Source organism: Nycticebus coucang, chromosome 20, assembly GCF_027406575.1.
Source record: "Nycticebus coucang isolate mNycCou1 chromosome 20, mNycCou1.pri, whole genome shotgun sequence".
Taxonomy (NCBI): domain Eukaryota; kingdom Metazoa; phylum Chordata; class Mammalia; order Primates; family Lorisidae; genus Nycticebus; species Nycticebus coucang.
Window position 1 is genome coordinate 53,731,305 of NC_069799.1, and position 1,010,086 is coordinate 54,741,390.

The following is a 1,010,086-nucleotide window of genomic DNA, read 5'->3' on the forward strand; positions in this document are numbered from 1 at the left end:
CCCCCAATCTTTGTGTGTTTCAACCTCCCGTCCAAACTGCCAGGATGGTCATAACAGCTCAACTTCCCTTTGTCTCTAAGCTTTGACAGTCTTTTAAGCCTCCCTACAAAGTACAAGCCCAGCTCTTCCAATGATTTTTAAGCGTCCAGGAAAACACATAAACCATATATCACTGCATCAATGTCTCCTTTACAAGCAATCCTGAATAAGGAAACCTATGCCCATTAGTCTTGACAACCAGTCCATCTTACTTACCTACAAGTTGCATTGGAAACAGATGACATGTCATACAAACATATCTAAGAAAAATTTTTATGCTTAGCATCTCAAGATAAAGTCATATGCCACTTTAAAACAGTGGGTTATGTCAATCAGGAAGAATATATATTTTTTAAAAAGTTCGTTTATTATTTTATTCTATTAATCCATATTTTCCCTAAAATCTGAAGAATCTGAACTCCGTATTGGCAATGTTCAGGAAATGATGTGGTTTTTTTGGGGAGAACAACATATAAGCACAATGTTTAAGAGATTTTGAAGACAAATTCAGAACATTCTGTAAAGACCAGAAAAAAAATCTAGATTATTTACAAAACTTATAATTTCTTTACCTTAATAGCAGGAATATGAGTTCAACCATGATTTTATAAGGGTAAATACTGAAACACATCTCTTCTTGCTGAGTTTGGTCAGTGGGTGTGGCCAGTACTATCCGGAAGTATTTTTACTTGGCAAAAATCAAGAAAGAGCATGGTATGTTTTTCCATTTGTTAACATCTTCAGCTATTTCTTTTCTTAAAGTTTCATAGTTCTCTCTGTAGAGATCTTTCACGTCCTTTGTTAGGTATACTCCCAAATATTTCATCTTCTTTGGCACTACTGTGAAAGGAATAGAGTCCTTGACTGTTTTTTCAGCTTGGTTATTGTTGGTATATGTAAAGGCTATAGATTTATGGGTGTTGATTTTGTAGGCTGCTCATGGCTGGGAAGAATCAACATTGTTAAAATGTCTATACTACCCAAAGCAATATATAATCTTAATGCAATTCCTATTAAAGCTCCATTGTCATATTTTAAAGATCTTGAAAAAATAATTCTTTGTTTTATATGGAATCAGAAAAAACCTCGAATAGCCAAAACATTACTCAGCAATAAAAACACAGCAGGAGGAATCGCTCCACCAGACCTGAGACTGTACTATAAATCGATAGTGATCAAAACAGCATGGTACTGGCACAAAAACAGAGAAGTAGATGTCTGGAACAGAATAGAGAACCAAGAGATGAATCCAGCTACTTACCGTTATTTGATCTTTGACAAGCCAATTAAAAACATTCAGTGGGGAAAAGATTCCCTATTTAACAAATCATGCTGGGTGAGCTGGCTGGCAACCTGCAGAAGACTGAAACTGGACCCACACCTTTCACCATTAACTAAGACTCTCACTGGATAAAAGATTTACACTTAAGACATGAAACTATAAAAATACTTGAACAAAGTACAGGGAAAACTCTTGAAGGAATCGGCCTGGGTGAATATTTTATGAGGAGGACTCCCCAGGCAATTGAAGCAGTATCAAAAATACATTACTGGGACCTGATCAAACTAAAAGCTTCTGCACAGCCAAGAACATAGTAAGAAAAGCAAGCAGACAGCCCTCAGAATGGGAGAAAATATTTGCAGGTTATACCTCCGATAAAGGTCTAATAACCAGAATCCACAGAGAATGCAAACGTATTAGCAAGTAAAGAACAAGTGATCCCAGGGTGGGCAAGGGACTTGAAGAGAAACTTCTCTAAAGAAGACAGACGCGTGATCTACAAACACATGAAAAAAGGCTCTTCATCCTTAATCATCAGAGAAATGCAAATCAAAACTACTTTGAGATATCACCTAACCCCAGTAAGAGTAGCCCACATAACAAAATCCCCAAACCCGAGGTGTTGGCATGGATGTGGAGAAAAGGGCACACTTCTACACTGCTGGTGGGAATGCACACTGATACGTTCCTTGTGGAAGGATGTTTGGAGAATACTTAGAGATCTAAAATAGACCTGCCATTCGATCCTATAATTCCTTTACTAGGTTTATACCCAGAAGACCAAAAGTCACAATATAACAAAGACGTCTGTACCAGAATGTTTATTTGCAGCCCAATTCATAATTGCTAAGTCATGGAAGAAGCCCAAGTGCCCATCGACACGCGAATGGACTAGCAAATTGTGGTACATGTATACCATAGAATATTATGCAGCCTTAAAGAAAGATGGAGACTTTACCTCTTTCCTGTTTACATGGATAGAGCTGGAACATATTCTTCTTAGCAAAGTATCTCAGGAATGGAAGAAAAAGTATCCAATGTACTCAGCCCTACTATGAAGCTAAATTATAGCTTTCCCATGAAGGCTATAACCCAACTATAGCACAAGACTATGGGGAAAGGGCCAAGGAAGGGGAAGGGAAGGGGGAGGTTAGAGTGGAGGGAGGGTAATGGGTGGGGCCACACCTACGGTGCATCTTAGAATGGGTACAGGCAAAACTTACTAAATGCAGAATACAAATGTTTACATACAATAACTAAGAAAATGCCATGAAGTCTACGTTGAACAGTTTGATGAGAATATTTCAGATTGTATATGAACCCACATTGTACCCCTTGATTGCACTAATGTACACAGCTATGATTTAACAACAACAAAAAAAAAACAAGAAAGACACTTTCATTCTAGAAGTTCTGTGTTTACTTTAGAAATCGGGGAGATTTGGAATTAAAGTCTGCAGCCTTTTATCAGAAGAGGCCACTTGATTGTGTCGGAAAAGCATGGTGGCGAGACTGCTCTGTGAGGAGGAACTTTCTGGAACAGGAAAGGGAATATAGTCGGGAAGGATTCCCTTTGCTAACATCCCCAGCTCTGATTGTACCTGAAGATTAAGAAGAAGAGGATATCAGGAACCAAAGTTTAGGAAACAAAAAGCGGGGAGCATGAAGGCTCATAAAAGCTTCTGGTTTACCTTCTCCAAGGTTGTCAGAAATTATAGCGTAGGAATCTCCAGGGTTAGGGCTCAGAAAACTTTGAGCTGCTGTTTGCTATGTCTGTTTTCCTAGGAAAACTAGTTATGAAAATCTTGCTTTTCACAGCCAAGAGGAAGGAAGTAGGGATATGCAGAGACTGGATTCGACTCCTCAGTGGGCCACAGAGTGCGGAAGGCAAGCAGAGGGAAGGAAAGAATGCAGAAGGTGTGGCTGTCTGCAGAATGAGCGGAGAGAGAGAGGCGGAGCCCTACGCAGAGAAGAAAAGACAGCTCAGAAGAGTTCTTGGCCCTGAGCAGGTGGCAGTGTCACGTGCTGACCAATAACTTCATCCAGTCTAGTCTTGCCTGCCTCCCCCTCTGTCCACATCACCCCCAGGTTTGTGTCTCCCATTCTCGTTTATGACTCACTGGGATTTCCAGCTCTGCGTGTGTGCAACGAACCTACCTCCTCGTGATTTATTTACATTGGGCTGAGGGTGGCATCAGCATTTGCATTTCTCTCCCAACGTTTGCTAAAGCTTGTTAGTAGTTCTTCATTTATTTTTACTGGGATTATTGAAATAGACTGTACTCGCATTTTTTTTTATTGGACTCTTTTATGCAATTTTCCTACCCATAAAATTTTGAGTATCTCTCCATTGTCAACCTAGCAATTTGTACATGCTTGGGTGGTAACCCCAAATGCTTACCAGCTGTGTCTTTATCTCTGCGTGTGACTCCAGCCAAGCTGGCTCAGACCCCTTCCTTAGAGGAAAGGGGGCCTATTTCATCTTGCTCAATGCCTTTTATTGAATTGTTTCCTCTTTTATGGAAAGTCATTCCAGCTCCCTCTGTCCAAATGTAAACTCTCTCTGGGGAAGTGCCAATATTTCATTTCCTAGGGTATCTCTTTTGAACCTCTCCTTTTAACCCTGTGGAATTTAAAAAAGAAAAGAAAGCAATGAAGTTGGCTTTTTCTCCCTATCCGTGTCTCTCAATGCTAAAAGGAAGCTCAAATCTAGTCCATGGTACTATAAGGGGGGAAAAATTTGTGCCTTGATTATTGCTCTCCAACTTTCTCTACTCAATCCTTTTCTTTCTCTTCCCAGTTTCTTAACAAAAAAACACCTAAGCAAACAAAAAATGCAAACAGAAGTTTCCGGTATCATAGGCGATGTAGGCAGTGTGATCTACTAAGGTATAGGCCTCTGCTCAGCTATTCAAAACAAACTAAGTTATAGGTTACTGGGATCAGTTACTTACCTGTTTGCCCTTTAAAATGGTTAAATTACCTTAGTACGAAACACATAAAAATCTTAGGAAAGAGTTCCTGAACCAGTCCTTTGCCTGTAAGTACGGAGGCCCAGCAGTGTTTGGAAAGTATGGATTCTGCTGATGGGAATAAACTTTCCTAAATGTATTTCTCTTTGATGGTGTGACATGTGGCCTGGAATCTTATGGAGATAATTGGTAAGCCCTGCTGTGAATACCCCTCCTAGATGAAATAAACATTAATCTGCATGAAAAAAAAATGCAAAACAAACATGTTGAATGCAAGACTTTCTATGAGAAGGCTTTATTGTAGTATTTAGAAGATTTAGCCATTCATTGGTGATTTCTTGAATATTTGGGTGTCTGCGTGTTCTCCTGTGCCAGGTGTGTGGTTTTCCCCAAAGAATATTTTGTAAAAGAATCCCCATAGGAACCTTTGGTCTTTAATGTATACCATGGAAAAGTAGTAATATTCCCACAGGTAGCACAGGGAGACCTATAGCAACTCTCTTGTTACCATATTCCTATAAACTCTGGAGAAGCATTTTTTGAACATCAGTTCATATCAGAGTAACCCTGGGGATTGGTTAGAAGTGCATTCTCCTACGCCACATTCCCAGAGAGTTTAATGATCCTGATCTATGGTGGACCATTAATTAGCGTTTTTAATAACTATTCCAGGTATTCCGATGAACAAGCTATTTGGACTCCTCTTAGAGCAAACAGCTTTAAATAGTTTTTTGAAGCACTAAAATCAATTGTAATTTTTTTAAGGAAAATAATCAGTTGCTCCATAAAGTAATTGTGCATGGTATAGCAGCATAATTAAGGCAAAATCAGGTAGAAATGAGAGAAATACTATTGGGGGTCATGGGTCCCAGTTCCCTGAACTCAGTTGACCTGGGTGGGTTTGATTAGTTGGCTGAGCTGGAAAGTTCAATCAAGGCATGGGGGTGATGGAAAGTAAAAATGAATGGAAAATAAAACTGGAGCACACAGGCAGTGTAAATGGGAGGTAAAGGTAACCTGTGCAAGTTTCAGGGTAACAAAGAGAATTTTTACTTAGGAAGAACAAAGAAAGTTTAGAGCACTTTCAAGGAGAGTTGGAAGAGGGGCCCTCACAAGAAAGACCTGCAGGGGGTACAAACACTCTCTCCCTCTGAAATTGGCCAAGCCTTTCCTCGGCCTCTGAGCCTCCAGGTGGTGTTGCCCTTTCCTATTGGTCATTGACTGTCTCTTTCTATTGGTCATTGGTTACCTAGGTTACTTCACACCCACATTCTTATGAGCCCTCTGGAGTTCCTAGTTCAGCCGGCCTGGTTTCCCTCCTACCGGCCTTGAAACCCTTTTCTTCATGTCCCTTCTCAAATACTAATTATTTAGAACCTTTTGTCACCAAATACTAATCATATACATGAATCCACTCAGTGTACCTTGTAAAAAATATACAAATCAATATTGTTCTTCTGAATAAAATAGCTTTTACTATTTATTGGATTCTTCTAATTTAAGGATCCAGATTTTTCTTAAGAATGTTGATATGGAGGGAGAATTCCATATAGTGAAAACCTTTAAGCACTTAACAATGTCTTACTGTGAATTTTAAGAGATGCAACTCTCCACCACTTTTAGATACAAAATTGTGTATCTTTTTATTTTCGAAGGAGAAGAGATAAAGGATAAACACCTTTTGAGTACCTTTTATTTTTTATTTTATATTTATTTATTTTTGAGACAGAATCTCACTATGTCATCCTTGATACAGTGTGGTGGCATCACAGCTCACAGCAGCCTCCAACTCTTGGGCTTGAGCGATTCTCTTGCCTCAGCCTCCCAAGTAGCTGGGACTATAGGCGTCTGCCACAATGCCCAGCTGTTTTTTGATTGTAGTTGTCTTTATTGTTTGGCAGGCCCGGGCTGGATTCCAACTCACTAGCTCCAGTGTATGGGGCTGGCATCCTAGCCACTGAGCTACAGGTACCAAGCCATTGAGTGGCTTTTAGGGGCTAGACAGATTCACACTGCTTACTTAGCTTCCTTAGAGAAACAGAGTGAGAGGATTCTTAATTAATATTTAATTTTTGATAGCCAATGTTGTTTCATATAATATTTAAAGATATAAATAATCATAACTTCAGAGATGAGAGGAAAAGAAAGTTGAGATATGTTTAGTTACTTGTTAAATGCATAGAACATAAAGTAACAAAAATTGACTTCAAACTAACGTCTGCCTCTATGATTCATGTCCCTTCCCAGTTTTATTCAGGCTTAACACTACTTTTGTAAAGGGAAATATTTTGCACGCATATGTGTATCTGGGAGTGAAGACACATACTAGGTTTACAGCATAAACAGAAGAGATTATGGGTAAGCATCAGCCTTCACCATATTTTTCTGCTTTGCAATTTCAAAAATATTGGTATTTAGATTATGGTTTGATATTTTTCATGCTTGTTCTCAGCCTAGAGGTGATTTTTTTTCCCCTTTTTTCTGGAACATATAATTAAGAACAATGCATGAATGGAAAATAGTTTTTTCCATTTTAACCAGAAGTTTTGGCTATTTTTTACATTTGGATAATTTGAAGGACCAAGCTTAAAAGCTGAAATGTTCCGTGTGTTCATTTGTCCTTGGAAAGAGACTGTTGATACACATAGGCTGGAAAGGCTAAATAGCATGGTTGAAAAACAATAGGAAAAAAAAAGTGGCCTTTGAATATGAACAACATGAAATCCTGTGTTGCAAAACCATTGATTTGCATGTAACTACGGTTTCCCTCCATTATATCTTTGTAGAATTGCATCCTCGCAGGAAAAGTAAATATCTTTTATTTGCCTTTTCCTTGGATATGTTTATAGTTTTAACACAAAAATTATTATCAGCAGTTGATCTGTGACTCTAAATATTTAGTTAAGAAGAACGGTTTCTCTCCTTTTGTCTTTTCTTCTTAGTTTCTCTATTCTTCTTTCTTCAAGTACCCCAACTTCACACTCAGCTTTTAAAATAAGCTATAAATGCCTTTTGTGAAAAGATTTGATTAAAATATTGTCATGTTTAAAAATGAAAAACCATTGGGAAGTTGAAAAATGTCCAAAAATAGGGGCAAGGTTTAATCTTCATCTGATGAAACATGAGGGGGAATTTAAGATCTACGTTGAAATTATTTAGCATTGTAGGGGGAAAAGTCACAATTTATTATTAAATGGAGAAGGAAACAAAATCATTGCAATGACTATTTTGGGAGATACATAAAACATACAGGGGCGGCACCTGTGGCTCAAAGGGGTAGAGTGCCGGCCCCATATGCTGGAGGTGGCGGGTTGAAACCCAGCCCTGGCCAGAAACTGCAAAAAAAAAAAAAAAGTACAGAAAACAACATATAAAATACATTGAATAATTCCATCAAACGTAAATGTCACATTATTTTTTATAAGAGTTTTTAAACACACAAAAAAACAAGATTTCCAATATCGTTGAGCCATCAGTATCATCTTTCTTGAACCCATGTTTCTCATCCATCCTCTGTTAACCATTGGTAAGAATTCAGTGTTTAACATTCTCATCCGTGCTTTTATATTTATGAACATGTTTTGTAAGCATTGTGTAACAGTTTCGTGTGGCATTTAAAACTTTCTCTAAATTTGATAAAGCTGTCTATTCTACAGCCTGCTCTTTATGCCCTGCTCTGCCTTGTGTTTTTTTAGATTCACTCAGGCCGATACTTGCAGATGTGACTCATTGACCTTATGTATTATATCACGTTGCACTAAATGACTGCACCAGAATTTCTCTCTCTTCCTAAGGATGTTCTGAATGGTTCTGAATCTCTCGGGATCCCAGCTCCTTCTGGATTTGCCCCTCTAGGTGGGATTCTTGTACCCTGGAGCAAGAATCTCTACAACAGAGTAACTTACACATCCGACTTCTGCTCCTCCAAGTCTTGGCTAACACCACTATTGTCAGATTTTTAAATGTTTTTGCCCCCAAATGAATATGACATAGTAGTCCATTGTTTTAATTTGAATTTTCCTGATGCAATATTTCATAGATGTGTTGACCGTATTGGTTTCCTTTTTGTAAATGGCTTATTTGTTTTGTCCGTTTTCCTGTTGGGGTGTCTTATTCTTATTGGCCTCTACAAATTCTTGATGTATTCAGAAAGCAAATCCTTTTTGTCAGTTTTATGTTTAGGGAAGGTTCCTCAATTTGGTTTTTCTTCTATAAAATTGTAGTAACTATTCTTAGGAAATCACATTTCTGCATAACGTCTGGAAACACATTTTAAGTTTGACAAAACCCTAACATTTTGATTGTGATTTCCGGTTAGAGTGTAATTTGGGCAAAAGTGACATCTTTCTGGTATTTTCTTCAAAACATTAACAGGTTATATCTTTCCATTTACCTTGAGTTTTTTTTGTTATGCTCTTCAGAAGTATTTTATACATTCTTCAATGGACATCTTACATATTTCTTGTTAGGTTTATTTCAGGTACCTTAGTTTCTTTTGTTGCTGTGAATGCAGTTTCTAATCCTATCACTGTTGGCTAAAGTGCTATTAATTTTTAATGTAGGTTTTGTATCCAACAATGTTGCTAAACTTTCTCATTTCTAGAAGTTTGTAGTTCCTCTTGGCTGTCTGTGTCATCCTCAAAATATGGTCTCAGAGTAGCAGCATTCATATCACCTAAGAAACTGCTAGAAATACAAATTAGAGGCTCTGAATCACAAGCATTGAAACAGAAACCGCAGACGTGGTTAAATCAAGGACCTTGAGATAGGATGATTACCCTGGCTTATCCTCGTGGGACCAATCTAATCACGTACATTGTTAAAATCAGAGACATTCCAGGCATTCCATGTTACAGGGAGATATGACAAGGAAGAAATAGTCAGAAAAATATTCCTGGTGGGACTCAGACAGGGAAGCAAATCTCTCCTAAAGCCTCCAGAAAAACAAACAAACCAGGCCTGCCAATACTTTGATTTTAGTGCAGAAAGGACAACGTCAGACAAAATAGTAGGGTGAACGCCAGGAACGGAAAGTGTTCAACACCTCTTTCTGTTGGTAGACATCATCTTGCATTTATGAAGCCCAGAAATGCAAGTTTTAAATACAGTATTTTGATATTTGGATGTAGGTATGGAGATGATTATAGCTACTTTCTATCCTTCAAATCTTAGGCATGGAGGGAGCACGTGTAAGGGTGGATTCTCAGTATAATCTTTTCTTTTTTTTTTTTTTTGGCTGGGGCTGGGTTTGAACCCACCACCTCTGGTATATGGGGCCGGCGCCCTACTCCTTTGAGTCACAGGTGCTGCCCAGCTTCTCAGTACAATTTAAAAAAAAAAATAAAAGCCGGATTCTTGCTTCCAAACAATTTTAAAACTAATAAAGATGGAGAAAGGAAACTGGGGTATTACGAAAAAGTATTTTCTAACACGTCTTTGTTGGATTTCTTCTTTGCTTTTTAAAAAGTGTTTCCATCTGGTATTGTGTACACTAATTTTCTGATCCTAAATATTTCAGCGTTGCGTTCGTTCTTTCCTAAACAGTGAAAAAACTAGACTTATGCAACAGGACTGTATTTCTTCTTGGAGCCTGGAGCTCTCAGATATAATGCCCTTCTGAACAGTAAAAGTCATGCTTATTGCTGCCAGGAAGTTTATAACATTATTGTTTAAGGAGGGTTAAATGATGATGGAAACTCCCTGATTAAATATATTCACGAAGACTTTCCATTTCATGGAAATTAATATTGAACCGGATTTGTCCACTGTAAAATACATACATTGATATGTAATGTCACTTTCTACATGATACCACAACCACTTTGGCAATGTAGATAAAGAGCGGCCTTCCCGGTGGGGGTGGTTGGAGTGTTTAGAGGTGAGTTCCAAAGTCAGTGTGTTCAGTTTCTACCTTGAATTGCACATCTGTGAGCGGCTATTAAAAGGGGGAGTCCAGGTAGCCTGTAAACCTGTGACACATGTGCTTCCTATACATTCCAAGAAAAATAGATTTGCCCAGGTGTAATATTACAGATATGTACACATTCTAGATTTTCTTTTAGAAAGCACATTTTTCTCTGAGCATTTGAGAACATCCTGTTGTTTTTTTCCCTCCCCATCTGCTGTATTTGCCACACAGAAAGAAAATGTTCTGGACTAGATTGAATGTTCCTCGTTTAAAGTCACCGTACTGACTGGTACTGAATGGTATCGAGCAAAAACTGATATAAAACAGCCACTTTGCTTCTTGCAAAAAGGCCTGTTTAGACCATTTCTTGACTGTTGTGGTGCCCTAATGTTGCAAACGTGAGGCCAGGGGCAGGGTCTGAGGAGCTGGGTCGCATTCTGTCTCTCAACACGGTCCTACATGTGGGTCAGCACGGCCTCCCAGACGGAAACAACCCGACACGCACAGCCAGAGTCTGAGATCTCTGCAAGGCATTCCAGCGTTAGGAGACAGACAAAGAGAACCCACCAGTGGTATTTGTTAAATGTCAGGAATTGGAAAGAACAACAAAGACAGATTTATATGAGAATCACAAAGTTCTGGATATAGCAGTAGGAAGCAGCCGACAGAGCTCCTTACTGGAAGGGAGAACATTTCAGGTTCAAGGCCTCTCTCCTCCATTTTACTGGGTGCATAACAAAGAAAAAAAAGAGTCAAGTCTTTGATGGGAAATTGCTTAAGGGTTCGGGATTCAAGTTTAACCTCATGGCAGATAATTTACAAAAGCAACTGAGACTAGCACGGAACTTGGGGTTAACATGAGGACAGAATAATTAGATTACATTCTTGGCATTTGGTAGGTAAAGTTCACGTTATAGTTGAGCCCTTCACCCTGGGGTGTGCCGTATAAGCTTTAATATTGATAATACACTAATATCAAAGTAAAATTTTCTTTTCTCTTTTGAACAAGAATGTTGTGCAGTATTGATAAGAAACAAACAAATACCTTGTGATCTCACTCATAAAAGGGAACTAAACAGTGGGTATGTATGGTCAGATGAATGAGATACTAAGATGAAGGGAGGGGGGCGTGGAGGTGAAGGACTAAACACTACCTATCGGGCGAAATGAGTACAATTTGAGCAACAGGTACACGAAATTCCCTAATGGGACCACTACAACACTCATCTGTGTGACAAAAAACACTTGTACCGCCTAAATCTTTCAAAATAAAAAAAAGAGAAAGAGAGAGACAGTAGTTTTGTTTACGTCTTGAGTAAATGGCAAAAACAAAACCTAATGGGAGAAAACGAGAGACAGATACTGTCTTGGGCTGTCTTTATTAGGTCTTTTTTTTTTTTTATTTGAGAAACTCAGTCTCCTTTCAAAGAGTGAATATTCTTGCTATTTTAAATCTTTTGATTATCGCTTTGCCTAAATAAATATTTTCCTGTGATCTGTGATCCTATTTTGATTAAGTATTTTAAACCTTGGACATGTTTGACAAGCTTTCCAAAATTAAATTTCAAATTCGAAAACTAAGTCTTTTGACCTCAAATTACTTTTAAGATGTTACAAAGAACCTTGGAAACATCCAAAAGAGAGCTGGTAAACAGGCTTATTTGATATGTCAAATTATATGGAAAACATTGTCAAATAAGAAATAAGGTTTAACCCTCTTCCAAGTGTATTTTGTGAATACATTATTAACGTTTGTTCCAAAATTGTGAGAGATTTCTAAAATTCTGCTATATGTTATCAGTCATACTTAGAATTATTGTGCTAAATTACTGTAAATCACAATGGTAACCAAACTTCTTTGTCGATAGGCTATTTTAAGTCTTATTCTTAGTTATTTGCTAATGTTAGATGCATTTTATGACAGCTTTTTACAAGCAAGAAGAATCTTAGAGTGTTGTGCCCAACGAAAGGATGGAAAGCACCCTGACAAGCTCTCTGATAAGTTTTGGAACACTCAGATCTCAAGGAAGCCAAACACCCACCTGCAGCCGATTCTACTGTTTTCTGTACCTTGCTGCTTCTTTTTTTTTTTCTTTTCTTTGTTCTTTTTTCTTGTCCTCCCCTTCCCCTCCCCTCCCACATTTCCCTCTCCTCTCTTCTCCTCTCCTCTCTCCTCCCCTCTCCTCTCCTCTTTTCTTTTTTTTTTTTGAGACCATTTCTCACTCCATTGCTCTGGGTAGACTGTCAAGGCATCATAGCTCACGCCAACCTCAAGCTCTTGGGCTCAAGTGATCTTCATGCCTCAGCCTCCCAATAAGCTGCCTGCCACAACTCCTGGCTAGTTTTTCTATTTTTTAGTAGAGACAGGGTCTTATTCTTTCTGAGGCTGGTGTTGAACTCTTGAGCTCAAGTGATCCTCCCACCTCGGCCTCCCAGAGTGCTGGAATTATAGGCATGAGCCATGCAATTACAAAGCACGTGCCTTGCTTCTGTTTTCTCTCTGTTTTCTCTCCTTTTTCTGTCCATAAATATTATTTGACATTGTGGTAGATGCCCCCCCATCCCACCCCCCATCACTGTGAGTCTATTCTGTTTCGGGGGGCTGCGAACTACTCAAATCATCCTTTGCTCAATTAAACTGTTGTCAAATTTAATTTGTTCAATGTTATTCTTTCTACAGACTAGTTTTCTCCAAATTCACTGGTTCATTGACCTCAGGGGAGAAAAGAAGTTTACATTTATTAAACAGTTACTATGTGCAGGAAGAGTGCTAGGTTTTTCTTTTCTTGCAGTAAGTACCAAAGCAGTGCTCTAACTGGAGCATGACTGACCATGAATTTGATTACTAAAACCTCGGATAGGCTTTAGCTACGTAGCTAATGCCCATGGCTGGATCTTCCTATCCACAGGACATGATTATTTATGTTACTCTCCAGGTTGAATTGAACTAGGTGCTGAAATCATAAATAGCAATCTCAAATTAGATCACAAATCATTTCCAAAAGAGTCAAGCCCATTCTTGAGCTGAAGGTGTTTGTGTTAAAATACAGATCTTAAGATTCTCCTAAGATAATCCGTCACCCCCTCCAGGCCCTACCAAATCACCTCAGCTCTCGCTTCTGCTCAGTCTTGCCTCTACTTGGCAAGCAATGCTGACTGTTCTGGAAGCCATCTTTATCTAACTAAAGAGATACTTATTTGGGAACCCAAAGCATAACAGGGCAAAATAAAAAGACGGAAATAAATATGCTACAGTCACCCAGTTCTTCAAAAAGTTGAAGAGAAAAGGCAACTCCAGTTTAAATTTAACACAATGTTCTTGGCAGTTTTAAATTATGGAGGTGTCTGAACTACAGTGTTGGGTAGATTTAAGATAACCTAGGGCTGAACACAGAGGCAAAAAATGAAAAAATGATCAGTGCTTGTTGTCTTAGTTGTTCCCCCAAATTAAGGGAGAACAAAGCTGTCATCCTTCTGTATGCAAATAAATTGTTTTTATAACTAACTTGTGTTGTGAGCCTTTGGCTTCATTTAAATATGGTTGCCAATGACAATATACAAATAAATCTCCTAAATATTCCTAAATATGTGGGTACCTACTGTTAACTACTGTGTTTTGCTATGTATCATTTATTTATCTCTTTAAAACTAAAGATTCAGATAGGTATTTTTTAATTTTTTGAAAGTAAGGTCTATTTTTTTATTGTAGCTGTGTACATTAATGCAATCATGGGGGTACAATGTGCTGGTTTTATATACAATTTGACATATTTTCATCAAACTGGTTAGCATAGCCTTCCTGGCATTTTTCTTAGTTATTAGACATTTATATTCTACATTTAGTAAATTTCACATGTACCCTTGTAAGATGCACCGTAGGTGTGATCCCACCAATTACCCTCCCTCCTCCCATCCTCCCCCGTAAGGTGCATTTTGAATGTGGTTGGAGAACTGGAATTTTTATCAACAACAGCTGCTGCTCCCAACAGCTTTTAAGGTATTCCTAAGAGGATAGTAAGGAACAAGTGAACAAACCAACAGCAGCAACAGCAAGCCCTGAAGACTTAAACAAATAAAATAGAACAAAAAGATAAAGTGTCTTAGAGTGTTTGCTTTCTTCAAACATGTTTTCCTTTAAGAAATAATTTACAATGCTAATATGTCAAGGATAAGAAGAGGCAGTTTTCAAGAAACAACAGGAAAATGTTTATATTTCAATTATTATTTTTTATTGTTCGGGATTCATTGAGGGTACAAAGACTAGGTTGCACTGATTGGATTTGTTAGATAAAGTCCCTCTTATAATTGTGTCCCACCCCCAAGGAAAATGTTTTCTTATAAGAAAATAATTAATGAAGCTGTAATGTTTGACACCAACCACGGTGTTTACACACTTACTCTGGTAAAAACAGACACATTCCTCCTTTCGAAAATCAGCTAACTTTTTTTTTTTTTTTGGCTGTGGCTTATTAGGAGAGGGGTGGCCATCCAACCAAGTTAGCAATGCATATATAGATTTTTTTTCTTTTTATTTTCTTCTCACTGTACTGCTTCTTTGCTTCTCTCTATTTAGCAGAGCTTTTTCTCTATGTTCATTAACTCATATCATGCTTGTAACAGAGGACAAAAAAATAAACTCAACTTTGTTGTGTTTTAGCACAAAGTAAAATACTTTTCTTTCCAAATTTTGTTTTCTAGAAGCCTAAGCACTTAGGGGCATTTAGATGACTTTTCACAGTAAGATAAAAAGGATAGAATTCCTGATTGTAGATAGCCAAAAATATCCAAGAATCTTGACCAGAAACCCCAAGGAAGCTTTCAACAACCTGTAAAGAGTTTCCCTTGTCTGGGAGGTTGTGAGAGAGTTGGAGATCCAGAGCTCCCCAGAGTCAGTGGCTCTATGTCATACTCAGGAGGAAGCCAGCCGTCCTCAAGCAGGCCAGTCTGGGAATCAGACACAGACTGGCAGAACTTGAGAAGACCCAAAGATGTCAAGGGAAGAACTATTGGCTGCCCCAGGCTACATGGCAGCAGAGTCGTGATCCACAGAAAGGCCTTCTTCTCTGCTCTTAGCCTTCACTTAAACAGACATGACCCATGGCCTCTGCCCCAGGGTCACACTAAATATCCTTCCTGTCTGAGCCAGCCCAGTGAAAGTCAAGCATCTTATTCTCCATTCATTCATTTCTTGATCCAATTTAATGAATTCAACAACTATTTAATGAATATCTACTGGGCCTAGAGCCTCCCCGTATGACACTGCCTTTCTCCTGCAAAGACCACAAGTAAATAAGAAGATAATATGGAGCAGGTCAGGTAGCGATAATGCTATAACAAAACACAGGTTAGGGGATTAGAGAGAGAATACAGGCAAGTGAGGGGAGGTGGCTGTGAAGAAATGGCTTATAAATGACCTCAGGAGGGACTGGCAAGAGGAGGGGGAGGGAGAGAGTGTTTTTGACAGAGGGGATAGTAAGACCTGTGTACAGAGCCTCTCCTGAGCACTGAGCATGTTGATCTGTGGGAAGAACAGTGAGGAAGGAGGTCCATGTGCTGGGGGAAGAGGGTGCCACACATGTGGGTCACAATAAGGGTTGGGGATGACCTCCCAGGGGCTTTAGGAAGAAGCCACTGGACAGTGGAGAGTCTGGAAATGTCATTTAACAGGCCACTGTGGACAGTGCCTCTCCAGGGCAAGAATGTCACAGGCATTCTTCACATTGAACATTCACAGGTGTTCACAATGTACTTAGGTGACAGGTAAGAGGCATGAAGGAGCTCTTAAGTCCCACAGAGACTGGGTTGATTGGGCTGAGTGGGGCATGCTTCGTCAAGACACCTTTGTGTACACTCTGTGCCTGCATTTTTCAATGTGAGATATTTTTCAACAATATGTTAGAAGTTATTGGGAAGGGTATGTGGTAAAGTATCCAAAAAATTCTATTACTGATATTATTAAAGTCTCTTAGTTGGGAAATTTCTAAATTTGGGAGTAAGGATTTTGCAGTCTGTTTCTTTTTTTTTTAAGTTTTTAACCTTAAAATAAATTTTCATGTTCTGTGGAAGAGATTAAAGACCTAGCTGCTCTGTTTTTTATTTACTTCCTCTGTTTCTTGAATCACATGGTGACATCAATGATCTTATTCTTTTTCAAAGCCATGGAGCATTGGTTAATTTCTGACACAGAAAACGTGGTATTAAGGTGTTCCTGCCTGATGCTTGAGAAGTCCTGGTAGAATTCTCAGAGCACCAGGGCCTGGTTTCCTTTGCCAGTCCCCTGAGTAATTATGCAAGGGAAGTTCGTGCCAAGAATAATGGAGAATACAATATTAATTATTAGGAATTTTTGTCACATCATATAGTTGTCCTAAAGGACAACAGAAATTTTGAATAGTTAAGAAGTATGATACATAGTAGCCCCAAAGTATTTTATGTGGAAGTCAAAGTAAACAAAATAGGGCAAATATAGAAAAATGGGAAAATTAGTAAAACACGTGTTTTGGGGGTTGATGGGGATTAAAATGACATCATTGATAGTTCATGACATTCCCATGAACTCCTGTCGATCCTGGACCACCCATCTTTATTTTTATCCTGAGTTTTGGATTTGTGGTAGATTGCAAGACTAACCACCAGACGTGGTGGTGAGTAATTTCCAAGCCAGATCTAAAGATGCCTTTTGGGCTTAAATTCAGTCTCTTAGGACTCTGCCGCTGCCATGGAATAAGCCACAGCCAAGTGAGAGGTCAAGTGGAACAGCTGAGAGGCAGCCGATGTCAGGCAATCAAACAAATCTAGCTCAGGTGGGTCAGGTGAAAACCACCCCGCTGAGCCCAGACTAAATTGCTGACGTGGAGAACCAGGGGCAAATAAATGACTGCTTTCAACTATGACATTTTGAAGCGATTCATTATGCAATAATAGTCAGCGCTACAGATTATATAATATTATATAACTTCTATTAATAGTTCACATTCATCGAGTGCATTCGGTATGCCTGCACCTGTTCTAAGCACTTGATATCCGTTGCAGATTTCAACCTCAGATCAGTTTACTAGGTAATGCATTATTATCATCATCCCTCATTTTTCACATGAAGAAACAGAGGCACAAAGATAGTGCCAAAATCACAAGCTGTAGGACTTAGACCCAAGCAATCTGAGCTCCTGACCACTGAGCTGAGCTTCCTGCTGTACTGTGCTGCCTGCCGTGTACTCGTGTGACAGGTACTCACAGAAAAGGTGAGCTGAATGAGACTTTAATGATTTTTCCCAAATAAAAGTGTTAGTGTTTCCCAATTGCCAGGCATACAAAGAGTTTAATAATCTTTCTCATAATTGTTCTGTTAGCCCTATTTTTGCTAAGCTCCACTCCAGCCATGCTGAACTTCTTTCTGTATCCAGTACACTCTGAACCTGTCACTTATACTTTAAAAAAAAAATTATTATTCCGGTGTTCTGTGCTTGAAATTTTTTTTTTTTTTTTGGATGATGACATTCAGGACACAGCGAGCGCCGTTTTCTCTGTGAGGTTGTCCCTTCTTAACTCTTCTTCAAATTTTCCCCCTATTCTTGTTGCACCTTCATTTATGACCCTTATCATGGTTGTATTGCTTGTACACGGATGTGCTTGCCTTCTTCAGACAGTGAGCTTGTCTAGAACGGGTTGTATGACTTAGGTTTTAATCCAATCTTCCCAGGGGTCTCCTCCAACCACCCCATGCAACTAGCAGAGTGTCTGAACACAGTATGTCAACATCCGCTGCTTTGACAAATACATTAAATTGCTAAACACACTAATTTTCATCACATGGAGACCTCAACAAAGGAACAAACCTCTTTAAAAATCTGTTTGAATAATAGGGGGTACAGAATGAAGGAGGACAAGATTGTGTAGTAAACTAAACTCTGTTCTTCAAAATAAATTTTCCAAAAATGGTTTAACTCCTTCACCTTTTCATATCACCACAAATCAACTCTGCTCTGAAACCAGAAAGAAAACACAGTGGGCCCTTGGATAGCATGAGCTTGCACAAGGTGGGTCCCTTCATATGTGGATTTTTATCAATAAATATATTGGAAACATTTTTGGAGATTTGTGACAATTTGCAAAAACTTTCAGATCAATCGTGTAGTCTATAAATAGAGAAAAAATAAGTATGTCATGAATGCATAAAATATATGTAGATAGTAGTCTGTGTCCATGGACTGTTTATGTCATTGATGAAGCTTCCAAAATACAGTAAGCTATTGGTAATTAAGTTTTTGGAGAGTTAGAAGTTATACTTGTATTTTCAACTTGAAGGGGTCAGCATCCCTAATCCCCACATTGTTCAAGGGTCAACTGTGTCTGGCGGTGCTGGGGATTTCTAAAGCTCTCCTTATCTTTATGGGGGAGTAGTTAGAATTATGAAATTACAAGAAAATGAATTCTACATAAATAAGGAAACCAGTGTCACTTGTTTGTTTTGTTGCTACTCTTAGAATCCCCCTTTAGGAAAAAAAAAAATATATAAATCATGGTTTGCTCTCTATTTCTGTAATAGGTTTCGGAAGCTTCTTTAGGGACATAAGAATATTTGGGAAGGGGTTATCAGATTTTCAATTAAAAACAACATATATACAATTAGTAGTTTCTTGCACATCGTAGGTATCCAATTTAATGGTCATTTTTAGTTTTGTTATGACTGTGAGAAAAAAAAAATTACCTTGTTTTCCTTAAAGTATCATGCAGACTTTCACACGCTTTTAAATATGCTTTCGAATCATCATTTTTGGGGCCAGCGAATCCACTTTATATTAGATTCATCATTTATTGAATAATTTTCCTAGTTCAAAACTAGATTTTCTCGCAGTTGTTTGCTAATATGAATGACCCCACAGAAGACATAGAGTTTTCTGTGTATAGAAAACTCTGTCTACATTTTTGCTTCTTTCTCCAGGGTAGACTCCCAGAGGAGGAAATGCTGAATTTAATTATATAGACCTTGCATATAGATTCCTTTTAGATAATGTTAAATTGCTTTCCAAAAGGTCTGACCCAGTTGTTTTGCTTATTACAGTGTAATTATGCATTGCACCCCAGACAACATGAAGTCTGTGTCTCTAAATGATTTCCTCATCTGATGGTCAAAATAGTATCGTATTGTCATTTTTAATATGCGTATTTGATTACCCTGGAGTGTGAACATTTCTGTATCCTTGAAACGCTGTGCTCGCTGGGCTCCTGAGATAACCCACCGCCTTTCCTTCTACCCTGCTCCTCCTCAGTTCAACTTCCTCGTGTTGGCTGGTCAAGATGTGTCACAGGCCACATGCTTACACGCACTTCTCAGATGATCTCATTGGGGCCCGTGGCTTTAAACCCCATATTCATGTCTAACACTCCCAAATTTATGTCTCGCATCCAGACACTACTCCTGAACTTCAGACCATAAATTCATTTTCTATTCAACAACTTCATTTAAATGTATTTTAAAAAAAGACATTCAAATCCAAAGCGTTCTAAACTGAGCTTCTACTGTTGCCTTCTAAACTTGTTCATTGTGTGCTCTGGTCCATCTGAGTGGCAGCGATAGGCCCCAAACCCTGTCTGTGGACTCCTCTTCCTCTCAGATCCCATATCTAATCCATTAGCAAGCCCTAATGCCTCTTCCTTCAAGGATAGCCACCACCTGACCACATTCTCCCCATCTTCACTGCTTCCTTGTGTTACGATGTGCATCGTTTGTTTTCGTTTTACATGTTATCGTAGTCCATTTTTGAGGCCTCAGCTGAAGGCTTGTCAGTGCCCCTTTTTGGATACCACATTGAGTCCCCACATCCAGCCACTTACTTCCCTTAATGGGCTGGCACTTGAGAACACTATACACTCACCCTAATTGCCCCAGGGCCAGGCACGCGACAACTTGCAACAGCCTCTATGTTGCCCACTTGCCACTTATAAGCTGCCCCATCCAGCTTTATCTTATGATTGCTCCGTCCTGGGGTACAATCCCAGATAGCCCTGCTTGTCAGCCATCTGTTTGTGGGAGCCAAAAGTGATCTGCCTGTCACTCTAACATCTTTGTGTTGTGTCCCGCCACCACGAGAACCTCTAAGTCTTACACGACATCCAGATGATGGCATCCTCCTCCTGTCTTGGCTCCTGGATCCACGCAGAAGCCAGAGTCATTCTTTTCAGTTACAATCCAGATTTTCTTCCTTGACAGCTCTGTTTTTGCATCTCAGTTGGGATCACGTGTCCTTCTTTCCCCTCTGATTATGAGTCTCCTGCTAATTCACTCTTCACCAGCCACACTGACTTCCTGGCTGTTTGTAGAACACGCTGGAATATTTCCTCTGCATGGCCTTTGTATCTGCTCTACCCTTTGTTTGAAACACTCAGAGGTCTTTACTCAGATGTCTTTACTCTTGAGGTGGATCTATTTAAAAATAAGCAATAGGGCGGTGCCTGTGTCTCAGTGGGTAGGGCGCTGGCCCCATATACAAAGGGTGGCAGGTTCAAACCCGGCCCCGGCCAAACTGCAACTGGGTGTTGTGGCAGGCGCCTGCAGTCCCAGCTACTTGGGAGGCTGAGGCAAGAGAATCGCCTAAGCCCAGGAGTTGGAGGTCGCTGTGAGCTGTGATGCCACAGCACTCTACTAAGGGTGATAAAGTGAGACTCTGTCTCTACAAAATAAATAAATAAATAAATAATAAATTAAGCAATAAATAATAAATATAAGCAATACTCTAACTTCCTGATCTCTCTTCTCTGTTTTATTTCTCTACTTAGTATTTATTTTCTAACATCCTATACATAGATATTACTTAGATAACTGTTTCACTGTCTCTTCTCACTAGAATATAAACAGATGAGGGCAGGGATTTCTGTCATTTCTTTGACAATTTTGTTCCAAAGGCAGCCAAGGGCACACACCCTAGGTTTACATTGAATCTCTGCCTCTTAATTGCTAGATGATCGTGGACCAGTCGCTCAACCACTAAGTTCCCCCTTTCCCTTTCTGTCACATGAGGACAAGAAAATCACCTGCCACAGAAGGATAACAACAGGATTCACTACCTTCATATAGGTGTAGAACTTAGACCCGTCCCTTGCACAAGAATAACGCTATGTAAGTAAGTATTTGTGGGGAAAAAAGAAGCATCACTAAACTTGCAGCATGTGAAATGGATGGGACTTGGCTCTTGGAAGTTGATCAGCAAATAGACATTGACTGAAATCTCAAAACAAAATACATAACTAATGAAGATACAGGAGCCAAATTGTAGGTAGGAACCAAATTGCAGCTAGGAACTGTTTCCTGGTGGGACCATACATAGTAACAATTTCCTAGTGACCTGGACTGACCTAGTTGACTTAGAGGGACTGCTTTGTTTGCTACACCCTAGTGAGCCTACTCACCATGTTACAAAGAGCCATCTGCTTAGACTTCCTTTCCAAATGATAGGGGTCTCTATGTAGGTGAATTCTTATTGCTGAGAGAAGGAGCACGTATCATAGCAGGAGGAGATGATAAAGGTCCCTGACTCACAAGGGCTGGGTTACACAGTAAGAAATATATATTTGAGTTTCAGCCTGGTTCCTAATATGGAAATTTGAAATTTCTTGAAGTTTCTGGAGTGATAGATGTGATTAGAGCATCTGTTGTTCCAATGAGATGATTTCTGGTGAGCCACTAGGCCAGATGAGGGCTGGTCACTAGGAAGAGCAAGGTGTGATTAGAAGAACTTTAGCTCCACCTCAACTGCCAGGGAGGACAGAGGGGATGGACAGCTGGGTCACTCATGAATAGCCATGGATTTCATCAATCATGTCTCTGTAATAAAAGCCGTTGAATAATGGGGTTCAGAGAGCTTCAATAATGGTACCACATTGAGGTACAGAGAATGTTAGGTCTGGTGGAAGGTAAACAGGTGGCCAGGAAGTGACCAGGGAAGTTACAGTAGCCAAATTGTAGGTAGGAACCAAATTGCAGCTAGGAACTGTTTCCCTGTGGGACCATACATAGTAACAATTTCCTAGTGACCTGTATTGACCTAATTAAAACTAAGATGGAATCTACTATAGAACCCCAACCTGTCAATCATTCCAAAGGAAACAACAACCCATCTTGCCAGGAGGAAGTTGGTACAAACTAGTGAGAATACATTATGTGAAAGGTCTTTCTTCACTATCTCTGAGATACATTTTCACTTTTTGTAACTTTCTTCTTCACTTTCATTCTTTATTTTATGTGATAAAATGTGTAAAATTGGTTTGTGTCTATGATCACTCTGTCATGGGCTCAGCTCAATTCCAGTACTTATTCTTGACACTGGGACTCTGGGGACCAGGGAACATCCAGATGGCCCTCCCAGGAGGGTGGTGACCCACAGAGGTCATGGGAACTCTGTGCCCCTCCCCTATGCCCTGTCCTGTGCATTTCTTCCATTATTTGGTCCTGGGTTGTGTCTTTTATCATAAACTGGTAACCATAAATGAACTGTTTATCTGGGATCTGTGAGCTCTTCTAGCAAACCGTTGAACCTGAGGATGGTATTGTGGGAAGCCCCAGTTCATATCTCATTAGTTAGAAATATGGGTGTCCAGAAACTTGCTATTGGCATCTGAAATGGGGGGAAGTCTCATCAGGCTGAGCTTTCAACCTCTGGCCTCTGTTCTTGTCAAGAGTGAAGTGAATAGCAGGGCACCCCAGTGTTGTTTGCAGAGTTGGAGAATTACTGGGTGTCCCATGTTTGGTGTCAATACACAGGTCATCTGCCTAAGCTTAAAACATTTTACATCTTACACATTTTGTCTTCAACTACTTTGAGATGTTGGAAATACTTTTCTTATTTTGTCAACTGAGAAATTAGATCCAGAAACACAAAATTCGTTTTAGAAATAACTCTCAGAAACTTTGTTTGATTTTCCTGTAAAACTATAAATAGTTTTCTGTAAACTATAAAGCATGCATAAAGATAAACAAGGCAGGTACTCCTTTAAATTCTGTAGTCCACTATCCATTCTTCATAGAGACTTGGGTCTTGCTATTTAATGTTTACTTATTAATCGCTTCACACTTAAAAGCCTCCTTCTTTTTTGCTTTTTCAGATCTTAGAATGAGGAATGGATAATACTAACACAGACAGTGGAAAGGAATGAGCCTGGAATGGAGAATGAGTTACCAGACCGTAAAGGAAGTAGTCTTCCTCCCAGGCAAATGCTACTTTGAATTGCTTATTTTGCAATCTGTTCATCCAGTTCATTGTTTCTCTCTGCTTTTTGCCTTAAATGTATCTTCCCAGGGACTAAGACAGCATTTGTGCTCCCCAAATCAACACATCTTTCAACACTAATGATGCCAAAGATACTAAGCTAGACACATGTGAGACCATTTCTCTGTCATAGTAATCCCTAGGAAGCAGGTACTATTTTTATTCTCATTTTATAGATGAAAGAAACCTGGGTTTTGAGAGGTTAACTGTTCTATGTCCCAGAGCTTGTCCCCTTAATTATTACAAGAGTAGGTGTCTGGTGGCCTGGTGTGTTATTGGCAGAGAGAGGAAATTGGTCTCAGGAAGCTGATACGTGTGAACGTGACAGTGGGTGCTGGCTCTTTTTGATAGGAGGGTCCTGGTGTGATGTTTATGACAGGAGCAGAGAGCAATCACCACTGCACCTTTCTGTCAGTTTTAGGGGAGGCCGAATGTCTTTGTGTCTCTGAGTGGTGAGTGCCAGCGGGCCAGATAATTTTTGTGGTTTTATGTCAAGGAAATCAAACTGACTCCAGCAATCTGTCTGAAGTAAGTGAACTCCCATCCTGGCGCCTCCATAAAGCGTCTATCGGGCTGTGAAGCAAAGCAATAGAAACTGCACCTGGGTCCCTCCCAGGGCCAGGGCTTCCTGCCTTATGGACGTTTCATAGGACTGGAGGGCCTCCGGGGATAGCAACACCCTCATTCCAACGTTTCTCTCCAACCGGGCTGCTCCTTTATAATTTGCCCTGTTGCTCTTTGACCTGCTGGAATCTGATCTAGTTCAAATTACATCTACTTCCTCAAGGAGATGGCACCTAATTAAATTCCAGAGGACACCTCTTTACAACAAGGATGTTTCATTTTTCTGCAAGTCACTATTTCTCCTTTTTTGCAACGTGCTCTTGCTTGTATCTCACTTCCAGGCTTCTTGACACAAGTCTAAAACATTCTAGAAAGAAATTAGATGTAAGAGTCTTGGACATTTAGAATAATGTATGCAGCCCATTCCCCAGGCTTACAGCCAAACTCCAGCAGACGAAATCTGCTCTGCTTTTTGTCTTTTTTTTTTTTTTCAGGGAAGCCTTATGCATTTTATTTATTTTTAACATTTATATGGGGTACGGTGTGCTGATTTGATATACAATGTGCAATGCTTACATCAAACTGATTAACAGAACCATCACCTCACTTATTTGTTGTGGTCATTTATACTCTACTCTTTTTTTTTTTTTTTTTTTGTAGAGACAGAGTCTCACTTTATGGCCCTTGGTAGAGTGCCGTGGCCTCACACAGCTTACAGCAACCTCCAACTCCTGGGCTTAAGCGATTCTCTTGCCTCAGCCTCCCAAGTAGCTGGGACTACAGGTGCCCGCCACAACGCCCGGCTATTTTTTGGTTGCTGTTTGGCCGGGGCTGGGTTTGAACCCGTCACCCTCAGTATATGGGGCCGGCGCCCTACCGACTGAGCCACAGGCGCCGCCCAATGTGCAATGCTTACGTCAAACTGATTAACAGAACCATCACCTCACTTATTTGTTGTGGTCATTTATACTCTACTCTTAATAGATTTGAAATGTACCATTGCATTGTGCACAATAGGTGAGGTCCCACCAAACCCCTACCCCCTCCCGCCCTCCCTGAAACATATTCTTTTTAGTAAAGTATCTCAAGAATGGCAAAAAAAAAAAAAAAAAAAAAAAATCCAATGTAATCAATACTGTATAGATACTCAAAACCAATATACATTCATATGAATGTTAAAACATAATTGCTTCCCTTTCTATCAAGGGTCATGCCACAATGACTCCTTTTGGAAAGAAACCTAAATTGCAATTGTATAAAAAAACTCTGAGGCCGGGGTGCGGGGGAATAGCTCAACATGATTCTGCAACACCCAAATGTTAGTAAAGTTTATCATAAAAAATGTCAAGAGACTCTCTGGGGGAAATTCAAAGGCTCTAAGTAAAGTTTGTTGAAACCATCAGTGCATTGCACATTCAAAAGGGGGCAATTTACATTTATCGAGAAATGCTGGCCTTTCTAAAGTGTATTTACTTTGGGAGGCCAAGTCCATCTGGGTGTCTTCAAAGTGATAGCAACTCACGGAAAGGAAGAGGCCCATCGTGAGATCGTGGGTGGGGTTTCTTCACTGCCTGGGATTGCAGCTTCTCTGGGACGCCCCCGATCTGCCTCTCCTTGGCACATTTTTTGAAATTTGCAAAAGCCATAACCCTACATTTAGACTTGCAGAAGCAGGTGTGTTGATGACAATTTGTTTACTTACCCACTGCCTGGAGCTGAGAAGTCAGCATCAGCCGAGGCGGGGTTCTCCATAGGCACAGCTATTTTTTCTCTGTTTCCGCACTCCTCTGCCCTTCTTGTATGCGCACTACACCCTATGGTAGTGCGTGCACTATGAAATCTGGCTTCATAGTTTCTGTTCTTCTCCCAGCTCCCTACATCTCCGAGGCGTAAGTTACGATCTCTCCTAGTGCCAGCCCATTTGAACTGCAAAGGCTGAATCTCCAGACACAGAGCCAGGCATGGGAACCAGCCGGCTGCCTTTATGATTGATATCTTCCTAGTTTCCCTGATGACTAAATCGGGTGCTTATCAGCTTTCTCAGACAGCTCTGAAACACTTCAGTATACTCTCAAAGTATCCAGAGGGAGTTTGCATTCACCCTGTGAAATCCTCTTGCTGTGGACGGCCTAAATTCTTAGGAACTCTGTCTTCAGCTTCTGTGCATCTATATCCCCACTGATTTGAAGTCTAGTTCTGCCCTGCACAGACATTTGGCCCCACAGTGGATGCCTCACCCTGCCTCTGGTCTTGATCTGAAGGCGAAACCATTTGATCTTTCCAATCCCTTTTCTCAATTCAGATTTGCTGAGCTTTGTAATAACCCTAGATACTCTTTACTGTGCATTTACTAAGTCACTAATTTTGAGGGCAACCTAATGAATTAAGTGCTGATGTTGATAAAGATGAAAGGAAGGAAAGAAAGCAGGAAGGAAGGAAGAGAGAAAAAATAAATGGTTAGGTCATTTATTTCAGGGACCACACCTTAAATTCAAACCTCTCCACCCAAATCCCAAGTAATTAATTAATCATTAAGCTAACAGCCAGGAGGAAATTGATAAGATGTGTGGTTTTCCTGTTTTGTTTTCAACGCAGGAAAAGTTAACCTCTACCATAGGTGGTATGGATTGTCTGAGTTGCCCTCAGATTTAAGAAAATGGAAAAGATGGTTCTTGCACAGAGCAATGGCTAAACCTGGGCAGGCTTGTCTGATTTCACGTGAAAATCTGTCGATTTCAATAGGACAATAGGACAGATTTTCACGACCTTGGCAAAAAGGAAAAATATACTTTGCTGGAAGGGCTGGTTGCGGGGGAAGAGGGGCATTGCATCCATGCCAATGGGGTTGGAATTAATTTTTCAGTAGAGGATGGAATATGGGAAGATGATCAGAGAACCTAGAAGGGACAGTTGTCCTGATGTAGTAGCCAGGTCTGAGCCGCCATCTTCTCAACAGCCTCCTAGCTTTCTTGAGTGTTATCATCTATTACTCTGCCTAAAGGGTGATTGCTCTGAAAAAGTCTGGGTGCTCCCAGGCTTTCTTCAAAGGTAAACTGTAAAGTCATGGATATCAGTGACTCCCTGTCCTTGGTGGCTGCCAGCCCTCCTCTCCCTTCTTACCTTTTTAGTCCCTCTGCACATGGTTCTCCCATTCCCTGGGGAAGACCACAGTTCCCCAGTTGTGGTCTGGTGAAGGCCTGCTCACCAGTCAAGACCAAGTTCAAACACCACCTGCTTTCTGAGAGCTCCTGGCCTTTTCCATTCATAATTAATTCTTCCTTCCTCTGCCATTTCACTGTGTTGTGTAAATATTTCTATCCTGGAACCTATGGTTTGCCATATTTATGTAAAAATTTGTCTCCTTTTTTATACTGTAGGCTAACTGAAAGCAAAAACCTTGTCTTTCTTTCTTTTTTTTTTATTTTAGCCCTGCTGTTAAGCATACTAATTAACATAGAGGAGTTATTAAAAAGTATTTGATAAAATAAACTTGGGGGGAAAATTCCAAACCATACCTTAAAAGACTCCGACTCCAAATATAGTGCTTTGAAAGATGGAGATTGTGAGGGGAAGATCTGGCTTCCAAATTTGTAAGAGATATATCTGAAGATAACTTATAAGTTATATGATTGTCATTAGCATTTTTTCTTTATCATAGCTCATTCAGGTTCATTTCCATAACCTTATTTAAAGAAATGGCATACATGAAAAGGTTTGTAAAAGCATTGGCTCGATGTTCTATTGTTAGGAAAACTGCCTGGTTCATATTAATCATTTTTTTTTCTTGATATCATAAAGACGATTCACACCATCTAAAATCATGCTTCTGAATTTACTCCATGGTATCAAAGTTTAATCGATACAGTCCAAATGATTCATACAGAGTTAAGATTTAAAAAAAATCATAATCACACAGAGTAATTGCTCAGGGAAGGCCCCTGACTGGAACTCCTGACAGCTCCAGGTATGTTGTGTGCTTCTTGTGGTAGGTTCAGGCCTTCACATACTTGGGGTTGTCGGAAGGACCATCTAGGGTTCAGGATTAGGAAATAGGGAAAGCAGTACTTGGAATGGAGACATCTCACTTCACATGTTCCACGTAAATTCCCTAAGGCGCACGTCCAAAAGTTCCTGAGAATTAGATACAATCATTTCCAGTTTGGGGAAAAAAAGAGAATGAAATAATAGAGAAGCTTCAAGAACTCATTTGGAAAATGAAAGGAGTTGGCTCAGCGTCTGTAGCACAGTAGTTACGGTGCCAGCCACATGCAGTGAGGCTGGAGAGTTCGAACCTGGCCAGGGCCTGCTAAAGAACAATGACAACTGCAACCAAAAAATAGCTGGGCGTTGTGGTGGGCACCTGTAGTCCCAGATACTTGGGAGGCCAAGGCAAGAGACTTGCTTAAGCCCAAGAGTTTGAGGTTGCTGTGAGCTGTGACGCCACGGCACTCTACCAAGGATGACATAGTGAAACTCTTGTCTCAAAAAAAAAGAAAAAGAAAATGAGAGTTGTTTATACAGGTAGACTAATAATCAAGGCAAGAGCTTAACAGTAGCACCCTGAATTATTTCAGCACTAAGATTTGTAGTGGCAGCTAAAATCCCATCTGTCTGATCCAGGGGAATTCAACACTTGGGCACTGTGGTTGGGGGCAAGGGATGGAGTCTGTCACCAGTGACCCTCTATGACATTCTTGGTTGTCTACCGCCCACTCTGTTTGGAGTCAGTCCTCACACCAGGGCAGGATTAGAAGCTAAGCAATTTTCTATCACACCATTAGCCCTGTGATTCTGGACTCCGCACACAGAATTTCCTCCACAATAGGTAAATCGTTTTGAGGACTAATGGAAGGAAATAGATATTGAAAGACAAGGTATGTAAGAAATTAAAACAAAATGCTCATTTATTGTTTTTAATATGTAGTCAAATATGACAGCAGTATTACACAAATAGCTCCCTTCTCCCCTTTCTAAAATCCCAAATTTCAACCGAAAGTGAAAAAAAATGGTTTAATTTTGAAACTAGCAATGAACGGTAAAAACACAGGTAACATTTGGTCACCATCAGCTTCCCCCCTTTTAAAGGTGAACTGCGGCCATTGTGGCAGTCAGTACGATGGACCGCTTACCGAATTATTACTAGGAAAGAAAATATTTCCCCCCACACAGAAAGCAGAACCAGAAGAATTGCAGAAAAATTTGCTTTAAGAAGCTGTGTAAAGACAACATTAATGAATTATTGCAATCATAATGGTCCCCAGGTAAAAGACAGATGGCAAATGAATGGACTGCAAGGAAATACATTCCAACAATTAATCTTACAGTGAAAATAATCAGGAAGCTTGAAAATGTAACATCTTAATTACTGAATCCGAACAAAAGTTCCAAAGGAGGTCATGCTTCTTTTGCTCGCCGACACCATTAGTGCAAATTCAGATACAATCATGTTTACATTTGCCGGCTCAGGTACGTCCAACACAAGAATGTCACCAGGAAGTGTGTGCATGCTAGTTTAGCATGGCAGAAATGGGAATATCTCATTGACATGGCAGAGAAAATAGCAACGGTGCCCAGAGGATTGGAAGGAATTCAGAATGCTCAGTTTTCCCAGCCCTGTTTTAATGAAGTTTTGGAAAACCTCTGCAAAATTAACCTTCACCTGAAAAACACGTCCTTGGTTTGGCACACAGGGATTTTGAAAACAGCAAGAAATAGCTGGCAGTGTTCTGTGCACACCCACACAGTCTTTCCTTTTGTTTGGGGTTTGAGTGGGTTTACAGGGTCAGAATCTCCTCCTTGTTCTCTTTAAGCAGCACCGCCGTGAGCTTTGTGATTCCGACAAAGGGTACGATTCTATCCCCTGTGAAACACATTACAAATACTGCATGCTAGTTGCATGCTAGTGCAAACTGGCACAGAACGTAGACAGCCCCCACCCCGCCCCAGAATGCCCAACTTCTTTATTCACACTTCAACATTTCACAGAATTACCAGAAACAGTAGTAAATTCCTGGCATTTGAAGTTCCCATGATCCCAGCTGGCATGTAAAAAAAGCTGTCTCCTTTCATCCCTGAAAATAATGTACTTCCCAGGCACTGTCCAAATGCCTCAAATCAGGCAAATGAGAGATTTGTTTTGACCAACCAATGAAAAGCTCCCCCTTTTCTCAGCAAGGGCCCCTGAGACCGAGTTGCCCTATACACGGAATGTCTGTGTCTAAAGAGAGTTCATTGATTTCCCTAACATGATTTTAACATTTCTTTGCAAGCGACGCTCTAATTTTGCTTCGTGGTATTTTCAGAGTAGCCTGTTGAAGGACACTTAATTGAATTTTTATTTCCCTGCTATAAATATGACAATCTGAGCACGTTTCTGTTCAAATCACCTTTCACGTGGCTTTTACCATCATGTGTAGACAATAGCACTTGAGGACGGGTACCGGATGGTCCAACTTCACAGCCAGCCACCAAGTACCCTCTCTTATCCTTTCCTCAGGAAAATCATATTTATTTTATTTTATTGCCATGTGTGTTTGGTTCAGAACAGAACCAAAGAACATGACCTTGCATTTTAAGTTGGAGGGGGATAAAAGTAAAGTCTTTTTGGTCATTCCCTGACCATAAACAACCCAGTTCCACAGAGCGAGGGCCCGTGGGATGTTGGGCTTCATGCCACAGAAGAGGTACAGGTGGGTGACGGCTGCACTGAAGCCTGAATGGATGGGTAGCTCCGTGGCTTTCTGTAGGCCACATGTCTCTTAGCATCACAGAATCTGATTGAGTAATCTAAATCTGTGCTGATCCTCATTGAATATTTATTTGCACATTGCTATGAGGAAGTTGAAAACTCTGCTTAGATAGTATATTGAGATTTACATATATTTTTCCACGCATTGTTTTCATTCATATACCTCTGTTTACACGGGAAACCTTTAAATTTAGTTTCATGCTATGTATTTGGTGGATAGACAGAGAAGGGTTGCAGCTCAATGGTCAGTAAGTGATACTTTGGTCATGAATAGATGAAAATTCTGTTAAAAATCAAAACTACAGTGGGATGAGAAGTCTTTGAGATTTTTCTACTGGAATCAAAATGACATAATATCGCTATCTGCCAAGTCAACGCTTTTTACTTTATTCCATTAAGAATTTTTTTTTTATTCTCAAATGTTAATATATCTTAGACACTAGAAAAGGATGAGTTCTAGCTTATGATTTCATTTAAATTTTTTCTGAGATTTGATCTTAGAGTTAAAGTGACATAGAATCTTTCAGCAAAAACAGCGAGCTGAAAGGTAATTTCAAATAATGTTAGGAACAAGCTTTGAGCATTTTGATTCTCTAGCTATCATTTGGGTATTCATAATAAATGTAGTATGGAAAATCAATTCCCCAAATTATGTAACCTGAATTCAATAATTATTATCTTCTCTGCAACAATCATTGTAAGAGCAGTGGGCATTGGATGGCTTAAAGTTAGGTCGATCTATTACAAGTTGAGTTGAAGCTAGATCAACGGAATCAAAACCTTCCGAAGTAATATGTTCTCTGTGGAACAGAAATGTATATTTCTATTCCGACAGTGGAACAGAAAATAATATACATAATGGAGATATCCAAGGTCAAACTTTTCTCATGGTCTCCTGAGCCCTCCCTCTGACTGTGCTTGTCAATATTTTAGAGCTATAGGCTTTGTAACCAAGTTTGCTAATTGTGTACCCATATTAGCAATTTTTGCAAATAATTATGAAGGTCAAAGTCTAGGTTGGTCTTTTAGAAAAAAGGAGCTAAGAGATGCCTGATATTTCAGTCTAGGATTTCTGGAAATATTCATACGGGCTGTCTTTGTGCAACTGCACCACGTTTTCCAATTGGTACAGAATCTACCCCAGTATGAACGAGTCGAATTCAGCATTATCCATAGGTAATTACTGACCCCACAGGATAACTGACATAAGGCACATGAAATGAGTACGAACTTTGGCTTCACAGATTTAAACATTCCAGCTCTGAAACCTCTAATTTTCCTATTATTTAGGACAAAGATTTTTTTTTTTTGTCAATGAAGAGCAATGAAAAATTGGTATCATTATGACTGCTATACCCCCATGGCTGACTAAGTATTGGAAGGGACTATTCTGATGATGCAAATAGGAAAATTTTCAGACACTGAATTCAGAATTAGAATGGTCATCTAGGTATACTTAAAATTAGATGTATCAAGCTGCAACTTCAGTGCGTATTCTGAGACAAAGACTAAAGAACAAGCTGTGTAGATGTGTGTGAAATGCCTAAAAGAAAACTCCGCAAAGCAAACTCCAAGACACAGCGATACATGATTTCGCGATCAAGTCCCCATACTGAACACAAAGATCATTGCAGCAGCTAGTAGAGCAGGGAGCATAATTACCAACTAGCCTTATCTCTAGCCATGAAAAAGTCAATTTCCCACTTTCCAGAGATAATCCATCTCCCAGTCTCCTATCCATAAATCTATAAAACTGAGAGATGCAGAAATAGATAAGGGTAATATTGAGTTGTGGTTGAACTGTGTGACTTTTTCAGTTCCTTCTGATTTGACAAGTTTATAATTCCAAGACCTGTTATATGCATGTAAATAAAAACCTACCTAGGATGAAGATTAAATGACAAGAGAAAGAGAAACATATTTTTTTTCTAGATATATTTTGCTCAGTAGATAATATAGTGGTTTTAACCAGGGAGTTTTTGGCTAATCTCTCTTCTCACTCCCCACCCCAAGGTACATTGGCAATGTCTGGAAACATCCTTAGTTGTCACAAGGGAGGGACTAGAAGCCATGGAAGCTTCCAGATACCCTACCCTTTCTACACCCATTGAAACAAAGAATGTCAAAATGTCAATGACCCCTGGTTGAGAAAAGCTGAGATACTCTAACAAATGACATAAAACCCACACACACCTAAAGGGCAGATGCTCCTTCCATACACTGTTGCTTCTGAAAACCTTAAAGCAGTGATGGTGATCTTTCCAAAAGCCACAATAGAAATACTGGTCCTCGAAATTCAGATTTCAGCTATTGCATCTCATCAGCAAGAACACGAGTGAACTGGAAAGGCTGCCTGGGTCAGGGACAATTTTAAATGACTTTTCTTCTCATAAATGAGAAGTTTTTCAAATGAAGCAAACAGAAATGAGCAATGATGTATGATATTCCAGAAACATTCTTCAGGAAAAGAGTTGATAGAATAGACCATTGAAATTGGAAATTGAGAGTAATATTCATATTGGTCCTACCTACTTGCAAAGTTTGGTTTGAGGATTTCATTGCATTCTAATGATCAGATTACATGTGTAACCTCTCACGATTAGCATTTATCACAATATCCCATAAGAGCGAGCACAGTCACTTGGTTCCAGTAGGCGTTCAATAAATATTTAAGTGAATAGAGTGAATGAATGATGAAAAAATTAGGGGATGAATCGAAGTGCTCTGTAAAATGCTTCTCAGACACAAGGTAATGGAGAGTCTAATGGGTAAGACCAGAGACCTCACAATATTTATAGTTGAAGAGTAAATATAAATTGTGATGATGTGTGCGGTAAGAAAACGGAAGGGTGTTTGTTTATTGTAAGTGTTCAAGTACACTTGTTTGTTTATTGTAAGTGTTCAAGTACACTTGGGAAGAAAGGAAACAAAGGCAGAACAATTTTAAAAGACAAAGGTAGATAGTTCTGCCAGATAAGATGTCCACGAATGGTCGAAGGTTGAGAAGAGGTTTGCAAAACCAAATACAGAAATACCTACACCTTGCAGTCACCGGTCATTGTAATAACAGCAGCAACGTGACAGAAGAAGATCGCGCCCATATTCTATATGACAGCACAGAGCGGATAGTCAGTGCAGCAAATAAAGTCAGTTTTGAGATGGATGTGCTTTCTAAGCTGTCTGGTTGGTTTTCATTGCTGACATAGACAATGAGAACCGGAAAAAACATTTTAAGTGCAAGGCCCAGGACTGACAGTTGGAAAATATAACAGAATATAGACCTCAGTTTTCTCATCTGTAAAATACAGAGGTTGGACAAGATAACCTCCTGTGATGATGGGATATGGCAGTGACGCCAGAGGTGGTAAAATAAAATGACAAAATGGTAAAAGGATAAAAAAATAAAAATCTCCTAGAATCACTAAAACACCAGGAAAATGCCTGAAGAAACAAGAGGCAAAAGAACAATTTACAAGTGGAAAAAAACCAATACTCCAATACTTCATGAGATCGTTTTCAGTTTTATTTAAATATTAATTTCTCATCATGGGATGAAAGTGCTTTGAGCCAAAGCATGGATTCTAGCAAAGCTTTATCTGAGAGGGCAATCGATGCTAGAGACATCACCAAATTTACCCTCCTTCATGAGGAAATAACATAAGAATTCTTCTTGCCAAAAACTGATAATTTATACTAATTTGAGAATATGTATAATCTGGGTAATTAGAATAATTGAAAGAAATTTCATTCCTTTTATAAAGACTGCATTTGCAATGTTTCTCAATTTAAAAGTTCCGTATATTTTTATCTTTTAATGGTACATCCCCTTACACTTGTGTTCGAGGGATGAAATAAATATGAAATTATTTGCGTTTGAGGTACTGTTTTTCCAAAAAGAAGCCTACCGATTGCCTCCCTTTGCTTAAAAAGTAACATGGAAAATCAGAAGTAGCTGGAGAAGCTGAGCGACCCCATGCAATAAAGAACTGGGGACAAATGCAAGCTTGGCACAGGAGAGACATATTGGAGTAGATATCACGTGGGGCAAATATTAGAGAAAATACTACAATGGGAGAAGAGGGATAAAAGCAACTTTGTGTGCTGAATGCATTCTCTTTTAGCACTTTCTTAAGAAATGTTTTGAGTTGACTGTCTCTACATGTTCTTTTGGAGTGATGAACTGCTTTTCCTTTGAATGCAATTTGTACCAGTACTGGACTAAGAGATGTGCTTTACGTGGGTTACATTGACGCAAAGTTGTAAAAGTCTGTACTTCTGTACATTTGATCGGTCTGCATAGTAATCTTCCAAGGAAGACAAGACAAAAAATATTTTTTATTTTCCAAAATTGTAAACTGAGAGTCATGGAGGTTGAAGTGATTTCCTTAAGATACCTTAGTGGGAACTCAAAGCCATGTTGGCTGGGATTCTTTTCCTTAGTCCAAAAAGAAAATAAAAATGCTTAGCTATGCCCCAAAGCTACCAAAACTTCTCTCTATCTCTGTCCTCATTTTTCTTCAAAGACAAAGCATTCAAAGAGAACACTTCCACAGCGATATGCAGGAGAATTTTCTATGAAGATAGGTGTTCCTTGTTGTCCAGTATGGTAGCCATGAGCCAGCTGTGGCCATGGAGCACTTGAAATGTGGCCAGTGAGACTACAGAACTGAATTTTTTATTTAACTTTAATTAATTGAAATGTCAAAAGCCGCTTTTGGCTAGTGGATATAATATTGGACAGCACAGCTGTAGGAGCTACATGTAAAAGAAAAGCCAATGCGCTCACTGTCTCAAACTAACATGATTGGAAGTCAATTGTATCTTACCATCTATGCTTAGTTTACTATTTGTTGGTGTATCTTGAAGGCCAAACCCTTATAAACAAAATGCCATTGTGGTCAGTGCCTCCTGGCCACTGAAGACATTTTTCTTGAGTTTCACTATCTTTACTTAACCACTGAATGTAATTTTTTTCAAACAGTAATAACGATTAATTAACTAAACTCCTCTGTAGCACCATTTTTCTGATTTCGCCGGAAGTTTGTGTCCCTTTGCTTGTCTTCCTTTTTTCCTGTCATTCTCTCTATTATGTTCATAGTATATTAAGTCATTATATATTCACCCTCTTTAATACATAATCTATGTAAAGCCCAAAGCATCAGTGCCTATTCTAAATGTCCAGAAACTGTGTGTGTGTGTTTGCTCAAACGGGCACCAAGAACAAACCAGAAATGTGAAATACAACAAAAGGTTCATGAAAGAAAGGGATTCAGCCGACACTTCCCCTGACCATTAAAGAATTCAGATCCCACAGAAACTTTCCATCCCCTTTAATTCTTCTGTTAGGAAGTCTCCCCATACTTCACTATCAAAAAGTTTTCCCTATTACCTGGTGCTTAATTTCACTGAACAATTCAGACGGTTTTGTGATTTGTTTTTTATAGAATTATCAAATCTTTTGAATCTCAGAAGATCAACTCTGAAGGGCGTAAGAATAACATTATTAAGAAGTGTGTAAAGATACAACGCAAGACTTGTATAACTGCCAGTCAATTGCTATTGGAAGCCACACCTATTGCTCAAGCTAGAGAAAGAAGCATCATCTTATCCTAGAAGGAAGTCGTCTGTGTGTTCCTTACATACTTGCAGAATGCCAGTTGCACCAGTTACATTGGCAAGTCACTTGGTTATTGCTGTCTGACCAAACCTACTCGACAGGAATAGGTTGGAATATTTCATATAAACAGAACATAGCTACTGCAGAGAGATTGTCATCACATCCTTCAGTGCCCTTGCTTTCCATTTCTTTGTTGTTGTTGTTTTTGCAATTATTGAATTAGGAAAAAGTTACCACCCTCATCAGATACTTAAAATTGCAAAGTGGTACTCATTCATGTCAGACAATCATGATGATAAAATGTGATACTCTGTTGGTGGAATGAGGTCGTCCAGGGCAGACATTGTGTCCAGATGCTAAGCTGTTAATAAAGTGCTGCTGATAAAAGATCTCGGCTTCTTGAGACCCGAATCTGCAACTGTTGAATACTGTACCTTACGAGAACCAACAGAATGCAAACGTTTCTTGGGTCGGGATAATGATGACGTTGCACGCACAGTAACCTGAATTTAAACTTTAGGAGCTCTCTCTCTCTCTCTATATATATATCTATTCTCCCCCTCAAATGATGCCTTTCTTTTTCTTCATTCGTGGGAAATTTTCAAAATCTGGATTGTAATTATACAACTATTTTATTTATCCAGGGAGAGAAACTATTGACATGAATGAAAAAGTGGATCAAATAGGCAGGAAAATGATGGGTACTGCAATTAATTGAATCACTTTTGCTACGTGACATAAAAATATTCTAATATTAAGGATTATTTTACAACTCTATGGAACTAATGCAGTGATGCATCTTGCAAGTTTTGTCTTGATGACAAAATGCACTCTTAGAATCACAAGAGCCTGCCTTGTGTTAGTTATAAACAAAAATATATTTATATATATATTTATGTAACCACTATGTGCTTTAAAGAAAATTACTGCATGATTCAGCAGAGTTCTTCCAATCTTTTTATCGCCATGCTGACTTGAATGGCTTCTCAGACAGGAATTGACAAAGGGTCTTTAGTATTGAAATGGCATTAAAAAAAAAAAAAGTTAAAAATCCCTTAACATTTTTGTTTCAAAAATGATTAGGGAACTCTTTGTACTGATTCATTTTGTTTCCGTCAGCCAAAAACAACTGTGGCTTCATGGGACTTCACAGTTGGGAAATGGAGGCGATGCTTCTTAAAAGAAATCAGGTGTGTTATTTTGAAGCAGGAGAATGGAAGAGTCTCATTTGCCCCTCCCTCTTCCCAAATCATTAGTTAAAAGTTTGGAAATTTCAGAAATTTCCCAATGCGTATAGAAAGGTATTCATTATCAAGGAAGAGGCGGGCATAGTTTGAACCTTCTGTACAGATAAAAGATTCATCCTATCAAGTAATGAACTTGTTGATACAAATGGATCCAGACCAGAAAAACAGTGCTTTCGCCACATATCTGTTTGGAAAAGATAGAAAATCTCTTATTCTGTGTTTGTTTCTGTTCCTATGCATTTTTTTCTCAGCAATCTTGAAACATTCATCATTGCTCTTTTGAGTAAAAGAGTTCAGGCTTTGGAACACAGTTACCTTTGAGACATCAGAGAAGAACATTTGAACCAAAGGTTTAGATCCCTTGCGTGAACTAAAGCTTTATTATTATTTTTTCTTGATCCCTTTGCAACCCTGCACCTCAGCCAAAAGCATTATAATCTTTTCATAACTTCAGATAGGTCCACACCGGATGTTCTGAGTGAACTATAGGTATTAATTGTTCCACTAGGGAATTCTATGTTCAGTGTAAATGGTATCTTGTATAACTTCTAGTTTTTCTTTTACCCTTCTTGGGCAGGGCTTGTCCAGAAATCTTGTCTCCTTCAGGATACTGCAGCTTAGGGCTCCTTTGTGTATGTGTGTTTGTCTGTTTGTCTTAAAGGTATAGGCAAAATTTTAGTCTGAACACCTGTAAACCAGTACTGGTGCTGTTCTGTCCTACAGATTTTAGCACTGCTCTGATACAATAAAACCTTCTTTCTCTCCAACTGGTTCAACTTCAGCATAAGCAGGATGTCCAGAACCTCTTCGAAATTTCATTGCAGGCCATCTGCTTGGGCGTCTCTGAAACAGAGAATGCAATAAATAAATACATACATGCAATGCATTAAATTTTCTCTTACTACTGCCACAGCTGGAATTAAGTCTACCCCTCATAAGCCCTGAAAGCCTGTTCTTGCATCCTTGTCTACCTCTGTCAGGGGATAGTTCATTGCCACACATGTCCCTAGAGGACTGAGATTTCTCAAAGACAAGTTTTAATGCCTTATGAAGATTTATGTCTGAAAAGTACACAAATAGAATGGTCAAAAACAAGCTATATTAAAAAATAAGTATTTTGGGCCAGGTATGGTGGCTCACACTTCCTAGCATTCTGGGAAGCTAAAATAGGAAGATTGCTTGAGCTCAGGAGTTTGAGACCAGCCTGAGCAAGAGTGATACCCCATTTCTACTAAAAATAGAAAAATTAGGCAAGCATTGTGGTGGGTGCCTGCAATCTCAGCTACTCAGGAGACTGAGGCAGGAGGATTGCTTGAGCACAAAAGTTTGAGGTTGCTGTGAACTAGGCTGAGGCCACGGCACTCTAGCCCAGGCAACAGAGTAATATTCTGTCTCAAAACAAAAGAAACAAAATAAAACTTTAAAGGTTTAGCCACTGAAACGCTCTTTATTTATTTATATTTAGAGACAGAGTTTTACTTTATTGCCCTTGGTAGTGTGTTGTGGCATCACAGCTCACAGCAACATCCAAATCCTGGGCTTAGGCGATCCTCTTGCCTCAGCCTCCTGAGTAGCTAGCTCCGACTACAGGTGTCTGCCACAATGCCTGGCTATTTTTTGTTGCAGTTTGGCTGGGGCTGGGTTTGAACCTGGCACCCTCAGTATATGGGGCCAGTGCCCTACCCACTGAGCCACAGGTGCTGCCCTGACACTCTCTCTTTTCTAGATGTCAATATTGATGTCCCTTCATTTGTGTATTAATTCACTTGAAAACGAAGACTATGAAATTCTGTACAGTTCCTAGAAGTGTGCTTCCCATTAGATGCTAGAATTCCTTATGAATAAGCTTAAAGAACTTCACTGACTATTTTAAAGAAATTATTAAGCAAAGCTTATATGACTCTTTGTGCTTGAAAATTAACGACACCATCCTTTGAAAATAGACTCCATCCTTACGTGGTAGGCACAATCTTGAGCCTATGAAGAAAATATTGTGCACAGCAGACTCTAGTCCTTAAATACAGGCTATTTGTTATTAATAATAAAAGCACATTTTTTCCCAGGACTTCATCCATCCAACAAACCTTCTGTGATTTACAAATAGATGTGCTAAAATGAATTATTAAGTTACAGCTGCAGAAGATACTAAAATGCATTTCATAGCCACAGTGACAATAGAAACTATTGAGCCATTTATCAAAGTGTCTACAGTTTGGGGGGTAAATAAGACAATATATATTGAAGGAAGTTTGTTTTATCTAAAGAATTTTAATGCAAAAAAGGTCAACTATCAGTGTACATAAACTGGCATTGTGCATCTTTCTAGATTTGCCAATTATGTGCTAGTGTCAATGATTAATGGCTGTGAAAGAACTTTTTCACATCAGGTAGGAAGGACTATTAGCTCTACATTCTGGAAAAATACCAATCCAGGTAGTTAACTTCTGCCTCCCAGTAATATGATGTGCTGCCTCTATATCCATTATGTGGTCAGAATGTCTTAAATTTATTTGCTGATGAAGTCCCATTAAGTGAAACTGAATTATTCTTATTTTCCAAAAGAAGTTAAAACTGAGGAGGGCCACAAAGCAAATCCACATGTCTAGGTGGAACATGGGGCATTGTCAATGGAAACTCAGAAGTGCCTCTAGGGAGGGGGTACTAGAACTCATGGTCACCCTAGTTAGGAGGAGAAAGGCCACATGTCGCAGTGTCCACTGGAACCCTATTGTGGTTTCAGTGACTTCACAACTGAGATTATTCAAAGCCACAGCTGCCCTGGGCAAGCAGCACCACTAGAATTTTGCCCTGAACCTTCACCTTTCTGAGGCCTACCTGGTTTATGGGTCCAGTTGGGAAGACCCATGACCTAGGACTCATTTTTTCAAGCAATAATTTACAGCACTCACAGACGTTGTGGTATATGTGACTTTTTATTAAAAAGGAATGCAGATGACAGGCACGTTGGTGAGGCTGCTTGTGAAACTGACATTTTCTTAAACTCTTAACTGTATTTCAGGCTTTGTTCTAGGTGGTTCACATGTGTGGTCTCATTTTGTATTCACAATTCAATCATTTACATTTTTTCACAAACTTGTGAAGCCAGAAAATGGCAGAGCCAAAATATAACATAAAATCTATCTACTTCCAAAGTTAATTTTTCCTGCTATGAAAATTACTTCTTAAAAATTCAATGCTTTCTGTGTAACTCACCCAACACTGGGGACATGGTTGTAGTTTTAGTTCAGTATAACATAATTAACGCATCAAGTATTCTGTTTATTAACTTAATAATTCTGACTTAGGTGAAAAGATTGCAGGGTTATTGCTAATGTTTATCACGGACATGCAGTAATCATGGAGGGCCTGAATACAGACAAAACATGTGCTTTTGTTAAGGTAGTAAAAATTTATTTCCCAAGTTAATTATATATTTTAAGGATAATTTTTGAGTTTTTTTATTAATCATTGTAGGAAAAATCCAGAAATACCACAACAAGATTTACCATCACTAGAGATCCTACTACTCATGCGTAACTATCCATTAAACTGGTTAAACCGTCCGTGTACCTCACTCACACGTTTCATTACTAAAATTGAACAAAAAGATTATGTGTAATCCACCCACAGATTGATACAAGACTGCTAGTTTATTCAGGCACCACTGAAAATTTTTACGTTCTCCAATAGTTTTTATTAGATTGAAAGAAAAGGAATTTTCCACAATAACATCTTATTGAAAGCTAACAAATGTCATGAAACTAGGGTTTTAAATTCCTGCTCTTATTTTATATTCTTTAACAATCCCTTGATATCTCAAGCTTAGCCACAACAATGCCAAATAAAAAGTGAAAACCTCATCAAAACCCTGATTCCTTTCCAGAACACTTTCACTGTGAAATAGGCAATGCTGTCCCATATCACAAAAAAATTATGTGACTGTGAACACATCGCTTGATTCCTCTGGCCTTTGTTTCCTCATTTGTAAAATGATGGTTAATTTGACCTCTAAAATTTTAGGGTCCAGAGGGCCTTTGGTAGAAAGACCATGTTTGAAAAACAGAATCCTTCTAGAATGAGGTTCTTCTGATCAGTCTTCCTCCTTCCACTAACTTGTATAATTCCTAAATTATAAAGCGTAATATAAATTAGTCCTAACTGAAATTGCTTTTCTGTGTGGTTCTACAGTTGCTCAGAGGTTTCCTTACAAATGAAAATAATGGGGGCAATTCTATGACTTTAACAAAATGACTGAACATTTACTTCTCATGGAAAAGTCCAGAATGTTGATGCTGTAATATGAGCCCAGTGAACCGAAAGGGCTTGGATGGCCAGGTCTAGAAATCCAGGCATTACTTCTAGCCCTGACACAAATTTGCAAGCATTTTAGAGACGAGATATATTGTACTTCTTTCTCGAGGGCCACACTTTCCTAAATCTGTGTTCTCTTTAGAACGGCTAATTTAAATTGTTGCAGAAACTGATAGAGACCACAGGGTCACTTGCTAACAGAGCAGGATGTAGGCAGAGAAGTGAAGAACTGAAACCAGACTCTAATGTTAATTCATTACAGCGAAGAGTGTAATGCCTTAAAACATGACTGGGTTTAATGCGTGGGTGATCTCTAATTTCATTTCTGAGAATTATTTATGTGATTAGTCACATTCAGAAGAAAATGTTCACAGTAATACATCGGCACAGGGGCAGGCTGTACAGGCAGGATTCTCCCTAATTACTCCTTCAGTACTATTAATTGAACAGTCATCCTGATCTGTCTCAACCATCTGTGGCAAGATAATTAGCTGAAATATCCACAAACACACCGGTAGGGTCCCCTCTGCAGTGTAGTCTATTGGGTTAGACAGGCCCTTGAAAGAACATTCTAGGCATGAGCTTGAAAGAAAAAAAAAAGGGGGTCTGATTTTGAAATTCAAGGCCCAGATGGAAGATGCCTGTGGGACATGATGGCACTTGCCAAGTACTTGATTCAAGTTCTGGTATTTTATGTTTCTTTCCACAAAGAACAGAGAGGAAGTGGAGAGGGAGATCATTTCCCAGCATAGGCCCTGAGCAGGGTCACATTTTTTTTGTTACTTAGTTCTCTCATCTGGAAAATGAAATGAACTATATTACTGTTTTCCAAATTTCTTTTTTCTTTTCTCTTCCTTCCCTTCCCTCTTCTCTTTTCTTTTTTTTCTCTTAAAAAATTTTTAACCTGGAAGCCCAAACAGAAGCCCCCAGGCGGGTCTCCCTTCACTGTGATGGACTACCTCTGCTTACACGCACTCCCTGAACCCCACGAGATTCTATGCATCCTGTACTTTCTTAAAGCATGTTTTTGGAAACCGCAGAACTAAATCTGCATTTTTCAAAGTTGCCTGTGTGCACCGATCATAAGGGACCTTGTTAAACCACACATTCAAACCAGTAGGTCTCAGGCAGACCTGGGAGCCCACATTTCTAACAGGCTCCCGCTCACTGGTGGGCCACACAACAGGCTTGAAAGAGCAAGGATAATGATTTTCTAAGATGTCCTCAAACCACAACATCCTCCAAAATCAAGTGGAAGAAAAAATATTGAACTTGGATCTTGCTTGTGTCTCTAGCAGACCTTCCTGGGGACTGAAGGCTTTGCAGTGGGGTCAACCTTCCTACAGTCAGCTTTGATTAAGTTTGATTGTCCATTGGAAGGGCTGTTTTCTCTTTATCATACTTTGCAACCCGAGTTATTCTCTATTTTCCTTACTTTGTGTTGGGTATTTCTTCAGTCTTAACGAGTTAGGCTGCCAGATTTAGCAAATAGATATATGACACTGGTTAAATTTGAATTTCAGATAAACAACAAGTCATTTTTTAAAATTACATTTCATGGGACATGCTTATGCTAAAAAAAAAAAAAAAAGATTTCTATTTTCATTTGAAATTCAAATTTATCTGAATGTCCTGCATTTTACTTGGCAACTCTGTCTAGAGGGAAACACAATGGTTTTGGGCCTTTGCCAATGAAACTTGCAATTTAATTAAAATAAACTACTCTTGTTTGTGGCTGAGTCTCTTTGCTTCATGAATTGTAGATCACATTTGCCTTAAAAAGGGTAACGCAAATTGATTTGTCTGTCTTCTGACAAATGGGAAGATGGCTGAGCTGAGAATTTAAGCAGGAAAATTCCAATGCCTCATGCATGAAGCAAAGCTTGAGTGTTTTTTACACATTTTCTGCTCTTTCTATATTATTTCTTCCTCACGTGAAAGCTGCCTGATTGTCCTGCAGTTGGCCTTTCTCTTGCCATTGGTATGTAGCTTTCATGCTAGAACTGCCTGATGGACAATCCTGAAGTTATCTCTAAATGCCCAAGATAAAAGATGTCCCAGTGCATATACAGAACGGCTCTCTATTTGGATTAACAAAGAAAATCAAGGCTTGGCCCGGTAGCACAGTGGTTATGGAACTGGCTACATGCACCGAGGCTGACAGGTTCGAAGCCAGCCCAGACCAGCTAAACAACAATGACAACTGTAACAAAAAAGAAAAAAATAGCTGGGTGTTGTAGTGGGCACCTGTAGTCCCAGCTACTTGGGAGGCTGAGGCAAGAGAATCGCTTAAACCCAAGAGTTGGAGGTTGCTGTGAGCTGTGACACCACAGAACTCTACCCAGGGTGACATATACTGTCTCAAAAAAAAAAAAAAAAAATCATATTATTCAAGTGATTTTTTTTTTTTTTTCCCAACAAGTACAAAGTATAAGTAAAGAATAACTCTCCAATGGTTGGTAAATTAAGTATAAACCCTTTTAACATAGGAAGAAATGTCGTTCAATCATACATTTCAACTAATGTACATGATTTTATTTCACTGTTTGGTGGTTTTCAGAGTTGGCTGAAAAGTTAAATCTCATAGGGAATTTTAAACCAAACAAACACGCAAACAAAACTAACCTGGTGGCCCAGCTCAACCAACTGAGTTAGAATCTCCAGATTTTTAAAAAGTTGTTCAGGTGACTGAGTGAGGACGGTGAGAACTCACTCAGAGTTGGTAAGGACCAACCTCTACTCAACTCCACTCAGTTCCCAGACTGTATTCCATAATTCCCCACTTGCAGCCTGTGCCTGTGGTATTCCTTCAGCCTGGAATGCCACTTACTTCATCTAGACTTATGCAAACACTATCAATTTCATAAGTGTTTTCCAAGAAAACCTTCTAGATCCCCACCTACAGATTAGAAGTCACTTCTGATTGTCCTGTGTTGGTTCAGGCATTTCCTGGCATGTTATCACTATCTCTTGTCACTTTTTAGCACACACTGTGGTTGCGCACGTGATGCGTATGTAGTCTGTACACATACGTTATGCTCTACGTATATGACCTTGAGGTCAAATGTCCTATCCTGTTCACCTCTGCAATAAACACAGCCGTGGGGTACTAAGGGTATTTACATGGAATAGATTGGGTCCTTTTAGTAACGTCTGCCTCCTCTATAAGACAAATTTATGAAAGAAATGCAGATAGAGAAAATTTCCTCATTTTGAACTTCATAACCATGCAAGTAAAAAATATTAAGAATAGGGGCAGCGCCTGTGGCTCAAAGGAGTAGGGTGCTGGCCCCATATGCTGGAGGTAGGTAGAGGGTTCAAACCCAGCCCCAGCCAAAAACTGCAAAAAAAAAAAAAAATTAAGAATAAAACCCAAAATATTACCATACAAGATGGAAAAAGAAGAGTGCATGAATGTACTTTTTGAACAAATTGGGAAGACGAGTCCTGACGAATATCGCCAAAGGAATGAACTACGCAAAGTTCAGAGTATGATTTGCACTTGTAATAACAGAATTTAAGTACTTTACAGTCTGTTTCTTCATCTTTACAAACACAATGCTATCCTTCTTTATTTTGAAACCACTGTTTTAACATGCAGATATATGAAGTACTATGTGAATTGAAGATACCCCCTGTGCCTGAAATAAATGCAAAAAATTCTAAGACCTTAAGAACTTATTCTGTAAATGGATGCATGTAGCTGAGTTTGCTGTCAGGGGCCAAGGGTGTAACTGGGAAGTCTCCGAATTCACTTCCATGTAGGAGACGGTGTTTACGAAAGGATAAAAAATAAAACTGTGCTAAGTTGAAGCTCACATATATATCAATAAAACTGAACAGTAAAGGAACTCATGCTTTAGCATGTAGTTTGGCTAAAGTTTTTTTCAGGGAGGACTGTTTCATCACTAACACATTTTAGAATTTCTGGCACACGGTGAAATAAAAAGCCTTATTTTAGTCAGATTTATTGTAATTCTCTATAGATGCTGCACCATTTTTCTTTTTATCTGGATCTATAATAGCCAGCAAAGTATTACATACAAGGAGACTCACAGAGGTCTTACGCTATAGGTCTTACCCTAGTTAGGAGCAGACTCTTGGGTGACAAGCTATCTTCCTGACTTTTTTGTTTCTTTTTGTCTTTAGTTCATCGTTGATCACTTTGTTACCCAAACCAAGGATGAATGTGATCGTGATTATTAGTGCATTCATGTGGGAATAAATGCATTCTGGCAGCCAATAAAATTGCTATTTACACATCTCTGTGTAAAACATGGTATTAAATATAAGGCATTTATATTATGTGTAGGCAAAATAATATATTTGCATATAAAAGCTTGAATAGGAACTAAGCGAGGAGATTTGAGAGTCAGTAAAAATAATCAAGTATCCACTGGAAACACCTGACTATAAATGTTATGAGATTTGTGATTGCTCTATCTCCCTTCCAAGCAGCTGACTCAGTGTCTGGCCATCACATGACACTGACTGCCTCTAAATCCTTTGGATTCTGGGGAATTGTCTTCACCAGGCTTCACTAAATGCCCTGCCAGCCTGAACTCCACAGATGGCCTCTCCAATCTCTGTTCTCTCATCTATCTGCAATCACTTGTGAATAAGTTCCCTACATCCTTCTCACACATCCTCATCTCCTACACTTTCCTACTCCAGATTCTAAGCAGGCCCAAGTGGTGCAGAAAAAAAAGTCACGTATCTAAGTTAACCCAGCCCCAAAGAATCACACTCTAATTTCCCTTGGAAAGTCAGGGATTCATTTACCCTTCCCTGTTGAATACTTTCGATACACCCAGCCTCCAACCATGTGCTTTCCAGTCTCCAATCTCATGGTGGCCTTTCTCGAATCACGAATTTCTCTATTTTTACTAAGAAGAGGAAGCCATGAAGAAGACCCAATTCTCCTCTGCCAACAATGCTTTTATGTCTATTTGCACTTTCTTCCTATCTGAAATACTGTTCTTTGGTTGCCTAGGTAAGTGCTTTTCCTGCTGGGCTATGACATAACTTCATTCCTCCCTCCTTTCCAGGAACCCTACAACATCCCTTCTTAGTTTGTTTACCTTATGCCACACTCAACATCAGGAGAAAAGCCTTTAGGGATCAGGGAGGGTGACTGGCAAGTTGTCACCTAATGTACCCACGGTCAGGGTGTACAGCACACCCCTGGGGGAATGGCTCAGTTAGTACGTGAACTTTACCTTAGAAACTAAAACAACGTGACCTAAACATTTGTACCCTCATGTCAATCTGGAATTTAGAAAAAGGGGGGAAAAAAAAAGAAAGAAAAGAAAGCAATCCTTTATTTGACGTTCTTTGAATACTTAGTTCTATATCTGTCTTGCATGTCACACTGACGCAACTGTCTTCGTGTTACAAACCCATTTTTTACCCCTTTAAACCCAGGCCTGCTCTCTTCCTTGAAAGTGTGTCCTTTTGGATCACCAAGGATCTCACTGTCAAATTAATACCTTTTTCCTCTTCTTCTGTGACTTCTGTAGAGCACTTTGCAATGCTGACCTCTTCACTCTTGACACTCCTCACTTTATAACTTTCTAGCCAGGTATGTTTTCTTCCATCTTGCTCTGTTTTCTGTGTATTTTTTTTGTTTTGTTTTGTTTTTCTCTTAAGTGGTCCCCTTTTCTGGTTCCCAAATGCTAAACATTAACATGTCCTAAGGTTTAGTCACAAGCACTCTCATCTCTCTCTTTTCCATAGGGTTCTCTTTATTCTCTTGGGTTTCAACTTCCTCTATTACAGTGTCCATATTTTCTCCGACATGACTACCTTCATCCTTTCCTTCCTTTCAGTTGCTTTTCTGAAGAGGCCCGATTACAATATGACCATCAACTCAAACCAACATGCTCAAAATCCATCCCTTCATTTCCCTTCTGGTGTTTCTAATTCTGTCATTAGAAAATATAACTTCTCAATTTCTTTTCTCAAGATCATCCTTAACCTTTTATTTCAGTCCCTTAACTGATTGGGCAGGAGATAGTACGTATCCAAAATTGCAGAATAAATCAAGCTCCTCAGATTTAAAAAGACATACCATTTTGGATACCCATTTTCAATATAGAAGCTGAAATAGGTACGAAATTTGCTATCTGTCTTTTAAACTTTCTCGGTACTAAATTTCTCAGATTCAGTACTGTGGAGTTATCCTTGAATCTATCTTCACATACACCTCTGTGACATTAAGAACAGCTATCGGATTGCACTGCGTTAATAGAATCTTTCATTCTGACTGATTCTCCGTGGTACACGCTGAGAATACAGTAGAACCTCCCTAGTTGACCACCTCCTTAAGTCGACCTAATTTTCATAGTCTGGACATGGAACACAGGTACCTATCAGTACAGCAGGCCCAGAACCTCCAGACAGGTAATCCTGTCTTCTTTAGCATTAGCCTTAGTTCACAGTATGTTGAAAATGCTTATTTCTTGGGCCACATTTCCACAAAGGGCCACTTTCTACTAAAATTGAGTGATAATTTGCTATTGGACAGGCAGTTTACTTTAAAGAAAAGTACTTTACAGTGGGTCTGAAAACGAGCCAGTTCACTGTTGCACAGTGACTGGGTTGAAAGACAAGATAAAGCTGCTTTGCTCATAAATATCCTAATAAAAGTCCAATGTGAACTAGTGCTGACCCTGACAACAGTAAGAATGGCCATGTTCCTTAAGAAATTGTTTTCATAAAGTTACTTGTGTCTGGAGCACCCGTGTGTTTCAATTGAAGTTAAAGAAAGCTGGCAAGCCAAACTCTAATTCAGCTGTGACCTCAGGAATGGTGAACAGTGTACTATTTTCTGCCCTAAAGTAGCTGTGCACTTAAATCCATATTCCATCACACAATTAGAGAACCACCCCATAAAACAATGTATGGTTTCAAATTGAAGAATGGACACTATTTGTTTGAAGATTTAGAGTGATGTCCATCAGTCACATGAGGGCAAAATTAGATTTTTTTTTTTTTGTCTCTGAACAGTAAATCATGCTGTTTTTAATTTGTGTACATTTCAATGAAATTAAAAGCTTTAGAGAAAGTTGAAAAGGCAGATAGCAAACTTTGTAGTTATTTTTAAGCTTCTGTTTTGAAAAAGCGGTTTCCAAAATGGTGTATCTCTTTTCAAATCTGAAGAGCCTTATTTATTTTGCAATTTTGGAGAGACTGTAATAGAAGGAGAACAATCCTGAGGAAAGATAGGATTAGTGAGGTAGGAAAATAAAAGTTAAGGAATATGCAACTTAGAGGATCAGTGGCGGAGACACTACAGATGCATTTGTAATTGTATTTTTGATACCGTGTTATTAACTGACTAATAGCAGTGTTTAATCATTCCTGACTCAGGGCCTCCACTGATGGTCATTACTGTCCTTTACAAAGATTCATGTTATCTCCACAAAAGCTTCCTTGAGAGTACATTGCATTTATCCTGTGATAAAGAACTACTGATAACTGTTGTAGCAATATTGTGTGAACCAGGTTATAGTTCTGGAAATCACTCCTTTTGCGACATTTTGAGAATGAATTAAAAAAGAAATAAGAAAAGCAAAATGACTCCGATATACCAATTAGAACCTATAAAAACAAATGTTTTTTATTGTATAATCAATGGTGTAATACTCAGGGGTTGATAATATGGTTTGTGGATTATTTACATCATTTTTTTCCCTTCCTCTTATCTTCTTTATCAACACTTGCTAAACGAAAGTGGAATGGGAAATAATTAAATAGCTTCAATAAATCTTAAGAGTCATGTAGTTTCTGTCTGAAACTGACTGCTACTTAACATAGTGCTTTTAACACTGGTGAAGGTTGCTTAGAAGAAGTCATCAAATTTGGTTTCGACAATTGGCTGGGTTGCACGGAATGCTTGAGGAATTGACCCAAAGTCACCCAAAGCGTTGTAAGTTAAAGCTGGAATTTGTGCAAGATCTCTGCTTTTTGTGCTGTCCTCTTTCGACTGGATTTTAGTGGTACCTGATTCTGCCAGCTTTAAGCACTAAAGCATTAGGCAAATCACTTCTCAGAGGACTTTAAAATTTATTCAGACATTATGTAAGTGGTTAAACTAGTTAAACTAGTGGTTAAATTAGTATGCTTCTCCTACCTATTTAAATAAAGCATACCCATTTAACCATTGATTTCTCACCTTAGTAAAATTTTGGAAATTCATTCATACTAGGGGGGAGAGCAGATAACAGCACCTGACCTCTCCAGCTCCATGTTAGTGCCTTCTGTTTCAAGTAACTCCTTATAGGAAAAGATTTGTTTACAGAACTTTATGTCACTTGTTATTTTAATGATCAGTTCCTTTGGTTTTATGCAGACTTTTCACTAAAGGCAAACCTGAGCATGACATCTAAGGCATTACCCAACACTATCAAAGTTGGTGGGCTTTTCTCCCAGGTTTTACTTCATAAGGAATTCTGTTCTCTGGACAGGACAACTATGGTCTTCTTTGTTTGCGTTTTATTTTTTCTCTTTGGGTTACCCATAAAGTGTCTTCATAAACAGCAAGCATGCACAGACACAGTTCTCATTCACTTTGCATTTTTTGTGTGTCTTTCTAAGACATTTACAACACCAGGGGTGGAGGAATTCGGAATATCCTAGATTTACAGGGAGAGATGAACTTTCAATTTATTCTAGTTTAACCACTTCTATGTAATGTCTAAATAACTTCTAATGTCCTTGATCAGAGGTCTTCTTGAATGCTGACGTATCTCTGGTGCTGAGGAACTCCAAGCCTACTGCATCTCTGAGCACCCCGGATTTACTGGTCCTTATAATGAGTCCATATTTGTATCTTCACAGCATCTTCCCCCAAATTCTTGTGTCTATTCCCTGAATCCATGGGGAATAAGGCAGCTATCTCAACCTAAGTTCCAAGTCTTTAATATTCTCAGTGTCTCCACTGAACACATTTGAAGCTGACTGGGTCCAAAAATGGATGCCACTACTGTTGATGGTACCAAACTGCTTTTCACAAGACATATGATAAATGTTAAAATTGACAGCCACATACTGCAAATTGTAAATTCTGATATTATTTCTGACTAAATTTCAGGGTTCTTTAATACTGGGAAAACTTGATGTGGCATTAAGTAAATTTGTACATATTTCGTATTTAAGTCAAGTTACAAGCTATGAACAGTTAGATATTTAAAGGTCAACACCAAAGGGAAAAACTAAGAAAAAAATATGGGATAGAAATTCAACCTGAATAAAAAAAACATCTTACATACTCTTAGGAGAGGATAATAAATACAGGACATAAATTCAACCTGAATAAGAAAAACATCTTATATACTACTAGGAGAGGATTAGCCTTTATGAGAATCCTCAGATTTAAAGCTGTAAGAAGATTTTTGAATAATGATGATGAACTTATTTTCTTTATAGAAGATTTCCGCATTTTTCACAAGGCAAATATAATTTTCTCTTCAAAAACTGTGCCAAGGTGCTTTTGGCCCTATAATATTTCACAAAAATGATTTTTGATTTACGAATGAAGTTCATCTTTTCAAAATTCATTTTATCTATAGTATTTTAAGTACCATATTAGTTAGAATACAAATATGGTAATTAATTGAGAGTAGGGAAAGTAAACATGAAACTAACAGTTTTGACCTATTGTCTACTTACTATGTGATGTGAGAAAATTGCTATAATTTTCCTTCCTTTCCTTTTTTTTTTTGTTGCATTTTGGCCAGGGCTGGGTTTGAACCCACCACCCTCAGTATATGAGGCCCGTGCCCTACTCACTGAGCCATAGGTGTTGCCCCTAGAAAATTGCTATAATTTTCAATTGAAAAGTATCTGGTTTTCATTAGGAAAATTTTTATGGAGTGATCACCAGAAAATAGAGCAAAATAATCTTAATCTATTTGTAAATTACAAATACCTTTGGTTGACCACTTCTGATAGAATTACAAAAAGCATGATTACTGCTATTATTTATAAGAAATATCTTTACATTTTTGATCTTTGAAACTCAAATTTTAAGTTACAATATTCTTATAATCACAAAAAATTCTAATATTATTTATAAACCAAAGTATTCCTTAATGATTGACTTGTTAAGTTTAGTTGTTTTGTATTTCTGCCAGAAAATACTACATTAAGTGAAATTGGTGGAAAACTAATCTTATAAATGAATAAACTCATGATTATTGTGAAGTGAGAATTGTTGCTAAAATTAAGGTTTCTATCATCTGTCTCTTCAAATAGAAAGATGTATGCATTTATTTTAACTAAGAACAATTACCAGAACAGTTACTAAAGTCACAAGGAAGAAATTATTTCACAATTGGTACTGTCAAGAGAGTGATCTTCTCTTGAAGAGGAGTGAAATATGTAAAACGGATATTATGTACTTAAACTGACATAATTCAGGTTTACCAATGCCCAAGTTAATTGTGGCTCTACAAGTTTTACTTATTCCTTTGATTCTTTCATCTATGAAAAGCTTCCCTGTGAAGATTATACTTCTATCATTATCTGTCTAGGTAATCTTATGTGCCACTAAAAATATTTAGTTAGGGGAAGGTAATTAAGAGGTGGAGGATAAAATATTTCATCCAATATTTTTCATAATTCTTTCCAATAAAAGGAAGACAATGTTTCATTAAATTACAAACACTACTTTAGTTCTAGGCACTGAAATGAAAATGTTACCCAGAGAGTAAATTAAAGATGATATCTATAAAAGAAATATTGTTTTGGTGATTACATATATCACCAAATCATCATGAATTTGAACTGAACGTTCAGTAATGTACATTAATACAATTTTAGCATCTTAGAATGGAAACTGAGGAAAGGAAATCATAGGCATACAAACGAAGTGCCCTAATTAAACTACCTGTGTTTCCTTCCTTTTGCTGTGTTTCTGTAAATCTGTCACTAGCAGATACCTTCTTCAATGAGGGAGTCAATACTATGTCAGCTAGATTGTGCCTAATCTCCCCTTCCTTGTAGCAGTTCATCAAAAGTGAAACCAGCTCTTGCCTTGTTTAAGAAATAAAAATAAGAAGTATTTTATTTCAATGAATCGTTTTTTTTCCCCTTGAGTTTTAAGGCTGAAATAAGATGAAGAAATACATTAAGGGCAAAATTCAGTTATTATCAACTTGTGACTTCAAGATAAAAAAAGGACCTGTGGTAGTCTTGGCTCATGGCTTCTACACTCCCAAGAGCTATTCATCTAGCAGCTGCAAAGGAAGATGCCAAACTTCCAGCAGACCCTTTTTTTTCTCTCCACCAGCAGCCTTTGAATCCTTGCCTAACTCCTTTCTCTGGCTCCTCTCCTGGTGGCACCATTGATTGCCAGGAAAAGTTGAGGGCTACAGCTGCCTGCAGTTCTTTAATCATATTCTCCACGGGTCCTTGTTATCCACAAATATTTCTTGGGCTGGAGAATCCCCTTGAGTGGCAAACTCAAATGCCTCTTGCTACGTCGCTGCTGGAGCTGTGTGGGCGACAGGGCCAGGATGAGGAGTCCTGAGCTGAAGTCTGGGCTCTGTTACTGGGTGTCAAATGATCCAAGCAAATTGCTTCCCCATTCCGAGTCTCTATTTCTACGCTGTACTTGACTCCAACAAAGGCGTAGACAGGACGCTGCCCACTTAGGTTCCAGAAACAGATGTCTCTGCTGGTTTGAATTTATCTGGATTTAATAGTATCTACAGGGTGTCCCAAGGGTTGCCCATAAAGTCACCATCCATAGAGAAAATGGCAGTAAATTGTAGTTAAATGTTCCTTTGTTTACAAAACACTCAATATAAAATTTTAACAAAAAAGTTACAAAATATCGGTTACCCCTTTGTAAAATTTTATAAGAAATATTGTGTAAACAAAGGTACATTTCACTACAATTTCCCATTTTCCCTGTGTATGGAGACTTTATGGGTGACCTTTGGACTCCCTGTAGAACTGGATAACTGGGGTGGTACAGCTACAGAAGAGACAAAAATCATCTTCTGAAATGTTAATATTGGTTGAAGAGTGTATGGAATCATTATTTTGCAGCAAACACATGTCTGTCTTACTGAGTATAATGTAAAATTCATTCAAGTCTTTTATGCAAAACATGAACCCTCAAGGAAATATACCCGTAGATACTTGGAGAATTCATACACTTCATTTTGGAAAACTTCCAGAACCCCACAGCTCTATGCCTGTTAAGGTTTCTTTTTGCATTGACATCCTAAGATTTTGTTGATAGAAAACCCTGGGTACCACCAAATGCAGATATTTGGATCTGCCAGAAATGACAAGGATTTTAAAGCATGATATGAACAATGACTGATATTCAGACATGTATGTTCAAGTTTTACTGTCAAAACCATCTTGTAACTTCTAATTCAAGCACAACTTAAAAATGGTGAGTCTGTTTTCTCCTTCAGGACTATGAACTATTTTTACTGACTTCCTTAATTTTTTTAATGAATGTATATCCAGATCTCCACCACCCCCCCCCAAATAATAAGGATAATAGTAATACCACTTATGACCAAATTGCAAGTTTAAACATAAAGATCATAGTATATTCTTACATCCCTGGTGATTTGGCTAATCATACCTTCCTGCTCAAAAAAAAAAGGTAACATTTTATCAAACATTTTGTAAAGACTGCCTCTCTTATAACACTAAACATTCAAATGAAAGCCAAGCCCAATGTAAGATATGTTTGTCATCCGTCTCTACCCACTCCAACAAGGCCAGGATGGCACTTAGAGTTATAACCTCTATTTGAAGGCAAACTCCATCACCATCGCACAATCTCAGTCCCTTCCTGGAACACAGGGGCATTGTTCCTACAATTTTGTCTGTCTTCTTTCCCATTTTAAACTAGTCCTTTCACACAATTTCTCTCTAAGGATATTGCACATAGCTCTTGGTAGCAGCAGAATTTCATACTCTTAGTTTTTACTTTTCTATTTTCTAAAAAAAAACTTCAATTTTTTACTCGTAGAATCTTTTTTTCCAAGGTTTTTCATCATCTTTATTGCTCGGTTCTTGTCAGTTTCATTTCATTTTTATCTGTATGGAATAATCAAGCCTTCACATAAGTGTCCAAAGACTAGCCATTGTTTAAATATACTAAGAAAAATCAAGGATGGTGTTCAACATTAATTCTTTCAGTGAGATGGCTAGCCTACATCATTCTTCTTACAGTCCAAATAGAATCTTTTCATAGGAATGTTGATTGCATATGATTACTGCCTTATAATTATTTTCTTGACCTTCACTTAGATCATACTTTATTTCAAGCTCTTTGATATATGAAGAATAGTGTTCAATAGTACAAACATGTATCTCAGTGACCTACCTACATTTACGCAACAATGAAATTTATTATGAATCACAGAATTTTTGCCTAGAAATGTTCACCAACCATTAAATTTAACATAGAACCCAACACATATTGACTCTTACGCAGAGACACTAATTTTATCAAAAATCTATTAAAAATTATAGAACATACACTTTAACATCCATTCTCTACCATTTATTTCAAGATAATAAATTTTGCTTTGCAAAGGTTTTAAGAATATATAGACATTCTTATAAACTGTGATGGATTTCAGTCAAAATTAGATATCCTTTTTATTTTATTTGTAAATCTTAAGGGGGTATAAATGTTTCTGTGATGTGAATACCTTGCATAATGTTAAAGTTGGGACTTTCAGTGTGTCCATCACCAAAATGGCATTCGTTGGACTTTAAAAGTGAGTTTTTACCCCTCACTCCCTCCCTCTTCTGATTCATGGATTCCCATGGTCTTTACATCTCTTTGTACCTGCCCATCATCAGATATCCTTTTGAAATTTACTTTGAAAAGCTTGACAGATAAACTCAAAATGCAAGCTCTCTAGTAAAAAGCCAATGAAAATACTCAGTCTCAGATCTGAGGGGGATGATGGATAAATACAAGAGATAACAGTAAAAAATAGACTTTTCTGCTTGATCAAATGATGCCTGGATGTTTTAGGAGAATGGAACTCTTGTACCTGATCCTGTGTAAGCAGACATAGGATATGAACAGTTATTCACTTGTTTAATTATGCAGTTTATGGGGTGGTGACGTGTTTTTATTTTTGCATTTCCTTCTTACAAACAAGCTAAAGCCCATGTAAACATTTCACATGAGGAAGGGTGTTTGTGTCCACAAAATGTGTAATGATTGGTGTATATTTTCTGTAAGAACAAAATGCACAGATAACAGCCACTGTCATTTTCATCACGAAAAACAGACAATGACAACCGCCATGTGAACTGGTGTAATGATTTTGGTGATATTTACTAAGTTCTTTTAAACTATTTTGTTCTTTTAATTTTACTTTTCTTTGGCCGGGGCTGGGTTTGAACCCACCACCTCCCTATAAGGGGGCGGTGCCTGACTCCTTTGAGCCACAGGCGCAGCCCAGATTCCACTTTTGGAAGTCTGTTCTAAGGAGGACATGACATATGTCCTTGGTGATACATCACTCTGTGTTTCTACATATAGTTAGGAAGAAAAACCTTTTTATACGCAGAGAGGCAGCACAGCCTAAGCAGTTAAGGTTATGGCTCCCGAAGTTGGAGAGCCTGGGTTCAAGTCCTGGCCCCTCTACTGACCTACCTCAATATTGTTAATGAGTTGTATTTTGATTCCTTATACATGAGCTGGAGATAATCTGAGTGCCTCATATAGGGTTGTCAGGAGGATTACATGAGGTAGTAAGTGTAAATCACTTCCAGTAATGAAGTTAATAAATATCTGCTGTGACTATCTATATGTTCAAAAATTAAAATGAGAAAAACAAATAGGAAGAGCCCCAATGCTCCACAAGAGGAGATGGGCTGCAAGAGCTCTGGGATTCTACGCGGGGGCAGAGTCATTAAATTTTATCACAGAATACACACCGTTTAACAGAAACTTGTTCACAGTAGAGTTCAGTGTATTCTGGATTTCACTGTGAAATATACAAGATACCCATTTGGTCATATTTTAATATCACTGAAATTGGGATGTATTTTATACTTGAGGGCCGTTTTTCAACCTTTTTTATCCCCTGGCACACTTGAGCCTATAGTTAAACTTGCACGGCACACTTAAATTATGTTGATTAAAAAAAGAGTAAAAAAAAAAAAAAAGAATATACTTACTGTGCTTTGAACATCTTTCAAAAGTAATTTAAATCATGATCTTTAAAATTTTTTGCGGCACACCTAAGATATTCTCATGGCACACCAGTTGAAAACCACCATTCTAAGGCCTGGTGATGTAAAAATGTAAGAAGAATGTCCAGCAGGGTCAGTAGAGCCTGTCCAGCAAGGTAGATAAACTGCGCTTAGAGAGTAACACGGGCACAGAGAGTAAACACAGGTGCTGGATTTGAGATAGTTTAGTCCTATTCCCTCATAACACAGAGGGAGGGACGGGCTTAGTGAAGTAGGATAAAGACGGGTGTGCTCTAGGGCGGGCGTGTTACGGTTTAACTGGTATCATGTGATGCATCTTACAGTCTGCAGTCAGCAGAATAATGGCCTCTTAAAGACGTCCATGTCCTAATCTGCAAATAATTACCTCACATGGCGAAGGAACTTTATAGGTCTGATTAAACTGAAGACCTTGAGTTGGAGGGATCATCTTGGATCAGTGGTTCTCAACCTTCCTACTGCTGCAACGTATTTTCATTGTTACAAAGGGGTCACGACCCACAGGTTGAGAACGCTGTCACTTGGATAATCAAAGTGTCCTCATAGGAAGGAGGCGAGTGGGTCAAGGTTAGTAGCAGGAAATGTGAGGATAGAAATAGAATTGGAATGAAGGGAAAAGAGATCACCAGCCAAGGAATGCGTGGAGCCTCAGATGCTGAAAATGGCAAGGAAACAATTCTCCTCTGGTGCCTACAGAAGGAACGAGCCCAACCGACACCCTGCCTCTACCCAGCAAGACAGGTTTTGGACATCGTACCTACAGAGCTATATGTAAGATGTCGATGCTGTTTTAAGCAACGATCATTGTGGCAATTTGTTATAGCAGCAAATTAACACAGACAGTCTTTATTTGAGTGAAATGAAGTTCTTTTTGACTTGAAGGTATGTGTTAGTGTTTCTGATTTACCCCCTGATTCCTTGAGAAGAAATCACTAAATGCTATGGAATGAATCTTCAATGGAACAGTATAAAACATTAAAATCATTTCTGCAAACAGTTTATAATCAAATAGAAAAATGTTATTTTCTTAGAAAGACTAAGAAAGACTAATCAATTTGCATTACAGTGAAATCACAAGCGTGTTCAATGGGTAAATGCCTAATTGTGCCCATAAGAATTACAGAAGAGAATAAATTAAAATACTGATAATGATTGTTTCTACATGCTGGGACCATTAGGGACTTTCTTTTTTGTTCCTTTGTACATTTCTGTATTGTCTCAATTTTTCTATAATGAATGATAGACTTTCCTAATAAAAAAAGGCACACGAATTTCATTATTTTTTTAGAGACAGGGTCTCACTTTGTCATCCTCAGTAGAGTGATGTGGCGTCACAGCTCACAGCAACCTCCAGCTCTTGGGCTTAGGTGATTGTCTTGCCTCAGCCTCCCGAGTAGCTGGGACTACAGGCTCTTGCCACATGCCTGGCTATTTTTTGTTGCAGTTTTGGCTGGGGCCGGGTTCAAACCTGCCACCCTCTGTATATGGGACTGAGCCACAGGCACCACCCATGAATTTCATTTTAAAATTAGATAGGAGTATAATGTGGAACATCACAAAGCAAGAGAAACAATATAAATATATGCAATCAATTTATGCAACAACAGTTCTAATTTAATCAGTAATTCAAAATCTTCTAATTTAGAGGTCTGGCATGGCACAAACTGTGTGGTCATCATGGACTATGTTTTGATTTTGCAAACATTGGTCAGCTTTAATAATAAGTTAGGCTCAGTGCCTGTGGCTCAAGCAGCTAATGCGCCAGCCGCATACACCTGAGCTGACAGGTTTGAATCCACGGGCCTGGCAAACAATGACGGCTGCAACCAAAAAATCACCAGGTATTGTGGCGGGCACCTGTAGTCCCAGCTACTTGGGAGGCGGAGGCAGGAGAATCACTTGAGCCCAGGAGTTGGAGGTTGCTGTGAGCTGTGATGCCACAGTACTCTACCCAGGGAGATAGCTTGAGGCTCTGTCTCAAGAAAAAAAAAATAATAATAGTAAAGTTATGATTATTGCCTTCTAAAAATCATCTGTTGACCAGCTGCTGGGAACCGCATGACCATAGCAGGGTGTCAGACAGGGAGTGATTTAACCAGACACTGGCAGTGGCTGCAAAGGGAAGGAGAAGGGCAGAGAAGAGAAAAGCTGGGGAGGCTGCTGAATACTTCTGTTTCAAAGACTTTAGTGGGAAAAGGTGATGGAGCTATTCCTAGAACTGTGGCTCTTTGACCTTGGATAAGTTGTTCCATCCTCTGAGCCCATCTGTCCCTTTGTGTTATGAGGGTATAGGACTAACTGTCTCAAAGATTCCTTCTAGCTCTAATATTCTATAAATACGTGCAAACACATTCCGCACACCTGCGGGCATGTAGGCTCTGGTTATATAACCAAGACTGATTCAACACAACAAATGCAAAAAAAAAAAATTAAATAGTCCCACTCTTTTGCAGTCTTGCTTTGTAATTATTTAGGGATTGCTGGCAACTATCTTTAACTAGATTCTATATACTGTGCAATTTGCAGCAAATACCGTCACCATCAGATATTTCACAGTATCTTGTTTCTATGTTAGGAAATAAACAGCAAAGCATATGAAAACTCTTAAACATGTGATGGGTTGCAGCCACAGCCACAGCCTGATGTCTGCTTAGTCCCCGAGGCTTTCAGGCTTGTCACTCATCAGCTCTTTGAGGGATGCATTCATAACTTCGGGAAAGTTGTCAACTTTCTCCCAAGAAAAACCATCACATTAACAACACTTACTAACAGTTTTCTAATGGAATGAGACGCCTGGCAATTTCCCAGTGACTATGATAGTAGGATGCTATTTCTAGAAGGTATCTCGTGTGAGATTTTGCTGGAAGTACGAAATGTCCTAGGATATTTACTATGTATTTTTCTTCTAGGAAATATTGGTAGATTACCTATTTTCTGAAAGAAACTAAAGTTATTTAATCTAAGTCTTAAGGAGTTTATAAGTCTTGTAGGCTGGAATAAATGGTGCCCATATTTAATTCTAATGCAAAGAGGAGGTGAATTCCAGAGATAGCTATTAATGCAGATAGAGTTTCAGAGGAGAAAGAGAGATTATTTTCAGCTGCCCAAACAGGGGGATAGTCCAAGAAAGGTACATGGCATTGAAGAACTGAGGTGGAATGGGAAGACTTTCTTGGTGGAGGAAATAGGCTGAGCAACGTCTTTATAGCATGGAGAACTGGTGGTGTGTAACAGCGAAGAGAAAAGAGTGAAATCTGACCACAGTGCCAACTCCACACTGGGGAGCCACAGAGTGAAGACTGAAATGACAGATAAGAGCCAGTCTACCAAAGCCTCTACTTTCTTTTACAGACAGTTGTGAGCCATCTAGGACTACTAAGCAATTATTTAATTGATTTACATTTCCCCCTCCCTACTATGGGAGGCAAACACCATTTTATCTCTGTAGTGTAAAAGGCATTATAATTTCACACCCAACAAGTAAACAAAATTCAAGACAACTTTCTGTGTGTCACACAATGAGTTAGAAATAACTCTTACATTTTTGCAATTCTGCAAGGGATTTCATTTAGGACTCTAATACTTCTAGTATAATTTGGTGAGAGGACAGGAGTGGCCCCAGTAAGATGGATGTCAAGGTGCACACCCAGGGAGCTCAGGAAATCCAACCTTCCAGGGGTGAGAAGATGATCAGGTCATATTGACCAGAACCACTGGTCTCTGGGTTTCACTGTCTCTGCTTTCTAGACCCCAGGACTTCACTCTGGCTCCTTCTGCAAAGCCCTTTATCCTCCCACCTGTTTTGCTCTGGGCACTGGTACTAAATCTATACTCTAGGTGAAACCATAGCAGCCCTGATTCAGCACGGTACTGTGCATGTGTGTGTGGGCACCCACATTTATAAGCATGTTCAAATATGTGTACACACGTTACACAAAATGGCAATAGCACAATACCATTATCTTACTCTGATATCTGTCATTTTGTTGCGAAGACCAATTGTTTCCTAAGTAGTTCATGAGCATTTTGATAGCAGGCATATTGCATCGTGCACACAGACAATATTCAATGAGTGTTTACAGAGCAATTGATTTAAACTAAGTCTTTGGCCTCATGGACATGCTATACTTCCTCCCAGGATCAGGAGAACAGCTGGTTAACACACTAGGTTCAAAAGGATAAAGTATGGTTCCTATTTTCCTTTAGATCTATAAAAGGCAAGACAGCTTATTTCATTGAAAGCTCCTGAGATAAGGTAACTGAACACATCCTATGAAAGCAATCTGTCACTGTGTACGTGTGTGAAATCAACCAGCCTGTAACTGGAAGATGGAGAAATCACATGCTAAATAAGAAATGCAGGTGGTGTTGGCAGATGGACACGGTTCACCAACTGGTGTGGTTGGGTGCCTACCTCGATGAAGAAGATGCTGGCTGCCGATGTCGGGTGGTGATACATATAGACTGTCACAAGGATGGCTGCGGCTATGATGAGGACCAGGATGAGAATCCCCACGATGAGGCCAGCGTGGAGGGAACCCCCTTTCTTCTCGGCCGCACTGTCGTCTGTGGACGCTGAAAGAACAGGCCAGCTGTCAGGACCTTCATGGAAACACCCTTAAGCTTGCATTTTTTCTAGGGAGATATTTTATGATTTTTAACGAAGTACCATTGAAGCTTTTCTTTCTTTCTTTTTTTTTTGCAGTTTTTGGCCGGGGCCAGGTTTGAACCCGCCACCTCTGGTATATGGGGCCGGTGCCCTACTCCTTTGAGCCACAGGCCTCGCCCAGTACAACTTTTCTTTTTCACAATACTAATTTTTCAGAGGCTAGGTGCTCTTCGTATGGGCAATGAAAAAATCCAACATATGAATGAATAAGAAGACACTTAGAACTGTGTTTGAATTTCAACTTCAATAAACAAAATTAACAACCTTTATTCTAAAAGTACTGGCAACAACCTCTTAATTCCAATTAACTGTATAATGAATTGTACATTTGATTTTTCTCATTAAGCCAACAAAGATACCTACAGTAAAACGGATTGCTTTTTGAAAGCTTTTCTTTCTTTTTCTCATGGGGATTTGAAATTGAAGGATATCAGACATCTTTGGGGGAGCTACACAGACATTTTCTGACAGTCTGGGCATGAACTCGAAGCATAGTTTTCAAAAATCTGTTTTAAACAGAAATTTTCTTTAAAAGTGTAACAGATGGATGCTAAATGACCCTTAAATAGTTTTATCACTATCTAAAGGGAACAACACCACAGCATACGAAAATATTCCACTATACCACAGACCAGTATCATTTCCTCCAACTCTTACTGAGGTGCCTTCCTCTGTGATAACTTGTTTTCAGAGTTAGGAAAGGGAGGAATTAAATTTCTAAAGTACTAGCTATTCAAACCAAAATCAACCGACCACATACAACTAACCCCTAAAGTCTTCTCTTATTCTGAAATTGTGTAATCTTTAGTGATTCCTCAGGCATTTAGAGCTCTTCCTGGGGAGCAGGTAACTGTATCTCAGTGCATAATATAATCGGTATTTTTGAATCATTAGATAATTCTTTAAGACTCATGTAAATTCCCAAACAGTGGTTCCCATCTCTTCCCTTACCAATTCCCTTATCTTTGTTATTTTTATCCTTTTCCTCTGTGTTTTAATCACTTCTTTTAATTTAATTTTAATTTGAGGTTTAAACACTAAACCTCATTTAATAAGCACTGATTTATTTCTTTCATTAAAAAATTTTCTTAATAATAAAAAAAACCCATGGCTGCCTATGAGAACCTGTGGTCCACATGAACTAACGGATTCCAGACACAGTGGAGCAACGTGACCTTTTAACACACTTCCCATTCATCCTTTGCATTTTTGTGGGTGTTGTTTATTCTTTGCTTGAGACCCTCTGTTGATGTTCAGTAATCCTTCTCCAAATCTAATAAAGCTCAAAATTCTAACGGCTTCCTTACATAGAAATTCATTAGTGAAAGAATGGACAATTTTAAGAGTAATTCATTATCTGAAAATTCACTTAGAGTTCATCAGATGTATTTGGATTGCTTTGCAAGTATCAAATCAACAACTCTAAGAGGTAGGCATTATTATTTGGATTTTACAGATGAGGAAACAGAGAGACGTGCTAAGAAATGTGCTAAGTTTGCAAAGCTATTAAGATAGAACTAGACTCAAATGCAATCAGTCTGGCCTCAAAGTCTGAACTGCGAACCTCTGATCAATGCCTACTTAATTAACACTTAATTACACGCCCTGCTGTGTCTTTATATTTCATGCCATGAGTTCTTCTGGCAAAGGATTCTAAAATGGAGCCTGGTAATTTCAAGAAAAGAAAATTAATTTAAAAGATGGTTAAAGAATTATCATTGTGCCTCTAAGAAGTCACTTCTTTGGAACTGGGTCCCAAGTCAGTGTCTGCCATTATAGATATATCCATCCAGGTTTGGTGGAAGAGTAGGGGGAAACAAGAGAGCAAAAAAGAAGGAAAATAAGAGGCTGTTAAAAACAGGCTGCAGCTATTGGAATCACCGCATCTCCAATAAAAATCAAATGAGGCTACAATAAATGACTTCATCCATCTGGTCTTAGTGACCTTATCTCTACATTGTGGTCAATGATAGTAGTTACCCCATAGGATGGCTGTGAGAATTCAGTGTTTAATACAGAGTACTTGCCTTGCAATAAGCACTTAATTCACGCTTGCTAAGCTATTGTGTTATTATCCTATTTTTATATGAGGCAGATTGAAGCAAATTATACTGTTAGATTCACGACACCATATAAACTATGTTTTCATACTTAACGTTTGCTGCTTGTAAAAGTCGGCCTCCTTCTTAAGAATGCTGGTATTATTTCATCTTGTGAACTTAGCTTTTATTTTTACAAGAGTAGGAAACATTGCTTTCATGGGAAAATCAGATGGATTTAAAATGTGGCAAAAATACCAACTTGACTCAAAAAGGAAGCCTTGAATGTTTTTCAAGTCTCTTGTATCATTCCTTACCTTGCTCCCTCTCTTTTCCTCTTACTTTCCCTCCAGCCCTCCTGCCCTCCTGCCCTCCTCTCCTTTCCTCCATCTGACTCTCTCACTTTTCCTTTTATCCTCCCTTTCTCTACCCATCCATCCATCCATCCATCCAGCCAGCCAGCCAGCATCTGATTCTATTTCTGGGGTTTAGAGAGGATGGGAAGGGCAAGGCACTTGTGAGTTGACCCCAAGCTGCCATTTCCCAAGTGCACCAGAGGACCAGAACCTGTTAAGGAGGCACCAGGTAAGAGGTGGCCCTCCCCAGAAAGGAAGGCAAGAGAAAGGGACATGCTCTATTTCATTAGAGCCCTTGTCAGAACTAAAATTAGTTTGCTGTAATAGGTGGACGATCTTTGGAATATAAAATCATAACCAGATTTGCACTTTGAGTGTGTGGTAAATCTCATTCCTTTTATGTAGGAATAAACATTTAGTCTCACAATTATTACTCACTCATAGTTCCAATAATGATTGACTTATAGTATCTTCCCTTTAAAAATGTTCCTTTATATTTCTGTTTTTGATGTGAAGACACCATGGTCATGGCTAATGCAATTTGTATAACGTCTAGTTTGGTCCTAGACAAAGGATTATTTTATTACGTATTTGGATGACAATGATTTTAATAAAATAAATAATCTCCATAAATCTGCAATACTAACTACTAGAACAGAAAAAATAAATATTTAAGGATTTCTGAGTTTCCTGTGACTTGACGTCCTGGAAACAGAGAAAATGATTTAAGGAAAAATGTAGCAAATTCAATCCCCAAATATTACAAGGGTAGCCTCGTATCACATGCCACTGACTATTCAAAATGCTTCAGAATGATCATCTGAATGGAGTGAACAAAACAGTACAAATAGTTTTGGAGAATGCATTTTTCTACGTTCATATATTATGTAACCTTTCTTCTTTTTTTTTTTTTTTTGCTTCTGTAATGATTCTATCATTTCCCACACAACACACAATCTCTGTTCTATGGGCTTCAGGTGACCACACAGGTCACCTTCAGGTATTATGACAGCTTATCACAGCTTGCTAAACCTTCAGGTGACCACACAGGAGCAGGTATTATGACGGCTTATCATAGGTTGCTAACTCTGAAGGTGAAGTACGTACTCCAAGGATGTGCCTTGATTTTAAACTCATTTACTGTTTGGTTTTCAGTCTGATATCACTATCAGACTGAAACCTATACTATCCAATGGTATGATATCACTATCAGACTGAAACCTATACTATCCAATGGTATAGGTTTTGCATATTTATAGGGATCTTTAGATTGAAAGATCCTTTGTGTTAAAAATGATGAACACCTCAAATGCAAAACTGAAATTTTAAAAAATGCAAGCAAGTGCTCAGTAATTTCCATAACTGAAATTTAGTTCTTCCACCTCAAGGGAAGACTGCTCAAAGAAGCTAATTTCACTCCTTCGGAAAAGACAATCAACCGAAATGTCACCTGGTAGTTTGACTGCAGATAGGAGTGGGACCAAAAAGCCCTCTGAACCTGCTTCGGCACGTACCTCTTACTAAGCTCATCTGAGCCCATCAGGAGTTAGGGGAACATTCCAGAAAATGCCAGAAGGAATCCAGTCTTCAGGCCTCAAATCATTGTATTTGTAGAAATAACTTATGTCCTTTCACTTATGTCCAAAAGTGAACAAAAACCAAACGAGAATCTCTCCCACATACAGTATCACACACGGGAGAATTTTTAGCCTTACCTCGTGTATTAGAATAAGAGGAATTCATGAAAAAGGGCATTGCATTCAATGCCATAAAATGGAATGTCCAAGCCAAGGAAAGGAAGTATAGAAATACATTTTAAGAACCTCCTCCAAAATGAAGGTCTTTTTTGCACTCTGAGAAATATTTTGAAACATAAATGGAACACCTAAAATCAACAGTACCAAAGATAACACACTCTCACCTGATGCAGTGAGTGAGCTGTGTCGTATCCAGATAATCATTTAGATATGGAGAGGACCGTAAGAACTGTCAGATATATTAAAGCAGTCTGCTATTGTGGGGTAAGTTGTAGGTGTAATAGCAAACAACACATTTTCAAAAGGTAATTATGTACATATTAGAAGAAATTCAAGACCTTGTGAAAATGTGTTTAATTTGCCACACCCCGTAAGAAGTTTACGACTCCATTTGATAGAAGGAAAGGTAAAGCAAATAGGAAGAGGAGGAAGGGAAAAAGGGAAGGACATTAACGTTTCTCTTCAAAGTGTGCTACTTAATGTAAACGCTTGCTATCTCTGAGATGCAGTTTTTTCCGTAACTGTTTTCCCCATCAGGATTGTCATGCATGTGACACTGACAATCTGTATTTAGAATTATAATTCTCTAATATTGTGAAGCAATGTGCAGGGGTAGCTTAAATGATCTGTACCTGCTACTGAGTCTTGGGACAAAGCAAAACTAAAATAGAAATATTCCTTGTCTGAAATTTTGCTCACTTTAGAACTAACTCTTCTCCTGGCCTGAAAGTGAAACAGTACAGCCCATAAATTCCATAATGTATTAATGTCCTTTGGGGGACTGAGAAGCTGATGGCTTGGACAAAGTCATGCACAAATTCGCTCAAAATTCATAAATCTTACACAGACGATGCCAAAATGTTCTTTTTTCTTTTAAGCTTCAGAAGGAAGTTAAGCTATAAATGCTTACAATGTTAGCGTTTCACTTTTGGATGAAAAACACACACAGGCACGACTCTCCCTGTGGAATATTATCTAACGCATTTATAAGCTAAAGCATGTAACGGAAGAAAATCAAGTGATAAAAATGTTAACGAAATTGACTTTCCTTTGGAAGTTTCCCTTGCAAGTGATCTCATTTTGGAGCTCATGTTTTTTTCTCTCTTAGCTGTTTTACTTTGTATACGCATGATCATGACCTTGACTGCATTTAGAGTGTCTTCTGGTGCTTTGTGTCTTTTTCTTATTTTTCAGAATTCTCTTAGCGCTTAATCACAGTATTACTATTTTTATTTTTTGGATACTTGCCAGTCTGTCAATACTATTCAAGTATTCAGATATACCTACTTCAACTATATATCACTATGTCAATACTTCAGTAATTCATATTAAGGCATCACCATCGAAGAGATTTGGATAAGTACTATGAAGAGATATTAAAACAGGTGCTTAGAACACAGCTAAGTGCATTAGACATGAGCCCAAATCAGGAAATTCTGCAGCCTGTGCTACAACAGGGCAGCTGTGAAATTCCATTCAGGGAAATATATAAAATGCTCTGGGCTGAAAGTATGGCAATCCTTTTTGCTTCATGATAATCTGTTACCTTTCATCTAAGAAAATGAAGCTAAATAAAGTGTCCATAAAATTATATTAAAAGACATTGTCGATTGCATCAAAATGAGAGATTTTTGGATAGCAGTGATTCTCATTCAGTGATTGGTGCATGTGCACGTACAAATATCTAAAAGAGCGGGCTTATGTTGTCTATACCTATCATAAGATAAAAATGAATCCTTGGAATAATCCATTGTCGCCTTCCATTTCTTATGCATATGTGCTACCCTTTGTAACAATCTACCTGTCCCTTAATGTTTTCAGCAATCAAAATCTTTATAAGACTTTTAAACTTTTCCTAACAGCAACTTTGTCTATCATTATTCTTTTCCTCTACTAAAAACATTTAACAATTATTTTTGAAAAATTAAGCGTCTCTACTTCTATAGAGTAATCCACAAAAAAGAAATCTTGGTACCTGAAGTTTTTAGCTGAATATGAAACTAAAGGGTTTCCTGGAATGGTTTCTCTTTTCATTCCATTAATTCCATGCCAATCCCTTGCAAGGTTAAGACATTAGGGTTTTTAACTACAGACACAATTTAGTGGTGTTTTCCTAGCAAGTATATTCACAGTGACTATGAATGACTACATTAAACATAAGGTTGACGAACTCTTATCAAGATTTGGGAGGAGAGACAAGAGTGCCTCTTCATGCCACTTCATCTATGCATTCCAGAATAATGCCACTTGTATTAAAACATTTAATTTATATGCAGAACCTAGGATTATCACAATGAATGTTTACTACCTTATCAAATCCATCAAGTTTTCTCAACATGGAATAGAAATCCTCTTCACTCTCTTCCTATCAGTGTGGAAAGACAAATGTGTGTCCAAACCACTTAGTTTGCCTGGGGCTTCCAAAAATAGCATCAGGATCTTACATCACCAGACCTGAGGGTCAGCGTCTCTCTTCTGTGAAGTGGGCGAAATAACAATATCCGTCCATGATGGTGGTGAAGATGTGAGATGATGCTTATCAAGGCTTGTCACTGTGTGTCAGTATAGCAAGTCCTCAGTGAAATGGTTGCACTATGGTGATTAGCATTACTCATGCTAATTGTTATTCTATTGATTACTATATTGGTTCTATTAGTATTCTCAATACTGTTATTATTAATGCTAATTATTATTCTATTGATTCCTATAGAGAACTGGTTCACTAAGGATAAGTCTGTTCTTCATCATAGCTGCACTACCAGGACAGCCTTCTTAAAATTATTCATGGAAAGGGCGGGGCCTGTGTCTCAGTGGAGTAGGGCGCTGGCCCCATATACCAGAGGTGGCGGGTTCAAACCCAGCCCCAGCCAAAAACAGCAAAAAAAAAAAAAAAAAAAAAAAAAAAAATTATTCATGGAAAGAGGGAACCTGCTTCCTCATGGAAGCTTAAGGACACATTGGAGAAAGCAAGGACACCTTAGTGAATGGTTTTTCCACTGGAAAGGTCAAGCTCCGTCTCGCATGCCCTCGCACTCCCTACCCACCCCCAGGGAGGCATGCAGGCTCAAAGAATCCACAGCCACTACCTGGAAAATAAAAGCCTAGCTGTAGAAGTCCTGTGGACTAAATAAAATGAACCCTTCAGTGGTTATCTATAAGCAGATCTTTTGAAAACTGCAGAATCCTAAACTAATTTCAAGCTCCTTAGTGTTTATGTGTAAAATTAATGAAAACCTTTGGATTTCATTAATTTTTTTTTTTTCCCTACAAAACCATGGATTAATATAGTGGCCAGAGAGACTAAGTGAGCCTGTGTGTGTCTCAGCATTGGAACTATAGACACTGATGTTCTTAACAACCACACACTGCTTTTGTTAGGTGCTGTGGTTTGATGTCTCTCTCCTGCAACTCCCCAGGGAGGTAAGGAAGTAGGATTCTGTGTGCCACGTACCCCAGGGAAACAGAATTAGAGGATACAAAAAAAAAAGAAAGAAAAGAAAAAAGAACCCAACAATGAGAAAACCCAGAAAACAAAAAAATTAAATATAAAACTGGGTAGAAGCTTGAATTGTTTAATTTCACTTGAGTTTGCGTTCCCAGAGCTAACAAATAGTGCCACACGTGTCAAGGGTAGAAAGGACATAGTGAAGCTGGTAAGAAGGATGGGTTCAGGGAATTCAGGTTTCACGGCTTATCCCCACTACAGGCAAGATATGACTCAGATTTGAGAGAACCAGTTAGCCTGTTTGGGAGGAAGGATATTATAAAATTGTATCAAACTCGTTGTCCCTCAAGTCCTGGAATCTCCCGAAACATAAAGCTCCATGAGTGGAATGTGGAATAGGTATGGTTTGGGCAGGGCGGCCAGTAGGCCTGACCTAACCTGTCTCACCAAAGGGCTAAAAAGCTTTGCAAAAAGGTTGCACTATGTAGACACACGACACTTCCATGTCCAGTTACAAGGGTCGCAAAGTGATGGAGGACTGGATCTGAGAAGCAGTAAGCATCCATTGGACTTTAAAGCTCTGAGATTTGGCAAAGCTGCTGCTGCGGTAATTTTTGAGATGCTAGATGGTTTTGATAGGAGAATAGCAGACTGATGACCACAGAGTCAATGGTAGATCAGAACCAGAGCCCTTGGTGTTACCACCCAGCTACGTGCCTTATAAACCATGTGACCCTGGACCAATTACTTAGATCCCTGGGCTTCTGATACTTCATGTGTAAAATGGGATTACAATAGCGATTTCTTCACAGGGTACTGTGAGGATAAAATAAGTTAAACATGCAAAGTTCTTGTTAGAAAACTGCCTGGTATATATATATAGTTAATAGCCCAATAATTGCTAAATAATTTTATCATTATTACCAACTACATGGGAAGGTTCTATGAATAATTTAAAGCAAAACATGAATCAAATAATCAGAAATGGCAAATTTTATGCCTGCTAATTAGAGAAGCTGGTTCACTAACGATAAGTCTGTTTGTTTTAGCTCAGAATTTCAAGAAGCTTGGAAGAATTTATTCATAAGAAATTTTAAAAAACACTAGGTTATAAAACACATCAAAATACTTCTCTTTTCCTTCTTTCTGTTTTTTTTGTTTGTTTGTTTGTTTTATAGTGAGGTCCAATTTGCATCTTAGAAATGCACAGATCTTAAGTGTACAATTTAACAAATATTGCAGACTGTATATACCCAGTAACCAGCACTAGAGACAAGATGTAGACAATTCCATTCCCCTATAAGCCTAGGTGCAGAATCCTGTAGATCAGTGGTTCTCAACCTGTGGGTCTCGACCCACAGGAACTGTATTAAAGGGCCGCAGAATTAGGAAGGTTGAGAATCACTGCTAGACTAAATAAAATCACCCTGGTCTGCAGTCTAACACTCCCTTGCCCCAACCCTAACAATTCTCCCACCTGACAAACACTTGTACTGATTTCCATTATTGTATATTACAGTGTGTCTGAAAGGTCACCATTAATAGGAAAAATTAACAAATGCATATTATATTTTATATTTTAATATTTTTACATGTATTTATCAGCATGTAGAAAAACATTTGGTAAAATTTGGTAGTGGATATTTTGTAAATAAAGGTATGGTCAGCTACAATTTTCCATTTTCCCTATGTATGTATGTATGGAGACTTTTAGGCCCCCTGTAGTTGGATTTTACTTGAATTTCATATAAATTTCAAAAATTTTTCAAATTTCATATAAATTTCAAATAAATACTACCTGTACTCTGACATGTTTGCCTTCTTTTGGTTAGCAGTGCTTTTAAGGTAGATCTGTCTCATTGCATGCATTAGTAATTCTTTTTTCTGCTGAAAGAAGTCCACTGTATGGACTTCATCTGCTTCATACTTCATCTGTTTATTCTTCTATTGGTGACTATTTCTAGCTATTATCAAACATTCTTTATTTATTTATTATTAAATCATAGCTGTGTACATTAATGCAATTATGGGGTACAATGTGCTGGTTTTATATACAATTTGAAATACTTTCATCAAGCTGGTTAACATAGCCTTTACCGCATTTTCTTAGTTATTATGTTAAGACATTTATACTCCACACTTAGTCAATTTAAGATGTACCCTTGTAAAATGCACCATAGGTGTGGTCCCACCAATTACCTTCCCTCTACCCATCCTTCCACTTCCTTCCCCTCCCCTCCCTCTCTTCTTTCCCCTTTATCTCAGGCTGTAGTTGGGTTATAGCTTTCATATGGAAGTGTGGGTGCTTATATATTGGTTTCATAGTAGGGCTGAATACACTGGATACTTTTTCTTCCATTCTTGAGATAGAAGAATATGTTTCAGCTCCATCCATGTAAACATAAAAGAGGTAAAAGCTCCATCTTTTTTTAAGGCTGAATAACATTCCATGGTGTACATATACCTTATTAACATTCATGTGCCCAACCAAAATGGTCCTGAATTTATACGCGAGACCTTAACAGACACAAACAATTTGATATCTTCCAGCACCATAATAGTCAGAGATTTTAACACCCTTTGGCAGTGTTGGATAGACTCTCCAAGAAGAAACTAAGCAAAGAAATTTTGGACTTAAACTTCACCTTACAATTGAGTTTAGTAGACATCTACAGAACATTTCATCCTAACAAAATTGAATACCCATTCTTCTCATCAGCTCATGGGACATCCTCCAAAATTGATCACATCTTAGGTCACAAGTCTAACCTCAGCAAATTTCAAAGAATAGAAATTATTCCTTGTATTTTCTCAGATCATCACGCAATAAAAGTTGAACTCACCAATAACAGGACTCTATTTCCAGCTATTAACAGCTATGAATACATTTGCTAAAAATTATCTTGCACCAGTTGCTTTTTTATGAATATAATTTTTTTGATAAATAAATGGAAGTGGAATTTCTGGCCCCAAAGCCCAGAACTTTATAAAGAAACTACCAGAGAGATTTTTGAATTGGTTATATAATATTACACTCCATCCTCATCAATATTATTAATACTGTTGAGCCATCTTCACGGGGGCAAAATTGTATCCCACTTACATTTTGGTTATTTGTCTTTTATTATCAATTTTCAGGAGTTTGTTACATTTTCTTAGTGCAAGTCCTTTGTTATATATGCCTACTGTAAATCTTTCTCCTGCCTTCTCATTTTCCTAGCAGAGTTTTTGATGAACAAAGGTTTTAATTTTCATGTCTATTACTTTTTAAAATCGGTCTTCTTTGGGGATATTAAACTTATTAAGATTTTCAAAGAATGAACTTTTGACTGTGCTAATATTCGCAAATGTCTATTTTTATTTCACTTTTTCTGCTCATTTTTATTTTCTCCTTTTAAAATTACTATTTTTAATTGATAAATCATAATTGTATACATTTAATTACTTTTGGGCTTTTGTACATTACACGTGTCCCAAAGGTCACACTCCGCTCATGTTCTCTGCTCATCTTCTTAAACTTAAAATGGAGGCTTAGAGATTAATTTTGAACCTTTTTCCTTTCTAAGTCCTTGCTTAGAACTATGAATTTCCTTCCAACTAATTTTAAGCAGCATCTTACATGTTTTGGTATATTGTATCCATTATCATTGCATTGAAATATTTTGTAATTTTCCTTATTTCTTCTATAACTCATACATTATTTACAAGTTTTGTATACTTTTCACATATTTGGGGATTTTGTAGATACTATATTTTTTCTTCAGAGTTTTGTCAAATATAATCGACAAAAACCATATATATTTGCAGTGGACAACATAATTTTTTGTTATATTATATATATGTATTGCGAAATGCCTGTATGTGCGAAATGCCACAACCACTCATATCACATATTTACCTTTTTGTGTGTGATAAGAGTATTTAAATCTACTTTCCTCCAAATAGATATTGTCAATGTTATTCATGTCATTCTTTTATAGTCAGAGAATATATTCTATAACAGCTCAATCATTTAAATTTAGGATGTTTTTATGGCTCCATGAATAATCTACCTTGTTACCATTTTATGTGCAGTTGAAAAAAATTGGGAAGAGTTCTCCATAAACATGAATCAGATCAAGATGGTTGTCAGTGTTGTTAAAATCTATATCCTTCTTCGTTTTATTTTGTATTTTCCTTTTTTGGTCTGATTTTTAAAAACTGTAATGGTTTCCTGGTGAATGTTCCCTTTTCCTCTTTTTATGTTCCTCTTTTCCTATGTTGATACTTCTCATCTTGAAGACCATGTACTTTGATATTTATATAGCCAAACCAGCTTTGCTATGGTGCTGTTTGCAGTATATATATTTTTCTATTATTTTACCTTGAAATGATTTATATCTTTGCCTTCATTTTTCATGTACATTTCTTAAACACAGCATACAGTTGGATCCTGGTTTCTTAATAATCTATGCTTTTATTTGGAGTGTTTATCTTATTTACATTTAATGTAATTATTGGTAGCATTAGATTTGGTCTGCCATTCTGATACTTGTTTTCTTCATGTCCATCTGTTCTGTGGCTCATCATTCCTCTCTCTTGCTTTCTTTAGGTTAAACAAGTATTTCTTAGCATTCCACTTACATTCCTCCAGTGAATTTTTGGCTCTCCATTTTATGTATTTTTTTTTTCTTTAGTGGTTGCTGAGTATAATGTTAACATGTGTTAAAATCATTTATGGCTGAAACTTTGTCCAGCAAGTTTTTAATTTATTATTGTAACTGAAATAACAACATTTGGTCACAGTAGCTTACAACACTGTTATGAATTAGTGTCAAATAATTAATTCCTGTCCTTACTACACAGGACACATTTAAAATCCTGCACAGTATTATTTGAATGCTAAAGAATAAAACCAAAGCAAAAAGTGCTCTTAATGAAAATCCATTGAAAACCTAGCTATTGAAGAAGATCAAACTAAATTTACCATCTTATGGATTAAACTACTCTCTTTAAAGAATTATGTCATTTTAAAAATAGTACATCTTTAATATGAATCCAGTAGATGATTTAATATACACCCACATGAGAGAAAAGTTCAATTCAATTCAAGTTAGAGGGAATGGGAATGAGGGTAGGGGAGGAGGGAGGAGATTGGTGTGCTTCCAGTTGATGGGCACAATGTGAGGGTATATGACTCTGTAACTATTAATAATACCTGATTGGAGGTGTTACGTTATTTTTTTTTTACATGTGTTTATTTGGTTTCCACTTTTTGCCTTTGCAAAATTAAAGAGGCTTAAAATTTAATAACAATAACATTGTTTAAGATAAGGACTAGAAACAAAAACCACATAAAGAACGAACGAAGATAAATACAATCAGAAAAGAAATCAGATGATTAATACAATGAAATATTGAGCAATAATAATAATAATGCAAAAGTATATATATTTTTCTATAATTTTACCTTGAAACAATTTGTATCTTGTTTCACATTGTCAGATAAAAGTATGTGTATCATAGAATGCTTTTACTCTGAGGCTCAGTATGGAGTTAACATCTTTTTTTCCCCAAAGTCTCAAAAGATAGGGACTATTTATTTTCATAAATAAAAACAGAAGATAATTTCAAAAAACAGATCATACCTAGCTAAATGATGTCAGTGGCTCTCAGTGGTAAAGGTCCGGCTCCCTTCTTTGGCATAGAGGCCAGAAATGCTGAGCCTCTACTTCTCTCTCAGCCTTTCCCCCAATAGCAACCATATGTAAATCTTAGCCTCAAGCAAATAAAATGTGGCAACTGTTTAGAGTCACCCAGATCCAATAGACTTTGATGGCCCCACACCTCTGCCTCTGCTGATCCCTTTGCTGACATCCCTTTCTTCTGTCCCTTTTCTACATAAATCATACCTGTACTCCAAAACTTAGATCAAGCATCACCTCCTAAGGGTAACTTTTTTTGTAATTACAGTTTTGTTTAGCTGTCTTTTCTCTGCTCTCCCGTACATTACCCTGAGTTGACCTTTGCACACCATAATTCAATATTGACTGACTTCTCTACACCAGCCCGTGAGACCACTTGCTTCTTTAGAGAAGGCACTGGACCTTTTTTATCACTGTATCTCCATCACCCACCAATGGGCTTGGTACCCAGTAATTCAAGAAATGTGTCTTGAATACATCAAACCCAGTCAAATCAAATCACCATCAAAGTTAATCTATCACATTAGTGACATAAGTATCACTAATCATAATCACTACACATTTCACATTAAAGTATACTCACGTTAGACAAGTTTAACACACTGAGAAAGGGCATGAGAAATACCAGGTCACAAAACTGTTCCTAGACTTCTTCATACATCACAGATTTCATGGTAATCTAATGGTACATGGAGGTTTCTTTCCTCCAATAAGAGATTCCCAAGCTCAGGTTTCAGATGAGAACAGGCAGATAGAAAGTCAGATTGGAGAATAGGAGCACAGAAAGGAAAGTAGAAAAGTGATAAAACATGTTGCCGGTGGCAAATGGAAAGCGTATTTACAGCTGGTCTTGGAAGCTATGTGTGTGTGTGTCCTAAGAGAGGCCATGCTGTTTCATCCTGCGCGTGTTCTATCAGCAGCATAAATTCCAACTACAAAGCCTATCTACAGACCAACTTAAAGGGGGGAAAGTATTTTCCATTGTGATTTTTCTTGTTTTCTTTTCCTATTATGGATAACGATTTTTTTAAGCTATTAGACTGAACAGTGAAATTCCTAATTTGTAGGAATGGTTTTAAATGGCAGCAATTTCATATGGTTCAACAAAATATAGAAAATGTAACTATTTTATTGAAATATATGGCTATGCCAGCAGTTTAAATGGAGTAATTTGCACATACACTAAAATGAGTTACGAGGTAACAGATGTGATGCTTTTAGATCACTCGGCTCTGGGTAGCAAGGTGCATTCTCTACATGTAGAAAAGAAATTTCTGTTGCCACAGTGAAAATGTTGCTTCAGGGAACCACAAGGTGTACTTGAGGACCAATGGGGAAATTCAAAGTAAGATATACCATTCTTATTTGGGGAACTCTAGCAGAAAGAAATCAAGAATCCACTCAACCCTTGATGCTTAAAGCCTAATTTGTGGTCTGGTGACAACAATGTCTTTGCAGAGCTTGTTGGAAATGGCATGCAAAGGTTTGGACTTCACCCTAGAACTCCTGTATCAGAAGATGCATTCTTTTGTGTGGTGTGGTGTGTGTGTGTGTGTGTGTGTGTGTGAGAGAGAGAGAGAGAGAGATTGGGTTTTGCTCTGTTTCCTAGACTAGAGTGCAGTAGGATCATCATAGCCCAGTGCAACCTCCAACTTTGGGGCTATGAGATCCTTTTTACCTTAATCTCCTGGGTGGCCAGTCTGGCTAATTGTTAAGTTTTTTGGAGAGCAAGGTCTTGCCATGTTGCCCTGGGTTGATCTTAAACTGCTGGCCTCAAGCAACCCCCCATCAGCCTCTTAAAGTGCTAAGATTACAAGCATGATGCATCACACCTGGTTCTAAATGTGCATTTTTACAGGATACCCCATCTCTGGTGACTCCCATGCTCCTCATTATTTATGAAGTGTTGAATTGAACCATTTATTTTCAGCTTCACTTTACACTGAAATCACCTGGGACTTTAAAAAATATTGATTCCGTGGCCCCAGCCCTAGGTGTTAAAATTCAGTTGGTATGGAGAACAGTCTGAGTTCAGGAAGTTTTATAAGGCAGAATAATTAAATTAGATTGTAGGGCCCAGATAATTCCAAGGTACAGAAAATTGGAGAACCACAACCTTAGGAAATGTTTAGGAAAGGAATCCTTAATCTCAAAAAAATAAAATCAAAATAACATTTTAAAGTGTAAGAAATTCTCACTATTATGGTATATATATACTAAAAATAAGAGTTAGCACTGTTGTGTGAAGTAGCCAAACAAAGCAAAACTTAAAACTAAATGTCAAGATATTTTATAGTTTTAGAAACAGAAAGTGATAGATATTCAATAGCTCGTCAAAAGGAAATAACAGTTCCCCTTTGCTTATATGACTGTGAACTGCCCAAAAGAAGCGGAGGGGGAAAAATAGAAAGAAAAGGCAGGAAAGAATTGCGAACGATAAGATGCTTTAATGATTTATTTCTGAAAGTCAAAAAATAATTTGACTGGTAAATGAAACCCTGAACACTTGATATATCACTATAGGTAATAAAAATACAGCCTTAGAAGTATTCCAGTGCAAAAAGTCGGAATAATGTTCTAACATTTTATCTTTGGATGAAAAGACTTATGATATATTCAGAAATAGGAAACGGAACCCAACAGGAATAGAATTTAGACCAAGCGTTCCATAAGGGTTCGTTCAAAATACATCTGTTTTAGCTCTTTGAAATCAATCACTGCATATTTGTGTCTCTGAATTGACTAAACCATGTTCTGCAAAGTGCTTAATGCATCAATTTTGACATCTCCTTGAAGGAGCCACCACCCTCTGACTCAAGAATAAAGTTCTAGGTTTGTAAAGTTCCTAGCGGAAGAAGAAAAGACACAATGCCACTTGCATTATACGTCATGCTTATCTGGAGCGTTGATACTTTAAATGTTACAAACAATTAAAAACATATGTTCAAGTATGTTTTCAAAAAACTTAATTCTATCAAGGAGGAAACCTTCGAAGGAACCAAGAGAGAATGAGGTATGGGGGTACTTTGATAAGTCTCAGTCATCAAATGTTGAAAAATGCGATCAATTCAGGATTTTGAAGGTTGGAGTCCTTTTGACATCTGCAGTGGAGCAGAGTGGCACAATCCAATTTGCTAGATCAAGTTGAATCTGGTTGAAGACTTCACTTCCCAATTAGAAATCCTTGCCACTAATTCAGCTTGCAAACCTCTTCTCAGCCCTGGGTATAACTTTTTCCAGTTTGCATCTTGAAGACATTTACATTTCTAATTAGGAAGTGAGTGCCATTTGGAAGCAACCTAATCAAATGTCACAGAAAGCATTTAATAGTTTTACTTGCCAAAATACATAGCTGGGCCATTCCTTAAAAATGTACTTCTTCTAATAAGCTACTGCTAACACGTCAAAGCCCAAAGAAGATATGGTTTTAAATGCATATAATCATTTCTTACAGAAATGTATATGTTTAAAGAATGCAGTCTAGCTACCTTCTACAGGTGAATTAAACCTGAATTTGTACAGAGACCAAGGAAGCTGGAAGACCTTGACTTAGATTTTGAACAGAAACTCCATGGTGGCCCTATAATTTGGAGATAACATACTGATAATTCTGACAACACTGAATTACACAAGAGAATCAGCGCCCTGTGATCTTCCTAGAAAGGATACAGTGGAAGCTAATGCATCATTACACGCAAAAAGGAAATTCTCCTTTCAAATACTTAGTTGTTATAGAAAAGGTTAAAGAATATAGTACTTGTAATTAAAATAGCTGGCATTTCCAGCTAAGAGACCCAAGCTGGAAAGGAGAAGCAAGGACTTAAAATCTGCATCAAAGTTCAAAAGAGGCTGGGCGCGGTGGCTCGTGCCTGAAATCTCAGGACTCTGGGAGGATTGCCTGAGTTCAGGGGTTTGAGACAAGTCTGAGCAAGAGTGAGACTCCATCTTTACTCAAAATAGAAAAATTAGCCAGGTATTATGGTGGGTGCCTGTAGTCCCAGCTATTTGGGAGACTGAGGCAGGACGATTGCTTGAGCCCAGGAGTTTGAGGTTGCTGTGAGGCTGAGGCACTCTATGTTGGTGGTCATCTGACCTTTTTGTACCTGTTTCCTCATCTATAAGATTGATGCAGTAACAGGTCCAACTCTGGGGAGTTGGGTGAATTGAGTGGGTTAACGTATGCACAGCCTTTAGAATGGAGCCTGGTCACAGTGAACGTTCTTTCTTCCGTCTCTCCCTTTACCACGTTCTTTCCTCCTCTTCTATTTTTTTCACATGTAAATAAGGGACAGGTAAACTATTTGATTAGTATTATGAGTTATTCTAAACTTCATGCAGATCTTCTTATTTATCATTTTTTATTTATTTTTGTTTTAGGAACAGGGTCTTGCTATGATGCCCAGGCTGGCTTCAAACTCCTGGGCTCCAGCAATCCTCCCACTCAGCCTCCTGAGTAGCTGGGGCTACAGGTGTGTGCCACCCATGCCCAGCTCTATATCACATCACATATTTTGTATTCAATTATTTACAATGGTCACAGAAGCCTCTATCTTATTAAGAGGCTGGTACTCACTAGATATCATTTCACTTATTTTAATTTTTTTCACATTCTTTTCTCCAAATTACGTATTTAGAGACCTTAGAATTTCCACTCAATCCTAAAGGTTAATAAAACTTCTTCAAACAACTAGCCTGAAACTTCAGGAGGCTTTACCTCGACCTAATCTAAATGTATCAGGAAACTCACTGCACCATTGAAGATTCATCCAGAGTGACTTAGCAGATTGTAACTCAGTCTGTGTCCTCTGAATGGGAAACCCTGTTGTGTGACTTAGGTGTCCGGCCGCTCAGAGGTGTGTTTCACGCTTTCATACCAAAGAGGAAGGTAAAATCTCCTGGAAAGTGAATGTATAACCATGTCAGCTGTGCATTACACTAAGAAAATCGACTACTTTAACCCATGGAAATCTCCCAGAAAGACTCACAGCCGAAGTGAACCAGTACCTAATAAACAATGTGTGGAAAGGCAGAGTCATTGGTTTCCAGCTACATACTGACTATTTTGATAGATGTCATCCTTTTCCCAGAAAAATACACAACTCTAAATTAACCAAGTTCATCACTGATCAAAGTTAACTAGGTGGGATAATAGACACGTTAATTTGCTTCATGATGGTAATCGTTCTACTCTCCATGTGTATTCTCATAACTTCATGTTGTAAACTTCAAGTACACACAGTGAAATTTATTTAATAAAAAAAGAACAGGCAACTGAATCAAGAAATCAAATGTGCTCAATTTCTTTGCAACAATATAGGGACATTTACAAAAATGCATTAGATTGGATGTTTAAAAAAATTAACTTTGATAAATGTTAGGAAATATTTACATAAAACATACTCATTATTAGTTCAGTCTTGCAAAAATTTGATGGGAATGACAATTCTGAATTCTGAATTCTGTTTTCCACAGGCTTAATTAACTAACGAAGATAGATTTCAACTGGCAATCCTTCCTGCATCTTTACATTCCGTAAAATGAAAAGCAACAACAGCACACTAACTTAATAAGCGTGCTATAAAAAATAATGTGTGATGTTTCCAAAGTACTCTTTTGAAGACACATTTATTTTAATACTGGTCAGGTTGGTCTGCTCTAATTAAACTTCAGGGTTTTTAGGAAAAGTGCTTTGTAAACAACCCCAGGCATGGAAAGAGTTGGCAGGATTACTGTGATATTTCGAAATTCTGATGAATATCTCTGCATATCAGTTATCTAAATAACATCTGGAAATCCAAGAGTTGACTTTCTTGATCCTTAAAAACCTACACTTAAATCATGGTACTTACTTGATTTCTTATCAGTATAAGGTAGTTCTAAGGTAGTGCTTTAAGAAAACCCCTAATGTTTTATGATTATTTGATACTTTAACAAAACTAGGGGTTTCTTTGGGATAATTGGTAATATTCTAGAAAACTCCTTATCAAAGTCTATTCCACAAAACATTAGGCCCGTGAAATGCTACTTGTAAAAAGCATTTATAAGCAAACAGTGGAGAAATCTTGAGAACCATCTTGAAAATTCTTTATAATGCATGTTCTCCGAAAGCAGGGGAGTGCTCTAAGCCCCGTTCATTACAACAGCCCCAAGCCTGCACTAGGCTTTGCAATTAGCAAGCACTTGGCATGACTCAATAACTGAATGAATGAATGAATGAATGAACATTGAAGGCTTTGAACAGTTTTCTAGCAAGGAAATTTTTTTCTTTCACTCAAAGTATCTCATACCTATTTGAATACAGGAATTCTTTGTTTTTTCCTGTTAGCAATATCAGGCAAACAGAATAATAAAAAAAAAGATAAAAGAAAGTCTAGAGAAATAATATGACATATACACATGGAGCTACCTCTGCCCATATTAAAAATTAAATGGAACAAATAAAACAGGTGCCTCTGGGGGACTCTCAACCTTCCTTTCACTTCTTACCCCACTTCCTTCTTCAAAGTGAGGTAACCCCAGCATTAGGACTTATGTTCACATGATGCTTCCTCTGGGAAGTCTTCACTGAGGGGATTGTGGCCTATTAAGCACTAAGATTTTAGTTTATTTCTAGTTAGTACACATTTTGCACTAAGATTTTAATTTATTTCTAGCTAGTACACATTTTGCAAATAGTCATTTATAAATTTATCTACATACTTCATTGATACGATAATGAATAAGAAATGAATGAAATAAAACATTATAATACAGAAGCAAAAACACATAGTGGATAACGGACATAATAGTGATATTTGTGAAGAGCCCAGAAATGTTCTTTTCAGATGAAATGATACAAAATCTAAAGATTATATATATGTGTGTATATATATATATATATTTGTAAACTGTGACCTAAAGAAAGCATAGAAGTATTGTTTACTTCAGGTAGACTGAGTGATTTAGGATCTAGTCTCTACAATTATAGAGAAAATCATCCCTAACAATGTACATATTGGATTTTGACTTACTCAAGAAGTCATCTGTGGCTGCAAAAGCAAAATCATGCCTAGATTAATGTCACGATACGCCCTCATTCACTTAATAGATACTGCCAAGGAGAGAACACCCATTTCCTGAGCCGAATGAATAATTAGTAATGAAAATCTCAGATATTGAGATCCAGTGAACTCCAAGGAGAATCTAACATAGTTTAATTAATAGGACACTACAGTAGAACAGATGTTCAACTATAGTAGAACCTCTCTAAGTTGACCCCCTGACAAGCTGATCAACATACAGAGGGGGTCAACATAGGGCACTAGGCCTGCTGTAGTGATTACGTACGTGTGATGCATGTCTGGTATATGACAAGTAGATCAACTTAAGGAGGTGGTCAATATGGAGGTTGTACTGTAATCAATATATTTTACAGTATTGTTTTGATAAAACTTTTTCCCCTCATATTTTTAAGTACTCTTGTAGATCTTTCTAAATTGTCTTACAAAAAACATTTACAGTTACTAACAGGACATTCATTCCAATATGTTTGTTCTTTGCTTCATATAACAGGTAAACAGACCTAGCACAATCTATTTTCACACTTCCTGCTCTGTGTCTGAAGTTCATGTGTGGGTGTGTTGATGCAACAGTTAACTTAGTGAAAAACAACAACAACAACAACAACAACAACAACTGAACTCTATCCCTGTAGCTGTGTAGATAACTGTTCTCACTACTGTGAGGTCCAATGAAGACCAGTGAAGAATAGCAAGATGTGTAGATGAATTTTCTGCTTTATCATTAGTAACTGGTCATTGGCACCACATAGTTTTAAAGACAAATGCAAAGATTAGGGTCTCATCTTACTTATAAGCCAACCTATAGCATTCTTTCCATGTTATATGCCAAGAGGGATTAAAATATAACTTACTCTACACATTTATCATAGAAGTCCTTGAATCCTTTTTCATATTATTAAAATGAATGAAAGGAGCTAGTATCTGAGATTGTTTATGAAAGAAAAGTATAAATTCCTACCTCCATTATCTTTCAGGTGTAGTGCTATCTTGGTATCATCTGGAAGAGAAATTCAAAGTTAGTACAACAGAAAAAAATTTCAAAGGAGCATAAATCTTATGACCAACTGTCTACTCACTGCCTTTTCTGTTACGTGACTACATTTTGATAATTTATTGGGGTCATTTCTAGTTCGATGAGAGCAAGCCCTAGCTTTACATGATATAGTGCTAAAATTTCCCCCGGAGATTGTAAGATCGAGAGTTTATTAACGTCTTACCTGATCTTTAAGTTCTGTGAAACAGTTACAAATTAAAATGCATCTACTTTTAATATTCTAAAAGAATTTGTTGTGATCAGACCTCTTAGTTACGACCTTATTTATCCATTTTTAAAATTAAGAAAATTCCAAATGAATTGGAATAGTCAAGATATTTTCAAATTTAAGTCCAAAGGTTAAATGCTTATTGATTGCTAACAATGACGACAATATTGCACATGAAGAGATCTCATCCTGAATTTTTAAAAGGCAGGATATCTTTTTTGATTTAGCAGTTGCATTTCACTCTAAAAGGTAGAGTTTAAATTATAGAAATATTTTCACACGCTTTAATATCACAATCAAAAATGATATGGATTAAAATCTAATGTTGCTTTAGATTTTCAATAAAATGGATTTAGCAGGTGCCTTCTACCTCAATTTATTCCAGTTAATCTTACATATCCAACTAAATTTCAATCAAAAGCAAAAGTTCCATGTTTAATTTCACTTTCTATTTAAATGGAAGTAAGGCTTGTGGCAATAAAAAAGTGAGAACCTTTTTTACCCCTCAAAGCTGACTCTTAACCGGCTAGTCTTGTATTTCTCCCCACTTCTTCACTTCTTCAGACAAGAAAATTATCAGATGTTGGCTAATACTCTTTCTTCTTATTATTTGTACCCATGCATCAACTAGTATTTTTACCTTCCTTAGAAAAAGAAGTATTTTTCAAGGACACTCTCTATGACATACACAGTACCCCCTGTATAGGTTACAGAACAACATAATTTATTGACTACATTCAGAAAAAATATTAGAATTGTAGATGAGTGGAATTATCTATTGTTCAGAATCAAAACTCGATAAACATTTCATATACATTTTTCCTGTCTGTCCTGTGCCTGCCATGTTGAATTTTCATTTACTATGAAATGTATCCACATGAAAAGAAGTATTTTTTCTCTCCTAAGGAAAGGGGACAAAAAAGCAGAATCAATGGTAAAAGCCACATTTTAATAAAAGGCACAGTATATAAAAAGAAACTCAGCTTTATTTTTAGTCTATAATAATTTTGTTTTTATCTTTTTTCCCCTTTAGACATCTCTTAGAAACCCAGCTTGCCAAAGTGTTAACTTTCCCTCTACTCCTTCCATTATGTATCAACACAGAGGTTTTCCCCTCCCTCTGGAAAAAAAGCCAAAGAGCTCTTGGGTACCTTCTGTGGGGAGGCTGGTGGGCGGCTGGGATGTTGCTGATCTTCTGGTCGTGGTTAAAACCCTGAAGTGTGTGGTTGTTGCTGGAATGGTTGTGGTGGTTTGAGAAGAAGTTTCCAGTGGCTCTGTATTCTCACACATCTTCTCTTTTGACTGATAAGAAACAAAAAGGTAAATTCTTTGAGTGATCACACATGTATTTTTAGAAATTACATTCAAGAAGTTAAGCCATTAAGCACAAGGCTCTCAAATGAAGAACAGGAAAGAAATTACTTTCGTACAAGACATGTTTTATCCCCTCCTGTTTCTACTGTCAATAAACATCATCCTAATGCTTCATGTAAAATCCTGGACTCGGTTTGCTTATGGCAGTAAAAGCCAAGGAAGATAGTAAATGGCCCTACTGTTATAAAACAGATATTGTTTCCAGACAATATTGTTTAGTTTGATATTGTAAGATTAACTGGAATAAATTGAGGTGATAATAAATTTATTCTGGATAAAATGTGAATGTTCAAACATAACAGTTGGAGGGAAGTAAAGAAAATCTCCAGTCTTCTCATTGTCTACCCCCACCGCAAGAAATATAACAAAGCAAAATTTGTGTTGGATAAGACAAAAGGAGCACTATACATTAAGGAAGTAAAAAAAGCAGGGGTTTCCAAGAGAAAAAAGGTCAACAGCAATGTCACTTGAGGGAGACCATGCCCTGAACCAGGAATAGACAGCAGAGATAAAATCAACCTCTCTTCCTCATATTAAGGCAGAGCCCTTCGCTGTTCCCCCAAACCCTGAGGGTTCCATTAGCAAACCCTCGTTGTTGTAAAACAGCACCTATGAGGGTTCCAGGGATTCATAAGAAATACGATCAGATGAATATGTACTTTTCATCAAAGAACACGAAAGAAAAAAGGGCAGTCAGACAAAGTGTCAGAAAAAACAATGCATAGCACAGGCCACCAAAACTTTGATAGTCTGGGCAATCACCCAATGTGCAATATAAAAATCTTATGTAAAATATTTTTTTAAAAAATGAAATGTAAAATTTAAAAACGAACTGTTCATGTGAGACAATAAAAATGACTCAGCAGATTTAATAAGGTGTCAGATTTAAATTTTAGAAATGACAAATGTACCTGTTAAAATTACTACCCCAATAGTTAGATTACAAAGAAGATTAAGCAAGATGAGGAAAGAATATATAAGCTGGCAGATAGAGCTCAAGAAATTGCCTGGAAAACAGCACAGAGAAATAAGAACATAGATGATATAAAAGAGAGGTAAAATTAAAGAGGATGGGGAAGTGTGCTTGAGCAGCACATTGATCAAACTCGACAGCCAATCAACTAGAAAACAGTCATTTTTCTTGAGCACACAGAGAACATTTTTACCAACTGCCCATGTACTATTTCATGACAAATTTCCAACCAATTTTTAAAAATCACTATCACAGACTATCTCCTCTGACAGCATTTCAATTAGGTTACACGTCAATAATAAAAAAAGATAAAATTTTAAAAGTCTCCATAATTAGGAAATGAGATATAATTCATAATTTGATGGAATTCCAATAAAAATGCTAATAAGGTTTGCTAACAAGATGACAGGTCATGACAAGATGAGTTTAAAATTTATAGGAAGGACAAAAGGCCCAAATAGGCAAAGCACTTGTGAATAAGAAAATTGAAGGAGAGTTGTCCTGTCGATAGCACTTTTCCTAATAAAATGATAGTCATCAATACAGAGTGATGTTTATACAAGTGATGGCGAACTGAGCTTTAGAAGAGGAGAATCAAAAAATGTTACATGGACGAGGTAGTTTTCGCAAGATACTGCCAAAAGGAAGGAGTATTCAATAAATGGTCCTTAAAATTTGGCTAGTCATAAGGGGGAAAAAAATCCATAATTCTAGATTCCTTGCTTACATAAAATATAAAACCCAATTTCAAATAGAATAAAGACTTTAACATGAAAGACAAAGATTTAAAACAACCAAAAGGAAATACTGATAAATTTGACGCATCGAGAAACTTTTGCACATTTGATTCAGGAGACATGTATAATATATTTCTGTAAGAGGAAAAGTCTGGAAACAGTATCTGTAAAGAAAAGGCCAAGTGAGAAAAAAATATGATTATAAAAATAAAGCTTCAGTAAGGGAGAGTTCGGTGGGTTTTTATTTATTTGTTTTCAATTTCTTTTGTATTACTGCATTTTAGTACCTAGAAAGTGCCTGAGAACACATATATTTCTTGAGTAAATGAATGGTATATTCATACCACAGAACATATAGCTGTGGAAATGATGAATAAACTACCACCACAGACATTCATTGAATAAGGGGGGAAAAAACCCCACATTGTGAGCAATAAAGCCAAGATTCAGAATAGTTTTACTTATTTTCAACAGGAAGAGGCACAGAGCAAGCATAGGTTTTCTTTTCCTTACTGTGTTTCAGAATCACACTGATGTCACATAAATGTTAAAAAAGATCTTTCAAAAGGAAGATAAAAAGAAGGAACATTTAAAATACTTTCATAGGTTTTGTTTTCATTCAACCAACTACCTGCTGATTCCCCTCCCACAGCCATCCTCGCCTTCCCCAGCCGCGGACCTGCCCCAGGCCTGCCCCTGGTTCAGGCCAGCTCACCACCATCTCTGTCTGCTCAGCTTACTGCCACAGGCAACTCACTGGCTGCTGGCCTTACAATTTATTACTCATCCAAGTCCAGGATGTTTTTCCCAAAAAGCCATTTGGATATTATTTCCTTGATTTTCTTAGCCTTTCGGGTAAAGTTCAAACTCCTTCAACTTGTCACATTTCGGGCTATGATAAGCTCTCACCTCTCAGATACCCTTCAGATTTCACTTTATAAATATCACCTCTTCGAGCACACCTTCCTTTATCCCACTTAACACCACCACTTGTGTTTACTCTGACCGTGCTCAGGTCTTTCTCTAAGTGCGGTTTATCTACTTTGCTGGACACAGGGTTTAATGACCCTGCTGGACATTCTTTTTACATTACCAGTGGTATGCTGGGGTGTCACGAGAGGATCTTAGGTGGTGAAAACATAGTAAGTATATTCTTTTCTTTACTTTTATTTTTTTTGATCAACATAATTTAGGTGTGCCATGGAATTTTATGTTCAAGTATACCATGAGATTAAAAAGGTTTTAAATCACTGGGTTAGAACATAGCCAAACAGTTCTCTGGGTGCCTTAGGCTGACCTGGTTCCCCTCCATTTCTTGCTTGTGATTCTTGCTTGTGATTGTAGAATGTGCTGGGAATGCACCACCTTGAAATAAGGGGAGCTGGCTGGACCAGCTATGGCTCTACCCAGTTCTCCTCTAGAAACGAGTGATGTTCTTCAAAGCTTTAACCCAGTGACTGACGTTACCCTCAGAGTTGAAAACTCAGGGTGGCTGCTTTCTGGAGGTCCCAACTGCAATGCAAATGGCATTCACCCAGATGGGACTCTGTCTGCCCTGACAGATCTCCTGAGCCTTTGGGGACCAGCTCACAGTGAATCCCAGGCTTCTGTAGCCCCTTCCTGCTTACCTGTCAGCAACAAATCCTCTTTTTGTAGCCTGTTGTGTGTGGACGTTTTATTTCACCACACTCAGACAAGTGGGTAACCGGTGCACATGACTCTACTTCACAAACTTACATGGAAGATGCTTATATTAGGATTCATACTTATTAAATCAATTCATCTCACAGTCTCAAAAACAAAATTTAATTGTTTCAGGCAAGGACAACGGACTGAAGTGGGTGAACTCATTTATTTACCTTTAAAAACAGGGGAAAGGAATTGCTCGCCATAAAGCTGCCGACGCTTCTAATTTAACCACAGAATACAAAGGTAACACAGGATATGACCGAATACCCAAGCTCTGACCTCCCTGGGGGAAGGGGGACAGTTTTATCTTTGTACTTTTAGTGGTTAGCATAGTCTACAGAACACGGTGAAGTCTCCACAAATACTTAAGAGAGCTTAAAGTTTGATGGGTTTTTCTCTATCTCCTATAATTCACAGTGACCCCCACGAAAGCAGGAAAATTAAAATGTCTGAATTACTTTCTCCATCCTTATACATATATAGTATTCATTTTCAACATTTTTTATTCAGGTAACCATGATTATGTGAAAGAAACAAATTACCTGAAAATACTATGGCAATGCAGATACGTACTCAGTGTTTTAACTTTGCTGTGAGGTGAGTGAAGGGAGAGGGACGCAGTCATATATATCACTAATTCCTCAAATCATGTCAAAAAGTGGATTAAAGCTGCATTGGCAATACAGCTCAAGAATGTTCTTAAAGATGTATTTTTAACATTATTATGAGACATCCCTCCGAGAAAATGAATTTTATTTATTTATTTATTTTTATTTTTTGCAGTTTTTGGCCGGTGCTGGGTTTGAACCCACCACCTCTGGCATATGGGGCTGGCACCCTACTCCTTTGAGCCACAGGTGCTGCCCAGAGAAAATGAATTTTTTATGAAGCTTCCAGGGATCACTGATTTCCTAATGGTTTTTAAAATAGCATTTTGGCATAATTTGCTTTACTGAATGAAAAAAAAAAACTTTTATTCAAAATTTTGAATACAATTTTTATTTTTATTCAAAATTCATACCCTAAAATTTAATGAAGAGAGAAGAAATATTTTCCTTTATGAACCTTTTATCTTTATATGACCTGAAATGACAGGGTACGTGCAATTCACTGGAAAACTTCTAAACAGGTGAAGATTGCTTCTGCAATTGTATACAATCACTTCATTACATCCTGTTCACCTGGGAGTGAACGTGATACCATTTCTCTATGTCGGCTGTGTTACAACATGTCTCACTTATCACAGCACACCAAGTTGCTATAACCAGAACCCTTGGTCTTGTTACTTGAGTTACAAAGAGGAGCAATGGCTCCCTAAATCTTAGAAAAGTAGCAAGCGTGTCAGAATTGCCCTTTCTTTACACAGATTTAAATCCTGGCTCAACTCCTCCCTCGCCTCTTATCTAACGCTTGAAACACACCACCTCCCATCACCCTTCCCTCTTTTCTTGGTAATAAGAGGGTAATAACAATGCCTGCCTCATAGATTGGATATGAGAATAAATTGAGGCAATAAGTATAAACAGTTAAGCCCAATTACGGAGTTAACAAATACTGACTTTTTCTTTCTTATTAAATTAGAAACAATTTTCATTAAGTTGTAGCCACTGTGTATCTGAGAGCTTGGCCCCGGGATTTTTGTCATAATAAAGCCCGTGTGTACCTCTTCAGGACATCCACTGTCCACCCAGTCCTGCCGGTGGCGATCAAATCCACTGGAACATCTTCAAGGAGACCATGTTGCAGTGCAGAAAAGTATGAGGTGCAGGACGGGGGAAGAAACGAAAGGAAAAAAAGATTGGTCAATAGTTAATTTTCACATGTTCAGTGTAGCACAACATCAGCTTTCTTCTGTAGAACTGGTCACTGGAGAAGAGAGGGAACATTTGAAGTGTTATCAAGGAATCATTCACTTCTTAGGGTGTCACATGATTAGGATTAGGGGGACACACAGGGACAGATCACTCTGCCCAGACTACACTGTCCAGAGCACCTGTGTCCCTGCACAAAGGTGACACCAATAGATTTTCTATGAAGGTGATTTTCTTTTTCCTGATATTTTTTTTCCTTCTTCTCAAAACAAATCATACAAATTTTTTCAGGTATCATTTTTCAAGACTTTAGACTTGTTTGTTATTTTTTATTGAAAGACCCACCATCACACAAACTCTTTCTGTCTTTTGCAATAAAGTGTTAACTCAGTGGTTCTGGGTTTTGCAAATCCTGTGCTTTCCAAAGGATAAAACTGGCTCTTGAACAGCTCTTAAGAAAAAATCTCCAAGCCCCTGGAATATCTGTCTGCTAGGAGTGTGTATCTTAGGTTTGGGGCTATACAGGATAGGGTGACAATTTGACATATTGTGAATGTCTGGTTTTATTCACCTGGAACTCTGGGCCGGGCTATGTCAGTTTGAGCTGCAGAGGAGCTAAAGTCTGCAAGAAAAACATTAGTTACAAGGGAGTTCCATCCCCAAGTGACAAGCCCTCAATAAAGGCTCTGAACACCAAGGCTCATGTGAGCTTCCTTGGTTGGCAATGGTTACGAGTTGTCACACAGGAGAATTAAGTGTTGTCTGTACGATTCTGCTGGGAGAGGCAACTGGAAGCTCGAACCTGGTCTCTCCTGGACTCTAACCTGTGGGCCTTTTGTCTTTGGTGATTTTACTCCATCTTCTTTTCCTGTAATAAATCGCAACCTCGAGTATAACAGCTTTTCTGGGGTCTGTGAGTTCTTCTTGTCAATCACTGGACCAGGGTGTATTCTTGGGGGTGTCCAACAACAGGATAGGGGTAGGAATGAAAACAGTCATGTCTTAAACGTCTAATTAACAATTAGGTTTGTAAGATTTTGTTCACCTGTATTTTCTTCTTTGAGTAATTTTCTGTCTCCCTTATCTATCTTCATAAACCCCATTCATTTTCCAAGACCCATAAATTACTATCCAGAGTTCATGCTGATAAAGCTCCACCATGGTAGTCCACCCTACCCCTGTTTCAGAGGTTTCAGTTACCCAGTGAACTGTGGTATAAAAATAGTTGAGTACAGTACAATATCTTATTAAGGCAGAGGGAAGAGACTCATGTAACTTTAATTAAAGTATATTATTATAATTCTTCTATTTTGTTATTAGTTGTTGTTAACCTCTCATTGTACCTAATTTATAAATTAAACTTTATCATGGGTACACATGTGTGGGGAAAAACATAGCATATATAGAGGCATCCTTGGAACTCATTCTTCAGGGGTAAGGGAGGGACACTGTATTGCTGGGATTGCATCTTACTTTACTATTTAACTTTTCTCCTTTACATAGCATCTCACGTGCTTATGTCTCATTTACCAAACTCAACTGTGCACATTTTAAAGCGAGGGTCTTAGACTGGTCATATTCTCAGGCACATCTAACACACGGTATCTTTTTTTTATAGGAGAAATTCAAAATATTTTCACTTGTCTATTAAAATTAAGGCTATACACTATCCTGAATTTTAATATATGCAAATATGCGTCTACATACACTATATAAAATCCATATTAACATGTGTTAACCTAAAAGGATATTTAGACCTTTTTTTCACAATAAGTAGAAGCTACTCAAGTTGGGTCTGACATTTTCTTGTTGAGCTCACTACTTTGCTTTGCAACCTTTCTTCTCACTTGTTTTGCAATGAGTGCACATAGTGGCTCTCCCTGTGAATCCCTGCCAGAGCCTGTGCACCATGGCATGAACAAGCATAATTTAATTCAAGTGGAATGTGAAAACAACTGTCCTGTCAACGGGAAAGACTGTATCCATCATTCTCTCCAGACATGACCCACTGAAGCTCAGCTATTTTATGCCTACCATCTGTGTGGAACAAGTGTAAGTGTGGAATAAACATCAGCATATGATTTGGCACCCTAAGTTTGAGAATCCCCAGTTGGTCAAGGCCATCTCTGATTACCCAGTGAGAAAATGGCTAGTGGCGTCTATTCATATTTAATTCCAGATGAGTTAGATGATGGCTTGTTCTTTTTTGTTTGTTTCAAGTTTATTTAAACATTGAGGAATGTACTGACATTCTCTCTTGGAAGACAGGGATATATCAAATTTCCATTAAAAAAATATGTTTGGGGAACCACCTGACTGTACGTAAATCAATGGAAAAGATAATTTAAAATGCGGGTACTTTCACTTACTCTATTCCATACGTATCCTTGGCCAGTGAGATATAATAAATTTGGCCTCTTAAGAAGACAGCACCAAATCTTACATTTGTACATCAACTGAGATTTTTATCTCAGAATAATTAGTCCTCTAAATTGTATAATGAATGCCATGGAGAAGTGCAGAAATATTGCAGTTCGATTTATTATTTAATAATCTTCCAATGATGTTATATGAAATTAGATTCTACTGAAAATATGAATCAGGTTATTCATTCATTTATTTATTCATAATGGATTCTCTATTGAGTGAAGTTTACTAAGGGCTAAGGTGGAAAGAACCAAGAATCCCAAAACAAGATTTGGTTTGAAAAGCTCATGTTGGTTGGGCGTGGTGGCTCACACTTGTAATCATAGCGCTCTGGGTGGCTGAGACAAGAGGATTGCTTGAGCTGTGAGCTATGCTGAGGCCACAACACTCTAGCCCAGGCAACAGAGTTAGACTAGTCTCAAAATAAAAAAGAAAAGAAAAGCTCATACTTTTTGGTAGATTACTGTGCTTTAAAAAAAAAAAAAAAGAATAAAAACCAAGTCCTGCCATTTGAGCATTTTTTTTTAATAGCTCAGTAACCTAAATAGCATCCCAAAGCAGTTATAAGCAAAAGAGTGTGTGTATTGTGAAAATCATTAAGAAATGCCACCTTCTATATTATTTCTGAATTCTAAACGAACCAAAATCACCTTTGAGAACACCTTCCTTTCTCCACTGAACCGCTGTGTCTTTTTTTAAAGACACAAGTACATTAACCATATCCTGCTCAAGCACATTGACTTCCTAACATTTTAAACAGGAATTCACAAGGTGGCTTTCCTAACTTGGAATCACCTAGAATCTGAAATGCAAATTCATTGCCAGATTGCCAGATTCTCTGGCAATTGAGACACAATTTTCATTGTGAACAAACACACCCAAGGCATTCGTGCTACATTCAAATTTGAAAACCATTAACTTCCTGCAGGATATGACCAGGTCCCTTGTTCACTCCGCCAGCCTGTCTTCTATAACCCATTCTCGTGCTCTTGTTAAGAGTAGCAAATGGCTTGCCCCTCTCTGAAGGTGCTGTGCACACTTAGGAATTGACGTCTAAACCTGCTCTTCCCATATTGCTGGGATGCTCAGTTAGTAAACTTGATTCAACTCAAGTATAATCTATTCCAAGACAGGGCTCCTTCTCCCTCCACCTAGCAGAGCCAGCAACCCTTCCTCAGAGCTCCCTGGTACCAAGGACGCTTGTCTGTTATTCTATAACTGGGTGCTTTCTAGCTTATTTTATAAGACTTTGGGGAGAATGTGGTTAAAAGTCAAGTTTTAGGTGGCATATGGTGGCTCACACCTGTAATCCTAGCACTCTGCCGAGGCAGGAAGATCCTTTGAGCTCAGGAGTTTAAAACCATCCTGAGCAAGAGCGAGACCCGGTCTTTACAAAGAGAGAAAACTAGCCATCGTTGGAGAGGGCCCCTGTCATCCCAGCTACTTGGAAGGCTGAGGCAGGAAAGCTCTTGGGCGCGAGTTTGAGATACCATGAGTTATGATGCCACAGAACTCTCCCCAGGGCGATAGTGTGAGAGACTCTGTCTTAACAGCAACAACAAAAAGGTTCAGAGGCAGTCTGCTTGAGTTAGAATTTTGGCACAAGTACAAAATAGGTGTGTGATTGATAGATAAGTTATTTTTCTCTTTCTTTTAAAAAACGTCATTTTATTGCATGTCAACAAATTATAATTGGGTATCTGTGTATGGGTGATATGATATATACATGCAACATGGAATTATTAAATCAAGCTGATTAAAACATCTATCATCGTAGATACTATTTTTTCTGGTGAGATTATTTGAAATCTACTCTTTCAGCAATTTTGGAGTATATAATATGCTATTATTAACTGCAGTCACTTTGTTGTGTAAGAGTTCTCAAAAACCTTGTTCCCTTGAGTTGTTTTCCTAAAATGAGGCGGGGAAGGTTATGAAAGGATTAAAGGTAGAGTGTCAGTGTGGTACACAGAAGAGCTTCAGTATATGTTGGATGTTTTTAATAAGCAATGTCTTCGTAGTATGCATGAACCAAAGTTGACAATTGTAGAAAAATGAATAAATGAGACTGTCACTCTATAGACAGGATTTAGAAAACGTTTAGGAATTACTTCCATGTACCATATAAATGTGAAATGTGTTTTATAATATAAAGTCCTTTATCATCATATTTGAGAATGAGTACAAAATAAGGGGAAGTCTAAGCTGCTGTCACACGTGGGCTCCATCTCTTTTCAATGTTTATAAGTAGACAGACACAATAGGAGGATGTTTTTGTTTCCACATTATTCTCTTCTTACTATTATCCAAACAAACTGATGGAGAACTATATAGTATCTCAAATTAATTGTACTAATCTCCACTCAATTTCGATGGTGTGTTGATTTCAAAACCCGCAGGGACCATGTTAATGCACCCCATTAAATAAGGCAACCTAAAAACTAAATAATATTGTCTTAGCTTGCAGCTTTTATCACATCAAGAGATAAAAGTATAATCTTCTCTATCTTCACATTAGTTTTGTAGAAAGTGTTTCATAAACAGGACTGAGTTTGAGAGAGTCATGTCTTTTTTTTTTAATTTTTATTAAATCATAGCTGTGTACATTAATGTGATCATGGGGCACCATACACTAGTTTCATAGACCATTTGACACATTTTCATTACACTGGTTAACCTAGCCTTCCTGGCATTTTCTTAATTATTGTGCTAAGACATTTACATTCCACATTTACGAAGTTTCATTCCACATATACCCTTGTAAGATGCACCACAGGTGTAATCCCTCCCCTCTCCCTCTGCCCACATCCTCCCTCCCTCCCCTCCCTTTCCCCCTTCACATGAAAGCTATAACCCAGTTACAACCTGAGAGTCATGTCTTTGTATGAGGGAAATCAGATAAATATTCAGATACATACATAAGCAAAAATAAGGGTTAAAAATGAACTGCATGTCTCACTGAACAATTGAACACGTGTCATTTCACCAGTGAGAGGAAATACATTCTACAAAGGGAATTTAGGAAGGACACTTCCCAGAATCCCATTAGGAATGAGTTTCTAGAATAAGGGGTCAGCAGACTTTTCCTGTTAAGGACCAGGTAGTAAACATTTTAGGATTTGCAGACTATATCATTTCTGTGCCAACTAACCTCCGTCGTGGCTTGCAAACAGACACAGATAAATGTGTGAACAGATGGAGATGGCTGTGTGCCATCAAACTTTATTTACAAAAACAAGAAGTGGGTCATATTTTTAAATCACCAACTGTGGTTTGCTAAAATATATCCTACACTCTTAGGTAAAATAAAGATCTATAAAATTCTGAAGATTTTAGGACAAATGCCTCATCGGGGTGTCTGATGATTTATGTGGTTCTTGCAGCCTTAAAATTATTTACCATGGTATGCTATTTTAATGGAAAAATATCAATTGTACATTTAGTAAATTCTCTTTTAACTATATGTGAGAATGTGGAAAATGTTCCTTTAGCATGAAAACAATGGAAAGATGCTTTACAATGATTCCTAAGTATTTTAGATGAGATTATATGAGCAGTGGTTATACGAATAACATTTTATGATAAGGTTAATAGGTAACAGGTGGTATGAAGCTAGAAGATGGGAAAATTATTTTCTTTTGAAATACAGAAAAAATTAATTTTGAAGGTAGGTCATAAAATTTAAAATGTTGTTATAATCATCTTTATTTTTAATAAAAAACAGTAAAAAATATCTCACTTCCCTTATGAGACAGACTTGTTCTTAACTGGCCTCAGGCATGAGATGGACCACTTCACTTCTAAAAATATTTCTCCTAAAATCAACTAACTTGAGCTTAAAGTTTTTCAGCATATTTGTCCCTGAATCACTCATTACATACAGCTCTGAGAATGATGGATTATGAGTAATCCATTACAGAGACCATATTGTAGGATAAATGATAAAATCTGACAGCATAATATGCAAGAAAGCAGAGTATTTTAATAAAAGTGCTTCATGGTACATAGAGCTTAGAATCATAATCCAATGTCTATATAAATAGTTTTCTGTTGAATGCAGGAAATCTAATTTAGAGGAGTGTCAAATGGAAAGTTGAGATCAAATCATCTGATTTCCAGAACCTTCTAATCCATACGTGTGGCATCGTGCAGAGGTGCTGGCTTTACAAGTAGATACCTAGAATCTAGAGTAGCCTTCACATGTGTATACCATGCAACAACATCGGAGCCTTTCATCCCTACAATTCTGTTATCAAAGCAATTCATTATCTTACCCTTTCTCTTCCAAATGATTGGTAAAAAAGATATCTCTTGTACTTTCCCAGTTTTTATTTCTTCTATCTTTCATCGATCAAATTTTCAACCAGGAAAACAATTTTTGCAATTAGCTTTGCATGCCAGAATTTTTCCCTCCTGCAAATGTCACTTCCTGTGTCTAATCTGTGCTCAGTTTGGGAGACTAGAAAGGAGGAAAGAATTGCGGCTGGGAATAAAGCAACAACCCGTCGGTTTGTCTGGGAACAGGCTAGTCCTTTCAGAAATCATTGTGGTTAAAAGCCACTGCTGATGTTGGCAAAATTTCCTTATTTGTATATTTTTCGGGGCTTTAAGGGAATGAAGAAGATGCAAAAGTTGCCCGAAATACACTAAAATCATGATGCATAAAACCAAGTCAATTATACACCAAACAATCTGCTAAACCTAGATTAGGGCAAAGTCATTAGCAATAGCCCAGAGCTGCTAACTTTCAGCTTGTTTTAATCATGGAAATGGCAACTCTCCCTCGAATATTACATAGTTCAGTATTTATTTTATACTTACAAAAAAATTCCTTAAAATAATACTTAGAAGGAGAAAGAAAAGGAAGTATTTGCTCATTTGGAAATAGCTAAAAGCTACAGTGTGTGACTCAATAGACCCGACTGATTTGTTTGCAATGCTATTCTCACAGTAAAATCTAATTTTTTGTTGTCCCCCTTATAACTTGTAAGTTCTACTAGTATATATTGAAATAAGCTCGCTAAGGGAATTTGAGCGATGCAAGTTCAACTGCAGAGTGACTCAGGCGGCTTTTTACAGAGCAGCGTATCTTCTATGATTTCACAAATTTAAGGCCCTCACTTGGATCATGAGTTTGTTAGATTTTTCCTCTACCCAGAGAAGGTAGAAAGTTACAAATGTGTCCTCTTCAATGGCTTTAAGGGTTGTGCTGCTTTATCTGCAGCCAACATATGTGAATGCATTTGCAGAATAAAATCCTCAATTCTATCAAAAACTGGATTACTCTAAAACAGAATCTTTCAACCTCTTCATAAATAAACCAGAGCAAGAAATATTTTTAAAATAAACTGTTTAGAAGTTTATATCTGTATATTTGTGTTACATATTGACATTAAATACTTGTTTCAGTGTTCACTTTTCTGTGTTTTTTCCTAAAAATCTACATAAAGCACAGATATATTTTCTATTTCCTTCTATTTCATTAAAAAAGTGCAGGGTATGACCAGCATAAAATGTCACCATAAATTATCCTATATAGCCCAAAATCTACTGCAATATCACTGGGGAATTAACATCATCTTTTCCCTAAATGGTAATCCTCAATTTGAAAAATACTGTCCAATAGTTTAAATTTTAAATCACAGTTATACTTTAAACAGCATTGATGGGTTTCAAATTGACATAAAATAATTGTATGTGCTTTTGGGGTACTTTGTGATGTTTCCATATATGAACAGTGTCGTAATCAGAGCAATTAGCATATCCATCATTGCAAACATCTGTCATGCTTTTGTGTTGGGAACATTCACTAACCTTCTCCTTGAAACTATATAATATATTCTTTTTAACTATAGTCATCCTATAGTGGTATAACCATAGAACAGGGGTTCTCAAACTCCACATGAGGCGCTGTGATTGTACTTGTTACCATTTTGTTTTTTTACTTCAAAATAAGATGTGCAGTGTGCATAGGAATTTGTTCATACATTTTTTTAAAACTATAGTCCAGCCGTCCAATGGTCTGAGGGATAGTGAACTGGCCCCCTGTTTAAAAAGTTTGAGGACCTCTGCCATAGAATTTATTCCTCCTAATGAGCTGTTATTTTGTATCCTTTAACAAATCTCTCCCTGTCCTCATCTTCCCCCTAACCTTCCCAGCCCCTCTGGCTCTACTTTTTATTTCCATGAGGTCAATTTTCTTTGAGCTTTCACATATGAGTGGAGTTAACTTTTTCTTTCCGGCTTATTTCACTTGTGATAATGTACTGTCCACTTCACTGTGAATACCGGGATTTCACTTTCATGACTGAATAGTATTCCATTGTGTATATATACTACGTTTTCTCTGGCCATTCATCAACAGTGGTTGTTAGACACCTAGGTAAATTGCACATCTTAGCTACTGCAAACAGTACTGCAATACACTTGGGGTACAGGTAACCCAGTGATATACTGACTTCCTTTCCTTTATATAAATGCCCAGTAATGGGACTGCTGGATAACATGGGAGCTCTGTTTTGAGGAACCTCCATACTTTTCTCCATAGCGGTTATATGAGTGCTAGTTTGCATTTCCACCAGCGGTGTATAACCGTTCCCTTTTCTCCTCATCCTTGCCAGCATTTGTTATTTTTTGTCTTTTCGATAATAACCATCCTAACTGGGGTGAGATGATCCCGTATGGTGATATTGATTTGCATTTCTCTGATGATTAGTGATGTTGAACTTTTCCCCTCATATTTGCCTGCCATTTGTAGTCTGTTTGAAAGGAATGTTTGCTCTGATCATTTGCCCGTTTTTAAATTGGTTTCTTGTCTTTGTCTTGCCTTTGAGATGTTGGAGTTCCTAGTATATTCTGGACATTAATCTTCTGTCAGATAAATGGTTTGCAATGATTTTCTCCCATTTCTTAGGTTGTCTGTTTACTCTGTTGGTTGTTTCCTTTGCTGTGTAGAAGATTTTCAGTTTGATAGAATCCTATTTATTTGTTGCTTTTTTTGCTAAGAGATAAATTTTAACGACAGCATATATTCCATTATATGACTTAATGAAAAAATTTTCAACTTACATATGAGAATAATCATGGCATTTTAACTGGTACAAAATATACACCATAATCTTATTTGCATTTACTTTAAAATGATACATAATTTTTATTTTTATTATTTATATTTATTTATTTGAGATAGAGTCTCACTTTGTCACCATTGGTTGAATGTCATGGTATCATAGCACACAGCAACCTCAAACGCTTGGGCTCAAGGGATTCTCTTGTCTCAGTTTTTCATTTTTGGTAAATAGAGGGTGTCATTCTTGCTTGGGCTGGTCTCGAGATAAATCATTTTTAAATTAGCTTTTTTTTTATTACTGAGAGGTTAAACTTTTAAAAAATGTTTATTGACTATTTTCATTTCTACAGTTTTGAATTGCATATTCTTTTACTTTCCTCATTTTATTTGATTGGTTTGTTCTTTTTTCTTGTAAGATTTCTGTGAACTAAGAGATTTAAATCTGTGTTAAATACAACATCTGTTTCTAATTTGCCCTTTAATTCAAGATACAATGTTTTGACATGTAGTTTATATTTATATTTTTATATAGTGACGTTTTCTAAACTTCTCTTCTAGAATTTCTTTTATTGCCTTTTTTTGCTCAAAAAGGCCACTTTTACTTTGGCATTAAATGAATACTTACCATATTTTCTCCTAGCTTGACCATTATTTCATTCTTTATTTCTCTAAACACTTTCAAATTTATTTTGGCATATAGTGGGAACGAAGAAGAAAATTTTTTTCAAATAGCAAAGATTCCCAGTATCATTTGTTGAATAATATCTAACTGTTTAAGTTCCATATAATAGATCTTATTTAATTTTTTCCCTCTGAGTTAGTTCCATTTATTCTTTTCAGTGATTTTTATAATCACATTCTGATGTTCTAAATAATAATCCTATTGTGAAATTGACAGAACTGATATGGAAATAGCTGGCATTTTACTGCATTCTGTTAGTCTAAGTGGCTCATCAAACTTTCATCCCTTCCTTAAAGAGATGCAATATATTATTAAATTTGCGAGTGGCTATTTTCTTTCTCTATTTTTGCTATTGTTAAAGAGTCTTTATCACTATAGTTTTAAGTAGTTATTTCTGACATAGAAAGCTATTGATTTGTGTGAATGTTGTAATTGGTTCTTTTATCTTTAACTTTTGTTCTTCCTTTCCAATAATTATCTCTTAATTTATGTTTCTTTTCTGTGCATTAACTAGAATTATTGTTACATAACAATAGTGATCATATCCTTGCCTTCTGGCTTATTATAATTACAGCGTTTCTGTACCTTCAATGGTTAATATATTTTTAGGTTGCTATGTAATAATATTTATTATTGCACTTCACCAATATCTTTGTATGTTAGTCTGCTACCATTTTTACTCAGAAAAAAAGGTTGAATTTTATCAAGTATTGTCATTCTATCTAGTTATACTTTTGTACACATCGACCAACCTCTTCCTACCTCCACCCTCTGGTGACTGTCATCTATTCCCTGTCCCCATGAGACCTCCTGTCTTTAATGTTCAGCCCCACACAGGAGTGAGGACATGTGAGATTTGTCTTAACTGTGCTCAGCTTACTTCACAGAATGCAATGTCCTCCAGTTGCAGCCAAGTTGATGCAAATGGCAGGATTTCATTTTTTTTTTTACGGCTAATACTCCATTGTGTAGAGATGCCCCAATTTCTTTATCCACTCATCTGTTGATGGACATGTAGGTTGGTTTCCAAATCTTGGCTATTGTCAATAGTGCTGTAATAACATGGGACTGCAGGTATCTTTTCAAAATTCTGAAATCCCCTCTTTTGAAACTATAGCTCGCAGTGGAATTGATGGGTCATACGGTACTTGGCTTTTCAGCTTTTTGAGGAAGCATTATACTGTTTTCCATAAAGTTGCACTAATTCACATTCCCATCAACAGTGAGAAATATGAGTACTTTTTTTTTTTTTTTTAAGCCAGGAAAACACATATGAATCACTGATGTTCCACCTGTGTCCAGAGTTCAGGGTTCAGTTTTACAGAGGCCCCTAGTAGCTGCTGAACCAGGAAGGGGGACGTGGAGGGACTTAGCTGTGTAGCCCTGATCATAAACAGCGCCCAGAGGGATCTAATCTCAACTGCTTTACATTTGGAACTTCACTTTCCAAGAATATTTCTCCTGCTTAAGGAAAAAAAAATAAGTTTGAGAACCATTTTATTAAATCATTTATGAGCTTCACCCCATTGATTAATATAGGCTTATTGTCATTATATTTTACAATGTAATTACATTTTTCAGAGGAGTACTATGAGCTCATTTAAAATATGATAATAAGCACTGACAGGGCATTGTAAGAAGAGAAGAAACTTTATCTCTGTGTACGGCCCTGGAAGATTTAATAAAAGACAATATTCTGCCAGGTAGTAATATCTAAGTGAACCTCATAATAATCAGGACTTTGTCTTATAAAAGATACTTCTTTAATAATTTTTTTTGAAGAACAATAATCACTTTAATGGGTTTACATTGCAGTTCCTAAAACATACCAAGTAATGTAAAAGTCAAGTGGAGTCTAATGGCATGAAAATTAGAATTTTCTGGTTTTGGATGTCACTTTTTTTTCCCAGAAGTGGAAATCACTTGGGATCTAATCTAGGACAGACTCTTCACTTTGAAACAACTGAAACCCAGAGATGCAGAGATACACTTCCAGTCCCAAGCTCCTCATCTCACTAGAATCCAGACTCAAGTGAGGGTGGTTTTCCTGGGGACCTCCCACCGAAATGTGTGGCCTCGGAGATAATGTCTGAGCATTTTTCTCGTTAGTACTAGAATCTGATAATATATCCAGTCTTATTCAAAAAGTTGGTCATTTTTCTTCATAGTAACAAATAGAACTGTATTCTATTATACATAAAGAATAATGATTCTCTTTTGAGTAGTTTTTAATTAAGAAAATATATATATAATTCCTTAAGAATATATATTCTTTTATTAATACGTATATTCTCTTAATAATATATATAGTAATATTAATATGAATATCTAAACTATAGTGTTTCCAAAAATATGTGTGACAAGCGTTCAGGAGGATTAAGAATGTTCCAATCAATGTTAATGTCTCTGATGGTTTATGATTGGCCAAATGGGGATTCTCTCCTCGAAAACACAAGTGAATTGGCTGCTGATTATTATTTGATAGGACACATTTTACCTGCAGAAAAATCCAACATTTCACTACTGGCAGCGGTATTTGAAAGCTACTCAATACTTGCTGGTAAAGGTCCAGGCACTAGATCAGTGGTTCTCAATCTTCCTAATGCCGCAATGTTTCATTTCATTGTTAAAAAGGGGTTGCGACCCACAGGTTGAGAACCTCTGTACTAGATGCTAATCACATACAGTGCTACTGGATGGAAAATATAAAGTCATATTTACATGTTTTACATGTTTCTGGGCCTCTTTAAAATGACAGTAGGGTTATAATTATCAAGTAAGATTTGCTATTGAACTATGAGGTTTTGTATTAGCTGGTAGGACATGGGGGTTTCAGGATACATTGCTTATGCTTCTGATAATATTTTTCACACTTAATGAGATAGTCGATGGCAGGTTAGGTAAAAGAGTAAATGAGAACTCTATTTTGACTCAGAAAGGTAGAGCAAGGTTAAAAAAGAAATAAGAAAAAAAACAAAACAAAGAAACTTAACAGAAGAAATTGTCCAAGGGACTAAGATCTGGCTTCAAGAAAGATTATTATGTAGAAAACTTTTCTAGGATCCTGGTAAAACTAGAAAATATTTTTATACATATGTAAACTAGTATGTAGCCCATATCAGTTTACATTAATCATTCAAACTTGAAAAGAGTCATTGTTCCAATTCACCAAATTATTTTGATCAAAGAATGTTTTTTTTTTCCATTAATATCTAGAGTTCATGGTAAATGCCGCTTCATCTTTAAACCCTTGAGTTATTATTCCAAGTAGAAGTAAATAGATTTGGGTAAAAATACTTTGCCAAGACTTACAGAGTTTTGAAAAAATTTTACAAAGATTATTTTAAAAACTTCATGCTTGAGAATTTTGAATATATGCATTCAGAATGTATATTACTGAGGCAGTTTGTTTCTTGAAGTCTAAATTAATATCAATGTTTAAAAAATAAGTTGTTTAACTTTAGCAATGCCTTGTAGAATATAGGAAGTTTTCTTCTCTCTTTAAACTTTCATTATGAGGCCAGATAGGGTGGCTCACACTTGTAATTCCAGCACTTTGGGAAGTCAAGACTGGAAGATCTCTTGAGCCCAGGAGTTTGGACCAGGCTGGGCAACACAGAGGCGCTAAAGCTCACCGCAACCTCAAAGCTTTGGGCTTAAGTGATTCTCCTGCCTCAGCTTCCTGAGTAGCTGGGATTAGAGATGCCTGCTACAACGCCTGGCTATTTTTTAGAGTTGGGGTCTCGCTCTTGCTCAGGGTGATGTTGAACCCATGAGCTTAGGCAATCTACCTGCCGTGGCCTCCCAGAGTGGTAGGATTACAGGCATGAGGCACTATGCTTGGCCTTACAAAAATGATTTTAAAAATAGCCAGCTGTGGTAGCACTTGCCTGCGGTCTCAGCTATTTAGGAGGCTGAGGCAGGAGGATCACTTGAACCCAGAAGCTGGAGGTTGCAGTGATCTAAGTTCATGCCACTGCACTCTAGCCTGCATGACAGACCAAGATAGAATAAGGCCCCATTTCTTTAAAAAAAGACAAGATTTCCTCTTTATAAATTTCCAAGCTCACCTGGAAGGGTTAGTTTCTAAAACTGCACCAGGCTCAGGTCCTTAGGTAGATTGCCAGCAAAGCATTAGCATATTCATTCCATTCTAAGAAATGGTTCTGGCCATAAAATAGTGTTTTTCCTTATTTCCTTGCTTCTTCTACATCAGATTTATCAGGCATATAAAATATCAAATTACTAAATGCTAATTCTGTTAGAGTTTTATGCAGCGCATGTGTACCAATGTTCTATGTCTTATTAAAGACAGCAAAAAAAATGATTTTAAGAATTTGGGTGTGAAGCAATTTTCTGCTTCATAAAATACAGTTAATGTCACCTTATGTTAACAGAAACATTCTTGGATACGCAACTTTTTCTTAAGATTTGGTTTTAATAACTGACTAGATATTTCAGAATATGCTCTTTAACCTGGAAAGAAAAATATTTATAGCAAAAGCGAGGTCACCCTATGTAGAATACATATATATACCTGTACCTTCATGCTACTTTGTCTACCCACAACACTCACGAATTCAACACCTTCAAAAATGTTTCTGTTTGACCTGGTGCTTCATTTCCTGTCTGCTGTTTCCACTAGGGAACAATCATTATTTATCTGCCTCAGTATCAATTACTGTTTGCTTCATTAAACCCCTCAAAATCAGGTCATCAGTATTTTTTCCCAAGTAGTTTGTTGTGAATACCTATTTTACCATTCCTTAAATTAATGCACAAATTTGTTATATATCTTCCACTGATTTGGCAAAAATTCCGGGTAGCAAATCTTTGGGGCTTGTGGGCCATATGGTCGCTGTCCCAGAAATTCCACTTTGAAGAATAACTTCTCTAACCTAGAAATTAATTCTAGCTCAGAACATGTTAGGTTCTGGACATACCAAATGTAATTAGAACTTAAGACAGTAGCAGGGATTGGAGCGCAACCAGAATATCAGAGTGTGATTGGGTAAGCGAACCGTATAATTTACAGGGTAGATAATTACATGTGTAAGAGGGATGGATGGTGCTAACACAGGACTGTATAACTAGCCTAGTAGGACAGGCCTGTCCCAGAAAACTAGACCTATGGAGTTTGGGGCAAGGATCCGATTCTCACACTTCACAGACAACCTTGGTCTCTATAGATTCTGTGCTCAATTTCAGTAAGTCTTTGTAGGTAAATGTTCTTGTATAGGTAGTTGCTAGTAAAATGCTTATGAAGATGATAAGTGTCTGACGTACTTCTGGCCCACTCAAGATTATTCTCTCTTTTCACAAACCATGGGCATAGGTCTACGAAGGTGAGGTAGAGGTAAATTTATGTTCCTCTTTCTGATCTAGTAGAAAAGGATGTAGAACTAAGCGATTTAGTAGTAATTCTCCCACACAAAATAACAACTTCACACACCCTTTTTGCTGTATGACGTTTTAATCCATGACAACTCTTTGTGTTATTTTTATTACTTTTCCCAATCCATAGTTTGTATTTATTTTTTTATGAGGATTCTTATCTTGTCAATTATGCACTCTGCAAGAACATAACCTCAATTATGGCCAATGGCAATTTCCTATGGATCTTGTTTAATAGGCCACTGAAATATTTAAGTAGACCTTAGTATCAATAAGCTAATAAGACCTTTATAGTAGACTGGGGAGGGTTTTCTCCCTCCTTCATGATGGACACCTGCTACTAAGAATTGCTTATCCAGTCTGTCTACATTTTGGCAAGGCTACATGTGCTAAAATTTCAGCTCTAGCATTTTTTTTTTTCTATCTCTCCATCCAGCTTGCCCTTTCCTCCTTCCCCCCACCCCCCAAAAAAAATTACTTTCAATTTTGGTTCTACCAATTCCTAGTTTCATGACCTTGGATAAGCTTCTCAATCTTCCTTCTTCTCATTTACTTAATTTAACTCTTTATGAGATTGCAATTTGAATAAAATAAAAAAAAATTAACAGACTTTCATGGCAACAAAGCTTTTCCTGGAATGCTTGGTATACAGTAAATACAAAATAAAAGAGAGCTATTATAATTATTTTAAGCATTTCATGTGTAAGGCATTCCTACCCTTAAAACAACTACTTTTCCTTTCTTTCAAAGCCCTTGTCATTTTGCATCAGCAACAATAGCAGTAAGAAATTTGGGTAATGATTAAAAAAAAAAACAAAAACCCTCTATAATAGCAGAATGCAGAGGAGGGATGGATTACCTCTGTCGAGGGCCTGGGTCATTTCAGAGGTCGTCTTGGTGGTCTGAATATATTATTTTAGGAATATAAAATTTATGTATTTTTAGAACAACCTGCCTTTAGAAGTGGTTGCAGCCAAGGTCATGACTGAGAAAGTTAACTATGAATTGTCACTGAAGGAAAAATGCAAGTGGTGATGTGAAAGAAAAAGTGGCTTTCTAGGAAGGAGGGGGAAAAAAGAAGTCTCATTAATATGGAATAGTCCAATCACTTTCTAAAATATCTCAGAAAGGAAAAAGTTGAATGTTAATCTTTGTTCAACCAATAAATCTTATTTTTATACTAAATAACCTTCTTCTACAAGTTGGTCAGATTGCCCTAAAATCATATAAAAAGATCCATCTGGATTTTTTACGTTTTTCCACAAATGACAGAATTTCTGTCATAACATTTCCTTAAAAACTCTGGGAAGACCTTGTAAGTGGGTGAGATGGTATCTCTGACTCAGGACTTGACATAAATAAACCTTTCACATTTAGAAGACATCATAAAAATCGATCAAGAAACATAAAATAATCACACTTTAACTTTTCTGAGGGGTAGATTTTAACAAAGGTTAAAAATCAGAAACTATGCCAAATATATAGAATATTTATGTAAGACAATTTTATGAGTTTATAATTTTCTTGCATAAATACTGTAAAAACTGGCCTGAGCATGAATGCACTGTCTTTCCATATTCTAGTGGCACCCGTAGCTCAGTGCATAGGGTGCCGGCCACATACACCGAGGCAGGTGGGTTTGAACCTGGCCCGGGCCAGCTAGGGCAACAATGACAACTGCAACAAATAAATAGCCAGGTGTTGTGGCAGGCGCCTGTAGACCCAGGAGCTTGGGAGGCAGAGGCAAGAGAATTACTGAAGCCCAAGAGTATGAGGTTGCTGTGAGCTGTGATACCACAGCACTGTACCCAGGGCGACATGGTGAGACTGTCTCAAAAGAAAAAAAAAAAAAGTCTTTTAGTATTTTAACAATAGGTTCCAAGAAAACCAAACAATTAAACAGTAAACTACTTTTCTAATAGGTAACTGTTAATTTAAGGTTCTCTCCCTATTCAGTACTCAGGTTTTTTGACAGATGTTAGCCATGAACTTGGCTTTTGGGTTTTAAATTTTTATTTCCTTGTCCTTTAAGGATCATATTTTTTTCCCCATAATAATTTAGCACCTACTGTTTTTGAAGCGAACAAATGTAATTTTATTCTTGGGCAATTAACTTTTAATTATTTCTGGGGGAACTCATTTTAGTAGTGCAAGCAAGCTAAGGCGGAATGGAAGCTATTATTGAGCATTAACATTTTAGAATGTTGGATTTTTAGATACTCTCTCTCTGATTACATTTGTTGAAGTCTAGCTTTCTGAACTATAACCATATAACATGCAGCCACCACAGTTAACACATAAGCAGAATTTTAGAATCACTTGGATAATCTTGAAAAAGCAGCTATGAACATCCGTATGTTAAATAATTCTACAGATTTTATCCAAAGGGCGCTCAGAGGGGAAACAAACACAACATTCACTGATGCAAAATCAAAGATAACTTGAAAGAAGTCTAATATTTCAGGTGGGATTTGGTAATCAGGAGACTTGGCTCAATCATCTATTTCATTAGAGTTTGGGAACAAGAACAAGAAAACGGGTTTCTATTCTTTAACCACATGTCTCATTAGACACTGGCAGATAGCCTAGTGGCCAAAGGATGCAGAAATCAAAATGCGAAATAGATGATTAGTAGACAGGCAGATAGATGGATAAACATAGATGATTTTTTTAAAAAGACAATAATGACATGCACTTTATATTCAAAATTGAAGGAATCAAATGCTGTCTTTGTACAAGAAAGAGCTATGAGCCTACACATTCAGCACTGATAATTTTCTGCTTCTGACATGTTCACTTTGGAAGTTTTCTCATGAATACCTAAATTGTCCTAATATACTTGATTACATATACTGACTTTCCTCTTTCTCTTATAAAAAAATTGTTTCTTTGCATATTGTTTATTCTTAGCTAATATGTACATGTGGCAAAAATTCAAGTCTTGCAAAAGGGATTATGATAAAATGGTAATATCTAGTCTCTCTCTACAACTGTTTCCCCCAGGGAAACCGTGTTACTAGTAGCTTGTGAATCTTATCAAAAGTATATCTAAATGTACTTCAAAATGCTTTCATGTAATGGATAAAATAGCATCATATTTAATTGTATTCTTAAAAGATACTTTTGTCTATGCCATATTTCAGAACGAGCTATTTAATAGACATGCTAAGATTTTTTAATTAAAAGTGAAAGGTTATAAAAGATCTTATTAATTGATTTTTTTTTAGTATCTCTTACAGGCACTGCACGTTAAAGACAACTGGTTTTGATTATATGGTAGTTCTTGAAGGACCTTAATTTCTTTAGAACACGGAATTACAACTTTGGCAGCAATTTAATAAAAAAATCTGAAATAAAAAGCTGATCCAATGATTTCAGCTGGCTAAAAACATTCTAAGATGTGATTCATTTATTATGTATGCTGTGTTTGTCCAGAAGCTTCTTGCTTTCTTTTTACCATGCTGTATTTCATTAACACGTAACATAATTTTAACAACAAATATCAACAGATTTTTTTTTTTTTTTTGGTAAATTTTCTCAATTCCAAATTCAGAATAAGTATTCCCACTGCACTCTTCCCAGGCCATCTCAGGATTCCCTAGGATCCACCTGGCACCTACTGAGTATGAATCCCTAGTGAGCTGTAGCATAACCTGCAGCTCAACAAAATCTGGTGGCATGTCTTAACTGTATTAGTATCAGTATTATGTTAAGTGAAATGAGCCAGGTATAGAATGATACATATTGCGGGCACTCACCCGTATGTGGAAGCTAAAACAGTCAATTTCATCCAAGCAGAGAACAGGATGGGGGTTACTAGCAGCAGGGAAGGTGAGGAGGGGTGAGGGTAGAGTTGAAGGTACAGCCGGATAAGAGGAATCTGTTCTAGTGCTCTGTGACATTGCAGGGTGACTGTAATTAACAACAATTTATTTTATATGTCAGAATAGCCAGAAGAACAGATTTCGAATGTCCCGACACAAGGAAGTGATAAATGTTTGAGACGATGGATCTATTAATTACCTCGATTAGATCATGACACATTGTACCCACGTATCAAAATATCACACAGTACCCTGTAAATATGTCCAACCTTTATGAGTCAATTAAAAATAATCATATTTTTAAAAATCTAGAAAAAAAACTTGAGAGCTACTGAAATTGGGCCCATTCAAATAGAAGAAAAATGAGAATCAAATATATTTAGACAATATATTTCACATTTCAGGATATGAAGTCAACAAGCGTTACTGCCTTGTCTGAGATTAGTTTGCTTACAGTGCCAGGCAGGTGTCCACACAGACATTCAGACTAAGCTCTCAGAGCACAAAGCAATGGCATGACCTCCTTTCTAGGACTCACCTTGAGATTTTTAATTCCTTTGAATGACTCAGACATGCTCCTATCATTCTGGGCAATATTCCTGAACCTTGGATAGCTAGATATTTAAGAACTTCCTGACTCAGGAAGCCCAAACACACTGACCAAAAAAAAATACATTCTAGAGAAATAATCTCATTGAGTCTACAGTGAGGCTGGTATAGTTACCAGTTTCAGACCTACGGGCAATTTATCCATGTTGTTGACTATAAACAATTGAAGCTTCATGTTTCTCTGAGGCCTTCAATTAGAAATGACAGCAATTCTCTCCCTTCCTGACTATGACTACACTGACTAGTTATTTTTCTTCAATTGAATTATTTTGTTGGCTCTCACATTTCAGCAAGGACATATTTTATATCGAAGACAAAAATGGATTTTGTTAGAGTTATAAATAAATTCACATTTTAAAACCATATATTTCAATTTATATATTTTTGTACTATAAAAATACTATAATCAGTAATTCCGATAAGCAAATAGAGGTGATAATCAACTTTAAAGACAGTCACCATGTTGTAACCTGGATCAATGTAAGTTTGTGAAACTCTTTTTCTTTTTTCTTTTTTGCAGTTTTTGGCCGGGGCTGGGTTTGAACCTGCGACCTCTGGTATATGGGGCCAGTGCCCTACTCCTTTGAGCCACAGGCGCCACCCAGTTTGTGAAACTCTTAAAGTTTGGTGAGTTCTAAATGTCCATCTGAAATTAGTTGCTTTTGAAAACAGCATTTTATCCTACTCCAATCCAACTTAACATAAGCCTAAGGTTGTAATTAATTTTGGATCAGGGCTCCTGAATTTCCTAAGTGGATTTTGTTTGATTTTTAAGTATAAATTTCATACCTAACCACCAAACCTAATGAGTTTCATTATGTGAAAAAATGATGCAAATATATAATCTTTGAGTGGCTTCAAATGTGAATTTAGACTATAATGTCAAAACAGTTACAGGGGATAAAATTGTCCAGCATATAAGAGGAAGCTTTGAACAGAAATATTCATACCAACTCTAATTAGTGATTTATCATAATTGATAAACTTTACTCTTGGCCGTGTGCCAAGAATATCTGGCTTGTCATTCAACAATTGTTTCTGATTCTTTCCTTACAATCTTAAAGTCTTAAACTAATTATATGCTTTGTATCTGAGTTAGCTGAATTAGAACAACAGAAGGCTTTATATGCTCCCAGATACAGCTGCCCCTTGCCTGAAGGCTAGATTCCGAGGTGAGTAAATAGGCAAAAATCATACAGAGGCAAAATATGCTTGGAATTCCCTTAGTATGACATTCTTCGTCCATTGTCTCTTAATAACCCCAGTTTTTCTTGAAATGTCAGGATGGTTTCCAAGGACTTTGGCTGAGCCAAGCTGGAGTTGTTGGCTTCTTTTAGGCCCCTATGGTATAGACAATATCCCACTGTTCCTTTATGAACTAGAGTCACACTCAGAGCTGCAAATACCCCCCACTTTAAGGGGCACATAAAAGCAAGGTCAATTCAGGTCTCTCTGGTGCTGTTATTCAGAAGCAGAAGATTACAGGCTGGGGGTGGGTTGGATAGGGTCCCACTACTTAGATTTGTTCTCTGCATCTCTCTTCCCAAACTTAGGTAGGTTAATTTCTGTGAGCTACATGAGCTTATGATAGGAGGATATTTTATTTGCTAAAATTGGCTCTACCTCTGTAAAAAGGATTTCTTTCACCCTTAATTAGTTTTGGGTGATAATGCACTTTTACATTGGTAATGAATTTTTTTTAATTTATTTATTTTTATTGTTAAATCATAGCTGTGTACATTAGTGCACTAAGGGTTACAATGTGCTGGTTTCATATACAATCTGAAACATTCCTATCAAACTGTTCAATGCAGCCTTCATGGTATTTTCTTAAAAGTTACTGTATGTAGGCATTTGTATTCTGCATTTAGTAAGCTTCGCCTTACCCATTCTAAGATACACTGTAGATGTGGCCCCACCCATCACCCTCTCTCCACCAAAACCTCCCCCCTCCCTTCCCCTTCCTTGGCCCCTTCCCCATAGTCTTGTGCTATAGTTGGGTTATAGCCTTCATGCGAAAGCTATAATTTAGCTTCATAGTAGAGCTGAGTACATTGGATACTTTTTCTTCCACTCCTGAGATACTTTGCTAAGAAGAATATGTTCCAGCTCCATCCATGTAAACACGAAAGAGGTAAAGTCTCCATCTTTCTTTAAGGCTGCATAATATTCCATGGTATACATGTACCACAATTTGCTAGTCCATTCGTGGGTCGATGGGCACTTGGGCTTCTTCCATGACTTAGCGATTATGAATTGGGCTGCAATAAACATTCTGGTACAAATATCTTTGTTATATTGTGACTTTTGGTCTTCTGGGTATAAACCTAGTAAAGGAATTATAGGATTGAATGGCAGGGCTATTTTTAGGTCTCTAAGTATTCTCCAAACATTTTTCCAGAAGGAACGTATTAGTGTACATTCCCACTAGCAGTGCAGAAGTGTGCCCTTTTCTCCACATCCATGCCAACATCTCTGGTTTTGGGATTTTGTTATGTGGGCTACTCTTACTGGGGTTAGGTGATATCTCAAAGTAGTTTTGATCAGCATTTCTCTTATGATTAAGGATGAAGAGCTTTTTTTCATGTGTTTGTAGATTGTGCATCGGTCTTCTTTAGAGAAGTTTCTCTTCAAGTCCCTTGCCCACCCTGAGATGGGGTCACGTGTTCTTTTCTTGCTAATACGTTTGAGTTCTCTGTGGATTCTGGTTATTAGACCTTTATGGGAGGTATAACCTGCAAATATTTTCTCCCATTCTGAGGGCTCGTTACTTGTTTTTCTTACTATGTTCTTGGCTGTGCAGAAGCTTTTTAGTTTGATCAGGACCCAGTAGTGTATTTTTGATACTGCTTCAATTGCCTGGGAAGTCCTCCTCATAAAATATTCACCCAGGCCGATTCCTTCAAGAGTTTTCCCTGCACTTTCTTCAAGTATTTGTATACTTTCATGTCTTAAGTTTAAATCTTTTATCCAGTGAGAGTCTATCTTAGTCAATGGTGAAAGGTGTGGGTCCAGTTTCAGTCTTCTACAGGTTGCCAGCCAGTTCACCCAGCACCATTTGTTACATAGGGAATCTTTTCCCCACTGAATGTTTTTAATTGGCTTGTCAAAGATCAAATAACGGTAAGTAGCTGGATTCATCTCTTGGTTCTCTATTCTGTGGCAGACATCTACTTCTCTGCTTTTGTGCCAGTACCATGCTGTTTTGATCACTGTCGATTTATAGTACAGTCTGAGGTCTGGTAGCGTGATTCCTCCTGCTTTGTTTTTATTGCTGAGTACTGTTTTGGCTATTCGAGGAATGTTTTCAAGATCTTTAAAATATGACAATGGAGCTTTAAAAGGAATTGCATTAAAATTATATATTGCTTTGGGTAGTATGGACATTTTAACAATGTTGATTCTTCCCATCCATGAGCATGGTATGTTCTTCCATTTGTTAACATCTTTAGCTATTTCTTTTCTTACAGTTTCATAGTTCTCTTTGTAGAGATCTTTCACGTCCTTTGTTAGGTGTACTCCCAAATATTTCATCTTCTTTGGCACTACTGTGAAAGGAATAGAGTCCTTGACTGTTTGTTCGGCTTGGTTATTGTTGGTATATATAAAGGCTACAGATTTATGGGGGTTGATTTTGTAGCCTGAGACATTGCTGTATTCCTTGATCACCTCTAAGAGTTTTGTAGTAGAATCCCTAGTGTTTTCCAGATATACGATCATATCATGTGCGAAAAGTGAAAGTTTGATCTCTTCTGACCCTCTGTGGATACCCTTGATCGCCTTTTCTTCCCTAATTGCAGTGGCTAAAACTTCCATTACAATGTTAAAGAGCAATGGGCAACCTTGCCTGGTTCCTGATCTAAGTAGAACTCATTCCAATTTAACTCCATTCAATACGATATTGGCTGTGGGTTTGCTGTAGATGGCCTCTATTAGTTTAAGAAATGTCCCTTCTATACCAATTTTTCTTAAGTGTTCTGATCATGAAGGGATGCTGGGTATTATCAAAAGCTTTTTCTGCATCAATTGAGAGAATCATATGGTCTTTCTTTTTTAATTTGTTTATGTGCTGAATTACATTGATAGATTTATGGATATTGAACCAGCCTTGAGACCCTGGGATAAATCCCACTTGGTCATGGTGTATAATTTTTTGATGTGTTGTTGGATTCTGTTTGTTAGGATCTTACTGAGTATTTTAGCATCAATATTCATTAGTGATATTGGTCTATAATTTTCTTTTCTTGTTGGGTCTTTCCCTGGTTTGGGGATCAAGGTGACATTTGCTTTGTAGAATGTGTTGGGTAATATTCCTTCTGGTACTAGTTCTTCTTTAAAGATTTGGTAGAATTCTGACGTTTCTGACTTGATACACTTTCAAAATCTTTGAAATACATATGGCATGTGGGGTTCTTTCTCTTGTCATTACTGCAAAGAGTTTCAGTTCATTCTATGAAAAATAATGGCAGTGCCAAAGTACAGGGAAATGCAATATAAATACAGACGTTGGAAAATACATACACTTGTTAGGAAATATCTTTTTCCTTCCTTTCTTCTCAAATAAATAGGTTACACTACTATTCTGTAAGATACAGAGGACCATTAAGAAGGGTGTGCCTATTCTGTTCTTTTTAGATTTGTTAAGTTTGTACCAGTTTCAAGCTCATAGCTTTAATTGAATCTAAGAAAATACAAGGTGGAAAATTTTCATAAATGAAGCACTAAGAGACTAACACCAAGCAATTAAGCAAGGAAGTTAATTGTGAACATCGCCATTTTATGCCAAGAATCAGCTGAGCTTTATCTAGAGCAATTTTCTTTCACATGAAGGCTATAACCCAACCATAGCACAAGAATATGGGGAAAGGGCCAAGGGACGGTAATGGGTGGGGCCACAGCTACGGTGCATGTTAGAATGGGTACAGGCAAAACTCACTAAATGCAGAATACAAATGTCTACATACAATAACTAAGAAAATGCCATGAAGGCTACGTTGAACAGTTTGATGAGAATATTTCAGATTGTATATGAAACCAGCACATTGTACCCCTTGATTGCACTAATGTAAACATATGTTTATTATACGAATATACTTCTAAAATAATTTTTACTCAGTGGAAAATTACCATTATGCCTTACAGTGCCAGGCCACCAGGCTAGTTCCTGCAACCCCTTAGCCTATTTCCAATTTATACTTTCTCCCTGACTGCTTTCATTCAGTCCTGTGAATTTAAACACTCTCTGTATGATAATGACTCTCACCGCTGAACCTCTAGCCATAACTGCTTTCTGATGTGTCTGGTGTATGCCCCCCCTACACCTGAAGTCTGATAGGCATCCCAGAATTCTTTAGTTCTCTCAGCCTAGTCTCTGTTAATCAGTACCACCACCCACCAAGATTTTGCTGAAACAAAAATCTAAGACGTATCCTTGATTCTTATCTTTCTCTCACCTTACCAGCAGATAATTGGTCTCCTTCCACAATACACCCTCCATTCATTCATCATCACCCTTGTCCAAGCTGGTGTTATCTCTCCTGTAGACGACTGCAAACACTTTCTACTATTTCCTTTCAGTGCATTCCCCAGACAAACAAATACCCTATCCTTCTTGAAGCTGCCAGAGTTCGATTTAAAAAAATACAATAAAATCACATCACTCCTCTGCATAAGTTCTAAAATCTAGGGGCCATTATCTTGAGAGGAAAACTTGGCTTCCTTCCGACCTCATCTGATCTCACCTCCCTCCACGCCCAGCTCTTATCCCAAATCACTGTGCTTCTGGCAATTCTTCATCAGATCAAGCTCAGAACCCCTGTGGGGCTGTTTCAGTTACCACTGCCTTTGAAAAGCTGTTAGCTTTCACTCGGGAGTAGCTGCCCCCTGTCACTCAGATGTCAGTTGAATTCTTCCCTCCTACAGAAGCCTTGACTGGCCCTTCCAAATTTAGCAGACCACTCATCACCATGTTACATTTTTTGTTTAACAAACAAGTCATTTATTTTCTAGCTTATGAAGCAAAACTCTAAGCTGTGAGTCCCTAACGATGAGAGCTGAGGCTTCAGTATTTGGTTATTGTTTTAACTGCTTTGCCGTTTAGCTCAGTGCCTGATAGATGGAAAGTATCCAATACATTGTTAAGTAAATGGAGAGATGAATGAATATTATAAGAGCAAAAGCATTTTCATTTAAACAATAAACTTGGATTATAATGGCTGACCAAACCAAGGTCTCTTCAAAGGGTCAAAGTTGTGTAAAAGTGATACCAACAGGTAAATTCCTGTTATTTTTATCAATTTTGCTATATTTTCCCTTAAGTTGCCCTGTTTATAACTCTATTTTCTGCATTTGCTTAAAGTTATCTCTCCTTACTCAAAGAGAGCAATTTTGTCTCACAATCTTGAATAGCGATTTGAACAAAGACACTGGAAAACTTTGGTTGAATGAGTGAAAATATAAGGTATAGTTGAAAATGATTGATTCAGGTCCTCCCAATTTGCAGTGAGGAAATAAAAGCACTCTTCAGTGGTAAAAGGGGGCCAAGTATTTCATACTAAGGATTTTCGATCATGAATCTCCCTGTGTGTTCCTGTAACTCAAATTCTCTTAGACCAGAGAGAAGCCATTGCAAACATTTTGCTTTAGTGTTTGCTTTCTGCAAAATGGGAATTAAGGGAAATAAACCAATTAAAATTTCTTTTTTTCCAGCAAGCCCAACTTGAGAGTTCAGTAATTACCACCAACTGATTATCATTCAAGGATAAATGGACACAAATAAAAAAGTAAGAATGACAGAAAGGAAAACAAAACAAAACCAGAGGGGCAGTCACTGTGCCACTCAGGATAAGACTTCTCTTGTTTTGCAGAATTTGTTCATAAAAGCTCTGAAGTCTGGGGAAATGCTGCTGGGCTAGGAGAGGTAAATTTTGAAGCTTAGAGGTCTAAGGAGAAATTCATAAAATGCAGTGGAGAAATTAAGTTGAACAAAAGTGCAATGAGGCGTGGTTAAACCAATTAATTAAACAGGTTTTCATATGTATATAACCAGGTTGCTCAAGAATTAAAAGTAAATCCAAGATTTAAATGAGTATTTGGTATTCAACAAAACACCAAACAGTAATTTGCAAAAAAGTCGTACGTTTTAAAGTAGTGTTCTTTGATGAATTCCTTCCTCATTAATCTTAAAGAAACTAGACTTTCCATAATATGCAAAATGTCTTAGGCTTTGTTTGATTCTCCTGTACAGTCTTCTGCCAATTTCAAAACCATGGAACTTGCTAGCAACATGAAGGGTAACCAGGTTTGTTTTTCAGTGGCATGTCCACAATTTTCTATACAGTAATGAAGATTAAACTTGCTTCCTGCACTGGCAGCCTGGCAGATGTGAGATTATCAAATGCAAAAGCTAGAAGTCACAAAGACAGATGCTTTATCCCTTCAGAGTGACAGAAGGAAACTTAGCTCCTACAAACCTCAGTTCCCCCCACCCCGGTGACAATTCCTTGGCACAATGTCTGACGGGGACACCTTCTCAAAAACGTAAGTATGAACACTAGAAGTGGATTCCAACTTGATGGCCAAAATGGCTTGTTTGGAACTTTAAACACACATTTCCCTCAAAACTATATATATTAAAAAAATGAAATGGTTCGTGGTAGGTTTCTGGATGAGGCTCCAAAACCTTCATTTACCATAATATTTCATTTGCAAATTATCCTAATTGTATGCTGCTTAAAGTTTGCAACTGGCCCTGATTTTCCCTGGACTTTCCTGGTTATGGCACTGAAAGTCCCTCCTATTGGGGAACCCTTCAGTCCTGGACAAAACTAATTACAATTCCTTAATTAGGAAGCTAATCATTATTGATTCATTTTTCTGCAGTACCAGGTACGTTCTTAGGCTCTGGAGATGTTAAGAACAAATTGGATATGGCCCTTGCCTTTCAAGGAGATAGATGAAAGAACAAGTTTCCACAAGCCCCATGCTAAATGTAAACGTGGAGGTTTGGCCAGGATGCCGGGAACACAGGAGGTGGACGCCTCACAGGGCTCCGACAAGCTGACCACTGAACTGCATCTTAGAACAGGCATACAGCTCAAACCAGGGCCTTCTACCTAATCATTCTGAACATTTCCATTTCTGACCTCCGTACTGCTTAAAGATCCATATTAAAATGCCATCCCTTTCAATTCCCTTCAATGCTGTTATTTGAACAGATTTTGCATAACTCCTGATATGCATATAATCTTTATGGAATTGCAGCAAAACCACAAACCCTTGAGTTGATGGCAGTTCTTCCCACTCTGGGATGTATTACTAAAATCTACTTTTAAAAATGCAAACTGCCTGCTTGCTTTTTCTATTATTCAGAATCCATTTTACAAAAGAAATGGCTGGAAAAATACATTAAATTGAAAACAAAATGAAGGTCATTATAAGTAATGTCACCCTAGCCACAATACGGTGGTGGTTACCTCAAAGTTAGCGATGATAAAAATGCTTCCTAAAGCTTGTTATCAAAGGGTTGCCATTCTGTTTTTTATTCAATAACTAACTTAAAGTAGTCTTGGCAGGCCTTTGTCACTATGGCCAAGGCTATGGTGAGAAGATGTTAAGACGCAGACTGTTTATACCACCAAAAGCTTTGGTGCAACCCTCCCTCATTTCACATGGATATTTGGTTTCCCACCTGGGGGAAGAAGCAAGTATTTACAGACTCTGCAGGGGAGAAGGTGACTTATTCCTGGACAGACTGTAAGCACCATGGTGGGAAGGGACCACTTGTGTTCTTCACTGCTATGTACCCAGCCCCTGGGACACAATTGATGCAAAAAATGGCTGAGTAAATAACAAAATAAATTTGTCTTCATCCTGCATTTCCACTGAATGATTATTCAGTCTCTGAAAGATTCTAGAAACTGGGCAATTCAAAAGCGGTGGGGGGTGGCTGAGGGATCAAAAATTACCTATCTGGTATAATAATGCTATTCAGGTGGCTGGTAAACTAAAATCCCTTATTCACTACTGTTTAATTTAGGCAGGTATCATAAAATCACTTGAACCCCCTAAATCTACTGAAACTTAAACAAAAAAAATTGAAAAGAAACCCAACAATCCTCTTTGCCACCAGCAAATTAAGGTTCGGAGTCAGTTAGTTACAATACGGGACCCAAACCACATGATTTATTCCCGTCAGCCTCGGATTACCTTCCTAATCTTGGCTAATGACCTTGAAGATATTGTATGGAAATTTACAAAGAATGTGCATGTGATTATTATAAGCCATCCTTGCTCTGAAAACGATGTCTCATACCAGGCTTTTATCATGAATTTATAGAATCATCTGCTACAATTACTATGTATCCTAAGCCCCATAGATAATTATAAATATATGTCAGATAATGATCTCAATTGACTGCAAAGGTTCTTAGTAATTTTGAGCACTCAGACAAAGGAAAATACTAAAATCCTCACTTCTGTGTATTTTTGTTTTACATTTTGGTCACACTATACGCACATTTCTACACCCATAACACTTGTTAATGCATAATAATCTCCACTGTGGATATACATTTAAAATTCAATGACAATGTAGAAGCAACAAGTCTTTTTAAAATTGCTTTTTCACGTTCTGTTTTTCGTTTTTACCTTTGAAGTTTACTACACCAGCTGCAGTTGAAGCCGATCTGAGAGGATACGCAGGGACCACAGCCATTAAACTGCAGACATGCTGGAAAATAGAAGAAAGAGAACAAAAGATTGCATACCCCAAATAAAAATCACCGTCTGTCCCCAAATATACTCAAAATGCCCTTGCACGGCAAACACAATTATAATGATAATTATATAATTAAGACAATTATCATAATTGAACAGATTAGATCATCCAATTTGCAAATCATTTTTCCCATCTACATTCACATAGTAACTTACTAGGCAAGGGGGTCATCTCCACAGCCGAAATGTTGGTAATTTTGGACATTTGTAGCTCTACTCGGTGGTATTCATAAATTGTTCTTCTTCGAACATCTATAAAAACAGAAATTAAAAAAAAAAAATCAACTTTGATTTCCCCACCTATAAAAGGTCAGCCATTTAATAAGAAATGAAGGTTTATATACGTGGTCCTCATATACACAAAAATCACTACCAAGAAGGTGAAAGTATTATTTAGGGCCTCAGCTATCTCACTCACTGAGCAGGCCTCCAACCCATTGTCACCCAAAGTATACTAAAGATTTTTGGGGATACACTGACATATTTTCAAAGCATTTGATACATGAAATCAAGAAGGTAAGATGACAGCATTTCTCCCAAACTAAAGCTACAGTGTTTAGGAATAGGTAGCAATTAAAAATGTTTCACAGTCTAAATAAAGTTAACATCAGAATAACAATGTAATTGCTTAAACGTTTAGAATAAATTCCTCGAATAAAAGTAAAACATATCATATAGCATGGTGACTATACTTAATAATACTTTATTATATTTGAAATTCAATAAGAAAACAGATTTTAAGTATGGTCACACATACACACAAATGATAACCATGTGAGCTGAATAATGTGCAATTAGCTTCCTGGTAGTACACTTTTCTCAATGTCAATTAAGAGAATAATTATTTTTCTTATTTGTCAATTATACCTCCAAAAATCTGTAGGAAAAGAGGAACTCATACCGTTTAACATACTATATAATATCTAACGTAGGTTAGTAATCAGCAATTATATTGTGTGATGTAATTTCATTCACAAATCCATCAATGCCCCCAAGGAAGAGGCTAGATGGAGACTTTGATGAGAACTTTATTAAAAGTCAGAAAAATATAAACAAGCATATTTTACAAGAAAACAAAACTTTTAAATATACCTAAACCTCCGCCCTTTTAGCCTGATACTAAATATAAACAGAAAAGTAATGTTATCAGTGCTTTATTTCACTCTAGGAAACCTTATCATGATAGGAACACATTTCATGAATAATGTCATATCTATCAGATATTATTTGGGAACCTATAAGTTCTTTTTAAGACATCATAGTATTCAATTTCTGCAAGTAATATGCCCGTGGTTAATACACACTCTGGAATAGCCTGTCCTGGTTCAAATTCCAGTTTTGCTACTTAGTGACTGTGGGATCTTGGGATCCTTTGTCAGCTTTTTTTTTTCCTGTGCCTCAGTTTCCTCACTGATAAAACAGGGATAAAAATACCTCTATCATTGAGTTGTTTCAAGGAATAAAATGAAATACGTGAAAATTACTTAGAATAATTCCTTTCACATTATAAATGCACCATAGATGACAGGTATAAACTTGTCAAACTTCAATATGGAAAGCCCAGATCCTACTATTTACACATTCAATTTAATGATCTAATTTCTATAGATCCAAACACACCAAAATCATGCTAAGACCCTGAAATCGAGCATCTAGAAATTGGTCTCCAATCTTAAAGCTAAATCTGAAGTCATTAGACCCTCCAATGATTGGGTGAAGTGTGGTTGATAATGAGCTACCTTTTAGTAAAAGTGTTCAAGGAGGGCGGCGCCTGTGGCTCAGTTGGTAGGGCGCCGGCCCCATATACCAAGGGTGGTGGGTTCAAACCCGGCCCCTGCCAAACTGCAACCAAAAAATAGCCAGGTGTTGTGGCGGGTGCCTGTAGTCCCAGCTACTCGGGAGGCTGAGGCAACAGAATCGCTTAAGCCCAGGAGTTGGAGGTTGCTGTGAGCTGTGAGGCCACGGCACTCTACCGAGGGCCATAAAGTGAAACTCTGTCTCTACAAAAAAACAAAAACAAAAAAAAAAACGTTCTCGGGCGGCGCCTGTGGCTCAGTCAGTAAGGCGCCGGCCCCATATACCGAGGGTGGCGGGTTCAAACCCGGCGCTGGCTGAATTGCAACCAAAAAAATAGCCGGGCGTTGTGGCGGGCGCCTGTAGTCCCAGCTACTCGGGAGGCTGAGGCAAGAGAATCATTTAAGCCCAGGAGTTGGAGGTTGCTGTGAGCTGTGTGAGGCCACGGCACTCTACCGAGGGCCATAAAGTGAGACTCTGTCTCTACAAAAAAAAAAAAAAAAAGTGTTCAAGGAAAGGAAGATACCCCCCAAATTTAAGAGGTTGTGGAGGGATATCAAATATTCACTTAAAACCTACCCAAATCTCTGCTTCTCTTTCTCTACTGATAGCCTTTCTTCTTCCTTTGAGATGTCTCCCTGTTGTCCTGATAGAGCGCATGGGACCATAGCTCACGGAACTTCAAACTCTTGGGTTTGAGCAATCCTCTTGCCTCAGCCTCCCAAATAGCCAAGAATAGAGGTGCCCCTCCACGATGCACGGCTAGTTTTTCTATTTTTAGTTTGAGACTCTTGATCAGGCTGGTCTGCAACTCCCAAACTCAAGCAATCTACCCCCACTCAGCCTCCCAGAGTGATAGGATTCCTGCCATGAGCCTCCACACCTGGCCTCTACTTACATACTTTCAGGCATTATCAACCATGAAATTCTACTCCTGGAGCCATGAGGAGAAGGCCAAAACAAACCCTTTTTAAGGATAGGATTAATTTTAGGGCGAGTCTAAAAACAGCTTCAGGATTATCAGATTAGAAAACACTGTTTAAAAACCCTAATCCAATGAATTTCTTTTTTGGTATAATTGAAAAACACATATAAACTGTTGACAGAGTTGAACTTCATTAAAAATTACAGAAAATTCCTGTTTCATGGTACCTAGTAAGGCTACATGAGGCATATAAATCGTATCTTCTTCTTTTTTTTTTTTTTTTGAGCAGTTTTGGCCAGGGCTGGGTTTGAACCCGCCACCTCTGGCATATGGGACCGGCGCTCCACCCCTTTGAGCCACAGGCACCACCCATATCTTCTTTTATTAAAACATTTAAGGCAAATAAAAAGATTGCTAACCTTTTTTGCTTTTGTCTAAATAGGATGAATTCCTAAACATTGCCTTTCCATGTATTTTGCTGAACAATGTAGTTTTTGGAAAGGAACAAATAATATGATCTTGTCATCAGATTCCCAGGTTGGGAGTTCTTGGGTCTTCATGCTAATGTGTACACAGCACCAATCATATTCACTGGTGGTTAAAATATTAATATTCTCCTTATGATACTGCACACTTTGAAAATCTCCACTACTGATAATGACTGTGAAGTCTCTGAGAGTTAATTACTGAGCAGGTATTTGGAGTGAAGAGAAAGAATAAGTGATTATTTTTGCTGTGCTCCTCTATTACCTGCTCAGAGATTTCCAAAGACTGGGAGGAGATAAATTTAACACCACCAAAATGAACGAGAGTAGTTTTTGTTTGATGGCCCACCAATGAATGACAGTTGCCAAATGGTCATATCTGTAGCATTTCAGAAATAACCCTGTCAAAAGTCAGTCATTAGAAAGGTATTTACGGCTCCCACCAATGCTAGAAGCTTTCATTTGATTCCAGAACTGTTTTACCTCATGTGTCTTCCTCAAAAACCAGCCAAAATAATATTGAACAAAGCTTTCAGGCTTAGTGATAGTGATATGACTTCAACCATTCTTACAACTTTACAAAATCAAGATCAACTACAATACTTAGTCTAGGCAGTGGGAGGGGAGGTGGGAGGGAAAAGTGAGGGTGACTGGCGGGATCTCACCTAATGTGCACAGCGTGAGGGTGTCCAGCACACCCCAAGTGAAGGGCTCAACTACAACTTGAACTTTACCTTAGAAATGAAAACAACATCATCAAAACATCTGTACCCTCATATCAATCTAAAAAAATAAAATCATAGGGCACAAGTTTAGTGTTTAAAAAAAAGTTTTGTTTTTTAAATTAAATCTGAGAAGACTGACAGAGAAACTATAATTTAGTGATCAGAGTCTGAAGGGGATGTGATCCAAAATGCAAATATTGTGTTGTGTGTTTTAGAAAGCCTGATCAATACCACCAGCAGGAGGTTCAAAGTGATCCTGTGGCAGGACCAGGAATCCTTGACAATCAATATCCTCTCTAGCTGAAGTGAACACAGGCTGATGAGCTCTGTGTGGAGTGATTAGCTGTGATCTAGTTTGTCTGCCTGTCTTAAAAGCTAATGTGGCTCTGCAAAAGACGCAGAGCATACACTCAGAATTACGTCAGTTCTTATGTTTGTATATACATCCTAAAATTTTTGTCTGAATTGTCACATAAATGATGTGCCTTATTTAGTGCTGGTAATGCTTAACGACTGACCCAAACTGGTTATATCTTATTTCTTTTCTGGTTCATACTTGGAACATTTATTACACTATGCATTGAACCCATTCATGTAAATAGCTGTGCAACTAAAAAGTTCATTTCCAGTCTGAAAACTTAGGAAAAAGACGCTTCCGATAACAATGACAGTATTACAATGGTTACAAGCTTCTCACCCCAAATTTGCAATGAATTGGTAGAATTAGCCAGTTGGAGTTGTGAAATAACGTGTTCACAAATACAAAATGTGTTAGCCACAATCATTTTTCAAAATTCCCGCTGTTGTTAGATAATAATGCCGTTAGTCATTAGATAAAGAACGACATAAACTTTACGTGATCAGCTTTCCCTGTCTTCATTTCCCCATTGCTTGTGAAGTTTTAAGATATAGCTAAAGTGTAAATGACCAGATTTTCCTATGTTACTCAAGGATGCGTGAAGGAAATAAAAAAAAAAAAAAACAGGACAGAAAACAAGGCTCACATTTCTCTTCCTCCCACATATATTTTACTAATGGCTTTATCAAGGGACCTTTCCTGACTTCCTTCAGTAATCACTTTGCCCTGACCTTGAAATCTTCCCAACACATAGAGATGATAAATTCTCAAGGTGATAGGCATGCCTTGATTGGTACACGTTCTGTGTATGTACAAAATACTCACTTGTATCTCAATGGAAAAAAGAGAGCGAGAGAACCAGATCTAGAACCTGAACCACTCACGGTAATGTTACAGTGGGCAGGTGTGTGACCAGCATGATGGTTCCACCGGCTTCCCCAGGGACACACACCTCCCTGCCCCCGAACCTTAGGGAAAGATTGATGAATATACATTTGCTGTCCCTAAATCTCTTTTCCTTTTCCTGAGAGAAAGGAGATTGTGACTTTATTAAATGAATTGGGGCAAAATACAGAAAGATTTCTCTATTTTAGAAACAAGTGTTCAGAAAGTTAGTATTTAGTACTAAATCAGTCAGATGATACGGAGGGGGGAAAACCCTACGGTTTATATTTTTCTTTTCTTCTTTTATTATTTAGTTAATTATTTTTTATAACTGCACCCTAATATCAAGAAATAAAAACTTCCTATGGCAAAATTCAATTGGAAGTTAGCATACAGGGATGTTTATAAAAAGTTTATTAAGAAATATACTTAAAAATGTATTAATCATATCTAATATTCCAAGGCCTTTAATACCACCAACCAGTATTAGTGAAAACTGGTAGGACAGAGTAGGTCAGGATAGAAATACTCATTATGTAACAGAAGGAAAGAGAGAAATCATAAAGGGAGGGGAGAGTGAATTAGAAGGTGTAAAAAGAGAAGAGTGAAAAAGTTAATATCTGAGCTCAGAGTTCGAAACAAAAAGGCAGACAGAACTGGACAGAAAAATTCAGCTTAGATCATTTTCGAGGACTGTTCTGTTTTCCTGGTGAGGCAACTAGGAAGTGAAATGTACAAATACGAACTTTTGATTCACTGTTTTGAATAAAATAATTGTACATTAAATTGGGTTTCCCATTTTTAGCCCAATGCCCTAAAAGGTACGCGGTAAATATGCACAAATAAATTAATGATTAAATTCCTTGTGAAGTTATTTCTGTGACGTTAGGATTTTATATTAGAAATTAGAAAAATCAAGTGTCGGTAAATAAATTGAGATACAACTCTATATTGCGGGAAATTTACTTTCTCTGAGAGGGTTGTGTGGGATTAAACATTAATCAACAAATCAACAAATAAAATGATACAACAAAAGAACTTAATCACAAAGCTTGGAAGGAATACTTTCTTGTTCCTAGAAATTCTAGGAAAATTCTCAAATGTGTTAAAATCGATTCATCAGTGATTTCTAATATCCAAAAAAATGTTTAGATTTTTGCTTCCTTTAAAAAGCCAGTCAGACTCAATCAAATAGGGTATAATAACATGTAGGTATTAAAACAGTAAAATTCTTACTGCACAATGCTTTATACCTTGGCAGTGTTTAAGGAGAAGTTATTGTGTGAAAATTGTTATTTCTATTTCTTTTTCCTTTGAGAGCTAGTGCATAGTTCAGAACCTAAGCACCTAATGACATTTTACTGCAAAGAGAAACAGTTTTATCTTGTGTAAAATAAATAATTTTGAAGGGTCTTCCATGTCTAGGATAGTGAAGGTAAGAGGACACAGTTTAGCCAGGATTTACAGACCGATGTTCTTAAATGAATGCAGAGACCCTGACAACTCTGAAATAACAAGTGAAGCTTAGTTTCTCTAAAGGGGCTTGAGCTGCATTGTATGAAATATTCTGGAAGAAAACAAATCTTAAATTTTTTCTAAGATTATTTATGTTTTCCATAGTTTAGGTCACATTTTTTAATTCTAGTTGCTAAATTATAAGGAATGTTTCCCATTACCATATCAAAATTACACATTGTTTTCATGGGAAAAAGTCAGTTACAATGGTTGTACTTGAATATTTATTAAGAAATATATTTAAAAATGTATTAATAATATCTAATATTCAAAGAAGTAAACTTGGTAGTCACATTTTACTATAATGTGTAGAAATGGTATAATGTTGCCCTGTCCTACATAACAGCCACTAACCACAAGTGGCTCTTCATTTAAAATACGTTAAGTCCAATTAAGAATTTGATGCCTTGAACTCACTAGCCACATTGCAAATCCATAGTAGCCATTCGCTGGTTCAGATTCAGAACATTTCCACTAACCCAGGAAGTTCCATGCTATTATTTAGTTGAAAATTAAATATTAAGAAATTTTGCCTATATAATAGGAAAAACTGTGTTTTCGTTTGTTAAGCTTACTTTATTCACTCTCTAAGTATAATTTTAGTCAAGTTCTTTGAAAAATTGCAGCCTGGTGTATAAGCTGATAATAAGACCACAGATGGCAAAATATATACTACAAATGTTCCTCAAAGAGTTTAATAACATCTTTTGTTTTAACCTGGATTAAGTTGGAACACATTATTCTTAAAAAGCATCACAAGAATGGAGAAGCAAGAATCCAAGGTACTCAATTCTGATATAAAGCCAGTTGACTATCTAATACAAGATGGGAGAGGGGGGTGAGAGAGCAGGGAGAGGGGAGGAGGGAGGAGGAAAAAAAGAATAAAACTAACTAAGTTAATGACCCTCTAAGTATTTTTATTTTTAAATAATAATAATAATAATTATTATTGCTATCATTTTCACTTGAGACAGAAACTCTGCTGCCCAGGCTGGAGCACAGTGGCACCACCAAATCTCACTGCCCCCTTGAACTCTAGTGTTTAAATTACCCTTCCACCTCACTCTCCTGAGTAGCTGGGACTACAGTCATGCACTGCCATGCCTAGCGAATTTTTTTCATTGTTTTAAGAGGGGCTTTGCTATCTTGCCCAGGCTGGTCTCAAACTCCTGGCCTCAAACAATCCTCCTGCTTCAGCCTCCCAAGTTGCTGGTATCACAGGCCTGAGTCACAGCTCCAGGCCTATTTTAAAACTATATTTGCACCCCAAGTTAATTGTCAGTTTTACTTTTGGAAAATGCTTAATATTTCTTATTGAGCTGTAAGTAATAGTAACCAATCAAGTAAGGGCACATTAAGGTATGAACAATATCAATACATTTAAAGCAGCAGATGCTGATGAAAAGAAGCCTGATGTTAAGAGAGTGTCAGATAACGTACTGCTGGTCAGAAGGATGAAGAGGAACATTCTACAGGATTTGTAAATAGGCATTATCATAACTGATGGTAGAGCCATTTCAAGTTAAGTCAGCCGCTTTCCAAATCGGGTGGTTGTGCTAGAATCCTGCACGCGTGCATTAAAGTAACTTTTCTCGTTACCCGTATGACACAGCCTTAAGTTTTTCAAATGAAAGCAGCACAGGGCATGGGTGGATTTTCTGTGTTTCCTGCCAGAAACGTTACAGCCTTTCAGCTCAGAGGGTGGGCTGCAGGCCCGTGACACATGAGGTGTGTTGAGGAAGGCCGGTGCTTCAGAGATTTGGACTGAAATTCCAAATGTTAAATTGGAGAAAGAACAAGTGTGACTAAGAACTGTGCCTGTATCCAGAAACACCTAGCACACTAAGTAAAAGGCTTTGGAGGGACAGACGTAAGCCAAGGCTGAGAAAGAATTATTTCAAAAAGCTGTTTAACAAGAAATTATGGAAATGACAAGTGACCCGTGAGTATATGACAACGTCAAAACTCTCTGGCAATCAAAAGACAATTAGAGTAACAATAGATCACCTTGCACTGCCTATCAAATTTGCAAAGTTTAAAAACTAACAATAGTGTCTAAACAATAATAATAATAGTGGTTGAAAGAATCTGGGGAAATAGGATATCTGATCTAATATAATAGAACTAGATGTCCCCCTCCTAATGGGAGAGTAAATTGGTACATTTGTGGAAAGCAATTTAGGAAAATACATTTTAAAAACTCCATAGTATTAACACTCCATATTTAGAAATTCATTTTCTTGAGAATTGGGTACATGTAAAAATTTGAAAGCAATGATGTTCACTCCATTTCATTGATAAGTACTATGTGCAGCAGCCTATGTAATCAACCTCTGAAGAGTCAAGTCCCCTAAATTATGAAACAAATGAATTTGCTGTAGCAATTGACGATCACATTTTATACAAGTGTGTAACACGTAGGAAAAAACATACAAATGAAGGGGAAAACAGGTGGAAAAATATTTCTTTTATGTCCAGAGCAAATTTACAGTTAATTTAAAGTTTTGCCTTTGGGTTTCCTATTGTTTTATGAATTACTCAGATTAACATGTGCCGTGCCTGTAGGCGTAATATTTTGAGATGAATAACCAAAGTCAGTGAGTGTGTGTGCAGAACTAGTTTTCATTTCTGTATCGGTGGAGACTGATTCTCTCTGTGGTTCTTTCTACTTCTGAAGTTCTACAAGTATGTTTCGTGAGGACAGAAAGCGATGTAGACAAAGTGACGTACAGGCCGCAGACACAGGTCCTCGGATAGGACATGCTGCACACACCGTCACACTCAGAGAGACGCCCAGAGGTCCAGGGAGCCTTGTCAGAGTGTTTCTCAGACTTCTGTAATTTCATTCTGAGGGGCAAGGTGGGCTGTGCAGTGATCTCTGACTGCGTACCACAGTCTTTTAAAGTATTGATGACGACGGAAAAAACAATCCTACCAGCACAGGTGGAGGGCTCACTTTGTGCCGGATACTGAGCATTACACACCCATTGCCTTTTAGGTCCTAAGATGCTCATTTTATAGATAAAGAAAATTATACACATTACATAAAAGGCTTCAACTCTCATGACCGATATTCATATTATAATATCTCGTATTTCTGTACTTTTAACAAATTCCCATCTTTTATTTTGTTACTATGAGGGCTAATTTCACTACAGACTTTCTCCTTTCTTTCTCGCTCTCCTTTTCCTTTCCTTTTTTTTTTTGATGGAGCAAAAGAATTTTCCCTGTAACTTCTGACCTATTTATCAATTTACTAACAATGCTTGGATTCCCTTTGATATTTAAACTGTCAGACGACCCCATCTTTTTTGAAAGATGAAAGCTGCCTTCAGAAAGTGAAATCATTTACTATTGGAAAGTCTTTTAAAAAACAAAAACATATTTTTTGTTGTTGGTGGTGGTATTATAAGGAATGAATGGGGAGAAATCTTAGTGATAAATAAATTAAATTAAATTACAGTTTTTGAAGCTTTATCAAACCTTCACCAAATCTGGTAAGAATGGTATGGCAATGGTGGTCCCACTGGGAAAAATTATTTTCAAGGCTGTTGCTGGCATTGCTACATTCCCAGGGCTAGATTAAGGCAAGGCTGGGTTCTATTCCTCATGTAACCAAAATGATTAAAATAACAGAAAATTGATCTTATGAGAACAGGGTCGTAGGTAATACACCTTGGAATACAGAAGAAATGAAACCAGTCATTACTTAGGATAAGGATTAATCGTTCTCTAACTCCATTCCTAGGGAAGAAGCAGATAACAGATAAAGGATCTAATTCCCTAGAGAGATAACCCCTAGTGTGAAGGCTGTTAAATGTGGGCACAGGATTTTTTGAAAAGGACTAAGTTCTGATTACATGATTAAGTAACCTACAGATCTCTAGGAATCATGTTATTTCTCAGGAAAAAATGATTCTTACATAACCTATTATGCTAATCTTGGGTTATCCTAAGCTATACTTTCTTATTTTTAACTGTTTTTACTCTTATACAGAAGCTTGTGTTACACTGTTACATTTTATAAATGTGGGAATAGATATTTAAGGAGATCAAAGGTTTCTGTTCCCAAGAATATTTTTAAGTATAACACATCAATTCCAATTGTCTTGCTGATACACAGTCCCATTTAACTACAAGGATGGAGAAATTAGAAACCCAGTCCTCTCATTCCATCTTGGGCCATTTTCTCGTAATGGAGCAGTGAGGTTAACAAGCAATGTGAGAGCCCTTCTCGCGTGCAGCCTGTCCTGGGGCAGATTTTCTCTAAACTCTAAGACACGTGTTTTAAATGATGCTGAGTCCCAAACCTTAGACATAATCTGATCTCAAAATGCGCACAAATTTCACCAGTGTATTCAATGAGATTTATACTTGAAATGATATTTTCTTCCTAAAGCACAACAGTTATCCTTTTCCAGCAGAACAAGGGGTGCAAAATTGTATGTGGGGGCCCTGATGCCTAAGTTCAATTTTATCATGAGGAATATGCTGACAAAATATTTGCTTATTTAAATACATTCACAAAAAATCTTTTCTATTTTGGTAGTTTTTTTTTTTCTGTGAACAATAACAGATCATAAGAACACCATGGACTTAAAGGGTTTCTGTGTTAGCTGTGAATAAAATTTGTTCACAGATGAAAAGAACCAACAAATAAACAAAAACTAGTGTTTCCTTTTCATTGCGCAATAATTGACTCAAGTCTTGCTTGATTTAACACTTGTTTAAAAAAAAAAAACAATGTGAGAACACTCCTCCTCAAACAGAAGCCAACTTTGGCTCTCCCAGGGCTCTGCTTCTTACTTTAAAGCACTGTCAGCACGCCTTTATTATGTTACCTACACATGCTAATCTATCTTTGCTTTGTTTGCAGTACAATTTAGGTTCTGGAAAAGCTGCCTTGATTTAACAATTCTTTTCAATATTACCTCCCACAAACTCTCAGCTAACAAGGAGACACCCCACGGAGGCTCTACTTTCTTCCCCAAGCAGAACTGTCATGTATGACTATCATCCAGAAGGGCAGTTGTCAGATAACCCCCATCATGTTTCTAGCCAATCCACGGCTCAGAAAAGTCTAAATCGTTCCCCCTCCATTGACTATGTTGTAATTAAGTAGATCACCTAAAGTCAAGACCAAATAGCATCTGCATGTGATAAATTTTTTACCACTGTAAGGAAATAAAAGAAGAAAAACGCTGTGAACAAAAGGGAAAGAATGATCTCATCTGGAGATACATTTTAGGAAAACTCCCTAGCGAGGCACATTTAAGACACAAACAAACACATTCAACATTAACCCACCAAAGCACCTCTCAGGACTATACTTCAAGCAGGGGAGGTTTAAAAAACAAGCTTTCAAAGGATGGCCGTTTCTATGGGAAGAGCTGCTACAAGATACAGTTAACATTTTGATTTTCCAATGTGATGAGAAGTTGCCCGAAGGAACATATATATTTTTATTCTACAAAATGTGAACTACCCCGTTTCCCCGAAAATAAGACAATGTCTTATATTAAGGTGTGCTCCCAAAGATGCGCTAGGTCTCATTTTCAGGGGATGTCTTATCTTTCCTGTGAGGTCTTATTTTCGGAGGATGTCTTATTTTCGGGGAAACAGGGTAGATTAAATAGGGGAATGTAATTAAGACAAGGAAAATAGATGTGTTTCTTCTCAGGCAGGTATAGCACCCTCCAAATTTTTATTTACCCAAATAAATTCATCTTTCATCTTCCCTTAGACTCCCAGTTTTAGAAAAATATATTAAACATAAAACAGCACAGAACACTGTTTTTTGCCTAAGCTTATTTAAAATAAACAAACATGGAAAGTCATACACCTATCAAATAATTTGTCACTGCCTTCTTCTGATTAATAAAAGAACTGTATCTGCTGAACAAAGCCAACTTTCCCAAAGAAAGCAAAATCACACATTATTTGCCGAAATTATTAGTTCGAAAATAACGGAGATATCCTGCCCCAATAAGAGTTGTAAAACCAAGCAAAAGGATTCACAAACAGTCATCAGCTAAGCAATTGGCTAAGTTATTTTCTTCAGTTACATCTGCCTGAGATCAATCTCCTTTAAATTCACCCCCACAGAGGTCAGTTACCCTTTTGCTACCTACTAGGAATTTGCTGGATCCTGTGGACCACGACAAATGCGTCAGACAGCCCCACTTTCACAGGGTGGTTGGTCGAACTTATCTGTGTGACCAAGACAGGAATCTGGAAAAGAAACAGATCGATGTGTGTTAGACTTGGATTTCATGCAGGCATGGGAAGGAAGTAGCATCCTTTGGTTTAATGGATAAAACCAGATGAAGAAGATGAAAAACTGGAGAAGGAACAGGAAATACTAGAGACATACAATACTAAAAAAAAAAAAAAAAAAATCAGTTCAGTGCCATTTGATGAGTTAAAGAGACAAGAGTGTTCTGGTCCTACAGAGAATTACTTGACCTTGAAGGCAATAGATTCTCAGAGAATCTGATGGATACTGGTTGCCTGCAACTTACCACACACACAGGGACACCAGGAATGCAGGAATAAAGATTCTTCTCTTACAGTTTGTTCTCCAAAAATTACATATTTATTTTTATAGAGACTTAAAAAAATCCTTGTTTACACGTGGTCTCACAGATGTGACACCCAGAGAATGACAAACAAAATCACCTCTGAACATTTATGAAACAAAGTCATTCTTGATTCATATATGTTTAAATCCAGCAATCATTCATAGATTGTAGAACTTTCCCATTCTAGTGGGAATTCCTATGAAAAATTTGTAAGTTCTTCTAGGTCATCTCCAGGTCACAGTTCCTAAATTTGAAGCTCATTGGAACTAAAATCTGACTATTACAGGCATTTGTAATATTTACAGCTTAAAAAAGTAAAACAGACTGAGAATATACGAAAAGGTACTCTTAAAGCTTATTTTTCTAGATTTAGGAAAGCGTTGTGGAGGTGTGGTTACTCTCTTTATTATCAGTTCTGTAGAAATAAAAATGGAAACGAAACCATCTTCAATAAATAAAGGGACAGAAGAAAAAGAGGAGACAAAAGGTCTTTTAGTAAAATAAATAGATTTGGGGTCATCTATTTTGGGGTTTATTGACGATTACATTAGAGATGTATAAACCATAATAAGAATAAAAATAAGAAAGAATGGGAATCCGTTGGAGGAAAGATATAATGAATGCTTCTCCAGCTTATTTTTGTCGTCATGAAATTGTCAGAGGGCTATTTTGTTGTAACTGACAAGAAGAAATTTTACTGTTTTTGTGATCTGTGAGATTTTGAAACAAGTTAATGAACAATGACATTGTACCTTTATGTACTATTTGAGTCCTCTCTTAAATAATGTTTAAGTGTTTGCAAATTTTATATATGTATGACCAGTTGTTCACCAACATAAAGTAGTATTCTGATATTTAGATGCCACAAACACACAAAACGAGCCAAAGTCAAGATTTCTGTCCCTAAAAGCTCATTTACTAAATGAGAGTGATATACATTATTTAGAGACTTGATAAGCTGAATTCAGTATCAGTATGTGAAATCTCCCTTTTAAATGGGCATTATACTATTACCCAGGCTTACACTCCATGTTCAAGAGTGCTGATATAAATGTAATTTATATTTGAGACAGATTTACTGTTAAAGGAAGGACAAACAGGTGAAAAAGCATAAGAAAATTCCCAGTTCAACTTATATTTTTGTATATACTAATAAGACACGGTCATATCATTTTTAAGCAGTGTTATTAATAAATTCCTGCGTAGAAGTATGACAGCTATGCTGCTCACATTTGTCACTTTCTGTCATTCCCCAACATCTATGACTACAGTTTTCCTCAGCAAGATAAGAAATATAATACCTTACCAGATGGCGACAGGGGAATTTATTGTATTTCTTTTTTTCCTACATTCACAGTTTATATTGCCATCAACTGGAAAATCCTGTTGTGTCGTTACAAAGATTACTTGTTGATTCTAGAGCTTGTTTTCCAGGTTACTTGTCTTGATTCCTACAGCCCCTGAGAAACATTATCCTCTCTCTTCAGATCACACCTTCCAACTTTTCTATCTATCTCACTTCCTGTCTCTTCCCTTACCTAGCCATTTTTCACTTTGATTTTATTTTCTCTCCTTCCTTTCATTCCCTTCCTTTATGTTTTGTCTCTACTCCTCCAGTGCTTTGTCATTTTTAAAATACTTATTCTTATTTCAGGTTAATATAAGGGTACAAATGCTTAGATTATAGTCTGTGTTTTTTTTATTTTTGTTTACTACTATTATTATTATTATTATTGTTTGGGATTCATTGAGTATACAAAGAACTAGGCTACACTGTTTGCATTTGTTAGATAAAGACCCTCTTATTGAATTGTGTCCCACCCCCCAAGAGGTGTGCCATGCACCGTGACCCTACCTCCCCTCCTCCCCTCTAATTCATTCCCCTATTCCCCCCACCTTGTATTAGCTCATCCAGTGTCTTCATATTAGAATAGAGTACATTGGATTTTTGCTTCTCCATTCTATTTTTTTTTGTGTTTCTAAGGTAACCTTCAAATTGTAGTTGAGCCCTTCACCCAGGGAGTGTGCTGCACACCCTTACATTGTGCACCCTAGGTGAGAGGTTATCAATGACTCTCCTCCCTCCTCTTTCCCTGTTCCCTCCTCCTCTTCTTCCCAGTTGAATATAATTGTGTTTTTCTCTCATGTGGGCATGTAGTTGTTTACCTATTGGTTTCACATTAGTATTGAGTACACTGGATACTTGCTTTTCCATTCTTGCGATACTTTACTAAGAAGAATGTGCTTCAACACCACCCAGGTAATTCTCAGGCACCTTTTACCAGATGTGGATTGACTGTGCTAATGGCTTCAATCAGTAGCCATTTTGCACCCAGACTCTCTGTGATCCTCTCCCCCTCTGACTCTGGGCTTAGAAATGTGGTAAACAAGGACAGCACCAAGCTTGAAACAAAAAAGAGCTTGAGAAGGTGCTATCTTGGGCTCCTGCAGTCTACGGAAGATATGTGGGGGACGTTTCTTTTCAGCAGAGGTTATTCTGCAGGTGTGAGCCCTCCAACAAGGCACCAGCTAACAGCAGACACACGTACGAGTTCAGCTGAGACCAGCAGAATCCAGATCGGATCAGCAGACCCACCAACCTGACCCATAGGTATCTTGTGAGAAATCAGAAATGGAGATGTTCTAAACTGCTAAATTTGGGGGTGGTTTGTTACACAGCAATACTAACCATTACAAAATCTTAAAAATAAAACAGCCAAACTACTATGTTTGTTTCTCCATAAAGTGTACTAGCATTTCTCCTTTTTAGTTTTCTGTGAATTTTAGGTACAATTAAACTTGAAAGATTGGAACGTTCTTTTATTTTCTGAACCTCTCTTTCTCTTTATTCTCTAGCTTATTATTTTGTCTATGGATTCCAAAAACTAAGACCAACATATATTAAATTAGCTCCATCTAGATTCATTTAATTTAAGGAAAATTCACCCTAAAACAAAATGGTAACCTCACGGTATACTTTGCTGTCATTGAAAATTATCTGAGACTAAACAGACACCCTTTCTAGGAAGGTCATTTTAGATGACCTTTAAGAAATCTTTCAGTTCCCAAATTAAATGATTTCTTTCTCTTGAAAGATTTTGATGTTTGCAAGCTTTGAGTAGATTGTGAATAAGGCAAACAGAAATTATAAGGAGAACTCATGTTCCCTATATGTGAGGAGAACATGAGTAGGTAGAATTAATAATTTGTAGCCCCGGGTTACATTTTAGCTTGTTGTCAGTTTTAAAATTTTACATATTCGTGGGACAATAACTTCTGAGTACTGTGACTGAACAAGCCACTGTTACCATGAATATCTCCATCATCAGTCTTAATATAATTCAAGAATAGAGAGTAGAGAACAGTTTTCTGAGAATAATGTCCCCTACATATAAATTATTTTTCCCTAAAAGGCATAGACATTGTCCAGGCTATTTGATAAGATAGAAGAAAATCACTAATTCATTCATCAGATATTAATCAAATATTACCTGTATTATTGTAGGAACTAAAATCATACCAGAGAATAAAACGAAGACTCTGCTTTCATAGAGCCCACAATTTTAGAGGGTGGAGGCAGACATTAAAAGAAATGAACATCAAAAATATAGCACACTAGAAGGTGGTTAGTGCTAAAGAGAAAAACGAAAACAGGGTGAAGTGACAGAAAGGAGGGTCATACAAGTGGAGTTGCTCAAGTGACATAGGTGACTCACAGAGAGGCTTTTTGGCAGAACTTCAAAGGACGTAAGACAGCCTGCCATGGAGTATTTGGGAAATAGCTTTAGGAGGACGACCGCACCCAAGGGCTTGACTGAATTGTTTTTGGTGTGTGTTGAAAGTTATAAGGTTACCTCGGTGGTAGAACAGAGGCAGTGAATGAGAATGTCAAAGGAGCTGGGAGGTGGGAAGGGCAGATCATGGGGCGTCTGGATCCCTCACAACCCGTGGTAGTCACGTTGAATTTTATGCTAAAAGTTACAGAAAGATTTTGGAGGGTTTTGAGCAGGAGAAGGATATTCTGTTAAGTCAAATATTTGAAAAAGATCACACTGGGTGCTGTAGGATCAAGACTGTGGCAGAGCCAAGAAAGACAAGAGAAAGCGACCAGGAGGGTATCGCAGTTGACCAGGTGAGAGAAGGGTGCCATGGACGACATCGGAGAGGTAGCGGTGGCAGCGTGACAGAGGGACAGATTCTGGATGAATTATGCAGCCATTGCTATCGAGATATCCCATAGATTTCATAGGGACAGTGAGGGACGGAAGGAGAAGAAAGGGTGTGGCACAGGCTTCTGGCCCAGAGCAAGGAAGACAGAGTGGTGTTTGCATCAGGAATGCCGAGAATTTGAGGTCTCATTCACATGGCAGTCGACAAAAATGCTAGACTGCCGTCCGCTGGATGAACATGTGCAGCTTTTTAGGGTAGCCCTGCAGGAAACATCCTTCCAACACTTTCTCTCTCAGGCACTAGAGGACGGCAGTCTAGTGGAGGCACCTGAGAGAGAAAGTGCTGGAAGGATGATCACTTCACGGCAAACTCACTGGCTTCAGATCGCTTTTCTTTAAAATGTTATAGTGCTCACGAGTAAAAGCATAGCATTTCTGAAACTGCAACACTTTGTATTTATTAAATATTAAAATGAAAATGTTCAAGAAGCTTTCCATTCTCTACATTTTCCTAGAAGCCACTCAAGCCTTTTAGGAAAACATTTACACCCCAGGTGCTGAGAAGGCTACTTTTGCGAAGTGAATGAAAAACCCGATATTGTCAAAGATGCATTTGGAAATGGTGAACTCTGCGCTTGCTCCGAGACTTCCTACAAAAACATATCTATCTCTCCCCATCAGACATAGCTTTCTCTTCCTCACGGTGCCTTTCTGGATTGTAACATTTCTAAGTCAAAATATCAAAGGCAGCCAAACCATCAGGTCAGGTTTGCTCTCTGTTAAGAAGCGAGACCAGTCTGCAGGGTTCCATGTCAGTACAAAATTAGATACCATTGAGATGAATTAGGAATACTTTATTATGAAGAGCCACATTTTAAATGAACTACTTTTAGACTAATATCAAGTGTACGAGTGTGTGTCTTTGTGTGTGTGTGTGTGTACACCTGCATAAACAAATTACTTTGGAGCATAGCCAGTACTGGGCAAAATTAGCACAAGAATGGGATTCTCATATTGGCATGATCATCTAGAGGAATCTGTATTTACAAAGGTATTCACCCAACTTGGTGAATCCTTGGCCAAACATGTATCAAAGCACTGAAACTTTAAAATCTTTGATTATAGAAAACTAGTTCTTATCCCTTCTACAAATTTTTATATTCATCCTTAAAATTTCTCCTAAGTCAGTCAAGGTGGGGTTGTCAAGAAGACAAATCTGAAACAATTCTGAACTACTTAAGTTATTTCTGTAAAAAAAAATACAGCTTCTTTATTTTCAAGTGCCTATAATAGTTGCCTTGTTAAGATTAAAGCAAAGCTAAATTGTAACTGGGCCGGGGTAGGATTTCAATTGAATCATACATTTCTGGCAATAGGTTTTACAATTACCTTCATTCCACAGGACAGAGAGGTAAAGAAATCATGCCAGTTAAAATACGCTGCCATTCTGGCTTAAGAAAGCATTCATGAATTCTTTTCTTAACAATATTTTAATTTTTGTTCCATTTTATAAAATACCCCAATAAAGAAGCAGCAAAAGAGTTGCAATAACTTCTTAGAATTAACGCCAAAGGAAAAGACATCAACGGTGAACAAAGGTAAGCAGAGCAGAGCACGCCGGCCTTCAAAAAAAGATTCACAGACAAGAGCTGTCCCTTCTCTGTGCTGTCACCTGCAGCTCACAGGGCCCACACCATCTCTAAAATGTGAGCTTTTTATATTTGTCTCCAAGCAGGGAGATAACAGAAAGCTGCTTATGTCAGAGGTAATGGAATTTTATTTTCTTCTCTGTTCTGTCCTGTAAACTTTGCCAAAACATTCATTTGTTTCCATTATGGGCCCAGCTATCTGTCTAATAGGCAGCGCGGTATCTCAGCAAGAGCTTGATTGTATAGTTATGAGTTCCAGAGCGTGAATCACATGTCTGTCGGGGCTTAACTGGAACAGAATCACTCAGACTCTTCTTTAGTCAGTTGCTAATCAGCAGTATGTCTGGTGGCTTAAACTAAAGACAACAACGACTTCACCCCAGAAAAAACCCAAAGCTTTTGATTTTACCCACTCTCACCGGGGTTCAGTGCTTAACTCCCCACCTCATCTTCTTAAGCATTATGACCTGGCTTCTGTGTTATTCAGTAGGGATCTAATTTTAAAAAGTGATGCTCTCTTTTATGATTATCAAAATAACACTTGAAGTCCAAAATAGTAACGCTGAACTACTTGTAAGCTTCCTTTGACTAACGGGGCTTTTGGTTAAATAGGACAGGTAACGACCCATTTGCTTTCCTGAATATTGTTGGTGATTCACACGGTTATTTTAATCCCTCTCTAGAGTACAGTCCCTGAACCCTTTCCACCACGTGCCAGGTTTTGAGCCATACACGTGATAGCGTGAAAGCAAAGGCGAGCTGTAATTGAAAGACCCCCTCCTAACATGCCTCCTGCCCCCGTCTCCACAACCATACCCTGCGGAAAACCTGGAAGGAGACAAGTCATAGCAGGAAATTGGTAAGTCAAGTCTGTCCCTGCTTTCCAAGAAGGGTTTCAAACTTCCCTTCTACATAGGCTCCTGGGGTATGAAAAAAGACATTTGTGAACGAGAAATTAGAGAATTCTCTTCAGTAAATTTTCTAGCCAGTTTTTTGCCATGTAGAAGTAAAAGCCAAATGATTCCAGGGCTTTCTGATATCTCATGAAGAAAATACAAATCTATGTTGTATGAAATCTTCTAATATTTAAATACATTTCACAAGCATACACACACACAGAGACACAACATGAAAGCATACGCAATCAGTGTGACTTCTGAATTAAAGATTGCTCACAGTCGGCCGGGCGTGGTGGCTGACGCTTGTAATCCTAGCCCTCTGGGAGGCAGAGACAGGAGGATTGCTTGAGTTCAGGAGTTCGAGACCAGCCTGAACAAGAGTGAGACCTCATCTTTACTAAAAAAAAAAAAAAAAAAATGAAAAACTTAGCTGGGAATTGTGGGGGGTACCTGTAGTCCCAGCTATTCTGGAGACTAAGGCAAGATGATCCCTTGAGCTCAGGAGTTTGAGGTTGCTGTGAGCTATGACACCATAGCACTCTAGCCTGGGCAAGAGTGTGACTCTGTCTAAACAAATAAATAAATATTGCTCACTGTTGAAATAAAACACTGGAGTCTGAGCTTCATACAAAAGAAGACTGTTGAGCAAGTCCCCGCCTGAGGAAGCCTTTGCAACTGGGCTCAAGATAGTCAGGATTATAACTGGAACAGCAGCTAGATAAGGAGCTCAGCTGAACATAACTTGGGAATAAAACACCAGTAGAAAACAAAGGAGATTAAGGAAAGTCTACATTCTGGGTTAAGGGGAGACATGTGGAACTTATCAGACTTTAACCTCAGGGACAAAGGTACTCTTTGGTCATGAGCTATCAGGGCAGGGCAATTGGATCTGGCTCCCATGGGGGGCACCTACCATGTGAAATAAAACTGTCGATGTCACATCAGGGACAAAGGGTAGTGAGGCTTGGGAGGAGGGAAAACAAAGCACCACAAAGGTCATATAAATTGTCCTAGGACAATAAAACCACACAGTGACAGAGACAACGCCAGAAGGTTTCCTATTTCTAAAGTCACTTCCTCTAGGGCACCTACCCTTCTACCTGGCTATTTTATTCATTTATTATTACTCAGAATTTGTTATTGTCACATAAAAAATGAAGAGAATAATTCAATTTATCATTTTTTTAACAATAGGGAAAGTAGGCCAGATGCAGTGGCTTACACCTGTAATCCCAGCACTCTGGGAGGCTGAGGCGAGTGAATTGCTTGAGTTCAGGAGTTCAAGAGCCAGAGTGAGACACTGTCTCTACTAAAAATAGAAAAACTATCCAGGCATTGTGGTGGATGCCCTTAGTCCCAGCTCCTTATGAGGCAGGTGGATTGCTTGAGCCCAGGAGTTTGAGGTTGCTATGAGCTAGGCTGATGCCACTTCACTCTAACCTTTGCAACAGAATAAGGCCCTATCTCAAAAAAGAAAAAAAGTAGGGAAAGTAAACAAAAATTAATGTGTTGGGAGATTCTATTCTTGAGATAATTAGAAAATAAAATACCTCCAGAAATGCAAATAAATTACATCTTTAAATAAAGCTATGCAGATAAAATTTTCATTCTTTATGTATTTAATAGAGAAGTGCCATAAGATTATCTGTGTCTACTGTTTCCTTAGAATTATTTCTTTAGAGTTTTTAATCAGTATTTTACTCCATCTAGGTTTTTTCAACCTTGTAATATAGGTTATACAAATAAATTTTATATATACAAATTTTTTCTACTCACATTTATACATTTTCTTGGATGTATAAATATTATTCACATAAGTCAAACATTCTTACACATACAGAATCCCCACAGAAAGCAAATGACTTTCTATCTAAATAGCGATGTACTCCTAGTTGAGTTCCATTGGCCTTCTCTTACGCTCTTGAATTATCTTCTCTCCTATAAATTCTACAACTTCAACAAGTGTTCACCGCTTTACACTTTCAGCCTGCTAGACATGAGTGAAGGGACATTATAGTTTAAATAAGAGAAATAATCTTCAAAGAAATTTTTAAAATGCATTGAGGACCCTATGGAAAATTGTAACTCATCGGCAGTGGGGATGTATTCACGACACATTCTTCCAAAGAAGCAGTGAATGTTACACCAAGGAACAGTAGGTTTAAATACTTGAATAGTAGAATAGATTACCAAGTAATTTTACATAATAAACAGTAAAGTTCATCTATATTAGCCTCCTTTAAAATTTGGGGGTGAAGGAAATGGTAAGGTATTAAACCAAGAAAATGAATAGAATGGGCAGACTCCCAGGGTGGGCATGCGTTCTCTGCGATGTCTCCTGCTGTCCCATAGTTGGATGTGTGACTTTTTTTTCTTTTAATTTTTTCTAAATTTCAGATTGAAATGAGGGTACAAATGTTTAAGTTACATTGTTTTCATTTCTAAGGTAAATACGTTCAAGTTGGAGTGGAGCCCTTTACTGCATGACTTTTTTTCAATTGCATTGTTCTAACCTAATGACCATCTGTATTCCTCACATGAGCTAGAAAGGAGAAAAAAATTGCCATAAACACAAGAAGGATCCCAATATTCCATGCTCTGTATCTAGAGTAACAACGAATGCCAAGTGTATGAGAATAGAAATGAAAAAAATTAGAGGAAGCACAACTTCTGAAATGTGATGGTGCGCTAGGAGAGAAGCTTCCAGGACTGTGAAAAATCTGATTTCAAATTTCTTTTTATTTTTTATTTTTGGCCGGGGCTGGGTTTGAACCCGCCACCTCTGGCATATGGGACCGGTGCCATACCCCTTTGAGCCACAGACGCTGCCCTGATTTCAAATTTCTAATGTTTTTGAAATAAAATGTTTTTTGAGAGGAGGTTGTTTCCTTATCAATAGATCAGAAGTTTCAGGTTCTTATCTATTTTCATCAAAAAAAAAAAAACAAACAAAAAGAACTTGTGGTCTACTGGCAACTTAATATAAGAAAATCTGGGTTCTAGGTAGTTATTAACAGAATAGGAAATATGCTGGTCTTTGCAGAGACTGATGCTCAACTTTGAATGAGCTTAGCTCTGCACAGTATTAAAGTAATTTGTCCCATACTAACTGCCAAAAGAAAACATAAATAAAAAATAAAGTGGACCCTCTCAGAAAGAGAAACCATTATACAGTCTCAAAGTGCTTGTAAGCAATGTCCAGCATTTGATAAAAAAATTTCCAAGCATCCAAGGATATATAATCAAATAAATTAAAATCTAGAGGAAAAAAAAAGAAAACAGATGATGGAAACAGACCCAGAGGAAATCTAGATACTGGGATTAGTAACCACAAAATTTAAATAAATTATTATTAATATATTCAAGGAAACAGATGATAAGATGGTTAATTTTGTCAGATAATTATAACTATGTAAAAGAAACAAATGGCTGTGCTCAACCTGAAAAGTGCATTAACGTGAACAGTTGGCAACTGAGATCTTTTTTTTTTTTCAGAAAGATATCTTTACTTTTGTACTATAGTTGCATCTTAAGTAAACTATATTTTTGAAATTAGCTAAAATAAACATCTGCATAATTATTATTAGGCTCTTATTGGGGCCTATCACTTGATCAGAACATCAAATTGTTGGTTGAATAATATAGAGCTACATAACCTCAGGAAAACTAACGTCTATGTATTTAAAGGAGTATGTGTCTCTGCTGTGTCCCTTACCACTATGGCTATAGAAAACAATAAGATCTTGAAGAGACACTGACTACTCTACGTAAACCACATTCATTTTGATTTTAAGTGGCAACAGTACTTCCTTATTTCAATCCCACTACACGTAAGATTGTTATAAGGGGTATAAATGTAGTTTATTTCCTTTTTTTAAATTTCAGATTAATACGAGGGTATAAACCACCAGGTTACAAGGTTTCCATTTGTTAGGCAAGGTCCCTGTTGTAGCTGTGTCCTTCACCCAGGAGGTGTGCCATATACCCTTGGATTATACCCATTAGGTGAGAACACACCGATCCCTCACCCTCCTCCCCTTTTTCTTCCCCCCAGCTTGAATTAACTGAGTTTTTCTCTTCTGTGGGCATGTATTAGTTTGTCTACTGGCTTCCTATCAGTATTGAATACTTTGGATACTTGCTTTTCCATTCTTGTGATAATTTTACTGAAGAGGATATTCTCCAAGTCTATCTAGGTTAATACAAAAGATGTCTTTCTCATGGCTCAATAGTATTCCCTGGTGCATATATACCACAGTTTGTTAATCCATTCATGAGCAGATGGGCAATTGGGTTGATGCCACATCTTGGTGATTGTCAGTTGAGCTACAATAAACAATCTAGTGTAAATGCCCTTATGATAAAATGATTCTTTTTCTTCTGGGTAGATACCTAGTAATGGGATTGCGGGATCAAATGGAAGGTCTACTTTGAGCTCTTTGAGAATTCTCCATACTTCTTTCTAAAGAGGCTGTATTAGTTTGCGATCCCAGCCACAGTGTAAAGTGTTCCTTCCTCTCCACATCTGTACCAGCATCTGCAGCTTTGGGACTTTGTGATGTGAACTCTTCCAACTTGTAATTTCTAATTTTTCGATCATTCTTCAACTAATCTGCACTGTGACAAATTATGCTGTTAGAAAAATGTCTATAATAGGAGCATGAAAGGGTTAGGTGATCATAGTCAGTTGGTACACTGAGTTCCTAAGAGAAACATACTTAAATATTGGAAAAAATCTTATCAGGAGAATGAAAATAAAATTTGCCTTAATGCATGCATTTAATCCATTATTAATTTTAATCTACAATTGTAATTATAATTTACAATTTTAACACAAGTAGTCTTAGATTAGTGGGTTCATGTAAGTCAGAATTTTTCTTCTCGTTCACATGGAACATAACAGAAAAACACACAACTGGCATAAGGCTATTAAAAGGAACTTATTGCTGAAAGAATTACACTTACCATGTATGATCTAATTCAATAATTAAGTCACAGCATTTATAGAACACTTTCTATGTGCCAATGCCTTTACGAACTGCTTCAGATATTAAGAATATAAGAGATGGTTGAAGGACTGAGCACTATAATGCATGGGAAAGCACTTTGTAAAGGATAATACATTATGCAAACTACCATTTTATACCATGATGTGGATGCAAATGTTTTTCTATAAGTCGAAGGAGTTTCTAGGTCTTACTCCCAATGAATGGAGTCTCTTGATTTTGACTAGTTTTCCAAATAGCAATTTGCCTCAGCAAAATAAAGTGTATAACAGTTATAAGAAAGAAAAAAGATGTAGTCGAGGAAAGATGAAATTGCTTTCTAACCAGGATAAAGAGAGAACAGAAAAGGCAAATAATAAAGTAAAAAATGACTACTTTGAATTCTGAGTGCAGAGAGAAAATGTTCCACAGGACAATAGTTGAGGGTATCAAGCAATCTTTAAAATCTTCTATCTGCTTGTTATCTCCCATGACAAAGTGGGGAAACTGTAATGGAATACATTTCTTTAAGAAAAATGAAAAAAAGCAAAAAAAACAAAACAAAAAAAATTAAAAAACCTGCCAACCCAGAATAAAAGGAAAGCAGGAAGAATCAACTGTTACTTTGTAATGTGAGATACCCTTTGAGAACAGTGTAAAGAAAGATGATAATTTTGATAACAAAGTCTACGGGAAGAGAGAGAGAGACCAAGATATGAATGTAAACTTCCATTTGAACAAAGTCTACAGTTGGTGAGATTGAAGGCGCTAGACTTACTAATCCTGCATCGTTCCAGAAACTTCACCACTATTGGTTGAAACTGTTCCAAAGCCTGGCTGTGCAGTTCCAGCAATATACTAGATTACAATGAAAACTAGAAATGAATGAATCCTTTTGAGAAATATTCCCTTAGCTTCTGGGGAGTGTGATATGAGAGTATCGTGTGCTATGATATCAAAACATAGCTCTGGATAAAGAAACACAGAGCATGATTGTCTCCACGTAAGTGAAAAATTCCACAGGTGAAAACTTGTTAAAGGAATAGTGACCTCTGACATGGTTATGGGATTTTTAAAAGGTGGCCTGTTTGATGGAACTATCAACCATCTCTGACTTTATGGAATATCTGTGTTTCAGACTGCTTGACCAAAGTGAATCATTTCTTTATTATTAACATCTCTTTTATAATCAGGGATTTATCACTCAAGAAAAAAATCAATCCCCCAGTTGAAAAGAAGATCTTAAAACTGTATTATTATAAATACCCATTAACCCAGGGGTTAATAATGCCCAGTATTTTTTTTTTTTGTAGAGACAGAGTCTCACTGTACCGCCCTCGGGTAGAGTGCCGTGGCGTCACACGGCTAACAGCAACCTCTAACTCTTGGGCTTACACGATTCTCTTGCCTCAGCCTCCCGAGCAGCTGGGACTACAAGTGCCCGCCACAACGCCCGGCTATTTTTTGGTTGCAGTTTGGCCGGGGCCGGGTTTGAACCCGCCACCCTCGGTATATAGGGCCCGGCGCCCTACTCACTGAGCCACAGGCGCTGCCCCCAATAGTGCTCAGTATTAATTCACCCTGCCTGGATTTCTTTCCTAACTTGCGACTGCCTGAAACGCTACATCTATACTTCTTGGAACTTTTATCCTACAGTCATTGATTGTCTAATCGACCTTAATTGCATTGTCAAAAGAGTTTGACATCAAACACGGTATTATTCTAGTATAAACATTCTGTAAATTTCAAGGCCATAATTTAGTAAATTTTCATTCTTTCTCGATTTGTTAAAATGAAACAAACATAAGTTTAAATTCCCTTGTTCTGTCACTCAGGTCTTTAATTCATCTTTCCTATCAGCTTTCAACAAACATTAGTGAAAGCAATGTTTATTGCTCAGCTGTCATGGATCTCTTAAAGTACTGGGTCATTGAGCCACACAGGTTTCACAACTACTGATGCTTTTGAAATTAGAACCAAAAAATGTCACAGAAATCAACAAGGCAAAAACCAAATGCAAAAAAAATGTAAACCTTGAGACCGAGATGAGGAATCCATCCAAATTTTAAATACATTTTTTCCTAGAAACATTTCATAATAATACCATTAGACTATAATGACTCAATAATTTTAGGAAATTCATAAAACTAATGAAATTCACAGATCCTAAAGCCAATGATAACAGAATATGAAACAAAACAAAATCCAAAGGATTAATAATCAATGAATCCAGAAAATTAAAGCAAATTGAAATTTTTTTTAAGCAAAAGAAACTAAAAAGCAAGAAAATGATTTGAGATTCATGACTGCCAAAGAACACTTGGAGGAATGGTAGCAGCCAGGTTAAATTGGAAAGAAAATTGCCAACATATCACTTACTTCTTTGTATCCAAAGATGATGCGTCCATCCATGAGGAGGGTTGCCTGGAACGTGAAGCTTCCCAAGTTGTAATTATCCTGGAGATGTACATGGTCCCACTGGACAACAAGGGCTGTGCCTGTATATACCATCGGAAAAAGAAGAAATGCAATGATAAAAACATAGCAGTCAATTCTGGTGGGAACCGTCATAAAAGCCTAAATTTGGCCTTCGAATCCATTCATTGTACTATTTCAATTTTATGTGGTTAATTAGAATTCTGCTTTTGAAATAGCATCAGAGATTTATTAAACAGGATTGAGTATTCTCTAAATATTTGGTAAATTCTAACTTCATACTGAGGTTAATACTAAGGCAACCCAGTGGGAGGGAGTTTTGCCTTAGGAATTCCATTAAATGTTAATGGGCACTGTCTTCTTAAATTTCCATGAGCCACTCTCAAAAAGCAGCCCAAGTGGATTAAAATGAACTTCAAACACATTTGACAAATACTGAGATAGAAAGGAACACATTCAAAAAAGCTAGAACCACTTAAAAATGACTTGAAAAAATTTCATACTTAGAATTATCCTGTTTCGCACTGAAGTTCCTTTAACACTAATGGGAATTTTCTTCTTTGATTCACAATGCTTACATTTCTATCTTTGTTGTATTGCTTCTAGGAGGCTGAAAGTAGTTTAAAGGGCCCTGGGCTAAGATTTCTGAAGCCTCCTTAAAGTATATTGGGCTGAAACTCCAGGGCTATATATTATATTCTGATGACTTACTCAGCCACTGTCTATCATTAACTTTTAATATGAAATAAAAGATAAAATATAGTTTAATAGGTACCCATGAGAATCCATATTTTTGTTCTAACCGACATGCATATTTTCTTTCCTTTTTTTTTTTTTTTAAAGAAAACATAGGAACAGATAAAAAAATTTTCAGCTCTAAATATTGACTTTTCCTTTAACAAAAAATTTTGTTAACAGGAAAAGTTGTATTGGAAATGAAACCTACAGAACTAAAAGAGCCAAATTTTTAATCTCCTGGCATTAAATAGTCAATTAAAAAAAAAATCACAATTGTATACCACAATTTTCACCAACTATTTGGTGCTATATCTCTTGAGCTAGTTGTCAACTTTAAATAAAGGTGTTATTTTAAATATTTTGAAGACCAAATTGTAAATCCTTAAAGAATATTAGAGTATAGAAGTGTATTTTTTTTTTAAGGTAAAACTTTAGAAGTAAAAAAAAAAAAATCTTTTTGAACTTGACTTTGGTCCGTTTGGCCATAGGGAACACAGGACACACATCTTTGCCATGGGTGAAGGCCCACCCAGGACTCTTCCTCCCATGGCCATCTCTGCGTCTGCAATAATCATTTTTTTTTTTAATTGAAAAAGCTAAGATATCAATAGGAAACTTCCCAGAATTTTACAAGCATAGGGGTTTTCTGATCATGAAATGCCAACTTCTTTCTCCTTCTTTCTGTATCACACCCTGGTGGTGCAGGGAAAACAATGAACTAGAAGGTTCAAAACTATGAGCTATAAACTTTATAAAAACCTTCTTCATGTGACCTTGGCCATGATTAACCTGGATGCACCTGTTTCCTCTCTTACAACCTAGGAGGTATATTTATTGCCTTTAAGAGATTTCTTCATTAAGTACAAGTAAATACAGTTGGTTCAAACGCTTAATAAAAAAGACAGGTCTACATAATTACATGTCTTTAAGGAAAATTCTGATGAGTATATTCATAACATACTATTAATATATTTTAAAATAACAGTGAGTGTGGACATGTTAAGTTTTATATTTTATGTTTGGTAGTAGCATAGCTTTCTCCACATTTCTTGTTTTAAATTTTCTACCCTACTGTTGTCTTCTTGAGAGAAATTGGCTTTCCTAAAATGTTGAGTTACCAATCCTTAAGCATTCTCTCAATGATCCTAACCAATCAAAATTGAAAATATTTCAGCAAGTCCCTGAGGTATAAAAAGGAGTTTGTGAAGAATGTTACAGTATTTAAAAGTGCTAATTCGTTTTTTGTTTTTTTTTTTTTATTTTTTGGCCAGGGCTGGGTTTGAACCCACCATCTCTGGCATATGGGACCGGCGCCCTACGCCTTGAGCCACAGGCACCGCCCAAAAGTGCTAATTCGTTTAATAAAACACAAGCAATTATTCAGCTTTCATTACACTGCAAAAACTCTGTATTCTACAATATGACATTCCTCTGTGGTGGGTTATGGCCCAGAAGATATTGCCATAGGTAACACATTAATTCTTTAATTCTCAGAATTAAAAAATGAATCTGACATACTTGTGTCATTTACTTATTGAATAATTATTAGGTAATTCAACAGAGTCAATGGATTATTCAGTAACAGGTACTTATTAACTACTGTGATGGGTCTTGGAAATTAAATGACTTCTTACAAATAGCTGCAATCTTTGTTTTCAAATAACTCAGAGTAGTTGGAGTGGTATACATTAATATTTGAAAGTCATGCACATTCAAGTAAAACTCAAATATGAAAAGCAAAATAGGAACCAGGTGTATAAAAAGTGTCTATGAAGAGACTATTTAATCTGCTTTATGATTTTGATGCTAACAATATAAAAATCATTGGTCATTTCTTGGTCAACTTCCAGTAAGTCATTTTGTATTTGCATAGGGCAGATACTTAAGGCAATTCTCTATGGGAGATCATGGAACAAACTTCCAGGTAAGTTTCTGGATCAAGTATACTGTACTCACAATCTACTTGTACATACTTTGGTGTTAGACCTCCAAGTTTAAAAAAATTGGGAGGATAGGTTATAACAGCTCTTAAAACAGGAGAGAGAAATTATTATGGCTAACATTTAGATTTACTTAATGTTTGCTCATACTTGGATGTGATACGATTGTTTAAACTATTATTTCCTGAGGTGATTATATACATTTTGTTTCCATCTGTTTTTGCTTTCTCGACCTGTAAAATGACTTTATCACTCTAGTCAGAAGATTGCTTTTAGCAAAATAATCATCTTTCTCCAAGGGTATAGCCACCAAAGAGTCTATTGCACCCACCAGTAAATTTCTTCCTTGGTCATCAGAAATAAGACGAGATCAGAAATAAGTTTGTTCACCCCAAATTGTTCCATTATTTTCAGATATAAAATTATCATTTGAATCAATAAATATTATTTTCATATTATGAAGAATATATTTTTAAATTAAGTTTTCCAGTACAAACCTATAGTTTCTTTTCTCCATCAAAGTTATAGCTTTCAATAAGTTATAGAGTTGAAAATAATTCTGTGTGTCCAAGACCTTGAATTTTTACTAGGATTTAACAGTATTTAATGGTATATTCTAGGTTTTCTCTATTTATTATATTCTAACAAACAAAAAAAAAACAGGATGGACAGATCGCTGTCAGCACACTTGATAAATCTTTAACAGCTTATTTTAATGTCAGGAAAACTTTATTTTCTTCTACCTATTTTAGCTACTTATATACTTCTAAAAAAAGCATGATCATCTTAAGAATACGTATGGTTCATAAGATTTGGAAATTTAATGTCAATATATTAAGGCATTCGACTCCATTGAAAGACTAGAATTAACACAAGTATTCTTATTTAAATTTTTAAATTAAAAAGCTAGAAAACTGACTCATTAAAGACAGCATCAAATAAATACATTTGCTTTGCCTGAGGTGTTATCTCCAACAACTCATAGTATGTAACAGATATTAATAAACACCTGGTGAATGAATGAATGACATTTGACCATGTACTTTACATTTTAACAGGTAATGTGATAACATTAGTCATCTCAGAGGATTTGCATCAAGCAGTTTACAACTCCACTATACCAAGAAAAGTTCACGAAAATATTAACGTATCGTATGTTGATATTTATAAATATACGTTTAGCCAAAAACAGGCTAATCAATACATACCATTATCAAAATATCTGACTGTTGAATTTCTGGATACACTGGGATCAAAATTTGCCATTAAAGGTGCTATGTACTGTGTCGCTGTGAGCATTCGATGCACAACTTCTCCAGTGTATATGAAACCTGTAATACAAAAAATAAGAAGTTAAGAAAGGCCTAGATAAAATTAGAATTAAAATACTTCCAGTTCAACTATCATCACATTTTGGAAACAAAATGTCATGGTAGGTTAAAAAAAAAAAGAACATAATTAACGTCTTAGAATCTAACAATACTTGGTTTAAATTAAGTAACAAATTCTCATGTAATTTTGTAGTACTTAAGACTGGTAAGTCAGAAATCTATAAGATTCTAATTGTGAGAGAAATAACTATTATCTTGAAGAGATTATTAGGTTGAAAAATGCTAATATAGTACTCTAAGTAATTCAAATATTCAATTTGCCATGATTAATTCCTCGTTACTTTAACACTAGCTTAAGGTACAAGTCCTTTTTTTGAGTTCATTCATTTTCATCATATTTATTTTCATTTTCTTAAACTGCAGTCTCACATAGGATATTTTAGAAACCACACATGCTAAAATAAAGAAAATACTTTAATCTTTCTTTTTCTTGAAAGTTGAAAGGGAAGAATAATAAATACCCGTGGCAAAGTTTTCACATTCTCAGATTGCTCAAACTTCTATAACACTAGCAGGCTATCAAGAATTCAAAGCCTGTATGTTTGCAGATAAGATGGTAAACCATCGATAGTGAACAAATGCCTCCCTGTTTAGAGAGTTATCAGTGTCAGCCTATTCTAACAGTTGGATAATGAGAGGGAATTTACTGTAGAGGTCTTTGGCTTTGAATTAACTTTCAATAGCTCCTAGGTTGCAACTCTAACCCACGTTCAATTATTCACACTAGGTTTATTGACTTTGTCCATTATCCATGACAAATTGTTAATCCTATACTGGCTTCTTGCCTCCAAGGTCCTTAGCTGCTTGAAAGGAGAGTTAGCTCAGTGAATGCTAACTAATTTTAATATTAATCTAAAAAATACATAATTAAGAATAAATACACAAATGCACATGCATGATGTTACCAACTAAAATCGCCAAATAAAATGCAAAATAAATTATTTTTGACAATGCCATTGCAATGATTGGCTACTCAGGAGTTAACTAGGTATCTGAGGCTACTGCAGATCATTTTTCTATTTCCACAACAATTAATAAAACATGTGAGAACAAAGATAAAATTCTTTCTGCAAATGTCCTAGGGTTGAAGCCAAAAAACAAAAAAAAAAAAGAGAAAGAAAAATTAAAAATAAAGTAAATAAATAAATAAAATTCTGCCAGTGTTATGTAGCATTTAAACCTCAAAAATTGTTAAGATTTTGGTTTTTTTTTTGCAGTTTTTGGCCAGGGCTGGGTTCAAACCTGCCACCTCCGGCATATGGGGCCAGCGCCCTACTCTTTTGAGCCATAAGGTGCTGCTCCCAAAATGTTAACCTTTGTATCTCATCTTATAGTCTGAATAGAGATTTTATTGGTATGTTATAGTTTTTCCTGCTTCAAATTCTAAATTGTGATGTCTAGGTAAGTAATTGAGGAATTAAATCTGTAGTTATTTACTTCAAAATGAATTTCTTCCCTTTGGGTACTATCTACTTTCCTTGGACTACTTTTTAATTTTTCATCAAAGGTATAATTGAACTCTAGCTATTTATCTTACTAAATATAGAATATAAAGGTCTCAACACAATAACTAAGAAAATACCGTGAAGGCTATGTTAACCAGTTAGATGAAAATATTTCAAATTGTATATAAAACCAGCACCTTGTACCCACCCCCCAAAATGAAGAAGTAGATTTTTAACTGGTTTAATCTTCCAGATGGATGTTTTTGTTTTTTGTTATTGTCTTGAGACCTGGTCTTTTGGCACTGGTGCGAGAGTGCCGTGGTGTCATCCTAGCTCCTTACACCCGCACACCCTAGGCTTACTCCTGCTCGAGCCCCCAGAGTAACACCTGGGGCCGCAGGTGTAGGCCACCACGCCTGCAATATTGTTCGTCTTTCTTTTTTTTTTTTTTTCTTCTTTTTCATTCTTGAGCACCAAGAGGGCTCGCAATGTTGCCAAGGATAATCTTGAACTCCTGGCCTCAAGCAATCTTTTTGCCTCAGTCTCCCAAAGTGCTGGCATTACAGGCATGAGCCAGCATGCCCCCACCTTCAACACGGACTAAGGCTGTCGGAAATACGCAATACGCAATATGAAAAACAGAGACATACATGGATGGATACTTCCCAGACAGCTCTCATATGTTTACCTTCATTACCTCTCACTTGCCAAGCACTATCCTTCAAAATAAATTCTGGAGGTCTTAATTAAGTAGAACTTTGTGCATTTGCAATTTCACGTGTTTCAAGTTTACTGAAAGATATGGTGATACACTCCTTGCTTTCATTATATTTTTCTCTAGATTTTTAGAGTCATACTCTTCATGTGCAAAATGCCATTACACATCCTTAAAATTATAAATATGAAGAGTGACTATTTTGCAGAGCCTCTGATTTCTTTTTTCCTATCTTAACCAGCATTCTTTTATAATGTCATCATTCAAATGGATATGAAAATTCCATAGACGTGATCTTGTTAAGGAAAACATCTGCATTACGCTCTGAAAGCTCTAAGTAGCCATTTCTCTATTCTCCATTCCCTGTGTACTAAAAGAAAAACTATTTAACTTGGGGTACTGAGGGCAGTAATTCAAGGCAAGAAGCTCATTAGTAAAGTATCTCAAGAATGGAAGAAAAAATATCCCACGTACTCAGTACTATTATGAAACCAATTTACAGTCACTCACACTTTCATATGAAGAATAGATCACAACTATGGCCCAGGATGAAGGAGGGAGGAGGGGATGGGAGAGGAGGGGGAGGTCAGATTGAGGGAGAGTGAATGGTGGGATCACACCTGTGGTGCGTAATGTAAGGGTACTTGTCAGATCTATTAGTATAGAGTATAAATGTCTTAACAATAATTAAGTAAACGAGATGAGGTCTGTATTAACCAGTGTGATGTAAGCGTTCCTAATTCTATATGAAGTCAGCACATTGTACCCCATAAATGCATTAATGTATACATGATCTATGTGTTATGGTTTAATAAAAAAATAAATTAAATACAAAATCCATTCCTGAAAACAATTCTGTAAGAAAAGCATCAGAGATGCCTAGAAATTCATTGTTGTAAAATGCAGAAGCACTGACAATCTCAGACACCTAATTCTTACTGTTAGCATTTAAATAAATAAATAAGATATTCATTGTATGTACTTTCCCCTCGACATCTCTACATAGATTTGTTGAGAAATTAAACTTTACTCTCGATTGTCCAATTTTCAGAACTGACAACTACTGCTTCCTTTGAGCAGGAATTAAATCCACAATATCTTAATTTTCAAAGGTGAAATTTCAAATTATTTCCATAAAAGAAGTAGAATTTGCTAACATGTAAAAACTAAAGTTATAGTTGATTTTTCTATGGTTGTAACATTAAAGCGAATAATATTTACTGTTACTCCGAGTATTACAGTTGCCGTAACTACTATTAATAAGAAACAGCTAGAACAATCATAATACTTATATGTCAGGCACTACTATTACTATTACCACTATCAGCACCACCACAACCAAGGGTTAATATGAAAAATAACCCAAAGAGGCAAAAAAAAAACTTTACTGCCAAATGACTTTAATTTTGGTAATTGAGGGAATAATTGTTTTTCTCAACTGTATTGAAAATTAATTCATATCAATGTCTCAGGTTAGTTCTTAATGATCAAAAGTAAGAAGCTTTACTAAGCAATGGGATCTATTTAGTTCTTAAATTTCTTCATTTTAAAATTATCATTTTAGCAGGGGGAAATAATTAAGTGGAGAGAAACTTTACAAGCTCTCTGAGATCGGGGAAATGTAATTAGGTATTATGTAAGAACCAGCTATGCAAATCAATGTAACAAAAATTCTTCAAAGTTTCAGAGGAACTTACAGCTACCAACACCTCATTGAGACATTTATGTCTTTTCTTTGACTGTTCTGGGCATGCCTGGTTGTAGAGAAAAAAATATATCATTTTTTTGTCTACTTGTTCACATTTTGGGGATAATTTAAGCAATATATTTTAACTATTTTCTTTCAACTTAGTAGGCATTTGAAGGGATAATCATAAAATGTATCCTTTGCTTACTATGTGCTTCTAGTATAAATAGAAGTTATCTTTTCATCTGTCTTTGTAGAAAAAAGGTAATTATCTGCTCACTAACCCAGGAATGGATTAACAAGCTGTGGTATACGTACACCATGGAATACTATTCAGCCATTAAAAAGATGGAGCTGTTACATCTTTTGTATTCACCTGGTGGAAATGGAACACATTCGTCTTAGTAAAGGATCACAAGAATGAAGAAGCAAGCATCCTATGTACTCAATTTTGATATGAGGACAATTAAAGACCTAGGACGTGATGGAGGAAGGGGAGAGCAGGAAGAGGGAAGGAGGGTGGGTACCATCATGTGTGACACACCTTTTGGGGCAGGACACAATTATAAGAGGGACTTTACCTAACAAATGCATTCAATGTAACCTGGTTCTTTGTACCCTCAATGAATCCCCAACAGTTAATAAAAAAAAAAGTGGTCATTATCCAGACAATTTGGGACTCAGATACCTCTATTAAAAAGAACCAAATAAGAGAAACAAACACTTTTCTTTGAGTCTCAAATACTAGCTAACATGCCGTCCTTCCCTTTTGCCTTCACTAAAACTGGTAAATCTAGAGTTGAATTGCAAACTCAGTTGTGATCACTGATTTTTCTCTTGAACCTTGAAAACTGTCCTTGGACTACTTTCTGTAAGTGGTCTCTAGTCGCTTGAATACAGTTTTATGTAAGCCTCAAAGTCATTTGGGGATTCTGTCATTGTTGGTCCTGTCACGAAGAAATCACACTCAATCATTCTATTAACCACAATTATCATTTGCTAAACAGAAATATTATTGTGATTAGAATGAAATTAACCAATATCTAAAAGGCCTTTACTAATTCCATTATTTTTATGTATTCCCTTTACTGTATCCTCACGATAACGCTAAAAAGAATGGTGATATTGTCTTTATTTCATCTCATTATATGAAGTATTTAACAAGGCTGGGTAATGTGCCCAAAGCCACGTGGCTAGAGTAAGTCTTGTGAAAGCACGTTTTATGGGCTCTTCACAGCAGACTTCAGAATTATGTGTCCAGTCTTATGCTAGCCACTGTGGAGGATAGAAACAAAGTTAGATGGTATCTTTTTAACTCTCTTGAGCTCATTTCTAAGGCAACCACTCTGCAGGAAAGCTGACAACCCCATAAGCAAGTTCAAAATGCAAACAGACAGTAGTTCCCAGAAGTAGATGCGAGTCCTCAATCTCATCGATAGGTTCTTGGAAACACTGAGTTAAGACATACGATGAAATCAATTTTGCCATAGGCTCCTTGATAGGAACAAGAGTTAAGTTCATACTTAATTTTGGTAATAAAAACATCACCAAATTTCACGGTGAAGACCAAAACTCTTACAACAATAAACATGGAAATAAATGTGAGCTCTATGTTTAAGAGAGGTTAATAAAAACCAGTACAGATGTACAAGTACCCCATCTCAGGGCACACACACATGCACACACGCAGTTACTCATGGGGGCCACGTACACCTGTCAATGAACCTAATATGTACATCTTTGGGATGTAGGAAGAAACTGGGGTCCCAGGGAGAAAACTTACGAGACATGGGGAGAATGTGAAACTCTACCCAGATGGCGGCCCCAGCCAGCAGGGAATCCCGATTTTTCCCTCATCGACATTATAATGAAATGATGTTGAATGAAATAACTTTATTCAAGGACCCATTATATATTTTCCCTCATTGACTTTTATACTTAAATGAGAACTTTGAGGAGGAAAAGCTGTGCTTTTGGGGTGTAAAAACTCTAGTACCCATGCCTCAGAGCGGACTTGTGATCACCTTACATCTTGCTTTTCGTATTGCCAAAGCCTCTGTTCTTTTCATTGGAAGATTTTATGAATAGCTTTAAATTATATTCCCCTATGGCAATCCACAAAAGGACACAAATTGGTAGGGAAATGGCACATGACTCGAGAGAATCTGTTCCTTGGTGGAGTCAAACTAGTACTTAGTGGTGTGACTAAGTCACTTAAGCAATTCACCCCTCTGTGCCTCAGTTTCCTAGTCTAATAAGTGGGATGTAATGGAATCAATACCACTGCATTAGGGTGATGGTTAAAAGAGCTGATATTAAAGAAAAGTGTTTAATGATTTGAAGAAAACAAGTTGCTTAAATCCTCTCTAATTTTTACTCTTTGAGGTCTTTTCTGTCAAATGTATACTAGTATTGTGGACTTATATGAGGATGGTTATATGACTTTAAAATTGTGCTTCAGACTGAAACTATGTTTCTGTCTGCATTATTCTTGTGTGGGCTAAGGTCCACCATTGATCCTAACTACAAGGCAATAAATAATAAAGGCCTGAATGTTCTTCGTTTGATATATTTTCCTTTCAATTCTTATAGAATAAGTGCTTTGTAAAAATATTCACCTCCTATGGGTTGCAAATGGTTGTTGTGTTAATTGGAAGTGTCATAGTAATAAAGGAAGCAAGAAGAGGTTATAACTGCTTGTGAAACACTCTGTAAAACTTAGATGTGGAAGGGACTACATCAAATATTCCACTTCATCATCTTTGAGTCTGGACCTCAGAGGGAAGGCTGGAGGTGATGGGTTTGCCTGCAGGGCCTTGAATATCTGTAGTGTGAATATCTGACGTGTGTGCTGTTATCTTTATGCATTAGTCAAATCTGAAATTCATGACATTTTATCCATATAGATTTGGAGCCAGCTTCCTCATCCTCATCTCTCATTAACCTCATACATATGTTCTACTTGTGTTCGTGAAGAACTGAGTTATTGAACTGGGTACTGTTTGTGGTTGCTATTTTGTCAGTTGGTCAGGGTGGTTGGACAACTTGCCTGACACAAACAAACGAAGTCCAACCTTCATTCAACTTAAGTGTCACACAAATCTTATTTTATAAGTGCAGTGCATTTTCCCATGCTATAAACTACCTTTATAAAGACAAATACTTGTATATAATTCAGTCAGCCTTTTACCCAAAACCATATATGGCAGTGATTGTTAATTTGAAAATCCAAAGTTGGAGTAAATTATCTGGTAGTGTAATTGCCTGCCAGCCACAGGTCTTGTAACAGGCTTCCTCTGCACAAAATTTTCACAGTTCACTGTGAAGATATGTAGGTTAAACAGTTAATTTAAAAAAAAAAAAAAGAGAAAGTAATAGAAACACCCTGAACTACATGTGAACTTACTAACCAGTGGTTCCTAGAAAGAAACCCATAATATTGTCAATCACCCAGTGTTTTCCCTTTACGTTTCCAACCAGCTATGAAGTTAAAATATATCAAGGGTATTTTTTATACTAAAATATATACACTAGTTCTTAAAGAAAGAACGTACAATATTGTCAATCACCAAGTACTGCCTAGCAGAAGGATATTTATTATCCCTTTGGAATTCTTGCTCAGAATCCAGCCTCTAGTTCACAAAACAAATTTTATTCTACAGTTTTGAAATAACTACACTTCCCTAATGCCCTTTCTTCCAGAAAGGTTTTTGTTGTTCATGATGATTTAGACATTCCTAGGAAAGGCAGAGCTCTCATCTCTTAATTTTACCAGAATCTGCCCAAGTCAGGCCACGAAATATCCTAAATGTGCTGACAATCTCTTCTTGTCTGGGTCTTTTCAGGGCAAGAAAAATATTTACCCAGATACGAAGGAAGTTAAAAGGGGGTAGAAGAGCTATACTTTCTCAAAGACAGCCATCTGCATTGAACAACCAATCCCAAACCAAGCACCTGTTCCTTCCTGGTTTTCTTCTCAAATAACTAAAGTATCCCAAGCACCTCCTTAGATGGTCTGGCTTTCAACTGCCTTAGTATTTACCTTACAGATCCAAGCGAGTGCCGTATATACACTGTTGAATACATATGTGTGTAGGTTTATACACACACATGCACATACACACATATAAGTATGTACATATATAAACATACATGGCATAGGCATAACATTTTCTGTGTTATGTATCGGGCATATAATATCTTTTACACATCTGTCACATATTTTATTGTGTAACAAAATCTACTGCATTTTATAATTATATAGATACATACACGCATAAATACAGAGGGTGCCAAAAATGCATACACATTTTAAGAAAGAAAAAATTGTATTGAAATTGTAATACACAATGTACTCATACACCAAATAATGTTTGTTATCTTGTATGTTGTATCTTGCAACTCTTGTAATTGCAGAAGTCAAGCATGACTTGAATATTACAATTTTAATACAGTTTTTTTTGCCTTTCTTAAAATGTGTCTGTTTTTTGGCACCCGTGGTATGCAGTTCTGTCCATGGGTAGGCAGAGTGTGGTGGAAGGGGCCAGATTTGAGTCTTTGTCTCTTGCAAGCTGTATGACCTTGTGTTAGCACTAACTCATTGAGTTGCAATTTCTGCTGTAAAATTAGGCCCATGTTAACCTCTTTAAACAATATTATTGTATTTTTTTTTAAAAAAGGCAATACAAATGCAGCCACAGCCCCCCCACCCCACCCCCCACCCCCGGCACAGTATGTGGAGCACCTGCCCTGCTGGCTGACATCCTTTTGAAGGCAGTGCTCCATTGAAGCTCTTGCTGCAGTGGCTTGGTCCCTGTTTGTCCTCTCCTGATCTCTGCAATCCTATGGTCAGGCTCAGAAGCACACTGAAGTGTGCTTCAGTGATATTTCTGTCTTCCTTAAGACACATGCCCTTTCGCAGTCTCAGCGTTGTGATGGTGACTATGTTTTCTCAGCTGTTTCAGTTGCCTGGTTCCTTAAGCGATGGTGTGTGAGCTCTCTAGTCAGCCCTTATCCAAGACAACAAACAGGTTGATTTTTCCTAATCGTTCTATAACTTGAACATCATCAGGCGGTTGTGTTTGCCTGGCTAGGATCAGGCTCAGAAATCCATTGCAATCTTCCCTGAATACTTTGACTTCTAGGAGCTTGGATTATTAGTAATTTTAATTGGGAGCTCTACAACACTCTTAGACCCTCAATGGAAGGTGGCCATTCCCCTAACATTCCTAGTGCCAGTGGGTATGAGGAAATCGACGTAGGGGGTTGCCTGCCACTATGACTGGTGGCCATTACTAGGATCCAGTTTGGAAAGGCATTGTTTTTTTTTTTTTTTTTGAGGCAGAGTCTCCCTTTGCTGCCCACCGTAGATTGCCATGGTGTCACAGCTCACAGCTGTGGCTTAAGCGATTCTCAGGCCTCAGCCTCCCACGTAGCTGGGACAATAGGTGCCTACCACAATGCCCGGCTATTTTCAGAGACAAGGTCTCACTCTAGCTCAGGCTGGTCTCACACCTGTGCACTCAGGCAATCCACTCACCTCGGCCTCCCAGAGTGCCAGGATTACAGGCATGAGCTATCATGTCCTGCCTGAAAAGGCAGTTGTCAAACATTCTACTTTGCACAATAAAGAATTGTTCTATTCAGATGCCAGCTCCAAGAATTACTGACAGTTGAGAGAATGCAAGTTGTGGCTGGTTTCTGTGGTAGCCCTCCACTGTACAAGCCTCTTACAAATCAAGCATGATCACGACATCAGAAACGCATCACCCTTTCTGTTCCAGTCAGCAAGGGGTCTCTTAAACTGTCCCTCAGGATCATAGCTTTCCCCTAAGTATATTTTTCTATTGATACATACTTTTAAATCAATTCTCCCAGGAGAGTCATTTATATTCAGGCAACATTTAATTCTCAAAGAGTTTCTATTGGGAAAGATATATAGTGGAGGAATTCACTGTTGGACAAAAAATAGACATGGATGTGAGTTCTAGTCTTGCTACTTAATAATTACATTGTTAGGCATAAATTGTTTAACTGCTCCAATATTTTCTTCTAGCTTCAAAATGGAACTAATAACAGCTCTTGACAGAAGTGTCACGAGATTATATGAGACAAATAATAAAATAAACCGGGTAGAATTGTGCCCTTGGAATATGGTAGTTTCTCAATAAATGCTATACATACATGGATAATAGTTCCTCTTCCCTTCTGCCTTCCTCTCCTATCTAAAGGGGCTGGAATTTTCCTAAAATTACTCAGCACCTGAAATGAGCTTACTATGATCCAATTTTTCTAGGAGTTTCCTGAGATTGGTTTTGGATCAAAGATGGCCTACACAACGGATATAGGAAAACAAGTCACTTTTGTGCACTGCTGTTTCCCTCTACATCCCTGGAACATTCTATCGGTCCCTTGATTGTGCCCAGAGTGAGGCATTTAAAATTAGGTCTCCTCCTTGACATGACAACTTTGGGTATTTTCCTAGTTCACTGTCTACCCTCTCCTGCCATATACCCCGTTTTCTGTTCCCTAGGCCAAGAGCTGTGAGGTACAGTGGTCAGTGAAAGGGACAAAATAACTATAACAAAAGCCATTTGAGAGGGGCCAGTATGTCCTTCAACACTTGCCACCTCCACACACAGACTCTGTTAGCATTCAGCCTTTAGAAACCTTCAGTACTGCAAAGTTTTGCAAAGGATGGTAAGGGCCACTTGAGAGCCTTTTGTGATTTGTTCACATGATTTTACCTTCTATCTTTGAAGGTTTAGTAGGGGGTAGGGGGATGAGCTGACCCTCCATGTCTGCAACGAGTTGGGTGATTTTAGCTCCTGGTTGATAACAACAGTAGAAAACTATTTCTTTTTTCTTTTTTTGGCTGGGGCTGGGTTTGAACCTGCCACCTCCGGCATATGGGGCTGGCGCCTTACTCCTTTGAGCCACAGGTGCCACCCCAGAAAACTATTTCTTTAGCTTAAAGAGGGTCATCTTCTTCAACAACATGTAAGTACTCCTGAGAGGGACTAACAGAGTAAATGTATACCCTTCACATGTTGGTGGACATCAGATTATTCCTGAAAGGGGGTTGCATAGGAAGGAAAAAGCTACATAGTGTGTACTCAGGTTGGGTTTCTGAGAAGGACAATGTGAGAAAAATTTAAGTGCTGAAGCTGGGCAATGGACTCTAACCTAATACATTTACTCTACGTCTCCTCCAGCCTCCCATATCCTACATGTGTAGAAAGTTCAAAGTAACAGTACATTTATTTTAAAAATTTAAAGAGTATTATTTCAGCACCAGTATCTCAGGGCTCGCCCTGGTTCCATTAAGCTTTGGGCATGCAGACCAGGTGCTCTATCCCCGCCAGGCCGGGTTATCCAGGTCAAATTCTCCCGGCAGCCTCCTGGAAACGGCTCTGCTCACATGTTCAACAGGAAGTAGAGGTGAGTGCCCATGGAAAGAATTCCATGGCACAATGAATCTTTTCATTCTCTGCTTTAGCAGACAGAACATGAACTTCTTAAAAAGTCCCTCAGTCCTGACTGGTCTGAACCCCAGTTTCACAAAAGTGGGTTTAAGATGTGTGTTCATGCTGCTTTTGAAAAAAAGCTCCATACATTTTAGGAAACAGAGTTATCAATTGTAAAGGGGCTGGCATGCCTTCCTGTCGTCCCCTTTGAGATCTGTCTCTTTACAGCCGAAGGAGATGATAGCATTGACCCAGAGCCTTTTTGGTAAATACAAATGTAAAGATGCTGGGGGGAAAAAAAACAAACTCAGGATTCTTTTTCTTTTTCCCCTAGGAGGCACTAAAATATTGCAGCTGCACTCAGAAGGCCTTTTGGCTACGGGTTGTACCAGTTAACCGAAGAGAGGGCGTACCATTATTATTCCTCCACTTTCTCAGGTTGTCCCAAGCTGTGGTTCTGTCGCCTGCCTGCTAAACACCCATTTCTGCTTATTCTCAGTAAATGTCATTCAGGCCAAAGGCATAGACAGAGGAAAAGTCCTATGAGCTGCATTTGTTAAGAGCATTTCCCACTGCTTTATTTTGGTTAGACAATCAGATGCTAAGATTTAACTGAAGTAAAAATGTTGAAAAGGAGATGGAAAAATAACATCTCTAATGAAGTAGCAAGAATACTAAGGTCTGTATACCTAGAGACTGGTGACTTGAGAAAGGTTTACCTATGTTTGCCTCATATGTGTGTGAATTCTCTAGAAGTAAAAAGAAATAGAAAGGAAAAATAATCAGAATTATTATAAACAAAGATCTTCATTCTAAATGTTTTGCAAAAATATTTGAGGCAATCTTTTAGAGAATAATGTGTTTGTGACAGTTGTTTTACTTGGGTCTCTGATTTGTATTTTCCTTATTACCTAATCCTAATTCTGTAAATTTCAATTTGTCATTTAGATGACTGTTGTAAAAGAAGAGTTTATTGTTTCTTCATCAAAACAATATGTAACGTATAAACAAATGGAAAATGAATAAGAGATTGGAAAGAAAAACTATATTCTAATTTCAGATGATGTAATTGTCAACATTCTAAAGCCATTTACAATGGGAAAGAATTGTGAGAATTAGTTTAATAGTTGAGCAAGGCTAAGAATATAAAATCAACAGATAGGGTGGTTGTAAAGCCCAGGTGCATTAAATTGCACATGAATTTCATGGCCACCCTGTTTAAATTGAATTGTATTTCTGAATGCCATCACAAAAGCTTAGAAAATATAATTAAACATAATTTTGTTTTTTGAGCCAGAATCTCACTTTATTGTCTCAGGTTAGAGCACTGTAGCATCACAGCTCACAGCAATCTCAAACTCTTGGGCTTAAGTGATCCTCTTGCCTCAGCCTCCCAAGTAGCTGGGACCACAGGTGCCCCCCACAATGCCTGGTTGGTTTTTCTAGTTTTAGTAGAGCTGGGGTCTGGCTCTTGCTCTGGCTGGTTTTAAACTCCTGAACTCAAGCAATCCACACACCTTGGCCTCCAAGAGTGCTAGGATTACAGGCATGAGCCACTGAGCCCAGTTTTCAATAACAATAGTTTTAAAATGAATACATAAATCAGAGTAAATATAAAAGAAGATGTTTTTAGATCTGGGAAATTTAATAAAAAAATATTGAAAGATTTCTAGGACTACTTAAATAAATAGGACTACTTAAATAAACGCCATGTTTATGGACTGAGAGGTTCAAGATCAAAAGGAGCCAATCCCTCCCAAATTGGCGTACTTTCAAAGCAATTTCAGTCAAAACAATCCATGATAATTGCATTTGTGTGTCGGTGTGTTTGTGTACATTGACAAGGTTTATATGGACAAGCAAAGGACCAGTGATTGTCACGCATTCCTAAAGGAAAAGGGAGATGGTTAACGGACCCTTGAGTCACCAGATTTGAAGACATAGCGTGAAACACTGTGGCTTCTATACAGGGATAAATAAACTGACTAATGGATCAGAACTGAGATTCCAGCAAGAATCCCATACATTTACGAAAATTAGAGTTACATACTGCAAGTCAGTGAGAATGGTATGGTATTGCCAAAAGATCACATCAAGTTGATCCATATCTAATAACTGCCAAAAATAACTTCAGGTGGAAGAAAGACTTAAATGGGATAGTTAAATTTATAAATCTTTTTGAGAACCATATAGAAGGCCATATTTATAACATCTGATTAGGGAAAACACATAACTTCAGAGCAGAGAAACATTTTCCAAATGGACAGAAAGCACAAACAAACCGTTTTGCTGGACCACGTTGCAAAGGCAGAAGGTAAAATCACGTGAACAAATCACAAAAGGCTCTCAAATGGCCCTTACACATCCTTTGCAAGCTTTGCAATGCTGGAGGTTTCTAAAGGCTGAACGCTAACACAGTCCCACTGTGCATGCAGGTGGCAAGTGTGGAAGGGACAGGCTGGCCCCTCTGGTGCCAGGCAATGACTACTGCGCCTGCCCAGTGACTTTATACTAATTACAAAGCCCCAGTGTCATCAGAATCTAGCCATTCAAGAGACATCTACATTTCTTGGTAGTTTATAGAAGAAACTATAACAAAAGGGGGGGGGCAGTGATTTAAAAACTTGCATTGTAAATTTGTTTTATCTCCTCATTGGTTGGATAAACTTGCATTTGAGGACAGATGAGTCAAATTTGCTACTTTGCTTAGCACAGTGTTTGGTACATAAGTAATAAATTGGGTTTCAAATGAAAATTGCTGGATTTCCACTGCTCGAGTCCTCCCCAGTCTGGTCACAGGCTGGCTCTTCAACGTGACCTCCCACCTCCCCTCTGCATGCAGCCCGTGGTCTTGGTGGGCACCGGGGGTTTGTGCAGTTTCCTCGGCAGCTTTTCCTACCTGAAATGCTCTCCCCTTCTTCTATGCCCTGAAAAAATCCTATTCATCTTTCAAGCATCCCCTCTTGTGTGAAGCCTTCTTTCATCTTCCTCGAGCCCAGAAGACCTGATTACACCCTTTGGTGTTCTGTCCCTAAGCTCATCTGTACTTCTATTTCAGGTCTTCTCACGCGGAGTTCAAGTTGTTTATTCTCCACGTGCATCCCAGGCCTGTTTCCCTCTCTCACAACCTCTTCAGACTCCAGAGGACGAGGACCATGACTATTGCATGTTTGGGTTTCAGCAAAGTGGCTGAGAGCTACTCATGCACTTATTCAATTTTCAAGTCACTGTGGACTGCGGAGAAAGACATGCTCTGGGCTTCCCAGGGAATGGTGCGTGATGAGGCCAGAGAGAAAATATTCAGGGGTCAGATAGTGGCAGGCTATGCCAGCCACGGCAAAGATTTGGTGATTTTTTTTGGTTGTTGTTCAAAGGCTATGGGAAACATGGAATGGTTTAATCACAGAAGTGATATGGCCAGACTGGCTTTATTGGAAGAGCATTCTGACAAATGCTGCCTTCAGGACAGTGTTTATTTACAAAGAAGAGTAGAGAACCAATTGAGAATGGTACAGAGCAAGATTAGACTGTATCTGTGTTTTTAAGTTTTCCCTTTCAGGCGAGGTGATGGGTACATAGATGCTTTCTATATTATCCAAATTTTTGTACAGCTAAAATAGTTCAAAAATTTTTTTTAAATAGTAAGTTCATGTGGGAAGAATGTCGATAATTCTGAGGAAGTCACAGTTGAAGCAGGGAGAACAATTCACAGTCTAGCTCAGAACCTGGGTGAGACGGAATGGGCTTGGACTAGGGAAGGTACAGAGAAGTAGGCACATCAGAGAGTTGTGGAGGTAGAATCAATGCCCTGACGGTTTCTCAGTTATTGGGTGGGTAAGCTGAGGAACAAGGCAAAGGGAAGATGGTGGCTCCAGTTACTAAGATGAGAATAGTGGTGGAAAATAGCTAAATTTAGGTTTCAAGGCTAGTTTCAGAGTAAAAGCGTGCAAGCCAGCTAACCCAACTTCTGTAACTCACATGCAACTTTAGGCATCATAATAAAAAGGGTCAGATGGTGGTTTTCCATCACTGGAAGTCTCTCCTTTGAGTGTGCTGTCTTTGCATTAAGCCCTTGCTTACTTTTAAACTTTGGGGATATGGCAGAGGAATCAGAGTCTTCCGATGCACAACCACCACTTCAAGGCTTACAGATGGGAGGGCTTACCTGCTAAACTAGCCACGAAACTGGACTCGCATCTCTGCACCTGGTATGGTGAGGATGCATGGACACGCTCTTAAATTACTCGTCAAGGAACTAAAAAGTTACTTGAAGGGTCACTTACTCCATTTTGACTTCTTTTATCCAGTCTATGGAACGAGCCTAGACTATGCACTTATTCCCTTTCTGACAATGCCTTTATCTGCAATCCTAGTACTTCACAAGCACTAATGAAGAGGCAGAGCACACAGACTCCATGCTAAAGATCTTCTCCCCAACTTTCACGCAGTCCACTCCTTAGAACAAACCAAGGCAGCATAAATGTTGACATGATGTGAAATAAATACAAAGCAATAACATCACTACTATACTTAAAAATCTATAAAGCAGAACTCTATAAAGGTCACAAATGCACTGTAACAGAAGTCTGTTCTGAGGGTTCACAATCTAACATGGATTAAGTAATACAAGGGATTAACAGAGTGAAAAGGTCACTAAAGATCCCCATGGGACACGCCCGGGCTGCAGTGAAGCTAGGGAGGCTGGAGGGAGGATCCAGCTTGGGAGCTCGGAGGAGGGTGTGTTTTCAGGCAGAGTCATGGAGACTGTACCATGAGGAGGAGGAGACATTTGGAATCCAATGTGAGGCCAGAGGCAGAGTGGATACTAAGAGGAAGGTAGAAGTTTTCTCTTTTCCCAAGTGAATCATTTAAGTTCAGTAACTGAAAGACTTTGAGAGTAACTGTCAAATACAGTCTTCATCTGTACGTGTGGTCTTAGTCTGTTTGGGCTGTCATTACTATATTCCACAGACTGGGTGGCTTAAAGAATAGAAATATACTTTCTCATGGCTCTGGAGGGTGTAAGTCCAAGGTCAGGGTGCCAGCATGGTCAGGTTCTGGTGAGGGCTCTTTTCCTTGCTTGCAGACGGAAACCTTCTCACTGTGTTCTACAGTAGTGGTTCTCAACCTGTGGGTCATGACCCACAGGAACTGTAGTAAAGGGTTGTGGCCTTAGGAAGGTTGAGAACCACTGTTTTATGGTGTGTGCAGCTGGAGAAAGATAAGCTCTCTCCTGTCTCTTTTCAAAAGGACATTATTCCTACTACAAGCTCCCCTCCCCTGCCACACACAGTAAACTCATTCTAACTCTAATTACCTCCCCCAAAACCCATCTCCAAATACTGTCACATTAAGGGTCAGGAGCTTCAACATATGAATTTGAGAGGGACAAAAACATTCAGGATATAACAAATGTTAATCAGAATGATGCAGTGGAGTGTTAGAAAATATTTGAAGGTGTAAGTAAGGATCTGTGAATTTTCTGACCTGTGAACTTGTCCTCTCAGAGAATTAACTTTCTCATGAGATTGGCACCCTGGGATTTCACGTGAAATTTACAATAAATATTTGGTCATTCTTAATTGGTTTTAAGACGAACTAAGCATGTTTTTCCTACAATGATTACAGCATGATTCTTTTTACAATGTTTAATGGGAAAACAAACATTTCACCTTGACGTTTTTCAGTTTTGAACCAAACTAAACCAAATGTTACTTCATAATTGTGTATATTTTACTTGGAGAATACCCATGGTCCAAGGAAAATATATTTTCTGTGAACTCCAAGACAATTATTTTCAGAAATTTAAAATTGAATAAAAAAGTATATTTATCATTAAAATTATGTAAATATTATAACATTAATTGCTGGTGCGTGTAAAAACATGATTTAGTTTTCAAAGTAAATAGAATCATGAATTTATTTAAGAGTGGCATGAATTACCATTAAGGTTAAAATAAATAAGCTTAGGTGAAAATATTAGAAATGACAGGAGGCTTTTCAAGGCACTTTAGAATGTATTTGGTTGTGAATAGCTTTGGCTAACAAGTCTGTCACCCACACCAAGTGAAAGCTCTCCTGGAGTGGGGGATGCATTTGTCACTGCAACCCCATCTCCCTAGTATTCTGCAGGGCACACTGAGTTTCCCCATCCATGCTGGCTGATTTCTATTGTGTAACTAGGCTGGGGAGAAAATAAAGACAAATTTTAGTTTAGTTTGGAGGAATTTCCCTGGTGGGGGAGTGACCACAGCTGAGGGAGGGAGCCCAGTTGGGAGTCAGAGGTGACTGGAATAATCCACAATTGAGAGGACATAGAACCCGACGGCTGGCAGAGTGAAGAAAGGAAGGAATGGGTCACCATCGCTGAAAAAAAAATTAAATAAAAAGGAGCAAATCTGATCAAAAAGGGGAAAAGAACACAGGTAATTTAAAAATGCAAATCCTGGAAGCAAGGTGTAGAAGTGGAGATGGTGTTTCCCCTAGTCCTGGAATTCTCCAGGGAACAGGGTGGAGACCAGGGAGGGGCCGGTCACGGCAGTGCAGAGCCAGGCCAGGGGGCCACAGGCTGAGGCTGGCCTTGGGGAGGGGGGAGAGTGAGTGCAGGTGGGAGCCAGGAAAGATGGCCTCACAGAAGTCAGAGGGGATTTTCCAAAAAGTAGGGGTGCATGGTATAAACGCTACCACTGAGATAAGTAAGGAAGACTTTTCTGAGAAAGCCATTGCCCATTACTGCTTGTGAGAAAGACTTCGGGAGAGACAACCACTTCACAGTGAGAGGTGACGAAGGCGCAGCGCGGGCTGCACGGCCTGCCAGTTAATGCCCTCGGTGACCCAGCACTGATTAGCTTACTGTCTTCTCCCCAGGGCAGGCAAGGTCAGGGCTCTGCCCTGTCACTCATGGCCTGTTCCTTTCTGCATGTTCTCATCTCTGCATCCCCTTTCTGGGGAGCCCTCCCCTTGAATAACTGCACCTGTCAAAAATTCCCCCTTGTCTCCAGCTTGGCCTTCTTCCGGAGCAGCGCTCTCCCTGCTGGGCAGGTGGCTTGTGTCCCTTTGAAATCTCCTGGCAGTTTCCAACTTTATACTGGCATTTAGAATCCTTTGGGGGTGTGTGTGTCTGTGTATGTATATTACGTATACACACTCACATATATCTGTATCTTGTGTATGTGCATATAGAGGAGTGTGTATGGGTTTTCTTTTCTTTTTCTAGACATGCCTTCTAAGAAAAAAAGGATTAGTCTCAGCTTTTATTATATTCCAGGAATGCCTAAAAACAATAGCTGTGCTTCATATATTTCATTTATTTCTTCATTTAGCAATCGGAGGCCTGACTCTATGCCAGATGCTGTTTCTGGAGCTGAATCCAGCAGGGAAAAGATGGAATGGGTCCTGCCCCCCCGCAAAGCTACTTCCCATGTTCTGGAACTGCATGGACCAGTGAAGGGTCTTTCCAAATCTAAAGATTTATGACTATAGGGACCATTTTCTAATTATAGCAGTTTTTAAAAAACACATTTACATAATCTCCATTGAGATGGGCTTATAATTGTCTTCTGTCTGAAAGATAACATCAGAAAGGCAACTTTCAAACAGAAAAATTACTGGTGACAAGCATCATTAAGAAGAAAAACCAGACAAAGATATTCTCTTAGAGAGAATAATCAAACTGATCTAATTCTTTAGAGCTAAGCTTACAAACACTGGGGCAGAATGTCCTAGAAGAAGAAAGACTCTGGTATAATGAGTTTTTAATGTTTTCAATGTATCGCTGGAAGTATAATTTAATATATCAGCCTAGGAGAGAAGCTGCTTTTTCACTCAAAGGGTAACAACAATAATCTAATATGCTCAAGTTACCAATTTGTATGGAAACATTTAAAATCATTACATGGCAGTAATTCCCACTGGAGGCAGCCACGTGGTACTTTATAAAAACAATACATTATAAAAAATGATGACACATCGTATTTTTGAGACAATGCTTAATATTCAATAACTATTGCTAAATGCATTTAGGAAATAGGAGGATGAAAACATATCTTAAGATTAACTGGTATAAGCAAAAATTTGACAAAATGTGATATTCTAGTTAACAAAGACAAAGAAATATAAATACTGTCACCTCTCTGAGCTCTGGGTTAACATTTCGAATAATAATCAATGGGACTCCTTCTTACTTATTTTACTAGGCAATTGTCCCACGATTAGGTGAGATATAAAGTTTGTCTTTTTCTCCTTAGAGAAATGATTGTGACATTTGTTGATCTCAGTTCTTATCTGTTCTTTTCTGTCTTTATTCATATGTACCAAACACAAGAAATTCTCAATCCATATAATTTTCTCTTGATTGCATTATAAGATGTTCAAAAACCTTTAGCAAAATCCTATCTTTTAGTCCGTCCACAGTCTTACCTTTACAATTTGGATAAACTTGATATTCATAGAATATTTAAAAAAAAATCAGGATCAGGATAAGGCATACACTTAGAGGGCTTTAAAGGAAAAGAGATTAGAAGATTGGGGATGAATTTGGAAAGATATCAAATGATACAACATCCATTTTTCAAAAGGCAAGGCTACTTTTCATTTTAATATTGGAAACAGCACACTCCTATTCCTTTTCAATACTGTTGAACTGGTATGAGTTCTGTTCTGCCATTATATAATTTTACCTGAGCTACATGCGCAGATTTTCTTAATTGCCATTAAAATTGTCCTTCTGTTTTCCATGTAATACATGTTCACTATCTACTGTGCAGAGCATTGGGGAGAGGATGCAGAAGCAAATTATTGCTGTTATTATATGTCTTCGCCTTGATTTTTCTCCCCAGTCCTGAATGACTTCACCTTAGCACAAATTTTAGGATGCTTTTTAATGTAATGTAAATTTCAAAGAGGGAACATTGGTTTGTGATAATCCCTAAATTTATTTGGGCAGGGATCTGATGTTTTTGTAATTGCTGACCATCTCAGGACACAATTTGAGAGACATCATATTGGAGAGAAAAGGGCAAGCAGAGGAATTCAGAAAACAGACCTTGCTATGTTGACTTGGTGCTCGGACTGATTTTTCATTCAGCAGTTGGTGACAAGATGTCATCTGTGATTTCAAGCAAGATCAACTACAGTATCTCCTGCAACAGTCAGCTTCTCCCCCAAGAGATTTCTCCATTCCCTGAATTGTGCCCTTCCCTTGATTATACGATCCCAAGTTAAATTCTTTGAGCAAAATAGATGAAACAAACAGAAGATGATGCTTTTCTTCAGTGAATTGTGGGTTCAGACGTACGGAAGATTTATTTTAAGTCTCTCAAAGTCTGAAGATGATAGAGAATAGAAATCCCAAAGGGAGAGATGCAAAATATTTAATTTACTTCTGAAACTGTTTAGGAACCTTAGTGCAATAATTAATCAGAAATAATTATTAAAGATAATTTCCATAAAACAATCTTGTGGATTTGTTGAATTTTCCTTCTTTTGTTTATATTCCCTTGTGAAATTGTTTCATTTCAGATAAATATCCACACCCTTATTTCTAAGAAGTAAATATCTTAAAATAATTTTAATCCTGAGGATATAAACTCAAACAACAGAAGCTAAAATACTCTCAACTGAATGAACTCTACTCACAAAATACTCCAAACTGAACACACTTTTTTCTACATTGCCATCTGCACATCACAAGGACACGTAAAAGTCACCTTTGCATTATAATTCTTCCAGAGAAACTTCATAACCTGGACTCTGACAGTGAAGGAAGGCCAGGGAAAATCAACTACTCTTAGGGCGATGTCTCATAAAGATGGATTTAATCTTACCATCGACTACAATTTTTTGAAAGAACAGATGTTTAGATGTCACCTAATAGGTGCTTATTTCTGCCCTCACATTTTTATCCATATTATATCAATTCCCCAATTTTCCTTAATTCTGTATACCTTCCTTCAGAAATCTCAACATTAATTTCTTCTAGAAGATCATCATTTCTTTACCCTTTGAGAAGTATTTGTGGAGCCACCAGGTATATAATGGGAAACAACACAGATAGGGTTTCAAACCCTGTGGAGCATTTTATTGGGGATGAAATATTATATTTAACCAAATGCTCAAAACCAGACACACTGACATCTGCTAGCAGGGGTCCTCAAACTGCGGCCCGCGGGCCACATGAGGCGGTGTGATTGTATTTGTTCCCGTTTTGTTTTTTTATTTCAAAATAAGATATGTGCAGTGTGCATAGGAATTTGTTCATAGGGTTTTTTTTTTTTTTTAAACTATAGTCCAGCCCTCCAGCGGTCTGAGGGACAGTGAACTGGCCCCTGTTTAAAAAGTTTGAGGACCCTTGCAAGGGATAGTGATAAATGCTATACTTTAAAATGAAATATGCAGTATTTAATCTATAAATTGTACGGCATTCAGTCTATACTGCCAAGTATGTAGTAATCGTATATAATTTGTGAAATAGAGTATGTATCACATAGTATATTATAGTATATAGTACAGTATAGTTTGTGAAATAGTATATGCATAGTATAGGGTATTATAGTATATAGTACACTGTATACATGTTGTGACAGTAAAAAGTATTAATAATACGTGTAGTATGTGGTCTGGAGCATATAACATATAATACGCAGGACATAGTAAAGGGCAGCCAGATGAACTGCCTCTAAGGCAGCCGCGGGATGCTTGGAAGTGACTTGGGAAAAGGATAGGGAGCTAGGGAGAGTCCGGGCCAGAGCAAACAGATTACCAATGGCTCCGAGATGATAAAGAACCTGATTCCTTTGAAAAACTGAAAAACCAACATGGTTGAATCATAAAGAAATATAAATAAAGGGAAGAGTAACCCCAAATAAGTCTTATCTCTCTATATCCCTCCTACCACAGTCCACCCTTCACTTCTCAGCAGGGCACCCGGACTCAATCCAGGCCTAGCAAGGGGAAAGCCCGTGGGCAGACCCGCCATCCCTGGGGGCTCAGCAAGACCAACCAGACGAAAAGAGCCCGGAGGCGCCCCCTACAGGAGGAACAATGCCGGTGCGCTGAGGGTCAGCTGGTCAGCAGGTGGGGCGGGACTGAAGCAGCGCTGAATCCTTTGAACTCACGATCTGCAGTTGCAGCAGGGAACCAGGCTTACTCCTCTGTGGGCATAGACCTGGTTTCCCCTCCCTCTTTCTAAATATGTTATGGGCCGTTTGTTACCAGCCCCCTGCCTTTTTCCCCAACATTCTCTCTATCCAATCTTCCCGGGGATTTGGATTCTTTTAACCCTATCTTTTGGCATGCTTGCACTTTGTACATGTGCTTTGGTTAGAAATCAATAAAAGCCCCTAAAGAAGCCAAGCATTGCTGCATTGCCCCCGTCTGCCACTGTGAGATAATGGATGTCTTTCCCCAGGCATTCTCAGACTCCATCCGTGTCTTAAGCTTGTGTAGATTATCATCATTTCCCCAGTGTTGTTTCCCTGTCGGCTCTCAACCCAGGCCAGGTTCCAGTTGACAACCCTGATACCCTCCTGTGTGCAGAATGCCACCCATCCATTGCCAGTGAGAGGCCTGGTGAAGGGAGGCAGAGAACAGTCTTTGTCTAAGGATGCTCTTGGGGGCACTGTGGCCACAGCCAAGGACATCTTGTGATGCTGAGGTGTCAGCCAGAGTTCTCTTTCAAAAATCAGTCCAACAATGAGGGGCTGTACTGCTTGGGCCCCTTCCAAACCTCCCACGGCGCTTGAGATAGAGACCAAATGCTCACACAGCCCGCCCCAACCTGCACGGTCTGCCCTGACAGGAGACCTACACTCTGTCACCTGGCAAAGTCTCACTTGGACACCTGCCATTGCCACAGAAGAAAACCAATGAGCTTCAGGGTAGAATGACTCCGCCCACGTGGAGATTTTCTATTTTCTTCTCATTCAACCTCTGAGTCATATGATAGGATCTACATGGCCTGATTTCAAGCTTGTGTGAAACGAGAGTCTTCAACTGACAACCAAGTTTTGCAAAAATATAAAACTGAAGGGGGTTTCTGCTACCATGGAAGTGAAATTACTGGTCAACCATTTCCCAACAGCTTTATGGTTCTTTAAAGGGAGGATTTATGATTTACTTCCAAGTCTCCAATGCTTAGTACAGTGTCTAATACAAAATAAATACTCCATAAATGTTGGTAGAATTAATGAATACTTTAAACTGTTCAAGGCCACATTGTATTTTGAGTAATCAGATCTTTTCAAGGCCTTATCGATTGTATAATTTAATCTCCAATTTGGAAATGAGCAAATCAGTCTGTGGAGATGAAATGATGCCCCAGGATGCATCCCTACAGAGCAGGTCCGGGATGGACACTGTGTCTGACTCTGAATGCAACATCTCTGTAATGAAGTTGGTAACCTCATCACATGTTTCTTAGTGATGACAGTGAGAGCCTAGTAACCACAGGGATAGCTTAGCCAACTGGACAGATGAAAGATGGACCACTAGGTGACCAGTTGTTCACCTGTACCAGTGACTGCTGATTTCTCTGGCTTGCTCAGGGTTGCTGGAAAGAGAGAGGGTGGATGCGGGAGAAGAGACAGCAGACATGTGTTTATTCTTGATCATCCACTTTGTGAATTATCAGCAGACTGGACTTCCCTCCAACCTCCCTGTCAGTTGCTTGGAGAACACATGAACTGAATTGCACAATCCCTTCCAAAGCTAAACAAAAACAAATATGTGATGTTGAGTGCAGATTTCATTGCTTCCTGCCATTAATGTGGATAATTATGTTTATCAAAATAGTCATTTGAGGTTGACAGTGTTACGACTGCTTGTAAATCATCTCACCTGACACTCAGAATATAATGTCTTAAGGAAATGACATTATACATTCAGGCCAGTCCAAAGATATGATGTTGCTTTGCGTGGCGCAAATACTGGTGGCACGTGTAACGTTCCTGGAACAGAATGAAACAGCAGTAGCAGGGAACTGAGTAAGTATTGCTTCCCCACATGCCAATAAAAGGCTGGCAGGGAGTCACAGTGAGATATTCCTTAAAGTCAGGGAGTTGGAGGGTTGGCCGTGCCCACTAGACACCGAGTCAAGAGGATCTGAAAGCTCTGATGCTAGTGAGAAGCTCAGCAAGATTGCAGAAAGTCACAGAGATGACGGCTAAAATTGTTTTCTGTTCTATTTCTCATTTAATTACATTTCTTCTCTCCATTTTCATTGCTACCTGTGTGTCTCTGATTTATTCTCCTCCCCAAGTATCGGTTCCCTGCTATGCTTATTGGAGATAGAACAACTAACTACACGATTGGGTTGTAGTAAGGGTTAGAGATAATATACTAATGTAAATAATGCCCTTAAGATAATGACTGTCACTTACAAGATTTCTATGAATGGCAACCATCACTGCCAACACCCACCACCACTACTATGACTATTATCACTGCTACTCTCAACACCACTATTCATTTCACAATTAGCCAGCTGAGTAAGTGAGCTGACCCCAGAGGATACAGCTTTATTTTGCTTCCCTCAATGGCCTTCAAAAACTCTCTCCTGCCTTGCTCCTCCCTTATTTTTGATGACATCCCAGGAATACTCCATATTATTTCAGGTATTAATGAGTGGTATCATTTTTGTTTAGGTATTATAGCACAGACTTAAGAAATGAATGTTTCTGTATCACAATTTATACCCAATCTCCACTCTTTCAGGTTTAGATCAGACCTAAGGATCAATGGCTACAATGTGGATGTCCACTTTTTGGACACTGTGTATTTGTTGGTTTTATCAGTTTACACGAATGTCTTCCATGTGAATCTTCATTGACAGAGCCTGCTGTCTCATTTCCTCCTGACACTGAAGAATGAGTTCTATTTCTTTTGCCCACATGTTACTAGAACACATTAGAAAGTACTCTGGGGCCAGGCGCTGTGGTTCACGCCTGTAATCCTAGCAGTAGGGAGGCCGAGGAGGGTGGATTGCCTGAGCTCACAGGTCCAAGACCAGCTTGAGACAGAGTAAGACCTCTTCTCTAAAATAACTGGGCATTGCGGTAGGCGCCTGTAGTCCCAGCTACTTGGGAGGCCGAAGCAAGAGATTTATTTGAGCCGAAGAGTTTGAGGTTGCTGTGAGCTGTGACACCATAGCAATTTACGGGGGGGATAAAGTGAGACTTTATCTCAAAAAAAAAAAAAAAAAAAAAGAAAGTACTCTGGAGAAGGAAGGTGAAGAACGCGGGTGAGAAGAACATGAGAATGGTTGGAAGTTCTCTCTCACCTCCTTCTTGTTCACCCTCCTCATATTTTGGACTTTAAGAGTATAGCTCCCCCCCCCCAAAAAAAAACACCAAAAGAAAATAGAGATGCATTTGGAGTAATAATAATGAAAAGATGTATCTAACAATGGAGAGGTTGGGGATCACATAGTCTTCAAGGAGACAGCAGGCTCTGTCAACCAATATTCACATGGAAGATATTTGTGTAAACTGATAAATTAAAACCAACAAATACTTACATGGAATTGAGTTGAACTGATCTTAGAAAGACAACATATTCATACAGAAAGTAGTTAAAAATAACCCATAAAAGTACATATGTTTCAGGATATCATCATACACTGAAGTTGGTCCAGGGGAAATTTTTATGGAAAACAGGAACCATGGCAAGACATTAAAGATAGAAAAGGTGTATTTTATTTTTAATGGCTTTGTGAAGTGAAAAAAGTACTTAATATAAAAACCTTGAAAACAAAAATTATTTTAAAAGCCAGATTTGATCCTATTACCCAGAGTTAATTACTGGAGCTGATGTTTTCAATTTTCTTACCTTCTCTTTCAGCAAACCCATTACATTCCATTAATAATCCATTCTCTTGAGATAAAAGTGACTATTTTATATTTTGTTCTCTTTCCTCAAATCTACCATCTAGACTTACACCTCCTCACTCTCAGCTGATGACTTTGCTATAGTAGAACCTCTGTGAGTCGACCACCTAAGAGACTGTAACAAACTGGTCAACAGAAGGAACTAGGCCTGCTGTACTGATACGTCCATGGGGTGCATGACTGGCCTATGAAAATTAGGTCAACTATGAAGGTTCTAATGTATTTATTTCACTGTGAACACAGAAATAATCAGAAAGAACTTGCTCCTATCTAAGGCCAACTCCTCCACTTGGATACTTGAATCCCATGCCCTTCTGCCCTGAAGGTCTCTGCTCTTAAAATTATGTCTTCTAAAAGCCACGTCTTCCTACCTAGTTTTCCTCAACACTCACACACACACATACACACACAGCGACAACTTCTTTCGCTACCCAACTCTTTCCTTGCATCCCTTTGTGAGGGATGTTTTGAACTTCTTTGAGAAGTTTGTTAAAAATACTCTTTCCTGTGCCCACATGCCCCTTTGTCTGTGCCTAGGGCTCTTTCAAAGCCGTTCTGTCCATTGGTCTATCTAACGCTCAGCAGGGCCACATGGATAACCTTCTTAGCTAATGCCATTCTTTTGTGAAAACAACATTAAAAATTATGTAACTGCATTGTTACCAAGACAAATATAATTCAGGCTGGTTTAATTTTTATATATTCATTGTTACTATATGCATGACTTTTCCTTCTCATTTTAAACAAAATAAAAATCAAAATAATTCCAGGGTTCCCCAAAGGATCACACCCCCTAAGCACGGTGCCTTCAGTACCTGATGGATGAGTTGTGAGTAAAGGTGAATTTTCAGCCTTCACTTTCCTCAGACACTCAGAAGCATTTCACATAGTTGAATATCCCCTTTTTTCTAGAACCCAGTTATCAAATGTCTTCAACGACACTGCCTTCTTGGTTTTCTTCCCGCCTCACTGGTTGCTATTTCTCAGTTTCTTTGGAGGCATGTCCCATCTTTTCTTGTCCTGTAAACATCAGTATATTTCTGGGTTTGTCTAGGGCCCCTTCTCTAACAGCTTATGCTCAATCATTAGGTGTTCTTGCCCTACCCAAGGCTTTAAAATTAATAACTCCTAAATTTACACCTTCAATCACCACTATTCTTCTGAACCTTACATCATAGATCTAAATCATCTGTCTGATAGCCTCACTTGAATGCTTTGTAGGAATCTTAAACTTAACATGCCTAAAACAGGATCCCCCATTTCATTCTTCTCCATCGTTCTGTACCACAATAAAGGGCCACTGCCATCCACTCCGTCGCTCAACCCAACTTCCTTAAAACTCCCTTGGTTTTATACTTGCCCTCATAGCCCTTGCATAATGCATAGCAAATGTTATCAGCAATTTCTTTAAAACACATCCAGAGTCATTCCACTGATGGCAAAGTAAGGATGGCAGAGAGCCCATTTAATAAGTGAAAAAACTGATTAGATTTATGGGTTAAAGCTCAATAGCAATTAAAAAAAACCCCAAAAAACAAAAAACCCTGACTATATCTTGGAATAAGGATTGTGCTACCAAGAGAAAAACTGGGATGCTGGGGCAGAAGAATTTCTCAGTCTCAGACAGAGGATGATAATTATCCAAATGTACTGCATTTTGGGAAACACTGAGGTACTCAAATCAAAGTGTATTAATCAATAAACGTAAGATGATGTTTATACAACACTATAGAATGTAAAATGTAGATCTGGCAATATGGCAGATAGAAAGCTAATCAATAAATGTAAGATGATGTTCATATAACAATAGGGAATGTAGACACTCACTAAAATGAGACAGACAAGGATCTCTTAGAAAGATGGGTAAGAAACCAAGATATGGTCACTTAATAGACTCTAAGAGAAGAGCATTTTTCTGAAGAAGACGCAGTTGGTAGAGAGAGCCTCACACCACACTGAGCTTAGGAATGAAGGTCCGTCAATGGCCGTTTGATGGGTCAGGGTGTCGGTCACAACTGACTTGTTGAATTTTGTTAATCTGAGCCTGGGAAGCAGAGTAAGAACATTAAGGATTTGTCCACGAGAAGCTTCATTCAAAGACTTTTTTTTTTTTTTTTTAATAAAAGAAAAGAAACAGTACAGCACAAAAAGAAGGCAACTAAGTGAAACGAGTTTTCAGGGTTTGAAGTAAGAAGGTTTGCACAAAAATCGAAGAGAAAAACCAGGAACCACCAAGAGACAGGAAGACAGAATTGATCCTGAGAGAGGATTCCTCAGGAGTCTCAGACTGCAGAGTAAGAGGAGGGATGATGGTTGACAGGAGTTTGCCTCACTTAGGCTCATAATTCAATGTTACTTTCTTGATTCAGAATTAACACAAACTTTCTGATTCTGTCTTAGCTGAAGTGCAGCAAGAGTTATTCACGTGCTTTGAGAGAGTACGGATAAAAAGATCAACATTACCTCATTGTTTCAAAATTTTTAAACATGTTATATTAAACCAACACATCAGTTTTAGATGCAACTATGCCCTCAAACCAGACGCCATTAATACTTTATCTATATGACAATTTTCCCTCCTATTTTCATCATTCTGCAGAGAAAAAAAAAATTTTTTAAAGATGACTGGCAGCTACTGTCCAATGAACGACTTGAAATCTTAATGAAAACAAGTTCAATTTGAACTACTAACAAGTTTATCATATTGTCTATAAGGACAACATATAATATGATACAGCGATTGCCATTAAATTGCCAACACAATTCACACCTTGTTGTTTAATTTTCTTTTTCCTTTTAGCTTGGATGAATATAATAATTAGGGCCACTTATACGAAACATGCAATTTTCATCTCACTTGAATTGAGTGCTCAACAAAACCTGTGTTTTGGCACTGAACACTTTTGAGACCACCAGATTCATCAGAGAAGAACCAAAAGGTAAAATGCAAATTATTTGCAAATTATTGGCAAAATTATTTAACTAACTGAAAGACTCTCCACCCTTTCCTTTCTGTTGTCTGCGTTGCTAAGCTGCTATCAATGGCTCTGCAGGCCAAGGCAATTCCACCGTAAATTACACACCAGTGGAAGAAGAGAAAAGCATGTCCCGAGCAATGGAGTGACAGTCTACTATGAATTAAATTAAGTGTCTTCTGAATTACACAAAATGTCTGCACTTGGCTGATAACTACACGATGATTCTTGTACTCCCACTCTTTACCTTGCAAGGAAAAAAAAATCATTTGTATCACATCACTTCCATGTTATGGATTTTCTATTTCATTGCTATGGAAACCTACCATTTCCTTTCAGTATCTGGCCTGCACACACTCACAAAACAAAAATGAAATTACACTTTTGTAAACACTTCGTTACAAACTCCTCCATGCAGACTAAGCATTTGGTGACTTGGTGCAGAGAGAAAGAACAGCACTGGATGTGACTCCTGGGTTTAACCAGAACCCAGTCAGCCTTTCCCCACTGCAACTTACAGTTTTTCAGGATTGGGAATATTTCCTTGGGTTGTCAGTATTTTCTAGAATGAGACTCTTTTCCTCATTGTGTATATATTTCCAGTGATGAGAAAGAGACACTTTGTTTATTTTCTTTAATCTAGGGCCCCAGATTGTTCTTACAAATTTTTGTGACAGGGAATAAAAAGTTGTTAGACTTGCGCTTTCAGTTAATTCATTTGGTGATATGTGATTATTTTATTTATCTTTTGTATTAATATTACATATTGGCCCATGTTTTTAGGCCCATTATGTCACAACTGTGCAGTGTTATCATGTGGAAAGAAGAGATTTTGATGAAAAGAAACGTTAAACTTTAGAATAAAATCCTAAAGACAATAGGATTATAAGAGATTATAAGACACTAATAAAACATAATTAAGAGAATCTCCTAGCAGCATAATCATGTTCCCAGAGAACCCTAACTAGGTACCATCCTACCAGAACCTTCCTATTATCTCTTCAAGTATAAGCTGTACAACTATGAAAAACAACAAAATTTTCCTCTGGTTAGGAGGCACTCACTCAAACAAATTAGCACTTTTTAAAACTGTTCTGCTATTCATGGACTATTATTTTATTTTTTCTTGCTAAAGAAAGAAATGCTAAACAATACCAAAAATAAAAAATCCAACTTATTTTGAGCTGTGAGAAATGGACTGGAAATGGAAGTGGTTAAAATACTTCTTGTTTTATTTGAAAATTTATAATTTTATTTAAATAATCTTCAGTGGAAGATTAATTATGATTTATCGAAATGATAAACCACCTTGCAGATATTAGTTTTGCAATTAATATTTAATGACATGAGAAAGTAGCCGTAACATAATTAGACCAAAAATTCAATTTCTAAAATAGTATGAATTGCAAGCTCTCTTTTGTGTGGCTGGAAGAATATATTACAAAAGTTCACAGAGATAATTTCTGGGTATTGACAATAACAGTGCTTTATTTTTCTTCTTCATGCTCTTCAGTATTTTCCAAATATTTTAGAACATATTAGTTAGAAATGTTTTTTGGCTACAGTTATAGAAAGCCCAACAGTGTCTTAAATAAATATGTATTTATGTTAATTTATTATTTTTATTTATATATTTTTACATATCAAGAAGTTTTAAATGGGCAGTTGTTGGTATTTCTCTAGCTGCCTAGTAATGATTTGCTTCTTCTAATTTTCCCATTCTTAGCTTTGCCACTCTTTTCCCTTATATACTTTTTGCCTTGTGATCAGAAAAATCATTGCCTCAGTAACAAGAATCACATCCAATTTCAAGGTGAAAAATGGGGTCAGAGATAGTGTTGGTCATGCCTCTTGTATTCAGCATCTTTGCTAAAGCTAGACTTACTTTTCCTTATGTCTCCATTGTTAGACCTGGATTACAGGCTACTCTTAGCTGCACTGTACATAAAGATATACTACTGTAATAGGTTTAGAGTCAACATAAGCCACGTAAGCCTTAGCCTACATCCTGTGGGAGCAATGCCATCTTGAACAAAATCAGTTTTATTAGCAGGAAAGAAAATGGCAATGTGTATTGAATAGTGTGGGCAGGTGAAAAAGGCCCTAACTGTCCCTTCCCCAGCAAAGATAACCATGTCTTCACTTCTGCAACCTACAAATAAATATTACTTTATATGGTAAAAAGGGGTCTTTGTACATATGATTAGGTTTGGGGTTTTGAAATGGAAAATAATCCTGGATTATCTGGATGAGCCCTTCATGAAATCACATGTATCTTTAGGAGGAGGCGGCACTGGGTTGTCTTACACACACACAAACACTTAAATGAAAACGACGTGAAGGCAGAGCAGAGAGAAGTTAGAAGGCGCTGGCCTTGAGGACTGGAGTGGTGTGGTCACAGCCAAGGTATTCCAGCTAGAAAAAGCAAGGACATATTCCCTTCTAGAAGCTGGAGAGGGATTCTGGGTCAGGGATACTCATTTTGAGTTTCTGACCCCGAGAACTTGAAGAGAATATATTTTGTGTTGTTCTAGGCCACCCAGTTTGTGGGTAATAATTTGTCACAACAGCTAAAGGAAACGAACACTGATAGGAAAATAACAGTTTATATCTTACACAGAGTCTCTCTCTCTTTACATCTGTTGAATGTATGTATATATATTTAAGATATAAAATTCTGAAAGTATTATAAAATAATACTATGTAAATATAATACTGTAATACATATAGTACATAAATACTACTTTAAAGTAATCTATAACTTATGAAATGGTTATTATAAAAAAGTAAATGATTTATAGAACAAATAAATAGCTCTTCCAATATTTCTATTTTGAGAGAACAATATATTTTCAGCAGGGGCTGCTTCAAATTTGAACATATTACACGATCCATCGGTAGCTATAACCAATTCCCATTGACTTAAGTAGAACCTGCCTGAGTGTTTTCAAAAGTAGACTTGGCAGCACGGTATACATTTCTGACACTTCACTGGCATTTGATTCAGTATTTTTTTCTGTTAAATTATAACCTTAAAACTGTGGGGAAAAAACTGTAAGTATAAACAAATAGGTTCATGCTAAGTCCAAAAGATGTAGTCAGTGCAAATTTTTAAGAGATAAATAAAGGATATGAGTGGAAAAAACCCTGCTCTCAATACTTCCACAGAAATAAAGTTAAAATAGTAATAGTATCTATAATCCGGCATGGAAAATAAATGAGGGCTGACAGAATATTGGTTTTCACTTCAAAGTTGGTTATTACATTTTTTTTTTCTTTTTTCCCTGCAGACCTCAACGTGACATAGGCTATTTTCAGACTATGAGCTCTCTTTCATCAAAGTCGGCACTGGCTGTGACGACCACCTGCTCCAAGTTAATTACCTTAAAGCGCAGTCTCGGCGTCTCCTGATTCAAATGACCTATTTCTTGGTGAAATAAGACATCACTTAACTTTGGCTGTGTGAAATATGCTGTCAGCTAGAAATTACTTATTCACAGGAGACAAATGTGTCCAGATCAATTCGAGGCACTGCTCTCTCTCAGTGGGCCCATCAGAACCCTATTCCCAAGGCCTGAGAAGAAAATAACCCGCAGATTACCTGGAAGAAATGACTAGATGGAGTGAAAACCAGCCAAATGCAAAACTGCTAAATTTTCCTTCTGAAATTCTCATTCAGAAAAGCCTAGGAAGGGAATTAAATATGTCTTTTTCCATGTGACATGAATAGACAGACCCTACCTTTAGCAGAGTTATTTTGTCTAAGATTTGCAATAATTACATAATCACCAATTAATACGTTTGGCCTGACTCCTGTTCCCAACACAAGCACCTATAAATTTGCTTGGATTTTCAAGTTTCAAATACTTTTTTCAAGGTATCTCAGTCATTAGATATACAAGATAATTACTCAGCTTCATCTCTGATTTAAAAAAAATAATAATTTAATCAAAACTGTGCATGGAGGGATTTGTTACCCCCAAGTAAGATACTAATTAGTGCAAGAAACAGAGTGGAAAGACCTTACAGAGGTCACAACAGTGCTCTCTTTTTATTCCAGCTAAGATGTTTCCTAAATCAGCATTACAGAAGTATGCCAGTGAACACTGGCTCTACAAGAAGGTTTTTGAAAGCAAAGAATCCATGGCCAGATTTATTTGGGGAAAACTGCAAACCCTGTCTCACTTGTGAATTTAAATGAACATTAGCATAGTAAAAATTGAGAAAAAAAAATAAAGGGGATAAATGCATTTGCATTTAACTTAACATCATACAGACTCTGCAAGTGTTTTTACAAAGCATCTAATCTTTAGGAACATCCTTTGGCCCCACTGCAGTAGCCGTTTAACTGTTGTGTGCTTCAAGCATTCAATAGTAACAACCACTAGAATTGTGCACCGAGAACATCAATCCCAACTCCCAACTCCTGCCTAAAATAATCCAGTGGCTCTCGATTGTGTGCCTGCACTCCCCAGCAGAAGACAAACTTTCAGTAAGTCTATCCTCAGCTTGCTTCCCTCACATCTTTTGCCACTGACCCTGGTGTGCCTAATATGCTATCAACACTCAAATGTTGAAAATACCCACTCACGTCTGATCTTTTCCCATCCTATTCCAGGTACACGCTTGTGAATTTTTGATAGCTCACACGTGTACTTTAAAATAGATTTCCTTGATCACTTTCTCTTTTAACAAACCAAGTTAGTTATTCCTTACCTCAGAAATAAATACCTCTAGAAACACCTGACTCCCCCTGACTCCACCTCGCTTAGCAATTTGTAACCCTAGAGACTTGTGCTGCCCAATTCTGGTAGGATTAGCTACGATGTGACTTTCGAGCACAGAAGATACAACTAGTCTGAACTGAGGTATATTTTATGCCTACAATGTTGATTTCAAAGATTGAAGAGGAAGAATGAAACATGTATTAGTAATAATTTTAAATACTAATTATATGTTAAAATCATCATTTTGGATATAGCATTTTGGCTAAATAAAATGTTTTTAAAAATTAAATTTTGATTGTTTCTTTTTACTTTTTATGCAACTACCAGAAAATTTTAAATGACACATGTGGTCACACAGCGGACCACTACTGTTTCTTTCTTTTTTTTTTTTCAGACAGAGTCTCACGGAGTCACGCAGGCTTTGAGTGTAGTGACATCAGCCTCACCCACAGCAACCTCAAACTCCTGGGTTCAAGCAATCCTGCCTCAGCCTCCAAGTAGCTGGGACTATAGGCGTCTGATACAACATCAAGCTAATTTTTAGAAGAGACAGGCTCTTGCTCTTGCTCAGGCTGGTATTGAACTCCTCAGCTTAAGGGATCTTCCGACCTCAGCCCCCAGATTCTAAGATTACAGGCCTGAGCCACCGTGCCCAGCCCACATGACATTCTACTGACCGGTGCTATTCTGGAAGGATTATACCCTCTCATAATTATAGCACCTGGCTGTCACTTGGAATCAATACTCACTAAATCCTTCTTGAATAAGTAAATAAATCAGCAGCAACGTTTTTTACATTGTCTTGTAAAATAGAATTTTTGTAGACATGAGTTTCAGAGGAAAACAAAAATCTTCCAAATGAATAATCTCGGTATTTGGTGGCTATGAATGGAGCCTCCAGCAGCAGCAGCAACAATGCTCCTTTCCTGGATATGGAAGGAAAGGGTAGAAAAGGTCCAAGATCGTACTGACCTTTATAAATAAAACCTGTTCTAGGAATCCTGTAAGGTAGGGTGTGTATGAAACCACATCACCACCTCCACAGTTTCCTACTAAGTGAATGCTGCTGGACTTAGATCAGGACAGAAGTAAGCGCCAGTTGTAAGGTGGTCAAGTCCTTCTAGTTACACAACTTCTTGCGCGATTCACTTTGAGAGCAGAGTTTTTGACAGAAATGCAGTGAAGGATGTGCCCTGAGACTGGACATGAGTTGCTCTCTCAGCTGAAACTTCAGGTGAGTTGCTTACTGTCTGTGCCTTAGAACATGCCAGAGCTAAAAATAATAATTCTGAAAGCTTCTGTATATAAAAATTGGAACAACCTAATGCTGACGATAATCTCAGCTATTTTAAACCACAGCAAAATTGTTTTCATCAATGCACATGGTATCACATTTTCTTCAGCTAAAAATCCAAATAGTGATCTTCGTCTACAGAAGATTTAATAGATGACCAAATATTTTGTAAACCATTTGCTGTATTCCTAGACTTTCTCCATGTCATTTTAAATTTCTTTTAAAGCCATTTATACTCTTTCCAATGAACAGGGGAAACAAGGAAAGTAAGCCACTATTTACAATATGATTTTACTGAAATTTAAAAGTGGAGCTGGCGCCCTACCGAGACAGCACCTGTGATTCAGTGAGTAGGGTGCTGGCCCCATATACTGAGGGTGGCAGGTTCAAACATGGCTCCTGCCAAACTGCAACAAAAAAATAGCTGGACATTGTGATGGGTGCCTGTAGTCCCAGCTACTTGGGAGGCTGAGTCAAGAGAATTGGCAAAATCCAAGAGCTGGAGGTTGCTATGGGCTGTGATGCCATAGCACTCTACTGAGAGTGATCAAGTGAGACTCTGTCTCTAAAAAAAAGAAAAGAAATTTAAAAGTGAAGTGCTCTACTGTGTCTCTGAGATTCAGTTCTGGTAGTTACTTACTTATGAGATAACTTTTCTGAAAAAACAATTAAGACAAGTCTATGTCCTTAATAGAGTATTAAATCTTCCTGAACTTGGAAGATCGTATGTGGGTAGCCACAGACAGCTACCATCACAAAAATAAACATCATGGCTGAGGGAACTAACACAGGTGTGGAGCTTAGCAAGGGAGATGAATCCTCAATGCAAATCAAAGTTGCCAATGGCTGGCCCATTAGAAAAGACAAATAATTAAATAATATCTATCTATCTATCTACAAAATCAATACAGACTAAACATTCTATATTAGAATTAATATTTTCCTGATCTTCTTATACATTCTCCTATATTATAGTCTAATATGAATAATAGGGGGGACGGGAATAAATGATACGGTAATTTCCTTTAAACATGAAGTTAGTTGATAGAGGGCAGCTGACCAACTACTTGTTTTATTTCTAGATTTGTTTCAGTAATGAAGTTATAATCTTGGGCTCATACGTCATTAAGAAAAGCAAGGACCTTGTATGAGCGCCCTGTGGCTGCTGTAACAAACGGACACAAACTCTGTGGTTTAAAACAACATAAACTTATTCTTTCACAGTTCTAGAGGTCAGAAGTCCAAAGTCTGTATCACCAGGTTGACATAAAGGCATCAGCAGGCCCGTGTGCTTTCTGAAGGCCCTGGAGGAGAGGTTATTTGTTGCCACCCCAGCTTCTATCGGCGGCAGACATTGCTTGACTTGTGGCCACATCACTCCTGTCCCTGCCTCTGTGGTCACAGTGTCTCTTTCTCTTGTCTCTGTGGAATCCCCTCTCTTTCTCTCCTATGACGCTTGTGAAGGCTGAATTTACAGTCACAAGTGTGACTTGATAATTCTCCATCAAGATCTTTTCTGTTATCACATCTGCTAAGACCTTTTTTCCCTTATGAGGTAACATCTGCTTTAGAACCTAATAGTCTTGGGTGGCCATTATTTAGCCTGCTATGGACATTAAATATATTTCCTTCGAACTTCTGGAACTTTCACTTCCCAACCTCTTAGTCAAAAATTAGCTTCTGTGAAATTTTATCTGAAACCAATTTCTAAAATTTGAACACCTTACAAATATTTTAAACATCATTTTAAATTTCTAATGCTTAGCTAGTTATGGCCATTCAATCAGTATTTACTGAGCACCTACTACGTGTTGAACACTGCTAATAATATGTAATTTATAAACAATAGTTACTCAAGCAAATTAGAATCTAAGTTTTAAAGGTCAAAAGCAAATGTTTCCTAAAATTAACCACCTTATCAGTATTATAGATGGTGATAAACAGACTTTTGGGTAGAGCTTAAACTAGGCATATTTTAATTTTATAAATCATATTATAGTTTAAGCCTTAAATTTAAACCTGATAGCACTGTCCTTCAATTACATATGTTATATTCCATCAATACATCACAAAACTACAATCTAAAAAGACAAAGCCATATAAAAACATTTGTTAAATTGTCCATGTGTTCAATTCCCTCGGATATGACAGATATTAAGAGTAAGTTTTGCTCAGTCAATATTTGTCTAAGGTTGTGGTTAGAAGTATGAAATTCATTTATATATTTATTGAGCAAATATTTATTAATGGTCTTTACTATGACAGGCACTTGCCTACGTGCTGGGCTGACAAATGTGCCCTTAAAAGACTTGGAGATAACAGTAGCATAAGGGTCAGATGGGCATCATGAAGGGACAAGGGACACTGGACTCAGACCCTAAGGTAAGTAAGGAGGATCCAGGTTAAGAATATGAGAAGGAAAAGTAGCTCTGGCAAATATTTTATACCTAAAGACTTTGAGCATTTTACAAGGCCCATGATAGGGGGAAAAAATGTTATTGGAACCTGGAAATATTTCAATGTGGTTGAAACTCAGGGCAGAAGGATTGTTTGAATAAGAGATAAAGTTGGAGAAATAAACAGCCTCCATTTCACGAAATCCCTGCTGAAGAGCAAGAACATGTCATATCTTAAAAAGATTCTTACTCTGTCATGTGGAGAAAAGTTTGGAGGGGCAAGATTAGAAGAAGATCAGTGAATTAGAAGATGATCTGAGCTACCTAAGGGGGAGGGGAAGGTGAAGACAGAAAGTATGTTAAAAAGTCACTGCATCTGAGGAAGATTAAATAGTACAACTGTTCACGATGTGCTCCTTCTTAGATGTGATGAGAGTTGGTAAGAAGAGAGAGTTCAAGTACGACAGCAAGATTTTAGGTTTGGACAAAGGGATGGGTGGATGCTCATTTCACTGAGGCAGGGGGGTGGGGGAGGCTGGGGCTGAGAGTGTGCAGTGTGGTGGTGAATTCAGTATTGCCTGGGAGGTTATGGTAGGGCCATGACACGGACAGGTCTCTCCAAACAGTGGTGTGTATACATATATATATATACACACACACACACACACAAACACACATCTGACTTCCCAGAGAGTTCTAAGCTGAACATACCCGCAGCTTGATGTTTCAAATCATGGGAAGCTGCCAATGATCGATTTCCCAAGGGTACATTCATCCTGTGTGCCGCAGAGGTGGCAAAATCACATGTCACCTATTCCCTCAGGATCCCATGTCTTAGGTGTCATCCACTGGGAATTTGATCCAGGGAAATATCTTCACATTAGAATTGTTCAGGTGAGATGCTATACTCATGATACAATTAATATTGCTTCAAGGTATGCTTGTCCAATTAATGTTAATGTGTGGTGAATCTTTACCTTTATGATATATAGCAATTGTGGGAGAATGATTTTCTGGGGATTTCAATCAGATAGCTAAGTAATGACAGCTTACATCAAAGCCATTGTTTTCAATGTGCAACTTGTGTTTCTGGAATCTTCACGTGTTAGGCAGAAAGAAAATCTTTAAGGTCAGAATTTGAAGACCTTTCTCTAATTCTTTTTTTTGCTTTACTAATAAATCATTTTACAGAAGGCATTAGTTGTACCTTAAATATTACATGTACATGAAACAAAATAAGGGAAGGTGACCTGGCGAGAAAAATGTGTATAGAAAGCAAAACAGAGATGTCAGGGCCCAGGGGCTCAGGTCTGTAAACCAGCACTTTTGGAGGCTGAGGCAGGAGGATCACTTGAAACCAGCCTGAGCAACACAGTGAGATCTGGTCTCTACAAAGAATAGAAAAATTCACCAGGCATGGTAGCCCATGAGCCCAGGAGTTTGAGGTTGCAGTGAGCTATGAATATACCACTGCACTGTAGCCCAGGCCTACATGAGAAATTATCTCAAAACAACAACAACAATGACAAACCCAAGGAAATACATACACCTTATTAACTCTATCTCCGGGGCATAGCAGTAGAACTACACAACTCATCTCTCTTCATAACTTCCCTTCTACCTTATTCTTTGTTGACCAGGATCACCTTTTCCTAAGCTTTTATGACTTTCTAACCCTCCATTGTCATTTCAGTTATTGCTGGTGAACCAGTGAGGTCAGGTTTGCTCTTCGCTTTATTTTTTTGTGAAAAACAGTTGGTGTTACTTGACTTTCGTGGGAACTGTGCTTGAACTTTAAAAAATAGCCTAGTATCTCAAATAAGCGTGGGCATTTTTCTCTGTTTACTATTCCATTCTCCTGTCGTCTTCTAACAAATGGTATAAACTTGGGATGTGAACCACCACTGAGCCACCATGAACAGCTGTGAGCACTGTGCACCCAGCACTTAGGACGGCTGGTTTACCAAGTGGTAAAGATTCAGCTTCATTTGTGCTGAGCCAACTTCCCTGACACTCAGCTGTGCCCCTGGCAATGTGCTACTAAATAAGACTAATGGTTTACCAGGGCGTCCCACTTATTCACCCAAGCTGTAAAATGATATGGTGAAAAAGAAAAAAGTATATAGAACCCAACTCCCATTTCCATCCTAAACAAGTCAAAATGGGTTCCCTTTTAAGATAAAGGTGCAATTATCAATAAAGGCATGAGAGTGGTATTTATTCTGTGTTTCTTATATCAGTTAATTCTTATTCTGTCTTGGGGTCTCTTTCGCCCTCAGTCAACTGCCATTTCATAAAAGTTGGGTCAATGCACTATCGCCTCTCTCTCTATCCCCAGCTGTCTAGTCTTTCACCTTTGCCCAATTTAGGCTCCATCGAGAGACAGCTTTCCATCCATCTTTCACTATATAAACGAAGAAATAAAAATAATAACGATAATCCCCTCCATAAAATCTTCAATGATTCCAGTTCATTGGTCAGTAACCAAAGTTCAATCTTCTCCTAATACTAAGGACTTTTCATAGTGTCCCTAACTCATCTTCCTGGCCTTCTCTCTTAGTAAATCTCCCCATGCATCTTGGGGATGTGTCAGTAGACTACGCATCATTCTCCAAACGTACATGTAGAGTTTACATATTTCTACATCCTCCACCTACAATACTTTCCCCAGCTTCTCAGCCTACCAAAAGCCTACTCTTGCTTCAAGATATAAGTCAAATGTTGCTTCTTCCATGAATTCATTCACGACTCATGCTGTGGAAGTTGACTTTTATGTCTCCGCTTCCAAAGCCTTTGCGAATCTCTACAACATATGACCATATATACACATACACACATGCAAGATGGACATACCATATCACATGTGTGTTGTATCTGTGATACACATATGTATGTATATGTATTTTTAACATTTAACAGCACCCCTTTGAATTTTACTAATTGAACTTTTTCTATTTTGATTATGGGTGTTCTAAAGGCATGTGACATGTATTACTGATAATTCTGTGGAAGCACAGATTCAATTATCCAGTGTGGAAAGAACATTCCGGAATGTGTTTCACAACTGGTTGTGAGCCCAACTTGTGCCCCAGCATCTCAGAAGCTATTTGCTCTAAACAAGGTCAAATACAATTCTGGAGGAAAATGACATGCTGCAGTAATATTCCTAAATTGTGGTGTACAGATATTCCTTAGCAAATATAAAACATAGCTAACTTTTATTGAGTGTTTAGCATCTGCTAAGGACTACACTGAACACTTCATATATAATATTTAATCTTCACAATTTTTAAGATAACTGCCATTGATATATCCAATAAACAGATAAGAAAACTAGGGAAAAGGCTCAATAGCAGAGAGGGGATTTAATCCAAGATCATATTACTTCATAGTTTGCCTCTTTAACCAACATACTCTGCTGTCAACCAGGTGGTAAATGTGTACAGTTATTACAGGCGGTGTTTACAATCTATCCCTACCTTTCTTGGCGACACTGACCATGCCTTCTGGTTTGTTTAATCAGTAGGACCCAGCATTATTTCTTGTAAGCAGCAGACCCTTGTACTAATAGGCTTTACGACTACTAGTAAACAGCAGTTACCGCAGAGTAACAGCTGTTCACTGAAATGTTGAACCTCAATAATTCTTTTCAACACCACCAAATATTTTATTTACTCATAATTCTTTTTTCTTAAATGTAAGCGTGCAAATTCTCATTTGCTTTGGGGATCTTCACCAAAAATAATTTAATACATACTGGAAACATTTAGCGCCTTCATTGCAGCTATTTAAAATAAGCATTGGCACAGAAATTGCAGCATTAGGAGATATCCTTATTCTACACATTAGGGACCACTTGTTGGAAACACAAAGTAGATTTGAAACATCTCCAGGCCACTTAGGTCTCTAGTGCTCTGAAGTGTTTGAATTTTCACTTTTTGACCCATGGCGGTTTAGATAATTTTAATGTTATGAAAAAATGAATGATGATTATAGAGCCTGCTCTATAGGAATTTATATCTCCCAGTTCTTTAATTCTATACAGGCTAAAATTCATTAGCATTCAAGTTAAGGCGTGAGAGGGTGGTGTAACTCGATGCCACAACCAAAAGTGCCTTGGATTAAAATACCAGGAAGGTTCAAGGTGCGTCAGAAGTTGTAAGGAAATAATTAATAAAAAGATTCAAATGAAATAAACATGGGACATGGAAAAACCACAATCCAATCATGGAAATGCTGCTCCTAAACATAGCCTACTTATTTTTCTTTTAAAACAAACTACAAATATACTGCCCCTGGTTTTAAATGATCTACTTCATTAGGTTAAGAAATTGCTTTTTCATTGCTAGCAAGTAGCTTTTCATCAGGAATAGTGTGCCCAACTGCCAAAATGTCAAGGCTTAAATACTTAAACTTTATCTGTTGGAGGAAGAAAAATTACATAAGGTTAGAATCTTCTAGTGCTTCAAGATCACTCAGGGCTTTACATATGTAGCTCAATGAATGTCTCACTGGACAACATCAATATTTATTGGCTGGAAGCTATTCTCTCTGGAAGGCAAGTGGAATAAAAATGATGAACTGTGCTTTTCTACATGAAAATAGACAACTTGGCAAAACTTTATAATTACTCAGCAAGCCAACCATTTTTAGTATTAATAAATGATGTTAGATATTCTCCGAGTTCCAGGTAGAGCCTCTATATCTTTGAGCTGAACAGCACACATGAAGATGTCTTTAAGCCAGAGCATGGATGCTGGGGAGGAATCTACAAACCTACTAAGTGGTTCTCAGGTAAAATTCTGGAGTCCCGAGTCTCGGCACACAGGGAAGCAAGTTTGACTCTGATAGAAAAGATGGGCCATGCACGCTGAAACTAACAATCTAAAATAAGAGGGTCCTTATCATTAACGAAAGCAATTAATGTAACCTGCTTCTATGTACCCTCAATGAATCCCCAACCACAATAAATAAATTTTTATGTCACATCATCAAGACCTTTTAATGACATTTTTGACATTTTTGTTCTCATTTTTGCCTTTCAAAAATGAGGGGCTCATGGAGAGTTCTTACTAAGGATAAATACATCCTTTATCTTTTAAACTTTAGAAGAAATTTCTTATATGTCCTTTTATGTTACGCGTAGGTCCGAACAGCTCTGTATGGAAAGCTTTAATCTTAGAAAAGACACTGCTTGTAATGCTGGCAAGGTGTCCGTGGCACAGCAATTACTTGGGCTGGGATCTGCATTGCTTCTCTCAAGTTAACTACTCAGGTGGGCCACAGTCTTGATTTTTCAGGGAGTTGGCACACATGTTCGCTCCGACAGTGGCTGATTTTAGGGAGATGACCGTGACAAATGCTGCCTTTTTGAATCCTATCATTAAAGGAGAGGGAAGAAAAAACCCTTCTCTTCTATATCCCTTCTTGAGATCCTACCCAATTGGCATTTGATTATAAGGTAAATTTCCAAAGGCCGCCCAAAATGTTGCTTTGGAACCAAGCCAGAGGAGCCTGCAGCAAACTTTTGCTTGGCACTGGAGGAAATGCCAAAAAGAGCAGGCAGAGCACACTGATTTCCTAAAGAACCCCCCTTCCACACACACACACACACACACACACGGAGGGGAGTTAGTGTAGGGCACAGATGTGGGAAAAGTTATTGAAATACAACAGGCCCAGCTATCTGAAAATACTGTCACGTGACGAACAAGTGAAACCAATGTGTGTCCCCAATGAGTAACTTGGGATGATAGACACCACACAGAGGTGACACTGACCTCATAAGAACAGTCTCCTGTTTCACAGTCTAAATCTCAACCCGTCAAGCAAACGACTACAAGAAAGTCATTGGATCTTGTTATCAGGAGATGAGTCGTGGCGTTTCCCCTTTGTATGGTTTATAGGCAGCTGGAGCTGAATTGATGCCTAAAACCTCTAATTGCTTTCTTTATGGTGTAAGAAGAATAAATTTCATAAGTAGGTTTTTACTAGAGTCTTCACTTACCAGATGTTACGTAAAGGTCCTGTTTCCTAAAGCCGGTTTTATTCCCGTAGGCCTGCGCGAGAATGTGAGAATCACCTGGGGAGTTATTGAACGTGACATTCCTGGATCCTGGTGCCAGAAAGTCTTCACTGAGTAGGAGTGGGGGTGCTGGGGGTGACTTCAGGGGGCGCTGCTAATCCTCGTTCTCCATATCACGCTCCCATGTCTTTTCAAATTGAACCATACATGGCCCATCTTTCCTATCAGAGCCCCATTAAAAGCAGAAATCTTGTATGTACTTTAAAAATTAGAATACTGTCATTTTTGTTAAAATGAAACAGAAAACCTTAGAAAACACAGCGTAGATCCCACCAAACTCAGATTACAGGCCAATTACCAGTTTTGTCCCTTCTTTCCCTGCACCTTCTACCCAATCATTGATCCTCTAGGAATCCCTAGAGCAGCTTCTGTGAGCAGTGGACAGATATCCACCTGTTAAAGAAACACTCCAGGCAATTCTGAGGCCGCGTCTGCTGGGCATGCTGACATTTTATCAGTGCTGTGGTAGCCACCTGCTAAGCATGAAGTGTTGAAAAACACAGTTGCAGTTTAGTCTAGGAAAGTAAGATTTTAAAAAAGAAAGACCCTGAATTGAATAGCAGCTTTATTATTTTTTTTTTTTAAGCACCTAGATCAGAGCCTGGTACTGATGGTGCCAAGCTGCTTGGAAAATGCTGTAGGACCAACCTTTATACAAAACAACTCACCATCTCTAAAGGAAAAAAGGAAACATGCTTTTGCCCTTGACCGAGATCTGTGCCATCTACATATAAAAAGGCAAGATAGTTATTACCTAAGAAATACACTGAGAGAAAGATGCTACTTGGACAATATTTTAACAGCAGAGATTTCTCAGGGGGAAGTTTTTACAGACCCAGAGTTCATGGAATTCCTTACCTCTGCCACTGCCTTCCTGAGAACCTTCAGTAGCTGGTCCTAAAATCCCTCATTCTATACATTCTCGACCAAATAGAAAATGGAGCTATTTGAGGCTGTCCCATCAAGTCTCTCCTTTGTCTACTGAGGGTAGTCAACGGCCAGCTATCTGTTGTCCTATCTAGCTGGCCTTTCTGCATAATCTCTTGTTATGGGATTCATCCGTTCTGGCACCTTCAATGAGAAGCCACCATCTACCCGCCTTCCAGAAGAGCCTCAGTTATTCCAAATGGCTTCATGAGGGAACACTGTGCTTCTCTTCCCACACCCTCTTTCCTGTAATGCCACCCCTAAACTTAGCCAGGCTCCTGCTCCTTTGAGCCCGGGTCAAATACAGGTTGCCCAGAATCAGGACGTTGCCACGGACTTAATATTCAGGAAGGCTTTTCTACTTTCAGAATTTGACTCCTGCCCAGTTTGAAGCCCAAAGTTACTAAGTCCTTGGGACACCCTAATTTAAAAAATGTCCAGCCCCACAGCAAGAAGAGTTCCACCCATTTGGTTTTACCCATTTCTAATTTACTTCCCCTTGCTCACTGACCTCCTCTGGAAGCCACTGTACTTCTGGCTGCCAGATCTGAAAGACGTATAATAACTCTTTGCACGAGTCACTTACATTTTCCTATTTCCTCTTAGCCTGGGGAATTGGTTTTTAGTTTCTAATTATCAAATTGTAAGTGAAACTGTTGTTAGTAACATTAAAATATGTGCTGGATTAATTAAATGGGGGTATCTCCTAAGTGTAGATGATGTGACTGTTACATTGAAACCAAGAATCACAAAGATTTTATTTTTTCCTTCTTTTCCTGCCATGTCATTTGCTATTAATTCAGAAGAACCTCAGATGCATTGGACCAGAGTTATGGGTCCTGTGTTTTAGGATGGCATCCATAAGCCCTTCAAAGAACAGTTCAAACGATTTCTCCTCACAAAATAGGCAATTTCATGAACAATTTTCACTGCCTCAAACTCTCAGAACTTAATATATTAAGTTGAAATCCAAATAATTATGAAAAAAACTTTATACGCTATATTTTTTAATTGTTCAGTTTGATAAGTACATTATAAGATTATAGTAAATATAAACAAATATAGACATTGCAGAAATCATTCCCATCACTTCTTACCAATAAGAATTTTATTTTATTTATTTATTTTTTTGAGGCAGAATCTCACTATGTCACCCTGGGTTGAGTGCTGTGTTGTCACAGCTCACAGCAACCTCACACTCTCGGGCTGAAGCGATTCTCTTGCCTCAGCCTCCCAAGTAGCTGGGACTACAGGCATCCACCACAGCACCTGGATATTTTTTGTTGCGGTTGTCATAGTTGTTTAGCTGGCCCAGGCTGGGTTCAAACCCGCCAACTTTGGTGTATGTGGCTGGTGCCATAACCACTGTGCTACGGGCACGGAGGCACCAATGAGTTTTTTAAACAATACGAGTGTTTTAAAGATGATATGTGCACACAGTGATACTTTTTCATGCCTAAATGATTGTGAAAATTGCATCTTTCTTATTTCTGATGTCTAGCCATCCACCAATTCTCTTTGAAGGTTACCGATTTAATAGTTTCTTGTATTATCTTTCTAAAGATTTTTCTATTCACTTGAAAGCACATATATGTTCCTTCCAGATTACTGCAGAGATAACTTATGCAGGTATATTTATCTGTTTGTATATACATGCAATATACACACCAAGTATGTATATGTAATACTGTTTCATGCTTTGCTTTATTTCATTAAGCAGACCTAAAGCTATCTCATTGTATTTAAAGTATGTGGCATTCTGTGTTGTACAGTAATTTATTTATTTAACCTGTTTGCAACTTGAACTTCCTTACTGATGGGCATTCAAGTGGTTTTCAATCTATAGCAATGGATAGCCATATATATAGGCTATGTATATGATTTACACATACATATATATGGTTTATAAACACATACGTATCATCCACAGATGTGTGTACAGGACACATTTTCAGAAGTAGAAATCATAGTTAGTTATAAACTTTATATTTTAGTAGATAATAATCGTTGTCATCAGCAATGCTTGAGAGTATATTTTACATTTTTCTCCAAACTTTTAAAGAAAATATTTCTTTTTATCTTTTCAAATCACGAGTGACAGAGTATCTCATTGTAGTTTTAATTTGCACTCCACTTATTAGGAATGATTATTAAACAATTCCTTCATTCAATGGGCCTCTGCATTTTACTTTTTAAATAAACTTTTACTTTGCAACTGAAAGTTGCAAAGATAGTTCAATCTTTCTCTATACCCCATATCTGGTTTCCCTGGTACCCTTGTCAAAATGAATGAAACCATATTCATAATTCATAGAATTATTAACTAAACACGTTCAGATTTCTTCAGTTTTTTTATGTAATGACCTTTGCTGTGTCAGGATCTGATCCAAGATACTATATTACATTTAGTCCTCCTGTCCCCGGAGGCTCCTGTTAACGGTGACAGTTTCTCAAATGTCTCTTGTTTTTGATGACCTTGACAGTTTTGAGGAATACTGGGCTACTTTGCTCTGATGTATGGTTTTCTCTGGCTTCTTTCAAGATTTTTTTCTTTGCCTTTTGCTGTCATCATTGTTTTGTTTTTGTAATTTGAAAATCACATGCCTTGCTGTGGTTCTGGCAGGGGGGATTTGGTTGTTTATCTCCTGACTGGTGTTCCCTGAGCTTCCTAGTCTCATGACAGTCAATTTTGGAAAGTTCTCAGCCATCATTATTTCCAGCATCTTTTTCTGTTGTCTTTTACTTCTTTTCTAATATTCCACGTGCTGGTATGTTACACCTTTCATTATTGTACTGTAGTTCTTGGATGTCCTATTCTGCTCTGTTTTGTTCATTCTATTTTCTTTTCTCTTTGTACTTCAGTTTTCAAAGTTTCTCAGTTTTGAGTGAGCCTGAATCTTTGGGCTGTGACTCTCACGAGGGTTTCTGAGTGGAACAGTTTTGTTTTATTTTGGCTCTCCTGCCTCTTCATCTCTTCCCCGGATACAGCATCCCAATCTGATCTCTTTCCTTGCAGACCAGGTATGTTTATTGTCCCTTATGTGAGCCAGAAAGACGCAAGGGGCTGCTCTAGGGGGAGAAATGACTGTCCCCTAGCTGGGATTAGCTTTCCCTCTCGCAAAAAAGCCTTTCCCCTGCAGGTTAGGTTTTTGTCTTAGAGAAGGCTCTGGAGGCATTTCACAAGATGACTTCCCCTCCCCCAACAGAGCTGGGAGGGGACCTTTCTCAGATCTTCACTGGAGGCACCCGACGTGGTTCCTAGAGGCCAGGAAAGTTTAAGGGTCTCCTAAGACAGCAGTCCCCAGGCTAATCTACACTCAGACTCTAGCGCTGCTGAAGTCTCCATTTCACTGTAATTACCGACTTGTGGTTCCAGTGGCTCAGGGGCTTCTGCTCCAGATAAGCAGATTTCCTCTGGGTTTCTTTGGACGTGTTTGTCTCTCCAGATTTTGGGGACAGTGGCTGGCCCTGCAATTTCAACTGTCTCATGTGCCCAGTAAAAGCTGCTGGCTTTCAGTGTGTCCAGCTTTTTCTTGTCAGAATAAGAAGTGACAACTTCCAGATTCTTCACAATGGGGAGCCGAAATCAGAAGTTTCCATAGTTCCTTTTTAATCAACCGTTTTTGTCATTTTCTCATTGTTTAGTTGCCAAGTTTGTCTTTTTCTTCTACTGTTTCTTTCTATATTAAGGAAAATAGTCTTTTGACTGTTAGATCGGTGGCAAATATTTATCCAGGTTTTTATTTCCTCTTCCTTAAGGTGTGATTAAATCCATAAATTTTTAATATGTGTGAAATTTAAAATATGTAATTTTATCAATATTTTCTTTTTGGTTTCCAGGTTTCGTATTACTCTTTAAAAAATATTCCAGATTCAAAACTGTAAAATAGTTCTTCTCTAGTTTTTATCCAATGTATTTTTGTAATTAGATTTTATATTTCTAATAAAAGAAAGCAGGTTAATTGATTTCTTTAGAATTTGATCATTTGAAAATTTGATCTATTTGAAATACAGTATTGAAATATTTCAGAAAATAAGAGAATTTAGAACATAAGTAGCATTCATATTAGTGAAATAAAAATTTAATGGGTAGTGTTAACTATTTCTATTGAAAGGAAATCAGATTCCTACTAATTTCTTACAATAATCATTATAGAAGGATTGAAATAGAAACATAACATTTTCATCTGACCATTTGGAAACTAGGATATAGAAAATTAGCCTCTGACAATGTTTCTATTTCAAATTCAATATCAATATTTGCTTTTCCTTCCATTCCATTTTCCTTGCATGCATTTCTAAATAATTACCATCATAACACAAATGTCATAAGAATAAAATATATGTCTTATTATTCTAAGCATTCTTTTCATGCTAAAACACTAATTTTTAGTTACATAATATTCCATGAATCCTAGTTTTCGAACTGTACATAAGTGAGGAATATTCAGTTATTTCCAAATTACATCACTGTGTTTTAGATTTTATCTAATATGAAAGAAATAGCTTTAAAATTTTATCCAAGATGATTTTTAATTATTAAGACGTAGAAAGGTAAACAGAAAGAGTGAGAATAGGAAACTTCGCTTACAAGAATACACTGTAGTAAAAGTTGGGAAAACAGTTGTATCTTTGAGCCATTTTGGAGGAAAATAATGGATCAGCTGAGGAGATTCCCAGGCCTCAGAGGCCAAGAAGGCATAGGGTGGGGGAAGGGAGAAGGGGAGCCAGGATAATACAAAAAAATACTAGAGCTCCATGACTAGCACTTTACAAACAATAAATTCATAAATATAAATTTTAGGTCATTTTAAATAATTTTTAAGTTAAACATTTAATTTAAATTTAAATTTATTAAAAAACAAAATTTTTTATAATTTATAATGATAAATTTATGTTATTTAATTTATATTATTTAATATCATTTATATAAATATAATTTATAATTATAAAACTATAAAAAATTTATGAAAAAATAATTTTAAAAGATATTAAGAATTTTTACTTTATCATTTATATATATATATATATTTTTTTGCAAAATCTAGTTGTTCCAAATCCTCTTCATTTTCTGCTTCTCTGCAATCATCTGAAAGTTCTGTGGTTTCCTCTACAAGCTATTAACTAAAGGATGCTTATTTTTTAATGTAGCTGTGAGAACTGATAATAAACCAATTAAAAGGCGTTTTCTTCTGTCTGCTTTGCCTTCAGGGGAACCCTTTCCTTTAAACAATAATTCTAGCATTTTATTTTATTTTTTTTTAATTTTTATTTTATTTTATTTTTTTATTATTATTTTTTTTTATTAAATCATAACTGTATACATTGATATGATCATGGGGCATCATACACTCACTTCATAAACCATTTGACACATTTTTATCACAGTGGTTAACATAGCCTTTCTGGCGTTATCTCAGTTACTGTGCCAAAACATTTACATTCTACATTTACCAAGTTTCGCAAATACCCCTGTAAGATCTCTCTGTAGCCCTCAGGCTAGTCAGATAAACAAAGTCATCTAAACCTATCACAACCTCATAAAACAATAAAAACAATTAGACCTATTTCTTTTTAAACTATGCCTCAGAGCCATACAAGTTGAAGCAAGAACAAAATTTTAAGCTATTTTCACATCTATCCACTGATTTTCTTTAATGTGTTAAAAATACAGGAGAGTTGCTGAAATAAAGGTAGCATTGAAATCATGGGTACCCACAAAGAAATCCATTTCTTGACTTAACAGCAAACCATCACACATGAATTTAACATTTAATTTTGCACTTGGGGTTTGGTTTTCAATCCCTTTTGAGTTGGATTGTCAGCAACTAAACGAATCTCATGCCTAAGAAAGGCGACCTACTACTGGGGAGATGGCTGTCCTATCCCTGTCATTTTCCCCATGACCAAATTTACGCTTTGATGAATTGTCCCTGAAGTTCTTGTTATACAAAGGAGGGAATAAAAAGCGTAATAACATGTGGCCTGCTGATTATAATAATGCCTGTGGCCTAGTTATGAACTAGGATGACACAATTACAGAAAGATTGTTCCATGTGTTAAAAAGCTGCTAAATTTTTTTTTTTTTTTTTTTTTGTAGAGACAGAGTCTCACTGTACCACCCTGGATAGAGTGCCATGGCATCACACGGCTCACAGCAACCTCTAACTCTTGAGCTTACCCGATTCTCTTGCCTCAGCCTCCCAAGCAGCTGGGACTATAGGCGCCCGCCACAACGCCCTGCTATTTTTTTTGTTGCAGTTTGGCCGGGGTTGGGTTTGAACCCGCCACCCTTGGCATATGGGGCCGGTGCCCTACTCACTGAGCCACAGGCACCGCCCAAAAGCTGCTAAATTTTTTAAGATTTCCAGGTAAAGTCCCACAGTCCCAGAATGTCATCATGGGGCAGTCTTCAGGGGAGATTCAGAAGTACACTTAGAAATGACAGAGGAGTTCCCAAGTCACGGACACGCTATCTACGTCCCAGTCATAATCGTCTGAGCCATCCTTTACAAGGAGTAGCTGGTGATGACACTGAGTCAGATTCCTCAACATTCCTGAGTTCTTCTTATGTCTGGTAGAGAAAAATCTAATGAAGGATGTCATTAAAGAAAATAATAGAGAAACCAATAAATAAGAACAAGCTTTATAGAGAAAGCTTTTTGGAAAGGAATAAAGGAGAACACTTAAATGCAAAAAATTATACTATTAATATTTGGTATTTATGCAGCATTTTCTATGAAATAGCTACCATTAACATATATTAACTAATTTAATCTTTACAAAACTCTTTGAGAGCTAGATATTTTATAGTGCTATCTTACAGGTATGGAAACTGAGATAAGAGATTAAGTAATTTGCTGGAGATCACAAAGCTATGATTGGCATGGGTTATTCCGTTTCCAAAGTGTATTTACCTTAACTTGGATTCCTGACTGCTTCTCTGAGAAAATGAAGCTTAATTTCTGGCTTTGGTAAAAAATGAAAGAGATCTTTTGAACCCATTCCTAAAATGGCCAGAGTTTAATGTGAGTCCTGCACTGTTTAATATTGCTTTTGTTTTATTTTGCAAAATTGGATCCGCTGTATTTGATTACGATATTAATTAAATGGTCACCTAGACATCACTATTTTCCATTGGGTGATGTACGTAAGCATCTGTGTGAAACCGTTATTTATCTGAATTACTTCTGCAGCGACTAGAAAAGGATGCAAACAAAAGATTATTGCCCATGTTTTAAACACATCCTGAATCTGGAAGATGATGAAGATGAATCGAGCTTTCCAGAGACAAACCTTCCTCCACAAATATTCAAGCATTTGTGCACTTGTGACAAGTGGACTCTTTTGTAAATTTGCCAGTGGAAGAGGATGAGCCTTTTACCCCGATCCTTACCTCAGCTGGCAAATCTTCCCCAACCCCTTTCTCCAAACACGACTTACCCACCGTGTACCAACTGACGTATATTTGTCCTTCCTCATTCTACCCACATTTCTGCCTCTACTATTTCCCTTGCTTTTTCCTGTTGACACAATTCTAGCTCCTAGGGGACGGGAGGGCTGTGCCTCTCGGGTCTCCTACTGGTCTAATCTCCAACTACCCTTTCTACTCCCAGCCCAGGGAGCCAGTGCTTGTGAAACACAAACTGTGTGGATACGCAGCCGAAACCAAGGTGCTTATGAATATGCAATTCATGAAGCCACAGGGAAATGAAACACAGCAAGGTGGGTGAGCTGCTGAATCTACAGCTGACACTAGACAGTTTGGGGAACAATGAGTTATCCATCAGCACTGCCAAGATGACCTCTCAGGGGTCCGAAGGCATGCCTCAGAGAATCATTCAGATGCAGCAGATTGGACGTCACATGATTTATCTTTCTGTCCAGGAATCCTTGAGACCTGAGATATTACTTTAAATTAGTGAAACAAATTGGAATGGATTTATGTTTAGCCAGCATCTATCTCTTCATGCACCGATCTCCAGATTCCCCATAACCTCTGCTCCCTGCTAACATTAACAACAACAAAATAACTCCCTTCACCTTCTTACTAGATTCAGAAAGTTAATGGATACATCAACTTGTTTTATGAGATTGTATATTTGAAAGAAGATGAGGGGGTGGCGCCTGTGGCTCAGTGAGTAAGGTGCTGGCCCCATATATCAAGGGTGGTGGCCAAACTGCAACAACAACTAAAATAGCTGGGCGTTATGGTGGGCACTTGTAGTCACAGCTACTTGGGAGGCTGAGGCAAGAGACTCGCCTAAGCCCGAGAGGTGGAGGTTGCTGTGAGCTGTGATGCCATAGGACTCTATCAAAGGTGACAAAGTGAGAATCTGTCTCTAAAAAAAAAAAAAAAAAGAAAGAAAGAAAGAAAATGGGGTTGGTATTTATAAATCAATCATTATGAGTAATACTGAACTCTAATCCTCTCCTAAAAAGCCTTTTATTCTTGTTTTTAATCAAGTCCCTCTAAAAACCATGAAATATAATTTGGAATTATAATTAAAATATTACTATTTAAAAGCCAGAACAAAAAAGAAACCAGAAGATTTGGTAATGTACTTCCTGAAAACCCAGTCAAAATAATATACATTACTTAAAAAAAACTCTCTTATTAAGGATTTAAAGGGCAAAAGCAAAGGATTATTAACCAGAAATATAGGAAATCACTCTAAATTTGAAGTTAATATACCATAGCTCAACGAGAAACTTGCTTTTACTTTGGAAACAAGTAGACCAGGAGGCAGAAAGAAGAGGAAGATCTAATTCTGTTTTTCCCTTTTGACTTTTTTAATGCCCATGTATTAGTTTATTAGAAATCAAAAATCTTTTACTTGACAAATATTTTTATATTTTATTCATTACCACGTGGCAAATGAAATAAAATAGACCTGAAATTTTAAACAATTCCCTATGAAATCTACAACTACAAATTTGCAGACAAAGGGTGAGAGGAGAAATCCTTCATATGCTCAAGTTAAGTGACATGTTTTCATCATTAGTTTTTTAATTTATGTCAACTTTGATTTTTAACTGCCTGTCCAACTGCCTACAGTTTCCCAATTTAGGTATGATTCACTGTCTCTCCATATAAATTTGGGGGTCAAATTACCTTAATAATGTCTTTTTTTCTTCCCCAATACACAGAGTAGCTGCTAACCCACCCAGGCCCCTCCACTCATCATAGTCCTATATACCCATGATGGACTCAGGTAAAAATATCATTACTTGTGATGGCTGCAGGAATTAAAAACCAAATCCTCAAACTTAAATCTGCATTCTGAAGCATTGAAAAGACCCCATTAGCAATCTACTAATAAAAAAGAACCACTTAAAATATTCATATAGAAAGAAAATATGCTGTGTAATAGGCAAACAGCACATCTTAGGGATACCATCAATGGAAATATTTTTATAAAATTCACAGGGAACTAGTTTTCTAATGACTGGAATATTTGTATTCTAAAGTATTTTTTAAATAGAAAGATAAATGAATGCTTTCAGATTCTGCTATCAGTGAACCAGAAAATAAGATGGTATTTCTAATTCATTCCGTGCATTACTTGAATGGATGACTGAAGCTTTTGAATATTAAAATGTTTAATAGGCAAAAATTTTATTTTTATAGTTTATAAATAAATGACTGAATGTTTAATTTTTATTTACATTTTTTAACTGGAAACTTAAGGTCATTCATAAGGAAATACATATAAAATAAAAAGATGGGCCACAGTGAATTATGTATGTGTCTATATTTTTAAACATCTTCCTGTTTTGAAATTATGTCATTTCCGGCAATAATACAAGGTATATCTTGAAGTTAGTTTTAACTTTAAATAAATTTGTGTCCCTGTGAAGAGAGGAGAGAGACACTAAAGAAGGATGAAAAATAGCAAACTAGTGAGGTAAGAGGAAGAGGATTGTGGTTTAAAACATCTAGTTTATTTATTTGCACAGCTTGTATTCACCATGAAAACACTTCACTTTGTTTCTTCCCACACCCAATGCAGAATCAGGTCCAAAAGGGATTTTCAGACACAGTGAAAGAGAACTGACACTCGGTAGAAGAGGCATCTACGTGTTCCTCCTTAAAAATTCCAGCCGGATCTATGTGAAATGACCTGCAGTCCACTTTATTTAACCTGACCTGTGGTTTCATTTTTCTTCCAGGCCTTCCATGATTAATAACTTTTTGGAGATTTGTGAAGCCAGTGAACATTTGTCAAATGGGACCGTCTGCTTATAACAATGAGTCAATCAGAGAAGAGCTCCGTAGTTCAGAAGTCCTCTGAGATGTTCTTAGCTTTCTTTATTCACTGCATTCTAATGGATCCTTTTGGCTGGAAACCTTTCCAACCAAATCATTAAACAACTCAAATTACATGCCTTGCACAGGCTTCTTCTCTCCTTTTCAACCCCACCCAATCTAGTTCAGGTTCTGTCACCCACAAAGACGTACTAAAAGTCCTGCCAACTGCCTTTCGGGTCTTCAATCCCCTCCCTCACCCTGTCCTGCCTTCCCCTGCCAGATCAGGCCACAGAGTCCTGCTTTCTACTCCAGGAAACCCAGTGCTTGCTGGATCTCATTCAAATTCCTCATGTTCAAAGCGTTCCCATCACTCTTCCCATTTCCCTTTGCTAGACTTTATGTCAGCCCTCCACTGAAGATGCATTGATTTACTCCAGAGCCCTCCAAATATACTCCATACGGGCTCTGCACTGTCACTTAACTCAGCATTCCCTTGTTTGAATGTCCCTTTCCTCTGCACCTCTTCTCAAACTGCCTGTATTCCTACTAGAAGTCTACTACCTTCCTTCAAGGCCAAGGTCAAAGATTTACTCTTTACTCTTACTTCTGCTCCTTCAGCCCTTGCAGTTACAGTCTTGTTTCACTGCTTGTTCACATCACACCCCTTCCTCTTGCCAGATTACAAGGTCCTGGATCTACATATACCTGGAAGCTCAGTATACATGGAAACACTCGCACAGTGCCTTATAGGGGGTTAATCAATATCGACCGAATGAATCAACAGTAAAAGGGCAAGTGAGCTACTGATTTAACCAAAAAGTCTTCCATGAAGCTTCATTTTGAGGAAACCCAGGTCCATGTCCACATTATCTCGGCTATGACTCTTTAAACAGGGTAGAGCTTCAGATATGCAAATTCTATGCTAACGTATTTTAAGCAGATAGAAGAAAGGAGTGTCTTTACAGTCCTGTTTTCTTTAAAGAAGAAAGAGATCACACAGCTTCAAGAGAGAGTCTACCTAACAAATTCAAAAATTGTGACCTGGTTGTTTGCACCCTCACAATAACCCGGAATAAAAAGAAAAAGAAGAAGAAGAAGAAAGAGATTGTGCAGTATGTCAGATTTTTCACTTATTTTGAGGATCTTTTCAAAGAGAAGGATACTTTGAACTTGTAAGATGATACTGCTATGTGTTTGGGATTGATCCCACCCATTCCACTATGGGAAATCTCACTTCATATTGGCTGAACCACTGATACGAGTTTTAAAGACCAAACAATCTGAGAAATTGAATATGCAAGGCTGTCCATGTTTTACCACGCTGTGTACAGGTTCAGAACACATGTGATTAATAGTTCACTTCCTTAAATAGGACACTGGTAGCCTAAAGGTCTATAATAGGGACATGAAAACCTATGTCATGTTCCTATTATAACACTACTGTGTTTCTATCATACTTTATAGATGTGAGAGGAAAGGACAGGATTCCCGGCGTATTGGGGCCATCTTTTAATTTTCCCTTATCATTCAATCCTTCAATATCAATTAAATCTTTAGAAGTATGAATATATTCGCCTGTACACACTAGGCTCAAAAAGCATATTCTTTGTGTACACTTTATTTACATATACCCCTTTTTTCACACAAAATTTAAATAGTTGCACAACTGAAGCCATTTGTTTTCCTGAAAAATCAGCGTTACTGGTTAACTTTGTAATTGCTTCTAATGACATCATTCCTCTCCCTTGATTTGAAGCAACCAAGACCCTCAATATTTCTCAGATCAGTTGTTGGACTGTTCTGCACATTAAATGTACTAACTCCAGTCCTTCTCCACTTTAAGCATCACACAAATGTTGAAATTCATCTTTTTCAAAGTCCATTACTTATCTACATTAAGCACTACTGACTACCGACTCAAACTGATCCTTCATGCATTATATAAAATAATTCCAACTTGCTTTGCTAATCTATGTCACCTTACGTTGTAAACATACCCTCAACTTCCCTGCAACTCAGTTACTTCCCATCCTGCACTACCCACTTCATCAAAATACGTGTGTACTCAGGATCTTCCTCCCTGAGACTGACTTTTCCTTCTTTCTCTACACAGGCAAAGAAATTGCGACGTCCTCCAACAAATACCTCAACCATAATTTCTCTATATTCTTGAATGACTCCCTGAGATGTTTGAGCTTTGCCATTCCTGGAAACCCGTATTTCACTATTTGCATATTTTATGGGATTCTCTGCAATGTATTCTGCTTCCTGGTCTCCAAAGCAGAGATAGCTTTATTTACCATCACTCGCAGTAGGCGCTGAAAAATTTTTATGTGCTTGTTGACATTTCAGATTACAAATCTGTTATCTAAATCCTGCACATCTTCAGAACTGTATAGTAAAATATGGCAAAAATGGCAATGTTCAACATAGTTTCATACCCTCGAGAAGACCCAGGGCAAGAACCAGTGAAGGAAGGAGACTCTGGTCTGTGGTGTCTAGGCACAGAGGCTCAGAGCCTTTGCCGAGACGCATGGATTTTTTTTAACTTGCTTCTTTGCTTACTGTTCCATTTCTATGTTTTTCATTCATTCTTCGAATTTCTCTCTGTCCATCTTTAAGGCCAACATGGATATTCTCCGGCCCTTTGCTGAGCTCTGCTAGAACTACCCGGGGATTAAAATATTTCTGACTTCTGAGATACACTATAAGGAATGATGATTACCTCGGTAGGATGGTGCTCATCTCTAAACTAACCTCCCAGTTTGTGGAGAAAAATAAAAATATAAAAACTTGAAGTGGATTTCCATGTTTAAGACTCTGAAAAGAGTTGTCAGTCAATATAGCTAGCATTAAAAAGAAAATAAATGATTAAAGCTAATATACATGTGGTGGTGTATGCATGTGTATTAAGTATCTATCAACTAAACACACTAAAAGAAAATTAAAAATCACCAACAGCTCCTTCAAGCAGCTTTTCTATCAATATTCCAATTTCTCCAACTTATATAGTTTTAATATACTATCAAAAAATGAATGAAAGTTTAAAAGGAAAGCAGAGGTGAATCTAAGTTGAAAAATTATTATACCTGCATTTGTTTTTCTGCTGAAGTTTTTCCAGTGCTATACTCTTTCTTAGGTTTTTATATATAGCCATGACTTTTTGAAAAATGACAATGGTTTTTCCCAATAAATATCCATCTTGAAATATGAAGTAAATTAAAAATAATAACTGTAGTGAAACTGCAGATTACTTAAGGTGAATGTTTAGAAAACCACTTACCTCCAGTTGCCACAGTGATTTCACGTAGGAAATGGCCATAAAATGGAAAATCGAAGGACAGATTCACTCTCTGCAAGGAACAACAGCACAGAAGAAAATCAATAACGTATAGCTTGGTGAATGTAAAGTGAAGAGAATTTTATTTAAAAAAAAACGATGCTTTTACTCTACCCCACTATTATGGTAATTGCCTTTGAAAACCTGAGTCCTGAATGGGACTGAAGGATATTCTTCCTGGTAATTAAATTTGAAGTACATAAAAAGAATAGAGTTAATATCACTATTGCATTTTCCTTGTCCACTGAAAAAGCAGCTCAGTCATCCTGGTGACAATTTGCTTTGGGGTTTCTTTTAGGTTGACTAGTTTCTCCAAAAGAGTAGCGCATGTTATTTATGAAGACTTCACACTTATTAAATATTCAATTTATTTTCTGTACATCCCACTTATGAAAGGCAGTTTCATGCAAGACCATGTCTTGCTCCTATAAACCTAGAGCTACAGACCTTCTCATTTTTAAAATACAGCAAGCTCAACAGATTTAGCATATTATGTCCGCTTTTTAAAGCACAGAGTTGTAGAACAAATAATATTGGTTACTGGAGAACTATGTTATTTGGTATAAAAAGAAAACTAATGTTGGGGTGGCGCTTGTGGCTCAAGGAGTAGGGCGCCGGTCCCATATGCCAGAGGTGGCGGGTTCAAACCCAGCCCCGGCCAAAAACCGAAAAAAAAAAAAAAAAAAAGAAAACTAATGTTATTTAGAAAGGAAGTTCTTAAATTTATCATTATTTTTTCTAAAAAGATGCCTGCAGCTTTGGCTCTTAATATTTAAAACAATTATATGTGTGTGTGTATATATATATGCATATAGCATGTGTGTATTTTTTTATTTTTTATTTTTTTTGAGATGGAGTTTCATTATGCTGCCCTTGGTAGAATGCTATGGCGTCACAGCTCACAGCAACTCAAACTTCTGGGCTTAAGTGATTCTCTTGCCTCAGCCTCCCAAGTAGCAGGGACTATAGGCCCCGCTATAATACCTCACTAATTTTTGTTGTTGTTGCTGTAGTTATCATTGTTTGGCTGACCCAGGCTGTGTTTGAACCCGCCTGCCCTGGTGTATGTGGCTGGCACCCTAACCACTGAGATACAGGCACTGAGTTTTGTGTGTGTGTGTGTGTGTGTGTGTGTGTGTGTGTATTTCTAAAAATAATATATATTAAACTTTATTTAACATATTTAAACAAACTTTATTTAATATATATTTAATTTTATTTAAACTTGTTCTTTATTAAACAAGAAAGCAAAACAAACAAAACACCCTAGCTTTTTGTATGTTTAAAATGATATGAAATAGATCTATATAATTAGGCAAGAAATAAGAAAAACATTAAGTTATAACAAAGATGGTCAAGGGAAATAAAAGTGCCCAGAGAGAAAGTAATTAGCTGGTTTTAAGCCCACCAGCACATACCAACTACCTATAATAAAATACTATTATATTAAAATTCTACTATTTCTGTACTATATCTCCCCCAATATATAAATTAAAAAAAAAAGGTTATCTAGATTGAATTTACCTCTAATTTTGCAAATGATTGCTTTTTTTATATCCATCAGAGATTTCTAATGACTTATTTGACATGAAATTAATCACTTAGAATTTATAGAGCCTTTCAATTAGGTTTTCTTCTCTTTTTAATGAAAGCCGCATCGTTGTAATGAGTTCATCATCACTTTTGTTTTGCGCTGACTAACAGGAGCCATAAGGCCCATTTTCACTACACTAAGTGAAATGAATGAGTGGTCACTAATAAGTCTAAAATGAAAGCTTCAATGGCAAAGTCACTCATCTCAAAGAAGATATAAAAAAAAAAAATCTTATAAAGGCATTTGCTTCATATATTGTTTTCCATCATTCTCATTGATTTTCATGCTCATCAGTAAATTGGTAACATTTACAACTGCAAGCACTCTCACTTCCAGAAAGGAAGTTTGGTTTAAACGTGCATTATCATCAAACTCTATCAATTACTCTCAGGGAGGAACGAGAGGGATATGACACGAATTTCTCAGCGGTTATAAATATTTAAATATGTTTAGAATTAGATTAAGTTAAAGGAACACATACATGCGACTTTTCCATGAGGAGCAAATAAGACTTCAGAGAAAATTCGCTAATACATCAAGTCATCCTGAAGAGCTAATTCTAAGATTGAAAATTGATCTGTTCAACGATCAGTTTTCCATAGTTCCTACCATGACCTGCTTCACCTTGATACAGAATAGCAACGGTAACTTAGGAAGATGTTACCTTTGAAATGGTTGCAAAATCCACTTCTCTCCAGTCACTGTTGACATTCTTCCCTAAGAGTATTTCTCTATTATTACAATGACTTTGTCATAGGAATGTTCAAGGGGACTCCAGTTCCCCTTGAATTCATTCTCCATACCTAGTACCTTATCACTCCCCTGCTTCAAATCACCCACTCTAGAATCCCACTGTCCACCATGGCGGACATGCACTCTCCACCTCATCATTAACTGGCCCCTGATTCTTCACAACTGTTTTCCTCACAGTGTCTGCTCCAGACAGCCATAGTCAACATCTTTCAGTTTTTTTTTAACCTGCCACCCATAACTCTTGCTTCTGGTATTTTTACATGACGACCCTTCCCACTATAATAGTCTCTCAACCTTGGTTAGTCATAGCTTCTGTATTTTTCAAGCCTCATCTTGGTTTATGTTATCCCCCTAAACCAACCCTGACATTTGGAGGGTGTTTCTAGTAAACCCTTGCTAAAGGAAGTGGGAAAAACCAATGACAAATACAATATTAGGTATGCTACCACGATAGCCAGTTGGCCTTTCATCCCCATGGAGACCCTCTGAGAAACAACAAAGAAAATGTTCAGAATCATTTCATTGGTGGTCAGAAGGCTGGGACATTCATCCTTCCACTCTCACTGGACTTTGTGATTAATTGGACACAAAAGTTGGAAGTAGGGCTGGGCAGAACAGTTGGATGTAAGGCTGAGTATAGTGGCTCATGCCTGTAATCCTAGCATTCTGGGAGGCTAAGGAGGAAGGATCCTTTGAGGTTAGGAGTTCCAGACAAGCCTGAGCAAGAGTGAGATACCATCTCTGCAAACTGTAGACAAAATTGTCTGGACATGGTGGTGCTTACATATAGTCCCAGCTACTTGGGAGGCTGAGATGGGAGCATCACTTGAGGCCAGCAGTTTTGCAGTGAACTATGATGATACCACTATCCTCTAGCCAGGGTGATAAGAGCAAGATCATGTCTCAAAAAAAAAAAAAGAAATGAAAAAACAAACAAACAAACAAACTGGATGACTGTTGAATCACAGTACCACCAAATTAGAGAAAGATGACTGGTTTTTTTTGGTTCGGTGTGAGAAAACTTGCTCTGTAGTTATGCAAACTGAAACCATGCTATAATTACTATACTTTGAACATTGTGCTTTCTTGAATGCTTGGATCTTACTCTTTAGGAAATAATTAATGAAAAAGAAAAAAAATAAGATTCAGGAAAATGGTCATGTGAAGACCCAATACCTTGATTAAGAGTCTGGACAAAACCCAAAAAAAAAAGCTCACAAGTGAAATGTTAAACATGAAAGACATAAATAAAATCAACTGAGTTTCCTTTTTTACATTAATTATTCGCAAGGGTAGGGAATAGTAACTTTGAGACAAACAGAGGTATTTTTGTCTTCATAGGGTGGAGGATAAATTTTGAAGTACTGTCACAGATACACATTGTCCAGGTGGTTCAAAGTAAACTTATGGCAGCTACAGCCATACAGAACTGTCACCTTTAAAGCTATGGCATGCTTTCTCAAAACATGCCCCACCGAAATTTCTGTTGGCAACAGACTACCAGAGCTACTGGCAACAGACTATCACAGCTGCTGTGGTGTTGCAGCTTATAACAACCTCAAACTCCCGGGCTCAAGTGAACCTCTTGCCTCAGCCTCCTGAGTAGCTGGGACTACGGGCCCCTGCCACTATGCCCGGCTCCTTTTAGAGACAAGGTCTTGCTCTGGCTCAGGCTGATCTCAAATTCCTGAGCTCAGGCAATCCACCCGCCTGGGCCTCACAGAGTACTAGAATTACAGGTGTTAGCCACCGCACCAAGCCTGAAGAAAATTTGTATTAACAAAAGTTTTAATAACTGCTGAGTTCACGATTTCCTGATAGCAAAGGATCTAAGAATACAGAGAACAGCTACTTATTCAAACATGAATTAATGCATTAATCATTATTTTTTATACACATCTTAATATTCTGCTTTTAATCTTTCAAATAATTTTTTTAAATTTATTTTATTTTTTATATTTTTTTGAGACAGAGTTTCAGTATGTCACTCTTGGTACAGTGCTGTGCTGTCACGACTCACAGCAACCTCAAACTCTTGGGCTTAAGTGATTCTTTTACCTCAGCCTCCCAAGTAGCTGGGACTACAGGTGCCCGCCGCAACGCCTGATAATTTTTTGTTGCAGTTAGTCATTATTGTTTTAGCAGGCCTGGGTTGCATTTGAACCTACCAACTTCGGTGTATGTGGCCGGTGCCGTAATCACTGTGTTACAGGCCGTGAGCCCAAATAATTTTATTTTTGAGGGACAAATCTCTCCAATAGGTGGGGCATCATTAATACTATTATTGGTAGAATGAGATTTATGTTATTTTTTCTAGAGACAACATCAAAAGTAAACCAAATAAATCTTGAAGCATGTTATTTTCAGTTTATTTATTAATGCTACGTAGTATTAACTTTGGGAGGAATTGCAAAATTTAAGAAAAAATATATTTGCTTTATTTACATGGCTATTCCCAGTAATGCCAGCCTTATTTCCAGTAAAACTTCTATATCTCTAATACACAAAAATATCTGCATAAACATCAGGAACTATGATAAATGTGATTCAGTTGGGATGTGATATATTCTTAAAAATACATATAACAATTAGCTAGCTCTCTTGAAACTGAGTAAATGTTTAGATTATTTCAGTCTTACTGTTTACTAACCATGATGCACATTTTACAATCGTCTTTTAATGTATTTATAAATTTTCATTGTTCTTTCCTGTAATAATTGATGAATGACCCCAGACGATTTTGGAGTCAGAGACCTAAAATTACATTCCAGCTTTAGGACTTAGTAGCTGTGTGATTTCATAAATACTTCAGCCCTTTTATTCCACAGATTGCTCATTTGTTAAGTCCATACACTTCTTTAATAGGTGAGTATAAGGATCAAATGACCAACAATACTTGGACTCTCATAAAGATAAAGTAAATGATGCTAATAACATTACACCGTACACATAAAGTTGTGGAACATAGCAGTGATTTCTTAACACCATTTCCCTAAACAAAAATAGCTCCTTATTTGATTCCGAATAGCTGCGAACTATGTTCTTTCTACTACAAAAATGCATCATCACAATACTTTAACAAAAAAGATGAAACTAATTCAGGCAAATTTATTTTCTAATAGAAATGATATCGCAATTAGACATTATGTTTCTGGGCAATGTTATGATGTCTTCATTATCGTTTTATTAAAATGATCATAATTATACTTAGAGGTATTAGAAGAATGCAATTATCATTTAAGATATGACATTAAGAATTCTGCCTGTATTTAGTAAGTATGAGTGCTAAGATTTGTTGGTAAAAGTACAGTGAAAATTAGGATATTTGTATAGTCTCAAAATATCACGCAGCAAGGTATTTGTTAATTACAAAAAGAAAATAGTAATTTTACAGGGAAGAAACAGAACCCGGCAGCGAGCACCTTAACCAGACGATCAAAGTTAACATCACCACTACTGAGACATCATGTACCTCTTGATACCGTGTCACAAAGAAGGACAAAGTAGCATCTCTGTTGTGGCATTGTCAAAAGAAAAAGACTTGTATTTAGGTATAAAGAAACAGCAGGACACCCCAAAACAGGGATATTGTACAAAATAAATAGTCAATAATTCTCAAAAGGGTCAAGTTTATGAATGACAAAGACTAAACAAATGTCAAAGATTGAGGGAAACCAGAAGACGTGACAAATAAATGCAAAGTAGGTCCTACACTGGATCCCAGGCAAGAAGAAGAACATAATTTGCGGACAGTTAGCACCATTAGAATAATCATATCATTGTATACAGTTATGATTTAATAAAAAAAAATGTGCAAAAAAAAAAAAAAAAGAATAATTGTCAGCCATTCATGCGTTTTGTTCTTGGTAGACATTACAGCTCCAGTTTCCTTAAAATGCAGTAATGATCAAACATAACAGGACATAGTTTGAAAGCCAACAGATCCATGAAGCCAAAGCTACAAAAGAGGGAAAATCTGAGAAAGGTGCAGAGCAGACTTCTCAGATCAAACGTGAAGAATCACAGGGACAGGATGAACAGAGCTCCAGGCCCTGCAGCCCTCACAAAGCTGGAGGTCCCTTGTCACGCAGATTCAGCCTCAACTACTCACTTTTTGTGCACTGAAGAGCAGCGCCTCCATTTCTTACCCTTTAAGGATAATTCCAGGGGGCCAGTTTTCTTTTTTTTATTTCTTTTTATTAAATCATAACTGTGTACCTGGATGCATTTATGCGTTTCAGTGTACTGATTTGATATACAACGTGAAATTTGCTTTCTAACCTTACAAAACATTTACTTTCTTTTTAAAAATTCTCAGTGGTCACTGTTGAACATTGCTTTATTCCCCTACGTCACTGACATAGCTTCACTTATAAAAGTAACATAAACATAATGGTTGTAGAATGATTTAAATACAAATATAAATGGGCTCAAAACATTAAAATTGACCAGCTGCTATGACTAGTAAATATTAAAGAGGGAAAAAAGCAGACAGAAGCAGCCTTATGTGTGGGTAATAATGTGATGTAAACATCTCTTGACATAACCTAAAGTTAGAGCTTGCTTCTAAACCACAAGTGAACCTTGTATATTCCAAAATAATATAGCACAGTGAGTAGGATAATTAATAATACTTTTTATAATTTAGGAGCTTTTTTTTTTTTTTTAAACGGAACACTAACCAATTCTCACACCTTGGGAGTAGTCGCCAAGACATGGATCATTAATCCGTTGCCTGAAAACACTGGAAACCTAATTAAAAGATCAGAATGTTCATGGACAGGACTAATCAATACACAAATATACAGACAGGGAATTGGCTACTCCTTTCTGAAACGAAGTTCATCAATGGCATTGATTTTCCGAGTTAGAAATTCTGACCTCTTCAGCACTTTTTTTCATAGCAGAACTGAGAACTTAATTAACCCTGACTATTGAATGACACCTTTCAAGGGACTATTCATAAACCCGAGAACAAAATGTAAACACAGTGCAGTTTTCTGACACTGGCTCACATGAACTTGAGGTGAAGTGAACTGTCGCCAAGGCTTTTGATCTTTTCCATTCTATGGTTCCCCATACTGGCTCAGGGTGGTTTGCCTGTACTTGCCAATGTTGAGAATTATTCAAAGAGTTACATGTGAATATTTATGGTACAAGCAGAGTTCAGAGTTGACCATTCAAGGGCACAGACAGAATGCGACTAGGTTTTATAAAAGAATCCCCGCAGGGTGAGAACCACAATTATTTCTAGATTTTTCCTGCTGTTTTAAAAAACCAGGCGATGAACCTGTCCGGGCTTCTCAAACCTGAGTGGGCAAATGAATTATGTAGGGTTCTTGCAGAAATTCAGATCAGATTTTGAGGGGCAAGGGGCTGAAATCCCTCAGTTCTAATAAGCCCTCGGGGTCTCTATGATGGTCCCAGGCACACTCCTTAGAGCGGTAAGGCTCTAAGTTATATAATTGGTCTTTAAAACTCTAAAACCAGTGCCAAAAGGAAACCCTGACAAGTGTGAAATGGGTTAAAAGGATGAACAGATTTGTTTCTGGAGAACATCATCTCACTTTATCTGGTAGTATTTGTATGGCCTGAAATTTTCCATCAGTGGAATTGAGGTGTAGAGGTCCCTCCCAGGCAGTGAGGCACCTTTAAAATAGTGATTTTCAAAAACTCTTTGTCCTCCCAGTACAGGTAAAGGAAGGGACATTCTTGTTATTTCCCTGAACAGTGATCACCCAACCAGGTAGGGCTGAAAAATATTCCCAGGAGTTTATCATTTACAGCTTGTAAAGATCCTTCCTTTCTTTAGTTGATTACAATCTCCCCTCCAGGGAATAAACTCTATTTATTTTACAGCCAGTGAAAAGTGACTGTTTCAAATGTAAATGTTTGCATAACAATCATGATCACCGATGTAACACGTCTTTAACCCTGTGCCAGCATTTAAGCATTACACAAATGCTGAATTATTTAATTCTAAGGACAACCTTCCTGGTAAGTGTTGTACTATGATCATTTAGAAGATGAAGAGAAAGTGATTAAGAAAGAATAAATAATGTGGTCAAGGTCACCAGGCTACTGGTTACCAAAGTGAGGACTCAAAAGCAGGCATCTGGTTCTAGGTCCCTGTGTTATAACACCAGACCAAGCTGCCCCACAACTGCTGTATTAAGATGAAATATGTTCCCAGCCCATAAAAAATGATAAATAACCAAGGTGACAGATACCCCCAATACACTGGCTTGATCTTTACACATCCTATGCATGTAACAAATATCACATGTGCCCCATAAATACTATGTATCAAGTAAGAAAAGACTCAGAATTCAGTGGGCAGCCTTTACCAGAGGAGGGACTAAATAATTCAAAGCTCGATTGCAAGTTGAAATTGAAATTCAGAGTTGAATTTTAACTCTTCACTTTCCTCTGTTAATCTCTCTTTTCTTTGAGTTTTTTATTTAGGAATAATTTCAAATTGAAGAAAAGTTACAAAAAATAACACAAACAGCTCCCTCCACTATTTTTATGCAGATCCATCAATTTGTGACATTTCTCAGCATTTTATTTTTGAAAAGCTAAGTAAATGGATGCCTGTCAACACAAGATCTGAGAGTCCCTCCCTTAAGAAGCCCTACCCACCCACCCATGCTCTATTCATCTCTGCAGTTCAGCATTCATGCATTCAGGAATAAGGAGCCTAACCTTGGCTTATTCATCACACTTGAACCATATTTGGAGTTTCTTCTCAGATAGATGCCCCAGGATAGGGAATTCCTCCAAATTCATCATTAACGGAGTGGCTAACAGGGCTTTACTTCTAGACTCACTGGTATTTTAATGGAGCATCAGGAGTAAAAAGAGAGAAAGACTGGCCCAGTGTGGTGGTTCACATCTGTAATCCTAGCATTCTGGGAGGCCCAGGACAGCAGGATTGTTTGAGCTCAGGAGTTTGAGACCAGCCTGAGCAAGAGTGAGACCCTTTTTCAAAAAATAGCCAAGTGTTGTGACTAACGCCGGTAGTCCCAGCTACTTGGGAGGCTGAGGCAAGAGGATCTCTTGAGCCCATGAGTTTGAGGTTGCTGTGAGCTCTGATGTCAGAGTACTCTACCCAGGGCAATAAAGCGAGACTATCTCAAAAACAAAAACAAAATGAGAGAAAGACACCCACTGTCTGGGGCTGGAATTTCAAGCACACTGGAATTCCTGATAGGAAAGCAATTCATAAACAATCCACATGGAAATTGATCATTTTGCCAGGTGTAATATTCATCCACCACCTAAGCGACCTGCTATAACTTGATAGGAAGGAACAGACAAAAATAAGGATACTGTGCCCAGGTATAAAGAATCTTTTTTAAAAAATATACTAAAAAACTAATCTGCCTGGGAAATCTCAATCCTCTAATGCTTTATGTGTTTTAAATTTTATAATTTAGGAATTAAGCCACCTGCTTGTAGGTGTGTTCACTCTTAAGAAACATCATATTCCATTTATATTTGGTGAAGTTGCTCATGGTACAAAACAGCTTAGTTTCAAAAGAGTCATCTTTATCATTTAATAACTTCAGGAGGAAAATATGTTTTACACTCATGTTATCTAAAATTAAACTGGCGTTAAGTCCTCCTAGGCTCATGCAGAGATGACAGAATAGATGAAAAATAGGTTGGAGAAGAGAATCTCAGGTAAAAAACAAGAGTAAATGGACTTATTTATTGTACCTGAGACATAGCTGCAGGGTCTCCTTTTTAGAAACATTTGTGATTATAAAAGTTTATGAAATGTAAAAGCTTCCAAAAGTGTTTCACAGAAACCTAAACTGTTTACCTCACTCGTAATGTTTGACAGGTGAGTAGATATTTAGCTGTCTAGAATTATTTTATAGCCATCACTGGCAATAGAGACTGTATTAGATATCTTTCCTCGGGTAATTTTATGTAAATAATGGTACCCATCTTCCACTAAAGACCTAAAATGAAGAAACAAGATAGTGAGGCACTCAAATATGATTTGTAAAAACAAACAAACAAAAAAAATAACGAGTTTTTGCTTTGGAAAGGTTGTGTTTGTTACATGCAAAAAAAAAAAAAATCGATCACTGTGGATTTCATAAGGCAGCTGTCTTCAACGATCTCCAAAGTTCTTCTCAGGTCTAAAATTTGGTTCCTAGATTCAGGAAGAATAGTATAAGTAGCTTAAATGATTAGTGATATACTTCTATTTATGTAATTATATCAGTGAAAGGAACTTACTAAACTCAGCATATTAGATGGGTGAAATGTTCAATGGATGCCCTACATACCTCAGCAGGAAAGGGGATTGAGTGTCCCATGTAGTTACTGACTCCAAGGTCAGTGGGCCAGCCCATTTCCCAGGCATGCAGAGAAACAGAACTCACTCCCTCTCACAGTGTTGGTTTTGTTTAATGAAACAAAGGCAGGCCTTCAAATAGGACTTTAGACAGACAGAATTAACTTCAAAATTGCTAAATTACCTAAGTAGAATAATAGCAAAATGGATTAATGGTAGGATTTGTGAAAATGCCTAAGTAACTATAAAGCTCTGTAAAAATCTCTAAAAATGTAAAAATCTCATTTTAATCTACCATTTCTGGTAGGCAGGAGAGAAATTAATATCATAACCATTGAGTATAAGAAGAAAGTGAAAGGGAATTTAAGGCTTTAATTGTAATAAAGTTGTAATAAACTTGAATTTGGATCTTATGATGCCAAATCCTACACTTTGGAATCCCTATGTTTTTAAAACAATTTAACCAGTTACCACTCTGAGATGTATTAACATGTATGTTTCTTAACAAGTTTGAAGACTCAACCAAGGTTTTTAAACGAGAAGATAATTCCATTAATGTTTTAGGCCTATCGGAGTTGTCTGAGTCCTTAAATTTGATTGGAACAAAAGTACTAGAAGTAGGGCGGCGCCTGTGACTCAAAGGAATAGGGTGCCGGCCTCATATGCTGGAGGTGGTAGGTTCAAACCCAGCCCTGGCCAAAAACTGCAAAAAAAAAATAAAATAAAATAAAAGTACTAGTAGTATTGCACAAAGTATTAAATCACATGAAGTACATTTCTTTCTTAATATATGTAAAAGAAACCATGTGTGTATGTGTGTATATAGCTTAATATATATGTATAAAAACAAAATCAAGCTAAAGAGATGCCTGCAGATCAAACTAATAACAGTTTGTTATCAAACTGCAGGAAAGTCCTATGAGCAAGTAAGACCAGGTTGATGAACTGTGCCTGTCTTAATTGAAATGAAGCAACTCAAAGGAAAGAGAATAGTGAATTTATCCAACTAGCCAAAATAACAATAAAGAAACAGCAATCAATGGTTAGACACTGTGAATAGAACTCGGGCAAAAATGTGTTGTCTAGATAATAGCCTAATAGAGCAAATTAAATTGCTTTTAAAGTTAATCATTTAGAAAAATGAGCACTTATTGATGGATTATTTGATGGGCAGGGAAAAAAATGAAATTGTGCAGTATAAGAAAACAGCTAATGTCACCGCAGGAAGTCACAGTTAGCCCTCCCAACACAAGCATTATGCAAATGTGAGACCAATGAAAACATGAGCTAAAGCAATAAGTTATTTTCCTGAAGGAAAAAACAAAATCTTCCAGAATACTTAAATTTTTAACGAATATTTTCTTTTATATTCAAGTAGTCAGAGGATCAGATCAATAATAGTCCATCTTAAAAATTGTAAACAATCAGCACATCAAAAATAATATCAGCTTCAAAAAATGTTATCTGAATTATAACACAGAGGGAGATGGAGAACAGCATTTTATTCATTTCATTGTGCTGGTGTTTCTTATTTAAAGAATGAATCTTCCTAATAACATATAGAAAGATTAAAATGTTTTAAGCCAGAGTACACTTATGTCTGGCAAAGAGCACACTGGGAATTGTTTCGGGAAAAAATAGAAAGTCATAATCTAGATAGAAATATATGGATTAGCCAGGCATAGTGGCTCATAGCGCTAATCCCAGCACTCTGGGAGGCCAAGGCGGGTGGATTGCTTTAGCTCAGGAGCTCGAGACCAGCCTGAGCAAGAGACCCCATCTCTACTAAAAATAAAAAAAATTAGCTGGGGTGTAGTAGCACACACCTGTAGTCCCAGCTACCTGGGAAGTTGAGGCAAGAGGATTGCACAACCTAAGAGTTTGAGGTTGCTGTGAGTGGTGATGCCATCACCATGGTACTCTACTCGGGGCAAAGAGTGAGAGACTCTGTCTCAAAAAAAAAAAAAAAAAAAAAAAAGGAAGAAAAAGGAAAAGAAATACAGGCAGCAAATAATGTGCCCAAGGTTAAAATATCAGTTTTATCAAACTTCTGTTCTTTTCCTTTACATTAAACTTATCAATTTAAGCCCATAATTTGGCCGGGCACGGTGGCTCATGCCTATAATCTTAACACTCTGGGAGTCTGAGATGGGCAGATCACTTGAGCTCAGGAGTTCCAGACCATCCTGAGTAAGAGTGAGACCCTGTCTCTACCAAAATAGAAAAACTAGCTGGGTATTGTAGTGGGTACCTGTAGTCACAGCTACTTGGGAGTCTGAGGCAAGACTGAACCCAAGAGTTTGAGGTTGCTGTGAGCTATGATGATGCCACAGCACTCTACCCAGGGTGACAGAGACTCTTATCTCAAAAAAAAAAAAAAAAAAAAAGCCCACATTTGATCTAATCTATATATCTTATCTGGGTCATAAATGTTTTGGGTTAAATCTTTTCAAAAACAAGACCAAGAGACGCATATAAGACAGAAGATACAAATTCATGAGATCTTTAAAAATATTCTAATACACTCATGGATTATAAGAAAATTGAAAATAACTCAGGATAAATCTCAATGTTGAATCAAACCTATATTTATCAAGTATGCTAAGGACAGTGGTTTAATTAATGGTGGTTTATCAAAACAATTCTCTTTCATTTTCATTAATATCAGATACATAATTATCAATTTTAAATTACAGTTACAGACCTGACTATACTTGAAAAGTGATCACAACAGACAAGGCTGTTCTAATATTTAATCATCACACTTATAAAATAACTGGCTATATGCCAATTAAAACAACAATGTTTTTCACAGAGGGGAAAAAAGAAACTCTGAATGCCAAAGCACTTACCGCAGCTTGCCGATGAGTATTGGACAGGATTCCATGAATCTTCACTTTATCTTTTTCCATTTGGTCTATGTTCACCCACAAATCCCGGCTGGCAGAATCAGATGGACCATACATCCGAGATATGTAGTAATTGTGATCTGTGTCCTCCTGTAACAACAGAGAATAATGCATATCAAGGACAGAAAGTTTGTTACTAAAATTCTTTTTTAAAAAATCCTGTTGAACTTGGAGGTGTTCATAGTCTTCAGAACAGCTAAACAATTTAAATAGCCTTTGATGGAAATGAATTAAAATGAAATATATTAGTATTCTTCCTTAGAAGAAAATACACAAAACATAGAAGGAACTATATTACATATTCTGTGGACCACAGTAGTGTTAAAGACCTAATTGTCACCTAAACAAAAATTCCATTTTTAGAATTATTTACTGAAAATCTGAGCCATAATTATGATTGAGTGACAATGAGTTCAAATCTCTCTTCTTTAAAAATAAGGTTATATAGGGCCTACTTTCAATTAAGGGCCCTAGAAATGGAGATAAGATATTTTCCCATTTAATGTGAGTTTGTAAATTCTACTTCCATTTCAATTCTCATTATTGGTGTTATCATGGTACCTGTCATAAAGACTTTATTTGTAATGTATCCATTCATTGAATAGATTTAAAGGTTTTTTTTTTCTTTATTAAATCATAGCTGTGTACATTAATGTAATCATGGGGTACCATGCACTGGTTTTATATACAATTTGAAATATTTTCATCACACTGGTTAACATAGCCTTTCTGGCTTTTTCTTAGTTATTGTATTAAAACATTTATATTCTACATTTAGTAAGTTTCACATGTACCCTTGTAAGATGCACCATAGGTGTGGTCCCACCAATTACCCTCCCTCCACCCATCCTTCCCCTCCCCTCCGTTTCCCCTTTTTAAAGGTTTTAAAAAGCAATTTTGATGAGGAACCCCCCCCCCAAAATCAGACGATTTTTGGCTAATTCTAACTATAATTTTTTAAACTATGAAATGCAATTTTCCTTATCAATTGATGAGTCCCTAGAGAGAATATATTTTAAAATATTGAATATAAGAAAAACATTGGGTAAATAGATGATCTATGATCTAAATAATAAAGCTTGGGATGTGAATTTTTCTAATTCATTTATTATCTAAGTGCTAATAAAATAAAAATTATTTTTGAAATCTAGTGTAGACAAGAATCTCATATACTTTTATTATTATATATAAAATTTGTGACAGGAAGGAAAAGAATATTCTAAGTTTTATTCTAAATATATTTTGCCTCATGAGTAAAAGAAACAGTATGAACAAAAATGTGAAGGTTGAGAATAGTGATTATGTTACCATAAATAATGTTTTAAAAAATAAACATCCTATGCATACCTCCAATTAAATTCTCACTATCATGTACAAATTATATGCACACCTTTGATGAAAGAAAGAAAATTCTGCAGAAAAAGAAGAGGAAAGTAGATACAAGAAGGAAGCAGGAATAAGATGCTACCCAAGACAGCTTGAATATCCCGGTGGGGTTCTAGCTCTCCCTTCCAGCATCTCATGACAGCAATTACTTGAATTCTCTGAGGATATAAGGCATGTGCTTGTGTCTTTAACATGTATCTCACTGACTCCTGCTGACATGCTTTAGCACTAGAAGCTTCTGAGCGGGCATAAGGCATTTTGCTCACATCATTTTACTGGTCACCGTGGCTGGTGGACATACATGAGTTCATAACCTACCAAGAGCGATTACAGAGACATTCAGTAGTTTAGGTAGGGAGGAGATAATTCCCCTTATTCTGACTGCTGGATGTGTAGGTGTGAGACTTGGAAGGATTATTCATTCTGCTACTCTGAGAAAAACTGCCTGAAGATAAGGCAAACACATGCATAAGGACAGAACTATGAACACCGCAAAGGAACAGCCAGGTCCTTGGTCAGCCATATCTAAGTGTGACTTCTAGACTTGTTCACTGGGATGAACCATTACATCTCTCTCTCTCTTTCTCTCTTTTTTTTTTGAGACAGAGTCTCTCACTCAGTTGCCCTTGGTAAAGTGCCATGGTGTCATAACTCACAGTAACCTCAAATTCTTTGGGCTCAAGAGATCCTCTTGCCTTGGTCTCCCAGGTAGCTGGGACTATAGTCGTCCACCACAACTCCTGGCTATTTTTAGAGATGGAGGTCTCACTCTTGCTCAGGCTGGTCTTGAACTTCTGAGCTCAAGCTATCCATCCATCTTACCCTCCCAGAGTGCTAGAATTTCAAGCATGAACCACTGTGCCTGGCCATCTTTTATTGTTAAATCATCTTGAGTTAGGTTATGGTCAACCAAAAGAATCCTAATTGAAAAATAGGTGCTTCTTACTTGCAAGGAAACTCAATCAACATTGAAAAAGGTGACCTTAACAGATTTATAGGTCCAGATAACAAACATCTCTCGTTCTAGGTAATCACACAGCAGTAATGGCAGTCTGCATCTAACCTGCTAGAAATCATCAAGTCTCAATAGTAAATGATGATCATTCATAGAGAGTAGTCATGAAAAAAGTATTCAATGAGTTTAAATATCATTTCTTAATTTTTATATTCCTGTTGTTAGTATTACAGAGTTCAGCACTGAAGTCAAAGATATAATCTTTAGATCAATTATGTAAAAGGTTCTATGAGGCTGCCAAATTTCTACACAATTACTAAATAGGTATTCTCTTTATAATTTCAAACTTTCAACATAGAGCTCAGTACAATTGTTGCAATCGATCTTTATAAAATGACTTTAGCATTTTCCTTTACCTCTAAATTTCTACAATAAGAAAGAATCTCGAAGTTGTCATAAGAAACCAGAATATCATTATACTTTAATAATGAATTATCTAAAAATATATAAGATTTTATCTAATTACAAAGCATATCACTGATAGGGCTATGTGAAAATACACCTTCATTTTTACTTAAATCAGAGCTGCCAAAAACAGTATCACATCTTTGAAAACACTAGAGCTTGGTATTTGACTTCTATAGCCCACACTTGCCAAGTTGTCATGGCAACTTTCATTCAAAGAGGAAGACAATTTATTGTTTACTTAGCCATGTAGAGACACAGTTGTTAAATTCCAGAGAAGTGTTTGTCTCAGATATTCAGGAAAGCCATAAAATAGATGTCTCAAAAATGTGACATTTTAGCACTACTAAATTATTCAAACCACATCTTGTGCTTTTTTTAGGAGTAATGGTACTTAAAGAGTTGTCAAAAGCCACTTTGGGTCCAAAGATTTTCATTTTCTGTTCCAAAGCAAAACTGTTTCTAAAATTATAGAAAATAAAACAAAACACTACTGTGATATGCCTAGTTGCCAATTCATTTAGGAAACCAACTGTTACTGAAAGTAGATGGCACAGGAGGTGGCTATAAATCTTATAAATCCGTGTTTCTCAAAAATGCTTGCAAATGTGCAGCTGTAGACAAACAGAAGACAGCTACCACAAATACAGAGGAAAAAGTCATCCTCACTGTAGCTTAGCCATTCTGCAACTAGCAGCCTATGTAACTCCCAACCCAAATGTTGCTTTCTTTTCCATCATGGGTGTTAAGATGATTTTATGATGGATTAATTTTTGTGAATGCCTCACACATCAGCTTATGCAGCAATGGCTTTTGAGCTCCAAATTCATTTCATTGAGATCTTAAAAGGAAAAAATGATCAAGAATACATTGCATGGCTAGCATTATGCATTTGGTGTACAGGGATACAGAATACATGGTAAAAGTTCTTAGGTAAGGTTATTTAGCACTGAATGAATTGGCTGCCTTTTGAAAATCATTTCATAATTAATAAAGCAAATTATGATCTGAATAGTTCTTGTCAGGTGTTAATGAATACATTAATAATACATTCTTATTAGAATGATTTAACAAGGACCATGTAGTTCATCTAAAGGTAAAGCTTGTTTTAAATATTAGTTGTGAATATTATAATCCTCAAAAATAGTTTTAAAATAGTTCTCCATGAACTGACAGTACTCAGGTAAAAATTTAGAGAAATGAACCCACTTGTAGTTGAATAAATATTACACTACCAGTCAGAACACAGGCCTAGGATTCATAATATAAAATGGAAAAGAACAATGAGATAAATGTGACAAATGTTATGAGCTGAAAGTTTGTGTCTCCTTCCCAAAATTCAATTGGCTATATTTAAAGATAGGGTCTTCCTGGAAATAATTAAGGTTAAATGACATCACAAGAGTGGGTCCCTGATCTAATAGGATTAGCGCCCTCATAAGAAGAGAAATGAGATTCTTTCTCTCTTTCTCTGTCCCTTTCTCTGTGTCTCTGTCTGTCTCTCTTTCTCCACTGTGAGGACACAGCAAGAAGGCAGCTGTCTACGAGTCAGGAAGTCAGCCCTCACCAAGACACCAATCGGCTGGTACATTGATCTTGTACTTTCAGTCTCCAGTAACCGTGAGAAAATAAATTTCCGTTGTTTAGAGCACCTAGTCTATGATATTTTGTTATGATAGCCCAAGTAGAAAAGACAATGGATCATGATATAAATTACAGAAAAATTAGAGATTGAATACATATGTAGTTAGTATAGGAAAAAAGTTAAAATATATTAGAAGAAAACATTTTCTGAGATAAAGACTTCAATTCCACACCATGCCCTGGAAAATTTGAAGTAATACTTTGGCTACTATAAAATTATCTAATGAAGTTTTTCATAGATTAGAAAAAGAAGACATCTTACAGGCATCTAGAAAGAAAAATAAAACTATCATTTGATAGTCTGATATCTCTTATGATATCCTGTGGAAACAATGTCTATAAAATCTCAGAAAATGAGATTGTGACTCAAGAATTTTTTCCCAACCATGCTATAATTTAAATATAAAGGCAACAAACATATTTGTTTCTTTAATTTTTTTTTTTTTTGAGAAATTTTGGCAAGTTATAACAAACATATTCCTAAGACATACACATATACAAAAAATACATCACCAATGAGAACTTCCTAAAAATGCAATTCTTAATTATACAATCAAATCAACCAAGGGGTAAATTGAAATACATACTATAAAAATTCTACAGTGCTATTAATTGTATGTAGCATGTGGCTACATATGGCAATGGAGAAGCCATAGCAAGCATTTGGACAGCAAGCCTTGATCCCATGGAAGTTGAGTAATAGGATAATTTATTTATTACCATTATTAATCAGAATATAATTGCTATCAACCCTGAAAATATAAAAATAAAAGTCTAATTATCTAACGTTTCATAGAGATAATTGCTAGATAAATCTGAAGAAACAAAAATATAGTTTACAAACTAATAAACTGAAAAATTTAAATTTTAAGATAACATTTTGAGGCAACAGTCCGAAACTTGTGGCCTTCAGGTTTGCATACATGGCAGCAAAGACCAAGAGAAAAAAAATGAAATTCATTATTTTCATCAAGTATAGCAGTCATGCTATACCACCAATTTTACAAAACTGCATCATTCCAAATGTGGACTCATATATCCACTCACTTATCTATTTTCTGATTATTTTTTCTGAAGATACGTGTAGAAGATATTTATCACATACTAACTAGTTATTTCTAGCTGATGGGATTTCAAGGGATCCCATTCCCATCTGCAGTATTTGAATTATTTAAGAATAAACACATGATGTACAACCAGGTTCTTTGTCTTCACATGAAGTATCAGAAAATATGTAAGGACATCAATTGTTGATTCTTGGAATCAAATCACCAACATATGTCAAAAGATACAAGGCTACATACAACATACAGTTATAATTCTGTAGAATTTCTATGCTGGGTACTTTAAAAAGTTCTTTAACAAGAATCCTTTAACATACTATAAATCAGACATTCAATGTGGAGCTTCAAGGGCAATAAATTTAAATTGCTCTATGAAATAGCCAATATATAAATTTCCATTATCTTTTCTTTCAAATACCAGCTTCCATAATTTATCTCATGTAGAGTGCAATCTTTCTCATTAATTACTGTAAATGAAATCAGCATTAAGAGAAACATAGGAAAATATTCCATTTCCACTATATTTTAAATGAGAAATTGGAGTCTGAATCTTTATGAAGTCCTTTTCTGTTGTAAGCATTGTATAGAAATATTACCCAATCATCTCTCTTCCTTTTTCACTCATTTATGTAGAAATCATTAATTTCCTGTGTTTAAGGTACAACATACTATTGGTGAGAAGCATTTTGATAGAACATGAGGAATGTAATAGTAGAGAATTAGTCATAGTATTGCTAGATCTTGGCATTGTTTATAATTTAACAAGAGACTTTTAAGAAGTCATTTATGTTTTCCATTCACTTATTGTCCTACTAACTTTCTAGAATAGTTTCAAGGATCTGAGAAGGAGACTGTAGCCTGGACACATACCCACATTCTGATAGAGAGGTGTGTCAGGAAGGGTTTTAGGGGAGGTGGCAAGGGGGATGTGGTTGAAGACGTTAAACTTGCAGGCAGGCAGGTGACCTGCTCTTTATTTCTCACTGTCTTAGTACCAATAAGTTCTGTCACTTCAGTGAAGTCAATTATCCATTCAGTTCATTTCAGGGTCAACTTTCCTGCACACAGAATTCTTCTTTTGCCAGAGGTCCAATCATGCAGAGGAAGACAGGAGACTTGGAGGAGCTGACCAGCCCAATCAGGGGTGGCTCCATTTGGGTTGGGAGTAGACTCCATGGAAAGTGAATGGAGAATGATGAGAGATAAAGGTCCCACCCCAACTCCCACCTTTGCAGTGGAGAGTGGTGACACTCCCATCAGAAGAAGGTGACCTACAAGGGGTGTGGTGTGGGTAGGTCAAGAAATTAACAAAAAGGGTCATAGGGTTTAGTTTTCTTTCACCAGGTTGCCCGAGTTGCCAAAGAATCAAAGTAAACCAACATGTTTAAATGCATTTGAAAAGCCTATGAACAGAACACAGAATGCTCAGTATTATTAAATCAGTCCTAGACAATTTCAGCATGATAAGAGTAACATATTATCTTTGAATAGCCTTCAATATCCATCAGCAAACCCCACCTATTACCCTCTTCAGTTACTAAGAACAATTACATGGTATACAATTCAATTTACTGTTGTAGTGTCAGAAGAATTAAAATCAATCCATCCATCTCCTGCTGGTTACATCAGATTATTATTCTCATTATGCACACCTTTTTCATATTTTTCACTTGGTTATACATACTTTCATCATTTTCCCTAAGGATTTTTACAGACTTGATCTATTTGCAGCATGCCCTCTGAGCAATATCTTATGTATGACTTTTGAAGGAATAATTTATTTTACCAATTCTTCATGAGAGTTTACTTAAATCACCTCCCAGAACCTAAGATTAGAATAATGTGTGTGACTGTGTAAGTTTATTGTGAAATCAAAACACTGTGTGTAATATATAAAATATGGGAAACTAGAAATGTTTCCATTATAAAAGTTTCCATTTTTACTACAACAATCTCTTTTAAAGATGAGACTGTTTTCTGTGCTACACAGAAATGGATGAAATATAGAGCCAAAAAGTATAGCATATTTATTTGTGATCTTTCAAAATAATAACAAAAGTAAGATTCCACAATTCATAAAGTGATTGCCTAGCTCAACAGGCATTCTGAGGCAAGGCATTATGTGTTTATGTTGGTTAATTTATTAAACGAAATAGAACATGTTTTCCATCTGGATAGGGTATACCTTTATTTATCTACCTCCTTGTAAAGATTGTTTAACTTTTGTAAGAATGAGCCCAGTAGGACTATTCTCCCATGTGGGATGCTGAGACAGAAGAGGCCAGAAAAGGAATCTGGGGTAGAATTTTTAATAAATTAACATCCAACTTTGTCTTTTATAAATACTAGCAAGTGATTCCTCAACAATGGTCTCTAAAGAGGTGGATCACCAAATTATAAGAGATTTCTAAGAGCTTCAAAAATCTACAAAAAAGATGTGATGGAAAAAAGTATTTAAAATATGTATGAGATTTCTACCAAAAATGCATAAAATAACATAAAATAACATAGCTCGAGGGGACAGGAGTTGAAGTACAGGTTCTGACTCTAAATAGCCACTATAAGTCCTGGGCTTTAGTCTGTGTAAGGACTTGAACTAGATCTCTCTTAACATTCCTTTCATCTAAGCTCTTAAGATCTTGTGGCCACAAAGCTCATAGGAAGTGACTGCTAGGTGAAGGTCAGAACCCTCTTTGTCTGATTTAAGTGATCTTTACTACACATATAAAAGTGTGCAGTTTGAATAGCTACTGCAATATGTCCATCAACTTTGTTGATAAGCTGTACATCGCTGTACAAATTGACAAACACATTGCAGGGGGTATAAAAATCCCCAGGGACACCTCATATTATCTGTGCAGAATGAATAAATTATGAATCTTGCATATGTGTGCACTACTGTTTTTTTCAAATGCACAATTGTGGTAGGTAAGATGTATGTTCATTAATGCCTCTTATAGTCTCTGTAATTCCTGGTATCGTATGTTTTTCTAAACCACTGGAAATAAATAACAGCTATGGTGTAGAGGGCTTCAAAATGTTCTGATAATAAAAGAGATCATCATAATTTAAAAAGATGAAAACTTTGGTTCTAGATTTAACATCCATGACAAGGCCCCAAGTCAGATACTAGCTACCTACTGCCTTCGTCAGCTCCAACTGCTACAAAACACCAGTGCTGACTGGGCGGCATAAACAACAGAAATTCATTTCTCATGCTTCTAGAAGATGGAAAGTCTAAGATCAATTTTCCAGTTGATTCAATTTTTAGGGAAGGCTCTCCTCCTGGCTTGCAAAGGGCCACTCTTATTGTGCCCTCACAAGACAGAGTTCTCTGGAGTTCTCTAGAAGATGGGAAGTCTAAGATCAAGGTTCCAGTTGATTCAATTTTCAGGGAAGACTCTCCTCCTGGCTTGCAAAGGGCCACTCTCTTGCTGTGCCCTCACAAGACAGAGTTCTCTGGAGTCTCCACTTTCTCTTATGAGGACGCCAGTTCCACCAGATTAGGCCCCACCGTTACGACTTCATCTAACCTTAATTAATTTCAAGGCGCCCTAACTTCAAATACAGTAACACTGAGGGACAGGGCTTCAAGATATGAATTTGGGGAGGGGGGGCACAATTCAATCCACAGCACAGACATACAGTTCCTTTATTAAGTTTGGATTTGCAAGAAAGCCCTACATATATTACTTCGGAAAACTCAAGTCATTTTCTAGTATTAATCAAAATTGTCATTCAAGCTTTCTAATATAAGAGAGCTTTCGGAAAATCCACATAGTTCTCTGTCTGTACCTACTTCTTATGAGAGAGAGAAGAGAGAACCAACCATGTTTTATAATTTAAAAATAATTATGGACAAATTTACTGAGAAGCAACTTCCAAAAATTATAACTCAGTCAAGACTTTCATATAACCAGCTTTTATGGAAAAGTTGGCTGGTTTCTCTCTACCAACTGGTCAACACTCATTTTGATTCTGTTACTATTAAGTCTGGTACTTCAAGTGATAGGCATCAATATACATTTAATTAGTTTTTTATACTATTATTCATATAATATCAAAGAATGAAACTTCCTTTCAGTCTTTTTTCTTTTATTCTAACTTCTCCAGGTTTTCAGGACTTTAGAATGTTAGATTCAGGCAGCGATGAACAAGCAATCCATCAGCTGTAAAAAGAATTTTCCCAGGGGGTTGACATCATTTACCCTATTCACAGTTAAAAAATCCTACAATACTACTTTACCCTTCTGCTCATCATTTTACAAATTAAGTTAACTTTGGGGTACTTTATTTTCAAGATTATAAAATTGAAGTTACAACACAAATAGTTCACAACAGTGACGGCCAATAGCGGAGCTAAGTCAAAGTTAGATAAATAGGTGAATATGTGGTCAAAACTACAAACTGCTATTGGTGTTTATAGATGCTACTTTTGTTAACACAAATACAGTCATCCACTGAATAATGATGGGATATATTCTGAGAAATGTGCTAAATGACTTCAGTGTTGTGCAAACATTGTAACATTGTCCTTACAAAGAACTAGATGGTATGGCCTTCTTCACACTTAGGCTAGGTATATCCTATTACTCTTAGAACTGTAAATCTGCACAGCATGTTACTAAACAATGTAAATATCTGTATGTCTAATATATTTAAACACAGAAAGGCACAGTAATAACATGGTATCATAATCTTAAGGGATCATCATTATATATGAGGCCCACTGCTGACTAAACCATCATTCCATAGTGCATGGCTACAATCCATGGAATCAAAAACTCTTCCAATGTTCTATATTTCTATCCTGCTAAAGTTTATTAGAGCATGAGTTCTCCTCAAATATCTGATCCCAATCCATTAAAAGCACAGTGAGCTATGTTCTGTATCCTCCAATGCTGGGGAGCAAGAAATCCTTCCAGGATCACATCTTGGAAAAAGGAAAGTCTTTTGCCAACTCTCTTAACTTCAGATAGTTGATACAGAAGGCAAATAAGGGCAGAGCAAAAGGGGGTGACTTGGCAATAGTTTCATGAGTCATTAAAAATAAAGAAGCAAAAAATAAAAGCACAATCTCTTGAATAGTTTTGTTTCAAAATCACTAATGCTAGATTCAAACAAATATTTTCATAGTATGCTTTTGCTTTGTGGAGACTCTTTCAGATCTATAAAGTTGACATTTATAGCCTGCAATAAAATTTTCAGATAGCTAGAAGAGATTTTATTTCAGCACAGTGTGAGAAGCAGGTTTTACTTTTTTGTTGTTGCTTTTGCCTTGCAAAATTACATAGGGGAAATTAGTATTATTAGCTTTTCATTTTGTAAAGAAATAGCTGGGAAGACGCTAAGAAAAATAAATGCAGGTAAAATATTCAAGAGACTATAGTTTAACGTAGGAAGATGTTGTAAAACAGCCTATTTATTTACAACCCTTTCTTTTAGCTTGTCACTCATTCAAGTTAACATGTATTCATGATGCACTGATTAGGTATAGGGGAGGCCTTGAGAGAGAGGCTAGGAAGGGCAAAGAGATATTTATGATCTAATCCTTGTTCTCCTGAAGCCTGTAACAGTACAATAATACAGATATGCAAATATCTCTATTCTAAACCATGTAAGAGAAGCCCTGTACTAATGGAGGACTAAATACTACAAGCCTTTTATGGGCGAGACTATCACATTCAGTTTTAGGGATAAGACAATTGTGGTTCATAGAAGTGATGGTATTGAAGTTGAGTCTTGAACAACAAACTAGAACTTGAGATGGTTACTCTAGTCAGAGGGGCTGGTGTGAGCATAGGAAAACGAGCAGAAAAAAAATTTACAAACTAGGAATAATACAGAATCTCTCTAGGACAGACACAGATGGGGAGTGATGTGAAATGGGCAAGTTAGATATGCAGAACTTTGACATTGTCCAGAAAGTCTGGACTTGATACCATAAAAAACAAGAACCTGTGATGTAACCGACTGAGTGTGGACTTAGAAGGAACCATTTAGAAAACAGAAGTGAATTGGAGAAGAGAGAGATAAGACAGATATTTATGTGGAAGTTATAGGCCAAGGAAAAAATCACAATTGCTCAACTTGGTTGCTGACAAGAACAAAAGCGAAGGAGGCTGTTGTGAAACTGTAAATACCCAGAAGGTTTCCAGTATTTAAGAGGCAGAGGAATACTTGGAAATGACCCTGAAGTCAGGGTAACTGAGACAAGCTGGAAACTGTGAGTAACTAATGCCATTTAACATTTTGAAGCAGGACTTGGCATATTTATATATCCTTTTAAATACCAAAAAAACAAATACGGGAAATAAATATCACTGCCTTCAAAATACAGTACATATAAAAATCACAGATACAAGGTCTTAGCAGAGATCAAGTGTAATTGACAAGGTCTTCTATACTCAAACAACACCTGCATTTTTATTTTTCTCTCACTGAATTCTTGAATATGTGCCCAAGGTGGGACAATGGCACGAGGTAATAAATGCCTTTGAACTACAGCACTAGTTCTCAAATGTCTGCACATTAGAATCACCTAGCAGCGGTTCTCAACCTGTGGGTCGCGACCCACAGGAACTGTATTAAAGGGCTGCAGCATTAGGAAGGTTGAGAACCACTGACCTAGAGACTTTTAAAAATTCCAAAGCCCAGGTAGTACACTAGCTAGATCAACTGAATTAGAATCAAGGGTGGGGCGCAAGGTATGACCCCAACATGCAAACAAGTCTGGGAACTACTGAATAAGAGCAAATACCACCAATTAACTGCAATTTCCAAAATAAGTAAGAGCAAATACCACCAATTAACTGTAATTTCCAAAACGCAATGGAACATGTTCTATGTCTACATGATCATGCCCAAACCATGAGTTTAGAGATCTATAAAAATTTTCGACTTTCCTCGTTACAAAGTGATCAAAATTGCAGAATTTCACTTTTGTCAATTTAAACTTATTTTCCAAACCACATATAGCAGGGTTTGTTCTAGAAAACCACAGGAATAACACATAGTCCTTATTCTGTTTTTGAAGTGGTGACCCTTAAATTTCTACATATGTTAAAATTGATCTCAGTAGACTGTGTTCAGATTTCTCTTCCTAATGAATATCAGGTCTAGACAATTTTGATGATATTTTCTGGATGTTTCACAGATTGCATCTACAAACGTCCCAAATACAGATGTGCAATGCTCATATCATGGTTTCTGCTGCATTAATTTAATGTAGGATTTTATGTTTGTTTTTTTTTTTTTTTTCAGATTATACCAGCTTTGAGACAATAGTTGAGATAAAGCAGCTTCAAAAGTACAATGGATATTCTGCATGTTTTAAGACATCAAAACAATTTTGAAGACCATTTGTTAGTCTGCAAGCATAATACCTTCATCTGTTTGTGTAGCTATACCAGAATACCCCAGACTCAGTAATTTATAAAGAAGAGAAATGTATTTCCTCACAGTTCTGGGAGCTAGAAAGTTCTAGATCAAGGCACTGCCATCCTTACATAGCAGAAGGCAGAAGGGCAGGAGAATGAATGCTGTGTCTCTGCACGGCAGGACGGTAGAAAGGGGTGACCCCACATCAACAAGCCCTTTATGTGACCACGTCCATTCATTCACGAGGGCATAACACTTATGACCCAATCACCTCCCATTAGGCACCATCCCCCGACACAGTTGCATTGGGGAGCCCAGCACACGAATTTTGGGAGGACACCTTCCGACCACAGCACCTGATCAGTAGGCTTCAGTGCAAGGCATTAAACAGTGGTAAATTGAATGTGCCTGTATCAAACACAATGATAATTAAAATAGCACTTAGAGAAAGGGTAGAGTTGGCTTTAGGAAGTTAAAGTTTGTGTATTTACCTTTAACATTACTTATCTTTTTATCACATCATTGAATGTGAACATACCAAATATAATACTAATTATCAATAGCACTTAATAGAATGAGGTTACATTTAGCTTGGGGAAGTTTAAATTTGTGCATTTGCCTTATTCATTCACCAATCTGGAAACTTCAGCTAATTGGTGTATTTCATCATATTCAGTAATTCCCAGATTGTGTGCGTGTTGGGATTATACCATACACTCCACCCCAGATTTGATTCAATTGGCTTGGAGTATGGAACAAGCTTTGGAATCTTTTTTTTTTGAGACAGTCTTACTCTGTCACCCTGGCTAGAGTGCCATGGCATCAGCGTAGCTCACAGCAACCTCAGACTCCTGGGTTCAAGCAATCCTCCAGCCTCAGCCTCCTGAGCAACTGGGACTACAGGGGCCCACCACAATGCCCATCTAATTTTTCTGTTTTCAGTAGAGACAGTAGAGACTCTCTTGTCAGGTTGGTCTGGAACTCCTGAGCTCAAGCAATTCACCTGCCTCAGCTTCTCAGAGTATTAGGATTATGGGCATGAGCCACTGTACATGGCTAACCTTTAGTGATCACCTTAAGTGATCTCTGGGTGATTTTATCCATCTTATTTTGTCCTTAAAAAAGTAAAAATTGCAGGTAGTGCCTATGGCTCAAAGGAATAGGGCGCTGGCCCCATATGCTCAAGGTGGCGGGTTCAAACTCAGCCCCAGCCAGAAACTGCAAAAAAAAAGTAAAAATTGAACCATTTCTCTGAAATTATTCCACCTCACTTGTTTTTCTTCTTTCTTTTCAAGATATGAGTCATGTGACTAAATTGACTAGTTCAGACTTGTTAGCCTCGGGTGAACACTCACAGAGGAGAATATTCTATTTCCAGGTGTTCATGGTTCAAATAACAAGCACTTGCCTTTTTAGATTAAATATCTTTTCCTTTGCTACTAGGATATTAAAAACATTTATTCAGGAGAATTTCATTTGAAGAAATATATAGGAAGTAACAACACAGAAGGAATCATAGTCCCTGCATTTATGCCGCTTACGGTTTAGTGGGAAACACAGGTATTGATTGTATTAATAACATACCCAAGAGCCTCTTGATTTACTGGTACATCTCAAATGAAAAGTTCAAAAGAAATCATAACAGAAACTCATAGTTGAATGGTCTACATTAGAACTCTCTAAACTTGTAAAATATAATACTTTTAAAAGCAGACAGTTTCCATTTTCTCACAGATTTCCTCTGGGTAGGCTTGGTAGTTCTAGTCATTAATGTTCAATGTGCATAAAAGTTGCTTAGAATTGTCACCAGTTAATATAATGCATTCAGTTGATTTTGCCTATTGGTGAACACATTAATACAATCTAAAGAAAGAAAAAAGCAAAAGAAGCTTATGCCAATATTTTCCTTTTTTTTTTTTTTTTCTGTAGAAAAAACATTACTCCAGAGAGTAAAGACGGAAACAATGGGGAAGAGGTTCGCGGGAAAAATTCACACATTCAACCAAGAGCAAAGATGTAATTAAGGGTGCTTAGAACCAGACGAATGAGAACAGGCACGAACAAACAGCACTGCAGTGTTCTGTTACAACTAACGTAAAACTAAAGTTCAATCCAGGTCTTTGCATAATGCTATGTTGACTTGACAATTTCATATTAATGAGTCCAACATGCAGCACATAGTTACTCAAATTCAATACATATTTGGTCCCGTCATCAGCTGAGATTTTGTATAACTTGTTTTGGTCCAGAGGTTTTTATCGCAACAATAATGCGAAAAATAGTGTTCAAAACTTGTAGAGGAATAAGAGGAATGATTCTTAAAGCCAAAATAAACAGATTGTCTCAAAAACTATAGGTGGAAATTTCCCTTAGAAGATCTTATTAGGTAATAAAAAAATTTGCAATAGGTTTTTTTTTTTTAAATAAAAGGTTTTATTTTGGAAGTGGTTGCCTTGAAATAACTTTTATGGTTTGTGTAGAGTCTTAGTCCAGAGTGTGCTTTATAACAGAATACCATAGACTAAGTAACTTATAATAAATGGAGAACATATTGGCTCACGGTTCTAGAGGCTGGGAAGTCCAAGATCGAGGGACCAGCGTTTTGCGAAAGCCTTCTTGCTGTGTTATCCCATGGCAGAAGGGCAAAAGAGGTCAGGAACATGCAAGAAAAAGCTAGAGAAGGGGCAAAACTCACCCTTTAATCAGCAATGCCTTAATAGCAGCATCACCTTTTGTTAGGCCCTATCTCTCAACACTACTGCACTGAGAATTCCATTTCAACATATGCTTTTGGGGAGATACCTTCAAACCATGGCATATACTTATAAAAGAATTTATGATTTAGAGAAATGTTTTAGAGCCACAGTAAAGAATCTGTAATACAGTGATTCTTAAGGAGTAAGATGTGAACAAAATAAGGATAACATGGTAAGATACAGTTAGTTATTTATGTATCATTTATTTTATCATGCTCTTTTCCTAATACTTGTTTCCTGAAACAATAGGGATTATAAATATTATATTCCTGTAAATGCCATTATTAAAAAAAACCTAAAAGTTGTTTTTTGTTTCAATTTGGTTTTATGATGACATCCAGATTCCAGAGGTCGCTGTCACAATGTTTAATTTGTCTTCCGCTTTGGAGGTAGACTAGAACATATTTTTTATTTATTTATTTTTTTGTAGAGACGGAGTCTCACTTTACTGCCCTCGGGTAGAGGGCCATGACATCACATGGCTCACAGTAACCTCTAACTCTTGGGCTTACGCTATTCTCTTGCGTCAGCCTCCTGAGCAGCTGGGACTACAGGCAACCGCCACAACGCCCGGCTATTTTTTTGTTGCGGTTTGGCCGGGGCTGGGTTTGAACCTGCCACCCTCGGCATATGGGACCGGCGCCCTACTCACTGAGCCATAGGCACTGCCCATAGAACATATTTAAATAATCAAAAGTATTTGTCATAAAATTGTTGAGCTAAAGCTCAGAGAATTTCTCATACTCTGCCAAGTATATTTTATTCACAGAGACTCTAGGAAAGTGGCAAGATTTCTATCTTCAAAAGTCAAAATTCCCCTACTCCAGTAAAAATAAAAATGGATGTAGCAAATGATTACTTGAATGTGCTTCACATTTTTTCTTCTTGATACAGGGTATTAAAGAATCCCCAAAAGCATTCTGGTTCCCTGTAGTTGGCAGAAAGGCCATCTCTCAGACAAAGAGAACCACAATGAACTTGGCGAAGTGTGTGTGGTAGGGGTGATAGGTTTGGGGAGTAGAGGAAGGTAGGGGAGGCGATTTGTTCACGTACTTATAATCCTCTAATCCTTATTCTGGAAAGCAGCCTCTGAAGGATCCTAAAGGACAAAGCTATGCATAGTACAAATAATGATCGTGGAATACATCAGACCCCACAGAAATGCAATTGTTCTCATATAGCTTTCAGGGACCTCTGGGCTCTGATCTCAGCGTTAGGACAGGTCTTCCTTAGCCTTCCCATCTTAGAGGCCTTTCTCACCCCAAAGCAGTAACCCATTGTCTCTGTAACCACTTCATTCCATCACATTCGTAATTATAGATTTACTTGTTTGCTTTATTTTAGCCACCCCTCTGAATTGTAAACTGCATGTAGGCTCCATTCCTGTCTGCTTCATTTACTAAAAAATACAAACAGCATTCATGAAATACTTTGGGATGAATAAATGAATCAACAGATGCCAAAAAAATCTAGAAAACTATTGTTTTCTCTTATTAAAAAAAGCACTCTGAATTTCTGTGTGTCAGTTAATAAATTGATTTATAGAGGAGAAGCCAAGAATAAATTGAGACACAGCTGCTAGTCTGCTGTGAGATGTATAATAGTTCCATGATGAATTTTTGCTGAGTGCAATTGTGAGCTCAGTGTTTTAGCCAGATGTCTACAACAGAAAATGTGGCTGGAGGAGAAAGACCAGAATGGTTGAGGTATGTGCCATTTGAGAAAGAAATGGGGAGGAGACCACAGCTTGACAGGAGGGATTGGCCTTATTACATGTAGAAGTCAGAATGAGGGTAAACAAGTGAATGTTCTGGTGTTGAAAAATTTGGCTAAGAATGAAAAAACAAGTTAATAAATCAAGAGGTCTAAAACAGAATTTTCTCTCTCAAGACAGGATAAAAAAATCCCCATTACAAGATTTCGGGCAAAGCTATGGCTATGTATTCTGTATGTAGATAAAACGTGGATTTTATAATACTTAGTTTAACTACCCTTAACTGCATTTAAACTATATTTAATTTAATGACATTTAAAAATAGTTCCAGAAGTAACTTGGTATCTAAATAGTTTGCTATTCATATAGATAACATGGAATCAGTCTGAAAAAGTTCTGGAGTATTAGAACTTATTTGTCTTCTCTTCCACCTTTCCTTTGTAGGTTTTATTTCAGGTTTGTCCTCACTTAATTGAGCCGAAGCTCTTGGGACACTATTTAACGTATGCAGTATTTTACTCTAACAGGGTAAAAAAAAAAAAAAATTGCTAATGATGCTTAATTTTCTTATCAGACATGAATGTTTATTGAATGATATACACAATCATGGGTGCTCATGTTCATCCATGCAAAATGTGGTAGGACTCACCTGTATGATTCAGTGTCCAAAACAGTCTAAAAATCTCAGAACATTAAGGAATAGTGTTTACAAATAATAGATCATGAACAGAGATACAGACATGTGCAAGAGGTTAAGGAATCTCTCTAGCTTCACAAACACAGTTTTTATGAATGAAGAAAGTGGAAATTTTATAGTTTGGCAAATTGAAGTGGCTATTTTTCTTTAAGAAATTAACTATCATAAGTTCATGGGGAACAAACCAGGAGAAAATGGGTGTAAACAAGTTGCACTGCGAGTCTTTATTGCCAGCTATCCATGCAACCAGTCACACAACTGAAGAGGTATAGTATTTTCTTTAATAAAGTCATGGCTAGGTTTAGATCATCAAGTAGGTGCCCAGTGGTTGGAAACTTCATAAGGATCCCTTTTTGGAAACTACAGTCATGGCTGGGTTTAGATCATCAAGTAGGTGCCCAATAGTTGGAAATGTCATAAGGATCCCTTTTTGGAAAAATGTCATGTAACAGGCTCTCTCTTCACACATACCAGGAATCTTAGTTTATCTGTAGGCTCTAACAAAAAGCTACAGGCTAGATGGCTTAATCAACATAAATTTATTTTATTTATTCATTTTCTCATAGTTCCAGAGGCTGGATGTTCAATATCAAGGTTGCCAGCATGGTTAGGTTCTGATGAGGACTCTCTTCCTGGTTTGCTGACAGCCACCTTCCCCTATGCCATTACCTGGCCTTTCCTTGAGAAGTATGTGTAAGGCCACCAGTCCTATCAGATTAGAACTCCATCTATATGATCCCATTTAATTTTAATTACTGCTTAAAAACCCTGTCTCTAAATATAGTCATGTTGGGGGATAGGGCTTCAACATATGACCTTATGGGGACACAATTCAGCCCAGAGCACCAGGTATCAGTACCAGGAACCCACAGAAAGAGGCAGTGCAGGGGAATGGGATAGCTGACCCCAGGAACCAACATCAGAGGATGCGGGTCCTGACCTTGCTTCTGTAAGTAACTTGCCAGTCTAAACTGCACCCACTCACCTCAGCACCTTTCTAAAGCAGGTGACTTGTGTAAGGGACCACCTACATCTACACAAAGTACTATAAAAATGAGAAGAAATGCAACCAATTGTAGACTAAAAGTTAGTCCCTCAACAGTTATTTGGTTGAATTTCATTCTTTTTTTCCCCCTTCAAATCTCTGTGAAATTTAGAAAAGCCTGAAGCTATTTTATAAATACTCAATATCACGGCATAGGTGGTGGTCAAACGACCATATAGTTTAACCCCTTTGTTTATTTTTAGAGAGCAAGTGATAGCCCTAGACCAGCTCCCGTCTTAGTAGAAGTTGAACATTTTGCTAACGTTTCGAATCACTGTGACTTTCTACTGTCTCGCTAGCATGTCTAAAATGTCTCAGTCACCAAAAAGAAAAGATGATCACTTAAAGAAATGTCATTGTTTAAATTATAATATTTATGGGTGATAAATAATAGATGTAGAAGTTCTTTCTCCATATGTCTAAATGCTTTTGAAAACATGGAGTACTGAATTGATTAAAACCAAGCAGCAGATTTCCCGTGACTGCAATTTCAAACACTGTAATATTTCAAGAAAAAACTCTTGGAAACGTCCTTCAAAATTGTCACTGAAGAGGAGAGCTCTAAAACCATCTTCAGCTACTTGATCTCAATACGTTTTTGTTAATAGAAACAAAAGGAAGTAGTTCACCTGCATGGTGCTGACATAAAATCAGGAGAGGAGAAAAGCAGAGGAGTAGTAGTCTAGGATATACACCCAAGAATCACAGGATGGCTGGCTGGATTCAGCTCACACACAGTGTGCTGCCTATAGGGTAAACATGAGGACATTCAGCATTGAGAGAAAAGCAGAGGAGAAGAAGTCTGGGATATACACCCAAGAATCACAGGATGGCTGGCTGAATTCAGCTCACACACACTGTACTGCCTATAGGGTAAACATGAGGACATTCAGCATTGAGAGAAAAGCAGAGGAGAAGAAGTCTGGGATATACACCCAAGAATCACAGGATGGCTGCTGGATTCAACTCACACGCAGTGTACCACCTATAGGGTAAACATGAGGACATTCAGCATTGAGGCAGCTCCCCAAACATGGAACGAAGAGGCCCTCTGAGAGGTCACCTAGTCCTTGGCTTGGTGTGTACTCACAACAGCAACTGGCAGCCCATATTGGGGTAGATGGGCCTGCACACATGTTTTGTTTTGCCATCACTGTATTGGGACACATGTAACTAAGAAAAAAATTAAAGAATGGCCAACCTTTAAGTGTTTTGATGTCTCTTTAGAAATGAGGAGATCTAGGCTGGGTGTAATCCTAGCATTCTGGGGGCCAAGGCGGGTGGATCACTTGAGCTCTTGCTCAGCCTGAGCAAGATCCCATCTCAAAAAGGTAGCTGGGTGATGTGGTGGGCACCTATAGTCCCAGCTACTTAGGAGGCTGAGGCAAGAGGATCACTTGAGCCCAAGGGTCTGAGGTTGCTGTGAGCCAGGGCACTCTACAAAGTGAGACTCTGTTTTAAAAAAAAAAAAAAAATGGAGATGATCTGGCATCGTGGACCCAGGTTCCCACATGCCCATGTGCTGCAGGTGGGCAGCACTGCTAATTTGGTTGGGAGTTTCTGTTATGGTCCCCGTGTCCCTGTGCTGCACCGTTTTCCTCCATCCAGGAAGACGGTCTTTTGAAATAAATCATGCCGTGTGTGCCCTCCATTTCCCCCTCCTCTGTCTCCTTCTTACACCAGGACTATTGCCTGCATGACCCCAAGGACACTCGAATTTGGCAACTGAATGTAAAAGCAGTGATTATTTTTAAATATAAGACTGCAATCTATATATATATATATACACACATGTATATGAGATTGCAATATATATATTTAAACATGAGACTGCAATATATATTTTTATATGTATATATATTTATATTTATATATGTATATGGAAATGAAGAGTTTGAAACCCTCAGAACTCTTATCAAGGTAACTTTAGTAAAACCCACACATGTAATTCTGTTCAGAGGATGTGTGTGAGGGAAAGGGCATGGCATAGTCAATACAAAACTGGGGGTTAACACATCATTTTTAAAAATTGGAATTCAAACGTGAGAACTAGACAGATGCACAATCAATCAAGAAAATGGAAAGAGAAGTTCGAGACCGATGACGTTACAGGGGAAGGTGGAAATAGGTGCCCCTGGTTCTCTAAGGAAGTTGAGATATGACTCATTCTATTAAAGGAACCTGGGGGCCTCGGGTCATACGCCCACGAGTCAGTGGTTGTGTAATCCTGGAAGGGTCCGGGGTTTCGATGCACCTGATCCCCCTTTTCTTCCTAGATGCCCAAATGGCTCCTGGCCACCACGAGAAGACTCCGATGCCTGCTCCCTATGGAGAAAGCCCATTCAGCACTCACATAGGTGGTTTGAGAGCCCCAGCAGTGGCTCCAGGTTTTCTGTCATCTCTAGTGTGAACAGGCATCAGTAAGGCATTTCTCTGTTCTCTCTCCAGGCATGTGTGCCGTGCAGCATTGTAATTTGTATTTGCCTCTGACAGAAAGCAGAGACGAAAGCAGTAAAGTGGGTAAAAACAGCCATGGTCGCAGCAAAATAACCCATGGAGAACAGAAGCTGTAGCTTGCTAAGCGAAGAGGATGCTTCCCTGTAAGCGCCCTCCTTGCCTCTGCTAACTACTGATGGGTTCGCCTTGCTCTGTTCCGCACGCTACAAGGAGGGCTCCTGCTAGTATCAGTGCTGCTGCCTTCTCCTCTTCTTTTGCATGTGGACAGCCTCAAATCTGTAAGTCTTCAAAGACACCGTTGGAGGGGGATGAAGAAAATAGATGCAGGTAGCACAGACTTTCATCAGCACAGGTAAATGGAAACCGGAGCGGACCAGGGCGGTTTCCAGGAAGGTACTTCCTGCTTGTGGTCCTGTACCTAATGGAAGAGGGATGTCAAAGCCACGGCCATCAGATAAACACTTTCTAGGCCTCTCTGTAACCACCTTACTTCCCTCCATTTTTTAATCTGTTTCTTCTTTTTCACAAGAAAATGGTACTCAGATAATTTGAGTGTGAAAATAAATGTCCTGCTCAAGAAAGAATCCCAGTGGACATAGTCCAATCACATAACCCAGTTCACTGCTTCTCCCCCCAGAAGTAATTTTTCTTTTTTTGAAACAGAGTCTCACTCCATTGCCCTGGGTGTAGTGTCATGGTGTCATAGCTCACAGCAACCTCAAACTTGTTCTCAAGGCAATCCTCTTGCCTCAACCTCCCAAGTAGGTGGGACTACAAGCCTACCCAAAAAGACAAGGTCTTGCTTTTGGTCAGGCTGGTCTTGAACTCCAGAAATCAAGCAGTCCAGCCACTTTGGCCTCCCAGAGTGCTAGGATTACAGGCATGAGCCACTGCACCTGGCCAGAAGTAATTTTTAATTACCGTAATTACCATAATGAGAAAGGGTCTGCACACACATACGTACAAATTATCAGAACTTCTACATGAAGGCTTTGGGAAAATTCTTTCATAGATAGAAGGATTTTTAAAATCACCACCTACAATGCCAAGTTCTTCAGTTCCTAATTTTGCAACTGCAGCTCAAAGGAAGACAATGATATATTGGTGTGGTGGCTACAGAGCAGACGGAGGATGACTGGTCAAAAGCTCTGCTGGAAGAAAATGGAACAAAGTGAGAAAATTAATGTTTGTCCCAGATTCTGATGGCCTGCCCTCACCCCACTCCTTACTTTGTCGCAGGGACTGTTTTGAAGTTAGCAATCATCTCCTCTTCCCAGATTCTTCATTTAAAAAGTCAATAAAAACTCAAGAAGAAACGTCCCACAGTCGTTTGCCATTTTGTATGATTTGCATTCACAAGTGATCACTTAAAAAAAAAAACAGTCCTCTTTGAAAATGTCGATGTTGTTCTTGAGATAAAAACATTGAAACATTTTCAAAGAGGACTATTCTTTTGCCTTTTATGCAAATTACTGTGTGCAGAATATATTACTTTCGCTTTTCTAATAACAAGGTAAGAAATATACATTGGCAAGGCAAAATTTTTAAAAATCCTTGAAATGGCAAAATTTTAAAAAATCCTTTGTTCGGGTGGCACCTGTGGCTCAAGGAGTAGGGCGCCGGTCCCATATGCTGGAGGTGGCGGGTTCAAACCTAGCCCCGGCCAAAAAAAAAAAAAAAAAAAAAAAAAAATCCTTTGTTCAGCAACCAAACTGTCTGAACAAAGCATATGAAATGCATTCTCAATCTGCTCAGACCATGGCCAACCTATTTCAGGAGGTAAAAGAACATTTTCACTCTCATGGCAAAACTGACTTTGATTTCAAGTAACGTTACCTATGGACCAATAACTGAACTAGAGCTGCTCCCCTCTCTTTGGGAAGATGGGCGGCCGGCAGAAAGGAAAAAAAGTGTGTGTGTGGGGGGGGGGGGCTTCTGAATTTCCTCATTATTTTATTTCTTCAGGTTTAAGGGAGATTTTTAGGATCAGTGACTATAAAACAATTTGCCTAAAAAGTATGTTTACCTTTAGGAGACAATTTTACTATCACCTGGTCTAATTTGTAATGTGTGCAAAATTTCTAATGAATACTTAGTGTTTTGTTCTAGCATGTGTCTGTATTTATGGATAATCTTGTTTTGTTTTTCTTTCTTTCTTTCTTTCTTTCTTTGTTTGGAGATAGAGTTTCACTTTGTCGCCCTGGATAGAGTGCTGTGGCGTCATTGTCATAGTTCACATCACAGCAACCTCTAAAATCTTGGGCTCAAGCAATTGTCTTGTCTCAGCCTCCTGAGTAGCTGGGACTACAGGTGCCCACCACAACGCCAGGCTATTTTTAGAGACAGGGTCTTGCTCAGGCTGGTCTGGAACCCATGAGCTTAGGCCATCCACCTGCCTCAAACTCCCAGAGTGCTAGGATTATAGGCATGAGCCACAGCACCAGGCCCTGATAATCTTGTTTTCTTATAAGCACTTCCCATTTCTAGGTGATGCTGTTCTATTCTGATGAAGATTAGTGTCAGTGCAATGGATTCCAAACTATTACTTCAATCTAATAGCTCAGCCTTGAAGGCTTGAAATATACAGAAAATAGCTAAAAGCAGCTGTTCCCAAGGGCTGCAAAGTTCACTCCTCCTCTTGTTTCTACTATGCTTTGCTCCACATAAACAGAAAGGTTTTCTTTCAGGAAAACACAAAGAAGAAAACTGAGGGAGTCTCTTTTTATTCTAAATGTTGCCACCCATTCTCAGACCCTTGGATATTTAACGCCTTTCTTAACAAAGGAGAGAGGAAGTAGCACATTAGCGAATTCATTTATCACAAAATGCAAAAGTAATGAACATTTTTTTTTTTTAAAGAGACTCTATCTATCTTAAATCTGCTTCAGAAACATAAGGTAATGTAAAACTCCCTCAACGTGTAGCAAACTATGTTATACTTCATCACTTAAAAATAGAAACGCAGTGTTCATCTCTTAAGTTTAAATGTCTCTTACATTTATAATGGCCCATTTATGTACAGACCTAATAGTGTTTCCATCTAAGACACTCCTTATTTGTCAAAGACACATGAAACATGTTTGGCAAAGGTCTACAGAAACTTTTGATTGCTGTGTAAGATTACAGAACATTATTGTTTATCAGAAACCTTCATCCTTTATAATTTCGATGAATTGGTGCTAAACTGTTGAGTGCACATTAATTTGTATGGCACAGACTAAATGTGATGAGTGTACCCGATTGACATTAATAATCCTAAAAACGACCTAAGTTTATGTCGTAGAGCCTGCTGGATTCATTATACTATAAATCTTCCTGTTAATAAGTAGTGTCCCCGACACTCTCCCAGATGTAGTACAAAGTATCATGCTCAGATTTATTTAGCCTTTGAGCTACAATTACTTTATTATTCCATTTCTGATTCTGAAAATCACAGGAAAAAACCTAGAGCTTAAGGCCTAATACATAAATATACAATGGGGTTGCCCACTCAGTGATCCCTGAAGAGATAGGTTATGGTCCCCACAGGGACATGGGTTGAACTGAAGTCAATCAACATTCCTGAGGACCTGGTAACTCTATTGCCCAGGTGTTGATGAATGACTTTTTTCACATTCTAAACTGCTGGCAGGTATGCCTGGTGTTCGGTCCTCAGATGGGCATTGCCCCAGTGCAAATCTCTCCCTCATGCTTGGAAGAGCAAAGGAACAACCCCACCCCCTCCTCCACCCCCCCACCTTCATCCCCCCGCCCCGAGCCCTGTCTCACTCTGGCTGCATCCCACTGTGCTCTGGTCCACGTGCACATCTCCATGAGCTGCTCAGAGAATGTCTGTGGCCTTCCTAGGGAAAGTTCTCCTGAGTTCCTAGGGAAAGTTCTCTTGGCAATTCATGGAGAAGTGTACATGGACAATACCAAATGGCCACTTGTCCCTTCAGCCTGAGACCTTCATTCAACATGTAAAGACTAGACACATTCTGAACCACCAAAATGATTCATCCGGAATTTGTAGCATTATATGAAGAAATCAATTAGATAAATATTAGACCGGCGACGCTGAGGCTAAACAATTAATATAACTTATAATGGTAAAAATAATTTTCATGTAAGTGTATTTTAGATGTCCTGTTGGAGACTGATAAGGCAAAGAAGAAAAGTAATTTTTCAGGATGATCAAATAGAAAGTCACCTGACAGTGCCTTTATTAGAATTTCCCTACCACTCTCACTGCTTACTTCAAAGGGAAAATATAACCAGGTTCTCATGAATGGCTGGGGAATTGAAGTAGGAAAAGCTTGATGCAATGTTCTTCTAATCCATTTTAGAGTCCCTCCAGTGATAGGGAGATTAAATACGATATTTCTCTTTGAACGTGGTGACTGCAAGAATGTTATTCACTCTGAAACATAATTCATGTTCTGGAAATAAATTATATGACCAACACACTTAATAATCTTACAAACTGTGTGCATCATTCCATGGACTATTTTCATGCCATTATGGTAAGTAAACTCAATTAGCTAACAGTGAAGCATCAGAGAGAAAATTTAGCTATTCTTTATGGAACTCTTTGAAGGACAGTTATAGACCTCTTTCCATTTTTGTTCCAATAAAGAGCTGACGTGTCAAGCTAAGAATAATCTATAATTGAACAAGATCTATGACACTCTATTTTAATCCTCATTATCTTTTTAGAGGATGAGCGAGGACACTAGATACCACTTCTGTACGATTCACTGTTTTCAGTATGTTTTCTTTTTTGCAAAGTAAGTCTTCATCGGTATTCCAAAAGAAAATGAATGAGATAAAACCAGAAGTTTAAAAACTATGTATTTTTTGCAAATTTCCAAAATAAACAAAAATAAATTTGAAATAGATTTTGTTGTCAGTTAACGTAGAATCTTTGGCCCTAGAGAAGTAAAGAAGTGAGGACTCTTCTCAACTCACATTTGATAGGTGTTTTCAAGGTGCTAGCAGGTCCCTCTGCCAGGGGAAGCAAAGACAAGAATCCACACCTAATCTTTAGCATCAAGCAAACGCCGTAAGTTTGGGTTCAGTGTTGGCAAAAACAATTTAAGTGAACAGTGTAAAAACCTAAATATTTCTGAAATTCATACGTTCATTCACAGTCTTTCCCTTAACCACTCACTATGTCACCCCACAAGAATTCTCACTTAAATTTAACCCATTTTCCACCCTCAGAGTTGGACTTTCTCATTCTGTTCCCATCGCAGTCCATTAGCATCATCAATGAGAACTTGCCTTTCCCTATTTAATGTCTTTCAGCAGCTCCCAAGCACCTCCCTGATAAATTCCAAACACCTTAGCATCTCACACAAGTTTAAAATCTTGCCCCTGCTTATCCGTGTACAACTCTCTGTTTAACGATACCTTGGTATCTTCCTAACTCTCCCTTTATGACTCCATTGGAATGACACCTTGCCCGCTACATTAATCCTGGCTCTCTGGCTAATCAAGGTCTCCCTCTGTGTGTTAATTAACCATGCAATATTTCTTCTCCTTTTCAATTGCATGTCTTCACCATGATTTTTTTCTTATCTTTGTGAAAGCCAGTCTGCCGCCTGTAAGTCTTTGGGGGATAACTTAATTCATCTGGGGTCCAAGATGTGAACTTCCTCAAGATTACTCCTAGCATTCCCTCTACAGAGATTTCTGCTTCTGTAATCACATGCAGAAACCTCTGCACCTCCAAACTCCCCTAAAATGGAAATGCTTCATAAAAAAAATCTCCACCAGCTTTCATAATAAATAATAAATAGAGTAACAGAACTGTTCAATATCATGTGGTATTTTTCTTCCTTTTGAAAAATGTCAAAAATTTGCATATGACATTCCTCTCATACACAACCGTTGTCTTCTCTGAGTCAGAAGCAGCTCAAAGACAGAACCAGCCTGCCGATGCTCTGCAATTTTTTATCACACTAGTTCTGTGAAGTGGGATGGTGTGTCTTATTACTACGTTACATTAGTATTCATTATTGTCATTTGTGCGATGACAGACCTGTGAAATCGAGAGATCATTTTTAGGCTTGATGGATGGATAAGAAGTAGCATTGTTATCTAAGGATAATCTGATGCACTCTCTACACTGAAAACATACAATGTGAAAATTCTGTCCACATCGACATTCCAAAACGTGCTTTTACCTCTGTAAAATAATCATCAAAGCAATCACACTCTCCTTTAGGTTTTCGTTTGTTTGCTTCCTTCTTTAACGAGATGGGGTGTCATTCTGTTGCCCAGGCTGGAGTGCAGTGATACAATCCAAGCTCACTATACCCTTGAACTCCTAGCCTCACGTGGTCCTCCTGCCTCAGCCTCCCAAAGTGTTGTGATGACAAGCATGATCCACTGTGCCCCTCTCCACATTCTCTTTTAGATTAAGGATTTGCTGTCAGTAATTTCTTTCCTCTCAAATAGAAATTATCTACTTAGGAATTACAACAAAATATTAGAACCCACCCAATAACATTGTGTGCAAAAATTAACGACCGATAAACTTTTTACAGAAACGCGTTGTACAATTTGTAAAAAAAAAGGCACCATCACAACTGGCAGTGTTTATGGCATGGAAAAGCAAAGAGAGTTTTTACATGTGCATTTAAGAGAAAAGTTATTTATCTCTAGTGTTTAGCTAAATCTTTCACACATATTTCCTGATCATTCTCAACTGTACTTTCCTCAGATATGAACTTTAAGGCACCCATGGATGATATATCAGTTGTTGGATATGTCTGCAATGTTTAATTAGGTACTGGAATAAGAACTCCACGAGACACACTGTTGGCAGGCAATTGAATTTAATTCAAAAATTTTCAGAGCATTCATACCCTCAAAACTAATAGCTACATCTGCTTTGTGATCTAGCTCCTTGAAACTCAAAGTTTGGCCTATAAGCTGACCACAGTTATACCACCTAGGATCTTGTTAAAAATATAGACTATTAGTCAGGTTAGAACTAAGACATCAGAATGTACATTTTAAGCAGATTTGCAGGTGATTTTTTTATTTTTTTTGGAGAGACAGAGTCTCACTTTACCGCCTACAGTAGAGTGCCATGATGTCACAGGACTCACAGCAACCTCTAGCTCTTGAGCTTCCGCGATTCTCCTGCCTCAGCCTCCCAAGCAGCTGTGATTACAGGCACCCGCCACAACGCCTGGCTATTTTTTGGTTGCAGTTCTGCCGGGGCTGGGTTTGAACCCACCACCCTGGGTATATGGGGCTGGTGCCCTACTCACTGAGCCACAGGTGCCACCCTGCAGGTGATTTTTAAGCACGGCACAATTTTAGAGGCATTGGCTCAGCTCTCACTTTCTGAATCAGTTTGGAACATGAAACTACACTTAAATGATAAATAATTCCTGTTTTTAAAATCCCCTTTCTTCTTTGAATCAAGGCACACATCACACTGCATACGCCCCTTTATGAGCACCTTTATTGTCTCAAGAGAGGCAATATGACCCTTCTAAGTATTGTATGTGAATAAGGGGTAAAAAGCACATGTTTGGTTCAGCATGTCACAAAGGAATTTGTGATTGATTTCTGCAGAGTGAAGGACTGTCAGTTACCAACACTATCCTCCAGGAATAGTCTGTTGAAACTGAGCTTTATGAAGCATCAGTGATTCTCAGCCAGCACTGCTAAAGCACTGTCTGTTCCACAAGGAGTTGTTGCTGCAAGAGCTCCAAGCCAGGTAATGGAAGGGCAACTTCAAGGTGAAAAGATGCCTCCCCTCCTTGGTTACATGTGTCCCTGGGCTTAAGGGTTCATGGAAGACAGCTTAAAAAAAGCCAAGTCATGAATGAAATCCAGAGTTACCTGAGACTCCCATAAGCCATTATTATTCCAAAATAATTACAAAAGTAGCACACTCAGGGACGGTTTTATGATGCCTCGTTTTTAATACCTACTCATCTGCAGACGACACTTTCTCTTTTCACCTAAGTGGCTGTACATCCACCTGAACAGAGGAAACACAACGGGATAGGTCTCACAGAATCAACACTGAGATCAGTGGTGACATCTGCCAGCTGCTGGGTCCCGCCTTACTCAATAGGAAATACTGCTGGCTTCAAGACATCGCTGTAACATCACGGGAAGAATATTAAAAAAGGAAAACAACAACAATGAAACTCTCATTGGAAGAATTCTTTCACTAGGATACTAAGTTTTACATTCACTCCATTATCTGTTCTTGTGTCGGGCCAGAAAAAATACTATCACCAATGACCAAGTTAGAAGAGTAAGAGCCTTAGGCGGCGCTTGTGGCTCAAAGGAACAGGGCACTGGCCCCATATGCCGGAGGTGGTGGTTTCAAACCCAGCCCCGGCCAAAAACTGCAAAAAAATAAAATAAAATAAGAGCCTTTGTTAATTTCAGAATTAATATGAGCAAAAACAGTAAAGTGCTATTATCTCGTTTTTATTTTATAGGAAAACTACCCAGGTTGGTTTTGGGCTCCTGGGATACAAATGATTTTAACAGCCACTACCATAGCCAGGGCTGCTGGACAAAATAATTCTTATCCCTGACCCTGACTTTGAAAGCATCTAAAGGAAACAGCACACATAGGCTTTCATGTGCATTGTTTACATGAAACAATATAAACCAGAATGCTTATTCCAAAAAAGATAAGATCTCGTCACAATGCCAGCAAAGAGTACTCACTCTATAACCATTTGCTTCCTTTCTTTCTTAATCCTGTTTAACTCAACCAAGCAAAACTTATTTTTTCCAAAAGAGATAAAACAGCCTTCAAAATACCATTTTCAGGACCAAGATAAATAAAACTTTCCAAACAAGTTTCAGGTGTAGATCTTTGGTTCCAAAAGTGGTGGCAATGTCTAGGACTGATGGGGGGAAACTTTAGCTCCTCAATCATTCCTATTAACCCCCAGAACCCAGTCAAAATACATGAATCTCAAAATAAAGGCAGTACTCTTATTATGCAACTCAAGACAAGTCCCCTTAAGTCAGACAGAAACCCCAACGTTTGGATATTCTAGGGGTGCCACTACTCAGAATTATTATGTGCATAATGCAAGTACCATTTGTTTTTCTTTTTACTGGAAAGAGCAAAGTCAAGTAGAAAGGATAAACTTTAGGGCCTGGCAAGCCTGGCATTGAATGCTAGCTGGGTTTGAAAACTCATTCATGGAAGACTTTAGGAAAACAGTAAACCCAAATCTGAAATTGCCCTGTTATAAAAAGTCATTGAGACTATCCAGTGGATCTGGGGACACACGTCCCGCTAGCATGTTAAAGGACTAAACCACACAGTGTCCGCACAGCACCTGGTAGACCTTAGCCCCAAGCGCGCAACCCCCAAAGTCTCCTGTGTTCTTCTTCCTCCTTTTTAATGATTCAAGACCACCACCGACACCTTCATGGTGGCCCTCCCTCTGTTGAAGCAAGGAAGAGAAAATTTGTCTGAAGAACAAAATCACAGCTGGGACTCTATTTTCAGGAGTTTCAATACATTCCCAAACCAAGAGATTTTCTATTTTGTAAGTGATTAACAAAACTCAGCACAGAGAGATCTAGATCATAGGGTTCTAGGAATCAATGTTCTTTCCCTTTGAATCTCCACTGGGTCCCAGTTCTGGGCAGAGATAAATGTATCTGTGTCTATTCAACTCTTTCTTTATGCTGCCCCCCAGCTGAAGAAGGGCTCAGAGAAAAGTTCATTGCCTAGTCCAGGTTACCATAAAAATGTTGTTGCCAAAATAGTACGCAGGAGCCAGCAGAGCCTCTTACAGATATCACGAGATATAACAGGACTTCTGCTCCTGATGTGTCCTCCGTGGCCTATTAGAGGACCAGGTGGGGCAGGCAGGGGACACCAGAGCTACATAGCACCTAAGGCCATGGCAAGGAGTCTCAGAAATTCCTGCCCTTTGCACACACACTGAATTCACATAGCGTAGGCTATTTTCAACATTTTCTAAAGACTTCTCTCACTGTGAAGGAACAAAAATGATATCTTGATACTATGTGCAGGACCACATAGCAGCTACTTTAGGAAACTGAGTTCTTTTCCTAAATAATGACTATTTCTGGGACTGTGGTGAAGTAAAAAGAATGCTGTCTGGTTCATAAATCTTATAAGCCTGTCACCTGGGAGAAAGTAGGAAGTGAAACTTCAGAGAGAGAGAAAGCACACAAGTGGAAAAAAGGCAGACCGTCCGTGACAGCAGAACTCTAGCCCAAGCTCTACAGCAGCCAGTCTGGAAGCAAAAACAAAGCCCTGGCAGTAGTCAGCTTAGAAATGTCAGGGCTCGGCCAGGTGCAGCAGCTCACGCTAGCACTCTGGGGGGCTGAGGTGGGTGGATTGCCTGAGCTCACAGGTTCGAGACCAGCCTAAGCAACAGTGAGACCCCATCTCTACTAAAAATAGAAAAACTGAGGTAAGAGGATCACTTGAGGTTGCTGTCAGCTATAATGCCATGGCACTGTGGTCAGGGTGCCAGAGTTAGATTCTAGGAGGGAGGGAGGGAAGGAGGAAGGATGGGAAGGAGGGAAGAAAGGAAGGAAGGAAGGAAGGGAGGGAGGGAGGGAGGAGGGGAGGAAAAAAAAAAAAAAGAAATGCTAGGGCTTGGTTAATAATGGAGAGCTTCCCTATTTTTTGTCCCTGCATTCAACTTAGGACCAAACATAGAAAGCCAAAGAGGTTCCTCAAACTAATCACATAAAATTGCCTCTAAATGGCCCACCTCTAACTTCCTGTGCCAACAGCCTCTGATCAGAGCATATGTGAAGCCTTCCCTTCTGCTTTGAGCCTCCACCATCTAAAGGGTATGGCTTACCCGCTTGCTATAGCAAATGGAATAAATAGCCCCTGCTTGTTCTCCCCTGGGTGGTCTTTGCTTATTTCCGCAAGATTTACTTGCTTGTTTTTTTGTTGTATCTATTTCACAAATAAGATCATCTTTTGTGATTTGCAGTGCCAAGAGCCATGGAAACTTAAGAAATGTAACACCACCTTTGCGGCCTCTGTGCAACCCCCAAATCTGCCTAAAATGTGCCCTCTGCAAACTCCTGAACTCAAAAAAAACCACTATCCAACCACCACCACCCCTTACACTTCATGGATCCAAACACAACAAAGAATGACTCATAATCTCAGCGTGACCAGCCACCCCAGTTTGTTTAGAACTGGCCCAGGCGAGCATCAAAAGTCCTACATCTCAGCCTCAAGCAAATTGTGATGGATGGTCTCCCCAGGGGACTCAATATTTCTATACCTCACTACAGATGCAATTCACTCTGCCAGAAATGTCCCTCCCTCTTGTCATTAACATGTCATCAGCCCAGTGAACTCCTCTCCATCCGCTAAGCCCCTAAATGTCCACTCCCAGCAAAACATCTCTGAAAACACCCCAACCCACAAACCCAAGTAGATTGACACACCCTCCTCCCTGCCACCGTACAGCCTGTGTGTTTTGTCACATGATATAGGGATGATCTGCTGTGGCATTTAGATGCTCACACAACAAATTCCTTGGCAGTAGGTACAGTATTGTCACCTCACTGTCGTCACCATGCCAAGCTCCCATTCATCTGTTTCATGAGTAAATGAATTAATGGATGACTAAACGGCTTATTGATGACATGTATTAATAAATTATTTTTTTTAGAAGAAATCCAAAAAGCTCTAGATTGAGATGAAGGGACAGCTTATATGAGATATATTCATTAACCCATCTCAGTTACCCAGATGGTTTATCTACCTCAATCTGCGTGTTGTTGTCCTGACCGTCGTCCAGTAACAGGTCCGCAAAGCCTCGTGGCTCTGCAGAGTCTTGGCCCATGCTTGCTCTGTTTGAATCTACTGCCTTGAGAGAGTCCAAGTTCCTTTTCCACCTGTGGCTGTATGAGTGTAAATCCACAGCCACGTCCCCTGCTGTCTGAGGCAGGGCCTGAGCAACATCATACTGCCAATCTGAAAAAGACAGAAAATGTGTTACCGCCTGTTACAAATCATACATACATGTAGCATCTGCTAGCAAAGAAATAATAATTCAGCTGGTCACAAGGGTAGGAAAGTAAGTTAGGACGGTGAAATCTGTTTACTGGTATTATCTGGCGTTGGGATGAACAGCTCTGGGGAGGTGTGACAGTGGTGAAGGGTAGGATCTCACGGAGTTCCTGAAACAGATGTGCATCCGCGGGACAATGTCTCTTTATTCCTTTCCCTCTCCCCTTCCAGACGCACACACTTCATCAACAGTCTCTAGCTGTTCCCAGAAAGCCAGCAGAAGTCCAAACAAAGAAACCAAGTGATTTTCAGTTTATTTGAAAATAAAAGTCTGACATTATTAACTTGTAAGCTTATACTTCTTTTCCACGCCGTGTGTTGGACAGCAAAGAGACAACAGTGTCATCCAACAGGTTAAATAATACACAAAATTACCTTCGTGTAAATGGGAGAGCCAACCTTGCCGCTTGCAAGCCAGACTTGGTTCACTGCCTAACTCGTTTAATAAGCGAGACCCTGAGGAGCCATCGCCAAGGCTCTCACTCATTTGTGCTGTTCTCACCTTGAAATCTTGTCAGGGTCTAAAAGATGACAGTGATAGGCACTTAGAGAAATAGATGGCAAGGCGAGGACATCAAATCACAGAGGTATTGTAAAGCCATCTGCAGGGACTGGCCTCACTGACCCGGCTCATCCTGCTACCACGGGAAGAGAAATGAGATTTAATCATTACTCTCCGTCTTTCATTTCGGTGGGTCAGCTGGGGAAGGTGTACCCCAGGTATTGGAAATTAAGTTTCTGAATAAGAAGAACAGCCTTCTTCTACACAACCATTACCCAAAGACATGAATTGATGGGCTTTATAACTGGGAGAAGACGAGTTCAAAAGGGCTCATAGAGCAGTGATTTAATTACAGCGGCGATGTGCCCCTCAATGCAACAACATTCCAAAATCCCCAACTGTATTTAATGCAGTTTATCATAACACTGGATCAGTGACTTAGAACTCTTAATAATGAACTTAAGGCTCCACTACTAATCATACGCCTAATGGTCTAAATAGCTCCTTTTTGGCTCAGAAAGGTACTGATCATTCTTTTAAACACAGAGGCTATTCTCTGGTTTCACAGAGAATCTAAAAGGCCCCCTATTGCCTGATGCCTTGGTGGATACAGCCCAGAGAGAAACACTCCCACAGCATCCACCATCCATATTTCTCCTTGGGCTCACAGAATATTAGAGCTTAAAAAGACAACAGAAGCTGAAAGAACAAAACCCCATAGACAGAAACCCCAAAGCCAGGGAAACATAGTGTTGTGTTCAATTCATTGAATTGTTGCAGGCTGAAAAGAATTCATAATAAAGCTCCAAGTGTGGTCTCACCCAGCGTCTCCATCAGTGGTTTTCCACCAGTGTGCCCTGAGAGGGTCTTAGGTGTGCCGGAAAATTTGTAAAGATGGTTAATTAAATCACCTTCACAAAAAGTTCAAAGCATAATAAGTATATTCTTTTTTTGACTCTTCTTTTTTTGATAGTTTAAGTGTGCAGGGGAAGTTTAACTATAGCTTCAAGAGTGCCATGAGTTTAAAAAGGTTGAAAAACACCTCTCTATATAGTTAAGTATGTAACTTAATCAGTCCTATGCTCGTTTTTTTGTTGTTATTAACGCTATTGTCCCTACTGGCTGCTGAACAATACTCAGGAAATGTTTACTGACTGTCAGAACAAGTGAGTGAACAGCATCATAGGACCAGGCAGAATTACGTAAGTGAAAAAACGCTTCAGCAGTCCTGGGTTAAAATTCTTCCTGTTAAGTATGCTGGCTGTGGGACCCAGTCTAATTTTTAAAAGTCTCTTTGGTTCAGGTTACACTGATTGCAATTGTCAGGCAAAGTCCCTCTTGCAATCATGTCTTGCCCCAATAAAGTGTGACCTCATATTTTAAACGGGAATGAAAATACCTTACCTGCAAAAAGCAGATCACTTTTCCTAAGGAAGTGTCAGTATTATTCTAGGCAAAGCCACGTAAAGCAATTGTATTTGCCTTATTTATATACACTGCTTCATTATCAAAAATGTATGAGGCAGCTTTCAACACAGGTGGGCAATAAAATTTGAAAACAACCAGGTAACACTTAGGTGAGTGTCAGACACACGCATTCCCCTTGCGATTGGGTGGTCGCTCGCACCAAGTTAGGCCACCGACACAGCTGTGTGATACAAATAGGCATGCAGGAGCAACTGAAGATCCACGTAGGATTCTTGTTAGAATGTCAACCCAGATAAAAATGGGAACAAACACAGGGCTGGATATGGATTACATGGTCCCACATAGAAAAAGGATATTCACAAACAAGATCCTCACACCAAGGGAACAGCTTCTACCAAAAACATCTCCAAAGTCCTCCAAAATGTAAATCAGGAAAAAAACCTATCTGCAACTTCTAAGAATTAGTCTTCATTAAAATCTTCAAAACAGATTTTCAAAGTAGCCCTTGCTTTCTTTTAAATAGGTGTTATTTTCTCTTCCCTGATATTAACTTTACCATTTTCTTTTTACATAATTATGGCACTGAATAAAACAGTACTTTGCAGAATCCCTCTTAGGTCCCATGATGTCACACTAGGCTCTGGGGCCCCGGCGAGGGGAGGGAGTAGGCAAGCTTCTATTTCTAAATGTCCTCAACTGCCCTTTCTCATTTTTCTTTCTGCTTTCTTACTCTAGGGAACAGATGAAAAGGATTTTCAGAACAGAGGAGCAATAAAGTCTCCATTTCCCACTGAAGTTGAAATTTGAAAAGTCTGATTAATGTGTCAAGCTCTTGTTTTTTGTAGTAACATTCGAAGTCAGCCTTTAGCAGACAGGTAGGCCCCCGCACAGAATGAGCCTGAATCTGTGTTCCAGACTTGGCGGGTTAAGTCTCCAGACAGCTGGGGGTTTGAATTTGCCCCCATCATTGAGCAGTGGTTTATAATTTCTTATTTTCCGTTTTGCTGTCACCATCGACAACTCTTACAGCCAAATGTTGACTTGCTGCCATCCCCGTTCTTCCTAGAATTAAACTTAAACCATGAAAACCGCATCACTTACTTGCTCTAACTGTGTTTACAAAGAGTACACAGGATCTCAGAAAACAAACTTGAGAGGTTCTCTACTGAGAAAATTTGTGAATTTTAGGGCCCGGCTTTTCTGAATATCTTTGATTGTTCTTTTGTTGGCATTTTAAGCCTAATTCTTTTTCTCTGGTTAGGTTATGAATAAGCAAGGCTACCCAATCATGAGTACAGGAAATGTTCGTAATTCAGTAGTACATGGTTTATCAAGGCTGAAGCATGAAATTGGCTTAGATTTTCATTCCCTTTCTGAATTATTTTTTAGTCAAGACTGATGTTTCACAGAAATAAGATAATCAGAAAAACCATACTGCAGTTATCTATATTGTGAATTAAACCTATGCATTTTGCATGCTTTCAAACTCATAAAAATATTTTAAATTACTCCTTAAATCAGCACCAACGCGAATCACTTAGAGGGGATGTATGTAATGTAATTTTTCCCTTCCCAGCTGTAGTGAAAACAAAAACAACAGGAGGGAGCTTTGAATCGTCTGGCTGAACAGATTGTTTGCTTTCTACCTCCTGTATGTTAATTAAACCACCGATGGAAAATTTCAAATGTAATTTTTCCAATGTATCCCACTATAGTTGTGAATCAGATAGCGCATGGAAATATTAAATGTATCTTACGACTTCCATTTGGATAAACATAGAGAAAGTTTTAGAGGTACACACTTCTGTGTATCCCCTATATAATTTGATCTTAACCCATGGTCGAGTTATTTTGATGACAATAGCAGAAAAACTATATTGAAGAAAATACTTCATTGGTTTTTCAGTAGAACAGTATTATAAAACCCCATGTCTAGTTAATGCCTGAGATTAATATCCAAATGTCATCCCTAAACTTATCATACATAGGGAAAAGGGGAAATTATAGCTTAATGTACCTTTATTTACAAAATATTCATTATAAAATTTTGCAAAAAGGTGGCCAACAGGTAGGGAATATTTTGTAATTATTTAATAAAATTTTGTAATTAATATTTTATAAATAGCACATTTAGCTACAATTTCCCATTTTCCTCATGTATGACTCCTTTAAGGTGACTATATAGGAACGTGGTATAGAATAAATAATTCATGTGATTCCTCCCTTTATTCTTTACAAACCTTGCAAGTCTTTTTTGTCATCAGATATTTTAAAATAACATAAAATAGAAGCAAAAGAGAAGAAAGCTGTGCTGAGAAGGGTATGTTTATATTTATGTCTTATTCTTATGCCTTTATTTCTATACCTCACATTTAACTAATGATCATATGCTGAAAACATTTTAATACATTTCTTGAGTCCTGCATACAAATCATACAGATGACACTCTGAACCACAAAGAAGTAGCTGTGTAAATTGACATGTATCTTAATGAATTAGGATCCATCATTACTGCACCTTTTGAGAAACACTTTGTCCCCCACTTTACAAGTGAACCAAATCACCTCTGTGAATCCTCTACAAAACACTCAGATTGTTCACTGCAAACAGATTTGCTGGCAAGATGGATCAGTGAATAGATGAAAACATTTGGCTAAAGTAGGCAGCCATGTGGTTTTACATCTCCATTTATTGCTGAATTAAAGAGGAAATTCTATAAAAATAGATTTATCCTTGGGTATGTTCATCAATGAACTGACTACCCCAGCTTTGAGGTTTCCACTGGTAGCATTGTAAAGGATGAGAACTACAGAAGGTGAAGCTTCCAGAACAGTTTGTCTGGAGATACTAAGGGGGTTGGGTGGGACCTGGATGCCCTGTTTTATTAAAGCTCCCCAGGACATTCACTGTATCTCTTGAGTTGAGGATTGTCAGATGCTCTAGGTCTACCCACAGGTGACTTAGGTCAAAGCTCCACTATCTCTTGCCTCCCATCTGGTCTTATTCTTGTCAAATTCTTCCTTCTCCGATCTCTTCTCCACACCTATCACTTCTCCTTATCTACCCAATTACAAATCACTTCAGGCTCTGGTTCTAAGTGCTCCCTACCTCTTGCTCTGAGCTCACAGCACTCAGAATCTCCTAATCATCTGTTCTCCAATGACTATATTAATAGTTACCCTTGCATGGGTGAAGGACCACCTCCTACATCTAAGACTTGGAAATCTAACAACTACTGCAAGAGACAGCTCTAATATTGTCTTTTCAAACAGACCTTCCCTTGACTCCCACAAATAGAGCTAATTGGTTTTCCTCTCTATAGTCCAATATCTCCTTTTCCCCAACTCCTTAAAACACTTTTGCACCTACTCCCACTTGAACCTGGGATTACACAGAAAAGAGTTAATGTAGTAGGCTAGAGACTGCTATCCTTAGAAAGGCCTATTTGCAAGCTTGGCCCTTGGCCGACATCCTAGAAACTTAGATTTAGCAAAGGTTCCCACCATTCCCCACACGATAAAAGGGGCTCATTGTATCTAAACTGGGCAAACAGAATAGATTGTGCTGAACCCCTGCCTTCCATCTGGAAGTCTGAAATTTGGGTACATGCTAGACAAAGAAAGCCATCTGAGCAGCCTCCACTAAATCCTCAGGGATGGAGTTTCTAAGGAACTTCAAGTTTAGACAACATTTCCTATGTGTTTTCACACAACTCACTTCTAGAAAGCTGAAATGTGTCCTGTCTAGAAAGCACTCCTGAAAACTTGACCTTAGTTTTCCTGGACTTTGTGCTATAAGCCTTTTTCCTGAGATGATTTTGCTTTGTCTCCCTTTGTGATAATAAACCACCACTATGCAATTTCATGCCCAACTTAGTTTTTAATCATATTTCTGAATAGTCAGAGAAAAGAGTAGCAAAAGGAGAATGCAAGGGGAAAAGAAATCTGTAAAAGCTTTTATGTATCGGAGATGAGCTTAATTCCAAAACAGCTCCCTGGCCAGTTGAGCAACGTTCAGCAGCACTTAGGGCAGCAGTTCATCACGTGGCTCTTCTCTTTGGTTAATAAAATAGGTAATAAATATAACACATGTCTTTGAAGAATGTGGACACAGCCCAGTGAGACTGAACAGCTATAAAGAAGATGAAAAGAGAACTGTTTTAAGTTAAAAGTAGAAAACAAGCGGAGAGTTACTCTAGAAGTTTGAGGCATAAGAATTCAATCTCTACAGCAGCAGAGAAGTAAACCCATAAAGAACTACAATTAAAGAGGTAGGTGCCGCAAACACCCCTATTTTCTGTCTTTATTCTTCTGGGACTTGAGTTATCGCAGGATTCCAGGTCATTAGAAGGAATTTTTTTTTAGTTGAAAGACATTTGGCAGATTAAGAAAAAAGTAAATGAAATGAAACAAAATAAGAAAATCTAAGTGAAGCCAGCACTCAATCCACAATACTATAGGCTTAACCAATTTAGACTTTTAAAATGTAATGTCTAATAGGGAAATGTAATAATTTCACTACTAAATAAAATCATCAACGTTTTAATTTGATACATAAAAATGGTCCGTTTTCCAATGATAAACATAAACAAGGTTCAGCCTTATGAGCCCTTGTTAGGAAAATTTAAGACAACTCTAAAGTATTCTACAGAGTGTAGTACACTCTTTATTACACTATTTTTATTTTACTCTTTATTATACTATTATTGTTAATATAGGAATTTAAAATAAATAGAATAAAACTGTGTTAAGGGCTATAAAACAAAAATGTTTTATACATTATATGTTAATAATAATAATGACTAACCCTCATTTGGGTCAGTATCGTATTTGGCGTGTATATTATCCCACTTTACATAAGAGCAAATGGTTGCACGTGGGGAGGTGAGTGGTGGGCAGGGAAAGCAGCCAGCACTAACTTCTGATGCTGAGTCTTCACCACCTAAATCACATCTGAATAATCTTTCAGGGATCAAGTTAGCAATCTGTCACAAAGCCTACCGACATAACACAAGAAAACAATCTGAATAATAATAATAATAATAATAGCTACCTAGGCAAAATGTGCTAGCTGAAACAGTAAAAATATATAAACCATCCACCACGTGAAAGCAAATAAGGAACTTAGCATCCCATCAGGTAACCCTCTTAATATGAGGAAACAAAAGACTGCTCATATATGAACAGAGGAGAAAGTAATGTCACGTTAATATTGATTATATTTTTTATTATATCTTGAAAGGTTTGGGAAGTCCCCTAAAATAAATAATTAATCTTCACATTAATGGAGGATTTTCTACTAACTTTCTAGTACAGATTTAAAAGAAAAAGGAAAACTCAGTACATTTCAGCACTTGCTTTACTGTGATGAGGATAACCTCCCATCTTAGAATTAAAGAACAAAGGTGAAGGAATTCAGAGCCTCCGCTGATTTTTAAGAGACAAATCTGTCAGATTAAGGGAGCAGGTTTATTTCTACATAAGCCATAATTTGCAAAAATCTATAAATAAGAAAAGGGCATTTTTAATTAAATCCGAGAATCTATCTTTAATAAGGTACTTTTGATTTTTGGTAAAGACCACTGCATCATGAACCCAGAAAGCACGTGGAGTTTGTAACCTGACCCTGTCTGTACCATGAGTGGTGCGGCTTTACAGCCTTTCTGGTACCTCAAAGCTAAAAAAAAAAACAAAAAAATTCTCTATGCTTCTACTGTTGAGCTAAATATCTCATTGATATATTTTGGGCTACATTTGACTCATTTATTAAATATTCCACACTTGCGTTCAGGTTTCCTTATTTTGTTAGTGAAAATTATGAATGACTGTTCACTGAATCCGTAACACAATAAACAACTAAAATCACTTGGTAAAATACCTTATGTTAACTCTCCAATTATCATTAAGAGTCCTAAACTGCTCTTGCTTCCGGTATTGGTAATAGCTTTGTAGTGAGAGCTAAGTCCTAGCACATGAAAAGGTTGACTCTGCCCATCAGGGGAGATAGAAACTTCAGTAAACAAGAACCCATCACAGCCAATAGCCTCACTAAGAAAAACGTGAAAATTCTGAGCCATAATAGGCCAGATGGAATCAATTATTATAATGGTGCCCAGTGTCAGAGATGATCACTACTTGGGGCCCAAATCACCAAGGGTCTTCCACCAAATCAAGGCTGCCAGATGTCCGATAGACTCAATCTGATTCCGTATTATCACAACACCATATTCAGTTTGTGGGTCAGAAACATAATAGCCCAATGTTGAGTCCACGCTATTCTGGACTCAACATCCAGTGACCATAGATGACAGCCAACACACAGACTCCTATCAGATTATATTTTGTAAATTGTATCAATTTAAATCAGATAGACCATGCCATTACCAACTTACCACTTCCCTTTACAATTAACTCATGCCTGTATTAAGGGTGAGGTATCTTGATATGGGGAAAAAAAATGTTTGTTCATGTTAAATTACAGTTTTCAGTTGAAAAACAAATTATCTTGTTACTTTCCCATCCCCAAGAATGAGAAAACATTAGCCCAAACACTGAGAAAATGATGAGAAATACAAATGAACATTAGTATAAATTTAGTTGAAATTTTTTGATTATTCACAAACTATATCGTATTTTTAATACTATATCTGATTCCACTGAATTTAATAAGACATTTTCACATTTTTTTGGAAATGAAAAATATTTAAATTTGAATATCAACTGCCATTTATCCAAGTAGCAGTTTCAAAAGAAAGTTCCCAAGAATTTCTAAAATGCCGTGACTGTCTGAATTCTGTCATTACTTTCCAAAATACCGTTCCCTAATTAAATTGCATGATTGCATGTATTTACGCTGATTACACAATTTAAGTAACATTGTAAATAATCCACAATCAACAAAATTACATTAAAAAACGAAATCAAGATAGTAAAAACTGTACTAAAATTAGACTTCAACTTTTGTGATATAACCCTAAAACATACAAACAACCAGTTAAGGGTTAAGACACCAAAATGAGATGGCAATCCACATTTCCAAAGTAATCTGTCAACACTTACAGATGAGCAAAGTTCTCACACTTTTAGAATCCAATTGCTTCTCTCTTTATCTTTGAATTACTTTTTTGAAAAAAGGTTTTTTACCCATAAAAGTTAATTCCAGGTGAACTAGAAGAGCCTTTGCTTTAAATACTTATTACAAGTTTAGGAAAATTCTAGGCCTGGCTGGGCCCTACTTTAGTAAAGGGCTAAGAAAAACACCTGAATTTCATAAAATAATTAACCAATGTCTTTCATTATTGGGCAAGAACTACTTTCAAGGATATTGCCAATGATTATTTTTTAGATAGTCACTAATGCTCAGAAGATTACTAAGGCAGGAATTACTTTATTTTATAATAAACAATATCTGAACAACATGGATAAAGAAAATGTGATGCATAAATATCACAGAGGGCTACTCTGCCATAAAAAGGAGGGAAATAACGTCCTTTGGATGGACTGGAGAATATTACCCTAAGTCAAGTGTCTCAGGAATGGAAAAACAAAAGTCCCATACTCTCATTAATAAGTGGGGACTAAATGATGGGTGTACACAGTCATAAATGGTGCAAAGGACACTGGAAACTGAGAAGAGGGGAAGGGGAAGAAGAAGGGGGAAAAGGGATAAAAATTACCTATCTGGTTCAAGGTACACTATTCTAATCAAAAAGCCTTGACACGAAAAGCCTTGACGTCAGCAATATAAAACTCATCCACGTAAAAAAACAAAACAAAACAAAAAAACACTTGCACCTTTACTATTTTGAAATAAAATTTTTTTATTGAAATAATATTTTGAAATAAAAAATGTTGCTAAATGATGGAAATTATACAATTTCCTAGTAATAAGCTTCACTCCATTTTATCTTGAAAAAAAATAAACCCAACTATCTATTAAAATAGTGAATAACATGAAGGGCTTTAAAATATTATTAAATATCTTCTATGGGATAGAAAACTTTTTAAAATTACTAATTGGCTTAGGAAAAAGTTAATTTATAAATAATTTTGAGAAAGCCACATTATATACATATTTGAGAAACAACTCAATTGAAGTCAACACAATGTACCCTAATGTAGGAAACTAGTAGATTGTTCAGTTACTTTTGCACAATTCTGACTCAAGGAAAGGTGGAAGGATTATATTTGCAGATAAAGCTTAACAAGTATGGTTTTGTACATCTTTGTTTTCAACATATATCATTGGAGAGAATACTCCATAAAAGTGGGGAAAATGCTTCTGCCCCTCAAAAGATCCTAGCTAAAATATTTCGACACTCTCTCCTGGTGAAGAAACCACCACCACATCTGATGGCTGACTGTCCAAATTATATCATAATAGCCTTTGGGCTTTTCTGGAAAAATTGTCTTACCTACAGGAAGAAGTATACCCAATTATTTGTCCTTAACCCAAGAAGGTTTCCTTAATGGGGAAAGTCCTTATCAAGATATAAATCAAATACTTTCTTTGATTTATATTTTCATTTACATTGGTGTAGGAGATAAGATAACAGCATGCCATGTTTTCTATGGTAAGCTTCAAAGCATATTTTACTTTTTTTTTTTTTAATTCCATGTTCTGCTAATCATCTCCCAGGTATTTTCTTATTTAGTCATTCTTTCTCAAAGTAAACCATAGCCAACTGGTTTTATTCTGCCAGACATCTAAATATAGCATCAATAACCCTATTTTGAAGGTTGCCAATACAAACATTTTAGAGCTTATCACCTATTCTAAATATATTGCCCAGAAAATAAGAATCCTGAAAACAATATAGCATTTGACTTCATCTCTACACAGTGAGAACACTAACATACTTTATCTTTGCCAAATTATACAATTTTAGAAATGATGTCATATAGTAAAGATTTCCTTTCTAATATCTGTGGCATCAGTTGGAATATACTAATCTTAAAAATCACAATGAAGTAAATATTCTATTTTGGTACTTTAGACACAATCCAAAATACAGTAGAACTTCCATGGTTGATCTCCATGACACTGGCCATCTCTTTAAGTTGACCTAATTTTCACGGAACAGACATGCTGCTCAGTCTCGGTGCCATGCTAATTTGAAAGAATCTATTATTGTATCAACTATATAATTCAACATTTTTGTGTTTATATTGCTAGATACCATTCACAATGAGTTGGCTGTAAACTGACAAAAAAGACCCACTGAAAAACAAAATAGACACCCACCAGCCTGACCTTCAGTCGTTCTGTGAAAACTCATCTCAACCCTCAGGTTGTGCAAAGATTGATTCCAAGTTCTGGGTAAGCTTACTAAAAAGAGGAAAGAGATATGGAGAACACTTAGAGATCTAAAAATAGATCTGCCATTCAATCCTGTAATCCTCCTACCGGGCATATACCCAGAAGACCAAAAATCACACCATAACAAAGATATTTGTATCAGAATATTTATTGCAGCCCTATTCATAATTGCTAAGTCATGGAAAAAGCCCAAGTGCCCATTGATCCACGAATGGATCAATAAATTGTGGTATATGTACACCATGGAATATTATGCAGCCTTAAAGAAAGATGGAGACTTTACCTCTTTCATGTTTACATGGATGGAGCTGGAACATATTCTTCTTAGTAAAGTGTCTCAAGAATGGAAGAAAAAGTACCCAATGTACTCACCCTTATTATGAAACTAATGTAGGACCTTCACATGAAAGCTATATCCCAGTTATAACCTAAGAATAGGGGGAAGGGGGAAAGGGAGGGGAGGGTGGGGGGAAAGGAGGGAGGGGGGAGGGAGGGGGAAGGAGGGGGGATTAATGGGATTACACCTGTGGTGCATCTTACAACGGTATATGTGAATCCTAGTAAATGTGGAATGTAAAGGTCTTGGCAAAATAACTAAGAAAATGCTACAAAAGCTATGTTAACTAATGTGATGAAAATGTGTCAAACGATCTATGAACCAAGTGTATGGTACCCCACGATCATACTAATGTACACAACTATGGTTAATAAAAATAAAAAAATAAAAAAATAAAAAAAGAGAGGTCAGATGTCCCTGTGAATCCCACAGCATTTCTTCTGCTAGGACTGTCTGTTTCATCACGTTTACAATCAATTCATTTGTTAAATCATTTCCAGCAGAATGAGCTTCAAGTCTCACCCACACTTCAAACTACATAATTTGACAAAAGGAAAAACAGCATGTTTTACAGATTAACGTACCAAAATTCTTGTTTCTCTTTTCTCTGTGCCTCAGTTTCTTCATCTATAAAGGCCTACACCTACTACATCATCTTTAAGGCCAAGGATGTGGAATAGGAATTAAAAGAAGCAAATATAAAATCGCTTAAAGTGCATTGCCTCTTCAATAAACTAAATGACAGGAGGCAAAGAAAATTTATCTTAAAAATAAATTAACTTTAAAGCATAAAAACGGACGTATAGCACTACTGAAAATCTTTGAAGTTTACATTTCCATAATTGAGTCAAAAACAGCTGAGAATCAAAAATGACTTTTTCTTCTTGTATTTCATATAATGTTCATTGTCACAAAAATCATTAAATGCCAATCTTATCTATTAAAATAAAGAAATAAAACTGTTATGGTGGTTTATTTTTGAAAACTTTAGAATTTAAGCCTGAATGAATTAATCAAGACCAAGTCAAAATGATAAACACAAGAAATTTTAATAACCAGATGTTAGGGGCAGAATGTTTGTATCTCCCTCATATTTGGCTATAATTGGAGATGGGGCATCTAAGTAAGTAAAGAAAGTTAAATGAGGTCAGAAGGGTGGCACCCTAATCCAATAGGTTTAGTAGTCTTACAAGAAGAAATCTCAGAGTGCACTTGTTCACCATCCCTTGATCCCCACACCCATCAATCTGGTCACACCAAGGAAATGCCATGTGAAGATATATCAAGGAGGAGGCTGTCTGCAAACTAGGAAGAGAGCCCTCCCCAGAAACCAAAATTGCAGCTGCCTTGATCATGAACTTCCAGCCTTTAAACTATAAGAAAATATATGTCTGTTGTTTAAACCACCAAAATGCACTTAAGATGCATTTTGCTACAGCAGCGCAAACAGACCACGATACTAGACACCACAACTGTAACTGATCCTTGGCTGTGTGTTTAGTGGTTAATTAGTTGCTGTGAGGGACAGGCAGGACTATAGGCTCCTTCTCAAGATTTGTTAAAGTCTGTCAATACACTGAAAGCTTCAACTAGATAGATCTACTACAAAAATCCATTCATTTAAATGTAAAAGAGATATAATAAATCATTTGCTGTTAAAAAATGCAGAGACATGCCATCAAATTGACATTTACTCTCATCTCTTCATGTCTCCTATGTCAACAGTTTAGCAGAATATAATTGAAATAAAAAGCCTGAGGCACTATACAAATCATCAAAGAAAATCTGAATAGCACTTAAGATGCTTTGATATTGCTTTAAATGACACCAGGATGTATGACACTAAGAAAAGGAAACACTTATTAAAGAAAGATTTCCAATAATAAAGATTCATTGGAAAAAGAACCAAAGGCCAGGCCCCTGGATCATCTAGGCTTAGTCATTTCTTTGCTATGTTAATACCCAGGGGCAAGTTTATTCTAAGAGGCAGTAAGAGGGAGCTCAAGTTCCCACATGTTTAGTAACTGAACTAATCCCTGGTCATAAGGCAAACGACTGAAGTGGTACCTTTGCAGAATCTAAAGCAGGGAGAAAAGTAAAAACCCAAGAAACTCAGGTGAAAATTTGAAGAAGACTGGTTAAAAAGTATTGATGAAAGGAAGAAGTACAGCTTATCTAATTGACTTGTATTATTACGAAACTATTTATCGAGTGTGTGCCAAGTATTGAGTGACACTCAGGAGATACAAACTTAGCACTGTACAGAAGTATCACAAAATTGGCTTAGTCCCTGTCTCCTTGTTTCTATGGGAGCATTTCAAGTGCTATGCAGGAGGCAAATCAAGGTCCCGTAGCAAATAAAGACAGGAAGATGTATTTTCGGCTGAAGAACTACTACTTTAACATAGACTGAAAATCTTCAAATGGGAGATCTTTTATTAATAAGCTTACCTTTTGGTTCTTGTTGTACATCGGTAAAAAAACACTTTTATCGTGATACTGACTATGTTCTTGTTCCATCCTTTCCGTGGGTGCCACAAATAATAATTAGGAGAACATAATCATCTTATAATCCATACTTTGCTGAGTGGTCAATAAGTTATCATTGTAATTAATCATTTGCCTCCCAAACCCTCAATTTACTACTCACCAAACAGCAGGTCCAATTTTAATAAAAAATTTTTAACTGCCGAGTTTTATGTGAAATTATGACTGATTGGTAGCACACTTTTAAAACAGAATTCAAATGTCACGTAATTACTGAAGGATAAAAGTAAAAAAATAACACACCTGTTGCTGTTATGTTTCTGAAACTCTAACACCCTTCAGTAACCCTGAATTCTGCTGATAATAACTTACTTTGACCCGAGAGCTGGGTTGAAATTAAATTTGTGCATTAAAATAACCTCTATACACCTAAAAGAAATTTTTTTTGAAAAAGGATATTGGAGGAAGATTTATGCACATGTAAATGCTTTTAACAACATTTTTTGCTGCTTATGTGAAGGAAATGTAAATGAAAGGGCTCAGATTTTTTTTAAACAATGGAATAAAAGTAAATTATAAAGACAGCAAAATAAGTGATAATTGAGAAATTGACATGCAAAAATTGAAAGTCAGAAGGAACCTTAAAGATTAATCAATCTACTTCAGATTAGAGACAGTGAATTAAATCTACATGTTAGGTTCTGTGATCACTTTAAAACTCACTAAAATCAGAGCATTGGGATCTTTAAAATTCATAAAGAAAATAGAAGAGACGGGAGACATACAAAGTCTTAACTGCCAGAAAAATAGAAGGATGATTTGCTCAGAAATTGGATCTACCAGGTACATCAGGAGGGTGGGACAGAAAATTGAAGAGAATGAAGAAGCAGCTAGACCAGCAGATTATCTGCTCAATGTCATAGAAAACTGAAGGCTTACTGTTGGAAAAGACTAAAACAGAGGGACACCAGGTGCTACGGACCAAATGTGTCCCCCCAAGATTCATATATTGAATGTCTAATCCCCAATGTGATGATATTTGGCAGTGAGGCCTTTGGAAGGTGATTAGGGTAACATTAGATCTTGATGGTGGGTCCCCTTTAATGGGATTAATGTTCTTATCAAAAAGAGAAGAGACACAGGAGATGTCTCTCTCCACCATGTGAGCTCCACTAAGCAGCTGTCTACAAACAAGGAAGAGAGCCCTCACCAGACACCCCATCTGCCGGCACCTTGATCTTGGACTTCCCAGGCTCCAGAACTGTGAAAAATAAATATCTGTTGCTTCAGCCACCTAGTCTATGGTACTGTGTTGTCTTCCTGAACTGATTAAGACATAATCTCTAGGCAACTCTGTAAGCCCGGACACTGCCCTATAATCAAACTACTTAAAGCGTCATCATCTAAATGTGGAAACACCTGAGCTCTGCTCCCTCCCTTACTGGCCTCCTACAATGCTGATGTGCAGTCTTAGGTACCCCAAGCAGAGGAATGGAAGATTGTTCTCCAGGGTAATGCCTCTTTCCTGGGGGTCTTGTTAAAGAACATATTCTGATCAGCAGGTTTGGGGTGAGGCTGGAGCTTCTGTATCTAACAAGCTTCCAGGTGATGTGGATATACATGGTTCACCAGCACAAAGACTGACAAATACTGCTACGGAGAATTTTCCAACAAAAAGCTCACACAGATCAATGTAGAATGAATGACAATCAGCTTTATAGCATCCCACTTCGCAATATGAGCAAATGGCCAAGGACTTGAAGACATCTGAGGAATGTCTCTAATAAAAAAGAGTGAACAAAGGCAATTTGAATGAAACAGATATTGTGCAATGATACGAGAAGTGTCATTAATATCCTCAGAAAGATCAGAGGATATAACTCATCCATGAAATAAGAACAGGATCTTCTTTGAAGAAAACAATGAAGAGCAGAGAAAGAGCTCTAATAAATTAAAATTTCAATTTTAGAAATACAAGGAGGCTTGAAAGAGAACACTGAGGAGAAAAAAATAAGGGGAGAAAGATGGAAAAAGAAAAAAGGAAAATGAAAAACATAATAAGAGACAGAAATAGGATATTATTTCAGCCCCCCAATGCAATAATAGGAATCCCCCCAAAAGGGAAAAACTTAAAAAAAATCATCCAAGACTATTTCCCAAAACTCATGAGTTTCCAGATTGATAGCACCCTCTGGATGCCCTCCAATGAAATAAATACACCCACATCTGTGTACATCATCATAAAATTTTTGAACACTAATGACAGCCAAAGAGTCCGAAACTGACAGAGAAAGAAGAGAGAAGCTAAGATGACTTATAATTTTTCAATAATAACACAGGAAACCAGAAGACAAAAGAATAATGTCTTCAATCCTGTGAGGAAAAATGAATTCCAAATTAAAATTCAGTATGTGGCCAATTTTGCATGGGGTACACCATTGAAAATATGTAAAGTCTCAGATATTTATCACTCAAGTATTCTTTTCCAATAAACTACTGGAGGATATATTATACCAAAATCAAAGAGAAAATCAAGGAAAAGTTAAGAAATTTATGAAACAGGGAATCCAACTGAGAAGTGAGATGAAAGACATGTCTCAGCTTGTCTAATAAAGCTAATAATAATAATACTGGAAAGTTGAGGGGATGGTGTGCGATAAGGGGGAAGGATTTAATTTGAAGAGCTAGAATCTCACGTTCCATTGTGTTTTAAGACATAATTATTAAAATTAAAAAACTAGAGCTAGCACCATAAGGATATTATTTAGGTATGTGTAGAAAAATATTAGAAACAGCTAAAAAGAAGGCAAAATAATTGCCTCTGGGAAGTGGGACATACCAGGGGCAATGATGGTTTTCAACTCTCTAAACTATGTGTTCACATGACTTTTATGAAAATAGAAAGAATAACAATAACTCAGTCTAACACCTTAATTTTAATTATGAAAGTCAGAATTATGACCTTTTCCCAGGTCCTTCTATGAGCTGCTGTTAATAATCAAGACCAGAGTATGGCCTGTTTCCTGATTGAACCTGGCATAATTCTGGTACTAAACATAATCACAGTAGAAGTTTAGGTATCCACTCATTCGTTCATTTAACAAAACTCTGCCCAGTGCCTACTAGGTTCTTTGGGCAGAGTTTACAAGTTGCTAAGAGATACTATCCAACATTTACAGCTAACTGAGAAGACCTCCAGACTTGGAAATTAAATCCCCTAATTGTATGCTCATCTGTTTCTTTCCTACATTCCTCGCGAAAGTTTTTCTCCCACATACGTGCTAATTCTTGACTTCACTTCTTGACACAGTAAGCACCAAGACGATTTATTTTTTCTTTCTTCTTCAGAGCCAGGAAGGGTCCAGCCACCAGCCTGGGAATTAATGGCCTTTGAGCGACTTCATCTTTCCATGTTAATGTTGCTCCGTCGCCAACATTTCAACCCATAGACTGGCTGACAGCCCTCTCCCAGCCGCAGAAACCACCAGCTGGTTGGGGAACTGACAATTTACATCTTGTGGTGCAAAGAGAATCCAGTTGTAAGTGGAGTTTGTTGAAGATTGTGGAACTATGTGAGAAATTGACCACTTCCCTACTTCCTGATGGAAAAATGACATAAGAAATCATATTTAAAGGAACAGCTCCGCAATCTAGACATTTTGAACCTTTCTCTGCCTTTTCAAAAATAGTGTCAAAGGGCCAACTATTGATACTCTCACATCTCTCCTTGTTAGGTTCTCAAAAATCCTGTATTGAAAATTTGGGGCACTTAAACACGCTACACATAAAATATCCTAAGTCTTATTTTTTTGCAAGTTAATCAAAGTCACTATAACAATTCCAGTTTCACCTATAGAACTCTCTTGAAAATAATGAAATGTTCCAATTTTAGTTTTTTATTCTTTATTCCAAACGAAGGCTTCTTTAGTCTGTGTTGGGCAGTTTTCCAGACTGTCTCATTCATTCTCTTACGGACAATTCTGAATGTCAGTTGGAGGCAGAATGGCACTCTCCCAGGGAGCTCAGTCTCCATAATGATAGGTGTTCCACCGAGGAGTGCTTATTAAGGTTGTTCTTGAGCTTTTCTGGCTGATGGGCCACCATTCCCTAACCGCTTCCTCCCAGACTGGCAATTCATCAGAAGAGGGAAATTCCATTATTGTATCTTTTCTTCTGTACTAGAAAAACTGTGCTGTTTTGCCAAAGGTAAACCTGAAACTTACGCCCTCTGACACCACATGTTCTACAAAAGCAATTTTTTTTATGTGTTTCTACTTACCAAGTCTAGGTTCTAAAGAGAAATTAGAAAATTCTAATGAGAAATTGAGAGGCTAAAACATCCTTGAGCAAATACCTGTCATTGTCTACCAAATCTCTGGACAATAATGTAATTAGCACATTGGCAATAAGAATAATAATAATGAATTGATTTCCTTCTGGAAAGAAAGGATGTGTGTGTGTGTGTGTGTGTACTCTCAGATCTTGAAGGATGTTACATAAGCAAAATATCTCCATCAACTGCAAATGACAACATTTTCACAAAGATGTAGAAATTAGCCACAGGCACAGTTTATAAAAAAAAAATAATTAAAACTCAAAACTAAGAACTCTTAAGGATTCTAAGTTAAAAATGTAAATTTTTACCTAGCAATTTACAGACTTCCCGCCTTGCTTCTATCATAGAAAAGTTAATAAAATCTTAATAGGTTTTGCCTTTAGCAAAATACTAGTTAACTTAACATTTTAGATATTTTTTTTTAATTCTGCTTATTCACTACATGGAGATAAAGAGTTGTGATGTTTTAAATGTATTTGTTTCACCAGTGAGGAGGGAAAAACACTCTGAGGTCATTACCGAGTTTAAGTTCCTCTAATAGATCAATTAAGAGCTGCTTCTTTTTTATTTCAACATTAAATTAAAGCTGATCTTTTGTTAATACCTATTCTCTGTCCCAGTAGCCCACTGGGCCCCTGTATCTATTCTCTCCCTGATCCAGTCTCCCCTACTCACTGTTGCCAAGTATATCTTGATAGTATCAGAGGACCTGCTCAAAAACTGGTTGTAAATTGTGCACAGGATAAAGGCTGGACCTACGTGTATTACACTGATACTACAGGACATTCTAAATGATGTCCAATCACCCTTCAAACCTTGGACCTACAATACTTCTCCCCTACTCCCGTGGTAATCTCTATCTAACCCTTCCCCCTCTATCTGACCTCATGCGACTCCGGGTTCTTGACATGTCTTCCTTCAGCCATACCATTCTTTTGTCCCAGCTCCAATCATGGCCCCCTGCCTGATTACAGGTTCACAAGTACGTTCTCCTCTTTGCCATGGCAATTAACATATGCTGACTTATATCACACGTAAATACATCTTTTTTCTCATTACTGCATGAAAAGGAGTTTAAGCAATGTTTGTGGAGAGATGAATAGTTAGGGGAAACCACATGCCAAGCGGAAGTCTAGGGCACCCCAAAGTTCCCTAACAAACTTTTGAATGTAGAAAAACCCAAATGTGTTTCTTATGCCCAGAAGCTATTCCTTATTCTTTGTCCTGTATCAAGCACATTAGACCCTAACTTCATCCTCCATCAAGGCTCCCTACTCACCAAGCTTCACAACTAGCATCTCTTGCCTAGGAGCCTACCACCCTGTCATCTCAGCCCTTTTATCTACTTCTTATCTGATTTAGAGCATAGCAGCCCTGATCATCAAAGATGAGATGTTAACTTGCCAATAGTACAATACTTTCCAATTTATCTATGGTGACAAGGAACTGAGATCTTGTGACCGACTTAAACATACAATTAATTATAAAGGTCAAGATTTTCACCTCTTGAAATAACTCACTCATTAGGTAATAATTAACATATAAAAACACTGATTCATCACTCTCCTCATTCTCTGATAGCTCCTTGAAAAATAGAAATAACTAAAAGGTAAGTTGCAAAATGCAAAAAGAAACAATACATCTGAATAATTCACCAACTTCTTTAAAAATCTAAAAAATAAGCCCAAATGGACTGTACTATAAATTAATCACATACATATATATATTTAAAAATCATATATAAAATCGAAAGTCTTAAAAAGAGAAGGAGACAGTGCAGAATTGAAGATACTGGGAACAGCTGTGTGGTTTAATCCCAACACTATCCAAGGGATTTTATAATTTTTAGGTCCGAGCCAACTTCTGCAAATCCTCTAGGCTGTAGAAGCTCAGAGAGAGACTCCCAAACTCTAGTGTATTCAGTCTAGATTCCATGGGACTCCTGGAGGATGTCTCAGGGGCACCAGATAGATACACTGTTCTCTATCCCATTTTCTCAGCCTTAGTTCTTGAACTTTAATCCAGGAGCTGCCCAGTTATTACATCGTAGCCCCAGAAATCTCTTCCTGAACCAGAGTAGTACCCCTAGAGTCTGCAAGACCATACTGGAGGGTTTGAGATTCTAATACTCAAGAGTCTAAAATATGTCTTCATGTTTGCACTGTGCAATCAAGCAGAAAATGCCATACTGTCTTCTAAATAATAAACAAATGAATGAAGAGGCAAGCCAAGGGCATGTCTTCATAAACTTGGGAGGAGGTCACTATTTGTGCTTCACTGTTAGCAATGACTATGGGACCTGAAGGATTATGTGAGTTAATCCAGCAGAGCGTTCATCATCAGCAGAAGGCTTAAGTTTGTATTCCAGTGATACACAACACAAAGGCATGTGCTGCCTCTTGCTTGGTTCCGTTTTCCTTAGATGAACTGTCTTGGATATGTCACTGTAATCCACCAAGGGGCTTGCTGTTCTGAAACTTTAACAAGATCCAGGCTTCCGATTAGGAGTACGATTAGACAACTGATGCATAACATGTATGAGGGCCGTCAGGACCAGAAAGTTATTCCCAAACAATTATAAATCAGCCATTTATTACCTAAACAAACTAATACGATGCAGACCAAAGTCTTGACCAAAGCTAATAATGCAAAATTATTTCTTTGTTTTAGGTAACGGATGAATGCCTTAGCAGGAAGCAATATAGTTTGTGAAGATGGAATGTCTTCTGGGGTAGGGAAGGGGATAAAAGGCAGAAACGAGCTCATATGCGACTGTAGGAAAAAGATCTGAATTCTTCCATCTCCTCCTCCTGCCTCTTCATCTAGACTAAAAATTCAGCCAGTTTATTTATGCAGCAGACCTCTGCCTTGGAGTTCTCTATATGACTATGGAGAAAAGAAGAAAAGTGTAGGATCACATGCAGTATCCTTTGACTTCACATAGCGTTTATTTTTCAGTAACGGTATTTTAACCATTCTGCTTGTTTCCTTTACATGTCAGGAATGTCCTTTTCATTCCTGTTTTATGGCCAATCTCAATTGTTACCAGTAACTTACTATTTCAACAAAGCAAATGCTTTTTTGACTGATCACCGAGTATAATCAGAAGAAAAATTATCTTACCCGACTGACCGAAGCAATGGCCAATAGCATACAGGAATCTACAGAAACGTTCCCACGAGATTCCTAAAAGATCTTCAACTATTCATTTTTGCCCCAAACTGAATAGCCTAGACTTCCCACTCAATTCTCATTTTTCACCACATTTTCTAAAGAAGCTTTGATGTGCAAGACCCAAGGTTTAGAAAGCATCAATTTTGGACAATGTTAGAAATTTATATTTTGAATCCATCGTCTTATCTACCAATTCCCTTATGAATAAATGTTCATTCATTTCCATATCCCTTGGCACAGGGGAGGAGAGTGATGGAACTTAATGTTAGAAAGGCTGGTAACATACTTTAAAAATGAGCACTTTCAGTGCAAACCACGGTTTGGTTTCTGCGGGATTTAATTTCCACTGAACAGAAACCAAATACACATGTATTTGATTTCTCCTTGAGGGTTGGTTATGGGTGAATGGAAGCAGCACAGAAAATGCAACAGAGAAACACTCTTGCAGGAGAGACAGACAAGTTCCTCTTACCTTCCATTACGTGTTTATGACCCTTTTGTGTTACAGAAATAAAATGTCTGGTACACGGTAACTGAGGCTAACAAAGAAGAAGAGAACTAAACAATTGTCAGAGGTGATCGACTGCATGTATATTGTATATTACAATTCTAATTAAATAAAGCTGTGAGGTTCTTCAGCTATTAAAAATGTCATCAGCAATGGAGCTAATTTGTGTCTGTCCAGGGCTCTTACAGTAACTGATTACTTACAGATGCCAAGTCCCCCAGGGAACTTGTGCCACCTGTTTTCAATATGCGGAATGGAGGCCTTGCCCTGACAATGCTTATTGGTCTGACACTGGGTTGTGCCATCTGTTGCAATGATGTGGGTATTTCATCAATAGTTTTTACAGGATACCAGTCTACATTACTGAATGACATTTTATTTTAGTTTTCTCCCAATTTTCAGCCACTTTTTACAAAAGGTAAAAATAAAATACAGGGAATGAATAGCATCATTCAAGTGTTACAGCCTTATGTAGTTATTGCCAAATGACAGTCTTCCCCCAAACCAAAGACAGAATTTCAGAAACAAAGGAGATACGCGAGGCGGTCATCATATTTCAACACTCCTATAGTACAAGAATTCTTTCCATCATAAACCTGAACAATTGCCTTCACCTTTCATTTGAACAGAGAGCTCACTGTCTCCCAAAACAGTTCATTTCCACTTTAATAGCTGGCAATCTTAACAAGACCTTTCCTGACACTGAGTGGACACCTATTTACTTGTAACTCCAACTTGTTAATTGTTATTCTGCCCATCACAGTGACCTAAATGAGTCTAACCCTCATTACACGACAGTCTCTCAAATACCTGAGCTAGCGATTTCTCTCCTTAAGTCTTTTCTAGGCTAAATGGTCTGAGTTCTTTCAGCTATTGCCTATAATATGTGTCTCCTTTTCTTCATCATTTTCATTGTTAAAAATCAAACCTGTTTCATCAATGCCAGCCTAAAACGTTCTCTGAAAACACAACACCAAAAAATAGTCTTAATGGGGATGCATCTTTGATTTTTCTGGAAATTAAGCATTTGTCAACAGAGCCTAATACTACATTTACTTTTGGGGCGGTGTGATCCTATCTTTGACTCTTTAAAATGAAAGATAAACCAAGTTCCTCCCTTTTTAATTTTTTTTTTTTTAGTTTACTGAAATTTATGTGTGGAATCTTGGGTAATCTTAAGTCAGTGGTTCTCAACCTTCCTAAAGCCATGACCCTTTAATACAGTTTCTCATGTTGTGGTGACCCCCAACCATACAATTATTTTTGTTGCTACTTCACAACTATAATTTTGCTACTGTTATGAATCATAATTCAATATCAGATATGCAGGATGTATTTAGGCAACCCCTGTGAAAGGGACGTTCGACCCCCAAAGGGATCGTGACCCACAGGTTGAGAACCGCTGTCTTAAGTGGTTAGTCTAACTTTAACATATTTTTCATGTATTTATTTCCCTCTTAATATGTTTACTATTATTAGAGTTGTTTCCTCTTATGATGATGATTTTTCGTTTTTTTAGTTTGAAAATTATAGTTCTTTTTTTATTTCAGATTAATACGGAGATGCATATGATTAGGTTACATAGTTTGCTTTTATAAGGTTAAAGTCCCAGCTGTAGGTGTGTCCTTTAGCCAGGAAGCATTTACCCAAAAGAAAAACGAAGGCAATTTATCATAAAGACACTTCATGTGAATGTTTATTGAAGACTATAGCTCTTAACAGTAAAGAATGAAGCAGCAAATGAATTAAAATAGCATTCCTGATATAATCTCCAACTAATGTGACTTGAGCCTATTTTGTCCATTTACTTGTCTTTTCAAACTCCTATGTTTTTCTAAATTCCTCTAGATATAATTTAACTGATATCCTTTCTTTTTACTTCTCTGTAATACTGATGCCATCTTTCCATCTTCTGGGGAAAAAAAAAATCTTTTAAAATATCTAGCTTGATATCAGAATCTTCATGACCTCACACTGTTTCCCTAAGTGACTGATTTTTTGCTCAGCAAGCCCATGGGGTGATTTTATTACCTTAAAAAAATTTAGAATGAAGTAGCTAATACACGGTACCAAAACGTGTACACCAAAGCCTAGTTTCTGATTCCTAGAGGTGGGGAAATGATGGTTCATTATGGTCTCATTTTACACAAGGTTGGCTGTTCCAACTCATTATAAAATGTGTGCCATCAAACAGGCCCACCATGAGGTTGCCATCTGTTAGCACTGACCACGACAGGCTGGGATTTGTGTCTGGACAGACCACTCAGAGCTGCGGAATGTGGCTGGGAGGCAGCCACCCCCAGCACCAGCTGAGATACTCACTGCAGGGTCCTCAGAACCACCCCTCAATATTTCCCTTGCCTCTGCATTCCAGGTGGCCTCCATGGGGAAGCACAGAAAATGTCGGGAAAAACCATCAATGCAAACTGTTCTTTTCTCAGGGAACTTGCCACGGTGTCATGGGCCTCAGCACAGCCAGCAGAATCTCAAGGCCAACACGGTGGACTCAAGCTATGCTCTTGGTTTTATTCAGTCTTATTTAAAAAGGTGAAGGAAAGGGAAGGGAAGGGCAAGTTCAATGACAAAATGCAGCACTCAGTGTTAAATTCCTACAATAAAAGAATGTAATAAAATAGGCTCACATACCTTTACTTGTTGGCTTATAGATGGCATCATTTACAAATGTGACCCAAATAATGACATATATCTGCATATACCTACACAGATGTTCTATCTCTGTCTACAGAGAGAGGTGTATACGTAGCTCAGACCAGTCTTCTCTCATTCCGGAAATGTGTGGAACTTCTACTTGTCCCACTTTACTGATACCTAAAAGAAGAATGTTCTGAAATCAAGAATGGGATCCCATCAAGAAGAAAGGCACTGTGAATCCATCAAAGACTACTGGGATATAATTAAATTAGGAACTTCATTCTAAAACTAGGGCACACAAGCCCAGTGTTAATGATTGTTGTTCTGGGGCAGAACAGTCAGAAGTGAATCATACTGGTTTCTGATATTCATACATTTAGACACTTTCACATAATTGTAGAACAAAAAGGAAAACACAGTGTTTTCCAGAGAAATCTGCTGAGCCTTTGGAGATCGGTATAGTTGAAGCCAACGCTTCCTGCCTCACCTAAGCCAAAGTATTTGCTGGTGCCATACACACAGCAGTGTTATCCCAGATGCAGCACCAGGCCGTCTTGGCCAGCTGACGTACAGAACATGTGGGAACTATTTGTACTGAGGAATCCCCGATGACATACTAAAAAATTCAGGTGATGTAAAACTAAGTTCAATATTTAAAGACGGTTTCTCTTTGGAGAGCATAGCATTTGCCTTGGGACCGAAAGCACATATCTGCCTTTTCAATATCAGTACCAAAAAATGTGGCCAATAGTCCATTAAAATTCTTCAAAATTATCCATGAAAACACTTCACGACTGTGCTAGAACTCCTTCTCCAAAGCGTTTGCACTCTCTCCTGAAACAACTACATTAATCACAGGTCAGTCAGGTCACTGCAGTGCACAGTGATAGAAAAATTTTTAGGAAGCCAAAGATGCTAACGGATCATGTAGTTTAATAGCAACCTCCACCCTCCATGTTTCGAATGGATCATGTAGTTTAACAGCAACCTCCACCCCCCTCCATGATTCTAATGGATCATGTAGTTTAACAGCAACCTCCACCCCCCTCCATGATTCTAATGGATCATGTAGTGTAATAGCAACCTCCATCACCTACACTGATGTAGTGTGATGCTCGTTTTTGAATAATGCAAATTATCAAATGCTGCTCTGAAGCCCATTATTGTAGAAAAATGTGGCCAAACACATTTCCCAATTTCTCCATGCAATATTCAAAAAATCATAAATTAACTCTTGTCTGTGAAACAGAGGTTTACAAGTAGGAGATCTGTGTTGGAGCATTCTCAGGAAAAACTCTCAGGAATGAGGGAAGCTGGATTAAGCAAAGGGAAAATTCTGTTGCAAAACAGGTACAACAGAAAGCTGGGCTGTTCCCAAGGGAAGTCTGGGGTTGGGATGACCCTTAGATTGCCCCCTATGGAGGCACAGAATGCGTGAAAAGAGCCCAGGGTGAACCAAGAACTCCACAAAGGTTTGAAGGTAATGAAAAAAATAATTGTGCATGCTCTCAAAGAGTTCAGGGTGTAGTAGGCAGAGAGACATGCAAACATATAACAGCACAGCCAGGGGACAAGTGCGGGGTGACCTGTGCCAGAGGGGCTGCACGTGTGACGCACGTGCACCGCTCATACCTACTGCAGGCACACTGCCAGGAGGCTGCATATTTATCATTTTCCCTGTAGTAATCGGTTTTTAATTCCTGTTAGTGCAGTGCTGGTTTGGATTTCTGAGTTTTTCTGCTGTGATGAAGGACGAAAAGCTATTTAATATATGATGTAGGAATGGGAAGTTGGTAATCTGAACAAGGTCTAACCCTGACAGTTTTTTTGCTTGCACAGAGGCTGACATTGAACCTTATAACACGCTTGCTTCCTTCCATCGCTTCCACTGCTGTGCTCACCCACCTGAACAGCCAACCAGCCAACCACCAATAACGTTGTAAGCTGCTGCTGTGTCTGGAGCTGGCTCCAATAATCAGCTGTGTGCGTGTCTTCCTAACTCCATTTTCAGTGATATCGAATTGGCAGCTTAACATCAGCCCTGGCAGAAGTGGCCAAGCAAACTGGCAGAGGTCACAAATCAGGGATTTTTTTCTTTCCTCAGAGAGTCTGCTGTTAAATGTTTATGGGCACACCATTGCTCACAACTAATGATACCATTTTGGCAGTAACGCATTTTTAGTTGCCATATTCCCCATATTTCACCCAGCAATGAATTAGCCATTTTCACACTTACACATTTTAGAATCGCTATCTGTACGAGAGAAACCACTGCTGCCTTCCCAGAGGACCAGAGTTCAAGCTTGTTCTCTGGATCCAGACAAGACCCAAAACCTCAAGAAGCAGAAGCTTGGCTCTCATCAGCCATCATGAAAAGGGCTTTTTGAACATTTTTATCATGTCCCTCTCCCGGGCTGTATTATTCTTAGGGTAAGTACATCAAATGTCAGATGAAAATAACAGTAATGAAAAACGTTCATACCCTTGTAGGGTCCAGGGAATTAGTTATTTCTCATGTCAGGGGAAACAAGTGTGCCACAGAATAGCTTCCTTTAATATCCACTTTGGAAACACTGTCATCCTGAGGTGTTCAGTGAGTTACCGACACAGAGGAAGGAGAATCAAGACAAAGTCTCTCCAACATAATCCGTTACACAGTCGATAGCGAGAAAAAATTAAAAATAACTCAAGATGGCTGCAGACACTCGAAGAAAACAAGAAAAAACACAAAATGAATCCCCCAATATGAATAATTTATATTATTAAATGATATTAATAGTCCATCAGGATCAAGTATAAATGAGATGTTGCTTTTCTCCATATTTAAATCTGTGGCTCTTAATCTGTAGCTTCCACTCATTTTTTTTTTTTTCCACAAAGATTTTTGAATGTCTTATCAACACCTGCCCAGTTTGGTTAGTTCTTTGAATGTAAAGTGAATTCTATAACTACCAAATGAATAATTTAGAAGTGCTTTATTTTAATTTCACAATGACATTAATAACAAAAAATAGACATGCTTTGTTGAAGTTTACTAAGGACTCTTCTGCTACAGCTTCACGTAAGTCAATGGTCACTGTTGACACTTGTCATCACTCAAGTTTGAGAAGTTCTGGCCTGTGTGTAGAGCACTAGTCTCTTCTCAGACCTACTGAATCAGAAGCTCTGTGGGTGGATCTAGCAATCTTTGGTTTAACACACTTCCAAGATGATTCTGATCTCCCACCAATGTTGAGAACCACTGGTTTAGATGCACAAGATACACTGGGGTAAACTCTAACCCTTACAAAGAGGGACTTACATTTTTTCCTTCACAAGGGCTTCTGTAATGTGGCTTGCCACCAGTTGGCCCGCACATGGTCTGTGGGAGGGCACAGCATGTCTCTCTGGTTACGTCTGGATCATTAGTGTCTGCCAAAGTGTCTGGCCCACAGTCAGAGAGCCAGTAAATATTTCCTGAATGAACAGCCTTTTTTTCTTGCTTTTATCAGTTCAAGAAAGAGTGCTAACTGATCACATGAAAAATCCTCAGGCTCCATTGCCTTGAGTGAAAGTCAGGTTAGGGCCCTGCCTCAAATTTAATTTTGCTTACATTTCATCATATTACTATTTTAGATAGAATCCTACTGTCAAACATCTGATTGGGTATTCCCTATCCCTGGAAGATCTCCAGTGACAAGTGCCCAGACATAAGAACACCTCAGTGATCTATATTCAGTAATATTCTGCTTACACAGTTCATCCCTTTATTTCCTGAAACAAGTATCTTAATACAAAAATGTTTAACTAAATTTTAGTTTTATGGCAAGAGAAACCCATGATTAATTTGTTTTAGCATTTTAAACAAATATCTGGTCAGAAAAGGGCACCTCATTTCCACATGAAAAAAAGACAATGATTTTGGTATCATTACTGGGGAAAAAGGTATAGCAGAGGTGAAAATTAGAGCAAGTTCTCACCTCAGGTATACAGCAATTGCCATGATAGAAAATGAATTCTTCAAATTTGTAGGCAACCACTTTTCAGCAAATGCATGAGGCAAGAGATGATGTGATGTCATTCTGAGGGGCTCCGGGGCCTCGGTGAGACGTCACCCACGGAAAGCAATCAAGCTTAGACTCAGGAACCAAGGAATATTCTGATGAAGCTGATCAAACTGACTCCTTACATAGGTCATTACAGTGTTTGTTCCCAGAGCCAATGTTTTTTCAAGATCTCTCTTACATGTACCACTGGATTAAATAGCTCTGTACGTATCAGTGCCTTTTGACTCATTTAGATGAACATACAGATTAACAGACTTGGCTTTGACATATTCCATAACTTGCTGGAAGTTAACCTTGCTCCTCTCATAAATTCTAGAACTGATGTCATAGGACAAGGATTCCTGCTTAATTCGCTTTCGTGCTCTTGGCCTCAATGCAATTATTGTCACTTCTAGTGTATGAGATTTCGCTAATACTTTTTGTCTTAGCAGATTTCTTGACTGTGGCACACGTACCAGAATCTTATCAGAATGCTAGGAACAAGGGCTTTCCAAGTCACACATACTGAAGTAGACTTAGAGCTTACAGCAATCGTGATCTAGCATTGAACATTGAACGTTTACGGTTTTATTTGGTTGGGATTGCCATGATGCTGTGATGATTGCTGATACCTACAGGGAGAATCCATGCTTTATATGTAGATCTTGAAAGTAACAGGTTTGCATAGTACACACTGCTGCCATTGTGTTACCTCTAACTTCATGAGAACAACAAAATAAGTATTTCATCTGAGGTTTCTACCAGTGTGTAAGAAATCACAGAAGTACTACACAAAAGCACTACAGAATTATGTTTTGAAAAAATAAACACAACAACCACCACAAACAAGTCCAGCCATAGTGGCTCATGCCTATAATCCTAGCACTTTTGGAGACCAAGGTGGGAGGATCACTTTACGTCAAGAGTTTGAGACCAGCCTGAGCAATGTATCAAGACCCCATCTCCACAAAAATAACAAAAGTAGAAAAACTAGCTGGGTATAGTCACAGCTATAGTCACAGCTACTAGGGAGGATGAGGCAGGAGGTTCACTTGAGCCCAAGAGTTTGAGGTTGCCGTGAGTTATGATGATGCATCATGTGACTGCCCTCACGTCCAGGCAACAAAGTGAGACCTTGCCCCTACCCCCCAAAAATAGGAAACATCCGGCTAACAGCAGCAAGTGAATTCAAACAGCCCTATGCTGTATGGTCATAAATAACAGCAGCTCCCCATACTACCTGGCAATACAGAAGTAAAATTGAAAACGACAAGGCAAGTGGCTCACTGCTTCCCAGCTTTCCAAGGTGTTAAAAATACTGATACAATTAGGCCCTCACTGAATTTGTATTTTTTAGTTTCTAGGAACAGCAAGCTAGGAACATAAGTGATTCATATTTCAATTGATAATGCAAATGACAGCTAAGGAATAATAAGGTGACCGAGGGCCATGTGGCTGTCACAGTTTAATAAGCAATTTTTATTGTAATGTGGTAGAAAAAAGTGTAAACCTCAGCACAGTAAGTCCTTGGTCACTGGGTAGACAGGCTTTGCTTGGGAAAATATTCCATTAAGGAGTTTGAGTAGAAGGTATGAGACCAACTTGATAGGATTTTGACACCACTGGACTTCAGAGTATTAGGAGAGTCGTATTCTTCCTTTGTGGAGAATGGAGGGGAGAAGTAGGAGGAAAGAGAGAGGAGTCAGCATGAACAAGACACTCCGCCCTCACAGACGTGATGGGGTCGGCATGCCCAGAAGACTTGCCTAAAAACAGAGACAACCTTTGTTTCCTGGTGCCAGTTTTTCTTGCTGCCCTTTAAACACCTTCTCCAGAATTCCCCTTCCATAACAAGTATGCATGAATCATTATGTTTTGCATGAATGATTTTGGGAGCGACTCAAAGATGGTGCTAATTTTCACACCTATGCCACATAGAGAATAAGCCTGGAAAGAGGGTAACCTACAGACCTAGAAAATGCCCTGGATATTTTCAGAAATCCTGTATGTCTATGGGTCATTAATTAGGGGTGAAGATGTTGAACAAACTTCTAGATCTTTAAGATACATGGCCCCCTGGGGTTCCACTTGGGTTATTAGATGATTTACATTATAAGGAAATCTGACAGCCCACTGGGAGAAGATTTTATAAGTGATACAGAGATCCCAGGTTTGGAATGACTGATTTAAATAAAGAACTATGTTATTCACCCAACACTGTGATATATTTCAGATACAAACATTTCTAGATTTACTTTAAGTATCAAGGAGAAAAGTTATCTCAAGCTTCTCAAATGAAGATATGAACTCTCTAGGTGAGGGGCACACTTATGTGCATAACTTTGATTCAACCTGTACTAAAATAAAACATGTGAACTCCTTGACATTCTGATATTAAAAAAGAAAATAAAAGAAAAAAGACATGAACTCCCAAATCATATTGATCATAGATGTAAAGAAAATTTGGATGACATTATTGCTAAAAAAGAATCAAATAAACTCCTGGCTATAAAGATATCACTCTGCCGTATGCTGTTTGCCTTTCAGGGATGAAACGTTTTTTCAATAAAAGATAAGTGGGGTAAGATTTTCATCCAATTATTTCTAGCTACAAGATCTTTGATTTCATCTTCCTTTTTGGTTAGAAATGTGTTTCCCTGTCCCTTTATTATCTCTTACTAAAAATCATTCACCAATTGTGTAAGATAAAAGAGGGCTCATTAGGTGGAGAGTGAAACGATTTTTATGGACGGGATAGTAATCCTGGCTAACCCGCTTGACATTTTAGGATTAATTTTTCATTTATAACATGAGCATTCAAGGAGATGACAATGAAGGGCCAAATTTAAATCTTTTTCTCCCTTCTGTTCAGATATTAATAAGAAGAGTAACTACTGTGTGGCATTCTGTTTTAACATCTAATCCGAAGCTTGACCGCAGCAGGCCACAAAACGGGTTTAATGTCTGCCCAGCAGCTGTTCACGTCTCAAAATTTCCCCTTCGGCCATAGAGGACATGCCTTGACCACACTGACCAACTGCTCCACTTACTTCTCTGGAAACAGGGTCTAGTTCAGTTTGGAGGCTTAATTTGAGAAAGGAAAAAAATAATACATAATGCTTATCCAGTATATTTATATGTATGGAGTTAAACCCAATTGTTTGTGATGATCAGTTCTCCCTTTTATCTATAAAAACAAAAACAAAAGAACACCTTTCAGACTAATTCTGAACTAGGGGAGAAAAAGATAGATGAGCTTTGGAACTAACTTCAAGTACAGGGCTGCATGACAGCCTTGGGGGCACTAAATCCTGACTGTCTCGCTCAGTGGTATTTCAAGATACAGAACTGGAAGGAAAGAGAGAAGGGCACACAGAAAGAGGAGAGATCTGGTCGCAAAGATCCTTGGCTTTATCAGACACTTTAACAAATGACCACAGAGGAAATGACTGTGTCCCAGTTCAGGCTTATATGTTTGGACGGTCAAAGGACAGTATAGCTAATAGGTTATAACGGTTTATTTTAGGTCTGTAGGTTTTATTACATAGTCAGTCAAGCACATAGTGGGTGCTCAAGAAATTTATCTTGGTAAAGAGAGAGGTCAAAATACTGACTTTCATGAAAGTAGTCATTTGTGTCTGCCTTAGGAGGACAACAGGAACCGCACTGCTATACAATGGAGCTTATCTTTACCCTGAGGTGATGGAGAAATTACCCTCATGTTCTGTCCTCTATATGAAATACCAGCAGTGTACACAGAAAACAACAATTGTCACTTAAGAAGAACATGTGTTAATCAAGGAAGATATCAGATCTAATAAAAAAAAGTTAGACTCCTCATTGAAAGATGAGTTTATAAGAATACACAGACTCAAGTCAAACAATCAATCTTGAGGAAATAATCTAAGCATTTCACCTCTCTGAGATCACAATCAGGAGAGTATTTATATTGGTTAGTAATTCTGGCATCACCCAACATATAGGTACCAAAACTGCATAAAACTCAAATAAATCTTACTGTCCCAATAACTACTATTGTAAAAACTAGATTTGTATTGTAAGGAAAATTAAAACAGAATGCAAATTAATACAACTTAGGTTTAGGACAGTTTATATATATTACTATCTGTACAAGCTAGATCCATCAGGGCCATACATAGAATTTTTAGTGAAGAGCCAGTAATACCAGTGCACAAGGATGAACACATGAGTAACTTCATCACAGTGTCACTTACATCGAAATTAGGAGACTATCTACATGGCCATCATTCAGGTCCAGGTTGCACATATTATGAGACATTAATTTACTGCCACGTTATCCTGCCATTAAATAGTTCCATGAGTTGACATGGAAAGAAGCTATTTCCAGCATATTATTGAGCCAAAAAAATTACACAATCTAATTTTTGTAAAATTGTAAACAAAATCTAAATGTATGTATAACTGAGACACCATTTGGAATTTTCTATAGGAAAACATTTAAAATGGCTGCCTATGGTATCAGCAGCTCAGTTATTTTGTGTGTTGTCATTATATTAAACTTTCTATATTTCCATTACAGTAAGCATTTGTGGTAATTCATTTCCAGAGTCAACAAAACACTACAAGAAAAGCAATATCCCTCTTAAACTTTGAAACACATCAATAGTGTACTCTACCTGCTCAAAAACTAATTTCCACACAGTTCCAGTTCAAACACTACAGTTAGGGACGGAACTAAGTTGGTGTTAATTTGCCTGTGATCTCCTGAAGCCCCGGTTTACAAACAAAGCATAGAAATCTTTTCCAAGATTCATAAAATTTCCAAATTGTTGAGTTTCGCAAATTGAATTGTCCTAAGATAGAGACATTTGTGCTAACATTTCCTAAATTAAACAAGTGTCCAAAGAATACATATCTAAAATTGCTCTTTAATTAAAAACAATTGTTCCCAGTAACACCTCTAAATTTTCTTAAGATTTCATGATCTGGAACAAAAATCAGAAATAATTATGTAAACTTATGGGTGTAAGACCCATAGTCACAGACTAATTGAGGTATTGGATATCGAGGACTAAACCAAAGTATTTCGATAAAACTAGCATGCAGAATGTGCTAGATGCCGAGGATACCTAAGTGTGCTGAGACGGACACAATTTGAGCCTTCACTGATCCTGTATTTCATCCATCTATTTGTTTTTCCCTGTGTACCTTTGTTCATCAATTCATCTAGGTAATACATCAGCGGATGTCTATTATCAATTAGCAAATAGTAAATTCTCAAGTCAACAACAGGTTTGAGAGCTGACGTCTTCCCTGGGTAATGTTATTACTGAGATTCCACAACCGAGCTGTACAACAGAGACATATTTATAGGTAGAAAAGGGTATGTTAATTTTAAAAATGTATTTAATTAAACTGAGTATATTTAAAATATTATCATTTTAACACATAATCAATATAAAAATAATTGGTGAGATATTTTGCATTATTTTTAAAATATTTACTCAGGTGCTTAGATCACATCCTTAGAATAGCTGTCATTCATTCAGTTAGCTTTCTAGTCACTAAAGCCTCATTTTCCCATAAAAGACATTTTTGTTCAGCACAGCAGAGATTACAGAAAGACACAAGGCATTTATAGTTTCAAGGTATTTCCAGCCTAGTAGAGATGATGTACTCAATATTTAATAGTCACAAATTGTGCGCTCACTTGGCAGCACATATACTAAAATTGGACAGATACAGAGATTAGCATGGCCCCTGTGTAAGAATGACACGCAAATTCGTGAAGTGTTCCGTATTTTTAGAGAAATGCAAATCAAAACTATCCTGAGATATCACCTAACCCCAGTAAGAATGGCCTACATCCCAAAGTCTCAAAGCTACAGATGCTGGTGGGATGTGGAGAGAAGGGAATGCTTGTATACTGTTGGTGGGACTGCAAACTAACACAGCCTCTGTGGAAGGAAGTATAGAGAATCCTCAAAAAACTTGAATTAGACCTCCCACTTGATCGTGCAATCCCATTACTAGGCATCTACCCAAAAGAAAAAAACAAAACAAAACATTTTATCGTGAGGACATTTGCACTAAACTATTTATCGCAATTCAATTTATAATCGCCAAGACATGGAAACAACCTAAATGTCCACCAACCCAGAAACAGATTAACAAGCTGTGGTGTATGTATACCATGGAATAGTATTCAGCCATTAAAAAGATGGAGACTTTACATCTTTTATGTTAACCTGGATGGAGGTGGAACACATTCTTCTTAGTAAAGCATCATGAAAATGGAGAAGAATCCAATGTACTGAATTCTAATATGAAGGCAGCAGATGATCTAATACAAGAGGTGGGATAGGGGAATGAGGAAGTGGGGACAGGGGAGGAGGGAGGTGGCTGGTGGGGTCATAGCGTATGGCACACCTCTTGGGGAAGGGGCACAATTACAAGAGGTTCTTTACCCAACAAACGCAATCAGTGTAACCTAATTCTTTGTCCCCTCAATCAATCCCAAACAATAACAAAAAATAGAGATTGTAAGAATATGAAGCAAATTTCAGTAAAATGCCATGACAGCTCAGGAGAGGACATCTTATTTCCAGGGTGGGAGTAAAACAGTTGAGAACAATTTTTTTTTTTTAAAGCAGAAAATTGATTTTACTAAACAGTGGCCACTGCAGGGATTTTGTGTATCTTGTGGCTTTTACCTCATTCAGTCCCCAGAACAATCATGTATTGTATTACCTTTCACAGATGAGGAAGCTATGGCTAAAAATGGGAATGTTTCACTGTATTTGGAGGCAGCCCTCAGACCCGGGTCTGTAAGACATAAAATCCCTAACTTGAAATATCCTCAGTGAGAGAAGAAAGGCATGGACTCTATGGTGGGAAAGATCTAGAAAGAAAATCATGAGTATGGAGGAGAGGACGCATTTCCTGGAGATGAGGCAGAGGATGTCATTTTTCCAATTAATACAAAGTTAAGAAAAGGCAGAATGAGAAGCAGATATACCTGGTCAGTATGCAGAAGGCCCAATAGAGCCCGATCTCGGCTTCACTTGATAAGAGAGAATTAGAGCATTTGAGCAATGAAGTAAGACAATTGCACATTTTTAATTTAAGAGCAGTATCCTGAAAGAACAATCCAGTGAAGGCAGCCCGTAAGTGACCTATCACATAATTAGACCAAAAGGTATCCTGAGAATTTGCTGACTGCTGAACTCGTGACAGAAACATGTTTTTCCAACTTGCATCCAATTTAATAAACCTGGCTGGAAACAACTTTACGCTATTTGCTCTCTTTGTGAGCAATCTGTATTAAACTGCATGTTTAAGTTAGAGGAATCAATAAATCGAACAGAATGTCCAGTAGTAGTTTTTAGTCATTCTAAATTAATTCATTTAAATAAAATTTAATAAGATCCATGTAAATGAAGTTGTATTGTGACAACTGAATTACAGTTCATAACATGTTTTTGTTCTAAGTCCTATGTAGACAATATAGAATACAAATGGATCAACAAAAATCAGATGTCAGGTGCTAATAAGAAGTTGTTCCATTCAACAAAATGCAGTATCATCTGAAACATCTGAATGGCTATAATAAGGTAGATGCTTTCTCCTGTATTTTCTCTCAAATAGCACTTACCAATTACTTTGCCCCTTACTCAAGATTGGCTTAGAAGGGTAATATTATTCAAAACATTGATAAGGATAATAAAGGGTAAAAATGTACCAACTTTTGTCTTTTAAGAGATAGTGTTAAATGAGCTCAGTCAAGACACAAGGCTTAGTGTACTTTTCATTAACTACCTCCAAAGAAAGTGCTTTAAAAGATAGGCCCATACATTTTTGCTTAACTAAATCAATTATTCCTTTATTATTATTATTATCATAATCTCTGCCTGTGCCAGTGTTGACCTAGTCTGTCCTCTGTTCATTAGATTAAGCAGAATTCTGATGACTATAATCTGCTATGAATTACTAAACCTTCAAAGATTCAAGCCAAGATGTTAACATGATTTAATGTAGGCTCACACCACCCCTCCCACACTTCCAAAAGTTATCAGCCATCAGTTTTCCAGACTCTTAAAATTAAAAGATGATCACCAAGGCTTGGAATAATCATTTCATCAATGATGAAATGATTGTACTGTAAGACAGTACATTTGCTGTCATATTTCAAAAGAAAAAAGAGACTGGTTTCTTTTTATCCTATATCAAGGATAATTTATTACAAAAATTTCAAATTATTCTATGACATCACTTAGAGGATGGTGAACATAAACTCCTGTAAGAAAAATAACTTTAGTGTTCAAGAAAGATAGAAGATTGACAGCTTTGAAATTGAAAGCAGAAATATCTTTGCCCTTTCCATCTTTCCATATTAAGATATAGCCGGAAGAATAGATTTTAATGCCAGTACTACTTTTCGACCTATTAGAAGTTCCAATTTCTGATCAAACTGTAAACAAGATTGATATTTTTGATAGAATTGTTTTTCTGTTTTATTGTTCAAACAACAACAAAAAATAGACATTATGCTAGATTTCTCCTGTTGCTTCATCTTTCATTTGTATTCATCAGCCTACACCGCCAAGATTTCAGCAAGTCCTACCATCCCTACCAACAAGATGAGCCCAGACAATTGTGAACTCATCCTAGAAAAGGTGCTACATCCCCCAATGCTGAGTATCACTATGGTCACCTTCGAAGTCCTCCCCTTGGGAAGCTGTGCACTGACACCAGCGCCTAGTCCACCCTTCAAAGCACTTTTACTAGAATGGATTCACGAACTTAATTATCAGATCTCTGTACGATGACAGCTCGGATGGCCAGTCCAGAAAGAGAGTTCCAAAATTGCTTTGAAGCGGGGAGTACACACTGGCATGAGTGCATAGCTTCCAAGGGTAGTACTTCAAAGGGACTCCTTAGTGACATTCAGTAACCGGGGATGTAGCACTATTTCTAGGATGAGTTTGTGAACTTAATTGTCTATTCTAGTGTACTCAAATGACTCTGCTTGTCTCCCTTTCCACTCCACAGCCTTAATCCAAATCCCCACCACCCATGGTCTGAGTGTACACAACAGTTTCCAGTTTCCACAGCAGTTACCATTCTGCTCTCCCTGATGACTCCCTGTAATTCATTCTTTCTGGAGCAGTCTAAACTAACTGGTGGTACACACGAGGTCTGAAAATGAAGGTGTAGTGTCTGGAATTCTGGTTTCTAAAAAATGTATAGAAACTACAAAATTCTGACTTACATATATAAAATTAAGTAGAAAGATATACGATTGAAAAAAAAAATGTACTTCCTTTGGTACAGGACCCCCTTCAGGCCACCCAAGAGCAAGTTAACCTGTTTAAATGCTGCTTTATGGCTTGATCTTATTTTCCAACTGAAAACCCAAACAAAACACGTGTCTACCAGCCAATTCTTATGCAGATTTTATTTAAAGCTCAATATGTTTCCAAGATAGTGCCTCTAATAAGTACACGATCCGAGGAGGGCCCTTTCACCCAAACCATCACATTACAAATTCATATATTCCACATTTCCCCACATATTCTCTGAACAAAACGTAGAGGCAATATTCTGATTTAGGCTGGTATCTTCTGGGCCATTTGACTGCTAAATGGAATTTTCTGCATTTCAAATCCCATTGGTTTTTATACAGCCAGACCTTGTTTAACTTCAGCTGAGTAACTTTTGGTTTGGCCGCGAGATCCTGTGGGAGAATCCCCATGGTATTTATTCAATTAAGGTTGGGTGAATGTAGGCAGTCTATGATCATTGCTTAGGTGGGGATCTTAAGAAATCCGGGTCATTTCTCAGAAAGTCAGCAGCCAGTCAGCTGGTGGAAAGGCTGACTTCATGAATAATTCACTTTATGGTCCAACAAATAGCTGTTATGAAGTGGCCAAAAGGCCCGGTCAGATCCGCTGGACACCTGAGAGGAAGGAAGAAAGGAAGGAAGAGAACGAAGTACCACTCTGAAAGAGAGCCTGTCCATCTTGGTCTCCAGAAGTTGAACTATAATAATGACTCTGCCTATTGAATATGGCTAAATGATCAGAGCACCTTCTGTGAGCCACTTAATGTTCCTTAAATAATATTAGGTTATTACCAACAGGACACATACTTGTACTAAGTACCCATTCCCTTAAAAAGTGTTCTATAAGTGGAGCAAGTAAAATCTATTATCACATTTCCATTTAATAGCTCTAGTGTATATCTACACCTCCTTACAGAAAAGTCACTATCAAATTGAATTGTCATACTATATTAGATACTCACACAGCAAATCAATGTATGTTAAGAAATGAATATTTCTTCATGCACTCTAATATGAGCACCATTTACTGAGCACCAACCCTGTTATTTTTTAATAATACTCTGAAATGTTAATCTCATTTATCACATTTCAATTGGGGTTAAAGGTGCATCTCTGATTTACCTCCTACTATTCCCATTAATTGTTTTAGTTTTTCAGGGCATCCAGCCTCCTATACTCTGGAAAGATATTCAAAGCCCTCTGCTCTGACAAGCCCTAAAAAATGATTGTCAGAACAGCTGTTAATTCTTTCATTTCCACATATCAGATTTTTTTCCCCACTAGACTATTAAAGGTCAAGTTTTCAACTAGTCTTAGGCTTCAAATACCCAAAGAATTAGTATTTTGATGTGTAGAATGCTCTGGTACAAATTCAGACACTTTGAGAAAGAATAGCAGTGTATATACATGTACTTTATACATTAAAATAACTTTATTGTATAAATATATAGTATATATTTATTCAAATGCATTTATTAATAATGTAATGCCTTATTCTTTTAAAAAACACAAATAATATAGGCAGTTGAATATCTGAAATAATAACAATTACCTTATTAAAGGTAAGTTATTTTATTATTAACAGCTTTCCATAAAAAGAGAGAGAGTCAGAGAGATTATACAAGGAGTTGCACAGAAGTCCTCACTGACAATACCAGGATCCACAACAGGTCTATTTTCAGAACTCAGAGCATTAAATCAACCACCACACAATGCTGCAATTTTCTGATCCCAGCCATAGTTTTCCATTGAAAAAAATCAAGCATCATTTATAGAGAACTCTGGCCATAAATGGAGAAGTGGAACCATCAAACTGTTGGTCACTCTTACAGAATCCAAAGCAGAATGGAAGATCAAATCATTCGTAACCAAGGGTACTGCAATCTTTCCATTACTCCTGAGAAATAGAATATCATTCTTCACACCACTCCTCTACTTGCTTTTAACACCCTTGTTCCTTTCTTCCATTTTCCTTCATTACAACTTGAGAAATGTCATCAGCAGAGGGTTGTCCAATAGGAAAGAAACACAACTCTGTTCATTTTACCCTCATCTAAGATCCTGATAATAACAAGCTGAGTGCGTGGACTCTTCACCATATACCACATGCAAAGGTTACTTTTCAGTATTAATGAAGAAATGTATTATACATTGCAGTTGCAGACTTAAAAATAAATTATTTCACAAGGAGTTCTTGAATAAGATATGACCATTTCATCCTTTAACTTTTTTTTTTTTTTTGTAGAGACAGAGTCTCACTTTACTGCCTTCTGTAGAGTGTCATGATGTCACAGGACTCACAGCAACCTCTAGCTCTTGGGCTTCCGCGATTCTCCTGCCTCAGCCTCTCGTCCTTTAACATTTTTAAAGTGCCTGCTGGGTATATGATCTTGTTTAGTTAATAAAATGGGTAACACAGTCTCAAACATAAAAGATCTTATTCGACCATTAAGTTCACAGACTTGTGTCCATAGGTGTCAATAGTTATGTTTCATTCCTCAGGCATTCAGGGGCACTTATGATAAGCAAGGTATTTTCCTAGACCCTGAGGGGCGGAAAGAGACTCAAGTATGAACAAAATCTATCCATCTCTTAAGGGGATTTTAATATTAATTAATGATCCTAAAGAAAATGCCATAACTAGTATTTGCAAAAGTTATGATTTGATAAAAAAAGGAAAACACTGGAGTTATATATCAAAGAGAGAGGGGAAGAGAGAGACACACACATAAATTACTGTAAGTGGATCACAGAGACGTTTTAGAGAAGAGTATTAGTACTGTATTCAACAAGGCAGGCACATTTTTTACAAAAAAATATTGGCCTAACAACATTAGCAAGCATGGTAGAAGTAAAGCACAAGATGTTTTGAGGGAAAGGAGATATATCAACAACAGTGAGCAGAGAAAGGAAACCAAATCAGAGAAGACTTCAAGTCAATTACCCTGGGACACAGCTAGTGTCATGATCTGCATTCCTACCTACAGTCTAGGCTCTGAGTCATTTTTTTTTTAATTACTACAGTATACAATGGTATATTAGTTTCCTATTGCTGCTGAAACACTGATTCCTTTTATTTTATTTCAGATTAATATGAGGGTACAATTAATGTACAATGTTTGCATGTTAGGTAAAGTCCCTCTTGTAGTTGTGTCCCACACCCAGGAGGTGTGCCAGGTACCCCTTACATTGTGCCCATTAAGTGGGAGCAGACCAATACTGACTTATTGTCATGCAGTTTTGGAGGTCAAAAGTTCAAAGTGGACTAAAATCAGAGTTACTGTATGGTTGCATTCATTTGAAGATTCTTAGGAGAAATTCATTTCTTTGCATTCTTTAGCTTCTAGAGATCTCTTGAGTTCCTTGGCTGTGACACCCTCCCCTTCCTCATCTTCAAAGTCAGCAGTCTAGAACCTTCAAATCTCTTTGGAGTCTTCCTCTGTTCCTTCCCTTTCTCACTGATAAGGACCCTTGAGATTATATCAGGCCCCACCAGTTTAATACAAGATAATCTTTTCACTTCAAGGCAGCTGATGAGCAAACTTAATTTCTTCTGCAAACTTCCCTCCTCCCCCTAGCCATATAACAGAATATGATCACAGGTCCTGTGAAGTAGGATGTGGACATCTTTGGTGCAGGGAGGCGAAGGCATTATTCTGGCCACTACAAATAGGATATCAAATTTCATCAAAGCTGGAAAGTGAAAGTATAGAAAGAATTGAATATTAATGAATTTAGATTTTTTTAAAATATAGGCAATGAGAAGTTGCTACCTGCCCCAATGTTAGAGATACATTTTAAAAGATAACTCACTAAGGCGGTAGCATCTAGAATTAGCTGGAGGATGAGGTGATGGAGGCGGGGTGTTCAGTGAGAAATCAGCAGACTCAGTTGACCCACCTAGAGAAAATTCTCTAATACACCATGACCAATCGATGACAATATTGACAGTCTTTTCGAAATTGAAAGCATTCTGTCTGATTCACTGTTACCCTTGATCAACAGGTGAAGGGAATTTGAACAGCACACAGTATTTGCTACAGTTGGAATTAATCTTTTCTTATAAGTTCTTGTCTAAAATTATAACAAGGGATTTGGAGGCTGGTGTGAAAATACATTTCCAGTCCTCTGGAAACCTTTTTCAACTCAACAGGGAACAGCATAATATAAATCCTTCATATCAGATTGGAGTGAATTGGAGGCTTTGCCACATTGACTAAGAGTAGTTTGTTGGGGTTAGGCACAGGCTTTTCTCACTCCACAAGGTACACTTAATTCACCGCTACCAAGAGGCAATTGAATTTGCTCTAAGCAGATGAGTGTACTTATGAAGCACAGACAAGACAAAAGGAAAACACTGTGAAGTCCTTTGCAAATCTAATGAACCCAAAGACAATTCAGGTCACATAACAAACTGCTCTCAGCCAAGGATTTCACTAGCACAGCAAGGTGAATAAGCCATCCTCCATCTCATCTGGGCTGCACAGAGAAAAATGAAAGATTAAGGCCAAGAGAACTGAATCCAGGCCAGCCTGGCCTTGGTAAGGCTGATCCTTGGTGAGTGTTGCCAACATGACATCCTCTTCCAAACAAACTGAAGGTTTACAGAATGGGAAGAATACCTAATCACTGCACGGCTGTGGTCCGCTACAGCACATCGAGATTTTTTTTTTTTAATGATTCCATCAGATTTTCTTGTTAACCACAGACTCCTCAATCATGAACCCCCAAGTATAATTTCTACTATAGCAAACTAGATACACAGGGCTTATATATCTGGATAGCAATATTAACATAAACTTTGGTGTGCCATGCAATAGTCTGAATAGAATTCTGTTTTATTAAATGAAAAATTATCAGTCATAGAAGTTAATGGTAAAGAAATACATATTCCAAATATATATTATCCACCATATCCATGTGAAGTAATATGCATATATTCTGAAGGTTTTCATGGCAGAAGTTAGAGAAAAGATTGTTAATCTGGACCTTATTTCTTCCTCTTTAAAACACAGAAGCCAATGACTGTGAAGCCTTCTCCGTGGGACTATACAATGTATTTTTCTATCTTCTAGGTAATTCTTACTACCACCAGCTACATGGAAATGCTTGGGAAAGTCTGCACCACCTGGAAAGCATACTAAACTGATTTCAGGTGTACGAGGACATCATAGATTATTTTATAATCTAAAATTTTCAAGTCACTGTGAAATTTACTGTGTGGTTTCTTTCCCTAACAGCTATGGGAAAGGAGGAAGTAGCTAACAGGTTGGTAGTGGAAAGTGGTAAGAGTTAATATCAAGGCATTTTAGTGTTTTGAAGGCTGCTTTCTCTCAAACGCGGCAAGCCACTGTCCCAGGAAACAATGCACAAGAAAAGCCAATCTCCTTCAAAAAGAAACACAAATCACCTTTATTACCACCTGCTCTTCCAAGTCAACAAGTCACTCGAATAACTCATTTTCGTAGGGTGGGTTGGTTGAATTTAAAAAATCTACAGGACAAGATAATACTTTTCCTACTTTAAGAATTTCTTTAAATGGCTGGTACCATACTAGGGGAAAATATTCAGCAAAAAGTAAGAAGAAAGCTTTGTCTGGTCTGATGTTTTAAAAAGCACAGAAATTTTGTACATTAACTGGTTTTGACCAGTAAAATGAAGGGCACACCAATGGTACTGTGCATATGGCGATGCTCATGTGTTAACATACTACATGGAGGGACTTGTGATGGGTGCTCTGTCAAAGAATTTCCCACTTTGGCAAAGGTGTCATCTTGTTTCCGAAAGAAAGATGGAAAAGACATAGAACTCCTTAGTATCACACGCTTAGAATATTCAACTAAACCTGAAGTAGATTGTATAGGACATTACAGAAATGCTTAAATCCAGTAGCCATTAGTGTAAAGATACATGTTTGTACTGGCAAAAGGAAGGAAGCCAAACAAAATCATTACAACTTCTATCATAAACTGCATGAAAAAGATGCTTTTTCTGAAGTGGAGAGATTATAATTAGTGGCTAAAATACTGGTTTTGAATTAAAATGAATATGTAACTATTCATACTGTTATTACAAATAAGCCCTTCATTTTCCCCTATAAATAATTTCATGGTCATTTAATGAAGAGATGAGAAAATCATATAATATACATTGAATTAGACAAGATAGTAGATTTGACTCTTTGTTCTTCATGGTATTTTTCAAGAACCCAATCCTATTTAATGGGAAGTGTATTTTGGGTTGTATAAAACAGTAGTTAGAAACTACAGAACTTGCCTATATCGAAATAAAAATTTATGGATCATTAGATGCAACCTCCGTAAGATAGTACTCAGAATTATTAGAGGAAATAATAACCACGAAATACCAGATGGGTAAATACCCTGCTTTTAAGCACTGTGGAAGGTCTTGTATGGCTCTGTTTAGCAAACCACAGCACATATTCAACAGCCTTTACTGCCTGGACAATCTTTTCAACAGTATTTTTTTAACAGCATTTCTAATTTTCAGTTTAAGGCCACTTAATCTTTCTCTGGCCTTTGGAAAAGATAGAGAATGGTTGCAAAATTACTACCACCTTTACAAAATAGCAACTGTAGATAGTTATTAAGTCTTCCCCTTAGTTCAAGATAAATAAGGCTTTCTGCTTCTGCACTCAACTCTTCAATCACTTTAAAAGCTCTGCTCCAAAACCAAGTTTCTGATTTTTTTTTTTTTTTTTTTTTTTTGCTAAATTTCAAAGGCTGGAGACAAATGCAATACAAAAAAGCTTGATTAGGGAATAGGTGTACCTCATCTAATGAAAAAATAAAAAATATTATACATTGGTTTGAAATAAAATGAGAAGACTTACATGAAACATGTAGGGAACCCAATACACGTTAGAGGTAGCTAAAGATTGGGGGGATGGAAATGAGAAAGAAAGGAAAGATGAATGCTGGGGTCTTGTGTATTTCCATGAATGAAGTGTAAAGTATTTTATAATTATAGTAGTCACACAAGTCATTCTTTGTTCTTCTGTAAAGATATTGAAAAGGATAAACACGGATTGGCCATCATTTAAAGTGATAGACTCCCATTTGAACTGGCTTAAGAGGCGGGGAGAAAAGGAGAATTTTCAGTAGGGTGTTGTATAAGCTGATTCTCTGGAATGGCTAGACCCAGAACTGGGAAGCCAGGGGGGTTGCAGCAAAATTCTCTGCCCATTAGTTTCTTGCTCAAAGACCAGTTCCCTCGGCTCCAAGAGCTACCTGCTGCCACCAATGTCTCTTGCGCTCAATGAGACAATCTTGTCATATGACACTAACTTTCTGTCCCAATTCCCAGTCTCAGGGGAATGGGTTCTGATTGGCCCATCTCGGTGTCCGCGCATGGTGGGTATGGTGCTGAGGGTGGGTGCATGGCCTGGCTGATGGGGGCCCACTGCTGGGATTCAGATGCAGACTCATGCTATCACAACACAGAGGTAACATGATGATAAGAACACAATTTCTACACAAAGCAAAAACACAAAGTAGTCATGACTAGTACTGTTCTGCTAAATCCAGTCACTTTTAAATGACTTTTAAATCCAGACACTGGGAAGTGTCTTTGGATGTTTCTGTAACTAGGAAGCAGGAGCATTTATTTATTCTCAAAGTAAGATCAAACAGATGCTTGGGGAACTCCAACCACCAGGGATCCAGCAGGGCCCTGTTCTAGCACTGCAGAGCTGTGTAAGTTTAAACAAATTCTACTTGAGTTCTGCTTCTATTAGTTTATTTGCCTATAAAATTAGAGAACTGATCTCTTCTTGATTTGTGATTGTTTAGGCCTACAAGTAAAAATGATCTTAGCATGCTACCTCACAGGTGATGTCAGCACCCAGATCCACAACAAGATAATTATTTTAATATTAAACAGTCCACATCCCAAATATAGCTTAAGATAGGAATAGTCAACATTTATGGGTCCAACAATTTGAAGAATTAACAACTACTCTGTGACAGAATTCCTTTTTATCAAACATTTAAATCAACTGACTACCTCAAATTCTTTTTTTTTTTTTTTTTGAGACGAAGTACAAAGTCTCATTCTGTCGCCTTGGTAGAGTGTTGTAGTGTCATAGCTCAGAGCGACATCAAACTCTTGGGCTCAAGCGATCCTCTTGCCTTGGTTTTTCATTTTTAGTAGAGATGGGGGTCTCACTCTCGCTCAGCCTAGCCTCAAACACGTGAGCTCAGGCAATCCACCTGTGTAGACCTCCCAGAGTGCTAGGATTACTAGTGTGAGCCACTGTGCTCAGCCTATAAATTCTTGTTAGATCTTAAAAGCATAAAAGTGTTTCAAATTCTTTTGCTAAGCTTTAAGAGATTACATGGTTGGTGTGTGCATCTTTTATTTCTTATTATTCAAAGAGACAACAGTAATTTATTTCTTCGTATTTTATCACAAGGTACTTTTAAAACCTTGGTTACAGATATCATTACCCTATCTTTGCTGAGCAAAAGTAAAGTAAGTCACAGAATCAAAAGTAGCAAAGGAATCTGGAGAACTAATTTAATTTCTCTATTCTTACGAGGGAAGTTACTGGGGAGAGAAACAGGAGAAACTGTTCTATCCAGCACAGGCTTCCATGCCTTCTTCCATACAAGTTTACATACTACTGAGATCTAAAAGAAAATTCAAATCTATAGCCTGAAGAAAATTATCAATCTACAAAAAATAGAATAATTTTCCAAAATTTATTTTAGAAATAGTCGAACATCCAGTATACATTGTTGGGTATTTTTTTGGTACAATTAACTATGTTTTTATAAATAAAGAAATCTATTTTTACCTACCCAAGGAAAGCATATAAGTAGGAGTTCAAAGGAGAAAAAATATATATTTATTCCATTACTATTCAATTAATTGTGGTCTGAAAGCACATTTATTTTACAGGGTAAGTCATGCGAATGATTTCTTGAATTCTATAAATTATTTCAGACAATACTGTGAATTTAAAACTAATGACCAGAGGGCAAAATGGGAGTGAAGATGAGAAATTATTTAACAGGTACAATGTACATTTTGGGGGAACGGACACCCTAAAAGCCGACTTTGCTACAGAACGTGTGCACAAAACAAAATTGTGCTTGTACCTCATAAATTGAAATAAATTAAAAAGTTTTTTAAAATAAACTAATGACCTCTTAGTTTTTAAAAATTTGTACTAGAGTCTATATATTCAAGTTCTAGACATCTTCATACAAATTAACTATCATGTTCAAGGTTCCTCTCTGTATTTGAAATGGAGTAAATCCCCCCACAATGTAGGATTTAATGAGAAGACTCTCTGATCTTGAGTTTCTTCCCCAAGTCCCCAAGACTATATGAAATCACCTTAACTCTTTGAAATTATTGAAAATTATTCAAGTTTGAATTTATTAAAGCAACCATCTTGAACATATACATAAACATACTGTAAGACCTGCCATCCATACCAATATAATCTCTCCCTTCCTTGATACCTCGAGTCCAAATAAACATCTTTCCAATTTTATAAGCTACAGTTGGAAAATTAGAATTCCCTTCTGCCCATAGCTTAACATCCACACTTTCTGCTATTTGCATCACATGTCACATTTTGTCCAACAGAAGGCTGTAGTAGAACCCTACAAATACTGGGTTTATTTCAGCTACTGTACTGCTTTTTCCTTCCCACACATCATTATGTGACTTTTTCCAAAGCAAAAAAAAAAGGAAGAGGAGAAAATTGTCAGCCCTTTAAACCTACTTTTATATGCTTTCAGTTATAAAATCTCATACATAAGTAGGAAATGGATGTTTAAAATTGTTAATAGATAAATACTTTTGGGGGTAGGTCATTTTGGAAAAACCATGTCCCCATGTGCTAATTTGAGGAAATTTAATTATCACTGAGAATACTCTGACCAAGGCTGACCCTCACTGGCCACTACAACTCCTTGAAATTTTGTCTTTTAATTTTTTTCTTTAGATTTCCCTCCATTTCTGGAGGTAAAGTAATCTATCCCTCCCCACCCAATCTGTATCCAAGGTCCCTGCCAATGATGCCTTACACCATTAAAGTCCTATTCCATCTCAGCTAGGAAATGGCTATTTCATCTCATAAATTCATGAAGTTCCCAGTGTAGACATCTCAGAGGGGGCACTCATATGTGTTAATTGGTTAATTTACATTATCCTACAGCCTTGCAACTAGTTATCATACATGTACATTTATTTCATTTAAACCTTCTCAGCCACCACTCATGAAACCTTGAAACCTTTCTGGATTCTACTCTTTGATTCCAGGAGTATTTCTCTCTGGTCATGATATACAGCTGGCTCTGAAGGTCCAAAAACTCTACATCAGTCATGTTCCCCTTATTGCCTATCCTCATTGCATTTCCTAGTTAGGAACATCATTACTTCCTTTCTGGACTATTGCACCAGACTATTTACTCACACATGAGTAGGAAATGGTATGGACGTGAAGCTATAAGCAGAAGGGAATTCTAATTTTCCAACTATAGTTTATAAAACTAGAAAGATGTTTAACTTGGACTTGAGGTATCAAGGAAGGGAGAGAATTACATTGGTATAGTTGGCATTTCATATTTATTCCACACACAACTGCCAATTTCACCTTCCTCTGACCGAACTCTGATTACAACACTCCCCCGATACTCCAACTTTATTTACTTCTGATTGCTTACCCAGCAGAAGCCCATCTCTAAAGTTTTATTTTAAGGCCATCCATAATTGATCTCACTACCTTTTAAAATTTATCTTCTTGTGTACCAGGTAACAGAAACTCTTGTTTGTGAGAGATCATTCTGATCCATTTAATGTTTCTGCCTGACTTAGAGCCTCCAGCCTCCCCCCTGTGCTACAGACTTATGCCAACTAAGATAAGCAACACTTGCTGTATGTCATGTACACGATGTTGTAAGGACAGGCGCAGGGTTTGCAAATCAGGAAGACTAGCAATGCCATTCTGAAAATAGAGGTTATAAGTTTTTACAGCCACAGAGAAGTCAAATCCAAAAGGTAAGCAGAGCTGAAGAAAAATGCATCACCTCTTGTTACACTGTGCCTTAAGCCAGGATTACAATTAGCATAAGGCAAAGCCAACAGCACAGGACATAGGTTGGTTAAAAGCTCTTCCAAAGGTGTCCTGGAGATAGAGCAGCTACCAAGGACTTGTCACCACCTCCTTCACTGTCATGTCAATTTGAACAGGTCCCCTTCCTCCTCCAGAGAGAAAGTGTATTTAGATGAGCCTGCCTAGAGATGACAGGCCCTCCCATGCAGGGGTGGCAATAAACCTGCAGTATTAGTGTCATTGTGTGTCCATTGCTGTGCCAGAGAAGTTATGGTGGGCCAACATTCATGAAGAATACAGTCTCTGTCTTTATAGAACTTTGCAATTTACAGGGGAAAAGAGAGCTATAAACAACTGACTATGACATATATTCAAACAATACTACATTCCCATGACCATGGGAGCACATATGAGAGGTGGAGAAGTAAAGAGGTATCCTGTACATATAAACTGGCCCGTACAGGTCAAGTGGAGTAGACCCAGGAAGGTGCTGTGTGGAACCATCAGCATGCTTAAAGCCTTGGCACGCTGTCAGTGTAGGGCAGAACAAGCAAAGGTCTAAAAATGACTGTGAAGATGTGGGCTTGGGACATGACTTGCTAAAGAGGAAGAAATCTGCTTTCCGGGCATTGGGAGACATTCGGTTGCCCCATAAGCAGATAAATGTCACACTATGGAAAAGATAGTTGACAGTTGCAGAGGATGGACTAAAAGGTGCAGAGGACCAAAGGACATTAGGACAATTCTAGGTTCAAAATGTTGAGGGTCAGATCTATATCCCAATGTAATAGGAGAGCCAGGAACAAATTCAGTAAATAAAAACATCAAAGATCAAAAATTAAAAGGTAAAAAGTGCTCAAAGGAGCTCTCAATACCTGCCCATATCTAGGAATATCTAGAAGACCATCATTGTGTTAGAATGGAACACTTATGTAAGAGCCATCTTACTAGACACTTTGTATATATTATTTCTGCATGTTTCTCTATTTCCATTGCTCAAGAAACAGAGGCTTAGGATCATTAAGTGAATTGCCACTGAGACCAAATTCTGTCACATTCCAAAAGAAATGTGGTTAAGGGGGCATAATTTTTAGCATCTGCCAATTTCCACGGTGTAAAGACTCCTCCACCACAGACAATTTCAAGCTATCAAGGAAGCATCACTGAATGTGTACATGGTTAGGAAGAGACACCAACAATGACATTGTGTTTTGTGAGCTCGTGTGAGCCATTCCCAGGGCACCAGGGGATGGATCTCACAAATATATTGTCAGGCATTATATAAAGCTGAAGTCAGCAAACTACAGCCCATGAGTCAAATATGTTTTTGTAAATAAAGCTTTATTGGAACATAGCCACACTCATTTCTTTGTATATCGTCTACTGCAACTTTTGCACTACAATGGCAGAGTGTAATAGCAGCATCTGAGACTCGACAGCCCCAAACAGTTTCACATATTTGCCACCTGGCCCTTTACAGAAAGCATTTGCCAACTCCTGACATAAAATATAAAACAGGCACAACCAATCTATGTTCTTGGATGTCAGGTAGTGGAGACCATGAGGAAGGCAAGCTGAGGGGGGGTTGAGCGAGAGCACACAGGACTTCCTGGGCTCCAGTAACGTTCTGTTTCCTAATCAGGGTGCTGTTTGCCCAGTGAAAATATGTCAAGCTTACAATTAAGACTAGTACATTTTTCTATATGCAAATTATACTTTAATAATTTTTTTTTAAATCAAGAATTCCCAAGGAAAAACTTATAAATTCTGGTCAGTAATTTAAACTTTCCCTCTTTCTTTAATCGCAAAATGGAACTAAAAGACATGTTTGTTTGATTTGCAATAGATGCTGATGAATGCTGTGGCTACCCCCCAGCAGTAGCGCTTAAGGCTCTGTTTATCGGATGATGTGATTCTGGCCAAAACTTTTCTTCTGATGATTATACTAATATTTTCATATCTTTAGGGTCATGGCAGAGGTGTTCTGGTTATAACTTCACTGTTCAAAAACACACTTTTTTTTTTTTTAATACTCATTCTCTGGAACGTCCATTTACTACTCAGTCTGTTCATGGGGTCACTGCACCTCTTTGGGCAGGTGACTCTTCATGGCGTTTATCAGAAACAGGACTTTTAAAAATGAGAAGGAGGTCGATCACATCAATTTTAACACTCCCTTGGGTGACAGGGTTAAGACAAAGAGATGCTTGGCACCTGTGCAGATGTGTGTGCCACAGCCCAAGAGGAGGCAGCCCCACATCACACCTGAGCTCCCAGGTGTGACTCCTGAACACAGGCACCTCCTCTCCCCCAGCCACTCTCATAGCTTGGGTTTCTCTCTGAGAAGAAATGAGCAGGGCTGGAGCTCACATCTCCTTGGGCTCCTCCACAGGCCAGGCCCCAGGCTGGCAACCTCCCAGATTGGAGATCTTCCTCCTCTGGCTCCAGGCTCACACCACCTGTCAGCTGTTGGCTCTGGCTCTAGCAGCTGGCAGCATGTTACTGAGTAACCAGACACAGGAGCACGGAATGCCGGTAAAAAACCAGTCTTGACAAAGGACATTAGGTTCCCACTCTCAGCCTCTGCCACCCGTGAACTCCAACCCAAGGCCAGAGCACATGGCGTGTACAGTGTTTGAGAAGAGGCTAAAATGCCCTCACATATAAATAGTTAATGACTTGTTGAGCATAACGAGTCATTTCTGACTTTTCTATTAAACCTTTATGGGAAGTATAAGTCCTCTTTCTAAAAAAGCAGCAGTCCCTGGGCATTAGCAAGGCTGGAGTTAAGGCTCAAATGCTGTCGCCCTAAGAGGCTCTCACAAGCCTTCTGACATACGTGAGAGATACCTTCTTTGGATAATTTTTAATAAGGAAACCCACGAAAGGACCCGCTTTACTTTAGTGAGTGAAACACTAAAGGAGCAGCGTATTATTGAGGTCGACATGAAGACCCCTTCTGTACTGATAGTTAAGTGGCTCTTACACAAACTCTGGGAGCCCCTGAAGAAATGGTGTAGGGAGTAAACTAGTTATATACTGTCTTGAATCAGAAACCTGCTAAACTAGTACACTGCTTCTTTTTTTATATATATATTAACCAACCATTCCCCAACATGGCAAGAGAAGTAAAAGTTGTGCTCATAATCCTTCTTTTGCTATGTAAACACCTTTGCAAACTGTAAAAGAATGTGAGTGGAGACTGAACAGAAGTAGGCCATGAGTGGAAAGACAGTGTATCTTTGCTTCCTATCAAGGTGCCCAAGGCCATTACCATAATAGGAAATTTCACACTTGTGAGCACTTAACTTTGCACCAGAAACTACAGGATCGACCTTTCGCAGAAAGTACCATCTCCATTTCGCTGAAGAAGAACCTTAGCTTGATATCAGCTACGTCATTTGCCAAAGATCTCACAAACACCAGGAGGTGAGCCAGGAGTCCAGCCCAGGCCGAACGGACTACGGTATGTGCTTGGTACTGCTCTTGTCTACATTTTACCAATTGTATCTTGCTGTCAAAATCTAATCTTTCTTTGCTACAGAGAGGTTATATATATGGCAGTAAGGTTGCTTAGATCCAAGGTAAATGAAATTATAAAGGTAACTGAATATGCCAAATCCTCTCATGCACCTCCAAATCACTTTCTACTTGACCTCAAGTCACAAACTTAATTCTAAATATCTCAGATGTGATGTATTGCTGAAATGGAGTGCCATGAGTTTAGAAGAATATTTGGCGTGCAGAAGTTTAGCATTCAGACATGCTCAGAAACAATGTGCTTTTTATTCCCACATCATTCGGACTTTTGGGCTTTGCAACGAAAACCTCCAATATGAGATAAGAGTATGATCAATTGAAAGATTACAATTTACTTATAATTCACTTTGTGTAGAGAGCTATCTTTCACTCTCCTTCCACTGACAGCACATTTGGTTGGTTCCTTGCTGAGCAGAAGAAATAAGTCCATAATCCTAAAGCAAAAAATTAAAAATACACACACAAAAAAATAAAAACAACCACTGTATGGTGAGCAAACCAAATAAAAATAAATGAAGGATGCCAAAAACAAGTCTGCAAAAGGGCATGTTTATTTTAATAGTTGTTGAGAGAAATTCAGAACCTTGCCAAAAGGTCACTCTGATACACGCAGTTGGCTGACTGAATGGTCTTGTACATAGAAAGGAAATCTGCAAGGAAAGACTAGTTTAAGAATCAGAAAGGGTATCTGTGTGCTAAGAGATGGAAAAATGGAAACAGCATGAAAAAGACAAGGGAATCAATAGAAGAGCAAAAAATAGATCCTTTGGAAGCACCAGGAAAAGAAAGAAATTAGGAATTAGACAAACTCCAGCAATTGAGCTAGTATCTGGCACTTCGTCAACAGTTTGATAAAAATAATGAACACGATGTCACCATGATGAAACAAAGCTGGGAGGGAAGTTGACCCAGGACCCACCGGGACTGACAGGTTATTTGAACCGCATCCAGTATCAAAAAGCTGTTTGTTTGTGCAGCCACGCGAGTTCTGCAAGCAGGAAGTTTTTATAAGATTTTATTACAGAGCTTGGACACACGCAAGCATGCACGCACGCATGCACCCAAACTTCCCACATTAGAAGGAATTTCCTATTTTGAAATTAAACTCCATTTGGTGAACTTCCTGAATTTGTCATCCTTGACACTCCAGTCATTTTCTTTTGTGTGACTATGTGATTCCATATCAAAGCTCATTCACAGAAATCGGGAATTTGGCCATGAAAGGGCGTCAGATAGGGGGGGTACACGAGCTCTGTATTTTCTCCTGCCAAATCAGCCCACGCTCCTGGGGGGAGAACGGGTGGTAACAAAATCGATAAACAAACTGGTAAAGCTCACTCCAGATCTCTGCAGAGCCTACTAGCCTGAAAATAGAGCTTCCCCTCCTCTAAATCTATGAGATACTTACAAAGCCAAACCCAGGGGACGGCGATAGTCACTGACATTATAAAGAGATTCTTCCCTTCCCTAAAAACATTGGCTGTAGGGTTTCTTTAAAGAGTGAGCCCATTGGAGCATTTAAAATCCATGTTTAAATGATTTACACACACCTTTTAGGTCACTTATTAACAGTGAGTTGAACTATGTGCACCTGTAAAACAGACGCTTGGCTGAAGCTTGAGGACTGTCCTTAGAAGCAGGCTGGCCTGCAGCCTGGGCCCAAGGCAAATCAGCGCCTAGACCCAGCTCTCAGAGGGAAGAGTTGAAGCAAGGAATGCAAGGTGTGATACTGAAAAAAGAGAAACCTGCCACGCTGGCTCATCCTCAGGCCTTCCAACGAGCCCAGCTAGCAGGGGGAGTCAGATCATTCTCTCGAAAATCTTTTTCCTGCCGGCTTTTGTACGCTTAATCAACACGAGTCATCTGAGCTAACCAGACAAGCTCTCTTTCCCACGGGTTTTTGTGGCTTATGAAAGACAACACACACTGCCACAAATCCCATCATTCAGTACACACAGGACCAGCTCTTCCTTTCCTTCCTACGCCACTGTTTTCTTGCACTGGTTTAGCAATCTCCCCAATTGTACCTGACACGTTTCATAAAATCACTGTACACCTCTGCTTATCATAGAACTATTTTCCTCCCTAGTTATCCACCGTATTTTGGAACAGGCCCAGTGTGCCCAAAATAAAACTCCAAGTACAAATCTCAGCCTCGGTGCATTTCATTGGTAAGAGTCAACATAAACTCTACACTGGCAAATATTCCTCTTGACAATCATGAATTATGCTAAGATCACAGAGCTAAAGGCCTTATTAGTGGTCTGCAGAGAGCTCAGGTGTTTATTATTTTTTTTTTGTTCTTTTTAAATCATAGCTGTGTACACTGATATGATCATGGAGCATCATTCACTAGCTTCCCAGCCCGTTTGACACATTTTCATCACACTGGTTAACAGCCTTCCTGGCATTCTCTCAGTTACTGTGCCAAGACACTTACATTCCACAATTACCAAGTTCCACATATACCCTTGTAAGATGCACCGCTGGTGTAATCCCACCAATCCCCTTCCCTCTACCCACCTCTCCCTTCCCTCCCCTCCCTTTCCCCCTTCCCCCTTTTCTTAGGTTGTAACTGGGTTATAGCTTTCATGTGAAAACCCTAAATTAGTTTCATAGAAGGGCTGAGTACATTGGGTACTTTTTCTTCCATTCTTGAGACACTTTACTAAGAAGAATATGTTCCAGCTCCATCCATGTAAACATGAAGGAGGTAAAGTCTCCATCTTTCTGTAAGGCTGCATAATAAGGATTTATCTTTCTATAAATCAACAAATGTTTGCCACTAAAGTTCTACTATTTCCAACTGAGATGTATCCTCAGTTTTAAATTGGTTTTAGTCAGCCTCTTAATAAAATAATCTCCCAAATATGGAATTTTAGAATTTGGACCTAAGAAAACTACCCTGTTTCCTCGAAAATAAGACAGTGTCTTATTTTAAGGTGTGCTCCCAAAGATGTGCTAGGTCTTATTTTCAGGGGATGTCTTATCTTTCCTGTAAGTAGGTCTTATTTTCAGAGGATATCTTATTTTTGGGAAAACAGGGTATAATGCCTTCTATTTAAGTGGCAGTAAGGGAATTTGGGCAAATTGAAGTTTACGGAAACACACACAAAAAGGGCTGGGAATTGAAGTTCTAATCTAGTAGGGGAAAAGAAAAGAAACAAATGAAGAATGTGCTCTCCCAGGCATCTAGGAAGTGATTTTCAGAAACTAAATATGGAGAGAGTGCAATGAATGTGGGGGCCATTCACATAAAATCATAATGGAAGTGCAGCGCCTGTGGCTGAAGGAGTAGGGCACCAGCCCCATATACCAGGGGTGGCGGGTTCAAATCCGACCCCGGCCAAAACTGCAACAACACAAAACTGTAATGGAAACTGTTCTCTTGTCCCTTCTCTCAGGACGTCTAACCAATAAGCAGTTTCTTGCTATCAGTGGCTATATTTCAGAGTGTGTGGGTGGGAAAGCAGGTTTGTTTTATTTTTGTCTTCCTGACCCCAAGCCTTACACCAGCCATTGCTTACATTCTGATTCTGTACAAGAGAGAAAAAAAATAGCTCTCATGCCTATGGCGACAAAAAAAAAAATGGATCTCATGCCTATGTGTGCAAATAGTTTCCAAGTCGGTAGGAAAGAGATCTAGGGGAAATTGAGAACATGATTTCTTAAAGATCAACTATGGAGAAATGCATTTGTCAGTCCATTGCTAAAAGATGAGGACACATTTCCACAAAGACATAGGCATTCCCCAGACAATCTATTTAACCTTTCATGTTGCTGAAACAGCCTAATTATTCCTTGTACAGAAAGGCAATTCTAAAACCACTTGAGGCTCAGGCTGACTCTATGATACAAATCGGAAGACTGGGTATAATAAATCAAGGGCTCAGTTCCCAGGAGAGTTCTCTGATGAAAAACTGCTACCCGAATGAAGTGAGTTCTTTTTTGATCAATAAAAAGCCTTTATGTTGCCACCAAACACACTCCAGATCACTTTCCTTTCTACTCAAGGCAGCAAGGTCATCTGGCTTAAGCTGCACCCAAGGGTGGGCTGGAGTCTGACACACTTTACCATAGGACAATCTCCCAAGTGCCCCCATATTATTAATGGGATATACAAGTAAGGTGCACTTTATTTCTTCTGCTATTTCCCCCAAATTTTGCAATAAACATAGACTATTTGCTCTATTTGTAAAAGCCTTAATTCTATTAAGGCACTCATTTGTACTCTGGCCTCTGAAGGTAAAAACTCATAAGATGAATGTCTCCCCCCCATCATAAGCTTGTCCCTACTTCCTCCCACAGATCTGAAGTCTTTCACTACCTACCATGAACTTAAGATTGAATGACACAGAACTTCTCATTTTTTCCAGGAAGATACATGTATTATACTTTTTCACAATTCTTTGCTATTGTAAAGTTGTATTTTGCCAGAATTGCCCTTTGTTCTTTCTTCATCCAAAAAATGTTGCTTCATCCTTCAGAAGCCAAGTCAAATATCAAGTCCCTGTGGGAAGCCACCTCCTGGCTCTGCTAGCTAGTGTCACTGCCTCGCCTGTGTTCCCAATGCCCATGCCTCATAACCTGTCCTGTGTCACTGTTATTCCGTGCCTTGCGTATTAGTTTCACAAGGCAAGGCTGAGTTTCTTCATGAATATTTTTATTCCTAGAATTCTAGCAAAGCATCTGGGATGTGTCTGTGACCCAAAACAAACTGCAAGGCTACTGAATGAATGAATGATTAAACGAATGAGTTAGTTTTGCGTCCATAATAGTGTCGCGGTATATCAGAGAGTAGTCGGATGAGGTCAGAGAGAGGAAAGGCTGATTTCCCCAGGGCTGGAGCAGTAGAGACGAGGATGTGAACAGAGAAGAGCGAGCTGGTACAGGCATCATCATTCACACGGCAACAAACTCCTTAGGTCACCAGCTAACTTCTCAAGACTGTGGGAATGAAGGATGTAGTGATCGCAATGGCAAGGCTGTGCATTGGTCCTTACAGAGATATCCAAATAATTATCCCATCTGATTGATATGCCAAATACCGTGTCTTATTTCAGTAACTCTGAAAAACTCCACCAACCACAGCTCTTCTTCTTTCCCTGCAGTCTCCATGCTGTACTTCTCCAATACAGGGTTGAAATATGAGGAAGTGAGTACTTTTAGCAAAACCATTCTCATCCACTCTCACCACCCCAATATGACAAAAACAGGGGAAAAAAATGGAAAGAAATTCTGCATTTGTCCATCTTTCTCCATCCTAGATTCTTGAGAAAGTAATTGCATCAGCCCTTCCTGGTCCTGGTCTATTAGATTTCTCAGCCAAGAGCAGCACATTATGGGGGTCTCACGGAAGCTGCCTGCTAATGCCTCTGTGAAGCAGACGGTCCCTTCTCCTCCTACTCCTTCGGGTCACTTTACGACAATATAACACTGCAGACAATAAAAACATGCCCCCAACAGTTCAGATCTGTAATTCCCCTAAAACTAAGCCGTCCTGGGAGCCATGTCCTTTCAAACAGGGGCATAATCTCACCTGGAAACTGGGCTAAGCACCAATAAAAATCATTATTTTTCTTGCTTTCATTTTATACCATGGGATGATCTAAAGTCACAAAGTCATAACATACAGAGACTGTTATGTGTGAATCTGACAGTTTCACATCTCTAAAGTCACGTCTAATTAAACTAACCAGGTAGGATTGTATTTTGTGTCAGCTCTTTAACGCTCCAAAAATTTCTATTTTTGTTCACAGTTGCCCTATCTTAAAAAAATAAACAAAAACACCACCTTTGCCTTCCTGATGTTGCTGCCTAATGCATACATGTGGGTTTGTTAAATGCGCCTACGTGGGTGCCCTCTAATTCCAGCAGATCGGCATAATGAGCATACTGTTTAGTTGATAAACCCTGGCCCAGACCAGCAACTCAGAAAAGAGGGCAGAGCGCATACATTCTCAGCTCACTGTGTAGGAAACAGCAGGCAGGCCCACCTCAATGCATGTTACTTCTCACCTAAGTACTACCCCACAGAGGCTGCTGAAAGCCTGCCTCAGAACGGGCAGGTCCGGAGCACAAAAGCCAAGTCATCTGTCCGTGACTTGCATTACCTCCCATGGAAGGCTCTCCTGCAAAAGGAGGAGAAACTCTATGCAAAGTGCAGTGTTTAGTAAACCTAATTTTCTTATGAAATCCAAGTTTTGTTTAGTAATATTTTCGCATAAAATTTGATGAGTAAATACATGCTCAGGTAGTATTCTTAGTTTCAAAGACATAGATGGAAAAGCCATTTGCAAAAAACACAAATAAAAAAACAAAAAGCAGATCGACAGCCCCTTCAAGGCCTTCTGTCACTCGCTGACAGGAGTGATCACTCAGCTCCTTCTGTCCTATTTGTGGGTGTGTCATTAGGTCCCCCAGACTGTCCACACAAAGCCCACTCGCGACAGGACTGTGGCAGCTGCAGCGCGCTGGCAGATTAGAAATTCACAGTGTGCAGATGCTAAATTCACAGCCTCTGGCCACTCCATGCCTTTAGCTGCCTCCTGGTTCCAGCAGAGCCTCTCTAGGTTTAGACAGACTTTCCTGCAGTGACCTTCTCTGGCACTCTGATGTTAAATACAGCTCACTGGTGTCACTGCCGGGACTTGAGCGAGTTAACTGTGCTGTCTCAAGCAGGTCCACAAATTTATATTCTATACAGTCGCACTTTGCAGACCTTTAACTTCACCCTGGTATAGAATCCATTGTCTGTCAGCCTCCCAAAAAGCACGGGGAGGTGACAGGTGAGAAAGACAACTTCACCGTTACATGAACAAGCCTTATGCTATCTCTACAGATGGTAATAAAATGGGCACCATTTTATTTTATCCCTTCTGAGGAGGGAAGCACATTTCACTGATCCTAACTTTTACCTGTCCTGCAGGTGAACACACAGACACCATTATCTGTCTTGAAAATGTAGAAAATGAACTTCATCCAGAAGTTCCTCTGAATCATTTACGCGACCTGCCTGAAGGTTAATGCAGGTCTGGGGTTTTAAATTTCTTACATAAGTTGATTCAGAACCAGCTTGAGAGTTCATTTCCCATTTCTGTTTCAAAGTTTTCCACTGTAAGTAGATAAGGATGTTATTGGCCAATATTATATAACCTTGCTAAGGAATCACAGGCCTTCACTCACTGGTAATGCAACCTAATTGCTAGCCTGTAGAAGAAATCTGAAGGAAATCGATAAATTATATATTGAGGACTAATAACACAGGGGAATCAGTTATAGGTTATTAACTTTATTTTAGAAAATTATAACAGGTAACATCTCAGTGTTTGCTAGGAAAATAATTCAAATCAATCCTTTCAGGTTGAAGCAAAAGTAAGGCTTGTTAGATCCCTTTTCCTTTGTTTTCTATGGACAATCATGATTTTGAAGCTATTGCTACTTACCTCAGGGCAACTGGACAAACCAATTTTTGTGCATATATTAAAATTAAATTAAAATTTGTTTAACATAGTAAAATATAAATTAAAATTAATATTAAAATTTTTCAGTTTAATACATATGCATAATAATGCCAAGCCTTTGGAATAATGATATATTAGCACAAAGAAAGATTGTATGCTTGTATATATATATATATACATACATATATACTTTGATTTTTATTCCAGAAGAACTCTTCCATAAACCCTGTGTTAAATATAAACATGTTTATGTTTTGTTGAAATAATTCAGATGTACTTTGTTGTAATAGGAAAATGGTATACCTCAGAGAAATTTCAACAGTTAAATGATATCTTGGGGTAGACTGTCAGTAAAATAAATCTGCTCACAGATACCTGAAACTTCATTCTGTCTAAATAAAGCAGCCTTCAATAACATACCTTCTGCTTACCACTGGCAAACTGCAACTTCCTGGTCTAAAAAAATAAGGCATGGAACGGCTTATAAAATGACTTAAGAGTTTTTTTTAAACATAAACCAACCTTAGCCAAATAGTATTTGGATGAGTTAAGAATCAACAACATATGAAGACAGCTAGATCAGATTTCCTCTGAAATTACAAAAGTCTCAAAATTAAAGAGTTTAAACGAGCTTTGTATTCGAGAGGCTCAAAGGTTTTAAATAACACTTCGGTTATTTTTTTCATCCCTCAAAAATGCTTGGTTCTATGTCTGTTAATAAGGAAATAGTTCAGTGAGTCAGTGTCTGAGCTTTCAATGCCTTGAAGCCAGTCCAAATGGGAATTTCTGGCACTTCAGACCAACTTTATGAGGCTTAAAAACATGTTTTAGTGTTTGAATCTCTGAGCTGTGTTTTGCCATTCCAGTCACTAAGCTGGGCTTGCAGAGGTGTTAGCTGTTCACTCCCTCTTCTTGAGTCTGCCATCCCAGACAATTAAGCCATCAAGTAGATTTGGCACCATCTACTTAAAACTTTATTGAAAGAAAACATACATTGTGTGGCTCCAGAGTGGGACCTCCTGCAAGCTGTGCCCCAGGTGGCCTCCTGAGGCTAAAATCAAGTAGGATCATGACAAATGGAGGGAACGTCACCTCCAGAACCATCTCCTTCCTCTTGATTGCCAGGATTAGTGCTTAAAAAGGCATCAAGTAAGCAAAGCTATTATTGATAAGTGTTTCAATGCCTCAAATAACCTTACCCTCAAGAATAGATCCATAAAAGGTAAATTATAGCACACATTTAACCACACTGGAGAACTATCCCTCAGTTCAAAGTGGGTAGGCAGAAGTTAGCTCTAGAGCTCCGGCTAGCACTGGAGTACCTTTGCCTACATTAGAATTGCGTGTCCTCTGGCTGGGACATTTAGACACAGGTGTCTCAACTGGCATGGCATGTGTAATCAGGCTAGATTTTGGATCCTCTCCTCCCCAGGCCTGGGCTCACTGTGGAGCATAGACCACAGCATGGGCAATAATCATTGCCCTCTGGCCCTATATGGCCCTGCTGGCCCCAAAAAAGTTAGAGCTGCAACCTTAAGGAAGAGGAAAGCTTTAACCATAAAGGAGATTTTGAGTTTAGGGAGACAGTATGATTCTAAATATTGATCCATTTCCTTCACACTGTCAAATTTCTGGGCATAGAGTTTCTTGCTGTATTCAGAGATAATCTCTTGTATATCTGTGGCATCTGTTATGTCCCCTTTATCATTTCTGATTGAGGTTACTAGAGATTGTACTTTTCTATTTCTAGTTAGTCTGGCCAAAGTTTTATCTATTTTATTTATTTTTTCAAAAAACTAACTTACTGTTTCATTAATTTTCTGAATGATTCTTTTGCTTTCAATTTCATTAATCTTGGATTTAATTTTGGATATTTCTTTTCTTCTGCTGGGTTTAGGCTTAGATTATTGTTCTTTTTGCAATTCCATAAGATGGCTTGTGAGTTTGTTGATGTGCTCTCTTTCTGTTTTTCAGACGTAGGCATCTAAAGTGACAAATTTTCCTCTTAGGACAGCTTTGCCTGTGTCCCACAGGTTTTGGTAGCTTGTGTCTTCATTGTTGTTATGCTCAAGGGAGTAAATTATTTCCTCTTTTATCTCTTCCTGAACCCAACTATCATTCAGCATAAGGTTGCTTAATTTCCATGCCTTTGTGTGGGGTTGAACATTTTTGTTGGAGTTGAGTTCCACCTTTATTGCCTTGTGATCTTAGAAGATACAAGGTAAAACTTCAATTCTTTTGATTTCTGTGGAGGTTTGATTTATATCCTAGGATATGATCTATTTTGAAGAATGTTCCATGAGGCGTTGAGAAGAACTAATATTCTTTAGCTTTGGGATGGAGGTATATATGTCTATCAAACACAGTTGTTCTAGAGTCACATTTAAGTCCTTTGTGTCTTTGTTTAGTTTCTGTTTAGAGAATCTGTACAGCTCTGTGAGAGGAGTGTTCAAGTTCCCTGTTATTATGGTGTTATGGGTTCTCATATTGCTCAGACTAATTAAGGTCTATTTCAAGAATCTAGGAGCCTTTAAATAAAGTGAGTAGAATCCCACATGAAATAAAAATGAATACATGCCAGTCATGTTGGACCCTTAAGTATCATAACTCTGAGCTCTAGAAGAGACCTCCGAGGTCTGAACAAAACTCCAAGGCATACAAGAACTTAGTGAGTACCATTAATGAGTGTAATATGTAAAAAACCCAACATGCAGGCACAATTGTAGGCAATCACAGAAGCTTGACCTTGGTGTTGGGGGTTAGCAGAAAGTGGTGGCAACATGTGATACTTCTCCATCCAAAACAGGCAAAGATGTAGCAACTATCAGCTCCAGCCACTGTCTGCTGCGTGAGGATGTCGTTTTTATAAAGCTATTGGGACATCTGCACTAGAACGTTTGTTGCAGCTCCATTCACAGTTGCCAAGACATGGAAGCAACCCAAGTGCCCATCGATTCACAAATGGATTAACAAACTGTGGTATATGTTTATCATGGAGTATTATTCAGTCATAAGAAAAGATGAAGACTTTACATCTTTTGTGTTTACCTGGGTGGAGTTGAAACACATTCTTCTTAGTAAAGTATCACAAGAAGGGAAAAACAAGTATTGTAATACAAAACCAAGGTACAAGTAACGACATGCCCACACAAAAGAAAAACACAAGTATGTTCCAGTGAGGGGGAGGGAAGAGGACGGGAAAGGAACAGGGGAGGAGGGAGGGTGACTGGCTCCATCGCACCTAATGTGCACAGTGTGAGGCTGTTCAGCATGCCCCTTGGGCAAAAGGGCTCAACTACAACTTGAACTTTACCTTAGAAATGAAAACAACGCAACTTAAATATCTGTACCCTTGGATCAATCTGAAAGAAAAATAAATACATAAACTAATTAAATTAAAAAAGGAGAGAGAGAAAAAAATTATTCGGGGTGTACTGGGGGAGTGAAATTTCTGATTTTACTCCATTTAATCCTAAATCAACATTCAGGAACTACGCAGTACCATAAATGTCTGACTTTTAAAACAGCCTTTGTTTTTTTTTTTAGGTTTATTTTTATTATTTTTTTTAAATTAAATCATAGCTGTGTACATTGATATGATCATGGGGCATCATACACTAGCTTCATGGAATATTATGCAGCCTTAAAGAAAGATGGAGCCTTTACCTCTTTCATGTTTACATGGATGGAGCTGGAACATATTCTTAGTAAAGTATCTCAAGAATGGAAGAAAAAGTACGCAATGTACTCAGCCCTACTATGAAACTAATTTAGGGCTTTCACATAAAACAGCCTTTCAAACACCACACTTAGCACCTTTGTCTCTAGTCTTTTCTTCCACAGACTACACCCAGTAGCGTTTACAATCAACCCCTGTTGTGTGGTGTCTAGAATAGAGCACCAGATAGGGTCTGGACACACAATACCAAAGTGCAATGTTTAATAATGATAAGGCCGAACAGAAAGACAAATAAACCAAGGATGTTACAGGCTCAAAACACCACTATCAGCTACAGGTATATTTCAAAAAGAAAATGTGTAAAACAAACGATCTCCACAACAAACAGCTGTAGAGACAATACTCTTTGCTTCCTTCCTCCCAGTTTTTTTTTGTTCCTTGTTTTTAATTGGGTAGATTAAGTATTGGCTCAATTTGTTAATTGCTTTCTTTAAAACAATTAACTATTAATTATAGTCACTATTATTAGCCAGCTCCAATTCTTCCCAGCCACAGATGTTTTTACAGCAGGCCCCCAATGAGATTGGCAGTTTCAAATACTCTCTGCCAGGGAGCGCATTCCTCTTAGTAAGCGCCTACATGCCAGATAAGGTCCTTTTTAAATAAGGTTTTTGTCCAAATGAATATGAGCTCAACACTGTAAATGCACATGCAGTATCAATTAAAACCAAAGCATTTATAAGATAGGATTTTATTTTCATTCCTTTGTGTAAGAATCCTATATATTGCATTGATTGAAAAGCAATTTTCAAAGAGCATGCTGTTAGGGATAATTAGAGGCCATTTATAGAGAGTTAGTCCCTGTATTTGCATGGCCACAATGCAATACGATAAATGCCCTGTGTTTACAAATGTACAAAGTTTAAGTTTACACAATCAACACTGCACTTCTCATAATCTTCACTAACCCATCAAATGCGTTCAGTAACTATCCAGATTTTTTTCCTGAAAGATGTATACCTCCTAGGACTCTCAGATACAGGAATGCACATTTCTACTAGCTATAATGACGTGCATATGTTCCCCAACTCCATTTGCAGTCCATACATAATGAAATAAGTTCTTTAGGATTTAGAAATGCTTAGCAGTGTGTTACCTGGTACTGAAGGAGACCCTCATGCTATGCCGCTTAGAGAAAGCTCTATTTGTTGTTTGAGGTAGGAAAAAGCCTGTCATTATCAAATCAGTCCATACATACCATGTCTTCCAGGATTATCCATGTGAGAGCATGGAAAAGTACTAGCTGTGTCAATATTTTACTATAAAATGTTCTCTTACACAATTTCCAAGCCTCCCAACCCCAAGGTTGGATGCCAGGCCAAGCTTCTATATTTGTTGACTTAAAATACATAGCAGTTCGGGCAGCGCCTGTGGCTCAGTGAGTAGGGCGCCGGCCCCGTATGCCGAGGGTGGCGGGTTCAAACCCAGCCCCAGCCAAACTGCAACAAAGAAATAGCAGGCCATGTGGCGGGCGCCTGTAGTTCCAGCTACTCGGGAGGCTGAGGCAGGAGAATAGCCTAAGCCCAGGAGTTGGAGGTTGCTGTGAGCCGTGTGACGCCACGGCACTCTACCGAGGGCAATAAAGTGAGACTCTGTCTCTACAAAACAAAACAACAACAACAAAAAAATACATAGCAGTTCAATAATGTCTTTAAAAACAATAATAGCACCACTTTGCTCAGCTTGTGTTTAATTTACTTGATGTCAAGAAAAGATCGGTCTGCTGTGGTCCTCCATACCTACCTATGTTTCTCATCATTTCTGATCCCTGCCTTTCACAGCTCCCCTCATACAGAGAACATATTGCCCTTGAACTCGTCTTGCCCTTGAGTTTTTCATTACTTAGACTTATAGGAAGTTCCACCTGCTCCACAAAGCTTTTTCTTCAACTACTACAACCCAGGTTAATTATATTCTTCCCCAGAGACCAGGGTGGGATTTGGGGGCTCTACCATAAACCAGCTGCATCCCTTAAGCCACCTCTCTCTTGATTGCTCATAGCCTAATCTCCTTCCTCCAAAAATGAAGGACTATGAAATTAGTACTTAGATGGTGTAATTAGATGGTATAACTCATCTAAACCAGGGTTTTTGACCTGTTCGATTCTGGGAAGAAGACAGTACCCACATAGTTACCATACACAAATTAACCAGTGGCTGAAGTGAAGTGTGAAAACTAGGACCTACCTCTGGAAGGTCTGAGTCCCGCAGTGGGACTGCAGAATAGAAAGGGGGGTACATTTTACTAGTCCATTCAAATCTAACAAGAAATTCATTGCACCCACTTCACATCATTCACCAGGAGAGTGAGTGCTCTGAACTTTGCACACAGGTTCACTGCTTTGATGTGAGGGGAAAACTGATCATGATGTTGTATTTTCTACGTTGGCTGGTTCTCTACGTCTGGTTCTACGTCTCTGGTTCTCATGAGCTAGTTAGAAGAAGCCAAAGTAGATTATAGGCATTTAATTTATTGCAATACATTCAGATGAGGGTTTAAATTCTCATTAAGAAGTGTACTCAGTTGTTGACACAGATCATGGACAGCAGGGAATTAAAGGTCTCTAAGAGACACATATTGTCTCTACCCCTTTCTCACTTATGTGAGAAAACACAAACAGACTCGACTTAAAAGGAAAGTTATTGAAATTCAGACTGAACATGTGGGTTTAACATCTAGAAACTGCATTGCCTTTTCATCCCTAAAAGGATCCGGCTGAACTGAGGCCGACATTTGTCAGAATTGCAAATCCATTTGGGAGGATTTATGTGCAAGATTCAAAGGAGAGTCATAGCATTTGATGAGTGTGGGGTGTGATTTAAGTTTTTGTGATATTTTTTGATGCTTTGCCTTAGGACGGATCCGAAGTATCATAGAAAATACCCTCTTGTCTATAAAGAGGCCTGGCTGAGCTTCAAGCAAACTGCCACCCATCACAAACATTAAATAGCCTTAATTTTGTTACAGCAGTGAAAGAAAATAGAACCGAGTTCTACTCTGTTTTCTGTCGCCAGGTTTGGTGCAAATGCTCAGGACACTGGCTCTCTGAAATTATTCTTTCTTGCACAGCACTGCTAGGGTCAAAGCCTTGATGTTCTTAGTAATATAAAGCAGGAAACAGAATCAAGAAAAGCCTTGACTGAATAAACACCACAAATTCTGAGAAGAGGTGAGGCATTTCAAATACCAGTGGTCTCACTTAGATGATTAAAAAAAAAAATCTGTCAATAGCCACACCCCTACAAGTGAGCCTTTTATAAAGAACAGTTGTTTTCAAACTCTGTGGGCAATACTTTTATTGTTAAGCAACCCCCTTTTTGAAGAACTAAAAGGATGTATTTATTATTTTTGTTTCATCTTTTATTGAGTTTTTTTTATTTCAAATTAATATGAGGGTACAAATGTTTAGGTTACATTGCTCTCACTTCCAAGGTAAAGTTCAAGTTGTATAAGAGCCCGTCACCAGGGGGCGTGTTGAACACCCTCGCATTGTGCACATTAGGCGAGATCCTGTCAATCGCCCTCCCTCTCGCCCTCTTCCTCCTCTCCCTTACACTAACCACCAAGGCTAGAAAAGTCTCTTGTTCTTCATACACATGGAATTATGTTCTTTTACCTCAATCTTAGGAAATCAATAACATACCTAAACTACATGATCATTTAAACTACAAAAAAAAGGTAATAATTATAGCTATAATCCCCATCTTCAAGCACCAAGTAGACGCCAGATACCTTATTTTGAAGAAAATTTTTGAGTTTACTGCAGCTCTACCATTGTAGAGCTCAGTGAGATTTATCTTTGAGCCTCAATTTCTCAGTCTGTCAAATGGAAAACTGTAGCTAAACGTACCTTTCTATGTAAAATATTCATTACAGCATTTTAGAAAGAGATGGCCAACACATAGAGAATATTTTATAAATTTGTTTAAATGTTGTAATGAATATTTTGTAAATAAAGGTCCATTTAGCTACAATTTCCTGTTTTCCCTATGTATGGGGACTTTATGGGCAACCCTTTGGATACCCTGTATAATAACAATAACCACCACATAAAGTGCTACAAGGTTTGAAATAATAAATAGCTTAGCATGGTGCCTAATTGTTAGCTACTATTAACATTGTAATATTTATTTGACTATTTTCCAGACTTCCATTTTTCATCCATTCATATATATTTGGGGAAAAGGTAAAAGGAAAAAGTTCCCTCCAGATAATTTCTTCCTGAAAGTATCTATGATACTTTGATACAGCTCAGATTTTTACCCACAGAGCATTTCCGTGTCAGATGTATTTTGGACTCCCCAGGATGCAAGACAGGTGACCTGAAAGAGCCAGGTGATGGTTAGACTTCAGCTGAGGCAGAGGACAGGGGGAAAGGAACTCTCTATTCCTATCCAAGTGGCAGAGGTTACAGCAGCGATTGTCCGGGTTTAACGTGAATCTACTTAAGTATAGGAAGGACTTCAGAAGGATGGAGTCAGCATGCTCCGCCCTTGTCTTCCCTCTTAGGACAGTTAAAACTCTGGAGAAAAGAAGCAAAACAGCAACAGAAGACTCTGAAAGGCAGAGTCAAGAAGACAGACCTAGGGTCTTCAAAATGCAAAGAATGACTCAGTGACCAGACTGAAAATTGTAGAAGGAAATATTTTCAGGGAGGAAATGACAACAGAAGGAATCTTGGAACATCAGTTTGAAGAGCAAACAGAGCAGGCAAATAACATACACTAGTCATTGTCTCTTGAACTTTAAAAATAATGTTAGATGCACAAATGCAAAACTATAATATCTTCTAGCGTAGTTCTCAATGTTTATAACAAAGCTATTTTAGACAACTAAGCCATAAAGTGGGAATGCAAAAGGATCCTAACAATGAAGATATTTGAAGTAGCAAATATGATATTAGTAGATTGTGATAAAACACATTGATAACTTCTAGACTAACCCCTAAAAAAGAAATACCAAAAGACATCTTCAACAACAGTATAGGTAAAGCACTAAAAGAGTTCAAATAACCCCTGGGAAAGCCAAAAAGGGAAGCAGGTGAACATCAAGCAAGGGAAATCAACAAATCAAATACTAACACAGCAAACATAAGTCTTAATCAAATATCAATTTCATTAAGTGTAAATGTCCCAATATACAATTAAGGGACAGAGTTGATAGAGTCATTAAACAAATGATCCATCCACACAGTGTCTATAAAAAAACTCATTTTTAATATAACGAAGGAGGTACAATGAAAGTAAAGATGTGCCATGCGAATATCATTTGAAAGAAAGCTGAAGTGGCTGAAAGCACAGAAAGCAGACGTCAGACTAGAGAAGATTACAAGAGACAGGAAAGGAACTGTCTTGATACAAGTGTCAATTCACCAAGAAAACATACAATATTAAATCATAGTTTGGGGTCATAAAGGTGTGGGGACAATTGCAAAATTTCAACTTTGATTATCATACCTGAGTGACCCAGGGCTTTAGTTTTCTCTAAGTTTCTCCAAGATTGTATGTTCCCATCTGAAAAAAATGGGACTGATGGGGTCTGTGCTACAGAGTTGGTCAAAGACATAAATGAGGTCATTACACTAAAGTGCCAGGCCCTTATTTTCTATTTGTTTTTCCCTCCACTACACTATAAGCGCTTTGGTCTTAAAAGCTGCAAATGGACAAGAGAAATCCTCAAAGTAACTTTGACTTTTCAACTCTTATCATTTCTTTCTCATGAATAGTCATGAGCAGTACTGGCAGGCCATAATTTGGTAGATTAATAAGATACAGAAATACAGACTCTAATTAACTTTAGGACTCACTATGTAATGCAGGGAATCAGTGGTAGATCGGCTGTGACACAATGTAGTGATTATATACGGGGATGGAGGGGGACCCCGGGATCACTGGTTTTCACCTGTCTCTTCTTTTCACAGGAAGGAAATGTAATGAATGACAGATTAATGAAAGCATAAAATGATGACTTATTACTCAACAAAACAAGAAGAATTGAGAAAAGAACAAAAAAATAATTGCTCAAGTAATCTCATTTGATATTCCTTCCTTCCCCTCCCTCCCTCCCTCTTCTCCCTTCATTCCTTCCTTTTCTGTATTTTGCATCTGCCCTTTCGGGAAAGAATAGATCTTATCCCTTCCTCGGTGATTATTAACAGGTGTGCCACAAGTGGCTCTTAGGTATGCCTCAAAAACTTTTAAAGATCTTTAATTATTTTCCAAAGAAATTAAAAACACAGTAAGCATATTCCTTTTTCCTCTTTTTCTGATCAACAGAATTTAAGTGTGCCACAGAAGGTAGCTATAGGTTCCATTGTGCCCTGAGATGATAAAGGTTGAGAAAGGTTACTTTTCAGCATAATGCTCACCACTGTGAGTGTTTTAACTACTCCAATCCATAATTTGGGTGTAAGTAAAATAAAGATACAGTTGAAATTAACTTTTCTATTTTCAGAGTAAATGGCTAGGCCAAACATAGTATCACAAAAGATACTACAAAATATTTTTTAAAAGAAAAAAACAATGAATGTATCCCACCTTCACCAGCACACTATACCACCTACTATGATTTTCTTTTTACCACTTACTACTGATATCTGATAGGACAGCACCCCCACAACCAGAAGGCACCATTATTTTCACTGATCATAATAGACCAGAAAGGGAAGCAGAGAGATGACACATTGATACTAAATTTCAACTTATTTTCTAAAAATAACACAGTTACCAAGTGAGTTGCTAAATGAACAAAGGAAAACAAAAGGGCTGAAATTTCAAAAGATCTAATATTAAGTTGCAAGTTGCAAGTTCATTGATAGCAGTAAAACTGATGTTCCTAAGCTTCTTTTCCGAATTCAGTTCACTTTGTGTCAGTGCATTCAAAAAACATTCAGACACTGTAACAACTTGTGAGATCTTGGACACCAAGAGCGTGCTCTCAGGTCAGAGCTTAAGAAAAAAGTCTTTAAAACTAGATTTGAGATAATTAAATTGCCTTCGGAAAGAGTTGTAGATTGATATGGCTCCAGTAATTCCTGGTTTTTTGCACTATACAGTTAGGAGAGGTGGTAATTTTAAAAAATGGATTAGGTCATTGGATGCAAACCAAAACCAAAACCCATACTCTAACTAGGGAAAGGGCTAAACCGGTCATAAATATTTATTGCTGTCATTTTTAGATTTTTATGTTCTTAGGGTTTATATACCATGAATTTGAAAAGAACTGTGGCAGTCTTCAAAGATAATCATAATGTTAATTATTATTGTTTGTAAAAGTAGAATTAGGACATTTAAAGAGGAAATAAAATAGACATTACCAATATCTGTTATCAACAGATGTTATCATTTCTCCTGTTTGATGTGGCTTATGAATTTCATTCTGAAAAAAATGTTATGATAGCAAAATCATAACTATCACAGGTGATTAAAGCAATAATTAGCTCCTTATTAGCCTACATCAGAGATGTTTGGAAACTAATTTTTATATTCACCTCCCAAGGTGCCATTCTTTTCAGTTATAATAAACACAAAGTTAACTAATTTACCAGAATGTTCAATGGGAGAAAAAAAAGTCCAGATTGGTTCCTGCTCAGTTTATTAATTTCATTTCAAGATGAGCTCATAAAAGCCCACATTTACAGGTGATGACTAAAACAAATTACTTGGAGGTTTTTTTATTTGTTTGTTTAAAATATCAGCTTTCTTGTAGAAAAACAGGAAAAATTTTTTTTAAAAGGACTAAGACAAGCTTTCAGCATCTCCGCTGCTGGCTCCACACACTCAGACTGAATTCTCTGTAGAACACCAAACAAGGGCAATGCTTCAGGGCTGTTCGTCCAAAGTCTTGAGATGTTGTGATCGAAAGGAACATGTGGAATCAGTTTGAAAAAAATAAACTAAGTCAGCAGAAAATGGCACAAGTCATAAACTAAGATCGAGTGGAGACTATTCAGAAAAAGGAAATGACTTTGGAGAAATATTTTGAGATGCAGCAGACAGAAATTTCAAAGCCAGAAAAACAGACTGGGATGACAAAGAACACGATACTCTTTTTTAATAATACGTACCTGTTTATTCTCTATCTGTATTTCCACAAAATTAAATACTGACTGCAACCCAGAATACATTGTAATACAGCTCATTGGTCAAATGCTGTTTTTCGGTAGTGAACTAAAAATAGAAAAGACTGCAGATGTCTTGGCAGGGTAGAAAAGGCTCTCAAGGAGGGACAAGGGAACAAGGTTCCACCTCCCGCAGCCACCTAAGGCTGTGGCTTCGGCGTGGAAGGTAACTTCATTCTCCAGGTCTCCAGTTTTCATAACTACGAGGGAAATAAGATGACTTCAAAGGTCCCCAGAGTTCTGTCTGTGAATCCACAAGTCCTGACACCTCCCGCTGCCTTAGACGTTTGACAAAGACTTTTCTGAGGCTGACGCTGTTTTATCATCATGAACAAATACAGTGTAAGGTATGTGGGAAACTTTACAGGGCAAAACAGTCACCTTAGAGAACTTGAACTAGATGGCAGAAAAGGTTTATTTACATTTAGGCCAGAGAAAACTGAAAAATGTTTAGTGTTAAAAGAGGCACTATTTCAAGGGACATAACAATGGCATTGAGCCTGTATATCTTTTTTATTAAGACTTTTTTTATTTTTTTGGTTTGTTTGGGGGATTTTTTGTTGTTTTTATTTCAAATTAATATGAAGGTACAATTTTTAGATTACACTGTTCTCACTGAACACACATATCTTGAAATGTGCACAGGTGAAATCTCATTACCGGTAGAAGGGTAATGTTTAGGTTTTCATTGTATTCAGCAGACACATTTCAGTTCTCAGCACTTTTTTTTTTTTTCTTAAGCGTGCGCACAAGGTAATCTGTGTGCACTCTCTGAAATATCACAGTCCTGGATCTATGAAGATTAACATGAGGCCACACCTGCAGCCCATTTCCTGGCGGGGAGGCCAACCCTGGACAGGAGCCATGCTTTTGAGGGAGAGACTCAGGAGAATCCATAGATAGCAGCAGCAGGGCAGACAGACGCTGGACTGTTCAGTCTCTGTCCTCAAAGTAGCTGCTCCACCCTCTTGTGCCTCTCCTGACACCAACACCTCCTTGCAAAGAAGGACCAGCAGCAATTACAAAAGTGATGGTTCTCCAAGTCTCAGATGACAGAAAGGGACACGGTGGTTATCAGTACCCTCATGGGAGCAGCTGGTCCCTTATTATTTAGCAGAAGGTACAAGAACTGCAGTATCAGGCGGTCTCTCAGTGACTCGTCTTCCTCACCTGGGTAAGGGATGTAATCGCAGGGTCTATTCCCCGCGTTCTTGTGAAGACCATGAGACAATGCATTTAGAGGCTTTCAGAAATGCAGGATACACATACTACTTGTCATGTAAATACTCTTATGGTTGTTGTTATTATTATTATCATCACAGGATCGTCATTATCATTACCCCCCAACAAACAGTTCTTTTCTAGAGATGAAAGTTTACAAGTACAAATCCATCAAACCTGCAGGTAAACCCGTGCGTAAATGCACAGTGTACTAATCGCTCCCTCGTGTGTGGGTTCCCCGGAGTTCTTGGCTGTTTGCAATGTTGCTGGCACACAAGGGGGACTCCAAAAATTGTAGCATCACCCTGAGGCCCTCAGGTCCTGTGAATGCGTGTGGATGATTAACACAGACGCAACACATAAAACCTTTTCTAGGAAGTATTTTACCACCTCTTTGAAGTTGACCAACTTTCATGATTGATCGGTCGAATGCATGCTTGCATTAATATACACAGCTATGATTTAATAAAAAAAGAAAACTCTAGTAGGTGACGGACAGGCCACCACACATGACTGTGCAGTGTGTGCACTACCAAAAATACTCAGCCAAGAAGTTCAAGCTCAAGGATGGAATCTGACTCCTGTGCCTCCTCTCCAAGTACCATCAACAGGACTGTGATGTCCCACAGGGGGTATCTTTTCCTTATCTGTACAAAGACGCACATTGGCTAATAGCAGCCTTTTTCTCTCCCAGCTCTAGCTTCACTGTCTAATCTCACATACCCACATCTAATCTTCAGAAAATTATGTCAGCTCGGTCTGCAAAACAGACCCAGCCTCTGATCAGTTTTCATAATCTCACTGGCTCCATATCTCAAGAGCCTTTTAAGTAAGCCTCCTGTTGACATCCTTCCTCCCTTATAGTTTATTCCCAGTGCAGCAGCCAGAATGATCCTTTTAAAACATGTCACTCCTCTGCTCAAACACTGTGTGGCTCCTATCACATCCACGGCAAAAGCCCAAGCCCTTGTAGTGCCTGTGAGACCTAGGCGCTTTCCCCCTTGGATTTATACCTGTCAGCTCATCTCTAGATGTTTCCCTCCACTGGTTCTGCTCCAGATGCACAGACCTCCTTACTGTTCCCTTACAACGCCAAGCATGCTCCTACCTCAGGACATTTGCACTTACTTTTCACAGCTCCATCTCTAGTCTCCTCTGGATGTTTTCCCAAATGTCATGTTGTTTGTGAAAGGTTCTCTGACCCTCTTATTTAAATGAGCAGCAATACACACAAACACAGGGCATTAAGCATATCTTTTGTGTGTCTGTGTGATATTTTGCTATCTGGGGCACAGCTGACTCTTGGGGGGACTGCCCCTCCCAGAAGAGCCCACCTTCTGGAGATAGTTAACACCTCCAAGCTGAGAATGTACCCTTCACATGCAAATCAACCACCAGGAGCCCAGATTACCAAAGGGAGCTTCCACCTTCAGCACCATCATCTCTTGCCCTAATCACCTCAGGGTCCCATATCTGACAACCAGAGACAGCCCCAAGGCTCCTCAGCCTGCAGACTAGGAATAGCCATTGCTCTTACTTGCCAATTATTGTCAGAAAGACTCCCTTAAAATCTTCTGCTTAAAAGCCAGAATCATGCTATTTGGCAAACATGCCCCAAATTAATTTGATTTGTATCCAACAACACAAAGGAAAAGGTCTAATATCTGTCACTTCACAGTACATTTTACAATTAAAGAATTTCTCCTGCAGTATTCAAAAGGAGTTATTCATTCTAAGTCAGAATTTAATTGGGGCTATGACTGATCATTTTCTGTGGCTCAAATTAGTTCAGTGAGATGAGCATCTATCCAAAAGACTCATTATGAGGATCCACAAATTCTATAAAATATATTTTGCAAAAAATGGTACCAGTTTTTCTCCCATACTCTCTGGATCTTTAAGGATGTGAATTTACCGCAATCAATTATTCAAAATGTCTCTTTTTTGTCGCTTGTAAGAGAATTTAACCTCCAACTGCTTGTTTTCCCCAAAATTAACAAAAACTAATCTTTGAAAGAAGAGAAAAACTAGCCAAGCATCATGGTGGGTGCCTGTAGATCCAGCTACCTGGGAGGCTGAGGCAGGAAAATGGCTTGAATCCAGGTGTTTAAAGTTGCTGTGAGCTATGATGCCACAACACTCTACCCAAGGAGACAGAGTGACACTGTCTCCAAAAAAAAAAAAAAAAAAAATTAGAGAGAAATATTATTTGCAAAGAGTGCTTTAGAAGTATCAGTTTACCCAAAGATTTTATATCTCAATAAACTCTCAACTAGCTGGATTCCTGGACCCTGTTTATTTTGGACTCTCATTAAACACTTTAGATACAAAATACTCTAACTACCTAGAAAAACATACCAAAAAGTCTCATAAGAAGTTCTTGACCCAAGAAATATAAAGATTTGAAGCTAAAATAAAATCAGAACAAATGAGTCAGAGATTATACCATCAAAACACTCTAACTTCATTAAAATATTTTATATCATGAATGCATAAAGGTTTAAAACTAAAACATTTTTAAAGGTTTAAAACTATAACAGGTTTAAAGGTTTAAAATCTAAAACGCTTTGACTGCACTCATACACATAGTACTAATGTGGGATCCTACTATCTTGTCATGTTCGAGAACTCCAAGAAGTTTAACTACTTTCAGATTCAAAAAAAGTTTACTTTTTCCTAATACTACTTTTACACCACCATATGTTTCAAAATTGTACAATTACTAGGGAAGTATTTCTCTTTTCTATCATTGGACTATGTTGGCCCCGCCCTGGAAGGTCCTTCCTGAGGCTTGATAATGATCCTCGGTTATTTGTTCTTAAATATTAGGTATAGTTTAAAAACCCCGCATTAATTTTGTAGATGATGTGTTAATTAGGCGGCAGTAGGAACTTTAAAGGCCAGAGTGTTTAATTACCAGGACATGGCTGGCTCCGCAGCAGATGGAGGGCAAGCAGGTCACTTGATCTTTATAAAGGGGCTGGTTGGAAAGGAAATTGGACATGCGAACTCATTTTTATCCCTGAAGTGGTTAGTGTATCAATGAGGTGTGCAAATCTGACAGTAGCATAATGCAAAAATTATGAGAAGCAACTTTCAGAGAAAATGTCAGAGAAACAACTGGTCTGAGGGTTTCCGAAGGGGAATGAAGATGATTCTCTGAGATGGCGGGAAAGCAAAGGGCCGGGGTGGAGGAGGAGCCAGAGGAGAAAAAAATTATCTCCCCCATTCCAAATCCTGAGTGAATTCCACAGGTGGTTAATGGGACAATTTTTGAATTTTCCTTTTTAATCAAATGTTCCTATATCTATCTATTTTTCTTTCTGTTTCATTGTACAAAGTGCTAGGAAAAGAAGATAAAGCTCTTGAAGGCAAGAACTTTGTATATCGCATCAGCCCAGTGGGTGCCAAATGGATTTGCACTTAATTCCTCAGTCAAGCTTTAATGTAATACCCATTTAATGAGTATCTGTCAGGTGCAAGGAATAATTCTAGGTCAACTATCACTGAGAGCAAAGAGTAAGCATTCTGGAAGTCAGCAATTACAGTGATTTGACAGTGGAACAGTTTTCAGCTTAACCTGATATAGAAACTTCTCATTTTCTGCTGTTTCAGCAAGAGTCAGAAACACAGAGAAAAAGCAAATATTTAACAGATTTACAAGCAGTATGCAGTAATCCCTACATTAAAACCAGTTTTTATTGTTTTTGTTAAAGTTAAACTTTGTTCTTGCTATTAATTTTTACCGGTTGTGCTCACCAGACCCAATGAAAGTTAGCTATGGTGGTGGTGGTTCTCTTTTTTGACCACTGTTAATTTTCAACCAGTTGTGTTTACAAGACACATGTATAAATTATGATTAAGGACTGTTGTAACAATTCCAGACATGATAGAGAATAAAATTCATCAGTGGGCACAAGAATAAGAAATTATTTATATATAACTGGAACAAAAGTTGGCAGTTTTGAACTGCCATCCTTATTTCTTTGTATTTATTCAGTGAATGATTCAAGGCTAAGTTTTAAGTTGTCTGTCTACACAGAAATAACACCATTTACTTTTATTTCTGAAAAACAACCATAAATATAACTTTAGCATATGCAGTGGTCGAGATAAAATAATTTCTTTAATGAGTTGGCTGTTAAGGATGAGCAGGTGTTTCTTCAATTTCATTGATTACAGAAGAAAATAAACATAGCATCTGTTCGAATGTTCACTTGTGCAAAACTCAAGCTTGAAGCTAGTCCTTCTACTTGAAAATTATATTAAATGATATATCATATAATAATACATATTACATCTGAAAATTAACATATATTCTATAATTACCCATATCCAAATCAGGGAGACCCAACATCTATTCCTCACTCTTAACTAAGCTGTGTGACACTGACTAAATCATTTAATTTCTCAGGAGTATCAGCTTTTTTAATTGTAAAAGCGATGGACTCATATTGTTCTGGAATAAAGAGCATCTTTAAACAAGAAAAGTCTTGTATTCATAGAAGGAAGGAGCTTTGCTTATAAGAAAAGAGTATGAAACTGCTGAGGGCAAGAACTTAGCTTACTGTACCTGGCACAGAGGCTCTTCCATTGTAGGTGCTAAGTAAGTATTTGTTGAGTTCATTCATTCAGGGTTTCATTCACATACCATATTTAAAGAACACCTGTGTCATACAAGGAACTGCTGGAAGTGCTAGGAGATGGATGTGAAGAAAAAGGAAAAAATTCTGAAGTTTGCATTTAATGAGGAAAGAGACCATAACCAAGACAAATATAAAGGACTTCATGGGTAGGAAGAACTTCGAGGAAAAGTTAAGCAGACAGAGGTGTTTTGTTTGTATTGTTGGCAATAAAGGGTTTTGGGAATTGGTGAGGGGCAGGATACTGTGTTCTATAGAATGATCATGAAAGGATTTACTGTCAAGGAGACATCTGGCCAAAGACCTGGAAAAATTAAGAGACTGAGTCACGCAGACCCCCCTGGGCAGATTGATTCTACTTGATTAATTATATTTTATTTTAATGGCACTGATAAAGTTCTGTCAAAAATTATTTCTTACCAAATCTATAATATACATACCCTTACCATGAGTGCTGCACTACTGTGCAGAACTGCTAACTGAATAGCTCAAATCTAAAGAAGTCCAAGGTGGAAATATCACCTTTGCCTAGCAAAGTCAGTGACAGGAGTGTCTACATAATTACTGATAATATTAAGAACAAGCATTTACCGAGGATTTATTTATGTCAGGCACTTTATTCTTGTTCCCTGATGCAATCCTCACAATAACCCCTGCAGAGAGAAAACTAGTTAAGGAACTTGACAGCTAGTAAAGCAGAGTCAAAATGCAACTAACCTAGCTTTAATGTCAATGTTCAATCTCTGAACTGCTATTTCCTAGACACCTATAATTGTCTGGCTCTCACTGGTGCCAGGGTGAACACCACGGTTTGCCACAATCTCCCTGCCTTCCATGTGTGTGCAAAGCTAAGGTTGTGAGTGTAAAGATGAGGTTATCCAGTCAGCTCTCGGGCTGTTTCAAGGTTGTGAGTCTAGAGATGAGGTTACCCAGTCAGTTCTTGGGCTGTTTCAAGGTTGTGAGTCTAGAGATGAGGTTATCCAGTCAGTTCTTGGGCTGTTTCAAGGTTGTGAGTCTAGAGATGAGGTTATACAGTCAGTCTTGGGCTGTTTCCCTGGACTTAGCCTGATTGGTTGATGAACCAGCCTCAGTGGATGACAAAAGAACTCCACGGCCAAGATCGTGGCAGAGAGATGGGTGCCTTCGGAATAGGTAATGGAAAGGGAAAGACAGACTGCGGGGTTGGCCAGAGCCCCCACCAATGTGACCTGATCCAGAAGCTTCCTGGAGTGGTACCATGACTCCAGTAATTCTGAAGTTGGCTTCCTCCTCAGCCCTATTTTTCAAGAGCAGAAGATTATCTCACTTGGATTCTGAGAAGCCCTTCGTGAAGGGGGCTGACCACAGGAAACTTCTAAGCTGAGCCACCCAATGTGGCAGCCACTACCCATATGTGACAACCGGGTGGGTGAAATGGGGCTAGTCTAACCTAAGACGCTCTCTATGCATAAAATCCATGCTGGATTTCAATGGGTTCAAATGATAAATAATGAAAAATAAATACCAAATGAATGATATTTATATTTGGTATACAATGAAATTATAGTATTTTTGATAAATGTTACCATTATATATTAGAATAAAATGGGTTAAATTAATTTCATTTGTTGCTTTGGTTTTTAAAAGCGATGTCTACTAGGAAATTCAGAATGGCATATTTGGCTCCCTTTAGTAGCTTTCATTTAACGTGTATTGGACAACATAGCTGGAGAGTGTAGACATACTTTGGTGCCCTTCCAGTTCACTTGTATGCCATCTTGAAGGTATCCAGTCTTATCGTGCTGTGCTGGTTTGCTCCTTTGCCCCTGAGACATGACTTCCCTGGTTCTAGACTCCACTTTCCCTAGTTATTAAGAAAAATAATCCAAAAAAAAGATCTTCAAAGAGATAGGACAAAGGAATGCCCCCTACCCTACTTCATCCCCTACAGAACCTATGAATTCCAATGGGAATTGAAAGTCACAAATTCAAATGAATCTCTGATACATGGGATGACACTGAATTTCATACTATGTTATAGAAAACTGGGAAACAAACCAATGTTTTAGGATTATTCTGAAAATGGAAAGCATCTCTGTTTCCCAGGGATTCCTGCGATCTAGAAGACTTTGGGGCAGGCGTCCTCAAACTTTTTAAACAGGGAGCCAATTCACTGTCCCTCAGACCACTGGAGGGCTGGACTATAGTTTAAAAAAAAAAAAAAAACTACTAACAAACTCCTATGCACACTGCACATATCTTATTTTGAAATAAAAAAATAAAACAAGAACAAATACAATCACACTGCCTCATGTGGCCCGTGGGCTGCAGTTTGAGGACCCCTGCTTTAGGGACTCTTCTGAAATTTCTTTTTTGCCATGCACAGTGGCTCACACTTGTAATCCTAGCACTCTGGGAGGCTGAGGCAGGTGGATTGCTTGAGCTCAGAAGTTCAAGACCAGCCTGAGCAAGAGGAAGACACCGTCTCTAAAAAAACAGCAGATGTTGTGGGGGGGGGCACCTATACTTCCAGCTACATGGGAGGCTAGGCAAGAGGATCACTTGAGCCCAAGAGTTTGAGGTTGCTGTGAGCTATGATGCCATAGCACTCCACTGAGGGTGACAAAGTGAAACTCTGTATCAAAAAAAAAAAAAAGAAAGAAAGAAATTTCTTTTCTTAGTAAAATGTGTATTTTCCCCCAGATGATTCAGAAAGTTTGCACAGTTCTAGCTCATGATGCATCTGCACCCTGTAGTGCTATGTCCAGGCTGGTTTATCCTTTTAAAGTTGGGGCTTTAACTTTTTCTGGGTCATTCTCTGACTTCATCCCACTTGCAGAAAGGGAACCCCACTAGGTCCAAGTTCTCACTCAAGTGAGTTCAAAGGATCTGAGCTCCTGGCATGGTTGATGCCAGCTGCTCAAGTCATTCATTCAGCCCTCTTCACAAACATCCAGGCCTCTTCTTCAAAGGTCACTCAGGAGGCCTCCAGAAATAAAACATTTCTGGGAAGGGCTGTGTAACCAGTTGGTGAGAAGAGAGATGTCACTTGCTCCTTTCGTAGGTTGATGAAAAAGTAAAAAGCCCATAAACGATTGCTTCGTCAACTACAGAATTTCACTTAAGGCAGATTCTGTCGCCAAGATTATTTTCCATTCTTTATTACATACACATCGAACACCACACGGGCCTTAATTTAAAGAAGGATTGCTTTTATGCAAAGGGAGCCATTATCATGTTGGTCACAGACCCCATCCTTTTGCACAGAACTTCTTTCTCATTTAAAGCAAGCCTTAGAGTTACCAGATAGAGTTTATGACCAGCCTTCTAGCTAGAAAAATTTCCCCCAAATTTATTTACATTTAAAGGCTTCCTAAAGGTATTTAGGCCTTTGAAAATGACCATTACAAAATTGCATGTATAGAAATTCACTAAAAAATATTAAGTTACTCACAGATCATTTTATTATAAGTCATTACTATTTCAGCCAATGAAATTACTGGATGTAGTACTTGATTTCCTCCAAATATCATGCAGCCTATAGCAAACATCAAGAATATTAAACATTTCTGATACATATTCAGCCTTTGAAGTATACAGTGGGACTTAAGGTTCACGGTAACCATGTTTTTATGGATACATACACGATTTTAAAGCACATGCATACTGGACTCCTAGCGAGGTGGGTGCTTGTCACAGCCACACTCATTGCAGGCCCTGCACCAAAGCAGATTCTCCATACCTGGGAGCTCCCAGTAGCTACATAAACTAATTAGTCAAATAAGATTACCCATGGCAGCTTCCTCGAAACAGGATTATTAATCTTCAGTGACAAAGGTCAGAGCTATATTCTCAAAATGTAAGAAAAAATCAACCGTGACTTATGAATATCTACAGAATTGACCTGCCTTGGTGGAAGCTACTCCTTGTGGTGACAAGCCCATTTCAATAAGGCCAACAGTAAGAAAGGAAAAGGCTCCTACTGCTGTCTAATTTGGTCTTAACTTGTTCTGTCCCCTAGGTATTAAGTAGAGGTAAGTGAAACTCTTACTGAGACTTATCACTGTGCTGGTACACACAGAACACCAAAAGTTACTGCAGCATGCAGAGGCCATCAAATGTGGGGACAGTTTCAGAAAGAGAGAAGAAGGAACCTGAAAGAATAAGAAGTCTTCCTTTATTTATAGAAGGTTCCTTTCCTTTAAATCAAACCCCAGGGTAGAGCTTTTATCACCAAAGATAAAGTCACAGAAAATGCCCAGGTTCCAAATTCAGAGTAATCAATATGCTTAAACACAAGTATGTAAATAGCATTCAGCAAGTTCAGCTAGAATTATAGTTGTAACTTTACATCTGAAGTCTTTATAAGTAAAATTATTTCAACAAGCATCTTTCTCATGTGATTTCACGAACAAGCCCTCTATTTATCTGCACTGGGATAGCAGTGTGACATAGTGGTTAAAGCAAACCTTGGACGCATGACGTCCAGGTTTGAGTCTGATCACAGACTGTTACTAGGTGACTGGCTTTGGACAAATTAAGTCATTCAAATTCATCTTCATCATACCGCAGATCTTCATCTCTAATGCAGAAAGAGGAACAGCATATACCTCTTTAAGTGGGTATGAGGATTAAATAAAAGCCCCTAGTGACTAACTCATAGCAAAAGAAATATTTAAGAATTTGGGGGGATCCAGCCATGGTCAATCACACCTGTTATCCCAGCACTCTGGGAGGCTGAGGCACATGGATTGCCTGAGCATAGGCGTTCAAGAGCAGGCTGAGCAAAAGCAAGACCCCATCTCTAAAAATAGCGGGGTGTTGTGGTGGGCACCTATAGTCCCAGCTACTCAGGGGACTGAGGCAAGAGAATCACTTGAGCCCAACGGTTTGAAGTTTCTGTGAGCCATGACCCCCTGGTACTCAACCCTGGGGCAACTGAATGAGACTCTGACTCAAAAAAAGAAAAAAAAATTCTTTTATCAACTTTTGAAAGGGGTTCTTTTTTCTTGCTGATTAAATATTGGGCAAAGACATGACGAGAGCTTTTCAAAAGAAGACAGACAAATGGCCAATAAAAGATATGAAAAAATGCTCACCACCATCAATCATCTAATCATCAGGGACAAGGCAAATTAAAACCACTATTACCCCTGTTAGAATGGGTCTTATTAAAAAGTCCAAAGAAACAGGGCGGTGCCTGTGGCTCAAGGAGTAGGGTTGCCGGTCCCATATGCCGGAGGTGGCGGGTTCAAACCTAGCCCCGGCCAAAAACCACAAAAAAAAAAAAAAAAAAGTCCGAAGAAACAGATGCTGGCATGGATACAGAGGGAAAGGAAAGCTTATACACTGTTTGGTGGGACTGCAAATTGGTATAATCTCTATGGAAAACAGTATAGGGTCCTCACAGAACTAAAAGTAAACCTACCATTCAATCCAGCAATCCTACTAGGGAGTATGTACTCAACCGAGAAGAAGTCATTTATCAAAGAGACACCTGCACTTGAATGTTTATTGCAGCACAATTCACAATTGCAAAGATATGGAATCAACTCAGTAGCCCCCAATTCATGACCAGATTAACAAACGTGGCATATGTACAGGATGGAGTACTACTCGGCCACAGGAAAGGATGAACTAACATCTTTAGCAGCAATCTGGATGGAAATGGAGACCATTATTCTAAGTGAAGTATCTAAGGAATGGAAAAACAAACTCCATGTGTACTCTGTATTAAATTGGTACTCTCTAACTCTCTGATGAGCATGTGCACGCAGGGAAGAAAAACTCAGTGGAAATCGGGGGAGGGGGGGCGAGTAAGAGGCAAAAACCTACTTAGGGGCCACAGTGAACACTATTTGGGTAATGGGCACGCTTACAGCATGACTCGACCATTATAAAAGTAATTACTGTAACCAAAAGCATTTGTACCCAGAAATATTTTGAAATAAGAAAGAATTGGTTAAGTATCATTATTTATAAATATATTTACCAAATACCATCTAAGTACTAGGTGCATATGACTCTATAAAATGAAATTAACCTGAAAATTTCTTCATGTTGTCAACATTAATAGTCTGTGATTCTAAAACCCCTTGTTTTACTTTAATAAAAGGAAGTACCTCTTTGTTTTTTTCCCCCCATAAATTGTTAAGAGAGAGCACTCTAACATGAAAATAAAGCTGGGTTACTTTCTGTTTCACTAAGGATCTCTTAACTTATTCCGTGAAAATGAAAATCTAATTTTTTAAATCAAAGAAGCAATTTCACATGTAATATCATTTGGTGTTTGCTTTGTTGAAAACTTAAAGGTAAAACCAATTCTTTGGTTTATTACATGGGAGTTTTACTTCAAAAATAATTTATAACAGCTAAATGAAATTAGTTTAGAAGCAGAAGAAAAGTTTCCTCCACCATGCCTGGTTTTATAATCACCCCAGAGGTTGCCAACCTCCAAAAAGGCAGTGGGTCTAAAATTAGACTTAGATGCAGGGAGCTTTGAAACAGGAGGTGGAGGTGAGGACCCGTGGCTTCCATTTGACAATACCTACAGTAGGTATTTGAAGTAGAGAGAGGACAGCTGAGAAACCAGCATTTCCCGTGGTAGACTCTGGGGTTACGTCATTCAAAAGTCTATAGAGCAATTTAATAGAGGTGAATAGTAATTATGGAAGATTGTGGGAATAGAAACAGCAGAGAGGGAAAAGAAGGTAAAAAGCTGGGTCTGAGTGTACTTTAAATCAGGACATAGAAAAACTGAAAGCCAAGAAATAATGTGCTTTTATGCACATAGAGTGACACACAGGCCACTAATACCTTGCATTTTTGTATTATTGGCAACAGAACAAAAATTCTAAGCATTCAATATTTTTTAAAAGGAGAATGCAACATGTTCTTTTATTCTCCTTAGCTGGGTAGTTATATTTTCTGAAGGCTGGAAGACAGAAAGATTTAAGAGAGAAAGCAACTGAAAATGCATAAGGAACTGCTTATGCAGGAGAGTGCCCAGATGATCAGTGAGAAAGAAATAGGAAGTCAGAAATAAAGGAATCCCACAGCAAAGCAGCACGGATCGGGGAAATTGAATTGCCTGGAGCCCAATAGTTCCAGGTGGCTACGAGTATTTTAGATTTCTCTAAGCAGAGGACATATGCAGGTTCATGATTATCAGTATAAATAACAGAAACACTCACGTAAGTTATAGGCACACCTCCAACTACATTGTACCAAATCTGTAAATTGCATTAAATAGTTATATGCCATATGCTTATACATGCTTCAGTTGAAAAAGTGGGATTTAGCAATCCTTGATTGCAAAAAACAGTTCTCCGTCATGACCATGAAGCTTGGGGGAATTAGAACAGCCCCGGAGCAACCCTCAAAAGTTGAAATAATAGACTCCCTGCCCTTCATTTGCAGTAAGCTAGACATTAATCACAGAAGAGCACAATACGTGAACGGGGCATGAATGAATGAACTGATAAACGCGTGAGACGGGGCCCTGTCATGTTGAGACGGTGTGGTGAGAGGCTGAGGGAAATATTCTAGAGCTGAACCCCTCTGCAAGGATCCCAGCTTTGCCCCTTGTTCCATCTGTAACTACTCTCAGCCTCAGTTACTTCATCTATAAAATCCAGGCTGATCTAAACACCTACAAGCCTATAGCATTTTTGCAAGTATTCAATGAGGAAATTCAAACAAGGTCTTAGGCCACAGTCAGCATTTTAATTAGATGGGCTACCTGCTCATATCATTACATAGTTCATCTCAGAGCACAAGGTGGTAAGGTCTTTCTTTGTGTACATTTTTTTCCTGCTTGTTGATGTCTAAAATTAAGGCTGGGAAATGTATCATGCCCTAAAGTTTCAGTATTACAAAGTTTCTGTACAGTTAATATACATTTGTAGTTGGTACCTCAGTAAGACAGATGAGGAAGGCCACAGGTAGGGAAAGAAAAAGAGAGCAAAGTAGAAAAGGAATTCCCACCAGTTTATAATCCTGGCATAGCTGTGGTCACTTAATAAATTACCTTTTCAAGAGTGCCTGAGTCATTAAACGAGGATACATTTTTGAGGGCACTAGGACACTGTTTAATTGCATGGCTCCAGCAATTATTAAATGAGACCCTTGTGGTTTGAAAACAATTAATGAGTCATTTAAGGAATTGCACAGCAGGATATTTGGAGGGACTCAAGTGACTTGAACGAGTTAATGCATGGCCCCAAGTGCATGATTAACAGCAGGAGAGACGTGGCTATGAAACAAAAACCCCTAGAATGAAAAGACTCCACAGAGCTTTTCATCATACAAATTCAATATCTGCACATATATAACATATAATGTATACACGCACACACATATAAAAGAAATGTACTGCTTCCATAAATTATCAAACTGGTCTTTAAACATTTCATAAAGGTCTATAGATCATCAATGAGGGGGAAAATGAACACCATCACCAACCCTGAACCATCTTTCCAACAAAGCAATAGGTCAAAATTTGAATCTATGATATTATAATAAAAAAGATTTCTCAGAGGAAATGCGTATGGTATTTTTTTCTACAAACTTCTGTAAGATCAAACTATAGGCTAAACTTGAAAAAAAGATCAGAATGCACCTCAATTTATAAGAGAAACTATAACAGACATGAGCAACTTGATTTCCTCCAGCTCCATAATAGTCAGAGATTTCAACACTTTTTTGGGAGTATTGGATCGATCCTCCAATAAGAAGCTGAGCAAAGAAATTTTAGATTTAAACTTAACTATCCAACATTTGGATTTAGCAGACATCTACAGAACATTTCATCCCAACAAAACTGAATATACATACTTCTCATCAGCCCACGGAACATACTACAAAATAGATCATATCTTAGGTCATAAGTCTAACCTCAGTAAATTTAAAGGAATAGAAATTATTCCTCGCATCTTCTCGGACTACCATGGAATAAGAGTTGAGCTCAGTAACAACATGAATCTGCATACTCATACAAAAACATGGAAGTTAAATAACCTTATGCTGAATGATAGCTGGGTCAGAGATGAGATTAAGAAGGAAATTGCCAAATTTTTGGAACAAAACGACAATGAAGACACAAATTATCAGAACCTCTGGGATACCGCAAAGGCAGACCTAAGAGGGAAATTTATAGCACTGCAAGCCTTCCTCAAGAGAATGGAAAGAGAGGAAGTTAACAGCTTAATGGGACATCTCAAGCAACTGGAAAAGTAAGAACACTGCAACCCCAAACCCAGTAGAAGAAAAGAAATAACCAAAATTAGAGCAGAATTAAATGAAATGGAAAAATAAAAGAATTATACAACAGAATTATACAATAAATCAAAAAGCTGGTTATTCGAAAAGGTCAATAAAATAGATAAACCTTTGGCTAACCTAACCAGAAAAAAAAGACTAAAATCTCTAATCTCATCAATCAGAAATGACAAAGACGAAATAACAACAGACTTGTCAGAAATTCAAAAAATCCTTAATAAATATTACAAGAAACTTTATTCTCAGAAATATGAAAATCTGAAGGAAAATGACCAATACTTGGAAGCACATCACCTTCCAAGACTTAGCCAGAATCAAGTGGAAATGTTGAACAGGCCCATATCAAGTTCTGAAATAGCATCAACCATACAAAACCTCCCTAAAAAGAAAAGCCTGGGACCAGATGGCTTCACGTCAGAATTCTACCAAACCTTTAAAGAGGAATTAGTACCTATATTACTCAACCTGTTCCAAAAGGTAGAAAAAGAAGGAAGACTACCCAACACGTTCTATGAAGCAAACATCACCCTGATCCCCAAACCAGGAAAAGACCCAACAAGAAAAGAAAATTATAGACCAATATCACTAATGAATATAGATGCAAAAATATTCAACAAGATCCTAACAAACAGAATCCAGCAACACATCAAACAAATTATACATCATGACCAAGTCGGTTTTATCCCAGGATCTCAAGGCTGGTTCAATATCCATAAATCTGTAAGTATAATTCAGCACATAAACAAATTAAAAAACAAAGACCATATGATTATCTCAATTGATGCAGAAAAAGCTTTTGATAATATCCAGCATCCCTTCATAATCAGAACACTTAAGAAAATTGGTATAGAAGGGACATTTCTTAAACTGATAGAGGCCATCTACAGCAAACCCACAGCCAATATCGTATTGAATGGAGTTAAATTGAAATCATTTCTACTCAGATCAGGAATCAGACAAGGCTGCCCATTGTCTCCACTGCTCTTTAACAATGTAATGGAAGTTTTAGCCACCGCAATTAGGGAAGAAAAGGCAATCAAGGGTATTCATATACTGTCAGAAGAGATCAAACTTTCGTTCTTCGCAGATGATATGATTGTATATCTGGAAAACACCAGGGATTCTACTACCAAACTCTTAGAAGTTATCAAGGAATATAGCAGCATCTCACATTACAAAATCAACATTCATAAATCGGTAGCCTTTATAAATACCAACAATAGTCAAGCTGAAAAAACAGTTAAGGATTCTATTCCATTCACAGTAGAGCCAAAGAAAATGAAATATTTGGGAGTTTATCTAACAAAGGACGTGAAAGATCTCTATAAAGAGAACTATGAAACTCTAAGAAAAGAAATAGCTGAAAATGTTAACAAATGGAAAAACATACCATGCTCATGGCTGGGAAGAATCAACATTGTTAAAATGTCCATACTACCCAAAGCAATATACAATTTTAATGCAATCCCTATTAAAGCTCCACTGTCATACTTTAAAGATCTTGAAAAAATTATACTTCATTTTATATGGAATCAGAAAAAACCTCGAATAGCCAAGACATTACTCAGAAAAAAAAAGCAGGAGGAATCACGCTACCAGACCTCAGACTATACTACAAATCGATAGTGATCAAAAAAGCATGGTACTGGCACTAAAACAGAGAAGTAGATGTCTGGAACAGAATAGACAACCAAGAGATGAATCCAGCTACTTACTGTTATTTGATCTTTGACAAGCCAATTAAAAACATTCAGTGGGGAAAAGATTCCCTATTTAACAAATGGTGCTGGGTGAACTGGCTGGCAACCTGTAGAAGACTGAAACTGGACCCACACCTTTCACCATTAACTAAGATAGACTCTTATTGGATTAAAGATTTAAACTTAAGACATGAAACTATAAAAATCCTAGAAGAGAGTGCAGGGAAAACCCTTGAAGAAAATGGTCTGGGCCAGTATTTTATGAGGAGGACCCCCCGGGCAATTGAAGCAACTTCAAAAATATACTATGTATAAGCAAGAAAAGAACAAGTGATCCCATCGCAGGCTGGGCAAGGGACTTGAAGAGAAACTTCTCTGAAGAAGACAGGAGCGCAGACTATAGACATATGAAAAAATACTCATCATCTTTAATCATCAGAGAAATGCAAATCAAAACTACTTTGAGATATCATCTAACTCCAGTAAGATCAGCCTATATCACAAAATCCCAAGACCAGAGATGTTGGCGTGGATGTGGACAAAAGGGAACACTTTTACACTGCTGGCGGGAATGCAAATTAATACATTCCTTTTGGAAAGATGTTTGAAGAACACTTAAAGATCTAAAGATAGATATGCCATTCAATCCTATAATTCCTCTACTAGGCATATACTCAGAAGACCAAAAATCACATCATAACAAAGATATTTGTACCAGAGTGCTTATTGCAGCCCAATTCATAATTGCTAAGTCATGGAAAAAGCCCAAGTGCCCATCGATCCACGAATGGATTAATAATTGTGGTATATGTACACCATGGAATATTATGCAGCCTTAAAGAAAGATGGAGACTTTACCTCTTTCATGTTTATATGCATGGAGCTGGAACATATTCTTTTTAGTAAAGTATCTCAAGAATGGAAGAAAAAGTATACAATGTACTCAGCCCTACTATGAAACTAATTTATGGCTTTCACATGAAAGCTATCACCCAGTTATAACCTAAGAATAGGGGGAAGTGGGAAAGGGAGGGGAAGGAGGGGGGAGGTGGGCGGAGGGAGGGTGATTGGTGGGATTTCACCTGCGGTGCATCTTACAAGGGTAAAGGTGAAACTTAGTAAATGTAGAATGTAAATGTCTTAACACAATAACTAAGAAAATGCCAGGAAGGCTATGTTAACCATTGTGGTGAAAATGTGTCAAACGGTGTACAAAACCAGTGTATGGTGCCCCATGATCGCATTAATGTACACAGCTATGATTTAATAAAAAATAAATAAATAAAAACTAAAAAATATTTATTTCAAATTACTCTACAGTATGTAATTAACCTTCATAAGAGCTGAAATGCCATTGAAGACAGCCACAAAGGAATACTGGTTGGCACCGTCAGAACCACAACATTTGTGCTGTATATTCCAGTAGGACTACATACATCATCCTCACGGATTTGGAGCTTACCTCCCTTTTAAATGGCATTTTTAGTCATTGAGCATTCTTTTATTTCACTGGCCTCATCATAGCTCATACTCCCTCTAGTCCATTGCACTGAGCTGTAGGTAATCCATTCCTGTTTGTATTTTTATTATTGTTTTGAAGGCTGCCAGTTTGTTAGAAATTCATCACTAGAAGAACAAGAACATGGCCTGAAAATAAAATCTGTAACTTATGCCAAACCCTAGATACATGAAAATGATTTTCCAATTCTGTTAAGACTTCCAGAATCCTCAGGAAGTAAAATCACCCACAATCCACCCTTATCACCCACAATCCACCCTTATCACCCACAATCCACCCTGTTCAATAAATATTTGTTCGACAATACTTTCTTATCATTTTCTTGGGAAAGCTGATAATGCAGTCTTCTAGTTTTTGTTTTTTTTTTTAATTCAAGAAAAATAAAGGAATGGAAGGTAAGCTCTTCCAAGAGTGGGTGCTTTAATTATAGCAAATTCACTAATGATTTCTCCCAGGTGAACAGCTAAGCATCTTAAACTGTCAGAAGCAGAGTGATAGGCACGTTCCTTCAGGAAACAACACAGCAAACTGCAATTAAAAAATTACACATGACAGAATGTGGGCTGTGCAGAAATAATTTAAAATCTTGTTTTCGTCCTTCTTTTGCCTACTTCAGCACTAACGTCATTCTGTAAATGACAAACATCCTGCTGATGTTGTGCATGTAATCATTGAAAAGCTATCTATTCTGTCTAAAGAAATAATCTATTTTACTTTTACTTTTGGATCTAGTGACCTGCAAAAGTTTTAACATGTTTACACCCAGGACAGAGGGAATCCTGGCTTTGATGCCATTGATATTTTGAGTGGTCTCTATGACTTTGCTCTCTGATGATCAACTGGGAAAACATACAGATTTTACAAATGTGGCATATACTTGTGAGTGTGAGTGCACACACACATGCATGCAGACTTTTTATTTATCCATAGTACTGTAAGCCTATCTGTCACTCACATAAATTACTTTCCATGTTTCAGTCACAAGCTTCTTCAAGGAGAAGAGTTTTACTGAGTGACCTGATCCAAGTGACGGTACAGAACATGCTCTTGGTAACTACAAGAGACATAATTAAAAGATTTAAAACACACACATTAATATCCTAACTTGTTCTTTTCTTTTTTTTTTTTTTATTGTTGGGGATTCATTGAGGGTACAATAAGGCAGGTTACACTGATTGCAATTGTTAGGTAAAGTCCCTCTTGCAGTCATGTCTTGCACCCATAAAGTGACTAAGTTGTTCTTTTCAAAGTAGCAAGTTCCAAGGACCTGTAGATATTCCTTTGACCCCCTTTGGAGGGACTGTGAGGTCAAAACTATTTTTCATATTGATACTGAGAAGTTCTCTGCCATTTTCCCCCTCATTTTCTCCTGATTACACAGTGGAACATTCCAAAGTTTATATGATGTGTGATAACACAAGAGACTGAATACAGAATCAGATAGGCAAATCTAGTCATTTTCTGCACTGAACAATCAAAAGACACTTGCAAAACATAAGTACACACTGTTACTCTTCTAAGATTTTTTGTTTTGAGACATACATCTTTTTTTCTCCCTTAATGTAAACACACAGTGAATTTATTATTGTTATTTTAAAGTAAATTATTGGGTAAATTTTAAAAATTTTTCAGCTTCAATTTCTAATATAATGAATATGGAGAGATAGAACTCATGATACACAAATTATTAGGACCTCGGTAATTTTTAAAAGTTGAAAGAAATCCTGAGACAGAAACATTTGAACATCACTAATTTAAACAAAAACACTTTCCTGTAGCACTAACACATATTGTAGGGGGACAAAGTTGCATAACTGTCACACAAAATTGGAGGCAAAATGATTAAATTTTACTTTTCATTATCAAGTCTTCTTCCCTCTGATTTTTTTTTTTTCAGAGTCTTAAAAGAGAAAAAAAGAAATAGCAGGAAAAAAGAAGCCAAAATGTTGATACTCAGGGACATTTTTAAACTATTTCAAGCTTCTAGAAAAATAAAGCAGGATATAATTGAGTTCTCAGGATTCTCTGGTATCTGCTCATTGGGCCTGACCAGCCCTTCAAGGTCAGACATTACATATTCATGTAGGAAATAGAGTAACCTACACAGACAGAAACAGGGACAGCAGCATGATTTTCAGTTTTGAATTTCATGCTATGGATTCTAAATCTGAACAAAATACATCCACAGGTTGTAAAGGAGGTGGTCAAGTTGTGAGGACATCTATCATGGCCACCCAGACAACCTAACACCTCTATTCCTTTCATTATTCCTTGTAAGTCATGTATTCCTAACTCCCTATTTTTTCTCTAAATAAATTACAGTTGACACATATTCCCTTGAAATATAAGGCAAAGAAATCAACACTCAAGCACAAGAAATCGGTATGTTGTTTGTTCTTGATAATTGTGCTGCTTTTAACACCGATTAAGGAATGGTCTCGGCCGGCCTTGTCAGAATGCTGACCAATATCGAACTTACATTTAACAAATCTTTGTGACATATGCTACTGTTTATCCACATCTCATCCATTTGTTCCTAGTTGTTTCTTAGACTCTAAGTGCAGAACTTGATATTTGTCCTTTGAAACCTTTCACACTATTATATTTGATTCATCGATCTAGCTCTACCACACAGCCTTGTGACTTCTATTTATGGAAGCAGGGCTGCAGAGTTGAAAGGGAAGTACCTGACTTTGGAGTTGGACAGAATTGGGTTTAAGTGCTGGATCTGCTAGTTGACTGCCCAATTTTTCCAAACCCCTACCAACCTCCTGCTTCACTTTTCTATTAATAATCTAAATACTTCTTCAGTCTCCTGATATTAGTGACTTTCTTCTGGGCTGCTCATTTTCCTTAACTAGAGACTGTAAATCCCCTAGCCCCTCTGTCTTTACTGCTGGATGCAGGTTAACATTCCCACTGCAGAATCGTGAACTGATGTTTGAATTATTCATGTTCTGACAGAAATAAAGGTAAAGGAAATTCTTAAGATCTTAAGAGGAAAAACAAGTTACCTGTAAATGTGTGTTACCCTGAATCTTATTTTAAACATTCAAACTGTTTCAGTATGAGACAGAATTCCATAACTCAGTAATCTATCAACGGAAAAGTCTACTAGTCATTTAACCAGGCATTTAGGAGACACTCAATATCAGCTTTAACAGAAACATGCCAAAGTGTAACACATGAACTTGATGTGGAACTAGGAATCAAAACCTTGTCAAAATGATGCCCAACACAATCAGAAGGTTGCACGAAGAAGCAAATGGAACACTGAGTTAAGCTAAGTGTTTCAATCCAATAAGAAGGATGACCTTGAGAAACTGCAGACTGCAAATATTTAAATTTGAGGTCTATATAACAAAATGTATAAACTATATGAAATTTAATGACCAACAGCTTAAAATCGCTAATAAAGTATAATACCTTTTACAACAGGAAACTGGAGAAGTTATCTGAACATTTTTGGCAATTTTAATACTTAAAGGATTTATAAACAATTTTATTTAGCACTGTAATTATCTACTGAAATTCTTTGATCTTTTTGGGGTTTTTGCTTGTTTTTTGTTTTTGTTTTTTTTAGCAGTTTTTGGCTGGGGCCAGGTTTGAATCTGCCACCTCCAGTATATGGGGCTGGTGCCCTACTCCTTGAGCCACAGGTGCCACCCAACCTTTTCATTATATCAATGATGTAACAGATCTTTAACATTTTGGTTGTCACGTCTTATCAAAAAAGAAAAATATTCTTTAAAAATTCTGTTAGCTGAGTGTGCTGGTGTGTGCCTGTGGTCCCAACTACTCAAAAGGCTGAGGCACGAGGATCACTCCAGTCCAGGAATTTGAGGTTGCTGTGAGCTATACTGATACCATGGTAAAATAGCTCAGGCAACAGAGTGAGATCATGTCTCAAAAAATAATAATAACTTTATTATCTGGCCCACATAGTTGATGTCAATCAGTGTATCTAGCAGGTATTTCACATAAGTGGCCGCACAGTCACGAATTTAGTCTTTGTAATTAGCCTCATTCTTAAGCATTGAGTCACAATATAAAAGAGACAATGAGAGAGGTGAAAAACTCCATTTCTAAAAGAAACTGACACCTTAACACATAAAGTTGACAGACAAGAGAAATGGGAGTCAACTGGGATACTGGAAAAAAACACCCAACTCACTACAAGATGCAGGCAAGTTCAAGGCTTACTTGAGGACAACTTCATTTTACATTAGTCTTGTGTAATAACTGTGAAGTGACCTTCTGGATCTCATAAGATTGTTGTCAGAATTAAAGTGAGATGATTGTTAGGAATGTGCTTTACAAATGCTCCTAAGAATTATGAACAAAGTGATTTTTTGAACTAATTTGGTTGTTTTCTGTTGGGTCCTGAAAAAGCAGAAAGTGGAAAAAAAATTTTTTTTCAGGGCTCAGAACGACATAAGGCAGAAGCACTAAAGTACAAATTTAATATGATTGAAATGGAACATAGGTCTAGAAAAGAATAATGAGAATGGAGGTAGAAGAGGCGTGAAGGAATATAGATAATGTGAAAAGTCTTGGATGCTTTATTTCATAGAGAATTCCAAAATACACTCTGCCTAACACACTGTGACAGTGCTAATTTTAATCCATGGTCCCCCCTTTTCCTGGGTCTCACTTCCATGCATGGTCAACCTCACTCCAATAGTAGTTGAGTATAGTACAAAAGAGAGACTGCTTTCACATAATTTTTATGACCAGTGTGTTGGTATAATTGTTCTATTTTATTATTACTTATTGTTCTTCATCTCTTATTGAGCCTAATTTATAAACTTAACTTTATCAAAGATATGTATATATAGAAAAGAACAGTATATAAAAGGTTTACTACTATCTGCATTTTGGGGCACCCACTGGGGGTCCTGGAATGAATTCCCCACAGCTAAGATGGGACTACAGTTTCATATGTTTTTTAATAGTAGCTTATTTTTTTATTTGGAATCTCACTGATTCCAATCTCACTGATTCCAAATAAAAAAACATTTTTTTTTAAAATATCACTATTCAACTTGGCCTTGTAATGATACTATAAAATACCAAAAGCTATCTAGAAATAAAGTTCAATGAGTGTCACTAAGGCTTTAAAGGACCGGTCATCACATTGTGTTCAAAGGTTCTGAAATCAGGCTCACACATTTCTCCTCGTGTTATGTCTACAGTGTTCCACACTGGTTTTTTATGTGGAATGATTTTACTATTCCAAAATCACGTCAGTAGACAAGTCAAGGCGGCTAAGAATTTGCTTCAAGACTTGCCATGAGATTTTTAATTTTCAATAATATAAACAAAAGAAGGAAAGAAAAAATCCCTAGATTAAGGGTTCTTAAACTACAGATTGGCCAAGAGTAAAAAATCAACTCAATGACAACAAAAATAAGAGTGAGAGTTACGTTAACTACTTGTTCCCTGAATTCCCTGCAATAGGTTCCAAACTCATATCCCACCTTTCACTTCTTCACACTGTAACATATCCTATAAAACACACCTAAATCAATCCTTCTAAAATGTGCTTTTGCTGCATTTTCTTGATCAGATGCCTTTATTCCACCGCCACTTCCATGCAAAGCCTTCCACCATGTATGTATGCTTCACATATGAATCGCTAAACATCTGTGTTTGCTAACATCCAAGCACTTAGCAAAGGGTCTAGCACATAATGGGCATGTAAAATATAATAAATAAATATTGGCATAATTTGACACACACATTCACACATAGAGATGCAAGACTTACTGGCTGCCAGAATTTATACAAAACAGCATTTAAATCATTCTAGATGAATAAGAATTAATCAATGCATCAGCAAACCTTGGCTGAGTGCATTCTGTGATCCCAACTCTGTGAGATTCCCGGAGTATTTCATAGGTCATCAGATCTCAACTGAGCCTAAATATTTCAAGGGAAATCAAGCTTATACTTTGCATTTTATTCTTTATGATTTTATGAAAAGTTGTCATTGTCTAGGTTCTAATTAGCTGTTCTTTCATTGCTTTAATCTTCCAGATGAAAGAATCTTACTTTCCCTCCCTATGGGTGCTTAAGAATTGTGACTCCTAGATTCTGCAGGGGTTCACTGGCTAATTATATAGCTCACTTCCCTTAAAGACCACTCCACATGGCTAAGGCAGGGGAAAGAATAAAAAGTGAGGACATTTAACATTAGACAGTGAGATAAAAAGGAAACACCCTATGTATTTGTGAAACAGAAACCTCTGCTTATTTCTGCTTCCCTATGCAATCAATGGCTCAAGTTTCCTGTTGAAAATCAAAATGCCTGGTGAGCACCATTTCAAAATAGTATGAGGTCCAGTAAAAGTCAGAGATTGTTTCATACATCTTCTGTAACGTGTGGGACATGAGAGGGTAACTTGAAGCTGAAAAATATTAGTGGGAAAAAGGCACAAAATAATTTGCTTTGGCAATAAAAACAAACTGAGTTGTGAAAACTGTGCAATGCAATTAACAAATCAGAAAGATTTTAGCATCAGTTAACTATCAGGGGTAAAGATAGCTCACTGATGGATTACATTATCTAAATGTCAATGAGCACCTTCTGCAATTATGTATTGAAGGAGTTTTCCTACAATTAAATACTATAGTTATCTAAGATTTCCATTGGAAATTCTATCATTCCCAGAAAAAATGTTTTACTTAAACATGACTCAAGATAGTATTTACTGATGCAATTTACAATGGTATTTTTTCTTTTTTTCTTAATCAGGTCCAGGTTAGGTTAGAACTCACAGCCCCGGTTTGCAAGGCCAGACCTCTACCCACTGAGACACAGCACCCAGCTAATCTTGAAGTTTTAAAAAATACTCTTTTCCAAGAAAATATACTTTTGTAAACCAATGCGGTAGGAGAGAACATTGATAAAGTTAAATATTCTAAGTGATTTTTTTTAATTCTGTAGGTTAAATAAAATAGAAATCATATATAAAAATTCAAAAACATTTTTTAAAGTGGGAAAACAATATAATTCCAGTCTTCTGTTTTGGCATGAGATAGAGCTATAAACAATAAAATGTCCAGAGTCTGATAAAAAGTATGTGATATTTTCCAAAATACTGATATCTATAAATGTTACAGTCAACAGTTTGTGAAAAGGACAAAATTAGTAAGCAGTATTTTTTTTTTGAGACAGACTCACTGTCACCTGGACTAAAATGCAACAGCCTCAGCCTACCACGGAAACCTCAAACTCCTGGTCTTTAGCGATCCTCCTGCTTCAGCCTCCCAAGTACCTGGGACTACAAGCACCCACCACAATGCTCAGCTAATTTTTCTATTTTTAGTAGAGATGGAGTCTCACTTTACTCAGGCTGGTCTCAAACTCCTGAGCTCAAGCAATCCTTCTGCCTCAGCCTCCCAGAGTTGTAAGATTAAAGGCATGGAGCCACCATACCCAGCCAAAAAGTTGTAATTCTAACATATTTTTAACCACCTGACAAATTTTCTTAACCCCACTCTAAACATCTTTGCTACCCATATTCTCCAAAAAGACAGGCTGATCCTTACAGCATGAGTTGCAACAATGTTACTAGAAGCTGCTTCAAACCACACCCAAGGCACCTGTTGGCATTTTGTTAGGCAGAGCATTGATGCAAAGCCATGTTCAAGACCAAATAAGAGGGAAGCAAAACATATTAACTCTTTAAAGAACATATTTTAAGCATTTAAACCGTTAAGGAATAGGTTAAGCCAGGGGTGGGACATGGCCTTCTAGAGCGTATAGTGCAGTATTTTGACTGAATTCAAACTTTACAGAACAAATCTTTTCATTTTCATTAATTCAATTTTTGTCCATTTTTTGTATTTTTTTTATTTTGCATTCATTTTAATATTTTCATAATTGTATTTCAATTGTTGGTTTCCTTTGTGGTCCTATATGTTTTATGAAATAATGACATGGATAGGCATTTCATGAAAAAGGATATACAGTTGGTAGATAAACACACGAAGAGATGTTCAGTATCATTAGCCATTAGGGAAACACAAATTTAAATCACAATGAGATAGCTTTACACAGAGAATGAAAACTCATGTTCACACAAAAATCTGTACATGAATGTTCCTAGCAGCTTTTTTTCATAATAGCCCCAACTATCATCTTTTGTATTTTTATTTTGAAAGTAAACATGTTTACAATACCAAGGAATGAAATAAGTTTCAACAACATAATCCTCCCAGACTGACCAGCACAATGAGAACATTAGTAAGCTGTAAGGGCGAAGTTGACAGTTGCTGTTCTCATGATATAGTTATAACTTCCTCCCATGATTGGCACCGCTACTGCACAGGCCGGCTGGCAAGAGTTTACAGGGGTCAAGTACACCATTCTGTTGCCACCTTTTGATAATGGTGCACTGTGTTTCTGTTCGAAGTGGAATTTGTGACAGTTGCACAGCTTGACAGCCCATCGTATCAAAGAAGACCAAGAAAATACGGAAGAACACAGATTTTTTTAATGAGGCTTGGGAATTATGATATTGTTTCTGCTTGCTTGTAATACTTCAATATCAACAGTAAAGAAATTCAGGGCTCATCGGCACTGTCACAGTCATGAGGATCACAAATATTTTAAATTAGAGGGAGAGCACCAAAGGTCATATTACAAAAATTAAAAGATGAAAAACAAAGACGATTCTTTTAAGCAGCAATAAGACCTAGAAACAATGCCAGTGACGTGTCTTATAGAACACGTTGTGGGGACAAAGCACAACTTATAGAATTGGATTTGAACACAATGTAATAGAAATAATGGTGAACCTGGAGAAAACTTGGTCTAGCCTCAGTTCTGCATATGTGCCTTTCAGAAGTAATTAAATCTCTCATGCATTTGAGAAGTCATTTAATCTGTCTCTCTCTCTCATTTTCTATGTCTTCTTCCCCCCGCCTTATTTTATTAATCTACAAAATAAGTAGTTTTAATAAAAATATCACTAATGTTATTTTATCACCACAGAACCCAATGATTAATTTATACCCAGTGAGATTCCAACAACTAATTGAGGTCATCTTCAAGTCCTTCATGGAAATTTCATTTTAAACAGATTCACCTATTTTCTAGATTTCTTTAATTTGGAAAAGCTATGGATAATATTAATGAATGGAATTATGAAAAGATCAGGTATGTTTTTGTATGACTTTTCTTTTAAAAAGTAACTGCAACATACTAACACTGATGAAAAAAACATCTGAGCATAACAACTTTAAGCCAAAAGATAATAATATTTAACCTGACAACAGTTACAGTTGTCAGGGACAGAGATGCTTTTATCTGTTATGCAACATTGTCGTAATTCAAGAGTCTGAGAAACACTGTGAAATTATATTAAAAACACTGATATTTGGGGTTGCTATAATGAGGCCCATTCAGGAGTGATTTTGTCATGACCGTTCAAATGCAGTGATACCTCGTTTCCTCTTTAAAAATTGGCATCAAAAAACCTTTTCCTTGTATATAAAGGAAGATGTACATGAAGCATTATGTGAGTTGAGAAACCAAAACTCACAGCTTTGTATACAAATCTACATTCAAGCTGGAGAAAAGACTTAGTTTCCAAAAAGATTTTCAAACGTTGAAGCATGCCTTTTTCTTACTGGTTTTAAATCATCTTTTAAACTAGAAGAGATCTTTTATTCTCTGATCTCAAGTCCTTCCCTTTAGATCTATATTGTTGTTTTATTTATTTATTTTTTCTGGTTCCTTTACTCCTCTTCCAGAACCACAGTATAAACAGGACTTTGAAATAAGAAATGGGAAAGGGTAAACTAGGGCCCATGTTTAGACTTACAATCCCCACTATCAATCATCCTCTAATTTTGTGGAGTCCATCTGAAAATAAATGCTCCAGGAAAACGTTGCTAAGATTTTTTTCCCACGGCAAAAGACTACAACAAACAAATAAACGAAAAACTCACGAGTCAATTTGCATAGAGTGCTTTGGCATATATATAAAAAAAAAAAAATCACTATGCTAAGCTTTTCTCTCTCTCTCTCTTCTTTTTTTTAGAGACAAAGTCTTACTTTATTGCCCTCAGTAGAGTGCCATGTAGTCACGGCTCACAGCAACCTCTAACTCCTGGGCTTAGGCGATTCTCTTGCCTCAGCCTCCCTAGTAGCTGGGACTACAGGTGCCTGCCACAATGCCCGGCTATTTTTTTTGTTGTTGTTGCAGTTTGGCTGGGGTTCGAACCCGCCACCCTTGGTATATGCGGCCGGCACCTTATCCACTGAGCCACAGGCACCGCCCATGAGCTTTACTTCCTTCCTTAAAATGTCCTGTATTTTACATAACATTGAACTTCAGAGAAATGATAAAAATCTCTCACCTCCCTGATTCTCAGACAAACTCTTGAAATTGATCTTCAAAGGAAATCAGAAAGCTGAAGGGAACATATTTTGCTGGAAATTTGAACTAATCACATTAATTTCTATTTCCACTATAACACCCTAACTCACAGAAGGTACTTTAAATCCTGCTTTTGCTCAGTTGAGCATTCTGGGGAGAGACTGAACACTGATTAGAGCACGCACGTGTGCACACACACACCATACAGTACCTTTATTTCCAGCTCACTTATTCTTTATTTTCTTGCCAAGCTCTGGACATTTTATTACTTCTATTATTGTTAATTACTAATGTCATTAGCTGGCTTAAACTTAAGTTACCCAAAAGGACTGCTTTAAAAAATGTATAAAAGCTAACATTATTCCAATTTATCTTTTTAGCCTCTTGGATTATTCTTCCTGAACAAAAAACATATTCTTCTTTTACTCCCATTATGATGCTAATTGCAACCTTCAGTAATCTATTTTTTGTGACACAATCAATGAGTGATATTGTTACAAGGTGTCAAAGGAGTCATTTAGATGACTCATCTGCCCCATGAAAGAGATTTTTCTCTTCTACAACATTTCAGACAATTGTTTCTTCCAGATCATAAGTAGTTTAAATTCCTTAGCCTTGTACAAGAACCTCCAATAACAGGTGCCAATGAAGGTTCTCAGTCTCATCTCTGAAAAAAAATCCCCAAACTTTAATTATGGTCTAGCCAGACTTGCCCGCAGGGCCTCTAGACAAGCTCTCGGCTCCTCTGGCCGTATGATCCCCTTTACCTGAATTGCTTTCAGCCTTCAACTCTCCCTGGTAACATTACATATATTCTTTAAAGCTCAATTCAAATGCTATTTCTTTCAAGAAGCCTTGTCTAATATTCCCCCAGCTCCCAAACAGGAAATTTCCTTCTGCATCTGATGCTCTCAGCCCATTTGCAATATGGACCTGTTTGTGCATTAGCATATTACACCTTTAGCCTCAGAGTCTGTGTGTATTATTTATTCTACTAGTTGACTTATAGTCTTCAGAGGGCAGGGATGCTGCTGCTGCAATGCCTGCATGCTGCAAAGTCTTTTTAAAAAACCAGGTTTGAGAGTCAATGGCCCTCTGAGGTTGAGAAAACAGACAAGGACAGGAGGAAAGAGACAGTGACCAAGGTGCCCCTGTGGAACTCAGGAGGACTCCTTATATTTCTGGAAAAGTGAGATACCTCCCTTAATATTAGCCGGTAAGAGAAGATCCGATGGTTACAGAAAGCTTGTTCCATGCTGGCCTAGTAGAAATTGTTTCTAAACAGAAGAAAAGGCTTTATCTTAAATGCTCTGCGCACCTCAGTTCCATGCCATTTTCCCAAGATTAGACCGGCACGCATCCTTTCAACCCTTTAGCAGCCCTGTGCTCGGTCCTGACCTCACCAGCAGGAGTGACAGAGATAATCAACTATGATCCTAAGTGTCACTGAACTCTGCTGGAAAGCTTAGTATTAGGTTAATATTATTAGTATTGGGTTAATGAAGAGTTTTATACATCGGTCCTACCACTTGCTAAACTGACTCTCTACCCCTCCGCCTTTCTTGTCCACCAGAGACAGGCCTGAAATTTTAAGAATATGGAAACCTGCTTCCAAGACTAAGAAAAAACCTGACAGATCATTCATGCTATATCCTCATAACAACTGAAAACTGGTCCCAAGAACTTATTCTCAAATCACTTTTTGACTGCAGACCATTTCATGCAGTATCAAATACTAAGGGGTGGCCCCTCCCACATTGTCACCTGGTGGAAATAGATCTTTGCTATGCCAAGGAAATGAAATGGAATTTCTTTTTTGATTTTTACTGAAAAAGTCAACTTTATATCATGTTTTCTATACTATTTGATAAATGTTTTTGGTCAATCCAAACTCACTGAAAGTACACTGCTGGTCCAGTGTGCAAAAGGTCATGCTTTGAAAAACACTAGATTAAAGAATTTTAATTGCACTAACCCACTAGTGGGAAGCTGAATTAGATCCACCCCACCTCCAAATCTAGAACCATCAGACTATAAGACAAAACAAACCAATAGACTACTCTGCTGAGCATGCAGTTCAGTGAGCGCAGAATCAGCCAGCATCCCATACAGCCATCCTTTATCATTTCCAAGGCCGCCCTCGGCTCTTTCCATCCTAAATCACTGTAACAAAGAGTGTGGGGAACGCCATGGACAAACATTAGCAATAGACACTTTGGTACATATGATAAAAACATGACACGGACACCCTTGTTTTGAACCAGTGCTGACCTGTTCGCTGTATTAGGAGATTTCCTGTCAAAACAATTCTTTGGTATCATGTAAACAGTCAAAATGTTCTATTAGGAGTTTATGCAATCATTTGAATCAGCGTAAAGATGAGACATGTGCTAAAGGGGAGTTACCCAAAACAGTCCCAGACTCTTTCCCGTACGCTGGTGACCTTCAAGTAGACTCACAGAAACTTCACAAACATATCTCAGGATGCAAGAAAATACAGTGTCTTTTACATTAGGGTTGACCTGTTCCAGACAAAATCTACATCCCATGGCCATAGTCCCCTCTGGAGGGAGACCGTGGACCCTGACTCAAGCCCAGCTACCCCCACGTTGTTCCTGACCCTGCCCAGCTCCCCTTGACTCCACCCAGTTTCTCAGCACTCCCCTCCCCAGGAGTATTGCAATGCTCCAAACCACATTCATCTAGGTGTGGCTGAAACACTTCTCCCCTGACTTAAACTAAGCCAGTGTTGAAATTATTCAAATAACTTTAACAGGCATTTAAGGGCAAAACTACAAAAACATGGAAATAAGTACACCGTGTCCTTAGGACAAATAAACAAATGACTGCCACCGACTCCACTGGGCTGATTCTCCTTGGGAGACCATAGATTCCTGGCCCTGATTTTCCTGCCAGGTTTGGGTGTAACTCTGATATATTACGTCCTCCAGCAGGGCTGCCACCATTGTCCAGGTCAGTGAGATTTCCTGGCCTCTCCAAACTCACTTCCAGTGTATTTCCTACATCCAAGCACCTGCCATTATGGAGCTGAACTTAACCACCGGGGTGAAGGTGCTGTGCTATCTTCCACAATTTCTCCCTGACTTGATCTGAGCTGCCTTTGAAGATGTCGTCACTCATGTTTTGGAATATTTTATGGCTAATGGTACCAGGAAATCCTTCAAGCAAAAAAATAAAAATAACTCACTCATTGCTCCAGACCAGCCTGCTTACTCTGTAAAGGTGACTTTCATTCATCTAATGACTATGTAGTAAGTGCCTCCTATGTGCTAGGCATCCATCCAGATCTGGAGATAGAGGAGTGAATTAAACAGACTTCCCTCCCCTATTAAGGCTCACACTTAAGAAAAGAGGCAGCTGGTAGAAAATATGTAAGTCTGTTCTGATGCCCTAGAGGACAAGAACCATAGGAAGGAAAATGGGTAGAAACGGGTACTGGAGGCCCAGCATGATAATATGGGTGACGTCGAGACAGTCCTCACTGATAAGATCATATTTGAGCACGAACTTCTAGTTCCAAGACTAAAGAAGGACAAGTTGTAATCAAATGTACCACTCTGAGACAAGTTGATACTGCCACAATGCTGGGGTCTGTCTTCTAATTTTTGAATGGTTATGCATTTATCCTGGAATTATTAAAAGTTTCAGTATAGTATATCCCCAGGTCAACATAATGTGGTTAAAAGAATGACAGAGACTTAGTGAATCCCATCACCATCGAAGTGAACCATCCTCATCCTGACTTCCTAATGCTTTAGGAAGAAAAATGCCGTATCATTTCCACTTACAGTCCTTTCTCCCTCTGGGGTAGAGACACTAAATCCTGCAGTGGTCCAGCTTCCCGGAGGCTCTCCGCCTACCTTCTACCCCACTGCCAATCCCTCACTGTCAGAAAACACTCAGTTCCCAATTGTAGGCGGCGTCCAGACCGTCTGAGGTCAAATCCCAGCTCTCATCTCAGGCAATTCACTCAACCTAAACTTCACTTTATTCATCTGTACAGAGGAGATGGTAACAGAACCGGCCACAAAGCACTGCTGTGTGCATTCTGCAAAAACACGCATATAAAGATTCAACCTAGCATCCAGGGCACAGTCAGTAGTGAATAAATCATACAGGACAGATTTTCTCTCTTTTTCGGAACTTAACACCAAACAGGTATAACACCCAAACAAATCCAACATGACAGTAATAGAGAGTCGTAGCAGAAGTCGTAGCTAATTTTCATTTAGTATTTCCTAGTGCCAGGAACCGATCTAAGCATTTACAGTCAGCAATTCCTCACCTACAGCTAAATAGAGATAAGGAACAGGTGTCATGTTTTCCACTTTCAATGCTGCTGAAATGATCCAGTGGTTTCAACTTTTTCCTTAGGAAATGTGTTTCTATCCCTTCCTATCTAATTTTTACTTAATTTTAGTTGCATGCCACATCATCTAATTCATTTCAATCATTTTTTAATAGTCATTTGGATAAGACCCCAGGTTTGTCTCCTTGGTCTCATTTCTGCAAAAGTCTGCCAAACAATCCCATCCCTATCTCAGGAAGCCTCCCTGCCTCCTCTCCGTGACTACACCAGTCACCAGAAATTACCTTCATCTTACAGCGTGGAAAGATGCCGCCGCCCCCAGCAGCACTTCTATACACGCGACACTAAAGGAGCTGCTCAGGATGACTTGCTAAAGGTGGTGATGACCACTGCCTGCATTATTGCATGTACCTCCACAATGAATCTTAAAATATACTTTCACTGTTGGGGCGGTGCCTGTGGCTCAAAGGAGTAAGGCGCCGGCCCCATATGCCGGAGATGGCGGGTTCAAACCCAGCCCCAGCCAAAAAAAAAAAAATATATATATATGTATACTTTCACTGTTTTCTAAATAATAATATAGCTTTGCTTCTAGAATAATTACGATGTTCAGAGATGTACTATAGGGCTGTGACACTAAATAAAATAAAAAATTAAACATTGCAGATAACTAAATACAAATATGCACTACTCAATATAATGGTGTTAAAATTAAACATTTTAACTTAACATTACAATTAATATAATAACTAACCATATTGTGCTTATTTAATCCTCAATTAATCCTTACAAAATTCCTGTGATATAGTTATTAATGTTTTAAGAATGAGAAAATGTGGGCTTAAAGACGTTAACCTAACTTGTCCACCGTTATCAAAGGCAAAAAGGGACATTGCCACCTTGTAATATATCTGAAACAGTATGTAGGGTAGAGTAGAAGAGGCCATCTTATTTTCAACTAAAAATCATCATTAAGAGTATAATCAAATTGTCAACACTAAAGAAAACAGGAGAAATAAAAATATCTTACATATTTTAAACTTCAGATTTGCAATTTCTCATTCAAATTTTTTAATGAACCACAAATATGTTTCGTCTTGGTGATTTCGATACACTTGGTATGTTTTGAAATAATATTTGAAGACGAATGAATTATCAGGGTCAAAATAACAGGCTAACAAATAGAAACACTGCACAATTTTTTTGAAATAACAAAGTTATTTCATTAAACAGAGGATTTTTTTCATTAATCAACAGTGTTTAGTAGCAACAGATTCTACCAATTACATAAATATAAACAAGAAAAATAGTGGTACCCTTTCTTTTAATGTTGTAGATTCAAGCTTTCCTTCTGAAAAAAAAAAAAATTATAGAATCAGAAAATGAATAAACTACGTGAAATTTAGATCACATGCAGACATTGCAAGACATTGTTTTTTATTTCTGAGACTGTGTCTATAGTTCGCTAAAGGTTATGTGGAATTCCTCAGTGCCATGATCTCTGCTACTTTAATGCACATGAAAACAACAGGAATAAGACTTTCAAGTTTCATATAAAACTACAATTACCCTTAATAGGTCTTAAAACCCCAAAATAACAGTTTTTCTTTTTTGAGACAGAGTCTCACTATGTTGCGCCCGGTAGAGTGCTGTGGCATCGCAGCTCACAGCAACCTCAAACTCTCGGACTTAAGCGATTCTCTTGCCTCAGCCTCCCAAGTACCTCAGACTACAGGGCCTGCCACAACGCCCAGCTAGATTTTCTGTTTTTAGTAAAGATGGGGTTTCACTCTTGCTCAGGCTGGTCTCCAACTCCTGAGCTCAATCTACCCACCTTGGCCTCCCAGATTACAGGCATGAGCCCCATATCCAGCCACATTTATGGATATTGGCAATAATCACCCGAATTTCAAATGGTCTCTCCTTTTGATTTCCCTAGATGGAACTTTCTCTCTACCCAGATCAATACTATCACATTTAGAATAACTTGAGATGGAGGTGTGACTCTGGAAGAAAAATCAGAGAGAAGTACTTTCCTAGAGAAGAGGCCACGAGCCAAGGAATTCTAATCAACTCCAAAAACTAAAAAAGGCAGAGAAAGAAATTCTCCCAGAGCTTCTAAAAGGAAGACAGCACTTCAACACCTTGATTTTAGAACTTTTGACCTTCAGAAATATAGGAAATTAAAACTGTATTGTTTAAGTTAAAAAAAAAAAAAAACAGGACTATAAAATAATTATCTTGCTACCCAGTTCCAACCAAGAAATTTCACCTCATTTGCTCTGATTTTAATCATCCTAAAGAGCTAAGAAAACTCCAAATTATCTGGAAGATAATTTTTTTTGCAATGTGTTCATTCCAGTTATTCATTTTTTAAATGAGAATGAAGGGTAAAAGTGGATAAAGGTGAGAATTTGTGTGCTTAGCAGAAGAGCGTAAGCATCTTTGAGATGGCTGAAATAATAATCAGAAGTGCCGTGATGGAAGCTGTGTGTCACCTGGGAAATCAGGGGAGGATTAGTATAGGTGTCCCTCGTGTGTTCAGCAGCTGGAAGTTAAAACTGCGTCTTTTCAGAGAGACAGGTTAAAGGAATATGTTAAGCAAGTTGTGAGAACCTGCTTTGTGCTGACTATTGCCATAATGATTTGTTCTTTCTAAATGCTCCATTCTTAGAGTTGTAATTCTTTATAGTCTCCAGAAAGGACCAAGGCTGAAAGAGAAAGAACAACCTTCTTTCTATTAGAATACTCCTAGGAGTATTCCCTGGCTTTCGGGTATTTTAGAGGTCTTTCTTACTTCTCACTGTATTTTGAATGCTAAATGGCAGAGGAGAGGGAAGCAAATGATAATGATGCAAGGAAGATTTAAAAACACAACACCAAAGAGGCTATCTTTGAATCTCTTCATTCTAATAAGGAGAGGGCAAGACCTTCAGAGCACATCAAAGCTTTCTTGCAATTTGCAAAGTGAAGCGCAGTCCAGCTCTACTTCCAACAAGCAGAAAAACACATTTCTCAAGAATAAAGAAGAGCCAGATTTTCTCCACCAGCCTTCTGAATTCTTATACTCCACAAGAAAGCAAAAGATTTTAACTCAAAAGGTTAAAAGTTCCCTCCAGCACATAGCGCTCAGCAGAGCAGGCCTCTTATTGTCTCAGTTCAACTTTGGCCACAGGTAAAAGAGCCACTGAGATGTGGAGCCTGGAGAGACTCTGGGGCCCTAAACAAACACATGTACTTTGCCTCCTCACTGTTATCTCTACTGGGTATAGGACTGAGAGGAATACAGGATTGAGAGACCACATAAAAACCACTGCTTTGCTGGAAAAACAGCTAAAGAAGAACTAACCATACCTCTCCATTCTCTCTTCTACCATCTCCTCTGCCCGCACTGAACTGTGGCCCTTTTCCTAAAGCATCATCTTCTTTATCTTTTACAGACATCGATTAACTTGATCCTCACCATCAGGAGTGCCTTTCTTCCTGTTTTTCCCAACTTTCATTTACTTTCCCAAACTCAGGCAGGTGTCATCTCTTCCAGGAAGCTCCTCCCCGCTGGATTCATTCTGTAAACCTCTCCTAGGTGTCTCTTGGGTGTGACTACAGCCCAATGTGTATTCTCGTCTCACTCTTCCAGGAAAGTTTTAGCTGTTCGTCCAATCCACTCATCTGTGCTCTCGCTGAAGGATCTGCATCTTAACATTATTACGTCTTCACTGCCCAGCACAACGCACAAAGTAGCTGCTCAGTGAGTAATCACTGCAAGTTTTCCCAACGAGGGTCAATTTTCCCATTTCTCTAAAAATCAATACCTTGCCAGCACTTTAACTGAAGTTTTTAGTATTAGCAGAAAGACGATATTATTTTTATTTCATATCTTTAAATTGTTCTATTTTTAATTTCCAAATTATCCTTTATGTATTTTCATAAAGAATTTGAGATTAAATCAAATCAAAATTAGGAAACAAAATAGGCTTTGCAAATAGTAGTTTCAGAATTCATCTACGATGTGCCAGATAGGTGCCGATTTTAGCCCGGGGAACAAAAACAGGGTTATTCAGCAAGAAATCATTCTGTCTCATAGTCAAATACTTTTCCCACATTTAATACAAATCGTATTTTCTTCAATTCATGCATTTTTCGATCCCACCTAAGAAAAGTAATATATTGTATATTCATAAATAATTGGCTTAATTGGTCAGAGACCAAAATATATTTCATGAATTTTTATATCTAATCATATATTTAGCAAGCCTAATATTCATTCCCTCTGATGCTAAAAAATAAAAACTTCCAAAAAGTATAATTGGTCTACACCTCCTTCCCACCCCAACCCCCCCAAAAAATAGTCATTGCTTTCTGTCTCATTCAACACACAGGGAAAATTTCCCTTTCACTCTCTGAAGGTTTACTAAAAAATCAACTCCCAAAGGCAGACCAACGAGGGGAGGGCGTGCAAATCTGACGTGTATAGCAGCCTTCAGAAAGACGACCCAATGATCGGGGGAGAGTTGTCCATTATTTACATTTCGGTTCAACAAAGCATGGAGAGTTTTATAGAATTATGATTGGACAAAAACCGGTGTGATCTAATGCTAATAGACTGAGTGGGGAACCCCACCAAGGCCTGTCTAGATTTTTCCAGGCTTCTCTGTGCAGAAGCCTTCCTGCTGGATACACGGCAGGACTCACTCTGCCCTGGGGGTCTTACGATCTGCAGTCAAGTAAGGTAGATCTGGTAATTTCCTTATGGCCGGTTTTTGCACAGAAAAGCAGAGGGAAAGCTAGCGTAGTATTTGTAGGTGTTACAGCTGGCTTTCAAGAAAAGGGGTTCTGGTTTCTAGGACACAGGGTTTTCCACTTCTCGGGCTAGCCTTGAGGAAGAAGATCAGAGAAAAACTTTTGCTCTGAGATGCTCCTGAAGTCTACATCTGGGGGTATTGTTTTCTGACTCCTAACAAACAATAACTTACTTATGACCTTGAACTGAAATTTTAAAAATGCTTATTAGTTTTTAATATAAAAGTTAAAGAAATCCTTGACATTTACTTTTTTTAAACAAAAAAACAGAAACAGCCATCCTTTGCAGGGAGAAATAATAAAAACACGTAAAAAATGATGTGGAATTAAACTAAAGCATATACATCCTGCTTCTCCCAAGTACTGAATTATTAACTCATTCAAACCAAAATTCCATTTTTGGAGTCATCTGTACAAAATAGCTTACAGGCAAGGAAGTACTTCATAACGCACATGCCTTCCTGCAGGGCTGTTTTAGGTGAGCAGTGATTTTCCCTGTATCCTAGAATGTTCTGTCTGACACACTGCTCCTCTCAACATTAATTTCTTAGCAGCCCAGCTGTCAGTTCATAAGCGTCAAATGCAAAACGTTCCATGCAGCGTACGAGGCCTGAAAGCACTGCTAGGATGGAATGTCAGCAGGCAGCTGTTTCTGAACAATTCCCAGAACTACATGTTTTTTGAACTGGGATCTGCACAGATGTCTTTGTCAATACAACTTTTTGCATGAACATCTACCCAAGATCCAAAATTCATCTAAACAAAAACCAGGGGGGTAAAAAAGAATGACCCCAAACATAATAATGCAACATTCACATCCATAGCACCTCAGGTACCATTAAAAACTGACATACGAGATGAAGATTCAAACAAGGTGAGTTTGTTTTTAGATCTTCAAGATCAAAATCACTTCCTCTTACTTTCTAAAAATCAAAGTAGAAAAGAAAGGCTCCCGTTTGTTACTTTGTTCATGTCCCTTAAAAAGAAAACCAGAACAGAGTTGACATAAAACAGACACCACTTCCGAGGATTATAGGAACTTCTTCGCAACCTACTTCTGCTATTCCTCAAGGCAGATTTAAATAGATCTGCAGCCTCATATAGCTTACATCTCAATTCTGGATTCTGAAGAAATAAGAGATGGGGGCTCCAGGGACTAATGGTGATTGCAATTAAAAGAAACCGATGCAAACTCACAATGAGTTTAAGAAGCTTGGCTAACTCTTGGCAGGGTATAAAATAGATCCTGTGCCATTTGCCTCCATTTTCCCTGACCGGGAAGTAAGTTCCATGTTGAAAAGAAAAGAAAAATGAGCTGATGTCAGGTGGGTGTTGTATAGTACAGGTATTATAAATGCCTTTAATAGTGATATATAAAGCCAGTAAACTTTCTCATTCATGATTAATGAGCTGATTCAGATTCTTAAACTTGAAGAAGATAGAAATTCAGAGTAAAGAACCCTCTTTGCTCCTCCTTCCCACGATTTTGCTGTTATCTTTACTGCAATTCTTTAGATAACTACTGAATTTCCGGTGCCTTCAAAGTGCCCTCAAAGTATTTAATAAATAAATTTTAAATGACTAAACAAATATTGGCTGCATAAAATCTCCACATCTTGATCGAATGGGATTACTTACATAATTTCACAGATTAGGTAAAAATATCACATCTAAGGAATTGGGCACTATGCTCTACATATCAATAAATAATGCTCACAAGAATACCCATTGGTTTTTTTCAGAAAATATAATTAATTCATGACAGCACTTGAATTATAATGCTATATTATACATTATGTTCATTATTAACATTGTTCCACTATAACTTCTACAAAAAAGCATACATTTGGAACATTTTTCATCATCTTCTGTAAGAGCTGACTATCTTTAAATATCATCACTTAATCTATCTGCTGTATTTAGGGCTGGGGAAAATGGGCTAGCATTTCCCTGGGAGTTTGAAATGAATACCACTTACTAATCAATGTGAGCAACCTACAAATTACACCTCTGTGTGAAAGATCAGGTTCTTCATGGAGTAGCTGCGGGGTAAATAAGGAGGAATACTCTCGGCAAGTTCAGAATCTAGCGGAGATATTACCATGAAGCCAATTATCTTACAACTCAGAAGGGTTACAAAAGATGTGCTCCAGCTCCAAGTGAGGTGGATCTGGGAGTCACGAGAGCTGCAGAAAAGGTCAAAAAGATTGGACGTCTGAGCTGAGGCTTAAAACATGAGTAAGAAATTGCAAAGCAGAAAATAGGAGAAGGGCTCCATCAATAAAAAGAATCGGGAATAGATATGAGAGAGGATAATGCCTTAGGCAAACTCGGGTCAGTTAGGGGACGCAGAGAATGGGGAGGCATGAAGTGAGGCTAAGAAGGTTACTTGAATGCTGTGCTAATTAGTGGGCTCAGACGATCTCAGAGGGTGGCTGGGGAGACAGTGAGGTTTTACGCAAGAGGTTGGCAAAGCAAGATTTCACTTTTAGAAAGACCAGTCAGGCAAGAATCAGAAAGAAGTAAGTGGAAACTGAAAAAGGCAGATCTACCAAGAGGCTACTGTAAAAGATCAATCTTCGAGGAAGGGGATGCAAGGGTTCTTGCAAGGACTGTCTTGGGGGGCAGAAAGAATGGGACACATTGAAGAGATATTGAGAAAGCAAGATGATCCCACTTTGAAAAGCCTTTAGTGGCATAGGAGAGGAGCAAAGAGGATCAGATGGAACTGACTCCTGCATAAAACTGTACGCTGAAGTCTTTAACTAAATGACAATGAATGAATTTAGTTCCAAGCAGATTAATTGCTAAGAGTTTTACAGAAGGAAGGCTCTGTAACAGTACAGTCCACACACACTTCTTGAGCACCTGGTGTAGTGGGTTTCCATGGTGAACAATCAACATGACTCCGACCCTCCTGGAGGCTTAGGTTTGATACAAGGAAAAGATAGATCTCAGCTACAGAAAAAGGTACCTTCTGTAAATGAATCCCAGCTCCATTGGTTTATTTCCCAAGCATCAGCATTGCCTACTAAACTATTTTCAAAAAGAGCCAGAGCATTTCATACTTAGATACACATTTTTAAAAAAGCTCATGCTATGTCACCCAGGCTAGAGTGCAGTGACGCAGTCCAGCTCACTGCAGCCTCAAACTCCTAGCCAAAGTGCTCCTCCTGCCTCAGTCACTGGAGTAGATGGCACTGTAGGCACATGCCAGCATGCCCAGCCAGTTGTTTTGTTTTCTTTCTTTTTTTTTTTTTTTTAAATGGGTTCTCACTAAATTGCCCAGGCTGGTCTGGAACTCCTGGGCTCAAGTAATCCTCCCACCTCAACCTCCCTCCTGAGTCATGAGAATTACAGGCATGAACCACAGTACCTGGTTTTGATATCCTTTTGACGTCCAGTTCAGTGCTCAGTCCTTCATTTTTTTTCACTCACTCTACATTTATTTATTAAATGTCTTTTCTGGCCGGCACCATATCAGATACTGAACCAGGTGCTCTTACTCCTGAAGAATCTTAGCATCATGCCAAGCACTCTGGACTGGTGACCAGACTTAGTCTACTCTCAACTCATTTTGCCGAATTTCTAAATATCATCGGATGTACTTCACCAGCAAACAAGCATAACTGTTTAGAGCAATGATTGCAAACTGTACCACAAAGCCCAAGTTCTCCTTAGAGGACAGACCATCCTGGGGGAAAGAGACAAAAATGGAAAGAGGGGCTGAGTTGGTGGGGGGACCAGACCCATCCTCAGAGTAGCTTTGCCTTCCCCTGGATGATACATTTCACCTGGAGTAAGATTTTCTTGGAATAAAAACAAAAAAGGTTTCTGAACCTAAACTAAAGTAAAAATCCATTGAGTAGGATGATTTCTAAGATACCTTAAAATTCTAAACTACCATCCTCTGCATTTTGCCCACTGAAAGACTTTCACAAATGCTTGTAGGTCCCCAGGTCAAACCACTACAGCGTATGTGACCCAGACTATGTCTGAAATGTAGTACTAATGATTTGGTCTGAAACATGAGTCTTGGAAATAAAAACTTGAAGCAAAGAAAGTAAGTGAAGGATGTAAATGTAATGGCATCTCTTAGCTGATGCAGAGTTTGTCATTATGCAACTTCTCTTTGCCATTCTTCAGCCTGCCCGTCTCTCTATTCTCTCTTCCCTCCTGGTGGCTTCTCGTGCCATTAGGAAGCCTTTAGTCTCCTCTCCTCCTCCCTGCCCCGTGGACCGCTCTGTAATCCAGAGTACACTCTGTCTCCAAAACTATTCACTTTCCTTCTCACAAACTCCCCCTTACTCCCTCAATTTAAGACCACCTTTCTTCAGCACAGCTAATTTCAGCTGGAGGTTAAGAAGAGGAAAATCTAAATTAATTCTTCCTTATTAATTTGAAAGTCTGACTCTACACAGATATTTATATTTTTACATAGTAATGTGTGATAATTCAAATGAATCTTTAATTGGGCATAAAGTCACTGCAGTCTTAATGGAAAGGGGGCAGGACACAATTATAAGAGGGACTTTATCTAACAAATGCAATTATTGTGACCTAATTCTTTGTACCCTCAATGAATCCCAAACAATAAAAAGAAAGGACTGCTTCCATGATTTACTCAACGAGTATTTACTGAGACCCCAGTGCATCGACACTGTGGATGTCGCTTTGACGCAGGAACAGGTGGTCCACCCTCAGCCCAAGGCTGAGGGAGAGACACCATATTACTTGGATGGCCTGAGACCCCAGTGCATCAACAATGTGGATGTTGCTTTGACGCAGGAGCAGGTGGTCCACCCTCAGGAGCCCACAGCTGAGGGAGACACACCATATTACTTGGATGGCCCAGGTTTCCAGCAGACAAAGTACCTGGCAAGCCTGAGTGGTGAAGGAGACCGGAACATCCAGCAGGAAGCTTTCTGTTTAAAAATCTGTGTCCAGGGGCGGCGCCTGTGGCTCAGTGAGCAGGGCGCCGGCCCCATATACCGAGGGTGGCGGGTTCAAACCCGGCCCCGGCCAAACTGCAACAAAAAAATAGCCGGGCGTTGTGGCGGGCGCCTGTGGTCCCAGCTACTCGGGAGGCTGAGGCAGGAGAATCGCCTAAGCCCAGGAGTTGGAGGTTGCTGTGAGCTGTGTGACGCCACAGCACTCTACCGAGGGCAATAAAGTGAAACTCTGTCTCTACAAAAAAATTAAAAAAAAAAAAAAAAAAATCTGTGTCCAGAAATGAGCAGCTCTACACTAGTTTTGCTACTTGTATCTTCTTTCTTCACTCCTCCAGACCTGGTTGACCAGCTCGTCTGCATGTTGCTCCCCAAACAACAATAATAAAGGCAAACAAGCAAATGGGAAGTAATTTATAATTTCTTTCTTAAAATGTTTAAGTCAATCAAAGAACAGGCAAGTCCCATGAAGATTTATCTCCCAACAACGCCCCCCACCCCAGATATAGTTCCGGTATCCAACCACAAATTTTAAGGAGAGAGAGAATGTTTTAAATATTCCAGGAATGAATTGATTGGCCGTGGATTCATTGATTCATTATACATTGGGTAAACATTACTTCTTTGCCTGTTTTCCTGTGGATAGTCACACTTTAGAAGGTAAGTTTGTCCAACCACTGAAGAAAATAGAAAGTGGTCATATACTTAAAGTACAACATCTCTCGTATCTTTGCTGTTTTCCTGTTTGAAGTCCAAGTCATAATGCAACATGCTTCTTCAGTCTCTAGCCATGATCAACACATGGATGAAAGCCTTCCACATTAGGAAAATAATCATCTGAAAATGAACCCTTTAGACCAGGCATCCTCAAACTTTTTAAACAGGGGGCCAGTTCACTGTCCCTCAGACTGTTAGAGGGCCAGCCTATAGTTTAAAAGAAAAAACTATGAACAAATTCCTATGCACACTGCACATGTCTTATTTTGAAGTAAGAAAACCAAATGGGAACAAATACAATCACACCTCTGCATGTGGCCCACGCACCACAGTTTGAGGACCCCTGCTTTAGACCATTGCCACTAGGGAAGATAATTTGGGGTTAAACATTAAAGAAAAGAAAAGATGTTCATCTATACCATTTCCAGATATCTCCTAAAGCAATGAGAAGAATATGTGAATGATTAATTCCTATCTTAAGTTCTAATTAGGAACATGAATTATCTTTTCCCTTGATTGATTGTATTCAGTTTGCAAAATTAATATTAAAGATCTAGGTTCTAGATCTTTCTTAAAGCCTATATTAAAGCATGTAGGTTATAAATCTAAAGAAGAGAGAGAGTGTTTAGATCTAGGCCATTTTTTTTTGTTCTTGTCATTGAAATATAAGAACCGAATAATGTTAATTATATTATGGAAAGCTTAAATAAAGAATAAAATGGCTTCCTTCTCTAGTGATGGTCTGCCTAGAACTATAACCTGCTAGTTGTGGAACTTCTGGCAAGCAACCTAATTTTTGTATGCTTTCGTTTCTATAATTAGGTAATTTGCTAAAATGAAAATTGTGAAAATTTAATGAAATGCTCTTCACAAAGTGCATGGCCCAATACCTGGCATATAGTGTTTAATAAATGATGACTATTATTATTTGCCCTTTAAAAAGAAAAAAGCCACAACAGAAAGTCAGTTTGCAAAATCCTAGGTATTTGGTACATATTTCTTTTCCTTGACAAGTTCCAATAAGGAAATGATTTCAGCAATTACTGTGTCCTTTATCCCCATCTCCATGGCATGATGCATTTGGAAGGATCCAATTAAACAGATATTTAGGAATCATGATGGAATAAGAAGTAATGGAAAATAAAAAGTCTTCAGAACTGTCAAAAACTCAGTTCAAGTTATTTTGATTTCTCCTTTTCATTTATGTCTGGAAACAATTCATTCTGGGTATGGAGAAAGCAGATGAGATGTCTGGAGTGCCAAGAGTTGAGCAGTCAGGGCCCAGAGAGACGCGGATGTAAAAAGATGAAATGAGCATTAAAACTCCAACCAGAGCTCCAGTTCCTCACATGCTTACAGTGATTCACCACCAGTTCTCAAACTCCACGTGAGCTTCTTGGACAGAGCTGTCCGGGGCCCGCCTCTGGGTCCAAGTTCATCACAGATTATCAAACTGACTGACAGGATGTTTGGCAAACCACATTATGAGAAGGTGCTGGCATACTGTGTGTGTGTGCCTGTGCTCCACGTAAACTATTAGTTATCTTTAACTAAAACCACTTTATTTAGTACAATGCATTATGATATTATGACCATGCCAAAACCTAAAATGTCAAAAATAGAATTCTAATATCCTCATTTCAAATTGAAAAAGACATATTTCTACAAAAAGAGAACATCAACAAAAGCCTATAAAACATACATGAAAAATAAATACAGTAGACCTCTGTACGTTGACCACCCAAGGGACTGTGACACACTAAGGGGGTCAGCGTAAGGGACCAGGCTTACTGTACTGATACGAACATGCGGTGCATGGCTGATCTACGAAAACGAGGTCAACTTCTGCAGGGAGGTGGTCCACTATGGAGGTTCTACCGTAGTTCTCAAATACACTGTGCTGCTAGTAAATATATTAATTGAGAAAATATCTCTGAAAAAATACGTATCTAAAAAGAAACATACCTGCAGTAGCAATGAAATGTCAAAAGCTTTATGAAGGCCCCACCCTGTGGGGCCTGGGTGTGTGCCACACCTTTTGGGGGCAAGACACGATTTCAGGAGGGACTTTACCTAACAAATGCAATCAGTGTAACCTGGCTTACTGTTCCCTCAATGAACCCCCAACAATAAAAAAATTAATTCATTAATAATAATAATAATAATAATAAAAAGCTCCATGAAGAATCTGTGGCCAGTTGGGCCCTCTGTCCCTTAAGGGACTCAGCCTGTCAATAGGAATGTGTTTTTTAGACCAAACCATAGAAAGGTCAGGGGACAATGGTGCTCCCTGGAAAATGCCTTTGATTCCGATCAACAACCACATACCAAGCACTGTGCCAGGTCCTCAGAAGGGAAAAATAAAATGTATTTTAAGGAGAATTATAAATGATACCCAATTTTTATTTATTTTTTATTTATTTTATGTTCCCTACCTCCTTTTGACTTTTTATGCACAATGTCTTACCTCTAGATGTCTCTGGTCTGTGGTTTCAGAGACTCAATGAACTCCACCAGGGAATTTTCTTACACAAAGAATATTTTGTACCAAATATGAATTCCAGAGCTAGCTTTTAAGGTTACTTTTTAACAGCACACAATAACATCAGCTAACATTCTGGAGTACTTGTGTTGTTGTAGGCATTAAAGTAAGCCCATTATATTAACTCCTTTAATATGGGTTGAGCACCCAAAATTCAAAAATCCGAAATCCAAAATACTCAAAAATCCAAAATTTTTTGAGAACTGATATGATGCTCAAATGAAATGCTCATTGGAGCATTTTGCCTATCAGATTTTTAGATTAAGGATACTGAACCTCTAGGTACAATGAGAATATTTCAAAAATCCAAAATCTGAAATACTCTGGTTCCAAGAATTTTGGATAAGAATTAATCTATACTAAAGGTTTTACAAAAGAGGAAACTAAGGCTTAGCAAGTTCAAGTACATTGCCTAAAGTCACACAGCTGTTAAGAGGCAGAACCAGGACTCAGATCTGGGTCTGTTGGATTCTTTTTCCCCTAAGGGGAAAAAAAAGAAAACATCCAATAATTGCTAATATTTTGAAATGAGGCCAATTTAATTGGCCCAATATGTCTGATATATTAACTCAGATAAAAAAGGAAGTGACTTGTGTGCTTACGTATTCCTCTCATAAAAACCATTATATCTACTACTAAAGATCAAAATTATATTCAACAAATATTTATCGTACGAAGGCAAAATTCCAGGCTAGTTTGGGTACATCCATAAATAAAACACAGAGTTCTGGCATTAAATAATTTACATTTTAACTCCTTGATAGTTAAATCTCTTCATAGTAATAACAAAAGTGATTTTAAAAACCATGAGCGATTTCTTCAAATCTAGGACGCCAGGCTGATTCTAACAATTCTACATAGGTGTGTCATAGGACACATTTTTCCTGTCACGGAAAACTATTAGAAATGGTGCTAGATTCCGATGTGTGTCTTGTTCTACACCCTGTCAGGACTATAGCGCCTTAAAGATGGGAGCCAGAATGCTTGAACAGAAATAATAAAAATGTAGGACGGAGGAGGAAGGAGTAAAGGTGATAAAGTTTAAACCTCTTCACTGTACAGTTAGCTAAAGATAAATTTTTTAAAAGGAGAAACTTGCCCTTGGCGTTTTCTAGCACCTCCCTCTGGAGCTTGGGGAAGGGGGATGCTTCTTGCCTGAGGCACTAATTTTCCCAAAGAATGGGGGCTTGTGGAGGGCCAGGTTAGGCTGGAATCTCCAAGTAATGTCCAAGAGACAGCAACTGAGATTTTTACTTCAATTACTAAATAAAATATTGAATTAACCTTATGATCCCAAAACCAGGTCCTTGGTCTATATTAACATTCTGGGTTAGATAAGTCTTTCTGTGGACGAGGCTGTTTACCAGTAGCTTCCTTGGCCTCTACCCGCCAGACGCCAGCAGCCCCTCTCTGTTGTGTTGCTAGACGTTGCCATATGTTGCCTGGGAGGCAGAATTACCCTGCGTTGATAGCCACTGATATATATTAAAAACAACATCTCCAGGCCTTTTGTCCACTGTATTTTAAGGCCGTTTGATTGCTGTGGAAAGACAAATGAGTATTTTCTTTTAAGATGCTATCATTTTAGTCAATTATGTAGAGACTGGACTAAACACAGCTTATGTGATGTTCCAGATCTGCTCAGCCCACTTGCCCCAGTGCAGGCCAGAGCAGTCCCCCGTGAGTCCGGCCAGTCCAATGGTGTATGGGAAGTGCCTAAGTGCTCCTGCAGTGGCCTTGTCTCCTGTCATCAGGGAGCTTCAGTCTCCCCCAGGGTCTAGGCCCAGACTTCTGTGCGCACTCACCAGGGGCACCCACTCCATCTCCAGCACCCAGGGCTGAACCAGGGAGGTGCTGGGTTCTGCAGAACCTGCCCAGAGGGCCACAAGAGGTACAGGGGAATCAAAGCCCTTTGGGGTGAGTGTGGAACCAAAAGAGACAAAAGATAGGAAAATTGATCCAGATAAAAATCTATTCCGAGAGGCAATCATTTCAAACCACCTCTCAGGAGACAATCTATGGGACCTGTATTTTCTAGTGAAACAGTGGCCAGTTCACAAAACTTGTCTTTGCTCCCTCATTCCACATTTTCCCTTTGTCCTTATTCAAGCTTTCCGGAAATTGCACACCCCCAACAAAGTAATTACAGAAAATTGCCTCGAGGCCAATGTTTAGAGACCCTAAACAAAGAAATTCCAAGAAGGGGGAAAGGAAGAGGGAGAAACAGAAGAAATGGGAGGAGTGAACATTGTTACAGAAAAGAACTCAAATCTAATTCCACACTTACTCTTCAGTCAAGAGAAAGAGATGTCCACCTTCTGTACCATTCTTGTTAAAGAAGACATATGGGAATAATTAGTGTTGCTTCTAGTGGATTGTGACATGTAACCTCAGAACAAAAGCAAATCATTACTCACTTTGCGTCCTATAGTTTCAGATAATAAATGCCCCTCCCTTTGGTACCTTGTCGATTTCTGGAGCCTTAAAAAACTGCAGCCTTTATTTTTCTGCATTATCTTTATCTACAGCCTTCATTGAGCCATGGAAAGAACACACCTCAGAGGAGTTAAATAAATGGCTTTCTTGAATTATCGCCAAGATTCGAATTACCTTGATTAGTTTGTATCTATAAAATTAGTAAAGAAGTATTTTCACTCTGAACCTGGTGATGATTATATTGCTTATTTTATTGGGCAAGCTTAAGAAAATGATTGAGTCAGGAACTATGGCAACAACACAAGGAGATCAAACAATATTTTTAACAATCAGATTTTTGTGTTTAATAACTGACTCATGGTAACATTGTCCCTTCAGAAGGGCTTTGCATCAGATACTCTTCTGTAGAGTAGACCAAACTACACACTCTCAAAAAAAATCACACAAACATTCATCATCTGGAGGGCAAAACCCCCACAATATCAGCAGGATCACCTGTAATCCCAGCACTCTGGGAGGCTGACACAGGAAGATCACTTAAGCTCAGCAGGTATAGACCAGCCTGCACAAGAGCAAGACCCTGTCTCTACAAAAAATAGAAAAACTAGCCAGGTGCGATGGTGGGTGCCTGTGGTCCCAGCTGCTCAGGAGGCAGAGGCAAGAGGACCACCTGAGTCCAAGAGTTTGAGGTTGCTATGAGCTAAGATGACACCACCATGGCACTCTACCCACGTCAACAGAGTAAGACACTGTCACAAACAGAAAAAAGAAAGGAAAAACAACCCACAATCTCGTCCATTTTGCTGCATTTATTTTGTTGCTATGACCATACATCATTTGCACATTATATGATGTATAATCAACAAAATTGATATGAAATATAAAATGTACTGGTATCACCACAACCGAAAATTTTCATTTCTAGAATACGTTTGTATCTCTCACTTGTCAATGATTTAAAATCTTTGTAACTGGATCTAGACTAGCGCTCAAGGTTTAATGCTCAAAAAAACCACTTGAGAACCTTCTTGCAATGCCAAATCTCATTCAATGGAGATTTCTGCATTTCTCAAAAGCTCCCAGCACAGCTGATGTTGCCATGGACCACACATTGAGTGACGAGATTTTAAATTACCTTTTTATTGGCTGATTCGATCTTTCCTTTCATTCCTGAATTTGAACGTTAGGCTACTTCACAATGAACATCCCCTCCAGGGAGTCGCCCCCCTGGTCACCATCGCTACTCTTCACTCCTGTGTGCCTACCGGCTTCTTCAAGGAATGAAGGGAAAGAGTTGAAGGCGAGCCTGGGTTACTCCAGCTCTTTCCCTAATCATACCCTCTACCATAAACAGCTTCTCATCGTCTGAAATGGTTACTGAGAAAAGGAACAAGCAACTACCATAGCAGCATTGAAATGGGTGGGTTGCAGAGTGCAGAACCTTTGTCGAAAACTACCCATTGTACATGTGACCACTCCAAAAAACAAACTAACAATAAAACTCTAAAATTTCCAAGAACCAGAAACACTTTAATTCAGAGCACATAAGCAAATATGTATTAAGTAATTATTATGGGAAAGGCCCTGGCTGTGTTACATCATTCCTGTGAATAATAATAGTAGATAGAACTAGAGGAATCTAGTCCTTTGGGATTTTACCATCCCTGGAAAGAATAGTTATTCCTCATCTATGTCCCCAAACACAGCACTGTGAAAACACTCTTATTTATAACCCTTATCAGTGTCATAAAATATTTTGTTTATATGTCTGTTTTTGCCCATTTATCATATAATCCTGTACTTTTGAATACTTCAAAAGCAAGTAGTGGATTTTATTATTCCTTGAATCTTCTGGGTTACATATCTGAATGTTTGGTATGTTGTAGGCATTCAACAAATGTTTGTTAAAGGAAATTGAATGATATGGAGGGCCTGCTATCTTCCAAGAAGATATCCCTCCTGCAGGTCCAACAGCACAGGACTGTGAGCTTCAAGGCAGAATCAATTTTTCATTTAGCTCCTGATCTGGGGCTGTCATTTGAGAATTCTAAGTAAGCCATGATTTGCTTTCTTATCAGCTACTGGAAAATACATTAAAATTCATGTCTTTTCCTAAAGTGCAGTGTGCAGGATCTTTTACTGCAAATGAGTATTTTGGTGGCTCTTATAAAGAATTTAACAGATAATAATTCAAATGCAGATGGTTTGCTTTGGAGGCTCTCAGGGTAGTGTGTGTAAGCAGTGGTTATGTAGGAACTGATTATATGATAAGACAGTTCTTTCATGATTAAACATCTAGGAGATATTAATCTTTTTAGCAAATTTGCTTTGTATTTTGCCTTTTAATTATAACCAAATAAAAAGAGTAGAGGTTCAAAAGTTTTAAGATACATCCTCTTTGAACAAGTTAGCTAACTTCTCACTGATTATTTTTAAGGAGGAAGACCTTTACTAAAGAAAGAATTAGCAGGTGTTGAAAATCACTGCTGGGAAAAAACATATTGAATTTTCCCTTATTCAAAATGTGTGTGTGCGTGTGTCTAATGAAAACCTATCAGCTAGGCAAGTGTGCTTTCCTTCTGGGTTAGATAAGGAATGTTTCTAATTGAACCCATACAGTACGAGAAAATTGACAAAGCAATTATCCCCAGTGAAGTCAGGCAGTGAGGTTAGCATCAAACAGTGTAATCTTCCTGACCCAGCTCTATTTAGAGAGTGCAAAATGTATTGATGACAGTTGCTAAAGGGGAGAGGGTGACAATTACTGACTACTTAGGCCTATCAAATTACTCTAAAATAACTTAGGGAATAAGGTAATATAACTTAGACAAGTACAAGCAACATTGGTGGAGACTACCCTATCTCAACTGTCCCCAACACCCACCGCACAGGTGAGGCAGACCTTCCTTTAGGAAGAAATTGGGAAATTCTCTACTATCATTTATTTTCTCCTGCAACTTTGCCTATCATTAAGTACCCATTTTTCTATCTTCCTTTAATTTCATAATAACCTATTCCTTCCATTTGAATAATAAATATAACATGTAACATATTATGTTAGATTTAATTTTGTAGAATGAGGTGTTCATTAACAAAATTTGACAGCTTTGTGTGTATAATACAAGTCTACATATACATAAGCTAGTTTATAATACATACACCAGTAACTTCACCACATGGAAAACCACATGAATTTGGATCATTTTATTGTTATTTTGTTTATTTCCATTATCTATGAAAAACCTGTTTCTTTTGTAATAAAAAAAATGCTATTCTTCATTCTAAAAACTACATACATGTGTGACTGCAAAACTATTTGTTATAAAGTCCATAAGTCCCTAAATCTAAATAAATGCAAGTGCATGAGAGGGTCATAAAGGAATTAAAACCTCCATAAATATACATGACACAAGAAATTATAGGGCATTCGGGATTCTGTCTTCATGATAAAATCTTAATTCTCACTTAAAGTGTAAAACTTTTTTCTATCATTGCTAAGGACTGAGGCAATGAAGTGAAACTGTCTCTTCTGAAAGCTTCTTTTTATGGGATGACGAGTGAGTTCATTAAAATCCTGCCATCCTCCCTGCCATCCTTCCATTCCAAAACCCTCAGAGGTAAACAGCATCACTTTACAAATTGCAGGTACAGCCAAAAAAAACAGCCTGTGGGTGCAACAGACATGATCCTAATGGGTACCTCATGGAAACATTCAAAATCCCCCCTTTTTTAATTTTTATTAAATCATAGCTGTGTACATTAATGCATTTATGGGGTAGAGTGTGCTGGTTTTATATACAATTTGAAATACTTATAACAAACTGGTTAACATAGCCTTCGCCGCACTTTCTTAATTATTGTGTTAAGACATTTATACTCTACTCAGTAGATTTGACATGTACCCTTGTAAAATGCACCATAGGTATGGTCAGAAACCAATATATAATCAATCACACTTCCATACGGAAATTCCCCTTATCGTACATTGATGACGTTTGGAAATTCAAGTTATCAATGATCACAACAGTTGTCTCTACTTTGGGAACATTTACCACTAATTTTAATTTATTTTAGCCATTTCCCTACAATTTCAGGTGGGCCCCTCCCTCCATTAACCCAGATTTATATTCATGTAGAAAAGATTTTATTAATATAAACATCCTCATTATTCAACAAGTCTCATTAGAAGCCTCCCATGTACACAGCCCGCCTGGGAAGTGAGGCATCATGGATTGAATTCCTCTCTTAGAACAGTTTGTAATTCATCAGAGGGGAGCAGGTGTAGGCTACACACACACGCACACACACACAGAGTACAAAACCAAAAACTGCAGAAACAGGAGATGACAACAACTGAGGGAAACATCGAAAGTTCCACGCCACCAAGAAAAACAGAGAACGCGTCTACCTTCAACACGTAGGTAGGTTTCGCGTCTGATTTTCACAGGGGCGACACAATGGATTAAAGGTGAAGAAAAGTGCTATTTTCTAGGTGAAGCAGCAAGAGGAGAGGGAGCCAGCAAATATAAATTAATCTCCAATGCATGAAAGTGGGATTCCACTTCCCAGTTCTGGGACTATTAATTTTTACACTGGCCTGCACCTGCCCCCACATTCGATACTTACAAAGGAGGCACCATTCTGCGGTTACGCACAAGGATTCAGGAGGGAAGCAGTGTGGAGCTCAGCCCCTGCAGTTTAGAAATGTGCAATCTTAGGAAAGGGTGTCAGCGTAGGCATCAGCCATCCCATCTTTAAAACGAAGCCAATAGAATCTATGTCATAGTGACGTTCCAAGAACACAACCATCTACGTAAGTTGCTTGACAAAGTCCCTGGTACCATGAGGAGCCTGGTGTGAGATGAAATAAATTGACTACGGGATTATTAGAAAATGACAGTAGGGGAAGTAAAGTAATTCTCTAACTTTAGGGAGTGTAGAATTTCCCAGAGGCCGTGGGAAAGCACAGATTGCCAGAATTTCCAACTTTGTAGGTCTGAGTTAGGGCCCAGAATCTGACTTCTAGGAAACATCTCGCTCCACACTCAGAGAGCGGCTGAGTTCAGACTCACATTCCAGGCAGGCCTTTTCCACCTGAGATAAAGACTTAACATCAGTTCCCACAGTGTGCTTTCTACGCCTGCACACACCAAAGTGGCTTCTCCTGAGTTTCCAGGAATTGTGTTCCATACATTACAACGGTTCCTGAGAATTTTTTTTTTTTTTTTTGGCCACATATGAATATTCACTCTTTAAAATAATCTGTACCTCTGCACCCTTAAGCTAAATATAGAAAGCATGCACATTCCAACATTTCATGCAAAAACCTTTAACATGAAATGTATTACTTTCAGTAAGAACGCGAAATAAAATAGGACACAATGACCAATCAATTATTTTTGTGCTTGTGATACTGTTAGATCATTTTTAGCAATGATATAAAAAAGTTCTACACTTTAAGTGAGAATTAAGATTCTGAACTAGCCACTGGATGCCAGGTCAGCTATGTGAGTTGGGGTCTCAGCCAATGTCTCCTTCCACCATGTTGTGCCTCTCGACACTGGCTTCCTGAAGAGTAACTGAGCTGAGACCCTCTGAGAAAGCTGGATGAGATAAAGAAGTCTGCAGTATGGGGCTTACTATGGACTCATCCAAAAAAACAATTATACTTTTGTGGACAAAAAGAGTGTACAAGAGAATTCATTCCTGTAAAGAGAAGAGGGATATTCTATATGAAGAAAAGATAAATAGAACAGATCATGTCAAAAACACAGTTGTTTTGAAAGCCATAGTCTCAGGGAAAAACTGGCTCACAACCCATCAATAAGACTTGACTTTCCTTTTGTCCTTTTCTAGATTTAATCACTTCGTAAAACCCCGTTTTCTCTTTCCAGTTTTATTTTCTGTAGTAGAAACAGCAAGTCAGTAGAGGATAAAGAAGAAAAATAATTAATGTTTTTTTCCTTCCATTTTCTCTTTCTCCTCCCCTAAAAATAGCTTTCCTCCCACTGTTAGATCCAAATTACTCACCTCTGGCAAATGCATCAGGTTTATATTTACTCTTTAGGGCAGTTACCGTGACTACACTTAAATCAATGAGAGCTTTGACTCATAGAATCTTTGCGTGTGGTCAGGGTATTTTGGAAGTGAGAGAACTGACTTGAAGGAATTGAATAAATAGCCTTCATAGATGGAGCCTTACTAATTTGGCCACCTTGACACAGTGTGACATATTGGGCAGAACTTTCCTGCCAGCGCACGGCTCAATGACTGACAGCCGGAAGAGTTCTCACAGGTTCCTGAGGAGCACCTCTTGGCACCAGCTTAACATTACACTTTACCTCCTGCTTACAATAAATTACCCTCACTCTCCACAGCTCGGTTTAACATTTCATCTGACAAGAAGCCATCATAATTGCCTCCCCAAAGTCGTAGCTGGCAAATAAATCCTACACATTTATTTCAGTTTGTCAACACATCCGTGAAATCTTTGTCCTATGGCACACCTGTTGAGGAATTCAACCCGCTACAAGGGCCTTCGTATACAGACAGGGAGCACGGGGAGAAGAGTAGAGCGACTTTTGCCCCACATACTAAGAGCAGCCAGCTCACCATGAGAACCACATCTGGGACCAGCCGTCTTACTAAGAAAGAACTTGTGGGATGGTCCAGCAAGTACAGACCACAGGTAAGAAATGAAGCACCAGCCTACCCAAAGCAAGACATTTTCTCCTGCAGTTAGATTCTGAAAATAATGAACAAAAATTACATGTCTGGGGCTATATTTCTGGTTCCAATGTCCTTGTGAATTTTTACACATCATAAATAACCTTTATGTGGCCGCAAAACAGCACTAGAAAATCCCACATTCCTCTAGCCTTTGGGAAGTGAGATCCTCCTGTACTCGTGAGTGGAAGGTCAGAGTCGTTTAAAGTTAGTCAAAGCCAGTTAGTCTCTGCATTCTAACGAGTCACACGTACACATCAGGTAGGACCCATGAAAATGGTCCGTTTAATTCAGCTCTTTGGTTGGTAACGTTGACTGGAATTCCTTCTCCACTGGGTCAGAAAACACTGGTTCAAGATCAAATTTACAAAATAAGCTACAACATGAATCCAGTTTTACCATAAGAATTAGATTTATTCCTTAACAAATACGCTTTTTCACTCTTCGCTGTCATGTGAGAAATGATTCTAGAAGAGAAAAACTGACATAATAAAACTGCACCACTGTCTTTTACATATACAACTTATGTCTCTTGGCACTGTCCATTCTTTAATTGTTTCCCCCCAAAATTTCCCACTTCTTTTCAATGTTTATCTTTCACTCCTTGATTTTCTTCTTCAGTAGAAAATATCTTAATACAGCCATTAGTTCCCAGTGGTACTTATGAACAAAGTTCTTATGGAAACATACTAACACAATAGGAAATGACTCTTTAGAAACACCAAAGAAATCTTACAAAGACAAAACAAGAGGGTAAAGTATTGAATAGTTATCAAATTGACATGAAACATAAGTAACCAATCTTCATTTGCATTTGTTAAACTTTAAAATGCAGATGAATTTCTTTTGAAACACTGTTCATAAATAAGTTAATTGAGCTGTATATGATCTAAAACAACTTTGGTGGGAAAACAAAACCCTCTAACCATTGCATAGGCATCAGAGTTTCACTAAATTTTGTATTTAAAAGGTGAGATGTGGTAAAAGCATTACTAAGAAGGAGCATAACTAATATAAAATAAAAACACTTTCTAAAGTGAAGCTACTTGGGAAAATTACCTCTGCTAATGAACACTCAATATGCTTATAACTCAGCTCTGCCCTGCTTTTTCTAGTTAATACTGCCCTTCATGCAACAAAGACAAAAGGGCACCATGCATGGTAAGAATTAGCCAGAATGCGCGAAAAATAAGAGGGTATTCATTAACCCATAGATTAAGAAACCCCCATCCACAAGTGTGGATCTACCACCTCTTCTAAACTTACACTGTATTTAACTGCCTTCAAATTCACCTTGCCCAAACAGGATAAAAGCTTCTCACTGGGTTAGGTTTTTGCAGATAATCTCTAGGCTTCCGGTTCAAGTTCAATCCTTTAAGTTGAAGTCAGCAAGAGTGTTATTTATGAAAGATGACCATTACGCTGTGACTCACACACGAGAAAATAAGGCAGTTAAATGGTCAAAGTTCAAGTGGGTAGACAGGAGAGAAATCAAGAGAGCAAAGACCTTGGGGGCTGCAAGTCTGGATGCTTCTTAGGAAAGGGCAGGAGGGAGAAGTGGGTGAGTTCCACTGAACCTTGAAAGTCATCCCAGCACAAAACCATTACTATACACCTGCGGTCATTCATCTCAAACTAAAAATATCCTAAGATACCCTTCAGTCATGTCCCTGTTCAGCAAAAGGAGATAGCACTTAGAGAGTACCAAGTTTCAAAGTAAGTTCAGATTCCTTCCCCAAATCTAACGCCTCAAAGCAACGTGCCCCATGCAGATATCTAAATATTATCATTTTCCTCCTAGAAAAGTTTCAAAGTCCTTTCCCAAAGGTCTTTCATGTAGGTCACAAAAGACCAGCCTCTGGGGTATCTTGTTTCTTTTTATTTCTATTTTGTTTGCATTTTATATTGTATATACTACTACAAAAGTGTACCCAAATAAAATATACATGAGCGATAGAGAAGAAAAATCTTTAGCACTTATGGAAAGTGACTCTGCCAGTCACTATACATAAATTAACTCATTTAATCCTCAAATTTACTCTATGAGGTGGAGGTTGTTATTATTCTCATTTTGCAAAGGAAAAAAGGAAGCTAACTGAGGTCTAGCTGCCCTAGGTCACGACCAGTAAGTGAGAGAACCAGAGTAGATGGGAGAAAAATGATACAGAGATGAAGGAAGGAAGGATGGACGGATGGACAGACGGACAGAAGGAAGGAAGATGTGACATTATAAAAATGGTCACTTCTCACCCCTGAGTGAAAAACAAGATTTTTTTCTTCCATATAATGTTTAGTGTTTTTTAAATATCTATAATTAACAAGATTGTTTTTATAACTGGGAAGAGATAATAAAAATTATTACATATTAAAACTAAAACATGGTAATTTACTAAAAAAGGGGGGGGAACCAAAAGAGATTGAAAAACAAGGTAGAAAAACTTGTTACTTAAAAAATACTGACACAGTCTTGTTTGTTAATCACACATTTCAAAGTGCAATCATGGTTAAATAAATACAAACAAATGGAAGAAACAAGACTCCACTTGTGAACGTAAGCTTTAAAAAATAATTAAATTGCTTAGAAAAAGATGTAAGATTCCAAATAAGGGTTTGAAAGCGGATGTTACACCATACATCTCATCAAAAAAAATGTTTAAATGCCATTTTCTTTTAAATGGTGATGGATAAAGGAGGCAGATCGGTGCCTATTCTACATAGCTGGGGAAAATGATTTGCTTCATAAGGATTCTAGGCAGGTTTCTAGAATTAAGTTGGTGCCAGTAATCACGGTGTTATTAGTGTACCCACTTTCTGACATCTGTTTCACTGTCACAATCAGTTCTTTGATAATAGCAATGATATGAATAGTATATATCTAATCAGGAATGTTCAATGCTTTGCCAAAATAAAAATAAAACTACTAACTATACTCCTCACCAAATTCTGTCCAACCATCTAATATACATATGATATATAGCACAACGGTGATGGGCCAGTCCTCACCTTCCTTCCATGGTAATACATTCTCAACAATTTTAATGATGACATATAAATTACAAGCTCCTTTATGAAACAGGAATAAAATGTCCACATAAGGATATACAATTAGTTAATAAAGTGTGCTTCTATTACATTTTTATTATCAAAGTTTACTATTGAAGTTACTTGGTATCTTGGAACTGTAAACCTAGTTATACTAATGAACTGAAGTTCATAATGGTAAGATGGGAAGTGCATTCTAGCTCTGATCTTGCCACCACACTAAGGTCGTGACTTTGGAATGTCATATAAACTTCCTAGATGGTACTCGTATAATGAGATTGGACCAGATAGCCCCTGAATTCCACAATTACAAAAGTTTTATAATTTTATTTAAAAAGCTGCTTGTTTGGCTAAAGCTGAAACTCTTGAGTTTGCACTTAATGTTAATTCTTCCCTTCTCGGCAGTCAAATGGACAGAGATTATCTTTTAGTTTTAATCCTAACAAATTCCTTTCCTGAAAAAAATTTCACATTCCACAATTATATACACCTTTGGGAGAATCTGAAGCCTGAGGAGAGTAGTAATTACGTTTCCTGAACATGGACCAGCAAAGTGGAAGAAGCTTGGAGAAGTGCACAGACAGGTGTAGGAATGAGAGACTCAAACAAGGATCCTGTTCCTGAGGCCCAAACACGTTGCTTTTCTTGGGCTCTACAGGACTTCCTCCCAAAGTCCCTACTTTTGATTAAGGTAGCTTGAGTTTCTCTCATGTGCTGACAAGAGTCCTCACTTTATTAAAGTAAATACTATCATTTGATTCTGTTGTCATTATTATTATAGCTGTAGGTTGTATCAAAAGTTCGTGGCCTACCCACGTTAGTCATTAACATCTCCAGTAGCCCTTTGGTGCATTAGTGAAAGAAACTAAGGTAAAGAACAACCTTGGAATAGTTGCTCCAAAAACAATCCAAGATGTGATGGGGCTGAGTTCAAAGCCAGGCCTTTGTGCCTCTCAAGTCTCTGTGACCAAATAGCACACCTGGCAGGTTGAAGCAAAAGTGAGAAGCCTGCTTCCACCTATGACCCCGCACAGGATGGGACACGTCTGCCTGTCTCCAGGCAGGACAAGAGAAGGAAACAGCAGCAGCCACCCCAAGGCAGCTGTGCAGTTAAGTCTTTACCCTCAAACCACCTTCGGTGGAAAAGGAAAGGGACCAAGTTCCCTATTCTCCCACATCAAGGAAAGGTAAATCAACGCACAAGTGTCACTGGACTCAGGGCCAGTTTCCCTGTTCTCAACATAGCATGCAATCTTCTGAGACAAGACTTAACAAAGCAATTAGATGAGTCTGTAGAACAGACTGCCAGATTAACAGGTGCACATTCAGGAACTCAGAAAAGGCAAAGAAATAGGACAAAAACCTTAGAGGGCTTCCTGGCGGTGACTTTTATATCAGAACAATATTTCAATCCTTGTTCTCTAAGACTGAGTGATAGACTTAAGTGTATCTGTGCTTATTTCAAAATTGTTAACACCTCCATAAATTTCAGGAGATTATGACAAAGTGGTTTGTCTGGTTATATGGGAGTTAAATACACTTGATTACAGATTTCAAATGTTGTAATCATTATCACGCACCGAGAAATGCTGGATAATTGACATTAAAAAATAAGATAGAAAATATTAAGTACTTGTGCTGTTTTTATTCTTTTGCACCTAAATAGACCATTACATTATCCATTCTAGAAACAAGAGTGAGTGTTTAGAGCCTGGAAACTTTAATTTTAAAAACTTATAAAATTCATTGAATTATAACTTTTTTCTTATTGTTTCATCAAAAACAGGTAATAGAGTAAATGTTTTTAAGCTACTTACGTTTTACTAATATCTTGTCAAGTTAACGATTAAGAGTCTTAAGAGAATAAGAAATGAAAGCAAAAAGGAGAGACCCGTGTTTCTGATTTATGTGGATAGACCTGACAAAGCAATTTACATAGACAAACAATGATAAATGGCCCAAGAAGGTCAGTTACAAGCTAAACGATCACTGTAGACCAATGCACATTTATATTCTGTGTTAGCATTTCTGTGTGTCTTATAAGACAAAATTCATTAATTTTGCATGCTATTGTTTTGGTGTTTGCAATGCATTTCCAAGTTAAAATAGGACAGGGCATTTAAGAAAGCCCAAACTATGTAACTATCTTATTGTTCAGATGTAAACATGGTGAAGTGATCAGGACCTGACCTAAGCTATGTAAGTTTTCATCTTTTATTTTCTTCTCAACTCATTCATTTGCCCCTGCCTGTCCAGCAACAACATACACACACTCTCTCTCTCTCTCAAGACAAAGAGCAATGTTCCAATTACCAAGAGAAGCACCCTGATAATCCATGCTGAAAGACAACCTACAGATAAGAAGAGTTTATTGGGGCGGTGCCTGTGGCTCAAGGAGTAGGGCGCCGGTCCCATATGCCACAGGTGGCGGGTTCAAACCCAGCCCCGGCCAAAAAAAAAAAGGGTTTATTGGTTTTAACTTCTGTTTTTGTTTTTAATTTCATACTTGCATAAGCTCAACCTTGTCCTTGTTCGTTTTTTTTTTTCTAACTGTAACCTGGCTAGGAATGTCTTTCTGGGTAGCATGTTACGCATGATAACAATCATCCTTTTTAGTTCTCAGACCGATTTTACAAAACAACTCCTGATGAAAACTCCTGTTCACCTAGAAGGCAATATTGGGAGAAAATAAATGATACCTCTTTTATAAGTGTTTACAATTTCTTAGTGAGAAGAGAGTTCTAAGGTTTTGATAAAGGAATGTTTTGACCTTTAGTTTCTTGATTCCTTAATACAAATCAAGGCAATTGACAAATATTAATTGAGCACCTACTGTGTGCCAGGCATTGTTTTAATCACTAAAAAAGTCATCTTCATGACAGCCATAAAAATTAATTACAGTAAAAAAAAAAATCCTCTTTCCTCCATCTATTATTTTAATTCTGTATCCCTTTATTGGCAAAATAATAAAAGGTCATCACTGCCTTTCTTTCTGGGTGTAACACTGACGTTAGAAAATGGATAAAATTGAGAGTGGGGGAGGATGACTGGAAATCACCTACTGTGCGCATCGTGAGGGAGTATAACACACTACCTGGGTGAGGGGCTCTTACAAATCAAACTTTACCCTGGAAGTGTAACCTAAACATTTATACCCTCATATTAATTTGAAATAAAAAATGAGTTTTCAAAAAAGGATGAAATTGAAATTATTTTAAATAAATTATTTAAATGCCCTTTTATAAGTTAAATACCTTTTGTCTCATGGAGCTATGATTTTTCTACCGTGTCCCAACCATTTTCTGGTCCAGACTTCACTGATAAAATAAATGAAACTTAATCATTTTTCCTGCAGCAGGTGAGATTTTCCTTCTTAAGATGAGACTGTCTTTCCAACAAACTTTGAGAGATTTCATGGATTTAACGATTTCAAGTTACATAAAATGTGATATCATCTAAGCCTTAATTAAAGTTTTATTAGATGTCATGGCAATAGTGTTCCATGTGATAAAAGAAAGCCTTCTTAAAGTCCAGTTTCATTTGCAGAGGGCTAGGATCATTTTCCCTGAGACATGGACCCTAACATGGTCTCTTGTGTTAGTAGCATAACTAAGATCCCAGCCTGCCTAGGCGTCTGCAGGCTACTTCCCCACGCCTATCAACAGGCTCCAATCTCCCACTCTAGCAAAGCCCTCTCCTGCCTCCACGATCCCCTCTGGCCACTTCCTCACTTTCATTTATTCCCAGTCATGCTTTTTAAAAAAGAGGCATGTTGTCAACATCGCTACTTACTCCTTTTCCCTTCATCACTACAGCAATCTGGCACCAGCCATCCCCCATTCCTCCACTCAAACCATATTACTGAATTCCCAGATCTGCCCTAATGATTCCATTGTTCTTCCTCCCAGTAAGCCTCCCTCTCTGGGTCACTCCTCCTGGCTTTCCCGGGACCATTCCTCAGCATCCCTCCCAGACTATCTCTTCTCCGGCTATTCCTGTTCCCTGGCTGGTTTCCACCATCACTGACATATTGATGATCTCATCCAAGACCTCCTCCCTGAGCCCTGGTCCTCATAGAGCTGGTGCCTCCCCTGAGAAGTCTGATAAACCCCTCAATACTCAGCAAGCCTAAGGCTGAATGCATTTCGTACTCCCCAGAGCATGTGGGGGACTTGGGCTTCTGTTAGGTCTCCTCCCATAGTTGAATCCTTTGTCATGTCCCATCTTGATGACTCCAGGAGTTCCTAATCAGGTCTCTCTCCAGACTTACTCCTTCCTGTCTGCTCTCCATACCACTGCTAGAGTCTTCTCTAAGAGCCCATCAGAGTTGTCACTCAGTTGACAGACACCTGTCACTGGCCAGCTGTCACCTTCAGGAGAGTTCAACATCCAGCCAGGTATGCAAGAGCCTTCCGATTTCAGCCATTTTCCTAGTCCCGCACCCGCTCCTGCCGTACCGGCAAGGGCAGTTCCCCCAGATACCATGCAGTTTCCCGCCTCATGGCTGTTCTCTCTGCCCTGGACGCCCTTCAGCCATCTCCCCCGACCTGACTCTCACAGTCTCTGGGAAGCCTTCCCTGACTCAACAGGCCAAGTCCTACGCTTCTATTTCTCTAATAAGCACACTCTGTGCTTTCTTTCTCATCCCCCCAGTCGACACACAACCCACATTTTCTTAGAATCATCCCATTTACTTTCCTAGTTACAGCACTTCACACTACTTCCTACCTGGCATGGACTATTTTTCATCTCTTCACAGCGCCATGCTCGGCCCATTGAACACAGCTAGCAATTGTTTGCCAAATGAATAAATAATTCTTCTGAGAATCACACTTCCTCATCAACCCCAGCTGAATAACATACTCATTTCAATTTAATCCAGTCATCTCAGTTACTTTGAAACAATCATATATTGAGTTAATTTCTTTCAGTTTATGGGCTAAGCTAATTGGATATACTAAATATCTTTAAAAATTCTATTAGCTCCTAATAATATTAATAAACAATATATTCACCTTTGTGTACTGAAACAGTGCCACGAGGGCTGTAGTGTAGGACACCAAATGGTATATTGGTTCTGTCCTCAGATCCCCCCCCCACTATCTTTAGCCCTTCTCCCTCAGTCCCTTTGGATACAGTTAGCGCACCTGTTCCTCCATGTTTAATTCCTGCCCCTTCTCTCACACATAATGTTGCGTGACTGGAGACGCAAACAAACAGCAGCTTTGCTGTGGGTGTAAACTCACTCCTGTAATTATTAAGTCAAGAAACAGACTACACGCAATTTGATAGCATGAAATGGCATGTAGTGAAAATCTTTATTCTAAGTTTTGGTTTTATACTTTTCTAGTTACGTACACAATTTATTATTTATTAGTTTCATCATTATTTTATTTTACCTATCTGAAATTTAACTTGAAAGGAAATATTTTGTTATCATATCAAAACAATCAACTTTGTAGTAAACCTCTTCTTCTAAACATTGACTAATTTCTGAGCAGGTATCTAAAGGAAGATCACGAAGGAGAAAGTAGCCACAGGGGAACAGAGTTAATAGAAGAATATCTTCAAGCATTCACTCCGTTTACTCACATTTCCTACACATAATGCACCCTCTCTTCATAACATCTTGCAGTTCTTGGTCTAACTAGGGACCTTGCCAAGGGCGTCCTCTCCCAGTCCGTTTGAACCCAGACACTGTATCTATCTTTGTAGCATACCTGCTCTTCCTGTGTCTTAAATACAAGGGATTTATTGTGTATGTGATCATTGCACCAGTTTATATTTTACATGTTTTGAATATGTAAACCCAAATGAATTACTATACACATTAATGATCACTGACACATTAGTGTAGGAAACGTTAGCCTAGGAACCAGGAGTCGGTCCATTGCTCTTGAATGACACCATGAAGACGTCCACCTCTTCGCCATGTGTATACAGCTGGCCTCACATGAAGACGTCCACCTCTACACCATGTGTATACAGCTGGCCTCAGCTAAAACACCAAAGGCCTCCATATACTTCAAGAAAAACATTGCTTACCTTTTTAGATAAATTCACTAAGACATGGGTAGCATTTAGGATCTCTTTATAAACACAGCATCTCGTTATCCAAAAAAGTTACCATGTACATCCCAGGGAGTTGTGTAATCTCCTAAGGCGGTTTACTTATCCTGGGAAGCAAGTGTATTAAGAAGGTCAAAGTATTATTTTCTTGCTTCACAGGAGATGACACAGCAGAATGTCTCAGCCCATGGCAAAAAAATAAAGCTGTTTCTGGGAGTCTCATCTCATTTTATACAACATGAGCTTGTTAAAAAATAGCTCTTTGAGTGTTCTTTTAATGCACGTTTTATTGGAACAGTGTTTTTCAAATCCGAATCTTGCCCCAGGCTATCAGTCTATCAATGAGTGGGGGGTGGAGGGAGGACTGTGACTAAGAGGGACGTTTTTGCATTCCAGGATGCAGTCATGCAGGCCGGAGCCTGCTGGAGGAGCAGCCAGTCTGAGATAGGATAGGCTGCCTGCAATTTCATGTTCCCAAGGCCACCAAAGGCTCTCATTAGCCTGATCTTTTCCCTAAACTTACGATGGTACCACGGCATATAATTATTACTAAACCAAAGATGATATGGTTTTATCTGTGGCACCTTGAAATACGGATAGCTCCATAACAAATATTTTCTAATTATTAAATAAAGTGTTCAGAAGAAAACGCCATGCCTCGGAAAAGCTGACCTTTTCTGCTTTGGTTTACATTCTTCCCAGGACTTCCCACTTCCCCCTTCCTCACTCTTCTATTCAGACCCACCCAAACCTTCTGAGAATGGAAATTTTTTCACAGCAGTTACTATCATTAGACAGATAGGTGACTTTCTTTTTAAATCACAGGTGAAAAATAAATGGGCCAGTCATGGTGGCTCACATCTGTAATCTCAGCACTTTGGGAGGCTGAGATGGGAGGTCTGCTTGAGGCCAGAAGTTCAAGACCAACCTGGGCAACACACTGAGACCCCATCACTACAAAAAGAAACTAAAAAATAATAATAGAAGTAAGTAAGGCATAAAGATATGTGCCTGTACTCCCAGCTACCTGGGAGGCTGAGGCCAGAGCATAGCTTGATCCCTGGAGTCTGAGGCTGCAGTGAGCTGTGATGTTGTCTGCACACAGCCACTGTACTCCAGTCTAGACAACGGAGCAAGGCTCTATCTCTAAAAAAATAAGTAAAAATAAGAAAAGAAATGGAGGGTCAGGCATTAATATTTGTGCCTACAGTCCAAATGGGAGTGAGGAAATGGCAGAGCCAAGATTTTGAGGAAAGTGTGCCTGGCATCAAAAGCATCCTCTTAGCAACCATGAGACGGTTGTATGTTATCATCCCTGGACAGCTTTTCCCTCACTCACACTCCCGCCAGTCTCCCCCGGCCTTGTCACGAGCCCAGGGGTATTGGTTTTCTTTCTTGCGCTATACTCACACTGCTAGAGTTACATGTGCTCATAGTGCCCCGGTAGAGCACAGCCCTTAAGTATATAAACTATGTCAAATTACATGTATGTTCAAAATTCCCTGGTAGAGCACAGCCCTTACCCATGTCTTTTTAAATTTCACACAGTGAATTAGGAAAATAATTTGACAGTAGAAACCTCTTCAAACTGAAATTATCCTGGTGGAGGAAAAGGTTAAGTAATATAAAAATTAGGCAAATTGAACTTTATAAAGGAATTCCAAATTATCCCATGAAATGTCATATATTTTCAGCATACATCACACATAAATGTGTAACATATGGCTCTCCCCAACTTGTGTATAAAGAATATGAGATAGAATAGCTGGGTTTCCAACTAACCTACAACAGCTGATTTTACTTCTAACAATGGCATGGATGCATTCATTCCTTCACTTCTCAAAATGAGAGATTACTTACTGAATAAATGGATGGAAGAATGAGTCAATGCATTTATTTGAAGCAAAACAGCCTATTGTGGGCTTTTGTCCAATAAACCAACGATTTTTAAATTGAGAGCCTGCTATGTGCTAGAGGCCATGTCTGAAAGTAGTTACACTATTTTTGTTTCATTAAAAAATGTTTAAAGATTGGCTTGACAACCGTAGCTCGGTGGTTAGGGCGCCAGCCATGTATACTGGGACTGGTGGGTTTGAACCAGCCTGGGCCTGCTAAACAAACAAACAAACAAACAAAAAAAATAGCTGGGTATTGCGGAGGGTGCCTGCAGTCCTAGATACTCAGGCGGCTGAGGCAAGAGAATCGCTTGAGTCCAAGAATTGGAGGTTGCTGTGAGCTATGACACCACAGTGCTCTACCAAGGCTGACACAGTGAAACTCTGTCTCAATTAAAAAAAAAAAAAAAAAAAAAAAAAAGAAAAGTTTAATGATCTAAAAAATCCCAATCAACAAAAACATTAAAGAAATAAGCATTGCCTGTGGAGTAGCGATGATGAGCTTTTTTGCCTCTTGGGTGTAGGGACAGATAGATTACTGGCTAACACAGACCGTGGTGTGTCTTGCCTTAAACAGGGAAAGCTTTCTCTCTCTCTCACTGTATTCTACTGCCTGGAAAATTTATCTATACACACAGGAAAAATAAAATGGTGATAGGAACTGCAGGGCAAAATAAAGGAAGATGCCAAAGTAAACATAAAGAAAGATTAGAAAAGTAACACCCAACTAAGTGAATTTAACATGTAAAACAAGAAAGGGACCAAAAAGGATTGCCCAGGAAACCAACAGCAAAGAGTTACCAGTCATGACTTTTCACTTGTTGTATGAATCTCAACTCATGTCTGAGACTTGACTCATTTTAATGATCACTGAGATTACACTTTACCAAATGAACATGTGCAGAAAATTCATTTAGCAAGTAATCACTGAATGCCTTTTACTGTAGATACCAAACAGTATGAAATATGCCAAGAAAACAAAAAGATGGGAGTAAAACAAACATGGCTCCTACCTTTAAAAAGTTTACAATTTAGCGGGAGGAACAGTCCTCAAGTAAATAATTCTATAAATAGCAGTATTATTTAAAACATTAGTATATTTCCCAAGACGCTTTTGGTGGCAAGTAACAAATCCTAAATCAAAACTGAAATTTTCTGGTTTATAATAGTGGGAAGTCCAAGGTCACCTACAGATAGATGGCTTTAGATTCTTATCTTCCCAATGCAGCAATCCCCAGAAGGAAAAAACAAATAATAAAGTAGATGTTCCAGAATATGTAGGTAACAGTTAAAGATGGTCTAATTAGCTGGAAGTCCAAGTGAATGGGTATTATGAGTGCCTAATTTTGAGACCATGTGGGGAAATATGCCACCATGACGAGAGGCTCACACAAACAGTACAATGGGGGGAGAGGACATCCCTAAATGATGTGACAGTGCTACATGAAGAAAAAGGGGGAAAAAGATACTCAGCAGATAAAAATATCAGATGTCTGCCAGTCATGGTGGCTTGTGCCTGTAATTCCAGCTACTGGGGAGGCTGAGGCAAGAAGACTGCTTGACGCCAAGAGTTCAAGACCAGCCTGGGCAACATAGGAAGACACCCCCCCACCGCCCCATCCCAAAAAAGAAAAATATCAGATGTTGACACCATACAGTAAATCTAGAAACTAGGAAGAACTCTGGAGGATGTTTCAGGGAAAATAATAAATATTAAAACAAGGGTGAGAAAAATGTGCTCTGAATATAACAGAAATTGTGGAGCACGTGAAGGTTACTGATCTAAACTGATGCACTTGGACAAACAAGTCACATTAAGACCTGGAAAAGAGTTAACTCACATCACTAAGGGCAGTAGTAAGAGATCTGTCAGATTATTTTGTGGGAAAAGTGCTTAAAAGGCTGACCAGTGATATGTATCTGAAAGTCTCCTAAGTATCTAATCCCAGGGGGTATTTCCCAGTTTGAATCTTTCTCTTTTAGATACCTGGAAAGCTGATTATGCAAATCTCATGGCTCTATCTCTAATTTCTTTTTCATTCACTGTTTATCCATATATCCTTTTAAAGTACGGATTCTCTCCAAAGAAACAAATTAACTAATTTTCGTGTTTTATCGGACAAAAGCTGGTGGGTTATAAGTCATTACAAAAGATTAAAATCTTATCCTGTTGAATAACGGTACTTGTTCTTGTTGTAGAAAAGAAATTACATCCTCTCCCAGTTGTTTAGAGATTCTTTACAAAATGACCCAGAGATTTAATGTGGCTTTATTCAAATTTACAAAGCCCAGAAATTTAAAACTACTTTGATAAGACCAGTTAAAATATTCCTTCCTCTCTTCTTTCTGACTTAGTGTATGACGGGATCATTCATAAACCACCCTTTGTAAATGAATTTCTCAATGGTTCACAAATACACATGACAAATTCCATTACTCTGTAGCTGATCAATCTCTGGCTTGTCTACACATTTTTTTTTGCATTGATATTTAAACCTACACTATCATGTTATAGAAATTATGATTTAGAAAATTTGCCCAAAGAAATACGTAGAAAGAATGCATCAACAAAACACTTTGCATGGGAGACAAACCTGAGAAAATACAGTACCGTCGTACAAGTGGAATGCCAACACGACTCCAGCAAATTTTCAGAGAGCTTCCTATCCTTGGAGTTAGGGAAGCCAGCAGTCACAGACAGTCTCTACCCTCTGGCAGGGGACAGTTACGCGCAGGCACAAGTAAATACACTATTGGTAATAAGTGATATGATGACAATGGGTTGGGTGTCCTTTGGTGAGTTACCCATCACAGACTTGATTCTGACAAAAAAATCACTTTATCAAAAACCAAAAAGTCAGAGAAGGGACAGTGTGGCGACAACCTTGGAAGGCGAAGGAAGGGATGAACTTCAACCTGGGGAAGTAAACCAGGATCGGTTCGCATTAATGCGACAGCAACAGGAAGGCACGAAAGTGTTTCCGACAGAAAAGTGACACAGCCAGATATGCATTTTAGAAAGAACTTTCTAGCTGTGGAATGAAGATTTTGGAAGGCAAATAGTAAGTTGTTGCAGGCTAGAAAGGCCAGTGGCCTGCGGGAGCCAGGATAACAAAACCAGGATAGAGAAAAGTCGTCTGAAGTTCACAGCTTCCAACATCAGAGCTCGGTTTTTAAAAACACAGCTGCTTATTGGCTGTGCCTATTTTACAAACCTCTCTTCTAAAAACAGTTTGACAAAACTGGGATGCACCAATCTGGCTTCCCGCGTAGAGCTGTTTTGCAATGTCCAGACAATGAGACGATCATCTGCAGGATGACTTTAAATCAAGCTTGTTTTTTTTTTAAAGTATCTGAAATGAACTACAGATGTTAAAAAGATAATGAAGGCTAAACAACAAAGAAATGGAACAGGCTGCCTGGCTCATCCATTCACCCGACTTAAAAAATATTCAGATGACTAGGCATGCGTTCCAAGCAATAGCCTGGCCGAAAACTGTGCTGATATGAAGTTCGGATTTCAAATAAAGCAAATTATCAAACTCTAATGTGCAAATGCCTATAGTTTAAAAAAAAAAAAAAAATCCAAAAAGGTCATTGTCTTCAGAACAGCAGAAATTGGTAAAGTATGCTCTTTCCATGTACATCGCCAATGGAACTGAAATTAATTAGGTAACAAACAAACATTAAGGGGTGTCCTAAATTCTGAGAATTTTACCATTTTCACCAGAGCTAAAACAAAGTCTTGGTTGGAGCTCTGCTGCTCTGCTGGTCTGGAGACACGACACCCACAGGCACGCAGTACAAATGTCATCATTTCCACGTGTTACTTGCCTGGAGCTCACCCCTCCTGTGTGGCTGCTCCTAAGAAGTGAGGTATTACCATTCCTTCTTTTAGCTGAGTTGTTCATTTTAATTAATTTATAATTCCCCCATGCATTTCCTAAGAAACAATTGGATGTGTGGTTAGTTTGATGATAAGGAAACAGCACCAGCCCTGAATCTGGGGATGTTATTTCAACTAAAAAAAGTAACTGCCAAACCGTCAGTATTAACAATTTGTTATGAAGCTCTGCGGTACTTGTTCTTGTTGTAGAAAAGAAATTACATCCTCTCCCAGTTGTTTAGAGATTCTTTACAAAATGACCCAGAGATTTAATGTGGCTTCAGTCAAAAGCCCAACAGTCTTTCACAAAACCTTCGATGTTTATTCTAAAATGGAAGTGAAAAAGCAAAGAGCCATTTGGAACAGGCTTCTAAACTCTAACTCAACGTCTGAAGATGAAGAGGAAGGAGGACAGGTCTCTCCATCAGATATTAAGATATTATGAACCTATCGCAATCAAACTGTGTGATATCAGTACAAAAATAATTATGGTCCCCCCCAGCCCCTTCTCTTACAAATACGTTGTCTTAGCCAGGGCTTATTCCAGAATTTATCTTTTCTAAGATAAATTTGCAAACCCAATAACCCAGAAATTTCAGCTCTAAACATAAGCTAAATATCCTGTGCAGATTAATATTATGCAAGAAACATAATATCCTGCAATGTTAAAAGAGCATTTGAAAATGCTCTGAGCATTTTCCATATCCTGAGCAATATGGAGAATGCTTCCAATGCTAAGATGTGAAAGGAAAGTTTTTTTAATCTTACAAGTCAGCTTGATTGTCACAGGGCATCCAGAGTTTTCAGAAAGGTGTTAAAATAGTCTTTAAACTTTTGTAGCATGACCAAAGCCCAAACAACCTTCCCCCTTTCTAGTCCAAACAAAAACCAAAGAAGAAAAATGCAAAGACATAGTGATATGTGTTTTAGTTCAATTTTTGTTTCTTGAAAATAGGAAACACCTAAATTACAAAAAAAAAAAAAAAAAATCAAAGATGTTTATTCCCAGAACGTATACAAATAGCAAATAGAACTGAAATAGCTAATAGTAGAGGATATAATTTTTGACACAATTATGGACATATAGTATCCTTTAGCTAGTTTTAAACATAAAACTACAGACAAAATAATGAAGTTCAGGACAGGATTACTTTAAACAGCAGAAACCCACATGCACTCAGAATATGACTCAGTCTACCAAGAATCATTTCACATGCACTTGGCCGTGGAATATTTTGCAATGCAGATTACAATGATGCAATTTGGGTACAGACCTCTCTCAATGTATTGAAGAAAAAGACAGCAAAAAGAGAAGCAGAGATAGCCAAAAAGGGAGAAGTCAGACGTAACACTGCACTTCCCAGCCGGGCCTGCATGAAGGGCAATGAGCTCTTTTGACGCAACAAATGAATCAAAATATACCAAATAAATAACCTTGTTCCTTAGGTAAGTGGTAGCTACAGTCTAAGTGTGCATCTTAGAATTAAGCAAATATATAATAGAGGCAGCATGAACTATACCTGAAATGCACCAAAAAGACTATTTCACATCTTTTAAAACATCATCAATATTTGTGAATTTCATATTCTAAAATGATAAATTCTGCCTATCTTACTTCCCTTTTGAGCTTTACAGAAATAAATATTTTATTGGATGTTCATACTATGGTTTCAGAGATAAAGTGTTGGGAGCGACTACTACAGTGGATACATACACAGAGATGGAGATTACCACTATTTGTAAAGTATCATTGCACAATGTTCCATATTCCAACGGGGCTAAAGAATACACTATCCTAATCTAAATAAAGCCAGGTGTACTTACCAAGTGTCACCCTCTAAGAGAATATGTCAGCTTTGTTTACACTTGTCCTATCACTGGACACTCCAAGGGATATGTAGAAAATTGCCTTCTAAATATTCATATTCTTATGCAGTTTGACCACAGGACAAATGCTTAATATTCTGTGTTCTCGAAGTCTCACCAAGCTAGCTACGTACCTAACCTATAGGATAAGACCTTAAGCAGTATGTGTTTTAAGGAAAATTTCCAATTACTTGGTGAAAAATAAAGAGGACTAAGTAATAATATTTCAGAAAAGTAAAAATTAGCCGGTGTCTTGACAAAATCACAGCCTACTCCCTACTATGACGTCTGAGGCAGAGAGAGTGAAGACAGCCTATTTTAATTTGGAGAGCAAAGGCGAGCTCCTCGTGCTCAGATCTGTTTGGACAGACTCTGGAGGAAGAGATTAAAAGTCTGGATTTCCAGTAAGGTCACACAGTGTCTGACCAGTGTTCAGATCTATAATCCTTAACAGGCTATGCTAATTCCAAACAGGCCCCCCGACAAGACCTCCACTTCTATTTAAATATACAAATCTACACCATCCTACCATCTCTTACCACTTTTTTAATTAAAGCAGGAAAAATGAAAACAAACCAGAGACCAAATATGAAATGAGTTCACTCCCTGTTTATAAACACAGGGGGAATATTTTATACGCGCTGCCTTTTCTCAGCTATTACTCTGTTAATCTGGCCAGGCGACATATGACACAATAAATAGTGGGAAAAACTGTCTCAATAAAAGCATCCCTGCTCGGGCTGTCATTCTGGAGTGACTTCCTCAGTTGAACAGAATCATTGTGTAGGAGGCAGTGAGGGAAGACATCCTGTGTGAACTCTGCGAAGAAAGATCTCTCAGAATGGAGTACTCTACACAGATAATTAAAGCTTGGAAAAGTGTGCTCAGAATGAAGTCCAAGGCCTGGAATTCATCAGATGAAAAGAAACTGAAAAGCAACTTCAGAACACATAACCTTACGCGTTATCTCAATGTGATTTTACTTATTTCCCATATCCAAAGCAAACCTGAGGTTAACACTTTAATTTAGAAAAGGCAGAAAAGATAAGAGGAAGACACAAATTAGTGAGTGTACAAGCCCTAGGCCAGAATGTTTATATACTTGTTGGCAGTGGGCCATAAATGGCGCTCTGAGCTTTCTAGAAACCAAAATGTAAAAGGTAACATGTCCAGCCACTATTCATAATATCACGAAGATGCAAAGGAGTTTGGAAGAAGCACTACCATGTCTGTCATCAAAACACAAGCTCTTTGGCCCTGTCTCTTGCTCTCTCTTGATTTTTCACAGCTACTCAGGAAACAGATACTGTACAATTCAAACGTCCTCATCTACCTCCCTGTAAGAGTCGCTATGCCATGCTTTATGGCACAATATTGGTAAAGCTTCCATCACTGTAGTTTAAGGGTATGGGGCTTAAACACAATTTTTTTCAAAAGCAACTTCACATACACAAAAATTATTTAATACTGTTCAACTCCCCTGAAACAAAAACACCACCACTGCCCCTCTACAGTGGACACATCTGAGCATGGGACACACGTCTGTGTACTGCACACATCTATGGAGTACATAGTGGACACGTCTGTGCATGGGACACACATATCTGTGTACTGTACACATCTACAGAGTCACCACAACTGCCACTCTACAATGCACACGTCTGTGCATGGGACACACATGTCTGTGCACTGCACACATCTACAGAGTCACCACACTGCCCCTCTACAGTGGACATGTCTGTGCATGGGACACACATATCTGTGCACTGCACACATCTACAGAGTCACCACCGCTGCCACTCTACAGTGGACACGTCTGTGCATGGGACACACATATCTGTGTACTGCACACATCTACGGAGTCACCACCGCTGCCCCTCTACAGTGGACACGTCTGTGCACGGGACACACATACCTGTGCACTGTACACATCTACGGAGTCACCACACTGCCCCTCTACAGTGGACATGTCTGTGCACAGGACACACATACCTGTGCACTGTACACATCTACGGAGTCACCACACTGCCCCTCTACAGTGGACACATCTGTGCATGGGACACACGTCTGTGCACTGCACACATCTACGGAGTCACCACACTGCCCCTCTACAGTGGACACGTCTGTGCACGGGACACACATATCTGTGCACTGCACACATCTACGGAGTCACCACACTGCCCCTCTACAGTGGACACGTCTGTGCACGAGACACACCTATCTGTGTTCTGCACACATCTACGGAGTCCACATGTGGCCAGAAACCCGCAGTGAAGGAGAATGGTACAATTAACTTTTCAGCAGTTCTATTAACAGTTTAAGTTAAACCACCCTATTAAAAAATTGGGCAAGGAATCTAAATTGCTGTTTCTCCTAAGAAGAGAAGGCCAAGAGGTATATGGAAAAGGGGCTCAAGATCTCTAATTATGAGGGAAATGCAAATCGAAACCACAGGAGATCCCATCTCACCACTGTCAGAATGGCTATAACCAAAAGGTAAGAGATACGAGTTTGGTGAGGATGTGCGAAAAGAAAACCCCGTACACTGTTGGTGGGAATGTGAATTGTACAGTCATAGAGAGAACATTACGTGATTTCCTAAAACAACTGAAAGCACTGCCATGGGATCCAGCAATCTCTCTTCAGGGTATTTACCCAAAGCAAATAAAATGAGCACCTATCTCCACACCTATGTTCATCACACTATTATGCATAATAGACAAGATATGGGAACAACCAGAGTGCCCAATGACAGACAACTAGATAAAAAAAATGTGGTACACACAGACAACAGAATATCAAGTAGCTTTAAAGAAGAAAATCTGACTATTTGCAACAAGGACGAACATGGGGGATGTCGCGCTAAGAACCCAGACACAGAAATACAAATACAGATGGTCTCTCTTATACATGGAATTAAAACACAAAAATGCCCTGCGACTTAAATTTTAAAGTAAAGAAGTTTTAAAAAGACATGTATAAAAGGAAAATGGTACCAGATTAAGAACATGAATAAACAGTCCATCAGAAACCAGCAATAAAATGAATTTTCTGGAACGTCTATGTATTAATAGCCTGAAAGGCAAAGGTTTAAGGTAAAATGGATCCTCCAGAAGCATTTGGATGGTTTAGCAGACCTCCACCCTATGCTTTGGTTTTAAACTATTATTCTATGAAGTTAGTCTCTATTTCTGTCTTATTGATAGGAAAAGTCTCAGTGTGGGTATAATATAAAAGTCTCCCATGGTGACATATAAATCAGTAGTCCAGCTTGAACTATAGTTTTATTCAGTCCAGCTCAGTTCAGCCACTACCTACCGCAGGCCTATGTGTTAGATCCCACAGCAGATTCAGAAACACCCGGCTATAGACACAGAACTTGAGAATGTGTGGTCTGGTCCAATAGAATACACAGGAGATACGTAGAAATGGAAAGAAAAGAAAACCCTCCAACACGAAGCAGAGGCAAGCAAGTGCATTACAGAAGACCTAGAGTGCTCTGAAGATTCTTAAGACAACACGTCCTTGTGGGGAGGTAGGTGTCGCTCAGGATAAGTTTCTAAGATGAATGGAGATGACCTAGAGAAGAGCAGAGGGGAACGGCCAAGAGACAGTAACTCAAGGAACATGTGATAACACAGGCAGGGAACATCAAGCAGCTTGTTCAGGTAGAGTTGGGAAAGTGAGGCCATGTGGCCACGCAGCCATGGTCATGAAGGCCCTGGGGAAGAGACTGTGTGACATGTGGTAGAGAATTGGCTGGAGACTTTAGATCTCATGATCACATTTGTTGATTAAGTTCTTCCTCTTCCCTAGTGTTTCTGTAATAGGAGATAGCTTTTAGAAAGAAAAAAAAACAGGAAACACTAATTGAAAAGAATACATATTTCCTACATCTCTACATGAGAGCATCTGATTCTTGCAGAGAAGAAACCTGTTTGGAGCAAATTAGCATCTTCCATTAGTAAATTTTGTTCAAGCACATTCTCCCTGAGAAAAGACTATTTCGGATGACCACAGTTAACAAATATATAAACTTTCCTGAGTATAACTCCAAACTTTTATGGAGATATCCACGAATGAAAAATTTAACTCTGATACAAATGTTCTAAACCCATTTATCTCTCAGTCCAAACTTTCTTACCCAACCACAAGCTTCAACTTGTATCTATTCTCTAAAGGAAAAAAGACACTCTTACATTTCATATTAAAAAAAAATTTTTATTGCAGTCACAAGCCATTGATTGATAAAAATAATTAACTTGTCTTTGTGAAAAATGCTCCATGTCCTGCATAAAGAACCAGGTTTTTTTGTTTGTTTTTTTAGATCAGTTGTCCTATTTTCTATGTGGAAAGAAAAGATCTTTCATTTTGTTCTATTTAATATTTACTTTTGGTTATGCTCAATTTGTTTTGCTTTTATCCCCTTAGACACCTGCCGGCCATGACTTGGCTCTTCATTCACTCTCCTTCGATCTAGACATCATGTGGTTCTTGTATTTAGCACGGCGTAATGGTTAACAGACATGCTTTGGAGTCTGACAGATTTGAGTTCTGCTCTGTACCCCCTGGCTGTTCGCCTGGGCATGTGAGGTAACTGCCAAGTCTCAGTTTCTTCCTCCAGCAAGTACTCCCTAGTGACAGCCACAGTGGCTCTCTCTGCTCAGCATCCTGCAAACCAACTCTAACATGCCACTATAGAGAACTTAAAACAGGTTTATGATACATTATTCAGCAATTTGATTTTCTTTTTTTTTTTTTTTTTTGTAGAGACAGAGTCTCACTTTATGGCCCTCGGTAGAGTGCCCTGGCCTCACACAGCTCACAGCAACTTCCAACTCCTGGGCTTAGGCGATTCTCTTGCCTCAGCCTCCTGAGTAGCTGGAACTACACACGCCCGCCCACAAGGCCAGGCTATATTTTTTTGTTGTTGCAGTCTGGCCGCGCCGGGTTTGAACCCGCCACAGTTGGTATATGGGGCTGGCGCCCTACTCACTGAGCCACAGGTCCTGCCCGCTCCATGTCCATTTTATAGAAAATATAAACTTGAATTAACACGCTGGCATAACGTTTTGCTCCAGGAATATAGGTAAACAGAAACTTTACCCTAGTATCTCAAATGGGGCACTCCCATAACAAATTCTACCAAACAGTAACATTTCAAACCTAATTGTTTAACTCCAATGAAAGCATAAAATAACAGAAAGATATCGAACCAGAGAAAGAACTAAAAAAGCATAAGCGATATGCTAAACATAAACTTCCTTTTAGAATATGTCTATATTAGAGAAGATATAAGAAATTAGCAGTTTCTCTGCCCTCTGGTGGCAATAAAATCAACTGCAGCATTTACTAAAGTAATGCGATAATAAAATGTCCGTTATGAAATCAGATTTTTTTCCCTGTACCCAAATATAATAAAAATACTGACTGCTACATGCCAAATTTCAAGACCATTGGCTATTTCTTCCAGTATTAAACTTTTAAATAGGCTATTTTACCAAAAAAAAAAAAATTTATTTTTTTCTTGTTTCACCTTGCTGTGTTTGTATATTTTGTAGGCTGACCATTTCATTCTGAGATTGTTTCATAAAAACGCATGTAGACTGATGTCCAGGAAAGAAGGTACTTTATAATAAAAGTCTCCTGAATTTTGCCAACAAATTGAAACTATTCACTTTTTTACTCATTCCTGTAAATGTATGGGTTTTTACAGCTTCCCCACACCCCCTGGAAGTAATAATTAGTTTAAAATACCAGTATTTTGATGTGGAACACTGTAGGTATTTTATATTCTCCAAAGCAAAGATTCTTAATTATCTGGCCAATCTTCCAGTAGAGGAATTTCATCCTGAATTTCAGTATTAGGAATAACCAATGTATTGAGTGTACACATACATAGGTATAGTGTATATACACGGATTTAGCCATATATACTTTTCTCAGTAATATTATATATGTGTGTGTACTTTTCTCAGTAACATTTTTGCTGAAAATGTTAGAACAATGAAGATTTGCTGACCTTTCATTTTTTATCTTTTACTGTAAATGTATCATTTACTCTCTGTGCAAAGAACTTTCTAAGCACCTTGGGATGCATTTTGGCACACACATCCTTCTAAGCTCCTTTGTGATAAATTGCTTTCCTTAGCATTTATTTATTCCACGAAAATGTCCATAAAAATTACTGTTGCACCTTTTTAATAACTGTGTTGTCTTCCAGCAACCTCAAAGTGTTATTTTTCAACCAATGAAATGTATCAGAGGAATAGACAGAAGGTCTGGTCTACTGACATAGTGAATCCGTGTCCACGAATGCAGAAGGATCATATGTGACAACACGGATCCACACGCAGGAAATCTGCACTGTAGTCTCAGCTTTAGAAGTGTTGTCACCACGTCGGCCCCTCATGCACCCACCCCCCACGCACCCCTCCAATCTTAAATAAGAACACAGGGTCAGTAGGAGCATCCTGTGTAAAAATTTACACGAGGGACAGACTCAGTGTTTTGGTTATCTTCTGGGTCTCACCTTGGCACACTTCCATTCTAGGATTTCCTTCAAGAGTCACCTCGCCTGGCATCCATCCCCAGGGGCCCTTCACAGCCCGCCATCTGGGACTCCCGTGTTTGTTACTAGGGATGTCTGCATGCTTGCTGTGAAACCACTTGCCATCCCTCTGCTCCCAAAATTACACACACACACATACCCCAAAACAGGAGCAAATTGGTTGTCTTAAGCACAAAGTTTTCCTTTCTTTTTTGCTTTTCCAAGTGTTTTTTGCTCATTTCACCTCCTCTCAAAGTCTACCAAGTTCACGATTTTCTACCAAGATCTTTCTGCCTGTTTTCTCGCTGAAGGGCAGCAGCGGGGAGCTGACACCGGGTTGCAGCAGGCAGGGTGCCGGTCTCGCTCCAGGCGCGGCTCCGCACAGGACGCACACCTGGCCAGAGCAGTTGGGAGCAGGAGGCACAGCCACTGGGCAGATGCTGAAGCTCGGGATATTTAGACCAGTCAGTGAAACCGGCTGCCGGGGGACGCTGGATCCAGGGGTTGGTGCCCAGAGGCGCATCCGCCCCCTCTTTTCTCACTTCTTGCCCACCTCAGCTCAGATCACATCTACCCAGCCCACTTCCAGCTTCCAGTGCCCAGCTCTGCCCCAGTGGGAGAGCTGTCGAGAATCGCCTGGAGAAGGAAGGTGCAGCCACAGGGAAGTCTCTCCTGCTGAGGGCAGCCTGTAATCTCCGGCTTCCCCCACGCACTCGCTGGGGTTATCCAGCAGTGTGGGAGGAGCAGGAGCTGGAGAGGAGATAGCCTGGACATGCCAGCTCCTGGGTAAGGTTTGCTGTCACACCGGAGCCCCACTTGTGGGAGACGATGGTACCACCCCTGCCACCCAGGAGAGTAACCCGAGAGCCTCAAAAACACCGCCCAGCCCTCAGCATCAGTCTCTACTCAACCTTTCTCCCCATTTGGGAAGCCCAAATGCCTGAGTTTACCCAAAAGCCAACTGCAATAACTTTCACAAGGGCAGACGGATGAGATGGGGGGTGGACTGGGAGTGAGGGTGCCCAGGAGGTCTTCAGCCGGGCGTAAAATCAACAAGCGAAAGTGCATCTTACCATGGACTTGGTTTCCGGGCTTCCCTTCCGCGAACTGAAACCCGTCCATTAAAAAGTGGCAAAGCAACACAACTCCTGCAGCGGCCAGGTCGGCCCTCGGGAGGCTCGCCATGCCGCCGTCGCCACCTCCCTCCTGGCCCCCGCCAGTCCTTCCCGAGCGCTCGGTCCTCCGGGACTCCCGCGGGAAATAGGGGTGACGCGGCCCAAAGCTGGCTAGTGGTCTCCACGAGACCCCCAGGCCTTTGTAAGTGTCGCTGGGATTTCACACCGCAGAGGCGAGAGGAGGAAGACCCGAGCGCGAGCAGGAGCGCAGCCCCTCCGGACCTCCCGGACTCGCTCTGCAACTTGCCACACTCGCAGCCCTCACCGACACTGCACAACAACCGCTGGGAAGAAAAGCCAGTCTCAGCTGGGGCTCACGAACTGTCGGTTCCCTACGGCGGCAGCGCCACCCCTGTGCCCGCAGACGGTGACTTCCGAGCCCCAGAGATGCGCTCCACTGGGTACAAAACAGATCTACTTCCACACACAGCGCCGCGGCCACCTCCAAATCCAACAGGGCTGTAGGCTCTGAAGGAACTTTCCTCAGTGCGGATGGCCTCGGTAGGAGGTTTAGGTTTGTGGGAAGGGGTGGCTCGTGGGCTGGCGAAACCCCTCGGACAAGTTTTTCTTCTTCGTCCGATGCTGGGCGTGCGTCCTTCCTCGCAGCGGTAGGGATGGGCAGCCCCAAAGAGCAGAGCCCTGGAAAGGTTCGGGCTGCAGCAGTCAGAGGTTGGAAGCCAGGAAAAATGTGTTTAGGAAAAAAAAAAAGGCAAGAAGAAAGAAAAAAAAAGGAAGAAAATGAGACTGAACCCTACCAAGTGAGGGCTCCTCCAGGCCAAGGAGGAGGAGGTGGCCCCAAGCCCCCGCGGAGCCCCGGGAGTTTAGTGGCGGAGGAGGCGCCGCCGTCGCCGCGCTCCCCCGCGCTCCTGCTCCACACTTTGGGGAGGGAAGGCAGCTTGCAATTTGCCAGATCCGCCGCCGCACCCTCCTCCCTCCTCCCTGTGCCCTCCCCCTCGCTCCTCTGGGCTTCTCCCACCTTCCTCCCAGAAACCGGCAGCCAGCACCGACCTGTCCAATGGCTGCACTTTCCTCGGAGCTGGCAGAGAAGTCGCCGACAGATTAGGCTGGGGGAGCCCGGCAAGGGGGAGTGAGAGGGCAACTCCAGCTCCGCGCGTCCCCCGCAGCCGGCGGCCCCGAGCGCAGGGAGAGTAGCCGAGCCAGAGGAGCCAGGAGGGGTGCTCGGGGCGGCACCTCCGCGCAGCCGGGGCGCCATCCCCACACCGCACCGGTGCACGCCCCCTGCAGCCCTGCCCGCCGCGCCGCACCCACCTGGCGCCCGGCCCGACCGTCGGGTGGGGGCTCGGGAAGGGGGGTGGACTGCGGCAGGGCAGGGCCCGGCCCCAGTGGGTGCCCGCCTGCGCCAGGGTCTTCCCGGACGCTAAAGGGTTAAGTAAAGTTGGCTCTGCTGGAAGGGTTGGTCTGGCGGAGTTGGGGTGTGGAGGAAGCGAACCAGAGCCAGTTGGGAGACTGGACCCCAGACCCCGCGCGCAGAGTGGCGGAGGATAGGGCGCCGCGCTGTGGTCCCGCCGCCGCCGCGGCTTTGTATAGTGACAGCGGGAGCGAAAGCGAGAGTTTAAAGGAACAGGAGGCCCATTGAATTTCCTACGGGGCTTTAACTGGCTTTCGCTCGCTAGTTTGTTTTTATTTTTTCAGCTCGCAAAGCAACTTCGGCATTAACCCTTTCCGGCCCTCTCATTAGCTTGCATCTTATTTTGCATACAGTTAGCCTCATTTTAAAGAAATAAAAACAAAGGAAAGAAGCAAAGCATTTTGGTGGAAAGTACAGATTCTAGGGCCAGACCGCATGGGCTGGAATTCACCTCTCCACACTAAGCAATTTATTTCATGGCAGACTCAGTTCTCCATCCATCAAAGGGAAGAATGATAGTAACTAGGAACGCTCTTATAAGCTCGCTGCAATGAATTAAATGAGTTAATACCGTATGATTTTAAAAAATTAGAACATTGCCTATCACAAAGTACAAGGCTTTGTTTCTTGAAGAGAAAGAAAAGTCAGAGACCTAAATCAAATAACAAATGAGCGTGTGTTCTAAATTCCAAAGACTCTGTCTGCCTGGTCCTGTCCCTTCCATTCCAGGCGCCCAAGACTTTATGGGCGCTGTGAATAACTTGTCACAAAACCCGCTAGAAGGGGATCCGGATAGCCAATCACCTCGCCAAATTTGGTGCCCAAAGAATAGCTCTTTCATGGTAAATGGGAAACGTAACAGGTTTTCCCTAATCTGACGCTCACTTTTCTAACAACAAATATACACATCAAAACACTTAAATACATTGTGTCTACACCCTGGATTATGCCAACACCTGCCCTCTCTCTTGAAGTTTCTCCCAACTGGTTGATTTCTTTTTCCCCACCAAACTTACGAAACCGACTTCTTTTACTTCTGCTAACCTAGGAGTGTTTATGCCCTTTGTAATGATATACGTGAGTGCCTTGGATATACACCTACTCAACGTCAAGTTTGAAAACTGCTCATCAAAACTTGATTATATAGTTGCCCCTTGAATGACAGAGATTTGAACTGTTCACTTTCATGAGGACCTTCTTCCATCTCTGCCACTCCTGAGACAGCAGGTTAATCCCTCCTCTCCCTCCTCTTCCTGCTCAAGATGAGGATGACAAGGATAAAGACCTTTATGAGTAGCAAATATATTTTTTCTTCTTTATGATTTCTCTTGTTTCTTTTTTCGAGCTTACTTTATTGTAAAAATGTAGTATATAATACAGATAACATGCAAAATATGTATTAATTGACTGCATATTATCGTGGAAGTGTCCGGGCAACGATAGGCTATTGATAATTAAAGTTTTTAAGAAGTCAAAAGTTACATGTGGATTTTTGACTATGGCAGTGGTGGGGGCACCTAACCCCAATTAGTCAAGTGTCAACTGTAGCTTACTTAATCGATAATGATTTTTTTGTCTGCGGCCACAGTGAAGTCACTACCTCATGAATCTATGTGGGAAGCTTCCCAAAACATTCTGTACAACTCTAATCCCCATTATATTGAAAATGATGAGAAACCCAGCACAGAAACCATCTCAAGAAAGCATCTTTCTCTTTAGTTCTTCAGCAGGGTCATTTCTCTTGCTTTCACAGTAGAAAAAAATGGATGTTTCTTCTTTCTCTGAGAAAGAACAAGTCCCCACATCTCTCCACTGCGATTTCCTTCTTTTCTTCATGGCTATGTGCATAGTTGCAGGGTTCTTTTCCTTGTTGCTTATTGACAGCAAAGCTTTGTCCTCCTTATTGAAGTTACATACCTTTTTTAAGTAGCAATTTGATGCCAAAAATTACCAGGAGCTAAAAGATAACTCAGTGTCCTTCTGGAGAGACTTTTGTACGATTGCCTGACTGTGGCTGCTGCTTTTTACTGTGTTATTCCTCTTTTGATATTGTTCTGAGGAGCTGCAGACATATAGAAAATAAGTACTTAAATGCCGGAGAAAGTGCAGCTGAGCCAAAATCAATGCTTGATGACTTGATGTTCAAAACTAAGAAAGAGCATCATTGTAATAAACTTGACCTTGGATAATTAGCCTTAAATGTCAACCAGTAATTATTTGTAAAAATATTTTTGCCTTTACATAGTAGCAAGAAATAAATAAAAATGTATGTAGGACACTATGTACAGTATGAAATGGAAAAAGTTGATTACTCATATAACTATGGCTAAAGTTGTATATTTTGTAGCCTAAATTATTTACATTTGCCATATACATTTCACCCAATAGAAGTGTGTTTCAATTCTGCAATGACAATCAAGTCTTTGTGGGAAAAGTTTCATCTTTCCTCTGACATGAGCAGGGGGCTCTAATTAGTGGAGGTCTATTTACTCTAGATATAGGAATAGAATTGCTGGTTCTTTTATCCACTGGCTTAATTTTGGCCAATTTCTCCAGGAGCAAATGAATCAAGAATTGCAAATGAGTAGCACTTGGGTTCTTTGTCCATGGCAGAGATATGGAATTTGCAGGACAAGGTCTCCTTTAAGAGCATGTGTCAGAATCATTCTCAACAACATAAAACACTGGACAGACCTCAGCATCTGAGTGGTTATCTATACAGATTTCAAATCTGTTTGCAAGGCCTACTCTCTACTAAACTTCAGAGAGATTTTTTACACATTCCAAGTGCTAAACTATCTGTATAGATGTACTTAACAGTTAACCATCTCTTCTCCCCTCAAGCTTTAACAAGGTTGTGTTTCCTAGGATCTGTCCAAAATGGAAAGTTGGCTAACAGGATGCTCAAGAAGACAGCATGGAGAAAACTGAGATGCAATATAGGCTGCGGAGTACTCAGATGTTATTTTAATATTTTCTTAAAAATATTATTTCAGGAAATGGTTTTAGCCCATTTCAACTATTTGTTAAAAACTTCTTCTACAATGGCTGTCAGATAACTAGAAATCGCTATTAGTGAATTGCTTTTATTCAGTCCTAATATTATGACCTTTCCTCTTGGGCTATCCCATTTCCTCTCCCTCATTTGACAGGGCTAATTTTTTGACCTCTGATGCGCAAGTACAAGACTCATTTGTTCATCTTGGCTGACCTGCTCTCAGAATCAACTGGGATTTTATTGTACTACTGATGGATGTTTCGGTTTCTTGTCTGTTATTGTTTTAAGTAGAATATATTATCAATAGGGTGTTTTGAATCAAATTAGCATTAAAAAAATTCACCTACCAGTTAATATCATTCTTTTTATCAAGAACATTTAACATGCAAGAATAATGTCTTTTAGCCTCATATCAAGGCTATATTTACTGTTTAGATGAAATTAGTAATATAGGTAGATTCATTATGAACTAATATCCTGCATTAAAATGCCATACATGGTCATACTGTCTATACTGTCTTCTTACTGAGTCTTAGTAAGCTAAACTGCTGTTAACTCATGCTTCAGATGGCAAAGAAGAAAAAAAGTGCAACTCAAAGTAGTAGGAAAGAAAATACTTTTCTTTAAAGTGAAATAAAATCAAACACTACATTCTTAAGAAGGGTAGGGGCAATCTTAGATTCCTTTTAAAATGGCAACGATGGGTCATGGAAACATAGGCCTTGTTCCTAAATTGGACTCAAAGATAAGTTAAATTCCTGCACTTTGTAAAAAAGTAAGGAAATGAAGGGAGGAAGGGAGAGGAAGGGATGGAGAGAGGGATGGAGAAAGGGATGGAGAGAGGGATGGAGGCAGGGCGGAAGGAACGAAAGAAGGCAGGCAGGGGGCAAGTGCTTAGCAAGCATTTAATGAATTAAAAAATGAAATAAAAATATTAAAGACTATGCTGTACAATGCATAGTAATGGAGCAGATGGAAAAATTCTCAAATGTTTACCCTTGTGGGCATAATTGTCAGCCTTACATCCCATCCAGATTTTTCTGAACTGATGGGTATATCTAAACCACAGGAAATATGTCTCATGGGTGTCAGCACAGGAGAAGCTGTCCTTCTCAGAGCCCCTGGGTAAGGATGCCCCTGTGCACAGATCCCAGGGATTGTGCATGGTCTGCAGCATGCACACACAGGCTCCACCACAGCTGGGCTCACTGACGGCTTGCACTGCCTTGCCTTTCCCCATCTTGCACTCCTTTTGTGTTCTTCTGCCCACTAAATTTCCTCAATGTTTATTTCCATCTTTACTATGTGAATTTTTTTTAATGAGATGTAATTTACATAGCTTAAAATTTACCATTGTAAGGTATACAATTCCATGGCTTTTAGTACACTCACAAGGTGGTAAGAATCCAAATGATGTCATTCCAGGTTTCACCCCCAGAAGAAACCCCATACACATTAACAGTCACTCCCGATACCCTTTCCCCCTCAACCCCTGGCAAACATTAATCTACCTCCTGTCTGTTAATCAGCTTGTCCTGGAGATTCACGTGAGTGGAACCATACAACACGTGGCCTTTTCTGTCTGACTTATTTTTGTTTAACATGTTTCCAAATTCTTCCCTGCTGTTGCAGGTATCCGTACTCTACTACTATCTTATTTCAAATAATACTGCATTTCACTGAATAGAAATTACTACAGAATAATTACGGATAAAAAATTAAACACATCAGTTAGTAGACATTCAGGTTGCTCCCACTTTTTGGCTATTATGAATAATGCTGCTATGAACATCCATGTACAGTTTGTGTACACATGTGATATGTTTAACTTTGGGAGGAAATGACAACCTGTTTTCCACAGTGGCTGCACCTTTTACATTTCCAACAGTATATGAGGGCTCCAACGACTCTTTATCCCGGCAAATACTTGTTATTTTCCATTTTTTTTAATTTATAATCATTATAATCATTAGAGATGGTGTGAAGTGGTTTTGTTTGCATTTATCTGATGACTAATGATGTAAGCATCTTTTCATGTATTTATTGGGCATGAAAAGAGTCTAAACATTGTGTCATTTTTAAATTTGTATCTATTGTTGAGTTGTAAGAGTTCTTTACATATTCTGGATGCTAGGTTTTAGATTATAAAATGTATGAATTGCAAACATTTTCTTTCATTCTGTGGGTTGTTTTATCACCTTAATAGAGTTCTTTGATGCACATGTTTTTATTTTGGTAAAGCCCAATTTATATATTTTTCTTTGGTAACTCCTGCTGTAAGTATCCCATGTAAGAAACTCATGCCTAATTCAGAGTTACAAAGGTTAACACCTGTATTTTCATGTTAGAACTTTATAGTTTTAGCTTTCAATTCATTTTGTATAAATTTCTGTATACAATATGAGGAAAAGTACCAAAATTATTCTTTTGCATGTGGATACACAGTTGTCTCAGGCATCTGTTGAGAACACTAAATGATGTCACTGAATGATCTTGGCACCACTGTTGAAATTGGCCATAGATATATAGGTTTATTTCTGGACTCTTACTTCTATCCCATTGATGGGTATGTCTGTCCTTTACTACACTGCTTTGGTTACTGTAGTTTTTGGTAAGTGTTGAAACAGGGAAGTGTGAGTCCTCCAATTTTGTTCTTTTTTAAGATTGTTCTGGCAATTCTAAATTCCTTGCATTTTCATATGAATTGTAGACTCAGCTTGTTCATTTCTGCAAAAAAAAAAAAAAAAGCTTTTAGAATTTTGAGCAGGATTGCACTGAATCTGTAGGTTAAATTGGAGAAGACTGCCGTCTTGACAATATGAAGTCTTCTAATCCATCAGTGTGGATTCTCCTTGCATTTATTTAGATCTTCCATAATTTCATTCAATATTGTTCTGTGGTTTTGTGGTTTTAGTGTCCTGGTCTTGCACTGCTTTTGTTATATTTATTCATAAAGACAGGGTGACCATAAAGAATTGCACACTATTTAAATTGCATATGAACTTTATGGTCACCCTATATTTTCTCCTTTTTGATGCCATTATAAAAGAAATTGTTTTCTTAATTTCGTTTCCATATTTTTAATGTCTGATGCATTTGTTTTCTAGGGCTGCCACAAGACAATACTCCAGAGTGGATTAAACACTCAGAAATTTATTTCTCATGTCTGCGCGCGCGTCCTTGTCCCCCGTCTCCCTCTGCGTATGCGCACGCGCGTCCGTGTGCCCCGTCTCCCTCTGCGTATGCGCACGCGTGTCCGTGTCCCCGTCTCAATCTGCGTGCGCGTGTCTGTGTCCCCCGTCTCCCTCTGCGTATGCCCGTGTGTCCGTGTACCCCATCTCCCTCTGCATCTGCCCGCGTGTCCATGTCACCCGTCTCCCTCTGTGTATGCGCACGTGCGTCCGTGTCCCCCATCTCCTTCTGCGTATGCACGCGTGTCCGTGTCCCCCGTCTCCCTCTGCGTATGCGCACGCGTGTCCGTGTCCCCCGTTTCCCTCTGCGTATGCGCGCGTGTCCGTGTCCCCCGTCTCCCTCTGCGTATGCGCACGCGTGTCCGTGTCCCCCGTTTCCCTCTGCGTATGCCCGCGTGTGTCCGTGTTCCGTCTCCCTCTGCGTATGCCCGCGCGTGTCCGTGTTCCCGTCTCCCTCTGCGTATGCCCGCGCGTGTCCGTGTCCCCCGTCTCCCTCTGCGTATGCCCTAGCGTGTCCGTGTCCCCCGTCTCCCTGTGTATGCCCGCGCGTGTCCGTGTCCCCCGTCTCCCTCTGTGTATGTGCGCGCGTGTCCGTGTTCCCCGTCTCTGTGTATGCCCGCACGTGTCCGTGTCCCCGCCTCCTTCTGTGTATGCACACGCGTGTCCATGTCCCGTCTCCCTCTGCGTATGCGCATGGCTGGTGGTTTCGTTTTTATCCAGTTTTGCTCTTCTCGTCAGGATACTGGTTATATTAGATTATGAACCACTACAATGGCATAATTTTAACTTGATCACATCTTTAAAAACCCAGGCTCCAAACACAGTAACAGTCTGAGGTGCTGGGACTTAGGTCTTCAACATCAGAATTTGGGGAGGGATATATAATTCAGCCTCTATTCTAATAGAGATACAACTGATTTTTGTTTATTGGTCTTGCATCCTTGCATCCATCTCACTGCACCCATTTCTTATCTCTAATGGTTTTTTTCAGGTGTGAGCATTCTTTAAGGTTTTTCATAGGTAAGATTCTTATCTGCAAATATAGCTCTTTATCTTCTTTTCACATCTAGATTGCTTTCCTTTTATTTTCATGGCTAATTACCCTGGCTAGGACTTGCAGTACAATGTTGAATAGAGGTGTTGAGAAAGGACAGCTTATCATGTTCTTGATCCTATACAGAAGGTTTTTACTTTCATCATTGAGCATCACGTTAGCTGTGGAGTTTTCATTGATGCCTTTTATCTGGTTGAGCAAGATTCCTTCTATTCCTAGTTTGTTGAGTATTTTTGTTGTAGTTTGCCTGGGGCCGGGTTTGAACCCGCCACCCTCGGTATTTGGGGCCGGCGCCTTACCGACTGAGCCACAGGCGCCACCCTTTGTTGAGTATTTTTGAAACCACCTTTACAAATTAAAGAAGGGGTACAAAGCAAGAACCAGAGTAAGAATCCCCAAAACTCTTTGAAGGAAAATGCCTAGCTAAAGTAGTGAATAGTCAAACTCCGTGAAGGAACAGGCCTAGCTAAAGCAGCGATAATCAGCTACTGCCCTGTCCCCGTGTTGGCTTGATAATACTCACTGTCCTTTCCTTTGCTTCTTTCTGATTACTACTCCAGAGAGCACAGGTAGGAACTGTAAAGATGTTTCATTTTTCTCCATCAGTAACATCACCTATTGGGAACCTAGGGCTAGTTTTTGAAATATCTTCTGGTCCTGCCTTCCAATGGATTGACTGAGTCTCTTAGAGCGAGAAACTGGGGCAACTGGTGTTGGACCCCCACTCAAGGAACTGCATTCCAGGGGATTGGTTGACCCACTCAGACTGCCCACCAAAATGTCTTTTAAAAACTATCTCTAATCAAAGATATTGTTGCTGAACGACAGAGATCCAGGACCATCTATTTAAGATTGTTCCCATTTCATAAGAATTTCATAATTTCAGTAGATTTGGATCAAGTAGGGATTAAAGAAATTTGGGATATGACACTTTCAATGATTAACCTTAACACAACAAACGTTAACAGTCATATCCTCCTGCCCCTGAGAACCCACAAAAATGAGAGAGAGGGAGGGAGGAGAGGAGAAGAAAAATCTCCATCCTTCAGAGGAAAAAAAAAAAAAAACTATCTCTAATCATATTAGAGGAAGGGGATTTGAGAAATCTCCCGTCTCTCTGCTCAGTGCTATGGGGAATAAACTCCTTCTCTCCTGTAAACTCTGCTGTCTGTTGACATTGGCTTCTTCTTGGGTAAAAGGAGGCAGATGAACCTGCATGAACAGCAACAATTTCATCACAAATGCGTGTGGGATTTTGTCAATAAGATTTGAGCACTTATTTCCTTTATGCTATTGGTATGGTGTATTACAGTGAATGTTGGTGTGGTGAAGCAATCTTGCATACAAAACATAACCGCCACTTGGTCGTGGGATATAATCTTTTTTTTAAGAAACTAGATTAATTTTCAGTATTTTGGGGGGAAATTTTTGCATCTATATTCATTAGAGATATTACTTTGAATTTTTCTTTCAGGTGACGTCTGGGTCTACTTTTGGTATCAGAATAATATTGGCTTCATAAAATGAGCTAGGAAGCATTCTCTCCTCTCCTATTTTTTATAAGAATATAAAGCATTGGTGTTAATTCTTTGATCTTTTGGTAGATTGCACCAGTGAAGCCATCTGGTTATGGGCTTTATAGGGGGTGGGGTGGAGTTTTTGATCATAAGCTCATTGTTTTTAATTTTTATCAGTCTATTCAGATTTTTATTTCTTTTTTAGTCTGTTTGTGTCTTTCTAGGAATTGAGAAAGTCCACTTGTCTACTTGGCTAGCATATAATTGTTTATAATATTCTTGTCTACTTTGCTAGCATATAATTGTTTACAATATTCTCTTATAAGTTTTGTTCCTGTAAGGTTGTTGGTAATTTCTACTTTTCCATTTCTAATAACTTGGATCGTTTTTTTTTTTTTTTTTTTTTTTAATCAATTGAAGTAAAGCTTTGTATCAGTGAAAGAACTTTTGGTTTTGTTAACATTCATTATTGTTTTTCTATTCTCTGTTAACTTATTCCTCCTTCAATCTTTATTGTTTACTTCCTTCTGCTTGCTTTAGGTTACTTTCTTTTTCTTGTTTCTCAAGGGGGAACATTTGGCTATTGATTTTAGGTCTCCCTTCTTTTTTTAATTTACACATTTATAGTTATAATTATCTTTCTGAGCACTGTTTTTGCTGCATCCCAAAAGTTTTGGTAAGCTACGTTTTCATTCTCATTCATCTCAAAATATTTTCTAATTTCCTTTGTGATTTCTTCTTTGATACATCAGTTGTTTGGGAATATGTTGTTCAATTTTTACACATTAATGAATTTCTAAAATTTCCTCTGTTATTGACTCTTAACTTCATTCCACTGTGGTCAGAGAACATATTTCATATCATTTTATATCAGTACATTTACTGATACTTGTTTTATTAATACCTGGTCCATTCTGGAGAATGTTGAACATGCCCTTGAAAAGATTTTTTGCTGCTGTTGATGTCTGGTCTAGTTTTCTGCAAATCTTCCATATTATGTCTGATCTTCTGTTGACTTGTTCTATCCACTATTAAATGTGAGGCATTAATATCTTCAACTATTAACACTCAATTGTCTTTTGAATTTTTCAGTTCCGTCAGTTTTTATGTATTTTGTGCTATGTTTTCTCAATGGATATATGCTTATATTGGTTGTGTCTTCTTGGTGGATTGCTTCTTTTATCATTATAAAAAGTTCTTTTTATCTCTGGTAAAATTTGTGTTTTAAAGTCTTTTCGTTGGATAGAAGTATAAACTCTCCAACTGTCTTGGTTACTGTTTAGAGGGTGCATTTTTTTCCCCCATCTTTTCACTTTCAATTTATTATGCCATTGAATCTAAACCTTGTTTCTTATAGTCGGTATATAAATGTAAAAATACATATATTTTACCTTTTAATTGGAGAGTTTAATCCATTTACATTTAATATAATTAACTTCTGACATGGTAAGGTTTACATGTGCAATTTTGCCATTGTTTTCTATGCCTTTTTTCTATTGCTGAATTATTTTGTGTTTAACAGATATCTACAATATCATTTTAACTTTTGTGCTATTTATTTTATTTATTACTTTCTTAGTGGTTGTCCTGGAGATTACCATTAATATCTTAATTTATAACGACTAATTTAGATTAATACCAAATTAATTTCAATATCATACAAAGATTTTGTTCCTGTGTGTAGTTTGGTTATTTCTCCCCTATACTGTTGTCACAAATTACATGATATTTATACATTTGCACTTATCAACATAGATTTGTAATTATTGTTATATGTAATTTTCTTTTAAATACAAACGCAAAATACGTGCAGGTAAAATTGAGTTTTTCATTTATTTACCTGGATATGGACCCAATACTGACTACTGGCTGAAAATTAATTTTCACCTGATCTATCGTTTCATGTTAATATATTCTGTGTAAAAATCTCTAATTATTCTCAATACTAAAGTTAATAAAACATAACATGCACCTAAAGTTTTAAGGACTATTTATAATATTTCCTTTATGGCACTGATTTTACAATAAACAAATTTTAGCTTATTAAAGGATCTTTTAAAAATATCCTGTTAATGTAGTTTCATTCTTTGTTCTAACATTGTCTCTATTATCACTTGTTTCAGAATTTTCCCAGTAATCAATCTGGGTTTCCCCTAAAGTACCCCTTTGTTTCCTTAAATACTTTTTTTTAAAACTAGAGATTGCATTTCCATTTCTATTTTCTTTTATTTTTTATCTTCAAACAAGAAAGTACCACAGAATTTATTTACCATAAGCATTAGAATATGGCTAGGAAGGAAATTTAATATCAATTACAAATATGCAACATTTAAATTGAGAAAATGTTATTAGATTATCACAACTGTGGCAGCCTTTATTAAGGAATGAAGACCAAATCTTACGTGTGACATGGATTATTAGAATCAACATATGCAATAGGCAGGATTGCTCATATAACATGATGCAGAAGCTCAAGACGGCGAGAAGGGGGTGTGGTGGAAACTCAGCTGTATGTCAGCTTAACCTTGATGGCTCCAAGCCTGTTGATGGGGTTGCTACACACCCATGTCAGCAGGCTATTCTCAACCACAGTCATCTCAGGGATTCTTAGCTGTATCCTTTTGGTTTGGTCTTGATAAAAAAAGGTACTCTAAGTTTTGTATGAAATCATATTTATTTCACATGCAATCCCCAGCAGATCGGAATTAGTATTTCTAAAGTCAAAGACAATTATTTCTGTTCTTTCTCATTCTTTTAAGCAAATATTAGACAAGCTATATTATGCCAGAAGACATACTAATACATGTCTACTATATATTAGTAGACAAATACAAAAGAAATCACTTTGGAGCAACCTAATAGGAAAAGTTGCCAATCTCTTTCAAATGAAGTTGATGGAGATAGCATAGGTAAATCAGGCATACGCATCCTTTTCACAATGTATCAAACCAGATAGAACTAGCTAGCATCTTTCAAGAGAGGAAGATACAACGTATCAAACCAGATAGAACTAGCTAGCGTCTTTCAAGGAAGATGCAAAGTCCTGGTTCAGACGACATTGTGTCCCAAAGGTCTAAACTTGTCATTTTTAATTTTTAATACAGAACATGTATAGTCCCACAGCAAATATGATATATGTTAAGCATCAACATCATACCAAGTTACAAGGGAAGTCTAAACTATATTTCTGGCTCAAGATAGTACTGAAATTGTGCTTATTTCAGAAAAAATTTGACAAAAGAAAAACATAACTATTATTATATTAAATGCACACCTAATAATATCCTAATTAACCACAAAAAAGAATGAAAGATATTTCAGAGAAATACATTAGTATCACACTGATTTAATACTAGTATAATTAAAAATTGTGAGAGTAACAAAAATAATATGTGATTTCTAAGTAATATACTATTGTCCATTTTGAGCTTTCCTGCAAATCCCAGTTCAGTTTGTCAGGGTCAAATACCTTCAAAGTTGCAGAACTTGGCTGCCATTTTATTTTTGTGGTAAAATTTAAGTATTATTTAATCTTGACTGATTCACTGAAATATACATGCAGTATTTATTAAAATTCTACAAAAGATGAAGAAACAGTGAAACTCAGGTATTCTCTGACCTACTTAAAATGACAGTAAAATCTCAGTATGATTTCTGTATTAAAAAGGCAAATGAAAGCTTTCAAATCTCTTAGAGCATCCAAAAAAATGTAATAGATGCTAATATGCTATTGTTAATGTTAATGCCTTTTAGACGTAGCTAGAAAAGTCTATTAGTTTCTTTTAATACTTAGAGAATTCCATTTATTATTAAAGAATTCAATACCCCCATTTTTTTTTCTAGCTTTACAGAATTTGGTCTGACATATTTTACTACCTGTGTGCATTCTCTCCTTCTGATTTAATTCTAGCTGTCCTGATTAAATCATCCATCATTTTCAGGACAATTTTTCTCCTTATTGGTTTTTGGGAGTGCCTCACTAGCTTTAGCTATTTGCTACTTTCTCTTTCTGACGTGTCACTTTGAAAATATTTCAGTGACGTTCTCATTTAAAATTTTTCTAATAGCATTTTAGTTTCAGTTCATTTATCTATTTTTTCATTCTTTATGCTTTTTATGTCTTTTCTTCAGTCGATGTGATTTAGGTTTTCAAATTTTGGATTTCTATGTCTATTTGAAACCTTCAATAAAATAGGTAGCATCCCTCAAGTAAAAAAGTTTACCGCTATACAACTTGTAAATATTCCATAATTTCTAAAGTCTGTGATACTTAGGGTAAGACCTTTGGATTGTATTAAGAAGGTCAGACTAGCTACTTACTTTTTCTTGTTTTCTGACTAGAAAGTGTTTTGCATAAGTCCAAAGACCATTTTAAACTTTTACTTTGTGAAGAGAAAGAGCTATACTCTGCAGGGACTTGGGGATTCACATTTGAACTTAGCTGATGAAGGCCAACCAAGATCAAAGTCTAGGCAAGAAATATTTGCACTACAGTGAAGAGGTCATGCACTGTAGTTATTCTGGCAGCATCTGGACAAGGAAAGAGTGTGTATGACGGTAGAAGCAACAAAGAACCCACATTTAAATAAGGGAGGAAGTTCACTGAAAGATGAAAATCAAGAGGCTGCATTTTAAAGACTCAGAAGATCTCTGAGAAGCTTTAGGCATGGAGCAGGCTCTGGATGGAAATGGATATTAGCAAATGATGATCGCAGATGACCGACATGTGAAAAGGCATACAGGGTTTCTGGAGACAACACTGGAGAAGGATTACAGATACAGGACAGAGAGATACACAGAGAAAATACGACCAAAGGATCAGTATGGAGTTACAGCCACATGATCCTTTCCTCAGCTCCAAGTGATACCCTAGAGTCCTTGCATCATTAACTAACCTCATGACCTGTGAAGTCAATCTTGTAAACACCAAAATTGGATGCAAGATTCATAAAGGCAACTTGAATTGATATCTGAGTTTTAATTTGAAGCATGATTTTTTTGTAATAAATGTGATTCTCAATAGGGTGAGCTCATTGTTATTTCTTGCAGGGCTGGGGATATTTGAGGGAAAGGAGGCTATGTAGATAGAGGAAAAGCTGATGTTATAATTTTGTATTTGGGAAACAAAGAACATTTACTTTTTAAAATATGAACTACAAAAAAAAAAATCTCAGCTAATGGGGATATGAAAAAAGATAGCTATTTTTAACTGGGGCTGAGCCCTGTAGCTGGGCATACCCTGGCCAGGAGGGGAAGCATTTAAGAATTTTTATGAGAAAGGAGTGATATGTTTATGCTTATCAAAGGAGAACATAAAAGCCTGGTATTAAGTTGGGAATTGGGTTAATGTAGTGATATTTAATAATCCATAAGGACTGTCATGATATGGGAAGTTCTATAAATTATCAAGTATTAGTTTTAAAAGAAGTGTCACAAAATACATGATAGAGGAATATTGGTATTATATGAAAGTATACTTTAAAGGAGTTCTGTGACACCTTAGAGAAATGTGGCCTTAGTCTCTAAAGCAGGGCTGTTTTAAGGTCATTCCTTGGACCGCCTCCACCAGTATCACCAGATAGGCTTGTTTCAGGAGCAGTTTTATGAGCCGCGCCCTGCCTGGTGATTCTGATTCACTGAGTCTAAGTCAGGGTGGAACCTGGGAAAGTAATTTTTTAACAAGAAGTGTTACAAAATAGATGATAGAGGCGATTAAATGAGGTAAGTCATCCTAACACCAGGCGTCCAGAACAGTCCTAGGTTAAAGGCAAGACAATAAAGATCCTTCTCATTCTGCATGTATATATAAATAATGGATGTTCACTATCTTTCAAATGTTAATGATGCGTGAAAGTAAGCTTAAAAGAAAATGTACTTCTATAAAATTATAATGCACGGTATTAAACTTCTGTAGTATCCACATTTCTGAAGTTAGTTTTATTTGGATTGGAAAGAAGCATAAATTAAAAAATATAAAGCACATTCCCCTAAGAGTAAATCCATTTATATAATGAGCTGTTATTCAGAATCTAGAAAGGACAGTAACAGCCAACTTGAAGAACAGCCCATCTCACTGAATAGCTCCTCCTTGGTTATAAGTTTATATCTTACCAGCCAAATCTTAAATCCTTTTGATTCCAAAAGAATAGTTTCACTATTCTAGGGCTTCTTACAGGTATTTTTAGAGACTTTTCTTTCTCCTTGCTTCATTCATGAGAATTAGTAAAACATACCTATGGGACTTCACATTATTCATATTGCCATTATTTTAAAGGAGGACATAATTTTTATGTTGAAAAATGACCAGCCTTTTAATTATAGATACAATCTCATTGTTTATAGATATACATACACAGGCATCTCTGTTTTAGCTTCAATTATTTTAATTATTGAAATTAACAAACAATCCACACTGTTTTAACGTTATCTGAGAAAATAATACCTATTACTTTTCTTGTGTAATTTAAGGAATACATACCTGTGTTTCCAGGTTCCAAGTATTACACAAACAATTTGTTTTTACTTTTGTTGTAGTCTCTTGCTTATTTAAAATACTTTCTAAGAATTATTGAAATGCTAGTAGAGTTATGTCCTATTGCTCTTGTAAAAGTTGAAGTGTTAATACTGAGATTAACCAGGGTCCAATATTTGATTCTTTCAAATGAATCAAAATGGTTGTTCAATTAAACCCAGTACTATCATATATACAATTTGTAACGCAAAAATCTATTCAAATGTTACAGATAAGAAAATCTTATATTTGAGGCACTTTGATTTGGAGATTTCGTAAAGTTAAACTTCCAGTTTTGTAATATTCTACCACATGAATGAATCCTCACCCTCATAATGAAGTTGTGTTCTGTATAAGTACAGGATTTGCCAAAATTATGACCATGCTTGACAAAAGGACCTATTCTCAAATAAGATTGTGAAGTAGCCACTATGACACTCTAATAAAACAGTGGAGTTACAGTCAAGGAAACAATATCCTTTTTATTGCCTTTTTTTCCACAGTTCAGCCTACAGACCAATCTGGCTAATTTGAGAACTGTGTCAAAATTAGTAATGGCTTGTAAATGCATAACTGATTTTTTTTTTTATTTTTCACATATTTTAATACTTCAGATCTGAGGTAAAAATCAACCGAGAAAATGAAATGCACATAGAGAAAAAACAGCCATGATTAATTCATCGTTCATTCTGCCTTTCGCTTTCTTAATGTCTATTTTCTTTGCTTTTCCACAAAGATTTTTATTTTTGAGTGTAAAAGGGTTACGGCTATCAAAAACCTGTCAATTCATAACCTCAGCTAGATCGTTCAAGTGTTTTAGGAGGAAAAGAAAACTGTCATCCTCTCTTTGTTAATGTGTCCACTAAATAGCACAGAAAGGATCAACACAGTCCATGTGCAAGGACAGGTCTCACCTTAGTGAAACATTCCGTATCTCTCCAGTAATTGTTTTGGGAGATATAGGTGCAGGAAGGGAGGACAGCAAAGGGGACTGAAGGATACTTCACCTCTACCACTAATATTGGAAACAACCTAAAACTTGAACAATATGGAAATGGTTAAATTATAGCAAAGCCATATGATCACTATGTATTTATTTGGAAATCTTATTTTCTATATGTTTTCTATTGCTGCTGTAATATATTTCCAGAAACTTCATGGACTAAAATACTAGAATACTTCATGGACAAATTTACGACTTGCAAATCTGGAGGTGAGAAGCCTAAAATGGGTCATCTGGGGAAAAGCAAGATGCGGTAGAGCTGTCTCTTCCAGAGAGAACCCTGTCCATTACCTTTTTCAGCCTCTGCATTCTTTGCCTCATGGTCCTTCTCGGGCATCGCCCAGTCTTTCCCTCCCATTGTTATAATTCTCACCACTGACTCAGAGCCTTCTGCCTTCCTCTCACGAAGACCCTTGTAATTAGATCATGTCCTTCCAAATAATCTAGGGATATCTATCACAAAATGCTTCAATTAATCACATCTGCAAAGCTTCTTTTGCCACGTGAAGTGACATATTCACAGCTTCTGTGGACGTCTTTGGGGGATGACGATTCAGCCTATCACATCTGGTAAGCAAATGAGAACACATGAATATTTAAAGTGCTGCAACAGTGCCTGACACAAAACAGACGCTCAAGATTGAACATGAACGCCTGCCTAAGTGCACTTCTTGTTCCTCTTCCAGCTCGAAGGAAGCCACCTCACCTCTCACCGGGATGATTCCAATCCTCTCCTCACAGGCCTCCTGCCTCTGGCCTTCCCCCTAGGTGTGCTCAGCACAACAGCTAGAGCACTTTGTTTAAAAATGGGCCAGACTGTGTTTTCTCTGCTCAAAACCCTACATTCAGAGTAAAGCTCAAACACTCTGGGTGGCCCCCAAAGCCCAACATTACGTATCCCCCAGGTTATCTCTCTAAACAAATATCCCAGCCTCCCTGCCCCACTGCTGTTCCTCTAAAATACTACACTGACCCCGTTGTTCCTCCAAAATAAAGGTCCCACCTCAGGACCTTTGCACCTGCAAATCCCTGTGCTTAGAACACTTTTTTCCCAGATAGGCTCAGGGCCCTGTTTCTTCAACTCTTTGTTCACCCTTCAGCTCAATGAGGCCTACACTAGGCATGCCATTTAAAATCTTAGCTTCCTCAATACTTTTTTTTTTTTTTTTTTTTTTGAGACAGAGTCATATTCCATCACCCTGGGTAGAGTGCCATGACGTCATAGCTCATAGAAACCTCACACTCTTGGGCTCGAGCAATCCTCTTGCCTCACCCTCCTGTGTAGCTGGGACTACAGGTGCCTGCCTCAACCCTTGGCTAGTTTTTATGGGGTCTCGCTTTTGCTCAGGCTGATCTCAAACTCCTGAACTCAGGCGATCTACCCATCTGAGCTTCCCAGAGTACTTGGATTATAGCTGTGAGCCACCATGGCCTGGCCCTTAATACTTCTTTGTTTTCAACCTTTCTCACCCAGCTTGTTATTTTTCCACAGTACCTCACTTTGTAGTGTTTTTATTTATTATATTTACGTTCTCTCTTCTCCCACTAAAATGCAAATTCCAAAAGAACAAGGACTTTTCTATGTTTTGCTCAATGATACATTTTCATTGCCTTAAATGGTTTCTGGAACATAGTAAGCATGCAATAAATAGTTATTGAATGAGCGGGTCTTATTCTGCACAACAGATTCTACACTAGGTATTGGGGCCATATCAGGAAACTTGTCAGTCTCTCCTTTCTTAGAACTTGCTTCAGGTTGCCCAGAATCTACCAAAAGCCACTCCACCCAAGTCTTCAGGTTGACTGGAACAGGAGAAAACACTAGATGAAAAACAGTAAGACTGGAAATGAGTAATTAGCCTTGCTTTCTTTACATACCGTCCCCTCCCTTACCACTCCTATACTTTCATCCAATTACTGGCTGTCATTTCACTGATGCTTTAGTTAGAGATTAATTTTAATGGGTGTGGTTGTTAATTGCGGTACTATGAAAAACAAACAAAAACTGCATGACAATCGTCAAAGTACTTTTTCTAAATCTTAAATGTACTTGTCATATAGAAAGGAGAAAGAAAAGAAAGAAAACATAAATCAGCCAGATTCAGACCTTTACTCAAATGATTGGTTTCTCTGCTAGTTTAATTTCTAAAAACAGATACCTGGGTGGAAATGAATGGAAAAACCCCAGCCCAGACAGTGTGTACATTTGAGAATGAAGTCACCTCATAACTGGGTCAGGAATTTACTATACCCAGAAGGATGCATTTCAAACAGAGGTTCACACTGACACTGTTTAAGAATAATAGTCAATAAAAAAAATAACTTTTGAGAAAGGCTAATTAGCTTTGTAGTTAATTGTACCCAAATATGAACATTATATTCAAAATTATATAGTTTGAAGATTCCCTAATTTCCCAATGGTTCATTCTATGACTCTTAGATGTATTTTAAAGCAAAATTTAAAGAAACTCAAACACTTAAGTACAATAACCAATAGTGTCCTAACAAGTCCTAATTTCTCCTCAGATACTAATCAAACACATGATAACAATGTATTCTTTTTAAAAGCATTCATTTTTTATATATTTTTGCTCTGTGTTAATCTCTCAATCATATTTTTATTATTTGAATGGCTTTTTAAAACTAAGATTTGGAAAGGCATCTGTATTTTTGAAATGTTGGTAAAGTCTACGTTATTTTATGCTCAACTATAATTTTATTACTTTCAGATGTAGATAATTTCTGATATTTATAAGCAAATAACATAAATATTAGTAAAGCACAAATCAGATAAGTTAATTTTTAATCAGCAATGCTTTCCAGTTTCGTGTGAACATTGTGTCATACTTATAGCCAGAAATGTTAAATTCCATATTTTTTATCCTAAATCATTAATACTTCTAGATAATTGCTAAGTTTAGGAGAGTTCTGTTGTTATTCTCATGTTTCTCGTTTCAATGAAAAGACTTGAGACCCAGGTTTAACTTATTAACTGTGTCCTGGAACGTGTCACAACCAGCATCTGAGCATCCCATTTCTTCATGAAATGAAGATAACAATTCCTGCCCTTCAGAGGGCAGATGTAAAAATAAAATAATACAGAGGCACACTGTAAACTCTAAACCACCTAGAAATGCAGTAGAATTTTCTATCTGAAATACTGAGTGCTTTGATAAGCATCCTAAATTTATTGTTTATTGTTTAAATTTATTGTTTTATCCTTAAAACCTTGATCCTTGGCTTGGCGTCTGTGGCTCAAGCAGCTAAGGCGCCAGCCACATACACCAGATCTGGCAGGTTCGAATCCAGCCTGGGCCTGCCAAACAACAATGACAACTACAACCAAAAAAATAGCTGGGCATTGTGGCAGGTGCCTGTAGTCCCAGCTACTTGGGAGACTAAGGCAAGAGAATTGCTTAAGCCCAAGAGTTAGAGGTTGCTGTGAGCTGTGATGTCCAGGCACTCTACCCAGGGCAACATCTTGAGGCTCTGTTCCCACCCACTCCCACCCCCCAAAAAAACCTTGATCCTACCCTGTTACAATCAGTAAATTATGCCTCTTCCGATCTTAGATTCTTCTTTTTTGTTGCCAGAACCATTTTCTTATAGCTGGCATTCTCTCTCCATTCTCAGAAACTTCCACTTAGGCTGTCATTCAAAGCTATCTTCAGGATGACCCCCCCCTTTCTTGCCTCTTCTTCTGGAGCCCTGAAGCTTGATGACTTGGTCTTCACTCTAAAACCTGTATTTTTACTGTCTCAGTTAATTGGTTCTTCCATTCACTTTGCTGTAAATATACAGCCAACCTCTACAGTTCCTCCTCTTACTGCCCTATTATTGAATTCATAACTCATAAACTTAGGAATCCTAGTGCAGACGGTCATCTTTCCTCTAAAGGTCCAGTGCTTTCAAAATATCAATACATTTGATCCTCATAGTTTGCTTTTAGCACATTTTATCTGTTTGATAATATTGGCACTAGGATTTTATCAAATTGTCCTTCTATCTTGTGGTGCGGAATCAACAGATGGGCTGCAAATCATGCAGCAGAATGCAGAGAAAGCATGGAGGGAAGGTTTTGAGATGATGGGAGAAGAAGCCACTACACAAGATAGAGGAGGAAAAAAATGGGAGGAGAAGGAAAGAAAAGTACATTAAGGAAAACAATAGAAGAGGTTACACTAAAGAATTGAAATCATTTACATTCTTCTGTTGGCCGTTGATTTTTTTTTGTTTTTAGAGTTACTTTGTGTATTCCCCTCAGTATTGGAAGGGCTTTACAAAGCTATATAAAGACCAAGAAGTAGACAGTCAATATTTCTTGTTGCTTAATTTTGAGACATAAATTTTTTGGACCCCACTCTTTCTGAGGCACCATCTTGATTCAGGAAAGACAATGAGAGCGGCCATGATTCAGTATCATTCTAGAATATCTATGTTATAAAAAGAAATCTAAAACCATCGAGTTCATTGTCTTACTTTTAAGGAAGATACCTGCTTTCACAACTAACTTATTCACTCTATTAATTATCTGAGCTTTTTTTCACGATTCCCTAGGTTCTACTTTTGAACATTTAGGCACTTATTAACACCTTCTTAAGACTTAGATAAAAATAGGCCCATGACAGTCGATTTTTCTTTTAATTGTTAATGTTTTTGATGGGAAGTCTTCATTTTCTTACTTACAGAAATGTTTTAATATAACAGTAACTTAGTCCAATATATTAGAAAATAATCATTTTATATAATTCGCATATGACTGATAATAACTACCACTTATTGAGAATCTACTATATAGCAGATGCTTTACATACATATGTATCCTATCTTCACAGTAATCTGCAGCGATTAGTATTTTAATATACATTTTATAAATGAGGAACCTGACTTTTTAAGTGGATAAGTAACTTCTTCAAGGTTATGTAGCTGCTCAAGGACAGGGCCAACTTTTTTTTGGGGGGGGGGGCGGGGGCAGGGGAAAGGTTTTTCCTTTTCCAGAACAGGGACAACTTTTTAATGCAGTGTAAACACACATACATACACATTTTCCACTATGGCATGCTGTGCCAACTAAGCATTTTAAAAGTTATCAAATAGCCTCAAACTTTCTGGAGCATTTTTTAAAACTGCGTGGGGGGGAGGGACTATAGATTCCAAAACCTCCAAATATTTAAAATTCATAGTAGAAGTCAACCAACATGTCTTTACTTTCTCTATCCTGAGATATGCAATACCTCAGGATACCTCTAGGTGTCACTAGCAGGCCTAATGCATAAGCAGAGAAAATGCACAGAAAACAATAATAAAGACAGAAGGAAAGAAAAACAAAGGGAGAAGTAAAGGAGAGAGATCCACCGCCGACTGGCCACCAGAGACCCCCACTGGGTGGATCTACTTTCATACCTAATGCCTTTCTGAAAATGTGTGTGAAAGTCTCATGCATAGTAATCAAATAATAGTTGAATATGGGAAGAGTTTCTCTTCCCAGAGTTTAAAGAAAAAAAATTATCTCTTTCTTTGTTAGACCTAATCTTCAATGATAAAATTCCAACATCGCATACAAGGTCTAATTTAATAACCATATGCCTGGTAGACGTGCTTAAATCTAATGAGAGTTGGTTAAGATTTTTTTTAAACTATAAAAAATGTCCACTGTTTCCACTAAGTTTATGAGTGATGGTTCTTGTCAGCTGAGTCAGCATGTTTTAAGTTTTTTTTGGTTTTTTTTTTTTTTTTTTTTTTTTTAGACAAGACTCTCACTTGGTCACTCTGGGTAGCGTGCCGTGGTGTCAGTCACAGCTCACAGCAAACTCCAACTCTTGAGCTTAAGCGATTCTCTAGCCTTAAGTTCCTAAGTAGCTGGTACTACAGGCACCTGCCACAATGCCCGACTGTTCTTAGAGACAGGTGTCGCTCTGGCTCACGCTTGTCTAGAACCTGTGAGCTCAGGCAATCCACCCACCTCAGCCTCTCAGAGGGCTAGGGTTATAGGCACGAGCCACGGCATCCAGTCTCTGCTTTCAGTTTTCATAGAAAGAAAGGAAGAGGGAAGAAAAAAAGAAAGTAAGAAAAAGAAAGAAAAGGAGGGAAGGAGGGAAGAAGAAAGAGAAGGAAGCGAACTAAAGAAAACTAAAGAATTTCCAGCCAGGGGTACATGAGAAGTGATGTACTCTATGAAAGACCAGTCCAGGGTAGTCCCTATAATAAGTGAGTTGAGAATGATATATTTATTTATAATTTGCAATACAGTGTTTTCTCAACAGTGTATTAAAATAAACAAATATGTATAAAATAAACAAATATGTATTAACACCTAAGATGAACCCAGGCAGCATTAGGCCTTATAAGGATACAAGAAAAATGTGACTGGATTCATTTACACAGTACTGTGCTTACATTAAAAAATTGGTAACTATTATTATTATATAGTTTATATCTAGACTTCTGAGGATGCCTCATAATAAAACTACAGCTACAAAAACCCCTCACAAAGTAACTAGGAAAAGAACAGAAAAAAGAATCAAAGTAATTTTAAATAGCACCATAACATTGCTAAAGTTTGCCATGCTTTATGTGGTATTAGTCTTGGTTCTTATAAATAAATAGTTTATTAAACAGCTTTAATGTTATGAGGCATTTACTCTTTAAGATACACTAAGGCAATTAAATGCTTCTTTTTAAATCCAGCTAAACCATATCTCTAGTGTTCTTTGGAGAACTTAAAATTTTTCGGCTTTAATTTCCTAATAGTACCCTTCCCTGAGGCTGCAATCCTTTATCAAAGGCAAATTAATCCAGAAAATCCAGCATTTATTAAGTAAGCTGCTCATTTTTCCTGCAGTAAGATGAACAGCTTCTCTCAGACCAAGTGCTGAAAAATAAATTCCCAATCCCTAGAAGACAGCAATGGTAGGCCTATTAGGGAACTTGCTTCCAAGAGTAGAGGTTTTCTTTGTTATTTGGTTTATTTTGGTTTGGTTCTTTTGTTATTTTTGTTTTGGATTTGCTTTTGGAGTAAATAATAACAAACAGAATGGGAAAATGGTTTTACTTTTAAGAACAAGCCACAGCTTGAATTTGCTATGAAGAGCTCACAAGGAACCCTGTTCATATGGGACAGTGTACCGGCTGCAGGAGGGACAGGGGACGATCACGTAATAGGATCTGACATCTAACTTGTGTATCTCTTCTAATCCTTACCAAAGTCTAAATTAGAATGTGCATGCCTTAGTTACCATTTCAGAACTGTAAATTCCTTGGCGTGTTAATGTGTGACTGATTTGTTTGTTACCTGAGGTTCTTAGCCCCTATCTTAAATATTCCAGGTGCTTGCAGAATATTGGTCGACATTAACTAGTTAACTTCAGACTCAGTTATACCCTATAAATTATTTAATGTAGTCATTACAATAAACCCTTTTAACATTCAAAAGAAACATGTTTACTAAAGAATATTCAGAATATTTAGAATAGAGCAGAAGCCATAATAAGTAAAGAGCTGCTCAGAGCCTCCCAGACAAGAGAGGGTTTATTTGTTCCTTCTACCGTATTGAGCACTAGCTGGGTTCGGGCAGATCCTGTTCTAGGTTTGGGTGAAGAGCACAGACAAGCCTTCAAGCTTCACAAAGGCATGCAAGGCAAACCGCAAGCAGAAGCAGAAAAGCTGACAGGGGCGTGTTCTGGGGCAAAGATCCTCAAGTGGGAAAGAATTTGGTGTTTATGAAGTTTTTGTGGCTGTAGTCCAGAGAGCAGAGGGTGAGGGTGGTATATGTGTGTAGATGTTTTTACAGCCAGTAGTAAGAAATTGAGTTTTTGCTTTAAGTACAACAGGAAGCCATTGAAAGCCTTTAGGTAGGTAAAGAACTAATGTGACTTTATTGGAAAAAAGGCAGACCAAAAGAAAAAGCAGCAAGGCAGAGCTAAGCCACGCTGATTGCTCCGCGGATGTCAGGGGAGCAAGGCCTGGCGAAGCAAGGTCCTTCGGACAGCGCGACTATCCAAGAGAGGGTGATGACTGGTAGGAAGGGATAGCAGAGGAAAAGGACAGAGGGGACGGATTCCAGATGGATTTTGGAAATAGGACTAAGAAGATTTGTGGAGAGATTAGATGAGGAGGGTAAAGAAGAACTCTGAGATTTTCATCAAAATCACTAGATAGACAACAGTTCTGTTTCAGGATACCTCTGCTTGTCACATAATCAATCCTCCCTATCTTTCTTGGTGACAGAATTTAGATTTTATTAAAGATGAAAATGGATCTAGTTAAAATCCATTTTTGCCTTCCCTTCCCTGCAGCCAGGTACGTGGCTGTACATACGCAGAAGTGTATGTGAGATCTGCAGAAAGGTGTCTGGGGCTAAGTGATGTGCCCTTTTTTGTACTGAAGCTAAGCACACAATGATCTGAATACATAGCACTTTGATTCTTAGATTCATAGCTGACAAACACACATACATGTTTACCAAGAGGCATGTCCAAGAATATTCAAAACAGCATTATTTACATCACCCCAAAACAGAAAGAGACCAAAAAAAAAAAAAATCCATGAATGAGAGAATGGATAAATAATTTTTGGTATATCCGTACAGTCAATACTTTACAACAATGAAAACTGCTGTGAAATGCCACAAAATTAGTGCATTTCAGAAACATAACAAAAAGCAAAAACATAAAGCAAGACACAAAAAATACATACTCATGAATGTATTTAGAATGAAAAGTACAATAGATAACACAGGGACTGAGAAGTCGTGTAGTAGTTACCATGGGGAAAGTCACGAGTGCGGATTCGGAGAGGCCTTGTGGGAAGGTTTGGGGTGCCAGTGACATGCCATGTTTTGATGTGAGTGCTGTTTACTTAAGTTGTCCAGTCCATTTTTTACTCCTCTTACTCGGCAGAGTTTCAAATATAATAGGCATTCATTAAAGAGGTTTGTAAAATGAACTTTGTTGGATTTAAGGTGAGAGGGGAAGTCTTACCAGTGAGAAGACAGCGGTGCATTATTGCAGTGCTCCATAATAATCTTTGCCTGTACTGAAACCAAAGCACCAAAAGTGGGTAGACTGTGCTCTGCATATTCTTTTTAAAGCAAGAAAATGTTTATCAACCATATATATTTTCCAAATGTTAAGTGTTTATAATAGAGTAGCTAATTCCTAATTTCTGGAAAGTTTCTTATTCAGATTATTTCTCCCCTGATCATTGTAGATTAATTAGGCCTGAGAGTGAAAACATGTACACTTGGATATGAATCTGGTTTCTTACGGTAATAACCGGGACTTAAAATGACAATCATTAAATTTCAGGAATGCAACGTTAAAGTTAACTCTGGAAGTTCTTCAAGTGCCAAGAGAGAAAGCTAGAAAAGCTCAGAAATATCCCTAAGATAATAAGACTTTCAACTCCAAACTAATAGATTTTAAAGAATAAACTGGAATACTCAGGAACTGTTACATGACAAATGAGAGTTGAAATAGTTTCTTCTAAATGCTCTCAGAAAAACAAACACAGAAATAAACACTTCCTTAAGAATCACTAAGCTGTAAAATTCGGAACATTTCAAATTTATGAGATATGAAAGCCGAGAAGTAATGCACATGAAAAAAAAAAGTTTTCTAATAATCTCTTGTCTCCATGGTAAACAAAGGTGAGGGATTTCAAAGGGAAAGAGAAAAAAACAAGTTTGCACTTTTATTTTCTTGTTTCCTATAATTAAATTTCAGGTTATCTACTTACAGGAAAGGAGTGGATTCTCCTCTGTATTATAAGGCTGAAGAAGAAGGAAATCATTTGAACTCTCAATTATATTGGAAGTAAAGTCCAATTGTAATAGTACTCTATAAACATTCAAACATCAGGAAAAGCTATTAACACTTACCTTAAATTTGGCCAGAAAATTCTTATGTTCCCTAACTACAGATCACTCTTCCAGCTCCAGTTAGCCACCTTCCAGCTCCAGTTAGCCACCACCAGGTTCTGTATTTAGCAGAACCGGGGAGAGAGTGTAAATGACTTAATCCAGAGCAACCTAGTCAAATCATTGAAAAATATCTCAAAGCAAGCGCTGCATCAATGGGTCTGCATGGTGCCACTCACTGTTGTCATCACTGTGGATCCCACATGGTGGGAGGCAACCAGGCCTCACAGTCCAGAACACAAAATCTCAAGCCAGATGGAATTGGAATCCTGCCTCTACCACTTTATGGCTGTGATTTTAGGTAAGGTGTTTATTTTTATAATTTTCTAGTGTGCTATGTACATAATAGAGTATGAAAACAGGAAACAAAAACCTTCATAACATTTTTCATTTTTAAATTATTTTATTACCAAAAATAAGAACTAGCCTTTATTTTAAAACACTTTTTAGGTAATAGATAATATTAAATATCAAATGAAAAATAGCAAATATTAATTTTGTGATATAGAATTGGTCTGGAAGTCAACAAATATTTATTTGGCACCTATTATGTGCCAGGGTCCATGGTAGATGCTGGAACTAATGTACATGAAAAATGCTTTCTGAGTGGAATAAGTAATCCTCGTTTTGGATCTAAGAATAATTCAGTCAATAACAGAAGACAAATGGGGTCGTTGTGATAACTGAAGATATCTGTGATTTATGTGTACTTTACTCCAAAGAAACCTAAAGAATATTTTTACCTTGATTTATTAACACAGAATCTATCCTGATATCTAACAATTCATTTCACTCAACAAATTAATTTTTTTAGTATCAAGGCAGAATATTGAAATTACATGTATGATTCTTAGCTTGCACAGGTGGTGAAATTTATCGTGAACTATTTCAAAATATCCATTTATTAGAAGGAAGGGAATAAAATCTATGGTAGACTCATAAATGTCTATAAGCCCTGTTTCCTTATTTACAAAATAAAAAGGTGGTGAAAGAATGCCTACATTACTACCTAGGAGGAAATTTTATGACGCTGTGAATTTGACAGGGCACATACTTAATCCTATTCATTTTCAGAGTGTTTTTAAAATATATTTATTAAAACCAAAGCTACAGCAGCAGGTACCCAAAAGTTTCACTGAACAGGTTCCTCTAAAGGCAGAATTTGCTAAAGAGGACAGACTCATAATGACAGCCGCATTCTACTTGCTCTGGAAGTCCTTTTCCTTCCCTAATTCTCAAAGATGTTGCTTCTGAAATTAATTTCTCTGAGTCTAAAAAATGCCCAGGAATTTTCTCCTATAAATATCTACATATTCAATTTTTAACTTTTAAAATTATTTATTCTTTAAGTATTGTTATTTTGACAAACGATATATCACAGTTATACACATTTTGGGAGTACATGTAATATTCTGATACATATATAGAATATGTAATGACCAAATCAGGGTAACTGGGTCAAATTTTAATTTTTAAACAAAGTATTTAATGTTAGTGTCAACAACAGGGTCTACTTATAGACTGGGAAGGTTGGAAGAGAGGGGTGGGGACTTGGCAGTTGAGAACAGACACAGGCAACATCTCACTATTTATCTTGTAATGAATGCTTTCTGATGTTTGAAACACATCGTTGTAATCCTTTAATTTTAAAAAGAATCAAGTACATGCCTAATGACAACAACAACAAACCTCAAATATTAATAACAGCAACAGTAACACAAACAAATCTAGGAAGGACAAAATTTAGTCTTTGATATCTATAGGCTTGTTAGCCTGGAGCTATGTAACCAAAAGTTCTTAGTTATGTATAGGAATTAGACATTATTTTAATTGAGTTCTTTTCCCATAAAATATTTAGCTTATATAACATTTTTTGAAGGTCTCCTTACGAAGTTTTTCTTTAGAGACAGGGCCATGCTCTGTCACTCGGGCTGGAGTTGTGGTGATGTGATCATACCTCAATACAACGTCAAACTCCTGGGCTCCTGTCTCAGCTTCCCAACTATAGGCATGAGCCTCCACATGTGGCTAATTTATTTTATTTCATTTTTTTAAGGACAGGGTCCTTTGTTGCCCAGGCTGGTCTCTAAACTCGTAGTTTCAGTGTATCCTCCTGCCTCAGCCCTGCAAATAGCTAGGATTCCAGGCAGGAACCGTGGAACCCAGCAATGTTTTTAAATGTTTTACTTATTTACAGCATTTACACCATTAGCCATCTTTCTCAGCTCCATCTGCAAATGCAAGTTCAAGTATCACTCTCTTTGAGAGGCCTTCTGCTTCCTTTAGTCTAAAGAATTAAGCATTTACTTCTCTGTGGCCTGATGATAACTTCACCATATTACTATTGCATTAGTGTGTTACAGTCTCATTGGTTTGTTTGTTTGGGGGCATGCTTTCACATACTGCCTGGATTTTTAGTTTGTCAAGAGCAGGGACCAGGCTTTCCTCATCTCTGTATTTCCAGTATTAAAAAACAGGGCAGGTACCTTCCACCAGATCCCACAATCCCATTAAAGAGGAATCTACCCAAAGAAAAAAGAAATCATTCTACCATAAGGACATTTGCATTAGATTGTTCATCACAGCTCAACTGACAATCGCCAAGACATGGAATCAACCCAAGTGCCCATCAACCCATGAATGGATTAATAAACTGTGGTATAGGTAGACCATGGAATACTATTCAGCCATAAAAAGATGGAGACATTATATTTTTTATATTGACCTGGATAGAGGTGGAGAACATTCTCTTTTTAGTAAAATATCGCAGGAATGGAAAAGCAAGTGTCCAAAGTATTCAATGTTAATATGAAGCCAGTAGAGGAACTAAAACAAGCCCACAAGAGAAAAACTCTGTTCAAATCAAGTTGGGAGGAAGGGGGGAGAGGGAGGCAGATGGGGGAGGGGGAGGGAGACGGTTGTGCTCTCATCTAGTGGGCACAACGTGAGGGTTTACGGCATATCTCCTGGAAGAGAGACACAACTTCAACAGGGACCTTACCTAACAAAGATAAACATTGTAACTTAAGTGTTTGTACCCTCATATTAATCTGAAATACAAAAAAAAAAAAAAAAAGATAAAATAAAACAGTGCAGGTAAGATAGCAGATTTTCCACGGTTGTTTAAAGTATTAAATATCTTATCTGTCCAGATGCCAGAGCATCTGAAATTCTACCAGTACAATGACATAATTTTGGGTTCATCCCGCTTATCTCACAGTTTTTCCTAGGACAGGGTAGACGCAGAATACTAGAATCATATTTGGTCAATTAACTTCCACTCCGCGCACCCTGGCTGACCTGAACCTTCCCAAAGCTGTCTCTCTCCTCCATTCTCCTTTTCTGTTTATTCTTTCAATCACGACACTTTCTTCTCTTTACTCCTTACATTTAGGACCTATAAATAAACGTCTTTACCAAGAATCCATTTTCTTGAGGCTTATTTATTTAAAAAATTTGAAGACTCAAGATTTTCCTCCATAAAAATTTTATAATTTACTCATAATGTTAAGGTGTTTGTTTTCTGTTTTAGTGAAAAGGAAAAAACAGGTGCCAGAGAATGGTTTTCCTCATATTTAATATTTTTACATTTCCCATTCTTGATTATGACTATGTGCTACAGATGTCAGCATAAACTGGATCATTTAATGGATCATTATGCCTTTTAGATGAATCCCAGATCTATTACTGTTATTTTCCATGGACTATGGCAGTTATGTGCCTGAACAGAATTAAATTCTCGTCATCCCAAGTCATAGGACATCATCTCATGGAATGTGAGAAAGAATTTACAACTGCAGCTTGAGGGGAAAATATTCTTATAGCAAAAGTGGCACTTTTATGAAAGCTTTGAGGTTTCAAGGAGGGAAACTGCCAAATGTCACTATTAATTTGTGTTAAAAATAAAATCCATTTTGCAGATGGTGAAATTGACTATAATAATATGATAGTAAATTGTCACTACAGAAGTTTTTAAGAAATGCAACATGGCGTTGATAACAAAAAGTATTGTTTATATATTTCAACTTTCTTCCCATAACAAGAACATTTATCTTTTAAACTTGAGAAAAATGTTCAGTTTCGAAGAGATGAAAAAGGAAAAAGAAAAAAGTCAAGTCCACTTACATGTTTACTTCATTTTAAACTTTGCTTATCAAATTAATTTAGAGTTAACAAGATGTATTAGTTTTTCTGTAACAGTAACTTATTCAGGACAACACTGAGTACATGCGAACTGAATTTTTAAAGACAAGAATAACCTTTTTTTACAATCTGATTAGTTTAATTTCATAATGCATTAGAATTTCAACAGGGACTCCGGAAAAAAATAAATACCACCTACACCTTCACATTATTTAATTGAATTGTGCACTTAACACCTTAATTTAGTTGTAGGTTTTGGTCCCTTGTCATCTTCTTGGAGATGTTTTCCAATGGGGGTGATAAACTACTAAAGTGCTTTCAGGCCAAAAAGATTGTGCAGCAGAGCTGCCTTCCAAATGCGTTATTTCCTGGAGCTATTTTATGGAGGGCTGGAGTAACTTCCAGCAAAGAAGGTGCATGTTAAGCTCACTGAGTGGGAGAACTGATAGAGCAGAACTATATAGGCTGCAAGTCAAACGCCAGACTGGCAAGTTCAGTTCCATGACTACCCTTCGTGATCGACCTTAGGCAGGCAAATCATAAATCTTACAGAAGAGGGGAGAGCATACCTGTTTCAAAGGACAGCTTTGAGAGTTTGGTGAGATAATACAAGGGAAGGCATTTTAGGTAAAGTACAAAACATTCCATAAATCTCAAACTCTATTTAGATTTCTCCTGCCCTGCTACCCTAAAGTCTCAAACTTGACCTAGAGTTGAAGTATTTTGTTAACCCATAAAACTGCACCTTGAAACACTTATTTGGATGACTTCAAATACGTTCTAGGTTGAGTATTCCTACATAAAAGTCCCAAATTCAAAATGCTCCCAAATCAGAAACTTTTTGAACATTAACAAGATGCTCCACAGAATATTTTAGATTTTGGAGTTTTGAAGTAGGGATGCTTAACTGTTCAGTACGATGTAAATATCCCAAAATAATGGACAAACAAAAAAAAAAAAGAAAAAAAAACTCTGAAATTCAGAATACTTTAGGACCAAGCAATTGGTTAAGGGATACTTTCTCTAAATGATTTAATTCATTCATGTTAATCCAAATAATGACTTCAAAATAAGCAACATCAACAATTAGACAAAAAGAATAATTTCTGGTATTCTATGTCATAGAATACCAGAAATAGGCTGACTACAGCTAATAACAATGTTTTGTCTATTTCAAGATAGCTAGAAAAGAGGATCTTGAAAGTTATCATTACAAAGAAATAGTAAAGTTTTGAGGTGATGGACACTACTCTGATTTGCTCATTATACAACGTACTTGTGTATTGAAACATCACACTTTCCCCAAAGAGCAGGTGTAATTATTATGTGTTAATTAAAAACATGATAAATAGCATCAGAGCTGTCCTTGAGGCACTGCGCACATCTAACTTACTCACTAAAAGCTCTATGAAGTAGCTCGTATTATTTGCACTTTAAAAATGAAATTAAAATAACTTAAGAAAACCTGGGTGTACCCTCAATGAATCCCCAACAATAAAAAAAAAAAAGAAAAAAAAAAAAAAAAGAAAACCTGGGTGTAAATCCAGGCCTGACTGTTCTCCCCTCATGCTGGTCTGGAGCTACAGACCCATATTCCCCATGCTTTGTTAGACTCCTCACTGGGATGTCCGGGTTACTCTAACTTCACATGTCTAAATCAAACTCATTACTTCTCAGATGAGGTTCTCTCTCATCCGTAAAATCAGTCAATTGTAACAATATCTACTTAGACTGACAAGCCAGAAACTCACTGTCATTTTACATTCCTTCCTTTTCTTAACCTACTGTGGCTGAATAGCCAAGAAATTGCCAATTCTACTATAAAAATAGCTTTAAAATTTTTTCTATCCACACAACCACAGTTTTATTCCAAGTCCAAATAATTGTTGGTCCATATAATAGCCTTTACACTGGTTTCAATGTTACCAGTTATTTCCTACGCAAAAACATCTATCATGTTGCAACCAGTCATTTTCCTAAAAAACAGTAATTTTTAAAAACAGTGGTCATGCCACTTTCTCGCTGAAATAAGCTTTCTGATAAACATAGACTAGAATCCAAACTCCATCAAGACATAACCTCTTTTATTAGCATGTTTTGACCTATGTTTCTGATTTTATTTCCTGAACATTTGGTATTCAATTCTTGGACGCATCAAACTTTTCTAGAAAGTTTTTGTTCTGCCTCTTACTTTAGTGAACTTTCCAGTATTCTTTATCTTGAACACTGTCATTCATTATTCAGACTTAATTTATCCTACCTTCTTGTTTTTTTTTGCAGTTTTTGGCCAGGGCTGGGTTTGAACTTGCCACCTCCAGCATATGGGGCTGGCGCCCTACTCCTTTGAGGCACAGGTGCTGCCCTATCCTACCTTCTTTATTAAGTTTTTCTTTAGTTATCTGTCTACACGTGTGTTTCTCCTGTAAGACTGATATCTCAGAAGGTAAGACTCAATTTTTATTCCTCTGTCCTTGACAACTACAGTACAGAGCAGCATATGAAGAAGCACTTAGAAAATTTTGTGAAATAAACAATTGAATTAATAGTCTACATCTGAATACATTAGAAATTCAAAGGGCGATCAAAACCATAGTTTATTTTAATAAGGTCTAGACGTATTTATACTGAATAATATTGTGTAGACACAAGAAAATGTCAACTTTAAATGATGAGATTCAGAAAATATGATTAGGTATGAAGTATATTCTAGTCCAAGGCTTGAGGATGGCCACCTGGGAGCCTAGATCTAAGCTGCCCTGAATATAGACTCTGATTAAGCCGCAGTGATAAGGGGGTTTTTAAAGAAAAAAAGTAGAGGCGGTTGCTGAGTTGTTTACTAAGAAGTTACATTGAAATAACAATCTATTGATTGCCTATACACTGTTCTTTTTAGCACAAATTCCAGGAACAGGCAAAGGATGGCTGAGGCAGCTAGTTAGGAACAAAACCTTTTAAGCAACTGTCCCTGAGCATGGGGGTGGGGCTTGTGACTGAAGTCCCTTACTCCTGTCTCTCTGGGTCTGATTAATTTTGCAGAACTCATACTGCTCTGAGGTATCTTTCATTTCTGAAAAGCTTAAAATAATTTAACTTTTTGCTTCTTAAACTGCCCATGTTATAGTTTCATGATCTACAAAGTAGAGGAATTAGACATTTGCTTGTTAATATGAAAAATAGAGAAATTACAGACTTAGGTTATAAGAAGTCACAAGAAAATGCCATTTCAAATGACAATGGGAACAGTCCTACGGCCTATACCCGTGGTCCCCAACCCTGGGGTTGCAGACCAGTACAGTCCAAGGCCACACAGCACCACTGAGCTCTACCACCTGTCCCATTTCACCCCCACCTCCCTCCCCATCCCTCGGCAATGAGAAGATTGTCTTCCATGAAATTGGTCTCTGGTGCCAAAAAGGTTGGTGGCCCCTGACCTACAAAATCATATTTTTGAGCCAGTCAGATTTGAGGCTATAAGGTAAAGCAGGTTAAGTGAATTCCTTAGTTGTCACTCAAAGGACAAAGAAGACACAAAAACTGGTCCACCTTGACAGAGTACCAGACAGGGGTGGTCACTATAGAAGCAGGTAAGAAGACATTAGATGAAAGGTTTCCAACATGGCAGCGCGAGTTCAAAGAGCTTGGGACCCAAACATCAATAAGACCATCTATGAAAAGTTATTAATAGAGTCAAGAATCCCTGGTGTTTGAGCCATGGCTGGTCTCTGGCTCTCCCTCTCTACTCAGCGAGGCCAACTGTACTCCACGCTGCCGCAGCTAAGCACACAGGGCTTTCTGTCCCCCAGCCCCCCAGAAGGAAGGCTTTGCTACCAGGATGAGCAGTCCATCAGGGCTTCCTACTCCCGCTCTCATCTACCTTTGGTCAAGCGAAGTCCTGTTGATTACAGTTGAGGGGTAGAGGGCCCTCCATTGTTGTTTAACTATAGCCTCTGGTGAAGAAAATCTCTAGTATCTCTGGGTATGATAATCTCAAGACCTTTGCCAGGACCCATCTCCCATAGTGCGAAGAACATTCCCCTGCCCTCTGATTACTGGCTTCAGGCAGGGATGCAGGTTAATTCCCAAAAACAGTCAGGGGTTTTAAAGAGACAGCTCATAAAACATTTTACCCTTTTGCAGGCCATCACCTCTGTTACAAAACTACCATGGGTACAGCATCTTGAAATACTGGGGCCATGCTCACTCTTGCTTGCTCCCACCCACTGGACGATGAGCTTCTAGATTGGGGGCATTACTCATAGAGATTGTCCTGATTTCCACCTATAACGCCAGAACCTTCTCAGAGATTTTTTTTTTTTTTTTTTTTTGACACAGAGTCTCACTCTGGTCACCCTTGGTAGAGTGCTCTGGCATCACAACTCACAGCAACCTCAAACTCTTGGGTTTAAGTGATTCTCTTGCCTCAGCCTTCCAAGTAGCTGGAACTACAGGTGCCTGCCACAATGCCTGGCTATTTTTTATTGCAGTTGTCATTGTTGTTTAGCAGGCCCAGGCTGGTTTCGAACCCGCCAACCTTGGTGTGTGTGGCTGGCTCCGTAACCATTGTGCTATGGGCACTGAGCCACAGAGATTTTGTCTAGAAAGAAAACTTGCAAAAAACCCATATAACTCCTAATTTATTTTCAAGAAATTGACTTGATTTGGAAGAAAGTGAAGAAATCCAAGCCCAAAGATACTCTCAAGAATAGTAGCAGTTATGGTATAAGGCAATTGATGGGAGATTCAAGATACAGGCTAAGTTATAGGTCAGCTAATCCAAAGGAGAAAACCCGAGGTCTGAGCAAAATCAATCCCTCTACCTCAGAAACTGTCCAGCCAAAGGAGCCACAACTGGATTGGATTAGTTTCTAGGACAATTCAGGCCCCAGAGCATTATTAACAGCAATAGATCAATTGGTGGGGTTTACTGGCTAAAGATGGTGAAGGCAGGAGATGGAGAGAGCCCCATAAGTACCGATGTCATCCCAGGGTAACTATGGGCATACCCAAAGTGGTACCTCTTTGGAGGTGAGGATAAATACGTTTCACCAAAATAATTTAGTCAAACATGAGATAAACAGAAAATATTAATAAGCACCCCTTCCCAGGGAAGAATAGTACTCAAAGTTACTACAATATATCATATAAAATGTCCAACAGAAGCTATGAGGCATGCAAAGAAACAGAAAGGTGTGATCTATACACTAGAAAAAAGACTGCCTGGAGGACCAGATCCTACATGTTTTAGAAAAATACTAGCTCATCATAAACATATTCAGAGAACTAAAACAAACCAAGAGTAAAGAAGTAAAAACAGGTCTAATAACGACATTGGCATCAAATAGACACTATTAATAGACAGAAATATTAGAAAGTAAAAATTATCCGTAATAACTAAAATTAAAAATTCAGTAGAGGGACTCAGTATTAGATTTGACCTAGCTGAAGAAAGAATAAAGAATTAGAAGGTAGATCAATTGAAATTAGGCAAGCTGAAAAACAGAAATAAAAAAGAATGAAGAAATATGACAAGAGCTTCAGGACGTAGGCAAAGATCTATTGCTGCCAAGGGGGCGGGGTGAGGTAAGGTGGTGATGTTGCATTGGTTTGCTGGGGCTGCCATAGCAAAATACCACAGTCTGGGTGGCTTAAATGACAGAAAATTATCTTTTCACGGTTCTAGAGGCTAAAATCCAAGATCAAGATTTGGCAGGTTGCTCTGTTCAGAGGTCTCCCTCCCTGGCCCAGCTCGCCTCCTTTTCACTGTGTCTGGTTGCTCTGTTCGGAGGCCTCCCTCCCTGGCCTGCAGCTCACCTCCTTTTCACTGTGTCTGGTTGCTCTGTTCGGAGGCCTCCCTCCCTGGCCTGCAGCTCGCCTCCTTTTCACTGTGTCTGGTTGCTCTGTTCAGTGGCCTCCCTCCCTGGCCTGCAGCTCGCCTCCTTTTCACTGTGTCTGGTTGCTCTGTTCAGTGGCCTCCCTCCCTGGCCTGCAGCTTGCCTCCTTTTCACTGTGTCTGGTTGCTCTGTTCGGAGGCCTCCCTCCCTGGCCTGCAGCTCACCTCCTTTTCACTGTGTCTGGTTGCTCTGTTCGGAGGCCTCCCTCCCTGGCCTGCAGCTCGTCTCCTTTTCACAATGTCTGGTTGCTCTATTCGGAGGCCTCCCTCCTGGCTTACAGCTCCCCTTCTTTTCACTGTGTCTTCTCGTACGTCGTGTCATCTGTGTACCAGCCCCTATATCTGTCTGAGTCCAAATTTCCTTTCCTATGAGGACACCATTCAGATTGGATTAGGGTCCATTCTAACAACCTTATTTTAACTTAATCACCCCTTTAAAAGCTCTTTAAACACAGTAGCATTCTCAAGTACTGGAACTTAGGTCTTCGACATGTAAGTATTGAGCAAGACACAATTAATTTTTAACTGAGTTGAAACTAAAACCCTTTTTCCTTGGATCAGAAAACTGTCTTATATGGGATCCTGAATCAAACCAGAAGAGATTTAATAATGCTGGGCTGGGGGCAGAGAACTCTTGTATTTTTTTTTTTTTTTTTTTTTGAGACAGAGTTACTTTGTCACCCTCTGTAGAATGCTGTGGAGTCAAATCTCACAGCAACCTCAAACTCCAGGGTTCAAGAGATCCTCTGGCCTCATCCTCCCAGAGAGTCGGGATCACAGGTGCCTGCCACAGTGCTGGGCTATTTCTTGTTCTTGCTCAGGCTGGTCTAGAACTCTTGAGCTTAAGTCATCTATCAGCCTCCCAGAGTGATAGGATTACAGGCGTGAGCCATCATGCCAGGCCCAACTCTCTCCTTCTTAAGACCAAAGCCACAGTGAGGATCCCCAGGAGTGGTGAGTAAGAACACCCACACACAAACCAGAGCCAGACACGTACAGGGGCCACAGTGAGACAACAGAACTCTCACAACCAGAATCTAGTACCATGTGGGGCAAGGGAGGGCAGAGGGCTCCTTTATTAGCTGAGACACGCCGGTATTTCTAAACATGAGGGTGGAGAAGGAATACTGAGAAAAAGCTTCTAGTACCTTAGTGCCCAAAGCACCAAGTCACAGCTGCCAACTGTGAGAGGTATTTGAAGTCTGTGTTAAACTGTAGGCTGTGGGAACAGGAACACAGCCTAACTTTCTGATTAAAATATCTCAAAGTCACACACTAAAATCATGACAAATGAAGAGGTATGACCAGTTTTAGGCACAAATTCTATTTATCTCAGTCTCTAGTGTTCTACATATGATATCAAGCATTCAATAAAAAACTGGCAGGAAGAAAATAAAAACAAGGAAAACCAATCCATCATGAAGAAATAAAGTAATCAAAGGATCAGACGCTGAAACTGTCTGTGAATTACAGTTATTTTAAATAACTACAGTTCATAAGAAACTCATCGAAAAAGTGAACATTTATGAGCAGATGGGGGGATTGCAGCAGGTAGGAAAAAATCAAATGAAAACTCTAAAAACAGGCTCGGTGCCTGTCGCTCAGTAGTTAGGGCACCAGCCACACACACGGGGGCTGGTGGGTTCGAGTCTGGCTCAGGCTTGCTAAACAACAATGACAAATACAACAAAAATATAGCCAGGTGTTGTGGCGGGCACCTGTAGTCCCAGCTACTTGGGAGGCTGAGGCAGGAGAATCACTTAAGCCCAAGAGTTTGAGGTTGCTGTGAACTGTGAGGCCACAGCACTGTACAGAGGCCAACATAGTAAGACTCTGTCTCAAAAAAAGAAAGAAAAAAAAAAAGAAAACCCTAAAAATAAACCATGTTATCAGAGACGAAGAATTTCTTCTGCTAAACTAATTAGCAGACTAAGAAAATAAGTAAACTTCAAAGTAGGCCAATAGAAATTACTCAGATTGAAACTCTAAAATGTAAACAGTAGAAGAACATGTACATTAAAAATCCCAAACAGAGGGCGGCACCTGTGGCTCAAAGGAGTAGGGCACCAGCCCCATATGCCAGAGGTGGCAGGTTCAAACCCAGCCCTGGCCAAAAACTGCAAAAAAAAAAAAAATCCCAAACAGAACTGAGATCTCAAGATCTTTCCTCAGGATAATATGAAATGGTTTTACATACATGAAATTAGACTCCCAAGAAATCAGAAGAGAGAGAATGGCACAGAGGAAAGTATCTAGCTCAGTGGTTAGGGCGCTGGCCACATGCTCCAGGGCTGGTGGGTTTGAATCCAGCCGAGGCCTGCTAAACAAAACAAAACAAAAGAGCTGGGCATTGTGGCGGGAGCCGATAGCCCCAGCTACTAGGGAGGCTGAGGCAAGAGAATAGCTTGAGCCTAAGAGTTTGAAGTTGCTGTGAGCTATGATGCCACGCCACTCTATCAAGGGTGACAAAGTGGGACTCTGTCTCAATTAAAAAAAAAAAAAGATACAAAACATAATAGCCAGCCAGAAAATTTTCTAAAATTTCCAGAAAAAAAGTAAGCCACAGATCCATGAAGCTCAAAGAACCTCAAGCAAGTTAAATTCCTAAAATCCTACCTATAAACATGATAATCAAACAGCCAAAAAACAATGATAAAAAGAAAAATCTAGAAAGCAATAACAACAAAAAAAGAAACATTGCATGAAGAGGAACAAAGATAATAATTTCATTACACTTCTCATTAGAAACTCTGTGACCCAAAAGAAAATGGGGTGATAATCTTTTAAGTAATAGAAAAAAACATCTATTAATAAGACTTTCATACTCAACAAAAATTATTGAAAAAATAAATATAAAATAAAGACATTTTCAGGCAAGTAAGAACGTAAAGAATTTATTGCCATCTGGGCTGTAGTTCTTCAGAAATTTCTTTAGACAGAGCAATGTGGTATCAGATTGAAAACGAGAACCACCCAAAGAAGTAGTGTACTGGAAAGAGTCAAAATAGCAAAATATAATAGATTCTTTTCCATATTTTGAATTATTTTCAAAGATAATGCAGAAGTAGTAACAGTGCATTGTGTACTTTGATATATATAAATAAATGTAAGAAGTGTGACACATAAAAAAAGCACAGGAGAGACAGCAAGGTCTGTTTCAAGGTCCTTTCATTATACACGAAATAACACTTGAAGGTTGACTTTGATATATTAAAGACTATCAACTATAAACTATGATGAATATTAACTATAAACCGTTAAAAATAATCACCTAAAAACAATATGGAAATTTACCTATAGTAGAATATAAGAAATCTTTAAAATAAAAAAGTGCCATAATTTAAACAAACATTGATAATTAATGACGATATGATTCTCTTATAAAATGTTCACTATAAATAAAAATACAAATAAGTTTTAATGTAATTCTGTAATTCTAAAATCAATACTTTTATCTTTTTTTCCCCTGCAGAATTTAAACATAACAAAATGAGCTGGGCACGGTGGCACATGCGTATGGTCCCAGCTACTTAGGAGGGTGAGGCAGGAGGAGCAGTTGAGCCCCCGAGTGCAAGACTAGACCTTGGGCAACTCTGCAAGACTCTGTTTCTAAGAAGAAAAAAAATCCCCTAGGATGAATTTAGTAAAGGATCTTGGGGAAAGGTGAACAGTATTTTGTTCCACTACATATAGTCTCAGCACTCTCAAATAGAGTAATGGAAGTTTAAATTACTTTTGTTCTAAATAGTGAGCAATAAGATAAATGCTTTTACTTGCCATTCCTTACTATGGTAGGAAAAATAATAAACTTGAATTATAAAATCACTTTCAAGGACATCATGTTTCAAAATGTACCATGGAAAATCTACAGACAGTGTGAAAGAGCTCCAGGCAAAAAGAAGGATCTTACATGTAGAGCCTTTAATGAGATGCAAGAACACCGTTTATTTGTTCCTTATGCTTTTTACTTCATTTTTACTCATACTGATATTTTGTGCCCAAAAGACAAAGGAAAATCAAAAATTTCTCTTTCTAGTTGCTGTGAAGCACATTTTGTTTCAATAAAACATAGAAAAGGCTGGGCTTTTAATTGTAACATCAGCTTTGATAGTACAGTTATTTCTGAATACGATTCATGGACGCACATCAAACGTTGGCATCTTTTTTGCATTAACTGATCTACATCCATTTGAATCTTTGGTTGGGTGGTGTTTTTAAGCCCTGTGCAGGAATGAGCAGCAACAGCAACCGGGCTAGTTTTTGGAAATCTCTTTCCACCCCCTTCCTTTCTTTTCAGTTTTCCCTCTAGCTGCTGGAGTAGATCAAAGCACCACAAAAGCAACAACGCATTCATTGTCTCTCCAGTCATGGTATGATAGAGAGTGACCAGCAGGAACAAGACTGTTTGGAACAGCTACAATAGTATCTTTTTATGCACCAATCATGGAAGGATGAGCTGAATTGTGCGGAATTGATATGTGTCCATTGTTGAAGCTTTTTCTGTAACATCAGATAGAAATAATCACTTGCAGCCAGGCTTTGCTGGGGAAGATAGCCTCTCTCTCGGATGTGCATTTTCAAGGGTGTTAGGTGGTTTTGCAGTTAATGTAAGGCACATCAAATGAGTAAGACAATTCCAAAGAACTGGTTTTAATTACTGTGGCAATGCTCAATGATCACGCATTGAAATGTGTAATATCGCGCACTGACTCGGCAGTCCTTTGTATCAGAAATTGTCTATTTTTATTTCTATCTTGCAAGCAGTGCAACTGTGGAAACATGCTAATGTTTTAGGAAACGACAAATGGGTATCTATCTGCCAAATAGGTATCCATTACAAACAAAATTTCTAGTGCTCTTGACAATCTTGACGTTAATTTTTAGAAATTTCTAGGTCATAAAAATTCTACATGGCACACACATAATTTTTCTTGTCTCCATACTGAGGAAACGGGCTACTCTGCACCATTATTTTTTCTGCTAACATTGATAATTTTAAACGAAAAGCTTAAATATTTGATTACATAATGCAATATCTCTGATTGTGATCTATTTTATCAAATGTCCCTCAGAAAGTGAAATTCTGAAGTCTTTTTCTAAGAGAAATTTTCCAAGGGAATTCATTTTGCAGAAAGATACACAAAATTATGAAAAACCAGTGCGAGTTTTATAGCTTTGTAGGCACTACCAAAAACATGCATTTAATAATAAAGGCATTATTGAGAATGAAAACCGAACAATTTTAGCAGCTTAAAGGTTGATTAAAAAGGGAAAAAAATAATTCTTGCATGAGAACTGTACAAGCATATAGATAATGACCTAAGAATTTGACCACGAGGGCACCACTGACTTTCTTCCTTGATGATGTCCATTATCATGCTAAAGTGCCTTAATTAGAGTGGAGTAGACTGCAGAGAGCGTAAGAGGATGTAAGGTTCAATTTCACGTTTTGACACTGACCAGAATCCTCTCTCTTTCTCTCCCTCACACCATCTCTCTATACACACATATGCACCTCTCGCCCTGCCCCTCTCTTTTCTAGTTTGTTCTTTACAGTCCTAGGCTTGCATCAGTAGTCTGTTTCCATCATCACTGCAAAGCTCTCTGTTGAACTGCACATTGCACATTGACAAAAGAGCTTTTCCTTTTCCTCCAGGTAATGTAACACATGTGAATGGACAGGATCGAATTATACCTGGCCTTGAACGTGTTACTTACCTACTGGGGCAGAATTAATGTCATTTAAATGAATACATTTTCTTCTTACTGCAGCTGGGAAATCATTACTAATTTTCAGCACACTGACATAAATTATTATCATTTTGATATTAATATGATTATAGTGTCGAGTTCTATCGTAAGTGTTTTAATTTGGCATTAAACACCTTCTACTTCTTGAAATTTGTTTCCATGAGCAGATTAATAATGAATAGTACTGAGACCTTTATTTTAATGTGTTTCCAAGTTTTATATAGTTTGGTACTTGACACATTTGCATCTGAAGCAAAAGTAAAAAAGTACTATAAATTAACTTGTGAGAAATAACTGATCACCACATCAGAATGTTCATTAGGAAAGTCAAATCAAGTGGAATTGTGTTCACTGGGTCCTCCCAGGGCAAATGTCTGCAAAATCTGACAAATAATGGGATTTTTCATGATTAATTTAAAAAAGTTTTAATATCTTTGCTAAATCAGTAATAATCTTTCATAACTTTTATTTTTAAACTATTTTTATCCATCCTGTTCTTACATTCCATTCTCAAATCACAGAGTGCTTTCTGATATTAATAGAAATATAATAAAAATATTTCAAAATAATATTATGTTGCTTTTGTTTCCCTGAAACATGACTTTTGATTATGATTAATCATTAATAATGGACAATATGCAGAAGGTACCTTTGAAAAGGAGGTGAAGGAACTAGTAGAAACCTGATGGGAAGATTTTTTCTAACATATTCTTTGTTTGCATTCGCATGTCACTACTGGCACCGGGGTCAGAATTTTACATGCTTATTCTATAAAATTCTTAAACAATTCATAATATACTTCTTATATAGATTATTTATGAACTAATAATGGCAGAAAAATAATGCAGGCCCCAAGCAACAGGACTAGTACGGGCTGCATGTTTGTGTACTCCCTAAATCCAGATGTGTAGGCCCTGAATCTAATGTAATGGCATTTGAGGACAGAGCCTTTGGGAGGCGATTAGGGCTAAATGAGGTATGAAGGTGGAGCCCGCATGGTAGGATCAATGTCGTGACAATAGGAGACACCAGCGAGCTTGTATGCAGGCCCAGGTTCTCTTTCCCTGATCCCCCAAGGATGCACACAAAGAAGTCATTGAATACACAGGGAGATTTTGGCCACCTGCAAGCCAAGAGACCAGAAAATGAAACCAGCCTTGTCCACACCTTCATCTCAGACTCCACAACTGTGAGAAACACAATGTCTGTTGTTTAAGCCACCTAGTATTTTGTGATGGCAGCCAGAACTAAGAAAACCATTTATTCTTCAGTGGCTATTCTTTGGTTATTTAGGAACAGACACTGACCCTGACTAGGTTATGCAGAAAAAGGGACATATTGGAAGGATACCAGGGAGCTAGAAGAATTAAAGGGAAAACAGCGCCACCAAAAGCCGTTAGGAGAAGCAGGTTTGCTTCGAGTATGGCAGTGGCAGAAACAAGGTCATTATCTTTCTCGGTATTTCCATAAGCTGCCTCAGCACCTACTGCCTTCAGCACGAACACCTCCCATTCACATGTGCCTTTGCTTAAGATGCCAATTACCGTCCGAGAGAGCATAATTGGAATACCTAGAATTGGTGAAATTTAATCCGGGATTTATGTATCATTTTTTTTATCAGCACCATTAGTCAAAATTATATTTTCTTTGCTGTCACCTAGTTTTGTTAACATCATAATGCAGGTGTTATAATTGAAAAGGGAAATGATGATATGGAATAGCTTAAAGAGCATGGAAATCTGTTCCTTGAAGAAGTGAAATCATCTCTTTTGAAACCATATGTTCTTGATTTCTCAATTTCTACTATGGCTATTACTCCATGTTTTTTGACTTCTGTTAAATCAGTTTTTATTATTGTCATTTCCCTAGAAAATCATTGATTTTATCCAGGTTTTCAAATTTATTAGCATTCGCTAGTACACATTATTTGTTTTACAGTTTCAAAATCTGGCCAGTATTTGCAAAAGTTTTCCTTCTTTCATTCCTTTTCTTCATTTTTTTATTTTCTTTAATTAGGCTAGCAGCAGATTATCTGCCTTATTTGTGGTAGTTCATATGTTTATCAATTTTAATACATGTATATGTGTTATAATTTGTTAATTTACTATTTGGCATTTATTAATAACTTTTTAATGTAACATGTTTGTTATTCTTTTGTCAGCTTAAATTGAATTAAATGCATAATGAAATTAATTTTATATTTTCTGGTAAAGTGACTAATAAATTTTTGTGTGCATATAGCTTTAGTGACATCTTATGAACAAATTATCACTGTAACCTCTAAGTTTATTACACAGTTGAAAAGTTATTTTATTTCTTCTTCTTTTTTTCTGAGACAGATGCTAATTTTCCCTCAAGTAAATTAAGGTTAAGGTTGATTTCTACTTATTATTTCAATTGCATTTGCAAAGAGAAGATAATTTATATTTCTTCATGGTACAGTAATTTATTGATATTTTCCTAGGATTCTTATGATAGTCAATTTTTTAACAAATAACCAATGATTCTTGGTAAGGTGTGTTTTCAGTAACATCTAGATTTTTATGTTTGTAGATTATCCTCATTATTTATATATTACATTATATTTGAAAGTTTTTGTACTGTGATTTGCTACAGACTTTGATATTTGTGTTTAATACTCTCCCTAGTATTGTCTACTATACAGAGGTATTTTTTGCTCTATATATTTACATGATATATGATTTGGCTCATGTGAGTTATCTTCACTGATCATATTCTTCATAAGCATAATAAAAGCTAATAACATTTGCTAATATTTTCTTGGCTTCAGCTTTTTAAGATATTAATTTTTGTAATCAGATTTGATTACCCTGTAATTTTTAAGATATGACTTAGTTTACTTTTAATTTCATCTTAATTTAGGTGCATGTTTTGTATATAGCAACTATTTTTATTTAATATCCATTTTATTTTTACTAACATGTATACAATATTTAATCAATGTAATCATTTTAAGTATTTTGTTGCTATAAGAAGCCATGTGTAAAGAAGCAAAGGGAAGTATGGGAATAATGTCTCATCAAATGGAGAATATTAATAAATAAAAATTATAAAAAGGAACCAACTGAAATTATGAAAATGAAAGGTACAGCAACTGAAATAAAAATTCACTAAAAGGTGGCAACAGCAACTTCAAGCACACCGCAGAAAAATACAATATACTTTAAAGAAAGGACAGTTATCTAGTAAGAAAGAAAAAGAATAACAGATTAAATGTTTACTTACTAGCTGTTTTTTTTTTTTTTTTTTTTAAAGAAAATGGAACAGAGAAACCAAATTCGTTATTCCTAATTCATTAGGTTGGCATTTCTTTTACTGGCTCCAAATTATCTATTTTTTTTTTTTTGAGACAGTGTCTCACTTTGTCAGCCTCGATAGAGTGCTCTGGCATCACAGCTCACAGCAATCTTAAACTCTTGGGCTCAAGTGATCCTCTTGCCTCAGCCTCCCTAGAAGCTGGGTCTACAGGCCCTTCCCACAATGCCCGGCTATTTTTAGAGATGGAGTCTTACTCTTTCTCAGGCTAGTCTCCAACTCCTGAATTCAAGCAGTCCACCCACCTCGGCCTCCCAGAGTGCTAAGACCAAATTATATTATATTGATTGCAGATAATGATACTCATTTCCTGAGCTGATTTCTTAGCACCAAAATTCTGGATAGGTGTTATTAAATTCCATGGAAATTATCCCTACAGAGCCAGAGCAGGCCTAAAAAAGTCTCACAAATATTTTAAAAATAGTTAAAACAAAAGCTCTTTATTATTGCTTTTACATTCTAGAGAAGAAAATGTGCTCTATAGAGCATCTCAGTACTGTTTAATGACATGAGTCACTGTAATACGTTAGTATTATAACCATTTATTTTTTCATTCACACTTTAGTTTATTCGTAGATACAATGTTGTTTTTTTTTTAATTCAATTTATGGCATGTGCCTAGTTTCATTGAAATTACACAAAGTAGAAGCCCCTTTATAAAGTGGTACCTTTTCACTTGTAGTTAATTATTTAAAGAGTCTGTTCCTGAGTTTGAAGATTGCTTGTTTTAGATATTAACCCTGACATTGGTTTTCTAAACACATTAGCAATGAAATGCAAACGATTTTGCAAGTTAACACAAAGAAAACAGACTAGCATTGTGGATCACAAAGCTATCATTTGACAGTGAAATATCATATATACTTAAAGTCTTATCTCCAAAAAGCCTTTTGGGAAAACACCTCACAGAATTTTCATATGTGAATATGAATTTTCCCTGTTTTCCATTTATAATAATGAAGTTTTAGAGTGTTTATTGCAAAGACATTGCTTTGGGGGAGATAGTAGAAGGTTTACCTAAATGCATGCCCCTACAGACTAAATACAGGGTATTACACTTTTCAAGGTAAACGTGAATCTTTAGTTCTTAGTGTAACAAATATGAAAAATGATTGATATGGAGGCAAGACATGATTGCAAGAGGGACTTTACCTAACAATTGCAATCAGTGTAACCTGGTTTATTGTACCCTCAATGAATCCCCAACAATAAAAAAAAAAAAAAATTATTGAAGGTCAAGAAGATGACAAAGGAAAAGCAAACTCTTGCACAGTTTTTTTTCAAGATGTCATTTAAGTGTTTCAAAAAAAGTAGTAAATAAAGATAAGGGCAAAATAGAATGACATGACTTATTTATATTGTAAGAAAAAATTATTAAAATTAACTTGAGCACATATATTTCCTAGCTTGGTTTCAGCTAAATGTTTTGTGTAGTTTGTAATTTACTATTGTGTGAAAATTGGCAGCATCTAGTTAAAATACACATACTAGGAAATAATTTTTAGTGCCAATTAGAAGCATGAAGATTATTACTGTACTATTTTGTAGCAAATTATTTCAACACTGTTCTAAGCCAGTGCTGGCCAATGGTTTAGAACTTATTGAAACAATAGAAACAGAAATTTTCTTTGTGTTATCCAAAGCAGTAGCTATCAGATACATCTGGCTACTGAGTACTTACAAGGTAGCTAGCTCAACTGAGGAACTATATTTTTAATTTTTATTAATTTAAATTTCATATTAAATAGCTACACAAGGCTAGTGACTACTACATTACACAACATACTATTTACATTTTTATGAGTTAAAATGTGTTAAATACTTAAATACTATATGGCAAATAATCAATACTTATTAGTATTTGCTGTTGCCGTTATTACTAACATTGTCTTGGGCTTAAAGTATGTCTTGGAAAATAAAAGGTTACATGAATTCAGATAACCAGAAGATGGTGTCTTAAATATTTATTCACTCAAATCCCTAAGAGTCTGTCAACACTATTCATTGGAATCCATCCTCTTAACATCTACCAGATTCTTTTTTAAAAAATTACTTTCAATGAATTATATGCCAATGTGAAATTTCAGATGTTTTCATGATCTAAAGTTGGGTTAATATAAACTTTGGACTCTATACATTGCTGGTTTTCTCTCCTTCCTCCTTTTTCCTATTTTTAAAATCTCAATGGTACAAATTTGGATTTATATCAAAGAGTCTTCAGAAAAAAATCATGCAAAGAAAAAAATTATTTCTGAATTTCACATTAAATTAAGAAAACAGCATGGACACTTAACCTGTTGTACTTATTGGGTAAGACAAATCAGTTATATTTTATTAGTTTCATATAACTGTTGCATGTATTTACAAGTCCCTACAAATGCTTGATTTGAAACACTTCAGGGTAGATATTACATAACTTGCACCTGAAGAAAAATTTAAATAGTCAACTACTCTCATTTCTATACTCTGTTGATTTTCTATCATTACACTAAATCTGGGCTCTGTATCAGTCACAAATTTTCTAAATATTCTTGTGAAACAGGCCAATTTCAATTGTATAATCATTTTTATTATCTCTCATAAAAAATTGCATTTTTCTTATATTTTTCATGTAGTAGCCTCCAGTTCTTTACTAAGACCATAGCTGAATTTTATTTCAATGCTTTTTAAAAGAATTCTGTACACCTAAGGAAAGATCCTGAATATATTTGAATAATAGTTGTTAGCGAAAATAAATCCAAATTCCAAAAATGCACATGTCCCACAACGCCAGGGGCCAGACTTAACAAAAAAAAAAAAAAAAAAAAAAAAAAACAGCTATTACTACCATTGATCTCTTCTTCCCTGAAGTTTTTCATACTCAGAAATTTTGATGTCAATTTGAAAGCAAGAATTAGAAAAACATATTAATGTACAGTCAAAAAAAGGCAGTTAGTGGGGTTAAAAAAATTAATCTGGATAAAATTTGCGATTAATTTATTACAAGGTTAGTGGAAAAAAAAAAAAAAAAGAAAAGAAAAGTATTTCCCTGCTGGTCTGTATTCTCACAAAAGGCAACAATATAATCGTGAAATTTACATTGTACAACTGACCTTAAATTGGGTTCAAAAATGTTCCAAATGATCATGTGGTACTGGCCCTAACTTTTTTCTCCTTTCTAACTTTTCTCTCCTTTATTGAGAACAGAGGCTGGGCAAATTACTAACCCATTCTATCTGAAATCCACCATCAGAGGTGTCCAACCTTTTTTCTTTTCTGCCACACATTAAAAGTATAAGAGTTGCCTCGGCCACGTAAATACACAAACACTAACAAAAGCTGATTAGCTAAAGTATCTCAAGAATGGAAGACAAAGTATTCAATGTACTCAGTCCTACTACGAAACTGATTTATGGCTTTCATATGAAAGCTATAACCCAGTTATAACCTAAGAATATGGGGAAAGGGGAGCGGGAGGGGAGGGAGGGTGATTGGTGGGATTACACCTGCGGTGCATCTTACAAGGGTACATGTGAAACTTAGTAAATGTAGAATATAAATGTCTTAACGCAATAACTAAGAAAATGCCAGGAAGGCTACATTAACCAGTGGTATGAAAATGTGTTAAACTGTCTATAAAACCAGCATATGGTGTCCTATGATCGCATTAATGTACACAGCTATGATTTAATAATAAAAAAAAGCTGATTAGCAAAAAGTAAGTCCAGGCATACTTTTCCTGACGTCTGACCACAGGACTCTACAGATACACGAAACACGTCCTCACAAAATCAGCATACCCTTGCACTAGGTCACCCACCAGAGAAACATTCCTCCTACTTAAATGTTGGTTGTTGCCTACCTAAAAAAGGGCAATTTCCCTTCACTTTCTACGCGTATCTACCTCACAATACACTCCACAAGTCTATTCTCATCCCAGGGTTAGAGTAGGAGGCTCTGAGATCCAGCAAAGACCAAGGCAGGGATGTGCAGAGCTGGGTTCGGGTGGTGAAAATAAACAACCCTCAGGGAGACGCTGACTAGGCTACTAGGTTAGGAGCAGGCTGCAGGGATGAAGGGGCTTGCAGAGTTGGGCTCAGGTGCAGAAAATGAACAACCCTCAGGAAAGAACTGACCAGGCTATGAGGCTAGGAGCCGGATGCAGGAGTGGGTGCAGGTGTTAAAGTCTAAGGTGGTGGTTTAATAACCGCAGACACGAATCGCTTCAAACAGCTGATCAGCTAATCTAGCTCACCTTAGGGTGAATTTTGACTCATTAGAGTCATTTGCGGTTTTAAAACCTCTCAACGCTTGAAATCGCCCTGACAGATCCCAAACAACTATATAAACTACAAAAATAGAAGAGAACCGAGTTCTAGGAATTACTACCCCAATTCTTAATAAAAACCATCTTTTGAGCCTTGAATATTCCTCTCCTCGAAAGCCCAAAAGCCTTATTTCCACTGCGGCTGCTCTTTTCGAGCCTAGCCGCTTACTCCTGAGCGAATGTACTTTCACTTTCAATCTTACCTGACAATAAAACCCGTTTGCTTGGCTTACCTGTGAAGTGTCCTGAAATTCCTTTCCATGAAGATAACCAAGAACCCGAAGGAACCTCCACTGGAAGACGGAAACCCCAGGGCGGGCCGTGAAGTGTTTCAGCCAATCCTGGCTGCCTCGTCCCTGTGCAGTCATTGGCTCCGCAGGAGCTCGCTGTCTGTCCCAGCCAATAAGAAACGTGCTGTGCTGAAGTGCATGCCGGGAAGGATTTTCCTGCAGGTGAAAGATGACGCAAGCTGAAAGAAATGGGTCTTTCAGGATCTCTGAGCTTTATTGTGAACACCTGGTGCTGTATCTTGTGTAGCCATCATCTGTCCTGCAGGACAGCTGACCTGAGAGCAGTGCCTGGAAAGTGAAACTTGTCAACAGCCACAATGTCTTTTCTGAGGTCATGAGGAGTTACAATGGCCACCACAGAGGCCGTGCTCCATCTCCAGATTCCTGAGGTGTGGGATAATGATTGTCACATTATTTAAGATATTTGAGTAGGGAGTCTTCAGTTTCTTATAGCTCAAAGCTTCTTAACTCATATATTTTAGCATTACTTTTTTTTATCTATGTGAAAGTATTAAATTATATTTCCAAGAGGTAAGAATGAGATAATTTATCACTTGTTTTTAAAAAATGAATCCTTTTTTTTTTTTTTGACACAAAGTCTTGCTCTGTCATTCAGGTTAGAGTACAGTGGCATGATCGTAACTCACTATAATCTTGAACTCCTACACTCAAGAAATCCTCCCTCCTCTCTAGTAGCTGAGACTATAGGCATACACCATCATGCCCAGCTACGTTTTTTTGAGACAGAGTCTCACTATATCGTCCCTAGGTAGAGTGCCGTGGCATCACAGATCACAACAACCTACAACTCTTGGGCTTAAGCCATTCTGTTGCCTCAGCCTCCCAAGCAGCTGGGACTACAGGCACCCACCACAATGCCTGGCTATTTTTTGTTGCAGTTGTCATTGTTTAGCTGGCCCGGGCTGAGTTCGATCCCACCAGCCTGTGTGTATGTGGCTGGCACCTGTAATGTCTGTGCTGCAGGCACTGAGCCCCAGCTAAGTTTTTTAAACTTTAAGGGGTTTGCCATATTGCCCTGGCTAGTCTCAAACTCTTGGCCTCACGAGGCAAAGTGCTGAGATTACAGTCCTGAATGACCATATCTGGGCAGAAATAATTTTTCCTTTGACTACGTGGATTAGTATAATCATGATTTGTCCGTTCCTGGTTAGTTTGTGTAAGTCAGGTCACCTGTGTTTCCTAAGCTGTTTGAAAAAGAAAATTTTAAAACTTCTTTATATTCAGGATCAGAAGCAACCTGATTTATTATTTTTAAAAATAACCATGGTAAAATCAAAGGAACACAAGAAACTTGATTAAGCAGAGATTTTATTAAAATATTCTGATACACAATGAAGATAAAGTACTGATTGTGATTCCATGAAAACATTCACTGTATTCAGTAAGAAAATGTATTCATAAGTGTTATAATTACTCCAGCATTTTGAATTTTTTCTCTTTTCACTACTGCATAAGATGTGTTTCCATCAGATTTTAGAGTCTGGAATAAACTGTACACATTGGATCATATTTGTTCTCGGTGCTGCTATTTGAAAGGATGAGGCACAGTCTCCAGGTTTCTTGATGTTGTACCATATAATGGATTTGAGAAGGAGTAGACAGAACTCTAAAGAAGAAAAATGCATTTGAAAAGTTAGGATTTTAGGCATTAAAAGAAGGAATTTCTCTAAACATCACAGAATGCACCAAGCTTCTATTGGATTTCCACTGAAGTAATGACTGAACCGTCTCTGAGTCTCCCCCCAGCACCTGTAGCTCACACTCCTGAACTGCTGACACAGGCCTCAAGTCAGTGCGTCTCTGGGTCCTATGGACATAGGCACCACCGCCTCATCCTCGCATTTGGTGGGGATGGGAAACATAATACCCAGTATTTTGACTTCCTCCTTCTCTGCTGCTGGTTTCACTAAATCTGATGGATTGAACATAGTTATGTTAAACAAAACAAAAACAAAAAAAAAATAAAAAAACAATGGCTTTAATTTGGTAGACTTAGAGTTTACAGACTATATAAGAAAACCATGAAATGTTCTATAAAAGAAAAAAGATAGTTTCTTCAACAAATAATTTTCAAGTAAAAAATAAGACAGAAAATGCAAGGAAGAGATGAAAGAGGTTTATAAGACAAAGCTACCATTTGGATGCATATACCTTTTAAGGATTCTGCTTTTAAAAATTTAATAATAACAATAACAAAAACCCCAACATGAAAGTCTCCTGCTTGCTGTATTTATGAGACAATTGGGGTTAAGTTAAACATTGAATAAGTGATAGCATCAATAAATTGCTAAATGTTTAGGCATGATATTGTATATTGTAGTCTTTTTTTTTAGAGACAGAGTCTCACTTGCCCTCAGTAGAGTGCTGTGATGTCACAGCTCACAGCAACCGCCATCTCTTGGGCTTAGGAAATTCTCTTGCCTCAGCCTCCCAAGTAGCTGGGACTACAGGCACCCGCCACAGCTCCCAGCTATTTTTTAGTTGCAGTTTTGGCCAGGGCCGGGTTTGAACCCACCACCCTTGGTATATGAGGCTGGCACCCTACTCACTGAGCCACAGGTGCCACCCAGTCATATATATATATATTTCCTTTTTTTTTTGTAGAGACAGAGTCTCACTTTATGGCCCTTGGTAGAGTGCCATGGCCTCACACAGCTCACAGCAACCTCCAACTCCTGGGCTTAAGCAATTCTCTTGACTCAGCCTCCCGAGTAGCTGGGACTACAGGCGCCCACCACAACGCCCGGCTATTTTTTGGTTGCAGTTTGGCCGGGGCTGGGTTTGAACCCGCCACCCTCGGTATATGGGGCCGGCGCCTTACCGACTGAGCCACAGTAATCTTCATCTCTTAAAGACACAACTGAAGTGTTCCTAGTTCAACTTAAATGATATCTGGAATTTGCTTAAAAACTTTCTGATGAATTGAAGAAATGGATTGCAGTAGAGGTAAAACAAGAAATGACCATAGGTTGATAATCTTAAAGTTGGCTGATGGGTACATGATAATTCATTACCCTATTCTATCAGTTTGTCAACTAGAATATGAAAATTTTCTCTAAGAGTCTTTAAAATAGTACTTTAGATAAGTCTATTTTTCTGTGATGATATCAAGGAAAGTAGACGTAGTTTAATAAATACAAAGTTATTTATTTCTGAAACAATAGAAATCAAGCTATCAACAAAGCCTATGAGGTGTAAGAGGATTTCTTCTCCAAACATTCATAATGAAAGGAGAAAGGAATGCTCAAGACAAATAATTTTTCTTTTATCACAATAGAAAATAAATGATATTCACTTCCAAGGTTCTCTAGAATCAATTGCTCTACCAAATACACACACAACAGAAACCATCTTGAAAGTATATTGAAGGTGGATCTTTGATAAAAACCACTTCTTGTGGAGTGTTATGACTAAATTTACTTTATATCTAAATGAATGCTCATACTACCTACTTAGGAAAGGAATAAAATGTTGGTTAAAGGGTACAAAGTTCCAATTATGCAGAATGCATAAGATCTGAAAATCTGACATATGGCATGTGATTATAGCAAATAATACTGTGTTGTACACTTAAACTTGGCTGAGAGAATAGATCTTAAATGTTCTCACCATATACACAAAAAGTCAAAGACAGTCAAAGGTTACTATGAGAGGTGATGGATATATTATCTGGATATGGTAATCATTTCTCAATTCATATCACAACATAATGTATACCTTAGATACATATACAATTTTAATTTGTTAATTTTATCTGAAAAAAGGCTTTTAAAAAAATGTAAAGGCATGACAAAGCTTTGCTTTGCCATTTTCTATTCTTTGTATTATGCTAATTAAGGCTAGCCCCCAGAATGCCAGAGAAAGATATGATGGATTTTAACTTATCTTTTTCGTCTTCTGAGTTAACAGGTAATGGCCCTCACTATCCACTATAAATTTAAAGAGAAGAACTCTATCCTTCTTCTTGTTTTGAGAATAAAATATGAGGAAAATTCAATGACTCCTTACTTGAGGAGCTGACTAATACTCTGTGGGTTAAACTGATCTTTTCCAGATTTGTGCTGTCTTTGACTATGAACAGTGACCACAAAGCCATTTGCCAGTGAACTGATTTCACAAGCAGATTGAAACTGTCCTGAAATGGAAAATTCTCATGGCACATTTGTAGAGGTTGAAACTCCTTTCTACTAGCAATTGCAATAACTCCATTGAAACATTTCTTGTAGCCATGATGTAGAAACATTTTCAGACCACCCTGGTTAGTGTGTGTGTGTGTGTATGTGTGTGTGCTTGTGTGTGTACTTGTCTAAAACAATAAAGCTACCCTGGTCACTCACCTCTGTTTTCTCTGGGTCACTCCAATTCCCATAGACGGGATTGACAAACGCACAGTTACCACTTTTTTCAGTTTTCCTGAAAGCGCACACGGCAGCCAAAAAAAGTGAAAAGTAAGATTTAAATGTACCTTTAAGAGACACATTGTTTAGCCAACATACTTGTTTTCTTGAATGTATTACCATAGTGGGGTTTTTTTGTTTGTTTTTTTGTGGGACAGCAAGGCAGCTACATTCTTAAAAGCAAATGTAACTTGAATTCTAATTAGTTAGATTAAAAAAAAAAACTCAGACCAATAAAAGAAGTGGCAAAAGTTAGCCTTAGTATTGATTTCTTAAAATATTACTCAAATAATACAAATGGTCTAACATTAGAACAATGTTGTATGAAACAGAAGTAGTTATAAAGAAAGATCATCTTGAAGTTTTAAACTGCAGAAGTGCCAGACCACCACACACTCAAGACCATTTTTCTTTTTTTTTTTTTTTTTTTTTGTAGAGACAGAGTCTCACTGTACCGCCCTCGGGTACAGTGCCATGACGTCACACGGCTCACAGCAACCTCTTAACTCTTGGGCTTACGCGATTCTCTTGCCTCAGCTCAAGACCATTTTTCATAGCAGCGTCATCTGTAGTGCGCGAGTCATAGTCTTTAACATTTTCATCAGAAAATTTAAATATAATTTTCTGAGGAGTTCTCTATGTTAGCGTTTTCCTTCGTGAAAATCAAAAAAAGATGTATGTCCTTGATAATCTCACAGGTCAGACTAGGTCTGTTTATTTCACTATAATTATTAATAGCTAGACTGCTAAATGATTATTTTCTTTTCAACTCAAATTATATAAGAGTCAATAGACTTATTAGAAGAAAAGCCCTGGAACACTTGGTCACAACTGATGCAGAAAAAATATCCATCATTTCTGTTCATCAAACGAAAATTATAACCAATAACTAAATGCACACTATTAAAGACATAAAGGATTCCATTCCTGTATGTATGTGTCAACGTGTGCACACACATGGACAATGAAGAATGATAGCGCAACTCTGGGAGGAAGGTCAGTGGGTATAGTAGGGACAGCCAGGAAGAACAAATATATAATGTATGAATAATTTTGCCTAATCAGACTCGGCACCCGCAGCTCAGTGATTAGGGACCGGCCACATACACCAGGGCTGGCGGGTTGGAACCCAGCCCGGCCAGCTAAACAATAATGACAACAGCAACAAAAAAATAGCCAGGTGTTGTGGCAGGTGCCGGTCGTCCCCGCTACCTGGAAAGCTGAAGCAAGGGAATCACTTAAGACCAAGCGTTGGAGGTTGCCGTGAGCTGTGATGCCACAGCACTCTACCGAGGGCAACAGAGTGAGACTCTGTCTCAAAAAAAAAAAAAATTGCCTAATCAAAGTAAAAAAAATGACAATGTGTGTCAGTAATATACCTCTAAATGCTAAAAGAAAACAAAACAAAAAAGGAGCTTTCACTGGCTTTCTGAAAAGAAATTGCCAGAGGCATAACCTCCTACTGTTAGCTATCAAAACCCAGGGTCCTTTTCTAGGAAGACACGGCTTTAGTGAGTCTAACAGTCTAATCTGGCTAATTACATTTGGCTGGCACCACATTCTCCCCGTGGATTCAGTGTCTTCTAAGTTTCCTAATGGACATTACCTTTAAGTAACCGGCTTAAATACACCAATAGATTAAATATTTCACCCTCATTGAGGCTGTATTTTGAGTGTTGATGAATGGGGCCATATGGAGCTATTTTGTGGATTATTTTTAAAAAGTCGTAGGTACACCTTAAACAAGTCCACAAGCATTTGTTAATTCCTTCCCCACTAAGTCAGTACTTAGGAGTTGTTCCAATCAGTTTGAATAAACTATGCTTGCTCTTTGCCTTCACTACTTCAAGATTAGTCAATGTCTAGTTTTCAGAGTAGTAGGCTCAGTACACAGCCTGGTTAGGGCAGGGGCCTAGGAAGTTGAGACTCAAAGTTGAGACTTAATAGGGAGTAAAAGGCAGCTTTGAAATGAGTCTAAATGCCCAAACGAGAGGCTGGTAGACAAAAAGATGGTGCAAAGAAACAAAGACTATCAAAACAAAACAGAAATTAGGGGCCAGGTAAAGATGGTAAAGCCACAGGCACCAAGCGCTCAGAAAAATTAAAAGGGGATGAAATCAAGCACGAAATCAGGAAGCAAGAGGAAACCAAAACCGCAGGGCTTGACAGGACAGATGGTGCAAGAGCTGAGCGGGCAAGCCAGAACTGAAGGGACCGGCTGGGCAGTCGGCCAGATGCAAGTGAGGCCCAGCCATACAAATCATCTTGGTTCGAGGCCATTATTTTTGGCTGTAAACTGCTGGACCCCCAAATCAGCCCGACCAAGATTGGCAGGGAGATGTTAGGTAAATGGGTAAAATTTCCAAACCTGATAATTCAGTTACTAAAGCTACTTTTCTTCTGAAAGGATTTTATGTCATAAATCATTTTCTACTAAAATGAAAAATAAATAAACGAATTTGAAGGTATCTGGCTTGTAAGAATTGGATAACTCCACTCCCAAGAAAGTGGTGCTGCTAAAGAAATAAAAGAATTGGGTAACTACAAAAAAGGAAGATGGTATTTAAGGATAAAGAATAAAGATGTAATAAAAAAAGGAAAGAGTTACAGTGTGAAAGTGAGACATGGTACCTAATTTCCTACTTTAAATTTTACTAGCAGCCTCAAACTGATTCTTTTTTCCCCCACATCAGAAGTATGTCTTCCATTCTAACAATCCCTGGATTATTCAAATTAATTTTTAATGTCTTTCCTGTTCATAAGGTAAAATTTCACATACCACCCACAGACACTTCCATGAAGGAGATTTCTAGGGTCATTCCATACATTTACTGTTTCAAATTCTACAATATAATTTTCCATCTTCATCAGTTATGTAAGTTTGACATTCTGACATAGACAATTTTACTTAAAATGATGTAACTTTATGGGAGGGAAACAGAATGTTTATTTGGTATTTTATGATACTTTTATGAAGTATTCTGCTAGTTCTAACACTAAATGATATAATAGTAAGTATACATTAGGTTAAGAATTGCAATATTTAAAGTATTACATCTGATAGGCAGATACAATACTTTTGTTTCAATGTCTTAAAAATTAATTTAAATTCTGAATTTAAAATATTTTAAAATATTAAAATATTTAAAATAGGCAGATATTATATCTGGTAGCTCTTAAAGAGTTGATATTGTAAAGAACATAACCATCTGTAGGAATAAGCAAGGAATTATAATTCTGAATAGAGGAACATTCCATGGCTCACATAAGTTTTCCTCCCAGAATTCCTCATTCATTCACTCAAATTATTATTAATTTTCTTCTACATCCAATGTGTGCAGACACTGTACAGGTGCTACAAGAAACACATCTGGGTGCGGAGTTAAGATAATCATGATAACAATTTCTAATTTTAATTTAGTTAGCATCTGTGTACCTCTAGAGGAATTCATTTTGTGGCTTATTAACCGACAAAATTGTTTCAATGTTGATAAAAACATAGATGTGTTTATAGTAATTAGTCTGAAATTATTATAAATGAGCAAAGAAGAAAAACAAAAAGAATAAAACAACCCCCTTTGTTGCATCCAGTAAACATGACTTCGAGGTGAATGTTTATTTTATATTATTGGTTCTAACTCCTTTGTTAAGATATAATTCACATGTCATACAACGGCTACACAAGTCAATGGTTTTTGGTAACATTGTATTGTATTAATTCTTAATTAATTAAAAAAAATGTGGTAAAATATATATTATATAAAACTTGCCATTTTAATCATTTTTAAGTATACAATTCAGTGCTCTTAACTACATTCACAGCATTGGGCTATCATTACCACTATATCCAAAATGTTTTCATCCCTTTTAACTGAAACTCATAGTCATTAAGCATTAATGTCCCATTCCCTTCTCTAGCCAACTCCTCCAATAAATTTGCTTATTTTAGGTATCTCACGTAAGTGAAATCATACTGTATTTGTGTTTTAGTGTCTGACTTACTTAGCACTTCATGTTTTCAAGGTTCATCACTATTGTAGCATATATCACAACTCCAGTTCTTTTTATTGCTGAATAATATTCCATTATGTATATGCCAGATTTTGTTTATCCATTCATCTCCTGATGGAAACTTAGGTTATTTCTACCTTTTGTCTATTGTGACTAATGGTAATGTGAATTTGTGTATAAGTATCTGTTTAAGTCTCTGCTTCAATTCCTTTGGGTATATACTTAGGAGCAGAATGGGTGTAACAGGTGGCAATTCTAATTAGCTTTTGCAGGAACTGGCGAACTGTTTTTCATAGTGCTGTACCATTTAGGTCCCCACCAACAATGTGTGGATTTCTCTATATCCCCACCAACACTTGTTGCTTTCACTTTTTTATTATTATCCTTATTGCCACTCTAGTAGGTGTAAAGTGGTATTTAATTGTTTTGATTTGCATTTCCTCAATGAATGATAGTGTTGAGTATCTTTTTATGTGTTTTTGATTATTCATAACCTTCTTTGAAGCAATGGCTATTCAAGTCCTTTGCCCATTTTGAAATAGGTTGTTTGTCTTTTTGTTCTTAAGTTGTAGGAGTTTTTATGTATTCTGGATATGGAAATCTTACCATATACGGATTTCAAATATTTTCTTTTATTTTGTAGGTTGTCTTTTCATTTTCTTGGTAATGTCTTCTGATTCACACAAGTTTTTGATTTGAATAAAGTCCTATTTATTTATTTTGTTGTTGCTGCTTGTGATTTTGGTGGTCATATTTTAAAAAAGGCTCCATTTCCAAAGACAAGGTCATGAAAATTTATCATTATGTTTTCTTTGAATGTTCTACGATTTCAATTCTTCCATTTAGGTATTGATCCATTTTGTACATGGTTGTGAGACAGGGTTTCAATTGCATCCTTTTGCATATCAAAATCCAGTTGTCTCAGCACCATCTGGTGAATAGTCTATTCTTTCTCCATTGAATAGACTTGGCATCCTTGTCAAACATCAATTGGTCACAGATGTATGGGTTTATCTCTGTACTCTCAATTCCATTCCATTGATCTATATGTCTATTTTTATGCCAGTACTGCACTGTTTTGTTTACTAATTTCGTGGTATGTTTTGAAATAGGGAAGTTTGAATTCTGCAACTTAACTTTTTCTTCAAGATTATTTTGCTATTTGGTACCTTTTAATTCCATATGAATTTGAAGATTGGATTTTCATTTTTGCCACAAAAAAGGCTGTTGGAATTTTAGTGGAGATTGCCTCAAATTGGTGGATTGCTTTGATTAGTATTGAAATCTTAACAATACTATCTTCTCTTGCATGAATTCAGGACGTCTTTTAATTCAGTTAGATCTTCCTTAATTTCTTTCTGTAATGCTCTACAATTTTAAGTGTACAACTAGTTCATCTCCCTGGCTAAATTTCCCATGTACTGTATTCTTTCATATGCTCTTGTCAATGGAATTGCTCTACTAATTTCCTTTTCTGATTATTCACTGATGGTGTTCAGAAGCATAACTGAATGTTAATCTTGTACTTTGCAACTTCACTGACTTAGGTTATTAGCTCTAGTTGCTTTCTTGTAGATTCTTTTGAAATTTTTTATGTACAAAATCATATCATTTGTGAATACAGAGATTTTATTCCTTCTTTCCAATCTAAATGTCTTTTATTTTTCATGTCTGTTTTCCTCTGGTAAAGGTTTAATATTGATAAACACATTCATCCCTAGCTTAATGAGGCTATAAAACATTCCCTAATATAAAACTAAATTCTAAGACCAGTGTGTGCGGAAAATTATCATGGCAATGTGTGGATAGTTTTAGGATAGGGTCTGATTGCTACTTATAGCGAACATTGATACACCAGGTAACAGAATAAACCTTTATCTGTTTAGGAAACAAAGATAGCAGTGAGCCTCACTGTCATGCCCTATGTGGAAGTGTCCAGGATAAAGTGACAGGACGATGTTCCTACTGATGGCCCTATACTTCAAAATGAACATCTTCTTACATACAATGCAAGTCTATGAATTAATATTTTAAGCCATATTTATGATTTCTTTTATAGAATATTTCCTATTAACTTTATTTACTAAACTGATTACTATTTTCAATGATCAATGAGTGATTTAATTTATTTTTGTTAACAACATGTTTTTCTCTAATTTAGTAGTAAGTCCTTTTTGTGGGACTGAGAAGCAATTCAGGCTGCTTGGTCAAATCTACCAAATCACCAATGTCTGTTCCCATCTCATGAGAGAAACATTGTTACAATATATTTATATTTAAAAATGGTGTTAGAAAATGCTCAGAGGAAAAATGAGCTCAAAACTTTTAGTACAAAATTTTGAAGTAAAAGAGAGTGATATTGGAAAGGGTCCTCTAGATAAAAATTTCTGTTACCTATAGGTGAATTGGGTGTTATAAAACTTTAGTGTATAAACCTGTCCACCCTAAAGCACAGAGAATCGCACTTTCCAATATTAGGATAATCATAATGCAGCTATTAAAGTGGTGAAGAGATGAGTGTTATAATCTATTTGTCAAAAGATATTGGCTGTTCACGTGTGTTCAAAGGAGTTTGGTCTTATGCTTCCACTAATGCAATGACTTCCAAATATTGTTTCTAAGATACCAAACAATATCCTAAGATCCAAGCTATAATTGTCAGGAGGTAAGTACCTGAAGGGAATTGGATGCTCTGACATGTAGTGACTCACTCCTTAAGATTGTGAAATGACAGAATGTTGTTTATGTTATTTATCACTTTTCATATGTAAGTAGTAAGATTCATCCAACATTTCTAGGGCATATATTATGTCCTAAACATTGCACTAGGTCCTGGACTTACAACACTGATCAGTATATGGCTCCCACCAGAACTTTCCTTTAGAGGGTGGTAGCTGCTGGCTTCCATCTCTTAGATGACATGACACGTTTCCAAAGTCCCAGTCACAGGTAGATGCCCACCAAGAGTTGAGGGCCCTTTACCTTCTTCTTTATTCCTTCACCCTTTTATCATTTATTATACTATCTTCTTTTAAACTTCCTACTTCTTTCTTATTACCCCAAAGTTTGAGATCAATGAAAGGAGGTTGGGATTAGGAAAAAGAATGAGGAGGTGTAAAAAGGAGTAAAAATGATCACTTTAGTAATTTAAAATTTTTTAAAATAGATTTATCAGTTTAGAGCTAGAAAGAATCTTGCAAATTACCTTGGCTTTGTCTTTTTTACAGATGTGGCAAATGAAATTCTTCCCCCACTATAATCCTGTGTGTGATAAGGAACTAGTGCAGTGCCAGGAATACATCAAGAATCAAGTGAATGTTTGTATTTATAGGAAGAAGAGCGTAATAATTGCCTGTCGTCTGAAGGTTTAGGGATGGAATGAAGTTCACTCACCACTCTCTACTCATCTCTTTATTCCCTCCTACAGCACCAGGACTATATTAATTAATCCTTGGAGAGGAAACGTAATTTATTTTTCACTGTTATTCTAATAGAATTTGTACTTTCCCTATTTGTACTTGGCCCAAGACTTTTAAATGGCCAGGAACTGACCTTTGACCTCTGTCTTCTAATTTTTTTTTTTTTTTTTTTTTGCACCTGGTTAAGTGGTAGCCCAAAAAAGAAGGTTGGGGGGCTTCCCTAAAGATAAGCAGACTGGGCTAGACTTGTTGTGGACTTTTTATCATTCTATTCCATGAAAACAGAAAAATCCATGTAACTGGAAAAAAAATCGATCTGGTACTTATCACTTATTTCACAATATTTTGAAAGCAAAGTCTTGTGTTTCTCATTTGTGCCTGTGAAAAATGAGGGACAGGAAACACTCTTGTGTGAAATCAGGGTCTTCTCTAGTGAATGTTCAGGCTATGAAGATTTGATTTGTTAGTATGGGGGAAGATGTTCTCTAACCATAAAAGTGCATGTGACTTTGATGCATCTGAATTATAAAATATCATCACTTCACAGCTGGAAAAAGAATTCACTTATTCTGGAATCATGGCTATTAAATTAAACTTTGTTTACCTTAATTAATGGTAAGGAAGTAAATCTTAATTCCAGTTTCCCCATTGCCACCTCTGTCATTTTAAATTATTCAATTAGGTTCTATCAAATGTTTCCAGTCTTAAGATTTAAGGGGTATAATGAAGCCTTTCCAAATGTATTAATATTTCAGGTAAAAGTAAAATATAACACAAAATCCTAGTAAAAATAAAATATTTCTGGGTTTCCACTTTTACTCATATTTATGTTTAATGTTCATTAAACAAATTTCTCTCTGCCAAGATCTTTTAAGAAATGTTTGTTTGCTTTTTAATCAGAGCACTAATTTTTTTATTTTTTCTCTTGTATCTCAGCCTCAAAATTAATGGGGGATATTCCATTTTTCTTCCTGTGTTTTTCTCCCTGGTTTTATAGCCTAGAGATATAGATTTGTTTGGGTTTGTTTATTTGTTCACAGTTAAGTCACATTGATAGTAAAAGGAAAGGTACTGTGTTTTCCCCATCACTGTTAGTGCTAAATAGTTCACATATATCATCTTTCTTTTCTCAAAACCTTAGACAAGTTTTATTTTAAACCTGGTCTCTGATCATTTACAGTCCAAATCGAAGCCTCCCTGAATAGACTGCTTTTCCCAAAAGTAATCACAAATTTTAAAATTCAGACACTATTTTATCTCTTTTATAATAAAGACATACTTATGGCATTTAAAGAAATAATCCCAATACAAGAAGCTAAAACAAATAATAATTAGGTAGGAAGTTGGAGAGAAGCTGAGAACAGGAAAATCAACCTGAGCCAGAAGTAACAAAACGGACAGTATATAAAATGGGTATTGATCGAGGCTGTGTATTTATTAATGGCAGGCTACACCTTTGATTTTAAGATTCCAGAATTCAAATTGAACAAGGACAATCAATCACACAGGACCTACTTTCAAAAACACACAAATAAATCAGGTGCTTAGAAGCACATCTTTTCTTACACAAGAGATAAAACATTTGTTGCACGGATCTTGTTACTTTAGTGCAAGAAAGTAATAGTCCCCCCAACGTTATTTTAGGAAAAACAGCAATGGGTTTCACCAGGTTATTTTAATTATCTTTCAAAATGTCAGATTGAAAGTATGGTGAAGTGTGCATCAGTAAACGCTATCCAGGGGAAGGTGTTGGCAAGGAGGGAGGGGAAGATTTAATGGAGACCTTGAAACTCAACTGTGCCTTAGAGAATTTGATCTGGGGCACATTTTCATTATGTTCATGCTTATCATTAAAAAGTCAATGCCAAGCTTATAATTTATAGTGAATAATTACAGTGTGACACATTAGATCTGTTGTAAGAATCTATAAGTAGAATAAAATTGCATGCCATAAGGTATTATAAGAGCAAATTGAGTATGAAATCAGTCTATCTCATTGAGTTGGCTTTCTTGAAATACCAACTTTCCTACTTCCTGCTAAAAAACAAACAAACAAAAAAGAAATCATGAGGAAAAAAATGGAAATAGTAAGCTAGATCATGACCTCTGCTGCTGGCAAGACGACATGTTTTGCTGTTTTTTAAACAAATAAAATGAACAATCTTGGGGTAAAGTAAGTAAAGAAAGTAAGAAACCAATTTGAAAAGCAAGAATAAATTAGGGGAAAACGCCTATGAGCTCACATTCTCATCTCCCAAGTCCTTATGGAACAAACTGAACCAAATGTTTGGGTGAAAAAGTTCAGAAAGAATTGGGTTTGCAAACACAACCAGAAATGCCACAAAAGGGAAAGGAAAAGATTAATCATCTGGGGTCACAAAACCAAACACTTGGGATACCAAATTTTGTTAAACTCATTCACATGATGCAGCAGCTGCTGTATTTTTTTTTCCACCCACTTTTCAGGCAGAAAATAAATATGTTGACCACAAAACTCGTCCCTGTTAAGGCTTCTTGCTGTGGCAGAGCACTTTAACAGGAGCACGCCCAGGAATATGGATGCAATTAGCAGGAATAAAGCTGACCCAGGTTTCTGTAACTTAACCTTCAGGAAAATCCAGGCTGCCAAGGGGAGTGCAATCTTCCTTCTTCCTCTCCAGTGCAGAGTTAGCAAATTCCCAACCACCTAACGCAAACCAGATGCAGAGCAGGAGAGTCCCTCAGGAGATGGATTTGATAGCACACTTTGAAAGTATTTCTTGACCTAGTAAAATTACTAGGAACCAATCTTTAGGAACTAATTAGAGGGGAATGAAAACATTTAAATCGAAAGAGGTCCATCAAAATTATTGATACTAATAAAAAATTTGATGTAACCTCAATGTCCAACAATAAGAGAATGGTTAATGATGATACATGAACTTGAGACAGCCACACGTCTCTTGACTCAGCCTCCCAAGGAGCTGGAACTACTACTTGCCACAATGCTTGGCTAATTTTTTTCTATTTTTTTTTTTTTCAGTAGAGATAAGAGTTTCACTCTTGCTCAGACTGGTTTGAAACTTCTGAACTCAAGCAATATTCCCACTTCAGCCTCCCAGCGTGCTAGGGTTAAGGCATGAGCCACCATGTCCAGCCTTCTTGAGGGTTTTTGCATGTATGTTCATCAGAGATATCAGCCTATAGTTTTTTGTTGTTGTTTTGTCTTTGCTTTGGGTATCAAGTTGATACAGGCCTCATAAAATGAGTTTGGGAGTTTTCCCTCCTCTTTGATTTTTTGGAATTAAGTAGTATTGTTATTAGTTTTCTGAATGCTCGGTAGAATTTAGCAAGTGAAGCTTTGGGGTCCTAGGCTTTTCTTTGTTGGGAGATTTTTTTCCAGCTGCTTCTATCTTGTTCCTTGTTACTGGTTTATTCAGGTTCTGAATTTCTTCCTTTTCAACTTGATAGGTTTTATGTGTCTAGGAGTTTGTCCATTTCTTCTAGGTTTTCCATTTCTTTTTTTGGCTTATAATTGCTCATAATAGTCTGTAAACAATCTTGGATTTCTGTGATATTAGTTGTAATGTTTCCATTTTCATCTCTAATTTTATATATATAGGTCTTCTCTCTTCTTAAAATGGCTAAATATTTGTCTATTTTATCTTAATACCAATTTTTTGTTTTGTTGATCTTTGTAATTTTTTGTTTCAATTTCATTTATTTCTGTTCTGATCTTTATTATTAGTTTTTTCTTCTACTAATTTCCAGTTTGGTTTGCATTTGTGACTCTAGCTTTTTGAGGTTCACCATCGATATGTTTATTTGTAGCTTTTCTACTTTTTTGATGCAGACATATATTGCCATAAACTGCCCTCTTTTCACTGCATTTGCTGTATTGCACAGGTTTTGAGATGTTGTGTTTGTTTCATTTTCATTAGTTTAAATGGTCTTTTAGGAGCATATTATTTAATTTCCATGTGTTTGTACATTTTCCAGTGTTCTTATGATTGATCTCTAGTTTTATTGCCTTGTGGTCAAAGAAGATACTTCATGTGATTTCAGTTTTTGTGAAATTTTAAAGATTCGTTCTGAGACCTAACATATGGTCTATCCTTGAGAATCCTCCAAAGCTGGGCAGAAGAATGTGTATTCTGCAGCTTAATTCTTGCATTTTTTTCTTCAATGCCCTCTTCATGGACCCAAACCTTTGCTTGCTCCAAACTGACCACGTCCCTGTTCTCTGCTGGGCATCGTGCACTTTACCATCAGAATCTGTAGTAATTTTCTCTCAGTTAGAATGAAATATTTTCCAACTAAATGGCTATATATGAAAACTTACTCTAATTTCCTGATTGAATTGTTACATATAATCTCTTTACTTGAAAGTGGAGTGTTGTACTGCCATCTTTGTGACTGCCCTTTCCAGCCATCTAGCAACTTGCTTCTTTCTAAATCTTCTTAGACAATTTAAAGTTGACAGCCTATATAAGAATCTGTGCAGAAAAATAAACTTAGTGGTATTTTTTGATTTACATTCATGTCTTATCCATTTAAAGATTAACTTCCTATGGACAGAACTGAAGTCTTTACTTTCTAATTTATGTAGGAAACATTACTTGGGCCCTGACTGTTTATCTTATGCTACACTACAGAGTTGCTCAAAGTGGGATTTATATATGGTTTTGGTCTTATCTGGTTGTTGTTCCATGATGAAATACATATGAAAATTGAGAGTAAACATTTAGAAACATTCATAGAAGTTTGATAGAGTAATTTTATGTCTGTTGACACTACGAATAATAGATTCAAGACTAGCATTTTTTGTGTCTTTTTATTTCATTTTTCTAATAATTTTGGAATTATTATTTACAAAAGCATTGGTATATCATAGATTGGAAATGAAAACAAAAACAGAGCTGGTCCTTCCCTACACATGGTTTCATTGGTTCTGTTGTACTAACAGGTGGTGTCCAAATATGAGTAATTAAACATTAGCCTAAAGGACTTTTACTTTTCATTCACTAAGATTTTCCTAGCAATATCTTCTGAAAATATTCTTTTTCTTTCTCCTTATGAATGTGTCACCTTAAGCCCCACAGTTAGAAAGGACCAGGTAATTTGCAACTTTCTTCGATTAGAATGAAATATTTTTCTATGTAAATCGCCCCATGTGAAAACTCACCCTAATTTCCTTTTTGAATTCTTTTAGACACATAATCTATTTGACTGAAAACTAATTCCATGTTGAAGTTAATTATCAGTCTTTGTGATTTCCTTTAGCAATCGCCCAGCAACTTTCTTCGTCCTAACTCTTTTCAGACAATTTAAACTGAACAACGCTCTGTGAGAACCTATCTAGAAAAATGGTCTTTTTTTATTATGACTCTTGACTATCTACACATTCTTTTAAGTACATCCAATTTTGGATTTATTAATGCATTTAGTTAAAACTCTTCTGAATCTATGAATAATTTCAGCTTACAAGACTTAATAGAAAAATTGAAAGAAGCAATAAATTGCATTTTCTTACAGTTATTTTAAAACAACCTACTTAAAAACCAGAAATTATAGGCACACATGGACACAATTAGCATTTTATACAGATTTCTGAATGTTGTTCTGTTTTTTTGAGATGCTCTTCAACTTGTCTTACTTCAATCCATGAGTTCAGATTGGGATTCACTAATCCTTTCTCTGCCTCTCTACAATGTTATTTTTACTTCGAAAGCAAAGTCTGCCTCTCTTTTACCAACATTTCTATGAAATGACTGTATGTGTTTGATATATGTTTATTGCAGTATTGAGATTATTTAATTTTCTGTATTACTCTTCCACTAGAGTGTAAACTATTATTTATTTTTATTTTCCTAATTCCTGATGCAGTGACTAGCACATAACAGGTACTGGATAAATGTTTGCCAACAAATACATGAATGAATTGCTAAAAGTTTCTGATTTGTGTGTCTCTTCTTTTTAGTTCAAAGATAAAATAAACAGGTCTTTGAAAGGCTTCGATTCATTAGTGAACTTGAAATTCCACAGAGTAAACAGATGTGGAAGTTGTAGGAGTGTCCCTAAGGATGCTTTTAAGGAGAAATAATGTGACAAAAGATTGGAAAGCAAAGAAAAGAGGCTATCAGGAAGATAAAAAAAAAAAAAGCAGTTATTAAAGAAAAATTAAGAACTGCTTTCCACTCGCCTCATTCTGTTCCCTTTAGTAACATTATTGATTCTTAAGTCAAATGTGCCGAATGTATTTGCTACCTGCCAACGTAAAACTATATAACTTACTAAGAATATAACACCTCAGTTATCTTTGCTATCTTCCTGCCTTTTTTCATTTATACACAGGCTACCTCTTTCAAAAAGTGTCTCTGATTGTCTTAACAACACATTAGCTACTCCTATTATTTGAATGCAAGGGAAAAAATGCAACTGGGAAATGTCAAGGACAGAAGTGCTATCTTCTTGCCGTGGAAGATTTACAGTCAACAGAGGGAAGATTCTAAAAACACTGCAATTCCTGCTCCAGGAACTATCTCTGCCCATTGGAACTTTTATATTGGTGAAATGACTGTCCTCAGAATAAATAATTACAACATGGGGCCATTAAACAGTAAAGTGTTTTTCATATAATTTATCCAGATTTTATTTCTTAGACTGGAGTTTGTGTCCAATGACAATAGATTTAAAACAACTTGGCACACTTAGCAACAACAACACACAAACGTGTCTACACACCAGTGAAGCTTGCGTTATTCAAGACTTACGTTGCTGACACACTGCATATGAACTGATTTTGTATGGTCAACATCTTAAACGATCAGGGAATTCATTCAAGGAGTCTGAAATATTTAGTTAAAACAGGAAATCATTTTTAAATTCGTGCAACATTTCTGATTTTGTTCCATTGGTAAATGTGACCATCCCTTTCCTGGTAAGGGTTCTACATGTACTCATTTCCCAGTGATCTACAAAAAACAGACCCAGAGTAACAACATCTTTTTAAATAAGACTGGTAATTAGGTTGTCTAATGCCAGGCCTTGCTTTTCAGAAACTTCAGGGCAGAATCTGTCACACTTATGAACTTTTAAATTAAATAATACAGAGAGAGGACCAAAATGGACAGAATAAGCATAGTCATTCATTTAATAAAATTCAATTTCCTGCTTCCCTGAAATGCCCACATTTTTGACACTCAGATTTGAGTGTCAGATTTGATCTGATTTTCTTTCAGATCATAGAATGGAAAGATCATTAAGTTTGAAGAAAACTCCGCAGGAATACCCAACGGTGATTTCCCAACTTTTAGACTCAACTGCAGAGAGTCTTGTATAAATAAATTCTGGAGCAGAAAAGCCAATTAAAATATTGCTCTTAGAATAGATAATGTTTATTTGGAGCCAGGCATGATGCTCAGACCTGTAATCCCAGCATTTTGGGAGGTCAAGGCAGGAGAATCTCTTAAAGCCAGAAGTTTGAGACTGCCTGGACAACACAGTGAGATCCCATCTCGAGAAACATAAAAAAATTGGCCAGACGTGGTGGTACACACCTGTACTCCCAGCTACTTGGGAGACTGAGACAGGAGGATTGCTTGAGCCCAGGAGTTTGAGATTGCAGTGAGCTATGAGCATGTCACTGCATCCTATTCTGGGTGACTGAGCAAGATCCTACCTTTAAAAAATAAATAAATAAAATAAAGTTAAATGCTTACCTGGACTCTAACATACTATTACAGACAGGTTGAGACATAGGAACAAACAAAGATCCCGCCACCAAGATGCTCACATTCTGTTTTAGGAGACATCAACCCGGAAGGCAATGTGATGGATGAAAACAAGCCTGAAAACTAAGTGCTTTGGCATCTCAGGGAGAAAAGTAATTACTCGTTCCCAGGGGTGGGAAGAATGACAAAGGACACCAGTTTTGAATTTAGCCTTTATGAAAGTCTTTCCTTTTTATTTTTATTTTATTTATTTATTTATTTATTTTGGCAGTTTTTGGCCAGGGCTGGGTTCGAACCTGCCACCTCCGGCATATGGGGCTGGCATCCTACTCCTGGCCACAGGCATGGCCCTATGTTTTATTTTTATGGCAAAGGAAGTAAGTCCAGAAATTCTGGATAATTGATTTGTCCCCCTTCAGGTCATTAGTCCTCTTTGTTCACTATTAGTCTGGAAGAAGGTGTTGGTACCAATCATTCTATATCTTAAACATATTCAGTCCAAAGAACCTGAACTCCAGACTTCGATGTCTGCAAATCTGCAGGGCTCAGCCATCTGATCTTGTATCTTCCCTCCATGTTATTTATAAAATGCCCACCATGTGTTAGGCATGTTGCAAGACAGACCATGCTGTCCCCACTTCCCAGAAATTTATAAGTAAATAGAATTACAACAGAGTTCCAGACACTGTTGTAGGTAACCATCGGTCAGTTGTGTGGTCAAGACCGCCATACACATGGATAGATGTCCCAAGTGTCTCTTCTAAAATTGTACATTAGGTACCATTTTATTTTTATAAAACGAGCATCAACTCTTTCAGAGAATTGTAATGCAAAGATAAAAGTAGGGCACTACTCAGACAAATTAAAGTCATCCTAATAGCTGAAAGACATAACTCAGAGTTATGTTACAACTAAAGAATACTTATGTCCCAAAAGAACTAAGCTCAATATTTCACTTAAATCATGAAATTTCACAGCCGGGGAAGAACTTTAAAATAATTTATTATTTCCCATTTTGCAGTAAGCTGCTTGTATGAAAGGTTGACTTAGGCAGCACAAAGATTATAATTTTATAGTTATATTTCATATTTAAGGTAAAACAAAAAAAATTATAAATGGCACCTCAAGTCCATGGTTTTGTAAATGATTTTTCTTAGATGATGGTTAATCACACACAAAAAATCCAATTAAAAAATTTAAAATATATATGTAGTCATGCCCTAAATTATGGGGGTGGGCTATAAATAATGGAACTTTGGGGAAAATTGATGTGGTCTAACTTCCTCACTTTACACATAAGAAAATGTAGACTATAAAAATAATTTACTTTCTATTGCCCCAATAGGTTTCTCCCTGAGTTTCTGGAGCACAGTGAATGGCATTATTAACCATGCTGTCACCTGAATGTAACACCCAGAAATCACCTTAGACACTTGCTTCTTTTCTTACTTCCTATGTTAAGTTGATCACCACTGCTCAAGTTCAAGTTCTTATCATCTCTCACTTAAGCTTCCTCAATAGGCTTATGTCCTTGAGACTGCAAATCTCCTTCTAGATCTCTTCTAATCTACCCTCATGCTCTGCATTCTTTCCTGAATATCAGGCACCATCTTGTCATTCTTCTACTTAAAATACTTCCCTGGTTTGTACCAGGCAAGGCCCAGTGGAAAGTTGGAGGAATGATAGATGCAAAGGTAGGGCTAGAAACGGACAAACTGCAAGGGTGTATGGTGTAGGGGGCCGAGACCATCAGGAAGGGGGAAGAAGCAAGAAAAGGGGCTATGGGAAGTAGGATGACAGGGCTCAGAAAATAAGACCCTGGAATGAAATCCTGGGACGCAGCCTCAGAAGCAAAAGTTTTCCTCTGACTGTCTCTTGCCCTCCTGTCTTTCACAGCACTCTCTAGGGTTAGCCCTAGAAATTAGAATCCTGCTTCCCCAAGGTGGGCCATAGAACCAGAACCCCCTTTCCCCAACACCAGCTATAACACCTAAAAATATTACTCTAATTCTTTTCTACCTTTCTGTATAAAAATTGGGCATAGCCAGGTGCGGTGGCTCACGCCTGTAATCCTGACACTGAGAGGTCCAGACACGTAGGTTGCTGGAGGTCAGGAGTTTGAGACCAGCCTGAGCCAAAAGTGAGACCCCCATCTCTAAAAACTAGCCAGGCTTGTGGCAGGCACCTGTAGTCCCAGCAACTCTGGAGGCTGAGAGAAGAGGATCACTTGAGCCCAGGCGCTCTACTGAGGGCAACACAGTGAGACTCTATCTAAAAAAAAAAAAACTGGCCATGAAAAATTTATCTGACCTATGTTGTTCAACTGTAGGTCATAGGACCCTCATTCTAGAGAGGGTCCTGCTCTATATCTGGTAAGAAGGATGCAGCACAGAGAAACCAGGAACAATCTATTCAGACAGGCCTTGCTGAACGTCCCCACTAAGTCTATGGGCAGTAGATCATACCCTTTTTGTCACATCATATTTCTACGTGGCTGTCCATACTTCATTGAACCTAAGCTCAAGAATGGTCAACTTCCCCTGTATCACTGGATCTTAATTCTAAAGACTCCCACTCCCATGTGTACATGTTAAATACATTTGTGTATCTTTCTTCCAATTCATCTGCCCTTTGTCAGTTGATTTTTCAGTAAAATTTCAGAGGTCAAATGGGAATTTTCCCTTGGCCTCTAAAAGCAGACAGCAGCAGTAGTAGGTGCAGGAACTACTTGTGGACCTATCCCTGTAAGCAGAAGCTGGGATTGGGATGCAAAGGAGTAGCCAGGGTTCTGAATACCCAGTTTTCCCTCTCATTCCTCTCTCAAGGTGCTCCAGTTTGGCCAGACACAATGTCAAGTCAGATGATGAGGGGACCCATTAATGAAATCCATAAAGTTCATCTTCTAGATCCAACCACTATCCTCCCACATCCTGTTTGATGGAGAATGGGCAGAGGACGGTCCAGGACAACACACAGAAGACACTTATCCTTTATTCGTTCTCCTTTTCCTCCTCGCTTCTTCCTTATCCTCCTTCTCCTTTTATTTCCTCCTCTTCTTCCTCCTCCTCTTCTCCTTCCTCTTCCTCTCCTTCCACCTCCTCTTCCTCTCCTCCTTTCCCCCTTCCTCTTCCTCGCCTTCCTCTTTCTCATTTTCTTCCTCTTCCTCTTCTTCCTCCTCCTCTTCTTCTTCCTCTCCTCCCTTTCCCCTTCCTCTTCCTCTCTCATTTTCTTCCTCTCCTTCCTGCTCCTCTTCTCCTTCTTCTCCTCCTTTCCCCCTTCCTCTTCCTCACCTTCCTCTTTCTCATTTTCTTCCTCTTCCTCTTCTTCTTCCTTCTCCTTCCTCTTCCTCTCCTTCCTGCTCCTCTTCTCCTTCCTCTCCTCCTTTCACCCTTCCTCTTCCTCACCTTCCTCTTTCTCATTTTCTTCCTCTTCCTCTTCTTCCTCCTCTTCTTCTTCCTCTCCTCCCTTTCCCCTTCCTCTTCCTCTTTCTCATTTTCTTCCTCTTCTTCCTTCTCCTCTTCTCCTTTTCTTCCTCGTTCACCCTCCTCCTTCTCTTCTCCTTCCTCTCCTCCTTTCCCCCTTCCTCTTCCTCACCTTCCTCTTTCTCATTTTCTTCCTCTTCCTCTTCTTCCTCCTCCTCTTCTTCTTCCTCTCCTCCCTTTCCCCTTCCTCTTCCTCTTTCTCATTTTCTTCCTCTTCTTCCTTCTCCTCTTCTCCTTTTCTTCCTCCTTAACCCTCCTCCTTCTCTTCTCCTTCCTCTCCTCCTTTCCCCCTTCCTCTTCCTCACCTTCCTCTTTCTCATTTTCTTCCTCTTCCTCTTCTTCCTCCTTCTCCTTCCTCTTCCTCTCCTTCCTGCTCCTCTTCTTCTTCCTCTCCTCCCTTTTCCCCTTCCTCTTCCTTCTTTCTCATTTTCTTCCTCTTCTCCTTCCTCCTCCTCCTCTTCTTTTCGTCTCCTTCCTCCTCCTCTTCCTCTCCTCTTTCCCCCTTCCTCTTCCTCCTCTTCCTCTTCTTCCTCTTCCTCTTCCTCTCCTTCCTTCTCCTCCTCTTCTTCCTCTTCCTATTCTCCTTTCTCTCCTCCTCCTCTTCTAAAATATACTGAAATTTCTTCAGCTAACATTTGAAGCCCTTAACAACCTGTCCACAACATACTGTTCTCAGTGGAAATGACTTGTTTCTCTTTCCATACACACACCACAGCTATGTGGACCACTGTTGAAGCTGTAAGTTTCTACCTTTCCTTTTATTCTCCTGAACTCCCTTGACTCGTGTCCTCCAGTCTTCTTCATCCTTCAGATCTCCTTTCAGATGCTATTTCCTCTTTCTAGCCCTCTTCATGTGTCCACCTGGATCACTGGCTCCTCAGATGCATCACTTTCATGTCATATATCAAGGCTGGCCCTGAGTACCTCTCATTTCACTCCAAAGAAGGAACTCTAACTTCATGAAATCTCCAGGAAAGGGGTAGGGAGTAGAATGTTTTATGAGAGAAGTAAAAAACATAATGGGCTTGGAAAAAATGTCCCTTTTCCTTTGAGACCTCTCTGTGTTCCCCCCACCACCTTTGCAGAACAAGAAAATAAGGATGGAAAAAAATTAAGAGAAAAATCAGGGAGTAGGCTGTGTAAGCTTCTCTTTAAAACAGAAAAGACATATTTTTTTTAAAAGAGGAAGAGGAGGAGGAGGGGAGCCAGAGAAATCACATCCATGACCTTAACCTTGTTTTTAAGGCTAAGATTTCAAAAGCTTGTTCTTAATTTTATTTCACTTGCTCAAAGTTAACATTTAGCAGGAGTGTCAGAGCATAGCCAATGTATGCACAGGGGACTGGGATTTGGGGTTTAGGCTTATAGACCTCACACTGTGAAAACAGCTGTATCTCTTGTGGGAGAAGGCACACGTGGACATGTGGAGAGTGCAAAGTCTTTGTAAGCATTATGAGGGGCCTTGGTTGCTATGCCAGTGGAATTCCAGCTTGCTAAGGCCAAGTATTTATTTCTGGGACCAGGGAAGCCTCACTAGTGTCACTAGCTGCAAAAACAGCTGTGTGCCTCGAGGCATAAAGTAAGCAAAATTTTGTTTCTTTGCTGAGGATAAATATTCATTGCCAGACCTAGTTTAGGCCAATCTAGGGATGTCAAACTTGAATAGCAGCTAACCTTCTGCCTTCAAAGATCCACATTATTATACTAAGTGTTTGCAGTGAAAAATGGTCTGGTAAATGAATATAATATTATAGAAATAGGTACTTCATTTGGGAGCTAAAGAAACTCCAGCAATGATCTGTACCATCAGGATATAAGCAGCTAGTTGAGGATTTGGGACCCTAATCACCTTTCTTTTCTTACAAGAAATATAAACAACCATCACTCTATTGATTATTTCTTCTCTTTTATGCCCCATGGTAATTTTGTTTACTTTTGTTTTTGTTTCCTGAGACATAGTTTCTACCCTAGGTAGAGTGCCATAGCATCAACATAGCTCCCAGTAACCTCAGACTCTTAGGCTCAAGTGATCCTCAGCCTCCTGAGTAGCTGAGACTATAGGCACCCATCACGATGCCTAGCTAGTTTTTCTATTTTAGTAGAGATAGGGTCTTACTCTTGCTCCAAGGTTTACATTTCTATGGTTACATTCATCAGAGTCAAACATACGCTATAATTGGGTATGAATCAGAAAACGGGGGTATTGTTTGATATATCTTTGTATCTTCTCAAGACCAGTGCAAAGGAAACTTTTTTTTTTGGAGACAAGAGTCTCACTTTGTCACCCTGGGTAGAGTGCTGTAACATCCTAACTCACAGCAACCTCAAACTCTTGGGCTCAAACGATTCTCTTGCCTCAGCCTCCTGAGTAGCTGGGAATACAGGTGCTCACCACAATGCCTGGCTATTTTTAGAGATGAGGTCTCACTGTTGCTTAGGCTGGTCTCAAACTCCTGAGCTCCAGCAATCTACCCGCCTCGGCCTCCCAGAATGCTAGGATTATAGGCATGATCCACCATAACTGGTGATTTTATTGAGAAGACTCTTAATAAATATTTGTAAAAGTAGAATTATGAGACTTGCTCAAGATCACATTCACATCTTTTAATTTCTTAATAATCTACTGTTGCACTCACTGTGATGAACAGAATATTTGTGGTCCCCCCTCCATACAACGATTTGCATGTTGAAGTGATGGTATTAGGTGAGGCCTTTGGAATTCATTAGGCTCCCAGGAAGCCATGAGGGTGGAGTCCTTCATGACAGAATTAGTGCCCTTATAAAGCAAGGAAGGAACACTAGACCTTCCTTTTTTTGCCAAGAGGGAGAACATGGTGATACAGTAGCCATTTGCAAGCCAGAAAGAGGGACCTCACTAGGAACTCAGTATGCTGGCACCTTAATCTTGGACTTCTCAGCCTCTAGAACCATAAGGCAGACATGTCTGTTGTTTCCACCACCTGGTCCATGGTATCTCACTGTAGGAGCCTAAGCTGACTTACAATTCTGTGAAATTAATTTAGAAAATTCACAGATCTCAACTTTTCAAATAATTTTTCATATGAAAATATCTTATTTCTCATGGTAACTAAATAAAATATGTTTCTTACTTTTATGAGTTTATTTACTGAATTAGCATAATGCTTCAAGAGTATGTTCTCCAATGCAGGGTAGTAACATTTGTTGCAATCCCCCCCTCGCCCCAGGCAAAGATGACAACTGTCTAAAATATTAGAGCAATGAGTATAATCTAGCTGCAGTTAATGTAAGAATAAATGGCTCACTGATAGTCAAATCCACTTTCTCTTACTATAAACAAACTCTTCTAGGCTGCCATATTTGTTGCTTCTTCTAAAGTGCCTTGAAGAAGAATCTAGAGTATGTTGAACAAGGATGGGTGTAGTTGTACCTTCCAGAGACCTTTCACAATGACCTACTTTTCTGCCTATTCTCAGCACCACAGTGCTTTGGTATGAACTCTCTAAAGCAGTGGTTCTCAACCTTCCTAATGCCATGGCCCTTCAATACAGTTCCTGTGGGTTACGACCCACAGGTTGAGAACTGCTGCCCTAAAGCAATGTGTGTACTATGGATCCTGCTCCATATATGTTCATCCACTAGGCAACATCATTTTGTTACATGGACAGGGAATAGAGAACATTTATCTGCAGAGATAGAATCACAAATAGATCAACAAAAATGAAGCCAATATGAAAAGTATACATGTATGAAGAATTTCACCGGGTCAAGTCAAGTCTTCCTGAGGCCAGACTCAATCATTCTGACCTTTGAACTCCAAGAGACAGCCTGTGTCTTTATAATAAATACATTATTTTAATCAAGCCCATTTGAGTTGCTTTCTCCTGTAATTAAAGTATCCTCACTAACACATCAGGTGGTGTGTAGCTAACATACGGGTCATGGATTATATAATAAAATCCAGGAAATCAAATCTCTAACAACAACTGTAAGAGGCCGTTCCTTTGCTTAGTATTGTTTGAGGATACACTCCTCCATCTTATGTTTTAAAAATTTAATAAAAAAAATTCTTTCGAGGCACAGAAGGGCCTCTTATGCTACAGATTTTACAGGTTTACTTGGAGAGAGTAACGATTTCCTGCTTACATTCAATTCTGGGTATCTCAAGGCTTTGGCAAATGTTTCAATTGAAAATTTTTAATTTTCAAAGTGATCCACTGTTATTTTTCACCGAGCCATCTCTCAGCCAAGCCTTCTGACGGACTTTAGGGCTTCAATGATTTCATGCAAAATGATTTTGTTTTGAAGTCTGGCATGTAACTTCTTTATTTGAATGTAACTGATGGATGTAAGCAATGTTTTCAGTGATTCTGAAAAGTATAGATAATCCTCAGTAAAGTATAGATAATCTGCAACAATCATATGTTGGGCTCAAATTATAAATGCAATGCTAGATAATGGGGATGTAAAGAAAGGGCTGATGGGTATGGAAATTGTAAGTCATGGCACTATGTACTAAGTGCTGTAGAAGGTGTGTTGAGGTCACTGTGCTGAGTGATAATTAACTTTATGTGTCATCCTTGCTAGGTGATGGTGCCCAGCTGTTTGGCCAACCATTAGCCTAGATATTGCTGTGAAGGTATTTTGAGATGTAATTAACATTTACGATCAGTTGCCTTTTAGTAAAGCAGGTTGCTCCCTAAAATGTGGGTGAGTCTCAAGTGCAGACTGAAATTTTCCTACAAAATAGGAATTCTACCTCAAGACTGTAATATAGAAAAACTCTGCCTCGGTTTCCAGCTTGCTGGTTTACTCAACATACTCAGCTTTCCTGTCCACCAGCCTGCCTTATATATTTCAAGTTTCAGCCCCCACGATCTCACGAGACAATTCCTTACATCAGTCCCTTCTCTTTTTCCTTCCTTCTCTTTCTTTTTCTCTATCTCCTATTGTTTCTGTTTGTGTGTAGAATTCTCCCAACACATATGTGTATTCTAGCACACAAGCAGTATTTCTTTTTCTTTTTTTTTTTTTTTTTGGCCGGGGCTGGGTTTGAACCCGCCACCTCTGGTACATGGTGCCGGCACCCTACTCCTTTGAGCCACAGGCGCTGCCCACACATCCAGTATTTCACTTAGTGGTTTATGTGTCTGTTTGTCTGTTTCTTCCTCTAGATTCCCAACTACTTACACTCTAGATGGCTTATCGCTCATGTTTATATTCACGTTGGCTGGCTTATTTTAGGCATGTAAAAAATAATTAAAGAAATAATATACGAGTAAGATTGTCTGAATGGTAATGAATTAAAAGTGTAATTTTCTTTTTTTTCCAATGAACACCATATTTCTATAATAACTTTGCTTCATTCATGATATCAAAATAGGCATCTGCTTACTAACATGACTGCAGAGTGGAGATCTCTGAAGAGTTCACCAGGCAGGACATACAAGTAGACACTCAGGAAAATGGTGACTTGCCGATTGCCTTGTTCACATCAGTGTGGTGGCACACCTGCATTTCTGACCCAAACTCAAGTGTGCGAGAAATGACGACTCTCTTTAGTTTCTTAAAATGTTCTTCAGTCTTACCATGAACCCTTCCATATCTTGCTGAGTTAGTAAAAGAGTGAATCACCTGGAGGGTGACCTGGAAGTGATACTGATGATGGGAAGAGGGGTGATGAGTAGGAAGTTTCCCAAACCCTACGTGATGCTACAGAGCAGTGATTTTCAACCAGTGTGCTGTGAGAGGATCTTAGGTGTACCTTGAAAAATTTTAAGGATCATTAAATTATTTTTGAAAGCAGTTCAAAGCACAGTAAGTATATTCCTATTTTTACTCTTTTTTTTTTTTATTAACAAAATTTAAGTGTGCTGTGGAAATTTAACTACAAGTTCAAGCGTGCCGGGGGATTAAAAAAAGGTTGAAAAAACACTGCTTTGGATCCTGAGGTCCTCTGAGTTAAGAATGAGCAGGTGCAGGAGCTCTTGGCCTCTGTCTTGTGCCCTGCTCAGCACCCGAGAGTCTTGGGTTAAAACACTGTGCTTAGAGCACAGCCTCTCTGTGCCAGACAAGAAAGAACCTTCTTTGTGGTTCTGCCACCTTCTCTAAACATATTATATCAGACTCTCACCTTTTTATAGTCCGTGGAGAATGCTATATTTTTTCTTTTTTGGTTCCCTCTAAAAGGACCCTGACATAATCTATGCCAAAGAGTGATTGATTATTAGGTAGCTCCTACCTTCTGTCTAGAAAAATAAACTCATAATGTACGGGAACATTAAAGCTTCCCTATATGTAATATGGGCTGAAAGAAAAATATAGCGAATGAAATCATGCAGAAAATTATTCTTCTATCATATATTATCTCTTATTCAGCAACTACAGCTGTGACAACTTACCTTTTTGGCACTTTTCTGTTCGCAAAAAAACACAAGACTGCAAATGTGATGTGAATCATCAGGAATGCTAGTCCAATACCCAGGAGAGTCCATATATCTGGAATTTTAAACCAATGGAAAAGGTAAATATACAATGAAAATTGTAAGAGACTAGAGAACCAAGGCATTTGTTTAGTCCTAATGCCACCTACTCTTCTGAGTGTGCTTGATGTCGGTAGCAGAAGGATTAGCCCGGCGATGGCATCGATTTCCTGTCCATCCTTGCTCACATCTGCAAAAGAGAAAAAATGAGATATTGGGGGGAAAAAAGAAGCGCAAACATATTTGAGCAGAACTGTCATGGGATAAAATGATGCACGTCAATGAAAGGAGATACCAGGCGTGTGGGTAACTTTGATAAGAAAGCAAAAATGTCAAGCCAAAACAAAAACAAAATCAAATTTTATTGCTTCGCATTATTGGGTAAGATGGTGCTTTGTCAATATTTATCTCCTTCTTGATTTTATAAGGTGGGGATGGGGTTTCCTTGTGCTCCTTTCCTGTTTTCAAAAATGGACTCATTTTTCACTAGTGTTCGATATCACTGTACTTTCTTTTTTTTTTTTTTTTTTTAGAGACAGAGTCTCACTTTATGGCCCTCTGTAGAGTGCGGTGGCCTCACACAGCTCACAGCAACCTCCAACTCCTGGGCTTAAGCGATTCTCTTGCCTCAGCCTCCCGAGTAGCTGGGACTACAGGCGCCCGCCACAACGCCCGGCTATTTTTTTTGGTTGCAGTTTGGCCGGGGCCGGGTTTGAACCCGTCACCCTCGGTATATGGGGCCGGCGCCTTACTGACTGAGCCACAGGCGCCGCCCCGATATCACTGTACTTTCTTCATCATCTGTTTTGGACCAGAGTGTTAGCACATTTTTCAATAGTGAATAGATTTAAGTTCTTTCAAATAACCAATAAAGCACATCCAAATGAGAGATTAACATAAATATAAACCAGAGGATGCATTTGTTTCTCATGACAAAGGGGTAATCTTTCAAGTTCTTAGATTTGGAATCAGATTAATAATCTCATTGGATGTTCTAGTACAATCGCAGACCCCTCATTATCTTTGTTTACGTAGAGACATACATAAGGAAGCTTGTGACTTTGGTATGAGTAGTTTCAGAAACTCCAGTATTAAAGAGAGCCTATGTTTCTAAGGAAGATGAGGTTTATTTCTAACCAGGAAACACACAGGAATTTTTCTGTGTGTTTGCACATGGATGTGTGGGTGTGAAGTTTATATACACACACTTGATTATCAGAAATATCAGGCAATACATTATAATGGGCTTGGCTGACTTTCCTGCTAAGTTCATGGTACATGTTACAAACAAACAAACAAAGAATTAAAAACTAGCCTTGGAATATGTATATTTAACACCCATGTTTTAAAAGCAAAGCTGCTTTAGCACACACTTATTGTATTTTTCTCTCAATCTCTCCTTTAAATTTGAAAATGTGTATGCTCAAAGTCAATTCTTTCACAAAACCAATCAGCTTCATAAATATAAAAAGTTTAGAGGTTCAAAGAGGCCCACTAGAATGCCTTCTTCTTTTTCTTAGTAAATATTCTTTAAAAAGTAGAAATTGAAGATAATGTGATTGTTTTAATGTTTCTGAAATTCAAATAATAATAAATTACAAGGGATACCACAAATTTTTGAGATACACAAACATTAAGAAATGTAAAATCATTTTGATTATGGTATCATCTCAGAAAAATCACTGCCCTCTGTGCACTTTCGCATCCTTTAAGCAACTTTTAAAAACACTCTTTCTATTCATTTTCTTCAAATGCCATAAGCTCACTTTTGGAGGTGTGAACAGCTTCTTTGGGGGCTGGAGAACCTTCTTCTGCACATGTGATTATTTTACTGTAGGGGATAGGAAATAAAGCTATGGGGTCAGGTCAGGATTGTAGAGGGGATGAGGACTCTCTGGGGACTCCAGGAACCGAATGGTAATGTCGTCTGTGCATCATTGTCATGGGGCAAGACAGTTCCCCACAATCCTGTCCTTAGGTACACTGTTAAGTGCCATCGAGCAGTGACAGTCCTTTTATCCTCCAGAGGAACAGTTGTGACATGTTCTACAACTTTCTTTGGAGAAGAAAGTTGCCACCATTATCTTTCTGTCACCTCAGGGCAACTTCAGTTTTGTTGCTGAATTTTCATTATGCAAAAAAAAAAAAAAAGCACACTGTCGATGGAAGCTCATCTTCTGGATCAGACTGGTAAGTCCACATTCATCACCAGTAACGATGTGTCTAAACTTCCCTGGCTTGAATCTGACCAGCATTTCATTACACCATTCAATACATTGTGCTTTTGCTCATAAGTACAATGCACCATTGGGATAAAAATTTCCTGACTTGAAGATAATCGATTGTGCAGGATTTTGGACATTGTGCACACTGCCAGGGATCCAATATGTGGTGCCACATCCACGTCCTTAAATGTCACTCAATTGTTTCTGAGAACCATTTTTTCCACAGTGGAGGCTTCCCTCAGTTGCCGTGCTGGCCAGGCACTTGACACCCACTCCTCTCCCTACCCTGCATTGAAGTTCAGCCTCTTCTCAATTCTTGAAACCACTGAAAAATCATCACAAGGAAGGAGTAAGTTCCTTACTGCAACCAGTCAAGAGTCCATGATTCCTTTAACCCACTTTTAAAGTCAAAGAATATCATCCTTCAAAAGCGCTCTCTTCCCAGCTCCACAGCAGACGCCCACCAACTGCAGCAGGGATGGAACAAACGAAGCCCTCCAGTGGCTCCAATCAGCCCAGCAAGTTGAAACTTGCACAGGTGAATCAGAACGGATGCTGCTGTTCAGACTGTTATTTCTTGGAAGTGAAATAATGGACCGGAACACAGTCTGCCTCAACACTTTCATAATGAGCTTTGTAGAAATACTGAAGATTAGGCGAGTGATTGGCTTGGATTCTCACCCCCCCTTAAGAAGCGTTCCTTATCAGCCCCCATTTGAAGCCTGTCAGTCTTTCGCACTTGCACATGTTGGTGTGGCCCTAAAATAGGGGACATGTTTTCATTCTGGGTTTATGGAGCTCTTTTAGATTTTGAAAGTGCTACTTTTCCTGGCATCTTAGATAAATAGTACTTATTTAAATTTGCTTATTAAGATAAATTTCAGTGGAAAATATCTTCGAATACCAGTTTAAAAAAATCATGTAATTTAGGGGAAAACCAAACTACATGAAGAAGCAATAGGAATCCTCTCCCTCCCTCTCTCCTTTTTCTCTCCCGCTTCTCTCTTCGATTGCTCCTTCCCCCTCTCCTTTCCTTCCCCTGTCTGTTATTGTATCTTTCTATCTACTGTCTATCTGTCTATCTATCTATCTACCTATCTCTATAACTGATGGTGAATAAACAGAGCATTGAGTTTCCTGTTCTTTTGACAGTTCTTCAGAGAGTTAAACTAGACTGAAAACATCTTGTTAATTTTACAGAAAATAGTTACAGATATTATGTTGAAAAATCAAAATAAAAACAGGAAATTCACTTTCAAATTGATAAAAGTTTATCAATAAAAATAACAGAAAAATTTGCTTAGAATGGTTTGGTGCCTATAGCTCAGCAGTTAGGGTGCCAGCCACATACACTGAGGTTGGTAGGTTTGAACTTGACCCAGGCCTGCCAAACAACAATGACAATTACAACCAAAAAATAGCTGGGTGCTGTGGCAGGTGCTTGCAGTTGCACTCTTGGGAGGCTGAGGCAAGAGAATCGCTTAAGTCCAAAAGTTTGAGGTTGCTGTGAGCTGTGATGCCACAGCACTCTACTGAGGGTGACAAAGTGAGACCCTGTCTCAAAAAAAAAAAAAAAAATTGCTTAGAAATAAACTTCATCTCCCTGAGAGGCAGGAGGAACTCTCTAACACTGGACTTTTTGAAGACCACCCACGCCAATGCTACAGATTTCAACCTGTATGTCCCCAAATAAAACAAAAAGAATGGAGTCTGGGTGGTGCCCATAGTTCAGTGGTTAGGGTGCTAACTATGTACACTCAGGCTGGTAGGTTCAAACCTGGCCTGGGCCAGCTAAACGACAATGACAACTGCAACAAAATATAGCTGGGTGTCGTAGCAGGTGCCTGTAGTCCTAGTTACTTGGGAGGCTAAGGTAAGAGAATTTCTTGAGCCCAAGAGTTTGAGGTCGTTGTGAGCTGTGATGACACAGCACCATGGCGACAGCTTGAGACTTTGTCTAGAAAAAAAAAAAGAATGGAGTCCTCGTAGGAAGTCTGCCTTCCAACAGCTGCATAAACACATGATTGATTGATTTGGTCAAAGAGCAATTATGTCATATCATAAATCAAAGTGACATAATCCTATCTGCTAACATCAGAAAGTCATAGGAAAGGAGCTACTGTAAGGGCACGATCAGCAGGTGTTAAAGACGTTCAGTACCTGCCTCTTCATTCCTTCCTCCTACTCTGGGGGGCTCTGAGGGGTGGGGGAAGGGCACTTTGTCCCAGTGTTACCAGAATTTCTTTCTTCAGTAGCTCCTGAGTCTCAGGGATTCAAAGAATGAACTCATGGACCCCAGGTCAGTGGTAAGATAGGATTTGTTAGATAGAAAAAAATATAGAGGAATAAAAAGTACCAGAGTTTCTGGCAGAGGGGAAGACCCAAGTGGGAAGTCTCTGCAGGGGTGTTTTGTCTAGGGGTATAATGTCTTGAGAATTACATTTGGCCAGGATTTGTTGTTAATGAGCATATTGATGAATGAATGAATGTAGTCCCTCCAGCTCCGGGCAAAAGATCAGGGCGTTCCCTTCATGAAATTGCCCAGGCCTAGGAAAACTGGAGTCCCCTGTCCAGCCTTCAATGGGGGAACCTGTATCCCAACTTAATCTAAAAGCTTCAGTTTATACACCATGTTTTCTGGGCCACATGCTGATCCTCTAGCGGCAGAAGTGGAGAGGGAACATTGAGGTAAGCCCTTAACAAGCCAGCCTTATTGTCATGGGTGAATTTATTGTAACAGAAAACTGAGAAAGCAAAAGAAGCCACTACATAACCTCTGAGCCACAAACCACTGAAATTCCACACTGAGTACCAGTGATTAACATGTTTGGACTAATTTCTTCCATGTCTAATTAGCTCCGGCAGGTTTTGTAATATTTACAAGTATTAGGAAGGGCTCATCTGAAAAAGAAAGATAAACATCCCACTCCCTGAATGCATAGGAGACTGTTTTCTTAACATGAAGAAGAGAAAGGGAAAAATAAAATACAATTAGTTTCTTTCAGCTATAGACAACACCTTAATCCTTCCTAAATTCGAACAGGTCTTTTGCTGTTCATAGGGTATAACCGAGGAGCTATTGAAGGAACAGATTTCTGAGTGTGCTGGTAACACCCATTCATTACTCACTCACTCCTGGAAGAAAAGTCTCCTCCCATCTTTGGCATCATTCACATACCCGCCCAACCCATTTGGCAGGGAAAACAAGTGAGGAGCCACACGTTTTCCAGACCTGTGTTCACAGACTAATTGGGTGCACACTAACTGAGGTTTACTTTGGTCTTGATTTGTTCTAGTAAATCTACCGTAATAAAATTATGTTTCATTTATTTATAATCATCCTATTAATTCTAAAGCAAAATAAATTAAGTGCTAATGCAGAGATGTGGTTATTACATACAACTGTGGGCATCTGCCTATTCAGATTTAGATCCCATTATCAATGTAAACTGGATAACCTGACCTAACACTTGTCACTGATCTGAGACGACCTTTAACAAAGATAAAACTACAAAGGTTCCTAAGCCCATTTTGCAATATGACATTCCAAGCATCAGAAAGAAGAGAAGAATTTTATGTTAAAAAAGTCCAGATTCTCATATCCACTCCTTTGCTTTATCTCGGCCTTGACAGGCTCCTCAGCGTCGCCTCCTAAATATCTCAAAGCTATTTCCTCCTATCCTTCCTGTCAGGTGGTTAAAGACCTTCATGGCTCTAACAGGCTCCTAACTGCATTTCCTGCCTCCAGATTGAAGTCACCTGGTGTTAAGTTCCCTAATTAAATCATAACTGTATACATATACTTGGTACAATGTGATGATTTGATATATAATGTGGACACCCCTTTCTTCCATGTCTAATTCGCTGTGGCAGGTTTTGTAATACTTGCGAGTATCATGAAGGACTCGTCTGAAAGAGAAAGATAAACATCCTTCTCTCTTCATGCATAGGAGCCTGTTTTCTTAACATGAAGAAGAGAAAGAGAAAAATAAAATACAATTAGACTCAGCTATAGCTGAGTTATGATTAACATAACCAGTTTGATTTAAGCATTCCACATTATATATCAAATCATTGCATTGCACCCCCCAAATGTATACAGTTGTGATGTAATAAAAATTAAGTTAAAAAAGAAAAGAAAATCTTCAATACTTTCAGCTTTGCCATCGCTCGGAATCTTGTCAGGATGAGGTGGCCTTACACAGGGGTCTCTTCTGATACTGGCCTGCCTCTTGCTGATATTAACTAGTGTGATCTCAGTTCTCCTGCAGCTCCCAAGTCCTTGACACTGATTCAAAGTCCTTCCACCCAAGAGACAAACTCTTTCATATTTCTAGAGCCTTCTGCAACATCTATGTTCACTGGCTGGAAGATGGCTTCACTTCTTACTCATCTGGCTAACTCACCTTGCCCTTAAGGACAAAGAACAATCTAGAACTTTCCCTTTATGCCTTTGCTCAACTTAGATAGACCATCTGCAAACTCTTCTGATAGCACTTAACCTCACAGTGCTCCTCATCAGTTTTCTTACAAATCTTCTTATAAATTTTTGAAAATGGAGTCTACACCTGTTTGCTCGTGCATGTGCTGATTAGCACAGCCCTGTGCATAGATGTTTGCTAAAAACATTTGTTGTCGTTCTTGGATAATGTGTTACAGTTACCAAAGCACCTGGGGGGTGGGGGTACATATATTATCTCGTTTAATTATTGGAATATGACTTTAGCATGCATTAGAGTCACATAAAAGTTTGGTTAAAGCACAGATTTATCAGCCACTCCCCAGAGTATCTGATCAATTAGGGCTGGGGTAGCTCAAGAATTTCACATCTAACAATTTCTCAGATGACGCTGCCTTTGCTGGTCTGGGGGCCACACTTTAAGAGCCACTGCCTTAGAACATTCCCTTCAAGGTTAAGTGTTATTATTCCCAATTTGCAAAGAAAATTGAAGCTCAGGGACTGATAGCTTTGTTAAGGAGGGAATTCAGGACCTCTGGCCTCCTTTCACTGTACCATATGAATATTAGTGAAATATTTAGTGTATTTATTCCAGTTCTTCATAAAAAGAAGTTTCACATCTTATCAGATCTTGCGCTTAGGAGATGATGGTAAGTTGAAAATGCAAATCTTCAAATCCCGTGCTCCTGGGCAGTTTTTTATTGCACTTTCCAGTTGACTTAGCAGCTGCACAGAATTGCAAATGTAGGAAGCACATTCCTACTTTATTTCTAATTATTACAGCACAGTAGGAATAACTTTAATTACTTAAGTAGAAACAAAGATAAAATGTCTTCTGTTTCCCCTTTGTTCCAAAAGGTTAGTGGTGTGATGTGGTAGCTAAAGTGATACTAACAAAAAAAAGGGCAGCGCCTATGGCTCAAAGGGGTAGGGCGCTGGCCCCATATGCCGAAAGTGGTGGGTTCAAATCCAGCCCCGGCCAAAAACTGCAAAAAAAAAACAAAACTCCTGAAGTTGGTGTTGTGAGATATTTCTTCTGCCTTTTTTCCAGCTGCTATGAAGTAATATTTCCTAGGAGTTGAAGGAGGGAAAAAGACAAAAAAAAAAAAAGACAAAATAACAAGGAAACTAAGTAACAATCTCGGCAACTGAAAATGGACTGTACATCAATAGACTCTAGTCTAGGTTTAAGATGAAGAAGGCGAAGGCTTTATATTTTTGCTGCAAAGTGTAGTCCTAGCAAGAAATAGGTTTTTGAAATTTTTCTTCTCTCTTCATATGAAGTCAGAAAGAATTTTCCTTTACAACATGTATTCTCGGTTCCATGAGACCTGTTTCCTCTCTGGCATATTGACATATACATGAAAACAGACAAACACACCACAATGGAATTGAAGAAAATTAGAAAGGATGAGCAAGGTATTGCTGGGATCTAGAAGGGATTTCCACCAGTCACAGTATCTGCAAAGGTGAGGATGAGAACCTGGCGGGCTGTGAGACCCCCTTTGACTTTTTGGTAACACGAGAGTCTTACGGTACGGGAGGCCCATCCTCCAATGGCTTTCTGTTAAATGGAGGGAAAAAAGTATAAACTCTCAACTCTTTGGTTCATGAGTAATTACTGAGCACCCCTGTTTGCTAGGCCTTTCTGTAGGTCCTAGGCATCATAGCTTTCTGGTCCCTGAGACAGGTCATGTTGCTTCCTAAACATACTAAGCTTATCTTACCTTAGGGACTTAAAGGTTGCTATTTACCATGATCAACGGCCTCCACCCAAACCCTGGAATATCTTGCATGCTCACAGAATTGTGGTCTTAGGTCAAATTATCTCCTCTCAGAGAAGCCTTACACCACAGCCATCATCTGCTCCCCATCCCTTCCAAATATTTGCTTACTCTGATTTCCTTCACTGCATTGGTCACTATCCAAATGTTATGCACACACACGCACACATGTACAGATATATCTACACACACATATATAGTGTATATATGTTTACACATTTAAAATATACTAGTGAGATAATATTTACACATTATGTGTATATATAAACATGGATGTATATTATACCACAAAAAATAGAGATCTAAAAACCTGAATGAAATGAATGACTTCACAGAGATAATATAAATCATAAAAGAAACACAGGATCTCAAAATCCAGAGCCGTTCAATGACGCGTATAATATTGAAAAAGGCATAACATGTGCTTCAAGCTATGATATTCTGCTATTTTGTTCTTTTAAAGTTTTAAGAAAAGGCAATTCTCATGATATAAGTGCTGCTTCAGAAAATAAATAAACTAATATTTGCCTGATAACAGAAACTCAAAAAATTTATGTACCGAAGAAAACCTAAGTACTGCGTCGTTTATGGATGCCAAAATCCTAAATAAATTACTGCAGTCTGAATACGAGAGGGTGTTGTGCTGTGGCGTTTGGTAAAAACTGCTTCTTCCTTCGGTATGTGGCTTTAATCCATAAGGAAAAAGCAAATCAATTTGTGTAAGAAGCAGAGAGCCTTGTGGGAGAGAAGGAAAAATACAGTAGAAAATCTCTTGTCCTGAGTTATCGACAGACTACCTCCAATACTATTTCTACCTCAAATCACTGCACTGATGTGCTGTCTTAAGCTTTTCAAGAATAAATAATCCTCATATTATACATCACTCTTCTAAACAGATGAGTAACAATCAAAACTCTTTTGTTAGTATTGAAGACTCTCCTAAGATATTTTCTGGACCTGATCAATTTACTGGGGGACTTTCTCAAATTTTTAAAGCAAAGATAATTCCCAGGTTATGTGTACGCTTTGCATGAAAAAATGAAGGTCATCTAATAGGTTTCATACAGTTGCTGATCTCTGCTGCATGGATCACAGGCAAAATCATAGATTGATCTTAAAGATGTGGAAAATCGCAAAACAATATGGTAAAAGAATTTCCAGTTAAGGAGGCTAAAGAGGAGACAGTAATCCTGTATATATATATACATATATATATATACACACACATTTTAAGAAAAGAAAAATCTGTATTAAAATTTTAACACTAAAGTCACACTTGACTTTGGCAATTACTAGAGATATAAAATGCAATATGTAAGGTAAGAAACATTATTGGAATACATTGAGTATTACAATTTTAATACAGTTTTTTTCCCTGTTCTTAAAATGTGTATTGCAGGCTGGGTGCGGTGACTCACACCAGTAATCCTAGCACTCTGGGAGGCCGAGAAGAATTCTTTGTGCTCTGGAGTTTGATACCACCCTGATTAAGACCAAGAACCTGCATCTACTAAAAATTATCCAGGTGTGGTGGTGGGAGGCTGACTTTGGAGAATGAGGTTGCTGTGCGCTAGGCTGACACCATGGCACTGTAGCCTGGGCAACAGAGTGAGACTGTATCAAAAAGAAAAATATGTCTACATTATTTTGGCACCCTCTGTATATGTAACACATCTAATTCAGAGGAATTATATTGATCATATGTCTTTGTTGTCAGATTACTCTACGATCTCTTAAAACCTCACCCCTTTGGGCAAAATGAAGAATGACCCCCTTTCATGGGTGACGACTGATGAAGATGGGGCTACAGGGGCCAGCTGGAGGTGGTGCAGAGATGGAATTGCAGGGATATGCCATGGATGATGTGGCTAGCAATGGAAGAAAAATGATTCTGTCGGGGCTATTTCCTTTTGTAAAAATCTCATAAATTTTAAGAACAACAGGTCATTTACCACTTGGCCTGGGGATACTCTGGGTGGATAGGGTGAAAGAAAAATTGGAAAAAAATGAAGTCAGAGCAAGAGATGATACAAAACAAAATAAAAAAAGAAAATGAAAAGTATCTTCCTCTTAGGTTTGATAGCTTCAGTAACAAAATAAATCCTGATATCAGGTGATTTTTGCCCCAGCCCATGTACCGAGCCACAGGCATTTCTTATTAAATTAAAAACATATAGACTTTTAATTATTTTCTGTGCACTCTACCACATTTGCCAAGAAACAAATATACACTAATTTTTGGAGAATATACAGACACGTAGCATGCACTGGTTGAGTTTACAGTGCTAAATATTTAGCTGTTTTTGTAGCATGCTGTTATTTACATATATAGCATTCTACAAACACAGGTTGGTACAAAATAATAACTTGTATGCCTGCATTTTATTTGTATCATATTTTATATGAAATAAAAGGATTTTTTAAAACTTAGATTAAAAAAATTGTTCAAGTAACTGTCATATTGTATGTTTCATAGTGTACGGCCACACTTCTTATGCTAAAACATCTTTAAAATATTATTGTGTTGTTTTGAAATAAAGATGTTAGATTTGACTCATTTGGTCAAAAATATTTGTTAAGGGCTAGGTGTTCATCCTGCAGTTTGAGGTAGCTGTACAAGAGAAGTCTTTGACCTCATGGAGTTCACATTTCACCGAGGGGAATATGTGTCTCTGTGGAGAAAAACAATAAAAAACATTTGTGCAACTATATTTATGATGAAACCAGAGAGGTTGCAGTGGCAGTTCTTAAAGGATGAATTTGAGATGGTGAATGTGAACAATTCTTTCAAGAAGTTTTGTCATGAGATGGAATACAAGCGGGTACAGGACAGGATTGTCTAGTTCTTATTTTAAGGTTGGAGATACAAGAGTATGCTTGTTGATAATTGAGTAGACCAGTTACTAGAGAGGCTGGTCTCTGATAAAGGCAGCAATGGAGTAGAAGAAATTCCTAAGAAGAGGAAAAGGAATGATTCCAGAGACCGTGAGAGAAAAGTCTTGGGAAAAATTTTGGAACAGGACAACTGATGGAGGCTACTTTATGGCTTGGGTGCTACAAACAACTTGGGAGGCCAGGTGCAGTGGCTCACACCTGTAATTCTAGCACTCTTAGATGTCAAGGCAGGTGGATTGCTTGAGCTCTGGACCTCATCTCTACTAAAAAAAATAGAAAAACTAGCCAGGCATTATGGCAGATGCCTGTAGTTGGAGCTACTGAGGAGTCTGAGGCAAGAGGATCACTCGAACCCAAGAGATTGAGGTTGCTGTGAACTATGATGATGTCACAACACTCTACTCAGGGTGAGAGAGTTAAGACTCTGTCTCAAAAAAAAAATACATATATAAAATAAAATAAAATAAAATGAAATGAAACGACTTAGTTCTTTCATAATGAACCTCTCAAAAAAAATTAAGAGTAAGTAATTGGCCGATATGGGCCCGTGGGGTGGGCAGATTGAGAGGGAGGGAAGAAAGCATCATTGGGAATGATTTTTAATTCTCAGAGAGCACTCAAGGTAGAAACCTGTAGTTCATTTTTAAGCAGTGGGCTGCAGGCGTGTGTGAGGTTATACCTGTGTGTGCAGTGGGGGGCTTTTCACTATGTTTATATTTCCATTCAGGTATTTCATGCATATTTTTCAAAAATTGAAGTTGCACTACATGTCCTAAGTCCCAAAGACAAGTAATTTTAACTTCTTTAACTGTTTCTTCTAGTGTGACCTCTGTTTTGTTATATCTGATATACGTAAGTGTGGTTCTTTGATTTAACCACTTTATTGTCACAGCTAAAAATGTCTTTGTATTATAGAACCAGCAGCTTCTTACCAACTTATCACCTCCTCACAACCTCTTGCCACCACTTAATATAATAAAATTTGTCTTTAGAGTTTATAATATTACTACATAAACATTATTGTTCATTGCTGAGTTAACAGCATATGAAGATTAACTATCCATTTACTTTTCTATCTGTTTTTTTTTTTTCTGGAGTTAATTATCAAGTTTATTTTCATTTGCTGAGTTTGCCATGCTTTGTGGTTAATTCCTAAACTCTGCACAACTTCTCAATACTATTTTCCACCAGGTTAAAATATCAGATCAACTGCTAGTAGAACTTATGAAAGAACATTTTTGGAAGGGGACAACCAAAGCCCTCTCTCTGTCCCTTTGTGCCAATCTTGACTACACGCTTCCGAGGTCTCTTCCTCAAGAACTTCTCTCCAAAATCAGCTGGGTGTAGTCCCAGACCCCATATCTTCCTCTTCCCCAGTTTCCTCCCTCATTGCTAGGGTAGAGTTAACTACCATAGGAAGTTGACTTTCAAAGACCATTTGTCTAAAAATGCCAAGATGGTGGTCAATGTTTAGTTTGGTTGGCTTTGGAACTCAGGTTCAAAAATTATGTAACCTCATAAATCAGACATTGTCTTCCAGCTACCTCTATTATTTTCTAGCTTCTAGGTTACAGCGATTCTCTGATTATTCATGAATATTTATATGTGAACAGTTATACTCGTTCTCAGGGGCCTTCATCAATCTGGAGAATCACTGGAATCACTGTGACAAAGCAATGCAAAGCAAGAGATATTTAATTAGATCTAATTAATCATTAAATTAATAATCTAAATGAGCAGGCAAATGGAACTAGTCACCATGTTTCTTTTTTTTTAAATTTAAAACTAGCATTTTAGATAGAAGAAAGGCATTCCAGCTAATTACAAAAAAAAAAATCCCTGAACCAAATATCAAAGTCACTTACCAGGCTGAGAAAAGGCAGTAAATTTGGCTAGGGACCTCAGGAACCGAGGAAATACATGTAGATGAGTTGTGTCACTGTTTTTATTCATTTGTTTGCTTTTTGGTTACCTCTTATCTACCCTTGCCTGGGCAGCAGAAAAGACCACAGCCCAGAAATGTCTATGTGGGCAGTCAATAAAAGTTTCTCCCAAAGCCTGCAGTACTCTCTAGCCACAAAACACTGGTTAACAGTAGCCCACCAGAACAGAAGCCTTTAAACCATATCTACCTGTTGACCAGGCCAATGCCAGAGGAAACCAACCCCTGCCTCAAAAAGTGAATTCTTCTGAAATGCTCTGAAAGCAGTTCACTTTTTTCACAGACTGAGAGCCTGAGAGCTGTCAGCTGAGGGCTGAGGGAGCTCTGTGGAAGCTTGGCAGAGCCCTTACTGGGGAACTGGGTTCTGCTGTCTCTTCTGAGAGCACACCGAATATCCTGCTCTAGGGCCACTCAACCCAGCCCTGGGTACATTCTTCTACAAAGAACTACAAAGGAACTCTTCTCTTGAAGCTTTTACCTTTACTCTTTCCAGAGCAACACCGTTACCTCCTCAACCCACTTATCTACAGATTAAGGGTGATCACAGAGAGTTTTCAGAATTTTTTTGTGACTCATTGTCTTTACCTGAATTGCTTCTGTGACGGAAGTGGCAAGGGTGATAGGACAAGCCACGCCTTGGGTAACCACAACCAGAAATCCTGTTTTACTAAGGTGTACACAGAACTGCACAAAACACGAGCAGACAGAAGTTCTACAACTTGACTTTTCTCTTTCCTTGAATAACTGGATGCCTTTGAGTAAATCATTGACATTCTTCAATACTTTTGTCTGTGCACACCACTGTATATCCTTTACATTTCAGAAGTGCTATGAATATATAACTGTTTCAAGAGCAGAAAAATATTTTAAATTCTTCAAAAAGAATGACAGTATATAAACTCAATAATAACACTTAATTTTATACAATAGGCAAACAGCTAGTTTTAATTGGTGTGCTCTTTGAGAGTTTAAGTTAGGTAGAGCCTCAATGAATATTTTCATCTAAAAGGTCCTTCAGCACTTCCTTACTAGCCTTGATTTTGCTGTATTTTGCTTCAAATTATAATGTATTCAATTATAAATACCATATAATTGAACAGTGCCTAGCCAACAGCAGAAATATACAATAGAGCCCTGTCCAACTAATTCTTTTCTTTCCTTGACTTAGAACAGTACAAAATCTTTTAACATTAAAATAGTCTGATTGTGTTGACAGATGCTACAATTTTAATATTAATGAAATGAAAGAATGAAAGAATGTTTTATTGAAGGTATTTGTATGTTGGAAAATGGATTAAAAAATCTCAATTTTTTAATCTGAAGCACCTATTTTGTCCATCTAGGTGTTCAATATAGAGGCAACATTTCTGTCAACAGCAGGTGAAGCTGTTTTCCTTGGCTTACTTTCTCTCGGTGATTGCATTCTTATAACTTTCAATCTGTCATTTGTTTTTCTTTTTGCCAAAGACATGTTATGAAGTGTGTACGGAACGATGATGTTGAAGGAACTAAAGTATTTACCAGCTCTTCCCACGTGGAAATATAACAGGGTCACATTAGGGGAAATATAGTCAAACAAGCAAATCCAATTGCAAACCAGTTCTTGAAAGAACTATGATAACTGTGGCTAATTAGGCTTCTCTGTGATGAAAATAGAAGGAAGTGGGAAAAAAACCTTTTAGAATTAGTGCCACTGATATTTTGATAGGCTGCTATTTATTTTGTTTGATTGAATGCTTATGGGAGAAAATTTTTTGTGCTTTCAAGTGATTACAATTGCTCTGGACTCTAAGCAAATCAAATTGAAATAAAAAAGAACTACTTTGCACATGGAGAAAGGTGAAAGTAGTTTATCAAACAGTTTGGGCATTTTAAGACAATACCCGACTTCAGTAAATAATGACCTGAATAATAATACCCAAATTCTGTGAGTTCCTACCATGCTGTCCTTCCACTTCCATGACATTTGTCAAGCACACATAATGACCTGTTTAAATGTGTTTTCTCTCCTTGCCTGTAAGACCCATGAAGGCAGCAGGGGTGTCTGTCTTGTTTATTGATTTTTCTGCAGCCTGCCATGGAAAGCACTTTGTGGTCATTCAATACACATATTTTGAATTCAATTGTTTTGAATGTTATAGCTTCTTATGTGGATGTATAACCTGGAATGTAACCCAGAAGAAGATTGATATTTCACCTGTTGCCAGGGACTGGGAGAAATTTCTTCAAATCGTAAAAGAGGTAGATTAAAAATACCCAGGATTTGACATAGTGTCTGTATAATCAAACTTTACTTCTAAGTTCAGAGACTGTGCCTAACAGAGTACAAAACATCATTTTATGACTGCAAGGTGTGTTTTTATCTCTATGTCCTTTTTGGTGTGTGTGTGTGTGAGATCCTGAGAAAGCAATATGGCGCAACAATACCCAAAACACAGGATGACTTGTGTGATTCAGCCCTCAGATCTAGAGTCACTGTGGAACGGAGTTAGGGAGAAATCCTGAGACTCACTAAGGCTGTACCTAGTATCTTATAAAATTCAGCATCTGTTATCCACCAATTTAATGAATCAGAGGACAGAAAAACAGGGAGAGGAGAGTCTCTACCTTAGTTGACTATGGAGTTGAAAATGGGACATTCATCACTGGACTGGAGATGAGGGTTCAAATCACCAGGCAGAAATAAAACAGGGACATGAGTACATTATATACTCTATTTATTGACCTTGGTCTATACAGAAAAAGAGAAAAATAAAATATGCAACTTCAAAAATTATATTACAAAGAGATGAAAAGTTGCAAGAAACATTATCCTGAAAATATAGGTGGGGGTAATGAATATAGAAATAGGGTTTCAAAAAATAACTGCTTGAAGAAGAGAATAAATGTGAGCCTCTCATCCCATGTTTAGAAGAAAAAGATAATTACTTAAGGTTTTTATGCTTCAGTTTCCTTATCCATAAAATACATAAAGACTACAGAAGACCTACTTCTTAGGGCTTTAAGTCTTAACACATTTAATTCATGCAAGTGCTCAGAATTGTACTTGGTACATATTAAGCATTCTATTAATATTTGCTATTATTATCATAAATAAATGTTTTATTAAGCTCCTCATGTATGCAGTGTATACTTCTAATTAACAGAAATATAAAAGCTAAAGCAGCTGACATGCTGATAAAAATTTGATCACATAACTGGTAAATACCAAAAGACTGAAATAGCTAGGAAAGAGCTCCCTGTCCTAAAATAACCCCTTTTGCTAAAGAGCAAAAAGTAGGAAAATACACTGACTCGTCATTTTTATGGTCAGCTTGGTAAACAAGAAACTTTCTATGTTGCCAATTAAAATACAAGATAAGCAACCATTTATCTTCCAAAGTAAATGCGTGGCTCAATTGATTTTTCATTTCTTTTTTTTAACAAAAAAAAAAAATGAGAATTGTTTTTAATGGCATCCTTCCAGACCAATCTCTGACTATTTTCAGAGATATTTCAAGAGAGACCTGGAGTGCTTTTCAACTATGACCAAAGTTACAGTGAAAAATAAATGGAATTAGAGGTCATTAAGTACCATGGAAGGTAAATACAGAGAATAAACATTCTTATGAAAGAGAATGGTTTTCTGGTCCAAGTCCCTGCCCTCCATCCTCATTTACATGTAAGGAAACTAAAGACGGGGAAGTGAATTAACTGGGTTGAAATGACCCAGCTCCTTACTAAGCAGCCTTTAGAGCTCAGTATAGAGATCTCTCTAATATCCCAAACTCGGTGTGTTTTAATTACTTTGCTTAAAAATGGAATACAAATTGAAGAAGATTTCAGTGACCTAATTCTCACTGAGGCTCATTACACTCCTGCATCTCAGAGTTAACAGCATTTGTGATGTCTGCTCTGTTGGGTTCTGCTGTGAACTGGCAAGAATATCAATAATTTATGTGTAAGAGCCTTGAAACCTGACTGTACACAGCTAAGAAAGCCTTATTACTTTATGCATATGAAGTCTGGCAATGAGGTTTGTGAACTCATCCTAGGAAAAGTGCTACATACCTCGTTGCTAAATATCACTCTGCTCACCTTTGAGGTACTCCCCTTGGGAAGCTATGCCCTGATGCTGGCGCCTAGTCCACCCTGCAAAGCAATTTTGGAACTCTTTTCCAGGAATGGCCATCAGGGCTGTCATTGTATGAAGTCTGACAGTTAAGTTTGCCAACTCATTGGCCTCATTGCTGAATAGCACTAGGTCACCCGATGGTCAAAAGGAGAGTACTTCGAAGGTAATTCACCGTCTTTGCAGTCATTTCTTGACTGGATTTGCAGAGGTTCCTGATGTGTACATCTGGAGGAGAATGTACTTTTACTGGGTTCTCCTGGGGAAGCTACTCTGAACTCTTCATTCTGAAGATCAAGAAAAGCAAAGTCCTGAGGATTGGGTAGGGGTCTTGTTAGGATGTGGCCAAAGGGAATGAATTTAATAAAGAAGACAAATCCAACTAGTGTAAGGCCAGCTCAGTCAACAACGCAAAAGCTGAAGACAGGTCAGAGCAAGAAAGGACCAGATTAAATTGAATGAGGGATCGGTGGGGTGGGCTGGGGTGTTGCCAGTATACCAAAACATCAAGGGTGAAGGAATGAAAACTTATGAGAGAATGAGGATTGCAGGTGTGATCTACAGATTGGAAAAACCGGGGGATGGAAGGAAGTAAAGACACAAAAACATCACTAACCATTTTGGCAGAATATTATTTAACCCGTATCTATATTTGGTAGCATTGGATTGAAGCGACTTTGCTTTTACATTGTTCAAATTTTTAAAAAATCCAGATTGATAGATAGCTCACAATAAAACTGCAAGTGTTTGTAAACAGAATGAAGAAAGCCACTGGAACAAAAGTGTGAGGATGCCATAAAGAGAAAATTCCCAAAGGAAAATGCTTCATGAAAATAAGGCTAATAGATGCCCCATAATCATATCATTGTATACAGTTATGATTTAATAAAAAAATTAAAAAAAAAAAAAAAGAAAATAAGGCTAATAGGATCACTGCGCAATCTGATGGACAGCCCTAATGAATAAATTGTCTGCTATCAAATCATCACACTACTCAGGAAGTAGCCACAGAGCTTGGAAACACTCTTAGAATACATAACTTATCCCTCTCTGGGAAGTTTTATACAATTTCATGGAAGCTACAGATAAACAAATACGTAGAGCAGAGGTTAATTTGGGTCAGACAGGAAAAAAAAAGTCTACATTGGGAAATATTGCCAGGGTTTCCTGGACCACCACAGCAAAAGAAAAACTGAGGCTGCCCAAGGGCACTTCATCAAGATTAACTGGCCCTTAAAATTATTTTAAATTACATTTAATCATGAAAAATATTTATTTTTGGAATTAGCAAATTGGAATCTTAAGTGAATGTGTCTCATTGTTGTTTTCATTAAACATTAATTATAAGAGCCATATATTGGCTATTGCGGATAATACCAACTAAATTGTAAGTGGTTAGTGTGTAATTAAACACAGACTGGCCTAGACTCTCTAGACATCTCAAGAAGTATTAAGATCCGTGTATGTGGGTCAAGATATCAAATCCCCTGCTTTTTATTAAGCTCGGTGAAATGGTGGAGCTTTTTCTTGGTCATCCATCGAAATAACTACAACAGTTTCAATAATTGAGGACTTATTATATCCTTGGCAATGTATTAAGTGTTTTCCCATTTAATCTTGTTACCTACACTCTCAGGTGGGTTCTACTACTGTCTACAGCTTATACATGTGAATATTGAAGAGCGTGGAATTCACTTGCCCAGGCTCACAAGCTGATAGCCTCAGTGTGCGATACCAACTCAGACATTCTGACCCTAAATTCTATGCACCCATTCAGGATACTCTACTGCCTGAAATCAATTAAGGTAAGTGTGTGGCTTCCTAATAGAATCAAAGGATGTGGAAATTGGGAAGGTACATCAGAGATGTGGTAATAAGGCTTTCAATTAGAGTAACAGTCTACCTTAATAAATGAGTCTTCATCCAACTGGTAATTGTTTCAGCAGTGAGTATGTCATAAGTCTAGATATAGCTCATGAAGCAGTTTATTTTATCTTACTCATGTATAACTAGAATAATGGTGGATTATAATCTGGTGGTCTTATCCCCCCAGATATACAACTCCATTGGATCGCCAGGCTTCTGGGCAGCAACTGTTGATAGTCACAAATCATCAATAATCACCAAGAAGAAAGTCTGGTCCAGGTGCTCAATAATGTGGCGAAAGCAGAACCAGAAACAGTCTCTAAAATCACTTCTCCCTCCTGCCATTCAGCCACACAGTGGGCAAATTCCTAGAAACAGCCCCTTCTCCCAAAACTTACTAGAAAAACTTTAACAGACCTCAATTTGCATTTCACTTTAAAGATTAATTTGATCAGAAGACTGTGAGATAACAACAAAAAGAGAACCTGTGTATTTTCTTCCAGATCTTAAATTCAGTTTTCTATAACTTTTGTAGCAGATTCACATTTTTTGTCATTCTTATCCCACAGAACAGGGCGAAATATTGACCAACAGCACCATGTTTATTAGTCTCTAAAATGAGTCTTCATTTTAGTCACATAAATTCTGTGACTAAAATTATTATTAGAGAAGGAGGACAGACTCCTATCTGTTAAGAAGGAAAAAAATGTTGCCTTTCTTTACTTTCTACCAAATCCAAACACCTCAAATCTTCGTAAGATTTTATGCAGCAGGTGGGGTAGGAAGCTGAAATAGCCCACAGATATGTAAGAATCCAGTTCCAGCACCTGCTGATCTCCTCGGTCTCTTACACTTGTTTCCTGGGTCTAATTCTCCGGGTGGTCACTTCTTGATTTCCCCCCTCTGCACCTGGATTTTTCCAGGTTCAATTTTCATGCTATCTTATGTTGTATTTTACTGTCCTCCACCAACAACAAAGGTAGTTTCTTTTGTGAACTGCATTTTCCTAAGCTCTTATTCCTTTAAGAATACTGAATTTTGGATTCAACTGAAAGTTATTTGTTTGCAATTGAAAGTAAGTGAAAGCAAAGAAATGCAGCCATTTATTACAGCAAAGGTTTCCTTTCCAAAATACAGTCAGAACAAGCACTGCACTATTTAATCTGTCTCCCTTTGGGGCTTCATCTATGGAGAGATATTAATACTGGTCATTTGTCTCCACCAAAGCCAGCCTTTATATTTGTTGCCATTGATGTTTACCTTATAATTCAGCAAAGCACTGATAAAATTGAATAGGCTTTCACCTGTGGCCTTAGATGATAACTGTGTTTTGTTAAATATGTTCTGCTACACATCTTGTTAATAATACATACTTAAAAATAAAAACACCTTTTTTGATCATTTTTTTTCCTTTCTCTTTTTTGTAATCTTGGTTTAGTTTTTTATCCATCAAAATTGTCTGTTCCACCGGATGGAGGCTGCCAAGGGACATATTATTCCTGCCAGGTGGATGGCAGTGCATATGGGAGGTGATAAATCATTTTGTCATTTCAAGAAAATCACAAATGCATCTGCTCCCACAGGAGACAATGTTATGCTACACAGTAACTCTGGCTGACGATTCTTAATGCTGTACATGACAGAAGCCACCGGCTACCTTAATGACAACCCTGCTCACTGTTCACAAAGAGCTTAATTAAAAAGTTAACACTTGTGATTATAGTTCCACTTAGATGTCGTCCATTTGGGTGACTCTTTGCTGAGTTCTAGGATCATTTTTTCTTCAGGAAAGAGCACCCAAATTATATTTTCATCAAGGTTTCAAGGAAAACAAATAAAGGAGGGAGAAAAGATCTAATAATGAAAAAGTTAATAAAATGAATCAGCACAGACCACCAAAGGATAACTTAGATATTATTCTCAAGTTGACACAGACTCCTGGGCAGTTGCCTCTAAGTTATCTGCATAGTAAAGCAGCACGAAAGCACCTGGAGGCAAAGAAAAAGTTAAAACTGAACAAATAAAACCTGGAATAGAATAGGACAAATGAACATTAAATCAGAATTTCTTTCTGCTTTTATTTATTTATTTATTTATTTTTAAACCTGGTTTTAAACCTGTAACAATAACTTGTGTCTGAAGAAAAAAATTATATCCGGTAATCATTTAGGTTTCTTCTTGCGAAGGCTTCAGAGGATTTTTTTTTTTTGCAGTTTTATACTAAGAGTAATTTTCAGAACTCCCATTTTTAAGAAGCACTATTTCAACCACACATGAACTTTATGGACACCCTTTATTCTCTTTGAACTTTTGTGTCTTCAACTACAAAGTGGGACTACTATCTCTCTCTCAGGTTCACAGAATATAAAATATATCTATATCTATATTTTTGTTTATTCATTTTGTTTGTTTTTGTTTTTTTTTGCATCACCCTGGGTAGAGCACGGTGGCCTCATCATAGCTCACAGCAACTTCAACCTCCTGGGCTCAAGCAATCCTCCTGCCTCAGCCTCCCATGTAGCTGGGACTACAGGTGCCCACCATGATGCCAGGCTAGTTTTTCTATTTTTTAGTAGAGATGGAGTCATGCTCTTGTTCAGGCTGGTCTTGAATTAATGAACTCAAGCAATCCACCAGCCTCAGCCTAGCTTCTAATATTTTACTGCATGCAAAAACATTTATCATATCTACGTATCCCAATTCTCTGAGACTACTCTAATTGAGGTGCCTCTAATATGCCGGTTGCTCACACGTGGACATTTCCCATGCCTTGACAGTGTTGACACCCTGGAGATGTTTTCTCCTCCCCAGGATTTTATAACACCAACTCTCCTGCTTGTCTTTCATAGTCAGATTTTTCCCTCTCACATTCCTTTCTGCCATTTGCCCACCCCTTACATTTGTACACTGATGATTTCAAATTCACAACTTCTAGTTCTAAATGTTAACAGCTCCTAGCTTCGCAGGAAATTGGATACTCGGTGATTGCTGTCTTTATGTGAACCTTGGAGACAGATATTATTCCCATTTTGTAGTTGAAGAAACTGAAGTTCAGAGAGTTTAAGTAATTCTAGATCGCATAGCTTATGAATACACAGTGGGCCAGAGAACCAAACCCAACCCAGTCTGACCAAATGCTACTTTGCTATTTTCTCAATAATCTTGCCTAAGTGCCAGACACTCACTCAGCACTCTGCAGGGGTTATTGCCACATCCATATTCTACAGGTGCTTGAAAGTCAGTACTATATATCCAAGGTCGAAATCAACATCATCTTGCGAAACCTTCTCCTACATCTGTCTCTCTTATTCAGAGACTATTTCCAGCAACCTAGTTATACAAATTAGTTTTCTGAGTGTTATCTTAAGCCATTCATTTTCTCTCACCCCTATGTCTGATTAGTTTCCAAATGTTGCTGATTTCTCTTTTACATATTCTTATTTTTGTATCTTCTCACAGCCACAGCCATTATCCACACTCTCATTTTCCCTCACCTAAATTTCACTTAGTAGCCTTTAGCGAATCCTTCTTGCTTAAGAGTGGTATGCACCCACTCCCTGTTCCCAGAGCATCTTCCTTGGTCCATGGAGATTTTTGTAAAATTCAGATCTAAGAATGTTCTTCAGCATTTCTCCCAGAATGAAGCTTGTATTCTATTTGTTTTATAGTTTGGATTAATATGAAGATAAAAATGATTAGGTTACATTGCTTGCATTTCTAAGGTGAAGTTCACATTGCAGTTGAGCTCTTCATCGGGGGGGGAGGGGTGTACCCTTACATTGTACACATTAGGTGAGAGCTTACCAATTCCCCTTCCTCTGCCCTCTTTTTGCTGTCCCTCCTTCCCCTGGGCTACGGAAAAAGAAGCCATACTCTGTGAAATAATTTAAGGAGGTATATTCTGAGCTAAACTTGAGGACCATGACTTGGAGTCACACCCAAGAAGCTTTGAGTACATGGACAAGAGGTGCTGGGGTGACAGTTTGGTTTTATACATTTTAAGGAGACAGGGATTACAGGTGAGGTCATAAATCAATATATGGAAAACAGGCATTGGTTTGACCCCCCAAAAGATGGGACATCTGGAAGTGGGAACTTAGAGGCTATAGGGTTTAAAGATTCTTTAGCTGACAATTGGCAGAGTTAGGCTCTGTCTAAAAGACCAGGAGTCAGTGAAAAGGAGGGCTTAAGATAAAGGATCTGTTAATTAGACAAAGTACCAGACAGACCCAAGTGGTCTGTTATGTGTATTGAGTACCTGCAAGGAGGTCTTGCATAGCCTTAGGCCTGTTAGAGAGTCACAAAGAACATCTCTAAGAAGCCAGGGGGCATGATGAGGACCATCTGATCTCCTTTCTCAAGGCTTGCAACTCAGTTTTAGGATCCTCTTGGCCAAGAAGGGTCCAGTCAGTCAGTCACTCAGGGAGGAGCCTTGAGATTTTATATTAGTTCACATCCCTCCCTCCACTTGAATATACTTGTGTTTTTCTCTCATGCACACAGTGTAGTTGTTTTGCTACTGGTTTCAGGTTAGTACTGAGTACCTTGGATACTTTCTCCTCCATTCTTATCCAACTCCATCCAGTTAAATACAAAAGAAGAAAACTCTCCATCTTTTTATGGTTGAATAGTATTCCATAGTATACACATACTACAGTTTATTAATCCGTTCATGGGTTGATGGGCCCTTGGGTTGATTCCACATCTTGCCAATTGTGAATTGAGCTACAATAAACATTAAAAATAAACATTTATTCTATAATAAATATTGCTAATGTCCTTGTGATAAAAAGATTCTTTTTTTCTTCTAGATAGATACCTAGTGTTGGGATTGTGCAATCAAATGGAAGGTCTACTTTTAGCTCTTTGAGGATTCTACATAATTCTTTCCATAGAAGCTGTGTTAGTTTGCAATCCCACCAACAGTGTAAAAGTGTTCCCTTCTTTCCACATCCACACCAGCATCTGCAGGGTTGGGACTTCATGAGGTGGGCTATTCTCACTGGTGTTAGGTGATATCTCAGAATGGTTTTGATTTGCATTTCTCTGATTATTAGAGATGATGAGCACTTTTTCATGTTTATTTTTTCATGTCTCTCAGCCATTTATTCATCTGTCTTCTACATAGAAGTTCCTGTTCAAGTCTCTTATACTTTTTACCATGTGATCCATGAAATTTCAAGATCTGGATATAGTTTACCTTCAGAGTTTTACCTTCCATTCCTCTGTTGTATGGACCACATACTCAACAAGATGGTCTCATATACTGCCTTTGCTGATGTGATGCCCTTTTATTTTCTATATAGACGCCAGTTTCCATTTTCCATCCTTTCTCTTTATCCTGAATATTATACTCTTGCGTTTCTTACAGTACACAGCTGTTGATGACCAATTTTCCCAGTTTGTGTTTCTCTGAAGATTGTATTTCACATGTGCTTGCTTTGTATAATATTTTTACTGAACAGTTTCTTTTTTCTCCATCAATGTACATTTTGGTCACTTTTATTGCCATTACAGGAAGTTAGCCTTCATTGATAATCTTATTTTTCTGTAAAAACTACATGCACTTTGAAAAATATGTTTTTTCACATTAGGGTCCTTTTACTCAGAATATGTAACTCCTTACCTCTTTAGGCAGCATCTATGTCTTTTCCAAGACTCACTTCTAGAGTGCTTCAGCTATCAAGTGGGAGGCAGAACCCATCTCTCATGATAAAGTTGGTTACTCCTGATGCTTGCTTTTCCAGTTTCCATGTCAGTTAGGGCATTAGCACATGACATAGATTCTGCTAAGCACAGGCTTTCACCCTGGACTTGGAATTTGGAGCGACTGACGCATTGTGGACACCTTCACTGGTGCTGTTGGCAGTTTCTTCCCTTGTCAGTTTCTGGAATAATATTGCTAGCAGTTGAGTATGAAGTGGCAACAATACTGATGCCCCTTCTCCGTCAGTTCTGTGGCATGAATTTGGCCATTGGTACTGGCTTCATAGCAGTACCTTAGCCTTGTTTCTCCAGCCCTCCAATGTCTCCATGAGTCATGCAAAGTTTTTTTAGGGGGGACAGAGGGTGGTACTTAAATTTCCACAGTAATTTCTGTAGCTTGTAGCTAAGAGCATTGATTATCATGCCCAGGCAGGATAAACAAAAGCCAGACTCTCTAATCTCACAGTATCATTTCTATAGTTTTATTATGCACACATCTGATTATATTGTGGCTGTATCACCCACCCGCTTACCTGACTATATTAATCATCTTGAAGCTAGGATAATTGCCTGCTTTATTTTTTTATCCATATCTGATCACAAGTCTTGATACATAATAGTGCTCATTAAGCATTTATTTGTTTGTTTTGAATGAGGGAACTATTTAATGAATAACAAAATAATTGTAGTTTTGACATAGTTTGTTCACTTTATGCTTTTTCCTCTTCAAATAATAGCCATCTTCTAAAAATCGACAAGAAAATCTAAGTAAGCTGAACTTGCCTACAATAATCTGACAGCTATCACTCTGTCACCCAGGTTTGAGAACAGTGGCATAATCACAGCTCACTGCATTCCCAAACTCCTAGGCTCAATTGATCCTCCTGCTTTAGCCTCCATAGTAGCTGGCACTACAGGTACCTGCCACCAGGCCTGGCTTTCTTTTTTAAAGATGGGGTCTTTCCCTTACTTAAGCACAAGCAAACCTCTCCCCTCAGCCTCCCAAGGTGCTCAGATTATAGGTGTGAACCACCACCACCTGCTGAATCTGATTAAAGTGTTTTCTAAAAATACATAGTTGAGACATCCAACAGTCCTCTTGTTTTTAATATGGTAAAAAACTTTCTGAAGTAAGAAATAGGTCACCCCAGCACATCCCAACATATTCCAGGCTATCTTAGTCCCAATCAATTTAACTAAATAATCTTTGGTTAACTAGAAATATCAATATCAATTTACTGCACTAAAATAACACCTCATTTCTTTGGACTTGTGACCATTTAATTTTTTTAACAGAGGGAAAAATGAGAAGTGGTTTTGTATAAAATATTCCATTATGACCTAAGGTATCTCATTCAAATTGAGAACCGTCCTTTGATACAGACAAAGAGTTCTGTTGGGTGAAATTAAGAAAGAAGTAGGTCAACATAGGTTTAATGGGGAGAATGTCTTTCTATTGTTCTGTGAGTGGACTGGGAAACCACTCCCAATGGATTTTCTGATTTTCAGTGCTCTCCATCTTCAGCATTGATGGTCAGACTTGACTGTGGCTCTGAACTAACACTGATTCTCACTCTCAATAGGAGCCCAGTGCTGCAGATTTAAACTAATTAGAGACAAAGGAGGCACCCTGTGGAGGTTGAGCTGAACTGAAGAATGCCTAAGAATGGATAGGACATCAGAAATGTTAATGTTAGAGACATTAAGTGAGTCTATATTAGTAGCAGTTGAGAGATGAGGAGGGAAGAAAGAATAAAATAGGCTGAATTTGGGACAACTGAGAATTCAGAGTGGGAGAAATGAATGAGAGAACTAGTGGTTATGTCAACACATTGCTCACTGACGATTTTAAGCAAAAACTATCCATGTTACTAGGTAACTCGTGACTGGTCAACATGTATTAAGAAATACAAAAATTCTATGACAGAGGCATTTCTTGAAGCTGTAACAGTCCCTTTACAGACTTTATTTCTCTCTGTAATTAAGAACTCCCCTGTCACCCACCTCACCCATTATTTTGCTATTGTTACATCTCTTACTATCTGTATTTTCTTTGTCCTACCTGACCATGTTATACTTTTGCTGTGTCTTTGGGGAAAAATGAAAAAATAGAAAACCCAGAATAGTCTTTTCTGTTTATTCCTTAATTCCCTTTCCTGACTTTCTTGTTTTTGTGTTTTTGTTTTTCTGTATAGATGCAGATTTCCATTTTGCATCATTTCTCCTTAGCCTGGACATTACTCTTTGACATTTTTTATTGTACACAGCTGGTGACAAATTTTCCTAGCTTTTGTTTACCCAAGGATGTCTTATACTTTATGTTTCCTTTGAAGAATATTTTCACTGGACAGTTTCTTTTTCTTTCATCACTGTAGATTTTGCTATGTTGTCTTTTTGCTTCTGTTGCTTTTTATGGAGGTCAACCCGCATTTGTATTATTCTTTCTCTATAGGCAATGATTCCTTTTTTCTGGAACAATTTTTAAGATTTTTTATTCTGTTCTCAAGTTTGTTTTTTTTTATCAGCTTTACTATGTCTAGATATTTTTTTTTCCTGTATTTATCTTACTTAGGGGTTTGCTAATTTTATTTTCTCTAAGTTGGGTCTTCCATTAAATTTGGACAATTTTTTATCCTTGTGTGCTCAATTCTCATTCTCTTCTGGGACTTTCATTAGAAATATGTTAAACCATTTCATACATTATGTTGTCTCACATGTCCCTAAAGCTCTGTTCATTTTATTTAATTTTTTTCTCTGTGTTTTTCAGACAGGATAATTTCTATTATCAAGACTACTGAATCTTTTTCTTCATAGCTATAATCTTCTAATCCTATTTTTCTTTCCAATTATTGGATTTTTGAGTTCAAGAGTTTCCATTTTGTACCCCCCTTCCTTTTTATCTCATTTCTCTGCTAAGATTCCATTTAAAAATTAAGATAATTTTCTTAGATTCCTTGAGCATATTTATAATAGCTCTATTAAAGTCTTTGCCAAATGCAACAGTAGGGTGCTTTGGAGTTGGTTTTTACTGATTGCTCATTTTTTGCATCTTTGTAAGTCTGTACACTGGATGCTCTGGCTTATTACTGTAGCTGGTTATGTTCCTCTGAAAAGTATTGATTTTTTTTCTATCAGTCAGTTCCTTTATTGGCCAATTACCTTAAAACTTGTGAAAGCTTCCTTTTAAGCTGTGATAGTGCTGATCTGTGAAAGCCTAAAGGGTATCCCAAGCTCTTTTCACTTGGCAGGACTCAACTTCCAAACTCCCTGGCACATTTGTCAAGGTTTGATTTGGGGCTTTGTTTGGATAGAATAGGCTTTATTCCGGGCTGTGATTCTTAGTCCTAAAGTTAGGCTTTAGCTCGTATCTGATTTTATATGTCTGGGATTAATACCAGTGGCATTAACAAGGCATTCATAAAGTTTTGCCACTGTGGTTGGGCTGGACTTCCGACATGCACCAGGTCTGCTTGTATTTCTCTTTCATTTTGACCCCATTCACAGTTGCTCTCTGGTTATCCTTGAAGAATTTTGCACTGTGCCTGTGGAGTCCAACCTTTACAGACCTCTAATGCCAGTCCTCTGCCCAGGGTCCTGCTCTCTGGTATCCTGTTTTGCAAATTCCAGTAGTTTTAGCCCTAATTACCATGCTCTGCCATGACATCTCTCTTTGGGAAATGATCCTCAGGCAGAAAGTCTGAAAAATCATGGGGCTAACTTAACTCATGAGTTTCCTTACAAGGAACTGTCATGTTGTGCTCTTAGTCCCATGTTGGAAAAGAGTTGCATCACATATTTTGCCCATTTTTATGGTTATGTACCATGAGACAGCTACTCTTGGGTCAGTGGCTCCATAATAGCGAGAAGCAAAAGTATTGATGTTATATATTATTTTTGTTTAAACTACTCCATTTAGGCTGGGCACAGTGCCTCATGCTTGTAATTCTAGCACTCTGGGAGGCCAAGATGGGTGGATCATTTGAGCTCAGAAGTTCAAGACCAACCTGAGCAAGAATGAGACCCTATCTCTAAACAAAAAATAGCCAGGCATTGTGGTAGTCACCTGTAATCCAGCTACTCGGGAAGCCTAGGGCAGAGGATTGCTTGAGCCCAAGATGTTGAGGTTGCTGTGAGATGTGACACCATGGCACTGTACCAAGTGTGACAAAGTAAGACTCCGTCTTGAAAAAAATAAAATACTCCGTGTAGCCTACCTTTTCCCAGTCTTTCTGATACATGAGATATCTATGTATCAGACCAGATAAACTATTCTTACTTCACTAGTTGCATAGTTTACTTAGACTTTTCATATGTAAGTTAGATTACCATATGTCCTTGTTTATTAGGGACAGTCATTCCTAATTTGTCCTGGCCACATGGAGTCCTCCACATTCAAACATGTTTCAGTTTGGAAAATAAATTGTTGGACACTTCCCTTACCTATCTACTCCTACTCAGGCACAGTCAGTCTGGAATAGTGACTTTCCCAGGGAAAGCTCAACTGTCATGCACTCCCAAGGAGACTGAGCATGTAAAATTCTCTAGGTTGGTTTTACTCTAACAGGTTGGTCTAAAAGTGGTGTGCTAAGAAGTCCACAAAACATTTTACTCTAGAAATGGGCATCTACTTGGGGAGCATCAATTATATCAAAAGAGTTTGGAAAAACATTGTAATCTAAAGAGAAATAGAGATAAAGGATACTATATATTGTAAATTTTACTAACTTTTTCAAGGTAAAGCAGGGACTGCCAAGAAATATCATACTTGAGAAAGCTGCTTCAAGCTGTACCCATAGCTTTCTCCAGGGATATCCATTTATTCCTTTCTGCTACTAATGCGATTTTGGTGGGGGAAAAAAAATTGAGAAACACATCTGGTCCCGTAAGGATATTTTTAAAATCTCATTCAGCTTTTAAAATTATCTCTGTGCCTTTCCTCTGTCAGCCCAGTCACCTCTCATAGGTCTTTGATCATTCATTGCATTTAGCAGAGCTCAGCTATAACTTTCCTGTTAAAGACTATACACCCAGAACATTTTGTCTTCAACAATGAGGCTATGCATTCTTCTGCCCTGTTTACTTTTGAACCAGTAAGAGTGAAAGACTGTATCTCATTCAATGCACAAAACAACTTCATGAAAAAACTTATTATGATTATTAGCACCGAAATTTGTTTTGAAGCACAGATGTGCCAGATACACTTCTGAGCATCAAGAACGTAGAGATGAAAAGAACTCAGTCTCTATGGTTGAGAAATTAACAGAGTCTAATAATAATCTTTGACTTTTATGTTAAACTTAAAATATTTCATATTCTACAAACATTTTTGGGTGGCTGAGACAGTGCAATGAATTTCTTATTAATAATTTCAGCCAGCAGCAGCCACAAACTAGGGCTCTTCCTGATGAACTGCTGAAAAAGGAAGCACTAACCTTTGCATAGTCTCCGAGAAAAGCTACAAGAGAAAAAACAGTGTTACATTTTAAGGGGAAAAGAATCTTGGGGGAGAAAAACTGTAATTATATTTATTAGAGAAAAACTGTGCTTTCCTTACGTCCATGAGCTACAAAACTTGTATTCAGAAAAAAATGAAAGAAAATAAAAGTGAAGGAGAACCAGAATTTGTTTTTGTAAAAGAAAAAAGAGAAGCAGTTGTTTAAGGTGTTACTTAGAAATTAAGAACATAATTTGACTCTTTCCCAGTTCGTACAGACTGAATTAGGAGATCACTCTTTATGATTTTACAAGCTGTAATATTATTAAACATGATAAAATAAGGAAAGTTATATAATGATGACATTAAATTAGAATTAACACATAGTTTATTCTAGGTTCTACCCTATATGAAAGTTTTGAGATACACAAAAATCAAAAAATGTAAAATCTGGCTCAGTGCCCATAGCACAGTGGTTATGGCGCCAGCTACCTACACCAAGGCTGGCAGGGTCAAACCCAGTCAGGACCAGCTAGAATAGCAATGATCACTGTAACAACAAATAGCTGGACATGGTGGTGGGCGCCTATAGTCCCAGCTATTTGGGAGGCTGAGGCAAGAGAATCACTTAAGCCCAAGAGTTTGAGTTTGCTGTGAGCTGTCATGTCACAGCACTCTACTGAGGGTGATATAGTAAGATTCTATCTCAAAATAAATAAAAGTAAAATCCCCATGGACAGAAACAAATGATACCAATAAGCCGAGCAAGTTGAAATTGCCTGAGAGAATCAGAAAGGACGCTGTTGATTATGTTTCCTGGAAGTAAAACAATGGACCATAGCACAGTCTGTCTCAAAACTTCCGTCGTGACCCATGTATACTATTATCAAAACATAGCTAATGTTTATAGGAATTATAATTCACCCCACATGGAAAATAAATAGCTTTATGCTTTTGTATATGTACTAAGAGGCTAATTATGAGACTTAAGAATGAAGAGGGTGTTATTTATAGTTAGACAGACTGGGTCTACATTCCCATTGCTCTGTTTGTTGGTTACATAGCTGTGGGAAAATTACTAAGTATGTCTAATCCTCAAGTTCATCATCTGAAAGTAACAGTGATTTTATTTCTTTAAAATTAAATGATAAAATCATACTTGACCATTTATATTATTACAAACTCCTTTTGTCCAAGCAAATTGACAGAGCAATTGTGATGAGAATCTCCTGAATCTCAATGCAAACATCTATGTCTGTTTCAAATGAATAAAGGTGGGATTCTTTTGCAAGATCAAGTATTAAAAAGAGTACACTCCAATTGTATCTCACAGAATTCTTGCTTGCTGTCCTTAGGAGGCCTATAAGCCAATATAGAGGTTATCTTGGAGTCTTTCCTGTTCTTAAAATCAAGAGTTTGGAGAGGAAGGGTTCAGCCAGGGTTTTGGCAAAAAAACGAGGGCATAGTTAAGTTGGGTTGTTTAAGAAGAGTCTACTGAAGGGAATTTTTACAAAAGTGAAGGCAAGGTTTGGGCAAAGTGACAAACGATGGGGCAGTAGTTCTGGTCGAGTAACAGTAGGAACTTGAAAAGATGGAGGAAAGAGCTCTTTCTGGAAATAGATCTCCAGCAGAGCAGGGCTACTTGTCAGAAGCCAGGTTTTAGAAGGGCACAGTCAGCCTACAGGGGCCCAGCTGTGAAGGAGCTGGGAAAAATAACTCTCATTCGCCCTCCACCCTCTCATCTCTGCCAGTGCACCCACAGTCTGAATTCAGTTAGACGCCAAAGGGCAAGAAAGCCACAGTCCAGATGGGTCAGCATCCCAGGCAGGGAATGTGGGAAAAGAAAGGCAGGGAATAGACAGGGAGAGAAGAACGCAACGTATGCTTAAAGGAAAGGGACAGATACACTGGATTTCTGTTCTCAATCCTGCATACTAAGAAATAAGCCTCTATTTTAAAACTTCTAGTGTCTAATTTGATTACTAGTGGAATTTTGTTGGGCTCACATCAGAATTCATGCTGGCTTTTCCGACTGTAATGTCACAATTCGTCTGAACGTCTTACTCATCATGCTTAAACAATTCTTATTTTACCCAGATTGCTAGTAATTACCAAGCTAGTTGATAGGCCACATTTTCCCCTATAGCAGAGGGATTAAACCAAGGGTGTACAAAGACAAACTGGACTTGATTACTACACAAGGACAGCTCTGTTCAAATGAACTACGAGATACTGCCACTATTAAGTCATAATGTGAATCAAGTTCAATGAGAACCTGAAGAAGAGGGACTCACAGGGAGCCAGTGATAATGCCTTTGCAGGAGCCTACAGTCCCTCCCTGAAACTTAGCAGAAACACTTCCTCTCATGCCCTGCCTCTAACCCAACCACATACCCTCTACTAGAAACACACAGACACAGTCGTCTTCAATTCTTTCACTGTAGGCTCTCACACTTGAGCCATCTAACCAAGGACTTCCAATTTCAGAAGCCTCAGGTCTTCTCCTAGGAAAGCGACATATATTCAACTTGAGAATGCCTATGCAGAAATGCTTTCTTTTTGTTCCTAGATCTTTCTAATTTATGCAAAATTTATGCAAAAGTAGGTTTGTCCAGATGGACTGTTTGCCCAGGTACTACACTGATTATTTTAATCTTCCTCTTGACATTCTATTCAATGAATTTACAGCTTATTTTTGCATTGTTTCTTTGACTTTTATCTTTACTTTTACCGAGAAATGGGAAGTAGCAGGGTAAGAACATCTACTATACAGGTAGACTGAGTTTCAAATAAAGAAATGGGATATTCTTGGTTGCTCATGGTTGTTCTTCATAAGTACTTTCTGTATCTCTGAATGGATTTCAAAAGCAGGGACACAAGGTCTCCATCAATAATGTACCCATTTGCTAACTCTTGAGATCACAGAGTCCAATATACCTTTACAGAAGAGTGATAAGATTAATCATTAAGATTCAATAGATTTATCTAAAATGGTCTGGCATTCTTTTTCTACAAATATTCAAGCCCATATAGGGAGATGCATAAACAAATGAGCCAAAAAATATTGTTATAACCCTTAAAAATATAACCCTTAAAATTAAAGTATGTTGATAAATTTAGTTTGGGGCTGAGTTTGAAATAAATGTATCATTTGACAATACCTTTTAGAAATATTCCCCAAACAGCCAGGATTGGTTTTAATTTTGAGAAAAAGTATGTACTTATTGCTGTTTTTTGTTTGTTTGTTTGTTTTTTTCACTCAAAGACAATCTCTGATTCCTGCTATTAGGATCCTAGTTATTACTATCAATAATAAAAGGACAGAATTTAGATCCATGGGCTGTAACACCACTCAGGTCATTTAACATACATGAGTGCTGAATATACAATTTAACTCTGGGGAAGTTAGGTCTACTGACTGGAAAATATTTTGTAAAATATACTTGTAATAAATTTAGGCTGCTTGTACCAGTCATTAAAAATCCACTAATGAGCTTGCATAAGAGAGGCAAACTCACATTAGATTGTAAATTAAGAAACATAGCTACAATGTTAATTCTCTCTTAATAAAGATTCTTGACTCTAAGAGGGTAACAAATGGTTTCTATCATTCCATAAAGGTCTCACTTCTTCCATAATTTATATTTTAGCTCCTATAATATGCAATGAAGAATTAGAGCACAAAAAAGACTTCTAAACAAAATTCAGAATTATACGGGGGAAAATAAATTTGTTCAATAAGTGAAACGAAAAGACCGTATTCTCTTATAGAGTATTACTTACTCCTTTGTCTCTCTGTATTTCAGAATCCATCCTTCCCTTTTGCATACAAAGCCTCTATCTGATGATCAAATATGAATGAGTATACATAGAATTATTGCTTTGTACTATGATACGTATAATTTATTTTATAATATCGTTAATGTTAAGCAAATCACTTTAAGAATGAGATTTCAAATGCTAATTCTAGAGTGTCACTATGCATTACTCACTCTCCATCAGAGTCATCCTGCTATATAAAATCCTAATCCACCATGATAGAGACAAAACTATATTAATTATACCTTTGAGATGTTTAAATCTGATAAACTTATCTAATAATGTTTTTCTATTTTTTATACCTATTTTTTTTCTTCCATAGGACCATTAGTAAAAGTTCACGTTCAAGATTAATGAATAATTATTGAGATGACGATGTTAATAGTATGGGTAGATTTCAGATTGGATCAGAAAACAGAATGAAAATCGTGGAACATTAATTTTTTTTTCCAAAGGTAAAATTCCATTTTTTTCTAACAAATTTCTTTCTTTGTCCTTTTTTTTTCTTTTTCATTTGAAAACTTACATAATTTCCACATCTCAGCTATTTTGCTGTGTGCTACTGTGAATATAGTTATTTCTGGATTCTGTAGCAAAGGGAAAGGAGGAAACTAGATAAGTGCAAGAAATGAAATAAAAAACAAATTTAACCACAGGGTACCAGTGACCTAGAGAGACACATAAATTAGAATTAGATGCGGTTGGACACCACATTTTCCAAAATAGTCTAGTGTGAGGAGACTCCATAAAATACTAGATACAGAATACGATGAGGGTAAAAAGAAACTCTAATTAATGCTCAGTTGCAATTAGCATTTTAAGAAGTTCCCTGGAGACATTTATTTACTTGCATGTTCAAAAAAATTAGAACATACAGCTTTGCTGGGGATACAACCTCCATTTCCACTATCACCACCCCTAAATAAAAATTCCATATATTCTAATATATGCAATCTACAGACACAAAGCCACACATTGACTCTTTAGGGAAAGAGTGTTTTTAATGGTGAGTCAACTACATCTTGACCTGTTGAGTTAAAAACATTTAAATCAATGGTTCTCAACCTTCCTAATGTCGTGGCCCTTTAATACAGTTCCTTTGGGTCGCAACCCACAGGTTGAAAACCACTGATTTAAATGATCTGCATTCTCAACATGATATTGAGCCTAGCTTCTGGCCACATATATTGGAAATATGTACAGCGAAAACACTAACATTCAATTCCAGTACATTTCCATTCTTTCAGCTTCCTCTCTCCATAAAATACTCTGTGCCCGTTATTCTCATACTAATTAGATGGGGAGGGAGAGGCTAACGGCTCCTGTGCACTAATGCAACAAGCTACTCAGATTTAAGTGACTTCTTCAGAGACACTGTATACATTTCTGATTTTGAAATATGCTTTCGTTTTTGTTGTTTTCCTCATTTCTCAAAATATATAGTGTGCCCTGGGGAAATGTTACTTTAAAGGGGATGGTACCTCCAGGTGTGGTGGCCAGAGAGTTATTTTACCAGATTCTTGAGGAAATCAAAGATTTCCAACGTCTCTTGCATTTTAACTCTTTCCTCTCCGCTATTTTCCTAATCGGGTTCACTTAGAGATGACTATGGCCTGCAGCATTCTAGAGACAAAAACGTGAGTTTCATCTTTCTATGTACAATTCAATCCCTTTCTGGATGCTATAATCGACATTTTTTCTGAAATAAAAAACATGGTATCAAGAAAGACTAAATTTTTTCCGTCACTACACAATTTTTTTTTGGTGGGAAGCAGGAGATGAATGTTGTGTTTTTTTGGCCCTATATGTGTCTCTATATGAGAACTCTGGGACCTTTCCTTAGTTCCATTGCTTAATTTTTACTTTCTGTTTAGTTTTATGTCTCATGGAACTCTGGATAATTTTTTTTTTTCCTAAATGAAGCAAACCTTGAGAATTTGGTATTCACGAAGCTTCAATTATAAAGAAAAAAGAAAAGAAAAAATAGTCTTTCTGTTACTCTGCTCACCCACATGACCACGAGGAAGTTGAACTGTTTTCTAATACGTCTCTCATGGTTTGCGTCCGAATTTCCTTCTCCAGGAGTCTGGCCAAGCATTCAGCTTCCGCAGACAGTATTTTGTGGGTGGTGACCTCACTGGAATCTGAGTGCAAAGGCCAAAAAATATGCCATAGTAATTGCAAACAAACCCTAGCTTTGGTGCAGGATTGCTTGGTTCACATTCCTGAAGTAGCTGGAAATATGCTTTCTGGACAGTTTAAAAGAATACAAAGTCTCTTTTTTAAAAAACAACATTTCTCTCCAGACATTCCATTTGCTGCTTACAGTATTTTCCAAAAAGGCTTTGGGGATGCTTCAATTTTTCTTTCTTTTTTATCATCCCTCACTCATACTCATTTGATTATTAAGTCCTAACTTCTCTTTTCCAATATGAATTTTCTGCTGCTCCCTTAACTCTGTGTTACTGTATTTGGTGATCACTAAATCGTGTACTTGTGACTCTCTTTATAATTTTTTGTCTCTCTAAACATTCACTCTACTTTCGTCCTCACCACCATTTGCTTTCCCTGATCCTTAAACACACGGGACCTGTTTTCATAATACATAGAAAGTTCCCAAGAACGAAAAACAAAGTGGTCTTACTGACAGCTTTTATTTAAATATTTATCTTGTTAAATCTTGGCATTCCTTTTGTTGACAAATTAGCACGAACCCTTTTGCCTTTTCTCCTGTATTCTCAAATTGGTCACATGATGCTCTTTCTAGGACCAACTGGCTCCTTTTATAGAAAGTGATGTCATGCCTGTTTTAGGAACTGAGTCTGTTGCTCAGGACTTCATGCTGGTTCTTTGACTTTGTCTCAGGTGCCCATTCTGTCCTGTGGTTGGGATGTTTGTTAAGTCCGTATTTTCTTTTTATAACGGAAATGGGTCATCGGCTGGGAGTGGTGGCTCACGACTGTAATCCTAGTACTCTGGGAGGCCCAGGTGGGAGGATTGCCTGAGCTCAGGAGTCTGAGATCAGCCTGAGCAAAGAGAGACCCTGTCTCTAAAACTAGCCAGATATCCTGGTAGGCACCTATAGCCCCAGCTACTTGGGAGGCTGAGGCAAGAGGATCACTTGAGCTCAAAAAGATGGAGGTTGCTGTGAGCTATGACACTGTGGCACTCTATCCAGAGTGACAAAGTGGGGCTCTGTCTCAAAAAATAAAATACACAGGTCATTAACTTTCACAAAACAGAATTTTGATAATGTGACTGACATAATTAGAAACCATCAACAATTGCCCTTTGGTTCTGCATCTGGGGTCAGACAAACATGGTATCCAGTTTTGTCATTAGCACAAAGGCTCAAGCTGCTGACACTCCCTATGACTATTTTACCTGGTAACAATTGGTCTGGTTGGTTTGCCAATATTTTACTTTTAAATTTTGTACTTATATTCATAAAAATATCTATATCCATATATTTATATAGCTATACAGGGTGGCCATAAAGTTCGTGTGCAATTTAAATAGCTGCTATTTAATATTAATATTCTTAAATATTAATTATTAATATTAATAGTTGCTATAAAGAACTGCATTTTTTCTTTATTGAATCTTTATTCATTGTTGACATGAACATTATTCTAAGTCTTCTAAAATGAGTAGGATTATTTTTCCACTTACTGTTTTGTTTCTGAAATAAGTGGTAGCAAATAGGGATTATTGTTTCATGAAAATTTGTCAAAGTTCATTTTTAGAACTAACAGATAGAGGAATGAGTTTATTTTGGTGGGCCAACATATATATTTTCTTCAGTTTTCTAAATGTATGATACATTTCATTTATATGATACCTTCACAAAAAATGAAGGGAAAACATCTCCTTTTGATGACCATTTGATAGGAAGATGGTTATCAATTTAGTTAAGGTGATTACTTTCATTTCTTTATAAGTCATGTTTGGCCATTTAAATTTTCTAGGTAATTACCAATTTTGTGTCGTTTTAAGTACTGACAAAGTAAGACTGTAGTTTCTTTTTCTCTTTGAGAAAAAGATCTGTCACCTGCACTCAGGAGTTTGAGAGCAGCCTAAGCAAACCAAGACCCCCTCTCTACTAAAGACAGAAAAAAAACTAGCCATGCATTGTGATGGATCCCTGTAGTCCCAGCTTCTTGGGAGGCTGAGGCAAGAGAATCTCTTAAGCCCAAGAGCTTGATGTTGCTGTGAGCTGTGATGTCACTGCACTCTACCAGGGCACAGAGTGAGACTCTACCTCAAAAAAAAAAAAAAAAATCTACTGTATTCCAAGTTATACTCTTACTCTTTTGTCCAATCCTGGAAATATATTTTCCTTTGATTCCATCAATTTTTGCCATCTACGTTTATTTTGAGGCTCTGTTGTCATGTGCATTTAAGCTCAGGAGGCCTTTGTTCTTATACACATTTATCTGTATACTTTATATTCTTTCTCATTGTACTTAAAATAAATGGACTCAGTTTTTGCTTTGTTTACTGCTATATCAGCTTTATTTTGATTAATTTTTCTTTGTATCTTTTCCCATTAAATTTTCTTCAAATTTTTTGAATGTGTCTCCTTAAGCGGCATATAACAAAATATAACAAAAATAAAATAAAAATACAGTTGATACAGTAAGTAATTTGTGCTTAATGTTTAACATTTCTTTTTCTTTTCTTTCTTTTCCTATTTTGTGATAGTTGGTAGCCTATTATTTAATTTTTCTCTTCTCTTTTCTTATGCTAACATTAAGCTATCCATTTTATTTCTATTCTTTAGTGATAGTCTTTACATCTTAACATATATTCATAATTTATATTTTCAAACCAATCCTGAAATCATTGGAATTATCTATATTCTTCCCTTTGTAATAAAAAAGAAATAAGCACATTTAAAAATCCTTTGAACATATCCTTTGTATAGTTTTAGTTCCGACTTTAAAGAAAAATTTAGAATGGATTATTATTTTTAGAGTTAATAGCTAATACATTTATGGAAAGAATTTACCAATTTCTTTAATCATCACTGTTTCATTTATCCTCACTTTCCTTTGGGGATAACCTTTTCTTTTTGCTTAAATATTTACCAAAGAATTATTTACTTTCTTGGAAAGTCAGTGGGTAGTAAATGTTGGTAATCTCTGGCTGACAGAGTCCTTATTTCATTCGCAGGCCTTATTAGAAATAGTCTTCTATTTCATGCTTTAATAAACCTCTTGTTTAAGATGAAAAAAGAAACCAGTATATATTTTCTAGATTTACAGACACACGCATCCATGGAGAACTCCCACAGTAATGGCAGGGATGTACTGTGTTAACCCTGAGCACTGTACAACATAAAAAGTAAAGCCCATTTGGGAAGTTTCAAGCATTTTCAAGCAACACTGGTTTGTATCCTTTAATAAACTAATAGACAGACACTTCTCACACGCAGCCACACATCCCCCTTTGCTCACCCCAAGTAAAACCACATAGGAAATATCAAGTGAAAAGCAAAAGAAAAGACATCTGGACTACCATGGGCACTGCCAATTTTCAGCTTTGCGATCTAGTCCAGGTTCTTCCCTAGTTAGGGGTCTGACTGTGCATGTCTTAAAAGCATGCGTAAACAGATTAACACAGAAATCAAGTAAGAGAGAGAAATATTTGTAGGTGTACAGCACTAATCATTGCATTTTTATAGTGTTTATACCTGGGTATTGCTTCCAGCCCTGCAAATGCCTCCCCCATTCTCCTCCCCACCCTAGATTTCTTGTCAAGGTAATTAGTATGTACATTTTTTGTGATTAAAAGCTCTTAAAAGGTAATTTTAATGTATTAATGGCATTCCTAACATGTGCTGCAGAATTGGCTATAAGCCTCAAAGTTACATTTTCAACTTAGAGACGGTTTTGGAAAAAAATACAAATTGGCTTTCATCCCACAAACAAGCCCTTCTTACTTCATTATCTTATCTCAGTTTGCTTTGCCACTCATGAAAAGGAAACTGTTCTTGAGTTATAAACCAGATGAGGAAAGACTTGAGGCTTCGGCTGTATGGTTTCTGTTAATGTTGGTATTGTTGTTACCCAGTAACTTGAATGTTGTTTAATGTGTTGTAAGACATTGTAGACTTTATCCCACGCTACTTAAAATGGTAATGTACAAATGTGAATAGACACTTATCTATAATATGGGTAAGTTTTGTTTTGCCTGGGATAGATGTTTATTAAAAAAAAAAAGAAATCATTGACTATTGTATGACATTCTAGTGTGATAGCTTTTCTTTCTCAATATTCTCTCTGTTGTCTTCTGATATGTATATTCCTGAGACAATGTTACAGTCAATTTAGTTAAAAATTCATAGGGGGGGGGCAGTGCCTGTGGCTCAGTGAGCAGGGCACCAGCCCCATATACCGAGGGTGGCGGGTTCAAACCTGGCCCCGGCCAAACTGCAACAAAAAAATAGCTGGGCATTGTGGCAGGCGCCTGTAGTCCCAGCTACTCTGGAGGCTGAGGCAGGAAAACTGCCTAGGCCCAGGAGTTGGAGGTTGCTGTGAGCTGTGTGACGCCACAGTACTCTACCGAGGGCGATAAAGTGAAACTCTGTCTCTACAAAAAAAAAAAGAAAATTCATAAGGGGCCAAGCGCAGTAGCTCCTGCCTGTAATGCTAGCACATTGGGAGGCTAAGGTAGGACAGTTGGAGGCCAGGAATTTGAGACCAGCCTAGGCATGACCCCATCTCTACAAAAAATAGAAAAATTGGCCAGGCATAGTGGTACACACTTGTAATCCTTATTAATCAAGAGGCTGAGGCAGGAGGATGGCTTGAGCGCAGGAGTTTGAGGCTAGAGTGAACTATGATGGTGCCACTATAGCCCCTGGCGACGGGGGAGAGCCTATCTCGAAAAATAACAGAAAACAAAAGCAAACAACAATAACAAAAAGTCATAGTCACTTTGCATATTTTTGTCAATGTTTTAATATATTTTTTCCATAAATTTTACTGTGATATGTCAAGGTGTGAATTTTTAGTGCTTTTTGTTTATTTTTCCTTTTTTATACCTTTTCAATGTGGGTATGTCTGGCATTTTGTTTATTAGTTTTGAGGTCATGATTTTATTCAGATAAGAAATATTCTCAGCTATTTTATTCCCTCTTAGCAGTTTTTGATATTCTAATCTAGATTTCTAGAAATCCTAACTGTAGCCTCTTCAGTCTATTTTTCATATGTCACATATATCATAAGTGTTGTTTTATTTTTTTTACTATTTTTTTTGTATTTCTGTTATATTCTGAGTTCCTTAATAATACCTTCCAATTTATTACTTCTCTCTTCAGCTCTTTTTAACTTAGAATTGGATTTTATTTTAAATTTCCATGCCTAGTTTTCATGCCTCATTTTTATTGAATCAGCTGCTGTTTTACTTTTAACATCTTTTGCTTTTTATAAATCCCATTTCTTCCCTTAAGTTTTTGATAATTTTAAGCATATTTATTTAAACTTGTTTTTCAGTTAATTTATTCTTTTTATTTCACCAGGAGTACTTTTTCTTTCTTTCTTTCTTTTTTTTTTTTTTTTACCTACTGTCTTGTTTTTGTTTTTTGTTTTTGGCCAGGGCCGGTTTGAACCCACCACCTCCGGCATATGGGGCCGGCGCCTTACTCCTTCGAGCCATAGGTGCCGCCCCATTTTATCTACTGTCTTTTTATCTTTTTTTTCTTTTTTTATTGCATTGGAGATTTATTTGTGAACTCATCTTAAATTGGTATTCTCTCTCCTGATGCTTTTCTGTACGGCATTTTTAGGGCTGTTTTCTCCAGGTTTCCCTCTATTCTTCAGTCAAACCTTTTATTGCTTCAAGGCTCCTATGGTGCCATCACATCAGGGATCCTGAATCTGTAGCTCTTCTTCCCCTAGAAGACCTGATTGAAGTTCCAGTTGCAAGGCAGTCTGTGATGTTTGCTAGGACAGATATTTAGCTTCATAAAAGCTGCATATCAGGGCAACATTTGCACCTGTCCCTCATCCTAATTTCACGAGCGCAGAACTGTGTGTGTACACCCAGTTTCCCGCAGTGATCCTCTAATTCACCACCTAACTGGAAACACTTTTGCTTCTCTTTCTTTGATGGAAGTCAGAACAACCAGCCAATTTTTGCCTATTTTTACAGTCTAGAGTCAAATGCTTCTTGCTAAATATAGTTTTTCTACTTTTTATATCACATTACTTTTAATAGCTATGCCACATTTTTATATTGACCTAGTTGACTACGCTTACTTTGCAAATGAGTATTATAGAAGAGATTGTTGGGAGTTTAGGGTATAACTATTCTCTCTTTTCTTTCTTTTTTTTTTTTGTAGAGACAGAGTCTCACTTTACTGCCCTCAGTAGAGGGCCAGGATGTCACAGGACTCACAGCAACCTCCAAGCTTTTGGGCTTACATGATTCTCTTGCCTCAGCCTCCTGAGCAGCTGGGACTACAGGCGCCTGCCACAACGCCTGGCTATTTTTTTTTGTTGTTGTTGCAGTTTGGCCGAGGCCAGGATTTGAACCCGCTACCCTCGGTATATAGGGCCGGCGCCCTACTCACTGAGCCACAGGCGCCACCCCATTCTCTCTTTTCTTATCAAGAGTCTAACTGAAAATCTAAGTCTCTATGACATACAAGCATGGCCTTTTGTCTACTAGGATCTTTACATCTGCTGCATCTAAATAAAGTTCTAATGCCCCTCATGACTTTCTTGATCACTCCTGGGTGCATCAATTTTGTGGCGGGCTCTCTACATCACAGGATCAGTCTTATTTCATGATTTGACTGCTTGATGTTGTATAACACTGAAAACCTCAAATCATCTGCATTTCTCCCCCCACCCACCTTAGCAGGGGCCATTTTTAGGAAGGTGGAGCCCATCTGAGAACAAAGAAATTGGCATTTTCTTTCTGCCTCAGCTGCTTCCCTCTCAGGACCATCTGGTCCACTTGCATGGGGATCTGGGGAATGCAGCGGAAAAGGAGAGAAAGAACATTCTGATTTCAGAGTGCTTCTAGTACTCTGGGCCTGACAGGTGTTTATAGATGCATCTGTGATCTCAGCCATAGCACTCTGAAGGTGCCTGATCTTGTCTGTGGCACAGTTAGTATCTGGGCTAGAAGACTGGCTGGAAATACTGGGTGTTTCAGGCTTAAAACAAAACAAAACAACCTCCCCACCCCAAGGATCTGGATTTTTCAGAAGGCTGTTTTGGAGTTCCTTTACTTTGGGGTCTCCGCAACTTCTGACAGAGCCACCTTGGGGGATATATTTTTAAAACCACCAGATTGATAATATTAATATGGTTAGGACATTCTGTCTCTAACATTTGTATGCTTTTGACCCACTTGGAAGAGAAGGCATGAAGTTCTTTTCCAATGTTCCTAGCTACTCTGTTTCACTCTGCTCTTCCGTTATGGGCCAACAGCCACAGCAACTGTCTTTAGATACCTGTACGCTTGACAAATACCATCCTGAGAGCTTCCACCACTATGGGAAACATATCGGTGCTCTCTGAGAGGGTCTCCTTGAAGTCAATTCCACTGTGATTTTTCTTGAAGGGTGCATGTAACTCATAGTATGGCCAAGAAATCTTCACAAGTTCACTGCCCCCAAATTCCTCTCAATACTTTTTATAGCCTTCAGATAGCACAAAGGATCTACAAATCACAGTCTCATAGCCTTGATAATCTGTTGTTTACTTATCCGTATACCTTCATCTAAACATCTACTTAATATCTTGTCACAATATGTTTCTTAGGAAAATGAGATAACAGGTGGAAATTGTTGGGTGGGGCCTCTGGTTAAGCCCTTTTTTTCCTTCTGCCATATATATGGCAGGAGAATCACAGAATTGTTTCGGATACCCTTGAACAAGGGAAACAATGCCAGTCATCACTTACCACTAGAATTTGTATAAGAAAAGCAATTATTCCTTAGGTTTTAAAGCAAGATCTCTTATGTTATTAGTAACTAGATGGTCTTTCTAATTGACTCACATATCGATTAAAAGATTCACCAACATAACTGAGCTGGCCCAGAGCCTCTGCTATGCCCCATTCTGGGCCGTGGGAGAAAGGACGCTTTGGCCTCTCTCCTGTTCTTGTGGCCCCGTGGGCTGGCTTTCTGCTGGGTTTGGCCAGTGGAAAATAAGAGTTGGGGTATGGGGGGTGGAAGGAGAGAAACTCTGGGACGTGTCCTGCCTGCTTCCTCCAGCTTCTCCACTGTGGCAGTAGCACCTGGTTTCCCAATTTGGAACTTCCTATGAAGCTCCTTTGTCAGTGTCAACTTGCAGTGGGAACTGCTCCTTCAAGATCGACCCCTGGTCTCTCCAATTTAGGCTTTGTGCTGTGGACAGCCCCGTGGAGCCTCGGCTGCCCTTGCTCTTTTCACCTTGCCCAGGCCTTTGCTAAAGTAAGAAGCCCCTTCATGCATGTTCTGTTAGTGGAGCCATTGGGGTGAATCCTCTCTCTGCTGCATCTCAGACTGATGCTGCTGTAAAGTAACTCAGAGTGGTTGATGTGGAGCATCTTGTTCTGAGTTCGAGCTTCCTTCCCTCGCACATCACATTTCACATACTTGATGTTCAGGGAATAACTAAGCTTTATATATTGCAGTATTTTGCCATAAAAACAAAAAATATAGGCAAATACTTGTCAATATGAAAATACATTGGTTCCCTAGGGCAATTTATCTTAGTGAAATCTATATTACAAAAATAATATATGCCATTTAATAACATATTACTTTTCATGTGTATAACCATTCCCTTAACACTGTAAAATCTGTAAAAATAGCAAAATCAATAAATTATAATTTACATTGCTATGGAGAAAATTCCTATAATATCACTTGTAATTTCAAGAGTAATATGTGTAAAGCCTTATTTCTCATTAGTGGAGGCTTTACTCAAATGAAACACACCCTCGTTTTGACACTCTGACAAGAGTGTTGTTTAGTTCTTATCTACAACATGAAAAATATAATTCCTAGAAAATTTTCTTATACCAAAGTTAGAATTCCCCATCTACAGGGTATATTCTTCACCCCGTATATTCAGAAAGCATGAACATTTATCCTCAAAAATTGTCAGATGGTGGTGGCACTATACTGAAAAGACTCGCTGTCTTTGATTCTTTGATGCTTTAATTCTGGATTTCCAAACAACACATTCAAAAGAGAGGCATTTTTCAAATTCAATACCAAAGTGCATGTTTATATAACCATATGTAAAAACTCTAACCTCTGATCATGAATAGTCAGGCATAATTTAATCTTAAACTTGGGGACATAAACCATTTTCATTATCTTCTTCCTCATCCCGGTGAAAAGAAAGAAAATGAGTCTTTCTCTGAAGAATACAAAGGGATTCCTTATACCGCCGAGTCACAGACAGCAGATTAGGGCAATGGCAAACATAAACCAGTGCTTTCAGAGGATAAGAAAAGTCCCACGGGGGTTTCAAAATTAAAATGCATTGAACTACTTAGATCTGTCAACATTTCTCTAGTAAGAGGGGTAAGTTCAAAAAGTTCTACCTCATTTGCTAGATCCTGCTTCTGTAAGGCAGAGATCAGCCACCTAGCAACAGCACAAAAGATTCTCCTCTGACAGAGTTCAACTCATGCTGGCTGAGCAGGAAGAAAAGCTGTGTAGGATGAGGGCAGAGCTGGACGGCCCACCGTTCTGGGGCCACGAGGGAGGCCTGGTTGGGGAAATTGTGAAATTCAGTCTGAGGAATGACTTGTTTTGTCAGCATTCTTAGAAGCTCGGGTCTCTGAGCGCCTCCACTGGGCTGTGTCTCTTGCTCCCGTTCAATAAAATGCTTTGGCCACATACACACACGTACCAGGCACAGCAGGGAGAGAATAGGTGTCATTTCCACCAACTATTAAACCTTTGGTCATGCACATACTGGGAAAACTGTTCAAGTGAAAACTGTTGATTAAGATGAAACATTTTCTTATGCAGCGATTTCAGGACGGGTGAAGGAGTGAGCTTTTGGAAGCCCCTGATTCTCCTCCGATAGACAAGTTATCTCTTGTTCTCTCTCTGAAAGCAAGTCCTCTGGCATTAGATACTGCCCTAGAAATAACCCACCACTCGTCTTCTCGGAGGACAGAAATGTCTACTTAACAGTCAAGTCATACCAGAGACCTTGGAAAATATCTGGATCACAAATCCCTGTCAGCAGTGAGCAGGGAACGGAATCTGGGCCATGTCCTTCCTAAGAGAATGCTCTCCCTCCCTGGATAGGTCAACAGGTCATCCAGGAGGAATTTACAGCAGATTGGCAAAGCCATGTAGGTTTCAGCTGCAAAGGCTCTGGCTGTCACCCAGAGCCTAAAAAACCATGTAACAGCCAAGTATACAAATATTCCACTAGGCTTGCTTTCTGGGAAAGGGGCAGACAAGGAAAATTAGGTATTACTGTGCTGTTCATTTTCATGACCCTGCTGGCACATGGGATTGGAGCACGGGCCAGCTTTGGGAGGGGAGTGAGGCAGAAAAGAAGGCTTAAGGAGCTTGGGAAGAGTATTTACTTGCTTCACCTTCAATCGCATTCCTGGTCTGTCTTGCTTGCCTGGTCTGCAGGAAGCACAAAGTGTGTAATGCTTTCTGACAACGGGCGAAGAAAACTCAGGGACCCTTGGCTTAAAGCAGCCATCTGGTTCTGTCTTTTACTGCAAGGGATATTATTTAAAAATAATTAGAACTGTTTTTAAAAATTTTATTTTAAAAATGCTTTTCTAAGTCACAAAAGCAGTATCTGGTCAAATAAAAGTACAGAAACTTGAAAATGAAATCTCCTTTGCCCCAGATTCAATGTTCTGCAGAATTTACTAACTATTCTAACCGTCTGACGTGCATCCTGCCAAGGTTCTTTCTCTTTTTATGTAAACTTTCTCCCCCTCAGAACAGAATCTCAATATGCATATTATTTTGGAATTTGCAATTTTTTGAAATTTTTTTGAAAAATAAAGTGTTTATTTTAGAATAGTTTTTGATTTATAGAAAAAGTATAGAGACAGTCCAGGAAGTTTCCTTATAGCCTAAATCCAGTTTCCCCATTACTAACTTTTTTTTTTTTTTTTTTTTGTAGACACAGAGTCTCACTTTATGGTCCTCGGTAGAGTGCCGTGGCCTCACACAGCTCACAGCAACCTCCAACTCCTGGGCTTAAGCGATTCTCCTGCCTCAGCCTCCCTAGTAGCTGGGACTACAGGCGCCCGCCACAACGCCAGGCTATTTTTTGGTTGCAGTTTGGCCGGGGCCGGGTTTGAATCCGCCACCCTCGGTATATGGGGCCGGCGCCCCACTGACTGAGCCACAGGTGCCGCCCCCCCCATTACTAACTTTTTATATTAGTTTGGTACATTTATTGCCATTAATGAACCAATACTGATGTATCATGCATAATTGAAGTCCATGCTTTACTTACATTTTCTTGTTTTTCATTCGACATCTTTTTTTTTTTTTTTATAGTTTCAGGTTAATTGAGGGTACAAAGAATTAGGTTCCAATGTTTGCAGTTGTTGTAAAGTCCCTCTTATAATTGTGTCCCACCCCCAAGAGGTGTGTCATACATCCCAATACTGTGTCCACTAAGTGGGAGTACACCCATCCCCCTCCCTCCTCCTCAGTCACCACTCCCTCCTTGGCCTGCCCCACAACTTGAATTGATTTGCAGAAATTTGCATTTTCACCTAAAAATATAGGGACTTGTCTATGTCAGGATTTATATCTTCCAGTAAAAAAAGTTAGATAGTATTCCATTACACTAGTTTGAACACAAGTTTGTTTTTAATGTAGTGTTACTGTCAAATACCAGAATGAAAATCAGCACATTGCTGTATTTCTTGTTAATGTGTTAGCAAGATTCCTGTTTTTCCAAAGTGTTGTCTTTCTTCTGTGTTGCATATTTAGTTTTTTGTTTTTGTTTTTTTTTTTTTTTTTGAGACAGAGTCTTACTCTGTCAACTTCAGTAGAGTGCGGTGGCGTCACAGCTCACAGCAACCTCCAACTCTTGGACTTAATCAATTCTCTTGCCTCAGCCTCCCAAGTAGCTGGGACTAGAGGCACCTGCTTAAGTTTTCTTTAATAAAAAAAAAAAAAAAAGGTATATTTCCACAAGCTATTTGTTTAGGTCAATGTCTCTACAGTCTCAAAAAGATTAGATATCACTAACAGTTTTTTTTTTTTTTTTTTGGTCACTTTGATAGGTTAAAAATAGGATTTCAGTGGTTTATTGTGGCCTTATTTATTAATAAGGTTGAATTTTTTTCAGTTGTGTTGACCATTTATTTTCTTTTTTCTATAAACAATCTTTGCCTAGTGATCTATTACATCATTTCCATTGCTTTGAGGGAAAATCATACAGATAACCTCTACCTGGAGTAAATACTGTATATTTTCTCCTGGCTTACTATTGTTTTTTAAAATTTTATTTATGGTGTCTTTCTCCATACTGACGTTTTAATTTTGTTTAAAAAATATTCACATGATCAAATTTTCAAATCTCTTTATATTTTCTTTAATGGTTGCTAGGAAGTTCAGAAAAGATCTTCCAATTTCTAAAATTTGAAATGTTCCCTTACATTATATTTTCTCTAATAATTTTTATAATTTTCCTTATTTATAACTTTAATAATTCTGGAATTAATTCCTGTGTATAATGTTGATAATAATTTATTTTTTAAATTAATGGTCAATCAATTGTCCTAACACCCAATTCTCACGAACTTGAAATGTTACCTATTTTATAATAATTTTATTTAACTACATTAAGGTAAGTGTAGACTTTTATTCTATTCCAACAGTCTGTCTAGTCCTTTTCCAGGTCCACAATATCTACTGCCGTGATTTCACAGCAAGCTTTACTACCAAGTACAATAACTACTAGTCTTTAATTTTGAGTTTAAGATTTACATTTATTTTTCCAGCTGAACATTAAAATTCATTTGCCTATTTCAAAATCAAACAAAAATCTAAACTATTAATTGGATTTAATCAGCCAACTAATTGGCTGTCATTTGCAGCATGTTGAATATTGATTGCTAATTCTAGAAAATGGTTTGTCTATTTTTTTTTTTTGAGCTATTTATTCAAGTTTTCTTTGAGAGTCCTTTATTTGAGTTTTTTTAGCTTTCTTTATGTAGGTCATACACATTCGCTGTTCAGTATAGGCCTAAATCATATATTAAAACTAATTTAACAGTTAGAGGAGTGTCTAAATAGATCCCATCTGAAATTTTTTGTTATTAATTTAATTGGTTGAGGTTTTTATTTTTAAAGGAATAAATCACTTTTTCTAGACTGCGTGCATTGACTCACAAGGAAATAAGGATTTAAAAAAAACTATTAATGACTGTTCTGAAGATATTTCTGTGTATTTTGTTACAGCTTGAGTATCAGTCTTCAATCAGTTTTCTAATAAGCAAAGTGATACATCCCTTGGTCTGCTAGATTAATAAATAAAAAGTCATAAACAAAAATATAATGGAATATGCATCATTTCCTTTGGAGTTTATGAAACTGTTTTGCATAATTCCCTAAAGGGCAAGAGAAAAAGTCAAGCAATCTTTGATATGCAATATAAATAATTCCCCAAAGAAATCAGGAGGCCTGTTTTTGTTTATTCTTGCTTTGGGTATGCAAATGTATTCCTTATCTGTGTCCTAACTTTATTCAGAAGCATACATTGCATAAACCAGAAAATGGTTCTATTTATAAATTAATTTTATCCTTTGTTATCCAAAAAGAGAAGCACAGAAATTGAAATAAAAAGAGAAAGAAAATACAGACCCAAAATTCATCTGAAATAGAAGAATATCCAAATAAAAACTTTTATAAAAACCCAATGAAAATGTTAAAAACAAGGATTAATGAGTATTATTCAAACTGTATACCCTACATAACACAAGATGTGGGAAAAAACATGCAAAATCATATTAAATCATTGGTTTAAAAAAATAGTCACATCTTCCTTTCTCTTATTCACAGATAAATGTCAATTGTGTCATTATCTGCTATTTTACTGTAATAATCGTGCTCTATTATATCACCCCCACGCTCAGCGAGCCAGCTGTAATAACTGTTAAAAAAACAGACGGTGCTTCTTACCGACACATCGGACCATTTTTCTCCACCACACAAGTCCCACCATTTCTGCAGTAGTTTAATGGACACTCTAAAAAGAAGAATGACAAAGAACACAATTAATTGTAAGTATTATCTGCAGGAAAAAGGACATATCACGGTGAGTCACTGCATTAAATCCAATCTTTGCAAGTAAATTGCTTCCCAGCTGTTAAAAGGAAAAGAATTCTCCTAGAGATCTTACTTTTCTATAACCACTAAAATTTGCTCAGTGATCCTTGCTGCCTCAGTTGTGAGTGGTCCTCAAAAGGAGAAGACTGTGCAAATTGATTTTATTCACTGTTTTTGTCTTTAAATTTATTTTTTGCAAGTTCTTTGTTTTTTTTTTTTTGAATCAACATAATCGTACATATGTAGGGGGTACATAGTGATGTTTTATTGCATAGAATATATAGTGATCAGTCCAGACTAAAAAGCACCTCGAACATTTATCATTCCTTTGTATTTATAACCTACAATATTCTTCTTCTAGGTATTTGAAACTATAAGATATAATATAGTATGGCTAACCGTCATCATCCTACAGTGCTGTAGAACACTACAACTTCTCCACTTGATCAGGTACAATTGACTCATTTAGAATTGTGCCTGCTTTGTGATTACACTGAAATGTTTTGTTGAGTGAAATGTTTCTTTTCTTTAGTTCTACACAACAGTCCCCTATCAGGGTAGGCCAATGCTCCTGCCTGGGTGACTCTGTCACTGTGTGCATGACAAGTCACTTGCACACATGTGTGTTCCAACCTCTACCTCTATAACCAGTGTCAGAATAGCTCAGGTGTGCCCCCCAGGCCCAGTCCCATTATTTCACTGCTTGTGTTCCAGAAAGAGTTCCAAAATTGCTTTGAAGGGTGGAAATTATGCATTGGTGTACAAGTATTTTAAGTATTATATACTTCCTTATAGGGTTGTAAGGAGGAGACAATGGAATTTGGGGGTAATATTTCTATACTAATGAATGGTATTGCTCTTATTCATCTCTCTCTATTTGGGGAAGGTTTTTAGAATTGCCTCTGAAATCTAATTCCATTACCATCACCCTTTCCAGCTTCACTGCCTTCTTTTCCTCTTACAATAGTAGTCATAATCAACATTATCACTTAACAAAGACCTGGTGTAGGTCAAGAACTGTCCCACAAGTTTTAACTTCACTGAAGCCTCATAATATTACATGTTATATACCCCAACTATCCTCATTTTGCAGAGGTAAAAACTGAGGCCTCCGATGGTTAACATAATGTGCTTGAGTTAATAGCAAAGAAGCATCTGAACTAGAACTAAATCCAGGTCATCTAATCCCAAAGCCTGTTATTCTAAAAACATTAAATGATTTGCTGTTTAGCTCTGGATTTCTACAACTGCTAGCAGTTCTTGATATCACGGGCTCACGAACCCCTTGAATCCGAGCGTCTATGCACTGTCACACATGAATATGCACGTATGTGAGAATCTGAATGGAGTCTGAACTGATTCTAGGAATCAACCAGAAGATTCTGTGCAGCAGACCAATTCCCCAGAGGGTGAGATTCTTCTCTTTCTCTTGAAATCCCAGCACAGTGACTGTAGGAGACAACAGTTGGTGTCATATGAGACTGCAAACTAATACAACCTTTTTGGAAGGAAGTTCGGAGAATCCTCAAAGAACTCCAATTAGACCTGTCATTTGATCCTGCAATCCCATTACTGGGCATCTACCCAAAAGAAAAAAAAATCATTTTATCATAAGGACATTTGTACTAGGCTATTTATTGTAGCTCAATTTACAATCACCAGAATGTGGAAACAACCTAAATGCCCACCAACCCAGGAATGGATTAACAAGCTATAGGTTGTGTATACCATGGAATACTATTCAGCCATTAAAAAAGATGCGGACCGGTGGTGCCTATGGCTCAAAGGAGTAGGGCACCAGCCCCATATGCTGGAGGCGGTGGGTTTAAACCCAGCCCCGGCCAAAATAACTGCATAAAAAAAAAAAAAAAAAAAAAAAAAAGATGGAGACTTACATCTTTTGGTGTTAACCTAGATAGAGTTGGAATGCATTCTTCCTGGAAAAGTATCATAAGAATGGAGAAGCAAGAATTCAATGCACTCAATTCTAATATGAAGGCAGTATATGATCTAATATATACCCACAAAAGTGGAAAAACTCAAATCAATTCAAGGTGGGGGGGAGAGAGACAGGAGTGTAGAGAGGGAAGGAAGGAGGATGGTGGGGGGGTCACGGTGTATGGCACACCTCTTGGGGGTGGGGCACAACTATAAGAGGGCTTTACCTAACAAATGCAAACAGTGTAACCTAATACTTTGTGCCCTCAATGAACCTGAAACAATAAAAAAAAAAAAAAGTTGGTATTATAGAAGCAGAGAGCAGAACAGTGCTTACCAGAGACAGGGGAGAGAGCTTGGTTAGCAGGTACAAAGTTACAATGAACAAGAGGAATATCTCCCAGTGTTCTATTGCAGAACGATGGGTTAATAGTATGTTACTGTACATATAAACTAGCCAGGACAGCAGCCTTTGAATGTTCTTACCACAAAAAGATGATAAATACATGAGGTGATGGATTTGGTAACGACCCTCATTTAATCACCATGCAACAAATGTACATGTAACAAAATGTCAAATTTTACCCCATGAATACATACAAAGTGTCAATTAAAAAAATTTTTAAAAATTTTAAAAATTGATAAAAGATAGCTGGGCATTGTGGCGGGCGCCTGTAGTCCCAGCTACTTGGGAGGCTGAGGCAAGAGAATTGCTAAGCCCAGGAGTTGGATGTTGCTGTGAGCTGTGTGAGGCCACGGCACTCTACGGAGGGCCATAAAGTGAGACTCTGTCTCTACAAAAAAAAAAAAAAATTTGATAAAAGATACTTGAAATAGCTCCATCTAATTCCCTAGAAGTTTTTGTGTTTGTGTTTGGTTTTTAACCCTTCTGAAACTTTGTCAGTAGGCATTACATGTATTATTATCTTCATGTCCTATCCTATAATTTTTTATTTTTACTGCCTTTCCCAATTCTCCTTCAAATGGGTGATTGTCATAATTAGAGCATCAGCTTAGCTTCTACTACTGCAAATAAAATACTTTCATTTTAGGGCGGCGCCTGTGGCTCAGTGAGTAGGGCGCCAGCCCCATATGCCGAGGGTGGCGGGTTCAAACCCAGCCCTGGCCAAACTGCAACCAAAAAATAGCCGGGCGTTGTGGTGGGCGCCTGTAGTCCCAGCTGCTCGGGAGGCTGAGGCAAGAGAATGGCGTAAGCCCAAGAGTTAGAGATTGCTGTGAGCCGTGTGATGCCACGGAACTCTACCCGAGGGCGGTACAGTGAGACTCTGTCTCTACAAAAAAAAAAAAAAAAAATACTTTCATTTTAAATTCAGCTGGACAAATTCTGATTGATAATTTCCTGTTGTGTAAGCAAACAAGATTCAAAAATAATATGTTCTTTTAACACAGTATAACTGAGGAATGGACAGGACTCACTGAAATATACTTAACCTGCAACCCTTAAGCAGTGCGTGAGCTGGGTGTCCTGTTAATGACTTAAACCTCGAGGTAAGGGAGACCAGATGCTTGCCATCTGTTCTGTGACCACTATGGGAATTATTGGATGCCCTAAGACTTTTGGGCTTACAAAAGTCTGTGAAATGATGACCTTAAAAGAATGTTAAGTTTGGAAATGATAGGAATGTGTAATGTGTACTGAAAAATTTTTGGCATGCATGAGGCTTACAGGCATTCTTAAAAACAGAAGATGGATGTTAATATATTTGATTGATAAGCCAAAAATGCATGCAAATGTACATACAAAAATATAATATAGATTTTAGTTCTAGAAACCCCATTTCACTAGTTCTTTCTTTTACTCCAGCTATGTCAATTTGACCTACACTGCTTTGTAAGTGAACTGTAAGGAATGGGTGACTAGGAGACAGAGCCACGAAAAGGTACTCCACCGTGTTAGCTACAGCTTGTCCACCTCTTGGTAAGAATGACAACTCTTCTGGTTTCCTGGCCCCATTTTTAATCACTGAACATGTCAACACAGAGAATAAATCATAACATGTTCTAATATATTTTTGCCAATATGCGGCCACCCCCAAAACAACCTTACCCTTATGTAAATAAGTTTGGATACTGGACATAAATACTGTATCTTAATAGTTTCAAAGGATGGAACTATCTCATGAATAGTTTTCTTACTCTCTATAAAGAGAGCAACAATATTTCCCTTTGGGTATCTTACCTGAAGCATAAGAATGCCTAATGGAGAAATAATGACAAAGATAATTCATCTTTGCATAGTTTATGGAGCCAGACCCGCTCACTTCTTAATTTCCTTTTGTACTTGTAAAATTCAGTTTTATGTGACTTTCAGCGATATCAAAAGTAAGACTTTTTGTGCTATAATTTGATTATTATTATTATCATGCTTTTATCACTTATCTCATAATGTTCTCCTCTCTTGAAAGATATAAAGAATATATATATTCTTACCTAGTTATGATATAAAATATTTCCAATTTACTTAGAAAATCTGATTGAATGTATCTTTTATCATTAATTTATATTATCTTTTACTTGTGACAGAATTATATGGCCAACTATCCTTATTTCATATATAGCCTGTATGAAATAAAAATTCAATTACTTAGAAAAGATGTTAACAATGGACGGCAATAAATTAGAGAATTTTAAAGCAGTTTTGATAAAAGTATAATCACAGATTTACACTATCAGCTTTTGCACTATATTAATGCTTCAGGGTCAGAAGAAAGAAAAATGTTTAAAAGTCAACCCAAAGTTTAATAAATTTACTTTTAAATCCATAACTAGCTCATGCAAATAAGAAGTTCTTATAAAGCAGTGGGAAAAAAAAGACTATAAGTTTTAAAAATTATTTACATTACATTATATAGGGTTTCCTTATTATAGAAGCCAAGCAATTTTCAGAGATTACTAAATGCTAATAATATAAAATTATATTATGTCACATTAAAATAATGTGTTTGATTTTTCTTTATTTATTGAATATTCTCTAGAACAAACTTGAAGTCATTATATTATAGGTATATAAATTTTTTTATAAATGTAGCAATTAAAGTCAACATTCTTCCCACCCCTCAGCCAACATGGAAGTTCAATTATTATATGCTTGGCATCAGTGAGAATCTCAATTTTTAAAATTTTTTATTATACATGGGTTAAGTTACTGATTCACATTGCAAAGAATTTTTCTCTCTTTTTTTTGAGACAGAGTCTCACTTTGTCACCCTCTGTAGAGTGCCCTGGCATTACAGCCCACAGTACCCTCAGTCTCTTGGGTTTAAGTGATTCTCTTGCCTCAGCTGCTCAAGTAGCTGGGACTACAGGGGCCCACCACAACACTCAGCTATTTTAGAGATAAGGTCTTGCTCTTGCTCAGACTGGTCTTGAGCTCCTGAACTCAGGCAATCCACCTGCCTGGGCCTCCCAGAGTGCTAGGATTAGAGGTGTGAGCCACTGCACCCAGCCTCACAAATAATATTTGAATGGAAGTGGAGCACCTGAGCAGCTGGACTCATCGAGTTGGAGGTCCATGCAGTCAACAGAACCATCGCAGCGCTGGGGAGCTGGGACACAGCTCTCAGAGGAAGGACACACCAGAGCTCCGTTAGAACAGCTCTTATTGGCTGGAAAACAAAATAAACATCATGGTTGAAAGCATGTCTTCTTTTTTTTCCCCAATACATTTCTAATAATGAAATAATAAGACAGTTTATTGTGTTACCCTTTATTTTTCTCCAGTTCTATATTTTAGAAGATTTATCGACTTAAAATTTCCTGCCAAAACTTGTGGGTGCAATCATTTCCTAGATGTGCACGCTTACGGGCTGAATTGTGTCCCCACCATGTTCATGGTTCAAACTCTCACCCATAATAAGACTGTTTTTAGAGATACGGCTTTTACGAAGGTAATTAGGGTTAAGAGAGGTCATCAAGCAAAGGCCTTAATCCAGTATAACTAATGACCTAGAAGGGAGAGACATCAGGAATGCACTTGCACAGAGAGGCCGTGTGAGGATACAGTGAGAAGATGATCCTCTGAAAGCCCAGAGAGAGGCCTGGATCTTGAACTTCTAGACTCCAGAACAGTGAGACAACACATCTTTGTTGTTTAAACCACCTGATTTGTGGCATTTGGTTATGGCAGCCCGTTGTGAGCAGTGCACGCTTTAGGTAGTACTATATATGCAATCAAATACATTGTATGTACTCAGAGCCTGGATTTATTTTAGAAGAAGAGTCAACTTTTACGTCAAGGCAACTGCTCCTGCATTTCCATTGCTCCAGTAATGTTCCCCATATGATATGTGATCAAACAGACAGAGACTGCAACTTGCTTGAAGTTCATCAGCGTCCATGTGGGGCATAATTCATGGGAGATCCCTGGGTGCCTGCTAGGCCTGCGTGGTGATGTAGGTCACTGACACTGCGACCCTGCATCCTGCATCCTGGAGGGATTTTAGTCATTCTACAGTCTCCTGTTGGGGGCCACACGAGGAGCGTGGTCTGACTTCAAGAGGCAAGGAGATTAATAGGATGGGGATCTATTGCTCATGAGACTGTGGTTATTTCAGAAAAATGTCTTTATTGGTACCTGTCAAAAGCACTGGCAACTATTCAATGGCTATCTAGTCCAGCAAAGGACTCTACCACCATCCTTCAATAAGACTCTTGATTAATTCAATTATATATGTTTTGTTCATCAAGAAGCTTGGTTCTTAGTCCTGGGACTGTATTTTTGTATTCTGGGCTGTTCTGTATTTTCTGGTTTTCTTCATACACTAGTTTTGGTCTATGATGTTGGTTGATGTTTGTCTTATCTTTGAACATTTTTTATGGGATAGCTTGTTTATCTAGTATTGTTATATTTGTGGAGCAGAGGGAACGTGTCAAAGCATGAACTCACTGCACTAATTTGTAGAAAGTCTGGATAGATTTCAAAAGCACTCAATAATAATGATCCTGAGCTATACTTCTCTTCTAACCCTGCTCCTCTGAGTCCCAGAGTTCAGCAGAGATATGTTGAAGGCAGCAGTGGACAGTCAGAGCTGTCTGGCACTTAACCTGGGTTTGGAAAGAATAGCTCTGTTTGCATCTGATGTACTTAATGGTATAATACACAATTTCTTATTTAAAAATTTTACTCCAAAACCTGCTACTAAAAGTTAAAAAGACACTGGGAGCAGTGGCTCATGCCTATAACCATTGTCTAGGAAGCTAAGGCAGGTGCACTGCCTGAGCTCAGGAGTTAGAGATCAGGCTGACCAAGAGCCAGACCCTGTCTCTACTAAAAATGGCCAGGTGGGTATTTGTAGTCTCAGTTGCTTGGGAGGCTGAGGCAAGAGAATCTCTTGAGCCCAAGAATTTGAGATTGCTATGAGCTATGACACTACAGCATTCTACCCAGGGCACAGAATAAGAGTCTGTCTCACACAGAAAAAAAAAAAAAAAGAAGTTAAAAAGCAATGGTCTGAAAAAATCCTTGCAAAAGAATAAAGACAAGTAAGTCACAACTTTGCAAAGTAAATTGACAATTTAGAAAACTCAGGAATATATATCCCCAAGTATAGGTCTTGTATAGATATTCCCAGTTCTACCCTAAATTATTTCTCCCTTCAAGCCTAACTGTGGGTTGGAAGGAATTGTTGATTTGAGGTCTCATAGACTATTGACACATTCAGTTTAGAGACCTGCCCACCAAAATATATATAAAGTTGGATGTAAAAAGTAGTGTTTTTAAGAATGTGTATCTCCATTAACTGAAAATGCTAGCTTGAAAAATGTAAGCAATACTCTTTATTGAGACTTTTTTCCTAAGGAATTAGAATATCAATTCACAGTAATGAATATGGTTGAGCTTCCATAGCATGGAAGACACTGCACTAAGAACCCAGAGTGGAGGGTTCAGGAGAGAAATTTTGACAATGAGTGACCAGAATATATACAACAATGACAGTAAGGAAACAATAAAAGAGTGAGTAATGGTTCAAAGTAATGGCGAAAGGCACTGCTTCAGGTCAGATGCTGCTGGCAAAGCGCTACTGTAGATAAGTATTACAAAAGAAGAATTTGTGAGCACAGGGAGATCTACAAAGGCTGGAAGCAGGAGTAGAGTCTTGAACTATATTTAAAATTGCATTATTTTTAGAGAAAAGCCATTTAGCAGAGTGGGAAAAAAGCTTGTGGATGGAAAATCAGTAAGTCACATATCGGAACAGTGAGTACAGCAGGCTGTCCTTAACTAGGAAGTTTAGGTAGGGCGGTAAGGCAGATAAAATCTAGAAAAAAAAAAAATAAGACTGGAATTAGATTATAGAAATGACTGAGTTTCCAGGAGAAGGCTGATCTTCAGCTTTTACAAAGGGTTAAATCATTTTAGGATTACATAGACAAGATAAATTACGTTGCAAACCGACTGAACTAAGAAATAGAATAATCGTTCAACTCTTGTAAGAAAAATAGATATTTGTTAAAAATAAATACGTATATACAGGCACACCTTGGTGATACAGCGGGTACAGTTCCAAAAAAGTGAACATTGCATTAACCTAGATCACATCAGATTTTGTTTTCCCGGTGAATATAACAGATATGCTTATACATACCGTAGTTTATTAACTGTGCAACACTATAATATCTCACAAAACCATGCATATACCTTAATTAAAAAATACTTCATTGCTAAATATACTAATGATTATCTGAGCCTTTAGAAAGTCATAATCCTTTTGCTGGTGAAGCGTCTTTTCTCGATGCTGATGGATTTCATTGCTGAGGGTGTTGGTTACTCAAGAATCATGTGACTGTGGCAATTTATAAAAATACGATAAAAATGAAGTTTGCCACATCGATTGACTTTTCTTTCTTAAAAGATGTCTCTGTAGCAGGCAATGCTGTTTCATAGCATTTTACCCAGAATGCTATGAAAGTAGAACTTCTTTCCAAATTGAAGTGAATCCTCTTAAGTGCTGCTGCTGCTTTATTAACTAAGTTTATATAATATTCTAACTCCTCTGTTGTCATTTCAGCAATGTTCACAGCACCTTCTTCACCAGGAGTAGGTTCTAAACCAAGAAACCACCTTCTCTGCTCATCCTTAAGAAGCTCAAGTTTGATCATGAGGTTGCAACAATTCAGTCACATTTCAGGCTCTAGTTCTTCAATTCTAGTTCTGTGATTTCCAGCACATCTACAGTGTCTTCCTCATCTGAAGTCTTGAACTCCTTAAAGTCAACCATGAGGGGTGAAATCAACTTCTTCCAAACCTCTCTTAATATTGATCACATTTTGAACGCCATGTCATTAAGTCATGAATGGTCTTAATGACATCTGGAATGGTGGATACTTTCTAGAACATTGTCAATTTACTTTGCTGAGTTCCAACACAGAAATCACTATTTATGGCAGCCATAGGCTTATGAAATATATTTCCTAAATAATAAACTTTGATAGTTGAAATTACTCTTTGATCCATAGGCTACAGAATGGATGTTGTGTTAGGCAACAAAAACAACATTGATCTCCCTCTATATTTCCTTCAGAGCTCTTGAGTGGCCAGGTACATTGTTGAAGAACATTGATATTTTGAAAGGAGTCTTGAGATCTACTGAAAACAAAGTAGAGCAGTAGATCTCAAGAGTAGGCTTAAAATATTTAATGAGCTATGCTATAAACAGATGTGCTGTCATCCAGGTTTTATTACATTTATAGAGCACAAGCAGAGTACATTTGGCATAATTCTTAAGTGTCCTAGGATTTTTAAAATGACTTTTAGGTAAACGAGCATTGGTTTCAACTTACAATACAGGGTGTCCCAAAAGTCACCCCTGATATTGCCATATGTGGGGGAAATGAGAACTTGAAGCTCAACGTACTTTACACCAAACTATTTACAAAATATTCTCAATGTTTGGCCACCCCTTTGTAAAATTTTGTAATTAATATTTTGTAAATAAAAGTGCATTGGGCTATAATTTCACAATTTTTCTGTATATAGTGACAATGAGGATGATTTTGGAGACACCATATGTAATCACCAGCTACATTATCCCTTAACAAAAGCCAGCCTGTTCTTTGAAATTTGAAGTCAGGCATTGGCTTTTCCTTTCTAGCTATGAAAATATAGATGGCATCATCTTCCAAGATAAGGCTGTCTTGTCTACATTGAAAATCTGTTTAGTGTAGCCACCTTTACAATAATCTTAGCTAGTTCTTCTCTATAACCTGCTACAGCCTTTACGTAAGCACTTACAGCTTCGATTTGAAGTTGTACATTATGGAGCTGGCTTCCTTCCTTAAACTGGTAGCTTCTGATTTTTCTTCTGCAGCTTCCAGCTTCATGGCCTCTCTCAGCCTTCACAGAATTGAAGAGAGTCAGGGCCCTGCTCTGGATTAGGCTTTGGCTCAAGAGAATACTATGTCTGATTTGACCCTCCATCCACACCACTAAAACTTTCTCCATGTCAACATTAGGCTGTTTCATTTTCTTATCATTTCTATGTTCATTGGAATAGCACTTTTGATTTCCTGGAAGAACTTTCCCTTTGTATTCAGAACTTGAATAACTTTTTGGTGCAAGGGACCTAGCTCGCAGCCTAGCCCAGCTTTTTGCATGCCTTTCTCTCTAAGCTTAACTATTTCTACCTTTGGAGTTAGAGTCAGAGATCTGGGCTTCTTCCTTTCATTGCAAAACTTACAGGCTAGCGCAGAATGATTACTGCCTTAGTTTTCATAATTTTGTATCTCAGAGAATAGAGAGGCCTGAGGAGAGGGAGAGAGACGGGGGACAGTCAGTTGGTGGAGCCATCAGAACATACAGGATGTCAATCAAATTCACTGCCATACCCAGGTGCATTTTATGTGCCTCCAAACAATTACAACAGTAACATCCAAGATCACCAATCACAAAGCACCACAAACAGATACAATAATAATGAAAATGTTTGAAATATTTTGAAAACTACCAAATGGGACAGAGACATGAAGTGACCACATGTTTTTGGAAAAAATAATACTGACAGTCTTGCCTGACACATGGTCAACTTTTAAAAAAACAATCTATATAAAGGGCATAAAGCAATTTGCAGTAAATTGAAATATGCCTATATATACACGTATCTATAGCCATGTGTATATATGTGTGTACATATATGTATATACATGCATCTTTTTGTGTAGAAACTTTTTAAACATCCTGATTTTTCATTGCAAAAGGCTGAGGGATCATCTGTAAGTTCTAAGTTTCTAAACAATACAGTGTTAAAATTCTTATACAAAGGTAGCAGATACTAGTCATCTATTGTAAAGTTTGTATTTTGAACATTTCTACTAACAGAAATGCTAATTCATCTATATTTCTTAACCAGTTTTCAATGTCACAGATGACTATTTTCAAGTTGACTGTATAATGAAGAACTCTAAACTGCAGGTGGTATAAGTCTACAACATTGGCACAAATAGTGCTGAGTCACATATAAAGCTAAGAAAATAAATGGTTTCAACATAAAAGGTTTTACTTTCTCCATTTGATTAGAAAGTCAATCAATTAGGTAAAAATTGACCTTTTGCTTTATGAAATTTGAGAACAAAAAGAGTGTTTGTGTGGTGTCTAAAATAACATAGTTAATGGATATTTATCAAGTTCCTTTAGAAGTAGGTAGGAAATAACTTATGAATGCTATAAATATTTATTTATTGACATCCATAAAACAAAGTAAATTATACTGAATATGGGAATATTTTCCCTCCTTTATTTATACATATACAACTAAATTCTAAAATTAGTCCAAATTATCTCTAAATTAAATTTATAGGCAACATTTTCATGGACAATATCTATTTTTTGCTACATTCCCTTTCAGACTTACGTGGGTTTTGCTTGTTCGTTTGTTTATTTGTTGAGACAGAGTCTCACTCTGTTACCCCGGGTAGAGTGCAATGGCGTCAGAGGTCATAGCAACCTCAAACTCTTGGGCTTGAGAGATCCTCTTGCCTCAGCCTCCTGAGCAGCTGGGACTACAGGCATGTGCCACCTTGCCCCGCAAGTTTTTCTCTATTTTTAGTACAGATGTGGTCTCACTCTTCCTCAGGCTTTTCTCGAACTTCTGAGCTCAAGGGATCCTCCCACCTCAGCCTCTCAGAGTGCTAGGATTATAGAAATGAGCTACCACACCTGTCCCCAGACTTAAGTTTTAATGTCTATAAAATGTCTACTCCTTTTTAAACCAAAACAGGCTAAGTAGCATAGGTTATTTTATGCCTTTTAGCTCATCCATTCTGCCACAGGATATTTTAAAAAATAATCATGAATGTTTCATTGGACTTACTCCTTAAAGGCAAAATTCTCTTTATAGATTATAGTTGCTGTGTGAGAAATATATACAAAAGTAAAGTATGTAGGACTAGGAATGTGTATGCATTTTCTATTCAAAGAAAAACTACTCTCTGCAGGTGTTCAACGTTTTTAACAGCAGAGGAACTATTAGGCTGTGAGTTATGAAGGGTACACACACAGCTAATACAGAGCAGAGTAGATATTAATTCTATTTCTGATTGAAGTCCAAGCACCACCCTTACTTGTGAAAAAATCTTAGCAGTTTAAATAATTTTCAATTGAACAATAAAATAATTTAATGGGAAAAGGATAATAACTTAGTATGTGTGCAATACATACTCTCCTATATCAATTTCACTTCATCATTCAACACCTCCATGGCACAGACATAATTACCAAGACTTCAACGTTGAATAAAGTGAGGTACACTGGATAAGAAAGGGAGTTGGCAAAGGCAGAGGGATCTTTACACTGTCCTTGAAAAGGGTTACAGGATGCTGAGATCATAGTTAAAATATGTAAAGGCCAATAACGTAACAATTTTGATGACAAGGGTGGATCTACAAATCTTAGGGAAATGACCCATTCCAAACCATCAGAAGTCAACTTCCTAGGGTGTACTGAGTACTCCTGGAAAGTAGGTATGCTGCTCACCTCCCTGTTTGTTTTTTACAGTTGTATCCGTCACTGATGGATTGTTTCTATGAGCTGTTCCTGATCTAACCTCCACCTTCTCTTCCAGCCCTGGGCCTTCGGAGGTCGAACTCTAAGGCTACATCAACAAGCTTCTTTGACTTCTAGATTACAATTGAGTTTGGCCAATGGGTAATGCCAAAACCACATTAATACAGAGAGAACAAAGTCTACAAGATCAGTATACACTAGCTCTTTCCCTTAATAAAATGCCACACCTGTTATCAAACGGTCCTCTTTAAAAAATTCAGGTTATGGGGCCTGATACCTGTTTTTACACCCTTTGGTCCTCCACTCGTATCATCCCTTATGGCTTTGCTATGCATACCATTTCCCTAACAAACAATCACCTTATTAATATGTTCTCAACTTACGCAAGACCTATGCACCCTTATGTATTTATTGTTTGCCAGGAAATTGACAGATATGACGATCTTTAAACCTTCCTGGTAAACACATTACTATCTGAGAAATATAGGTGAAAAGAGTGTTTCTAGTATAATGCTATTATTGTTCTAATGATTAATCATGTTTGATATTTTCATTTCATTTTTTTAGGGAAGAGGATATTTTTAGATGAAAGGAATATCATTTCAGCCTGTAAAAAATTAACATGTTTCCAATGGAAAGATGATATTAAGTATGAATTATTTTAAAATGTTGAACTTATAGGTTTGTCATCTGAACATTCTGATCACTAGAAAATTTTTTTCTGCTATAATACAAGGTAAAAAGGCCTCTAAATAATAATTGCTATTCATTTCCTTGGCTAAAATTGTAAACATGTCAGATCCTTATTCTTATAACACTTAAACACGAGCAAGGCACCCCAAATAAACAAAGCTCTTCTTTTATCCTACATCACGCTCAATTACACCTGTGGAATATACCTACGATTGGTTTTTCTCTTTGACATTTCCCATTTGCTCTTCAAAAAGATTGACTTCAGGGTGGCGCCTGTGGCTCAAAGGAGTAGGGCGCCGGCCCCATATGCCGGAGGTGGCGGGTTCAAACCCAGCCCCGGCCAAAAACTGCAAAAAAAGATTGACTGCAGAATTCTGCCCTCCTACTTTACAGGAAACTCCAAGATAACCAACAACTGCTTTTTGCCTTTCCATATGTGTAATTTTTAGGCCCACTCTTATTCTACCTCTCAGAAACATTCCAGGCTGTGAATACTCTCTGATACTTAAGGCTTTCTACCTTTGCTTTAAGGGAACCACTCTCCTGCTTCCCTTCAATGTCTACGACCATGTCTTATCCATATCTTCCACATTTGCCTTTCTGAAACTGTCCCTTAAATGATCCTTTAGATGCTGTCTCTCATCTGCACCTACAGCTTCATCGTCCTATGCTGAGGGCTGTGCGTATCCTCCTATTTCTTGCTCCCGAGTGCAAGATATACATTTTGAACACACCCATGTGGAGGTGTCCCAGGTATCACAAACACAACACACCTGAAAATGAAGCCAGAGCCTTTCCCAGTAAGATGCTCTTCTCCTGCTGTCGTTCCTTAGCTCAAGAAATGGCACTTGACCTGTCCTGATGCCAAATGAGAATCTTGGAAGAACTTCTCAATTCCTTTCTCTTCTTTATTTCTTCACTGTCCCTTAAACCTATCTGTAATCTTTACCTCATGGTCTAATCAACAGGTTTGCATCTGAACTGCACTATCTCCTCACCAATCCGTCTTCCTCCCTCTAGTCCATCCCACAGACAGTGAAGCACAGTTATGCAGCACTGGCCTGAGAGTGGGGGGGGACTCTGCACAACCTGCTCTCTGCTTATCTCTCCAGAATCCTTTCCATATTTCTCACTTGACTCTGCTCTGGTAATACCAAAAGTTTCGCTCAAACACCTTACTCCCTGTTACCGGAACAATCTTCACTTGAGTCAAGCCTCTCTGCTTTACCTGTTTAACGACTACTTGCCTTTCCAAGGCTGACTGTACAATCACTTTTCTTATTAAAACATCCAGGCTCCCTAGCACCAGACGTAGGGAGTATCCTGTGTGCTCTACACGCTGTGTGTTTATCTCTGTCACAGAAACGGGCATCCAGTCTTCCCCATTTTCTCTTGCTACTCTCCTTCAGTAACATATCGACATCTACAAGTGGGGCTGGGATGACGTCACCTCCACCTCCACCATCACCGTCTGACAGAGGATGTGGCCTCAATGAGGCTCTTAGAATGTAGCTTTGTGAATGAATCGATGAATGTGAATCTATAAAATGCCATTCTAAATCAATAAGGGAGGACTCCCCAAGCTATCATGCCTTCAGATAGTTGGTGGATTGTGACCACTGAATGATTCTACACTGTAATGCTGGTCTAGCCTTTTGTCCCTACTTTAATTCTTATCCTGGACTTATTTCCCTTTAGAAGCAGGACTTCATATAACTAGTCAAACTCCAATTTTCCAGTGAATGCCTAAAATGACAAGGGCACAGTACTTTCCTAAGCTTCTCTTTAAATAGCATTCTTATTTGGAGCCAATACCATATGACTGTATTGAAGTTAATATGATTTCTATCAGCCAAATTACATCAGAACCCTGATGGGAACAGAGATAAGTAATTTGGCAGGCTTTCTCTTTTCCATTCAACTCCATTTGCTTACCTTGCCTCTAAGAAAATGTTATAAGACCTGACAAGTTGGCTTTATCACAGAGAGAATTTATGTGTAAGAAATAACAGGAAGATAAAAAAACAACTCATAAGCCTAAACCAGTAAAAGAACTTCGCTGATTGAAGGCCAATGCCTTTAAACATTCAAAGGCCATCTCTTTTCTTTCATTCATCTTTATTCCTTTTCCAATAGTTATCATAATTCTGGATGCTCATACTAAATAGAACCCTGAAATAGTCCTATATTTCTTTCTATCTTCTCCTTTAATAGTTACATTCCAAACTGCTTTTTACTAGTCCAGAAAAGTGTGATCATTAACACATGGTTTGTGATGGTTTATGGACGCCTCTCAATAAGAATATAGAACAGAGGATATAGAATAGAGGATATTAGAATATAGGATAGTTAAACATAAATATAAGCAAGCAAATATGTAATTACATATAATGGGGGTACTTGGATTCTACAATTATGTACTTGCCTTAAGATGTAATTACTTCTTAACTATTCATGATATTCTTCCTTCTCTATCTGACATTTTTTATAATAAAAATAGAAGGTACAGAATGAAGAGCTTGGGGTTAATACATGCATCTGCTCAATTGTATATTAGGTATTCTTGACTTCATTATGGGTGATGAACTAAAATTGATAGCACTTAATGACCCCAGGATTGGACTGGTAGGAAGGAGCAAATATGAGATTCAAATCCATGTCCTTGAGTCTTTTCCATTCCAAGAACTCTTAATGACATGGCATCTATTTAGCTAATTGTCCAGACCCGACCCTTAATTATATACAGTGGTACCTGTGTAAGTTGACCACCCAAGTGACTATAACAAGCTGGCCAACATACAGAGGTGGTCAACATAAGGAACCAGCGCTACTGTACTGATACGTCCATGGGGTGCATGTCCAGTCTATGAGAATTAGGTCAACTTAAGGAAGTGGTCCATGTAGGGAAGTGATCAACTATAGAGGCTCTGCTGTGCATATAATCATTCACATAGATATTTGTTTCTAACCTTTTACTTGAGCCACTTCATGAACTTTTATGGTGTAAAGAAATTGTAATCATACTACTTTAAACCATTTCCATAAACATGTGTTAAAAAGATAACAAATACATAAGGGCATCCCCCATGGGAATGATCCTGAAATGGCGTAGGAAATGAGATAGGTTTAACAGACATTGGTGTGACCACAAACAGAGCATTTTCAGAAAGGAAGGGCTGCTGTATGCTTTGTGTAGCAACACAACACACACAAAAAACTGTTATTGATGATACGGTCATAGTAAGACTCTACAGAACATTGTTTTATCTGTCAAGTTCTCTCTACTACTTCCAAACAGCATGCTAAGTTAGTGAAAATAACTTACAGCAGCTAGATTCATCTTCATTAAAGTGACAGTCAGACACCCCATCACATAGCAGGAGGGATGGAATACACTTCTCTGTAGCGCACTGGAACTCCATTTCCCCACAGAGCTGAGGAGAGGGGCTGAGAAAACAACCCATTTCATCAGAGCCGTCTCTGCAATCTTCCTGTCCATTACACTTCCCTGAGAGAGGGACACACTGGAGAGTGTAGATACAAGAAAATTGATCAGCTTCACAGAGCACTGGCTGTGTCGAGACAGGACCTAAAAAAAAAAAAAAAAAAAAAAGAACAAATCAAGGCATTTGGCATTAGAGGAGTTACCACTCCATCCTGTGTTGAAACATTACGGATACATTTGTTCTTGGATAGAAAAAAAAAAAAAAAAAATCTGGGCGGCCCCTGTGGCTCAGTGAGTAGGGCGCCGGCCCCATATGCCGAGGGTGGCTGGTTCAAACCCAGCCCCGGCCAAACTGCAACAAAAAATAGCTGGGTGCTGTGGCGGGCACCTGTAGTCCCAGCTACTCGGGAGGCTGAGGCAAGAGAATCGCTTAAGCCCAGGAGCTGGAGGTTGCTGTGAGCTGTGTGATGCCACGGCACTCTACCGAGGGGCATAAAGTGAGACTCTGTCTCTACAAAAAGAAAAAAAAAAAATCTTATCAACTCAAGTAAACTAATTTCCAACTAGGAATAATATGAACCCCACGAAACATGAAAATATGATTGGAGAATATGCCTTCCTCTTAGGAATAACATTCTTTAAAAGGGGATCACAGAAGGGAAAACTGACGTTTCAAATTAAAGAAGAAATTTTGATTCATGTGATTCATGTGCCTTTAGTTAGAACATTAAGTCAGATGTTCCTTGAGAGTAAAGACACTTTTACAGAGTAAATGAGGTGTGCTCATGGTTTTACAATATAAGGGAATTGTTAGGATATCAGTGTAGGGTTTCCTATTTCTTTAGCCTCCACCTGAGGAGTCTGGTTCCTGAGACCCTGTCCAGGGCCATGGTCTTGTCAGACGGTGCTCTGCCCTTCCATCTTTATTACCGCTCCAAGGTCATGTGCTAGCAAATTGAAAGTACGGATGGAATCACAGTTTAATCCAAGATATTACATTTGAAGGCATCTTGAAGATAATCTGATTCACACCCAACCATTTTAAAGATGAGAATACTGAAGTCCACAAATTTTAAGTAACCAAAGACCCAATGTTAGTTAACAATAAACTTTCACTACGTGAAACTTTTCTGCAGCCTAGGTTTGAGTCCACATTAAGTTAAACGTCAAGCAGAGGTTGCTAACTGATGTTTCTAGAGGTCAGAGAATGTATGTGAATAAGTAAGATTGCACTAATTTCCTGAAACAAATTAGTGGAATGGTTCTTATATCCTGGATTATCTCTGTGCTAGTTAACAAGGGACTCATCAATATATTAAGGAGAAAAATAGATCCAGGTAAGAGAGGAGCCAGTTCAGGAATAGTTTATTTCATTTTTTTTACATTTCAAACATATGTTGGGGTTAGATGACAACAATTTGTACATAAAGATGGTACAGCGAATTCATTCTACTGGGTATAAAAATACAGCTAGATAGAATGCACAATATTTGATAGTACAAAAAAGTGACTATAAACAAGTTGGGGTGTACTTTAAAATAGCTAGAAGAGTGGAATTAATATATTCCTAACACAAGGAAATGACAAATGCCTGAGGGGATAAATACTCCAATTATCCTTACTTGATTAATTCACATTGTATGCCTGTATCAAAATATCAGATGTACCCTATGAAAATATACAATTGTTATATACCCATGATCAAAATTCAAAAATCATGAACTGCCTAAAGGTAGAGCTGATAAAAGATATGCAAGACCTGTATCTTGAAAATGGGAAAATATTGCTGAGAGAAATCAAGGAATTTAAAAAAATGAAGCTTGAATATTCCTCTTCCTCCTCACTCAGCCAATAGCATAGGTCTATCTGGAAGGCACTTGACTCCGACCCTCTGATCAGACTGGTGAACTTGAGTCTACACGGCCACCCTTGGTGAGTCTGTTTACATGGAAATGCACATATTCAAGTGGAAGAGATGTGGATGTGTGACTTCGTGATACCTAACTGCCTGAAATCACAGTAACATACATAATTGTAAAGTCACAATGTACACATTCTAAATTCAAACTTAGAAAATAAATTGGATTTCAATGTTATACGTATATATATGTTGCTCTTTTGATAATTAACCACAGTCAAATAAATAGTTTCTCTTCGATCTTTTCATTAGATTAATCTCATGTTTAAGGAAGGACAGGCATCCTTTATTTTATTTTCTTCTGAAACATTTTATGCGATAAATTTTCATCTTTATGAACTCACCAAAGATCAAAAAGATTTATTTATTTATTTTTGCACGTAATGAAAATCTAGAACTGACTTTAGCAATGTATCTATTACTTAGCTAAGCTAAGGTATTAACCTTTTCTGAAAAAATACAAGAGAAGCAATTTTCTCACTTCAAAGACAAACACTGAATGCTTATGTCCCCCAGCTCCTATTCACAATGGGTTATGTGCACATGTGCATATATGTATTTGTTTATAATTTTTTCCTTACAATCAATAAGTAAAAATTAAGCTCTCTCCTTTATTTGCAGGTAGCACTGCATTAAATTCTAGAATCAGTTTTATTGAAAGATAGTCAGAACTCACTTGATCTAGGCCCTCCTATTAAGGAAGACAGTGGGCTTGTACTATTTATAATGGATTCTATTGCTAGGTCTGGCAGAGGTTACAAAGGAAGTGGCTAAGGGCAGAGAGCAGGACCCGAATTGTAGCTAGGAACCAAACTGCAGATGGGAACTGTTCCCTGGTGGGAACATGCATAGTAAGAAGTTCCTAATGACCTTTAATTGACCTAGAGTTCATTACCATGTAATTAGCATAGCATGATGAAGCTTTTGTAAAGGATTCTGCGGAAGACCCAGGCCTAGAAAGGGAAATTATTATATACCTAACCCATTAGGTAACATGTTATGTAATCTGTTTTGTAACTTCAACCTGTCAATCACCTCAAAGGTGGAAAATGGCAACCAATCCTGCCAGGAGAAAGGCGGGAGAAACTAGTGAGCATATGAAAGGCAGGTTGTGCTCAGACTTGCAGGTCTTTCTCCACTCTCCACTCAGGGAGACTGCCTTGTTCCTCTGTCTCTAGAATGGATTTTCACTTTCTAACACTTACTATAGCTTTCTTTTCCACTCTTACCTTGTATAGTTTCTTTCTTTTTCCTGTAATAAGCTATTTGTATGGGATTGCTCTATGTCTGGATCATACCCTCATTGGCTCAACTTGGTACCATTACTCATTTCTTGCCACTGAAAACCAGGAAACATCTAGATAAACCTAATGCTATCTTGCACTGTCCAGATTCTTCCATCTAGGTCAAGGTGTCCATACCCTTAGCTTCTGGGAAGTTGCCAAATAACATCTCATATTTGAGTACAGTTCCAGAAATCCCCCTCCACCATCACCTGCCCTCCCAGGAACAGCTCCCTTCACTGACTGATGAACTGGGGATAAGATGGCCTAGGCCTTGAATCTCCATGTAAGATGTCTAAGAAGGGCCAGGGCAGCTCCAGAGCTCCCCACAGCATCAGCTGCACCTGCACCACAGCTCACCCCTAATTCTGTTTCCTTCCCTCCTTGCAGGGATGTTCCTGAGAGCATTTCCAATAACCTTCTACATTACAATCTGCCACAGAGCTGACTTCCCAGAGAACCTGATTTACAACACTATCCAAACATCAAAAATATATCTAGTTTTAAATTAAATCCCGTCTGAATTTTTTCTTGAACTTTCCTCTGAAGCATTTCTGCTGTAGGAGGAATAGGAATTAGGCCTCCGTAGGGGAGTCTAGGTAGGCTCTTAGCCAGAAGCTGTCCTCCATTAGCTCAATATTTCTTTTAAGTCCCTTGCTTTACCCTAATGGAAATTCTGTATTCTACAACACAAAACATCCATGCTTTCTCAATATGAACAACTTCCTTCAGGTGATCAAAAAAGACAAATACTCCTAGAGGAAAACCGCATTTTCTTTGATCTGAACACCCCCTGTTGCATATGTACTTTCAGTGCGGCCACAATAAAGGTTTTTCTCTGTAATTTTAATTTCAATGAATTTACTCTTTGCTTTTACCCATGAAGGTTATCTAATTATTATAGAAGGATCACAAGTTTTCAGGGTGTTGGAATCAACCATAAACTGTATCTCATGCCGTAGTTCACAATTAATTTATTCTTTTTATTAGATCTGATCACATTATACAACTCTTTTATCTCTGTAAAGTAGGAAAATATTAATTGCTTTCTTTTTAATACTCTAATAAATCCCAGTAGTACCTGAAACGTATGCTACTGAGTGAAGAAGCCAATTTAGAAAGGCTTCACACCGCATGGTTCCAACTATATGACATTCTGTAAAAGGCTGGACTGTGGAGACAGGAAAAAGATCAGTAGATGCCAAGAGTTTGGAGGTGGGAAATGAAGCAGGGAGGAAAAGAGGAGGATCGCAGGGGATTTTAGGGGGGAAGTGAAACCATCCTATAGGATACTACAGTGGTGGATACGTATCACTATAGATAGGAGAACCTCCATAGCTGACCCTGCATTGACCACCTCCTTAAGTTGACCCAATTTTCATAGTCCAGACACGCACCACATATACTCAATGGAAATTCCTTATGTTGACCATCTCTATATGTTGACCAGTTTGTTATAGTCCCTTGGGTGGTCAACTTACAGAGGTTTTACTGTATCTGTCCAAATCCATAGAATTTTTAACAGTAAGAGTAAACTCTAAGGTAAACTATGGATTTGAGGTAATAATGATGTGCTATTTCAGGTTCATCTCACCAATTTTAACACATGTAGCACTCTGGGGCAGGATACTGAGGGGTAGGGGAGATACATCAAAACTCTGTACCTTCTGCTCAATTTTGGTGCAAACCAAAAACTGCTGTAAATTATAATGTATGTACAATATATGCACATATAATCGCATTTCATCTATGTATCTCAGTACCAATATCGCTTACAACCTATGTTGTAGCCTATGGCCATGTTTGATATCTCTCTCTTAAAAATTCAATGTTCTAATTTCTCCAAATCCTTTTTAAAATGAAAGATCCAACATTCAAAATGGACAATACTTTGACAAATGTAGTATGCATCAACATTGGTCCATTTCTTTCTATGCCCAATGAGCTCCTTAGTCAGACTGAACGGCGAGGCTAGTGAATGCACAAGGGTAATGGTGTCTGACCAATCCTAACAATGGTCAACTTCCTCGGAAATGCACATTGTGGTTCATTACATGAGAGACCCCGTGGGAGAGCGTCGCATGCTCAGTACAAAGCCAAAATTCATATCAGGAGAGAAAAATGAAGTAGCACATTCTAAGTTTATAGAATCATTTTCATATATCCCAAAGAGTCCCATTAAAATAGAAAGGATGAAGAGAAGAAAGAATGAGAGAGGGACACTTGAAAATGTTGGTGACTGTGACGGAGGGAGAGAGAGGCGGGGAGAACGACACTCTACAGAAGTGTGGATCCACTATGACAACACGATTCATTACATTTTGGATGTTTTGTGTTTGTTTTGTTAAGTCAACATTCCTCTTTGACAACACGATTCATTACATTTTGAATGTTTTGTGTGTTTGTTTTGCTAAGTCAACATTCCTCAAGCTACATTTGATTGGGGGTATTATATACAGCCGATACTGGGAGCAGGAGGAAGAGAGAGATGTCTATGAAAGATTAGTTTATGTGCTTCAGGAGACTGCATCCAAAAAGACAGGACCACAGGTTTCAAGTGTGTTGGAATCAACAATAACGATATCAGCAATATCTAATGCAACAGTTTGCTATTGACATATGCTTCATGTTCAGAGCTGACTCAAGGCTGTACCAAAAATAAAATTATTTTCATTCTCTTGTATCCCACCAACTGTGCTTCCTCCAGTGAGAACAAGGGTATGGATTTAGAACTGTCATCTGGGAATTGTACGTAAGTCATATTCCCTTATCTATGTGGTACTAATAATGTGACAAGCACATGAACATCAGCTGTCCTGTGTTCCAGCAGAAAATAGGTTAAGAAAGGCTGCTTTAGGGTTGAGGGGATCAATGAACAAGTTAAGAAAAGGGATTCTGAAACAATGGAAAAAGCTCACAATTAAAGCTGTGTACTAATGCCACCAGGAATTTGCAATTGCATCACTATAAAAGTATCTTTACCAGGTCATTATCTTTTTTTTGGCCCAAAGCTGTGATTTCACATAATTTGGACATTTTAAATCAGATGGGACAAGTTTTAACCTCGTTTTGGGAATACAGTGAAATCTCAATGCCCAACAGAGTTAATAGTATGAAGTCTGTGTTCAATAAATATTTCTAACATTGATGAATAATAAATCAAAGGTTAAAATTATACTTTCCATTATAATTGACATGGAGTTAGTAACCAAAATGGATAAACTAAAGAATGCATTTGCTTTTTCTATTAACTTAATAAACCACAAGAGTAAAAAGTTAGATCAGCAAAATAGAAATGAGAAAGATTTTTTTTTTGAAAAAATTACCATTCTGATATACAGAGAGTACCAAAAAATTTTTATACATTTTAAGAAAGGAAAAACCTGTATTAAAATGGTAATACTCATTAGATACTGATAACAAAAGATGAATACAAGTCACACTTGACTTCTGCAATTACAAGAGATGCTCCAAGTATATACATAATATAACATATAATACATAGATAACATCTCTTATAATGGGTATACATTTTTGGCACCTTAGTATTTGAATATAAATCTATAATTTAATAACCAAAGTTCTCATTCATTTTATATGGATCATATGGGTTTTTATACAAATCGTTTTAGAAGTTTCATGAAATTTTACATGAAGAAATTCTACAATCAATGTGATACATACATTTGTAAGAATAAATCTGCCATTTTGTTTTCTAATAGATCTTAGAAGAGAGGAAAGGAAATACCTTTAATGAAACCCACATGGGAGTCTGGGCATGGTGGGTCATGCCTGTAATCCCAGGACTCTGGGAGGCTGAGGTGGGCGGATTGCCTGAGCACTTGAGACTAGCCTGAGCTAGAGCAAGACCCCCATCTCTTAAAAAAAAAAAAAAATCCAAGCATTGGGGCAGGGGCCTATAGTCCCAGCTACTTGGGAGGCTGAAGCAAAAGGATGGCTTGAACCCAAGAGTTTGTTTGAGGTTGCTGTGAGCTAAGACCATGGCACTCTACTCTACTGAGAGTGACCAAGTGAGATTCTTTGCCTAAAAAAAGAAAAAAACAAAGAGGAAAAAAAGAAAGAAAATAAACCTACACAGGATAAGATTTAGGAATTGGCCTTGCCAACTAACTTCGATATTTCCAGTAACTAAGACATCTCTCTGATTACCACATTCCACTTTGCTCCTACTATGCAGACAGTTCCATTCCCTGACACTGTGGGTGTTTCTTTGTCTTCCTATGGGATCTTAAGTTTCATTGTTCACTTACATTGGCACAGCAGTGCAATTTATTTCTTATAGCAATAAAAATTATTTCATACTCATATTTTACAGAGAAATTCATAATTTACAGTGAAATGAAATGTTCTCATGAATTTTATGTAAATTCGGTGAAAATCTGAAGTTCCTGAGGATGATTTAATGGATTTTTATCTTTATGATTAGTATTTTTAGTGAAAGAAAAATGGATTGTCTGTTTTGAAAGGAAAAATGATGCACACGGAACTTCAGTTTTAGAGAACAGAAATTAGGTTGTTGCCAAGTCATGTCCCACTCAATGGGATAGACAGTAAAAACTGCTCACTGTAAGATATAATACATCAGTCCTAAGTTAGTAATTGTTTCTTTCTGGAAGGTATTTCATTATCAGCATGAAGAAATATCACATAAAAACATTATGGGGAGGAAAGAAGATTATGATTCTTTAACTGCAATTTATAAGAAGCCTTGGTTTGGGGTTATTAGGAATTACAATTTTATGCTTATATTTCCACAAGAGGCCTTTCTAAAGTATACGAATATTAATTTCTTTTCAATTTAAAACATAGTCATTTCTAATGGGGACCCACAAAATAATAATTTCCATCTTTTTATTTCATCTCCATACATCTATTATTGTAAATATTCCTGGAGAGATGAGCTGTGACCTCTGTTTGACTAATGACAATTGGAGAGTCTTGGCGCACACGTGAGTATAGAGAGTTGGGAGCACCGGTTGGGTGTGAGTGAAAAGTCAAAAGCCTGATAGAAGGGCTGAAAGTGAAAGAAGCTGAAAATTTTCCAGAGCTGGATCCAGGGTGGAAGGTGGGAAGTGTCTGAGAATAGATGCCAGATAGAAAGTGATCATTATTTTCAAAGTGAATAGATAATGGCTAGTGAAGACCGATGCTAAAAAAAAAAAAAAGAGAGAGAGAGCTGGAAGAAGTTCAGAATATAAACACACCTACATGCACACTTAAACATGTGCATTTGTGCAAATGTGCGAGTATACACGGGTAGACACACCCAGGCAGCTTCCTTGCACACAGGAGGCTACTCATGAGTGGTAGAAACTTTTGAGGTGACGGCTGGGCAGGGCAGAAGAGGCCGCACAAACGAGAAAACACCGGACTGAAGTGGAGGCTGGAAACCCTAGTACCAGAGTCTCCTCTTTCCCCTCCAGCACTTACATGGGCTCTAGACTTGAAAGAAAAGCAAGATAGGAAGAAACCGAATGTTTTGTGAGGCCTTAAAAGAGTTATCACTTTTACCCAACACCAATATTTGCCACTATTGTAGAGGATTCCTTCCTAATCAAAAATACCACCGCAAATAACTGAAATTGCATCGATGTTGAATTTTCTGCCTTCATCTAACCCCAAATAATCTGAAACGTATGGGAAAATGGTAAAAATACATTAAAAATATGAAACGTGCGGATAGTTGCTGGTCATTTCTTTCGCGTCGTGAGGTCCTGGATACCCACATGGATCACAGATTCACTCCTGTCTGATCATTTCCAGATGGTGTGATAGTTCCTGGTCTGTCATATCCACCGGTGTGGTCTCAGTTACACGCAATGTACTTGGCTCTAATTGAACGCTGTGGCCCACATTTACTGCAACTATTTAATAGTTAAAGAATCCCCCTAATCCTGACTTCTAATGTTGGGGCCAGTTTTATTAAATACATTTCTATTTTAATTGAACTTTCGCATTGCTTCCAGCACGTTTCCCAAACGAAGAACTCTGTTCAAAACTGGCTCTCCAATGCCTCACAGGGTTAAGTTTTTAGTTGAATTCCAGCTAAAAACTTGTCACCTGATGTGGGCTTACCTGTGCTCATGCTCTGTCCCACAAAACCCTAAAATTGCAGAGGAAACAATGAATATTTCAGCTGATACGACAAGCATTCTATTCTTGTCTGGCTAGTGTGGGAGAGAATGTCATTGTCCGCCCTATGCGCGAGAAAGCTTTACTCACAGAAATTACGAGTGTGTGTTTTGGTACCAGTCAATGATTAGATCTTCCTCTTTCTTAGTGCAGAATGTTGGGAATGGACAGTGGGAAGCCATCTCTGTATCATACCCCATAAATACATACAATGTACATAACTGAAGGAAATTTAGGAGGTTTACGTAATCTTTGAGGTGTGAATAAATGTGAACCTCTCCTTGAAGACAGATCCTGAATGGGAAATGGGCTAAATTTAAAATAGATCCAAGAGCCATTTGCTGGTGTGGGGAGTCACCCAGGTACTACGAATTTCCCCCAAGCCTGCACCTTTTTCTCTTTCGGACTTTCGGAGTGTCCCTGAACCAACCAATCAGAGCTGCCTGCCTCAGCCAATCAGAGCTCACCTACCTCAGCCAATTAGAACTCAGCTGTGTCAATCCCAAACTGTGCAAGTTTTAGATCCTTCCTCTGTGTAAGTGGACCTGACTGGGGATCTGGGTCAGCACTTTTGCCATAAAATCTGAGCCTTCCTTTTGTTTTCTGGAAGACACCTTCCTTCACCTTTGTTTTACAGCTGTATCTCCCTGGTTTGCAAACTTTTCATTGAAATAAAGTCTTTTTGCTCCAAATTTTGCTCCAAATTCCTTTTCAGGAACTTCTGTTCACTGAGGGACTAGTGTTCAACTTCAGAGACACTCTGGGCACAGTTGTTTCTACCTGTCTTAGGAAGGTCAAAGGAGAGAAAAGTCGTTTTAGTGAAGTGAGGCACAGAGAACACTCTAGAGTCAGTTACTGATACCATTTCAGAGACCTTTCAGGTGTAAAGCCTCAGCTACCTCTATAATCCATCAGCACCATTGGCTGTGACGTTCTAACTTCCAAATAACAGGGCATTGGCATAAAAGAGAAACATAGCTATGCTTAAACTAATAGTAACTCTTGAGGAATACGTAAAGTAACTTAACCTAATGTTAGGGTGTTGTATATTCTTGTATCATTATTTAAAAAAAAGTTATTTTTATTTTTTATTTAAAAAACCACAGTTCTTTAGACTCATTTCTGCCTTCCTAACAGAAACAATTTACAGTGATAATATTAAATTGTGTTGGATAATCTTGTTCTCTTAAGTAACCTGTGTTCTTCAGATTGTTGGTCAAACCTGACCAGCTCAAACATGAAGATGGAAGCTAAATTATATATATGTGGAAGACTTCGGGAGACATGCCTAACACCTAACCAGTATTACATTAGTTAACATATAATCAGAAAAAAAAGGACAAAAAAAATAAAGTCTGAATATTTTAAATATTAGATAGCCCTTTACAATGGTCAATCATCTGTTCTCACCTGAAGAAAAGTCCTTGCCATGGGCCTGTCACTACTTTGGACTGCTTTTTTACCAAAACCTGGTAATTTCTCTAACCTCATGTTTTCTATTTTGAGCAGGTTTATATTGTTGAAAAATAAAGTCTCATACATGTATACACAACTCATTCTTTGTTTAGCCAAGAAAGTTCCCCCTTCCAGATTTCTAGCTATTTCCACAAAGAATAACCAGTACTTTCTGGGCAAAATATTCTTACATGCCAATATGATGGTATCAGAAAATCTGGTCATTCTGTTGAAGTTACTTGTTTTTCTATTTGAAAAAAAATTTTTTTTTCTTAAAATTTAGATTTTTATAGTGAGGTAGTCTCACTTATTTATTCTATTTCTCAGGGAACAAACAAAGTTGTTTTTATGACGTCTAGATGCTTCCCAGAAAACAACATATGTGTTCCAGGGAATCAGGAAAATTGTAATAAAAGCAGATTCTATTAATCCAAGAGAATGAAACAGGGCCAGATTGACCCTGGCTGTGAAAAACTCACAGAATCCCTCCGACACACTTGGCTTGGTGAAATACTTGGAATGCCGAGCCTTTCTGAGTGAAAATAAGAGTCAGAAAAGGTTAAGATAATTTCTAAAAGTGACTAAGAATTTAGGGATTATTGTTTCCATATGGTAGAGACTAAATTTCCATATTATGATATATATATATATAATATATATATATATATATATATATACATACACACCCGCTACACAGTAGGACCTCAATAGCTGACCATCTCCCTACACTGACCACCTCCACAAGTTGACCTGTCACAGATTTGACGTGCATCACACGTATGTGTCAGTACAGTAGGCCTAGTTCCATAAGTTGACCACCTCCGTGTATTAACCAGTTTGTTACAGTCCCTTAGGTGGTCAACTCACAGAGGTTCTACTGTGTGTGTGCATATATATGTCACAAATACATATACACATTATGTATGTGTACATATTAATGCAAATATGTTTATATCGTGAATGTCATTGTTCAGCTAAAAGCATTCATCTTTAAGTCAGAATGTTGGGACAGGGATTTGAGTTTTATTTTCAGGCCTAGTATAAGGCACTTGTCAAATTCAGGCTAATGGAATGTGGTTCATACTGTGAGTGATTTTCCTATGGTTGTTGTTTGGATTTCTTACTCCTAATTCAACAAAATTCCTTCCAGCCTGATGACTGCCAGGAAACCAACTGAGAGCCACCTCTTGGTATAACAGGCAAGTTCAACCAAAGTTTGTCAAGCAGGGAATTCTGGGTTTGCTCCCTTGACGTGCTCATATATTAGCATTTAATGTCATTTTCCAACTCCAATATTTTTGCCTTTCAATCCAACATCCTTTCCAGGAGTAAAGAGGAATTATCCTTTGACAAACATTAAGAACCACATGATCCACAATAATAGATTTAAAATCTAATAATATTCTATAATCTAATAAATGAATCAGATTGATTATCATTTTCTTCCAGCTTTTGATACATTCATCACTAACTATTCATTTTAAAATAAGGACTTTTGATCACTAACTCAACCAAATGTATAAGACTGACCCTTAGACTGGGCATGATGGCTAACACCTATACTCCTAGCACTCTGGGAGGCTGAGGTGGGTGGACTGTCTGAGCCACGAATTCAAGACCAGCCTGAGCAAGAGTGAGACGCCCATCCCTACTAAAAATGAAAAACTGAGGCAAAAGGATCACTTGAGCCCAAGAGTTGGAAGTTGCTTATGAGCTATAATGCCACAGCACTCTATAAAGGCTAACCAAGTGAGACTCTGTCTCGGAAAATAAATAAATAAATAAATAAATAACTCTGGTATTGAAACCAAGTTTTAAATAATTTGTCTATAATTTCCATGATAGAACATACACAATAGATATTCACTCTGGATTACCTACTGACTTTAAATTTATTTTACATTTTTGTCAATCAACCTTAACATTGAAAATTACTCAGTCTTGTTCAATTTAATGAAAAGGAAAGCAATGACTATGTTGATTTTTCAATGTGTGGGAACTTAAAATGACAAAAAAAAAATCTACAGCTATCAAAAAATACTCAGTAAGATATGCAGTAGAGGAATTGCAAAGTTCAGGCTAACATAATCTGAAAGGGTGGCTTCCTGTGGGAAAGACTCAGAGTAAGTTCATGCAGAAGGTGGCTTTTCCTCTGCCCTTGAAATTGGAGAAAGATTTACACAAGAAGACATTAAGAGCAGTGTGTTCCAGTCTCAGAAACAGTGGGACTAAAGTCACGGCATGGAGGATATGGGGAATGACTGGAAAAAGACAAAGGGTCCTCTCTAAAGGGATCATTTTTATAGACAGAGAGAGATAGATAAGAGCTGTACTAAAGGATGAGAAATGATTTAGTAGGCAATTGAGAACCATTAAATGTTTTTCTTCTTCTTCATAACTTATATGAGTTTATGTATCCTGATTAGTTTCCTGCTTATTTTTTCTCTCACCATTAGACTATAGACAGAGGGTTTATTAATATTGGTTAAGGTTACAGTTTGGCCCAAATGTTGCAGAATATTCAAGTTTAAGTCTGATGACGTGAAAAGCAATGGCCACTACCCAGAAATGCATGATGTGGCAATGAGGTTTGACAGAGCAATTCATAAAATTCTGAAGTGTGGACATAGGACTTGGGATGGAGAATGGTATGCTTCGACCAGCACTGTTCATTTTGGAGGAGTGATACTGAGACAATTAGAGAGTGTTTGTACTGATGGCAGGGAGTAGATAGCCAAACTCTCAAGGCAAGTATTCAAAAGTACTGGCATCGGGCAATCTTGCCCCCTGAAGTTGTTAACCTCATTTTCTTGGCTTGGACTCTCAGCCTTACTTTTGAATTTTGGAGTTCTCAAGTACCCTTTCAATAAAATTACTTTTTGCTTAAATTAGCCCAAATATTATTTTCTTGCTTGCAATAAAATATTCTTCTGGCTATTATGGTGACTAAGGAAGATGAAAGGCCAACCTTTCTGGAATTGACAATACAAGTGGGATTGAAGACTAACTTTTTAGCTCTACATGTGTGAGTAAAAGTTACTTGGCCATTACAGTGATTCTCGAGAATAATAACAAGGCCTTGGATTAGATTTGGGGCAGTCAAAAGGAAGTGAGGGGAAGAAAAAGATGGCAACATTTATAGAATTTGCTCTCTGAGCTGTACTGAGAGTAAGGAAATGGATTAGTAAATAATAACTGGTTTCAAAGTGGATATTCCGAAAACGTACAACGTCACTAAAAAATGAATGGTATTTCCTTATGTGTTATTCATAACCAAGAGAACTGGGAGGCCTTCTTCATCAACTGAAACAACAGGTACAAACACTATGTTCTATGCCTTCCTCTGCTTCCTCTTCTGCAAACCCAGTCTCATAAAGGATTAAGCAATCACCTATTTCATTTTCTTGATGACATAATATGGGCTAAGGAGCTAAATGACATGCACAAAATTGAACAAGTACTTAGTGGCACGATTATGGTTTAGATCCAGGCCTCTAAAATTTTAAGCTAGGCGTTGTCTTTCCACCAGTCAAGAAAGCCACACAGAGCCTGTTGGACAATTCACAGAATTCTTCCTCTCTCTCTCACTTTCACTCACTTGCTCTATTTCACTGTCTTGCTCTTTCTTTCCCCCAAAAATGAGGTTGAAAACAAGACTTTAGCCCGTGAAAAAGATACCAGATAAACTCAATTGATTATTATTATTATTTATCTATTCATTCAACAAATTTATTTCTCTTGTCATCACTTATTGAGTGCTTACTACATAACAAGAATTCATCTAGCTATACAGAATATGCCTATATTGATCACGAATGACAAATATCTCTGCCTTTAAATAATTTGCATTAAAGAGATTACGCCTGATCTGAAATTATTCCTTTGTACAACTCAATAGATAGGAAACAAGGAGTCTCTATTCAAAAATTATGTGAGAACTATTCTTATTGACAGTAGTCATATACGTAAACAGAAGTGATAGCTTTCTATGCCCCTTTAATTCCTTACACATTTCATTCTTTATTTATTTGCTATTAATATATATTTACTAAGTCAAGATTTTCTATTAATATATATTTACTATGGCAAGATAAAAATGTTGCCATAAGATGATATTTCTTTCCTTAGAACTTGTATTCACTCTCAGAAGATCTATTGAAAATCAATTTTCTTTCAGTTCAACAACAAAAATTCTACTTGGGAACAAAATGTCTACAAGGTTAATCTCCTCAAAGTGGAATTTGCTTAGCTTTTAAATACATCACAGCATCTCTTGCTATTTACTGTATTTACCTAAGGGAGTATTAACCTCTACCTGTTTCAGTTGGAAATGCTAATAAGTGGAAGACTAGATGTGTTAGGACTTAATTAAACTTAGTTAAGTTTTATTCTTAAGCTTTGCACAATGATTCCTCACTCGCCTGAAATTGTTCATGCAACCCTTTATAGGAAAGGTACGTTTGGATAACATTATTTTCATAGGTGAGAAATCAGGCCCAATGGGTAGAAAGTTGGTGTAATGAAGATGTGAACTAGTTCTTGGGTATAAAGTAGACCCCAGTGTTCCCAGTTGTATTAATTTCTTAGGATTGGCTGGGTGCAGTGATTTACACCTGTAATCTGAGCGCTCTGGGAGGCTGAGGTGGGTGGATTGCTTGAGCTAAGGAGTTTAAGACCAGCCTTGAGTAAGAGGGAGACTCCATCTCTACTAAATATAGAAAAATTAGCCAGGCATTGTAGTCAGCGCCTTGTAGTCCCAGCTATTTGGGAGGCTGAAGCGGTTTGAGCCCAAGAGTATTTGAGGTTGCTGTGAGCTATTTGAGGTTGCCCAGGAGGGGCAGTCTAGCCTGGGACAACAGAGTGAGACTCTGAAAAAAAAGAAAGAAAAGAAAAAAATTTCCTAAGTTGCAGCAGCAATGTCTCACAAACTAACTGCCTTAAAACAATGGATATGTATTTTTCAACAGCTGTAGAAGCCAGAGGTCTGAATTCAAGGTGTTGTCAGGGTCACGCTCCCCCTGAAGGCTTTCGGGGAGAAGCTTCTTACTTTGCTGGCCCTCCTGGGCGTGTACTGGTGTGTAGAGGCACTATGGTAATCTTCGACTCCTTCATCACACGCAATTGTCTCTATTTGTCTCTTCTCTTCTTCTAAGGACATCTTCATACTGGATTAACGTCTCACCCCACTCCAGAATGACCTTAAGTTGTAACATAACGACACCTGCAAAGAGCTTATTTCTAAATAAGAGCAACATCTGGGGTCCTGAAAAGGGCCTGGATCTTTGCAGAGACAATGTTCCATCCAGTAAATGAGTAAACTCCTAAGTGGAAATCATCCGCTCTCCTAGCCAGGGCTCACCTCCGGAGGGTTGTGACTACTGATATTTTCCCACTTTTTAGAGTCCTAATAAAACTATAAAATACCATAGTTTCATGCAATTTATAATTCCACATGCATCATTGTTTCAAATACTTTACCACTTCTTACACAGTTTCAAAAAAACCAGGGTGCTACCAGCCTTGTAAAATGTTTCTACCATCATGGAGACAGATGTGATCTTCCTTGTTTCAAATGATAGAGGAAAAACAGAAAATGCCTTTTACCCGTGGAAGCTCCGATGGCTAAAGAAAAGGGACTTTATACATTGCTGTACTTTCTGAGCCCCGATTTCCCTCTATGTACAATGAAGCTAGAATTGAGCCACCCTGAGATTTAAACGACACTATCCTTAGAAAGTGCTTGGCACAGCATGAACATTCAGAGAAAAAATAAAATAATATCAATACATCCCTCTGTTGACTTTCCATTGTTGGAGATGCTTTATTTTACGGGATTTGCCTCATTTACAAAACGTTGCCCTGGGAAAAGGAAAGTAATCAAGGTAAGACGGAAAAGTAATATTGCAGACAGATCGGTGGGGGTGGGGCTGCCGTTTCAAGTGTAATTTTCTAAATGGAAAGAAAAGTACGGGCAACTTGGGGTGACAAATACTATTGTTCTACCCTCCTTTATTATGGGAGTTTGTGGGGGGGTGGGCGTGGACATGGTAGAAACAACAACAAATGCCTAATGGGAGGTTGAAATGGAGTTTAGAGTTAGCTGTTTTTAATCTTGGGATGTTAATCGGGACCTGAGCCAAAGGCTGGTTTGTTAAACATACCAATCTAGAGTCTTGCTATAAGATCTGGAGAAAATCAGATCCAAGTTAATTTAGCTGCCTTAGTTGATTTGTGTCTAGACTAACGAAGGAAAGGCAAAGAAGTAAATAATTGTGATGGTATACATTTTTTTCACATTCCCTGAGGGCTGAAAGGCTGAATGATGAACCCACATAAACGAATACCAAAACAAAACAAACCAATAAAACAAATGACAACAAAATAACAAACCTTAACTTCTGTTGCCTGCTTTATTCAATACACATCATTGTGGACACTATCAGAATTTTTGCATTTTTTTTAAACACCTGGAAAACTGCATCCACTTCTGGGCATTTTCAGTAAATAAAAAAGAAAATTTGACAAGGAATGTATCAAAATTTGAACTCTTTTAAATTTTGTGCAAAAATAATGCTTCCTTTATCTAAAATTATTGGGAAATGAATTTTTCCTTGCTAAGTACTAACATTTCAAAGATCATTTTTACCCAACATCTCTGAGGCATACATAATTACTATTTTTTCTTTCCTTGAAAGTTTTTTAAAAAGTCATGAGTTTGTTGGCTGCTTTCTGCAAAGTCCAGGCAACTGGAAGAAAAGAGCTAATGCAAAACTAATTCTACATGAGTCATTCTAAAGACTTTGCTCCAGAACAGGGAGAGAAAAATCAGATGCCTGAACTACCAGCACGGCTCACTCATAAGCTTTACTCTGACTGATGGTCACTAGTTTGCACAAGTAAAAAGCAGTCATACACAGTCTGTCTTCACACCTCTCAAAGAGTTCAAACTAATGGGTTTATTAGTTGGAAAACTATTGGAAAAGCAAGATTCTAAAAAATTAAAACAAATCCATTGATGCCACAGCATGTTAATTCCAATAAATAATTTCATTTGGGGAATAATTAAAACCATGACTTCTCCAAAGTATGTGATTCCTAATTATAGATATCATGACTGTGTGCCTTTACTTTATAAAGTGATACGATTATCTTTGTCCAATTATAAACAACATAGTTCTAAGCAGAAGAAAAGAAAAATCATCCACATTACTATTTGTCAGAGACGGATATTACTATATTCTGCAGGTTCCTTCGGGCTTTATAGACAGACTTTTTTCTGATAGCTAGCTTATTAACATTGGTTGCCACGCTTTTCTTTATCATTTTCCCATACTTAGCAATAGACGCTATAGTTTATGTGTTGTATGGTTACAGCTTTCCTATTCACCAATCTATTATCAATATTGTTTACTCTATACCATAGTTTTTCAGTGGCTGAATCATGTAGTCAACACTTCTCAAAAATTTTCACCATAATACCAGAAATCATAGGCGAGAGGATATCCGTACTAGCCTTAAAGGATCAAAATTTCTTTAAAAGTTTACCCTTTATCTCTGGTATATCACTCACTATTAGATTTGTGCCTACTTCTATGACATTTATCTTATCATATGTAATTACACTTTTCTCCCCCACTCTTAAAGTAAACCCAGAATTGTAATCAGATTTATTTGCACGTATTACAGAGCCCCCAGCATATCACTAGGAAGGTCTGTGTACCCCAGTTTGAAAAGTGTTGGTTTAATTTATGATTTTCTAAAAGCATTTGCCTAAATCAACAAAGAAGCCATGCAATAGAGACTATACCCCGTGTCCCTGGGTTTTGGAATTTTGACTGAGGGAACAGGGTTGGAGAGAGGCCATTCGTTCTATGATATAACTGATACAGCGACAAAGAGAAAACAGTTCAAGGTTTTATATGAAATTATTGGTGTTTGTTTTTTAAATAATCCTTGACAGTTGTCTTTTCTATAACATATTGGGAAAGAATCAGCTTATACTTAGATGAATGTTAAACGTTGTAGTTCACGCAATCATTTTCAATCATAATTAAATTGTTTGAAGAATAGTGACTTTTCAGGCCAAATTTTCCCGTTCCTATGTGAGGCTGTGGAGCTCTTGAGAAGTTCAAGATTAATGAGCTGAAGGAGAGAAATTGAAGGTCTAGGACAAAGAGCAGTGTAACGGAATCAACAACTGGGACGAGTTAAGAAGGGGAATGTCCCCAAACACACATTTACTGTTGAGAAGGGACCACTGTTGATTGTTTTGTTATGTTGTGTTTTTTTCTTAAGATAAATTGTTAGGAGACAAGTTTGATTGCAGATATAAGCACAGTTTGGAGATGAAAATAAGAAAATTGCAGTTAAAGGAGATTATTACAAAATGTTTTTATTTATTTATTTATTTCAAGAACACAAGAACATTAGCAGAGTGAAGAAAGAGCCAGGAGGAGCTAGAAGGATTTGCAGATTGTTGGAGAAAATTAGTGCCAGGGAATGATAAACCTGCATGGCTAGTACCCTTAGGGTCTACTTAAGGTAGTAAACCAGGTGTCCTTAAACTGCGGCCCGTGGGCCACACGAAGCGGTGTGAACTGTATTTGTTCCCGTTCTGTTTTTAACTTCAAAATAAGATATGTGCAGTGTGCATAGGAATTTGTTCATATTTTTTTTAAACTATAGTCCAGCCCTCCAACGGTCTAAGGGACAGTGAATTGGCCCCCTGTTTAAAAAGTTTGAGGGCGCCTGTAGTAAACCAACATTTTTATGGGTACCCAGCAGCATGGCCAGCAACAGTTTTGCAAAATCCAGATGGTTATATGACCTCAATTAAGATTGAGACAGCCATTATGGCAGATTATAGGCTAAGTAATATTGTCTATTCCACAGAGACAGGTTGATAAATAAGTATATTGATATATACAATGTGCTTGGCACATGCCTGGCATATAGTATGCAAATTCATGTCAAAATTTTAAAAGTATAGGACATAATAGAATCTAATGTCCTAACTGAGAATGGAATTGAGGTTTCAATCATTTTATCTGGGCTCATTGTCTAAAAAAAAAAAAAAAAAAGAAAGGTAAGAAGAGGCTGTTTCATGAAAAAAGCAGGAAGCATTGATGACCCAGAATAATTTTATTAATGTTACTGAAAAACAGGTTTAGGTAGAGTTATGAAGAAGAGGATGCCATGATGACATGAGATTTTCAACCTTCAAATTTCAGGGCAGATCAGGTATGAATGTAACTGTAGGAGTGGGTTATTAGGAAAGAGTGTTTGTGCAGGTGAGAATCAGAGAAGTCAATGTTTTAGCACAGGCTGTGCCACCTGGAAGTTGAGATGGCTCAGGATTTAGGAACTGGGGAAAAACTACAAGACTGACAAGAATAAAGATGTGTGGCCTTAGAGGATATAAAACTACTGACGGGGCAGTAAGAACAAAATTTTAAAAGAGGCTTTGAATAGCCAAATGACCATGACCCTACTATTATATATTTAAAATTGGAAGACTGTATACAAGAATGAATAGCCCCACTTAGGAGGAAACATCTCAAGCAAGCAACAGAAATTCAGATTTCAATTATGGATACAATTTTTAGAAAAAGCATTTAACATAAGCCTATTCTAGAATGCACAGTGGAAATGGTTAGGAGAAGCAAAGTGGCCCTGGGAAGGAGGAAGGTTGACACGGCAGGAGAAGACAGTCTGGAAGATACCAGGCAACCAGAGGGGTCTTCGCCTTGTGCAGTTCTTGTGAACCTTAGGGAATAAAGAGAGTAGACAACAGAGCTATATTCATGGAACTAAATTTCCTCCAGGTTTCTAAATCAACATCAGCACAAAGTTATTTGTTGCCTCGAGGACAGGAAAATTCCATGGTAAAATTAATGGGCAGAAAATCTTTACCTGTTTCTTCAATGCATGAGTAGGACTAGACTTGGAAATATTAATAAATGCAATTCCTCAGAAGTGCCCAATTCTTCTATATTTATATGTTAGAAACCATCCCGTTTTGGGAAGAAATCGCTTACCTCCAGATACACACTCTGGGGTGAAAGAGATGTCATCAAGGGCAATAAAGAGGTCCTCATTTCCACTTAAATCAGCTTCAAACGCCACCTTAAATGGACTGTTACTGGAGAGGGGCACATAGCCATACACCCATCCAGTTCTTTTATTTCCAATTACTGACCAAACCAGAATGTTTAGCCCTGATTCTTCAATGACATACACCTAAAAAAAAAAAAAGAAAATCACAAAAAATGACTCTCAACAATGGAATGAATGTTAGAGGTATATAGGCATCTATCTGATTGATTAATGAAAGAATTAAATCTCTGGCTATGAGTCAATGTACTGTGTACATTGACTATCATGTGTTCTATCTGTAAAAATTGGGGGTTATTAAGTGAGTCTCTGGGTACTACATTTTCTTTGGTTCACAGGACCTTTGGTTTCATTGTACTAATTTCTGCATAAAAAACTGGACATAACCATGAACTATAACCATCATAATCATTTACAAAACTGGAGGAGATATAAAACAAAAACTTTTCACTGCTAAAGAACTTTGTGTATGTTAAACTAAAGGTATAGGACTGCAGAAAAAGAGGACCCTTACAATAACTGGATATGAAGTTACACAAGTCATTTTGGAAACCAAAGTAAGGTGCAGAAAATATTTCATATTTGACAGGAAGAAAAATCTTCCTGAATTAACTAACATCGGTAGTCAGTACTTTTTATAGTGTAAGGTCTAACAGAGGCAACCAACAAGAAGTGAAACGGAACTAGAGTGAGCTGTGAAAACATGCCATGGTCTCCTATGTCCATTTAACAGTAAACATGACTCAAAGCAAAACATCGAATACCATTTCCTAGTGCTCTTTGAAAAGAATCGCTTTGCACTTTTATGTTGTAGAATGTCTTGTTTTTCCTCAATCTTGTGTATCTATCTCTGCTAAATTCAAATTCTTCTTCTATGGCTTCTCAACTTCCCTCAGCCTTTATCAAATTGAATCAAGTTAGGGCCTTGCTCTGGGTTAGGCTTTGGCTTAACCCAGATGTGGATGTTATGGCAAATTTTATCTTTCATCCAGACATTTCAAACTTTTTTTTTTTTTTTTTGTAGTTTTTGGCAGAGCTGGGTTTGAACCCGCCACCTCTGGCATATGGGGCCGGTGCCCTACTCCATTGAGCCACAGGCACCGCCCCAGACCATTCAAACTTTTTCTGTATCAGCAATAAGGCTGTGCCACTTTCTTATCATTCATGTGTTCACTGGAGTAGAACTTTTAATTTCCTTTAAGAAGTGTTCCTTTGCATTTGAAACGTGGCTAACTGCTTGCCACAAGAGGCCTCCCTTTCAGCCCATCTCAGTTTTCAAAGGCCTCTTCACAGAGGTTAATCATTTCCACCTTTTGATTTAAAGTGAGGGTTGTATGACTCTTCCTTTCACTGGAGCACTCTGAGGCAATTAGAGGATTAGTAATTGGCCTGATTTCAACATTTTTGTGTTTCACAGAATTGAGAAGTCCGAGGAGAAGGAAAGAGATGGGAAATGGCCGGTCAGTGGGACAATCAGGACACATACATATACGGCACTTATCCATTGAGTTCATCACCCTCTGTGACAGTTCATCACAGTTAATCCGCACCCCCCAGATGACAACAGTAACATCTAAGGTCCCTGGTCACAGATCACCACAACAAATATAACAATACTGAGAGTTTAAAATATTGCGAGAATTAACAAAATGTTACACAGAGAAATGAAATGAGCACATGACATTGGAAAAATTGAGCTGGCAGACTTACTTGATATAGAGTTACCACAAATCTTCAATTTGTAAACATACAAAAAAATCTGTAAAGTATGGTAAAGCAAAGCACAAAAAAGAGACACACCTGTACCTACCTGATAGGTCTGTCTTTAGCTTGAAAACGATGGATATAAATTTAGTACCATCACTAAGTATGCAAGGTCTGACAATTAAATACATGAACTCCTCCTAGAAAAAGTGCTACATACCTCACTACTGAATAGCAGTATGGTCACCAGATAGGGGACCCAGGTGAGGACTTCAAAGATGCCCATAATGATATTCAGCTATGATGTGTATGACATTTTTCCTAGCATGAGTCTGCAAACTTAATTGTCTGACCTCTTATGAAGACAGCTCTAATGGTCATTCCAGAAAAAGAGTTCCATAATTTCTTCAAAGGATAGACTAGGCACCATGCCCTGGCATATAGCTTCCTAAGGGGAGTACCTCAAAGGTAACCATATCGGTATTTAACAGTGAGGTATGTGGTACTTTTTCTAGGACAAGTTCATGAACTTAATTGTCTGACCTCCATTATTTACTTTTTATGATTATCTACACAATTGCTATTGCATATCATGCATCACCTATTCTGAAAAAGGGGTGAATGTAGAAGGATGAGCCATGTTAATGAAAGCATTTACTAGATGATTTCCTTGCAAGTAAATGTCACTCTTTTGTGGGAGTTAAACAAAAAATTTCAGTCAAAGTTTCAGGTTTTTCAGAATATTTTCAAAATTAAATATTATGAAGGTCCTTGCATTAATGTGGGGAATATTTTTTTAAATAAAAGTATTGTTAAGGTCCTTGTGTTAATATGGGGAATAAGAAAGCTTTAGAAATTTGCTGTGTTTCCAATTCTTAGTGACTTGCAAAGCTGGGTGTGGAAGCCAGTTGGGCAATCTTTCTCACTTCTCACTTGGTTTGTAATAAACATCACTGAATGTATCAGAGGGGGAAGAACTGAGAAAAATCATGGCTATGCATGTGAAAATTGACATGGCTCATTTATATTGAGCACTCTACAATATGAATCTCACATTATTTGAGAGACACTGACTATTTAAGAGTAATGAAAGTTAAAGCACCAACAAGACGCCTCTTCACAGTAAATGACCTCCACAACATTCAATGTTAGCCTCATACTTGTATGTTTTTCTCCCAACTAAAAATATCACTGCACAAATCACCTTCAAAATACCTTCCCTCAAAGTGAAAGAAAATGCAAACTGAATGTGAAACTTAGTAAACGTAGAGTATAAATGTCTTAACACAATAACTAAGAAAATGCCAGGAAGGCTACGTTAACCAGTGTGATGAAAATATGTCAAATGGTCTATAATACCAGTGTATGGTGCCCCATGATTGCATTAATGTACACAGCTATGATTTTATAATGAATAAATCAAAAAAGAAAAAAATGGAATTGTGGGTTGATTTACTTCTCTTTCAGCACATTCTATAAAAGTTATAAATATCTGGAAAGCTCGTTTCTGGTTTTGAGGACCAACTGAAAACACATGCTCACCTATACACCCCAAGAATGTTCCCACTGCCAAGACAGGGCAAAATATGCAGACATCAATCCACAGAAGCTCTGGAAAACCAGGAGCATAAGAGCTATTCAGCATACAAAATAGTAAGGATTTTCCTAAGTTTTAAAGCAACGGAAACTGATGAAAATCCATCAACAGAACTGAGACACTGGCAAACACCTATAGGTAAAAGAAAAGACCAAGAGAAAAGGTGAACTCTGGAATCACGCAGAGATGGGGCCAGACAGAAGAGATTGTTGAGATGTCATCAGCTGGTAAGGAGTCGAAATACACCAGGAAGTCAGGGCATCCATGCTCAGAGCACACAGGGTGGATAAACACTGCTGACCTCCTGCGACCAAGGAGCTCCCATGTGCCTGTGTTGGGACCAGAGACGTGAGGCAATGTCCCTCGTGACCGCCATGATGCGCATGTATCTCCCTCGATAAATAAACAAGTTATGGTACATAATGTTAATTTAAAAAAACCCATAACGTAATGTTTATAATATTTAGAAAAGGAGAACTTTACTTCTTGCGAAGGGGTCTTAATCTACAGCGGGCATTCTGACACAATGGGAAACACTACTCCAGGCACAGGCCAGGGACACTATGTTTTCAGGGAGTGACACAAAGGAACCGGATTTTATAGTGAGCAGAGTGGCTAGATAGACATGTTTACAGGAGGAGTCATGAATATTTATGAGGAAACATACATGTGTAATTGTGCTTTATATTTCCCATCCCATCATGGCTGGGAACTCAGTTCTATGGCTTTTTTCCTGGGGTCCCGTTGCCTGAGAGAGGTCTGTTTAGTTAGTGGGGATTGAAGGAATTAGGATTATATTTTTAGTTAAACATAAACCCACTAGAAAATACAGATAATCCTTATTGCCATAGTGATGCAAAACCAGAGATTCTGAATCAGAACACATATTCACCAGTAAGGGAATATAGTATTTTACTTGGTCTGAGAAAATAAAAGACATATAGCAACATTATTCAATCTAGACTCACCCACACACATATGAATAGAATACCAATAGTAAGTAATCTGACAGAGGATGAAAAAAAGAATAGAAAACTTACTAAAGGCAGAATACAAATGTCTACATATAATAACTAAGAAAATGCCATGAAGGCTACGTTGAACAGTTCGATGAGAATATTTCAGATTGTATATGAAACCAGCACATTGTACCCCTTGATTGCACTAATGTACACAGCTATGATTTAACGATAAAAAAAAATAATGAAAAAAAAGAAAAAAGAATAGAGATACTAATGAAACAGAATACTGAATACCACAGGGAAGGCTGAGAATAAAACCAATGGGAAAATAAAGAAAGAAATATAATTAACTCCCATGAGAGATTTGGGTGTCAGTAATATCTAATAGGCAAATAATAAAGGGAAGCATTCAGAGTTCTTGGAAATTAACAATATAATTATTAAAATAAAACCCCCGAGGTAAACTGAAAAGCAGACTTGACACAGATTATATTCTGAAAAGTGAACTGGAAAACTGAATTAAATGATTCATAAGACCACTGTGCCAGAGGACCAAGAGATGAAAACTCTGTGGATAAAGTCCGCAGACCTGTATTATACTTTTTCTAGAAGGAGGTAATTGAATACATGATGTATGAGACTCATTCTGAGATAAAAAAGTATAATGAGAGTCCATCAAACTTCCAGGGAAATTTATGAACTCCAGGGATTTTACATATGTTCAGAGACAAAAGTAGAACGCATAAAAGTCCTAGAGGAAAAATGATCAAACAGACATCAGTCTTCTACAAAGTAGGCAGATATTGTATGAGAATACAATGCCTTCAATTACTTAAGGAAAAATAATTTTGAACCTAGAAATCTATATCCAACCATCTTTCTAATTTGAACATACACTTTTTTCTTCAACCAACCAAGAACTCTAAAAGGTACACATATATGCTCTTATCTGAAATTCACATGAACAAAACATATTGATATGGGCTAAATGTCTTCTCCTAAAGTTCATTTATTAAAGCCCTACCTGGGGTGTTGTCCAACCTGTGGCCCATGGGCTGCATGCAGATTTTGTGAGGGCAAGAGGGACTTTACCTAACAAATGCAATCAGTGTAACCTGGCTTATTGTACCCTCAATGAATCCCCAACAATAAAAAAAAAAAGAAAAAGGTAATTTGGATACAGAAACATTAGAACTGTACTCACACAGCAGAAATGTAAGGAAGTGTGAGGACATAGTTAGAAGACAGCCATTGACCAGTCAAGGAAAGAAACTTCAGGAGAGACCAAATCTGCTGACACTTTGATCTTAAACCTCCAGCTTCCACAACTATGGTGTCTTGTGAAGCAAATGAAAATAGCTAGCAAACCAAAGGAATTCTATATAGCAGATTACATAGCAGTTAATAAAGAGTTGTGTGCAAAGATACTGTAAAACGCGTAGTTTTACTTGATGTTATAACTGTGAAGTCTCAGGCATTTTTATAAGGATGATTGCCAAGAAAGTGGATGAATTATTTACACTCTAGTTCCAGCCAATTTTTTTTTTTTTTTCACAAGCAAAAGCTTTTTATTCAGAGCTTCTGGCCCCAGGGGAGGCCACCAGCATCACTTGAATAGAGACTCACGGATAGGTGGAGCATAGTTCCAGCCAATTTTAATAAGTCATGGTGCTCTTTGGGAAGATTGTGATGTCAAATAAATCTTGCCAAAGGTCTCTTTTATTTGGATGATGGGTAGCTTAAAAAATATGTAATTAATTTTCAATAATAATGGATAAATCTTTTAAATAGATTTAATAAAAAATATGTGCTTAACAAAAAGTGACACAATTAAAACATACATTTTCAACCATGAACGAACAAAGGAAATCAAATAAACCCATCTAAAGACATGGTAAAGGGTGGAAAAAACAATTAGCAAACACAAAATATAGGTCTATATTTTGATGAACCAGTAATCACAACATATATAAAATGATTACATTGATTTATAAAAAAACAAAAGCTCGAGTTGTATAAAAATATAATTTAGTCATATTTACTGTTTATGATAGATAGGACTAAAGGCAAGTATCATGAAATAATCAAAAATAAAGGAATAGGGAAGATAGGAAGCAAATGACAAAAAAAAAAAAAGACAGCGGGCCATTCATATTATTAACAAACAAAACAGAATTTCCAGGGAAAGTATACAGAGGACTATGTAACATGCCACACCTTCTGGGGGCAAGACATGATTGCAAGAGGGACTTTACCTAACAAATGCAATCAGTGTAACCTGGCTTATTGTACCCTCAATGAATCCCCAACAATAAAAAAAAAAAAAAAAAAGAATTGTTATTTCCTGAGAAGACACAACTGCTTTGAGTTTTAAAGCATCCAAGGACATAGCTTCAACATGAAAGAGCTGAAACTGATAAAAAAAGACAATTAGAGATTTTTATAATTATAGTGGCGGATTTAAAAATACCTTTTTCCTAAATTGACAAATTAAGATGTTAACAGTGAGAAGGATAGAGAGAATTTTGGTTTATCTTTGTGTTTTTATCATCTCCCTACGCATCTATATCTCTCTTTACCCAAGTGAGAAGCTCTCATTCTTTTGTACATTTAAGGAAAATTTATACCTGTGCATAAGAATTTAACATATGATAACAGAGACATGTTGGAGGAATCCAATCAATGATGATGGGACAAGTGGCTTACTATTTGCAAAAAGGATCACGAGGTTCTAATGTCTTACCATTCACACATACCAAAAAAAAACTCTGAGTAGATTAAATTTAGAAATCAGAATTATATAATAACTAGAATAGGAATATTTTGTTATTTTATGATAGAAAAGGATTTCCTAAACAAGTCTTTATAAAGCCAGAATCCATAGGAAAATAAAGATGATGGATTTCATGAAATAAAAATGTAAAAGAAAAGTTCCATTAGCTTTGAATATGTTAAATGGTCTTTCACAGGAAGTCATATTTGGCTTGGGACCTACACATCTAAGCAAAGCTGATTTTGGCTTTTTCTCAAGGTGACTTTGCACCTAGTCCATTTGTAGTCAGGTGTAAGAAATACCTTCTTCTGCAGATTCCCATGTCTCTGTCTTAAAACTGTGACTTGATTTTAATTTTCAGCAGCATAACTCTTCAACCTGAGCTCATTTTTCTTTTTCTGCCTTTATTATGTTGGGAAGCGAATACGTATTTTGAAGGTCAAATTAGATTAGCTCTTTCTCTTGAGTGGCGCCATTTGCATTTCATGAGGTGCCTTCCTGTCGTCCTGTCTAATTTATAATTTAATAGCACACTTACCCCACTGTTTTTACCATCCTAAGATTTATTTCTTTTTTATTTTCTCCAATGAAAGATACACCACACATTTCAGCAAGGTTTGCTCTATCTCAGCTGTCAACATACCTCTGGGCTATCAAGATCTACACACCCGCCTTTACTAGAGGGTTAATGAAGCCTGTGATTCTAACCATGTGATCGTAGATGCTTGTGTGCTTGACGCACTTGGAAGTGTGCCCTGTTGCAAAATCCTAAGCATCTCTGGCACACCAGAAAAAAACCTCATCTTTCTCTTCTATTTAATGAAACATGTCAGATTCAAACATAAGACATTGATATTATATAGGGAGAATCTTAAATCTATTCTTCTTAAAAGGGAACAAATCAGTAAAAATTACCCTGTTTTATTTTAACTACTGATACAGCATATTGCATGTGTCATATCATATATATATAATATGACACAATATATCAGTGCAGTGACACATTAAAAACCACCACCTAGCATGTTCATTTCCATATTTCTGCTGAAAATAGTAAGAAATACTTACAGTTAGAGTACTATCTAGGTTTTTGCAAGTCTATTTAGAAGAAGGCAGCAATTTGCTATGTTCAAAAACCTCCTGCATCTGTCTCCATATCCTATATGTGTGGCACTGGATTAGTGTTTCTGCTCTTAAACACTATTTAGAACATTATTCCCCAAAGCTGTCCTTGATAAGCAGTATAACATCACTTATGAAAACAATGACCATGAAATTCAGCACAAACAGGAACGAAAGAGAACCATTTAGTCTAGAAAATCGGTTAAAATACGTCCTTAAATAATAAAATTATAGACAGACCCCTGATCAAGTTTTTCAACAAATTTCCTTCTGACATAAAGATGCATCTTTACAGTGTCAATAATAAAGGAAAGGAATGCAGAAGAGAATCTGATGTGTACATCGCCCTGAACAAATGATACACAAAGTAGGACTATTTAATTTTTGAATATGCTTTTTTTTTGTAAATACAAGAATATATTCAACTTGAATATTGTTTCCTTTGGAAACTTACATTTTTTTCCCATTTCTCTTTGCACTCAACATATGCCTAGAAAAATTTCTGTGGCACTCATAGAAATTATGAAATGGGCCAGGTCCTTGTCTACGTGATAAAATCTAGGAACAGCTGGAGCCTTTTGAGCAACTCATTAACATGGGCTATCATTTTGTAAATTATTACTTCACTGCAATAAATGATAACCTAATGCCTGATTACATGAATATAAATCTAAAAAGCATTTCCTCTATTACTAGGAAATTCCTTATGTCCCATATTTCATTGGTTCATTATTCAATTATTCATATTACTATATTATCATCTTATTATTTATGGGTGGTGTGAATAGTTGCTCAGTGGTGTTATCAAAAGCTCTTTCTATTTCAAAATGCCTTCCCATCATAGGTACCATGTGTCTTTGTACCATAGGCTACATTCTTTTTCTTCTCTGTCAAACTTATTCTGAAGTTATGGGTTTGAGAGCATTATAAAAACTAGAATTTGTTCTTGCACGAGCTTAAAGAGAGGGACCCTGGAAACATCCTGACAATTTTAATGGGATAACTGTTCATCCAATGACAAGCTTTTGGGGATATACAACCTTTTTTCTTACTTGTCATACACTGGAAGATGAGCTGTCTTGGGCCACCCATTAAATACACAAACGCTAACAAAAGCTGATGACCAAAACAAAGGTCTGTACATAATTTTCATGATACCTGACACCACAGACAAGCAAAATAGTCCTCATATAATCCCCATGTGGTCCACAAGCCACAGGTTGGACACCCTTACTAGATAATTCCAAAATCGAACAGAGGGAACCTCAATCAGTTTGACAAAGAGGTGGCTCTAATTGGTGGCTCTAATCCTTGAACTCCTTTAAAAGTAGTGGAATAAAAGGATTGAATGGTTTATCTCATAGGCAAAGATCAGTAAAACAAATACCTATAGCCTCCCACATCACATCGTACATATTTTCTATTTGGGGGCACATCTGACTATTTAAACAAGCATTGTATGTCACTTTTTAGTGTTTGGTAAAATTTATAATTCAGAACAAATTTAAACTGAAAACTAATATGCAGAATACAAAATATGCAAAGCACCTATTAAAGAACTAGACTTTAACAATTAGTTGTAGAAAATGAAAGATGATTCTGAAAAAGGAAAATATAAACATTAAAGATACCATAAAAATAGCCATCTAGTTCTGACAGGCAGAAAAGCAAAGTAATTAAAAACAGACTAGCACACTATGACTTTGGATAAGTTCCTGACACTTCTCTATTTCATTTTTCTCTTCTGTTAAGTCGCAGATAATGTTAGAACTTACACCACGGAAGGTGTCAGGGTTATATCAATTAGACTACTACAAAGAGCTTCAAATAGGCTGTGGCATGTGGTAACCATCTAACGTTATTCTCAAGTTTTTCCTCGGTTTTTACTAACTTTCTAAATTGCATTAAAACAAAACAAAACAAAACCCATTAGCATGAGGCTATAAGAATAATGTTTTTCTAAACTAGGACATTTATATGCTGGATATCTCAGCCCATAGTTTCACTAGAAATCATGTCCATCTAAGAGCTTGTCAACTCTAAGACAGGGACAATTTCTATACAGCAGGCTCTTCTGAGATGTGAACAACAGACATCTAGAATTCTTTTTAGAAAGTAATTCATTTTTTCCCCTTGGCAGTTAGAAAATCACATAAATTACAAAAAAGTTATGGAAAGTATAATTTGTTAAAGTTTCCTATTCACTTTCATTTTTTTTTTCTTTCAATGAGAATCCAGAGTAATAGAAAGAGAATTTCTCTTGGCCTGCATCAAAATCCACTCTTTTTGTAGACATTAACTCATTCACCTGAGATAGCATTAAATAGTGAAACAAGCTAGAAGGTAGGAAGCTGAATTACTGTAACTAAATAAACTCATGGGAAATTAATTTGGTTTCACCTAGGCGCTTTTGGCAATGTGGATCCAAAAGTAACAACCACCATTTTAAAGAGTTCTTTTACTTTCACATATAGGTAGGCAGTTGAAAAACAGAAAGAAATTGACCTTTGTAAGTTCTTCATTTGGGCTGAACTAGAAAGTACAGTAATTATTAAGTAAGTAGAAGTTAACCTGGTTCTGTAATTTCCTGAGCCTTTGAATCAAAGGATACTAATGGCTGTATGAACATTTTATTAGGATGATTATCATTCATCTACTATCAAAAGCTAGTGAAGCCTTCCTAATTCCTACAAAACATTTTCTTTCTTTATGTTGGCCACTACTTTGAAAACTGGGATAAATCAAAATAGCTTGGATCTTTAATCCTAAAAGATAATAGAAAAATAATAAATTTCAACTTGATCTCATCAACTGCACAAATCATCTTTGTGTTAGCTTTATGTTATGTACTCCATTAAAATTCTGCCTTTGAGTTTACCCTTACATTCCACTTTACATCCAGTCACATCTCCTCTGCCCTGAACTTTTGTAATTTATAAATAGGAAACTTTCAGAAATTATACTTTTGAAATTGCCTTCCAACTTCTAAAAACCCTTAAAAATGAAATATTGTAACTTGCCTCCTTGTGCAATTAACTGAATATTTACTGTCTCCCAAAGTTTATATGCTGAAATCCTAGCCCCTGATGTAACAGCATTAGGAAGTGGGGCGTGTGGGAGGTGATTAGGTGATGAGGGTGGAAATCTCACTAATAGGATTTCTGCCCTTATAAAGAGACTGAAGGCAAATAAATAGCAGAAATGACAAAAAAGAAGTGAGCAAACAAATCAGGCAACTATGAAGGCTTCAATCTGTGCTACAGTTCTATAGAACAAATAAGTTTCCTGTGACAAATAATCACTCATCATTTGCTGAGAGTATTTCATAGGTGTGATAACAAAACCCCTCTGGGAAAGATGATGTTTGAGTAAGTCTTGAAAATGAAGAAGGAGCCGGTATTGTGAATATCTAGAGAAATAGGACGGGGCAGTGGGAGGTGGAAGGGAAAGGAGACAGAGAGAGGAGAGAGAGCTTTTTCTTCTACCATATGAGGGGCCAGTGAGAAGGTGCCATCTCTGACCCAGAAAACAATGCTCACCAGACACCAAACCTGCCAGCACCTTGATCTTGGACTTCCCATCCTCCAGAACCGTAAGAAATGAATTGCTGGTGTTTGTAAGTCACGCGGTCTATGATATTTTGTTACAGTCAGCCTAACGGGGGTAAGATACCCTGTTTCTTTATCACTCTGGCCTCCTCCTACTCACTAGCTTTTATCCTTTTTCCATGCAGCAGCCAGACAGACCTTTCAGTTTTTTAAATCAGATTATATTAATCCCAAAGTTAATACTCTTCAATATCTTCCCATGATCTTTAGAATAAAATCTAATCTCCTTACTTCCCCCACAAGACCCTGTGTGACTTGGCCTTTTCCTACCTGTCTGATGTAATTTCTCCTTCTTGCTTATGTTTTTCCAGCTATGTGGGTTTTCAGATACTTTCTTACCATCCTGATTTTTCATTATCCTCTCACCTCTAACCATTCTGTCTCCAGATATTTACAAGGCTGGCTCCTTGTTTCTCAAGACTAAAGTCAAGCATCAGTTTCCTCGGGCTTCCTTACCATTCACTATAAAATACTCTCGGCAGGTGATATTTGCTTACCATAGGAAACTTTTTTTATTTGCTCTAAAATCACAAATATAAGGTCTCACAATTATCTGTTTTGTTTGCTTACTTATTTTGTTTCCAAAAGAGGGTCTTGCTTTGGTGTCTGGGCTGGAATACAGTGGTGTAAACATAGCTCACCTCTAGGTGTGAGCCACTGCACTCAGCCATATTTCCTCATTTTCTGTCTTTCCCTGGTAGAAGAGTAAATTTTGAATAAGTTAAAAAGGAAAAAGTAAGCTGACTGGCTCCCACTCATTTTTTTGTATTATTTTATAAGTTATTATCATCAAAAGATTTGTCTTTTTTTTGGAATGGACACTGTATCAGACAGGGTCAAGTTTAGTGTGGCCGTACTACCCTAACAGATTTCAAGTAAGGGAATTTAATACAGGAGGCTGGTTACAAAGTTGATAGAAGAAATGTGACACAAGCAAGGAAATTATGACGTAACGTATAGGTCAGCAGTGTGCAAAATGCTTACATCCCAAAAACTAGAGGGACAAGGGAAGATGGCCACCAAAGTCAAATTGCTGGCAGACAAGGGAATGTGGCAGGAATACTTGGAAGGAGCTGGAACTAAGGAGGCAGGGTCTTGCTGGAGGATGCTGAGTGACAAATGAGATACAGTTAAAGACTCAGTCCAAAATAGAAAGACAGAGAGAGAGAGAGAGAGAGAGGCGGCTTGTCTCTTTTCCTCTTCTCGCGTCTTTTGCCAATGCCATCCTTTGTCCAAGTCTATCTGGGAAAGCAGTGAGCAAAGGACCCTGGGTTACAGAGCAGGGCCTGGGAAGGTAAGGGATCTGGAACATTGAATGAGATTTTGTGAAACTTGTCTGACAAGGAGACATGCTATCACAATCTACAACTGGAAATCTGCTCTAAAGCAGAATGCCTTGCTATTTTTATTGCCTCACAGATTGTAAAAAGTCACCTTAGGTATTTTCTTCTCCGTGTCATTTCTAAAGGATTTATGTGATCAGTGAAGGATATCATCTCAGGTTGGCACAACTGTAATCTAGCATATGCTCTAGAACCACATTTGCTATTATATTAACCCAAGAGGGCATTTGTTTATTATACATCTTAGGGTTATAGCTGTCAACCTTTTCAAATATGAGGACCCTTTAGAAGTATATATTGTTAAGGTAAAATATCTTTAATGTAGAAAAATAATAAAATATATAACACTGCAAAATAATGAAAAGAAAAATCTTGTCACATAACCAACTATAAAGGTTCCAACCTTTGTAGGGCGTATCCCTCCATCTCTTCCTTTGCTCTGTCATAGTTATGCACATATTTATATAGCTACATACACATATATACGCATAAAATTAGATATTTATAAAAATTGCATTAAAATAAAATAAAAAAAAATACATAATCCTTACTCATCTACTTTGGCCCTTAAAAAATTATAAACATTTCTCTTTATTACAAATTATTCATTCACAGAATTGTTCCTTAATGTTTTTGTATGAATCAACATACTATATTTTACCAATTCTGACTATTTAATTTGGGTGGTTTCCAATATTCACTGTTACAAACAACACTGAGATAAAAACCCTTATAAATTAAATATTGTACATGTCTATCTTTATGTCCTTATCATAATTTTCCACATGTTAAAAATTTTAGTAATGTAAAGATTAAAGGCTTTTAATAGCCAAAATGCTCTCCTGATAATGCAACTAGCAATGTATCTCCGTTTATCCACCCACACCATCAGTGAATATGATCATTTATTTCATTCTTTTAAGATGTCTTTTTAACATAAAAAATAGAAGGTTCTTTCCCACCGCAACTCCATATAATATTAATTGGAATTCTGGCACCAGTTACTTGCAGAAACAGACGCACAAACACAGATTCTTAGGCCCCTTATCAGAATGGCCCATCTGCCAAACTTGTCCATGCAATTCTTACAGATGCAACAGGTCGGTTGAAAATATAATAAAATGCAGCACCATAATACTCAAATTAGACATTATAAGAAAGCACAAAATTGCGTAAGAAAGAACAGCATGTTGATGGAAAGCCACAGTCTAAAGAGTAGGGAATGTGGGTTTCCACTTCTCTGATTTCTCAATTATTTTCAGAACTTTCTCAGTAATTTCAGAATTACTGCATGTGCATGGAGATTTTCAGTCTGGGAATAGCTTAAGACTTTCCAGGGCAACAGTTGAGAAAAATGAGACCTGCCCCAGCTGCTGTGATCCATCAGTGATATGAAGTCGCATCATGAAAACAGTTTTTCTTGAGTCCCTGTGATGGGAAGGGCATCTTCAATAGCAAATAACAAAAAGATAATTTTACTGGCTCAGGCAGAGTAGAATCCAGAGTTCAAACAGAGCAGGCACCTTCCTGTTTCTTCCTCTCTCTTTAGCTCTGCATCCCTCTGTGTGCTAACTTCTTTTTCCAACACTCTCTCCCCCTATGTTGGAAAAGATGGCCTCAGATAGACCCAAGCCTAGCAACACCCTTACAGAAGAGGGAAAAATCTTCTCAAACTCTGCATTGAATACTAGCGAAGACTATGATTGGCCCTGAGTGGGTCACCTAGGGAAGTCACCGTGAGGGTCAACCCTGCCAACACTGTCTGGAATCCGGAAGGGGGATTCCCTACAGAACACCCCAGATATAAGACCATCAGTCTCCTGCTGTTACTCTTTCCAGTAGACCTCTCTGAAGACTACCATGATGTAAAAACATTTATTTTTACACTGAACTACTGCCTTCTAGCTAAGAAAACCAGTAGGTGCCAAAAGCAAAGTATCAGATATAGACCTGAGGCCAACACTTTATTGCAGAGGCTGTTTACAGATACATGGCTAAAAACAGAGGGTCATTTAACTGGGTAACCAGCAAAGGATGTGTGGGTGCTCTGCTGGAAGGGAGGAAGCAACATTTTATGAGAAAGTGACTGAAATTTGCTTGCATTCTATTTCTGATTAACATGAGGTACAAATGATTAGGTTACATTGTTTTAGTTTCTAAGGTAAAGTTCCAGTTGTAGACCTTCATACAGCGGGTGTGCTGTGTACCCTCACATTGGGCACCTTAGGTTAGAGTTTATCAACCCCCCTGCCTCCTGCTCTCTCCCCTTTCTCTCCTTCTTCCTCCCCCTCACTTGAATATACTTGTGTTTTTCTATTGTGTGGGCATGTCGTTTTTCTACTGGTTTCATAATGGGTATATTGGGTGCTTGCTTTTCCATTCTTGTGATGCTTTACTAAGAAGAATATGCTTCAACTCCATCTAGGTAAATGCAAAAGAAGTCAAGTCTCCATCTTTTTTCCTGGCTGAATAGTATTTCATGCTAGACATATACCACAGTTTGTTAATCCATTCATGAGTTGATGGGCACTTGGGTTGCTTCCGTATCTTGACAATTGTGAATAGAACCACAGTAAATATTCTAGTGCAAATGGATTTGTGATAAAATGAGTTTTTTTTTCTTTGGGGTAGAGTGGGCAAGAGACTTGCTTGCATTCCATTGGAAGGTCTGGTGGCCTTATTATTGGTGTTTACTTTCATGTGTAACAAATAACCATAGACAGTATCCTCTTCCATCGTAGCAATCTATGTTTAACAATGTCTGGTATATGATGCTGACATAGATTGCTTTTTACGCTCAATGATTATAAATCACTCTGGATAGAATTTAGCATGACCAATAGGCTGGCGTACTGAATATTCATATATTGAAATAGAAAGTATGAAAAAATTTCCAAAATATTTACATGTTCTGTATTTACTCATCTGTTTCTAAATTGTTAAAAATGTTGTCATTGCTGGCTTCCATGTGGGAAAACAGACGCTCACGTGGTCTCAATGCCCAGTTCCTACTTTGCATGTTTATATTTTCATTTGATAAGAGCCCCCATTTCTGTCAATGGCCAGAACTGAAAGGGCCTTTTTTATTTCTCTCCTTTTCTCATGTCTTTCCTCATGCTTTGTTAGACCAGAGAGAACCCGAGAAACAGCACCAGGTAAAACAGATATTAAATTTCTGAAATCAGATTTTTGGCTCATTGTGTAATCTTGGAAAAATTACAAAGCCTCTTTGAATGTGTTTCTTTACCGAAAAGTTGGGAAAAATACACCTACCTCATCAGATGAATATAAGAATTAAAACTTATAACATATAATATTTATAACATATGACCTGAAAGATAGGAAGCACTGAATAATAGCTATTATTGTTTACAAAGGACGTGTAAGATAAAAATGAAAGTCCCAGTAGTATTTCTTCAAATGAGATGGGAAAATTGCAAGGCAATAATGCTAGATGTTTTGTGCTGATATGTAATCATTTAATTAGAAACCAATATCCGAAAATTGTTCCACAATGATTGAAAAACTCACTGACCATTCATACAGTGAGAATCACAAATGCAGAAACTTTAAAGGCATCTGTGTTTGATGCAGATTCCTGCCTTAAACTTGGTAAAAAATGCAGCCAGGTGTTGTTTTAACTGCAAGCTGATATGTACCAGAAATCTTACATTTGACTTCCCTTTACTTTGTTTTGGGTAGGAAATTCTCATCATCCTTATCCCTCACATCAGGTTTCTTTATTGTCCTCAGCTAAGTCATTATTGGAAGATACAGGTGGAATCTGCCTAAACTCTCTTCTCTCCACATTATATTTTAAACAGCATCTGCCATAATTGAGTTCAGGTGGCAGCCATCAAAAAGCTAAATCTTGAACGAGATGAAGATGAATGACAGCACAGCTTGCCAAAGTCCCATTGCCCCCGAAAGAAATGAGAAATTAATCATATCAGCACTGGTAGCGTGACTAGCCACAAACAAACAAAAACAAAAGAAAGGAAAAGAATGTTTGAACATACGGCATACACATTTCAGTGAGCACAAATCTCTGCCCCCTTCTGTACCTTTAATAACCCCATACTCCTGGGATCGACCATGTAGAACCAGAACCGAACCGTACACAATCCGAGGCTGGCTGGGAAGTATTTGGAGGTGGTGATTCCGGCGGCACGACCATCTTTGAGCCCAGATGAGTTGACATACAGGAAGTGCTTGCCGCTACCTGGAAATAAATGATACAAATTTTTTTCAGTGCAATGAAAATATTGTATAGCATGGTGCAAATGCATTTCAAGCATGCACAACTAGTATTTTCTCCCTAAAAACACACATGCACACAGAACTCATATTCTTTTAGTGAGTCACATAACAGTAATACTTAATTCTTTGGGACCAAAAGAAAAAGAATGTCACTGTAACCATGTTGTTCACAAAATTCACTTCAGCTCATAACTTGTGCCGAAAGCAATCAAATATTTGTGTTGACCATGAATTTGTATTCCTTTCCTCTAATTTACTTCTAAGTTGTAATTAGAATTCTTGGATGCTGGACCGTGGTGGGCACTGGGGACTGAGTGATGTGGACCTTATCTTCATTTGTTCCGGTTCCCGCCTGACCACAGTGGTGATGAATAGCTATGACTGCAAAGTAAAATACGATTCTGAGAATCAGATAACTTCTATTCTACTCACCTGCATTAGTATGTGAAAATATCTGTATTTAAATGCAAATGGATTTTTTCTGTTGTCACTGTTAAAAATTAATCATAGTTACTATTCATTTTTGAGGCATTTATTAGAGTAGAATATTTTTAAATATATATATATTTTTTCTTAAGCCAAATATTCATTTGCAACTCCACTTTGAAGCTATGAAAATGTTTTTTAGTTAAAAGGTTCTTTTTTTTTCCAGTGCCATTTTAGAATTGCCACTCAGATGTTTTTCAATCATTCATTGTGAGTTAATAATAGTGCAACATGCAAATTGCATATCCCCTTAATAATCAGCACCTATACTAGTTACCTTTATTCCCTCACCATTTACTTCTTCAGTGCCAGGATCACTCACACAAGACTCTCCTGAACACAGCTGAAGATGGAAGTGGCCACAGCATATCACCCCGGACAGTTAGAGGATTATGTTACATCACCCAATGGCCTCTTGGCCTTCTCCTGTTCTTTATGGCAGTTATTTTAACAAACGGATTTTGTGGTAAATAAAACAACCTGTTTAGTCCTCAGAGAACCCACATAGAGATGAGATGCTAAGGGGCTATTTGATCTTGCATCTATTTTTCATTAACAGACTGTGTTTTAGAGTAATTTTAGGCTTAAAGAATGTTGGGAGGAAAGTACAAAGAATTCCACATACCTTAACCTGTTCACCCCCCCAAACTTGCCCATGATTAACCTCTTTCATTCGTGTGGTACATTTGTTACAATAAATGAATCAATATTGCTGCATTATATATATATTTTTTTTTTGTACAGACAGAGTCTCACTTTACCACCTTCAGTAGAGTGCCATGATGTCACAGGACTCACAGCAACCTCTAGCTCTTGGGCTTCAGCGATTCTCCTGCCTCAGCCTCCTGAGCAGCTGGGACTACAGGCGCCCACCACAATGCCCGGCTATCTTTTGGTTGCAGTTCAGCCGGGGCTGGGTTTGAACCCACCGCCCTTGGTATATGGGGCCGGCATCCTACTCACTGAGCCAATTATATTAACTAAATATTGTATTGGGTATTCTTGGCTTTTTACCTTTCCATACAAACTTTAGAATCACTTTGTTAATATTTACAAAATAACTTGCTGGGATTGGAATTGCACTAGACTCTTCAAGACCCACTGGAGATGAAGTTGGGAAGAAATGACATCTTTGATGTCTTGAATCTTCCCATCCATGTACATAGAATACCTTTTCATCTTTTTGATGGATCTTCTTTGATTGCTTGCATCAAAGTTTCATTGTTCTTCTCATATAGATCTTGTACTTATTTAATTAGGTTTATATCTAAGTATTGTTCTCTTTTTTAGCTGTTCTTGTTTTCTTCACTTATTGTATTAGTTGAAATGTGCAGGACACTGCTGAATAGATGTGTTAAGAGTGAGCATCTCTGCCTGTTCCTGAGTTTCCCAGGAAAGCTTCTAGTCTGTCTCCATTAAGAATGATCTTAGCTGTAGGTTTTCTGTAGATGTTCTTTATCAAGTTGAAGGTGTCCTCAATTCTTAGTGTACAGAGGGATTTTGTTTCAACTGAGTGTTGGATTTTGACAAATGCTTTCTCTGCATCTATTGATACAGTCGTGTAATTTTCCTTCTTTCACCTCTTGGCATGACAGACTACATTGCTATTTGAATATTGAACCAGCCTGCTGGATCTGTCCATTAAGGGTAGGTGGGTTTGAGTCTGCAGCTGCAATAGTGGATTAGTCTATTTCAGCTTGGGATTCTCTCAGCTTTTGCTTCATGTGTTGTGATGTTAGACACTTATTCATTAAGAGTCGTTTTGTCTTCTTAGAGTAATAATTTCTTTATCGTTAAGTCCCTCTTTATTCCTGTATGTTTTCTTTGATGCAAAGATTTCTTTGTCTGAATTCTCATGTTCTCTTGATTAATGTTAGCATGGTATATCTTTCTCTATCCCTTCATTTTTAAACCACATGTATGTTTACATTAAAGGTAATTTCTTTTACTGAATATGTAGTTGAGTCTTTTTAAAACCTATTCTGATTTTCTGTAGCTTTTAATTGGTTAATTAAGACTATTAGTGCTTAAGTGATTATTGATATGATTGAATTAATATCTCCCATATTTGTTACTGTTTTCTACTCATTACTTCGTTTTTCTTTTTCTTCTATGCTTCTTTCTGTCTTCTCTGTCTTTGTTTCCATTTTTATTCTCAGTTAGCATATCAAAGTATTTTTTTCTTTTTGTCTATTGGTTGACCTTGAATTTATAATACACATTACAACCACTAATCCAAATTCTCTTTCAAATATCATTATACAACTTTGTGAGTATTTAAAGTACTGTATAACAGATCGTTCCCATTTCATCCCTCCATCTCTTATAATATAGCTGGGATTCCTATGTCCCTAGGAATAAGTTAAGTTCTGGTAAAATAGTTTCTTTTGAGGGCAAGCCTTGTTAAGAAGAACATAATACTCTAGTAATATTTCTAAATGGCTATTTTCTCTCTTCCCTTGCTGAAAGCTGAGGAGATGTTTCTTTTCTTTTTTGTGTGATAGAGTCTCACTTTGTTGCCCTCGGTAGAGTGCCATGGCATCATAGCTCACAGCCATAAACTCTTGGGCTTAAGGGATTCTCTTGCCTCAGCCTCTCAAGGAGCTGGGACTACAGGTGCCCGCCAAAACGTCCGTCTATTTTTGGTTGTAGTTGTCATCATTGCTGTTTGGCCGGCCCGGGCTGGGTTTGAACCCACCAGCTCTGGTGTATGTGGCTGGTGCCCTACACACTGGGCTACGGGCACGAAGCCTGAGAGGATGTTTCTTTGTTCTCTGCTGTGAGACTCAAGTGGAGCTTCTGAAGATAAATTTCACAAAAATACCTGGGTCCCCTTTATGACTGAGTTTTCTTTACACAGTTATCAGTCAAACTTATCCACATTCAGCCTGTAGCAATTTGCCCTTTACAGATTACTATTTTCTACGCTGGTACTTGTTTCTGACAAGGTTTCAGTGTATGGGCTATTGCTCAAGTAAGCTGTGCTTTTCTGTGTCTGTCTCTTTTATTGGGGGGTTAGGAGTTTGCCCTATGACCTCAATTCTTTAATAGATCCAAGAATAGTTGTTGAGTTTCAATTCGTTCATTCTTTCCAAGCTCCTTACATGTTAGATTAGGAACCGGAAATACATCTACTAAAAAAAATCCCCTTACTCAAAATGCCTTTCTTCACTTAGAACCTTTTGAGAGGTTCGGGGGTGGGGGGACCAAAACAACCAAGACAAAAAAAGACAAATAACCAAGACATGGTTCTGAGAATTACTGCAACAAAATGTTCCTCCTACAAAAGAGAAGTGGAAACAACTTGAGAAGTTTTCCTGCAGCATCTGTAAGCTGCTTTCTATTCTCATTGTCCTTTGACAGACATTGTATATACTACCAAATGCCAAGTTAGGAAAACTGAACACACTATTTTTAATTTGGCCACAAAAAAAAAGTTTTCTAAGTTTCACGTTTCATTCCAAGAAATATCACTTGTTTGCTTTCTTATATGGAAAATAACATGTGTGGCATGCACAGCCAAGATATACCTAGACTCCATCTGTCAAATCTTCTAAGAACTGTGGCTTATTCATTAAAAATGCATATTCTTTAAATCCAAGCTATCTTTAAATAAGAACATCTGGGTTTCCCCTCATCCTGTTGCCTTTTACACACTTGTGCATTTCCAATGCATTTAGACTGCACTTTATCAGATTAACTTTAAAACATTACCCTGAGTAAGAAAACTATGATATAAACCATGAGTTATAGGTTTTCTGTAGATGTTCTTTATCAAGTGGAAGGCTTAACTCAGCAGTTCTCAACCTGTGGGTCGCGACCCCTTTCTAACAATGAAAGTACATCGTGGCATTAGGAAGATTGAGAATCACTGGCTTAACTGAAGTATGGAATTGTTCATCCCATATTGGATATGAAGAAATAGCCTTGAACTAGACTCAGACAACTAGTTCATTAACTAGTATGTTTGTATAAAACCTTTATATTTTATAGCTCAGGTTTTAAATGATGTCACATACATAATGAGAACTAATGTACTTCAGTCTCAGAAACAGATCCTATTGAACTCAGACTTTAAATATTTCTTTGTTCCATACTGTGGTACTAACCTGATGTTGCAAGTCAAATATTTAGAGCAGTAGGAATTGTAGAAACTGGGTTCACTGATACAGATTTAATCAATTATCAAAGTTAGGATAGAATTCTAATTTAAAATCTTATATTTCCGTAAATTTGCTCCTCTAACTACATAAATATGTTAGAACTTTAATCCAGATGTTTCCCTTGAATAATTTTAATCTAATATTTAATTTTAAAGGCTAGTTGCAGGTTTGCACAGCAACTTGAATTAAGTTTAATCAAGTGCCCTGTCTGTTGTCATGCCCTACAGGATCCAAAGTAACTCAAGTCACTTTGAGCCTCAGTAATTTTTTCCTGATACCTCAGCATCCTTAGAGTCTCGGCAATGTTTTCATGATTCCTCAGGCTAGAAACACTATCTCAATTTTCTTTATGAAGTACATGTGTTTAAGTCAAACCACTTAATATTTGTTAACATTCTAACAACATTGCAGACATTTGAAAAACTAATACACACAAATAGAGACAATAACATTTTTATTTTTTAATTTGTAGATGCTCATAATTATTTCCTAATAACATGTGGGTCTGTTGGACATTACACACATTCTCAAATCCTGGTCAGACTGAAGTTAGCTCCTTCTTTTTCCTAGTCTGTATTTATTTTTCCCAGTATTTACTTTCATAACAGCGCTTATGAAAGCCAGCTTAGTAAAGATAGGGCATCATTGGAAGGGATGCTATACAATACAATGTTTGCATTTAAGGCCAATAACATGAAACACAATGGAAAAGACAATTCAGTAGCAACAATAATGTACCATTTCACTGCAGGGTATCTATTTAGGTGCTAGACAAACAATGTCATGTAAAACTCAACATCAAACCTTGCATTTCTAATGAGTAGTTATAGGACTTTGGGCTGAGTTTTCAAAATATACCTCATGACCATCACTCCTAATCATCAGAGAAATGCAAATCAAAACTACTCTGAGATATCACCTAACTCCAGTAAGATTAGCCCACATGACAAAGTTCCAAAGTTGCAGATGCTGGAGTGGATGTGGAGAGAGAGTAACACTTTTACGCTGTTGGTGGGACTGCAAACTAATACGGCTTCTTTGGAAAGAAGTATGGAGAATCCTCAAAGAACACAAATTTGACCTCCCATTTGATCCTGCAATCCCATTAGTAGGCATCTACCCAGAAAATAAAAATCACTTTATCATAAAGACATTTGTACTAGATTGTTTACTGCAGCTCATTTTACAATCGCCAAGATGTGCGAAAAATGTAAATGCCCATCAATCCGGAATGCATCTACAAACTGTGGCATATGTATTTCACAGAATACTCTTCAGCCATAAAAAGAAATGGAGACTTTAATTTTTTTGTATTAACCTGGATGGAGTCGAAACATTCTTCTTAGTAAAGTATCACAAGAATATAAAAGCAAGTATCCAATGTGCTCAATACTAATATGAAGCCAGTAGATGAACTAATACTTGACCACACAAGAGAAAAACCCAATTCAATTCAAGGTGAGGGAAGGGAAAGGAGGAAGGAGGGTTGGAGTGTTCCCACTTAGTGGGCACGATGTAAGGGTATATCGCACACCTCTTGGGTAGGACAGAACTACAAGAGGGATTCTACTTAACGAATGCAAACATTGTAACCTAGCTGATTGTACCTCACATTAATCTGAAACAAAAACAAACAAACAAACACACGAAATCAAAGTATACCCCGCCTAGCATCTTCTAATTTACACATTCAGTTTGGGTCTTACAAAGCCCTGAACTTTAACACAAAAGTCAGAAAGGGAATTCCTGGCTGAGGTATGAACATGTGTCAATGTGAAAGTGTATTCATTTTAAAGTTTAAGAATGCAAAAGTTTGCCTGGACATTTAGAAGATACCATTGCAAATTCGGTCTATGGTGTTTTCTTTTCTTTTCTTTTCTTTCTTCCTTTTTTTTAAGGCAAGGATGGAACAGAGTTTATTGATGGGCTTATGGAGTAAGGAAGTTTACATAGCACAATACATTTGCCATAGACAATGAACAGGCCTCCATGGCCAGGGAAAGCAGGCAATTAGACAAAGAGGCTATGGTGACTTTTAAGTCTGAAACTGCAGCATATCTAAATTTGACTTTGTAAGGGGAACAGACTTGTTCTGAAGTCCTATGTTTATTTTGAGAATCATGAAGGTGAAAAGTTGCTTAGCTTCTTAAAATTAAAATAGAAATACATGAGTTACTCAGAAACTACGTACTACTTTATCTCAAAGTTATAACACCTTATATTAAATTATATTTTCCAAAATAGATTCATTCTTTATCTAGCAAGTTCAGACTAGACCCACTTTCAAATACTTATAAACTTTTAGTAGCTTCATTGAAAGCTACCTATTTATATCTAGCAAAATCCTTGGGGAAGGTCAATCAAAGTAGCCTTCCACAAAATGTTCATCATTTGTTAAAGCAGATAATAAAAGTCAAAAGTCTCAGCTGCCACAACATATTTAGAATTTAATGGTAAATCATTAAATCTCTTCACTTTATTTATTTACATGTGACTCTGTGAAATGATCAACAACATCCACAGGACAGATATTTATAGCAGAATTTTTTGTTTGATTTTGGACTGTTTTATAGCTCACTAGTTTCCATTTCAAAAGCTACTTAATTCTCATATATCAGAATAGAATTACTCAATTAGCTTTGTAAAATGTATCATGCATTAGTTAAATACTACCAAATGGACCCTGGAACATGGCATTCATTAAAATATATCTGCATTTTACCTCCCCATACTCTCTGACCCCAAATATTTTCTGTATGCTTTTAGTTTAATACTTCACTTTTGCTTGCACAGGTTTCATTAGTACATGTGCTTAAGATTCGTAGGGTACAAATTTTATATAGCACACCTTAATTAGGGCTTTGTAATCAATATTCAATTTTTACTTTAAAAACTCTTTAATTAATTGTGCATATGTTTGAAAATTGAGGCCATTTAGCATCAAATACAAATAGCATAAATTTAGCATGAAAGTGTACTTTCCTTAGATAACAATGGTCACTTGGTAACAAAAATACATAAGCCACGTTCAGAATTCATCACTGTACTTCATAGAAATTATTTTTCAGAGCAGAGAGCAAGATTCTAATATGTTGTTTATATGCAATTAGCTAAAATTTGAGATTTTGCAGATGTTTCATTGAGTTATTATACTATAAGGTGATCAATTTTTTTATTAAAAAAAAAAAGCAAGCTATATTTTTACATCTCTAGTGCCCTAAGAAGAATCATTCTCCCTTGTAGGGTCAAATCATAAAAGATCCCACTTCAAGTGATCTAAATTCATTCCTTACTTTAAATTGGAGGCAATTTTAGACTTTTTCTTTATTGTTCATAAAAAAGCTGCCTAATGGTTTTTAAGATTGCTAAGCAATGTGCTTCTCTTTCAAAACAGCAAAAGCTCCCTACTTCCTCATCAGACTTACTCAGCCTGCCTTTACATCCTCTATAATTTCTGCCTGTCCCTCACTCCAAATAGAAGGGTAGGTAATGACCATCAGTTGAAATGCCCTCAATCTCTTTTTATACTTCCATTCCCCACCCCGCCCAGCCCCGATTTCCAAGGTGCTGGCTATTTGCATCTGCAATCTTTAAAGGCTTTGAAATGTAAACATGTTCAGTGTGAGAAAAAAAAAATTTTTCCTCAATTTTGTCAAAATGGAAACCACAGATACAAGTTCTCTGAAGCTGAATGAAATTTTCTCAAAGTATTCGATAAGAATGGTGGAGGGAGAGTAATGGATGGGGCCACACCTACGGTGCATCTTAGAATGGGTACAGGCGAAACTTACTAAATGCAGAATACAAATGCCTATATACAGTAACTAAGAAAATGCCATGAAGGCTATATTGAACAGTTTTATGAGAATATTTCAGATTGTATATGAAACCCGCACATCGTACCCCTTGATTGCACTAATGTACACAGCTCTGATTTAACAATAAAAATAAATTGATTCATTAAAAAAAAGAATGTCTATTGTTACATTATTTCTATTTGCATTTTGAGGAGCGATGTGATGACTACATCATGGTTCTACTGTATTTATTTCCAATAGATTTTATTCCCTTTTGAGACTAATTATTACCTTAGTAACTTTCACCACAATGTCTCATTTTAATGCTATTAACTATTATCAAAATATGTAGTATGAGTTTCCCCTCTCAGTACACATGATTCTGAAATAAAAATGAAATTCTGGTTGTGACATGCCAACACAAGGTAGACTCATCTTATTTTGAAAGCTCCTAATATAGTCAGCAGCAAGAATACCTCAATCCCACAAAGACGATATATAAATGAAATTGGTTGGTACTACCTACAGGGTAGAAACAAGAATTTTGAATCTCTTAACGTTTATTCTCAGAGAACTCTGAAGAAACTCTTTATGGTTCATTTGTTTGTCAAAATGCCTTTGAAAATGTGCATAGTCTTAATAATATTTATGTCATTTGGTTTTATTTGCCAAACTGAGATTATAAAGAAAACTTGTTTCAGAACCATGCAGGAAGGAAAAACAAATAAAATAAATCATAAATCCTTTTATGTTAGCATGTGATAACTACTTTGAAAGCTCTTTGACTTCATTGAGATTTCAGATCTTTTTTACCTAAAGAAGTGTGAAGAGCAAATAAGAATATTTTAATTGAAACTGAAAAAAGATATTATCATATTCCTTTAATGAATATGTAATGAACAGAATCTATAAGTAGGATTGTCCACTGGCTAAATCTGCAGGCACTGGAGCTATAGGTTTTGAATCCTAACTCTACCTCCCATTAGATATGTGACCTTGGGCAACCTATTTAAATTTTCTAGGACTCAGAAGGAATAAGAGATAATTATAGTAGATACGTTAGCCTCATGGGGTTGTGGTCAAAATTAAATGATATACTACACATAAAGTCCTTAGAACATAGTTGTGAATTAGTGCGACACTCCTGGGAAATTTAGGTAAAGAGATGATTCTACCAGTGGAAATAAGACAATTAATTGCAAGCTATTGATGGAATAACAACTTTAGAGAAGTAGGGAAGGCACTATGTCTTCCATTCAGGTATAGAGAGATGTACAAGATACACGTAGGAAAATAGAAAGCAAACCCAAAAGAGAGTCTTACAACGCAAGCTAACAACACGCATTGCATAGAAGACAACCTGTGAAGCCAACTACCTTGGTTCAAAATCAAACTCTGATGCTCATAAGCTTTGGGATGGTGGCACAACCCCAAATCCCCACTAAGTCTCATATTCGTCATCTATTATGTGGGGATAAAATAATAGCTTCCAGCTCCTTTGGGTTAGTATGAGCACATGATATCAAATATTGATATAGATCATAAATGCTATGCAGTTCAATAAATGAATGATGGTTGAAATTTGCTAGATGAAGAAAGATTTCATAAATGATGTATAATAACAGGGGACTACAACTAGATCATCTTTCAGTCTTTATTAAGGAAGTCTCCAGGGAAGCTCAAATACAACAAGGAAGAGAAAAACAAGGCTGCCAGAGGAAATTTTACCTTTTGACACCTATGGCTATACCCACCAGTAAACACAAGCTCATTCCTAACCAGATAAACATCAAAGCTCATACTAAAGGCCTGTTTGCCTCAGTCCCAGTACATAGCACCTGCTAATAACAGTATGTAAGTCATACTAAAATGATGATACAACCAAATGTTGATATTTAAAACACCCAGAACACATTGGAGGTACAAGAACACAGGGTTTGTAAAAGAATAACATAAGCATTCTAATCAGAAATGCAATTTGGGGATGAAAGCAGAAAGCCCTGAGTAACAAGATAAAAGGAAATAGAAGCCTCTCATTATCTGGAGGACCAGGAGTCGCCAATTAGTAACAGTAACCTTGCATCCATTTGAAGTGCGGTCTAGTCTAGAAGAATATTTGCATTCTATGCGAATTGCACTGATGTCCACAATAGCTCAGAAAAGTGAGTTTGGAAGACAGACATGGAAATACAAAGGTATGAAAACATGTAATCAGTTGAGAATGAAGAGCCTATAGACTTGGAAATTGAGAGGGAATTAACAGTGTTAACAGTGATTATGACAATAACAGAAATATACAAGGATGAAGAGCAGACTGTTTCTGCAAGGAAGGTAAGTTTAACTGTGGGTGTGTGACTTGGGATAACAACAGTTACCTGGCTGGCATCTGGGAGTACAGGACATGTGTTGAAAATAAGGACTAGCTACACACAGGAATTAGCAAATTTTGAGCACAGAGAAAATCAAAAACTCTGAGCAAACAAAAAGTATAAGAATAGATATAAAAAGGCTAAAGTCAGGATAACTGGATACGACTTGCATGTAAGTTTTAGAAGGAGGAGTAAAAAGTATCAAAGACAGATATAACATTGAGGGGAGGGGGGCCACAGATTGATCAGGGGTGTCAGATGTATAGGATAGCAAAAATGAGGTCATTATGATCACACAATCATTAACATCCTCAAAGAGAACTAGAATATATCTACCCTGTTTCCCCGAAAATAAGACATCCTCCAAAAATAAGATCTACTTACAGGAAAGATAAGACGTCCTCTGAAAATAAGACCTAGCGCATCTTTGGGAGCACACCTTAAAATAAGACACTGTCTTATTTTTGGGGAAACAGGGTACTAACGGCAGGGACAGATTTAGTAAATAATTATCTCTACAGGGTATAGATCAGTAACCAAGAGTGAGTGACCAATAATTATTCATTGAAGAAATAATACTTTATTTTTTTCTAAGCAAACCTTGAATTCAGAAAGACATGTTCTATTTGGACATATATAAAAGTCATCTTTTTTGTTGTTGTATAATATTCTTTAAAAAGAAACAAACAATAGCAAATTTAAAAAGTCCTCTTCATCTGTTCTGTACAAAAGCATAACATTTAGAGGTATTTTATCCAAAGTATTTAATTATTGACTTCATATAATATTAAAAATATGAGAGCCCAATTATTTTTAAAAGGTCATCTTAAAGTTTTTCAATCCATAATGCAAATAGGAAAATATTAGTAATTTTATTTATCATTATTCATTTTATACTCATAATTTATACTATCATTGTCCTTGAAAGAAATGTCCTTTTATCTAATGTTCATATGGTTTGGAGGCATCCTAGGAGAGAAGTTAAAGGAAAAGAAAGGGAGGCATAAATAGAAATAAAATAAGAAAAAATACTGATTTTCATAGTGTTCATAAATGCTATCATGCAACATTGTGGTATGCTAAAAAGTATTGACAGTGAAGGGAAATTAGAATAAGCACATAACTATTGTGTGGTTATGCTAAACATTAAGAGGATCTTCCCAGGGCAAGGCAAAGAAATAAACATCTCTAATAATAAAGCAGAACAGAGAAAGCTTGTTGAAAAACCTGAGATAAATTTACACATGGTTACAAAGTGAGCACGTGTGCCATTCAGTCAGCACATTCCATTTCTTGGTGACTTACCAAATACCTACTTAATTCATATTCTCACTTCCCAATACAATGCGTGTTATTTAGTTGGCACTGAGGAAACGCTTGTTGCACTAAGTAATCCAAAAGACTTTGCTGTTAATAAATACAGTGGAGGACAGGTAGTTCCAAGTAACCTGTGACCTACGAGAGTATTTACCAAGTGCAATTCAATTTCATTTTACATGATAGAGGGAATATAAAAATAGCTGAAGATGTGACTCCTGTCTTCTTGGAGTTTAGAGTCTAATTGTGGGGGTGGTCACTTATCGCAAAGGAAAATAAAGTCATGAAGGAAGGAGAGATAAAGAGTCAGCAGCCTAGTGTGCTGTGCCTTCACTCTCGCCATTGAATCTCATGTTTATTAAATCTAAACACTAACCAAGTATAGACCAGAAAGTGGGTTGATGTTTGCCGATTCCCTCTCCTACTTTAGCCATGTCTCCTAGGAGGGCTCATAATAGGCCTGGGATGGGCACTGAAAATACCCTTCTTACGTACCTAAATCTTTATCTTGGTAACAATAAGTAAAAAGCTTCACAAATACAGCTTTAATTAACAGCAATGTGGTGATGCTTGAAAAGAGACCGTGGGCTCCTTGAATCTGTTGGCCTTCACATAAAGAATTTTGTTTTTCCCAGAGGGTCAAAATGAATTAATGTCCTTACAATGTATTTAGCGACCCATTGTCTCAGAGATGCCTAAACAAGTTCACTGAGCCGTATTAAGAGTATCAAGGATGATACAATCAAGCTGCTCTCAAGAGAGCACTCCATAAAATCTACTGTTTCAAGTACTGATTAACAGGAGGGATAATAAAGTATTTTGTCAAAATGATTTCTTTATCTGTGAGAGACATTTCTTGTATACCATATTGTATAAATAACCAGATTCAGAACTTTTCATGTGGTCTTTAACAACCTTACATATGCTATAAAAGTTCAATAAAAGGAAATAAACATTCCCCTTAATAGTCCTTATTTGTTCCATTAATACATTGTTCTTTTTGAATAGTGGCTGTAACCTCTCTCATAGCTATTGACTATGGTTTATCTTTTTAACTAAGCCGTAATACCTCTTGTACCATAACACTTCTTAGTAACATTATATCAGCACTGTGCTGTGTACTTTTCACACCCTGCCTTATGATAAAGGAAGATTTCTACAGATGATATCGAAAGAACTCACAGGCATTTAAATATCTACATGTTATTGTCTGGATCTTAGCAGAATAAATGAAAATTGGCTTATTTCCCATAATTTCTCAAGGAAAATAAATATGTATTTACTCTCAGGAATGATCACAAAAGTACAAAAAATGGTCCATCTAAATGCAAATCCTCTGTTGTGATACCTATTGTGATGAAAGCATTAGAAAATGAGTCTACTGTTAGATAATTTTACACATTTTGATATATCCAAAATGTAAAAGACTTTTTGCTGTAACTAATACTATGCCGTTAAAGATATTTCTATATATATAAAAATATTATAAATAACAATAATATATATATATTGTTGAGACTATATTTTTTAAATTACTAAACCAAGGATGGGTATACGATGACTCATGCCTATAATCCTAGCACTCTGGTAAGCTGAGGCAGGTGGATTGCTTGACACCAGCCTGAAAAAGAGCAAGACCCCCTCTCTACTAAAAATAGAAAAACTAGCTGGGTGTCATGGTGGGCACCTATAGTTCCAGCTACTTAGAAGGCTGAGCCAAGAAGAATCACTTGAGCAGGAGTTTGAGCATGCCGTGAGCTATGATGATGCCACAGCGCTCAACCCCTAGACAAGACAGTGAGACTCTGTCTCAAAAAAATAAATAAAATAAAATAAATAAATTACTGAACTAAGTAGGTATCTATTTTCCCTTGAAACTATGCATCCTAAGGAAGAATGTATGTGGCAGCAAATACATGTGCATAAAAACAAGGCCTACAGATGGCTATGTCACCACACTAAGATTACCAAAAGATGTTCTTTCTTTTCCTGTTCATTACATGCTAAAATTCTTTTTAAAACATATATCACTCATCATGTAAAATTGATAGGAAAAGATATGGGAAAAATAAATATTGAAAGTGAAAAACAGCAAGTCCGAAATCTACAGGGTAGGCTACAGGCTGGAGTGCCAGGTGAAGGTCAAAGACCTTCTGTTGGGGAATCCCCTCATGCTGGGCAAACCATTGCTTTTTGTTCCATTCAGGGTTTTTTTTGTTTGTTTGTTTGTTTGTTTTATTGTTGGGGATTCATTGAGGGTATAATAAGCCAGGTTATACTGATTGCAATTGTTAGGTAAAGTCCCTCTTGCAATCATGTCTTGCCCCCATAAAGTGTGACACACACCAAGGCCCCACCCCTCTCCCTCCGTCCCTCTTTCTGCTTCCCCCCCCATAACCTTAATTGTCATTAATTGTCCTCATATCAAAATTGAGTACATAGGATTCATGCTTCTCCATTCTTGTGATGCTCAGGGTTTTAATGATCAGATCAGGCCACATTACAGAGGACAATCTGCTTTACTCGAAGCTCATCAATTTAAATGTTCATCTCACTCTAAAACACCCACCAAGTTGACATATAAAATTAGCAAGCACAAATAGCTGAGACAATTTTTTTTTTACCCATAGGAAGAGCTAGATTTTATCGCTAACAAATATCCTTATTGTCTATTCCTAAGAAAAGTGAGATTTCTAAGAAAAGTGCTGAGTAAGCAGGAAGTCTGGGTAAAAGTAAGTAAGATTAGATGATCACTTCTCCTTTGTATCTATTAACTGTAAAAAAATTTAAAGATTCTATTAATCTCAAATCAGTGGGCAGGGACCAAAACGTGAGATTTTTATGGATACAACTCATTCCACCACCACTTACCTTTCACACACATATCTTGGCCTCAGCCCTTTGGGTGCCGGGGATAAAATCGGTGGTGCGCTGAATGACCTTGCAGAAGAACTCTTACACTTGCCAGCTGTACACCTTTGCTTACTGCATACACTAATCTGAATGCCACCCACCCACTTCTATCCCAACGGTGGACTTTAATGACACTTTTAGGGTAGAAGAAATAAAATCTGTGAGATTCTGACAACATGTGCCATGGGCTTCCTTTTTGTAGTAACGTCAACTCTGCTCTTTTAAGCAATTCAAGAGTTACAACAGACAGACAGGATTATCCCCCGTTTGCATAAATCCTATGAGCTCTCACCCACGTGGGCATTTGATGCATGTTAAAATTCACAAAAATAGTTAAAGCAGGATTCTCACTGAGTGTATTTCTTGGTCTGCGTATTGCTACTAGATTTACCTGGTGTGTGATCAGAGTCCAGAATCAATGCTTCTGCAGGGATTCTGGTGCCAATGGTCCAGTCCAAGTCATCCTGAGAATCTTGAGTAAGACTGCAGACTGTATTCCAATTTTCCCAACTCGTTTCAAAATTGCAGCTTCCTGCTATGCTTGTATACTCTCCTAGGGAAGTAAAATAGTTAATGGAAAATTCTAGAAATGTTTATCACACTTGATATTTTATGCACTTAGGATGATTTAAAATTAGTATTTGCATATTCTAATTCTTTACAAACTTTATAGCATCCAGACATTTGCACTTATTGGTAATATAAGTCATATACCATACCTTTTTTTTAGTCAAAGGATCTATAGGTAGTATATCAATATCATCATTTATCCATTAAATAATTATATGGATTGACTAATAATATTTATAGATGACAGATAAAATTGCATCTACATATGAACAATAACATAACATTATGATAAGACACATAATTCAAATAATAAATAAACAGCTTTGGTTGTCTGGATGTGGAATTCAATATTTTCATTCACTCTGATGTTTGAACAGCATAGCTATTAGGGAGGCAAAATCATTTACTAAAAAAAAGGTGCTTTTGGGAGAAATAGCAAACTGTATAGGACCCAGACCCTCTCAGCATACCATACCAATCACTGGAGCATAACATTTCACAGCTAGTCACTAAAATATGAAATAAATTCTCTTCTAAAATTGGTGACTGATAACTCATTGAAATTAAATTATTTACAATGAGAAAAAATTAATAAATAACTGAGCGTCTACTTCTAGTCATCTGTGAAAAGTGTCATCATGATACCCTGATATCCAGGCTTTCATCTTTCTTCCATTATTTATTTATTTATTTGCCCAGCAGTTATTATTTTTGAGCACTCACTGTAAAATCTGACTCTATTATACAGAAAGAATGAATTATTGGGTGATTTAATCGGTAGGAATCAAAGATTGTCATTGACTTGTTTTTCCTTTTCAGAAGGAGGAAGTTCGTGGTTTTTAAAAAATGCCTTCTCATTTATAACTCTTCCTTAAAGTAAGACTAATGTTAGCCTATAAAACTTCATCAGGAAAAAGAAAAAAAACCTGATCGTTAAAATGGGAGCCAAACATATAGCAAACATAGCTTTAATCTTTATATAGTTTCTCGATCATCAAGAATTTTTTCATAAAAATAATCAGCATTTCATTTCTCAAGCATTATTGCATCTTATCCCTAAAAAGTAGAATCATTTTTAATAATATCCATTCTTTTCATTCACTCTACAAGACTATATAATCTATTGAATTTTATATGCTTATTTATTGGCTCTGTATTAATTTTCATGCTTGTCACGTCCATGTTATATGATACCAAATAGTTCATACTCTATTATATGATATAAATAAAATGAGAAAATCCTTTCACCCAGTACTTAGACAACACATCAGTACATATTCAGAATCATCCCATATAGCCATTGAATAGTCTTTAGAATAATGTCACCTATAGATTCTATACTGCTATATCTCATGGAATTGATTCCGTGACACGTAATCCATACAGTAACTTTTCCATGTCCTCTACCGTTCTCTGTGACCATCTTTGTGTTGTGTTGTCTCACCTTGCTTAACGTATGGCTTTCTCTTTGACTCTAAAGATACCAATACAATCAGGATAATTTCCCTCGTATTTCACCCTCTCTACCTCAAACATGTCACTTTTCCTTTTCTTCTTTTCTAGAACGAATCCTTGCTGATCATCTCAACTCCTTATCAAAACACTGCTATTAGTATTCTACGGCGTCAATCCCATTAATGTGACACAATTTTCCATGTCCCTCAATCTTATATTTTCATTCTAACATGCAGATATAGCCAGGCTACCTGTCTTGATTTTTTTAAAAAATTATTTATGTATTTTTTAAATTTCAGAGTAATATGAAGGTACAAACAATTAGGTTACAGGTTATTTGCATCTGTTAGGTAAGGTCCCTGTTGTAATTGCGTCCTGCATCCAAGAGGTGTGCCACACACCCTCACACTGTGTGCAGTAAGTGGGAACACACCAATTCCCCTCCCTCCACCTCTCTCCCCTTTTTCTTCTTCTCCTCTCCCCCTAACTTGAATTGAATTGAGTTTTGCTTTTGTGTGGATGTGTATTAGTTCATCTATAGGTTTCGCGGTTTGTTTTGAGTACACTGGATATTTGCTTTTCTGTTCTTGAGATACTTTACTAAGAACAATGAGTTTCAACTCCATCCAGGTTAATACAAAAGATGTGAAGTCTCCATCTTTTTACAGCTGAATAGTAGTCCATGGTATACGTATACCACAGCTTGTTAATCCATTCCTGGGTGGGTGGGCACCAAATTGTTTCCCCCTCTTGATTTATAAAAAACATAATTATTTGCTTAAATTTCTCAATTTATCCTGACTCATCCTTCCCCATGGCTTTCACAGTTTCATGCAGGTGACCTACTCACCAACAACCACGATGACATGCAGACAGACATGTCCCAGTGCTTCCTGGGTATTCCACTTGGAACATGCAACCATCACCTCAGAACTAACAATCCTAAAACAAACTCATTATGTACCTCTCCTAATGGCTCCTTCTCTCTAAGATTGCTGCTTAACTTGATAGCACAAATCTTTCCCTTTTTAAAGACTCAGACCTTCCAAGTTGTCTTGGATTCCACAGTTTTCAACTCATATCCTATAACCAACACCTACAAACTCTTTCTCTGAGAACTTGTTAATTCATTCTCTTTTTGCAGTGCCATAACTATCACACTGCTTCAAGCCCCTGGCTTATTTTAAGAGTTTCTCTTTCTTTAGTCTACCTTATCCTATTAATCTTACAAACCCAGTCTACATTAATCATCTTGTAGAATGCTCTTGTGTTACTTTCTCTTGCTTAAAATATCTAGTTCTTTATATTGTTTTAACATACTCTCCCAAATCCCTAGCCTTGAATCCAATCACCTTAGTTTTTTTTGTAGAGACAGAGTCTCACTGTACCGCCCTCGGGTAGAGTGCTGTGGCGTCACACGGCTCACAGCAACCTCTAACTCTTGGGCTTAAGCGATTCTCTTGCCTCAGCCTCCCAAGCAGCTGGGACTACAGGCGCCCGCCACAACACCCGGCTATTTTTTTGTTGCGGTTTGGCCGGGGCTGGGTTTGAACCTGCCACCCTCAGCATATGGGGCCGGCGCCCTACTCACTGAGCCACAGGCACCGCCCCAATCACCTTAGTTTTATGCAAAGTATTTACAGGATAAAATCGGTCTCACTTTCAAAACTACCTCTACTCCAACTAAATTTTTCAGAAAAGTATCTCCTAAGTATGAACTGACTTTTTCAAAGTTACCTGTATAACTTTCTTGCTCTGTCTTTTCATATTCCCTAGCAGTTGGTGACTATTTCATCAGCCATTCCTTCCTTCCTTCCCTTAGCAACACAGCACTACAGTTTTATCTGAACATTCACCTTCTTTCACTCAGATATGTGTTTCCAGGAGGAAACGGCCCCCTTCTCTGTTCCAGAGGTGGCTCATGGTTCCTCAACCAAATCATTATGTGATGCTCTCTGCTTCCTGGTCTTGGTCAATTTGGAAATGCTCTTGGGATATAATTCTAGGCAAACATACTACAGAAGAAGCTCCCAGGAAAAGTTTGTATTTTTTGTAGAAAAAGAACCAGAAGGAAGAAAATATATTTATTCTTTCTCAGGACCTCATTGCAAAGACGCACTCCTTAGGGATAAAGAGATTATATAAGAATCTAACTCTACAACAAATCCAGTAAAGGAGGAGGGAGTCCAGTCAGGTCTTTACTGTGGATGACAACATGAAGCTAATGAATTAGTCACATCTAGAGATGTCTTGCTTTCAGAGTTCTTGCTATGTGAAATAATACAGTCTCCTTATTGCATGCATTAGCTAGAAATGCCTTTAGTTCAATGAAACTAGAAACCCAAGTTACAGTAGCTTAATTTGTCTCAATTAACAAGAAGCCAAGACAGATTCGAGGCATAAAAAGAAAAAGAAAGAGGAAAGGATAAAAATACCTTTTTTTTTTTCTTATTCTGATCTTTTTCTTAAGAAGAAACACCAGGTCCCAGAATTTCTATTAATAGCTTATTGGCCCCTCATAGACACGAGGACGTTGGATATTTGTAGCTGGTTATAATGATGCCACAAATAAAATGACAGCTCTATTCTTAAAGAAAAGGAATGCATCAGCAATTAGTGGATATTGCCAGACTGTTTAACTGATTGGAACTGAATTTCTGTTCTGCCTTAATTAATATACCTTTCCTTCTCCATTCAAACTAACAAATCATACCCTCAAATGTTCTAAGTCTTATCTCTCTTACCCCAGACCACACAATTCTCAGGGGATATGTGTGTGTATGAGGCACTTAACAGTAATCATAATTGCTCCCATTTATTTGGAAACCCATTACCTTTTTATGTTGTATTGCTGTCTTTATTACTGTTCAACATCGAATTACTATAAACATTTCCATGTGGTGAGCCAGTATTATTACTGAACTGCATTTATACAGCGTAAGTGAGTCAATACACATCCACTGAATTAAAGGAGTTATGAGGGCACCGTGATATTTCTTGATAACAAATATTAGTATTTTTCAAAACGGCAGTACTTTAGAAATTATATTTTCCATATTGTGATCTTTGTATTGACCACTGAGTGGACTTAAAGCATTACTAACAGTCTTTTAAACAATTGGCACATTCTTAGTGGTATAATATTCAGCCACATGGCTACATGATCAGGATGAATATTGATCAACTTATATATTTAGGAGATGCTTCATAGTTGTTTTTAATTCCTTCTGTCTACATATTCACCTTATTTTGCCACATCTTAATAACACATGGCATAGGAAATTAAATAGTGGTCTTCTCAAGTGAAAATGTCCTTTGTTGTGAAATGGCTTCTTGGCATGCCACACTGAGAAAGATTTTGAAGAATCTGGGTATGGTGGGAAACAGTGCCACAACTGAACAGTGATGTCTATCAGTGTTGTGAGAGGCCAGAGATAAAGCACCTGCCCACACTCTGCACGTCCCTACCCTAATTTCTATATACCCTGAATAGTTGTTTTAGATGATATTTTCTTTATATGAAAAAGAGCACATTTTCAGATTTGTTTCTTTCTTTTAAAGAGAATTGATTTCATTCATTATAAACCTTGCATTTATGCAAAGGGAGGTAAAGATGCTAAAGAAAATGTCTTTGTTCATAGCTTACAATAATCATTTGGATGTGAGAAATCAGTGCATTTTTTGATAGTATACAAAGGACACATGATTGAGAAATTAACTATAATGATACATTTCAAAAGAATGCAAAAATAATGAAACAGAAGAAGCTAACATTATACATCCCAGATTTCAGCACAAATAAACTCTTTACATTATTTCATTCAATTCTCATAGTACTCTACCAGATGAATGCTATCATATCTACTACTGGGATAAGAAAAATGAGTGTCTGAGAATTTAAATAATTTCTCAACACGAGCGACTTCAGTTTAATATTCCCAAAGGTTAATTTATCCTTATATTTATCTAAATATAATTTTGAATATCTTGTCATTTATTCCATTATTTATAACAGATTATCTGGCTGCAGGAATCCAGATCTAATACCTTCAATACTTCTAGGAGATCGTCAATATGAAATATTGATGAAGTCAATTTGCAGAATTAAGAAGTCATCTGTATGCCTATGTGAGCTGTGGAGTGCTCTTTTTAGATATGAGCAAAGACTAGGAAGAGGTTTTAAGGAAAGTGACTATTTCCTTTGTCAATGTATCGCTTTTATTTTAATACACTGAAGTGCTTTCTGCAGTGGTCCATCAAAGTGGTGGGGAGCACTCATCAGGCTTGAGGATGTACTGACTTCAGGCTCTGACACTGAAAACTTCCTCTGTGTGTTTTTTCATCAATACTTAAAATAGCCAAGGGAAAAATTAAAATTGTATACGGCAGTTGGAGAGGAAAAATGAGTGAAGCCAAAATAAATGGGCAACACTCACATTTCATAAACCAAAACATACTGTAACTTGTATGTTCTGTTTGCCTCTGTACTTTCACAGACACGTATGAACACACACACACACACATTATTCTTTATCTGTATTCCCCAAATAAGCTGTGGTACTGTTATCATTAATAGCTTTTGTTATACTTTAATCTTCCCTGTATGATTGTTTTTAAAAAGCAAGAATGTTATATTTTAATACATTGTTCCCCCTACTTTTTTTTTTTTTACCATACAGGAAGTGAGTTTTTGCATTTGAAGAACTAATACCAATCTTCATAAGATGACTCAAAAAAAAAAATCAAGGATGAAGAGATACTCTCAAACTCACAGTATGAGGTCAATATTACCCTGATACCAAAACCAAAGGCACAACCAAAAAGAAAATTATAAGCCAATATTTTGATGAACATAGATGCAAAATTCTCAGCAAAATACTAGCAAACTAAATTCAACAACACATTAAAAAGTTTGTTCGTCATGATCAAGTGGGATTCATTTCAGGGATGCAAGGATGGTTCAGCAGATACAAATCAATTAGTGTAAAACATATCAACAAAACAAAGGACAAAACCATATTATCATGCTCAAAAAGCACTCAATAAAATTCAATATCCCTTCCTGATAAAAACTCTCAAACAAGTGGGTAGAGAAAGAAAGAACACATCCCAACACAATAGAAGCCATACACACGTGTGACAGGTCTACAGCTATTACCATACTGAATGGGGAAAACTACAAGCCTTCCCTCTAAGATCTGAAACAAGATAGGACACTCACTGTCACCACTCAACTGAGTAGCAAAAATTCTATACAGAGCAATCAGACAAAAAAATAAAGGACCTCCAAATTGGAAGAACGGGGTGATATTGTTTAATGTGCATAGTTGCAGTTTGCAAGATAAAAACAGTTCTCAAGAGGAATGGTGGTAATAAATGCATGAAACATAAATATTTAATGTCACTAAACTATAATCTTAAAAATAGTTAAAATGGTACTCACTTCAGCAGCACATATAGTAAAATCGGAACAATACAGAGAAGTTTAGCATGGCCCCTATGCAAGGATGACACGCAAATTCGTAAATTTTATGTTATGTGTATTTTACGATTTTTTAAAGTTAAAAAATAAGAAAAACGAAAGAAAGAAGCCCCCCAGAAGCATTGTCACTATAAGATCCTAAAAAATATAAAAAATGACAGTGAACTAAAAAAACAAAATTTAAATGTGTGTGTATATGGCAGCTTGTCTCCATGAAAATCACTCTTAATTCTTCCCTCCCTGGGTTGTGTGACATTTTCCTATTGTGAGGTGGAGTCTTTTCCCTTTTTCTCTTTGAATCTAGACTAGACTTCGTTATTTGCTTGACTTTTAGGAGTTAGCGTGTGACATTCTGGAACATCTGAGGCTAAGTCAAAACAACTCTTGCTGTTTTCTGGGGTTCTTGGAAAGCTTACTCTTGCAACACTAATTCAGCCCTGTGGACAATGGCTTACCACCTGTGGCTGTTATATTATGCAAAGCTCAAACCATGTGGAGTGTCCTAGAGGTGAAGTAAGATAGAGTATCAATATGCCAAACTTAGAAGGAAGAAGTCACACTACCCAGTCGAATCATGCTGATCAGAGAAAACTTCCTATCAAAGCCCTTTTCAAAGAACTGACCCACAGAAGTGTGAGTCAAATGTAACTGACATTTAGGATATTAACTGTTGAGGTAGCTTGTTAGTTAGCAAGCAACAACTACAACAGTAATCCATATTGTATCAAGATTCTCTATGAAAGCTCTTTAGTAAGATGCATAAAAAAAGATCCTTTGGATGTAAATATGTGCTCATATTTCAACGTTATATATTTGGTTTTATAGATGACTTTAAAAATATCACTTGAATGAAAGTTTAAATTAAAAATTCAATAGTGGGGGTGGTGCCTGTGGTTCAAAGGAGTAGGGCGCTGGCCCCATATACTGGACGTGATGGGTTCAAACCCTGCCCTGGCCCAAAACTGCAAAAACTGCAGAAAAAAAAAAAAAAGTTCAATAGGTGGTCCAGCATAGTAGCTGACACCTGTCATCCTAGCATTCTGGGAGGCCAAACCAAAGAATTGCCTGAGCTCAGGAGTTTAAGATCAGCCTAAGCAAGAGTGAGACCCCTTCTTTACTAAAAAAAGAAAAAACTAGCCAGGTGGTGTCGTGGGAACCTGTGGTCCCACTACTCTGGAGGCTGAAGCCAGAGGATTTCTTGAGCCCAAGAGTTTGAGATTGCTGCAAGCTCAGATGATGCCATAGCACTATACCTGGGGCAACAGAGTAAGACTCTTTCTCAAAAAACAAAAAAAAATTTACTCTAATTTCTCCAGTGCAATGTAATTAATAAAATTAATCAGTCGGTATTTATGCAAGGTGCTCATTTTCAGCTTCATCTATAAAACCAATCATTTCTTAGAAGAAGAAATGGAAACCAATAAAGAAAGATTGTCTGCTAGTGCAGTTCCCGGAAATTTTAATGCTGACCCCACATACAATGCAGCATAATTACATCATGGGAAGTTTTTGTAAAATAACTCACTATAGTTCCCAGTATGAGGGTACTGACATTTGTATTTGTATTAGACACATCCTTGATATGGCAAAGTTGGGAAAAATATTTTGGCTATTCTAAATGTACTCTAGTGAATGAAAGAACTTGGTCAAGTGAAAATCTGTGATGGATCGGCTGCACGGCGGCTGACATCCACTTACCACAGTGAGCTTCATCAGACCTGTCAGAGCAGTCTGGTTTGTAGTCACAGACCAGGTGGGATGCAATACACTTCTTGTTCCGGCACAAAAAATCACTGGCTTCTGGGCAAATCTCAGAAGCCTCTCCCACTAGGCAAAAACAACAAACAAAAAAAAAAAAAAAAAGAAAAAACAAAGACAAATGAAATATTTAGTCAACGTTTTCATTAAATTTGAAGACTTCTATTTTACAGTTTCCCCACTATTAAATATTTGTAATTTTAACAGTTGCCTAAGGTAGACTACGCCAGCCTCCTCTCTCTCCCACCACCAATAAATAGTTCAGCAAGTGACACAGATTCTACTTCTGAAATATCTTTTCATTCCTTAAGGGCTGCCCACTGTGTGTTACGAACATCCACACTCCTTGTTTTAGTTTCAGCTTAATTTCCCCATCTTGTAAGCGTCTGGATTTGAATTTCAACCTATGACTGAAGTGTCACAAGGATTCCACTTGCCCTTCACTTTTTCCACACGTTCACATGAGCTATTTCTTCTGCCTGCTTTGACTATTGCCTTACTCCCTGGTTTCTCTGCCATTTACCCTTAAGAATCAAGGAAACAACTCCTCTTGCCACCCTTACCTCACCTTTTGTCTTCTTGACCCCAAGTTTGACATCCTGTTTCATGCCACCTAAGTACCATTTTATTCCTATATTACAATGTGTACCATCTAAGAGCTACTTGCACACCTGTCTGCATCTCTCCAGACTGCAAAGTAGCAGAACTTTTCATTGTGTCTCCTTGGGTCTAACACAGCATCGAATCCAATATTTAGGTAGTGCTTAATAAATACCGATAACAGTAATTATAGGCATAATGGTTTTGTTAAAAGGAGAAAATAGAGAAAAGTGAATTGATGTAGAATTGTTATATTTGGATGTAATTTTAGCTGATATGTAGTTAAATAATAATACTTTAAAGATTCATGGTGACTTACAGTGAAGGTCTGAACCTACTTTTTATCAACTTCAATGAATTCAATAAAGTCCAATGATTCCTTTGTTACACAGTTCAGAGCTAATGTGCTTGAGATGCGGGTAATTTACTGCATGTTAGGCAGTATTTTTATATAAGTAAAATGAGCCAACTCTAGACACTTGACCTAAAGTACATTTCCACAGTTTTTGTTCATCCCCTTAATACAGTAGCAAAAACCTGTATAATTTCCAGAAATAATTTGCCAGTAAAATGTAATCTATACTTACACACATATAAAAAAATGAAGAGAAGGCATTTAATATAACAGCACATAGTTCATTGGTGAGACTGAGACTTAATTTATTGATAAAAGACAGGACAACTGGATAACCCCATTTGGGACTGACACACACAAATGCCAGGTGTGGGTGGCACACGCATCTAATAAGTAGCTCATTGGAGCCAATTTCCCTGAGCGTCCACCATTTAGGTCCTCAGAGCTTATGCTTCTCAAGGATGGCTTACCCATCTGTTTCTTTAGTTCTCAGACCCATGGTCCCAGAATCTTTAGCAAAATTGTCCCTGATTTATTTAAAGTAGTTAAAATAAATTTATAGTACAGACACTAGAAAATAGTAATTATTAATTGTATAATTTTGATGTATTGAGAAAGAATCTCTCTCTAGAAATGGGGAGAAGGGCTACAATAATGATTGATGATACATTAAGTAAAAGAAAAACAATCCCCTGTTCAAGGAAATATATGAATTTCCTAAGCGTAAAAAGTTTGAGAACCTCTCTGGTTTTGATAACACGGGCTTTAATGAAGAGTAAGAGATTGTGAAATGCTGAGCAATCTGATTCAGACCTTTTAATTAGCACGTCTCGTTTATTATTTATTTATGTAGAAAGGTCACTGTACAACACTGTTACATAATTTTTAATTTATGTGCAAATTTCAGGGTCAAACAATGATGGAAAGATGTTTTTCTGCATAAAATGAATACAAATAAATCTCATAATAGCACTGGCCCTCCCTATTGAACTTGCTCATATTTGGGAGATACATAAAAATTTAATCTCTAGTACATTTTTGAAACAGTATTTCAGTAAGACCTTTAGAATTCAATAGGTTTATTACAGACTGAGGATCATTACTGAAATAGGACTCAAGGTAAATTTTTTTTACCTTATGTTCTTTACTTTTATAATTGTTAACTAATAGTTTAGCTATAAAAGGAAAAACTGTAAATGTTTTTAAATAAAATCTTAAAACCTCCCTGAACAAAATTTGTCACAACTGTTCAATTTGGTCAGATTTAATTAATCTTTCTGAGCCTGAGCCTCAGATTCCTCATCAGACAGATGGGGACTTTGAAGTTCCTTTATGAATAATAGTATTGTGTTAACTATAAATGACCTAATATAAGGAAAAATCTCAGTACATGTTTGGCATTTAATGAATGTTTTATTAAAATTAGCTGTTCCATTTTTTCTCTTCTTGATTCTTGATTTCCTACCCTCTTTGACCCTTCATTTCTTTAAGAATTCTTGTATGATTTTGCTAAAATAAAATAAAATATATAAAGTTGGCAAAACAGGCCTTGACTTAGGGGCGATGCTAAAAGTCCTAGTTCTTTTTGATCTTATCCTATCTGGCATTCCTTCTAAAATAAAATGCTCCTTTGAGAAAATATAAATAATATTTTCTATTATCATTTACTTTCTAAATAATAATAAAATAACATTAGTATTAATTGATGCTATCCGTTGACAACTTAAAATGGCTGAGACCCTGTGATAACATCAGGGAGTGACATCACTGTGCCTGATGTATGCACAGAATGACAGAAACTGTTCAGTAGACTGAACAAAAATTATGGTAGATTAAAAATAAAAGCTATGCCATAAAGAATTCCATGTTATTACTGAGATCAAAGAAAACAAAGACTTGCCTATCTGATGAAGACAGTGTTGAAAAACTTAGGACAATTTTACTCAAGTTGGTTTGGACTTACTTTGGCAATTGGGTAATGGTATGAATATTTTAAGATTTCTATTTACATATATATTTACATATTATATTTAGTCGCTCAGTGACAAAGGACAAGGGTGGTCTCACCACTCACATTCATTTCTTAACTCATTTAAAAGTTAATTGCTTAAAACTCAGCGACAATAACAATTAAAAACAAACTGATTAAAGAATGAATAAAGAATTTCAGTAGATATTTCTTCAAAGAAGATACACAAATGGTCAGTAAGTAATGAAAAGGTGTTCAACATCACTAAGCATTACAGAAATGCAAATCAAAACCAGAAAGAGGCATCTCATATCGATTAGGATGATTACTATCAAAACAACCGGAAAATACAAATGTTGATGAGCATGGGGAGAAATCAGGACCCTTGTGCACTGTTGGTGGGACTGTAAAAGGTTTAGCTGCTATGGAAGCTTACTGGCTCTTTAAATGCTTAAAAAATTACCATATAGTCAAGCAGTTCTACTGTTGGGAATATATTGAAAACAAATGAAAGCCGGAAACTTGAACAGATACTTGTATACTCATTTTCATAGCAGCATTATTCACAGTAATCAAACGGTTGAAGCAACCCAAGTATCCACTGAGAGATGAATGGATAAACAAAATGTGGCCTATGCATACATCAGAATATTACTCAGCCTTAAAAAGCAAGAATGTTTTAACACGTGACACAACAGGATTAGCTTTGAGGACATTTTGCTTAGTAAAATAATCTGGTCACAAAGGGACAAATACCTTATGATTCTACTCACATGAGGAACACAGACCAGTCATAATCACAAAGAGAGAAAGTAGGATGGTTGTTGTGAGGAGTGGTAGAAATGAGGAGTTATTGTTTAATGGGTGCAGAGTTTCAGTTTTGCAAGATGGAAAGAGTTCTGGAGATGGATGGCGTGGTAGTTGAACGACAATGTGAAAATAATTAAGACCCTGAACTGGACACTGAAAAATAATTAAGATGGTAAATTTTACATTCTATGTATTTTACCAAAATATTTTTAAAATCAAAAATATTAAATATATATTTTCTGACTGTCTTCATTATGCTACGCACTGCTCTAGGAAAAAGTAATAAGGCATTACCAAACTTTATCTTCTATTTCAATTTGGAAAATATCTACTATAAACAAGCTTTGGATTCCAAAATGTTTAGTCTAGATTTGCACCAAGTGTGAGATTTTGCCATCAAAATGGAAAATTATGTTATATACGATACTCAAGTTGTATGTTTATAAGAGTTATATGTGAAAAATATGAACTAAATTTATATTTAGCAATTATTAAATTTAGAAGTGAGAAAATAATGATCGGAACAGAAATAGATGAAATAAAGACTAAAGTAAACAGAAAAGATAAACCAAACTAAGAATTAAAAAATAAAATAAAATTGTCAAGCCCTTCACTAGACCTAATAGGAGTTAATATCAAAATAAGTGAAGTTAGAATTGAAATTATAAATTATGTTACAAATTATACTACAGAAAAACAAAGGATAGCATATTACTATAAATAATTGTATGCCAACAAATTATATAATCTTAAAGAAACAAATAAATTCCTAGAAACATACAATCTACTAAGATTGAATTGTGAATAAAAGGAAACTCTGAGCAGACTTAATTAATTAGTAATCTCATTAATCTTAATCTCAGACTAAATGAGATTACTCATTAATTAATGAGTAAGGAGATTAAATCAGTGATGAAAAACTTCCAAACAAAGAAAAGCCCCAGGACTAGATTGCTTACCGGTGAATTCTTACAATTCTTTCTAGAAGAGTTAATTCCAACTCTTCTCAAATTTTCCAAATAACAGAAGAGGAGGAAACACTTCTAAGTTTATCTCCTAAGAATGGCATAACCTGACATTAATGACCAACTAGGACACTATAAGAAAAGAAAATGCAGGGCAATATTGCTGTATTGTAAAACTCCTCAATAAAATACTAGCAAAAATGCAAAAGTCCTCAAAAACAAAATACTGACTAACAAAATTCAACAGCACATGAAAAAGATAAGGTGGGATTTATCCCTGGGATGCCAAGATGGTTCAACATATACAATCAGTACGGCACAGCATGGTGACAGAAAGGTTATAAATCATATGATCGTTTTTATGGATGCAGAAAAAGCATTTGACAAATTTCAGTATATTCTCATGCTAAAAATTCTCAACAAATGTAAGGAAAGAAGAAGTGTAACTTAACATAAGAAGTGCTGTGTATGAAAGCCCATAGATAATGTCATTCTCAGAAGTAAAAAGCTGAAAGTGTTCTTGTAAGATCAGGTATGTTCAAGAATGCTGCTCTTGCTTCTATTCAACTCAGCACTGCAACTCCTAGTTAAAGAAAATAGGCCAAAAAATTGGAAAGAAAGAAGTAAAATTGTCTCTATTTTCAGATGATGTGAATTCATATGTAGAAAACCCTAAAAGTACTCTCCCAAAACAAATTCTGTAAAGTGAGAAAAGAAAAAAATCAACCTATAGAAATTAGTAGGACTTCTACACACTAAAAATGAACTATATGAAAGAAAAAAAAGCAAACCCACTTACGATAGGATCAAAAAAAGTAAATACTTAAGTGTAAATTTAACAAAAGAGTTGAAAAATGTATATGCTAAAACTAAAATAAAAATACTGCTGAAAGAAATTGAAGAAGACACAAACAAATGGGGAGAAAACCTTTGTTCATGAATTGAAATAATTAATATTAAAATATCTACATGCTCAATGCGATCTCTATCTAAATTCCAGTGTCATTTTTCATAGAAATGGAAACAATAGTTCTGAAATGCATATTGAATCACAAAAGACTGAGTAAGCAATCTTGAGTAAGTATCATATTTTCTGATGTCAGTATGTACTAAATATTACAATTAAACAGTAATGAAAAATTATGATATTAGCATTAAAAATAGAGACTAAGAAAAAAGAACAGAATCAAAAGTCTGAAAATAACCCACACATATAGGATCAGCTAATTTTGGATAAGAGCGCTAAGAATACCCAATGGGTAAAGTATAGTCTCTTCAATAAATGATGCTGGGAAAACGACCTATGAAGCATTATAGCCAGGATATGGAAACAACTGAAGTGTTCATGGATGGATGGATGGATGGATATAGAAAAGGTGGTTTATGTATGCAAGGAAATATTATTCAACCTTCTTCAAAAAAGGAAATCCTGCCATTTGATACAGAATGAATGAACCCGGTGGGTATTATGCTAAGTAAAATAAGCCAGACATAGAAAGATAAGTAGTATCCCATCTCAGTTCTATGTGGAATCTAAGAAGGTTGAGGTCATAGAAACAGAGTAAAATTGTGGTTTTCAGGGTCACAGGGTAAGGAGAACGGTGAAGATGGTGGTTCAAGGGTGCAAAATTTTAGTTATGCAAGAAAAATAAGTTCTGGAGTTGTACTATACAGCATAGTGCCTGCAGCTTACAATACTATGCTGAATACTAAAAATTGCTAAGACTTACGTTAGGTGTAGTTACTATTAAAAAAAAAAAACCTCAAAAAAGGGGTACACAGTATATGTCTACAGCCTGATGATGGTGATTGTTTTACAGTTGTATACTTATCCTCAAACTCATCAGGTTGTATACATTAAGTACAGTTTCATGCAGCAACCATAAATAAAGTGGTTTTGTGAAAAGAGCAACGATTTTTGATTATAGAAAACTTACATCTGGTTTATAAGTTAATTTGGGGGTGCAACTTAGTTCAAATACTTGCAGGACAAGTGTTTCAGTACAGCAAAACTCCAATCTACAGCAAAACTCCAATCGTAACAAACACCACAATCTTACGTAAATAAGCTTAGTACTCACTTTTCCCCAAGAAGCAAAATTTAGGAATAAAATGAAGTTATTTCTTATACTAAGAATACACATCCATGACTACATAAAATAATGGATGAAATGAATGAGTCACAGCCCCATGCTTTGTGAATAATTTCAAAAAAACACAGTTTAAAAAGAATCAAGTTAACGAAATACAATTTTGTAGAATGACTAAAGTACAAAAAGTGACAAATTAAATAATACTGTTTAGAAATACAGTCAGTTCTGCTAAAACGAAACATAAGTTTAAGAAGAACATTATCACATTATCGTAAGAGTCAGGACAGTGATTTCCTCCAGCAGAAGAAAAAAGTATATGATTAAAGAGCTACACACAAAGAATTCCTATGCACATGTAATGCGCTTAATACAGGGTGGCCATAAAGTGACTTCCTTCCTCTCTGTCTTTTGTTCTATTCAGACCCTCAATGGATTGAATAATGCCCACCAACATTGGGGCGGATCAACTACTCTACTGAGCAAATGCTGATCTTACCCAGAAATACCTCACTTGTGCAATTTAAAATAGTGTGCAGTTTAAAATTGCACACAAACTTTATGGTCACTCTATGTGCAGAGAAACTTAGGAGACCATTTTGTTTCATTATTAAGCTGAAGGTGTATATTCAAAGTACTCTTTTATGTGTATAATGTAACATTTATATACAACATCACACGTATAATGTCACATTACTATATGCTCATTGGAATTATTTGAAGTTTTTAAAAGTTTGGATGCCTGCATCCCACACCCAGAGAGAATGATTTAATACGCCCAGCATGGGGCCTTGGCAGAGACAGTATTTTAAGCTTCCCAAGAGATTGTTTTTTTAACCTGCAGCCCTGGTTAAGAATCATAATTATCAATGCATTTCACAAAGGGAAGTCAATATTAAAAAACAGAAAAGCTAATATCCAATGTACTCGATATTAATATGAATCCTGTAGATAATCTAATACCCACCCGGGTTACAGAAAAACTCAATTCAATTAGAGTTAAGGGGAGGAGTAACATGGGAGGGAGAAGAGGGGAGGATGGAGGGGGATTGGTGTGCTCCCAGGGAACAGGCACAATGTAGGGGTATATGGCACGCACAAGTGGGACGCTACGTAACAAATTCAAATATTACAACCTAGTTGTTTGTACCCTCACATTAACCTGAAATAAATAAATAAATAAATAAATAGAAGAGGGACAGAGGACAGTTCAAGAAGAAGAAAAAAAGAAGGAAAATAATTTTTTGCCTCTTCAGAGAAATACATTTGTCATGGTGGGCTGTGGGTAACATTAGTATCAGAACCAATGAGAAAAAAAGGGCGTAAAATTAGGCAAGCAGTGTATTTATGGAAATAAGCTTTCTGGATCCCTGTAAAGGTGGAGATTTGGAATTTTTCAGATCATGTAAACATTAAGGCTATAGTTTACCTCTGCATCAGGGATCCCAGTTAACCTTACTGAATCTGTGTTCTTATGATCTATTTTAGACATTCCTCAGTTTATTGCAAAATAGCATCCAAAAATTTATTGCAAACTACTTGATTTAAATGTGTATTTGGTATTTAATATGTACTGAGATAACTTAAATCAGTGACTCAATTCATAAAAATATATCCAGGCATGAAATAACTTACTGTAAAGATGATCTTAAACAATTATTAATTTCTTAATATTTCACCTTCTTTTTCTGCTCTTTTTTATTAGATCAACAAATACATTTTAATCTCAGGGTAGATTAAAAGAACCTTTGGATACTCTTGTACTATGCTTATATTTAAAGCAATTAAGAAAATGATAGCATACAGACAAATGAATTCCTGCCAGCCCTGATAATCACCTTGATAATTAGGATAATCACCTAATTCCACACTTTAGTTTCCATCACAGTGGGACAATTAAGATAATTCTAATTAACCAATAAAAAATAAACAACTAAAGTGAATGTAGGGTGTTCCCTCAATGTAAGAATGAAACACAATGGATTAAAAAAAATAGGTAGATGACACAGCTAGGTAAGTAAAATGCACAGTATTGTGTAAAGGGCAGAAAAAAAAAACACAAAAGACAAAAAAAAAAATTGCAAAAGACAAAAAAAAATTCAAAAACCTGGTAGCACATTTATTTAGTAAGGAACTTGGGAAGAAGGAAAAACTCAAAAGTATAAAATATAACTAAAATCAGACAAAGTCATTGTGGTGGTGAAAACAGGTTCACAGATATTTAAACACAGAGTATTTGTTACAGTTTGAATTGCATCCCTTGCCCCATTCTTATGTTGAAGTCCCATCCCCCAGTACCACCAATAAAAGCATATTTGGAAATAACACCGTTAAAATGGAAATTCTGGTTAAAAGAGATTATGTGGGTGGTCTCTAAAACATGTCATTGTATTTGGAGATAGGGTTCTAAAGGAGGTCATTAAATTAAATTGAGGCTTTTAGTGGGGGACCCTAAACCAATATGACTATGTGCATTAAAAGATGAAGGAGAGGTGCTTGGTGTCTAGGTGCACAGGGGGAAGACTGGGAGAACAGGAGAAAAGGCAGCCGTCACCACGTCCTGAAGAGAGGCCTGGGGTGTTGAAAGCACAGGTGTAAGAATAAGCTGGAGGGAGTCAGGCTGGGGCAGACTTGACTCAGCTGGACTGGTCCATTTAGGTCCAGCCTGACCTTCACCTCCTGGCTCCCATTCTTATTGTTTTGCAGATTCAGCTCCCACCCTAAAGATGCCCATCTTGAGTAGTTTAGGTGGATTGATTTAGGAGATTAGCTTTTGAATTGGAATGTTGTACTAAGTCACAGAGTTAAGCTGATTATTATTTGAAATAGGGGTTGATGTGGTCTTTGCTTTGAATTTTTATGTATAAAACCGTAATTTTGGAAATGGAAGAACAGAACAGTCTTGGACAGGGTACTCTCACTGTTCTCCAGAATCTTGACCTTTTGACAAATGAAGTTTGGTAGACCTATCCCCTTATATTGGCTGACAGGGACACATGGCTGGACCCTCTTCATCTGGTAACAGAGCTCAAACCTACTGACACCTTGCTCTTAGACCTCCAGCCTCCAGAACTGTGGAAAATATAACTTCTGCTGTTTAAGCCACCAATTCTGTGCTATTTCACTATCATAACCCTGGTGAACTAATACCATTTAGAATTAAATGCTAAAGTTTAAAGATGAGAAACACAGAAAAAAACATGAACAATATGTATTTAAGCTTAGCATCTTCTTAAGCCTAATAACAAAGGCCAAAGCAATACATTTGACTAAATTCAATGAGATATATTAGACTAAATAAAAGTAGATGTATTAGATGAAAATACGTTCCTCAAAGTATTGTAAACAATTTGAAAAGACAAGGAAAAGGAAGAAAAATACACTTATATTGCATCTCATTAGAGTTAATAAGGGTAATGAAGGAAGAACACTCCAAACCAATATAAGAAAGCAGAAGCTCAAAAGACACAAAAGAAGGAACACAAATGTCTGGTAGTAAGCACCAGAGTTTTAAAAAGCATTAACCCCATTGTTAATCATAGATGTAAATCAAAAGAATATTTGCTCTTGCTCAGGCTGGTCTCAAACCCGTGAGCTCAAGGTAGTCCACCTGCCTCGGCCTCCCAAGTGTTTTGATTACAGTTGTGAGCCACCTCGCCCAGCCCTATTAACCCTTATCAAAATGTTGTTTTGAGTCATGAGTTATAGTAGTCAAAGGCTATTTCAACGCCTTGCAAAAACCATTGCTGGTGAAGGTTTAAAGAAATTGATGAGTTATTTTACCTACATTAAAAAGAAACATTGTGGTGGAAGTGGTGGGGTTACGAGAAAGGGTGAAACTTGTGAATTACAGAGATAGGCGAAAAATGCCCAAAGACTTCAGGGATATAGGGAACCAAGAAATCAACAAACTTAACAAAGAGCGTGGGGAGAGACAGAGTAAAGACACTGGGTTAAGAGGAAAATTACATTTTTAGCCACTATCTTAATTGACTATATGAAAGCCATCATTTTGCCTATTCTTACACTCTGAAATTACCTTCTAGAATCTTGTGATAGACTATTCTCTCTCCTGATATTTATTTCTTTCCTCTTATTCCGTAATAAAACTTGGTTTTGAAGAGACATGTTTCTTAGATTCTGTCCTGGTTTGAGCCTGCAACTCAATTTTGGCTAAGTGTAAGGATATAGGCCGTCCCAGAAGTTGCCCCTGAAGTCACCATGCATAGCAGAACTGGGAAATTATAGCTAAATATACCTTTATTTAGAAATTATTTTTTATAAAATTTTATAAAGAGGTGGCTACTATATAGAGATTGCTTTGTAAATATGTGTTTTGTAAAATTTTGTAGGGAATATTTTGTAAATAAAGGTATATCTAGCTACAGTTTCCCAGTTACACTCTGTATGGCAACCTTAAAGACACTCTGTAGAAACAACTGATGTGAGATAGCGTCAAGAAAACATTTTTAGAAGACAACCTGTGTGTATTTCTTTCTTTCTTTATTTTATTTTTTTTTTTTTGCAGTTTTTGGCCGGGGCTGGGTTTGAACCCTCCACCTCTGGCATACGGGGCCGGCGCCCTACTCCTTGAGCCGCAGGTCCTGTCCTGTGTGTATTTCTTTGCCTTTTTTCCTATCCTTTTTTCCCTGGCCTCCAGAAGAAAGGCAGAATGACCAGTTAAAGTAGCCATCCTGAATCACCACCTCTCCCACCATATTTCATGCACCTCTCTCCCACTCTCTATTCCCATTGTGGCACCCTGGTGTGTTTCTTTGTTTTTTGCCACCTTAGACTCTATCAGACAAGCCATCTATTAGAATAAACAACTTGTAGGAGGTATTGAGTTAATATTCGTCGAGTGCATGATACCGTGTTTTAAGAATACATTTTCAGTGAGTGTGTCCTGGGCTCCGGTTTTATTATGGGGTTTATTATAATCTAAGTTTGGTGAGGCCAACAGATCAAGAGATGGTTGCAGATCTTACAGATACACTCACAGATCGCAAGTGGAGGGGGAAACCCGGCAGCTACACAAGGGAGCCCCAGTGTTGGGAAGAAGGCAGAAGGAGATGCAGGGATTCGTGGCAACAGCCTTTATTGTGGCTCTGTGAGAAGCAGATTTATAATCAGCTGGTTTCAATACTTTCTGTAAGCTCTGGAGCGCTGGGGCTGTTCCTAGTCTCTGGTACCCAGTCTGGTGTGATCAGGGCAGGTGGATTGTGGTTCTGAGTATGACAGCTCCATAAAGGAGGTGGTTGAAGACGTGGGGTCTGGACTGGTTGGATTGTATTTGAAAAGCACACTCAAGAACAGGTTGTTTACTATCTCTAGGTATTATAGGACTGAAATCTATTAATATAGAGCCAATTAGGAAGTCTTTATTAAAGAAAAGACCAAACGGCCGGCTGTTACCCCAATATGGAGAGCAGCCCCAACCACCAGTAGAGTTCAGCTTATATTATGTAGGCCGATGCAATCTGGGTGAGTTTGCCTGATTAGAAAATTGCAGAGGCAGGTATTGTTTAAATGCTTACAGGGTATACAATAAAAATAATCACAGACATCCAGTCACATTGGTTTTAGTCATTCCTTCTAACAGTATCTTTCTAGCCACCATGTCTGGTTGGGCCTCTCAGTATGGTGGGGGTCACCAGGGTAAATTGGGCAAGTGCAGACTAGTTTCTGCCCCTCAGACTTTTCGGCACCACTACCTCTGTTTCCCCTTTTTTTCCTTCTGTCTCTTTTAACATTTCATTAAACAGTAAACAGGTTAAGATTTCTTACACACTTATACTATACTTAATGTCTAATGCTTTCTACCACTTATCATTTATTAATCATTTTGTTATCTATTTTACCTACTCCTAAACTATTGTTAAGTCTTAGTAACTTCCCTAAACTACTGTTAAGAAGTCTCCCTGTCTCCGCCCACTATTGATTGTGTCTTGTTGATTTAGCAAGAATTTAAGGGTGAAGCAAAAAGGAAGGCAACAAAGTGTGTGGGGGGGTGTTTTATCACATCTCACAGGAAGCATCAGAATACAGAAAATAACTTGGAAAACCAGCTCCCTCTCACTGATAAGGTCAGCGGGGTGGGGTTCTGGCAGGCATGTTTGAATTAGACTATATCTCTGCCATCACTCTGATTTGACCCAAGGTAGGTCAATCAAAGAATTGAGGGTTAAAAGATGTTGCAAAAATGTGTCCAGGCTCCGGAGCTCTGAACAGCCATATTTTCTGCTTACACATGATGGAACAGAGAAATCTGGTTCTACAGAGAGAGGAGAATGAAACAGATGAGAAGGAAACAATTGAGGGGAAACATGCCTGGAATGACCATGGCTCAAGGTCCCTCTCACTCTTGACTCTGTTGTTCTCATCTTCCGGAAGCTGCACTGTATTCCTGGTCTTGGGTTACATGAGATTCTCCGTATCCTTAAATAAACCCCCTTTCTGTTTGGTGTTATTGGCAATGACAGCAGATCTAATTAACATAGAAATTTCCCAGAAGTTATCATGAGAATGTTTAAAGACTAAAAGACCAAAAAAAAAAAAAAAAAGTAAGCTTGTGGAAAGAACTCCGAACCACATTCGGTTTCTTTTCCTGAGTTCCTTCTTGCCCTTTTTATCAACAATTTACAACTCTTCATTTCCCAACTCTTCTGAGGCAACTTTCCAGACAATATGTGTGATGCATTTGGCTCAAATCCTTACAGAATCCATTTTATATTAAACAGTCTTATCTCCCCCCCTTAAATGAGATTGTATAGGCTCTGAGTGTAGCATGACCTCGACCCCCATTAGTTGGTTCAGTTCATATTAGCTTCCTTCCCCTCTCGTCACTTACCACATGCACATTTCTATATAACAATGAAGTTTGTACACAACTGATCAACAGGGGACTTAGGTTCTGCAACACAGAAGTCATACTGATCTACACATGATTTTCCAGATGACAATGATTCTTGAAAACACACTGTCTTCACACAGCTGTGCTCAGCAAGTCACAGACAAATTCCAGAACTGTTGAGCCTGTGTTTCAGCCTGAGTATACCCACATGCTGTCTTTTTGGAAACACTTATTTATTGCAAGGATCTCTCCAGTCTATGTCCAGTCTATGAGTACTTTGCCTGTGTCTCCATCACTCAAGGCCTTAAACATTTTTACATTGCCTTACCATCAAGCTTCCTTGCCTCCTATCCAGCTCACTTTTTTTTTTACATAAAGTCATACATTTACTGAAAAGTTCTTCTGTTTATTAGGAATTCAAGACATTTTAAACTGCACCAGTGCTGTTAATATGACCGGTAGCATTTATAACACTAGTGTATAATTAAGTTACCTATAATTATAATGGCTTGCTCCCACCCTACTTTCCCATAAGCCTTCTTCTTTTCATATTATTCCAAATGAAAGGTTTATCAGAAATTCATATCTAAAAGTCTTGCAGATATTTGTGTGTAACTGTTCCTTCAAGTAGAATAGATATGAAAATGTGTTTCTAGCTCTGAATTAATATTTAGGCCTAAATAAAATATCTGTAGGTTTTATTATAACCTGTTTCTTTATGTTTAGTCCAAGTAGATATCATTTTCTTAAGTTACACATCCAGTTATTTCAAGTACACCAGTAGTTTCTGTACGTTATACTTTAAAAATATTTTTTATATGTATCCTATACATTAATATATGCACACTAATGGTTAAGACTGAAGAGCGTTATATTTTAATTATGTAATGGAAAATTTAAAAATACATTTTGCAAGTATAAAATGGAAATCATTTTAAATAGAGACTTTATAGAAAAGCTATATTATAATGGAGCATATTATATATTTATTATTCTCTATTCAAACTATTCATTTTGAATATAATATAGCTCAGTAAACATTCAAATACCATATTGTCACAAATATTACTTTTTGCAATGATCTTACTGACCTGGATACAAAGTGTGAAAATGTAATTGTAATTAGGAATTACATGAACTGAGAATATGTTAACGTTGAGATTTACAGTTGTCTTTATTTGAACCTAGGGCTATTTCAAGGGCTATTTAAGCCTTACTAAAATGTCTGTTCAAGTATTTGTTTTTCTTAATATTATAAATGAACCAAGTTATATCACTATGTTTTGATTCTAATCAAGTATTATCACGTTAATTATAATATTTAGTTTATGACAGTGCATGATTAAAATTACATCTTCAAATGTAGACATTTTACCATTGAAAAGCTAATTTTCTCAATTTTATTGAAAGATAAAGCAATAATCGATACTTTCTAAATGCAACAAATGGTAAACTTGAGTATGGCATTAAAGTAATTAATCCATCTGTGGCTTTGATTTTTAAATTTAAAATAGCTAATTAAGGATACAATAAATTCAATCACGTAGTCAGTCCTTGTCTTCAAAAATTAGCACAGGGACCAGAAATAAGAACTATTCCCTGATTTACAAGAAGCACTAAATTTGGCTGGAAGGTTTAATGCAGAACAACGCAATTGGTTGAACATGACAATGAAGCCTCTCTCCTGAAGCCTGTCTCAAAATAAGTCAAGCTTAAAGGATAGTGAGGGGAAGAGCTAGTGATGATACCACAAGGACCATCTCAACCTCATGGTTCAGAATTTTGTTCAGTGGAAGCTTCATTCGCCCTGCGTACTTTCTCAAAAGGTTTCAGGGTGTGTGTGTGTGTGTGTGTGTGTGTGTGTGTGTGTGTGTGGTCAACTTGCAGCCCACAGGCCACATGTGGATCATATGAGGACTTTTTGCTTATCTGTGGTGGTGGATATCACGAAAATTATGTATGGACCTTTTATTTTTGCTCATCAGCTTTCATTAGGGTTACTCATTTAATACATGGACAACTCCTTCTTCCAGAGAAGCCAAAAAGTTGAACATTTTAGGATCCCTGACATGCTACAAGCTCTTTTTTAAGATGTTTAAGAATCTTAAGGTAAGTATATTTCTCTCGTACATTTTCAGGTTGAATGAATTTGCAAAGGCTTGGTACCTGGGTTGTGATTTTCTTTTGTGCATTAATTAAGCAACCACAATCGTCCAGATGTGACCTTAAAGACAGAAAATACTATCTGCTTCCAAGGTTACAATGCCAGAAAACCCAACATCAAATGTAACTCTATATGCGCAGTAAGACTCTATAATAGCTCTTACTGTAAATAATAACCTCCTATAGAATAACGGAAATTGCATTGTGTATTAGGATGGGCTAGATTTTATTACATTTGGAAAGCCTTACAAATCTCAGAACAAAACTATTCTACTGTTTTTTTTTGTTTGTTTGTCTGTTTGTTTTTTCACTGAACTATACATATGTGGCTGAGGGATTCTTCTGTACAAATTCAGGAGGATGGGGCAGATGGAGATTTGCAATCTGGAACATGAGGCCCTTTCTAATGTACACACAGGGGAAACCAGGAGACATCTATTTTTGAATCCAAAATAAAACAAGGCTGGAACAATCACAATCACACACTATGTTTTAAATGCTTCAAACTGGAAGTGACACATGCTCATGGTCACATGGACCTATGTAACTTGAAAGGGAGAAACGGGGAGGAAAAAAATGGATATTTTGTGGGCGGCACCTGTGGCTCTAAGGAATAGGGCCCCAACCCCATATGCCAGAGGTGGTGGATTCAAACCCAGCCCCAGCCAAAAACTGCAAAATAAATAAATAAATAAATAAAAGAGGATATTTTGCAAACAGGAAATGTTTCTAGCATCTATAGTGATAAGTTAAAAGTGTAACATTTGTTTAGACGTCACTGGTAACGATATTGCCATTCTTCCCTTTTGATGATGGATCCAAAATTTTGAATCAGTAACAATCAGTTTCATGTCTAAAGAGCCAAAATTAATAATGTTTGCATCAATATGTGATATACATTTGGTAAAATATGCATTTACATATGGGCATGTTATTGAGGTGTAAGATGAGGAAATTTAATCAGGACATATTAATTATAACAAAATATTTCCCAACATGATCCTGACATTGACTTTTTTTTTTTTTTTTTTTTGTAGAGACAGAGTCTCACTTTATCGCCCTTGGTAGAGTGCCGTGGCGTCACACAGCTCACAGCAACCTCCAACTCCTAGACTTAGGCGATTCTCTTGCCTCAGCCTCCCAAGTAGCTGGGATTACAGGCGCCCGCCACAACGCCCGGCTATTGACTTTTTTTTTTTTTAAGAGACAGAGTGTCACTTTGTCGCCCTTGGTAGACTGCTGTGGCGTCACAGCTCACAGCTCACAGCAACCTCCAGCTCTTGGCCTTAGGCGATTCTCTTGTCTCAGCCTCCCAAGTAGCTTGGGACTACAGGCGCCTGCCACAATGCCTGGCTGTTTTTTTTTTGCTGTTGCAGTTTGGCCGGAGCTGGATTCAAACCCGTCGCCCTCAGTATATGGGGCTGGCACCCTACCCACTAAGCCATAGGTGCCGCCCCTTGACATTGACTTTTTTTGTTCATCAGTAAAAGATGTTTGTAGGAATGTAAAGTAGTTATTTCAAATCAGACTTTTTGTACTTGAGCATTTCACCCAGCCAGTAGGTAAATTTTAATTTGAAGTACAGGTTTAATTTTATGACATAAGTTAGCTCTGGCATAAGGAGTATATTTAACAAATTATAACAATTCTTGGCAAAAAAGTAATAGCTCTGAAAAGTTATAGTTATAAAAGGTGCATTGCAGTGTATACGGAAACCTACAATAAAATTGTCATGTACAATCAGGTAAAGAAAGAAACTGCTATGACCTAGGTCTGGTTCAAGTGATGTAACATTTGTAGTTAAGGTTTCTTTTCTTTTCATCCCTCCACTTAAAATTTGTTTGAATCCAAAATAAAACCAGTCTGTATTAATGGGGACTGGTTAAATCTTAAAATTTGTAAGAACAGGATTTGTGTTTTAAACTATCTCAACAAGTATAACTAAAATACTCCACTGTTTGCAACACTGATAATGTGCCTGACATCAGCTGTTTTACTTCAAGAGCATTTGAAATGATCAACAAGCTGAGTACTGCAAGACAATTCTCCCAGTGACCCTGGATCAAACAGTCTCCCTGTTTTCTCCCTCACAATTCTCAAGAACAGCCGTAGAATGTGGTAGGAATGCAACGTCCTGAGAACAGAGGGGACTGGTTAGAAGAGCCCAATCTGTTCCAGGTTCCCTTAGAAACAGGTCATCCTTCAATGCTTTTGCCCAGCAAGTCCTGTTTTCCTCAGGGTATCAAACCCAGAGCGGGCTGCTCTCCCAGGTCCCTCAGCTGCGGCACAAATGGGGCCGGTGCCAATGAGATCTCATTCATTCTGGGCAGCCTTGAGGAGCCTTGGGGAGCAGCTCCCAATGACTGCTAATCTCCCGTTGTCCCCGGGCCTACCTAGCGTAGTAAATCTCCATCATGTGACCTGTTTGTGGAGTTCTGTCTCAGCAGACCCAGCCAAGTTGGCCACCAGCGTGCACTAGGCCTGCTTTACAGAAATGTCAGGTGTTCAGTGACTCCTGCGCAGAAGCTCCTCAGTGCAGAGCACATGTTCCCAAGGACAAGACTCTGTGTGGTGATGACCGCCGTCATGCTCCCTGCCCTTCCTGCTCCATCAGCGTGGTCCTCTCCTAGTGAGTCTGCCTCCCTGGTCACTACGCTTGAGGCTCTCCTCCCAGAGATGTTTGCTCCTTCATTTTATTTAGGCTTTTGATCAAATGGAACCTTCAAAGAGACTGTAGTTTGTTGATCTCTCTAATCAGAGTAATAATTGTCCATCACTTTCTTCCTGTCTGGTTCCCTGTACCTCTCACTACTACATAACACGATATTAGATATTACTCATTTATTTATCTGCCGCCATCATGTAACTCCATGAAGACAGGAATGGGCTGTGCTCTGAATTTCATGCATGTAACAAGATTGGAACCCAGAGTCTTCCTTACTCCATCTTTCCGTCCATCCCATCACCCCCCCATCCTTATATCCACTCATTTGTCACAGCTCCACCCTTACATTATAAGTGCGGCATATAAGCCAGCCATTCACTATTAAAAATGAAAGTCACTTTTCATGATTTCATTGGGGTGAGATGTTTTATTATTGTTTTTCTACTCATTGCCATCTCTCTCTTTTTCTTTTTCTTTTTCCTTTTCCTATTCTGACATTTACTTTGGTAGAAAATTATAAGTTATCTGAATGTAACACTTGGGGCACTCACATGTTGAACAGAAATACAGCTTTTCATCTAACCTAAGGGAAGACAGTGGGTTTTGAAGTTAAATTCTACAGGGTTCTGTGTATGCATTTACTTATTCATGAACTTTATATAAAGCAATCGCTGTTTTGTGATCTCCCGAAGTTCATTCTGAATCTACAGCGATGTTGCCCTGAAATCATCATCTTCGTGCCACTAGTTTTTACTCCAGATCAATCATTTAAAGGGGGAAAGTGAAAGGTGATAAAATAGTTTTAATAAAAAAGAATGTCTTTTTAGTGTATGTGTGAAGATAATGTATGAAACATCTAAAATTATAATTCTGACTTTTTCTTTTATTCCCAAAGTATTTCATTAATTTTTTTTTCACATTGAGGATTATTTGGGGTTGGGGGGCATGATTGCTTTGCTATGTATGAATTTAGAGAAAGACCAAGTAGTTACTGTCTACTTAGAAGACACTAGAAACATTGTCTAGTCCCTAAATTATTTCTTCCTTTTCCCTGAACTGATAATTAGTCAACATCATTTGGATTTGCTAGATTTTCAGTAGAAAAGGCAACATCTCAAAACATTATGGGCTCACACCTTGAGGTCCTGGGTTTACCAGTGTCTTGGAGACAGTTGACAGAGAGACTCTGCAAAGGGAAAAGACAGTGGGGAAGAAGGAAAATGCCAGGATTCAATAGAAAATTCACCATGCCAAACGTGGTGGAGTGCACATGTCAGCCCTGCTCAGACAGGTGTGCGTATGATATCACACAAGGCTGCCTGCAGCCTCCAGACGAGGGATCCATGTGAGCTGCACACGTGGAAATGGAGGAGTGAAACTGAATCAAACTCTAAATGTCTATATGAAAAGCGCAGTGCCTAAAATAAGGACCAATGTTTTGCTGTTGTTTATTTATGATTTTTAGCCACCTAATATTCAAGTGCTTACTGTATCTCACACATTTTTCAAAGCACTTTGTATGGAGTTAATAATTTACTGCTAATAAGAACTCTATGAGATAGAAGCATTATTATTACCATGTTATGGATGAGACCAATGAGGAAAAAGATTATATTACTCACCTAAAACTACAGAGCAGATAAAAAGTGGGTGAGCTAGCTCGAACCATGAAAGCTACTTAGCATTAATAATATGCTCAATAAATATCAGGTGAATGATTGTACTTAATAAGTGACTATACTTAAATAATATTCTGATTGGAAATCAAGTACCATTTAAATTTAGAACTTTATAATTACAATGACAGCATAATCCTTTCTTTTCAATATGAATTCTCTTTCTACTTCTCTGTTCTGTGGCACGGTTGCTGCATTTTATAAGATTTGCATACAAGCCATTTTTAAACCAACTTGAATAAAAAAGGAGAGATATCAAATTTATAATCTGTCACTTATTTTTCTATAAATAACTTACTTGCTTCCTTATTAATTTATCAAAAAAAGACAGATAACCTATTACTGTGTTCCTGGGCAGACTACATAATATGCCTGTTCTTTTGTTTTATTTTTCTTTTTAGGACAGTACAATAAATTTGAAAATTGAAGATAGTACTCCAATGTATTCGGAATGTAAAGAAAAAAAATATATATATTTGGCTTTATGTTGGCTATTTACTGAATAATATCTAATAAATTGAGTTGTAAATTTTGGAATAGAAAGTAAGAAATAAATCTGAAGCTTAAATAGCTTTCCTATTTGCAGGTAAAGTAAATGTATACTATAAATGTATACTACATATGATGATATATATAATGTCTGTATATACACACACACGATCCCCAATTTATAAGGATTGATGTATAAATCTTTGATATTATGATAGGTTTCTCTGGATGTGACCCCATCATCAGTCAGGGAGGATCTGGGTTTACAATGATGTGACTTAATTTAAAAAATATCAGTTAACAAATAGTAAGAATACCAATTCCTGGGGTACCAAGTGATGTTTGGATACATATAATGCGCAGTGGTCAGATCAGGGTAATTATGGTAATTATCATCATCTCAAACATTTAACATTTCTTTCCAAGGGAAATATTCAATGTCTTCCTTCTAGCTATTTGAAACTGTATAACTATAGTCTTCCTACAGACTTACAAGTTCTTTACGATGGATTTATCAGGGTGTTAAATGTGATTTCTACTTATGGTGGGTTTATGGACACATAACCCAATCAAAAGTCAGGGAACACCTGTGTACATCATAACATATATAAAACATAACACATATGTGTATATAGACACGTATTAAGAGAACATCGTGGCTTATGCATACTCTACTTTCTCTCATTCCTCTCACAAATTTAAACGTTTTTTTCTCAATGACTCTGAAATTTAAAAAATATGTGCATAAACTTTAGAGTAAAGCCAGGTGATTGTAGGGAAATCACAGGGATGATCTTTTGTGCTCCTGTCATTTTGCAAATCAAGCGACTGAGTTTTTTTTTTTTTTTTTTTTTTTTTTTGAGACACAGTCTCACTTTTTCACCCTGGCTAGAGTGCCGTGGCATCATAGCCCGCAGAAACCTCAAACTCTTGAGCTCAAGTGATCCTCTTGCCTCAGTTCCCCCAAGTACCTGGGACTACAGGCGCCTGCCGCAACACCCAGCTATTTTCAGAAATGGGGTCTGGCTCTTCCTCAGGCTGGTCTCAAACTCATGTCTCAAACAATCCACCCGCCTCAGCCTTCCAAAGTGCTGGGTATACAGGTGTGCCCGACTGAGGTTTTAAAATGACATGATCAAAGTTATATGATTAAGGTCAAACCCTAAAAAGAGTAATATAATCCGTATACGTTCATTAAAAAAAAAATAGCGACTTGTTTTGTAAAATATCCTGGCTCAAGTCCTCTCCCCCATTTTGATTTGGATCTTTTCCTTAACTGGTGCCTATTTGGTGTGAGTCCACTTTTGGCAGTGTTTATGTTTGTGTGTTTTCATATTTTGTTTTGTTTTTGAATGTGGGCTGCTGTCTTGGAGGGGGATCCTTGGAGGACTAATTTGAGAGCCCACGGATGGTCCTAGCCCAGAGACCCCTTGGATCCATTCTTTCTCAGAGAGGTTAAAACCTTCTCCACTGTTGGCTGCCATGTCTGACCTCCTGGCTGTGTTTTCCAGTGAGTACCACTTGGCTTTTTGGGGAGTCTCCTGCCTTTTCCCCTATGGATATAAGGGACCCCTATGGATATAAGACCGCCCAGGTCTTGTCTCTGTGGTTCGTCCCCTCTCATTTGCATTTTGGCTTATAGGGATATATTTGCACTTAATTTCATTGAGTATGTTTTTCACGACCTGTTGACTTTGCCTACTAGGAGGTCTGACTGTTGTGATGTGAGATCTCGGGAAAATCAGGAGCTATTCTGTCACTACCACCACTGTCTTTCCAGAATTCTATCTCATTTATTTTTTTAAACAGCTTTATTGATTTAGAATTTATAAGACATTAATTACAATCATGTAACATTTAATGGTTTCAGCATATTAGTGAAGTTGTGCAATGATCACCACAAACAATTTTAGGATATTTTTTACCACCCTATGAGGAAACCCTTTATTAGTGAGCAGCCATTTCCCACCACCTCCCTGCTCTCTCAGCTCTAAGCAGCCACTAATCTACTTTCTGTCCGTATGCCAGTGGTTCTCAACCTTCCTAATGCCACGGCCCTTTAATACAGTTCCAGTGGGTCTTGTCCCACAGGTTGAGAACTGCTGCCCTATACCTTTTCCTTTTCTGGACACTTTATATAAATGAAACTATACAAGATATTTTTGTGTGCATGATTGGTAGCAAGTGACAGAAATAAACACTAAGTCTTTTTTTTTTTTTTTTTTTTTTGCAGTTTTTGGCCGGGGCTGGGTTTGAACCCACCACCTCTGGAATATGGGGCCAGCGCCCTACTCCTTTGAGCCACAGGCACCGTCCCAACACTAAGTTATTTTTTAAGTCTTAGATCTCAAATAGGGAAACAGCAAAAATTTCATGATAAATTTTCTTGTAACCTGTTTGCATCTAATTTGAAGTTGATTTCCTAATACAGGGCAATACAGCACTATATGGCATGGTAATAATAATAATAACTGTCATAATAAAATGTGATATTAACACAAATTTTACTACGTGCCAAGGCTATTCTAATGACCTCACATATATTAACATATTTAATATTCGTAGAAACTCACAATGGAAGTCCTGTTATACCATCTCAAATTTATTCATGAGGAAACGGAGGCAAATTGAAATGAAGACACTTACCAGAGCCAAGTGATGGAGCCAGATGCCAAACCCAAGAGTTTGACTTCCTAGTTCTGGACCACCATGACTAAATGCGTCTCTGATTTTTAGGTGTTCTGACCACTACCATTCATTCTCTTCTTCTAAGCTGGCAACTGCAGAGAACAACTTGGGGTACCTTATCCTCTAAGCTCTTTCTCATTACCCACGTTACACACACACACACACACACTGGTATTTTATTGGCATACAATTTAAAACTAAAGAAATTTAGTACCATTCATAGCCTTTCAGACTTTCCCAGGATGCTTTTGTAATACATTCTGACTTAACTGTAAAAAAAATATATATATATATGAAAATCTTCATTATTTGTAGCAGGCTAAGATATTTTTTTTTTTTTCTTTTTTTTTTTTTTTTATTGTTGGGGATTCATTGAGGGTACAATAAGCCAGGTTACACTGATTGCAATTGTTAGGTAAAGTCCCTCTTGCAATCATGTCTTGCCCCCATAATTTAGCAGGCTAAGATATTAAAAACCGAGGGCTACCTTTTCCTAAAACTTATCCAGTATTCAATTGGCCATATTCCACTACAACTGACAACAGGATGCCTCTTTATTTGATGACATAGGAGAAAAAAAAAAACCCTATAGACTTAAAAGTAGTTTATTACTATGTATCAGATATTAAAGTATAACTTAGGAAGCCACATGTTGGCTTAGGATGCACAAAATTAATTATGATCATTTAAATTCTCTTAGGTCTTTAAGACAAAGAAGAAAGAAAATAGTGAAAACTTCTACATGAAAGTGGGCAAAGCTGGAATAATAACTCTCAGTTCCCTTCTGTCCTGAATCAACCCATCTAGGAATCATTCTGCTTCCCTAGAGAGGAAAGGAATTTCTCTTCTTTAATAAAAGCTTCTTTCTTTATAAAAATCTTAGAAAAAGTTTTGAAGAATTTTTTCCTTTTCAAGTTGCCAAAATCATTTCTAGATTGAGTTACTAACCATAATAGAAAATCAACACAGTACTGGGAAAGTTACTAGGAAAGAGTTGAAGAAGCACATTTTCACGTCTCAGATCTCAGATTTCCTTTTCACAATCTAAGGCACAGAACCTCTTTGTTGTTGTTATTGTTGTTGAATCCCTGTCTTCCGAACATCTCCAAGTTCAAATCCTGCCACCTGCTCTCGTAGTTGCCTGGAGTTGTTCTACAGAACATGCATATGGCCCCTAAGTAGCAGCTACCTTTTCTAGAAACACTGGGGGGAAGAGGGTTTGGATCAAACTTTAAAGCCTTTCTTTTTAAGCAGAACTAGTTGAAACAGCACCACTCCTAAAAAGAGCAGATGCTAGAACACCACCAAAAAACATCGTCACATTTTTGAACTGCCTCACTGAAACGATATTTTAATATGAGAGCGACAATAAAACCAAATAGCATTCAGGTTTAGCTCTTCAGTTGCCGAGGCTCACTGCCAAGTGAATCTGTGTAGAAAACCACAGAAGGCATATCCTTTATTGGCAGAAGGTCTCACACAGCTCTGTTTTGGAAACCAAACGGAATTATTCCTCTGAAAGACGTCGCAAACTGTGAAATTGTACAAATGTATTTATAATTATTTTTTGACATTTTCTGGGTAGTTTCGTAAAGAGAATCTAAGTGTGGTAATCCTTCATATTTGGAAACATGATAAATGATAGCAAAGTTTCTTTCAAGTTACTGTTCACCAGCTGGTGTAGCATTTTTAAATCTCCTAAAGCATAGCTTGAATTCATATTGAACTTGAATTTCACCTGGTTTAATTTATGTCTCACATACGCACTACCTGCTAACTTTCTCTTTCTTTTTACTGCTTTATTTTTGATTAAATTAGATAATTCATGTACACATTGCACATTATATTGAAAAATAATTTCAATAGAGAACATTTCTACAGATGAGAAAACAGATAGTATGAAAGAAAGGGGGGGATAACTTATGCCATCAAAAGTCAGAGAAGATACTGCTGTGGTCTGAATGTTTATGCCCCCTTTTCAATCAATTCATAGGTTGAAATCCTAACCTGAACTAGTTGAGAGTGGTCTTTTGAAAGGTGATTAAGTCCCCAGAACAGAGACCTCCAGAATGGGATTAGTGCTTTTATAAAATCAGCCCAAAGGAGTTCATTTGCCCTCCCACCTTGTAAAGACATTGCAAGAAGATGCCACTTAGGAACCGAGAAATAAACCCTCACCAGACATGGAATCTGCCTTGATCCTGGACTTCCCAGCCTCCAGAATCGTGACAAGGAAATCTCTGTTATTTATAAGATAACCCAGTGGGTGGTACTTTGTTATAGAAGCCCCAACAGACTATGTCAGGCTTTCTCTTAACATGCAGTTGTGAGTTCACCATTATAAAATGATATCTTTGTTCATACAAAATATGTGATAGCAGAACATTTTATAAATGTATAACAAAGATAAAACGGCTAGATTATAAATGTGCTTCCAAATGGAAGCGCTTTCTGGAAACTCACCAGTTGTGCAGTTTTTAAATTCAATATCATCAATGGCAGCTCCTCCTCCCAGATCCCTTGTTCTGATGCCTTGAAATATGACTTCAAAGTTCCTTAACTTTCCCAGCAGGACGTCTGCCCTTTGCCAGCGATTGCCAGAGTTCTGTCTACTTTCTTCCCACACTTTCGTTAGTCCTTTCTCTGTCTAAAAGAAAAGAGGTTTGTAGGAGGGAAAGGAAATAATTAAACACGAAAGAAGAAGAAGGAAAACAGTTATTTAACCCCAAAGCATTTGACCAATGGAAACTGAAAAAAAATTGGAATTCTGAATAATATCCATGATATAGTTTATCGCACCAAAAGAGATGCATGCTGATCTACTAAGGTATTTCCCAGAAGGTATACTCACAGGATTAGTAATGCATTTGTTTTGGAATTTTCAGAGATACCATTATTATAAAGTATCCTATTTGGTTATACCCAACTCTTCTTGCATATACATAAAATTCTTGATGTTTGACAGAATTGGAATAGCTTACAGAAGCTCTGGGTTCATAGTTCTGGATGCTTCTACCTACCATATCTTTTACCCGTATTCTCTAATTACTGAGGTTGCACCTTCCTTCAAAGAACATAAATCATTGACACAGGGGAAGAGAAAAGAGAGATGAATGAAAAGAGAGGTGAAAAGGAGGAAGAAATCACTTATTCCTGCTGGGCATGATAAACATATTGTGAAGTGAATCGAACACAAAGAGAAAGGCTAATTTCTAAGATCAGAGTTCAAGAATTCCATTATTACATAATAATATTATTCTGACTTTTGAAAATTCTACTATGATTACCATATGAGTCATGATAAATGTTCCTGTGCAAAATTCTTCAATGGAGAAGGAAAAGTTAATTTTCTACAAAACTTATGTGACCAAATGTCTCTTAGTCAACCTGTAATATATATAATATTCTAATATATAAACAGTCCCATAAGAACATGACATGACACGATATATAACATAACCCTAATGACCCAATAAAACAACACCCACACTGAAACAGTATATAAACCAGTTGAGCACACAAGGATGAGGCTTTGCGTGTATACACTCTTCTTTGTATTTTAATTCTAGTCCTTTCTGAGAAGTAGGTGATTTAAAAAAAATGATAGATATATAGCAAAGAAAATTTATATACACACACAACAGTATGCTTAGGATTAGCCTTCAAATACTGAATATCCTTTAATATGTTTCTGTCCTAGGTCACTGTGTTTTCATGATGATTCACAAGAAAACCAAAGTCTCTGAAGTTTGTAAATAGGAGTAGAATAGAGGGGATGATTTTGGGTACTAACATCCAGAAAATCATGTGAGATGTTCCAACAGATTTATAGCATACAGCTGTGAAATACAGATATTTTAAAGAATCTAGGCTAAAAAGAAAAAGACATTCTCTGGAAGGAGACCCAAAGGAGTTAGACATTCATAGTTTCATGCTTTGAAGCTATGAATATATATGGTCGATGTCTTACTCTGCTGAGGGAAACACAGATATTTGATCAAGTGGTTCTTTCTCTGTGTTGTCGCAGAGAGAAGCAACTACACATCACTTAATCTAAAATTAACTTTGCGGAACGATTAACAGCTTTAGACAGATCTTTCAACATCCTTTCCAAAACAACAACGACAAACCCTTGTACCCTGAGAATTGCATAACTTCTGTACTGAAGGGGAGGGGAAATTCACACTTAATTAATAGAATTCCACATCTTTTTGACAACTACAGAAGAGAAGTCTTTTTAAGGTTGGTTTTTGACTCTCGGTGATGTCTTAGTAATTTGCAATCAAAGGGATGGTTAGTTAAATTAAAAACTAAACAGAGTGGGATATCTCTGACACTTAACAATAGAAGAGGCTGGATGTGGATAAAAGCCTGTCTTAATGTTCAGACTTAATTCACTTTATTAATGTTTCCTTTTAATCTGCCCCTGCAGGTGATAGAACCATTCATCACCTAGGTCAGGGCCTCAAAGGATACACAACAAACACCATCAAAGAAGGTCACGTGATCATGTTAATCAATGAAATATGAACTATTTCCTTAAGTCTTACAACTGGATTCTTAGTAAATAATATAAAAGAGGGCTTAAATAATGGATTTCCTGTCATTTTCTGCAGTAGAAAATGAAGGTGAATTCTGGGGCAGCGCCTGTGGCTCAGCGGGTAGGGTGCCGGCCCCATATGCCGAGGGTGGTGGGTTCAAGTCCGGCCCTGGCCAAAGTGCAACAACAAAAAAAATAGCCGGATGTTGTGGCGAGCACCTGTAGTCCCAGCTGCTCGGGAGGCTGAGGCAAGAGAATCACCTAAGCCCAGGAGTTGGAGGTTGCTGTGAGCTGTGTGAGGCCACGGCACTCTACCAAGGGTGATAAAGTGAGACTCTGTCTCTACAAAAAAAAAAGAAAATGAAGGTGAATTCTTTTTGAAAGTCAACCACAGATCAGCCAAAAGATAGTATAGAATACCATTGTAATATGTTTGCCATTGTCCTACCTTGGATGTAGCATGAAATATTATTCCTATAATTACTAAAATGTAAACTCATCCAAATGCGCAATGAAGATTTATCTATTTATTTACTCATCCATCTACTCATTTTATTGAATCAGCAAACATCTGATGCTTATACAGTACCAAATACCATGTGAAGTTCTGGGATACAAAGTAAAGAGACACAGTGCCCCGTGAAGGTGAACATAAGAGAGTCACAGGAATAAATTACTCTAAAATTCTATATATACAAATATATACACTTAACAGAACAACTTAAACAAGTAATTAGAGTGTTAATACCAAATTTTTGTTCCACATATATTACAGTTTTATTTGTTCACTTGTTATTGTGATCTGATTTCTATTCTTTTTAACTGGAAAAGGAAAAAAAAATCTGTTTCCGGCGCATGACTTTGCCACCAAGACTTTAATTTTTGCATTCAAAACTCAAGACCTCAATGAAATAAATATATGAGAAGTGATTAACTGCAGTGATACTAATACAAAATAAACATTAATACAAAAGTGATTAAATTATAGCGTGTGAGGCAGTACCTATAACTTAACCATTTACCCAACTAAGAATTGCTTTCTTGTATTTTAAGCTTGTTGACCCTTTTTCTTATATGTGGCACATTTGTTTTACAGTAGTTGTGTCTACATACTTTATGCCAATCTTTTCCTTTGGGGTCATTCCAAGAAAGGAAAGAAGAAACACTAAAAAGATGGCGATACTTGAAATTGTACAGACATACTCATAGGTTCACTAGGAATTTCACTTTAATATGTTTTGAGGCAAATATATATATTTTCCCCACATTATTTGCCAATTTTCTCTAAACCATTTGATCAATACCTCTCTTTTTCCAGTTATCTTTGTCATATTTTGAATGTTTCTATGTTTACTGTATCAGTCTCAAATATCTCTATCATTCCCTCAATATCATACTTAATAAGTTACTATATTCTGTTCTTTTTGGAACATTTGAATAGGCTTCATTTTCCATATTCTTCCTTGTAAAAACAGCTAAAACCCTTGGACATTATGTAGAATTACATAGAAATGTAAGACTCTGAAAAGTACAGAGAAAAAGGTAGACTGGGTAGGGACCTCAGGGCTCAAGGCACCATAAAGTGATGAGTTATCTACATTTTCTTCTTTTATCACATATCCCAATATGGAAATGGCAAACCAACTATATAACCCAGGAACTATAACAGATAAAGATTGCTGTCTACCCAAAAGACCAGGAAAGGCGAAGTCTAGAAAGAAAGAAAAGGTTTAGATAATAATTACTCTCTAACAGCTAGATGCGACTGAAAAACTAGTCTGGTCCTTACCTACCAGCAAAGGCTGATTGAAGGGCCTGGAATTCCAGTCACATGAGGCTGCAAGATCCTCAAAACCACTCCTCCAGGACTTTCTCAATTGAAAAAAAGAAAATTTGTCCCCAGTAGACCTCCCTAAATGAATGGCTAACGTATCTTAACTTCATTAAAGAGAAAGTAAATAACAGAAGAAATGTTGGAACATCAGAAAGAAAGAACACAGCAAAACCAGTAGTATGACAGCCTTCCTTTTCCTCCCAGATTTTCTGGATTATATCCCATGGTTGAGGCAATAATTAGAATGCTGCATAATGTGATTATAAGTGCGTATACATAATTTAAATAGTGCATAAATATTTTAAATGGAAAGAGTAGGGTTTCTGTGTAACTAAATCTTAATGTTACATTTTTATAGGTCACATTTTCAACTTCCCTCAATGTTATTTTTCCTTTTTATTTTTCTCATATGTTTGCTCTTCCAAATCTAGAATAATTTAGTAAATAATTGAAATATTGAAATATCGAATTATTTTACCTTGATATATCACTGATGTTTCCACTTGTTCAGGTCTATTTCATTGTCACTAAACAAAAGGCTTTTCTATAAATAAGTTACACACTTAAATTTATTTCTAGATAGATTACAACGTGTGTTCCAACAATGGTTAGGATATATCTTTATTTTTTTTCTCTCCTGGGGACTGATAACATAAGAAAACATTCATGTTGGCAGGATGGCAAACCAGCGATGGCTACTGGCTTCCTCACTCGGTATCAATCCTGGAAGACTATAGATCGGTTTTGCTTGTCCCTGGCTAATATTTAATGCTCCTCTCTTTTTATTTTTACATTGCCTTGAACTTTCAGTACAATTTTAAACAATGAACATAAAGGTGGTTGTTTCATGTAACTCCTTAATTAAATTTTTTAATAAAAATGATCACAAATCTAATTCAAGAGATGTACAGCTTACAAGAACAACCTATGAGAATTCTGAAGAAATGAGCATCTTGGAACAAGCTTATGACCCCATCATTCTGGGCCCCTGATAGAGAGAAGAGACACATCCATGACAATAAATGGCCAGTAGATTTAGGGGGAAAAATGACTTGCCAGTGGAACAGGATGGATTGTACCCCTGCTGGAAGCTTTGTGTTCTGGAGTGCATGGGATTGATGCAGCGAAAACCATTTTATGAATCATTATTTACATTGCAATCCACAAAGAAGGCTCCTCTAGTGGATACAATAACAAAAAATCATTCACTTTGCAAGAAGACCCAGTAGCTTGGATGGATACTAAAGTTAATAATCAAAATCACATCAAGTATACTTCACAGCCATGAGGATGATTGCTATTAAAAAAAACCCCAGAAAATAACAATGAGTGTGATTGAGAATTCTTTTGGTAAGAATGTACAAAATAATATGAAGGTTAAAAAAAAAACAACAACTAAAAAATGCAGTTACTATATGACAGTGTAATTCCACTTTAGGTATATACTCAAGGGAACTGAAAGCAGGAACTTGAAGAGGTGTATTTGTCTTCCCATGTTCACAGCAACATTACTCTTATAAAACCCAAAAGATGAAAGCAACTCAAGGGTTCACCAATGAATGAATAAACAAAATGAGATATAGACATACAATGAAATATTATTCAGCCTTAAGATTGAAGGAAATTCTGACGTGTGCTACAGTATAGATGACCCCTGAGGATATCAGGCTACATGAAATAAGCCAGTCACAAGAGACAGATACTGCCTGATTCCATTTATATGAGGCACCTCAGGAGAAGAATTCACAGAGACAGAAAGCAGTGTGGTTGCCAAGGACTGTGCGAGAGAAGACAATGGAGTTAGTATTTAACAGTCATGGAGTTTCAGTTTTGCAAGATGAACCAATATATAAACACTTACACATCCATATGAATGATGAAACACAAATGTAGTCTAGCAAGTGGGAGGGATGAAGTGGGGGAGGGGAAGTGAAAGGGGGAGGGCGATTTGTGGGTGGGGAGAGGGCATCTGGTGGGATCTCACCTAATGTACACCATGCAATGGTATATTTCAAGATAACTAAGAGCAAATTTTAAATGTCTTACCACCAAAAGTAAGTAGGTGAGGTGAAGGCTACATTAATAAGTTTGATTTAAGCCTTCCACATGGCACGTAAAATCATCGCATTGTACCCCATAAATGTATACAATTATGATTTTTAATAAAAATTCTAAATTTGTATTTTTGAGACAGAACCCCAAGCTGTTGCCCTGGATAGAGTAGAGTGGCCCTGCAGCACAGGCGGTGCCACACGACTGGCCATCCCTTTGTTGTTGTTGCAGTTTGGCTGCGGCCGAGTTCGAACTCGCCACCTTCAGTATATGGAACTGGTGCTACTCACTGAGCCACAGGCACTGCCCAAAATTCTAAATTTGTAAAAAAAAAAAAAAAAATAAGGAGTCTTGGGATGGATGGTGGTGAGTATTGCAGAATAATGTGAGTCACTTTATGCTATGAAACTGTCCACTTAAAAATGATCACGATGGTAAATTTTTATGTTCTATATAATTTACCATAATTTAAAATAATAAAATAATCTCAAAATTACATCGATATGTTGAGGCATATTTAACAGGAGAAAAAGAAGTATTCTTACAAACAGACTACCAAAATCTTAAGGAAATTTAAGAAGTATGTGGAAGTGGGTAATTTAAAGAACTGGGCATATTAAAAGAAAATGGTCTCAGAGAGAAAAAGAAAAGCTTAACTGAATAATAGGATTGAGACTTCTAGAAGCCAAATATGTGACCAGAAAGACAAATGTTATTATCTCAAAATACAGTATGTATTAACAGCGATGTGCCTCCAGAGGCTCTGAAGGCAGGCTGCAAGGTTTAAAGCTAAGCTCTGCTCTTAACCAGCAGTTAGCATTAACACCTAACATTAGTTGTGATATTATATTGAAACAGTAGTATTAACATTATTTAATATTGTTAAGCAAAAATGCACAAAGTGAATATTGGGAGGAAAAAGACAATAACTGTTAGTGGATGTAGGGAATCAAGATACAAATAAAAGAGAGAAAGAAATAGATTGAAAGGAAGCAAAAAGAGAAGGGAAGGGAAGAGATAGGAAGGGAAAGAGCGAGGAGGAGAGGTTCATGGGTTGGACAATGAAAAATTTAAGACTCAACACATCCTGGTCAAGTCTCTAAACTCCAAGTTTAAGAGAAAAAGGCACAAACTTCCAGCAATAGGAAATAATTTACTTACCAGAAAATTATATTTGTTATCAATTTCTCAATTGAAACATTATAGAAACAGCACTGTAGAATTCTCAGGTTTCTGAGAGAAACAAAGAGAACAAAACTACAAACGAACAAACAAAATGGTGATTTTAGAACCTATACTGAAGCCCACTTTTCATTTCTCTGTTAGCTACAAAGATTTTAGGGCAATATTATGGCCTTGTCTTTCTGAAGAGCCTGTCATCTGCCATGGAATCTTGTCTACAAAAAATCACGCTCCCATTACTAATATTCATGGCACATTTAATGTTTGAAAATCATTATCATCTCACCTAAGCACATGATAAATATAATTATCATGATATTCTGGAAAAGCCAGAACCATAGACATGATAAAGAGATCACTGACCACCAGTGGTTCAAGGGCCTGGGAAGAGAATTGAATTCGAAAAGCAGAGGGGACATTTTTAGGGCAGTGAAAATTTTTTGTATAATACTGTAATGATAAATGCAAAACACCAAGCACTTGTCAAAACCCACGCAACTTAGCACAGAGAGCAACTTTAACACATGCCATTAACAAAAGATCGTTTGGAGGGTTGAGGTATGCGGAGAAGGAAGGCAGAAACTGACTCATAAATCTAAATGTATGACCAAGGTATGAAACAACTTCATTGAGGAGATGGGGAGAATAAGGTGCTGACCTAAGTAAATTTGGAAAAGAGCAAAGTCTGTAAGCCTGAAGACAAAAGGCACTGCATGGAAGCACCATACTCTAATAGATAAAGTTGTTTTTCACAGGGGTGTGGTGTAACAATTGTGAAACCATTATGTATGTATACTAGAGTTGAGTGATTAACTAAATGGATGGGGCTGGTGGAAGCTAGGTTTCTCACTGATGGAGGGAAAGGTTACAGATAAGGTAACAGAGGAGACCAGAATGATCCATGTAGGAATGGATGATCATTAGAAACAGTATAAACTTGTGTTCAGATTACTACAGATACAGATGGTTACACACAGAAATATTTATAGATATGTGTCTGCAAATCAGTATTCAGAACCCTATCTCCTAGCTCTCTCAGCAGAGAAGCCTTATAAGCAACAAGACAGATTGTGGTGGCTCTCACTTAGTGCTCAGATGTGATTTCTAATACCATTTGCCAATAAAAGGAACCATGGCGTGTCTTCGGAGCAATGGCTGCTTCCAGGACTAGGTCTGAAAACATATATGAGCCCTGGGGCTTCTTGTAGTGTTAGAAAATCGGAAAGTGCTTAAATAAATAAGTTCCCACAATAATAAGGACACAGGAGAAAATTAAAAGAGTTATTAATACTTAAAGCTGGAAAAACTCGAGCAAAAAATAAAATACTATTGGACTCTAACTCACATTACAAATATCAATGAGTCTACTGAATGAATAAATAAATGGAAGGAAGAGACAAACATCCTATGCCGAATAATTTCTAACAATTTACATAGATAGTCCACCCTTCAGGAGGTAAAGCATAACTTCCTACACCTTCGGTGTGAGCTGCACATAGCAACTTTCTTACCAAGAGTATGATGTTGGGTGGAGGGGACTTTAAAATACAGAAATAAGGCAAACACCTTATCAAGGCAGGTGATCAAAGTTCCTAAACATGATATTTCACTTTGACAGCATGGGCACTTGAGCTGATATTGTAACAACGGCACCTCTGGGTCTTACTCTCCAAGCACATTAACCCAATCTGTTCATGAGAAAAGCATTACATTAAACACCAGTTGATGGGCATTTCACAAAACACCTGATCCATTCTCCTCAAAACTGTCAGGATCACCAAAACCAAGAAAAGCCTGAGAAACGGTCACAACCAAGAAGAGGCCAGGAAGACATGACGATTGCAACAGAAAAGTGACATCAGAGAAACACTGAAGAAATCTGGATATAGTGTGAACTTCAGTTACTAATGACATACAATATTGGTTCATTAGTTGTGACAAATGCACCATTCTATTGTAAGATGTTAATAATGGAGAAAAATGAGTGTGGGGGAGACAGGAACTCCCTGTACTATCTTTAAAATAATTACATAAATGTAAACCTATACTAAAACAAAACACTTTGTTAAACAAATTTTGTCAAAAAACTGCTCTCATTCTATCGTAATATAAAATATGATTATAAAATGAAATCTACATTAAAAATACATTACATATATGTAGATAGACTAATTCCCATAAGTAATTAGAACTTTTGCAATCAAATCTAAGACAGAAGAGTAATATAACTATAAGAATTATTTGATCTTTACTAATTTTTAATATATATAATAGAGCATAGCTTCCAAATATCCCAATTAAATAAAACTTTCTTTTTGTGTTTGCTACATCCATTAATTCTTTTTGTTATTTTTTTAGACTTTATCAATTACACCTTAAAAACCTTTATCAATTACACCAATTACACCATTACTAGTATCTAATTTTACCTCAAGGTCATCTGCACTACAATGTTTATTGCAGCTCAGTTCATAACTGACAAAATGTGGAAGCCAGCCAAGTGCCCATCACACATGAATGGATTAACAAACTGTGGTTTATACACACCATGGAGTACTATTCACTATAAAAAAAGAGGAGACTTTATATCTTTTGTTTTTACCTGGGTGGAGTTGAAATACATTCTTTTTAGTAAAGTATCACAAGAATGGAAAAAACATGAAAAAATAAAACAGGTATCCAATCCACTCAATACAAATATGAAACCAGTATATAAATAAAAACTACATGCCCACATGAAAGAAAAGCAAAAGGTAGTGAGAAAAAAGCAAAAGGGGAGGGGGGAGAAGAGGAAAGGGACAAAGGAGGAGGGAGGGTGATTGGCTGGGTCTCACTTAAAGTGAACAATTTGAGGGTGTTCAGCATACCCCCTGGGGAACCGCTCAACTGCAACTTGGACTTTGCCACAGAAATGAAAACAATGTAACCTAAACATTTACCCTCATTTAAATTGAAATTTAAAGAAAATTAAAATAAAAACAAAAAAATAAAAAAAGAATGCTCACAAAAAGGCTGGGCATGCAAATGATACAAAGATTCATTGTCATAAAGGAAACATTTTGAATCGAAGCAATAACAAAAAAATAATTTTGTACATATTTGATCCAAATCATTTTGCCATACTAGCCTCGTTTTGTTTTCTGCCTCAGGACAAGACTAGAACATACAATATTTCAATTATTTAATTTAAGTGTTAATTTTGAGGACTTTTAAATACTCCATCATTTATAATAAAACATTTAAAAACTTCTTTTAAGAAATGAAAAGGAAAAAAAAAGAAATGAAAAGAAGTGGCTAGAATTTAGAATAATATCAGCATCTAGTAGATAAACATATATGTATGTAATTCTTTAATCATTTAAATGTTAATTATTTTAAAAATTGAGTAATAAAAATGTATATCCTTTAAACTGCAAACATATTTAAATGTTAAGTTCATATATGTGTAGACTATTTTTAATTTGTATAAATTCTCTTTCACATAAATATCTTGCAAACAGCTATTACTCTGAGAAAAATCTATACACAGTGGCTCTTGTGTTTACAGGAAGTGTTTTGCCCTGAGAGAATAATTTTGAGGATTAGGGCAATATTCTCATCGGGTACACTTGTGTGGTTTTAGGCATACATTTTTTAAATTCATTAAAAACAGACAGAAAGTCCTTACATTCTTTGCTAGAACAGTGTTCTTTGAATCCAAAACGTTTATTTCTTGAGAATTTTCTTTAGAGATTTAGGCGACCAATACGGGACTTTTAGGTGAAGTTGGCAATTTAGTACAAAGTGTAGACACCAGTGAAGCTGACATTGTAGAAATAATTTCTTATAATCACTTTCATTTACCTGTCATTCTATTTTCCAAATACAGAATCATAAATTCACTTATACTGTACGAAATAAAAGTTGAGTTTCTCTTTCATTCATACAAACACATAAATATGATGTAAATTATCCCGATGTACACATCTCTGTTTTTGCTAAATTGCTCCTGGCAAAAGCCCTTCGAGGGTCTTCTTTTGATACTAGGAGCCACATTTCCAACACGGTCTAGAGAAGCTGTGCATTGTTTGACCCTGTCTGTCCAACATCCCCCTCCATGATTCTCTTTGAGCCATTCCATTCTATGAACAGGTGTTAATTATTTTCAACATGTTCATATTGTACGTTTTCTTACATGTTCATGATTACACGTTAATAAAGCAAAATCTGACAACTGTCTTCAGATCATCAAATAGAGTTAGTGGAGTTAAAGAATTTCTTTTCCTTGACCTAAAGTGAATTGTCGTGTATGTTTGGTCTGCACATCACGGGTGCCACAACATCTCTAGACCCCTGTATTACCCACCGAATGTGTCGAGATATTCTCCAGGCAAGAAATTCGGGAGTGCTGGGACACGATGTGGTAACAGCGGTTGCATGGTCACCCCTCTGGTGGATGTAGAGGAAATCATGCTTGAACCTTGAGCACATTCAATAAGCAGTCTAAGTAGCATGACCATTGGCCAAAATTTGGCTTACTGAGTAATCTCATAAAATGCATTTCCATAATATGACATCAGGAGGCCTCAATTGTTCAATAGAGGATGACATAATCTCATGATAAAGGGGCTCAGAGACCCTCTGCCCAACCTCAGGACATTTGTAGGAAGTGCTCTTTTTCTTTCTCCATTTCAACCTCGTTACTCCCCCCCCCCCCCACACATTTCAGCCGAATCTTCACTTTCTCATGGGAACCTTCACTGACCCTCTCAACTAGGGTGTAATTCCCTGCAAAGCATTCTCAGAGTCCTAGGTACCTTTCCCTCTTAGCCCTTATCACACTTGTAATTACATACAGTCTTTCCTACTGTCATAACTTGATTAATCTCTCTCCCTCATTAGATAAACAGAATACAATGATAGGCAAAATCTGACAAACAGCACCTAGCATAGCGCTTTGCACATAGCAGGTACCTGACAGACTGAAAATGGAATGAGGGTTTCCATGCATACGTAATGACAGCATCTACGCATACGTAATGATGGCGTCTATGCATACGTAATGATGACGTCTACGCATACGTAATGATGACGTCTACGCATACGTAATGATGGCATCTATGCATACATAATGATGGCGTCTACACATACGTAATAATGGCGTCTATGCATACGTAATGATGGCATCTACGCATACGTAATGATGGCCTCTATGCATACGTAATGATGGCATCTACGCATACGTAATGATGGCATCTACACATACGTAATGACGGCGTCTACGCATACATATATGTGCACAGAGGAACTACAAGTACAGTATGTAACTGATACTGCACGTGCATATAATATAAAAAAGCATTTGAAAATGTACTTATGGGCGGCGCCTGTGGCTCAGTGAGTAGGGCACCGGCCCCATATGCCGAGGGTGGCGGGTTCAAACCCAGCCCCGGCCAAACTGCAACAAAAAAATAGCCGGGCGTTGGGGCGGGCGCCTGTAGTCCCAGCTGCTCGGGAGGCTGAGGCAAGAGAATCGCGTAAGCCCAAGAGTTGGAGGTTGCTGTGAGCTGTGTGATGCCACGGCACTCTACCCGAGGGCGGTACAGTGAGACTCTGTCTCTACAAAAAAAAAAAAAAAAGAAAGAAAATGTACTTATAAGAAGCCAAAATATGTCAGTTCCACTTTGAAAATGTTGCCAGAGGCCTTAGGATATTGCAAGTTTAGGGAAGAAAGAGAAGATTTATCAAGAATGCAACTATAGGAATTATGGGAAAGCACTATATTTATGTAGTAGGCTTTTCCTCTTCAAATGTCACTTTGGAGAAGCCTTTTCAGAACTTCAAAAAGGGTTCCATTCTCACTCGTATTGCATCAACTTGCTTTTTTATAGGACCTTTCACTTCTTACTTTCCCAAATCACATTTGTTAATGGTCTGTCTTCCCCACCACCATTCTAGGCACATGAGGACAAGCTCTTTCTCCATCTTATTCACTTCTAGATCTTCCATGCCTGAAACAGCACAGCAAAGGTACTAAATAAGCACTTCTTAAATTTAATTTCAACTTAAATAATTAAGGTGTTGCATGGAATTGTTGACACTGTCTGAAAGTTGACGCAACACTTCTCTACACAACTATTGGATTTCGGGTTCTTTCTCTGATGTAGGTAAAAATCTTAATGAGTTCAAATTGCATTATTCAATTGCATAAAAATTAAATGTACATTTAAAAATCACTAAAGAAGGGTATTTTCCCTAAACAGTGAATTACTACATTTGTGTATATATTCATGTAGAACTTTTCTGGGCCATACTATAATTGTTCTAAATCTTAGGTAATATGAAAAGGAGTTAGAATTATCTATAATACAGAATAGCCTATGGAGCTGATTGCTCTGTCAAACTTATTTTCAGAATGACTCTTGCAAGGTCTTTACTTTATTCTCTGTATGAAAAAGGCTTACGAACCCAATTAAAATCCAAATCTATGGTACTCAAGATGATTTCCCACTTAGTGGTTGAGGGCTGATTTCCTCTGCCTTTCACACTACATTTGGTTCTTGAAGGAGAAAAAAAAACGTGGAGTTGAATATAGAAGAACAATGGAAAAAAATAAAAAATGAAACGTCCTTCAGAAATATCTGACAGGAAGAATAACAAGAAAAGGCAGCAAGGTGAAAAGCAAGGTGTCAGTTATGAATGATTGTGTCTGTCCCTTGGCACACTGTCACTCACGAAGGTTGATAACCATTCAATGCAAACAGAAGGACAGTATTTTATGAAAAAGCTATCGGACCTAACTAACCTCATTTGTCTTCCTTGAGGGGTGGGGAATAATAAGAGAGAAATTAAAACAAATATGTCCACGTGAAACAACAAATATGTACAAATGACCAACAAATATCAAGGAAAGATTTTTGAATGAATTTGCTCTTCCCAAAGGAACACCTGTATATGTTGTTTATAAAGTGAATAAAAATATTTCAGCAAGTATTAAAATTCTGAATATTAAATCCTCTGAAAACTACTACTGTCTACAAATAGACACAACATAAAATGTATGTATGTGTTACTATTCAGAAAAGCATATATTTTCTATTTACAAGGGAATGGGAGAATTTTCCTACTTACTTAAATCACTGGGTCAGTCAGAATTGGTATGCTGGCTTCCATTTCCTTAACAATGGACAAGTCAAAATATCTATAATTTTACTCTCAATATATACTAATGAAATAGAAAGGTATATTGAATAAACCTAAAACCTAAAAAAAAGTTATATTGAATAAACTCTCAATATATACTAATGAAATAGAAAGGTATATTGAATAAACCTAAAACCTAAAAAAAAGTTATATTGAATAAACTCTCAATATATACTAATGAAATAGAAAGGTATATTGAATAAACCTAAAAGTCTATAGAAAAAAGACTATAATCATGGAAGAATTAAATCAATTACAAGAGATAAGTCTAGTCGTTAACTCATACAGGATGGTAATTAAGCAGGATAAAGAGTAGTTTATTAATTAAAGATTAGAACCCCCCAAATGAGAAAATTAATTTATTCATTTTTCCTCTTACTCAACCCATATAGGAAGCATCAAGTCTGTGTTAGACACCCTTCAACTTGCTGGTAGAATGATATAATGATAAAAACAAAATAAAAATTAAGCTTATTTTCAGCCAGACATTGTGGGGGAGGGGCATCTGTAGTCCCAGCTACTTGGGAGGCTGAGGCAAAAGAACCGCTTAAGCCCAAGAGTTTTGAGGTTGCTGTGAGCTATGACACCACACACTCTACAGAGGGTGACGTAGTAAGACTCTGTCTCAAAAACAACAACAAAAAAAATTAAGCTTTTTTTAATATAAATTCTAAAGAGGTATATTTAATTTGTTCAATGAATATTAATGCTCCTTATTGCAAGTGAGGACACATAATGAAACCTGAATAGATATGATTCATATTGAGGCTGTATTTTCATTCAAGTTAACAAATATTAAGTGTCTTTATGTGTCATTAATAAAGCTGAGCATCACATAGGGAAAAAAGACATGATTTAAGTGGCTCACAAAGAAATGGGAATGAAAACATGACTATATTACACCTTACTGTCATCAAATTCCATTCTAATGTAGAAAAAAGAGATAGTAGTTTCGGTGGGGTTGTGGTGAAGAGAAAGGTCAGTATAAAATTAGAGAGGTGCAATAAAGTATGGAGCACTTGAATGGGCTTTGAAAACTGAAGAGGATATCATCAAAAGCATAAAATAAATTAGAAAATTCCAAGCAAAGAAAACCAGATTATTGAAGGCACTTGGGCAATGATTTTCAACTGGTGTGCTATGAGAGGATCTTAGGTATGTCATGAAAATTTTAAAGATCATTAATTAAATTCTTTTCGAAAGAAGTTCTAAGCTCAGTTATTCTCTTTTTTTTAAACTCTTTTTTTTAATCAACGTAATTTAAATGTGTTGTGAAGGTTTAACTACAGGTTCCAGAGTACTGTGAGATAAAAACAGTTGAAAAACACTGCACTAGAGTACGGAATTGTTTGAACACAGTATTTTGGAAAGCCTAAATCGTTTGATATGGTGAGGATATCAATTGTGAGTTAAAGACGCTTAGAGTCAAGACTAGTTATGAAGCCAAGATCCTATTCTGATTAAGTGTCTCTTATTCTGTGCTGAGGATTTGAGAATCAATGAGAAGGCACTGACATTACTAAGCAAGGGAATAATGTGATCATATCTGATTCAGAAAGATCAAGCTGGAGACACTGGGAAGGATGAATTTATGGAGAAAAGAAACAGATGCAATTATACAAGGGATATATAAGGAGGTAGGGAATTTGGGGAGGAAAGCCCGAGGCACCCGAGAGTAGCATTGCCTTGGAATAAATGAGAGACTTCAAGGTTGCACTGAAGGTCTAGTTGACCTTTGCTATCATAAATTCATAATGAAACTGATCAATATAAGTAATGAGTTTCTAAGTAGGTCAAAATCAAGAATAATCAGGTGAAAATTATTGACCATATGGGAGTAAAATGTTTAGGGTAGGGCTGAGAAAATTTGGGGCTACACCATTTATCAGGAGACGTCACAAGCTTAGCAGTTGGGATTTCAGGCTCTGGGTACAAAGTGACTCTGTTACTAGTTGTGTGACTCTGGGAAAGTCACTCAGTTTATTTTGCTTTGTTTTCTTCATTTTATGAATAAAGAAATAGTAATACCCTATCTCAAGCCTATGCAATCAAGTCTGTTTTAAAATTCAGAACTGTTCACATTTTAGAAAGATATTATACCACACACGCCACATATAAGGTGTAATAACACAGCAAGTATGTATTAACAATTCCATAATAAAATACATGAACACTTTCAAAGTAAAATATATGATTATTTATGTTCAATGGAATAAACAAAAACTATAAAGAACCTCATCTGGGTTTCTGTCAGATTTGATGTCATAGAGAATTACATTGGTTTTTACTTGTAATTTTCAGAGCTTTTTAGACTTTGAATTTGTGGATGGGGAGTCTGTAGACTATAGCTTGTAATACGTAGGTAGGGTTATGATGGTTGAAATAGATCATATATGTTAAGGCTTTGGGGGATGTACTAGCTCTTCATGTGATGCTGGGGAAAAAGACACAGAGATTAAGAAAACAAGTAGGATTTGGGATTACCAAAAGATAAAAAAGAACTCTTAGTAACTTGAGAAATAAAACGGCAGAAGATCATATTCAGAGACTAGAGTTGTAGAGTTAAATTCAAAATCAGAATTAATTTCAGGTGAATTAAGGCAATCACCTAGGTCTGGATGCCTAACAGATTATAAAAGAGGATGTCAGGTAAACATGTGCGTGAGCTTTATAAAGAAGGAATACCTTTGATGAGATTAACCAAACATGAAGGGGACCATGAAAGCTACATGAAACTGAGATGACCCACTCCCCTCCTAATCGCCAATACCTCTCCCAAAGCCTCCCGAGCCCAAGAAGTAAAGATGGTAGGGAAAGTGACATTGGGCCAAAGTATTCTTTAATCTGCCCACCAGGTGAGGACGTTGACCTGGAACAATTGATATTACTCAGAGCTTCTGGGCAGGTAAGGAGAAAGAGGCCAAGTATTTATAGTTCCTGGTATTTCTCCTTCAGTAAATTACTGTATGCAACTGGATTTTTGGTCGGCTTGCATGTATGCATATAGTTATATGTAGTGTATAGAAGTTTCTTTTTTTTCTTTTTATTTATTTTGTTTAGAGACAGAGTCTCACTTTGTCACCCTGGGTAGAGTGCTGTGGCATCACAGCTCACAGCAACCTCCAACTTCTGGGCTTAGGCGATTCTCTTGCCTCAGCCTCCCGAGTAGCTGGGACTACAGGCGCCCGCCACAACACTCGGCTATTTTTTTGTGCAGTTTGGTCGGGGCCGGGTTTGAACCCGCCACCCTTGGTATATGGGGCCAGTGCCCTACCCATGCCACCCTGTACAGAAGTTTCTTATTGGGATTACCTTCAAAGCAAATTCTGTGTTTTGTTTCTCTATATTTCCCTCTCAAAGATGCCTAGTACAATATATACTACAGAGATACTCAGTACACCATAAAATGATTGACACTTTTCTGACATTCCCGTGACTACATATTCTATAGAAATTACAATAATATGAACACAAAAATAGTAATGCTGATAATAACCTGGAGAAGGGCCTATTATTAATTCATTTTACATATAAAGAAACTGAAGTTCAGAGTAGCTAGGGAATAGGACTGAAAAAACACAGGAAGAAATATATGTGTAGAGCAGAGATTGAATCCAGATTTTCTTAATCTGATACCATACTGCTGAAACAGAAGAGCTAAGCCAAGGAGAGGTTGTCTGTAAGAGGTAATTTAAGTCCCTGCTAGACCAATTGTAATATTTCTCTCTAAAAAGGCAATAGCAACACTTACTTTATAAATTTATTATCCAGACATTTTAATTGCCGAAACTCCAGGGTGAGAACTAAAAATAAAATTTTGATTTGGTTTAGCCTTCCAATTTATTATGTATATAAAAAAACATTAGCACCAGGCTCATTAAGGTTTAATATCATAAAAGAGTTGTATGCGTCCCTTAACGCCTTAGGCAATTGCACTGAGACCCAAATACCCATGAATAGTGGATTAATTAATTACTCAGCAATAAATGGTGAGATGTTTACTAGGGACAAGAATAATACGGAAAGAATATTTAATTATTGCATTTATTTATTCACATCCTTGTTGCAAGGATTCAAGAAATGGAGATGTTAGGGTATAACAAGATAAAACTGGTACAGAGAAAATTCAGGTACGCTCAAGAGCAAATCCTAATACGCTGATCTAGATGTCAGCACAGACATTCTTCACAGGCACAGCTGTTACTGGAAAGAAAGTGCAAATATAAACAGGTGTGTACATAAATACCCCCAGTCTATAATTGAAAAGAAGGTAATTGGAGAAGTGTTAAAAGAACATATTAAAAAGGATGTACATTTTTACCCATAGACTTGAGATGACAGAATTCCTCCCCATGTGTCAAAAACTGAAAATTTCAAAACTGCGTGAGAGCTAGCAGGAAAAAAATGTCCCGATTAGTGATGTCTTTCAAGAAAGCTGGATGGAAGACGGTGATGCTTTTGACAGGTATTTTCCATGCCTTAAACTTCATCGTAAGTGACAAATGAACCAAACTCTCGCTATTTTCAATCTTCACTCTTCTATATTTACCTTAGTTTAAGCTCAATGGATTCTAATGGAAAAAAAAAAGTCTCTACTATTTGACATACTTTTAACAACCAAATTTATTTATTTCTTTATCTGAAACATGAAAACTGTTACATTTACCTTATAGGCTTTTGTGATAGTTGGAAATGAAGTGTTTAAATCTATTAACATGATGTCTCACATATGGAAGACATTAACATTTTACTAATATATGTTCAACTATAAATATGTATTATTAAGATGGTTAATGAATCAAAAATATTTTCTAAAAATAAAAGTGATCATCACTCATCCTGTTTTCCTTCCAGTGAGATCCTTTGGGAGGGGCATGAAGAAAAATAAAATTAAGACAAAATGTAGATGCATTTCTTAATTTCTCATGGATTAGATTAATGCTCTGGGATTTGGGGAGGAGGCGAGACTAATGAATGAGCTGGTAGCTTATGGCTCAAAGGAGACCCCAAGGACAAATAATTAACCTCATTTTAATATTTAACAATGCATTTGCCCTACTCCACAACTGAGACTCCAGAAGTTTCTATGTTAAATTTATTTTTTCCTGTCAAGAAATGGAGCCAAACATCAACTGGAGGTGTTTTCCTTCTTTTCCTCTCCAGTTCTCAGCATTTCAAGAGAATGCACTGAGCTCCCTTGTCTGACGGAAGAGGCTTCGTGTCATTCCTTCTGCCCTTGGCGTTTACTGCCACCCACTGAGAACACTTCATCCTTCCTCTAATCCACATCTACCTTCCAGCTTAAATATATGGATAGACAGTGAGATATGTGTACATAACGTGTACACACACGAGGTTGGACAATCACTTTCATGAACTCATCTTAGAAAAAGCACTGCATACCTCAGGGCAGAATACCGCTAAAGTCACCTTCAAAGTCCTCTCCTTGGGAAACTGTGCACCCATGCCAGCACCTCATCCCCCCTTCAAAGCACTTTTTCTAGGATGAGTTCATGAAAGTGATTTTCCAACTTCGAATGACGATAGCACTGATGGTCATTCCAGAAAAAGAATTCCAACATTGCTCTGAAGGGTGGACTAGGCGCTGGCACAGGTGCACAGCTTCCTAAGGGGAGTATGTCAAAGGTGACCATAATGATATCCATCAAGGAGATGTGCAGCACTTTTTCTAGGATGAGATCATGAACTTAATTGTCTGACCTTGTAGGTACACATGTATCTATCAGACCTATTCAAGGCTACCATTTCTTGAGAGTCACCAGAGGCCATTCTTTTCCCATAAGGGTGACTCACTGATAATGGCCCAAGGGAAGAAGGAGACTGAAAATAACAGGTCAAGTCCAAACTGGGGGAAAATGTCAGAGATATAGTCAAAACTCTATTATTAAGGCTAATAAGAAAAAGATTGACTTTAAAGGCTAATGAAAAGGGCTTGGGTATATCTCACATTGTTATTTAATAGCTATTTAAGAACATATCACCATTCTCTTGGAAATTCACTCTGGCAGATGAAAAGATCGGGAAGGAATGGCCCCCAAGTACTTTTTAATGATGTCATTAAATGCACAACTATTACATTTTAAAAGCAAACCCCCAAATAATTCATGTCAACCATGACAACGATTTTTGAAAGTGGTCTCCATGTTCTAAACCCATCCTCTTGCCCTTTGTTAATTTTTTTTTCATTCTTTAGTTCTTTTGACATTCAGCTTTAAAGACATGCCCTTTTGTCATCAAGACACTAGAAATTTCTGGTACCTGAAATTAATCTGGCTGCTGGTATCTGCTGCCAAGAAACTCAGGTCAGAATTTTACTGCATTTGGACAAAGGCCATTTCAAGAGTTGGAGAGCAAAAAACTCATGCAATTCTTAAAGCAAATTTCAACACTTAACACTAAACTCAACTGAAGGTGTTTCTGAATACAAAAGAAAGCAACACTGAACTCTCCATTTCACAAAAGCTGTAAACACATTCCTGTAATATTTCAATTGTCATGTCACAATTACTTTAACTCTGATTTTTGAAATGTCTTGTGTAAAGAAGCAGAGCTCATAGCAAGGTAGTCTTTTTGTGTGTGTACTCACATCAGCAATGTTTGTTTTTTAGTATTTAGAATTGAAATTAGTTATGATTCCATTAACGAACAATTGACGTGATTCCAAAAACATGAGCTAGATTTCTTGGGTCAATTCATTTGACTAAACATAGTCTAAACACAGTTCAAAGGGAATCATTTTTCCCTTTTATTTGGGACTGCACATGTTATATCAATCTCTTCTTTAATAGGTTTCACTGATTAGGAGTCAGCTTCTTCCCACATCCAATCGTGTTGTTTGGATGGTCCTCTTTTTGTGGAAGGAAATCAGACTCCCTGATTCATGTCACTGTTATTGGACTTTGGTCTCGGGGACTCAAAGAATGAACCCACAGACCACATATCGGTGGTAAGATAGGATTTATTATACAGAAAAGAAAACAGAGAAAGCACCAGAGCTTCTGGCAGAAGGAAAGACCCAAGTCGGAAAAATCTCAGCCTGGGTCCCGGGTCCAGGGGTACAGATAGATGCATCGGTCCTCTTCATCTGCACCTGGTCAGAACTTGGCAACAGATGAATGGATACAGTCCCTCTGCCAGGGACAAGGTGAATGAGCCATTCCCCCAGGAAACTGACCACGCCCAGGAAACCCACATGAAATTGGGTTTCCTAGGCCTAGGAAACTATATATAAAATTGTCCAGGCCTAGGAAAAGGGGGGGGTCCCTGATCAGCCCTGAATGGGGGATCCATGTATCACCCCTAGGCCTGTGAATTGCTCATAGGGGAGTAGCAGCCAGACGGGGCTCCCTAGGTCCAAGGGTGGTTCTGGAGTTGACATCCAGCAGCGAGTAGTGCGGGCTGTGCGGTGGTCTCCTTTAACTAACTAGGGACCCATAGGCTTCCTCTGCGCTCACCCCTCTCTGCTGCGCTTGGTTCCCCAGCCCTGGCCTCCCCATATCTGCTGCACTAACACCCCCAGTTGGAGCTGAAGGCCGGCAGGTCCTCCCTGGTGGCCGGTGCAGCCCTAGCCAGCGCGCCTCCGCTCTGAATCACCACCTTTATGAACAGAAGGAAATGCTTGGGGTGACACAGAGCTGCCAATTACACAGGTCTCTTTTCAGCTTTATTAACAATAAGCCTTTGCACAGCATGAAGTCGAAACACACAACCTTCCTCCCAGGGCCTCAGTCTGTTCTTGGCAGCTGAATGAGTGTGCTCGCTTCTACACACCTGATGACGGGCCAGTGGAGTCCTTCCTCCATATTCCTCCATGGACACCCGAAGCCCCGCCTGCACCACTTTTCTTACAGGCAGGGTGACTTACGGCTGAATGCATTTAGTTTAAACATTGCCCTCATCATTTTCTTACAGTGCTTTACTGTAGGTATTTTTACTGGGAAGTGGCATTTTCACATTAATTTTACTTTAAAGCCTATTATTCCTTTAAACTAAAATAAACCACCTTAAAGATATTAGAGAGAGCTATATATATATAGCATTTGTTCACAGAGCAATAATGTCCCTAGAAGGACAAATTTTGAGTACAATTTAACAAATAGATTTTCATTTTACTATAAAATGGGGGGTGTTTACCATATACTGAATCTGGACTTTGTTGGAATAATTTATCAATTACAACCTTGGAAAATTTTCTATGTAAGTTTTGGATGACCCTCAAGCTGCAATTACTAAGATTTCCAAAACTTCTTCAATTGGAGTTAGCATTTTTTTTTTTTTGAGACAGAGTCTCACTATGTTACCCTTGGTAGAGTGCAGTGGCATCACAGCTCACAGCAACTCAAACTCTCAGGCTCAAGTGATTCTCTTGCCTCAGACTCCCAACTAGTGGTACTACAAGCACCTGCCACAATGTCCGGCTATTTTTTGTTGTTGCAGTTGTCATTGCTGTTTGGCAGGCCTGGGCCTCAGTGTATGTGACCAGCATCCTAACTGCTGAGCTATGGGCACCAAGCTGAAGTTAACATATTTTCTTGGTTGATCTGTAAAAGGCATCCTCCAACCTATCCGAATGACCCAGGAAGCCATGGGGAGCAACACAAAGGCTTAAGCAGCTCACTGGAGTCCTCACTGCTTAGGAGAACAGCGATCGGTACAGCAACTTAGAGCACGGCCCTAAGGCAGTCCAGAAAGAGAGCGCGGACCCCAACTACTTCTCCCAGAGGAATACTTGAAGCCCAAGAGTCAAGAATGAAAATTTTACCATTATTCTACACTTGGTATTCCTCATCCACCTCTCCAGCCTAATTAGTGATACTTTGTAAACTTCCCCCAGTGAAGAGAAAATGAAAACTCAGACCAAACAGACTTCAGGAAAGAATTCCAGATAAAAAGTAAAATCTGGTTTATAAGATTGTATAATGTAGTAATTATTTTACATTGTTCCAGTAAACCATAGACTCAGGGTATTCTCTATCTCATCATGAGGTATAAAAAGGAATTTCTCATTTGTTCAATTTCACTCTAAATCTATATGTCTGGGCCCAGAAAGAAATTACCACTCTATGCACAAACAATACAGAGTAATAATTATATTTGCTATTTAAATCCTACTAAGATTATCTACTAAGCCTTTAGGTTTTATATCATTATAGGTCCAAACATTATAGGTCTTCTGGTGTTAGTCTGTGGGTTGCTACGGTTATGTCTTGCATGGGATATTTTTACATCTAAAACAGTTATCTTGCCAATATCATTGTTATGATTTTGTTTGAAATCCATTTCTCAAACATTGATTACTAGGCTCTGGCATAAAGATATTTATTGATCATAAAACTGCAAAGATATTGCACCATGGCATTCCATTTCAGGGCTGCATAGTAAATTTTGCTAAATAGTAGTGATGCCAACACGGGGTTAGGAGAGAGAACGATATATATACAGAAAGCCCTAAGCGTTTTCCAAAGGTTAAATAAAAGGGTTTTCCTTTGCAGAATCTCTTCCTGGAAGAAATGCTGCTTTGCTGCTCCAGCATCTTTATCTGTCTTCCAGAGGATTTTCCTCATTACTGGGACCATTCACTATTCTTTGTTGTGTTTTAATGATTTTTTGTTGCATTGTCAAAGGCAATTTGCTACAGATGGGTCCAGTCATGAGCTCCTTCGATCCTCCTTGGCACAAACACACTAACTTTGGCTCTGATCTTTGAAATCCCTGTACAGACTCTCAACATGTCTTTCAAGTGGATGGTTTTAACTCTGTATGGGCCAAAGCAAAGGCAATAACCATCCAATACTCTGACAGTGGGGGAATAAAAACAACGCAACCAACCTTTTGAACCATATTAACGTAACTAGCATAGATGGGATATGCTGACTAAGGAAGCAATTAATCATCACTGCATGTGATAAAATTTGTTACAATAAAATGTGTTGCTTAATACACGTCAGTGTGTGAAGCTTTTAAACATTCTCTAACCCTGTTGTAATTTATACAGAGACACCAGTTACCAGACTTTGGTATCTGTAATGCCATGTTCCACTGTGGTCTCTAACCAAGAATTAAAAATGGGCTCTTGTAAGATTGCTTGTGTTTTCCTTCAATGGTCTCAAGTGGATTGGATATGACTTATTATTCACTATTTAAGTTAATGACTTTCTTCTTTCATCTCCCAAGCCAGCATTAGAATGTCAGTGCTTAGAATCAGAGTGCACAGTAGACCCTGGGTTCAAATGCTGGTTGTACTTGGCAGAGTTTCTAAATCCTAGTGTATAACAAATTCTAAGTTTAACACCTGCCCATGTACACACACACACACACACACACACACACAGGCATCAGAAACAAGTGGCAGAAAAGACAACATCAGGATTACCTGATTTGAAGGAGCAGCAGCTCTCTGAGGCAGCTGATGACACAGTGCGAGCCCTCCCATTAGCTCAGCCTCTGTGCCCCAAGTATCTTTGAGAGTATTTATCATTCAGAGCTCATAACGGACCAACAGATAGAGTATTTTGCAATTAGAAGAGAGGGTACTCAGGTAAGTTACGTGAACAAAATCAAAATGAATGAAAACTCAAAAGAGAAAAGTAGCCCAGCTTTTTCAGAAAATGAAATGTACACATCTGATACCAGAGGGGAAGGTGATTCCCCAGCTGTGACCACTTCAGAGTCTCTTATTTGAGGGATGTTGTAAGCCCATGATGATGTCACTAGCCCCTCTACACTACGTTTATTATTTATCTGCCTTACCATGCCTGAAAATTTCTAGAAGGAAAATACACCTGTTGACAATTGTACAATATGGCTATCAACACGGTGTACAAAGACGTGAGTCAAAGGATGTATAAAGACAGAGGAACCTGAGAGATACAATAACAGGGCTTTAAAGATAACATATTCCTTATCTAGATGAAACTTGATTAAATGGATTCTAACCCAGAGAGTAAATCACTGATGCGTGCTACTGAATACAGAGATGACTTTAGGAGGAAACTTATTATGATCTTATAATAAATTTCTCTTATAAACTTGTAACTTTCTCTTCTCTTATAAACTTATCATTCTTATCCTCTTCATCCTGGACGTAGGGAACAGCAATTCCACCAAGGAGACACCACAGGGACAAAGATACGACCATTCCTTTTATGAAGATAATTTTATCTTTCTGTCTATGTATTCTTTCCTTTCTTACTAGCAAGATAGTGTTTAGTTCATTGATCCACCCAGTAAACATGCCTACCTGTAAACTTTATAAATAAGAAAATCTGACTGCCTTCAGGAGCTCAGTGTCTATTGGAAGAAATAGCTATAAAACACCATATCATAACGGCTACAATTAAAGTTTGAAACTGTTGCAAAGACCACTTTTTGGGGGGGATGGAATATTTCAGAGGAATGCTAATCCTGACTTGTTTTTAAAATGTAAAAGGTTTAACAATGCATCTCCTTTATACTTTCATGGTTTTACACAATTTTCCTTCTTTCAATTGGAAATTGAAAAGAAATTGGAAAGAAGGAAAGAAATCATGTGTAAAACCATGAAAGTGTTAAGGGGATGCATAGTTAATGAAAAGGTAAGTAAGCGGATGACAAGGGGATCTGGTGGCAGTGGATGGGGATGTGAACATAAACGCAGTCCCCTGGAGAAGGCTGTGAATATGGAAACGGTTTGGGTTCATCCTCCGGGGATACAGGGCACCACCAAATGATCTTGAAGAATGAAATGTATGGGTTTCAGAATGCTACCTTTGGGGGGCAGTGTAAGTAAAATAGCATTATAAGGAGGCCAAGTAGATATGGAACACTGTCCTGGGTGTGGGGAGAGAGGTGAAGATAGAATGTAGGGGACTAATATCAGCTGCTATGTGATAAGGGCTAAACTAAGACATTGGCTACAAGAAAATAGAAAATTATGAAACATCTAGGGTGAAACTGATAGAAAATCATGATTTATTGACTTTGGGAATTGAAATATACAGGTGTTTATTTTTGTTTGTTTGCTTGTTTTTACATGATGGTAGATAAGGAGATAATCTCTTCTGTGACTCTGAGAAGAAGCTTTAGATCATGTTTAAATACATGATAAGGTTTATTTTACCATGACTTTAGTAATCAGAAATGTATCTAGGGAAAGTTGTATGACCGTAACAGTGTAGCTCTGGAATGATTCTCTGTCATAGTAAACAATTTGAACTCCACGGAAGGCACTAGAGACAACTATTTATTACAATGTTGATAGATTTTAGCCATCACAGTGAGTGTGGGAGTTTACTCAAAGATGAAAAAAACCTTAACCCCAACCTCCACAAAGGAGGAGTTGTTGAAGTACCAAGGAAAATATAAAATATACCTAAAGAAAGAGTAGGTTAGTTTGAAAACATCATCTTCTATTTTTAGTTTAGTCTTCTAAATCATGGCATTATGTTTGAAACATAATGTGTTTCAAACCCCCCATATGTGTGTGGGGGTTGTGAAGGTGCATATTTTATCCGTCTATCTATTACCTAGCTAGCTAGTTAGCAGAAACTCTCTCCCTCCTAGTCAAAGATAAAATACGATCATTTCACAACACATATTTATGAAGATCTACATTCATCCTAAGGCTTCAAATTCTATGTGATAAAAATATTCATATTGCGGGTGAATATAAAATAGGTTGCAGAGACCTTTTATAGGTCAATCTATTTTTCTTAAGAGAAATTGATCCAGAAGACAGGTGTGTATGCGTGTGTACATTTCCTGTTATAATTCCAGTCCCAGGCACTCAGTAAACATCTGCTGAAAGATAAGGAAATGGTATTTGTACCATAGCACACACTTATATTATGTGGCATATACTACAGCCCATATACTGTTATACGCATTCTACTCAGAATTGAGATCTTTACGTTACGTTGAAGGAGTAAAAATAACACTCAGTAACTGCTCAGGGTATACATAAAAAATGAATGAAGTCAGTACAGAAAAACCATTCAGGAAAGTTAATGCCACATTCAATAGCCTATTCATTTTAAAAAGTTACATATGCCGACTAAAGATACAGTTTCATGATTTCTGCTTATGGACCTTATTATTGTAAGGTTAAGGAGCACCAAAGAGTGCCCGTTTGTTGTAACATGTCTCACAACAAACAGAGAAGTACGAAATGCTATTTCAGAAACTCTATGTATTTACAACTACTTTGAGGAAGAGTAGTCATAAATTCATGAAGCTATTATAAAATCGGGGAACTGTAGAGTATGCACAAAATCAGAGTTTGATTTGTGTTTATTCAATATACCGTAAATCCAATGGATTAGACAGTTTGACGTGAGATACAGAATCTAGCAGTGGACATTTATGGCTCTATGAAAGGGAACAGTAGGGTGGCCACACGAACAGAAAAAAATGAGTTAAGAGATCCAGCCCTCAGGTAGTCCAATATTTATAAGCGGGGCAGAGACAAAAGAATTGGAAAAAGATAAGGAGTAAAATGTGGGGGATGTGGAAGAAAAGCAAGGCGTTTGGTGGCCCCAAAGCTAGAAAACGACAAGGTTTAAAAGCAGGGGTGGCCAAAGACATTGAATGTCACTCAGTAGCCAGGCAATGTGGGGACAGCACAGCGCTCTTGGTGCAGTGGCTTTGTCCAGAGCAAATTCAGTGGTGTTTTAGGGGTAAATACAAGTTAATTTAGGAATGAATACAAGTTGAAGAGTCAAGAGCAAGAAGAGCAACACTGTTGAACGGTTTTTCTGAAGAAGTAGAAAGAAGTGGTGATGGAATAAGAAATGAGATAAACAAAGACTATTTTAAAGATGCTTTTGTGCTCATTTGTGCTGAGACAGTGAGAGGGAAGGTCGAAAACACAGGAGAAAAGACATGAAGGAAATCAGGGCTCTGAGCAGGAGCGAGGGCTTACAACCCAGCGTGTGAGCAGAAAGGAACTGGAGTAGAATTGTACACCATGATGCTGTGAAAGTCGGTTGGTGCCAGACTGCCCAGAGTGATATACAAAAATCACAGACTCCCCCCGCCCCACCAGCTGGCAATGAGGAATTGCGGATCTATCTGAGCAGGTGAATACTGTTAGAACTCACATCACTGAAGATTTAAGCTGGATGTCCCCATAGCAATCAGACTCCAAGGAAGATCCTAATCTCCACCTCCTGGTGTTCACCGAGCTCCTCCCTGTGTGGCCCTTGGCTGGCCTCTCCCCTCGCTGAATAGTGCTGGCTTATATCACCCTAAGGGATCATGGAAATGGTGGTGTGTGGCTTCTGAGGCTAGGTCACAAAGAAACGTTGGCGTCAACCATGTTCTGTTGGATAACTCACTTGGAAGAGGCAGTTTGCATGGCTTGAGGACACTCAGGAAACCTGATGAAGGGACCCATATGGTGATTCACCAACAGCACCTGCCAACAGGCAGAACCCACTAGCCAGACAGACGAGTGGGCCACCTGGAAACAGCCCCTCCAGCCCCAGTCACGCTTTCAAATAGCCGCAGCCCTGGCTGACATCACGACTGCAAGCTGAGAAAAATCCTGAGGCAGGACCACCCAGTTCAGCCCCTCCTGGATTCCCAACCCAAAGATACCATGTGGGGGGGAAAAAATCTTATTTTAAGCAGTTCAATATCAGAGATATTTGTTAGAGAACAGTAGAAACTAGGAGAAAGGATTCAGGGAACTAGAGAAGATGGGATGGGAACAGAAATTGGAGATATATGATTTTCTGAGGGAGAAAATCATTATAATTGCTTTCTGGAATAATCCAACGTCTAGAACAGTCATACTCTCTTTATAAACAGGTTAAGGCTTTTATTAACAAGATTTAAACTCAGATTGGTTTGAAATGAACACAGTGGTCAAACCTTGAAAAAATGACATTTTAAAGTACAAGCAGTCCCCAGTTTACAAACATCTGACTGATGTACGATTTGTACTTAGAAATGAAGGATATGACAGGAAGTCCCTGAGTTACAAACACCCAACTGATATTTGACTCACACTTACAAGCAAAAGCTCAGAAACCTATAAATGATTTTTGCCTAGCCACAGAGAAACATCAAAAATTTCTTCACTTCGTTTGTACATTTTTCATTACAGGTGACAGGTAAATGTACCCGTTCCAACTTACATACAAATTCAACTTAAGAACAGTCCTACAGAATCCATCTCACTCACAACCTGGGGACTGCCTGATTGAACATTACTAAGAAATTTACTAGTATCTTCCACGATCCATTTTTGTGAGGGACTCATGAAGTGTCCTTGGACCCTGCCTGCACACCACTAACTGTCCTAATCTTTCGGTGAACTCTTGGCTTAAGCCAAAGTCTCCAGCAATACCAGCTTGAGGTTCCCTTCCAGCTGACTCTTCAGATTCTCTGGATGGAGGTCCTAGCCTCAGATGATTTGGGAAACAGATGGGCCCCTTGTAACTTGGATTCAGTTTAATTGGCACCACTCCTCCTTTGCTTTGTCTGGTTCATCTGACCTGATTCAAACAAAAGATTCAGGGGAATTTCCAGATCCTAAAACGCGGGCACAAACTACATCAATTATAAGAGGAACGTCAATTTCTTCTGGAAGTTAGGCAAGTTAGTTGATGAGCAACTGTGTTCTTATAAACCTGTAACAATTTGTTCATAGCCACAGAGAAACCTCAGACATTTCTTCACTTAGTTTGTACTTTTTTCATTAAAAGCCCACTTCATTTAGTAATTAAATGAGTACCTCTCTTTACCATTCCCTATTGTTAATGCTAGTAACTCATGTGTGTACAGAGACAATATATGAATACTTTAAAATGTTTATTGTATAGAAGTCGTGAAGATCAGAACCATACCTTTTTCTATTGGAAGCATTATCTAGTCATGGTTTTGCACTTTTTAAAATTTCTACAGATGGGTCAAGGGAGGGTAATTGGTGGGAACACAACTTCAGTGCATTTTACAATGGTACCTGTTAAATTTACTAAGTGTAGAGTATAAACATCTTAACACAATAACTAAGAAAATGCAGTGAAGGCTATGTTAACCAGTTTGATGAAAATATTTCAAATGGTATATAAAACCAGCACATTGTACCCCATAATTGCATTAATGTACACAGCTATGATTTAATAAAAAAAAAATTCTACATTGACCCTATTTAATATGAAAGCCATCCTAGGCTCTTTTCAAAAATAATCATGCAGAAATCATCTCTTCTCTAGAATGACTTCTCAAAAGAGAACATTCATAAACTTTAAAAAAAAAGCCAACCATTTAAAAGGTCTGGTAATTTGAGCATGTCTTATTTAAAAAAAAAAAAAATGCATCCTGCTTTCCTGTTTGGTAAAAATGTAAAAATGACAATTTGACTGCCATTTATTAAGTTTAAAGGTGCTAATTAATTTTATTGGCCTGAAGACAGTGTAATAATACATTATTTATGAAAATACAAGTCATCTTAACCAATAGATACTCAAAAATTAGAGAGATTATATCTTCAAATTATTGAGTTCACCTAACAACTCAGAAGAGGGAATCCTAAAATCATTAACGGTTTTTTATGAAAACTGTATATAACCACTTTCATTTAAATAAATGCAAACCATATGCTAATCTAAAGCTATGATCCATGCCCGAACAGAAAAATTCATTTTGTGCATGTGACTTATTAGGAGGCGCAGTTAGCTGGATGGCAGGCTAGGTGGGTAGCTCATGAGAATCTTATAATTTCCAGCTAAGTCTGTCTTTTGTTGAGCAGCCTTTAGAATTTAGCCCTTTGACTCACCTGAGCTGATGAGCTGACCATAATACTTAATTTGGAGTCCTGTTTCTTTCTACTCCAATATTACTTCCTTTTTTAATTTTTTTACTTTTTTTTTTTTTTTGAGAAAGAGTCTCTCACTATATTGCCCTTGGTAGAGCACTGTGGCATCACAGCTCACAGCAACCTCAAACTTTTGGGCTCAAGTGATTCTCTTGCCTCAGCCTCCCAAGTAACTGGGACTACAGTGCCTGCCAAAATGCCTGGCTATATTTTTGTTGCTGCTGTTGTTGTTGTTGTTGCAGTTGTCATTGCTGTTTAGCTGGTCCGGGCTGGTTTCGAACCCACCATCCTCAGCGCATGTGGCCGGCGCTGTAACCACTGTGTTACGGGAGCCCCAGCCTTACTTCCTTTTTAAAAAATTCAGATTAATATAAGGGTACAAATGATTATGTTTGTGATTGTTAGGTAAAGTCCAATTTGTAGTTGAGCCATTCCTCCAGGAGATGTGCCCTACACAGTTACATTGGATCCATTAGGTGAGAGCTTTCCAACCCCCTTCCCTTCTCCCCTCAGTTCTCTTCTTTCTTCCTCCCCCTTCCCCTCCTGGCATTTGGCTTTAATTGTGCTTTCTTTTTCTTGTGTGGACATGTAGTGTAGTTGTTCCAGTCTTCTTTGTAGTTGTTCCAATCTTCTTTGATTTAGAATTCATAATGTTATTTTTTGTTAAGAGTCCATAGTGTGTGCCATAACCAATTCCTTAGAACAAGCACTAGAACCTTTGAAAAGTCTACACCAGGGGTCCTCAAAATTTTTAAACAGGGGGCCAGTTCACTGATCCTCAGACCATTGGAGGGCCGGACTACAGTTTAAAAAAAAAAAAGACCTACGAACAAATTCCTATGCACACTGCACATATCTTATTTTGAAGTAAAAAAACAAAACAGGAACAAATACAATATTTAAAATGAAGAACAACTAAAGTTAAATCAACAAACTTACCAGTATTTCAATGGGAACTATGGGCCTGCTTTTGGCTAATGAGATGGTCAATGTCCGGTTCCATATTTGTCACTGCTAGTCGTAACAAGTGATGCAAGTGTGCACCAGTTAGTCCCAAGACTGAGAGGAGGAGTCGAGAGACAGAGAGGAGGGGAGTCGGAGAGGGCCACACACATTCCACACAAGCCTGGGGACAGTCTGCTGCTCAGCAGGACAGGCAGCGGTGGCAAAAACACCACAGGCCAGATAAAATGTCCTCGGCGGGCCGCATATGGCCCGTGAGCCGTAGTTTGAGGACTCCTGGTCTACACCCTCTGTGGTGTAGTTCATACCTCTGGCACAGAGGGACTTGGGGCGTGCTAGAAGTCTGAGCTTTCCATGGAGGGACACTGGCCAAATAAAGGAGCAGTGACGTCAGGGTGAATACCTTTGGACTCAGATGCCTCCTGGTTAGATAAAGACTATGTATGGTCTAACTTGAGCCACAAAGTAAAACAAACAAATATATAAAATAAAAAAACAGGAGAAGAATTTTTGAGAGAATTAATGAGGCTTTTCCACTGCAGGAGAGGAGGACAAAATGAGGAAATTATAACAACCCAAACTAAGGAAAATTCATCCAAGGGGAATAAGGAAGAATTTTAACTGTGAAAAGTTAGGAGACTTGGGCAGTCAGAGAAGTTGGTGTTTTCAAATAAAAACATATCCTTCAATTATAATCCAAATAATTAAATAAATAAGAGGAACTCAATGATTGGTGTGAGCTCCATGGTAATATTCATGAAAAATAAAAGAGTTGGAATGCTATTAGACAGAAGAGAACCAGAGACGTTCAAAGACTCAGATTGTCAATGTGTTCTCTTGAGTTTCCCTCTTTACTTCGAGTACGTCTAAAACCCCCTTTTACTCAATTAAGGCATGTTTACAATTTGCTTCGGTTATGCCTAATTTAATGCATTTAAAAAATGTTATATCTACTGCAGATTACTTTGTCCCATGTGCATAATTATGTTTTTGGTGTTTAAACAACAAAAAGGACATTTTGATCATTTTAATTTCAAATGTACAGCTACATTATGATTCAAAAAGGACATCACAGGCTAGTTGGTAAAACAAACCATGATTTATAATATTGCTTCTACAGAAAAAGAGCATGTCACAAGTTCCAACCTGCTGATTTGCAGGTGATCTTATGGAAAATAAAACATCCTCTGCATTTGGGCTGTCTGTAATCATTAAGACCGGAAGTATTTTGCCTGAAGAAGAGTGACAAGGTGCATAACTACTTTTTTTTACATCTATTAAAAATGTATATATATATATATTTACATACAAAGCTGTGCCATTTACAAACTTTCTAAGCAACTCCATGAATGCTCAGTTGTCCAGGGAACTGCTAGCCTGTAGAGGTCTTGGGGGAACAGGTGTTTCAGAAGATGCTGATTATAATACTATCACCAGCTGTTGCTAAGAGGCCGTAATTATTAAATCCTTTACTTTAATACATTTCTGAGAGTAACCGCCAAATTTTCATCTCCAACTTCAACATCTTTCTGGACACAGCTATACAATTCCAATGACATGCTGGATGTCATATCAGCTTGAAAATTATATGGCAATCTAAAACTAATTCATCATCTTCTTCCCCCAAACTAGGTTGATTCCGATAACACAAATGAAAAACTTAGCATTCTTAGTCCCCTCTTAATTTGGCTGCCCCATTCCAAGTGTTAACAATAACTTTTAAAAAATTCATCACAGGCCATGCACAGCGGCTCACGCCTATAATCCTAGCACTCTGGGAGGCCAGGGTGGGTGGATGGCCTGAGCTCAGGAGTTTAAGACCAGTCTGAGAAAGGGCAAAACCCTGTCTCCACTAAAAACAGAACAACTAGCCAGGCATTGTGGTGCATGCGTGTAGTCCCAGCTACTCAGGAGGCTGAAGCCAGAGCATCACTTGAGCCCAAGAGTTTGAAGTTTCTGTGAGCTATGATGCCATGGATAGCTGGGCACAGAGTGAGACTCTGTCTACAAAAATAAAAAATGAAAAATGAATTATCACATAGGCTGCATCTTATTTGTGAAAAGGTAGCTTATCGATTATTACTTTGTGACAGTTTTAAATTACAACTGAATGGATTTTACTCTTTTTCTACCTATAATGTGTCCCCTGTGTCACCATCAGAGCAATGTTCCAGGGGGAAAAATGTAGGGATTATTTATCCAGAAGTTTAATTATTGAACTGAGCATATTATTACATAAAAGTCTGAAGGGTCGACAAGTAGAACTTTACTGAAGAAAACACTAAAAGATGTATTACACTTAAAAGGAAATTGAACTCAGAAGGAAAGAGTGAGAATCAATTTTGAGGAAAAGAATTGATAATATCATTTTTTAAATAATTCAGTGCCTGTGTGGTGGAGAAGGAAAACAAGGAGAAACTAAAGAATAATAATCTGGTACCCCGTTTCCCCGAAAATAAGACATCCTCCGAAAATAAGACCTGCTTACAGGAAAGATAAGACGTCCCCTGAAAATAAGACCTAGCCCATCTTTGGGACACTGTCTTATTTTAAGGAAATAGAAACAGGGAAACAGGGTAGATAGGTGAAGATGATTGGGAGATGATAATTAAAATGTCCTACAATTCTTACATTTTTCATGATTCAAAGGGAGATACTCTGATTGTGCCCGTTAAAATAATTAAAATTGGATATGTAATTTTCAAAGCACGGATGAAAAACTGTAAATCAAAGAAATCTTTCTCAAAATCAACTGAACATCAGAAAATTGAAAAAAGCAGCCTGGGACTGGTATAGTAAGCTGAGTATTCTTGTTGAAGTATTAGTGTGCTTTTTCCGAGGACATATATCTACCAATACCTCAGACAAGATCTGAAATAGTGTTCCAAAATGATAAAATATTAAAGGTTATTTTGCAAAATGGAATCAGTGTAAAATTATTTTTATATATTTTTTATTAATTCATAGTTGTGTATATTAATGCAATCATGGGGCACCATACACTGGTTTTACAGACCGTTTGACACATTTTCATCACACTGGTTAACATAGCCTTCCTAATATTATTAATGGCTCCTAACTTTCAATGCTACTTATTCGTTTGTTGTTGTGAAGCGCGCTCACCTCATCTCTGAGTTTCTGTGCCTTATCTGTAAGATGCGGTGAATAACTAGATTACGTCATGCACCTGTTGGTGTGCCCACACACAAGAGGTCCTCCACAATCGGTGTTTAGCATCGCTTTCTTTTCAAAGATTTCTAAATTCTATCAAGGCGCTCAATCTGTGAGAATAAAATTGGATTCTAAATTGTGTCACCCAGGGATATTGTTTTTTCCTTCTCTGTAAAATGAAATGTTTGATCTACAGAGTGATAGCTTTTAATTGACTCCATGCATTAGGTTCTACCTGTAACGTCGCTGTCAGAGAAAACCATGGCACACAAATCATGGAATTCCCTTAACAGGTAAGTGGGATTTCCATGGAGAAAGATGGCAAGAAACAAGATCAGGGGAATACATGGAGTTTTCTTCCATTTTGTGGGTTGGCTGACTCTGCCTCCTGGTGGTTAATTTACTGCAGTGGTTTGTCACTTTTCATTGTGAGTTGATCACTTGCAGGAAGTTATGTGTTTATGTTCTACCTGTCTCTCTATATGGTTTCAGGTTCCTCCCTAAAGCTTCCAAAGTTCTATGTTTGTTTTTAATGCTAATTTATTAGCTTAGTGTCTTTATTAAACACACACACAGAATAGATCTTTGGAGTTTCTCCTGAATCATTATATAAATCTAAGTTTTTGAGTTATTTCAGAGCCTGTTAGTCCCTTAAAGCTCCTGTCAGATGGCAATTTATTTGCTACTTTTCCTGCTGGTTGATGGGATTTTTCTAGTACGATTTTTATGGATTAAGTAGCTCACTCTACGCAGGGCTCTGTGTGGGGGCCCAAGCCCACTTGTGATTCTTTAAGAGAGTAGATTCTATTACTAACTTTTTAATACTATTCCATGTCATTCAATTTACTTAAGCAATAATCCATGTAAAATAAAAGAATAAAAAGAACATGAACATACAGTCAATTCATCCCCTTTTTGACTTTGTTTGAAAATTCTTTTCATTTAATCAGCTCACACATTTCATCAAGAGATACAGATAATTTCAGGGATGTCTTCTCATCCATGACCTTAATATGGTTCTATAATTAAAGAGTAAAATTTTGTCTTACTAGAGTACAAGTCACTGCTATGCTTAAAGAATTCTAGGATATTAATACTAATATCCCTTGGTTCTTTCAATAGTTGTTTGGTGAAGGCTGTGTGTGGAATAGAAAACTCTGAGTCCTACAACTTGTGAGGGAGGCTCAGGGTATGGTTAATAGCTTGAACCTGGAGCTAGACTGTCTGGATTTATACAGCAACTCAACCACTTACTGACATTAGCAATTTTTCAAACACTCTATAATTTAGTTATCTCATCTGAAAGAGAGTATAACAAGGGTAGCTTTTTCACAGTTCTTAGGAGGACTGAATGAGGTCGTGTAATTAATTAGAAGGGTGCTTAGTTCATAGGAAGAGATGAACAAGACTTGGCTACTGTTCATTGGTCCAGTAAGCACACATTTATCCATCGCCTATTACGAGTAGGCAGTGTTTGGAAAATATTGATGTAAAAGAGTACTGGGTATAAGCTAGCTGTTGCTCCTGTTGCTACTATAAGTCCTGACTTTTAGAATTAGGTATATCTGTTCGCAAACTCAATGATTTTAGTTTGTGTTCTTCATATCTTAGCTGACCTGAAAAGGGTAAGGTGACAGAGTCCAAATAATATCTTCTGATGAGCCTGAATTTTATATTTTCAGTATTGGTTCACACATCATCATGGAAATTGCTACAGAAGACCGAAAAACTATCCCTCTTCCATCTTAACATCTCCTCAATCTAGAAATTTTATACTATATTAAACTTGATACCATATTCACTAAAAAATACTTTTCTGAAAAAGAAATTGCAGCACCTTTATTTAACAAAAAACAATTGAATGGAATGAATAAAACTCCATTCAATTAAGTGAATAAAGCTTGAAAAAAAGTCCTGTATGGTCATAGCATCAAGAGGGTCTACTAGAATGTTGCCAGAAAACATTTATGCTAAGAAGATTTTTTTTTTTTTAATGTTACACCTTACACAAATTTAAGTTTTGACTGGGTGTCTGTCAAAATCTGTAACTTCTAAACTATCTCATAAGCTAAATAGAATTCTTAGAATATTAAGTCAGTCATCTATTGATCGCCATGAAACATTTTTTGGCTCAACTCTTCTTGGTTTAAAGTAGGAAGGAAGGGAGGGAGAGAAAAAAAGAGAAGGAGGGGGGGAGAGGAAGGAAGGAAGGAAGGAAGGAAGGAAGGTTGGTTCATTGCCTTCTATATGGTTCCACTCTCCTAGCATCTGTCATCAAAGTTATTTCCTGAAGTGCACAAGTGCTAAATGCACTCTTAGCTGAGAGATTTAATTTAGATTTTCCAGGGTGGAGAACTAGGCTTGTACTATGCAAGTCTTTTGATTTGAAATGCCTGACTACAGCCTCATTCTAAAGCATGAATTATTTCACCTACGTTTTTAAAGTAGTGAGAAGTGTGTGTTTTCTAGACTTGTTATTCATAAGAATGCCTCTTGAAGTTCATTTAGAGTGATTTGTAATGAGGTTAAAAAAAATAATCTAAACTGAACTTGGGTGCAAAATATCAAAAGCCATGTACTATACTAACTCTGGCTTAAATCTAAAACTTGACAAGGCATAATATAGGTGATATGAAAAGCAGAAAGTACAAAAATAATTCACACCTAATTTGTATAATGCACACATTTTGTGTGAAGGGCACTCTTATAACTTTGGCTTCAAATGTACAAAAGCAAATTTTGTAATCAAGAACATATTCTGAAATTAAAAAATAATACCTTTGTAAATTTTTAAAAATAATTTCTTAAATGAGGGTAAAACCAATAAAAAACTATTAGCAGTGATGTTGTCTATGTATTAATTACAAGATGTGGCTTGTAACGGATACAAAACCAGCCACAAATTAACTAAAATCTGAACTATCACAAGCTGAGATGATTTTGTTGTCCATTTTGTGATAACATCATATCCTACAGAATTTACAAATCTAAATACAATGTCATAACTAAGACGATGGAGATACTTTCAGATTGTACAAATTGTAAATAAAGTTTAACTATGTATAAAATAAAATGAAATTACCATTAGGACTTAAAGGTAACACAAAATAGTTTTCAATTAAATTTCTTATTAGGGGATAATTATAGAGTTTAAGAAATAATATACCGGGTTCCCTAAACTACCCTTTATCCAATTCCCACAGTGATAACTCTATTAACAGTTTTTTTAATAGCACAATACTGTAACTGGGCAGTTGACATTAATACAGGGTGGATACAGAACATTTCCATCACCAGGAGGCTCAGTGGCCCCAAGCCATTCTTAAATAGCTACATTCACTCCTCACTCATCACCTTCCCCTCTTTAACTCTTGGTGATCATTAATCTGTTATCCATTTTCTTTAAGTGATTTTGTCATTTCAAGAATGTCATGTGAATGGAATTATACAATTTGTCACCTTTTTGCATTCATCATCTTTTGCTCAGCTTAATTCTTTGGAGATTTCTGCAGGTTGTTGTATTGTTGTATAGTATTCCACAGCATGGATGTATCATGGTTTCTTTAACCAGTCACCCACTGAAGGACATCTTGGTTGTTCCAAGTTTTTTGGCTATTTTAAATAATGCTGTTAATGAACATTTGTGTATAAGTTTTTATGGGAATGTAAGTCCATTTCTCTGGGATAAACTCTTATGGGTATAATTGCTGGATCATATGATAGTTGCATTTTTAGTTTTGGAGTCTGTGGGGGGGGGATTCTTTGCAAGAAACTGACAAACTCCTTTACAGAGTTGCTGTAGCATTTCATAGTCTCACCAGCAATGTATTAGTGATCCAGTATCTCTTTATCCCCCCAAGCACTGGATGTTGAATGTTATTTGTTTCTAATCCTTAGCCACTTTGTTAGATATGTAGCAAATTCTCATTATGGATTTACTACATATTTCCCTGATGACTAACGTTGGAAACCCTTTCGTGTTATTTTTCACTTTTGCCATTTGTACATTCTATTCAATGAAATGTCTCTATATGTCATTTGTCAATTTTCTAATTGGTCTTTTGTTGTTGGTTAATGCATATCACTAATGTATGATTTTCATTGTTTGACTATATCTCCCATTATTTAATGAAGTCTGTCTATCACTAGAAGGACAGAGCATGTGATTCATTGAACAGTCTTAAAGTAAAATCAAAGCTCAAAAGAAGGAAGGAGGCTGGGAACGAGAATGTGCTTACGGAGAGAAGCCACTTGTCAAAGTCTGATGTTTGTCTTTCTTTTTTTGTTTTTGTTTTCAGACAGAGTCTCAAGCTGTCACCCTGGGTAGAGGGCCATGGAGTCACAACTCACAGCAACCTCAAACTCTTGGGCTTAAGCAATTCTCTTGCCTCATCCTCCCAAGTAGCTGGACTAAAGACTCCCACCACAAAGCCTGGCTATTTTTTGGTTGTAGTTGTCATTGCTGTTTGGCGGGCTGGGGCTGCATTTGAACCCACCAGCTCTGGTATATGTGGCTGGTCCTCTAGCTGCTTGAGCTACAGGTGCTGAGCCTGTCTTTCCTTTTGTGTTACAGGCACAGCCATGTTCAGGGTTATTAAAATCTCCCAGCTTTGAATATTTTTGTTCATGTCTCCTGGGCACAGAGACAAGGAATTCTCTAGGAAATATCAAAAGGGAAAACACAGCTATACAACGGGATACATGCAGCTTCAATTTTACTTACCGCTGCCAAATTATTTTCCAAAATTCTTGTAACAATTTATGCTCCCTCTAAGAATATACAAAATCCTTCATTCCTTATTCAACATTCAGGAAAATCCTTGGTATTAACTTTTTAATTTTTGCTCAACACTTGGGGATGAAATGATATCTCACTGTAGTTTTCATTTGCATTGTGCTGATCACAATGGCGGTAGTGTTCATCTGTATTTTCTCTTTGTTGTGATTCTTATTTGTGTTTATCGTCCTTTTGTCTATGCATTGGTAATTTGCAAGAGTTCTTTATATGTGTGTATAACGGCAGTCATTTTGGGTGGCTTTAAGCACAGGTCAGGATGCTTAAATCAGGCTCAGGAACAGTCAGATTTTAAGAAGGGAGTAGAGTCAAGACCAGAGGTGGAGGAGTCAGAATTCAACCTCCTCATTTAAGATGGGAAGCAACAAACGGGTTTGGTGGTGGAAGGTAGATACAAAGGTTATATATAAAATACTAAAAAAAATCATTTCCGACCATATTAATCATTAAATGATCCTCCTTGTGTAATATTTATATAAAGCGCCTTAACAGAGAATGTGGCACTTCAACAGCAAGTGAAGACACTGCATTTTTTTCTCAGTACAGAGTTACTAAATGAGTTGTGTGCAGCACTGTGTCACATTAATGCTCTCTGTCCCTGAGATATGGTGATTATTTGAACATTTGTCATGTAAGAGAGCAGCCTAATGTTTTTTTTTAATGGAACATGTCAACAGATCTCAATGCTGTTCTTTTGCTTTAAGAACACACATCTTTGTTTCACTTGGATATTTCTTTGTCATGAATAACTCACCCCCTGACAACAGTCTGCTTTTCTAACATTATCTCCTAAGGACAGATACCTTCAGCCAGGTTACGGGAAGCTCACTATAGCGGTTTGTGCTCTGAGCGTAATGCCTGACAGAATCTCATCAAGGCTCAGCTATCAGTGAGCACAGGTGCAAAGTTCAACACACTCCCATCAAACCCACAGTGTGTGTGAAAACCAACACGCTGAACACATTTTGGCATTAAAAGGGCATTTAAACAGAAACACAATGAAAACCCCTACTTAGAAAAAGAATCTCTTCTGTGTCTTTGGAATGATACATGTATACATAAAGTGTAGTTTATTTTTAACAAAAGAGCCAAACAAATATTCTGTGTTTTACCTTTTCTCCCTTTCCTTAGCTTATCGTTCATGAGGGATTAACAGAAAAATTTACCTAAAATTTGTCAAAGGCTTTGTAGTTTCCAAAGCACAACCTCACGTATTATTATAGCATTTGACCATCCTGAAAACGATTTGTAAGTCATATTATAACCATCTTTTTAGGTATTGTAAAGAAAGTGGTTTATAGATTGTAAGTGATTTGCTCAAGGTCATTAGTAGGAAGTGGCAGAGCTTGGATTTAAATCCAAGTCTCTCTCTGTAGCTACATGGCCAGTGATCTTTGGTCTCATCTAGAATCCCACTGTGATATTCTGTTGGCTAAATACCTTACACTCTGTGAAACAGGCTGTGTAGGTCACAGTGTTTTGATTACTCTACCACAAAGAAGAAAAATGCATCCAAGGCAAGAGTAATCCATGTGTCATGGGAAACAAGATTTCCACGCCTTGAAACAGGCTCTTTTAAATGCACCTGCCTTGAGAATACCTGATTTGAAGAAACTTTTCTCTATATATCCTTGCATTGGGCCTGCAATTATGACCATCCTTTTCTTAATGTTTGGAACCTGCCCATTCCCAACATCACTAAGTTTGTGTCCTCCAGCCTCCAGCAGTTCCACGTTAAGATGATGGTGATGCAGGGATTCCAGCAAATACTAATGGAACCTTCTGACCAAGTGGCCAGAAATTTCCATCTACAAAACCCCTTTATAGTAGGGAACTCCAGGAGGGTCTGATAGGTAGACAAACGCGCGTTTCTGCAGCAGGAAATAGCTAAGAATGGTCATCGTCCATTTTTCCTTCAAGATTTCAGGATCATATCTCCCTGGAGGGATGAGAAGGGTCATTGAGAAAGGGGCTTTAAGGTGGGGGGTGGGGGAGAGAAAACCTGATCTACTGAACCAGGAAGTCTGGAGGGCCCATAAGAATTTGGATATGAAGTAACCTAGGTAACCAATGACCAATAGAAAGAAGCCATTAATGACCAATAGAAAAGGGCACTACTGTCTTGAGGCTCAGAGGAACCAATGAAAGACTTGCAACCAGTTTCAAACAGAGAATATTTATGCCGGTGCAGACCTTAGTGTCTCCAGTTTTCTTACCTTTTCTTTTGGATGAGAGGGACCCACTTCCAACTCTCTTTGGGTAAAAAAAAAAAAAAAAAAAAAGAGTAATCCCTATGTTTAGCAATAGCACTATCAGCAAAGGGAGTGTGTATACGCTTTGGGAAGCTGGAACACATGGTTTCTTGAAAAGACAGCAAGGGGAATTAAAAGTGAAGCAAAGGAATTAGACTGGCAACTAGTATATGTGTATGGAGAGAATCCATGTATTTGATATTTAATCTGCCTTTTGTATTCTGAGGATAGACTTACTCTCTAATTTTAATTCCCTTCCTATGTTCTAAAATTTGAAGGAGGTTCAGTTCTTCTGTAAAACCTCTGACATGCACATAAGCCTTGTATTGGTGTTTTCATTTGAATTAACAGATGAGGCCAAAGGGAAATGTGGTTTTCCTCCCTTTGAACCTTTACTGAAACAACAAGATGATGATTGTACCAGATCATCAAGCCGTGGGTCTGAGAGTCCCAGACAGCAACTAGAACAGAATAATCAATGGCCTAAACTACTGTTGGGAGTCGCAGGGAAAAGTACACACTTCTGAGAAGCAGCTTTCAGTAAACAGCTCAGTGGTGGATGTAAAAATAATCTCAGAAATATTATCCACTGTTAAGATGTCTCAAAGAGGGAGAGGAGGTGGCCCTTCTTACTGAATATAAATTTCCACAAAGGTGACGATTTTCTTTATTCCACTCCTCCTGCCTAGTAATAGTGCTTCTAACTTCCCTCATTCAAAATACCCATGAAGATGCTTCAAGTATTCCTAGTGATGTGTGGAGAGAAGGGAACACTTACTGCTGGAGGGACTGCAAACTAGTACAACCTTTCCGGAAGGAAGTCTGGAGAAACCTCAAAGCACTCAAGCTAGACCTCCCATTTGATCCTGCAATCCCATGACTGGGCATCTACCCAGAAGGAAAAAAATCCTTTTATCATAAGGACACTTGTACTAGACTGTTTATTGCAGCTCAATTTACAATCGCCAAAATGTGGAAACAGCCTAAATGCCCACCGACCCAGGAATGGATTAACAAGCTGTGGTATATGTATATCATGGAATACTATTCAGCCATTTAAAAAAATGGAGACTTTACATCCTTCGTATTAACCTGGATGGACGTGGAAGACATTATTCTTAGTAAAGCATCACAAGAATGGAGAAGCATGAATCCTACGTACTCAATTTTGATATGAGGACAATTAATGACAATTAGGGTCGGGAGGGGGGTGAAGGAAAAGCAGAGAGAGGGAAGGAGGGAGAGGGGTGGGGCTTTGGTTGCAAGAGGGACTTTGCCTAACAACTGCAATCAGTGTAACCTGGCTTATTGTACCCTCAATGAATCCCCAACAATAAAAAAAAGATAAAAAAAGAAATATTAAGAAAGAGTAATATACATATATGCAAAAGACCACCAATGCATCATTTCAAATTTAAAGTATTTTCATAACATTTTACCTTTTATAGGATTTTTTTATTGTCATTATGAAAAATATACTGCATGAAATGCTACTTATGTTCATAGCTACATATATAGGCCAAACATGTTCATAGATGTATTTGTAAAAAATTACGTGGAAAAGCAATTAGTCACTTTGCCTTCTCTTCTCTATGCCCAGAATTTCACATATTTTTAGAGAGATAATCTGAGAAGGTACAAATTGACAAATGGAGTGCTCTGCCTTGTATAACGATCCTGACCCTAGACCTCCACACTGCAGTTATTAAATGTAATAGAACTTTTCTGAAGTGTTACCTTTTAAAACAAGGTGATTATTTCAGAAACAGAATTTTAAGTAACTTGCATTACATGTGTGAAAATTGCTTAAAATATGGAACTATCACTTCCCAAGAGATCTAAGGAAATGAAAGTGACTTTGTACTAGGTGGTATAGATCTGTCGGTCATCCTGAATAAGGCCCTGCCACTTAGCTCTCATTCTACTCACTCTCTGGCTACGTTTACATTAATAAAATTTTCTAAGAAATGTAACAGTCTCTAAACTGCTGGGAAACAAAACAAGAACAAAAACCCAATATTTGTGGATGAAAAGTTTGGAGGAAAAAATTGGGAGATTTTCAAGTGAGCAACATATATCCAAAACTTCTAACGAGAGAGAGATACTACTTTTTAGCCATAGATAAATTATCTGGCACTCCAGGTCAACACATTACCCTCAATTGTTCTACAATGAATAAAAACATTTTTAAAGTACTGAGTTATCTATTTAAAAGTACTGTATGAGTTTTTTCCAAATGATGTTTTTTACTAAATAAAGAGTAGTAATAAAAAAGCATAAATGCATTCTAAAATCACTGCTAACTGTATATCTGTAAAAATAAAACTGTTCACAATCTCTCCACATTTAAGTAAACACAGTAAATTGCAAAAGTTTACTTTATATGTTCTTACCATATTTTTTGTTCAAATGGGGAAATAATGAAAAGGGAAATTTTTTTTATACTAATTTTTACTGTTTATGTTCTTAATGTGTTGTCTGCTTAGACATTTTTTAAAAACCTCAACCAAAATACTTAGCAAAAAGTTCAGCTTCTTGAATGCCATTTAGATTATCATTTTATGCTTTTCAATGTTTATGTGTATTTTATGTTTTATATTCTTTTTTTTTATTTTTTATTTTTTTTTTGTAGAGACAGAGTCTCACTGTACCGCCCTTGGGTAGAGTGCCGTGGCATCACACGGCTCACAGCAACCTCTAACTCTTGGGCTTACGCAATTCTCTTGCCTCAGCCTCCCGAGCAGCTGGGACTACAGGCGCCTGCCACAACGCCCGGCTATTTTTTTATTGCAGTTTGGCCTGGGCTGGGTTTGAACCCGCCACCCTCGGCATATGGGGCTGGTGCCCTACTCACTGAGCCACAGGCGCCGCCCTATATTCTTTTGATTATAAAGAGAATTTAGTTCTAATTCTAAGGAATCAAACAGTTATTAATTTCAATGTTCTACTTAATAATTTAGGGATTTTCTGAAATATAAGTTAAATGAAATGCCAGAAAGACAAAAGAATTTTCTAACAATTCTCATATCATTCACCAGCCATATGCACCTCTAACTTCCAGATTTTATTTGCTGAGTGACCCCCAGGGAAGTCAAAAAGAGTCAAGATAACTCATTTAAAATATGACCGTTAAAATCCTCAGGGCTCATGAATCCTGATGAAAAGAAATCCTTGAACTCACATAAAAATATTATTTTACCCTTCTTTTTAACCTCAAGTTTCTATGTCACTTCAATTGCTAACTCTCAGAATAATGAGCCGTCAGCTCATAAATCTGACAAACTAAGTACACTCTTTTGCTGACAACCAGTTAGCATAAAAGAGGATAATGCAATGTAAAATGATCGTCTGTGGATGTAGTAAGTGGCGATTTGTGAATGGAAAATAACATTTACCAGTATTTGTAACCCATAACAAAGTCTTTGATGAGTCATGCATAGAATTTTCAATGGCATCACCTTAATCCATGTGATCTGACAAATAAATCCATAAATACATGGTCTGATTTATAAAAAGAACCATTACTCATCCAAGTCCACTTTTCATAGCTTTCTATTCTTTATCCTTGAGCAAATGATAGTGACTACCACGTGATACAAAGCTTTAAATTAAGACCACAAAAAATTGGGTATACAACATAGATTCTTTGCAGGCTGCGCTGGGAATCCTACCACCAGCTCCTACTCAAAGGTTTCCTCCACATCCTCCACTTTGAAAACTCCTTTTATTGTATGTTCACGTAATTTTCTCCCCATGTATATGGAATATTAGAAATCAGTCTTTCTTTCTTTAAATAGTAGAAATCAGTTTTTCTTTCTTAATTTTCCCAACAAATATTTTGTGTGCCTACCATGAGCCTTTCACTATGGAGGACACAGAACTGAACTGTACTGGTGTCCTACCTTTAAGCTAGTGGAAGAATGCGCCATGAATCAGAAGAGAGATCTTTTAACCTGAATGTAGAATTTAGATATGCTAAGGAGAGAGAGAGAGAGAAGGCTGGGGAGGACAGAGGCATTCCAAGAGCACAAAAGGGCATGGATTTAACCAAGGCACAGATAAGAAAAAAGGCACGAGTAACAGCATAGAGGACAACACGTGCATGGATCATGTGGTTACATTTGCTTGCATTTTAAGGGAAACACTAAGTATAGTGATGGTGTTATTTAGAAAGCTTGCTCTCTGAAAAGATGAAGAAGGGCGTGCCTTAGAAGACAAATAAGGTTCTCAGGGCATGACAGATGGGACTTGGAAACAGGCACATAGAGGGCAAAGCATTCAGTACTAAGTAGGACCAATGTGAGCCCCAAGGGGCCAAAAATTGGTTTTGGAGGAGAAAATGAAATCTTATAATCAGAATGTTTTGTGGCCTTCCAAAGCTTAATGTTACCCATGAAAATCTTATCCTTCAATATATAATTAAACTTGTTGAGTTTTCCTAAGTATCACATGAGCAGCATTGATGTGGAGTTCTTAAAAATTAAATAAAAAGTATGTTAGGCGCAGTGCCCATGGCTCAGTTGAGTAGGTTCAACTGAGGTACTAGGGTGGCATATACCTAGGGTGGCAGGTTCGAATCCAGCCCCGGCCAAACTGCAACAGAAAAATAGCCAGGCATTGTGGCAGGCGCCTGTAGCCCCAGGTACTTAGGAGGCTGAGGCAAAAGAATCGCCTAAGCCCAAGAGCTGAAGGTTGCTATGAGCTGTGACACCACAGCACTCTACAGAGGGTGACAAAGTGAGACTCTGTCTCTAAAAAGAAAAAAAGTATGTTAGACATTCATGCTGAGAATGTTGGCAAGTAGAATGAAGAAAAGTCTCTTCATCAATTGTTCAATCTTAAAGTCATATCAGGAGAGGTGGCCAGTATTGGCCTATTGGTTGCTGCTGAATTTAAATTATTTAATTTAATTTAATTTAAACATTAGTAACCCTTACTAATGTCATTTATACTTGATTTTAGTAATTTAATGCATAATTTGGACTATGAGAATTAAAAGAAAAACATTTTTCAATTCATAAAAGCTATCTAACTCACCATTATTTCCATTGCTACGACAGAAAATAATATCAATGTCTGAATGAGTATCTAGCAGCTAAGTTAAAATTTGTTTTCTCACATCAAGCAAAAAATAAAAAGCCAAGCTCATGCCAATTACTTGGATATTATTTTAAACATTTCATTTAATTTTTCAATTATTTTCAATTGTTTTTCTTTTGCAGTTTTGAATTAGTTTTCAATTCAGTTACACTGCTATTACTAGTGTTTACACAAATCGCTAAATTGCATAAATGTGATATATGGCAATTTATTGAATTTAAATATGGTACATTAGATATTAATAAAATGGCTACAAAATTAAGTTAAAGGTAAACATTAATACTCAAGAAACAAGTAAAATTACAAAAACAATAAAAGTAAGCAGTACTGTATTAAATGAAAGTGGAATCACAGTTACTCGATATGTAACTGTATGATGTAAACTATAAAAGGTAAAATAAATTCTTAGTTTACTATTATCACTAATATTATGTCCTTAGCTACTTCTGATAATTGGTAAAGTGCGGGTCCCCTGAATACACCTTAGATCTCTCCACTTTTATGCTTCCTAGAAATGCACTCACCCCCTTCCTTTTCCATTTATCCAAATTCCACTCATCTTTCAAGAGCCAGTTTTAATTTTTCTTATTTTAACTATTCTTGTAAATATTCTAATAATTTTGAATTTTTTACATGTTACATTATCTGCTCTACATAGCTAACCTTTAACTGCGTACTATCCGTACATTCACTCTTGGATTCAATTTAAAAACACAATCAATACCTACTCATACTGGGCCCTAACCTTAAGCAAGGCAAGTACAGTTTGTGACTCAAAAAAGCTTGCTAGAGACTGGACAATAAAACTTTCTACGTAGGTAGTCACCATACAGTGCAGAAGTTGAGGGACAGAGACCCAGCGACATGGGATCACACCTGCCCCTTGATTCAAATCCATTCCATGAACCTCAGAACAGCACAGAAAGACATAAGTTACCTTTTCGGAAAGGATAACTTCAGAAAGAGGGCAATTAAAAAAAAATAAAACAAAAATCAAAGAACGTTCGGCTTCCAATGGGGGAGTTCTTACAGCTTCAGATACCAAGACTCAGGGGCACTCCCATTCTAAACTCATAATCCCCATAGCAGCAGTAAGTGTCATTAGGAGAAACTCACTAAATATCTGTTTGTTGCATGAATGGAAATAAGGGTGAAAGGGATTGGAATTGAGCTAGAAACTCAGTACTTGCAGAGGATTCACTTGCAATCCTAAATCAAAGTGACTGATAGTTAGAGAAAGTCTAAGTTAGTGCATAGACTATTTCAGCTGCCCAGCTTCTCTTTATTTGTATCATTCACATAATGTTATCCACAGCAAGTATCCTCCATTAAATATTCTTATTTAAAGTACATTTGCGAAGTCACAGTTATAGATTTTTAAAACTATTTTAACAATTTATGCTAATTTAATTTGCTTCTAACTCATTCTTTACTCATCGACATCAAAATGCAGTAAAAGCCCAAGAGCTTTTACTGACACAATGAATTATTAGAAACTATCCCTGAGTCTTTTAGGAGATAGGTGGACATACATTAATCTAGAAAATGTAAGTCAAAGTCTAAATTTATTTTTCATTGTTACAAAGTAGGTTTTAAACATTTTGGTATAATTATAATTCTCTCAAGATTGCAAACAGGATTTTTAAAAATATTCATCTCTTATAGAGATAAGATAGATAAGATTATTGCCATTTAATTGCTTATTTTGATAATACATAAGAGGATGACTCTTGAGGGTTTTATTTCTACTCCAATTCTGTGATTTATAATTGGTAAAACAGATCTCCAAACTTGCGGCAGAATCTGAGTCAAGGATGTGATTCAGTTAGAGAAATCAGCCCACTAATAAACAGTCCTAAAGTGTTCTGGTTAAAGCATATGTTGCCACCTCCATAGAAAATGAACAGAGTGGGAGTTAAAAATTAATTAATGAGAATTTACAAATTCCAGAAAGAATTATAGTCATGTGTTGAAGACTATTACAATTTTTCAGGCAATGTCCTTGAAAAATAAGAAGAGAAAATAGATGTGGTATGATACATGAGGAGTCTATTTGAAACAATTAAAATTAAAATATTATCAGCAAATAAGCAAATGTTGACCTGAAATCGGCTGGCTCTCAGTGTCTACACCGATCAGTCCTGTATACAGTTAAACTGTGTGCAGACCTACTGCAACTATGAACTTCTACAGGACGTCTACAGTGAGGCTCCTGATATCAGGTAAGCCACATACTGGTTTTCTTCTCTTCCTCTTCTCCAATCTCATTAGTAGATGAAAAGGCAATGGCTGTGATTGCTTGAGACCTCTGATGAGACATTTCTAATCTGGGTGATGAATTTCTCAGTATATTAATCCACTAGAGCCAGTTTGGAAGTTGCTGACTCTACCTGGCTTCAGGCCTGATGTCTAGTCGCCTGAAATAGCTCTTTGCTGTGGCAGCATTTAAGCCCATTTACACTTAGTTTGCTCCAGATTTAGTTCTGATAGAATGAATGTTCTTTACAGTGATTTTTCTGGGTCTCCAATGTTGGAAGCTAGAGTTGCTTTTTCATTTAAGAAATTTCAAGGGGGGCGGAGAGGATGGGCGGAGGGAGGGTGATTGGTGGGATCACACCTACGGTGCATCTTACAAGGGTACATGCGAAACTTACTGAATGTAGAATACAAATGTTTTAACACAGTAACTAAGAAAATGCCAGGAAGGCTATGTTAACCAGTGTGATGAAAATATGTCAAATGGTATTCAAAACCAGTGCATGGTGCTCCATGATCGCATTAATGTACACAGCTACGATTTAATAATAAAAAAGAAGAAATTTCTATTCATATAAGGCATATTCATGTTTCTTAAATAATGGCAAGCACTAAATATATAAGATAGATACCCTTATAAAATTAAAAAGTTCTCTAGGCTCCTAAAACAGAATATGGATTTTCAAAAGATGCTAATCTGAACGGAGGAAATGCACCTTCATTTTTACTAACTGCAACTAAAATGTTGTATTTTCTACAATTTGTGAATATAAGTAACATACCATATGTACTAGTAGTACCTGTGGTTTTGTCATTAATAATAACAACCAATATTTTAGTATGACTTTATCTCAAAAAGTATAATTAGCTATCAAAACTGAAATCACAACAGTGGTTTTATCCATTAAATCTTCTTATTGAATGTACATTTGCTAAGTCACAGTTATAGATTTTGAGAACTATTTTAATAATTTATGCTAATTTAATTTGCTTCTAACTCATTCTTTACTCATCAACATTAAAATGCAGCTATTAGAAACTACTAGAAGAAAACACGGGGAAATGCTTCATGACATTGAACCGGACAGCTGCTGTTTGGATAAGACCTCATCGTCACAGGCAACAAAAGCAAAAATAGACAAGTGGGAATATAGGAAACTAAAAAGCTTTATCACAGCAAAGGAAACCATCAACAAGTGCAGAGACAACCTACAGAATGGGAGAAATACAGTTAAAAACAGTTACGTTACTGACAAGAGGTTAATGTCCAGAATATACAAGGAACTCAAACAACTCAACAGCAAAAAACACAAATGATCTGATTTAAAAAATGGACAAAAGCATTAACAGACATTTTTCAAAGGACATACAAATGGCCACTGTGTATATGAAAAAACATTTGACAGTGCTAATTATCAGGGAAATGCAAATCAAAACCTCAAAGAGATAGCACCTCAGTGTAGTTAGAATGGCTGTTATCAAAAAGATAAATAATAATAACTGTTGATGAGGATGTGGACAAAGGAAACCCTTACATATAGTTGATGAGAATGTAATTTAGTACAGCATTATGGAAAACAATATGGAGGTTCTTCAAAAAATTAAAAAGAGAACCACCATATGGTCCAGCAATCCCACTACTCGGTATACATTTGCAGGAAATGAAATGAGCATGGCACAACATCTATATTGTAATGTGTATTGCAACACCACGCACAATAGACAAGATCGGGAATCAACCTACGTGTCCAATAAGGAATAAATAAAGAAAATGTGGCTTATGGGCACAATGTAATACTAGCCATAGAAAGAATGAAATCCTGTCATTTGCAATAATCTGTGTGACCGTAGAAGGCACTATGTTAAATGAAGTAAGAAAAATACTGCATGATCTCACTATGTATAGAATCTAAAAAAATTGATCTCATAAAAGTGGAGCTTCAAAGAGTAGGAGTGGGGACGGACAGGGGTAGGAGAGATTAGGGAGACGTTGGTCCATGAGACAAGGTTACCCTTAGAATGAAAGGCTTCTGGTGTTCGATTGCACAGTAGGGTGAGTATAAACAAAAGTAATTTATTCTGCATTTAAAAATAGCTAGCAGAGAAAATTTTTGATGATCTTACCACAGAGAAACAAATGTTTCAGGTGATAAATGTGCTAATTCTCCTAATATGATCAATACACAGTACATACATGTGTATAGAAATATTGCATTGTACCCCATAAAAGTGTACCATTATTATGTGCCAATTAAAATAATTTTAAACATAAAATGCAATTTTTAAATGTTTGAATAGTACAGGGTGGCCACAAAGTTCCTGCACAATTTTAAATTGCACAGTATTTTAAATTGCACACCAACTTTATGCCCACCCTGTATTAGGTATGAGGGAAAGTCATCCAGATAAATATGGCTACTGTTATCAGATGCTGACAAATAAAGTTAGAAAACAAACAGACCTGCTGAAGGTGGTAAGCACTAAATAGCTGATGCTGAAGTTGATGAACCGAAAGTAGTTGCCTCTCATCTACGACATAGGTGGAACAGGCTTGTGATGTCTTTAGGATGCAGAAATGAACACCTTTATTTTGTGTCATTTCAGAGTCACTAGAAAACTTTGATGGACAGACGGACAATAATCTCTCTGGCTCCTGTTTACCAGAATCATTAACATTCTAACAGTCATAGAGCAGTGTAGTAAGCACAGACAATGAAGTTAGAATTGGCTTTTAATACAGACTATTCACCTTATTGTTTATGTGACCTGGGTCTCAATTTTGTAGTCTGTAAAATTAGGGGAAAAAGTATCTTTCTGGCAAGTTTACTTTGAAGATTTAATGAGTTAATATAGGTACAAGACTTAGCATACTGTAAGGGGGGGAAAGAATTAGTCACTATTTGTAAGCTAGAAGCAATCGCATCACTAGTAGGAGTAGAAATAGAAGCACAATAGCAGAAACAGTAGTGATCATATTATTCTTTAGAGCTGGTGAGGGTTCTCTTACAAAGCAAAAACTCCCAGTCTCCTGGGATCAACTAAATTAAGGAGTTAACACCTTACAAGAAAACTTTTTTTCATGACAGAAGAGATTCTAGGGGCACTAAGTATTTGGGAGTCCTACTTGGAAGTACAAGGTGTTCCAAACATCACCTCTAAAATCGCCATACATAGGAAAATGAGAAATTGTAGCTCCATGTGCCTTTATTAACAAAACTTTATGAAGCATTCTCTATGGATTGGTCACTTTTGTATAAAGTTTTGTAATGAATATTTTGTAAATAAAGGTAGTGAAACAATTGTGAAAAAGCAGATAAGTTTCTGGTGCTAAAAGTTTGTTTCATTGGTTTATAATTCAGAAACCATATGAAAGTCTTTGAAAAAGTAATCCCTTACCCCCAGATTCTAGGTATCTTCCATATTTATGTTCTCTATATCTTTAAAAAAAAAATGAATAAAATACCGGCAATGTACCTGAAAGAATATAGGCTATCCAACAGGCTGGAGATACCAAAACTAGCCTAACATGTCTGACCTACTCCAAGAGCTGTTAACCCATGCACACGCATTATTAAGAATTACAGGCTGAGTACATATAATCCAAAATCCAAAATACTTGAAAATATGAAACTTTTTGAGTGTTGACATGAGTATCAAAATAAATGCTCATTGGAGAACACTGGATTTTAAATTTTTAGGTAACAGATGCTCAGCCTGGAGTTGTAAGTCTTCTCTCATTAGGTGGTGATGAGCCCACGTGCAGGGGAGGTAGTGGAGCAGCTGGGAGGGTTGGACAGTGCTGACCTCTAACTCTGGTGACCTTGCACACAACTAAGGCTTACTGTTCACTAGATTGAAGGTTAAAACAGACCCAGAATGACCTCAGTCTTCTAAGTAACTATGGAAGTTGGCCATTCCTTTGATTATTTGATATCCATAGGCTATTGAATGAACTCTCTGTTTCCATATTAAATACAGAAAATGTTGGATAGAATTGCTGAGGAATCAAGGAGAGGAGCCCTAAAATCAGAAGTTAGAAAAACTGGATTCATAGCTTAACTTTTTTCTGATTAAAATACTATTTGAGCTGAGGCAAGAAATATAACCTCTTATTCTTAACTTCCTTCATCTGTAAAATGAGTAGCATAGATTAAATGTATTTCAAAGAACCCCACCAGCTCTAAAATTCTCTGAACACTAGCAAGATAAAGCAATGAACTAATTTAATTATGGTCTTTCAGCATAACTAGGTAGCTATATCAGGAGGGCTCTCCTGAAATACATTATTTTTCTCCACTTCTGGCTTGAATATATTATGTTTTCTATCATGGCTGCATAATGGATAGTCCTGAATGCCTTCAATTAAATATATTCAAATTCCCTAAAGCATGTAGTCATCTTGATTAAAATATCAACAGTTTATTACAGATGGAGTAGTTCCAAAAGAGGATAATGGTCTTTCTTTAGGTAGCAGGTGTTTCTGCATTTTATTCAAATGGTTAGCTGAAAAGATGCAGAGCTTTTGTTTCTTGTGGAGGCTAGATAGAATTTACCCATGAAAAGAAATTGTTAAAACAAAGTAAACTTTAAAACTCCCCCAACATTCTTTTCAGCATACGAAATCTACATGTTAGTCATCCTTAATTAACCTCACTGGAAAACAAGTTACTAGAAAAATAAGTAAGATGGTGGAAGTAAGTAAGTGTATTTGAGTATGAGTTAACTTTTATCTTGTAGAACCCTATTCTGCTTCTGAGTCCTTGTTTTATTCTTTGCTTTAAATCTTAGGAGATGTGAATAGCAATGCATTTAAATTTAATGAGAAATATATAGTTACCATAAATGAGTTACATAGTAAGAAGTAGGTAAAAATGAGAAAAGTTAGCAAGAATAAGTGTACTATTTCAGAAATGAACTACTACAAAATTAAGAACCATACATATGGCCTAGGTAAATTAACTCAGATTATTAGATGGTTAATATTCAATCCGCCCCCTTAGAAAGACAGAAACCAAATTGTGTAGCATTTTAATCTTAATTTCAGAACACCTGAGTTCAAATTCTAGTTTAGTCACTCACTTGGCACAGTGAGCTTTTAATTTAGCACAGTGGAGCCTTTTAAATGAAGGCAGCAGAGTAACAGAGACCACTACTGTTTCTCTCAAAACGTTTGGGTTGGCCCAAGCAGCTGACTAAGTAAAAACTAGTCCTACATTTACCTGGTAAACTATCTGATCCCATGCAAAACTATCTGTATTTTTAAAAATCTATATTATTTCTTCTGGAAAAGTTGAACCACAACATTGCAGAGTTGGTTTTTTGTTGCTGTTTTTTTTTTTTTTTTTTTTTTTTTTTAATAACTAAAGCAAATTTCAAAGGCAATAAAAAAAAATCAATTTCCCAAACATATTTTTTCATTTTTCTGTTATTTACCCATTACCTTGATTAAAGATACAAAATTGCTTTGTTTCAATTATATTTCCCTAAAGAAAAGTAGGCCTCACGTGACTGAAAGTAAGAAATATGGGGGAAAAAAACAAACATTAAATGATTTTCTTTGCTGTCTGTTCTCTTAGAGTTTCTCTGAATTTACTCCATTATAGGAATAGTTTGAGAATCATATATCTTCATTCTATTCATTTTATTCTCCTAAAAATAACTATTTTGTGCAATCTATATAGATCTCAATAAAATGGAATCTCCTCCTCATTATTAAAGTCAGCATGGAACAATTGGGGCTGGGGCTGGCAGGTGAAGAATGAATTTTGTATATAAATATACCTGGATTTGAGTGCCCATGTTGTCGCTCACTGGGCAATTAGCCCTAGGATGGTGAGACTCCTTTATCCCTTTAGTAAAATGATGCTCACCTTATTTAATTCAAAGACGTGTGTTAAGCATTAAACAATAGAAGTGTTGGTTGTCAATAAACAGAATACCCTACTACAATGAACACCTTATGGCTGTAGTGATCTTTTATCATTATCACCCTGTATAAACCATGTTACCATTAAACCATTGCTCATTGGTTGCATGTTTTATATAGTTCAGATTTAGATTACCGATTCTTCAGATTAGATGTGAGTGTCACACTGTAATGCATAAGGGCTCTTCCTTTACGAGTTGCCCTGAATAAGAGCTTTCTCTAGCCCAGCAGTGGCCTCTGCGAGGACATCACATCCTTCCTGCTTCCTTCAGTAGTCCCTTCTCTACAGATCTGAGAAGGACCTCTGAAGATTCAAACTCCAATGCCTTGCTCTCAAGATTTTGCAATCTATTTGTAGGAATGGAATAAGTCCCAGTTAACAGCCAGTGAGCAGGAACATTTCTAGACCCGTGAGGGACGCTCAGAACAGTAATCATGGTGATAGGCAGATGCAGTCAAGGAAAGTTCTGCAAAAAGCTGAATCTTTGAGGGTGTGTTGGGCTTGGTGTGGAGGAGAAAGAGGGGGAACCCCAAAGAGGCCCTTCCTGAGGATATGCAGAGGGGACTAAGCCAAAAGTAACACAATCATAAACCAGGAACAATTTCTGAAGAGTGAAGAAAGAACTCAACGGCAGGATCCTTGCCCCTACTGGGCTTACCATCTGGTTCAGAAGCTTTCAAACTAATGATAGGGTGAAAGCTGGCACAGTTCCACCCAGAGGAGCCTCAGAACTACTTTGCAATGATGATCAAAAATATGTATCTTATTAATCATCAAAATGAAGTAATGGCCCTAAAATTCATGAAAATAAAATCAAGAGATATTATGAAATGTTTCTACACAATCAATGTGACTAAATGAGAAAGAACAAATGCTTTTTAAATAAATAAGGATTTTTTTTTTTTTTTTTTTTGTACAATAGGAAGACGGGGCTTTAAAATTCTGTTCAATTTCCCTATAAATCAATTAGGGAACCACAGTTCTAAGAGTTGGTAGGAAGGCTAAGACCTCAAAACAGTTTCATTTTATATTTTATAGTAGTGGAAAGCTTGTTACTGTAAGATGGTTGAAATGTAAATCTGAGTGACGCAAATAATAAAAGCAAAGCCCATAGAACAGCACAAAATTCCTCCCAGGGTACACACCATGGAATCGAGAATCACATTTAAAGAGTACTAATAAAATGGTCGTGTAAGAACGGTAAGCAGTGTATTTCAGCAACTTTCCATACTTAAATATGAGAATAAATCACTGTGGTTCTATGCTGCTTGTAGTTTATTAGGCAGGCTTTGCTACATCATTATAAAAGCATAGAGGAGTCCTAAGTTACCAAGTCAATTCCGATTTACGATAAAACATAGACTCAACAGCCATAAGCGATTCAAAGGTACAAGCTCTTTGCTATTCAGCTTACGCATTTTCCATCAGTGCCAGGGCACTTAAACCCAGCTCATGTGTGATAAAATAGCAACGGTCTCTAGAGCGTGTTTTAAACTTAAAATAAGCTTTCTTAGAAATCTAACTAGATTCTCAAAATAAACTCACACATCCACACCCTCCCCTCTTTTTTGCTATTGTTTTAACTTGCTATAAAGGTATTTGAACTTGGTTCCATTAGTATTAACATTTACTTCGTTATTTTGTTTCCCAAACACTGTCACTTTGTTATACTAAATTAAAGCTCTGACAGAAACATCCAATAAATGCTCAGTGAGAAAACGCATTACTGTGTCCCAGTGAATAAGCTGTTCAGTGTAATCATACCTTGATCATCCTTCTGAGTGGTTCATCCCTTTGCGCAGTCAGCGTTCTTACAACCAGACTGTCTTTTGTAAGATCCCTTAATGATCGCTTGTATTTGAGGAAAAATGGATAGCTGCTGTCAGATGCACAAATCTGGTTTTTTTTTTGTTTTTGTTTTAAGACAGAGTATCATTCTGTTGCCCAGGCTAAGGTTCCAAGGCCTCAGCATTGCTCAGAGCAACCTCAAAATCCTGGGTTTAAGCAGTCTTCCTACCTCTGCCTCCCAAGTAGCTGGGATTACCGGAGCCTGCCACAGTGCCCATCTAGTTTTTCTGTTTTTAGTAGAGATGGGGTCTTGCTCCTGTTCAGGCTAGTCTTGAACGCCTTAGTTCAAGCAATTCTCTCACCCAACCTCCCAGAGTACTAGGATTACAGTTTGTACCACCCTGCCCAGCAATCTGTTTTCTTTTATTGAAAAAAAACAAAAACAAAAAAAACAGGGAAGAAAACAACTGAGTAGAGAGAAGAAATTTGTGTGTCATAGATTATTGTTATTCTATAAATGGAGTCTCTGGGATTCAGCCATGACCACAGGATGTGATGGTTCTCATGCTCCAGAGCTTACCAACCCCCACAGCTCACCCTCTCACATGGAAAGGGGATTCCTCTGGCCAAGTCAGAAGAGTTATGACAAGCTCCCAGAGGTCATGTGCTGCCTGTAGGAACCCTCATAAAAGCTCAGAGGCATCACAGGTCAAGATCCTACCTTGATCAGAATCTGAATGGACCCTGTGGCTTTTGCAGATAGGAAATACCAGAAGCTGATGGTGCAGGCAGCACTGGACTCTGGCCATGGCCCACTCTTGACGTGCGCTTTCTCACCCCGAAGGCCCACTGGAGTAGCCTCCAGATACATGAAGTGCCCTAGAAACAAGGACGAGATTAAAATAAGACTGAAATAACAATGAGGGGATTATTTTTGCTTTTCCATCATAGTTAGGGTTTTTAATTACATTTTATGCGTCTGAGCTGCCAAAGCCATTTTCATTTGAGACAGAAAGGAAATCTAATAGCCTTCCCTCTAGCTCACTGACAGAACCATTTCCAACTGTCTGTGCTTTTAGCAAAGTGCTTCTCAGTATGCAGATGAACTGATCTGATAGGGTATTTATGCCATGCAATCAACAAGATAGTTACCAAAATCATCTAATGAATTCCCCAAACTATCAAGTGATTTGTAAAATAAATAAATAAATAAAAAGCAAAGATTTCCTATGAAATCTAAAGAATGGGATAGGGCATGCTTGCTTTCAAAACTTCCATCATCTGTTGAGTATATAAACAAAATACTGAGAATTTTAGTATGCAACATGAGAGGAAGGGTATTGGGTTTTATTCTTGTGTATTGAAATTATCCCAAACATTTCACATATGGAGAGCTCAGTGGTTTGCATAGGAGTTGAGCATTTGTCTTACTTGGCCAGCCTGGGTTGGTCAGCTTTGTTTTCTCTCAGGTCTATGAAATTTTCACATTTAGACATTGTTGGTCTCTTGTAGCATCCAGGAATTTAGGGTCCTTTCTTCAGCCTGCTAATGTCCTTTATTCTGTGGCCAACAAATCTGAGACTTGATCTCAGCTACTTAATATAAAAATGAGCCATACCCAACACCCTGCACATAGGTATGTGGTTTCAGAGTTACATGTTCATAGCATCTCTATAGGTTTCAAACTCCTTTCTCTTCACACACATCATCTCCACAATCCCTATTAAGCACAGAGGTCAAATTATGTCACCTCCATCTGACAGATGAGAAAATGGAGAATCTGTGACATTAAATGACTTACTAATGGACAAATGAGTGGCAGCATTTGGGGTTACTGATTGTATATGTATGAGCTATTTAAGAAAGGCGTCTGACCACAGCGTAGAATATTATCTACCTATAGTTCTTAAAATGGTAATTGATAGCAGCTGGATGCAGTGGCTCATGCCTGTAATCCTAACACTCTGGGGGCCGAGGCTGGTGGATTGCCCCAGCTCAGGAGTTCAAGTCCAGCCTGAGCAAGGGCGAGACCCTGTCTCTAAAAAAGTAGCCAGACATTGCGGACACTTGTAGTCCCAGCTACTGAGGAGGCTGAGGTAAGAGTATCTCTTGAGTCTAGGAGTTTGAGGTTGCCATGAGCTATGATATCACAGCACTCTACCCAGGGTAACAAAGTGAGACTCTGTCTATGAAAAACATAAATAAATAAATATAAATAAAGAAAAATTAGATTTCAAGTATTCACTGTCATGGATTGAATTGTGTCCCGTCCAAAAATGCTGAAGTCCTAACACTCAGTCCTTACATATGGGACCTTATTTGAAAACAGGGTCTCTGCTGATGACCGAGTTGAGGTTCATTAGAGTCCATGCTAATTCAATGTGTCTGTGTCCTAACACAAAGTGAAATTTAGACACAGACTGACAAATGGAGAAAGAAGACAACGTGAAGAGGCTCTTCACAATCACCATTTTAAGATGATGGCAAAGGCTCACTGTCTGAAGCCAGGAAGCTTCAGAGGCTGCCAGAACCTAGGAGAGAGGTATGAAGAGGTGATTCTCCCTCACGGCCCCTAGAAGGAACCAACGTTGCCAAGACCTTGCTTGATCTGAGACTTTCAGTCTCCAGAACTGTGAGACAATCAATGTCTGCTGTTTAAGACACCCAGTCTGTGATCCTTTGTTACGGCAGCCCTAGAAAGAATAATATGCTCAATAAATATTTTACTGGCTTGTGGTATATCACTGTGGCGGTCTCCCCAGGGCTCTCCAGCCATGGTCAGGAAAGATAATCTGACGCACACTGAGAATATGATTAAAGCAACTGTAACAACCGGATAACATACCATTTTCATTTCCAAGTGTGTGGTCTTTGGGAGGTCTTAGGCTTTGATGAGAGCCGACACCTAAAACCCAATCGAAGCTGTCAGCCAGGGAGTTTTGCCAGCCACACCAGCCTTTCTCAAAAGTACAGGAGCTGCCACATTCATTTTCATCAGCATTGTCCCCGCAGTCATCTACAAAGTTACAGCGCTGCTCCGGTCTGTAGCACTTGCCGTTGTGACATTCCTGGTAGCCATGTGGACAGTGACCTAAGGAGGGGAGGGGGAGCAGGGAGGGAGAAAAACAAGACCAAAAAAAAAAAAAAAAAATGAGGGAACATTCCAAACAAATTCAGTGAAGTCAAAGACCAATAAGAGTACATTCATTTTAATATATAAAGGGACGTGTTATTCTTAAAAATTTGAGGTACCTGACCCCCATCTCTCCCTCCTAATCTGCTCCAGAGTTGACACCTACAGATCATACAGATCCCCACAATGATTTTACATAAACAAAAGTATCACAAATATTACTTTATTGATTTAGGAAAGTACCCCAAGTCTCCCCAAATGCAGCATTTCTTATAAATTGTGTTCCAAGATATAAATTACATCTGGAAGCCAAAATGAAGCCTTTCATTTTTTATCCTGAAACAAAATCTTTAGGTGCTAAGAGCTCGTGTATTCTGGGGACATTTAGTTCATTCCATTAGGATGCATTCACTCCAATATTTATCAGAAACTAAGATATATAAGATACTTCTTCAGCAGCAGGGCCACACTTAAATAAATAATAGTGACATTCCAACAGATTCTTTTTCCAAAACGCATATTTATATATCAACAGTTTGGAATTTTAGAATCAATTTCCCTACAAAGGAATGTCAACCGTAGAGATTTATTCACCAAACATAAGAGAATGATCAATGCATTTGAAGACCTGAGTTTGAACTCTGCTACTGACATTTTATTATTATAGTTATGTGACTGGGATCATATAGATATTTGATAAACTTCAGTTTCTAAAAAGAGAAAAAAGTAGCAAAATCCTAAAGAAGTTAAGCTAATTAAAGAAACTATTGTATAAACCACTCATGCCCCTAAAATAGTACCTAGTCTTTAGCACTGATTAGTAAATATTAATCAAGTAAAAGAATCAGTTAAATAAAGTGTTTTGAAAATGATTAAGCAGTTCAGCGTGCACAGCAAAGTACAATAATAATATACACTGCTCCAAGATGTAACTGCCATTGGTAACAATATTTCGGTAGAAAAGTTGTTGAGAAATACAACTTGGGGTACGAGTTCTGACATTATAGTATCAAAAGCTTTTTTCATCTTGTCTTTCCCACTTCCAGGCAGGAGAGCTGACACGGCCACTCCCTGCGTCAATTAGAAGGTGGTAGCTCCCATGGTCAGAAGCGAGTTACTTGGTTGTTAAGGGTTAGTGTCTGTGTCCAAAGGAAAGGATAATGTTTGGAGGATTTATTGTAAAGTGTTATGGAGCTGGAAACTAATGTTGATAAAACCTCATGTAGATGCCTATGTCCTCCATCAGTTTCACATTTTAGGCAGTGAATGATGGAGACGGAATAAGTAGGAGAAGATGAATGGAATGCAACCTGGAGGACTCTGGGGAGGAAGTCGGTACTCTGTAGGCTTCTAGCCATTTTACGCTCTGTGCTGCCTGTATATTTTAGGTACTCCGGACTGCCTGTTTGAGGTTCTTAATTAAACGGCCTTTCCGCTTGCAATGCCTCTAAAAATAAATTTCAACCATGTATTCTGCCTCTAACAAAACTTTCTTGTCTAGATTAACTACATTTTATGAAATGAAAACTCAACAAACCAAAACTTAAGGGATGCAGTAAAAACAATTCTAAAAAGGAGGCATAGAACGATAAATGCCTATACCGAAAAAGAAAGATCCTAAACAGTCATCCTAACTCTCTATGTTAGGGAACAAGAAACAAATAAACAAATGAAGCCCAAAGTTAGCAGAACAATAATAATAAAGACCAGAAAACAAATAAATGACAGAGAACAGAAAAATGATAGAAAAAGAGCAATACAATGCAGAGTTTATTTTTTGAAAAGATAAACAAAACTCATGAATATGTAGCTAGGCTAACAAAGAAAAAAAAGAGATAAGGCTCAGATAAGTAAAATCAGAAATGAAAGGGGGAACATAACAACAGATGCCACAAGAAACAAAGGATCCTAAGAGATGTCTATGAACAATTATACAACAATAAATTGAATAGCCTGGAAAAACGACAAAATCCTGGAAGCATACAGTCTACCAAGACCAAGTCAGTAATTAGAAAACCAACTAAAACAAACACAAAAACCTCCCAACAAAGAAAAACCCAGGACCAAATGGTATCATGAATGAATTCCACCAAATCTTTAGAGAAGAATTATAAGTAATCTTTCTCAAATTTTTCCAAAAATTGAAGAGGAGTGAGCACTTCTTAACTCATTTCCTGAAGCCAGCATTATCCTGATACTAAAGCTAGAGAAAAACACTATAAACAACATTTTCTTTTAAAAAAAAGGAAAACGATGGGCCAATAATACTAATGAGCATGAATGCAAAAATCCTCAACAAGATATTAGCAAACCAAATCCAAGAGCCCCTAAAAAGGATCTATATTATTACCAAGTGAGATTTGTCCCTGGTATGCAAGGATAGTTCAACATAAGCAATCCATTTAATGTGATACCCTACATGAAAAGAATGAAGGTTAAAAATCTCATTAACATTTCAATAGATGCAGAAAAAGCCTTTGACAAAATTCAACACACTTTTATGGTAAAAATATCTCAACAAAGTAGATAGAGGAGGAATTTAAATCAGCATAATGAAGGCCTTATACATGCAAAGCCCACAGACAACATTTTACCCAACAGTGGGTGACTGAAGGTTTTCCCCTCTAAGATCAGGAATGCCCCCTAAGGATGTCTAGTCATGCTACTTCTATTCAAAATAGTACTAGGAGTTCTAGCCAGAAAAATTAGGCAAAGAAAAGAAAAGACATTTAAATCTGAAAAGAAGATCACACAATTATCTCTGCCCATAGATGACATATGGAATCCTAGAGAAACTGTTAAATTTTCAAAAATGTAGTAAATTACAGCATACAAAATCAACATATACAAATCAGTTGTGGTTTTATACCCTAACAACAGACTTCCTAAAAACAATATTCAGTGATTGATCCCATTTACATTAGTATAAAAAGGAATAAAATACTTAGGAATAAATATAACCAAGCAGGTAAATGACTTATACAACGAAAACCACGTAACACCAACGAAAGAAATTAAAGACAACACACATACATGGAAAGGCAGCTTGTGTTCAAGGGTCGGAAGAACTGACACTGTTACAATGTCCACACTACCCAAAGCAATCCAGAGATTCAATGTAATCTATATCAAAATCCCAATGGCCTCTTTTCACAGCACTAGAAAAATTAATCGTAAAATTCATATTGAACCACAAAAGACATCAATAACCAAAGAGGTCCTGAGAACTGGTAACAAAGCTGGAGGTGTCGAACTTAATGAATTCAAAATATATTACAAAGCTACAACGAGGAAATTATATGGTGTTGGTATAAATTCAGTTATCTGGACCCAAGCCTCAAAATAGAAAGCCCAGAAATTAACCCATGCACAATGGGGAAAGGATGGACTATTCAATAAATGGTTTGGGGAAATTTGACATCCACATGCAAAGAAATGAAATTAGACCCCACTCTTACATGATATACAAAATCAATACTAAAGTTTTAAACATGAGCCCAAATCCATAAAGCTCCTAAAAGAAAACTTAGGGGAAAGGAACACGACATTAGTCTAGGTAATGTTCTTTCGGGTATGACACCAAAATTCAAAGCAGTAACAGCGTAAATAGGAAAGTGGGACTACATCAAAACAAAAACAGTATGAACATCAAAGGAAACAATAAATAAAGTGAAAAGACAACCTACAGAATGGATGAAAATATTTGCAAATTACCTATCTGATAAGGGATTAATATTCAAAATATGTAAGGGGCTCCTGCAACTTAATAACACAAAAAACAACCTGATTGAAAAATGGGCAAGGGACCTGCATGAGTATTTCTCCACAGAAGACATACAATGCTCAACCTCACTAATCATGAAGGAAATGAAACCACAAGGAGATAATATTTCATACATGTGAGGATGGCTATTATAAAAAATATGCAAATGTACTTTCCCATCAGCTTGGTTTCATGGTCCTTTTCAAGCAGCAGCAGGACATGGCTGGCTTCCTAGATTCTCTTTTGAAAGCTCTGACTTTACATACAGCAGTGTTGTATTTTTTACTGCAGCCTGAAGCCTTCACCAGAAGCAGATGCTGATGCTTGTACAGCTCCTTTCCTTTATAAATTACCCAGCCTTGGATAGCAATAAAAATCAAACTAAGACAGTAATTATAGTTAATAATTGTTAATAATTGCATTGTTTACTTGAGATTTGCTAAACGTCCTCATGCCTCTAGAAACACACAAAACAGTAACTATTTGTGGGGATGGATTTGTTACTTAATTTGATTGAGGTAATCATGTCACAATGTACATGTAGCTCAAATTATCACATTCTACATACATATAATTTTTATTTATCAATCATATGTCAATAAAGCTGGAAAAAAGATTTTTAAGAGAAAAATACAGATACACAAGAGAAAAAGGCAATATGAATATGGAGCACAGATCTTGAACATAAGAGTGACAAGTCATCAGTAGCTGGAAGAAAGGAATAGACACTCTCCTGTAGCCATCAGAACCAGTGAGGCTCTGCTGATGATTAGATTTCAGCCCAGTGATAACTGATTTTGGATTTATGGCCTCCAGAACCATGAAAGAATAAACTGGTGTTATTTTAAGCCACCGAATTTGTGGTTATTTGTTACAGAAGCCACAGGCAACTCATATAAGCTTTTATTTTAAAAAGCTTAATTGTTCCCTATGTCTATTTGAGCAGAAAGCATTAAATACCTTTCAGAGGAAAAAAATATGCAAATGTTGATAAAAACGAGGAGAACAAATTAAATCCCTTATGCAGAGTTAGCGGAAATATACAATGGTGCAGTTGTTACAGAAACAATATGGAAGTTCCTCAAAAAATTAAAAATGGAACTACCATATCACCCAGCAATCCTCCCTCTGGTATATATATCTGGAAAAAATTCAAGTCAGGATCTCAAAGACACATTAATACCACATTGACACCAGCATGCTTCACAAAAGCCAAGAGAAGGGAACAACCTAAATGTCTATTAAGGTCAAACTGGATAAAGCAAACGTAGTTATATTCATATAGTGGAGTATTATGCAGCTCTCTCCAAAAGGGAAATTTTGCCATATGTGACAACCTAGATGGACCTGGAAGACATTATGCTAAATAAAATTAGCCAGTCACAGGGGGGACAAATACTGTATGATTCCACTTACTGGTGTATCTAAAATAGTCAAACTCATAGACGTAGAGCAGTGTGGTGGTTTCTGTAGCCTCGAGGGAGGAGAAAATGAGGAGTTGCTGTTCTATAGTGTATAAAGTTTGAGTTACAAAAATGAAAAGTTCTAGAAACCCGCTATACAAAATTGTACCTGTGGTTAACAATATATTTTGCAGTTAAAATTTCCGTAAGAGGATAGATATCAGGTTAAAGATTCTTACCACAACAAAAGAGAAAAAGAAGAAAAAGAATATGTATTTTATACTGGCAGACAGTTAAATTACTTGAGAATTAACTTTGATTTTTTTTTTTTTTTTTTAGTTTGTTATTTTTGAGTCTTACTTTTCAACTTTCTTACTTCCCTTTTAACTCAGCGCGATAGAGCTGCTAAGGTTGAACACTTCTGTGGTCCCTGTTGAATGGCCTGGAGGTCAATAAAGATGGTCAATACTGAACTTTGTGGGAGGTCTGGGAATAGTTCAGCTTGGACCTGGCCCGGCCTTTTGGAGTCCCTCTCTCTACCTACATTGAAGGGGCCTCTTCTACAGGGTTTTTTGGGGAAAAAAGGATTTGCATGCCTTTTAATCATTTTGGACACCCTTCTCTGCAGATTCCTACTATCTCTACCTTCTGGAACATCAACTCCTGTCTCTTCCACTCAGAAATACTTGTATTTCTTTGCTTCTTTGGGGATCTCTTCTTCCAAACTTTTAGAATCTACAGAGAAGAGTCACCAGGCAAAAAATAAAACTCACAGTGCCACCCTATCATCTGATTCCTAAAAATACTTGTTTTGTATATTTTACCCTGTTTTTTTTTTTTTACTATTTATAGTGGGGGGATAAATCTGATTCTATTATTTCAGCACAACTGTGTTGGCTTTTATTTACTTTATTTTTTAATGCTTTATTCACAGCCCCTTTTCTCATACCACTTTTTGATAAAATGTGCTTCCTCAGTTAAGAAGATCTATCAATTTCACGGATATTTTCAAAGAATCAGGTTTTGGCTTTGTCAATTTTTCTCACATAATAATTTGATTTCTAGCTCATTAGCTACTCTCCTTTCCCTATATTTACCTACCTTGGGTTTAATTTGTTGTTATTCACTCTTATATTTATATAATTTATTAGCTTAAGTAATTAACATTCTTGATAAGATTTTAATTTTTTTAAACTTTCTTTAAAGTTCAGAATATTATCAGTTTGTGTACTTGAAGTAGAATGCATATTCAGGTGTTGGGTTAAGTGCCATGTATTTTTCAACTGGATCAAATTTGTTAACTGGATTTTTCAGATTTTCTTTATGAAGTTTTGTCTTCTCTATCAGATATGAGAGAAAAGTGTTAAAGTCCTTTATTATCACTGTCTCTCGCTTTGTTATCTCAATTAATGCTCCATTTTAAAATTAGTGGTGTAAAAGCGATTTAAATTCTTTTATCCAGAGAAATAGACCCTTTTATCAATATAAAATATCCTGTTTACTTCCACTTAGGTTTCCTGCTTTAAAGATTACTCATTTGATATTAACATAGGTGTACCAGTTATTTAGTTCCCTATTTGTTTTTCTTACTCTTTGTGTGGTATAGATGCCTCATGATTGTATTATCGTGGCATCCTTTGTCTATTCATTTAAGATCGACCTGTCTCTGGTGAGAAGCAAATATATTATTTCATTTTCTTCTTTTTCTTTTAATTTCTTCTGATAATTTTTGATTAAAATTATAGCAATTACTCATGAACACTGAATGTAATTTGATATAGTTGGGTATATAGGAATCAACTGCTTATTTTCCCCGTATGTTTTTACATTATTTATTACCTTTTTCCTTTATTGCTTTCTTTGGATTAATAACATTTATTTTCATTTACTTGTTAATTATAATTAATTTTGTTATTATTTACAAAATACAACCTTGATGTGTTAACATTTCCATAATCTATTTTTTGTTTGTTTGTTTGTTTTTTGCAGTTTTTGGCCAGGGCTGGGTTTGAACCATATGGGGCGGGCGCCCTATTCTTTTGAGCCACAGGCGCCACCCTCCATAATCTATTAACTTAGAATAGTTTATTTTTTATTGATTCATAATAATTGTACATATCTATGGGCACAATGTGATATTACCATCTGTGTATACAGTGCCATGATCAAATCAGAGTAATCAGTGTACCTATCACCTCAACATTTATTATTTTGTTTTGAGGACTTCCAAAATTCTCTCTTCTAGCTATTTGAAAATACATAGCAAATTACTATTAACCGTAGTCTATGCATTAACTATGCATTATGTCTACTATTAACCACAGTGCAGTAAAACACTACAATTTAGTCTTCCCATCTAGCTGTAATTTTTGTATCCATTAAACAACCTTTCTCTATCCCTTCCTCCCTTCTAGCCTTCCCAGCCCGTCTTGACCACTATATTCTACTCTCTACTTCCATGAGATCAATGTTTTTAGCTCCCACGTATGAATGAGAGTATGTGGTGCTTGTCTTTCTGTGCCTGACTTATTTTACTGAACATAACGTCCTTCAGTTCTATCCACATTGTTGAAAATGACAGGAATGCCAAGGAGGGCTCATTCTGTCTTGGGAGCAGCCTTCTTGCGGAGCTGGACTGAGTGTTCGGCAGGGTGCCAGGTGCCATGTGGAGTTCCTGCTGACACTGCTGGGCCCAGCTGTGCTTGTGCCCCCGCAGCCTTCTGGGTGTATGCTAGGATGATGTTGGGGCCCCAGAGATGTGGAGATGCAGGTGCTCTTAGGCCTTTGGGCTGGATGCAATCTGGCAGTGGCTTGTCCTCAAAATGAGGCTGCCTCTATGGCAGCAGCCTGAGACCTGGGGGATTGGGAGGGGACCCAGCATCTGTTCTCTCTCTGGAGCAATCCAGGTGGTTCTTTACACTGGGCTTGGGGCCTGTGAGTATTGCAAGACTCTCCTGAAGCTAAAATTGCAGATATATGTGATGGAAACATAAACTGCTTGAGATCTTCCATTTATTTTTTTCCCCCAAATAAGGAGTGTCTTTGGCTCTGAGCTGATCCTGGCTGGATGCTTCACTTTCTTTTTTATGCTGCGGTCCTGAATTTTCGTGCATCAGAGGGTCTTCACTACTTCCTTCCTGAATTCTGTATTCTCTACTAGACTTTCTGCTTGGTGAATTGTCAGTCATCTTATTTTGGTCCTGCTTTGTAGGGAAGGCACATTCTGGGAATCTCTCCTCAGTCATTTTGATGCTGTCTCCTCTGTTTATTTTGCTTCCTTATATGTTTTTATGTTGCCTATATTCCATTGGACATACACTCAGAAATAACAAAAAAAAATGGTGTTTTATATGTCACTCCTCATTTTATGTACATGTTTTTTATTCCTTTTTATATTTCTGTGCATCTGTCTTCTGCCTAAAAAGGCACGCTTAATAAGTCTAGTCTACCTTTGCTAGCATCAAATTCCTGAAGTTGTTGCCTGAAAATATGTTTATGTTGCCTTTACCTTTGTCAGTTATTTTTACGTTGTATAGATTTATAAGTTGGCAGTTGAACTTTGAATGTGTCATTTCATCGGCAATCATTTCCCCTGAGCCTAGTATATCTCATGCGGTTTCTGAATATTGTTGTTGGCTTCCTTTCCATTGATATTTATTACAAACATACTTCACTGCCTTAAATCTTCTCTTCATCTACGTTCCTAATTGTTAGCATTTAAGTTTTTGTTGTTTCAGGTTAATTGAGGGTACAAAGAATTAGCTCACAATTTTGGCATTTGTTAGGTCAAGTCCCTCTTACAACTGTGTCCTGCCACCAACAGGTGTACCATACACCCTAACATCGTGTCCATTAAGCGGGAGCACCCCTCCCAATGGTTAACATTTTAAATTTATAATTTATACTTTTTTGAACATTCTAGCTACCTGGTGCAACTATCCATCTGGTCATGTATATTGTGAACATGATCAGTTACCTTAAACATGTGTCTTCTGATAACTGGATGCTCTCTAGGACTTTACAGTGTCTATTATTTTATTGTTCCTGTTTGCTGGTCTGGCTGGTAGTTTTGGATGGACTGCTGGGCCTTACAGCCAAAAAAATGTAGAGCATTTAGGTGATGTTATCTGCTGCCATAAATGATTTACTTTGCCTTCTAGTTAATAGAATCAGAGCACAGCAATGAACTTGGCATAACTGAATTCCAATTGTTGTCTTTCTAGCCATAACATGGCCCAAAATCTCAGATTTATTCTGTGCCTCTTAGCAGAAGCTCTATGTGCAGATTCAAGCAGTTTGCTACATGAAAGTTCATCTGTTTCTGAATCCCACATGTTCAAACTTTGTCCCCTCAAGTCCTAGTTGACTGGCTATTCTCCAGGGCTTTCAGATACACACACAAGTTTTTCCCTCCAGGATATTTTAGCTGTTTTTGGCAGAGGTGTTAATTTACCATCAACTATTTCATCATGGCTATAAAAGTGTTTCTTGTAATTTTTTTCAAATTATTTTCTTCCTCTATTGTCTCTGTTGCTTCTTTCTGGAATTAATTCTAGGTGTCCTCCAAGTTTGCTAACTGTATCCTTTTTATTATTTATTATTCATTTGATAATTTTATCTTTTGATTCATTTATTAGCTTTCTATCTCAAATTTATCAGTTGTGTTTTCTACATTCATTGCAATTTTAATTTGGAAGATTTAAAAAAAACATTTTCTATTATGAAGTATTTGACACACATACTGAAGTAGAAAGAATAATAAGATCAAGGTACTCATCATTCATTTGTAACAATAAAGAACTCATGAGCAATCTTATTTCACCTGTACTCCATCAATTGTCCCTAATTCCATCAGATTATTTTAAAGTAAACCCCCTCATATCATTTATAGATTTTTACTTATATCTATTAAAGATTAAAAAATTAAAAAGAGATCTAATTTAATTTTGCCATCTAAGTTAATATTGCATTAATAACAAGTGATATTTATCATCACTTATCTGCATTCAAATGTTCCACTATATTTTTGGGGGTCTTTGAGTCATAAGGATTTTTTACTGTAACTGATTTATATCACTGATTCATAGTATCTCAAGTCCCCATTGCTCCTTCAGTCTTTTTTTATTGTAACTTATTCAGGATGCTATTTGCCCTATAAAATTTCTCTACTCTGAACTTATATCCAAGTGGAGTTTTAATCTCCCCCTTTAATCTTTAATGAAGGGGAAGATTAAAAGAAGATTATGTCCCCATAAATTGAACAATAGAGAGAGGCCTAGTTAGGTTCAGGTTCAATTATTGCCAAGATATTTCATAACTGGGGTGTACTCTTATCTTGATACACTTAATATCAGTTGTTTAGCTTTTGTGATGTTAGCTGCCGTTGACTGTCATTATTAATCCATAAGAGGCTGCAAATTCAATCATTTCTTGTTCAGTAAGTACAATACTTTGCTCAAAGGAATGTTTCCATAATCAACTATCCTATTACTATGAGTTACACTTTGCATAGGCAAGATGAGATAAATGCTTAATCTTTCTCTTCATAGTTTTTGAAATAATGAGTTGGTTTTCTAGTATTTTCCAAAGATGAGAAATATATTTATACATGTGTGTACATATATACACATCATATATATACAAATATGATATATGCACACAAATTACTTACGTATAAATTATAGGTATCAACGACATATTAGCATAATTAGGTACTCATGATCGAAAACGTGATATGATTCAAGCACTGTAGTTATTATACCTATAGATGTTTAAATTGTCTCCTCGATGGTTTCTCTTAATCTTTGTCAAGGTTTCTCTTTAGTCCTTTTGACGTGACCCTACAAATCTTTGTTAGACATTCTATTTCCTGTAGAATAAATTATTTATAGTCATCTCATTCTATTTCTGCTCTATCTCTGGAATCAGCCATTTCTCCCAACATAACCTGTTGTTTTAATGGTAAATTGTACTCAGAGCACACATCTGAGGCCGGGAGATTGTTAGTTTTTTTTTTTATTATTATTAAATCATAGCTCTGTACATTAATGTGATCGTGTAGATGTTCTTAAGCTCAGAATTTTCCAATTCATTTTCTGCCCATCACTGGTTTCATTTATTAAACACAATCTTAAATTTGCTAGAAACTTGACTCAGAACTTTTCTAAGAGCATATTCTTGCAGATATTCTGTGTTATAAGACAATGTCTTAGTTTTTGTTCTTCTACAAGGCAACCCAAGGCAAGACATTACATATTAGTAGTTTATTTGAAAGTGTTGTTTGATTAAAAAAAAAAAAATACTCCAAGGAAGGTGGGAAATAAGAAGAAAAGGAACACAGTCAATTAACTGTGCACAATCAAGCTAGTCAGTGATGTGGGTAATAGGAGGTTATTCCTACTAGAGAAATCTGGGGGCATGTTTAAAGTAATTGTTGCAGAAATATTTGCCCTTCTTCACCACAAGGGACCAAGACAGCAGGGAATTTATGTATCTACTCACATCAGGCATCAGTTCAACCTGCTGGGAATTAAGCATTAATTTCCTGGACCAAATATGGCTAGCAGAAGCTCATAACAGAGTGATACAGGTTCTGGAATTAGAGGTCAGGTTTTATAGCCTGGAGTGTTAGAGACAGGAGATACATGTGGGGTCCTGACAGTGTTGATTCCTTATAGATACGTAACTCTTCTGAGTAGGCAACTCTTTTCACCTGTACATCAATTTTTAGCTCTTTCAAGAAGATCTTCTACTTTGCTGGTTAATAGAAAATGATGTTTAGGCCACTAGTGCTTTGAATGTGTACCCATGGGTTATTTAATTAATCTCTCTGAGATTACCTACTTGAGTAAATGCTAAGATTAAATGAGAGAATGTTCCTCTCAAAGACAGGTACACATTAAGCAGTGGATAGCTGCCTCCCTGTTTTCTGATTCTGGTCAAGAATAGTATAAGGATGTTTAATATTGGATACTGTGATAGATTCTGCCAGAAATTGTGTGGGTCCCTGTTGAAATTTTTGTTGACGAATACGATAGCCTTGGGTGGTGACAGGTTACCAACAGGGCTGTGGAAACAGAGCAAAGCAGAGATCTTGATTTGAAGTGGTTAACACTTCTTACAGCATCATCTCTGTACTGTAGGAGTTTTCTTATGGTTGTTTTATTATTTATTTGGGTTCTCTTCCTCTCCCAAGTTTGAAATGGAAACAGAAATCATGTGTGGTCTTATATTTTAGCCTTTCACGGTTGTTCAGATGAATCCTAAGAACCACGCACAAACTCTACTGTTCCCATTAAGATGTGCCATCTAAATATCCCCTGGCTTCCTCTACTCCACACTTGCCTCCAGGACATCGTGGCCATTAGCAGGTTCTGCAGTGTCTGCCAGTTGTGAGCCAGAGATGGTATTTTTGTCTATGTGTGGAGAACACAGAATGATCTTTTTCTTCCAGTTCATTCCTCTCTTAAGTACATCTAGCAGAAATTCCTCAGCAAGTCTAGTGTGGAAACTCTACCCTGACCCAACCCATTTTCCAATGCTTACATAGATTCCTATTCCCAGCAACAGCACCTGAAGATGTCTTCCTTGGTTAGGCTTAAAATATGTTAATTTAAATCATATTAACCAGAGCTATACAATTTTGTGCCTAATTCTTCTCTGCTAATTTTAATATTTAGGACTTATCTCTCCAAAATTCATGTAGGCTCTTTTTAGACCTGGGCATAGAGTTCTTCTTTATCTTTTTTTTTTTTTTTTGCAGTTTTTGAACCTGCCACCTCTGGTATATGGGGCTGGTGCCATATACTCCTTTGAGTCACAGGCACCGCCCTAAAGTTCTTCTTTATCAAAAGCAAGCATAGAAATAATCATGTATAATAGTTTTCCATGAATATTTTATGGGTTACCTTTTCTTTTGGTCATTCAGGATGAGTGTGGTTACGTTCTACAGGAGATATAATAAGTTTTCCTTATTCCTCTAGAAAATATTATTATTATGCTTTTTATTTTACTATTAACTCTATCATCACCAGGTAGTTAACCAAGAAAGCCAAAAATTTGTAGAGATCCATAAATGAATAATAATGTAAATTTTCTTGCTTTCTGATACTAATAGCATTCATTATAGATTGAATATCACTATCAGTGGATTTCAACACCTTGCAGTTACCTTTTCAAACTATTGTACGAACATCTTACAAATCAACATAAAACAAATAAAATAACTTTGTTCAAAGTGCTCTATGCTGTTTTTATTGGATGACATCATTTTATGTTTTCTTTCTTATGATAAACTTGGATGGCTGAATTGAGCTATGAGTAAGTCTTTCTTTTTTTTTTACAGTTTTTGGCTGGGGCTGGGTTTGAACCCACCACCTCCGGCATACGGGGCCAGCACCCTACTCCTTTGACCACAGGTGCTGCCCAGTAAGTCTTTCTTTAGTACATAAAATACCTTAAGGAATATACATTGGGCCTGGATTAAATACATAGCTATAGAATTTGCACAAGGAAAGTGTTACTAATCAAAAGAGATGCCAATGGCCATAATTAACCACTAAATACCATTTTTAAAAAGTCAGAAAATCTCTCCCTGTAAGGTAAAAAAGTAGGGGATGCATATCTGTGCATGCTAATTCAATACCATCATTAGTATATTTTTGAATACTCTTGTAGAAGATAATTATGTATAAAAACAGTCAGGTCCATAATGTTTGGCTTTTTGACATAAACTGGTGTTTCAAACACTTCTCAGCCCCTCCTTTCCCATTCCCAGTAAGACTGAATTAAGTGAATTAAAAATAACTACTTTTATTGGGCCGAATGACCCCTAATACAGTAAAAATAAACCAGAAACTTACCAGAGCAAATGAGATGAATTATGAGTTGTGGTTTATTTTTTTCCCTTGGGCCTAACTTTGTGTTGGCATCTTTAACATCCTAGCGCCTGAGTCTATTCTTGGTTTTGCCCTTACAGCAGATTGTTTATCTTTACACCTTCATATTTGGTGCCCTCAGAACTCCAATAGGCCCATTTTCTTTGCTTTCTATTTTTAGACTTTGCTATGTTTCTATGCACATTTTCTGGCAAAAATAATTATTAACTCTAAATTTTGATGACATTCCCTGTTCGTTTAACTAAGTAAAAAGAGGAGCCAGGAATGTATCAAGAGTAGTTTTATGCCACTAAACTCATTCTACCATTCCTATGACAAACACAGATGTAGGCCTCCTTTTTGTTTAGAATATTAAGCAAAGTGGTTAAAAATAGAGGAGGATATTCCATTATAAACTGGGCTTTCTCTGGTGACTTGAAGGTTGCAGTATTATTTTTTGGTTGACAGTTTCCTGTTTACACTCAGCCATAAATATTTCCTATACTTCAAAAAATGTCATGTCTATCAAGAAGCAGCAGCACATGGTTATATTTGAAGGGACATGCTACATGGCCCTCCTAGACTCAAAACATTTAATTGATGGTGTCAATGAAAGGCTCAGCTCACTATAAAAAAAAAAAAAGAAAAGAAAATGAGCTATAAAAATTTGGCTGCCTCTTGAGTTTCTAAGTAATTAAATCCCCATGTGCATGTTTTGTATGGGGTGTTGGCTGTTTTTAGCAACATAAGCCTTTTTTTTAGGTCTCCACTCAAATGATTTCCTGTCCTTTAAGTTCAGAATGACTTCATTAGAATAATAACCCATACAGAAACACTGTCTTGTAAGCCTGTTTATGCGTTTGTCATCATCAGCTAAATGTCAAAATTTACCAGATCGTTCAGTCTCTTTTTTCATTTGTGCACTTCCCTAAGACACTATATGCATTACACACAAAGCAAGTCTCTTAGCAAGAAGTTGCAATGCTTAGCATATAGTATCTATATGATGTCAAATAAAAAAAAAAAAAAAGACATCGCATAGAGCTTTTGCCATTGGGAGGAATATTTTTTTTTTTTTTAATTTTTTTTGTAGAGACAGAGTCTCACTTTATGGCCCTTGGTAGAGTGCCATGGCCTCACACAGCTCACAGCAACCTCCAACTCCTGGGTTTAAGCGATTCTTTTGCCTCAGCCTCCCGAATAGCTGGGACTACAGGCGCCCGCCACAACACCCGGCTATTTTTTGGCTGCAGTTTGGCCAGGGCCAGGTTTGAACCCCCCACCCTCGGTATATGGGGCCAGCACCCTACCGACTGAGCCACAGGTGCCGCCCTGGGAGGAATATTTTTGACAATCTCATACACATACAATGTCCAAACTCATGAAGATAATGCTTGTCTACCTCTCAAAGCTGTGGGATTAAAGTTAACACAGAGAAGCATCAAGCATGATCACCCATATAAAGTGTGTAACCTTAAGTAGCCCTAAGTTTATATTCATTATAAAATGTTTTTAGTATCAAAAACATGTTTTCAATAGACTTTAATTTTGAATAGTTTAAGGTTCACAGTACAATCGTGTTCTTTTATATCCCTTCTCTTTGCACTCACTGCCTCGCTCTCACCATCACCAACCACAGGGGTACATTGCTATTATTGCTAAACCTGCCCTGATACATCTTTATCACCCAGAGTCCATTGTTTGTATTAGAGTTCACTTTTGATGTTGTACCTGGGTCATTATGAAAGTTTTGAGATACACAAAACTAGGAATTCGTGAAGAAATTCAAAAGCTGTCTCAAGAATTTAACGAATTTAAAGACAAAACCACCAAAGACTTAGACACACTGAAGCAAGAATTTACAGCCCTCAAAGATATGAAAAATACAGTAGAATCCCTTCGCAACAGAATGGACCAAGCAGAAGAAAGGATTTCCGACACTGAAGATAAAGCCTTTGAAGGCTCCCAAATCTCAAAGAGGAAGAGAAATGGAGAGCAAAAATGGATCATTCTCTCAGAGAGCTCTGGGATAACTTGAAGAAGGCAAATATCCGACTCATAGGAATTCCTGAAACAGATAAAGTAGCCTCACTGGGCGCAGAGGCCCTTCTGCATCAAATTATGAAAGAGAATTTTTCATACATGCCTAGAGAACCTGAAATTCAGATAGCAGAAAGCTTCAGAACCCCAGCACAACTCAACCCCAATAAGACATCCCCCAGGCATATCATAATTAACTTCACTAAAGTTAATATGAAGGAGAAAATTCTCAAAGCAGCCAGGCGAAAGAAAACTACCACCTTCAAAGGGAAGAACATTAGAATGACTGCAGATCTCTCTGGTGAAACTTTTCAAGCCACTAGAGGGTGGTCACCAACTTTTAATCTCCTAAAGAAAAGTAACTTTCAACCCCGGATCTTGTATCCAGCTAAACTGAGTTTCATTTATGATGGAGAAATTAAATACTTTAATGACATTCATATGCTAAAGAAATTTACCATACCCAAACCAGCTCTTCAGGATATTCTCAGACCTATCCTCCATAATAACCAACCCAATCCTCTACTACAAAAGTAAACTCACTCAGAAACTTCTGCTCAAACTCCAACTTCCACAATGGCAAAAGGATTAAAAATGCCCACTGGACTTTCGAAAAACTCAATATCGAAAATTTCACCAAACTTATCAATACTCTCCATTAATGTGAATGGCTTAAACTGCTCTCTAAAGAGACATAGATTAGCTGACTGGATACAAAAACTCAGGCCAGACATTTGTTGCATACAAGAGTCACATCTTAACTTAAAAGACAAATACAGACTCAGGGTAAAAGGATGGTCATCCATATTTCAGGCAAATGGTAACCAGAAAAAAGCAGGTGTTGCAATTTTATTTGCGTATACAATAGGCTTTAAACCAACAAAAGTAAGGAAGGACAAAAATGGTCACTTCATATTTGTTAAGGGTAAGACTCAATATGATCAGATTTCAATTATTAATATCTATGCACCCAACCAGAATGCACCTCAATTTATAAGAGAAACTCTAACAGACATGAGCAACTTGATTTCCTCCCAACTCCATAATAGTCAGAGATTTTAACACTCCTTTGGCAGTGATGGATCGATCCCCCAACAAAAAGCTGAGCAAAGAAATTCTAGATTTAAATCTAACCATCCAGCATTTAGATTTAGCAGACATCTACAGAACATTTCATCCCAACAAAACCGAATACACATACTTCTCATCAGCCCATGGAACTTACTCCAAAATCGATCACATTTTAGGTCACAAGTCTAACCTCAGTAAATTTAAAGGAATAGAAATTATTCCATGCATCTTCTCGGAACACCATGGAATAAAACTTGAGATGAGTAACAACAGGAATCTGCTTACTCATACAAAAACATGGAAGTTAAATAACCTTATGCTGAATGATAGCTGGGTCAGAGATGAGATCAAGAAGGAAACTGCCAAATTTTTGGAACAAAATGACAATGAAGACATGAACTATCAGAACCTCTGGGACACCGCAAAGGCAGTTCTAAGAGGGAAATTTATAGCACTGCAAGCCTTCCTCAGGAGAACGGAAAGAGAGGAAGTAAGCAACTTAATGGGACATCTCAAGAGACTGGAAATGGAAGAACACTCCAACCCCAAATCCAGTAGAAGAAAAGAAATAACCAAAATCAGAGCAGAACTAAATGAAATTGAAAACAAAAGAATAATACAACAGATCAATAAATCAAAAAGCTGGTTTTTTGAAAAGGTCAACGAAATAGATAAACCTTTGGCCAACCTAATCAGGAAAAAAGGAGTAAAATCTCTAATCTCATCAATCAGAAATAACAAAGACGAAAAAACAACAGACTCCTCAGAAATCCAAAAAAATCCTTAATGAATATTACAAGAAACTTTACTCTCAGAAATATGAAAATCTGATGGAAATTGACCGTTACTTGGAAGCACGTCACCTTCTAAGACTTAACCAAAATCAAGTGGAAATGTTCAACAGGCCCATATCAAGTTCGGAAATAACATCAACCATACAAAATCTCCCCAAAAAGAAAAGCCCAGGACCAGATGGTTTTACGTCAGAATTCTACCAAACCTTTAAAGAGGAATTAGTACCTATATTACTCAACCTGTTCCAAAAGGTAGAAAAAGAAGGAAGACTACCCAACACATTCTATGAAGCAAACATCACCCTGATCCTCAAACCAGGAAAAGACCCAACAAGAAAAGAAAATTATAGACCAATATCACTAATTAATATAGACGCAAAAATATTCAACAAGATTCTAACAAACAGAATCCAGCAACATATCAAACAAATCATACATCAGGACCAAGTTGGTTTTATCCCAGGGTTTCAAGGCTGGTTCAATATACGTAAATCTACAAATGTAATTCAGCACATAAACAAATTAAAAATCAAAGACCATATGATTCTCTCAATCGATGCAGAAAAAGCTTTTGATAACATCCAACATCCCTTCACGATCAGAACACTTAAGAAAATTGGTATAGAAGGGACATTTCTTAAACTGATAGAGGCTATCTACAGCAAACCCACAGCCAATATCATATTGAATGGAGTTAAATTAGAATCATTTCCACTCAGATCAGGAACCAGACAAGGCTGCCCATTGTCTCCATTGCTTTTTAACATTGTAATGGAAGTTTTAGCCACCGCAATTAGGGAAGAAAAGGCGATCAAGGGTATCCACATAGGGTCAGAAGAGATCAAACTTTCGCTCTTCACAGATGATATGATTGTATACCTGGAAAACTCTACTACAAAACTCTTAGAACTGATGAAGGAATACAGCAGCATCTCAGGTTACAAAATCAACATTCATAAATTGGTACCCAAGTTGAAAAAACAATTAAGGACTCTATCCCATTCACAGTAGTGCCAAAGAACATGAAATACTTGGGAGTTTATCTAACAAAGGACGTGAAAGATCTATATAAAGAGAACTATGAAACTCTAAGAAAAGAGATAGCTGAGAATGTTAACAAATGGAAAAATATACCATGCTCATGGTTGGGAATTGTTAAAATGTCCATGCTACCCAAAGCAACATGTAATTTCAACGCAAGCCCAATTAAAGCTCCACTGTCATACTTTAAAGATCTTGAAAAAACAATACTTCGTTTTATATGGAATCAGAAAAAACCTCGAATAGCCAGAACATTACTCAAAAATAAAAACAAAGCAGGAGGAATTGTGAACCAGAACTCAGACTATACTACAAATCGATAGTGATCAAAACAGCATGGTAGTGGCACAAAAACAGAGAAGTAGATGTCTGGAACAGAATAGAGAACCAAGAGATGAATCCAGTTACTTACCGTTATTTAATCTTTGACAAGCCAATTAAAAACATCCAGTGGGGAAAAGATTCCCTATTTAACAAATGGTGCTGGGTGAACTGGCTGGCAACCTGTGGAAGACTGAAACTGGACCCACACCATTAACCAAGATAGACTCTCACTGGATTAAAGATTTAAACCTAAGACATGAAACTATAAAAATACTAGAAGAGAGTGCAGGGAAAACCCTTGAAGAAATTGGGTTGGGCAAGTTTTTTATGAGAAGGACCCCCTGGGCAATTGAAGTTGCTTCAAAAATACACTACTGGGACTTGATCAAACTAAAAAGCTTCTGCACAGCCAAGAACACAGTAAGTAAAGCAAGCAAACAGCCCTCAGAATGGGAAAAGATATTTGCAGGTTATGACTCCAACAAAGGTTTAATAACCAGAATCCAGAGAACTCAAATGCATTAGCAAGAAAATAACAAGGGATCCCATAGCAGGCTGGACAAGGGACTTGAAGAGAAACTTCTCTGAAGAAGACAGGCGCACGGCCTTCAGACATATGAAAAAATGCTCATCATCTTTAATCATCAGAGAAATGCAAATCAAAACTACTTCGAGGTATCATCTAACTCCAGTGAGACTAGCCTACATCACAAAATTCCAAGACCAGAAACGTTGGCGCGGATGTGGAGAAAAGGGAACACTTTCGCACTGCTGGTGGGAATGCAAATTAATACATTCCTTTTGGAAAGAGATACGGAGAACACTTAGAGATCTAAAAATACATCTGCCATTCAATCCTGTAATCCCTCTATTGGGCATATACCCAGAAGACCAAAAATCACATCATAACCAAGATATTTGTATCAGAATATTTATTGCAGCCCTAGTCATAATTGCTAAGTCATGGAAAAAGCCCAAGTGCCCATCGATCCACGAATGGATTAATAAATTGTGGTATATGTACACCATGGAATATTATGCAACCTTAGAGAAAGATGGAGACTTTACCTCTTTCACGTTTACATGGATGGAGCTGGAACATATTCTTCTTAGTAAAGTGTCTCAAGAATGGAAGAAAAAGTACCCAATGTACTCGCCCTTATTATGAAACTAATGTAGGACCTTCACATGAAAGCTATAACCCAGTTACAACCTAAGAACAGGGAGAAGGGGGAAAGGGAGGGGAGGGAGGGGGGAGGTAGATGGAGGGAGGGGGATTAATGGGATTACACCTGCGGTGCATCTTACAAGGGTATATGTGAATCTTAGTAAATGTGGAATGTAAAGGTCTTAGCAAAATAACTAAGAAAATGCCAGGAAAGTTATGTTAACTAGTGTGATGAAAATGTGTCAAACGGTCTATGAACCAAGTGTATGGTTCCCCATGATCATACTACTGTACACAGCTATGATTTAATAAAAAATAAAAGAAGCAAATACAATAGATTTATTCATAACTATTTAGTACATAATTGATATAGACAATGTAACAATTTTTATAATTTTTATAACTATTAAACATAAAATATTATTGAAATATATTAAATATTTCCTATGAAGAAAATCAGGATTTTTTTTTTTTTTTTGGTAGAGACAGAGTCTCACTGTACCGCCCTCGGGTAGAGTGCCGTGGTGTCACATGGCTCACAGCAACCTCTAACTCTTGGGCTTACACGATTCTCTTGCCTCAGCCTCCCGAGCAGCTGGGACTACAGGCGCCCGCCACAATGCCCTGCTATTTTTTGTTGCAGTTTGGCCAGAGCTGGGCCTGAACCCGCCACCCTCGGCATATGGGGCCGGCGCCCTACTCACTGAGTCACAGGCGCCGCCCGATAATCAGGATTTTTTAAACGTAGTTCGGTTATCTGTGAATATTATATATTAATAAAATTAGACAAGTTTAGCATCAGAAAAAAAAAGTACTTGTCCCTAATTCATTAATGGTTAAGTTACTTGTATAGTAATAATAACAGAACAGTAATTATGACTAACATACAAAAATTTCCAATTCTAGTCTTTCTTATAAATTATGTTATATTGTTTACTCAATCTTTGCAATAACCCTAAGAAGAAATTCTGCTTATTAACCCCATTTTACGGATGAACAAAGTCATGAATAGAGAATGAAGCACCTTGATCAATGTTTTACAATATCGTAGAAAGCAGACCAAAGACATGATTCCAGGTAATTTTGTTTCAAAATATATATTCTTATCATTATGTATATTGCCAGCCAATTGCAAAAGGCATGAATGTGAGAAAATCTTAGCTCATGAAAGACAAAAGTGTTAATTTCTATTTACTGAAATCACCACTGTATCGTTTAGTTTTTCTTATGTTATAAACACAGTAAAGTAGCAAATCTTGTTTTCATTTTTAAAATGATCTCAATATTTCTCTCAATTTTGTAAAAGCTAATGAACACATTATCTGGAAATGGAATTTAAGTGCTTGAACAACAGTTTTCAGTCAAAAATTATGCATCTTTTGTTTATGTCAATGCGACATATTATATGAGAAATGAGGTCTCACTCTGTCACCCAGGCTGGAATTTAGTGGCACAACCACAGCTCACTGCAATCTCAAACTCCTGGCTTCAAGCAATCCTCCCCCTTGGCTTCTCTATGAGCTGGGATTACAGGCATGAGCTATTGAGCTGCCTACAACATGATATTTGATAACATGTTATTATATACTTAACATTGGCTATATTGAATTAATGGAGGATCCTGTTTTAAGAATTGTAGAACACAGTGTTTCTATATCTTATATTTTAAATATCTTATCATGGTATCTCCTTACACTTAATTAAATTTACAAAGAGAATCCCTCAGCCATTCCTCTTTTCTTTTTTTATCAATCCATTTAGCGCAAACTGTCTTTATCACAACAACAAAGAGAATTCCTCCTTTTTAAATATGACTTAGAAAAATATATTAACTCCTTGACTTTCAAATGGTTTTATTCCCAACTGTTTGTTCAAATAAAGCACCATATCAAAGATTATCAACTAAGTTTAAGCTTCTCTAGGGAAAATAATTTTTGATGTCTAGAGATCTCCCATTTTTAACATTCTTTTGCCTCCCAAAAGTAATTAGTTCTTAAGGGGTATACCAGAGAAGTTGGAGCTCTGCGGAATACAGGTGAAAACCATTTAATTAACCACAGATTCAATAGCCTAGATTAATTCAAAGTATACATGCGAGGAAATGTGAAAAGTATGAAACAGTTATAATTTGCAGATGAGAGCAGAGGAAAGGAGGAGAGATCTTCAAACGTTCAGCACAATTCTCCAGTGAAACCATCAGGTCCTAGAGATTTTGCCTTGGGGAGCTTTTAAATTAGAATTCAAGTTTCTCTACCAGTTACATGATCAATTATGCTGGCTTTTTATTTCCTTGGTTGAGTTTTGATAGTTTCTGGCTTTCAAGACACTAGCTTCTGTTTCTCCTTACAACAAGGAATTGAGATTTCTGACATCTTCTGTATCAAAATAATCAGTATATCTTTAAAAAAAGAATTACAGATAGCAAACCTGGGCCTGAGGTCTTCTAACTTAGTTGGGGAGCACAGTGAGTGGAGCATTCTCGGCAGGATGTCTATATTTTTACAGGGTTTTTCAAGTGATTGTGCTATATCAACAAGGCTAAGAACTATTATCTTAAAGTCTAATACACTGTTCTATGATTATAGTCTTTCTTCTAACTCTGTCCTTCTCTCTCACTACCTTCCTCTATAAACTAACACGATACTAGAACAATCCTATTAATGGTGTCTGTGTACACATCTGCTGTCTAATTTTTTATTCCCCTGGAGTTGCTATTAATGAGTGAATTTCACCTTGGCATGCACAGAGAAACACTGAAAGTACAACATTCAAGTTATCTGTTGTAATCCATTGTTGGATAGGTTGACAGTATGCCCACAGAAAACATTATTATCAAATAGTACCAAACCCTGAGCTAAGCTGACTTGTGATTCCAATGAACAGGTACTGGCAAAGGCTATGAATGTTGTAAGTCATCACAATTTTCTTTTCCCTCTGGCCACTAAGAAGCTTCTAGCTGAATTTCCTGTCTACCTGTAGAAACTGTTCATGGCCATCCTGGGTGCATTTCTCTTTGTGACTGTTCCTCTACAATGTCTTATTTTCCTACTGTGGCCAGGACTACATTTTGTGGCCTATCTCTGTCCTTGGCTTCTGTTTGGTAATTTTTAGCTGGCTGCATACCTGCCTAGACTAGAGTGCATTTCCCGGAAAACTTCAGTGTGTTCATGTGACTAGATTCTGGCTAATATTGTATAAATCTAGGGGTTCTGCGGCAATCACCAAAACCTTCCCTTAAAGGACAACTGTCACATACCTGGTAATCATTTTCTTCACCTCTGCATCCACCTTGCTACCTGAGGTACATTCTACCGCTTTAGATCATGAAGACAGGATTCTGAAGGGCTGCCTAGGACAGTAACTCATGATTCCGTATGCCTTTGATTGAAGATCACATAAATATACAAGCATGTGAATGTATATGAGGGTTGTCCAGAAAGTATCTAGCCATTGCTTCTTATATTTTTCATATTGCATAGCTAGGTATCTTCTGGACAGCCCTCCTATATGATGTGGCTATGTGCTTAAATGTATACATGTGTGATTTAAACACGACTTCACATCATTTACGAAATAAGGTATAATACTGAACAAAAGCACATTAACCACCTCAAAAAACTTACATAGGGCTTCAGAAATTTACTAATACATTTGTCAAAGCTTGCAGAAAGCAGGCTGTAGTGATTGTGCTACTGGGCTTTGTACTGATCATCAAATCGTTAATGTGAACATTTATCATGCAGGATATTACATTGAAATTTTTAATTTATCTGAAATAGGTTACAGCATTAATATAAAATGAAATCTGAACTGTATACTCTGGCAGGATTATGCAATATAATTTCTAGAATATTAAAATGTTCTATGTGTTACAAGAAAATAGATTTCTACATCAGTACTTTATTGTACCACACATGCAGTCTAAATTGCTAAGGCTTTTAAAAAATAGTAGTGTGTATTTATATATGCAGTCTCAGGCATTGAAACACATTTAAAAAGTAGCTAGAGTATGCAGATATTTAAATGAACTTTCTTTGGAAAGGCAATAAAGATGCCAAAATTAAAGTCCTTTCACAAATAGCTGTTTAAACAGTTTCCCAGTACAAACAATAATTTATCCTAAGTGAACAGTAAAGAACTGTATTTTATTAAGATCAACTGCTTTTAGACCATACAAGGTGAGGGAAAATCAGGCTAGTCACAACTTGTTTTGCAATGATAAATGTGTGCTCTTGTATATCCACTGCAAACATAACCAAGAGAAAATTTCAATTTTTCAGTTACCAAGCTGACTGCTGACCTATATCTTCACTTTTAAGTATGGGTCTTACCCATGAAACAGGGTGAAAATTGTTAAATCTTCTTCTCTAATTGACCTTTCTAGTTATTAGGAAAACGCTGTTAATAATGTCCAGCTTATGGCTCCAAGGACATTTCAAAGAGAGGAATAGCACATATAAAAGTAATCAGACTACAAAATAGTACTGAGAGAAATTAAAGAATACATGAATAATTGGAGAGATATGCCATGCCCAGAAAAGTCATATATTAATCTTCCCCAAATTGACAGATTTAATGCTATGATAATCAATATCCCAGTAGGGCCTAACATTTATATAAAAACACATAAACCACAGAATAGGCAATAAGATGAGACAAATAGATCAATGAAAGAGAACAAAGTACCAATTATGCATCTGTACTTATATGATTAATTAACTTTCAACAAAAGCTTCCAGGCAATCAACTGTTAAATGAGAAAAGTCCTTTCAACAAATGATGTTAGAATACCATAAGTAATATTAATTCATGATAAACCACAGACCTTAACTCCATTTTCTCTTATGAGAAAATATAGTGGCATATCTTTGTGATCTTCAATGGGGAAAAATTCTTCAGAGAAGCAGTGATCATTATATAAAAAAAACTTATAAATTTGAATTTGTCAATATCAAACATTTCTAATCATCAGATACCATTAAGAAAATAAATAGGACATTCACTGAAGAAAAAATGTCTACAGGATTGATATACTGATATTGGCCCATTCTTGATATACTGATACCCAGAATATATAGCAAATGTCTATATATTAGACAAGTGGATTAAAAAAAGCAGTCTCTCTCTCTCTCTCCAATAAGTATAAGTAAAAAACACCAGGAAAAAGCAAATCAAGCACAACGAAGTATTTCTTGCCCCATCCCCAGAACTGCTAAGATTAAAAAGACTGACAAACTAAATATTGGTAAAAGTATGGAGCAAGTCAAACCTCTTCCTTTTTTGGGTGGGAATATAAAATGACACAATCATCTTTGAAACTCATTTGGTCATTTCTTAGAAAGTGAGACATGCTTCTGTCTCAGGACTCATCAATTTCAGTTCCAGGAATTTACGAGTAGAAAACATATTTCCATAGAGACGTGTACACAAATTTTCATAGCAGCCTAATTTAAAATATTCAATAATTGGAAGCAGCCCATATGCTCATCAACAGAATGAATAAACACCTTGAGATATATTCAGAGAATGGAATACAATTAATTTAATAAAACAAATTATTGATAGAATACATGTCGTTGATTATAAACTCATGACCAGCATCTAATTTCTCATGACAGACATCAGAACACTGGATGCCTCTGATTCATAACGTCACACAGGCACTACTGGGTGGAGAACAAGGAAAATTTCTAGGTTGATGGAAATGTTCTCTATTTTTTTGTATTTGGGATTTTATAGTATCAATATATATAAATGTGTGGAATTCATCATACTATATACTAAAACACAAGTGTAAAATGAGAAGGCCCAATGTGTCTTATCAAAAATACAAAGGAGAAAAAAAGACTTTAGAGTTTCTGGGAATGTGGCAATGTGGAAATAAAATATTAAAAGACAAAATCTTCAGATTCACATAGTTCTTTAGATGTCAAACAAAGAAGCCTCTTTTACAAGTGGAACTTTGCCCTGGAAGTGAGGACAATGTAGTCTAAAAATCTGTACTCTTATATTAATTTGAAATTTAAAAAATTAAAAGGAAAACAAAGAAGCCTATCCAAATTCACATCATAATATTGAATAGACTATCAGAGAAAAAGAAAAAAAAATCAAAAAAAGCAGAGGAAAAAAGACTGGCTTATATTGAGTGAAAATTAGATTAAGAGTTGATGTCTTGATTGCAAAATTAGAAGTCCAGAGACAGTAGTAAAATGCCTGTCAAAAATAACTCACAGAAACTGCCTACCAACCTAAACTAATAGTAATATCTAGTGCAACCATTTTTCAAACACCATGCAAAAATAGAACCAATTAATTTAACTAACATTAACTATCAAAAGGTCATCATTAACAGAGCTTCTTAGAGACAAGGTATATTTCTGGAAGAAAGAAAATAATTTCAGAAGGAAGATCAGATATGAGGGATTAAAAAAACTGAAAACTAGATCTAAAAGTGTAGAGCTTTTCTCCTTTATTTAAATTTTTTAAATAAAAAGATTTTAAAGAGGCAAAATATAGCCTATGCTATATTTGTATAGTTTAACACAAAAGTTTATATGAACAATTTTAGGATTTTAAATGATACTCTTAGTAGATAATTTATTTTTGTTATCTATTCACATGTCTGCTGAAACAGACAACCTGGTGACAAGCTGAAGGACTGAATATGAGTTAAAATAATAGCACTCAGATATCTAATTCTCAGTATTTTTTTCCACAAAAATGAAAGACATGGCTCATGTGGAAAGAATGATAACTTGAATTAAAGACAATTTCTTGGAGCAATGAGATTGTTAAAAATTAAAGTATTTTAAGTTGAATATCTCACCACTATTACATAAGTATTGTACAGCCAATTGGCATTTCAAGCGAAGTCGATATTTTCAACAAATTCAGTTCACAGGGACACGAAATACATTGGGTTTCATGCAATCATATTTCTCTTCCAAGAAAAAGAAAGAAAGTGTTGTTTCACTTATACTCAACCATTCAAACTAGTTTATCATGACCTTTTTTGGTTTTTATTTAACAAGAACATATTTTAGGGGTTCACACAGTAAAAGCAGTTTAGTTTTAGCTATTATTATGCTATTATTTATATTATAAGCAAACTTTAAGTTTATTATAAGCAAACTTTAAGTTTGCTTATAATATAAATATTTCAGTAAGGATCAAGTTTAACAGAAACACAAATACATATATTATTTAACATATTCTTCTTAGTAAAGTATCTCAAGAATGGAAGAAAAAGGATCCAATGTACTCAGCCCTACTATGAAACTAATTTATGGCTTTCATATGAAAGCTACAACCCAGTTATAACCTAAGAATATGAGGAAGGGGGAGAGGGAGGAGAGGGAGGGGAGGGAGGGGGAAGGATGGGCAGAGGGAGGGTGATTGGTGGGATTACACCTATGGTGCATCTTACAAGGGTACATGTGAAACTTAGTAAATGTACAATATAAATGTCTTAACACGGCAAAAAAAAAAAAAAGAAAGAAAAATGTAATGGTTTGTTTTTTAGTGTTCCTAAGAAAGAACTAAATTGTGAGTGCTAAGGAACATATTGATGACATGAATGTATATTTTTAAGAATTATGCAATGGTATCACTTTTACCAATCATGTAACAAGAAATTAGGTAGTAACTTTAAGTTGGCATATCAAGTACTAAAATTAAATCTCTTCAGTTATTACTCAACAAATATAATTGCAGGGTGCTACCTTTACAAGGTGCATAGAGTATCACTCTTAGTTAATTCTATCCTGGACTTTGATCATTATGATCTTTACACTTTATTCCAAAACAAGTGATTTGTAGTTTCTAATCCTTTCTTGTTCTCTCATGCAGAACCTGAGAAAAAAAGGTTTTTCTCTTCTCCCATGTTGATTTTTAAAACTTCTGCACCCCTTCCTTATCCTTTCCATCATATTCTCAAAGTCTTCACAGCACAACACTCTACCTTTTTTACCCTAATTCAGTGGTTACATATCAGAATCACCTGATGCTTAGGATTCAACCTCAGAAATAATCGACTTATTGGACACTGGAAACAAGAGGTCTGGAGAATTAGAACTTTGAAAGAACTTCTGGATGACTGTAAGGCAGGGCTGAGAACCCCAACAATATATCCTGGCTGTTCTTGGATTATACCACCTCATTGTATAACTTCACTCATCAAAACTCATTTATCCTTTGAGACCCATGAGACCCATATGGATTACTTGTAGAACTTCTAGTCACTTCTTATTTACTGTCTTCTTTCAAATACCTTGTCAATCCCTGGAATTCTCTAAAATCTGAGCCACTGCTCACAGCCTTCCATTTCACCTGGATCCCTCTCATCATCCAGGGGATTTCAAAGTTAAGAAAGAAGACACATACAATGCAAAGCTACTATCATAAATAGAAATAAATAAAAGACATCAAATTGGAAAGGTAGGAGTCAAAATTTCCTTTTCTGCAAAGGATATGAATCAATGATCATCTCATGATGATGATCTTGAGAAACCTAAAAGGTCTACCCCCGTCCCCCCAAAAACATTAGAATATAAATACATTACGTAAAGTTGGAGAATATGAAATCAACATACAAAAATCAGTAGCATTTCTAGATGCCAACAGTGAACAAACTGAAAATAAACCAAGGAAAGAATTCCATTTAAAATTGGTACAATGAAAATAAAATACCTAGGAATAAATTCAACCAAAGAAGTGAAAGATTGTTATGACGAAAACTGCAAAACACTGATGAAAGAAATTGAAGAGGATACTAAAGTATAAAAAGATAATTTGATGCTCACAGATTGGAAGAATCAAGATTGTTAAAATGGCTGGTATTATTAAAAATGTCCCAATCTACAGAGTCAATGCAATCCCTATCAAAATACCAGTGACATTCTCCACAGAAATAGAAATAATAATCCTAATTTTTATATGGACTACAAAAGACTCAGAAGAGCCAAAGCTAGTCTAAGCAAAAAGAACAAAACAAGAGGAATCATACTATCTGACTCTAAATTTTACTACAAAGATGTTGTGACCAAAACAGTGTGGGACTAGCATAAAAGCAGACACATAAACCAGTAGAAGAGACTAGAAAACCCATAAATAAATCCACATATCTGCAGTACACTTGTCTTCAACAAAGGTGGGAAGAACATGTACTAGGGAAAGAACAGTCTCTTCAATAAATGGTGCTGGGAAAGTTGGTATATGGAGAATGAAACTAAGACTTTATCACCGGCCATTTACAAAACTCAAATAAAAATGGATTAATGAATTAAATGAAACTACTAAAATAAAACATTGGGGAAATGCTTCAGGAAATTTTCCTGGGCAATGACTTCTTGAGTAATATACCCAAAGCACAGGTAGCCAAAGGAAAATGGAACAAATGGGATCACATCAAGCTTAAAAGGTTTTGTGCAACAAGGGAAACAGTTAATAAAGTGAGGAGATAACCCACAAAATATTTGTAAACTACCCATCTGACGAGAGATTAACTAGAATGTGAGAGATACTCCAACCATTCAATAGGAAAAAACAAATAATCCAATCAAAAATGGGCAAAGGATCTGAAAAGACATTTCTGAATAAAAACATGTGAATAGCCAACACATATACAAGAAATTGCTCAACATCATCAGTCGTAAGAGAATATTCAAATCACAACTATAATTATGTGCATATCATCCCCACCCCAGTAAAATGACTTTCATTAAAAAGACAAGCAATCACCAATGCTGAAAATCAAATAGAGAAAGGATAACCCTCATAAACTATTGGTGGGCATGTAAATTAGTGCAACCATTATGGAGAACAGTATGGAAGGTCCTCAAAAAATTAAAAGTAGAAGTCACATTTGACCCAGGAATTCTACTGCTTGGTATATATAGAAAGGCAGGGAAATTCGTATATCTAAAGGATATCTATACTCACACATTTATTATAATAATATTCGCAATAGCCAAGATTTGGAATCAACCTAAATATCTATCACTGGATGGATGAATAAAGAAATTGTGGTACATGCACACAAGGAAATATTATATAGCCACAAAAAAGAATGAAATCCTGCCATTTGCAAAAAGGATGGATGAAACTGGAGAACATTGTGTTAAGTGAAATAAGCCAGGCACAGAAAGTCAAATCTCCCATGTTATCACTCATTTGTGGAAGCTAAATATTAAAAACAATTTATCGCATGGAGACGGAGTGGAATGATAGTTAACAGAGGTTGAGAAGAGTACCAGGGAATGGGGATAGCAATGAAGTCTATAGAAATAGGTGGTTAACTGAAAGACTGGGTGTAAGGTGAGAAGTAAAAAGAGGAATTGAGAAAGGTATTTGGTTTGGGAAGAAATGTTCATCTCTTACTTGAGTTACTTCAACATCCTCCTAATTAGGCTTGCTGCTTGTACCTGGTTATCTTGCAATCTACTCTCTCCACTACAACCATAGTGAGACTTTCTAGGTGTAAATGAGATCATGCCACTTTTCTTTAAAACTTCAAGTGGTTCACCATTTCACTTGAAGTAAAACGCCATGCACTTGTAGTAACCTATCAAAGCTTCTTTCCTATTACCTCTCTGATCTGCTATCCCATTAACTTTTTCCACTTTTATTCTCTCCAGCTACACCAGCCTCCTTTTTATACATGTCCGAAACACTGTGCCATGGTGCTGTCACCTGGGATGTCTCCTATGCTTGAAATACTCTTTTGTCTCATGTCTATGCAGCTAATTTCCACAACTCTTTCAAGTCTTTGCTCACATCCCTTATTAAATTACATTTTCATAATCTGTGTTTGCATTATATACATAATCTGATTTGATTCAGAGGAAGTGAAGCTCTCTCACCATTAGAGAAAAGTCATTAGTAGTCCATACCACACAGTAATAATTTAATTTACTAATAATTTACTATCTGTAGTTACCTGGAAAGAAGTATGTAATAAATCCAAAGCCTTAGAAAACCAAGTAGTGATTTTCAAACTATAATGTGACTGGCGTAAGAAATTTAGATATTATAAAGGAAAATTCCATACACTGAAGTTGATAATGACCGCATTTGTAAAAAGAAATGATTGGCTTCAAAATTTAAATTTTTGTTTCAAGGCCTGGTCAGAAATCCAGGGTCTTATTATGATGGCCCTAAAGGAATCTCTTCTTGCCTGTAAGTATAAAGCTGACATAGACAAAAACCAGACCCAGGATTTGATTTAATAGATTGTAGATTATCACAGAGACTAAAATGAAACCCAAGAAAGTCTTATAAGTGAAATTTGGCACACTGGCTAGGAAAAAAATTGGATCATTAGAATCACAATTGCACATTAGGAAACTCACACAACTATAAGCAGTCCAAACAATAAAACCCAAATATTTGGTACAAAAGCCTGAGATTAGTTGGGGGGTTAAATACAGATAATATAAACCATGCCAAATATTTTAGGCAGAATGTCATTTGATAGAAAGAATTACATATATAAAAAAACCATTGAAATGGTTGGATGAGCTCTAGTGAGGTTTTCCAGAAATGACTTCCAGAATTTGCTCTCTACCAGACCAACTACCAATAAAGAAATCACAGAATATCTTTTTAAGTGAATTCTGGAAAGTTAGAGCCCCTCTAAGTATAACCCGGGACAAATCAATATTTGATTAAATATCCTAATTATGAAGCACATAACAACTGAAAATAAGTTCCTTTGTTAAGATACAGAATTGTCTACTGTGTCAAAGCACAAGAAAGCAATGCATTAAAGTGAGAGACTTTTTTTTTTTTTTAAACTTAACAAAATGAGCTAAGTAGTCCAGGCTGATGTGGCAGCTCTTTAGTGTTTGGGAAACTGTACTTCATCTATTATGTTTCTTGTTGCAGAGGCAATTCTTCAATTCATGAACTTAGATCGAAGCTTTAGTTCCTGCCATCACAACCACATTCCAGCCAGTGGTAAGGAAAGACGCAAAATGGAAAGAATGGATTTTACTTTTAATTGCACAGCCTACAGGTTGTATGCAACATCCATCTGTTTACACTCCATTGGCCAAGATTAAGTCACACCTTCCATACTTACTACAAGGTAGAATAAGAAATGTAGTTTTCATTCTGTTTAACTATGTGCCTCTTAAAATACTGAGAGTTTTGTTACTACAAGAGAAAAAGAATGGCTGCAGAGGATTGAATAGCAGATTACCATACCACCAACCTTGGGTGAATCAATAAAACAAGGATGCCTGGTTTAGACCCCAGCAATGATTACTTTTTACATAGTTAATTTGTTTAATGATCATTTTGTGGTAAAGCTACACAAAAGAACAAATTTTAAATGCAAACTTCGCTGGTTACCTTAATGACAAAAGAGAAATTTAAAAATAATTTTATGCCAATATGAGCTAATTTTGCAGGATGATAATATGCAATATAATTGATACTATGCAACATTAGGTATATTACTACTTTTTACTAAGATGTTCTATGATTTTAAATAAGACATAACAATGCCATGCATTTTTAAATTGAGGCATTGGATAAGTAATGTGAGAGAAGCTGTTGAATCAATATTTATATAGCTGCTTAATATGTTATATCCAAAACCAGTTTTAAATATATTAAAAATATTATCTAGGATTTCCAACACTGTTCTCTACACAAGTCATATGGAATTTTGTAGACTTTCTTATCCGTAATATATGAAATTGAGAAAAGGAAGATTTGTAAAACATCATCACCAGCATTTGGGAATGAAAGAATTAGGGAGAAACCTGTCTCCCACAGTGAGAAAATTTTAGTTCTCTTTAGCACGCTACACACACAACACAAAGAGGAGTCCAGAAAAGTGTCTAGTATTTAAAAACGAGAGGATAGGCTATGAAGTCAGTTAGGGTATTAATAATTAAATTCATGAACAAAAGATAGATATTTTTTCTTTGTTAAGACAATAGAAACAGAGCTTTAAGACTTTAAAAAACCCAGTTCATCCCTGGCTCATCCGAGCTGAAGTCTCACTCATCCAAGCACCACACCCATTGAGAACACTAAGTATAAACTAAGTATAGCCTCCTTGCATACACTATTTGCTATGGGATGGGAGGGAGCTGCAACATGGCAGACTGAGAATTCCTTAAGTGGAAACTTTCAGACCACTGGGAGTCCAGAGACAAGGGAGAAAACGCAGGAAAAATTCATAGGCAGAATTTCTGAGAAAGTCTGCTGAGACCCAGAGAGACAGACACTGTATCAGCCTGTAGTGAGGCAGATAGACACTGCCCAGATTCAAAATCTCAAGAGGTTTTTATTAAGATTTTAGGGCATATGTTTACAGAATGAAGAAGTAAAGAGTTAATATGAATCAGTCATGCAGGTGGTTTTTGATTATGAAAAAGGTCATCAGAGTAGAGGCACTAAATCATAGAACAATTCTCAAGGCAGAACTAAGTAGGTAACAAAGTTGCCTTAGGGGACAGGAGAGAAACTGCTATGGTTACAGCCTACAGGCTAGATAGTCTCAGCTCAAGGGTACTTTTTAATTTCCTTATAACTCTGCTGATATCCTATCTCCTCTAAGCTGCTGAATTTTACTCAGATGTCCCTAAACTAGTTTTGTCTCCATTCTGGCAAACATTCCAATCCCTCTTGCCATCATAGGTGTGCTGAGCAATGGGGAGCTCAGGCCCATACCATTCCCATGCAAGTCCTCTGGAATGTCCACTGCATTATATTTCTACCCACAACTATTAGTAATGTGTTCCTGAAAAATCAGATGTTCTGCTTGAAGTGCTATATCCTAGAGGCAAATTCCCATTATTTAAATGGGAACAATCACATCATTTAGTTATATCATTATATCATTTAGTACCACGTATCGACCCATCACCCCAATTAAGTGCTTAAAATGCAAATGAAACTCAGCAAAACACCAAAAGGGTATAATGTTTGTATTGTATTTTCAAGGGCTATAAATTCTGTGAGGTCTATACTGTTGATGAGCTTGTCTATTTGTCTTCATTGTTGTCTTCTTTAGACCAACATTATACCATATGTTTATGTGGACATATTTAGTAGTGAGCATCTTAGTTAGATATTCCAAGAACTCGTCAACTACATATAAGAGACACTGAAAAAACCTATACTCATGAAAAATGCACCAACAAAGAAAGGCTCACAGTGAACTTGATGCCCACCTTTCCTAGCAGCACCTTTGATGTCATAGCACCTTTGATGATGAGCATCCTCTGAATTGTCATGCCAATTGTATGTGGTATGACACTTGTGATTTTTCCTCTATAATACATTGCATACAAACTATTCTATGAGGTTTTAGGTGATATAAATATATTTTTCCAATATAAGTATTAGCCAAAATTTAAAAAAAAAAAAAAAAACAAGGTAAAGTGAGATACAGGCATTCTATGAAGTTGAATATTAAAAAGTCAACCTTCTAGCTGGATGCAGTGGCTCACACCTGTAATCCTAGCACTCTGGGAGGTGGGTGGATTGCTTGAGCTCACAAGTTCAAGACCAGCCTGACCAAAAAGCGAGACCTTGTCACTCCTAAAATAGAAAAACTGAGGCAAGAGGATAGCTTACATTGAAGAGTTGGAGGTTGCTGTGAGCCATGATGTCACAGCACTCTACCCAGGGCAACAGCTTGAGACTCTATCTCAAAAAAAAGAAAAGAAATAAAAGAAAAAAAAAGTCAACCTTCCATTTGATCCTGTAGTCTCATTACTAGGTATCTACCTAGAAGAACAAAATTCATTTTAGTACAAAGACATGTGTAGCACAATGTTTATTGCAGCTCAATTCACGATTGCTAAGATGTGGAAGCAACTCGAGTGGCCAACAACCGGTGAATGTATTTATTTATTTATTTATTTTGCAGTTTTTTGACCGGGGCTGGTTTTGAACCCACCACCTCTGGCATATAGGGCTGGCGCCCTACTCCTTTGAGCTACAGGCGCCACCCAACCCATGAATGTATTAACAAACTGTGCTATATATATACCATGGAGTACTATTCAGACATGAGACTTTACATCTTTTGTGTTTACCTGGATGGAGGTGAAACACATTCTTCTTAGTAAAGTATCACAAGAATGAAAAAAGACACTAATATGAAAGCAATATATAAACTACACACTCACACGAAAGAAAAAAAACAATACTATAGTCTAGTAAGGAGGAGGGGAGAGGATGGAAAGGGGAGGGAGAGAGGGGAGGGAGAGTAGGGAGGGTGATTGGTGGGATCTCTCCTAATGTGCCCAAAGTGAGAGTGTTCAGCACGCCCCCCTGGGTGAAGGGCTCATAGTAACTTGAACTTAACCTTGGAAATGAAAACAATGTAACCTAAACATTTGCACCCTCACAGTAATCTGAAAACAAAAACAAGAGATGTTCTACTAAAAAACATTAACTTGGAAAACATTCTGTGGAGTGTGCTTAGATATTAAAAAATAAACTTCTTCCCTCTTCTCCACCCACAACATACTCTATCAAAACTTCTAGGAATCTCAATACCTTTTCAGAAGGCTGCCCACCTTCAAAATGGCCAGTCACATTAATCTCTTGCTTGTCTCCTTTATTCATAGGTGGCTGTCATGTCAATACTATCTCTGGATCCTTACTGTGACCTTTCCTTCCTTTCCATTTTGTATTATGAATAACAAATGAAAATTCCACATTTAGCAATTAGATATTTGGGGACTTTGGTGAGACCAATTACTTTGAATGGCGATAGGAAGGAAAACAGACATTTGAACCCTGGCTTTGAGTAATGAATGGAACACGAGGAAGGGAAGGAAAAATAGTGTATACAGTGTGCTTTGAAAAAAATTTCCTGACACACATGATGGCTCAAGCCTGTAATCCTAGCATTGGCAAGCTGAGGCAGGAGGACTGCTTGAGCTCATGAGTTTGAGGCCAGCCTGAGCAAGAGTGAGAGCACCTGGTCTCTACTAAAAAAAAAGAAAAACTAGTTGGGCCCAGCTGCTCTGGAGGTTGAAGCAAGAAGATTGCTTAAGCCCAGGAGTTTGCTGTTAGTTATGAAGATGCCCTGGCACTCTACCGAGGGTGACAGAGTTTCAATTTGTCTCTGAAAACAAAAAACAAACAAATAAAAAAAGAAAAGAAATTTCAACTTATATAGAGGTCAATGTCATCACTTTCCCAGGGGACAAAGAGGGGCAGGAAAAAAGAAAGAAAGAAAACTCAGAACACTGACTATATACCAAGCATCATCCAGGCATAATTTGTAGTATTATCTCAGTTATTTTTCAAATCACCAAGAGCCAGATTCTAATAGTCTCATTTTTAAAGAAGAAAAAGAGAAGAATTATTGAGGTTGAGTAGATTAGGTGACATCAAACAGCTGGCAAGCTGAGCCAAGACCCATGCGACTTTGCACTAAAACAAAACACAGGACTTACTGAATTGTTGAGCCATGTACCATAAGCCAGATCTCCTAACTCAATATTCCAACTGAATTTCTATGCCAGTGTTCTCATCAGTAGGTAGCAGTGTTTTAAAGTCCTGCCAAATATTTCAGGGAAATGAGGTGCTCTGAAAGAGGGCTTAATCCTTTCAGCTCCCGTTGCTTTATGAACTTATTATTATGTGTTTTTTTTTTTAACAACAGTTGACTTCTATTCTTGTCATTTTGCCAACACTTATGCGCATATATGGAAATGAAAACCTTCAAAAATAAAGTAGGCAGGAAGGGGAGATAGGAGTTGGGAAAATTCCTACAATGCCTACTATCTGGGAAATAAGCAAACTAATAACTTTGACTCAAATGGTACAAAAGCTATCTATATAACCAAAGTATTGTACCCCCCCATAATATCCTGAAATAAATCCTTTAAAAAGTTGATTGCCTTGTTATATTCTAAGACAGATTTGTCGAATAACTTTTATTTGGAACGGCTGTGATGAATTAAACACACACACGCACAAGCCTTGAACTCTGCTCTTATTACATATACTTAGAGTTTAAGTATCTGTGAATAAGTAGAAACTATCATAGTGGTTGAATTTGCATATGGACATTTAGAAGAGAAATGTTGGGTTGTCTTTTTCTTATTAAAATTCATTAAACAATTACTTTTCTCCTTCATCATTTAGCAATTAACAAAATTGCCATCCAAATAAGCTCTTAACTATAATTTCTAGGGACTCGATATTAATTTAATATTACTTTTGCTAATAAAGCCGTGGGTCTATTTTGATTAATTAGAATCACTGACTCCAGATTCAGCTCAATTGCATCTTGCTAAATATATATGTTTTGCCTCCTCTTGTCTTTTCTATTTTAAGCTATCCTTGATGGAATTGTTAGTCTCCACACATGAATGTAGATGATGGTCTGCGTGCGCCAGAGTCATTTCCAAAAGTTTAATGGATGTCACCACTGTTCGCGGAACGCAATGCCATTCACCCTGGTTCAGTCTGTGGAAGTTACAAGCTAAGGGTTGCTGTAGTCATAGGAAATTAAGAATCATTTAACATTTCGAGTATACACACATACACACCCAGACATGCTCACCCAAACTTTGTGAGATGTCACAAATAAATTAGAGAGGTTTTCAATAAGCAATAGGATCGAATGATTATAGTGTTACATAAAATAATTATATGCTTATGATCTCTGGAAACAATTTTGCTGAAACAAGTAAGACAAACACTTTCTTAACAAAATGGAAATAATAGAGACTCTCAAATGTTTATACCACCAAAAAAATACTGATAAAGATAACAAAAATGGGGTGGTGCCTGTGGCTCAGGGTGTCGTGTGCCAGCCCCATATACTGAGGGTAGCAGGTTCGAACCCAGCCCTGGCTAAATTGCAACCAAAAAAATAGCTGTGCATTGTGGCGGGTGCCTGTAGTCCCGGCTACTCGGGAGACTGAGGCAAGAGAATTGCCTAATTCCAGGAGCTGGAGGTTGCTGTGAGCTGTGACGCCACCACACTCTATCCAGGGCTATCGCAGTGAGACTCTGTTTCTTAATTTAAAAAATAAATAACAAAAATGTAGGGTAATGTAAATGAGATTATTTTTTATAGAATGAATGCCTACCATATATCAGACATTAAGCTAAAGAAATCACATGGGCAATTACTCCTTAATTCTTAAGAGCTTGAGAACCTAAGAAATTGGTAGAAATTCTCTCTGCTTTATAGAGGAAACGGCATAGAAACATAGCTAATCAGAGATGAGTCTGGTATTAATACCTAATCTATTTGAATATAGTTTCTGGATTTTCACATTTAACCTGGAGTGTATTTTTGTGCTTCTTTTTAATTAAGAATATAACTGTAATTATGATGAATTCAAAAACTTCACCCCAACAAAAGTGCTTTAGAGCTGTGGTCCCCAACCTGTGGGTCCCAGACTTGTACCATCCACCACCCACAGTCTGTTAGGAGCTCAGCCTCCGCTGCAACATTGCTATCCACCCCGCCATGGAAAAATTATCTTCCATGAAACCAGTCCCTGGAGACCACTGCTCTAGAATATTCACTTTACTGTTTACGCTGTCCACTGGAGTAACCCATTGCTATCTGCGGCTACTGAGTAATTTTAATGAGGGTAATCCAAATTGAGATGTGCTGTAAGTTTACAAAGGACTGTGGATTGAACGACTTAGTTTGAAAATGAGAATGTAAAATATCTCATTGATATTTTATATTGAATTTGGTATTGATAATATTTTTCAAAAGTGGAATTAAAGAACATATATATATATTTTTTTGTTGTTGCAGTTTGGCCGGGGCTGGGTTTGAACCCGCCACCCTTGGCATATGGGGCCGGCGCCCTACTCACTGAGCCACAGGTGCCGCCCTAAAGAACATATATTATTACACAGTTTTGGTACCTCTGGTACACAGACTCACAAGATTGCTGCAAGAAATGATTAGTATTGCGATATTGCTACCTACGTGAACTCTTTATCCTGAGTCTTTTGAGACTATTTCTAAAGAATAAAATTGGTTCTTTCTTCCAAAACAAAATATATATATATATATTATTAAAATTCTCTTCCCTTTTTTGTTAATGCGACTGCTAAAAAACGTAAAGTTAAATATGTGGCTTGCATTGGTGACTCATTTCTTCTGGATGTCAAAGGTATCTGTTAACTCTCTTCAACTTCATTAAGATTGTAAGAAAGAATTTAGCCTTTTATTTGCTCAAGATATCCCTCTCTCAATTCCCACTCTCCTCATCCTCAAGAAAAAAAGAAAATATATATGTGTAAAATGGCCTTCTCTTAAAATATCAGGGACTGTGACAGAATTGTCTGAGCTCACAATGAAGTCACAGTTTTTCAGAACCATTTCACAGTTTGAGACAGTAAGTAAAGTTGAGCATTTCACTGTTAGTTTCTGAAGGCAGAGTTAAAGGTACATCAGCTAGCTGACCAGAGTGTGAGTGTCACACACACATTTTTCACCTCCTTCATTTGAATTAAGCATTCCAGCTGAGACTGCTATGCAAATACGAAATCATTTCACTCCATGTTTAGAATCCTCCTCGTGGTAGAAATAAAGGTGTTCCATTTCTTCTCTTGGAGTGTTCTCCTGAAGACATTCCTCCCACCTGTCATACATATGTACTATACGTATGTTATATTTTCATATAATAAAATAATACATGAATATTTATTCATAGGATTCATTCATGTTGTATATTTTTATATTAATTCTTTCTTGGGGTTTATTTCTTTTCTAGAACCACTCAATGTACTTTCAATGTAGGTTCATTTGGAGAAAAGGTTAACCACTCAAATGGTCCTCAGGATAGCACCATTCTGTTTGCAGTAGTTGAGATACTCAGCTATACAAAGTGCTTGCCTCAGCGGAATTATCACCCACAGTCCACCTGTGGTCTGCATGCTGCCACTTCTTCCCAGGCTGTTTCCCCTGCCTGCAGCCCTCTCTCCCTGCTGTGCTCGCATTCCATTGGCCTTGCCTTACAAACCAAAGGGTTCCTTCCCTCCTTAGGTCTCCGAGTGTGTTGGCAAATTCCTAAGCATCCTATATAAATTTAAAATTAGATACCTCTCCAAGACTTGGCAATTATGAATTGAGCTGCAATCAACAATCTGGTGCAAATATCTTTGTTGCCAAGTGACTTTTAGTCTTTTGAATATATACCTAGTAGAGGAATTGTAGGATAAAATGGCAGGTCTACATTTAGATCCCTGTGTGTTCTCCAAATATCCAGTGTACTCAGTATTACAATAAAACCAATTTATAATCACTCACACTTTCATATGAGAGATGAATCACAACTATAGCCCAAGATGAAGGAGGGATGGGGTGAGAGGGGGGATGGTTCGATAGAGGGAGGGTTGATGGTGGGACCACACCCATGGAGCATATTGCAAGGGTACAAGTCAAATCTATCAACTATTGACCACAAATGTTTTAACACTGTGATTAAGTAAATGAGGTGAAAGCTATGTTAATTAGTAGGATGTAAACACTCCAATTTGTACAAATAATCAATACATTAAATCCCACAAAGGCATAAATGTATTCATGATCTATATATATGTGACTTAATAAAAAAATAAAATTAGATACCCTCAAACTGAATGTTTTTTTTTTTAATCTTCTCTATATCCCTGTAAAAGTTTGTGGTTTTCTTTGCTTTTGCTTATTTTTCCTCAAATTTCTTCCTTCTTAAAATTTTTATGGATACACAATAGTCCTACCTATTTATGGGGAATGTGTGATGTTTTGATACAAGAACACAATGTATAACGATCAAACTGGGTAATTGTGGTAGCCATCTCCTCAAACACTTGTCATTCCCTTATGTTGGGGACCTTCCAAATCCATCCCTCTAGTCATTTTGAAATGGAGAGTAAGTGATCGTGAACCGTAGTCATCCGATTTGCTGCGTAAATAGAACTGGAGGACGTTATATTAGGAGAAATAAGCCAAACACAGGAAGACACATATCTTATGTTCTTATCCACAGGTGGGAACAAAAAATTGGTCTCATAGAAGATGAGAATAGAAGGGTGGTTACCAGTGACTGAGAAGGCTAGTGGGCAGAGGGGATGGGGAGAGGTCAGTTAACAGGCACAAAAATACAGTTGGAGAGAGAGAATATGATTGATATTCAGTACTTCACAAAGTTTTTATATTTCTCCTGCCACTTAATTATCTTATCTAATATTAAAGTTATTAGAGCCATTTTTCTATTCCTCCTTGCCCTACTGAGTTATTCCTGAGAGCAGAGATTTGATTATTTTCTATTCATCAAGAATTGTAATACAACACTTCAAATATAAGAATACATAAAGAGCACAGAGATTATTTATAAGTACCCTTAATTTAACAATGAATTTCTGTAGATACTTTTAAGTTTTCCTTCTGAAATTTTTTTAAATGGCTTAATTCAAGATTTTACAGATTTTAGTATTCCCAACAAGATTGGCTTATTCTTCCTATATCCCATTTAGTAGCAGTTCACTAACTTTAGAACTGGTTGAACATAAAACTTTTGCTCCCTCACCATGTGGATGCTAGATTATTTTTTTATTATGATCAAGAAATTACTATGCAAAGGACTAGCCCTTTATAAGACCCAGTGTAGCTGTCACACCAACCTCCTACAGAAGACAAAGCCTTCCTCATGTAAGTAGATTGTCTGAGGAACCTGAAACACCTTGAATTAAATCCATACATTTATATTTATCTCTCACTATATAGCCTTGAAATGTTTGTTTTCTACTAAACCATTCCATACACTGTTAGGAACATCAGGCAAAGAACCGATTTGACTAATTGTCAACTGGGAACTACTTGTCTAGAAACTTCCTTTTTTTTTTTTTTTTTTGTAGAGACAGAGTCTCACGGTACCGCCCTCGGGTAGAGTGCCGTGGCGTCACACGGCTCACAGCAACCTCTAACTCTTGGGCTTACACGATTCTCCTGCCTCAGCCTCCCGAGCAGCTGGGACTACAGGTGCCCGCCACAACACCCGGCTATTTTTCTGTTGCAGTTTGGCCAGGGCTAGGGTTTGAACCCACCACCCTCGGCATATGGGGCCGGCGCCCTACTCACTGAGCCACACCTCATAATCAAATTAAAATATTTCCCTGGGGAAATAAAGGCAGAAATAGCAATAGTGCCCATTCCATCTACCATTTCAAAACAACCACATTCATATATTTGTCATAAAGAACTTTGGTTTTCCTTAACTATAAGAGAGAAAATTTAGATACCAGTGGGACTGCACTTTTGTTTTCTATACTAAACTCATGGTTTAAATATTAATATCTGTTGTATTACTGATTGACAAAATCTGCTCTCATCATTTAATAATACATAGCGCATTTATTTTCATCTCATGCCTTTAATATAGTATATGGATTAATGGTGCCTGCTGTTTCTGCTTCTTACAACACCATCACTAAAGGTATCACATTAAACATTTACCAGCTCAACAGTTTAATATAACTTTTTAGAAAAAATTACCTAAAGATATTTTAGGTTAAAAGGATATATGGACACGTTCAATCATCTAAACTATTTCAATATATAAACTTACTCATTGAAATTGACTGTGGGTTGGCGAAGAATAAGGCAAATGGTATAACCACAATAATGGCTAATCAAAATTGAATAACTCTATTCTTAAATTTTATGTATCTTATCAAACATGAATATATTGTTTTAGCATTGAATTCTGAATCAGCAAACAAAGGGGTCTTCTCTTATTTTATACAGGAATATGAATACACAGAGAAGTCAGGAACTGGTAAATATCCCAAGCTCGGAGAAAATTTGCAAGACATTTTTTGAGTAAAGGCTGGAAGGAATTATTTTCTTAGGTTCCAAAATCTTTTTTCACCTAAAAGCAATGAATAATAAGTGCTAATGTTATTTTATTCCCACTCTCTTCCTTCCTTCCCTCCCACCTTTCACTCTGCAAAAACACCAAAGAAACACAAATCAGAATCTACCTGGTGGAAGAGGCGGTCCCTGTTCTTCTTTCACAGAGTGATGGGACAGTAGACAGCTCTTGGCAAGAACAATGTCATCAAGGGCAATGTCACCATGATGGCCTTCCCCAACTCTACCTTCAAATTTGAGCTGGAAGTCTTCATCACTAAAGAGCGATAGTTCTCTTCTCTGCCAGAAATTGCCTTGTTCTACGGTGAGGTTAAGAAGGACCTTGGTTTGGTTTGTGATTGACACCTGCATCAAGGTGAGGGCCCCAATGCCATTTCCATACATATGATAATGAAAAATAATCTGAAACCCAAAATAGAAATATGATATTAGTATAGTTAATTTCATTATATTTTTAATTATATCACATAGATCTCCCCTTTCTTCCCAGATTCCCAAAGGGAAATCAGATTGTTCTATGAATGTTTTAACACAGAGTGAAGTTGGGCCAGCACAACTGTACTGTCATGGGTGGAAGACAGGACACTAAGGATGACACAGAAATTTAGTAAAAGATAAATGAGCTGAGCTTACTTTCTTTTCTGTGATTTTTAAAAGCAGGACTCCTCAATAAACCCTTAAAACCCAATGTCGAAGGGATAAAATATCCTTAAATAGTGATGAATTATATAAAAGGACTTTTCATGATTATGATATAGCAGAGACTCAGTAAGATCATTTTCGATCTAATGAAACGAATCATTTTCTTCAAAATAGAAGGCTCTTCTTGCTTATTTCATGGCTATTCTTGCACTACAGATATATTTTCCATTCTATGAGATCCTCAGGGCTCCACTTTTATATAGCAAAGCCCCAGCAGAGCAGGAGTTATTCATATTTTATTTAAAATGCTAGAAATAGACCTTAGGAAAGCAGGGTGGGGAGCTGTTCCCTGAGTGAAAATTAATAAAAGTATTTTTGAGGGATTAACAATTCAACATAGCAAAGAAAGAATTTAGTGATTGCTATACACTGGGAGAAAGCCAGGGCAACTTCCAGAAGAAAGAACAGTATGGGTTAGGGAAAATAGGAAATCAGAACTTTTAAACTTTAAGCTTTTCTTTTGTCATTTGTGTCAATGAGAGAAAACAGTTCGGAAAAACATTTTTGAAACACTAGCAGTCATGTACATAATACTGTAGGAAAAGAGAAACGGAAGTGTTCACAGGGTAAAGAATGAGATCGTACAACTTACACCGTGTATTACTTTGAAAGGTATCAACTAAGAACAGGTGAACCTCCTGACGCCTCTACCCACATTTCCCAGCTGATGAAATCTTCGAGGAGTGTTCTACAGTCCGAAAATAGTTCTTCTACGGATTAAGTTTTCCAACATGAGTTCTACGACCATTGTGAGCTGCCCTGGCACTGGTGAAACCTAGGTGGCATGACTCATTTGAGAGACAAATAGAGCCTCGGCACCGTCTTGAGTTCCGTCAACAGACCCCAAAGATACGAGCCCCGCTGTGCGGCACACGTCTGCAGACACACTCATGGCTACAGACAAGGCCAGCCTCCTGATCTGCTTTTACATGTGTTTACATGCGTTGTCTTTTCTATGCAATGGATTTTATGTTTTATAGCTCAGTAAATACTTCCCTATCTCCTAAGGTCATTTGCTGAACGATTCTATCATGTTAACAAGCAAACACATCACCAGGTTGAGCTCCCGATAATGTGGCGTGATCACAGGGTGATGAGTCTGAATAAAAAACTACTAAGTACTAATTCTTCTGCAGAACCATTTTTGCCAGAAATTTCAGAGTTAACTGAAAAACCTGGTCCCTTTTCTCATCCATCTCTCTGTGTCCCTCCCATAAAGCAACCCCCTACCAAAGGGGAGAAAAAAAATCAATTTTCTTTGCTTAAAGGTATTTCACACAGTGGAGGGGCAGAGGTGAATCTCATAAAAATTGGGGGAGGTCACCTGCTTATCCAATAAACATGTTTTTTAAAAATGAGAAGCCCTATCATTCCCAGCAAGACCTTTCCTCCTCTGTATTTAATCGATATCATAAATATTCATAAAATGAACCATTCATCATTAATTTTTTGACATTTCTTCTAGGCATAGTTCATTATTCTCACACAGATGTTTAAAACAGTGGGGACTAGAGTTCTGGGACCAGGGGAAGAGAGAAAGATAAAATCCTTAGTTACTACAATACGAAAAAAAAGAAAAAACCTTTTGAACATTTTTCAGAGGAAGTGACTGCACAGAAACGCTCGGAAGTCATACTGGGATTTTTCATATATTGTGTTTAATATTTAATTAGTTATCTAAGACTAAAATGAATTTTTGGTTTTCAGAATATCTATTGATGGATAGAGCTAAATTTATGGGTACAGAATCAAGGTATATAAAATCTTATGTGCTTGGGATTTAATTTTGAGAAATAAAAATAAATCCCAAACCTCAATATGCATTAAGGCTTTGACAGTGGGAGAATGTCAAGGCTGGTCAATGTGTCTCCTGCCCAGGGTTAGGGCTTTCTCTGGTATGGACACAGGCACAGCAGACTAGTACAATTTGAAGACGCTAAAGCTTTAAATCACGTAACTGTCTCTCGGGCTGACTTTATCAGTGAACAACTTTCTGGATATAAATGGTTCAAATGCTGAGGAAACACCATCATCACAACACACGGGGATCTTATGGGGATTGCATTTTTCAGTATAAATATAAATAAGGGGCATTTTCATTTATATCGGTCTCTTGTAAGCAAGGTTCTTATGAAGTCATCTCTGAATGCTTAATTTATATTATACATAAGACTAAATTGATGGCCTACCTAGTTGATTCAAATCTTTTACGAACTATAATAAAATGAGCAAACAATAAATAAAATTAAATGGATACTTTGCAAACTTGTAGTCATCATATGAGGCTGTTTGGCCCAATGAGCTATATAACCCTGTTTGTATGTTTAATATTCCACATACATAGCCTGAAATTTTCTCAAACTAAAATGAAGCCATCTTTTCTTCCTACCTATAGAAATTCTTGTACTTGTTCTAGAGACAGGTTCAGTTTTTTTGTTTCCATAAAGATTTCCTCAACTATTTTATTGTGGCTCTATCTCTGATATTAACTTGTGGAGGTATTTAATTGTACCACTTTCTGCTGTTTAAGTTGCTTTTCTGTTGGTAAAATTTTCATAGGTTTGGCAGGTACTAATTTCCTTATGAAGAAGCAATCGGTCTACTATTTTCTTTATATTACCCAAGGTTATGAATAATCATGTGATTCTCCAATAGTTTCCAAAACTCCAATATCCAAGGAATTTATTCATAGGAGAAATTCTTATAATCATTCTAAAAATCTTTCCCTTTCATTTTTACTTTTTCTTTTTTCTTGTCCTGTGTATATCTTAAGTTCAACACATTTAAACTCATCCTTGCTCTGGCCCTGGCCATTCTATTTTCTTCTGTATTTTAGTTTATCAACAGTTGCTCACAGTATTTCTATTTGGTTTTCTAGTTTTTTTCCATACCTTGCAATTTTTGCTTCTTTTACTTATAAATGGGCTAGAAATTCTGGCTGCTCTCATGGGCTGCTGAGGGAACAAGCTCTTTATAAAGATGTAATGACCGGATGAATTTCCTAAGGTGTGATCTGCAGCGGGTTCTGGGCCCAGGGTGGGAATGCTGCCTGCTTTCAGATTCCAGTCCAGGTTTTCATCCTGCCCCTGCTCCCAGGAACAAAGATCAAATTCAAAATCACAGCGCCCACTGGAGGTACCTGGAAAATATTTTCAAATTTATGTTAGCAAAAAAGGAAATTTGCTGACTTGAAAGCATGCGATCCAAAATTACACTGATTTTTCTATACGATGTAATATTCAATACTTACAGTACCTGACGATACTATCTTGACAGCAACATTTCAAGAGAACATTTTAATATCTTCCATGCACTTCTTTCTATGCTTCATATAAATTCATTTCATCACAAATCTGGTCCCAGTCTCAAAATCAGTAAGAAAATACTTCAGCATTACATACATCCCCTCTCCCTGCCTAAAAGCTACCTATTAAATTGGCCAGGCGTGGTGGCTCACACACTCTGGGAGGCCAAGGTGAGTAGATTGCTTTCAAACCAGACTAGTCTGAGCAAGCGCAAGATGTCATCCCTACTAAAAAAAAAAATAGAAAAACTAGCCAGGCATCCTGGCTCACACCTGTAGACCCAGCTACTAGGGAGGCTGAGGCAAGAGAATTGCTCAAACCTAAGAGTTTGAGGTTGCTGTGAGCTGTGATGACACCAGAGAACGCTACACAGGGCAACCAGTGAGACGCGGTCTCTACCTGCCAAAAACACCTATTAAACCAATGTAATTTATCTTTTATTTCTTCTTATTGTTTCTCAGGTCTTGGTAACAAATATAAGTAGTTCATTATACTGTAATACAGCAGAGCTTGAGAAACGTTGCCTTACGTAAAATTATCATAATCATCATAATCGTTTTTAGAACAGATCTTCACAGTAGAGATATTTGTGACACAGAAAGGGTCAAAGATGAAATGATTTGAATTAATTTATTATAATAAGTTTCAGAAATTAAATATGTTCAGTTCCAATATACCAAACTGTCATGTATATTTTTGTTGTTAGTGCTTATTTATCTTCATTTCCAGGTAAGTAGGAATTACATATATATTTTTTAATAATGCTGCAGTAGTAAAGATGTTATAAAACTGAGAATTTTGGTAGAAAGGGGTCATGTCTGATAAAATGATATGTTGAGGATACTTTTGCTACTGTTTTTAAGTAAATACGCATGATCCTGCCTAGAACCAATAAGTGATCGATTTGATCGTAAGTAACAAAATGTATTGTTTAGAATTCTTTAGTAACAATATTCTTTATTAAGTTCCACTTGAATATTAAAACTTAAATATCTCTAAATTCCTAATTACATGTGAGATAGTGTCCAAAAACTGAAAATAATTGAGAAGAAAAGTAGCTTTTGTTACATGGTGATATGTAGTCAGATAAATATTTCTACTTTAAAGAAATCTCGTTGAACAATTGCTAAAATTGTTTAAGGTAATTTTATCTAAGTGAGAGTAAGAATGATTCTTCCAGCAAAATACTCCTATATTGGGGACCTATCTCCAATAATTGGCTAAGGACAGGCAGACAGCCGCCTGGAAACCACAGCAAATCCTGGATGAAAACTCTACCCTATTCTGTTACCCTTAAAGAATTTCCAAATTCTGTTGTGCCTGTCATCAAAATAGTGTTTTCCTGCATGGATTACAGTTACCATAGGTCAGATAAAATTGTTTAAATACACAATATAAATTCTATGTTCTTTGAAGCTAATAAAGTAGATCACATGAAAAGCTAAGTTTTATCATTGTCTGGATCACTTTGGGATATAGAAAGCAAGACTTCAATGCAAGTTAACTTCACTACATTTCCCAGCAAACAACTTGCCCAAATGAAAGATGGCTTAACACGATCATAGATTTTTTAGCTTTTAAAAGAACTAAAAATAGATAGATTTGAGAAAACATCAGGATTAATATGCTTTTTAAACGGTATAATTTAACAGTCAGGATTAGCCTGATTTCTAATGCTTTCAAGGACAGAGACAAATTTTCTGTCATAACTTAAGTCAGCAAATCAACAGTATGTCAGTTTTTATCCAACTGCTAATTTATTTTTCAAACGTCGTTTGAAATGTATTTTGTAATTTATTCTTCCCGGGAATAGACTGTAACACTTATCACCTCTGTGAGTTCATACTACTGAAATTCCCCTAAGTATTCTTTCAGAGAACTAGGAAGCAGGTCTCCCTAAAACAATCATGGACCCTAACTGAGTATCTCATTTAGAATCTGAACCAATCTCAATTAGAATCTTGGTTAAGAATCACAAAATGAGCCGGGAACAGCGGTTCACGTCTGTGATTCTAGCACTTGAGGAGTCTGAGGTGGGAAGACTCCTTGAAGCCAGAGGTTCGCGACCAGTCTGAGCAAGAGTTAGACCCTGTTTCTACAAAAAGTAGAAAAATTAGCAGGGTGTGGTGGCTAGTCCCCGCTATGTGGGAGGCTGAGGTAGCAGGATCATGAGAGCCCAAGAGTTTGAGGTTGCTGTGATGATATCACGTTACAGTCTAGCCTGGGCCACAGAGTGAGACCCTGTCTCAAATATATAATAATTATTATTATAAAATGAAGTAACTAATTCAGTTGACCCTATGCTGGAAAATTTAGTACTCTGTGAGGACTAGATTACCATACACAGCAACATCATCAAGAGATGCTATTCAAATAAGGAAATAACGTGTGTTACTGAAAAACAGATTTGATTGGTTTTTCAAAACCTTACAAACACTGCTGTATCTCTACAAGGTAAATCTTTTTTTTTTTTTTTTTTTTTATCTGTACTGTACTTTTGAAAATATCTTTCCTTGGAAAGTTTAATTCTAATACGTCAGTGGGGAAAATGTAACAAGGAAGCTTAAGTTGTTTTAAGTTCATATCATTGTGGTAATTAGGAACAACTTATAATTTCACATTCCATTATTTCCCATAAGACAAGCACCAGATAATCATGTGAGCTGATGTCCATTCCTGGCAGTTCACAGCACCATTAATGCCCCAGCCTGACTTGTGTACCGCCAGAAATAAAATGATCCACTTTGTCAATAGCTGTCTCATTGAACTAGTTTCTGCCTTTCTGTATGCTATAATTTGTCACACTGATGGATATCTTTTTAAGTATAAAATATGTTTCATTTACAAAGACATCATTAGGCCAGGTGCAGTGGCTCACACCTGAAGTACCAGAAGTTTGACAGGGGGAGGGAGGGGTGAGGTGGGAGGATCACTTGATGCCAGGAGTTCGAGATCAGCCTGAGCAGCATAGTGAGACCCCACCTGTACAAAAAATAAGGAAAATGAGCCATGCATGGTGGCGCCCACATCAGTATTCCCAGCTACTTGGGAGGCTGATGTGGGAGATCATGTGACCCATGGGTTGGAGGTTACAGTAAACAAGGATAATTAGAAACAAGCATAATAGATCATTAGACAAAGCGTAATTAGAGAGGCTGGTTTCTGGTTCCAATGGGGACACTTTCTTACTGCCCTAGCTGGGTGATTTTGAGAGTTGTATTCCTTTTCCAGGGTGACATAACAAAGTACTACAAACCGAGTGGGCGCTCAGATGAATCTCTGTTGACACAAACTTATTCTCTTTTCTCTGTTGTTACAGGCTAGACAGTGGAGATCGAGGGCTTGCAACATCACGCTCTCTGATGTCTTTGGAGAAGAATCCTTCCTTGCCTCTTCATAGCTTCTGGTGGCTTCGATACGATGTCTGTATGTCTGTCTGCACACTTGTGGGATATGCACACATACCACACTGGCATTCTCCACGTCTGCCTTTACACCAGCTTCCCTTCGTAAGAAAGTGTCTGTGTTCAAAATTCCCTCTTTTTATAGGGACACCACTCACTGGATTGGGACACACCTTAATCTGGTATGATTTTATTATTTATTTATTTATTTTTGAGAGAGTCTCCTTCTGTTGTCCCCATTGGAGTACCATGGCATTATACCTCACAGAAACCTCAAACTCTTGGGCTCAAGTGATCCTCCTGCCTCAGCCTCCAGAGTAGCTGTGATTCTAGGTGCCCACCACAATGCGCTGCTATTTTTTGTTTGTTTGTTTTTTAAAGATGAGGTCTTGATCTAGATCAGGATGGTCTTGAACTCCTGAGCTCAAGCAATCCGTCCGCCTCAGCCTCCTAGAGTACTAAGATTACAGGCATGAGCCACCATGCCTGGCCAAGTATGACTTGATTTTAACTACATTGCATCTGCCAAGGCTTCTATTTCCAAATAAAATCATATTCTGAGATGCCAGGTGAAAAGGAGTTTTGGGAGATCTCTACAGCCCAGTACTGAACTGTTTACCTTTTTAAGCTAAGTCTCTTGGGCTTTTGAGCTATATGTATATAATTGCATCATTTGAAAGTAATTATAATGGCTTCAGTTTGATTAATCAAGACCAAAGAAATGAGTATTAAATAGTAATATCAATAGCAGATATTTTTGACATATTCTTGATTTTCATAGAAGTAGCTCCACTGCTCCCTACATTAATTTGACAGGTCATCTTTAACATGTTAAAGTAATACAAATCTGTGCATATTATAAGAAATGGCTGCTTAATTGAAATGAATATTTTAGCACATATAAGTTGCTTATGATTTTTTTAGCAATGCATTTGGTTAATTTATAGATTATTACATTAAAACATTCATAAAATGTTATAACAGTCTCATTCCAAACTACACAATCTAATTACTGAATTTAGTCAGCTGACATTTTTTAATGTTTTTGCCCATGTCTATTCAAAACAGCCTTGAATATTACTTTTCTAATTTTTGGAGGCTTCATTATCCATGATGTATTAGCTTCATAAAGTAAATTCTATCATTTCACGTGGTTGATAGTGTTTCAGGACATTATCAGTTCACTACAATTTGATAGAACTCAGCCCTCTCTATCCCAGGAGACAAAATTGTAGAATATTTGTTGATATCTTTATTTGACAGTTAATGGTCTATTCAGATTTTTCGCTTCATTAGTTAATTTGGTAACTTTTCTCCTAGAAAATTAACCTTTTGATTGGCATTTGTAAATTAACAGAGAGTTAATGGTCTCCATAACCTTTTGATTTCCCTGTGGCAAACTTACATTTATTTTGTGTTTTTCCTCTTATTTAAACTAAAAAAGTTGTAGATTTTTGTTTACTTTATCTACCTTTAAAAATAATATACTCTGGGACTTATCATTACAATTTTCTTTTGTTTCTTAAGATAGTATGTCTCATTTCTGATCTTGATATTATTTTTCTAACTTTATTTTGAAATAATTTCAAACTTACAGAAAAATTGCAGGAATAATGGAAGTATTCTTAGTTGACCCTTTAACCTAAGTCATGAATGTTTATATTTTCCCCATTTTCTCTCTATATATACAGATAGGCATACCTCAGGGATACAACGTGTTCAGTTACATATCACTCCATAAAAAGAACATCACAACAATTTTGCACAACAAATTGTACCAAGCTCATTTTGAACTTTTCTCTTCCACACACTTTATACTGGCTCTCTAAAGAACCCTAATTCATTTATGTTAAGAATGATATTTTAAAAGCCAAAATCAATGTTAGTAATAATGTCATCACTCCTAGACTATGTCAGCGAACAGAGCAAGCACATAAATACTTATATATGTGTAAATATGTGTCTACATGTATTTCTCTATCTACCTACCTATCTACCATGAGTTTGTATAGATATCATCGATTTCAATCCAACACCATACATTAATTTTTGTAACTGTATTCTACCATGGTGAAGCCTATTGTAAAATTTAATCAAATATTGCATTTAATTGCTCAAGTCTAGAACACGCACAAAGTATTCTAGTTTCAGAATGGCCAATCTACACCACTATGAAAAGTAAGCCAACTAATTAGAATTCAATATTTGTCATATTTTTTTAAGATACCATTTAAACACAGATGCATAAAATTCACAAATCTTATGTGCACAATTTGATGTTTTGACAAATACATACACATCTACCCCAAACATAGAACATTTACATCACTCAAGAAAGCTCTCCCATGCTCCTTTCATTATATGTCTGTATATTTAGCATAGACCTGTCATATTTTAAAAGGAGGATTTCCGAGGTTTTAGGTATCATCATATTGAATCTATAGATGAAAATGGAAAGAAACTGTAATACAAGCGACCTTGTATTCCTAGTTTACAAAATGTTTATCATAAAGGAGTATTGAATTTTATCACACTTTTCTCTGAATGAGATCATATAATTTTTCTCCATTGTTCTGCTAAGTTAGTAATTTACATTGTTTGATTTTTTTTTTTTCTTTTTGAGACAGAGTCTCACTATGTTGCCCTCGGTAGAGTGCCGTGGCAACTCGCAGCAACCTCCAACTCCTGGGCTTAAGCGATTCTCTTGCCTCAGCCTCCCAGTAACTGGGACAACAGGCACCTGCCACAACGCCCAGCTATTTTTTTTATTGTTGTTGTTGCAGTTGTCATTGTTGTTTAGCTGGCCCTGGCTGGGTTTAAACCTACCAGCCTCAGTGTAAGGGGCTGGCTGGCGCCACTGTGCCACGGGCGCTGAGCCTGTATTGTTTGATTTTTGAACATTAAGTCAAACACATTCCATAACAAAAAACATTGCTCAAGATTGGATATTGGTCTTTGAATTCTTTTCTTGTAGGTTTTTGTTTAACTTTGGTGTTAGCTTCCCATTGGCATCATAAAATGCTTTGGGAAGGAACCCCTTTTCTTTTACGTCCTGAAAACCTTTGTGTAAGTAGGCATTATTTTATTCTTAAAAGTTTACTAGGTTTCAATAGTGAAGCCATCGGAACTTAAATTTGGGTTTGTGGAAAACTATCTTATTATAATTTCATTTTCTGCAATAGAGTTTTATTTACAATTATTTCCGTTTTAAGATTTTTAGAAGTTATTTGCTAATTTATTCCAAGATGTTGAATTTTTTTAGAATAAAGTAATTATTCACAATAATTGTGTCTTACTATTCTTTCGATTATTTTTAAGTTTTAACATAATTTTTAATCTCAGCAGGATTTCTGTTGATATTTACTCTTTCATCCCTGATATTAGTGTCCCTTTAAAGTTTATTACGTTAGCTCAGCATTTCTTAGATTTATTAACTTTTCAAAGAAACAAGTTGGGGTTTTAAATATTTTTCTATATTTTACTATTTATTATTATTATTTTTTTCTTTTTTTGCAGTTATTCAGCCAGGGCTGGGTTTGAGCTCGCCACCTCCAGTATATGGGGCCAGTGCCCTACTCCTTTGAGACACAGGCACCGCCTACTATTTATTACTTTTTCTTGGTGCCTACATCTTTATATTTTCTCCATGTAAATACTTTCTCAACTTTCTAAATTAGACACTTAGATCATTGATTTTAGATTTACTTCCTATGTTTTATAGTACAAATACTTAATACTATAAATTTCCTTTTAATCGTTTATTTAGAAGTAATTAGAATATTTTATTCACCTGTGAATTTCAATCATCATTTAATCAATTTAAAGTATTTTCCTCATTTCTCTTCTGACTGCTTTTTTAGATGCAGTGATTACTTTTCAGCAACTTATTTAGAGATTTTATATTCTATTATTAACATATAGTCTGCAGATGGTATAACCAGACAAGATATTAAGCAATATTTAATGTTTTGGCATTAGGCTTGCTTTTTATCCCAGCATATGATCATTTTTGTTGAACATTACTTCACACTTGAAAAGACTAGGTAGTAAGGCTCTAAGGTGTACTTTTCAATAAATAGCTAAATTAGATCAGGGTAGTTACGAGTATTACATAGTATTCAGGGAAGAATTAATGAGAGAAGTGATTTCTCTATGATTATGTTTTTTTCTATTTTTCTTTAGTTCTGTTAGATTTTATTTCAGGTATTTTGAGGCCTATTACATATACATTGGTGACTGTCATGTCTTTCTGATAAATTGATTACTTTGTCATAATGAAATATTCTATCAACTATTATGTTCTTTATCTTAAATCTGTCTTCATACAAATTTAGATGCTGGAAATTTCTCATATTGATGATTTGAGAAAAATATTTTTTAAATGTCGAGGATGGGTTTAAAGTAAAAGGATGGATAAAATACACCATATTATTGGATTATGCTTTTATTTATGCCAATCAGAAATCTCTGCATTTTAATTAGTGTATAGAGGCTAGTTACACTGACATAATCAGTGTTATGGCAGAATTTCAATCTTGCTTTTTTATTATATTTTTCATTTGTTGTTATTCTATTCATCTTTCTCTGCCCTCATTTGAATCTTTTCAAAATTGCATTTTCATTCCTCTATTGAGTTTCTAGCTACATCTTCTTGCATTTTATTTTAGAGGTTGGTCTAAGGTTGCAATATGTATACTTAACAATCTTTGTAGAGCTAACATTGTTCTTCTGCAAAATATGAGAACTTTTGAGTAGTTTAGCTCCACTTAAATTCTATGATCCTCTCTGACCCTATGACCCTTTCATTTTATAATTCAATTTCCTGAACTTTATATTTCAACAAATGGTTTTTGTGTCTTTATATAAAAGGCAAATAGCTCTATCTATTATATTTCATCTTTTCTTGTAAATTAATTGGCATCTATAATAAAAAAGAGTATCAGAGAAGAGAGAAGACACATGTTACCTTATACACATGAAACAGGATATCACAGGCCTGGAGTTATCAAAAGTATGATATGAGAATTCTACGGTCAACTCTACATCCAAAAATTTGACAATTTAGATGAAATGGACCAATTCCTTCCAAAGCACACTTACCCAATGCAAAAGAGATAATTTAAATAGCATCCTAACTATTAAAAAAAGTGATCCCATAATTTCAAAATGTCTGAAAAGGATCCAGGCTTAAATTATCTCACTGGAAATTCCTGACAAATTTTTAAGGTACAGAAACTAGAAAGGAAAGCTTTAAAGGAAAGCTTTTTACTTTCAGATAACAGGATGTCTACCAAAAAAGACTCTTAGACATGTACTATAAAACTTTGAGGCTACTCGGGAGGCTGAGGCAAGAGAATCGCCTAAGCCTAGGAGTTGGAGGTTGCTGTGAGCTGTGACGTCACAGCACTCTACCGAGGGCGATAACATGAGACTCTGTCTCTACAAAAACAAAGCAAAACAAAACAAAACTTTGAGAACAAATAAATAAGTCAGAAAGGCCACAGAACACAAAACTGACATACAAAAATATAAAACTTTTGCTTGATACTAGAAATAAACACAAGTAAAAAAATTAAAATATAGTACCATTTATAATCATTCAAAAATAAAATACTCAGGTATAAATCTTATAAAATATGTACAGGATTTGTATGCTGAAAGCTATAAAACATGGATGAAAGAAATCAAAGATCTAAATAATGAAGAGGCATATTATGTTCATGAATCGAAACATTCAACATATTAAAATATTTCTTCTCCCCAAATATATGTATATGCTTAAAGTAATTCTTACCACAGTTATATAAAATTTTTGTAGTGATATATTTTAATAAAATATAACCAGAAACCCAAAGGAATTAGAATAACTGAAACAGTTTCGAAAAAGAAGAATAAATTTGGAGGAATTACTCTACCCAATTTTAAGATTTTTATATAGTTCTAGTTATCGAGACTATGTTACTCTGGTGGAGGAACAGACACTTGGATCAACAGTACAGAATAAAAAACCCAGAAATAGCTCCACACAAGTTCAATCAACTAATTTTTGACAAAGGTGAAAAAGCAATTAAATGAAGGAAGGACAATCTTGTTACTGATGCTGGAGCCACTGGAGAGCTATAGGGGAAATTATAATAATAATAATAAAGAATTGTGACCAAAACTTTATATCTCATACAAAATTTAATAAAATGGATCACAGACTTAAACATAAAATTTAATACTATACACTTTTTGAAGAAAACATAGGAGAAAATCTGGGCCCTAGAAATTGGTAAAATGTTCCTAGACATGATATTAAAAGCGTAATCTCTTAGACTGGAGGAAAGATCAATACATTAAATTTCATCAAAATGAAAAATGTTTGCCCTGCAAATGATCCTCCTAAGAGAATGAGAAAAACACTCTACAGCCTGGGAGAAGGCATTTCCCAAGTTCACACATCTGTCCATGTTTATGTAAAGAACTTGCAAACTTCAACAGTTAAAAACAAAGTCAAATTAGAAATGGGCCACAGGCCTGAAGAGATATTTCACCAAAGAGAATATACAAATGGCAAACATACACACATGAAAAAAAAAAAACAAAAACAAAAACAAGATCCTATTTCGCTGAGTTACCAAGGAAACTCAGATTAAGACCATGATGAAATATCATTCCACACTTTTAAGAATAGCAAAAATAAAAATAATATAGCTACATTACTAAATGACCATGAGGTCATGAAGAAACATTGTCTCACGCATTACCGGGGGTCATCTGACACGATACTATTGCTCTGGAAAATAACCCCATGGTTATATTACACCCTGGAATATAACTTTGTGATAAAAATGAACAAATTGGGTGGCACCTGTGGCTCAGTATGTAGGGCACTGGCCCCATATATTGAGGGTTGCGGGTGAAACCCGGCCCCAGAAAAATTGCAACAACAACAACAAAAAAATGTTGTGGTGGGCACCTGTAGTCCCAGCTACTCGGGAGGCTGAGGCAAGACAATCACCTAACCCAGGAGTTGGAGGTTGCTGTGAGCTCCACCACAGCACTGTACCAAGGGTGACACAGTGAGACTCTGTCTCAAAAAAAAAAAAAAAAAAAAAAATGAACAAATGGATCTATAACATTAAACAATCTGGATGTATCTCAAGAGGATTGTGCTGAAAAAAAAAAAAAGACAGTCTCAAAGGTCACACACTATATAATTCCATTCATATAACTTTCTCAAAATAAGAAAATATACAGATAGAAAACAAAATAGTGGTTTCCCAAGGCTAGGAATGATGGGAGAAAGTATAATTATAAAGGATTATCTCAGGGGAGATCTTTGTGAAGGTAGACTATTGTGATTGTGGTGAAGATTACACAAATTTACACATGTAATAAAATGCTATACATATATACTGACCCTACATCAGTTTCCTGGTTGATACTGTTCTGTAGAGATATAACCGCTAAGGGAAACCACATAAAGAGCTCGCAGGATTCCTCTGTACTATCGTAACTTCCTATGAAATCATGAGCATTTCAAAATTCAAAGTGAAAAATGTTCAAATTATTTTGTGATTATCATTAGGAATTTAGGATCTAGTGATTTCATTTGTGTTTTCTTATTCTATTAAGTAATAACAAAAAATACTTTAAAGAAAACTTTCCATAGGGAGTTTCACAGAATAACTGTTCTACAAGGAATATGTTTGTTTCTACACACATAAAAGGGGGTTTGAGGGGAAAGAATTTGGAAAATAACAATATTTGTTGCAATCTTTTAAAAATGCATAATGTATGTTACATGTAAAACATTTAGAAAATATGGTTTATCCCAGCAGTGATGCAGAAAAGGCCTTCACATATAGTTTTTTTTTTCCCTTGTTAACTACTTGATTTTATCATTTGGAGACTGTTACCCTAACATGTGTCACTTAAAACAGTGTGTTAGTGACAGCAGGAACCACTGTTGATAATTTTGGAAATACAATGGGAGTGTGTTCTGAGCCCCACTCAGCTGCTGCAGCCTGTAATAATGAATTCCTGACACTTAGGACAGTGGATCCTTCCCAGGGAGCCTGCCTTATTTAACATTATGATACCTGACCTACTTTCAACCATAATTTCTCAAAGAAAACAAAAGCTATTCACAGTCCATGGTTAATAAAGTCTCTGAAAACACCCTGGTTGTTTTCAAAGTGGTGTATTGTTTTCACGAAAGCCCACGTGGGGATCAGTATTTGTGGTTGACTAAATTACCTCCCCTACTCCCTGATAAAAGCACTTTGAACTTACTCTAACTCTCACGAAATGTGAATGGCGATGTACTGATTGCTTCTACTAAACAAGGATCTTCACAATGATTCATGTCGTATCTTGGGTTTTCTTTGCTTTTGCTCCAGGTCCACTTATATTGGAGATGCCTAATGCTTATGAAATAAATAAATGAAAAGGAAATCTGGCACTAACATGTCGGGTAATGTGAGTGTTAATTAAAAAACACTTGCTTAAATTTTAAATGATTGTTGACTAAGAACAAAGCAATTATCTAGGTCAGTGGTTTTCAATACCCAGTACCCACAATGGACACTAGTGTACACCCTCCTCCAGGGCGGTCTACTCTATCCAATTCATTCTGCCACAACTCAGCACCAACTCTGAAGTGACAAAAAATGTTTCAGATAGAACACTGAGCCGAATATAATATCGAAATAATATATATTTATAATACCTATACTCTTACTAAAAGATTAACACTTACAGCAACAAACCAGAGCCCCTTCTCTCCTAAAATTCATCTATTTATCTGAAAATTAGAGAATTCTGCAGAGACAAATGAGAGAAGGTACTCAGTACGTACATACCCACTAAATCTTGAATTGAATGCATTTGAAATAATTAAATGTATCAAGAAAATATATATAGAATGATTTAAAAAATAAAACACTAGGCTGAGTGCAGTGGCTCACTCCTGTATCCTAGCATTCATGGAGGCCGAGATACGTGGATTGTTTGAATTCACGTATTTGAGACCAGCCTAAGCAAAAGCGAAAATCTGTCTCTATTAAAAAAACAAAAAAGTGAGGCAAGAGGATCACTTAAGCCCAAGAATTGAAGGTTGCTGTGAGCTATCATGAAATAAAAATACATAAATAAATAAATAAATAAAACACTAATTACTGCCAATGATTACAATCCAGATATATTTGTTTATGCTAATAAGGAAATAATACAATAATAGCTCCGCCTCCTTATCAAAAAGTGTTTTCAAAATTTTGAGTTATTGAGATCAGTGTACTCAAATTTTAATGCACATAAGAATCACTTGAGGATATTGTTAAAATAAAGCTTATGATGCAGTGAGCCTGGGATGGGGCCTGAGCGCTGATAAAAATACCATTTCTCTGTGGACCGAGATTTGAGTTGCTGAGTTTAACTTTTAGTAGTATTAAATTTCGCATTGACATGACATAAAAGCTAATGACATTTTGAAGAATATTTCATGCCACAGGGGAAAAATGCATTTAAAAATATTTGTAATAACTTTAGTAAGGTTGCTATTACATAATGAATTCTGCGAGTTTCGCTTACTTTTTATCAAATGTTCTTTCCGTTCCTCCTCTTTCTCCCCAGTCTAGGCAGAGTATATTTTCCCATCCCACTGATTTGGGGACGTGGATCTGAGACTGGTCATGGCTAGGCAGGTGTTTGAAGGCATAAAAGAGAACAGGCACAAGCAGAAAATAGACATATCCCTGCCTGTTTGAATCTATACTCTGTGTTCTTGCTTTTTGCTCAAAGAACATGCCTACATAGTTGGATCAGAAACACAGGAATCAGGCCTAAGATGTACTCACAACTTGGTATCAAACCCTGATAAACTCAAATCATAGAACCTCACCATCTAGAGGGTGATTTTTTTTTTTGTAGAGACAGAATCTCACTTTATCATCTGTGGTAGAGTGCCGTGGAGTCACACAGCCCACAGCAACCTCCAACTCGGGGGCTTAGGCAGTTCTCTTGCCTCAGCCTCCTGAGTCGCTGGGACTACAGGCACCCGCCACAACTCCTGGCTATTTTTTTTGTTGCAATTTGACTGGGGCCAGGTTTGAACATGCCACCTTCGGTATATGGGGCCGGCGCCCAACTCACTGAGCCACAGGCGCCACCCATAAGAAACGATTTTTAATTGACACTGAATTTTGCTGTGATCTGTTACACAACATTATTGTCAAATAGATGACTTATAAGGAAGTTAGTACCTACAATGGGTACTGACATAGAAGTTACCTAAAATCCATGGCAACAGCCAAGATGACAGGTAGCATAGAGAACTGTTATAGTAGATTGAAAATACGGAGATCTGTGTTGTATAACATAATAACATTTGATAAACTGGTTGCCTAAAATATCACGGAAAGCAGAAAATGTATTTAATTAGATTGCAAATTTGTGTGAGGATATTTCTGGGCAAAATGTTGGAGAATAAATTGGTTGTTACTCACTGCATTTTATAAGATTCTATGAGAAAAATACAAACTCATGGCTGGGTGTCTTGGCTGCTGTCTGTAATTCTACCACTCTGAGAAGCCAAGGAAGGTGGAGCGATTACTTGAGCTCAGGAGTTTGAGACCAGCCTCAGGGAGAGCAAGACCCATCTCTATAAAAAATAGAAAAATTCAGTTTGCATCCAAGTCACTGCACCAAAAAAAAAAAAAGAAAGAAAGAAAAATTAGCCGAGCATTGTGGCAGGCATCTGTAGTCTTAGCTACTTGGAAGGCTGAAGCAAGAGAAAGGCTTGAGCACAGAAGTCTGAGGCTGCAGTGAGCTGTGATGACACCATGGCACTCGAGCATGGGGCAATAGAATGAGGTTCTGTCTCAAAAAAAAAAAAAAAAGAAAGAAAGAAAGAGACAGAAAAATATAAGCTTGGAAAAGAACTGAACAGGAAGCAAACACATATAAGAGAGCTAAGAGATAGCTTAGAGATACTGGGATATTAAAATTTGGGAAAAAAATCTTTATTTGATCAAAAGTGTGACTATTAAAACATATCATCAAAAAAAAAAAAAACCCAAACAAACAAAAAAAACCCACTAAATCCCTATGAAGACATGGGCTCAGGTTAAAGTTAAATTAAGTGTAGAGCTAAACACCATTTTTCAGACCTCTGATAGGAAAAATATCTTCCTAGACAGACTATTATTTATAGTTCAATAAAAGTCTGATGTGCCCAAAAACCTGTAATTAAGTTTAGAGGAAAAGGCACATCTCAAAAAGAATTTTAGTGGGTGAGAAGCATCCCATATTGCAGACCTCGTAGGTGGGAAGCCTGCAAAATCAGGAGTGACATCAGCCAAATGGTATGGGAGGCAGCTCTGAGTTCTGTTCAGCCATCGAAACATCAAAATGGAAGCAGAAAATGTCAGAATCAATTTTGTGAGAACTTTGGAAAGCAGTCAAGAGTTTAAAGTGAGGAAATGCTAAAGAACAAACCTAAAAGTGTTTTGAAAAATTCTCTACAATTTCTTATAGAAGATAGAACCAGGGAGAACGAATCCTCCTTCAGTCCTTCTACTACATCAGCGCTCTAATATCAAAACCAGAACAAACCTCCATGTGGGTCAAGTCAATTGCTTTTGCAAGTTTTGAGATACACAGAAATTGAGAAATATGAAATCTGCATGGATTAAAACAGATGAAGCCCTCCCAGCAACACCAATAAGCTGAGCATGTTGAAACTTGCTGGGGTGAACCAGAAAGGACAGGGTCAACTGTGTTTCTTGGAAGTGAAATAATGAATCATAACACAGTCGGTCTCAACCCTTTTATAGTGACCTATGGATAAGAAAAGAGAACTAAAGACCAGTATCACTCATGAACATGGATGTAAAAATTCTCAAAATATTAGCAAATCAAATCTAGTAACTTATAAAAAGCAATTATATACCATAACCAAGAGGAATGTATTCTAGATTTGCAAGACTAGATCAACATTAAAAGATCAACATCAAGAAAAGAAGAAAAATCACAAAATCATATCGCTATGTGAGAAAAAGCATTTGATAAAATCCAACACTCATTTATGATTAAAAAAACTCAGCAAAATGAAAATAAAGCATTTGACAAAACCCAACACCTGTTTACGACACAAACTCTCAGCAACTTCAAAAAGAATAGCTATAGAATAATCTATAGCTAATATCACAGTTGAAAGCTTTTTATTTTTTTTTTGGCTAGGATCAAGAACAAAGCAAGAAGTTTTCTCTGACAACTCCTTTTCAGGATCACATTATAAATCCTAGCTAGTACAATATAAAACAAGAAAAAGGTAAAGGTTATACAAGTTTGGAAGAAAGAAACAAAACTATATCTTTGGTTACATGTGACATAGTTATGTATTCAGAAAATCTAAAAGAATTGACAGGAAAAAAATCACAGAACTAAAAAGCAATTATAGTGGGTTGCAACATGCAAGATTAATATACAAAAGTCAATTGCTTTCTTACATATCAGCAATTAACAAGTGGAACTTGAAACTGAAAACACAATTCCATTTATATTAGCATCCTCTCATCCCCAAACGAAATACTCAGGTATGTGCGTAATAAAATATGCATCAGGTATATATGAATAAAGCTAAAAAAAAAAAAGCTATAATAAAACAAACCAAAGAATGACTAAATAAATGGTCAGATATTCCACGTTCATGATTAGAAGCACTCAAGTTTGTAAATATATTTATTTTTTCCAGTTTTATCTTTATGTTCAATGAAATGCCAATAAAATCTTAACAATCCATAAAATCCTAAAATCTGTGGATATTCACAAACTGATCCTAAAGTTGATACAAAGTGACAAAAGATCAAGAATAGCCGACACAATAGTGGAAAACAACAAAAGCACCAGACTGATGCTCCCTGACTTCAGAGCTTACCATACAGTTATGGTAATCACAATGGCAGAGAGAAAAAAGATCAATCAAAGAGAATACAAAGACTAGAAGATGCATGAAAACATGGCCAACTAATACTTGATAAAAGAATGAAGGAAAATCCATGGACAAAAGATAGTCTTTGCAATAAATAGTGATAGAAAAACTGAACATCTACATGCAAAACAATGAATTTGACAAAGACTTTATACTCTTCTGCTCAAAATGGATCACAGATTTTAATGCAAAATACTAACCTGTAAGAATTCTAGAAAATAACATATAAGAAAATCTAGATGATCCTTTGCTATGGCCATAGCTTTTTAAGTACATCAAAGGCACAATCCATGAAAAAAAAATTAATACACAATTTTCATTAAAATTAAAACTGATGCTTTGTGAAAGGCACTGTAAAGAAAATCAGAAGATAAGCTACAGACTGGAAGAAATTATTTGCAAAAAACACATCTGAGAAAGGATTGTTAATTCAATGAAATAATTTGATAAGGAAATGGACAAAATAATCTGGCCTCACCAGAGAACATATACAGATGGCAACTAAGCATGTGAAAAAATGCTCAAGATCAGATGTCATTAGGAAATACAAAAAAAAAAAAAAACAATGAGATACTATGACACATCTATTAAGATGACAAAAATCCAAAACACTGATAACACCAGGTGCTGGCAAAGATGTTGAGTAACAGAAATTCTAATTCATTGCTTGGGGGGGATGCAAAATGGTAGAGTCACTTTGGAAAGCAGTGAGTGTAGCAGTTTCTTACAAAATCAAAGTACTCTACCATATGAGCCAGCCATCATGCTCCTGGATATTTACTCAAATGAACTGAAAACTTCCATCTACACAAAAATCTACATAAGCATGCTTACAGAGCTTTATTCATAAAGGCTAAAACTAGGCTTTATTTATTCTTTTATTCTTTATTTATTCTTTATTCATAAAGGCCAAAACTAGGCTTTATTTATTCTTTTATTCTTTATTTATTCTTTATTCTTCCCAAGAAGAAATGAGCTATCAAGTCAGGGAGATAACTTAAATGCATATCACTAAGTCAAAGAAAGCCATCTGAAAAGGCAACACATATGTGATTCTACCTATGGAAGACACTCTGAAAAAGGCAAAATTATGGTTACCCTAAAAATCAGTTATCAGGAGTTTGGGGAGAGAGTTGAAAAGGTGGAACACAGGAATTTTAGGATAGTGCAACTACTCTGTAGGATACTAGGATACACATTACTATATACAGAAGGTGCAAAGACATGTATACACATTTCAAGAAAGGGAGAAATACATTACATTTGTAACACTCAAGTCATACTTGACTTTTGCAATTACTAGTGGTGCCCAAACATGACCTGTGCTCATCTTTTGTTATTACTATATAGTATTACAATTTTTAACACAGTTATTTCCTTTCTTAAAATGTGTATACATTTTTTGATTCCTTCCTTATTTGACAAAATCCATAGAATATACGACACCAAGAATGAAACCCGATGTAAACTACGGACTTGGGGTGTTAATGAGTCACTGTAGGCATGCTGATGATAGGAATTCCTCCACTACTATATGGGCCATTGTCAGCAGGGTGAGGCTGTGGGTTATGGGGTCAAGGGATATGTGAATCTCTGTATATACTTCCCACTTAATTATGTTGTTGACTTTAAATCAGCTATAAAAATAAAGTCTAGTAAAAGTAAAAATCATAAAAAGACACCCTGCAGAATGAGAATACTTACAAAGCATAAATTTGATAATAGTTTAATATCCAGAATTTTAAAGAACTCGTATAACTCAAAAACCAAAGATAAACAATCCTACAAAATATGAGCAAATAACTTTAGTGGATATTTCTTCAAAGAAGACAAACAAATGGCAATGAACTTAAGAAAAATGCTCAATATTATTACTCATTAGGGAAATGCAAATTAAAACTACAATGAGATTCTACTAAATACCCACTGGGATGTCGATAACAAATAATATTTAAAAGGAAAACAAGACGTCTCAAAGCTCCTCCAAAAATTTGCCTAAATACCTTTTTATCTAGACCTATCCATGCCATGCTAATTAATATTCATATTTCAACTTTCCCTCTCTGCTCCATTCACAATCTCCCTTACTTTACATTCTGCTCTCAGCACTGATCACGTTCTAACAATCTGTATGATTTTCTTGAGTGTTAGCATTATCCTGCATATGCATATATGTATTTGTATGTGGTTGTATATTATTTCTCTGTGTGTGTTGAAAAAAGAGCAGACAATACATTGTTTAACGCAAGAGCATATGCTCACGAAGAATAGGATGTTTTTCCAATTCATTTAATAATGTATATACCACACATCTCAAACATTGCTTGACATATAATGACTCCTCAATAAATATCTATTAAGCAATTTTAACATTTTTATTTTCTCTGTCTTTTTTTGTGACTGCATTTTGCAAATTTTATTACTTTATGAATCTTCTCTATCTCAGATTTGTGTTCTATTTCATTACTGTGCATCTTCAACTGATTGGTTTCAACTATAATTATTCAAGGCAATAGATTTGTCTTTAAATATAGAAAAAAGATCCAAATAATCTTTAAAGGCAATAATGTCTTTAAATATTAAAAAAATCCAAATAATGCATAACATAACCTGTGGCAAATGTTTATTGGGATATGGTTTATTCAAAGTATTTTTCTCCTAACTAACTGAGATTTCTAGGTAATGTCTCATAATGGACTTCCAGCCTAATTGAAAAGGCATATTCTGTATGACTTTAGTCCATAAAATTATAGAAATCTATTAATATTTAAAAATATGATCCTTTTTGTTTCTCAGTAAATATTGTATGTGTGCTTGAACAGAATAGGCATCTAGTTGGTAAAAAGTATTACATATACCCAACAGGTTCACATTACTGACTAATTATGTTTATCAAATATCTTGATTCCTCACCTATAACAGTGTAGAATTAAATTATTTGATAATGCCTAAGATATTTTGAATTATGTATTAACAATAAATACGCTAACTAGAATATGTCCAGAAACAAAAAGATATATGGTTGTTTTCCATACAATGGCAGAATTATGTTTCAATAAAGTTTTAGAGTTTATAGATACATAAATCACTTTCTTTGACTATGTCCTACATTTTAGCAATGTTATTCAGATCGCAAAACCATAAATAAAATTTTCATTTTTTCTAACAGACTTTGCTTTGAGTCTACACCGATCTACAGAAAGATAAAGCACCAGGTACTCTTGTATTATAAAAGATTATTTTCTGTTCCATAATCAAAGAGAGTCTAGTAAAGAGTTCATTTCTTTCATTCTTCTGCTTTTCCTAGATGGCACATTTCTACTTAATCGCATTTTTAAAGTTTTTTTAGAGTTGTGATACATGTTCAATCTTCTACTTAGAATTCTCAAAACAAAACAAGTAACAAAGACTTGAATTTAAGCCCAGACATTTGGTTGGTTGCCAGCTATACTTTTGAAAATCGTTGCTATGGTAATTCCTTTAATTTTGTCTTTCTATTCTTCTGGGTTTAATTAGAGCATCAAAGTTTAGAGCATACGCAGGATAATAATACCACTCATAATTCATAGAGCAGATTTCTAGCCACTCTATAATTAAAACATAACATTTAAGATCAGTAGATTGCGAATACAGTTGAATTTTTTTTAATAAGGAATGTTATGTAAAAAGAAATCATTCCCTTGTAATGAGAAGCAATGCTAAGTTCAAGTTCATTCTAACATTTTTATTTGTTTATCCTAGGAGGTAAAAAACTTTTCTTTTTCTATTCAGTTTTTGGAACTCATTCAGCTTTCCTGCTCTGTTATTACTACTAAGAATATGTTCACTCAAAACTAAAACAAAGAGATTTATCAATCAGTTCACCAAAAAGCACCTTCAGGTAGAACTTAGCCTCTGATTAATTTTGCCTTTAGGTTTCAACAAAAGAACCACCAAGACAATACTCAATGTATTTCTCATCTCTTTAGTATATTAGCATTCTTCCTCAAACACAGATAGAAAACTCTCTCAAATATTCATGAATTTAGAGCCTAACAAAGTGAAGAAAATTTTAGCCAGAAATCAATTGATAATTAAGTTCTTAAAAATATTTCATTAAATTGTATGTCTGAGAAAGGGATACGTTGGAAACATTACAAATAAATTCAAGTGTTCTCTGTACCTTGTTTAACTGTTAACCCAACAGATTTGTGTGCTATTTACATAAAAATGGCCATGAAGAAAATATAGAAGCATTTGATGCAGAAAATAAGTAAAACTGTAGCAGAAAATATTCATAAGGTAAAGATAAATATTAATGGACAATTCCAGATGAGCCAGTATTTTTGCTTGGTTGAGATATATAACAATGAACATGACAAAAAATCCAAAATTGAAGCAATGTATTGTCATATGACATAAATAGGGCTTCAAGTTTGATAATTTTTTAGACAGTAAGTTTTGTTTTTAGTGGATAGAGTGATTGCATACATGTATGGGGTACAGCACAGTGGTTCAAGACACTGTGTAGTGATCATGGAAATGAACATACCCGTCATCTCAAACACTTGTCGTTTATGTATGGTGAAAACATGTAACCTTTTTTTTAAGGATTGTTTTTTCACAGAATTGGTATGGTAGCTAGGGCAAAATATTGCATCAAAACTCAAAGCACTTATATTCTAGGGCCACCTCTGTCAGTACTGGTGTTTAAAACGTTGACAAAATTTTAACCCACTCTTGTTGGCCGCTTCATCTATTGAAAGTTCTGATAGACATGATTGCAAGAGGGACTTTACCTAACAATTGCAATCAGTGTAACCTGGCTTATTGTACCCTCAATGAATCCCCAACAATAAAAAAAAAGAAAAAAAAAAAAAAAGAAAGTTCTGATAAGACCCATCCTACTTACTTCATGAAGATCAAGTGGAAAAGGGATTTGAGCATTAAACGTTCTATAGAAACATGAGCTCCATCCACTGAAGTTGCAACTTCATATTATATAGAACCATCCAACCAACCTTCCAGGTTTGGCGTCAAAAAGCAAATACAATCTAACTGGAATATTCTAGCTCAGAAATTATTATAAGAAGTAGTGGAATAATCTGTCAACTTTCATTCTGACAAATTTGGGTTCACATCATTTGCAATGAAATGAGGCAACATTAGTCTTTGCTGCACAATTTTTCAGGGTTACCCTAATGACTACATACGGCTCATTTAGGGAAAGATATTTTAATAGGTGCTGTTTATTATGGGTTGATTTCCTACAACATTACATAGGTGACATGTGTCTCTCTGGAGAGATTGCTTTGCCTATTTTATAAACAGGTATTTATCAGGATATAGATTTTTTAAATTAGATTTTTCACAATTTATCACATCTGATAATTTACACAGAGAACTGACAATCTTTTGAAACATCAAAGCATGGAGGTTTATCAACCTTACCAACCCTATGTGAACTGGCTTTGATAATTATTTTGCTTGTCTTTATTTTTTTTTCCAAAAAAATTTTTTCACATGGTAAATAATTATTTCCATGTTTTGAAGACACCTGTTTTCCAATTTGTCTCCAATTACTTCACACACAAAAGAAGCCAACAACTAATTTATAGTGATTATAAATATATTGCTGAGGGGGAGAAAGGGATGCATTTATACTGTTAAGCACCTTATCTGTCTTCACTGTTGCAATACATATACACTCCATGTTTCAACAATGAAAAAAGTCACATCAGGAAAGGCTGAGAGGGTTAAAGCCGAAGAAAGAAAATAGAACCCCTTTACTTACCGCAAATCAAAGTAGTCTCATCTGAGTTATCAGCACAATCGTTCACAAAATCACACAGCTTGTCCTTTGCAATGCAGTGCTTGTTAGCACATGTGAATTCTTGGGCAGTACATTTTCTGTCTGGGCCGAGTAAGGGGGAACAATCTTGAAAGGAAATGTCATCCACAGCTACATCACCGATGTAACTGACACCACGTTTTGCCCTGAAGATAATCTTGTTAAAAAAAAAATAGGAAAAGGCAATTATAATTGAGCTGAGCTGTCAATTAAGAGATTCAAAACTTGGGCAAACACTAAACATTAAGTATATCAAGTTTGAATTTGATAAAAAGAATTTTCCTGTGATGAAAGTGACCAGGAATCTGAAGGTCATTCAAGATCTGGGTCATCCTCAATACCTAAGAAGGTGGGGAAAGGCAACACCACGGCTTCAGGCCTAGGTTTTTAGGATATGGGGCCAGAACATGGCCAGGAGTCACCAACTCAACTTGCCACCTCTGCCAGCTATCACATCCCAAATGAGACCAGGTCATATCTTAGCACTTCATCACACCTGGAAGTAGAATGTCATCACGGGACATTCAGTACAAAGAGAAAGAAGATAACAAGTATAACTTTTATTTTGCTCAATTCTGACCATATCCCAGATACGATCACCTCAACAATTTGAAAGCTAAAAGATAGCATTCTCAATGCTGTAAGTTTTTTTTTTTTAAATTGGCCATATCATTAGAATTGAAATGATTTTCAGTTGCCTTTGGTTAATGTATGTAATGAACAGAATCCTCACACATGTATCCCACATGTATTGCTGGACAATGATTTCCCACATATGTGGACTTAAGTAGAATCAAAAAGAACAGAGAGTAGGAAGAGTTGTTGATGACTGTAGAAATTCCATTGTTCAGTTTGTAACAATATCACTTCTTGGAATAACAAGGAACTCTGGATGGGGTACATAAATAACCATGCTAGCTAGTTTCAGATTTTTTGTGCAATTAATTATTTTTATTAAATTTCTCTGTGTGTATATATACACACACACACATACATGCATATATATGTTGCCATAAAAATATTCACATATTTCTAAGGAAATCTAGAACATTTAGGGATGAGTTAACGAGAAGCACAGTTTTACTTTTGCAGTGATTTTGTACAAAATATTTACAGTTCCCAATCTCCTCAATGTCTTTAGACCAACTCTGGACAATTATTTTTTCTTAAAAGAAGTAATTATAGTCTTTCCCTAAGATGTGCTCTGCCTTTATGCTATTGTGTGAACCTGAGTGTTTTATACAATAGTATAAAGAGGAAAGAATAACTGTAATCATGCCTCTCCTATTATCAAAGAAAACTACAATGGTTTCTGTATGCTGAATTCGTATGAAAGAAATAAATTATTCTTCATAGCAGATGAGCTAGAAAGAAAAATAAGTTTGAAAGATAAAGGAGCAGGGAAGTGCTTAAAAAGAGGTGAAACTAGAAGGAAAAACACAGACTACAACTTTCTTACAAGGGAAATTGAGCCTTGGGAAAACATTGATATGCAAAATTAAAAATGATACTCCACTATTTGGATAGCTCAACTTTTAAATACATGACACATGCTCAAGCCTGTAATCCCAGCAATCGAGAGGCTAAGGCGGGTGGATTGCCTGAGCTCAGGAGTTGGAGACCAGCCTGAGTTAGGAGTGAGATTCTGTCTCTAAAAAATAGCTGGGCGTTGTGGCAGGTGCCTGTAGTCCCAGCTACTTGGGAGGCTGAGGCAAGAGAATTGCTTAAGTCCAAGAATTTGAGGTGTGATGCCAGGGCAACTCTACCAAGGACAACAAAGCGAGACTCTGTCTCAAAAAAAAAAAAGAAAAAAGAAAGAAAGAACATAATGCAATGAATGTTTCCCTAATAATTTGTTGGTCTCCCATCCTCCAGCTACAATCTCATTTTCCTACCACGTCCAAATGATGAAATCATCGTCTCAATGCTCCATACAGGGTCGGTTAGCATTCCATAGATTTTAATATTGAATGTGATTAAATGTTTTTTAAGCAATTATGACGCATATTTTTTCAGGTAAAATAAAGTCAGAGCTAATTACTTGTAAAATTTGGGAAGGAAATGTGGGAGACAGTTGGATGGTGAACTTGTGGAAGGTCTACCCATTTTTCAGGTCTATCTCTGCCATATTGTAATTACATAAGTAGAAGCAGTTACCCGACTTCTATATTCTAATCTGTAAAATGGAGATAATAATATGTGCCTCCAAAGGCTATTATGAAAACAAAATGTGTGAATATTTAAAAAAGTCATAGAATACCACCTAGTGTTATGTCTGTGACTGTTCTGATTAAAAAAATTATTATAATGATGCAATACAATAATATATATGTTGTTTAGGATATTGCATCATATAATGAAAGATTTTGTTTAGACTTTAGCATTCCAAAATAAAACTATGCAAACTTCCTTGGGCTGCTTCAGCACACAATCTTTAATAATATACTTTCACTCAGGGCAAAGGGAATCATCTTTCTGAGGCCAAAGGGTCTGGTATTGGAAAAGCTGGAAGAATCATGGACACTGCAGTGGGATTATCACTATACCACCCACGGAGCGTGCACAGTAATATGTTTTGCTCATATTAGGCGCATAAGAATTTTTTTACTGAAAAAAATGAATGAGTCGCATGAAATAGAAAGGTTCACAAATTTTTAGTATTTAGCTTTAAGGTGCAAACAACACGGGTAGACTTCTCTGTATTCACGTTTCAATATGTGAAAAATTAGAATGTCAGGAAGGCTAAATTAATAATTGATTCCACTTCCTGAAATCCCCCCTTAATGTTACTTGGAACATGGTTTTGCTACACAAATATTCTATGTGGACACAACTAGTTGAGAATTAATTGCCTGGGGTAGAAGCTTGTGTTGGCAGCTGCAGAATCTTCCATAAGTTCTTGCTGGAGATTCTTCTTGCTTCAGTTTAAAAACCTCGGAGGCTGAACAGTTGGAATCCTTCCAAATAATAAATCTCATTCTGTGCAAGGCTATTAAATCACTGGCTGGTTTTTACTTCTTCAGGTTGACCTTATTTCTTATCTATATACTAAATTATCTATAAGTGATTCATAAGAAAACTGGATTTCAGTCAGAAGCAAAAATATATGTGATTTATTTTGTATCTATCGTTCCAAGAAGTGGGCATAGAGCTGTATCCAGACAGTGCGTCCATTGGAGTTGAGAGTGGCTGATTTATCAGAGAAAGGACATAATGGTAGATACTTTTACTTGAACAGTTATAGCTGACTTGGCTGTCCCTGTTTCACATACAGAAAACTGGAAATAGGCTGGGCGCAGTGGCTCTTACCTATAATCCTAGCACTCTGGGAGGCCGAGGTGGTCAGATTGCTTAAGCTCAGGAGTTCAAGACCAGCCTGAGCAAGAGCGAGACTGTATCTCTACTAAAAACTAGAAAAACTAGCCAGGTGTAGTGTGCATGCCTATATTTGCAGCTAGCTACTAGGGGAGCTGAGGTAAGAGGATTACTCGAGCCCTGAGGTTGCTGTGAGCTATGACATCCCAGCATTCTTCCCAGGGCACTGGAAGTACAGCATTTACCAAGGATCTCCACTCTTTCTAACAAGAGATAAATACTTCTAAATTCATAGAATTAAGCCCCAGGAAGTAAGACTAAGAGGAAAATGTTCTCCCTATGTAAATGACTCTGTGTTCTCACTCTGCTTATCCAAATTTTAACAAATCTTCACAGCCAAGTATCATCTTCCAAAATAACTGCCAGCTATGGAGTTCTTTTTGTCTTGATAATCCATAAAAAAATAAAATCCCTACCAAATATTTTGGCACATCAGTATTTTCAGCTTAAACATTTTAATCTATTATTACTACTTTGGTTTAATGGTTAGATATACATAGGTCTCATCCTCTTAATATTATTGTAATTTAAATGAGGACAAATATAGCATCATCCAATATTGTGCCCTCCCCCAAACATTTTTAAATTAGGTAAATCTATTACCTATAATAGATTTAGCAATGGAATGTGCTTTCAAAAGACTTCCCTTTTAATCAAGTTCAAAATTATTTGATTATTCTACAATCTCTGAGAAAATATTTGCAAAATCGAGAGAGGTAGTCTTGCTTTGTGGGAAGTTGATTGAGACAGGAAGAAGGTCATTATTCAAATTAAAGCTTCCTAACGTATGGATTTCTAATCCGAAGAAAGTAGAGCATTCTGGAATTGTAAAGAACTATGGAAAACACACTGTGAAATGTTAAGTTCCGTGTCTGTCCACACCGAACACATTTAAAAGGGCATGCGGACCCCAGATACTTGGAGAGAAAGAAGATAGGATGAAAGAAAAACAAATGAGCCCTGTGTCACCGAACTGCTGGATGACAAACCTGCGTGTGCAAATGAACTCCTAGAAACACCTCTACTTTCTTCCACTGTGCACCTTGCTGCCCACTTTGAGCCCACAATTTAGAAGTGATATTATTCTTCTTGATGAGTACCTGAAAAGATAAATAAAAAAATTGAATTATTTCACCTTGAGAAATAGTACACATATAGAGTTTTTCTAGTCATCTTACATTTTGGATTTTAATATCAACATCAAGTCCCTGAGAGAAGAGTGCAGACATTCTTCATTAGATGCCTTTGTTCCTTGTAACGCATTATGAACCCAGGGGACTTCCCATGGTTTGTGCAATAAAGGTGCATAGGACTATCAGTAAAGTCTTAAAGTACCTGGGCACCATTTAATTAAGAACTCAACTACATTGGCTTTTTAAAAACCTGACAGCAGTAACAATTGACATTGCATATATTTAATAATATTTGTATGGTCAAAAGAACAGAATCACTTACTAAAGCAGTCTTTTGAAAATGAACTTCCTCATTCCACTGGATTCAGTAGAGCAGTATTGTTACAATGTGAGCCTGTTTAATTGTAACAGCAGAGACAGGTTGTAGGAGTGGGCATGAATTCCTGCTGCCGCAGTAAGAGCTTCCTGCCCAACAGTCTTTTTTTTTTTTTGGCCGGGGTTGAGTTTGAACCTGCCACCTCCGGCATATGGGGCCAGCACTCTACCCCTCTGAGCCACAGGCACCACCCCAACAGTCTTGAGATTAACAAATCCTCATTAGTATTGCAGCCTAACTCCAAAGGAGAATTTGGATTACTCGCAGAAGACAAACTATCCTGTCTCTTCTTTATAATGACAGAAAATGAGCCATGAAGAGAGTAATGGATCATTATGGGGAAAGCAGAACTATTTCACATTGTAAAATAACTGGCATAGATGGTTTATTTAATCATCTCACAACACGACTTTTTAAAAAATACAATTTAGGCATCCAGAGAATTATTCAGATAAAGGATTGTATAGGTTTTGGCTTTTTTAAATGAAGATAACTTTTAGTGGTTTCCTTTGCTGTTTTGAAAATCAAATTCAGATGAATTATTTTTATAGAACTAGATTCCAGAATGATGGAAGAAGTAACATGTGGCTGCCAAAGATACCATCAAATTGTGAGGGCTAAAACATGCTAAATTAATCCAGTATATTACCAAAGTCAAGAAAATATAATTTCTAAACAAATTAATAAAATCATTATGAAAGATATTGGAAGATGTATGGGAAAAAGACTTCTTTGTATGAACACCAAAATATATACAAATAACTAAATCCAAAAAAAGTTCAAGTAACATATTAATGAAACGTTTAAGGTTATTTCATAGATCCACAAAAAAATATAAGGACAATTTATATCATCATTTTATATATTTTATAATTACTTATAAAGTTTCATATTATTTTGTAATTTTTTGGCTAATACTAAATTTAATTTTGAAAAAACTGAAAGCATATTTCATACCATTAATCTTAACCACAAAACATACCAGGCTCTAATTCTCATTTTACCAATAAAAAACATAAAACAGTCTGTAGTGAACATTTTGCTCAAAATCATTTTGTTAAGTCATTGTAAGAACTAATCAGGGCGGCGCCTGTGGCTCAAAGGAGTAGGACGCTGGCCCCATATGCCGGAGGTGAAAGGTTCAAACCCAGCCCCGGCCAAAAACTACAAAAAAAAAAAACAAAACAAAAAACTTCTATTTATAAGACAATTTGGAATGAACACTAAAAGGGAAAGGACCCACACAAACCCAATCAGAAATGAAAAAAGGAGCCATTACAAGTAACACCACAGAAAATAGCATCTCTGAATACTGTAGAAATCTCCTAGGCATATAAATTAGAGAATGCAAAGGAAATGGACAAATTCCCGGAAACAGGCAACCTCCTGAGATTCAAGAAACACTACTGCTGAACAGACCAATGAAACACAGCAAAATTGAAGCAGCAATAAAGCATCTTCCATCAAAAACAAACAAAAAAAGGCCCCTCAAGCAGATGGATTCATAAGCAAACTTTACCTACAAAAAAGATCTGGTACCCATCTGCAGAAATCTTTCTATAACATTGAGAATGAGGGAATCCTCCCCACTCACTCTATCAAGTCAGCATCACCTTGACATCAAAGCCAGAAAATGACACTATAAAAAAGAAAACTATAGATCAATATTCCTGATAAATATATGCAAATATTCTCAATAAAACACTGGGAAACCAAATTCAACAGCTCATAAAAAACATAACCCACCATGACTAAGTATGCTTTACCCCAGGGATACAAGGATGGTTCAACATACATAAATCAATAAATGTGATTCACTGCATAAACAGCTGCAAAAACAAAGACCAAATGACCATCTCAATAGATGCAGACAAAGCATGTGACAAAACCCAGCACCCTTTCATGACAAAAACCCCCAACAACTAGGCATATAAGGAACATATGTCCAAGTTTTAAAGCCCACATATGACAAACCCACAGTCAACATCATACTGAGTGGGGAAAAGCTGAAAGCATCTCCCAAAGCATTAGAACAAGACAAGAACGCCCAGCGTCACCACTTCTGTTCAACATTGTGCTGTAGGCCCAGGTAGAGACCAGAGACAAGAAATTGAACTAAGGGCATCCAAACTGTGAGAGAGGAAGTCAGACTATTTTGGGGTTTTGCTGATGATATGATCATATTACCTAGAAAACCCCAAAGACTCAAGCAAGAAACTCCTGGAATTGATCAATAAATCCAGCAAAGTCTTAGCTTACAAAATAAAGACTCAATACTACTCATAATAGCTACAAAGAAAATAAAATACCTAGGAATAGTCTTAACCAAGGAACTGAAAGATCTCTACAAAGAGAACTACGGAACAGTGAGGAAAGAAATCACAGATTACACACACAATAAATGAAATATATCACACTCATGGACTGGTAGCAAAACATTGTTAAAGAACCCATACTGCCCAAAATGATTTACAGATTAAATGTAATCCCCATAAAAATACCACATAATATTTCACAGATCTAGAAAGATGATTCTGTGTTTCAGTTGGAACCAGAAACGACACCAAATAGCCAAAGCAATCTTAAGCAAAAAGAGCAAATCTGGAGGCATCACATTACCAGACTTCAAACTGTACTGTTAAATACAAGACTATAGTCACCAAAACAGCGTGGTGCTGGCACAGTAATAGAGACGTGGACCATTGAAACAAAACAGAGAACCCACATAGAAAACCATCCACAGACAATCAGCTGATCTTTGACAAAGCAGACAACAGGAACAGAGGAAAACCAGCCCTATTCCATAATTGGTGCAGGGAAAATTGGATAACAATACGCATAAGAATGAAACAGGGTCCATTCTCTCACCACTCACAGAAATTATTTCCAACTGGACAAAACACTTAAATGTAAGGCATGAAACCACAAAAAAGAAAACACAGGAATAATTCTTCTAGACATCAACCTAGGAGAAGAATTTATGACTAAGACCTCAGTGGAAATTACGGAAACAACAAAAATAAATCATGGGACTTTGTTAAATTAACAGGTTCCTGCACAGCTGAGGAAATGATCAACAAACCGAACAGGAAGTATTCCTGCTTAAAGGTATTAGAAAGAAATAACTGGGTATAATATGTGATATTCCACTGTATTAGGAAAATTACGGGAGTAATTGGCAAAAAAAAAAAAAAAATAGGATCTTTGAGTACAGATTGTATTTGGGTTGACTGTGCTATTCTTGCACTATTTAGTGATTTTGACTGTTTTATTTTAACAAATGAACAAAAATTTGAAAAAGATGATTGCAGAATGTATCCCTCCTACCATCAAAGGCAGCACAAATACACATCCAAGTATTCCAAAGTGTATATATTCCTTTGATTGTCCTATACTCAGATCATTGACACTGAAACCTACGTGGTATGTCTCACCCATAAAATAGTATTACCCAGAAGCTGTGGCCTCAGAATAGACAACAGTAATAAATTAGAGTAAAAATTAAATATTAGTGATTCACGTCCAATCCTGCTAAAGCTTTTACTCAATCATACCATAATGAAACTAGTGAAGTGTTGGTACTTGTCCATTTTAATTTATTAACAGACTATATTTTAATGACACTAGGCTATGCAGCATGAATTTTCATAAGGGTAATCCAGAAAACATTATTTCCTAAGCAGTACCTGGAGAGAACCGACTGTGGCACCATTCATATGCGTCCAGAACACCAAGGCACATTTGGGCCCCGTGAGTGAAATAACAGGAGTGAGAATGTCAGCTGTGTCACCAAATTTCCCATTGGAACTATCAGCATAGAGGTACCAGCCATCTGTGGTATTTCTGGGGAAAGTGTTTATCAGATTAAAAAACAAGAATATTATAAAACATGCTATTTCGTCATTGCTCTGTCTTTTTTCCTAAAGCCAATGTTCTCTAGAGCATAATTATGTCCCTAACTTTCCTCAGAACTAATACTTCTACCATTTTTATTTTTGAATCCACACCCCTTAAAATGACATAAATTTGTATAGTAAGTATAAATGAATGATAAAACTTTAAAATTTGATTTATTTTTTTCTTATTTCATCCCACCCCCCCAAGATAGGTTCTTACTCTGTTGCCCAGGCTGGGATACAGTGGCCCATGGTGTCATCATAGCTCACTGCAGCCTTGAACTCCTGAATTCAAGTGATCCTCCTGCCTCAGCCTGCTGGGTAGCTATGACTACAGGTATGAGCCAATGTGTCTGGATAATTTTGTTCTTATTTTTTTGTGGAGACATCTTTCTGGCTGTTCTTAAACATCTGACCTCAAGCAATACTTTTTTTTCTTCCCTTTACAATGATGCTACCAATACCCTAATCATATTTTTAGAGATTATTCTCATATGAGTAAAATAAGGCTCTGAAGTATTGATTGGCTTTAGAAGAAGCACAAAAATAAGAAAAATATATGAGTAATTAAGGCATGAAAATCAGAAACAAAACTGGTCTGGGGTTCAACTCTGAAGTCTCAATGGCTTTCAGTTCAAATTTATCCTATTAATTGAGTTCAGCTTCACTTCAACATATTTTAACAAATTTATAGATAATTTTAAAGAGCATCTTTTTTCTTCCCTAGGGCCAAATTTAAAAAGTAATAACAATGATGGAATCAAATAACAATATATTCTCCCCCCCGCAAATGCAAAGAATTCATGTTCCTACATTATGAACTCAAGAAAAAAAAATAATAAAACATTAAAGACATGCTAGGTTACACACAGCTTTGGAAGCACAAATAAAGAGATGGCTCTTCAGTTTCACCCTTCTGGCATACTGGTTTTGTTTGTTAATGGATTTTATGTTGTACCACATTATAACCTCATGTTAAATACTATGAAGTAAAGAGTTCAAATTTGCTCATTATTAAGTCTATTTTATTCTAAAAATTTTATCACATTTTTGAGCAAAGAATGTGAATCGTTAATAGCAAAGAGATGCAGAGAGAGATAGAAGTATTCATTCAGACGCCATGTATTTATTCAACGTTGACGCTTGTCAGTTGCTGTCCAAGGTCCTGGGACTATAACCGCAAAATACACAAGGGTTTGGCTGCTGGCCTCATCCTGTACGAGGTAGCTACCTTTGGGCAGGTTATTTAACTTCACTGAACATATTAGTCTCTTCTCTTAGTAAAACTGGATAGTTCTGTGTACACTCTAAATGAGAACTAGAAATAAAATGTGCGGGGCATCTGACACAGTGCCTGGCCCATTGTGTATATTAAATAAATGGTCATTGTAGTTGTTGCTAATGAAATAAGAACTTTAGTGTTCTATAAACCATAGAGAGCATGAGTTAAGATATTCAAGAGGCAGAATTATTAAGTCTGAAAGATATATCAATGACAAAGCACTTCCAGTTTATTTCCTTGTACATGTGATATCCCACTATTCCAAAGATACACAGAAAAAACATGGATATATTTATACATTCAGGTATATAAAGCAAGAGTGGAAACTGGAAGAAAAAAGAGCGTGCACATTTCTATACATGTATTATTTATTTACTCTGCAAATAGTTCTTTAATCAGCTGTCAGGATTCTTGTAATTTTATTATAATTTATCATAAAATTATTTCAATATATCACATCTAAATGCACTCAAGAAAATTGGGTACTACTACCAAGGTACAGCATAGATTGTCCATTCCTCTACAATTTTAATGCCACCAGCTTAAGTCCAAATTTCATCACCTCTTTCTTAAAATAATAAGCCTCCTAAATGGCCCTTTAATTCTACTGTTGATTCAATCTATGTATTTGTCACACATAGAATAATCCCAAAAGTCTCAGTGGAAGCCCTTCAGCAAGAAAGAGGGACATGAACTTATTCAAAGTCCTGAAAGAAACAAAACTTTATCCCTAGACTATTACATCCTGCAAAAAAAATCTTTCAAACATGGGCGACGCCTGTGGCTCAAAGGAGCGGAGCACTGGCCCCATATGCTGGAGGTCGCGGGTTCAAACCCAGCCCCGGCCAAAAACTGAAACAAACAAACAAAAACCTTTCAAACATGAAGGAGAAATAAAGACTTTCTCAGACCTCTCCTACAAAAATTATTAGAAGAAGCCTTCAATCTTCAAGAAAAGACTAAAGGACATTAATGAACAGTAAGGCACCATCTGAAGGTATACAGCTGACTGGTGACAGTAAATACCCAATTATAAAATACTCCATTGCTATAATAACAATGCAGATATCACTTATATCTTGAGTAGGAAGACTAAAAGACACACCTACCAAAACTAACTATGCCATTGGAGTAATTTTTGCATGATAGCTAGCATAAGATGACATGAATGGAAGCAATAAAAAATTAAAAAGTGTGAGAGATTGAGTTAAAGGGTAGAATTTCTGTTAGACTTCTCCTTGCTGGTTTATTTCTTTGTTTGTAACTAGAGCTGTCACATGTTTAAGATAATTGGTTATAATTTTTTTTTGAGACAGAATCTCACTATGTCATCCTCTGTAGAGTGTTGTGGCATCACAGCTCACAGCAACCTCCAAGTCTTGGGCTTACGTGATTCTCTTGCCTCAGCCTCCCAAGTAGCTGGGACTACAGACACCCGCCACAGTGCCCAGCAATTTTTTGGTTGTAGTTGTCATTGTTGTTTGGCAGGCCCAGGCCAGGTTTAAACCCACCAGCTCTGGTGTATGTGGCTGGCACCTTAGCCGCTGAGCTATAGGCGCTGAGCCTGTTTATAGAATGTTTTTTTGCAAGCTTTCATGGTAACCTCAAATAAAAAAAATCTGTATAAATACACAAAAATTTAAAAAGCAAAACATTAAAACACAATACCAGAGAAAATCACTTGTAGCAAAGGAAATCAGAAGGGAAATAAGAAAGAGAAGACCACCAAAACAACCAGAATCCAACAATAACATCACAGTAATAAGTCCTTACCTCTCAGCAACACTGAATGTGAATAGACTAAACTCTCAAAAGACAGAGAATGACTGAATGGATAAAAATGGATAAAAATACAAGAGCCAACCACGTTATGAGCAAGAAATATATTTCACCTATAAAGATGTGGACAGACTGAAAATGGAGGAATAGAAAAAGATATTCCATGCAAATGGAAACCAGGAAAGAGCAGGGGGACCTAAACGTCTATCACATAAAATAGATTTCAAGGCAAAAATGATAAAACTAAACAAAGAAAGTCATTACATAATAATGAAAGTGTCAACTCAGGAAGGGTATATTCTAAATATACATGCACCTCAAACTGGACCACTCAGATATATAAAGTAAATACTATCAGAGATAGAAACAAGAACAATATTTGATAGCACATCAAAGTGACTATAATCAATAATAAGGTAGACTTTAAAATAACCACAAGAATGGAATTGGAATGTTCATAACATAAAGAAAGAAATGATAAATGCCTGAGGTCATGGATACCCCAATTACTCTGATTTGATGAGGTCATATTGTATTCCTATGTCAAAATCACATGTACCCTACAAAGATATACAACTATTATGTACATATAACTTTAAAAATTAGTAAAATTTATTGTGTACCTACCCAAAAAAGTGGTATCTATGTTTATCCTAGATATCAATATGATGAAAAGGCCATTTGGTGCATGGGAGAAAACATATTTTATGACTATAACATACTATATATTGTGCGTTATGCCAGTTATTCAACTACGTGTGTGTATTTGTGTTTGTGTATTTTGTTTTGTACACATATTATCTAACTCAGTGGTTCCCAACCTGTGGGTTGTGACCCCAGGAACTGTATTAAAGGGTTGCAGCAATAGGAAGATTGAGAACCACTGATTTAACTAAATGTATAAAAATAAGAACTGGGTAAAATATTCCTAAATCTTAATATGTATATTGCTGCATTTAGAGACCTTATCTATTTTTTTTCCTACACAGTGCCTGGTAGACCTTCATAAAATAGCTAAAATAAACAAGTGAGTTTCAAATTAGTAAAGCACATGTGTAAATTAGGAGGAACGAGGGCAGGACAGAAACTGTAGACTCAGATACAATTAAATATTATAAGTCAATAATCGTTTCAGGCTGGGGCAAAAATAAATGTAGAAAAGGAGGGAACAAAGATAATAGATCTGGAGATCATGGAGGAATTAACTGACTAAAGGGTAGAATTCTGGTAACCATAAAAGCATGCAGTCTTGGGCGGTGCCTGTGGCTTAGTGGGTAGGGTGCCAGCCCCACATACTGAGAGTGGTGGGTTCAAATGCAGCCCTGGCCAAACTGCAACAAAAAATAGTCAGGCATTGTGGTGGGCACCTGTACTCCCAGCTACTCAGGAGGCTGAGGCAAGAGAATCACCAAAGCTCAGGAGTTGGAGGTTTCTGTGAGCTGTGATGCCACAGCTGCTGAGGTTGATAAAGTGAGACTCTGTCTCAAAAAAAAAAAAAAAAAAATCCATGAGACCACCTGGGTGCAGTGGCTCATGTCTGTAATCCTAGCACTCTGGGAGGCTAAGGTGGGTGGATTGCCTGAGCTCACAGGTTCGAGAGCAGCCTGAGTCAGAGCAAGACCTCATCTCTGGGGAAAAAAAAAAAAAAATAGCCAGGCACTGTGGTGGGCACGCCTGTAGTCCCAGCTACTCGGGAGGCTGAGGCAAGGTAATTGCTTAAACTCAGAAGTTTGAGGTTGCTGTGAGCTATGACACCATGGCACTCTACAAAGGGTGAGAAAGTGAGACTCTGTCTCCAGGTAAGAAAAAAAAAAAAAGCATGCAGTCAATGGTTCTTCAAAGAGACATCTCTGTATTCATGTCCCAGAAACTGGAGGTGGCTCATGCCTGTATTCCTAGCACCCTCGGAGGCCTAGGTAGGTGGACTGCCTGAGCTCAGGAGTTTGAGAACAGCCTGAGCAAGAGCAAGACCCTATCTCTAAAACTAGCTGGGTGTTGTGGCAGGTGCCTGTAGTCTCAGTTACTAGACAGGCTGAGGCTTGAACCCAGCAGTTTGAGGTTGCTATGAGCATTGATGCCACCGTACTCTACCAGGGCGACAAAGTGATACTTTTGTCTCAAAAAAATTGTGTCTCTGAAATGTCCTTTCACATGCAGAGTAAAGAAACAAAAAAGGATATATGTCAGGAGGGCAGTTTGAAAAATGTAAACAACCAAACTGCATTTGTGTTTTCACATTAAACTGTGAACACAGTACCAATTGTAGCAGTAGATCACTCAGTCACCAGTCCCATAGGTATTAAGTGAGGGCACACGATGTCTGATGTGTGATTCCTAATGGAAAAAATGAAGACGCACACACACACTTGCCTGTGTCTGAGACGAGACTATTCCAGCATGCACCTGCAGAGAAATCAGCTTCTCTCCTGGAATGAGCAGAGCCGTAATGACCACAACCAACAGTGCTGTCACCCATAAAATATCAGCAACTCTCGACCAACCTTCAAATTACCTTTGCTCATACAGAGCAGGCGGTAGGATGTTTCATAGGAATACATCTTTTCCTAATAAAACATATCATAAACCACACAGTAGGAAAGGTCTTAAGAAAGTAGTTATACTTTTAGGTATTAGAAAAGATCCAAGGTAATGGTATACAAGTCTATTTTTTATTTTTATTTTTTTAATCATGTATTTTCTTCTTTTTCTTTTATTAAATCAAACACATAGATCATGTATACATTAATGCATTTATGGGGTACAATGTAATTTCATATAGAATTAGGAACACTTAACATCACACTTAATATACCACTTAATTATTGTGTTAAGACGTTTATACTCTATACTAATAGATCCGACATGTACCCTTGCATTATGCACCATAGGTGTGATCCCACCATTCACCCTCCCTCGATCTGACTTCCCCCCTCCATCTCACCCCCCTCCTCCCTCCTCCATCCTAGGCCATAGTTGTGATCTATTCTTCATATGAAAGTGCGAGTGATTGTAAATTGGTTTCATAATAGTACTGAGTATATTGCATATTTTTTCTTTCATTCTTGAGATACTTTACTAAGTAGAATATGTTCCAACTCCATCCATGTAAACGTAAAAGAGGTAAAGTCTCCATCATTTTTTAAGGCTATGCAATATTCCATGGTGTACATATACCACAATTTATTTATTTATTTATTTATTTTTTTTTTTTTTGTAGAGACAGAGTCTCACTTTACTGCCCTTGGTAGAGTGCTGTGGCATCACTCGGCTCACAGCAACCTCCAGCTCTTGGGCTTACGTGATTCTCTTGCCTCAGCCTCCCGAGCAGCTGGGACCACAGGTGCACGCCACAACGCCGGGCTATTTTTCTTGTTGCAGTTTGGCCGGGGCTGGGTTTGAACCTGCCACCCTCGGTATATGGGGCCGGCGCCCTACTCACTGAGCCACAGGCACCGCCCCTCAATTTATTAATCCATTCATGGGTCAAGGGGCACTTGGGCTTTTTCTAGGACTTGGCTATTATGAATTGAGCTGCAATGAACAATCTGGTGCGAATATCTTCGTTATAAAGTGATTTTTGGTCTTTTGGATATACATTCAGTAGAGGAATTGTAGAATCAAATGGCAGGTCTACTTTTAGATCCCTGAGTGTTCTCCATACTTCTTTCCAAAAGGGACATAGTAGCTTGCACTCACACCAGTAGTGCAGAAGTATTCCCTTTTCTCCACATCCATGCCAACATCTGTGAAGCCATCAAGTCCCAAACTCTTCTTTTTGGGGAGATTTCTTATAGTTTATTCTATTTCAGTGTTTGATATAGGTCTGTTGAGCATTTCCAATTCTTTCTGATTAAGTCTAGGAAGTTGGCATGCTTTCAAGTATTGGTCAATTTCTTTCAGATTTTCATATTTCTGAGAATAAAGCTTTTTGTACTATTCATTAAGGATTCTTTGAATTTCTGAGGTGTCTGTTGTTATTTCACCTTTGTCATTTCTGATTGATGATCTTAGGTACTTTAATTGTCTATTTTTGGTTAGGTTGGCCAATGTACAAGTCTTTTAAAAAGACTTTATAAAAAGATCTCTGATTTATACCTTGAGCTATTTTAAAAGAAAGTTGCCTAGGTCTTAGAGGATAATCAATTTCTAAAGTCTTATTATTGCACAGATTAACTAATTATGATACTACATAGCTATATGCGCCACTAAATTATAAACCTGCCAAGACTCACATTTTAACTTCCTTTTTTTTTTTTTTAGAAAGAGTCTCACTTTATCGCCCTCAGTAGAGTACGGTGGCATCACAGCTCACAGCAACCTCCAACTCCTGGGCTTAGGTGATTCTCTTACCTCAGCCTCCCAAGGAGCTGGGACTACAGGCACCTGCCACAATGCCTGGCTATTTTTTTTGTCATTGCAGTTTGACCAGGGCCGGGCTTGAATCCGCTACCTTCGGTACATGGGGCCGGTGCCCTACCCACTGAGCCACATGCGCTTCCCCTTAATTACTTTATTACAGTATGTAGAACATCTTGAAAAGTGGTTTATACCCAAGTGGTACTCAATAAATATTGGCTGAATCTGTTGCTAAATAAAATTGGCAGCTAATGCTTGCTTTTCTATATAGAATTCTACTTCACAAACGCAAAGCATCTGGATTTTGAAAACAGATTTAAAATTTTAGAAGACTGCTTTTGGATTTCTCTTTCCTAGTCTCATGAAATAAAAATGCAGGAATGAACAGCATTTGTTGAAATTTTATATAACCACCTGAGGCCTTTAGCAACTAAAACTTCCCTTACCGAGGTCTCAGAGCCAACTATTTTAATTAGGAGCACCCACAGTTCTTATTTCAATATTGCATGACATTCGCTGAACAACAAGACTATGAGGCAAGAATAAACACATAAATAAAAAGCCTAAGATAGCATACAACGTGTTTATTTATCTTCTGATTTTGAAGTCCCATTAAATAAATATAATCTTTGTAAAACAGATTTTAGGCCAAAAAACTGGTATCTGAGATGTATAAAGGAAAAAAGATGCTTTCAGATCAGCCTTTAAATTAGAAAGAATTTAAATTAGGGAATATTATATAAATAGTTTATCCTTTAATGTTTCCAACAAACCTGAGAAGGTATGATTACACATAATAATCATAAATATTTCCTAAATAAGAAAATTGAATTACATAATTTGCCAGTGGTCATTTCCATGGTGGATACTAAAACAAATACTTGAATTACAACCATCTGCTCACGTTTTATCCTATACGTGTCATACCTGAACTCCAGCACCAATATCACTAAGACACTCATTCCAAAGCCACTTCCCAGGCCTTCTCTGAGATCTGCTAAGGAATTCAAGAATTAGGGCTCAGCAAACGGTTTTAACACATGTTCTGTTTTGGGGCAGGCTAAATTTTGAGAACCACTGCTCCCACCCAGTATGTTAACAGTTAAAATAGTATTTCTCATTCTAAGCTACTAAATCAAGATGCTAATCCAAAATGAGCAGTTAAGAAAATCAATATTTAAGATATACTCCTTTCCTAAAATGAATACTTCAGGGAAAATAAATAGAGGTTGAAGAATTTTTTTGATACTTGTTTTTACAACATCTCATTTTTCATTATATACTGGATAGGAGACAGTTCCTATGTGGAAGGAAGGAAGGAGGGAAAAAGGGAGGGAGGGAGGAAGATAAGGAAAAAGAAGAATAATAGAGTTTGAGACCCATGGGGGTTACAGCAACACAATTCCATTAAGCGCTACAGTACCACTGTCTCTCTCTTTCACACACATACCCACAAAATTTGATGTTTCGATATCGAAACACCTTTCCAGATATTAAAAACTATGCTGGTTTAAAATCTTCAGCACGCCTACATTTGCATCTATAACGATTTTAAATCACACACGGACTTCATGGGTACCCTGTGTATAAAATATCAATGTGTTACATGTAACATGTATTTACATATATGTATTTTATAAAAACACAACTACCCCATACTGAACTAGAGATTAATTTAGTAATGGAGAGTAATGGAAATATTTAAAACCATCCACTGTACTGTGTTATCTACAGAAAGCTGATCCTTGGATTTATACGCTCAGTGAAAGAACAAGTAAGTTGGTTCTCATCTTTGACCTGTTGGTTCTCTTCACAATCACACGGTGTCGGGGAATCATGTCTTGCCGTGTCTGCCCCGCCCTTTGCCCCCAGAGTTCAGGATCAGCATGTCAAGTCCCTGTATGTGCACTTTGATAAGGATGATCATGAATGAACCCTCTTTGACCGTGACATTATTCCACGGCCTTGCTCAGCAGTGACCACCTTTACTGGTTATTTATAGCACTGTGGCCTGTGATGGAAAGGCCGATCTAAATTCTGAATATAGAAAAGATGGAAGTCATGTTAGAAGTGTTTTAGAAAGTACACAAACACCACCACAGAGTTTTGTGGCCAATTCCCTGTGTTCATAATAATAGGAGTACAAAATGTCAAAACTGGCATCTCTTCTAAGGCAATGCTAGCAACGACATGGAAAAGGCACAAACTTCAGCAGCTTAAACACTATTGAAAGGTAATTATTTTTTTTTATTTGAACATGAACACTGAATAGGTCTAATCCAGGATAATTTAAGAGCAGATTTTTCCACTTCACAAAAAATATATCATTTCCTTTCATTATACCCTGGGCTTTGAAATAATGTTGATTCTACTGATACATAGGGTACTTTTATTCATATGTCTTAGGAATGCTGATTAAAAATATATCAAATTCTTGAATGTAGTAATTTTATTTTATTTATATAATAATTTAATAGTAAATAACAATAATTTACTTTTAAAAATCTGTATTTTCTAATTAACTAACTAAACGACTTCTAAGAATACTATTTTGAGTTCATGACATTCTAGCCAATGTTCAGTTAGAAAACTTTAAAATTTAATTTAAAAAAGAATAAAAAGCAATCCCTGACAGGAAATTTAGATCTTTGCTCTAAAGAGAATATGAGAAAATTTAATTTCAAACAGTGATTTCCCTAAGGAAATTCTAGATCAAGACATTTTTCAACATCTTTCTTCTTTTTCACAAGAAACTTCCTATATACCAGTGTAAGACAAAACCAAAGTTAATAAAAGTAACATATTTCTGCTTGAGTTAAGGTTATGACTCATAAGGAAATAATCTATAAAAGTATTACAACTATACCTTCAACAGTTTAGAAATGAGAATTAATTTTATCCTCAAACTGTTATTGTTGCTTTACTTCTTATGCCTTTGTCTTCAGCTTCTCTTTATTATTTAACAACTATTCTCCCTTGTCCAAATATTAAGTGTGGGAACTTTGGTTTCTTTTTATCCTTCAGGATGTCCCTCTTTTCTCAGTCACCTGGCATGAGACCAGCTCTCAGTTAGATAGTAACTAGACTCTTCACATTAGTCAGTATCCTTTCCTTTCTAATGCCTGCAGAATTATGAAGGAATCAGGTATGTAAATTAATCTTGATGGTATCCTGGGACATTCACTATAATACAGTCAGTGCCCAGAGGACATTTGTATCAGATTTGAGACAGCAATAAAGGAGTGTTTTCCAGAAGGGTTGACCTCCAAATAAGTTTGGAAAGAGGATCAGAAAATTGTTGAATGAAGTCACAATGGCAGGAGATAGTCATGTTTGGAGAACAAATTAGGTGAATTGGGGGCGTGGCCTAAGGATGAGGTCAAAACAATAAGCCTGGGCCAGACTATGAAGGATCTTACAACCAAATTAAGGAGATGAAGGACATCTAACTTGGACCACTTGTTGATTCTTTAAATTATGGAATTCAAAAATAAGATGGATTATCTTCCTCAATGTCCACAGAAGACCCCTAATTGGACTTTTGCCAAACCAGGTTTCCAAATTTAAAACTGATGGAGCTCTTTAGATCTTTGTTTTTCAACATGCATGTCCAATTAATCATGCCATTATACAGCCTTTATATCATAAATGTATCACAACTCAATGTATAAATGTAGTTGTTCCCTTCTCTTATCCTGCCTAATGCACTCCTTATTCATAACTTACTTAGCAGATTTCAGCTATGAAGGGGTTCCCACGTGCAAAGAGATGCCCCATTCCAATCAGTCTCTGTCATCAAGAATGTCTGTCAAAAAAGCACAACCTTTCCTTCATTAATTGTCTCTTCTCCCTACTGTTTGCAAAACAATCCCAACTCTGAGGACCTTTGGAGACTGTATCACCTAGTTCCCATTAGCTGTCTGTGAAATCAACCCAAGTTTCCATCAATTCATGAGTATATTAACACAATATGGTGTACGTGCACTACAGAGTGCTACTCAGCCATGAGGGAGGGTGAATTGATGCCTTTTGCAGCAATTTGGAAGGAACTAGAGCCCATTATCCTAAGGAAGTAACTCAAGATGGAAAAACCAACACCACACGTACTTACTCTCTAATAAATTGGAACGAACTGATAGGTACACAGAGGAAAATGAATTCCAGCTGGATTTTGGCCATTTGAGAAACCAGCAGGAAACTGAGGGCGAGAAGGATCATAGCTGAGGGTTTTCATCCCCTCACCTCCACCTCCATTCCTCCAGTCCTCACTGTGGGTGCTGTCTCTTTTCTTCTTTGAGGGAATGCTGCTTCTAAGCTAAGCCTTTCCTGGAGTCCTATAATTCAGTCTCCTTTGCTTGTCCCTTCAGATTTAGGGGCTTCCCTTTGTTGCTAGACTTCGGGGACATGACTCAAACCTTGGTAGTCTTCCTGAGTAGGATTCCTGCAAAGAGTATGTTCTGATCTAGGACAAAAGTTTTCTCTCAGGAACTCAAGGACACTCCTGCAAAGTCCTCCCCATGGTAACTCAGCTCTTAAGAATTTATAAAAACCTAGCTTCCTGGAGCCTTGAAACTAATGCCTGCTTCCACTTCCGTAAACCCTGCACATGCTTTGAACCTTTCAGCAAAAGACAATATAGTAATTCCTTTGTCTGCCTACTTGTGAGTCCTACAAAAGAACAGGGACAGAGATGATCTGGGAGTGCGGCCATCTCAGCCATCACCCTACCAAAGCTCCGCCGGCTGGAATAAAGCCCCTTCCTCTTTTCAAACACAGGTGTTCAGGTGAATCTGTCTCTCCATCGGGCCTCAGTTTGCTGCAACATTTCCAGTAAACTCTCTTTAGTTAAATTCTTTGTGCCAACTATTTCCTGCCTGTGTCCTAACCAATACCACCCCCAATCCTGTCCTCTACCCATCTTGTTTCTTTGTATTTTTTCCAAGTTGTTTATCATTCAACCACGTTATTTAACATTGAGTTACAGATGAGCTAAGCCAATCCGTTGTTTCTGTTTACACACCATCTGTTAACTGTTTTTGAATACTTTTAACCTGCTAGTTCAGCTAGTACACTTCTCAGTGTTAAACGTAACCACCACCTTTTTATCTGGTCACACACAGCCTTTATTTCCTTTCAATCTGTCTTCATCTATCTCAATTAAACAAGCAAATATTTATCATTTCATCCAACAGCCAGAACAACACCTGCTCAATATCATGTCTTTTAGCAAAAGCGGCCAGTAACACTACAACAAATATACTACAAAGTACTTTATATGCAATAAATTTCAATTTAAGCAGTTATAAATAAGATTTGGGACATAGATCTGCTATATATTAATTGATTTGGTATATATTTTGGTATATATGCCAAATTGACCTGGTACATATTTTTGGTAAAAATTCCCCCTCATCTTTCATAAAAATGAAATGACTATAAAGATAAGAAATATTATAAAGTGTTAAATATTGGTAACTGTTGTTCTTTGGAGGCCCTAGTCAAAAAGTTAAAGGCACCATATTGGAAAAAGTTTCAAATCTGATTGCTATCTCTTCACTAAAGAAAATTTTATACCCTACACATAACACTCCTGTAAGGACACATCTCCATTGAAATTCAACTAGCAAGCAAACACTGGAAAAAAAATTCTGGCTCATTTAACAATGATACAACTACTGTCTCTTACATAAATTAAGATTTATGTAAGAGAACAAACTTCAAATCTTGTCATTTCCAATGCATTTATCTTTCGTTATTCTGCCTGCAATTTAAGCTCAAAACACAGATTACAAAGTGTAGCATCATTTTTTAAAATATCTAGAAATAACCAGAAGCAATCATATTCCATAACATAATGGTCTACTCTTTGTCACATTCTTAGTATAAAATAATTCATTTATTAGGATTAAATTATGTTCCTTTCTTTCTTTGAATTTGGACATTTACTTTAATTCAGCTCTTTTGTTCCACATGCTGCGCTAAACCTGAGGGACCTGAGATTAAAAAGAAAATATACCTCGTTCCAAAAGGGGCTGACAGTGCAGTAAGGAAAATGTGTCCCTAAACCAGAAGCAGAACAAGTAAAGTGAGGCATACTGCCACCTCTACGCCATCATGATAAACTCTACCTGGGAAATAAAATGTGGTAACAACCCAAATTCGCATAAAGATAGAATCTCAACATCTTCTTAGAAGAATACAGAAGAGTGCAGACACCATTATCTGCATAAAGCTAAGCTTAAAACTCTCACTAGTCCAGAGTGGTTCTACTTACTCTGTCCACTTCTACAGTAATTCTCTACTTTAACTGTAGCGTTAACAAATGTGTAGAAAATAACCAGACATCATAGGCAGAGCCAGCTCAAAAGGAAAGATGACAACTTCATTTGGGAAAGCTGGGTACTGAGCGGGGGTGGGTGGGCTTTGAATCAAATGCCTTTGATTTTCAGAAAAAAGGAGATAGGAAAAAATCTGAGAATAATACTTTTTAAATTAGAATATGGACCACCTATTACGTACCAGCAATTATAGTAGACACTGTGCATTTGTTTTCCAACTATAAGGTCCATGTTCTTATAGTCTATGCTCAGGGCAGGTGCAACCTGCTTTATTCAGCTCATGGGTGGCCGGAGGAGGAAGCGATGCAAGTCTGCCCTAGCTTCTGGTGGCCGGGAAGCTAAGTTACATATCACAATCTGTGCATCTTTATACCCAGGGAATGACAGTGGCAACATGCCAAGCATCAGTTACGTAAGCAGAGCTTCACTGTGCACAGGTAAGTCTACCTAGGAATACATGGCGCTTTCCTGTGGGAAGAAAGCCTAGACAACTTCATCTTGCCCCCTACCTGAGGCCAGGGGAGAGAAAACCCTAACACTTTATCCTGAACCTACACCAACCATCACACAAAATGAGACAAATAAAGTTGCTCTTCTTTCGTCTATAAAGAAGTTCTAGCGTTCTAAACCATTAGGGATGACTGGAGCTAACTATAATATATCATGCAGTTTCAATAGCAAGAAGGATACTGAATGTTCCGAACATTAAAAAAAGATATATGTTTGAGATGATGGATTTGCTAATTACTATGTTTTGATTACTTTACATGATTACTACGTGCCACACATATATGTACAATTATTGTTTGTCCCTTAAAAATTAAAAGAAATCTGGGGTGGCACCTGTGGCTCAGTGAGTAGGGCGCCGGCCCCATATACCGAGGGTGGTGGGTTCAAACCCGGCCCCTGCCAAACTGCAACAAAAAAATAGCCGGGCGTTGTGGCGGGCGCCTGTAGTCCCAGCTGCTCGGGAGGCTGAGGCAAGAGAATCGCGTAAGCCCAGGAGTTAGAGGTTGCTGTGAGCTGTGTGACGCCACGGCACTCTACCCGAGGGTAGTACAGTGAGACTCTGTCTCTACAAAAAAAAAAAAATAATAAAAGAAATCTGAACTTTAGACTAACGTTAAAGGCAGGTGGTAGATGATAAAATTCTAACTCAGTTTTTTCTCATTCCAGACCCAAATATCTGTCCAATATTTTTCGACCCCAGTATAAAACTATGGAGAATGAGTGTGACCCTGTCATTAGCTTTGACATATTGTTTTCATTATACATTTGCATCTAAGAGCCATGTCATGCAGTTTTCAATAAAAATATGCTTGTATGTTCCTTAAGAAATTATCATCCTCTGTAGTAATACCTTATCTGCACTACTAGTGAGTTATGTATCACCAAACTTGTATTTTTTGACTGAATGTATCAAATTCTTAATTTTTCACATCTCCTGAGTTAAAAAGGTAGAATTACTGGCTGCGTTCAGCTCCATTCTTCCAAATCTGATGAATATTCTCCTTTCTGACTGTGGAGTGGCTCATAGAAATTGTATTCCAGCAGAATCACAGTATCTGGACAAGGTGGTGGAGTAGACAAAAGATAATTCATCAGATATTCCTCTTAAGGACAAACTAGTAAGATACAGATAAAAATCTCTGGTTCAGATGAGTTTGTTGTTTGTATATCTGAGAACTGTTCTGTTCTAGCAAGAAAAAATAACATTGTTTTTATCATGTCCAGCAGTGTGCTGAGGACAGAGACTATCAGGATTAAGTTATTCCATCTTCAAAAAGCATGTGTTACCTTCTAACAATTAATACAGAAACAATGAAATGAAAACATAAACTGGTAAAGAAATGAAAGATTATCAGTTAAGCCAAGCAATAATTGATCATAGAATTTAAGACCTTCATAATGACACATTGGCTCAAAATGGAAAAGTTAAAAATACTTTTCTTCATTTTATACAAGTTGAACTATGCTGTATAAATGACACTACCCAGGATTTGGGGCAGAGAAAGTTTTAAAGTACTTCAAAAAAAATTTTTTTAAATACTGTCCAATCATAACATGAAAAATGCAATCTGAGAGTATATATTTCTCAAAGAAATATTTCAGCTATATAAGTGGAAAGAAAGCTGAGATATATTTATGAAGAAGAATCTATAAAAGGTTCCATTCATGCAGTTGTTAAAGAAATACACTGTCTACACACGCTCTGTATCGTCTCCAACTCATGGAACCATTAAAGGAAACACAGGCAAAGATTTCAATGACTGTGGGCTTTTTGCCAATACTTGTTGGTTGAATGAGGGAAAAGTTCTATAAATATTTACTGTACTATTAAACTCAAGATTTTCTTTTAAAAAAAATGGAATGTTGGCCATAGCATTAATGACCAATGAAATCAAAACTGGCAGTGTGATTTATAGTTTTTCACTGATATTGCAATGCTGATGGAGAAGCTAAATTTGAAGCCTCAAGAACAAATTTTAAAAAAGAAAACATAATTTGTGACCCAGGTCACAAATAAGGTGGCAGGTACAAAAACTTACGTTGAAATTGAAACTTTTCATAATACAAATCAATAATGTTGATGTTACATATTTTTCTAACATAAATCAACATGCAGGCTAATTTAAGTACAACACACAGCATTATGAAATGGGCCAAAAATCTATAAGAATCATTTAAAAATGCCTTCTTGACATTGATACATTTGGAGTTGCTTTTCAATTTATGATATCTCCCTTGGAAATTAATGTCAACAATTCTAAGGGATGCAGAAATTAGGAAATTTATTTAACTTGTTATTTTGAAAGTGATAATTCTGTATTAGTTAAGGTTCTCTCTCCAGTGAGGGCAGGAACCAGAACCACAGGAGAAAAAAAAAAGATAGATATGAAGGTAATTATTGTAGAATTGTACCATTATATGCCATCTATAAGCTAGAAAACCCAAGAAGCCAGTGGCATAACTCAGTATAAGTCCAAAGGACTGAGAACCTGGCTGGCTGTGGGTTCAAGCTGAATTTTCCTTTCCTCTGCCTTTTTGCTCCTCAACCCATTGGATGGTGCCTGTCCACTCAGGTGAGGGCAGATTTTCCTCACTCAGTCAATGGAGTCAAATGCTAATCTCTTCTAGAAACACCCTTATAGGCAAATCCAGAATTAATTCTTTATAAGCTATCTGGGCATCACTTAACCCAGTCAAGTTGAACCACCACATATGGTTTTGCTTTAATGTCAAAATGATTTTTTTGGAAAGGATGAACCAGTTTTATGATATGGTGTGAACAGCATTCACATCAGGAAAACAACACGTTTGGTATTGGACTTAAAAAGTATAGCACAAATAACTTGAATATGAGTCTACCTTTTCAAATGTAAATTTAATAAGAAACAAGTATTTCAAATGGGAACTTAGCATTCAAGTTGCAATATGATATGTAAAATCCACACTAGATCGCTTCTCACCCTTTTGGCTAAGATCAAGTGTAAGATTAACACTAGATTGGGCGGCGCCTGTGGCTCAACGGAGTAGGGTGCTGGCTCCATATACCAGAGGTGGTGGGTTCAAACGCGGCCCTGGCCAAAAACTACAAAAAAAAAAAATTAACACTAGATTTTAAGGACTATAAAAATAGGAACATAAAATATCTCAACTTGATATTCATGACATTTTGAAATGAGGTTTTATGTATTGATGTAAATATATTATCAGAAATAATCTTACCTATTTATCATTTTTATATAATTTACCTACCAGAATATTTAAAAGTATGAACTACAAATTTGTAAATATAAAAGAAAGAATATTTATAATGGATAGCATTAGCGTAGAGTTTTATATATGTCTATTAGTTCAAGTCTGTTAATTATGTTGTTCGATTCTTTCATGCGCTTACTTATTATGTCTACCTGATTTATCTCTGAGAGAAGTGTGTTAAAACCTCTCATTTTAATTAGAATTTTTCTATTCATAGCAGGGTTTTCTAATCATTCTATCAAATTTTTATTTATTCAAGGATAAATTATAAGACATACCCAAACTTAGAAATATAATGTATACTTGCTATAATGGCTATTTTATTGCTATAAAATGATCCTCTATCTCCAGTAGTACTTTTGACCTAAGGTCTGTTTTCTCAGATATTAATATTGTTACACCGGCTTTCTTGTTTTGGTCTTGGAAAAGTATAATTTTTTTTTTTTTTTTTTGGTAGAGACAGAGTCTCACCTTATGGCCCTCGGTAGAGTGCCATGGCCTCACACAGCTCACAGCAACCTCCAACTCCTGGGCTTAAGCGATTCTCTTGCCTCAGCCTCCCAAGCAGCTGAGACTACAGGCGCCCGCCACAACGCCCGGCTATTTTTTTGGTTGCAGTTTGGCCAGGGCCGGATTTGAACCCACCACCCTCGGTATATGGGGCCGGCGCCTTACCGACTGAGCCACAGGCGCCACCCGGAAAAGTATAATTTTTTTTTACGATATGATTTTCAAACTTACTGCATACTTTGATTTTCTGTGTTTATTTTGTAAGCACCATATGGTTGGGCTTTCATGGGTGTGTGCATGTGTGTGTACTACTATCATTCAGTCTCTCTTTGGCTTTTACTTTGGTATTTAATCCTAATATATTTAATCTAAGTGTTGCTACCTTTGGGTTTAAATATATCATATTATCGTTTCTACTCTTTGTTCTGTTTTGCACTCTTGTTCTTCCTTTCATTTCTTCTAATGAGTTAAGTTAGTAAAGACCTTTTACTCTACTTTCCTTCTACATCCTACCTGGCATAGTTTTTTTTTTTTTTTTTAATTCTCACATTCTTTTATAAATTAAAACATGCATCTTTGATTTAATAGAATCTAAAAAGTCCATTCCTTACTTAATATTGGAGCTTAAAATAAAATTACTACTATCTTGCCTCATTTGTTTGTTTGTTTGTTTGTTTGGAGACACAGTCTCACTTGGTCACCTTGGGTAGAGTGCTGTGCATCATAGCTCACAGCAACCTTAAACTACTGGGCTCAAGTGATCCTCCTGCCTTAGCCTTCCAGAGTAGCTGGGACTACAGGGACCTGTCACAATGCCCGGCTATTTTTAGAGACAGGGTCTTGCTCTTGTTCAGGCTGGTCTGGAATTCCTGAGCTCAAGACATCCACGCACCTCAACCTCCCAGAGTGCTAGAATTACAGGCTTGAGCCACTGAACCTGGCTTCTCCTCCTTTTTTAAAAGTATAATAGCCTAATTGAGATGTAATTCACATACCATACAGTTAACATTTCATACAATTTCTGAAGTACACAATTGACAGGATTTTCATATATTCACAGAGATGGCAATTTCTATCTGATTCCAGAATATTTCACTATCTCTCTAAGTAACTTTTTCATTCTTTCCACCCCTATTCTTGGGAGAATTTTCTATCTCTATGGATTTGTCCATTCTGGATATTTTAAATTAATGGAATAAAAATGTACGTATCCTTATGTTTGGTTTCTTTCGCTTAGTATTTTAACGCTTTCAAGGTTCAATCACATTGCAACACATTTTACTATGTTATGTATTCTGGCACAGAACAATACTTTCTTTTCATTTTATGTCTGAATAATATTCCATTATATGGATATAACACTATATGTTTATTCATAACATGATGGGCATTAGGTGATTCCATATTTTAGCTATTATGAATAATGCTATTTAGGAGTATTCGCATACAAATTTTTGTCTGAACATATGTTTTCACTTCCTTAGGTATATACCTATGAGTGGAGTTGCTGAATCCCATGGTAATTCTGCTTCATTTTTTGAGAAACTGCCAGATAATTTCCATAGCTGCTTGGATCATTTTTCATTCCCAACAGCAATATATTAGGGTTTCAACATCTTCACATCCTTAGCAATATCAGTTACTGTCCAATTCTTTTTCTCCTTATCCTTAGAGATATCCTAGGGAGTGTTAATTAATATCTCATTGTTTTTATTTGAATTTCCTATGTATATTAACTACTACTGATGCCAAGAATCTTTTTATGTGATTTTTTTGGCCATTTGTGTATTTTTCTTTGGATAAAAATCTATTCAAATATTTTGTCCGTTTTAAAATGTGTTATATGTTTTTTATTGTTTATCTGTAGGAGTTATTCATATATTCTTATCTATTCAGGACACTATACCCTTAACAGATACATGATTTTTTAATATTTTTTCCCTTTACGAATGCTGTCTTTCACTTTCTTGATCATGTCCTTTGAAGCATAAATGGTTTATTTTTTGTGAAGTTTAGTTTTATAGACTGCTTGTGCTTTTGTTATTAGATATTCATGTTTTATTAAATAACTGTGTACATTAATGCATTAATGGGGTACAATGTGCTAGTTTTATACACAATTTGAAATATTTTCATTGAACTGGTTAACATAGCCTTCACGGTTGTTAGCCCAAAATGGTGTCTAATTCAAGGTTATGCAGCTTTCACCTATATATCTTTCTAAAAGTTTTATAGTTTGAGCTCTTACATTTAACTCTGATCTAGTTTAACTTAATATTTATATATAGTGTCAGGTAAGGGTCTAACATTATTTTTTTTGCATGCAAATATCCTATTGCCTTAGCTTCACTGGCTGAAGACACGAATTCTTGTTCCATTAAATGGTCTTTCCATCCTTGACAGATTAGTATATTTCCAGGTTATCAATTTTATTTTGTTATTCTGTATGTTTAATCTTTTCATGTGCCACACCATCTTGATTTACTTTACATTTATAGTAAGGTTTGAAATTGAAAATGTGTGAGTCTTCCAACTTGGGGTTTCTTTCTGAAGAAAAAATATTTAAGTTTTGTAATTTTTAGTGCATAAATTTCTGCACTCTTCTTAAACTCGTAGCTATTCATACTGATGGGCATGTCAGCCTCTCTGCTAAGACACTGTTCAGCTCCTCATCATCTTGGTGAAGCTAAAATAGGTACTCTCCAAGGCTCTACCGTCATTTGCTTCTCTTACAGATGAGTGATCTCATTATTCATTTGGTGTTGATGATTTCCTATAGTCACACACACAGAGAGACACAAACAAGATACCCTTGGATATATATATATTTTCTTCCTTTATTACCATTTCCAGGGGTAAGAACTCCATTGCTATTTTCAGTTCAGTTTTCTCCAAACATAAAGGCATTGAACCTGAGGATCACCTATTTCCCTTTTGCTATGGTTTGTTTTTCTCCAACAAGTTATATGAGTGGCAGTGTTGGGAGGGAGGGCTCATGGGCAGTGTCTATGTCATGCGAGTGGAGTCTTCATAAATGGCTTGGAGCCACTCTCCCGGTAGGGAGTGAGTTCTCACTCTGGATTAGTTCTCAGGGGAATGGATTAGTTCCCAGGATGGTGGGCTGTTACAAAGCCAGGAAACCCCTTGGGTTTCATCCCTCTTTTCTGGTGCCCACTTTCCTTTGACCTCTGCCATGTTTTGACCCAGCACAAAGCCCTCTCCAGAAGCTAAGCAGAGGCTAGTGCCAGGCTTTTTATGCAGCATACAGAACTGTGAGCCAAGGAAACTTCTTTCCCTTGTAAATTACCCAGCCTCGAATATTCCTTCATGGCAACACAAAACAGACTAAGATATCTCTCCTGCATACTAGGGATAGCCATTCCTTTACTGAGTAAAATTCTGTGCAAATTTAAAGGTGGCTCAAAAATCACCTTTCTCATAATGCTTTTTTACGTTGTATACTATGAAGCCTCCCTCCTGTTCCCATATAACACTTTGTACTTTCTTTAGGGTCCTTACATTCTGTTTTAAACTATAACTACTTTTTTGTTTTATCTAAATTTTAAGATCTTTATAACTCCCTCTGTTACTTGCATAAGGTATTTCTCCTAATTGGTATGCAAAATAGCTATTGAATTGCATTTTAATATACCTCCCAAAGTAATATTTCTTGGAGAACATAAATGATGTTGTAAAGATATTTTATACATTTATGAGGCAGTGTATGCAGTCACTACATTCTTATAAAAATGTAACTAGAGATATAAAGATTATAAAGAATAGTCATGATGGTAGAATCTTACCCCAAACTTTATTATTCCAAAAATGATAACTTTTACTGTCATGCTAGAAATAAAATATGTAAATAATTTTAGTTACCCAAAGAAAACATGATGTATACATAGTCCCTCTTTTAATCATATGATTATAGAATTTTAAAAATGCTTTTAAATTATTTCATGGTGAATAATAATAATGAGGAAACTAGAACTTCCTAAAAAATGAAACCATTATAAGTAAATAATAAATTGTTTCAATTAAAACAAAGTTCACAGAACTAGTATATTTCTAGTGAGATCATTAATTGTGCTTGCACTTCCTAAATTTATTTATTTAAAACTCACCTTGTTGTCAAATTTTAATACTATTTATGAAAATACATACATTATACTACAATATCATAAACTAAAGGATATATACACCCTCACACATATTACATATGAATGACATTAAGACCAAGAGAAAATAGCAGTTGAAACACTAAATGGACTCAAGAATAAAAATGTATCATAAAATGCATTCTGGAAATTTCTTAGACGGACTAACATCAGGTCAAAAATCTAGTTCTAAGCTTTGTATCGGCCAATGTGAAGAGGGAAGAATGATCAGTGACATACATGAAATCCTTAACAAAACACCAAACTGAACCAATTATTTAGTAAAATTATACCATGTGCTTACAACAGTGTAGAAACTAATTTCGCACAAATACCTTCACAAAGAGAACAGGTATAACATTTTGTGACAAATAATGAAAGGTTTTCATAGCAAATACATACATATATATATCAATGCAATAATAGAATCTGTAAGTAACCAATAAGGTAATTAACTGCATCTTTTATAAACCAGTTCCAACTTACCTTGATATTTTAATGCTGGCAGGTCTCTATAAGTGAGCATAAGCTTTAAATCTAACTCCTCTTAATACTTAAATGCTGAGGATAAGTCAATAAAAGCTCAAAATAATCTTTGAGATTTAATAAGTTAGTATTTAAAAATATATTCCTGAAAGCTCTCTCCCCAAAATGATGAAGACCTTATTACTTTTCTGTATTGAAAAAAAAAAATCATGCCAAAGCTTGCTTGCTCCTCGTCTAAGACACTTGGGACAGTCAGAATAGCAATTTGCCAAATAAGAAATTGTCAAGTATTTCAGAAAAAAAAATTCTTTTTTAAACTTAGAAATTTCAAAAGGTTATGCTTCTAGGAAAGGAAATAGCTACCTTGGGGTGGGGGGGAAGGTGTTAAATTAGTATAGTCATGTGGGTGCATATCCAAGAAGCTAATAAAGGTGAAAAGTTAGCAAAGGAAAAATCCCATTTTTTTAGAGCCATTCTTGTATGGGACTCAGAGCAAGAAATATTTCCCAGAATTTATGTTCTGGATTACCTGCTTAGTGCAAATGGCCATTTTTGAAGAATTGGTTGCATACCCTTGAAATGCTTTATAAAAATCCTCATCCCTGGGTCCACCATCAACATTTTTATTTCAATGAATAGAACGGGGCCTAAGCACCAGCATCGTTTAATGGTGTCTGCAGGTAATTCTAATGTGCTATTCATTTCAAGAACCAGATCCTCAAAGTGAAGTTCCCCGGCATAGGGTCCACTCCAGAACTACCAAATCAGTAACTCTGGGGTGAACCCAAGATTCCTGTGTTATAAAAGCTCCCCAGGTAATTCCAACATACTTAGGAACACAGCACAGATGGAATTCGCTTTGTTAGGCATGAGGGCTACAAACAAGGGTTGGTTTTACCCTCCTGGAGCTTGTCACCTAGAGGAGATATACAAGATCTTTCCTCTTCAAAGGTATTCTTTATTTCTAGTTCATGTCAATCAAACCCATTCAATAATTTCAATTTATTTTTTATTTCAAGCTTTTATTTCTTCCTCTATCCTGTCAATGCACAAATACCAGAATAAATATCTAACTAACTTCTTTATCTTCTGATTAATTTCCATAAAGAACCTACAATGGTTCTTGAATGCCCCACCCTTATGCCATAATAAAATCTCCTTAATATGGTATTACGAGGATCTCTGCAGTTTGAGGTAATATATCCTTTCAATCTATGTCACAGACAGTAACTAACATTTAACATTGTGTTATGAGACAGGTACTTTGATAATTGTTTTGCTTGCATTTTCTTACTTATGGCTGGCAATAACCATCTGAAATATACACTTCCATGCACTTTTTTTCAGATGAAGAAATGAAAGCACAGTGAGTTTATCTCATAACCTAAATCCACACAACTAACAAACCCTGGATATGGGGTTTAGACCTCATGTCATTTGATTCCAGAACTTGGACACTGTAATGATACCCAGAATTGTCAGGTCCTAAGCCTTAGGACTTGTAAAGATTACCTTATGTGAAAAAGTCTATTCAAATGTGATTAAATTAATGATCTTGAGATGCAAAGTTATTCTGGACCATCAGGACAACTCTGTACGGAAACAAAGCCCTGCCAATACCTTAATTTTTAAGTCAGTGATGCTGATTTCAGACTTTTTGCCTCCAGAACCAGGAAAAAAATACATTTCTGCTATTTAAAGCCACCATGTTTGTGATTATTTATTATAGCAGCCACTAGAAACTAATACAGACTGAAACTCTGCTCTATGCTGCCACCTACAAACCTATTCCTTGGTTCCCAAATCAAAATCAACTTGAGTAGGAATTGGAGGGTAACTGACACAGAACTGTGTTCCAGGTCCTTCCAAGCCTTCAGGATCCTGGATAAACAAATCAAACACTCTAATGCTGCAGGGATTGGGATATCCTAAGGCTGGGATTGCTCTTCCAAAATAAGTAGCCAAGTCAGAATAGAAGAACCACCAATTAAGAGTCAAGCTGAAAGCAATTCTGAACACCTAGGTTCCTTTGGAAGAGTTAGTCCTAACAGGGGTCCTCAAACATTTTAAACAGGGGGCCAGTTCACTGTCCCTCAGACTGTTGCAGGGCCGGACTATAGTTAAAAACAAACAAATGAAAAAACCTATGAACAAATTCCTATGCACACTGCACATCTTATTTTGAAGTAAAATACGAAACAGGAACGAATACTATCACACCGCCTCGTGTGGCCCGTGGGGTGTAGTTTGAGGACCCCTGTGACTTGGGGCAAGGTGAGTCTTGCAAGATGGGTGCCAATGGTTGTGTCTAAGTGAGAGGTGCCCATGTAGTAGCAAGCTAGTGATGTATGTTGGATTAGTGTAGTCACCTGACTCCTTTCTTGGCGAACACCAGCAACATAAAAGAGATTTCTGGCTCCACGTGGCTCTTTTCCCATAGCATTCACCAAAATAAATTTCCGGATGAATTAAAGATACAATCGCAAAACACCAAGACTGCCGAAGTATAGTAGAAAATGTAGGTGAACTGTATGTAAACTTGGAGGGGAGAAGGTCTTTTTAAGCACAATCAAAGAAAAATGAAGGTTGGCAGACATAGGGATATACAAACTAAGAATTTTGAAATGTGAAAATATAATAGCACCAAAAGGCCAACACCACTTGGAAAAATCCTTTGCAAATTTAATAACAGGTAACAAAAATCAATGAATTAAAAGATCTTGCGAATGACTGACATAAAAACAAACTCTGCAAACTATAATCATTTAGGAATTATACTAAAAATATAAATTTGAGCAATTTCAATAGCAAAATATTATATATATATATGAATTCCCAGCTCTATTTCTCTAGATTCTGATACAAGTGTTTTGGAATCTGCATTCAAATATTTATAAATATATTTATATATAAATGTTCAGTGGTCTTTGATCCACACTTTAAGAAAATTCCCCCAAGACTTCTACGAGCATACGTAAAAACCACTTATAAACCACCAACCTAGATTATGCCCAAGTGTTCTACTAGACATCATTTCATGTGAATGATGAAGTGTGGAGAACTTAATTTTGCTTAAGGGGATGATTTCATACTCCTAAAAAAAAAAACTTCATACTAAACCTTGTTTAAGCAATAGATGGGCATTTAATCAAATAAAATGAATTTGAAGAGCAAGAACTTCAAACTTTGCTCTCTTTAGCTTCCAGCAATAAAAATGAATAAACTAGGTCAAATAAAGGCTTTTCTTATAAGATAAAAATGATCATAAAATTTATGGTGTTTAGCAATGAACTGATTTATGGACTATGGAAACATTGCCTGGGCTAAGAGACCTGGCCAATTAAACTGATTGTGTAGGTCAGAGTACAGGTTTCTGAGATCAGACAAAATCATACACTCCAAGGAATCATTACATAGCATTCCAAATCTGCAGTATTCCAAGCATATTTAAATTTGAACTGTAAAGCTCAGATTCCAAATACCAAGGATATCTTATTCAACAATAGTCAAAAGTTTTATTTTTTTAATAGCCCATTCAATAAAAAAAAAAATTACATTTGTACTGCAGTTTGCCCTTGTTTATCTCATTCCAGCCACACTGGTCTTCCTGAAAGTTCCCAGCCTGGAGCCTTTCTCTTCGGGCTCCAATCAGAAAGAATTCAGCCAGAACTCATGCGCGGTGTTTCCACACTCCTGAATAGCACTGGCCGCCACCCGCAATACTTTCTATTTACTGGCTCATTGGCCCTCTGCCTAAGGAGAGCAAGGATCACCTGTTCCCGTCACTAGTTTACCTCCAGTGCTCCCAGCAGAGTTTCTCATCCAGGAGGCACTACATGTGTCTATTTGCGTTTTGTTGCAGCAACTTTATAATATTGGTATAAAATGAAATTAACTAGGAAATCCGCTAGTTCAGAACAGATTAGTCAATTACTGAATTTCCTTTCAATGGAATGCAAATCCTGCTGTATGTGAATATTTAATAGCATACTTTATTGCAAAGTGGAAATACCTTTTCATTCATTGATGTAGCAAATCTGCACCGGTACCTGTGATCCTATGTGTATCACAAAAATATGTAAGAACAAGGGAAGAGAGAGAGAGAGAGAGAGGGGAAGGAAGAGGGAAGGGCTGAGGAGGTGGAGGAGGAAAAACAACCTTTAACAGTCCTTTCCAGGGAGTGATATGAAAAATTATTTTTAATACTTATTCATGCTTTTCTCTATTTTCTATGGAAGAGAACATTCATCGCTTTTTGTTTTAATTTTGTACGAAAGCACACACTCAGGCTTCTCACTCTCCAACATAAACATTCATCTTTCCAACAATACTTGCCTAAGATAAAGTGGTGGGGCAGCAATTCAGAGCCATGTAATAAGTATTCCTAAAGAGACACATCCAAATACGTGTTCACTTACTCTGTATGATCCACCGACGGCCTGTGTTTTTCTTCTCCATGATGAATACCAATCCCGTTACCAAGTCCCCACCTGAATGTGTTTGAATCTTGAAGTACGTCTACTGGGATTGACTGATACCATTCACACAGGCTTTCATTTTCAAAGCTGCAAAATTCCATAACTTGGAGGGAGGAACAAAGCAGAAATGAACTCATTTCAATAAACATGTCAATAAATGGCCATTTTTGTCAGTACTAGAGCTTTATTGCAGGTGTTTAAAACGATAAACCCACATCATTGTAATAATTAGGCAAATAGTTTGTATAAATACTAGAAGAGTGGCAATATATCTATGTTTATTTTATCCAAATATTACTGACTGAAATGAGGGAATAAATGCACACACTAATTGATTTCACACGGAGGCGAGATTTTAACTACCTCCTAAAGTTTTCGTGACCTCTACGTTATGACAAGTCTGTTGGGCTTTTCCCACCAGATTTTCAATGTGGACTTTAGCTTAGCTTCTGAAGCAGTTATTGCAAATTCCAAACAAAAGTTCTAAGCAATGAGGTTTACAAAAACTTTGATAATGGACCTGATTCCTTGAAAGTTTTAAAGATTCATGTAGTGATTTTATTCTAATATCACAAGAAATTCCAAGTCCAGTGATTTTTAAATACACAAGTTATGTGCGAAACTGTTTCTGAATTCTTTCTCCTCTCTCTGAATGTGTTGGATTGTCTATCTTAAATCCTCCATTGCTTCAATTAAAACCAAAAAAACACTCAATTCAATGAGTTCTGGGGTATGCTATAGAAAACCTGGCGTGTACTCCAATTTTTATTTATTTATTTTTTATTTTTATTTTTTTTTTGCAGTTTTTGGCTGGGGCTGGGTTTGAACCTGCCACCTCTGGTATATGGGGTTGGCACCCTACTCCTTTGAGCCACAGGCACAGGCCTACTCCAGCTTCTAAATGGCATTAACAATGACAGCTACTCACATCCATCATACACACCACTTGGTATATGATTTAATGTAAAATCTGAAAAGGAATCCCTCCATCATTGGAAAAACTGCTTTAATCACGATTTTCCAGTATATTATTTAATCTCTGATATTAACATAAAGCATAGAATTATAATAACTTGTAAAGAGACTTAGGATTCAATATCATTAAAAAGATAAGAATTACAGACTTTTATAAAACAGTTATAAGCCATAACGTGTCAGTCAAGTGAGATAAACAGGTTCAGGAGATCTACTGTACATGTAGTCAACCATGTGTATTACATACTTGAAAATTTGTTAAGAGGTAGATTTCATATTAAGCATTATTACCACAATTCTAAAAAATCAGAAATTTTAAGATTAGTTTCCAAGAATATTTGTCATAATATTTCACCTTACAAAGAGGAGGAGGAGGCAAGATCATAGTGTGTTCTTACATGAAATGGTAATAATCCAATTTATAGTTATTTGAAATAATAATCTGATTTTAAAATAATAACTTGATTCTAGAGTTTCCTTCGGTACATTTCAAGAATTTATCAAAACTTCCTACCTAATCATAAATGACATTATTAAAATAACAAGGCTGGGCTATAAAGAAATTCCGTTTTCATGAAAGATACTCATTTGGTGTAATTAATTAGGTTTTATGTAAAAATTTATAGGAGCTGCAATTTATACATGATCATAAAGCGATTTTAGTATCTTTCTCTGAGAAAGTCTGAGTACTTGAACATCTCTTATTTTACTGTTTTCCATCTGGGATGCACCGTGTAAATCCCTGGCCAGCTTGAGTGAATTACGGTTCCATGTCTTTCATGAAGTGAGTCAACTTGATTTTATGGCTGTTTTGGTCTAGAGTTGATAGCCAATTGATGATATATCTATGCATTAAGAAGCATTTTTACCTGGGTTGGAAAAACAAGTGTGAACTTTACTGAATTTAAGTCCTAGGATTTCTTGCCACAGTTGATATAGGGCAAATGGGAGTGTCACTGTTGTGTGTTATCCGTGCGATCTGAACCCTTAGCATTAACAAGACACTTGAGCACTGTTGTGGTACAGTAAAGTCACAAACTACTCCATAAAGAGCAGGGAAAGGAAAACTCCTACCAAGTGTTTACTCCTGATCAGGTGCCTCGCCCATCCAGACACAGATTAATTTCTCTCCTCTCAGATTGCATCCTTGATTGAGATGTCCACTTTTAAATTACAGGCAGTCCCCGAGTTACAAACATCCAATTGATGTAAAACCTGCACTTACAAACGAGGACTATTACTGGTAACAGATAAATGTACCTCTTCCAATTTACTTACAAATTCAACTTACGAACAAACCTATAGAACTTATCTCATTCGTAACCTGGGAACTGCCTGTAAATAATTTGCTTTTGATCCATTTCAGAAAAGCCATTGAACTGGCAGGTACCAATCAATGAAAAATAGGACACAGGGGTTAAATGTCCCATCTGAGTTCAAACTGGTTTTTCCATGAACTCTGGTTGACGCAGCATCCATTTTACTTATGCCTTTTGGCAATGACAAAATTTGAATTAATTAATCTGAGAATATTTTAATGCTGTCTCCCTAAATATTCTCTATTTGATGGTATAAGGAGTAGAGACCAACAGGAGATGAACAGAGAAGAGCTACTAAATCCGAGTCCCACAGAAAGTCAAGTCTATGAAAACAACACCCCGGAAGCCACACTGTTAATCTCAAGCTGCTTACCTGCTGGACCTGATAGAAAAATGCATGCTTATTCTTCTACAAATTTCTATACAAATAACTCTTCTACCAAGAAATTGCTTTAAGCCATGTTGAAAATTTCTAATGATGACAGTAGGCTGTGCTGCTGACAGGTTAGATGAGTATTTTCCTATTTTATAGCCATATTTTATACAAAATTCAGAAATTCACCTACCGCAGGATGATTCGTCTGATTTGTCAGGGCAGTCATATCTAAAATCACATTTCTGAATTTTTTCAATACAGTGACCATCGGACCTGCAGACAAATTCACTGTCTGTGCAGTTGTGTGGAGGGAGAGTTACAGGGATTGAAGTTTCTGGAGGAGTTGGAAGTTCCACTGGCAAACGACCTTGATAAGAAATAAGTTGTTATTTAGCAGTTTTTCCTTTAAAGATTTTTACCAATGAAGCTTTTTAAATATGCTTTGCATTTAACATTATAAAAAGTGTTGCAAGAGGCTCGGCGCCCGTAGCTCAGTGGTTAGGGTGCTGGCCACATGCACAAAGGCTGGCAGGTTCGAACATGGCCTGGGCCTGTTAAACAACAATGACAACTGTAACAACAACAAAAAATAGCTGGGTGTTGTGGCGGGTGTCTGTAGTCCCAGCTACTTGGGAGGCTGAGGCAAGAGAATCACTTAAACCGAAGAGTTTGAGGTTGCTGTGAGGTATGATGCCAAGGCACTCTACTGAGGGTGATATAATGAGACTCTGTCTCAAAAAAAAATATTGTATGAAAGATAAAACACAAATACCATCTAGAAAAGGTGAGGTGGGGGGGGAGAAAAGAGGGAGAAAGAGGAGGAGGAGGAGGGAGACTTGCGAGGTCTCACCTAATATGCACAATGTGAGGGTGTTTAGCACATCATCCCCTGGGTGAAGGGCTCAACTACAACTTGAATTTTACCTTAGAATTTAAAACAAAATAACCTCAACATTTGTACCCTTATATTATCTGAAATTAAAAAATACTAATAAATATTGGACAGTATTTGCTCATCTGCTAAATTCCTCTATTCATGGTCTTAGTAATAGCAATACTCTGAATATCTCTGATCATAAAAACAGGTGAAGGTTCAGATGTAAAGTATTAAAAACATGCTCTGAACTCACCAAGTAAAAGGGAGGCCCAAGGCCAAGGCCAGGGCCCGGAGGACCAGGAGGAACCACAATCAGAGTCAAGGTCTGAAGAGACTTTCTAGCCCACTAGGTAAATAAACTTTGCTGCAATTAATCTATCCTCTTTATATCTTTGTTCCACATATTCTCACATATTTAAGATTCAAGCTTGCAGGACAAATTCAGACCAGAAGTCTTCATCTAGGAGTTTTGAACAAATATGATCACAATTTACGAAATGACTGAGGTTGAAAAGACATTGACATAGCTGATTAATTTATACAGAAAGTTATTCAATAAAGATGCATTGATCGTCCTGATGATGTATTTGTGCCATGCACACGGTAGATGCCTTGAATCTAAGGCCAAATGTGCCACCTTGGCCATAAAATACAGAATGTCATCCATAGGGAAAATAGGAAACGGTAGCTAAATGCACCTTTTTTCAAAAATATTCATTATAAACTCTTACAAAGAGGAGGCCGAAATGTAGAGAATATTTTATAAATACTTTGTAAAATTCTTTAATGAATATTTTGTAAGTAAAGGTAAATTTAGCTACAATTTCTCATTTTCCCAAAGTATGGCCACTTTAGGGGCGAATGTTAGGACACTCTGTAGCTTACAGACTAGAAGAAAAGGTGGTCAAACGCATCTTTCATTACATTTTCCTGGGACAAGTTTATAATAAAGATTATAGCTCCATAGCATAAGACTGACAGCTAACCTTTCACCCTGCCTCCATAGTAATTCTCACAGCATGGTATATGGTAAGTATACACATCAGTGGCAAGTGAATGGATGGATGGATGATGGAAAGATGAGTGGATAAATAGCAGAGTGAATGAATGAATTAAAGAACAAATGGAAGCTATCACAGTATATCAAAAGAACACAGAGTTAAAAAACTACAACAGATGTGAGTCAAGAAAGATGTTTGTACAGGCTGATGCATACACGCATTTTTAAAGGACGATGATGTCATTTCACTAGGTGATGAAGAATACAAGGTCTTTATGGCCAATGATTAAAAATGTGTGTGAAGGGGGCGGCTCCTGTGGCTCAAAGGAGTAGGGTGCTGGCTCCATATGCTGGAGGTGGCAGGTTCAAACCCAGCCCTGGCCAAAAACTGCAAAAAAAAAAAAAAATGTGTGAAGGCATAGAAACATACTGACTTGGTTTCTCTGAAATTCTGTGAAAGTCTGGTATGGAAATATCTCATGATTTAAGGGAATTTTAATATCTTACATGTGATTGAGTCCTTAGGTAAGAAACTAGAGGGTAATCAGTTACCAGGTAAGAAAGAGCCACTTGAGACCAATGTAGGAGTAGGAAGTGAATGCCAAAAGCTGTGTAGAAATACTAAGATATAAACTCTACCTCAAGAAATAGTATTTTGTCTTTAGTGTGAAGAATAGATTGGAGGTAGCTCTGACATGGGGAAGAGAGAACAATTAAGTTATTTCTTTAATCCAAGCAAGTAATGCATGTAAACCAAAGCAGAGATGGTTTAGAGGGGAGAGCAAAGATCTCAGCAACATTCAACAGCCAGTTTCTAGAGGACTGGGGATATGGGTGCTTTAGGGGATTTGAGACAACTCCAGTAATTAGTAATTTATTTCTTAGCTCAAGTTCTGAAGTGATTAAGAACTAAGATTGAGGGGGCGGCGCCTGTGGCTCAGTGAGTAGGGCACCGGCCCCATATGCCGAGGGTGGCGGGTTCAAGCCCAGCCCTGGCCAAACTGCAAAAAAAAAAAAAAAAAAAAAAAAAAGAACTAAGATTGAAGATAGTAGATTATATCAACTCTCTATGGATAGAGCTAATACTGGAGAAAATGGCCCATATCTGTACACAAGTGCTCTTCAAAAGTGTGAAACCCAGGAATGAACAGTCTCTAAATTATAAACTGTGCCTAGGAACTTTCAGGCCTCCCTGCATGAAACCAGAGTGATGAGCAGCTGACCAGATCTTATCTGTAGCTCCAAAAAGAAAAGAGGAAGTGAGGGCGCAGCTATGCACACCTCTGGTTCTCCTAGTAAATTCACAAGCCAGAGCTGCTCCTCCTTTTCCTGAGAAGGAGTAAATAAGTTGGTGAAAAGACCAAGAAAGTCAGGCAGCCAGAGTCAGTCCATGTGAAGAGAGAGACCAAGGCCAAGGAAAAAGTGTTCTCCTCCAGCGGAGGTGAATTATAAATGATGGGTGGATTAGTGACTGGGAGATTATGCTATTCTCTGAGCTCAGATGGATAAGATATACAGAGGTGCCAAAATTATATGCACATTTTAAGAATGAAAAATAACTGTATTAAAACTGTAATTCTCTGTCTCCATATTTACATACATACATATATACACACAGGGTGTCCATAAAGTTTGTGTGCAATTCAAAATAGCCAACTCTTTGAAATTGCCCATGGACTTTATGGATACCCTGGATATCCGTATCCTTTATGGATACCCTCATGGGTAACAAAAATACATGTAAGTCATGTTTGACTTCTGAAATTACAAGAGGTGCTCAAAACTATCAGCATCTAGATACCTCTGATTATGGTGAATTAAAGATAATACACAGATTAGATCTTTTCAAGTATGGACATTTGGGAGGGGGCACTCCTAGTATAAGAAAGGTCAGTTTGTAGAGAAAATAACACTTTTATATTCCCAAATAGAAAAATCAGTGACAACAGTCCAAAGAAGCAGACCCTCACAGGTCAGACGGCCCCTCCTTCTGTAGCCAGATACACCACCACATTCCAGTCACTCAACCAAAATACGAGCCCAGTGAAAGGGCAAAGTTATCACCTTTCAGAGAAACCTGATTCATCCCACATTATATTTCACAAAAAATTAAAGGGAAAATCTTTTAGTTATTTTGAATGCTGACCATTTTGAAGACTGTAAGGACATCGTTTGAAGCAGAGAAAGAAAAATCCACTAAACATCGTGAAAAATTAGTTGAAAATAGTTACAATGAGATTTATAAGTCACTTCTGAGGGAATTTGTTACGAACTGAAAAAGCATGCCATGGCTGGGTTGATGGATATTTTTTTATGGAAGACACAGAACAAATTCCTTTGAAAATCGTTTTTTTAAATGTTTAAATAAAACTTCTTAAAAAAACCCCCATCTTCTAATTTAATCACTAAATGTGTTGTGACATGTTAGAGCATAATTCACTTACGTAGTTTGACCAAAAATAACATTATGTAATTAAAATGCATTATACGAAAATGCCTGGAACTATTTGTGTGTCTTACATCAAACAATGTCAACCAGAAATGACATAATTTAGAAAGGTTCAAATGAGTGTTTGCCTTGAACTAAAGCAGAAGGCCATGTTCTTTCACTCCAGCACACGCTGATCCAAGCAGGAGTATTCCATATGTTACATAATAAAGTTTTAGTTTAAAACAAAGACTGCACATTTGACTCCCACAGAGATGATTGCCATTTGCACTGAGAAATGTGTTCTATGCTCTAATTTAGGCAGCCATCTTGATATGTGTTAACTTCAAGACAGCATGGGTAAATTTGTGTTCCAAGCTCAGGGTAAATACACGTTACTAGAACCAAAAGAAGCTTAGATGACAGTGGATCACAAATGTTTTCACTTTCATGGCATTGATTGACATTATATGCATTTGTAGGAGTAGAAATTTATAATTAATTATCTTGCCTTAATACGTAGAAACTTCATAAGGTGCTGAATGCAAACACATACAAGATACTCTTCACTAATTGCGCCATTTTAATACTTGTTCCATAATGCACTTCTAGCCACAACTACTTAGGACTTACTCATTTCGTTTTTTGTGTGTGCAGTTTTTTTGGCCGGGGCTGGATTTGAACTCACCACCCTCGGCATATGGGGTTGGCACCCTACTCCTTGAGTGACAGGCACTGCCGCAGGACTTACTCATTTCTAACTTTATTGTTTTATTTTTCCCTTCCAGAGAAGAGTATTTTAGGGCATGACCCAAGTCCAGTGAATTGAGCGTCACTTACTTTGTATAAGTTCAGATCTACCTAATTGAATTGCTTCAAGTTTAATTTTTCTACTTTTTGTAGAGATGGGATCTCAGTTTTGCTCAGGCTGGTCTCGAACTCCTGACCTAAAGACATCCTCTTTCCTTAGCCTCCCAGAGTGCTAGGATTATAGGTATAGGATTATAGGATGCAACTAAAGGGGCATTAATCCTGCCATGAGGGCACCACTCTCATAACCTTATATAACTCTAAGCTAGGATTATAGGTATGAGCCACCCACCACATCCAGCCAAAATCAGTAGTCTTAACTGAATCTTTAGTTCTGATTTCCACATAACTAGAAAACAATCCTCCTTAAAAAGAACCCATGGATATAATTTGGATGACCTGCAAAAAGGAGGTTGATGAGGTTGAGGAAAAGAAGTGGCAATTCATTTATATCTCAGAAAAGAAGTTCTGAAAGTGGCAAGTTAAAGGGCCACAACTATAGATAAGAAAGTTTGATTGTTCTTGGTTCTTTCCTCATTTCTTTTTTTTTTTTTTTTTGTAGAGACAGAGTCTCACTTTATGGCCCTCGGTAGAGTGCCGTGGCCTCACACAGCTCACAGCAATCTCCAACTCCTGGGCTTAAGGGATTCTCTTGCCTCAGCCTCCCGAGTAGCTGGGACTACAGGCGCCCGCCACAACGCCCGGCTATTTTTTGGTTGCAGTTTGGCCGGGGCCGGGTTTGAACCCGCCACCCTCGGTATATAGGGCCGGCGCCCTACCGACTGAGCCACAGGCGCTGCCCCTTTCCTCATTTCTTATTTATTATTCCACCCGAAGGAGAAAGTCTTGCAAACCAAATAAGTCTAACGTGTTTGTATTGGAGAGCACAGAAAAGCAAATTGAAAAAAACCAAACTGGAGCCAAATTTTGCATATGGTGATCTGTTGCTGGGAAAGGGAAGTCGTAGTTAATTTCCAGGATTCTGCTCTGTGAAACGGGCCCCAGAAACCTGGTTAGATCCAGAGAGCCTGTGGGAATGTATGCACTGTAAGAAATGTGAGGTTCCTGACATATCCTGTAGCCCTTGCAAGTTGAAAAATACAAATTTTGTATAATTTTATTAGCAAAATATATCTAGAAAAACTATCTGAGAAAGACTATCTGTCTTAGTTCAGGCAGATGTAACAGAATGCCACAGACGGGGTGACTTCAGTAACAATTTACTTCTCATAATTCTGGATGTTGTGATGCTGAGATCTGCAAGGTTGGGTATCCGTAGAGCCCTGTTCCTGATCATATCCTCACATGGCCTTTACTTGGCAGAGACCGACATGTCCTGTCTCTTGCTCTTTTAAAGGGGCATTAATCCTGCCATGAGGGCACCACTCTTATAACCTTATCTAACTCTGATTATATCCCAAGGACCTGATTTCCAAATACCCTCACACCAGGGACTAGGATTTTACTGTATGAATTTGAGGGGAATACAAGTATTCAGTCTGTTGCTTTGTTACTATTTTGGCCCATAATAGCTTAGAATAAGGCTAAATTCAGTGGCAGTGACAGATGTAAACCTCTTTAAACAAAAAACACTAACTGCTTTGCAGATGAAATAAACATCGCAAAGATGAAATGTGAATGACTGAGGCTTGTGCCCACTAAGAATTACAGATTAGTCTGGTTTGATCTGACATTCTTCCATGTCACTAAACTTCAGGGAAACCAAGTCACCTGCACATTTGTCATCTGGAAGATTTCCTCAGTAAACGTCTCAGGCTCCAGATGGACTCAGTGATCGAACTGCTTGCTCTGTGAATTCATTGTAATGAATATGATAAACTTTAGGCTGTGCTAATATAATTTTTTCTGATAAAACAGATTTTCCAACTTGTTTTGTACTAGACTTTCTTCCTTTACACCATTCCTACATAGAAAATTAAGCAAATAAAACCAATATTTTAACATCTGTTGTCCCTCATAAATTATTCCCAACTGTAGACACATTGTAACTGTGAATCACTTGACTAATATGCATATCTGTTCTTTGTATCTATCTAGGTAACAATGTATGTGTTTCCTGTGACTGTTGATGTTCGGAAAGATATATAATTCAAAAGTGTAAAAGAGTATGTGAGGTCTAAATATAATCAATCTTCAGAAAGTTGAAAAGTTTGAGATTTCTGAAGCTCTAGGGGCATAGCGTACATTTTTCCTATTACGCTTAATAAAACAAGAGTGCACCTTAGAGTTAAATCCACAAGCTGAAACAGCTACATTTTGCATGACCTTATGGAAGCATCTGTGTTGGGGCTACTTCCTAGGAGGGAAGGATTTATGAAAACATAGCTATTCTCTGGATATGATTATAATAACTGTGATATTGCTGTTTGTAACATATTATGCATTGTGTTTTTTTCTCCAATAGAAAATCTTTTAAAAATAGTTTTTGCTTTATACCATGGATTCAACGACATTTTCCATCTTTGTAGACATTCTACTATAGTTGAGAGTTACTACAGACACAGCAGCTGAATAATTTTCAAGCTTACGTCTCAGCATTTTAACAGTCACGTCTGTTTTTAGTACTGAACATTTCCTTCAACTAAGTGACGACAGAATTTACCAGCTTTAGATCGAGGGGAGACAAGATGGCGGACTGAAGCCAGCTTTCAACAAAGGCTCCCGTCCAGAAGGAGAGTTAAGGGACAGGAATTTAGTAAGTATCCTGGTGGACTTGAGCCTCACCAAGAGAGAGGCAAGTTGTGATCACAAGGACGCAAACAAAAGGTACGAAATCCACCACCAAGCGGACGGGAGTCCCCCTCCCCCATGAGACCGGCTCTAGAGCCCCACAATTGAACAAGCACGCAGAAATTAAAGGCCCTCCCACTACACTCCACGGGAGAGACCTTCTAAAAACTGGACCTACCTCCCCTACTGGGGTGCCGTGGCGTTCTCCTGCCGGACATAGGGCTGAATAAAACTTTGGGAATCCTTTGCCGGCAACCCTGAATCCCCGGCGCTCCCCTCCCGCCCACTGAGGTCTGGAGGCCTGTCCCCCAGGACTTCGGATCCTTGGGTGATTTCTCAAGGGGAGTGGACAGTCCCCGAGTTGCGACTGGTCAGCATTGACTCTGAGGCGCGCCGAGTGAGGAGAGGGCACAGGGCTGAGGGGGAGTCACGCCTCGCGGCACTTCCCTGCGGTGCAGTGCAGGAGCCCTCCCCGGGCATACGGGGCCCAAGACTGAATCAGACTCTGGCCTCCCCGCTGAGAGCTGAGAACCCCTACTCTCACTCGGGGTCTGAGGGCCTATCCCCCAGGAGTTCGGCTCCTTGGGTGATTTCTCGAGGGGAGTGCACAGTGCCTGAGCTGCGTCAGGTCAGCGCTGAGTCTGGGACACGTGAGCGAGGAGAGGGCACTCTGCTGAGGGGAAATCAAGCCTTGGCGGCACTTCCCTGCGGTGCAGTGCAGGAGCCCTCCCCGGACCGTAGTATTGCGTAAAACTGAATGAAACTCTAGCTTCCCCCCCCCACTCCCAATTGGGGTCTGGGGGCCCATCCCCCAAGAGTGCTGATTCTTGGGGGATCTCTTAAGGGGTGTGGACCCAGCACAAACTGCGGCCGCTCAGTGCTGACTCTGGGGCGCGGGACAGAGGAGAAAAGGGTCGCCTGAGTGCCCACACCAGAACAGCAGTTCCCTGGAGGTAGATCAACAGCCGTTTTTTCTTTAACGGCAGAACGCTCACTTCTGGATATTCTGAGGCCACACCCCCTGTCTCCCTGGTCAACCAGAGGAGGCCACCGGTGACACGGCTCACAAACCCGGGAAGCTTCCAGGGCGGGGCCGACCCAGAGAGGTGTTCAGACGCAATTCTCCAACAGCAAAGACGTTTGAACTCAAAACAGCCCGTCTTCTGTAGGCGACAACAGGAACAGAGACAGAACCTCACAAAGTTGTCTGTTCTGTTCTGTTCTGTTAGCAGCATCCATCAGGGACGGGGCTAAGCCTGAGTGAACACCTCCTTCCCATCACCTGCATCAAACACTCAAAGATGTCAGGCCCCATCTCCTCCTGCTAGATAGCGGCAGTCTGCGGGGGCCTGGCAGACTTCCTTGCGATTCAGGCAGGTGCAAACCCCTGGAGTGTCTGTTCACTGCAGGCAACTGGGTTAGCCATCTGCAGAGATACCAGTGACTGGGTCCGACGGAGGGGCAAAGTGGGGAAGGAGACGTCAACCTTCCCAGACTGCTCTGTTTGCTGGGTGGCTCCTCCTGACTCCACGCTGCACTGGGGTGAGCTGTGTCAGAGGAGTCACCAGGCCCCTGTGATCCAGTTCCCAGAGACCTCTTGAACCCTTCCACCCGATACAAGTGCCGATTGAGACAGTTGATTCGGACCTTTTGAACTGGGCTAATAGACTGAGGACTTTTCAGGCGGTGCCCTGGGTGTGCGATTGTAGGAAGGTTTGATTCTCCTTTTCCAACTGGGGCCAGAGGTGGGCAGGCGGGGTGACTTAATTGCTGATTTTTCCACACAGCTGAGACTTCAAGCCAGAGTAGAAGTTGCAATAGGATCGAACAGAAACCAGCTGAAAACAAGACAGAACCACTTTGCTCCACCACACCAGACAGGGCCCCAGTTTCTCAGGCCACAACACTGTACGGGCCCTCGATAAAACCCCAGGGGAAAAACCAAAGGGAGTAAACCATGGGGCGGAATCAGCGGAAAAACTCTGGTAACATGAATAACCAGAATAGATCAACCCCCCCAAGAAAAGATACGGCAGATGTGATTGAAGATCCCATTCATAAACAACTGGCTGAGATGTCAGAAGTCGAATTCAGAATTTGGTTTGCAGACAAGATTAATAAAATGGAATCAGGAATTCGAGGAGAAATTCAAAAATTGTCTCAAGAATTTAACGAATTTAAAGACAAAACCACCAAAGACTTAGACACACTGAAACAAGAACTTACAGCCCTCAAAGATATGAAAAATACAGTAGAATCCCTCAGTAACAGAATGGAGCAAGCAGAAGAAAGGATTTCTGACATTGAAGATAAAGTCTTCGAACGCTCCCAATCTCTCAAAGAGGAAGAGAAATGGAGAGCAAAAACGGATCACTCACTTAGAGAACTCTCAGATAATTCGAAAAAAAACAACATAAGGGTTATAGGAATTTCGGAGAACGATGAAGTGGCTGCCAAGGGCACAGAGGCCCTTCTACATGAAATTATGAAAGAAAATTTTCCAGACATGCCTAGAGAATCTGAAATTCAGATAGCAGACAGCTTCAGAACCCCAGCACGATTCAACCCCAATAAGCCATCTCCCAGACATATCATAATTAGCTTCACTAAAGTTAACATGAAAGAGAAGATTCTCAAAGCAGCCCGGCGAAAGAAAACTATAACGTACAAAGGTAAGAATATTAGAATAACTGCAGATCTCTCTGCTGAAACTTTTCAAGCAAGAAGAGGCTGGTCATCAACTTTTAATCTCCTAAAGCAAAAAAACTTTCAACCCAGGATCTTGTATCCAGCTAAACTGAGTTTCATCTATGATGGAGAAATTAAATACTTCAATGACATTCATATGTTGAAAAAATTTGCCATAAGTAAACCAGCTCTTCAGGATGTTCTCAGACCTATCCTCCACAATGACCAACCCAATCCTATACCACAAAAGTAAACTCACTCAGAAACTTCGGATCAAACTCCAACTTCCACACTGGCGAAAGGATTAAAAATGTCCACTGGACCTTTGAAAAACTCGATACCCAAAATTCCACCAGACTTATCAATACTCTCCATCAATGTGAATGGCTTAAACTGTCCTCTAAAGAGGCATAGGTTAGCTGACTGGATACAAAAACTCAAGCCAGATATTTGTTGCATACAAGAGTCACATCTCAACTTAAAAGACAAATACAGACTCAGGGTGAAAGGATGGTCATCCATATTTCAGGCAAATGGTAATCAGAAAAAAGCAGGTGTTGCAATTTTATTTGCAGATACAGTAGGCTTTAAACCATCAAAAGTAAGGAAGGACAAGAATGGTCACTTCATATTTGTTAAGGGTAATACTCAATATGACGAGATCTCAATTATTAATATCTATGCACCCAACCAGAATGCACCTCAATTTATAAGAGAAACTCTAACAGACATGAGTAACTTGATTTCCTCCAGCTCCATAATCGTTGGAGATTTCAACACTCCCTTGGCAGTGTTGGATCGATCCTCCAGAAAGAAGCTGAGCAAAGAAATCTTAGATTTAAACCTAACCATCCAATATTTAGATTTAGCAGACATCTACAGAACATTTCATCCCAACAAAACTCAATACACATACTTCTCATCAGCCCACGGAACTTACTCCAAAATTGACCACATTTTAGGTCACAAGTCTAACCTCAGTAAATTTAAAGGAATAGAAATCATTCCATGCATCTTCTCGGACCATCATGGAATAAAACTTGAATTGAGTAACAACAGGAATCTGCATACCCATACAAAAACATGGAAGTTAAATAACCTTATGCTGAATGATAGCTGGGTCAGAGATGAGATTAAGAAAGAAATCACCAATTTTTTGGAACAAAACGACAATGAAGACACAAACTATCAGAACCTCTGGGACACTGCAAAGGCAGTTCTAAGAGGGAAATTTATAGCACTGCAAGCCTTCCTCAAGAGAACGGAAAGAGAGGAAGTTAACAACTTAATGGGACATCTCACGCAACTGGAAAAGGAAGAACATTCCAACCCCAAACCCAGTAGAAGAAAAGAAATAACCAAAATTAGAGCAGAATTAAATGAAATTGAAAACAAAAGAATAATACAACAGATCAATAAATCAAAAAGCTGGTTTTTTGAAAAGGTCAATAAAATAGATAAACCTCTGGCCAACCTAATCAGGAAAAAAAGAGTAAAATCTCTAATATCATCAATCAGAAAAACAAAGACGAAATAACCACAGACTCATCAGAAATCCAAAAAATCCTTAATGAATATTACAAGAAACTTTATTCTCAGAAATATGAAAATCTGAAGGAAATAGACCAATACTTGGAAGCACGCCACCTTCCAAGACTTAACCAGAATCAAGTGGAAATGTTGAACAGACCCATATCAAGTTCAGAAATAGCATCAACTATACAAAACCTCCCTAAAAAGAAAAGCCCGGGACCAGATGGTTTCACATCAGAATTCTACCAAACCTTTAAAGAGGAATTAGTACCTATATTACTCAACCTGTTCCAAAATGTAGAAAAAGAAGGAAGACTACCCAACACGTTCTATGAAGCAAACATCACCCTGATCCCCAAACCAGGAAAAGACCCAACAAGAAAAGAAAATTATAGACCAATATCACTAATGAATATAGATGCAAAAATATTCAACAAGATAACAAACAGAATCCAGCAACACATCAAACAAATTATACATCATGACCAAGTTGGTTTTATCCCAGGGTCTCAAGGCTGGTTCAATATACGTAAATCTATAAATGTAATTCAGCACATAAACAAATTAAAAAACAAAGACCATATGATTCTCTCAATTGATGCAGAAAAAGCTTTTGATAATATCCAGCATCCCTTCATGATCAGAACACTCAAGAAAATTGGTCTAGAAGGGACTTTTCTTAAACTGATAGAGGCTATCTACAGCAAACCCACAGCCAATATCATATTGAATGGAGTTAAATTGGAATCATTTCCACTCAGATCAGGAACCAGACAAGGCTGCCAATTGTCTCCATTACTTTTCAACATTGTAATGGAAGTTTTAGCCACCGCAATTAGGGAAGAAAAGGCGATCAAGGGTATCCATATAGGGTCAGAAGAGATCAAACTCTTGCTCTTCGCAGATGATATGATTGTGTATCTGGAAAACACTAGGGACTCTACTACAAAACTCCTAGAAGTGATCAAGGAATACAGCAGCGTCTCAGGTTACAAAATCAACATTCATAAATCGGTAGCCTTTATATACACCAACAACAGTCAAATTGAAAAAGCAGTTAAGGACTCTATCCCATTCACAGTAGTGCCAAAGAAGATGAAATATTTGGGAATTTACCTAACAAAAGACGTGAAAGATCTCTATAAAGAGAACTATGAAACTCTAAGAAAAGAAATAGCTGAAAATGTTAACAAATGGAAAAACATACCATGCTCATGGCTAGGAAGAATCAACATTATCAAAATGTCCATACTACCCAAAGCAATATATAATTTCAACGCACTCCCTATTAAAGCTCCACTGTCATATTTTAAAGATCTTGAAAAAACATTACTTCGTTTTATATGGAATCAGAAAAAACCTCGAATAGCCAAGACATTACTCAGAAATAAAAACAAAACAGGAGGAATCACACTACCAGACCTCAGACTTTACTACATATCGATAGTGATCAAAACAGCATGGTATTGGCACAAAAACAGAGAAGTAGATATCTGGAACAGAATAGAGAACCAAGAGATGAATCCAGCTACTTACCGCTATTTGATTTTTGACAAGCCAATTAAAAACATTCAGTGGGGAAAAGATTCCCTATTTAACAAATGGTGCTGGGTGAACTGGCTGGCAACCTGCAGAAGACTGAAATTGGACCCACACCTTTCACCATTAACTAAGATAGACTCTCATTGGATTAAAGATTTAAACTTAAAACATGAAACTATAAAAATACTAGAGGAGAATGCAGGGAAAACCCTTGAAGAAATTGGTCTGGGTGAGTATTTCATGAGGAGAACCCCCCGGGCAATTGAAGCAGCTTCAAAAATACACTACTGGGACTTGATCAAACTAAAAAGCTTCTGCACAGCTAAGAACACAGTAAGCAGAGCAAGCAGACAGCCCTCAGAATGGGAGAAGATATTTGCAGGGTATAACTCTGACAAAGGTTTAATAACCAGAATCCACAGAGAACTCAAACGCATCAGCAAGAAAAAAACAAGGGATCCCATCGCAGGCTGGGCAAGGGATTTGAAGAGAAACTTCTCTGAAGAAGACAGGCGCACGGCCTTCAGACATATGAAAAAATGCTCATCATCTTTAATCATCAGAGAAATGCAAATCAAAACTACTTTGAGATATCATCTAACTCCAATGAGACTAGCCTATATCACAAAATCTCTAGACCAGAGATGTTGGCGTGGATGCGGAGAAAAGGGAACACTTCTGCACTGCTGGTGGGAATGCAAATTAATACATTCCTTTTGGAAAGATATATGGAGAACACTCAGAGATCTAAAAATAGATCTGCCATTCAATCCTGTAATTCCTCTGCTGGGCATATACCCAGAAGACCAAAAATCACAACATAACAAAGATATTTGTACCAGAATGTTTATTGCAGCCCAATTCATAATTGCTAAGTCATGGAAAAAGCCGAAGTGCCCATCGATCCACGAATGGATTAATAAATTGTGGTATATGTATACCATGGAATACTATGCAGCCTTAAAGAAAGATGGAGACTTTACCTCTTTCATGTTTACATGGATGGAGCTGGAACATATTCTTCTTAGTAAAGTATCCCAAGAATGGAAGAAAAAATACCCAATGTACACAGCCCTACTATGAAACTAATTTGGGACTCTCACATGAAAGCTATAACCCAGCTACAACTTAACAATAGGGGGAAGTGGGAAAGGGGGGGGTGGGTTGAGGGAGGGGAATCGGTGGGATCACACCTGTGGTACATATTACAGGGGTATTTGCGAAACTTGGTAAATGTAGAATGTAAATGTTTTGGCACAGTAACTGAGATAACGCCGGAAAGGCTATGTTAACCACTGTGATAAAAATGTGTCATATGGTTTATGAAGTGAGTGTATGATGCCCCATAATCATATCATTGTATACAGTTATGATTTAATAAAAAAAAAAAGTGTCATCCACAAGAAAAAAAAAAAAAAGAATTTACCAGCTTTAACTTTAAGATAGGTGAAGTTATTTGTTTATTTTTATTTTCTAGGAAGATAATAAATTTGCTGAACTAAATATTCTACCAGTTTGGGGCAATTTTTGTCTTTCCTGTGTCTATGCTGAATCATTTTACAGGACTACCCCGAAGTGGCTAAACCCAGATCATTTAAGATTACAATTACCAAGTCTCAAATTTCTTGATTTTTGCTTTGCAATATTAATCGCAAATCTCTCCAATAAGGCCTTTTCTTCTGAGTCTATACATTCTTTTAAAAAATACAAAAGAGGGCGGCACCTGTGGCTCAGTCGGTAAGGCGCCGGCCCCATATACCGAGGGTGGCAGGTTCAAACCCGGCCCCGGCTGAACTGCAACCAAAAAATAGCCGGGCGTTGTGGCGGGTGCCTGTAGTCCCAGCTACTCGGGAGGCTGAGGCAAGAGAATCGCTTAAGCCCAGGAGTTGGAGGTTGCTGTGAGCTGTGTGATGCCATGGCACTCTACCGAGGGCAATAAAGTGAGACTCTGTCTCTACAAAAAAAAAAAAAAAATACAAAAGAAAGGTGAATTTTAAAACCCAGTGCTCTCACATAATTCATTATTCTGAAGGAAACGTAATGGATATGCCAAACAGCTGATTATTGGAAGACGAAATGCTGCAGGTGACATTTTAAAGGTGAAGACAATAGTACTTATTCTCTTCCCCTTGCCTTTTGAATCACATTTCAAACATTAATCTTTACAGGAAAGAAAAAGGAGATTTGATAACACTTATAAATAAACCTGTGAGACACGGAGGCTGGAAATATAATCAACAGAGATCGACAACAACAGAACAGCCCATCCAGTGTATAAAGGGTAAGGAAAGACTTAAAAATGAGTTTAAGCATCCTATAAATGGTTACAATTTTTTTCTGGGAAAAATAAAACCCCTAAATACCAATATTCATATATATTCATACTAATAGCATAATGAATAAATGTGTAATTCTAATATGCCTGCTGAAATCTGAAACTTTAAAAATATATGTATAAAAAAAGCATCTTAGAGAATTAGGTCACTATTTTGTGTCTGCACGCATACGAACGCTAGTTTTGTTTGTTTTTGTTTTATTGGCCAAGAAAGAAATAGGAGCGAGACAAATCGTCCATGAACATTGAAAGGAACTTAAGGTCTGTGAGTGAACTTGCAAGTGCTATTCCTACTTCAGCTAACATGAGGTAGAAAAAAATAAATCAACAACAAAAAAATATGCCTCGTAAGCATCAAGAGGAACATTTTCAATGGGAAACTAATTTTTATTTTTAAGTTTCAGCTTATGGCAAGATTACATCAAATCCCTTTATGAGATCTATGGCTTCAACTGATTTTGCGGTTTTGATCCAAATATTCTCCAGTTATGAAGTCAATGTCAAAAACAAACAAAAACAACCAGGCACACATATACTTCAGCAAGTTTTAAAGCTTCATCTTTATCTTCCAAAACTTGAATCAGGAAATTGGGACTAATGCCGTATAACTGATAACTCCACGTCTCTGAAGCTCTTCTCTTGCCTCCTCCAAACCATTGGCCACAGAATGGAATTAGCAGAATAAATAAGGAGCAACAGCTTCAGTGGGGACTTGTGTTCCCTTTCTGTGTTTTTTATGTTCTCCTGTGCCTCTGAGGCCACCATGTGTCTCTCTAAGCTCAGCCTGGGAACCCATGTGGGAAAACCCAGCCCTTGGGTTGATGCCCTTGACATCAGACAAGCTTGGGTAACACTGCGTTCTTACCCTTCACTTGGCTTTCTCATGTAGGTCACTTAGGTGCTTTAATTGTAATTTTTCACATGTGTAAAATGGAAATTGTAGCCTTTTCCTTGCAAAGTTAGTGTATTTGATGAGCAGTCTAGTACTAGCAGCTAACGTGATAATCCCAAGGAGTATCTCCTGTGTTCTGTCACTTTTTAACAGAAAGGCACCTTTGGGCCACTTATCTCCCTCTCAGTTTCCTCCACAGAACTGGAATAACAAAGGCATCAGTGGTACCCAACCTTCAACACCTATTCACCTATGATGGACCAAGCTTTGTTCTAGGCTCTTAAAAGTTTGTAGGATTAGACCATACACCCTGGCCCCCATCCCTCTCTCCCTCCCCCCCTCTCCCCACTTTCTCATTCCTCTACTCCTCCCTTGTATTAGCTCATCTACTGCCTTCATATTAGAATTGAATACACTGGAATCTTGCTTCTCTATTCTTGTGATGTTTTACTGAGAAGAATGTGTTCCACCTCCATCCAGGTTAATACAAAAGATGTAAGGTCTCCATCTTCTTTAGTGCAGTTAGTTTTTATTTGGCTGCCTCCCCCGTACCAACCTCTCAATGACTTAGTTTGCCCACGTTTCAGTCCCTCCTTTACTGACATGGCATCATACTTAGAGATTTCATGATTCCATTCCCTGTACCCTTGGGTGAGAAATACCATCTCCAATTCTTGGTTTTCAAGCTGCGTTCATTCCCCTAGTACTAAGTAAGGTCTTCACGGTTCTGGCAGTGTGAGTCAGCCCTTTCCCCAGTGCCATTTTTTGTTTGCATTTTTCATTTCCTAAAAGATCTATTTATTTGAACATTGAAACTGATTTTACATATTAGACCTTCAACAAATTGTTCTTACAGTCTAAGCAACATTTTGAGTCTTAGCTCTTTAAAAAAAAAAAAAATGTTGTAGGATTATGTGAGATGATACAGAAGAGTGGTCCATTAGGTTATAGTGACCATGTATCAGCTCACTCTCTCCTAAGGATCTTCTATGTCCCTTAACCTTGCCAAGCTCCCTGTAAGTGGAGAAGGCCCTGCTCCATCATCAGGCTTCCCCACGTGACTTCCTCTGACAATGGACATGAGCCGGCGTGATGTGTGCCACGCTCCCCAGGCCAAATTTTAAGTGTGCTTTGCTTTTCCTATTCGAGGACTTGAGAATAGATTGTTTTAAATAGGGACTTGGTCCTTCAGCCGTGGTCCTACAAAGGGACAGGACACATGAAACAGATTCATAGATTGAAGCTACTAGAATTATACAGAGCTGTGAATAAAAAAAGCCCACCTTGGCTGTTATTGTTCTTTGCCAACCCACACACTTGACAGCTAGAAATAAATGTTTGTGGGTTTAAGCCCCTGAGACTCACTTTCAACAAAATATAACATAGAATCCAGCACATAGTAGTACTATTTTCAAAGTAATGATACCCTGTTTCCCCGAAAATAAGACATCCTCCGAAAATAAGACCTACTCACAGGAAAGATCAGACATCCCCTGAAAATAAGACCTAGCGCATCTTTGGGAGCACACCTTAATCTAAGACACTGTCTTATTTTCAGGGAAACAGGGTAATAATAAACTTAAAAACCTAACAGAAATATATAAAATACTTAAAGAGGTAGACATCCCTCTATCTGCCTAGCCATCCAACAAATATTTATTGAGGGCTACCAGGTGCCAGAATTTAGATTCTGGATCCAAGGTATGAGCAGGTACTACACCTGCTCTCATGTAACTAAATTGGAAATGTGATTATAAGATTGACAGGCATTGTGAAGAAAAATGGCACAGGAAACAGAGACAGAAAATGCCAGATAAGAAAGAGAATGTGGGTGTCACTTTCAGAGAAGAAAATTTGGGCAGAGAACAAAAGGAAGTAAGGGAGGAAGGCAGGTGAACATTGAAGGGAAGCTTATCCTGGGAGGAGGAAAAGCCCTGACCCTAATTTGGCTGGAGTACTCGAGAGTGAGTTAAGAAGACTTTGTAGTCAGGAAAGCTGGTGGAGACCCACTTTGGTGGACAGTGACATCAAGAAGTATGCAGGGACCAGCCATTTATTCCTTGGAAGGTAATACAGTAAGTTCGAGTCTCGCCTCTGATGAGAAAGGAAGTCACAAGGAAACGCTGATGACAGGGTCACATGATCTTATCTGTGTTTGAAAAGGACCACTCACATGAGCTGCTGTTGGAGGGTGGGAACTCAGTCTAGTCTTCAGGGGAAGAAGCAGACAGATCATTTAAAAATACAATTGCAACACTATGCAGAGCCAGTGGTGGCTTGGACCAAGGGGAAAGTGGTGAGAGTGAGGAGAAATAGTGGGTTCTGGATAGATTTGAAGCTAATGGCTGACCAGATTTGTTGACGTAGAATGAGCAAGTAAAAATAAACATTTTTATTTTATTTGGTCATTTGCCAAGCTAGGAAGAGTGGAGGAGGGGTAACTGGTAATCAGGGCTTCTATCTTAGAGACTGGGAGGTAAAGGGAAACTTGTTCAAAACTTGTTCAAAAAGCCTTCTTGCTGGCTTTTGAAAGAGGGATTTGACTGTCTGCAAAGTACTATGAAAATCACTACCCAGAGCAGTGAAGGTCGTCAATTCTGCTAGGATGCCAAGTGGAGAGCTGTGTCGCAGAGTCACAACTGAAAGGATTGGAATCCAGCCCCTTGATTAGGCAATTCCAAGCCTGGGCTATATTTGTTTTAGGTAATTTTCCCTTGTTATTCTTAACAGACATCTTAGACATTCAGATTGAGCTGCTAAGTAAGTCTGGAGTTTGGGGGAAAGGTAAGGGATACAGATATGAATCTAGGAAACATGCGTATTCATATTTTAATAAATAGAAATCTATAATACGGAAAGGAACTGGCTGACAACAATCCTTGTGAATATTTAAAGTGTAGCCCAAGAGCAAAATATCACCGAAGGTAATTGGCAGGTTAATAATGTTTTATGTCTTACAAGGCAACCAGTTTGGTTATTGTAACCCATTAAATATAACAGAAGTTCAGTTTAACTTTAGACGTGACTCCTTAGCATTGACATAACTGATCTAAACCTCTTTCCCATAATCACAAAAACTTTAGTTATTTACAAAGACTTATAGCAATCTTTTCTAGGGTTTATAGATTTGAGATGCAGATCAAAAGTTGAGGATATTTTGGAATATTTGTAGAAATGAAATACTGATTTCCTTGGCAGTTTCCCCCCCCAAGTAAAGGGGTTTGCAAGTACTCACATACTGAAATGTTCTCTCTTACCAGGATAGATGGTGCAGTCCATGAACGACAAATCATCAATTGCAATATCTCCCGTGAAGCCATCTCCCACAGAAGCCTCCACCAATATCTAAAACATACAAAATGTAAGAAATCTGTTGACACGGTGAAGGAAATTAAGTTAGGGCAACTTGCATTTGAAAAGGAATTCAGAATTCACCCAAAGATGACCTCTTCTGAACCATTAAAATACCACTTTGCAGGAGTCTCCCCATGCGGTCATCTCACCTCCCCTCCAACATTTCCAGAAATAGAAAGCTCTGTCCCTTCCTGGCCCATTAGACCCACAGAGCTCATTTTGTTCCTGGCAAGTTTCAATTTTTTAAAATTTCAATCTATCAGATTAATGTCTTTGACCCTATAAGGTCCAGCCATTAACTTTAGATTTGCCTTACTTTCTTCTAACTCTTTAAGTATTTAAAGGCAAATTACTATCCTCGGTCCCTACCTTGACCCTTTACCCCAGTGGCTCATCCATTTCTAAGGTTAAATCTCAGCCTTCTAGAAACCCAATTTGCTACCTGAGTCTCTTGCTAGGGTGCATCTTTTTCTGAGCTTTAACATTTTTCTCACAGAGAGACCTTATTCTGGAACACTTTATGAGACTGGCTGATTATTATTAGTTCTCCTTCAGAGGCACATTAATCAGAGTGACCTCAGATGACATCTGTGGTGTTACGGGAGCTGCAATTTTACCAGCACTTCAGTAAAATACGAAACACTGACAAACCACTAGAGTATATGGTGACTGTGATTAGGAATGAGACGTACTGTAATAGAATTAATCATGATGAATTATTTTAATACTTATGCAAATACGTTACAGGCTTACCAGGAATCCCACCATAATTTAATAATAACTTTAAGCAAACTCAAACTTTTAAGAAGTACTTATTTTTCTGCCATTATATGAACATATGTTTCTATTTTATTTTTCCTCACACATACTATATGTGGGAGTTGAAATCTTAGCTTCTTTTTCGAATTCTATCCTCCCTTGTAAGTTATCGCATACTTTACTTACTGATGTTCTCCTTAGAGGAGAGTGTTTTAAAAGGTCCAAATGATGACCTCAAACCTCCTGACAGCTTCCTCCAATGTACTAGTCCTTTTGACGACTACCAAGATTTTCTTCCTGACTTGTCAGTAAGAAATTAATCAAGAGTGGGAAAGTTTATGCATCTGATTAATAGGCAAATACTGATATTGCTGCCTGATGTTGCCTGAACAACATTTAATAGTATTATGCAGCTAAGCATCCTGTTGCATTACAATGAGTCACTCCAAATATAAAGTCCAACTTTTCCCCACCATCATGATTAAAAGACACGTTAGAAGAACAGAAAACCAAAACATAGAAAGGATGTTTCACACAAAATCACACACATACTCTCAATAAACAAAAATCAGTGTTGGGCAGAACATAAGAAAATATCTTCGTTTTATTTTTAAAAAGACTACAGTTGGATGAACAGTTTGGGGGCGGGGGGGGGGGAAGCATAAGCCAAGACAGATCGTTTAGCAATAGATGAGCTAGACCAGTATGTATGTATCCCGCTGCAAAGTAACTTAGAGCATGCTGACAAACAGCTCAGAAGCTAGCACAAAAATGACGAAAAGCTAAGATAAATAAGAATAAGACTACTGAGTTGGCCACACTGATCATGATCATCATTAGTTTATTAATCAGAAGAAAGAGGAAATCGCTGTCAGAAAATTATTTGTGAGCTCACCTTGGGGATATATACACAAAGCTTTATTCTAGCATCTGGGTTCAACTATTCAAAGTATTCCCACGTTTTACCTTTATATGTAGTCAATTAGCTATTTATTCAAATTATAGAAAAAATTCTTTAATCCACAGTGGGCTGCATAGGTAAGCAACCCTTCTATTAGAGTCTACTGCCTATTACACTGAAGCATTTTAACATTGCTTCTATCAGCATTCAAGACCAATTTGAAGACACAAATAATTCAAGACCAAAGACAGTTGGATCTTGCTCTATGCACAATTTATTTATATCTAAAATATAGTTAATTTCACTAACCCTCTAAATGTCAGCATCCTGGAAAATTAATGAATAATAGTTTCAAGTTGAAATAACAAAACTGTCAATTTTTATGTATAAATTTGATCGCAGTAGCCTCGGAATATTTAATTAAGCCAACCATATTTCCTATTTTACTTATTTATTTTTATTTCAAAGTATGAAAGGGATAAATATTTCTTGTTAACATGGGTAGCTTTTATAATGATTAAGTCAGGGCCGTTAGTGAGCCCATCACAGGAACAGTGTTTGTTGTATGTGATACACAGGTTTCAGCCCAGTCTCCTTCCCCCTCCTCACATCTTGATTCTAATGATCACTACATTTCTCTATGCCAATGTATGCCCATTAATTAGTTCCCAATTAGAGATTGCATGTGGAATTTGTCCATTCCTGAGATACTTCAGGATAATGGTCTCCAGTTTTATCCACATTACTACAAAATACCTTATTTCATTCTTTTTTATGGCTAAGTAGTACTCCATGATATATATATATATATACATTTTGTTATTATACTCGTGAATTAACGGGCACTTGCATTGATTCCATATTTCTTAAGATTGTGAATTTTGCTGCAATAAATATTTGAGTGCAGGTGTCTTTTTGATGAAATGATTTCTTTTCCTTTGGGTAGATACCCATTAATGGGGCTGCTGGATTAAATGGTAAGTCTATGTTTATTTGATGAATCTCCATACTGTTTTCCATACAGGTTGTACTAATCTGCAATCTCATCAGCAGTATATAAGCATTCTTTTCGCTCTGTGTTCACACCAGTAATACAAGGATTCCCCCCTTCAGGGCTGAACAAGGACCCTCATTTTCCAAGCCTAAGCAAACAGACTTTTTCTCTACAAACTGCATTCTTTGATGGAAAAGCAGTTTTCCAGGATTCCATGTAATCTACGCCCCTTCTGGAGCGCACTTTCTACTGCTTCTCCCCCGCTCCAGCTGAAGGAATTGCATTCATTTGTTAATACCCTTATTCAGTCACTAATCAACTAACTAATCTCTAGTCACTAATCAAGTCTGTTAAGTCCTGGCAAATGTAATTCTCCAATAGTTTAAAGCTCCTAGTGGAAAAAGTCACAAGGGGACCTCCCACTTTGGTCTCCCTGCTTTGCCAAAGGCTCTGATGTCTTTCCTTTTTTCCCTATTCCTTTCTATCTCACTAAATTCTATCTCATCACCAATCTCTGTGGTCCATGGGTTTATTCTTCAAATGTCTGAGACCAAGGATCTAAAAAGCAGAAAGAAATTCTGGCAACACTAGCATCTACTGTTTTTTTGACTTTTTAATGTAGCCCTTCTGATAGAGGAGTAACGGGATATCTCACTGTGGTTTTAATTTGCATTTCTCTGATGGTTAATGATGCTGAGGATGTTTGCATATGTTTGTTAGCTATCTTTCCATCATCTTTAAAAAAAAATCTGTTCATATCTTTTGGGGTTGTTCATTTTCCCCTTGCTGATTTGTTTAAATTCTTTGTACATTATGGATATTAGCCCTTTATAGGATATTTGTGATCATTTTCTCCAATTCTGTAGGTTGTCTATTTACTCAGATGATTATTTTCTTGGTTGTGTAGAAGATTTTTAATTTCATAAAGTTCCATTCATTTATTTTTATGGTTATTGTAATTGCCTTAGGTGTCATAATTATATTCTTTATGTAAGGCTGTTGTCTAGAATAGCTCTTCCTACATTTTCTTTGAGAATGTGTATGATTTCATGCATTGCATTTAAGTTTCTTATTCATCTTGAATTAATTTTTGTGTATGGTGAGATAGGGGTCAGAGATAGGAGTCAGTTTTCCCAGTACCATGTATTGAAGAGGATTTCCTGTCCCCAGTATGTATTGTTGTCTGTTTCATTGAAGATTAGTTGTTTGTACACAGAGGGTTTTATATCTGGGTTCTCTGCGTTTTTTCATGAGTCCACGTCTCTACTTCTATGCCAGGACCACGAGATTTTCTCATAACAAAGCACACTTCAACAACGACGTCATAAATGTTGATGCTTAACTCTTCTTTGTCCTGTATTCAATCTTACAAAAAGCTTTGTCTGATATTTAATTTAGCATTGCAAGAAGCTTTGTAAATTATCCTAAGAAACTACTCCTAAGAAAATGATCATAAAAAAGGAACAAATCCAAATGCTCTTTTATTCTTGAGAAGTCACTTTCATTGCTGGTGTTTTCTCCCCCCAATTAATGAAAGGATATTAAAACAAAAACATTAAACATTATATCCAAGATAGTATTGGCATTCTGGAAATTAGAGAAGTCAAATTTTACTCCTAAGTTCCATGAGCACCTCCCTGAATGACTTAAAGGACAATTGAAAATCTAGTTTAGTTTAAATGACCTCCCTTAACTAGAAAGGCCAAATCTACTTACGTTAAAACTATCATTGGCTTGGAAATTTTATGAAGTAAACCAGCTCTTCTAAGTTGTTCTTTTTAGGGTTGCTGCATGCTCCAAATAAAGATGAAGTGGCCTCATCAACTACATTGGAACTTACAGGCTTAAACATTATTAATAAGGCTCTGGAGACTTGCCCGAACTCATCCTTCTATAGATTTAGAAGCTGAATTATGGAACAAAAATTTTAAATGATATAGAAATGATAGTCATCACATATACCCCCCTCCTTTAGGCCCTATTAACTCATAAGAAAAAATGAAATTAATTCAACCTGCCACCTACTTTCCATTTATCCACCATGTATTTGAAAAAGAATATAAAATTCCAATGAAATATGTCAACTTGTAATATAATGTACCTTTAGAAAGACTCAAAGACATCTTGTTACGAATTTATAAAAAGGACATGTGTGGAGCAATGCATGAACTCCAATGCATTTCTAGTGGGCATCCAGGTAGTACAGCCAAATCAACTACTATGATACCACTGATTTGACAGGTTCTTATGCAATTTAAAATATTTTCCCATATGTTATAGCAATACCATGTGTAGCTATCTGTTTGCCCAAGAGAGTGAAGATCAGTCTAAACAAAAACCTTCTACAAACTCTACATAAGGTTTACTTGTAATCTTCAAACTCTGGAAACAACCCAAATATTTCTCAACTGGTAAATGGATAAGCAAACGGCGGCACATCTGTACAATGGGATATCACTCAGCGATAAAAAGAAAACAAACTCATGAAGTTTGCAACCGTAGCTGTGACTCTCAACCTATCCTAAGTGAAAGAAGCCAGACTCAAAAGGCCGCCTCCTTTCTCAATTCATTTATGTGACACACTAAGAAAGTCCAAACTATAGGAAAAGGAATCTGGTTTGTCTTATCAAGGCTGGAGATGAAAGGAATTGACTTCAGAGGGAAATGGGAGACTGGGGTGGAGTGGATGATAGAAACATTCTCTATCTTGGTTGTGATGGTTTGTTACACAATTGTACACAATTGACCCTTGAACAACACAGATGCGAACTGCTCGGGTCCACCTATGCACATTTTTAACCAAACACAAATTCAAAGGATGCAGGATGCAAAGTCTGTATATACCAGAGGACCAGCTTTTCAAGTATGCAGTTTGGCAAGGTAGAACCTGAGTGCATGGGGTTATACGCAGGTGGTCCTGAAGCTCATCTCCTACATATTCCAAGTGCGTATATATTTCTTGAAATTCATAGAACTGCTCACCTAAACAGGATAAAATTTACTTATGTAAATTTAACCTCAATGAACAAATAAAAAGAATTTATTCTATACCTATTACCATAAATCATCACTATCTCAACTATTATTTTCACATTTTTTCACAGTGGCTAACTCAGTACACCCTGTTTTCTAACTAGGGCGTACAGATTTCAAGTCTCTCCATCTACTTTGCAATTCAAATACAAAAAATTTTTCACATGCTATCCTCTAAAAATTTTCCAGAGAACAACTATTTATGGATTTCTTTCTATTTCTTAATGGTGTCCATTTATTTTTCATTGGGTTTTCCTATAAATCTAAACATTGGAAAAAAATCAAAAGGCACTGCATGAAACTCTTTTTGCATCTTTTTATACTTGGCTAAAAGCTTAACTAAATTCCTATAAATGCATTCAGATAACTATGTAATATTTTACCATGTAACTTACTCTTATTAGGGCTTTTAGAAAGTCATATTAGAATCTCACACTTTCTAGGTCAATATTTATTTGTCAAATTCAACATAAGATTGTTTTTAACCAGCTTTGCGGTTGATACCATACTCTGAAACCAATGTTTATGACGTAAGACTCAGTTTTGTTCTGACAAATTTTATGTTTCTAACTCTTTCTCTGGCCCGCCCTCTCTCTCTCTCTCTCTCTCACACACACACACACACACACAGTGAAGAATAATTGGAGGTTTCAAATTATTATGCCAGACATAGAAAACTCATTTATTATGAAACGGGGGCATTAAGAACCATAATAAATTGTATAAGGCAGTTTAAGGCAGAAAGAAGGATAATCAAAAAAAAATTGTGGTAATAGCAGAAGCAAAATAAAATGCTAAAACCTGAGGCAGATAAGTAGGCCAAGTAGTACAAGGGGATTACTTGAAAGAACAAAAAATCTGATATCTGAGTTCTGATTTTGAGAAAAAAAAAAAAAAATCACAGAATTTTCCTTGAATCTTTTAGCATTGTATTACATTTCTTAGCTAATGTCTGACTTTATAATCTATGGCTTGCTAAGAATCGATTCAGGAAAGAAATGGGACTTCCTACTTAGGCATCGTGCAGACTGTTTCCATGGTTATCAAGAACAAACTTCATCCTCATCCTTGACTATCTCACCACTAAGATAAAGAATACGGCGCCTGTGGCTCAGTGAGTAGGGCGCCAGTCCCATATGCCGGAGGTGGCAGGTTCAAACCCAGCCCCGGCCAAAAAAAAAAAAAAAAAAAAGAATACTAACCCCTGGGTTGAACCCACCACACAGGAGTTTAGTTGAACCCCAACAGCACTCTCCAGTAAAATACATGGCCAACTTTTTAAGTTTAGAGTATTTGACAAGAAGATATTGCTCCTCCTTCGCTGTTGTCCCAGTCCTCCCTGTGACATGGAAGCTGTCATTGTCATTTATTACTTTATACCTAACCTACTTCTGTCAACCCATGTCCTACGCCTGGTGCCCACAGACATTTGCGTTTATAATGCCTTGAGTATCTTAGGCCAGGAACAGTGAAGTGTCTGAGATTCCACCCTACTTGCCAGCTCATCTGCCTCTGTTTCACAACCACAAACAATGGAGCTCTGATTTAGACGCACAGGAAAAAGCGCAGCCAGAGGAGTGCCCTCCATAAGCCCCCCAGGTCCCCCAGGGCAACGTGTGTAGGGCCAGGTGTTCACCTGCAAGTGCAGGGGCCACATCTCAGGAAAGGAACCGGAAATTGGAAGATTCTAGCACATCTGCCCACTTTCTCCTCCAAAGAGAGAGGGAAGCAGTACTTAACTCTGGGATGTAAGCAAATGTCTCACAGTAAAGGCCATTCAAACATGCCCTTTGCTCAGAAGCTGAACTGTAAAGAACACAAGAAATCTCTGGAGAACCGTCTCCCAGCAGAATACTTGGATAGTGTTACACTGCCCAGATATTGAATTTATGGAAGCACCATGACCTTTAATTCTTTCCAAATGTTTCTGTAAATTAAAATATTTACAGCAAATATTTACCCCTTATAAAATATCTCATATATACTATTCTGAAAGGGGGAATCCCCTTGGTCAGAGTTTTTCGGAGTTGGCCATCCACCTAACTCTTGCCCGCAAAATCTTTCTCCATCAAGGCTTTTGCAGTGTTGAGGTCAAAGAATAAAATGAAAGAAAAAAAAGAAATAAAGAAAAAAGAAAGGAGGACAGGGACGTGGCTGAGGAAATAGGGTCATTAAAAACCTCAGGCATGTTTATTTATATAGAATTCTTTCTGACACTCTTCTTAAGTGAAAGAGAACACACACACACACACAGTGTCATCATCAATGTGGTCTCTAAGCACCCAGGTCACTGAGATTTGATTTGCCTTCTGTTGTTTTCAAAGGGTTCACAGACCATGCAGTTTATTTCAGCTACATTTTTCCTCTGTCCTTTCAGATATATAAAAATGGCCAAAATTTGGATAAGGTTTTGTTTTTCTGCCTGTTTTTTTTTGCCTCCAGTTTGTAAAAGTACCATTCTGGAACATGCCTACAAGTGGATTTGAAAAGGGATAGGTGTTGATCAATTAGAAACTAATTTACTACTTGAAACTCTGCAAACGCACATGCTACTTTGAAGCATCCTCTGGAGACTCATATATCCTGCAACCCACTTCACATCTAATCTGTTATTTGAATGAGGACAAAGACTTCTCAATTTCTCCAGTCCTAAGAATTTATGTGGAACCTATCTGTCAGGAGGTTATAAAGAAAGATTTAATTGAAAAAGCCTGGTCAATATTAGAAAATTAAAGAAGGTTTAGAACTATTGATTAAAAAGTTCAGAAAATGACGAATTTATTATACAAAAAATGATTTAAGTATGATATGATTTTAACAGAATACAATGTAATACTATCTAAAAGACTGGCTCACACTCATCAAAATTAAACTCACGCTTAGGAAGGAAAGTTCTAAACTTTTAAAATGTTTTCTTTTTTGATCAACACACTAATGTTTTATTTTTCATACAATTAGATGCATTTAATGAAAAGAGGATAGAACCCTAGTTTAGAATTTTAATATACAAGTCTTTTTACTAAATATATCATATGCCACTCATTCTCTTATGAAAGGAGAAACCAATTATACCCCTATTTCTATGTGGCAATTAAAAAAATGAACCAGACCTAAAGTTAAAAAAAAAAAAGTGATAGATTTAAACCCTAAACAGCCCACAGTTGTCTTTATGCTTTAGTTAACTGTGTCTTAATACCCACCCATTGGTTATTGGGGGTTAAAATTCCCATATGATGTCTCAGCTTACAAGTTACTTCCTCAGAGAAGGCTTCCTTGACCACTGAGCTGAAGTTACATTTTTATAGACTTCTTAGGGTTCTACTTACATAAGCATTTGTTCATTTAATGTTTGTCTCCTCTGCAAGACTTCAAGCTGCATGAGGGTTGCTGAGGGACATACAGCTCAGGATACACAGCACCTATCACAACAACTAGCACATTACAGATTTAGGAAAAATGAAACTTCCACTTCTAACTAAAACCATTGGAGTTACTCTTGATGCAGAATCCTATCCCATTGGGGGTGGGGAACCTATGGCCTCAAGGCCACATGTGGCCGTCCAAATCCCCAAGTGTGGCCCTTCAACCCAATCCAAACTTCACCTTACAAATCACGCTATTAAAAGGATTTGTTCTATAAAATTTGGATTCAGGCTTGATGCCTGTAGTTCAGGCGGCTAGGACGCCAGGCACGTACACCAGAGCTGGCAGGTTCAATCCAGCCCGGGCCAAAAAATAGCTGGGCGTTGTGGCAGGTGCCTGTAGTCCCAGCTACTTGGGAGGCTGAGGCAAGAGAATTGCCCAAAGCCCAGGAGTTGGAGGTTGCTGTGAGCAGTGACAGCACAGCACTCTACCCAGGGAAACAGCTTGAGACTCTGTCTCCAAAAAAAAGGATTCAGTCAAAAGGCCATACTCCAAGATGCAGCAAGATCCAGAAAGCCCCATGCAGCCCCAAGGCTGTGTTCCCACCCCTAAGAGGGACAGGTTGCCCTGCTTCTTTTTGTTACAACAACTTGCATTTGCTTTTTTCTTCTTTCACATAGCTTTGTTCCCGGATTCTACCTATATTTACATGGTTTTGCCATGTTCTCCCTCCTTTTCCATTCTTAAATTTACTTATGCCTGCATTCCCAGAGTTTTAGCTGTTGTTCAAACATGACTTTCCATCTGGAATAATATAAATTTCATCAATTAGAGGCATTTACGTGTGTGTGTACATATATATATATACACATTAGATACATATATGCTAGCTCTATCAGTTGTAGTTTCAAATTAAAAAAAAAAAAAAAAAGAACCTCTCATTTTGATACGGAATGGGACATTAGGCAGCATTTAGAATCCAAAGCCCCAATTCTACTCTTGAACAAATGAGAACCAGAAAGTTAAAATAACTCATCCTCAGAGAGACTGATAGTAAAATGATGTCCAAAACATGTTCTAAATGAGTCTAATTCTTGACTGGTTTGAAAAATCCAAAGGCTTTCATCAAACTTTTATTTTCATTTTTTTCTTCTATCTTTAATAGGCTTCTAAGCATTCTTATATATAATGACCATTAGGTGTTGAATGATAGGGAATGCTCCCTGTTTATCAATAAAAAACTAATTTAGACAGTTCTTTGTATTTAGGTATTAATTCTTATTATGAAATTGTAACATCTACTAAGCATTTTGTTATTATTATAACAATGTATTTTCTATGTGTCACAATTTGTTACATGGTATTTTAATCATTTGTAATTATACTTCAAAGTCTTAACATAAATAAGTCCTATATAGTAAATATTCCTCTAAAATGAACTCTAATTTGGATTTTAAAATATTAATTCAGTGAAGATAATGATTCTTTTGAAACTGTTACATTAAAACTTGAGCTAAAGCTGCCTCTGTATGTTGGATCCCTGTGTAGCAACCTGAAACTTAACTGGTGAGTATATTCTTGTAACTGAGTGTCAGCCAATCACAGCAGCCCAATTTCAGCAAATTACAGGCTGCCAACTGATCAGAACATGTCCATATAAAGCAAATACTTAATCACACCATGCCAAAATAAGGCAAATGTTGAACTATAACCTATCAAGCTTTTTCTGCATGTCACTTCTTTTTTCTATCTAGAAATACGGCCTGCCCATGTTACTGGGTGGAGTTCTCTGAACCTCTCCTGGTTCTGAGGGCCGCCCAATTCATGAATCATTGTTTGCTCAAGTAAACTATATTAACTTTAATTTGTCTAAAGTTTTTATTAAAAACAAAACAAAACAAAACAACGAATGCTTTTAAAGACAATTTGTTCTTCAAAAGTATGATATGCCATATGAAATGTTTCTTTAAAATATTTGCTGTTCTTGACAATTTTGTAGTTACTTTTCAAGTTGGATTTCCATGAAATATAAGTCTGATTTTAATGTTATCTTTCTTATTATTTTCATAAAGAAATGCTTTAGTATCTCCTAAACTATCAATAGTATTTGAGGATATTTTGTTTGTTAACTTTAACATGATGTACACCTTATAATGTAACTTAGGAAAATTTCATGCATCAAAACCCATGATTTAAGAAATATTTCTGATGAGATTAAGGTTAAAATATACAAGAGACCCAGATTATAGCATGAAGGGAAAACCATACAGAAATATCCAGAAATGTTGGAGACCTTTTAATATAACTAACATCTTTTTTTTGTTGTTTTCCAGAGAAATGCATTACCTAAACAAGCCCCCTTAACTGCTTAAAAAAAAAAAAAATAGAAATTTTATTATAGAAATCTAGAGTAAAATCTGCTCAGTGGTCTATACTTGGAGAGGTCCTTATGACCCAAGTGATCTTTGAATATGTGCATATTGAAGATATATTGTATTAAGTTATATAATTTCCTAATAAGATCAACATTAAGAGATAGTTTTATAAAGATACTAAAGTTCTGATCATGCTAAAGGTCATTAATTTCTTAAGTGTTTGTTTTTATCTTTGTTTTTTGCTTTTTTTCTCAGTTTGTGACAACACGGCACCTCGTGTAACCAACTACTCTTGCAGAGAAAGCTCTTTGGCTTTTCTGTGAAAAAAATCAATTTATTTATTCCAGTGACAATAACTTTCTGGATCTCCATTTTGTGAGATTGGATGCATTAACTGACCTGCTGTGCAAATTAATTTTTTTGCTTATATATTTGCTCAAAGTTTTGCTGAACATCTTTCCTAATAATTTCACTAAACCAGACCTCAGCTCTTACCGTTATATACATTGGAATGTGATAGGATTCTTGATGTCAAGTCAAAACCAAAGGGAAAAAAAGAGAAAGGCACTTTCGATACAGAACCATGTTTTCATTTTGAACTTTTTGATAGGGAACATCATCTTCTATCTAATGACGGTGTTGCTCACTTAATGCCTTCTCCAAACTCATCATGCATCGTATTTTTGTATCTATTAAAAATAAAAATTAAATATTAACTTCTGACAAATTGGTAGATTTCTATCCTAAGCAAACTGAGAATTAGTTATCCGAACTTTCATTACACCCTGTGGCAGCTCAGCAGGACGGTCCTTCGCTGCCTGAGGAGAAGGTTGAAGCAGTCACCTCAGCTTCATCTGTTCTTAAACAAGCCAGACCACTTTTTTATTGTTCTTGTTCTCTGGTGTCCATTTACTGCCTGCCCCGGGCTCCTACTTCAGCGGTTGAGTTGGTCTCAAGCAGTGCCTCAAATCAGAAATCCCTTTAAAGCCTTAGGTCAGAAATCTCAGATCCAATTACATGTGGCATTTCCTCCTTCCTGCCCAGGAATTCCACAGCAGAGGAAAAGAAGCCCCGGTGTCTCCTGCCAGCCTTCTCCCAGCGGCTACCCCTGCTATCCTCATGAGGAAAGAGCATATGGAACACTCCAGAGCAGTGGTTCTCAACCTTCCTAATGCCGCGACCCTTTCATACAGTTCCTCTTGTTGTGGTGACCCCCAGCCATACAATTATTTTCATTGCTATTTCATAACTGTGATTTTGTTACTGTTACAAATCGTAATGCAAATATCTGATATGCAGGATGCATTTTCATTGTTACAAAGGGGTCGTGAACCGCTGCAAAGAGATAGTACTGTTCGCAGAATTTTTTTCTTCAGTAGGTCTTTGGTCTCGGGGATTTGAAGAATGAACCCACCCACCACAGATCAGTGGTAAGACAGGAATTTATAAGATAGAAAGGAATAGCGAAGAATTAAAAAGCACCAGAGCTTCTAGCAAATGGAAAGACCCAAATTGGAAATCTCCTGCATGGGTCTTTTTTCTAGGGGTATGTATAATATTAGGTCTTTGCGGTTTTTGCCTCAGGGAAGGAATTAGGGTGTGTGCTCCCCACTCAAGGTGCAACCACCCCAAACTTTTCAGGCTGCTTTGTTCATGACCTTGCAAGAGGGCACACGGGGTTGGGGGGTGGTGTTCCCTGTCCAGCCCTGAGTGGGGGAACCCTGTATCAATATCAACAATTAACATGGTCAGAAAAATCCTTACATCACTAGAAGTTTGTAACACAGAAAAATCCTTACATCACCAAAAGTTTTTAAGAGTATAAAATACCATAATTTATTGTAATTCAGCTATCTTCAATTAGTTGCATTTAAGTTGGTGTCTTTTTAAATGCAATGTTAAAAAGAATATAGGTCCTTTGATGTTATTTAGGAGATAAGCTAGAATGAATTCTGGCGTTTACTATTCGTCTCAAGGATTTTTGTAAAGTAGATTCAGACATCAAGTAATTATATCACCTAATTTACATACCACTTGATCCAAAGTTTGCCAAATTTATCTTACCATCAGACTTACTGAAAGATTTTGCTAGAAAGACAGATTTGTAAGACACTGTGCTCTAGAGCGTCTGATACTGGTGCATGGAGTATAGAGATTGGAAATCTGTTTAAAAAAAAAAACTCTCGGTGGTTGGAAATGAGGAAAATTTGACAACTACAAATCTAATCCAATGTCTGTGTTTAAAAGAATAAAGTGGATTCCCAGCAACGTAAAGATGTAAAGTCCTTGATCTGGATACATAGAGTGACACGTAGAGGGTGCCAAAAAAAGTAGACACATTTTGAAAAAGGAAAAAAAAAAAAAATGGGAAGGCACCTGTGGCTGAAAGGAGTAGGGTGCTGCCGGAGGTGGCAGGTTCAAACCCAGCCCTGGCCAAAAACTGCAAAAACAGGGGAAAAAATGTATTAAACTTGCAAAAGGGAAGGGGCATAGAAAGAGGGTCTGACTTCTCCCCTCTCATGGCAAGCAACTTGGCTTTAAGATTTTTCTGGGGGTCTCCTTGGACAAGAAAGGGCCCATTTAGTCAGCAGAGGGGCTAAGGATTTTATTTCAGTTGTTAGTAATGTTATTTAAATTCATCTAAGATACCACACTCACTGCTCCTCTCCTGATGGTCCCAGTTACCCGTCCCGTGGTGACAGGTGCAGAGAGACATGACCTGGCAAGGACAGCTGTACCTGCTCTAAATTCACACCCAAGGCAAAGACATTTTCATACATGTTAATGAAACCGAGGCATAAAACGACTACATTTTGCCTAGTGGATGATCCCTGCAATAATCAAAGCTCAAAGTCAATCTAAAATCTAAGCATACATATTAAACAGCTTAATTTCTGAGTTACATGTTGCCATTTACACTGGTTTCATAGAAAATGCAAGTAGCAACAGCTATTTTTCTTTCTTTTTTGAGACAGTCTCCCTCTGTTTCTCAGCCTACAGTGCCATAGTCTAAGTCTAGCTCAGAACCTCAAACTCCTGGACTCAAACAATCCTCCTGCCTCAGTCTCTCATGTAGGCGGGATTACAGGAATGTGCCAACCACACCCAGATAATTTTTCTATTTTTTCTAGTATTTTTTCACCCCTTAAAAATAAATAAATTATTATTTTTCCAATCAGCAAAGTTTTCTATTTTTTCTAGTATTTTTTTCACCCCTTAAAAATAAATAAATTAAATAAATTATTATTTTTCCAATCACCAAAGGAAAGTTTAAGATCATTGTGCTAGACTTGGGCTTACGACTAGAAAAATGTTAGAAATGTTTGCAGATCCTTTTTCAATTGTGTAAGAATCCCAGCCAAACTTTTGAGATACAGAATATTTTTTTCTACAATACATTCTTAACTATGCTCTTTGGTAAGCTCTCCTCTGAGGTGAAGCTTATATAATAAGGAAAGGAATGTCTGTACGAAGATTTGGAAATATTTGGGGGATTATAGCTTAATCTATAAAGACAAACATTCTATATAGCAACCTTCATTTTTATGTGATTTTGATGGTATTACAGGTTTTGGAGACATAGATGGAATATAAAATTATTTTTCCTAATTTGAATCAAAATACAGTATATTATCTGAGAAGTTAACGTAGGAAGACAGAGTGAGGAGCAGAGGAATAGGACGGTGAAGGAAGAGAGGCTGAGTGCAAAGATGTCTTATCAAGTTGCTTATTGCTGCTTTGGAACCTAACAGGCCTTCTAAGGAGTCCTAAAAAGAAATATAAGAATTGTCGCATGGAGAGGAGCAAAGAGCTTCATCTCTGATTGGTCATGGGTGGCCCCAAGGGCACCAACTCTCTCATGCATCTGAATGAACATCCCACCTGCTCTAGTGAGAGGAACCATGAATTATGGGCCAGCCCTGGCCAGGGCTGTCTCATCACACCTGCCCTGCGTGGTCAGAGACGGAATCAAATGTCACTCCCTTTTTGTTGTAATTCTTTGCTTGTATTTCTCTATCCCCTGTTGCCTTCTTTAAAATACACATTCCTTGAAAACAAAGTTCATCTTCCACTTGTATCTGTATTCCCATCCTGGGATACTAGGATCTAGTATCAATGGGCATATGATCATATCCACATCAACAGCCATTAAATTGCACTTATTTTTAAAACATAAGCTCCCTGTGAACTAAGCAAAAATTTACAGAGGGAGTTATAGTTATGAGTTCACGTTTATTGTTTATGTTCATTTATTTTGGGCAATTCATTCATTGTTTACTTCTGGAAAATCAATATTATTTTGTTGAAACCAGAAAGGAGAGAGGGCTGTCTCTAAAATATATACAGGCAGAGTTGTTGATCTCCAGAATTTAGAATTGAACTAAAATTCAATTATAAAACATAAAATGCAAGCTGAAATGCTGTTTAGGAGCTCAAGAAATAATTAGAATACATGGCAGCTTATGTGGTTTATTACAACAGGATAAAAAGTTTATTTCAGATTCTTTTTTTTTTTTTATTGTTGGGGATTCATTGAGGGTACAATAAGTCAGTTACACTGATTGCAATTGTTAGGTAAAGTCCCTCTTGCAATCATGTCTTGCCCCCATAAAGTGTGACACACACTTGTGACCCTTACATCTAAGAATAGTGGAATTCAATCAGTTGTGAATTTAAAACAGAATTTAGAGAAGTCTATAATTAGAAGCAATCTATACATCATTTTATTATTCTGATGAGGAATCAGGTCATCAAAGATTAAGTAACATCTATAAAGTTATTAGATCCCTTAGTGGAAACTTTATCCTTTAGAATCCAGGAATTCTCACCCCTGCCTTGATGTTATTTCCTCTTTATTATGTTGCTTCCTGTGATTTTTAAAAAAGAAAAGTTAAGAAGGTATATTTGCTTCACATATAGAGCCCCAAATTTCAAACTCAGAACTAAAATGTATCATTTTGAACTCTAGATTCACACTGAAAATCGTAACCACTCTTTGTTTTTTATTATTTTCATTTTTTGTTTTTTAGAATTTATACAAATTATATAGACAATGTACATTAAATTTTTATTTTGACATGATTTTAGATAAAGATTTTTAAAAAGTATAAAATGTCCCCTCCTGTCCCTAACCCTACTTCACCCTAATATTAACATTTTTACAGAACAATCCTCCTTTTCTCCATGAGGAGGAGAACTCTCTGAATTTAGAGAAGAATATAAAAAGATAATGTACAAAAAAAATAGACCCTGGCACATAGAAATTGTTAAATAAACATTAAGCATGGTGAGTTATTTTTAGTCGACATGAAAAACATTGGCAGAAGTAGAGGCTAAAAGGAAAAACAGAACGTGGAATTCCAGGATCTGACTTTGGGTTTCTTTGACTATTCAGGGTCATGTCCAGAACATCATGAAAACATGGCTCAGGCCAGGTTTCATGTAAAACAGATTTAAGTTAGGGATTTGGATACCGAACCTTCCCTGGGTACAACCCTGGGTAGCAAATCTGTGAGGGAGTGAAAGAGCAGACTGGATGGGAGGAGGAGGTGAGCTCAGATGCAATCACACAGCAGGTCTCCAGTCCTCAGGACTGTGTCCCCTGGGGAGGGACACACAGCAGAATCCACGACCAACTATTCATGAGACGCTTGGTGTGTGCAGAGCTAACTCATGACCAGTGAATTAAAACTACATAATTAGGCTTAGAGCCCACAGCGCAGTGGGTAGGGTGCCGGCCACATACACCGAGGCTGGTGGGTTTGAACCCAGCCAGGCCTGCTAAACAACAATGACAACTGCAACAAAAAAATAGCTGGGCATTGTGGCAGGTGCCTGTGGTCCCAGCTACTCCAGAGGCTGAAGCAAGAGAATCTCTTAAGCCCAAGAGTTTGAGGTTGCTGTGAGCTGTGACACTATGGCACTCTATGGAGGGCGACATAGTGAGACTCTGTCTCAAAGCAGACAAAAAACTACATAATTAATTTTTGTTAGGCAACAGAAACTAAAGAGAGTAAAATATTATCCCTCAAAGTTTTTAAAGCATTTGGCTTTTGCCATGTTTCCTTACAGCCCATCCTTTCCTTTTCCACTTTTAGGATCTTCACTATCACATTTAAAGGAAGCGGGGAGAGAATGTATCATTGCATTCTTCACAATCTTATACAGAAAGTATTAAGCCTTTCACTGTGAAGTATGGTATGAGCTACAGAGTTTTTTGTAAACATGTGTAACGGTTTGTAGTGGCCTCTGCTGTTCTTGGTTTGCTGAGAGTTTTTATTATAAAAGGGTGTTGCATTTTGTAAATTCCTTGTTTGCATATATTGAGATGATCACATGGTTTTTCTCCTGTCTTCTATTAACACGGTAGATTATCAAGTTATTAGACCCAGCTTGCATTACTGAGATAAACCCATTTGGCTATATTAAGTTAACATACGAGTATATATTATACTAGATGTAATTTGATCATGCTGCACCCAAGTTCATAGTGGATACCAGCCTGCCGTTCTGGAGTTGCAGCATCTCTGTTTGGTTTAGGTATTAGAATAACACATGTAAGAAACCTACCTCTATCATTAATAGTTGACTGACTAGGGAAGATGCTAAGACGTTTAGAGGAAGATGTTATTACCTATGGCAGCCAAGACAGAGGCACCAGAATAAAGCAAGAAGAAACCCTAAAGTACGGCAGACCCTCTGTAAGTTGACCACTCAAGGCACTGCAAACTGTTCAACATACAGAGGTGGTCAACAGAAGGAGCTAGGCCTGCTGTACTGATACACATGGTGCATGCCTGGTCTATGAAAATCACAACAGCTTAAGGAGGTGACCTTCAATGTGGAGAGGTGGTCAGCCAGGGAGGTTCTCCGTATAATGAAATGAAAGAGCAGAAACACAGGAGAAGCATTCACATCCTGAAAGTCAAAACGAGTAGTTGTTAAACACTGTAGTGACGATAAAAAATAAAGCTCTTCCCTGAGACAGAGCCGGGCTGCCTCTAGCTTCTCTGACAGGTCTTAGTGGGTTTTGATTGCTTTAGACCAGTGGTTCTCCACCTTCTAATGGTGCAATGTATCTTCATTGTTAAAAAGGGTCGCGACCCACAGGTTAAGAACCACTGCTTTAGACTGTTTAATAATTTAGAAAAAGTGAGAGTCAGGGATACTGTGGGGAAACATTGGCTCGTGTGACCTGAAGCAATTATAGGAGCGCTACAGTTAGAAGGGTAATCACACTAATGATACTGCAGTCACACTTATAATACACGCTAAGAATAATCACAGCAGTCATGCTAATGACGGAAAGTACATGACCGTGTATGTATTTGTGCATATGTGAATAGAACTGTGAATTCAGAGATACAGAAGGATAGACATTGTCTACATCTGATACGGATGTGCTTTCATGTAATAACCGACATCAGTGTAAATCAAAGTTTTAAGTACATCACAGAATTCTCCAATAAATCATAAGCTTGAGATTATGCAAACTAACTTCTATTTTTGTCACTTTTAAGACTTTTCTTCTTCATTACCCGTACCCCATCCCCCCAAGACGGATTCAGGAATGAGTAAACATCCTCAACCTAACCCATTTCAGAATGCATTCATCTATGTTTGTATTTTATATATATATTTTTTTTTGTATTTTGAGATAGAGTCTCACTTTGTTGCCCTGGCATCACAGCTCACAGCAACCTCAAACTCTTAGGCTGAAGTGATCGTCTTGCCTCAGCCTCCCGAGTAGCTGGGACTACAGGCGCCTCCTACAACACCCAGCTATCTTCAGAGACGGGGTCTCGCTCTTGCCCAGGCTGGTCTCCAACTCCTAAGCCCAGGTAATTCACCTGCCTTGGCCACCTGAAGTGCTGTGATTACATGCACGAGCCACCACACCCAGCCTCTTATCCATATTTTTGGTTTTTTCCTATTGACAGAAGGCTTTACATAAAATATAAAGCACATCTTCCATGCCAAAACAAAACAAAATCCTAATAATTTTTAAGTTAAAAAAGGAAAGTTGAGAACAGAAACAATGAAATATTATGTTTCCAACACAGAAAGTAAACTAGAATGTGCGTTTGGTTTAAAAAATAATTACTTAGACGGGCGGCACCTGTGGCTCAAAGGAGTAGGGCGCTAGCCCCATATGCTGGCCGTGGTGGGTTCAAACCCAGCCCCAGCCAGAAACTGCACACACACAAAAATAAATAAATAAAAAATAATAATTATTATTTAGACTTGTCACCTGTAGCTCAGTGGCTAGGGTGCCAGCCACATACACCACAGCTGGCAAGTTTAAACCTAGTCGGGGCCTGCCAAACAACAATGACAACTACAACCAAAAAATAGACAGGCATTGTGGCGAGTGCCTATAGTCCCAGCTACTTGGGAGGCTGAGGCAAGAGAATCGCTTAAGCCCATGAGTTTGAGGTTGCTGTGAGCTGTGATGCCATGGCACTCTACTGAGGATGACATAGTGAGACTCTGTCTTAAAAAAAAAAAAATACTTAGAAGACAAAATCTTGAATTCCATTCTAAGAAACTAGTTTTCAAAAGTTTATAATCAGATTTCAGTTTGGCAAAAAAGTTAGTAAATGCTGTTTGAAAATAATTTCAGAAAATAGCCCCGAAGCATTTCCCAATGTCCGTCCTGACGTGAAGAAGAGCGATTTTGTCACGAGGAGGCGGGCAGAGTTTCTTCCCAGGCTCAAATACATAACAATCACTACAATCTTTTATTTTACACAGAAATATTTTAACTAAAAACAATGCTATAGAAACTTGGAAATGAACTGAAATGATCAAAATCCTATACTTTCAAGAAAAAAGAATGCATTGTCTTCCTAATCTATAGTGAGTTGATATGTTCCACAAACCGTTCTGGAAGGAGGCTGAACTCAGAGCATAAATTGGTATAGATCACTTTGCTATCACAGACAGTGACACAATATTTTCTGCTGAAGGAGAAAAAGTTTGGAGGCATAAATCAAGATAAAGCAATCATTTGACGAAGAATTACAAAAAGGCCCCGTCCCTTTTTCTTAGTGAACACTGTATGACACATCGATTTTCCATTGATGATAAAAGGCCAAATCCTGTGTCATCAATAAAAGCAAGCAACACTATCTGGTTTGCAAGTTCAGATCAGTAGAGGCAAAGACATTCCAAAGACATTTCATAAAGCTAATTCCTAGAGAGTGAACAACACACCAGGCAGGAATGAACTCCTGCTTTGGCGTGTCTACCTAGACAGAGAGACTGATTAAGATTCATATTGGGTGCACTATTCGAGCGCACAGTTCTAAAGAAAATAATTCACACCTGATGATCTAAGGAGACTGTCTTCTTACCACACCTTTGCACAAGTGTATTTAATCACTTCTTTGTAAAGTGATGCTAGCAGTTTGTAGCTGTTAGCATAGGCTACATCTTCATACCAATTCCAACATGACAAATAAGTCCCACAGTTAGGATTTCAACCCCATTCAGAATACTGAGCTGGATAGCCCTGCCCCAGCAAGATCTGTAACGTCAGACACCAGACACGGCCATCCCAGACGCAAGGTCCACGTTTCTCACTGCTTTCTACCAAATCTAGTCAGAAAGCAGAGTGAAGGAACTTGGCAGTACCCATGAGCAGAAAAGGCCCAAAGGAAGGGTAGATGTGATACCAGGGGAAGGGAGGGAGGGAAGGGGAGAAGGGAAGGAAGGGAGGGGGAGAGGAGGGAGAGGGGAGGGAGGGGAGGCAGGGAGGGGATAGTTATATTAAGTTTCAAAATGGGCTACAGACTAAGAAGGGCTAAGAAAAACTGGAATTAAACCATTAATATTTAATATCACTTGTCCTTTTTTGCCAATCAGTTGGTAATTTCAAAAATTCATTCCCTGCAGGTATGTGTTCATTTTTAAGATTTTCCTATCTGTTCCTAATTAAGATGACTCATATATTCTATTACAATTTCAGAGAGACTAAAATATTAGGTACCCTTTAGTTTTTTAATTTTTTTTATTGTTGGGGATTCCTTGAGGGTACAAGAAACCAGGTTACACTGATTGCATTTGTTAGGTAAAGTCCCTCACATACTTGTGTCTTGCCCCCAAAGGTGTGTCACACACCGAGACTCCTCCCCCTCCTTCCCTCTCTCTGCTCTTCCTTCTCCCTGCCTCCCCCTTCTCTCTCTGTGCTCTTCCTTTTCCCCCAAGCCCCCCTCCTCTCTCTCTGCTCTTCCTTTCCTCCATCCCCGCTGTGTACTAGGTCATTAATTATCCTCATCTCAAAATTGATACCCTTTAGTTTTATAGAAATCATAACAAGCCTAACAGGATTTGAATAATGGATATATTTAAAGAAAAATAGCTGGGCATTGTGGTGGGTGCCTATAATCCCAGCTACTTGGGAGGCTGAGGCAAAAGAATCGCTTACGCCCAAGAATTTGAGGTTGCTGTGAGCTGTGATGTCATAGCACTCTACAGAGGGCAACATAGTGAGACTTTGTCTCAAAAAAAAATAAATAAATAAATAACGGATATATTAAGAAATTGAACTTGTTTGGTGGCCAAATTTTCTAAGGGCTCTACCTCTCCCCGTGCCCTGGTCATGGGTTCTTCACACTGGAAGTGAAGGTTTGCATTAGTGTTTGCTGAAGTAGTGATGTAAGAAGCTGTGGCTTTATTCTGAATTCAGCTCAAGATGACAGATGAGAAACCTAAGGTTATGAGACAAGATTTAATATGCCGTTCAGTACACAACAAATCTGAGTGTTGCTCACATGGGCTACATGCCAGAAGAGTCCTTCCAAAACCTCTAGATGCAAATTCTAGCAAACCACACACACTTGGAAGAAAAATGCTACATGAAGCTGAGGATATAATTTATACTTCTAGCATTTATGTATATAATTTTAGGGAAAGTCGAACCAACTAAACTGTATTAAATATAGTCCTGCTTTATTTACAACATAACTTCAGAAACAGTACTGAAGAATGATATACCTTTTAGAATTTAAAGGTACATCCTCCAAAATGAAAAAAAAGATTATGATCATGAACAAGATTTTTTAAAAAACCACCTGGGTTGGGGGAGTTTATTTCTTTTTCCTGTTTTATTATTGAAAAATATTACCAGAATGCAATGGGGTTCTTTCAGGTTGCATCAGAAGATTCTATAAAGTTGAGAGGTCTCATTGGGAAATCTTTTTCTTTGGAAGTCTGTGACCCTTCCTAGATCTTGTATATATATACCCTTCAGAAAAAGAGGCCATGTCAGGATAATGTGGGGTAAAGATTGTGAGTCCTGGGTCCTGGGATGCCAAACAATTAATAAGGTGGAATAAATCGGGCTTTTGTAACATTTATCAGTCACCTCCATGCTAAGAAACTCAATCCTATCAGGGAAAAGCAAAAAGAACATAGATTTTTATTTTATAAAATACTTTTTGTCCAGAGGCAAAATGCAAAACTGCATGAAGTGATAGATTCTCCTTGAGCCACAGGCACCGCCAATGAAGTGATAGATTCTCAAAAGTGGAGGTATTAGAATTTGGCTGGGTCAAATTCTTGAAAACAAAGATGTTCTCAAGCTAATTTTCATGTTAAATAATTAAAAAGTGTCATATTCTATGATTCTTATAAGACATTTGTGGGGAGTCACTAATAAAGGCAGCTAAAAACATTATATTATAGATATGTGTGTGAAATAGTTTTTCACTATGTACAAATTTTTCATTATGTACCTAGACCAAACCCTCATTTAAATATGTATTAAACACAATAAATAAAATACATCAAATACAATAAATAAAAATACGTACGTAAGACCAGATATATTATGTTAGAATTATACTTCCAGAAGGTTGATAGAATGTTCAGTATAGAAGAGTCGAAACTTCTCTAGAAATTACCACTGGAATTTTTTTTTTTTTTAACTAGCTGTAATAAAATGTCCCTTCTCTCTCATTTTCATTCAATAGCTGAGCACAGCTCAAATGCCTTTCCTTCTTGTTGTGTGATTTCCCAATGCCCTTCTACACAATGTTCTATAAAAAAATCGTTTCGCATAAGATTTATGAAAATCTTATGCTAGTGGTAGAAAAAATAGTAGAGGGTGAGGTGTCTTATCTTAAAAGAATACCAGGAAAAGGAATTAGCAACGCATTCTAAAAAATTCTAAATAACTTTTAAAAAAATGAAAAAAGCCTTAATGAACACATGAGTTATAACCAACTTAGATAAAGCAATAAGAATTCCCTAAAATGAAAAAATAAGTTGACTGTCTAGGTTTTAAAATTTGAAGGTTGCCAATTCAAGAGCCATCCATCTAGGATAACATGTACAGTAGCCTGTATCCGACACAGAGCTTTAGTGATAAAGTTAATTACATTGTTCTGGTGGTGGTGTTCTGGAATAAATGAAATATCTGATTGCTGCATCTGAATGTGTCCCATGGTATGAGTACACAGGGGCACAGATATACAGGCACTATCTCTCCCTCAGATCCACACTGTCCATCAAGATTACATCAGTTGAAGTAAGAAATACCTTAGAAACATATTTGGAAAAAGAAACAAATATTAACATACCCTATAGTGTTATTATATGAACCATTTCTCTGTAGTATTTGAGAGGCATTGAAACCGATGTACCATTTAACAATTCAGCACAGGATATTATTAGTATTAGTATAAATAGTATTTTATTGTATAATTAGTATAAATGACCAGTGCTAAAACAGTCAAATGCATTTCAAAAAGCATTGGGATCTTCTAAATGCCATTATTTTTCTTCATACTTCTTCATAAACTGTTATACCATAATTTTTATGCATAATAAAAATTTGCAAATGCCTAAAATTCAGAAAACATGAAAAAGTATAAATACAATTTTATGAAATTCATATGTTTTGAAAATTAGGCTGTTGGAAGAATGGATAACTATTTCTCTATGGCACATAAAAACAAATTTTTCAAACTACCAAGGTAGCATTTAGGGTATCAAAATATGATTAGATTGCTAACTTGTGACCATATTAGAAAAATGATTTCCCCAAGGACTCACTAGCATTATTAACTTTGAGCTGTTATATATGGAACATGAAAATCAAAACATCTAAGATAATATTTCATTTTTCAGTATAATAACTTCTTAGTATATTTGTGTCTAATTAAGTATATTTGTGTCTAATTAAAGAGGTAATGATACTTAATTATGTGGAAAACATGGATGAAGAGTATCAAGTGTTAAGACCACTGGGTTCAGACCCAGGATACCCAGAGTCTGTTCTTTGTTCGTAAATACCTGTCAGACATAGAAGAAGAACAGGATCCAGTCTGAAGCACTCAGAAGGCTGTGACAGCAGTTTGAAAAGGGCCTCTATAAAATTAACATGAGTTCTGTGAAAAGTGAAGCAAGAACAAACAAAATGTATCTTGGGTGGAAGAACGGTGAAATCATCAATACTTTATGAAAAGTTTACTGGAACAATGCCACCAAAGAAATCAGCAGTTAAGAAATGAATATTGTTTTAAGAAGGAAGGGGATTATGCTGATGATGTAGCCCACAATAGGAGACCCTCCACGTGGATTTGCAAGGAAAAAGTAATCTTGTTTGTGTCCCAATCAAAGAAGACCCACAGTGAACAGCCGAAACAATAGACAAAGCTATAGCATCTGAAATGCTTACACACTTCTCACTGAAAAATAAAAGTTGAGTTGACTTTCTCCGCAACAGGTGCTAAAACCATTAAAGTCAGATCAGCTTCAGGGAAGAACTGAGCTTTCAATGGAAACGTTAAACAAGTGGGATTGAAGATGCTGAAGCATTTCTTTGAAGAACTGTAATAAGAGCTGAAACATGGTCTTACCAGTACCACCCTGAAAACAAAGCACAATCAAAGCAATGACTACCAAGAGGTGAATGTGACGCAGTTAAAGCAAAAGTGTACCAGTCAACAGCAAAAGTCATGGCAACAGGTATTTTGTTGTATGTTCGAGGCATTTTATTGACTTTCTGGAAAGCCAAAGAATGATAAAATCTGCTTATTATGAGAGTGCTTTGAGGAAGTTAGCCAGAGCTTTAGCAGAAAAATGCCTGGAAAAACCTGACCAGAGAGTCATTCTCCACCATGACAATGCTCTTGCTATTTTCCCATCAAACAAGGGCAATTTTTAAATTTTCCATGGGAAATAATTAAGCATCCACCTTAAAGTCCTGATATGGTTCCTTCTGACTTCTTTATGCTTCCTAATCTTAAAAACATCTGTAAAGGGTACTCATTTTTCTTCAGTTCAGATTTAAAAAAAAAAAAAGGACTGCATTAACATGGTTAAATTCCTAGGACCCTAAGTTATTTAAGGATGCACTAAATGGCTAGTAACGCTGCTTACAAAAGTCTCTTGACCTTAATGGAGTTTATGTTTATGACAAATAAAGTTTATATTTTTACCATTTTTATTTTCATTCTTTCTGTAAACCTTTTGATGTCCCCTCCTATAAATGGGCATTTAACAAATCAAGCAGAGAGAAAGTTTTGTGCTGTCTAACAATTATCCTAGGCAACTTCAAAGTGCTTAGCAAAAAAATTATGTTGGAAGTATTGAACCCAAAACTAATTAGGATAACTCCTGCTATGATCATGGAGGACTAGACACTCTCTCCCTCCTGAAACAAGCCAAAAAAGATCAAAATAGGTGTAAAAAAGGCTTGCAAGACTGTAAATCAGGCCACAAAGGATGGTGATCCTCAGAGATAGAAGGCAAATAAGGACCACAACCCCAGCTTATGCCTGGTGATAGTCTCAAGGCCACTGCCCTGGGAGAGGCGCTCTGGAGGAAGCCATTAGCTTCTCTAAGTTGAGAGGACAGAGCTGATAACCTAAGGAAACCAAGTGGGTAGAGTTCTCGTGACTGGATTCCAGAGAGGAGGGAGCTATACCCAGAGGGAACTTTGGGATCTGCAGAAGCTCCTCCTAGAATGTTTCACTGAGTACCCACCACAGCCAGCATATAAAAAGGTACTCTAGGTTGGGGGGGGGGGGAATAATAACCAAGAAAGGATTGGAGATAACAGCACATAGGCTCACAGAAGTCCAGGAATTGTGCTTATTGTACCAGCCCAACTAGAGAAACCTTACAGGCATTGGTTAGAAACACAGAAGGGTCTTGCTTCTACAGAGGGAAATATTTAGTCCTAAAATGAATACTCACCTGATCCCAACTAATACATTCTAAAAGCAAAAGCAGATAAAATCAAACTATTTCCAACTAACTTAAATGCATACCAACACAAAGATCAAGAATATTTTCATGTAAAAAAAACAAAAAAGAGTATTTTCATGTAATAGAAAAATAAATACAGAGGGCACCAAAAAATGTGTGCACATTTTAAGAAAAGAGAAAACCTTATGAAAATTGTAATGCTCACATCACAATGGACTTCTGCGATTGTACGAGGTGCTCAAATGTGACTTGTATTCATCTCGTGTTATTAATATATATTGAGTAGAACAATTTTAATAGTTTATTGCTTAAAATGTATATATATTTTGGTACCTTCTATACTGTACATAATATTATATAATAAAATATAACATTATAATAATATATATTATATTAGTAGGGGTAGGGAAATAAGGGCAGAAAAATATGACCTATAACAAGGAGAAAAATCATTCAATCTGAACTGCCTGAGAACAATTACAGATTTTAGGATTATCAGTTAAGAATATTAAAACATTTATTAAAAATAATGTTTCAAATAGGATTTGATGTGTTCTAAAATAAAGATATATTGTAAAGGTTCAAATCAAACTCTAGAGAAAATTGATAATGCATGAGATGGAAAAATATACTGAAGGGGAACAATAGGACATTAGGCATTGAAAAAAGATAGAAATCAGAGAGAATAGATAATTAAACAAAAACTAAACAAAGCAACAGTAAAGTTAATATTAAGCAGATTAATGTATGCGTAATCTAAGTTCCCCAAGGGAAGAAGGAAAGTCTTTTGGGGCTTTGAGTTAGCCAAAGAGTTCCTGGATGTGGCCCAAAAGCATTATTAGGGCCACATCCTAAAAATGTGATTATTATTGACAAGATAAATGTCATCAAAGTTAAAAAAAAAAATCTGCTCTTCAAAAAAATATATTCAGAGAATAAAAAGTTAAACGGCAAAATGGGAGAAAATACTTGCAATTCATCCATCTGATAAAAGACTTGTATTTAGCACATACTTTTTAAAAGCTCAAAATTCTAGCCGGGCGTTGTGGCGGGTGCCTGTAGTCCCAGCTGCTCGGGAGACTGAGGCAAGAGAATCACGTAAGCCCAAGAGCTGGAGGTTGCTGTGAGCCGTGTGACGCCACGGCACTCTACCGAGGGTGGTACAGTGAGACTCTGTCTCTACAAAAGAAAAAAAAAAAAAGAAAAAAGCTCAAAATTCAATAATTAAAAAACTTTGAAGAATTGGGTGAAAGACTTGAACAGATATTTGAGAATATTCAAATAAGCACATGAAAATATGCTTGACATCATTAGTGCTAGAGCAAAGCAAATTAAAACCCACAACAAAAGGCCAGTATCTAAATTAAAACAGCAACAAGTAGGAAGACTAATCATCAGTACTGGCCTGGATGTGGAAGATCTGGAACTTTCATTCACTGCTGATGGGAATGAACAATGGGAAACTTTGAAAAACTGGAAAGTTTCCTAAAAAGTTAAACACACTTCTACAATACGATTGATTCATCCATGCCACTCCTGGAGAGTTCCCCAAGAGAAACGGAAGTAGATGTTTGTATAAATATATATACATAAATGTTCATAACCTACTTATATATAGGGTGGCCATAAAGTTTGTGTGTAATTTAAAATTGCACATGAACTTCATGGCCACCCCATATATTAGCTGGAACTAGAAACAGTCCAAATAATCAATCAAGAAGTTAATGAAGACAGTGTTCTTTCTACACATGGGTTATTGATACATGTTGTGACATGAATGACTCCTGGAATAAGTGTGCTGAATGAAATAAGACAGAAAAAAATGCAGACTGGACAATTTAACTTATATAAAATTTTAGGATGTGTGAATTCATGGAATAGTGATAGGAAGCAGGTTAGTGCTTACGAAGCACTGAGATTGAAGGGCCAGGAGAAATGATGAATAAGCTTGAAGAATCTTTGGAGATTAAGTACCTCTTCATCATCTTGACGGTATCTAAATTTTCAATATGCGTAGTTTATAATATATCAGTTATACTCAATACATCTCACAGTGAAAATCAGTCAGAAGACGAAATTGATGTTTCATAGAAAGGATTTGCCAAGCCTTTCCCAACCATGTCACACATAAGAGTTTTAACTGATTCTTTCAACTGGCAGAAAGAAGCAAAACAGTTCCTGTATACTTGCATCTAGTGCTATTCTTGAAAAAGTTTTGAATCTTTCTTTCAAGCAAACATTTAATGCTGCTATCTCCTGGGCACAGTGCTAGATAATTCTACCTGCAAGACCAGTTAATTAAATGTTGGTTGCTCCTGCCGCTCTCTCTATAGAGAAATTATTTCTATCCATTATTCAGTGGAGAAAAAAAATATCCTCTTGCTTCACTAAGACCCCATTTTTAGCTTCTTGAATGATTAATCCACACAGCACGCAAAAATCTCTGATTTCACCTTTTGGGCAGTGAATTTTAATTTTACAAAAAGGCTACATGAAGCCTTGGCTAAAATCAGAGCACAACCTGTATAACCCAGGGTGCTTTTCAAATCTCAGATTTTGTGGTTATTTTCATAAACAAAGGGTTCCTTGGTTAGTCCTGTGTTTCTCTGGTTGTGAAACAGCATCCTTGCAGGTTGACTTTCTCCTGGAAACCCAATTATTGAGTCAATATTATAAGACCAGTTCATCCACTTTTGGACCAAATTGCAATTGACCTGATTAAACATTTAAAAAAGTCATTTTGAAGTGGATGAGCCATTATTAAATAAAATTCATAGGACCACTTTTCATTTCATTTCACATAATTACATGTACCTTCCCATTGTGGCTGACCAGAAGGACATTACGCTGCACAAGGCGGATTAGTTATCACACTTTTGTTGTTGTTGTTCATCTCTATCTGGAAAAACCATCCATCCCAATTATTCTTCACTGAGTCATAAACAAAGCACATCTATGATTGCTAGACGCTTTCCAGCTTGGCCTGGAGCTAAGTTCTTGGCTAAAAAATTGTTAGTTCATTAGGTTTAACATTTAAATAGAGACAGTGTTTTAAATTTGGGTACATGCAAAGAGAAAAATAAGAAGTTTAATAAGGGGCAGGTAAGAAGTTTCTTCCAGTACATTTTCTATGCATCTATTTGACTAAAAGATTAAGTGCCCAGGATATATGTTAAATACACCTATTATAGGCCACATGATACAGTGGAAAGACAATGAATAGGAATTAATTGGAACTTGGTCTCCAAAACAAATCCCAGTTCTGCAATGCACAAGCCATTTGAACAAGGATATACAACCTCTGAGCTTTTTCTTGTATTTACAAAATTGGCAAAAAGGACTTCTGGCTTACCAAACTCCGGAAATTGCGAAAACAGTCAAATAGATAATACAGAGGGTGCCAAAAAATGTATATACACTTTACAAAAGGAAAAAAAACTGTATTAAAATTATAATAGTCAATATACACTGATAACAAAAGATTAATACAAGTTCCATTTAACTTCTGCAATTACAAGAGGTGCTCAAAGTATATATTGTAATATATAATACGTATGTAACATCTCTTACACTGTGTGTACATTTTTGACACCCTCTGCATATGCAAAAAATACTTGCAATTTATAAAACCAAACAACCACAGATGCATGTGAACTTGCTATAGCGAGTCTGACTTTTTGCAGGAGATAGGTGAAAATTTAGAGTAATTTTCTACCAAGAGAAAGGAAACTGATAGGCAAACTCTTTTTCTCAGAGAAGCTGTATGATTTTTGAATAAGGATTTCAGTTGCTTACCTATCAAATGTTAAAAGTCATATGAAATATTCAAAATCACAGATATGAGAGTCTATGCTTTCTGTAAGATATCACAGATTGTCCAGAACTCTTTCGTTTCCTCCAGAGTTATTTCAGCACAACCATGATTTGAAATCAGTGCAGCTGTTTCCAATCCCATGTGTTCATCTTTAGAGATTCTAATCACATTATCATTGGGGTGGTCAACAAGGAAATCACCTAAAGAGCCCGTGGTACACCCTTAACGGAATGATAAATGTGTCTCAAAGGAACTTGGATTACACTGCACTTGCTTTTTCATTTGAGAACATAGTGACCTTTCATATTCCTTAATTATCCTGAGGCCTGTCAAATACATATTATAAACCCATTATCCATACCTGAAAAGGCTGCCTGCTGGACATGTGGAGATGTTTTCTTATCCATCTGTTGCCTTGATCCCCATATATCTGCCACAGCAGCTCTCCCCTCGCGTTGCGCCAGATTCGCTGGTAGACGGCCAGCCTGTGGATGTGCTTCCCGAACATGTGGTAATAGAAGCGGAAGGTGCAGGCCTTTCTATCAGTGGCATTAAGGATCGGGCTGAGTAACGCAGCGCTGTCTTGGAAGACCTGTGGCTCTGAAGATTCTATGTAGAGATAGTGGCCTTCAGCTGTGCCCAAAGTATTATCCTTCATCGGCCCTGTATTAAGGGTTGAAGTTGGACCCTGGTTCCTGGTCCAATCAAAGTCATCTTCTGGATCTTGTTCCCAGTTACAAATTCCATTTTCAAAGTTACACTGTAGTTCTGGGGCTGAAATTCACAGTAAAAACAGCAAAAATAAATATAGCCATATTTTTTATATCTATTAATATTACATATATTATACCCTTAGACTTTTTAATGTTTAAAGAATATGAGTCAATACTTCACGCAGGCCAAAGCAATCTGTTTTAATTATAAGATGCTAGATTACAGGCTTAAAAAGAATACATTTGAGATAATACACCAAGCAGTAATGTTTTATGGACTAAAGACAGAATCACTTTGGTCATCTTTCCCGATCTTTTTTTTAACCTTCATTCCTTCTCCTTTTCCTTTACAGCTATAGGGAAATGATCATGACCCCAAGCTTGGCTAATTGTTACAGTCCTCTAACTCAGTAGATAGTAAGCTCAGTTGGATGTTCCCATCACCAAAGAACGTTAAAAAACAAACAGATAAAAACAAAAGAAAACAAAACACTAAAGCCCAGAATTCACCTTCAGGAGTGTTAATCTAATTGGTCTATGAGTTAAAGCTGCATGCCACAGTTTTGTACATGATCCCTTGGTGATTCTAACACAGCGGTTCTCAACCTATGGGTTGTGACCCCCTTTTACCAATGAAAATACATTGCAGCATCAGGGAGGTTGAGAACCACTGTTCTAACAGGTAGAGCTGAGAATGATCATACATCAAGGGTATAGATATTTAAGAATCACCAAGGACTCATGGTATAATTGCTTATTCCATGGTAAAACTCCCAAAGACTAACTTATTAGATACAGGGTGAAGCCTAGAAACCCATGTTTTTAACAAGCATCCAAGGTAATGTAGACGTCTTCAGTCACTCTGAGAAACCCTTTGTTTCCATCTGCCCTCTGTTCCGAGTGAGCCTACACACCAGTGCCTGAAGAACAATCCTTCAGTGGAAGGGGCAGTGTTACCATTTCTTCCTCTAGTCAACATTCTTTAACGCATTCTCATTCAATCTAAACTTAGATGTCTTTCAAACCACACCTTCCCCTAATGAAAATGGCTTCCTGTTTGACTCAACCTGCCCTTCCCCTTGGCCTACATACAGGGGTCCTCAAACCACGGCCCGCGGGCCAGATGAGGTGATGTGATTGTATTTGTTTCCGTTTTGTTTTTTTACTTCAAAATAAGATATGTGCAGTGTGCATAGGAATTTGTTCATAGTTTTTTTTTAAACTATTGTCCGGCCTTCCAACAGTCTGAGGGACAGTGAACTGGCCCCCTGTTTAAAAAGTTTGAGGACTCCTGGCACCATCTTCCCCATGGAGCTAGAGCACCTCGCCCCTTCCCCCACCCAAGTTTATATCTAATGCTGCATCTAAACCTTGCCGAATCTCTGCCCTGTCTCACCAGGGGTGGCCTTTTCTTCTCAGGGCCCTGTAGCTCTTCTGAGCTGGAGCTTGCCCACTTCTAACTTCCTTCAGTCACTAGAACAATTCCGACTTATCAAGACTTGAGGACAGCCATTTGGCCTTAACTCACAGTCAACCATGACCAGAAAATACTAAATGGAGAATTCCAGCAATAAACAATCCATGCATTTTGAATAGCTTTTCCTTCTGAGGAGCTGATGAAATCCTGTGTCGCCACAAAGACTAGCAGCCTCCGTGATCAGAGTGACTGCCTCAGGATCACAACGCTGGTGCTCAAGTCACCTTCATTTTACTTAATAACAACCCCAAGGGGGGAAAGCAGTGATGCTGGCATATTGTTGTACTTTTCCTATTTTATCGTCAGTTATTAGTTATTGCTGCTCATCTCTGACTGTGCCTAATTTATAAATTAAACTTTATCACAGGTATGGCTGTACAGGAGAACACATAGGGAGCATAGGTAGGGTCTAGTACTATACAAGGTTTCAAGGCTCCACTAGGGGGTGTTAGACTGCATCCCCTGCAGAGAAGGGGGGACTCTGTAGTCTGTCATCAATTGAATCATCTATTAAATGTTGAGGGTAATAATAGAAACATGTTTATTTTTCCAGATGTTATGGTATATTGACACCAAGTATTTGCTTTAGAATAAATGAGATAAAATGTACATTTGACAGTATTTAGGTGGAGCAGACGGAATTTGTAATGAACAGGAGTGCCACGTTTTACCTTCATTTACATGTTAGCATTTAACAAAGAAATGTCAGTTGTCCTTTAATTTCCCATCTTAGTAATGGCACTTGGTGCCAAAGGTAGACAAATACTTTGAAACAATAAATGGAAAGTGCATATGAATAAAAGCAGTCAGGCAAACCAAGAACAGAAGCTTAGACCTAATGAAAGAAACCCAGTGAGAAAATGTCAAGTAGGAGATGAGCTTTCTTTTCATAATTTCTCACATGTGACTAATCAAGCCCAGCTGTGATGTGACCCGGGATGCACAGTGCAACCCTCCAGGTATCAGTCTTTGACCATATTGATGAGGTTTTGACATAAAAAAGGAGCTGAAGTTCAAACACCATACCCCTAAATATATTTCAAGAAATACAACATAGATTTTTGGATGTCTAATATGTACTATACAATAAACTGATATGCTTCATCTAATATATACTATGTAATAAAGTAACATGCCTCAAAGGAACCTAACAGAGAAGCTGATGTTCTAGCACTACTATTGTGTTTCCTATCACTAAAACATCATCACAAGAAATATTTTGATATAATATTCAAAGTCTGATCATCCCATTCTACTCAATTAGTATCGGGAATTTGGAAGGGTAACGTGCTTATATTTTAGCAGATCAACTTTTTTTTTAAATGAGTGGGATTTAGAGAGCTTGCAAAAGACAAAAAAGGGTTTTCAAATTTGCAAAACAAATTAACCTTAGGAGAAGTTATACTTCTTATGGTCATCATTGTCAAAATCACCAATTTTAATTATAGGCACTCAAATATTAGTTGTGTAAATTTCATGAGGTGCATGGTAATTCTGAGTTTAATATGCCTGACTTCAACGCGCCTTTGATGAAATGTGTATCAAAGATTACACATATGCAAAACTCTCCGTAATGATTTATATGGAAATTTCTTAATGAGTTTCCTCTACAGTGACTTATACAGAAATTTTGTTATGTTTCCCAAGCAGTCTATGGTTCTACTTTGGTAATTACCAAAGTAATAAGCACAAATTTAATAAATAAAACATTAAATTATTCATACCATAAATTTAATATTCAAATATCTTGAATTTTAAGAACCATTTCTATTTCTAGATGAAGAATCTGAGTCTAAGGAAAGACGTAAATTTTTTTTCCTGACATTTTTTGTACAAAACAAAAACCTGTTCACTTCTAATTCACTTTCAGAAGTACAGCAGTCACTACTATAGCTTGGTTCAGTAAATTACAAGACCTACACCATCATCAGATATCCCAATTTTTTAGGTAATTTAAACTGAAATCCAGGACTTGTCGCTGACTCTTCACTCTCCATTCCTTAGAGCTGAAAGATCATCAAATATCCCTCCTAAATATTTCCCCAAATCCTAGATGCTCATCTGCATCCCTGTCTCTGGGATTCATTGCCTACTGCTCTCCTGGGACCCACTGCAAGACCCCAAATAGGAGAAACTCTAATTTCAATTCAAGTTGGGAGAAGGGGTAATGACGGAGGGGGAGGGGGTGCTCTCACTGAATGGTCACGGATTGGGGCGGGGAGGGGTTTGTGATTCCTAAGCAGTCTATGGTTCTACTTTGGTAATTACCAAAAGTAATTTTTGTGTATAGGACATAACCATAAGATGAACTTCACCTAACAAAAGCAAATATTTTGACCTGGTTGCTTGTAACCTGAATCAAATTTACTTAATATTTGAAAAAAAAAAGAGCCTCCTCCTAGCTCTTTCAAATCTTCTCCCCTCTTATGCATTCATTACACTGACCCTCAGTGACATCTTTAAATGCATCAATTTGGTCTCATTGCTTTCTTTCTTAGAAAATCTTCACATGAAGAAAAGTTTCTTCAGCACAGACTACAAAAGTGTGTGAATCTGGCCTCCCCCACACTTTCATCCTACATTGTGACCTCTTTTCCCCTCATCTCCTAATTTCAGCCACACCAGGTTATCTTCCATCTTTCTTTCAGTCACACATCAGGGCTTTTAGATCAAAGCTTTGACTCGTTATTTTTTAGATCTCAGCTAAGTCGTCACCTCTAGAAAGTCATTGCGAGGGAAAGTCACAGCACCCACTCTTGGGGCTCCCATCAAAGCTCCACTTTCATGCTTCTTTAGTAAATGTTTGGATATCTATCTTTTCAATTAGACTCAAAGCTCCATGAGGGCAGGGACCCTTCAAACTTGTCTTTTTCATTGTGTCCCTAGCATCTAGTTAATCAATCCACTTCATAAATACTGATGGACTGACGAATTAACCACACATAACATTGATCAACTTCAAGACTGTGCTTAGTCTTGTTGGTTTGACTGGCTAGTCAACAGTGAATGAACCTTGATCACCACTCGTAGAATAAGTAAGAGACAAAAAACAAAAACCACAGACTTACTGCAGCTGATCTCATCAGTACCATCACCACAGTCATCTACCAGATCACACAGCTGAAGCTTTTCGATGCAGGCCTTGGTGTGTCCACACCAGAAGTGATCCAGCCCTTCACAGCTCTCCGCAGGAAGGGGAAGAGTACAATTTTCAAATCTGATGTCATCGATCGCTGAGACTCCATCATAAATGCCAAGACTGACTTTTTCAAGTGACAAGTGGAAGGGCTGAGAAAGGCGCCCTAGCTGGACAGTTGCCTCCGACCACTGGTCGCCTTGATTATATAATACCCTCCAGAGTACCGAGGAGTCATTTGACCCTTCCAGGTGCAGCCGCAGCTCAGCTGCTCCGACTGACAGGCCATAGTTATAAAACCTGAAGACAAGCAAACACAACAAATGGAAATGATTTATGGGATAGACGAAATACTTCACCTTTAGATTTTCTACTTGATTAACACTCAATTAAGAATGAGTTATCGTGGACACTTTTCTTCCCCATGGGAATTCTAGTGTCCTGTTTGCAAGAGCTTATCTGCTGAGGCACACTCTCTGTCACTCTCAGGACCTTGGGAACTTTTCTCAAGGAGCTCTGCCCAGAACAGAGGATTCAGTCCTAATTAAATTATAATCCATCGGGGGAGGGAAAGTGTCTCTTGCTGCTTAAGAAATAAAACAACAAATACTGATAACACGTTCCTAAGTAGAGTGCAAATTGTATGAATTTAACACAAGAGTTACTTTTAAAATAAAAGCAGGGGTGAGCCATCAGAACTAGTAAGAGTTTTCCTGCAGCCAGTGGGCCACTAAGGTGATTGATTACTGTTTTTAATATTTACCAGAAGGAAAGCATGCAACCAGGTCCTGTCTGGCTGAACACTGGGCTCTGGAGCTTAGCAATTTGCCACAGGCTGCTGCTTTTCTTCAGAATGGACATGAAATGCCCTAATAAGATACAAAAACAAATCATTAGTTAACTTACGGGGTTCTAAAATAAGACATCTGTCTCTTAACCCTATACTAAGTACCATGTCCAACTAAAAACTATATAATAATCAAAAAAATCAGTAAAGGGGTGATCAAATTTGCTTTGGTAAATAAGAAATGATTATCTGCATCTAGAACTAAGGGATATCAAAAACCATTGGTGATTTCTGTTAATTTGACTAAAGCCATACTTTTAGTCCATCTGTACCCTCCCTACAGAATCATTCTGTGCAGACAGCGTGATTATTCTGGACAATATTCAACTATCCTACTCTTTGTTATGGTGACGCAGAACCAGAGCGGCTTCTCTTTCTCTTCTCAGGCCTGAGAATTAGTAAGTGGAAGTGGTTAAACCCCTGTGCGCTTCTTACCTTGAGACATGTTGTGAGTATGATCCCGAGGTGGGGCCTGATGCTTAAAACTACTAGAAAGGTCATTTGGGGAACTCCATATCCAATCAAAATGGTCACCGCTAATCGCTTCAAACCAACCACAGCTGTTTGCTTCAAAATCACATTTGGAATCTGAAGAACAAAAATGTGGCTTTTATGTCAGCTTGTTACACTGTTTCTGACACTTAGAAAAGCTAGAGCTCGAATGGAACTTGTGTTCTGGTGCTTCTATATGTTAAGGCACAGTGGAGAAGAAGAAGAACAAAAAGATCCTGTCTCTTCAGAAAAAAAAAAAAATGGAGTTGTGCTTTTCATACCAGAAATGGAAAAGACAGAATTCTCAATTTTTTTTCAAATATTCTTTCTAAGAAACTATCATTCAGCCCTATGATTTATAGAATTGCCAAATTTGCCTAATTCATTCTGATGCCCATATTAGTTTCTCTATTATTTCATCATTGGTAAGGTTTAATTGTTCCTATAGAGTATTGTACGCCAAATCATGAAAATTGCTTAAATTTTTTACTACTAAAAATTTTAATACTGGAGGAATCTCAGATTCCTATATTTAATACAATGGGTACACCTGATTTTTGCAGATCTTAATATTTCACAAAGCATTGTGTGCATTGCCTAATTTATGCGGGAGGAATAAGAATTGAGATCAGTTAACTTCCATGAAGATATTCTGGAAGATGAAAAGAAGAGGAAGGAAAAGCAAAGTGTTATAACACTAGTAGTGAAGTATTACAGGAGATAGTTATTGAATACCTTATGTACTAGACCCTGTGTGAAATGCTTTTTATAGATCTAGCACTCACAATGGCCCTAGGGAAATGGTATTACTAGTATTGTTGTCTTACAAAGGAAGAAAGGGAGGTTTATGGAAGTTATTAATTTAACCAGAGTCATGTAGTTAGGACATTGTAGAGTGAGAACAGAATCAAAATATTTTAAGTTCATATTGTTTCCACAACTATTGATAATAACTCTGAATTATCATTAGATTAGAAAAAGGATGAACAAAAAAGGCATAATCTGAATTTGCTTAGAGTGGACATTCGGCTATTGTTACATACACCACTGTAAAAAGAAGCCCATTCCACTGATGATAACCACACTGGACTTCTTGGTCTCTGGATATTTCCATTCAAGAATACAGTAATAAACTGCATAGATATTACCTTGTAAAAGAAATCAACAAGAAGGCAATGAGTTTAGGGGATAAAAGTATAAAGTAAATCACTAAGGGAGTTTGTAAAATTTAAAAGCCTGAAGACATTTTAATGTAATAATAAAATTGTCCTTTCAACCTAATGAGGATTTCGCTCTTGAAAATATTACCTATACACAATGAGAAATGTGAGGTAACATGATTTTTTCCTACACTTGTTCCTAGAATTCTTATGGTTTCATGCCTTACATTTAAGTCTTACATTTCTTGAATTAATTTTTGTGAGTAGAGAAAGAGATGAATCCTATCTGATGCTTCTACTTGTGGCTATCCAATTTCCCCAGCATCATTTATTGAATAGGGCTTCTTTTTCCCAGGGTATATTGTTGTCTGCTTTGTCAAACATCAGTTGGTTGTAGACAGATGATTTTATAACTGAGTTCACTATTCTGTATCACTGATGTACAACTCTACTTGTGTGCCAATGCCACGTTTTTTGGTCACTACAGCCTTGCAGTATAATCTGAAGCCTGAAAATCTGATGCCTCCATATTTGTTCTTTTCTGGCTGCAAATGAAGTACAGAATTATTTTTTCTTGACCTATGAAGTATTACTTTGGTATTTTGATGGGGTTTATGTTGAATCTGTAAATCACTTTGGGCAATAGGGACATTTTAACAATATTGATTCTGCCAATCCATGGCCATGATATGTTCTTCTCTTGACTTTTAATAAGATTCAGAAGGACTCTGATGGCCAAATTTTGGACCCATGGAATTTTATATAAAGCAAACATATTTTTGAAATTAGAGATTTTATAGAAATCATTAAAAAATTAGAAGCTATAGACATGAACAGAAGGATTTCAAAAAGTCGACAAAAGGCCAACAAGCATATGAAAAAATACTCAGTGTTACTAATGATCAGGGAGATGCAGATTAACATCTCAATGAGATACCACCTTACTCCTGTTAGGATGGTTTTTATTAAAAAGTTCAAAAACAAAAGATGCTGGCATAGGTGCAGAGAGAAAGGAATGCTCACATGCTGTTGCTGGAATTGCAAATTAGTGTAACTTCTATGGAAACAGTATGGAGACTTCTCAAAGACTAAAAGATGATCTACTGTTCCCACCCAGCAATCCCACTACCAGGTATCTACCCAAAGGAAGTCATTTTTATCAAAAAGATACCTGTGTTCAAAGTTTATTACATCACCATTCACAATTGCAAAGATATGAAATCAACCCATAAGCTCATTAGTTCATGAGTGGATTAACAAAATGTGGTATATGTATACCATGGAGTACTACTCAGCCATGAAAAGACATAAATTATCTTTTACAGCAATTTGGATGAAACTGGAGACCAGTATCCTAAGAAAAGAATATCAAGAATGGAAAAACAAACGCCCCGTGTATTCTCTAATAATTTGGAACTAATTGATGGGCACAACGTGGGCACGGAAAGAGTAAAAATCATTGGAAATAAAGAAAATGTACCTAAAGAGTGCAATGAATAAACACTATTCGGATGATACGCATACTTGGAGCCCTAAGTAAAGCATTATAAAAGCCACCATTATAATAAAAGTTACCTTCTTAATCTTTTGAAATATAAAGTATACAGGAATGTATAAATGCATCTAAAACTAAATACTTTTAAAATGTTGCATCTACTTTTTTTTTGCAGTTTTTGGCCAGAGCTAAGTTTGAACCCACCACTTCCAGTATATGGGGCTGGCACCCTACTTCTTTGAGCCACAGGCACTGCCCTGTTGCATCAAATTTTATCAGAGACAATCAGAAATAAGCAAAATGAAGAAAGCTTTGCAATAGCCAGAATAAAGACCTTTCACGTGTAGTTACAAATCTATGGTGAAGTTAAATGCTACTTGGAAGTGAGAAATAATAAGTAATACAAATTAGGAACAAAATATAAAGGAGATATGTCTGTGTTTTAAAAGGTTGTCTCTATTTAGACGTACATAATATACAATTAATACATAAACATACACAGATTCCAGGAGTTTCAAAGTATATCCATGTTATAATTCCTGGGAAATTGATTCCTATTTCAAACATTCAGAGGAATAGGAGTCTGGAGTTATTGTTATAAATATAAAAAGAAAATGAGTTATTGATCCTGTATGATACATGTCCCTGACAATGACCTGGAAAAGGAACCTTATTTTCTACTATCAAGGGAGAAATTACTGTGGATATAAATAACTATTCCAATGGTAGGAAAATTTAAGGAACCCTTGCAGTGACTTTGTCTTAGATAAGGCTGTGTAAAGATAGTGATTTTTAACAGAAAATTATGAAATTCAAACAAGTTTTTTTTTTAGTATACTTTGTTCCTGTATGCTTATGTTTCTATACACATATAAAGTCTCACCTCAATTGAACATTCTCTTCTGACTTAGAAATATAATATCCTAAGTATGTTCTAATAATTAAGGTTCAATGATCTTTTACTGCTTCTAGAGTTTCGCTGACTTTCTTAATTATCACCATCAGGATCATTGTCATGTGCAGTAACAGTGGCGGCCACTATTGACTCAGGGATTGGTGTGGACCAAACTTGTACAAGGGACTGTTCCACTCATAACAGGATTCCTGTTGACATAGAATTTCTAGAAAAGATGTTTCTCTATTCTAGGACTATGGGAAGAAAAGCTAATGACTCTTCACAGCAGCTTTTAATTATTGTGAGAAAAATCACCTAAATGCCCTCAATTAATCATGAAAATATAATTACACATTTCCTCCGAGGAAAGGGCTATAGGTCAAATTTGGTGGGCTGATGAACAAGTCCATCAATGGCATTTTTTGAGACATTCACTGAGGCAAAAGAAGATGGAATTAGGAGCCAAAAAAATCCTGTGCACAGAAAGGAGAGTCCAGAACCGGATTCTGTCATATTTCACATTCAATGGCTTAGAACTTCTCTGATGGCTTGAGATGATCCTACTGAGGTTTATGTGCAAGGAATAAATAAAAGTGAACAAAAGAGAAGTCTGTGCTGATAATTTCACACGCGGATTTAAAAATTCACAGGAGGGAATATATCCTGAGATATTGCGTACTGAACTGTGGACTCCCTCTAGTCTTAGCCACATAGGCAAGGGCTGCATTTTTAAAAACTGGTTGAGAATGCCGAATCCCCAGAGAACTCAAACTAATCCATGAGAAAAGAACAAATATAACCCTATTCTATGTGGGCAAGAGATTTGAACAGAAGCTTCTCTGAAGAGGACAGGTGTATGGCCTACAAACACATGAAAAAATGCTCATCATCTTTAATCATCAGAGAAATACAAATCAAAACCACTCTGAGATATCATCTAACTCTAGTAAGAGTAGCTCATATCACGAAATCCCCAAACCACAGATGTTAGTGTGGATGTGGAGAGAAGGGAACACTTTTACACTGCTGGTGGGAATGGAAGCTAATAAGTTCCTTCTGGAAAGAAGTTTGGAGAACACTTAGGAACTAAAAGTAAACCTGTTGTTCCATCCCACGGTTCTACTAGGCATATATCCAGATGACCAAAAATCACTCTATAACAAAGATATTTGCACCAGAATGTTTATTGCAGCCCAATTCATAAATGCCAAGTCACAGAAGCAGCCCAAGTGCCCACGCACCCATGAATGAATTAACAAATTGTGCTATAAGTATACCATGAAATATTATGTAGCCATAAAGAGACTTTATCTCTTTTATGTTTACATGGATGGAGCAGGAACATAGGACAAGATCAAAGAAAATATTGTATTATTTTATCTTATTTTGAGACAGAGTCTCACTCTGTCACCCTGGGTAGAGTGGCATCACAGCTCACAGCAACCTCAAACTCTTGGGCTCAAGCCATCCTCTTGCCTCAGCCTCCCAAGAAGCTGGGACTATAGGTGTCTATCACTGTGCCTAGCTAGATTCTCTACTTTTAGTACAGACAGGGTCTCACAGTACTGCTCAGACTGGTCTTGAACTCCTGAGCTCAAGCAATCCACCCGCCTCAGCTTTCCAAAGTGCTAAGATTATAGGCATGAGCCGCTGCACCCAGTCAGTATTGCTATTTTAAATATTAGAAATATCAGGTTGAAAGAAGAGTCACATATCATTTTCCAGTGCTCACTGCTATTGACACAGTTCCAACTGAGAACTAGTACCAAAGCCTATGCTCTTACAAATTATGCGCTTCTTTTATTTAAAAAAGTAAAAATAATTATAATAATTTTAACACTATTGTATTCCAGGCACATTGCTGTGTGTTTTTAGAAGAAAATCATATAAAATCTTAACATATATAATCACAAGACACATTCTAGAAGTATATTTTGATTATGATAATAGCTATAGTGTACTAAATTGACTTCTTGGTTTAGGATTTTTTTTTCCTTTTAGATTTCATGACCCTCCTGAAGATTGCATGAAGAAAAACAAAAGTTAATTGAGGCTGGGCATGATGGTTCACACCTGTAATCCTAGCACTCTGGGAGGCTGAGGTGGGTGGATTGCTGAGCTCAGGAGTTAGAGACCAGCATATTTTCTGCTCATTTGTATTGGCTAATGTGATTATCTTAAGAATTATATTGTTTGTCTGATAACAACCCATTCCATGTCATCAGAGCATTAACTCTCCTCTCATAAATATAAGCAGAGCCATGGCTGCTCTTATTAACATGAATAATACAATTTCACAATTTAACCACAATTGCGGGTGTTCCTTGGAGACCCTGATGAGACTGTCAGCTTGTATTTCTTTTTAAGTATAAATGTAACTCAAAGAAGATAAATGTAGGTTCATGGTAGGCCTGTAAAAACTTAGTATGGATAATACGTAGTAATCTGTCATCTTTTTTGAAATATCTGTAACAGCCTATGGACTCCTCAGTAAGGACCACAGAAATACAGGAGTCTGAGTTGAGAGACATTAATTCAGTAACTACAAAACATTCTCTGTTTTTCCTCTGCCGGAGTCTTTAGCACTATTTATACTAAAGAAATGAATATATCTTCATTATTCTAAAATTCCAATTATCACCACCACATCTCTCCACTTTCTAGGATCTGTCCCCACAGACCCCACTGCCACTGTTACCAAAAGGAACTGCCTGGGAACTAAAATAGTTCACTTGTGCACCAGATCCCACCCTCTCTGGGCTATTTGGTGGTATCTGTCCTGGAAAGCCTACCTGCCTTTTTTGTGGCGTCTCCCCCATAAACCAGTAAACATGCCTTTAAACTCTCTGGACCTCTTTTCATATAACAGCTACCACCTCATTTCTGAATTTTCACTTATAAAGAAGTCTTAGACGTCAGAAGTTATTTTTTCCTCCAATCTTTCCTTGAAATGTCGCCATTCAGCTTGAACCCCTTGTCCTCTTCATCCACAGTTTTGCTTTTCATGATCAACCTCGGTCTGTAAATAGCGAGTGGAAAATTCCGGAAATAAACAACTGCTAAGTTTTAAGTTGTGCACCAGCCCAAGAAGCATGATGAAATCTGCACTGTCTTAACCTGTCCTGGCCCAGATGGGAATCATCCCTTGGTCTACCATATTCACCCTGTCTGTGCCTCCTACCTATTATTCACTTAGCAGACAGCTTGCCTGTCAAATACAAAAAAAAGAAAGTATATAATTAGGGTTCAGTATATACACAGTTTCAGATAGCCACTGGGGGTCTTAGAACATATCTTCTGTTGATAAAGTCGGACTAGTGTAAGTAGAACTGTAGAGTTAACTATATTTTCCACCTTGACACATTTTATTCACTTGGAAGAATGAAAACCGGCCCTGAGATCCAGGTAGCAGTCCCATCTTTCCCCTGACCACAGGGAGGGCTCATTCTCTCTGGGCCTTACTTTACTTAGCTATAAATCAGAACATATCAAGATACTGCAACACAGCCAGGAACAAAGTAAGCGCTTCAGAAATGTGGGACACTATTTCTAGTATAAATTATTACACGCTCTTTTAGGTCTTTTAAAACCTATATCTGCTTGAGAGAGGTTTATCTCAACAAAAAAGGAAGTGTAAATTTCACTGGTGAAGTTCTGCCAGGCAGGGAAACTGCTTAGAACGCTGATGTTAAATAGCAAATGATCCTTATGCCTCCTTTACACTCAGCACACTTATTGCTAATCTGAAAACAGAAAATGGACAAGAGAAATCTCCAGGAGAGAAAAGAGTGAATGTCATCCAAATGTCTTCCTTTCAATAGTTCCTTAAAAAGAGAGAGAGAGAAAGGCTTAGAAGAAAAACAAAAAAAGCACGAATACTTCTAATTTGTCATTTTAAGAGGTGAAATGATCTTGCTGAAAAGTAATATCCCAACTGAGCTGAAAGTAATGACATAGAAAAAAAAAATCCACTTTCTCCATAGTCACTGTTAATAATATAACTTATTGAAATGTAATCTTACATAATCATGGAAAAAGACTTTTATTAAGTACTGAGATTTTGTTCTCGATAGAATTTTCAACAGAGAAAGAAGAGTCACTTATTTTTGAGTCTATCCTGGGTTTTCTTAATGTAACAACATAATTACCTGCAGCAAAGATTGATCAAGATAGCATGGATTATTTACCAGATCTTGTGTATAGAAATATTTTTCATTATTTTCCCAGCAGTGATCAGTGACTTCCAAAAATGAGAATTAATGGACTTTTGTTCCTACTTCTTGGTTTTGTGTCACAGAAATGATGAGGCTTCAGCAGAAATAACTTCCCATTTAAGTCTTTTAAAATCACATATGCCTAAATAGGCTTTTCTGCTAAAAAGTGTCTAGAGTTTAAACTGAAGGACAATGAGAACCTAGTTCATCAAGAAAAAATATATATATATAGACTTTTACCCAAGGAACGTATTTACCAATATACATTTAATAAAAAGGAAGATGCTAATAGTTAGCAAATTTAGGTATATTGTGAGACATTTTTCCTTGCATTCAGGCCTCCTAAAAACAAGATAAAACATAGAAAATAGCAATTTATTTTCCCAGATATTATTAAATTAAAAAGTAATTTGTGGTTATAAACAAATGTATTAGAGAAAGCCTTTAATTTTATAGGTAAGCTTAAACACTTCCAATCTCACCGAAAAGACATTCCCAAAACTATTTTTTAGAAAATAGGCAGAAAAACACATAGTCATAATTCAAAGACAACAGCCCCCCCCCAAGCAAACACACATATACATCCACACAAATATATTCTCAAAAAATATAGAGCAGATTAAAGCTATAGAAAATCCAAGCCTTCTTCCAGTGCATCTATGTAATGAAATAAAATGTGTTTCTCAATGCAGAATAAACCACTTATCACTGGTTTAGTAGTAAATAAATAAAAATATAGCAATACATATGTATAAAATGGCTCGGCCTCTATTGTACATTCCAGCTGTGTAAATGCCAGAGCTTAATGCACACATTTCTGCATTTAGCAGATACGGTGGTCTGGAAAAAATATATAGCCAGCATCTCATTTTGAATAAATAAATCAGAAAAATAACAAACCACTCTTTTTTCCTATGCTATTCAACCTGCCTTGGCTAAGGCTTTATTGAATCCAGCTATTAAGTAGAGACTTATGTGGTTTCCCCCATGAGCCTACAGAAAAGCAGAAAATAGAAAAAAAATAGGCTTTAAAAAATACTCATTTCAGACTAAACATATTTTAGACAGAAACCAATAATAATGTTCATAAAATGAGGGGTGTTTTGAAATGTTAAAATATCTTTATAATTTATAAAACTGTTTAAGTGAATTTTGGCTTTTTTGCCTACATTACATGGACTAGAAAAAAAATGTTACAAATATCCTATTCATGCAATGTGGAGGTGAGAAAATGTACCACTGATGTTATTATTATTATTATATTTTTGCGGTTTTGGGCCGGGGCTGGGTTTGAACCCACCACCTCCGGTATATGGGACCAGCGCCCTACTCCTTTGAGCCACAGGTACATTTATTTCCAGTACATGAGCCATTGTTCAGACTCTTTTTCATATTATATGGCTTGATATTTTCTAATTATTCGCTGGAACTAAAGAAAGCATCATGTAATGTTATCTATTTCAGTCTTGGAAAAAACTAAATATTAACACCTAATGGGTACAGTGCACACACACTGCCTGGGTGAATGGCACACTTATAACTTTGACTCACTTTGTATAAAATCAAATTACATAACCAAAACATGTGCACCCTCCTACAGTAACTCAATCTTTGCTCACAAAAACATATTATCTTTAAAAACACATATTATCTTTATAACCATGAACTGTGACAACAAATTCCAAAACAAATTTAGGGTACAGTGAAGCTGCCACACTTCTCTTGGTTGGTGCCTATTTACTAACGTAACCGTTTGGGGGGGAAAAATTGGCCAAATGCATGGAATATCATTAAATACCAATTTAAACTGTGAATTTCATTAAAGAAACTTTGCTTTGTTCGAAGTAATAATTTTTATCTAAGAGAGACAAACAGAAGTCCTCAAAAATGATGGGGGTGGAGTTTTTATTGGTCTATATGTCAAAAAATCTATCCAGGTTGGAATAATTTGAACACAGCTGGGTACTGACTCTGCTCTCTGCCACCTGCTTCCAATCTGTGGCGTATTAAGAAGTTTGTCCTCCTAATGCAGAGTTTGGCTTGAGAGCTAAGATGTGCAAATAGTTTTGAACATCAGCTCAAATGCAAACATACACATATTTGTCTAGCTTGTCATAAGTGATAACATAAACTCAGTTAGAAAAGTCATTCTGATGACTATGAGATTTTCTGATATGCTGTAATTTCACCACGCCCAGGCAAAACTCAGGTATGACAGTGTATCACTCTGCAGCCTGCCCCCTTCGTTGAGATATATGGTCCTGCTATGCAGATATTTGAGTTCTTCAGTTATCATGAATAAATACCAAAGAGACTTAATTTAACACCATAGTCAGTGTATGGTGTTTTGATTGGGGGAGACAGAGGGTCTTCTTGAAAACCTGTACACCCAGTTTGCAATTCAAGTAATTATTTTTTTATATTATAAGTAAATATAGAAACATACAGCGTAAGTGTCCAAGACTATTAAAATTCTGCAAAACTTTATAACTTCTACTCATCCCAAGAATTTTTGGGGAAAAAAAAAAACACAGTAACTTTTTTTTCTCTCATTTACCAAAAGTGGTTAAAATTTATATTTCGTATGGTATTTATCCTTCTAAAAATGTGATGCTATTTCAGAGGCACTGACAACTCAGTTCTTAGTAAACTCTTTTCAGGTAGGCAATAATCAGTCTCATTGGAAAGAGTAAGAAAGAAATCAAATTGCGTTAGAGGGTGACACAGGGTCGCCCTCTAATGTAATCTTACATAATAGCTGTTTCTCACCGTGAAAGTGAGAAAACTTAGAATCGGTTGTATTAAACTATTCAATATTTGAAATTCTAGAATAGCAATGTTCCTTTTCAGGAGGGTTTAAGTTCATAAACAGAAATCTTGAGGGTGGTATTGCGTTTTTCTCCTTAAGGAAACCCCAGTTTTCTTAAGCAATTAAGTTCTCTATGACAAAATTGATAACGCTAGTTTCTTCAATGTTAGAAGCTCAGCTTAAAATCTAAAATTTATGTGTTTCTTTGAACCTTTTTGCCACAGAGAAGATTAAGGAAAAAAGACTAATGCTCCTCTAATTTCTTCACTGTGCCTTTACCTTGTCTCAACCCGCAGTCAGAATCTTTAATGAAAGGATTCACAAAAATGGAATGAAGAATTAGCATTTCTATGAATAAACAGATTCACAGTATAAAATTAGCTTTCCAAAAAAAAGCAGGGAATAAAAATCAAAATAAGACTTCAGAGATCTGGAGTTCATTTGCTATTTCACATCAAGTCACCACAATTGTGGGTCTACTGCCCTAATAGTAACCTTTCATTTTTCATTTAGGTCCATAAAACTGTAAGTCCCTCAGAAACACTATAATAATTGAAGGCAACTCACTTCTTAAGGAGAAAGTATTAAGTGTTATTTTTTGAGGACATTCATTTCTTAAACTTCCAGACAGAGTTCACTGTTTCCATCTGTCATCCTAAGGAGACTGAGGAGGGCTGTTTCTCCTGCAAAGGTGAAGTCTTGATCGCTGGCCTCAAACTTCCCATTGCTCAGACTGATCATGAGGGCAACTCTTCCTAATTTCTGACAAATATCATTCTCCTTGGTAACGTTGACCTTAAACGGATAAAAGGCTGTACCATGTGTGGTCAGCAGTGCACGTTCTGGAGGCAGGCTGCCTGGGTTTAAATTGGAGTTCCACCAATTACAGACCATGCAGCCCTAGAGAAGTGTCCCAGTTATAAATTCACTGAGTCTCAGCTCCAAATCTACCCTGCCTTACCCTTCTGGGTGGTGTTAGAACTGGACCTTGTAAACGTTTCTCTTTCAGGTATCTCACTCAATGTCTGGTTTGGTTAGCAGTAGAGGAAGGAACTTCTCTTTTCGTTGTTTCAGATAGGTTTTTTTTTTCTTTTTTTTTTTTGTTGTTGTTGTTGTTTGTTTTCTGTTAGTTTTTTTCTTTTGCATTATAGCTACCAGCAGTACAGAAGAGATTCAGTTACAGTCACCCTTTTGCAGTGAATTTTGCAAGCACCTTGGTGGATAACCTCTCCTTGATCCATTGGATCTGGCCTATTTCTCACTTTTTCAATCACAATGATTTTTACTTTACCATTACCGATCACCTGGGCGATTCTGAAATATGAATGTTCTTACATGCTCAGTTGCAGTGCTGAGTAAAACTAATAGACAAGAGTGACTTTTTATAGACAAGTCTTTAAAATACAATTGTAATGCAAATAATTAGCAATCTTTTCCAATTTCTATAATTTACAAATCTGTGAAAATTTCAGCTGCAGAAGTACAATCTATTCCATATTATTATGAGAGAGACCTGAGGCCCAGACTGTGATATATGAGATTTTTAGCCTTAGTATACATTTTTGTCCTTTATATATGTAATTTTTACCCTTTAAAAAGTGTGTGTGTATGTATATATATGTTTTAAGTTTAAAGGATATATGATGCAATCTATGTCCTATATTAAGTATCAGTGGCTCTATTTTATAGTTAGATTTCAAGAAAAGTTAATTTCAATGCTTACTATTACAATAACAACAAAGAAAAACTTACCTGTGTTTTGTATACTGGTTCCTGGAAGTGATTGATAGGTAATTTCACATTCCTGGGATATACTGATGTCATCTAGAGCAACAGTAGCATTCGACGACAAAATAGTAGCTTCTAAAATTAACTATAATTACAGAAGAATAAGATTATTAAAACATACCCTAAAACTAATGTCTTAAATCGTATTTCTTTGTGTAGAGCAACTCATTTCCATCTGTCCTAGTTTCCGATCTAATTTTAGAAAGTTGTTTTGACCAGAACATTAAAATTCCAAATTTATAAAGTCATAACTCCTTTGTTAGGCAACTTTAATATTTCAGGTAACCTTGTTTCAATTAAAACTCGTAACATTCATCACCTGTGAAGGGTTCTCTTCCCATTGGAACCATTAGGAGTCATATGCATTTATAATATAATGAGCTCTTTGGGGCAATCAACTGTGTAGTTTACAACTCAATTTAATTGAGATATAAATTTCTTCGTAATGGGTCAGCTGGAGGCAATGATTCATTTCCACGTCAAAATATTTAAATACATACGTATTACGTATATATGCACAGAAGCATACTTAACTAGCAAAGCACACTTCAATAATAACGTACAATGGTTAATAATATTCATACGCAAAATAGCTCAGAGCCATCTATTGAAGTTATTCTTAATGACTTAATAACACTCTGAATAATGACTGATATAATTTGTTTTCTGTCTTATTAATCACTAAAATTATTATATTGTTATTACAACATATACGGAAGAAGGAAAGGAAGGAGGGAGGGAAGGAAGGAAGGGAAGGGAAGAAAAGGAAGGGGGAAGGCAGGCAGGGAAGGAAGGGAAGGACAAAAGGATGAATTAAGCCTGTAGTCTTAAGGAACTGTGTAGCTGACCACCAGCCCAGTACACAGGTGGGCAGCACACCTTGATTTTTCTCAGGAGGATCTCTGATTTCAAGGACCTTACAGGTTCGTGTGTCAGGGCTTAGAACACACTACGGCCAAGTATGCTACATTAGTGCTCACTCTTGGACTTTCTCCTGCCCTTGTGAGAGCTGGCCATAAAAAAAATTATCTGACCCACCTGCCTCAAAGTAGGTCACAAACTCTCATGTGACAGGTGTCCTGCTCTGTAACCAGAAGAAAAGAATGCTAGATAGAGAGGCCAAGAAGAATTTGAGCAAACAGGCTTGGTAATTTCCTGCCATTTCATTACTATGAATCATATACCCTTTTTGTTCAATCATACTTCTACAGCCTCTGCTGAACCTAACCATAAAAATAGAAAAATTTCCCTGGGTCTTTGTATCTTCATTTCTAAAGACCCGTGTGTCACATAAAATCTTGATAAATAAATTTGTCATGAGTTTCTGTTGTTAATCTGTCTTTTGTTAATGGGGTGTCAACCATGATCCTTATGATAAACGAGGAAACGGTTTTACATTTTCTGCTGTACACTCAGTATGATACATCCACAACTAATCTATTACATATGTGCCGTAAAAGATATAAACACAAAAACACTGGGAGAATCAAAGGAAGATGTTCCATTCTCTCTGCCAAGAACGTGGGGCTGAGAGTTAGGGAAACGATTTGGTGGAGAGGTAGTATTAAACATGAATTATAATTGCTGCCAAAGGTCTACCTCAAGAAAATGAGGTAACAGTCCAAGAAAAACCAAAGAGATAAGAAAGTGCATGGTATGTTCAAAAACGTGGGCTGGGTGTAATAGGAGTACAGGATTTTAAGAGAATAATCAGAGAATAGATGGAAAGGATCAATTTGCAGGAGTTAGGATAGCCCAATTGGAGAGCAATAGATGTTATGTATTGAAAAAAAATAGGATCGACTATAAAAATGTAGGTCATTTCTCCACATTTATCCTAGAGAGATCTTCATAGAGATGCTGTGAAGGTCTGTGCAGGAATGTGTACACTTCAGTGCTGGTTTTGATGATAACAGGAAACAAAGGTGGATCAATCAATCAATAGTGATTTCGACTGTGGAATACTATACCAAGTAAAAATACCTCTATGTGATTATATGGAAAGAACTTTAACATGTGTTTCTGAGTAAAAAAGCAAGTTATGGGGTAAAAATGATTATTTTTACTATCATTTACCCTGACAACACACGTTTTACATTTCTACTCCATAAGAAAATGGACTGGAAGTATAAAAAGAAAAAAAAACAAACACAAAGACAAAGCAGCTAATATCTGTAAGGATAGACCATGTTGGCAAATGAAGATGGTCAGAAGAGATGATAGTTTTATTGGAAATGTTCGATAGTTTATAATGCAATGTACACAGTTTTGACGATTTTAAAAATATGAATAGAGTTACTCGCTATAGAAGCTCAATGAACCAGGAAATCTATCCTTCCTACAAGAGGCAGAAAACCAAATCGAAGGTTTTAAGAAGGATTTTGATGAAATACAGGCAAGCATTTTAACTTAAAAATATACATCATACTATGTTTTACATCATTAAAGAAATGTGATTTATTTTGGACAGCTTTCAGTTTGAAAGAATTTTCTTTTTATTCATTACTATGATACAGCCTACATTGAATATGATTAAAAGAGACACGTCATTCTTTAGACTCATTAGATAAGTAGTTACTGACCCCCATTTTTAAAGGCCTGTGCTACTCAAAGAAAAAAATGCAGAAAAGGGACTTTTGAGGGACTTTTCTATGCTCCTACACAGGTAGGTAGAATCTTCAGATAGGTCTTTAAAGAGTATTTATAGCGTTTTCCCTGAAGGGAACCAATAGGCTCTTTTAAATATTCATATAAAAATGTAAAGATAAACACAACTTAAAAAGGCAAATAAAAAGATACTAGGTCATCTATACCTTTGCTTATTTACTTCAATATAATTAAATTTAGGACCATATAATAAAAGATTATACTTCTATAATTAAAATCATCTAAATTTTAAAAGGAAAAAATGGTAACTTCCTCTAAAGAATGTGTTATACCTATAAGTGGTGACCGTTTCATGCATCTAAAATCATCTTGGCTGTCTCTACTTTTTTTTTTTTTTTTTTTTTTTTGCAGTTTTTGGCCAGGGCTGGGTTTGAACACACCACCTCCGGCATATGGGGCCTCTCCCAAGGCCTTACTCTGTTGAGCTATAGGCACCACCCAGCTGTCTCTATTTTTTATTGCCTTTTTTACCTAAGCTGATGTTTTGAGTTGTGACCAAAAGCAGTTCCCTGTGAGAACTACAATAGTAATTAGTAATCAGTCAGTAAGAAAGAGGTCCCTGGGGAAGGATAATTCAACCATGGGTGAAGGAAGTGTGGAAAACACATTTTATATGATTCCCAAGGCAATTTGAGAATTTAAATTTCAAATTAAATGTAGGTGGCTTTCCTTTCTAAAGTATAATTAAGGATCTTGCTAGTTTTTGCATTATTGAATTATATTCCTCACTCAAAGAGCAAAGTACTTCTTGTTTTCAAGAACTCCAGAAACTTATCAGTGTTCACAGTCAAGTGATTACTTTTTACATCTGCAAAACTTAGAGAAGATTTTACAGAAAAACACTCACCTAGCATAGATATCTTGTTTTATCAAAGAACAACAAGAGCAAAATTAAATATAATTCTATGAGAAAATAGTATAATAAGGAGGAGAGAGATTTTGGAATGTAATAATTTTTTAAGAATGATGGTCTGTCACTAATAAAAGCAAACAGCCGAAGTTTATTTAGAACTTTATAGGGAAGGCATATTTGCTTGTTTTAATCCTGTGAAGATGGTGCTATTTTCATTCTCATTTTTAAATGCAAGAAAAACAGAAGTTTCAAGAATAGAAGTTTTTGGTTGAAGGTCACATATCAAGTAAGAAAAATATATCACTTGGGATGTTAATGATTATGCCACACTGCATCACTGTAATGAAATCAAGAGATAACTGGCCCTTAGCAGGTGCTGAAAGAACAGGCCTACCTGGAGAGAGAAGATTTCATGCAGCCCGAGATAAAGAAATCTGAGGACACAGCAGCTTTAAAGAGACTAGATTAGCTTTTTCTTTTGTATTAAAAATCTTCCCCTTCACTGAATCTTCAAATAATGTCAGGAAATTGTTATTGATTTATATCATTGATTCTACTAAAGAGGGAACATGGAATCCACCATTGTGGAAAATTTCACAAAAGGGTCATTTTAAAAATGCAATCTAAAATTTGATATAATTATTTTTTAATGGGAAACTTGGAGAAAGCAGGCCAACTTAAAATCAATGAATAGTACTCAGAAGAAAAGTATCTTTAGATAATAAAACTGAGCATAGTAGTTAGGTGGAAAAAGAAATTGTGAATTAAATTAATATGGGTGGAGGGAGAGTAATTGGTGGGACCACACCTATGGTGCATCTTACAAGGGCACATGTGAAATTTACTAGGTGTAGAACATAAATGTCTTAACACAATAACTAAGAAAATGCCATGAAGGCTCTGTTAACCAGTGTGATGAAAGTATTTCAAATTGTATATAAAACCAGCACATTGTACCTCATGATTGCATTAATGTACACAGCTATGATTTAAAACAAACAAACAAAAAAAAAACAGGCAAGGAGCAGGCCAAGTTAAAACAGACCAAAAAGAATGCTATTAACCATTTGATCTAAATTTTGCTAATAAACCCCATACAGGAAATGGAAAAGAATACGGAAATGTTGTTCATTTGCCGTTCTTACAGAATAAATAGCAACCCTAATTCTTTGCCAGCAAAAAGAATGAATAACCTGCTGAATGTGGGCTGTGTATTTCCTAAGGAACTCAAAGCTATTTGTATCCTGTTATAATGTCCACAACTGACATCAAAAGGACCGCACGAAATCAGAATGTCATGGTTAAACAGGAACAGAGAGGTCATAGAATCCTTGCCTTTCTTCTTTCCAATACTTAGATGGGCTTGGATTACACTCTAGAAATTTGTGTAGTGCTCAGTCACATTGAACTGGTAGCCAGGCAATGACTCAGGTCACCCTGAAATGATTTTATCCACTGTACTTGAATTCTAGTTTGTTTCCAAGAATATTTAAAAGCTAGATTGGCTGTTATAGAGTTATCCTCTTTTTTTCCATTTGTTGTTGATGAAGGAATGAACTAGAAACTGCATTCGAGTGGGAATCCTCATGTACATTTTCACACCTGCTAAAATACACCTAGAGAAATCAGGTTAAAACCACCATAATATGGGGCGGTGCCTGTGGCTCAGGGAGTAGGGTGCAGGTCCCATATGCCAGAGGTGGCGGGTTCAAACCCAGCCCTGGCCAAAAAACCACACACACACACAAAAAAACCCCACCATAATATGAGCATTAGTTTTTTGTTGTTTTTTTTTTCTGCAGAGCACAAATAGGGTGAAAAGATATAAAAAGGACAAAAAGCTTCATTTTTATAACCAAACATTCATATTACAAGCAATTTTTTAACAGTTAATTCTTGAGTATGAGAACACAAGTATTCATTTCTCCCTGAACTATTAGTTTGAAATATTTAATAATAAATATGTCTTATGATGTGTTAAATAATATCTTCTATGTTTATCTCTGTGTATTTATGTATTTTGAATAGAATTTGTACTGATTTCACAACAGAATATTAATACAAGTCCACAATTCCTTATCTCAACCCTTTGAGGACAGAGGAGCTATGAAATTTGAATAGTTCTGAGTTGATGTTAGTGCAATGCTGATGGTGTTTATTACATGATACCCTCCGGGAGATCTGAGGCAACACTGTATATCAAACCCATCACTGCACGGCCTGCCTGAAGACCTCATATGGGTTCAGGTCAGCTTAGATTTTCTGCTCAAGTCATTTTTCAAAAGGTTATTGCTTTCCAAATTTAATTTTCCAAATTCCTGATTAGACATTGTAGACCTGGAATGGCCTTCTTGATGGTGAACTTTGAGGGAATTTGTCTTATTTTTCTTTTTATTCCTCTGTAGTTTCCAAAACAAACACACGGTGTAACCATCTCCTAACAGGACTAAGCAAGTGAGGAGGCACAGAGGAAAACTCCTACCTTCCCTGGGGTGAATTAAACACGAGGAGGTCTAGCAAGCTGACCGGTGCAAGGCTGGCTGGAGAGAAAACCCAACACAGGCTGCTGAGCCCCCAGCAGAGGGAATGAGGGGAGGGGAAGCCCCAAAGCAGGCCTGGGTTAGAAACTCTCACAGACCCATAGCTGCCAAATTAGAAAATGGCCAATGGCTCATCAACAAACTAGGTAATATGCCCAGATAATAAGGGTTAATCTCCATTTGCACTGCTAAGCAAAGCAAAACCAAAACTATATCCAAAAAATAAATATTAAAGAAAAAGACACAGTACTGTGCGGAAACTCATCAATAATAGTAATCAGTCAAGGAGAGATTCCAGTTGAAGAAAGGCATGCATTTCAAATTCTAATACTTTTTTGGATAACTAGTCCTAACAAAGAACAGTCTGGTTTTTTCTCAATGTGTCAATTGACAATAAACTCTGACAGATCTTTTCGGTAAATTTCATTGTAACTAAAAGTGAACCTAATGAAAACAATGTTACCTAAAATACAAATCAGAGATATGAGAACGGATGTGCTGATATTGACTTGTTCTGCTCCATGAAATGGAGATTGACACTGAATGGCTGGCCTTTCCATCAAATGCTTCCCAATTAAGAGCTATTAGGTTCATGGTGTTTTGACCGGTAGATATGGGAATGGAACCATAAATTAATCCTTGATCATCAGGAGGCTCTGGAGACCTTCATTTAGTGAAGAAGTCTTCAGAGATTGAGCCTAGAGTTATGGTTCAGATGAGATTCTATTTTAAAAAAGAAGAACACTAACAATTATTGTCTACTATTCCTAGACTAGTAGACCACCACTGTCTACTAATAACCAAAGCAATAAAATAGCCAATTTCTGTGTGTTATACATAAACTATTTAACCCTCACGATAATGCCATACAGTAGAGAATAATCACAGGAATGGATGTTGATTCCCTGTTCTCCCTGCTTTCATGGACAGCATGTTCCCTGCAGCAACACCACACCTTACTCTTTCCCATGAGATGAGGAAGATTTAGCTGATTGGTAGAATTAAAAATAGCTGGAACTGCTCAGAAAGTGACTACCTTCTTCTTCTCCCATTCAACACCCCTTCTTGGGAGTCAGCCTGTTTCGGGCTCCCAAGACTGTCTCTGGCTCCTGCTGAGACGCTTCCCCTGGAAAGTGAGTATAAATGGTATTTCTCCAGCAGAATCAACTGATCTCTGGGTGAAACTATTTATTCTGAGATAAAGTATAATTTTAAATATATGACTGTACATTCTGAAAGCATCTGCTCACAACATTTATTCTCCATTGCTTAACGTCAATGTCGACCTCAAGTGGATCAGAAATGAGGACCAGATGAGAGGTGCTATTTACCAGGGGCCCCTTAGTCTCCATCATCCCCTGCCTTCAGTTGGCAGAGAAAGAGGGAGAGATTCAAAGGGCTTGAGTAACTTCTCTGGGATCACTTAGGCTTGGAAGCCAGGCTCTAGAGCTCACAGTCACAGTCACCCTTTCAGCCACATTCCCTTTAATATTTAGACTCCTCTAAAGTATGGCTTTTATCAACCCTGGAGGTTTCAGAGATTAGGAAATTTGAGGATCAAAGGCAGTTTTTGCTTCGTCCCTTGGCAACCAAAGACTAGAACAGGGCTTAGAATGCAAACCACCTGGTTCCACTGTTTTCCACTACATTCCATCATCTGATCTAGTTTCTAAAACTGCTCTTTTCAAATGTCATCTAGAAGACAGTCACATCCCAAAGGGCAGAAAATGAGGGACCTATTTTATAAGCTACAGTTGACTCTTTTATGATATTTTATTAATATGTGCTAGTTGTATATTATTTACAGAGGGCCTGTGATATTTTGATACATGCATAAAATGATCAAATCTAGGAAAATAGGATTTTTTTTTTTTTGAGACAGAGTCTCACTTGGTTGCCGTGGGGTTGAGTACTATGGTATCATAGCTCACAGCACCCTCAAACTCTTGGGCTCAAGAGATCCTCTTGCCTCAGCCTCCTAAGTACCTGGGACTACAGGTACCTGCCATAACACCTCAATATTTTTTTTAGATATGGGGTCTTTCTCTAGCTCAGGCTGTTCTCGAACTCCTAAATTCAGGTTATCCACCCACCTCGGCCTTCCAGAGTGCTAGGATTACAGGCATGACCCACCATGTCCAGCCTAGGAAACTGGGATATTGATCAACTCAAACATTTATTATATCTTGTGCTGGGAACATTCCAAATCTTCCAGCTATTTTTAAACAGGCAATAAATTGTTATTTTTAATAATTATAGTTACCCTACTGCACCATTGAATGCTAGAATTTATTCCTTCTACCTAATTGCATTTTTTGAGATATTAACCAACCTCCCCCACCTCCCACTATCCTTCCCAGGCTCTGATAACCACCATTCTACTCCCCCTGTGAGATCAACTTTTTAGCCCCCATATACAAGTGAGAACATGAGACATTTGCCTTTGTATACCAGGCTTATCTTAATTTTATATTTAATTCATAAATTTATTTTACATTATTACTCTATTATAATGTCTCCTCCAATTTCCAAAGCTTGGTAAAATCCTAAATGTTCCAGGGCATCAGAAAATGAGGCAAAAAAAAAGAAAGAAAAGAAAATGAGGCAATGTCATTAAAACATGAGTACAGCCCAAGTCAGAGTTTTTTCACCACCTCACATAATCCACCATCTTCGTTTAGAAAACACAAAATTCCTATTAAATTATTCTTCTCTCTGCCATCTTCATTTGTTTTCAACTTCAAAATATTAAGGAGGTACAAATGTTTTAGGTTCTATGGATCATTTTTGTAATGCCTGAGTCCTGGGTAGAGGTGTGCCCATCACCCAGATAGTGTTCGCTGTACCCATTAGGCTGGTGTATTCTTCTCCTTCCCTCTCCCATGCCCCTGATTTCCACTGAGTTTTACTTCCCTCTGTGTGTGTGTGCTCATGGGTTATTTCCAATTTAATAGCGAGAACACGTGCTATTTGTTTCGCCATTCCTGAGATACTTCACTAAGGAAAATGGTCTCCAATTCCATCCAGATTGTTGCAAAAGGTAGTAACTCTTCATTTATTAAATGCCAGACTAGCACTCCATTTTACATAGTGTGAAACCAATTTTTATCTCCACGTTTGCTACTTTTCTACCCATAAACCTTCAGCACTTAAATAACCTCTCTACTCACTCCTGATCATGTGTTTGATCTCAGAATGCGTTTGCGTCATTAATGTTGAATAAATTCATGGGATATGCATGTCATTTTATCACCTGAAAGGATTAGCGTTAAATTAGCGCCTTCTCCTGAGTTGTGCGAATTCCTCACGTGCTCACCTGGAAAGGCAGAGTAGATTCCCCAGCTTTTGCACAGAGATTGATTTTGGCTCGGCTCCACTGTGAATCAGAGAATCCAGTGATTTCCCCTTGCTTTTGCACTTTCCCTTCTAATGATGTTCTTGTAAAAACCGAGAGAGACGAATGCTCAGCCAAATGATGCCAGAATCGCACCTGTTGAAATACATATATTGAATGATATAAATATTCTAGTTACCTGTCGCTAGCGGCTTACCTATACCTTACAATGTCTCAAACTCCTTTGGTGGTCACTATAACCTTCCCAATTCTCCTTTCCTCTAACTGTGCAACCACAGAAAACGCTAAGTACTTCCTTTGCCATGTTTTATATTTTATCCTTAAGAAAAGTTTCAAGGTGGCTAGAAAAACCATTGTTTTTGACCCCTGCTGAAGCGCTGTCCATATAAATCAGAAACTAACAGCCTGCCAAGAGGAGTTTGAGGACATATTTTTGCCCACACAGTCATGGGCAGGACCGATCAGTGTCCACGGAAGTTCACCAGGATCCTTCCCTCCTGTGAATTATAAATCTGGAAGGTAAAATGTTAACAACTCACAATTATAAAATCATTTATCAATATACCTTCTCCTTGATGTTTCAACCACCAAAGGAAAAAAGATTCCTTGAAGAATTGTTTTCCCAGGTAAAAAATAAAACTCTGTAACACTTTTCCCTAATTTTTTTCTCCTGTGGGATTAGAGAAGGGCTGATGCATACTGTTCATTTATAATTTGAGTCAAGTGAGAAAATATTCTTTATGTGGCTATGGGATAGCCACTTAGGATGGTTTTGTTTCAAGGATGACACAATATAAAGATTTGATGATTTAACTACATAGTAAAAGAAATATAGAGAGGATTATTTTAGGTGGTGATGGTAATAGCTCAGACATGAGACTCAGCACTGTCACTGATTGACCAATTTATCCTGTGTTCTTACTAAGGACCTGGTACCGTAGGAGGCAAAAAAATAATTTCCCCTATGGTTGAATGATCTACTCTGAAAGTAAGTAACACAGTCTCCACAAAGACAATTTCAGATCTACCACAATCAAAATTTCTTCTTCTTCCTCTTTCTCCTCATTATCACCAGCATTCAAAGATGAGGCCTTTTTTTGAATTCAAATAGGCTCATTTCAAGTTCAAGTATGTGTTAAATTCTTGGCTATTCTTTTCCATATCATTGTGCTTTTATCCTGACACATGGACAGATGTTAAGACATATATAAGCAACCTATTTATTTCACTGTTGAGATCAATGTTAGTGAGGAGAGTTGACCAAAAAATGTTTCAAAATGCTCTTTAAAAAATGTGTTTAGTCCAAAGTATCAAATAGTCTACATTCAAATCTGGTACACATTTTTCTTCAAAATCTATTTAATTGCTACAACTTAATCAAATATTATTATTATTATTATTAGTTTGAGACAACAGAATCTCCTTCTAATGTGCTAGGCTAGAGTGCCCTGGCATCATAGCACACAGTAACCTCAAACTCCTGAGCTCAAGAAATCCTCTTGCCTCCCTCCTGAGTAGCTGAGACTACAGCTGTATACCACCAGGCCCAGCTGATATTTTTTACTTTTAATAGAGATGGGGTCTCATTCTTGCTCAGGCTGGTCTCAAACTAAGTAATCCACCTACCTCAGCCTCCCAGAGGGCTAGGATTACAGGTGTGAGCCACTGCACTTGGCCCCCCAAATTATTTCCGATTCCCTATTTCATTTTAGAGTTCACTGCCACGCTCACTTAAATGCATACCCTCACAAGCAAGTGAGAAATTTAAAGAATGGAAGTGTTTAATCAAATTCCACGGAAAGAAAGCATTCACGATTCTCAATCACAACTAAATTTTAGATCCCTGCTGTAAGTTTCATTATGTCCCAAGCTTGTAAATATGCAAAACAGAGCTTTAAACCTAGTTGTACAAGAGATGTGCATGCCCCATCAGAAGTAGAAGCTGTCAACTGTCCCTCAGTACGTCACCAGTGTGGAGTCATTTTAATAGTGTATTAAGTGTAAATTCCAATGAGATTTATATTCGATGGGATAAGAGCTCAGAACTTATATTTAATTTACTCTTTTTAACAGAATTTTCATCGTGGAGACTTAAAAGTCTTTGGTTATTCTTGACTGAGAAACCTTCCATAGCCTCTTCGAATTGATACTATGAAGGGCAAAATCAAATGAATGAAAATTACTGATGCAGCTGTGATTTCGGAAAGGCGGTCACAGAGTGAGCAAACTCTGTGACTTTCCACTTGGTACATACCAGGAGGAGAATATTAAACCATTAACTCAAAAGCACAGAATACGGTACACATTTCTCACAGAACCTGTTGTGGCAATTTTCTTTACAAGGTATTCCATGAATAGATATTGTACCAGAAAAGAAAGGAATGAACAGGCTGTTCTTATCCGTGCTTAAGTAAATGTCTGTAAACATTCAGAGAGAGAACGGGAGAGAGAAAGTGGAGAGGAAAATGGGAAGGAGACACTGCTCTCTGTCAGAAAATGTACAAAGCCTTAGGATTCCTTAAGGACCCTACAGTTTGCAGGGGTCGGGGAGAGAAGAGTGAAATTAAAGGCACCTTCAAGTATAAAGGATATTTTATCAGGCGACTTGTATTTGTATTTAATGAGAAAGTATGAAAATAGTGTATCTATTTAAATTTAAATAAATAAAAATTAAACCAAGTGAAAAATTCAATTTCTCAGTCATATTTTTTTTTTGAGACAGAGTCTGACTTTATCACCCTGGGTAGAGTACTGTGGCGTCACAATTCACAGCAACCTCCAACTCTTGGGCTTAAGCGATTCTCTTGCCTCAGCCTCCCGAGTAGCTGGGACTACAGGCACCTGCCACAAAACTTGGCTTTTTCTTTTTGTTGTTGTTGTTGCTGTTTTAGGTGGCTGGGGCCAGGTTCAAACCCGCCACCCTACATATATGGAGCCAGCGCCCTACCCACTGAGCCACAGGTGCCGCCCATATTCATCATATTTTAAAAGCTCAATAGCTGTATGTCACTAGTGGCTGCTATACTGAACATAATAGGAAATTTTCCATCCTTCACAGAGTGTTGTATTGAACAGCTGCAAAGCATGTAAGTTAAAATTACGCCAAACATTCAAAAGGTATTTGCTCCACATAGTTTTCAATTTTTTTTTCCATTCTGCAGGCTATTTACTCTGTTCATGATTTCCCTTGGTGTCCAGAAACTCTTGAAATGGATTAAATCCTATTTATTTAAATAAAAAAGGTATTTGCTACTCATAATTTTTAAAGGAAATTACTTTCTTGATGCATGGTTTATTCATTAAAAAGCAGTTAAATAAAATGTTACTAGGAAGACTTGATTTTATTTCTCTTGGGTTTTCACCTACCCACACGTTATACATAATGTGACTATGTGAAACTCAGAATCACTGTACTGAAAAGAACTTTATGTAGTTAAAAAAAAACTCTTCCAACAAAGCTGTTCTTTTCATGGTAAAATCTGAGAGGAAAAAATGCATCTGATTATCTCACTCTTTTTATCGTGTTCTCCAATTTTAAATCATTAATATTTAAAAAAATATATATATGTATTTAGAATCTTTCATTTTATTCCAGAAGGAAAGGATATCATATCAGATGAGTTATACCAGTTACTGAACACAGGTCAGTACTAAAAATGGAGAGATGTGATAATCTTCGCATTCTTTGCTGTTTGGTTTCTGCAGTGCTTCTGGGGTGTTCTCCAGAGGACCAGCTCTTCCTCCAAAAGAATAATAAGGCTCTGTAACACATCATTCTGTGAGCGACACCCCAGATCATGATTTGGAAGCTTTAAATGATTTCTTCCTCGTTTCTGTTTTCTTTTTCTTTTGATTTTGCTCTAGCTTCAGCTGAAACTCTCCTCTTCAAATTTTTGCCTTTTTTCCCTGAACTTTTCCCCGGGCTTTGTTCTAAGTGCCTCCCCATCTCACCACTCCTTGGCGACACCTTCATGTCCTGGCTCTGTTGCATCCTAAACCCTCAGCCACCTCCGCCTTCTCTGCCTCCTTCACACTCAACTCTTGATGTGTTTCTGTCTAGTTTTTGCATGTTTCTATATCTTTTCAAAATCCAGAATAATAAGATACAGAATATGAAAAGTTTTAAAAAGGGAAATAAAAACTAAAACAAGATATCTGTTCTCTTCAAAATTCAGCCGAGGATGTATCACATACACACCCCCCTCACCATTGCCATAGTGATGTTTATAGCTCCAAGTCACAACTGATTGTTTTCTGGTTATGCTTCCCCTCAACAAGATAAATTGGAAGTTTACAATTTTCAATAAAACCAAATCTGTTTCTCTAATTTCAATGATTAATCTGCAAGTGCTTTGATTGTACTCTGGATAAAGCTGGGTAAAGCACCAGCTCACCCCCTCCTCCGCCCACCTGCTTCCTCTAGAATCCGTCACATAGTCTAAAATCTCTTCTTAGATTGAAGAAAACACTCGGGGAACAGACCGTGATGGCACCATTCCATGACATACTTTCTAAGTACTTTTTCTCAATTGTTCTTTGATGTTAGTTCATCACTTCACTTTGAAGAAACTTAGTAAGACGGGGCCTTTTTTGCAAGAGTTTAATAAGTAGGAGAGTATTATAATGACACTGTAGTCACTCTCTTGTGGTATTTTTTCCTGAACTGCTGTCAGTACCCCCTCTCAATTCTGCATTTGCTGGGGCAAGCGCTCATTGACAATGTTGATATTGTCAACATTGAGAACTGTGGAGAACTGTGGTCATGGCAGAGTAGGTCAGCCACATACGCATGTTGAATCGCAGACGGAATGTTTACATTGAGATCACTGTGAAGGCTCAGGGGAGAGGTCTCAGAGGGACTATTTTTGGTCTTGTCTTGTTCTTCATTACTGCCTTGACTGCTGAAAAACCAGCTTACAGGTGTAGCCTACCCCTAATAAGCATCACTTTTGGCAACCAAGCCGTCTCTTACTCTATCTTTGCCTTGATATTCTCATTCACACTTTTTAAAACAATTTGATGAATTATGTTTTGTTCAAAGAATATTAAAAGAATTGAAAACAAGTTGGAGAATTATAAGCAAAAGAAATGCAATAGAGGAACATAAAAGCTAACATTAAAATTGATAGCTTCATATTATTAATCTTCCTGCATTTAACTGCAAAATCGTAAGAGTTTGTGTTATTTACACAATAACTCCAATAATCTCTTGCCTATGTTATATTTCCTAGATAATCGCAAACAGTAGCTGCATTTTAACACCCATAACAAATAGTAGCTTCTGGCTTCCTCACATGGTTTGTCCTGTTTTTCGAATTTAAATTTTCCACGAGTGGCTGAAGGGACTTTTGAAGCTTAAATTAAAGTCCACATCTTGAACAATGATGAGTTGAGGAAACAACTGTGCTTGTAGAAGACATGTGTTGACTATCTATGAAGTACAAGGTGATCCCTGAGAAATGACTCTGAAATTGGGCTGTTAGAGAAGGCAACTCAGAAGAAAGCTCATGTTCCTTTTAAGTCCTTTCCAAAAAAAATTCTTAACGGTATTAGCCTGGTATGATTGTGTGAAAAGAATCATATAATTTCATAAAATGAAAGCTTTAATCACATCAAAGGGCCCAACTTTGATTATCTCACTGCCTCATTTTACCATTTCATAATGAGCCACATTTTTCCCATGAAACAACTATCTGTATGTTCCAATTCAGAAAATCAGCTGGATTTTCCAATGACCCAAGAAAGTAAGAATTTGGTTTATTTATTCCATGCCTTTTACGGAAAGAAAGGATCACATATGACCACAAATGTTAAAGCTGCATGTTATAAACTCAGAAAAGAGAACATCACCTTGTGTACCTAAGACTCTAAATAATCTCCTGCTACTTAGGGAGCTACTACTTCCTAAACGGGAAGTGTTACAGAGTAATCCAAGAACGTCTCCTTCTAACTAAAAGATTACTGAAGTTCAGGCCATAGAGACAAAAGGGAGAAACAGACACCTCTCCTGCAGGCTTTAGGGGCTCCTTGAAGCATTTTCAGTTTTTATTAAAAAAAAAAAAAAAAAAGAAAGAAACAAGGCGAACCATAAGTCAGTATCTGCAGCCTCTGAGACTGCAGCCTTGGTTCTGAGATAAACGATCAAGCATGGAAACTGTTCACAGCAGCATTTTCACTAAGATTTAAAGAGCCGCCACAGCTAAACTATAAATTTAAGGAGAAAGGTGCTCGTTCTCAAGTGGAAACAATGATAAATTAAAACTGAGTCCCAAATAACCACTTATTAATGGCTATTAGGAAGCATGCAATGATGGGAAATGTAGGTCATATTTAAAGAAAAACAATATGAATGTATATTTATATACACGTCTATACATGACTTCTCAGGGAATCTCAGTGAATCACAGGAATTTCCAATAAGCTTTTAATGTTTGTTTTCAAATGTCTGTAGAGCAGGCAAGATGAACACCTTTTCTTCCTTTGCATCTGGTTTCCTTTTTGTATAACAACAGTGATGTCATCACATCAGCCCGACCTTGATTCTAAAGCTAAGTTAGCTTATAATTTTAAAAAAGCAAGTTCTTTGGGAGCGCTCAAAAACCAACCAACCAACCTATATCTATCTTTCTCTTTTTCTGTCTATCACACGGGATTTAATTATAATAAATCTGCAGGAACAAGTACAGGGCACTAAGGTGAGGTGGAAGTGAACACCGAGGTAGTCGTTTCAATCCTTCTATCTGTAAAGATATGGGAAGGAAAAATGAAGAAAGAAGAAAAAGGAAGAAAAAGGGGAATACAGCGTATTAGGAGTCCTGGGCACTGCTGTTCTGACTTGCGTGAAGCTGAACATATAATTAGGTTCATACCTCTGAATGCTATGTAATTTATCATCGGGACTGTGCAGGTTAACTGCTGTGAGCCTGAATTGATAGGCAATGCATTTACTATGTAGCAGTATCGATCTCTTCATTATTTTCTGATAAGTAAAGACAAAAAGATGAGCTGAAATCCTAAGGGCTTGGAGGCATGTTATAACTCTCAACCGAATTGAAAACAAGGAGTCATGATGCATGCCTGTAGTCCCGGCTGCTTGGGAGGCTGAGGCAAGAAGATTGCTTAAGCCCAAGAGTTTGAGGTTGCTGTGAGTTATGATGCCACAGCACTCTACCCACAGGGACAAAATGAAACTGTCTAGAAAAAAAAATAATAAAGGAAGTATGTTTACCTGAATACCTACCTTGAACCAAATGCTCTGCCAGATGCTTCATTTAATCACATTTTAATCCTCATCATGTGTGAAGGAGGCATTGAACCCCAAAGAGAATGTACAAATTGTCTGCACCACCATTAGTAAGTGGCAAAACTGAGGTTTGAGCCAGTACTACTCCTAAATCCTGATTTTCACTGTTGAAATGAGATGGGTACTTGGTCTGTGTTTACCCGGCACCAGAGGACTTACTGGAAAAATACATTTTCAGTAAATGTAATTATAGTAGAACCCCCATTGTTGACCACCTCCCTACACCGACCATCTCTTAAGTTGACCTCATGTTCACAGATCGGACATGCACCACATGTGCACATCGGAACAGGAGGCCTATTTTCTTATGTTGACTATCTTCACGTGTTGACCAGTTTGTTACCATCCCTCAGGTGGTCAACTTACAGAGTCAACCGTATTTTTTCTTGCATATATTTATCTCTCTTCACCCTTTCACCTTTCTTTCCACAAGCACTTAGATAACATTATTTTACTCAATTAACATTGTTTACCAAAAGAACAAGTCATTTTAGCAACATGTATCCACTGCTTTAAGTTATACAAAGAACTAGGTGAAAAGAGTATAAAATAGTAGAAAGCTTCTTTAATAGGCCCCCCTGCCAAAAAGTGGTGCTCGTTAACATGTTGCAAATGATCTTCTAAAAGGACAAGGCATTTCGTGTTGAAATAGGTCACATAAATCTCTTAGTTCATCATGAACTTGACCATAAAACATGGCAGACTTTTACTAGCAGAGTGACCCGAGTCCAGTGATTTACAACCACAGAATGATCAACGGAAATTCGGAACAGTTGATTACCTGACATGGGGCAGAGGCAGAGAGCAATTGTGTAAGGATAGGACTTCCGAGCTTGGCCACCACAGGGGATCGACGTGCTTCAACATAAATAAATGATCCTGCAAAACAATTTGTGAAGAAGTCACATCATCTGGATACAAGTTCTACCACACAGGCAGCAGTTCTGTGCTCCAGCTCTTCACCCTTGTCCGCATTCAACTGTTCAACATATAAAGAAAATTTATGTTTTTATTTATTTACCATTAAGGTCTGAAAAGTATTTTGATATGTATAACATTAAAAATCTCCAATCAAATTAAAAACAAGCTGTTGGTCCAAATCACCCAGACATTTTCATTGGCTTCACTCGTGTCCTAGGGTTTGAAATTAAATGAAGCTTCCAAACTTACAATTAGATATTTGACAGGCCTTTATAAAATCTTTTGTTTTTAATATTCTTTCACAAAGTACAGAAGGGTATGGGCCGGTAGAAAGAGTGTGGTTTCTCCGGGGGCTTACACGTTTAATATTGTTGTCTGTGCTGGAGGGGATAAAAGCTTAATTAAAGATCTAATCTGAACATTATCAAAATAACTGCTTTTAGATTTTTAGCTACAGTGAATGTGCTTGTGGCAGATGTGCAGGAGGATAACATCTCTTAGCAGCTTACAGGATCACACATTCTGAGCTGCTGCCAGGAGGACCTTCATTCAATATTGAAAACCCACACGGAAGGCCATGCCAAACACTGTCAAGGTCTGATCTTGCCCTTTGATAATGACAAAGCGATGGGCAACTTGAAAAGCCAAGTATTTCTAATGGAAAATACCACATGCAAAGAGTGATTTTCCCAGGTACAGGTCAATGCTGACTGGACAGAAATGAAGGTATTTCAAAATTAAAATATTTTAGTGATTCCACCATGTTTGGTCAAACAACCAAGTAGGCGAGTCAGCAGTGTCATCTCTGAGTAGAGAAGGAAAAAAATCCAGTGTCTGTTGGCTTTAAATCTCAAAACCAACTGGGAAGGATCAAGGTCACGGTTCCTGAATTCCAAACTAAGAATAAAGGAAAACAGTATTTGAAAATTCATTAAATTCTTCACGTTTCACCTATAGAAGAACAGAGTAGGAAAAGGTAATTTTGGAAAATATTCTACTTTAAAAAAATCTCAGATTCAAGTAAAGACTCGACTGAATATTTATTAAAAGAAGAATCTAAATTCCAAAAGAAAATTAACCAATATTCAAAGGGCTTGCTACCCCAGTCATTTCAAATAATATACAGGGGCCGCGCCTGTGGCTCAAAGGAGTAGGGCACTGGTCCCATATACTGGAGGTAGCGGGTTCAAACCTGGCCCCAGCCAAAAACTGCAAAAAAATAAATAAAATAAAATTATATACACAATTTTAAACAGGCTGTTAATGAAAGTGGACATTTATACCCTTAGATTCCAACATCTAAAAGGAGCAAAAGGCTTGAATAAATTGGTTAGACTACAAAAGTAACCCAAAAAGTGATGAAAGAAAGAAAACCTAATAAGAAAGGTGTGATCCTATAGCTAAATTTTATTTAATTTTTAAAAATCAAATATCTTCATTATTCAAGGTATCTCATATGTTAGGAAAATACTGAGAGCTCCTCAACTCCTTTATGATCAGAGTATTTTTAATTAAAAAAACACTGATAAAAATAGGACAAAAAAATAAAACCCATACATCAATCTCATTTGAGATCATAGACACAAATATTGTTAACTTAGGAATTATTGAATAAATTTGAAATTTCTTATAAAAAAATAGTGTGCTCTAAACAATCTGAGCTTTCCAAGAATGGGCCTTTGGTTTAATTTGGGAGCTCTAGCAACATAGTTATATCAACAAATTAAAGAGTAAAATTACAGAATCTTACCTAACTATTGAGAAAACTGTGAAAAACAGCCAAAAATTTCAAACAACAAACTCTAATCAGCTTAAAAGGTTTAGTGAGTATACTAGTAGTTAAGGAAATAAAATATCTAGTAGACATTATAGAAAGGAGAGATAAAGTTCTCTACATTTTACCAATAATATAATCGTAAAAATAGAAACCTCGAAGTATTCTATTGTTTTAAATAATGACACACATTACTAAGAGAATTTGGTTAGGTAAACAGAAAGAGAAAAATATTTTTATAATATTTTTATTTACTTTAATAACAGGACTCTAGATATAGAAAAGGAGAGAAATGCTCTACTCCAAATAATAATCAAAAATATGTAGAAATGAATTTAATAACAAAAGGCACAAGATTTACATGAAGAACATTATAAAACCTTGTAGGAGACTATAAACTCTCTGGTTAAATGGACCAAGATAGATAACATATTTATAAATGAAAAGATGGCAGTCTGAAAACATTAAGTCATTGAAAATTGACTTGGAAGCTAAGTGCTATCCTGATGAGAACATTTTAGCCAAGTGGTTGGAAAGTGGATACTATTGTTTAAATTGATATGTACAGATTACTGGATAAAGAGAGTCTGAACTCTGACCCCAGATGCAGGGACTTCTAGAAATATGTTCCTGGATTCATTTTCTTACAAGCCTGCTTTGAAGAAAGTACTGAGTTCAGAGAAATATGGAGTTTACTACGAAGTTTGTTCTTGGTAAAAGCAAGGAGTATATTGCTGATAATCAGAGTTGTTGATTGCAAAGCTCGTACATACCCACATACCCTATAGTGGTGACATAACTAAAATAGTAGTATAAAAATTAAAGAATGGAGTACACTGTCCCCTGGGTTAAAGTGTTCACCTTTGCCTTGACCTCACCCCTTTCTTTTTTTTTTTTTTTTGTAGAGACAGAGTCTCACTTTATGGCCCTCGGCCCTGTGTGCCGTGGCCTCACACAGCTCACAGCAACCTCCAACTCCTGGGCTGAAGTGATTCTCTTGCCTCAGCCTCCAGAGTAGCTGGGAGTACAGGCACCCGCCACAACACCCAGCTATTTTTTGGTTTGCAGTTCGGCCGGGGCAGGGTTATGAACCTGCCACCCTCGGTATATGGGACCGGGGCCCTACCAACTGAGCCACAGGCACCGATGCCTTCCCCTAGTAGTTACACTTTACATGTCTTAAGAAAGTTAGAGGACAGTTGGTATATTGAATATACATGTAAAAATCATAAAGGAACATTACCATGCAGAATAATAGCATAAATAATAAATAAATAAAACAAACCCAGTGAGGTTTGGTTTGGGAACGCAAGAAGGGTTTAATATTCGAAAACTCAATTTACCTTATAAACAAAAATATCTGATAATCATATGATCATAATAACAAATGAAAAACATTTGACATATTTTAACATATATACATTATTCAAAAAGAAAAACTTAGCATACTATGCATAGAAGGGAATTTTCTTATCTGACTAAGACAGCAATTTTTCAGCAATTGTGACACTTAAGGTCAAACTATGGACAGCTTTTCCCCTGAGACAGAAATAAGACATGTTTAGTGACTATCATCAGTTTTACTCAACATTTTTCTAGAGTGTCAATTCAATACACAAAGCAATAACAAAAAATTAGAAGTCTTACTATGTAGAAAGCAAGAAAGAAAATTATCATTATTTGCAGACAAAATTGTGAACCTAGAAAATAAAAATATATTCATATATATTTTTATACATGCATATATATAAGTTCTTAGCCATTAAATAATATTAGCAAGGTCACTAAATATAAGATAAATATTTTTTGTAAAAAAAAACAAAACTGTTTATCTATACAACAGCAACAACCAAAATAAACACTTGATAAAAACTTACATTTATAATAGCTACAGAATCCTAGGAAAATTTTAGCCAAAGATTTAGAAAACCTCTATACGGAAAGTTGCAAAATAAATAGAGGAGCTGAAAACATTTGAAAAGGTCGCCGTTCAGTGAAATACAAGTAAGATTACATTTAAGAAATAATTTTATACCCATAAATAATTTTAGAAAAATTATAATGTCCCTTGCTCTGAGTTATAACTGTCTCACAAAAATGATCCATATAACCTAAAACATTTATACCCCCTGAACATTTTGAAATTAAAAAATAAACTGAAAAAAATTACAATTTAACATAAGAAATAAAAAATAGTAGACTGTATTTGCTACTTGGAAGAATTGTCATGAGCAAGATAAGGACAATAGATACAATATGACATTATATTTTTGACAAAATATGCAATCGCAAACATAATTTAGAATTTGTACATTACCTACTATGTACATATCTGTGTCTGATTATCTGATCATAGATAAAAATATGAGACAGTGAACATGAATTATTTGGGTGGGCGTTTATCAAGGGAGCTAGGAATGGAAGATAGAAGCCATGCAAAAAGGAGAAAGAAAACAAAGATGGATTATAAAAACCAAACAAAGAAATAAAGAACAATTATCAACCCACTCAGCTTTTATAAAATACTACGTACAGGAGTACGTAGTACTTAGCATGGCTAAGAAAAACTGCTGGAGATTAAATAGTTTTAAAAGCTGTAATCAATATTCCTCACCTCTCTAAGAACAAAATGTGCCAGAATTCACTGGTCTTAGATATTGAACCTGTCAGACTAACTCAACGTATCCCCCAGAAATTTCCATGTCACTCTCCTCTCTCTTTCTAGTCCTGTTTGGGATTTTTTTTTTTTTTTATCTCTTCCTCATTCTCTCTTTAAGACCATTACTGACTATCTTAAGGAACGGTAACAGTAATCACAGCTAAAAAGGTGTGGACTCCAGGATCTATTCTTTTTATTTGGGGGGATTAGCACATTCTAAAATAAGAAAGACTATAATATCTAGGTCCCCCTCACTCTGAGTTATAACAATTGCCCCCAATTTTATCAATTCTTTTGTTATCTTTGAACATTCTTTGTATCACAGGAAAAGAAGAATGGGTCTTTCAATATGAACACAGGTGCCCTATTAGAATATTTTTTGCACAAATCATAATAAAGTATAATTATGAGAGGGCAAGAGTCTGAAGGGGAATTATAAATGTCTTTTCCAATTGTCAAGCCTGGTGGTATTCCTGACGTTCCTAGTAGAATGGACAAAAAATATTAATGTTTACTGAGCTCTTGTTGTATACAAAACCTTGACAGGTGTTGTTTCTTCAATCCGTGCCGCGGACCACCCAGTCGGTGGGCTTCAGTCCGAGGGAGAGCAGGGAGAAGGAACGAGGAAGGTTGAGAGGTCGGCGCAGGAATGACAGTCTGACACACCACGGGTCGGAGTATGCAGCTGTAACTTTACTGTGCAGGCATGCAAGTACTTATACACTTTTTCTTACAGGCAGGGGGCGTCATAGGTTACACAAGAGTTATTTTGAGTTAGTGGGAAAGTTACAGATTTTTCCTTTACGGTTGCAGTTTTTGTGTTTAGGTAAGTTCTGATTGTTCTAGATATTTTTAACAACAATTTAACTACTCTGTCTCTGTTCCTAGTTGATAACAGTCAAAAGCATACCTAAAATAAACAGTACAAAGTTTAACTCACTACAAAAGAGCTGGTCTCAGCATGGTTGTGAAATTGTCTACTCCTTCCTCTTTCTAGAGATAACAAGGTTTGCGTTCTCTAGCTAATCGCTCAAAAAGAAAAAAGAAGAAGACTGGTATAATTTCTCACTTCCCCTTCATACACAACCCAGCGTGTTCCAATTTCATCATATATTCCTTCATAAGGATTTTTAGGTAATTGTGGCGATTTAGATATTTTCTTGATTTGAGAGGGGAAAGTGTGTCTGATAAGGTATTGTGTGTGGTTACCAGGAAAGGCGTGTCATAGGCATTCCTACGTGCTTAGAAATGTCTTTGTCTGTCCTGTTTTCCCTGCCTGTGCGTTATTGTTTTATTTTGAGTTGTATAGGATCATTGTCTATTCTAGTTATAAATGATTCTTCTTGTAACAAATCATCTATACATTGTCTAAAATCATTGGTATTTACTGTGAAGGTATTTATTACTTAAATGTCTTAGTGCCTGACTTATAGGCGGCACTGAGTCTAGCAAACTCGTGCCTTATCTCATCCTGCAGTGCAATGGGTCCAGCCCTGAGAAAGCACATTGTGATTAGTATCAGAACACACAGACCTATGCTAAAGAAAGACAAAGTAATAAATTTTAAAGACTGCCACAGCACCGCCTCGCTTCGGCGGTAATGCCGTGGGCGCGGCAAATCCGTATAACAACTCTTCATGGAAGATACTTTTGTTTCCCTGTTTTGTAGCTAACAAAGCTAAACCACACTGGTGTGTGGCAACCTGTACAGCATCAACATGGTGACTTAAGACCCTGGATAGCTCATGCTCTTCCCCTCTGTTATGGCAGAGTCACATGGAGCCACCAGGACACACTGTGGTCACAGCAGCTTCCTTTCAGGAATCCCTGGCCTTGGCTTAGGCCTTCGTCATCCTGATAGAACTTCCACATATCAATGTTTGTCTCCCCTTCACTCTTTCACTCTCTCGCCACCCTTATTTCAGCCAAGACAGTTTCTGGTTTTGGAACAAATCCAATGTGTTGCCTGCTTTATCATGACTAATTGGTCATTATCATACTCAAGATCAATTTTGAATTCCTAGGTACTCACTAAAGTCTCTTTCCTTCCTCTCCGGCCCATCATTTCTATTCTCCCTGTCCAATCATTTCCAACTGTCTATCAGAACTACTTACACCTCTCCATCCTCTTTGGGAATATTTCCTCTAACGAGGGCACATTCCCTGCCACCTCTCCTTGGGTTCTGCCATCTCTCCTCGATTTCTTACTTTTGCCTTTCTGAATACTTTCCACTTTTTGCTGCCCTCAGTTCAGGGGTCGTCTCCTTTAGTGAGGCGTCTGGAATCAATCTGAATCACCCTGCGTGCCCCACAAAGCATTTAGCATATCCTACGGCAATTCTTTGCTTCAGCTACTCAACTGAGCTCACCTCAAAAGCAAGGAACACAGGTTCCATCTCAGTCCATCCAGGTGTGGCTTATGCTATGTAATTAATAATTTGGCTTGAACAAATAAATAATAAATAAATAAAACCGTATGTGGGCTTAGAGAAAGTGTGCTATTACTAGATAGTTCCAGTTATTAATTTTCCCCTTTCTATTTTAAACTTTAAACTTCATCCACTCTGCCACAAAATCTTAAAGAAAAAATAAGGCTCATTGGCACAAAAGCAAAAATTAAGGACTTAATTGCACTGTTGAACAACAAACTGGGTTTATAGCGGCAGCGACTAGAGAGATGGTCATAATCTCTCTGCTCATTTCCCACCACCTCCCTTCATGGCCTCAAATTCATCAATCCCGATTTCTAATGGCTGTAATTAAAGACACAATCAAAACTTATTTTTGACATAGGCTGCAAGGAGTAATGTGTAGTAACAGATGTCTGGGTGTGGTGGCTCACACCCGTAATCCCAGCACTCTGGAAGGCCAAGGCAGGTAAATTGCCTAAGCTCAGGAGTTCAAGATCAGCCTGAGCAAGAGCAAGATCCCGTCTCTAAAAATAGCTGGGTGTTATATGGGCATCAGTAGTCCCAGCTACTCAGGAGGTTGAGGCAAGAGGATCACTTGAGCCCAAGAGTTTGAGGTTGCTGTGAGCTGTGATGCCACAGCACTCCACAGAGGGCAATGGAGTGAGACTCTGTCTCAAAAAAAAAAAAAAAAACAACAACAGGATAATGTTCAATGAGCATAAAAAGGGATCTACAAAACAGTTGTGTTATTATAAAGTTAGTATGACACCAACGTTCAAGAGCAATATCTGATCCCATATAAATGTAAATAAAACCAAAAAAAAAACAAAACACAAGAACAAACCTTTTTCTGTTTTTTTTTGGAGTTTCACAAACCCTTATTAAAATGCTATGTGTAGTTGTGGCTGCTGTATTTTGAGAGGATATGTAAACTAATGGTAGATAAAAGTATATATGTGTAAGATGTAAGATTATTTGTTCTCAAGAAGCCTGAAGAATGATTAAATTGCATTCAAGTATTTGTATATTTACTTTGTAGATAGTGCTAAATCTCTCTTCTCAGTTCCCAGAAAGAAGATTAGACTATTTTCCTTTCTGTTTTGCAAAAAAAAATTGGATTGCTCTACAAAGAAGGCAAGTTTACTGTACCTGATTCCTGGCAACTAGAATTATCGGAAAACTTTCCCCATTCTTAATGCCTTCAGCCCAAACTTTTAAAAAATGCAACAGCAGAAATGTTAAAGCCGTGTTCCTTTGGGGAAACTCAAGCCACTAATTGTTACACTGGTCAGGAGGTTTTAAAGAAAGCCAAGCCAGAGTTTCATTCATTTAGTCTACAGAGGGAAAGGAAAATACACGATATCATTTCATGACACGAAAGAAAGAAAATTAATTTTTTTTTTGAAGAGGAAAATGTCCTACCATGATTCACGTTCTCCATGTGATCAGCTTTGGGCAAATGGTCTTCTCCATTGCTCAATCCTTTCACCATCTCCCAGTGGGAATCTTCGGAGGGAAATGGCTCCCAGCCACAGAAACCAGACTCAAAGTCGCAGGTGAGATGATTTGCTGTTATGGGTGGAAAAGAAACTGGATGAAGGTAAATGAAACGAGTGCTCAGTGAGTCACTGACTCTGCCCTCCAGCCAGTCAGCTGAGCTCAGCACGGTCATTCTGCTTGCTAGTGGACGTCTCTGCTTATCAGAATGGAGCTTCTTTCCCAGCCTCACACAATTCCCCAGGTGGGTGAGAGGCTGGCCCCTCCACATGCTTCCATCTATAAGCCTGGCAGTTGTCATCCTAGTTGGCCATCTCCACTGTTTTGCAACTCTGGAGTATCTCAGCGAACAACTCATTTCAAATCCACTTGACAGAAGGGAATTTAAATCAACTCTGGACACCTGAAGAACTCTATATTCATTTCATATTCTATTTTTCGTTTTTCCAAAGAAAATGCCTAGCCATTGCAGGTAAATTAGATATTCTGAACTGAGTCGTCTTCTTTTAATAACTAACTAGATAAATTCACAAATACTATACTTATCATAGAAAAATGAGCTCTAGAGAAAATCAGGATTGGGGGTGTGTTTCACAAGCATCTTTCCCAGATTCGACACCAAATTCATGAAAAAACAATAGCTGAGGTTTCAGAGGACTGGACAACAGTTAACTAGACACTCTAATAAATTGATATGTGCTTTCCAGAAATTAGTTTTTATGTGCTTAAATTTTCTTTTCCTAAAATAAAAATTACAGTATCAGACTATCTTAGATAACAGTTTTAAGGATAAAGTAACACAATTAATTTTAAAACCTATTTCCAAAAAATTCCTCTTTATGCCAAAGCATTTTCATAACAGTGTGGGGTGAAAGGACAGTAAAATTTTTTTCTGAAAGCCTCCAAGTTTGATAAGATCTCTAAGATCCCCATGCTCTCATTTTTAGTAACAATACACATGTTCCCATTGAATTCCAAATATTTTATATACATTAATCTTAGTTGTCACCAATATCCTCCATAGTAAATATAATTATCCTCAAGGAAAAAATGAAGCAATAGTAAACAATTTGCTTTTGGTAAATTTTAGTAAATGGATCATTTAGACTTTTTAGCTAAGATGGTTGGACACCAAATATTATACTATGAAACCTCTTCAAAGTAGGGACTTTGTCTCACAATCACAAAGAACCTATCACCATGCGCTTGCTTCTAACCATTATACTTCTTTTTTAACTTACATAACATGACCAATTTAACTGGCATGTTGAATAAGCTCACTGTATCTTAATAATCAAAGGATCTTCAAATCTCTATAAACAGGGCTGCCTGGATTAAAAGAGACAGGCAGTCAACTGGTTGTATCCATGGGTTCCATGTCTGCAAATTCAACCAACCACAGTGCTAAAATCCAGTGTTCACTGGATGTCCGGATGTCGAACTGGGCACTCCAAGGACCGACAATTTTATATTTGCTGGTGCCCCAGGGCCAGCTGGGAGGACTGTCAGATTTTGGTGCACCATTTCTTTTGTTGAAAGCAAATATTATTTTCACCTCTGAATGGATTTTCCCAAAAGCAAAATTAAGCACAAAAAGAAAACCCCTTACATATTACCTAACAGGTCACCAAAACGATAAGGAAGAGCAGTTCACACATGAACCTCACTGGAATCTACTGGTCTTGGACACTGTTTTGTTTTTTTTTTCCTCTGCTCTAGATGTGTTTTTCTTTTCTCAGCTCTGGCTACAGAGTTTATATGATATGGCTATTGATAAAAAGTTATTCCCCAAAGGAGAGCCACTTCTGGGTTTTGACACAGTCACAAGAACCTATAATGATGACTATCTCCTTCATAGGTCTAGTTCCTTGGTCCTCTTGAACTTGGGCTCAAGGCCACCTCCCAGCTTGGTCCTCTGTGAGCTTGGGCACCTTCTAGGATATCTCCCAGCTTCTCTAAGTCAGTTGGTGGAGTAAAGAAATATTCAAAGTATTTCCATGACCTCTAAAATGTACTGTAAGTTCCACATTCTTGGCGTGGACTTGACCAAGGAAACCACACCCTCACTGGCCAAGGTACCCCAATTCCTAGAGAGGTATTCCCTGTGACAGAAAGTCTTCCGTGGATAGAATGTCCACCACTCCCTTGGCCTGGCTCAGGAGTGCCCAGAGTACGCCTGTTGTCCTAGCGTAATAATTAAAACCTCTCCTTTCCCTTCTCGCTGTCCCTGTTTGGGTAATAAATTCAGCATTGCTCTGTTGGGGCAGTCAATGATACATCACTACACAGTGAAGCAAGTCCAGACAAACAACCACCATCTTCACGCAGATGGCCACCAAAGACACCATTCTATTTCTCCAACAAGGCAACGGTGTGAAATCGCAGTAAGACCAATGAGTATGAAAATGGGAAGTTCCACATAACCAAAACTTAGACAGAATCTTCACAAGTGATCCTGTGTCACTTGTCTGCAAAGATATGAAGAAAATTTCAAGATGAAGTTAACTGTAGATTAAATACTGAAATTTGGATTCACAATAGTTCAAATCATTTCTTCCATTACCTAGATATCATATCAATTAAAATATCGATCATGGCCAGGTGAAGTGTCTCATGCCTGTAATCCTAACACTCTGGGAGGCCGAGACAGGTGGATTACTTGAGCTGAGGAGTCCAAGACCAGCCTGAGCAATAGCAAGACCCCATCTCTATTAAAAATAGAAAAATCAAGGCCAGAGGATCATTAAAGCCCAGGAGTTTAAGGTTGCTGTGAACTATAATGCCATGGCACTCTACTCAGGGCACCAGAGTGAGACTCTGTCTCAAAAAAAAAAAAATAATTGAAATGAAATGAAATGAAATAAAATATTTTAATAATATATTTCATTTAATAAATATTTGCTTTCAAATACATGTTTGAAATATATATTTACTAAACACATATTTATATTTAGTAAAAATATTTTACTATAATACATTTATTAAAAATATTTTAATATTATTTTAAAATCTAAAAATCTATTTTATTTAAAATCTAAAATGTCAATCACCATGCTTTCCAGAATACTAAACACCACTGGTCCTTAAATAATCAAAATTAAATTTTGAAATCCATCACCACAAAGATATTTGAAAGCAATATGGTATAATTCAGCTTGCTAAAAATCTTGGTGAATTGCTCAGCTGTTTCTACCAATGACATTTCTTCTTATGCCCATCAAGGGATTTTTCTTTTAAGCTAAATATTCTAGAGCTTAACTGAACTATAAAACATAAATCAAATTCATACTGCCTAAGCTGAGATTCTTCCATTAATATCTCCCTTACATAATTCAAAAAGTTTGATGTGAAGTTATAAATTATCTGAAGAAACCCAGGTATATCAAACATATTCTGGCAACTATCACATGTGTTAATCCTAAATATTTGTAAAATCTAAAAAATCAGCTCTTCCTGTTCTAAATACAGTATATTGATAATAACGGTGATTTTGATTACATAGCTGCTTTTGTTTTAACCTTCTGTGATTACAGAATACATTTCACCATTTCTAAGCAAAGTATAAAATATGATATTGTTCACAATTTTAGATAAATTTCACTCAGAGTTCATCAGTTAGAGCAATACTTTCAGATTATGACAAAGCTTTCCCTTGCATATTTAAGTACTATAGCAGAAAAGCAGAAGAAAAATAATTTCATCGGGGCAGCTGAGAAAACTAGATCATGAAAAGTAAAATATTTTGTGAATCTTCCAAAAGTAAATCAGTTCTCTAAGATATAAAGATAAATCTACGTATGAGAAGTGAATGTGGAACATTTTATTTAATGAGCAAATATTAGATTTTAATATGATGATGTTTTAATACATATTGAGAACCCACTAGTATCATTGCCATACAAAACTTGTATACTGGTATTTCCATTTCCCTCAGAAAGTTTTTTAGCACTCAATAATTTGTAAAATATGAAAGACCTGGGCGGTGCCTGTGCTCAAAGGAGTAGGGCGCTGGCCCCATATGCCGGAGGTGGTAGGTTCAAACCCAAGCCCGGTCAAAAACTGCAAAAAAAAAAAAAAATATATATATATATATATGTATACACACACACATATGAAAGACCTCTAGAAACCATATTATAGTAAAAATCGAATGCACTGCACAAGATTCAAGGTTTCATCTTCTTTCACTTGACCTTTGACGATTCACAATTCATATTAGCATTTTAAGTGTTCTGAAAACTCTTACAATTTACAAAACCATTTTATTCATGAAATTTCCCCAACTATTCTGATTCAAACACAGATGTATCCATTCTTCCATCTTTTTTGGAACACAACAGTTAAAATTAATATGCATATATTTTTTCCTGTATGTAATTAATAAACATTTTGTATATCGATATGGATATATCTTATTGTGGTAAGATATGCATGACATAAAATTTAACATTTTAACAATTTTTAACTGTGAAGTTCTGTGGCATTAAGTAAATTCCCATTGTCGTGCAACTGTCATCACCAGCCATCCTCAGAATTTACTCATATTCCCAAACTGAAGTTCCATCCCCATTAAACGCTAACTTCCACTTCATCTTCTCCTCAGCCCCTGGTCACCACCATCATACTTTCTGTCTCTATGAATTCGACTGCTCTGGGTACATCACATATCTGTCCTTTTGCACCTGGCTAGTTTAAACTAGCATCATGTACCCAAGGCTCACTCTTATCACAGCAGGTGTGTGAAAATTGGATACATTTTCCGCACAAATCGTTCAGCTTCCCAATGTATACCTTTCCATATGTATGGCACATATTACAGTTGAGTTGGTAAAAATATTTTAAAATATGTTCCATATATATTTCAGTACTTTTTCCAATTTTATTAATATATAATTGACAAAATGGTATCTTTGTAAGGTGTGCAATGTACATGGTGAAATACTAACCACAGGAAAGCTGATTAACATAGTAACCTGTGTGTGTGTACGTGTGTGTGGTGAGAACAGTTAAGATCCACTTTCGCAGCTAACTTCAAGGATAAAGTGTTATTAACTATAGTCACCATGCTGCACGCTGGATCCCCAGAAATTATTCATCTTCTAACTCTAAGTTTCTCCCCTTGGACCCACATCTTCCCATTTTCCACTTAACAAATTTTCTGGCAAGCACCGTTCATCTGCTCTGTTTCCATGAGGTCCACTATTTTAGGCCGCACTTATAAGATTGTTCGTGCAGAATTTATCTCCCTCTGTCTGGCTTACTTCACTTAGCAGAATGCCCTTCAGGCTCATCCTTGTTGTTGCCCAGGGCAGGACTCACCTCTTTTTTACTGCTGAGTAACTTTCCACGCTGGGTTAGTGTGTATATTTATACACCATCTCTTGGGTTTTATCCCTAATCCATTGCCAAGAGGCTTAGGTTGTTTCTGTATTTTGGCTATTGTGATTAAAACGGCAATGAACAGAAAGTGCAGATGTATTTTCCTCTTAATTGTCCTTATTTTTACACAGGGTCATGTTAGTAAATGTCAAAAAATCTACTGTTTGGTAATGCTCTTAGGTACTAGTGCAGGAATGAGCATTTTCACTTCTATACTGAGAGGCTGATGACTCGTTTGCCTTTAGCTTTTGTCAACATTTTTATACACCATCTGTTTCTTCCCTCAGCTGTCTTCATTTTTGAAGTCACTTTGGCACAATGGTTCTCAAAGTTTAACACGCAAGTCACCTGGGATGTTATCACAATGCAGCCTTTGGGTCTACAGGGCTGGTGAAGGCCTGAGGTTCTGCATTTTGGGCAAGCTCCCCGGTGATGCTGGGGCTCCAATCTGCAGAGTTTTCTGTAGCTGCAAACCAGTAGCAAAACCCACTAGCCCTTGACAATTAACTGCATTTGAACAACCTCTGGGCTGGGAGGCTCAGTAACTGCATATATTAAAATAGTGCCCAAAGTAAGGGCAACTGGACCATGCAAGCACACCTGATGAGTCTGCCTTTGGGGAACACACAGACTGAAGAGTACCACCTGACAATCCTCACGGGTTCGTGCTGACTCGTTCTCCAGAACATGCCAAGTAGTCTTTATCTATTCAAACTGCCCGGACAAGGTAGACTGTCCTAGACACTCATTCTAAAGTGTGCGGAAAAGAAGATAGAAAGGCATTTTGAGGGGCTCATCAACTTAGAATCTTTACTTATGAAAAAAACTTTGTATTACAAATTTAAATTGGTAAAAAACAAATTTAAAAATGTGTGTAAAATGTTTTGACGTGGTTGTGAATTTCAGAGGAAAGCCTCTCTTGTTTTAGAAAAATGTATGTACTCATGTGTCTCTTTGCACAAATAAATACGTTTCTGCAAAATAGCATAAATGTATACCCATTCTAATTATTCAAATCTATGTAAATTATTTCTTCAGAGAAAAAGTGTTTACATAATATTCTCATGTTGGCATCAAAATATATGCATAAGTATATGTATATATTTTATATGTACTATGACTACTTTTAAATGCTATCACCTATATTAAGTGAATCCCTGTCAAGAAAACATGACAGGCTTTCTTTGAACAGATGAGGTTAAATTATTTGGAAATCTTGAAAAACTAAAAATGAATACTTGAACTATCAATGAATACAATGATTATTTCTGTTGATCAAAAAGATTAAAAAGTTACCTATTGCTGTATTTACCCAAAGAAAATAGAGGAATGGTATCAAAATCCATTGAATCAGAAAAATACCAGCTAAATAATTAATAAAACAGCAGCAAAGGAAGAGAAATGGAAAAATATGTCAAAAATCAAATGCTAAAATATTTACTAATGCTCTGAGTGAGATTTAAGAAAACAAATTAAAGGGAGAGAAGAATGACTTATTACAAGGGAAATTACATTTTCTTCCAGTTATTGAAATTAAGAGTCATAGAAACTGTTTAGAAAGATGAATTTCCCCAAGAGAAAAGTACCTGATTCTCAGTTAAAAATTAAATAAAGCACAGAAAGGAGCCTGACATACTCATATTAGAGAAAATAAACTGTCCTCTCTTTGTTCTTTTTGAATGAAAGAAAGCTGCCCCCAAACTCCATTGTTTATAGATATCAGTTTATAGATCATTTGGTTTAAAGCTAAGTGTTTGAGAAATTAACCAGATTGCTGTTTACCAACAGGCCAGCAGGGAATTTCCTCATGTTCCTCTCCCTTGTTCTTAAATCAGTGGTTCTCAACATTCCTAATGCCACAACCCTTTAATACAGTTCCTGTGGGTCGCTGAGAATCACTGCAGCCTGGACTTACCCATCAAAAGAAGCACATCACATGGAGATTTTAATTAACAAGGTAATATGTATATGTTACTATGATATTTCCCTCAGCTCAACAAACTAGCTCTCTAAAATAAAACACCATACTAAAATGATGTCAAAATTTTAATACTTTTCAAAAAGCCCATTGTTTGTGAAATAAAAATTGGATCCATATCGTTGGAATTCAGGGTTTCTAAAGAGATGCAAGGGTCTTAGTTATAAGTCAACTCACAGGAGAGCCATCCCAGGGGTTATACATTACATTATATTCTATTGGAAATATGACAAGGTTTGAATAGTGATGGGATCTCTTATCACCACTCCCGTCAAAGACTCTTCAGAAAGGCCTGATAGAAAGGAGCTGGGCTTTCTTTCTCTTCTTGCCTAAAAGCCAGTTGTGCCTGAAGCAATTTCTACAGTGAGCAGCCATGAAGGCTACCCCGAAGGCAGAGGCAGCCCATCTTCTCTTTGCCCCTCTCCCAACAGTTCCCAGGATAGCCGGTTAGAGAGGAAAAAAGCAGGTTAATTAACCTGCTAGTCCAGGTTAGCAACCCCTACTATGTGCCTCCACTGGAAAGGCACAAAGAGATTCCACTCTTCCACCAAAACATTACATTAACATAGAGACCTCTGAAGAAACAGGGCTAATCATTCCAGAGCAAGAACGAGCACCCATCTACTTCATACAAATCACCTTAGCCAGATAGACAAAGGCTACTTTATTTTTTTATTTTACGTTATTATTATTATTATTTTGAAGGCAGAGTCTCACTCAGTCACCCTGGGTAGTCCCGTGGCATCATAGCTCACAGCAACCCCAACCTCCTAGGGATTCTCTTGCCCTGGCCTCCCATGTACAGGCACCCACTACAATGCCTGACTGGTTTTTCTATTTTTAGTAGACACAGGGTCTCGCTCTTGCTCAAGCTGGTCTCGAACTCCTAAACTCAAGTAGTCCACCCACCCGTCTTGGCCTCCCAGAGTGCTAGGATTACAGGCATGAGTCACTATGCTAGGCCTGACAAAGCCTACTTTAAATCCTATGAACAGTCACGCATTGGAGCATGTAAGTAAACCATGAATTCACTTACAGCAAGTTGCTAGGTGTTCATCACTCCCGTCAGAGCAGTCCTGTCGAGAGTCACAGACTGATTCTTGGGCGATGCATTGACCACTAGCACACGTGAACTCATCTGCAGAGCAAAGCTTTCTGCGTGGGTCCTGGCCACAGGCATAGACCTGGAGCTGATCAAGCCCAATAAAACTTTTCTGGCTCAAAATAGTACCTTCAAAGATAATCTTTGGAAAAGAAATGATCAATTTGTAAGCTTAAATCTCTTTTCAAAGACAAAAATAAGCAAAAGATAATAGAGATTATAGAGTTACTGAGAAAAACATCTGTTTAAACTACCAAATGCAACATGTAACGGTGTTTGTTCCTCTTTGATAAGCCCAGCCCAACCTGTAAGACTGATGGACACATTTGCTCCAAAGCTAATGAACCTCCAAGAAACTACATAAGATCTGACAAAATACAGTGTCCCATGTAACCATTTAGAATATCCCTGACTGCAGACATGTTCCTTGATCATCACCTTTATAGCTCTTTCATTTTTAAGGGCTAAGTATTATCTTAACTTACACAACAAAACCTGTATGTAACTATATCTGATTTGTTTTTGAACTACTGAAATTAATATTTAGATACATGAAAATAAATGTCAGGCAAGTAGGAAGGTATACAATATAAGAATAGAAATTTTAAAGAAATAAAGATAAAAATCTATTAAACTTGCATAAAAGAATAATTTCCTTCATAACAAAAAAGTGCCAATTAAAGAAAGTAAGTCCTATTTTCTTCAATTAAATTGCTAGCTTTTCTGGAGGTACACTGTGTCAGCAAGTGAAACACCATACAGTGCTGATCAAGTGTAAGAAAATATCAAAGTATTATTATTCCTTGAGCTCTACCAAAAACAGTGGTTAGTCAGCACCCAGAGTACATAAGTATAAACAGTGTACTATGTCAAAGATAACTACCTCTCTGCTCACCATATGGTACCACTAGCTACACAGGACTACTTCAATTTAAGTTAATTAAAAGAAAATTAAAATTTAGTTCTTTAGTCATAGTAACCAAATTGTTCAATGGCTAGAAGCTACCATACTGGACAGCGGATATAGAAAATTTTCATTACTTTAGAAAACCTAAGCTACTAGGATTAAAGACTGACTCCTTTCGGTTTGGCCCATCCTAATGTTTCTGAAGAGATTTTCTTTTTTTTTTTTAAAGGCACAAGGGATAAATATATATTTTGTGAAGAATTATGTAAGGTCAAATTTTGCTTTGCAAATACATCAATGATTTCATTTACAAAATAAAATAAAATTTAAATCCTATGTAATAATAAGAAAACTTTATATGCTGTTATACACTTTCTTTGCAATGAATATCATGTATATGAAAATGACTAGATCTATATGAAAATGACTAGACCTCTGCCCATGTATTTTCACAGCCATAAGAGATCAGATATATAAAAGTGATATCAGTTTTGGTTTCAAAAATTGATTGGTTTATACTTTAATTTAAAAAGCCCATCTTTATGGAAAAGCTAATTAAATTTCATATGTACTTGGAAAGCTAGAATAATTGCTTTTTTTTGTTTGTTTGTTTTTAGAGATAGTCTCGCTGGCATCTGGGCTGTAAGGCAGTAGCAACATCAGAGCTCACAGCAACTTTAAACTCCTGGGCTCAAGCAATCTTTCTGTCTCAGCCACCTGAGTAGCTGGGAGTGCAGGTTTGTGCCACTGCACCTGGCAAATTTTTCAATTTTAGTGGATGCAGGATCTCATTATTGCTCAGTCAGGTCTCAAACTCCCGAGCTCAAGGGATCCTTCTGCCTTGGCCTCCCAGAGTGCTAGGATTACAGGTGTGAGCCACCACACCTTGCCACCCAATTTATTTTCTTTACATTTTACTTCATCTTTGAGTTAGAAAAAAAACAAAGCAAAACAAAAAAACCTTGGTCCTTGGTCTTCTACTTATGAAAAAAGAAAGTAAATCATGAGTACCTCTTTGAAAAAATAATAAGATAAATTATCAACTTACAAAAATTAAGATAGTACCAAAATGCTAACTGAATACGCTGAGCTATAAACCTCAATTTTGTTAAGGTTGCTGTAAGAGGCAATGGTTCAGAAATTCCATCCTCAGAAGATATGTAATTCTGAAAGTCTGCATGGTCCTATAGTTACACTCAAACTGTCTTTTGGGTTCTTCCTTTTAACACCTGGAACAATGTTTGAATGTAGTATTTCCATAAAGGAATGAAATTGGTTTCATAATCCACACGAGCAATCATTGTATAGCCACACCCCCATAAATAGTCTTATGGTTCTACATACAACACAACATCTCAAGTTCATGTTTTTAGAGCCAGAATTCCCACTGCGCCTATAGATATGTCAGATGAATCTTGGTGGAGAGTTATCCAGGTGTTATAAAGACATGAATTATTGCATTCAAAGTATATCTCACTGAATTTCAATACCAGTTTACTATTTATCTGGCTCATAATGCAGTTCCCTGCCCTGGGTACAATGTACGGTGATGCTGGTGATAGGAAGGAAGCAAAAGGAGAATGAGGAAACTTTAAACACAGGTAGACCCGTTCTGGTCTCTGCATGCAAGGGAAATTTGGCCCAAGAAGGGCCAGGAACAATAAAAATAAGACAGAAGGTAATTGCTCTCCCCCAATACATAAGTCTCCATCCCTAATTGAAATGCCGATTTAACTTTAGCAGTGATGATAAATTCTTCACTACTATAAAAGTAAAAGTTAAATTTACAATTTAAAGAAAAGTATTTTTGTTTTTCTTTGATACCTTAAATGTCCTCAGACCTTCTGGTATTAACATATCTGCTTTCGCCCACTTGCTGTCAGTTGATGCGTTGAACGTCCAAGATGTTTCTTCTTCCTTTGATTTGAATACAGACATTAATCATTTCCCTGTTTCTACGCTCCCATTGGCACACATACTCCCTTCATTACATTATCGTAGGGATTATCCTACCTGTATGATATCGAGTATTAGGAAATTTAAATACTGTTAAAAAAATGAAAAGCTGAAAAAAAGTTTAAAAAAAAAACAGGGAAATAAAGCATGTCTATGGTAAAGCTGCTTTTGTTCCATGGATAAAGAATATTAGAACAAAACAAAAATGTAAATGGACTCTTAAGAGAAATAAAGTACTGTGTTTTAAAACAAAATTCTAGGCCAGGTGCAATAGCTCATGCCTATAATCCTAATATTCTGGGAAGCCGAGATAGGTGAATTGCTTGAACACAGGAGTTTGAGATCAGCCTGAGCAAGATCAGGACCCCCATCTCTAAAAAATAGCCAGGTGTTGTGGCAGGTGCCTGTAGTCCCAGCTACTTGGGAGGCTGAGGCAAGAGGTTCGCTTGAGCCCAAGACCTTGAGGTTGCTGTAAGCTGTGAGGCCACAGCATTCTACAGAGGGCGACAAAGTGAGACTCTGTCTCAAAAAAATAAAAAAGCCTAAAATTCTAAACAATTGATAAAACCAGCAACTTAAGTGTTGCTCCCACTAACATTATTACGTTTTGTGACACCGTCATGATATTAGAAAATAAATAGGGAAGCATTTAATGTGAAGTTAAAAATTATTGTCAGATTAATGTTCCACATAATCTCAATTTATCTGAAATGTTTTTCTATGAGATAATTCATTCCAAGTTTCATATAATACAGTTATTTTCTGAAGATCATATTCTTTTGTTCTTGTGGTTGTAGTTTTTGGCTGGGGCCGGATTTGAGCCTGCCACCTTCGGGATAAGGGGCTGGCACCCTACGCCTTCAGCCACAGGCGCCGCCGTGGACATTATATTCTTATAGGTTTACTTTTCCAGTCATTCTATCGAAGGCCTTTTTGCATCTTCAACATGAATGCTGTGTCATATACCTTTATAGTGATTACTTTTCAGGTAGCAAAATGTCTGTCAAATTGTCACTATATATTATGAGGTAAGACGCTCAATAAAAGTCTGTAGTTTACTCAAAAACTGTGCCTATGGTATAATGTATTGGTCTTCATGATTATGACCATGCTCTGATACTCTGAAATAATACTGCATTTTACTTAGATTTTGTTAGACATTCAAGTGAATTTGACATTTCCTTATAAAACATAGACCAAACTTTAAATAATACTGACCTATAAGATACATTGATTTTTGGATCAACATAGTGAAAATTCAGAGAGTGACATAATGACGTCTTATATTAAGCTCTGAGACTGACTCCGTGCCCATCTTCTAGTATAAGATAAAAAACAGCCCTGGAAAGTGACATCTACTTACAATCCCAAATGATACGTGACACTCCTAATTTTTCAGACTCTTATAAACATGCATCATCTCACTCAGCTTCATTCATTTCATTCACGTCCAAGATTTTCTAAAAATGAATCTATTTTCAACTTAGTCCTCTACCCTGTAGATGCCTACTCGAAATTTACAAGTCCTAAATATTTCAGAGGATAATCTAAGTGCATTAAAATTTACTACACTACTTATTCATGTCAACAGTTAAGACTTCCACAAGGCAATGAAGCCCAGGGGGTGAACATATTTCCATCCGGTAGCTTCCATATCACATGGGGATGGATGGGAGTTACAAAAAGTGTAGACATGCAACTAATTTTTCGTCCAATTCTTTCCTAAACAACTTTAGCTATTTAGCATAGAGACACTTACACCCTCCACAGATACTTTTAGTAACATCACTTGGCAAACTGTATTCATCAATTCCCCTCACTTTCATTTTATGAGAATAATTTAGAGCTACTGTGATCATTTTTCACAATGACTAAGTGATTTCCCTCCATTCTACCTGAAGATGAATGCCTTTATGCTTTTTTGAAAAGTGAGCAGAGTTCTTTCTAAAATTAAATGGCTTTTCACACACTAAGTTAATGGTATACTGTAAAAGAGATCCACATTTTTCTTCTGAATTTTCCTGTCTGATAGCGCAAGCAATAATTTAAAAGGAATAATTTACTCCAACTAAATGAAATTACATTTTGTTTCTGTTCTTACTCTCAGACTCTTACCTAGTTCCTTTTAACAGGTGTCAATGTAAAAAAGGAATCCCTAGCCCTGTAAAGGTTTTCAAGTGATATTCTAAGTTTCTATCATCTGAAAATCAGTCGATACATTTTTTTTTAGGTTTCTTTGCCCATTGCCCATTCACTGTCCACGGTTTGTTATCCTGCTTTGTAAACTTTCTGACTCCGTAAACTTATCTTTCTCACCCTCAGTAAATTTTGTTTTGCGCTTGCCTTAAAAAAATATATAAATTTTTTAAATGCCTTTGTTCCCCAAACTGTGATTAACAGCATGGATTTATCTTTCAAGAAATATATTTATCACCATATTTCTTAGAGATGTCCACTTATCCTTTCCACTTCAAGTGAAGAAATCAAAGGTATCAAAGTCAAGGATGTTAACTCCTTTTTATGGCATCTGGGGATACAACATTGCAAATTGGTAAAGCCCTTTCTTCAAAGAAAGCATATTATAGCTTTGAAAACTATGTAATACAAGAAAAAAAAAATTCCTTCAGGTATTTTCTTCCCTGCCCCCACTACATGTTCATCCTATGTGTTGGGGGTGGGCATTTAGAAAATACAAAAAAAGGTATCACAAACTGAACACCCTGTTATCCATGGAGTGTACACTTTCATCTGAATTAAAAAGAGTCTGCTGTATGGTTATTATTACAGATATGATGAACCAAAATCTAATCCCAAAAAGTAGAACTTCTACACCACAGGTAAGCGAACTCTAGAGAGTTAACTTTTTATTTAACAACTTGCCTTTACCTGTATTTTCTTTTTCTTTTTTTCTAGAGATGACGGGAGGGTCTCACTTTCTTGCCCAGGCTGGAGTGCAGCGGCATAATCATAGCTCACCACAGCCTTCTAGGTTCAAGGGATCCTTCCTGCCTCAGCCTCCCAAATGCCTGGGACCACAAGCTTGCAGGACCAGGACCAGCTAGTTTTTTTTATCTCTTGTAGAGATGGAGTCTTGCTGTGTTGCCTCGGCTGGTCACAAATTCCTGGCCTCATGGCACTGTCCTGCCTAAACCTCCCAAAGTCCTAGGTTTACAGCCATGAGCCAATATACCCACACTTAACCAGTTTTTCTACTTCTCAAGTTCTAATGTCTTCTGAATAATAATAATAAAAATCTCAGCATTCGCTCAAGGTATTTCTTGGATTCTTGGCTCAAATGTACACAAAGTTATAAATATTTACAACAGAGAAAAGCAGTCTATTCATGGAAGATGTAAATGACCATTTTCGACAAGAGCTATTTTTTAAACGATAGGTGTGGAGTCCTTTTGAAGTTTATGACAAATCATCAGCTTGTGACTTAAATGTACTTTGACGCAATTGTACAACCGTGATTGACATGTGCGGAAAGGATAGCAAAGAGAATCTCAGAAAAGATAGGATGTATGGCAGAAGACTGTCTCAACTAATGAATCAAACATAGGTCAACACTCTCTAAATGTACAGCCAATTGGTTCTGGTTTGTGCATGACAGTAGTTTGCTATGATTAGCTTTTTCTTCTTTTTTTATAATTAGGAGACAGCATCACGATGTTGTATCTGGAAACAATTTCTTTTCATTCCTCTCTTGTACAGTTCTAAAGTTACCAAAGGAATGAAATTGCTCATTTTCAGTATTTAGTAACTCCATCACATATATATTAACACTTTTAAAATCCACATTGATTTTCAGAGATTAAAATAACCCTCAAGTTTAGAACATATATGATACAAATTTCTACTTAAATTTATGATAATAATTCATTCAATGTTTAATAAAAAATAATTACCTGCTATGTGAAAAGCACTATAATAGAACCTTAGATATATAAAAGACATCTAATATATATCCAATCTAAATATATATATATATTTAAGACATCTCTAACTATAATTGAAACTCAATAAAATTATTCTAGAAGTTATTTTTTTGTATTGTTTTTTTTGAGACAGAGTCTCACTTTGTCACCCTCAGTAGAACGCCGTGGCATCACATCTCACAGTGACCTCAAACTCTTGGGCTCAAGCCATCCTCTTGCCTCAGCTTCCCGAGTAGCTGGAACCACAGGGGCCCACCACATTGCCCAGCTATTTTTAGAGACAGGGTCTTACTCTATCTCAGGCTGGTCTCAAACTCCTGAGCTCAAGCAATCCACCTGCCTCAGCTTCCCAGAGTGAGAAGTTTTTTTACCTTGCCTTTGTTGAAGAAGGAATTGCAAATTACAGAATGCTGCAGACCACAGGGAGGCCCCCAGGACTGGGTTTATGCGGCACAAGTAACAGTCACCAAAATATGGTTGAGGCATGAATGGTATGGCATATCTGGATAAATTTTTGTCTTTTTATTAGTTTTGGTAAAACTTCTATGTATCTGGACAGTTAGCAGTGCTACAAAAAAGGAAGGGAGATACTCTCTCCCCTCCAGCCCCATCACCCACACTTTACAAAATTTAATGAAATACACTCTGCGCCTGTAGCTCAGCAGCTAGGGCGCCGGCCACATACACAGGAGCTGGAGGGTTCAAACCCAGCCCAAGCCTGCCAAATGTGTTGTGATGGGCACCTGTAGTCCCAGCTACCTAGCAGGCTGAGGCCAGAGAATCGCTTAAGCACAAGTCTTTGAGGTTCTGTGTTCTGTGTGCCACGGCACTCTACTAGGGCGACATAATGAGACTCTGTCTCCCCACTCCCCTCCAAAAAAAATTAATGAAATATCTAAAATAGATTGCAGGGCACTGGGGTATCAAATACTACTGCAAAAAAATCACAAAAATATAGTATAGTTCCAGAATGCTAGGAAAATTATGTATTTGACCGTCCGTTAATACTATGATTTATTAAAAATGCATGAGTGTACGTGAGTGCGTGTGTGTAAATTGTCTCCACATTCTGGAATACAGTTTCCAAAATGCTTCTACTTTCCTAAGCAATAAGGATGCTAAGAGAATCTTTTGCCTAACATTTGATCTTTGACACTGGTTTGTGACACAGAGATCCTAATTCCGAGCTTCTGGGGGTGCCTGGAGGGGGATGCGCTCAGAGAGGCCGTGGGAGCTCCTTTCCATGCACCGCAGCGCGCTCCAGGCTCTGTGCCCCAGGCCTCTCTGCCATCTGGTTGTTCACCCGCATCCTTACTGATAACCCTTGAGATTGAAGCGGTAAATATTAACTGATGCTACTTAACACTTATAATCTTCATTTATGTAGACTCATAGGTGCAATAATTTAATATTAGTCATTAAAAATTGAGCAGAGAAAGACTAAGTGAGATGGGAGGATCCCTTGAGCTCAGGAGTTCAAGACCAGAGTGAGGCCCCATCTCTGGAAAAAAATAGCAAAATTAGCCAAGTGTTTTGATGAGTGCCAAAAGTCGCAACTACTCTGGAGGCTGAGGCAGGAGGATCACTTGAGTCCAGGAGTTTGAGGTTGCTGTGACCTAGGCTGATGTCACAGGACTCTAGCCTGGGCAACAGAGTAAAACTGCCTCAAAAAAAAAAAAAAAATGTTTTTTAAAATTTAAGTGACTCATTTGTCTACATTTAAACAATAATTACCAGTCTTAAAAATTACCTCTCCTCATACTTGAACAAGTAATTTATTTTCATATTTATATTTTTCATGTTATTAAATCCAAAACAGATCAGAATTTAGTACAGAATCCCAGATATTTTATTTTAATTAGACTTACAGTTCTTTAATATACTTTCATGAATTTTAACTGCATGAAATAATATTATGCTCATTATCATGTTAACTTTGTATATGATAGCATTCTCCTAAACCTCCTTTTAAATAATTCTTTTTAAAAAGTATACTGAATAAAGTCAAGAATACCCCAAGCCTACATACAACTGAGACGCAGAAATACACGTTTCCAAGAATAGAAATTTCATTTATCCCATGAATTTGAAATAAATTCAAGTTTCTTCCTACCTCATAATCATATAAGCCCACTCTTAGGGCACTGTTTTCCATAGAGTAATAGAATTGAAGATGGCAGCTCTTGCCCAGGCAGTGACACACAGAGCTATTCAGATAAGCCCTGCTGTCTATATGGTTAAGAGTAAAAGCATGCCTGCCCCCTAGCCATGCACAGTAACCTGGAAGAAGAAACAAAAAGAAGCAATTTATAAAAATAATTTACTACTCGGTATGGGGACAAAATTATTGTATTTTTGATTTTATTTATTTATTTATTGCGGTTTTTGGCCAGGGCCAGGTTTGAACCCGCTACCTCCAGGATATGGAACCAGCATCCTACTCCTTGAGCCACAAGCACCGCCCTTAATATTTTCAAAACAAGGCTTTTACATACATATCTTATTTAAAAGGGTAGGATGTTTTTCATAAGCAATTTCTAAGATATACTAAGATGTATTGAAATCCCCTAATTTCTGAAATCCAAGTTTGAGAACATCCTCAATATTAAGATTTCATTCTTATAAAAGAAATGTACATGTAAAAATTCCTGTGCCAAATTATCATCATTTTCATTTAAAAGTCATATGCAGTCTTTCCTTAATCAAGAATTCCTCTTCATTCCTCCCAGAATCCTAAATCCTTTTGATTATTTTCCTATTTTTATAGGAAAATCTTTATAGTTTAAGGAATACAACTTAAAATTCTCTCTTTCTGGATTAACAAAGTGTGGTACATGCATACCATAGAATATTATACAGCTATAAAAAAGATGGTGACTTCACATCTTTTATAAAATTCTGGATGGAGTTCAAACACATTCTTCTTAGTAAAGTATTACAAGAATGGGAAAGCAAATATTCAATGTACTTAATATTAACATGAAGCCAGTAGATGATCTAATCCATGCCCAATTAGGAGAAAAACTCAGTTCAATTCAAGTTGGGAGGAGGGGTTACAGGGGAGGGGTGGGGAATTGGGGTGCTCTCACTGAATGGGCATGGGTGGGGGAGGGGGTGGCACACCTTTTGCATGAGACAAAACCAAAAGACAAACTCCACGTAACAAAATCAAATATTTTGACCTGGTTGTTTGAACCCTCACATTAACCTGAAATAAATTAATTCAAAATTAAATAAATAAATAAAACATATGGCTAATGGGAAAAAACAAAAAATAAAATAAAATTCTTTTCTTACTGAACCATGTGGAAGTATCAAATTTGCATAGGCCTACTGAACACCACGTATGGATTTTGTAGTACTTAAAAGTATTGTCAATTATTTCCCATCTGATACCTGAATTATTGTAGACTGTCCTTTAACTCAATTATATTGACAACACAGAGATATAAAGATGTTCTTATGATTTTAAGCTTCAGTTTCAAAAATAAAGTCTGACATGGCTCATTTCTTTGTAAGTTAACATTTCTGCAGCTTCTAAAAAACAAATGACGTGAAACTTATTTACTAGTCATGTTCGGCTTCTGAAACTAACGTTCCTACCTTCATCCTCACGACTTTGATCCTGCCAAGGTGTGGATTCTAACACAGGGATCTCTCTTGCTTTTGTCCGTGTCCAAGAAATCTGGTCAGCAGGGGCCTCTGATGTCCAGCCACACATGTCAAACTCAAATCCACAGACCTGACACACTGAAGAGGGAGAAAGAAATCTTGGTGGACTAGTATCTATTAGAGTGGTGGCTTAGCCAGGGCCAAGAGCTGTAGTCAAGCAGGAGGCTTATGTGCGCGCGCATACACACACACAAATTCATATCTGGAAATTTCAATTCAATAAGCCTTGGAGGGTACCAACAACTCTATTTTGCAAAAATTCTCTACTTGATCCAGATATACAACTTCCCAAATGAGAACCACTGCCATTAAAAAAGAAGAAAAGAGGCAGAAATACTGACGCACATCAGGTTTTGTTAAACAGATTTAATACGAGCAATGCATGTTGAAAATTAAGACTAGTCATGACAATAAAATACATAATCTAAAGCTTCCAGGGCAAAGATGAAAATAATTAAAATAAAAGCATGGGAAAAGAATTAAACAGATAACAATATTCACTCAGGAACAAAGGAAGGAAGGAAAGAAGGAGAGGGACAAAAAGAGAGGGATAGAAAAGGAGAGGGGAAGGGAGGGAGGAAAAGCAGAAATTACACATTAATTTAGAATAAGAGGAATAAACTCACTGTCAGTACTTACTGCAGTGATAAAAAGAGCTAACAAACCTCATAAAAGCCTTTTAATACTGTCCTTTTGTTCTCACAATACCTATTAATAATACCACCAAATAATAAGAAAATAATATCATTTACAGGGTCTTGATTATACCACTACTTTAGAAACAATTTTTTTAAGTGGCTAATTTCATACTTTATGGAATTAGATTAACTTATTTCTTAGTCACAATGACACTGAAATTTTAAAGAAAAATACATGGCTCATAATTTCAAGATATCTTTAATAAAGTGGTTTTCTAAAACATCACCTGAATGAATGGATTTAGTATCTCTTACTTTACAAATAAATCACAGCCTTCCAATAATACTCGAGCTACCATGGGATATTAATGTCAACAAAAGGGTTGCGGGAACCTATGCCTAGGAGTGGTGCTTGAGTCTTATAAATTGCCCTCACACCAACAAGGTGGGCATCTCAATGTAACACCTACACGTCAGTCCTTCATTTGTAGAATCAAATCTGCAGAGATCTGGATCTGGATGGCACAGTTCCTGCTTGGTATCTGATGTTTCTTGACACAGTAAAATTTCATCTGTGAAATTGAAAGATTGGCAAGAAGTGAGATATGTGTGCAACTGGAAAGGATCGTGTATTTTTTTAAATGTTAATATTTGATCTACAAAGTACTCTCTGTCCAGCTCCACTCGAAGGCAGCATTATCCCTCAGGTAACCCTATTATACGCACGTGTGCTCACACACAGAGAAAGAGACAGAAAATGACAGAATGAAACATCCCAGCCAACTCTTCTGTCCTTTAATCAGAGTTCTGTGGTGGCCAGAAACCCCCAAACCAAAGCTTGCATGTCTCCACTGAAGTAAGTGATCTGTTCTTATGTTGACATGCAGAGCCTACTGTTAGGAAGACAACTGTACCTTTCTCAAACATAATGTATAGTGCACTCTAGAACTAGAATCTGGACCTTCCTTAAAACTACTTTCTGTGAAAGCCCTCACATACTGTGCTTACTTTCTGCTTGTTTGTTTTCTTTTCCCCAAACCTTCCCAACACAGGACTAGGTGGGAAGACAAAAAGTCCTTCTTGGCCCATTGCCACTATCAGGTAATTTTCACTCTCACTTTCCCAAATGCCTGGGCTCTGCCTTCTTGACTTCAAAGGGCACCACCCACCGTGTCTTATTACAGACACTGGTGCACAGCTCCACCACCCGTGAAGATTTCAGCTCTGGGATCACTGTCATTCTCTGTCATTTCAATATCCACTTTCACTTGCTCAGTTTCTTGATTTCTCATTAGTTTTGATCTTCGAAGAAGAAGTTTGCTGAAAGACAACTTCTGTCCTTGCTCCTCTGATCAAGTATTCCCATTACTAAGGGTGATTCCGTGTCCTTATCAGGTGGCTCACTTCCCAACCTTCACCCCATCTTCCCTGGTTCCTCCCTTTGTATCTCAATCCTAAAGCATTTTGACTGCACCAGACCTGCCAGCCCATGCTACTGCAATCCTTCCAACTTCTGCCATCCACTGTCATCTTCTCATTTCCTTTTATACAAGTTTTAGACAAGCAGTGGTCCCCTGCTCCTCACATGCTTCCCAACAATCTCATGGTAAAGACCTTGGTCGATGCAGCCATCCCCCCGCTTCTCCTCCCCCCACCGCCCCAAGCATGATTCTATGTCACTGACCGGGGGTGAAGAAATCCCGTGATTGTTCTGACTAAAAAGACTCAGTCAGGACCACACAGGTTATTGGTCATGGCAATCCTAATTCCTAGACAACTATTCAAAGATTTCTAGTCCCTTCTTTTAACGTTCAGCTCTTCCCATCCAACCATCATTCTCAGCTCATCATCTTGCTTGATATTTAATTAGAAAAATGAGAGAAATCAGGAGAAAGCATCACAAATCCACCCCCATCTCCCGGCCTGGCTGCCCACATGCTCAGAGAGGTCACCTTTCCCTACCCTTCTGGGGTCCACACCTTTCATTAATAGCGAGGTTGCATCTCTGTGTTAGTATTTTAAGGAATCATTCCATCAATTTCCTCCCCTGTCACCTGCATCTCAACATGGTCTCTTTCTCTATGAGATCGTTCCCTTCAGCACCCAAATGGTCAAAACTCCATGCATATCAAGAAAACTTCTGACCCAACAACCTTCTCCAACTCACATCTCAAAGTTCTAACTCCAACACCAATTCTTCTTCTTCCCTTTCCATCTTGACCCGATGCTAATAAGGGTGGGTTTTTTTTTTTAATGGAGGTAAAATTCACATAACTTAAACTACAACATTTTCACCATTTTTTAAGTACACACATCTGCAGCTTTTAGTGTACTCACAGTGTTGTGTAATGATTATCACTAATTCCAAAACATTTTCATCACCATAAAATAAAGTTCCATTGGCAGCCACTCCTCATTCTCTCCTCCGCCCTTGACCCTGGCAACCACTTTTCTGCTTTCTGCCTCTGTGGATATGCCTGTGCTGGGCACGTCCTATAAATGGAATCATACAGTGTGCAGCCTTTTCATGCTTGTTTTCTGTCACTTAGGATGTTTTCAGTGTTCATCCACGTTGTAGCAGGAAGCAATGATTCCATGCCTTTTATTCCCCATCCTAACCACTTCACTGACACCGTGGATTGGACTCTATACTGCTAAATGTAATATTTCATTTTCCCTCCTCCACATAGCTGACATATCAGTCATACTGGACATCGTTGGTCACTCCCTTCTTCCTGAAATGTTTCCTTCGCAGGCTCCAGCACATCATTTCCTCCTATACTGCTGACTATTACCTGTCCGTCTCACCTGCTAGACGTCCCTGGGCTCCTCTGTCAGATTGAGGAGAGCAGTCTTTGCATCTCAGAGAGCAGTCTTTGCATCTCTCCTCTTCTCTGGACCCGCCCGGCGTTGTTCATGTTAATGTCTCATCCCTTTAAAACCTTTCCTAAATGCGAATGCCTTAGAAAATTTTTACCTAAGTCCCAGGTCTTCTCCTGGACTTCAACTCAGATATCCTGCTGCTGCCTTGGCTGCCATCATTGGAGAAACCAACAAGCAACTCGATAGAAATAAGTCAAAAATCTAAAGTTCTGATTCTTCTCTGACCAAACTTTCTCCCCACAACAGCCTTTCTTGTGGAAGTTAACAATAACCTCTTCTATTAAGACTTCAGATATCCATGACTTATACCTCCCTCCCTTTCTGTGTGTCTCTCACCAAACACGCCATCTATCACCAAGTCTGTGCTTTATCTATTAAACACGTCCAGAATCTATCTCACCACCTCCACCACCAAGTCTGGCTCCAGAGAAGTAAACAACCATTCTTACCATGACCTTCCTCATACAAATCAGGCTTGCATTTGCCTCAGAACCTTAGCATCTGCAGTTCTTTGCAGTATGCACCTGTCATGTTCTCTCTACTCCCTGGCTATTTTGTTCTGGTAGTACAAGACCATGGTGCCTACTCTATTTAAAACCTCACCATCTTACCCTCACCTCTGACATTTCTCATCTCAGTTTTCTTTCTTGTTTTTTTTTTTCCATAGCAAATATCACCATTTGACATAGAGTATATTTCTTCTTTAATTGCTCAGTCTCTTTCTCCCCCAATTAAAATGTGAGCTCTGTGAATGCAATGATTACTGTTTGTTTCTTCACTGCTATTCCCACCCGCCCCTCATTGCCCAGAAATATTCCTGGCATAACAGGTGCTCAATGGATACCTGTTTGATGAATGAATCAATAAAATCACCCAAGAGCAATTCAACAAAAATTTTAAAAGTGTCACACACGTTATATAAATCCTCTTCCCTTTGATTTGTGATAAGACTGAAGCAATTGGCTATGAAAAGTGATTTATGAATACATCCATAATCTGGTTTCTCATAATGGGAGCTTAAAAATGATGAATATGCAAATCCTCTTGAATATAAGACCCGCTGAAAATAAAACTGCATATACAATTAAGGGAATGTTGGCGATAAGACTGCACAATAACGATTACCGTGAAACAATTAAAACTGTAATTTTTGTAGATTCATATAATTGCTGCAAATCTTCTGCCCCCTAGAGCTACACAATTAAATATTGGTCATAGTTCAGTTAAATATTGTATATTATCTCTAATTTGTTGCTATTTATACATGACAAAAACCCCAGATGTAAACACAAATAGCAAGATAGCGGAGTACAAACTGCATAGAACTAATTAAAAATGTAGCTATGTCAGTTGTGTTCAGTTTCTTCTGCCAATATCAAACACTTTTACTACTTTTCACCTGAAAACTAGAATATAGGATCATAAAAACACTGGCATGTTGGTACATGCTTTTGTGTGTTATCCACAAATTGTCAATCAATCTATCTCCTGGGAAGCTCTTTTTATTTTGGTGCATTCAATCCCAAATCTCATAGCCATTTAAAGATGTCACTCATTTATATTCATACATCTTTCCCTACTCTTTCTTTCTCCCTCCCTCTCTCTCTCTTTGTATTTCCCCTCTCTCATTCTTACATTGCACCGCCATCTGGCTATAGAAAATGATGTTGGGAGTTTTAATATTCTCCATCGATGATACATGATCAGCAAGATGAAGCTTTGGCAACCACTTCAACCTCTCCATGCCATGGAAGCCACACGTCCTATGGTCTGGCCTCTTTCAAATTTTATCTAAACAGACTCTCTAAGATGGTAAAAGGTCTTTGCTGTAAAGTTATAATTGTCATCTACTTTTCACTTTTCAGAGGTTTTAGGATAATTTCTTTCTCAATTGTCTTCGATTACAAATGGATTTCAAGGAACTGTTCTTATCTCTTGCAAGGAATTGGGGAGTTACCAAGACAAAAAAGGTAAGTAGGTCCTTAGTTATCTTACTGAATAACACTTATGCATCACTCAGATTCTAATTAAGGAATGATTTGTATTTGTTGCCTTTACAAGTGAGACTATGGCAAAGTCCTAGAACACCAGTCTAAAAACATTCGCAGAATATTCACAGTATTCTGATTATGTGCCACAGCACGTAGTCTTTATAAAAATTATAATCAGTAATTTCTGATATTATTCAAGACTCAGTGATGAAACATATTCCTATTTAATTACAGTCACAAGCCTTTTTTTCTTCATATTTGCTACTTTCGGTAAAGTCTAAAGCAATCCTCCTTTAAAAATACGTACAACAAATTTTCATAACTTGAGAAGGGCAGAGGTTAGGATGGTATTGCTTGGATTGCTTGCACATGTGAAAATGGCCTAAGACTTCTCTAATGTTGTGTTCAAAACTACTTTTATTACCCAGTTTGCAAGTGTGCAGAAATTATGAAAATACTGAACATTAAGTACTTTTATAATGAAAATACTATAAATTTACATTTATAGTAAATAGAAACATGTACTAAGTTATGTTTTTATAGATATAATTAATAAGCTATATATTATGAATTTCCACATCATAAAAATTTTTCAACTTTAAAAAGTGATCATTTGTTTTATATACAGTAAAATGCCTACTTTCTGGCATTTAGCTCTGTGATTTTGTTTTTTCCAGCTGTGTGAATTTTGAGAAAGCAGAGAGCCATGGTTTTCCAGTCTATTAATATTTCATTTATCTAGGTCTTCTTGAGGTCTTTCATCAATGTTTTGCAGTTTTCATAATACAGACCCACCACGTATTTTGCTAAATTTATATATATAATTGAATGTGATTGCTATTACAAATGGTGCCATTTCTATCATTTTGATTTTCAATTATTCATTGCTTATATACAGAACCACAATTGATTTTATACTGACCTTGTATACTGCCACCACAATTCATTTACTAGTTCTAGAAACTTTTTTTTTAATTACAAAATTCTATGAGATTTTATATAGACAATTATTTTATCTGCAAAAAGAGAGGACACCATGTTCCTGAAAACACATCTAACCTACTTTGGCCAGAGTATGGGATTCTTGGGGGAATTGTGAAGGGTGAAATTGAACTGGTGGATAAGAGCAGGATCGTGATACACTAATGTCATGCTAAGAAATTTGAACTCTGTCTTGAAAGCAGTAACGGTTCCTGATTTATTTGAACATAGTAAAAATCTGGCCATGTTTCTATGCTAGAAAGTATATCCTGGAGGGTTGAATAGATTAAAATCAAAAGCAAAAAAATCAAATAAGAAAATAGGTAGCCTGGAACAAAATCATGGTTGGATCAATAACTGTGATCAGTAGAGGAGAAAAATTGAGACATATACAGTAGAATATGCCCTCAGTAATATTTCTGAACCAAATTGATAAAAGGGTGATGAAAGGGGAAAAGGATGTAAGAATGACTTCCAGGCTTCTTTGAGTGAGACAAAATAGTTGCCAGTAAACGAAACAAGGAATGAAGGAGAGAGAACAATTTTTGAAAGAAAATTGGAATTTCCTTCAAAACATTTTTAATTTTTGTGTCTGTAGTAAATATGTTTGCTCATTCAACTCCCAGACTTCTTTCACTTGCCTGTCTCTATTTCAGAAGCTAAAAGCTGAATATTCGGGTTTTATTAACCTAAGGTTATGCAAGTATAATTATCTAGTCAATGACATGGCCAAGAACACTGTCTTTTCTTACCTCTGCCTTCCTTCTGCTCTACATTTGAGATGTACAGAGCTTCCATAATCATCTTGTGGCCATAGGGTGGCAGGCGTAAGGCAAACAACAACAACAATCTCTCGTCCTTGATGTTAAAAGTGTTGGAGTTAAAGAATCTTTGCCATAATTATCTTCTCGATTTTCTTAAGTCCCTTTAGCAAATCTGTCTGTTTCCTTGCACACAAATGTATTCCTAACCTGGCCTCCATGGAGCAAGGTTTTCTGATGGAGATATCCAGAAGATGTTAGGGTTACCTCCACCCCACCTCAACTACCACCACTGGGACTGCATGAGACTGACAAGGGTAATTCCAGCCACCTGGAACTCTGCCAGAGACAATGAGACCAAGCCTGATAGTTCCCAAATGCTAGCCTTGTTCTTAAACTGGAACTGTGCCGGTTTCAGAAAACTATGACCTGATATTTGTGTTTAGAATGCAGTCATGTCCTCGGTGATTCCCATCTAGAAAGTTTGGAGTGAAGCCCAGAATCAATCACTCCTTGATGTGATTCTGATGATTAACTAGGTCTAGTCTGCTATGGCAGTGGCTGAACTTGACTAGAGAGTCCCATTTGGCAATTTAATGCTATTTAATTTTACAATCCCTCACATTCCTGCCATTTACAAAGTGAAACCCCATCTAAGTGCCAATCTTCTCCCATAATGCTTTATTCTTTTTCCTCTATTATTAGTCTTGATGCTGCTGTGTTTTCTTCTCAAAAATTTAAATAAGCTCTCAATCCTTTATTTGGGGAAAATAAATCTCCCTGTGCCCTCTCACCTTCAAAGAGTACACCGTGTGACTGTATCTGAATCCTTGCTTTCTTCATAAGAAAATCCTTTGCACTTGACCCACAAGATGGCATCATTTTCTAAACACAAAGCCGAAAGTTAAGGTCGCCATTCTTTTAAATTCCCACTGTTGCTTTGACACAATTATTTATCTTTCTTGCTGTAAAAACATCTCTGTTCATGACATCAGCTTACTAACCTCTGTCATCCTTGCAGGTTATTGAAGACTCCAGTCTCCCATTTCAAAGTTTTCACCTCTACTCCCAAATCTTGTGTAAATTTCACATTCAGGTGCAAAGCCTCACCAATAAATTAGTCTTAAAATTCACTGATGCCTCATTCTTTGTCAATTTTATTTCCAAACCTCCTCAAATACATTATGATTATAATGGTCTAGAACTACTTAGAGTCCATGTTTTTCTATTTAATCACTCCTTTCCTTTGAACGTTCAACTTTCTGATTATTCTCATCCTCACTACAATCACTTTCATACTTCTATAGTGATTTTATAGAACTCATCTAAGTGCTTACTACAAATCTGCTGTCTGTCTTCTGAATATTTATTACAGCCCATCTACCTTGGCCTTTGTCCCAGTATATGAATTATGAGTAATTAGGGAAATGGTTCTGGTTCCAAGGGCCAGATATGGAGAGAAATTTCACATCTGAAATGATAGCAGAGTCTTATTACACGCCATCTCAACTCCTAAGTGCCACCTAAGCATGTTCCTGTGTAAATTTGTAATGTAAATGTAGTTTAAAAGGGAGCAAAAAGTTCCTAACTTCCCTACTGTTAGAGAAGTTCAGTCAATGGCTGATTAACTTGCATTTTTCTTCTTTGAAAGTGATTAGGTAGACTGCCCAATGGTAAGTGTCAGCCAGGAATCGTTTTGTTTGAGAGACCCTGATTTCTATAGAAACCATAAAATTGAAATATATAAAAACACTGCTGAAGTTATCATGGTCTCATTAAAAATCAGCTGGCTGTGCTCTGATCCCAGGACTAACAGAAAAAGCCAGGAAGTCAGCAATGGAGGCTGTGCTGCCTGCAATTAACCATATATTCCATGTGAATATACCACATACCTTCTGATGAGTCTAATAAATGTTAATGTCTTTTAGTGAAAAGGTATTAAAGTTGATATTTCAATTATTTACTTTGCGGCGCCTGTGGCTCAAGGAGTAGGGCGCAGGTCCCATATGCCAGAGGTGGTAGGTTCAAACCTAGCCCCGGCCAAAAAATAAAAAAAATAAATAAATAAAAATAAACAACAACAACAAAAAAAAATCAAAAAGGGCGGCGCCTGTGGCTCAAGGAGTAGGGCGCTGGTCCCATATGCCAGAGGTGGCAGGTTCAAACCCAGCCCCGGCCAAAAACCACAAAAAAAAAAAAAAAAAAAAAAATCAATTATTTACTTCTAGGCATGGAGCAGAAGGGTTACAATCTTTTCCTTCAAAGTTCTCCTATGTTTATCTATGTTTAAATTTGCCATATAGTGATTTCTTGCCTGATACATACTGAGCACTGATAATACAAAAATGAAAGAGATTTTTGGGTAATCCAGTTTTAGGAGGGGCTGTCACTAGCTCCTGTAAAACCCAACTTTGGAGTTGATGAGAATACACGTCTGAAAGCTTTTATCGAACCAGCAAGAGCACTATTAGAAACCCAAGCAGACAAGGACCAGTGGTATCAGAGGATGGCTGACTAGAAATACTTGATACTTGTCCCCTCCACAAAAAGGGGACCAAAACAATAAATAAACCTACAATTTATTCTCACATTTTGCCTAGAGTATTTGAGGAAAAGCTCTGGAGTGTAGCAGAGGAGTGGGAATGAGGGACTCTGTAGCGCATAAAGACTTGGAATGGATGCATATAAAAGAAAAGGAAACATCCTATAATGATTCAAACCACTGATGTAAAAAAGGAAAGGAAACATCCTATAATGATTCAAACCACTGATGTAAAAAAGGAAAGGAAACATCCTATAATGATTCAAACCACTGATGTAAGGTGCCTAAGGTGGTGATTGAACCCTAAGTGAAAGGATATAAATTACCACTATGAAATTGTGTGAAAATATAAAACTCACTGGTAGAGGTAAAAACATAATCAAATTCAGAATATTCCATTACCATCATGGTTATATAATCTTTCAAATCTTTGTTATAAACATTAAATGTCATAATAATCAAAGATAATCACATCTACAATAAGTTGGTAAGGATAATACAATATAAAAATATGTAAATTAAGTTACCAAAATTAGAAATCAAGAAAGAGTAAAGGTTGTTATCAGCTTAATCTTCTACGGCAATGAGTTTTTTAATATATGCCCCAGAGTAATGCAGAGAAAAATTACAGCAGATACGCAAAAGAGAAAGACAAAAAAAATTAAAGCTTATCACTACATAAAACCTCTTTATCTCAAAAGTAAACAACAACGAAAGAAAAAAGAACAAGGATCTACAAAATAACTAGAAAATAATGAACAGATGGCAAGAGTAGATCCTTACTTTTCAATAATAATCTTAAATGTATGTGAATTAAATTCTCCAATTAAAAGATACAGAGTGGCCAAACTGATTTTTTAGAAAGATCTAATTATATGCTACCTACAAGAGAATCACTTCAGTGAAATAACTTCAGTAAAGTTGCAAGATGTAAAATCAGTGTGAAAAAATCAGTAGCACTTTTCCATGACCATAATGAACCATCTGAAAAAGTAATCAAGAATGCAGTTCTATTTATAATAGCTACAAAAACATAATAAAATACCAAGGTATTAATTTAACAAAGGAGGTAAAAGATCTCTACAATGAAAACTATAAAATTTTGACAAAAGAAATTGAATAGACACAAATAAAAGATATTCCATGTTCATGAACTGGAAGGATTGATAGTGTTAAAATTTCCTACTACCCAAAGCAATCTATATACTGAAAGCAATCCCTATCAAAATATCAATGATATTGCTTTTAAAGCATAAAAAAGAATCCTAAATTTCGTAAGGAACCATAAAAGACCTCAAATAGCCAAAATAATCTTGAGTAAAAAGAACAAAACTGGAGCAATCACATAAACTTGACTTCAAACAATATTACAGAGCTGTAGTCGCCAAAACAGCATGGTACTGGCATAAAAACAGACATGTAGATCAATGGACCAGAATAGAGAATGCATAAATAAATCCACACTTCTATAGTGAACAAAGTCACTATAGGTGATTGCTAAGAATATGCAGTGGGGAAATGACCATCTTGTCAAAAAATGGTGCTGGGTAAACTGGATGTCCATAAGGAGAAGAATTAAACTAGACCATTATCTCTCATCATACACAAAAATCAAATCAAAATGGATTAAATACTCAAATCTAAGACCTGAAATTATAAAAGTACTGTAAGAAAACAACATTGGGGAGACACTCCAGACATTTATCTGGGCAATGATTTCTTTATTTGGGGGGGGGGGCAATGATTTCTTGAATAATACCCCCAGAGAACAGGCAACCAAAGCAAAATTAGACAGACAAGATCACATCAAGCTATAAAGCTTCTGCACAGCAAAGGGAACAATCAGCAAAAGGAAGAGACAACCTACAGAGTGAGAAAAAGTACAAGGTTTTACAATTAAATTCACAAACTCATCTTAGAAAAAGTGCTACATACCATATTACACAACCTGATTTCATAATATGCTATAAAGCTATAGGAACCAAAACTGATTTTTGAGAAAGTTCAAGAACACATATTGGGGAAAGGACTGTGTCTTCAACAAATGGTGCTGGAAGAACTGTGTATCCACATTCAGAAGAACGAAACAAGGCCCCAATCTCTTACTGTCTGCCAAAATCAACTCAAAATGAATTAGAGATCTAAATGTAAATTTCTGAACTATTAAAACTATTAAGATTAAATGTAGGTGAAAGGCTCCAAGACATTTGTCTGAGCAAGGATATATAGATGAGAACTCAAAGCACAGACAACAAAAGCAAAAATAGACAAACAGGATTACATGAAACTAAAAAACTTCTATACAACAAAGGAAACAATCAACAGAGTGAAAGCACAACCTATAAAAAGGTAGAAAATATTTACAAACTAGGCAAAGGGGTTGATATCCAGAATATATAAGAAAACAACTTAACAGCAAAAAAATAAATAATCCAATTAAAAATGGGCAAAAGACCTAAATAAATATTTCTCAAGAAAACACATACCAGTGGCCAATGCATAGTACATGAAAAAATTTTCCATGTCATTAATCATCAGGGAAATGCAAACCAAAACCACAATGAGATATCATTTCTCATCTGTCAGAGTTATAAAAAAAAAAAAGAAAAAGGCCAAGATAACATGCTAGTTTGGATGTGGAAAAATGAGAATGCTTGTACACTGTTAGTGGAAACGTAAGTTAGTACAGCCGTTATGGAAAATATTTTAGTGGTTGCTCAAAAATCTCTGGATCATACCAAATGATTCAGCAATCCCATTTCTAAGCACGTATCCAAAGGAAATGAAGTTAGTATGTTAAAGAGCTATTTGCACTGCCACGTTCGTCACAGCACTATAAACAATAGCCACCAACAGATGAACAGATAAAGAAAATGAGGTCTATGTATACAATCGAGTGACATTCAGCCATAAAAACTAATGACATTCTGTCATTTGCAGTAAGAGGGATGAACCTGGAGGACCTTATGTTAGATGAAATAAGCCAAACCCAGAAACGCAAATGTCATGCCATCTCACTCATTTGTGGAATTCGTAAAAGCTGATCTCAAAGAAGAAGAGCACAGAAGAGTCAGTACCAGAGACTGCGGAAGAGTCTCTGAGGGATGTGCGTGTAGACATAGTGGGCACAAAATTACAGATAAAGAGGAAGAAAAAGTTCTGGGCCTAGGGCACAGTCCAATGACTGTAGTAACAATCTCGGGTTCTTTATTTCAAAATAACTATTAGAGAAGAGAGGATTTTTAATGTTCTCATCACAATGAAGTGATAAATCTTGAAGGTGACATATACCTAATTACCATCATCTTGATCATTACACAATGTACACATGTACTGAAGCACCACACTGTACCCCATAAATATGTACAATCAGTATATGTCTCAATGAAAAGTAAAATACAACTTGTTAAAAATCTAAATGCATTATCAAGATTCTAAGGTCTCTTTTAGGTAGACCAACATCCATCTCCTGTCTGGAACTATCACTCACCACCTCTACTATGTCTTTGTAGTTTTTAGGACTTGGAACCCTTTCCTACAAAACCACTATATTTATTCTGCTATATAATACCATCATACCATAAAAATTATAAAGGGAAGAAAACTCCTGAATTATAAACATAAATACGTCTGATTCTTGCTTGATCATTAGATTAAATGATATATTTTATAGAATACTGAACTTTTCTATTTGGAACTAAGTAAATACAATCCAGTAACCTGGCTTACTGTACCCTCAATGAATCCCCAACAACTAAAAAAAAAAAAAAAAAAAAGAATCGGATATTACTCAGTTAACGCAACCAGGGGGCCAACATAAATTACTTTTTAGGTTTGATATGTATAGTTTATTAAAGTATTTATTTTAGTCAAAATGTAAACTACGTAATCTAAAAATTTGTACCCTTGTATTAATTTGAAATAAACAAATAAATAGAAAAAAGTGACTTGAAATAAAGTCAGCTCCAGGAATAAATGCCCAGTTACAAATGGATATGAAAATAAAAATGGCTACCAAATATAAAAAAAAAACAACACACACACAAAATGTAAAATGTATTATAACTACATCTCTCTCCATTTTGTGTCTTTCAGCAAAACAATGGAACTTATTCTACAAGAAGACAATTTCCAGTCTTTGAAAACCAGTTTTCTGCCAGGCTCTTAGAAAGCATGGAGTTCTCTTCTTAAGATTTAACTAGCCAGTATAAACATTGCTATCAGGTTTTAAGCCTGATACTAAATTATCCCATTCAGTTCTTTATGTCATCAGAATCAGTGAAAAATAGCCTGTCTACACTTCAGTACATACCCAGTTGCTGTCATACAATGAAAAATATCCCACACTAAAACAACAGGGAAAAAGAAAGAGCAGATCAAGTCATTACAATGGTTAAATCACACTGAATTTGTCATACCCGATAAAAATAAAAATGAGAGAAAAAGTTCTTACCATTTGCAGGAAAGCAGCCTGAACTGAAAGATATGTCATCAATTGCAATGACTTCATCTTGTTCATGAGTTGCAATAATTTGACCTTGAAAAATAATCTGCAAAAGTAAAACAAAACAAACTAAAAACACAGAGAAGGAACATCACTGTCTTCTAGTCTGACAGAAGAGAGCCTACAGATAGGAACCCTGTCACCTCCGGCACATTGTGTAAGGATGATTTTATATGGAAGCAGTATAGCACAGTGATTAAAAATGTGTATGCATGTGTGTGCGTGTGTGCGTGCATTAATGTATAACCAACGACTAGGTTTAGGATCTCAGCCATACCACTTAGGAGCAACAGAACCTCAGATGTTACTTAACACCTCTGTACCTTTTTTGTAATATAGGAATGATAAACATAATAGCCTACGGAATAAGATTTACAGTAAGAAAAAGTTATTTATTACATGTAAAACAGCACCTGCTATACACAAACAGGTGACATTAAACAAATGTTAGCTACCATTATTATTGAGCAAAATTTTTAGACTATTAGATAGTGGAAAGCAAAGGAAAATCGACTCCATACAAATTAAAATCTTACTCCTTTTGAAAGCTTTTCCACATAGAAACATTCCCTAGTTCTTGCCTGTAGTCACCATATTTATAAAGAAAAGTATAAATAAGAAGCAGAAAAAATGAATATGTTTTAAAAAACAGTATAAATAAGGAGTAGAAATAATCACCAGTCCCTTCTTTTATTTTATTTTATTTTTTTGGAAACAGTCTTATTTTGACATATTTGGTAGAGTGCTATGGTGTCATAGCTCATACAGATCACAGCAACTTTAAACTTTTGGGCTCAAATGATCCTCTTGCCTCAGTTCCCCCATGTATCGAGGACTATAGACATGTGCCACTATGCTCAGCATATTTTCTATTTTTAGTAGAAATGGGGTCCCTATCTTGTTCAGGCTGGTCTCAAAGTCCTGATCTCAAGCAATCCACACGCCTAGGCCTCCCAGAGTGCTGGGATTACAGATCTGAGCCACCAGGCCCGGCCCCCTTCTTTTATTTCTTTACACTCTCTCCCCATACTTCCCCCACCCCCCAAAAAAAATTTGTCCTCAGTGCTGCAACTGACACCCAGGCTTATAAATCACAAGTTTATATCGCAAATAGTAACCTCTCTTCTGAAGGCCTCTCCTATCTCTACAGCCTGCTGGACATTTTCTCTCAGATGACACAAATCATTTCTAATTCATAATAAGTGGCTCCTTTCTCCCTAATTGCAGCTCTCCCCTCACTCTCATTTTTGACAACAGTACTAGAAGATTGCTGGCTCTCCAATGATTGACATTCCACTTTCTCCTCCTGTCTCGCGTCCAATCAGACAAGATCTTATAAGCTCTAATTCCTTCCATTCCCATGCCCACTCCCAGATCCTCAGGCTTGACCTGCTGAAGTAGCTTTTAAATTACCACCTTGTCTTAATTGACTCCTCATTACAGTCTACTATAGACACTACACGTTTATGTGATTCCATTAAATCACCTGTTAACTTGGTGTAACTGATGCAGTTTGAGCCACTGGCCTGGCAAGAGAAGTAGTTTTTTCCTAAGCAAAAAAATATTTCTGCAAGTGCCAGGAAATTTGGTAGTGAGTCTAGGTGGCAAAAGAACTCAAGATCCATCAGGCATAACTAAATAGTCAAGCTAAATAGATTTAAACAAAAAGATTTCCCAGGTATTTTGATTAGGATCTAGAGAATTAGCCAGCGATGTGTTAGCATAAGGTAGTTGTATTTTTAAGAAAAGTAGTATCTAACATTCTTTGTTTTCCCTCATAATTTTGGTAAAGGTTTTTTCCCAAACATCCATCTCATTTTGATGATGCTAGGGAAAATTTAAAGCCAAAAAAAAAAAAAAAAGAGGTGCAAAAAGGAGCAAAATAAAAGTAGCTCATAAGAGATAGTTGGGTTTGGAATTGGACAACATCACAGAAATCAGACACAGCCTGCACTGACTCAGTGAAAAGCATGAGACAAAATCCTTTCACCCCAAACGTGTTAATGACCTCTCAGTGGAACTGATAAGTCAACACTTAAGCCACTTGATTTAAATGTTAGAGGAAAGTGTTACGTTAGGTGGAAAATCCACATAAAGTTACCTGGATTATATTAGTACAACCACTAGGCACTTTTATGGTTTTATGTTCTGTATTAGAATTTTTTTAACTAGTAGTATACACTCAATTTATTTCCCAAGCAAACATCTAAAATACACAAAAAAAAAAACAGTAATTATTTTCCCATCATGTGTGATCAGTAAACATTCTTGAATTAAAAGGTAAAAATACTTCAGATTATGATTTTGAAGGGTAGGGGTGGAATTCTTAAAATTCGGAAAACAATTTACTCGTGTGTCTATTTTAATGAACCACTCATCTTTTGTCCTGATCAGTAAAGTCTATTCTTTCTGAATAGGAGGCTGCTGAGAACACTCCAGCATCTCTCAATGAACTATCAAAGAAATGGTAAGTAGATAATAGCCTATCAAGAATGCTTAAGTATCTTGTTACAATTCAGGCAAGGACTGCTCATTTAGTTTAACAAACCAAACACTCGACTTAAAAAATATATTAAGTGAAATATTTCATCATATAGTATTCATTCTTTTCTATCCAACAAAATCAATACATGAGCACAAAATGAGGGGTATGAGAAGTTTCCACTTAAACTTGGCATGAAATTTCTACTATATGGTTAGCTTGTTTTATTCTTTGCCTCCTTGAACATTTTACAGCAATAGTGAACTTAATTGCTTACGTGCATGCTTTTGAAAAACGTGATTGCAATTAATTGGCAGCACGTAAGCCTAACGTTGTTGTTTCCTCCAGTACAGCAGTCAAAAGAATATGTAATGAGATATCCAAAAGAGATGTAACCAAATCTGGGCTTTTTTCTTTCATGTCATCTACATTCTTATCATGCTTTAATATAATACAAAATATGATTATGGGTCAGCAACTCAGTGATTAAGAAATCAAACTGCACTTGATTCTATTCTAAGCTGGTATGGGATCTAGTAGGTTATTTAACTCTCTAAAGTTTTTAATTCTCAGTGAACAATGGGGTAAATCATCTTGATACCTTGGGGGATTTTTGCGCAACATCGATAAGATTACATATAAAAAATAACTAAACAACATGCTTTTCACATAGTAGGTGCTCATTTAATGTTGGCTATCATGTCTCCTCAAATATCTTCAGTCATTTCTTAAAATGCTTGTGTCTTTGTTGACTAAATGAAAGAACATCATTGCTTGTCTTTGTACAATATTCCCTTGGAAATTAACATGCTTCAATTTTATTTGCAGATGACAGTGATAAGCCCCCAGGTGACAGCCAGCTGTAAAGGCTTCCTCAAAAGCCCATGCTATATGCTTGGGATCCAGCTTGACTGAAATCTCCCATCTGGACATTTCTAAAGGAAGCATGCATGGTTTTAAACTAGTAGAAGTCCGGAAGAAATTGCAGAAAACAGAATAATTCTCAGAGGCTTGTAAGTTGATGAGGCAGCAGATATTGTCTGGAGATGCTGATTACAAAATTCTCTCAAGTAAGCTTCTCACGAAAGCTTTTCAGGACAAGATACTACATAGTGGTGTTAGCATTACAAGCACAGCACTTCTCCGTGGCCCACCAAACAAAAGCAAATGAACATCTGCTCACTTGCGGACAGAATAGAATTAAAACATACCTGCAACCTTAAAAGACTGGTGTAGCCAGAGGATCCCAAGAGAGCTGTAGGTCTCTTAGTTTTTGCAAAGTCTTTAAAGGTGGAAGCACTATTTTCCTATCAGCAAGGAAGTATTTCAGGAAACAAATTAATCTACTGCACATGCATCTGCTTTAGTCAAAGCCACCCCTGTATTTAAAGCACTCAAGTGAATAACCTTGCTGCCTCAGCTATAGCTGAATCACATTAGAGACAGCCTATTCTAGAGTTTTCAGTTTTATATTTATGTACATAAATACTGTACATACTTAATCATCAGACCTCACGATGTGCCATCTGGGAATGGGGAGCTGAGGAAAACAGGAGAGTAATTTTGAAAAGTTTGACCTACAAGATCGCAGCGTCCAGCTTTGCCCAACACCCAAATCTGTTATCCTGCTACTAAGAAAGACCTTGATCTAAATATGTGGGCAGCTAGAGAGAAGAGGGCATGAAGCTCAACAAAGATAGTTTAAGACTCTTTACCATGCAAAGTAAAAGGAGCTATATAAATACTTGTAGAGTGTACACACAGACCATATTCCTATTTCAGACATCCAGTCTCTTATAAGCATGCAACCATGTCCGTCAGAGGCTACTTGACATGACTCAGTCTCCCTAAAGGCAATCCTGGCTCCATTTCTGTTTTGCTGCTTTTGTTGTTGTTGAGAAAAGTTGAGTAGACACAGAATATTAAGGAGTATAACAAATGAACTGGAAACTTCTCTGGCAGTTAATAACACCTGAATATCCACAGCAAATTAAATGTGTTTTTGGAGCTGGGGATACACGCTTACTCATTTTGCATATCACACCCCTTGAAAGTCACAGAAACACATAAATATGCTATATCTCCTCTCCCCACCTACCAGATTCTCTTAGCATGGCGTAGGGAATCTTTCCTACATCATGCCCAGTGTATCCCAATCCCCCAAATAAATCTTTCTAAGTAAATGAATTATTTATTCATAGAAATGTTTAAATGCCCAAAGGCTTAGAGACTTAAGATACCATTCCACTCTCATCCTCCATAGCACACACTGATATTGGAGGTCAACAAAGTGTCGAACTACCAAATTGTGTTTTCTTTTCTGCTTTTTTTTAAACAATGTCTCACTCTTTTGCCCCCAGCTAGAGTGCCATTGGCATCATATTTCACAGAAACTGCTAAGTTCAAGCAATTCTCCTGTCTTAGCCTCCCAAGTAGCAGCTGGGACTACAGGTGACCACCACCAGCTAGCTAGTTTTTCTATTTTTAGTAGCTGGTCTAAAACTCTTGACCTCTAGCAATCCACCAACCTCAGCCACTCAAAGTGGTAGGATTACAGGTGTGAGCCACCACGCCTAGCCTCCAAATTGTGTTTTCACTACAGAATATCTCTAAGTCCCATCATCTGGGCATCATTGGAAACTTCTTTGCATGCCCATTAAGTTTACCAGAGCCCGAAACTTCTAAATCATAACAATTTTATGACTGATCATATAAGAAAATGTCATCATTATACCTTAAAATTTAACCTTTATAATGACAATCCCACTCATTCTTTTCCCCTTAGCCACTTATAATAATGGAAGGTAAAATTTAATCCAATCCTATCCCTATATTTAAGCAAGTGCTAAATCCACCATGTCAAATGATTTGATTTATATCAAATTTATAAATTTGATTATATCATTTTAATAATAAATGACAAAAGAACACTATTTGGACTAAATTGGCTCACAAACTAGGTGTAGAAAGTAAATAGATTAGGAATAAAATGATTAAAAATCTCATGTTTAACTGAAAAAAAAAAAAAATGCTTGGCTATCCCAGATGTTAAAATATACAACACTGCTCCAAGAACTCCTGTAATACTTATTAGATTATAATTTCCAGCATGCATACGTTTTATCAGGCTTTATAAATAAGTTTGTGTTTTATAAGCTTGCATTGGCTTTAATTCACAAAATTATTTAGAAAATAAAGGCTGTGTTGGATTGACTTTATCCATGAAATGAATATGGCGATTATTCTACTTGGACAGCATTTAGAATTAGTATTTAGATCAAACCGTCTTCTTCCTCATTACCAAACATTACCCCCTTCTCTCAAAAGCAGGAGAAAAGTCTGAACGAGAATGAATCTAGGGAAAAAGAAAAGAGAGAGAAGGTTGGAACAGTAAGAGACATTGAGAGGAAAATGGAGGGGGTTTAAGAAATTAGTGCAGAATTAGAAGGTCAGATTTTACTGACATATCAATATATCTTAAAACATATCACCTTCAGTTTTGATACATAAATGTAAAATCTTATTCTAAGAAGTATCTTTTAGAGTGGCCATTCCAGTTTAGCTAGGACTGTCTACTTTCACCACTTGAAAGTCTTGGGAAATCCCACACTCCTTGGCAAACTGGAATGGTCACTTTTGTTTCACCTGAAATTAATGATCTTATTTTTCCTTCAAAGACATCGTTAGAGAATAGAATGCACATACCTGAAATCTCCGTGAGCTCTGGATCTTGATGACGTTTCTCTCCCACTGATTTTGGAGCCCAGCTGTGTTTTGCCATAAATGCTGGAAAGGACCACCACACACAGTTTGAAGTCTTACCATTAATTTGCTACTCATGTGGCTGGAGAAGTAATAAAATGTAACCTGTGAAAAATAATTCGTCCCCAAACAATTAATAATAAAGAATTTCCCCAGATGTGGCCAAGTACTTAAAATGCTGTGTGCTTTCCATACCTGACAAGCATGATGGTCATTAGTTGGAAGGAAAACTCGACTTTTTAAATTTGAAGAATTAGAATCCACTCTTGAAACCAGTGAGAGAAAGTGGGCTGTCAGAAACAAGAGTCGCTATGTTAGAGGCAGAGTGATCCTTGGCAAACTTATTCAAAACATCAAGCTGAAATCTACATTAGGTCAATAGATTTTGTTTAAGGAATAAAAAAGTGCCAGCCATACCACTTGCTTTCATAAATTTATTTATATTGCCTAATTATGATTACACTCTCCATAATGTTATTACAGGCCTGCATTCCACAACCCAATTTGTCATATTTAACATGGAAAGTTACATTTCTGCAAAGATGGTACCTAGGGAAAACATGTTATTACTGTGACTGCCGACCCAAATAAGCAATTCAAGGAAGACTTCAGTAGACATTATAGTTTGCTATGTTTTTAATGAGAAAGAGTTGGACCAAATAGTCCCAGCTTTTGCTAGGATTATGAGAAATCCCAGCAAATCCATCTGAGACCCGAGGCTCTCCAGTACACTGTGGTACAGACATGGCAGTGGACTGTCACTGCTCAGATGCCCATAAAAGAAATGCTGACCCTCCCGGGCTCTCAGATACTCTATGCGCTGCTTTATGAGGGTTCAAGCATAGAATCTGAGAATGACTATTTTCCTGTTACTCTCCTTGGTGTGCTATTTGTCAAAAGGAATGAGAAAAACGATGTTGATGATTATGAAGACATAAATCGGAAATCAATGCTAGTTGTCACATTACTGAGACAATCATAGTAAAATTATTAAACCTAAAAAACCACCTTTTCCCTATTCTTATCCCAAAATTGTACCCTCATTAAGCAGAAAACAGTGACATTAATGATTGCTTATAAATAAGTCAGAGGCATAACTGAAATCACGCAATGATAGGCAATTATTTGGGGCAGCACCCATGGCTCAATGGAGTAGGGCGCTGACCCCGTATGCCAGAGGAGAGGTAGTGGGTTCAAACCCAGCCCCAGCCAAGAAAAAGAAAAATAGACAATTATTTAAAGAATACACTTACTGGAATATATACATATACAGACATATTATTACACACACATATAATTTAGATGAAGAGCTGGTATCATGATGATAAAAGTGAACTGACCATAGTTTGCCCTTACAGCAGGTAACCCAACGTAAAGCAAGTGAATGATCAAATAAGCATAATGAATCATACGGCTATATTGCTTTAGGTTTAAAAATTATTAGCACTACAAATGGTAATGGCATTCGATAAGCCCTCAACTATTGCTTATAAATATTTAACTTCCAAAAAGCATCCAGGAGATATACAGGAAAATTTTCGCTTTTCAAGAAAATCACTTAAATCAATCATATTTACTTTAAAAAAAGTTGCTCATAAAAATCAAATTGGGGTTATTAAGTTATGAAACAGAGAGGCAGCAATTACAAAGGTACTTTTCAAATCACACATGAATAAATTATTTAAATAGTTAAGCAGAGTGGTTTAGAAATAGAAAGTATGGCATTTGGTACATGTTCCAGCACTATAAACTATTCTATATTTTACCAAATATGAAATAAAGGTTAATCTTCACTTTATAGTAGAAAGTAAAGTGTTAAATTTGGAAACAGCTTGCGATCGTTTGACATCTGTTCCAGTAATAAAATTCTTTCTATTCATGGAGGGGGAAACCAAATAGCAATACCTGTTTTCTACTTTTATTCCCAACTTGGTGACAATATCAAAGTGGGTTTTTTTGTTTTGTTTTGTTTAGCACACACTTAATTTTACCCTGCTCCTCCCAGTGTGGGTAAAGGATTTCTCTAATTCACAGATGGAGTTGTTCTGAGAGATCTGGCACTTTATAGAAAGTTCTCTTGCTTTCCAGAGGACATTAGTCATCACAGCTATTTGTGAGTAAAAGAGAAAGGCAGCTCTTTGGCAGGGTAACTTTTTCCCACATGCCCATTCCTCATTTAACACTCTCTCCTGCTACTGCTCTAAACTTCAGGCAGACACTGCATAAAGCTCTTGATAACAGAGGATGTATCAGTATTCTCTCTACATACCCCTCTTCCTCTTAAAGCAGCCTAAGCATACACATATCACACACAGACATGTCACCACCACCGTCATCACACGCCTCTCATCAACCTCTACACCACGCTCATTTCCATTGGTTTATACAATTCCTAAGTTTCTGTTTTATAGCTGCATCTATAAAATCAAATGTCTAACACACTTTTAAAACACATATTTAAGATAATCTTGTGATGAGTGTTATTATTAAAATGACAAAATAAGAATATAAACATCACAATTTCATTTTATAATCTTAAATGTTGGTGTTAAATGGCTTTTAAAAATACTTTTTTTCAGTTACTAAGTATTAGAGTGAAATCTCGTATCTGATGACAGAAAAGGAGGTATGTAAAATATGAACACAACAAAAACCATGAATCAACTTTTGAAAGCTAAAATCCAGTAACTTTGGCAGTGAGTTCCCTCAGCCTTGATCTTCAGGAAAGATAGGGTAGAATTTTCAGTCTCACTTTCCTCAACCTTTGATAGACAGCTGGCACTTCCTCTATCTCCCAGGTTCTGAGTGATTAATGGAACTGAATGTGAGTAGGACAAACATAAATCCCTTTGCAGGCTACAAAGTAACCAATTGGCTGGTAAGAACTCAAAAAAGGAGCATTTTAACTGTAAGATACTATCAGTTTTCAAGAACATTTCAAAAAAAAAAAAAACATTAGGCTGCAGAAATGGATCACCAAACCAAGGTCCAAGGCATAAAACAAATGTGAAAATGTCTAAACTTATGAAAAGAGAAAAGTGTGTTCATCCCTGACAGAAATATGCCTCCGTTCAGATGAGAGAGGAAATAATACTCTTTATTATTTCCTTTTCAAGGATATGCACTCTTTCCAGTAACATCTTTCTATTTATTAAATTATGTTTACATTGAATTGTAAGTTTTGACTTGTACCCATTCATTAAACCAACAAGCTCAACAGAATCAGATAATGCACATATTTTCTAAACCTGTATATTTTAATGAATACCCTGAAATATTACTAACCCCTTATCGTTGCTAGCAACCTGTAGATGAATGCTGCCATATCAACTTATATCTGACTTCAGTGACAAAGGGCTGTGTCAGTCACATTAGGTCTTAGAACATACAATGAACCGTGAGGGTGATAGTAATAAAATGTAAGAGTAGAGACCTCTGAAAATTTTCTCCTCCATATAATTTATATATATATATATATATATATATATAATTTTTTCTTTTTTTAGGTTAATGTGAGGGTACAAACAACCAGGTCACAATACTTGAATTCGTTAGGTAGAGTCTTACAGTTGTGTCCCACACCCAAAAGATGTGCCATACACCTCTATATTTTGCCCATTAAGTGGGAGCACCCTGAACACCCCCTTCCTCTCCACCTTTCCCCTCCCAGAATATTTTAAAACATGCAAAAATAATGTTAATTATAAATTTCCATGTCCATCAAATTATAACAGTCACGCTTAACTTTATGTATTGTCTGTGTCCATTTTCCCAGGGTCATGGCCGTGTAGAGTATTTGGAACACAGACCGAATGGTTCCAAAAGCCAGAAATATTTGCTATGTACTGAGCAAGGACAGATGAATCGCTCCAAGGATATCGTTCAGGTTAAAAATAATATATAGAAGCTCACCATCGTCTGCAAAGCACGCACAATGACACTATGAGCTTTTAACTATGTATCTGCTGATAAGAGGATGGTTTTTGGTTTTTTCACTCTTAATATGTAACCATAAGTGCCCATGTAAGGTTTATGCTGCTATCAGCAGATTGCAAGTTCACCAGAGACAACAATGCCTTCTTGCTCACCATTATAACTTCAGGCCCTAGAACAACATGGGGAGCAAGGCAGATACTCAAGGAAGAGTTTTTGAAACTACAAATATAAAAAGGAATACATAAACATTAATTTTTCACTGATTTCGAAATAAACTGATGTTCAGACTATAAAGGCTGCAAAAATGTAATTGAGAGAGTGAGACTGTGGGGTCCTTCATTTTTGGTTTTTGACTGTTCCTTAATGAAATCATCCAAGTCCCTGTCTGTACACTGTGGTCTGCCTACTACTAAGGAATGGATTACGGTTCTGCTGCCCTTCATAAAGGGTGACATAGGGCTGCTTAGGAGATACTTATGTTCACTTAAATGGAAAGCTTAGTGATGAACAAAATAATTGCACTATAAAAAACTAGAGAAATCTAAATACTAGGACTCCAGGAGGCCTTAAAGATGAACGAAGGTGGCATATTCTTTTTTTTTTTTTTTAATAAGTGGCAGAGCCTTAAAGAAATAGAAACTTGGAGGAAGGGATCAGAACAAATTAGAGTCCCCCAGGCTTTGGGCTGGGGTCAGGCTGCAGGTGCAGTTAGCAGTGGATGGTGAAGACTAATGAAGAGGCTGCTGTGTCCCTGGCCTGAGCAAGGAGGAGAGGGAGAGCCTGGAATAGCGCGGTCTGACGTAAAGAAAGGAAAAGATCCTGGAAGGAAGAGATCTTGAAAGGGGGCTGCCCTAATAGTCTATGAATAAACCCCATCCTAGCCTCTGGCTAAAACTAAAAGACACGTGGGTAGGGAACATTCCCAGCAACTAAGTCAAGAAGAACCAAAACACTATTTGAACTGCTGCCCACAACCACCAGGAGTTTGTTATTTGAGTCCACTTAAATTAATCATCTGCTTAAACATATCATCACCACTTTCTATAAAAAATACACACATGCATATTACGGAATCCAGAAGGTCCACAACATTCACATTCACAACATCCAGGATATAATTCAATATTATCAACAGACAAAGAATTAGGACAATGTGATCTTGCCACGTGAAAAGACAGAGGGCAGATCTTAAATGGTGTAGACAAGGATTTTAAGACCCCTATTCTAATTCTGCACACTAAAGGAAAAAATATTCCTGATAATGAATGAAAAAATTAAGAACTTTAGCAGAGAAAATGTCAAAATAAAGTGAAACACCCAATTTAAAACGTCAGAATTGAAATGATTCAACTTTGTATTGTGTTTTTTTTACCTTTAATGATGCAAAGGTGATTACAAACATTCTGATTTTTACTTTCAGTACACTATGTAGTAAAATGCATGAGATATTCAGCACGTTAGTATAAGATGGGCTTTGAGTTAGATGATTTTGCCCAGCTACAGGCTAATGTGGTTTTCCATGTCAGTTCTGTTTTCAAATTCTTTGCAGCGCTATTCAGAAATATTCCTGTGTATGCCACCCAGGGCCCAGTTGGAGACCTGAGTGATTGTGTTCATGTAAGTGCTCTGAGCGTGTTTAAGGTAGGCTGGGTGAAGCTGTGATATTAAGTAGATTAGGTATATAAATATACCTAATTAGGTATATAAATATATTTTGAACTTAAGATAATATCAACTTATTATGGGTATGCTGGGAACCACCTTACAAGTCTAGGAATATTTGTATTTAATTTTTTAAAATCATTTTATGACTTAGCAGCATAATTAAAATAACAAAAGAAACAGTCACTCAACTTAAAGATAGTTCAGCTGAAATTACACACTCCGAAAAAATAGAAAACAAAATCAAAATATATGGTGAGAATACATCTAATAATATTTTAGACTCCTATTGTGAAGCTAATAATATGTTAGATTCATAACAAATTTTTAGGCAATGAATAATTGATAATGAGGTACACAAGAGAAAGGAGAGAGAAAATGGGGCAGCAAAAGGTATCGAAATAAATAAGAATAGATAGAATTCTTTCCCAAATTGGTAGAAAACACATATTTTAGATCAAGAAGCTTAGTGAGCCCAAATAAGATTTTTAAATTTCAGACTGAAAACCAAAAATAAACACCAAAATGTTGGAATAATCAAAATAATATGATATGTTACATACAGGAAAAAAAAAACAACTTGAAACCGTGACTGTCCCACCAGAAACTAGGGATGCCAGGGACAGTGAAATAGTATCTTTAAAATACTAACAGAAAAAAAAAAAAAAAGACTATGAAAAATCCTACATCCAGTGAGAACATATTTCAATAATGAAGGCAAAAGAAAAACATTTTCAGGAAGGGAAAACTAATTTAATTCATCATCAGCGGAACTTGCAGTACAAGAAATACATAAGGAAATTCTGAAAAGAAATTATACCAGAGACCAAGTCAGATAGTTGAGAGGAAAGAAGAGCACTGCAAATAATAAATAAGATGAAGCAACAGTTCTTCTCAGTTTATTTTTATTTTATTTTATTTATTTTTTATTTTTATTTTTTGGTTTTTGGCCGGGGCTGGGTTTGAACCCACCACCTCCGGCATATGGGACCGGAACCCTACTCCTTGAGCCACAGGTGCCACCCTTCTCGGTTTATTTTTAATACTGTCTGAAGCAAAAACTGTAACTTTTATTTGTCGGGTTGTAATATATGGAGATCATAGATACAATATATGTGTTCACTGAAGAACAAAATGAAAGTATTTAATACTGCTTAGTGGTGTTTGTGGTTAATAACATGACATATGAATTTTAAGTCTAATTCAATAATTAATCGGAATAACAAAAGTTCTAACATCTTATTGAAAACTTATTTGAAATACCTAATAAGAAAATAATAATCTGTAGCATGAAGGAACATATTAACTTTTCAAATAATTTATTTGTGATAACCTATGCATTTTAAACTTAAATTCCATATTTTAAATACCCCTATATCACCTTGAATGTCAGCTGAACTCCAGAATTATTTAAAGCATTGACATTCTTACTCTCATTTTTAAAAAGTTTTACTATCATTAACAAAGATGTATTTGAATTTGCTATAGCAGAACTCTTTTATCTACATGCAAGGCTACCTTCTTTTCTTTTTTTTTTTTTTTTTGTAGAGACAGAGTCTCACTTTATGGCCCTCGGTAGAGTGCCGTGGCCTCACACAGCTCACAGCAACCTCTAACTCCTGGGCTTAAGCGATTCTCTTGCCTCAGCCTCCCGAGTAGCTGGGACTACAGGCGCCCGCCACAATGCCCGGCTATTTTTTGGTTGCAGTTTGGCCGGGTTTGAACCCACCACCCTCGGTACATGGGGCCGGCGCCTTACCGACTGAGCCACAGGCGCTGCCCAAGGCTACCTTCTTTTCAAATTAATACTATATTTTAATCACTCCTCCCCTGAGCTTTATTAGATTTCAAATATTGATAATGTGATGTTTTCAACATACGAATAGATTTTTTAAACTTACCTTTGACAACTTCTGAAGGCTTTGATTACATGGAGAAAAATACTATTTTGGAGCACCAGCAAATTATTTCAAGTGTTAAGGTAATCAAAAATTGTCTGAATGTTTATGAAATAAGATTTTAGGAGTGGAGACAAGACTCAAAAGCTTTTGAGGGACCCTACCTAACAATTGCAATCAGTGTAACCTGGCTTATTGTACCCTCAATGAATCCCCAACAATTAAAAAAAAAAAAAAAGCTTTTTTTCCTATAGATATTTTCAAACAGCTAATATCTATAGCCTTAAAATTATTGTTATGAAATACTTGTACTTTAACTTACAATCACATTTATAAGAGACACAAGACTATCAAGAAAATCACCAGCCTTTGATTAGTATTACCAGGAATATTTTGTCTGTTTTTCCAATGCAGCTTATATTAGTATTATCCCCACTTTCCAGGAAACTGAGGCCACACAGCCAGCTGATTGACAGAGCCAGGATTCAAACCCATCTAGTCTGACTCTAGAGATTTCAGATCAACCGGTGTAATATGGTTGAATGGTGTCTGCCTATATAAGATCTCAGTTTTGATATGAATTGCCTCCATTTTACCTCTAGACTAGACTATTAAAAAAGGCATAAACAATGAGGGAGGAAAAGGCAGCAAGTAAAGAAAGAGAGAAGAAAAGGTCAAGTGTAGGAAATAGTTCAGAGGGAATCACAGTGGCAGAGCTTCTGTTACCCAACTCCATGGTGAAGAAGTAAGCAAGATAAAAAGAAAAACAGCGACAGATTGAAAAGAAGAAGGTTGGGGTGAATAAATGTATGTTATTTAAAAACAAACAAACAATAAAAGCCTTCTGAGTAAATGGAGGAAACAGTGGGGAGATGGTAAGGAGAGAAGCAAAGACTTGACAATTCACAAGCCCACGATGGCTAAGGGCTGGGAGCTAGATTCTATATCACCATATAACACAACTAAAGCCATAATAAAAGTTTCCTGCATTGTAGCCAGTGATTTGTCCTATTAGTGAAGCTGCCCCCTTTTTGGTGATCAAGTTGGCAGATTCCTAACTATTATCAAAAATTCTTTTGAAAAGGAATTTTTCACAGCAAAGCCAAACAGTAAGAAACTCCTTGTTACCTATATGGAAGTTAAAAGTAGCAACACCAAAATTATTCAGAAATGTACCGAACGTCTACTTCTGTTTGAATGCTGGATGTTCTATGATAAGATTTACTAACAGTATCTCATTTAGTTCTTAACAACCATCCTATGAATTTAGCATTGTTATTTCTTCCCTTAAAGTTGTAAAAAACAAGGCTTAAAATTTCTCAAGATCTTACAGCTGAGGAGTAACAGACCCAAGCTTCTAATCCCCACGTGTAATGTTTATGCACACATTTTCAAACTAACATCTGAACATTTGTTCAGGCAAACATTTGCTTGCATTAAATTATCTCCAGGGCAATAACCAAATTTTAACATTTAATTGAATTTATTTGAACGAAGTATCACTCTTCTAAAAATAAACAGCCTTCAGTTATCCCAGGCAATGTATAAATCCATCTGAAATAAGCAGGCATAGAGTCATTCTTTGCTCACTAACATATCTTAATCTGGTAACAAATGTTGAATGAATGAAGTTCATTAGTTAATACAGCACAAAACGAATCAAGGTCTGGCTCCAGAGTCACTTCAAAGTCTACTGAGCAGCCCATAAGAGCTCTCTAATCAGGCTTATTAAACAAGTGTTATTAGAAAGATCTCGAATTGGTCTTGCCAGAAGCAAAGAAATTACACTAATTAATCTACGTAGTACTGTAGTTTAAAATTTCAATAAAGAGTCAAGAGAGCTGGAAAATCCCAATTATTAATATTATCTAAATAGACCTATCTGAATTCTAGGAAGTCATATATGAGAATCTAATATATTAGAATCATGAATATTTTGAAAATGGTTAAAGAATATAAAATTAGACACTATAATTATTAATATGTAAATCTTAGACATGGTTCTGCTTCCCTGTTGAAATACTTGGGGGTGAAATGGAAAGAGGAGAGAGGGAGGCCGGGAGGGAGGAAGCGAGGAAGGCAGGGAGGGAGAAAGTGAGGAAGGGAGGGAGAGAGAAAGAGAGGGAGCCAGGGAGGGAGAAAGTGAGGAAGGGAGGGAGGGAGGGAGAGAGGGAGAGAGGGAGGGAGAGAGGGAGGAAGGGAGGCAGGAAGGGAGGCAGGGAGGGGGGAAGAGAGGAAGGAAGGGAGGGAGGGAGGAAGAGAGGAAGGGAGGCAGGGAAAGAGGGAGGGAGGGAGGCAGGGAGAGAGGGAGGGAGGGAGGGAGAGCGGAAGGGAGGAAGGGAGGGAGGGACAGAGGCAGGGAGAGAGGGATGAAGAAAGGGAGGGAGGCAGGGAGGGAGGAAAAGGGAGGGAGGGAAGGAGGGAGGAAGAAAGGGCAGCAGGGAGGGAGGAAGAGAGGAAGGGAGGGAGGGAGGGAGAGAGGAAGGGAGGGAGTAAGAGAGGGAGCCAGGGAGGGAGAAAGTGAGGAAGGGAGGGAGGGAGGGAGAGAGGGAGAGAGGGAGGGAGAGAGGGAGGGAGGGAGAGAGGGAGGGAGAGAGGGAGGAAGGGAGGCAGGAAGGGAGGCAGGGAGGGGGGAAGAGAGGAAGGAAGGGAGGGAGGGAGGAAGAGAGGAAGGGAGGCAGGGAAAGAGGGAGGGAGGGAGGCAGGGAGGGAGGGAGAGCGGAAGGGAGGAAGGGAGGGAGGGACAGAGGCAGGGAGAGAGGGATGAAGAAAGGGAGGGAGGCAGGGAGGGAGGAAAAGGGAGGGAGGGAAGGAGGGAGGAAGAAAGGGCGGCAGGGAGGGAGGAAGAGAGGAAGGAAGGGAGGCAGGGAGGGAGAGAGGGAAAGAGGAAGGGAGGGATGAAGAGAGGGAGGGAGGAAGGAAGGAAGGGAGGCAGGGAGGGAGGAAGAGAGGAAGGAAGAGAGGAAGGAAGGGAGGGAGAGAGGGAGGGAGCAAGGCGGGGGGAGAGAGGCAGGGAGGGAGGGATGAAGCAAAGGAGGGAGGGAGGAAGAAAGGCAGGGAAGGAGGAAGAAAGAAACGGAGGGAGGGAGGAAGAAAGGGAAGGAGGGAGGAAGAAAGGGAGGGAGGGAAGAAGGGAGGGAGGAAGGGATGGAGGGAAGGGATGGAGGGAAGGAGGGAGGGAGGAAGAAAGGGAAGGAGGGAGGGAGGGAGGAAAGGAGGGAGAGAGGGATAAAGGAAAGGAGGAAGGGAGGATGTGAAAGAGAAACAGAGGAAGGGAAAGCGGAAGGGAGGAAGGGAGGGAGGAAGGGAAAGAGGGAAGAAGGGAGGGAGGGAAAGAAGGAGGGAGGGGAGGAGGGAGGGAGGGAAATAAATCTGAAATATTTACCAGACATATCACCATTGTGATCATAAAATGGAGGTGATAGACCAGTCATCCCATTTTTCCTTGTCCAACCAAGTTGCTCACTCTGATCTTGAGCCATGCTACAAATCCCATTCTCAAAATCACATCTTTCATATTCCAAACCTAATGAGAGAAAAAGAAATTAGTTTTCACAACCTTGTTGGGCTTCTTAGGAAATGACAATAGCAGAAAAAGAAAATTGAGTAACAAATGACAAACACAGATTAACACAGGAATTATTTTCATAACTCAAAGTTTACTTTCTTAATGCAAAGCTCTTTTCATCCAATATTCTGATAAATTAACAGCAAAATCCAATGTGCTCCAATAGAATGTCACACCACTCGGAGTGAGAAGTAGGCTTTATTGTATACAGTTGATTGAATCCATAGATGTTGAACCCATCAAGGGTTCAGGAAGCTGTGCAGGCTTCCTTACCAATGGTCTATTTCATTAATTTTACTCCTAAAATTCTTATTTTACAAGATTTTGCCAGCCAAATATATTCTATAACAGTAACAGGAATCCTATAGCTATTGTGTACTGAGGAAATTGTTCTATCCTTTGCATTCCACTTGTTTCCTAAAACAAATCCATGAAACAAGAACTCCCTTCCATTTTAAAGATGAGGAAACTTAGATGATATCTTATAGACAAGAAGAAACTTGTCCAAGATGGACCAGCTAATGAATGCTGGAGTCGAGATTGGAATCCAGGTCTTCTGGAGCCTAGAATTGCAGTTCTTAACGCTCTACTCCAAGGCCCAATGATTAATCCACTGATCCATTTCTTATCAAAAATCTAGAATTAAAAATCAAGCAGAAATTCTAGCGAGCCTAAGGAAACTAGGATTTTCAGACACAGGTGATGTCATTCTGTTCAAAAGCAAAGACCTTCCATTTTCAAAAGCAAATTCATTTCAATTTTCTTAAGGCCTTTAAAATATTTAAAATAGCTATAATATCCCAATTATGATAACATAGGCCAGGCCTCTACTTATCCAGGGAATCTAGTTGAACAAAAAGTGAACAAATCATATAGTCACTTATATATATTTGCATTTGTGTAATTCAATTAGCTATATATTTACATAAATATGTATCCATTTTCAAATTTGTGTTAGTTACCAGCAACTTTTACAATGATCTGTGGTTATAAAATATCATAAACTAGTTTATCACTGCATTTTAGCAATTATGTGTGAGAAATATACACACATTCATACATAGGTGGTCAAACATTTTTTTAAATGCCAAGAAATTATCTTACAATACAATTACCTAGTTTAAATCTGTTTGCAATGTTCTTGCTCTTTTTAATTCACAGGACAATGATAATTTCTAGAATTGTTGGAAATTAAAAAATACCTTAATAAAACAATTTTCCCTCTAAATGGTCTCCACAGGGGTTCTTTTTATTACAAAATGTATCTCATGAGCAAACATTTTCAACTAATTCCTATTTTAAAAAGCAATTATGAACTTCTAATAACTGCTAACGTAGTCAAAAATGCATCACAAAATTTTCTAAGAATTCATTTTCCCCCAATAGAGAATGGTACATTTTAAGCCATTTGAATAACTTTCCTTAAATCGTGGCTGGTTTACCTTGTAATTTTATATGCCATACATCCACATTCAAATCTGAAATAACATGCTGTAATAAAATCTGTTAACATGTAGATTACAGCCAGTTGGACAACATATGAACAATTAGGAGTGATGTAGGGATTTATCAGTAGTATCCAAGTTCCTGGGCTTTTTGAACTTGTGAAACTCATCATTTTGTTTTCAATTTTATAATCCCAAAGGTCAGAGGATGAAGGAGAGAGGATGCCTGGGTGTCATGTTTTGAAAGTTTCCTGGAATTGGCTTCTTAGCACTAGCAGATTTTCTTATTAAAGATTCACTGCAGAATTCCTCATAGATTCAATTTTTAAAGAAAATATTAAATTATATCCCAAAGTGACAGTTAGCTTGGGGCATGCTTTTGCAAAAAAAAAAAAAGGACTGAATAGAATAAAGTTTTCTTTATGATAACAGTGAAAAAATGCAGTCAACCGAGAATTCAGGATTAACTCATAAAAGTATGGCCTGGGTAGAGCACTGTAACTTAATGTTCTTAGAAGACAGGACGTGATGTAAAAGGAAAAATCTAGAAAGGAGAGTAGTGAGGTAGAAAGCATTAAAAGCAAATTATACTTATGACACTGATTTTGCCTGAGCCCATATTAATAATGCACATCTCTCTTCCTACTAAATTTTCTATGAGGTACAACTATGTCCTTTCCATCACAAGAAGTTCTATCCTTTTTTTACAGTAGTAAAATTTACCATTAAAATTTATCCTCTGCCCTTTTCAAGTGTATATAGTTTTGTGGTATTTAGTATATTCACATTGTTATGCAGTCATCATATCACGCATCTCCAGAACTCACTGCCTATTGCAAAACTAAACTTTGTATCCATTAAACACCATTTCTCTATTCCTCCCTATTCTCAACTCCTGGAGACCACCATTCCTCTTTCTGTCTCTGCAGCTTTACCCATTTCACGTAACTCCCATAAGAGTAATCACATAGCATTTGTCCTTTTGTGACTTTCTTATTTCACTTCATATATCATCATCAAGGTCAAACCGTGTTGTAGCATGTACCAGAATTTTCTTCCTTTGAGGCTGGTGCACAGCACTTGCACACATGCGTGCACACACACAATTGTTTCTTTTATTCATTTATCTATCAATAGACTATCAGTGGCTTTCAGCTTGGGGTTATTGTGAATCATGCTTCTGTGAACATGGTTGTACAAATATCTGTTTAATTCCCCAGTTTTCTTTCTTTTGATATAGACCAAGAAGTGGAACTATTGTATCATACAGTAATGCTAATTTTTTGAGGAATTACCAAAATGGCTACAATAATTTACATTCCCACCAGCCAAGTGCAAATGTTCCAATTTCTCCACATCTTCACCATCATGTTGTTTTCTAGCAGATTTTTTTGTTCATTGTTTATATAATAGCTGTGGTATCCTATGGTAACCCTAACCCTATCCTAACCCTAACCCTAACCTGTGGTTTCCTACGGCTATTATATAAACAATGTGGTTTTAATTTGCATTTCCCTAAGGATGAGTAATACTAAGTATGTTTTCCTGTGCTTATTGGACATATGTCTATGTTTTCAGAGAGTTTACCCAAGGCCGTTATCCATTTTTTTAATTGGGTCATTTCTTTTCCTTACTGAGCTGTTATTTTTATATTCTGCATATTGATACTTTATCAGATACGTGATTTGAAAGTATTTTCTGTCATTCCATGGATTGCCTTTTCATGGTGGCCATAGTGTCCTTTCACGAATATAAGTTTTTCATTTTAATGAAGTCCAACTGATCCTTTTTTTCATTTGTTGCCTGTTCTGTTGGTGTCATATCAAAGAAATCATTGCCGTGTCAGTATCATGAAGTGCTTACCCTATGTTTTCTAAGATATTTAGTTTTAGCCTTTACATTTAGATCTTTAATCCATTTTGAGTTACCTTTTTGTAAATGGTCTAAGAAAGACTCCGACTTCATTCTTTTTGCATGTGAAGAACATCCTTTCCCCCACTGACTCTCTTCTCAAGATTCACTTCACCACATATTTGACGATTTATTTCTGGGCTCTCTGTTCTATTTCATAGTCTTATATGTCTGTCTTTATGCCAATACTAGACTTTTTAAATTACTACAGCTTTTAGATAAATTTTGAAATCAGGAAATGTGAGACGAATAACTTTGTTCTTTTTCCAGAATGTTTTGGCTACTTGAGGTCCTTTGAGATTCCACATGAATTTTAGGATAGATTTTATTTTTTTGCAAGAAACAGCATTGGAATTTTGATTGGGATTGCACTGAATATGTAGATCATGTTACATAGTATTTACTCTTAACAATACTAAATCTTCCAATCCCTAAATACAGAATGTCTTTTCCACTTATTTGTATCTTTTAAAATTTCTTTCAGCAATGATTTGTAGCTTTCAATATGTGAGGTCTGACAACTTAGCTCATGAACTTGTCTGTTACATACCCTATTACTAATTGGGAAGCTATGCACTGACACCAGCACCTAGTCCACCCTTCAAAGCAATTTTGGAACTTTTTTTCTAGGATGGCCATCAGAGCTGTCATCATATTACCCTCAATGTTCTCAATGTTATCAAAAATGTCTTCGTTTCCATATTTCCTTTATCTTCAGGTAAAGAAAAGGTCATCAGAGATTAGGGAGGGTGTTCCAATACCCTTATTTATTCACTGGATTAAAAACTCTTCTCTCAGACAGTGCTGTATAAGCTGGTGCAATGGTGTGTTGCAAGAGTCATGCTTTTCTCATGCCAAGATTTGCAGTTAAGATTTCCACGACTGTTTCTCTGTCAATGTTTACTTGGTCTGCTCTGCTTCTCACAGTTAGCTAATGACTTTGATGCACAATTCAATAAATTTTTGCAATGTTTTTATCAGTTCTGCTCATTACTGGCCACCATGACCTCTCTTCATCAGTGACAATTTCTCTCTCCTCGGAAAAAAAACATTTAATCCATTTGTACACTGCCATTTTCTTCATGGTATTATCCCCATAAACTTGGACTAACATGTTCCTGATTTTACTCCTCTCCTTTCCAAAGTTTAACAAGAAATTTAATGTTTTTTCATTGCTCTAATTTAAGCTATGACATTCTCATGACAGCACTCAAAGACAAGGCACAACAACAATGAATGCCACTCCTTTAGACACTGTCACACATTGACATGAATGCAGCTGTGAGACACAAATATACCAAGGTTATGAAACCTTGCTGAGCTCTTCATACAGAGCTGTCAGCATCAGTGCACAGTGACAACTTCAAAAACTTAACTGGTCAGACCTCATAAGTATATGTTTTTTGCATCCTTGGTATAATTTATTCCCAAATATTTTATTCTTTTCGATGCTATTATAAATGGGATTGGATTATTCATGGCATTTTCAGAGTGTTCACTGGCAGTGTGTTAAAATGCGACTGATTTTTTTTTTTACTGTTAATTTTGTATCCTATAATTTTGCTGAGTTTATTATTTCTAACAGGTTTTTAAAAATAGAATCTTTAGAATTCTTTAGAATCTTTTCTACATTTAATATCATGCTTTCTGTGAACAGAGACATTTTTACTTCTTCCTTTCCAATTTTAATGCCTTTACTTCTTTCTCTTGCCTAATTGCACTGGCTAAACCCCCCAGAACTATGTTGAATAAATTCAGTGAAATTTTGTTGTATATCTTAAAGGAAAAGCTTCTGATCCTTTACCATGGAGGGTAATGTTACCTGAGGGTTTTTCATAGATAGCTTTTATTATGTTGACAGAGTTTATTTCTAATCCAACTCTCTTGAATGTTTTTTGATAAAAGCTGTATATTACAATTATTACAAAATTTTATGCACAATTCATTTCATTATTTTAGTCAATTATTTCCTTCATTATATAGACATTTTCATAAACAATGATCTTCATTACTCTTAATTGATGTAAAAATGAATGGCAAGTTTCTGAAAAGAATGAAATGAATCCAAAATATTCCAATTAAATATAGAAAAAAATTGATAATTTTCAAAAGTAAACATCACTGAAAGATTGGTTGGCAATTTGAAAGAATTAATTTTTATCAAGTATTTGTTATGCTTTACACTGAAGGAGTTTTAATATTTTTCATTGACGCAAAAACAAGTAAAACCCTAACTCACAAAATTTTGGTATAGCAAATGAATTAGCACTTCCATAGCTCAAGCCAGAATTATCCAACAGGACTTTCCTTTGGATTCTTGTCATATAGACTTACCTTTATCCTCAAGTCACTGAGAACATCTTTGGCAAGAATCGTGACATGGATGTTATCCATGTCAATGAAAGGATTACCAAACCACTTTTCAACTTTAATATTATCTTAGTATTAATAACCTTTAAGGAGGTAACCAGTGTTTCTATGTGTCTGGTGATTTCCATAGAAATTTTAACAAGGTATAGCATTTATTTCACTTTACAGCTGTATTCACTCAAGTATTATAAATGTTGCATAGCTGTTTATGAATAATTCTGTATTCCAGGTTAGTAATCTGGCCAGATGTTCTAAGGACTCTTCGAGTTTCAGTAAGAATGAATCTAGGGCCCCGAATAGAAAATTATATCCCTTATATGGACAAATTTTCCATTAAGTAAACTATTTCATGAACAAATGAACTCCTGTAATTTTCCTAAATAGGTTTTCAATTTCTCTGAAACTTAAGTACAACATCTCTTTCATATTCAATCAAGCATTTCAGGAATTATTGCCAAAAAATCATCATCATTTCCGGGTAGTAGAAAACATTATATTCAATTCTTATTCCTTTGATGGAAACTTATTTAAAAGCTGTGATTCAGGATCCTTACCTTCCTAAATTTGATAACTTTCAGAACAGAATGCAAGACTTATCTCGGGATTCCTAGCTAAGGCACAGGTAGAAATGATGTTTATATCATTGTTTGTAAACATAACAGGTGCATGGGATGATCAGCACGGCAGGAGTTCTATCTACCTACAGACGGAGGCTTCAGAAGATATTTGGCTTGGAGAAGCAACAATCCACCATTTGATGTTGCCAGGTGTCTTTTAAATCTTCAACGGGAGCTCACAAACTATTCTTGGGTAGTACCAGTACGCACAGTTGAGCCAGTAACAGGAGCAGACCACATTGCAACCCTGAGTGGTTTCATCCCATTCCTTGGTGAAAGGAAACAGTTCAGTCGATTCTTAACTGCCCATCAGTCTTCTAGAAATAGGACAGCCAGGTAAATCTCCTGCCCTAATGGAGCTAATATTTGACTTTTTCTTGACCTGCTTATAATACTAGAGAAACTGTTTGCAGCTCTGGAAGAATAGTATCATTTCAAAGAGGCAGGATTGGAAGATTTATGTGTGTTTTTTAGCTTAAAAATCTCACCATGATTCATGATCACACCAAGTTTGCCCTAATTGTTACAAGGCTCTTTTTGTTGGAATTGTGATAAAGAACACATAACATGCAGCCAAAATAAAGTTCCAGCCTGTCTCTAAAAGAATCCCTGTCCAGCCTATTGTAGAATATGCTGAGAGTACAGTTATCCCTGAGCTGTCTAGAAAAATGTACAGGTTTAGTTGTATCACCAGAAAAACCAAGCATCTTATCAGATAGCCTATGTAAGTGCTACATAGAGGTCTTTCCTTTCCTCATACAATGCCCTTTTAGATGGGCATACAGAGCCCATCTTCAATCAGTGCTCTCTTCCTCCAGGTTCTGCTCTCCTCTTCCCTCCACACAGGATCCCACATGTGCTACACTATATACCACTACAATGGCATCACATTCTGCCTGTGCGTTACAGGAGCCTGTGTTGACACTCTCTGAATCTTCACGGTAGATCACTTTGGCCACAAATCTTGACTTTTCAAAACTGTCAAGGGCTAAAAGTCAAAGGCTTCATTATTTACATTTAACACGATAAAGTGTTAAAGATAATTTAAAAATTTTTTGATATATGGAACGATAAGAAATATAATGCAACTGGCTCCTATTCACTTGCTTTATGTAATAAATATAGTCAGGATTGTATGATGGCTTAAAAGTGATAAAATCAGACAGACTTGGTTGTGAATTCCAGCTCCTTCACGGAATAATTCTGTGTGCTCTGGCATTTGACTTTACCTAATGTAAGCTTCATTTCCCCAAGGTGCAAGATGGGATCAATGATGTGTAGAACCTTTCCTACCATCTTTCTGTTTGGTTAAGATTAAATAAGATGCTGGATGGAACTACTTACCCATGCTTAGCATGTAGAAAGTGCTGTAAACATAATCAGCTGATATTATTAGCTATTGTGTTTTTCCAACTAATGTGAAATGTCACCATTGTTAATATCACCAATATACTTACTATGCATAGCAATCATCTTTTCTAATTACAAACTTTCATAATGTTAGGGTAGTTTCATAATACTCTATTATAAACCTATTAATGAAATTTCTTCCCCCTTTTCTTCTTCTCCTTTCTCGCTACTACCTCTCATTTTTCTAGATAAACTCCCAAGACCCTTTATTATGTTTCAAAATTTATCCTGATTAGATTTTGCCCTAGAATGTAATTAACATGCAAATTGATTCCATGCAAATATACTTATTTTCACTAGGGAAGTAGCCCACTGAGAAGCACAGTCTTGTCATGTTCTTTTTTTCCTGTACATTTGTAATTCTTTCCTACTTTCCTTCAGATAGGCATTGCGTATTTATTATTTAATTTCTACAAATATAATTCTGTTGTGCTAGAGACTGAATGTTTGTGCCCCCCCACCCCCACCCCACACTCCACCAAATTCATACATTGAAACCCTAATCCCCAATGTGACAAAATTTGGAGGTGGGACTTCGGAGGGTTAGTGAGTCACAATGGTAGAGCCCTCACAATGAGATTAGAGCCCTTCTACGAGGAGACAGAGGAGAAATCATCCTCCTGTCATGAGAGGACTCGGTAAGAAAGGAGCCATCTGCAAACCTAGAAGGGGGCCCCACCAGACATTGAACTTGATCCCCTTTCCAGCATTAAAAATTATGAGAAATAAGTATTTGTTGTTTGATCAACCCAATCTACCATATCTGTTACAGTACCCTGAACTGACTAAGGCATGTTGCTATAATCAATAGGATTTATTAGTTGTTTCATGGCACTACACACAAAACATGTTGCGTCCAATGTAGTAGGAAGATAAACATTGTGCATCAAATCTTACGTTTCACTCTATTAATGTTATAGCTTCAAGTACTTCAATGAAGGAACTAATTACTTTTAAAAGTAGTTGACCTTTAGGCTATCCTATTGAAGAAATGATGTTTGTATAATAGCATCTAGTTAAACATTTATCTCCTCTCAGAATCTGAGAATGTACTTCTATGGTAATTTCCACACATTCCACATATAAATTTGGATTTCTATGAAAAAAATACATTTTGAAAAAAATAATTGTTTCTAAATTCAAAAATGCAAAAGAAATTAGGCAAAACCTTAAAACTTTATGATCTATCCTATCAAATCAAAAGTATAAAAATAGATTCCTATTCCATATAACACTACTATAATGAATAGAAAAGTTCCTACACATGACAAATGGTAGGGAATAAAAATGTCAGATTAACTAGATATTACATATGTTTCTCTTTCAAATCATAGTATATTTGGCTCTAAAAGCAAATGTATGTAATAGCCAATTTTAATACTAATTTTGGGTATGCCAAGTCATCACCTAAGGTTTTCTGGAATTTTAATTTACTGACAATCACTGATAGAGATCTATGGCATGAGATGTATTTATGAATAAATGTATTTATAATGCATTTTATAATCTTCTGGCTGACTTGGAGACACATGGTAGCAACAAAAATAATACATCTCATACTACTGTCTTTATTGTTAAGTAAAATAAAGCAAAGTAAAGCCTTTGTCTATCAAATAGATTTGAGCAATTGCTGAAAGAGAAGCTAGGCTATTACTATATATATTAATATATATTATACATATATATACTTATTATGTAAGTATGATTGCTGATAAGAAAAAAAAAACAAGTAAAGACAAAAGAAGGAAGGAGATCAGCAAGATGATAAAATGGGGATTCCCCTCATAAAAATCTAATTAGTAACTATCCACAGACAAATAATACCTTTGTGAATATCCCAGAACTTGTGAGTGAGGCCGAGGTATTGTCTTCAACTGCATAACAGCTGAATTTGAAGGGTAGGAGAAATTGTTTCTCTCTCACTGCATTGCTCCTCCCCTGAGCTGGCGCAGTGCTAAGCACAGAAGATTCCCCCTGGGCCTACAGTTTCTCAGGTGGGGAAAGAGAGTTAGAGGGAGCCATTCACCTTTCCCACCATTCTGAGACTCTGCACAGGAGGCCCACTCCTGTCTCAGTCCATGGGAAACACTGGGGGTATAAGTACAAAACTATATGAGGTCAGTTAGAAACAAAGAATTTAGGAAGGGTTCACAGCAACCAGGGTGATGTTGGTGGTGGCCCTGTACTCCAACCAATGAAGGTGCCACAGGAAAGAGGCTAGTCAACTGCACTGCTCTGTGAGAAACACAATCCACAGGTCTGCCAGGCTCAAGACCCTAGCCAGCTGCCTCACCAGTTCCCGTGTTCTCCTTAAACCTTCCTAAGGACTGGAGGCATTTCAAGTACACAATTATCCACAGAATGAGCACCTGGCTGTGCCCAACTCCAGTGGCCAAACAGCCACCTACCCAAGCCCTGTTGCTCTCCTGCAGCCTTCCCCAGGCAGATAGGCAAGTGTAGGTCAGCAATCATCTGAACAAGGGAAAATCTGACCCTGTCCAAATCCAAAACCTAAGCGGTGACTCCACAAAGCCTCAGTGCTCTGATTAATGGTATCCTAGGCTAAGAGGCAAGTCTACGGGTGCGCATATCTGTGGAGCACAGTTTCTAGCCCTGCCTAGCTCAAGTAGTTGTGAAGTGACCCCAGAGACCTCAGGTAGCCTTGTACTCCAACACACAGCCCTGTCCAATTACAGATTCCAAACAACAGTACCACTCATCCAAGGAAGACAACCTGCAACCTTGCTCTATTAGAGGGCATAACAGAACCCAGTGAACAGCTCTGTCTGACAGAAGAGCCCATCCAGTGGTCTTTACAGACCAAAGGGCACAGCCAGCAGTTCCATTCATCCTCAGCATAGGCAGCGGCCTAACCAAACTGAAGAACTTGACACCAAACTTTGCCTATCTGGGGTCTGTCTGCCAGCTGGCTCTCCAAACCTCAAGCTACTGAAAATAGTAAAGGTCAACCATCACCAGAGAATACCTTCAAAAACCAGTAGATATGGTTATTTCCTCAAATGTGCAAGCACTAACAAGGACACACAGATTATGAAAAATCAGGGAAATATGACACCTCCAGAAGCAATTAAGCTGTACTTGTGGACCATAAAGAAATGGAAATCTATAAAATAACTAACAAAGAATAACTTAGAATAATCCTCTTAGAACTGTAAAACTACTACATGTATAAGCAAATATAGGGGATAACACTGCTGTACAACATTGATCTAGACAATTGTTTTCCTTTTTCTTTTGACTGTGACCCCAAAAACAAAGGCCCCAAAAGCAAAGATAGACAAATAGTATTACACCAAACTAAAAAACTTCTGCACAGCAAAGGAAAGGAAACAATTAAGGAAAGGAAGAGATATCCCACAGAATGGGAGAAAATATTCACAAACCATACATTTTGAAATGGGTTAATATCTAAAATATATGAGAAACTCAGACAACTTAACAGCAAGAAAGTAATTAACTGATTACAAAATGGGCAAAGGATCTGAACGGATATTTCCCAAAAGACATACACATAAACAATAGGTACATGAAAGAATGCTCCATGTCACTAGAAGCATCACAATTATTTGCATTATAAAAATGCAAATTAAAAGCACAGTGGGGTATTACCTCACATCTGTTAGAATGCCTCTTATTAAAAAGTTGAATGATAACCAGTTTTGACAGGATTCAAAGATAAGGGAACTCTTATACATTGTTTGTATGAATATAAACTAGTATAGCCATATGGAAAATAATACAGATGTGTCTAAAAAAACTAAAACTCGAAATACCTATGATCCAGCAATCACACTTCTGGGTACATGTGTAGCCAAAGGAATTTAAATCATTATGTAAAATGCTTTCTGCACACCTGTGTTCATTGCAGTGTTATTCACAAGAGCAAAGATATCAAACCAACCTAAGTCCCCATCAATACCTAAATAAAGAAAATATGCTAGACAGACACAACAGACACCTTCTGTTCAGTTTTAAATAAGTAGGAAATTTGGTTATTTGTGACAACATAAATGAACCTGGACGACATTATTCTAAGTGAAATGAGCCAGGCACCAAAAGATAAAAAACATAAACTCTCACTTATATGAAGTTCAATGGAATCTAACATAGTTGGACTCATGGAAGTAGGGAGTAGAATGATGATTACCAGAGGCTGGAGATGGAGGAAAATAATTAGTTATTGATCAAAGACTGAAAAGTTTCAGATAGAAAAGAGCAATAAGTTTTTAGATCTATCACACGGGAGGGTGACTATAGTTAATAATAACATACAGTATATTTGAAAATAACTAAGAGTAAATTTCAAATGTCTCATCCCCCTGAAATGATAAGTAAGAGGGGTCATGGTTATGCTGATTGGTTTGATTTAATCATTCAACATTGTGTGTATAAATATATATGACATGTCATAACTTCACTGTGCGCCCTATAATTTCATACAATTATAATTTATCAATTAAAAATAGTATCAATAAAAAATAAAAATAAAAACAAGAAAAGAGAATGACAAAGACCAGTCAATCTGGGTCAGCATAAAAGCAAACAATTCAACTCCTGGATATGATTGAACACACACACACACACACACACACATATATATATATATATAAACCAGTATGACAACATACATTTCCCTAGCTAAGGATGTCAAGAAATTTTAATATAGAGGAATTCTTGTCAACTCAGGACCCAGTTGTCATGCCTACAAATTATCATTCTTGCTCACTATATATGAAATGCTTAATACCATGTATAAAAAGAATTCATTCCATTTTGAAGATTCAGTTTTTCTACCAAATTTCTTTAAGCAAATCATGCAGTTAAAACAACAGGTTTATGTATTTTAAAAAAGATGTCCATCATGTAAAATAAAAATGTATTTTCAAAAACCTATGAACAGCAGCAATTACATTTGAAATTTAACTTCAACTGTGCCAGTATTATTCAGAAAAGTCAGCACATTAATCTGTTTCATTAAAGTCATCCCATTTGGATGTTAAAGGGGGATAAATTGATTTTTTTTTTCAAAATGTGGCTACTGTAATATCACTATAAAGGTAGATTTAAAAAAAATCCAAATTTAAGTTTAGCATGAGTGAAATTGTACGGCCATTACTATTTCTTCACAACACTTTCCCCCAAGTGTGGTGTACAAAAGAAACTCATCCTTTTAAGGTGATTCTCAGTTTTTATCTACAAGTCCTCGCCCACCTTTTAAATAAAATACCAAAGTGGAAATTTCTCAGAAATGAAAATGGAAAATGGAAAGCGAAAAAGCTAAAAGGTGACCACCCCATGTAACATTTAAAATGAAATCCGTTTGTTCGACAGCTCTGCGGCCTCGCTTCCCTCCCAGGCTGTGAGTTATTAGAATTTTTCACGCAGCCAAGACCTTTCCCACTCAGCTGCTTTCTCCTTCTTCACATTAACCTTTTCCGTGAAGTAGGACCATGCATGTTATCAGCAAGGGGGCTAAAGGAAGCTTTGTAGAAATTAATAATAGAAATGATCTCGCACTTCCTGTCAAACCAACCCCGGGTTCCTCTTTGCTGCTCTCCAGTGAACAGTTAGGTCTTCCCCAGGCAGACGGGACAAAGGGCAACAGACCCCGAGTCAGCCTCTCGGGGGAAACTGGACAAATACAAAGGAAGCCTTACCCTGGGTTGCGCTTTGCATTGAACAGTTACCAGCATGATCACTATCTCAAACTATGGGTGAAAAATCATTAGCCTGTTCCATTCTACGGACAAGAAACTTTTCCGGAACTGTTTTTTGTTTTAATGCAGTAACTAAGCATGTAAATGCAAGGCAAACAATAGCAAAATTAAATACGTAGAACCTTATTTTCACAGATGAAAATAAAGAATCAAAACACTAACTGAATAAAAATTAGACAATATATGTTTGAATTAAGTGACCTACAATAATAGAATTCATGCCTCTTGATAATGAATCACTTCAATAGCTACTATGAACCAACAATGAGACCATGGTAATTTTGTAAAAATGTCCTGCATGACAGATGATTGTAAGAATGACATTGGTCTCCTTTGCTGAAAGGCAGTATTTCTTCAAGATTTCATATGGCAATAGAAACCACAGAAATAGATGTCATTTACCCATGTCTTCCCTTGGTAAATTATTTCCTGTTTACTGATGTTATTCTTCTAAGCAATTGAGCATTCTTTCCACCTGTGAGAGTTTATGAACTTTGAAAACAAAGTGAAGGTCCAAGATCATGTGAGATGGGTCCTGGATCCTTCTAGAATATAGGTTTTGTGTTTTCGGAGGCTTATGTTTTTTTCCTCTGCCTCAGAATCAAAAGACACCAGCCAGAGTTGTACTCCACATGCAATTGTAACTCCATGGTAGTATTATGGAAATGAAAATAAAACCTACCCATCTGATCAAATATTTTCATACTAAATTCAAATGTAAGCACCTAACTTTCATCAAAGCATTTTACAGGTGCATTAATGAGCTTCTTTTGTACTTTCCTTCATGAATATAACATGGAAAGTATACATCTTATCATTCCTTTATCACGAGTAGAAGCTAACATAAACTGCATTCCACCTGGTTAAGATCGTAGTGATTTACCAATTTTTAGGTATAGACCCATCTCTTTAGAAAACAATATATTTTCATTTCTAATAGGCACAAAGACACATAAAACAAAACATGTACTGGGCCAGGTATCTAGCTGACTTTCCCAGGCTGCTCAGACGCCCGGGTGTGATGAAGCGCAGGGAATTGCAATTAGAGAAGGAGAGTGCCACTTACATGGCTCTTCATCACTGTTGTCCCCACACTGATCTGTGAAGTCACACTCGTTGTCAAGAGGCAGAGAGATCCCATTGTCACACTGAAAGCTTTCTGTCCCTTGCTGGCTCAGGGGAGTAATGAAAATACAGGCAATCCAAACGAAACAAAAAGCTTCATTCATTGAGAATGTCAACATTCTGGCTAGGAAGAAGAGCATTATTTGGGATTGTCTATCAGAGATCAGGCAGCTGTCCCAGGTAAGTCCATCATGGAAAGCATTCTTTTCTCTATTCTTTTCTTTTCCCAGATTTGCTTTTTATAACTAGATAATATTGGTAACTATCTGTAACTCTAACAAATGGCTACCAATTAATTCCCTCTTTCAGAGGAGTGTCTTTAGAAAATGTTTAACTTGAGTCATTGCACCAGATCTGTATCTAGCTAACTATGGGTGTTTATTGCCCTGCGTATACCATATTTACACAATTTCAGCCTTTATGGTCATGCTATCTCCTGGAAGCAAATTTTAAGGAACAAAGGGCAGGCACATAAATGATATGGGAGAGGGGGACCACAATAAAGTTATAAATTGCATGAAAATGTTCTATCTTAATTCCTATACTCAAGCACATTCATACAAGTTATAACATGATTGGTATTACCATAATAAAAGGCATTCAAATATTTTAGGTTCGATTTTTAGAATTGCTCTATGAGTACGAAATGCTTATCCATTATTATCAAGTAGAAATCTCATAACGCTTGTTGAGATAAATCAAGAACCATTGATTTTAAAAAATTGAAAGGACATTAGACATCATTATTTTATAAATCATATAACTTGTACTCAGGGAAGTTGTGGGATGTATATGAGAAAATACTGTAAGTTGATTTTGGAAACTAGAGCTCAAGCATCTGGGTGCTGAGCACAACGTTCTTCCCTCCGAGGCACGCTGCTTCACCTGTGAATCCATCTTAATTTGTGCTTACTATTGAAGCGTATTCAGCATCAGCAAGACTCTAAAGTTCAGATCACACAGACATGTTAATTACAAATTTTATAAAAGCAAATAAATGTAGAAATTTTGTGATCGTAAAAATTCAAAATATTCCTTTATATTTGATTTCTTAACGTTCTTTGTCAACTACTTTAATTTCTTATAACTGCAAAAGACAAAAACAATTGGAGAATGTGGCATAGAAAGGACCATAGATCAGGGATAGAGAAGGGATCTGGCTGTGTTTTTTATCTCTTTTTTTTGCAGTATTTGGCCGGGGCTGGGTTTGAACCCACCACCTCTGGCATATGGGGTCACCACCCTGGCTGTATTTTTTAAATGTTGGAAAGTAACTTTTCCCTGTGTTCCAGGAAAAAAAAAAAAAAATGCGCATGCGCACACACACTTACAGGCTGAGATACAGGTGACCTCAGACAGGATGCGGCCCCCACTTGAGAGAGAGGAATTTTCGTCTCATCACCACCAGTATAGACATTCAGGATTCTGGGGAAGCAGAGTAACCCAAATTTTTGCCTACCATTGAGCACTCCAAGTAATCAACATTTTGTTGTCTGGGCTTCAGACCTAATTCACAAATATTTCTTCTCTTATCTCTCTGTTTTACAAATTAATATAAATTTAATACCTTGTCTAATTCTCTTTCTTTGCTTGTCTCTTAAATGTTGATTATCCTTTATAGTTCCATGCTAACTTTCCTCTCTCTGCTCAGATTATACCTTTTCTGGGCTTTTCCTTCACGCTTATTTCAAGGACTACTTATTTTTGTCTTCTTAATCTATATCTGCACTCCTGGGACACAATTTTCCTTCCTGGTACACACCATATGTCACATACACATTCCTAATAATTGACATTTCTACTTGAATCAAACATTAAATCAATGAATCTCCCCCCCCACCCCACACCGGCTATATGAAACAAGGCTCTTACTGCCATCTTTAATATTTCAATGAATGGAATCCTCTTCTGTCCAAGCACCCAATCAGAACCTGTATGTTGTTCCTGGACTACTCTTTACTCACTCCATGTATCAATCACCAAGGCTTTCACAGCACTGCAAACTGTGAACAACTCATCTTCCATCTTTCAGAGTGATCATGGTAAGGCACAAATCCAGTCCTACACATTTTCCTTTGAAATCCATGTCAGTGTCACAGTCATTAAAGTGGTTTAAAAACACAGCTTCCCTTTCACAGCTCAGTGCTTCTTTAGGCTCTGGGTTACCACCTTACTGAGCTACTGTGCTGGCAGTTTTCTAAACATGCTATCTCTCGACATTAGATCTGAGACCCCTTCCTCATCCTAATCACCAGATTAATAGTCATTACTCTCTACAATGTAGGAGACTTTCTGTAATCTATCTTAGCTGATTATCCCATGCTGGGTTAGGTTCCATTCCCAGGTTCTCTCAGAGTCATCTGGGCACCTGCAGGTCTGGCATGCTCATGGCCTGTCTGTGTGGGAGAGTCTCTCATTAGAGACTGAAGCAGGTTGTATATTAGATGTCTGGAGTTGCTCACTGCACATGTCCTCTGCTTTGTATCTGTTGCATCTTACATCTCCCCTTTTCCTTCCCTCTGGTAAGTCCTGTTTTGTTTTCTAGGTATATTTGAATTGTTATTAAAATCCACATATAAATGAGATCGTGCAATACTTTTCTTTCTACGTCTGGCTTATTTCACTTAGCATAATGTCATCCAGGATTATCCACGTGGGGGAAATGAAAAGACCCTATCCTTATCTAGGGTTGCCTACTAGTTCCCTCTCTGTGTGTGTATATCTTAGATTCTTTATCCTTTCATCTGTCAAGGGACACTCAGTTTGTTTGCATGTGTTGGCTATTATGAACAAGTCTAGATATCTAACGTACAACATGAGGACTATAGGTAATAAATTGTACTGCATATGGAATGCATGCTAAGTCAGTAGATGTTACCTGCTGTTGCCATAGAAACAAAAAAAGGTAACTACGTGAGATGATGGATATGTTAATTTGCTTCACTGTCATAACCTTAGTACCCTTGTTACTACCATCTACATGTATTTCATAATGACATGTTGTCTGCCTTAATGGGTGGCGCCTATAGCTCAAAGGAGTAGGGTACCGGCCCCATATGCTGGAGGTGGTGGGTTCAAACCCAACCTCGGCCAAAAAAAAAAAAAAAAATGCAAGCCAAAATTTATTTTTAATGGTAAAATATTATGATAGATATATCTGATTTTTAAAACGAATATTTTATTTACTTTTGTAACTTGCTTTTTTCCCCTTAAATATATGATTGTTACTTTTTTAAATTTCTCCTGTACCAAAAGAAATTTTTCCTTAATTTCTTCTGTGTGTGTGTGTATGTGTGTGTGTGTGGGGTGATGGAGTTAATGACTTTTTTACTATGTATCCCCAGTTGCTATCAATAACACAGTTCCTGGAAGAAAGTAGTTGCTCCACACATTCAATTACTAATAGAATGAAATTAATGAAGGATTATTATCATTTCAACTTTTGCTAAGAATATGTAAATAAATGCAATGAAGAAATGGAAATTTTAAACGCCAATAGATAAAAGATATATAGCTCTTGTGTTCAGTGTTACTTTTCAATTTCTAAATCTTGTTATTTTAAAATAACAGACTAATGAAAGACTGTTCAGATTTTGAAACTGCGGTTTTGTATTATAGGGGCAGTACGCTCCATCACCCCTCAACACCAGACAAGTCCGTGATTGTATCATGGCAAAGCTCATTTCTGGTTTCCTTCTTGAAGAAAGAAAGTAAGAAAAATAAAGGAAAGAAAGAGAAAAAAAGAAGAAGGAAAGAAGTGAAAAAAGGAAAGAGGGGAAAAGAGTCAAAGAGTGATGTGGAGACAAACTTACCAATTTTATGTCCTGATTCTCAACTCAGGTCTTGTAACCTAACACATTCACCATTCTCCATTTAGAAAAAAAACTTATGTATTTTATTGCTGCCATAGCTTTTTATTGCCTAGTTTCAACCAGTAAACTGCTTTATTAACTACTAAAAATAACTTTGCTCTATGTTGTTTCAATTGTCATTCATCATTTAGACAAGAAATGAACCAGAATGGTGGTATCCCAGGTAAATCAGTACAATCCAGTAGTATAATGTTTTATAAGACAAATTTAGGTTTTGTTTCTAAAAGATAAAATTATTTTTTTTCTCTTGAAGATAAAATTATTTTTAACTGATAAATCTTGATGATTTTTTCCCTAAAGTTAACAGAATAGTCAAGGAATAAGAGAATACTGATAGCACCTAGGGTTGTTTATTGTGGAAGGGGAGAAAAACCCTTATGAGATCTCAAATACTGTTGGAGGGCTGGTCTCAAACTCCTGAGTTCAAGCAAGCCATCCTTCTGTCTCAGCCTCCCAGAGGGCTGGATTACAGACGTGAGCCACCACACCTGGCCTGCCCAACTTCTACTTTAAAAACAATTACTAAGATATAATAACTACTTATCTAAGATCATGTAACTATTAAGCAATGGAGTTCGGATACAAACTCAAGATAGAAAAAAATGACCATATGATTTTAATTATATTGTCAATGATTTTTATTAGGAGTTACAAAGCTCCTGGGTGAGATTCCCTAAAGGCAAAATATTCAAAAATGAGTAAAACCTCATAAATACCTGGTTCTCTCTTTAAAAAAAAAAAAAAAAATACCAAGTACCTCTTCTATGCTGAACATTGGATATATGTAGAAGAAAGATGGGGGGATACAATGAAAAATAACACAACATCCCTGACAAAAGAATTCACAACTCACGGAAGGGAACAAAGTAAAGAAAGCTGGAGACAATTAAAAACTGATATTTAAACATATTTAAATTCATCACCCCATAAGAATACACGAAAATAAATTACTAGTTCATGAAACTACTTTCAATATATTTCAAAGGCTCAGTGTCACACAGATGACTTTCTCTAATGGCAATGCTATTCTGTGCCAAACTACATAATGAAAAATAAATTCAATAAAACACAAAGATGAACATCAAAAAAAAAAAAAAACAAACAAAAACCTATACAGAATAGATGCAGCATTGTGAACAGATGCCCAGAGAGTATTAGCCATCTGCTTCTGAAATTTATTTGATACATCAGAATCTTTCAAGTCTGGTGTCATGTTACTGCTTCCATTGATGATGGAGTGGTGTTTGACACCCTCGAATTTATGACTTGGTGGGTTATACTGCGCTTTTTTTTTTTTTTTTTGAGAAACTCAAGTTGCAGGATCATTAATATCTCATGGTGAGGAGTTTAGTCCCTACCTGGACCTAACACCTGTTTCTCAAGAGGAAAATTGCTATTTGCTGTCTTTGCTCCAAAATGATAGGGACCTGCAATGAGGTTCTCTTACAAAGTTTGAGTCCCAGGAAACACGCATACATACACTTCCATCGATCCCTCACTGCAATTTAAAATTCACGAACATCCCTTTTTTACTAGGTACCACAGAGTCTTAGATTTCCCTTGGTTGACAGTTTTCTTCCAAAATGCAAATAGGTTAGCCAAATTTTCTACCACTTTCTTACAGGAGGTGTAAGATGCAGCAAAGTGTCTCTAAGAAAGAGGTAGAAAGTGGTAAGTCTGGTGGAAGGTAAACAGTGGAGAGGAAGTGGCTAAGGGCAGACAGTAGGACCAAATTGTATCTGGGAACCAAATTGTGGATGGGAACTGTTTCCTGGAGGCAACATACACAGTAAGGAGCTCCTAGTGACCTTTAATTGACCCAGGGCTTATTACCATCTATTTAGCATAGAATGGGTGGAGCTTTTGTAAAGAATTCTGGGGCAGATACATGTGTAGAAAGGGAAAACATAACCAACCTGTTAGGTAACATGTTATATAATCTCTTATGTAACACCAACCTGTCCATCACCCCAAAGGCACGAACCGAAGGGATCATCGTACCAGGAGAAACTTGGGACAAAGTAGTGAGCATATGAAAGGCAACGAACATGCACCACGCTCAGCCTTCCTGGTCTTTTTCTACTCCTAGAGACTGACCTGTTCCTCTCCCCCTCTGGAACACATTTTCACTTGGTGTCATTTTGTGTAGCTTTCTTCTTCATTTTCAATTTGTATAGCTTCTTTCTTTTTTCTTTAATAAACTATTCATGTGGGATCACCCTGTACCTGGAACTTAGCTTGACTTAGTACCAGTACTCATCCTTGACACTGAGAACTGGGGGACCCGAGAACACCCAGATACACCTAACAGAAAATCTGAGAGTTGTCTTCATTCCCTATTCATTAAGGTGTCAAGACCCTATATATTCACAGTGTTTATATATCTCTCCCATATATTCATTTTACAAGATATTTAGAGAACCTGCTAATCTCTGCTTTCCAGATTCTGTCAGGGTAATTCCATGTCTGTAGTGTAGCAGCATGATGCTCTATCCAATGGAGAGACAGTCAAAGCATGGAGACTACATTATAACTCAGAACAAAGTAAGTTGACAGTGCTCTGTATTAAGATAGCGCAGGTAAATTGTCTGCACTATCTTATCTGCTTCTATCTTCTTAACAGAAAAAAATATATTTCTATAGTTCTTTTGTTTATAGGGATAAAGAAGTCAATACTTCTATATGGGCAGCTGTACAAAGGGTTTGGTAATCTTTGTTTCAGTCAAGAAACTACATCTGGAAGAGCAGCTGTTATCAAAGTCACAATCTGATTATAACTTCAGTAATCCTCCATTATTGTCCCAGACCCATCCTTCTGCAAAAGATGAAAGGGTGGGTCAAATTAGATGGTGACAGGAATTACTGCCATTCCTCCAGGGGTGGAGCTTTCCCTTTGTTTATTCCTACCTGTGCAGAAAAGAGTTAGCATGGGAGGCTTGGGGGCTATCCCTAGAAATACCTGCTTAGAGGGTTGGACTTGACTGGCATGTAGGAACTCCCATTTCAGAAGAATTCCCACTATATTTTAACTGACAAAAGCGTCTCACATGACTTAACTATTTGCACAATATGGCTTGTGATAAACACCTGCTTTCCTTCTGGGAGTCAGAAATTTTGATATGTGCTAGACAACAGCTGTCTACCTGACCAACCCCTAATAAAAACCCTGGGCACTGAATCTCTAAGGAGTATCCCTTTTTGGCAACATGTATGTGCTGTCACAAATCTTTACTGGGTGGATTAAACATGTCCTGTATGACTCCACTGGGAGAGGATTCTAGAAGCTTGCTCCCTGGTTTCCCCACACAACTTTGCCCTGTGCCAATCTTGCTTTGGATCCTTTTACTATAACAAATCTGACCTGAGAGGATAACTATATGTTGAGTCCAGTGAGTCCTCTCATATTAATTAGTTTGGGACGCTATAAAAAAAAATATCATAAACATTCATTTCTGACAGTTGTGGAAGCTGGGAAGTCTAAGATCAAGGTGGCACAACATCTAGTGTCTGATGAGGACCTGCTTCCTGGTTTACAAATGACCATCTTTTCATTGTGTCTGGACATGGTAGAAAGCAGAAAGGGATTTCTAGTCTCCTTTTCTTCTTCTAAGAATACTAATCCCATTCATTAAAGCTTCACAATCTAATTACTTTCCCACGGGCTCCACCTCCAAATACCATCACATTGGGGGTGAAGGTTCAATATATGAATTTTGGAGTGATGCAAACACACAGTTCATCGCACCTTCTAACAAATCAACAAACCTGGATGTGGTTTTAGGGAATGGTAAAACACACTAATAATATATCTCATTCACTGCATCATGAACCAGTGTGAAGATACCACTGGTTTCTGAGTACATCTATTCCAACTACCCATTTAGTAACTTAAACATTAACTATAGGACGGTTTTACAGAATCTATGAGCCCACTAGTACATAAACGTGGACCTAAAATCCATTCAATCTTTCTATGTCCCATCCTTGACTAATGACTCATAGTGACTTGATGGATATACAGAAATTAATATTAGCTTAGAACTATTAAAACCCAATGAAATCAGATACCACATCCTAGATAACAATTTCTTTGAGAAACTATAGTTAGCAATGACCACTAGGAACACACATATTATCATTTAGAGGTCAGTAGCAAACAACTGAGTGTGTTCTATTAGGTTAAGTGGAAAGTAATTTATTACCAGCTTTTAGGGGGCTTTCAAAAATAATATACAAGAGTTGGAGGAGAAAAGTTTAGCAGGCATTTGTAGAAATAGCTCACAAATTTCAAAATCAAAATTCTGTCTTAGATTCTGCTTCTCAAAGGATCTAAACTAAAATACCCAGGGTAAAGTGAAACCAAGATAATACTCATTGGAACTTTGGAGAAAGGCTTGGGGAATTATTATAACCTGTATTATTCATAATGTTACAGAATTTTTCCTTCTAGGGACCAAGTCACCTCTTTTATTAGTTGGATCTAGATATAAAAATTGACTTAGGCTTGGCGCCTGTAGCACAGTGGTTATGGTGCCAATCATGTACACCCAAGGTGGCAGGGTTGAACTCGGCCCAGGCTGGCTAAACAACTGCAACAACAAAAAATATATATAGCTGGGCATTGTGGCAGGCACCTGTAATCCTGGCTACTTGGGAGGCTGAGGCAAGAGAATCACTTAAGCCCAAGAGTTAGAGGTTGCTGTGAGCTGTGACGCTACAGCACTCTACCAAGGGTGACATAGTGAAACTCTGTCTCAAAAAAAAAAAAAAAATCTACTTAAACTAGCTTGTATCTATTAACAGCCTACAGCTAACACTATAATTAAGGATGAGAAACTAGACATTTCTAAGATCAGAAACAAGCTAAGAATGTCCACTCTCACTACTTCTATTCAGAAATTTCTAGTTATTATTATAAGAAAAGGAAATAAAAAATATACAACATAGGAAGGAATAAACTTAGCTCTGTTCACAGATGAGGATTGCCTCTATAGAAACATGTTTTAAAAATCAACACAAACCTCCACAGAACTAATAAGTGATTATACCAAAGTTGCAGGATACAAGATTAATATACAAATCCCATTGCTTATATGCCATCAATGTACATGTAGATTTTGAAATTTAAGCAACACTATTCTATAAGCACCAACTAAAAAAATAAATACTTAGGTATAAATCTAACAAGATATATATAATAGCTATAGGAGGAAACCCACAAAATTCTTATGAAAGAATTGAAAGAAGATTCAAATAAATGGAGAGACATTCCATGTTCATGGATAGGACTCAATATTATTCATAGTTTTTGCCAACTTTATCAATTAATGCCATTCCAATTAAAATCCAAACAAGTTATTTTGTGGATAAAAAAAAAGTGATTCTAGAGTTTATATGCAAAGGCAAAAGATCCAGAATACGTACAGTACTCAAGAAAAAGAGTAATATCAGAAGACTGAGATTATCTGACTTTAAGAATGTGTACTACATATAAAGCTAGATTGGTTAAGACAGTATGGTATTGGTGAAATAATAGACAAATATGACAAGAGAAGAGACTTAGGTGCCCAGAAATAAACACCCACCAATATAGTTGACTGGTCCTTTACAAAGGAACAAAGGCAGTTCAGTGAAAAACAGGAGAGTCTACAGAACAACTAGACATCCACATGCAAAAAAAAAAAAAAAAAAAAAAAAACTACACATATACTTTAGATATTTCACAAAAATTAAATCAAAATGAATCACCAACCTAAATATAAGAAGTATAACTCTAAAACTTCTAAAGAAAATAATACAGTGTTAAATCTAGGTGACTTTGGGTTTAATGATGACTTCTTAGATACAACACAGAAAGTGCTGTTCATGAAAGAAACAATGGATAATTTTGACTTTATTAAATTTTTCTTCTCTCTGAAACGCTTTAAGAGAATAAGAAGACAAGCCACAAAGTAGTAGAAAAATATTTGCAAAACACATAATAATGGACTTTTATCCAAAATATATAACGAGTGCTTAAAACTCAACAATACAAAAAAAAATCTCATTTAAAAATGAGCATAAAGGCTCAGCACCCGTAGCACAGTGGTTACAGTGTCGGCCACATGCACTGAGGCTGGCAGTTTCGACCCTGGCCTGGTTCAGCTAAACAACAATGACAACTGCAACAAAAACACAGCCGGGCATTATGGCGGACATCTGTAGTCCCAGCTACTTGGGAGGCCAAGGCAAGAGAATTGCATAAGCCCAAGAGTTTGAGGTTGCTGTGAGCTGTGACACCACAGGACAACATAGTGAGACTCTGCCTCAAAAACAAAACAAAAAAAAAAAAGTTGGGCATAAAATATGAATAGATACATCACCAGAGAAAAATATGCAGGTGCTAAAAAGGCATATAAAAAGGATGCTCAATGCAATATGTCTTCAGGGAAATGCTAATTAAAATAATGATATACCACTACAAACCTATTTAAATAGTTAAAATGCAAAACACAAAACATAGTAAGGATGTGGAGCAGCAGGAACTTGAATCCCTCCTTGATCAGAACACAAATGGCACAGTCCCTTTGGAAGAGAGTTTGGCAATTTCTTTCAAACCAAACATAAGCTTACAGTATGATCCCATAATCACATTTTTTGGTATTTACCAAAATGAGTTGAAAACTTTTGTTCGCAAAACTCCTGCATATATTCATAGCACTTTATTCATAATCACCCAGAACTAGAAACAACCAGAGTGTCTCTCAATAGGTGATAACCTAATCTGCGGTGCATCTATATGATGGAGTGTGATTTCATGATAACAAGAAATGAGCTACAAAGCCAAGAAAAGACATGGAGAAATCTTAAATGCTAATTGTAAGTGAAAGAAGCCAGTCTGAAAACGACCTAGTGAATGAGTCAAACTATTTAACATTCTGGAAAAGGCACAACTATGGAGAAAGTAAGATGGTGAGCGGCTGCCAGGATTTTAGTGGGAGACAGGAAGGGAGGAACGAATTGGCACAGGATAGAGAATCTTTAAGGTGTTGAAACTATTCTGTAGGATACTGTAATGATGAACATATGATTTTTATGCATTTTCCAAAACTCATAGAACTACACAAGAAAAAGAATGAATCCTAATATAAACTCTGGGCCTTAGTTAATAACAACACATCTCTGTTGGTTCACCAGTTGGAACAAATGTGCCATATTTATTGCAAAACGCTTGTAACAGGGACAACTATAGATGCAGAAAAAGGAGGAAAAAGGGGATCTGGGAAATCTCTGTAATTTTGATGTAATATTTGATTATCTGTAAACCTAAAATTTTTCTTAGAAAATAAAGTCTATTACTACAAAATCTGTGGCACAAATCCAGGAGCTAAGCCAAAGTATTCATGATTTTTACTGGGCCAACCATGCTTAGCCTTCTGCTCTTCCATTCTTCCCTTTTCTGGTGGCAGATGTTAGGCAGCTTCCCACTGGCTGCCCATCTGTCTTTCCCTAGAATATCAAGCTCCAGTAACCCTCTCCACAACACCCTGTGGGTCAAGCCCTTTGGCTACCTCTCTAACCTGAAGAGTCATTATGGGTAATTGTGCCTCTTGGCAGTTAAAATCCACCAGCTGATCTCTATTGCTAGAGGGCTCCATCATCCCTGTGGATAAGAATGAGCCTGGCTGTGTGGCCATCTCTCCTACCTAAAGTGCTGGCCTACAGAGGACAGAGGAGGCAGCCGCTGCTGAGTTTGGTGATGCTGGTGTCCTGCTCACCAGGGTCTTGCCAAACGGTGTGCTCTCTGAGCCCTCCCATAACCTTCTGTTGAGTCTTCCTCTGCCAGGGCAACTCAGGCATTTCTACTTCATTAACCTACCTGGTACTTTCTCCAAGCTTGTAAGCCCCCTGGGGAATGACTTCACACCATCTTTTGTGCTCTTGGCTAGGGTTTTAAATCTTGTGTCCCAAAATAGTTTTTCTAAGTCAATGAATTATTGCTTATTCAGCCTTACATTCTTTAATCTTCAAAACTCACTCACAGGGGGTTCCTTTTAGGCCCCAGATGATACATACTGGTTAATTCTTACAGATTCTATGGGATATAATCACATCCCTCCATTATCAGGTCCAGCATGTCCACAGCCAGATCAGACTGGGATTTCCCTCTAGTTACAGTTCTGGGAGCCAAAGAGAAAAGCTGGGGACAGCTCCTAAGTGTGGCACCTGCTTCCCTGCCTCTGCCAAGGAACTCTGACCCGTGCTTAATCAAATTCCAGGCAGCTGCCTCTGCAGTGACTGGTGAAGAATGTTCCAGACTTGCTCAGTGACCACCAGCTTCTCTCTTTTTGGCTCCTGCTTTCAATTTAGGACTCAACCAAAAAAAAAAAAAAAAAGGAAAATATGCTCCTGAAATTGATCACAGAAGATGCCCTACTTTTATTTAGCTAGTCTGTCTTCTAGCTTCCTCATGCCACTCATCTCCACTTAGAACACACCTGAAGTCTTCTCTTTTTTCATTCTAAAGCATCCCTGTTTCTCTGCTGCCTTTGAGTCTCTGTGCCGAGAATGGTGATGGGCTCCTTTGCTATAGCATGTCTGGATAAACAGCCTGTTTTTTCTCATCTGGGTGGTCTTTGTGCATTTCAACACAGGTAAAGGACTTAACGGTGCTGCCACCCCTTGATGTGGCTGTCTTCACACTCCTGCAGGGAGGACGCATTAAACTCAGGAATTCAAGGATGAATGTGGATTGGACGCCTTTGAAGGCAGAGGCCCAGTGTGTGCTGCAAGTCACATTAATTTAGCAGCCACCTGTTCATCACCATCAGGGCACTGCCAGATTAGGGAAGGGAAAAGCCACCTCTGGGAGGGGGACGGCCAGCACACCTGCCAGGAGTAAGTCCAGACAGAACCTCACACTTCCACGCATCCCATCCATCAGGATCCCAGCCCCCAGCCATACCCTGTCCATGGTGAAGAAGAGCAGGACGGAAGGTCAACCCCCCCTCACCCCTTCAGCATGCACACCACCTGCGAGCTCTGAGGGTACACGACATCCTTCCCAGCAAGTATCCCCCAACATTTTCACCCACATGTTTTTATCCCATGTTTCAGGGTCTAGGGTTTTCCCAACCAGTGTGAAAGCACCTAATAGTGAGAATATGATGGAGTCTGTCAGGCTGGGGCAGACATGACACAGCTGGTCTGGTCTGTTTAGGTCCCGCCTGAACTTCACCCCCACATCCCATTCTTACTGCGTTGGAAATAGTTCCCACCCTAACAATGCCCAAATTGAGTAGCTCAGAGAGATTGACTTTGGAGTTTAACTTTCAAATTTGAATGTTGTTTACTGTCTGTGAATCATGGGTTCTGAAGATTATTGTTTAAGATAAAGGTTAACATGGTCTTCACTTTGAACTTACATGTGTGAAACTGTAATGTTGGCAATGGAAGAACAGAGCAGTCTTGGAGAGGCTACTCTCACTAGTCTCCAGAATCCCAGCCTTTAGATAAATAAAGGTTATTCCCTGTCTCTGCATACTGGCTGACAGGGACAGGCAGCCAGACCTTCTTCATCCATCAGGTAGCAAGTGCCCTGACCTAGCATAGTAGACCCAACTTACTGGACATTAAATGTCCCTGGCATCTTACAGAATTAAGTGTTCGGTCCCTACCTCAGGCTCAGACACCCCCAGTTAGCCCCTGTGGTTGCAGCCTCCCACTCTCAGCCTGGACTGCCTGTGAGGGCCATCATTTTCTCATGAGCTCCCCATGGGTCAAGACCTCTTAATGTGATCAGCCCCCTCTGCCGTCTTCAAAAGCTTTGCTCCTCCCCTGCCCCATATTTCAAATGCCCAAATCATTACACACACGAGGGCATTTATTTCCTAGTTCACTGCAGTTGAAACCTTTAGCAGCTGGGCTGTTACCTTGTACCAAGACCTATCTTCCTCCGTGTACCATTCAGAATGCCCACCAGGTGACAAGTGTGCCAGTTCCCATTTTTGCTACCTGTTTTCACACCTATCACTTCTGATTCAGGGCCACAGTAGCAGATGATAAAAGGGAGAGTGAGAGATTTCTTGGGAGAAATCCTTGAGCACTGGAGAAGGAGGAAGTGTCTTCTAAAACCTCGGAGACACAGGTGGGGCCAGGGAAGGATGGGGAACAAGAATCTGGGACTGTGGCACAGAGGACTTTCCAGAAACCCTCCCTTAACTGTTCGGATTTTATGCCCACGATCACAGAACCACCTCAGAGGAGCTGTTTTGTGTTACAATTTCCATCATTTTTCAAACTAAACATATAACTTGTACCTTTAAGACTTGAAAATGTTTTGTTGACAATTTTGTTCCCCGGGGCCATGGGCATACAGTGCAACGATCATATTCCTGGTTGAAGAAGAGCAATCCAGAGACTCTGGAGTAAACAAAATTGTAAGACCTCTCAAACTGCTGGGCTCTATTGCTTTTTTGTCCACAGTGGGATGGGTGTTTGTGATTATTGGGTTTTGCCATAAAAAGAAAAATACAACTGTATTGGGAGCCAACTGTGTAGAACTGAGGAGAGTGCAAGAGAGGTCAGATTTCCAATAAATATTAGAGTTTCTCTTTCCAAGATATCTACGAGAATATAGCCAAACTGTTTTTAGCCACTTCAGACTCAGGGCATTTCACATTTTGACTTTTTTCCGCTCCAGAAAAAAAAAAAAAATAGACAACTTCTACCAACACAATAAGCGAGATCTGAGCTCCTCCGGGAAAACCAGAAAGATCCAACTGAGACGTGGAAAACTGAAAAATACTTACACCTTCGGGTCAGACCTGCAAAATGCCTTCTTGCTTTTCAGCCACTTCCTGCTGCAATTCTACATCCTCCTATCTAACCCAACTGAAGACACCTTTAAGGTGACAAAGATCAGCTGAAACTGCAGATGTTCTTGTGAATAAGATGGAGGCAGGCTGAGAGAGGATACCCAGAAAAAGGAAGGTCTTACAGGGGTCCTCAAACTGCGGCCCGCGGGCCACAAGAGGCAGTGTGATTGTATTTGTTCCCCTTTTGTTTTTTTACTTCAAAATAAGATATGTGCAGTGTGCATTGGAATTTGTTCATAGTTTTGTTTTTTTTTTTTAAACTATAGTCTGGCCCTCCAATGGTCTGAGGGACAGTAAACTGGCCCCCTGTTTAAAAAGTTTGAGGATCCCTGGGCCGAACAGAGGTCTTCTCAAGGAGACCCCAAGGATACACCTGCAGTGCCCTCCCCATGGTGACTCAGCTCTTAGCAATTTGTAGAAACTTAACTTCCTGGGACCTGGAAACGTGTTTACTTCCACTTCTGTAAAAGCCCCAGGTTCTGTAAAAGCCGGAGCCAGCTTCTCCAGCTTTATTTAAACTGACCAATGAGAACAGTACCCGGGGGCGAGAACTTTCTGACTGGGGATAAAAAGGAGAAGACTGAGCGAGCCAGGAGCCTGGCCGTTTTGAATTCTGCTATGCTGCCACTCAGCTGGCTGAAATAAAGTCCTTCCTCTTTGAAACAGGGTGTTTGGGTGTTCATTCTCACCATTGGGCCTCCTCTTCCTGCAACAAGTCTGGCTAAGTGGACATGACACAGCTGGTCTGCTGCATTTAAGTCCTGAGTGACCTTCACCTTCTATCTCTCCTTGTTTTGTAAATTTAGCTCCCACCCTAAGGATGCCTGTCTTGAATAGTTTAGGAAATTAACTTTTGAATTGGAAATGTTAGAATAGATTGTCACCAAATTGTGCTGTTAATCATTTAAAATCAAGGTTAATGAGGTCTTTGCTGTGAACCATTATGTATAATACTAGGGTTTTGGAAATAGAAAAACAGAACAGTTTTGGAGAGGCTACTCTCACTATTCTACAGAACCACTGGCCTTCTGACCTATCCCTATCTTTGCTTATCGGTGACAGTGACAGGTGGCCGGACCGTCTCCGTCCAGTAACACACATTGCAGTCAAATATTCAATTGCTTTCCAAGAAAAGGCAGACACGCTAAAGTCATAAAAAGGTTAATTAGCTTTAAACCTAACAGATAGTTTTCATTTTTTGAAATTATTATGTGCACAGTAGTTAGATATTTACAAAATTATATGCATTTTTAAGTGTATCTCATTGGGATCTGGCCTTATTTGATAACAGCTAAATTAAGGCAGCCTTCCATTGTGAAGAGGCCCCCATCCCTGGTTCCGCTGAGTGAGCAGCCAGTGTCCACCACCCAGAGTCCTAGAATAGGAGAAACCAGAGTCCATGAAGGCAAAGTGTAAGTATCAGGATCTTATAGCAAAACAGCAAGGAAGCTTAAATGAAAGACACCCCACCTTTTTCCCAATCCTAAGTGAGATAACGCACTCACGTTAAGAGCTGGGAATTGGTGAGGTGGGGAAATGGGAGAAGATAGCCATCTATGAGAACTTTGATCTGAGTTGACCTCCTTTTTAAATTCTGTATCAAATTAAGAATGGTACATAGGGAAAGAACCTTCTCTGACTTAATATTACAAATATCTTTGGGTAAAAAATTCTATACCAAAAAAAAAAAAAAAAAAGCTAGCAGTTTAGGAAATCCTTATTCTTGGTGACAACTGATAGCCTGTTTAGAAAAAAGGAATCCCACACCAAAATGCAATTCAGGTGTGTCCAAAACTATCAGAAGGCATTCTAAAAAATTGAGAATCTCACTCCAGTCTTCCCTCAAATATCTCATACACATAGCCCTAACACAGCCCCACTGTTCCGAGTAAGAAGGATTGAATATCCACAGTTTGTCTAGTATTCAGTGGGGTGCTGCACCCAAAGACCTAATGCCAGCCTTGCCTCAACTTCTCGGGCATAACAGTAAACTCTCAAGACCCACATACCAATTTATTCCATAAAATATGCACTTTCGTGGGTTCTGCTGATACTCTAAATTTATCTGAAACTCTGTCGAAGATATAAAGCATACTTTAGGGGAAAAGTCCACAACACTACAATAGCCATCCCCTCTGTGGTACAGACACAGGAGCAGATCAAAAGGCAGCCTCATCTCTAGCTTTCGATTTATCTCAAATTGTAGGTTGAAAGGTAATTGGTACCTGGCTTGTGTAGCTTTTTTTGGATTTATCAAATATTAATAAATGCATTTTAATTAAAAAAGACTCAAATAGAACGTTTAAAAGTTTACATTACATGATGTGGTTTAAAGCACAGCATAAAACTAATCTAAATAAACGACAGATGTAGTGATAAGAACATCAGTTAGTAATGAGAATGTGGACTCTGGCTAGGGGGAGGCACTTAGATGGCGTCGAACTTATTTTCAAGTAATAAAATACAGTCTCAAAGGCCGGAATAGATCACAGCAAAGAGCTCTGATTTCATCTCCATCACGGCTCCCACAAAACCCATCTGTTTAAGTCCAGAACTCACTTGGTCTCTTTGACATGAAAGCTGACATACTCAGTTATAACAACATGCTCAGGGCAACATTTTCAAAAACTTCTGGAAGATTTTGCTTTGCTGAGTGACATATATAATGTTACTCTGTACACAAAATGCAGCCAGCCATTGAAACTGGCATCTCATCAAACCAAAAGAAAAGAATCATAGAGTTTCTTAACAGAATGATGCTTTCAAAACATTCTGGAAATGTAACTTCTGAACACTTCTCTCAGTATCAAAATGTTCTAATGTTTGTTATCCTTCCATTTGTTTAACTGTGAAACAGAAAATCTACACTTTGGTCTTCAAATCTAGAATCACTACTGCTGTGAACTTATTTAATTAAAAAAGATAAATCTATATTTTCAGTTTTTCTTTCTGTTCAATTTACATAAGTCTAAGACACTCATTCATTCATCCCTTAGGTTAACTCTATACCCACGTGGTAGATTGCAGTCTTGTAATTAGTGCCTTTAAATCAGTTTAGACCTTCCAGCACACAGAGCTAACACAAGGACAAGATTTCAGTTGGGCATCTTTGCAAAGTCGTGAAAATGACAGGCCCCTGAACATGGCTGCTACATAAAGAAAGCCTTGTCTTGTGTGAATCTCACCTTAATTTTCAGAATGCATTGCAGTGGCCCACTTCTCTGTCCCCCACTAAACGAAGGAGAGGATAAGTCCTTCTTCATCTGTGTATCCCCAAGTGTATGACAGTGCAGCCCCGCCATAAAGGACCCACACCAAATAAACAATGGGACTCTACAAACTGCAGACAAGGAAAATATTTTAGAATAGTTCAAAGAACTTGTGTGAGTCATTAAGAAAGAGCACAGTCCAGTTACCGCCAGTCTTTAATGATCTCTGATATTATTGGGATATAGATGGGAAAATCTGTCTTTGGTATGGCCACAGTTATTTTGAATTCAGTGCTTATCCAACCAGCACCAATGGTGAATAGCTAATAATTTAGATGATGGAATCATGTTCCTACTTCAATGTATTACATTTTGCTTAAAAGATCATTTTAACATGCATCAAAACTAATTAATCCAGCAATTTCACTTGTAAAGTATTCTCTAAGAACAGGACAAAATTGTTCAAAAATTGTCTATAAAATTGCCTATGGTCCCAGCTACTCGGGAGGCTGAGGCAAGAGAATCACTTACAACCAAGAGTTTGAGGTTCTTATGAGCTGTGACGCCACGGCACTCAACGGAGGGCAACATAGTGAGACTCTGTCTCTAAAAAAACAGAAAAACAAAACAAAAATTGTCTATAAAATTTTCATCCACAGAGTTTTTTATAATTGCAGAAATGTAAATAGTTGAAAAGTTTATAAATATGATGCACATATACAATTTAGTTATTGAAAAATACAGAAGTTAGCACACAATGGGCTACAGGCCATATTTGGCCTGTGGCCTATTTTTCTATAAGCTGCAAACTAAGGAATGGTGTTTAAAAAATATGTTTAAAGTTGTGTAAATCAAACAAAACAAAACAGAACCAAAATGATTAGGCATCATACAAGGTTAAATAAAATATTTGTTATATAGATTGTTATAAGAGGAAAAGTTATTTTAGTGAATTTAGTTATAGGTCTAAAAACTGACATGGCAAGTTATTCATACAATCAATACTATCACCATATGCAGTATTTCACTTTATAAACAATGCAAATGCACATTTGTACATGCACCGAAATGTCTAATTTATACTAGGAAATACCCATCACTGGATAGAAAATTATCAGCTCTCTGTCCATGATGGGAATGTCAGAAATAAACACATTTTTAGACATTTTAGTTCTTCGTAAGGTTGTACATGAGGTCAAAGGTGAGAACTGCAATTGTCAACTCCAACATTCAGCCTATGTATTGAAACCAAAAATAAACTTCTTCAAAGCTCTATTAGCATTTACTTAGTCTTCCAGGACTGTCCACCCTAAGATACTTTTAGTCTAATCTCAAAGTCCTCGCCTTATTTCCACTAATCCTGAACTATTACTACACATTTCTGGATTTTTACCCAATTCTACTGAAACCTTTGCAATGAAAGACTTGCCTTAACCCAAATTTCCAAGGTCAATACATCTGACCTTATCTTTCCTCCTCCGACACCCTGCCAAAGCCTCATGAGTGGATGCTCTCCCTCTCTGTGGTAAGCGATACATTCAGAATTATCATTCCATTTTGTCCATAACATTCGGGGAGCCAGTTTTTGACAAAGGCATCTACAGAAAAGTTGCCCCAAAAGTAGATTATATAAAGAATTAGAAATTGAGATATTAAGGAAAAATGGAAGTCGGAAGGTATAAGCAACCTGACGATGACACAAGATGGACAGGTGATCAGCTCAGCAAATGTGTGATTATAAATAAATAAATGGCATGTCCACGCAGGTGTGAGTTTAATAAAAGTAGAGCTAGAGTTACGTTGCTTTTGTTACCTAACGAATGGCTAAACCTCCTATCCCGCCGCATGACACATGGAAGATCTGGTGCTGTAAACTTAAAGGTAGAAGCTAGACAAATCAATCAGACGAGGGAGATGCCAAATGCTGTGATTGAATCTTGGGGATGCACAAGGCTCTGACATTCGCTGTGAGCTTGCTCTTTACCCTTTGTTCTCTGGCAAGAGTGAAGAGGTAGGAAAAAGGGAGTCGCAGGACAAGCTGCTTGTCATCATTGCAAAACTTCACAGAAGGGAGTTTCAAAGGAACAGGAAGACGCCCAAGTGAAAAGAAAAGATTTTTTTTTTTTTTTTTTTTTTTTTTGCCTTTTTGCTTTTCAATGATCTCTGGTCTTTCTCACTCTAGTCGCCATTTTATTTGCCCCTGAACTACCTGTGCTTCATCCCTTTTAAAGGCCCAGATCTTTCTGGATTGTTAGAATTACAGTTGAATAAAATCTAAAGTCAGAGGATAAATGAAGTGCCTGCTATGAGGCGAGAAAGCCTGGGTCAGGGACACGTGCAAGCATTTGAAAATTAAGTGTAACATAGCCTTTCTGGCGTTATCTCAGTTACTGTGCCAAAACCTTTACATTCTACATTTACCAAGTTTTGCAAATACCCCTGTAAGATGTACCACAGGCTATGTTAACCACTGTGATAAAAATGTGTCAAATGGTCTATGAAGCGAGTGTATGATGCCCCATGATCATATCAATGTATACAGTTATGATTTAATAAAAAAAAAAAAAAGTGTAAGGCAGAGGGCTCCCAAAGGAAGCAGGAATGGGAGACCAGAAAGATTCAATAAGCGAGGTAAAGGTAAGATCAGAACATTAGTAAGAAATGGGCCTATATTGAACCTATGACATTTATGTGCACACACAACGTCTTCTAAAACTTTACAAAAAAATCACTGGCAAAAATATTTTTCTAAATTGAAGAAAGAGTCATCTACATTAGTCAGGAGAAGGGTGAGGATGAGCTCTCCGAAGTCAGAGGGGAGTGATCCACTGTGCAGAGGGCTCTGCGGGGCCCGGCAGGCAGAAGGGGAAGCTTTGGCAGAGACCGCCCTCAAGCCTGTGCCTGAAAGAGAGCTCTCTGAAAAATACAGCAAAGATGAAAAATGAACTATAGGAGACGCAAAGACCCGAAAATAAAAAAAGAAGGAAAGAAATAAAAAGAAACAAAAACACCCTCTAAAAGAATCAACCGTCTTTAAAAACATGGGAGACAAAATGTCTTACGTTGATTTTCAGACAATGAGTCTCGCTCCATCAAACATTCATTCCATCCCCCAAATTTCCGTGTAATACTGCAGTTACTCCAGTTTCTGCCAGAGCAGTCCACTGATTCATGAGAAGATTAATAAAATGTGGTATGTGTATAGCACAGAGTACTACTCAACCCCAAACAAGATGAGTGATACCTTTTGCAAAAGTCTGGATGGACCTGGAGACCATTCCCCTGAGTATCTCAAGAATGGGAAAACAAACACCCCCTCTTGTGCTATTAAACTGGAACAGATGAGCACAGGTGGGCACAGAGGGAGGTAAAACTCACTGGAAATCAACCAGGGAACACTGCTTGGGTGTCAGGCACACCTGTAGCCAGGACTCAAGCATTGCAGAAGTGATCCACGTAAGCTGGGTGCAGTGGCTCGTGTACGTAATCTCAATGCTCTGGGAGACCAAGCTGGGAGGCTTGCTCCAGCTCTGAAGTTGGAGATGAGCCTGAGCAAGAGGTAGGCTCCATCACTACTAAAAAGAAAAATTAGCAAGGCTTGGTGGCAGGCACCTATAGTGCCAGCTACTCAGGAGGCTGAGGCAGGAGGATCGCTTAGACCCAGGAGTTTGAGGTTGCTACGAGCTAGGCTGACACCATGACACTCTAGCCTGGGCAACAGCATAAGACTGTCTCAAAAAAAAAGTGATCCATGTAACTAAAACAACCGTGCCCTTTAATATTTTGAAATTTAAAAATAAAAACATTAAAAAGGTCATTTGGAAAGGAACGTTAACTCTTCTGAATTGGTTTAGATATTTACCAGATAATAATTTACCTTTAACAAAATGCAGTTTCGTTTCTAAAGAGTGAAACTAATTTAAATTCAATCTTCAGCTTCAGTGGTGAGGGAGCCGGTGTTTGATCCTTCCTTGGGCTGCGCTCCTTCCATCCGGAGAGAACGCGGGGGCCCATGACACGGGCCGCGGCCTCCACACTTAAGGGCAGCGTTTTACAAACATCCTCAATTTTAAAATATGCAAGCTTTTGCCTGTGATTAACACTGGGACAATTTTATTTCCTGATTTAAAAGTAGCAAAAAATAAGTTTTATTTCCAGAAGAATTTACTCCCAAACTACTTCATCTCAAAGTCAAGAAGCCAACATACGTAATGCATGTACAATTTATAGGACTTCGACACATTTTAATTGCCAAGTTCAAATCAAATAAAGTATATGAATGAAAACCCAAGCAATTGAAGGAACCCTTGGCTTAATCCATATTTAACGAGTATTGACAGGCATTCTTTTTTTTTTTTATTAAGAAGGCAATAATCACACACCATCTGCTGCCAGTTAAATGGAACTAATTCGATTGTTAAATTACAAATGTAAGGATGAGTTATAAATATGTTGGATTAAAATGAACCCGGGGCAGGTCTTTTAGGGGGTGGGGTGGGTGCAATTAAATCTCCGTCATTTAAGAAAGGATATTTTAGAGGCTTTGCTTCTTTCTCCCTGATCTTTGCAATTCTTGTATATGAGCACTTCGTAACAGAGAATTCCCAAGAGAAGCAAGGAACATCCCTCCATCCCAGCCCCGTGGGTGATGCAATGTTACAAACAGTAACACCACCTGTTGCTTGGGCCTGTTTTTAAATAACGACAATAACAAAAGTGACCAAAACCCTATACGACGGTAAGTTCACTATTATATAACTACAAAACAGTATTTGTATTGGACCACATAGACTCAGATCAATAAATTTTATGACTTAAAGACATATTTAATAGATAATTTTTTGATATCATAAATCACTCATGTCTATAATGAGATAAACAGCTATTAAACAAGTATCTGAATAATTATAATTTAGGAGAATAAGAGTGAATAAAATAATTCAGATAATAGAGGGTGTATGTAGGCATTTGGTAGGGGAAAAGATGGCTTAAGCATTTAATATGATAATATGAGAAAGGAAAGAAGGAAGGAAGAAACGAAGCCTGCATTCATTGTACTTAAATCAAACAATGTGTAGAGTAGTTCATTTATTCAGAAGTATATATTGAGCTGTCAAAGTATTTCAGATCCACTATAATCACTGACTAAATAAAATATGAAACAAACTCAAGTTTCTCACACTATGAGGAGAAAAGTATGGAAGATCATATAATGCTATATGACAATTTATATAGTAACATGAGTATGAATAAAGTTCTTCTGGGAACGTGAAACAGAGTCATCCCCACAGTCTTAAAAGGCCATTTGCCAAGTGTGATGAACAAAGTATTTTTTGTTCTGTATCTTATAGGATTTGGTGCTCAACTGCCCCCCACCCCTTCTGCTTAATAGCTTCATGCTGCTACAATGCAACACTTATTTTTACTGGGCTTTTCTGGTGACATTGGTTAGTCCACTGGTGGATTTGTTACCAATGCTGTAAGTAATAAATGATTAGTTCTAGGATGGAAACCTAAGCAAATTTGAACATTTTTTTTTCAGTGTTATTTCTTTCTTTTCTTCTTTCCTTAATTTCAGGTAGAACCAGGTCACAATATTTGCATTTGTTAGGAGAGGACAGAACTCCATCTTGTAGTTGTACCCCTTACCCTAAAGTTGTGCCATACACCCTTACGCTGTGCCCATTAAGTGGAAGCACACCCATCCCCCTCCCTCAGTCCCTTCCCCCCTCTTGCGTCCCCTCTACCCACAACTTGAATCGCATCTTTCTCTTCTGTGAACATGTATTAGATCTAGATCGTCTCCTGGCTTCATTATCAGTATTGAGTACATTGGATATTCGGTTTTCCATTCTTGAGATACTTTACTAAGAGAATATGTTTCAACTCCATCTCTCTCTGACTCAATTTATAAAATTTACATTCTTCCTGAGTCAATTTCTAAAAATGCCTAAGAATTTTTTTTAACAGATATTCTCTCCATTCCTAAGCCAATGAATATGAGGTTAAGATATAAATAAGATATCAATGCAAAAGTATAAAGAGATTAAGAAAGAAGCTAGCAAAACCAGATCTCAATGAAATTTTGAAAGAAGTATATGGAAAAAACTGCAAATGGCTTAGCAGAGAAGAAGAACATGAGAAGTTACTTGTTTCACAGAAATGCTGAGCATTTCAGCAGTTGGAGGCACCCAGGCTTTGGAAAGCAGAGTCGGCCTGCAGGAATGAACATTCGACTGTGTATCAATATTAGACTCTCAGATCTCTCCCTAACCCAGCACACTCAGGCCAAAATGTGCTTTGCCCTTTCTCCCTCTACTCACCCTCCAGAAAACCAAAGATTGGACTCTAAGAAATCCTTGACTCCCCAGTGAGCTTTAAATTTCACCGTTCAGAAATGAGTGGTTAGCCAAAGATGACCAATATTTTAAAGCTCTGTGCTGGACATTGTCCATCTGCCCCTCCAGGCCCACCCTGCTTTCCTCTCTCCCCTGCAGTGTGAGGCTGAGCCCCAGAGAATGGATCATCCAGACCCCTTCTGTACTGGTTGCCTTGGTGAATCAGGTTAATGGGAGATACCAGCTAGAGATTGCAATATCAGGTTGGCAGAAGCTATATTTCTTTCTTAAACAATATAGTAATAATGTTTTTAAAAACAGTAGTTACTTTAAGCACCTCTTACCACCAATGGCAACTGTAACTACGGCTCTCTCTAAGTCCCATTAACATCTCCCTCCCCTTGCCATTTCGGTCTAGACGGTCACACACAACTCTTCACTATTACTAGCCCCTGGTCTTTCACTATCTGGTATTGCTTACCCTTAACCCTGGCAAATGGACCCTTCCAAGAAGCCTTTCCATCACCTTCTCAGACAGGGACAACTATTATCTACCAGGATCCAGAAATAGTTTTTTATTTGAAAGAAACTGACCAAATCAAATTAGCAAGAAAAGAGACATTTTTGGAAATAGCTATACCACAAGGAGATAAAATATTTAAAAAAAACACACAGAGAAATAAGAGAAGATATTGATATATCACATCAGCAATAATAGATTGCTAGAGCAAAGAAACAACCAGACAAGAGGAAAACTCCTTTGGAAATTAAAAACTTAATTAACTGAAAAAAAATTTTTAAATAGATGATAGAGCAAAGAGAATCTACTGCAAAGTAGAACAAAAAGACCAAAGCAAGAAAATGGGAGAGAAAAAATTAAAATAACTTCAGCACCAGAACAGGATGTCTAACCTCCCACTAATAGGTATTCCAGAGAGTATAGAGAAAACAAAGGCAGTGAATTATAATTCTTTTTTATTAAATCATAGCTGTGTACATTGATATGATCATGGGGCATCATTCACTAGCTTTACAGACTGTTTACCAAGTTCACATATACCCTTGTAAGATGCACCGCTGGTGTAAAGGGAAGGGAATTATAAAATTTTTAAAAAATATTTTAACTTAAGAAAGAAGTCTCCATTGAAGAGCAAACTCAACAGGCCCACAGGTTGCCCATTATGTCCTCATAAAATTTTACTCTATGGAACTTTTCCAGACTAAACAAATGGAACTAAAGAAAACTGATGCTAAATGCCACATACAAACCAGGAAGGCAGGGCATGGTCCTGGGTGCATCCTGTATCAGGAATTGTTATATACCACATACACCAAGGGCATGGTCCTGGGTGCATCCTGTATCAGCATTATACACCGAGGGCATGGTCCTGGGTGCATCCTGTATCAGGAATTGTTATACACCGAGGGCGTGGTCCTGGATGCATCCTGTATCAGGAATTGTTTTTTTCTTTGGCTCAAATTAGCAAACAGCATCATTTCAAAATTCCTTTTCTCAGTTCGGCACCCGTAGCACAGTGGTTAGGTGCCAGTTACATACACTGAGGGTGGCGGGTTCAAACCTGGCCTAGGCCAGCTAAACAACTGCAGCAAAAAAATAGCTGGGCATTGTGGCGGGCACCTGTAGTCCCAGCTACTTGAGAGCCTGAGGCAAGAGAATCGTTTAAGCCTAAGAGTTTGAGGTTGCTGTGAGCTGGGACTCCACAGCACTCTACCGAGGGTGACCTGGAATTTAAGACAGAGGATTTCAAACATGGGGGCTGGACGGTGGGAAGTCCCAGGATAACAGCTGGGCAGCACATCAGGACAACCAGCCTGGGCAGCAGCAGAGGGAAGGGCTGTAACAGGAGGTTTCCAGGCAAAACCAAAAGGAGGCTGTGGATATATGGATGTGTTTAACTATCGGGAAAATTATTGGTGTGTTGAGTGTTTGGTAGATGAAGGAGATAAGTAAAGAGAAAGTTAAACAGAGGAGGAGAGTGGGAGAGGGAGAGAGAGGGAGATGAAGGGAGACATAAGCTCCAGAAGAAACCAAAGGCTGTGCCAGAAAGAAACCCAATAACAGTATAGCAGTATCCATGTAATAATAATGTGAACACTGAATATTGATGTGAATCGAAACGGCAATACACTTACATCAAGACAAAGGGGAGAGGGTTGGTAAATGACTAAGGTGGTCTAAGAGGCGTATTATCAACTACAGGAGGAGGTAAAGTCTAAAATTCATGAGCAAAAAATAACAACATTCACACGTTGTTCAACAGTATGGGTATAAATACCAGAAGAAATAGCAAGAGAGTTGAAAGTCACTGCCTTTGTAGAAAGAGAACAAAGGTGGGTGGGGGCATAGTTAGGGTAGCAGACCTTTAATTTCAGGTATGCTTGATGTTCTAATTTTAAGTGTTAGATTACTGTAATGAAAAAGATTAATTTAAACATTATTAGGCGGCTCCTGTGGCTCAAAGGTGTAGGGCGCAGGCCTCCTATGCTGGAAGTGGCGGGTTCAGGCCCAGCCCCAGCCAAAAACTGCAAAAAAAAGTTAAACCATTATGGCCAAGTCCTTCAGATATATCCTGTCATATAATAGTAAAATATACTTACATGTGTATGTGTCTATATTCCTTTATCTTTAAGGAGCTTTGTAAAACACATAATTAACTGTGCAATGGAAAATATAATGTACCCTGAAATCACATGCACCCATACCCATCTGGTCATACTTTCTTAGATTTCCCAGAACAGTCATAATTTCAAATATTATATCCCACTCTCCTGAAAAACATGCTTATGCTTGTCAAGCCATGGGGCCTAATTATCTGATTGAAAATTGTTAGTCTAGCCATAGCTTTAACTTGTTGATAATTCAACTTAGGAATATCCAAGGACTTAAAACTATACCATTACGAACTTTTACACAACATACAGAAAAATCTACTTCCTGCCTCTTGGGTGTGATAAAAGATCGTCTTCACACAAAACAGTCACTGCGCGAATTGCAGGTACATTCTAGAAATATAGATCTCTTTTGAAATCACCTGCCACAGTTTGCTTAACGTTTTTCAGATAGCTAAACCATAAGGGATGTTGCAAGTAAGATAAAGAACCTTAAAAGAGAATGAATAAATGGTAGATGATGCCGCAAAAGGGGAAAAGCAACAAAAGTACTTTCATAGGCATCTGTTCACGGAATTCTCCTACCTTAAAGAGCTGGATTACTCATAACATCCATGAGGGAACTTAGGCTCAGAGGGCTTGTAACTTGCCAAGGAGCATATATAATAATTGAACAATTATTAAACAAGGACGGCATACCCAATACCGTATCACCACATGGTATAATATGATGTGGTTGTTTTCAAGGAGCCTACAAAATCAGAGAAAACAGATTTTAAAAATGAATACGAAGTGGCTTTACAGTGTATAATGGAAACACTTGGAAGGGATGACTAAATCAGTGCTTCCTAGAAATCTGACAGCTGAGCTTAAATCTGGATGCCAAGTAGGAATTCCTAGGTAGGATGGGTTAATTTGAGGTAATTTCCATAGAGAAAAATGGAATATATTTAAAGCCAAATTAAGCCGACTCCATGATCCAGGTCTTCATTTGAATGAAACTGGCATTATTATTTAAGTATTATGGCTTTGCTATTTGTTGATAAGTATTTTAGGAGACACCCAATATATGCAATGCAGAGTTACCTACTTCAGATTAAATGTTTGTGTCTCCCCCAAATTCATATGTTGAAGCCTTTCCCCCCAATGTGGTTATTATTTTGAGGTGGTACCTTTGGGAGGTAATTAGATTTAGATAAGGTCATGTGAGCAGTGCTCTCATGGTGAGTTTAGTGTGCTTATGAGACTAGGAAGAGACCTGAGCTCTTCTTCCCTCTCCACAATGTGGGAACACAGGGAGAGGGCCGCCATCAGCAAGGCAGGAAGAAGGGCGCCAGCAGGATCTACACTGACCAGCACCTTGACCCTGGACGTCCAGCCTCCAGAACAATGAATGAGAAAGAAATTTCTATGGTTCACATCAGCCAGTGTATGCTCTTTTAAAACTCAGAATATATCCAAAAAGCAAGATACAACTGCAAAACAAATTAATCAATCAAAAACAGGCAGAATTGGATCCTCTGAAGAGTGCAGTCTTTCAGAATGACTTGGTTTGGGGATCTGAATTCTTCAAGTGACTGAACCTGTCCACAACAGAGTTGGGCATCTCTAAACAAGTGATCATACACACTTCATAGAGGTGCTGTGAAGACTGAAGGAGAAAACGATTACAAAGTCCATGCAAAAACTCAGGAAGTGACAATAACCATCACTGTTATGGATAGTGAAAGATGTCACAAGGCTATACCCAATTAATTACCGGTTAGCATAAAAAACCATGCATCTCTTTTTATCTCTAGCATCATTGTTCTTCCTTGCCTTTGGAACCCACTCCCACCGGTTCTTCCCAGCTCCACTCTTTCTAATCTTGCAGACCTCTATTTAATTCGTTATCCCTTGCTGTGAGGACCCTTCCTGAACTCGAGTCTAAAGAAGCCTCTTCTTACACCTCCCTAATAGCACTACCTCAGCCCCATACTCCTTTAAGATTCATCACGACATTGAATTAGTTGGCTTTTTCTTTCTTTTTTTTTTTTTAATAATTTTAACTTCATATAAGGGTACAGATGTTTAGGTTACATTGTTTTCAATTCTAAGGTAAAGTTCAAGTTATAGTTAAGCCCTTCACCCAGGGTGGCGCTGAACACCATCACTGTGTACATTAGGTGAGATCCTGCCAATTGCCCTCCCTCCTTCCTCCCACTTCTAGCTCCTCCCCTCTCCTCCCACCCCATTCCCCCTTGCTAGGCTATATTTGTGTTTTATCCTTTGTGTGGGTGTGTAGTTGTTTATACATTGGTTTCATATTACCCGGTTTCCCTGAAAATAAGACAGTGTCTTATTTCAAGGTGTGCTCCCAAAGATGCGCTAGGTCTTATTTTCAGGGGACGTCTTATCTTTCCTGTAAATAGGTCTTATTTTCGGAGGATGTCTTATTTTCGGGGAAACAGGGTAGTATTGTGTAAGTTTCATACTTTTTTTCCATTCTTGAGATACTTTACTAAGAAGAATGTGTCTCAACTCCATCCAGGTAAATACAAAAGACCTAAAGTCTCCATTCATGGGTTGATGGACATTTGGGTTGCCTCCACACCTTGGCAATTGTGAACTGAGATTCAATAAACAAGTATGGTGCAATTACCTGTTTCAACTCCGTATGTTTATTATCTATCTCCTCCTAAAAGAATGTGAATTCCCTGAAACCAGAGGCATTTTCTTATATAGTGACCCATCTCAATACCATACCCAGGAATTATTTTATTGCTCCCCTAAGTAAATGGCCCGTGATAATTTATTTTTAATAAATAAGAATGTTTTGTTTTTAATAGTGTTTATTTTTAATAAATAAATGCTATTGAATTTGAAGTTATAAATCAGATGTAGAAAATTCAATGGTTTCATGGGGAAACTGGCATCTTTGTAGAATCCTGATCATATCTGTGGGGTTTACCTCAAGGAGATTAATATTCTGTCCACAAAGCCAGTGCCCACACATTCAGTGGCTGTTCCCGTATAACATTAGAAACTACCTTGATCTTGACACACAGTACATCAACTTGACACCTTTTCATCTTACCCAGTAGTCCTTAACCAGGGACATTATGTATTACCCTCGCCACCCTCAGGGCATACTGTTTATTTCATTTTACCTTGCTTTGTCTGTGGGGTATTTTTTTTAAAATAAATATCTACACATACAGTAAATATAATAGTACCTGGAGAGTTTTGGAAGCATATCAGACCTGGAAATGAAGGATGCTAGATGCCCTCCAATGCACTGAGCAATCCCTCATAATGACGAATTGCCCTGAACAAAACCCCTTTGTGGCAGAGACACCACAGAGCTAAGCATCATAGTTTTCTCAGCTGTCAGGGCTGGGAAACTGTGAAGGTTCCATTTACTTTCTGAAAAACTGTACCTGCTTCCTCTCTCGCTAAAGAATACACTTTCCTCTATTCCCATGTTTACCCTTAGCCAAGAAAGAATTCCCAGACTATCTTAAGGAAAAGCTTCCAGTTATCTGTCTCATGCCTTTAAGTCTGCAACATTCTTAGGGAACAGCTGATAAATCAAGTTTTCCCAGAAACTATAGTCTCAAAAGTAAGCTGAAAGTATTATGACACAGTTTTTTACATGCATTTTTGTAATAAATATTCTGAATGGGTATGAATTTATATTATAGGATTTGGGCAAAACTAGACAGTAGGGAGAAGTGAAGTAATCAGGTATTTTATTGACTCAGCTCTTCTTTTATTGATCCCTAAGTATACTGCCTGTGATAGAGGGAAGGTGACTAAGCATGTGCCAAACTTGGTCTTGGTGTTAAACGCACTGGGAGACGATTCTCTACAGACCTCTCATGAATAAACGCATTGTGCTAGCAGGGCCATTCCCTGTCTTTTGGTCCCAGACTACCATTTCAAGGATGCTTGTAGAGCAAACAACAATTGGAAGAGAGCAGAGGTCAGGTGTGCTGCGTGTTCAGAACAATTAATATAATGTCACCCTATATGCAGGGGTCCTCAAACTTTTCAAACAGGGGGCCAGTTCACTAGCCCTCAGACCATTGGAGGGCCGGACTATAGTTAAAAAAACAAACACACTATGAACAAATTCCTATGCACACTGCACATGTCTTATTTTGAAGTTAGAAAACAAAATGGGGACAAATACAATCACACTGCCTCATGTGGCCCGCGGGCCGCGGTTTGAGGACCTCTGCATAGAGCAACAAGCTGGGGGGTTACTTACAGCCTCTTATAAAAGACTTAGGGTTCCTAAATGCAAGGCTTCTCAACTGTAACATAAAGTCTCTGAGCGTACAGCGTCCACCTTGGCATCTCTGTGTTACTCTGATGAGATTTAGAGAAGAAGAAGAACCAACAAACCATGAATCCCAGGCTGCCTGCTATGCCATTCAGTATGAAAGTCCTTTGTCTCTGACCCGGGAGTCTTGTGTCTCCTGAGTCCATAGAAATTGAGGACAAATATCTATGAAATTGTGACTTGTTAACTTGTTAGCTTGAAAATAGGATCGATTCTCAGACTTCTCATAACACTTAACAACCAGAAATAATAATTACACGGCAAATGTAATTATTTACATACACCTTGAAAAATAGATAAAATTATATTGGATATGAGAAAAAGAAAAAAAATGACTTCAGTTGCACTTGAATGAGATCTAAAAGAAAAGCATTTAAGTGATAAGGAAAATACATTTCAAACATGAAGGAATGTCGCATGCAAAAGAACAGAATTATAAAATATGATACAGGTGTAGGAAATACCAAATAATTCTTTTAACTAGACTACAGAGCTCATAAAAGTAAAGCTTAATATAAAGGTGTTGCTTCCTGGCATACAATATTTAGTCCAAGGCCTTAGAACGCAACACCAGTGATCTGCCTTCAGAGACCAATGAAAAGCCAGTAATTTGTCCCTTTTGCTTTTGAAAATATTCTAGAATGGCTCAAAGTTAAAGAGGTACTACATAACTGACTCTCTGATCACATCGACATTCACTTGCGCGACTGTAAGCCCTCCTCGCTGGTTCCCTGGCTGAAACATGTCATCTCACCTTCCACACTGTATTTCTACCCACAAATTGGTTAAAAGGGTTTTTTTTTTTCCCTAATCAACAAATACTAATTGCATGTATTTATTGGGTACAATGTAATGTTTTGATTACATCTATATTGTGAAATCATTAAATTGAGCTAGTAAACATGCCCATCATCTCACTCATTTGACTTTCTTTTTTGTGCCGAGAACATAAAAAGTCTACTCTTTAACAATTTTGAAATATAATTATTAACTGTAGTCACCATGCTGTAAAATATTAGATCAATAAAACTGTTTCTGCTGTCTAATGAAAAGTTTGCACCATTCCACTAACTTCTCTCTCTCCATGCCTTCTTCCCCACCCCTCCAAGCCTCTGGTAACCACCATTCTGCTCCCTACTTCTGTGAGTTTAGTTCTTAGTGAAACTGGAGGACATTATACTAAATGAAACAAGCACAGAAAAACAGATATTACATAATCTCACACATGGACTCTTTAAAAAAAACAAAAGAATATTTTAAAAGTGTAAATCAGATCCAATCACTCCTACTTTAAGCCTTCCAAGGACTTCCAATCATTCTTGGAATAAAATCTAAACTTCTGCAGACCAGGACCTACCTTTCCTTCACTTATTCCATTTTAGCCACAGTGAGCACTTGTATCTGTTTTTCCCAATGCTATACAGTCAATTGTCATTACACTTTGCAAACCTAGCTCTTTCCTCTCAGTTGAGCCACGTGGAAATTCTACCTCCCAGAACTACCTGTTGGACCATCCAAGACAAAGCAGTCACCCAGACGGGCTGCTCCATAGTTTAAGTCTGGGAGTGGGATCGCCTTGACACTGAACCTATGTGAAGGTCCCCTGGGAGTTCTCCAACACACACACACACACACACACACACACACACACACACACACACACTCCACTCAGAAATACAAAAAGCCCATAATCATCTCAAGCACAATTCCTTGTTTTATTTAAATAACATTACTTGATACAATGTGCTTTTTGAGTTTTTGTTTTGTTTTCTTTCCTTTTTGGGGGGTGATTGTTTATTGTATAATCTCCCTATCTTTGGGTGTTTTGTGTTGCTATAACAGAATACTACGGACTGCGTCATTTATAAAGAACAGAAATGTATTTCTAACAGTTCTGGAGGCTGGCAAGTTCAAGACCCAGGTGCCATCCTCTGATAAGACCTGTTCTTTGCTTCCCAAATAGCACCTTGAAAATTGCAACCTCTAGAAAGGAGGAAGATTGTGTCTTCCCAGGGAAGAAAGATATAGGGGATAAAAAGGGGCCTAACTCGCTCAGACAAGTGAATTTTTATAACTTCAAGTTTGTAACGGAACAAGCATCAAAACTAGTTGGAGATATTTCTATCCCTCCCCAGTAATTGATAGAATTATTAGACTATCCACCACCTTGATCTTATTGACATTTATAGAAACTATATCCTCAAACTGCAGAATCTATTTCTAAGTGCAAACCAGCCTTCATCTACATTGACCAACACTGAGCTTAATCAAAATCTCAGTGAGAAATTTTTATTTATTTTATTTTTGTCCCTGTCTGTGTGTACAGGGTTTTGCTCTGTCACCCAGCCTGGAGTGTGGCAGCACAATCATGATCATAGCTTACTGCAGTGTCAAACTTCGGGGCTCAAATGATCCTCCTGCCTCAGCCTCACCAGTAGCTGGAACTGCAGACACACATCTCCACGCCCAGATAATTTTTCTATTTTATTGTAGAGTCGGGCTCTCACCTGGTTTCCCAATTAGGCTCATGTGATCCTCCCACCTCAGCTTCCCACATTGCTAGGATTACAGACATGAGCCACCACACCTGTGGAGAAATTTTTATAGCAATTGATAAAGTATTTCTAAAACTTGTATGAACATACAAAGGACCTAAATTATCCAAAACAATCTTACAAAAAGGAAGAACAAAATTGGAAAACATATACCATCTGCCTACAAGATTTACTCTAAAGCTAAAGAAATCCATTTGGACTGGGGACTTGGAATACCAATAAACAAATAGATTATTGGATCGTGGTAGAGTGTCAAGAAATAAACCTATACTTAAAATGGTTAATCAATATTCAACAAAGATGCCAAAGCAATTCAAAGTGGAAAGGAAAATGTTTTCAGCAAAGGGTGTTGAAACAACTGGATATCCACACGGGGAAAAAAAAGAATCAAAAAACCTCCAATCTTATTTTATACCATATGCAAAACTTATGCTGAGATGCTGAGATATAATAGTCTTAAGTTTAAAAGATAAAATCCTCCTACAACTTTAAAAAGGAAACATAGAAAAATGTCTTTCCAGGCAAAACTTTGCAGACAGAAAGCAGAAAGAATAGCCACAAGAAAATAAATGAGAAATTACACCTTCCGAAAATTAAAAATTGCTGATCAAGAGAAATTATCCAAACAATTAACAGCAAGGCACAAACTAGGAGAAAATAACTACAGAACATGTAGCTGACCAAAGCCTTCTATCCAGAAATATATAAAAAACCTCTTACAACAGACACTTATCAAATGAATAACTACTTGCCACGTGAAAAAATGCTCAATATCATTTGCCAGGGGGGAAATGCAAATGAAAACCGTAAAGCATGATTAATGGAAATGTAAAAATGCCTCAACTATTTTTCAGTTATGTCTGGCATTTGTTATACAGTTAATCATACACTGACACTTTGGCCTAACAATTCTACTTCCAAGTACTTATCCAAAGAAAGTAAAAACATTTGTTAAAAAAACAGACTGGTAAAAAATACATAAAACAGCTTTTGAACAACAGCTGAAAATACATTCCTTTCAATCGCCCAGAAAACATTCAGCTCCACAGACCATCTGTAGGACCACACGACAACAGCCAAGGTCTACCGCTGGGAGACTGGAATGACACATTGCCATCCCCTCATGCAATTGAATACCCCTCAGCAGAAAAAGGACGTGATCGCTAATATATACAAAAAACATGAATGAATGTCACAGACATTATTCCGAGTGAAAGAAGGCAGAAAAAAATACTTACTCTCTATTGCATGATTCAATGTATATGAAGTCTGACGTTAGGTGAAACCAAGTTATGCTGGAAAAAAAATAATAAGAATAGTTATTGCCTGGCTTTGGGTGATGGTGGTGGTGGCAGGAATAGATTGCCCTGGAAGGGACATGAATGAACTTTCCAGGCAGATGAAAACATTTTATAAGCATAGATAGAAATATAGTTCACTTAGGCACATGTTTGTCAAAAATTATACTGATATGATTTATGCATTTCAACATATGTAATTTGACTTGGAACAAAAAAAGTGTAAAAGCTAAAAATAAAATAACAAGTG

General features: G+C 37.4%; 2 protein-coding genes and 2 non-coding genes across 4 annotated transcripts; 2 read left to right on the top strand and 2 right to left on the bottom strand.

Annotated features, from left to right (window-relative positions):
* Positions 1–37,830: 37,830 nt before the first annotated feature.
* PLXDC2 (plexin domain containing 2) lies at positions 37,831–408,469 on the bottom strand. Its single transcript, XM_053572952.1, has 14 exons — positions 408,336–408,469; positions 256,373–256,584; positions 223,000–223,146; positions 209,433–209,502; positions 151,116–151,238; positions 147,173–147,291; positions 132,642–132,741; positions 119,980–120,075; positions 119,695–119,776; positions 89,894–89,954; positions 84,609–84,759; positions 83,154–83,192; positions 61,599–61,759; positions 37,831–38,482 (listed from the first exon to the last, which is right to left on the bottom strand). The coding sequence occupies exons 1-14, from the start codon at positions 408,445–408,447 to the stop codon at positions 38,366–38,368; spliced, it is 1,590 nt and encodes a 529-aa protein (XP_053428927.1). The 5' UTR covers positions 408,448–408,469; the 3' UTR covers positions 37,831–38,365.
* Positions 291,132–291,234, top strand: LOC128573179 (U6 spliceosomal RNA). Its single transcript, XR_008376348.1, has one exon. It is a non-coding gene; the product is annotated as a U6 spliceosomal RNA (small nuclear RNA).
* Positions 408,470–461,137: 52,668 nt separating the features above from the next.
* MALRD1 (MAM and LDL receptor class A domain containing 1) lies at positions 461,138–974,931 on the bottom strand. Its single transcript, XM_053573250.1, has 40 exons — positions 974,692–974,931; positions 959,952–960,092; positions 949,266–949,360; positions 949,014–949,175; positions 942,776–942,872; positions 929,635–929,736; positions 928,458–928,604; positions 926,968–927,134; positions 920,785–920,877; positions 917,988–918,195; positions 909,520–909,666; positions 901,114–901,211; positions 892,991–893,164; positions 883,579–883,699; positions 871,197–871,349; positions 870,678–870,783; positions 869,847–870,214; positions 864,950–865,362; positions 834,034–834,121; positions 814,111–814,287; positions 811,191–811,353; positions 783,893–784,049; positions 779,687–779,797; positions 775,266–775,479; positions 752,699–752,946; positions 749,216–749,507; positions 705,468–705,713; positions 703,344–703,501; positions 645,225–645,408; positions 619,379–619,507; positions 610,565–610,726; positions 594,933–595,090; positions 577,684–577,885; positions 556,718–556,981; positions 545,183–545,308; positions 539,598–539,664; positions 489,326–489,405; positions 489,135–489,231; positions 464,071–464,146; positions 461,138–461,339 (listed from the first exon to the last, which is right to left on the bottom strand). The coding sequence occupies exons 1-40, from the start codon at positions 974,888–974,890 to the stop codon at positions 461,259–461,261; spliced, it is 6,471 nt and encodes a 2,156-aa protein (XP_053429225.1). The 5' UTR covers positions 974,891–974,931; the 3' UTR covers positions 461,138–461,258.
* On the top strand, positions 617,634–617,740 carry LOC128573177 (U6 spliceosomal RNA). Its single transcript, XR_008376346.1, has one exon. It is a non-coding gene; the product is annotated as a U6 spliceosomal RNA (small nuclear RNA).
* Positions 974,932–1,010,086: the final 35,155 nt, after the last annotated feature.

What these genes read in the sequence shown, in the direction of transcription:
- MALRD1 (XM_053573250.1), bottom strand. Translation starts at nt 974,890, where the DNA reads ATGCTCTTCTTCCTAGCCAGAATGTTGACATTCTCAATGAATGAAGCT. An exon ending in CACACTTGGAAATGAAAATG is followed by an intron (nt 703,502 to 705,467) that starts GTATGTTATCCG and finishes CCTTGTTTCTAG; the next exon opens with GGCACTTCATGTATCTGGAG. An exon ending in GGAGTATGGGGTTATTAAAG is followed by an intron (nt 577,886 to 594,932) that starts GTACAGAAGGGG and finishes TTTTTTTTTTAG; the next exon opens with GTGTATGTCATTGAAGAATC.
- PLXDC2 (XM_053572952.1), bottom strand. Translation starts at nt 408,447, where the DNA reads ATGGCGAGCCTCCCGAGGGCCGACCTGGCCGCTGCAGGAGTTGTGTTG. An exon ending in GCCCGGAAACCAAGTCCATG is followed by an intron (nt 256,585 to 408,335) that starts GTAAGATGCACT and finishes TGTCTTTTTCAG; the next exon opens with ATTGGCAGTATGATGTTGCT. An exon ending in TCATCTTTGGATACAAAGAA is followed by an intron (nt 132,742 to 147,172) that starts GTAAGTGATATG and finishes TTTCTTTTCCAG; the next exon opens with ATTCCTGTCTTGGTCACACA.